The sequence below is a fragment of the Saimiri boliviensis genome, chromosome 2 (genome assembly GCF_048565385.1).
Source record: "Saimiri boliviensis isolate mSaiBol1 chromosome 2, mSaiBol1.pri, whole genome shotgun sequence".
NCBI lineage: Eukaryota > Metazoa > Chordata > Mammalia > Primates > Cebidae > Saimiri > Saimiri boliviensis.
Genome location: NC_133450.1, coordinates 155242386 through 156395818, shown reverse-complemented (window position 1 = coordinate 156395818; position 1153433 = coordinate 155242386). Strand labels below are relative to the sequence as shown.

Sequence of the window (1153433 nt, the reverse complement as noted above, 5' to 3'; positions counted from 1 at the left end):
TTGAAACAGTGTGAAATAAACATTTTCTCACTTTCAAAAAGCCACCTCTGTCCTCCAGACCTTGATCATGGTGGGGAGGAAGACAAGCAGCTTGGGGCTTGGTGCTTATTAAAGGCTTGATAGACAGGAGCTGAATCAAAATCTGAACAAGAAGACCAGATAATTTTAAGGGACTCCATTTACATCACAGTTCCTGCCCCATCACCACACTCTCCAAGTCTTCTGTCCTGTAATCCCACTATTAGGAAAGCATTCCTTTGATTTAACAAGCTTGTATTTAAAAAAATGAAAACAAGTCATTGGGAAGGTTAACATAATTGGCAGTAAGGAGACGTTCATCGTTCGTCGAGCGGTAAGACTTAGTTATCAGGTGTTTGTTTCTTGGTAACGTGGAGTGAAATTCTTGCCATGAGGAAGTAGGACTTCTACTAGCGTTAGACCTGGGGAGTTTTTAGGACTCAAGAGTAGAAGGAAAGGTTTGGGCATGGCACAGAGGTGGAGGCTCTGGACACCAGAGCACATAGAGTAACTGCGGGGAGGAAGGAGGGAGAGAATCTGCCTCAAAACATACTCTGGTTGGTTTTCATACAGGCAAGGTGATGCCCATCTGCCAATTTAGTCCCACCCCTAGCCGCTCAAGGCCCAATCAGGTGAGAGGAAGGTGGGGCTTAACTATCTGCCCGCCACCTCCCTTGACTGTTTCTTTGGCTGCCAGCCTGACTTACACACAACGTACCCGTTTCCATGTCTCATTTCAGAAGCCTGAACTTCCTATTTTCTTCCTGCATGTGTCACTTATCATGTACACTATGTTTTGTTTTGTTTTTGTACATTACACTTTTAAACCTCAATTACTGGTCCCATGCCAAAGTTAACTTTTCCAATCAACTATCATTAAACATTCTTTAGGACAGGTTCCTACAACCTCTTTTCTCCTCATTCTTGGCTCTAGCACTCGACTAACCATCAATGATCCTTCTTAATTGAATTTTCAACCTGGCCTTCCATGGATTTTTCTAACATCTGCTTTTCTTAGATGCTAAACTTTCCTGGATCTTTGGGGCCTTTCGTGTCTTTGAGGATACCAGTACTGTGGCTGACGTGAACCTGCCCCGAGAGTGATGAGCGGGTCACCAGGCCTCTTTGGCCTCACCCAGTGTCAGTGGCCTTGATGGCTCAGCAATGCTTGCCTTGTGTAGGCGCCTGGGGCAGGTGGGGAGGAAGTGGATGTCCACTGTCTACTGCCAAATTCTGCCTCCTTCTCTAAGTCTGCAAAAGAAGAGTGGGAAACTTAGAAGAGTGGCTAAAGCCCCAACTAGGGAGTCAGAGAGACCTGGATTTGAATTCTAACTCTGCCACTTGGTGGCTGTGTAACCTTGGACAAATTACTTAACATCTCTAAACTTCAATGGCATCATCTTTAAGAGAGGCAAAACAATCCTACTTCCTAGGATTATTTGATGAATCAAAGGAGATGACAACATATGTGCCAATCCTATATGCATAGACAATGTCGCATATATAGAGTGTTACTGCCTAATTATGTCATACCTTGCTAATTCCTCAAATGTGACAATGAGCTCTTGTGTACAGCTTTGCCCACGGTTTGCCCAAACATAAGGGAACCTTCCATGAGTATCCAAATCCAGCCCAAGTGGTTTATGCTGTTCCTTCCCTTTCTCATAAGCAGAGCTGCCCTGCAATGAGCAAGATGGATGCCCTTAAATCCAGCCTCTCAGGGCTTCTTTAAGTCTTCTCTTTTGGCTAGTGGTTAATAAAATAACTCTATCTTCCCACAATGCACACTTCCCCTTCAGCTGCCACTTTCTGAACTAATTGCTTATTCTAGTCACTAACAGCTCCTACCAACAGCCATGTAGCTGGCATCCCTTCCCATACACTCCTGTGGCATTCATATTTCATGAAGAACAATACGGTAGGACCATACAGCAGCTCTTGGAAAAAAAATGAAGTGTAGAAAAGAATGAAATAAAATGGCCGGCTTACTTGGAGGAAAATGTGATGAGCCCAGAGCCAGTTTCCTCAGGGGTGGTTTATAGAGAAGGATTTATTGCGTAACAACAAGCTTCTATTTATTATTTTTCTGGCAAGCATTTTTGTATTATTATTCATTTGGCAATTCAGCTGGGTACTTGGAGGTGACAGCTTGCCAATTCTTTTCACAAACATTTTGGACTTTAACATCTTAATCTGAAATTATGGCAGTAATTACAAGGGGGTAATGGGTAGGAGGATGTGGGGAAGGTAACACATGTTGAAGATGCTAATAGTAAGAGGAACTGTGCTAAATACGTAGTTCTGACAGTTGCAGATAGAACGTTTGCCTGCTGATGAATAGCAGGAACAAGGCATAAATGTACTGCCCAAGCTTGAGGTTTTGCCACCATTTAAAAAATGATCACACCTATGCAAGCCACAATGGCACTGTCCTCCTGTTACATTCGCTTTGAAGGCTGCAGAAAATCACTGAGGCAATTCAAAAGTCATACATAATCAATCAGTATTTATTAGGTATCTACTCTGTCCTTAGTGTGCTCTTTAATCCTTTATCCCACTTTATTTTCTTTATAGCACTTGCCACTATTATTTGTCATATTTCAGCTTGTTGGGTTTATTATCCGTTGACCCGATACAAATATAAGTTCCATGAGGATGGGAACCTTGTTGGGTGTGGTTCACTGCCGCATCCCTATCACCAAGAACATTGTCTGGCACATAGTTGTGGCATAATAAAGATTCACTGGATGAATGAGAGAATACTAAATACCAAGGCAAAGTAATGAATCATAAGACATTGTTCCTAATCTTAGTTTATAATCTAGCTGGAAAGCAAACTGTATAAATGCTAAGAAAGCCTGCAAAGGAAAGTAGTCAATTGGAAGATTTTGGGTTGTCTTTGAAGGGTATTCCCTACAGGTGCTTATTCTGTGATTGCTGTGAAGAAAGAAAAATAACCAGTCACTATCACCCTTAAAGATTTACTGGTAAGAATAAGCTCAGGCCATTCTTGGACCTGCTTTCCCAGCCCCTGCTTTGCACACCTGACTTTAGTCTATTTCACTGTGATCTCATGGTTGAGGTCCAGAAGCTTCCCCACCTGCCAATGTTGCTTATTGATTTACCTCCCCTTATCCCCACTCAATACATCCAGAGAGCGACTTAATACAAATGCACTTCTGAAAGAAATGTCTTCAGAAATATCAACACATATTTTCAAATTGTGTTGTAAAAAATAAATCCATGCAGCTGTTAATAGTAATTGAAAAGAAAAAGGTTTGCATTATCAAATAGGTTTGGGGAACACAGAATTAATTGAAACTACTCCCATAGTTTGTTTCCAAGTCTTTAGTGCACTGGTGTGCAGTTAAGTATCTGAGAAATGGCCATATTACATAGTGGGTACTTCCTCCAACTTTATTTCACCATGGACCCTTTCTCTTCTAAAATATACATAGTCTATTGCTATTACTGGAACTTAATCTTTAAAATACTAATCTACAAGGTTTACAGAAGAAGGGCATATAGAAGTTTTTAGCCTGAGCAAGCCCTTGGGGGGTTTGAAGATTGACTAGTTGATTGACCATTTAATCAAGAATTACCATGATGTTTTAAGTTCATAGGGCCAGGACCATAAGAACTCAGAAGAGAAAAAAATCAAGAAGGTTTTGTGGAAGAGACAGACAGCAGCTGGGATTCACATTATACACAAGATTTAGATAGAAGAGAAAAAAGGAAATTTCAATTGTGGGCAAAAGTTAAGGACAGGGAGGTCATGACAATGAGCATTTTGATTTTCAAATTTTAATTTACTAAGATCCCTGGAAATTCAGTGGGACTCGATTAATGCAGTCTAACATCAGTCCTATTTTTTCCTATTAACTCAGTGTGTTAGTTTGCATTTTCTAAAGCAGACACTAAGACAAGATTAAAAGAATTTTATTAAGGGAAATTCCTGTGTGACAGAAAATGGGGACAAAATAGGGAAAGCCATCAAACCATTATGCAAGTCTGATCCCAAGTGAAGGAGAAAGGGAAGGAAAATTAAGTAAAAGCACCTACTAAACTGCCGTGAAGTTTAAGGAGGTTTCAGCAATACTGTCAGGGAGTCTTTATGTCAAGTCAGCCATCAGAAGAGGCCTGTATCTTCCCCAGACTAACTCTGACTTAGTATTCCAGCTGGGTGAGCAGCCAGCTCCTGGGAAGCACTGCCTTGGTACAAAGGCAGCGATGGATTTTCAGAGCTCAGCTGCTGGCCCCTTGATCAATTAAACTCCTTGTAGTTTGGGTTCCGCAGGCACGTTTTTGTCACCATTGCTCTGAAGACAGATCTTTAGAAAAAGGCAACTGACCTACACATGAGAAACAAAATGCCCAGAAAGTGAAAGTTGTCCATCCAAAATCAGTGATAAAGGCAAAACAATATCTGATGCACATGACGAGAGACCTAGGCTGGAGAGTCTTGCTACTTCTCATTTTGCAATTCTCCAAATGAGAATATCTTTGTTTTCCCAGGGGTAGATTCAGTTACTGTGGGATCTCAAGCTTATAAAAGTGTGTAGGGGATGAAGGAAGAGTATCATTAAGAAAAAATATAAATTACAAATACAATATCACCAGAGATTCTCCTGGGGCCTTGAAAGGGGCCCCTGTAAGTAAGAAGCCAACTTAAACCTCATTTGCTTCATGATAAATCCACTCCTGTTCATCTGCAAAATATAGCTAAGAGACTTGGAGTATATTGCATGAGCACATTCAAAAATAATTCACTGCTGATTGATTCACGAAAATGTAAAATGCCCCGCAAGTGTTTAGTTATCTGAACTGTGTGTGCTTTTCACGGAAAAGAAATGGCTGATGAGAGATGGAGCGAGCAAGCCACTGAGGTTAATGCACAGAGAATGACCCCGGCGTGCTCTTCCCAGCAGAGCTGACTGAGCTGTTGACACAGACCCAGGAGGACATACTCTCAAAACTTGGCTGCAGTCAGTCCTTGGAGGGGATCGCGTTGCAGTGTGGCCTTGCTTATCAGACTTACTCTTTCTCTTTAGCGATACAGAACAAGGCAGCCAGGGGAAACCTGTACCCCAAAATTAGTTGTTCTTTTAACCACGCAACAAAATGGAGTGCGAAAGATAGTAAATCCCGAGGGCTGCAGCTAACGCCTGTGTCGTTTGAAAAGATCCAGGAGCCACAAGAAGGTTCCCAGAATACTTCTTCTTGGAGGTTTTCAGACTCCTCAAATGATGATGTGTCTAATGAAAGCAATAAAGCGACAAAAAAGAGAAAATACAAGAGGAATGAGGAAGAAAGAGGGAAGAAGGGAAGACAGAGAAAAGGGAAAGGAATAGGGGGTAGAGAGTGGAAGAGAAAGAGGAGCAAAGGACTAAGAAGGTCACAGTTTTTAGCTCTAGTGGGGCCAGAGGCCTAATTGCTTCTGGACCTTTTAACATCATTTTAAAATAGAGTAGGGCCCAAGGTATTCATACAAATCTAGGTAGGAGAAATGCTGATACAGGACCTGCCTTCGTTGTACCCTGATAGTCAGAGGGGCTTCACCCCTACAGTTCTCTAGATTGGTTCCCAGTCTATCCAAAAATTTTACATCAGGAATAGCCTTTCTTACAGACAACGATATTATGACACACTTCCCAACTCAACCCGAATGCCACTGTACTGCCTGCCTTACCAATCCAAGCTGTCCCCCAGGCATCACCTTCTATCATCTATTTCCTGCCACCACCCCACCTTATTTCGTACTATCTTGCTCTCACCGATACTTTATTCACCTTCTCATTTTATGTATTTTTCTCTACGTAGCCCCATTGCTTCAACCAAACAGATCCTTGTCTGACATACTTTATTACAACATATTGTCATTTCCTGATGACTTATGTATTCCCCCATGTCCTGCAAGCTCCAAACGGTTTACTGTGTATTAGCTAGCACCTATCACAGTGGATGACATACAGCAGGATAAATACTTCCTGGAAAAATGATTGGCAAGCATCTACCTGTGTACATGTAGGCTCCCCTTGACTGAAGACTCCCATGGCTTGTGCTTAGCAGGCTTCTTTTCTTTAAAATCCTGCTTAAAGTTTGTCTGTTCTAGAACATTTATAGAAATGCTTACTTCTCACAATCTCACACACACTCCTGATGCTTAATTTTGGAAGCTTCCGTGTGCTTTTTCGCTTTTCGTTTTCCTTCTATGAAGTAGCTTGCAGCAAAACCAAGGATCAAGTAAGGTTGTACTAAAAATATGTATCTGCTTGAAAACATCAGAGAACAACCAAAAAAATTAGGATGTAAGAAGCCAAGACCCCAGGAAGAAGGGGATTTTGCTGATATGACCCCCAACATTCACCTCAGAGCGTGTGTAGTTTTTTGGCATGTTTTGCTGTGGGTCAGAAACCAGGCAAAGGGTGGTATCTAAGAGATAGAGGAGCCAGCCGAACTTTCACCAACCTTCTGGAAATAAGAAGGAGAAAATGCAAGTTTGTGGCTGCCAGTGCATCCAGGACTTGTGTAGTCCAGGCTCTGAAAGAAAGGGCATGCAAAGAAGTGGAGGTGGTTTACCCTGCAAGGCATTTGATGACTGAATGAAAGGCTTAAAAAGCAGGTTAATACCATCTGAAAATCAAAGTGGAGTTTTTAGTAGTCTCTTAGCCCCAGAGAGACCAAAATCAGAGTCCATGATAGACCCTATTATACATCCCAAGATCTCATCTGAGAACACTGAAGGAACCCTCTAGGAGTAGGGCAAAATCATAAGGAATGTGAAGTTTGCTTAGTTCCTAATTGTACTGAGATGAAGTGTCCCTAATCTGACAGCCTGTCAGAAGATAGGGTAAACTCTCTCTAAAAGAAGATAACATTATTCAGATCCTCTCCAGTTTTCCACATACAATGTCTCTAGCAAGCAATAAAAAGGTACTAGGAATAAAAAAATTGAAGGACAAAGCAGAAAAACAGAAAAGAGAAACAGACCCACAGGTAAATTAGATACTGATACTCTCAAACATTGGTTTGACCATGTACAGGAAAACTAATAATAAGATGGAGAATTTTACTAAGCACTAGAATCTATTTTTTAAAATAATTAAATGAGAATTATATAAATGGTATTAAGATTGCAATAAGTGTATTTAACAGATTGTTGACATTGCTGAAGATTACTTCACAAAAAGTCGAGTCAGTCATAAATATACAAGCTAAGTCAGAGATGGATAAAGAATGTAGAATATAAAAAAAGCAGAAGACAAAACGCAAGAGAAAGGTCTAATATCTTTATAATTGGAATACTAGAAGGAGGTAAGAGAACGGAAAAGAAGCAATATCAGAAGAGAAAATGATAATTTTCTAAAACTTTTGAGAGATTCAAGAAATCCTATATTCTAATAAACTGGCCATATATATACATACACAGACACACCTAAACACATTATGATAAAACTACTGAACACTAAAGGAAATCTTAAAAGCTGCCTTATCAAAAGACTCGTTATATCACAGGATCAAAAATTGGGCAGAAGACTTCCCTAGAGAAACAGTGGAAGCTAAAAGACAAGAGAATGACACCTTTAAAGTGTAGAGAGAAACTACTTGACTTGGTGGAGTGGTTCACACCTGTAATCCAAGCACTCTGGGAGGCTGAGGCAGGTGGATCACAAGGTCAGGAGACTGAGACCATCCTGGCTAACATGTTGAAACCCCATCTCTACTAAAAGTACAAAAAAGACTAGCCAGGCATGGTGGCACATGCCTGTAGTCCCAGCTACTCGGGAGGCTGAAGCAGGAGAATCACTGGAACCCGGGAGTCAGAGTTTGCAGTGAGCTGAGATTATTCCACTGCACTCCAGCCTGGGTGACAGAGTGAGACTCCATCTAAAAAAAAAAAAAGAGAGAGAGATTAAACACTTGCCACTCTAGCATCGATCACCTGAGAAAATAGCCTTCCAAATTGAGAGTAAAATGAAGACCTTTCTAGTCAAATTAAAATGTAGAGAATTCTACCCTTTGGAGAACTGCACTTACAAAAGAGAGAAAAAGAAAGAGGAAGGGAGGTTTCTTTGGAAAGAGGAAAGTTGAACTCAAAAGGAATCACAGAAATGCAGGCCGCAATAAAGATCAATGAAAAAGAAGAAATTGTGGAAATTTTTAAATTACAATAAACTGTAGTAAAGAAGGATGATAGTGGGGTTTAAAACACATGCAGAATCAAACTGCATGACAATAACAAAACATGCAGAAATTAATTCACTAACAAACGCACCCATTTATTGTCCATTTTGTGTCATCAGTGTTTGGCACGGTGGCGGCCACACAGTTTCTTATAGTTGTTGGTTGAATGCTAGTTGAAAACCCTTCTTTCACAGATGAGAGAGAGAAAAGGGAGGACCAGAAAAATAAGTTTAATGGCAAAGTTGTGCTCAGCCCATGGATTGTTTCTGCAGACCAGAGCTCTTGGTGCTGGCTTAAGAGTCTAGATTTGCAATTAGACTACTTAGGGACTACTGACATTTTAAACTACTTTCCATTCTACAAGCATTCCTGAGATTAAATCTTACATCTCATTTCAAGAGTCAGCCCAGGGAAGTTCTCTGCATGCTAACCCACCTGCTGCCCAACTTTTATCCAAGTCCTGATATAATCACTTTCCACCTCTCTTCACTAAATAGTCTTCTCTAAGTGGCAAAGCATTGAGAAACCTAGAGTAACCTTCTAGGCCTGTATGGAGGTTGTGGTTATTTATATTGGCTCAAGCCCCTCTTTCTCCAACTGTTGAGGCTTTGTTCTGGAAGAAAGCAAGGCTGATGGAGGAGAACCGGGCAGCCTGTTGCAGGAATGTGCCTGCAGAGCTGTCAAAGTTCATTTTCCAAGCAATTCTTCCAACGGTCTTAAGATGACAAACTGCTTCTGCCTTGTGGATGATTTTGTTTTTCAAGGGAAAGCCCAGGAGGCTGCAGGCAGTTGCTAAAGGGGAGGGAATAAGATGATAACTTTAGCTTTTTCTCTACCACCCCTGACCTAACAAAACCTAACAAAAAGATCTGGCATGGAAGATGCAATATGGGATTGACAGACTGTACAGTGAATTGATGATATGGAATATTTTAGCAGCCCTTTTATAATTTCCCAGGCTCTCAACAATCAACTTTTAGTTCATGTGTGAACGATCAAGTAGGTCATGACACTCTCCCACAAGGTTAAGGAATAGACAAGATTGATAGAGGCAACCTCTGTCAGCCAAGAAGCGATTGCACAGAGAAGAGCCAGCCTCAGTTCTGCTATTAGATCACTTGATTCCAGTTCTTATTCTGCTTCTCGGAGGCAGGCTCTGAGGCCAATCATTTAACTTCTCTGAGCCTCACAGATAGTAATACCTATGCAACCTACTGAACATGAATTTTGGGGAAGAGCAAATGAAATAACATGTATAAATAAGCTTTTTAAATTGAAGAGTCCTGAGGACAATTTCAGTGATTATTATTTGCTTTAAGAATGCTGCAAATATTGTAGATTGTTACAACTGAGGAATAATGCTCAGAAGAAAAGGCTAAGATTGTTTAGAACTGGAAAGATACTTAGGGACTTTGTGGCCTAATCCATTCATTTTTCAGATGAGAAAACTGAGTGAAAGTCAAAGAAATAGTTGCTTTCCCAAAGTAATGAAATTAGAAAAGAGGGAGAACATTTCTCAAATCCATTACAAATTCTTCAAAGAGTCCTCCTGGTGCACAGGGGTCAGGATTACCAGATTCCAGTGTTTCCTATTTCTTGTTCTTTGATGTCCATAGACAGTCCTGAGCTGGGGGAGGAGATTAGCAAGTGATCAAAGAGGAATGCTAATAGATATAAGCATCTATCCGATGTTTTCCTCCTGGCATGATATCAAGAATTTAAAAAGCACTAGGAGTCTTCTCTAAAGAATGAAGGAAACTTATCTGAAGAATGTTATGTCAATAAAATTACCTTCCAGTGAAGGCCTGGACACACCTCCTCGGAATGAAAAGTTATCCTGGATGCCACTTCAGGACCATTTTCTGAGACCTCTGTGGTTCACTCGTAGCTGTTCAAGTCAGAAAGGAAAGCATGGATCTCCAAAGGATCTGACATCACCTCAAGGGCATGTGGAAGGAGGAAGAGTGGACATTTGATACGTGAGCTGTTGCAGAACTTAGAGCTTGCAGTCAACACCAAGAACGAAGTACTCAGACAGTTCCAGCTGAGCGGGTATTGGGGGGGAAGCTCTTCTGAGAGAGTCCACCCCAGCATCTGTCCACCAAGTATTTATTGAAAGGGCTTGTATTAACTACAAACATCCACCAGATGGTCATTTGAGGTGGGTTGCTGAAGCATCTGTGACCTTGTATACACTCAAACTGCATTCTCAGGAAGCTGTTTTCAGAGTTCCTTATCACACCACACACTCCACTCCCTGTCCTGTTTTCAGAGTCAAGGGGTTTCATTCCCATGCACAAATAACATACACAGTGCCTCTATATTTTTCCATGTCATGCCCTCAGATGCATTGTATATAAGCTTGAATAAGTTGCCATGCGCCCCTTATATCTCCCCCTTCTTTAATTCTCAGAGCATGCCGGTCATCCAATTCAAGGTAAGCTTCTATAGTTTTTCCTTGGTCATAGATGCATCTGGTGGCAAAACAGAGCCGTCTGCAGATGCCTAGCAAACAGATACAAAAAAGAGCAAGTCTAGCAGTTATTACCCAAATGTGTATGTTTAACCCAGACAAACAAGTGTTCAAGTTTAACCATTGAAAGCCTTCTTGTAATTGCTGCAGGGTACTTGTTTGTAATTGCCGTGACCATTCTTCAAGTTGTTTCTTTAATTCACAATCAAGAGTAGGAATTTGAGAAGACAAATGGTTGTCATAACCCCCTTGCAGATGCACTTTTCTAAATACCTGCAAGGTGGAATCTCCTTCCCAGTTTCAGGTTAAACTTACAGGCAGCCACAATTCTGCATGCCATTTTAAAATCATGACATAGGTTATATTTAACTGTGTAATGTTTTGATGAGACAAGCATGTAGCATATCCGTTACTGGAAGAGACTTTAAAATGATTGATTCTGCTCTATATTAGGAACACTTTGCCCAAACAGAAGTATATAAGGGTCCGTAGTACAAATCAGGACTGTATCAGTAACATTATAGTGCAAAGAAAAGGTATAGGTGCCACCACTAGTAATATACTCACCATGTGAAAGAACTCGTTCAAAAAAGGGAAGTCTTAATCTCCAAATTTGGGTATGATCAGGGCTTAACGCTTACTTTACTTTTAGTTGTAATATTGGTCCTGAAAGCCCATACTCTGACCAGGTGATAAAGCTATTGGAGAGACTCCCAAATCCAATAGCGTGATTTGCAGATAGAAAATAACCATGGAGACCCCAATCAGGTAAGGTGCCATTATTCATCGGAGGCCCTTGACGCAGCAAAGGTTATCTTCACAGAGACCGCTGGATGGCCTCAAACGTAAGTCACCTGTCCCTACTCGGACGGCATAGAGGAAGATCAGGGACTTGTGTAGCTTCATTAGTGACCTCAGTAAGATTAGCAGTAACAGCAGAAGTAAAGGTCAAATTTGCAAGCTAAGCATCCCTTTTGGGCTGATGGTACAGATACTCCTGAGAAATGGGAGTAACACACTTCTCGTGTGCCACTGTGGAAAACCAAAGAGGGACATTGCTAGACTATAAAGTCAAGGAGTCATTAAGTGTAATCCATCTCATATTTTCAATTAAGGGGTAAGACAGGGGCACCTATTGACCCCCTGTCCTAGAACTGTCCTTAAATGACAACGCAGGTCAGCATCCCACCACGTAATAACACTGAAAACAGGGAGATTTAGAACATGACTCCAGTAAACAGGTTTTTGAGTTGATGCTGCTTGGCAAAGGACAAGAATTACCAGCCACCGAACATCTATGTCTGTCTTACTTTCTCAGAAGTTTCCCCAGTTACCGCCAGATACGTAAGAAACAGGTTCTCTTGCAGGGGCTTCCACGGTGACAGGCCAGATAGTTGCTTGTTGATCCAATTCCTTTAGTTGTCCTCGGGTAATGTCAGGTGCCTGCCGACATCACCATCATTGCTGATCGATTCTCCAATGACAGGTCCTTCTTGATTGGGAGGGGGTTGTTTGGTGGTCTCCTGTTCTCAAGGAGAGAGCCCCATATTCTCGCTTTTTTGTTCATTAATATATACTTTAAGGGTTTGATGAGTTTATTTTATAATAGCCTAACCAGTTGAGTTCTAAGGAATGCCAGTTTTGTGTTGCATGTGTTAAAGTTGCAGTGCATATGCAAATTGAGCTCTAAGATAGTAAAGTTCATTATTAGTTTTTATACTTTGTAAAAGGCCTAATGTTATAATAGATTTAAACAAATGAACAATTGCATCTTTAGTTTTTTCTCTGGTCCGGGGGGTAGCATGTATAAGCCTGTATAAGTGTCATGTGGAGAAATATAAAACATCCAAAGGGTGGATACTGAGTAACGTCAGTTTGTCAGATAGCATTGGGGCACCAGACCTCATGGGTTGGCACCAAGTCCTAAGGAAAAGGGAGAGAGAGAATGTCATTGTCGTTTAGGACAAGTTTTAATAATGACGTGAGCTTGAGCAAGTCAAATGGAACTGCTGTTTAAGACTGTGGGCATTCTGATGAAAAAGGAAGCCTGATCAGCTTGCGCTCACAAAAAGCAGGAGAATCTGCACACCACATTTGGAGCCATATCAGAAGATCAGTTCGTGCATTCCCTTCTGATAAGAGACCGGGTATCCTAGAATGAGAGTGAATATGTGTGATGTAAAGATGGTGACGATGGGCAGAGAGGAGCTCTTGCACTGCAAGAAGCAAAGCTAGTGAAGGTTCATTGGTAATGCCCTTCACGTGTGCAAGGTTTGAATGAGTAATGCTAGACACCCCATAAGCAGAATCACTAACTATATTTATATTTTGATGAGGAAAGGTTTGTAAGGCCAATATCAGGGCACCCAACTCCACCTGTTAAAATGTTCCTGGGTTTTGTGCTGCCCGTTTTGCACGGCATCTTGCCACACTGTAGCTGGTTTTTCCGTTTTTCCTGAATCATCTGTAAAGACAGTAGTGGCGTGAAGCAAGGACCAGAGACAACAATAGATACAAATTTAACAGGCACAGTTTGTAAAAAGTTCAGGAACTTAGAGGCTGGTAAATGGAAGCTGATATTACCAATAAAGTCAGCCATTGCTACTTGCCAATCAAGATTACAAGCTAAAAGAGTATGAACTTGTTCCTTGCTTAACAACAGGAAAGGAGTAGCAGGGTCATATTCTGACAACTGGACACAACATCAGCGGCCCTTTATGAAAAGAGAAGCTATTAAATCTGTGGTCTTTCGTGTTTCGAGCGGTTATGAGAAGGTAAATAACACATAAAATACATAAATGGCCAAAGATAAAGCCTACCTGTTAAACTAAGATGGATATTTTAAGAGATTTTTTACCATATATTGGCCTTTGAAAGTCATTAGAATGTGACTGCAAGCTGCCAGGATAATAAACCTGCAATGAGTTAGCTTAAGTGTATAAAAAAAAAAAAAAAAAAAAACACACACTTTTAAAAATGTTTTTAGGTGCTGGCCATTTTCTTGCCTTAGCCTTCAGCTGGAATGTTTTAGAAGTGAGCTTGGGAAAGCAGGGCTGTGGCCAGTTTCTTTTCACCAGCTCCGGGCTCCTTAGGCAGCTTCTCTTTTTAATAGCCTACCACCTGTTGCTGCCCTTACCTTGAGAGGAAAGAAGGAAGACCACAAGTAGTAGCGAGAGGCCAGAAAACGACCAGGTGGTGAAGTGTAGGAATATAAGCATGGAGGCAGGACGGAGAGGGAAGCAGGTTGGGAGAAGACCTCTCCCCTCATCCTCCAGACCACCTACGCTTGGAGCCAACCCTGTTAGGTAAGGCGCTGAAAATACACTGGGCTTTTTCTTATTTTTACTACCCGCAAGCAGAGAGGCTCAGGGGAGGAGCAGACGTGCAGCACAGGCTCTGCTTCAAAATTTCCCAGCCACAGTGTTTTTAAAACATTTTCTTAAAAAGTGCAACAAACATTTCTTACTGCTGCATCTATCTACTGAAGATTTCAGCAGCTGGCATAGCTCATCCACCTCAGCCTAGCACAGGCGTCCCCAAACTTTTTACACAGGGGGCCAGTTCACTGTCCCTCAGACTGTTGGAGGGCCGCCACATACTGTGCTCCTCTCACTGACCACCAGTGAAGGAGGTGCCCCTTCCTGAAGTGTGGTGGGGGGCTGGATAAATGGCCTCAGGGGGCCGCAGTTTGTGGACGCCTGGCCTAGCATTTGACATGTGGCTATGGGAGAGCACCCCTTATAACCGGGCTCCTCCCCAGGGCTCTGTACTCTAGGCTGCTCCACACCCCTCTGCCCATCTTAGGTTAATAAGGTCGGGGCGCACATGGACTGTTTCTTAGCCCTTTCCATAGGGAAAACAAGGAATTGCTTGTTAGCTGAGGCATGCAAGGGCTGGCAGGGAAGGGCAGAAGTAGGAAAAGCAGCAGCACAGCAGCAGCAGGCCACTTTCTGGGCACAGTTACTAAGGCACGTGACTATGGTGAGGCGGATTCTTAGGACTAGGCTGGAGCTTCCTGCAGCCACCCGGGGACTCAATCTTCGCCTCTTGTCCTCCCCTCCATCACCGCAAACCCAGAAGTGGGCAACTTGCCTAGACTGCCTGTGACTAAATGGGCACTCTGTGGCATATTAGCAACTCTCTTGCCCCAAGCCTCTGTGGGCAGCAAGAAAGCCAGAGCTATTTGGGATAAAACCCAGGAGGCAGCACGCAACTTTCCATTTTACTCCAGGGAAACAGAAAAAAGACAAGGCCAGGAAGGCGGATGCTGGAAGTAGAGAGTAAGAACTTGTATATTGGGAAGACAATCAGCCATTTTCCCTCACTCCTGGAGGCACCCATCCAGCAGGGAAGTTTGTCAAGGAGATGCGGCCACCGGATCATATAGATGTTTGCTGACCAGGGGTCTTATGCAAGAACTGTCCTTTGGTGGCCTCCAGTCTCCTTAAGAGGCATGGGAGGCGCTGTTCCTTAATGGTACCAACAGATGCAGGTCTTTATAAGGGTGGAAGAAAAGAAGGCAAAAGCTTTTCTATTGGGGGAGAAAAAGGCTCTGGTCCATCCTTATCCTCACTAGAAAAAAATTTTTTCCTTATTCCCCACAGAACGGAATGAAGCAGGGAAAGAAATCTCTCCCTATCGTTCTGGTTCCTGTTTTTCCTTGTCTTTTAAATCTCCTAAATTCCCTTCACGTGGAGAAAATGGGTGGTCTGACTCACCACAATCTAGCAGATAAGAGGATACAAGGCAAAGCTTACCAGCGCCCAGGTGGTCAAAATAGTAACATTAGTAAAATGACCTTCCTCATAGCGTCTTTTCAGCCAGCAACTTACCTGCTCCCGTAACTAAATCTAAGGTTCCTTGATCAGGAAACCAAAGGCATTCCTGCCGAATTAAGAGCATACGCTTTGTAGAGCTCCAGGCGTTACGGTGCACTGAATAGCCTTAAGTAGCTGTTGGACTGTTTTAAAAAATGCTTTCTGCTCTTTGGTCATGTTATGACCCTTGATAACCTAGCGCCTGATATTTTGCACGTGCATCCCATCCTCCTGATGGGAGTCAGGACTGTCCGTTACCGGGATTTCCTGAAAACTGATGAGCTCTTCACCTTTACATGTAAATTCAAGGTGCTCATGTTGGGGTCAGCAGATGCAGAACTTATAGCTTGCAGTGAATGCCAAGAACAGAGTATACAGACAGTTCCAGCTGAGCGGGCTAGCAGGTAGCTCTTCTGAGAGAGTCTGTCCACCAAGTATTACTGAAAGGGCTTGTATTAACTACAAACATCCACTAGATGGTCATTTGAGGTGGGTTGCTGAGGCACCTGTGACCTTATACACACCCAAACTTTTCTCAGGAGGCTGTTTGCAGCATTCCTTATCACCCCACACACTCCACTCCCTGTCCTGTTTTCAGGGTCAAGAGGTTTCATTCCCATGCACAAATAACATGCACGCAGTGCCTCAGTATTTTTCCATGTCCTGACTTCAAATGCCACGTACATATGTTTGAATATGTTCCTATGTGCCCCCTACAGCTTAGTGTGCATGACAGATATTTGAAGACATGTTTGTTAGTTCCTTATAAGCATGGCCATATCCAATAGAGAAACTTCTTCATTGAGTCCTAGGATAATTCCTGATAAAGTGGGTTGGAATTTCTCTAGCTGGACAGTTCAGGGGATCTATGCAGAGAAGATAGGTCCACTATCCACTTGGCACAAGGCACTTAGAACAAGTTACTTGAGCCCTTGATCAAATCACTGTTAAAATAAAACTTCCTACCCTAGTCTCCTTCAGTGCTGTGTGGTCTCAGGAGTCTTTGAAGATGAAGTGGTCATTTGATCCTGAACTTACTACCACCACCATAGCATGAATCAAGGTTTTCCAGCAAGTCTTTTTTCCCCCACCCTTCAAAGGTTAGAAATCAAAGAGCCCCAGCTCCCAGTGGATCCCAGATGCTGCTGGGTAACCCAGCCACATGTTGGCACTGTGTCAATGCCATTGTTTAGACTTGGGTGTTACCCAGATCACATTAATCCTTAATCAGTGTTTTCCTCTGATGTGGCAAGCCCTAGAGCCTGCCCAAAATCTTGAGATTCATTGATTTCATGTCACCAGGGACTGAATAGAACACCTCTAGTTCAACAAAAATAACTGTCACTGATTCAGAAGCAAGACACAGCCTGTCCCCAAGGGGCCAAATCACTAGGCAAAAGAGACCTCCCTAAAGTATGGCATGGTCCCTTTGTTCTGTGCCAGTCAGCTCCGGCCTGAAACTGTGTTGTCATCTGTGATTCATCCCTTCTTTGATGCAGGGTGACTGGTGTGGGGGGAAGTGCTGTGTAAAGCCCTGCTACATTTAATTGATAAAATATGGCCAGTTCCTGCCAAACCAAAGTGGGCAAATGGAGAGCGCAAGGATGCACTGAAGTAGAACACTAAACCACATGACAAGTGGCTGTGGCTGCAGGCAGCTGAGGAGGGACAATGGTAGACTGGCTTAGCTGGCCATTGGCCATTTTGAGCAAAAGCACATCGTAAGATCTAGGGGACAAAGAGGCAGAGCCACAAGTACTGATATGGCCCATAATGACCCCTAGGGATACCACACAGAAGCAGGCCACACACATTGGCAGTGTGAGAAGAAGCATAGTGAGTTATTTTAGTCATCTCTTAAATATACACAATACAATGCTGTCTTATGAAGGAGTATCACTGGCGGGACAGTTATACAGAGAGGAGGAAGATCATTGCTGGCATGGCAACAAAAACACAGATGTATATACACATATCGGTGTACATACATGCACACATATATACGCAGAGACCTATTTTTTAAAAGCAATCTGTTTGTTGCCCTCTCCCTTCAGATACTGTCTGAAGCTACTCAAATGCAGACAAATGCTTACTTAATAGGCTAAAAACCAAAACTGTTATTTAAAAACACTTTTTAAAAAAAGTTTAAATACTTTTTGAAACAAGTGTAATACAAGTGTAAATAGTTTCCATGAGAAAAAATATTCATGTAAAGAAAGTTATTTTCTTAACTATTTAATTGAGTTACAATATGAGATTGTCTTGATTGACTTAATTAGAATTTGGACTCCTGATCTCCGAACTCGAGAAAGTTATTTGCAGTGGTCAAGGAAGTCACTTTAAAATCCAGAGAGTGGGACCACCAGCAGACACGCACAGAGACCATGGTGACACACGTGCTGAGAGACTGCCTCTCAGACTGCCACCTTGGGCTCCTCCAAGTGACTCTGTGTATCTAATGGATTTGTGTTTTACAATGATAATTCCAATAGCGGGATAAGGAATGACTTTAAGGGAAGATTGGAGGTAGGGGGAATAGTTTTAGGATGTTATTGTATGAGGTTCCTAACACATTGTGGCATGGCAATGGAGACTCTGGAAAGGTACAATTGGTGGCACTTGGGTACTGATGATACACTGAGGCAGGAATTATATTCCAAAGAGAAGAAGAGAGTCTTGCCTTTACAGGCCTGGCACTCAGCTGTAACAGTTTACTTTCTAGCATATGCTATAGTAACCCCTAAATTTCAATGGCTTAACACAAGAAAGGCTTATTTGGGGTACACATTAAGTCCCATGTGATTCAAGCAAAGCAGCCCTGTCCATCCACTGGCCCTTCATCTCCAGTGCCTGGTCTCTGTGATTTCCCACAGAAAGGGAAGATAGATGGAGGAAAGACACCAGCTCTTCACATTTGATCCGGAAATGGCATGTCTCACTTCTGCCTACAGCTGATTGGCTTGAACTAGTCCTGTGGTGCAAATTAACTAAAAAAACTGGGAAATGTAAGGGCATTCATGGAACATTTGGTAAGCACTAAGCAGCTTACCTGTATACATGAGATCACATTAGTTGCCAATTTTTATTAACTCTGAGCCTAGATCTATTTAATGGCAGCACCTCAGTCTTGCTGCAAAACCCGAACATTGGCTGTATCCCCATGGCCTCTGGGACCAATGTGCCCATGTTCTTCTCTGCTGGGCTCATAAGGTGCCTTATAGCTGCCTGTGTGCCTGGTGTTAATCAAGGCTGTCTTCTGTGACAGGCTGCTTGTACAGTCAGGGTGCCAAACAGGCAGAATCCTGTGAGGAGTGGGCAAGACATCCCTTTCCCCAGCCCCGCATCCTACTTGACTTCAAGCCTAGATATAGCAGTGCCGTGCCTAGAGCCTCCTGGAGTCTTAATAAGTCTCCTCAAATCCTTACTCTGCCCCACAGGAGTGAAGACAGGTGTGGGAAGGCTCAGAAAGACCTGTCCCATGTCATCTTCTTTGTTGCCTTCATCCTATCCCTCTTTCTTCCCCAGGCACCTCTACCTCAAAATGTCTGCTTTCTACTTCTGGTCTTTTAGTAACTCTGAGCCTAGATCTGTTTAATGGCAGCACCTCAGTCTTGCTGCAAAACCCGAACCTTGGCTATTCTGGTACAAAGACCAGAAGTCTCCATGGTTAGGAGTGGATACAAATAGTTATAGCGTGGGTGGTGGGGAGGCAGATACCCAGTTCTACTCACCAGAAGAAACTGAGGCCTGCCAAGATAGCAGATAGGGAAAAGTGGGTATTCCACAGAAAAGGCCAACCGATTTCAATTGCTACAAACTGCATGGTGAGCAAGACGATGCACAAGGCCAAGCAGCCCAAAATACAGCACTTGACATTGACTTTTTGCAGTGTGTGTTGTAGACCCTGTAGTCTACAGAGCCAAGGTTTTACTGTCTTTCTGCAGGTCATGGTTGGTTTACTTCTGTCATCTGATAGGCTCTGTTGCTGTCCAAGTCACTACTCCAGTGTGAAGATAGCCTTAAAGAATAACAAAAGTGACCAAACATATGTACGTAGTGTTTGGTTAAGAGGAACAGAAGGGCGGCAGAATAGCCAGAGTTTCCTTTATTCAAGTGGAAACTAGAGTCTAGCTGTTGTCCTCCTCCGGGTCATCAGTGTAACCTGTAGAAGAATCTGACTTACTGCTGCTATCCTCTTAAGAAAAAATAGAATATTATAATTTAGAAAGGGTTTTAACAAAATTCACCTAGTCCCATCTGTCCCATTTTATACATAGAGAAACTTAGACACAAATGGTTGAAATAAATTCTCAAAATTACAAAGCTGACAGGCTGGTATAATAAAATATTTAATTCACGACCTCTTTTCCTTTTCCGGATCCCCTATACAAATCCTGTATCCCTCTACCTCTCTTCCTATCCTCTCTTCTCATTAAAATCGCCTTAAGCAAAGAGTATGAACTAAATGAATGATACATAGCATACCTAGCCATGCTTTCTCGTAGCTAAAGTCAGATTAAGGCATTATCTGTGGATGTCGGCATCCATCAGCAGGCAGGTACTCCTGGGGTTTGTCAGCAGGTGCAGGAAAGAGGAAGCTTGCTGATGATTGAGCATTTTTTCAGCCCAATGCACTCTCAGAGGAAACAGCCAGGGCATCGCGTGTTTGTCATTGCTTACTGTTGAACCCTTAAAGCATTAAAGTAACACAATGTGTGGGGGCTACGAGCCCCTTTATTGGTAGACATACTGAAGAAACAAGATGTAAGAGAGTCAAAAAGAAATTAACATGGCCGGGATGTTGCTTTGGTACATCTTCCCGTTGTATGTAAGCCCTGAAAATCTTTCCCCAGAGTAATGTGTTATCCTTCTCACTGAATGATGAAACATCAGATGCACACCATTAGAGATGTGCTTTGCAATTTTTTTTCTCTGGAAGTGATGGGCTGCATGATGATCTAGGGTTAAAAGCAGTCTGCAGACATAATTATGACAAGGAGCTAGTCACTTAACCCCTCTGACTTTCATTTCTTTTTGTTATTTCCAATTTATAAAAATGAAGGAATTGAATTAGGTGACCTCCATGACCCCTTCCAGCTCAGACATTTCAAATCTATAAACGCAAAGCCATCTGCCTCACATTGGGATTAAACTCAAATTTTTCTTTCACTACTGGTCTGTCTTAATCAGCACAGAGAAAAGGAGAGGATAGAGTTTTTATCTGGTGGTTGGACACTAGGAACATCCAGGTTCTTAGTTGGAATCCTCTTCCTCAGAAAGATTATGTTTGCAATGTGGCCACAAATCTGTTTGCTCCTAATTTGCTAGTTTGCTGATATGTAATTTTAAATCAAGTGAAAAATAGCTTTGAACAGATACCTATGCTGGAGCTAAATCCACAGCTTTGTTGAAAAAAACATTTTTTTCTTTTTTTTTTTTTTTTTTTTTTTTTGAGACAGTCTTGGTCTGTCTCCCAGGCTGGAGTGCAGTGGTGTGATCTTGGCTCACTGCAATCTCTGCCTCCTGGGTTCAAGTGATTCTCCTGTCTTAGCCTCCTTAGTAACTGAAATTACAGGCGCTAGCTACCACACCTGGCTAATTTTAGTATTTTTAGGAGAGATGGGGTTCACCATGTTGACCAGGCTGGTCTTGAAGTTATGACCTCAGGCAATCCACTCGCCTTGTCCTCCCAAAGTGCTGGGATTACAAATGTGAGCCACCATACTCAGACTAAAACACTCTTGATTGCACATGAGAATCATATTAAACTCTACGTATCCCAGTTATCTAAGGCTTCTAGAAGAGAAGTGACATGAAATCTCCTCGTGAAACACTGATGTCTCCTTAGGAAGATGAGTATGAATTGGAGTTTCTATTGGAGGCTTTCTTCCATAAATATATTGGCTAGTTAGGGTGGATGAGTTTACACGGAAAAAAATTTAGTTGGGTGGTTCTTAAATTTTTTTTCAATTAAATACATACAAACCTGTATAAAGATGTGACACCCCTGTGTGAAAGAAGATGCCCTGTTCTCAGAGCTAATGGAAAGTGTTGCCATGTAGAACCAATTATTCTAAACGGCTCATTCGTTCACTCTTCAGCCACAATTTGAGTGCAAGAAATACTCTAGCATTATGTGCAGACATTGTGACTACAGATAGAGATGGTGTGTGTCCTCAAGGGACTCATCGTCTAATGGGAAGACGAACATAACCTGAGTGTACGCCGTCTATAATGCAGACCCAGGGGTGAGAAAGACTATGGGAGACCCGAGTAATCGTCTTAGCTAGGGAGAGCTGGAGGTAGCACTAGGAGGTAATGTGTGGGCTTTATCTTCCAGAGTGGATGGCAGAAGTGTGCAGTGGAAATGTCGGGAAACGGTATTTGTGCTAGGCATCCTGTTGGCCCCTCCAGATCCCACACTTCTGACCTGGATGAATCATATCGACGTGCTCTTGAACCCTTTGGCCTTAACTTATAACAGTTCAATGGGTAGCCTAAACAGGCAGTTGGTGGAAGAGGAGAGTGAGGTCAGGATATTTGATTCCCCTGGTTTCATTCCTAAGAAGTTGCTTCAGGCTGATTGTTTCTCAGTCTAAAGTTAAATCAGAGGTCATGACTCCCCTCAGAGTGACTTCAACAGGAACCTCTCCTTTTGAGTCCCAGTGAATACGCTCTCTTCTTTCCTAGCCCGTGGGTGGTAAGTCTCCACTGCGGCTGATCCTGTGTTACTGCGTCAGCCCTTGAGGTTATCCTCCCTGTGTTCCCCCTCCTGTGAAAGTTTCCCTTTATACAGAAATCCCTTGGGGCATCATTTTGGGTGTGCTGCCTTTTCTAGTTGGGACTCTGGCTGGAATAGCATTTGAGAATGAGTGGACAGACAGACAGGAGACAAAGGGTGAAAACCGTACTGTGTGTTTGGGAGTCATCGGAGAGTTCAGAGATGCTGCAGTGTAAGGCGCGCCCTGGTGGGGCAGAAGCGTCAGATGTGTGTACACTACAGCATCAGGACCGGACAATTAGGTCTGAGTCTACAAGGGCCAACTGGCAACAATGTGGAGGGTAAACTGGAAAGCAGGAGTTGAGAGACTCCCCTGTGGCTCCAGCTGCCTCCAGACTGTATTGCTGCCGTTCCAGGTCTAGTTGGATGATGTCAGCAGCTGGGCTCCTGCAACACGACCCTTTTCCTCTGACTGCAGCCTGCTGTCACTAGTTTTAGATTATTTTGCCATCCCGTATTTGGCTCTCAACTCCTCTATCACCCGGGTAACCAATGGCTTTGTAGTAAATTTCTTCTTTTATAAATACTTGAAGCGTTTTCTGTTTTACTGTTTAGACCAGATGAATACAAGGGCCTTAACAGCCAGGGTGATAAGGTGGCAAGGAGTGATTTATTCCAAGGGGAAAACTCATTGGCAAAGAGCTGCAATCCCCTCTCAACCCAGAAAGGGGTTATTCTCTTTAATGAGAGGCAATACAGTGGTTTTTGCCTGGATTCCAGGGCAGGCTGCCGGGCTTAGATAGCCTGCCTCATTGATCCCATGTCAGTGTTCTAATCTGGGTGCCTTGTTTTCTCACATGTAAAATGAGGATAATTGTACCTGTTTTATGAGGTTGTAAGCATTAAATGAGCTAATACAGCATGTATAAAATGCTTTAAAAAGTTCTTGCTGGATATTCAGTCCCATGTAAATACTAGCTATTATTACTTGCCTAGGGCCTCTGAGTTGGAACATGAAGAACTGGTGCCTCCCTAGGTCTCAAATACCAAGGGTCATCCACATTTTTGAATCACAGGTTTTAGCTGCAATATCCTTTTTAAGGATCACAGCTTTGAAGTTTGGAGGAAGGCTGCGCTGATTGACAGGGATGCTGTGAGGAGAAATAATTTTCCAGGGGCAAGTAGTGGTTACCATGGTTTCCAGCTGGCAGAAACTCCAAGGTCAATTCCTTAAAAATATTCCACTGCTGATATGAGCAGGGTGGTTCCTCTACATTCCTAATCACTTCCTCTGCACCAGGGCAGATTGCGCCCATGTTGAGCCTTGCTTTCAGGCAGCAGGAAAGAAAAATCTGAATAAGTAGACATCAGAAAGCATAGCCATCCAGCTGACCACTGACCATGAAGTCAGATAGAGTTGATTCCCCAGGGGAGCCAGAAAAGGGAAGTGTCATTTGGAGCAATGAAATTTTAATAACCACAGAGGGAATAAAGCATTTTGTTACAGGACTCAGGTCTGCATTGATAAAGATCACTGGTGACAGCTTATACTGTCTGAAATTTTAGTCCTGTTCTGAGTGACTAATTTTTACTTCTCCAGAAATGCCGGTCTCAAGGCACCGGGAGAAATCACAGTGCACAAAGCCTTGGTAAAATCCACAGCACAAGCCGGCACCTGACTTAACTCTGTGTTCTGCGTCTATTTCATCCTCAAGTCAATTCTCCATACTTGGGAATTAAACTCCTCTGACAGCCCAGCTGCAACATCTATTAAATATTTTTTCTCTATAGAGTGGTTCCAGTTGTTTCCAGGAAGCCTTTCCCACAGGGAAGGGGATTACTTTCAGAAACCTGCTCTCCAGGGAAGTGGCTTCCCCGCAGGTCTTCAGCAGCCCCATTTGCCAGCCTCTGAATGTGGGTGTGCTCATCGTGGACAGGCTGAGGAGTCCTTTTATAGAAGAGCTAGAAGATGCAAATTTGTCTACCATGGAAGGACTCTGAGTAAAATACCAAATTAATTAAAATAAGAAAAATAACCTTTTACCAATTAGTAGCAACTCAGAAAATGCCACTGCAAATTGAACAGTCATTCAAATGCTTTTTTGTTTTTGGGTTTGATTTTTTTTTTTTTTTTTTTTTTTTTTTTCTTGAGAGGAGGTTTCAGTCTTAGCGCTTATCCCTCCGGCTGGAGTTCAGTGGCGCGATCTCATCTCACCGACAACTCTGCCTCCAGGGTTCAAGTGATTCTTCTGCCTTAGCCTCCCAAGTAGCTGGGATTACAGACACCTACCACCATGCCCGGCTACTTTTTTGTATTTTTAGTAGAGACAGGGTTTCACCATGTCGGCCAGGCTGGTCTTGAACTCCTGACCTCAAGTGATCCACCTGCCTTGGCCTCCCAAAGTGCTAGGATTACAGGCATGAGCCACCTCCTATGGCCTCAAATACTTTTGAAAATATTTTTAAATGGCAGCTTAGGGAAGTCAAACCAATGTTGTCTTGTGCTTATGCAGAATAACACTCATCTTTTTATGGGGAAGTCAGGGCCTAGCCATCTACTTACAGACTTGTTATTAAAGACTGAAGAAAAAGACACTGTTTAGGATTTGTGACACTTTTTAATGGCTACATATTCTTGGTAGCTGCTCCTATCAAGAGGTGAAGTCCATTTCCCCTGCTCTTAAATCGAGGCTGGTCTTGAAGAATGCTTTGACTAATAGAAGGAGGTGGAAGTAAAGTTGTGAGACTTCTTTGTCTTGGCTTTAAGAGGCCTGTAGCTTCTCTAACCCTTTTGGATATTGCCCTGTGTGAACAAGTCTGAGCTGAGCTGGCATGCTGGGAAGGCCACGTGGAGGAGAACTGAGGCACCCTGATTAATGTCGCCAACCACCAGGAATGTGAGTGAGGCCTTCTCAGACCACCCAGCCCCTGTTAAGTCACAGATACCTGCTGCTGCATAAGTGACCCCAGGATAAAGCAGTAGAAGAACCATGTATTTGTTTTCATTCTGCTGAGGAAGACATAACAGAGGCTGGGCAATTTACAAAAGAAAGACGTTTAATGGACTTCCAGTTCCACACGGCTGGGGAGGCCTCACAATCATGGTGGAAGGCAAGGAGGAGCAAGTCGCATCTTAGAAGGATGGTGGCAGGCAAAGAGAGCTTGCGCAGGGGAACTTCTCTTTTTCAAACCATTAAATCTCACGAGACTTACTATTGTGAGAAAGGTACTACCTGGGGGAGGTAATCAACTTGCCCCCATGATTCAGTTACCTCCCCCAGTTCCCTCCCATGACACATGGGAATTCAAGATGAGATTTGGGTGGGGACACAGCCAAACCATATAAAACCATCTGCTTGAGCCTAGCCCAAAGCATTGACGCACAGAATCATAAGCAAATAAGATATTTGGTTGTTTTAAGCCATTAAATTTTGGAGTGGTTTGTTACATAGTAATAGATAACTACCATAGGATTCATAACTAGTTTACTGATTGATTCATCTGATAAATCAAGAAAATGATATTCAATTACAAAAAATATTCAATGAAGTATTCCCATTTACTAAATCTTTTAGACAACATTAGAGAATTGGAGACATTACTTAGAAAATGTAAATAATCTGTCAATTTGATTCCCTCACACGTGCTCATTCTGAATACTTCATTTCTCAAAAGCAGTTATCTTCATAAAAATTACCTGTAAAACTGACAAATTCTGACAGAATTATCCTGGAACAGTATAGTCACAGGCTTATTATCATTTATTATTGTGATTTACTACTATTCTGATTATAGGTTTTTCTAAACCTCTCCCTGTTTAGTAAAGAATTTAACGCTGCCCAAAGATAGATTGTGGGAGGTAATCTCTAAGTTGAAGTATAATGCTGGATAGGAGTCTCTTTGTTTGTCTGAGTGTCTTGGTTCAGTCATGTAGCAACAATGTGTTTTAAGGTTGGAGCCCATAGCCACAACGAGGTTGGGAGTCTTGGGTCATGTAGTATCAGCTTGACTTCCGGCAAGGGTAAAGGTTGAGAAAAACCATTTGGGCAGTTGACTGTGCCTACATGATGGAGCCCCAGTGAGTATTCTGGATATCAAGGCTTAGCAAGCTTCCCTTGTTGGCAATATTCCATGCATTTTGTCACATATCAATGCTGCCAAGTAGCACTTTCCTTCCGCCATGGGGAGAGGATAATTAGAAGCTACCTTTCCTTGACTCTGCCCTATGACTTGCTGCTTCTTTTGGCTGATTTTAATCTGCATCTTTTCCTTGTATTAAACCATAACCATGAGTATAAAATAGCTTTCAGTGACCTCTGTGAGTCTTTCTAATGAGTTGTCAAAACTGAGGTGGTTTCGGGAATACCTTGAACTCACAATTGGTTTCAGAAGAGTGTAGTGAGCTGTTCCCCTAACTTTGCAGTTAACTTTTGTACCTCCTTTCAAGATGCAGTTCAACCTGCCTCCAGGAAACCTTTTCTTACCACCCCAATTAAAAAAAAAAAAAACTTCCTCTAAATTCTTAAATTGTGTAGGGCTTGCCTTTAATTCTCTTACAGTATTTGGAAACTGGTTTCTGGCTTTGCTATTGATCATATTGATAGGCAGATCTATCATATGTCACGTATTAGATTTTAGGGCTGTGAGGACCCAACCTGTTTCTTGCACCCTTTCTGCTAGCCAGCACATTTTTTGCAGTTAAACATTGTGATGGTTAACATAGAAATGCTGTTTCTTGTATCAACTAGCAATTTCTGAAATGTAGGTTACTTTTGTATTATCAATAAGACCAAAATATTCATTTAATAAGTATTTATTGACTGGGCACGGTGGCCCCTCATGCCTGTAATCCCAGCGCTTTGGGTGGCTGGGGTGGTAAATCATTTGAAGTCAGGAGTTCGAGACCATCCTGGCCAACATGGTGAAACCCGTCTCTACTAACAATACAAAAATTAGCCGGGTGTGGTGGCACATCCCTGTAATCCCAGGACTCTCCTGAGGCAGGAGAATTGCTCGAACCCAAGAAGCAGAGGTTACAGTGAGCGGAAATTGTACCACTGTACTCCAGCCTGGGAGACAGAGTGAGACTATCTCAAAAAAAAAAAAAAAATCTTTATTGAACATCTATGTGCTAGGCTCCAGGGATTGGCAACAAGAAAAATAAATTACTATTTTTTGGAAGCTTCCATTCTGGCAGATAAAGATGACAAGTAAATTAACACATCTGCTTTTTTTTTTTTTTTTTTTTTTTTTTGAGGAGGGCCTCACTCTGTTGTACAGGCTGGAGTGCATGGTGTGATCTTGATTCACTACAGCCTTAACCTCCTGGGCTTGAGTGATCCTCCCACCTCAGCATCCCAAATATCTGAGACCCCAGGCATGCACCACCACATGCAGCTAGTTTTTATTTTATTTTATTTTATTTTTTGTGGAGATGGGATCTCGCTTTGTTGCTCAGGCTGCATATGTGCTATTGTATTAGATAGTGATAAGCACTAGAAGGAACAATCAAGTAGAATAAGAGAATAAAGCATGATGAGGTTTATTAGTTTGGAGAAGATGGTCAAGGGAGACTTCTCAAAGCAGGTGATACCTCAGCAGAGATCCGAATGAAGCTAGAGAGTAAGCCATGCAGATAGTGTCTGCAAACCTGAAGTCTGATGACTTCAGTTGCCAAATGCATTGGAGAATGTGGCTGATTTATTGAATGGTAGATTTTTTTTTAAAAAAGTTTTTTAATGATTAAGGAATTCTAATCCAGTCTTAACACATAGATACCTTCTCATAGTCCCTTTAAAAATAAAAATAAAAAAATTACTGACATGTAAACAGTTTGCATGTGGAAGAGGAACAAAGAAAGTTTATAACTGATTGAAGACAAAGTTCAGCCTTGTAATAGTCTTTATGTTTCAGTTTTCTTGAGGAGACACTCAGGGGTACAACTTCTGCCTAAATAATTATCCCACTAGGGGAGGAACCCTTAAAACAAATCATCCCCAATTATAGCCTTTCTTAGACTGAGGAAAGTGCAGTTGAAGTCTGACAAGATATCGCACAATTCTAAAGAGAAGTGAGAGATTCAAATAAAAGGATCTTTGCAAAGATAAATGTGAAGAATAAGTTTGTGAATGTAAATCACAAAATCCAGAGAAAAGTGTCTTATACTTTTTACTGTATTTTGTTTGAATAAACAAACCAAGTGTCACTGATTTATTTTATTTCATTTTTGGACAGAAAGAAATCTCATGGGGAGAACTGGGAACTGGAAACTCCGAGAGAAGAAAGGTATGACTTTTAAAGATGGTGATTGTGGGCCAGGTGCTGTGGCTCATGTTTGTAATCTCAGCACTTTGGGAGGCCGAGGTGGGTGGATCACCTGAGGTCAGGAGTTGGAGACCAGCCTGGCCAACATGGTGAAACCTCGTCTCTATTAAAAATACGAAATTAGCTGGGTGTGGTGCTGCATACCTGTGATCCCAGCTACTTGGGAGGCTGAAGCAGGAGAATCACTTGAACCTGAAAGGAGGAGGTTGCAGTGAGCTGAGATGGTGCCACTGCACTCCAGCCTAGAACAGAGTGAGACACTTTCTCAAAAAGCAAAAAAGACAGCGATTGTCAGAGCTGTCCCATTTCCACCTTCTGATTTGCTTGGTCCTTGTCATTGTTCTGTTCTTTATGATGAGCAAAGAACGTATAATGGCCATCCTGTTTGAATATGGGAATTATTCTGTGATCTGGAATCCCTTTCCTCACAAGCCTCTATTCTTTGGCACTCTTGCACATATGCACTAAAACAATTAAATGTCACAGAAATCCTAAAATACCTTGAATCTTCAAAAGAGGCTTAAAGTATGTCAGGACAGCTGTGGTGTTCTGTATATTGTGTATTCTGGTTCTTTAAAAAGGATGAGCTAGGTATTTTGTATGCGGTTAAGACTTGACTAATCTGAATAATCATTAACTAGGATATACCAGAACAAAGAATTTTTCAAGTAAGTTTTTTTTCTAGGTATCAAGACGTCTTGGTTTGAAATAGGTGGGAAAGGGGATATATGAGAGCCCATTGGTCATGGTAGTTTTAGAGCTGAAGTCCATGTTTTTAAGTCTCCAGAATACCACTTTTGTTTAATAGTTTCCCTCTTCTTTGTGTTAGTTCCCCAGCAAAAGGGTGAGAATTTTGCTGTGAAATGGTACCGCGAGAAAAAGTGGAGAAAAGAGGGGGCGGATCTGCCTCAGAAGTTGCTATGGAGCAGGAGAAAAGAGGGAAGGGCTTTGCCCATGTCACTCTCTTCTCCCCTCCAAACATACTAGAAGACTGGTATTTAATGTGTTGGCAGTGTCTTTGTAGAGAAATGAACATCTTTTCTGAGTACTGGGGGAGGGAACATGCTGGTTGCCATACCTATATTTGTCAAATGGGAGTCATGCTAAGAAACCCAGAAATAAAAATTTTTGGGTAGAGTCATACGAACTTAAAATCCATTTATTTAGCATTAAATAAACACCTTCTAGATGCCCAGCCCTCAGCTAAGTGCTATGAAGGACATTAAATAAGTGTAACAGATAGTCCCTACCTCGCATTCAGCATCTAGTTAACTCACATATTTGGCTATGGGTGGTGAAAGACATGAAAGACATATAATGCATGGACCCGGCTTTCCAAGACCTCATGGTTTTGTGGGAAATGAAAGACATGCACTTGAAATATTTGAAATGTTTAAATGTTCCTAGGCAGGAAATTTAAGTGCCTGGATGGTTTGCAGAGTCTAAGCAGTAATTTGTTAGAAGGGAAAACAAGGGTGGGCTGCGATGGGATTAATTGATGAGGAAGCATGGGCTAGTACCTGCGGGGTTTTTGTTCATAAAGGATTTTAATTCATGATGAAGTATACTTACTATAAATCCATGAAGAGAAATTTAGGCAAGACAGCAATGCTATATAAAATGTGCCAAGGCACCGCTAGAAAAAATAACATAGCTTAAATATATATTAAACCCTGGCAAGAATTTTAAAATATTGAACATAGTTACTATGTGACCCAGCAATTTGACTCATATGTGTATACCCAAAATAACTGAAAACATATGTCTTCCCAAGAACTTGCACATGAGTGCTCAGAGTGGCATTATTCACAATAGTCAAAAAGTGGAAACAATTTAAATGTCTATCACTTGATGAATGAATATATAAATTGTTATATCCATACAATGTCATATTACTGAACAAGGAAAAGGAATTAACTACTGACACGTACTCTAACACAGATGAAGCCTGAAAACGTTACACTAAGTGAAAGAAGTCATACTCAAAAGATGACGTACGTGATTCTAGTCATCTATTCAGAATGGACAAATCCATACAAACCAAAAGCAGATTAGTGATTCCCATGGGTTGAAGAAAGAAGAGAACAGGGAGTGGCTGCTTAACAGGTGCAGGTGAGGTTTTTTTTTGGGGGGTGGGGTGATAACGTTCCAGAATTAGACAGTGATGATGGCCACACAACTTGGTGAATATACGAAACAAATCAAATCACTGAATTGTACACGTTAAAAAGACACATTTTATGGTACCTTAATTGTATCATAATAAAGCTGTTAAAGAAAAGCCTAGAATGAGTAACTCTCTCAAAGTTGCTAAGAATGCTAGCTCCTCAGAGTACAGTTATAAAACAGACACCTGAGAGATGAAGAAAAAAAAATGGACAAGATATAGGAGATTCATAGAAACAAGATTCTGTCTGGAGCTTTGTTTCTTTTATGTTGTGTAAAGATTAGAAACAAATTGTGTAAGATACACCTCAAGTAAGGGTGAAAATGGGGTGTTACATGTCATTTTACATTGACAACTTAAAGGCATGGAATTATTATTTGTAAATGCTTGTTAAAGATATGGCAAAGTGATCTGATCCTGTTTTTTAAAAAAATCTTCCTTAGAAATAATTTCAAACATATGGAAAGGTGTAAGAATAGTACAGAGAACACTCATATATACACTGTCCATTCACAGCTTGCTGTATTTGCGTTATCATTTGTGCTTGTGCTCTCTTCCTCTTAGCCCTCCTCCCTTCTTCTTTCCATCCCCTTTCTCTCTTCTATGTATATATATGAATGTATTTATATTTACATATATCTCAAGTATCTAAATATATAACATTTGAGAAAATAATACATATTTGAAAGTTGTCAATATCATGTCCTTGTACCTAATTTATCAATATACAGTATATATTGCCAAAGAATAAGAATATTATCTTATAATGTTACATATCCAGAGCAACATTACCAATTATAAAGTAAGCATTTATAAAGTAAACATTTATCCAGCCTCCAGTTTTGTCAGTGAACACAGTGTGTTAGTTATCTATAGATGGATAACAAAGTACTCCAAAACACAGCAGTTGAAAATGGCAAACACTTATGATCTCAGTTTCTGTAGGTTAGGTGTCTGGGTGTGGCCTAGCTGGGTGCTATGACCAGGCTATAATTAATATGTAGGCTAGGGATGTGGTCTCATCTGAAGATTCGGTGTGGGGGGGATCCGCTTTCTGGCTCTCTCACGTGGTTGTTGGCAGGATTCAGTGCTTCACTGGCTGTTGACCAGGAGTTTCTCTCGGATCCTCGCCAAATAGTCTTCCCCATAGGGCTCTTCATAACATGGCAGCCTGCACCTTAGAATAAGGGAGGGAACAAGCTCCACAAATGGAAGCTTCCAGCATTTCTTTGTAGCCTTGCCTTTGAGGTGACATTCGGTTATTTCTGCCATCTTCTACTCATTAAAAGCAAGTAAGTCAGTCATTAGCAGCCTACATTCAAGGGAAATTATTATACAAAGGGGCAAATATCAGTAAGTAGGACCATTTTAGTGCCTGCCTACCAGCCCCAGTAATGTTTTTCAGTACAGGATTCATTCTAAAATCATACACCATAGTTAGTTGACATAACTCTCTAGATTTTTTTCTTCATGACACTGACATTTTAAAAACACAGTTCCTGTTTGTAAGATGGAATGTTCCTTGTTTAGGGTTTCAATAATGCTTCCTCATTATTAAATTCAGGATGTGCATTTCCAGCCAAATAGTACAACAGTAGCATTATCTCCTCTTTAGGGCATCATATCCAGAGGCACATATGTCTGTCTGTTCTTTATTGGTGATGTTCATTTGATCAATAGTCAAGGTGGTACTTGATTTCTCCACTGTGTAATTACCATTTTTCCCCTTCCAACTAAAAGGCAATCTATGGGGAGACACTTTAAGAACATGTAAATTGCTCATTCATCACCCAAAAATTTATCTAAATTTAACATCGGTGACCCTTGCCAGAAACAGTCTTAAGTACACAATGGTGGTTAAATAATAATTTTTCCCCCAGCTTCAGCTCTCTTGCCAAATCTACCAGTTGACACTAGGTATTTGTATTAGCCTGCTCAGGCTCCTACAACAAAATACCACATACTGGGTGGTTTCAGCATCAGACGTTTATTTCTCACAGTTCAGAGGCTGGACATCCAAGATCAAGGTGCCAGCAGGGTAGGTTGTTCTTAAACCTCTCTCTTCAGTTTTGTCGATGACAGCTTTTTTGCTCTGTCCTCACTGGTCTTTCTCTGACTATGCCCCAGGTGTGTCTTCTTCCTTCGAGGTTACTATTTTTATTGGGTTTGGGCCCTAACTTAATAACCCCATTTAACCCTACTTACCTCCTTAAAGGCTCTATCTCCAAATATAGTCACATTAGGGGTTACAGCTTTAACATAGGAATTTTAGGAGGACACGATTCTGTTTATAACAGTATTCTACTATAAAAAGAGTCATCCTTTTCATACATTTACTTATTTCTATGCTTGTTAGTACATAGAATGGATTCTACATACTTTTTTTCCCAACGGTTTATAATTTGTTACTACCAATAACTATTTTGATGTTCCAGCTGTACCAGACATGGGCGGGGAAAGCCTCTCCAATCTGGACCCTCTGTCCTCATGACATGCCCCGGTATGTTTTGTGCACTTCCTTACATCCTGGAATAACAAGACATTTCAGGCTCTCGCTAAATAGAAGAGGTGGTTACACAACCTTGGGAATGTACTAAATGCCACGGGATTATATACTTTAACATGACTGGTTTTGTTATGTGAATTTCACCTCCATTTAAAAAAGAAATTCCAGGCTTATCTTGCATATATTTCCTCTGCAAAACACTAAGGCCTCTGCCCTGGAAACATTCTAAGGATGCCTTGCTCTGCTTAGTTAGAATACTACATTCAAAAGCAAGGCGTGGCTGTTAGGTGTGGCCACTCCTACCAAGATTTCTTCACAGCATGGAGCCTGTACCTTAGAATAAGGAAGCGGGGGAGGGGAGAGGGAGAGAAAGAAAGAGATAGATCCTATTAATACACATTCATGCATACATACACATTTTAGAAGTTAGGAGTCCCCAGCAATACCTCCAATTGCAATCCATTCTTCTTACATCCATGTCTTCTCTCTTTCTATATTTACAACTTTTTTCTCCACAGTGAGAACCCTGGCTCACAACAACATCAATGTATTTACTGATTTGCTCAATACTATGAAATATCTAAAATCATTTCAGAATCCTCCCGTGTCGGTGCTGCTACAAAAACAAAGCCAGTAAAAAGGGTTTAGTATTTAAGTCGTCCCCGACTCGCACCCTACCTAAGTCTAATGGAATATGGTCTAATGCATGTGGATAAACTATTTGGATTTCTTTTCCCCCTTTTCAGTGTGATTATTCATTTGAAATACGATTGTGTTCTTTTTTTTTACGTTTGGTTTTTAGTATTTTTTTTCCCCTTCCCATACTTGTTGGTTTAATTTTTTAAATAAATAGAACATTAATAAGCTTTCAAAAATCAAAATCATACAAAGAGCAATACCATAGGAGTGTTTCTCCCTTTTACATTCCTTCCACCCTGTTTCCCACCTTCTTGTTGTTAGGTGTCCCACTTCATCTCACCTCATTCTTTACTGGTTTATTCCTCCTAAATTTCTCTGTTTTTGAAAGATATGCAGGTACATATATTTTTCCCATTTTTCTTTTTCATCACAAAGGGTAGCACAGTGTATCTACTCTTTTGCAGCTGGTCGGGAAGAAACACTTTCCATGAGTTTTGGAGACTAGCGGCCTTCTCTCCAGTATCTTGTGTTCATTCAGCAGTCTGAGTGTCCGCAGAGAGCCAAGGCTGATTAGTGAGTCCCAAGTCTACAGTCAGCTGGCTTCATAGTGTAGACCCTTCTCAGGAATGTTTCACGCCTAGCTCAGTCAAAGGGCGGCGCCCTGCATTGCATTCTTTTTTGTGCCTTGTTGACACCCTGTGGTTTCAGTGTGCAGACCGCTGTAGATGACCGTTGTAGACCCTCACTTCCACGGAGTACAGACATACTACCTAAATTCTCCCTTGTCTGCCCTGCCTCACAAGATCAATCCTCCAGGAACAAAGCTTCCTCCTCTACTATGTCATGATGCTCGGCTCCTTCCTCTCCCCTCCCTCTCTCCACTTACTTCAACAACTATCTCCTCCCCCTCCCCACCATCTCTCTCTCTGGAGCTTATGCGCCCGCAAACACACACATACATGTTTTCTTGAAAGGCTTTAATTTTCCATAGCAGTGCGGGGCTCTCAAGGAAAAGGAGTGAAAGTTTTAAAAGTAGGTGCTTGCTGGGTAATTTGCTATTAAACATCAGGGCATCGTTCTAGTAGGGGGACGGCTCTTAAACCCTTCACTTCTGCTCGCCGGCGTCCAGCCTTCAGCCCCTCAGGGAGGGCTGCCTCTCCAAGATCTGCAGCTGGGGGGGTGCAGGGCGTGGTCAGGGTGACAGCCGAGCTAAGCGGAGGGCCCAGGAGGCTGGGCCTAATAACCCCAGTGACGTGGTTGCCAGGCGCGGTGCCCAGGCGGCAGCCAGAGCTTTCCCCGGTTTTGCCTTCGCCCAGTCCCGGCACTTCAAAGGTTGGTAGGGTCCAGCCGTCCACCTGGGGCTGTTCTACAAAAAAAAAAAAAAACCACTTCCAGGAAATGTGACAGCCAGAAGCAGTCAGGCTGCAAACCAGATGACGACACTAAGGAAGAAAGAAAAAGAGCAAGCCGCGGGTCCTCATAGGGTTAACACAGCCTGGCGCTCACAAAGGAGGAGGACGAGGGCGAGGCAGCGTGAGAAATCGGGTGCAAGGAGTAGGGAGAAACCCCTTCCACCCTTTCTTTTTGCATTCGGAGGTACGTTTTCATTCAGAATAAACCCAACCACACATGCGAGTAGCTGGGAGCATGTCCCTACTCAGGCAGCTGAGAGGATGAAAGACCCTCCCACTGCCTTTGATGCAGGCCGCATATTCGAGCACGTTTTGAAACGTGCATCTGTGCAGCGTTGGGCCTGGGAACCCCGGCGGCCAGGGTCTGGCGGTGGGCGGGTGAGAAGGAAAACGTTGCCTGGCGTCACTTGCGTCTGGAATGGGTTCCCGGAGCAGCGCTAGGCAAAACCCGGAGTGGATCTCGGGAAGTAGAGCGGGCGCTGCTCCAGGGCTCAGCACGCGGCCTCCAAGGCGCGCCGAAAGGTCCAGCACCCCTGAGGGCTCGCTGGCGGTGGGAACCTGGAAGGGGCCGAACGTGCTGTTCAGAATAATTTAGGAGGCAGAATATTCTTCCTGCTTGGTAGTGTGAAATCACTTATTTATGGCTTCCATTCAGTCTCCGGTTTGCGGATAATCCCCCTTTCTAAGCGGTAAAACTCATGAATGTTGATCTTGCAAATCAGGCTGACACTAGCAGCTTTTGTCCACCGGGGCATACATCAAGGCCTGCCTTCTCCCCAGCACGTTTCCCCCCTCATCGCCATGCGCAGCTCAGCCTCCGGGATTCATGAAAGGCGTGCTCCGCCCCCAAAGCGACCTGGGGGTCTCCAGCAACAATCCAGGGGCTTGTCTGCCAAGCGCTAGGCCCCACTTGGAGCATCCTGTTCAGAGCCTCCAAGAGAGGCCCTCAAGACAAATGGCCCCGACAGGAGGAGGTCAGCCGATGAAGGGCTGCGGGAGCTGGAGCCCCTTGCCCAGAGGCCTAGGCATTGGTCCTTAAACACGCAAGACGAGCCAAGCCGGACAAAAACACAAAACCCGGGCTCCGAGAGAGGAAGCAACGAAACAATCGCATTTATGTAACGGGAGGATCGAGGAGAGAGAAAAGGCAAAGCCAGCCAGGATGCCAGGATCTGAAATAATGAGATCAGATGGGGGATGGCGGATGTCAGCTACACCCACAGAAGCCATCAATAAAAGGCTTTGCTAAAAGTCGAGTCGACTGTTGATTTTTAGAGTGGCTAGGTGGTAACTGTGGATCCTGCTTTAGTAAGATGCATTTTAATTAATGCTAACGAGTTTATTAACTGCTCAAAGTTCCAGAGGAATGGGTGTGAACTGCAGCCCAAATATGTCTCTGAGTATCGTGTGATGAATGTGACTGCTGCTCAAAATAAGAATACAGCCACAGGCGCTCTCATTCTTAGGGATCCAGACTCATGAATAAAGATATTCATGCTTGCTTTAAATTGTGTTATATCGCTGTGTCCAAATGGGTCTCTGTAGCAGAGGCGCCGCTCTTTGTGCTTCAGAAACAGGCTCTTTTTAATACCTGTGCATTTCCCGTCTTTCTGTTGAGAACCATTTCAAAGTTGAGGTTGAGCTGTGGGAAGGATATATTTCCACACGCAAGTCTATACTTTCAAAAATTACCTCGGTTGCTTGGTACAGGATGAGTAACCAAGAGGGTCAGGATTCCTGCTGGCCCAGCAATATTTCCTGCTTCCACCATCCCACCCACTTCCCCAGTTTGCAAGCCCTACCCCCTCCCCCAATGAAGCAGGAAGAAGTTGAAAAGACCTACAAATGACAGGCTAGTCCCCTGCCTCCCGGTTCCAGCCAACAGGAGTCCTGATTCTTGGCCTTTCTTAACTGACTTTCAGCTCTTTCCTGTGACTCTGACCACCATAGAGTTCACAAGAGAAGTCATCATTACAGGGTGGTTGAAGTCTAGTTTTCTGAAGAGGAGAGGTGATCAGAGTGACCATTTGTGGTTGGCACACATTTCTCAGACAGAGGGAATATGGTGAGTTAAGGCACCGTGGGAAGAATCTCATCCATATGTCATTGTTCACTCTTTTACCTTAGTTATGTACTCTATCCAGTCCTGGAATCCAGTGGTGAACAGAATGCAGTAAGTTAACTGCTGCCCTTTTGTGGGATGAATCTTTCAGGAACAATCTTGGCTTTGTGATTCTTACCTGCATACCTTCTTGGATCTTTGTGTTTTCTGTTTGTTGGTTTTGACAGTGTCCAGACTGTAGGTTATTTTCATCCATACAGTTTTTCTTCCCTCACCCTGGCCTTTGAAGAATGGCCCCTCTCTGGCTCCACGTGGCTCTGGTGAATGAGGACATGTGACCAACAGGGAATATGACCAGGCCAGTCCTATCCTCTCTTCCAGGAACTGGGATTTTCAATTGAGAGACCCAGATTATCAGAGGTTGAACAAATTATCCCAAAACCACACCCTAAGGACAGGGCACCTAAGGGGTCGTGAACCCTGGAGCTGCCCTGTTGGTGTTACCTTCCACAACCTATTCTTGAGCATTTCTCTCCATTTTACGAGCTTCAAAAAACATTTTTTGTTCTTGCTTAACTTCAATTAATAAATGAATACACAAGTCATGCAGAAAATTGCAAGTTTAGAAAGCAATTTATTTGGTTCAGAAAACTTCATCAAAGTGTATTACGAACAACTATTAACGTGAATCTTATGTATGTGTTTACTACCTGGGTTGGGAAATGAATATTATTGGTAGCCTGGGTGCCCTCTCTACCCCAATGTGTGCCTCTCCTTAATGATAGAACCACCTTGCTCTTCCCTAACAACTCCGCTGACTTTCTTGATCATCATTTCCTTGCTTTATGTTACTGTCTTATCACTGACGTACGTATCCCTGCACGTGTTGCTTAGTTTCATCTAACATTTGTGTGAAAGGAGGGTTTTGTGTCTTTACTCAACATTGCATTTGTGAGAGTTATCCATGTTGTTATGTGGAGAAGTAGGTTATCCACGTTTTGTTGCATGGTAGTCCATTTGTAAATATATCACACTTAATTATTCATTCCCTCCCTGACAAACATTTGCCTTGTTTCCACCAGGACTATTACAAATAGTGCCGCTCTGAGCCGCTTGGTTTATGTCTTCTGATACATGAAATCAAATTTCTCCAGGGGAAATCTCGAAGAGTACAATTGCTGGGGTGTAGGGTTATGTACATTTTCACCTTTGCTAGATAATGCCAAACTATTTTTCCAAAGTAGTTGATCCAGTTTACAAGCCCACCTGCCCTAACAGAGTGTGAGAGATTCTGTTACTCTGCACCCTCTCCAAACTTGGTATTTTCATCTTTTTAGCTTTTGCCCATCTGGTGACTTTGTTTTTATTATAAGTACCAGATAACAGATGAGTTATTCAGCTTTCCATATTTGTATTGGCCATTTTGTTTCCAAAAACTAATTACTATTTCTCTCTCTCTCTCTCTCTCTCTCTCTCTCTCTCTCTGTCTCTGTCTCTGTCTCTGTCTCTCTGTCTCTCTGTCTCTCTCATACACACACACACACAAAGATACACAAACACAGAAACATGTGTGTATATGAACAGTTCAACTTAAATGATCAAAATAAACAAATCAAATTTCATGTTTTATTCAACCACCAAATTCAAGGAAAATTGTGTTTAAATTTTCTTACAGAATACATTTGTTGTTTATATTTACCTCAGCAGGCATCATTTCTTATAACTTCAGGTGCTAATTAGGAACTCTTACCCTTGAAACTATTTCATTTGACTTTCCATTTGAAGATCTGCCTGATTTCACTAAAACTTGACGTGAATCCCTGCTCTTGGAAGAAACTATTTGCTTTATGCCTATTGAGTGATGTATAGCTTAACCATAGATGCTAGCATAAAGCTGAACAACTATCCTTCAAAAAAAGCCAGTCATGAAAACTTTTTATTTTTTCTCTCCTCTGGTGGGTTTGTCTGTTTATGTCTAATGAACATATAATGAACACAGAATATCAGCCAGCCCCCACGTATGACCAAACACACTTTTGTACCACTATGTTTAGGCATTCAGCAAACTTCCTCCTCTCTGCTCACTCGCCACCAGTTTTCGTTATGTGTTCTTCTCCTTGATCAATAAAACTATAATGAGGAAATATAAGGCATAATAAAACTTCTAGGTGCTAAATAAATAAATAAGAACTTCTAGGTGCTAAAACATTAGGATATGGGTTTGGATTCTGTTCCAGCCCAGGGGACTAGAACAGGAATGGCAAATTGGTTTCATTTCACATGTCAATTCTAATTTGCAATAATGTATGGAAAAAATTCTGAAGTCACACTTGGGTTTAGGAAAGACTGTCATGACAGTTTAGTCACATTTGCTATGGTGTGAGTGAATAGTTCTGTCATGTCATCTGTTATCTAGAGTGGTGGTTCTCAAATTTGGCTGCCCCCAAGGGGACTCATCTGGGGAGCTTTTACATATACGAAGTCAAGACTCCACCCAAGCCAACTACATCAGAAACTCTGGGGGTGGCCCAGGAATCAGTATTTTTCAAAACTCTCAAGGTGATTCCAATGAGTAGGCCCGATTTAAAATGCATAGGTGTAAGGCACTGTTATTTAAACCTGTTTTTATTATTGCCACACCCTCCATCACCACAGCCTTTCCGGGATCATTTTTTTGAGGGGGAAGGGAGGGATGGAGTCTCACCCAATCGCCCAGGCTGGAGTCCAGTGGCATGATCTCTGCTCACTGCAACCTCTGCCTCCCGGGTTCAAGCGATTCTCCTGCCTCAGCCTCCCAAATAGCCAGAACTACAGGCACACGCCACCATGCCCAGCTAACTTTTTTAATTTTTAGTAGAGACGGGGTTTCACTAGGTTGGCCAGTCTGGTCTTGAACTCCTGACCTCATGATCTGCCTGCCTCAGCCTCCCAAAGTGCTGGGATTACAGGTATGAGCTGCCACGCCGAGCCTTCCAGGATCCTTTTGAGATATATATTTTTTCAATTGCCACCTCATGAAATGTTAATACCACAGATACACTGTGTATGTGTTTATGTGTTGTAGTTGTATCTGTGCTTTACACATAAAAAGGGTAAGATTTTGTCAATGCCCTCCACCCCACAGCCCTTGACTAATTTTCACCCCCTTGAAAGCAATACTGGCCCTGTTGAGAATCCATGATCTGGAGAACGAGAAATAGCTTTTAGAGGATGAATGATAGTGTCAAAAATAAAACTTGGTACCATTTGAGACTCGGGTGTTAATAATTTACTCTTTGAAAGCAAAACTGCCACAGTAAGCATAGCAGTGGAGGTACAAAATTCAGCGCTGCAGCCACGGATTCCCTCGCTTATTTGTTAGTAGACGTTAGCGATAATGAAGGGATGCTGTTAATTGAAGCGGGTGCTGTCTGATGCGATGTCCCCTGCTGGTAGATAAGTACTAAGAAGTGGAGATGTTGACTTTCCTAGGAAAAGAAACTGCTGCTAGGGTAAATCATCCCCAATTACTGAATCATTATTTTTATTTTTTATTATTAACAACATTAATTTTTTTTTCTGATGGAGCTTTGTGCCTTATGGTGGTATCTGATGCTTCACTATGACTCAGTAGCTTAAAGAAAAAACTCTTAGCATGCATGTTAACCTAGAGGTAGACATGTATTCATCCATAAGCTACAGGGATCCTTGTCATTATGCATTTTATTTTTTGTATTTTATTTTTAATTTTTTTGAAATGGAACCTTGCCCTGTTGCCTGGGATGGAGTGCAGTGGCACGAACTTGACTCACTGAAACCTCAGCCTCCCAGGTTTAAGCGATTTTCATGCCTCAGCCTCCCAGGTAGCTGGTATTACAAGCGTATGTCACCATGCCCAGCTAATTTTTTCATTTTTAGTAGGGACGGGGTTTCACCATGTTGGACAGGTTGGTTTGCTCGAACTCCTGACCTCAAGTGATATGCCCTCTTTCGCCTCCCAAAGGGTGGGATTCCAGGCATGAGCCACCACACTCAGCCTTAATAGGTATTTTCACTTTTACTTTACAACTGAAAAAAGCTCAACATCTTATAAATTATGTCAGCTGAATACACATTTAAAGACTTGTAAATAAGGTGAGGATGCAGATGCAGCTAATTGTCTTCCATTTCTAAAAGCATCCCCTAGCCAGTCTGGATAGCTGGCTTTAGTGCCAATCCTGATGCACATTTGCCCTGTCAACCTGGGCAAGTGACAACCCAGCTGCGCCTTGAGGTCACATCTGGAGAACTGAAAAATATCTGTGTTACCACAAAGGCTTCCAGTGAGAATAAACATAAAGCTGCTTCTTTGGCTGGGCCTAGTGGCTCACGCCTATAATCCCACCCATTTGGGACACCAAGGTCGGAGAATCATTTGAGTCCAGGAGTTTGAGACTGAGATCAGCCTGGCCAACATAATGAGGCTCTCAGCTCTACAAAAAATTTTTTATAAATTAACCAGGCATGGTGGTGTGTGCCTGTAGTCTCAGCTACTCTGGAGGCTGAGGTGAGAAGATCACTTGAGCCCAGGAGTTGGAGGCTGTGGTGAGATGTGATCGTGCCACTGCACTCCAGTCTGGGGCAACAGAGCAAGACCCTATCTCTAACAACAGCAGCAGCAACAAAAAAAAGCTGACTTAAAAAAGTAGAAAGGTGCTACACAGATGAAAGATAACGGTGCTCTAATGCCACTTAACAAATACTTTTCAGTCCCCAGGTTCCAGTTGGTACCCTTACTATACAGAGCCCAAAGATGAGTCAGACACTCATTCTGGTCTCAGTGAGATCCCATGGACAGCCTTCCTGCCAATATGTCCTATTGGTGGTTTTAACTACATGTAGATTCTTGTCCCCTGAAAGAAGAGGTGGACAAGCTTACAGATAGGGACCAAGTAACAAATACTCAGACACAGTGAGTATTGTACAGAACAGGCAGTTGCAGTTCAGGACTGCCTTTTTGGTTCGGGAATCACCGAAGGATCCTCAGTGCCGTGGTATAAAACCACAGCGCTGTCTCAGTAGTTTAACATTGTCACAGTTGTGCTCTGTGTGTTTGTCCACTGACACCAATTGATCACTTCTCTTTGAGGGCAGGACCTGTGAGTTCCTCCGTGGGCCACCCAGCTCGCAGATTTCTGATTCCAATTACATGCTAACCACTGGAAATAGGAGCTGAACATGGGTATTGAACGGTGAGGGAGGCAGAGCACTTAGCAGACCCAGGGCCTTATTAATGCCAATGTCATTCTTAGCCAAGTCTCACCTTAAGCCCTCATCTGAAATGGGGAGTTCCCACCTATCCTCTGGTTTGTCTCTGGCAAATCCTGCTGCAATACAGAACAGGGCTGCCACTTTGCACCCCAACATCCCAGTATTTCTATGCTCTGCTGCCCTCACCACTTCTCTTATAAGCCCCATGGCAGCAGCTTTGAAGACTCTTATTTAGTGACACACAGAAATGAAATGAGAATGCACTGAGCTGAACCTGCTGTCAGCACACTGGATGCAGGAGAACTGAAGATTTCCCCAGCTGTGAGACAACCTGCCACACTGATCCCCTCACCAACAGCCCCTGCTGCAGAGGGGAGGGAAGTCAGTCAATGCCCAGCCTGAGTTTAGCATTGGAAGGCTTTCTAGTACATCTGGGAGCCTGAGAAAGGAAAGACAGACACGGAGAGAAAGGGGCAGCTGAAAGAATGACTTAATAAAGAGCCACATGAGTCGCCTCAGCCTTGGGGTAAATGAAGTTTGCTGTAGGAGGCTCCCTTGGCAGGAGCTCCCATGAGACATGCCAGCTGCCTTAAAAACCCTTTCCACTCCTTGCAATTAAAAGGCAGCACCCTCGTGTGTTACACTCTCAAAAATGTGCGTAACGCATTTCAGCAAATGTAAGTGACAGATCCCCCAATCTTGAGTCCATCTGTGATGGAGCTTTTCAAGCCATGAACTAATAGAGAGATGACACAGGCCAGCTGGTTTGAGTTGGAGCCTGAGAAGCAGGGAGAGATGGGGGAGTCACAGTCTTGCTGCTAGCGGGAAGACCAACGTGTTTATTTTTTAATGATGAGCACTTCAACACCAGCAGCCTGTTTTCTATACTCAAGGCCTCCTTAAAGTTCAGCTCCTCCTAATTATGTAAGACAGCCAGACCTATGAAGTATGGAACAAAAGGTGGTGGTGGTGGTTTTACAGTTGTTTTAATTTAATTTATTTTATGTTCCTGAGAGAGTACAGCAGATCACATATAATCTCAGGGAAGTGTGCTGACATAGCAGTTTCACTGAGCTCGGAGACTCTGCAAATTAGAATAATTGGCCCAAGCATCAGCTACATTTCATTTTTCAGAGATCCCAGTTGCATTAGGCACTATTCTAAAAAGGGCAGCTACTTTCTTTCCTGATTTAATCATCAGTATCACATTTTTATAACAGATAAATCTGGTATAATCTTTGCTACATTTAAGGTTGGCTCTTGATCTAGCATGTCCTCGAATTTTTTTAGGACATGAAAACCTCCTGGTAATGCTGCAACTACCTACAACAGGTGTCAGCAGTGAGAGCTGTTAACTGACCCCAAACCTGTCTGAAGCACTGTCTCCCTCCTCTTAGATAGGGTGTTACCTGCTCCCAGGAACACTCTTCCCCGCTCTCCTTCTGTTGAGAACAGGACATTCACACATTACTTCCCCAGCTCCAACCCCTCTCCTTGATTCACAACAGAGCAGAGACTGGAACAAGACCGCCTCAGTTTCAAAATTTTTATCTCTTCTAGTTGAAAATAATTTTCTAAATTATTGCCAAAATACAGCTTTTACCCTCCAGTCTTATCCATTAGAATATATGGCAACTACTACCCAGCTAAATGTGACATATTACTTACCCCCATATTCACAGTATTGATTCACAGGACTTGTGGGACATCTCTGAATATGCCTGTTCATAATCATGCTGGAGCCTTTTGGATAGAGTTTTGTTCCAGAGAGCAGAGTTTCCAAGGCTGCATTCTGCATGCAGAATGTTAAAAAATGTTAATACCTGTTAATAGGAATTCCTTACACAAAGGGTTCCATACCAAATATCTTTTGGAGATTTTTAATTTGAATTACCATAGTAAAGACTCTAAAAAGTCCTACAGTAAAGAAAACATTCTATTGCCCAGCATTTTACAAACACATCTGACCCCAGAATATATGCCAATACCTTGAGAAAACACAAGTGTCAGAGCAGAGGAACAGGACGTTCCTGAGAAGATGCCAGTAGTGATGGGTGGATGCTAGTACACCTTGTTAAATGTTCAGCTGTGGAGTGTGCAGGGATATCCTGGACCCAAATTTAGTGTTACATAGCATTTACTGAGTTCCTGTGCCAAGCCCCGTGCCAAATCCTTCACCTACGCCTAACCTCCCCTATTTTAATCCCTACAACTCTGTGAGGTACATTCTACATCTGCCCAATTTTGGAACTAAGGGACAGAGAGATTAAGTCATCTTCCAAGGTTACACAGTCTTGAGTGAGTGGACGAATGAACACTGGAGTCCCGGTCTACCTGTCACCAAAGTCTGTCACCTTAACCAAAAAGCGTTCTGTTTTCCTGTGGAATCTTCAGATTCTCAGAGCTGCCTCGACAGAAATTTGAACGAGGACAAGCGTGAATCAGGAAGACAGACATTGTCCCCAGGAGCTCTAGAATTGAGAAGGCAGAGGCCTTTCCTACTCCACCCTCACCCAGTCTAGCCATTGTGACTTACTTAAAATGAGTAACTACTAGAGTCATAGATCTGACTTAGTATCCCCAGTGATGGTGTCTGAGTTGAGAATTCAGAGCTGCGATTCTTGTGTTTCTGTTACGGGTGTATGTTGCTCTTCTTACAGTGGGGACAGAAGCAGAATCTCTAGCTTGAGCTCAGAATGAAGACTTTTAATTGCTCAAAGCATTATTGTGTGCCAGTAGCTGCTCAGTGTTAGGATATTCTAAGTATGGTCCCCGCGTCAGCACAGTAACATCGTCTGGATACTTGATAGAAAGCCAAGTCCTTGGGCCCCACTCCAGACCTACTGAATCAGAATCTCTGGGGGCGGGGTCTAAGAAACTGTTTTAGCAAGCCCTTCAGAGGGTTCTAAGACACTCTAAAATTTGAGAAGCCCTGATCTTATTAGCCCAAATCTCTCATCTTACAGATGACAAAACTACATCCCAAAAAGATTAATGGCTCACTCATGATCCTAGAGTGAGTAGTGATAGAGTCAGGTGGAGGAGATAGCTGTTAATTTTACCTGTCAGTGTCTACAGCCCTTTCTTTTGGTAATAGTACCCAGATGTTGCTCGGGGTATCCCGCCTCCTTCTCCTGTTTGTGTGGTTTGGATGGGGACTAACTGATGCTCCCAGATTCAAGGGTGGGGACATGACTGAATCTGGCCAAACTGAGTAATTTATCCAAACTCTGACTCCATCCTGGTCACAGACACATGGGTCACGGATGGACACATGATTAAGCCAGCCAGTGAAACTGGAATACGGGATTTTTACTGGAATCTTGCGAGAAGCACTTTCTTTTCACTAAGATTGATAGCTATATATAAGCATGACATTTAAATAGCTATATATACGCATGACATTTAAATGGCCTTTGTATCATGAAGCCCACCCAATGAGAAGTTTTATCTGAAAGGAGCTTCTGGCCTTGTTTTCCCTGCTCTGAGCTCCAAAACCTTGATTTGAAGTGTCAGCTCAGCCCTAGTCAGTCCGCTACCTACTTAACACCCAGGGAGAGATAGTGAAATATGACTCCCCACTCTGGGAGTTATAAGGAGTTTACTAAAAATAAAGATACTCATTGAGCACTAAAAGCTAAACTGTGGGCTCTGATGGAAATATTTCTATCCTTCTTCAACAGTAATCATTCCTAAGAAATGTGGCCAAGTGGATAGTTCTGGTCAGGACTCCCCAACTAAGCAAAAGTGTGGATACCCAGATATTATGGAATTCTCTTAAACACACTTTAGAAAGAAAGCAATCGTTGAAAGCTTTTCTACTAATCCTTCTATGTTCAATATTAACTAAATTACGAGTACTTCCAAATAGCAAAATTGTCCTCACTTTGAAATAAAAGCCTTCAGTACTATAGCCTCCCTAATCAATACATGACCTGAGCTCAAGAAAGCCATTTTCCACTTCTGCTGTAAAACTGTAAGAACCCATTCATTGAGCATGATATGCCGGGTACTTTGCTAAAACTCTGGTAGGTGTCATCTCATAATCCTAGAAGCAGTCCTTTGAGGGATCAATTAGCTAGTATCCTATGAGCATTCACTGTATAGCAGACACTTTAAGCACTCAACAGTGTGCTTAAATACATTAACTCATCTTATTCTTTCACTCTGTTACAGGGTTACATACTTAGCAGAAGGGAGGAGTTTCAAATCCTGGCAGTCTACCACAGACAGTGTTCACTTGAGACTACACAGTACTGCTTATGAAACGAAACTGGCAGAAGGTAAGACAAATGAGCAACTTCCTTTTGGTGCCCTCTCCAGGTTAGTGAACCAAATAGGTTCTGGGTTAGAATCGTCACCAGTAAAAGCAGGGGCTAACATCAGTGATCTCTTGAGTTTCTTTTGGATCTATTCTAAAACTATAGATTTTTTGACATGATTTTTTTACTACCTCCAAATAGTGAGACCTCTGGAATTTCTGTGTAAGAGAGTTTTAGAAGTGGCAACCTGTTAGATGAAATTAGAAAACGTGAAACCACAATTAATATGGCCAGTATGTTATATTTGGCTTACATGCTTATTCGGAGCAGATTTTAGAGGCTAGAGTTTAACAGATATTATAATAATGCCTCTCCCAGAAGCTACCCCTTGGTGTCTTCAGTTATTGTTTCATAGGTGTGGGAAAAGAAGAAATTCCTACTTTGGGGAAACATGCATTAGGTTGGGTCTGATATTGAAGAATTTTGCTTTTCTTAAATTGTGGAGGTCATCTCACCCTCCAGATCAGCCAAGCAGAGGGTGACAATGAATCCATACATGACAAAGAAAGTACTCATGCTTCAGCCCAGATGTAAGTCATTTACCTAAATGCTTTTCCACTGGAATAAGATTTTGGACTTTATTTTAATCGGAAGGTTTTTCCTTTGAGAGGAATTTCAAATCTCCCTCTTAGGAAGGCCATGTTTCCTTTGCCTTGGTAGGCCTCAGGAGAGAAAATAGGATTCTCTGGAAAAAGCTATCACTTAGGAAGTAATTGATTGGCTATTGCTCTGGATTTGATTCGCTAAGCTGAGAACGTCTACACCAGCTGTGGAGGGTATAAGAATGAATGCAAATTGTGTGAAGCTTTTAAAATTTGGTGGTGTAAGCAAGGTAGAGGTTGTCTAGCAGAGCAACAGTGTTCCTTAACGCTGTTTAATTTGGTTTAATGTTCACAAGCCATAGAGCCTAGAAACAGACCAGTCACTAAATGCTTTCCTCCTTTGAACAAACTGTTTCAGTACCTACAGATACCACCATTGTACTCTAGTGGCTTGAAATAGCCCTTTGGTCACAATGTCAGTCCCTCGTAGACCTTCCAATTTGTCTAGCTGGTATGTCCCTAATAACTGTGATAATGCCTCTCCCAGAAGCTAAAAAATTAGTTCAGGTGGGAGAATAGGGCAGGGAGAGAGCTGGCTTCATATGAAAAAGCAAATGCTTTCTAGGCCTATCCAGATGCAACAACATAGAGGAGATTACAAAGGGGTGTCTAGTTCCTGTGTGGGGTGGGAGGAACACAGGTAGAGAATGTGGCAACAGTCGAAACAAGAACTCTCTCTCGGTTGAGTGTGGTGGCTTATTGCCTATAATCCCCTCACTTTGGAAGGCCAAGGCAGGTGGACTGCTTAAGCCTAGGAGTTTGACACCAGCCTATGCAATGTGGCAAAACCCTGTCTCCACTAAAAATACAAAAATTAGCTGGGCATGGGGGCACACGGCTGTAGTCCAAGCTACTCAGGAGGCTGAGGCAAGAGGACCGCTTAGGCTTAGTAGGTCAAGGACGCAGTCAGCTGGGATCATGCCACTGTGCTTCCAGCCTGTTTGACAGAGAAAGACCCTGTCTCAAGAAAAAAGAAAGAAAAAAAACCCCACAAACCCTTCCTATCATCAGATATGTGTCAAGTGCTGGGAATGGAAAAATGGTAAGATTCAGTGCTGTTCTAATAGAGTAAATACTACTTCATAAGGTTAAAGAGGAAGTGGGTGGCACTGAGAACCTGGAGATGATGATTATAAACTACGCTTTTCCAAAAAGTCTGATGGCAAAGAGAATGGTAGCTCCAGGTGATTGCAATGTTAAGAATTGATTTACAGTGTGTGTCTGAGGGTAGGGGTGCCTGAGCATATTAGTGAATGGTAGAGCCATGTCGAGAGCAAGGAGAAACCGATGGTGTCTTTCAAGGCACTTCTCCCACGGTATCAGTACATCTGTTCGCACGTTCATCTATTGGTTTACTCCATTCTCTTTACTATGTAGTAGGCCAGTGCTAGACTCTGGAGCTAAATGATGTCCCCTGACACACACACACACAAAATTAACTCTCACTCTTTCTTCTTTCCTGAACTCCTTCCCCAGAAACCGCTTCCAGGTGTGCTTCTGCCTCCTGCCCACAGCCACTCAAAGCCAAGTCTTTCCAACTTTATCACTTTGTTTTGAAGAAGGGTCAGAGGAAGTGCTTTTACAAGTTGTTTTGTGCCTTGGGCAAAGCCCACAGGACCTGATGGTTTGGCACCCCCAAGGGATACCCAATGGACCTCATTCCTGCTCACTGACAGATAAGGGGAATTGAGGGGCCCACAAAGTCCAGCCTGAATGACAAACTTTACCATGTACCCTAAACTTTTATCATAATTAGGGGTCAGGGGAAGGGGAGACTGCAGTCCCTGGAAGGTTTCTTTAGTATAACTTGAAGCTAAGATTCCTAAGGTGTGAAATGAAACCCAATTCTGCTCTGCCCTAGTCCTGTGACATTGAACAATTGTTTTAAATTTCCTCATCTGTAAAATGGGGCCAATAATGTCTAATTTGAATGCTTTGGTTAGAATAAAATTAGATAGTGCTTTGGAGATGAACTTGAAAATGGTCCGGAGAACCTCATATGACCCATGTTCTCAGTCTCCAAAGTATGGAGGGTCCTTGCTATCTCAGGGAGTAAACAGAATTGAGACCAAGCCAGTCCCACTCCTAGAAAGTTATTCCTCATACCCAGAATTAGAGCAGCTCCAGACACACTGGAATGGATCAGAACAGGGGGCACTTGTGTGGTCAGGTGCCAGTTGGTCTTGGTACGAAATCGGGATCCCCATGGTCCGCTGATCCCATGTGCATGGGGATCGCCTGGCCTGTTCTCTAGACAGCAGTTCAGTTTCCATGGATCTCAACCCAGCATGGTGCAATCAGCAGGGATGTGAGGCCCTTGCTGTTTTGCTTCTCCCTTAGTCTTTAATCACTGAGTGGGAGTCAAAAACTCGCTGCCTTGGCAAGAAACCATAGTCTTTGTAATCAGTCCTTCCCTGAAAATCAGGTCATGGTGTTTCAAAAGACAATCTTCTAAAGAAAGATGTTTTTTTTTTTTTTTTAATTTTTTTTATTGCATTTTAGGTTTTGGGGTACATGTGATGAACATGCAAGATTGTTGCATAGGTACACACATGGCAGTGTGCTTTGCTGCCTTCTGTCCCCTCACCTGTATCTGTCATTTCTCCCCATGCTATCTCTTCCCACCTCCCCACCCCCCCGCCCCTCCCCCATTTCCCCCCAACGGACCCCAGTGTGTAGTGCTCCCCTCCCTGTGTCCATGTGTTCTCATTGCTCAACACCCGCCTATGAGTGAGAATATACGGTGTTTGATTTTCTGCTCTTGTTTTTTAAAGAAGTGTTCAAACTTGCTGGCATTTTCACAAGGATAGTATTGATCTTCCATGTCAACCTTCCTGAGGAAGTGTTGGTCTGCCTTCCACTATTGCCACTTGCAGTATGTCTTATCAAAGTAGAGGGCTGGGGTGAGAGAAACCTGTGTAATGAAGAAGCTAAACAGAGATTCAAAAGTGTTAAGCCTCCCCTAGGGGGAATAAATGATCACTGGGGCTTAGGCTCTCTGTAGAAAAATAAGCTGTCTACGCTTAAGCGTTGGTACATTTCATCATAAAAATCATAGAATATTAGAGCTAAAAGGAGCCCTAGAGCTTTTCAGTTCAGTCCCTTCATTTGACAGACATAAAAACTTACACCAGACAGGTGGAGTGATTTGCCTAGGGTCACCCAGAGAGTAAAAGCTTTAGGACTTGAACCTATGTCTTCTAACTCTCAAGCACAAAATCTTATTCACCACATGTGTCTTATTAGCTAGTTCTAGGAGACATGTTGAGCTTTGTAGAATGAAGTTAGAAGGACAGTACTTATACATAGAGGGGCTGAACTCAGTGAACGTGGGTGGGAAGCATGGGGAAATTGAGCAGGGGCCCTTTATTAGCCCAGCAAGGGAGTCAGCCAGCAAGGAAGAGCTTGCTCAGGTATGGGAAGTCTCTGAGAAGGACAAAGATTGTGGCTGTAGGACGTTACTTTAGGACATTCAGGAGAGGTTTTAGGACAAATTTCTGATCAGTCATAAACCAGAAGAGGGTGGGGGCAGTGACTGTGTTTGTGTTGTACACTTCTATACCCCCAGCACCTGGCATACTCATTCATTTATTTACCACATTTACGGAACAAGTAAGCTTCTGGGGAGAAAATGAGGTGCAGGTAATGCCATTGGCTTGCTCCTTGTGGCGATTATAGTCCAGCGGCAGAGGAAGAAACCACATTTTACACACATAAATGTAAAAATGACAATGTACTGAGAAAGCAAAACTATACATTTCCACAGATAGATCACTTATGTTGTATGTACATGTATTTAAAACATAGATAAGAAAAAACACACCAAAATCATTGTGGGAAGAGACTGGGGAATCATGCTTTAAGTGAACTGTAGGAGTTTTTAAAAATAAAAATGCACTTACGTGTTAGAAATCAAAATCGTGGCTATTTCCTTTGGGAGGTAGTATAGTCACTGGAAGGAGGTAAGGGAGTTTTGATCTGAGCATTGGGTGTGTTCGTTGGGCGAAAATTTATGGGGCTAAATTTTTAAGTAGGACTTTTCTGTATGTGTTAGATTTCCATAAAGTTTATCCAAAATGTATTCAGGTGGTATTTTTTTCTATTCATGTTTTTATTATAACTTTTATTACATTATTATTTAGTATAGTATACTCACTTCATGTATCCTACTCATGAACTGGTATAGTTTTGTTTCAGTATGAACTTGGATTAGTTATAAATATTTTCTAAAAATGTATAAAAAGTATAAAAATCACTAAAAAAGTGTAAGAAGCATAATTAAAATGTTTTTAAAAAGGAAAGAAAATTGAATTATGTAAAGTGCTCAATTAAAACCACAAAAGGCAGACAAAAAGTGTAAGACAAAAATAGGAGCAAAGAAGAAAGGCAATGAATAGGAAACATTAACAAACATGGTAGATAACAGTCCAACTATATTAAGCCTTTGAATGGCAATGAACCAAATATACCAATTAAAAGACAGACATTATTGGAATGGATCAAAATTAGGACGCAACTACATGTGGTCTACAAGAAACCCTCTTTATAATATGAAAACACATATATGTTAATGTAAATGCATGAAGAAAGATATGTCATGCCCACACTAATCACAAAAGCGGAAGCATCTATATTAATTTAATTAATTTCAGACAGAGCAGACTTCAGAGCAAGGAAAGTTATCAGAGGTAAAGGTGAGCATTATATCATCATAAAGGGGCTCATTTTCCAAGAAAACGTAATATTATAATCCTTAATGCATGTGCTCCTAACAACAGTGTCAAAAATATTAATACATGAGTCATAAACTGATAAAACTTCAGGGAGAAATAAATGAGTTCACTTTTATAGTTGGAGGCGTCAACACCCCTCTACCAGAAATGACCAGATGCTGTAGGCAGAAAATCAGTAAGGACATAGCTGAACTCAATAGCACCATCAATCAACTGGATATAAGTGACATTATTGACCATTTCCATTATTGAAAAGAATACACATTCTTTTCAAGCTCACATGAAACAGTCACCAAAATAGACCATATTCTGGACCATAAATTATACCTTAACAACTTGTAAATAATAGAAATGCAATGTCTCCTCTTGGACCCCAGTGAAAATAAACTAGCAATCAATTAGAGAAAAACAGCACACAAGTTTTGAAATATTTGGAGATTAGATAAAACATTTCTAAAAAACGTGGGTCAAAAAATCTCAAGAGATTTTAAAATATTTTTAATAAAGGGAAATTAAAATATAACATCAAAATTTGTGAGATGCAATAAAAGCAGTGTTTGGAGGAAAATGCGTAGCATTGAATGCACATATTAGAAAAGAAGAAAGGTCAAAAATCAGTAATCAGAGTTTCCACCTTAAGAACTAGAAAAAAGAAGAGCAAATTAAATTCAAATTTGTGGTGCCTTGTACCTGTAATCACTGCACTTTGGGAGATCAAGGTAGGAGGATAGCGCAAGCCCGGGAGTTCAAGACCAGCCTGGGCAACATGGTACAACCTCATGTGTACAAAAAACACAAAAATTAGCAGGGTGTGGTGGCATGTGCTTACACTCACTGTTACTCAGGAGGCAGGAGGATTGCTTGAGCATGGGAGGTTGAGGCTGCAGTGAGCTATGATCATGCCACTGCACTCTGGCCTGGGTTAGAGCCCGTCACAAAAAAAATTAAATTCAAAGTGAGCAGAAGAAAATAAAAATTAGAGTAAAAATAAAATTGAAAACAGGAAGTCAATTTAAAAAAATCAACAAAACAAAAAGCTGGCTGTTTGAATGAAAAGATCAGTGAAATCAATAAGCCTCTAGCCAAACTAACAAAAAAAAAGAAAATAAGGATTACTAATATCAGAAAGGAAAGAGGGGACATCACTACAGATTCAATAGCCATTACAAGGAAAATAAAGGGGTACTACAAATAACTGCATGTCGACAGATGTGATGAATTAGATAAAGTAAGCCAATTATTTAAAAGATACGATATGCCAAAACTCATACAGGAAGATACAGTCAACTTTAATAGTCCTATATCTGTTACATCAATTGAATCAATAATTAATAACCTTCCAAAACAGAAAGCAGCAGGCCCATCAGGGTTCACTGGTGAATTCCATTAAACATTTAAGGAAACTATGCCAACGTAATGCAATCTCTTTTAGAAGATAGAAGCAAAGGGAATATTTTCTAACTTACTCTGTAAGGCCATCATTACTCCAGTACCAAAACCAGACAATAATTTTACAAGAAAATAAAACTACAGACCGGTATCTCTCATAAATACAGGTGCAAAAGTCCTCAATAAAATATTAGGAAATTGAATCCAACAAGATACAAAGATTTATACATTATAACCAAGTGGGATTTGTTCTAGGTATCGAAGCCTGGCCCAACTTTTGAAAATCAATTAATGCAATCCGTCACATTACAGGCTAAATTTTTTAAATCTCACGAAAATACCAACAGACACAGAAAAAACACTCAACAAAATCCAACACTCACTCACGATTTAAAAAAAATAAAAACTTTCTGCCAACTAGTGATATAGTTTGGATGTGTGTCCCCACCCAAATAACATGTTAAAATGTAATTCCCAGTGTTGGATGTGGGGCCTGGTGGGAGGTGATTGGATCATGGGGATGGATTTCTCATGAATGGTTACTAGTACCATGCCTTAGCTACTGTCCTCACAATAGTGAGTTTTCACAAGATCTGGTTGTTTAAAAGTGTATGGCACCTCCCCCATCTCTCTTTCTCACTCCTGTTCTGGCCATGTGACATGTCTGCTCCCCTTTTGCCTTCCGCCTTGATTGTAAGGCCACCCCAGAAGCCAAACATGCCAGCATCATGCTTTCTGTACAGCCTGCAGAACCATGAACCAATTAAATCTCTCTTCTTAAATTACCTAGTCTCAGATATTTCTTTTTTTGTTATTATAGTTTAAGTTCTAGTGTACATGTGCAGAATGGGCAGGTTTGTTAAGTAGTTATACATGTGATATGGTGGTTTGCTACATCCATCACCCCATCATCTGCATTAGAAATTTCTCTTAATGCTAGCCCCCCACCCCTCAAAGGCCCTGATGTGTGATATTCCCCTTCTCTGGATCCATGTGTTCTCACTGTTCAGTACCCATTTATGAGTAAGAACATGCGGTGTTTGGTTTTCTGTTCTCGTGTCAATTTGCTGAGAATGATGGTTTCCAGCTTTATCCATGTCTCTGCAAAGGACATGAACTCATCTTTTTATGGCAGCATAGTATTCCATGCTGTATATGTGCCACATTTTCTTTATCCAGTCTATCATTGATGGGCATTTGGGTTGGTTCCAAGTCTTTACTATTGTGAACAGTGCCAAAATAAGCCTGAATGTGCATATGTCTTTGTTATAAATGATTTATAATCCTTTGGGTTATAGATCAGATGGTTGTAGATGTGTAGCATTATTTCTGGGGCCTCTGTTCTGTTCCATTGGTCTGTGTCTCTGTTTTGGTACCAGTACCATGCTGTTTTGATTATAGTAGCCTTGCAGTATAGATTGAAGTCAGGTAGCATGATGAGTCCAGCTTTGGTTTTTGTTTTTTTGTTGTTGTTGTTGTTTTTGGTTTTTTGTGTGGTTTTTTGCCTAGGATTGTCATGGCTAGGTGGGCTCTTTTTTGGTTCCATGTGAGGTTTAAGGTTTTTTTTTTTCCAATTCTGTGAAGAAAGTCAATGGTAGCTAGATGGGGATAGCATTGAATCTATTAACTACTTTGGGCAGTTTGGCCATTTTCATGATACTGATTGTTCCTAACCATGAGCATTGAATGTTTTTCCATCTGTTTGTGTCCTCTCTTATTTCCTTGAGCAATGGTTTGTAGTTCTCCTTAAAGAGGTCCTTCACATCTCTTGTTAGTTGTATTTCTAGGTATTTTATTCTCTTTGTAGCGATTGTGAATGGGAGTTCACTCATGATTTGGCTCTGTTTGTCTGTTGCTGGTGTAGAGGAATGCTTGTGATTTTTGCATATTGATTTTGTATCCTGAGACTTTGCTGAAGTTGCTTATCGGCTTATGGAAATTTTGGACTGAGAGGGGGTCTTCTAAATATACAATCATGTCATCTGCAAGTAGAGACAATTTGACTTCCTCTTTTCCTAATTGAATACCCTTTATTGCTTTTTCTTGCCCGATTGCCCTGGCCAGAAATTCCAACACTGTGTTGAATAGGAGTGGTGAGAGAGGGTATCCTTGTCTCGTGCCAGTTTTCACAGGGAATGCTTCCAGTTTTTGCCCATTCAGTATGATATTGGCTGTGGGTTTGCCATAAATAGCTCTTATTATTTGGAGATACATTCCATTGATACCTAGTTAATTGAGAGTTTTTACCATAAAGTGCTGTTGAAATTTTCAAACGCCTTCTCTGCATCTATTGAGAGAATCGTGTGGTTTTTGTCTTTGGTTCTGTTTATGTGATGGATTACATTGATAGATTTGTGTATGTTGAACCAGCCTTGCATCCCAGGGATGAAGCCCACTTGATCATGATGTATAAGCTTTTTGATGTGCTTATGGATTCGGCTTGCCAAAATTTTGTTGAGGATTTTCACATCAATGTTCATCAGGAATATCAACCTGAAACTTTCTTTTTTAGTTGTGTCTCTGCCAGGTGTTAGTATCAGGATGATGTTGGTCCCATAAAATGAGTTAGGGAGTATTCCCTCTTTTTTGTATTGTTTGGAATAGTTTCAGAAGCAATGGTACCAGCTCTTCTTCTTCCTTTGGTAGAATTTGGGTGTGAAATCCTCTGGTCCTGGAGTTTTTTTGGTTTGTAGGCTATTAATTGCTGCCTCAATTTCAGACCTTTTTATTAGTCTATTCAGGGATTCAACTTCTTCCTGGTTTAGTATTGGGAGTGTGTAAGTGTCCAGGAATTTATCCATTTCTTCTAGATTTACTGGTTTATTTGCATAGACGTGTCTGTAGTAATCTCTGATGGTGGTTTGTATTTCTGTGGGATTGGTGGTGATATCCCCTTTATCATTTTTTGTTGCATCTATTTGATTATTGTCTCTCTTTATTTTATTAGTCTGGCTAGTTGTCTATTTTGTTGCTCTTTCCAAAAAAAAAAAAAAATAGCTCCTGGAGTCAATGATTTTTCTGAAGGATTTTTTATGTGTCTCTGTCTCCTTCAGTTCTGCTGTGGTCTTAGTTATTTCTTGTCTTCTGCTAGGTTTTGAATTTGTTTCATCTTGTTCCTCTAATTCTTTTAATCATGACATTAGGGTGTTGATTGTAGATCTTTCCTTTTTTCTCTTGTGGGCATTTAGTGCTATAAATTTCCCTCTAGACACTGCTTTAAATGTGTCCCAGAGATTCTGGTATGTTGTGTCTTTGTTCTCGTTGGTTTCAAAGAACATCTTTATTTCTGCCTTCATTTCATTACTTACCCAGTAGTCATTCAGGAGCAGGTTCTTCAGTTTTTATGTAGTTTTGCAGTTTTGAGTGAATTTCTTAATCCTCAGTTCTAATTTGATTGCACTATGGTCTGAGAGACTGCTATGATTTCTGTTCTTTTGCATTTGCTGAGGAGTGATTTACTTCCAATTATGTGGTCAATTTCAGAGTAAGTTCAATGTGGTGATGAGAAGAATGTGGATTTGGGGTGGGGAGTTCTGTAGACGTCTATTAGGTCTGCTTGGTCCAGATCTGAGTTCAAGTCCTGGATATCTTTATTAATTTTCTGTCTCATTGATCTGTCTAATATTGATAGTGAAGTGTTAAAATCTCCCACTATTATTGTGTGGGAGACTAAGTCTCTTTAACAGTGATTAGGAACTTGCTTAAGTATCTGGGTGCTCCTGTATTGGGTGCATATATATTTAGGATAGTTAGCTCTTCTTGTTGCATTGATCCCTTTACCATTATTTAATGTCCTTCTTTGTCACTTTTGATCTTTTTTGGTTTAAAGTCTGTTTTACCAAAGACTAGGATTGCAACCCCTGCTTTTTTTTGTTCTCCATTTGCTTGGTAAATCTTCCTCCATCCCTTTATTTTGAGCCTATGTGTGTCTTTGCACATGATATGGGTTTCCTGAATATAGCACACCAATGTGTCTGGACTCTTTATCCAATTTTCCGGCCTGTGTCTTTTGATTGGCACATTTAGTCCATTTACATTTAAGGTTAATATTGTTATGTGTGAATTGATCCTGCCATTTTGATGCTAGCTGGCTGTTTTGCCCATTAGTTGATACAGTTTGTTCATAGTGTTGATGGTCTTTACAATTTGGTATGTTTTTGCAGTGGCTGGTACTGGTTGTTTCTTTCCACATTTAGTGCTTCCTTCAGGAGCTCTTGTAAGGCAGACCTGGTGGTAACAAAATCTCTCAGCAGTTTCTGGTCTGTAAAGGATTTTATTTCTCCTTCACTTATGAAGCTTAGTTTGTCTGGATATGAAATTCTGGGTTGAAAATTCTTTTCTTTAAGGATGTTGAATATTGGCCCCCACTCTCTTCTGGCTTGTAGGGTTTCTGCTGAGAGATCTGCTGTCTGATGGGCTTCCCTTTGTGGGTAACCCAAAGGGTTACCAAAATGCTGGCTTCCCTTAGTATTTTCCCTTCATTTCAACCCTGGTGAATCTGACAATGCTGTATCTTGGGGTTGCTCTTCTCGAGGAATATTTGTGGTGTTCTCTGTATTTCCTGAATTTGAATGTTGGCCTGACTCGCTAAGTTGGGGAAGTACTCCTGGATAATACCCTAAAGAGCGTTTTCCAACATGGTTTCATTCTCCTATCACTTTCAGGTACACTGATCAAATGTAGATTTGGTCTTTTCACATAATTGCATATTCTTGGAGGCTTTGTTCATTTATTTTCACTCTTTTTTCTCTAATTTTGCATTATCGCTTTATTTAATTAAGTTGATCTTCAGGCTCTGATATCCTTTCTTCCACTTGATGGATTTGGCTATTGAAACTTGTGTATGCTTCACGGAGTTCTCGTGCTGTGGTTTTCAGCTTCATCAAGTTGTTTAGGTTTTTCTCTATGCTGGTTATTCTAGTTAGAATTTCATGTAACCGGCCGGGCATGGTGGCTCAAGCCTGTAATTCCAGCACTTTGGGAGGCCGAGGTGGCCAGATCACCAGGTCTGGAGTTCAAGACCAGACTGGCCAACATGGTGAAACCCCGTTTCTACTAAAAAATACAAAAATTAGCTGGGCATGGTGGCTCGTGCCTGTAATTCCAGCTACTTGGGAGGCTGAGGTAGGAGAATTGCTTGAACTGGGACTGGGAGGTGGAGGTTGCAGGAAGCTGAGATGGCACCACTGCACTCCAGCCTGGGCTACAGAGCGAGACTCCATCTCAAAAAAAAAAAAAAGAAAAAGAATTTCCTGTAACATTTTTTTAAAGCTCGTAGCTTCCTTACATTGGGTTAGAACATGTTCCTTTGGTTTTGATAAGTTTGTTATTACCCACCTTCTGAAGCCTGCTTTTGTCAACTCGTCAAACGTATTCTCCATCCAGTTTTGTTCCCTTGCTGGCAAGGAGTTCTGATCCCTTGAAGGAGAAAAGGCATTTCGGTTTTTGGAGATTTCAGCCTTTTTGTGCTGGTATCTTTCCATTTTTGTGGACTTACCTACCTGTGGTATTTGAAGTTGGTAACCTTTGGATGGGATCTCTGAGTAGAAGTCCTTTCTGTCGATGTTGAAACTATTTATTTCTGATTGTTAGTTTTCCTTCTAGCAGACCCGTCTGCTGCAGGTCTGCTGGAGTTTGCTGGAGGTCCACTCTAGACCCTGGAAATCACCAACAGAGGCTGCAGAACAGCAAAGATTCCTGCCTGTTGCTTTCTCTAGTAGCTTCATCCCAGAAGGGTAGATGCCAGCCAGAGCTCTCCTGTATGAGGTGTCTGTTAGCCCCTGCTGGGAGGCGTCTCCCTGTCAGGATACACAGGGGTCAGGGAGCCACTTGAGGAGGCAGTCTGTCCTTTATCAGAGCTTGAGTGCTATGCTGGGAGATCTGTTGCGCCCTTCAGAGCTGCCAGGCTATGTATGTGTGCGGGGGTGGTAGGGAGTAGATGAAAATCTCTGTATCATCCTCTCAATTTTGTTGTGAGCCTAAAACTCCTTTAAAAGATAAAGTCTACTTAAAAACAAAGGAAGCATATTTCAGAGCTGCAGCTCTGCCCATAGATAAAATTTTCCACTATGGAACAGAAAACCGAATACCACATGTCCTCATCTATAAATGGGAGCTAAATTTTGAGCATATGTGGACACAAAGAAGGGACCAACAGACATTGGGGCCTACTTGAGGGAGGAGGGTAAGGATCAAAGAACTACTTATCAGGTACTATTCTTATTACCTGGGTGCCAAAATAATCTGTGCACCAAACCCCGACAAGATGCAATTTATTTACCTGGAAAACAAACATATATATATATACATATACTCCTGAACCTCGAATAAAAATGTTCCACTATGATACCTGGAGAACAGTTACCTTTTTTCATTCTCAAACCGTACCATCATAATGGTAAGACTGAAAGGCCCAAAACGGGATCTCCCCACTCCATCCATTCTCCCACCGAAGTCTCCACAGGCACACAAAGGTGAACCCAAAACTCGGCTACCAGGAAAAGGAGATAACCTGCTTAAAGTTTGAAAGTGGGTGTTTCTCACCACTTCTAGCTTTCAAGTTATTCAAAATATATTTTACTGATTTTGCTAGAGCATCCCTTTCCCCTATATGGGAACAGTGCTTAGAAGCCTTAAGGCTGAATGGAGCAAGGTAAGACCTAAGTCACCAGAAACCTCTCTCTTCAGTAATTCTCTTTAAAGGAAGACATAGCCACCACGATGATACTTCAGTCCCTATCTATCTTGGGAAGAACCAGAGGGAACCTCCTTTAGTTCAGCAGTCCAGTAGTCAGGAATAAACTTTTGAGCACTGGCTTTCCATACCTCACTTCATGATGCTTGACTCCTCTTTTTTTTTGGTTAGAGGTAGGGTTTTATCACGTTGGTCAGGCTGGTTTCAAACTCCTGACCTCGTGACCACCCGCCTCGGCCTCCCAAAGTGCTGGAATTATAGGCATGAGCCACCATGCCTGGCTGATGTTTAACTCTTCTTAACCTAGAATGGTGGGGAAGAATGGATAGGATGACACAGTTTGGCATAAATAAAACTGGAAGTTTCAATAGTTCTCAACCGGCACAATAGAGAGAGGAAGTGATGCATCTATGATTACCCACATAATTAGAGACAAAGTTTATTCTAGAACCCCAAGACCCTGAAATTCCACCTAGCATTTTACTCCCTGTTTTTCCTACCTACTGCACTCTGAGGTCCTTGTCAATCCTCAGATAATTGAGGATAATCGATAATTGAATTAATACCTTATAACATTATCAGTTTCCAAAAGATGTAATGGAAGCCTTTTTTTTTTTTTTTTTTAAGCATTGTGTATCTTTGCTACAACTAAAGTTCCCTTCAATTGGAAGGCTAACACTTTTCTTTCATTCATTCACTCAACAAATATAACCTTGTGCCCTTAGGCCATGCCCTAGGACAGAATGAGATGCACATAAACAGGGTCTACTACGCTTAGAACCTAGAGGCTGAAGCACTCTAAAATCTGATCTTGAAGGAGAGACCAGGTATTTCTTCCATGAAGAGACCCTTGAAGATAGAATGTGGAAGGTTTTCTTCCAGGTCACTTGGAAGTGCTTGGTTTAAACTCTGTTACTAATTGGTAGAGAGAGTAACCCAGGGTCAGAAGAAATGGACGGTCAACTCTTTCTCCTACTCAGTAATGAAAGCTAGCCTTCCGAATGCATATTCTTGAATGATATTATTATTCTATGACTTATAAAGTCTATCCCTTGATTTAATAGTAGGGTTAACATGTTTCTTTAATAGTACATAGCAGTGTTAAGTGACAGCTTGAATTCTCTGAGCAGGAGTAATGCTGAGGTAAGGCTATAAATTATCAGTCCTTAAGCCCTCGTCTTTTTAGTCACTTCGATTTTTCAGTAAAGGAAAATAAACTTCTTTCCACATTGACTTCTATCCCTCTTTTTTTTATAGTAAGCACTAAGAGATTTGCGTATCGGGTGTCTAGTCATCTCCGTCCGGTCTTGCTTTGTCATTCAGTGTTAGTTTAAGAGGTGGATTGTCTGTGAAGCTATTCTAATTCGTGATACAGTACTGTCACTAGCCTGTAAATAAATAATGAAAGGGGACTTTTCTAGTGAAGAAAACTGTCAGGTCCATTAGATTTAAGTCCAATTTCCTTTCCCTTCCCTTAACTTTTTATTGAAATTTTTACAACGTAGAATCAACTTTCAGTAATGCAATTAAATGACACTAATCCAGACTGTAGAGGTTCGAGTCGGGGGGAACCAGTTAAAATGCATGAAAAACATGTTTTTTGAAGTGAAAATGTATTAAGAAATTCCATGAATGAATTCTGCAGCCAATGGCTTTTCTAGTGGAACTGTTCTACTAAGAGATGGCTTTGTTGCCAAGAGAGACTCAAACTCGCTTAAGTAAAGGGGGACATGCATGAGGACAGCAAATGCTCTCAGTGTCCCATGCGTATTTCCTAAGCACTCCCTGATTCTTACATGCCGATGGCTTCTTAGTGAAAGTCCACCTAAGCACTGTCTCTGGCTGTAGGAGCATGCAAGGCCTGTGCTGGCTAGACTGGAAGTGTTGGGAAGTTATCTATTCCTGCAGAGGAGCTTCAAACAAGGGAAGGCAGAAGTTGGCGGATAAGTAACTGAGCTCCTCAGTGCTTTCATAGGAGAATGCTGAGGCATGTTAGAGAGGCCGCCAGTGGGACTGAACCCCAACGGCCCACAGCAGTAACCTTCTTCTCCACACACATTGCATTGGCTTTCCTTCCTTCCTGTTTCAATTCCTCACTCTTCCACCAGTGTTCCCTGGGACCACCTCTCAAACAAACTACTTGCTCGCAAAACCTTGTGTCAGGTCTACTTCTGGAAGAACCCAACTATAAGACTGTCCTGCATGTAATGAAAGGCTACAAGAGATGATCTTATCTCCTGTTTATTTTCTTTCCCTACACATTATTAAAAGAAAAAAATTAGATCCAACAATTCATGAATTGGGCACCACTCAGACAAAGTTGCTATGAAGTTAGTAAGTGTTACCCTCCTTTAATAAAAAGTAGGTGAAAAACCTAAAAAAGAATACAATGCCCTCTAGTAAACATAGATGGTCTTTTCCATATACTTGCATATGGTCAAGAAAGATCAGTGAAAATGGAGACCAGAAGAGGTTTAAGTCACTCCACTCAGCAGTATGAGCAGTGAAACTTTATAGGACAAACATGGAAGAAAAATAGTGAAATCACCTGATAGAGCTACAGTAAGCTTCTGCCTACTTTGTGCGTGGTGTGATGCGTTGGCTGCCTTTGACTGGGTGAAGATTGGATATTTGCGACTGGCTGAAACATGGCTATTTGTTACCAAAAAATGTATATACTCCTAGTTATGTTCTGGTTTATGTACTAAGTTCGGTTGCAGTTTGTTGAGTAGAAATTCAAAGTACAGAGATAGCCTTAGGCCAGTGGCCACCTGCTATTTAATTTAACAGTGTCTTAGCATGCCTTATACAATACTGTTGACCTTTGAACAGCAGGGTTTAAACTGCGTGAGTCTACTTGTGCATGGATTTTTTTTTAATAAACATGTTGGAAAATATTCTGGAGATTTGTGATAATTCAAAAATACCCACAGATGAACCACACAGCCTAGAAATATCAAAAAATTTAAGAAAAAGTTAGATATGTCATAAATGCATAATATATATGTAGATACTAGTTTATTTTATCATTTACTACCACAGCTATTATAAAAAGTTAAGATGTAACAAGACTAATACAAACACTGACCATACATGACACCATTCACAGCAGAAAAAAAATAGAAACAGAAATAAAGATGGATTATTAAATCATAACTGCATAAAATTAACTGCAGTACATACTGTACTACTGTAAAAATTTTGTAGCCGCCTCCCATTGCTATTGCAGTGAGCTCAAGTGTTGTGACTGCTTAAAATGCCCTGATGTTAATTATCTCTGCGTGAACATTCGTTTGCCCAGTAAATCGCATATTGCAGTAAAATGTGATCTCTTGAAGTTCTTGGGTATTTTCCATCAGGGTTTGTGCAATACTATAAACCTCAAATAACACTATGGAACCCATACAAAGTGCTGCTATTGATGCTGGGAGTGCTTCCAAGAAGCAGAGAAAAGTCATGACTTTACAAGAAAAAGTTGAACTGCTTGATACATACCATAGATTGGGATCCCCAGCTGCATTGCCCGCAGAGAAGTGATTTATCTTGTAAATAGGTAACATAAATTTACAGTATTGGTAAATACAGTACAGTACTGTAAATGTATTTTATCTTTCTCATTAAATTTTTTATGAGATGGAGTCTCACTCTGTCACCTAGGCCGGAGTGCAGTGGCTGGATCTCAGCTCACTGCCACTTCTGCCTCCCATGTTCAAGTGATTCTCTTGCTTCACCCTCCCAAGTAGCTGGAATTACAGGCACCTGCCACCACGTCTGGCTAATTTTTGCATTTTTAGTAGAGACGGGTTTTCACCTTGTTGGCCAGACTGGTCTCAAACTCCTGACCTCAGGTGATCCACCTGCCTCGTTCTCCCAAAGTGGTAGGATTACAGGCGTGAGTCACCATGCCTGGGCATAAGATTTTCTTAGTAACATTTTTTCCTCTGTCTTACTTCATTGTAAGACTAGAGTAATAACAAATGTAACATTAAAAATGTGTATTAATTGACCATTTTTGTTACTAGTAAAGCCTCAATCAACGGCAGGAGAAGTGTTTGGAGAGTTAAAAGCTGTATATGAACTTTCAACTGCTTGGGGGTTGGCATCCCTAACCCTTGCATTGTTAAAGGGTCAACTGTACTCTGTTGATATTAGAAGTTAAATAACTTTTGTGGGATGAATTAGTGATATTTTGTAGGATAAAGTGGTTTGCTAAATTCTGGCTTTCGTTGAGGCTCAATTGTGGACCCTTAGCAATATGCAGGAAGGAGGGAGATGCTGACAGCTATAGGACAGTTAATTTATTGTATTGTTAAAGATTTGCAATCACTCTGAAATCCTCTTTCCCAAGGATAAATTTTGTCACTAAGGTTGATAATGAATCAGCTTAGGCGTTTCATGTTTCTGTTGCTTCTAGTCTGATTGTCTCAGATCTAGATGCTATGTACTTAATGAAGAATGACGTGTGCACATTGGGAGGCAGCCTTAGAGAGGGATTAGAAACAATGAGGGGCTCTGGCACCATACTGTCTACTTGAATCCTGGCATTGCCACTTCCTGAGTGACCTTGGACAAGTTGTTTAACCCTCTGTGCCTGCTATCCTCATTTGTAAAATAGAAATCACAATACTCTCAGCCTTGTAGACTCATTATGAGGATTATTTCTAGAACAGCACCTAGACTCTGCTTAGCACATAGTAAGTCACAATAAAGTTAGCAAGTATTATTATCATTTAGTAAAAAGTAGGTGAAAAGCCTAAAAATAATACATCACTCTCTAGTAAACATCGACTGTCTTTTCCATGTGCTTGCATATTGTCGAGAAAGACAGTTCTTAAACCTTGTAGTGAAAATGGAAAATACTTATGAGTCAGGTTTGCCATTGCACAGATAGATGGGGGTGAGGGGTGAATGAGGAAAACCAGCAGTGTTGAGGGTCAGCCACATGCCAGGCACTTTATGGAAATTAGCTCATTAACCCACACAGTTCATGGCGTTCAATCCAGATCTGCACACCTCCAAATCTTGCTGTGCTACTCTCCCTCTCAAATAAAACCAAATTCTTGCCCAACTGTATCCAGTGAACTATGTAAGAAGGCATGACTGTGAATTTGAGTCTGCCCAGTCATTGTGACCTTGAGTGACCTCTCTGGTCCTCTATCTCCTCCTGTTTTCCACCTTAGCTCTCTTTCTTTTCCTGTGGGGGAGACTCTTCTAAGATTAGCTCCAGATACTCAAGCCCCTCAGTGTCCGATCCTGTTTCTCCCGATCTCTAGACCCTGTTGGCCATGGTGCTTCAACTGCCAAACCCGTTGTAAAGCAGCTAAGCTAGTGCCTGAGCTGGTGAGAACAGGGAGCCCAGGCCCCTGGGTGTGCCCTGAGCTGTATATACTTCCTCTCGCCCGTGACGTGTTTTCACTTTTTGGAGCAGAGCAAAGACTGAATCTTGACTGTGGCTCCAAAGGAAACATGGCGCATCAGTACCGCTTTGGGCATTGTTGGGGAATCTTTCCTGTGTTCCGAGATTTCAGTGGAGCAAGTGACTTTTCAAAATAGCAAATCAGTTTGAGGTTTCTTATGTCTGCAGGCTTGCTTCTTAGAGAGTTGTTTTGATGTTAAGTTTAGGAAGTGACTCCACCTTTGTCCTTAAGTGTCACTGATGTGACATGTAGTTAGGTAAGCAAACTATCACTGGTAAGTGAGGTTGCATAGAGACCTTCCACTATCCTGCTTAATAACTTGTATGCAAATATGCCCATTAGTAAAGAACAAGTGTTATATAAACAAGGAAGTATGCAAATTCTGGTCATGCTCACCAGCAAAGGCTTTTCATGCAGTAAACTGACTGCCATTTTGCAGGATTTAATAAATTGGACAAAATATATCAGCAAGTCCTTTCTGCCTTTGCTCCCCTTACCTAGTCAAGACTGATAAAATATCATTTATTTAATGACATATGCACTGCCTATTTCCATTGCATCTGGGAACGTACACATGCAATCTTTTTTCTTTAATTATCTGACTCCAAATATTCAATCTTTTTTCAAGATCTGAAGTATTATTTCACTTTTGAATAAGAATTGCTTTTCCCCAACAGACACATAATCTCTAATCATGTTCTTTAGAATAAAGTTGACAATTCATTTTTCTCCTAAGCAATAAGACATGACTGCCTCTGTGCATAATGAAGGATTCCAAAAACATGAATTTATTGTGAAGCACATAGCAAAACTAATTGCATTTAACCACAAAAGTCTAATCAGCATAAAAATTCGAATATAGACACTTATTGAATGACAGCACCAGAAAGGACTTTATAGATAATTTATTATCAGCTCAGCTTACAGATGAGAACACTCGGTCCCAGAAAGATCTGGGTCTAAAATCCTGCTTCCCAGGGACTTTGTACAGTGCTCTTTTTTCTTAAGCTAACCTACTTTCTCATATACTTTACATTTTGGGGGAAAAAAAATGGTTGAATGTGCTTGACAAGAAATTTAATTCCCTGAAGAAAATGTATATTTTAACTTTTATTGCAAGACCAGGTCAAATGTGACCTACACCAGGCAAAATTTCCACCTCTCTGCCCAGGCGGGAAGAGCTTTTTCTCTCTGAATTCCTATATGACATTCTTCACCTATCACAGGACACTTGCCTCTTTCCACCTTGCACTGCGTTTACTTGGGTCCATGTTTTACCCCTTCCAGGACACAGTGAGCTCCTTAAGAGGAGAATTTCTTTCATGTCTTTGCGATTCCCTAAGAGCTCAGTACACTGACGAGGTGAGTGTGGATATAGAATCTCACTCTCTTTCTCCTGTTTCTTCTCCTATGCCCCTCTAAACTTTTTCCAGGAGTCTCTAAAATAATATTGACTCTTGTATTCTGAGGAAGGAATTTTCTATTAACTTCAAACTGGCAAGATAATGGTGCAGTATAGATGGCATGCAGGAGGAGTTTGCAACTTGATAACGTGATAGTATTGTACTTCATTTCTTTATTTCTGGCTTTCAGTAAATGCAAGCATGGTGAAATAAAGCTCAAGTTCAAACTTGTAGAATATTTGAAATAATTAAGGAGTTTAAATTCATTTTTCTTCTTGAGCTTCAGTTTTAAGAGTAATTTAATTAAAATTTGCAGTTTGCTTTTTGTTATCGTTGCTTCTAGAATTAGGATTAAAACCGAGATTGCATAGCAGCCACCTAGGAGAAAGTCAAAGGTTGGGCAGGATTATTTAAAGGCCTCTTCTAGTGGTTTTAGATCTTCATTCATTTGGTCAGCAGGTATTTATTAAACACCGGCCACGTGCCATTCTGTTACTGGACTAGGTTCTGTGAATACACAGTGACGAATAAGGAAGAAGTGGTTCCCTTACTTCAGAAAACTCATAATGATGGGAAAAACTCAGAATGATGGGGAGGGCAGGTAAGCCAGTGGGACATCATAGTAAGGTGTGTTGGCTTTGGTGGGAGAAATATGGCTTCTGTGGAAATGCACAGAAGAAGCATTTACACTCAATCATGAAGACGGCAGAGAAGGCTTTCTGGAGATTGGTATCTCTGCTGAAGCCAGAGGGCTAAGTGAGAGTTAGCCAGGATAGAGAAACCACAAGTGCAAAGTCCAAAAGGCAAGAGAGCTTGAGAGCTTGATGTATTTAGGAAGTGAAGGGAGCCCAGAATGCCTGGAGTTTGGAATGGCAGCTCAATTACAACAGGGGCCTCAGTAATGTGAATAAGAAAAGTGGGCCTTCATGACCTTTCAAGAAAAGGCACTGCAGTGTGGCTCCGCTGCTTACTGCCAGGCAGAAGCCTATCCCTATATTATATTTACAAATTTTCCAACAGAAACTTGGAGTCCAGATTTTTATGAGAAATTGGCCAATTTTTAAATGTTAGTTATTAGAAAAATTTTTAAACACAGCGTGGTCCAATAACATGGTCTGCCAGCTGGATCCAACCTATGGCTATTAGTTTATAATCTCTGATCAAGAGCAATGATTCTCCAAGTGCGGGTCAGAGACCAGCATCAGTATCACCTGTGAGCTTCTCAGAGAAATGTCCACCTCACACCTCATGAATCAAAAACTCTGTTTTTGGGCCCAGTGATCTGTGATTTAATGGGCCCTCTCGGTGATTCTGATGCAGCTAAAGTGTGAGACTCGTAGGCTTAAAGCTGTGCTGTTCAATATGGTAGCCATACGGGCCATTAAACACCTGAAATGTTGCTTGTCCACACTGAGACATGTATTACCTGTGAAATACATACTAGTTTTTAGATTTTGTATGAGCAAAATGTAAACTATCTCAGTAATATTTTGTGCATTGATTACATGCTGAAATTATATATATATATATATATATATATATATATATATATATATATTTTTTTTTTTTTTTTTGAGACGGAGTTTCGCTCTTGTTACCCAGGCTGGAGTGCAATGGCGCGATCTCGGCTCACCACAACCTCCGCCTCCTGGGTTCAGGCAATTCTCCTGCCTCAGCCTCCTGAGTAGCTGGGATTACAGGCATGTGCCACCATGCCCAGCTAGTTTTTTGTATTTTTAGTAGAAACGGGGTTTCACCATGTTGACCAGGATGGTCTCGATCTCTCAACCTCGTGATCCACCCGCCTCGGCCTCCCAAAGTGCTGGGATTACAGGCTTGAGCCACCGTGCCCGGCCTGAAATTATATTTTTAATATATTGGGTTAAGTAAAATATACAATTGAATTTGATTTCATCTGTTTCTTTTGATTTTTTTAAATGTGAATACTAGAAAATTCAAAATTACACGTTTTATTTCCATTGCCCAGTGCTAGTCTACAGTATATTTTGTGAAGCAGAGAACAACACGCCTCATAAGACTTTGCAGGTCATGCCAAACACCTACTACTTTGAGGGCAGGAAGAAAAACCCTCAAAATGATCTAAGTAGGATGACAGTTCAGATCACATCGGTGTTTTAGACAAACGCTGACTGGAGTCTATTTCATACAATGAAGAGGTGCCAGGTTATAACACGCTGAAACCAGATGGAATAAGCCAGTGCGAAGATAATGCACTGGCATTGACAGCGCGTATTCAACGTACTACGTTTCTTCAGCGCATATTACTTAGCTAGGGGAAGGGGGAAGGTTCACCTAAAAATGAATAAGAGAATCTGTGTCCTCAAAGAAGCATACAGTCTAGTACAGAAAAGAAACCCTTGGAAGCAGCTTGTAGTTCTAACTGAAGTACTAGTTAGGAGCGCGGACTCTGGAGCTGGTCTGCCCGGAGTTTGTATCCCAACTCCATTCTTTCCTTGCTGGGGGACCCTGGGCAGGTGACTTAACTTCTCTAAGCCTCCATTTTCTTGTCTGTAAAAGAGAAATAATAATAGTGTCTACCTCACACAACTGTTGCAACGACTCAAGTGTGTGTGTGTGTGTGTGTGTGTGTGTGTGTGTGTGTGCGCGCGCACGCACGCGCACGCGCGCGTGCCTGTGTGTGTCTGTGTGTTGCCATTTTTATCACAATCTAATGGGAACTAGAGTGGGAAGGAGCTAAGTTAAGGAATTAGCCACCCTCCGCTCTGCCGGTGTTGTGGTCATGTTTTAAAATGCTGCTATTCCCAAATCTGAATGCAGAAGAACAGTATGTCTACAGTTTCTTCAGGCTGGGGTACTTTGATTTCACTTTTTTCATTTTGTCAATTTATTTTACCCCAACCTGCATTTTCCAGCACTCATGCTTTCACTTCTCTCCGAGAGTCCACTGCAAGTTTCTCAGTCTTGTTCAGATCATCATCGTCATCACCAAATAAAGTCCTTCATTATCTCCCCTTTGCCATCTAGTTCCACGTGTCCTTTGTCAGCTTGACGAAGGAAGTGAGTAATGACTATTTCTAATATCATCTGACCACCACAGTGAGGTAAGAATTAATCTCCCATGATTGCTGAATGGGCTTTGAGCAGATAAGAGAAGCTTCAGGCAGACCTATCTTGTGAATTGTTTGAAAGCTGCACATTCTAAGCTCACCTTTTCAAAGGCAGATGATGAGTGACTTTCTGATGGCCTACCAAGATCGAAATTTCCAGAACAGTTTGTCCTGTCTTATGTCTCACTCTCCCTCCAGTCTCAAACTTAATTTTACGTCTACAACAAAACCTCAGAGCCCTCACCCCTAGTCTCTGTGTCCCCACTGCCCTTGGCTCTCACTTCCTTATAGCATTCATCCTTTCCCACACAATAAATAAACACAAAATACAAATGACCCGAATATCCCATCAATATGGAATTGTCAGTAAAATGAAATACAGGCAGTGGTTAGGAAGAATGAGGCAGCTCTTTACACACTCATGTAAATGTTCAGTAAGGTAAATTAAGAAAGTAAGGTGCAGGAAAGTACACATATTATGCTACATAAAATGTGTGTTTAAAAAGGAAAAGAAAACCACAGTATTTTGTTGACTCTAAGGCACCATAAATAGTAAATGTGTTTTTATTTTATTTATTGCTAAGAAAGGAAAATTGCTGCCAATTAAAGTTATGACATCATAGATTGAAAAACACTGATGTCTTTCAAAGACCTAAAAATCTGTGGGTTTAGTATATTTATATTGGCTTATGTGGAATATCTCCAGTTCTCACATCCTGTGAGATCTTTTGGGGACTGAGCTGCTCTGACCCAATGGGCTTCTCATTCTGTGTGGGCTGTGCTGCCTATAAATATCCCTCTGTAAGCTGCCAAGGGGAAGCTGCAGAGTATTGTGTCACATACTGGTATCTTTGCCCGGGGTGCTGATGTACTAGTATCCTTATCTAATGTACATCCTTTATACTGCTTGCGTGCTTGGAAGTTAACAGAAGTGAAACAACTTTGAACTAAATCCAAGTTATGATTATCATACATTCTATATCCAAGGCCAGATGCTGTGATTTACACTTGTTCAGCTTTATAAAGCAGGTAAAAGAATTTGGTACGCATTGGGTGATGAGACAGCACTGCAGGAGTCTTAAGCTTAGGTAGTTACTGCATCAGATTTTCCTTTTAAATAAGAACATTGAGACCAGGTGTGGTGGCTCATGCCTGTAATCCTAGCACTTTGGGAGGTCAAGGTAGGGAGACTGCTTGAGCCTAGGAGTTCCAGACGAACCTGGACAATAATGGGACTGTTATTCTCTACAAAAATAAAAATAGCTAGGAGGGGTGATGTGTGCCTGTAGTCCCAACTACATGGGAGGCTGAGGTGGGAGGATCACCTTGGCCCAGGGAAGTCGAGATTGCAGTGAGCCGTGATTACACCACTGCACTCCACTCTGGGTGACAAAGTGAGACCTTGTCTCCAAAAAAAAAACAAAAAAAAACAAAAAAAAAAACAGTTGGCTTTGGCTTTAGAAAAGAGAGGAGTGTACTGAAATGGGCAAGGAGGGGTTCTTTGTGATTCTACACAAGAGATGTAGTTACTGAGTGGGCTAACTTGGTCTTTTCCCCAACTTTGGGCACAGGACATGGCATGGGGTACCCTCAATATGGTTTTAAAATGAAGATCATTAAAGGAGAGCACCAGGCTGAAAGTTGGGAATAGACTTTGAAAGCAATGGAAACTGATACTCAACCTTAGGGAAATTGTCTCTATTTTGGTGGTTTTTTTTTTTTTTTTTGAGACGGAGTTTCGCTCTTGTTACCCAGGCTGGAGTGCAATGGCGCGATCTCGGCTCACCGCAACCTCCGCCTCCTGGGTTCAGGCAATTCTCCTGCCTCAGCCTCCTAAGTAGCTGGGATTACAGGCATGCACCACCACGCCCAGCTAGTTTTTTTGTATTTTTAGTAGAGACGGGGTTTCACCATGTTGACCAGGATGGTCTCGATCTTTCGACCTCGTGATCCACCCGCCTCGGCCTCCCAAAGTGCTGGGATTACAGGCTTGAGCCACCGCGCCCGGCCTATTTTGGTGGTTTTTTAAGAACTTGGACTACCAGTAATGTTTCCAGTAAATCTGTAGAAAATCTGGTAGGCTGGCCGGGAGCAGTGGCTCATGCCTATAATCCCAGTAATTTGGGAGGCCGAGGTGTGTTAATCACCTGAGGTCAGGAGTTCAAGACCAGCCTGGGCAACAAAGTGAATCTCATCTCTACTAAAAATACAAAAATTAGCCCAGTGTGGTGGCACACACCTGTTATCCCAGCTACTTGGGAAGCCAAGGCATGAGAATCACTTGAACCTGGAAGGTGGAGGTTGCAGTGAGCCAAGATCAGACCACTGCATTCCAGTCTGGGCAACAGTGCAAAACTCTGTCTCAAAAAAAAAGAAAAAGAAATTCTGCTAGGTTGGCTGATTCAAATGCCCACTGATGAAAGTGTGTTCAGAATTTCAGAATTACACACCTGAAATACATCATGCCCTGCAAAACAGTGCAATCACTTTCTAATACTGTTACAGAACAAAGAAACTACGCTGTGTCCATTAGAGTGGTCCTTTCCTGGAAGTAGTCGTTATTTATATATGGGGCTTTTGCTTGAATCTGTGTCATATTGAATGCTCTTAAATAGAGCCTACATCTCTAAATCAACCAGCTTAAAAATGCTATAATGAGTATAAATTATCTGGACTTGTTTTAATGTACGTTATTACTATCAGGCTGTCCCTCTCCAGAGACACACTCATTTGCAGTCACATTTACTCCAAATATTCCACATGCCAAACCTACTAAAAATTAGTGAAATATTTCTAATAACATTAGTTCTTAGAAATGTTATTTCTAATAACATTAGTTCTTAGCAAACAACAAACTACTATCCTCACCACAGAGAGGTAATTGAAACTGGTATCACCTTTATGGATCAGTTTCACCAAGAGCTACCAGCCTGAAAAAATTTCTCCAGAAGCCTAGAGGTGAAGAAAAAGCTTGTACTTTTTCTTAAGATTCCTGCTGTCAGCTCAGGGAGCTGACAAATAACTAGGCTCAAGGCTCTGCTATTCGAAAACTCTGCTTGTCTGGGACACCCAGAAGCACACTGACCATTTTACAAAGTTCAGTGGTAGGAAAAACAGGGGTTCTTTGCTTTCTGGAAAAAAACCTTATTAGCAGCAGAAGTGGCTGAGAGAAAACATGACATCTCCTTTAACAAATAAGGGGCTTGGAAAAGAAGACAAGGTAAAGTAATTTTGCAGGTCCTCTTTAAAAGAAGAGGAAGATGGGCTTAAGAAAATAAATTTCAAAAAAAAATTAAGAAAAAAGAAAAAGAAAATACATGTCAGGAAGCTTTAACCAAGCATAAACATGATTGAGGAAAAAAAAAGCATCATTTTTAGTTGTTTTTTATATTAATTGACTATAATTGGAAATAAAGTGTTTCCAGCAATGATATAAAGGTAAATTGGGGCCAGACAGGATGGCTCACACCTATAATCCCAATACTTTAGGAAGCTGACGTGAGTAGATCACTTGAGGCCAGAAGTTTGTGACCAGCCTGGCCAACATGGTGAAACGGTGTCTTTACTGAAAACACAAAATTTAGCCAGGTGTGGTGGCACATGCCTGTAAACCCAGCTACTTGAGAGGCTGTAGCATGAGAGTTGCTTGAACCCAGGAGGCAGAGGTTGCAGTGAGCTGAGATCCTGACACCGTACTCCAGCCTGGGCAACACAGTGAGACTCTGCCTCAAAAAAATAAAATAAAAATAAAACGAAATTGCCTTATTGTTTAAAAAATAGAGACAAATTTTTTAGCAAGAATGGGTTTCAATTATTTGTGAGAATTAATCATAAAGGAGGGGAAGAATCCCAGCTGGTGTCAACCCAAATATCTGTTAGAAGAGCAAATGTTTTCTAAATTGTGACACACTTATACATTGGAATATCATACAGCTATTTTAAAAGTTTCAAAGTGATTATACCCTTTTGCACTGTATAAATGTAAAAATTCCAGCTATGTTTAAATTCCGGTTGCTCCATTCTTGTTAAGGTCCCTACTGTCAATCTGTTTAACTGTAGCCATTCTAGTAGGTATGCAGTGGTATTTCATTGTGGTTTTATTTGGCTTTTCTCTGATGAGAGATGTTGAACGTCTTTACATGTGCCAATTCACCATTCAGACATCATCCTTTGTGAAGCAATCTGTTCAACTCTTTTGCCCATATTTTTATCACATAGCTTGTTTGTTTGTTGAATCTTACGAGATCTTTACATGTAAAAATTCAAGGGACAAGCTCTTTTTCAGATACATGCCGCGAATATTGTTTCCTAGTCTGTGGCTTGCTTGTCATTTTCTTAACTGTCTCCTTCAAAGAGCAAAGGTTTTTAATTTTGAAGTACCTTTTATCTACATTTTCTTTAATCAGTCATGTTTTTGTGTCCTGTTTAAGAAATCTTTGCCTAATTCCATACCACAAAAATTTTATTGGATATTTTCTTCTAGAAATGTAATCTTTTATCTCTGGATTTTATGATCCATTTTTATTCATTTTGAGCTAGCTTTTGTGTATGTTATAAGGTCAAGGTTGAGGTTTATTTTATTACCGTACAGATACTCAGTTGCTATTTTCATATAAAGTTAAATCCTTACCTTATATAGTAATCTCATTTCTCAGTATTCATCTAAGAGGATTAAAAACATGTTCACTCAAAGATTTGTATGTCAGTGTTCACAGAAGCCTTATTTTTAATAGCCAAGAGCTGGAAACAACATTCAGAAAAAGCACAAAAATACCTGAACATAAATGAATTTCTAAAACTTTATGTTAATTGAAAGAAATGAGACACAAAAGACTACATGCTATGTGATTCCGTTTATATGAGATCCTAGAAAAAGCAAAACTGTAGTGGCAGAAAGCAGATCAGTGGTTGCCTGAGGTTGGGGGTGAAGTAGAGAGTCTGACTGCAAAGGGGTGTGAGAATACTTTTTGGGGTGTTGTAAATGCTCTATATCTTGATTATCGAGATGTTTAATTACTGTACACAAGTACCATAACTCTATTTTTAAGAAAGATAAATTTTATTGTTTGGCACTTGTATCTTAATAAACTTGGGGCAAAGGTACTTAACCAGGAAAAAATAGAAAGGAAGTAAATTAAAGAGTGATTCTTTTTGGAGAATTAACTCTTTTTGCATTATGTAATGTACCTCTTTATCCCTGATGATTTTCTTTGATCTGAAGTCTTGTTTGTCTGATGTTAATACAGCCTTTCCAGCTTTCTTTTGATTAATGTTAACATGGTAGATTATTCACCATCCTTTTCCTTTTAATCTGTATGTCTTTATATTTAAGGTGAGTTTCTTATAGTCAACACAGCACAGTCCTGTTCTTTTAGCATACTTTGACAGTTTCTGTCTTTTAATTTGGTATCTTTAAAGTAATGTTTTAGGTCGGTGTGGTGGCTCATGCCTGTAATCCCAGCACTTTGGGAGGCCGAGGTAGGTGAATTGCTTGAGCCCAGGAGTTCACCAGCCTAAGAAACAAAATGAGACTTTGTCTCCACAAAAGGTTTTAAAAATTAGCTCAGTGTGGTGGCACACGCCTGTAGTCCCAGCTACCCAGGAGGCTGAGGTGGGAGGATCACTTGAGCCCAGGAAGTCGAGGCTGCAGTGAGCCATGATCACACCACACTATACTCCAGCCTGGGGTGACAGAGTGAGACTTTGTCTCAAAAAAAAAATAAATAAAGTGATGCCTCAGTGATTATTGATATAGTTGGATTAATACCCACCATGTTTGTTACATTTTCTAGTTGTTGCCCTTGTTTTTTCTTTGTCTTCCACTTTTTCTGCATCATCTGGTTTTGAGTATGTTGTATGATTTTACTTTTTCTCCACTCTCAGCCTGTGAATTATGCATTTTTTTATTACTTTTTTTAGTGGTTTCTCTAGAGTTTTTAGTATACATTTACAACTATTCCAGTTCACTTTCAAATAATACTAGACAACTACATGGGTAGTTTAAATATCTTATAATAAAGTATTCCCCTCTGCCACTGTCCATCCCTTAGAACATTGTCATGACTGATTTCACTCATCCATGAGCTATAATCATGGAATACGTTATTGCTATTATTATTTTGAACAAACTGTTATCTGTTGATTATGGAATACGAGAAATAGGAGGTTTTATTTTACTTCTCTAATACTCCCTTTCTTTACCTAGATCCAAGTTTCTGACCTATACCATTTTCCTGCCTTTTTTTTTTTTTTTTTTTTTTAGACAAAGTCTTGCTCTATTCTGTCACCCAGGCTGGAGTGTAGTAGTGCAACCTCAACTCATTGCAACCGCTGCCTCCTGGGTTCAAGCAATTCTCCTGCCTCAGCCTCCTAGTAGTCAGGACTATAGGTGTGCACAACCATGCTTGGCTAATTTTCTATATTTTTAGTAGAGATTGATGTTCACCATGATGGCCAGGCTGGTCTTGAACTCCTGACCTAGTGATCCACCTGCCTTGGCCTCCCAAAGCGCTGGGATTACAGGCATGAGGGAAACTTCTAACATTTCTTATAAGGCAGGTTTGCGGGTGATAAATTCCCTCAATTTTTGTTTGAGAACGTTTTTATTTCTCCTTCACTTTTGAAGGCTAATTTCTCTGAGTACAGAATTCTTGGTTGGTGATTCTTTCAACACTAAGTATTTTATTCCACTCTCTTGTTGCCTGCGTGATTTCTGAAGAGAAGTCTAATGTAATTCTTAAACTTGCTCCTCTAACAGGCAAGACATTTGCCCCCCCACCTTGGCTTCTTTTGAGGTTTTTTCTTTTTCTTTGATTTTCTGCAGTTTGATTATGATATGCCTAGATATAATTTTTTTTTTTTTTGTATTTATCTTACTTGGTGTTCTCTGAGCTTTGTGGATCTGTAGTTTGGTATTTATCATTAGTCTGGGAAATTCTGTCATTGGTGCTTAAAATATTTATTGTTCCTTTTCCTCTTTCTCCTTCTGGTATTTCCGTTATGCATATGTTATCCCTTTTATAATGTGCTACTGTTCTTGGATATTATGTTGTGTTGTGGTTTTTTTTTTTTGGATTTCAGTTGTGGGAGTTCCTGTGGACATTTCTGTAAAGTCAATAATTCTTTACTTGGCTGTGTCCAGCCTACTAGTGAGCTCAGCAGAGACATCATTTTATTATTATTATTTTTAAAAATGGAGTCTTGCTCTGTCACCCAGGCTGGAGTGCAGTGGTGCAATCTCGGCTCACTGCAGTCGCTGCCTCCCAGGTTCAAGCAATTCTCCAGCCTCAGTCTCCTGAGTAGCTAGGATTGCAGGCACGTGCTGCCACGCCTGACTAATTTTTTTTGTGTGTGTGATTTTAGTAGAGACAGTGTTCCACCATGTTGGCCAGGATGGTCTTGATCTCCTGACCTCGTGATCTGCCTGCCTCGGCCTCCCAAGACAGTCTTTATTTTTATAGCGATTTTGATTTCTAGCATTTCCTTTTGATACTTAGAGTCTTCATTTATCTGTTTACATTACCCATCTGTTCTTTCATGTTGTCCACCTTTTCATCAGAACACTTAGCATATTGATTATAGTTGTTTTAAATTTATGGTGATAATTTAACATCTCTGCCATATCTGAGTCTGGTTTTGATGCTTGCTCTATCTCTTCAAAGTGTATTTTTAAAATTTTTTGTGCAATATTTTGTTTCAAGCACACAGGATGTACAGGGTAGAAAGAATTTAGATAAAAAGGTCTTAGAGTGAGGTTCTATGTTTATCTGGCTAGAGGTAAGGCTGTGTTTACTGTTTGCTGTCCCTTTAAGTACCTAAAGCTAAGCTTTCCTCTGGTCCTTATCTTTATCTTTCTTGTTGTTTCTGAGTTTCCTTAGAGACTTTAAAAATATCCCCTGAGATGTACAGTTATTTCCATTGTATTGCCCTGTAATTATACAGGAGCCCTGCTGATATAGTGGTAAGGTGTTAGGAGGAGAAAAAGCAATAGATCGATTTATAATTAGGTCTGAGTCTTTCAGTGAGCATATGCACCTGGGTTGTAACCTTCATGAGTGCTTCTTAGTTTTGTTTTTTGATTTTGCCCCATAAGAGAGACAGGAAGGCTAGAGAATATTCTAGTTGGGATTTCCCTTCCTCCACATGGCTTAGGCTCTGATACAGTAGTTACTCTTGAAGGCAGGCCTATTAAGAAGAACAGAATATTCTGGTGTCTGTTTAAATATTTGCTTTTCCCTTCCCACTGCTGGAAATACAAAGTGATACTGTTCTGATCTTCGGTGAGACTCCCATAAGGCTCCTGGAAGTAAAACTCCCAAAGCATGGGCCCCTTAAGACTGGATCCCTTGGATTTTTTACTCTTAAACTGTCCACACTGAACCTCCAGCAATTCATTAGTTACAGATTAAGTTTTCCTCCTCTGGTACTGGGAGTTTGCTACTCTTGGATTTCTGCTCCTGTAGTTCATGATTGTCTGTATCCTTTTGATATGGTTTGGATTTGTGTCCAAATTTCATGTCAAATTGTAATCCGATGTTGGAGGAAGGGCCTGGTGGAAGGTGCCTAGATCTTGCAGGTGTATTTCCCCCTGGCAGTTCTCATGATAGTGAGTTTCACAAGATTAGGATGTTTAAAAGTGTGTAACACCACTCCATTTGCTCTCTTTCTCTTGCTTCTGCTATGTAAGACATGCCTGCTTTCCCTTCACCATCCGCCATTATTGTAAGTTTCCTGAGGCTTCCTCGGCCATGCTTCGTGTACAGCCTGTGGAATCACGATCCAATTAAACCCCCTTTTTAAAAAATAACCCAGTCTTAGGTAGTTATTAATAGCAGTGTGTGAGAACAAACTAATACAGAAAATTGGTACAGAGAGTGGGGTATTGTTGTAAAGATACATGAAAATGTGGAAGCAACCTTGGAACTGGGTAATGGGCAGATGTTGGAACAGCTTGGAGGGCTCAGAAGAAGATAGGAAGATGAGGGAACGTTTGGAACTTCCTAGAGACTTGTTAAACTGTTGTTATAAAAATGTTAATAGTGAAATGGACAATAAAGTCCAGGTTGAGGTGGTTTCAAATGAAGATGAGGAACATATTGGGAACTGAAGTAAAGGTCACTCTTGCTATGCTGTAGCAAAAAGGCTAGTGGCACTGTACCCATGCTCTGGGGATCTGTGGAACTTTGAACTTGAGAGAGATGATTTAGGGTATCTGGCAGAAGACATTTCTAAGGAGCAAGGCATTTAAGAAGTGGCTTGGCTGCTTTTAATAGCATGTGCTCATCTGTGTTCACAAGAGATGATCTGAAACTGGAATTTATATTTAAAAGGGAAGCAGAGCATGAAAGTTTGGAAAAGTTGCAGCAGGACCATGTGGTAGAAAAGAAAAACCCATTTTTGAGGGGGAGGAATTCAAGTCAGCTGCAGAAATTTGCATAAGTAAAGGAGAGCTGAATGTTAATAGCCAAGACACTGGAGAAAATGCCTTGAAGGCATTTCAGAGACCTTTGTGACAGCCCCTGCCATCACAGGCCCAGAGGCCTAGAAGGGAAGAATGATTTCATGGGCCAGGCCCAGGGCCCTGCTACCCTGCCCCACCTCACAACACTGCTCCCTACATCCCAGCTTCTCCAGCTCCAACCATGGCTAAAAAGGCCTCAGATGTGTCTCTGGCTGCAGCTCCAGAGGTTGCAAGCCATAAGTCTTGGTGGCTTTCATGTGGTGTTAAGCTTGCAGATACATAGAGGGCAAGAGTTGAAGCTTGGGAGTCTCTGCCTAGATTTCCAAGGATATATGGAAAAGTCAGGATGTTCAGGCAGAAGTTTGCTGCAGGAGCAGAGCCCTTACGGACAATCTCTGCTAGTGCAGCAGGGAAATGTGGTATTGGAATCCCTACTCAGAGTCCCCACTGGGGCATTACTTAGTGGAGCTGTCAGAAGAGACAAATGTTCTCCAGTCCCCAGAATGCTAGATCTACTGACAGCTTGTACTTTGCACCTGGAAAAGCCACAGGTACTCAATGGCAGCACTTGAGAGTAGTCATGGGAGCTGAGCCCTGCAGAGCTACAGGGGTGGAGCTGCCCAAGTCCTTAAGAGCCCATGCCTTGCACTGATGTGGCCTGGATATAAGACATGAAGTCAAAGGAAATTATTTTGGGGCTTTAAGATTTAACAACTATGCTACTGGGTTTTGGACTTGCACGGGGCCTGTAATCCCTTTGTTTTGGCCAGTGTGTCCCTCTTGGAATGGGAGTATTGAGCCAATGCCTGTACCTCCACTGTATCTTGAAAGTAACTTTTTATTTTTGTCTTAGAGAGACTTTAGACTGTGGACTTTTAAGTTAATGCTGAAAAGAGTTAAGAGTTTGGAGGACTGTTAAGAAAGGAGGATTATATTTTGCAATGTGAGGAGGACATGAGATTTGGGAGGGCCTGAGGGTGAAATTACATGGTTTAGATTTGTTTCCCTGCCCAAATCTCATGTCAAATTATAATTCCCAATTTTGGAGAGGAGCCTGGTGGGAGGTGACTGAAACAGGAGGGTGGATTTCCCCCTCGCTGTTCTCATAGTGATTTTTCACAAGATCCACTCATTGCAAAGTGTGTAGCACCTTCCGCTTTGCTCTCTTCCTCCTGTTTCTGCCAAGTAAGATGTGCCTGCTTCCCCTTCGCTGTCCACCATGATTATACGTTTCCTGAGGCCTCCCCAGTCACGTTTCTGGTACAGCCTGTGAAACTGTGAGCCAATTTCAACCCCCTTTCTTTATAAATTACCCATTCTCAGGTAGTTCTTGATAGCACCACAGGAATAGACTAATATACTGCCTGGCTGTATCTTCTGTGTTGGGGGCAGTGTTTTCTCTATGAATTCAGTTCTTTGATAAATCTCCTAAGAGTTGTTCATTTTCAGGTTTGTTCAGCTTTTTCTTGTTGTGTGAATGTGAGAGATAACTTCCAAGTTCCACACCAGCTATCCCAAAACCTGGAAGTCCCCAGTGATTCTCTCTGAGTGGTAATATGATGAGTATTTTTTTTTCTTTGTACTTTTCTTACTTTCAGTCTTTTCTCTCTGATAATATGAGTGATTCAAAGTGGTAAAACTATTTTTTTCTACAATCCATTTTATAATTAAAAAGAAAAGTTTAAATGTTCTTTATAGTAGGGAAAAATGCAATGCCTTCAATCTCTGCTGACTTGAAGGAAAATATTCAAGGTACTGTTAAGTGAGAAAGGCAAGTTGCAGAGAATAATACAGCACTTAAAAACAAAAGAATAAAACCCTGAAACATTCTTAAAGTAGAGCTGAGAACCAAAGTCATCTACCCTCACAAAGCTTACTGGACATATGAAAATGATTTTCCTATTCCATTGTCTTATCACTTTACTATTCCAGGAGACTCTTACTCAGGCAAGTAGTTGTTCTCAAAATTCTCACCTTGCTATTTCCACAAAACCTGCCCTAGCCAAATCCCTATGTTGACACACTTTAAATTTCACTAAAATCTGATCTTGACCTCCTTCAAAGAAAACTACCAAACTCCATCAAGGTGGTGGCTTCCCTTACCACAGCAAAGAATAAATTCAACTTAATCTTATTATTAGGTTATATGTTACTGCTGTTGTTTTGTTGAGATGGAGTCTCGCTGTGTCGCCCAGGCTGCTGTGCAGTGGTGTGATCTCAGCTCACTGTAACCTCTGCATCCCGGGTATGAGCAACTCTCGTGCCTCAGCCTCTCAAGTAGCTGGGATTACAAACATGTACCATCATGCCTGGTTAATTTTTGTATTGTTAGTAGAGATGGGATTTTCACCATGTTGGCCCGACTGGCCTTGAACTCTTGCCCTTAAGTGATCCACCTGTCTCAGCCTCTCAAAGTGCTGAGATTATAGGCATGAGCTGCTGTACCCACTCTCAGGTTGTATTGAGGTAACTGGGGAAGTGGCATTTGATAGCCTCTATATATGTGTTAATGTGTGCAAGGGGAAAGGTGCAGAAGTAACCACATCAGACGATAAAGCTTATTGTCTGGTGGGGGTGGGTGGATGCTAAATTAATTTTCTTTGTATTATTTCACTGGTCGTGGTAGATACATGTCCATTTTATAATCCTAGAAGAGGAATTTAATTAAAATTTTTACAAGAGAATTAAGAAATACATGTATTTGCTTGAGGGACTATGAGTTGGCTCACTTTGAGGTTTATAATCCAACAGTGAGCCTTGCTTCATAACTGCGCTTGGGTTCACAGACAAGGTGGCCTCATTCTTACGTATAAAAAAATCAGTGTCTAGAAACAGAAAACTTGCTTCCCTGTAGTCTCTAGACTTAGTTGCCTGTATTATTCAACTTAGCCCTTATGGAAAGTAACACAGAACACAAATTCCTTTTTGCATAAAGGGGCTCAGGCATCTGGAACACTATGAAGCTCAATGTCCTAAACACCAGGGATGAATACAGTTCACCTGGACCAAGGTTTAGCAATTCTAGCCCTACCAGCCATTATTCCTCACCCTATGCTCTGTCTTTTTTTTAATTACTCCTCCCCAAGCAAAACAGATTCACACACTATATGACAGTATATATAAATAAGAATAGAAATTGTACTTTATCTAGTTTGATGCAGGTTCTTAGTAAATTCTAAGAAAAGGATTAGATTTGCCCATTTCTTCAAGATATCTGTGTAATAAGATTGATAATATAAAACTCTTGCGGGAAACTTTTATTCATAAAGGGGAGAGTATGGCTCTACCTTTCTGCTAAGTAAACCAAAGATATTTCCCCCCCACCCGTATTATACCACATCACTCTGAATGAAGGTTAAGTTAAGCACAAATGAAGACTGCTGCCTTGTAATGTACACAACAGAAACACTATTTCAGAGAGAGAAAAAAGTATTCAGCCTTTCCTGTTATTCCCATTGATGTTAACTTTCTTTTTACTAGGATGACACCTGTGTGTTGGGTATATATGCCTGTACCAGTAATCTAAATCAAGGCCAGCTTGGTCTCATGTTGTTCCTCAGGCATGAAATAATAGAGATTAGTAAAAGCCTGATAGACCAGTGTTCTCAAACTTGAGCATGTATCAGAAGTACCTGGAGGGCATGTTCTGTTAGGGAGCCCCTATCTCAGAGTTTCTGATTCGGTAGGTCTGGGATGAGGCGTGAGAATTTGCATTTGCAATGTTTTCAAGTCATGCTGATGCTGCTAGTTTGGTTACCACACTCTGATTTCAAAACTGAGTGCTTGAAGGGCCCTTAAAGGCCACCTCCAGTCTACTTCTTAATCTTGAGAATCTTTCTGGATGTTTCAATGACATTTAATTTATAAGTAATTTTTTCTAACATAATGCAAACCTTTGACAACACAACAGTATGTCTCAACTACCTAGCTTGCAGTTACAGGATGACTCACTAATTCTTCACATTATATAGAGGAAATCAAAACTCAAATAAGGCTGTGGCAAAACCCAGAATAACCCACACATTTGACTCCCAATTCAGGGCCATGATCCTAGTTTCTCATCTAAAAAATTACACTTAAAGATAAATAAGCAACCTTAGGAGGGAAAAAGGTCTTTTTAAACGTTTATATTCCTGTTACAGTAAATCTGGTTCCAGTATATTCTGGCTATAAAGTATCTCTCATGGGAAATTAAGAGGTTCATATTTAGAACAGGCCATTTTAAAGGTCTGACCTATGAAAATAGTCTCACTGAGAATTGTGTTGCTGGTGGCCTAACTCAGGCAGACCCAGCTGTTATGTGTGCCACCTCAGGTCCACAGAGCTAACACTAGAGCTAAGAGGCCAGGCTGGGATAGGGGACAGTCAGGAGACTGTTTTTCAGGTGGCACTGGTGGTGGCTGTAGACTCTCCACATGGGAAGAAATGCCAGTCTGGTTGGATATGGAACTGGAGAACGTGAAGATACAATCACACACCAAGCATACTCTGTCCTATACAGATGATGAGACCTAAACACTTCTTTCTCAGCAAACTCTTGGTTTTATCAATAGGTGGGGCAAACGTGACCTTGGTCACTAAGTATGCTTACAGCATTATATCTGATGGGTGGTTCATGGCGTAGTGATATCTAAGTCAGTAGCCTTTGGGAACCATTTGTAGCTGGGACCTAAGGGACCCCGTCCTGGCCCTTGCAGAGGACTGTGTGAAGGAAGAGCCAGAGTAGCAGGGCCCAGCCAAGAAAACTGGGTCTCAGTGGAAAGGCCCACCTTAGCCATGGGAACTAGAAGGCTGAGCCAGGACTTGTCTGTGAAGCCAATTTTGTCAGTAAGTGCCAGGCAAATGGGCGCCTGAAGCTTATCAACAAGATCAGTTTCAGGCCTCACTCAGTGGAGGGAGGTGGGGAAGCCGAAAGGAATATGGGTTCTGGAGTCAAACAAATCTAACTTCAGAATCCAGCTTTTAGTGCACAGCCCTTTGCTCTTCGATCTCTTCTTTGCATCATCTTTTATTTGTGAAACAGGAACAAGGATGATGCCTTCCTCACATTGGTTCTTGTAATTGATTAAAATAATGTAATCAAAGGAACCCCCAGTACATAGCCAGATACTCTTAGCTTTCTTGTTTTGTTTTGTTTTTTTTTGAAACGGAGTTTCGCTCTTATTACCCAGGCTCGAGTGCAATGGCGCGATCTCGGCTCACCGCAACCTCCGCCTCCTGGGTTCAGGCAATTCTCCTGCCTCAGCCTCCTGAGTAGCTGGGATTACAGGCACGCACCACCATGCCCAGCTAATTTTTGTATTTTTAGTGGAGACGGGGTTTCACCATGGTGACCAGGATGGTCTCGATCTCTTGACCTTGTGATCCACCCGCCTCGGCCTCCCAAAGTGCCGGAATTACACGTTGACCTTGGAAAGAACTAGGCTGATGGGCTCCGAGAGACTAGAGCCTAACAAGAGGGCTGCCACATGGTCCATAGATCTGCATATGTGCATAAAAAAGGAAGCTTTCACCAACCCAGTAGTTCTGAAGGAAAACGCTCCCATTTTGATCCTATCCATTCACCAGTTTCTTAAGGAAGACTGTGCCCACCTTTGTGCTATTTTTTTGAGACCTTTAAAAAAGATAATGAGACGAACATTACAATCAAAGTGTGAGCCTTGAAAAGATCCTATATCTTGAAAGATTGTATCTTTCAAGTTCTCCAGTTCCATATCCGTAAACAAATACAAGATAATGTTAGAACAATTGGGAAAATGTGACTATGGCTTGTCTATTAGATATCCTTTTGGTGTGATACAGGACTGTGGCTGGCTAGGAGATACCCTTATTCTTAGCTGCAGAGTATCATAATGACTGCAACTTACTTTCCAATGGTTTGGTAAAATAACAGGGTAGGGATAAATCATTGTTGAATTTCAGTTAGAGGGTATACAGGTGTTCACTGAACCAGTCTTTCGATGGAATATTTTTGAAACCTTTCAAAATCAAAAGACATAAATAGCAATAGAGATTTTCTGACTAAGAAACAGAATTGAAGGCTGAGCAGGGACTTCATAGGGCTTGATCCATGGCAGCATCTCTTCTGTTGTTGAATAGTTTAATGTCATGGGTGCAGCAGGCTCCCTGGTGACACACCTGGACCACTCCAAGGAGACTGGCTCTCTCAGCCTCTCTCTTTTTTTTTCCTCTCAAGTGTTCTGCAGCAAGAGCCTGCCCAGCCCTCTCCAGAAAACTGCCACTTCAGACACAAGGGTTTCAGTCCTCCAGAATTCAAAGAAAGAGGCTGCATTTGTTGAGCTAAATTATCTCTTTATTAGGAAAGTACCAACACCACACTCTTGGAAATTACTGGAATTTTATTTGCCTCAGGCTTATGACTTGCAACCAAAGACATTGTGCAAAGAAAGCAAAGATTAAGTACACTTTAGGGAGAAGGAGACGATACACATTGGTAACACAGGAGATCAGGGTGACAAAAGAAGCCATCCAATACACTATATAGATTGCAATATTCAATAGCGTTTTCAACAAAACTTTTTTTTTAAATCAAGAGCAAAAAAATTAAGCAATGTTTACAGTAGACATAAATCTTATACAATTCAAAAAGCTTTTGTTCAGATCATAGAGCATAAAATGGAAAAATGTATATGCAGGTGAAATCTAACTACTGTACATTTATCACCTATTAAAGTTGCTTATATGTACCACAGTGTAAAAAAACAATACCGAACAAATAAAAACCTCGAAAATTGCCTGATGAAAAATAAAATAACCAGTGGCTTTTAATGGCTTCTCCTGGTTATCGGTGCTACAAAAGACAAAAATCTTCTCTGAACAGGTGATAAAACCAGGCACAATCAAACCGTTACCAAATTAGACCCACCCATAGAAATATACTATCCACCCACATATTTTCCATCAAAAGCTTTTTTGTTTCAATCTTTGAGGCCCATTTGGTCACAATATGTTACAAATATTTGTGGATGTGTGTGTTTTTTACACCATGATATCATATGTTTGTCTGGCACTATCCTAAAGCTAGTTTATAGATGATGATGATATAGAAACAACCCAGTGCCTATATGACAAATGAACTCACTGGGTAGAAATGCGACAGGGGAGTAAGGAGTTCAGTTCTACCAAGGGAACAAGGTCCATATCGATCACTCATCATCAGTCCCACTGCCTTCTGACTGTTCCTAAAAGTAAAAATAAGATAAAATGAAGTAACATCACATGCAATAAAAAGAAGATAGAACAACAACAAACCATTAAAAGGCTAGTAAGAAAAAATGACATTTTGGCAACAACCCTCCAAATCTCTTTCCGTAGGAGCACAGAAACACATTAAAGAGGCGTCAACAGCCTCTAAGCTGGGAAGATGTGTCCACCCTCTGTGCTAGTATTTGTGCCCTTTCACTTTGGCTGGAAAGGTTTATAGTGAGTATTTTCTCATTTCCAGCCCTAGGTTTTAGAAAATTCATGGGAGAAAAAAAAAATACCCTGCATGTTAGGTCTTCTATAGAAAATGCAGTATTTTAAATGTATTTGAAAATGCTTGCATCACAGGTTAAGGCTGGAGTAAGAGAATAATTCTGAAAATGGTCATATGATGAAGGTAAATCAAAGTAGCACGTACGCTAAAAGGGAAATGTATCTTTCCAGAAAGAAAATAATGTGGGTGCCAGAAAACCATCCTCTGGAAAGTGAATGGATGAAATGAAGGGCACTTCAAAAGGCAAGGTGTCGGGAGTTTCTGCCCACTCTTCGACCTTGCTGACCAGTCAGGGACAGCACACTAGACTGAGTTATGTTACTTGGGTCCGAATTCTACCTCTGTATGTGACCTGTAGTGAAACAAACATAACCTAACCATTTCTAACATCTCACGATGCTGACATCAGTATTTAAGAGGCTACCGCACAGGAAGGTACCTATTTCAAGGTCTGGCTTAATAGATGCTCCTAGAATTTTTCAAATATTAAAAATAACACCCCTGGGTACTTACTTAAAAAGTCATGAGTTTTTACACAGTCCCTTAAGTAGCAACTTGAGCCAGTAACTCTGACGTCATAACACTTTTTCTCATTCTTCCATCTAATCTACTGCTATGTACCAGGCACCATGCTGGGTGTGATGGTTATAAAATATTAACTGGCTGTGGGGAAAACCATATTTATAAGAAAGCATTTGGGAAGATTAAAAAGGGGGAAAAAGGAACTTGATTTAGTAGTTTTTCATTTTTGAAGACTATTTAAAAAGCAATAAACAAAGCCCCAATTCTTTGTTTTAAATCATACAGCTCCGTTCACATCCCTCAATAATGAAATCTCACTAATCCTGACATTTCCACCCCTGGGTAATAAAGCAAAAAGGGTGAAGGGGCATGGAAATGGAAGAGACCAGTGAGCAGCGGAGAGGGCATCTCCGCCTTCCTCCCCATCGGCTATACTCACACGTTCATCCTGCTCCTCATCGCTGTCAAAATCGCTCACTACAGGTTTGGCTTTTCCTCGATTTGGCCTTTTCTTGCCTTTCCCTTTGTCCCGGCCTTTCTCATCTTTTTTATTGAGCTTGATTTTCACCTTGACTGATTTTGCTAAAACCAAAGCAAATAAAATAGACAGCAATAAGTAATCACAAGGAGATCTTTGGAGAGGTGGTAAGACTATCACCAACCTGCAGACAACACAAACATCCCAGAGTGCCCAGAACATTTGCAGTTCATGCCTGTTCTGCATGTTTTTTCTTTTCTTCTTCTTTTTTTTTTTAATAAGAAAAAGAATAAAGAAGAGAGAGAAAGAGGAAGAGGGAGAGAGGATGGGAGTATTGCTTTATTGCCCAGGCTAGAATGCAATCTAAATATGGGTATGCCTATAATAGTCTTAATAATGGAGAACTAAAAGAAAATGAGGGAAGAGAATAACAAACAAGGAGCCAAGCAACATTTCGTTTAAACTTCTAAGTTAATATGATGTGGTACTGATAAGAGTGCATATTTTGTATATTTCAAGTGGAGAGTTCTATAAATGTTAATTAAATTTATTTGTTCCAGATCTGAGTTCAAGTCCTGGATGTGGTTATTAATTTTCTGTCTCATTGATCTGTCTAATATTAATGTTGAAGTCTCCCACTATTATTATGTGGGAGTCTAAGTCTCTTTATAAGTCTTGTATGTTTGCGTATTCCTGTCTTTGGTGCGTATATATTTAGGATCTTTAGCCCTTCTTGTTGTTGCATTGATCCTTTTTTCATTATATAATGTCCTTCTTTGCTTCTTTTGATCTTTGTTGCTTAATTGTAACTTCTGCTTTTTATTTATTTATTTTAGCTCTCTGTTTGGTTGGTAAATCCTTCTGCATCCCTTGTTTTGAGTCTTTGTGTATCCTTGAATGTGAGATGGGTCTGGATGCAGCATACTGATGGGTTTTAGTTTTTTATTCAAATTGCCTGCCTGTCTTTGGATTGGGGGATTTAGTCAATTTAAATTTAGAATTAATAATAATATATGTGAGTTTAATACTGCCATTTAATATTAGCTGGCTATTTTGCCCATTAGTTGATGTAAATTCTTCATTATATTGATGCTCTTTTTGGTATTTTTTAGAAAGGCTGATACTGTTTGTTCCTTTCTATGTGCAGTAGTTCTTTCAGGAGCTCTTGTAAAGCAGGCCTGGTGGTGATGAAATCTCTGAGTGCTTGCTTGTTCACAAAAAACTTTAAGCTTCACAAGTGAAGGAAAAATAGTTTGGCTGGATGTGAAATTCTTGGTTGAAAGTTCTTTTCTTTAAGGATGTTGAATATTGGTCCCCACTCTCTCTGGCTTGTAGGGTTTCTGCTGAGAGATCTGCTCTAAGTCTGATAGGCTTCCCTTTGTGGGTAACCTGACCTTTCTCTCTGGCTGCCCTTAGTGTTTTCTCCTTCATTTCAACCCTGGTGAATCTGACGATTATGTGCCTTGGAGTTGCTCTTCTTGAGGAATATCTTTGTGGTGTTCTCTGTATTACCTGGAGTTGAATATTATCCTGCCTTACTAGGTTGGGAAAATTTTCCTGAATAATGTCCTGAAGCGTATTTTCCAGCTTGGACTCATTCTCTTCGTCACATTCAGGTACACCTATCAAGTGTAGATTAGGTCTTTTCACATAGTCCCATATTTCTTGGAGACTTTGCTCGTTCCTTTTTATCCTTTTTTCTCTAATCTTGTCTTCTTGTTTCATTTCATTGAGTTGGTCTTCGACCTCCGATATCCTTTCTTCTGCTTGATCAATTCGGCTGTTAAAACTTGTGCATACTTCACGAAGTTCTCCTATTGTGTTTTTCAGCTCCATCAATTCACTTATATTCCTCTCTAAATTGTGTATTCTTGTTGACATGTCGTCAAATCTTTTTTCAAAGTGCTTAGTTTCTTTGGATTGGGTTAATATTTTTAAAAAAGAAACACTCTGAATGCTTCCCTTCCCCCATTCCTAGTCTCTCTCCCTACAACTCTCTTGTAATTATTTCCAGGAAAAAAAAAAAAAAAACTATTTCCATACCTGCAAGCACATCCATTTCTCTGTGTATGTGCGAAATTCTACATATAGTCTATAAAAAGTCTTTCTGTGTAGAATATAAAGAATTCAAATATGTATATATACACACGTAAATATTTGAATTCTTTACATAGTTATCCCAAAGGGATCTTTATACATATCCATATTCTATAGTTGGCAGTTTAATCACATATGTGGGACATTTATAGGTATCAGCTCACACATACCTGCCGATTTCTTTTAAATATCTGAAAATTTTCCATCTCATGGTGTACTATAATTTACTTAACCAGCCTCGTACTGAGGAGGGGTGAAGTTTCCTGCTTTTTTTTGCTAGTATAAACAAAGCTGTTGTGAGCCTATTTCAATGCATCTTGGCAGAATTTGAGGGAGGTATGGTGGACATGTCCATATGGTAAATTTCTAACAGTTCTTTGCCAGATTAGCCTTAAGAAAGATTGCATCCATTTCCACCTTCACAGGACTATTCTGGGGATACAAATGAAAACACCTGGAAGAGTTAAGGGTACTCACAGATACAGGTACATATCCCAAGGAACAAACACAATCTGCTCCATGGTAGCTATTTGGGATAGGTATCCATCAAATACCATTTTTGGTATTTGATGATGAAGGCACTGAAAATGTGGGTCTCTCATTCAAGCCAGCTTCGCTAGACTACCATATTTGATGATTCTCAAGGCATCTAGAAATAGATGCTGTCATAGAAGGAATAATAGCTCCAGAAGCAATCTTAGAGATGATAACGTTCCAGACTTCTTTTGTGAAGCAGAGGGACCCACATCTCCCACAGAAACAGAAGCTAACAAAAGAGAAGACAGCTGTGCTGTTTTGAAGTGAAGTGTGGTGGTAGCATTTGCCTTTCCTCCGTCCCAAATGCGGCAAAGGTTGGCAAATGCTAGTACACAAGGTTCTGCTACACCCGATGTCTGCTGCTTAACGAGCTATGAGGTGGGGTCCTTGGTTTTGGGTGGAGTAGCTTACGACAGGAAGAGGAGACTGGAGATGAAAAGGCCTGCCTATTAATGAAAATGGAAAGATGTGGGACGTCTAAAGAAATAGATGCCAGGCTGGGCGCAGTGGCTCACAGCGGTAATTCCAGCACTTTGGGAGGCTGAGGTGGGCAGATCACCTGAGGTCGGGAGTTCAAAAACAGCCTGACCAAAATGGTGAAACCCTGTCTCTACTAAAAATACAAAAAATAAAAAAATAAAAAAAAATTGGTGGGTGTGGTGACACGTACTTGTAATTCCAGCTACTTGGGAGGCCGAGGATGCAGTGAGGCAAGATCACACCACTGCACCGAACCCTGGGGGACAGAGCTAGACTCCATCGTAAAAAAAAAAATAAAATAAAGTGATCCAACTGCCTTGGCCTCCCAAACTGCCAGGATTACAGGCATGAGCCACCATGCCCCGCTTAACCCCATTTTACTGTTTTACATAGCAGACCATAACTACTAGGATTTATTATTTTGGGAGGTATAGGGTGAATACACACATGTTTTAAAATATTTATTATGTTATTTTTACCCAGGCTGGAGGGCAGTGGTATGATCATAGCTAACTGCAGCCTTTAACTCCTAGACCAAGCAATCCTCCAGTCTCAGCTTTCTGAGTAGCTGGGACTATAGGCACGTGCCACCACATTTGGCTATTTCCTTTTTAAAAATTTTTTGTAGAGATAGGGTCTTGCTATGTTATCCAGGCTGGTCTTCAACTTCTAGCCTCAAGGTATCCTTCTGCCTCAGCTTCCCAAAGCGCTCTGATTATAGTTAGCAGTCAGTATGCCCGACTAGGAAGAAATTTTCAGCTTATGACAGCACCCTTAACGTCTGGAATACTTGGGTTATCAGTCAGAGCTGGAACTAGGGCAAAACAATCGAGGCACTCACCTTGAGTGTAAAATTTAAGGGGCACCAAAATCCAGGAATCAACTAATATCCTGAGAGGTCATAATATGAATGCCCCAAAGTCCATGATAAAATATCAAAATTTTAAAGACAGAAATCAGTACCCCCTCATCACCCCTCTCCCCCTGGCAAAAATATAAAAAATCTGTAAAATTCACAGTTCCAACTCAGTTTGACAATTACTTTCTAAAGCTGGGAATCTCAAAGTGTGGTCCTGGGCCCAGCAGCATCAGTTCCCCTGGAATTTGCCAGAAATATAAACTCTCAGGCCCTGCCACAGGCTACTGGATCCAACCCTGGCATACTCTTCAAGCCCTCCAAGTTTGAGAACCACTGTGCTCAAGAATAGAAGATAGCTGGCATTTACAGCAGTGTTGGTAGAAAACATGAGTGGGCTAATATTCAGAAAGTGTTTGCAGGTCAGGTGCGGTGGCTCATGACTGTAATCCCAGCACTTTGGGAGGCCAAGGCAGGTGGATAACTTGAGGTCAGGAGTTTGAGACCAGCCTTGCCAACATGGTGACACCCCGTGTCTACTAAAAATACAAAAATTAGGCGAGCATGGTGGCAGGCGCCTGAAGTCCCAGTTACTCGGAAGGCTGTAGTAGGACAATCACTTGAACCCGGGAGGTGGAGGCTGCAATGAGCCGAGATGGCGCCACTGCACTCCAGCCTGGGTGACAGAGTGAGATCCTGTCTCAAAAATAAGGAAATAAAAGAGTAAGTGTTTGCTATGAGCCCGGCCTGTGCTACACATTTTACATGCTTAGAGGTCATTTTTATGACTTCAGTTTTACAGATGAGAAAACTGAGCGTGAGCAGGATGAAGTATATGGCCTGTGGTTGCCCAGCAAGGACAAAGTGGACTCAGGGCTCCAATCCAGATCTCCCCCACTCTAAAGCCTCTTTTGTGAGCATCTGTGGAGACAGCTATGCAGGTAAGATGGGCAAAGACGTAGACGACCCAAATGTCCGGGCTTACCTTCAGACTCTGACTCCTCTTCATCTTCCTCTTCCTCCTCTTCATTGCTTTCATCCTCACTCTCTTCCTCTTTGGCAATTTTCTGCCGGGCACTCTTAAACACTGACTGTAAGACGATGGAGTCTTCATAGATCTGAACGGTCAAAGGGGCATCTGTTAAAACTACAAGCTGAGGGCCTAAGATGTACCATGACAGTGAACTCTTCCTTATGCAACACACCAGCTTACTCTACAGGAATTTTAGTAGAAATGTCACCATTCGCTTTTAGCCCCACATGAAAACCCAACAGCAAAAACACCAAGCCCAAACAGGCAAACACATTCATAGAGGAGAAAGTCTAAATGCAGTTGGAATTATTTCAAAGTATGGATGCTTGGAGGAGAACAGTAGATAAAATATCCTCAAAGCTGACATCAAAAATAGTATTTTTAAATACCACATTTCTTATTTGAATTGTTCTGCCCAATACTGCAATAAGTCTGTGGTAAAGCAATCTTCTTTAAAATGCAAAGCCCCTAACAAGTGGGGGCTATTCCTCGTTACTGAGTTTCTCAGTAGCAGACAATACTCATCCAATCAACCCTTTATTTTTAGTATATACACATATCTAAGCATGGCCCTGGGTAAGTGCTGAAAGATATAAGTTCAAAAATTGGCCTTTTCTTCAAAAAACTGAAAATAGAAGTACTCTATGATCTGGCAGCCCCACTTCTGGATAAAGAATCAAAAGGAGGGTCTTGAAAAGACATTGGGATACCTATGTTCCTAGCAGCATCATTCACTATAGCCAAGGGGTAGAAGCAACCCCAAGGGTCTATTGACAAATGAGTGGGTAAGCAAGTGTGGTCTATGCATGTTACAATATTATTCAGTCTTAAAAAGGAAAGAAATCCTGTCACACGCTATGACACGGATTAAACTGGAGGATATTATACTAGGTCCATAAGTGTATAAGCCAGTCACAAAAAGACAAATACTGTATCTAAAATAGGCAAATTCATAGAAACAAAGAGCCATGGTGGTTGCCAGGGGCTGAGTTTCAGTTTTGCAAGATAAAGTTCTAAAGATCTGTTGCCCCTCAACGTGAATATAGTTAACACTACTGAACTGTATACTTAGAAATGAGAACAATGATAAAGTCTGTTAGGTCTTTCATCACAATTTTAAAAAAATTTAAAGGAAAATAAAATAACCCCTGGTCTTTAGGAACATATCCTACACACTCAAAAAAGTGACTGAACAAATTGCGGTATGCACCAAGTGCACGATACAGGCAGCGAGTATGAGTATGACAGAATAAATGACCTGCAAGAGACACACAGGATGGGACCATCAGGACAGAATTTGTCAGAGGCATCAGAGTTGAGCTAGATCTTAAAGGTGAGAAGAATTCCTTCAGTGCTGAGAAAGAAAGGCAAACAAATGAGAAAGATGAGGAGGAAAGAATAAAAGAGATGCATCTGGGATTGTATTGATGTTAATTTCCTGGTTAACACTGTCCTGGGCTGGGCACAGTGGCTCACCTGTAATCCCAGCACTTTTGGAAGCTGAGGCGGGCAGATCATGAGGTCAGGAGTTCAAGACCAGCCTGGCCAACATGGGGAAACCCTATCTCTACTAAAAAAATGCAAAAATTAGCCGAGCGTAGTGGTGCGTGCCTTAATCCCAGCTACTCAGGAGACAGAGAGGAGAATTGCTTGAACCCGGGAGGTGGAGATTGCAATGAGCTGAGATCGCACCACTGCACTCCAGCCTGGGCAACAGCGCATGACTCCATCTCAAAAAAAAAAAAAAAAAAAAAAGATACTGTCCTATGTTTTGCAAGATGTTTCCATCTTGAGAAGCAAAGGGTATACAGAATGTCTCTCCGTATTATATCTTACAATACATGTGAGTCTAGAATGACCTTAAAGAGTAAAAGAAATGTAACTGGGGAAGCAGGCTGACTACGGTATCAGTCTGAATGGACTATGGACTGTTTAGATTGAGGAGTAGTAGATGAAGCTAAAGACTTAGGAGAGACTTCAGAAAGCAGTCTACAGGGAGGAAATTCATTCTAGACAGTGCAGGGGAAACTCAAAGCTTGGGAGGAGGGACAGTAAAGGAACAGGATAAGAAGAGGGCTAGAGAAAGACAAACTAGGGTCCAGATAGCCTGGGGGACAAACCAGTCAAGAGGCCACTTATCACCTCATTTCAGTTGTGAGACAGTCAGAGTGAAAATAGACAGGAAGCTTGCAGAAAAGAGGACTGGATGCCTATCATAATAATGCCACATTGACATAAAGAATCCAAAAATCCATCCAGAGACTAAAATAAACTGTCATTCACAAGACCTTCTTTGTTGATTCTTTTACTTTCTATGTCCTGGCTTCCAGCTTAACTTTCTTTGGAGAGTGTCTTGAGTAACAGAAGGCTTGCTTTCAAGACCTCCTGTTTTGGTCAAGATACTACTGCTATCAACTTGTAAACGTTTAAGTCTGTTCAAGGCCCATTCTGAGGATGTCTATGTTCTCCTGTTTGATAACTGAAATGGATGTGAAGGCACCTGGGTTTGAAGGCATCAGGCCAGAAATACAGATAGGAAAAAATTCCTACAAAAGGTGACAGTAATTGAGGTGGAATTAAAATGAAAGAGCCCCCCCTTTGGTTATTTTAATAAATTCAGTTCATTTATATACTCTTAGACTTGTTACTATGGAGAAGGGGAGTAAAGAGAATTGCAATTGGGCTGAAAAAAGGATTTTGAAAAAGCAATTAGAGACAGTGGTTTTTTTCCTATATTGTTTTGTCTTAAATTCTAGTAGTTTCATCTCCTGATGCAAGAGTACAATCAGAAAAATAATGGAAATAATATAATCAAATATATAATCTCAAAAAGCAAAAATGGTACTACCAGCCTTTCAATATTACCTTTGGTGATTTACTCGAATCCCTCCTCTAATTACTACATAAGCTTTGAGGCCAGGCATACACCTGTAATCCCAACACTTTGGGAGGCTGAGGTGGGTGGATCACCTGAGGTCAGGAGTTCAAGAGCAGCCTGGCCAACATGGTGAAAGCCGGTCTCTACTAAAAATACAAAAAATGAGCCAGGCATGATGGTGGGTGCCTGTAATCCCAGCTACTCGGGAGGCTGGGGCAGGAGAATCACTTGAACCTCGGAGGCAGAGGTTGCAGTGAGCCAAAATAGTGCAACTGCACTTCAGCCTGGGTGAAAGGGTGAAACTGCATCTCAAAAAAAAAAAAAAAATTATGTGTGTATATATATATATATATATATATATATATATATATATACACACACACACACACACACACACACACACACACACGATTTAAGGCTGGGCTTGATGGCTCATGCCTATAATTCCAGCACTTTGGGAGGGCAAATCGGGTGGATAACCTGAGGTCGGGAGTTCAAGACCAGCCTGGCCGACATGCTCAAACCCTATCTCTACTAAAAATACAAAAATTAGCCAGACATGGTGGTGGGTGCTATCCGGGACCTGGAGGTTGCAGTGAGCCAAGATTGCACCACTGCACTCCACTCCAGCCTGGACAACAGAGTGAAATTCTGTCTCGAAAAAGAAAAAAAAAGAAAAGAAATTAGGCTTTGAAGGGAAGTGTGAGTAGGTGTAAGCACAGGTGTGGTTCAAAGGTAATCTGAAAATGCCAAAGCCTCTATCACAGGTAGCATGGAACACAGGTGTTTAGTTATTTTTCTTCTGCTACTAGCAATGATTCAAAAGGTAGAAAATGAAATATTTTACTTAAAAAGAACATTTAGACAACGGAAGACCGACCTGGGATCCCTCCAGGTTGAATGTCTGAGCGTTGTGACAGAGAAGCATGACATCCTTCTCCAGGTCGCCCAGGCTCCGGTACTTGTGGTTACGAATCCTTTCCTAAAGGAAATTTGGAGAAAATGGAGAAAAAAAGGAGAGGAAAATACAGCAATCATTACTTAGTTAACAAAGCCTGACTTTCCCTTTGTCTTCACAGCATAAAGGCCTGCCAGGGACGTGGGACTGCGCAACCCCAGGGGGCGCCATTCACCAAATCCACCCTCCCACTATCATTCCTTTTTGCAAAGAGGAGCATAAATGGGAAATAAGAGCAACAGTGGGGGCGGGAGGAGCAGGGAGTCTGAAAGGTCTGCAGTAAAATGCGATATAACATGAGCTCTCAACGTGATAAAGTAATATATTCATGGAAAAGCACAAGGACATCCCAACTTTTCCTGTGGTGAGCCCCGGGCGGGCATCAGTGGCAGTCAGCTCCACCTATAACCATTTCATTGAATTTACACTGCTCCTTTATTTACCTGAAGAATAAAGAACAAAATATCTACCTTGATTTTTTTGAAATCCACTGGCTTCCTAATTAATTCATAGTATTCTGGCAATTCTTTCCTTGAAGGTAACTGAATGAAGACTTCACTGAGCTGTCGCCCTGAACTGTAGGATGGGTGAAACAAACAAAAACAAGCCACATCAAACACTACTGAGGAAAGGTTTTACTTTTCTTTCACAAAATGTCAGCAAAGCAAATAACATGCCATGCATACAGAAATGGAGCTCTTTAAGTCAGGGAAAATCCCACAAACTGTACTGGGGATGAATGTCCCTTGGGCTAACTTCAAAATCACAGTAAAATGCAATTTGGTCCCCACTTCTGTCACATACATGAGAAGTCCACTGTGGATTTCCCTTTCAGAGCAAATACATCTCTTTATTTTGATAGATTTAAAGTATCCTTGTTAGCGAAAAATTTCATTTTTAAATGTGTGTGTGTATGTATTATCATGTGTATATGTGTGTATATGTATATATACATAAATATATACACAATACACACATATACATATACATACACACATATATACACACATATATATACATACACACATATACATATACATATACATACATATACATAGACATACACACATACACGTATTTACTAATTATTTCTATACTTTATTTCAAACTTTATTTCCATACTCCTTTGTTCTCCAATTCACCTTGTATTAAGAACATAACTCAAAATAATATGTTAGAGTATACTCTGGAAACGCAAGTGAAAAGCTTTCATATATACCTGGTGACCGACCATCTTCTTGGTCTTAATCCTTTTAGGGTATTTTACATACTGTAAACCACACACACCTTTATTATTATTTGCTAGAGGAATCCCTTCCTCTTGCCTAACTGCCCTTCTGGGTGTATGGAGCAATTTAGGTGAAAAAAGAACATGTTTCACAAGTGTAGATGCTTCACACTTCTGAGAATAGTGCTGTGCCGTCCCCCAAATAAATGGCAGGTTTATTTGCAATCAGGTTTAATAGCAACAATTGCTTAACATTTCTGCAATTTTGAAACACCGGCTACAAAGCAGTGCAAGCTTTTGCCCTCACTGTTGGAAGCAGACCTGGTTAAAGGAACAAAGAAATTCATAATTTAGGTTCAAGATCTTAATATCTGATTTGGCCTACTCAGATCAATAACAGCTTGTGGTGTGTGATATAGTCATTTTTCACAAAAATCTCACTCCCCTTAGGATGCCATCTCTAATTCCTTTGTGAAGCCAGAAATATCAGAAAATAATCATAAACCACTGCCATGAAGATTTCAGAAGGTGATTCTAGGAGCTTGTGAGAATACTAGAAGGCAGTGGCAAAGCGTGAGTGACAATATGCTGTTTTAATCCACAGTCCCAGTTGTATAATTAAAAAGTAATCATAATGACAGTTATCATAAAAAAGGCATGCGCAGTAACTCAAACGGTTGCTTAGCAACCAGTGGGAAAAATGCTGAAGTGCAAAGGGGCCTGCATAAATTAGCCGAAAATCCTCTATCAAAGATGGGCTAGTTTTTCTGCTACACTGGGTCACTGTTTTTATTTTTTTAATGCACATATGGGCCTCATAAATATGAAAATCAGGGGCGAACACAAGGTTTAAGACGACTGCAGTTTACTCAGGAACTGGATTTTTGGATCTCTGTGGCAAGAACCAAGGTGTTCTCTCACCCTTTCAACCACCCCTACCCCGCACGCCCCTTCCAGGTTGAGAAATGCATTTGTACTTCTCTTACGTATACACAAAATATATGGCAAAAACCATTTTATTTACCATCACCTTCAACCCAGGCCACACCTTCTGGTCGGTTTTTTTCCTACCATTCTAAGATTTATACGCCCAAACATTTTACCTTTTAGGAAAGGAGCATATGAAATGTGGTGAGTGTAATTTGTAGATAGGAATTGTTCAGTTTCTATGGGCAACTTGTTTAAAATTAGCCTTCTTTATAACCTAGCAGCAACCCAAAAGTCAGACCTCTTTGTAATTGCAGATTTAACACCTGACCCTCCCTCAATGACATCTTCATGGTGTCATTTTTTACGTTGCCAACAGATGGTGTCATTTTTCTGTTGACGGATTACAAGCACATCTTTGCTTTGTACACCTGTGATGGACATACTCTTAATTTCAGCCGTGCTACTGGTGAAATAAGAAATAAGCAGTTTGGACCAATAATCAACAAAGCTCAAAGGGGTAAAATGGCTACAACAATCTTGGTATGACATCTCTGTCTTCACTAAGGCCCTAAAAACTCTAAACCCCGTAAGGAGACAAGTCCAGAGTTCTCTATGCTCCTAAAGAAGACAGCTGAATGCTCTGAGATTTGGAGCCAATACTGTAAAATGAGAAATAAACACATTTGTTCTGCTTAAAAAATAAAGGCTCGCTGGACTTAATACGCCGGTGCCATTTTCTTTTTTCCACTTCTAAGAATTAAGAACAAGGGCCAAAGAAGGAGACGGAAGTTCTCCACCGAAGACTTCCTGGACTATATTGTTTTCATCATCGAAATATCTCAGAATCTGGCTTCCAAAGCCCTCCAGGCTATGTCCTCCCTCTCTACAAACCCAACTGGTACCACCAACCTTCTCTTCTGGTCAGGCCAGAGTCTCTCCTGTGTACCCCTACTTTTCATGGCCAATCCCCACTTTATGACCCATTCCAGGTCTCTAGGCCTGACCTCTCTCTCACTTCATAGCTGGAAGGTTCTCCGTGTTTTTTTCTCCTCTCCAAATATTTCATTATCCGTCCAGGATCAAGAACCCATTGTCCATAAAAATGAAGGAAATTCTCCTAAATATCAGCTACACTTGCTCTCAGTCCTCTCCCTACTCAGAAATTAATTCTTCCAAGTCTGTTACTGTTTTTTCCCCACAGGGTGGGAATCTCTTACACACATCAACCCGTCCCTCTCCCTACCACAGCAAGGGCTTGGATGGCCAGCTTCAGCAGAGAAAGTCAGGAGGTCTTGGGCAGTACCTAGCTTCCACATCACCTACAGAACGCACTGGGGTAGCACAAACACTTGCTCAGTAATTTTTTTCCCCTAAATTACAGGTTTTAAAAAAAAGTGAACAAGGAAGTGAAAAAGTCTGACAGAGTTTTGAATTCTTGGCATTTCTTCCTCTCACTGGAGCTGAGGGAGGTCTTTTTAATACACCTTTTCAAATGTGGTGGATTCTTCCCCCTGCACCTACGGCCAGAAAGTTGCCTTTTTCCTTTCTAAGTACAGAACAATGGTCTAATTGTACCAAGGTGTTTACAGAAGGTGTTCTGTTTCTGTTAAAAAGCTTATCCTACCCCAAGGTGTTTTCCATTATGTCATTTTACATAATTTAAGGCCTAAACAGAAATTGCTACTTGGAAGGTGCACTACTTCCCAGACAAAAGTGAGGGAGGGGTCCCCAAGACCACTGATGGCCTGTGACATCAGATGGGTTTTACATAATGATATACCTCAGACTAGAAGGTACGGCTTTGATAACATATGGGGTAACTGGGGGAGGGGTACAACCTGAAATACAAGTTTAAAGGCACTCACTGGACTTACAGTTCACAGGTGCTGCTGGACAACTACCTCTCCTCTGCATGGAAGTGAACAGACACAGCAACGTGGCCATGATACCATAGAGCACGAGATGGAAAAGCCCCACCTGCCACTGTGCAAGTGGTCGTTTGAACTCCTGTGCGCACGGCTTAGACACACACATTACTGAGATTTAAGTTGTTGTGCTTCATCTGGGAATCTTTTTCTCATTACCTCCACAAACCAAAAGGCAACAGTAATTCCACATCGATGCTATGACACTAAACTGGTGACTCCATTCATTATAAACTTCACATAAATGTCAGCTTTAGCTTTGATTACATTTTCCTCTTAGAGGCATGCTGAAGGCTGATATGCTAGTTAGGAAACTACATTTAGGGCTGGGCGCGGTGGCTCAAGCCTGTAATCCCAGCACTTTGGGAGGCCGAGGCGGGTGGATCACGAAGTCAAGAGATCGAGACCATCCTGGTCAACATGGTGAAACCCCGTCTCTACTAAAATACAAAACATTAGCTGGGCATGGTGGGGCGCGTGCCTGTAATCCCAGGTACTCTGGAGGCTGAGGCAGGAGAATTGCCTGAACCCAGGAGGCGGAGGTTGTGGTGAGCCGAGATCGCGCCATTGCACTCCAGCCTGGGTAACAAGAGCGAAACTCCGTCTCAAAAAAAAAAAAAAAAAAAAAAAAAAAAAAAAAAAAAACTACATTTAGAAATCTAGTTATATCTTTTAATTTTTTTTTTTCCAGGACCAGACCAAAACTGATATTTAGTGAGGGTCTTTTGTTTGTTCTAGGATTTTTCTTTTTCACCTGCCCAAGCTGACCTGTTGACCGGAATTCCTAATAGATACGGCTGAGGAAGAAATCTTAACCACAGCCGAAATAAATTTTGTTGATATTAGTTAATAAAGGTAAAAATGTGACTGTCTTGCCTCAGTAAGAAAATGTCATGATTTAGAAGACTCACTTGAGGTTGGAAGGATTTTACAGAAAAGCTATCACAATCCTAAAGGAATCAAACGTAGCAAAATCATTTGGGAAGAAAACTTTAAAAATTGGGTCAACATTACAGGGCAGTAGGTGAAGTGTGCCGCTTTTCAGATTCAAGTTCCCATGAAGTTTAGTACATATCATTGAAGAATTTACAAAACCACAGTAGTGCCCCTACTTATCAAGAGAGCCTGAAGAAAACTGAGGCAGTCATGAAGCAGGTGTTAAAAGCATCTGCATTCCATTATTTGCTAGTGCGATCTCTCATCTCAGCCTTATTGAGTATTGATTGGTGATAATTCCTAACAAGCATGGAAATATAATGACCGAGACTCTTGAAGCAACAGCAAAACAGGGTAGGATGGGAGGAGACTTCTTTTTGGTCATGGAATTAGTAGCTGTTAAAATCACCCCAACGGTAAGGCACAGTATCTCATGCCTGTAATCCTGGCACTGTGGGAGGCTAAAGTAGGCTAATCACTTGAGCTCAGGAATTCACGACCAGCCTGGGCAACATGCAGAAACCCCGTGTCTTTTTTTTTTTGAGAGGGGCTTTCTGGCAAAAACTGGAAAGCCTGCTAGATAAATTCTAAAAGAGCTGCAACACTGAAACCCCGTCTCTATAAAAAACTGCAAAACTTAGGCATGGTGGTGTGTGCCTGTAGTCTCAAGATACTTGGGAGGCTGAGCGGGGAGGACCACTTGAGACCAGGAAGTGGAGGTCGCAGTGAGCTGACATCATGCCATTGTGGTCCAGCCTGGTCAACAGACCCAGACTTTGTCTCAACAACAACAACAACAACAACAACAAAAATCACCCTAACAGTTGTAAAGGACTATAGATAAATCATGTCCCTGAGTTACCAAGACAAAGTTCCATATTAGGAGACTGAAAAGGTTCACTCAAGCTCAATAAGGCACCAAGTCTTTGTCCAGAGTCTTAAAAACAATCACACTCTGATAAATGATTTTACTTTTGGTAATATACTCTGGGCTGAAACAGATAATCATGAAGACGTTTATTAGAGGATTCCTTAAAATAATTCGAAGCAGCCAAAACGTTTAACAGTTGTGGAAAGGACAAGTAATAGAATGCAAGAGAGTCTAAAATTACGTGTTTTAAAGAAATAAATGCTTGTTACATCATTAAAAAAACCACAGGATATCAAATTGTAAGTACAGCACAACTTCAGCAAGGTTTTAAAAAAGGCATTGAAAAAGGACCAGAAGGATATGTAGAAGCATAATGAAAAATAATCATGTATTCTCATTCAAGAAAACAAAGAGTTACGATTGAATGTAACTCAGAACCATTTTATCCATAAATAAAGTAGGTCCCAACAAACACTTTAATTGGGTTACCTTTATTGGAAAGTGCTGTAAGTCAACACTCTAATTCTATTTTTCTGAAGAAATGATGTTTACCAATCACATGCCCAACTTTTAGTTACATCACCATTAACAGCATATTTCAACAACTGGCACTTTTTAACTATCACATAAAGCCAAACAGAATTATCACATAAAAGTTTTAATATGTTATCTGTTGCGACCATCAGAATCTGCTGTTTTTGTGTATTTCTTTAGAATTCTCCCATTGCATTTGTTACTACAAAGCAAAGGTGCTTGAAACAGGACATGAGATCCAGAGAAGAGTTTTTTGTGTGTGAGGGAGGGACAAGCATTTTGGAGAAATATTTTTGAGTAGACTGGTCAGCTATCACTTGACTTTTGGAAATACTGGCTTAGGATGGCTACTTTCTGACCCTCTTTTTCTAACTTGACATTCCATAATAGCGAGTGCAGGTACAGGACTCCACTGCCCCACCTGACTAAATGTGATGACAGACAGACACTGGATGACCTGCAGCTTCCTTAGCCAGCCATTTCTCCAGTTTTTGCCAGCTTGCCTTGTAGACCTCAGACCTGTTCATGACTCCAAGTGTGCCTGTCTTTCAAAATGTAAGAATCCATATTCCCTTGCAATGACTATACTGTCCTTTGATCCTTTCCTGCCTCCCCATTTCTTTTCTGTTCGGGAGAGACAGTGTCTTATTCTGTTTCCCAGGCTGGACTTCAGTGGCACAATCAGGGCTCACTGTAGCTTCAACCTCCCAGGCTCAGGTGATCCTCCTATCTCAGCCCCCTAAGAAGCCAGGACTACTGGGGTATACCACCACACTCAGCTAATTTTTGTATTTTTGTAGAGACAGGGTTTTGCCATGTTGCCCAGGGTGGTCTTGAACTCCTGAGCTCAAGCTATCCGCTTGCCTCAGCATCCCATAGTGCTGGGAATTAGAGACGTTAGCCAGCGTGCCCAGCCTTTGCCTCCCCGTCTCTTAATGGTAAAATGCGTCAAAGCTTTTAGCTGAATTGTGACCAAATTAAAAAGCACAAAGCTTCTGCACACAAACAAAATCAAATGCCTCTCCATCTGTGCCCAAGTCCCACACGTTGCTTTGTTAAATGGGAGGGTCGTGGCAGGCACCGGAGTGCTGCTTTTCCCTACAATAGCCATTTTAGTAAATTCTCAAGGAAGACATATTACGTATGATTCTAAAGGAATGAGACAGATTTTTTTTCCCCATGAATATACAAGGACATATATATGTATCCAAATAACTGTGATCTCTCAGAGCAATCCATTTTTAATCAAAACGTTTACAGAGTGGTTTGGAAAACAGTGTGTCAGCCCTGTAAGAAAATCCATTTTGTTATTTCCAGCTGAGCCTCCTTCCCTTCCTTCAGAGAGGGGTCTTTTATGCTGGTGTTGGCCTGGAGCTTGAGAGGCAGAGACCCTGGAGAGAGGGGCTTCAGGGCCAGGCTAATGCTGGAAGATTAGGTGAGGCATTCTGTCTCTCAGAAAACAGACGGACTAAGTTTATTTGTGGGCTGCCCACCTGCTGTATGTGGGTATAACTGGCTGAGCACCATAAATAAGTATCGAGTCACCAGGAGTCAAAGCAGCCTGTTTCAGTAAACATGTAAAGTATCAATATTTGTAATGAGGGCAAAATAAAGCACTGGAGTCCACATCTCCCTGAGCAGATTCTCTTTGCACTAAATGTCATATTTGGGCTCTAACTGAGCATTTCCCAAAGTGTGCTCCACAGAACACCAGCTTAGTGGATTAGTAAGTGTCCTGTGAAAAGGGGGTTCTTTGGTCAAGTTAAGTTTGGGAAATGCTGGGTTAAGCAGTTAAACAGCTGGCTTTCCAGCAAGACTTCCCAGGGCCTCTAATTAGTACTGGGAATCTCCAAGAAGGAGTAGGAAGGCTAGAGTTGGAAGAGCTCAGTCTGGGAAGCATCACTAAACGCTCATGCACCAGACAACAAGGCTCTGACCTCAGGAGGCTGCTATTCTGCCAGATAAACTGTCAATCAACATATGCAAGTCTATAAACGTAATAAAAATAAAAATCACACTGTCAAGCTTGATGCTGGGTCCACACTATCAGAAACAGAATGAATGAAGAAAGGTGCTTCACCTACACCTAAAATGTCCTAAAAGTGCATCTACTTGGTCACACTATTATTTCATGGAAATTTCTCTGTAATGAAATTAAAGCCACTAAATGCAGAGGTGCTTGGGCTTGAGAGCTATCATTACAGCCTCTTGCCATCATTTAAAGAAACACAAGATGTCTGATGCTAAAAATAAATTTTGCCTAAAAGAGCCTGTTGGCTGGTCCTGAAGGAGCAGTCAATACTAACAACATAATGACAACTTCAAGGGCCACTAATGGCCAAGAAGAGAATTCAGCTGTCCTGTGATGGAGTGTGCAGAGCCGGGTGACTACTCACATGCACATGTGCACACAGACATACATACAAGTGCCTTCACACATACCAACTTTCCTGCCACCTGCCTTTCTGTAAATGGCACTGCCGTTAACTGATCACTCAGGGCAGAGATCCAAGAGCTATGTGAGTTCTCTTCCTCCTCCTCCTCCTCCTCCTCTCCTCACACATCCAGACTGCCCCTAAATCTTGTCAATCCTACTTCTGAGTATTTATTCCATGTCTTCCTACCTACTGCCACTTCCTTATTTTAAAGACTATCCTCCTCCACCTGACACATTCTCCTAACGTATGCCTCCTTCAACCCATCCTTCACACACTATCAATGACATTTCCGAACACAAATCTGACTGTGTCCCCATGATCCTCTCTTGGCTCTCTACTTTGCACTGCAGGGCTGATCTCGGCTGCCTGGTGTCGCCTCCCCTCTCCCACATGACAGACATCACACACTGGTCACTACTCGCTCATGTACAGAACGCAGATGTGTCCTCCGTTGGTCTCCTTGAAACAGTGCTCCTAACAGTCACTGCAATGACCACAGATTGAGCTCAGGACCCTGCTCCTAAAAGAGTAAACCAAAATTCCTCCGCTTGGTGTTCAAGGCCCTCCTGGATCTGCTCTGAGGCTTCTCCAGTCTCACCCAGGCTGTTCCCATCTTTCCTTGTCTCCAATGAGCTGATCACACTGAGACGATGTGGTCTCTAGAGGTGGGCCTGCCTTCCATGTCTCCGTGGCTATGCCCCGCATTCCCGCACACACCAACAAAAGCTCCGCCCCTCCCACCCATCCTCCCTTCACCAGTCTGAGAAATTCCCACTCTGCTCAAAGCCAGTAAGAAGCGCTCTCCACTCCTGCCCCATCCCTTCCCGCCACACCCTGTGCATATACATCATTCATACTAGTTACTTGTATTATTTGTTGACATGGCTCTTTCCAATTGTGCTTTTAAAAAAAAAAAAAATTTACTTATGATAGGGAGTCTTGATCTGTTGCCCAGGTTGGAGTGCAATAGCATGATCTCTGCTCACCACAACTTCCGCCTCCTGGGTTCAAGCGATTCTCCTGCCTCAGCCTCCAGAGAAGCTGAGATTACAGGCACGCACCACCACACCCAGCTAATTTTTTTTTATTTTTAGTAGACACAGGGTTTCACCATGTTGGCCAGGCTGGTCTCAAACTCCTGATCTAAGATGATCCATCCGCCTTGGCCTCCCAAAGTGCTGGTTTTACAGGTGTGAGCCACCGCATCCAGCCCCCAATTGCACTTTAAATAGCTCCATTTTATTCATTTTTTTTCTATTTATAATGCAAGGAGCCTCTTTTGACCACTGAAGAAAAGATTTTTTAAAAACTCTTCTGAAGAAAGGGTTAATGAATCATAATACAATCTCCAAACACCATGTTGTCAGCTCAGGCTTATGGGGAAAGGAAGTGTGTGACGGACAGCAAGGGACAAGACAAACTCCAGAGAGCCCTGAGGAAGCTAACGCCAAGCCCCTTGCTACGCCTCTGGAAACTGCAGTTTAAGTATGTCTTTAGTGAAAATGAATTTATCTAGGTCCTAATCATAAACCGTCATATCATCTCCCCTCAAAAAGCCCGGGCATGGCACTGGGGACTGGGAATAAATAGCCTTTAAAGTTATCAATCTACTTTTCATGGTCACATGACCGTCTTAATGGAAGAGGGGAAAGAGGGAACGTTCGTGCCTGTCCCTATTTCCTGGGCTGGGCATTTAGCTTACATCATGCCATTTAGCCATAAGGCCTTCTTTCTAGGTATTTAGGGCTGGAAGTATTTACCCAACTTGATACATTATTTAAACTGCTCAAACTTATAAAGTCAACTATCTGTTGTTTCAATCTCCAAGTCAGAATCTGGACTGAGTGCTTTCTTATAATGGCGAATACAGAACAAAACTCCTGATATTGCTTAGTAGACACTATCGTTTACGTGCCTGGTTTCCAGGTTTAGTCATTGTTTACTGAACTGCAATAAGAAATATCAAAAATTGACAATGTTGCCCAACAGTTTCATCGCCATACAGAAATGGGCAAGTACAAATCACCCCTAGTTTTTAATCTCCTTATGTAAAGAAGAACTGACACAACCAGTGATCTGTGTTCATTCTGAAATACAGGATACATCCTCAGTTCTCTCTCTCCAGTCCTGGATTGGATCCTATGCTGGAGGAAAAAACGTTGGATTGTTATTGGGTCAGCTGAAAGAACTGAAATATGGATGGTAAAGCACTGTATCAACATGTTTTTTAAGTACAGCTTGATTGAAAGGGAGAAAGAAATGTTATTTATCTTATATTAATAAGAGCTCCTAGCCCTGGCATATCATGCACATCCATCTCTCCAGCTCAACCAGCGTCATCTAACGTTCACGCTATCTCTAGAACAGCATTTCTGCTTTCTACACAACAGAAGCAAAGGCATACAGAGGTTAAAGGAGACTCGCTTCAGATGCTTGGGACTACACACAACAGGGAGGCCCACAAGTCACACCCTGAAACCCAACCCATCACACAAACAAGAGACAACTCGGCAACTGCCCTCTACACGCCGTGATCAACTCCGGAATGCAGACACAGCGTGAACATGCACGCTTCTTCATGTCTCGCAGGAGATCAAGTCACTACAGGTGCTTTCTGTTAAGCTTCTAAACCAAGACAGCACAGAGGTAAAGAGGTCCAAGGAGCATACAACAGAAGCTGCACTGGGAGGGAGGGGGAAGCAACAGAAACCCATCTCCAAGATGCTGCAGGTAGGGCGGGCTTTCCAGTAGCACCCAATACCCTTGTAAGAAGTGTACGTATAGAATGGACACAGCCAGATTAAAACAGCACAAACAACTTCAGAAGCCAAGACAGGTGTTTAAGAATATCTGTGCCTCTAACTCCCACTCCAAGTAGGGGTGATCAGGAGGTGACTGAAGAAATTTGCTTCCAAAGGTCGATTCTATGATTTGATCTGTTTCATGTACCGAGAGATACCTGTATTTACAGACAGGGGAATTTGAGACAGATCCTGACCTATTTCCTTCTATTTCCAACTGAGAATTACTGAGCACCTTCTCCACGTTACACCTGCGGTAGAGTAGAAAGAACACTAGAGTCAGAAGACCTGGGTTCTCATCCCCGCCCGGCTCGTTCTTCCTAGGCTGGGTGACCTGGCCTAAGTCATTTTATTTGCCAAGCATCCGTCTCCTCACCGACCTGCCTTGTTAGGAAGATTACATGTGGTTATGTTTGGAACCGCATTCCAAAAAAATTACACAAAATGGGAGGAAAATGAATTTCCTAACCCCTCAGGGATTTTCCTACTTCTGTCAAACACAGAAATGCCTGTGTTTGGAGGTGTGTGTGATCTTGGGAAGGCAGTGCTACTGTGAGTTTAGCCCCTCATTTGTAAAATGGGAAAAACACCTCAGGAAGTTATAAAACTTAAACAGGAAAAAGTGCTTTGTTACAGTAGCCTGCACATAGAGGGTGTTCCAAGCACCAGCCAATTTGGGTTCCGAACACCATCTACCTAGTCAGCTCCGCTTGCCAGAGCTCTATTCCTTTTCAATAGAACGCTGAATTCATGATCTTCCGTGGGAAATGAACATAAACCGCCCTCTGAGGTCTTGGGCACTTCTACAAGCATCTAGGGAAGCCTCTTCAGTTGAGGATTTTTGAAACTGCTATGTTGGTGTCCCTTTGTGTGGCAGCAGGGAAGCAGCTGCCAGGTTTCACAGATCCTGGGCAGACCATCTATCCCTCTAGATCTCCCTCCAGGTGTAGACAGCACCGTTCGGCATTCACAGCCTATGCCTGCCCATGTATAAATCCCTTCTCAGCGTCACTGCCCCATTCTGCTTTAGAGTCGGTGGGGGATCGGGGCGTTGCAGAGAAGGAAAAGCATAAACCCATCAACTGATGAACAGAGAGGTGGAAGTGCAGGTGTTGTCTTTGAAATACACAAAATTATCTGGAATGTCTGAAATATAAAGAGAGCTGGGATGGGTGCGTTGGAAAAAATGTTGGGAAGATCCGAAGGTTCACATTGTGGAAGATAGGATTCTCTTACAATCTTCTTAGAAGTCTGGTCCTCACCAGGTAGGCAACGGGCCACTGTGGAGAGTTGTAAAGTTACAATATGACATGACCAGTTAGGTGCCTCAGAGAGAAGGCAGGACAGAAAGAGACTGGAGGCAGGGCACACAGTCCACCCTGCAGCATGCCAGGCCAGGCCAGCAGCGCAAGGGCCTCAGGAAGACAGGGTGTGAGGAGGCAGATGAACAGCTGCCTTGCAGGGACACTCAGGAGTGTGCTGAGAAGACTCTGTATTTGACTGTGTGTCGGCAATAAGGCACAGGATTGGGAACGTGCGTATTATTTCACATTTAGGACCCTGGGCTAATGATGGTGCTCACCAAGGAGACACAGAAGCCTAAGTAGGCCACGTCATCTCAGAATGTGCAAAAGCGATGGAAGGAAAACCTGAAAACAACAAGTACTACCTGAGACACTTTACAGAATAGATTGTGCATAATTCAGAGAAGCGAGGCGTGCTCTGTCATCTAAGACTGACAGAGATTACAACTCAGTGGGTTCTGAACAACCAAAGATTCCAGCAGCATAATTTCAAATCATTCTGATACGGAGTCCATGCAGGTCAGCCATCTGATTGGCTTAGGGAAAAAATTACCCATTTTTAAAACCCTAAAACAAAGCAACAAAAAATAATACTACATAATGACATGGGTTTGGTTTAAAATATATGTTACTAAAACATATTTTAGAAAGACAGTATGAAAGCCAGTGTAAGGATCCATTGGTTTGATGAAGTCTTAAGATGATAATCAATATGGGAAAGCCTTCGACACAGTAAATACCTAATGCACTTCAAATAAAGAACTTTGTAGATAGATAAAGCCTCGGAAAAAGCCAATGTTTTAAAATAAGAGCCAAGCCCTTCTGGAGAATGGTTGATCACGACATTTTTAAATAAGAGCCCAGCCCTTCCAGAGAATGAGTAGATTCAACACAGTAGTTCAGCCGTACTCAAAATGAGAAAAATGCTACAAGTTACTTTCAGTGTGTATAGGAACTAAGTACAATTAGTCCACAGGTTTGTAGTTTACCAAATTCTTAGAAAGGTGCTATAATGTAGTAAAATATTGGCTCATTTTCCCAGGTAAATGTTATTATAATGTCCTAAATTGATTATAAGTACCAGGTAATGTCATTGTATCCTCAAATAATGGGGCTCATATGATCTCTACTTCCCTGAATTCCCCAGGCCAGCTCCCTCTTCAGTCATATCCCACAGAAAAGCTATCCCTTCCACTGCATGATGAGCTAGTGGGGTCAGTATCTGGAATTTTTACCCTATAATTATATTTAACAGTACCGTGATGGAAATAAGAAAACAACGAAGGAAATAATTTCTAGAAAGAATGAATGATTTTCTCCAATGTGATAACTAAAAATTCAGAACAAGCTGAGTCTTACCACAATTCCCAGAGATACCACCGAGGCTTCTTAAATTTAGGGGCAAGAAAAACACACTCCCATCTGGGGGAAGACAGCAGAGACTGAAGAGTGGCAGGGAGGCAGGAGCCAGGGCTGTGTTCACCAACTGGACGGACCAGGCACTGACCAGGCAGAGGCAGAGAGGGACCAGATACCTGCCTGGTCAGGAGGAGCTCTGCCTACTCCACCGCTTTGATGCTTCTGTCTTCAAAGCTAGACCTGATGTCCAAACCCTTTTACAGACAGCAGGGCTAGTCCTCCTGTGGACTGCTTCTGAAAGAACCATCTTCAAACAATTGATAAGAGAGGGAGGAGGTGATGACACCCTACTTTCTGTTTCCAGTTTCTTCAGGAATGAGAACAATGCTCAGATTTGAAAAGCAAGACGTAATAAATGGTGAACAAAAGCTCCTGATAGAAGAGTTGATAGAAAGAGCATATCAAGCCACTTCAAATAAGTTCAAGTGTCCAGTTGCAAACTAATTACATCCTGGAAAAGCATGTAGATTGCTTCTGCTAATAACATTTAGGAAATCACAGAGCATAGAAATGGCATCAGAAGACTAGAGATAAGCAAATGTCCCAATTTCAATATGAGAACCAAAACTTGAGACCGTTATGCTTGATACTGACCCTCCGTAAAAATTTAGAAGAAATTATTCAGATGCCACAGGGCTATTTAGAAAAGATAAATAACATCATTAAGTGCCAGCAGGAGGTCTTTTAGAGAAAGCCACGGCAAGCTAACCTCATTTCACTTTTTCGGCAGGGTTTCTAGGTTGATAGATTGGAAAGGCTATAGCCATGATATATCATGGTTTTAGCCCTTCTTGATAACGCTGAGAAAGGGTAAATATGGGTGACATGAGAACATGGCTATATGAGTTCGTTGATAGGTAAGCAACCTTAAGGATTACTGGTTAATATATTCCCGTCAACCTGAAGGGGTTTTCAGGGGTATGTCACAGAGACCAGTCCTTTGTCTTGTATAAGTTTCTAAGCAATAGCTTATATCAAATCTTTGGATGACAAAAACTTAGATATGAGAACATTATTTTTTAAAAAGATAAAAATTGAGAGATACAGCAACATGCAAGGATGATGAGACGAAATGTAATAAGGCTGGAACTGCACAGGGATACGAATACAATCAGTAGGTATAAGTTCAAAAAAATGAGGCTTAGTTGAAAGCTAACCTTAGCAGCATTCATGTGAGATCAGATGTGTATGTGTGTTTTGGGGTGGGGAGTGGGGTTTATTTCAACAAGACACATATTCGATGAGTTAACTCTGTGTCAGGGTTGCTGGAAAAAGTAAACACGCTCTTGAGTTCTGTTAAAAGAATTCTGGTGTCCAGAATAAGGAAGCTAACCATCCCACAATTAGCTATCGGAATACCCCACTGAAGTTCTGGGCACCACGTTTTAAATGGAACACTAGGAGAATGGAATGTGGCCAACGTCTAGGTATCAGTCAGAGAGCAAAGTGAAGTGTTCCAACCTGAAGAGGAATGTCCTGAGTAGATAGGCTTGTCGATACATTTTTAAAGTATATTTCTCAGAATGAGAGCACATTCATTCTCCGAGGTTCCAAGTAGAACAAAGAGCTGTCAGAGGGCTGCATCCCTTTTAGTGTAGAAATGGCTGTGTGTTTAGAACTGTCCTTCAGTGTCAAGAACTGCTCTGAAGCAGGCAGGTCACACTGGATGTCTACGTGGAGGTGAATGGCCACATGCCAGAGGTGGTCCAGGGGGACTTATGTGTGTTGTGGGAAGTTGGGCCAGGCAGAGCTAAACATCCCTTCCAACTTTAAGAACGTCTCTAGGAATCTCTCTCTCTTCTTTATTCAAGTAACTACACTCTGTCTCTAGAGTTGGAATAGCTCCATAGACTCTACTCTTCACCATCTTACTCTACATCTTATCCCAGGGGCAATTTTCAAGGGTACAAATGCAAATAGGATGAATCCCTTCTCAAAGAACAGTCTTAGGTTAAACATTACATAAATTGAGAATATGATTTTTTTAAAGCTTCCGAATAAGCAGAAAACAAAGCATGCCTCACAAGGCAAAACAAAGCCTTCTAATATTACTTGATACCAAGTTTTTTCTATTTGTGGAAATAAAATGATGGGGGCCAGTAGCAGCAGCCCAGTACTACCTCTGAATAGCAGTTACTGCAGAAGGATTTTACATTTATGGATCACACAGTATCTGGCTCTTCAGAGACAGATTTTTTAAAGTACCCTCCTTTTAAAAAAACAAGTCCTATCACTGACCAAAAAGCAATAAATACACACATAAATGATCTTAGTTCTTTATGAAAATATCAAGATACACATCTTCCCCAGCATCATGCTTGAACTTTTAAACAACTGTCTCATGAGAGCTGATTAATTCTTCTTATATATCAGTTAAATATGAATGGCGGTTCTTATTTAATATGCTGCTAATCTACATGACTGTCAAAGCCCTAACATTTGACCAAAGTGATGGGAGGGAGGTTAGCAGAGGTGGTATTTCTTACACAGGTAGGCTGAGTTACTATTTTGACTTTAGTGGTGCAAAAATCTCAACACAGTGAAATGTACATCTCCCAGCCGCATTTTCTAAAACCAACCAAAAATATGATACTGTATCTAATTAAGGCTCTCCTAATTTGAGTGCCTCCTACTTGAGTACCAAGTTAAAGAGAAATACAAAATATAAATAGTTAGTGCTTTTTCTAGAGGATTACCAACATGAAATGTATATGAAACATTCAGTGGTGGGAAATTTAGTACATACTCCCCAGAAAGCATCTAAATGTGGGAGCTAATAAAATGTGTCTTACCAGGACACTTTGTAAGGAAAATTAAGTAAAGTAAGTAAATAAAACACAGAAAAGTGAAAAAGAAGAAACGACTCACTATCCGCATGCTGAAATATTTAAATACCCTTTACCTACAGTACAACTAAAGACATACTCAATAACCAGTCACACTGAAACTGCGTTTTCTGTTTCTAGAAATAAAACCATGGAAACCAGCATCAGCAAGGACACTTTCTTTCTGGTACTCAGAGGTCCATTCACCTGCCTGATTAGCCTCAAAGTCTGAAAGACTAATTATTAATAATGAAACTGTTCAAAGAACCTGATTATATTAACCCCTTGATGACACATAAGGACTCTAGAAGCAGACACAGTAATGACTCCCATTTTTTTGGATGAGGAAACTGAGGCTCAGAAAGGTTAAGTAAATTACTCAACTGTCCCATACCCAGTGAATGCCAGAGTCAAAAGCAGGCGGTTAAATCAGGACAAGAGCCTGTACTCTAAACCACTGTGCAATGCTCAGCTGAGGTTTAAGGCATAAAACCTCCTACTACTCTGTATTTTTGGATGGTTTCTAGGAAAGTGGTCAGCCCATAGCCACGTACACCAGCAAGTCATAAACTCAAAGGCTATGGAGCTAGCAGGTAATACCAATGAACCAAGTGAGCCAGGCGTAAAAAGCATGATGGTAAATGGTGGCTCACTCCATGGTGAAGAGATGACAGGGAGTGATGGGGATTGTGGCAACCTAGATACAGCTTGATGCTGCCAATGAAAGGAGGCCACTTCCTCATGCCTACTGACTGCTACCTTAGGGAGAGCTGGGCAAAACGCTGCCAGAGTTTCAGGTTTTTCAAAAGGATGGGGGATGGGGGGGCCTGTTTGCAAAAAATCTCTCCCAGTTTATGTATTTGCTGCCCCCACCCCCACCCCTCAAAAAAACAACATAAAACCAAATAAATCTGTTGGCAATATGTAGTCCACCTGTTGACTTCTTTTATGTCCCTAAGGAAAGACACAGACATCGCCTTAGAATGAAAGGCCTAGCTTCCAAAACTCCAAGGGTTTTCCTGGCCTTTCTCAGTGTTACCACAGCCCTCGACACACTCAGCAAGTAATGAATAAAATGCCTGTCACGTGTCACAGCACATCTGGTCAGAGAAACACATGTTACACTCTCCTGAGACAAAGGCAAAAAAGTTTGATGTATATGCAGAGTGATGCTCTCTACTTAGTACTATTTTGCTTTAAACCAGGGACTGAGAAAATAAGGCATAATAATCCAAGCTGGCTTCTAGAATCCCATCCCTTTCCATGGCAAATATACAAGGGGAGCTGGGGGGTGAACAGAAACGTGAGAGTTACTGATTCATGGTTTACAAGGAATTTTTCATGTTCACTCTAGACAAAGAACGGACTTGCGGTCAAAATCTCCTTCCTGAATTGCTGTTGTTCCCCTTCATTAATGAACGGCTGGTCCAAACCCAAGAGAATGGGGCTGCCCTTTGTGGCCACTTCAGAAGCTATCAAGGGGATGCACTTACTTTTTTATTTATTCTGAAAAAAGGAAAATAGTAAGCACAAAATCTGAGAGACCTTGTGGGCAAAACGGAGCAAGAAATTCTGGCCTTTTCACAAACATCTCCACCTACTCCTCTTTCCCCCTTACAGATAAAAAAGGCTTAACAGCAAAACCCCACGATGGAAAGTTTCTTGCTTTTTATACTACGTAATCTTTATAATTATTTTTCCCTTCCTGCTATGATATATTCAGCAAGGCCATAATGAAAAACTAAAAACACAACTTTGTTATTCATGTTAAACACTCACAAGTGTACAGAGCAATACTAGTTCATGTCAAACATTTCTGGTAACTGACTGCTTCTCAGCCTTTTGGCTGAGATGAAGTGTAATACCTGTTGTTACAAGCTAATATCCGATTCCTCCTCTATCCAAGGACAGTATGCTACACACATTTTGGAAGCAGGGAGCTAAGACAGGAGCTCGCTCCATCCACTCCACACACCGACCTGGTACTGCAGTACCTCCAGGAATGACACACCCCCTTTAGAAAAAAAATTTTTAATTGGTAATTAAAAACGGATTAATACTACTATGCAACTGAGAGAGTGAACATGTCTGTTTCCTGTCCATTTTTCAACTAAAACGAGAGGCCAACTTCAAACGAAAACATCACCACATGATAATCAAGTGGAAACCAAATCAACCAGCCAAATGCAGCCTAACCAGTTCATCTACTGTATGGGTCTGACTGACACCGTAACCTGTCTTTGGTTTTCAAATAATTATTCATTGTTTAAAATGGCCTGGGAGGAGCATCTAGCGGCACCTTCTCAAAGTCCACATCCAAAAGTTGCATGAAAAAGGTAAATTTGCTGAAAGACCGTGCTGACTGTGTAGTATTAGGAAGAAAGAGATAACTCAAACAAGAGCTCAGAAATTCAGGTGTTAGAAGGAAAGAAGAAATTATTTCCTATGAAGCATCTGTTTGGCTTTAAACAATCTTAACACGAAATATTTACCTTAAATATATTAGAATTCATCTTTCGCTAACAATTCAATTCAGAAAAATAATTTCACTCCATCATCCCAATGCCTTTCATCTGAAATACCTTCATTTTCAGATGGTAGTTCAGAGGTCCTTCAGCCTCCTTCTTTAATTTAGATTTTTTTTTTTTTTACATTTTGTAATCCAAACTAAATTTTCAGTTATCTTTAATAATACATGGTGAAACATCATACAAAATACCAACAGTGGCCATTTTAAACGTGGTACAAAGAGAGAAAGCTACGAACCACAGACTAGAAAGAACCTCAGTAAAACGCCAAGCGTGTAACCTAACAACGCCTGCTCCGCAGGTAGTGGCACTCATCATCTCGGTGAGAAGTGATCAAGGTGAGGCGACCACACACTCACCTGTCTTTGTAGTTGATCACAGTATCGATGATAGCATTCATCTGCTTTGTCAGTTTGGGGGGATTGGGTGACAATTTCTCAGCAGGAGGGCGGCCTCTTCTCTTCTTAGCTTTTTCCACATCTTCTTTCGCGGGATCTTTATCCACATTTCTTCGTCTTTTTCGCTTCTTAAGCCGTACTTCCTCTTCCATTTCCTCCAAATTGCCGTCTTCAATGGCCTGTTCATTGGAAAGAAAGGAAGAAAATTCAAGACGAGAAAATGACCAAGACAAAAAAAAGTATGTGTATATTGGTATATAGCTTCGACAATTAGAATAAAATGAAAGAAATTAACAACAACAACAACAAAAGTTAAAGTTAACAGTGATCAGTGGAGGAAGAAGGAAAAAGGAATGCTACCATATTGGATAAATGCATCTTTAACTCGGGTCTGTTTCCAGAGCAAAACACACTGAAGGCCCAAAACACTCACAGTAAAGAAGAATATGACAAATATTAAAAGATCTATAAACTCAAGTGTTTGATGGTAACTGAATCCAGATGAAATTTTAGCTCAGTTTAAGAACAAGACCCTAATTTTCTCATTACTGTAAGGGAAGGAAAAGGTAAACAAAACGAGGGGTGGGTTATGAAAAAAAAAATTCCTAAGAATGCATCCACACGATCATATAAGCTTTGACCTTTTCTTGAGGTTTTGCATCAATTTATTCACGATTAACAACATAAATCAAAATTCCATCTAGATTTTTGTTCTAACGTAGCAATTAGTAAACAAGGAAACGGGAAAGTACAAAGCCACATTCTTTGGTAAACGTACTTAAATCATCCGATAAGGAACACACACACTCACAAACAATAAACACTTTTTTCCAATTACCTGCAAACGTTTGCTTTAAACCAGAGCCAGCAGCACTAATGCAGAGAGATAATAAAATAGCTATAAAAACAACCAGGTATAAAAGAAACCTGTTCATAAAGGGCTAGAAGATCCATGTGACAGACCCAGAAGTTTAAACTTTTTTTTTTTTTTTCCTGGTAAATCTCAAAACTCAAAAGAAGAAAAATAAAAGGGAAAAATACTGCAAAGGAAAAAAACAAAGAACAACATAAAATCCGAACATAGAAAAGAAATTTTCTAAAAAAAAATCTTTACATTTTGAGATTGCTCTCTCACACAAAATAACTAATGTTGTTATTTGTTCCTCCTGCCTCTCAATATTGCCTCCAGTATGCAAATGATAATCAATCCTTTCTCGTAGCTGAAAGAGCTCTAATCATAAGGCAATTACCTTCATTTCTCCACAGCACCAAACATGGCTAATATTTATGATCATGTGAGTATAACAATCAATATAAAGAGTGATTACAGCTCAGACATAATTTCTTTCACTTATGTACAATGCCTCCTGAAAAAGAAAGGTTTTGTGAAGAAAACCTGGTGCAGAACACAAAACAACCTGGCATCTTAAAAATGCCAGTGGGATTTAAAAAAAATATGTTTTCTATGCATCCTCCAATGTGCAAATCCATAGAAGCAACATGCACACAGACAGATTCCTAAGGGACAGTCTGAGCCTAGGCCTTAATAATCAAAAGACAATTTTCATCACGATCCTACAGTGTTCAGATAACCACTATGAAGGAGGCGAGATCTGATGAGTTATAAGGAAAAAGGAAAAGGAAAAAAAAAAAAAGCTCCACGTTATTGCATTAATATTCATTTGCCAAAAAGCAGGACACCCACTATACAGCTAAACACACTGCAGCTAAGCGAAGATTAAGAAAAGGAAATTGTCCCGCATATCTTGGAGGCTGAACATGCTAATAATAAATACAGCATGCAAGGCTGTCAACAGTTAATGGTACTGCTCTCCTCAAGCACCCAGTTGCACACAGAAATACGGAGAACACCGGCTTTTGATGTGTTACACACCTACACATGCCTGGGATGTAGTTCTACTGAATCTTCAAGACGGCAACGAAAAAGGATATTTACCTTACCACTATCAGCAGGCCGGCTATCGGAAATCACAGTTAGTGGGGATAAAATTAACAAGCCAGCAAAGCAGCGAGCTGCTAGTCTCTTCATCAGCTGATCAGGAAAAAAAAGAGAGCTGGGGAAAGGCTATGTTTTCATATACAAGTAATTTTATTTTACTGAAAATTTAATACTGAAAGGATTGTGGATACTCAAATCTGCTGTTTCATTCTACCTACTACAAGGCCCGAAGGCTTCCTCCTTCAGCCTGTTTTAATATTGACAACTACTTATCATATTTTTTCCCCTTATTATTCCAGGCAGCAGAATTAGAGATTTTAGCTCAGGTGGTTTCTGATTCTTGCTCGCATTTTAACAATTAAGCCAGTAAGAAAACAAATTAATATTCAAATTTATTTTTAAAAATTAAAACAAGGTCTGCTTTTTTGGTATTTTAAACCTTATTTTTAAAAAAAAATAGCTGCATGGTTTGGAGCAGTCTGATTTTTAAAATAGAAGACAATTTTTTAAAAAATCAAATGCATGTAAATAAAAGCAATGTACATGTTCTAAGCTGCAAATATTTTAATACAATATGTTATTCTTCTCTTTAAAGAAAATCCAGAACAACTGTGACACTTCACTTTCAGTTTCATGCTGTAAAATTTTTCATTGTTTTTCTTTCCAGTGGGATAAATGAAGTTGGGGGGAGTTGTGAAAAGGATACTTCTACTCTCACCCCCCTTAATTTTGCAAAGAAGGAAAAAGCATAAGCTTGTGATATTTGGACTTTTAAATCTCTAAATCTGTGAGCAGCTAAGAAGCGAAAACAAATTAAATTGCAAACAGAACTGAAACAATTTTTATTACAATTGCTAATACGTGCAGATTCTTATTAAATTTAGGTTCTGGAATTACAAGGAAACACACAAAGTACTGACCATTATTCCCCTTAAACTAAGGTTTTATGCAGGAATGCAGAGAGCTACAAAACATCTTCCCTCCTCCCCAAAGACCCCAAACACATCCATATGCAGTGCTTTATGTTCTGTGATTTCTAAGGGTCTTTTTCTAATGGAAATCAATTCACTAAATACTTCCCAATGCTTTTCGCACATAAAGAGTAGAGTAAGATTACTCCTGCATGTAAGTAAAATTATTCATGGAGATTTTAAACTGTTCTTTTATTTCTAAAAATTATTTATTAAACTGGCTCAACTGACTCAAACTCAGCGCTGGGGGTTGGGGGGGGCACACAAAAAAAACCCAAAAACTTGCTACACAATACTAAAGTACTACCCCCAGAAAGAATTCCCTTCCAAACCTTTTACCAGCACAATAATGAAATAAATCACAGAAGCAAACCCCCAGTTTCCGACTGGTGACGTGTTGCGCAAGAGTGCGAGCCCTAATTCAACATACAGACGGCTCCCATGCTGAACTGCCTCTAGATTTAATGAAGTGAATAGGAAGGAAGTCGGGGAAAAAAAGTGTACAAATAAGAAATTAACACTTTCCTTTCCTACCGAAACGGTGAAACACAACTACAGCGAAGTTTAGTGAGGCACCTCTTTTCTTAAAGGCACACTGCACCGATTTGGCTCCGGATGTCACGGGAAAAAAAAAAAAAAAAAAAACCAAAACCCATATGGTGGTAAAAATCCCCAGTCAAGTTAAAACAGTTAAGCATATTTCAGCCTGCGTTTTTCCTGAATGAAGCTGGGAATTACTCCTTCCTCCACTGGATGGCAACCTTTTTTTTTTTTTTTTTTTTTTTTTGGCCCTCTCTCTTTTCTTTCTTTCAATTTTGCTTAAAAGAAAAAGAAAACGTTTTTCATGACTCAGGGTGTGCAAGAACGAGATGCAAACTAGCTCCCTCTTCGATCAGTCCTTCTGAAAGCAGCGTGCAGGTTCTGACAACCAAAATGCAGGAGACAGTCATGCAGGATTAGCTGTTTTAGAGGAAACACTTTGCAGCCCGCAAAGCACATGGCAGACCCGGGAAGCGGCCACACGTGGGTCCAGTCGTGGCCCTCTCATCCTGACACACACCAACCACATCTTTTTCTGCCTGACGGAAGGTCCAGAAAGTCAGCCTCAGGCTCCTTCTTCTCAACGCAGTGGTGTAAAGAGGTGCTGCTATGCGTGGTTCACAGTATCACAAAGCAGAGGGGATCCATGATTATGAATAGGTAAACAGGGACACGCAAACAAAAAGCCCCAAGCCAACTCCGGCGCGTTGCTTCCTCCACCAAGCCATGTGGCACAGCCCTTACAGTGGAACAAACCATCTTAACACTGAAAGGAGCAATTCTGAAGATATCCAGACAATGCATGGAAATTTCTTGGATGTGAAATGGGAAAGTCAGTACTCAGACACTAACTCTGCTGTTTCAGTATCATATTTCTGTCCACTGACACTCTCTCTTTCTCCTTCGGGGGATCCTCTTCCCTTAGAAACTCTAGTTGGATTCCAGAAAAGGACCCTGGGATGCTGCTGGGGTTGCGGGTGGGGTTACGGAGCATTAAAGAATGCAGATTTAGCCCATTATATTATACTAGTGCTTTCTGAGGACAACTCATACATCACCAAACTTGATTCCAAAATTAAGACAGGCTAAACCTCCCTCACACCCTGCTGAGACCTCAGAAGCCAATAATACAGGTAATGATCCCCCAAACAAGAGCAGAAATGGCAACAAAAAGAGGAATTTTACATTTACAATTTCTTACAATTGTAAGAAAGAAAATGTATGAGACATTTTCTTAGAATATAAATATTAAACAACAACAAAGCTGAACATAGAGCTCGTCCTCAAAGATGCCACATTATTTTTATCAGTTTAACACAAATTGTAGTACTTTCGGATGCAGAATTTCAGACTCAGGCCTTTGGATGATAGGTTTTTTTTATTATTACTGTCTCCAAAAGCCACCTGTTTGAAAAACTGGCATAAATTCAAATTCCCTAAAGTGGAATAACCCTGACGCAAAGGGGCAAATACTGTATGATTTCAGACATGAGGAAGGAGAGCAGTGGTTACCCGGGGCTAAGGGAAGAAGGCTGGGGAGTTAGGGTTCAGTGAGTTGAGAATTTCAGTTTGAGATGATGGCAACGTTCAGGAGACGGATGTTTGTGATGGCTGCACAACGATGGAACCGTATGTAATGTTACTGAAATGTACGCTTAAAATGGCTAAAATGGTAAGTTTTATGTGTATTTTGCCACAAGAAAAAAAGTCCCTGAAAAGAAATCAAATTTTCTAAATTAAGGAACAACTTAACCCCAATTAAACCCCAACAACTTCAGGTTCCTAAGTGTTCTTCTTACCACTTCAACACACAGCACATAATACTCGTGAAATCTTGCCAGCTTTTTTTCAGAATTCAACCCTTTTAGCATCTCCACTGATGGCACATTCAGTCCTGACCTGACCAATGGCTAGAACTTTTCAAAGATCCCCATTTATTCCTTCAAAGGTTATAAAGGAAATATCCATGATGTAAGAAAATACCTGTATACAGGACATAACTATTCACAAACTTTATACTTTTGTTAACAAATGCTTCACATATTCAAGAGATGAGTTCATCGGAAGGGTAAGGGATTCCCACCCCCACCCCCAAGGTGGTGCAACAAACTGATGACATTAACCCAGAAGACCCTGTTTCTTATTTCATTCATTTGTCCGGCAACTTGGATGCCAACTGCCCTCCCAGCTCTCCCTCAGTTGGGACTGAAATGTACAAAGCTGACTACAAAGGAAAGAAAAGTAAGCCTCAGTTTAAGTGAATTTCTGGTACAGTGGATTTTCCAGTTTATTGATCAATAACCTCAGATCACTTTTGCACACCAAAAAACCAAAAAAACTTTTCTCTTTCCCCGTATGCCATAAGTGTGTGGAGGTGGGTGAGGAAGGGAAAAGAGGAGCTACAGCTTACACATCTGAGACAAGGTCAATTAGTACGCTGTTTTCGGTAAAAGCAGTTTGTGGTTGGGAAAAGGAAAATGGCGGGGCGCAGTGGCTCAGACCTGTAACCTTAGCACTTTGGGAGGCCAAGGCAGGCGGATCACAGAGTCAGGAGTTCAAGACTAGCCTGACCAATATGCTGAAACCTTGTCTCTATAAAAATACAAAAATTAGCTGGCCGTGGTGGCAGGCAACCATAGTCCCAGCTACCTGGGAGGCTGAGGCAGGAGAATAGCTTGAACCTGGGAGGCGGAGGTTGCAATGAGCCGAGATCACACCACTGTACTCCAGCCTAGACAATAGAGCAAGACTCTGTCTCAAAAAAAAAAAAAAAAAAAAAAGGAAAATGAGTTTAAAAATTATTTTAGCCATGAGATCAAATAAGGACCCATATGACTGATACCTTTTAAGCAGTATTAAAGACAAAATGCTCTATTTGGAGAATGACTTTTAGATTTAGAAGAGGTTAGTTCCCAAAACATCTGGCCCTGAAGACCCTACCAAATTATAAATGTGAAGCATTGACAACTTCTTACAAGTTAAGCACATGCTGTGCTCAGCTCGCCTGGGGAGAATCAAAAAACCTGAGAGAATTTGTGAGCCTGCAAGAGGCTTAGAGAAACAATGGAGAACGGCAAGGAATACAGTTCTGCTTTCCTATCTTGAGATTCTATCCAGTTACTATCTACTTTTTTTTTTTTTTTTTTTGGAGACAGTCTCGCTATGTTGCCAAGCAGTGGTGTGATCTTGGTTCACTGCAACCTCCTACTCCCTGGTTCAAGCGATTCTCCTGACAGCCTCCTGAGTAGCTGGGATTACAGGTGCGTGCCACCATGCCCAGCTAATTTTTGTATTTTCAGTAGAAAAGGGGGTTTCACTATGTTGGCCCGGATAGTCTCTATCTCCTGACATCATGATCTACCCACCTTGGCCTCTCAAAGTGCTGGGATTATAGGCGTGAGTCACCACTGCTGCCTGGCTTTTTTTTTTTTTTTCCTTTTTGAGACGGAGTTTCGCTCTGTTGCCAGCCTCAGGCTGGCATGCAGTGGCGCGATGTTGGCTCACTGCAACCTCCACCTCCTGGGTTCAAGCAGTTCTCTCCCTCAGCCTCCTGAGTAGCTGGGATTACAGGTGCCCGCCACCATCCCAGGCTACTTTTTGTATTTTTAGTAAAGACAGGGTTTCACCATTTTGGCCAGGTGGGTCTCGAATTCCTGTCCGTGTGATCCACCTGCCTCAGCCTCCCAAGGTACTGGGATTACAGGCATGAGCCACTGTGCCCAGCCACAACCTGCTCTTAACACAGCCAGAAACTCCACCCGCTTGTCTGTTGAATAGGGCTCCTCAAAAGGGCCTGGGCCACTTCTGTACTTCAAGGTTCTCAGTTTATTAAAAGTGAAATGTCAAAAGAGGGTAACAAACTAATATAGTTTTAATGCTTATAAAGAGTAACTTAATGCTTTTAAGACAGATAAAACACAATGATTAAGAGCATAACGTCATTCGAAGATAATGTCAAATGGCAACCTGGAGGCACCTTCATGAATGTGAGGCCTTAGCAAAATAAATGGTTCTTTTCTGGGCTTCCCTGAGATAAGCCGTCCACAAGAAACTGCGCCACGATCCAGGGCTCCATGCTACTGTGAGAAATAAAACTTTGTCATCAATATGCCCATCATGGTTAAGGGCATCAAATTAATAAGATACTGATGAGAATGACTTGTTCTGCTTGAGACTAATGCGAAAAACATCTATTAATAGCCTAGTAATAACAGAGGAAACATGTAAATGAAGCAACACAAGAAATCAAAAGCATAGTAGTTTAAGGTTAATATGGAAAAAAAAAAATAGCCCCATCTTTTTTTTTTCTTTTTTTGTGAGACAGAGTCTTGCTCTGTTGCCAAGCTGGAGTGCAGTGGCGTTATCTTGGCTCACTACAACCTCCGCCTGCTGGGTTCAAGTGATTCTCCTGCCTCAGCCTCCTGAGTAGCTGGGATTATAGGTGCACACCCCCATGCCTGGCTGATTTTTGTGTTTTTAGTAGAGACGGGGTTTCACCATGTTGGTCAGGCTGGTGTCGAACTCCCGACCTCGTGATCCGCCTGCCTTGGCCTCCCAAAGTACTGGGATTACAGGCATGAGCCATTGCGCCTGGCCAAGCCCCATCTTTTAATAAATCTTCAGGTACACAGCATCATTACGATTGATGCAGCCACAACTATTACCACCAATGGCAGTGGCTAACACACAGTGTTCATTATGTTGCCAGCCATTCAGTGCTTTGGGTACATTTAGTCATCTAAACCTTAAAACAACCCCAATGAGGAAGGCACTCTTACTCTCTGCATTTTGAAGATGAGGAAATTGAGGCAGAGAGAGATATAGCATCTTGTTCCAGATTATATAAAAGTAAGAAGCGGACTCAGTATTTGAACTTGAAGTCTGGCTGCATAAACCACATCCTTAACTACCAGACTATTCTACGTTATAGCAGAAAACAATAATGTATTATTAATGACAACTGCACCATCAGGAAAAGGCTAAGTTATATTTGCCAGGCTTAGGTGAATGATGAAAGTAAAAACGTAACATGATACATCTTAGGAAGACTTTCAGCAAAGATCACACACAGATATACACACTTGCAGCAAAGCTCTCTCTCTTCTCTCTCTCACACACACATACATACACACACACACACACACACACACACACACACACACACACACACACTGCTTTGAATAGAAGTATGGAACTATAAAAGTAACCATGCAAGTTCAAAGTGTACAAAGTCAGTTTTATTTTTTTGGAGATGGAGTTTCCCTCTTGTTGCCCAGGCTGGAGTGTAATGGCTCAATCTTGGCTCACTGCAACCCCCACCTCCCGGGTTCAAGCGATTCTCCTGCCTTAGCCTCACGAGTAGCTGGGATTAGGAGTGTGCACCACCATGCTTGGCTAATTTTTGTAGCTGGGACTACAGGGTGCACCACCACATGCAGCTAATTTTTGTATTTTTAGTAGAGATGGGGTTTCACCATGTTGGCTAGGCTGGCCTCAAACTCCTGACCTCAGGTGATCCACCCGCCTCGGCCTCCCAAAGTGCTGGGATTACAGGCATGAGCCACCATGCCCAGCTGTCATTTTAATAGTCAATGGGAAATGACTATTCCACAACTTTAAAAAATTTGTCAAAACATTAAAAGCTCTTATACGTGTACAGAGAAATGAAAAAAATAGTAAAATAAGCATTCGCTTAGCACACTAATTTAAACTATTAGAAACATTGAGCCTTAAAATGTTTCATTTCTAAGTGAAAAAAATCTATCCAGAGTATTTTGCTTTCGGAGCCTCACTCTGTCACCCAGGCTGGAGTGCAGTGGTGTAACCAATCACAGCTCACTACAGCCTCAACTTCCTGGGCTCAAGCAATCCTCCCACCTAACCCTCCTGAGAGCTGGGACTACAGATACACAACACCAGGCCTGGCTATTTTCTCTTTTTGTAGAGACAGAGTCATGCTATGTTGCTTACGCTGGTCTTGAGCTCCTGGCCTCAAGCGATCTTCCTGCTTTGGCGTCCCAGAATATTAGGATTACAGGTGTGAGCTACCACGTCAGGCCCAGTCGGGCATTTTGAACAGTGCTTGTCTTCTCTTTGCCAAATCACTTACAATATAGAATAAATGTCTTTCCTGTGCCTTTGAAAACTGCCACACTCCTCGATTTGGATTGGCTTCCAACATTTTATCCTTTGCCATTTCAGTGTGGTGAAATAGCTGAGTTCCTTTCCTGTGACTTTGTTTTTCTATTTTGTTTTGGCGAGTACCACTTCCTCCGGGACATTTTCATCCTTTTCTTCATAGCTGCATCCCACGTTTACATGGGTAAGTTCACCTTCACCAAGTTCCCTGGCTGAGTATCTAGAATCTCTCCTTTATGGCCACTTTGGCATCCTGTATCTTTCTTCACATAAGTTCTATTTATTTATTTATTTGAGATAAGAGTCTCACTCTGTCGCCAAGGCTGGAGTGCAATGGCGTGATCTCGACTCACTGCAATCTCTGTCTCCTGGGTTCCAAGTGATTCTCCTGCCTCAGCCTCCCAGGTAGCTGGGACTATAGATGTGCACCACTACACCTGGCTAATTTTTGTATTTTTAGTAGACATGGGGTTTCACTATGTTGGCGAAGCTGGTCTTGAACTCCTGACCTCAGGTGATCTGCCCACCTCGGCCTCCCAAAGTGCTGAGATTACAGGTGTGAGCTGTCACACCCGACCTTATTTTTTAAATTTATTTTTATTTTTTATTTTTGAGGTGAGTCTCGCTCTGTTACCCAGGCTGGAGTGCAGTGGTGCAATCTTGGCTCACTGCAACCCCACCTCCTGGGTTCAAGCTATTTGCCTGCCTCAGCCTCCCAAGTAGCTGGGATTACAGGCATGTGCCATCATGCCTGGCTAATTTTGTATTTTTAGTAAAGAGAGGGTTTCACCATATTTGCCAGGCTAGTCTTGAACTCTTGACCTCAGGTGATCCTCCTGCCTCGGCCTCCCAAATTTCTGGGATTATAGGCCTAAGCCAAGGTGCCCAGCCTTTCTTCATATAAGTTCTTGATAGGATTGTCTTCCAAAAGATCTGTCTCATCAGCATTAAATATCCCAGGATTATCATAAACCTGCCTTAATCTTGGGATTTGGGGTGAAATTTCACGGAGGCATCCTTATCTACACGAGTAGTGTCACCAGACCGTTTCATATTCATCAGTTCATGCTGACTTCTGAGATGATAAAACTAGCCTTTGCTGGCAGTCAAAAGTTCTCCTATAAGTCTCTATGTAATTACCATTTTCTTTTAATGCAGCAACTAACTTCAACACTTTGCCCTGAATCCTAGTCAAACTAAGTGGGATTTTAAAAATTATTATGGTCTTCCATCTAAGGAAGAATACTCAATTTCAATCAGAAGGGGTTTTCTGTTCCTAGTACAATTTAAATTAAAATATGTTGAAATGACATTACCTTGTTTTTTTCATATTCATTGGACATTTTCAATGTGGCTTTTTAAATTCATTTATTTTTTATTTTTGAGGAAGAGTCTTGCTCTGTCACCCAGGCTAGAGGGCAGTGGTGTGATCTTGGCTCACTACAATCTTCACCTCCCGGGTTCAAGAGATTCTCATGCGTCAACCCCCCAATAGCTTGGATTACAGGCATACACCACTATGCCCAGCCAATTTTTTGTATTTTTAGTAGAGACGGGGTTTCACTGTGTTGGCCAGGCTGTTCTCAAATTCACGGCCTCAGCCTCAGCCTCAGCCTCCCTAGTGTTGGGATTACAGGCATGAGCCACTGTGCCCAGCGGTTTGTACTGTAGCTTCATGCAGGCCTGGGTCTTGGGCTGTCTTCATTTTCCTGTTGCCATTTTCGCATCTAATCACAACAAATTTCACTTCCTTCATTACTACTTCTTGTTTCTCTGCAACACTTTCATCTCTGATGGCCAATTCCCTTTCCTGATGAACTACTTTTTTTAAAAAAAAAATCATGTTTTCACTGAGAAAGAAGGTGGCAACATAACTACATGCTTTGCTGTCTGTACATGGACTGATTAACAGACGCTCTCTGACAGATCACCACCAGACTTTGAGAGAAGTGATAGGATTAGTCATTGATCAAAATGTACATGTGTTACGTACACAGCGATTTATGAAGAGTTAAGCAACAAAGTCTGTGTTTCATGTGCAACGACTCATCATCACTATACTAAGGTGTCACGGGCTGAACTGCAGCCCTCCAAAATTCATACGTTGAGGTCGTAATCCCCAATACTTTAGATTGTCACTGTATTTTGAGGAAGGACCTTTAAAGAGTGAAAATGAGGTCCTAGGAGCGGGCCCTAAGCCTGTATGACTGCTAACTTTCTAAGAAAAGGCGATTAAGACAGAGTTGCACATAGAGGAACAACCCCATATACACACACCAAGGAGGTAGCCATTTACCAGCCAAGGGGAGAAGCCTCGGAAGAAACCAAACCTGCCGACACCTTGGTCTCAGACTTCCAGCCTCCAGACAGTGAGATAATACATCTCTGTTGTTTAAGCCACCAATCTGTGGTATTCTGTAACAGCAGTCTTAGCAAACTATTACATAGGGCTAAAATGTATCACTGAGGGATTGGTGTTTAACGATATCCAGTGATGGGAATGTGTACATATGGAATGGTGCAAAGCAAGGCTGCTTGTATGCACATGTAACACATCCCTTGGAGTCAATGATGGCAGCCTTTCTCTTTCCTGCCATCCTATAATCTGAGGGTAACTGTCCCACCCACAGCAACTGCTGCCTGCACTGCCATCTTCTGTGTCAGGCAGCTGCTACCTGTCCTGGTCTCACCTGATGGAGATGGGAATGGTTTCCCACTCTCAGGGTAGCCTGTTTCTAAGCTTGCGTGAGGCTTGGGATGAGAGTCTCTGCATAAGTACAGCCAGAGTGACCGGCAGAGCCAGTCAGTTCACCTCTATTAAGAATTTGAGGTTCGGCCGGGCGCGGTGGCTCACGCCTGTAGTCCCAGCACTTTGGAAGGCCGAGGCGGGTGGATCACGAGGTCAAGAGATTGAGACCATCCTGGTCAACATGGTGAAACCCTGTCTCTACTAAAAATACAAAAGATTAGCTGGGCATGGTGGTGCGTGCCTGTAATCCCAGGTACTCAGGAGGCTGAGGCAGGAGAATTGCCTGAACCCAGGAGGCGGAGGTTGCGGTGAGCCGGGATTGTGCCATTGCACTCCAGCCTGGGTAACAACAGCGAAACTCCATCTCAAAAAAAACAAAAAACAAAAACACAGAATTTGAGCTTCATGAGTGAAAGAACATGTCTAATTGGTATGGCAGCTGAAATTAAATAAAGGTCATGAGATAGCACTTAGGCCAGAGATGTTATGAATAGTAGCCATGAATAAGCAGAGGCCAACATGAGATATGCAAAAAGTATACTGTGTGAAAGAGAAAACTAGCTGGTCCCAGGGAAGTCCTAATTCCTTGCACTCCTACACAAGTATCTGGTTAGGCTATGGATACATACATATGTGCTCACATACATGTATGTACACATTAAATACATACAGATGCCCAACTTGGAAATGTACAATAATTTCAGATCTAGTCTATACGCTATTGCTAAGTATTATAAAAGGCTGGCTGTCGAGTATGCCTATTCCACTTTATTTAATAAAGTTAAAATGCAAAACAAAATTTTGAGTTTTGATTAGCTAAGAGCTACATACATGTTGGCAAACGCAATTTGCTATGCAATATAGTTTGAAATGAATCTCTTAACTTTAAAGCACAAAAAAATAAGAACAAAGGTGAACATGGCCAGTGATACGGTTTGGCTCTCTGTCCCCACCCAAATCTCCTCTTGAATTGTACTCCCATAATTCCCACGTGTTGTGGGAGGTACCCAGTAGGAAATAATTTGCATCAAGGGAGCGATTTCCCCCATACTGTTCTCGTGGTAGTGAATAAGTCTCATGAGATCTGACAGGGGTTTCCACTTTTGCATTTCTCTCATTTTCTCTTCTTGCCACCATGTAAGAAGTGCCTTTCACCTCCCGCCATGATTCTGAGGCCTCCCCAGCCAGGTGGATCTGTAAGTCCAATTAAACCTCTTTTTCTTCCTAGTCTCAAGCATGTCTTTATCAGCAGCATGAAAACGGACTAATACAGCCAGGTTTTACTAACAAACACACTTAGCTGTATTCTCGCCTTACATGGCTTTCAAAGCTTTTTGGTATTCCAAGCCAGAACCAGCTGTTTTGCTGGGAATTCATGACTGAAATCAACAGGAACAGAGTAAGTGGCAGAGAGGGAGACCCCAGGAGACCAGGGCAACTGAAGCACAGTCAAAGATTTACACAGAATAGACAAACACAGACTGCTCCAATGGGCTATGGCCAGATACACAGAAAACAAGCTGAGCGTGGTGGCTCACGCTTGTAATCTCAGTGCTTTGGGAGGCTGAGGTGGGAGGATCACTAGAGGCCATGAGTCAGAGTCCAGCCTGGGGAACGTGGCAAAACTCTGTTTCTACAAAAAAATAAAAAGATTAGTTGGGTGTGGTAGCATGTGACTATGTCTCAGAAAAAAAAAAAAAAAGAAAACGTCGTAAAATGCATTCCAGAAGTGAAGTATCTAGAGAAAATTTTAGACGGTACACAACAGACAGTCCCCAAATCTGAAGGAAATTAAGCTCAGTCAGTTGACATCTACTTATGACTCTGCCCACTGCACAGACCCTCCTTGTCTGAGCCATTCTGCTCTTACCACTTGGCTCAAATACCAATGATCAGCTGTGTATCCAAACATGTTGATGTTAGTTATACTTATTACTAGACCTATTTACATAAATGAATGTAATTGTGAAAAGAAACTGAGTTCTTAGTTGTACAAAGAGGAATAACAATAAAAGATTCCAAAAGCAAGTTTCTTTAAAAACAGCAACAGCAACAAAACTGCTGTTGAATTTGGTGAGGGCCTGACGGTTCTAACTTAGAGGCAAGTGTACACTCAGCATGCTTTATTAGTGTTAAGATTCTCATTCATGGCGGGGTGTTATGGCTCACGCCTGTAATCCCAGTACTTTGGGAAGCTGAGGTGCGAGATCACTTGAGACCAGGAGTTTGAGAGAGGCTACAGTGAGCTGTGATCATGCCACTGCACTACCGTCTGGGTGAGGCCCTGTTTCTTTTTTTTTTCTTAAGATGGAATCTGGTTCTGTCGCCTAGGCCGGAGTGCAATGGCGCAATCTTGGCTGACCACAACCTCCGCCTCCTGGGTTCAAGCAATTCTCCCTGCCTCAGCCTCCCAAGTAGCTGGCATTACAGGTGCCCACCACCATGGCCAGCTAACTTTTGCATTTTTAGTAGAGACAAGGTTTCACCATGTTGACCAGGCTGGTCTCAAACTCCCAACCTCAGGTGATAACCCTGCCGTGGTCTCCCAAAGTGCTGGGTTTGCAGGTATGAGCCACTGCGCCCAGCCAAGACCCTGCTTCTTAAAAAAAAGAAATAGAATTCTTACTCTAAGAACACAAAAACTGGAATTGCTAAGTGATACATTTCAGGTGTTATTCATGGGAGAAAGATTATGTGTCATCTATGTGTTCTAGCCAGTTTACTCAAAGAGGCAACCTCGGCCTTACAATGAAAGATGTGGCAAACAGATACATGCTTTTAATTAAAAATTACATCTATATATAAGTGACATACTATTTTCTCACCTTAATGAATGTTTTCACTGACCAATGCACCACGGTTCTGATTATTTAAGAAGGCATCTGTTCTTCCATCTTTCTGTTTGGAATGGGGGTAGTAAGTAAGGTCGTAACTTGCTTGCTCATCTTTTTTTTTTTTTTTTTTTAATCACCCAGTTCATTTTTTCCCAGTAATAATACTTAATAGCTTGATTCTGTACTTTTTCTAAATCGTTATGAGCTGTATCCTATTGCTCAGATCTTAAAACACTTCTGTCATCAGGCTACTGTCCTACTCAGGTTTCTAAATTATCGTCAGTGTATCAATTCCAAGCCTGCCTGGATGAACTGTTTGAACCAGAGCAACTCCATCTTGAATAGGGGCTGGGTAAAGTAAGACTAAAACCTACTGGGCTGCGTTCTCAGACAGTTAAGGCATTCTAAGTCACAGGATGAGACAGGAGGTCGGCACAAGATACAGGTCATAAACAGCTTGCTGATAAAACAGGTTGCAGTAAAGAAGCTGGATAAAACCCAGCAAAACCAAGATGGTGATGAGAGTGACCTCTGGTGGTCCTCACTGCTACACTTCCACCAGTGCCTAAAGCCATGTCAACATCAGGAAGTCACCCTATATGGTCTCAAATGGGGAGGCATGAATAATACACTCTTTATTGAGTCTATCATCAAAGAGTAACCATAAAAGTGGGCAAGCAGCAGCCCTTGAAGCTGCTCTATGGAGTAGCCATTCTTTTTTTTTTTGAGACAGAGTCTTGCTCTGTCGCCCAGGCTGGAGTGCAATGGCACGATCTCGGCTCACTGCAACTTCCGCCTCCCAGGTTCAAACAATTCTCTGCCTCAGCCTCCCGACAAGCTGGGATTACAGGCACCCGCCACCACACCTGGCTAATTTTTTTATTTTTAGTAGAAACGGGGTTTCAAGAAAATTTAAGTATGAACTATAGATTAAATTATATTATTGGCTTAGTATTACACTTCTTTGCTGTGGTAATATTAAGGTTGTATAGGAGAATACTCATGCCTTAGGAAATAAATACTGAAATATTTGTGAGGAAAAAAAGGGGGTTTCGCCATCTTGGCCAGGCTGGTCTTGAACTCCTGACCTTGTGATCTACCCACTTTGGCCTCCCAAAGTGCTGGGATTACAGGCGTGAGCCACAGTGCCTGGCCTAGAGTAGCCATTCTTTATTCCTTTACTTTCCTGATAAACTTGCTTTCACTTTACTGCCTCAAATTTTCTTGTGCGAGATCCAAGAGCCCTCTCTTGGAGTCTGGATCAGGACCCCTTTTCAGCAGCATCTTTCTGGCAATCACAAAGCCACAATAACAATAGGTTAACAATAGGTTAAGCCACAAGAGGTCTGAGGAAACCCCTGACCTAAAGGCTAACGTTGAGTAAGTGGTGGGGTCCCGTAACAGAACCTAGAGAACTCTATGCGGTGTGATCCTGCCCATGTGGATTTCCCATATTTCTTACTGCTATGGAGTAAATGATTGTATTTCCCCAGAATTCCTGTGTTGAAATCCTACCCCACAAGGTGATGGTATTAGGAAGTGGGGCCTTTGGGAGGTGACTGTGTTAGAAAGACCCCAGAGAGCTCCCATGCCCCTTTTACCATGTGAGGACACTGCAAGAAGGCACCGTCTATGAACCAGGAAGCAGAATCACCAGACATGGAATCTGCTGGTGCCTTAATCTTGGACTTCCCAGCCTCTGAATTGTGAGAAATAAGTTTCTGCTTACAAACCAGCCTATGGTATTTTGGTATAGCACCCCAGACTAAGACACCAGCTACGCCAACATTCTGCAAATAACAGGAACACAAATCACATGCCACACCGTAGCACGCCATATATATTCCCACCTTTGTGGTTACTCTTCTCGCCTGGGACGCCCTTCCCAACCGCTGCTCCTGTGCACACTGTATACATGTTCAGTGATCAACTCCCATCCCACCACGCCCCCAGACATGCCAGATCATTGTGACTTTTTCTTCTTACACAGACAATGCCTTAGTTTTTCTCCATTCCCCTAGAGTACTCAGCTCAGTAATGAGGGAGGGAAACTTAGAGACTGTAAAACATACAAACTATAAAAACGGTTGAGTACAAATTCAACTATTAGGGTTCCTTGGGAAAAATCACTGTTAGGTATATACCCATTTATGGAACACTAAGTCCAAAAGTATTTGTTCTAGGTATTTTCATGTTAATCTTCAAGTACTAATGGATAAACTCCAGCCTCAAACTTTTTTGCATCTTGCCTACGTCACCCATTCCCATTCCCCACCTCCCTTTTACTGTCAAGCTTCTAGGGCCATCCTTACTGACGACGATTCTACCGCCTGACCACACAGTAAAACTCCTCAGCACCCAGAAGGACATTAGTACTTTTAAAAAAAGTTGCCAGAAGCTTTCTAATTCCCAAGTCTTAGTCTTGTCTAAACTCTGTTTTATTTACTTTCTCCTTCACTGCTCCTTAAAGTTATGCCTCCTTCCTACAGTGCCACAGTCTTGGGTTTCCCTACCTTTTTTTTGTCACCCAGGGTGGAGTGCAGTGTCATAGTCTCGGCTCACTGCAACCACTGCCTCCGGAGTTCACACGATTCTCCTGCCTCAGTCTCCCAAGCAGCTAAGACTACAGACACGCACCACCATGCCCGGCCACTTTTTGTATTATTAGTGGAAATGAGTTTCACCATGTTGGCCAGGCTGATTTCAAACTCCTGACTTCAAGTGATTCACCCACCTCTGCCTCCCAAAATACTGGGATTACAGGCATGAGCCAGCAGGCCCGGCGGGTTTCCCTATCTTTACTAACCACATATTTCTTCCCTTAAATTCAGACACCCCAACTTTTATTTTGGCTCTTCTTTCATTCATAGATTGTGAATATGCAGTCAAATGTGGTCAATTACCCCTTCTGAGTACACAGCAGGCACCGGTAAGTTTGGAAGTCCTCAGCAGCAACAGGTGAGATGAGGTGTGATCAGCAACAGCTGAGTCTCTTAATGACACCTGGAGGCCTCGCTGCTAGAGAAATTCACTACTGCCCTTCCAGGGGGAACCTGAGGCATAATTCAGGAAGGCTGTTAATTTTGCTGTTCCTAGAGAAGGAGCTCCTTTGTGGACTCCTGCTGAGCAGCCCGGATCACAGACTCACAATCCTCAACAGGATGAGAGCTTTCTAAGCAGCCCCTTACTACGGATGGGAGGTACCTGAGAGGAATCTAAGCTCTCCTTCTGGGTGTAAAACCCGCCATGGGGATCCTACTTGCCTCTATGGCTTCAAATATGACCTTGTTGGGACTCAGAAAGTAATCCCCAAGGACTGGTGCCTTGATGTGCTTAGAGGCCTTAGAAGCTGCCTCAGAATCAAGGTCCTTCTAACCTGGTCTTGTCTCACCCCCACCCAGTGCAGGACACAAGGAGGGACTTGCTCTGGAATTTCCTCTTTCCTCATCTGGCCACAAAGTTTCTTTCCAACAGAAACACAGTTGCCTTCCCCTCCTCCCTGACATTTCATTATCTATCTCAGAAAAGAAGACTAAGGAATGCAACCACATCTGAGAAAGACTCCTTCACAAGATACTACCTGACTCTTGCGGGCATATTCGGATTTCAAGAAAATACTCATTTCCAAGTTGACTTCTCTCCATTCATTCCCCTCTAATGATTGGCTGCCCCCTCAAAAGAACTGCCTACATCCCCATCTCCCTGCTCCCCTATGAAAAGGTATTCTGTATTGCACTGGGTTATTGGGTACTCATCCTCCTGTGAGTTCCCTGTGCTATGCCCATTAACATCTTATATATCTTTTCTCCTATTAATCTCCTTTTATCAGTTGATTCTCAGTGAACCTTCAGAGAGGAAAGAGGGAAGTTCTCCCTTGGCCCCTACGACCTCAACGCACGTGACTTCAAAAATTCTCTCTCTAGCCTGTGCTTCTTTCTGGGGTCACCAACTGGGAATTCCACTGTCCTATCAAACGTCCCAAATGAAGTTTATCACTTTTCCTCCAACCAAGCAAATATTTCTCTTTGCGGATCCCATCCATCTAAAGGTAGTATCGTTTCCCCTCAATTATCTCTGCTAGAAATCCTTAAAATGATCAGTTTCCCTTACCACATCCCTGCAGTCCTATTTTGTCATCACATAGTTTCCCTCTGAAATAGGTCATAAGCAATCTTTTCCCCCTGGTCTCCCTGCTCTCAGACGGGTCTCCTCCCTCACAGGGTCACATTTAAATGGCCTCCCTTGTGGGTTTCCCCTGCCCTCTCTTTGGCCCTTTCAATTAATCTTTTTCTCTCTGCGTAAAGGGAGGGACACGTCATTCATTCTCTCATTTCAAATATGCTCAGGCTTTGAACTCTTTCTATGAAATAGAATAAAGCCCAGATTCTTTGGTCATGCATAGCCTCCAGGGTCTGGCCCTAGCATCATTTTTCCTCCCCACTTCTATTCCTGTAAAACCTCTGCTCCGAACACACAGTCACAGTACGCAGGGGGCACATATTTCCACACCTCCACATGCTTCCCTTGGCCTGGAACTTTCCTAATCCCTCTTTCCTACCCAAAGCATCCTCAAGTTTTAAGAAGAGGCTAAAATATCATTTCTCTTATAACATCCTACCCAATTCCCTCCCTTCCCTGACTAGCGCAATGTATTACAGGTGCTTTTACTCAGATTCATTCTGTTTGTGTAAGTTTGTTCGTTTTCAGATATGTCCAAATCTCCTATCAGCCTGAAATCTGTTTCAGAGTTTAAAAAAAAAACAAAGATTTTAATCAAAATTGCTTCGAAAGGCACTAAAATTGACGCCTTGCTCACCAATGGGACCCAAAAGTGTTGGTGAGACACAATTAAGTCTCTATTGTTTACCCCTCTTCGTTCTCAACATGATAGGGCTTGCTAGAGAACCATGTTCTAACACCTGGCTTGGATGATTACTGTTCAAGGGAGGGCCGCACATGGTGAATAAAAATAAACCAGAAAAATGGGGCAGAATGAAGATCTTTGTTCTCAGTTTGCCCTACTCTAGCCATCTCTTTAAACTGCCTTTAAGTAGGAACAATACAATCTTATTTTTGCTTTGAGAGTTAAATGGCTTGAAGACGTTTGACTCTGCAGGCTATTACATAAAATTTACAGGAGGCCATTGGTTTGGACTGAGCTCCTGCGTGAGACTCAACAGGCCAAACCAAAATGGAATCACGCTTGCTGAAGTTACATGCCACTGAAACCAAGCTGTTTATCTGACCTTCTGAGAAACCAGGAGAGAGAGAGAGAATACCAAATCCCCAAACAGGCCACTTTGAGCAAGCATAAGGAAGTCCCCTCTGCTTTAACCTTTAAAAGGAAAATTAACTTTGAAACAACCAATATGCCTTTTGTTCTGTTTCTGCTTTTCACAGATCTTTTCTGTCTATTAAGCCAACCTCCTCCGCTTGAGGTTGTCTGATTCTAGAATGGCAAGAGCCAATTAAAAACTTTAAACTAAATTTGTTGTCATTTTGTCTTTTATTTTTTTCACCCCAAGACGGAGTCTTGCTCTGTCACCCAGACTGGAGTGCAATGGCGCGTATCTCGGCTCACTGCAAACCCCGCCTCCCAGGTTCAAACAATTCTCCTGCCTCAGCCTCCTGAGTAGCTGGCATTACAGGCACCGGACCACCACATTCAGCAAATTTTTTGTATTTTTAGTAGACATGGGGTTTCACCATGTTGCTCAGGCTGGTCTTGAACTTCTGACCTCATGATCCACCCGCCTTGGCCTCCCAAAGTGCTGGGATTACTGGCGTGAGCCACCATGCTTGGCCATTTTGTCTTCTGACAAAGTAAAAAGGATCGTCCAATATCACCCCCGAGCCAAGGTGCAATGAAAACTCACACCCATTAGCTCAAAGGTGGAGCAGCGTCTGCAGCGACGGAGGTAAGGGTCCTAGTTTCCCGAGAACCAGAGGCAACCAGGGGAAGGAAAACTGACCTGTAGGTCCTAACTGCTCGGCAGAAGGAAGTCCACCGAGGAGCCCCTACTGTATGGGCAGCCAGGTTAACAGCCTCCACGGGCAGGTCTCATCACCTCTCCCCAGGAGGCTGTCTTCAATTCTCCTGCGTAAGTCCTCCCAGGGCCAGCTAAACCACCTGCTGCTGATCTGATGAGCTTCTGCACCTTTTAAAGAGGCCAGAATTCGCAAGCCAGGAGGTCAGCTCCGTGGGCTGTAAACCAAAATGTGATTTACTTTCACCAAATTCACCAAATAGTCTCACAGTTTGTTCATGTACTGAAGATGCAGATCTATGCAAGTCTAAACAAATATACCTGTCATGAACTAAATGCTAAATCCAAAAACCATACTCCCGACCTGTGAGGCTTAGTTCCTCACCTGTAGAATGAGAGGAATAATACCTATTCCAAGTCTTTAAAGGAATTAAGAGGTGCTGTCTATTTGCAGTTTCCCATCTAGCACTGCCCAATGCAGAGAAAGGAGGAAACAGTAGATGTACTGAGAGAAAGGGTCTAAGTTGGCTCATGAAAAGTCCTGAGAATCCTGTGGGAATGAATTTGGATTAAGAATTCTCTGCTGGGGAGGGGAATGGCATGACACTTGCCAACTTGGTGGTAGTGAAGAAGCGCTGACTACAGGAGAAGTGACAGGTCACTTTAAAAGAGAAGGGTTCAGCCTGCGAAATACTAAAGGCCTGTTGAGGGGAAGCAAAAATCACGGCTCCAGCGTGAGAAGGCAGGTCCCCATTTATTCCTTAATGGTCCTTAAAAAAAAGTCCTCTGGCACCAAGTGCCAGTAAAGCTGGGTGTCCTCAAGATTAAATGGAAAGACATGCACATCACCACTAACAGGCAGGGGCACCATGGGCATCATGGCTTAGGATTTACTGAAGCTACTACAAAAGAGCTGAGCCTCACAACAGTTTAAAAATAATTCTGAATGTAATGGCACCAAAATAACCTCTGTCCACGATTTTTCTTGGCTCCTTCCCCAACGCTGGATACATGAAGGTCAATGAGATTATAGGTGATTCTGGTTTCTTTCTTCACTCTTCTGTATTTTTCATTATGCTTTTATCACAGGGAAGTGCCTCCAAATAAATTCTACTTTAAATGTTACATAAAAACCCAAAGCTTCAGGCGTTTGGGGGATATGATTATAAAAATGAAGAAAGAACAGTCGATCATCAGATCAAATGGTGGCAAATAAAAACATGTACCAGTGAACCCCTATGCTGGGCTTATTAATTCTCTTTCAGAACAAATGTTCATTTGGGTGCTCTCTCTGGATTGTTGACATTGTAGTCTGCTGGACTTCATAATATCCTTCCCTGTGCCTTCAAATGATATACCATGACATCAGTGTATTGATTTTTTTTTTAATTAAATGCAAATGGATATGGTCCCGAAAATTTGGGGAAAACTTGATATATTTAAATGAACAAAATGGATCAATTTAGCATCTGTTATATATTCTGCTGGGTAATATGCAGGGGATTTAAAATGGGACCAGGGTAGGCAACTTCTTGATTGAGAGTACTAGAAAATTCTTGGCCTTGCTCTATGCAGACTGCTGAAGTCCCCAACTAACTTGTAAGGAAAGTAGCAAAGCCTCCTTTGCAAATTATGACAGTTAGAGAAATCTGACATAGTTGACTCCATCTTGCTTCTGACCGCCAAGCTGTTCTTGGTCATTCTGGACATAGGCCAAGCTAACTTTGGGAGAAATTTAGTTTATAGTTTAACCTTCATTGAGTTTATAGTTTAACCTTCTCAAAACTAAACCACCTCTGTAAAACTAATCAAAGCCCACAGGGTAGGATTATGAGAGGGGTCTGATTTCTGCTAAGATGTATGTAGGTGTAGTTAAACAATAACAGGGTATTTTCCCCGAGGTCACAAGATTTGTGACTTCGGCAGTTACTCCTGTAGATAATACACTGTTGTAGAAACTAAGATTGGTGTCTTCAGATGTCTTTTCAGACCTCTGCATTTCTAACGACCAGCTGACTCCACCAAAAGTAACGATTATGTTGGGGGTAGTGATCATAAAAATGCAGAAAAATAGAACAAAACAGTCAATTAGTATCAGATAAAATCGTAGCAAATAAAAATACATACCAGTAAGCACTATGCAGAAATTATTAATTTCTCCTGCAGAATAAATGCTCATTTCAGTGATCTTCCTGGAATGCTGACAGTCCAGTCTGCTGGACTTCATCATACCACACCAGTGTTGATGACTCAAACAGCCTTGTGGCTCTCCAACCCAGAGGCTAACTTAGCACATGAGGACCATTTTCCACACGTCTATGACTGCATTCCCAACCAATCAGCACCCCCCATTCCCTAGCCCTGCTGCCCACCAAACTATCCTTGAAAAACCCAAACCTACAAGTCTTTGAGGAGACTGATTTGAGTAATAACTCCATCTCCCCCATGGTGTGGCTGGCCTCACATCAACTAAATTCTTTCTTTACTGCAATGCCACAGTCTCAGTGGACTGGCTTTGTCTGTGCAGCTGGAAGGAGGAAGCTGTCGGGTGATTACAGTAGCCCCCTGTGGCGGGTAGGTGCTCCCTTTACTGACCCCACCACCTTGGTGTCCTGTCCATCACATCCTATCAGCACACAAGACTCATCTCAGCTCTTCAGATGCTACAGCCAGGTGAGTCCCCAGAAGTTCTACACATTTGACTACTGACTAAGCTACAGATATGCTAGGGAAGACTTTGTTGTCAAGCCTGCACTTGTTTGTTTTTGTTTTTTTCTGAGACTGAGTTTCGCTCTTGTTACCCAGGCTGGAGTGCAATGGCACAATCTCGGCTCACCGCAACCTCCGCCTCCTGGGTTCAGGCAATTCTCCTGCCTCAGCCTCCTGAGTAGCTGGGATTACAGGCACGCGCCACCACGCCCAGCTAGTTTTTTGTATTTTTAGCAGAGACGGGATTTCACCATGTTGACCAGGTGGTCTCGATCTCTCGACCTCGTGATCCACCCGCCTCGGCCTCCCAAAGTGCTGGGATTACAGGCTTGAGCCACCGCGCCCGGCCAAACCTGCATTTTTGAACAAAACTCTAGCTAAGAACAGGGAGAAAAATCTCTCACCCACACCCCTCTGAGTTTGTCGGAGCTGAAGCCAGGCCAGAGCAAACCCGTATTGTTCTTTCTAGGGTCACCAGAGGCAAAGCTGGAGAACGACAGGGCAGGAGAGACAGGCTGTGCTCTCTTCCCCACCCCCCTTCCCCATTTCACGACTCCAATGTAGAGACAGGGAAACTGAAGCTCTGGGAGGTAGAGTGATTTATCCAAGATGTCACATAGCAAATCAGTGACAGATCTGCAACCAGAGACCTGATAATCTGACACCTGAGCCCATCTTTCACTAAGTTATCAAAGGCAGCTGTGGAAGAGACCAACAGACCATAGGCAGTCTTGCTAAAGCTCAACTTTTGGAGGATATTTAAAATAATCTTTAGAAAAAGGTTCTACAAAGGTCCAAGAGAAAGATGTTCTTCACAACGGCATAATAGGAATATGCTTTCCTATGAGCATAGTGACCTTAAATATTCTATTTCAGTAGGAGTGGCAGAACCAGAATCAAGCTTTGCCTCAAGGAAGGGGTCATGGTCTCATCCACAATTTGCCATGACTCTGACAACTCATTCCTTAACAGAAAATAAGAAGGGAAGCCATCCATCTAAAAGGCATATGGCATCATATTTTAAATATGGAAAACACACAAAACTAAAAATCCACTTAATACTTTCTTTTTGTCTTAATTTTAAGATAATCTGGGTGAGGTGGCTCACGCCTCTAATCCCAGCACTTTGGGAAGCTGAGGTGGGCGGATCACGAGGTCAAGAGATCGAGACCATCCTGGCCAACATGATGAAACCCTGTCTCTACTAAAAATACAAAAATTAGCTGGGCATGGTGGTGTGCGCCTGTAGTCCCAGCTACTCGGGAGGCTGAGGCAGGAGAATTGCTTGAACCTGGGAGGCGGAGGTTGCAGTGAGCCCAGATTGCGCCACTGCACTCCAGCCTGACAACAGAGCAAGACTCTCTCAAAAGAAAAAAAAAAAAAAAAAAGATAATCTGTTTTTTGCTGAAGAAATTAGGAGGCTCAAGCTAGAAGACAGCTGTTATAAAATCAAGGAGAATTTCTCAGGAATAGCTGGGTTGGAGCAATGCTTGTACTTTTCACTGCATATTTAAATCTTCATTAATATGTTCTGAAATTAGAATGGAGGTATAAAATTCTTAAAGCTCAAAAGCACTGTTATATCAAAAATGTGTGCCTTTAGAATTCTTTTAAAAAATCTTTATGTGAAGATAAAGATCGCTGGAATCTAGCAGGAGAGAATGACAATATCTACCCTAACTCATCTTAGTTACAAAAACATGATTCTACTGACTTTGCCAAAAGGATATGGGGCTGCAACCAAATCTCTCCTAGCGCTCATTTCTACCTAGTATATTCACTTATTCACCCCAATTTAGGAGTGCTTACTATGAGTAAAGCCCTGCTGCAGGTGCTAGGACATAGCAGTGAAGAAGACAGGTAAAGGCCCTAGCTTTTTTGGAGCTTAATACTAGTGGAGAGGGACTGTGAGAGAACTTTTAGTGGCAAATGCCATGAAGAAAGTTAGCCTAGGTTATGTGACTTGTTGCCAGAGGCTAGCTATTTCAGTTAGCCTGGCCAGAATGGGCCTCTCTGGAAGGAGATCACTGGGACAAGGAGGGAGGAGACAGTCATATGAAGATCTGGGAGAGAGAATTCTAGAAGTGCCAGGGACTAGAAGGAGGGTTCAGTGGAGCAGCCACCCAGAGATGAAGGTGAGGAGGTAAGAATCCAGTGCCGGGCAGAGGCCTGGTGATGGTGGCCTTATAGGCCATGTTTCAGTGTTTGGATTTAATCACACTCACGATGGCAGGCCACTGGAGAACCTGGTGCATGAGTGGTCATCAGGGCTGATTTTTGCTAAGGTCCCGCTGATCTCTCTGGGTAGCCACCTGAGCTGCTGTGAAAGAGGAAAGCTATCCTCCAAAATGCCAAGAATCTGCAAATGTCACACACTGCAGATCCTTATTACTTTGGCACTTAAACCCCTGAATCTTTGTTTTCTCAAAGGTAAATGAATGGGCTGTGCCATGTACTTTTTTCATTTTGGGCCAAGCAGGGTCGTTATAAAGCACAGGAGCACTGGTGTGGTTGCTAAGACGGCTTAAGTCTCCTAGCAATAGCCAGGAAGATAAACTCAGTTGCCTGCTGTTTCTGGAGGCCAGACTATTTGGCCAAAGAGGCAGTGGCCCTTTCCTCTGGGCATTTGAGGATGATGGAGGGAAAATTGCAAATAACATCCAGAGGGATGACATTAAAACTCAAGCATTAAGTAAAATATGTGTTGTTTAAGTTCTGCTGATTTCCTGAACTGTTCAAAATCCTACAAGTCAGAGCATCTTAGTTTATTTTAACCTCTATTAATTTCCATCTGTGTCTACTTGGAGACCTGCTCTTGACAAGCTCTTCAAGGTGGTTAACTATGCAATATTACCTGCAATAATAGTCTCTCTCAAACCTGGCTCCTAATTGCATTAATAAGGTGGGCCTGCCATGACTGTAAGGAATCTAAACTACTCTGCTTTCCCCAGGCCAAGCACAGTGTGTGGCTCAACCTAATCAATGTTCCACAAATAGATGTAGAATTGAATTTGGTTTTAAACAGTCTCCATAGATGTCCTCACTGATAAGAAAGCAGGGAATAGACCAGACACAGTGGTTCATGCCCGTAATCCCAGCGCTTTGGGAGGCCAAGGTGGGCGGATCACTTGAGGTCAGGAGTTCAAGACCAGATTGGCCAACATGGCAAAACCCTGTCTCTACTAATAATACAAAAATTAGCTGAGAGTGGTGGCATGTGCCTGTAATCCCAGCTACTCAGGAAGCTGAGGCACAGTAACTGATTGAACCTGAGAAACAGAGGTTGCAGTGAGCCAAGACTGCACCACGGCACTCCAGCCTGGCTAACAGAGTGAAACTGTTATCTTTAAAAAAAAAAAAAAAAAGCAGGGGATAATTATTATTAAAAACCACAGTGAAAAGTAAAAGTTGCTGGGTGTGGTGGCTCATGCCTGTAATCCTAGCGCTCTAGGAGGCCGAGGCAGGCAGATCACCTGAGGTCAGGAGCTTGAGACCAGCCTGGCCAACACGGGAAAACCCCATCTCTACTAAAAATACAAAAAATTAGCCAGACATGGTGACACGCACCTGTAATCCCAGGTACTTGGGAGGGTGAAGTAGGATAAATGCTTGAACCCGGGAGGCAGAGGTTGCACTGAGCCAAGATTGTACCACTGTACTCCACAGTAGTTGCTTCAGGTGATTTTAGAGGATACTGTTATTGTTAGATAGGTGGAAGAAACCCTGCAAATTAAAGATAATGTAACTCAACCCATGTCTTAGTTCAGGCTGCCATAACAAAGTACCATTGACTGGGTGGTTGATGTGATGGCTAATTTTGTGTGTCAACTTGACTGGGCTAGGGGATGCCCAGATAGTTGGTAAAATGTTACTTGGGGATGTACCTGTGAGGTTGTTTCTGGAAGAGATTAGCATTTTAACCTACAAACTGAGTAAAGAAGATTCACCCTGACCCATGAAGGTAGGAATCATCCAATCCATTGAGGGCTGGACTTAAAAAGGCAAACGACAGGTGAATTCTTTCCTTTCTTGAGCTGTGACATCCATCCTCTCCTGCTCTCAGACACTGCAACTCCTAGTTCTCAGGCCTTTCTAATCCAGGATTTATACCAGTGGTGGTTCCTGCTCTGGTTCTCAGGCCTCTGACTTGGACTGAATTATACCATTGGCTTTCCTGGGTCTCCAGCTTGCAGGTGGCATCCAATGGGATTTCTGTCATGAGTCAATGCCCATAATATACTCCTCTTATACATGTCTCCACATATCCCATTGGTTTTGTTTCTGTGGATAACCCTCATATAGCTTATAAATAACAAACATTTATTTCTCAGTTTTGGAGACTGGAAGTCTGAGGGCAAGATACAGCATGATCGGGTTCCGTGAGAGCCCTCTTACAGCTTGCAGATTGCTGACTTCCTGTTGTAGAAAAAGCTAGAGGGCTCTCTAGGGTCCCCTTTATAAGAGTACTAATTCCATTCATGAGAGCTCTCATGATGTAATAAGCTTTCAAAGGGCCCACACTGGGGGTTAGGATTTCAACATATGCAGGGACATAAACATCAGTCCATAGCAACCCAGGAAGGTCAGGAGACCTGTCCAAGACCACATACTTATTTGGTAGCAGTGCCAGAACTCACATTCCAGGCTCCTGACTGCTAGCCCCAGTGTTCTTCCTGCAAACATGCAGGGTTACAGAGAAAACCAGTAAAGACAGTTAATAGCCACCTGAGTATAGGTTGGCAGACGGCTAGGTAGAAAGTCAGGGTCAAGAGTGTTAATAACTGAGTAAGTATAGGTTGGTGTACAGCTAAGTAGAAAACCAGGGTAAAGAGAGTTGACTGGGCATGGTGGCTCACGCCTGTAATCCCAACACTTTGGGAGGCGAGGTGGGTGGATCATGAGGTCAAGAGATGGAGATCATCCTGGCCAACATGGTGAAATCCCATCTCTGCTAAAAATACAAAAATTAGCCAGGCATGGTGGTAAGTGCCTGTAATCCCAGCTACTCGGGAGGCTGAGGCAGAAGAATCACTTGAACCCGGGAGGTGGAGTCTGCAGTGAGCCAAGATCGAGCCATTGCACTCCAGCCAGGCAAAAGAGTGAGACTCGGCCGGGCGCGGTGGCTCAAGCCTGTAATCTCAGCACTTCGGGAGGCCGAGGCGGGTGGATCACGAGGTCAAGAGATCGAGACCATCCTGGTCAACATGGTGAAACCCCGTCTCTACTAAAAATACAAAAAAGTTAGCTGGGCATGGTGGCGCGTGCCTGTAATCCCAGCTACTCAGGAGGCTGAGGCAGGAGAATTGCCTGAACCCAGGAGGCGGAGGATGCAGTGAGCCGAGATCGCGCCATTGCACTCCAGCCTGGGTAATAAGAGCGAAACTCCACCTCAAAAAAAAAAAAGAGACTCTGGAGACTCTGCAGAGAGAGAGAGAGAGAGTGAGTTAGTGGCTGAGTGATTTTGGGTTCGTGTATACCTACATAAAAACCAGGGTAAAGACAGTTAACGGCCCAGTAAGTGTAAGTTGGCGTGTTTGAAGTGAATAAACCTGTGGTCCTATAGCATATTCACAAAGTAAACATATTGTTCTCTTTTTAAATTTATTAATTTTTTTTTATTTGAGATGCAGTTTTGCTCTTGTTGCCCTGGCTGGAGTGCAACGGCACAATCTTGGCTCACCACAACCTCCACCTCCTGGGTTTAAGTGATTCTCCTGCCTCAGCTTCCCAAGTAGCTGGGATTACAGGAATGCACCACACACCCAGCTAATTTTGTATTTTTAATAGAGACAGGGTTTCTCCATGTTGGTCAGGCTGGTCTCAAACTCCCAACCTCAGGTAATCCACCTGCCTCGGCCTCCCAAAGTGCTGAGATTACAGGCATGAGCCACTGCGCCCAGCCACATTGTTCTCTTTTAATTCCAATACTAAGACAAAGGAGCCTCTTGATTCCCAGTTTTACCTTCCTCTTGTCACCCCAAGCCTTGTCTTCAAGACACAAAAGAGAACATATTTTCTTCTTTTTCTATTATCCATTAGGTCTTCTTTGAAATAATTTGAAACTTTTTCTTAATAGCTAATATGTATTTTTGAATCCTTCGTATATGCCAGATTCTATGTTACACACATTTAAACCTTAGAATACCCTATCAAGTAGGTTCAGTGATTTTCCCTAAGAAGAAAGTAGAGCTATGAGAGGTGACACAAGGTCCCGAAGGTCACAGAGCTAATTAGGTGGAGCTGGAATCTGAACCTCTTGGTTCATCAGATTGCAAGGCATGTATTCTTAATCATTATCCCAAATTCTGCATACAGAGAGCCTTCAGAAGTCACAGTTCTTTTTCTGATGCTTACCCAAACCCTGAGGCATAGTGATGATGAAGCCACCCTACCCTGTCTCTGCCTCCTAAACTCTACCCCTTAATGAAGAATTAAATTTCTTCATTAAGAAAATGAAGATTTTCTTCACATAGCTTTTTAAAAAAATTCTGATACCGACTGAAACACGTAGCTTTATTGATTAACAAAACAAAACAAAAACTCGTCAGGTGTGGTGACTCATTCCTGTAATCCCATAACTTTGCGGGGCTGGGGCAGGAGGATCACTTGAAGCCAGGAGTTCAAGACCAGCCTGGACAATAGAGTGATACACTGTCTGTACAAAAAAAATACAAGAAGTAGCTGGGTATGGCGGTACATACCTGTAGTCTCAGCTAATCAAAAGGCTGAGGGGGGAAGATCACTTGAGTCCAGGAGTTTGAGGCTGCAGTGAGCCTGGGTGACTGAGCGAGACCCTGTCTCTTAAAAAAAATAAAAGTAAAAACGCGAAAAAACACACAAAAAACAAAACAAAATAAAAAGGACAAAAACCAAATCTTGATTCAAAAAAACCCAGACATATTCCTAAAACCATTTATTTCTCTGATTTCTCTGTAATAGTTTGCGCTATTAAAAGATAATGTGAAGTTACTGGGGCTCCTTAGTATCTGTAGGCCAAATTCAATTTCCCATGGTTACTTTCTACGACTGAGTTTGATTTCAGAGTTGAATTCCGATTTCAAAGGACAAAACTCAAGACCAGAAAGTCCACGCATCAAAGTTTTCAAAATCAAAACAATTCCCTCTCACTCGTCAACCTTTAATATTTATTTTAGCGTATTTTAGTTGGACCTCTGAGGACTATGTTATTAAATTTATTCTCCCAGATTATATAAAATGGGAAATATTCAGTCCAATGGGCTGTTAAAGCATTCTAGTCACTGGATTTAAGAAAAAAATAAAAATTATACAAAGTTCTTAAAATTATTAGTATCAAGTATTTTTCCAAACAATTCACAACCGTTACCCGCCATTAATTAGTTCAGTACTTCCATCCTAAAGTATTGAAGCACCTGGAATTTGGCAAAACCCAAATCTATTTTCTAGGGCCTTAGCTCTCCCTTGTGTATAAAAACGGAAATGCAGCTTACTAGAAAATTTTGCCCCAGTAAATCTGATGACCCAGTTTTAAAAGCTAAAACATATTTGATAAAAGAAAAAATGGTTCATGTTTGCCAATCTCACATCTTACAGAAAAAGCAAGAAAAGATTTAAAATGACAAAAAAGCAGCCAAATATTACAAATATGATGCACATTATGCTTTAGAAAAAGGATCCCCCTGTGAAAAATATCTTGCCAGTATAAAATAAAGTATTTTAGGGGAAAAGTACATCTCCCAGAATCACGAATGCTCTCAGCTGAAACAGAGCCAAGAGGTTCCAGCTCCTGTCTATGATTTCAGGCTGGATCATACTTAATCCAGCCCAGAGGAGACATGAGCTTGTTTGAAAGATTTCTAGGGAGAGAAAAATCCACAGCCTGCCTCTTCACACATGTGAGGAAATACTTTCTCATCGTGTATTTCCATAGAATTTCAAATATTTTGTCCTTTAACCTTTCTTCATACTTTCTCCAGTTCTTTGTGACTAATTCTCCATGGATTTGTCTGCCTTTTCCTGTGTAGAGTTTAGCAGTTTGGCTTCCTGTGACGAGAGGCCAACTCAGAGAGCTTATCCTATATTTGCAGCTTGGTATTATACAGCGTTCTAAAGACAAGTAAATTCTCTTGAGATCTATCACATTTTACTTTACTCATTAGCCCCTACTATTACAAATGTTAAGAATCTCTCTTTTTTTCTTTCTTTTTTTTTTTTTTTTTGAGACAGAGTTTTGCTCTGTTGCACAGGCTGGAGTGCAGTTGTGTGATCTCAGCTCACTGCAACCTCCACCTTGGGGGCTCAAAGGATTCTCCTGCCTCAGCCTCATGAGTAGCTGGGATTACAGGCACCAGCCATCACATCCAGCTGATTTTTGCCTTTTTAGTAGAGAAGGTGTTTCGCCATGTTGGCCAGGCCGTTCTTGGGCTCTTGACCTCAGGTGATCTGCCTACCTCAGCCTCCTAAAGTGCTGGGATCACAGGGAGCCACTGCGCCCAGCCTCATTTTGTTTTTTCTACTTTCTTGAAGTTTGGGAAGAAGAAAACCCCAAAATAATTGTAGTGGTCAGCATACTATTATGATGGGGACCCCATTTAGGCACAAGAACCATGGGAAGCTCAGGCTCTCACCTGGTGACAGACTGGTCAAGGAAGAGGGCGGGTATTCTTTCTGCAAGGTTCCTCTTGAAATTCTATGGCTTCTAAAACTTGCTGTTCTCTACTGCTCAATTTAAAGATCTAAGGAAGTAAGTCTCATCACTATCATTTACATGCATTTATCGGTGCCCAAGTGCACACAGGACATTACAAAACAAAGCAGCGTCTTCTCTCGTCACCAGGAGCTTATTCAGTATACCAGAAGAAGTGTCTACACATTCAGACATAAGGACCCCATAGCGGATACACAATGCTGTAAGAAAGGTAACACAGCAAACAGAAGGGACTTTTTAAAATTACAGTCTCAAGACATTGTGAGACAAAGGCATAGTACTCTCCAGCTGGCTGGCAATTGCATATTATCCAGAGCACATAAGCTAGAATGCATTCCAATTATCTTCAAGTGCCGTGGGGCAAAAATCACTCACACAGCAATTAAATAAATTCAGGGATATCACTAAATGTTTTAAGAAGGGAAGGATTCTGAAGTTGGCAGAAGGAGCAAAAGAACAGGAAGAATAGTAAAACCAGGCATTCCAGAAACCACCCTCCAGCCCACTTTGTGGCTCTGCAATCACCCCAATTTTGCAGAGTCCTGGCTCCATAATGGCGACTGCCTTATGGTGTTAGAAACAGCACAGCCAGTGTACTCAGGGCTGACATGAAACCAGAAAACCCCGGCCCACTGGGCTTATCAGAAGTCTCTGCCAATTTAGGTAGATGGAATGCCTGCTTTCACATATAAAGAAGCAAATATATGCTTCCAAGAAATTATCAAGAGGGGCCATTTCTTGTGCATATGCAAATATACAAACACATATATGTAATCTGTAATACAGCACCGTTATCTCCTTGGGCAGGGCACAGCATGCGAAAGTTACAACATTGTAATGGATAGACTATTTATTAACCATGTTAAAATTCTCTTTCACACTTTCTCAAAGGGCCATCCCTTGTTCGGGAGAGTGACTCATTGCCTTGAGCAGAATTAGAATAAAGTTGGTATGCTAAGACAAAAATGACAATAACACCTCCGACTTCCAAAATAGGATAGTGAATTCCCTTCACCACCTTTACAATCAAGAGCCAAACCTGGTGGACTGGGATCCTCAGAATGGCACCAGAAGCCACAGCACGTGGTGCTGTCACTTGAGAACAGGAAGTTGCCACACAACAGGAAGGCCAGGGGACAGCCTTCTTCCATGGAGGAAACAGGAGTCAGGAGGAAGAGAAGTAAGGTCAGGATTGAAGATATCGCTACATGTTGTATAATAAAAAATTTGTCAGGCCAGGCGCAGTGGCTCATACCTGTAATCTCAACACTTTGGGAGGCTGAGGCAGGTGGATCACTTGAGCTGAGGAGTTCGAAACCAGCCTGGGAAACATGGCAAAACCTGCCTGGGAAACGTGGCAAAACCTCATCTCTACAAAAAATACAAAAATTAGCCGGGCACGGTGGTGGCATGCACCTACAGTCCCAGCTACTCAGGAGGCTGGGGTGGGAGGACTGCTTGAGCCTAGGAGGTCGAGGCTGCTGTACGCGAAGATTATACCACTACATTCCAGCCTAGGTAACAGAGTGAGATCCTGCCTCAAAAAAAAAAAGAAAGAATTTGTCTGGTCTTTGTCCTGGGTTCCTGGCATGGGATTTCTACAATGTTTGGCATTGCCAGAGTGATAGGAATAACTTTGTTCTGGTAACGAGGTGTCCTGTGTGATAGGTCCCTAAAGGGCTCTGGATGGGCACTGGTCACCAGAAAAACCAACCACGTGACTACAGGGTTGGGGTTTTGAGCCAGTCTGACCTCCAGGGAAGGCAGAGAGGCTGGGGAATGAGTTCAGTCATGTGACCAATTATCTAATCAATCATGCCTATACATCATGAAACCCCAATGAACACTCTGGACACCAAGGCCCAGTAGCACTCCCAGGCTGGTGAACACACTGATGAGCTGAAAGAGTGATGGATGCTGACTCCACAAGGAGCAGCCAGAGGAGTACAGGTTTCTTCCCAGACCACATTCTGTGCCTCTGTTCATTCGGCTAGTTCTCTTGATTAGTATACTTCACAGTAAATCTGAATATGTTGCAAATGGCACTTTCCTGAGTTCTGTGAGTTGTTCTAGCAAATTATCAAGCCCAAAGGATCCATGAGAGACCCCGCATTTATAGTTAGTCAAAAGCGTGGGGGCCTAGAGACCCCAAAGTTTGGCTGGTGTCTGAAGTCAGGGCCGTCTTATTGGGGACTATCCCCTTTTAGCTAATGGAGTCTGTGCTAAGTCTGGCTAGTTTGTGCCAGCGCTGAAGGGCAGCTGGGGTTGAAATGCAATACTCCCCTTCAGAATCCAAGCCTGTGGTGTTTAGAGGCAGAGGCTGAGTGAAGAGAAAGAGAATGAGGCATTCAAAATGCTAAAGGTGGATTTATTGGAAAGCTAATGAAGCTTGGGCTTTAGGCCTCTCACAAGCTCCTTCCAAAACTCTGGGATGATCCCTCACTATGTGATCCCAAATATGGTCACATACTTTTGTAAAATATGCAAACTTAAGATGTTTTTGAATTGCTTTCTTTAAAAAGCTCCAGGACCCACTCAACCATCAGATTCCAGAAGCTTCAGGATTGCTGAGGAAAGGGCCAGTTTCACAGCACCTCGCATGTTCTAGCGCAATGTGGAAAAACCAGTCAAAAGGGTTTGCAGACTTCCAAACAGCACACAAAAGAGCTAAGAGTACCATGAGGCCCAAGAGACGTGTACCAGGCGTTTTACGAGACGTGAGAATGCAGGAACGCTGCTAACTAGCGCCTGTAGTCAGGCTCCAGATTTCAAATCACATGTCATCAAGAGCTCTAAAAGACTGAGATGAAACTAGCTGCATGTAAAGACCTCCCACGACAGAACAGACCAGCCCCTGTATGCTGAGGTCAGTGGAGACACACGGGGAACAGGAGAACCAGGGTGGCTCGCCCCCAGTGCCATACTTAAACACTACATCCTTATCCAGATGCCATCTTGGAGAGGAGGATGGGATGGAAGCCCCCGGGGAAGAGAGAAAGAGCTCAGAGGATTAGTGAATGTTGAACTGACTACCACAAAAAGGCAAAGTTAACTCGAGACCAGCTAACATTTAAGTTTCTTCAGTGGAAACAGGAATTTCAGAACAACATAAAATATCTTAAAAAAAAAAACAAAAATTAACTGAGTTGTTTTTGAAATTGTGATCCTCCTGATTAAACATGGCATTATAAATGCAGAAAAAAAATTTAAATTTCATCACCTAAACAGATTCCCTAAAGGACACTGTGGGAATTTTTAGCATGCCATGATTACAAAATAAAACCTGTCTATAATGAAACCACATCACCATTTGCAAAGAAGGTGACCATGACACTTACATTTAACCTATGTGTCCTGAGGCAGGGATAGCTAAGTATTCACCAAAATCTTGTTTTCCTGGGCTCATATCCAGACCACGTTTCCGTCTCTTTTACAGCTGCAGTGGCCACATAACCAAGTTCTAACCAGTGAAATTATAACCACTTAGGCAGGGCCCACTAGACTGCTACACCCACTACTCCATGTTGTTTTCCCCGCTTCCAGCTCAGGTGGATGGAGATGACCCAGCTGGCAAAGCCTCTGTCAGCCCGGATCCCTAAATGACCCCATGGAGAACCCTGTCCTCACCAATCAGGAACACCTACCATGGACTTCCATGCAAGTGAGCAATCAACTTTTATTTATTTTCTGGAGAGGTCCATGGACAGGGCATGTTGAGGACCATCTGTTGCAGCAGTGACCATTACCCACATCTATCTATACCCTTATCTGTCAATCCAGTGCTATTTCAATTCAGCAATTGTTGAGCGCCCAGTATTTGCACACGAGTCCTAAATTCAAACAAGATACAGAGCCAGCTTATCAACTAGTCAGGAAAGCAGGCAGGTTGGCAACTACTGAGAATACTAGGAAACCCTGACTGAAGGACAAGCAAAGAAATGTTAAGAGCACAGTTAAAAGTTCAATTAATAGTTATCTGTGAAGGCGCCACTGGGGAAGTAGGAACTGAATTGGGCCTTGAAGGAGGAGGAAAGTTCAAGAGAAGGAGGAAGGTAGAAAAGTTCAATCCAGACTGGACATGAGTTTGCAAACATTTATCCTTGGTACTGTGATGCTAAAGACAGAAAAAAATAGTCTTCTGTTCACCCCAGGGAAAAGAACCAAGGCCAGCGAGGAGAAGCTACAAGGAAAGAAGATTCCATTCAAAGGGAGGAAGAACCATTAATCAGAGCTGACCATCAACCCGAGGGGCTACACAAAAAGGTACTTTTTCCTCTTAGGGATGGCCAGCCTCCTGGCACAGGAACTGCAGAGAATGTGACTTAAGCAAGGGATGGGAAGCTGTTCCATTCAGCTGCCTTGCAGCTTTGCGATGCTATGTATCTTCAATGTCTCTGCCAAGCAGGCTTTGTACAACATTGCCAGGAAAAAGAAGAATTATTTTCGCCCTGTTACAGCATTTCTTACACAGCAGTCCTTGCCAAACTCCCTTTCAAGGCCATGTTGGCCGGGTTCACGCAATGTGTTAAATCACAAGCCAGCAGAGAACATCTTTTTACATCCAGGCCCACGAGAATCCCTTCAATATCATTTTATCATCAAAAAAGCTTAACAGGCTGATACTAAATAGGACTGCTGCTGGTGAACACCAATGACGGGAAGCATCTAGTCTGAATGCTTCGGCCATGGGGCACGTTGTAGCCACTGCATGTCCTAGTTAACAGCAAGGCGGCCAGTTCATACCTAATATGGGCAAGCAGTTTCCAAAAGATTAGATTACAAAAAGATATGTTACAATAAAGCTGTTTGGAGAACAGTTTTGTCCTTCTTGGACGACTTAGTATGTTGCAAGGCATTTTAGAATGACAATTATAAAAACTAATTTTCACGGTGTAGTTTTGTAAAACAAACTAATTTTCCACTTTTAAATGTGCATGCTGTAGATAAAAGGAATTCTACTCGATGCATTAAAAAGGGAAATGCTCTCCTAACAGTACTGATAAGTTAGTCACTTTGCCTTTCCTTTTAAGGTTGTACTTCCATTTTCACAAACACTCATTGAGTCTCCAGTCTATGCTAGGCAGTGTGCTAATAATCAAGGTTATAAACTGAACGAAAATGAGACCAAAAAAAACCCAGATATCTTAAACTTGAAAACTTCCTGCGATTCATAATGTTGTTTTTCTTAAGGGCAATTTCCAGTGATTTAAAAAAAAAAAAGTTCAGCTACATTCTTGCCCAATAAACAAGGTTATTTTGCTTTTAATGTCTGAAGAGTAAACATATCAAAGCTTAGCTTTAAAAATTTGGCCCAGCTGGGCTCAGTGGCTCTTGCTTCTAATCCCAGCACTTTGGGAGGCTGAGGCGAGTGGATTACCTGAGGTCAGGAGTTGGAGACCAACCTGACCAACATGGTGAAACCCCCATCTCTACTAAAAATACAAAAAAAATTAGCCTGGCATAATCCCAGCTGCTGAAGAGGCTGAGGCATAAAAATCACCTGGACCTGGGAGGCAAAGGTTGCAGTGAGTTGACACCAAGCCATTACACTACAGTCTGGGTGACAGAGGGAGACTCCGTCTCACCCCAAAAAAAAAAAAAAAAAAGCAATTGGTCCAGATTATTATTGTCCCATCTGCTATAATAATACTCCAGGTACTCAACTTACAGCTTAAACAAAAGTTTTCCTGAGATCAGAAATTAATATTAACCAAAAAACTCTTCATATTATAGACTGAATCCTAATTCTATAAATACAATCTCAATAGTGAAACAAAGAAAATTCATAAAATCACATTATGAGGTCACTGGAATATTTGACTGGCTATGACAATAAACTAATCACACAAATGTTATATTTTATACACAACTGTTCAACCACAAATAACGAGCAGTGCTTTGTTAATATCTCTCTTTTCAGAATCACACAGGCTTGCATCTTTTCGAAATTCAGGTCACATCTCTCTCATCATACAACATCCTGAGTAAATCACATCTCAAGTGGTGACAAGACCTGTTCGCCTTTGATATCTAATCTCAAAATTCTGCCCACTGCCTTTCTACCCACCTACCTACTTATAACCTGGGTCCTAAAGTCCATTTTTCACAAAGCTTGGGAACTGTATTCCCTTTCGATAGAACAAACAACTCCGCAAAGCTTTTGTTTTGCTTGGTTTTCACCCAAATGCACTTACTATTTCCAGCATGCATTTAGAGGCTGTGTCTGGAATGCATGCCCCAGGTTGCTGTGCCTATCTAGGTACTAAGTCCACTCCCAAAAATGGGAAGTAGAGCTAACCCTTCAAATGAAAGAGTCACTGGAGCCTCAGTGTTCACACACGTGACTCCTAAGAGCATTTTGATATTTCTGTGCTCCCCAAGGAATATTCTGAGATTTCACTCCTCAATCAAAATCAGAAATCACCATTTTCCAAAGGGAAAACAACATAAACAAACTTCTGAATAACATTTCCAAGCATCAGTGACCCGATTTCCAGGCTCTAGTCCGTGTTTGTGATGGGCAAAGCAGATCAAGCTGAAATCCACCATTCAAATGCATAAGCACCCACTGATTCTGTGCTTTCTAACCAGCTGTGTGTCGTGCATACTCATGTCACCTCTCTGTGTCTCAATTTCTTCATCAAACCAAGCGAGTACAAAGGCACCTTCCAGCTGTAAAAGTACTATGGGTCTGCAAAATAACAACACAGTTAGAAAACTCTGCCATCCCTAAACTATCCGTGCAGACCTTGCAAAAGCAAAACCTCGATTAAAGACCATGAAATGAGGAGGAACAATTAAAAAGATCTCTAAGGTGCCCTTCCACATTTTGATTCTCAGTTGGAGAGAGTGAGGCATGACAAGGCAATTGGTCATAAAACATTAGTGGGTCTCACAGCTCTCATAATCCTGTGCTTCCAGTGGCCAATTCTGCTCTAGCAAAAAATTCCACGTATTTTCTCCAAGCACTGCCTTGAAATGCACAGCAACTTTATCTTTGAATGCAACAGCAGAATGACTTTATCATCTGTGTTCAAGAGCCCCTTCCTTTTGATTGTGAACTCAACCTTCTCAGAAAATTCCAGCTCTAGGCACCAAATTTCTCCAAGCCACCAAAAACACTCCACCTAGTGAGAGCAGGTTAGAAAAGCCACGCTTACCCTTAGCCACTGCTTCTCTGTGAGGGCGTCACTGTAGTCCACGTCACGGCGCTGGCGAGACCCCCTCCCAAATATTTTCTCCTCCTCTTCCTCACAGGTGAGTCTTTCTACTTCGGCGTCATCCTTAATGATCCAGGAGGGCAGCTCATCCTCCTCCATTAGACGGGGCTTGCGTTTCGGGTTCCGAGCATCTTCCCTCCGCCGGTCCATGTCCATCCGCTGGAGACATTAATAAAAGTGTCAGTGAGAGGAAGGGTTTCTGTATGGTATAGACTTTACAGTATGTACAACTTTCCCAAGTCACTTCCTATGGCTGCAGGGTCCCTTTCAACCCCTCTCATCCTGGTTGACTTGTTATAGCTCATCCCTAAATATCTAGGTAGAGATTGCACTAAGTAAAATCCCTTCCCTTCCTCTGTACCTATCTTTTGAAACTTGTTCATACATTTAAAAAGTACTCTTTAAGAATTTCCTTTTCTTTGTGTGTGTGTGTGTGTGTGTGTGTGTGTGTGTGTGTGTGTGTCTGTGCGCGTGCGTGCGCGCAAAGCTTCTTTGTAAGAGTGGAAAAATTCAAATTGGTAATGCATTTGAAAACTATGATCTCTTGGCTATACAATTCTTTGCTTCCCTGGAAGAAACTTATTCTTTGAGTAAACAAAAGAAAGATCTTTAAGATAGTTTGCTTTTATTCAGTAGGGCTTGTGCTTTGAATTGAACAATCAGGAATAATAAAAAGGTGACCCAAGGTGTCAGTACAGAATAGCCACCCACAGTTGGACATGTGGAAGGGACATAAATGGTTTCACTAGTCCACTGGCCATGAATATACTAAATTTTCAATACCTCATGGGCACTGTGCGAGGAAGCCTCTTGAATTCTTTACATTTTAAATGTTGTTCTCTGATGAAAATATTATACCACAGAGCTCAGAGGAAACTGCATCCCAACCAATCTAATTATAAGTGAAATGGCTTCCTTTCAGAGCCTTCAAAATGCCTACTTCCCCACCTTCTCCTTTTTTAATAATCCAATTCACTTGTAAATAAACTAAGGGCCACATACCTGGCTTTAATCTAAAATTAAACAATACGGATTTTTTTTTTAAAGTAAATAAGCTGCCACTGAATTTCCATAGACATTAGTTATGCAGAAATAGAAACACTAGCTAAATGTGTCACTTCCACAATGAAATAGACCATTAATCGTTAGGTTATTTACCTTTCCCCTCTTCCTTTGGTTCTACCGTAGTGAAATCGGGATTCAATATAATGTTTTCTTAAAAGCTAAGACTGATGAAATATCAATGAAATACCTACTTGAACCCAAACATGACCTCTAGAACCTGTTTTAAAATTAGCAGTCAAAGCCTTTTAAACTATGCTTCCTCCACGTTTTTGGAAGTCATTACATTTCCAGGATCTGGTATAGGCTTGGGAGACTAAGTCCCCTTGGTTGACAAACATGGCCACCGTGCTCCGTCATATGCTGTAACCAGCTCATGATGCTTCACCCTGTCTTCTAATGCTTTGGTATCAGAAATGGGATCCACCAAACCTTCATAATTAAAATAGAAAGGATGCCTTGTTTTGTTGTTGTTGTTGTTTTGAGATGAAATCTTGCTCTGTTGCCATGCTGGTAGCGTGATCTCAGCTCACTGCAATCTCTGCCTCCTGGGTTCAAGCAATTCTCCTGCCTCAGGCTCCCGAATAGCAGGAATTACAGGCACCCGCCACTGCACCCAGCTAATTTTTATATTTTTAGTAGAGACGGGGTTCCACCACGTTGACCAGGCTAGTCTTGAAGTCCTGACCTCGTGATCCACCCGCCTCAGCCTCCCAAAGTGCTAGGATTACAGGCGTGAGCCACCACGCCCAGCCATGAGGATGCCTTATTTACAGCAGGATCTAAAGAGGGGCTTCATGAGGCAACCTCCTAATAATTATTAGAAAGCTAATTAAGAAAAAAACATTTTTTGTTAATGTCCTATACAGAGATGACAAAAAAATTGTCATTTCAATCTTTGCTTTTACTGCTACTATTATCTATACCAAAAAATAGCCTTTGAGGTATGTTCAATCAATATATTTCTATAGGCATTATTATTGCTTATATATTTATCCACAATTAAGATAATAAATCTTTTCTGATATAAAAGTAAATTATGCACTTGTTTCTTTTTTCTTTTAGGAAAGGTAGATTCAATTAAATAAGATAAGCTTAAAGTCTTAATCACTGCATCTTTCCCTAGAGATTTCTACCCACAAAATACCAATATAAAATCTTAAAATTAAGGCAAAAGTAAAACATATTATTTAGTTACTAGGTGAATACATTTGTCTTGAGACCTGATTATGCAATTAGACCCGATGCTTACAAGTACAATTAGTTTTAAAAGTGCTTTTTGTCTTTGTAGAGAACACAACTTCTAAAAGCTTAATGTTTGTATGTTAGCAAAATATTTCAGATACATATCTTGAGCTGCCAAAGATCTTTTTAAGTAAAATTCCTATGCAATCAGTATAAAAGATAACTTTTTCTGAAGTTACATTTTTAGGAGACAGCAAGACATGCTTTTTGAAAAGGTGTTTATTTTAAAGAAACTATCTGCTTATCATGTGTAAACCAGTGTCTATGATATAAAATCAAGTAAGTTTGCATTAATTTCATAGAGAACTAATTCTTTTCTAATAACGGATAAAGAGTTTAAATATTTAAAATCCAAAGATTTATTCTAGCTCACATTCCATTTTTGTTTCTCACTAAACTTTTTAATCGGTAGCTGGTGGAGATTCAAATTTTATTTTCTGCCCCCAGGTGGAGGTGCTAATGAATAGTGAATTGGCCACAGGCAGCCAGCGGATTAGAAGAAGCCAAACCAAAATCTGTCTAATCCTTAAAACAGAAGCCAGCCTTCAAGAAACAAGCAGAAAATTCACAAAATCAAAGTGCCTATGAAAAGTGTTCCCTAACCAGCCTTACCTGTGTTACAAGCCCGTTCTATGAGTGGTAAATCGTCCCAAGTTAAAAGAAGGCTGTGCCTTGGGGAGCCATTCAGATTTTTTCTGAGGTTTTCCATTTCTACAAAGAGCCCAAAAGTAAAGCAGGAAAGTATACTTACCCGCTTACTTCAGGGCTGCTGATGGAATTCTCCATTTCTGGGCCTAAGCTAACGTGGCAAGCAGCTTGACCTCTCTCTCCAGCGTCTTGAGAGTATCTGAGGCTTTAGCACTGCTGAATTACTGCCTAAGAGTGATCAGCTGAGAGCCTCCTGCTTGGCTGTTTCCCAGTAATCTGCATTTTAATTAGCTCATACAGAGAGAGAGGATGTCTATTTCTGATATGTATCCTTAACCTCCCTAAATAGAAAATATTGTAATCTTTGATTATGGTGGCCAAAGAGTGTGAGTTAAGAAATTTAGATTTTATGAATGCCCTACACTGACCGTGCCATTAAGTCTTTCTGTCATTCCTCTCTGAAATAGCTTTACTTGAGAAGAGTAGTTCATTTCAGGCACAGAAGGAGAAAGGGAAGTGCACATTCCAGCTTAGGAGTCCCACAGCTACCTGAATTTTCCAGAGAAAGAATTACCTATCTTTCATTGTGGAACATTATATACAATCAATGTTCCCCAGAAAAAAAGTCACACACAAAAAAAATAAAATAAAAATAAAAAATAGCACAAGCCTCTCCAAACAGCTGGGGTTCTATTCTCAAAGACCGTCTAGGTTAAAAAGGTGGAGATTGCAAATGCTGTGGATCATATTCAGCCCACAGTTGCGTTTTGTTTGGCATGTAGTGTCATATAAGAATTTAAAAAGTTGAATTTAGTTGCAACATTTTAAAATCTAGAGATCACATATAAAAACCTAGACTTCCAGCTCCCCTTGAAAATTTGTCATTTCTGGCGACACAGGTCTCACGTTTCTACCTTGCAGCTCTGTCTCGCCATAGACAAAGCATCTCTAGTATACCTACTTCTGCCCACTTGCTTCACACATGCAGATTACTCCTGTAAGACCTGATGGCATTCAAATTCGGGACCTCTAACTTTAGGGCTCTGCAGCATTCAACCACCAAAGTTATGGTTTATATTTATTCCCTCTGTCATCAGTCTTTGATGAAGATGAAAATGATTGAAGGTACTGGAGGGAAATCCAACTGGTTTTGATCCTTAAATGAAGGTTAGACCTTCATGCACACCTTGAAGGTTCCCATTTGTTTAAGCAGGCTCTCTTCAACAATGAGAAGAGGCACACCTGTGTTGTTTTAGCTGCTGTTGTCCACCGTCTCCCTAAAGGAGCATGTTTTCGTTGATCCTGTAAGGACATAGCTAGGCACTGTTCCAATGCCAATAGGAGCCAGATAGGACTCCTGAATGACACCGGCCTTGGATTAGAAAGAAGCTGGGAGTAGGAGGGGGTCTGTGGTAAGTTGTAGACCACATGGCCTGTCCATAGAGTGCAGCTGCTACGCGGCCCTGGCCAACTGCTTCCGCACAAAGATGTGGGCCTGGTACTGCCCCATCTCATTTTTCAAGAGAAGCCAGAAATCGAGGTTCTTTTTATGTTGGCAATGAATGGGAAATTTTACAAAAACACTGCATGGGCCAAATAAAATAATGTCTGCGGGCTAACTCCAGCCAGTTTGCAGCCTCTGAACTGAAAGAAAGGCATAGGCTTCACGAATGAAGTCCTGCCAGGCACGAAGGCTCCAGACATTCTGCTTAACAGAGAAAGGCGCAGAGGAATAAGGCATTTGTTTTCACGATTTTCTGTAACATTACCATAAAAAGGTCAAATTCTTCTTCTCGTCGAGCGATCATTTGGTTCAGAGTCTCGTCGTCTGGCACTTCATCTTCTTCCTGGGGTTGAAAACAGAGTGATTTAACAGGTTTTAGGGGAGAGGCTGGACAGCTGGCGAAGATACAAACAAGTTAGTGATCCGTCCTCCAGACCAGAGGGGTCCCGGGTCTCAAGCCAGAAAGAAAAAGGAAGGGGTTGCTGGATTTAGTACTTGCCATTATTATTTTACAAGCTATTAAAACCATATTCCCAGAGCAAAATCTGTTCAGGCAGGAAACATGGTGTACTATGAAAAATACGAGTTCTCCTGGGCGTGTATCTTGATGCCGTTACTTTTAAAGCAAGTTACTTCATGACTCCCCACCTCAATGACCTCATCGGTCACATGGACATAACATCTACTTCACAGGGGGATGTAAGATTTTAATAAGGAAATCCATATGAAAAAGTACCTAACATTAATTCTTTTAATTCCATTTACCTTATGCCAAATATAAATGCTTAGTTTCAAATCCTTACAAAAAACGTAAGTATATGAAACATTATTACTAGGCACTAAGACAATAAACATCATATATATGTGCCAAATAGATAGCCTTTGAGGTATGCTTAATCAATATATTTCTGTGGGCATTATTACTGTTCATGGTTAGAGCTATGGATGGGACTACTGAAAAGGTATCAATAGCAAAAAAAAAAAAAACCCTCAAAATTATACTTACTGAAAATAATTTAAATGAAGCAGAGAAAGCATTACAGATGAGCTAAAATTTTCATTTTATATTGCATCAAACAAAAGTATATTATCTATCTGTTAATTCCTCAGAAACCAGCAGTTCTCTGGATTTTCAGCAATGTTAAGGATGATTTCCACACTTCTAAAAAATGATTCTAAAAGTTGGGCATAAACTACAGGGCTTATCTTCCCAAATTATTTTTATCATATGCTGAGTGGGCTTGTTAAAAATCAAACGGGGAATTTCAGTGTATCAGCTGAGGGAAGAAAGGGGAAAACACAGAACTTCAAACATACAGTTTCACAAACTGTATGTTCAAAATGAGGCAACTTGCTTTAGAGAAAGAATATGAATGCACCAGCGGCTCAAACGAGATGACCATCTTGGCTCCCAAGATGACGTCTTTCACACTGCAGGAACTTAATAAGTGTTAGCAATGAATGCAATCCAATAAAGTAAAAAATCTATAATTCAAGATGATAATTATTTCTGAAAAAACTTCTAGTTCACCTCCAGATTGATTAAAGTCAACTTGTCTAAATATTACATTTCATCTGACAAAGACACAGACTAGCTGGGAGTGGGTTTAGACTTCACAGTACGAAGTATCTGGTAATGCCTCCTCTGGTGAACAGATGTCCCGCTTTGCCTGCTTTCTTCCTAGAACCACACATTACCCTCTCATCACCCGTGCAATGAGGGGCTTAGACGACCACGTGCCCAAGATATAAAGATTCTCTTGTAAACTGGAAAGAAGCCTTCCCAGGGTGACCTGACCTTCATGGAAAACCAAATGGCTGGAAGTGCACAATGCACCTTCCTGGGTTCTTTGTGCCCCAGCACTTCATGGTTGTGTCAACCATGGTGATGACAGCCTGTGCTGTCCTGAGTTTTTTTCTGGACCAGAACCCTTGACTGCAGTCTCTCAGTGTTTTCAAACATCTTTACATCAGGACACAGGCCACCCTGAAAATGGTCACATTTGTCTGACACACTGGCAGCCAAGAAGGGCGAGGGAGCCTCAGCAAGGCTGCTCACAGCTAGCCTTGCTGGCAGGACCACTGGGAGGGGATTGCACGCCAGGCCTCACCTGGCAGCCCTTAGGTATGGGAGAGATCCACATCTCCCTGCTGCTTAGGAAGGCTGGAAAACTCCAGGCTTCCTTGATTCTGAACCAGATCAGGTACTAGTTTCACAGGGCCTCCACAAAATAAACAGGCACAAATGTAGCGCAGGTGACTGGCTGAGCGTCAGCTCTGCTCACATCTGCTTTGTCACAGTATACATCATTCGCCACATTGTTTTCTTGGAAATGTCGAAGTATACAAACAACAACAACACAACAACAGAAATCACTGGACAATCTCACTCTGTATCTGTATCAAATATTCAATTTCTTTTTTTTTTTTTTTTTTTTTTTTTTGAGACGGAGTTTCGCTCTTGTTACCCAGGCTGGAGTGCAATGGCGCGATCTCGGCTCACCACAACCTCCGCCTCCTGGGTTCAGGCGACTCTCCTGCCTCAGCCTCCTGAGTAGCTGGGATTACAGGCATGCGCCACCATGCTCAGCTAGTTTTCTGTATTTTTAGTAGAGACGGGGTTTCACCATGTTGACCAGGATAGTCTCAATCTCTTGACCTCGTGATCCACCCGCCTCGGCCTCCCAAAGTGCTGGGATTACAGGCTTGAGCCACCGCACCCGGCCCAAATATTCAATTTCAAGAATCAGAAATTATAGATTATTTGAGATAAAAATTTTTCAAATGTGTGAGGATAGTGAGTGCATGTGCATATGTATTTTTCATCATTTTCATGAAACCCAAGGGATAACTAATCAAAAACGCGAGACTGACAAATTAGGAGGCATAATACAAAAGTGCTCTTCAGTTCGCAAATGGGTTGATTTCAGGATTCCTTTAAATATCAAGTTCTACTTCACATTTAGATTTGTTTCAGAAAAAAATATATATATATATACAGACGGTCTCTGGCTTAAGAATGGTTGGACTTAAGATTTTTTGACTTTCTGACAGTGCAAAAGTAATACCAAAAGTAATACACATTCCATACTCTACTAGACTTAAGATGGGGCCACATCCTGGTATTTTCAACTTACGACGGGTTTGTTGAGATGTAACACCATTCTAAGTCGAGGAGCTGTAAGACTTTTTTTTTTCATCTGTTTATAAGTCTTTTTTTTTTTTTTTTTTTTTTTCTGAGATGGAGTTTTGCTCGTTGCCCAGGCTGAAGTGCAATGGCACGATCTCAAGTCACTGCAACCTCCACCTCCTGGGTTCAAGCGATTCTCCTTTCTCAGCCTCCTGAGTAGCTGGGATTATAGGCATGTGCCACCATGCTCAGCTAATTTTTTATTTTATTTTTTTAAGAGACTGGGTTTCTCCATGTTGGTCAGGCTGGTTTTGAACTCCCAACCTCAGGTGATCTGCCCACCACAGCCTCCCAAAGTGCTGGGATTACAGGTGTGAGCCACGGAGCCTGGCCCTGTTTATAAGACTTTTAAAAAGAATCAGGTTCAAAATTTATAGAAGACTGCAAAAAACACATATCCTATTTAAGGCAAAAATCAAATTATATCTAATATATGCAATGAAAACAGTATTCCACATGAATATGTAAAGTAAACTTACTCTTCGATTTTTAATTCATTCCCAGCCAGTTTTATGATAAGGACGGCTGCTGATATTCTGTAGTTTGCTAGACTATATACATATGTTTAAAAATCTATTTTGAATTCATTTTGGAAGGAATATTTATTATAAAATTACTAACACTGGCAATCTAAAAATAATACAAATGGCAACCCAACATGCCCCTAATAAAAACCTAACCAATGCATTCTTCATACAACCCTGACAAATAAAGACTATTTAAACAGTATTTTTCCCAGCCTTCAGACGGCTCTTAAAGAAAAATTTGAAATAAAGGTTAAGGTCATGCTTTCCAAGTGCAAGTATAGCTAACTGTGTGGAAGATGGCTGTGAAGGCTTGTCCTACAAACGTGTTGAAGCTCTGTGATCCCTGATCAAAAGGCAAAAGAGACAGAGGGCTCTGGAGGATGAGAAAAAGAGGGCCCCTTCCAGCTTGGTCTTGTCTCATCCAGCTGATTCTGTCCCTCAAGTATCCTCTCTGTAGTTCTGCATCTGCCCCACAGAAGACAGCCCTGATGGCACAATAAAGCAGCTGGTTTTACCACCCTGGGAAAAAGGAGGGAGTACCCACAGGCAAGCCTGGAGGTTCTTTCAGCAGCAGCTCTTAAGACATTCATTTCGGATAACTTTCAGAGGCTTTCTGTGGTTGGGATCTAAAACAGCAGTTAATTTATTCATTTTCATTAACACCAGCCCAAGAAGTTCTTTAAACAAAGGGGCTATTCTTAGTTCTTCAGAGAAAAAAGGCCACCGTTTGATTTCATAAACTTGGGGCTATCTGTAATACCTCATTTTCCTCTTCATGCTCCAAGATGGCCTGCAGGAATGCCCTCCGCTCGTGGCTTGAAGACTTTTGGTCAAACATGCCTGCCTGGATCACTTTCTGATCCACGTTCAGCTTGTACTTGGCGGCCGCCAGGATCTTTTCCTCCACGCTGTTCACGGTACAGAGCCTCAGCACCCGGACCTCATTCTGCTGCCCGATGCGGTGAGCTCGGTCTTGGGCCTGCAGATCCTGTTTGAGGGGGCAATATGCTGTAAGGACTGAGATGTCTGGCTTAGGCATCCCAAACCAGACCCCACCCCAGAGGGAAATATGGAAGGGTTATGTATTTCACCTTCACTAAGGTCAGATTTTGCTTACGTTTCATTTTTAATTTTTTTAATTTTTAAACTATTTATTTATTTATTATTTTTTGAGATGGAGTCTTGCTCTGTAGCCCAGGCTGGAGTGCAGTGGCACAACCTCGACTCACTGAAACCTCCGCCTCCCGGGTCCCGGTTCAAGCAGTTCTCCTACCTCAGCCTCCCACATAGCTGGGATTACAGGCACGTGCCACCATGCCCAGCTACGTTTGCATTTTTAGTAGAAACATGATTTCTCCATGTTGGTCACACTGGTCCGGAACTCCAGACCTCTTACTCTCGTTGCCCAGGCTGGAGTGCAATGGCGCAATCTCAGCTCACCAAACTCCGCCTCCTGGGTTCAAATGATTTCTCCTGCCTCAGCCTCTTGAGTAGCTGGGATTACAGGCAGGCACCACTACGTCCAGCTAATTTTGCATTTTTAGTAGAAACGGGATTTCTCCATGTTAGTCACACTGGTCTGGAACTCCCGACCTCAAGTAATCTGCCCACCTCGGCCTCTCAAAGAGCTGTGATTACAGGCTTGAGCCACTGTGCCTGGCCTTTTGCTTACATTTAAAAACACATAAGCTACCTTTGGAAAAATTAAAGGTCATTCTTAGTTGAAGAAACCTGGGTTTAAATTAACCCAGCCAACTGAAATACATCTCGGGTTCTGAAATCCACGTATCATATAGTTTTCATCTGTGTCTAGGTTCCTCATCAGGATTAGTCCCTATCTAAAACATAAAACAAGACACCAAAGTCCAATGTCAGAATTATGACTTCCATATTACACACAACTAACCTTAAGTTGCAAGAAATGTCTTTTTTTTGATGTGTTGAAGATTATTTTACAAACATCACTGAATGGTTGTACATTCAGGTATTATACATACATCCATCTTACTATACACACATACACACACACACACACACACACACACACACACACATGCAGAGTGATTCCTCAGGTAGTCAATTTCCGAGAACCGAACCCTATTGAAGACTCAGTCTTCAATCTGGGAAATGCAAAGGACTGCTAGTTGGTTAGTCAACTGGTGAACTTTTGGGGACAGAAATTTGTCACTACCTATCAGAAGTGTTAAAATTGTTTATGTCTCTGACTCAGAAATATCACTTCTGGAAATAGATCTTAAAGAAATAATCATAGCTATGCACAAATATTTAGAAAGAAGGATGTACCTTCTCAGAATAATTTAGTATCTATAATGGCTTAAAAAAAAAAAGAATTAAACCTTCAACAATGAATTGGTTAAATATAGCATTCTACTCTATGTATGTACCAACAAGTATCATAAAAAATATATTGAGGCCAGGCATGGTGGCTCACACCTATAATCACACCACTTTAGGAGGCCAAGGCAGGTGGATCACGAGGTCAGGAGTTCAAGACCAGCCTGGCCATGATGGTGAAACTCCGTCTCTACTGAAAATACAAAAATTAGCTGGGTTTGGTGGCAGGTGCCTATAATCCCAGCTGCTTGGGAGGCTGAAGCAGAGAACTGCTGGAACCCAGGAGGCGGAGGCTGCAGTGAGCCAAGATTGTGCCGCTGCACTCTAGCCTGGGAGACAGAGTGAGACTCCGAAAAAAAAAAAAAAATTTATATTGTAGGAGATTTAATGACACAAAGCTATAGTAAGTGAAAACAAGTCAAAGAGAAGCATGTGCATTCTGATCTTATAGGTGCAAATTTATCTATGTCAAGAAAAAGGTGGGAGGATAAACACCAACATGCCAACAACATAAATCTCCAAGTGATAAGATTATAGGTGTTGTTTCATTTTCTTCACTTTCCTTACATTTTGCTTTTTTCTGCTTTAAATGTTAGTCATATATTAATAAGAAAAAAAGCTTTAATGAAATCTTTAAATAAAAACCTTCATGAGCCCATGAAGCAAGAGTCACCTAATATTACAGCTACCTAATAAAAACTTTTTGGCATGTGGCTTTTATTCATTGTGGTCCAGGTGATGGTATCTGGGCCAATGTGAATTAGTTGTTTACACAGGTCCTCCAATAGACTGTATAGATTTTTAGGGCAAAGGTCTATTTCCTGTATCCCACATCCCTGGGACCGTATTTTGCACAGAGCTGATGTTCAACAGCTGTAAACACATCTTCTTGACCAGACAAGTTTCTTGGTCACCTGTTGTAGCACAAGAAGGCAGCAGACAAAAGGCTGCCCTGGAGATTTGTTTTGCTGCACAGACCTTTAAAATTAAGTAGTCAATTAGAGGCAAAAGCTTTTCCTTGGTAGACATTTGAATAAATTAGTATAAGTATCATAGTGCTGAGCCATGAAAACAGCTGGAATCCATCCATATTAGATTATTTTAGAATGTGAGGTGGATCATTCAACTCCAAAGGTGACAGAAAACTCTAAAACACCCTAAACTACTTCTTTAAGCTTTCGGTTCAACTGTCCCTCTCAACATATCTTCACCAGAACTGCTAACCGCAGTCAAGATGACAAGCTCTGTGTCATCAAGCTTTTCACTATCTCCTGAAACAGAGGCCAGCAAACAGTCTCTAAAAGGGTCTCAAGAGTATTAGTAAACATTCTAGGCTGTCTGGCCCAGAAGCAAAAATTGAGCAACTGTTCTCACCAAAAGGCTGATATTCTTTTTCTCACCATTTTCTAATGTATGCTTTCAAAAGCGAAAACCATTCTTCACCTGCAGGGGCTGCAAAAACAAGAGGCAGGTCAGAATGAGCCCGTGAGTAGATTGCTGACTCTTGTCCCAGACGATGCTGACAAAACCACAAAAATACTAATTGCAGGGGGCAGCAGAATATGAATAGAATAGACGAGGAAGCAGGACACATGGACAACATACAAGCAAGGTAAGACATTAGAGAATCTGTGGGAATTTGCTGCAATTAGTTTTGTTTGGTGGTGGTGGCAGTGATGTGTTTGTGGTTTCAGATCACCCATCTAATTGGAAGGTCACAAAAGTTCTAGGCTGGAGACGTTTAATGAAATGTGAGCTTGAGTCTCCAAGCCAAAATGTGGGGGGAAATACTGTGACAAAGAAGTAAGTGTTGTAATTATTGGATGGATTACTCAGTATTCCTGAAGTCTCAATTAGGTGGTCTGACTTACGTCTGATAATACTTGAAGCCACAGCCTGGTCTGAGAAGAGGACCTGCAAGCTAAATGTGGCTGACCCTTCCATAATAGCAACACAGCTGCAGCTCCATGGGTTTAAAAAAAGTAAGTACAAACCCATGTTTCTAATCAACAGTTTGGAAATGAGAGTCTTGGCAAGCCGGAGGGATTTTTTGTTAATTCCACAATCATGAGGTCTGTCTTTGCCTCTAGGTAGGGCCCCCATTTAGCAACATTAAGGCCTCTATTTGTCAACCTATGTCAAATAAATCCCGTTTTTACCAATGTGCCTTCATCTTGATTCAACATGATAATGCATGCTTACAGAAATTTTTCTTCAATGCATGCTGAAATCAACCTGGTAAAAGAGCCCCACAATGTTCATTTGGGGGTCATGCAATCTCTATGCAAGGTAGAAAGAGCTCGAACCCAGTATTCAAACTGAAACCTAGACAGTCGTGGTGTGAATGATCTGGTGGGGTGCTCATGAGCAAGCTAACACTGACTGCTTTCCTTATGTATAAGATATTTTGAGGATTACTTGAGGTGCGGTATGCAAAGTGCCTAACAATATAGTTCTGTACCTTTTAAATGAAAACTCAGATGCATTTTTATCACTCTAAAATCACTGATGTCTGAAAAAGAAAACTTTGACCAAACGAATGCTCATATTAAGCAAAAGATGAAAAATCTGATCAGCTCAGTTTATTCGTATCAGGTGGAAGCGAATCCATCTACGGCAGCTAGAGATACTTTCAGAGGCCCCGTGTGAGGAACCTGTGGTTAATTCAACCAGAGAAAATCTGGGATCCTGTGTCTTGCTGCCGAAGTTTTAGTTCATATGTAGTTAAGAGAGAACTATTTCATGTTATTGAAATTTACTTTGATTCCAGAGTTCAAAGTTTTTAACAGAGAGAGAAAGGAAAAAAGGGAGGTGGGGTGGGGTGGAACATCATACAGGTGTTCCAGGATTCTTTTCCATGTTAAATAGCATTTTCTGGAACAGTGGCTTTTAGAATTTACACTGTTCCAGTGAAGGTAAGTATCTGAGACTCAACTGAAATGCTTATCTCCAAAGAGAAAATACAGCAAACTCTCCACCTACAGACAGTCCTCAATACTTAGGTACCAGCAAGGATAATCTAAACATCCAACCACATTGAGCACACCAGGAGGAGAGGAGTCACATCATGTCTTCCTTTCTCCCCCTTACTCAGCCTAGCTCAGTGCCTGCTGCATAATAGACACTCAATAAATGTTTGTGAAACAAATACTGAATCCAAAATGGTACAAAGGCAAAGTGCAGATATCTCACATCAATATGAATTCTACCCTGAGCCTTGGAATGCAACACTTTTACATATTTATAAAAATAGGTAACCATATTTTCTGAAGACTTAGAACTAATATATTCTGTGCTGATGGCTCCCAATCCTTTTCAAGATCAGAAAATTTTAATAGTTGCTTTAATTAATTCACCTACGGGCTCAAGTGATCCTCCTGCCTCAACCTCCCAAAGTGCTGGGATTACAGGAATGAGCCACCACACCTGGTCTTCCTTTTCACTATTTTGAATTCATGATTTGTTCCAGCATGAATCAAATCTTGCCAAATATCATCCTATCCAATATCCTACAGACAGGTGCCTCATCTCCCAGAGTAATTTAGAAAACCAGTGCCATAAGGGACCCACTCCATTTTTTTTGCTTTTTTAAAAAAATCAAAGTAGTACTTTAAAAGGATAGCCCTAACTTACCTAGCTAAAAGAGCTTTACAACAATAAATGCTCATTAGAATATGTTTTGATGATGACTTTTTTTGATGATGAGTTTTAAAACACACAATAAAAGGTTAATTATGGTAATACTGTTTGGCCTTGGGGAAGTCACCAACCCTGCCTAGGACTCATGTTTCCTTGATAGCAAAGATGCAAATCATATTAGCTGTCTCACAGGTTTGTTGTGTAAACTGAAAGAAAAAATGCCCAACAGGCTGGCACAGATGAAGGTTCCCATAAATGATGGGTTGCTGCTGTTCTTACTGCTATCATTTTCCAACATTTTTTATTTATCCTCCGTTAAATATAGTTTGTTCAATGGCAACCCCAAGAGATGGGATTAAAACTAAACAGAAACTGAGTTTTTCTACCCCAAACTTCAGTTCATCAAAGGCATACGCGGGACATCATATCTATGCTCTAAGCTAAGGCATTTAAGAAAACAGCCATAAGAACTGGCTCCAAGAAAGCAACAGCCCACTCGTTTAGTTATCTGCTCTGTCCCATAAATGTGAATATTGAAACTGATCATCTTTTAGTTCCTCTCCAGAGGGAGGCCTGGGCACCTGAGTCAGACATGCAGACCTGATGAGGATTCCAGTCGCTGTCAAAGATGACCACCGTATCAGCTGCCTGAAGATTTAAGCCCAGGCCTCCAGCTCTTGTACTCAGCAAGAAAATGAAATACTGGGATCCAGGTTCATTGAATTTCTTCAGCAAAGCAGCACGATCTTCAGACTTGGTGGTGCCTGAGGGGATTAGAAAAATTAATTTGCCAGTTAACTCTTGTCTGAAAATGGCACAGAACTAGACAAAAAGGCTGGCTTCCTTCGAGAAATATACCCAGACTCCTCCTAACACTGGTGAGGTAATTTCCAGGCCTTTGTACTTTTGGAAAAAACTTTGAACATTTTGCAATTAAAAAGAGACAGAGATTGGGAGGCCGAGGCGGGTGGATCACGAGGTCAAGAGATTGAGACCGTCCTGGTCAACATGGTGGAACCCCGTCTCTACTAAAAATACAAAAAATTAGCTGGGCATGGTGGCGCACGCCTGTAATTCCAGCTACTCAGGAGGCTGAGGCAGGAGAATTGCCTGAACCCAGGAGGCAGAGGTTGCCATGAGCTGAGATCGCGCCATTGCACTCCAGCCTGGGTAACAAGAGCGAAACTCCGTTTCAAAAAAAAAAAAAGACAGAGAGAGAGAAGGAGCCCTACACATTTCTGACAAGGCATCTTTGCAACTTTATAAATTTTCCAAAATCCTTACTCTCACCTAAAACAATGAAAGCATTTTTTGGATTTCTGTCATTTATAACAACAAATAATTTCAAGAACACACGCACTTCCTTCCTCTCTCTCACACACACATACAAACACACACATGTGTGCTTATAACTGTAATAATGGCTTAAAGAAACTTTGCTGACAGGCATTAAAGCAAGGTCTTTTTTTATGCTAAGAAAATATAAACAAAAGGAAAGCTGTTTTCTAATACTTTACCATTTGGATTACTACTGAGTATAGTCCAGCTGGCAAAAACATAAAATGCGAATGAATTTTTTTTTTTTTTTGCAAATGGAATAATTTTATCCTTCTTAGCAAGACTTAAAGCCACAATAATTCCCCCACCCCCAAAATAAGGAATCTCTTAAGTCTGTTTGTCATGTTATCATCCTACTCTGCTGAGTTCAAAGCACGCTAATCCAAACCAACTAAACAGAGCAGTGGGTTATACACTTCGGGGTGGTTTGGCCCACAGAGTCTGAGGAGGCTCCAAAATAGTGAATAAGCAGACAGTACCAAACCCCAGAGTCTGGTGCTTACTTTTAGGACATACTTGCATTTTGGATGAGCCACTCAATCACACAGTATATATCTGTAATGTATCTACCTAGCCATTTCATGAAATGCACTATGGAAGGGGAAAGAAAAAAAACACCAGTATTCCATCTGATCATATTTCACCAGAAAAGCCTAGACGCTGAGTTCTGAAAAAAGGCTTTAGGTTGTTGGGAAATATGTACGCATGTTACATGATAGTCCCTGACTGGCTGCTATTCAAATATTATTTCTACATGTTGTTCTTTAAGGATGAAAACATACCAGCAATTTATTTCAGAGGATTAAAACATTTAAGTGATTATAGCTAATGAATCAAGTTGCTATGAAGGCCAAGTTCTCAAACATGGGGACAATCTGTTTTTCACATTTAATAAATATAAAAATAACAAATCCCCTCCTGAGGAGGGAGAAACAAATCACTTCCCTGCATACCGCAAACAGGGATTAGGAATGAGGGGTCTGGGAGCGCTCCTCACTTAATGGAGTAATGTTCTTTAGACCCAATTTACTTTCTACGTTAGGTTTCGAGTTCAGGGAACTGGTGAAGTCCTGACACAATCAACTGTCTGAGTTTAGATTCTGGAGGAGGAGCACTAAGCATGCTTTGTTGAGTGAGGTTTCAAATGTGGAGTCCTTGTTTCTTTTATTTTCAGAACTGGCTTTCTGAGATCATGGTGAACTATTTGTTCACGATTCTAACGGAAGATGTGTTCTGTTCCGTCGTGAAACCTCCTCTATCATCTTTCCAGCTGCAAGAATTAAAAAAAAAATTACATGGATTATTGGTTCACATATTTCCCCTCTGCCTTAAACTGAATGAAAAGCCACAGAAACCAAAAATTTCTTCTGAAACGGGGAAAGAACAGATAATGCTATCTGTGTTTCTGACAGCTGGGTACAGAAACTATTCATCTATGCTCTCAGGAGAGAAGTGCAACAGTTTCAATTAACTGAAATTAACCAGTTGATAATCACATGGATTAACGAAACAGAGCAGTTCATCTCATCAGGTCTGCCTGCCCCGCATCTGCATGCTTTTGGTTTCTTGCTTTTTGTTATTTTTGTTTTCTCTTTTTCCACGAAGCTGAAGGCTGCAGTAGCTAAAGGCCTTGCTGCTCAACACTCAAACTTAACCTTCACTGGCTACTTTATAGATAACATTCATAGGTCACCATGGTAATGGTTACTTCAGTTATTTTTCAGGAACTTGGGCCAGCTGTTTCCAGTTCGAACCGGTTGTCACCACTGACCCTTCCTCTAGGCCTGCGCCAAGTGCCCAAGAGATAGCTTTTGATGTCAGATGGCCAAAAACTGCATTGTCAGATCATGCTAACACTGCCATTTTCTGCATCTGTGTCCTAGGAAATGCCATGAATCCTGGCTATGCTTGCGTAGAATGAACTTGTTACTTCATTTTCCCCTACTGCCAATCACCCTTCCTTGTGCCTTAGATCACCTCACTTCCTTACCCCATAAATATCCCTAAGACTTATCTTCAGGGAGGTAGAGTTGAGGGCTGTTCTTCCATCTTTTTGCTTGGCACCCTTGTGAATAAATCTTTTCTCTTTTGCAAAAGCTGTATCACAGTGATTGATTTACCACACGTGGGCAGAACAGACGTGGATCCGGCCGGTAACATAAGATACAAATACAATTAATGCCTACTGGGATAAAATAACCTTACATGCAAAATAAAACACTGAAAAACCAAAGGAATATACAAGTAAAATTATTTGGTCAAAGGAGTTTTTAGACCCTATACCAGATACCTTAAGCAAATAGGCCAACCATATATCTGGTGTGTATGGCGCAGTGGCTCATCCCTGTAATCCAAGCACTTTGGGAGGCTGAGGCGGGTGGATCCCCTGAGGTCAGGAGTTTGAGACAAGCCTGGCCAACATAGTAAAACCCCAACTCTAATAAAAATATAAAAATTAGCTGGGCATGGTGGCACATGTCTGTAATCCCAGTTACTCGGGAAGCTGAGGCATGAGAATCACTTGAACCTGGGAGGCGGAGGTTGCCGTGAGCTGAGATTATGCACTGCACTCCAGCAGGGGCAACAGAGTGAGACTCAAGTTCAATTTAATAAAATAAAATATAAATAGCTGGGAACTTGACAAATTATTTAAAAAAACACAAAAGAATAAGTCAGTTTTTAAATGCAAAGCTATGGCATTTCTTATCACAAGCTTTGGAATTTGCTGGAAAACCATTTCTGTCAAAGATTTCCAAGTCAAGATCTTTGCTGATCATCAACAATCTTTTTAATATTGCTCAGGGAGATTACAACTACCAAGTAAGAGTCAGACACTCCTTGCAAGTGGTACAAGATTTAACATGCTCAATAGTAACATCAGTTTCATGGTCTTTCAGACTTTGATACATAACCAATTATAAGAATACAATTAATAGGGCAACTTTGTTAAAAATTACAGAATTTACCAGAAGGAACACACTGTCAGACTTCCATGATGACTAATTTTAATTTAGTTTCAGCTGCTTTTAGAAAGTGTTGTCTTCTGGGATAAAACCTCACCACTTGCTCTCACTCAAAAATCATTTCCAGTAAAAACAAAAACCATAACGGAGTATTAGCTAAATCTATTCATTCAACCAAAATCTTTGCAGAAAATTTGTGCTTAGCTTTCATCAAGTGATTCTTTTTCCCCCAAAGTCAAAATCTGAAACATCAAATTCAGCAATGAAAATCTAAAGTCATTTTAACAACTGGGTGGTGGGATGGGGGATAGAGGGGGTTTCAGTTGGAAGTGTGTATACTAACTCATCTGTGTGTATATTGATTTTCCATCAGTTCTGTCCACCCTTAAAAGGAATGTCTGCTGTTTCTTATGGAAAGAAGCCTTTTCAATTCCATCTGTAACATTCTATGCAATTTGCTTGTCTATCTCCTTCCACCTAATGGTAAGGGCTCTGAGAGGAGGAACAGTGAATAGTTCATCCATCCTGTATCTCCAGTGCATGGTGGTTGGCAATTAGTCAATTTAAAATTTTAAGTAAGTTCAAAATCATTCTTAAAATGCTGTAGCTAGAGAAGAAGCCTGTATTTTCAGAGATGGGTATACCTCTCCAGACCTGCTAAAACTGAGCTAATTTGGAATCTAAGAGGTCGAACTTAGAACCTGGTTTCACCATATACGTTTTTCTTCTCCTCTATTAAATGGGCATCATAATGGCATACATAAGGGGTAACAGTAGCTTATTTATGGAGAAAATAAAATTAATAATGCGCATGAGGTGCTCGGCCCAGAGTCCCACACAGAGTAGGTGTTCCATAACAGTGTTAGCTGTTATGACTATTATTATTATTAATAACAAAAGGACAGCAGCCAAAAAATTATTAACGAGAACCTCTCAGGCTGGCAAGAAAATATTAGAGCAATTTCTTTCAAGGAAGTCACTTCTTATAAGTTTAATGGATTCAAATGTTCCAAAGGAGCAGTCCTCAGAGACCTGAGATTTGGAATGAAATGCCACAAAGTAGTAAGTGATAGTTATACAGGACACCTGTGGGGGGCTGTCAGTCCAGAGCCCTACAGCCCCTCACCTGAGCAGTTGGTAAAGCAGTTTATCTTTTGAAGGCACAGTGCTGAATTTCCCCCTCTTTCCAGAGGCAGGGATCCAGTCAAAGAAGAGACAATAAAGGAAATTTACCAAAAGAGAAAAACTGTGCATACTAGGACTGTACTTGTGAATTCAAAATTCACATTTACTTACCCTTTCATTGGTTTTCAGTGTCTTTGGAGGGGAACGGTAAAAGGGGTTTTAAATAATTAAGTTTGGGACCAGGCGCGGTGGCTCATGCCTGCAATCCCAGCACTTGGGGAGGCCAAGGCAGGCAGATCACTTGAGGTCAGGAATTCGAGATCAGACTGGGCAATATGACAAAACCCTGTCTCTACTAAAAATACAAAACTTAGCTGGGCATAGTGGCACGTGCCTGTAATCCCAGCTACTCAGAAGGCTGAGTCAGGAGAATCACCTGAACCCAGGAGGCAGAGGTTATAGTGAGCTGAGATCACACCGCTGCACTCCAGCCTGGCCGACAGAGAGAGACTTGGTCTTAACAAATAAATAAATAAAATAAAATAAAATAATCAAGTCTGTCAAATGGTATAATTAACTTGAAAGTTAATTAATAATACCCTAAGAGACAGACTGTAAAGAGAATTCACCCAACAACTTACCTCAGAGAACATATAGCAAGTCTGAGTTTAGTATATATCCAATTACGTTCAATTAGGCACAAAAGGGAAACAAAACGTTGGACTGAAAATAAAGTCTTTTAATGAAACATAAACCTTAAATTTCCCATTTAATAATAGTAATATTGCATTAGGTAAATGCCAGTATTAGTAGCACCCTCTTTTCTTCCCAGGGATTAAACAGCATCCTGACTGTAAACTAACTTTTATTCCTACTTACCACTCTTTGAAGGCCATTATTTATGCCCTGCCATTGTGTATAAATGCTGACACTTTTAACCTCTAATATATTATTATGGCTGGCATCCAAATCGTAAAATATTTCAGGGAGCATCCCTAAAATCCTATTTTCTTCCATTAATATTTTTTCTTACTAATTTTTAGGACATAGTATTTCAATTTCACTCCTAAAACCAGGCAAATACTTTACATAGCTTGCAAAATCCAGAAAACGATGCAGTCATATCTGTTAACAATATAACATGTAGATATGTCTTATTTAAAGAGGGGCTTTAATGATAAATATATTCTAAAATGAATGATTATATTATTACAAAGAAAAGTGACATAGCCTTTATTCCCTTAACATATGTCTTAACTTAAGAAGTTAAAGGTTTGTCAACATATTCTATACGTTGGCACACAGGTAACCATCAATTTTAAGAGCAAGGAAGATTTCAGAATTTAAATTTAGTTAACTTTATCGTATTTAGGTACTCATAAGTGACTCTAAACTCATTTGTGTTGGTTTACATGTGGGCTATGCAGCTGTGCAAATGAGGTCAGCTTATTTAAAGCTTAAGGATGTAAAAAAATTGCTATCTAGAAATGCTGCACCCCACGCTGCTAGTCAATTCTTCAATTTTACCCCTTCTTTTTGGCTGAGATTGAACCTAAGTGCCCATTATCCCTTCATTTTCAGTAGCACGGCTTCTGAGCCTAATGCCTTACGCACTTACCATCAAGGCGTAGGTAAAGGAAGTTCCGAAAAGCAAAATAATCTTCCATGATGGTCATGAGGGATGTCATCTGGCAGAAAAGCAGCACTCGGTGATTAGTTGCTCTCAATTTTGGCAGAATACGATCAAGTAGCTCAAACTTTCCTGAGGCCCGATACAGCTCAGCCCTGAACCCAAAAAATGCAAAACAGGAAGACAGTATTACTTCTGTCTTCTTGAAAAATCCAGCATTGCTTTGCTTTTCATATAGTCCTTTGTACACAGTAAACATCCAATAAGTAACTGTGAAAGGAATGAATGAATGAATGTGAACTCCCAAGCAACAAGAATATTTAGCAACAAAAAAGAAAATGTATTCATATAACACCCATGAAAAGTGCATTGTATATACTAGCTATGATGATAGGTTCTAGAAAGAAAAGGAACCACTTTCATGTTCTTAATACTTTCCTATTAAGTATTACACATATTTACAATCTAGCTCTTTACAGAAAGAGTCTGCCAACCACTGGTTTAGTGTCAGAGATGACCTCCCAGAAGAGGTAACATTTTAGCTAAAACCTGAAATAATGAGTAAAAAAAAGGCATCCAGGTGTAGAACGGGGGCATTAAAGTGGAGAAGAGATTCCAGGGAGAGGAAAGAGCATGTGCAAAGGCCCTGAGGGGTAAAGGAGACAGAAGAATTTGAGAAATTGAAAAAAAAAAAAATTGGTGAACATGACTTAAACAGACAGGAGGAAAGAACACTAGGAGATGAAGACAGAGAGGTCAGGGATGGGACTAGGAACAGGTTCTGTAGGGCTCTATGAGCTACACCGCACATTTTCATTTACAGTGCAGTGAAAAGCCATCAACGGGTTTTAAGCAGGGGAGTGATGAGGTCTGGAGTACCTTTTTACAAGATCACCATGGACACTGTGTAAGAACAGACTCACGGAGGACAAGAGTCTTGGATTATTGTAGAAGTCCAAGTCAAAAATACAATGGGAGTATGAGATGGAGAAGACGCTGTGATAGGAAGAAAGGCTAACATATGGCCTTTTTCCTCTACAGTTCACCCATTTTTTTTCTTTTATTAACAGGGCTGTGTTATACAATTAAAACTGAATTTCAGGTGATACTGTTTGGAAAACTTGCCAGTGCACATGCAATCTCCAGTGCTGAAATGTATCCTCTGGTAGTTGATTTTATGACACATGATAAGTTATTTCTAACAGACACATTTTCAAACGTATGTCTTCCCTATGTCCATCCTCTACTCTGACAACTGTTCTCCAAATACCCCCTTTTCACCGTGCAGTCCTGGCCAAGCTGCTGGGAGTAGGGGTAACCACAGAACCAGAGAAGAGAGAGGCAAGGAGAAGTAGGGAAAGCTTAGCAGCACTGCTTCTGGCTAGGGCCCAGTTCCCGGTTCTTAGCCCAGTGAAACTGTCTTCCCTTGGGATCCAAGAATGATGACTATACCCGAATAATAAATTTTTCCAATTTGTAACACACACACACACACACACACACACACACAGACGTTCTGTTAATGCAATGTTCATTTTTGTTTTGCAAGTCAAGATTCTCTTTAATATCCTTTGCTAATAAAAAACATTTCTTACACAGACCATACTCTAACAAATGACTGTAAAACTACATTTACAGCAGATGAGAAATTTCTTCTCAAATACGTTAATGTCAAATGTCAATGTGAAATTTAATAAGATAAATTCTCTTCAGGCCCAAGCTATACTTTTGGTTGTAAGTAACAAACCTTTGAAGCTTCAACAACATTTTTAGAACACCAGGATACTATTAAGTCTATTAAATGAGATCTATGTCCTTTGAATAGCCACTTGCTTAAGGCAAGTAATAATTTATGCCAGCAAAGTAAAAGAGAATGCTGATATCGTTTTGGTTAACTTCTGTACCTCCACCGAAGAGCAGTTAGAGGGCTGGAGATATGCATTTGCACAAGAGGAAACACTGTCAAGAGGAAGAGTTTAGGTAAGGCCAACAACATTTGTTTGAAAGGAAAAAAAATTAAGATTTACCCATTGATGACACCATTTGAATAGCCTAGGTGTTCAGCAAAGGATTCCTTTAAAAGAGAGAGAAAAAAAGTACTTTTAAAAATGTAATTTTAACTTAATGATTACTCTTTCAGTGAGGTTATCCTACCTATTTCTATAGTTAAGACAAGCAAATTAATGAATAAGCAAACACTTATATATAATGAACCGGAAACTTAGCATATTGCATTCAGAGTTTTGTTCCACCAGAAATGTATCCTGTGAGTTTCTTCTCATCTCTAGACTCTCAGATAACAGGGTTAGTTTACTCATCACACAGTCACTGAGCAGCCGCTGGCCCGTAGCTGAGCCAATAGTTGTTTCTGGAGATCCACTCTCTAGGACTATCTACCCACAAGGAGTTCAGAGTCTAGAATAGCGCAATACAAGCAAATCACAATTAATATGTACATGTAAATATATGGGATATGGTTTGGCTGTGCCTCCACCCAAATTTCATCTTGAACTGTAGCTCCCATAATTCCCATGTTGTGGGAGGGACCTGGTGGGAGATAACTGAATCACGGGGGGGGGGGGGGGGGCGGTTTCCCCCGTTCTGTCCTTGTGGTTGTGAACAAGTCTCACAAGATCTGGTGGTTTTATAAGGGGTTTTCCTTTTCACTTGGCTCTCATTCTCTCTCGTTTGCCACCATGTAAGATGTTCCTTTCGCCTTCTGCCATGATTGTGAGGCCTCCCCAATCACGTGAAACTGTGAGTCCATTAAACCTCTTGTTCTTTTTGTTTATTATACTTTAAGTTCTGGGGTACAAGTGCAGAGTTGTTACATAGGTACCCACGTGCCATGGTGGTGGTTTGCTCCTAATGCTATCCCTCCCCAATCCCATGCTATTCCTCCCCTAGTCCCCCATCCCCAGGCCCCAGTATGTGATGGTTTCCAATTTCATCCATGTCCCTGCAAAGTACATGAATGAACTCATCTTTTTTTATGGCTGCATAGTATTCCACGGTGTATATATGTGCCACATTTCAACCTCTTTTTCTTTATAAATTGCCCAGTCTCAGACATGTCTGATAAAGACAAGTATGTTTTTATCAGCAACATGAAAAAGAACTAATGAAATATGATGAACTGTGGAAAATTTTAGTAATACAAATAATGGTGATTATCTATTATAATTCTTAGTTTGGTGAAATCTTTTATTTACTTATTTATTTTGAGACAGAGTCTCACTCTGTTGCCCAGGCTGGACTGCAGTGGCACAATCTCTGCTCATTGCAAACCTCCGCCCCCCAGGTTCAAGCAATTCTCCTGCCTCAGACTCCTGAGGAGCTGGGACTACAGCATGTCCCACTATGCCTGGCTAATTTTCTGTTTTAGCAGAGGGGGTTTCGCCACATTGGCAGGCTGGTATTGAACTCCTTACCTCAAGTGATCTGCCCACCTCGGCCTCCCAAAGTGCTAGGCTTACTGGCCAGTTTGGTAAAATCCTAACATCTCTTCCATACTGTGCTTTGCTCTATTACAAATAAGGTCCTAGATGTACAGCTCCCCTCAGGTGTCTGGCTTCTGTTTTCAGAATACAGAATGTAATCACGTAATTCCCTCCTTTCTGATTCACAGGAAGAAGTACATGACTGTTCTTCATGCATTTCTCCGTTCTGACTTTATGGGAATGGCGACCAACTGTGGGAATGGAGAGCAGGTTACACCTTCACATCGGCCACCAGCTGTCTCCCTTTCCTGCCTTCCCTCCTCTCTGGATCCCTTCAGTGTTTCCTCCAAGCGGACCACATCTTCTCCTCTGGGCTCAGCAGTACTCTCAAATATGCTCATCATCTATGGTAGGCTCCAGGCCTGTGACAAAATTAAGAGGATGGACTCTGGCCAGTATCTCAACTCCACCCCGTAGAACCAAGCCCATGGTCTCCATTAGGTTCCATCCCTGTCTCCAAGCAGGATGGTGAAAAACAAAGAGAGGGTGCCAATGGATGGTGCTGGAGATCAGGTAACAGCATCACGTTAAAAATACTGTTTTCATTTCTGGAGTTTGAAGGTCTCCCAGGAGGCAGTGAGACCCATTCTGAAGCTGAGCATCTGGCAGGATTTAATCTGAACAAAGAGTGTGTGGCTGACGAAACACAACAAAGGCAAATTCACACACTATCTCTGTTCCATAGTCGTCAATAGATTCACCAATAACTGTGGATCTCTTGTTTCTAGGAATAGACTCCTTAGAGTTTTTCTGTTAACAAAACATTGCAAATAAAAGTCTGCCTTTCTACCAGCTGCTACTTAAAACGTCAATATGTAGGTACTAAGGGGCACACACCTTAAACTTTGCTTCCCCTACAATCCCCCTCCTCCTCTATCCTCTCCCACCCTGCAGACTGAAGCTAGAGGACAGATGGCATTATCTGCCTTCCTTTCCTACTTAGCACTGCATGCCTCAAGGGGTCATTTCTTTTATGATAACCAAAACAAAGTAACATTGATACTTAATCTTCAAAATTTCTAAGTCCCCAAAGCCCTCCATAGATTACCATACATGTCTTAAAATTGTTTTCAGAAAAAATGGGACAGTGGGTAACAGGTTAGTCTAACAAAATCCCAGACATTTTTTTTTTTTTTTAAGGTGGGGTTTTACTGTGATGGCCAGGCTGGTCTTGAACTCCTAACCTCAGGTGATCCACCCACCTCGGCCTCCCAAAGTGCTAGGATTACAGGCGTGAGCCACAGCGCCCGGCCCCAGACATTTTTATCATTAGACTTTTTTTCCCAGCTCCTCTCAACCCAGCATACACCCATCACCAGTCACTGGTACCTGACATCTGATATAACACATAATCAGTTTGCAAGACGCTTCATATGTTATTGTTTAAAAGCTGGTCCTCCTGCCAGTCCTATAATTTATTATCGCCCTGTTTACAAATCAAGCACACTACAGTATGGAGAATCTGAGTGACTTACCCCAGTTCACAGTTACAAAGTGACCTGGTGGATATGAACTCATCACTGCCCATTACATTCTCCTTCAACAATACATGTAAATAACTATGACTTACTAAGAAGATTTTTTGCTTTTTTTTTTTTTGAGACCGAGTTTCACTCTTGTCACCCAGGCTGAAGTGCAACAGGGTGATCTCGGCTCACTATAACCTCCGCCTTCTGGGTTCAAGCAATTCTCTTTCCTCAGCCTCCTGAGTAGCTGGGATCATAGGCATGAGGCTAATTTTTATATTTTTAGTAGAGACAGGGTTTCATCATGTTGGCCAGGCTGGTCTCAAACTCCTGACCTCAGGTGATCCGCCCACCTTGGCCTCCCGAAGTGCTGGGATTACGGGTGTGAGCCACCGCACCCGGCCATGAGATTTTTAAAGCGTTGTTGCTGTTGTTGTTTTACTTCGATCTGTAGATAGTTTCCCCAGGTCTATGGATACTCTCCTCGGTGCCCGTATACTCTCTCCTACGTCTACGGGTACTCTCCCCAATGTCTATGGATACTTTCTCCTATGGACTTGAAGGCAATAGAAGTGTCAGAAATCTTTCCAATTTTCCAACACAGCTAGGAGAGAACTCTGGCATGGGGACGTGGTGTGCAATGAATCCTCTCATCTGACATGTACAACTGCCAAAAATAAGGGAGAAAAAAAGAATATTCGAAATAAAGAGTGCTCCAACTCAATTTTTATACTGTGATTAAGTTTTAACTCTCCAGAAGTTTTCATCTATTTTTTTTAAATAAATTGGTGCAGACACTGGAGCCCTGCAGTGATGTTCTCTATGTCTCCAGTCCATTTTGCAGTAGAAAGTAGGCACTACCCTGGCAAATAATTGCCACCAGGACCATTTGCCTCAGCAGCAGCAATGACAAACGGGGAATACAATTGTGGCCCCTTTTCATTCCTGCTCCAGTCAATTGCTCCGACTGGGGTGAAACACTGTCAATTTAGGAAACTTATTCACATGGAATGAACACGGCAGAAAACGTCCTCTCCCCGCAAAATAGCTTTCAAGAGACCTGAGCATCAGGATGAAAGCACGGATTTACATCATGATGACAGAAACAAGAAAGGAAAAATACAAATCAAAGTAACAGACTAAAGCCAGTGACTTTTACAAGGAAAATATTTCAAGAATATCTTTCTCTTTAACAGTTATAAATATGTTATTTTCATATTTCTCACAGTATACTTCTGAGGAAGCTGAATGCATGTATCATTATCTTCAATTTCAGAGCTGCTACTCTTAACAAGGTAATTCATGGTACTTACTCAAGCCCACACAAGTGAGCCACTGCTTACAACATTTTCTCTCCACTTTAAACTCTTGGTTATAAAATTCCACGTGCTCACATGCTTGGTGCCAAGGAGAACCCATAACCAGAGTACTCATCTTTGTTAATTCTGCTTGTCGAGCTATCAGATCATGTCATCTCAACTTCCACTAAACATATATATATTTTTTTGAGATGGAGTCTGGCTTTATCGCCCAAGCTGCAATGCAGTGGAGCAACCTTGGCTCACTGCAACCTCCGCCTCCCAGGTTCAAGTGATTCTCCTGCCTCAGCCTCCCGAGTAGCTGGGATTACAGGCACCCACAACCACTCCCAGCTAATTGTTGTATTTTCAGTAGAGACGGAGTTTCAACATGTCCGCCAGGATGGTTTTAATCTCTTAACCTTGTGATCTGCCCGCCTCGGCCTCCCAAAGAGTTGAGATTATAGGCGTGAGCCACTGCGCCCGGCCGCTACAAATGTTTTAAACCTATTTTAGTTTTTGTTTTCTGTTCGTTTGTTTTTTAACTAGCATGAGTATGATTAGCACAATCAGGCTCAAAACATATAATACAGACTTACCTCGATGTGCTGAAACATATATGGGTGGTTGCAGATTTTTCTCAACTGCATGATAGTGTTCATAAGTGTCTTAGCACCTCCTTTCCCCTAAAAAATCAGTAGAAAGACAAAAACAGAACTAATTATTGATAGGTCAGACATTTCAGATCTTTTAAACTGGGCTTCTTATACAAAGGACAAAGGGCCATAGGTTTGCTCAGTCACCTACACACCTTGTGGTTCAAAGCTCCTTTAATTATCTAGCAGTTCCTGAGTTAGAGATAATGTCTTTCTGGTGATTAACTTATCCTACAGAAAAAGTGAACCTCGAAGAATTTATGTCCAGTCCATGGCTATGCGACATGACTGTCTATTCCCTAGGACTCCAGAACACAGAAGCACGGAACAGATGCCCAGGGAGTGAAACTGGATTTTAAAACCTTCTAAAATGCCACCCCACACTTAGGCAGAATATATTTGCTGCAAAATTGACATAAGCAGAGCTATTTTGGTAATATGAACATATTCTTTCTTTCTTCCTGTCCCAGTGTAGTTCAGAGGTTAAGAGATTATCTTTGGCAGCTATAAGAGCTCAAAGGAGGTCCAGTGATTTGCTTTAACAAATCAGCATTAGCAGTGATGCTTCTCGTGAATATTCAATGTCACGGCCATGAGAAGACATATCACAGTACCATCTTCCACAACGTACCTTCTTATCTTTCTCAGAACCATCTGTCAGAAGGATCCCCTTAGCTTGCATATGGCGATAGAGAATCTTCTGCAGAGCTGACATGTCACACTTGATCACATATTCCACCTGCGGAAAAGAGAACAGTAAGCAGGCAAGAGCAGGAGGGAGAAGGCGCCCGTTCTAAGAAGACTGCTGAGTCAGTGTCACTCCTGGAAGCATAAAGGTGTCTCTTTCCCTTTCTTGGATTCATGGAGTGCGGGAGAGATGGGGGTGGTAGAGGAGACCAGAGTCATCACTGTTAAAGGTTCCATTATGATGGTGGGACCTTCCAAAGGTTATGTGTAATTGATGCTAGGGTTATGTTTCCTGAAATTTTTTGACTTGCTTCCAAATTTGAGAGAGAGAATGGCTTGCAAACTGTTCAAATTCAAAAATGTTCAATATAGGGTATTTTTAGTATTTCCTTCACTTCCCAATTATACTTCCTTTCCTATGAACAGAACAGTTTTAGGAAAACCAGTGACTGGCAAATATCCTGTCTTTGTGAAACATTTTTAAATGGTCACATGTGGTATCTCTAATACTAGTCTTAAAGAGAGATTTATAACAACCCTACGGTGACTAGCATTAACCTCTACTCTTGAGAAATGGCAGGATACAATCTAGTGAGAACGACAGGTGGAGGAGAGAAATTAATCCATAATTGGACACTACTTTATGGCCATCTAAGGGAGGACAAGGCCTCCTGTGCTTCCAGCTGAAATACTATAAAAATCCAATTTAAAACATTAAGGGGAATTCTCATGCTCATGGTTTATCACACACCTGCAATACTTTATCATACTCCTAATACATAAAATCTGCCTATTTCCTAGTATTGTTTTTCTCTATTTAAAAAAATCCCAAGGATACAAATGTATTATTTTCATAACAAACATCAGATTAATGCCTAGAAATATGCAGAATGTGATGAAAAGTACATCAGCAAGCTGACTAATGTTTAATAAACTGATATAAAATGATCACATTATTTGCAGCTCTGGAGGCCAGGGAGAAGAGGTCACAGAGAAGCTGAATATTCATTTAATTGTTGCTGTAGAAGGAACCTGTCAGGTCAAATGGAACCACAATTAATAGTTTTTGGCCACACATTTTGCATCAAATGAGATTAGAGAAAAGCTCGCTCTTTTACAGAGAAGTTGAGAAGTGTAAGTAAAACTCCAAAATGTCTTTAGTTTTTAATGACCTTGGCCAGGGTGGAAGAAAAATCTCCAAGATTAATAAATAAGTGTGTATTTAATACAGGCTTTGTGTTCTAGATAACTGATCATGTTATATGTTTAAAATACTTCTTTTTTCTTTATAAAAAATGTCTAATTTCTTCAGCTTTACTGAGGTACAATTGTATCAAAGTATAATATTTTTAAAAGGTATTCTATATACAAATACAAATTATATATATTTAAGGGATGTCTGTGATATTTTGATATACACATACATTGTGAAATGAATTACCCCATCTTTCTACTTTTTCGAGAACTGTTAACTCACAATGACATTTGAAAATGGTAAAAAAAAAAAAAAAAAAAAAAAAAATGTTGAACCACTTTAGACTTTAACAAGTATAATGGTAAAATGACATCAAGGACTAATATTACGGGGCTCTTTCCATAGAAAAGGGCCTGTGCAGAGCGCTTTCTGTGCCTTCTCTCATTTAACACATACAAGAGCTCTACTGATGCAGTCCCATTTAGTCTTCTCATTTTATAGATTTGGAATCTGAGCACCACAGAGGTTTAGCTACGGGCTCAAAGATATAGCTCTTTTAAGGCACAGTTAGGATTTAAGCTCCATGTTAGGATGACTAAGGATATTTTCAGGCTTCCTAGCTCTGCCTGAGGTTCACCTTCACCTACAACTCCTTGCTGGCTTGATCAAACCTTCCTGAATGTGGAAGGCATGGCTGATGCTTGTACATTTGGGGATGGCGGATTCAGAGTTCAGGAACGAACACTCAAGCCCCTTCCTATCAGTCAGCCACTGCTTAGGGCTGGAGGTGAAGGAGTTTGGAAAGCAGGAGGCATGCATGGTGACCATGGAGACAGGGAGACGAGCATCCTCAAAGCGGTCACGTCAGCAGAGAGGCAAGCTGCTCTCGAGCACCTGATGGCTGCTCTTGGAAGGCACAGTCTCTTTCCTCACACAATTACGGGATTTAATGCACATGATCAAAATTACATAAGCTGCACAACCGTATTTTATGTTTGCTCCCAGACCTACTCAAACAACCCCACGCCACTTGGTTCCTGTGCTTTTCTCCAGGCCTGGAATGTCTCCGTTCTAACTCTACTTCGAGGGCCCTTTTCAAGATCTTTCCCAATCACACTGTCTGCCAAAGCCAATTTTCCTTTCATTCCCATCAAAGTTTGTCAGTAAGCTTTTTTTTTACAATGGTAAGGAAAAACAAGAAGACATGCTGAAGCTCGGTTTCCCAATGTGTATCTACGTATTTGAATTATTATATGCATACACTAACATTAATACCTCAAGATAAAAGTTACTTTTAGGGTATGCATCAATGTTAAAGGAAGCTGATTTAGATACCTATTTAAAGGTGCTAATTTGATGATATCTCATATTTTAGGTCAATTCCAACCCAAGTACCATGATGTGGCTGATGAAAACCAACACTAGGAATGGGAGAAGAGACAGGATGGCATTTTTCCCGTTGTTTATCTATGCTACATGATTTCAACCTGTACCTCTTTACAGAATCCTTTCAATCCTTTCTGGGGACCAGGGGTGTTTGTTTAGTTAAAATCAGATCAGACTAAATTTTTTAATCTGGGTACAGGAAGATGCGTAATGCCTCGCCATTGGCAGAAAGTAAATGAACCAGGCAGCAAGGATGAATGGACTGTCAGGTGCTCCGGGTGGTGGAGGCTCACTCTCATGCTTCCCCTGGGATAACCTACACAGTGTATCCCCAGCACATGACTGGCTTTCAGACACACACACATACCTACCACACAGGTACCACTGTCAATCTGCATGTTAAATATCGGTAAAGATTTTTTTAAGAGAAGGCTCAATATATATGATTGTTCTAACATCTTTCTCCACCCAATGAATCCATTGAGTACTAGTAAGCACTCCCCAACATATACACTCACGTGTACATACGGGGTGCCCCTGTCCTAAACCACCTGAATGTCTGGATCATTCATTCTGCTTGGTGGGATGATGCTGCCTTGCATTGTCACACCATTGTTCAATGTGAATAGCCCTCATCTCGACAGTCAAGTCTGTTGACTTCTCACGTCATGCCTTCCATTTCCGGTGTACTGTGCCTCCCACGTGGCCTGAGTACAGCATAACACACAGAGCAGGCAATCAACAGGAATGTATTCAGAAAAGGGAAGTACTGAACAATTCTAAAGTCACCACAGTAAATAACAGTGATGAGAGAAGTTTTTATAATAATCGTGCCAACTTCGACTCGCTTGAGTCTGAGTTCACCCCCCCAAAAAATGTGATGGCATCTGTTTAGAGCATGCATGTGAAAGCTCCTCAAAATACACTGGTGCTATACCAAATGAAACTTGTGACTTCTTCATGAGGGTGATTCTCCCAGTAAGTTAGGCTCGTGAGAGACACTGGAGCTATTTTTGTTCAAATCATATGTGAAACTGAAGTGCTGACCTCATGTATCTGGTAATTATCTCCTAAGCAGTCTTATGTCAGTAAATGGCCTAACTGGTCCCTAAATGTAGGCAAATCAGGTCACTACACTGGCCCACCATCTCTTCTGATATACTCCTGTAGAAGTATCTGAACTTGTTCATAGCCTCTGCCTGAATACTATTCTTCATTTATAATTCCCCTTCCTAAAAGATGTATTATTGGAATAATAAACCTAAACTACATGTGATATATCACTGCTTTGTGAACTGAGATTTTTAAACAATATGATTGAATTTATGAAAGTCCCAGGTTCTCAACTCTATGGCATGAGGGAGGAACAAAGTAATGATTAATTATGCTAAGCATTCCAAAATTTGATATAATGAATATACAAATTGCCAATGTAAGCAAAGCTTTTTTGGTGTTTTACACAAACCATATCAGAATCGGGCTGATTTTAGGTAGGTCAACCTCTAGTTAATCTCCAACATTAGATACATATTTTAACACATTTAGACATCAAGATATACCCAGCCAATTGCAAGTATAGTTGGTTCTTGACGATACGAATTAACAAAGAGTCAGCACAGACAACCTTAAATGGGAGCTAAATAGAAAAATCAATTTTTATTTAGCTTAAGTTATTCTTATATAATCCCTTTTCTATTTGGCATTCTTTCCTGGACATAGGAAATAGATTTTATGCCAAGAGCTTGGCGGTGGTGGTGGTTTGGGAAGGAATGTTCCCCTGCTCATTGTTTCATTAGACTAATATTAAAGCTAATTCTCCTGTGCAATTGACCTGCATTTATGAAATTGTGACCTTTATATAACCTGCTTTAGTTTCACCTGAGAAAGCACACGAAAAGATGCTCAACAATATTAGACATTAGAGAAGGCAAACTGAAGTTACCAGATGCCACTATACACTTATTGAAATGGCTACGAATGTTGAAAAACTGACAATACCAATCACTAATGAGAACGTGGAGGAAGTGGAATGGTCATATATTTCTGGTAGTCTGGTGGGACTATCCAGTGGTTCAGACAGTCTAAGAAACAATGCAGAAGTTTCCTTTTCTTGGCGGCGGGAGGAGCGGGGGGACAGAGTCTTGCTCTGGTGCTCAGGCTGGAGTGCAGCGGTGCGATCTTAGCTCACTGCAACCTCTGCCTCCCAGGGTCAAGCAATTCTCCTGCCTCAGCCTCCTGAGTAGCTGCGATTACAGGTGCCTGTCACCATGCCTGGCTAATTTTTTGTATTTTTAGTAGAGACGGGGTTTCCCCATGTTGGCCAGGCTGGTCTCGAACTCCTGACCTTGTGATCCGCCCACCTCGGCCTCCCAAAGTGCTGGGATTACAGGCATGAGGCATCATGCCTGGCCACAGAAGTTTCTTATAAATCTATGTATACACTGACCTGATAATCAGGTAGTCATACACCTAAGGTGTTTACTAAAATGAAATGAAAACCTATATTCACACAAAAACCTCTACATGAAGGCTTAGAGCAGCTCAATTCATAATTGTCAAAAACTAGAAATGACCCAAATGTCAAACAAATCGCACTGCATCCACATGAGGAAATATTATTCAACAACAAAAATGAACCAACTATTGATACGTGTAACAACATGGATGAATCTGAAACATATTTTGGCAAACGAAAATAAAAAACAGATGCAAAACATTACATACTGTCTTATTTTGGAAAAGACACAGCTATAGACAGGGAAGGAGAACAGATTAGTGGCCGTGTGAGGCTAAGAGCCGAGGGAGAGTTTGATGGAAAAGAAATACCAGGGAATTTTTTTTTTTTTTTTTTGGAGGGGTGGATGATTAAATTGTTTTGCACTTTAGTTGTGGGCATCGTTAACATAACTCTTCATTTGTCCAAAAGAAGCGAATTTTACTACACATAAATTTTAAAAAATAAAAATAAAAGCCTCTTTCCTATATGGTTCTTTTTTCATAAAAACATTTGAGAATTACTGCTGTGAAAGTATTTAGCGTTTTCCTCCATCTGCCATAGTTTCTTTCTGGATTCTTTATTCAGGTTAGGTAAGATATAGATGTTGTTTGTGGCTGTAAGTAAGCAGTGGTGGCAGAGGAAACTTCTTTACCCCCTAAGATGACAATGAAATTCCCCAGGTTAAGAAAAATGCTAACAAGGCTGAAAAAGTAGAAAAGGAACATCAGCCCAGCTGCATCAACAACAACCACATACACACACAAACCCCTTGAAAAGTTTGTGGGGACAGAAATGTGGGAGGGCTACAGGAAGTACAGCAAAGACAAGAGAACAGTGAGAAAGCTTGAAGCATAGGAAAATGGAACTCCCATTAATAATGGAGACAGTAACCTGAGTAGGAGATAAGGAATATGGTAGAAGCAGCTGCCATTGGTTGGGTGCCTACTACATGCCTGGAATGGTATTAGGAGCTCTACATCCCTTTAATCCTCACAATATAAGGCAGATGTCACTTATCTTCCAGTTCACTGATGAGAACATAAGACCAATTTGGATTCGACGACTTGCCCGAGTTCTCATAGTCAGAGATGGAGAATGTGGTAGAACCCATGCCTAGTCTAACAGGCAGAGCCCATAATTTCCACTTTACCAAGTTCCTCCAGGAAAAGATAATATGGCTGCCTTTAAAGGTATAGATACTTCTAAAGGTATCCATAGATAATACCACACACTGAGTATTTTACGTACCTCGAATATAATGCTGTTGGTGTTAATGAGTACATGTGTATTTTATGCAGGAGACATACTCTTGACAATTTGAGGGTAAATATATTTTTTTAAGGTTATCATCCTTCAAGTATACTCAGGAACTTCTCTTGTAGAAAGAATCAAAAAATAAATATTTTTGCAAAGCAAAGAATTCCTTTGTGATATAATTAATCACCTCATAATCCTAACACTGCAAAAATTTCAATTTTTATCTAGTGGATTTTCTTAAAATATACTTTCAACTTGTAATATATTTTTTAAAATCTATATTAGCCAGTCTTAGAAATGAATGAACAAGATCAAGAAGTTTTATGGAATGAAAAAATAAAGGGCTTCATTTTTTATACCTCTTCTAAAGAAAAAAAAATTCTAATATTTAACATTTCATCTCTATCACTTGCAGAATCACTGTAACTGTATGCTAGGAAGTAATTCAAGGCAGCCACATGGCCACTACGCCCATTCACCAGTTGATCTACTCAGTAACTAAACTCCATCACGAACAGAAAAGGTGCTACCCAGAGGCCAAGACCATGGGAAATCAGAGGGAATATCAACAACATTCTACATCCAAGATGCATTCACCAGCAGAATGAAATACTTAAATACTTACACTTTCACTGAGATATGCATGGCATAAAAATCATTTTTATTTTTATTTTTTTCCCGACTGTCAATGCATAAAGGATTAGGATATAAAATTCTCTCTTAACAAAGTGATCAACTTTGTACACCATCTTGACAACTCCCACTTACAAATGAACAGGATGAACCAATCTGTCCAAAAATAGAGTCATTACCCAGAAAAACCACAATCATGCAAAAATAAGACATTTCAGAATTGGCTCTTCTAAAGAAAAAACTCAAAGCAAAATATCTCCTGCAACAAATAGTATACAGTGCTAAACTATCTTTAAGAGAATGGAACTTAGAATTTAAATATGCATGGTTCCAAAACATGATCAGAAACATATTAAACTAATACTCAAATCCAACCCCAAAATATGGAGCTAAGGGCTCAAAAGGGGTTCTAAAGTACTGCAAACTAAGTATCCAACAGTCAGTCTGAAAAACACTGGCTTAAAATGTTCACAGAAACTTAATTTTTATGGTGCAGAACAAATCAGATGATCCTGAATAATTAGATGATGTGTCTGTAATTTGCAGGAACTCTATGTGTTCACTTACTGTCAGAATAGTGATATCACAAATATCAAATGTTAAATAAATTTCTAGAAAACCTGCAAATGTTTACCACGCCCTCCAATGACGATACAAGTCCCAAAGTCAAATCTTCCTTTCAATTAGAAGCAGAACAATTCTACAGTGCCTGCAACAGTGAACTCAATGAGGTCAGTAACTTTAAAAAAAAAAAATCTAAAGTTAAAACGTAAATGATACTCAATGAATTCGATAATTTTATAAAATCGGCTCGAAAGTTTTTGTAAAACAGGCTGAAAATGCTAAAATTTCCCTTCTTTCTCTAGCCCTAACAAACAAAAAAGCACTTTAAGATATTTTCAAGACACTTATAACTACAATATGAGCCTGCTCTTTAAGAAACACAATTTCAGAGGCAGGTACTTCAAATACATTTGCTGAAGAAAAAAAAACCTCGCAACTTTTGATTGTGCCACGTACTTTTTCTGGAAGCTGGGATTCAACTTCTTTCTTCAGTCTCCTTAGTAAAAATGGTCTTAACACCTTATGCAGACGTCTGATGATCAATATAGTTTCTTCCTCATTTAAGTCCACCTATAAGAGAGGCTTATATAAATTTGATTTTTTTAAGAAAAGGATGGGAAAAAAAAGGGCATTTCATACCATAAAGCTTTATGTTACATTTATGTGTTTCAATACATGATTAAAATTTTACACGCATTAAATCCGGGTTTATGTCTGTCATACCCACCTCTGAATTACCCTTCCACCTGCCTACCAAGCAGTAATAAAATGACCTCTAAATAGGTGTCTTTGCCTTAATGCTGAGTTCTATGGAAAAGAGCCCAGAAGCTACCAGCTTTCTATCAGTAGTGTCAACAGCCCATTGTATGTGATATGACTGACAGTGAAGGCTGACTGAAGACTGTGACAGAATGAGAGAAGGCGGGTAATAAGTCAATATGTTTCCGATTTAAAGGGGCAGCCTTAAGTTAGGCCGTTCATCTTGGTTGTTTCAGACACAGAAAAATACTAAAGGAACAGAGCTTTGAACATATAAAGAAGAGGATCAAAAGTAGAGTGGATCCAGTTTATGCTGGTGGGCCTGTAAGTCCCTCTAACTTCACTCCTTTCCTTTGCTCAGCCCTACCTAGTTCAACTTTAGTCTTTCAGAGATTTCCCAGCTTTCTCCGTCACCTTCTACTACTAACCTCTAGGGGGCAGAGTTGATTGAGACTACTTTCTACAAATTGGCAAGCCAGTGAGTTAACTATTGACAGGGGGCCCATGTGCCTCAAAATTAAAGGGCCAAACAATTCAAACCAAAATTTTGCTAAAGCATTTTTAGTGCCTTTTCAATCCTATGAAAGAGAAACCTCTATGAAAATGCCATGTGCCGATTTCTTTTCTTGCAATGGCCCACGTCTTCCTTTCGTAAATGAGCTCTTAAGACAGTGGAAGGAACGGTAAGAAATCTGAAAACAAAGGGCTACTCCAGGAAGACTTTTTATTTACACACAAAACTGAAACTCACACTAAAACCTAAAAAAAAGAAATAGAAAAAAGGTCTGCAGAAAATTAGTGAAAACTAGTTCTGTTTTACACACAAACTCTTCATGTGGAAATATTTTAAAGGGAACGTCCAAGCTTATAACAAGGAAAGATTCGTTTTAAAGCTTATATTTAGTTGGTTAATTTGGTCTGCTTAAATTAATTCAGCAAAATATCTCAATGTTCGTCTCTCCCTGTGGCCCACTTCAGTTAAGCATTCCACTGGTCAGGACCCTTTTCTGGTAGCCTGGTAAACATGCTGGCAAAAGACAAAGGGGTTAGACGGCCCCGGTACCACTAGACCCATTTTCCCAGGAGGCGAAAATAACCCTGCCAGAAGACCATGTCCACCCATTGATGGGTTTCATCAACTATGCAACACTGTAAACCACCCTGCAGGTGTTCTGTGGCTGTAATGGTCTCAGCTTTAGGGCCTTTCATTTCATTTCATTGTCATGTAGTGGAAAATAGTAGAAAAAACAAAAGTCAGACCAGTACCCTTTCACCAGTCATGGCAAATGGAGCATTGAACCATTGTTCGAATGTGCTGCAGCTCTTAAAAATTGTGGGGAGGAGGAAGTTGAGGAGAGCCCAGAGTTCAGGGAGTTTATTCTGCAGCGGGGTCCCAGTCAAGAGGATCCTTCTGGGGGCCACGTAGTGAGTGTTCAAGACCTGAGTCAGCTTGCAGTGGTGATTCTTCATTCGGTGGCCTTCATCCACTATCATGTACTTCCACCGAATCTGTAACACACGAGAAAGGACAGACAGGTGATCAGCAAGGGAAAATACAACTATTCCCAACAGGCAAGTGGTGGTGTGGAAAACCAAAGAGCCCACCCTTGGTATATGATATGCTGTGATTATCTTTAAGACAAGAGAATCTCAACAACGTCCCATGCCTGATAGGCCACATGAGACATCCTGTAATAACAGAATGTTAAAGCAACAATGTTCCTTACAGACCATGAATTCCAAATCAACTTTTTACAAAGAAGGAAATTTGGGTCCAGGATGATATGGTTGTTCCTCCATGTGGATCCTGCATCTCCTCACTCAACGCCCTTTCTATTAATACTCTATCGTAACAGTTATCCCACGTTTCATGGTCATGCTACCTCTGCTCACCACAGGCAAGGAATACAGGTACCCACTTGAAGCAGAGGTTAATGACCAATTTTTCCAAGATGGCCCTAGCAGGTTCTATAACTGAGACATTCTTGGCTCCATGCCTTCTTTTCTAATAGCCTGGCTGGTTACTACCTTTAGGGCTTGGCTCAGAAGTGTGTTTTGTTTTGTTTGGACTGGTTGCTCACATTTAAAAGTTGGACTATTTCACGTAAAATCTGTATACACAGCTTTTCAAAAATTAGTTCTGACAACCAGACTCCCTCAATGCATGCACATTCCTTACCTGTCAGATCTAGGACCCCTGTTTTATCGAAAATAAAAGGATCTACTACTGGCAGAAAGGGCAACACAAAAATATAATTCCTCTATTTATGCCAAAGCTGCAGAATTAAATACAGCAAACTTCCCCAACGTGATTATCGCTTAAAACTAGAAATCTTACATGGCCCAGTCCTCCTTCCTGTCTACACAGTTCCCTTCCTCTCTCATAACTCACCCTTCAGTCCTCTTAAGAGTCAGTTTTTTAAGGTGAGAACAATGAGGAATGTTCCACTAAGCCTATCCATTCTCTACAAAACAGTGGCAATGGCCAAGAAAAACATCTGGTGCTAAGATGTCCCCAGATCCCGCTGCAAAGCTCCTAAAGAGAGAAGTGAGATGAGGAGAGTATTCTATACAGTCCTTGCCTTCCTCATTAGAAGCACCAGACACGGCAAGGGAAAAGGAATAAAATCATCAGTCAGGCTGGGATGTACAGGTTTAAAAAAAAAAAAAAAAACTACCCCAACTTTTTTTCCTTCCTCCACCACCTTTAAGAAAAGTGTTTAAGGATAATTAAAGCTGTACAATCAACTGCCTCAAACTTACCAATAGCATGCAAACAGGCAAGCAGACAAAAACATATTTAAATAAATATTCTCAATCTACTTTCCTGCCTAATTTAGCTTATGAAATAATAAGGAATCAGAGGCCTTTGATTTTGCTATTGGGTCTACTACTAATTAGGTCTTCCACTTGGAAAAAATTACTACCCCTTTCTATAGCTCCATTTCTCCAGTAACAAATAAAAGCAATGCATCTCGTTATCGGGCGTCTCCAAAGAATCTTGAAATACATATGCAGAAGACACGAAACGAATTTTTTTAAAAGGATCTCAAATGTACAAACACATTCCCATAGTCATATTGAAAACACATCATTTCTGACACTGCCAAATTCATCTCTGAGTGTGAGGAGGTGGAACACAGCATTGTCGCCAGTGCCATCTCAATTATTAAACCTCCCCTGGGAACACATTTCCTTTTTGTTATTTCCTGTGATGCCATGAAGGGAACTCTCAGTTCCCAGAGCAAGAGTTTAATGCAGAGAAAGAATAGACCCCAGAAATAGAGATTCCGTTCAATTTTGGACATCACTTAGTTTCAGATTAGAGTGCTTTCAAAACACCATGGGGTAAAAAAAAAATTTACTAGAGAAAAGAATTGAGTTTTCATTATTTGTTCCATGAAAGACGGTACTTTCCATCATTCTGCATGAACGTATTAGGAGACAAGATGATATAAATGAGGGGGGAAATTACTACTTTGTGGCTAAAGGACAACTGAGGACATTCAAATTAGGAGACATATTAGTCACAGAAACACCTCTTTCTCAGCTCCAAATAAATAAGTCACAGAAACAGCCTTGAGAAATTCCAACAATGATAGTCTATTATTTCACCAGGAAAAACCTGAAACAATGCTACCACAAAAGCCACGGCTTGGATAAATGTTCATATGGTAGAGACCATATGGAGAGGTGCCTGGCTCATCTTTGGAGAGACAAACGCACAAGAGGAATGGAGTTACTGACAATATCTCAGGGAAACAAAAACATTTCTTTCTTTCCCGAGCATGTTCAAAGCTGTTGGAGAGAAAACGAGTTGCAGAAGGAACCAGGTGAATTTTTTTAAGAGATGTAAACTCATTAACTAGGAGAGGATAGGTAAGAGCCACCCCAGGATCAATGATACACACACACACACACACACACACACACACACACACACACAGCAGGCATGAAATCAAATCCATGACCAAAATATATGAAATTCTGAAAAAATAAAAAATAAAGAAAGGGACAAGCCATCTAAGGATCTAATTATACTACTGATGTGGGCAATACTTCACATTTCAGTGTGATAGTCCATATTAGAGACAAAATAATTTTTTTAAAACATACCTTTGCAAGAATGTGCTTGTCTTTTATAATGTACTCATAAGTAGTCAAGAGGACATTGAATTTGCCACTCCGTAGCTGGGGGACAAGGGAGCGACGCATGGCAGGAGTACCCTAAAGGAAAGAAAAAAATATATGCATGATCCAATGGACGTGTATGTGCGTTTTTTCTCACTATTCATAACTTAATGATACCAGACTTGTGACTGAATAATGTACAGGCACACATTCTCATAGACTGATCTATTACACACGAGGAAGTCTTGGGTAAATTGCACACATCTTGACCCTTTTCAGATCTTTTTTAGAAAGGTTTTCCCACCAAAGACAGAGGGAGGTCAAAAAGAAATGGAAATGACAGTGACTTTGTGGTAGTAGAGAACCCGCTGCTCTGCGAAAAGGCTCCACTTCTACTGGGAAAGTGGAGCAGGCAGCCCGGGCACCCGGGTAACTGCCTGACGTCGCAGGAACAGTCGGCACAGTAGCAGCCCACAGCAAGCCAGTCAGCAGCACACAGAATGTGCGATATTTGTCATTTGTATTACTCTCATCAGAAACCTTGCAATATGATAATTAACAATTTTCTTCTGGATTTCACTATCTGAAAGTAATTATGGTTTATTACAGTAATCTTCTTGGGATGATTAACTCTCACGGTTTAGTACATGATGTACATGACAAAACTTTACAACCAAATACAGTTCACAGATGTGCATATGGAATGAAGAAAATAGGATCTATTTTTTGCTTTTCCACATTTATATATAAATACAGCATTCCAAACCTTGTAAGAAATTTTCACCACAGAAGGAGCCCATTTGTCAAATTCATATGTCCAGTTAGACAGAGTCCTATGGAACAACAACAAAAAAAAATACAGAAAAAAGACATTTGTATAAAAATCAATGGTTAAAAAGATGTTATTCATTTTCAGGCCTCACCTTGAAAGGGGCTACAGAATACAATGTATCTCAACAACATATTTATTTTAAAGTTGTGGAAATAAGAGATAAGTTCAAAATAAACTGTCACAAAACACGACAAGTTTGTTTTGGTTCATTAAAAAATCTTGTAAGAAAAAAACTAAAGAATACATAAATATAGAGAGCAAAAAACTAAATGTCAATATGATATTGAAAAAGAGCAATTGCCAGAATGATTTTGGGAATCTTTATAAACAGCTATACAAGTTCAGAAAAAAGTTGAGTCAGGAAAAAGAAATTACAAGATCACATGAAAATATTAAATAAATATGTCAAGAGGGAACAGGGGAGAAATACTGAACGACTTTTATTTAAAGCCCCCAAAGAGTCACTGCATATATGATTCAGAACATTCAAAACATAGATTAAATGCAAAAGATGCCTAAATATTATAGATACAGATAATTCATACAAAAGGGCTGCAAATAGTCTTCATTAGAAAAATATTCAAAGAAAACACAATAATATTAATAAAATCCTTTTTCTTACTGAAGGTCCGAGTTCTTATGAGCACTGAGATCTATAACAAGACCTGTGTAAACAAAGCTGCAACCTAACACACACAGGCAAACACACTAAACTCCCAGGGAGGGAGCTTGTGAATCATTATGCCCTCACTCGGTAGTGCCCACTTTAGACCTTCTGAGAACCACCCAGTGGGTGAGGTACTGGGAATGTAATAGGGAACAGCAAAGCCTCATCCTTACGAAGCAGCAAACTGATTGAAACATTACCTCAGTGCATATACTAAGGTTATTTTAATGCAAAATTTATAGTTATGATTTGGATTTATATTCTGCTTTAAAAGGATGATTTAAGAATATATAATCTTTTGGAAATGGAATAAGAAAAAAAAAATCAAAGAAACTTTACACACACACACACACACACACACACACACACACTTCACACACTTTCCCCTTTGTGAACCACTTAAGGAATGAGGATGAGCAACACTCACCATGCAGTATTCAAGCTGCGTAGACCTGTAATGCTAATGGCTGATAAAAAATCACTCAATCACATGCTTAAATAGTCAATCAAACAGGCTAGGGTGGGGAGGGGTGGGAAATTAAAACCTAAATCCAGATTACACGCTCTTGGTAGTCTGATTTAGATTACTACATGCTACAGTTCTGCCTTAAGTGAAAAACAACCACAAGCTACTAATAGGGCACTCTACAACATACATAATGGTGACTGTGGAACAAATGACTTTACTTACGAAAGGGGAACAATGATGAGATAGGGGCCATTGAGTCTTTTGTGCTCCATCAGATAAGTGATGAGTGCAATGGTCTGTATGGTCTTTCCTAGCCCCATTTCATCAGCTAAGATTCCATTCAAATTGTTATTATACAGGGAAACCATCCATTCCAGGCCCTGGAGCTGAAATGAAGAGTAATTGCTTCAATTATCCAAGATCTGCACAGGTAATTAATACTAATACAATCCAAGTGAGGCTGTGACTTCTTAACTCCTCAGTGCTATACGTTGGGTTTCCCACAGTAGGAAAATGGGGGAAGCACCAATGCAAAAAGAATTTAAAATAATCATTCCTGCTGCTTGGCAGGTGCTGAGCATTAATCAGATTTAGAAATGATGTGCTGTAGCATACCGGTAAGTTTTAAAGCAGCTTTGTCGCTCATCCACACTTAGTATTTCACAGTATATGACATTCTAGAATGAAAATAAATGAAAAAGCCCAAACCAAACTCTAATCCAACCACTCCAAGAAGAAAAAACCAGTGTGAAGGCAGATTTGGCACATAGATCACAGATTACCAGAAACAGCCTTTTGGGTAATAAAATGGATACCCCCAGCGTGAGATCCCCTCAGCAAGAAGGCAGAGTGACCAGGGCGCCAGGGATACTCTGCTGGGACCACAGGAGAACGTTTCTCTTCCTGGCAGAGAGAAAGTTCTCAGGCAGCACATGGAAACTTTGCAATGTGGGTACTCCCCAAAGGCTGCACACTGGAAGCTGATTGGCTGGAAGCATGCTCAACAGATCTCTGAAGTACATACACAAACCCTGCACCAGAGATTCCCCATGTTAAGTACAAAAGTAAGGTTGGGTGAAAATACAAAGCTGTTAAACCTCCATCATCCCCCACCCGACAATTCCCTTCCACCATTATACCACAGATGCTGGATTTAAATGATAAAATCAATTATATATATTTTTTCTAAAATCAATTTAGCTTGCTAATGATGTTATGCTTAGGGAAATGTTAATTTTTTTATGTAAGAACAAAGCAAGTAATTAGTTTATTTAAAATATTTATTAAATGACCATCCTGTGCAAGGGGCCATCCAAGGAGCTACAGCAGATGGAAACCAAGGTCTGTAAGAGGCATGGCTCCCTTCAGAAGCTTGAATCAAAGAGAAAACAATGAACAAGGGACATATACGCATGTACCAAGAAGTGGCTGACAGTACCAATGTGTATGTATACATATAAAACTGTATTGACAAGAATTTCTCTTAGGAAGACACTACATTGGTCTGAAGCAATACTCCCATAAGCCACTTGAGATACTTTGTACTGTGCAAGATTCCAAAGCCATCCTAAAGGTTTCTGCAGAGCTACAGCAACACCGAGAGATAAGAAGAGAAACAAGAAGAATCTCCAAAAGAATCGGCAAAAGATAGAGGGAAAGAGGGGAAATTACTGTACAACAAATAATAGACAAAAGAAGCTGTCAGCCTTTTTGACTGAAAGCTGTCAGCCTTTTGACTCTGAAACCACTAGACCTAATAAGACCCTCAACTCACACTCATGAGAAAAGTCATCTAAATACAAGAAACGTGTTGGATACTCCATAGGAGTGAATTTTTTTTTTTTTTTTTTTTTTTTTTTTTTTTTTTTTTTTTTTTTTTTAGTGAAAATTGGTAAAGCGGCTGAATTTTGCATTTGTATTGTTAATTCAATACAAAGCAAAAGCAGAAACCAGCAGCAGAGGAGACTAGATGTTCACAAAAATTGTGGGGCGTAATTTGTACTTTTTCAGGCTGGAAACTGGCAGAATCGGCCAGGGGGAAGACTGGATATTGAACCAAGCTTATGTGGCTCTTTAGGAGTAGCAGGAAGACCTCAGCTATGTCAAAGTTAAATAAATATTAATGACACAAGAACCTGTCAAGAAGCAAGAAGATAGAAAGCTTACTTATGGAGAGAATTAGCAGGGAAGGGTTTGGGCCATAACTTGAACTGGTTTGTGAGAAACAAAAAAGTTCTCATCAGGCAGATAGGGGTAGTCAAGATTCCAGGAAGAAGGACCTTCATGAGGTATAAACCCAGAAAGAGGCAGTGCAAGGCATGTTCAGGGAATCTACAGCAGCTCAGCAACACAGAGGCATAAAATTCACATATGGAAGTAGAAGGAGCTAGGTTTGAAAAGGGAGTGATAAAGAGTGCTTAGAAGGGTGTTGGATGACAGGAGAAAATCCATGTGGCATTAAAAGTTATGTACAAATAATTGAAAAGATGATCTCCCATACAGAGATATACAAAAGTTTATTAGAACATGCTATGAGCTAAGATCTATGTCAGGTAGGCCAAATAAGATGAAACTCCTATGACATGGTCTTTGGAGAAAACACGACCCTACTAAGGCCAGAGCAGTGGTCCTTAGAGTGTGCGCTGGGGCTCCCAGGGGGCCCCCAAGACCTTGGCAGGAGATCCACAAAGTCAAAATTGTTTGCATGACAATACTAAGGCATTACTTGTCATTTGTACTGTGTTGACATAGACACTAATGACGCGAAAGCAATGGTAGGTAAAAACTGCTGGCGCTTTAGCACACATAAAGCAGTACTGTACTGGCAGTCCTTGTATTCTGCACTCTGTGCAAGAGCAGCAGACACAATATCAAGTTAAGAGAGGAGAGGACCGGATGCCAACAAGTACACTTGCCGAAGTGTTTCCTAGAAGACGCTAGTCTTACAGGATGTTAATTGATGATATAAAAATAGGGCTTGGTAGTCAAAAAAGTTTGGGAAATACGAAGTTAAACAATGTCAAATAAGTGATTTTACTGCAGGATGCCGACGTGCATTATGGATTACATGTTGATTTCCACAGAGTCCTAAGTGTGCTGATGGGCATGTGAATTAACAAGAGGGGGCACTGCCAGGGTTACCTGTCTGGCTGTTGTTGAGGGGCAGTCCAGGGTTATGCCTATAATCAATAATGAGACTCTTAACTCACGCTCACGAGTATCCAAGTAAGGAACGGTAGTTTCTATGGTAATCTTAGTTACAGTATTGGCCACAAACCTCTTTTTTTAATTTTTAAGGAACAAGTCATAGAACAAATGTCTCATGGAACACACTTTGGAAAACATCACAAGGTGGTAGAAGGTGGAACACAGGAATTAGCCTCAGTCCAGACAGGTCAGGTCAAACATTGGCCTAATTTTTAATCAAAGCACAGATGCTCACAACTTTATCTTATTTTTTAGATGGAGTGTCGCTTTGTCACCCAGCCTGGAGTGCGTGGTGGTGTGATCTCGGCTCACTGCAACCTCCACCTCCCAGGCTCAAGCGATTCTCCTGCCTCAGCCTCCAGAATAGCCGGGATTACAGGCGCCTGCCACCACACCCAGCTAATTTTTGTATTTTTAGTAGAGAAAGGGTTTTACCGTGTTGGCCAAGCTGGTCTTGAACTCTTGACCTTGAGTGATCCACCCACCTTAGCCTCCCAAAGTGCTGAGCCACCGCGCCTGGCCTATTGTGTCTCAAGAAGAGGCATAAATGTAACAGCTTCTCCTAGGTAAGTTGAATCCATGGCAAATAAAACCATGGTCACACCTAAAAATTTTAAAGAAATACTTTATCTACTTCAAGATGAGGCATGGATGTTCTCCAGTTTAAAAGAATGTGGCTGGGTTTTCCATTCTGGAGAGATCAGTTAGAATTCATCCCAAAAGCATAAAAGAGAAAATGGGTATGGCATTCCCTAGTTAAGATGGTAACATGAAGTACTGTAAAAGAATTATAGGCACGATGAAAGGAATCTCAGCATTACAAATGATGTGGCCTAAAATGTCTCTTCGTCATCAAAACCTTTCAGTCAACATGTGCATGACATACTTCAACCAAAATTAGGTAAATGGTTACGACTTGCCAAGGAAACACAAACCACACTATTACCTGGTAATGCTTTAGGGTCCCGTTAATGAGGAGGGCAGACTGTTTCTCCACCCTCTCCGAGATGGCATGAGCCACAGTGTAATAGGACTGGGAGCCCCTGGCACTGTACTGCATGCTGTATTCATCATCCACATCTTGTTTAGCTGTCCTGGGAAGGGAAAAAGTAGAGAATCACACACAGACAAGTGTGAGCAAGTGTTGGTTTAGTTGATTCAAAAGATGAATTGAGAACCTAAAATAGCTGCGATAAGTGTATTTGATTTATCAACCACTACTTGCCATGCAGTTAATATACACTATCTGTAATCCTCACAAAAAGCAAGTACAAAAGGCATTAGGATGTTCATCCCTGTTTTATGCATGCGGAGAACCTGAGGCTTAAAGAGGTTACTTCATTTGTTTGGGTCACATAAAAGGTAGTGAAACCGGAATTCAAATGCAGATACCCTTGACCCACAAGACAGAAAGGAGCCTGAATCCTACACCTACAGATGAACACTTTGCCAACAAAGCTGTCCTAGACTATGAGATACAAAGATAGATCCTATTCACAGAACACTGGCTAAAGCCAGGAGGGCAGGGGGAGAGGGCGACCCAACATTAAAGGGGTAGGAAGGAGGAAAGGTAGGCTTCTGTCTTCTGTGCCTTGTTCATGAGGGAGTCTGTTATTCTGCAGGCAATGAGGAACCTTTGAAGGGGGTGGGTTCTTAATACCTTTAGTGAAGGATCAGGGCAGACTGGTAAAAGGAAGGTCCCTAAAGTGGGACACTCAGCCATGGAATAAAAGGGAGAAATATGAGGATGTCTATTTCTGGTTCTGAAAAGACCTCATCTTTTAAAATTTTCTCTTTTGCATACTGTTTCACAACAGTTTTCCTTTAATAGTAGAGCTATACGAGCAAAGAAATGTGCAAACCCTTGAGGAGGGGACCAAAGGAATAGATGAGACAAAGAGCCAGGGTACTCGGAGGGTTGGAGAGAGTACAGGGCTGGGCGGGAGTTGGTGGTCAACTTGTCTGTGGCAGCAGGAGTAAGACAGGATTGGCATCTCTCACTAGGGTTGCAGGGAGAGTGCTAATGTCATTAGGGGAGGCAGGAGAGGCAGCCAAGCAGCTAGCTAGGGAGGTAAGTTTCATTAGTTCAATCTGGCATTGAAGTGCAGACGACACGTGAGGCTCAGATGTGAGCCTGAGCTGCAGGAGGTGATTACGGAGAGAGAGAAGAGGAAGGAAGTAGGAAGGGAAGGAAGTGGGAAGGGAAGTGAAAAAAGTGGGAAGGGAAGGGGAAGAGAAAGCGGAAGGGAAGTGGGGAAGGGAAGGGACAGGAAGGAGGGGGAAGGAGAGGAGAGGGGAGGGGAGGGGAGGGGAGGGGAAGGGAGGGGAGGGGAGGGGAGGGGAGCAACATGAAACCCTGAAACCTGGGAACCCAGAGCTCAGTGGTGACCTCTAAAAACAGTTTCAAGCAGAATGTGGGCATGAAGTCAGCTGCCTTCCTTAAACAAAATTTCCTAAAAGAAAATTCATGAAGCCTTATCCTCATGCAATGCATTTCCTGGGGAAAAACTCAATACACACTCTATGATCTGCTTAGCATCCTTCTCAGAAACTTCTTCACTGTTTGGATCCAAAAGTATTTTCTCTTCAGTTTCCTGCCTACTGGACTCTTCTTCCTCATCCTGGAGAAGGAAAAAAGATAGAGAGGAAACTATACTTTAATAAGGAAATCTCTGTGACTGACATTTTCTGAAAAAAAGATGAACTAGTATTCAACTTCACAAATGAAGTAAGATCATACAATTCAGGGAGGAAGTACATTCACCATCTACTTAAGCGAGGCAATACCCCCATTCCATTCCTGTTGAAATCACCAATGAGAGAATGAAGGGAACCCTCTGAGGATCCGCTAGAACCCTTGCTCCCAAGAGGAAGTATGTAAACATCATGCCAGAAAGATAAATATTTATCATTATGTGGTTATCAGAGTCCTATAGACCACATCTGCTCTCACTCAGTAGCATTCTCTCCAAAGCCAGATTGTAAGAGATCTTAGGATCCTCCTTCTCATAAAAACACTCTCTCTGAAAATGCCCGTGGGATGTGGATGGCCCCATACACGTCCACTGAGGAGGACCAGGGCCTTAAGCACACTGCTTTCTGTGGCTGATTCCCATCAACGCTGCAGAGTACTGAGATTAAAAACTCTTAATAACTTGGCAAAGGATTTCAGTATCTCCCACTTCTCAACTGCGTACTGCATCCAGCTGACCCATTTGAAAGCACCACTAAGTGTTCATTCTGTCCACTACTAACCTGGTATAGAAGGCTAAATCTTTCCAGATCATATGGTAGAATTTCCTTGAAAAGCAGGTTTAAAGAGAACCATGCTCTTCCATAACTCTTAAATGACATAGTATGAACTGACATGCTATCAAGAAGAAAAATCAAACCTTATGACAGCAGATCATTTAGAAGCAGGGAGTCAGCTAAGGTCTTGGCACAACTCCTTCACTTTCCAGGCCAGGAAATAAAGTGCCGACAGGGGACATGACTCTCCATGTGTCACTAAGGCTCACTTGCAGCACACCCAAGCAATGGGCTCAGGGACAAGGGCTGTCTGTGCCTGTCATCCTCAGGCTGGCACCTGCTGACTAGGCAGCTTGCTTTATCTTATCTCTGCCCATTCTGGCTCTCTTACCCAAAGAGAAGATTCTTCCAATAGGTCATTTATAAGCCCATTCATCCAAGTAAACAAGATACCTTTAAATAAAATACCTTAGTGACAGAGTCACTGGAAGAAAAATAGCATGCCCCAAAAAGCGTTTGCTTTTTTTGTTTTTTAAAGACAGGATCTCGCTCTGTCGCACAGGCTGGAGTGCAGTGGCATAACCTCAGCTCACTGCAGCCTCTGCCCAGGACTCAAGCCGTCCTCCTACCTCAGCCTCCTGAGGAGCTGGAATCACAGGCATGCATCACAACGTCCACTGATTTTAGTATTTTTTGTAGAAACTGGTTTCACCATGTTGCCCAGGCTGTTCTCGAACTCCTGGACTCAAGCAATTCTCCCGCCTCAGCCTCCCAAAATGCTGGGATTACAGGCATGAGTCACCAAGCCCAACCACGCTTGCTTTTTAATGATTATGCTTTTTTGTAATGTAACTTTTATTATTCTTCCTCTTTAAAAAAGCATTAAGTACTCATGGAAGACTAATTTGGAAAACACAGGTCCACAACTAGAAGGAAAATAGCCATAGTCTTGAGATCCTGGTACGCTACTAGGGGTAAGGCTGCTTTACCTGGTCCTACGGCACTCTCAAAAACATCAGATCTAATGACTATATATTAACAATGCTCTCATAAAGGAGATCAAATCTTCTTTTAATCCTTCTATTTGGTATTATTAAACATTTTGTATGTAGTTGATTTAACAAATATTTTATTATTTCTCAATTTCTATTAAAAGTACCCAAGATCCCCGCCTTAGGTTCTAGTTATACTAAGTATTGCTTCCAGGAGACTGAGAAGTTCTCTTTGGGTTACGAGCATATCTAAGGAATTCAAACAAGAATCACAACTGAGGAGAAATCAAGAGGATCAATAAACTAATTACACCAATCCCATGTTGCCCTTTTTGTCCAAGTCTCCAGACTCAGAATTGCAAACAGACTCTAAGGTCTGAAGAGCTTCACAATTTTTTGGCAGCTAATTCTCAGTGTGAATCACTTAGAGGTATGGCATGGCCCTTCCCAAAGTAATTCTTCTCCAGTTCTCCCCAAAAGACCACTTCACCATCTCCAAGTTAATGCCGGCTTCTCTCTCCTTGGTTCTAAGTGAACTTAGAATGTGCCAAGTTTCCCCATTAGCCAGGACCTCCCGAGAGATCACTGTCCCACCAGGCATACACCATCAAAGCATTGGTAAATCCTTAGCCCCAGCTGTCACCCAAAGGCCAATCCTGGAGGAAGAAACGATAGAAGGACACAGGCCTAGGCTTCCATTCAGGAAGATGTTTCTTCCTCTGCCAACTTTCTAACCAATAAACCCCAAACAGAGATACATACATACCTCCTCCTCATAATCAGAATCACTCTCTTCACTGTCGGACCTAGGGGCAACTTCATAACTAAGAAAAAAGAGAAAGAGGAGGGGGCTTAGATTTTTAAATGATAAAACAATAAAGATGCACGTGACTTCATAGCACATTCTATGCGTAAAAGACAAATCCAAATAACAACTTCAACCATCTCAGCAAAGGCTGTGTAGTTTTACCTTCGAGATTATTCAAGATTACCAAAATCTACAAAGCAAAAAGAACACCATGAATGCTGCTTTCATGCCTTACCCAGGATTCATTTCCAGCCAGGCATCCAGCTGACTTGCTTTGGGCGCTTCCGGTCCGAACAGAACCTTGCCGGTTTCCGTGTGAGTCACTTTGACAGGGAGGTCGCTCATCTGGCTGCTCTCATCTATGGGCTAGAAAGGAGGAAATAAAATAATGTCACGGCTTGGTGTTAACACATTCTCCCAGTTCTGTTCTATGCTGGACGTTTCTCAGCATTTTTGCTGCCCGGCATCTAAAACCTTATTCTGTGTTTGGAAATTTCACTACCTAAGGAGTTTTGGTGGGAGGTGAGAGGCTACCTCCCACTAAAGAAACTGAAAGTGCTGCCTCCCTGGCAGCTAAGACACAGGCACAAACCTTAGCTCCGCCAACCAGATGCATCACCAAGGCTGTGAGTTAGGAGGCAGAAGTTCAAGGGTGTAGGAACCAACAGGTGTGCTGGCGCAGGGCAGACCACACTGGCAACAATGCCAGGAAAGCAGTAATGGCCTTGCCAAGCTTCTTCCTGCTCCCAACCACAGCCTGTCCTCACTGGACCAGTTGTAGAGCATAATACTGGGGATAGCCCTGAGTCAGGTTCCTCCGAAACCCTGGAGATCTGATGAGTTACCCACTATCTTATCAACACATTCCCATTTTATTTAAATCAGAGTTGATTTTGGTCATCTGTAACCAACAACCCCTAATTCCTCAACTAATGCTTCCCAGATAACAACTACTGCCCAGTCATGGTTTCAGAGAGAATGAAAAAGAGAAAAGGTATTATATAACCCATGTCATCTCATGAGTGGCTGGTTTGATTTCTGCAGAACCAGGGTTCTTCATCCAAAACTAACCCCATGGGTTTCTAAACCAACTCCTGGCATCTACGAGTGTGATACAGAAAAAAGCTCTGCTTCTCTGAAATCTGGCAAATTTACCAAGATTAAGCTAAAGTTCATTACTAGACTAGTATATCCAAGGAACACAAGAATCACACTTGAGTATAATCAGCAGCGAATGAATGTTCTTGATTACAAAGTGACCTGTACTTCTGGGAGCAGATCCCTAACTAAAATGTTTGTTTGGAAGTGCCTGATCGTGAGTGGTTCAAGTTATCTATCTCCTGAAAAGTAATAAAAATTGAATTTTTAGACAATTCGTGAATTCCAAAATTTTTCCTAAATTACTTGCAATTGGAATTAAGCAGAAACGATAGGATAAGCTACAGTACACTGTAGTTTATTTTCCATATCTTACAGGAAATGACCAAAAACAAAACAAAACAAAAAACATACACCCAATGGTTCTTTTCCCTTACACCCTCAACAAAGCACTCTCAGCATAAGAAACAACATATTCACAATTATCCACAAAAATAACCTTAAAACGATAAAGGCTTACTCCAGATTGTCGTTTTTTTCTTTTGTGTGTGCTAAAGCAATGGTTTTGAACATCATTACTTTGCATGCCAACATGACACTTCTTCCTCATTAATGTAAAAGGTCATCTATATACTCAAGAGATAAAGAAGGAAATCTACCATTTGCTATCATTTCCCTTGGAAAAATCATACTCTTATCGTGAACCATTACAATATATAGCTTGTTTTTGTGCTAATGTCATGCCTCTAAGAAAATTGGAAATCACTGTAGATGGAAATTAGAACTCTGGCAAAAGCACTGAATGAGAAGAGCAGAGCATCATAATAAGAACATTATTTCGAAACAGAGCAAGATGTCCACTTTGCAAGCCTTAGCAAACAGGACACACATGTTAAGATTAAAAGAAAAAAAGATGTATGTCACAAGCCCAAGATCAGTAGCTAATTTTCGCAACAAATAATAAGATATAAGAACACTATTCCGTTAACATGGTAAATCTCTCCCTGTGAGCTTGTTAATTATAGACCGATGGGAGGCATACTTAGGTAAGGCTAAGATTTTGCAAATTAGAGTTGTTTCGAAGTGCTCTAATATATAGTATTCTTTTCTCATAACAGCCCACGGAGTTTCTTACACATCAGACATTTATCCCGATCCTTTCTTTCCTTGCGATGGATTATAGTGGTTAAGTAACATTTATTGTTCAAGAGGTTTCTGCACAGAATAGTGGTTCAGTCTTTTTATTCTGCATCTCCGCTATTTGAGTTCACAATACAACTGTGTGCAGAGTGATACCAGAATGGGAAGTGGCAACCTCCCACCCACATCAATCCTCCAAGTAGGTTTATCAGAATTTGTGAGACGAAATGAAGATAATTTGAAACAAACCCCCTTCCCATCCTGTTCTGGGAGTGTGCCTCCTCGTTGTGAATCGCTGGCAGAGAAACTTAAATTCTTCAGAAAAAAAAATCCAATAAATAAATAATTGTATCCTCATGATTCAGGAGAATATTGAAACTACTAGGAAATGAATTTTAGAAATAGGCTGATGAATATACATATAGACACTATACTGCAAGCCTACTAAAAATGTCAAAATAAGTTAACCAAATATGTGACTTCTGCAGTTTATGTATTTTTATAATTTCAAATTAATAATAAACTAAAGAAACTAGGTCATATTTTATGTTTCTGTATCATTTACTGGGCCATATAATTATAGAATCATTTAAGATTCGTATGCACCTTATATATTTGTAAATATATGATTATATGTGCACAGAAAATTCTGAAATAGTATGCAAGACATTTAATATCAGTTGATTGATAGTCTGACATGCAAGTAGATTATTTTTCACTGTATCTCTTCTGTATTATTCTAATTTTCTACTATGCTAATGTATTACTATTTTTACTCACAATAAATAGCAGTGTAGGAATAACACAGTATGCACTCCGTTCAGCAGAACACAGTGGAAAGGATGAAAATCCCTTACCTCTCCATCTGGTCCCAGGGCGGACTCCCCACCCTCTGCATTCTCTTCAGCCTTCTGCAAAACAACAATGTCAAATGTTAAATGTAACCAAGATGATGGGGTAAAGGACTTCCTGGTAACTCTCTGGTATGTAACTTAATTTCATTGCTACCCATTATCTAACAGCTTAAGTGTTAATGCCTTTTATGTTCATTTCTCTTTGCTGAGACAAAGCATGTATTTTATTAGCAACTTGTAGAGAGTCACTTAAAGCCAGATGTGCTCTAAGGCCAGCACACTGGAGATTTGTAGATTGTGTCTTCAGGGACTCAAAGAGCTTAAGACACAGCAGACTCAAGACAGTGGTCAGAATCTGAAATGTTCTTGTGTTTGGGAGTAGGAAAGTAAATCCTGACATAATTAGCTAAGCTTTCCTATCTGCTAAGCAAGTTTCCTTCAGCAATGAAGAACAACATTTTTTAAATGCCCATCAAGAATAAGCTCTGATGGCAACAACAGACACTGGCAACTACCAGGGGTGGGAAGAAGGGGTGGGGCAAGACTTGAAAAACTAATTATTGGGTACGATGATCTCTACCTGGGTGACAGGATCAACTGTAACACAAGCCTCAGCATCACCCAATACACCCAGGTAATAAACTTGCACATGTATTCCCTGAGTCTAAAATAAAAGTCAAAATAATGAAAATAAAATAAAATTACATTCTCAAAAAAAAGAATAAGCTATGAATCACTCCATGGGCATAAAAACATAATATAAAACTCTCTGAGTTCCCTGGATGTTTCTAATTCCAACTAAATTTCTTTCATAATATATAGTATTTCTACCATGTGTATAAGGGAAAATTTGATATAGCTACTGTTGTCTCATGAAGAATTCTGTTATCTACCATTTCTTAAATATCCCAATATCTTAGTCCACTAGCTTCAACGTGCCCCAGAGACAAACTAAATGAAAACTTAAGATCATGTCATATCTTGTACATATCCAAGAGTCTCATCTGTAATATACACAAAATCATCTAAAATTTCTTCCACTTTTGATAACCTCTGTTAAGTGCAATCTTTAAAATCACCTTTATAGAATCCCTATTTTAAAGTGACTGCTGGAAAGCTATACTGTTTCTGCATAGTATAATGAGAAAAAAAACAGGTTAATCATTTCTTTTACCAAGATATTTGGGAAAATGAGCTTTCCTCCCTTGGGCTCTTTAGTTAATTAAAAATAAAAAATGTGATACGGAATCAATATGAACTGAACTTCGTTTACTTAGGATATAGATTCCATAATATGTTTTTGTCTTCTACAAAAATAACTCACTGTCTTTTGACAAAATAGCTTTTATGAAAACACTTAAGGTTTAAAATCCACCTTTTATTCATAGTGAGGAAAGGCAGCTCCATAAACATTTGAAATTTCTCAAGTTCTTTTACAATGCAATTTTCTTAACAAAAATACATCTATGTATGTATGTATGCCAAAGCATAAGGCATTAAAAAATGCAACTTATACCAAACAGTAGGAAATAAAATACCCCCTTCGGTTATGATTTTCCAAGAAATTAAAAGTTATATTTATGTCACCCCAAAGTGAAAATATTTATAAGCTCAAAAGAAATGATCAGCTTCAAAGAGCATCGGGATCTACATCGAAGCTAGTGACACAGAGAACAATGGCAGAACCCCTGAATTCAGAAAAGAAGCCATCCCTGCTACCAGTCACTGAAGGTTCCATTTTCGGAATTCTCAGGCTCTATACTCAGGGGACTGTTTTAATTAATGGGGGAAAGTCAATTAATCCCACCATTCTTTCCATACAAATCAGAAATAAGCTACAAGTTTGGCCAACAAAGAAAATCAAATGAGACAATGAATAAGCCAATTTCAATTATCTAGCAAGTGGAATTAGATCACCATTTCAATGAACAGTACATTAAAAAGCTTGAAGCATCATATATTAATATAATCAAAACTATTCTAAAGGATACTTTTCTATGAATATACCATGGACTAGCTAGATTGTTATCGAAAAACTGTCTCATAGTCAAGCCCTTCCATTACTTGAAGTCCCCCAAACTGTTTTTTAAAATTCTATTAGGTATCAAATTTTGAGAGGCAGAGTAATATTAGATTTAAGACACTTGGTTCTGGAATTAGACAAACTGTATTTGAATTCTGGCTCTCTGTAATTAAGTGCAAAAGATCTTAGCTGCATGGTCTTGAGCAAATCATTTTCTCTTTGCATCTTAGTCTCCTCTTATATAAAATAGAAATGGTAACAAACAGTGCCTACATCCTACAGCTTCTATAGGACTGGGTCACTATTTCAACATGTACAATCCAGTATCACAAGTATTATATATGCTGCCAGCCTCCACATTGTACAAGGGTCAATGATAGTCCAAGGACTATTATTTTATGTCTATATTTAAGACTTGCTATAGCATTTCCTGAAAAATGCTTCACAAGGCTATGAGGTCAGGGATTTCTGTCTGTTTCATTCACTGATGCATTCCCACACCTACAGGGGCATCAGGCACTTAAAAGGCACTAAACAAATATTTGGTAATTGAAGAAATGAATGGAAGCGCAAAGAACAGTACTTTCCACTTAGTATATCTCACTAAATTATTATCATAAATAGGTGCCAACACATCTGCAAGTCATAAAATAGTTCAGGGCATGCATACAATTAGCCATTGAATTGGTGCTCTGTGTGACTTCTCTCACAAGCATGCCCTGTCCTTAGACCCAATTCTGCCATGTTATTTCAAGAGACAGAGGCCAGGTGGCAGTCTACTCTATGGCAAGAGATGTCAACTTCTCCCATCATTCCTTCACTTTGGATTCCTTCACTTTGATGACAGTCCTGGTTGGTATGATTTCATAAGCCCATGTACTCACATCAAACTCATGCTATATCTCAAAACTTAAAAGAACAAAGCAAAACAAACACAACTGTCCCTTCTTTTGGTTCAAAATTTACACCCAAGAGCTTGTGACTGGTCTACTATTTGAGCTGACTTCGGACACTCTCTAAGCATCTGATGAAATGTACTGGTGTGAATGCAGCAGCTGCTACAGTGTCTCCTGCCACCTGAGAAATTTTTACATGTAGTTATCTACATCACGTAATTGCAAACACATGCTGTCAATATTAATGGCTGATGCCTGTACTTATTTCCACTGATTGAAAACAAACAAAACACTGAACAGGAAACATGGTACTGGCTTCTTCCTACATGCAAAAGAGTTTAGAACTAATTATGCTTATGTAGGAAGGAAGGAATATAATTAACCTAATCATGTAACGGGACATGATAGGAATAATTCATAACTAAAAATCACTCATAACTAAAACTTACTCAAACTAAGGACAATTTGGGTTCCCAATTTCCAAGACCAATGTCAATTCTTATCTTCCATTTAGCAATGCTCATAAACAAAGGTATGCGTGTGGCTACCCATCTTCCTTGCAGAAGCTATAAAAAGCAATCAACAACAGAGGTGAGGAAGGAAAGAAATCTCTAAATATGAAAATCCTGTGTAAGCTGAACTCAAGACTTCAGCAGGGCATTTTATTTACATTACTACAACATAGGCTATAAACAGCCTCATTACATAAATAGTTTTAAATCAAGTATTTTACAATCTATATTATAAAATGAATGTACTTTATCCCCCAATAGATGTTATGATAATATGCTGAAACACATTCAAATGCGTTGGTATCTGAAGGACCCATTCTGCTTCACTGGAAACCTTAGCTTTCAAAACTGCTTGAGATATTTTTACTGTCATTTAAGTGAACCTTTCAGCATTAAGATAGGTAATAGGGCAATAAACAAAATGCCCAGGAATATCAAATTAACAGGCATTTGCACATTACTTGGTTGTTTCTTACAGAGAAAATAAATTTGAACATTTTGATTTAAGTAACTGGTCGATCCAGTTAAACAGGGCTTTGCTCCAAACTTCTGGTCTCACCCATTTTGACACTGAACTAATCAAATAAATCTAATCACCGTGGCATTGTGTTCACCCACCCTCACAATAGTTCCTACACTTGAACGTCCAGAACTATTTTAGAACCTTTCTTTTATTCATGAAAATCTTGTAGAGGAAAGCTGTAATTAAGTATATAATCTTTGGAGAAAATATCAGAGATAAAAAACTAAGAAGAATCAAGAAGCAGCCTGAATTTAAAATAAATGTCTCAATAATATTACTGCTTTGTTTTTCATGTTCTTTTTACTGAAAACTGTGCCAATGGCAGGCTATTGTGATATTTTGGTATCTAAACAGGATAAAAACACATTTCCTACCACTATGTTGACCAACACATTATGCCCGGAAGTTTCCCCCTGCCAAGTATCAGTCCTGAGATTTACTTATAATAGAGGTTGGTAAGGAGAAAAAGAGAGAGACAGAGACAGGATAAAAGAGCATTTAGTAAGCAAATCAAACACTCCAGTGAAGAATATATCTGGCCTAGTGTTGCCTCAGAGTTTCCGAGTATGTGCCCATTAGTATCATGTGTTTCCAAAAAGTGTCATAAATAAACAAGAGGTCAGTCCTGCTGGTGTACATCCCATTGAAACCTGTGGAAGGGAGAATTAAATATTTATTTTTGACTGACGTCAACAGCTCTGGAAACGGAACCCTGGCAATTGCTAGACTTCTAAGCAGTAAGCAGGGGTGCTCCTGGCATGGCTCCTAGCCACAGCTTAAGGAAAAATGTACTCTAAAGTACTATGAGGGATGCCTCATTATTACCAGGAACCCTTGTAAATTAAAGGCCATGTAATTAGAAAATTCTCTTTGTAGGAGTTGGGGGAACACAGTGGTAGGCAGAGTGAATCACCTGTGATAAATTCTCATTGTTCTTCTGCATGCCTCTATATTTAAAGACTCTGCCATTGTCCTCAGAGATATCCTACACACTACTATTCAACTGATTTCCAACTAGAAAAAAAGTAGTGACCAATTATTATTGATTCAACATCACAAAGAATATGCAATAAAGGTTACAAAAAGATTTATTTTCAGAAAAACATAACCACATTATAATCATGATCCCACTTTTGTAAAATAGAATTGCTTGATGAAATAATGTTTACTGAGCACTTACTATGTGACAGGGTGTATTCTACATGCTTTAGGTACACTTTCCCATGTAATCCTCACTAGAAATCTATGGGGTACATAATATTCCTATAGCCTCCCTACAGATCACAAGACTGAAGCACTGTGGTAATAGATCTTTTAATGAAATAGCCTACAAGAGAATAATAGCAAATTAGTATATATATTTTCTTGTACAGTTTTTATTTTAAAAGATTACCTGCTAAGATGATTCAGACAGTGGTCCAATTTACTAACTTAGCCATGTTCGATCCTAGTTTTACACATACCCTTGTGGCTTTATCTAGCCCCATTCTCTTTTGTATCCTGTAGGAAACCTCAAGGTCACGCTAAATGCACATAACAGCACATTCATCTTGCAACACCAGAGAAATTAGCTTCATATAACTAGGATTTCAATACTTTAAAAATGATTCCTCCTCTGATACTTAAAAAGATTATTCATTTCTTTTTCTTCCATTTCAAGGGCTTTAATGGAAGACCAGGCTGAGAACGAGAAGTTGCAAAATGATTTATATATGTGTACTTCATAAAAATGTCTGTAATGAGAAAATTAAACAAAGTCACAACAGGTTCAAGGAAACCTACGCTATTATTCAACCAGTGACAAGTAAACACAATAAATTCCCAAAGAAAGACAGAGGACTCTGTTCTTCTAGGGAGTTTAAAAAAAAAAAAAATTGTACACTAGTTTCATGCTGAAAATAAAAGGTAATCATTTTCAGGTTACATTAACTGAAAAAGTCAACCATATTCATCTTTTTTTTTTTTTATTTTTTTTTATGAGATGGAGTTTTGCTCTTGTCACCCAGGCTGGAGTGCAGTGGCACGACCTCAGCTCACTGCAACCTCCGCCTCCTGGGTTCAAGCTATTCTCCTGCCTCAGCCTCCCAAGTAGCTGGGATTATAAGCACTTGCCACCAATCCCAGTTAATTTTTTGTATTTTTAGTGGAGATGGGGTTTCGCCATGTTGGTCGGGCTGGTCTTGAACTCCCGACCTCAGGTGATCCACCCACCTTGGCCTCCCAAAGTGCTGGGATTACAGGCTTGAGCCACTGCGCCCAGCCTCATATTCATCTTTAATAGCACATTGCTTAAGAGTTATCTGTAGTTTAGATGTCCTTTAAGTGTTGCTACCAGCTCAGTGCTATTATCTATTAGCTCACTGAGTAAACTACATTTTCTCAAAACAAGGGTTTACTGAAGTATTTGCTAATTTAATAAAATGTTGATAGGTATAGTATAATATTTAATACTACGGGAAAGTGCTCAAAAGGATACCATAGATTTTTATGCTCATAGACACAGAAGTTTTCCTCCACCACAGAGAAGCCAGAACAAGCAACTCCCAATTATTCACTCTAAAGGAGGGAAGAAGAACTACAGATAATCCAAAGTGTCATATCAGCTTTTCAAAGCATCCCCTTCCTTTGCACTTGAATAAAGGTGTATCTGGAACTGGGTAATTCACTCCAAGCTAAGCCTCAAAGCCCCAGAAAAGTGTCAGGTACCTGGAAAGGCTAAGGGCCTCAGTTTCTTTTCCTTCCCCCTCCCCTTCTTTGTCCCACTTCTCCCAGCAAGATACCATAGAAGGAAATAGAGCCCCTCCGCCTTAGTCCTGCTGAAGGCAGGGAGTACTCAAATGCTAGGCACCCAAGAGCATGCAAGGAAGCGTAGATGGCTGACAGCAAAGTAAAAATGCTGCACGTTGATCACGTGAGACAATAAGAGATACTCAGAGGTATCTGTAAGGTAGACAATAGTTGCTTTGACATCCATTACTCATTTGCCAAGCAATCAGGCCCCGCCTCCAATTGGAAAGTTTCCCTCCGTAACATTCAACCCAACTTGTAACTGTATTTGGGTGCAAGTTGGATGAATATCTGTCTAGCCTCTCTTTCTCTTTTTCTCTCTCTGCTTAAATTGTGAGAGAGGACAGGATGCTTTTCCTCACCATTCCACCCTCCTTCTCCCAGCGTTCTAGCAGCACATGACCTAGCTCATAGTAAGTGTTCAGTTAACATAGGTTGAGTGAAAGCATAAGACACAAAGAATAAGTGCTATCACCAAATCCAAGGCAAGGGTTTGAAGGGGCATGCCAACTTACAGCTCATGTGGAGTAAGCAGCACCATGAAAAATAATTATGAGAGGACCCTGTTCTGTACAGATTAACATAAAAATATAGGCATAATCATCAACACTCAACTGTGCATCAACTCTGCATCTTTCCTTGCCTATGATGATGCAGCTATCTAACACCGTGGCAGAAAGCTATTAATCATAAGCCAGAATCAAATCTGGGTCATTATCTTTTAATCACAAAGAAAAGCAAACTACAAACTTTAATACTAAAAACACTAACAGTGACTACCTCTGAAGAACACATGGCTGAATCAGGAAAAACTTAAACTGCCATTTAATGGGGTCCACTTACAGAATATTCTAGGATTCTCTCTTTCTCTGCTGTCAATATGTCAGTAGTTTCTTTTTAATTTTTTAAGATTTTTTTGTGGAAGTCAAATAGACATATAAAATTTACCATCTTTACCATTCTTAAGTGTACAGTTCAGTGGTGGTAAAACTACATTTACATGATTTTTCCCCATCATTCTTCCCTCCCCCTTACCTGTATGTTCCTCACTAATTCTGAAACATCTTTTTAAGGTAGGAATTGGAGCTGGAGTTTTGCACAGTCTATAATGCTACATTGACAAGAAAATGAGGTATTCCTCACCAACAAAATGTCTAAACACAAGCCCTGAGTCATCTCTCGTTCATCTTCACAATGAGGCAAGCTATCTTGTTCTAAAAAAAAAATCAGTGCAAGAATGCGCCTTCTTAATCATTTATTCCTCCTCCTTAATTATGAAACAGGTATGAAAATGCAGATGCCGTGAAATTAATTATTTTTTGAAAAACATTTTGTTCGATTATTCAGTGTAGAGAATGAATGATTAAATGCTACCAATCCTCAACCTTTACAATTCCGATTTCCTGTTGATGTTTGTACCTGGCCTAAACAGAATTTATCATGAAAACACAGTTATCAACCAAGAACTAGATTACTGGACTACTTAAGCTTCAAAGAGGATCCATATTCACAGGCCTATCCTCAGCAGGTTACTCGTGGAGATATAATATCTGCACAGATTCTAAATCTTACCCTTCGTTTCTCATGATTATGAAATATTTCACATAGGACTTTTTTTATGTAATTACCTAAAACTCCAATGTGCACACTTGCCTCACTGCGACACAGGGACAGCAGAACTGAATGAACAATTTTGGCACTGCCATCTGTCCAAGTAACTATCACCTATGTCTTCCTCTGGCTTCTTCCAACCTGTACACTGCATTTTCTTCTTAATTTTCATTCCAGTTTCTTAATTGAGTAATCCCCTGCCATACCAGCATTCAACTTAAGCGAACACTTATTTGTGTCTGATTTTCCTTTCCCAATTGATTGCATGCACTTAATTTAAAATCTTATATTAGACAATGATTTATGGACAACATTGTTTTTGCTTAGTACATCCTATGTTTACACTCTTATCTCCAATAGTTGTCTAAAATACCTAATCAACACTTTCCTGCTATACTTGTTCATGCAATTTTCACAATTCAATCATCAAAACCTTCAGCAGTGTAGGAAGGAGTACTTAAAGAGCAATGCTCGCCTTAAACTTATCCCTGCCCATACACCCTGGACTTAGCCACCACGGTGAGGATATGTACCTTCTTCCTCCTCCTCCTCTTCTTCTTCTCTTTGGCTGCTTGGGCTTGCTTGTGCTCCCAAACCAGGTTGGTCAGATTGGCTACATACTCGTCAGTCTGCTGCAAAAGGTAAGCTAAACGCCTGTCTTTCTTTTGATCAATCAGTTTTCTATAGCCCTCCTCATCTTCAGCCTATTAAGGAAAGAAGAACGTGATGAAGGCATAATATAAGCATGCAGACAACTCCACTCTCCACTCTGTCCTCTCCCCTTGACAGTCTGCACTTCGACTGGCAGGAGTGTAGCAAACTGGATGAGTCGGGCTATACAAGCCATCACACAGAGTCTGGGGCAGGACAAACACACAGAAGTGCAACACCTACATCCCAGAACACCGGAGTTTACAGCAAAGTTCAGGCACAAAGCCACAATGTACATGTGGTGTAATCAAGCACTCTAAGCCAGCTCTTTGTTTTCTGTGTTGCTTTAACTGTATAAAAAGATTTTAGAATTTGACAATTCGTGATCTAAAGTATATCTTTAACTTTGTATTTTGGAAATTTTCAAGTGTAATCAAAAGCGGAGAGAATAGTATAATTTATCCCATAACCAACTCCAAACAACAAAAGTTAACTTGTGGTGACTTCTGTTTCATTGCTACTCTTCCCCAAAAGCCCCTTTCCCCAAACCCAAACTGAATTGTCTTGAAGTAAATTCCAAACATAATATCCTTTCATTCATAAATATTTCAATAAGTACTACTAAAGGCAAGGAATCAAATGGGCTTTTAACAAATAATGTCTTATATTTTAAAAAGTCTTTCTTTTTGGAGTTCCAAACATTGTGGTTGATAAGATCCAACTTGGGGGATTTTTTTTTTTGCCACAGATCTGCACTGAGTAATGGGCCCAGTGACTGGAGACAAGTCACTTAGCACCTGAAGTCTGTACTGCTAAGCAATAAAACAGATGCAGTAATTCCCACCTCCACCTCCCATTAAGCAACATGATGAGGTTAAACAGAATAAAACTCTGATGTACTCTGAGCCATTTTGAGAGAAATCTTTTTGTATATTCCAATAAAGGACACTCCAAATTATTTTTATCATGTAATGCCACGATCAAAGAACAACCTGCAAAATCTTTAAGAGGCATCTCCATTGCAAAAACAAAAACAAAAACTTGAGATCTTCTGCCCAGGGGTGTCATTCTAGCATTTGCCTGAGTGACAGCAGCTTCGTCACTCTGTCTAGCTGCTGTCTGCCCTCTGGATGAGCAAGAGCCTCAAATGCTATTATAACTCTAATTGCTTTTGGTTATGGTTGAACTCACTTGAAGAAAGAGTGATAAAAAACTTCAGTTTCTCTATTATCTGTATATTCCATCATTTAATTGCAAAAATTAATGATTTGCAAATGCCTAATCATTAGTGTCAAACCAATCTGTTACTGAAGTTCTAATACAGTTTCACTTCAGTTGAGTCAGACAAATCTGACTGCTTAGTGATCAAATTACTAGAAAAAAGGTCTAGTCCGAAACCTCTTGGACAGTCCCCTCTCTCCCCAGTATGGAGCGGGAGGCAGAAGAGGGTAGTAAGATGAAGCAATGCCTGGACACAGAGGCTTTAAAAACATGGTGTTCGTTCTCTGGAATCCAAAAGATTCATGAAAAAAATGCAAACTGTAATACCAGCAAGGAAGACACTGTCATTATGACCTTATCTTCATCTATGCAGGCATTATGTCCTAGACAGAATCTGCAGGTCTCCTATAATTATAACATCACACATGCTTTTCTAAAATCCACAGTTTGCTCTGAGGTCCAATTCCAAAAATAAATGGTCAATAAAACCAAATACTCAGGCCAATGACATCGACCTATCTCTTCTGTGCTATACGCCCATTAAAAAATAACAATGCAAAACAAATGTAACGATCCATGTAACAGCCTTTGACAATAACATGTCTATCGCAAAAAAGCAACATTTCAAAATCAACTTAAAAATCATTTATTACACTGTTAGAGAATAATTTCTGCCATTAACAAAAAAAGATGAGCACCAGAGACTTCAAAATAGAGACCTTCTTAAATTTGAAGACACAATTTAATGTGTTATTTATCCCAAAAAATGTGGTCATTCATCTCAAAGAGGCCATATTTTTATAAGAACTGCATTTGCATCCTTCCAGATCTGGTTATCAAACTCATGCAAAATATAGTACCTGCCTTGATTCGAGAAGCTGTAATCTGTACTGCAATGCCACCCCAGGACACAGAAATACTACGCTCATCAGTCATCCCCCTAGCTTTCTGGCATCCGTCATCCAGGAAAGAGAAGTTTTTACTTCATCTCCCTAAGGTTCAAAGAAACTTATAAAAATTTTCGATAAGCAGCTTACACTTTTTCCTTCTACAACCACCATACTTAATGGTCTCATTGCAGACAGATGTGGGCTGAGTGGTTTCCTGGGCTCCTGCAGGGGACTCCTTACCATCAGTCTCCGCATTCTCTCCTTTTCAATCCGCTCTGTCTCCTTCTTCTGCTCTCTTTCAGTGTTGGCATGCCACGTTGCCACTGCTTTGGAGAGCTTCTGGATCTTTCCAGCCACAGACCGATGATATTCCTTAAAATCTTTTGCATGTTGCAAAATACTGTTCAGGTATTCCTAGAGGATCCAAAAAGAAAAGGATACTTAAAATCCATTGTCCAACATCCTCTATCAATGTAGTCCAAGAAAACTCTGTGTGTTTAACAGAATAGGAAGACTAGAATCTGTTTGGGGATAGGTGGCCTGGTATGTCTCTGCAGTTGAGGTGTGGGCCATGGAGCTGGTGGGAAAGATGGCCTCTCCAGGTTCCATTTGTTGCAAGCGTTTGCAAGAGAAGCCTCCTCAGCCTTGAGAGTGTGGCCACATAAGAATGGAAAGATCAAAGACTGAAAGAGACCTACAAAATGGCAATGATAAAATTTAAAGCAAACCACTCACTCACTCCAAAATAAACTTGAGGAACGTGGGTATTTCCAGCAAAAAGTATGTCATAAAAGTAATGTTTTTCTGCTCTAACTTAACTACCTTTGATTATGACCCAAAATAAGTTTATATGAAGCTAAAGTTGCCATGCAGAATTTCTATCCACTTTTTAAATATATACCCTATTTACACTAAAATCCAACATTCTTTTCAAAAGGAAACTAAACTAAGCGTTAAATTAAGCAAAAGAAAACAAATACAATTTATAGGATTATGACAGGAAATCAAATCCTACATCAAAATATTTCCAAACCTCCAGAAAGGAATGTTTTAACATATTTGCCTCTGTGACATGTTCAACTAGGCCCTTCAAGAGGCCAAGATACTATTATATTTGTTATGAAAATAATATTTTGCTGTCTACTTTCCTTTTCCAAGTAACTGCTTCCAGAATTTTGCTCTAGGAAACCCACTTATGCCCACCCATGCAAAAACTTTCCATGGGATTATGAGCACGACACCGGTTATGGACTGAATGTTTGCGTCCTCCCAAAATTTACGTGATGAAATGCTAACAACCAATGTATGATATTAGGAGGTGGGGACTTTGGGAAGTGATATGGTTATGAGAGTGGAGCCCTTATAAATGGGATTAGTGCCCTTATAAAGGAACCCCAGAGAGCTTTCTTGGTCTCCTTCTTCCACAACGTAAGAAAACAAGAAGTTAGCACTTTGCAACCGAGAAGTCCCTCACCAGAGCCCAGCCATACTAGTACCCTGATCTTGGGCTTCCAGCCTCCAGAACCACAAAATATAAATTCCTGTTCTCATCAACCACCCAGTTTATGCTAATTTTTTATAGCAGCCCAAACAGACTTAGACAGTACTAAACCTCATTCTGCTGCTGAGTAATTGTATGACTTTGGGCAGGTCATTTATACGTCCTGGCCTAAGGGTCTTTGTCTATGAAATGATGTGGTTGGATTATGTAAACGCCAAGGAACCTTTCTGTTCTGTGATGTCCCCACCGCCCACAAGGGTCCATTTTTCAGTCATTCTGACCCCATTCGATGACTTCATTGGACATCTCTGTCAAAGTGAGGGTGAGCAAAGCCCAGGGTCTAAGAACCTGGTGTTTCTGACGGCGTTTCCTCTCCTGCTCAATCTTCTGCTGCTTCTCCAGCTTCTCAGTCATGCGAGCTTCTCTCAGAGTCTGGCGCTTGCTCCGTTTGTATGCTTTGGAGTTGAGAGCCGTCTCCAGGGTCGTGTCCCTGCGCATGCAGGCCACCACCTCCTGTCTCAGCTGTCAGGAGGAGAGCAGTTAGAGAGCCTTCCCAAACAGAAGCTAGGTTTCCAAAGCCTGGCCTTCTCTCGGTTGCATTTAATGGAATAGAGTGGGGCGAGGACTCTCTACAGGTGCCTCAATCACCTTTGGTTTGTATTAAATAAAGGAGCTAAAATCATGCCAAATGTATGCAATATTTTCAAGCCTTGTACAAGATTTTTTTCCCCAAATAATTCAAATCAAAAGCAATTACAGTACTGTAACAATAAAAGAAAGAAAAGATGTTGTCTTGCTTTTTAAATAACTTCATTTTATCTAATTATTCTAATGATACTAATTAGCTAATAAGCTTTTTAAATTTTTCACTTTGTTTTAAATGTCATGCTAACACTCTCTTTGTATTTAAAGATTAATTTTAATGATGCTCCAAAAAAAGAATAGAAGAATTACTTTCACATATGGTAGTAGCAGGTACTCAAACAACGTTAATTCATAGTCTCATACAAAGGATGGGAAATATAGCTTTTGGCTTCTTCCCACTCCAATAATGATATTCTTTCCAAGAGATCTACATTTTATATTATATCATGAACTTACTTTAGATCATCACAAATATAATACTTTTATCACCTGTATTGCATGTTATGTGGTGGTAGGGGGTAGGTACTGGTGAATACATATTAAATAATCATTCCACTGAATCTGAACTCATCATTAGTTACAGTTAATTTTATTGGGAAGCTTCATAAATAACAGATTTTTAAAATAATATCAAACAAGGCCGGGCACAACGCCCGTAATCTCAGCACTTTGGGAGACTGAGGCGGACAAATCACGAGTTCAGGAGATGGAGACCATCCTGGCTGAATGGTGAAGCCCTGTCTCTACTAAAATACAAAAAAATTAGCTGGGCATGGTGGCGCACGCCTGTAGTCCCAGCTCCTCAGGAGGCTGAGGCAGGGGAATCACTTGTACTCAGTAGGTAGACATTGCACTGAGCCACGATCAGGCCACTGCACTCCAGCCTGGTGACAGAGCAAGACTCCGTCAAAATCAGAAACCAATAGGAGTCCAACATGGCAATGCTAATTTGAACATAAACTTATTCCTGAAAATATACTTGTTTAATATTCATTTAACAGCATTCTATCCAGCACTTCATTATGAGGTCACCAATAAAAAAGAAGTAAACACGGCCCGGCACGGTGGTTCACTCCTGTAATCCCAGCACTTTGGGAGGCCGAGGCGGGTGGATCATGATGTCAAGAGATCGAGACCATCCTGGCCAACATGGTAAAACGCCGTTGGCCGGGCGCGGTGGCTCAAGCCTGTAATCCCAGCACTTTGGGAGGCCGAGGTGGGTGGATCACGAGGTCAAGAGATCAAGACCATCCTGGTCAACATGGTGAAACCCCGTCTCTACCAAAAAATACAAAAAATTAGCTGGGCATGGTGGCGCATGCCTGTAATCCCAGCTACTCAGGAGGTTGAGGCAGGAGAATTGCCTCAACCCAGGAGGCGGAGGTTGCGGTGAGCCGAGATCGCGCCATTGCACTCCAGCCAGGGTAACAAGAGCGAAACTCCCTCTCATAAAAAAAAAAAAAAAAAAAAAAAAAAAAAAAAAAAAAACGCCGTCTCTACTAAAAATACAAAAAAATTAGTTGGGCGTGGTGGCGCGTGCCTGTAGTCCCAGCTACTTGGGAGGCTGAGGCAGGAGAATTGCTTGAACCTGGGAGGCGGAGGTTGCAGCGAGCTGAGGTCAGGCCACTGCACTCCAGCCTGGTGCCTGGTGACAGAGCGAGACTCTGTCTCAAAAAAAAAAAAAAAAAAAGAAGTAAACAGAACTCAGAAACTTTTCTTTTCTTTTTCAAATTTAAGCTGAACTCTGCTCTCACAAACCAAGAGCCAAGTAGCACCTAACCACCACTAATGTCCTTCTGTGATATTACATCCAGTAAGGCAAACACACACCCAAATTCCTATGACAATGACAAGTGGAGTGGCCTGTGATTTTACTCACATCCTCCAGACCAAGTCAATACTTCCAAACTGCTTTTACTCACTAATCATTCATTTTGCACGTTCCAGATTTTGACAAAACAAAACCATCTGACTAACAATGAAACGTTCCTTATCCCTTTTGGCTTAGTGAGGCAATCTGGGGACTAGCAAACTTGAATCTTTTGAGTCCACAAGGCAAAACTCACCAAAGTGAAAATTAGCTCTAACTCATTCCACTAGTCTCCTACTCATTTAGAAATCAGAAAATAGGTCACAATACTGGCTTTTAATAACTACTGTAAACTAAAACATGAACAGATGATTTCCTGATTAGTCAATATATGAGTCTGATGTGATCAAACACTCCAAACTTAGACATTGGTGAATAAATAAGCTATAAGACATTGTTCTGTGTATTTCTATAAATGATGAACTACTGATTCAGTAGAGTGGCTATCATATTTGTTAAAATTATTTTCATAGTCATGGCTAGCACTTTACATCTGTGCTTACAAAGAAGCTCCAATCTACTACCTTCTGGTTTTTCCTTGGAGTCATAAAAGCAAACATGAGCTACCCCATTTGTTCTCAAGTTTTTTCATCTATGGTAACAAAATGCCTAACTACGACTTTGCAAACCATAGTACAGGAGGAAAAACTCTTTCCCATATACAGAAGAGAAAACCAAAATAATAAGCAGTTCATCTTCATTATTTTTAGTTGCATGCTCTTGGTCTAAAAGATTCACTGTTTTACCATGTTTATATCTTTATATCTGTAACAACATTGAATAGACTAAAGGCAACACACAGATCACACTTTAGGAACAATTACATTTATTTCCTCCATCTCAGATTCACTGGGGAAAAGGTTATTACCTGACGCTGGAAATTGAGTAACCGAAGTGCTTTTAGTTCCACGGTTGCTTTGGTTCGTAAATCTGGTGGCAAAGAGCCAGGCAGATTTTCCAGTTCTTGTATTCTATGAGCTATGCGAGCCTGAAGTCTAAAGGAAATAATAAAATGGAGAAAGGGGAGCAGTGGAAATACACATTACAATTTAATCTTAAATAATAAACAATGACATTAGGTTTAACTTCAGTGCAAAACATAATCCAGATACTGATAGTTGATTTCTGACACCCAACTAGCATTTCTGATGTTAAGCAGAGGAAAACTACCTTTGCATTAATGCAGACAGGTATATGTTACTTAACAATCTGGCTTCTTGGGCCGGGCGCGGTGGCTCACATCTGTAATCCCAGCACTTTGGGAGGCCGAGATGGGCAGATCACGAGGTCAGGAGATTGAGACCATTCTGGCTAACATGGTGAAACCCCATTTCTACTAAAAATACAAAAAATTAGCTGGCGTGGTGACACACATCTGTAGTCCCAGCTACTCAGGAGTCTGAGGCAGGAGAATCACTTGAACCCGGGAGTCGGAGGTTGCCGTGAGCTGATATCGCACCACAGCACTCCAGCCTGGGCAACAGAGCAAGACTTTGTCTCGAAAAAAAAAAAAAACAACTGGCTTCCTCCATAACGCCTATCTAACACCTGGGAAAGAAGGTTCACCCTACATCTTGTGGGGAAGTCAAAGTTCTTGCTCACTCTTAGCAAAGAGAGAAAGTAAGAGACAGGAACAATTGACCCGCTTCCTAACTTCCAGCCAGCCAGAGTACAGACCTAAGACGACAGACTTTTTCCTAACTTCTAGTTCAGTCCTGAAGCAACCAGGCCATTTGTCTCCCTTGCCAAGATGCTGATGACGACAGCCATTAAAGCAGAGTGAGCAAGAACAGTTTTAGGTGCTGATGCCACAGGAATCAGCCAACCCTAAACATTCAGAAAGAGCTCTGCCAACCACAACCACTTCCTCTGTAAGCAGAGCTTGCTGGAGAAAAGAAAACACAAATGAGACTGTTTTTAAAAATCAGGGGCAGCAGTAAATAGTACTCAAAAACCAGGGGTTTCTAGAAAAGGATGTTGGGGATTCTTGCTTGCACACCACCAAAAATGTAACTGCAGGTATTTCTGCATAATAAAGGCAGAGGAGAAAATAAAAGACCTCTCACTTTAGCTATTCACTTGGGATACTGTAACTCTTAGATATATAAACTGCTGGTTTTAGAGTTCACCTGAATACTATTCTGACAAATAATTATATGCCATATAAGCCTATTTTTAGAGCTACATCCCCCTAAATTTGGGGCAAACTGTCTTGAAATAGATTTCGACAAAGAAAGAATAGTCATAAAATAAGTAATACATTAAACTAGGTTAATATTATAGCAGTAAGTGCCTTTAATGCACAATTTTGTTTAACTGTCTCTCTCTCTTACACACACAGACATGCCGCCTTTAAGGTAAATGTTATGAAAATGGTCCCATTTAACTGAGGTGGAAAACCGAAGACACCTGGAGATACCATAGAGCTGGTAAAGAAGGGGACCAAGACTGGAACGTCCATTGCCTGATACCAAAACCACCGCAATGAAACAGTAGATAAGTAAAATATACTTTCTGAGAACGTTCCTGGACCTCAACTATAGAAGTCAAAAATTAAGAATTCTGTTAAAAATTATGCACAGCCATAAAAAAAGAACCAAATCATGTCCTCTGCAGCAACACGGATGCAGCTGGAGGCCATTATCCTAAGCAAATTAATGCAGGAACAGAAAACCAAATACCGCATGTTCTCACTTTTAAGTGGCAGCTAAACATTGGGTATTCATGGACATAAAGATGGCAACAATAGACATTGGGGACTATTAAGCAGGGGAGAGGGGGAAGGGCAGCCAGGGGTGAAAAACTATTTGGTATTATGCTCATTAGCTGAGTGACGAGATCAATTGCACCCCAAACCTCAGCATCACACAACATACCCATGTTAAGAAACCTGTTCATGCATCCCCTGAATCTAAAATAAAAGTTGAAATTATCTTTAAAAATGAATTAGTTTTTTTCCAACCATTACAATGTTGCCAGAGTGCAGAGCTGAGAAGGTAGACTTTTTTTTCTAACTCCTAGTTCTGTCCTAAGGCAACCAGGCCATTTGTCTTCCTTGCCAAGCTACTGATGACGACAGCCATCATTTTCATTAACATGGAAAAGTAAAACCTTCTGGACCTAAATGCTGCAGAATATCTTAACACTCCCTATAACCCAAATATCAAAATGAGTGATTTTTTAAAAAACCTACAGTTGCTTAGTTTGGAAGGGAAATAAAATGTCATCACTTTAAAAAATTTTAAAACGGTAGTAAGGAAAATTATTTTTCAGGAACTTCACTAAAAATAATATCTATAACTGTTTCTTGTTCTATTTGCTGTATACATGTTATTGATTCTAATTTATTAAATAATTTGTCATAATGTGTTAGTATTATCATCGCTACCATGCTGTTATTTTTTTTTTTTCATTTATTTTATTTTTATTTTTATTTATTTATTTTTTTTTTTGAGACGGTATCCCGCTCTGTTGCCCAGGCTGGAGTGTGATGGCGTGATCTTGGCTCACTGCAACCTCCACCTCCTGGGTTCAAGCAATTCTTCTGCCTCAGCCTCCCATGTAGTTGGGACTATAGGCATGTGCTACCACGTCTGGCTAATTTTTGTATTTTTAGTAGAGACAGGATTTCACCATGTTGGCCAGGCTGGTCTCAAACTCCTGACCTCAGGGAGGCATAGGCCTCCCAAAGCGCTGGAATTACAGGTGTGAGCCACTGCCCCCAGCCCATGCTATTGTTTTGACTACTCATACCAACAAACCATAGCATTCTTAAATGGTTTAATCATTCAGCGGAAGTTTTTTTATCTCATACAACAATAAAAAACTCATCAGTTGACTCTTTTGGCAAAATTGTTCAAATCCTCCCAACTTTCTTTCACATTCCTTTTACTAGTGATACTCATGAGATTATTACTGTGGTTTTTAGTTTTCATTATATGAAACAAGACATCTACTTCATTTACTCAACTCATTTTCTAAAATAATCCATGTAGCCCGAAATCTCTGGATACAGCAACAGATGATGCAGCTTAATAATCAGGATATAAAGAAAAAAAAATCCACTATTGATTTTTTTTGAAATATATAATTTAAAGGGAAAAAAGTAAAACTGAGACAACTTTACTTTTCCAGGTTAAGGCCATACCAAAGGAAAATTAAATATTATAGTGGCATGAGATCATGGCCAATGATTTGGTTGTTCTACTCCCTTGTTCTAGATTCCTTACAGATCTTTCTTATTTGAATATCCTAGAACTCAAACTATCCCTTGGTATTCTGATGTACTCTCTTTCACAAAGTGGGTCAGATGCTAAATTAGAGGAATACCTGCTTAATCTTCCAAACAACCATGGAACTAGGACTCAATAAATAATCATAGGATAGCAAGGTTGATAGGGTAGAGATTGCATCACACTGAACTGGGAGGTGGGAAGGAGGGAAGTGGAGGGAAATGAGGATGTGGGGAGTGGGAACCCGGGGTGGATGGGGTACTTCGTGACTAAGGCACTGGAGAGGGTGGGAGCAAGGGGGTACACTTCTCCCTGAAATGACTACTTCTCCAAGGAGCCTGGTTATTTGTCAGTGAATCTGATTTCCCCCACACAAAAGAATTCATCCTTTATGTAAAGGAGGTAAGAAGTGCAAAGCACAAACTCTAGGAGAAGAGGAAATGTAGACTCCAGAGTAAAATTACATGCATTTGATTCAGCCATGGGGGGGCGAGTAGCCAAGGTGCATGAGGGGCTTCTTTAACACAGAAAATTATATCTTTGTTGTTGTTAATAGAAATCTTCATTTTAAATAAGGCTCCTCTCCAGACAATTTCATCTCCCCATCAATGAGATTCAGCAGGTAGTCCGATAAAGAGATTCAGGATTCTAAACTTCCCGAAACAACAACAAGATATAATACCGCATAACTGCAGGAGACTCATTTAGTGTCCTCACGAGTACAGAAAATTGATGCAGAATTAGGTCACTCAGGTTTTTCATACAGATTGAACAGTAAATCAAGAGGGGTTACTGTTCTGGCAAGAAAAAGAGTTCTATTAAAGGCATCAGATATTTGTTCAGGTCCAGAGGAGAAGTTTATGATTCCTGTAGGAGAGTTATTTGAACAGAAAATGACACTGGTACATTTTGTTCTTTCAAGGAGCTGAGTGACACTTTAAAAAGAGAGTGTATGTGACTTTTTGTAACTCTGCTGGTAAAGCAGCTATTGGCAATTTTTGAGAAGGAATTTTCAGGATTGCAGTGGCGACAAGGGCGGGACCCAAAAAAAAGAAAGAAAGAAAGAAAGAAAATCACAGGTCAGCAGCCTCTGCCTGCTCCCTGACACAAGGAGGATCTACTGCTCTTTGCATCCTAAATTCTGACTTGATTCCAAAGAGGGCTGAATTCGGAGACGTTCTTCCCAAATAAACCCCTTCGAGTGTGAAATACATCTTCCATGCAAACATTTGTGGAATTAGTTTACATGCCAACGTGACAATTCCTGACGTACTTTTGATCAGGCATGTAACTCGATAGAAGAAAGCAAAGTTAGGCACATTGAGAAGGCAACAGAAGTGTGCCAAAAAGAAAAACAAGAAAAGCAATACATGGAGATATCTGACACTTACTATGGAAGTAGTGAAGTTCCATTACCAGAGAAAGACGGCCAAAAAGAAAGGATGCAATTTAAGTGGGAAAATTGAACTAGAGAGCTTGTACAGAGCTGTCCCAAAGTGATCATAGGTAGATATTTATTTATGCTATGAATGAAAAGGAAGGTCAATTTGTCAAAGTTCTGATTTTATGATGAACAAGGAAAAGCAGCCAACTGACTTAAATGTTAAAAAAATTTAAGGTTCGGAAAATTTCCTGTCAAATTTCATAGACAAGGTAAATGATATTACAAGGCCCAGAGAAATTAACATCTGTTGAAGAATTTTTTCTGACAGATGATTTTTGCTCAAACTAAGTTTATCAAATGGTCAAAGAGGTTTTTTAGACCTTTCTGTAATCTTTGATGAGATGATGAAGATGCAGTGGACCCTAACAGTTATCAAGGCTACAGGCTGGTAAGCCATTCTATTACAAAGGGTCAAAAGAAGAAAAAAAAATAGCTCCTTTGTTGTCTTTTGCAAGTGCCTAAGAGAATTAATTCAACCCTTTTAGGGGATAAATTTAATCTCTGCAGTTGAACAACGTATCTTCATATAGGCAGAAGCCAGCTATCGCTCTGTAACCAAAGAAGACAAACATGCCCCGTAACGTTTTCACTACATAACTAAGCTTCTTCTCTAGGTGGCCATGAGAAAATTCAGGCCAAAGGACCCACGACCTTTCTGGATTCAGGGTTATCCAGATCAGTCATTTCAAAAGCCACATGGCTTTACAAAGTAGTAGGCATTTATCAAGCAATAATAATACTATGAAAAATAGCCATTCTCCACATTCTGTAATGCATATAATTTCAAAGATACTGACAGCATTTTTCATTGATATTGGAGTTCAGAACAAAAGCTTTTTACACATCGGAATAGGCTAAATAGTACTACTTAATACTGTGCACTTTGGAAGACCATCCATTATGGTCATCTCCCAAAAATTTCCTAAAATAAACTTATTACAAGAAAGTCCTGCAATGAAAATTCCTGAAAAAGTTTATCAGGAACATTTAGGAGTTAGCAAAACAAAAAGTTAAAACACACTGTGCACAAACACAAATCAGGCTGAAAAAATTTCTAGCTATAGAAAGTATCTCTCTTCTAAGGGTAGTTCACACAGTGTAACAAAGGTACTGGTAATTTAAATAGAAAAAAAGTGTTTTAACTAGGGAGCTTGTACAGAGCTCTTTCCTTTCCTAGGGTAGGAAAAAAATATTAGCTCTTAGGAAGTCAGAATTTTAAAGTATCTACATGATACGTCTTCATTCTATTACTGACTTTTCCCAATACTTTTAGCTTTTTAAAAATTCAATAGTAACAGAGGAAGGGGTGGAGAAAAAAAATTCAACAGTAGCATATAGAATGTACTGCACATTAGTATATTGCACATGAATAGAGGAATATGCTAGTATTTGACTTTATAACATATAGCAATTATTCACCCAGCAGAATCTGCCTATCAGCACTGAAATATCAATTGACGATGAGTATCTAGGTCTCTGGGACTACATGAAATGGTGGAAACGGCAATATAAAATCTCTTAACAGGTAATTATTAATAGTAATGAGAGTCGTTATACTCTTCATGTAATTAAAAAAACACATCTAATGGCAAGTTATTCTAATTTCTTTCAAAGTACCTTTCAAAGCTGGTAACTTAGTATTTCAGTCTAATAACAAATGAGTGATGTGCTTTTTCAACAAAGATTAAGGTAATGTTTTAAAAGGGAGCCCAGCCATTGTTTACCAGCATTCTCTTTAATTTTTAAAGTCTAATTTTCCTTAAATTAAGAGGTATGTGGGAAACAATAGCTATTATTTACTGAATGTTTCAGTATCATTTCATCTTCCCAACACTATCACAGGCACCTTCTTTTAACCTAGGAGGAAATTGAGTCAGCGAAAAGAGACATAACTTGACCATGGTAAGAAGTTAATAATGACACAGTATGCTCTCTGGCAGACTCGAGAATCCACAATCTTAGCTACATTTCATCTTGACTTAATACTTATAGGACTCCCTCTTGGGTAGAGATTAACCATTCACAGGAGTCTTCTAACTACTGCCTGCAGGCCAAATCCTGCCTCTAGCCTTTTTTTGTAAAGTTTACTGAGAGGCAGCCAGCCCATTACTGTCTACAGCTGTTTTCGCACTGCAGGGGTAGAGGTGAGTTGTGACAGAGACGGTATGGCCCCACAACGCATAAAATATTGATTATCTGGCCCTTTACAGAATGGGTCCGCCAACCCCTGATTCTGATAACTGGGCTGAGTCAGGTAAAAATTAAGTTTCTGGACCAATAATTAAAATGAGGACCTTGTATAAAGACACTTGCACGAGGTACACCCATAAAGCTGGATACACCATAGACACACATAATTAAAACAAAGATTTTACCAAGCTACGGAAGTATGCTTTAGTAGAAATGTACCATTAACATGACAATCAGGCCAGCACAACACACTCAACTTCCCACCACCTCAGCCATTATTCAAGGACACAAGCACAAACAACGACAGTGTATTCCATAATCGAAATGTGAGACCATCACTTGGGCCCACAGGATGTCCCCGTCGACTTTTGATCTTAAAAAACCCAAGTGCCTACCTCTGCACCTGGCAGGCCACAGGGGTGGATAAAAGTTTTCTGACTGAATGGGTGAAAATCATTGTTTGGCCAACCAAGGGGGAAGCTCACCACCCTAGGCTTGGTGGCACTTGCTAGAACACAGCAGGTGAGTCCCTTTCTGGTGGGGTGCATTACCTGTATTCCCGCTCCTGCAGAATCTCCACCGGGTCCAGGCCTTGCGGTTTCTGGATGGGGCTGATGCGGCTCTGCTTCTGCTGCAGCTGAAGGATGGGCGAGGGTTGCCCCGGGGCCGGCTGCGGCACCGAGGGCCCGGGCACAGTGGCCGCGGGCGGCTGCGCGGCTGCGGGGGGCGCGGGCGAGGGCCGGCCGCTGGGCGCGGGCACCGGCAGCTTCTGCGGGGTGCTCGGGCCGCTCAGCTCCGGCCCCGGGCCTGCGGGACAAGAGCGACATGGGCAGCTCGGGCGGGACGGCGCCCCGCGGGCCACACCCGGTCTGCCCGCCGCCCCCCGGGGCCCAGTGCTGGGGACCATTAAGTGTCTTAAACACCTAAGGGGAGAGAAGGAAAAAGAGGAGGGCAAGAAGGAAGAGGAAGAGGAGAAAGAGGGGGAGGGACGGAGAGGAGGGGAGGACTGGGAACGGCGTAAAAGGAAAAAGAAAACGGAGAGGGGAAAAGACACAGAAAGAAAAAAGAATCTGGCATCTATCCCCACAGGGAAATGGCATTGACTAACGAACACGGGTGCAAATGATCCCAAAATGACTGTGACTCAATAAAACTAATTGACGAAAGTACCGCCAGCTTTTAATGTGGCTCTACTGTGGGTGGATGGGTTTCTCTTTCTTTCTCTCTTTCTTTCTTTTTTCTTTTCTTTATTACAGGTGCATTCAGAGTTCAAAAAAAGAAAGGGGGTCATGCAGCAGTCAGATGCAATTTGGATATGGTCCTAAAATGAAATCTTGCAAATTGCACCTCGTGTCCTTTCAGGATAGACCTCTATCCCAGTCTGAACCAGCCCCGCTGTCAGAAGCCGGGCTTTACAAACAGAGCAATGAGTGTATCAGTCTTCTGATGTGAACTACAAGGAGCACACACTCTTTCTTTTGAGGCCTATATAGCATACATCAGGTTTAATCAGTGAATCTTGGGAACTTAAATTTTTTCTTACTATATATTAGAAAGTATTTCTAAAAACATTCATTGTTAGCCAAAAAAAATCTGCTCATTCCACCTAATAAAAACTAGCAAATATTAGGATTCAAGAGAGCATTATCCCATATTATCAGAATGAAACAACATGTAATCTTCAAGCTTATCAAAACGCATTGAATAAATTAATTGAAAATAATTTTTCCACATTGAACTTCAGGAGTTTAAGTTAATTACTAGGTACAGACTTAAATTTTTTAAGTGTTCCATTTCTCCTCCTAGATAAATTTTAAGTTGCCTTAAAATTATAATTTTAAGGATGCAGCCAGATGAGTTAGTAAATTTTTTAGGAATCTCAGCAAACAGATGTTAAAGCCCAGAGCATTCTTCCAAGTTTTTTCTATAATCTAAGAAAAAAATTGCTATTAAATGGTAACAAAAATAGTATATATACTTAAGAGCGATTTAATAATTAACCATACAACGACATACATTATGAAAAATTCAACACATTTATTCAATTTCCAACAATCACCAATTAGAAATGGGCTGAAATGACAATACAAAGAAAGCTAAAAGCAAACATTTTGACAGGGGGAGTGTGAAGAATTAGAACGAACTGCTTAGGAAACTACAGTGTGTGTGTCTGTGTTCGTGTGTCTGTGTGTGTGTGTGTGTGTCTGTGTGTGTGTGTGTGTCTGTGTGTGTCTGTGTGTCTGTGTGTGTGTGTGTGTGTGTGTGTGGTGTTATTGTTCTCCCCTCCTTCTAATATTAGGTAAAACATTTCTAAAAGATAGAGATAGGTAAGATTTCTTCTTGAGGTAATTTGCAGCACTGGTTCTACAAGCTGATGAAAAAAAATCCCAGGAGGAAAATGCACTTCGTTTTATTTTTAATTTTAGGTATTGTAGATGTACCTCCATAATTAAGAAGTTTTTTCAACTAAGTACCTTCTTTTCTTATAAAAAAGGTCTTTTATGTAATGCATACTTTTTATAATATTATACATTTAGAGTTCCTTTCATCCATCTATAAGAAACCAATTTCTAAATATTAAATCTCAGGGTTACTATGCATTGGAATAAGTTACGGGGGAAAGTTTCAGAATATTTTTCCCTGGAGATCTTTAAAACGGTACATTTTTCATTTGGGTTGCTGTAGGTGTGATCCAGTTAAATCAGAGGAGATACAGATTTCTAACATTTTCATTTAAATTCCCTATGATTCTATGACTTGCCTGAAGAACCTCAAGAAGCTGGTAGAATAAAACATATTTGAAGACTTGGTATAAGCATAAGCATACTAAATCAGGAATTTACTAATTTAGGTCCTCTAAAAGCCAGCACCTTTAGGTCTTACTGACAGTATCAGAAGAATTACTTTAAATTTAGCTCTCAAAGTGTTTTTCCTCAAAATCCAAAAATTCATCAAAAAAGCCATTAACTCTGCAATCGTCTTAGAATTTCACCTGTTCTGGCTCTCTCTTCTTTAACATTACTGCCTTTATAAATAAATACCCATACAGAAGACTATGAAGACTCCTTGAGGTATAGTCAAGTCACTATTTCTAAAACCACAGTTAATCAAAGAAAGGTACCAACCATATCTGTCATCTCTGGTCCAGAATCTAGTCTTTGACTCCAAACTAGATCTGACAGATGCATGGACAGCCTTTATCAGGCACTAAACAGAAAGTCATTCTAATTTTGTTGATTCACCTTTAACACTGAGAGACAGAGATTCAAACATCTATTTATATATTTCAGTCTCCAATTTAAAAGTACTCCAACTTGCTGTGCACTAAACAGGTACATTTAAACACCCTGTATCTTTCCAGAAAAAAAATGCTCTTTCACCTCAGCTGTATCACCTACTGGTTGTGTGAGCCTGAGCAAGTTACTCAACCAATCTGTGGCTCTGTGTCCTCATCTATAGAATGGGGACAGTAAAAACAGCTACCTCGCAGGGCGATGGTGAAGACTCAGTGAGATAACACTGTCTACGATCAGGCGTCCCCAAACTATGGCCGGCAGGCCGCATGCGGCCCCCTGAGGCCATTTATCCGGCCCCCCGCTGCACTTCAGGAAGGGGCACCTCTTTCCTTGGTGGTCAGTGAGAGGAGCACAGTATGTGGCGGCCCTCCAACGGTCTGAGGGACAGTGAACTGGCCCCCTGTGTAAAAAGCTTGGGGACGCCTGGTCTACATGCTCAACCCTCAGCTCTTGTCATTTTATTGTCACCAAGGACAGGGAGGTAAGGAAGCCTAACTGACTCAGCTTTATTTAAAAAAAAAAAAAAAAAATCACATGGCAAAAGAAGGCCTTTCAGGAAATTTGGTGCCCATAGCTGGCAACTTTGAGAGTACTCTTTTTCTATAGCAATTTCAAAGGGTTTCAACAGCTTAATACAACTCCTCAGCACAGATCCTCGGAGGAGTCCGCCTGCCATGTGCTCCCTGGAGTCGGCTACCAAGCCACTTAGAAGCAAACTCCACTCCTAACTCAACACCACAAGTCCATTGACTGTGTGAGTCTATTTTCTCCTTCCTCTGACAGACTGTATAAAAACGACTACTTACAAAGGCTAGGGAACTGAACACAGCTTGCTGTAATTAGCCGGGCCCAAAATCTAACTACCCATTCATTAGGTTTTATGCCTGTCTGTCCCTCAGGCGGCTTACGGGTTTGTTTGCCTGGCTGTCTTTGCTCTCTATGGACAGAAATCATCTCCTCTGCATCAGACACTGGTGGTCTGCTACTTGACAGGACTTTTCCCTGGTATCTTTAAATGGAAGACAAATCACATTCTTTAGCTTATCTCCTCCTCACTCCCCAACATAAACAATTTAGGCTTCATTGTCAGAGGCACAAAATGCCATCTGCTTTCCCTTCAGTCCTCACCTTAGGAGTCAAAGTAGAAACACACTCTGGCCCTCCAGAAGGGAGTCCCAGCGCAGCTAAGGGAGGAGGGAACAGTTTTTATTGAATGTATCCTTATGCCTGATTTGAAGCAATAGGGCAACAAATATATTAAAAGACGCAAGTCTCACATGCACAGAACTTCTAAGCATTCAGAGCTCCCACTTAGTCTTCCGGGATACAGGACGTTTATGCAAATAAAAGATCTGTGCATTCAATAGGAATTTAAGTGGTTTCCACAGGTTGGAAAAAAACAAAAGCAATAAATGTATTTAAACTGAGCATACAAAATTTCAGATATTTAAAAAAACACTTTTTTTCCTACCATAAGGTTTCTCCCTCACGCCTCAAAAACCCCAAATGTTTTCAGTTCCCATTTTTCTTTTTGCTTGAATCTCTGAAAGGAAAAGTGAATCAAAATGAAAAGAAAAATGATGGGTTAGTTAGAGTTGAGTGGTGCCCACAGCAGGCAAGGGCACATTCTATCATGAGAGTGGCTGACATTTTGTAGGGAGACCACTGCAGAGTTACGTGTTCCATGTGCCATGCCTCGACTCCAACCATAATTTTTTGGTGGTGGCTAGAGAATGATGTCACTTTTGGTGAATTACAACTTTGGAGTCGATTTGAGGCAGACCACCCCAGCCAAAAAGATTCTCTTCACACAGGAGTAACACTAGGAAATGGAACAGAAAAAAAATGGGAGCACAACTACCTCTACATAAGTAGTAATACCTGAAATATTAGCAGGGGTGTTTATAAGCAATTATATTTTATTTTATAAAAAGGAGATAAACAAGAAATAAAGACTGATATTAACTTTAAAAAGAAAATCATGTCTTGTTTGGACTTTTCTAAACGCCAATCTAAAAAAAAATTGACTTTGGCAAGTAAGGTTACCTGTTTCCCTAAGGACACCTGAGATGTGGGGACAAGTTCAGCAAAGCTGTCAAATGGAAGCGCCCTCTCAGTGACTGAAACGGGCTCATTCTATTTGAAGGAGATATCTTCTTTCCTTCTTCATTAATGTCTCCTTTGCACTCTTTCATAAAACCCTACCTGCCCAAATATTGTCATTTCTAATGAAGCCCCGACTGTTGAAAATTTAAAAAGACATGAGCGGTGAGTAATAAAGTGAATTCCCTTTATGACAGGCACCTGATGAGGGAAGATGTAGGTACTGGAGCCAGGGTAAAAAAAAAAAAAAACAGAGCCCTCTCTTCTGAAAATGATCCAGAAAATGCACTCAAGATTAGGTTTATTAGGACATGAGGCATTTATTATGTACAAGTGTCCAGATAAATGGAACGTCATCCTTTAAATTTTACTACTTTGTTCTTTCACATTATTTTAACCTCAGATTAAAAAGGTTCTCAAACAAATCATTCCACTTCCTACATTCTCAAATGGTATCTCGGAATCTTTTATTAGTGAGTCTAGATCATTTTTAAAAATACCAATGCTTGGTGAGATCTGCAATAAGGTGATATCCCAGGACCCACTGTGATGTATAACAGAGCATGCCCAGAGGACAAGATCCCAGACCACTACCTTCTGGGAGTTCAAGTTCTGCTCCCTCCTCTCCATCAGCCTTCCCCGTAGAAGGCAGTTACCAGCTGGCCTCTACTTGAAACTCTGCTAGTTAATACTCCTCACATACTGAGACATGGGATATAAAGAGTACCAATTTTGTTGACATCATGTCCCAGAGTAAGAGGGAAAAGTCTCTAAGTAAGGTGCGCAGACACTGTCTCTTCACACACAGAAGTAAAATGCTTGCATTTCAGTACACAGACTTTGTGATAGGATTTTTTTCCCCTTGTAAGGAGCCTTTTTCCCATGAAGGAGCTAGTAAGGGAAAGTGGTTAATAACATGAGTTTTCTAAGTCAGATTGCTGGGGTCGGAATCCGACTCTCCATCATTGTGTGACACCTGCAAAGGACTCATCACTGAGAATGGCACATGGGTAGGGCGGAGGTGCCCAGTGAGGATAAGACACACACACACATACACACGCACTTTTTTTCTACTATCTGCCTACACTCTCAAGAGCTGGAGCTCTGCAGTTTTAAAACCTCTGAATTCTTTTAGGGTTCTGCATTTTCTGCATAGTTTCTTGTATTACCTTTCCAATTCCCAAAGCTCAGTCCTCTCACCTACTAAATGCCTCCATGGTAGCCACACAGAAATCTGGAGACGAAATGATACTTTCTTGCCCTTTTAAAACCCACTGCTGGCTGGGCATGGTGGCTCAAGCCTGTAATCCCAGCACTTTGGGAGGCCGAGGTGGGTGGATCGCGAGGTCAAGAGATCGAGACCATCCTGGTCAACATGGTGAAACCCCGTCTCTACTAAAAAATACAAAAAATTGGCTGGGCATGGTGGCGTGTGCCTGTAATCCCAGCTACTCAGGAGGCTGAGGCAGGAGAATTGCCTGAACCCAGGAGGCAGAGGTTGCGGTGAGCCGAGATCGTGTCATTGCACTCCAGCCTGGGTAACAAGAGCGAAACTCCCTCTCAAAAAAAAAAAAAAAAAAAAAAAAACCCACTGCTGTGTTCTGAAAGTTTATGGTCCCCTCAAAATTCATACGTTAAAATCCTAATTCCCAGGGAGATGGTATTAGAAGGTGAGGAATTTGGGAGATGACTACTTCATGAGGGCAGAGTCCTCATAATTGGGATTAGTGCTCTTATAAAAGAGGCTCCAGAGAGCTGACTTGTCTCTTCTGCCATGTGGGGACACAGTGAGAAGGAAGCCATCTATGAATCAGGAAGCAGGCCCTCACAGACACTGAATATGCTGGTGTTTTGAAGTTGGAATTACCAGCACTCAAAACTGTAAGAAATAAATTCACTGTTCGTAAGCCACCCAGTCGATGACCTTTTTGTTACAGCAGCTTACTCAGACATGCATTCTTAAGGTTCTAACAATTAACAAGATGATACATCTCTTAGGTAGGCCTACTCTTGGAGCTGCCTCTACCAGAAAATAAACATATACAAACTCAGTAGGCAGAGTATCAATTAAAAAAAGACTAATCTGAACTCTCTCCCATTGTACAAGTCCCAAAGCCCAGGAAGACTACCAACATCCCAAACTCATTGTTTGCAACAACCAGCATGTCAGAACTTCCCCAAATGAGTGGAAACCACTCAAAGGAAATGTTATCAATGTCAAGGAAGTACCTCATTCCCTGGAATCCAAAGCTTTCATTACAGCAGACCCATAAACTCTCTGCTTTTCTAATTCTTTAACAAGACCCTTCCTAGGGAAAACAACCTTCATGGAAGATCACTCCACAGTCCCTTGCACCTCTGAAGTCTGTCAGTAAAATCAAAACAGAAGACCAGAAGGCCATGCAAAGGATTCTATCATTTCTATCCATTGTATAATGTCACATCTTCAGATTTCATCCCAGATGTATAAGAAATAGGCCATGTAGAATCTGTTAGTCTATTAGGAACAAATGCTATTGACATTTCTATCATGCAGTGCCTCTCATAATAATGATGATGAAAATAATAATTTAAAGAATAATCCCACCTGGGAAATCAACTCTATACTCTCATGCTAGAAATGGCTTTTTCTGAGAAATTGGTAAGGAACATCCTTCCAGAGACTGAGACTTAAGATACACGACTTTGTCTTCTTTGGGCTCTGATTATCAACGAACTCAAGTCATCTTTGAGGCAAATACAGCAACTATGACAGCTTTTGCAGCCCTACTTGCTTACCTCAATTTCTTACTTTTTTTCTATTTTCCCTTGTTTCTGATTTTCTACTCATAATTATTTTACAACAGGCATGCTTCTTGTAAGCCTCTCCAGATGTTCTTCATACCAAAAAGGGGTAGAAATAAACAAACCAACAAATATAAAATGACTCTAGTGGGGCTGATTTGAGAAGTGAGTTTTGGGGATGAAATGCACTAAGTCCAGAGGTTCTTAATCTTGGGTGTGTGGATGGGCTTCCAAGAAACCTTGAACCTCTTGAAAGAGAATGCAGTATCACAGGGGCTTTTCCCCTGGGTCTGCAGCTTGCACAAGCATCTCTTACGGTTAAGAAACACTACCCTAGGTCTCAACAGCAGGGGGAGACCAAGAATCTTGGCCATCTCAGGGGAGCAAGAATAGAGAGCCAGCGAGGTATGGCAAAAGGCTACGTCAGCCCTGGGCTTGTACCAACCCAGTGTTTTGGTGTGTGAGCAGTCTTTCTTATCCGAGTTGGATCATGGCATTATTCATTCGGTTACGTATTAACCTACCAGATGGCCTGTTGAAGCTAAGGGCCGGCTGCTGTTGCTGCGTCTGTGGTTGTGGTGGCTGCGGCTGCTGCGGCTGCTGCTGCTGCTGCTGCTGCTGCTGTTGCTGCTGCTGCTGCTGCTGCTGTTGTTGCTGCATGCCAGGCAACGTCCTTTTCCCCTGGACTGCAAGCTGCAGCGTTTCAGGGAGGGGCTGGCCCCGGGCCAGCATTTTGTAAGCTAAAATCTGAGCTCGAAGCTGATGTAGCTGGACGGGACTGAAAGGTGAGGGGCCTCTGTTGGGCTGGCTCATGGCCTGTGGATCACCCGGGATGAGGGGCCCTGGCTGGCTTGGTGGCATCTGAGGTGGAGTTGGGCCTCCTCCAGACATCGGGCTGGAGACGTGCTCTGGGGCTCCCAGCGGAGATGGGTGTGGTGACAGATAACCTAAAACAAAAAAACACAAAAGGAAATCACAGGCTGCCCCTGACAACCCCGAAAGAGAGATTCCCAGAATACGCTAATAATTGTCTACAACACTGATAGAAATTTAAATAATATATAATCATATATATAATTTATTAAGTATATGTAGCTTAAAATTTTAGTATATTAATATGCACTTTATATATATGTAAAATTTAAAATTTTCTAGTAGCTACTTTAAAAGGTTAAAAAAAAACAAGTGAAGTTAATTTAAATAATATATTTTATTTAAATCAACATATCCAAAACATCACTTTAAAATGCAAAAATTGGCTGGGTATGGTGGCTCACGCCTGTAATCCACGCACTTTGGAGGCCAGGGTGGGCGGATCACCTGAGGTCGGGAGTTCAAGACCAGCCTGACCAACATGGTGAAATCCCGTCTTAAAAAAAAAAAAAAAATTTTTTTTAAATGTAAAAATTGTTGGTAAGATATTCTACCAAAAAAAAAAAAGATATTCTTTTTTTTTAATACTAAGTCTTTGAAATCTACTAAATATTTTGCACTTAAAGCACAATTCAAACTAATCACACGTCAAGTGATCAACAGCCATATGTGTCCTAGAAGGGAAACTATTAGTGGTTGTTGTTCACCTAAAAGAGAGGCACCAGGGGACAGCACTGTATGGTAAAAGTAGCTCCAACTAGGAGAACAAAACCTGATGGCGCCTGGTATCTCTCAATGGGGAATAAAGAATGTCTTATGTGAAGAGCAAACACTTGGTTTATTATCATGCATGTTATGAATAACTTGCAATTATTGAATGCCTACATGTTGTAGGCACTATGCAAGGAGTTGACTTGCACTGAACTCTCACAGTTGGGTTCTCCCTAGAAGCAGGGCCTCATTTAAGGATTGATTACAGGTAATTGACTGGGAAGGTGCAGGGATACCAATAGGCATACGAAAAGGTAATATGTGGAAGGGAAGGCAGGCAATAAGGGGGATATTATCAAGCCAGCTGCTACAGTGGGTGCCTAAAGATTAATTCAGTGCAGAAGCTCTGGAATATATGGTAAATAACTTGCCTCCAAATTATTCCAGGAAAGGGGTAAAGAAGCTGGGGTATTTATCCTCCTACAATCAGCAGTCACTTAAGTCACTAGTTATGACTAATGCTTTAGAGGTTATTATCCTCCAGGGACTTTGCCATATGTGGGAAAGGTAGGTGTCAGTAGATAGAAGTAAACCAAGATGGTGGTTTTGGGCACAGGAAATCAGGCTGGTGGGGGTATAGAAATCGTAAGAGGAATCAAGAAGATATGGGTAGAATATACAGTATTTCTTTAATCCTTACAACAACCGTAGAAGATATATACTGTTACCACATTTTTTCAAATGAGAAAAATGAGGCTCAGAGAGTAAACCAGTTACCCAAAGTCACACAATAACTCTTGGCAGCTTCAAGATTTAAACCAAGGTCCGATCTCAATGCATATGCCCTTTCCATGATCTAATATGAATTTGGTTATATGAAAATAAGTTAGGAACTTGAAAGTTTCAAAAAACCTTCTAGGCCGGGCGCGGTGGCTCAAGCCTGTAATCCCAGCACTTTGGGAGGCCGAGGCGGGTGGATCACGAGCTCAAGAAATCGAGACCATCCTGGTCAACATGGTGAAACCCCGTCTCTACTAAAATACAAAAAATTAGCTGGGCATGGTGGTGCGTGCCTGTAATCCCAGCTACTCAGGAGGCTGAGGCAGGAGGATTGCCCGAACCCAGGAGGCGGAGGTTGCGGTGAGCCGAGATCGCGCCATTGCACTCCAGCCTGGGTAACAAGAGCAAAACTCCGTCTTGGAAAAAAAAAAAAAAAAAAGAAAGTGAGAGTAAACTGTTTGGTTTATAAGAAATCTAAATGGGAAATTTAAGAACACTTTTCTGGGGAAGAAAAAATCAAAATGCACAAAAAACTTCAAGGGACTTATTTCAGGAGATGACCGGCATAACTTGGCCATAGAATTCCTAGAAAAACATACAGCTGAGCATTGTTGGTGGGAGATCCAAGATGAAGGAGAGAAACAACTGGCCTACAGCAATCCAAAGGTGCCCTTGAGTTGAAACAAAGTGCCAATTAATCAAGTCAAAGGTACCCCAGGACACAGCATTACATACATAGATGAAAAGTCTCCGTCCTTTAATAAATGTAATCATGTCACAGTTCTCACAAAGGTCATCACGTAAGTGTTTACTAAATTCCTGCCGCGTGCTCGAACCTATGACAAGTTGAACTGAAAGAGCAGGCCTGAGAATATATAACCACCAACAACTGGGGATTCAGCATCATAATTCACGAGACCAAAGAAAATAAAAGATTCCGTTACTTTATCTTCAATTGTCATTTGAAGAGGGAGACAAATTTAGTGTGATCCCCTAAACCAAGAGTGGGTTTTGCTCCATTAACTGGTGAGAAGTAGAACTCTATTCAGGGAAATCCTGCCCTAAAGGGAAATAAAAGAATTGCTCAATTTCATTCCACAAATCCCTACTCCATGAGGAAGCACCAACACCATGCAGTGATTAGGGTTTGAGTTGGTTATATAAATTAGCCAGGAAAATTCCCTTGAAAGCCTGCAAGGCTAGCAGAAATTTAAATCCCAACATGTTGTTATTATAACAATGAACACGTAGAGAATTAACAGACACTTAACTTCAGCATTAACATTCTTCTTCTTTAATAAGGCTTATATTAACCCCTTAATTGTAATGCTAGTACCAAATGGTAGCCTGTTCATTGGGACTCCGTTCTGGCCAGCCCTGAGTCTACCACAGGGGGAAAATCTTTCTACAAAAGCTACTAACACTTTCACAGTAGTTGAGATACTACCAGAGGTTAAAATAAGTCATGTTTCCTGATTTTTGGTCTTTCCTATTTCCTAAGGTCGTCAATTACAAGCTCACTCATAGCAAATCATAAGACACCTAATACAATGAACCAACATATTAGGCAATCTAGTCTATATTCAACTGTATAACACTATTTATTAAATCACTCTTTTAAACTATGAACAAGGCAACATTATGAAGGTGAGACAGATTAAGCCTAAGAATTCAAACTCTGAAAAAAAAGAACCTGGTCTGCACGGCTTTCGTGTCCAAAAAACTGGTTTAAAAAAAAAAAAAAAAATGATTACTGGAAAATCAATACCAAAAAAATTCTTACCTCAAATTTGATCAGAAGAAATTGGAGTGAGAAGATTATTTCCCAGATTTTGCAGGAGATGTGAACAGAATCATTCTGCCACAGTATGGTATTAAAAATAGAGATTTTTATTTCTGCATGAATAGCATCTCATAAAACTTGAAGAAAAACAGAATCTAAGTGATACAACAAAATCACATATTTTGGTAATTATCTTTAGTTGAAAAAACAGAGTGAAGAAATTGCCTGAAAGTGAATCTACATTTGTCTGCAGGATGACAGTGTTGATGCAGATTCTGCTCTTTTGGAATCTTGTTTGATTTGCTCATTCGAAAGTAGTCAAGAAGTGGTACTTTTCTTTCCCTAGTCTTCAAGGACCATTATCTCCCCAGTTTCACCTTGCCTCAGAGAGATGCAACAACCTCTCTCCTATTAGTAATCTTGAATTTCTAAATGCCAATGTTTTATGAATTTTCTCTTCACACATACACACACACACACACACACACACACACACACACACACACACTACTTAAATATTATACACCTGCCTTTGAAGGGTTCCTAGCCAATGGACTAAAAATAAACAGTGTTATCATTGGGACCATAAGGTATACAATTCAGTATTTATTGAAGGAAATGGCTTTGCTTCTTGACCAATACCCTAAAATAACCTAAAAGGTTGCTAGGTAGTTAAAGCTAGCAGCCTTTCAATCAATACCACATCTCTCTGTTCCTGTGTGTTTAGATTAATAAATGGCTTTTTACAATGAGTTTTTTAAAGATATCTGCTATTACCAAGTCTAGATTCTTTTTAGATCATTATCTAAAATAGGACTGCATTATACTAACACTGCTTTATTCAAAAATATACCCTTAAATAACTCATTCCTCAGCCTACAATGCACTTTACTACTTTAGAGAATATTACATGTTAATTCTGATTCCCTTTAATGCAGACCTTTGCATTTAGAGTTATTATACCTCATTGAAATTATATAAAAGTTGAGATCTATTTTAAATTGTTGACTCTTTAATACACAAACTTCCACACCGAATTGAACAAAATTTACTAATATCTATCGAGACGTGCTAGATATCATGCCAAGTGTTGCAGACTCCAAGATAAATAAGACATCATGCCTAAGAGGAGGAGAGGAGCCATGCGATCACAGAAATAAAAGTGAAAATGCTCTCAATTACGATTTGTGCATTTAAAGTGTTTTCTGTTTTCAGGTTTTCCTAGGACTCCCCTATTAGAGTTACTGCAATGACAGTAACAGAAAAAGTAAGCGCATGGCTTCAAGAATCACTAAATATTACTCATGGATACTTCCCAGGTATTAAAAATAAAGGTATGAGGCCAGGGACGGTGGCTCACACCTGTAATCTCAACACTTTGGGAAGCCGAAGTTGGCGGATCACCTGAGGTCAGGAGTTCAAGACCAGCCTGGGAAACATAGTGAAATCCTGCCTCTATCAAAAATACAAAAATTAGCTGGGTGTGGTGGCACACACCTGTAGTCCCAGCTACTCGGGAGGCTGAGGAAGGAGAATCACTTGAACCCGGGAGGTGGAGGTTGCAGTGGGCGGAGATCATGCCACTGTACTCCAGCCTGACTGCTGGAGGGAGACTCTGCCTCAAAAAAAATACATAAACAAAGGTTTATATTAGCTCTACAAAAACACGTGGCCCCTTCAAATTTAAATGATAAGCCTAGAAATGTTGTCTTCATTTGTAACAGTGAATGAGTCAAATTTTTAATTCTTGTACTGCAAAAAGCCCCAGTGCTTTAGACTGCTTTTCTGACATGGTCAAAATTCTGTGAGTTATCTGCAATAATTATGCCTGCCTGCCACCAAAATTCAAATCAGAGTCTGGAATGTTCAAAAGCCTGTTCACATATTAGTGGAGAGGCACTCACTCCTATGCCTCCATGACTTGCCTATTTATATCTCAAAAAGAAAACAACTAAGCATAGATTTCTCTAAATCCTCACAGCCAAAAGTCTTCCCTTGAGTGGATGGACATCTGATCATGCATAGAAGAAACACACACACTAATGACATATGATTATATATAGCAACACAATAAACTTTGAATGAGAGTATCTCTACATATTAATGTTAATGAGTGCTAGATTAACTCATGCCCGACACATGTTGAAATGACCATACAATGATTCTGAAATCAGGCTACAGTGTATTAAAAGGCTCTGAACTACCTGAATATGTTTTCAACAGTGAGGAAAAGAAAGAGAACATGTTACATATGAAGAAGAAAAGAAATATGCCATATACTGATTTATCCATTGTTGTGAATTGAATTGTGTTCCTCTCCTCCAAATATGTGGAAGTCCTAACCCCTAGTACCTGAGAATGTGACCTCACTTTGAAAGAGTAATTTTGTAGATGTAATCACATTAAGATGAGGCCATACTGCATTAGGGAAGGCCCTAATCCAATGAATGGTCCCCGTAAAAAGAAGAAAATCTGGACACAGACAGACGACAGGAAAAATACCATGTGGACACTAAGGCAGAGATTGCAGCAATGCATCTGCAAGCCCAGGAATGCCAAAGATTGCTGGCAACCACCAGAAACTAGAAAAAGCAAGGAAAAATTCTTCTCTTAAAACCTTCAGAGAGAGCACGGCCCTGCTGATGCTTTGATTTCGGACTTTGCCTCCAGAATTATAAGAGAATACATTTCTGTTTGTGGTCATTTGCTACGGCAGGCCTAGCCACCCACCAGAAATAACACGTAATTCCACTGCCAGATAAAGCTGCCTTATAGACAAAGGATAAGCATGCAACTCAAGGGACACAGGTGGTTCACCTTACCTTCACATCTAGGCTGTTGCTGGGAAGCAGGCCTAGATTCTCTTCCTGGCCCTGTCACTGATTGGACATATAAACTTAGCAAAACAAAGTAAACTCTCCAGCTTTATCTTCTCCATCTATAAAACTGGGATAACATAATTTACCTTAGAAGACCACGACAAAGTTTCTGGATAAAGTACATAGAGCACTTTGCAGAGTGCTTGGACACATGGTGTCTAGAAAAATTACTAGCACTTTGGAAATAAAATTCCCCACATAAATCATCAGGTTGTATTGGTGAGGACGGAGGTAGATTTCTTTAAGGAAAAGAAACCTACTGGGTTCAATCTTCCTTAGACACAGTCTTTGAAAGTCACAATTAAAATATCCAACAGGAAAGACTGAAAGACTATGCTAGGGAACCAGTATCAGGTGTGCAGCTGGCACAAACCTTGACTGTGTGGATCCATTGGACTCTGGGGAGGGCCCATGCCCGGGTGAGGTGGTCGCATACTGGTGCCCTTCACGGATCCACAATGGATGTCTTCTACAATCCCTTTGTCATGCATACCATCGATGGGCTGAAACATTTAAAGGACATCAGTTAGACACCTCAGCAAACTATCTATAAGTCAAAAACAAAAGTCAAACGTTCAGTCTCTAAATGTTGGAGGGTTTTTGTTTGTTTTTGTGTGTGTGTGTGTGATATCAAAACAGGCAATGAAAATGAAATCCTGGTCACAAGGTAGACAAATACAGGCTATTTTTCCATACCCTTGTAAGTAATCTTGAAACCTGTTATATGTTGGAGTTAGTCTGAAGTCTGAAGGAAGGCTGTATGACACATCTGTGATGATCCAGTTTTTGGTAATTTTTCTTCACTGGAAGGGAAGAAACTATGGAAAGTTGAAAAGTTGAAACCGCAGGGTTCCATGGCAGTTGGGAAGAGAGAAACAGATGGGACAGAGCTGTAAACAGGAGGTGAATACTGAAAGGGAAAGAGTGTGCAATGGATAAAGTTATACTACAGAGGGAGGAGGAATGGAAAAGGTTAAAGGCAGTTTAGAAATAAATAATACAGGGGCCAGACCCAAAACTTGAGGCCTAATATGTGACAGACATGCAATAAATAGCTATTGAATCAACATTAATCCAATCCAGAATTGGGCAATGAAGTATGTGTTTGAAAAAGGAAAAGTCTATTCCTCCCCAAACTGTAATAGCAATTTTCAAAACAGCCTGAAAGAAATATTTCCAGGAGTTTATAGAAACCAAATGACTTCAAGCAAGAAAGTATGAGTGTTTGCAGTTTTGGAGAAAAGAAAGTTAATTTCTGCAGAGTCAAACGTATGCACTTGAAAAGAGGAAAAATGTGTCATAAAGAGGATGTTCGGTAGAAAAATGGGAAGAATCTGGTATAAAGAGTGTCACTGAGTCTGTTAAATAGTAATAATAGAGAGGAAATCAACGCAACGCAGCAGATGTATTTAGGCCACTTGTTTATTTATTTCCAGTAATGTTGAAAAGCAAAAAGCTGATGCCTCAGAGAAGGAAAAACAAGACAAGAAATAAAGCTGCCTATAAAAAGAGTGGAAAAAAGTGAAGGCATCTGGTCAGCAGGTGTGAGCTCTAAACCCTCACCATGTCCTCACGCAGGAAACTATCTGGGGGCTGGGGCTAAGGAGAAGCAGGATGGCAAAAAAAAAAAAAAAAAAATGCAAAACTCAAAGAACGCGAGCAAAGCAAAACAAAAAAAGGGGGTATTTAGAGGGTAGAGAATATGAAAAAGTGTGATAAAAATGCTAGGATATAAAAGGAAGGGATCAGAAGAGATAACAATTAATAAAAACAATCCCCAGGAGAAAAACATAACACGGACCCAACAGTCACACATGGAATTTTTAAGCGGTTAAACAATTAACTTTAGCTAAGTATTTCCTTCACAATTTATCTTTCATTTTGAAGGTGAAACATCTTCAAATTATTCTGAAAATTATGTAAGCCACTTAGATAAAGGTTTACAAGTCATTGATCAGATCTAGAATATAGGTCCCAAATTAAGGTAATCTAAGCACAAAACAATTTAAGGAATTGGTTATGTCAATATGTTCAATAAGTCCCCTGAAAAATATGACATGGAAAACAAGCAGCTTTGTTTCTCTACATCTCTGACAAGCTAACAAATTTATTCGTTTAAAAAGGAGAGAGAAAACTAGGGAATATTATACAGATATCCATAATACATTGTTAAATGAAAAAAGAAAGTTTTGGAGTAATTAACAGAGACACTATGATTCTATAATAGTAAAAGAAAACTAACAAAAAAAAAAATCACACCAGTATGTACATATATGTGCTTATACAGTGTTTTTAATGAACATAGAGAAAAGACACAAAAAACATGAACAACAAGCTGTTACTTGGGGTGAAGGTAGGATTACCTGTTCATCTTAGTATTGTTTCCCTTTTCAAAATAATCATATATTACTTTCTTGATTTGAAAATCATCAAAAACAATAAAAACATAAAAAGGAAAAAAATCATCAAATTACAAAATTTTTAACAAATTAAAAACTTCGCTTTTGGGCTCTGATGCCCTCCCCTAAAACTGACCTAAAGTTATAGGTAACTAGAGGAAAGACTTGCTCTTTTCTGTGGCAATCTTTTTGCTTTAAGCCAGGATCTTCCACGGCTTATCTACTACATGGTTCATTTTATATGTCAGCTTGACTGGGCCTTAAGTGCCCAGATAATTATTAAATATTATTTCTGGGTATGTCTGTCAGGGTATTCCTGGATGAGTTTATCATTTGAACTGTTAGACTGAACTAACCAGATTGCCTCCAGCAATGTCCAGCGGACCTCATACAAAATCCATGGAGATCCTGAATGGGAAAAAAACAAAAAACAAAAAAGCCAGAGGAAAGGAGAAGCTTTCTCTCTGCCTGACTGTTTGAGCTGGCTCTTCTCTTGCCCTCAGACTGGAACTTACTCCATTGACGCTTCTAGCTCTTTGGACTCACACTAGAACTCACATCGTCAGTTCTCCTGGTTCTTAGGCCTGTAGACTCAGACTGGAACTATACCACAGGCTCTGCTGGATCTCCAGCTTGGTGACTGCAGATAATGGAACTCTCAGCTTCCATAACTGTGTGAGCCAATTCCTCACGGTAAGTCTCTTTTTACATACATCTCTATCTCCTATTGGTTCTGTTTCTCTGGAGAATCCTAAGGAATACCTACTTAATATCAAGAAGCAGCCCTGCCACTTATCCACCTGTGATACCGTCCCAAGAAGTGTAAAACCTCTATGTGTCTCATTAGGCAAAACCTTCAGGTAGTACGTAATGTCCTCATAGATTTTTCTTGGCTATTGCTTACTTTCAAAGCAAACTGTCACACAAGATTCTGTTTACTTTCTCAAGAGGCTGTTCTCTCTTCTTTGCGTCTTCTGTGAAGGCATAATGCCAAATTGTACAGATATGATCATGCCCACAGCAACAATCCAAGCCTCATAAATAAAGGATAATTATAACCTTAGTCCAGAAACAAACAGCTGGACGTGAGCTCTGCAAATATCAGAACATTCTTCCAAAACCAGAATAAAACTGCTTCACAGAGAGACAGCAATGTGCGTTTTAAGGATTCCCTAGAAACTATTTAATTTCAATAATGCCCTTTTCAAAAAATCCTTTAGAGAAGGACATTTTCCTTTTACTCTTTGGGATCTAATTTTTGTTAATAAATGTCAACCTTTTTAGGAAAGAATAATTTTCAGTATATCCATTAGTAAGTTACTTAACACAGATAGGAAAAAATAAGACTTACAGACTCACATACTAATTCACCAAGATGAAAATACCTTCAACCCACAAATCACAGGATTTACTTGTCAGAACTGCATAGTGTATCTTAGTATTTTCAAAAGCTAACATCTGACCTTCAATGACTGGTGCAACATCCGTAGCAATAAAAGTACCCCACATATGCATTTTTAATAATATATGCGACAATACAAAGATCTTGCTTGATTTTTCTTAACAGTAGATAGGGGAATGGGGTTATCAGGAGTATCAGCCATCCACTTATCAGAAGACGAATTTGAATGGGAGAACAAACTCTTACCTTATGCATTTGATGCATGCCTTCCTGTGGGAAGTCTGTGGACCCCATCGTGGGCATAGGATGGGAGACACTTGGAGGTCCAGGACTTGGCCCCATCATGCTGTGGACGGAACCTGGGGATGGTCCCGGTCCTGGACTAGGTCCCAGAATTGGCCCAGGGGAAGGCCCGGGCCCCGGCGAAGGCCCTGGGTGGGGCATCGCACCAGGGTCTGTGGGCGTGGACATCTACTTCTCCTGTCTCTGCCAGTCAGTAGAGTAACACTAAGTTGAAAAGCAGAAAAAAAAAAAGGCATGTTTTAAACATGATGTTAAGATCAGAATAAAACAGTTGTTAGCATTTGATGGTGCCATTTCTGTAACAAACATCAAACAGAACTGCCCTGCCTGGTCCAGATGTTTGAGTGAGTGTGATATATATCCGTCTGCCCTAGTCTTTATGAAGACCACTTGTTTAAAAAAACACATACTCTAAATGATTCCCCAGAAAGATATAAATCATCTAAGATACAAAAAGACTCACTGGAGAAACTCAAATTTAACACATAAGCAGAATTCTAAACAAGTTTGAAATTTATTACTGCAGTCAACAGATGCTCTCCATTACTTACTGGTTTGGACACCTTACAAGTCATTACCCCCACCACCACCACCACCCCCGCCCCCCCGCCAAAGCCATTAAAATACAGAATCCTTTAAAAAGTATCCAACCAAAACTCATTTTCATAAGTGAGTGGGCATTCAGAACTTCAAGGTAGTTAAACAGGGAAAAACACAATCTTCTAATTTGGGAATGAAAGAGAAGCCCCAATCGTGAAAAAAGCAAAAGCTATAGGAATCAAACAAATATGGGTTCAAATACTCATCTATGTAGTTATTAGTTATGTTATTTAATGTTTCTTCTGAGATTTCGATGCAAAGACACGTGTGGAAAACAGCTGTATTCCCAGCACAACAAATGGCCACCCTTATTTAGCATTATTACCCCCACAAACTACACTATACCAGAAGTGATCAGGAGGGACAGTTTAAAATGTGATCCTCCTGCCAGCTAATTAATTGAAGCAGAGACCCCCTCAGACAGTTAAAACCAGGGATTTGTCTCAGACTTGACTCTAGTCAAGAATCCTTGAGAGAAGTCATCCATGAGTACTGGATCAGAGCTCACCACAGACGAGGTGTGGAAATTCTGGTTCTACAATTTCAACAGAACAATATTCCACCACCCACACTCTAAGGCTTCTTGGCATCCCCACTGGAACTGCCTCATAGAGTGGGTACAACCGCATCTTGGATATGAGCCAGAATGAGTAAATAAGCTGTTTTTCAGATTCTGATAGAGATCAATGATCCCAGCAAGATCGCTGAATACCACTAGCAACAGCAATTGTTCCATATTATGCTAACCTTGGAGGCACACACCTGTACATGCAGAAACTTTTCGCTGTCAACCTCACAAAATACAGAACGAGATACCCTAAGTGACTTGCTTACCCATTGTTTAGTGGCAGAGATGGAATGAGACTGTGGTAGCCTAATCGCCATCGCAAGGCTCTTTACCCACAGTGGAATGACGGGCTGGAGGGCCAGTACAAAAAACACATTCTTTCCATTCCTAGCGACCCGTCACTCTCCCTGAATCTCTAGAGTATGAGGGCCACGAAGGCAGGGCATGCTAAATTTCCCTTGCGCGCTCCCAGCACATCAGCTGGCATGTACTCATAGCTCAAAAACTATCTGATGAATCAACTGTAGAGGAAATTTCAAGGGCCAACTATTAATAAAATCAATTTTTTAAGTTTTAACCTTATTTTAATTGTGTATGTTTTTAGAGACAGAGTCTCTCTCTATTACCTAGGCTGGAAGACAGTAGAGAGATCATGGCTCACTGCAACCTCAAACTCCTTGCTCAAGTGATCTTCCCCCACTGGCCTCCCAAGTAGCTAGGACTACAGGCAGCGCTACCATGCCAAGCTAATTGTTTTATCTTTTGTAAAGACAGAGTCTCACTATACTGCCCAGGCTGGTCTTTAACTCCTAGACTCAGTGACCCTCCCACCTTTGCCTCCCAAACTGCTGGGATTAGAGGTGTGAGCCACTGTGGCTGGCTCCAGTTAATTTTATAAATAAAAACCACAGAGTGAGTGTTTAAAGTGTGTTTCCATAAAGAAATCTTTAAAGTGCAGGCAAGAATTTAGGCCATTTTGACAAATAAGTTAGAGCTAAAACAGGAAGCAGTCAAAGGCTACTTCAGAGTGATCATAAGCAGGGGAGCAAGACAGGACTCAGGGAACACAGTGCGAGTGGCTTTGAAACAACAGGGGAGCCCCAAGAGTGAATTACAGCCTTGAATTCACTGGAGAGCCCAATGTTATTATTTATTCTTTGTGATGAATAAAGCAGACGGAAGTAACTTTTTTTTTTTTTTTTTTTTTTTTTTGCTTTCCCCCACCTCACACAGGTTCAGTCAGCATTTTAAATTTAGGAACCTGACGTCAACTCAGGGGTACCACAAGTTATAATGCGCTTTCATGTATATCGGCACACTAACACACCCTTTTATTTTTTAGTGAATAAACGGAAATTGCTTACTTCCTGTTATGGTTTACATTGATATCAGCTTCAATAGGTATTAAATACCACAAGTTTGAACAATGAAGATACAAATACTGAAGTCAGTGAGGCTGACATTCCTACTTTTAATATAACCGACATGTATTAAATATGAAATTCTAATCTATATTAGCCTATAATGCTACTTTCCACATGTATTATCACCTCCACCTGGGAATGTCAGAGAATGTTGTAATTACTCATATATGGTCCCATAAAAATGCTCTTCATTATTTTGTTAAAGGAAACTATTAAAAACGTCTTAGAGGCAAAAACATGTTAGAAGGCAAGTGGAAAATTACGGGCATATAATTGGAATGTTAATATAGGAACATGTTATATAGGAAACTATTTAATAAGAAGAGAACCCTCAGATGCCTGGAACTCAATGAATGTGTGTGGCTCAGACTAACAGTACAGTTCAACAAATGAAGAAATGTGCCCTGTGCCATATAACTAATGAATGGCAGAGATCTGGACTCTCACGGAACTTGATGTGATATTCACTGATGTCCCACTGGGAGCTTAGAGAGCCAGGTTCTGGTCTCAGGGTCACCACCAACTCCGGGGTCCTGGGAAAAGTGCCTTTCCTCTGGGGTCTTGACTTCTCTAGGCTCAGAATAAGAATATCTCAAAGGTCCCTTTCGGCTGTCCATCCATGACTTGATGTCTGCTGCCTCCAGAGCATCTCGAACACTTCATCCAAACCTGTGTGTTGGAAAGTCCACTGATGGACTTCCAAGGCAAGGTCGGGGCTGCCCTCGGATCTGCTGTGGCTACCATCACCCAAGTTTACCCAAAGGGAGGACTCTCAAAGACGAGGCCTGCAATCCTGGCCTCTCGTTCTTCCTCTTCGTTTTGGGTGGCAACTTTATTTTACAGTTCAAGTATATAGTTAAACTTTCCCACAGTATGAAGAAACCTGGGGAAATAAATTACAAAAAGGTGCTAGTCTCAAGTAGCACATCATTATTAAGTTAGTACGGTTAAGGTTTGAAGTATAGTATTAGCCAAATCTGCTGCTCCCTCACCAGCCCTGCCGGTATCCCCTGTGCTCTCTGCCTCTTTCTTCTCCAAAGCCCTAATAAAACAACAGAGATAGGGTGGTGATGGTAGCAGTAAACATAGTACGGAGGGCTGGAGGAGAGGGCTCAGGTGGACTTCACAAGGCGGTGGTAGGTCTGCTCACATAGTAACACTCAAAATCTACTTTCATTTCGTGTTGGGGAAAGGAGGGAGTTTCACGTTGTCACAGAAAAGAACTACCTGCTCCACTATTACATGTATGTGTCTAACAACATAATGACAAACATGGATCTGGGGAGACGGGGACACAGCAACCTTCCCATACACATGCACTGCTGGTCCCCTATCCTCCCCCAGACCAGGACCCCCTGAGGGCCAAGCCACGAGGTTCTTAGGCAAGAATTTCTCATCGGTATACTCCGTCTTTATTTCATTCTTACTTCCCACATTCCTACCTTCACAACTAGAGAGTGTGTGTTTTTAAAAAGAAGAGGCCCCAGAAGAGCTTCCCAGAACTCCAAACACCGCGGCCTGAGTCTCCATTCTCTGCCTTAGCTGAAAGGCTCAGCCCAGCCATCTGCATATTAAAAGGAGTTCAACTTCCTGGAATTTTAAGGGTCACTTCTCCAACCATGACAAAACGTATGTTTTACAGTCTAATTGTAATCAACAGAAACACCAAAGACCACCCCCCACCCCGCATGTGGAGTAATATCTGAACACACTTACATGTGCTTCCTAATAATTCTAGTGACTTGAACTGAAGAGACATTCTGCCACACCCCCATTGAAAAGATAAGACAGAAAGGGAAAACATGGCTTACCCAAAGCAACATCCGCAACAGGAGAGAAACCTCAGGCAGAACCTTTTCTCCCTTGATTCCCAACCCAACACTGAGCTGTTACACGGATCAAGCAAGCCATCCACCAGGATAGAGTTTTCACCAATGTGCAGGGGTAGAAAGTAGAAGGCAAAGAAAAAAAATCAGAAACAATGGGAGGGATATATTGCAAGGACTAGGCTTGGCTGTGATAATATATTAACTTACAACAGGCTAGAGAAGTAAAGGGAAGCCCTGGAATACGAGATGAAGACAATGTCATAAACTTTGATGATATTTTACTGACTTATTCCCACCTAAACTGAGTACCTACCAGGTACAAGGCACGCAGGGAGTACAAAAACGAATAGAGGGCTTACCCTGGAACTCTGAACGTCTGATAGGGAAATAAGCAGCAACAAGTGTAAAATAATGAAATCCTGCAGGACATGGAGGGGTGCAGCTAAACTATCCAACACAGTCATAGAGAGGGAAACATTACTTTTAGCTGAGAGGATAAAGGAGAGAAAGGAATTAGGGAAAGTATAATGGAAAAGGTAGCATTTCAGCAAGGCCCTTAAGTTAAAAAAAAAAAAAAAGTTCCCTAGAAACTTTTGTTTTCTAGTCACAGAGGTTGGGGAAGCACACCGACCTTGACAATGTCTCTTAAATTGCTCTTCACCGAACTTCCTAAGAAAACACAAGGAAATCTTGGATCTCCAGCAAATCTTTTTGCACCACTCTCTTTACAGAAAAACTTTGAGGTCCAGGTTAAAGGTGGAATATCAGAAATAAAAGTTAGTTCCAGTCCACATCTCTAAGAATATCCCAGTCTTATTAAAGTATTCTGGCAGTTATGGGAGAACTGCAAAGCTCAGGAGACAGTTAAGGTAAGAGTTCTTTTTATGTCTGTTTGCTGACTCAGAACATCTCACCTGACCTGAAGGGCTGCCTCTTGTTTTCCATGTGGCTTTCTCTAAAAATGAATTGATAATTCACCCACAAGAAGTAGCAACATGTTTACAACTGGGCCTCAACTACTGTTATTCTTAATGGGGAAGCAGTGCGGGAGGGTAAGGAGAACAGCAATGCAGATAAAGGAAATAAATCTACCCCAAGCCTTTTTTTTAGAGGCCAAGGTTGTCGGGATAAGCAGTGAAACATTACCAAGGCCCGTGCTGCTTCTTGCTCTGAGCTGTGCAACTTTAAACAATGCACAATGTGATTTGTACCACTGATAAAAATCGCACTGGGTTTTAAAGTTAACATTTTAAGTTGCTCCATCAAGACCCTAGAAAAATCACTAAAAACATTTCTTCAGCATTCTTGTGATTATTCATTACACTTTGCCATTCGTTTCAAAGTCAAATATGTTTTTTAAAAGTTGTTGGATTAAAACTTTGCTCTGTTCCTTGGGCTTCTGTGAACTCTCCATCTTTCAATCAGGGAAACAAATTAGGATGTATGTGAGCTGCTGCCCTCACTCTAAATAAACTGCCTTGGGAACCGTCCTTGCCCAGAGTCAGACCTGGCAAGGGCTGTGAGGCAGCTCTGTGCACAAGAGAAGATAACAACAAACTCAGCAGCAGCTAATTAGTCCCCCATGAACCCCAGACACTTCCTTAATAGGATCCTGGCTCTTAACATTACCACCCTACAGATACCATGATTTGCCATCTCAAAAGAGTCTACCTGTGAGGCAATTTCATGGCTTCTTCCATGAGGACTGACAATGATCCCACAAAGGAAAAACTGTTTTAAAAGGGAATTCACGAGAAAACCCAAAGTGTAGGAACCCTTTAGCAAAGCATCCTGTACTCTAGGACTCCGGTCCATTGGTAGTTAGTTATAAAGGTAATCACAGATGACCATCACTTTTTAAATTCAATGGAACCCAAACTGCTGGGCAATTGGTCAAAACAAAAGCTAACAAACTAAACCAAAAAAAAGCCAGTTTCAAATCATGGCACCCTGAAAACTAGTATGTCATATATATTTACACATACACCTGTCTCTCCTAGGCTAGGCCCTTTTGCAAGGCAACCTCATTTTGGATGTTGATAAGAATCAGCAATAGCCACTTCCTTTTCTGTCTGCCAAGATAAGTTTATTTATACATTAAACATATAAAAAGAAGAGTCTGAAATACATATTTTAAAAGCCTGTGGTTGAAATGGCACCTTTTTACTGAGCAGTAAAACTCAACCATCATAGGCTGAATGAACTAAAGTGATATCATAGGCACTCATTAATGTCAACTGGCCCTGACTTTCATAGTAGAAACAAAAATTCAACAATGAACTCCAAGTTCATTGCAGTTAAAATGGATAATAGCCATTAATGATGTTTAATGACTTTTTAAAAAATCAACAAATGAGTTCACTTAACCTCTCCAAGTTTCAAGCTCCCTACCTATAAAACAAGCATAATAGTAGGGGCCTACAACTTCAATTTTGATACGAATCAAATAAGATATGAGATATGAAGACACCTGTGAGCTATCATATGCTCAAATTACTGCCAGGATCCTTCTAAAGCCTTCAGTCCCCACTCTGGACTTGAATCCACAATTTGCCAGATTAACCTAAAATACTGCTTTGTTCATGTATTCCCTTGCTCAAAACTTCTGAGACAAGCCTCCAATACAGATTGGATAAAATATTCATGCTGTAGCCTGCAAGTCAAGTCTTTCCACAATCTCTGACTTTATCTTCTGAAATTCTCCTCAGCTGGAACTTCTTGCTCCAGGCAATCAGGTCAAAACAGGTACATTGGTCTTTCCAGGTTCCTTCAGGCCGGGTCTCTGTGATCTGCCGGCTTTCTTCTGATCTGGGATGCTCACAGGCCACCACCCCCACCTCTGCCCTCTTCCTACAGCAACCTTACCCACCTCAAAGACCTTATCTATCCCATGTTCTCAAGAAAGCTCAGGCTGAGCTGATCTCTCTCTCCGTATCACATGACCCATGCAGTTTAACATTCATTATTTGTATTAAATATGCTATTATAAATATACTATTAAACATTCAGGTACATTCTTTAAAACACGTAAATTCTCAATTACAAATCATCTATTTTTTACAGAATTTTGGACTTTGCTTAATGACCTTTTAGTATAGCACAACAGCAAGCCACAAAATAACTGTGAATATGTGCAAAGCTATTTATTATATATGTCCAGTTCATCAAAGCACAGGGAGAGATGGGAGAGGGCTTTCCTTCTGGACATCCAATTTCTGTGTGTGATAACTCATCTCCCAGCAGAATGGTAAAAATTGAAATATATCACATCAAGTAGGTAAAGAAATATATAATCATCCTGAACCAGAAAAATACATTTTAAGTGCAAACTGATATAGAATTTTCCTTGGATAACCTGTAAGCCAACATGTGACATTCCTTTTTGGTTAGAGATTTTTACCATTTTTAAGTAATTTTGACTCCCAAATTCTGAATTTAGTTGTTTTTCATTTTTTAACGGAGGGAGTTTCAATTATATTTAATGGGTTCCAAACTTTAAATATTATGTCAACTTCAGTGGGTCCCACTCATCAACCTACAAAAGGGTCAGCCCATATTTAAATTAGGCCAGTTTCTAAAAAGTTTCTAAAACATTAGTGCTTGCATAGATGTAGATGACATATTGGCATAAGACTGATGCATAAATTGATACTAATTCACGTAAAAATACTGTAGAATATTGTGACTTTTTAAATGTTTTTAATCTTACAGGTATATAGCCAGACTATAATTGTTCAAATATTCTGGAAGTCCTACCTATCTAATAAAATATCCTAATTCATACTAGGCTTCAATTACATAATAATGTATTAAAAGTCCAGAAGGCCATTATGTCAGCATTTCAGGGCAAAGTCACGTATTCCATATCTAAAGCATCATTCCAAATGTATATATTAATGAGGTGTTAATATCAAACATTCAAAAGACTAGCTATTTTGTTCCCAAATTTCATTGGCTGTATTGTAAGTTTTACTGAGGTATAATTATTCAAGCATCTTTGACATCTTTACAAGTTTTATTACTCAAAGCCTCTCTCTAACAAACATATCCTAAATACTTTCAAGGAAAAGTGCTATATTAGCAAACAGTAAGAAAACTGCAGTTTTGCAAACCCAGGTTGCAAGATTCCATTTAACTTGATAATAAATATCTTAGGCAAATAAATACGCTCTCTTTTATAATGACTCTGGCAGAACATAGTTTTAGACTCCCATATTCCCTAGAAAGTATAAAGTCACAACTTTCTACATAGAAAAAATAATCACTCCAGGCCTTCCTAAATAAGCTAACAAATAAATTACCACCATGTGTATTTTCTGTTCACAACTACTTAGGGAATCGCCCATGAGTTTAACAACCGGCTAAAGATTAGAGTTACCTAATAAGAACTCTTCCAAAAATGACAGAAAATTCACATCCTCTATTGGCCAAAAACATCACCAAAACACAACATTTAAGGGAAAAAACAATTTAGAAGATAATTCTTTTACATTAAAAAGGAGAAATTAGAAATACCCCCCAAATGTGGCTTTCTTACTAGGGAAATATTCTCAACTGTTCACAAGAAATATAACAGAAGAGAAATGTAACTCACATATAGTTTTCTAAGGTAATTCATGCTAAGCAACTAATTTGTCCCTATAGTCCCTTAAAATCATCTTGACCAGCAAAAGTGAGGATCAAATCTTAAAGTGGTTAAATCAGGACCTATCAACACTCCCTCCACTTGCAAATGCTGGGAAATAGTCCTTAGTATTACATTTGTGATAATTCAATTCTCCTCATGGCAGCATGTCAAGATGTCATAAATAGTGATTTATTATTTCTCTAGAGTATCAAAAAGCTGCTGACCTAGGAGAATTTGACAAAGGCCTTGTTTACAAAGGAAGACTTCTAAAGGAGAAAAAAAAAAAAAAACCCACAGGAGAACAGCACCACTTTTGTAATTTATAAGTCTTTTTATCCTCTTGCTCCAATACATAATAAATGTCAAAATATTACAGTAATATAAAAAGTGTCACAATTACCTTTTAGAAAAGGATGGGATACGATTTTATACTGGCCTGTATAATGATTTATCTTAAACTTACTCAAAGAAAAAATTTTAAATACTTACCTGCAAAAGTGTTACTTTCTAGTCATACCATGGTCAGGAATACTTTAAACAGAATTCAAGCATTAACAGAGGCACTTTTTTTTTTTTTTTTTTTTTTTGTCAATTCTAAGCCTCAGGTGTTTGTCAAAGCACTTTTCAAGAAACTTGACGAGAAATGCTCAAAAACCACTTTACAAACGAACAAAAGAAAAGATCTAAGGCTGCTTTGAACATGCTCTTGTGGTGAATATTTTCTGTGAAACACCACAGTGCAGTTAGTTCTGATGCTGGGCTGTAACTGTTACAAGTCACAAGAGAAAGGCCGGATTGAAGGAAGCCCTCCCTCCCCCCACCCTCTTCAAGGTTTCTGACACCCGACATTCCTCATTCATTTTAAATATTCTTTACCAAAATGGCATCTCTCTGATGCCCCAAAGGTAGAAGGACCTCTGATCTACTGGGCTGTTTTTATTTTTTATTTTTCCCCTCCGTCTACCGAAATAAGTATCTTTTGGACCTAACAGGTGTCTCTAAAACCCCTCTTTACAACAGCGAACATTTGCATTGTAAGGAAGCACCTGAAGGAAAAAAAAGTAAGTCCAGGAGAAAAGAGCAATTAGATTCCTAAAAGAAAACGTGTGTCTCATTTTGCATAACAATGCAGCCTCTAGGATTCAAACCTGCCACGCCTCTTAACACTTCACCAGTGTGCTAGAGGTAGCCTGGAAGCATTAAAAGTCCAGTACTGGCCAACAAGCTTCCGGTAGTGGCCCCCCAGACAGCAGATGGAAAACATCACTGAAAATATCTGAATGCAAACATGTAAGTATACACATACATAGTATTGGGTATGGCTTTTTAAATTATATTAGCGTTCTCAGTGGTTTCAGAGTCTTTGGTGGTTGGATAGAAATTTTCTGCTACTAAACACCCAAGCAATAATCTCATTATTTATGCAAGCATTCTGTTCAGATAACCAAGGCACACAACCAGGTGTAAATTTTACGTCTTTAGAAATGGAAGTTTGAAATTTAGCTCTGCTATTATAAATTTAACATTTCTGCTATTCCGTAAGGCAGAAATGTTAAAACATACACACACAAACACACACACACTTTCAATGCAGCAAACAAACTGTATCCTTAATGTCTTCCTTGTGCTCAAACAGTACACATACAAAGTCATACATGCCTATATAATGACCAAAAAGGAAACAATGATGACATCTCTCCAAAAAATTACTAGCCCGGGTCGCTTTGCTTTTTCCAAAGCACCAACCTCCATCAGGTTAGGGAATAGGAAAAAAAGAGAGAGAGAGAGAGAGAGAGAGAGAGAGAGAACCTTGCAAAACTCACCCAAAAGTTATATAAACAAAGGAGGAGAGAAGCCCAGTCTAGGCTTTGCACCCATGTGCTACTAAAATTACATAACACCCGGTGCAGACATTGAATAAGGAACGGATTCTGCAAACACCCCCACTCCCTCGACTCCCAAGCCTTCCTTCTTCCCTTAAAAAATCCAAACGCCTGGGAAGAGCGAGTGGACGACTTCGAATATTTATTTTATTACTGGAGTAAATCCTGCGAGAGTTGGAGGTACGTTTAGGCCCGAAGTTTGAATGTGCAACAGCCCCAGGGTGCAGCGACTCACACTCTCCGGAGCCGGAGGAGAAAGAACTGACAAGCAACAGCAGCCAGCAAGGCCTTCTTCCCCCTCACGGTGCCTCCCGCTGGAAAGTTTTCCACGCAATCGATCGGAGGACAAGGAGCCCACTTCCCCCGCCTGCCTGACTTTGCAGGAAAGGCGAGCCGGGAGACCGGAGGGGGCTGGCAGGGAAAGAACTGGAAAGCTCCGCGCACAGCGGGCTGCAGGGCGGCGCAGGCTCCTTACCTGGAGGACGCGGAACAAAAAGGGGCGCGGGGTTCGCGGCGCTTGGGGTGGCGGCGCGGCCGGCGGCGGGGAGCCGGTCTCCGCGCCGCAGCCCTAGGCCCGCGCCACAGCCCGTGGCCCGGCCCCCGCCGCCGCCGCTTCCTCCCTCGCGCGCGTCATGTCACGGCGATCAAACATGTCTGTGTGCTGTGTGCGCTTCGCTGCTGTGACTTCCTGATTCTCCGCCGCTCGAGCGCGCACACACACACTCACAGCCACACGCACACGCCACCCCCACCAGCCCTCGCCACCAAACCTCGCCTTGTCCTCCCGGGGCTCCAGGGGAGGGTGCGGGCAGGAACGGCTACCCGAGCCGCCGCTCCCGACGCACTGGCCCTGGCGCGTACAACACACACTCACACTCACGCGCAGACACACTCGCGCGGGCCGGGAGGGCGCGGAGACTCGAGCCGCGGGAGCTCGCCGCCCCCTCCCACCCCTCCACCCTACTTAGCCGCCCTGCCAAACTTTTTTTTTTCCTGCCTGATCCACGTCCAACTTCCCTCCACCCCACCCCCCAAGCAGCCCAGCTAGCCCCGCGCTCACCACCATCCGCAGCAAACGGCAACCCAGATAAAAATAATAATGCAATCCAGGCGGCGGAGGCGGAGGCAGAGGCGAGCGATCAGACACTGGCAGGAGGCGATCTCCCCGCGTGTACCGGAAACCGGCCCAAGTGCCCCGGCCAAGGCGCGGGTGTCCCCTGGAGCCCGCATTGCCGCGCCCCGCCCAGCGCGCTGTAACTGCCCCCAGGCTGCAAGGCCTGGTGCGGTGCACCCGGGGCACTGTGCTCAGTGTGCGCCCTGTGGCCGAAGGGCGCCGAGGGGCTGGCGCGCCGGACCGGTTATTTAGGGAAGTGCATCGCGACACCTTTGCAGATGGCATGGCCCTGTTTTGCAACGCAAACGGGAGGAGGGAAGACGGCCGGGTGGAGGGGGAAAGCAAAGGAAGGGGTAAACCAGGTTGGGATGGGAATAAAGCAAACTCCTAAGCAGGGAGCGAGAAGGCAGGAGTGCGTGTCATCGCTGGGAGGAGGCTCCTACCAGGTCTCCCCGCCTCCCGCCCTCGCCACCCCCCTATTCCCTCCCCACCGCTGCCCTTCCCCTTCCCGGGCGAACGCCACCGCCGCTGCCCGGTGGTGCGCGGGTCCTGTTTGTGACAGTCAGGCAGAGAAGATTATCCGGATCATGGCCTCCCTTGGCCCGCAGCCGCCGTAGCTCTCCCGGGTCCCAGCGCGCCCCTAGCACCCGGACGCTCGCAGGGCGCCCCACGCCCGCAGCTCCCGCGCCCCTAGCCGGGGGAAGACGCGAAGCAAAAGAACACAGACCCGGGGAGAGGGAGGGCAGGGTCACGGAGCCCGGCAGGCATCTCCGACCTCCTTGGGGGCCTCCTCCTCCCCTCCAGCAGTGCGGCGCGAGCCGGACATCCCGAACTTCAGCACCCGAGCCGGCGCTGCCGCCAGTTACCAGGGGCAGGGACGTCCGCAGCGCCCAGGGCGCAGCCCCCCTAGCAGCCCCTTTGCCTAAAGGCCTGCCTACCAATCAGCGTCCCCATCCCCGCCGAAGGAAACGCGGAAAGTGGAGGTGACACCTCAGATCAGGCACGCACCGGCCCCGCGGCAGTGGCCGCCGCCTCCTCTGCGCGTCAGCTCAGGCTTCTCCCGCTGTGATCCGCTCACGTCTCCGCAGCCGGAGCCCTTTAAACAAGTCCCTGGGAAGCGGGTGGCAGCAGCGTTCGTTGGCGCCCTGCCGCCAGCCTGGGCTCCTCGCCCTCCTTTCCCGTTCCCCTTCCAACTCTTCCGGGGAGGGTCGCTCGGGATGAACAGTAGCGTTTCCATCCTCCTCCCCTGTCCCCCAGCCTTCCCCTCTCCTGCTTGCCACCCCCCACCCCGCCGCGCTTTTAAGGGGATTGGGCGGGGGGGGGGGGGGATTGCCACCTGGCCGAATGTGTGTGTTGCAACCTTGAGTTGGCAGCGCATCTCTGACTACCTACTCAGGATCAAGGCTGTGGTGTTCGGGGATTTTTTTCCTCCTCTGCCCCCTCGAAGTAGTAATTATTACTGTTATTATTAGAACGGCAAGGTTCGGTTGAAACTTTCTCGTTTCTTCCACCGCCGCCTGGGAGCTGTCGTTAGAGCATTCCACCTGAGGCCCGCGGGGAGGAGGCGGGCTTTTTTTGTTGTGGCGGTTGGCCCGCCTGTTTGTTTTGGTCTCCGTGCATGCACAATAAATAATAATTAGGATAATAATGAATAATCCCAGGCGAAGGCGGCGCGGAGCCGGAGGGGTTTGCGCGGCGGCTGCAGCGGGGCGGCCGGAGGGAGGGGAAAGAGGAGAAAAGAGTTGTAAGTTATATTTACCTTGCTCGCGAGGAGTGTGCTGGCTCAATCTCTTCCCTCTCTGAGTCACCCAGAGTACAGAAACGGAGGGAGAGAGGACTAGATTATGAATATGACTTCATTGATGACAGCCGTCCCCTCCTCTTCCTAAACCCGGGCTCCGCCCCGCGTCCCACCCTCGCCTCCTCCGCGGGCGCCGGAAGACGCGCCGCAGTTGGCCCCGCGCGCCGCTCCTCCCTGCCCGCCCGGGCGCGGGTTGGCGGGACGCGCCTGTCACTCGCCCAGCTCGGCGACTCCGGGAGCGCGGGGGGGAGAGGGGGCGGTGTGCAAGAATGTGGATCGAGACGGCTCTACTGTATGCGTGGATCCGTGTGTGTCTGCGAGGCGCCGGCTCTCGGGCCGTGTTTGTGCCTGGAGCAGGGAAACTGCGTAGGAGGCAGAAAGCCCCCAGCCGTGCTGGAGCTGGGCGCCCGCTGTCCCTTCCTGGCAGTCCTCGTCCTCGGGCGCTGCGGGGCTCCTCCGGGGAGGCTGGGGAAGGGGAGGAGGCGAAGCAAAAAGGGAGGGCAGCCGTAGTAATAGCGCGTAGTAGTTTGGGGTATGTGGAGAAGGTGCTGGAATTTAACTGTGCCTCCGCCTGCCAGTGCGAGCCTGCAGAGAGAAAGGGAGGGGACTGGGGGGAGGGCTCCGAGTGGCACCAAAGCTGTTTGTGGCACAGTGTTGACTGTGGAAAAAACGGGCATTGTCGTGCCGGCTGAAACTTTTTCTCCCCCTTCCCCAAGGCTGTCATGATAAATCTGCCCCCTATCCCCCGTAAAAAAGGGAGGCGGGCACAAAGAACATGCCTGCCAAATCTGTCTCTTCTCTGAAGGGACTGCAAGCTTCCCAATGCCAACGAGGGAGAAACGGCCGAGAGGCTGAACGCCTTGTAAATAAGTAAACCCGCCCTAACCTCTCTGTTTACTTCGTGGACTAGACACAGCACTGTAACCTTCGCTCACCTGCCATCTAAGCGAAAACGTACACAAAAATATGGGGAAACAATCCCGTGAGGGCGGGGCTGGCGGGTTGGGGGTGGCTGAAGCATGGAATCTGGTTTTGATTTAAGAAGGGGAATAAATCTCTTCTTCTCTACAGACCGTGGTCTCTTCCCTCTAACCCCGAGTTTAAGACCAATTAAGGCTACAAATTGTAATCTGCTGGCAGTCGCGGTTTTGAGACCTCTTTGCTCCAATTTTCCTTGAAATACAGTACTTTGGCCGGACCAATAGGTCAGTGTTTGGTGAGACAATTTTATTTTTAGTTTTATGAAGTGTGAAAGAATGTTAGGAGATTTTAAATCAGGGGCCTATTATTTTAGACTCAGATTAATGTAGGTGCTTGACTCTTAAAATTAAAACTGTTCCTATGCAGTAGTGTTATGAAAAGTATGATTTATCCCTTTTTTCGTAATGTAATGGCTAAAATTAGTCATTCAAAGTGCACTGTGACTATCTGGTTGAGGATTTTTCCCCCAGAGTAAAATCTTATTTTAAGACCATTTTACTGTTGCAAAATTGGCTCCATTTGAGCAACTGGGTCTGAAATGCAGTTCTAGGATGCTTAAAACTTCAGGCTGGATAAGTTGAAGACAGAAAGGAATGGAAAGAATACCAAATACTGCATGTAGTCATTAAGAAGCAAGAATTGTTTATACCACTGGTCCACTGCTGGCTGAAGCAGAGCCCACCAGGGCATCATTTTCTTGATGGCTAGGAGTGTTGGTGATCATCCACCCTATAGCTTTCTAACGTCATGTTACTTGCTTGTTAGATTTAGCGTCATCATTTTCTGTCTGTCTTGAAGTGAACCTCAAGACAACAAAAGATAACACAGCTAAGAGAAACAGAATATAGTATGCCCTGAAGGATCCATTGTGAGAACTTGCTTTTCTGCCTGAGGATATGCCAGTATAACTATTAACTGGGAAATATATAGTGAGAGATTTTAAAACAAGATTAGTAATGTAGTAAAAGTGTAACATAAATACTTTTAACTGCCTAAGAAGTTGCAACTAATAATATAGCCAGATAACCTCACTGTCTCTAATAAAGAGCTTTAACCTAATGGCAATGCTTATTACATTGAGAGTATTAGGTATCAATCTTTTAGGGTCTGATGTCTTTCCCTGGCATGCCAACCTCACATGCCAATTTTCAGAAATTGATTATTTCACATTTATTCCCTTGCAAATAAATGCCCTTTATCCCCTTAAGTTTCTACCTCCACTTACCAGGCAAATCCTAAAAAAAAAAAAAAAAAAAAAAAAAAAAAAAAAAAAAACCTATTGATTAGTAAGTCACTGAAGAAAGAAACTGCCCATTCCTTCTGGCATTTTGTCAGAGGGGAAGTAAAGAAACATTCCCTTTGTTATGTGTGTCTACTCTTCAGCTCATATAAAATTTTGATGTCATACTTGGAGGGGTTGGTATCCATGTATTATATACACACAGCTATGGGAACTGAAATAAAAGATACCATTGGCTACAGAGATTACAGATAGATATTGCATCTCCCTCTCCCATCACATTGGTCTAAGAAAGCCCCACCTTCCGCCGTCACCCTTCAGGTCTTTCTTCTAAAGATTCGTCTTGTTTGTAGTTTGTACCCCAGCAATTAGGAATTTTATAAAATAAGGCCTAAACTCAGGAGAAATGAAAAGGCAGCATCATTCACTTGGTACAAAAAAGAAGTTCGTAGAACATACAGCATGAGTTTCATGTCTAAGGTAAAACGAAATTTAACAATTGAAGTTAAGGAGGAAAATGATGGGGATTTTTTTTGTTGTTGTTTTGTTTTGCAGAAAAGCATACAAAAGCAAATGTGGTTGGAGGGTAAAAGGACTTCAGGAGGCTGCACAGGGTGCTACATTCACATGAAGCTCTTCTTTTTCAGACTTTGATGAGTCATAATGTGTTCTCTGAACTTGCTTTTCCCTTTCTAGTTTGGTATCAAAAGACAGAAATCACTTTTTCATGTCTGTATGGCCACATTCACTAGTTATGTAAGTCTGCTTTGGTTGGCATTCTGTATAGAGTAGATATTGGGTTTAAAGCTTAATATCTAGATATAGCACCCTCGTAAAGAAAAATTCCATGTACAAAGTTAGGAAGCTTCTAGTCCCAACAGAATACCACCATTCCTCTAAAATACCACCCAAATTCTCTTTATGGTGATATCACTCTTGAGCTTAAAATCCTTTGTCTATTCCCAATCCATTTTACAATCAATTTCAAATTCTTTGCCTATTATCTTAGGCTGGGCTGTGCATAGACAGGTCCCTACCAGCCTTCTTGACCTCCCCAACCCACCACCAGCCAAAATGACTAGGATCAGGGAAAACCCACCTACCGTTTGGTTCCTAAGTGACCACACTGGACATTCTTCCCTCTGACTGAAGTGCAGGTCTCAACCCACATCCTCAAGACTCCGCTATGACCCAGAATCCTTCCAGTGGTCTTCCCTTTTCTCCCCAGGCAGAGGAAGCTGCTTGTCCTCCTCTGCTCCCATAGCAACCAGTGTGTGCCTCCATTATAGAGCTTACCACTTTGATACAATTATTTGTTTGGTGTTGTCCTCTAGATGGTTACTGCCTGGAGGGTGTTTCATCTTTGAAACCTCAGCAATTAGCCTGATAACCTAGCACATTGTGTTGTAAAAAAAAAGAAGAAGAAGAAGAAAAACTATGTTGAAAGAAAGGATGAGAGATAGATAATAAATTTATCTGACATAGAAAATTTAGCAGGTCTTCACTATTAGTAATTATCATGTTAATGAACAACATCAATAAGTGTTCTGAATCTTTATCTGCCAAGTTGAAAAGCTTGGAAAATGTTTTTGGTTTTTGTTTTGTTTTGTTTTGGGGAGGGGGAGGTGGGAAGATAAGGAGAAGCTACAGCTCTTGTAGTCAAAGAAAGAGCACTGACAAGGGCCATGGCTGTGGTTCAGGCCTGTAATCCCAGCACTTTGAGAGGCTGAAGTGGGCAGATCATGAGGCCAGGAATTTGAGACCAGCCTGGCCAACATGGTAAAACTCAGTCTCTACTAAATATACAAAAATAAGCTGGGCGTGGTGGCGGGTGCCTGTAATCCCAGCTACTCTGGGAGGCTGAGGCAGGAGAATCATTTGAACCCAAAAGGTGGAGGTTGCAGCGGGTTGACAGCCCCATTGTACTCCAGCCCAGGCGACAGTGTGAGACAAAAAGAAAAAGAAAAAAGGAAAGAGCACTGACAAGAAGTTTTGTTTATTTTTAAATTAGTCTTGGAGTAACATGAATGCATACCTAGCAATTGTTTAATAGAGTAGTAATAATTATAATTGCAGCTCCCTTTTATTTCTCTTTTAAATTACATGCCTGAAGTTGTGCAGAGACTTGTACATATGTTGTTTAATCCATTTAACCCTATGAGATACATGACTTCATCTCCATTTTACAGATAAGGAAACCGGGAAGGAAGAAGTAATTTGCCTAAGGCAGGGGTCTCCAAAGTGGAATGACCAAGAAAATGTATTGTGATATAGGAAGAACAGAAGAAATTCTACTTCTGTTTTCTTTAATGATTAAAATAAATAATGATTCAAGGACAAAAAAATAGCTTTATGTATATTTATTATACTCATTGACACTTGATCCTAAAGTCTTTACATGGTCCCTAAGTAAACTGGTCATGCGTCATGTAGTGTAGCTAAAGAATACTGAAAAACAAAACGTTCCACAGGCAGAAGGGCGATACTGGCACCTTCTGGTTCTTTCATGGCCATTGACGTCTTTTTAGGCATTGATATTGCCTCAAGTTTGCAGGTTCCACATTAAATAAATTCATAAGATTATAGCATCTAGTTTTAACCAATCAAAAACAATTTCTGTGAAGAAATAGAAGATTGAGATAATACCAATAATATAAGCACAGGTGAAAAACAGGATCAAATTTGCCGGTTTAACCTCTAAGAACACTTTTCCAGCCAAATTGAGGAGTAAAACAATGATAGTCTAATTAGATCTAACAGGAAATAGGTCAAAAACATTCACAATTTTCCGGGACGATTTGAAATTTGGATTTATATTAACTGTCATGAGTGATTGAATTCGGATCTAAGCATGTATTTTTCCTTGAGATACTACTGATTTTATGATATGATTAGCAAGATAATCGAAAATGTTCTGTTATAGTCATCTAATTCTTTTACAATTTTTATTTTGTGTAGGTTTTATAATGCACATATGTTAATAGTGAATACATGTATTATGAATAAATATACATAAATCGTGCTCTGTCCTTTTTTTTTTTTTTTTTTTCTTTTTAACTGTAAGGAGAATGTGATCAAACAACTTGGAGATGACTAAATGATGAAGTCAGAATTTTTAACTAAGCTTGGTAGAACTCCAGACTCAGAGTGATCTGTGTTGCTCATGTGAAAACTGCCCCAAAATCTGTCATCAGTACGGGGTTCTTAATCCATGATGGAGGGTTGATGGGTGTGGAATACAAATGATCTTTGGAGCATTTAAGAATTCCCTGAAACTGTGTTCAAAATTCTAGGATCATGTTCATGTACACTTTTCTGCAGACTGTACATTTCATCAGATTCTCAAGGAGATCTTCCCCGAAAAGGGTGAGAATCACTCACCCAGAGATATCAGCAGTCTCAATAACCTAGGATAATTTTCTGATAAATTAATCCTCTCCATAACTTTTATAAAACTAAGTGTGCACATTTTATATATCCAAACATATCTACCCTTTAAAAATCCTAACTCAGTGTTTCTTTAGATACACCAAATGCATTCTAACTGCCCAATGAAGGATTCCATGTCTTCAGAGATGGGCTTTCTGAGGATAAGTTTATTCTAAAGAATTTCCTCAGTAATACTGCATTATATATTGTTGACTAGACTAGAAAGAATTTTTTGTGTTGTCATCAATATGTCTTTGAGGTTTTGACACATCTTTGGGCAGTTGTACATGAAGAATCAGAACATGCATTTGGGTTCTCAAATTTTCCATCATAAGTTGTTCAAATATTTTCACTTTTGTTCGGCCGGCCATTGTACCTGCTACCCTTTGATCTATGCTGTGCTTCTCCGATTGATCATGTGCTTCTGTACCACTGTGACACTGTAGCTTACCTCTGAGCCCCTCAGCTAAATCCAGATATTCATCTCCCATGCTGTTATATGAGATTTTATTGCAGCATTTTACTTTTTGACCACCTTCAGCTGTTATTGGGTTTATATTTTCAGTTACTAATCATTGCTTTTTGTTTGTGTGTGACCCTTTTCCGGCTTGGCTTATGCTATGTCACCCACCAGATTCTTACTTCAAGTTCAGTACACAAAAGCAGAATTCACGACTGTCTTTTTCCAATCCCATTTTCTACACTTGAAGTTCTATGTAAATTCAAGAGATGAGCAGAAAATAAGCCAAGAATATATCAAAGGGGAGGCAACTATTGAAATTACATTAGATGACTATTTAAAAACCAGAGATAAATATTCTGCTTTGGGGAAAAATAAAATTAGTTTTTCCACAGGTAGGGACAAAATACACTCCACAATGGTATGACTTTATTTTAGTTTTCAGTGGCACTACCAGCCAGAAGTGATGAATATATAAAACAAAAAGAAGTTTCAGGAAAGGGTTGCAAGCATCTGGATTCTGCATGGGGGCAAGGTTTAATGCTGGGCAGGAAGCTTTGCTCTCCCCTCCAGATAAACTCAACAATCATTGACTTCAGTGAGGGTTGGGCAGAAAGGAAAAGCTCTCACTTGGTCTGGAACTGTGCATGTGCAATTGCTTAGCGACATGGTGATATCTGTTGGAATTTTACTATTATGAAGACTATTTGGTACCTTTCAATAGTAGACTTTCCTTAAATATGGGAGAAGAACAAGGAATTCTCTGATCAGATTAAAAAAACATCACAATATACAACCGTTTTTGGTAGTTGCTTAATTCTTAGGACTTAGGGTTTGGGGGTATATTTAAATCTTAAAGAGGTTGACCTCACCCTTTACCTATATTTTATTAAAATACTTTTAAAATATATCCTCTTATCAGGGGTGGATTTTATGGTGTGATTTGTCAACTGACATTACCTGTAACCACAGTTACTAATATTCTGCAGTTCTCTTGGCCCATATCAATGTTAATTATTTTCCCAAGAACTTAAGACTAGAATGTTGAGCTCTTATTTCTAATGCTGACATAATAAATAACTGCTTACTAATTGAGGGAAATAATAGTGAAAGCATAATTTAATGATATAAATAAATGACTGTTCTTTTAAATAGACTTCTAATGCTATCACCACTGGTCTTTAAGCTATTACAGACTATTTATCAGTCTTACTTAAAGTGATACCATTGAAACTTCTTATAATAACCACTGGTTTAAAAAAATGCATATCAATCTCAGAACTTCTGGTTCCATGCACAAAGTAAGCATAATACAGTAGAACCCATGTTTGAATGGATTGCCCAAGATGACCCACTAAGATTAGAATCGTGGTGTCCACATTCCCAATCAGTATTACCAGCTACTATACAACAGTTTCTTCTTTCCCTTAAAAGAAGAAGAAAAATGTCTCCAGGATCATGTTCTGCAACTCAGTGATAGCCATCAGTGACCAACTAAAGAAATGGGCTCAGCACCATCCATTACATGCTAACATATTTATTTCCATAGACCATGGCTTGCAAACTTTTATTAACTGCTCAAAGTAAGAAATGTATTACGTATCATGACCTCTTTTATACATACTTACACAGTGAATTGGATCAGTCAGGGTCCAACCAGGAAAACAGAAGGAATTTAATTCAGGGAATTTGTTACATAGATGATGAAAGAGCTAAGAAGTTAAATAAAGTATTGAGTAGCAACAGTAAGAAGTCACTTATCCCCTCTAGGATTTGAGAAACCCAGAGATAATTAATGAACCCCAGAGACCCGGGTCTTCTAGTGAAACCTGAAACCATAATAATTCTCAGTTAGAGTAATGGAGATCACCTGCTGGTAGAGATGCAGCTACAGGCAGAAAGAGAAGAGAACACCCCACCTTCTCCCTTCCTCCTGTGTTCCAGCTGTCCTGTCTCTTGCTTGTAAGCATTTCTGAGAAGTCAGCCTCTCATGGGTTGACTGCAGCTGACACAGGAAGCTGGGAAGTACAGCCCACAAGAGTCCCCCTCCCCCTGCCTTATAGAGCTGAGCCAAAGGAAGAATGAGGTATGAATCTGACAGCCAACACACAGTAACGAAAATGAAGTTTTCTAAAACAATGCTTATCCTGACTAAATGCAATGCCCTCTGAGGTTAATATTTTCTGTTCTATTTCTTCTTCTTTAAAAAAAAAAAAATTGAACACAACTCATCATGGCTTATAACTCATAGTGAATTAAAAAATATTCTTTGGACCAATAGGGGATACACAAGTTAGAAACTTCTTGCCCTGGCCAGGCATGGTGGCTCACACCTGTAATCCCAGCACTTTGAGAGGCTGAGGTGGGTGGATCATGAGGTCAGGAGTTCAAGATCAGACTGGTCACCATGGTGAAACCCTGTCTCTACTAAAAACTACAAAAATTAGCTGGGCATGGTGGCTCGTGCCTGTAATCCCAGCTACTTGGGAGGCTGAGGTAGGAACATTGCTTGAACTGGGACCCGGCTGGCGGAGGTTGCAGTAAGCCAAGATCGCGCCACTGTACTCCAGCCTGGGCTACAGGCGAGACTCCACCTCAAAAAAAAAAAAAAAAAAAAAAGAAAGAAAGAAAAAAGAAACTTCTTGTTCTTATGTAAATATTCTGCTTTTAGGGCAGGTTATTAAAACATGGGTCTCATAATCAGGAATTTATGGGTTATATTCTATAATTATTAGTCAAATAAAAATTTCCAATAGGTTTCAATACTTAAAATATCTCTTTTGATAAATAATAGATATTTAAATTAAACTAAATTAAATATTAAATAAATTAAATAGAATAAATAAATATTAAATAAATTAATTAAATATAAATTAAAATTAAATAAAAGATAATGGTGGATGACAATAAAACATACAAATCAATCTCGGTTCTTCTTTTTCCACAATTGACAAATAGCCAGATGTTATGAATATCTATCAATTATTTCTACTTTGAATTCATGGACATCATAATAAATCAATATTAGTTACAACTTTCTAATATAATCATTCTTGGTAAGTCATTTTTACAAAGATACTGGTGGTGTACAAACCAGTTAGCACATGTGAACATGCCCCAATGACTATGCAAATATATTAAATGTAACAATTTAACAAAAATTGAAAGCCAGTGAATAATGAGTACCTAAAGTTGCATATGCAATAATTTCAGACTTTTGGAAATGTAGTAAAATGGACACATTTACCTGAATTCAAATTAATTACAATAAAAAATTTTTAATAATTACATTTTCGTATTTTATATCACCTATGCTAACAGCAAAATTTATAAAATTCCCTACCTTAGCTAGAGTTTAGACTGTGAAATTTGCTCTTAACACTTCTAAGGCCTAATGTTTCAGTAGAGTCATGATGGTTTCTGGTCATAGTCAAGGGTATAGTATATGGTCTTCGCTGATTTGCAATACAGTATTCAGGGCATTTTTGAAAACCAGTAAAAAATATCTAGAAACTGTCTTCACCTGAGACTTAAAGTATTGCATAAACATTGAAAAGGTAGACCACTTATCAGGCAGCTTAGAACCTAAACACCTTCTTTTGTAGGGTTGAATTGTCAATTCATAACATTAATTACACTCTTTTAAGACATAGTTTTTCAGAGCAGTTTTAGGTTTACAGTGGACTTGACATGAAAAGAAGGCAGTGATTTCCTGTATACCTTCTGTCTCTAACACATGCATAGCTTCCCCCATTATCAACATCGAACACCAAAGCAGTACATTTGTACAACTGATGAACCTACATTGACACATAATTATCATACAATGTTCATAGTTTAATTAACAGTCACAGTTAGTGCTGTGCATTCTATGGGTTTGGACAGTGTATAATTATATTTATCCACCAGTATAGTATCATACACAGTATTTTCACTGTCCTAAAAGTCCTCTGTGCTCTGTATATTCATCCCCTTTGCCTCAATCATTGATAACCAGTGATCTTTTATTTTCTTCATAGTTTTGCCTTTTCCAGAATGTCATATAGTTGGAATAATACAGTAGGTATTTCAGAAAAAATAAAGTAGCTTTTTTGAGATTGTCTTCTTTTACCAAGTAATATACATTTAAGTTCCCTCCATGTTTTTTCATGGCCTTCTAACTCATTTAGTTTTAGCACTGAGTAATATTCCTGTCTGGATATACCATAGCTTATGTATATCAAGGTAAAGGACATCTTGGATATACATTAAACTATTGTCTGGATATACCATAGTTTATGTATATCTTGGATATACATTACACAGTTACATTTAATGTAGCTCTTGGATATACATTAAACCATTGTCTGGATATACATAAAACTATGGTATATCCAGACAATGGTTTAATGTATATCCAAGATGTCCTTTACCTTCTGAAGTGAAGTTTGGTGGTTGCTTTCAAGTTTTGACCATTAGGAATAAGGTTCCAATAAACATCTGGCGTGCAGGTTTTTTGTGAACATTCGTTTTCAAGTCTTTTGAGTAAATACTAGGAAATGTGATTGCTGGATTGTATGGCAAGAATATATTTCATTTTGCCAGAAACCAGCAAACAATCTTTCAAAGTGGCTGTGACATGTTGCATTCGCACCAGCAGTGAATGGGTGTTTCTATTGCTCTGAATCCTCGCCACATTTGCCATGGTCAGTGTTCTGGATTCTGGTCATTCTAGTAGATATGAAGTAGTATCTCATTGTTGTTTTAATTAGCATTTCCCTGTGAAATATGATGTGGAATAATATGTTTTCATACGTTTATTTGCCATCTGCAGATCTTCTTTGGTGAAGTGCTGTTAAGTTATTTGGAGCATTTTAAATTAGGTTGTTTGTGCCCTTCTTGTTGAGTTTTAAGAGTTCTCTGTACATTTTGGATAACAGTCCTTAATCAGGACTTTTGCAAATGTTTTCTCCCAGTCTGTGGCTTGTCTTCTCATTGTCTTTTTGCAGACCAGAAGTTTTCAATTTTAATAAATTCAGATTATCAATTAATTCTTTCATGGATCGTACCTCTGTATCTAAAGAACTAAACTCAACATCGTCTAGATTTTCTCCTATGTTATCTTTTAAGAGTTTTATAGTTTTGTGTTTTACGTTTAGGTGTATGATACATTCTCAGTTAATATTTGTGACACTCTGTGCCTAGATTCTTTTTTTTTTCATGATTAGTTGTCTATATTTATTGGGTCAATTTCTGAGTTTTTTTTTTATTGTGTTCCTTTTATCTATTTGTTTATTCTTTCACTAATATCATACTGTCTTGATGACGACAGATTTGTGGTAAATCTTGAGTCACGTAGTGTCAGTCTTCTGTGTTCTTCTCCTTCAATATTGTGTTGGCTATTCCGAGTCTTTTGTTTCTTCACATCAACCTTAGAATCAGTTTGTTATTACCTACGAAATAACTTGCTAAGCTTTTTATTAGCATTGTATTAAATCTATATATCAAGCTGAGAAGAACTGACATCTTGATAATACTGAGTCATCCTATTTATGAACATAGAATATCTCTCCATTTATTTAATTCCTCTTTGATTTCTTTCATCAGAATTTGATAATTTTTCTCATATAGATTTTGCAAATATTTTGTTAGATTTATGCTTAAGTATTTCATTGTAGGGGGTGTTAGTATAAATGGTATTGTCTTTTCAATTTAAAATTTCACTTATTTATTGCTAGTATATAGGAAAGTGATTAACTTTCGTATATTAACCTGCGTCCTGGAAATTTGCTATATTTGCTTATTAGTTCCAGGAGTATTTTTGTGATTCTTTCAGATTGTCTATATAGATGATTATGTCCTCTGTGAACAAAGACTGTTTTATTACTTCCTTCTTAATCTGTATACCTCTTACTTCTTTTTCTTGTCTTACTGCATTAGCTAGGACTTAAATTTTTTCTTTTTTTCCTTTTCTTTTTTTTTTTTTTGAGACAGCGTCTCGCTCTGTTGCCAGGCTGGAGTGCAGTGGCATGATCTCAGCTCACTGCAACCTCTGCCTCCCAGGTTCAAGCAATTCTCCTGCCTCAGCCTCCCAAGTAGCTGGGACTATAGGCGCACACCATAATGCCCAGCTAATTTTTGTATTTTTAGTAGAGATGGGGTTTCACCATGTTGGCCAGGATGGGCTCGATATCTTGACCTCGTGATCCACCCGCCTCAGCCTCCCAAAGTGCTAGGATTGCAGGCGTGAGCCACCACGCCCAGCCGGACTTAAATTTTTAATCGGTGTTCTGAGTTGTCACAACTGTTCCTCTTTCCTGAATAACATCCACCATGCTCTTTCTCCAGGAAAAAAAAAAATTAGTGATGAATGCACTGCTAGGCTTAAAAACAATTGCCACATGTGACATCTGATATAATATTGCCAATAATGAAAAAGGAAAGCTACTTGGAAAAGACAAAGAACACTGAGTGATGTAAGCATCCACATTTGCACATTTAAGTCTGGTGCAGTGGCTCACACTTGTAATTCCATCACTTTGGGAGGTTGAGGCAAGAAGATTGCTCAAGTCCATGAGTTCTAGGCTTCAGCCTAGATCGTGATTGCACCACTGCACTCCAGCTTAGGCAACAGAGCAAGGCCCTGTCTCTTAAATAAATAAATATCCAGTTTTCAAAAAGCTCATTTAAAAAAAAAAAAAAGCCTTGCATCTTTAGACAATTTATATATTGAGGAAATGAGGAAAGTACCTATGAGGAAATACTGCTGACGTCCTTTCCATATCAATGTTGGAAATAATCCATAACAGGCTCATTGATAGCAGGGCTCATTAACACTAGGGGATGGGTTGACCATCAACAAGAGAGAATGTGTCTTCTAGTCTTCCTTCAATGTGAACTCCCTTTCTTCAAATGAAGTTCCATCTTGGGCAAGTCAAGTGACCTTGGACGTGTCAAATCACCTGTGAGCCCTCTTAACTTCATCTATAAAGTGAAAGAACATGCTCTAAAACATTTCTAAGGATCCTGCTGTCTTAAACTCTATCTCAGTTTCCTCATCTGAAGACTGGGGCTATTATAATGGCATGTAACACAATGCACTGTTGTGAGAATTATAAAAGACAATAAATGCACGTATTATGCTTCCAACACAGGGAAACATTCCATAAATGAAGCTACTATTATTTTTTTTAACTCCATCTGTCTAAGAAATTAGAGTGATTATTATCTGTTCTAACTTTTTTTACTCTTAGAAGTCAATTATTTTATAATCTACTAAGTTGCATTGTTCTTTTTGTCTTAACACTTCTCCTTTTTCTCAGGTAAATTATGATCAGTCCCTTCCATGGACTTCACTTCCACCTGACTTTCTGCATCTTCTTTGCCAAATCCCCACATTTTAGGTCTTCGTGCTCAGTCCACCCTCCTTTGAATGCCCTTTCAGAACCATTGGTCACTCCTATGCTCAGAAAACAAAGTGTCATGCCTGGTGTGATGGCTCATGCCTGTAATCCCAGCACTTTGGGAGGCCATGGTGGGTGGATCACTTGAGGTCGGGAGTTCGAGACCAGCCTGGCTAACATGGTGAAACCTCATCTTTAAAAAAAAAAAAAAGAAACAAAGAAACAAAGAAAGAAAACAAGCTGTCAAATCTTCACCGATCTTCAAAATTTTAGGTCCATATCTCCAATTGTCCCAAAGCCATGCATATTTGAAGAGTTTTCCTTCATTTTACCATGTCTAAAGCATAATTGCTCATTTTACCTAAAATTTGTATCTGCCTCAAGCATCACTTTTGTTGTCAGTAACACTTATTATTTGCATGTATTTTTGTACAGATAAATTATATTACCAAATATTCGATCAAAGAAAAAATCATCTTAAATTCCACTGGCTCAACCCAATCACTGTGCTAATTGAGTTGTAGTTCTTGCCAATCTTTTTCATCACATACTTTTTGTCCCATAATCACAGTTTACAATTCCCTTGCTTATAATTCTAAGTATTCCCTAAGGATTTTCAGTGTTAAATAAAGCCTTCATAATAGATTATTGTATAACTGTTCTCTGTTTCTAGTAATTCTGCCCCCATTTCAATCTAGTAATTCTGCCCCCAGTTTAATCTTATTCACAGCACTGTTTTATGCATCTTTCATGTACTCAAGAACCTTGGGTATTTTGTTTGGTTTTGTTTCGTTTTTTAAAAAGGCATCTCATTCTGTGGCCCAGGCTGGAGTGCAGTGCAGTGGCACAATCTTGCCTCCCAGGTTCAAGCAATCGTCCCCCCTCAGCCTTCCCAAGTAGCTAGGATTACAGGGGCGTCTCACCACACCCAGCTAATTTTTGCATTTTTAGTAGAGATGGGGTTTCACCATGTTGGCCAGGCTGATCTTAAACTTGTGACATCAAATGATCCACCCACCTTAGCCTCCCAAAGTGCTGGGATTATAGGCGTGAGCCACCACACCTAGCCAAGAACCTTGGGTGATTCTTTACTGTTCAGAAAATGAAGACGAGGCTCCTCAGTAAAGCACTGAAGGCCCTCCTCAAACCAGAATCCATCTTTTTAGCCTTTTCTCCTATGGAGGCCAAACTCCACTACTGATTTATTCCATACATCAAAATGGTGATTGCCTCAGTGCTTTCCTTCAAACCATTCCTCCTGCATAGAATGCCCACCTCCCCTTCTATGCTTCTTTCAGTACAGGTACTGTTCTACCCTCCCTGTCACGTGTCCTGAGGCTACCCCAGCTGACCCACCCATTGTGGTTACTCTCCTCTCTCTTTTGAACAATTTCCTCTCGTTGTAATACCTGAGCTACTCATTTGACATGCTCCAAGACCTTTTCTTCTACCTTAATATGTCCTCAGAGTTCAGTACAAAGAGCGTGCTCAATAAATATTTATTAATGATGATGATAGTGCCCACTGTCAGCACAGCGGTTCTGCTTTCTATGACAATGAGAAGGCAACAGGGAGAAAATTCACTCTAGTCCTCCTTAAATGCTGCCAAAAGTCCCGCAAGAGTCACATACGTCCTAATCAATAGCATAGACATAATCAGTGTGGAAGGAAGGAAGGGAGGAAGGAAGAAAGGAGAGAAAAGGAAAGAAAAGAGGAAGAGCAGAAGAGAGGGAAGGAGGGAGAGAAAGAGGAGAAGGGAAGGGAAGGAGAAAGAAGAAGGAAGGAAAGGGAAGGAAAAAGGAATGAAAAGAATCCAGGCTTATTTTGCATTTTCACATAATATATTTTATTTATGATGTAGCAGAGATAAATATGAAGCATTCTATTATGAAATGTCTTGAGACTCAGACAGCTTTAACAGTGAGTAGCAGACGAGTCCAAATTGGGACCCAGGCTTTGTAAACCCAGCCAATGCATTTCAGTCATATCATAAGCAGTATAACATGATGACTGAAAGCTTGGGCTCCCAGGTGGTGTTGCCTAGGATAAAATTTCAACTCCACCAACTACTAGTTGCATGATTACGGGCAAGTCATTCAATGTTCTGTGCCACAGTTTACCCATCTGTGAACGAAGGCAATAGCAGTCTTGTTCTGAAAAATGTTTAACAAACGGCTCTCACCCTAAAATCTCCGATTTTTAGCATATTTTAATTTTCTCCCAGAATGGCCGATTTCAAGCTACCAACAGGCTCACAAAATTCCTGAAAATGTAACAATCGGCTCTTAAGGGTACCGTCCTTCCAGGGTTGCTGTTAATATTCCCTGAGTTTGTACATACAAAGCACTTAGGACTAGCCTTGGCACGTCATACACTCAGTCTGATAAATATTCACTATTTTTGTTATACCATTTTAGCTTGCTTTCTTCTATGGAAATGGAGGATAGAAATAGTATTATTGAAAAAAGCAGTTGCCTTGCTTTTAGTTCATTTCAGCCTCTTCCTAATCACATGCTTTATGCTCACTACTGCCAAGCAGCCCCATTGACTTATTTGAATTTTCTTTCCTTTTCCTTAATTCACTTTTTTTTTTTTTTTTTTTTTTTTGGAGCATTCTAAGAATCAGAGGACTGGCTTAAAGCCACATACCAGGGCAAAAAAAAAAAAAAAAAAAAGTTATAGAAAGTAAGGATAATCCCAACTGAATAATTTCCCCTGAATAATCATTTTAAGAAAGGCTTAAATACTACCTCAAATAACTAGATATAAAAGTTTGTTTTGGATACAATTATTTTTGCCCATTTTGGGGGAGACTATGAATTGTCCTCCACCTACCCTCTTTTCAGAATAATTTTATTCCCTGGTGTTCTTCTGACCCAAAATAAATAAGAATTTTCATTAAAAAGAATCTCAAATTATATTAATCTGAACAGTGTGACTTTCTACTTTTTTATTTCTGTGGGCATATCCATGACTTCCACTTATAAAATATCTGCTTACGAATATTATAATTTGCTGGATGTTTCTTCAGAACTAATACTTAGGCAATAAACATTGGCTATCTATGGGAAACATGTTGTTTTTCAACCAAATGTTGGCTAGCCAATAGCTCTGTTCGTCAGCTAAAAACAATATCTTGCTCTTTCTTGCTGGGATGTTTTGTCACTCGGTTCTTTTAGGACTTTTGAATTCACCATTTTCTTCTCCCACTCGTAAAATTGCAACTTTGCTTTTGTGAACCTTCCCGTGTTCTCAGCCACTTCCGCCATTGTTCCTTTCCTCCTGTTGCTATTTGTTACCTCTCTTCAATAGCTAGAAAATCTTTAAATTACCAAGAGTGCCTCCTTTTATCACTGGAGGAATGGAAGAGGCATTGAAAAGTTGAGGCTACAATCCCTGCAAGCCACCTGCTTGAATTCTCCCTCTCTAGAGAAAACAGAAGTCTCTCCCGCTCTTCTGCCTCCCATGCCTCCCCCTCCCCCACAACAACCCTGGCACGTCCCATAAGTGGAATCATAGAGTATTTGTCTTTCTGTGAGCGGATTATTTCACTGAGCATAATGCCCATCAGTTTCTTGCATATTGTAGCATATGACAGTTTTTTCTTCCTTTTTAAGGCTGAATTACATTCCCTTTTATGTATATACAACCTTGTGCTTACCTCTTCATCTGTTAATAAATACTTGGGTTGCCTTCCCTTTCTGGCAATTGCACATAACGCTGCTGCTATGAACACAGGTATACAGATGCCCGTTCTGGTTCCTGCTATCAGTTCTTTTGGGTATAGATCTAGAAGTGAAATCTCTGGATCATATCATAATTCTATTTTTAATGTTTTGAGGAACTGGCATAATTTTTTCAAAATGGCTGTACCACTGTATATTCCTACCTCCCGCACACAAGGGTTTCTAATTTATCCACATCCTTTCCAGCACTTGTTATTTCTGGTTTCTGATTTTTATTTTTTTAAATCGATAGTAGCCATTCTAATGGGTATGAAATGATATCAACTAACATTTTTACATTACTGATCTTCATTGAAAACCAGTATTTTTTAAACAAAAAATGAAATGTTAAATTTCTGTCATTCACCATGTTGATCTTATGCTCATAATTTTCAGAATCCCTTGAATTCTGGTTGTTACTGCCATTTTCATCTTTGCGCTAAGGCACATGACTTGGTGTCCAAGACAAAATCAGAGACTGCAAACTCTATTTGAATTCTGTGATGTGCTTGCTAACAACATCTCTCTACTTTTTCCATGGTAAATGCCATCCTGCAAGACCCTCTAGGCTTGGTCATACCTCTCTCCAGCTGGGGAGCAATAGGCCACTTCTTGCACAAGGATCCTGCTTATGGTTGACTTATTTCCTTTTTGTCAGCGTTATTAAGGCATAATATATACTTAAGTGTAAAATTTGATGAGTTCTGACAAATCTGTGGAGTATTGAAACCACCACCGCGATCATAATATAGAATGTTTTAAGGGGTTATTATTTGATTTCTCTGCATTAATGAATTCAACAAAACACAAACCTGGTATATACACACTATTGTTAACAGTAGTATAAACTACTGTTCACAGGCAATAAACAATATCACTCCCATATCTGTATCCTTGTCCTGTTACTGCTAAAAGATTCTTCAGAATACAAATGGGAAATAGGAAAGCTGTAGAGAGGAGCCCATAAGAGAGGACAGGAGAGAAGGCAGAGAGGAGGAAATAGTATGTTTATTCTAACTTAACATATCTGCATAAGAATAACACTAGACTATTCCTACAATTTTTTTTTTTCCTCCATCTATAGTAAATGGCTATGTCCTTGTGGTCTGAGTAATTTATCTTTCACAAAACGGTTTTTTGTCTTTTTGGGTTTTTTTTGCCTAATATCGTACCTACGGACTCGTAAGTAGGTTAGCTTACTTTCTTGCTTTCTTCCTTGTTTTCTTTTCGTTTGTTTTCAGAGATGCTACTCTCTGAAATGTGGTTATTTACTTCTTCTTGATTAACAATTTACTTTGAGGCCGGGCACGGTGGCTCAAGCCTGTAATCCCAGCACTTTGGGAGGCCGAGGCAGGTGGATCCCGAGGGCAAGAGATCGAGACCATCCTGCTCAACATGGTGAAACCCCGTCTCTACTAAAAATACAAAAAAATTAGCTGGGCATGGCGGCGCATGCCTGTAATCCCAGCTACTCAGGAGGCTGAGGCAGGAGAATTGCTTGAACCCAGGAGGCAGAGGTTGCGGTGAGCCGAGATCGCGCAATTGCACTCCAGCCTGAGTAACAAGAGCGAAACTCCATCTCAAAAAAAAAAAAAAAAACAATTTACTTGGAAATGTCACTTCTCAATGGAGGAGCATTTATATTGGTCACATCAAATTCACTTATTTTCTATGAGTTTTATTTTTTATTCAACAAATACATTATTGAGCATTTACTCTGCATAAGGATATTCCATTATTCTTTCAGGAATTTTATTTTACATCCAATAAACTCTTTACTTAGCATTTACTATGTATCAGGCAAGTCTTTCTCTTATCTTGCTTAGAGCTAAATTAGAAACTAAGTTTTTTCCTTTTCCTACACTATCTGGGACGCCTTTGTATATATGCAGTCCATAACTGCATGTAGCATTTGTTAACATTTTCCCTCTACACAAATAGCATTGTGTTCTTTAGTTCAAGCAAGACTTGGAATTTGTCAGATTTTTTTTCCAGTTTTCTTCAGAGCTTATTATTTGCCTTTATGTATTTTGCAATTTTGCTTAAACTGTTTTAATTAGAGGTCTCAGGTCTGTTAAGTTACCTTGGTATCTATATTTAAAGACTTCTATCTCAAATCTTTTTGTCTACATACAAATCAATCACATTCCGGCACTTCTGAAGTCTCAATCTTGGGACCTAATTCTAACACTAAAATGATGCCTTGTCCATTCTGATGCTTGAGTCTCCAATATCCAGTTTCCTCTGAAATCCCAATAGTTCTTTGAGTGTAATAGGTGACCAATAATGACTTATCTTACAGAATTTTAAAAGTCAAAAGAACTTTGTGGGTCAAGAACATAGAGGTAAATTGTCATGATCTTGAATTTGGCAATGGTTTCTTAGATATGACACAAAAAGCATAAACAACAAACAATAAAGGAATAAACAGAACTTCATCAAAATTAAACATTTTTATACTTCAAAGGACACTATCAAGAAAGTGAAAAGACAGTCCACAGAATAGGAGACAATATTTGCAAATCATAGATCTGCTAAGAGTCTAGTATCCAGAATATAAAAGAACTCTTACTACTCAACAACAAAAAGATAAACAACCCACTTAAAAAATAGGCAAAGATACTGAACAGACATTTTTCCAAAGAGGTATATAAGATTATAGCAGTGATAATGGTGTCAAGGCTTTTCAAATGAAGCAACTGAGCAAGAGCCTTAGTGGACTGATGAATTGATCCATTGATTAAAATTTTTTTGAGTGCCTCTTTTGTGACTAGCACTGTGCTAGGCTAGGAATTCAGTAATGGACAGAAACAGATGCTGCCCATCTCTCATGACACATGCCTGTGAGAGGGAGGTAGACACTAACCAAGTCATCAGCCAACTGCAGACTGAGGTGAATCCTATGAAGTAAAGAAACACTTTTCTATGAATGTGCAGAATAAAGAAACTTAATCAAGACTAAGGGTCAAAGGAGGCTTCCTTCTCGGAGGAATTTTTGAACTGAGATCTGTGGAATGGGTAGGACAGGCGGGCAAGCAATCTAAGAAGAGAGGCCAGAATGTACAAAGCCTATGGCAGAGAAAACATGACATTTAAGGGCATTCAAGGACATGCAAGAAGAGATGCATAAAGAGGAGATGAGGCTGGAGAGACACGCAGGGCCTGGTAGGACCCCCTACATAGGCCCTGATAAGGATATTGTTCTTTTTCCTATGGGTGATAGGAGTAGGGGTGGATCATGGTTTTCTTTATCCTGGCAGTCAAGAATGGACTGGAAGGGGCAAGAGTAGATGTGGAGTGAAGTAGAAGTTAGGAAGCTTTTGCAGTCATCCGGGGAATAGATGATGGTGTTTGACGGCGATAGAGATGGGGAAAAATTGCGCTAGACCTCTAGAACAGGAGCAGAGTTAAAAAAGAGAAGAAGACTGGCCCGGCAGACCAACACCATGCACAGAGACAGGGAGGCATTAAAGCATGAAGCAGATGTTGAGTTTGGCGAACCCTTGGGTCACTATGGCAGGATCCATGGAAAGGCCACGGGAAGGTGTTGGAGAGGTCTACAGGACTCAGATCATCATGGAGCTCATTGGCAAGTTTGGGCCATATCTTGGTGGACGTGGGAAACTGTAAAGCCATTTAAGACGGGAAATGGGACTACCAGATTCACATTTTACAAAGATCATTCCAGGGGTGGCAGAGAATAGATTTACGAAGAGTAAAGAAAAGATCATCTTGAATATTAAACCAGGAAACTGGGTAGGGGTTGGTTGCAACTGCTCAACATGAGAACTAATGAGGATCTGGACCACACAGTGTCATTAGGATGGGAGAAAGGGATGCATGTAATACTACTTCTGAGACAGGACCAATTGGTCATCACGATAGGCGTGATTTACTAAGCCCATGGCACATGTCCAAACCCGTATCTTCTCACCTACTGTCTCATGGGTCCTTGACTACTTAGTGGCTATGGCACTAAACAAAGGAAAAGATGCCATTGAAACAGACAACATTCTGCTGACAGAAGTTCTCCTCATTTTGATGTGACACTGTCACCCATCTAAACTACCAGTTCTTTAAGGAGAAGGATGGTGTTTATTCCCTATTTCACGCCTCACCTCTGTTTCCATGTTTGCCTCAGAAGAAGAGAGAGGCTCAATAAACTCCTTGAACAAATAAGTATCTGACTTCAAAAGGCTTATTTCTCAGTCTACCTGCTGCACTACTAACATCAAGGGGTAAAAATAAACACATGTTAGAGAATTATGGAACTCTGAAGACCTTACTGCCTAACTTGCTGATGTCTTAGCTATCTTTTAAGACCAAACATTGCCCTCATTCTGCTCATGTGCATAAAAATCTGTCATTCTCATCACCAAGGTGTGTCAGTTTTGACTGATGTTCCACTGTCAGATCTATTGTCATGTGCACAGTGGGGAAAACCAATATGTGACTTAAACGAATTTTTAAAAATATCTCAAGCTCAAAACACCTATAAATAGACTGTCACATCAACATTCAAGAAAAATGGGTGCAAAAGTTTATTTGAACTTGTCTTTCAAGTTGTGTCAACTCCATCTCAAGGGTTCTACAACAAAATGAAGGATGTCCTTTTTTCTCACAATGTACCTGGCTTGTCTCATATAAATTCTATTTCTCAGACCTCCTATCTTCGATGACATAAGCAGATCCCATTGGAAAATCTGGTTCTGAGACTACTTGCTCAGAAAATTTTAGTCTCAGAAAATTTAGTTAAGACATAATTCCCAAAAGGCAAGGCTTTGAAGATATTGGGGATAGGGATAAAGCAATTAGATGTAATTATTACCAGTGTCTAAAGCTTACATTACCAGTGTTTAAAGCTTAATAAAGCCTTTAACAAAGAACAGTTAGATAAGTCTCAGAAAGGAATCAGAGCAAAAGAAAAAAAGTTTATTTGATGTGTGAACACTAAATAATCTCTACATATGCGTTGCTATGTGTATAAAATTAATACATGCCTATCAGCTAGTTTGGTCTGCTAATTATGATACAAAAATATGGAAGAAAGGTCATAAAATTTCTTTTAGAATTAATTTGTACAATCCAAGAGATACATGCTAACACTGTTGCATGGCAAAATCTTATAGAGCTATAGGATTATTATTTCCCTTCACGGTCTAATGCTACCTTGAAACTAGCTGGCCTTCCTATTGCTGATTTAGGAGGCAGAAATGGGAGAGTATGATAGTGATAAGTGTTCAGAGAGGAGTAGGAAGAAAAAAGACACGGGTAATGTATGGGGCGACATGGAATATCGTGTCCTGGGCTATGTTAGTAAGCAATCTTGTCCTCCGTCTTCCAATTAGTAGGAGCGAGAACTCAGCCACCGACAGGAGCTCTGAGGGCGGTGAAGACAGGGGGGTTAGGGTATCTGTTCTCCTGGTTGAGCTTCCAGGCAGCATGCCTCTACCCAAGGCCACAGTTTTTCTGGAGGCAGGGGAGGGGGTGTCATCTTCCTTTTTTTTTTAAATTGTACTTTAGGTTCTGGGGTACATGTGCAGATCATGCAGGATTGTTGCATAGGTACATACATGGCAAGGTGGTTTGCTGCCTTCATCCCCTCCGTCGCCTGTATCTGGTATTTCTCCCCTCATTATTCCTCCCCACCCTCCCCACTCCTGTTGTCCCTCCCCTAGCTTCCCGCTACTGACTGCAGTATGTGATGCTCCCCTCCCTGTGTCCACGTGTTCTGATTGTTCAACACCCGCCTAAGATTGATACCATATGGTGTTTGGTTTTCTGTTCCTGTGTCAGTTTGCTGAGAATGATGGTTTCCGGATTCATCCATGTCCCTATGAAGGACACGAACTCATTGTTTTTTATGGCTGTATAATATTCCATGGTGTATATGTGTCACATTTTCTTTATCCAGTCTATCGATGATGGACATTTGGGTTGGTTCCAGGTCTTTGCTGGGGTCTTGTATCGTCACTTGCCCTGGGTTCTGCTGAAACTTGCTCCTTCCTCACTCTCTCATGCCTGTAGCTGCCAATGGTTCTCCACAATTGCTATCCCTGAAATGCTTGCAGTGGTGAAGATCTACTTTGTTGATTTCCTTGAACTATGCCCATACCTTTGTAAAACGTCCCTTCATTAACATGCCTCAAAACCCTTTTGAAGGTACCGACTGCTTTTTGCTTGGAACTCTGACTGATGCAATTGTCTTCTAACATAAATGGAGCATTAAGCTCTAACAAGGTAATTTTGGTAAATTCCAAGGAGATAAGGCAACAGTTTTTACTGACCTCTTTCTCTGGCCTTAGTAATAATAATTTAAAAAAAAAATCTTAAAATATAATCTGTCATTAATTATTGATGGAATAATGTTATCCTCATTAGTGCCTGCTCTTCTCTGGTAAGCCCAGCTCCTCAATCAACTTTAAACAAAATTATGGAACAACCTTATGAATTAAGTTTTGAACACATTAAATTTGAGATGCCTGATGGATAGTCTAATGGTAATACTTTCTAAGTGTTAAAAATGAAACTGTTTGGACCCTGAGACAGTGAGTTCCTCATTGCAGGCAATGTCCAGGCAGCAGCTGGTAAAGCAATGAATCACTTGCTGAGCTTCCTGATTTTAAGGTCTTTTCCAATAGGTACTTTTACGATTTTAATCCATAATGTTCTATCACCATAATATTTATTACGAAAATGTTGGCTATTCAGTTGGATATTTTAATAAAATGGTACATGAACAGTATACATATGTCTGTATGTATATTTATGCACAAAAATCTTAAAGAATGTTTCTATCTTCAGTATGACATGGTGGAAGCTCTGGTCTCTAGAGAGAGCTAAACCTCTGTCTCCCTGCCAGCTCTCAACAGAAAGCTGTATGTCCTGTGGAAGTTACCTAACATCTCTGAGTCTCAGTTTTCTCACATTTTTCTCATAGAGCAATGGTGAGAATTCAATGAGCTAACATCTAGAACAAATTTAGGTACTCAATAAAAGTTTCGCATTCACCATTAAACTGTTCTTCCTGTTACATTAATTAATAGTGCAAAGATAAATAAGAATGTGTTTAAGAATTCTTTTCTAAATGGAAAAACCACAAAGTAATGATCAACACCTCTACTTTAGCATCTCACAACATGACACGACCCGGCAGATACATTGTTGAAGAAGGAGCCTTTCCCGAGAGAGCCAATATTTTTAAATACTATAAACAAATTCTCTTTTTATAGTGCCACTATCCATCTTATAGCCATTTTGTACTTAAAACATCAAAAAATTATAAGCCAGGCATTATTATCTCTATTTATAAAGGAAAGAATTTATAAAGGGCAGATAACTCATTCATTATCCTATAGGAAGTAGTCTTTCCACTAACTCATCAGGACATTTTACTCTGGTTGGGAAAAGAAGACAAAAAAATTTAAAAAATTTAAAAAATCAAATTACATATAGCAACATAGACATGTTACATGAGTTAGGCCAACTCATTTCCAAGTACATTTAAGAATTTGTGGAGTGGGAAAATCTCCCTGCTCCATAAATTCTTGGGTGGGGTAGTCTGGCAATAAGAGAAACACGTAGCCTGTAGGTTCAGCACACCAGCAGAAACAAAACCAGAGCCTGACTCCTTCACATCCAAGTTGTGTCACTTTGGACAAACTATTCCGCTTTCTATGCCTCAACTCCTTCGTCTGCAGAATGGAGGTTAAAATAGAACCTGCCCATTGGGTTAAGATGAGGTTTAAATGAAACAATTTCATTAAAGTGCTTATTAAAACCCCTACTGCAGAGAAAGTGTTTAATAAGTAGAGTTGCTAATATTACAAGACAAAGCAACAGCATCCTACCGGAGAGCTAATTTGCTGAGATCCACAGAACTGGTTAGTGACAAAGCAGAGACTGGAGCCTAGTTCCTGTCCAGTGTCCTTCTGCTATGAATGAACCATCACTTAATTAGGTTTTGAAACACAGGTGATAAGAACTTCAGCTAAAAGAAAGAATGAGGGCTAGGTAATGCGCTATCTATCTGAAATCTATGGACGCTGCTTTTCTCAGAAGCAGACACGTCACAAATACCTATGAGAAAACATAAACAAATCACATTCCTTCCAAATGTTCCTGTCTTCCTTTTATGTGGGAGACTGCCTCACAGTTAAACACCTTATAACATGGTTCACTTGTGATTTCAGTGACCAAATCCCCTTTGACAGGTATAAAAAGGCACAGGCTTACAACACGTTTGGCTCTTACCATGACTAATGCCACAGTGAGGCATCAGTGTAGACAGTTCTGGCAGGACAGAAATGGATGAGGAGTTTAAAGAACCAAAGTAAAGCCTGCCATCATCTTCGAGACTAGCCTGTGCTCAGTTTTATACACACTCCTTAACTACTTTGAGTCACCAGGGACTCATCACTCTCAGTCTTAATTAAGAAAGCATTTTTCTAGTCACGTGTTGTAACCAGGAGAGCAGTAGTCTTACAACTAGTTACCATAACATCCTTGGCTAATAGGACAGGCTCTTTAACAATGCATTAAGGCTGAATGAATTTGGGCAATCAAGAATAAAATGATAGTGAAACTTTAAACAAGAGTGTGCTTAAGATGATTCTTCAGGCTTTTCCCTGATTAGTTTTCTTCTGTTAGAAGTATTTGTTGTTCATTTCCTTTTAAAAATCATTTCACATGGATCCTAATCAATTGCAGTGAGCACAAGTTGACCCAAAATCTTTATTAGGCTCTTGTGGCACCATCTTCCTGACTTTTCTTGGAATACAAGTAGAGCCTCCTTGGGTTTAAAAACTGCTTTTCTGGTTAATGAGGACTGAACAGTTTCATTCCTAATTACGGTAGTCCCTTTTATAATGTCATGTTTCTAGGAGATTGGAACATTTGCATCTTTAAACGCCAAGCCAGCAAAAACAGTTGTAGCATATATTAAACTCTGAGTAATTATAATATTCTATTTAATTCCTTCAGACTAGGAGAGAGACTTCCACATGAACTGTCTGCAGATTCCCAGAGAGTAACAGAGGAGAACATTCCAGGATAATGCTCATAAGAAAGGACTGAGTTGAGAAAGCTGCAGTTCTGAGGACCTGCATATTAACACAAGTGATGCAAGAGCCTAGGAGATATCTTTCTCAGCTCTATCAGCCTGAGGAATCTATTCATTCCTCCTGTTTCTTAAAGAATAGGGCGGCCTCCAGCTGCTTCTCTGTTAAACGTAAGGAATTTAAAACTCACCAGTTTAGAGGGCCTTGCTTAGATTATATGTTTGGATTTTAGCCAAAGTATATGGTGTTGATATGGAATTTTCAAAGTATATTACCCAGCAACATTCCTCTGCTGATTACTCCTTTTTGGCTCTGCATACTCAGTTTGTATTCTTCTAGTTGGTTCCTCTCTGTTTTTATTTTATCCAGTTACTTAACTTCACCCTCAAAACCAGGAAGAGTTTGGTAGTCACTTTTCCCCTTTAGCAAATATGATGGGCAGTAGCTGCCATCTCAACAATGGTGACAAAAGACAGAAGGAAATGACATATCCTCCCTTCACCGTAAGTCACCTTCCATACTCAAAAGTGACCTTGAGTCACTTTTCATGCTAATTCAGGCAAGACTTACTTTTAGGAAGAGGCCAGCATGGTATGACGCTTTAGCTTGATGGCCAACATTGCCACCTGTGTCATCTTGGAATCCCGGCTTCCACATCTGTAAAATGGATAACTCTCTGTAAAGATCAAGAGATAACACATACAAAGCGCCAAACTTGGTACACAAGGAAATGTTTGCTACACATTCATTGCCTTTCCTTTTCTTCCCTTTCTTTTTTTTTTTTTTTTTTTTTTGAGACGGAGTTTCGCTCTTGTTACCCAGGCTGGAGTGCAATGGCGCGATCTCGGCTCACCGCAACCTCCGCCTCCTGGGTTCAAGCAATTCTCCTGCCTCAGCCTCCCGAGTAGCTGGGACTAAAGGCACACGCCACCATGCCCAGCTAATTTTTGCATTTTTAGTAGAGACGGGGTTTCACCATGTTGACCAGGATGGTCTCGATCTCTTGACCTCGTGATCCACCAGCTTCAGCCTCCCAAAGTGCTGGGATTACAGGCGTGAGCCATCGCACCCGGCCTTTCCCTTTCATTTTAAGGTGGTCAGATGTATCACTTAAATGTCTCCTAAGGAAAGAAAACCTGCAGTGGAAAGCTCAAAAATTGTTAACCAGTGAAAATGTTTTTCGGTAAGTAATTACATAAAATTGGAGAACATTCTAAATATATAACTTGTTTCATGTAATTCACCTGAGGCCTTTTAGGCAATGGGTGGCAAGAATAGCCTATATAAGAAATGCATGATCCAGCAAGAGATTAGCATTTGCCTGCTTACCACCAGAGGACAACATCAGGCTATAATCATTGCGTAAATACTCCTTATGAAATACTGGCCTCGGTGATGTCAGACCTCAAAAGAGGTATGTGGTACTTTTTTCCTAAGAGCATCCAAAGAGGGAGCACAGTGTATTGGAAAGAATATTGGTCTTTGACTCCAATTCCTGTTACCTATTTGCTAACTGAATGTCTCTGAAATTGAGATTTTGGGTGTGTGTTTAATCCGTAAAATGTGAAAGGGAATTTTTGATTGCCTCGCAGGATGATTTGAAGCAGATTCTCAAACTTCAGCGTGTGCACAAAGAACCCGAAGACCTCGTTACAATGCAGTCTGGTTCAGGAAGCTTGCGGTGGAGCCTGAGATTCTGCATTGCCAGTAACTCCCAGGAGATGCTAGTGCTGCTGGTTTGAGGACTACATTTGAGAAGCCAGGATTTAGAGGATTGTATGAGATACTATACATGGAAGAAGGACTTTTCGACTCTTGGGTACAACATGTAGAAGGGAATGCCACTAATAGCAGCAGTATTCACATACAGTATTCGATTTAGAATGAAAAGATGTGAAAGTCAGTAGTGTTACGTATTGTCTTTGATATGTATTTTCTCTAATATGTAACACTACTGACTTTCACATCCTTTCGTTCTTTTTTTCAGTGCTTCTAGCAGTACCTGTTCAATAATTAATTTATATTATTTTATTTCAGTTACTTAACTTTACCCTTAAAACCAGGAGGAGTTTGGTAATCACTTTTCCCTTTAGCAAGTATGATGGGTAGTAGCTGCCCTCTCAACAATGGTGACAAAAGACGGAAGGAAATAATACATCCTCCCGTCACCTTAAGTAACTTTCAACACTCTTCTTTCAGTGCTTCTAGCAGTACCTGTTCAATAATTAATTTTTTTAGTGTAGTTAAGATAGGGCCTATGGAATATACCATGCTTTGCACAGCACACATATATTGGAAAGAAGAAAAGGAGGGATAAAGGGAAGGAGGAAGGAAGGGTGAAAGGATAAAATACATTCTGTTTTATAGTACAGGTGGATGTCTCCTCTTAGAGAAAAGGGAATGTCAGAGAAAAAATGAAGGCAAACCATTGACATATTACATTGAATATATGAGGACAATCGTTAAGTAAAGACAGATTAGTTTAAGATATTTACGGTGATGATGGGGGAATTTAGGGATGGTATTATGAATAGATATGGCTTGATTAATTTCCAGAAACTCTCTGCAGATTCAACTATTTCAGGGGTCCCCAATGCCCAGGCCATGAACCGGTACTGGTTGGTGGCCTGTTAGGAACGAGGCCACAAAGCAGGAGGTGAGCTGTAGGTGAACGAGCATTATCACCTGAGTGCCACCTCCTGTAAGATCAGCAGCAGCATTAGATTCCTGTAGCAGTGCAAACCCTACTGTCAACTGCACATGTGAGGGATCTAGGCTGTGCATTCCTTATGAGAATCTAGCTACTGCTGGATGGTCTGAGGTAGAATAGTTTCATCCTGAAACCATCCCCACCCTGCCATCCTGGTCCATGGAAAAACTGTCTTCCACAAAACTGGTTGGTCCCTGGTGCCAAAAAGGTTAGGACTGCTGGAATACTCTATCTCCCTGAAAGAGATATAAAAACATAGAGAAATTATTTTTGTCAAGAACACTTTTTTTTTTTTGGTCTCACACTGTTGCCAAGCTGGAGTGCAGTGGTGCAATCTTGGCTCACTGCAACCTCCGCCTCCTGGGTTCAAGTGATTCTCCTGCCTCAGCCTCCTGAGTAGCTGGGACTACAGGCACGCACTATCACACCCAGCTAATTTTTTTGTATTTTTAATAGAGATGGGGTTTCACCACGTTGGCCAGGATGGTCTCGATCTCTTGAGTTCATGATCTACCTGCCTCAGCCTCCCAAAGTGCTGGGGTTACAGGTGTGAGCCACCACGCCCAGCAGGAAGAAACATTATTTTTAGATCTGCATCCAAGACCACAGACCTTATCTATAAGTAAACAGCATTTATTGAGCACTCACTGTGTGCACAGCACGATACCAAGTACACTTCCTTTTTCCATGGAACTCAACTTCATGACTGTGTCACTGCACAACCAAGTGGTACCAGGACCCAGGAGCAGGGCTGCATTGTCTTCTCATCATTTTTGGCAAGCTGACTTTACCTTCTAAGTTTTAAAAGGACTCCATAGGTAATCCTCAGTTACTGTCTACTAATATTTGGACTAACCGAAAAAAGACAAGCATTTAAAGGTGAATTCCCCTCAGGATCCTTTATTCAAATGATACCTCACCACACCACCCAGTCTCAAATTGCACCCTCTCTCACTCTGTCCTCACGTGAGCCCTCACTCCTGCTCATATTCTCCCTAGCACTTGTCACATACTCTGGAGTTTTCTTAATTGTTTTGTTATCATCTGTCTCCCTCAGTCAGACACAAACTCAGAGATCAGGGATGGTTTTTTTTTTTGGCTCTGTTCACTGCTGTATCCCAGCAACTGGACTTGCATCTACACATAGCAGGTGCTTAGTAAATACTGGTTAAAAGAATAAATAAATAGGATTTATAGTAGTTAAATGCTTTAACAACATTTTCTTAAAGCCCATTAGAGAAGGGACTGTGTGGTTTTATTTTTCCAGAGCACATCTGTGGAATTCTGGAAATCATTATTTAACTCATTTTCTCCCAAATAAATAACTTTCTTTTTTGAATAAAGATGGGAGCCAATATAACGTATTGTCCAAGACTTAATGTTTATTTGACAGTGAACATGAATAGGGCACATTTTTTTTTCTGTGCCCCTTCCAAAAGCAAGGTGCTCATGGAGCCATGCAGGGGGCTCCCTGGAGAATTACTTACGAGACAGCTTCCTGGAGTATACAGAGTGACTGCTGAGTATCTAAGGTATCTCTTTTTCCCTTGTCTTGGTGACCAGGAACCACAGGAACAAAATTGGGGAGGTTAGTTAATCTTTCTTCAGTTCAAGGAGAAAGAGCACCTCTGATGGGACCTTATCTCCCATAAACATCCTGGATCAAGGGGTAACCTTCAGCATCTCCTAAAGCAGAGAAGTGTGGTAAGAAATACCAATCCCAGCCAGGCGCTGTAGCTCATGCCTGTAATCTCAGCCCTTTGGCAGGCCGAGGCTGTCAGATTACGAGGTCAGGAGATCGAGACCATTCTGGCCAACATGATGAAACCCCATCTCTACTAAAAATACAAAAATTAGCTGGGTGTGGTGGTGTGTACCTGTAGTCCTAGCCACTCGGGAGGCTGAGGCAGAAGAATTGCTTCAACCCGGGAAGCGGAGGTTGCAGTGAGCTGAGATCACACCATTGCACTCCAGCCTGGTGATAGAGCAAGACTCTATCTCAAAAAATAATAATAATAAATTAAAAAAAAAAAAAAGAAATGCCAATCCCTAACTCACGGTTTCCCAGGGTTGTGCCAGGTGAATCCCAATCAGGCCTCAATTGAGATAGTGCTTCTCTCCTTTAGTAGACCACCTATTTTTTGATGCCTAGAGTTACGGGCCTTCAGTTTCACTCCCGGTTCATTTGAAAGCTACAGAGATGATCACGTTTCACTGTCTTAACCCTTCAAGGATAGCACTGATGGTACCTAACAGAGCAGAGTGTCACGGTGACCTGACCTTGGAAATGGTTTGGTGAGAGCCGAGCTTCAGCTTGTGAATCCTATTTTCAGTCTTCATGCAGTTTTAAGATTTAGCCCAATTTCCAGACCATCCCCGACCCAGGCTTGAAAATGGCTTTATTTCACACTTTGCGGCAGGAGGTAAGTGGGTTTCTATGTGAAAGTGATGGTGCCAAAGACATTTATGAACATTAAAAAATGTCTGAACATGGCTTAAAGCCACTCAGCCTATTTCTCATCCTGCGCCGTGCCTTGTGGAGCGTATGCAAGTTCAGAGCTCTCTTTGAAATCAGTGGCAGTTATGAGCTTGGAGCAACTCTGTGGGGCACTGAGCAATATAATAAATGAACCCCTTTGAAGACCAACCATTGTAGCTGGGCTCTTTTTGTGCTATCCAGCACAGATTTCTCTGGGTGTTCCGTGGGGGCGGCGGGAGTGGCCCACCAACACAACATTCTCTGGTTTTCAACTTTGGTCCTGACAGGTGGGAGGGGTTTAGTAAAGTAAGTGCTCCCATTTCCTTAAAGAATTGGCCTAAACCCTTTGCTATTAACACCTGGGATAAGACATCCGGTGCCCACATACCTTCAGTTAAAACAAAACAAAAGCTTCCTTTCATCTGCATGTGCTTACTGGTCTATGCAGCAACAAAACCAGCAACAATAACAATAAGCAAAACAAAATAAGTCTGCCAGGAAACAAAGCAGACTTATTTGTATTATCAGGGATTTTTCCAATTATTTATTTAGTTAAAAGCAGAGAATACAATCTGGGATATTTTTCATGTTTCCCCTGTGACATTGCAGGCCAAGTTGATAATCTGATACAAGGACAAAATTTGCTGAATATTCTTAAACGAGAATTAAAGCTTTTTTATTGACTTTTGACTAAATATTTTGAAATGGCTGGTATCCGTATTTCAAATAGTTCAATAAGGTAAGTATGTTCAAGTTGCCTTTAAATATAATTAAGAAGACTGAATTGGCCGGGTGCAGTGGCTCACACCTGTAATCCTAGCACTTTGGGAGGCTGAGGTGAGCGGATCACGAGGTCGAGAGATCAAGACCATCCTGGCCAACATGGTGAAACCCCGTCTCTACTAAAAATACAGAAATTAGCTGGGCGTGGTGGCGCGTGCCTGTAGTCCCAGCTACTCAGGAGGCTGAGGCAGGAGAATTGCTTGAACCCGGCAGGCGGAGGTTGCAGTGAGCTGAGATCCCGCCACTACACTCCAGTCTGGTACCTGGCGACAAAGCAAGACTGTGTCTCAAAGAAAAAAAAAAGAAGACCGAATCATTTGGTCCTATTTTTCAAGTACAAGTGTGAATGATTGCTTGAATGCTACCTCCTGCACTGGATGCAGATTCAACTAATTTTTGCTGAATCTCTTCTTTACTTCTCACAATCACACTATGAGATCAATATTGTTAACCCTACTCAGCAGATAAAAGAACTGAGGCAAGAGTTCCAATGGCAAAGAGCTGGTGTCAGAGTTGGTACCTACACCTAGATCCTTTGACCCTCAAATCCAGCCCTCATTCCACAGCAGAATTTAGCTACTTGTCAAGCTACAATAATCTGTCCCTCTCTGCAATTAAAGTAACATGTTATTTATTCACAGTGAGAAGTATTTGAGCCAATACTGAATCAGGGCCAAGTCCCTGTAGGGGACCTGATCAAGAGCGATTGTAAGAAAAGTCAATACCAAGTGAAATGGACTTCAAGGAAACATTCATTTCTATATACAAATGTGGCATAAGAAAGTTCATTTTACTATCTTTGAAACTATTTCTAAAATAAAGATAGAATAATCTTTATAGTTACTGACTGGCATAAGAACTTTTGTTTACTTTCTCATATTCAGCCTCATTCCCAAACAATGCTAGGTGAATATCAGATGAAAAATAAGTGAAGTGTAGGTAAAGAGAAATGGAAAATAATGCTAAGTGGAAACCAGAGATAAGTTATTCCAAAGGCACACCACACTGAAGATGAAGGCAAAACACAAAAATAAAACAAATATATCAGTTGTAAGATAATAATAATAAGTAATATGTATTAAGGACTTGTGGTTTGCCAGACATAATGCTAAACATTTTTACATTGATTGTTTCATTTGATTCTCACTGCATTCCTATGGAGCACGTACTGTTATTTTTGCTCATTTACAGATGAGTAAATCAAAGCATAGAGAAGTTAATAAGCTCAAGATCAACCAACTAATAGATGATGGATGCTGAATTTGAAACCATGCATTCCGGCTTCAAGACCATACAAACATGCAAACACAATGCCATTACTCGTGAAAACCCAATTGCTTCCTGGCATTTGGGTCTAAGAGAAATGGCTCACGAATGGAACATAAACGATACTGAGGATGGTGCCTTTCCTGTTCAACAGCCTCCATGATGCGAAAAAGGCTGAGAGGCCTATGGCTGTTTCTTGTTGGGCCCCTCAATGCCAGCCAAGGCCCATGCCAAAATGCAATTCAGTAAAAGTGAGTAATAGTAAAAGGGGCCAAAACAATATGGCTCAAGTATTTAGTTTGATGGTTTACCTTGATCTTGAGATATAGTCTAAACTAGCTGGAGAGATGGATGGAGTTCATGTCCTTCAGGCAATCCTCCGTGGAGCCTCCTTAGCTGTAAACATTCCTTGAGCACCGCTCTGCTGAAGGGAAAAGAAAAATCATAACCATATAGAATGGAGATCATAAATCTGGAGTGAAACTAATCTCAACTATGCCTTCAGTGTTACTTAGTAGTCCTATTACATGCGCTTCTCCCGTTTCCCTCAGCTGCTGTTCTAAACTTTCTCCACTCTTCAAAACTTTCAATCTTCTCTTGTTTGGGATAACCTTGCTTCTAATTTAGGGACTAGCAACTATCAGGAGTGGCTTCTTTCATTTTCCTGTCCATTCACTCATATAAGCCCACCTGCGCCTGCGTCAACTTTTTCTTTGTCCTTATTTCTAGCAAAACACAATTTTCCTATCAAAGGCAAGCCAATCCATTAGAGCTCTGAAAATTATTCTACCTTGGACATAGAAGGGGTTTTGTCCCATTAGACATAGAAGTTAAACAGACAAAACCCCTTTAGTGACCCATTTATTTAGCACCCTTATACCTCTTCCTCTGATGGCTATATTTTTAGAAAGTGAAAGTTAAATTTACTATCTATGATTTCACATCATCCACGCACTCTGATCCATTCGAACCCGTATCACTGCAGAGATAGTCTTGCTTCTCCCTCTAACCCAGTGGAATAAGCATTGTTAATAATCTGACTCTTCTTCCATTCTTGGAGCTCTGGCTTTGTCTATTTTCTCTCTCACCTGGCTTACCTCCTACTGCACTCACTACTCCTTATCCAGTGCCTTGGTTCGTTTCTGTTTCTTTGTCCTCTTTTTAAATGTCAGTATCTTTTTGTCCCTCTTTATTCACTTTTGGGGGGATCTTGTCCCTACCACTGTTTAACATCTAAAACTCTATCCTAAAGGAGAAGTCAAATTATCTTTGTTTGTAGATAATATGACCTTATATTTGCAAAAACATAAGCATTTCATTGAAAAAATATCAGAGCTGATAAATTCAGTAAACTTGCAGTATACAAAGTCAGAATACAAAAAGCAGTAACATTTCTATATACCAACAGCAAACAATCTGAAAAAGAAATCAAGAAAGTAATCCCATTTACAATAGCTACAAATAAAATTAAATTTCTAAGAATTAACTTCATCAAAGAAGTGAAAGATCTCTTCAATGAAAACTACAAAACACCTATGAAAGAATTGAAGAGGACATACAAGAAATCGAAAGATACTTCATACTCATGAATTAGAAGAATCAATATTGTCAAAATGTCCACATTGTTCAAATAATTTTTGATTCAATGCAATTCCTATCAAAATACCAATGACATTCTTCACGGTAATAGAAAAAACAATCTTAAAATTTATATGGAAGCACAAAAGACCCAGAATAGCCAAAGCTATCTTGAGCAAAAAGAACAAGATTGGAGGAATAACATTACCTGACTTCAAATTATACAGCAGAGCTATAGTAACCAAAACAACATGGTACTGGCATAAAAACAGTCACATAGATCAGTAGAACAGACTAGAGAACTCAGAAAGAAATGTATTATATCTATAGTAAACTTCTTTTTGACAAAGGTGCCAAGAACATACATTGGGGAAAGGACAGTCTCTTCAATAAGTGATGCTGGGAAAACTGGATATCCATATGCAGAAGAATAAAACTGGATCCTATGTCTCACCATATCAAAAAAAATCAAATCAAAGTCAATTAAAGACTTAAATCTAAGACCTCAAATTATGAATCTAATGAACGAAAACATTGGGGAAACTCTGCTGGACATTGGTCTATCTTGAGAAACACCTCACAGGCACAGGCAATCAAAGCAAAAATGGACAAACAGGATCACATAAAGTTAAAAAGCTTCTGCACAGCAAAGGATACAATCAACAAAGTAAAGAGACAACCCATAACAAATCAAAACTACAATGAGCTATCATCTCATTCCAGTTAAAATGGCTTTTATCCAAACATCAGACAATAACAAATGCCAGTGGGATATGGAGAAAGGGGAACCCTTATATACTGTTGATAAGAATGCAAATTAACACAACCATTACAGAGGACAGTTTGGAGGTTTTTCAAAAAAGTAAAAATAGAGCTATCATATGATGCAGCAATCCCATTGTTAGGCATATACCCCAAAAGAAAATAAATCAGTATATTGGAGAGAGATCTGCACTCTCACATTTATAGCAGCACTATTTACAATAGCCAAAATTCAGAAGCAACCTAAGTGTCCATCAACAGGCAAACAGATAAAGAAAATGTGGTTCATATACACAATAGAGCATATACACAGTATACACAACAGGCAAACAGATAAAGAAAATGTGGTTCATATACACAATAGAGCATATACACCGTATACACAACAGGCAAACAGACAAAGAAAATGTGGTTCATATACACAATAGAGCATATACACAGTATACACAACAGGCAAACAGATAAAGGAAATGTGGTTCATATACACAATCCATAAAAAAGAATGAAATCTCATTTACAACAGCATGGATGGAAGCAGAGATCGTTATGTTAAGTGAAATAAATCAGGCACAGAAAGAAAAACATCACATGTTCTCACTTATTTGTGGGAGCTAAAAATTAAAATAATGGAACTCGTAGAAACAGAGAGCGGAACGATGGTTCAACAGAGGCTGGGAAGGGTAGAGGGGGCTTGGGGCTAGGGAGTGGGATGGTTAAAGGGTACAAAAATAGAAGAATGAGTAAGATGTAGTACTTGATAGCACAGTAGGCTGACCATAGTCAATACTAACTTAATTGTACATTTAAAAATAACTAAAAGAGTATAATTTTAACACAAAGGATAAATGTTTGAGGTGATGGATACTCCATTTATCCTGATGTGATTATTATGCATCATATACCTATATCAAAATATTTCATTTTATGTACCCCATATATACACCTACTATGTACCCACAAAAATTAAAATTAAAAAGAAAAAATAGGAAGAGTAAACAGAGTATAGTAAAACAAAAATAAATCTCTTTCCTAAGCTCTAGTCCCTTCCATACCAACTGTCTTCTAAATAGTTTCATTTGGATATCCTACAGGCACTGCAAACTCACTATGTCCAGAATTGAACATGTTAATCTCTGCTTAGGTGTCTAGTCCCAGTTACTCTACAAAGCCTATTCTTCTTTCTATATTCTTTGCATTATATTTATTTATTTATTTATTTATTATTTATTTATTTTTAGACGGAGTCTTGCTCTGTTGCCCAGGTTGGGGTACAGTGGCGCGATCTCAGCTCACTGCAACCTCTGCCTCCCAGTTTCAAACAATTCTCCTGCCACAGCCTCTTGAGTAGCTAGGACTACAGGATATTTTACATTATATTTATACTCTTTATGCTAATGAAGGTTTACACCCTCTACCCAGTTTCCCAAGCCAAATGTTTGGGAACCTTTGATTCTTTTCCTACCTTTTAAACACCATATCCTATTTATTCTTCTTGCATCTCTCCCACATTTTATGGGCTATGAGGTTACTTGATTAAGTCCATGAACTTCCTTAACTACTGCAATACACTGCATGACATTTGCCTGACCTCCAAGAATTGCCTTCCCTAATTTTCCTTTCACTGTGGCCCTAGAACTCAAAGACAGATACTTGATGTTACTACCTTTCTTACAATTGATTTTTAGCATCTTGGAACTCACAGCACACAATTTAAAACCTTTTGTCTACCTGAAAAACACCTTTTCATGTTTCTTCTTTCTCTGGGACGTTTTCCAGAACAGATTTAGACATGTTATCCTAATCTGCCACTCAACTTTGTGGGTCATCCAATGCTCGTATTTTCATGTTTGCAAGTCTGATTCTCCAATTGTTTCAACGACTAGATAGCAAGTCCTTGCCTTCTTAACTTTGTATTTATGGCATGTAGTATACTTTTAGTGAATGAAGAAAGTGTGTGTGTGTGTGTGTGTGTGTGTGTGTGTGTGTGTGCGTATTTTTAAGTATATAATTGCAATGACTGGCAAAAAAAATCGCTTGGGAATCTCAAAGCATGCCCTGCCAAAATTAAAATCAGAATGCCTACTTGATTACATATATAACTTTTGAGACGCACTTAGGAATGTATCCTGACTATGATTTATGCTATAGTAAGAATGTGTTCCACCACTGGGACATGCACACACTTTTAAGAGCTCTGTATTATGGTGGTGACAGTGCTTAATGTTTTTGACCAATAGACACTCCAACGATCCCCATGAATTAGCTGCAGTATACGTTGGAAAAGAGATTAGGTGAGGTCTGTGTAATACTCTGCTGAGACACTCTTCCTTAAGGTGACCAGTTTCAGTATTTCTAACAATAGAACTTCAGCTCCCACAGATTTTTCAGACATTCATCTGAGTCCATCAAATGCTGAGGCTGAAGAGACACAAGCCCCTTTCCGCGATTATAGCCGTCACCACTGGCCTGTGTACAGGGTCAGGGAAGATGGGCGGCCTTTTCTTTTTTAGAGAGATGTTTTTTACCTTTGTTGTCGGAACTTTCTCTTTAATTTCTCTCACAACAAGAGACCAAAATTAATTATTTCCTCATAGTAACTTTCTCCCTCTCAAGGGAAATATTATATACAAACTGGAAGTATTATACTTTGAGTAATGAGAAAATGTTAGGATTTTCTAGAAAAGCTAAGAGAGCATTTGTATTCAACAGTTGTTGCTGTTTTCCAGCGCTATGGAGGGAGATGACTTGGCATGGACTCCTGTTTACAAGCTGGGTAACCTGAGGCAAATCTTACCCTCTGCCTCTCATCCTTTGTTTCCTGTTTAACACTGAAGTTTGTGTTTCGGGGGAAAAGAACGTCTAACTTAGTCTGCCTATTTAGGGTCTTTTATTCCAGTCTTTGTGACAATTCAACCCTCATCTAATCTGTTACTTCAGTCAATATACAATTAACATACTATTCAAGGTTTATTGGCTGATAACTTCATCATTGCCACATTTTTTTCAAATTGATTTAATAATGGATGAAGCTAGGCCTAGAACATGCTTTATGCATATGACTTCTGTCCTGGCTTAGGGCCTCATTAAAATTTGAATTTTTGATGGTTAGCTTGTATTTCAACCAATATACTAATTCTCCCTCTACTTTTTAATCCTTAAAAGAAAATCAAAATTTTGATTAAACAGAATCAGAAAAAAAATAAGTCACAGTTTAGAAGAATGCAAGTAACAGGAACAGAGGGGGGAAAAGCAGATTGTCAATGACTCTTAAAGAGAGAAATGTGTGCTATAGTAAATTCTATGTATTGGTCAAGACCAAAATAACTTACCGTTTTTTAAGAAAGATGCTAGCTGGGCGCAGTGGCTCAAGCCTGTAATCCCAGCACTTTGGGAGGCCGAGGCGGGTGGATCATGAGGTCAAGAGATCGAGACCATCCTGGTCAACATGGTGAAACCCCGTCTCTACTAAAAATACAAAAAATGAGCTGGGCATGGTGGCGCGTGCCTGTAATCCCAGCTACTCAGGAGGCTGAGGCAGGAGAATTGCCTGAACCCGGGAGGCGGAGGTTGCAGTGAGCCGAGATCGTGCCATTGCACTCCAGCCTGGGTAACGAGAGCGAAACTCCGTCTCAAAAAAAAAAAAAAAAAAAAAAAAAAGATGCTCATACTTTTGTTTATTAGTGATGTGAAGAATCAGTACTACAACTGGTACAACTAAACAAGGGATGCCTAAAAAAAGCCTGCTTCACAAAATTGTTATAAGAATTAAATGTGGTAACATATATGAAAGCAATTTACCGATTACAAAGTTCTCCATAAATGTCTAGTGCTGCCAGAGCAGCCATTTATTAGAGACTGCCAACTTTTGGGTCACTAATTTCTATGTGGCTTCATGGGCTTTAATTCAATGAGTTTCAGGAAACAATAGGCCTTGATCAGAGCTACAGAATTTGCTCACATAAGAATACCAAATATACCACCTGCAGAGTATTTTATTTGCTTTAAAGGCCAAAGATCTTTTTCTTATTTTAAAAAATGCATAAGACTTTCTGTTTTTGAAACCATAAGTAGCACTGACATCTCTCAAGACTGAAAGCGCTATTGTCTCGTTTTAAGTTGCCTCTCCTTCTTATTAGGAGAGGATGTTGTTGGCAGGAATGAATAATTAGGTAACTCTTTGTGGGCACATTTTCTTCAAGTCCCAAGGGGAATGTACAATTGTAACATCTCCTTGGATTATTTCACAAACATATGGCAAATGAAGCACCTGAGCCAGATGTACAAGCATATTATAGTATGTCTGTTTTAACTTAAAACTGTGAAATACATCAGATGGTGAAGTTATTTTGGTGGTGAACATCCATCATGGAAAGAGTACGGAAGCATCTTTTCTTTATTGTCCATTTTACTTGGACTGGAAATAATCAAGAACAAAACAGTTTGGAAATCATCATTTGCTGTATGATATTCCAGGTAAAGTTCAAGACCTAATGAAGTACATGGTCTGGATTTAGTTGGGCCTCAGACATCTCCACATGGTTTGTTCATGCCTATTGCCAATACTCACTGCTGGCAGGCCTGGAGTCTCAGATTACCCATGATTATTTTCAGTTCTTTTTTTCCCCCACCTCATCTCATGTTTTCACTCCTCTGGAGATGTATATGGGTTATTTAATAGATATTGTTTAAATAATGAGAATATATTTTCTACTGATTCAGTAGAGAGGTTTTGCTGTTTTTATTTTTAACCCTATTTTATTATATTTTATTTATTTATTTATTTTGAGATGGAGTCTTGCTCTGTCACCAGGCTAGAGTGTGGTGGCGCAATCTCAGCTCACTGCAACCTCTGCCTCCTGGGTTCAAGTGATTCTTTCACCTCACCCTCCGGAGTAGCTGGGACCACAGGCATGTGCCACCACACCTGGCTAATTTTTTGGTATTTCTAGTAGAGACGGGGTTTCACCATGTTGGCCAGGATGGTCTCGATCTCTTGACCTCGTGATCCGCCCACCTCAGCCTCCCAAAGTGCGGGGATTACAGGCGTGAGTCACTGTGCCCAGCCTTTTAACCCTATTTTATTGTTACAACATTGGTTGTTTATTTTACTAAAGAGTTATCATCTGGTATTGGCTTCTTGGAATCATAGTAATCTAAGCAGAAATACCCATCCCATTTGCTAGTGGGAACACTGTGTTTCAAAATGAATAGTATAATTTTTAATCTGAGTTACTCATATTTCAGAATTAGAAGCTGTAGATGCCACAGAACTCTCAAGTGTACAGTAAGAAAATAAAGAATACCCAGGCATGGGCCAAGTATATTTTCCCTTCAATGCGTATGTGCAAATTCCATTAGCATTAATGAGTGCTATGCACATGTACTTAAGAGAATGCGGACCAAGTCACAATGTAATCTATTTCTTTATCCCGGTGAAAAAGAAAAGTGATGGGGGTTGGGGTCTGGCGAGGAGAGCTAGCATTGTATTCCTGAGCTTTTCCTGAGAATTAGAGTTACACAGGGCTGAAAGCATGCAAACAGTATGGTGGCAGTGACACCAGGGAAAAGACACTTACTTTTTACAGCCAGTATGGCATACAGCAGAGATTTGGGGGTTGAATTACTATGGTTGGCAATGTTGAAGCTGACAATAGAGGTCTGCAGAGTCCTGGATATTCTGGCTTTGTGTTGCATCAAAATAAGGAAACAAAATATTTATGAACTTAATGCTGCCTCTCAACTTTTCCCCCTTTGCATGGCAATTCTCTGCATGATGATGTGTATAGCTGTGCAGTTCAGATGCGTTCCTAGCCAATATCGCATTTCATAATGTGGTGCACCTGTGTTTTCTTGGTCACCCTGTTGTCACCAGGGTGTGTTAAAGCCCTCTCTCCAAAATAATTGAGTAGGAGGCAGTGCAGGGAGTGTCAGGGAAGGGGACAGCCTCTCTCCTCCCCCTTTATTTCTAACGTCTTCTCATTCGAAAAGCCTTGGAATGTAGATTTAATTTCAGGTGACAATGTCAGGTCTATCCCAGTTCAGAGCTGTTGATAAATCCCGGTATGGGACTGTGGTGACCCTGTGTGCCCTCATACTCTACCTATCACACAGGGATAAAGCTATATTTATAAAACACGCATCTAATATTGTAGAACGGCTGAGGTCAGGGCATCTGAGCCACACAGTATCAGGCATACAACCACACAAAACTGCATCACGCAGAGGCCCCCTTTGCAAAGCTGCTAACCCAAGAACGTCTCTCCCAGATTAGTAGGGCCTCCCGTGTATTAATGACCCTCAACCTTAGCAAGCCCAGCACTCTGATGAGTCTGAGAAATGGACTTTACGCATTGGGAGAAGCCACAAACAGCAAAACATGAATGACTAGCAATGAAGGCAGACAACAAAACGAAAATACTGATTTTTGTGCCCTTACCTTCATTTCCCCCCTGAAGATTTAAACTTCTGATGGTAAAAGCAATCATATTCTGACCCTAAAGGGCTGAGGTTCCGTTGCCAGTGGTTGTTTAAAGGATCATTCCTCAGCGGCATTGTATCGCCAGCCCTAGCAGCGGCGGTGGCGACAACAACCACAGAAACTGGAGTTCAGTCATATTGGCATCGGATGCTGGAAAGGGGAGGGTAGGGAGAGAGGGAGTCTATTGGCCTAAAAAGCTGAAACATCTGCTGGAGTTATTAACAGCTTTTTGGCTGAGTTCAGCAGCAGGGCACCTTGTGGTTGATAGATTCTTCTCTCAGCAATTCAAAACAATGCAGTTAAAGCAAATTCCTCATTTTCAGAGCACAGCTTAATGAGGCATACAGTATTTTAAAAATAGTCACACTTAAAATGGTCAATAGCAGTGACTGCAATCAGTGGTTACCTTCAGTACTCTATTGCGTTGTTAACTTTGCCAGGGTGATTGCATAACGTGGATTTTTCAAAGGACCGTGTAGCTCACGGTTAAGCTCACTTTGCAGGAATTTATATTATTTATGAAGTTTATGCAGATCAACCTAGGGTGTAAATATTGGCAAACTTGATCAAAACCACTTAGAGGCCTCATGGCTATCCTTTCCCAAATCTGTGCATTAAGCCACTTTAGGCTCAGAAGTCCAATTCCAGGAAAGTTCCAAGGGGCCACATTTTGAAGATAAAAGGAAAGGAAACATGTGAACAGCCTGAGCTGGAGAAAGGACTGAGTTGAAAGTCAGGGTCGAAGGTTCTAGCTCTAGTCCTAATACTAACTGGCTGCGTGAGTCCTCGCGGGAGTCACTTAATCTTTCTGCTTCAATTTCTTTCTGGATAAAATTATGGGGCCAATTAAAGGGCATGTCTCCAAATGTTTCCATCCAGCTCTGCCATCTTGGGAACTATGGAGTTCAAAACCAATTTTAAAGTATTCCCCTTATGATAGCCGTGAATTGTAACCACACTGAAGATTGTTCACCAGTATGTGACAGTATGCATGGTATTTGGGTAGGGGCATCAGACAAACAAACTGCAAAGTTAAATAGCTCTGTCAGTCACTTCAAGTGAACACACCATATGCTGCAACAGACGTGGGCAAAGTACAACCAGCCCCAGCTGGATTTGCTAGCCTGTTAGTTTATCTGGCCAGATGACAGTGTCCAGCCCCAAAAAGGCTCATGCGCAGCTTTGCATCCTACTGATCCAGCATGCTAACTTTGGCAGAAGGAAGAGGGTGGCAAGGGAGAGAGAGGGCAGACCAGTGGTGGGTCAACATCTGTGACACAGCTGAAGTCAGCCCCACTCCTCTTTCATCGCTTGCCTAGCACATGGAAAGAGAGGAGAGAGAGTTTGCCAAGTTATTGTTTCCTCAGGCAGTTAAATAATCTGATCCCCCGTTGCAGAGAAAAATCACAGAATGGTGCCCTCCTTTCTGCATTCTGGTCCAAGGATCCCTAAGGACAAAGGAAGAATTGTTATCTATTAAACGTTTTTTCTTGTTGGTTCTAAGATATGGTTAAATCCTGATAGGGTCTTATGAAGTGAGAGTGTTTCTAGTCTCTAATCACCAATTTCCATCATTAAGGCTAAGGGTACATGGTCCAAGGTCAAATCGATTTGTCTGATCCTCTACCTCAGTAAGAGTCTCAGGTTTCACTCAAACCTGCTGGGAGCATTGTACAAGTTAAGTGAATAAAAACAAATCAAAGTCTTTCCACACTGCCTGAAGGGCTCATAAGGTGTGGTCCTTGATTCCTGAATGAACTTAAAGGGAAACCATCACAGGGGCCAGAGCCCTCATCCTGCAGATGAAGAAGGAGATTGTCCTCCAATTCCTTGCTGCAGAAGCCACTTGGTTGGTACCTGGCTTGACTTTTAGATGAAAGCATGTATCTATAGAAGAAAGCCTCAGACCACTCAAAGAAGCTGAGAGATGCTTCTTATGGCAGCTTGGACCTTTGTTGTCATTGAAAACAGAACTGATGGCATGCTTGTCCTCCATGAATGCCAGCCAAGGTGCTGTGCTGAGGTTGCTGTTGCCATCAGAGACTCAGCCATTGCCGAGTAATTAAATCCTGAACCCTGTTTAACCAGATCCAAATAGCTCTCAATAAGCCTCAGTTTTGGTGGCTATCAATCCCAGGATTGATCACTGGCCTCTCACAGGGGCATCTTCTGTAAACCTGTCGTTCTGTGGTACAGGTGGTCCTCTATGTGACTGTGGCATACGGACACTGAAATCTTGTGTAAAGGAGCCCCCAGTGTGTCTGCAATGGGAGGAATACCGACCCAGGAAGTTCTGCATGAGCAGAGTATATCTTCCACAAAGTCCCATGGAAAGCCATACCTAGACTCTCCTTCAACGCATATACAGATGAGATGGGAAAGCCCCAATCTCTGCTGAAAAGATAGTGACCTGGGTTTCAGAGGAAATTAACTGCCCAGCTCCCAAATCCACTGCTGCTGAACCTGGGGTTGCAGATTGGCCTTAAGGCCCACATATCTCATGCAACGTGTTCAGCAGTTTCTTCCTGAAGCCCGAGGACACAGGCTGCTGCTGAAGACTGTCGCAGCTCCCGCCCCATGGGACATTGAGTGAACAGACACAGCCACAGCCACAACCACACAATGACCTTAAACTGGCCTTTTGTCGGTTCTTAAAGAGAATACTGAAATAAAGTTGATGGGGAAAAAAATATCAATTTAGTGTTACACACTCACTCCAGCAGATCTGTGTCAAAAGGCAAGTACAGACATGCCCTCACATCTGTGTCACCTAGAGCATGGCTGCTGATTTTCTAGAAATATGTGCATTTTAAACACAATGTCACCTGTCAAGTCAGGGCATGCATGAGACCCAATAGCAAATCGTTTTTTTGCATGGTGAAAAAAAAGCAACAGTATCTTCTTTGAACTTTGCCATATTTGACAATTACCACATTAAAATATAATTCTAATTCTGATGCTTCAAAGACCTTTGTTGTGTTTAGTAAAATTAAGAAGTAGAAATTACAAAGCCCATGGCTATCTTTATTTTGGCCAATAGGCCAGTAGTTAATTTTGAGTGAGTTGCTCAACCTCTGTGTAATAATCTGCCTTTTTCCAAGTAAAGTAAAACTAAGTATTGTTATCACATACTGTTATAAGACTTCATACTTTTTTTCAAAGTTAATATGAAAATGCTGGGGCTTAATAATAATTGCATTACAGCCTAATATTTTATAATTGTTAGAATTATTACTCTATAATCTGAAATGAGTCTTATAATTATTCATTACTTAGAGAAAAAATATTTCTTAGGGCTGCTACATAGATGAAAGATAAAGGAGATAATGCAATCTTGGTATTGGCACAGCCAAGTAACAATATCCTTGTAGCATTCCAAGGGGACATTAGGGGCCACCTGCTCTAATCTCATTGTTTTAAATAGGGAAGATAGTCTTAGAGAGTCTAAGCCACTTGTCTAAGATTACACAGTGAAATTGCTCTGCAACATATTCTATTTCTCAATATAGTTTTAATAATAAAACTATACTCTCTTATAAGACATGTTATCAAAGAAATAGTAAGTAATTAAGATAGGACTCTAATATAGTATCTACCTTTTGTCTCTTTTTATATAATCCCCCTGATAGTACCTTCTTTTAGCAAAGAGAAGAATGTCTACTGCGGTCCAGAAAGAGTAGAAAATTTTGCTCTCAAAATCCTTCAGTCTATATTGATATTCAATATTAATCTTTATCAATTCACCAATAAATAAATAAATGTTTTGCTCTGCTGAAATATATAAGAATAAACAGTAGCTTCAACCACAAGAAGAGGCTCTGGGAAAAAGATGCCAATACTGTTAAGTATTCCTGACACTTTGCTAAGAGCTTTTTAAAATATGTAGTTGAGGCCAGATGCAGTGGCTTACACCTATAATCCCAGCACTTTGGAAAGCCAAAGCGGGGTGGATCACCTGATGTCAGGAGTTACAGATCAGCCTGGCCAACATGGTGAAACCCTGTCTCTATTAAAAATATGAAAATTAGCTCCTGTAATCTCAGCTACTTGGGAGGCTAAGGCAGGAGAATCTCTTGAAGCCAGAAGGCAAAGGTTGCAGTAAACAGAGATTGTGCCACTACACTCCAGCCTGGGCAACAGAGCTTGATTCCATCTCAAAAAAAAAAAAAAAAAAAAAAAAAGCAGTTGATTTTAATTATCTAAATCCCATAAGGTAGGTACTTTTTTTTTTTTAACATGTAAAGAAACAGAGACTCAGAGAGGGATAGTACACTGCCTAACATTGCATTATTACTACGTTGTAGAGAGAAACTTTAATTCCAGGTTTGCCTAACTTGACCTCTTCATTTACCCATATGTATAATACATTTGCAGAACAATATATATTCAAAGAAATACACATAGTAAGTGTTGGGCATTATAGATAATGCCTGTCATGAGAGCGCCAAGGAGATATCACTTGATATCCCTGGGAATGAGTCAATGATGACTCATGGCACATTAGAGTGGCCATGTATTATGTTCCACTGAAAATCTTACTTGAGCCAAGTCTTGAGGAATGGGTAGGATTTGATAGGAAAATACAATAAGGGGGAACATTTCACTATGAAGAAATAGATTCTATCCAGGAGTGCAAAGTAAAGAAGTATAAACATATCGTCTTAGTTAAAAAGAAAGGTTCCTTTTGAGAAGTCATAAAACGAGATCAGAGAGGAAGCTTGGATTTGGACTCTAAAGAATTAAATGCCGGGCCAGGCGCAGTGGCTCACGCCTGTAATCCCAGCACTTCGGAAGGCCGAGGCGGGTGGATCATGAGGTCAAGAGATTGAGACCATCCTGGTCAACATAGTGAAACCCCATCTCTACTAAAAATACAAAAATTAGCTGGGCATAGTGGTGCATGCCTGTAGTCCCAGCTACTCGGGAGGCTGAGGCAGGAGAATTGCCTGAACCCAGGAGGCGGAGGTTGTGGTGAGCCAAGATCGCGCCATTGCACTCCAGCCTGGGTAACAAGAGCGAAACTCCGTCTCAAAAAAAAAAAAAGAATTAAATGCCAGAGTAAAGAGTTTGGCCATACTGGACTGTGAAATGTTATTTGGATATAAATTAGAAGAGAACCAGAGAAAGGAGACAGAGAGAGTGTCTCAGGTTTTACTATGATAGTCCAGGCATGAAGTGGTTATGGTGATGGTGGTGATACAATAAAAATAGACTTAAAGAAACTTTCAGGGCAAAATAAGCACTGTTCCCAAGAGAAATGGGAATTGATGGTAAATTTATAGAAGGATCTGGGATAATAAAAGTTGTCCAAATTGTTATGCTTGGATTCATGTGTTGAACATTCTATTGTTTTAACACTTACTATATACCTCGTGCTATTCTGTTCTCCAGAGATAGAGCAAGTGAACCAGACAGCCACTCTGTGCTGTTAGGGAACTTACATTCTAGTGTAAGTTTTGGGGACTGAGATTTAGGATGATAAAAATGGGGACCTCATGAGGAATGACTGGTTTTGTCAAGAAGTTAATGAGTTGGAGGTGAGATCAGAGTAGCTCAGGTTAAAATGTAGATTAGGCGGGTGATGCAAAAGAAAGATATCTTAGTAGAAAGATCAGGGTTGGAAAAATAAATTAGAAAGAACTGTAGTGGGAGTAAACCAAGTATCAAGTCATTTCCAAGTTATAAACTGCTGCCTTCACAATCCCCTCTACATGCCCTCTTCATCTGCTTTTCTCATTAGACGTATCCCATCGCCTGAACTCACATTTCTTTAGTGCACTTTTTTTAGGGTCACTAAATTTTTGCCTCTCAAAGAAACATAAGATGTGAATAATTCTATTCGCTTATAACACAGGAAGATATCCAACTGTGTCAGATTGCTTTAGGAGAGTTATGAAATATTTTCATTCCATGTAATTCTTTAGGGCAGTGATTCTCAAACTTTAATGTGCATGCAAATCATCTGAAGATCATGTTAAAATGCACCTACTGATTCAGTATGTCTGAGATAGGGTTCTCAGTTCTGCATGTCTAAGCTTCCAGGTGCTGCTGCTGTTGGTGGTCCTCAGACCTAACTTTGATGCGTTGGCAACATTATGTTATTAAATCTCATCTTGTCCTCTGCCACTGATGATATTGAAAATAACTGTTGTTGTCTCATAGCTATAAACATTGAAGTAAAGATGACGAAACCAAAGGAGTTTAAACTCCGTGGAAGAAAAGGCATGCACGTTTTTTTTTTTATATAGCCAAGAGTATGAAATTAATGGCCAAAAAGAAGAGAAAACATATTATGGGAAATGACTTCCAGATTGGGGGTATGAGAAAGTCCTATGGAAAAGGATACTTTTCAGCAGGTCGGGATTATGGTAGGCAAAGAAGGAGAGAAAAGTAATTTACATTTAGAAAATGGCATCAGTGCCAAATGATTCTGATAACCATAGATTTATAGCACAGGTTGGTATCTTAGTGAAAAGGCCCTCTCATTACTCTGATCTCTCAAACTTTTCTGGTTTTTCTTTGTCGTTTTGTTTTGATTTCATGTGAACCCCAGGTCATCAACAAGTTTCAAAAAAAATATATTGAGGTTGGTTGGATTTAATTAAGTTTAAGGACAATTTGAAGACGTTTTGATGTTTCTCTAATTCTACATCTTCCTATTCCTATGTATATTAGTCTGTTCTCACTCTGCTGATAAAGACATACTTAAGACTGCATAATTTATAAAGAAAAGAGGTTTAATGGACTCACAGTTCTATATGGCTGGGGAGGTCTCACAATCATGGTGGAAGGAAAAGGAGAAGCAAAGAGATGCCTTACATGGCAGCAGGCAAGAGAGCGTGTGCAGGGGAACTCCCCTTTATAAAACCATCAGATCTCATGAGACTTATTCATTATTGTGAGAACAGCATAGGAAAGACCTGCCCCCATGATTCAATTACCTCCCACTGGGTCCCTTCCATGATGTGGGAATTATGGGAGCTACAATTCAAGATGAGATTTGGGTGGGGACAGAGCCAAACTATATTATTCCACCTCTGGCCCCTCCCAAATCTTATGTCCTCACATTTCAACATTTCAAAGCCAGTCATGCCTTCCCAAAAGTTCCCCAAAGTCTTAACTCATTTCAGCATTAACTTAAAAGTCCACAGGCCGAAGTCTCACCTGAGACAAGGCAAGCCACTTTTGTCTATGAGCCTGCAAAATAAAAATCAAGTTAGTACTTCCCAGATATAATGGGAGTACAGACATTGGGTAAATACACTCATTTCAAATAAGAGAAATAGCCAAAATGAAGGAGCTGCAGGTCCCATGCAAGTCCAAAATCCAACAAGACAGTAAATAAAGTTCTTAAATAATCTTGACTTCATGTCTCACATTCAGGTCACAGTGATGTAAGAGGTGGGCTCCCACAGCCTTGGGTAGCTCTTGCCCTGTAGCTTTGCAGGGTACAGCACCCCCTCCTGGCTGCTTTCATGGACTGGCATTGTCTGTGGCTTTTCCAGGAACATGGTGCAAGCTTTCAGTGGATCTACCATTCTAGGGTCTGAAGAACAGTGGCCCTCTTCTCATAGCTCCATTAGGCAGTGCCCCAGTGGGAACTCTGTGTGGGGACTCTGACCCCACATTTCCGTTCTGTACTGCCCTAACAGAGGTTCTCCATGAGGACCACATTCTTTTTTTTTTTTTTTTTTTTTTTGAGACGGAGTTTCGCTCTTGTTGCCCAGGCTGGAGTGCAATGGCGCGATCTCGGCTCACCGCAACCTCCGCCTCCTGGGTTCAGGCAATTCTCCTGCCTCAGCCTCCTGAGTAGCTGGGATTACAGGCACACGCCACCATGCCCAGCTAATTTTTAGTATTTTTAGTAGAGATGGGGTTTCACCATGTTGACCAGGATGGTCTCGATCTCTTGACCTCGTGATCCACCTGCCTCGGCCTCCCCAAGTGCTGGGATTACAGGCTTGAGCCACCGCGCCTGGCCAAGGACCACACTCTTGTAGCAAACTTCTGCCTGGACATCCAGGCATTTTCATGCATCCTCTGAAATCTAGGTAGAAGTTCCGAAACCTCAATTCTTGACTTCTGTGCACACGCAGACTCAAGACCATGTGGAAGCTGCCAAGGCTTGGGGCTTGCATGCTCTGAAGCCACAGCCTGAGCTGTACCTTAGCGCCTTTTAGCCATGGTTGGTGCAACTGGGAGCAGGGAACCAAGTCCCTAGGTTGCACACAGCAGGGGGGTCCTAGGCCCAGCCCATGAAACCATTTTTTTCCTCCTAGACCTGTGGGCCTGTGATGGGAGGGGCCGTCTATAAAGTTTCTGACATGTCCTGGAGGCATTTCCCCTGTTGTCTTGTTGATTAACATTGGGTTCTTTTTTACTTATATAAATTTTTGCAGCAGGCTTGAATTTCTCCCCAGAAAATGATTTTTTTCTTTTCTATTGCATTCCAAATTTTTATGCTCTGCTTCCTCCTGAATGCTTTGCTGCTTAGAAATTCATTCCACCAGATACCTTAAGGCAGGTGTCCCCAAACTTTTTACACAGGGGGCCAGTTCACTGTCCCTCAGACCGTTGGAGGGCCGCCACATACTGTGCTCCTCTCACTGACCACCAATGAAAGAGGTGCCCCTTCCTGAAGTGCGGCGGGGGGCCGGATAAATGGCCTCAGGGGGCTGCATGCGGCCCGCGGGCCGTAGTTTGGGGACGCCTGCCTTAAATCATCTCTCTCAAGTTCAAAGTTTCACAGATCTCTAGGGCAGGGGCAAAATGCTGCCAGTCTCTTTGAATTTCAAGAATGACCTTTATTCTAGTTCTCAACAAGTTCCTCATCTCCATCTGAGACTACCTCAGCCTGAACCTTGTCGTCCATATCACTATCAGCATTTTGGTCAAAGCCATTCAACAAGTCTCTAGGAAGTTCCAGACTTTCCTATATCTTCCTATCTTCTAAGTGCTCCAAGTCTCTAGAAGTTCCAAACTTTCCCACATTTTCCTGTCTTCTTCTGAGCCCTCCAAATGGTTCCAACCTCTGCCTCTTACTCAGTTCCAAAGTCACTTCTACCTTTTCCTATACCTTTACAGCAGCACCCCACTCTCTGTGGTACCAATTTACTGGGTTAGTCCATTCTCATGCTGCTATAAAGAACTACCCAAGACTTTGTAATTTATAAAGGAAAGAAGTTTAATGGACTCCCAGTTCCACGTGGCTGGGAGGCCTCCCAGTTATGGTGGAAGGCAAAGAAGAAGCAAAGGCACATCTCCCAGGGAAAAGTTAAAAGCTTTTTTTCCTAAGGAGATAAATGGAAAAAAGAACTATGTAGATAGTTGATATAGAGGCTAGGAATTTTGTTTGCTTGATCTTTGTAGATGGAACTGAGGAAGCAAATTCTCAAAGTAAGTTCACTTATTATTAATCTCCAATTTACTTGTAGTCTCTGTTCCTTGATTAAAACATAGGATTTGCCTAAAGTTCTGCGAATTTATCTTTTTCTTCATTTATCTTCTAAATATTTACATTTTCTTCCAAAAATTATTCAATTGTATTTTAACACCTTCCATCTTAATTATCCTACTCCACAGGGATAACCAGAACTGAAGTAGACAACCTAGAACTGGAAAGCACTTTGCATCATTTTGTCTAATCTACTCTCTCAAAGTTGGAATTCCCTTTCGGCATCTCTGACATATTTCGAGTGATGTCACATTGCTACTTCAGAAGGAAGGCAATCACTCTGTGGAATATATCATAACCATACCAATTTGCATGTCTGTATTAGGTCAGCTGGGATGGGATTCACTGCAAGTAATAAAAGCCTCCAAATTAAAATTGTTTAAATATGGATAAAAGTGTATTATTTCATCTAAGAAGAAGTACTGAAGTAGGCAAGCTACAGAGATCGCAAGGTCAGTGTTTCAACACAGTGTTTTTTATCTTTCTACTCAGTTATCCTCAGTGTATGAGCTAAGCTCCCCTTGTCACAAGATGGTTGCTATTATCCCAGGCATCACATGCAATCATCAGACATCCAGCAGAAGGAAACAGGCCATCACCTGTATAACTCTTTTTTTTTTTTTTTCTCAGCTGTATAATTAAATAGTCATAGAATCTACCTGAAAGGGTTATTGTTAAGATTAGCATTAATACCTGCAGAGCACGTGGGAAAGCGCCTGGCCTGTAAGTAAGTGCCTGGCCTAGAATAAGTGCTCAGTAAATGTTTGTCATCATTATGCATTTGATAGTTCTAACTGAGTTACATGTCCACCTCTTATTTGGTCACTGGCAAAGAGAATGAGGTTAAATGATTGGCTTTGATAAATCAAGAGTTATCCTTGAAATGGGGAATAAAGTTTGAGTCTAGATAAAGATACAGGAATAAAATCTGGGTGCGGTTAATAAGGGAGGTAGAAGGGGTGGATGGCCCTTGGGGAGGTGAGCAGCAATGTCCAACACACAATGCACAGCTTGCCTTTGCTTTCATTTGGTTCACTGTCAGTTTGCAGAGAGCAAGTAATGTTGGGAGAAGAAACTTGAGGCAAAGATTATGTTTAACGTACACTATTGATATATTGATAATACGTACTCAGAGGATTTACGCTTAAATTCTATTAAGTGAAATCTGAAAACATAATTAAAATACCTAACAAGGAATTACAAAATCATCTGAAATATGTTTAAAAGAACTTCTATATCAATTTGCAAAGCTTTTTCTGTCTCCCTTTCTCACTGACTTCTTATAACAAAGAGGTGATATATGAGGAATAGGCATTATGGCTATGTTGCAGATGATCAAATTCAGATAGAGTTAGAACCTTGAGTATAGAGTAAAAAGCAGCAGAATTCAAGCTCAAATTCAGGCTACCCATTTCCTAGTAAGCAGTCTTTTTTCTCTGTCACAATGCCTTTCCTATGAAATAAAGACATTCTGAAATGTTTTCTTCAGCCATCATTAGCCGTGGCCCAGTCCAATCCTGCAGCCAAGAATACGATGCGCCAAGTATGTGCCAGTATACATGAGCACACAGCCGACCACAGCACTCTCAGCAGCATTCATTCACAGAGATGTGAACACATGCATTTTCGTGTCAATATTCTGTGAAAGGGTTATCTGCTGGCTTTCATTCTTATCAACATTCTTTCTTCAAGCACTCAGTGTTAATTGTTAACTCACACATATATATATACATATATATATATATACATATATATATGTATATATATATATATATATATATACACATATATATATATATCTTTTTTTTTAACCAAAATTGGCAATGGGCTTTTGGGATACGTAATCACATAGAATATGATGTATGAAAAACCTTTTCACAAAAATAACTGACTGCTTAGGAAAATAGTTTCATCTTAAAAAGGTAAAACATTGTTGGATAAATTTCTATGAAACCTATGTAAGATTGCCAGTAACTTATATTTCTTATTTTAGGAAAATCTTAATAATCAATGGGGTAGTAAGTGACCCTTTAAAAACTTTAATAAACATTGTGATAGATAGTATTTGGCGTGCTTTATAAGACGGTTACAATCATTGCTATTTGCATCACGATATGCTCTATGTTTTTGCCAGAGGTTCCAGCTGGGGCCCCTGCCCTCTGGACATCTGGTTAAATGCTTCTGCACTCCATTTCCATGGCTTGTGACAGCCAGAGGCTTTCCTATAATTTCGAGGTGTTTCTAGGGCTTATGCTTTTATGATTCTCTTTGTCTCTATACTCCAAGATCCTGGCAAAATACTTAATGTCTGCTCCAAATGAGTCAACTATTAGGCTCCAGTCTCTTTGCTGGTTTCTTTTTTTTTTTTTTTTTTTTTTTTTTTTTTTGAGACAGAGTTTCGCTCTTGTTACCCAGGCTGGAGTGCAATGGCGCGATCTTGGCTCACCGCAACCTCCGCCTCCTGGGTTCAGGCAATTCTCCTGCCTCAGCCTCCTGAGTAGCTGGGATTACAGGCACGCGCCACCATGCCCAGCTAATTTTTTGTATTTTTAGTAGAGACGGGGTTTCACCAAGTTGACCAGGATGGTCTCGATCTCTCGACCTTGTGATCCACCCGCCTCGGCCTCCCAAAGTGCTGGGATTACAAGCTTGAGCCATCGCGCCTGGCCGCTGGTTTCTTAAAACACAAAAAATACGCTGAATTTAAACATTTTATGAGTTAAATAACTCTGTGGAAGATTCAGAGGTTCACTGTGTAGAGTCGCATTGACACTCATATAGACTTCCACTGTCTTTTCAAATTCCTATCTGGAATAAATGGAATATTACTCCTCCTTTCTCAAATACAACACATATTTCTTGTATTTGTTGTACAAGTAAGCTCCAGTTCTCACATCACTTTCTCTTCCTGAGTACTTGTCAGGGTATTTTCTCTTAACCAATATTCTCCTCCTAGAAGAAAGTCTGATGTCAACTGTTGGCATCAAACATCACTTTCTCATTTCTTTACATTTGTAACTTACCTCGTCCATGTCTGAACCATTGTCAAGTATAAATAAAATATATTATTAAGAGTTTACTTGTCCTGGCTTTTCTTCCATTTTTTCCCCAGTTGAAATCATAACGTAGACCAGGCGTCCCCAAACTACAGCCTGCGGGCCGCATGTGGCCCCCTGAGGCCATTTATCCAGCCATCCACCGCACTTTAGGAAGGGGCACCTCTTTCATTGGTGGTCAGTGAGAGGAGCACAGTATGTGGGGGCCCTCCAACGGTCTGAGGGACAGTGAACTGGCCCCCCTGTGTAAAAAGTCTGGGGACGCCTGACGTAGACCAAGGGTTGGCAAACAGCCTAGGGGCCAAAATCTGACCATGCCCAAATGATCACCATTGTCAAGGTCTGCTTTTGCCTTCACTACAATCATGGGGTTGAGTAGCTGTGGCAGAGACCATGTGGCTCAGAACACTATAAACACTTATTGTCTGTCCCTTTACAGAAAATGTTTGCTGACCCCTGATTTTGGCAATTATCTTGAAAGTAGTTTACCTGTACCTAGGGCTTTATTGATCACAACCTTTTCACACAAATCACACACCTTATTTATCTTCATCCCCTGACACCTCTGAAATACCTATTTTCCTCATTTTACACATGCAAACATTGAAAGGTTACTAGCCCAAAATCATAGGGGTCATGGGTGACAGAGTTGGCATTAGTAAAATGACCTGTGTGTACCCCCCCCAATGATGCCCTTGGAGAGGAGATGGGAACTCATCTTCAGTTGATGGAGGTGAGACCTACTTATGATTTAGCTCATTTACTTGAGGAGGGGTCATTTTTGTCTGGTCCTATTTCATTTGCTCCTGAGTTCTTGAGATAAATTTGCCAGCTCTGTTCCCTTCCTCTAATCTTTCAGGCAGTAGGAGATGTGAAGATGAAAATGAAATAACTGTTGATTAATCCTTCTTATTTTTCCACTCATCTGGAGTTGAATTAGAAGGCACAGAACTGCCTCAGAGTCAAAGAGCTAGGCACAGATGCACAGTCACCTCAGAGCCCAGCTGGGGCTTTGGCTTGGTTTTGCTTCTGGTTGAGATCTTCAGCTTGGCGTTCTCACTCAGAATTCAGTGTTCTTTCCAGTATATTAAGCAGCCCGTTGAATAATGATAGCACAAATGAATGATTATGATTCCAGGAGGAAAACACAAAGGTAGGAAAAGACAAAAGACAAGTGGGAAATTAGTGTTGGTTTCCGAATCATCAGTTCTTTCCCTCGTTGTAATGCCTGCTGCTCCTGACATCAAGTAGGTGGGAGAGTGTAATTCCTCGAATCCGGTGGATGTAGGGACAGGTTTGAGGTGAAAGTGCTATGCCAACATTTTTGAGACTAGGTTATAAGATGCTGGCATCTCCCATTTGAAGGCTCCCCCTGAGACACCCCTTCTCAGAACCTACCTGCCATACTGTGAGAAAAATAAAGCTGCAGAGACAGGAAACAGGCAGGTGCTTATCTCCCAGCTAACAGCTGGCGTCAACATCCAGCCATGTGAAAGCACCCTATTGGATGTGCAGTCTAACAGAAGCCTCTGATGACTGCGTGGGAAAGTGCAAGCAAGAAGCACCCAGACAGCCACCAAAACTTTGAAAGTTAATACATTGTTGTTCCAAGTCATCACATGTTGACACAGAGTTTTATGCATCTATTAATAACCAAATAAAAGTTTACGGATAAAAAGATGACTTCATTATGTATAAGCAAATGAAAATATTTTATGAAGTTAGTCCAATCCACTATGGAACTCATCGTCCGATTACATACAGAAAAGATAACTTCTCAAAGTTAATGTGACAAAACAAGCTTCCTTGTGCCTTCTTTGCTCTTTTTTTGGGAAGGGCTAACAGCTGGAGTAGAGGTGGAGGTGAATGTGGGCAAATGGAAGGGATTCTTTTAGTATAATAATGCCTAAACATTATACACATTGTTAGCAAGAGAGTTTCCTCATGCCGATGCTTCAGGCATAAGAATCTTATCTTACTCCTGGGAAAAACTGAAGATGAATAGAATGAAAATTTCAGAATACATTTCCAGGATAGAACCAGGAATGAGGAGAGCTCCAAAGCTTTGATCGAAAGATGTCCCTGTTTGGGGGAAGGGAAAAGGGATAGAAAAGAGAAAAAGAGCATTTTGAGGAGACTCCAGGAACTCATGGATTTCCATCTGAAACTGTGTATGGTCTGAAAGGCAGTCCTATGAGAAAAGGGAAAAACTGTTTTGCTCTACCTGCTGTTACTTAGGTGTACTTCCAAGTGGATAATAAAACAAGACTGTCCAGCATCTCACAGTGAGCTACGCCTGCACTTTAAGGTCATGTTAGTGTCTGGATTTCAATGAGCCAGTGTTCTCCACGGGAAGAAGGAGGAGACCATCTTACAGAATGAGGGGCGCCTAAACACACACATCTCCCCTCAACTTTAGAAGGAACAAAGATGTCCCAGCATTATGTTGCTTGAATTTTGAAAGGAGTGTATTTGTGTGCTTGTGTGTGTGTGTGTTCAAGAACAAGGTCAATTCTCTGGAACTCTGGTAGAATAGTAAGTTTCAGTCTCTCCAACATTTCCCATGCTCCCCCTGCATAAACTGGCTGCTTTTACTTTTTTTTCCTCTCTTTGTCTTGGTGCTGGGTATGCCTCTGACCCGTCTAGATCTATGCTGCACTCATTTCTACCTAGCTCTGCACAGGGGAAGCTTACTTACAAGAACTTCATCAATGAGTTCCTTTGCTCCCCATCTTTGGCTGAGTTCAGCCAGGCGGGAGCCCTGGAGAGAGACTAAAGAGAAGGTGGGTAACAGTGAGATCAAGGTATTCATTCCCTTGATAACTATCAAGGGGATAACCTTGGGCCAGTGGTGTCCCTTGTCTAAAGGTCTCAGATCCTCTATGGCAACTCTCTCTGAGTGACTATCATTTTAGGTTCCAGTAATGGCTTCTTCCCTTCCCCTCTTGGGCCTAAGATTGGTAACAGCTGTGCTTTTATTAGCTCAGGGTACTGCACGAACCCTATGGTTTCCCCACACCTCTGTAAATAGTCTCATTATGAAATTCTCCTGGAATGATCCTAATTGGAGCATGCCATTTCCTGCTGGGAACCGGACTGATACACTATTCTATACTATTGGTCCTTTACATCTTATTAATATAAATTTAGTTTAACATTTTTCTCTACCTGAAATATTTGTGATTTTAACTCCAATGATGGCATTAAAAGAACTTTTGTCCCCAGGAATTTTATGGATAAAGAATCAGATAGAGTTTGTGTTGGTGAGGGAGGAAAAAGCAAGGAAATTAGAAATGCTCCTCATGAGTCACATCTGAAGAGAGTGGGCCACTTCTTCTAACATTAATTTCATATAATACCCTGCAACTTACTTCCATTAAGGCAAGAGTTAAGCCAGTTGATGGCTAGGTGAGGGTGGAGGTCCAGCTGCCCTCCTCCTGAGGGCACAGGATGAATACATGGAGACATGATGGCGGGAGGCATCAGAGGTGGCAGAGGAGACACACCAGAGACAAGCCTTTCCTACTCCATGACTGGGTTAAGACTAACCACGACTATACACACAGCTTCTTGAAGTGGAAATACATATTTTCAACACTATTTCTGCCTTCTCTGTAGTGAATTTGCTAGCTTTGAAACCACTAGGTTCTCACAAAATTTGGGTAACGTTGGTGATGCCGTTAAAGATATTCTGAATAATTCCTGAGTTTTTTCTTAATTCAGATTCCGGAGTTTTTAATGGAAAACTTTGACCACAAATAGTCAATATGTTTGATATCCAACATATGTCTGATATGTTGGATGACTTTGTGTCACTCATTGTCCCTCCAAACTTCGAGAGGCCCTCTATTGCTTAGGAAGCAATGTCCAGAGCTTAGCCTGGCATCCAACATCTCATGGTCTGGATTAAGGTTTCCTTTTCAGCCTCACTTTGATAGCTAGCGCCTCTCTCCTCTCCTTTCTCCTTATTTCTCTATACAGCTTAATCTTTGGCCGAATCAATCAACCTCTTCATTGCCAAGCATTCTGTATGAGGTCCCACCCTGGGGCCTTTGCTCAGCTGTTCCAGCTGTTCTGCTAGCTGAAAGTCTCCTCCTTTACATACAAAGACCCACCCCCAACTGGATAACGAGCTCCTAGAAGAAAAAGTACTTGCTTTCTCCATTTTGTGTACCTCTCCAGCATAGCACAGTACCTTGTACATTCTAAGTGTCCCCAAAAGAGTTTGTGAAGTAAATTAAAGTAGCTGATCCAAATGGCAACTTTTCAGGAACTGTTTCTAATTTTCTTTGCTCGAGCAAAACAGGCCACGTTAAGGCTCAGAAGTAAGAGCGATAGTCTGTAAGGATTCCATATCATCCTAATCTTCAACTCTTCTTTTCAAAGCAACAATTATGTGTCTATCTATCTGCTAATCTATTCATCTCCATCTCTCTATGAGATCACAGTTATGCATGATAAGAACAGGGATTCATTCCAGATTAAAAAGCAATCTTTGGTATTGCCATTTGCTGGTGGTAAGTGCTCAATAAATACAGACACTGTTGAAGATGGATAATGAATAAGGTTTTTAGGGAGCTTTCCATGATTTCTCTGTACTTATCTGGGCAAAGAAGTAGGACAAATAGGTCCAGAAGAAAGCCAAGAATTGAAGAGGTACAGCTGAAGATTAAACATTTTTTGAGTTACAAAAATCTACTCTTCTGGTGTTACATGTTCCAGAGAGATTCCTTCAGCAAGCAGTTAAGGTTAGATGTGGGCCAATGGCTAGTGAAGTCCCATGGGAGGCCGCAGGAAGGCAATGGATAAGCAGCACAGAAAATGCTACTTCCAAATTTTACAGTTATCCCCCAAAGAAGGGCCCCAGCTCTAACATTTACCCTGTACCTTATAATAGTATTTGGGGACTCATTAAAAGCTTTTGGTGTCACTGTTTTAATTAAGAGTGAAAGTTCTACATGGGCCAGACCTGCTGAGGCTCTGTCAGTAGTAGTCACTGGGGAGAAATGGAATGTCAAATAAATGTGGGCTCTTGGCTACTTACCACGGGGTCCTAGAACCCCTTGTTTAAAGCATGTTTTGAAAGAATACCTTCTTTAGCAAGGAAGTTGGCACACTAAAATGGTGTTCTATCTGTATCTATATGTCTGTATCTATTACTTTTATGTTCGTTGCAATTCTAGGATACCTGAAACAATTAAGAGTATACATTTTTTGATAAACATTGTGATGAAATTGTATATATGATATGCTAGACTTAAATCTTAAAATATGACTTGTGATGGCACCGGCCACATTTGGATATTTAATTTCTAAACTTCATCCTTGACTACTTTGCTTATATGATATAAGCGATATTGCAATCCATGAGGTAATACAATGTACATATGATTATCCGTTCTTTCAAGACCGTACAACATAATGCTTTATTAACAGACTTTGAAAGTATACTTTTTGTCAGGTTACTCTTTACTTCTCTCCACCTTTTGTGATAAACAAAACAGGCCTTTTTTCAAAACCCTAATTTATTATAAAATTGCTGAGTGAGCAGACTCTGTAACCTAACTACATTCTTTCAGCTTTGGAGTGGATCCAGGGATATTTACTTTAGGTACAGTGCAATCTTACTATAATAAAACACTCTATGTGAAACATTTCCCAATAACTGCTTACATTAGGATGTTATGTAGTTAGCCATTACCGCCCTACCCAGGGTACACTGTATCAGGGAAAACACTAAACTTTATTTCCTCCTTTGGGAATCCAAGATCACTTTGCACAGATTAATGTGTGAAATATTCTATGCTCTGTAAAAATTGTATTTCAATGCAGATTTCTGTATGATGCTCTTTGCAGCTAGCTGTGTCCATGGAATCATGGATCCTCAAGCACAAGCATGTGATGAGTTCATGGATATTTAGAGGACACTTCAGCATGCTAAAAATAAAAGAAACCCCAAACCAAAAAAACAAAACAAAGTAATTTATATACAGCTTCACATGGCCTACCAGTACCACATGCAGGAAATACCTCCAGAGCTGCGGACACTAGTGTGTTAATGTCTTTGATTACTTTCATATGGTATACTTGGAATTGTTAAAACACAGCTGCCACACATCAGAAGGTACTAGAAACAATCTGTTGGACAATACAGAAAAATGGCAGTAAATGAACCTCAGAAATACCCCGTGCTGGTTACTAAGGGAAGATTTACGTAAAAAAGGAAAAACAGCAGAAATTCTAAAAGTGCCAAGCACATCAGGAAATATCCCCAAAAGTCACTGGTCTTTTGTGCTCTTAAATGTCCCTTCAAATTGGAATAGTCACTCTGCTGTATTCCTAATGGAAAAAATTAGAAACCTCCTATTATTGATTAATATAATTGTTTCCCTCCCTTGAGATAGTTTTGTTTGTTAAGAGCAAAATTTGACAGCTTAGAAGACTAATTATTATCTAAAGACAAAAAAAAAAAAATATTACCTAGCTAGAGCAAATCTCAAGGGGTGAGTTGGTTTATGTCCCAGCTTTTAAGCACAGTGACACTTCATCTAGCACAGGAAGTACCTGTGCTGTTCGTAAAGCTTTTCCATGAAGATGATTCAACAGTGTGTCTTAGAAGCAAATTTGGTGTCAAACTAGCCACCTAAAAGGATTTGGAAAACATTAGTCATAATCCCAGTGGGTGTGCATAGTTTCTAAAGCACTCAAGAGAGACTTGAATTCTGACTTGAAACAGTCTTTTCTTACAAACATTTTTTAGCAGGCACAATTCTGAGGATCAGAGTTTCCATAAAATATACAGTGGAATTTAGAGTTGCTAATGTAGTAAAAAAATTTCTGTCTATATTGCTGATAGGTCACAGGTTCTCATCAGTGGTGTTTTGATTTTTTTATTTTTGAGACGGAGTCTTGCTGTGTCACCAGGCTGGAGTGCAGTGGCACGATCTCAGCTCACTGCAACCTTCACTCCTAGGTTCAAGCAATTCTTCTGCCTCAGCCTCCTGAGTAGTTGGAATTACAGGAATGTGCCACCACACCCAGCTAATTTTTGTATTTTTAGTAGAGACAGGGTTTCACCACGTTGGCCAGGATGGTCTCGATCTCCTGACCTTGTGATCCACCCATCTCAGCCTCCCAAAGTGCTGGGAATACAGGTGTAAGCCACTGCGCCTGGCCAGTGCCATGTTGTTTTAACAGCACTAAGTCAGAAAAGGCAAATTCAGAATGATAGAGACATCTGATATTCTAGCAAAATGAATGTTAAAGTATTGATATGTGAAAAGCGATAAGTGTATAGAGATGTTAGAGACATGAATTTGAAAATGATCTCTCAACACAAATAAACAAATCAAGATTATGTACTAAATGTGAGGCAGAAGTTTTCCCGGTTCTCGTTTACCTGGGAAATGAAAAAGAGTGCAGAGACACCATTTTTTATGTTGACCTATAATGAATAATTCTTCCAATTGCAGAGAAATTGACAATGAATGCTTGAAATTAACCAATTCACTAAATTCTTAAGGAGTACTTATTATGTGCCAGGCATTGATATGCTAGAGAATACAGCTGAGAACAAGACAAACAAATGTCCTGGGTTTTCTGGTACTTAACATTTTGTCAGACATAGATAGGCAATAGATGAGTAAAAAAATCCCAAGTAATTTGAGCTAATGATAAGTGTCATTAAAAACATAAAACCATATAATGTGAGAGAGTGACTATAGTCAGAGAAAGCCTCTCTGAAAAAGAGGCATTGAAGCTGAGATCTCAGTGATACAGAGGAGCCAACCTTATAAAGCTTTGAGGGACACGATTCCAGAGAGGGACACATAAGTGCAAAGACCCCTAAGTAAGAGCACGCTTGGCATGTTCAGCGGACAGATAAGGCCAGTGAAGCTTGAGCAGATGGGCAAGGAATCATGTACTTTTATTTAAGCAGTCTGTATATTTTTAGATTTTAGAGTTTGAGCTAAAAAATTTGAGCACCTGTAGGATATTGCAAACCATACCTGATTATGATATAATTTTAGTTTTTACCTATTGTTCCAATTGTCAGAGAAAACATCTGTTTTACTCAGAAATAGGACTATGTAATCAATCACTCATGTTTTGCTGGCTGTTGTCATGGAGTGCAAATGCTGGATCCCAGTCCTGTACAAAATCATCACCTCTTCACCCCAGACATCTCTGGAGGTCCCAGGGGTAGCTCACATATGCTCACAGATAAATCCATGTCTCGTCATGTGGCTTTATGATTACCATTCTTATTCAGGCCAGGCTGTTTCTACATGTACTGTTCCATGTGCTGATTCCACCGAGTCCCCAGGCATGGGGTCACCTCTGCTGGGTGTGACTCAACTCACTGTCTCAGAAAAGTAGTAGCACCTTCAAAGGGCACCAAAGGCCTGCATCTCTACAAGTGCTTGAAGTGTCCAAATGGTAAGGCATTTCTGCACAGTGGGAAAGAATATCCCCTTTTGCGACAGTGTTCTGTAGATGGGCTCAGAAGCATGACTGCTCGTGAACACTGTTTCACAGTTTAGTGGGTCTTATGGTCAATGCCACCCTGAGCTCCTCTAGCCCTTAGGATGCACACATCGGTGTGTGGGGCTCTAGTCAGAAAACAGAATGCGATGGGGTTCACCATCCTGCTTTCAGACTCATTCCTCTCCTTTAACAAGTAGCGTGCTCGGTATTCAAGACTCTGATCTCCTAAATAGATCTCTGTTTTTGAAGTCAGGCAAATATAAATTTCACAAGCCCGTTCTTTCCCATTTCTTCATATGCTCAGCCATGGATGATCTTCAGTAGCAGACCATGCTTACTCTCAGTGAGCTACCCCATGTATCCGTGTCAGCTCTGCTGAAGTCTCCATCCCCTTCTGGGTTTATCTGCCAGGGTCACTGTTGTAGACATGTGGAGCCCAGCAATGCATGAGGATGCCCCTTGTTTATGTCTTTGGAGTAGCTTATGACAACTAAGACACCAGTGGGTTTCCTAGCGATGATGAGATGACCTCCGTTAATTCCAGGCCATCTTTCGGGACTGCAATGATTTTTTTTCCAGGTATGGCTATGACACTTTCTGGTTCTAAAATGTTCTTTTCCAGGCCTTTGGTGTCCTTTACAACCAGCAGCTGTTTGGGGCTGCAAAACAATGCTATGCTTATACTGCGGGCCAGATGGAAGGGCGAATTCCCCAGGCTACTGCTGCAGCCCCACATTCTTTATGTTGCAGTTCAAGCTCAACCTCTGGCTCATACCTCCAAGAACACATCCTTCCTTGTTTACCCCTATTTCTTAACATCAGAGTCATTCAATGAACTTTCACTTTTGTCACATGTTACATTGGACTGGACTACCCATGAAGTTGTGCATTTTGTGCAATGCACAAATGCACTGAGGAACTGAAGATCTGTTCCCTGCTTGCCAATCTGTACCCAGAGTAAGGGGCTGTCAGACCTGAGAAAGGTATGTTTCCCTGCAATTTGGTCATGTAGAGGGGATGGCTTTTTTTTTTTTTTTTTTTTAAATCATTTTCACAATGAGTATGCTGTCTTGACAGGTGCTGGCAGGAGTAGTTCATTTCTGCATTCTACTTATCCTTTGAGAGCTAGCCTAGGATTTCCATTGTCTCTGTCCTCCCAAAAACCTCATTAATTCACAGGGTAAAGACAGACCATCTCTCTATTTCTTTCCCACTTGTATCTCCTAATAGAGCTTATCATTCAAATTCTCGGGGTGCCTCATGCTTCTGGTACCCTATGTGTTACTCAAATTCTCCAATTAAAGAGATCTTCACAATGGCACCTCAACTCACTAGAAAGTGGGCATTCTCACATCATGACAACTAGTATGGTGAGCATTTTCACATGTCTCCAAGGACTCCACTGAAGTTGCACAATGGCTTTCCTCTTCTTCGGCGAAGTAACCCAATGACCAGCACAACTCATGAGCATCAGTCCGTGCTTCTATGGCATCAACTGACTAGCAGTTTGGGAACTGGGGTGCAAATGTGCTTTTGGCTTTAAGTATCCGCACCAGGGAGGATAGGCCCCTATCATGAACGACACAGTAACTATCCGCACTAGAAAGTTCATGACCAACCGACTGCTTCAGAGGAAACAAATGGTCATCGATGTCCTTCACCCCGGGAAGGCAACAGTGCCTAAGACAGAAATTCGGGAAAAACTAGCCAAAATGTACAAGATCACACTGGATGTCATCTTTGTATTTGGATTCAGAACTCATTTTGGTGGTGGCAAGACAACTGGCTTTGGCATGATTTATGATTCCCTGGATTATGCAAAGAAAAATGAACCCAAACATAGACTTGCAAGACATGGCCTGTGTGAGAAGAAAAAGACCTCAAGAAAGCAATGAAAGGAACGCAAGAACAGAATGAAGAAAGTCAGGGGGACGGCAAAGGCCAATGTTGGTGCTGGCAAAAAGCCAAAGGAGTAAAGATGCTGCAATGATGTTATCTATGGCCGTTGTGGATTTTTCACGAGAAGCTTAATAAACTAAAAACTTTTTGTGAAAAAAAAAAAAAAAAAAAAAAAAAAAAAAAAAAAAAAAAAAAAGTATCCGCACCAGGAATCTTCCAACAAGAGAGGAAAAGAATGCAACCCTTTTTTGTGAGCTCTTGTTACTACCTGCTAATGCTAAACTCTAGGCCTCTGCAAATTCTTCCCATTCCCTGAAATTTCTCAGAATCCTTAAGTAGTACATTCAATGAATTCAGAGACAAGTCAGGTTAGTTACTATGCATCATTTTTGATTTTGTTCTTTGGATACAGCTGCTTCTGCCCTGTGCTTGCTGTGTGGAACCACAGCTGATGTCTACTCCTACCTCTCCCATTAGATATGGATGCATCTGCCCAGCCATCTTTCCAGGAAGATTGCAGCCTCTGATGGGCCCAGCTGCTACTTTGGCGGGCTCCTGTCTCCCCAGCTCCTATGCCACCAATGCCCAGGCACCCATGAGATGCCACAGCTGTTCAGAGTCCCATTCAGGAACGGGGGCCATGCTTATCTTCTCCTTAGCCTTCTTTTACTCTGGAGCATTCTCAAAGCAATACTCCATGTGCTTTAAAATCATAGAATGCATCTCCTGAGCAGCTATATCTATTTTTACTTTTAGCACCCCACATCTACTCAGGACTCAGATGCAGGGTGGGGGACTATGCTAGGAGCTAATCCAAGTGACAGATGCTCTGATGTATTAATAATCACCCCTCCCTGGCTCTGTTTCTGACTGAGCTTGTGTTTGGTTCTCTTTTTCATTAGGATTATACCTGCTTGGGAAACTCCTTAGCTCATCATACACATCCACCTATGGCAGGCCTATCTTGACCGTTTATCAGATTCACAAAACTTCCTCCTTTCCCATCCTGTATGTAGACTTTCCAAGGATGATTAGGTCATAATTTATTTCTATTTGCTATTACTCTGTTCAGTTGTTTTATAAGATAATTTGAAACATTCAAGCACTTTGGTAATGTCTTGTGACAACATACACTCATGAGAGATTCAATCAGTAATTCTTTTCCACACCCTATTAATGTAGCAATGTTTAAAAGGTTCTAATTAGGATTAATTTGTTTGGCAGTTCATGAAGTCATCATGAATCAAATATGTGGAATAAAAGCATACTTCTTCATTTGTATTCAAGAATATATGTAGTGGTTGAAACAGTAAAACATCTGAATTTAAATGGAAGTCAAAATTGTTTCAAAAAAGCTTAACTTCCATCATTAGATGAACATATCGCTATTCTTGGTTGGGCATACTGTGCAGATGCGCACATGTGGATTTACATGTGCAAGCTTCAGAGGCCTCCTCGCTCCATCCTGAGAAATGCGAGATGAGATTTTCTCATAAGAAGGTTAGCAGTAAGACTGTTAAATGGACGAGGTGATACATAAAGGTTTCAATGCTTGTGCTACTGATGAACAAATTTTATGGATTGATAAGCAGGTAACTCAATATTAGTGCAATGGTTCCCACATATTTTTTTTAAAGTATCTTTTATCCAAACCTAACACTGTTGCAAATTTGAGCAAATTTTAAAATTTTACTTTCAATTTGTACAGCATATGCCCAAGTGGCATGTTAGTAAATATTTAACCACTGGCTCTCTGGGAAGGCAGGGAAGCGGGAGGGGGAAACACCTTGATTTGGAGTGTTTGCCTATTTCACTGGTGTAAATACACCTATTATCTGTCATTTCAGGCTGCCAATGTGATGCTACTGCACAGGATGCTGGGAAGAAATGCAGCAGCACACCCTTATATAGTATTTAAATTATACAGATACAGTAGATAAAGTAATTTCAGAAGCAGAGATAAAAGTAAAGTGCAGTAAACTACGAGGAAGTGATGAGTGTTGAGTATTTGTTACTTTTATTGCTAGTATAAGTTGTGAGCTGATATGATTTAAATTTTTAAATATTTAATTGACACGTAATAATTGTATTTCTGGGGTACGGTATAATGTTTTGATTCATGTATACAATGTGTAGTGATCAAATCAGGGTAATTAGCATATCCATTCTCAAACACTGATCATTTCCTTGTAGAAAAAGCATTCAAAATCTTCTCAAGAAGAGAATATAGTTAACAATATAGACTATAGTTAACAATAATTTATTATATATTTTCAAGTTGCTACTTGAAAGTAGCAACTTCTTTCAAATTAGCAACTTGAAAATATATAATAAATTATTGTTAACTATATTCACACTACAGTGCAATAGAATCCTAAAATTTATCCCCAGTCTAACCATAACCTAGTACCCATTGACCAACCTGTCTCCATCCCCTCTTGCCCCTACTCTCCCCAGCCTCTGCTAACCACGATTCTACTCTCTACTTCTTTTTCTTCTTCTTCTTTTTTTTTTTTTGTAGTTGGGGTTTCACCGTCTTGGCCAGGCTGGTTTTGAACTCTTGACCTAGTGATACACCCACCTCGGCCTCCCACAGTGTTGGGATTACAGTCATAAGCCACTGCACCTGGGTAATTTTTGTATTTTTAGTAGAGATGGGGTTTCCCCATGTTGGCCAGCCTGGTCTCAAACTCCTGATCTCGTGATCTGCCTGCCTCGGCCTCCTGAAGTGCTGGGATTACAGGCGTGAGCCACCGTGCCTGGTTCTACTCTCTACTTCTATAAGTTCAAATTTCTTATATTCCACATGAGTGAGATCTCGCAGTATTTGTCCTTCTGCATCTGGCTTATTTCACTTAATGTAGTGTCTTCCAGGTTCATTCATGTTGTTGCAACTGATGGGATTTTATTGATTTATTATGGCTGAATAGTATTGCATTGTGTGTACATATACCAGATTTTAAAATCCATTCATCAATTGATGGATACTTAGTTTGGTTCCATATATTTGCTATTGTGAATAGTGCTGCAATAAACATGGGAGTGCAGACATCTTTTTGATACACTGACTTCATTTTCTTTCAATATACACCCAGTAAGAGGTTTTGGTGGATCACATGGTAGTTCTATTTTTAATTTTTAAAAGAAAGTACATACTACTGATCATAATGGCTATACTAATTTACCTTCCCATCAATAGTGAATAAGAGTTCCCCTTTCTCCACATCCTTGCCAGCATTTGTTACATTTTGTCTTTTTCATAATAGCCATTATAACTGGAGTGGGTTGATAGCTCATTTTGGTTTTGATTTGTATTCCCTGATGGTTAGTGATACTGACCATTTTTTCATAAAACTGTTGGCATTTTTATGTCTTCTTTATAGAAGTGTCTATTCAAGTCTTTTGCTCATTTTTCAATCAATTAAAAAAATTTTTTTAAATTTTTTGCTATTGAGTTTTGAGTTCCTTATATATTCTGGAAGTTAACCCTTTGTCAGATCTGTAGTTTGAAAATATCTCCCACTCTATAGGTTGCTTTTTTGCTCTGCTGATTGTTTAATTCACTTTGCAGAAGATTTTTAATTTGATGTATTCTCATTTGTGTATTTTTGCTTCTCTTTGCAGAAACAAAAGCAAAATTTTGAGATTCTATCAAAAAAAAAAAAAAATCCTTGCCTAGACCAATGCCAAGCAGCATTTTGCCTATGTTTTTTTTTAATAGTTTCATAGTTTTGAGTCTCATATTTAAGTCTTTAATTCATTTTGAGTTGATTTTCTTAAGTGGTGAAAGATAAGCGTCTAGTTTCATTCTTCTGCATGTGGATATCCTGTTTTCCCAACATCATCTATTGAAAGATGGTGTCCTTTCCTCAATGTTTGTTCTTGGTGACTTTGTCAAAAATCAGTTGGCTATAAATGCATGGATTTATTTCTGGCTTATGTATTCTGTTCCATTGGTCTATTTGTCTGTTTTTATGCCAGTACCATGTTGTTTTCACTACTATAGCTTTGTGATATATTTTGAAGTCAGGCAGTACAATGCTTCCAGCTTTGTTATTTTTGCTAAAGATTGCTTTGGCTTTTGGGGGTCTTTTTGTGGTTCCATAAAAATTTGAGAAATTTTTCTATTTCTGTGAAGAATGCCATTGGTATTTCAAAAGGTGTTGCACTGAATCTATAGATTGCTTTGGGTAGCATAAACACTTTAACAATATTAATTATTTGGATCCATGAAATTTCTATCTTTCCATTTGTGTCTTTTTCAATTTATCAATGTTTTATAATTTTCATTGTAGAAATTTCTCACCTCCTTTGTTAAATTTATCCCTTAATCTTTTTTTAGCTATTGTAAATAGGATAGTTTTCTTGATTTTTTTTTTCAGATACTTCACTGTTAGTATATAGAAATGCCATTGATTTTCTGTATGTTGATTTTGTATCCTATAACTTTACTAAATTCATTTATTAGTTGTAACAGTTTTTTTTGGTGGAGTCTTCAGGGTTTTTCATGTATAAGATTATGTCATCTACAAAGAGAGACAGTTTGGCTTCCTTCTTTTCAATTTAAACATCGTTTATTACTATCTTTTGCTTAATTGTTTGGCTATAACTTCTAGTACTATGTCGAATAGAAGTGGTGAAAGTGGGCTTCTTTTTCTTGTTCCAGATTTTAGAAGAAAAGCTTTCTACTTTCACCTGTTCAATATAATGTTTGTTGTGGGTTTGTCATATATGGCCATTATTAGGTTGAGATACGTTCCTTCTATTTAATTTTAATAATGGCAGTGTTGCCAATCAGTTCACAAAGTTCCTGAGGTTTAATAATCAACTCTCATGAGCTTGCGTAAGCCGACTCCAGAACACCACGGCTCATGACCAATCTCAGGACAGGTAAGATACCACTTTGGAAACTAAGTTAGACATCAGATCCTAGAGGGCAACAATGTCTTGTATGTCTTTCTATTAACACTGGCAAATACAAGTACTCCACCATTTAAGGATTGTGTTGGAGGCACCTGCTGTTATAGAATCTTCATTAATTAGGATCCTTAAAAACCACCTCACTGTTAACTAGACTTTATTTTTGAGAAAAAATAACTTGTTTCAAAGGTTGATTTAGTGTTTACCCAAAAAAATTTCTAAGTCAATATGTTCCTTCATTAAAAGGAAATCTGTATTATAAAAAAAACCTCGGAGGTAAATATTATCCATTTCCTATGTACCACAAATAGAGAAACAAAAATACAAATGAAGGTAAAAGAGCAAGCCTCATTAAGGGAAAATGCCTGGACTGCATGTTCTATGGCAGCAACCCTGCCCTGTCCTCGCTGGGCTGGGAATGGTCCTGTTCTCCAGTGGCCCTTCTTGAGTTCGCCTGCAGACATGATGAGCCTGACACAAGGGGCTCTACACAAACTGATGTGTGAGTGCTCAGCCTTGGCGATCACATCTCTTCCCTCTGGAATTTGAAGTGTAGGAAAGAAAGAATCTTTCCAGTTAGTGATGGGAGTTGAAACTGAGACAAGGTCATGAGGCACCACCTGGGCCATGGAAGTTATAAGTAGAAAGTAGAAGCAAGAAGAAAACAAGAGGAATATGCAGAGTAAAGGAGCAGGTGCATCCTAAGAGGGGAAAATGAGCAGCTGCTCCCAGCCAGCTAAATCCTCATCGGCTGGCCAGGCCAGACCCCACATAATCCTTTTAATAAACCAAGGTGAAAATTAAGAACAGGTGAAAGAATATGTTACCTAGTGTGCATTGTATTATGAGTAGAAAAATAATTGTTTATGAAGAGGTACTGAATTTAGTCCTAACACTAAGTTTTTCGTGATGTTTATTATACAGATCCTATGAACACTGAACAGAGGAGTGGACACATGTTTTCAGTGAGAACTTTATAAATGAGGCAAAACAATGCTTTCTATAGCCATTTTTACATTAATCCTTAACTGTAATAGTTTCATATTATTAAATAAATCAGAGAAGACATTTTATTGGGATTTAAGTATTCACGGCTCAGTTATGTAGTTTTTTAAAAATCTGACCAAAATAAATCTTCAAGTATCCTTCAAACATCAGTTATCAAGGGCAGGTGTGTGACAAAATTATAATAAGTCAGATTTCTGATTTTTGACATCTTCTACAGGTCCAGCTAGCATTCTGTGCAGTACCTATTGATTTTCCTAGTGATAACCCAGGCAAGGTGCTACCTTCTAAGAAAACTGCAAAATAGCAACATTCCCATACATTTCTGTAATATGCAAGAAACTTTGTTTATTGTCTCATATGGAACCTCTTAACTCAGAGCTAGACAGGTGTTACAATCCCCCTTTTTCAAATGAGAAAACTGAGGGCTGTCTAAAGTAAGTGCCCAACCTTTTATTATACAGCCAGAGAATATGGGAAGCTGGGACTTAAATAGTAACAATAAAAATGTTGGTTAAGATTTAATGAGTTCTAAGCAAGTATCAGATACTGCAATAAACATGTATTATCCGCATTTGATATGTGAGAAAACTGAGAGCACTCCTAACCCAAGTTGCTATCAACAAAGAGGTCAGGTAAAAAACGCTGAATTTGAAATGTCTAGGTGGTTTGGGGAGCTTTGAGTGAGTTAGTAGCTGGCAGTGGAGGCAAGATTGAAGCGTAAGAGAAGCTATCTGCACAGTGCCCACGGGCAGAAGATCAAGGTAAGTCAGTTCAGGTGAGGACGGGAAGTCATAGGAATACATTATCAACCAGAGGCAGGGCAATTAGGAAAAGACTCGAGAATGGAAAACTACTATAAGAGGGAATTTCTCTGGACGGAAAAACTAATTCAGAAAAAGGAGAATTGCTAAAAAGATACTGGATGAAAGACAGGGAGGAAAAATTCAGCAAATCGGCTGTGAGCAGGCTAGACATGGATGATGCCTTTGTTAAAAAATGGAGATGTAACCCTGGTTTTCCCAAAAGGATAGACTCCCACCTTGGGGCTGTTGAGAAGTGAACCAGATTCCAGGCCAAGCAGAGGACAAGGAGGAAGAATCCATTAGGGAATTTAACAGGTATATTGAGGAACAATGATTATTCACCTTGGCTATCGAATTATTCATTTGTTTACAGCTTATACCCTCAAGACTTCCTTACACTACACTTGATCTTAGCCAAAAGGCCGAGAAGGGATAAGACTTCCTTACACTACAGAACTTTAGCCTCAGGCCCTAAATAATTGAATACTGTAGGCCAGACTTGGTGGCTCACATCTGTTATCTCAGCACTTTGGGAGGCTGAGGTGGGCAGATCACCTGAGGTCGAGAGTTCGAGATCAGCCTGGCCAACATGGAAAAACCCCATCCCTACTAAAAATACAAACTTAGCCAGGCCTGTGGCACGACTGTAGTCCCAGCTACTCAAGAGGCTGAGGCAGGAGAATGGCTTGACCCTGGGAGGCGGAGGTTGCGGTGAGCCAAGATCACGCCATTTCACTCCAGCCTGGGCAACAAGAGTGAAACGCCATCTCAAAAAAAAAAAAAAGTATATTGTGGAAAATTCCCTTGTATCATGGTAGTTAGAGTCACTAGCAGTGTCTTCTCTTTTGGGATACCTGAACTGGTTTCATCCTCCTTTAAATCGAAAACACAAAGTTAAGATTACTTTCTAAAGGCCTTGGTCAACAAAGCATTTATCGTCATTGAAGACATCCCGGGGCTTCACAAATGGAGAGTAGGGAATCACTCTGTAATGTCTCTGAAATCCACCCATATCCATTCACATCCCCCCCCCTCACCGCCCCACTGCTATGATCTTTAAGCCTATTAAGCCCACACATTCTTTGGTCTGAGTTACTGCAATGGTCATTGCACACTGAGTTCTGCAGGATTCCTGCCTCTACCCTCTTGTTGTTAGTTCTGATGTGCCTCCTTCTTCCTCAGGGCCTCAGTCACATGGAAGGATTCCTGCACCCATATTCTTAGCCCAGATCTCCTGTCTGACCTCCCAGCACATGTCACATTTGTCAACTGACCACATTTGCTTGCATAACCATTGGCACCTGAAACAGGATCAATATGCCTAAAAGAGGACTATCGTCTTCCTATTCTCCTCACCAAGCCAGCTACTCAAATGTCTGAGATCTGTGCCACTGCCTTTCCGTATGCATAAGCCAGAAGTCTTGAGTGTCTGCTTCCACTCTTTCCTCTCCCTCACTGGTACAACCACCTGGTATAACTGGAATTTATATCTCCAGGCCAGTCCTCTTCACACTAATGCACTCTAACGACAGTCAGAATGAGCTTTCTAAAATGCAGATCTGATCGCGCAGTTTCTCCAGCATAAATGTCTCTTAATGACTTCCTATGCTTTCAGGATAAAATGACAACTCCTTCAAGTGATACAAGAGGTCTTTGCCCATTCAGCTCCTACCACTCTCTCTCACAGTTTAACTTCCTTTCACAGCACCATACCCTCAGTTTCTTCTATGCGTGTTGCTGTTTTCTGCTCCTATTGTTCCTGTCATGTATCACCTTTGACTTATTTAACTCATTTTACCTTTCAAGTCCCAGCCTGGATGTTGCCTCTACCTGAAGCCTTCCTTGACTGTAGAGTCTCGGTTAGACATTCCTCCTATGATGACATTCCTGTGGAGACAGAATCTTTCTTCTCTTCCTACACTAGGCTATAAACTCCTTAAGGGCAGGTACCTGTTTATTCCCAATTGCATCATAGTGCTTAGTACAGTAACTGACACAGGGTTGATATTGGTAGTGTTTACACCATGCGCAGTATGTATCCAAAATACCAACCAATCGATTGAACCATAATGACATCTATATAAATCAATGAGTAAACGAAGACTTATTTTAGGTTTCCCAAATGCATTCTACTAATATGACGGCAGCTGAGAATTGTTGCATATCTTCCTGTAATCTTTTGTCCCAGAGGTATTTTAATGGAAATTTGAGTCATTCTTTTCAAATTCACTTCCATTTACTTTAAAAATTACTTCAACACCTGTCTCATTCTCTCTTTTCCTATCATTTTTAGGAGCTTTCACATTTATCTTAATAACTTCATTTTCACTCAGCCTCAACCACACCAGCTGGCCGTATCAGAGACAACATGGTTACACAAACCTTTATCTGTTCAAGATCTGAAACTCTGACCTTGCCCCTTGGAAGCTCCACTTCCCTTTCTTCCATTCTCTCATCACCAGACTTTGTATGTCAAGTGCCTCTGGCTCCCTGAAGGTGTCCGATTTGGGGTATCCAGATCACTTGTTGTGTCCTTCAAGCCCCTCTAGCGTACACCTAATGGCCAGCCATTTCAATGATGTGTTTGCTCTCATAGTGAAATCCCTCATTCTCTTTGCATTAAACCATTAGTAAGCTATGAATGACTTCCAAAAGGGCTTTCCCTTCTCACGTTCTTTGACTACTGAGAGCTGCTGAAGGAAATAAAAACGGGCTGATTAGGTCAGTTAAGGTTTTGCGTAAGCTTATCAGCTGAACCTGAGCAGAACCGAATACAATAAAAAAGACTTTCTTTGATTCTTCTTGTTGTTTACACCCTATCACCCCTCTACAGCTGTTCCACACCTCCCCTCCTTAAGTTCCCAGCAGAGGACTTCCCTTCCTTCATTAGAAAAATCTTTCTCACAGTACCACTGGAGTCGTTGGCTAGATTTTCACCTATTCACCTTCTATTCTAAAATCCTGCTATTAGAAGAAGCAAAGCCCTGGGAAGAGAGGCTCCAGGGAGCCAGTTTCCACCTGCTTTGTTTGCCGAAACCAACGAAGAGAACGAGCACTGATCTCCTGGAAATGAGAAAAGAAGGGCAGAGACAGAGAGGGAAGACGGGGAAATGGGAGACAATTCGAAGTGAAAAAATGCTGAGTTCAGAGAGTGGCCATCAAATGCCCTCACTTTCTCCAAAGAAATCTGTTTACTAGAAAGATCCAGTGGCATGGGCCATTTCATTTCTTTTGGCCTCCATTTCCCCCCTATCCAGATGAGAGCTGAAAATCATCGCCTCTAATATGTCCTCTAGCACGGATGTCTGAAGAGTCAACCGGCCTTTCTGAGTGCCACAAAGGCCCTCAACCATGCTGTGTGGGTAGTGACACAAAAAATTTTGGAAAATGTATAGGGGAATTTGTCTTGATACAATGACAGGGGAGCTCCCTTGGGATTCAGTGAATAAGAACCAACGTATGAAGCCGTTCTTGCATTGCTATAAAGAAATACTGGAGACTTGGTACTCTATAAAGAAAAGAGGTTTAATTGGCTCATGGTACTGCAGCCTGCACAAGCGTGGCACCAACATCTGCATCGCTTCTGGTGAGGGTCTCAGGAAGCTTGCAGTCATTGTGAAGGGGGAGCAGGGAGTCGCGTGGTGAAAGCATGAACAAGAGAGAGGGAGAGAGTAAATGTTAGAAGCAAAATTTCGATGCCGCAAACGCAAAAGAAATAGCACTCGAAGATATGTCCTCTCAGCAAGGCAGTTTACTTCTATAGAAGGGTGTGGGCTGCACGCTTGGACTAGGCGGGAAGGGGTACTTATGCCTGACGGGGGGTTGTCCCTGCTGCTGTGTTTTTCCCTATTGGCTAGGTTTGGACGGCACAAGCTAGACTAATCCCGACTGGCTACTTTAAAAGGAGCAGGGGTCCAAGCTGGAGTGGCAGGGTGGGTGTTTTGGGAGGAAGAATGGTTGCGGGCGTGTCGGAGTGGTCAGCTAGGGGTGATCAGGTGACGGGGATGAGTCAGGATGGAGGTGGCGGGAAGCAGATATGAACTACTGATTAGAACCGGTGGAGAAGGTGGTTTACTAGAATTACAAGGAAGCTCAATTTTAAAATAGAGAATTACAGAATAAGAAAGCGGAATATACTGACATACTGATTGTCTCAAGATAAACTTGGTGTTCGCTGTAACAGTAAATGACCAGATCTCAGGAGAACTCACTGTCACAAAGATAGCACCAACCTCAAGGGATCCACCCTTGTGATCCAAACACCTCCCACCAGGTCCAGCATTGGGGATTACAATTCAACATGAAATTTTGGTGGAAACAGACCTCTAAACTATATCAACTGACAATGTGCAGAATCCAATTCCACAGTAAAGCATTTGTCCCAACCAGAATGCTGATGGTACTTCCTCCAACCACACTGCAACTGTACTGTAGAAATTCCGAAAGCAGGAAGCATTTATTCTACTCTTTAAACCCCCAGGCAAGGACCCCCAGGACCAGCTGAGTTTATAGTAGGTGCTCAATACACTTGTGAAACAAATTCTATGTCCTCACAAAACTGTATGTAATGCAAATTTTTGTAACTCTATGATGATTTTCCATCGACATACATTTTAATTTCAGAGGCGCTTTATCTTCACTTCTGATTGACTTGTAATTGGCAGTGACTCCTAACACAGAGAGCTCAGTTATTAAAATGGAACCCTGCAGGGAATCCATTTGTAAAGCGATAAATCCTTTTACAGTGTGAATAATCACCCATTAATTGATCTGGTTTGTAAATTTGAATTTTCATATGCTGCAATTTTTTTTCCTAAAATGTGGGCACAGCCATGGTCTCCTCTTATAATCTTAGAGTTCAAGAAGGGTCTAACATATATGACAGTTTTGCTATTTTACAATTGAGTCCTTTTAGTAACTTCTAGGCTTTCTCTTCTACTAGTTTCTTTTATAGGACATTTTGAACAATTCTATTTAAATAATGACTTGTTGCTTGCAAAATTATTGGTCTCATCACTTAGTTTTAAAGCACAATAGAGAAACTATTTGTCTCTGGGATCTCTGGGCCACTTACAGATTTTAAAATTATATGCATTCCTAGATAGTTTTCTTCTCTTTTTTTTGTTTTTTGAGACAGTCTCACTGTGTTGCCCAGGCTGGAGTGCAGTGGTGCAATCTAGGCTTACTGCAACCTCTGCCTCCTGGGCTCAAGTGATCCTCCTGCCTCAGCCTCCCAAGTAGCTAGGATTACAGGCGCCACGACCACGGCTAATTTTTGTATTTTTTTTTTTTTTTTTTTTTTTTTTTTTTTTGGTAGAGATGAGGTTTCGCCATGTTGGGCAGACTGGTCTCGAACTCCTGACCTCAGGTGATCTGCCTGCCTCGGCCTCCCGAAGTGCTGGGATTACAGGCATGAGCCACCACGCCCGGAGGAGAGTTTTCTTTCTGTAGTCTACCTTTTACCATTCATGAAACTGAGCCACAGAGTGGTCAGTGGAACATTGCCAAGTGTCTGTGGCTGAGATGACAGCTGAGAATGCTGATCACCTCACCTCTCATTAAAGACCTGCCTCTTGACTAAAGAGTATTTTCTTCATTTTATAGAAATATATTTAGAAGGCTTCCTGTGACTGACATGAAACCATTATAAGAAATGGTCACTTGAGTGAGTCACCTGGGAGCGTGTTACAGGTGTCTGTCTGTATTGCTGATGCTGACAAGTTTCATCCCTAGCTTATTTTCTGGAAATGAACTCTGTTGCATTAGGTTTTCCATCGGTAAACCCATGCTTGATAATACTCCATCCTGCTGCTTTGGGTATTATAACAGTTCATGCAGAAAGTACTGGATTAGCCTCATCACAGATGATGATGGGGGATAGAAATGTGCATGGAATATTATTACCAATAATTATGGAGGAAACATTTAGCCTGTTGTTCAACTCACAATGCCCATATCGTAGGTTACAACAAAAAGAATCGCAAATGGTCTGAAGATACCTGTTTCTGAAGTAATAGTACCATAGGGGTCTTGAGTAATGTTAATCAATGTTTAGCATAACTACAGAAGGTTGTTTCTATTTAAGGTTGCTATGGTAGATTTTTTTCCCCACTTCCATTTCAGCTTTTTCCCCCCCCGCCCCTTTTGGACTGACAGGGGCATCATTCTCTATAATATATTTTCCTTCTATTATTCTGTCCTTGGACTTATTAATCCATCATTTTCTTTGGCCCTGCTTTTCAAATGTTAGATATGAGCTGTGATATTTGTCTTGGCTAGCAAAATAAACGGGATGTGAAGATTCACTCAGAATGCATCTTTCTTATGTTCTTTTATGTCTCCAAGAGAAACCTTGGAGACATGCTTCCTCCCGACTTCATTCCCTTCTGACTAACCCCCTCCCACCCCATGTTTCCCCTTTATCTGCAGATAACATAGCATGATCCTGAAAGCTGGTTAATTATTTCTCTGTCCAGATGGGTGGGGGAAGCCAGGAAGGAACATAGAGGTCTATCAGAAAAACATAAGTGATGCTGCATCAGCACAGAAGCCTCTCTACCCAAAGAGAGTGGGTTACAAGCTAGAAAGAGACAATAACATTAAAAGCAATATTTCTGTCATGAGGCCTTCTCAGAGCTGTGAAACTAACCTGCTTGTATTTTTTTCTGCAGCCCATAAAAGGGCTCACAGCCAGAAAATACAAATCCCATAGGCTGCTATTATGCTGATGACAGTGAAGAAAGGAGGAAAATTGTTTCATTGCTGAATTGCAGATATAATTATGACATTTTATATATTTTGCAGTCTGTAGCAAAGAGTTGTATTAATATCTACTATGCCCTATAGCAGAAGAGAAGTTAGCACCTTAATGCTGGGGATTCAGACTCTGATCTTGCTAAGATTGAATCCCCCTGGCTATTTACTAATATAAATTTTGTGGTTAAAGGCAAACTCAGAAGCAGGTGATAATGGCTGCATCTTTTGCAGGACCGGCTGCTTCATACAAATCATTTGTACCAGTGCAGGGAGTGAAGCTAATTGCACAATGTGTCTTTCATTGCCAAGATCTGCAGCGAAAGTCTAACTGCTTACTTCAGCCAAAGATGGATACAATGGGGCGTTGAGAAAAATTTAAATACGAAGCCATAGTTCACAGGAGAAATGTTTGGGAATTGATGTGCCGGGCTTGCAAATCAATGCAATTATGACGAAGAAGCTGAAACTCCTGTTGGTGAAGTAACCTGGCAGTCAGGTATCTGTGGGTTGAAGGAATGATTAAAAAGAGAGAAAAAAAATCCATCATTACTTGCAAATGTAGCTCAGGCCACAAGACCGGGGTTCGTGATCCAGTCCACACCTTATATGAAGTAAGTATTCCCGGTGAACAGTGAGCCAATAAGTAAACAAACAACATTTTGGGAGATGCAGAATAGACAGGGAAATAAAATGTATAGTAATGAAATATTCATAACCTTGCATTTTATGGACCTCAAACACTAGTTCCATGATTTACACTATTTCTGTGTGCAGTAGTATGGGATCTGCTGAACAATAATAAAGATGGCATTAGAATGCTACTGCCTCAGTGTTGTGGGGAAGAGAGGATTAATCAGCACTGTACGATAGCTGTAAACTTGAGTAAATAGAAGCACATATAGGTAGTTGCTTTCCTGCACACTTTATGTTTGGCCCACGGAAATGAGGGAGATGAGAAATACAGTGATTATGAAAATGATGAGGATCAGCACCCAGCTTCACATAAATAACACATCCTTCTCTGAGGTTCTGGTTGCTCACGGGTGCTGGTTCACACTAGCTGCTCCCAAGAGAATGGTAGTGGGTATTATTTCACATCAGGGGTCATCTTTGCAGAATTCTTAGCCTACTTTAACCCTAAATTTAAAATACAGTACTCTGTACCTCGTGGTCTCCTTACATAGGAAATAGTGGCCCAGGGTCTGTCTGGCTTTTGGCCTCACCCGCTGTCAAAGAGGTCTTGTCAGAGGGACATGGAGATGCTGATGAAAACCTGGGAGAAAGAGACCGTCATACCATCTTGCTTCAGAGACTATCTCACGCATTTCTCTTTCATACCTGTCTCTTCATTTTTGAGCCAACCTCAAATTGCTGGTATTTACTCTTTGTCCCAGATTTCACAGGCATGTCAGCCTTTAGCCTGACCAGCGCTTCTGCCGTGATGTCTTCCTCCTTAGCAGAGTCCAGTTTTGCTCCCATTTGGACTGAGGAGCTACACAACACACTTGCTTGGTGCTGGGAGTGCCCTTTGCTGAGATGAAACTATAGTAACAGGGCAATGCTCCATGCAAATACTGCGGTATCTTTGCAATTTTCCCATGTCTTGCAGACTTGTAAGAACCCCGCCAATCATTGGGTTCCTATTCTCCACAACCCCCCTCCTTTGACAAGTGAACAAAATTGCTTAACTATTAACATGCCTTTGAAGTGTAAGCCTAGTACTCAGAATTGATCTGCTAAACTTCCTATGGGGCAGGCTTAAATGAAAAATCGCTTGAACCCGGGAGGCAGAGGTTGCGGTGAGCTGAGATCGTGCCATTGCACTCCAGCCTGGGTAAGGAGAGCAAAACTCCGTCTCAAAAAAAAAAAAAAAAAGAGTGAGTTAGAAGAATACTTAATTAAAACAAAGTATTTCACTGGCTCTTCCATATACATACTTTTTCCCAGGATATATTTCCTTTTTCTATTTTTGTGTCTTCCACTTCTAAGTTCTGGCAAATATTTTTACTCGGAATCTTCAAGAATGCTCTTCTCTACCATCTACCATGGGAATTAATAGGGTTGCAGGCAGAACCAGGGCAGTCTTTGCTCAATTGTAATTTCTGAATTTTCCTGTGTCATATGTATATATATATATATATATATATATATATATATATATCATATTTTATATATATATGTATATATAACATATTTTATATATATATATGTATATATAACATATTTTTTATATATATATGTATATATAACATATTTTTTATATATACATGTCTATCTGATGTGATACAAAAGAATGAACAAGGCAATAAACTGAAGTTCTGTGAAGCAATTGCCTGATTTGGAAAAGTTTTAAAAGAAGAAAAGCTTAGTATATTTTGGTCCAGATGATTCCAATGTGTTTTATAAGTATTGATAGTGTTCAATGATTAAAAATGGGGAAGGATAAATAAATCATTAAAAGCAACGATAGGAAACATCGCCTACCTTGGGAAACAAATGATATGAGTCATCTCGTTACTTATGAAAAGCAACCCATTACTGAATCAGGAGTATCATCTGAGACATAGACTCTTCATTTGGGCTGCAGAATTGGTTCTAAACTCATCAAATTAGATGGATGCTCCCAGCCACACAATTCTGTCAACTTGTTCATTCAGGGCCTTTATGCTCTTTGTAAATATTCTCTAAAACAGTCTTTAAAAGGGACATACAGGTGCTTTTTTTTCCAGAAAGGTAATAATAGTAGGTCCCTAAATGAAGTTTTAGACATAATAAGTTGCAAACTCTACCATTTTCTTTCCTTTCACCTCCTGCTGCCAACCCAATAAATGTTTCACTCCATAACATTTTGGTCTAAGTTGGATAAAACATACCTTCCTAGGGTTCTCTATTTGCTAACAGAAAAGGAGCCGGGTATTGCCACTGAACTTGCTGGGAAGTGCTTTGAATTCAGGTGAGCTCACAATCAGCTTAGCACTGCAGTGCTGTGATTTGGGTCATAATTAAAAGATTTTACAATAGAAAATGACCGTGCTGTTTGCACATTCCTTTTGTGTCCTTTAGGAAGAATGACATCAAGCACTTATTTGCCTTTTATATGATTTTTTTTAAGGTAGCATGGTGAAATAGGAAAAGCCAAGGTTATAGAAAATAGACGTCGCTCCAAAGCCTGGCATTGGCAATTAGGAACTTTGTGAACTGGGCAAATTACTTAATATCATTGAGCTCTAGTTTCTTCAACTGTATAATGGGCCAATAATACTAGCCTTGCAAGATTCTTCTAAGGATTAAATTAAATAAAACGTGTAAATCATCTGGTATTTTGCAGGCATTTATTAAATATAGTACATTATCATTATAACTTATATTATCCCTTTTAAAATTTCTATTTACTCCAATAGTATGCTCCTCTGTGAAACTGTGTGATTCTGCCAGGTTCTAAACTATTTGATAAAAGCTTATGAGAGTTAATGAGATCAGTGAGCTCATTTTCTCTTTTCTTTCTCTTTTTTTTTTTTTTTTTTGAGACAGAGTGTCACTCTGTCACCCATGTTAGAGTGTAGTGGCACTACGTCTGTTCATTGAAACCTCCATCTCTAGGTTCAAGCAATCCTCCTGCCTCAGACTCCCAAGTAGCTGAGATTACAGGCACCCACCACCATGCGAGCTAATTTTTGTTTTTTTAGTAGAGATGGGATTTCACCATATCGATCAGGCTGATCTCGAATTCCTGACCTCAGGTGATCCACCCACCTCAGTTTCCCAAAGCGTTGGGATTACAGGCGTGAGCCACCGCACCCAGCCTCATTTTTCTTTCAGTCATGGAATGCTGAAAGGACTCCCCCTCCATGAAGTATTTTCTATTTTTTCTATGAGAAATTCTCCTCCCCATGAACTATTCTAGCACTTTGCTTTCATGTCTATTTTATTCTTGAGTATACATTGTGTTATCATCTGTGAATGACATGACTTTCTCTGATAGATCTCAAGTTTCTTGAGGAAAGCCCAAATTTGTTCTTGTCACAGACAGTAACACTATGTTTGTGGTCCCCAAAATACTTAATGACTTGGATAGAGAATGCAATAAGGTACTCTCACGGACTTGGAAGATGAAAGAAAATTCATCCTAACTCACACTCCAGTTTTGTTCTGTGATGGCACATAGTTCATTTGGAGAATCTACCCAAAGTTATATCCTTTATTGTGCATTCAAGAAAGAGAAAATAATTCCTATCCTTCTTTTCACATCAGGAGGCACTTAAAATAAATTACAGGTATTGATCGACTTACGACCTATGCCACTTACGACCATTCGACTTTACGACCACAGTCGCTAGCCACAACTGCTCTGCTCCTGGCAGCGCAAACTTTGCCCAGCTGGGCTTACGACAGTGCGGACCAGCTTCTGGCAGCACTACCATCTCCACGTGCACCATTTCAACTGTACATAGAGCCGACTCAACTTACGACCAAATCGTGTTACGAAGGTTCCGCGGTCCCGACCGTGGTCTTAAGTCGAGCACTCTCTGTATCTGAATTACGGGACTTGCCCACCTTCCTAATGATGCCAGAGGGAATGCGTTTTCCAATTCCTCCTTTTCCACCCTAAATGCTACCTTCAGTGTCACCAAGAAAAAGAAAAGCCAACCAGTGATTCTACATCTAATTATAATTTTTATTAGATTCATAAATGGTCTTTGAAGGGATGGCAAAGAAAAGCAATGGATGTCACAAACTATGATGAAGATATTGATGTGGTCAGAATTTATTATTCCTGAGACCTTTTAAAGGGACAATGTTACATTGTAGCAATACCCTTTGTAGAGGAAGAAAACGATTGCAGTTTTTGCGTCTGGCGAAACTGAGAATCCAGGCTCTCTTACAATTAATTTTTCCTTATCTCCCTCCCTATAGGTATAGGATCAAACTAGCAAGCTTCTAACATTGTGAGAGCTTTGGGCAATTTGTTCATTCATTTAACACACCTTTAACTAGCAAATAGGGTCCTCGTAGCAGAGTCCCTAAGAGCACCAGCTCTGGAGCCCTGGTCCCTGGTCTAAGTTTTGCCTCTGCCACTTACTAGCTGGATTACCTGGGGGAAAATTGTCTCACCTGTGCCTGGTTTTCTCATTTGTAGAGTGGGAAAGATGACAGAACCCACATCACAGGGTTATTGTGAGGACTCAGCGTGTTATGAGATGCAAAGGATAATGATAAATGTCCTGGCACACAGTAAACGCAACACATGTAGCTAAAAGGCAATATCAAAAACTCATTTGCAGGCACCTTCTGTGTACTAGATACATGTACATTACATGGCCATTACATGAATGGGATGGTTGCTGCTCTTGAAAAAGGCTTATTCTAGCAGTAAGAACAATATGTAGCAAACAATTACAGTATAGTAGGGCGTGTATCTATAGAGTGTAGAGCAATCATTTTTGGCAGGATAAAAGTTTGGGGCAGAGAGGGTAATAAATGTGCTGGGTGTTGAAAGGGTGCTCAGTGTTTTCTATGCACTGAATGGGGCAGAGGACAAGCCTGGATGAATGAAGGGACGAGGCGTATTCTGTAATTGTGTCAGAGCAGCTGCCCTTACATGGCTTGAGTGGAGAAGGTATGGCTAGGGTGGCAGTGAAAAATGTGGCTGGAAAGGTTGGGAGGGGGATAGACAGTAAAGCCCACATATGTCATGCCAGAGAGTTTATTTTTTATTCCAAAAGTGATGGACTTCCCCAAGAGGTTTCCAAGCTGGGGGGTGTTATGATCATATAATTGAGCATTGAGTTCTTACTGCATTCATGTTGCATTTAAGTACTCAGGGAGAAATCATAACTAAATGTTATAACTAACACAAACATGGTGAGTTTGCAATCAAATTTCCTTTGCACTAATGAGAACTACTCTGTTGCCTTGTGCCTGTCTCTTTAAGTCCCTGAATTTCATTTTCATCTAGATTGTTAGGAGGTTTGAACGAGATAATATATGTACAGCACTTTGAGAAAGGTAAAAGAACATGGAAACACGCTGTCCTAATTGATAAGTCCACTTTAAAGGCTGCAGAAACAAAGAAGGCATAAATTAGAATGTCATGGCCTCTCCTGTTGGCCTACCGACAGAGGGCAGCATCCTTCAAAGGACTGATGGGGTCAGGGCTGTACACCTGCCAGCAGAAAAGAAAATGAGGCCAGATAGGGAGGCAAGATTTTTCCTCATGGGTTTCTTCATCTTAATTTGGAGATGACACCTACCTTGAAGATGCTACTACGGGGATTGGAGGTGATCTATATGGGAGGAAGTATATGACAATAATGAAGGGAATCTTTAGAGTCAAACACACAGATTTGACCCCTAACTTATTCATCGAACATCCTCGAGCAGGTTCGCTCATTTAAGTCTCAATTTGCTTACCTATAAAATGAAGAAAATAGTAAGACTTATGTTATAGAACTGTTGTCAAGATTAAATGTGGCAACAAAGTGAAGTATTCAGCATAGTGCCCGGTTCACAATAACTACCCACTACATTTATTTGCCATCCCTATGTAGAAAATTTTAAAATCATGATTAGAATTGCTTTTTAATTATGTACTACCATCCTCAGCTAGTAAAAGACTTGGGTTTTAAACTAAAATATATGCAGCTTCAAAGCTTCAATTCTCGCCACCCCCCCCCCCCCCCCCATATCATGCTGCCGCTCCTGACACGTCATAGATCCCAACACAAAGCTCAGCTCTGGTATAAAAATGAGGAATTGAAAGTGAGTACAGATGATATTTCTAGATTGTCTGTCAAGTTTTGCAAAATGTGTAAAAGTAAACAAGCAGTATCAAGACCTGAAGGTGAGTTGCCTATTTAAGATTCTTCCTTTTTAATAATGTAAGCCGTTATTAGCAGTGAATGAGAAAACATTAATTTTAATAATCTGTATATATTTTTTCCTTGATGCATTTTTTACTTCTAATGCAATGTACATAGTATAAATAAGTAATGTAATCAAGTTTATCTTTGGAAGAAAAAGTTAATAATCCTACTGGAGAGTTGGAAATAAATGGTGCTCTTATTGCATTTATTACAAATCACACAAAGCAAATCATCCCAACCTGAAACTGTGTATTGCTGGAATATGTTGAATCCCTTTGTGACCCTCCTTCCCTTCCCAGTTGCTTCTGGATCCTCAGGCTATACCTGATGCAGAGAAACTGCATGGAACTGTTCAAGGGCCAAGAGGAACCCCTGTGTCTGCCTTGTGACTGCCGAAGACACCATACCCCAGGCATCCATGGACTTGCATTTGGGGAGCTGGAGATCTCAGGTGGCTGAGCTCAGCGTTCAGGGGCCAGAATGGACTGTACTACTTAAAATAGTGACAACAACTGCTTGACAAACAGATCTACACAAAGGGATGATAAAAGGAAGCCCATTGGGTTTGTGAGAGTTCAAAGTGAGTAAACTATATGAGAAAGGCGAGCAGAGACAGACACCAAGTAGATAGTGGACAGAAATATGTTACAGGAAAGAGCAGAGAGGAAAGGAAGCAGGGTAGATCTCTGGGGCAGGGGTGGGGAGGAGCCTCCGCTGGGTCGTGCCATTGGGACAGTTTCTGTAGGTCATTATCAGATCCCTGTGAAATGCAGCATAGGGATCTCTGATGACACATTCCCAGTCTTTATTCCCCAGACAGGTGATCACATTATGTGCCTCTTTTTTCCACATGATGGCGCTAAGATTGATCACTTAGGGAACTTGGAGGGCCCCTTTAGCTCTGAGGTCAGTGCCCTAGTGGCTTGAATTCTTATTCTGAATGAAGGCTAGGCTCTTCCCACGGTCTTCCCATGGGCTCTGAATTTCTTTTCCTCCTGTCTTCTCTTTTCACCTTATCTTCCCTCCCTCTGTTACATTCAATATCTGCTGCTCTACTGGTATTTTCTCTTTAGCCTTTAAGCACAAGCAAGTCTCTCCAACAAAAACAAGACAAACAAAACCAAAACACCTTCCTCGAAGTCTCCCCTACCCACTTCTACATGGTCACCACTCCCTTTTTGAGAAGTCTTCTGAGAAACACCCCTACTTGTCCCCTGGAGACCTCCCTCGCCTCCAGCGGAGTTAATGGCCTCTCTGTGTCCCTCAGCACTCTGTGCCTGTGTTCTACCACAGCACCTTCACATGCCATCATCATGGGTTGTCTTATTCCCTCTCCCTCAGTGGCCCAGTGTGTGACTTCAGGAATGGGGATATATCTTTCATCTCTATTCCTGTGTGTGTCACTGAAGTAGGAGCAAGCTTAATGTGCTAAAAGTTTTGTCGCACCCTGTAGTATTAGAGTTTTCAAGTGAAACAGAACAATGGAAGATAGACAGTTAATTGACAAGTGGGAGAAGAGAATTAGTATAAGAAATTGGATCACATGATTATGGAAGCTTATCAGTCCCAAGATCAGTTGGCAAGCTGGAGATTCAGGAGAAATGATATATAGTTCCGGGCCAAGTCCACTTTAAGAGGTAGAAGAAGACCAATGCCCTCAGCCCTAAGGCAGTCAAGCAGAGACAGAGTTCTTTTCTACTCAGCTTTTGTTCCATTCAGAGGATTGGATAAGAGCCATCCAAATTGGGGAGGTCAATCTGTTTTTTCAGCCTATTGGTTTAAATATTAATCTTGTGCAGAAATGGCATCATGGACACACTCAGAATAATGTGTAGCCAAATATCTGGGCACCCTATGGCCCAGTCAAGCGGACACATAAAATTAATCATCACACTTGTACTTTATGTTTTTTGATTTTCATTAGTTTCTATCTCTTTCAGCAACACGTTAGCACCTTAGCCCTCAGAGGTTCCTCCCTTTTCCAATTTCCTTCAATCCCTAATGCCTGCACTATACAATATATGAACCAATTATAGCTCTCTTTTATTGTTCTGTGTTACATGAGCAAGCATAGTACTTTTTAAAAATGATAAGTTCACTGAGCATAATTAATTACTGTGTGCCACGCTGTTACCATACCCTTCGTAGTTCTTGTTTTGGATCTGGAACACAGGAGGCACTCCAAAAATAGATATTCAATTGTATTAATTGATATATAATATATATGATGAGTTAGCCATCAAGCATTAATGCCATTTTGTCAGATTGCTAACTATCTATCCAATATCCATTCTCCTTCTTTTTATAAGAAATAGAACCTCCATAATTTGTTGGTATGACAATGTGTTCTAATGTCATATCAAGAACTATGAAAGATGCTGTAAAAGGGATGTGGTAATTAACTACGCAATGAGACTACATTTCTAGTGAAGGTTTCTTCTTGTTCATGGAGCACAGAACAATAGAAGAGAGGCCTAGGTGGGTCCTAGTCCTTGTCATGCAGACAATAAGCACTGAAGGAAGTTGGAGAATGATTAATGTATTTCTTGCTTTCTTTGCAGCTAGTGGTGATCACATGATACGGTTTTCCTGTGTCCCCACTCAAATCTCATCTTGAATTGCAGCTCCCGTAATCCCCACATGTAATTGGAGGGACCCACTGAGAGGTAATTGAATCGTGGGGGTGGGTTTTCCCATGCTGTTCTCATGATAATGAATAAGTCTCACAAGATCTGATGGTTTTATAAAGGGTCCCCTGCACATGCTCTCTTGCCTGCCACCATGTAAGACATGCTTTTGTACCTCTTTCACCTTCTGCCATGATTGTGTGGCCTCCCCCAGCCATGTAGAACTGTGACTCCATTAAACTTTCTTTATAAATTACCCAGTCTTGGGCATGTCTTTATAGCAGCATGAGAACAAACTAATACATCAGGTAACTAGATTCTGGCCACTGGAAGGTAAGCAGAACCGTTGTATGAAATTTCCAGGGAAGCCTTCTGAAGGGAGCTGACTTAGCTGAAGACTGTGTGGGTTCCTTTCCCTTTTCTTTTCTGGTTTCCAGGATCCCAGACAAGATGCTGAGCAGCAGCAGCCAATGTGAGGACAGAAGCTGTGTGCTAAGAGTGGTAAAGCAGGAAGATGGCAGATGTCTTGATTCTGGACCTCTTGCTAGTGCTGCTCTACCAGCCTTGGACTGCTCGGTTCCGGATTTCTACATGAGAAAATAGGACTTTGACTGGGGCTTGATGAAGGAGGGTGAAAAGTCGGGGAGAACATCAGGACAAACAGCTAATGCATTCTGGACCGGGCGTGGTAGCTCATGCCTGTAATCCCAGCACTTTGGGAGGCCGAGGTGGGCGGATCATGAGGTCAAGAGATCGAGACCATCCTGGCCAACGTGGTGAAACCCCGCCTGCCTCTACTAAAAATACAAAAATTAGCTGGTGTGGTGGTGCCCACCTGTAGTCCCAGCTACTTGGGAGCCTGAGGCAGGAGGATTGCTTGAACCCGGGAGGTAGAGGTTGCAGTGAGCCGAGATCAGCCATTGCACTCCAGCCTGGGCAACAAGAGCGAAACTCCGTCTCAAAAAAAAAAAAAGGAAAGAAAGAAAGCTAATACATTCTAGGCTTAATACCTAGGTTATGAGTTGGTAAGTGCAGCAAACCAGCAGAGAGCATGTTTACCTATGTAACAAGCCTGCACATCCGGCACATGTACTTCAGAACTTGAATAAAATAAAATAACTTGGTGTGTTTTCTTTCAGGTTTAAAAAAATTTATAGAGTAGAATATAAGCCCAGCTGAAACAGATACAAATTAACACTTGCAAAAGAATAGAAGAAAAGTACCATCTGAAATAAAGGCAAATATTCTTTTAGGTTTTTTTTTTTAAAGGCATTTTTACTGACATGCAAGGCATGTGTGTACTGCGATCATCAGATGTATGTGTATTACTAATATAAAAATATATTCTGTTTTTATTCATTTTCTTTCTCATCCTGACAAATCCTTCAGTAATGTGGGCTTTAGCTTGCCTTCCATGCAAGGACGATTTTCCTGTAAATTAGAGCAAAAAGAAAAAAGCCTTGTAAATCATCTCTCTCACTTAACTTGCCCATTGTCCTCCTCTGCAGGAAACCTACAGGTTGCAGAAGAAAATGGCTGGTGGAAATGCAGCGGGGAGAATATTGTGGTTCTGAAATGAGGTAAGAATCAGTGAAATTAGTGTAACAGCAGATCTTACCAGCTTTTTTTTTTTTCTACTTCACAAACTTAAAATTGGGAAAATTGTTGAGAGGAGTCTTTGTCTTAAATGAGTGCAAGACAAGGACATATCTTTCTAAGGATCACATTAAATGAGGTGGAAAGAGAAGGAGACTCGGATGATAAATCAAAAATCTCCCCCTTCTGTCTACCTTTCCCCCCGCCCTCCATTACAACACATCAGGCCAATGTAAGGGATTATTTTCCACTCCTAGGGTGTGGTACATTTGGAGAAAAGCCTGCTTTAGGGCTCTGATAATTTTAGAAAGATGTTCAGAATATGGACATCAGAGTAATGTCTTGTGTTTCTCAAGTTCTGCATTTTTCCCCTAAGAAGGGCCAGAATTAATTAACCAAATCAATTTTTTTTTTTTGTGATGACACAAATTCCGAAGTGTGAACCAGTAGAATTTAGACAGCAAAGAATCCTATTTTATAATGAAACAATGTGGTGCAGACCACAGGTGGACTGTATCACAAACAGCAAGGATGGAGAGGTAAGCCGTGTATTTGCAGGTAGAAGCAAGGATGACAGCAAACCCTGGGGGGTCCATTCCAGGATTCCTTACTCGTGAGGCTGGCAAGGAAGTGCTGGCCATTGTCTGGAAGCTTCTCTGGGCTGAGGGCTCGGCACCTTGGATTCTCTCTCTGCGGGCCTCACCATGGGCTGCCTGGGCTTCCTCTGAGCACCCAGATTGGGTCTAAGAGCCAGGGTCTTGAGAGAGCTGGCAGAAGTGCATGGCATTCTAATGCTCTAGCTTGAGAAGGCACATGGCCCATGGCACCCGGCTGTACAGGTCCCCTAGAGGCCTAGGGAGAGAGGCAGCAGGGCCAGCATTTCCAGAGATGTCTCTGGGAGTAGGGGTGGGGCTGGGATGGAAGGGTTGGAGAGGAGGAGAATCCTAGAGGCCAGGGAGATGAGACCACTTCTACTGCACTTTAAATTAATACTTAAAGCAGTCCTGAAGTTTGCCCTGACTCAGTGGGAGAGTGTATTGGTCCCATCACTCCATGGAAATAATACTAAGGTCACGCTGTAAGAAGAGCATGTGGGTTGGGACATGCTGTTGCTGCTATCTTGGGAAAATACAGACTGCCCCAGTGGGAAAAGCAAGTTTCTACCAGGGAAAGCGGTTTTTCAGTCACCTACTTAGCCTGAAAGCTTATTGACCACGTATTAGCTCATGTAACACCTGCGGAGGCCCCAGAGGGTGAGGTTTCACCCCCACCCCATATGAGCATCACGGGCTGTCCAGAAGTCACTGCATTCATCAAAGTTTCAGACATTGAGTCAAGCACTAATTTTCAGATACCCCCTCTTTCAATCAACACTCTGTAGTTAATTTTGCTTTTACTAAGAATTAGCTTGTCTGGGGGAGCCTGCTCTCTCCTGGACTCTGGCCACTGAGAGGCAGGCATCCCAAATCCAGGTTTCCATGGCATTGAGCATCCACGTCAGCGCCTCCCTGTCAGGGCTAATCTCTGGCCTGGAGGGGAGTAGGTGACGCGTTCTTAGGATCAGGCCCCCGGATAGCCATTGTCTCTCCTCCTGCCACGGTGACATATATTCTTACTGTAGTAAATAGCAGCAACCTACGTTTCTCTAGCTGGTGAGAAAAAATGAGGTCACATTAACAGCAATAAATCACATTTCAGTTGTTAATACCTTCACCCAGCATACAGATAACACAAAGGTTATCTCACCTATGTTTCACAATCAGCTGCCTTTCTATTTTTCGCTCCAGGCTGTCCTGGTTGATGTTTCCTGCCCACACAGTCATCCAAAGGTGGGCATCTCCTTATGTGTCTGCTGCTGGTGAGGGACCTAGCATCGGCCCTGGGAGCTAAAGCAGTGCTGTGGCCTCTGCAGCCCTCAGCGGTCCTTTCAGCTCTACAGGGGAGCTGTGTTTACAGCAGAGATGGAGAGAAGGTTTTCTGCTCCATCCCCACCCTGCCCAGCCCCCAGCTCTGGGCCTTACTTTGTTATCTGGGTACCAGAGAGCATAGCTTGAGCCCCTGTATCTCACAGAGCCCCTTATGACAACAGCCTCCTCTGCCTCTGCAAACAACCTCTCTCTCCACAGGGCTCAGATGAGAATCCAGGGAAACCAACTCCTTAAAAATAGATGCCAGTAGGCTGCCTACCCCGCCAAGCCATTGGACATTTCCAGACATGCCTGATTCCCAGCAGAGAACACAAATTAGGCTCTCGAATCCTTGCTACATTACTAAACGTGCATAGCACGCCACAATGCTTTCCCCTGAATCAACTCTGTTCAGTAGGTAAGACAGATAGTGTTACAGTTTCCATCTTTCATACAAAGAAATTAATTCTTAGTGAGAAAAAGCTAGAAGCCTGAAGTGAGATAATAATTAAGATTCTGATTGAGCACATGAATGGAGGTCTTTGAACAGCAAATCTGGCACCCTCCTGGAGTCACTTCCCGGTGACAGGTCACTAAGCGTGGCCTGGATGTCCTAGACAGAGGCATCTTCCTCTCTGTGCTCACAGCGTGTTGGCTTGTTGTAGAGTTTGCTGCATTTTATGACACCACTTTAAATGTCAGTCTTCCCCACTAAACATCTCTCATGCCAGCAAAGTGCCTGGCGTGGAGAAGGAATTTTATAAACATTTATCGGTGGAATGAATATGAATCTTTTTAGAAAGGAATCTCTTAACGTTTCTCTAATGAAGGTGGCATCCTCCCACCCCAGAGAACATCTGGAAGTGGAGGAGCACTTTTGGTTGTCACAATACTGAGGAGCGATGCTCCAAGCCTGTTATGACCGGGGCCAGGGATACGGGCTATCTTGCAATCTGTCAGACAGTCCTGCACAAAGAAGCGCTCTGCCCAAAATGCCGATCGCTCATCCTTTGAGAATAACTGCAAGGAAGTCCAAATGTCAGGAAGCCCCAAGCACTCCTAAGCCTTTGAGTTTAGCCTAGGAACATCTTAGCTATCTGTGACCTTGTTATTTGAGTTTTGGAGACAAAACCGGGGTTATGCTATATACCTACCTCATGCTAGGGCTTAAGGGGAACACATGTAAGATGCCTAATAGAGTGGTCGAATGTGGCAGGCAGACAAGTGATCTGAGCTCCTTTCCCCTTCACTTCAGTCATAGGAACATTCATTTGTCAATGTTTCAGTTTGGTATAACTCAACTGAAAGGTATTTTGAAAGCAGGTCTAGTGTTATAGGATCTGCCCTTGGAAATATAAAAAGTAGTATGGTAGGTATATTGCCCAATTGCTATGAGGATTCACGTTTCCAAAGATCAGTGCCTGGCATTTAGTAGTCTCCTAGTAAATAGTTGACTTAATGACTGGCAGCAGAAATCTAAGAAAAGCAATGTTCTTGCTTAGATATTACAGTAGCATAAATTAAATTCTATTCTCTCTCTTTAGCAAACTTGTATGAGATTTCTTTAGTAAGTTTTGCTTACTTACTAAAGCAGAACTATGGTATCCACTATTCCCTGCAAATTAAACAGACTTCCCACGGAGGGCAACAATTCTTGACTTCACTCTGTTCTCACCATTGCAGGGTAACTCATGTTTGGGGCAAAAACAGATATGACTCACCTGCTTACAGAGTCTCTTCACATCCTTTCAATTCCCACTGGTGAATGAACTTACTTTCTACTTCCTTCTTATCAGAGAAAATATGTCATAGCAACATTAAAACATGCTGATAAAAATAGAAAACCATAATCCTAACCCTACTACAACTGTTTAAAAAACTGCTTTCTGACCAGGTGCGGTAGCTCATGCCTGTAATTCCAGCACTTTGGGAGGCTGAGGCGAGTGGATCATGAGGTCAAGAGATTGAGATCATCCTGGTCAACATAGTGAAACCCCATCTCTACTAAAAATACAAAAATTAGCTGAGCATGGTGGTGCATGCCTGTAGTCCCAGCTACTCAGGAGGCTGAGGTAGGAGAATCGCTTGAACCCAGGAGGTGGAGGTTGCAGAGAGCTGAGATTGTACCATTGCACTCCAGCCTAGGTAATAGAGACTTTGACTCAAAAAAAAAAAAAAAAAATTGCCTTCCAATGCTTTTCTATAATAATATCTTTGTATAGAGTAGCTATCATAATGCACATACTATTTTGATTTCTACTACATCCAATTTGTATTATATATTTTCCATGTTTCCTGCATAATTGTAATGTTTAATGACTGTACAATATTCCATTGCTTTAATATGCCATCGCATCTTGTTGGATATTGAGATTGTTCTCAGTAGGTAGATCAGCAATAAATATTTTTTACAAACAATTTTTAGAACTGCTACAATATTTCATAGAATAAATCTCTAGTACTTTGGTTACAGAGACAAAGCAGAATGAATATTATGACTCTTGTTCTGTATTTCTTATACATTTCCAAAAGGGTGATACCAATTTCCACTACCATTAGAAGTATATAAGAATCCAATTTCAGCCAAAAGAGAGCCCGCATAGCCAAGTCAATTCTAAGCAAAAAGAACAAAGCAGGAGGCATCACACTACCGGACTTCAAACTATACTACAAGGCTACAGTAATCAAAACAGCATGGTACTGGTACCAAAACAGAGATATAGACCAATGGAACAGAACAGAGGCCTCAGAGGAAATACAACATACCCACAACCATCTGATCTTCGACAAACCTGACAAAAACAAGCAATGGGGAAAGGATTCCCTGTTTAATAAATGTTGTTGGGAAAACTGACTAGCCATGTGCAGAAAGCAGAAACAGGACCCCTTCCTGACACCTTACACTAAAATTAACTCCAGATGGATTAAAGACTTAAACCTCAGACCTAACACCATAAAAACCCTAGAAGAAAATCTAGGCAAAACCATTCAGGACATAGGTGTAGGCAAGGACTTCATGACCATAACGCCAAAAGCAATGGCAACAAAAGCCAAAATAGACAAATGGGACCTAATCAAACTCCACAGCTTCTGCACGGCAAAAGAAACAGTCAGTAGAGTGAATTGGCAACCAACAGAATGGGAAAAAATTTTTGCAGTCTACCCATCTGACAAGGGGCTGATATCCAGAATCTAAAAAGAACTAAAACAGATCTACAAGAAAAAAAAACAAAAAAGCCCATTCAAAAATGGGCAAAGGATATGAACAGATACTTTACAAAAGGAGACATACAGGAGGTCAACAAGCATATGAAAAAATGCTCATCATCACTGGTCATTAGAGAAATGCAAATCAAAACCACATTGAGATACCATCTCACACCAGTTAGAATGGAGATCATTAAAAAATCTGGAGACAACAGATGCTGGAGAGGATGTGGAGAAATAGGAACACTTTTACACTGTTGGTGGGAGTGTAAATTAGTTCAAACATTGTGGAAGACAGTGTGGCGATTCCTCAATGACCTAAAAATAGAAATCCCATTTGACCCAGCAATCCCATTACTGGGTATATATCCAAAGGATTATAAATCATTCTAGTATAAGGACACATGCACACGAATGTTCATAGCAGCACTGTTTACAACAGCAAAGATCTGGAACCAACCCAAATGCCCAACGATGATAGACTGGATAGGGAAAATGTGGTACATATACATCATGGAATATTACACAGCCATCAAAAATGATGAGTTCACGTCCTTTGTAGGGACATGGATGAACCTGGAAACCATCATTCTCAGCAAACTGACACAAGAGCAGAAAATCAAACACCGCATATTCTCACTCATAGGCGGGTGTTGAACAATGAGAACACATGGACACAGGGAGGGGAGCACTACACACTGGGGTCTGTTGGGGGGAAATGGGGGAGGGACGGGGGGTGGGGAGGTAGGAAGAGATAGCATGGGGAGAAATGACAGATACAGGCAAGGGGACAGAAGGCAGAAAACCATACTGCCATGTGTGTACCTATGCAACAATCTTGCATGTTCTTCACATGTACCCCAAAACCTAAAATGCAATTAAAAAAAAAAAAGAATCCAATTTCACTGTAGCCTTGAACCATATCATTAAAAAAAAATTAGCAGGTTTAAAAGAATACCAGTGTACCTTAATTTGTATTTATTTGATTATTGTCAAGCATAATTATTTTCCATATGCTTTATTTTCTCTTTATATTTCCTCTCATGAATGTTTACATAATCCAACTTCTCCCTAACCAGAGTCGAGTACAGTAGAACAAAAAGAATACTGGGTTAGCTTTGGGGTTTCTAGTAGCATGGTCTTCTAACTTAATATCTTTCTGCCCAGCACACCTCATCTGTATCTGAAGGAAGTTGGCTGATTGCTGATTCTTTCTAGCTCTAAACTTAAATCATACTAAATACCTTACATGAAACGTACAAACTTAACCATACACAGTCTTATAAAGTCTTATATCTGTTATTAGCATGGGTAAATACCTAGAATTTTAACACTGGGACAGGTGAAATTCTTAATAGAGTTCAGGGAATCTCATAATTTCTGAGCAGCATGTGAGGGTGTATAGAGAAATTCTTCATTTGTCTATTGAACAGATATTTAGAGAGGACCTATAATGTACTGGACTCCCTAACAGATGCTTGGCATGAGAAGATGAAGCAGATATAGTTGTAGGGGTGCTGTGGTCAAATGGAGGAGATGGATGAATGGAAGAATTACAATGAGGTGTGGTAGGGGCCACAGTCAGCAGTACGGGGAGCTGCCGCTTAAGAGGGCTTCACGGAAGAGGGGGCTTTGAGCCAGGACTTGAAGGATGAGTAGGATTTTGCCAGGAGGAGGCTAGAGGAGTGAGCAGAAGTAGAGAGGAAAGTCTTGGTCTGCAGGGAAGGGCATGTGAAAGGCATGAATCTATGCAAAAATAATAATAGTGAAAAATTACTTTTCTGGGATACATGGTGCATTTGCAGAAATAGAGCTGGACAGTAAATGGGGGTTAGATTTTATGTCAAGCAAAAAAGTCTGTTTTTTTTTTTTTATCTTCTGGGACACTTGGACGCTTGGATATAGCAAAGAGCCAGGGGAGATTTTTAAGCAATGGAGTGATATGGTCAGATTTTTTTTTTTTTAATATCACTTCTGGGAATCCACAAGTGCCATTAGAATTTACTCATCTCAAAGCTGGGATTAATTGTGTGAACTTGGGGGCTCTGTTTTGAGGCCTGCCTTAACCATTTTCTTTTCTTTTTTTTTTTTTTTGAGACAGAGTGTCACTCTGTCCCCAGGCGCCAAGCTGGAGTGCAGTGGCACAATCTCGGCTCACTGCAACCTCTGCCTCCCAGGTTCAAGCAATTCTCCTGCCTCAGCCTCCCGAGTAGCTGGGACTACAGGCACACGCCACCATGCCCAGCTAATTTTTATATTTTTTTAGAGACGGGGTTTCACCAAGTTGGCCAGGATGGTCTCGATTTTTTGACCTTGTGATCTGCCCACCTCGGGCTCCCAAAGTGCTGGGATTACAGGCTTGAGCCACTGCGCCCGGCCAACCATTTTCATTCAATACCTTGTTGAGTGCTCTTCTCCTATTTACCTATGACTATTAGGCATCTGAAAAGTTGGGAAACATATGTTGAATTTATTTTTAAACAGTATGTTAGCTACATTTTCAAATAATATGCACAATCATTTCCTTCAAACTCCAGACATCTATTCAGGTGAACCACCTCTATATATTAAAACAATGGGTTCAATTGTGAATTTGTCAAAAAAGTGATAATGAATGTGTGTCCCAGTTTGGATAATAAATTACATGGCCATGTTATCTAATCTGGAATACCATAGAACTTGCGGCAGAGGGAAAGAGACCATGGTAGAGCTATGTAAGGCTCACAGCTTCTCTCAGACAAAGTGTGCATCAATCCCAATCATTTTCATTGGGCAAAGCGAGTCACACACTTGAGATCAACATGCCCCCTCCTGAGGGGACAACAAAAGTCACATGGACAAGCAACCTATATATCGAGAGAGCCTATATGCTTATGCAATATATACAGTAGTTTCTACAGGTAGATCTATTTGAATTATTAAGAAAGTTGTTAACTAGTTTTTCAGCGATAAAATCAAGGCCAGTCATTTTCCATTTGTTCTGGCCACATCCCCTCAACTTGCCAGCCCCCCCCCACCGCCCCCTGTATTGCAGAGTGCAGACCGTTGCAAAATAGGTTTCCTGAGCATCCTTGATTTTGTTTAGGTTTCTTCAATGGTAGGATCTGGCAGGAGATTGAAGGATGCAAGGAAGGAGAAGCCAGCGTATTCCTCTTTTCTCTGTCTGCTTCTGGCAGCATGTCTGGCAGTGGCTGTCTCCCCTCCATTGCTCCAGCAGCCACCAGGCCATCCTCCTTGTTGATCTCCCTGCCTGTGAGTAGCCTCCTCTTGTGGGCCCCTCTGTTTGTCCACCCCGCCCTGAGGATGAGAGTGGATTCTTACAGTGTCTAATCTCCAGTTGCTGCACCGTTTGCTACCTTGGTTCTTTCTGTGTCTTTAATAGTTCATCGTATTAACTTCCCTCTGTTGAATGACCTGGTATGGGTTCTATTTGCCTGTCTGGGCTCTGCATAATACAGACTGTATTTTGTTCCTCAAATTAGTCATCTTTTTCAAATTTGTCCAGTACCTTAAGTAACTTTTACTCCAATTGTCCATTCACCAGGGTTGGCTGTGAATACTTTAGAAAGTGTAGTTAAGCTCCTACTGCTCAAGGAAATAAGAAAGGACACAAACAGATGGAAAAACAGTCCATGCTCATGGTTTGAAAGAATCAATATCATGAAAATGGCCATACTGCCCAATGTGATTTATAGATTCAATGCTACTCCCATCAAGCTGCCATTGACTTTCTTCACAGAACTGGAAAAAATCACCTTACATTTCAGGTGGAACCAGGAAAGAGTCTGCATAGCCAAGACAATCCTAAGAAACAAACAAACAAACAAACAAACAAACAAACACAAAAACAAAGCTGGAGGCATCATGCTACCTGACCTCAAACTATACTACAAGGCTACAGTAATCAAATCAGTATGGTACTGGTACTAAAATAGGTATACAGACCAATGTAACAGAACAGAGGCCTCAGAAATAACACCACACATCTACAACCATCTGATCTTTGACAAACTTGACAAAAACAAGCAATGGGGAAAGGATTCCTTATTTAACAAATGGTGTTGGGAAAACTGGCTAGCCATAACTGGATCCCTTCCTTACACCTTATATAAAAATTAACACCAGATGGATTAAAGATTTAAACATAAGACCTAACACCATTAAAACCCTAGTAGAAAACCTAGGCAATAGCATTCAGGACATAGGCATGGGCAAGGACTTCATGACTAAAACACCAAATGCAATGGCAACAAAAGCCAAAATTGACAAATGGGATCTAATTAAACTAAAGAGCTTCTGCACAGCCAAAGAAACTAGAGTAAATTGGCAACCAAAAGAATGGGAAAAAATGTTTGCGATCTACCCATTTGACAAAGGGCTAATATCCGGAATCTACAAAGAACTTAAACAAATTTACAAGAAAAAAAACAAACATCAAAAAGTAGGTGAGGGATATAAACAGATACTTCTCAAAAGAGGACATTTATATAGCCCACAAACATATGAAAAAAAGCTCATCATCACTGATCACTAGAGAAATGCAAATCAAAACCACGCTGAGATACCATCTCACACCAGTTAGAATAGTGATCATTAAAAAGTCCAGAAACAACAGATGCTGGAGAGGATGGGGAGAAAAAGAAACACTTTTACACTGCTGGTGGGAGTGTAAGTTAGTTCAACCACTGTGGAACACAGTGTGGCAATTCCTTAAGGATCTAGAAATAGAAATACCATTTGACTCACCAATCCCATTACTACTGGGTATATACCCAAAGGATTATAAATTCTGCTATTATAAAGACACATGCATACGTATGTTCATTGCGGCACTGTTCACAACAGCAAAGACTTGGAACTGACCCAAATGCCCATCAATGATAGACTGGATAAAGAAAATGTGGCACATATATGCCATGGAATACTATGCAGCCATAAAAAGGATGAGTTCATGTCCTTTGCTGGGACATGGATGAAGCTGGGAACCACCATTCTGAGCAAATGGACACGAGAACAGAAAACCAAACACTGCATGTTCTCACTCATAAGTGGGTGTTGAACAATGAGAACACATGGACACAGGGTGGGGCATATAATATACCAGGGCCTGTCGGGACGGTGAGGGGCTAGGAGAGGGATAGCAGCGGGGTGGGGGCTAGGGGAGGGATAACTTTAGGAGAAAAACCTAATGTAGATGATGGGCATGGATGCAGCAAACTACCATGGCATGTGTGTACCTAAGTAACAAACATGCACATTCTGCACATGTACCCCAGAACTTAAAATACGATAATAAAAAAAAGAAAGTGTGGTTAAGCTCCTTGAAACCTCGTATCTCAAGACCATGCCCCTAACCTTCGTTCTAGCCCCAACAAATACAGAGTGGCACAAATAAATATTTTAAAACATTTACAAATATTTACAAGTTCTTACCTTTAAAAACATGGCAGAGTAGGGCTAGGGTGGCAGTGGAATTGTCTGAGAACAAATGAGCGAGTGATAGGCCCAGGTTTCACTCCTCAAAAAAACAAGATATGCTGGCTCAGTGGCTCGTGCCTGCAATTCCAGCACTTTGGGAGGCTGTGGCTGGAGGAGTGCTTGAGCCCAGGAGTTCAAGACCAGCCTGAGCAACATCTATACAAATGATAATTACAAAATAGTGGGTGTGGTGGCATGTGCTTGTAGTCGCACCTACATGAGAGGTTGAAGTGGGAGAACCATCTGAGCCGAGGAGTTGGAGGCTGCAGGGAGCTATGATGTCACCCACTCCAACCTTGGTGACAGAGCGAGAGTCTGTCTCAAAACAACAACAACAATAGAGCAAAATATACCTTTCCTTTGTATGTAAGATACTGACCTATAAATAGATACTGCCATTTACCCTGCATACAGGTATATACATGCACACATATGACATTTATATATTCATGTATATAGGAGATTCAATTATATTTAAAACACTATGGATATATTAGTAGTCTTTAAAAAGATTAAAGATATTTAGAATATAATGATCACAGCCACAGGACGACTTACTTAAAAACTATGTTCTATACTGATTTTCTATTGATATCTTTGATACAATAATTGGAAGCAAATTTTAAATATAGAAGGGATTAGATGGAGACACTGCAGGAAAAAGACTTGATAGCATCCAGAAAGAGTTTATGCAAATAAATACTGAATGAATGGGCAAATGACATGTTAGAGGCAGTGAAGTCACATTTTGCTTCTTCTTGAATTAACAAGGGGATTTTGCTTCAATATGGTACAAGGGAGAGGAGCAGGACGATTTCTGGGGAACAGTTTGCCCATCCTTGGGCAGTCTGCTGCTGCTGTAATACCAGTAGGCATAGTGGCAGCTGTGGGAGCAGCACTATAGTAGTACTGCTAAGTGTTTTCTAATGGTCCGAAGGGATCTTTGAGGAGCTCATCTCCAGGGACTGTCACACTGGGCTGGCCAGGATTGATTGTGGGGGTTGGGCAGTCACCAGGGTTTTTTGAGTCAAAGTGACAGCAGGTTCCTCCGAGGGACATTTGCAAAGGAATGGAGTGGCACTGGGCTCTTTCTGTGCCTAAGTGTGGACTTTGGAGACAGGCTGGCCTGAATTAAAATCCCAGCTTGGCCACTTCCTAGCTACATGAGCTTGAGCATGTTCTGTAATTTCTTTGACCACAATCTCTGCTTTCATTAAAGTGAGGACTATAATATCTATTTGGGCAAGGATACACACACACACACACACACACACACACACACACACACACACACCATGGTTGGTTCATAAAAGGAACTCATTTGATGTCTATATTTTGTTATACAATAATAAGTTATTCATACGATATATTTGTTTATTTTTTTAAAATGGAGTCTTGCTCTATCATCAGGCTGGAGTGCAGTGGTGGGATCTCGGCTTGCTGCAACCTCCACTTCCCAGGTTCAAGTGATTCTCCTGCCTCAGCCTCCAGAGTGGCTGGGACTACAGATGCCAGCCACCACGCCCAGCTAATTTTTGTATTTTTAGTAGAGATGTGGTTTCACCACATTGACCAGAATGATCTCGATCTCTTGACCTCGTGATCTGCCCGCCTTGGCCTCCCAAAATGCTGGAATTACAGGTGTCAGCCACTGTGTCTGGCCTCATATGCTGTATTTCTAAGATGTGTGCAGCCAATGTGTAATATAATTGTATTTCTCTGCTTCTCTACACTGCTGCAAGGACCCTCTAATTCAATCCTGTCACCAGACTGACTTAAAATCCTGAAGCCCAAAGAGGGTCAAAAATTGCCCCAAATTAGATAGCTAGTGACTAGTAAACATGGAGCTATTACCCAGTTCTGGATTTCCAATCCGTGGCCTTTCTGACTTAACCAAGAATTGCAAGAACATCCCACCTTGGTGTGCACACTCTCCCTGCCCACCCCTTCTCAGAGACCTTCCCAACAATGGCGGCATAATGCGTCAAGGAGTCCCACTAACACCAAATGTCTTCCCTTTTCCTCATTGGAGTCTAACTCCTTGCCTCTTTTCATCTCTTCTTTTCAACCAGAGGCTTAATTTTTTCTCCTCTCAATCTTATCCTTCACTTGCCTTCCGTTAAATGTGCTGACATTCTTTGCCTCATTCATTAGTTTTAAAATTCATTCAACAAATATTTATCTAACATGTTTAAGGTGTCAGACACTGAAGAACTTAATGCTTAAAATTACTCTGGGGGCTCACAATCTAGGGAGGAAATGAGCTTGCAAGCAGAAATTGCAATACTTTGTGATTAGAAGGGGAACACAGGACCCCAGGACCCCCAGACCCTCCCAAGAGGTCTACCATAGTGGTTCAGAGCATGGGTTCTGAAGTGAAATCGTGGGGATTTGAATCAGCTCCTCCAACCATGTGTGCCCGCGGGGAAACTGTACAGACTCTAGGAGCTTTGGTTTCCTCTCCTATAAAGTAGGAATTGTAATAGTACCTGCCTCAGAGGGAATGTGAGGCTTAAATGAGAAAACCTTTAAACTTTAAGCATATTTACAAGTTGTCATCTCCCTTTAAATATAGAGCTGAGCAGGAGAAGGGCAGGAAATCTGAGAGCACATAGTAAGCATTCAATCAAAGCGATTTCTTTTTGCCTTAGGAGGGAGAGTAAACAGAGATTACTCATCATTGAATAGCTGGAGTTTAGGTTATTCATGAAAAAGGATCAGGATCTCTCCTCTTCCTGCAGCCAAGGCAGAAATTTCATAGTTCTACTCCAAACGTGAATGATCAGCGTGATCACAAGCAGCTGAGGAACTGACCCTGAGGGTGGTTGATGATTGACTTTCTATAGTGGATGGCCTGCCAGAGCTGACAAGCAAAGCTTGTGCAAATCCTGCATCTCACAACCTGTGTGGTCCAGCTGTGGGCTGAACAAAGAGTGGCATATGTGATGTGAGAGCTTTGAATAGAGCCTGAGATTGCATGTTTCTGTGTGCAGGAAAATGGTTTACTCAGTGAATACTCGATTTTTTTTCTAGCATCCTTTCCTACTTGGAGCATAGGGCTGAAACCGCGAGGCGATTTCTCTACTTTGCTGGCTGTGTTTCCTGAGCAAGGTGAGCTTATCATTTTCCATTCCGCTCCCAGCTAATAGAGAAGTTCCTCAGGCAAAAACAAAAATGCACGAACACAAAAAAATCACGATAGATGGAACAAAACACAAATGTCCTCTGCCTTGCTCTAGTGTTTGGAACAATAAACCTGCTGGACAGGGGACATTGAATTAATTCTTCCACGGGCAGGCACACCTGTGGGTTTCAGCTATGGGGACTCTGAAAGCGGTGTCAGTTGGCGTGAATTCCACGTTCCTTTGTGTGTATGTGTGTGTGTCTATGTGCATGAATGAGTGTGTGTGTGTGTGTGTGTGTGTGTGTGTTGGTGGGGGTGGGGGACTGGTTTAAAGGGGATTGCTGTAGCTCAGACAGGGTGGGAACTCATTTTCCTTTGGAATCAAATGCCTTCAGAGCCGGATAAAATGAAAAACTTTATTCAGCATTTTCTGAAAGAAGCCACCCAAGGTCTCCTTTCTCAGCATCTGGGACCACAAATGCCACTTAAGTCACACAGGCTATGTCTGTGCACACACGTATGTACTTTTTAATATCCTCACATGACCAAAATGGATTTGTCCCATTCATTGGAAAGCCACAACATTTATTACATCTCTTTCTCAAATAAACCTCAAAGCGAGCATTTCGTCTTTCCTCATGTAATCATCATAAGGTAGAAAATGAAATTTTCCAAACCTAAAAGCATGTTGCTAAGAGCTCCAGGGCACTGCATGTCACTTCTTACTTTGATGTGTTCATGGAAGGGGGTGGGGGATGACAAAAAATAAAAGGAGAAAGGAAAGAAAAGATGCGCCGCATCTTCCTTGAGATTTCAGAAAGCAATTTTTTTTTTTAACTCTTTATGTAGTGACAAGATGGAGCTGATTAAAAGAAGACAAGGAAAGTCTCGGTGCCAGACCACTTCAGAAATGAAGCATTCCAGAAAGGCATGTACGAACTCCTGTCAGAAACAGGAATGATTTCATGGCCCCTTTTGCATATTAATGAACTACAAGTAACCTCAGTTTAGCGGTGCAGATGCAACATTTCAGGAGCCGTGCCAGAATTCAGCGATAAATGCCAGCTCCAGGGGAAATACATTTCATGATAGAATTAGGAGAGCAGCCATCTGAGACGTCCACAGAAATCACCACCCCCCTTGAAATGGAAGCGGGTGTCTGGGGGAGCAGGGCATTGGTGGCAGTGAGTGTGGGTATCTGGGGTCATTTTTCTAAATCTGGTTCCCAGGCACGCTCTCAGTCTTCAACTCTTCTGACACTGCATATTTCCTCAAGCAACAAAATCATTTGCCAAAAGGTCAAGCTCAGGTGAATTGATTCATTTGGCTGCCTATTTTTCTGGTGTAATTTAAAAAAATGTTTAAACCCATAGTCCTCCTTGCTTGAGAAGCAAATACCTCTTTTTGCTTCTTCCCCACCCGGCTCCCCAAACTGCCTCGGATTCCTCTTTTTTTTTTTTTTTTTTTTTTTTTTTTTTTATCCTCAACTTCTTGCAACCTGTGGTTGTGTTTTCTGGCGGAAGGCAAGCTCTCGGCAGTCCTCTGTTCTTCCAGTGCTTCTCCAGAATTTGCTTGATTCTCGCCCCCTTGCTCGCTCGTTCCCCTTTGCCCCATATGCGTAGTACAACCGTCACTGTCGTCTGTGCTCACCATCTGTTTCTAAAATTCCTATGATACAGAAATCACATGACAGTTTGAGGTGCAGCCATTTCAATGTTGCAAGCTTTCGCTTGGCAGGGTTTGGAAACGATGGCTGTGTGGTTTTGCAGGATGGGGCTGACCGGCTCACACGGTGTGATCGCAAGCCCTGCTGAAGGACCTTCCAAAGCTGCTGCCGACAGGATCAGATGTTTCTGTAAGACTGAGAATGGAGAATAAAGCCATAGGCTTTATTTTCAGCTGAGACCCAGGCTAGATCGCAGCCAAGGAGAAGAGAAAACACGTACAGAGCAATCCTCAGCACTGCATTGTAAGAAAATAATACACACCTAGAACTGACTTAGTTGTTCTCTCAGTCAACTCTTGCCGGAAGAATGCTACATGGCAAAACACTCTGAGATTCGGCAGCTTCACACAATTGTTCAATCTCACCCATAAGGTGGGGGTTGGCTGACCCTGGCTTGGTCTACCTGGCTTGCCTCCAAGCTGCAGATTAGGTCCACGTCTGCTCCAGGTGTCTGTCACTCTCTTGGGCAAGTGGGCGGGCTACCTGGCTTGTGTTCTTACAGAGACGGCAGAAGTGCACGGGGTTAAAGCTAGCAGTGCTTGTGTTGTATCTGCTAACATTCCACTGGCCGAAGCAAGTCACATGAACAAGCTGGAAGCCAAGGGCAGGGAAGAGTAAGTCACATGCTTAAGCCCAGGTTCAACGGGGGTCAGGAAGTAAACCCCCTCTTAGAGGTAGGGAAGGAATGAAAAATAATTAAATGACAGCATAAAGTCTATCACACTTGCTGTGACGGATGGATGGGTCCTCACCCAAATATTCATTCCTTCTTTTGGTCATTACTTTGATTTTCATTTTGGTATCCACAATTCCTTAGCAATTATATCTTTTGGGAATACTAATGCACTACTCAGTTCTAGAGATTGGGAAGGTGATCAGGCTTATGTTACCAACATAATCCTATCCTCTGGGCACAATTACTAGTTTAAGGATAAACATACGATCCAGTTTGGGACAATGAGAGTAGAGGAGACATTTGCTAGGAACTCCTAAAAACAAGCTTTCTTCTTTACCCTGCGAGAACTGCTAGAAAAGATGCCTTGAACTGCTTAGCGTGTAGCTGTGCCTTTTGCAACTGCTGAGGTGTGAGGGTGTGAGGATGAAGGTGGCACACAGGGAGGACATATGCTTGACATTGTAGGAAAATCAGTTCATATCCTGATCATTCCTGACCTGAAGCTCACCCTATTTCTGGGATTTTTAGGTAAGTCCGCTAATAAATTACCTTTATTGTTTATTGGGTTTAAATTACTTGCAATTAATACTACTTTAGACTTTGAGATGTTGCCCTTTTATTGTTTATTGGGTTTAAATTACTTGCAATTAATACTATTTTAGACTTTGAGATGTTGGGGTGTGTGTGTGTGTGTGTGTGTGTGTGTGTGTGTGTGCATGTGTATGTGGTATGGTGTGAGATTGAATTCCTTTGTACCTCGTATTCCTAAGATTTCTTTTTTTTTCTTTTTGTTTTTTTGAGACAGAGTCTCACTCTATTGCCCAGGCTGGAGGGCAGCGGCTCCATCTTGGCTCACTGCAACCTCCGCCTCCTGTGTTCTAGCGATTCTCCTGCTTCAGCCTCCTCAGTATCTGGGGTTCCATGTGTGCACCGCCACGCCTGGCTAATTTTTGTATTTTTCATAGAGACGGGGTTTCACCATGTTGGTCAGGCTGGTCTCAAACTCCTGACCTTGTAATCCGCCCACCTCGGCCTCCCAAAGTGCTGGGATTACAGGCGTGAGCCACCGCGCCCAGCAGATTCCTCAGCTTTCTAATCTGCAATATGGGAATAACTGCTGTTGTGTTATAGTAATGTGTTAATACATCAAGGCCCTAGCACGCAGCAGACCAGCCATCTTGCACATTTCTTCAGGTTGTTCTCCAGGGTGGGAACAAGGGCAGCGCTTGTGGGGCTGCTCCAAACAAGAGAGGAGGTCTTTTTTCCAGTCTTCCCCGAACCTGTGGGCTAGCCAAAGCCCTCATAGAAGACACTTAACAAATAAGACACTTAACAAATAGTAGTTCTTTCCTATTCTCTTTTATAATCATTACTTATTTGGAGGGCTAAAAGATAAAAGCAAATGAATTTTCTGTTGTTCAGCAATAGAACTCTTAAGGAATACTGTTATTTCTGATTGTTTCTCTCGTAAGAAGCGGTTAATTTCTCCCTTACATTGTAGTCACTTCTTTTCCCTCTTCCTTTCCCGGAGCTCATTTTCTCTCTCTTTTTATTCTTCATTTTCTATCTTTTCGTCTTTGTCCGAGAGCCTGTTCTCTCGATCTTCTTTCCTTTCCTCTCCCAAGCCTCCGCCTACTTTTGCTTCCCTCTCACTTTTGGAAAGGGCTTCTGAGGACCTGGCCTGTTTGACCTCAGGGTCTCTTTGTGTAAAAGCTTCTATGTCTTCTCCAAAAGCATAGCCTCTGGTGTGAAACATATCTGAAGACACAGCCTGGCTCTGTGACTCTGGACTTAACGTTCTCTAGTCCTCGACTTTCCCCTCTGTAGAATTGGTCTAATTTATGTACTTTGGGGTTTTTGTGAAGAATTGAATGAAGTCATGTGTGTTAAGTATCTGAGGCTGCATAAATCAATCAGTAAACTGTAGCTGCTTCTCTTTTCAGCTTCTTTATATAAGGTCATAGCTGTAAAATGCTTGGCATAGAGTAGGACATTTAGCATACATCATTCACGTTTTATTTAAATAGAACAGCCGCTGACACCATCATTTTCCTGTCTTAGCCTTTTTTTCCCTGTAAACAAGTCTTTACCTAATTGTTTGAGTAGCTGAAACATCCCTTGTCCAAACATGGACAGAGAACATAAGGGTGAACTGTTTAGTTCATGGCTACTGAGAGTATTCTGGGAACGCTTCCTGCATGCCCTTAGGCAGATGGTCGGCCCACATATATTTCAACAACACAAATTAATGTAAAACATATTCATGTATGTATTAATTAATGCTAATGTATTCATAAGCAACTCAGATAATAGGCAGTCCATTCTGACACCTCCCTCCTAATTCATTCACCCTAAAAAGACCTACTCTTGCTTAATTTTTGGCTCAAACAAGTTGATCTGCTGTGATTTCAGGAGCTTCCTTTCTTCCACATTCCCTGTGACCACCTGCCACTGTCTAAGAATTCCTCTAGCTGGTGGAAAAAGCCTTCCAGACTGTAATTAGATGAAGGGAGAAATTGTGTCTGTGCAAATACTTAACTAAACTAGTATGAAGAGTATGAATGAATTTCTGTCTCAGGGAAATCAGATAAAAAATAGGTATAGGAGGAAAGTATTAGTACTTGAAGAGAAGGCTAGGGATTTGAAGGAGAAGCCACGTGGGGGTGAAAATGTCATGAAGATTCAGAGAATTGCCCAGAGTCAGATCTTTGTATCTTAAAGTGGAAGCTGCGTTCTGAGGAATTTTCTTTGTGGAGTGCCATGATACACTTTAAGCAAGTTTGAATTTAAGGTTGTTTTGTTGCTTCTGTTTTAAAAACGCAAGTCGCTTTCAAGAGGAAGATTTTTTTTTCCAGGGAATTATTTAATGGTGGAGCTTGAGGACAGAGTTTAGGGCCTAATGAGGTCGTCTCTGCCTTCAAGGGGTTTCTAATGAAATCTGGATAACTACGGAGTGAGATAAGACAACTGTCAAATGCAGACATATAGAATATTCTGCTCGTCATCGGCCCTCTCCTCACATACACATTCTGTTGGCTTCGCCTCTGCTGGATGTGTGGGTCTTTTGGGATCGGGCTGTCAGAACTGCTGTTACTAGGAGGTAAGCAGCTAGAAAGTTCTTCCTGAACCTGGAGGAGTTGGCTCTCTGTTTTCTTCCTCCCTGCTGTATATTTTTGTTCAAACTAGAAGGTTTTCATTCTAGTTAAAGAAGACAGTATAACCCATGTATGAAAAACAAGTCATTGATACACAGGATAAAAAAGAACATAGACCAGGTCTGGACTGGATATTAAGAGAATGGGCCAATGAGAAAAGCAAGACAAGCCTCTATCCTCCCCCGATCTGGACCATTTTCAAATCCCTTTCAGAGGCATCCTCATAAGCATCCTGTGAAGACCTGAGGCAAGTGGTAGAAACCAGGTTTATCCTTGTATTGTTTCTGCTTCTGTAAATGAGAGAGCTTGGAGGAAATGATTGTTGTGTTAGCATCCACCTTGGATTCATGTTTTTTGGTAATTTCTCCCCTTGAGTAAGTACTGGATCTAATGATTCCTAAGGAGTAGAATGTGATGCGATGTCACTTCTGAGATAAGGTTATAAAAAGACTGTGGCTTCTGTCTTAGGAATGCTCTCATTCCTTCTGTCTCTTGGATACTCTGAATCTAGGGAAAAGAAGCTACCCATTTGGTAAAGAACCAAAAGCCAGAGAAGATTTGAGGCTTTCCAAAAGGCACATGAGGGAGCCCAGAAGCAGATCTTCCCCTAGTGGGGCGCTGAGATACCTGCCATCTTGATTGCAGCCTTTTGTGAGACCCTGAGCTATGGCCTCTGAACTAAGTCACTTCAGGATTTCTGACCCACAGAAACCATGAGATAATAAATACTTAGGGATTTCAGCTGCCGAGCTTTGGGGTACTATGTTATGTGGTAACGAATAATTAATACAGTTGACCTTTGGTCTTTTGAAGTCATGTTTTATTTTTTGCACGCAAAACTAAAATATGCTTTTTGTTAAAACAAAAAATGAAAAACAAAACAAGAACACCCAAAGTTTAACCAAGAGTTTACCATTATTCTCTACAGGGTAGATGGAGTAGGTTATTTAAAACATGAATCACATCACATCATTCCCCTGTTCAAAAACATCCAGTGATATCTCATGTTTGGACTATAATCCAATGTTCCTCCTGTGGCCTCCAAGGCCCACATGACACCCCTGCTGTCCCTAAGACCCCAGAGAGTCTGCTCTTCCTCTCACTCACTGAGCCCCGGTAGGGGCAGCCTCTTGTGGTTATCAGGTCTGTGCCCCACATTCCCGCCTGAGTCCTGTACTTGCCTTTGGTTCCCCGCCCCCAACTGATCTTTCAGATGGTCTCATTGCTGGCTCCCTCACCATGTTCACTTCTTCGAGGTTGCCTCCTCAGGTTTCTATTCAAATGTCAATCCCTAGAGATGCTGCCGGGAATATCCCATCTAAAATAGCCCTCCTCACCTACTATCCTAATACTCCAAGTGTATCAAGTCATCACCTATTACTTTTTGTCCAGTTGTCTGTCTCTTTCCTAGAATGCTGCTTCTATAAACGCAGGGATTTTATTTGGTTCATTGCTACAGCCTGAGCTCAGTAAATATTTATTAAATAAATACTATATTTGCTTTCATTCCCTATTTTCTTTTTTCTTCCCTCCATGTAGTTTTTCAGATTTTTAGATATTTTAGTTTTACAAGCAGAAAATAAAACATAATTTAAAAAGACAACACTCCATCATATTCAGGTTTTTCAAATTTTCAAAGCATAATTTCTGTGTAATATACTTTCATATGACTATATCATCTGAGCAATGGGGCATGAAAACCCAGCTAAACTTTCTGTGTTTCAGTTTCCTCTTCTTTAAGATGGAGAGGCCTTAAAAAGCATTGACTAAAAGAATGCAGGTAACTTACTTTACACAGTAATACACAGTGAGGAATCAATAAATATCAGAGACACAGGGATCCCATCTCAGAGGCTTCAGTGAGTCTGTTGTAAGTTATGAAAGGCTTATTGTAAGTTTCCTTGGTTGGGTAAGTTTGCAAAAAGAAACACGTAGGGCCAAATCCTAGTTTACCCGTTCATCTCGCATCTTTTCCTCCCTTTTTGGTCCCCATAGTTCTCTCACTGAAGAACATTTTCTCTTTTTCCAGGCACACTTGCCTGTTTTCTATGCAAATCAACCTATTAATTTTACTTCTTTAGATACAAGCACCTTCCCCTCTCCACCTTTTTGAACTCAGGAATGCACCCTGAGGTGGCATATTCAAGGACAGGAAAGTCAAGGGAGAGACTTCATCAGGATTTTCCTGGGATAGAGGCAGGGTGATTGGTGGTAGGAGGCAGAAAAGGCAGTCAACGTTTACATATTTGTATGCTTTTTTTCTATCATGCACTCATTGTAATATGTTAGGCACTTAGTTTCAGATATTTTTCTATTCTAAATATTGCCATACTGAACATCTTTTTATGTTTTTCTAAATTCTGATTATTTCTTTAAGATGGTATATTAGGGTTCATAAAAGAAACTGGAAGCACACTTAAATGATGTAACTGAGGACTATTTAGGAAAGTGTGAGCATCATTAAAGTAGACCAGTGAGCCAGAGGGGCAAAATGAGGAAGCGGTGGCTGGAACTGAGAAAGATAGTGGAGCTGAAGCCATGGGAGTTGCTAGAGCTGCAGGAAGTTGCTTCTCAACAGGAATCATGGCTTGTGCTAAGGGAATTCAGCCATTTCTAGTACATGACCTCACTAAGGGGAGCCAGGGAGCTATACACACCCGCTTCTCTCTTTTCCAGACTACTGATTCTGCTGGTGCCTTCCATTGGCTCAATCCAACCAGAATTCAGAAGACTAGGGAGCCCTGATTCAGGAAGAAAGAAGGGTGGAGGATAGATCTGGAGGACCAAATGGAGAATATCCACCAGAGAAGGATTTCTACAAGTGTGATTTCTAGGACAAAGGGTGTGACTAGGTTTAACATGTTTAATATATATTGCCTTCAATCTCATTCTTTAAAAAAAGACAGTCTTATTTAGAAGAAACTAGCAGAAGTTTTTTACACCTATAGGTGTCAATAGAGCAATAAAGATATTCTGCCCTGAAAAGTAAAAACAAGCTTCTTTTCTGAAGAGTTCATCATGCACTGTTTTCTTTCGGCAAATGGAAGATGTTAACAGTAAGAGGAGTTTCTAGGCAGACATTCAAAAGAAGGTGGCAGAAGTTTCTTATATCAGTATGCAGCTGTAGGGCCATACAGACATCTAGCACTGAAAAGTGAAAAAAGACTTCTTTCCTGAACAGTTTTTCATGCATTTCTTTCAATGAATCGAAGATTTTAACACCAAGAGGTGTTTTTAGGTAAATAGAAGACTGCAGAAGTCTCCTTCCCCATGTGTGCATATAGGGCCAAACAGATATCCGGTTATGAGATGTTAAAACAAGCTTCCTTTCTAAACAGTTTATCATGTACTGTTTTCTTTCAGTGAAAAAAACACAACAAAAACAAAACCAACCAATCAACCAAATAAAAAAAACAGTCTTCACACCTAAGGTAGAAACTGCTTTGTGTTTACCAGAATCTATTTCTTCTACCCCCTGACAAACAGAATGGATTACATTTCCCAGCCTCTCTTGCAGTGATGTGTAGTCATGTGACTGAATTCTGGCCAGTGGGTTGTGTATAAAAATGATACAGGCCTGTTCTAGACCTAGACCATAAAAACTTCCCCTTGGCAATTCCCTATGTTCCCGTCCTGGTTGAATTAATACAATAATCACAGTGTTCTTGGCAATCCTATGTTGAATATGGCAGGGCACAGGATGACAGATACTTGGGTCCTGCTATTTAGAGGACAGCCACCAGGGACACATGCAATTGGCTGTGACATTAGTGAGCACTAAACTTGTATGTTGTTAAGCAATTGTGGCAGACACTTCTGGTACCATATGTCACATTCTTACATCCCCTCAGCTTGCTTCTGATTTTAGCTGCAGCTGAGGTGAAGAATTCTGTAATAACTTGGACAGATTTGGTGTTGACAGTATCCCGCTTCTAATATGCCATGTGTGTCCACTACTTTTTGCCTTGTGGTCTTGTCGACCTTGCAGAAATATGCTTGGCCTGCTCACAAGTAAATGCATCAGGGACAAGCAAGAAAATTATCATCTCCAGGGGCAGCCTTCAACCAGTGGATATAGGAGTGAACGCTCCAATATCTACCATTCAGATACAAAATTTTGGAAGGCATTCTATGTGCTCCTCATGAGTCTCTGCAGAGTTGAGCCCACAGCAGTGACCTCCATAGCACACTTTATCTCGCGTCTCCCTTCTTCCCTGTCTTTGTCTCCTTATTCCTTCATTTTTGCCTCTGAGCTCATCTCCCAAATGAATTACCAGCACTCAGGTCCTTAACAGCCTCTGTTTTTGGGGAAATTCAGTAAGACAACCATTGATATTTTATCTAGTACAACCTCTGGAGTTGTCTTTTTTCAAATTTGTATTTTAAGTTCAGGGGTACATGTGCAGGATGTGCAGGTTTGTTACACAGGAAATGTGTGGCACGGTGGTTTGCTGCACAGATCATTCCGTCACCTACGTATTAAGCCCAGCATCTATTAGCTATTTTACCTGATGTTCTCCCTCCTCCCACTCTCCACCCTCTGACATGCCAAGGAGTTTTCTTAAGAAGTAAAATAAATGGTATCAAATGGGATGCTGATACATAACAAAATTTTAAACATGGGGCATTGATGTTTTGATAGAAATCAGACAGTGGCAGTGAGAAAACCGATATCGGATGCTAAAAGAAAAACCCCACATATTACACAGTGAAAAACTGTTGTCCATGATGACCTGGAAGACAGACGATGTGTTACTGAGACAGCATCTCTAAGAAGACCCTGGGCAGAAATAAGTGTCAAGGAATACGTTGGCTTTTATTTTCTACTTTTAGCAAATTAAAAGGACATAAACATGGATAAATGAATTAAAAATATGATATATAAACACAATGAAATATTATTCAGCCTTTAAAAGGAAGGACATTCTGGCATATGCTACAACACAGATGAACCTTGAAGACATTATGTTAAGTGAAATAAGCCAGACACGACAGGCCAAATATTGTATGATTCCACTGATGTGAGCTATCCAAAGTCATCAAATTGATAGAGACAGAAAGTAGAATGATGGTGGTTTCCAGGGGACTGGAGGGAAGGGAAAATGGGGAGTTATTGTTTAATGGGTGCTGAACTTCATTTGGGTTGATACAGAGTTCTGTGAATAAATGAAGGGTGGTGGTTGTATAACAATATGAAGGTGCTTAAAAAAATAAGTTTTATGTTATGAATACTTCACTGCAATAATAATAAATAAAAAGAGATAACTTTAGGATGGAATTGACCAGTTTTCAAGGAGGATAAAAGGAATTAGAGACTCCAGAAATTTGGGGCACCAAAGGGTTGGAAAAGCTGTTTTCTTTAGACCCCAAATAGAAAGAGATAAGTGTGAAATAAATTTGTGCAACAAAAGCCCAGTAAGACTCAGTCTGTGGCAAACATGAGGAGGAAGGTGTGGCCTTCCCACCCCTACCATAATCGCAGATAGCACAAGAAAGTCACCATTGATGTAAGAGAAGCATAGTGGGGTTGGTAAAACACAGAAATAATTTAGTTGTGAAAATCACATTTAGGAAATAACTTTGGGTGTGGTTACTGGTACCTGAAACGGAATGGAAGCATATATACCAGAAGCTGTCTATGTTTTTTATGGCACAGTGATTGGCAACAAAACCGTAAGCTGCACAGAAAAGAAATCTCTAACTATTTGAGACTTAAAACAACGTTCAGGACCCTGAATTTATATCAGCTTGAAGTTTGCCATGAAAACTGTATATGTAGGGCCTCCAAGGAAGATTTTCTTCTCAATAGTGACTTTGAAAATGGTCTGGGAGAAGAATGAACATAAATAATGTCCTGGAAGGAAGAACCAGATTTTAGGAGCAATGGGTGAAACAGCTTTTTCCCAGAGAGCAGAACTAGGGTGACACCAAGAACAGAGCCTCCTGCCATGGAACCAGAACCTCACCATGACAGCCCAGCAGGAGAACATTATTGCCAGTTATCAGTCTGCAGTGCGTGTCTCTATTCATACACTGTCCATGTGGAATATTTATTGCTGTTACCCTCTCCCTGGCCCACTGAATGGATTTGTTGGGATGAGAAGCAGGGGAATAATTTGTCTTTCTAAATCAAAGGCTCCTGGACCATGAGGAGCCACATCTGGAAGGATGGCATGGGCTGTACATTTCATGGAGATGCAGGGCTTTGAAATGGATGCTATGGTTGGTTGAGAAGTTGAGTGGTCATCTCTGGGGAAGGGCAAGGGTGGTCTATGCATGGGAATGGGAGTAAATTGCTCCAAATGGAATAGAAGAGCAAATTAGGGCCAAGACCTTCCATGTGTTCACAAGCCCTGGCTTTTCTTCACACAGGTCACACAATAGTCTACATTTTCCAGTTCTCCTTACAGCTGAATAAACCCAAGTGACTGATATTTGCCCCATGGGGATGTGGGTAAAAGTGATACAGATGACTTCCACGCACTCCTCCCAGAGGAGCATCTTCTTTTCCTTCTGGAATGCGGGAATGAGCAAAACTCCCAGGGAAAACTTGGGAGTGACTTGTTGAAGACTGCAGAGCCAAAAATGGAGCAGCCCTGAGTGTCTGAATCACACTTAAAAAAAAAACATACAATCAGAAACACCTTCAGTGGACTGCGATATGAGCAATAAGCAACTTATGTTGTGACAAACTACTGACATTTTTCCTGTACCAGGAGCTAAAGTTACCTCCACTGATACACTATTATGAAAATTTGTGCCAATTATAGATCATTTGGTAAATTCAGAAAGTAAATGGAAAAAAAATCTGCTTTTTTACTTTCCTGAGGTAATCACTTTCAATATTTCAGTGTGTTTTTTCACTGCCATTTTCTCTGTGCATTTATTTTTGCATAAGAACATTAATAGGTCTTAGCTAGAAGATATTATGAAGAGAGTTTTGGTGACAGAAAATATATATCAATCAAAATCTCCAATTACTCATGTGTTTTAAAAATATAAACTCTGTAGTTGATTCAGATAATTAGCAATAAAAATGGACTTTACAGTATTTTTCTTATTTTATTTACATACAAATCTTATGAAAGAAGTAATTCTCTGTTATTTTTACAGTTTTACCTTCAATGTATAATATGGTGTGTGGCAAATAAAGGCACTTAATAACTATCTGTTGAATAAATCGATATATGAATGAAGGGATTAATTAATGAATGATTGAACGCAATTCTGCATTAGTTTAACAAGAAAAAAGTTGTCAATTAATCATCTCAGCAATGCATAAATCATGTAAATAGTTTAGCCATTTTGGATGGGCTGCACCAGTTGTTTTAAGCATATATGAAACATGCTAAGATATGTCTTCTGTAGGGTAAAGGGATGAATGTGGCTGTATTATCCATTTGTACACTGCTGATAAAGACACACCCAAGACTGGGAACACAAAGAAGTTTAAGGGACTGACAGTTCCACGTGGCTAGGGAGGCCTCACAATCATGGCAGAAGGCAAAAGTCACTTCTTACATGGCGGCAGCAAGAGAGGGAATGAGAGCCAAGTGAAACGGGTTTCCCTTTATTCAACCATCAGACCTCATGAGACTTATTCACTACCACAAAAACAGTATGGGGGAAACCACCCCCATGATTCAATTGTCTCTCACAGGGTTCCTCTCACAACACGTGGGAATTATGGGAGTACAGTTCCACATGAGATCTGGGTGGGGACACCGAGCCAAACCATATCAGTGCACCCCTGATCCCTCTCAAATTTCATGTCCTCACATTTAAAAACCAATCCTGGCTGGGCGTGGTGGCTCAAGCCTGTAATCCCAGCACTTTGGGAGGCTGAAGTGGGTGGATCATGAGGTCAAGAGATCGAGAACATCCTGGTCAACATGGTGAAACCCTGTCTCTACTAAAAACACAAAACATTAGCTGGGCATCATAGTGTGTGCCTGTAATCCTAGCTACTCAGAAGGTTGATCCAGGAGAATTGCCTGAACCCAGGAGGCGGAGGTTGCGGTGAGCCGAGATCGCATCATTGCACTCCAGCCTGGGTAACAAGAGCGAAACTCCGTCTCAAAAAAAAAAAAAAAGAAGAAGAAGAAAAACCAATCCTGCCTTCCCAATAGTCCCCCAAAGTCTTAACTCATTTCAGCATTAACCCAAAAGTCCACAGTCCAAAGTCTCATCTGAGACAAGGCAAGTCTGGTCCACTTATGAGCCTGTAAAATCAAAGGCAAGTTAGTTACTTCCTAGATACAACGCGGGTACAGGCATTGGGTAAATACAGTCATTGCAAATGGGAGAAACTGGCTGAAACAAAGGGCTACAGGTCCCATGTAATTCTGAAATCCAGCAGGGCAGTGAAATCTTAAAGCTCCAAAATGATCTTCTTTGACTCCATGTCTCACATCCAGGATGCACTGATGCAAAAGTGTCTGTGGCTTTTCCAGATGCATTGTGCAAGCTGTCAGTAGATCTACAATTCTGGAGTCTGAAAAACAGTGGCCCTCTTCTCACAGCTCCACTAGGCAATACCCCAGTAGGGACTCTGTGTGGGGGCCCTAACTCCACATTTCCTTTCCACACTGCCCTAGCAAAGGTTCTCCATGATGGCCCCACCCCTACAGCAAACTTCTGCCTGGGCATTCAGGTGTTTCCATACATCCTCTGAAATCTAGGCAGAGGTTCCCAAACCTTAGTTCTTGACTTCTGTGTACCCACAGGCTCAACACCACATGGAAGCTGCCAAGGCTTGGAGCTTCTACCCTCTGAAACAACAGCCCAAGTTGTACCTTGGCCCTTTTTAGTTGTGGCTGGAGCAGCTGGGATGCAGGGCACCAAATCCCTAAACTGCACACAGCAGAGGGACTCTGGGCCAGGCCCATGAAACAATTTTTTCCTCCTAGACCTCCAGGCCTATGATGGGAAGGGCTTCAGAAAAGGTCTCTGACATGCCCTGGAGACATTTTTTCCACTGTCTTGGTGACTAACATTCAGCTCCTCGTTATTTATGCACATTTCTGCAGCCAAAATGTTAATTTCTCCTCAGAAAATGGAATGTTCTATTTCACTTAGGCTGCAAATTTTCCAAACTTTTATATTCTTTTTCCCTTTTAAAACTAAATGCCTTTAACAGCACCCAAGTCACCTCTTCCATGCTTTGCTGCTTAGAAATTTCTTATGCCAGAAACCTTAAATCATCTCTCTCAAGTTCAAAGTTCCACAAATCTCCAGGGCAGAGGAAAAATGCCACCAGTCTTTTTGCTAAAACACAATAAGAGTCATGTTTGCTCCAGTTCCCAGTAAATTCCTGAATTCCATCTGAGACCACCTCAGCCTGGATTTCATTGTCCCTATCACTAACAGCATTTTTGGCAAAAAGCCATTCAACAAGTCTCCAGGAAGTTCCAAACTTTCCTACATTTTCCTTTCTTATTCTGAACTCCCAAATTGTTCCAACCTCTGTCTGTCACCCAGTTCCAAAGTCATTTTCACATTTTTGGGTATCTTTTCAGCAGCACCCAGCTCCTGGTGCTAATTTACTGTATTAGTCTGTTTTCATGCTGCACATAGACATACCCAGTACTGGAAAGAAAAAGAGGTTTAATGGACTTACAGTTCCACATGGGTGGGCGGCCTCACAATCATGGCAAAAGGTGAAAAGTACTTCTACATGGCAGTGGCAAGAGAAAGAATGAGAGCCAAGTGAAATGGTTTCCCCTTATCAAACCATTAGCTCTTATGAGACTTATTCACTACCATTAGAACAGTATGGGAGAAACGACCATGACTCAATTATCTCCCAAAGGGTCCCTACTATGGGAATTATGGGAGTACAATTCAAGATGAGATTTGGGTGGGGACACAGAGCCAAACCATATCAATGGCTTATGAAAATATTTCTTCTTGAGAAAAGAGAAGAAAAAGAAATAAAGACCAGCTGAACAAGGACAATAGCTAAATAAAGGGTCAAAACTTGCCCCAGGCTATGGCATCCACCTGACAATATACAAATATAATCCAACTGAATCTTTGAGTTAATTTAATTTTTAAAAAATAATTTCAACTTTTATTTTAGATTCAGGAGTACATGTGTAGCTTTATTACCCGATTACACTGTGTGATGCAGAGGTTTAGGGTATGATTGATCCTGTCACACAGATACTAAGCATAGTACCCAATAGCTAGTTTTTCAGCCCTTGCCCTATCCTTCACTCCCTCCTCTAGTAATTCCAAGTAGTCTATTGCTACCATCTTTATGTCCATGTGTATTCACTGTTTAGCTTTGGCTTACTGGTGAGAACATGCAGTACTTGGTTTTCAGTTCCTAAATTCGCTTTGGAAAGTAACCTCCACGGCATCTAGGTTGCTGCAAAGGGCACAATTTTATTCTTTTTCATGGCTGCATAATAGTCCACGTGTATATATACCACCATTGATGGACACCTAGATTGACTCCATGTCTTTGCTATTGTGAATAGTGCAGAGATAAATGTATGAGTGTGTGTGTCTTTTTGGTAGAATAATTCATTTTATTTTGGATATATATTTGGTAATGTGATTGCTGGGTGGAATGTCAGTTCTATTTTAAGTTCCTTGAGAAATTTTTAAACTGCTTTCCACAGTAGCTGAACTAATTTATATTTCCACCAACAGCGTATAAGCATTCCCTTTTCTCTGCAGCCTTGACAGCGTCTGTTGTATTTTAACTCTTTAATAATAGCCATTCTGACTGGTGTGAGATGGTATCTCATTGTGCTTTTAATTTGTATTTGTCCTGTGATTAGTGATGTTGAGCATTTTTTCATGTTTTCTGGTTGCTTATATGTCTTCTTTTTAGAAGCATCTGTTTGTGTCTTTTGCCTGTTTTTTAATGGGTTACTTGTTTTTTGCTTGCTCATTTGTGTGAGCTCCTTATAGATTCTGGATATTAGCTCTTTGTCAGATGCATACTTTCTGAATATTTCCTCCCATTCTGTAGGTTGTCTGTGTACACTGTTGGTAGTGTCTTTGGCTGTGTAGAAGCTCTGTAGTTTAATTAGGTCCCATTTACCAATTGTTCTTTTTGCTTAGGATTTGTTGGGCTATTTGGGCTCTATTTTGGATCCATGTGGATTTTAAAATAGTGTTTTCTAGTTTGGAGAAAAATGACATTGGTTATTTGCTCAATAGAAATAGTGTTAAATCTGTAGATTGCTTTGAGCAGTATGGCCATTCTAATGGTATCGATTCTTCCAATCCATGAGCATAGAATGTTTTTCCATTTGTTTGTATCATCTATGATTTCTTTCGGCAGTGTTTTGTAGTTCTTGTATAGACCTTTCACCTCCTTGGTTGGATGCAGTTGTAGGACTTTTTTTCTTTCAGCTATTGTAAATGGGATTGTGTTCTTGACTTGGCTCTCACCTTGAATGTAATTGGTATATAGAAATACTACCAATTTTTATACATAATTTTGTATCCTAAACTTTACTGAAGTTGTTGATCAGTTCCAGAAACCTTTTGGCAGTCTTTAGGGTTTTCTGATTATGGAATTATATCATCAGTGAAAAGAGAGAGTTTACCTTCTTCTTTTCCTATTTGGATGCCTTTTATTTCTTTCTCTTGCCTGATTGCTCTGGCTAGCACGTCCAGTACTCTGTTGAATAGGAGTGGTGAGAGCGAGCATCCTTGTCTTGTTCCTATTCTCAAGCAGAATGCTTCCAGCTTTTGCCTGTTCAATATAATGTTGGTTGTGGGTTTGTCATAGCTGGCTTTTATTATTTTGAGGTATGTTCCTTTGATGCCTAGTTTCTTGAGGGCTTTTATCATAAAGAGATATTGTCAGGCCTGTAATCCCAGCACTTTGGGAGGCTGAGGCAGGCAGATCATAAGGGCAGGAATTCCAGATCAGCCTGACCAACATGGTAAAACCCCGTCTCTGCTACAAATACAGAAATTAGCTGGGTGTGGTAGCATGCACCTGTCCCCAGTTATCAGGAGGCTGAGGCAGGAGAATTGCTTGAACCCAGGAGGCAGAGGTTGCAGTGAGCCAAGATCACACCACTGCACTCAAACCTGCGAGACAGAGCGAGATCCCATTTCAAAAAAAAAAAAAAAAAAAAAAAGAGATATTGGATTTTATTGAAAGCTTTTTCTGCATTATATAGTTCTTGTTTTTAATTCTGTTTATGCGGGAAATCATTATTGATTTGTGTATGCTGAACCAACCTTGACTCACAAGAGTGAATCTACTTGACTGTGATGAATTAACTTTTGATCTGCTGTTGGATTTGGTTTGCTAGTATTTGGTTAAAGATTTTTGCATCTGTGCTCATCAGGGATATTGGTCTGTGATTTTCCTTGTTCACTGAGTTAGTGGGGAGTTCCTCCTCCTTGATATTTTCCAATAGTTTCAGTAGAATTGGTACCAGGTCTTCTTTGTATCTGGTAGAATTCAGCTATAAATCCTTCTGGTCCATTGCTTTTTTTGGTTGGTAGTTTATTTATTTATTTATTTTAATTATTGATTCAATTTCAGAACTTGATATTGGTCTGTTCAGGGTTTCAAATTCTTCCTGATTCAATCTTGGGAAATTGAGTGTTTCTAGGAATTTATTCATCTCCTCTAGATTTTCTGGTTTGTGTGCATAGAGATATTATAATAGTCTCTGAGGTTCTTTTGTATTTCTGTGGGATTTCTATAATGTCACCTTTGTCATTTCTGATTGTGCTTACTTGGATCTTCGTTACTTTTTTCTTTGTTAATCTAGCTAGTCGTCTATAGATCTTGTTTATCCTTTCCAAAAAATCAACTTTTGGTTTCATTGATTCTTTGTATGGATTTTTCGGTCTCAATTTTGTTCAGTTCTGCTTTGATTTTAGTGATTTATTTTCTTTTGCTAGCTTTGGAGTTGGTTTGTTCTTGTTTTTCTAGTTTCTCTAGGTGTGATGTTAGATCATTAATTTGAGATCTTTCTAACTTTTTAAGATCTTTCTAACATTTTGAGAGAGGCGTTCAGTGTTATAAACTTTCCTCTTAACACTACTTTTGCTGTATTCTAGAGATTTTGGTATTTTGTGTCTCTTGTCATTTATTTCAAATATCTTTTGACTTCTGCCTTAATTTCATCATTTACTGAGAAGTCATCTAGGAGCAAGTTGTTTAATTTTTATTTAATTGTATGGTTTTGAGAGAATGTCTCAATTTTGATTTCTATTTTTATTTCTCTGTGGTCTGAGAGAAAGGTTAGTATGATTTCAATTTTTTTTTTTTTTTTTAATTTACTGAGGCTTGTTCAATGGCCAAGCATATGGTCATTCTTGGAGTATGTTTTCTATGCAAGGAAGAATGTACATTCTGTGGTTGATGAGTGGAGTATTCTGTAGATGTCTATTAAGTCCAACTGGTCAGATGTCAAATTAAAGTCCAGAAATTCTTGAATCTATAGGCTAAATAGGAAAGTATGGCCTTCAAGCCTTTTTATAACTTGAATGCTCTATTTTAGAATTCCTAATGTGAATTCATTTCTCTATTAACTAGATTTTTTACTCAAATAATTTTTCTTTTTAAAAGGAAGGCCCTTGTAAACAGGACATTTTATCTTTAAAGACAGAGACTGGGGAAAATTTATTAGGATATTATCCTTTCAAAACTATTGACATGATACTACTCATGAATTCTTGCATATAATGTTTCAGAGAAATGTGAGGTCGCTTGTAATCTTTCTCCCTTGATGATTACTGTCTTTAATTTTTCGTATGCTTAAAATGTTTTTGTTCCTTATATTTAACATTCAGAAATGTTGCCAGAGTTTGTCTAAGTACGGGTTTGTGGTTCTACTAAAATATGATGTGGTGAGCTCTTTCAATTTGCACATTTGTGTCTTTCTCAATTCAGGTAGATTTCTTCAATTATCTTAATCACTGATTACTTGTGTATGACTGCCTCTTTGCAGAGGCCTCCTAAATTCAGAAGTTATGCCTTAGTCATATTCATTTCTTTAGTGCTTAGCAAACAGTAGACATACAATGATGGGTTACTGAAGTAAATGAAGGCTACAGTTGTCTGGAAAAATATCTAGTAAAAGAGGTATTCATCCACTGAGAGAATAACATTTTATTGCACTTGACTTACACTTCATTTCTTAAATCTGCATGAACTACAGTTGTGTATTTCTTTAACTTTTCAAACTTTGTCCATGTGATTCGCATTACCAAGTGGGACATTAATAAGTATAATGCTAGCGAAAACTTGAAGAGTACTTGTACATTAAGCCTTTCTCTTTTTAGACGTCTTGGGAACCCTGACACTGCCATGTGAAGAAGGTAAGTTAGCCACGCAAAAAAATGATGAGCTACTCCAACTTAGACACCACCACCACAACCATCCTTTCAGATGAACTGGTCTACTAACTGCCAGACACATCGGTAACACTGTCTTAGACCATCCAGGTCCAATTACAACTCAACTAGCTAAGAACTATCTCCCATTGGTCCATAAAATTTTAAGAAATATTTGTTGTTTTAGGCCACCGAGTTTTGTAGTGATTTGTTGTACACCAAAAGTTCATTGATATAGGATGCCATTGAATCGTTCTAATTTATGAGGATGGCATTAGCTGATAAACATCTTAAAAAGATAACTTGGGCTGCTCTGTGGAAATGTATTCTTGAGAAGCCAAAGAGGGGAAACAGAAGGCAGTTAGGAAGCTATTGCAATAAACCAATTGAGAGATGAGTTGATCTGTTCCAGGGTGATGGTGGACGTCCCTAGGGTGAGACAACCAAGTACATTTAAGATTTGGTTTGAAGAAGAATTGGTCTTGAGGGATTTTTTGTTTGTTTCTCTGTTTGTTTGTTTCAAGAGAAAAACAGTTAACAACCCTGGAACGAGAACAAGACTGGTAACAGACTTGTAGAGAGGTATACAGGTTTATAGAAGACGGCAACCATTGTCTTCCAATTTTATGTGAAAATGATTTTGAACCTAGAATTCTATACCTGAATCTGTAATTCTGTATTTTCAACCAAATGTGAGGACAAAACACGAACAATTTTCAACATGCAAAGACAGGATGTTTACCTTCCAGGCATACTTTTCAAGGAATTGTTGAGGGATTAAAAGTTCTTAAAGTAAACAAACAAACAAAAAGAAGTTGTAAGCCATAAAAAAATGATGGAACTAATTAAAAAGTCCCTTCCAGACATTTTCTTTTGGTGCTCAGCCACACACACCAATCTTCTGTTGGGACCAGGAGCCTGAAAACTACCTTTCTGAGACTGCATTGCCAGCTGGATTCTGGTTTGTTTCATGCAGTGGGAGGATTCTGAATGAAATTAGAAGGTAGAGAGGAGGTAAAAGACCTTCTGATTTTGGCAGTGCCTTCAGAAGAATTAATGCAACTGTAGCAGCCACATTGGCAGGACTTACAACGGCATCCCTGGAAATACGTGTTCCCAAATCATCAAGGGGATTACAGGCTTACGAGCTTCTTGGTGGGAAAGGGAAGCATGGCCTCACAAGTTCCTATAAGAGTGGTGGTGGCTCATTGCAGTTATTGCCCCTGGGAAATACCACTGACCACTCTTTGCTCCTCATATCCTTCTAATACTTTGATGATAAATTACTTGGATGAAATCGCTACATGTTTCAATTATCTTGAGTGGTTTCTGTTTCTTGACTGGGTACTGAATGATATGGAGTCCAATGAAATAAAATCACAGGCTGACAGACATTTCAATAGTCCTTGAAAGCAACTCAACTGTAGGAAGTAAATGAACTCCAAGAATATCTTCAAGAAGAAACAGAAGGATTTCTTTCTTTCTTTCTTTCTTTCTTTCTTTCTTTCTTTCTTTTTCTTTCTTTCTCTTTTTTTTTGTGTGACAGAGTCTCGCTCTGTCACCAGGTGCCAGGCTGGAGTGCAGTGGAGCGATCTCGGCTCACTGCAACTTCCGCCTCCCGGGTTCAAGCAATTCTCCTGCCCTAGCCTCCCGAGTAGATGGGACTACAGGTGCGCACCTCCGTGCAGAGCTAATTTTTGTTATTTTTCGTAGCGACAGGGTTTCACCATGTTGGCCAGAATGGTCTCCACCTCTTGACCTCATGATCTGCCCACCTCGCCCTCCCAAAGTGCTGGGATTAGAGGTGTGAGCCACCGCGCCCGGCCACACAATGATTTCTAAGCATTAGAAAAGGAAGCCTATGAAATATAGTAAAGAAATCATGCAACTCTTTTCTGAAAAAGAAAATATTATTACTAACTCCAGGAAAAACAAAAATCTATATAGAATGGTAATTGGTCAAAGTATGAAGCAAAGTAAAATGTGGCATGATTTTGAGGTCCTGATACAGTATAAGAGATTCTGTTCATCCTGGATTCTAGGATCGTTCATCTTTGTACACTGCAGTAGTCATCTTTTTTTTTTTTTTTTTTTTTTTTTTGAGACGGAGTTTCGCTCTCGTTACCCAGGCTGGAGTGCAATGGCGCGATCTCGGCTCACCGCAACCTCCGCCTCCTGGGTTCAGGCAATTCTCCTGCCTCAGCCTCCTGAGTAGCTGGGATTACAGGCACGCGCCACCATGCCCAGCTGATTTGTTGTATTTTTAGTAGAGATGGGGTTTCACCATGTTGACCAGGATGGTCTCGATCTCTTGACCTCGTGATCCACCCGCCTCGGCCTCCCAAAGTGCTGGGATTACAGGCTTGAGCCACCGCCCCCGGCCAGTAGTCATCTTTTTAGATGTGCATGGAAAACAAATGTAATCCTAGAATAAAGTTGGTTTTATGTGAACAATACACACCAATGTTTGTTTATTTTCTCTCTAAAAATTAATACATTAAAAATGTAAAAGGCCATATATAATTATGGTTTTAGAACATAATGTACATGTGAAGATTCAGGGACAGGAAGTGGAGTTTGGAAGGACAGAGAAGAATTGGGCAGGAACAGTCTCATTCTGTTTGGAAAGTGGAAAGACAGAGAAGCAAGCAAAATTGTAGCATATTGATAAAATAAAATCTCACATGTTCTAGAAATATTATTTAATACTACAAAGCACGATGAAAAGTAATGAGTAAAATACATCAAATTCTGAAGTAGAAAGAGGGTAGTTGAAGTGAACTAAATCCTTGTCTCTCTTAGTGAGAAGTCAATGAATGATTCTGAAATCAAGAAATCAAGGCCTACGATTATCGGCATATTATTCTGAGTTAAGTATTTAAGAGGATGCTCTTCTAGATAGCAGAATTAGAGTTGCGAAGGGGTGAAATAGTAGAACCATTTTATACTATTTTAATGCTCTATACTATTTTAACGTTCAAGTATTACTTTGATAAAAGAACATTAAAAAAGAATACCCTGCATTAGAAAATAAGGGTGGCCTGATAATGTTCTTGTTTACAAATGTCATAACCTAGCTTCATTTTCATCTGTAGAAGGAAGAGGTTGGATTGGATAATTTGAGGTGCCTTCAGCTGTGAAACACTGAGTATCTTTGAAGAATAGAATAAATTCCTCTAGAAAGAGACTTTTGACAGTGCCTTTACGTTCCCACATTTTTTTTTTTCCTGATGACACCTAGAGACAGCCATTCAAAATACTATGTTTTAATCATAAGCAGGTAAGAAGATTATATGGTTAATGCCGCAGATATTTATGAAAGACTGCTGAGAGTACTAGGCTAGGCTCCATAGTTTTCAATTTGTTAAATTAAAAACAATTCAAGTAAGCATTATAATGATTCATACCATGTAATTGGAGATAGGCAGAGCCAAAACACATAATTTAAAACGTTCATATATTGACATGGCCATAGTAAAACAAAACAAAATATCTTGAGTTTCTTGAAGTTCAGGGTAACAGAGGGAAACATTTTTTCCTCCTAAAATGCCTGGATAGAAAGCACTAACGAGGTTTAATTGTGTGTTTTGTTAAAAAGTAATGCCCATATAAAATACTGAAAAGGGCTGATGTCCACAACCCAATCGCTTCTCATTTTTTCAGGTTCGTTAGACATAAAGTGTGTCCCAAAATTGAAATCCACACTCTATTTTTTTATGCCTTTTTATAGATTATGCTGGTAGAGGCTTGCCAAGCTATCTGGAGTCACACAGCTCATTGGCAGAGGAGCTTTGTCCATTCATTGAATCCTGCAGGCGAGGTACCTATTCCCTTTCTTCCATCTGTTACATTTACTTTTTATTAGTGAGTAATATCCATCGCTTCCAAAGTGAAAGCCACCCACCTTCAATCTGTAGGTTATCATTATGTCTCACTTTATAATATTAGACCTTTGCCATCACAGGTCCTTGTATGCTATGACATGGAGGAACAGCAAAATCTATAAAAGGATTTCCATCAACCTAGATTCAGTCAGCTTGGGCAAGAAGGCATCCACTAACCAGATGGTCCACTGAATGCTCGCTTGCATTATCCCAGAAAGCTCCAAAACTTCGAACACCTTAGTTATTTTTTAATTAAAATATGGTAGGTGGTTCTACCTATCTGATCCCTTTAAGAATAACAATTTTGTTTCTGCAGGGGACTCTTGCTATAGTCTTATTTGCTTTTCATGCTGAGAATTTATTTTTTTCCATACTGGGAAAATCACTTTTTCTTTTTCTTTTTTTTTTTTTCTTGAGAAGGAGTCTGGCTATGTCACCCAGGCTGCAGTGCAGTGGCACAATCTCAGCTCACTGCAACCTCTGCCTCCCAGGTTCAAGCAATTATCCTGCCTCAGCCTTCTGAGTAGCTGGGATTACAAGTACGCGCCACCACACCCGGCTAACTTTTGTATTTTTAGTAGAAATGAGGTTTTACCATGTTGGTCAGGCTGATCTCGAACTCTTGACCTTTTGATCCACCTGCCTTGGCCTCCCAAAGGGCTGGGATTGCAGGCATGAGCCACTACGCCCAGCCCACTTTTTTTAAAGCACATGTTATCCTCTTAATATACATGTGTAATGTAGATATGTTTGTGTATTTACATGTGATGTTGCTCTGCAAATTCAGGGCAGTGTTTGTCTGAGGTTTATTCTACTTCTGGGTCATGGGCGTCTCATGCAAGGTCTCCTTTTCAATATCTTCTTGTATTTTCTATATACTGGGAAGAAAATGAATTCCAATATATGTCTATGCTCAAAGATTAGCTGATTCCTAGACTTGGCTTAATTTTTTTATTTACTCATATACAAAAAGATAAGTTAGTAAATTGCAGGAATTTCTTTGCCAACAAAGCTTGCTTAAATGTCGTATCTACTGTTCAGGACTGGTGCTTTTCTTATAACAAGATTGCTATAGAAAATGTGAGCTTTGCAGGTGAACCCTGCAGGGGCAACTTAGGGAACAAGTACTTAACTCCACAGGTTCGCTCAGTGAAACTTCTCTGCTGTAGATCCCTCGTGAGGCCCCTTGGTCCACCCTTACCTCCTACGCTAACCATACATCTCAATTTTTTTTCCGTTTCACTGATCCTCTGCCACTGTTTCTTACCCAGCTGTCATCAGCACCAGTAGATTCTTGCTGTTTCATCATCATGCAGTCAGCTGCATCCTCAGTAGGTGACCAGCATAAATAACAATATTTGAGAATGACAACCCTGCAGACATCTTCAGCTAGAGATGGGGCTCCCTCAGCTTAAAGCAAGTATCACGTGTCAAGATTCGTAGTTCCCAAATGATACAAATTAGTCATCACCTTCCATATCCATACATTTTGCAATGGGAGTAAAAACATTACTTTGGCAGGAATGAATGGTTGAGGTTTTTATTAGGGAAGCCTGGTCCAATCAGATGTTCAGCCACCTCAGGACTCATCTGCAAACTTCTTGGGGGTTTAGGGAATTATGTTGCAGAAAGTGCCAAAGCCAAGTGCTCTTGCTAGGCAGCAGTTTCTTTCCTTTTCTCCTGGCATCATAAAATGCACTGGAAGTGGCTTTAGATCTCATAGAGTTGAGCACTCTCTTTTGGCAAAGGAGATGACTAAGGCATAGAGATGGCCAGAGGTTCTGTCTCACTGCAGTCACTGCGCTAGAACTCAGCTCAGCATTGTAAGTCCCGAACTGCAGCCCTGTCTATTAGCTGTCTCCCATCCCTCGGTGAACGGAGCAATGAATAACTCGTGCTCAAATGTTTACCCACCCTTCTCTATTTTTCACAATTTATGGTGGGATAGGTAGCTTCAGCAAAAGTCTTTTGTATGTTCACAGATGTCTTTTAATTTTGCCCCTGCAAATTGAAATTAAAAATATAGGCCGGTGCGGTGGCTCACGCCTGTAATCCAAGCACTTTGGAGGCCAAGGTGGGCAGATCACCTGAGGTCAGGAGTTCAAGACCAGCCTGACCAACATGGTGAAATCTTGTCTTTAAAAAAACAAACAACAACAACAACAACAAAACCCCAAAAACAACAACAACAACAAAAAGAAATTAAAAATGTCATCTGCCTTCAGGGTGTTCTTGGTGGACAAATTTCCTTTCTGTGGAGATTGGAAGAAAACAGCTTGATTATTTAATTGAAGGCAAGGGGACTGTGGGTCAAGATGGCCAGGGGGAGACCTATGGAATTTTAGCTAAATAATTATAAGCTTGCTTGGCTCAGAGTACAACAAAGTTTATACACTGAACTAAACTATATTAATGAGGCAGCTAATTAGAACTCAAACCGCAACAGGAGGCCTAAGGTAAAGAGCACAGTGACACCGGGGAACACCTCGGGGTGGTTGCAGAGCAGGGAATGCTGCTGTGGTCCCACGAATGCCTTCTCAACAGGAGACTGCACGAGGGCCTCCTCAAGCGGGCTTGTGCAAAGATCTCTGAGAAGGGAGGTGACCTCTGCTTACAAGATCTGGGAAGGTCTTGGAAGATGGGAGCTGGCAAGGAGGAGAAAAGCCTTTCTGGGCAGAGATCATGGACTGCCTCAGGGCAGAGATCATGGAATGCCTCAGGCTCTGCTAGGTTCTTGGAATATGGAGTGATTTTAATTGCTCTATGTCCTCAAGGCTCCGGAGATAAAAGCCCCTTGATGCACTGGGAGTGGTCAGACCGGGTGGCTCCTCATCCACTATACTTCTGATAACAATCGGAGATAAACTCAGACTACTAGATTAGCATGTCTTAGAAGGATCTCTCTTTTTTTTTTTTTTTTTTTTTTTTTTTGAGAAAGGAGTTTCGCTCTTGTTACCCAGGCTGGAGTGCAATGGCGCGATCTCGGCTCACCACAACCTCCGCCTCCTGGGTTCAAGCAATTCTCCAGCCTCAGCCTCCTGAGTAGCTTGGATTACAGGCATGTGCCACCATGCCCAGCTAATTTTTTTGTATTTTTAGTAGAGACGGGGTTTCACCATGTTGACCAGGATGGTCTCCGTCTCTCGACCTCGTGATCCACCCGCCTCAGCCTCCCAAAGTGCTGGGAGCTAGAAGGATCTTAAGTGCTGTTAAATGCTCAGAGTACTAGGTTAGCATGTCTTAGAAGGATCTCAATTGCTTTCCGCCCCTGCCTATCTTACCTACCTCTTCACCCTCCCTTTCCACGCCCATAAGATCAAGGAGATCATGCACATAACAAGTGTCTGGAGCCCAGAGCTCAGGGCCAATGCAATTCCCATGCTTGCACTGGTCCCCTGGACCCATGCTGTAAGTTCCACTCTTGTGGCTCCGTCTTTATTTCCTTTTCTCAATCCCTCATCACCGCCGGGACTAAGGGCCCTCATGTATGGGTTTTCATCCAGCAAGGATGAAATAGACACCCATTCAAGATCTAGCCTAATTGTACCATTTGCTAATGTATCCTTCTGACATGAGATCCTGCCTTTAGTGAAGGCAGAAATGACAGCGTCTTGAAAGACTTGAGCAGGAAATGTAAGAGCTCTAGGATCCAGCTCTATTAACTTGGTTCCCCATGTTCCATATTTACTAAAGATAGAACTGCATCAGGAAGACAACTGCTGAGGACTGGACATAGTCACATGAGGACGCTTCACACGGTGATGTAGCATGTTAAGTTTGCCACACTGAAGTCTCACAGGTCTATAAAACTGGGTTTTTAGCCACTGAAAGTAGGTACATTTTCAGAGGCAGATTCATCCTAACCAATCTAGCAGATACTGGTATATAAAACCAGAAAACTCAAATCCTGTTTAATTCACTTACATTTGGAGCTACACCTGTCCTGTGGACTGAAATATTCATGTTGGCCCATCTTCTCCCTATTTGAAGATTTCCATGGATAACCATATTATCAGTAATTTGGCTCTTGAGCATCAAATCAGCAAAAGGGATGGTAGATGACCATAACATTAAATGACATCACACTACATTAGTTTGATGTCTTCATCTCCATACAAGAATATGCCAGTAAAACAGTATGGAAGGTCCCCTAGACAAGACTTCTCTCTCCCGGTCAAATCTGCTTGTGCAATTCATAACTTGTTGTTGTAACTCTTTCTGTTTATGCCTCCATTCCAGATCATTTTTTCTCCTGATTGACACCATTTCTAAGGATTTGTTGTTATCCTTGTATCCTTTCTTCCTCCCACCGACAAAGCCAAGCACTCCGTATTTGTTCCTGCTGTGATTAGATCATTTCTTACCGAATGTCTTTTCTTGATCTTTTTCTTAGCTGCCTATCTTCCAAGAATGTACTCTTCAGAATAGTGTGAACTTGTTTGTGAGATGAAGGATGTTTGTAAAAGGAAAAAAAAGTAAAAAGAAAGCACAGCAAATCAGTCCTCACACACAATATCTAACCATCACCAACACTTAGAGTTTTCTCCAAATGTTTGTGATTTAACTTAATTGAAACAGCTGTTTCACAGGGTTCTGGTCTAGGTATGTCAGAGTTGCTTTGTGACAGGAAAGGATAATGAAAGTGAGACAGAACTTTTGGGTGTGGGAGATGATTTTGGTTAAGTGGGAGGCAAACTGAGATAAAACTAGGTCTAATGAATTGAAAGTTAAGTTAGGAATAAGACAACTGAAGTTACAGAGCTGGGAACTGGGAGATTTCAGTATTTGCCATCCTCGGCCTCAGTTGCCATTTTTAAAATATGCACACTTACTAGTCCTTTCCATGAGGCTTTTCCCTGCCATACTTAGGAAACCACAGGGCAAATTCCTTTTCTTCCTTGAGCCTCAGTTTACCCATCTATAAGTGCTTGAGATGTTTAACTTTATGTTTCGTGATTTGAATATTCAGATAGTTTCTCCTCCACAAGTAGAGTTCCAACACACAATTCGCAAACCCTTTTACACCCACTTCTGCAGAAATGTAGTCCATCTCTGTGTTACTCAGTAATGTTTTTGGCTGCAAGTAACAGAAACTCTGACTAACAGTGACTTAAATATATAAATGTTTATTTTTTTTGCATAATGTGAATTCTTGGGGTAGGCAGCTGTTGGCTTCAGTTCAGTGGCTCAATTATGTCAGGACTGCTGCTTCTGCAGTTTTCTTATCTGTTCGCCTTTGGTGGTGAGTTGGCCAGCATAGCTACCGGCAGCAAATCCTCTTTTAAGGCTGCTATAAAAGGGCTGAGGGAGGGAGGATGTGATAGCAGCTGTGAATGCTTTTTATTTTGTATTTTTTAGAAGAACAAAAACTTTCTTCCAACCTCCCTAGCAGACTCATGCTCAGGTCTGATTGATCAGAATTGTGTCACCTGGCCAGTCCTAGTTCATGGGAAGATAAGCACAGCAAAACTTTGACATAATATATTCAGCGAGGTCCAAAATGTTAACTGCACAGAATGTAGTGTTGCATTGCTTTGAGGTGAACAAAAATAATATTTTCAACTCCATATGTACTGTTATGTAACAATACTGAAACACTTATTCAGCTGGCTATCCACTAAACTGAGAAAGTCTCAAAGTCACTTTCTAGCCACACACCCTTCCTTCTGAAAAAGAAAAAAACTTCAACCCACAGATGGGAGCTGGGCAGAGCATGGGAGCTATCCCTTGATTGTGATTGTGTTATTATGGGGTGCATTGTGGAACCACAGGATTTTATTCCACAGAGTTTAGCTTCACCGTGGAGACAGTTACGGAGGAAAGGAAGGGATACTAGATGATCTTATTCACAGTGTCTGTTCCCTTAAGTCTTCCCCCTCCCTGGCCAATCCTGTTCCAGGAATTCCTGCTGCTTCTTTTGGCTTTTTGCATTTAAATAAGAAACTCAACTACAGAACCACAGACCTAACTTCCTAAGGATGAAGGTGCCACAGCTGACATCGGAAACAGATTGTTTTGGGATACAGCTACATGGTGTGAGGCCATGAGCCAGCTTTTCAGAGGTGACTTTGTGAGGGTTTTGCATTATTTGCTACTCTTTGAGTTCACTCAATTAAAAAAAAAAATTGTGTTATTATCACCCCATGGAGTATTAAAGTGAAAATGAATGAACTGTAGCCACACACAACACATGGATAATCTTTATAAATAATTCTTAATCATAAAAGCAAGTCCCAGAAGACAGAAGCATGTACAGTAAAGCCCTTTTGCCCATTTTATGGAATTCAGAAACCAAATACACTTAATTAACAAATTGTGTGTGCGTGTGTGTGTGTGTGTGTGTGTGTGTAATGAACAGTAATAAAGGAAGACAATAATAAATAATGATAAGTTCAAATTTTGGGACATGTCAATTATAAAAGAAAGGCAGGAGAATGGGATGGGAGGAAACTGTGGGGAAATATAAGTAACTAATTATGCTAGTTTACTAGGGCTGCCATTTAAAAAAATACCTCAAACAGAGTGTGGCTTAAACAGAAAAATGTATTGTCTCACAGCTCTGAAAGCTAGAAATCCAAAATCAAGGGTGGTTCCTATGAGGGCTGTGAGGGAAGGATTTGTTCCAGGCCTCTCTCCTTAGCTTATAGATGGATGGATATCTTGTCCCTGTGTCTCTTCACATCATTTTGTTTCTATGAAATTCTGTCCCTGTTGAAATTTCTCTTTTTTATAGAGAAACCCATCATAATGCATTACAGCCCACCCTAATAACCTCCTTTTAGCTAATTATATCTGTAATGCTTTTATTTCCAAATAAGGTCACTTTCTGAGGTACTAGGGGTTAGGACTTCAACATATGAATTTTAGGAGTACACAGTTCAACCCCTAACGTGGCTATTAGGTTATAATTTCTGCTCGGGATAAAGGATTATGGGTTTTCATTATATTGTTAAAATAATTAAAAGAGGATTATGCTTGGACTAACAGTTGTCATGAACCAAGAACTACAGTTAATCCAATTCCATGGACCTGAGTTCCATAAAGAGGAAAATAAGAAAACCAACTCAGATACTCATTCTTTTTTTTTTTTTGAGACAGAGTCTCACTTTATTGCCAGGTGCCAGGCTGGAGTGCAGTGGCGCGATCTGAGCTCACTGCAACCTATGCCTCCTGGGTTCAAGCAATTTTTCTGCCTCAGCCTCCTGAGTAGCTGGGACTACAGGTGTGTGCCACGATGATCAGCTAATTTTTGTATTTTTAGTAGAGACGGGGTTTCACCATGTTGGCCAGGATGGTCTTGATCTCTTGACCTTGTGATCCGCCCATCTCAGCCTCCCACAGTGCTGGTATTACAGGTGTGAGCCACCGCACCCGGCCTCAGATACTTATTCTTGATGTGAAGTCCTAGGCTTCAGTTGTGACTGGACAGAGAGCTTCAAACTCCGCTAAGAGTCAGTCTCTTGCCACCTCCTATCTCAGCTTTCTGCCTTAATTATCAGGCACCATGTGGTTGGCCTCTGGCGGTGCTTGTGTGGACAAATCTATGGATTGTCCCTCCAAGAGACCACTGTACTCCCTGGGGTTGTACTCCCTCAAATGACTGATCTGGGTGTTCAACACTCAGCTGCTTCGCTTCTCATTCATTTTCCCAAGGTAAGAGTCTTGCCCTTGGAGCACTGTGTATTCCCTGTCCATGACACTGTACAGGTAACATTTAGGGCTGCCACCTGGCAGACAGAGACTCAGGCCTCACACTGCTTCTTGCCAACCTGGTACTGGGGTATGCTCTCATGGTCATTGCATTTCTGGAATCCCAATGCCCTTGTTATTACTGGGTCTTTGTCAAAATCACTTAGTTTGTCTAGACAGGTTTCCATCTTTTTTGGGAAAGGGGTTAGGATTTTGATAGGTTTTTCTGAGAAGGCCCCAGAATCTCTAGGCAGTATGTCACCCTCCTTAGAGTTCTGCAGAGCAAGGGATATTGATTGGGACAGGAAGTCTTGGAAGGCACACAAGAAACAAGAGATCTGTCACACATCTTTTCCAGGACTCTGGGTACCTGCTTGCCTTATGTTTATGAACAAGCAACTGTAATAAAGAAAATAATTTTTAAAGTGATAGTCTGTGTCTAGTTCTATTTGGAGAAGTGGTTGGTATAATTTCTTTTTTAAAAAATTCTTCACTTTATCAAGTAAAAGACATATCAAATTAACAGACTAGGAAAATAATCTCAAAATTTCTCTTTCGCTTTATAGGGGTTTTTTTTGTTGTTGTTGTTTTGAGGTGGAGTCTTGCTTTGTTGCCCAGGCTGGAGTGCAGTGGCATGATCTCAGCTCACTGCAACCTCTGCCTCCTGCGTTCAAGCAATTCCTTGCCTCAGCCTCCCAAGTAGCTGAGGTTACAGGTGCCCACCACCACGTCCAGCTAATTTTTGTATTTTTAGTAGAGATGGGGTTTCACCATCTTGGCCAGCTGGTCTTGAACTCCTGACCTTGTGATCTACCTCCCTTGGGTGGATCTAGGGGAAGTTTTAGCTCTCATGGAGCTAGGGGAAGTTTTAAAACTATTTGGTTATCTTCATATGAAATATGCTACTAAAATAAATATAATATTCTTTAACATTTTTTCTCTGTGTTTTTAGGCTACCTGGGATTTAAAAATTACTGAAAACATAAACCAGCTTCCAAGATGGGTCCTAATGAGCCCTTCTTCCTAGTAGTCACACCCTCATATAGTCTCCTCCCATATTGTGCCAGAATTGGTCCGGGTGACCAATAATATAAAGGAGCAGTGACTGGACTAGGAAGGCCAGGTCATAAAGGGCTTTATGGATGCTATCTTTTTCTCTCTTGGATCACTCACTCAGGGGTAAGATATTGAAGCAGCCCTGTGGAGAAGTCCTCTTGGCAAGGAACAGAGGTCTCCTGCCACAATTAGAAAGTGAGACTGCCTGCAAACAGTCATATGAGGGAGCCTCTTGGAAGTTGGTTGTCCAGCCCCAGTCTATCCTTCAGATGATGCAGCTCCAGCTATGGAGACTCTGAATCTCAACTATCAGCTAAGCCACTCCAAGTGCCTGACCCACAGAAACCGTGAGATGATAAACGTCTGATATTTTAAGATGCTTAATTTTGGGGGTAATTTGTCGTATAGCAATGGATAACTAATACAAGTCCTAAAACCAAAAGAAAGAGCTATGCAGGAGTAAGATACACAACTTGAAGTTACATTCTGGACAAGGAATTGATAGGGCTGGCTTAGTCTCTGCTCTGGCTCAGCTGGAAGATAACTGTCTAACTTCAGGAAAAGTTTGCCCTCTGATTTTAACAGTCCCTAGCAAGGTGTTTGTGCTTCATTTATCCCTGTATTGCTAGCTCCATGACATCACTTGACCTGAAAGATGAATTCTGGTTGAATGACTGACTGAAGAAATAATGAACACTTCTGTTTCTTCACTTAGAAAAAGGGGAAGGCTTATTGTTGTTCCATATCCTTCTTCCATATTTGATCAAATTAAATTAGAGGATATATGATAAGAGGGGCTAGAGCATTTTGATCTAGCAGAAAAGAATACTTGGAGATGCCATCATCCTCATGGATGACTTACGGAATGGTAGACTACCAGGATCTCACTCCTCAATAACAGGGAACACATTGTATACACTTTGGAAAAGTTACCTAACGAAATATCATGTAGCCATTTGAAACAATAATGCAGAACTATATTTTGTGACTTCAGATGTTTATGATATTTTGATCAGAGTCTGCTACGTTAAGTAGGATCTTACTGAATATTTTGTTGAATATGTAGATGAATGGAGGTTTGGAAGAATATAAACTATTTTTCATATAAAAATATTAATATATTCAAAGAGAAAACCACATTTGGTATAATGTTTTTCATGTCAATACTCTGGTTGTGGAAGCTGTTGGGGTGGCAGTGACATAAGGAGCTGAAGCCTCGATTGGTACGTGTGGGTAAAAATTTATGACAAGTAGTTGTTTCTTAAAGAACCTAGTTAACTGGGTTATTTTTTGTTTGGCTGAGTAATGAAATAATGGGCATAAGCAAACTTGGGGCTGAGTTGAATTGCCGTCCATAATAGAGATGGCCTTGTACGGCAAAGTAGAAAATAGTTCAAATATATCTGAGCAAATATTTAATGTCCTCTTTATAAGGGATTATACACAGGAAAAAATCCCAGTCTGAGGAGTCAAATCTTTATATTACAGACTGTCTGCAGTCATTAATTAACAGAGTAATACTAGCTAAGATTCATCTCTCTGGGCCTCAGTTTCCTCATTTGTAGAATGGGAGCATGCAAGTTTGGAGATTCTCAGATATATTATTTGAAGTGAATCTTGATAATTGTGGGACATACCAATAGAATGAGTGATGAGCAAAAAATATATACTGGATACAATTTTAAAAGTTGGTATTATTTTCCATTTCAAATTTTAGAGTTATAGGGAGAGGATAGGGAAGATTATCTCTGCTAATTTGTATGTGTGTGTGCAAATATGATAAGCATTCACATGGTGTCTCCTATTCAAGCCATTCTCCATTTTAGAAGGAGACTATAGAGTTTCTTGTATACTTTCTGAGCAAGGAGAAGAAATCTTTTTTATTTCTATCATCATTCTTAAGTGAGAAAAATGTCAGCATTTTTAGGATTGTCATAGCTTCCTGATATGTCATAGAAAAAGAGGGAAGATTACAAAGAAGCAACTTAGCACTTATCTTGCTGTCTCTTCCAAAGTAATGCTTCTCACATTAAAAAAAGGTAGTCTCAGAAGATATAAAACCTACTTTTAAAAACGTACATACACCATCTAATAACACTTGCACTTTCTAGATACACCTACAAGAAATCTAGCCTCCTTTTTTATATTATCTTGACCAATGACTTTATACCCAAGTTGACCATTTCTTGATCTGAATGTTTTGGTTGCTGGTAATTCCCAAATCAAATGGCTCCATACAGAGAATGATTTGAAGTGATTAAAGACATTAAAAGAATTCAGCACTGACTTTTAAGATGATTTTACAAGTTTCACACATATTTTTTAAAATTTTATCATCCTCGAACAGGGATTTTACCTGTTTTGCTCACTGTTAACCTGAGAACCCAACAAATCTTATGAATGAGCAAATGAGTGAATGGCAACTTTGAAAAGGACAATGCTAATTCAGATTTAGAATGTTTTTTATATATATATTATATATGTAATGTTTGTAATTACATATTATTACATACTGTATTTTTACGTATATTATTTTATGTTTAGATATATAAATTATATATTGTATACATAATTTCACAGTGAGCAAAACAGGTATATAAATTGTATATTATGTATATATGTTGTATATATAATTTTATACCTGTTTTGCTCACTGTTAAATATGCAATATATTTTATATAAATTATATACTGTGTATGTAATTTATATAAAATAAAATAAAATATATTGCATATTTTACAGAGCTTTCCTAATAGGCTTGCTAAAAGCTCACATATTACACACATTATCACACATCCCTTCAGCAATCCTTCATATGCTCCTGGCCTCATCTGTTTCTGGTTCCAGATGTCTCTGAAATGACCAACTCTGTGGGTTCCAAGCAACTTCACACAGGCGCTACCTGGAAGCTTCTTGGTCCCAGCCGCAGTGCTTCTCAGTTGATGTTGAAATGTGGACCCCTGCAGTACTCTGCTTGGCACCTAGGCACATACAACTGGCATTGTGGAGGAGTTACATGCCTGTCTTAACTCACTCAAGCTGCTGCAACAAAATACCACAGACTGGGTGGCTTATAAACAACAGAAATTATTTTCTCACATTTCTGGAGGCTAGGAAGTCCAAGAACAAAAGTGCCGATAGGTCTGGTGTCTGGTAAGAACCTGCTTTCCGGTTCATAGACAGTGCCTTCCAGCTGTATCTTCACATGGTGGAAGGGGAAGGACAGGTCTCTGAGGCCTTTTTTATAAGACACAAATCCACTATGAGCCCTCATAACCTAACTGACTCCCAAAGACTCCACCACCTAAGAGCATTACATTAGGGAATAAGTTTTAACATACAAATTTTGGAGGAACACAAACATTCAGACCACAGCAACATTATAGGGTGAGTTTTGATCTGTGAGAGATGGAAAGTGGTGGATATTTCCCCTTCTCTCCCTCCAGTATGGTGGTTGCTGCTAAGATGGAGTTTATTCCACCTCCTAGAGGATGCTCCAGTGAGGTTGCGCCCTCAGTCACACTTAGCGGTGGCCAGTGCAGCTCAGTGCTGGCTCACAGTCGCTCTGCCTCCTTCCTTGCTCCTCTCCCCATGCCCGTCAGCCTGGCCCCTGGGCATGGATTGCCTAGTACATTACTGGCTCAAGCCTTTGCCTCAGGATCTACTTTCTGGAAAAGCCAGGCTGAGGCAACTCCTAAAGTCCGATTTTGGGTGCGAGTTCTAGATCCGGTTTCCCTTTTTCACTCCCATATATCCACAACTTCACCACCACTCTGTTCCTTCTTGAAAGGAAGCAACTGTTCTAGAAATAATGAAATAATCAACCTATGGCTGAATAATATTCTGGGATGTTAATTTTTTTTTTTTCTCACCATCAACTTGAACCTGCACACACGATTTTCTACCAAAAGCAGAAGGTACTTTCCTCTCATTTATTTTCAAAAGTCAGAATGTTTTGAAGAGTTTCTAAGCACTCTTAGGGCAGTCAGAAAAGACAGGAAGTCTTTGAGAACACTTGGCAGAGAAGAGGGCAAACTTTGCTGAGATGCTAAAGAGAGAGGGCAGAGGTCAGGCTAAGAAACAACTGTGGGAGTGACATGAGAGGAATGTGGGACTCATGCCCTTTTTGTGGCCAACCTCAGGGCAAACTATGATGTGCTTTAAAAGGCTGGTCCCCAGGCACTGGGGTGCCAGCCTCAGTGAAGGCTCTGAGACATCATGTACGTGTCACAACTGAGACCAAATGCTTCAAGGAAATAAACGCTGGTACAGTGGGCAGTCTGGTGGTACCTAGCATGGACCCACATCAGGAAGAAACTTCCTGATGTCTTGGCCTTAGGTAAGACCCCCAAGAACTCATCCCACTCCTGGGGTCAGTTCCAATATTGGCTGAACTCACTGCTTGCCGCACTGCGTGGATTCACAAAAACAAAGAAATGGACATTCATCACACATCCTGTTTTTGTGGACAGGGATTCACACCTGTAACAAGCCTTTTTTTTTTTTTTTTCCTGTAGTTGATTATATATTTTCTGTGGACTAACTGCCCCAGATCTATACAAAGGCACCCCTATGGCCTTGCTTAGACTTTTTCTTCTTGCTTTACCTAAGGAGGTGGGGGTATCTAGGGAGGTGTTATTCAGCTCATCACCACAGCCTCAAAGAATGCTACTTGAGCTGTTGAACTGTATGTATTCTGATTGTAAGGATTAAAGGTCAGTAAAGGTATGAAAAGAATTAGCCAAAGCTAGTGACAACCCGGTGAGGCAGTGGCATTGTTGAACTTAATGTTATATTACTGCCACCGACTGCTGCAGGTGAGTCCACAGAAGCTATCCTATTGAAGGTCATCCTGGGCAGAAGAACTGGCATTCAGATGATTTTGTTTATAATGAATTATTTCTCAGCAAATGGCTTTATGCCACTACTTGCTATTATTTTGATGAACAAAAGCCTGGAATGATGAAGGGCAGCATGTATGGTGTAGTGTGTGCACACGTGCATGCATTCTGGCTCGTCATAAACAAAAGCTAGTTATTTCTTAAGGGACACAGGGTATCCTAAGTGCACTGCTGAAAGAGGCTTATATTTCTAAAGATAGTGGGTCACATGATGAAATGATGAAACTGAATTTGCTGGCTTTTCAGGCTCTCGTTGTTTATCAGGAAACCTAAGAAAGTACATTGCTGTAGCTTGTGTTAAAATTCCAAATGACGAAGGCAATCGGCAAAGCAAACTGGACACCCACTCCTTCTGTTTGGCAGGGGCAACCCTTCTTTGACAAAAATATTATTGCTCTTGAAATCTATGCTAGTATGAGTGGAAAGTCATTGCTGGCCATTGACTGTGGAGGGGAGGAATCTGAAGATGCTGATTAACTTTTAACATTCATCTATATTGCGCCAGGCACTATGTCAGGAATTTTGCATATATTACATTCCTTCATCTTTATTATAACTCAGAGAGAGAGGCCACATTCATATCTCTTTGGGTAGATGAAGAAACGGCTACAGAGCTACCCGGCTGATCAGTCAGGACTGTCTCAGCCAGCTATGCAGCTACATAATCACCAGTGGCATAAACAGTAAACGTTTTATCTCTTAGCTCTCTGTGAGGGGTCTGGGGTGGCTTTGTTCCATGTAACTCATTCTGAATCCCAGACTGGAGCTGCCTGCTATCAAGACTATTTATTCTCATGGCAATGGCAGAAATGTAAGCAGGTAAACCCCATCACACAAGCACGATGCAAGCCTCTGCTTGCGTCATGGCCACTAAAATCTCACTGGACGAAGCGAGTCATGTGTTCAAGGCTGAGGGAGCAGGGAAGTACACACCTCCTATCCCTGGGCCATGAAAAAGGAACGGGTATGTGATACGCCTATGGGAAAGAGAAGACTTGGAACCAGCAATTCAATGACCATAGTGAATGCCAGAGATTGTATTTTAACATAGGTGTGTCTCAAAGTCTCGAGTCCGCGTTCTTTTGGCCATGCCAAGTATGGTGAGTAGGCATTTCAGTCCAATGCAGCTTCTCATGGTACAGCAGGAGAGTGACGTGTGAGGCTGTGAGAGGTACCGGAAGACTGTGTGTGCAGTGCCCCAGAACTCTTAAACACCTCCCTCCCTTCCCCTCCTCACCCCCACCTTCCCCTCCCCCCTTTCCCTCTTTCTTTCCTCTCTCCACTCCTCTCTTCACCTCTCCTCTCCTCTCCTCTCTCTTCCCCTCAGTTTCTTGGTGATTTCATCCAATCCCATGGCTGTAAAAGGCCATCTGTCTGTGGATGGCGCCCATTTCTATCTCTAGCCTGACTGCTTCCCTGCACTTCACAGATACTCAGCATCTCCTCTCAGATGTCCAGTAAGTGTCTCGAACTTAAGATGGCCAACACTGAACTCCTGATCATCTTCCTTGAAACCTGCTTCCCTCACCGAGATGCTTTTTCTCATCTCAGTAAATGACACCTGTGTCCTTTCATTTGTTCAGACTGAAATCCTTGACTCCAGTCTTCTTCTCATAACCTGTATCTGGCCCACAGCAAATGCTGTCAGCTCTATCTTAAAAATATTTCCAGATTCGAAACACTTCACAACATCTTCACCACTGTTACTTTGGCCCGGGTTCCCATCATTTGGTGTCTGGAATATATTAACAGCCTCTTAACTAGACTTCCTGCATCTGTTTTTCCTGTTTTCAATAGCAACAGCAAATACCTATTTGTGAGGGAGTGATGCTCACTCCACCAGCGGTTGAGCAAATACCTATTTTCAACAGCAATCAGAGTAGTCATTGAAAATGTAAGTTAGATCTTGTTATTCTTCTATTCAAGTTTTCCATGGCCTCGCAGCTCACTGACAGGATAGGATATTCAAGTTTTTATCATGGCCTAGAGGTTGCTACCCACTTCTCTCTGGCTTCATTTCCCACTGGGCCCTCCCTCCTTCTCTCCTTTCCAGGCCCATTGGTCTCCAGACTACCTACTAACATACACGTTTGCTTCCACTCGAGGCCTTGACAAATGTTCCTCTCAATGTCTAGAAAGCTCTTCCCTCAAATATCGAAGTGGCTTTGCTTAAATGTTCCTCCTTAGTGAGCCCTTTCCTATTTATTATCGCAACACCCATCCTGCCCGAAATCCTGGCACTCCTGATTTCCTGTCTCTTCTTTACTGTTTTCTTAGCACTTATTACCCTCATCGGCATATTGTGCTTTACTAATTGTCTCTCTTCTAGAATGAAAGCTCAATGAAGGCAGGACCTTTTGCCTGTTTTATGTACTGCTGAATCCCTCATACTGAGAATAACGACCAGCACATAATGGGTGCTCTGCAAATACTAAATGATCCTTAATTGTGATGGTGGCAGAATTGATGCTCACTCCACCCACAGTTGAGCACTGGGAGTTGTTATTAAATGGACTTCAAAGCATGGAGATACTTCTAGAGTTTAGCAAATTGAGGCATGCATGCTGTGTGCTGTTGGTTAAAGAGAAATGCCAGAGACACTGTAGTGCACTGTTCCAATCCCCTTCAAGATCAAGACATTCATTTCTCTAGCTGCCAGCAGGGTTGCATGCTAGGGCTGAGAGCTGAGTCCTTTTTAAGGAGTTTCCCTTTTTCAAAGGGAGCTAAATTACCCAAGTTGGCACCCACATTTGATAACTAGCTGATCATGGGTATAAAGGCCTGGTCTTTGTGGCACAATAGAGACAAGTCTGAAGGGTCACCTCAGCTTCAGAGCGCCTTATGGAGTCTGCATGGCAACTCCACTTCTCCCTTGCACTGTCCTACTTCAATCACTCCCCAGTAAACCTAACTCAAAACTCCATCGCAGAGTAGTGTTTCAGGGAACCCAACCCAAGACAGGCAGTAATTTCCTTATGTTTTTAGTCATTCAGGCAATGTTCATGAAATATTTGCTATTTGCCTGGCACTGAGAAAGGATCTAGGGATGCAATGGTGACTATGGTAGACCCTGGCCTCTGTCTGCTTACTGCCTGGTAGTTGAATAACTTGGGAAAATGCAATTATAGGGCTATATGATAGGGATATGAAGGAGGTAGTCTTCGGATGCAGATATTACCCATTACTGCAAGTGGTAAAGTCAGACTGAAGCAGGGAACGTACAGGCATGAGGAAGGGTATGATATGTGGCTAGAGACATAGATATGAGTCTACTCAAAAACGAACTTGTGAGTCATAATCAGAGGACAAGGGAAAATCTCAACAGTGATGAGACATTTCAAATAAGACATGATCAGAGTTTTTTAGAAATTATCTTGGTCATAGTGACTGTACAGCCTAGATCAGTAAGATATTGATAACAAAATTCTTAAGGGTTCTTGGTTACTCCCCACAAAGCCATCTGTCAGATTGCTCTTTCTACAAACACTCTATTTTCCCTTTTAGTGCATTCTTTTTCTGTCAGTCTGGACTTATGTTCCTGTTGATCTGATTGTATTGTCCTTTAAGCTAATATTATGGAGAAATACGTCTGGAGCATATGACTAGAGAAGGAGCTGGGGGTTGTGTTTTAGGGAGGGAGGTGGAAGTAAGCAGTAAGTATACTGTATGATTTGTGATCTCCCAGAATTTCTGGGCTCTAAATCCACATTTTATGGATCAGTCTTTTTTTTTTTTTTTTTTTTTTTTTTTGAGACAGAGACTCACTCTGTTGCCCAGGCTGGAGTCCGATGGCATGATCTCAGCTCAGTGCAACCTCTGCCTCCTGGGTTTAAGTGATTCTCCTGCCTCAGTCTCCTGAGTAGCTGGGATTACAGATGAGTGCCACTACACCTGGCAAATTTTTGTATTTTTAGTAGAGACATGGTTTCACCATGTTGGTCAGACTAGTCTCAAACTCTTGACCCCGTGATCTGCCTGCCTCATGATCTGCCTGCCTAGGCTTCCCAAAGTGCTGGGATTACAGGCATGAGCCACCACACCCTGTGGGATCAGTCACTTAATACTATTACTCTATTGTAGTAATTTGGGTATGTGCTCTGTTGTCCTTATTCAGTTCTAGGTTCTTTGAGGGCAAGATTTGTGTCCTATATGTCTCTTACTTCACTATGCACTGTGCGAAATCAAGTCTTTACTTGAATTTTGGTTGATAGAATGAATGGGTGTATCCCACTGGTGGTGATGGGAGGGAGACACTTTGAAAGTGCAAACAACAGCCAACAGCACTCCTAACACTGGTTTTCTGTTCAGAATTCATCCAGAAAGTCTGTGGTAGGGACACAACGTCGAATGGTGCATATTATTTATAGCTTTCTTCTGCTTTCTATCATGGGTGGGGACTTTTTAGATAGTTGGGGAGAAAGAGAGAAGCAATTTTTGGGAAAGGACAAGCAATAGCAGTAAAGAGGGGAACTGTGGGGAGAAAAATAGCTGAAGAGGATCATTAGGATTTTTTTTTGTATCACAGAATGTAATATGCTTCTTTGGTGCCTCAGAGGTTTTAGTAAATATTTAAATTGCTTGTCAATGCTTAGATGAATGCCAGTTTTTATTTTTTGTAAAATACTCATGCTGAAATGGCACTAAGAAGACTCAGTTTTAGTTACGTATAACACTAGGAAACTGAGATTTCTATGAGTCTGTTTAGAAAGTCCTCTTTAGTTGCAGTGAGGTGAGATTGCGCCATGTCACTGCAGCCTGGGTGACAAGAGCAAAACTCTGTTCTCAAAAAAAAAAAAAAAAAAAGAAAAGAAAAGAAAAAAGAGAAAAGAAAGTCCTCTTTAACAAAAAGAATGTCCATAGATTTGTCTTGAGGAATTGTCTGCCATGCACAAACTTCCTGAGTCTTGTAGATAACATCAGTGACAACAGAGGGCACAAGAACTGGTCATTTGAATCCTCTGGGAGACATGTCTGGTCTGGTCACCAAAATATCCAGTGAGCCAGAACAGTTCTCTCTCCTATAGGGACCCTCTGACCTCCTCCTTCTCCTATCCTTTTGTAGATTCAGCCCCGCTCCAGGTTCTAGGAGAAACTACAATCTTGGGCTGCCAGAATATGAGGAGCTTCTGCCCAATATGCTGGACCATTGAGTCATTTGGGCCACTTATTTCCCCAGACATTTCACCTTAACTTTTTTTTTTTTTTTTTTTTTTGAGGTAGAGTCTCACTCTGTAGCCTAGGCTGGAATGCAGTGGTGTGATCTCGGCTCACTGCAACCTCTACCTCCTAGATCCCGGTTCAAGCAATTTTCCTACCTCAGCCTCCCAACTAGCTGGGATTACAGGCACGAGCAATCACGCCCAGCTAATTTTTGTATTTTTTCTTAGTAGAGACGGGGTTTTATCATGTTGGCAAGTCTGGTCTTGAACTGACTTCATGATCCACCCATCTTGGCCTCCCAAAGTGCTGGGATTACAGGCGTGAGCCACTGTGCCCGGCCTCATCTTATTTCTTAAGATGAAATGTCTGCCTTGTCCCGAACTCTGCCTTGTTCTCTGTGCCTGAGATCCCACCTTGGCATTCTGTCAGGGCATTCTCCTTGGTTTTTTTGCCTGGATTTTATCCATCTCTGGAGTATCTTCTTGACCCCAGATAAATGCCCTGATGCCTCAGTTCCCATCTGGCCAGTATCCCCAATGCAGGTCTCTAATTCTGAAGACAGCCTGCACCAGGATTGTCCGCTACTCAAGTAAAATGTACAAGGGCTTTGGAGTAAAGCAGCCTTGAATTCAAATCCAGGAACGACCGTTCACTACCTGTGTGATCTTGGGCAAGATTCTTAGCCTTTTCTAACTACAGTTTCTTTATCAGAAAAAATGGGACTATCAATCTCACTTCTAAGAGTTGTGATGATAAAATGAAATATCTAGTAAATGATGTAAGGGCTCAATAATAATCCCGCTAGCATTGTCTCTGATCTCATTATCCTGCCCACCTCTGTGAGCACAGTTCTATTCCCAGTATCACTGATAATCACCTGGACCATCTGTTCTAGGCCTTGGCCCTTCCCACACCATCATGTCCCATTGTGGTTCTCTAGGTTATGCCCCAAATAGGTTAAAATACGACAAATTGAATGTAAGTTCATGGAAATCCCAAGTATGTGTGCTTAGGTACTGAGCATTGATCTACAGAGAGAAAAAGGATAGATAACCCCTTCCCTGCTATTTTCGATACTCGTTAGTCCCTTTGGTTTGTATTTATGTTAGGTTCTTACCCAAGCAGTGTCTCTAACTTAACTTTCACAAGTAGTCAAGTATGCAGTCAAATATTTACTGCCAATCAACCAGGCCAGGCACAAAGGGGGTTACCAGGGCTTATAAAATAAGTACTAACACTTCCTCAGCATCTATTATGCAGTGCCATTGTCTCCTTCACATCCTGTATAATCAAATTCTCACAAAGCCCAGTGAGACAGATACTATCCTGATTTTATTGATGAGTAATTACAAGTTTCATCAGAAACAGACTATGAGATTTTAGTGCATGTAAGTTAGCTGAGATGTCTAAACAAAGAAATACAACGGTAACTAAGTCTTGCCCTGCTAATTATTTGGATCAGTCTTGTTTTGTTAAAATATATTTGCAGAAGAAAATTTGTGAGCAGGATCAGAGACGGTGTTTCGTAAGTCCTTCAAGTTAAGGTTACAGAAACCATACCAAGGGTGGTTACATGACCAGTTGATTGACGTGGGAATAGTGTAGGAAGGTTGGAACTTGGGCTTCCTGTTCTTAGATGGAGATTTTAGAAAAAGAATAGAGAAGGCCTAGACTGTGAAAATACCAAATTAAAGTAAAATTCTTTTTCGGAATTATATATTCGTACTTTTTCCATTCTGTCCCTGGGTCCTGCTTTTCTTTGTGTCCATTTCTATTTTTATTCCCGACCAAGTGCTATTATGCCTCTTCTGCTGTGTGAGGGGCTGGGCAGAAGGACAGAAAGAACACGTGGTCTGTTAGGAGTCTACATTGCTGCTCTTTGCCCTCAGAAAACTATCTTAGGAGGTTTAGGGGCTTTTCCCCATTGTTGCTGTTATGACTAATGCTTTGCTGGCAAGTTTCTAATATTCTGTAGTTTCTGTTTTCAGGTGTTACAATTAGAATCATAGTTTGGCTCTCAGAAGGCAGGGAGGATGGGGGTGGAGGGCAAGTGCAGAGAGTGCAGTGGAAGCAAGAGTCTGCAAGCTCCCTGGGGCCCCTGCTCACTGACTCATGCAGCTGAGCACAATCCTATCCACCTAGCCACCAACTGGCCAGCACGAAAGACCAACGGGGACTGCCCAGCAACCATAAAGTTCCCAAAGTTCACCCTCAGCCTCCTGCCCTCCCCTGATCACAACAGGAAAGAGCCTAAGAGCCTTGACAATTGCCAGAAATTATTTCTTACCCAAAGGCTCACCTTCCCAGGTATTTACATTTTTAAAGACTTTTCATTCTTGCTTCTGGAAAGGGAGATTTTGTTCAAGGTGTGCTAGATATTAGTCATTAGCTGGGGGCATGGCTTTGGTATAAAGGAGTCTTGGAGAGTCTTCAGAGAGGAAGCTCTGGAAGTTGTTAGACCTGGAGAGAGACTGGATTTTGTCTATCTGGAGAGTTTGCTCTTCCTTGCAGTTTCCCTTCTATTAGGGGCTGCGTTACGTTCTTGTACCCATTCACATGTTGAAGTCCTAACCTCCAGTACCTTAGAAGGTAAGCATATTTGGAGATGAGGTCTTCAAAGAGATGATTAAGTTAAAATGAGGGCTCTGAGGTGGGCTTCATTCATATATGACTGGTATCTGTACAAGATGAAGAAATGTGGACTTAGAGAGAGACACACATGCCAGACGTGTGCGTGCATAGAGGAAGACCACGTGAGGACAGTGAGAAGGCAGCCCTCTGCAAGCCAAGGAGGGAAGCCTCCGAGAAAACCAAACTCGTTGACATCTTGATCTCAGATGTTTCACCCCCAGAATTGCGAGAAAATAAGTTTCTGTTGTTTAAGCTACCCTGTCTCTGGGATTTTGTTGTGGAAGCTCTGGAAACTAACATACCTTCCCTTCTGCTACCAGAGTCTCGGAAACCAAGATATCAGGTCCATCCTCACACATTGTCTCCTCTGTTGGACTTCCCATCCCTTCATGGCAAAATTCTGATTGTCTAAACTTTTTGCAGTTCCTTTAGGTCCCTGCTGCACCAGAGAAAGCAGAGGAAGAAGCTAAGAGGAGGCAGTATCTTTTTTTTTTTTTTTTTTTTTTTCAGACAGAGTCTCGCTCTGTTGCTCAGGCTGGAATGCAGAGGCACAATCTCTACTCACTGCAACCTGCACTTCCACGGTTCAAGCGATTCTCCTACCTTAGCCTTCCAAGTAGCTGGGACTATACTAGCACACACCACTGCACCTGGATCATTTCTGTATTTTTTGGTAGAGATAGGGTTTCACCATGTTGGCCAGGCTGGTCTTGAATTCCTGACCTCAAGTCATCCACCCCGCTCAGCCTCCAAAAGTGCTGGGATTACAGGCATGAGCCACTGCACCTGGCCAAGAAGGCGGTATCTGAAAGGCCTCCAGAAGGTAGCAGGGAATGCAGTAACACAGCATTCTCAGGTTTGGTTGGCTTCTAAAGAGACTATCCTGGGTCTTGATGTTTTCAAGTGTCAATATCCCTAAGTGGGTGTGTGTGAGAGAAGGAAACAGATTATCCCGGAATGATACATAGTGTAGAAGAACAGAGAACTCTGATGCTAATTACAGAATAAAAAATGGATGAGAGAAAAACCCAAAACTTGGGTTGACTGTGTATAAGAAATACTAATTACAGTCATTTCTGTGAACTGCTTACCATTGATAGCTAATTATCATGCAGCATAATAACAATTATGTATATTATTAAATATGTATCAGATTCATTTTATTTGATTACAATAATAAACTCCAGAAACGTACAATGTCAGGCCTCGAAGAAGACCTTGGGGATCAACGTCCAGGTCTTTCCCTTCCCGTTTGCAGACGCTGAGGCTAGTCTGTGGCAGATGTTTTTGGCAATGCTGGGATGGGAACATGTGTTTGTGGCTTTCCAACTACACTCCCCATGGGAAACCGGCATGAGGTTAGAGCCAAAAATCCATGGGAACTGCACCCTTCCTGACTGTTCTATTGAAGAGGTACCCAGCCCTGCGGCAGTTCCTTCACATCACCTAGAAGTGATTGAACTTATCCCGTTTATTTGTTTGTCCTGATTTCAGGCTGTAGTATTACAGCAGAGGAGATATTCCATAAATAGTTCTCAGATGGAATGAATGAATGAATGAATGAATGAATGAATGAATGATTCCTTAAGGGAAATACTGATAGAAGGATCACATTTTGGATGTGTTTACCAGCCCTAAAGGCTGGTGCTGAGGTCTCTCTGACATCATCATTTTCTTTTTTTCTGCTCTCCTTACTTGATCATAAGAATCATCTGAGACACTTTTAAAATATACAAATTCCCAGGACATTCCCCTGGAAGTTCAGCTTTGGGAGATCTGGCTAGTGTTCCAGGAATTTTTTTTTAAAGCACTCTAGGAATTTGTTATGTTCAGTATATTTAGAAAACACTGATGAATATAGTTGTGTCATATTGACAGCATGTCGATCAACTCACAAACTAAAAGAAACAGAAAAAAACCTTAATTCAAGCATTTCCAGGAAGAAAATGCCATGTTCAGCACCACCGGATCGTTTAAAGAAGCCACTGGTGTTGATACGATGGTTAGCATCTGAGGAAAATGAGCATGATGCATTCTTTTAGCAAATTTTGCTATTCCAGGCACAGCACTAGGTGCTGGCGAGCAGTGGCATGGGACACATGAAATCCCTGCATACAAGAAAGCCCACCACTCAGTGGAGAGACACAGGAGAGACAGGCAACTCTTCCCAGTCACTTATTAAGTTATACTTTACTTAGAGTAAAATCCACCCTTTTAAGTAAGCGCACAGTTCTGTGAGCTTTAAAAACACATTCTTGTCCCCTGTGTCCCTTTGTAGTCAAGTTCTAGAGTGACCAGCTGTCCCAGTTTGTCGAGGACTAAGGAGTTTTCAGAGATGGAGACATTCTGAGCTAAAATTGGGACAGTTCTAGGCAAATCAAGATGATTTGGTCATCCTAGTAAGTCAGCCTCTCCCTCTACTTCCAGCCCTCGAAACCCTTCATCTGTTTTTGGTCCCTAGAGTTTTAACTTTCTAGTATGGAATCATACAGTATACAGTCTTTCAAATCTGACTTCTTTCCCATAGAATAATGAATTAGATAGTTTTGGCATGGTGTTATATATGTAAGTAATTTATTCCTTCTTATTGTTGAGTAGTATTCTACGATATGGATGTATGACATTTGTTTATCCAATTCCCAAGCAATTTCAACTGAGTGTGAAAACTGCTTTAGGGTTTGAGTGACCCCTGCCATGGGAATAGGGGTGTTTTGCCCCTGATACCCACCTGTGTCATGCGGGACTACTCTTTGTGGTCCTGTGAAAATAACGAGCCCTGTCTGCATGAACTTCCACTACCATCTCTCCATCGGGCAACTTAACATGTGAGTGCAAATCAAAGGAGGAGGGTGGCGGGCAGAGATTGGAGGTGACACAGCTGTTGGCAGTGCTTACTCTAAGGATCCTGAAGTACTGCATACACCTATACAGTATTCATTTTAGCCTGGAAATACAGCCCTGAAATAGAGCGTGAGTAGCAGAGAGAGGAAGTCAGTTGCCACCTTGCAGAATCACCGCAAGCGAAAGAGGAGAAGAAAACTTACAACTGAGGCATTAGAAAAATGGCTCCTCTCTCCTCTCATTAAAATGTCCCTAGGTTAAGCAGATCAGATCCAGGTCTATACAACATCCTGGGAAAGGACTCCTCACCATCAACTAAATAAAACTCATTTCATCTCCTTGAAGATAGGAGCTGAACTCACTTCCAGTTAATGACAAACTTAAGGTGGGCAAAATAAAATAGTCTCACCTTGACTCCAGGGGATATCTTTAAACAGTGACAGCAAATCCAACTCTTTCCCCCTCTTTGCCTTTTCCAAGAATAGACTGCAAAACCCAGCCATGTTTGAAAAGAATACACATCTGCAGCTCTCACTGCAGTCTATAAAGCTCCTGACGTTTTCTCCAGGTCAGAGACACTGCATGCAAATACCTGTCTATCTATTCACATTCTGTCACTCAGGCAGTGAGGCAAAAAATCTGGACTCAATCCCTGCCCTGGGATAATTGCTTAGCAAACAGGATGCACATAATCCATTTTCATTATTAATACTCCAGTTAGGAGCCAGGCTCTATGTTTGGTTTCTCATAATGAGAGCTGCCTTACAATGGAGGTGATGCAATCCACCATTCAGCTCACAGCATCTCGAGGAGGCAAAGAAACCCCTCCTGTGGCAGATTTAGATTCCAGGCATTTCTGCTCCCTATAAAGCAGTAGGCTGGATGGGCCCAGTATTGAAGAGCAGGACGTGCTGATTTTCCTGCCTGGGTGATTTTGTAAAAATGTCTTGCCTTCTCATTTGCTTATTGTATATTATATGTTCTTAATCTGGGTCCGATAGCTCCTTGGAAGGCATCTGCCCCATACGACTGCACACCCAGGGAGTGAAACTGCTGGCATGAAGTAGAACAGAGTTTGATAGTGATTGTCAAGCAGGGCTAATTCAGATGTAACCAGCACAACCCTCGTGGCTGGCTCAACCACGCAGCAGAAACCTGGTTAGTTTTTAAAGGTTATTTTTTTAAATGCTTGAACTAGAGATGTTTCCTGAAGAGAGTTAAAGGACTTCTTGGTGAAATCTGTTCTCCTTCTCCTGCAACATTCATTCCATCTCAGTGGAAGGTGGTTTGCTATTAACAGAAAAGATAATCCATTATCACTATGAGTCTTGAACTGCCAGGGGGAAGCCTATAGCTGACTGGGAGGAAAGGCTGATAACTTGCATTTAAAGAAAAAAAATATATCAATTGCCGGTTGGTGTCTTGCCATCAGTCAGAAATGCAGCATAAATTTGTCCACAGGCAGAGGGACTGGGTCCCTTGGAGAATTTGCACTGGGATTTGAAGGCTTCCTATTTACCTCTAGGTGATTAGTTAGAGCCCAGTTTGGATCTGCAGTGACTGAGATGGTTATTTTCATCAAGCTCTTTGGTGACAGGTGTCCATATTACAAGAAACAAATTGGCACTAATTGGGCACTCCCGTTGGCATTTTGGCAGCAGAGAGCAGCCACGGCTTGATTTAGGGAAAGTGCACATTTACACGAAGGGGCCACCTGTGCTGGACATACCCGCTCTGTTTTGTTGCTGCTGTTATTTGTTTTTGTTTGTTTCAAGAATTTGAGATATGCTAATTTTAAGTGTGGCAGTTTTCACTAGCATTCTCTCCCACCCTATCACACAAACACATATCCATGAAATAATTCTTCAAAACAGCATGCTGAGCGAAGCCCTGTCAATCTGTTTATCTGGGATCATCAATGAGAGGCATTGGCCAGTGACTCCATGAGGATCAAGACATAGGTTCTCAGGGTCAAGGTCATCGTGTTTTTTGTTCACCAGTGTATCTGGAATCCACTTTGGCACATTGTAGATGGTGAATAAATAATTGTTAAGTTAATAAATATTCATTTAATTAATGGATGAATACTCCCTCTCTCTCTCTCTCTCTCTCTCTCTCTCTCTATCTTTCAATGTCTTACAACTACAGATGAATGGCAATTCTTTCCAATTGAATCCTAGACATTCGAAGTCGGACTGAAGCTTAGCAATGGTCTCAAGAAACTATCATCATTGTTTAGATGAAAAAGGTTAGGGGCTCGGTGAGTTAAGTGGCTGAGCGGAGAGCAGGATCTGTTTTCTGAGCCTTCAGTGTGTTGCTATCTCAATGCTTCTTCTGAGAAAGAGATTTCAAAACACAGAACATGGCTGTGAATGAGCAGCACAATGGGCCATGAATATAGAAACCTGATTTCTATATTGGATTTTCTCCTGATTATGTGGCCTCAAGAAAATCACTTAACATTATTGTGTTTCTGTGGTTTCCGGTCTATTTGGGGAGATAGACAAGTAACCAGGCAATTACAATAAAGAATGCTACATCTGAATAATAAGGGGACAACTTGGAAGCCACAAGGCAAAAATACTACCACAATATGGGGGCAAATTACTTTTCAGCCCTAAATAATTAGTACATTGGACTCGAACTTGGAAGGCTCACAAGAGGTGGCCCTGATTTATTAAGTCTTAAGGGCCCACGTGGCGATTTCAGAAGTGACTCGCCCAGCATACTGTAATAATCCACCAGGGGGGAGTAGAGGTCAATTTGTTCTGTACCAGAGGAGGTGAAGTGATTTGTGTTTTGTAATTAAGGGGAGGTAGGAGAGAGGAAGCAAGACTTAGGCCAATGCAAGTTTGAGGTGTCCTATGCTTACAGCATCTTCCATACCAGTGGCACCTACGTAGAATGACTCAAGCTTTGAGCTCTCACTGTGAACCTGAAGCAACCCCTTACAATTTCACACCATTGTGTAATTTTCCAGAAATAGATGCCTAGGAAGAAAGGATGATACAGGATGGCTTCTTGGCTATAGAAAAATTAAATATCCATTTATCCATAGCAAAGGACACATAGATGCTTTTCTTTAGCCATCCAGAAACTGTACCATTCAGACTTTGCTACAGCAAGTAGCCCAACTAATAAAGTTGGCTTCAATGATCTTTTTCTAATGCAGATGCTTATAAATGTTCAAAAAAAGGACAGAATGAAAAAAGATGTGGTCTAATCAGACAAATGTATAATAATTTATTTTTATTTTTTGAGACAGAGTCTCACACTGTTGCCCAGGCTGGACTGCAGTGGTGCAATCTCAGCTCACTACAACCTCTGCCCCGGCCTCCAGAGTGAGTTGCTGGGGTTACAGGCATGTGCCACCATGCCTGGCTACTTTTTTGTATTTTTAGTAGAGATGGGGTTTTACTGTGTTGGCCAGGCTGGTCTCCCTCCCAAAGTACTGGGATTACAGGTTGGAGCCACTGTGCCTGGCCTAGTAATTGCTTCATAGTTGCCTTTTTAAAAAGATAATTTGACATCATAATTATAAGTATTTATGGTGCACTGAGTGATATTTCAATACATATATGCAATGTGTAATGATCAAGTCAGAACAATTAGCATATGAATCACCTCAAACATTTATCATTTTTTTTGTGTTGGGAACATTCAAAATCCTCTATTCTAGCTATTTCAAAATACACAAAAAAATCACTGTTAACTATCGTCACCCTGCAGTACTACAGAGCACTAGAACTTATTCCTCCTATTTAGCGGCAATTTTGTATTCATCAACCAACCACTTCTTATCCTCTCTTCCTTTCTCCTCTTTCTAGCCCGTAATAGTCCCAGTTATACTCTCTACTTCTATGAGCTCAACTTTTCTAGCTTCAACATATGAGAAAATGTAGTATTTTTCTTTCTGTGCCTGATTTACCACACTTAGCATCATGCCCTCCAGACTCATTTATGTTGCCACAAATCACAGGATTTTATTCTTTTTTATGGCTGAATAGTATTCCATTTTGTGTATAGACCATGTTTTACTTAACTGTTCATCTGTTTTTGGGCACCCAGATTGTTGCTACTGTGAATAATGCTGCAATAAATATGCAGGGGGACAGACAGCTCTTCAATATGTTGATTTCATTTTCTTTGGATAAATACCTAGTGGTAGGATTGCTGGATCATATGGTAGTTCTTTAGTTTTTTTCAGAAAACTCCCTACTATTGACCATAATGGCTGTACTAATTTTGTTCTCACCAACAGTGTGTAAGAGTTCTCCTTTCTCTGCATCCTTGCCAGAGTTTTTTTTTTTTTTTTTGTCTTTTTAAATAAGAACTATTATAACTGGGTTGAGATGGTATCTCATTGTGGTTTTAATTCACATTTCCCTGATCAGTGATGTTGAGCATTTTTAATATACTTTTTGGCCATTTGAGAAATATCGCCATCTGAGAAATGTTTATACAGATTCTTTGCCGTCTTAAATCAGATTTTTTTCTTGCTGTTGAATTGTTTGAATTTCTTTAATATTCTGGATATTGACCCCCTCATCAGATTAATAGCTTGAAAATATTTTCTTTCATTCTACAGGTCGTCTCTGAGTCTGTTAATTGTTTCTTTGCTGTGCATAAGGTTTTTCATCTGATACAATCCCATTTGTCTATTTTTGCTATTTTTTTGCATGAATTTTTGAAGTCATAACTATAAAATCTTTGCCCAGACAATGTCATGAAGCATTTCTCCTATGTTTTCTTCTAGTAGTTTTATTGTTTTGGGACTTACATTTAAGTCTTTAATCCATTTTTAGTTAATTTATGTATATGGTGATAGATAAGGGTATAGTCTCATTCTTCTGAATGTGGATATCCAGTTTTCTTCGACCTTTGTTGAAAAGGCTGCCTTCCCCCAGTGTGTGTGTTCATGGTGCATTTATCAAAAATTAGTTGTCTGTAAATGTATACATTTCTCTCTAGCTTCTCTATTCTGTTCCATCAATCTATGTCTCTGTTTTCATGCCAGTACCATGTGTTTTGGTTACTTTAGCTTTGTAGAACATTTTGAAATCTAGTAGTATAATACTTCCAACTTCTTCTTTACGCTTAGGATTGCTTTGGCTATTTGGAGTCTTTTGTAGTTCCATATGAATTTCAGGATTTTTTTTTTCTATTTCTGTGAAGAATGTCATTGGTATTTTGAAAGAGGCTGCATTAAATCTGTAGATTACTTTGGGCAGTATAGTCATTTCATATCAATTCTTCCAATTAATGAACATGGGATTTTTTTTGCAGTTATTGCTTTGTTTCATTTCAGCTAGTTTGTTATTTGTGTATAAAAATGCTACTGATTTTTGTATTCTAAAACTTTACTGAATTCCTCTTTTAGTTCTAAGAGTGTTTTAGTGAGGTGTTCAGGTTTTTCTATATTTAAGAGTATGTTATCTGCAAAGAGGGACGGTTTGACCTCCTCTTTTTCGATGTGAATGACCTTTATTTCCTTCTCTTGCTTAATTTCTCTGGCTAGGACTTCCAGTACTATGTTGAATACAAGTGGTATAAGTGGACATTCTTGTCTTGTTCCAGTTTCTAGAGGAAAAGCTTTCTTTTCTTCATTTAGTATGATGTTAGCTGTTGCATATGGTCTTCATTTTGTTGAGGTGTGTTTCTTTTACCTAGGTTTTTGAGAGTTTTCATCATGAGGAAATGTCAGATTTCATCAAATGCCTTTTCTGCATCTATTGAGATGATCATACAGTTTTTGTTCTTCATTCTCGTGATGTGATGCATCACATTTATTGATTTGTGTATATTGAACCATCATTGTATCCCTGGGATAAATCCCACTTGATCATGTGTATCATCTTTTAAATGTCCTGTTGGATTTAGTTTGCTAATATTTTTGCTTTGAATTTTTTCATTAGAGTTTGTTGTTGTTGCTGTTGTGGCTGCTTTGTCCTTGTCTGGTTCTGGTATCAGGATTATGCTGATCTCATAGGATAAGTTAGGAAAAATTTCCCCACTCTCTTAACTTTACTGGAATAGTGTGAGAAGAAATGGTGTTAGTTTTTCTTTTTATCTTCCCATACTACATGGATGTAAATGTTAGTTTTTCTATTTGCCTATTGGATTTCTTATGCAGATCATGAATTGTTTTTCTCATTTTGTTGAATTGTCTATGTTCTTGCATATCTCAGTTTACTTATTATCTTGGATTCCTTTTTAGTCGTTTCCTACATTTCCTTGTTTGGAGGATCTGTCATTGGAGAATTATTGTGTTTTTGGAGTTGTCATACTTTCTTGCTTTTTCTTGTTTCTGCTGTTTCTATGTTAATATCTGTGCATCTGGAGAGGCAGTTGCTTCTTTCAGTTGTATGAAATAGTTCTATAGGGATACTTTTTCCTGTAGATGTGTCCTATAGTATTGGTTGGGTAGAGTGCTTTGGCTTCGGTTCTGAGTGGACATAGTAGTGTATTCTCTATTTTTTTTGGCTGTAATAAATGTCACTGGTATCTGTGAGTGCCTCAATGGCTTAGGCTGCAGTTGTTCTTGGAAGCTGTGGTGCAGCTTTGCTGGGGTGGAGAAACTGAGCAGCTAGTATTGGGATGGGGTGTATGTACATGCAGTGGCTCTGCCACTGGAGGAATGGGGTTGCCAGCAGCAGCAGTGGGCCCCAAGCAGGCCAGCCCTCAGGCCCTTGAGTGGCATGTGCAGCAGCTCTGCTGCTGGAGGGGGGCAAAGTTGCAGGTGGGCAGTTTTGAGGCTCTGGGGAGTGCATATGTTTGCTCCCTTTGCCCTAGGTGCAACCTCCTGCTGTGCTGGATTGTCTTGTGTCTGGTGTATAGGGCTCTGTGTGAGCTCAGATGCTGTGTCATGGCTGCACTAATGCGTTCAGCTGGTGTTACATTGCTGCAGCCTTCTGGGTGGGGTGTCAGTGACACCCTAGGGATGTAAAGATACCGGCGTTATTAAGCTCCAGGGAAAGACGTACTCTGCTAGTGACCTCTCTCTCAAAATTGAACTATGGTGCAGCAGCCTGGATCCCATGGAGTGGGAAGCGCATAGTGTAAATTTTTGGAAGAGCGCAGTCACATGGATTCCAGGTAATTCTACTGGGCTTAGAATCTGTAAGGGTTGTGGGGCTCTCTTGTAGCTAGTATTGTGGGCATCCATGGTGGGAATGCAGACTGTTGAGAATCTCTTGTTTACATTTTCCTAACAATGGTGAATCCTTCTTGGCTCTAAGTCAATCCCAGCTGGGTGCTTTGCTTTCCCCTCTATGCTGCCATCCCAAGTTTCTGTTTCTCAGAGGATCTTCATCATGATCTTGCTAAATTCCAGCAAGAATTCCTTAGACACTCTGTTCAACATATAGTTGTTGTCTATTTGCTGTTTTGTTCCTCTCTTGTGGAGGAGGAGAGTGCTGGGCTGGAAAGTCAGCCATCTTGATCATACTACTGTCTTTGGGAAGCATCAAGGAAAAGTTCTAGTTTGGCCTACCTGAAGCCAAAGAGGAGACAAACATGTTTAAAGATGGGAATTTCTGCCTGTGGCAAGCAGTTCCAGTCCAGGATTGGCAAATCTATCTTCCAATTTAAGAGTGTTAGGGAAGGCTAGAAAAGATTCTGCTAGACTTGGCTAAATTCATACACGTTAAAGAAAGAAATGAAACCCTAGCAACTCACTCCACCCTAGTAATGTTCTCACCATTAGAAAGACCTTCTTACTGTGTAAGCCCTGATTCGGAGTGCAGGTTGTGGCTACTGAGTAATTCTCGCATTACAGAGTGGCTCTGAAATGGAAGGCCACTTCATTATGTTAAGCTGAAAGGGGAGATATTACCTATGTATAAACTACAGTCTAATAATAATAAAAAGAAGAACATTCAATATTTATATGGTGTTTTTATATACCAGGCATGGTTTCTATATTAACTCATTAAACCCTTACAATTTTAATGATTAAAGTCTTTCATGATCTCTGTTTTACAAATGAAAAAAACGAGGCGTAAAGCAATTAAGTAACTTGCCTAAATTCGCACAACACGTAAAGAGCCAAAATTCCAACTGAGATATCTAGCTCTAGAGACCATGGTTTTGGCGACCAAATATTTTAAGCTGTTATAAGAAAAGTATGCACAAGCTATTCTCAGATGAGAAAACCAGCTAAGGAAGGAGGCGGAGTGGTCCGTTGGACCTTGACAATAAAAATGACAAGAATCTGTCATCCTGTGTGGCAAAAGGTAGAATGTGTTTACCATGGGGAGACAGGTGCTTAGAGGCAAGTAGGCAGTTTGGTACTCTCCTTGAAGAGAGTGTACAGTTACTGGGGATCAGCAACCTGTATTTCAGGACCTGGACTACTATGTTTCTGTGCATGTTTTTATTTCCTTTATATTTTTTTCCATCTTAATATCTTGGAGGAGTAGATTTTTAAATAGTAGCCTCTTTCATCTGAACTAATGGGGAGAAAGCAAGAAAAGCAGGATTTTTTTCACCTTCACGTAGGCTCCTGGAGTTTTACATCAGACACCATGGATGTTCCACCTCATCTGCTAGCCTTACCTGAGCATACCTGCTACCAGACAAGACGGTGTCTGCCACTCCATCACAGCTTCCCAGTCCAGATACCCACTGCTCCCTTCTTCTCTGATGGGGCCTTCTAGTTAAAGGAGCTTGCTCCACACAAAAAGATACAGTCTGGATGGCCAGGGAATTTAATTCCTCCAGGCTAGCCCTGGGCCCATGGGGATGGGAGTCACTGGGAAAATGCCCCAGCCTCTTTTGACTTGTGAGTGAATTTGGAGGTGTATTTCACAGTTTTCTAGAGGATATCCAGTAGGACGGAGACCAACGTAACTGCAGCAGTAACTTGCTCATTAACACATCGTTATTGGCTTTTCTCCCTTCTGTGTCTCACTTCCTAATCCCTCATGTATGTTTCCTGGGATTGCCTCCAAATAAACTAACTGCACTCAAGTTCTTGCCCTAGGCTCTGCTTTTGAGGGAAACTAAACTAGAACAACTCTGAAAATGGGGCACATGTACCCCTGGAGTTGAATGTGGTGGCAGCAGGAGGTTCAATATGGAAGGCTCTCAGGGGAAACAGAGGGATGAGACTCTAAATCAGATGAGAATCCCCTCTACACTGAGCAATCTCCATCTAGACCTCAGAGGTTTTAGAAATCACTGTGTTTGCCTTCACTAAAGAGAATAATTCCTTCCCCTCAACCCCCACATACTTTTTTTAAGTTTTATTAAAGGAATTTATTCCAAGATTGGGGGAATCCACAACTTGCTTGATATTTTAGTCAAACAAGTAGCAGAAAAGACCAGCTTCCTGAATATAGACAGCAGCTCTTGCATCATGGCATAGTGAGCCCAGAAAAGAGAACGATACGACTGACAAACCACAGGATCAAAAACTTCCCCAAAGTTCCAGTTCCCTGTGGTTTGGAAACTAAATGAAACACCTTCCTTCAATGCTGTGGAATCAGAAACAACTCTGGAGCCTGCTCCCAAGAAACGGAAGTGACAGAACTTTACGGTCTGCCCCTTTCCTTTGTACAGGTCTCCACTGTGGGGGACCAAAAGCCTTGTTAATGCCTGGCTTTCAGAAGTGAGAGGCCTGTTTGAAAGTGTCAGGGCAGGGAGGAAGCTAGTGTTAGCCCACTGGGCTTTCAGGGGAGCTGCTTTCCCTATTTTCTATGGGAGATCCTAGTCAAGTAAAATATAACATTGTTGTAAATTATCCAGGCTCTGTGTTTTTAAAGTATCTATGACTCAGGTATTTAGCTGAAAAGCTTTAGTGTCCAGAACACAGGGAATTATCTATATTGTCAATCCACACTTCATTGTTTTGTTCCGTTCTGGCAAACACACTGGGATGGGACTTGGACACACTGGAGGGTGTTCAAAAGACTAGAAGCCATGATGTGTGTGGTAGATTGCCATATGTTGGGTGCTTTCCTCAGCGAATAGTAATTGCATTCTTTCCTCATTCAAGTTTAGACACAATTGAGGAATGCAAACAGAGGAGTTAAAACTATTATTTTTATTGTTGGCAATACTAGATTTATGAAAATGGCTTGGATCTGCAGCATCTATATTTTGGCAGCTGTACTTGAAAGGATGAAACCTACAGGAGAGACAGCGACCTAGCCCCTCTGAAGGCCCATCTGTGGTCTGCCTTGTAGAAGGTCCATTAACTATGCTTCTGTTTAACATCAAGAGCAATGACAGAGAAGGTCCATTAACTATGCCTCTAGAAGGCAGCACCGGGCCCTGGCCAGGTATCACCATATGGAAGCAGGAATAGAAGTGAACACATTCATCCTTCTAGCAGGTTAGCCAAAAAGATGGCTGATCAAGGGCTCAGCCTCACATGTTCAGGACTTTATCAATCTCCCTAGTTAGATAAGGTGCTCCTCAGCCTTTGAGAAGAATAATGAAAGGGGACCAGGAACAAGGAAAACATTCCTTCTCAATATCTCTGGAAGGTGAAAATTCCTATTTTGGGCCAGGACAGAAACATGGCAGAGGAAGAAAATGATATTCCTTATAGAATGGGTTTATCTGGGGAAAGAGAAGACTTAGAAGAAGTCATGAGATTGACATTTAAGCATCTGAAGTCCTGTCATAGAAAAGAGGGCAATGTCTTGGGTGACGGGTATACCAAAATCTCACAGATCACCACTAGAGAACTTACTCATGTAACTAAATACCACCTATTCCCCAAAAATCTGTGGAACTAAAAAATTAAAATAAATAAATTTTTAAAAAGAGGGCAGAGTGGATCTGTGGTAGTCCACTTCACATTGATGTAAAGGAATCCTTGAAGCTGGTAATCTACACAGAATAGAGGTTTATTCAGCTCACAGTTCTACAGGCTGTAGAAGAAGCATAGTGCTGGCATCTGCTTCAGGTTGAAATCTCAGGAAGATTTTACTTATGGCTAGAGGTAAGGGGTACCTGGCATGCCAAATGGTAAGAGAGGAGTAATAGAGAGAGGAAGAAGATGTGGAGCTCTTCAACAACCCGATAGTGCATGACCTCACAGAGTAAGAACTCACTCATTGCCACAAGGACAGCACCAAGCCATTCATGGGGGATCTGTCCCAATAAGCCAAACACCTCTCACTAGGCCCATGTCTAACATTTCAACATGAGATTTGGAGAGGATAAAGTAACCAAACTGTATCATTTTTCCCTTGGACTCCTAAATCTCATGTCCTTCTCACAACACAAAATATAACCATCCCTTCCCAATCATCTCCGTAAGTCTTAACTTATTCCAGCATTACTCAAAAGTCCAAAGCCCAAGTTTCATCTAAGACTCAAGGGGACTTCCTTTCACTTACGAACTTGTAAGATCAAAAACAAGTTACTTAATTCTAAGACACAATGGTGGTACGGGCATTGGGTAAAGGGATAAAGTGCCGAAAGAAGGGGGCAACAGGCTCCACACAAGTGTAAAATCCAGCAGGACAGACATTAAGTCTTAAAGCTCCAACACAATCCTCGACTCCACGTCAAGGCAAACTGTTGTCCATCCTGGGCAAACTATTGTGATGGGTGGCCCCTCAAAACCCTGGGCAACTCCACCTCTGTGGCTTTGCAGGGTGCAGCCCTTGTGGCTACTCTCACAGTCTGAGTTGAGTGCCTGTGGCTTTTCCAAGCTCAGAGTGCAAGATGCCAGTGGAACCTACTATTCTTGGGTTTAGGGTATGGCAGCCCTTTTCCCACAGCTCCACTAGGCAGTGCCTTGGTGGGCTCTCTGTGTTGAAGCTCCAACCCCACATTTCTCCTTTGCACTCACTAGTACATTTTCTCTACAGGATCTTCACCTTTGCAGCAGGCTTCTGCTTGGGCACCCAGGCTTTCCCATAGATCCTCTGAAACCTGGGTGGAAACGACTAAGCTTCTGTCACTCTCGTGTTCTGTGAATTTGCAGACTTAACACCATGTGGAAGCTGTGAAGCCTTGTGGCTTGTACCCTCTGAAGAGGCAGGCTGAGCTGTATCTGGGGCCCTTTGAACTGACACTAAGGCTGGAGAAGGGGGATATGAGAAGCAGTATCCTGAGACTGAGCAGAGGGGTGGGGCTTTGACCCCGGCCCTCAAAATCATTCTTTCTTCCTAGGCCTCTGGGCCTGTGATGGGGCCATTCAGATCTTTCAAATGTCTTTGAGACCCTTTTTTCCTTGTTGTGATTATTAGCACTTGATTCTCTTTTTGTCTTGCAAATCTCTCTAGCAAGTGGTTGCTCCCTGGGCAACTTAAATTCTTCTCCTGAAAATTCTTTTTCCTTTTTACCACAATGCCAGGCTGCAAATTCTCATGCTCTGCTTCCCTTGTAATTATAAGTTGCCACTTTAAGTCAGTTTCTTTTTGCTCCTAATCTGATCATAGGCTGTTAGAAGTAGCTATGCCTGAACACTTTGCTGCTTGGAAATTTCCTCCAGATACCCCAAGTTACCCTAAGGTATTCCTCCAGATACCCTAAATTATCACTGTTAAGTTCAACCTTCCACAAAACTCCAAGACATGCCTACAATGCAGCCACATTCTTTGTTCAGTTGTAATAAGCATGACATTTACTCTTATTCCCAAAAACTTTCTCATCTCCACTGGAGACCACATCAGCCTGGTCTTTACTGTCCATATTTCTATCAGCACTTTGGTCACAACCACTTAACCAGTCTTTAGCAAGTTCCAAACTTTCCTTCTCCTTCCTGTCTTCTTCTAAGCCCTCTAAACTCTTCCAATATCTACCCATTTCCCGTTCCAAAGCCACTTGTACATTTTCAGGATGTCTTTATAGCAGTGGCCCACTCCTCAATACCAACTTTATGTGGTAGTCTGTTTTGCGTAGCCATAAAGGAATACCTGAGGCTGGGTGATTTATAAAGAGAAGAGGTTTATTTTGGATTATAGTTTTGCAGGTTGTTTAAGAAGCACGGTGTTGGAATCTGCTTCTGGTCAGAACATCAGGAAACTTTTATTCATGGCTGATGGCAGATGGGAAACAGGCATGTCACATGGCAAGAGAGAGAGAAGGGAGAGAGGGAAGTGGTTCCAGCTCTTTTAAACAATCAGATCTCATGTTGAACTCACAGAGTGAGAACTCTCATTACTGCAAGGACAGCATTAAGCCATTCCTGAGGAATCTGCCCCCATAACTCAAACACCAGGCACTAAGCCCTGCTGCCAACATTGGAGGTCACATTTCAACATGAGATTTGGAGGGGACAAAACATCCAAACCATAATTGCTGAAGTGCAAAAGCTAATTAAAAAGGAAACATTTTGTTACTTCTCATTATTAATTTTCCTTTCCCCCAACAAAAAAGGCAACCTTAGTAACTGAAACTTTGCAAGCAAAGATTGAAGATATTTGTAGAAGACATCTAAGTATTTGTTCGGAGCCTGGGACATTTTTCTATGATCTTTCTAAACTCTGAGATTCTTTGATTCTATGAAGAGTAACACAGGTTAATACGTATTTGTCTTTTCAGTAGAATAAAGATTGTTCTAAACACAGAAAATCCTTCAACTTCTATATGATGAAAACATGGGAAAAATAACTGCAAGGTAGCCTAGAAAATAGAAAATGGCTTCTCCTATCTTTCTACCAAATTTTTATTTGTATGGATAAGACTGTCAATGAAATAATAAGAAATTTACATCCCTGACATGTTTTTCTCTAGGTATATGCTCTGAGGCAAGAAAAGAAGACAGCTAAGAATTCTCACTGTTAAACGAGATGAATAAATCTGAGAGATCTACTACTATAGTTAACAATGCCGTATTGTATGCTTAAAAGTTGCTAAAAGGGTAGATATTAAGTATTCTTATCACACACACATATACACAAAAAGATCATTGATAGAACATATACTCAGAAACTAAAAAAAAAATTCTGGGCCAGGTATGGTGGCTTATACCTGTAATCCCAGTACTTTGGGAGGCCAAGGCAGGCAGATCATAAGGTCAAGAGATCGAGATCATCCTGGCCAACATGGTGAAACCCTGTCTCTACTAAAAATACAAAAAAAAAAAAAAAAAAAAAAATTAGCCAGGCGTAGTGGTGCATGCCTGTTGTCCCAGCTACTCAGGAGGCTAAGGCAGAAGAATTGCTTGAAACTGGAAAATGGAAGTTGCAGTGAGCAGGGATCACACGACTGCTCTCCAGACTGGTGATAGAGCAAGACTCCATCTCGAGAGACAAAAAAAAAAAAAAAAAAAAAAAAATTCTGGGGATCTGACAATCAATCAGCCTAAATATGAGTATAAAATATATGTGAATAGTGACATCATTTTCATTTCATTCATCCACTCTGTTCAGAAAAATACAAAATGGTTCATTGTATTCTTTAACACACCTGCTTTCTGTAATAAAGACACTTTGGAATAACTGATCCAAGCCCATATTAATATTGGGAGACACCAGGAAAAGGCCCTGCTTGAAAGTGCTCATCTTACCACTGCCAACAAATTCTTCCCTGAGGGCTTATTCCTATCAGAATGAAAATATCACTGGAAGGAAAAAAATGGGAAATTTAAGGGAGCTCTGTTTACAGGGCTTATTATACAACGTACCTTAAAGATAGCCCTATAAGGGGATCAAAGACATATATATTGCTCTTTTGCTAAAAGTAAGCTCTAGTAATGAATTAGGCTATAGAAGCTAAAATCCAGAAGTATTTGCTCAGGGACAAAACATCCGTTACTCTATTATCACCATGCTTCCTTTTCCATTGTGAATATTCAGTTTCTTTATCTTCTAGCATATCTAAGCAATACTTGTCACTTAGCAATTCCTCTTCCTTTTCTCTATTTTTGTCTCACATTATATGTTTTTGGCCATGAGCTCACTGAAGCAGAGACCAAGTCTTATGTTTCTATGCTTCTGAGAAGTTGAGTAGCCAGGTAGAAAAATCACCAACTTTCAAGTTGGACCGAACTTGTTTTGAATCCCACTTAGTCGTTTTGAAGCTCAATGTCCTCCTCTGCAAAAGATTCTGGCAAACCAGTGCATCTAGATCTGTGATCCAGTGGTTAACACAATGCCGGGAGTCCACTAGATTCTTCACGGGTGTTTGCTGAATGATTGGCAACTCACTTGGGAGTATCTGGGATTGGCCTGGGGTGTTGGGAGACAGAGGAGGAGAAGAGAGTGAAAAACAGTTATGTGGCAAAGGATATGATGACTCCTGCATTTGCTCTGATTGTTGACTTACTTCATGTGGTCCTGAAGTTCATACTGAGTTGGAAATTTTGATTCTTATTTCCTATCCTGAGACAGCCAAGTAAAACAGCTTTCCCGTCCTTCTCCAGTGAGCCACCTTTTGCTGCACAGGTTAACAGCTTCAAATGTTTTTTTCCTGTCTGTACAATAAATGGTTGGCTGGTATCCGAACTTGAATTAAGTATAAAATTCACCCCAGAAAAACTGCTGTCTGTCCAGACCTGACCTAAATCATAACATTCTTGATGGCAAACAACTTACTTTGCCCCATGTCTAGCTCAATGTATTTTACTTCAAGTAATAGAAAAAATCAACTGTGAATGGCTTAAACAATGGGGAAACTTTATTGTTACTTAAGAGTGAGAAGCTTTAGGACTGACACATTCAGTAGCTCAACAAACATTGTTAAAGACTCGAGTGCTTCATTCTTTCTCCTTGGCCATTGTCAGCAAGCTGGCTTATCCTTAGGCTGATTTTTCATTTTTTAGATGGAGTCTCACTCTGTTACCCAGGCTGGAAGGCAATGGTGTGATCTTGGCTCACTGCAACCTCCAACTCCTGGGTTCAAGAGATTCTTCTCCCTCAGTCTCCTGAGTAGCTGGGATTACAGGCATAAGCCACCACACCAGCTAATTTTTGTATTTTTAGGAGAGAAAGGGTTTCACCATGCTGGCCAGTCTGGTCTCAAACTCCTGAACATGGGTGATCCGGCCACCTCAGCCTCCCAAAGTGCTGGGATTACAGGTGTGAGGCACAACGCCCAGGCAGGCTGATTGTTCTTACAGTTGCAGTAAGGCTGTGTGTGCTTTTACCAGGTACCATGCTGACCAAACACAACTCATAAGCAATCAAAATGCAACTGCTTTGCCTTTCCAACTCCCTACCCCTTAGAACCTCATTCAATGCAGGTAATTTCTACCAGTCTCTAGATGAAGTCTTCAAAATGTTCATAAATTTCTACTCACTCTTAGTTAATAGATAAGCCTACAATCGCATTAAGCTGCAAACACAGTCTGATTCGATAATATGAAAGTTGAGTAGAGGATATTATCCAAAACTCTGAACTTGATTTAACATAAGATTTTCTCCTCCTGCTGTCCCCCACCTTATGTTAGCTTCAGGCTGGAAGCTCATAGTGAGAAAAGTCAAGAGAGGGTGGGATGTGGTGGCAGTGGTCCATGCTCGGCCCTGTGGGAAGGGTATTTTATCACTGGCATTGTTTAGAATTGTCAGTGCATAGTGATGATGAAAAACAGACTGAGACTGATTTTAGTTAGTGTTACTACCGTTCTAAAATTCTGCAAAGATGGTGCGGGCCTCATTTGCCTGCTTCCTTAGTGTGCCACTCTGCAGCCCCTCTTATGGTTCACTTCTGGGACAAGAGCGTGTTGACCACCATCCCTGCATGCTAGCCAGAGAGTGGCTCACAGAGGAGTGCTGAGGGATAGGAAAGGTCTGACATCTATTTATCTGTTTGCATATGTCTCTATTACTTGTGTTATTTTTTTAGTGTTGTTTAAAACTAACTAACCCAGGGCACTTCTGCGGGCTCAAGGACACTTCCATCCATGGGGCCACTCACCTACAGTTTTCTTAATGTGGGTGGATGCATCTCTTTTTTGGATAGTCAGTCCCAATTCCTTCCTTAGCCCCAGAAGTCTATGGTTCACTTTTAGGGTGTTTCTGTTGGAGTCCCTCTGCCCTTCAAGGTGCACTGTGATTACCCAATGCTGTCTCTCCTCTGCATGGTTCATGGCTAGTATTTGAGAATCATGTGTTGCTCACTCTGGCAAACTCTGGGAGAACTGGCTGTTCTCAAAGTATCATCTCTGTCCCAGCTCCACTGAACCTGTTAGCTCTTCTCAGATCTTCTAGAGTAGGGGTCCCAAACTCTGGACCACAGGCCATCCATGGCCTTTTGGGAACTGGGCTGCACAGCGGGAGGTGAGTGGAGGGCCAGTGAGCGTTACTGCCTGAGCTCCGCCTCCTGTCAGATCAGTGGCAGCACTGGATTCTCAAAGAGCATGACACTGCTGTGAACTGTGCATGCAAAGGATCTTGGTTGTGTGCTCCTTATGGGAATCTAATGCCTGATGATCTGACGTAGAACAGTTTCATCTTGAAACCAGGCCCTCAACTCATCCCGGTTCGTGGAACAATTGTCTTCCATGAAACAGTTCCCTGGTGCCAAAAAGGCTGGGGACGGCTGCTCTAGAGGCAAGAGGGAAACCTAACTCTACAGCTTCTTCCAAATCAGGGACAGTGCAGGAAGCCCAGCCTCTCCAGGCTTAAGATACAGCAGTCAATACTCCTCCCTGTTCTGTTTCCTCTGGAGGAAGGGGAGACCGCAGCAAGGTCACAATGCTCTCTAATGAAATACTGTCTCCAAAATATTCTTTTCCCTTAAATCTTACCCCTAAAGCTGTGGAGCTGCTTTTTTCTAGGTCCTTTGGAAGTGCCACATAAAGGATTTTCAGCTCACCTTTACTGCATATCTGCCCTGTATCCCCCTGATATCTCAGTCACAGATGAGGCAGTAGTCTTATTTTAACATCCAGTGACACGACAGAATCCAACAGAATATCCGACAGAAGAACAAGAGATAGTTTTCCTTTGTGTCTGGGAAACTCTTTCTAGTTACCCAAGAATGTTTTCTCTCATGAACTTTTGGTCAGGACTGGGTCCCAAAATAAATAGCTTGCCAAAAGAATGGGAGTAACAAGAGTGCCTTAGACCAGTCCATATCGATTCTTGAGCCAGAGATGAGGTTACCTTCTAGAGCACATGGTCATGGTGGAGAAATGTGACACATGACCAAATTTGGAGGACAGGTACCCAGTGACATCTTCTAATTGAACATGCAGTATCTGTCAAATGATAATGGCTTTGGAAAGCTCAGAGTCAAGGATGTCTGCCAATAAATTCAATCTACCCTAAAAATCATTAGGCTTTTGGAGGCAAATGACAGGGTTGGAGAAAGTATGGATGGGACTGCACAGATGGCTCCAAGCAGCATGAAGATGGGCTGCTGGTGAAAGGTGCTTGTGAAATAGGATCTTTGGGGCTGTCAGAATTCTCAGGGATTCCTTCCTGCCTGCAAACAGCCATCAGTGAAGGTCCATCTTACTGTGAGCTTTTCCTCCCTGGGGGATTTTTCCCTTGCTGGAGTTTGGTCAGGCATCACAGAACTCATTTTGACCAGCTGGAGTGTGCTTTTTTCTTGGTTGCTCTGTGGACAACCCAAGGCCTTTCAGATGAGCTTATTGGACTCTTGCTCCGTTTCATCTGTGGGGAGGGCTTGGTGGAGTACAGGCTGCTACCTGGCATGCCTTGGGCCCTTCTGCCAAGCCCCTTTTCTGTCCTGACCTGTGAGATCTTGCAGTCTGCTTCCCACTGTCAATCAGGCTGAATGGTGTCAAATTATGCAGTGCTACAGTCAGCCACAAGAGCCGGGTTGAGACCTACAAATTCATTTACACATGCAACTTAAGCCAAGATATTTTTCTCAGGTCTGCAGTGGTGTTGAAAAGAAATGGGGTGCCAAGGTCCAAACAAGTGGAACTGGAGGTTAAAACTATGCCCTTTTCTACAAACCTTGTAGTTCTAGGCCATTGTGCTGCCCTGTCTCACTCTGAATTCCTTTGTCCCCTACATAACAGTTTCTAAAGTACTCCCACCTCCCTTCCAGGAATGTGGAAAATAAAGTTTTACAGGTTGATTTCTATTTGGTTTATTTTGAACATGACATACATTATCTCAATATCTCCTTTCTATAGCTTTATTTAAGATCCAGTTTATCAGTAATTCTAGACTTTGTCAAGTTCTTTGCAGAATTAATTATAGTTTTATTTATTTTTTATTTATTATTATTATTATTATTATTTTTTGAGACAGAGTTTTTGCTCTTGTTACCTAGGCTGGAGTGCAATGGTGAGATCTCAGCTCACCGCAACCTCCCCCTCCTGGGTTCAGGCAATTCTCCTGCCTCAGCCTCCTGAGTAGCTGGGATTACAGGCACGCACCACCATGCCCAGCTAATTTTTTGTATTTTTAGTAGAGACGGGGTTTCACCATGTTGACCAGGATGGTCTCGATCTCTTGACCTCGTGATCCACCCACCTCGGCCTCCCAAAGTGCTGGGATTACAGGCTTGAGCCACCGCGCCCAGCCTTATAGTTTTATTTTTAAGGCTCCATTTAGAAGGGCAAGAGATACAATTTGGACAAATAAGAAAGACATTAAGAAACACTCAACATAGTATACATGTGTGTAGGTGTGCCAATATATGTTTATATGTATAAATAAAAGAAATGCAAAGATAGATAAATATTTTATAATTATAGATATATGCCATATTAAGGTTGAACAGTAATAATGAAAGATAATGCTTGATCAGGTGTTGAAAAAGTTTCATAATGCATTCCTTGAGCCTATTTGCTATGAGCCCGATGACATCACTTTCTTTTTGGAAAGGCATGGGAGGGCTCTGAGGTAGAAGGAGGTAAAAACGGGGTTTGATGACTACAAGAGCTTCCTGCCTACTGATTTACACCTATAACCTTAAAGTACTTAAAATTGGAGGTTCTTATCTTAGTTGTTCCCCTGCCAAACCCAACATTTTTTTTTCTTTCTTGGAGAGAAGGTCAGATATAATTTCACATTTGTAGCACCCCAAAGTGTATTCCTTTGAGAAAATTAATGATGGAGCTAATTATGGTGCATTCTTAGTTCTGGTTTTCTACATGGTTGAAGACTCCTCTCCATAAAGAGTTCTCAGAGTCTTGGAGTTTTTACAGTTGCTCTAAACACGACGTCATATACATGTTCCTGCAGCCAATATTAATGAGAGCTAATATTTACCTGGTGCTTATGTGCTTATCTACTGTTCTACGTGATTTTAATCTATTAACTCATAATGTACAAGTAATCATTGTCTCCACTTATAGCTGAGGGAACAGAGGCATAGAAGCTTCAGTGATTTTCTCAAGGTCCCACAGCTGGTAAGACATGGACCCAGAATTGGGGCTCAGGCTGTCTGGTTTGAGGTCTAAGGTCACAGCCACTCTGCCATTCTGTTTTATCTTTGCCTTCTAGGGAATACAGGCAAGGTGTTTCCTGGAGATGAAGACAGTCCTGATGCTTACTAAGAGGCTATGTGATTAGAGAAAAGACAGCATACAGCATTCAGCTCACGTTCACTATGTTCCTCCTCTGTACCAGTGGCTGAAGGGCAACTGAGGCAGGTGTAGTCTAATCTTAGCATTCTGTTACACAGACATAACCGAATCTAATAGAAGATCAGAAACACTCTTTTCCAAGATTCTGGAGACCCCTTCCCAGTCACCCAGAGGTAACTGGTGAGTCATTCACAGTTATTCTAAAATGATATCACTGGGTGTCTTAGTCTGTTCAGGCTTCTATCACAAACTGCTGTAGACTGGGTGTTTTAAACAACAGTTCTGGAGGCTGGGAAGCCTGAGATGAGCACACAGGTTCTGGTGAGGTTATACTTCCTGGTTTGCAGTTGGCTGTCACCTCGCTGTATCCTCCACATGGTGGAGAGCAGAGAGAGAGGAAGCAAGTCCCCACATGTCTGTTCATAAGGACCCTAATCCCATCATAAGGGCTCCATGCTCATGGTCTCAGCTAACCCAAATCACCTCCCTAACGCTCCACCTCCAAATATCATCACATTGAGGGGTAGAGTTTCAAACTATGGTTTTGGGGGGAATGTGGTCATTCAGACCGTGGCACTTGACTGGAGCTGATTAGCCACGCTATTGTTCTTGTTATTAAGGTCTGCTCATATGATAAGCATGTCTCTATAGTAGCCATTGTCTGGGTGTACATGGGGAGCAGGTGGTCGAGGAGGATAGTAAGGCAGAGGATTGGGTGTAAGAGACATTTTAAAAGAATACAATCAGGAATTAGGGGGACCTTTCTATTCTGACTCCTTCCTCTGCTCCCAAAGCTTTCCTGTCAGCCAAACATACTTCCCTGTGTCCTCTAAGCGTGCACTGCCCTGCTCCCGAGTTCTCATGTGCTCCCCCAACCGGGCATCTCTCTCCTGTCCTCTGCATCTGAGGGGATCATCCACAAGCTTTACGACCTACTTCGAATCTATCTCATCTGCATAGTCTTTCCTGAGCACTCCCTGTACTCAAACTGTTCACAAACGGAGGGGCTTCAGCAGAACAGGGTTGAGGTTCATATCTGGACACTGGTGATGAGGCATAAGGACTTATTGGCAATCCACAGGGCAGCGTCTGGGTCAGGCTACAGGCTACAGGAGTTGTCCTGGGGCTGAGCCTGAAATCTGGTGAAGTCAAGTGACACCCATGTGAGGGCCAGAGAGTCTAACAGGCAATGTGAGCAAGACAAGCAGGGCATCAGAAGCAGCCGCTCAAGTTGAGTTACGCCCACTTATAGGTCTTACCCTGGGGACATCAGATATGTAATCTCTCTTGTCCAAATTTCACTAGTAGACATGCTTACCATCATTATCATTCACAAGGTATTTTATTGTTTATACCCTAGTATTGCTGGCAAATGTTTTCTGTGTGCATTTTGAGACCATATGTGTGTGTGCGTGTGTGTGTGTGTGTGTATAACACACACATACATGAGCAATGTAGATATACATGTGGAAAACATATATATATATAACAATATATACATTTATATATATTGTCCTCAAAGAGAAATATGTATATATGGAAAATAGCTATATATGTACACACATCTTTCTAGTGCATGTGACTGTGCTATATACATCTGCTAGCCAGACTAGAAATATCTATTGGATGAATAAATCACAGCAGTCCTGTCTGTCATGGGTTGGATTGTGACCCTCACAAAAAGGTATATTGGAGCCCTAACTCCCCCAGTACCTCAGGATGTGATCTTATTTGTAGACAGACCCGTTAGAGAGAGAGGTAATCCAGTTAAAATGAGGTTCTTGTGGTGGGCTACAATCCAACATGACTGATGTCCTTTTACGAAAAAGAGAAATGTGGACACAGAGACAGACAGACCAAGAGGGAAGATGATGCGAAGAGACATAAGGAGAAAATGACCATCTACAGGCCAAGGAGAGAGGCCCGTCTGGGACAGATCTTCCCCTCGCAGTGCTCAGAAAGTACCAATCTTGCCAGGACCTTAATTTTGGGCTTCTAGCCTTCAAATTGTGAGACAATACATTTCTGTTGCTGAAGCCATCCAGTTTACGGTACTTTTTAAAACAGCAGCCTTTGCAAAGGAATACATGATCTGTTACACATGGAGCACCAATTCCTTGTGAGGCTCCACTCTAATCACTTTACAATATAAACTCCTCTAGGCTAATAAAATCTTCATGAGATAGGCACAATAACATTATTACGTTAGAAGAAGAAACGGGAGATGCAGAGAAGTTAAGTAAATTGCCTCTGATGCCGCAGATAGTCAGGGTTTGAAACTAGGCAGTCTGGCTTGAAATACATACTCTGAACTACCATACCACCCCAATAAGTGCTTTTTCATTTAAAGATGGCAAACTGGTGGGCTCAGGTCACATTCATTCCATTTGTGTTGCATTTGACCTTGAGGTAGAATGTATCTTCCAAAGATGCAGGCAACCACATCTCTCACACCACATGCTCTTGTGTGGGGTGAGCTTGCCACTCCCCTTCAAAAGATTGAATCAGTTTCTCTGACTCCATGAGACCAGGTGGGCACTGTGACTGCTGTGTCCAATAGAATAGGATGACGGTGATGCTGTGGCTGGTCCAAGCATGACCCTTAAGTGGCTTGGGAGCTTCTAATTCCTATCCCTTGGATGCCAATTGCCATATAAAATGTACCACTTCTTGAGAACGCCATACTGTGAGAAGGCCAAGAACGTGGGGAGACGCTGGAGGATGAGACACTATGCAGACAGAGAGATAAGGGGTTGGTGGGATAGGGGGATGCCAAGGAGCATAGATACAGAAGTGCTGGGTATGTGGGGAAGAATCCAGTTTGGAAGTGGATCCACCAGCCCCAGCTGCCCCAGGTGATGCCAGGTAGATCAGGAGTGAATCACTAGGCCAAACTCTTCTCTAATTCCTAAACCAAAAGTCATAAGCAGAATAAAATGTTTTTAAAGCCAGCAGTTTTGGGGGTGTTACTGCATAGATAACTAACATAACTTTTGACAATGTTTTAGAATAATTTAATCTGTTGCTAATAGTTATAAACTGGAAGAGGACACACACACACACACTCACACACACTCACACACACACACACACACTCCTCTCCATACAAGGATTTTCAGCTTTTCCTGAAGAATGAGAAGAGTTGGGTCTTCCTGCTTAGCCACAGTTGCCTGAGACGGAGTGAAGCCGCCCTTCACATGAATCAGTGGGGAACGTGCAGTCTCTAGAGTTCCAAGAGTCCCCACCGGACCCACTTTTCTTGTCTACGCTACCTCCTTGTCCCATCGAGGCATTTGGATTTGTGATGTAGCTTCAGCTGTTTCATTAAAGCCTTCACTCAGTTCACAATTAGTTAGCAGCGTTCCCCGGTTCATCCACATAGTCACAGCCGCACCAGGTGTGGAAGCGTAAGAGCCACTGCCCCGGCTTCCCTTCCTCCATCTCCTCCGCATGCCATGTCCACACTCTGGAGGGCTGGGGCAGGCAGCCAGGCCGTCACGCCTTCTGAAGCTTTTCTTGTTTGCTTGTTCGCGACCGCAGGAGGGGTGCTTCTCCAAAATTGAAACTTCATACTGTGCCATTCTTTCGTCTCATTTCCAGGCCCCCTGCTGCGTGACCGTGTGACACATAGTGGTTCTGTGAGAATTGAGAAGGATATTGGCAGTTTGGGAGCTGTTGTTCCTGCTTATGTATGCAAAGAACATAATTGCTAAGTGCATCATCTGCTGTAATTTACACATCCACATATAGCACTGAGCAGGCCATTCTCTTCTTCCACGGGCACCCAGGGTTGAAGTTGCAGACACATTCCAGCCTAGAGAGAAGCTGGCTGTTTTTCAAGGCTTGAGGCAGCCCAATGGAAGATTTGAATAGTGTGATTTCTAAGACCTCCAAAATGGGACTGGCAGAATTTCTTCTGACTTAGAATTTTCATAGGGAAGATGAAGGGGCCGTATCTGCAGCATCTCACTCCTTTAATCGCTCTTTTTAAATGAGTTTCAGGCCCCTTGTAGGAGTTAGTTGTAATACTAGATTTAGGATTTATAGCTTTGTTCGAGAGATGGTATTAAATAAGGGAATTGACCCTGCTCTCAAGACACAAACCTTGGAACAGAACAGCTAAATATCTCTTCAGAGGATTTCAGTGGGGAGAAAGGACTTCCCAGAGGCAGATTTGTTTAGATGTGTCAGGTGTAACGAAACCTTAAAGGGGCACTGCTGTGACTTTCTTCCACTCTCGGGTTTGCACTTGTTTCTGACGTGCATAGGAAGCTTCACTGGTGGGTTGTGAAGGGTGAAGGGCCTCCTAGCAGGACGCTCAACGGAGGCCTAGCATTCGCCTCATTCACTTTAACAGCACTGCCAAGGGGCCCTGGTTGTACCTCGGAGCTAAGTTTCTTTCCAAAGCTGCAGGTAGGGCCAGTACTGCACCCAAAGTTGTGAAGAGTACATAGTAATACAAGCTATCAGTTCTGCTCTCTACAAGATGACACTTTAAGCTTACATTTTAGAAAAGGAGACAACAGTAATACATACGAAACAATTATTTTAGAGGAGTGGGTAAGAGAATGTCAAGAAAATCCCGTTTAGGCCTTATGGTAGGCTGTGGTATCAGACTGCCTGGGTTTGAATCCAGCTCAGACACTGACAAGCAGCATGGTCTGCAGCACTTTATGTGACTCTTCTGCCTCAGCTTCCTTGTTTGTAAAATGAGTATAATAAGAGGATATCTGTGGCTTGCATGGTGGCTCACGCCTGTAATCTCAGCAGTTTGGGAGGCCGTGGCGGGAGGATCACCTGAGGTCAGGAGTTCGAGACCAGGCTGGCCAACATGGCGAAACCCCGTCTCTACTAAAAATTCAAAAATTAGGTAGGCATGGTGACACATGCCTGTAATTGGGAGGCTGACGGAAGAGCATCTCTTGAACTTGGGAGGCAGAGGCTGCAGTGAGCTTAGATTGCGCCACTGCACTCCAGCCTGGGCAACAGAGTGAGACACTGTCTTAAAAAAAAAAAAAAAGAAAAGAAAAAAGAAAAAAAAAAGTACATTTGTCAATGTCACTGTAAAAGTTAAAGGACTTAAATGGGAAGGGCTAAAACAGTGCCTGGCACTTGGTGAGAATGCATTGAAAGTTAGCAGCCACTGTTTGGTCTGTAATTCTGTACCACATGAATATTCTTTCTACTCCTTGTGATTTCTAGTCCTTGTGGGAACCCGTCATTACTAGGCCCCTGGCAGCTGTTAAGTTCTTTTCCTAGTTGTAAAGGGCAATAGAGTAGACTTGGCCTTTGAACTCAATGGCACTGTACTATCAGTTTCTGAGGCATAAGGTGAAACCTTTCCATGCCTCAGTTTCTTCATCTGGAATGAGGACAACGGTAGCTACCTCAAAGGATTTTTATGAAATTATTATGAATTAAATTATACCTCCCCCAAACATAAGTGCTAACCCCCAGTCATTGTGAAGATGACCTTACTTGGAAATAGCGTATTTTAGATGTAATTAACTTAAGATGAGGTCATTAGGGTGGGCCCTAATCCAGTATGACCAGTGTCCTTATAAGAAGAGGGAAATCTGGACACAGACATATACATAGAGGAGAATATCATGTGAAGACACAGACACAGAGGGAAGGCAACCATGTGGAGATGAAGGCAGAGACTGGAGTTCCGCGGACACAAGTCAAGTAATGGAACGCCTGCAGCTAGCAGATGCCGGAAGAGGCAATGAAGGGTCCCCTTCTAGGGCCAGCAGAGAGAGCATGGACCTGGCACCACCTTGATTTTGAACTTTTGGTCTCCAGAACTGTAAGAAACGAAGTTTCCATTGTTGCTGGGATACTTGGCTTGTAGTACTTTGTCACTACCACCTTAGCAAACGAATACAAAGATCATGTACACAGTGCACTCATAACCACGTGTGCCATAGAGTGAGTGTTCAAAAGCAGTTATTCTGAAGGCTACAGAGCAGTGACTACTATGCCCTGTATCTGCTATTGGGGAGGCAGCTTAATGGGTCAAGGGAGAGGAAGAAAGGACTGTCTTCTTCTTTAAGATACACATGGATCCTTTGATGCAAGTATTCAATGGACAGCTGTTCTATGTATTCAGAGCCTGTGGTGTCTCGCATGAGAGAGTGAAACCCATGTGAGCCTTCAACCACTAGAGGGCATTTGAAGGACATCAGATCAATAGGAACTGACCTCCAGTGGTCAACCAAAGGCCACACATTCTGTATGATTCACTCTGCAAATGTAGGAAATAAATGACTCAAGCAATGAATTTTTTTACTGGTTTCTTTTGTCCAGTAGCTAGTCAGGTGGGTGAATTAGGGATTCTGAGTAGGTAGAGTATAAACATCTCAGGGTATGTCTTGCCTTACTTGGCCATTATAATAGCTATTTCCTCATCTTTGTAGGTATAGGCAGGACAAAGAACTCTAGACATACAGAAATAATCTCAAAACAACCAACAAGAACAACAATCAAAAGATTTAAACCCCATTATATGCTCAGTTAATAAAACCAAAAAAGGTGATTAAAATAGGAAGCCTGAAGATTGGACACCCACGACAAATACTTTGGAAAGGTTCAAAGTGAAACTCTTAGACTAGAATTCCACTTAATGAAGATTCTTGTAATTTCACATCTGGTAAGGATTAGGAACTGAATGGGAAAAGTGAGATGGGTATTAGAGATTTCATTCTGTCTCTTTCTCAGTGATTGACATTCTGGCTGACCTTGGACAACTCACTTAACCTGTCTCTGTCATTGCTTCCCAGTGCATAAAATACGGATAATACCAGTCATCAGATCAATTTTTCAGAGTTCATTCAGGTCCCCTAATGAAAAGTGCATTATAAACATAGATTGTAATTATATCTAAGAGTGCTTTTAATTCTGAAAGAGCCAGAGGGCTTTTCTGTCTTTGAAACTTCAATTACAAAAGTTAGAATCTTACGCATTTGTCAGAGGTGTATAAAAATTTACTCACAATATGAATCATATAAGAGCAGGTTAATGTGCTCAAATTCTAAAAGTGGGGCATTACTGACATAAACAAATTACCTGGAACCTGGTGACTTAGAGTATAGTCCTCATTTTTTTTACTAATTAACCCTGGTACCTTGGGCAAGTGACTTCACCTCCCTGTGCCTTAGCCAAAAAATGATGTTTTCCAAACTTCAGTCATTCCCTTCCTGGTTTTTGCCATATCTAAAAACAACATGTATTATTTTTACTGTAACTTTTACCTTTAAATATTTATTTCTTTAAGTTATTAAATCAAATGGCAATGAGCATTTCCTACAATAGCCTGGTCCTAAACAACCTACACAATAATATTCACAACTTTGCAGGTTTTCATTAAAGGGAAATAAAAATGGAAGAGTATAATTATTAGGAAAAATATAATTATTGGAAAAAAATACTCATTACTTATACACCACCTAAAAGTCACCTCAAGTACCGTGATTAGTACATGTATCAATTTGGGGGAAAATGGCCTACATCATTGTGAAGAGTTATTCCAAAGCTATAATCCTACGAAAAAAATTCAAGTAGGTATGAAAGAAACAGAAGAGCAGCTGATGGTTCTGATAAAATTTGGATCTATGGCATAGCAGAGAAACTATCATTTTTTTTAGATTAATAGTGTTTTCCCTTGCAGATAGATGCATTAATGCCTGACACTGTTAAGCCAGAAAAAGACTGGCAAAAGCAGCATCAAATGGATATTGATGGCGGAATGTTGGGAGAAAATGTCCTTTAAAAAAATTAACTTAAAAGACAGATACTCAAGGCAAGAGAGGAACTCATTCCACAAAGCCAGGATTTGTGTTGATTGTCACCCAGAATGTTATAAAAAATAAGGATATATTTAGGAAGAAAGTGTCTAAGTTGAAATATTTCATTACTTCTCTTTATTAGTGGATGGACAGAGAGTAGTCCTCTATTTATTTGTTCATTTAACGAGTTGTGTTTTTGAACACTGGCAAAGTTCCAGGCCCTGCTCTAGGCACTGGCGATACATTTATGAACAAAATTCTCAATCTGAAAGAGATTACACTGTCCGTTTTAGGCTGTGGTATCAAGGAAGACCTTAGGAGACGATCATGCTGTAGTGGGAAGGCCTCTGGACTTGCAGATGAAAGATCTGTGTTCAGGAATCACCTGTGCATTCGCAGGCATGAGGTCTATACCAAGTTGTTTGACACATCGTCATTTTCTCACCTTAAAGTGGGGCTAACAGTATTTCACAGATATGATCACATCGACAAGACGTACATGAAATGGTCTGGCATGACACAAATAGCAAATGGTCCTCGACCGTTAAATTTAGATCTGAGAATCATAGCATTAGAAAAGAATTCACATTATCATCTTGCCTCTCCCTTGTCAGAAAGAGAGGAGCTGGAAGACCTAGGAGCCGCAAGAAATTTAGACGGAGGGACACACTGTGGAGATTTGGGATATTACCTTGTTGGCCAAGGGAGATTTTTTTTTTCTGTTTAGCCGTACAATTTAATTTCAAATAAGGTGCTTCTATACTCAGATGGAACCACAATCCAGTGTAACAATACAGAGCCATCTGAAGATATTCCAGAGCAAGTCTAGAAATGGTTTAGCGATAATTACGCATGTTGGCTAATTGTTCCCACTACTCTAGCCTGAGGGTAAGAAAAATTCCACATTATCTGTTATTAGCATTTTTCAGATCCCTGACATTTGTCACCTTTGTTAAATATTTGAATACACGGTATAAGCAGGATAACGTTTGGGTAATTACATTTCCACGATTCTATTGCCAGTATGAGTGTAGCTGAGACAACCTAAGGCCTGGGCAGAAAGGACCCCACCCTGGGTTTGTATTTTGGAGAGCACCTCTCTGACTTTTCTCTAGTCACATTCCTCACCTTGGGGCAAGGAGTCTAGGAGAAAAGAGCAAATGCCTACCAGAGTTCTAGTCCCTCCTTTTAGACTACAATCTAAGTACCTGAGACCTTGGAATTCCCTGTCCAGATGGCTGCAGCATTTGAGGTCCTCTTGCTAGAGGTGTGCCTTCTTAATAAGGTTTCTCTTCCTTAGGGTAGACAATGCTGCTGGCAGGCAAAAGCCTAGGCATGAGGGGTAACCAAGGAGAGGGGTGGGTGTGATGGCAGGCGGAGCTTGGAAGTTCAGGCTAGAGTGTCTATACATACATGTAAAAGGCCATTCACAGTGTAGGACAGAACAGGGTAGGGAGGGTGCACAGTGAAGGGTACAGCAGCGTGGAAGGCACAGAAGGAAAAGTGGGGTCAGGCTGTGTGGTTTTATTTTTATTCTTTCCCCAGGCCTTGAAAATATTACTGGTAGACCTGATTTTACTTTTTTTTTTTTTTTTTTTTTTTGAGACAGAATCTTGCTTTGTTGCCCAGGCTGGAGTGCAGTGGTGCCATCTCGGCTCACTGCAAACTCTGCCTCCTGGGTTCAAGCGATTCTCCTGCGTTAGCCTCCTGAGTAGCTGGGAGTATAGTTGTGCACCACGACACCAGACTAATTTTTGTATTTTTTAGTAGAGACGGGGTTTCACTATGTTAGCCAGGCTGGTCTCGAACTCCTGACCTCAGGTGATCCACCCGCCTTGGCCTCCCATAGTGCTGGGATTACAGGCGTCAGCCATGGCACCCAGCCCCGATTTTACTCTTGATGAATGTCTCGTTGCTTTTCCCTCTTAATTTCTGATGGTGTCCTTTTGGCCATTCACTACTTTCCAGCACACCTATTGAGGGCTGATCTGGGGCAGAGAGTAGAGGTTAAACTCAGATCAGATCATTCTTCTATTTGTTCAGTAACTGATGATTTTTGCAACTTGTGAGGCAGCCCTGATAAAAATGTTTCCTAGAATCACAACATCTTAAAATCTGAAGGGACCTCAGGGGTCGTTTCTCAAGTCCACGACAGTAAGAAAAATGAAGGCTGAAAGATACAAAGACAGATGGCTAAATAAACACATGATTTATCTAAAATTTTATCTTAGCCTGTTTTTACAATCTTGTTAGCCTTCAAGGTACATAATCATTAGCCAATGGTATGGAAACATGATTTGTTCTTAGACCAAGGGTACTTGTAGTTATATATCTTTAGAGTTGTGTTTGTAGTCACTATGTAACAAAGGAGCTTGTGACTATTTCATAGCTTGCAAACTATTCTGATAGAGACATTATAATTCTTAGTCAATTTCATACGACTGTAAAGCACTTCCCATAGCCTATTCGTTTATTCATTTAATTAACAATTTTTTGAGTACTGATAACAACCCCTCTCCCCCTAAAAATCCTTTTCTATGTCTGATTTCCTCTGTGCTCTGTTCTTTGTCCAGGCTAGTATGACATGCTCCTCAAGGATATAACTGCCAATGACCAATAAAGACGTAACAGCTCCTGTTTCAAGCGGCATTATCATACCTGACTTCAGTGTCTGAACTTTTGAGCATTTCTGAATTTTTAGATGGACAGGAAGATCTAGAAAGGGAGATTAAAAGTAACCCCAAAGCTTTTGGAATTGTTAACCAACACAGAAGCAGCTTGAAGGAAAATGCTGGGTGGCCAACAAAATCAATCCTTTCTCAGCACAAAACAAAGCCAGAAAACCCAGAGATCCAGTGGAACTGTTGTTGGGTTGGTCAGCCATGCAAAACAAAGGGGCACTCTGATTGGAGAGTGTAGGCTGCAGACAAAAAGGGGAACTCTTAGAGGATGGTGTCCGTGAAACCCAGGAGTTGTAGAAAATCAGATCAAGGCAAACAGAGAACTTCTGCAAGAGAAACCAATGCAACATTAGGGGCTACAGTCAGTGCAGGTGTCGCACAGAAATTATATTCAGCGACAAGGACATTGAGTAGTGCATGAGCTCTCTGTGGGCACAGAAGCGAAGAGTCAGGGATCAAGAGAAAATGAGAGTTCTGTGGTGCAGAGGAAGAATGAGGGGCCCCCATCTCAGTACTGGAGCCCTTTAAAGCATAGATCAGTTTCCCTCTGTGTATGAAAGAGGAGCGACAGCAAAGTGCATTGCATCTCAATATAGGGATCATTTGCATCTCAATACAGGGACCTAGAATATGTGTTCTTAAACTTCTCTCAGTGTTATACATGATAGTCAACCCTGGGGCCCTGCCACTTTCTTCTTGCCCTTTCAAACAGTATGTTAGAATGCACAGAATAGTAATGTGACTATTCATGTAGCAGAAAGAAGTCTCTCCTCTTATGGGGCAGCACTTACTACGAGTAGGAGGAACACAGGCGGCATTTGGTAAAGCAACTCAAGGCTGAGTAAGACTCAGAGACTCTCTAAGCTTAATACAGAGGAGGCCCGTGCTGGCAAGGTGAAATGTCTCCTCTGCGCAAAGATCCAATCTGCCACGAACCCAGCCTCTGTCACACACAGACATACACACACCTTCAGTGAAAGTGTGAGCAGGGACATGTCTTGATGATCCATGCTTGTTGCAGGGGAGAGTAGAGGAATAAAAAAATCGAGTGTTTGTGGGGATTTGGCAAGAAGAGAACAGAGAATTATGCAAAGTGAAGGGCTCTTTTCTATAGTGATTATGAGAGGGGCAGCCATGCGAATGAGGGGTGAGGGCCCACGAAATCCAGAGTGAAGCATCTATGCCTACTGAGTAGGTGAACAGGGACAAAATGCACTACACTGTGCATTTTGCACACACTCCATAAACTAGAAGCGAGACCCAAAGCAAGAGCTTTTATAACATTCCCCTGAATTATCAGGGTGTGCTTGATTTACTAATAGTAAGCTTCCTTGTCAATGCACTTTGCCGTCCCTCCTCTCGACTATGATGGCGTGATGGATTATATAAAGATGATCATGAATCTAAATTGCTTTTGTATTTGAAAAAGTAAATCATAACCTATACACTCTTTTTGTTGTTAATGCGTTATCTATGACCAACCTCATAACTTGTGAGGGCCCTTCTGTGTGTCACACTACTGAGTCTGGCAGAATCAAGATAGAGTAATTGGCTTTGAATGATATTAGGACTAAGAAACGATAATGATCAGAAGCTGTCAAACATTTTTGTGGATTTGGTGTCGTGGAAAACTGTGGGGCCACATCCTTAAGTAAATATGCCTAAATTAGAACCCTGTCCATTACCTGAGTAGTTATCAGGGAAAAAAAAAAAAAAAAAAAAAAAAGTCATGTGAACACTCCTTTTCATGATCCAGTGCTTTTCAAAAGGGCCAAATCTCTTTTCTGATTTTTGAAAGGTTAGTCCTGGCATTGAAATTTGAATCAGAGCAATAAAAAGTTATAACAACTCAAGGTCGAGTAAGACAAAAACTGAAAATATTTAAACCAATGACAAAGACTACAATTACATTTGCATCAACCTAATACAATTTTAGTAAACAGTTAATAATTTCTGGTTTATGAAATGCATTTCCGAGCATGAATGTGTTTCTGACCAGTTTTGCGCTGATTGATTGCGTTGGTGTAATTTAATGATGCTTGCTTGCTTTACTCCTAGTTAGGCGCTAACAAACAAAGTCACCCTTGTTTCAAGCAGAATAATGACATGCTGGCGATCCTTACATGTGCAAATATTATATTTTTAAAAATAAAGTCATTGGTGAGTGATATATGTCATCATTCTAAGTGGTTTTATTGATGCTGCACATAGATTTCAGGGTACAAGCTACAATCTACTGGACCATTTTGTAAAAACAGACTGGCTCCACAACATGTTTACACCTAAAAGTTACGAGCTTACTCAAGGATAACAAGGTTATTACTAACTTCATCCCACTGTTATTTTCTCATAGTACCTTCCCACTATTATTAACTCCTGGAATTTACGTATGGATCAAGGCATTAGTCATAATTTGAATGTTTTTGCTGAGAATGCAATTTGCAGATCCTTTAAATTTCACAATACAAAATATGCAGTATTTCATGCTGTTTGTGCCTCAAATGCTCTTCTGAGTCAAACATTGAGACAAACTGAGTAGAAACTAGATAATATCATGTTGCACAGCATCTCCTTTCCCTTTAAGTGGCAGCTATGAGAATGAGACTCCCCAAATTCCAACTACGGTAAGCGCAACTGACTTCTGGGACTCCAACTACTGAGGGCAGAGGTCATGCTTTCTACTGCTGCTCCCAGTTAAAGACTGAGCGGAGAAAGAATACTAAGGCAGGCCTGTTCTGAGAGACATGAGGCTCTTGATGGCCAGCATTGGTTTGAGGACTCTTTATTGACCTTGCCCAGCCATTCTTAGTCTGCACAGTGATGTAGGACACTTTTACCTAACGTTTCTTCTTTCTTTCCTTTGCTTGAGGTCAGACTTACGTCAAGATGTAATGGCTCTCAAACCCTTCTCTGACTTCTCCCCATTTACTTACTAATAAAATCTTTATACAGTTAACTGAATATTGGCATCTCTTTTGGAGGACTAGGAGTAACCCAAGTGAGGAAACCTATGTGTGCTTTGTAAAAAATAATCCTCAAGTTCAAATGCTTGGAAGTGATGTGGAATCCACATGCTCAATAGCCAGTGAAAGATGTGTTACGCATACTACTTATGAATTAAAAAAACTTTTACTTATCAAGTAAAAGTTCATAAGAATTTGCATGTGTGTTATCTTGCTTGAGCAGAAGTGAGGTGTTGTGGTATCAGAGCCCTCAATAAAGAATACGCATTGATACTTAAAGGAAATAAGAATTTTGTTGGATCTAAATAACTATTTGCATCATTCACATTGAGGACAAAATAGCTAGCAAAACATGAAGTATGAGTCAAGAGTCCCAGAGACTTTAAGGGCAAAGTATATCCAGGTCACAGCATGCCAAGAGGAGGGTAAATAAGAGGAGTGAGAAAAGGCTGGTACATCCAAATCCAAGGAGCTGCTAGCTGGAGCGTGGGTGATCATGCAGCTGCATCTCTATCCAGCATTGCCTGGGCAGTAGCTGTACTGCAGGAACTATTTTTTAAAATAAACTTTTTTATTTTAGAATAGATTTAGATTTATAGAACTATGACAAAGATAGTACTGAGGGTTCATTTATACCTCACATCCACTGTCCCCTATTATCTTACATTAACATGGTACATTTGTCATTGAACCAAAACTGATATACTATTATTACCTAAAGTCCATGCTTTATTCAGAATTTCTAAGTTTTTACATAATGCCAATATTCTGTTCCAAGATCTTATCCAGGATTAAATTTAGTCATCATGTTTCCTTAGGTTCTTGGCTGCGACAGTTTCTCAGACTTTTTTTTTTCTGAAGACCTTGACAGCTTTGAGGATTACTGGTTAGGTACTTTGCAGAATGTCCCTCAGTTGGGATCTGTTTGTTTTTGTCATGATTAGAATGGGGAAATAGGGTAACACGTTTTTGGAAAGAAGACCGCAGAAGCCAGTCTCATCACATTACATCCATGGGAGATGCTACTGATATGACTGATCACTGATGATGTTGACCTTGATCACCTGGCTGAGGTGCTGTTTTTCAACTTTCCCCACTGTAAACTTATTTTCTTTTAAAATTTTCTTTCTTTTATATTGTAGTGTTTGAAAGAAAGACAGTATTCACAATTCATAATTAAAGAGTGGAGAGTGAAATATTTCTGTAATTTATTTGAAATTTTTCTGCATAGCAAATGTCCCTACTCCACTATTTATTTATTTATTCATTCATTCAATTATTTATTTATATGTGTGGACTCATATTTATTTTATGCTTTGGACTGTAATTGAATATTACTTTATTTGTTTTGTTGCTCAAATTGTTGCAGCTTTGACCATTGGCAGCTCTTTTAATTGGCTCCTGTATCTCTCTGGCATATCCCACCATTGTGTGTGTGTGTGTGTGTGTGTGTGTGTGTGTGTGTGTGTGTGCATGCGCACACATGTGTGTTTCTTTTTAGCACATTCTTACTCTCTGACACTATAAGATGCTTCAGGCTTATCTATGTATGTCCTGCCCCAGTCCTAGACTCAACTATTTCTTCACAGAATCTCAGCTCCTTTTATCAGAGAAAGGTATTGGAAACCATGGTCTGGGTGCTAGGCAATATGACTTCACTAAAGTTCTGATAGCTCCACCCTAACATATCAATACCAATGTGAGCCAGCATATTAGGGATGCTGCATTAGACAATGAGTTATGTTGTTCTCACAGATCAGAGGATCCATATCAAAATTCAGAAGACAATGTTATTTCAGAGGCTGGGAACCCCACCTGGAAGAAAGGTACTCCAGCTTTTGAAACACTCACGTCTTTTGCAGAAACCATTACCTTGCACGTAAGCTGACGCTCCCACACAAGCACCGTGTGATATTTACAAAAAAGAGTCAACTGTATAAAGAGCTGACATCAAGAAACTAGACAATAGGGCGTGAGGTGTTTGGCCCCTTTAAGCTTCACGTCTCGGTCTTCAGCAGAGGAAAGAAATAGTAGTTGAGTCTGTAGGCTCTAGAGCCATCTCAGCCTCATTTTAAAGCCCAGTTTCTTTCTTTGTCAACTCTGAGGATCTCTCTGTGCTTCAGTCTCCTTGTTTGTATAATTAGGACGTTAATAGTACCTACTTTATATCTGTGGTTCTGAGGATTAAATGGCCTAATATATGTAAATGGATTAAAATACTGACAGCTAAGTACTGCATAAGGATTTATTATTAAAATTCTGACATCTGCCTCTTCACGTATCTAGAGCTTTATTTTCAGCACTTTACAATAACCCAGAATAAACAAGAGACAGAAATGAAAAGGTTCACTAATATTAAGATAGTATGAAAGTATTTATGTTTTTAGAAAGATTTTAAAACGTAAAAATTCCTCCAAAGATAAGGAGCCAATGCTTATAAGATTGACAGTGAATTGTTTAGAAAAATGCAGTGTTTCAGGAGAACTTTTCCCGTGGTTTGGATAGCCAAGTCTTCATTGTACTCTAGGTTTAACAGAAAAAACATTACATATGAAATTGTTAAAGTTTACTGTGGCCAGTGGCAAAATCTTAGAGCAACAGGGAGAGAGTCAAGGAGGCTAGGAGAGGACCAATGGTGATGACTGACTGGGAATGGAGAGGAAGAAAAAGAAAGCCAGGTATTTTCCTTCCAGAAAATAAGGTTTTAAAATGTTTGCATTTGTTATGTGTGTGGTGAGGGGGCTGGGGTGGTTGTGGGTGTGAGTGTATGTATCAGTCTGCTTGACATAACAAAATACTACAGACTGGATAGCCTAAACCACAGAAATTTGATTTTCTTACATTTCTGGAGCATGAAAGTTGAAAATCAAGGTGCTGTCAGGGTTGGTGCTCGTGAGGCCTCTCTTCTTGAGTCCCTACGGCCTTTACTTCCTTTCCTTATCCAAGTTAGAAAATACGGCCTAATACTTTCTGTCCCCTCTCATGGTCTTTACCCTGGCACGTGTGCAAAGTGAGATGTCTAGTGTCTCTTCCTCTTCCTATAAGGACACCAGACCCGTCAAATTCACAGAGAGTTCAATCTTTATGACCTCATTTAATCTTACTTTCTTAAAGACCCTACCTCCAAATATAGCCATATTGGGGGTTAAGGTCTCAACATATAAATTGAGGGGACACAGTTCAGTTCCAAACAATGTGTGTGTGTGTGTGTGTGTGTGTGTGTGTGTGTGTGTAATGTGTGTGTTGGGGGGTGTTTGATTGCTCTTGGCATTTGAGCAGAAACTTCCTGTCAATTGTTATAATGTTTATTTCCTTAAAAGGCAAATTGATTCTGGATTAACCTTTCGGAATTAGTTTTTTGAAATATGGATTAGAAGAAAATTGCATAAGAAGAGAAAATCCTAAAAGAATAAGCAGGAAAAGAGAAATACATTAAACTGAATGCTCTATGACTTAAAACCTCATAAAATATGAAGCTGGCACGCTGATCTCTGGAATGTCTGAAATCAAACCCTAAGTATTTTTCATATAATCTCATTGGAAATATGTTTGCACAAAGTTTAATCATAGATATATTCAAACAAGAAATGCACTACTTACCAATGCTGTCCTGACCAAGAAATAAAAATAAGAAAATTGGATTCAAAAGAATTAATTTCACCTTGTGTTGGTAGTCCATTTTTGTTAAGATTATATAAACATTCATTTTTGGAAGGATGGACCAAATACATTTATCAGAATCTCAGGAGATTTGGAGACACTTAAAGACTGACATTAGAAACACACCCAGGGAATCGTAAACATTTTAAAAGGCTTCAAGGTACATTTTCATCTCTTTCTAAGGCTATGCTAAAGAAAGACAAGCTTTTAATCAAAGTTTCTATTAAGTCCACTTACCACCAAAGGGCAATACAGGCAAGCTAGAGGTCACAGTCACTTGAATTACATTTGATATATTTGGATTTCATTATCAAGCTACTCGTTAAGCAAGTATGTTAAGCACTTACTATGTTCAAGCAATAGCACTAGACGCTCTGAAGATAAGAGGTTTTGTAAGACTCTGTCTAATACTTCAACATAGCGCAATCTATTTGGGGGTAGTGGTACATGTTTACAAAAAATAATAAATATGACAAAGTAGCTAACATTTATCTAGCCCCTCTTATGTGCTAGACATTTTCCATATATGATTTCACTTAATCTACTCCTTAGATAACTTTGAGGGGAGGGTACTATTATCACACTCATTTAACGGATGTAGAAACAAAGCTCAGAGTCCAGGATACTCCAAAGTCACACAGCAGGAATCAGAGAAGCTAGGATTTGAACCCATTCCTTCTAATGCAAAAGCCTGATCCTTCAACTAACACATTACGTGAAAAGTGCTCGGAGTCCCTGTAAATTGCAAAGGATTTGGGTCTTAGGGAAGGCTGGGGTCAGACTGCTGAATAGAGAAAGGTGTTGGGTTGGACACAGAAATGCTGAACATATTCTCAGTGGACAGAAATGGGTGTAGGGCAAGGGAGTCAACAATACACACAGGCTGGAAATTGCAAGGTAGATTCAGGAGATGAGGTACAGTGGCTCATCCACTCAAGCTAGTAGGGTGAATTCGGGTCAGTTACACAGAGTGGAGGAGGCTAAGCTAATGAGTTTGAAAAGTATCACAGAGGTCTTAATGAACTAAAGGTTTTAAATAGGTGAGTGTATGAAGAAGAAATCCTTTAGTCATAATCTAATAGGCAAAAGGGATTAAATATGAGGATAAATGGAAGGTTTGTTCAGTGGTTCTTAAGCCTAGCTGCATATTAGAATCACCTGGAGAGTTTTAAAAACTTCCAGTGTCAGGGCCCCATCCGTACCCAATTTAATCAGAATCTCTGAGGTGGGGACCAGATATAAGAATGTTTTTAAAGCTCCCCCAGGTGATTCTAATGTGCAACCAGGGTGGAGAATCACTGAGTTAGATTATTGCAATCATGCAGCATATAATAAGTTTTTGAGCTAGGATGATAGCAGGGGAAATGATCAAATGGAGCAGGCACTATGGCAGTAAAGGAGGAAGTAATCACTATAATATTTGGGGAGAAATTATTACAGGTAGAGAGGAAAAAGAAGAAACAAAGATGTTAAATGGATAGCTCTGATGGAATTTTCAAAGATTCAATTCAGGTGAAAGAATCCCAGGTTGGTAAAATTTTCCATCTTAGGCACATTAAGATCCAGTCAAGAGTGGAAAGTTTCAGAGAGTAAGATGTTCAGGACCAGCTCAAAGCAGAAAGGTTAGGCTGGAGATGTAGACTGTGAATTATCTGCACATGGGACATATTTGAAATCATGAGAAGAGACAAGATCTTGGAGAAGGATCACACAAAAAGAAGAGGGTCGGACCCTGGGAGATGCTCACATTTAGGGGTAGCAGGGGAGAGAGGGAAACTAAAAAGAGAGACAGAAAAGACAGATCCCTCCTCTGGAAGAGCTGAAGCAGATTACTGAGAAAAATGAAGGAGTTTGGAAAGGGGTGGTGGCCAAAAGTAGAAAACACTACAAAATTGGGACAATACAACTTACCTAGCCCAGTGTCCTCAATATGCAAAACAATATTGTTGCGGCGGCTGCAGCTGTTTGTGTCTTCCTACCTGGGGCTCTTGAGCACACAATTTTGCTTGCTGTGAATGCAATCTGGTCTCTTTGCTTGATGAGAAAAGAAAGCACTATAAGTACATGTCTCCATGGAGGAGCTTATTAAATAGGCTGAAGGTTTCCAGGATGGGTTGGAAGAAACAATACAGAAAGGAAGCCAAGAAGAGGGAGTTTTTCAAGAGGCAAAAGAGAATTAAAATTGGTACGAACGAGTTGGCAAGTGAAAAACGGTGACACAGAGAAGAAACTGAAGGAGAGGGGAGACGGCATTTTTAGAGATAGACAATAGATTTGAAGCTTGGTGATTTTAAGGCTCCCAAAACAGTTACATCTCACCTCCATCACACAATGGTGAGGACGATTCAGTTTCCAGGCGGGATGAAGAATTCTGAGGAGAGTATCATCTAAATGCATAAAAGGTGATTGCAGACTCGACAGCCAATAGGTTAGTTGTTAAGCTCTAAAAATACCCAAGACTGGCTTTTTAGTTGTTTTTAAATTCTTCAAAAAGAAAAAGAAAAAGAAAGCTGCTGTCACAAGGAGATAACATGAATTCCCTAAGGGCATGTTGAAAAATTAAAGTTTACTTCCTTTCTTGATAAGTTACTTGACCTGCAGACCAGAGGAGTGACAGAGAGAAAGTGTATCTGACAATGTCCTTCATGATATTCTCGTGACCAACATAGGAAATGTCAGATCATAAGATATTAGGTGCATTCACAGCTGCTTAAATGCCTATGAAATTCACTGGGACAGGAATAAAACACCTGGGTTCTTGTCCCAACTCCATCACTTAGTAACCTTTTACCCTAAGGGGGTTTACATGCCCTTTCTGAGCTTTAGATTCTAAAGTGGGTCTAATAACAGCTGTCTTTTTTTTTTAGCACATGGGGATGAATAAGCATCAGACAAGTCAATATATGGGAAAATCAGAAAAGTTTAAGGCCTTCAGGGAACTGTTATTATTGATGCCTGTGGTAGGCAGAATACCAAAGATTTTCTTATTCTAATTGCCAGAACTTAGGAATATGTTATGTTACACAGCAAGGGGAGAGTTAAGGCTACAGATGGGTTTTGAAGCAGGTCATTCTTGATCATCCAGGACCCAGTCTAATCACAAAGTTCTTTAAATAAGGAAGAACTAAGCAGAAGAATCAGAACCGCAGAGATAGTATAATGACTCAACCAACCATTGCTGGCCTTGAACATGGAAGGGGCCACAAACCAAGGAATGCAGGCAGCTGGAAAAGGCAAGAAAACTTGAATATCCTAACCATCCAGAAAGAATGTAGCCCTGCCAACACTTTTATTTTAGCCTTAGTGAGACCCATTTCTTTTCTTTCTTTCTTTTTTTTTTTAGATGGAATTTTGCTCTGTCACCCCAGTTGCAGTGCAGTGGCACAATCTTGGCCCACTGCAATCTTTGCCTCTGGGGTTTAAGCAGTTCTCCTGCCTCAGCCTCCTGAGTAGCTGGGACTACAGGAACCTGCCACTACCCCCAGCTAATTTTTGTATTTTTAGTAGAAATGTGGTTTCACCATGTTGGCCAGGCTGGTCTCTAATTCCTAACTTCAAATGATCTGCCTGCCTTGGCCTCCCAAAGTGCTGGGATTACAGGCGGGAACCATGGCACCTGGCCGAGACCCATTTTTACCTTCTGATCTTTAGAATAGTAAGATAAATTTGTGTTGTGTTAAGCCACCGGATTTATGGTACTTTGTTACAGCAGCAATAGGAAACTAACACAGTACACCTTCGGGCAAGCTTTTCTCTAATAAGTGTCAGAATTGTATGCTCTTGGTCTTAACCGATACAAACTCCTATTAATGACTGGCAATGAAGCCATAGAAAGCATTCTTCTATAATACAAAGCTGAAAAGAATGCATAAGTATTGCTTCAACTAATAATTCTAAAAGATATTTATGGATCAAATTAAGATACAATTTCAAAGGGAAATGTAAACTTTTAGGTTCCAGATACAAATTACATTAAGTACAGAATGAAGAAGCAAAAAAAATGTGCAAAGCAATATATGAATTCTAATTTATTATAAGGTTATAATGATTACAAAGTTATAATGATTCAATAGAGACTGATAAAAAACGAATGCAATTCAAAGCTGCATTGAGAGATTCTGGGTAAAGAAATTGTAAGTAGTTTTTACTTTTATTTTACTTTAATAAGTGATTCAAATATGGAGTACAGTTTTCTTTTTTGGATACCTCATAATTGATGGCTAATTGCCTACTTTTAAAGTAAGGGGATCAATAAGGTAAATCAGTCAATACCAATGCCAGGCCTTGATCAGTGACATAAAAATCACATATTTAAAACTGGAGATTTCTGATATAAGACCTAACACCATAAAAACCCTAGAAGAAAACCTAGGCAATTCCATTCAGGACACAGGCATACACAAGGACTTCATGACTAAAACACCAATAGCAATGGCAACAAAAGCCAAAATAGACAAATGGGATCTAATTAAACTTAAGAGCTTCTGCACAGCAAAAGAAACTATCATTAGAGTGAACTGGCAACCAACAGAATGGCAAAAAATTTCTGCAATCTACCCATCTGATAAAGGGCTAATATCCAGAGTCTACAAAGAATTTAAACAAATTTACAAGAAAAAAACCAAACAACCCCATCAAAAAGTGGGTGAAGGATATGAACAGATACTTTTCAATAAAAGACATTTATGGAGCCAACAAACATACGAAAAAATGCTCACCATCACCGGTCATTAGAGAAATGCAAATCAAATGATGGTCATTAAAAAATCTGGAGACAACATGCTGGAGAGGATGTGGAGAAATAGGAACACTTTTACACCGTTGGTGGGAGTGTAAATTAGTTCAACCATTGTGGAAGAGGGTGTAGCAATTCCTTAAGGTTCTAGAAATAGAAATTCCATTTGACCCAGCAATCCCATTACTGGGTATATATCCAAAGGATTATAAATTGTTCTATTATAAAGAAACATGTGCACGAATGTCCATTGCAGCACTGTTTACCATAGCAAGGACCTGGAACCAATCCAAAAGTCCATCAATGATAGACTGGGTAAAGATAATGTGGCACAAATACACCATGGAATACTATGCAGCCATAAAAAAGGATGAGTTTATGTCTTTTGCAGGGAGATGGGTGAATCTAGAAACCATCGTTCTCAGCAAACTGACACAAGAACCGAAAACCAAACACCGCATATTCTCACTCATAAGTGGGTGTTGAACAATGAGAACACATGGACATAGGGAGGGGAACATCACACACCGGGATCTGTTGGGGGTTGAAGGGGCTAGGGGAGGGACAGCAGGGGGTGGGAGGATTGGGGAGGGATAACATTAGGAGAAATACCTAATGTAGATGATGGGGGTGGTGGATACAGCAAACCACACATGATATGTGTATGCCAATGTAACAGTCCTGCATGATCTGCCCGTGTACCCCAGAACTTAAAGTATAATTAAAAAAAAAAGAGATTTCTGGTCTCCAACCCAGAACTACTAAATCAGAATCTCTGGAGATGGGACCAAGAGTATGTATTTTGTATTTTTAACAGGTGTTCCAGGTGATTCTAATGCACAGGACATGTCCAATATATGGCACCAAGGTAGGATAAGGAAATGGCGAAGTTTCCGAGATAAAAGGTTGGTATAGATTGTGGAATCACAGATTTAGAGAAAGCGTGATGGTTGTTTTCAAATATTTGAAGGGCTGTCATATGACTACCCTTTGGAGTTATACAGAATAAATAAAACGGCAGAAGTTAGAAGCCAACAGAAACTTCCCAGCAATAAATTTGCTATCTCTATCCATTGATCGTGTGATCAATCGATAGATAGTTATGATATACATACACACTGTCTTCCACTCAATATTCATGGGGGATTGGTTCCAGGACCCCCGCAGATACTAAAATCGGGGGATGCTCAAGTCCCTGATATAAAATGGTACTGTGTTTGTATCTAACCTACGCACATTCTCTGGTAGACTTGAAATCATCTATAGATTACTTATAATATCTGATACGTGGAAATGCTATGTAAACAGTTGTTATACTGAATTGATTAGGGAATAATGACAAGAAAAGTCAGTATATGTTTAGTACAGATGCAACCATCCATTTTATTTTCAAATCTTTTCAATTCGCGTTTGATTGAATCCCTGGATGCAGAATCCATAGATATAGAGGGCCCACTGTATATCACAAGTTACTCCAGCAACATGAGCCTGAGGGTTTAAAATGAGGTACACATAGCTGTAACAAAATAATATATCTATGGCTACATCCCACTCCAATATGTGGGGACACCAATCCTTCCTCCTCCAAATGCTCTGGAAGTCTTCAGTGAATATTTCATGTGTCCTTGAGAACAAGCTCCCATATCTTTCATTTTCTGTCTCTGGCTGACTATTGCTAATGTCACCAAAGATGCTACTGTACTCTCATGGTCCAAAGCACAGCCCACCATCAAGCTGCTGCCATGAAGACCCACCTCTTTAGCTTCTGAGCATGGATTTTCTTATTACTCAGTCTGCTGGGTCCACTTGGGGCTAAATGTGATTTAGCAATCACTCCAGTTAGGAAAAGTTTATGACACCCCGTGCCACTCTGTGTTACATAGGCTTTTACTCTCAATATTTCATCGATACTTGGGTGAAATGCCTCTTTTTTCCCTTCTCCATTCCCCTTCCCCTTTTCCTTCCCCCTTCTCCTTCCCCTTCCTCCCTTCCTCCCTTCCTTCCTCTTATACACGTCATTCATTTTCCTCAGGAATTAAACAAGTAACTAAAATGAACTCCAGTGAATATAAGGTGACAATGGGAAATTTATTTTACAGATGCAGGGGTATTTCAGTTCTTACAAAGGATTACAACCAGGAGTTGCAACAGCACCAGAAGCCAAGGCAGCAACTCTTTCTAGAGCCACAGATCTCCCTTGGAAGTTTGCTTCATGCTTCATTCTCTAAGACCGGATATCCTGACTGCTTTATGTGCACTTTAGAGAACGGCTGCCTCAGCTGACATTGACTTTCTGACTATTCAATGAACATTAACCAGAGTCTCTGAGTGCTACTTTAAATTTCCCAGGAGAGGGAAATGAACTGGCACATTTGGGGTTAGGTGTCTGTCCCTGGTCCCATCAGCTGTGGCTATAGATCATGTGGCCCATTGCCTTATTAGCAGGCATGGATGTGGAATTTCTAAGAAGTAGTGTGAGCAGTGTTTGGGTAAAGAATATTTCTAGGAGAAGGGGAAACAACACAATAGGTGTTTACTGCACTAACCTGGAACCAAATTTAGATAACTTTTACTTTCTTCCCTTCGGATGGGTTTCCCTTAGGAGGCTACTCAGACATTCAAGTGAGTAGTTTTCTATTGGGCCACCCAAGCAATCTCTCTGGACATGTTCAACCACGCCTGTATCCCAGCATAAACACACCTTTCATTCTCAATCTAAGATCTCTTTTAAAAATAATTTTAAGGAACTGAGCTTCCTATTCTAGGCAGTATTAAAAGTAAGCAGAATCACCTGCAAGAAAATGTAGAGAAGATGCATCCTTCGCCTGATAGGTTAGACAAGACTGTACATTTAAACTCATCAGTAACCTAAGTTTACAGGTAATGCAGGTTGATTTACCAGCTCACTGACAGTTGAATTTTCACAACTCTCAAGTTGTCTAAAAGCTTGAATACCTACAAAATAAACCTACTCTCAGAATTTAATAGTTTAAGAAAATACTCCCAACATAACTACAGATTAATTTACTTAGCTAAGAGAAGGAACACATAGGGTTAATAGTTGTAAATGAGGAATTTATCAGTTTGAAAGATTTTCAGGTGCTATTTTGTTTTACAAAATGTTGTGAGGATTTTAAGAGTGATTTTCCAGGTCATCAAACTAATTACTTTTAATAGTTCTTATAGAACAAATGTGGTAAGAAAAACTAGCTAGGATACTTTAGTCAAGGGACTGGCCACCTCAAATACAAATTGGACGCTCAGGAAAGTATTTGGGGCAGTTGATGCTGTGCTTGCCAAGAGGGCACCATTGAGATTTCAGACCCATTTGGCAACTTCATTCTTGTTTTTGGGAACTCCATTATAATTGTATTTTATGCTGAAGATAGAAGTCTTGAGTCCTGATTTTGATGTTTTTTAAAATAACAGAACTGTGTCTTCAAAGTGTCAAATTTCTTCCGTCTTTGTTTATTTTCCCCAGTTTTATGGAATCTGAGTCCCCACTGATCATAGACTCAAAGCAAGTAGTACCAGTAACTGATGAACTGTTGGGCAGGTCACTCAGCTGCTTGCTCTTGCTGGAGATTTCTGAGTTCTCACACCATTGCACTTTAATCCCATAGAGCACTCAGAATAATATATAGGTCGCCTTTCTTGCTATGAAAATCATTATAGCAAAACATATGACTTCCTCACAGAATTTACTCTCTTTTCTCCCCAAGTGGAAAAAAAAATAATTATCTAACAACTAAATGAATAAACAAAGAGGCGTCATCGGCCTTCAACTGACAGACATCAGTTTGAATACTAACTTGATTCCTTTTTCTTTTGGCCTTGTTAAAATGGGATTAACATTGACCTTGTGGGGGTGTTAGAAAATTAAATGGTAAATGTGTAAGCATCATGTACGCTTGATAAATGTTACTTCTCTTCCTCTTCCATTGCCTCAAAGGTAATAGAGAAGGTTAAATGAGTCTTGGTATCGGATGGGGGATGAGGAGACCCAGGGGACCTGAATGGTGAAGGTAGGAAAGAAACTGAGTGACCACAGGAGTGAGAAGAAGGAGCCAGGATTCTTCCCTTTCTCTTCACCCATCTTGCAATTTTAATCAGGTATCTGCCTTAGCAAGTGCATAGTCCATGATTCTTATTTCAATTTATATTGCTTGAAAAAAATCAAAGTAAACATATGCCTAATTTTTACACAGGAAATGGCATAGATAGCTTAAAACAGAAAACAAAACACAAAAGCAGAAAACACTTGTCCACCATCCCACCACTGCCCAGTCAAAATCTCTTTTCTAGAAAAAAAGCCTTATTGGCTTTAATTCTATTATTTTTTTCCACTTCAGACATTTTATGAATTTTCTATGACAAGTAAGGATTTCAGTTATATCACCTATTTAGTGGAAGAGGGGCGAGGGAGAGAGAGAGGGAGAATAAGAATATATAGAATCTGTATCTAGGGTAGCCATTTCAGTTAGAAGACACGTGTATCTGTCTTTAGGTCTGAAAATTTATATCTTACTATGTCTATGTAAGTGTCCTCCTCTTCATTTTCTTAGTTCTCTTTCTTTCTAGAAATGCATTTAATCTCCTCTTTTTCTTTCTCTTTTTACAATTTGTTCTAGGAGAGTATCTTGCCTTAATCTCCTATCTTTCTTTTGAATCTGTTTTTTTTTTTTTGGTAATTATATTTTTTAAATTTCTGAGAACTATTTTTTCTTCTCTGGCTGTTTCATATTTTCATAGCCTCCTGTTCTTGGTTTATGGATGCAATATTTTCTCAAATCTCTCAGAAAACAATAGAGGGATTTTTTTTTTTAAAGTTTCCTTTTGTTCCTATATTATCTGTTTCCTCTTAGTCAATTTTTACATTTGTTCAGTTTGGTCTTTTCATTCATGCTGAAAGTTTTGATGAAATATCTGGGAGTCCTTGGTTTTCAGCGTACATTGTGAATGAAGGAACAGTGACTGCAGGCCTGGTGGATGTGGTAGTGGGGTTGGGAGACTGAGAACATTTGCTCTGGTGTGACGAGCAGGGAGCCCGCCATTCATCTGGGCAGGGTTTGGTCCACAGAGGCCAAAATGAAGTGTTTATTTGGAATTCCAGCAACTATACTACCTTTCCTAATTCTTCACTAGATGATTTGTGGTCTGTTCCATTTCTTCAATGAGACAACTTCTCAGGGTTTGTTTTTGTTTACTGGTTAAAAACAAAACAAAACAAAACCATAGTTGGCTGCTGGCCCTGCCGATGGAGAAGAGGGTCTGTTTTGTGCCAAGGCCCATTGTTTTCAGCCTGCTTGCTCTTTCTCTCTCCCATTCCACATCTTCTACTGCCAGGTCTCCAGTCCCATGGAGAGTCTTCTGAGAAGTAACATGTCTTCCATGTTGGTCCCTTTGCAAAACTCTTAGACTGTGAAGCTTTCTCTACTTTCAGTCAGTCATTTTTTCATTTGCTTTTCATATCTGAGAAATTTGTTGAAATATGTTGTCTGATAATGGTCCCACACTTATTCTACTGTATGAGCTTATCTGAGGTAGGAACCTATCATTATAATTTACATGGGGTTCCAGGAAGGGGGACAAATGAGTTGATAGAGTGAGCCATTATGACATGGAAGTCACAGCAACCCCGCCCTCTCCTATTATCCAGAATGTTGGTATTTTTAGAATATCCTCAAGAAACGAATCCAAAAGAACTGTCTCTCTCTCATCCATGAGGCCCTGACCCAACATGTTAACCTTCTAGACCTTCTTTCTTCCACAAACCACTACACACATGCACCATGTGTATCCTCTGACCCCTGCCCTACATCCTGCTCCCCACCATGGACACCACTTAGGAAGCAGCAATTTTTGTCTGAGTTTATATTTCTCTAAAGAAATTTTTTTTTTCTTCTGAAAGCATGGGGAGGAGGGGAAGCATTTATTGTCCAATATTCTGTCCGAATCCTGTGTTTCAGGGGATGGGAAAGCATAAAGGCTGTTAATTACTACTTTAATAGCTATTAACCCATCAAAAATGAAATAATAAATTTTCCTGAAGAAGTTAAACAATAAGATCAAGGCTTTTTCTTTACAGAGAAATAAAGTCAGGTAGTCGGGCTATAAAAGACGAAGAGAAGAGATCCCCCTGCTTGAGGAATTGTTTATCATACAGGAATAAGTATTTTCTGTATCCATAAAATTAAGCCATAAACACAACTTTTAATAGAGAAAGGGACTAAATAAAGCCTTTGTTTACATTTTTTGAATAGCATTGTATTCTGTTAACTCAAACTGCTGAAATCACTTTTGAATTTTACTCAAAGTCATGGAGATATATATCCACTTTGGTTGTCTTCCCCATCACAGTCATAAATACAAACAGTGAAGCCTTGTAAATCTGCCATTCCACAGCAAAAACAACACCATGACAATTTAACTAATGATTTCCTCACACCACTTTTATTGTACAAAGAAAGGGTTTTCTTTCTGACAGAGAAAGACATCCTTTCATGGATTATTTTTCAGAAGAGTAAAATGTGTATCTTGACAATACAGAACATCAAACGAAAGTATAGAAATAAGACAAAGAAATAAGCCGAGTCCCTGTGAACGCTTTTTATGGTTACTTTCCTTCACCCACTCTCTTACTTTTTTATATTCTTTCTAAATATAGTTTATAAGTGAATGCTTTATGTGAGTTTTAGTTCCAAGTATTTGATGGACCTCACTGGATGGCTCTAATCAAGGTCCCTGTTCCTTCTCCCTTTGTTCTAGTCAAATGATTCTAGTCACCATCCCTGGGTCATTCCCTAAACCTTCCTACTCTATGGCTAGTGTGTGCATTGTTTGACTTGCTGAAAAGTTGTCCCTCCATTGATATGTCTAAAAATTCCACTTATCCTCCAATGATTCAGATTTCATCTCTTTTGCAGAGCCACTGGTGACCTCTTTCCCCAAAGCATTCTCTCCCTTCTCCAAATTTCTGTCACTTGCATCACCTGTTTTAGCTTATGGATCTTGCATGTACGTTACAGCTCTAGCATGTCTCCTATTAGGCGTTTCTCAAAATGAGCACCAATTTTAAAAGAATTAAAAATGTTTAAATTTAAAGCCCAACACTTTAAAATGTAAAAATAATTGTTATTTCATACCTAAGAGAGAGAAAATGTTAAAATACGCTCACGTCCAATTAAGTGACAAATAGCTCACTTCGTAGGTCAGTTTTATTCTCCAGTCACCTTTTTCCTTATTTTCTATTATTGCTTACAGTTGAAAACTCTAGATCATGATAGATGATTTTCATAGACAGTTATGGACATTAAACTTTAACACAGGCCAGAAATTAGGAATAGACTCCTCAGTAATGCATAATTGCAGCACTCCTGTATGCCTTAAGCGATGAGCACACCTACAGCAAAGCCGGAAAGTTGAGTGATTTATAGGGGGAGGCGTGCGAAGGATTCCTAATCCACTATTTGGTTTCACTTGGTTCAGCTAAGTTTTTCTTCATATCCATAGCAATTTGCAGACATATATTTAAAATATACTCAATAATAGCTTATCGATTATTTATCCTTAGACGATTAAAGGAAATAATTCAGTGTTGGGAAAGAGTCAAAATCATGGTGACTGAGCTCTCTTCATCACAATTATGACCTCCTCAGTAATCTAACATACTAAATTGAAATCCAAGTTCAGAACATGATAGTAATTGTTAAAATATCTAATATTTATTGCATAGAACTATTAGGCAGCATAAGAATTTTATATGAATTTTCCTATAGAATTTTAAGGGCAATTCTTTGAGGTAAGAGTTATTTATAATGCTTTTAACTGATAATGAAATTGAGTCCTAGAGAGATTAAGTGGCTTGTCTAAAGTCATATAGCTCGTGAATGGTTCAGCGAAGCTCTGAACCCAGGCAATCCGACTCCATCTCCTTAAGACTTAACTGCTATGCTTTCATTCTGGATTACACAATTTAAGCAAACCACTCATAGAGACAATTGTGGCCAGAAATACCAGCTCCTTGAAAATATTTTAATCTCATTCGTCATCTAATAAAAATTCATGCAAGCACTGCTTTTCTTGACAGAAAGTGTTCTAGTGTATGGAAAAGCAGCATTTTACACGGCTGCCATTTTCTTTGCCAAAAAAACAAAGCTGAAAAGACTGCAACTTGGTTGTATTTAAAATGTCACTATTTTCCTCAAAACCAAAAGAATATTACAAGGAATATAGGTGGTCACTACCCGCATTCTGTGATAAAGTACTCTGTGATTAGGCATTTAGGGGCAAACATTTTTCGCCTAGTGATGCCCTCCTTCTCTGCGTGCGTAACTTGTATAACATTCCGCATTTATTCCATGACAATCTACATTATGGTACATAAAATGGCCATTCACTAAACAAACAAACCAGAACTGTTTTGTGCCATAAATAGTCAGTTAATAAAAAAGCAGACTCATCCAACACATTTCTCTTTTTCTTTCAAAGTTTCTTGGATTTTAATTTTTATGATTTGTGTTCCAACTTCGAATCCAGGTTCAAGGGATATGCGTGTGGGTCCGTTGCACAGGTAAATTGCATGTTAGAGGGGTTTGGTGTACAGATAATTTTGTCAGCCAGGTAATCAGCATAATGCCCAATAGCTAGTTGTTCAATCCTCACCCTCCTTCCACTCTCCACCCTCAAGATGGCCCCAGTGTCTCCTGGTCCCTTCTTTGTGTCCATGTGGATTCAGTGTTTAGCTTCCACTTACACATGACAACGTTCGGTATTTGGTTTTCTGTTTCTGAATTAATTTGCATACCAGTCCTACTGAAATTATTCCAAAAAATTGAGGACAAGAAACTCCTCCCTAACTCATTCTGTGAGGCCACCATCAACCTCATACCAAAGACACAATGAAAAAAGAAAACTACAGGCCAATATTCCTGATGAACATAGATGTAAAAATCCTCAGTGAAATACTAGCAAACCAAATCCAGTGGCGTATCAAAAAGTTAATTCACCACAATCAAGTGGGCTTTATTCCTGAAATGCAAGATTGATTGCTTTTTAATATAGCATGACACCATAACATATTATCTAAATGTTATAGATAAATTTTACCAATAGCTTGCTGTGTATGGTGATTTTCAAAATATGTCCACAATTTTTTTGATACTCCTTTCTTCACAGGGTCAACCTTAATTCCTATTCTGGTGAATATAAACTCGATTTAGTAGTTCACTTGAAACAAATGGCTCGGGCAGAAATGGTGTGAAGATTCTGAAACTGGTCACAGAAGGCATTATGGCTTCTTCTTTCTCTCCATCTCTCTGTCCCTCCAATCATTCACTCTGGTCAAATTTATTTGCCATTGTTTTAGAACACTCAGGAAGTCCCATGGAAAGGTCTATGTGTCGAGGAACTGAGTTCTTCCAATAAGCATGAAGGAAGTGAGAGTTCCTGCAAACAACTCTGCAAGTCAGCCATCTTGGAAGCATATATTCTAGCTCCAGTCAAGCTTCAGGTGACTGCAGCCCTGGCAATGTATCCTGACTACAATTTCTTTAGAGACCCTGAGCTAGAACCACTCAGATAAGTTGCAAATAAATTCCTTGCCCATAGAAATTATGAGATAATAAATATAAATTTGTTTGAGATACTATGTTTTGTAGTAATTTATTACATTGCAATAGATAACTAATAAACTTCCTTTTTTCCTGCTATATACACTATTTGTCATTAACTTTGTGACTGGTTTTATATTTCCTCGGCAATAATTTGAATTATACCTATTTTTACTTGGTGCTACTTTGAATACATTTTATTTCACCTCTTCCTTTGGTAGCAAAATTCATCATGTCTAACTGGAAGGTATACATTTGCATTTGTACTAGAAAAACTCCATTGGTTTATTAGCATGGTCACTGTGCTCTGCTAAAAAAAAGTCAAGAAATTCTGATAATTTCTTGCCACTTTTAGAAAAAAACCACAATAATGAATTAAAGATTAAGAGAAAATGGATCTTCAGTTCATTAAAAATCACTGTTTAGATAAAATTCTTGTATTTACTATTTGTACTTTATTTTTAATATGTTTATACAATGATACTTGCAGATTCACTTATTCTTCATTCAGATTCACTCTCCGTATTTGCATAGACACTCTATTAACAACCTAACTTTATAATTTTTTTCTTGATGGCAAGATTTACATTAAAATTCATATATATATAAATATCTTGATGGCAATATTTACATTAAAATTCCTATATATAAATATATGTATGATATATAATATATATCATATATGATATATATATATCATACATATATATAATTTTTTTGAGACAGAATCTCACTCTGTCACCCAGGCTAGAATGCAATGTGGTCACCTTGGCTCACTGTAACCTCTACCTCCCTGGTTCAAGTGATACTCATGTCTCAGTCTCCTGAGTAGCTGGGATTACAGACATGTGCCACCACACCCAGCTAATTTTTGTATTTTTAGTAGAGATGGGGTTTCGCCATGTTGGCCAGGCTGGTCTTGAACTCCTGGCCTCAGGTGATTTGCCCACCTCGGCCTCCCAGAGTGCTGGGATTACAGGTGTGAGCCACAGCACCCGGCCCACAGCAATATTTTTAAGATTATACAAATCACTGATAAGCAATTTGGCCATTTTGTATAATGGAATGTAATACATCAAAGCAGTAATACAAACTTGCAACCTGGCATATATAAACAATAAGATGAATAATATATATCTTCATAACAATGATTCCTTGAAAATATCAATAAAATTAAAGATCTATAATCGCACTCACTTTTTAAAAAGGAGTTACAAATTACCTATATCACAAATGAAAGAAGAGACATCACTAGAAATCTCTTGATGTTAAAACGATAAAAAGGGAAAATTTCGAACAACTTTAGGCAAGAAGTTCAACAACATAGATAAGATAGAAAAAAAGTTTTTCAAAAGACTCAAACTACCAAAGTAAACTTAAGAAGACATATATAACATGATTAGCCCTTTACCTAGTAAAGAAATTGCATTTGTAGGTAAAAACCATCCCACAAAAACTCCAAGTGCAGATAATTTCAGTGGTGAATTATACCAAATATTTGATAAAGAAATAATAATAATTCTACACAAATTCTTCCAGAACTTAAAAGAAAAGTAAATACTTCCAAACTCATTTTAGGATGCCAGAATTATTTTGATTTAAAATTAGGAGACGAAATTGTAAGAAAAGACAAAGGGATATTTTATGAACATTGATGCAAAACCCTCAATAAAATTTTAGCAAATCAAATTGAGTGACATATAAAAATATAATTTCGAATTAACAGTCAAAAACCAGTCAATGCTATCCATCATATAAAAAAAAGAACACCTCCTACTAAATAGCAAGAAGAGGAACAATCAATTAATAAATGTGCAACATATTTGAACAGAAATGTCACTGAAGAAGATACTCAAATGTCAAATAAGCACATGATATAATTTCAACTTAACTAGTTATTAGGGAAGTACAAATAAAAACCAGTGATACAGCTCTACCTAACGGCTATTATGGCTAAAAATAAAAAACGCAGACAACATCACGTGTTGGCAAGTATTAGGAACAACTGAAACTTTCATTGCTGGTAGGAATACAAAATATTAGAGTCACTGTGGAAAACAGGCAGAAAATTTCTTACAAAGTAAGCATATATTCATATAGCTCAGCAATAACACTTCCAGATATTTACCAAAGAGAAATAAAAATGTATGTCCACACAGATTTGTACGTGACTATTCATTATAGCTTATTCACAGCAGCCCCAAACTTTGGTCAAGGTGAATACGCTTAACCTAAACAAATGCTTTAAGTGTGTTTGCCCTCTTATTCTTCTGTCATTGCCTTAGGAAGAGGTTCTCCTGGGTAACCTCCCTTCATCCTGGGCCCCTGAACAAAATGTACACATCAGCCCCAGTCAAGCTGAGCATGAGAATGACCCTTATGATTTTGACTTATGACTGAGTTTTGGGATAATTTGTTATGAAACATTATGGTGGCATTTTCCTATTCCTCTCATTTTTTAAGTTAATTATTTCCCTTGTCTTTTCTATGATCTTTATTATTATTATTATTATTATTTTAAAAGACAGAGTCTCACTATTTTCCAAGGTTGGCCTCAAAATCCTGGGCTCCTGAGAACCTCCCATCTCAGCTTCTTGAGTAGCTGGTGTTACAGGTGCACACCACAATGGCCAGCTTCTAGGAACTTTTAGTGGGAGCTATCTTCCACTCATGTTACTATAATTGTCACCTTTAGGGAGAAGCATATTAAATCTGCTTTCAGGTCTGGCCTCTCTTCTGAGCTTCTGACTCTCACATGGTCTTTATAGAATAAGCACCTACTTGATGTAAGAAGGAAGAGAGAAATGAAATCACATTAATTAGTTGCTACTAGAAATCTGTATCTCTTTTAAATAACATGTTCAGTAAATGTTTTTGATTAGTTAACGGAAACGACTACAACTTTAATTGTAGGGAACATTAATTGTAAAAACTTACCTCCAGCTAGAAACAATCTGGCCTTCTTTTTTTTATTACACTTTGTCACTTGAAAAGGATCACTTAAAAAAAAAGTACTAAGATTCTAATTAATATCTTCCTAAATATTTTTGCTCTAATTAAAATTTTTTTCAAGAATATAAGTGGTTATATTGCTGTAATCTGAAGCTGACACTTACATAAAATATTTAGTTTCTCCCTTCACTATAGTAGAAAGAAGCACAGATGCACTGGTGGCAGTTTATTGAAATAACTTTTTAAATACTTTTGTTGTTGGCTTTGAGGATGTATTAAGGTAATCTATCAATATAATCTGTTGTGACAATGGATTCAAATGAACAAAGGAGGGAATGACTGCTGAAATGTCAGGTGTTTGAAAAGTAAGGCATATAAACAAATTATTTTGTAGATGTAGAAGACAAACTACATTATGAAATACTTGGGAAGGTGAATGAGATGAGATACTTTTCTTCCCCGTTTAAATTTTGTTAAAATAGACTTTGGGTTTTAGAATAGTTACAGATTAACAGAATGTTTGAGAAGGCAGAACAGACAGTTCCCATAGAACCCTTCACTCAGTTTCTCCCATTATTATCATCTTGTATTAGTATGGTATATTTGTTACAATTAATTAACCAACACTGAAATATTATTGTTAACTAAAGTCTATAATTTATCAAGATTTTCCTATTTTTTACCTAATATCTTTTTCTTTTCCAGAATGAAAAGATAACACTTTTTCTTGTCATGCCTCCTTTTGGCTGTGATAGTTTCTCAGACCTTTCTTGTTTTGATAACCTTAATTGTTTTCAGGAATACCAGATAAGCATTTTGTAGGATGCCTCTCTACTGGAATTTTTGTGATGTTTTCTTCATACCTAGACTGAGGTTATAGGTTTGGAGGAGGAAGACCACAGAGGCAAAGTGACATTCTCATCCTATCATAACAAGGGTACATACTCTCAACATGACTTATCATTGTTGATATTGACCTTAACCACATGCTGAGGTAGTATATGTCACGTTTCTCTTCTGTAAAGTTAGTCTTTCTCTCCTTTCCATAGTGTACTCTTTGAAGGAAAGTCGCTATGCACAGCCCTCAGTCAAGCAGTGGGGATGAATCTACCCCCTTTTGGAGAAAAAATACCTATATAAGTTATTTTGGAATTTCGTATGAGACTTGTCTCTTCTCCCACCAATCTATTTAAGTATTCATTTATGTCAGTATGGACTGATGGATATTAATTTATACTTTGGGTAATAACATCACGTAATTTTGTTGCTCAAATTGTTCTAGCTTTGGTCATTAATAACACTTTCAATTGGACTAAATTGCCCTGTGTCCCTTTGACAAAAATTCATCGGTATTTGTTAACACTTTCTGACTTTTTGTCACTGTAAGATGTTCCAGATGCATGTTGTGTATGTTCCACCTCAATCCTAGAAACTTTTTCAAAGAGCCTTGGTTCCCTCTGTTGGAGAATGGTATTGGTATTAGAAACCAAGATCTGGGCCGGGCGCAGTGGCTCACACCTGTAATCCCAGCACTTTGGGAGGCCGAGGTGGGTGGATCATGAGGTCAAGAGATCGAGACCATCCTGGTCAACATGGTGAAACCCCATCTCTACTAAAAATACAAAAAATTAGCTGGGCATGGTGGTGCACGCCTGTAATCCCAGCTACTCAGGAGGCTGAGGCAGGAGAATCACTTGAATCCGGAAGGCGGAGGTTGCAGTGAGCCGAGATGGCGCCATTGCACTCCAGCCTGGGTAACAAGAGTGAAACTCTGTCTCAAAAAAAAAAAAAAAAAAAAAAAGAAACCAAGATCTGGGTGCTAAATGTGCTCATTGCTACTAGGATATCGTTGCTTCTAGGGTCTCTCAGTGGACAGAGCAAGGGAATATTTGTATATGCATACTAACCCATGTGTACATACGTATCTCAGTTATTTTATATGTAATCATCTTTATATTAAGTTAAACCGAAGTGCATAGTAATGCCAACTCCATCCACTACCACAGTGATCATTCATTCTACCCTCCTCACCTCACTGAACTGTAAATTCCCACTCTAACAGTGAGAAACCTGGCTTCTACCATTTGCCACACATTTAATTAATTTTTCAGTGTCACTATACACATACAGCAGTATCAGACTTGTTAAGCCACACCTTCACGGAAGTTTCATGGGAAATTCTATTAACTAGAGTACAGTGCTTGCATGCAGTTCCTTTTGTCCTTCATCTTAGACTCCATTCATTTCCCAAGTTGCTTAGGTCAGTGACTTCTCCCTCACTTACTTCAATGAGGTTGTTTCATGTATTTTTAATACAGTTCTTTTGTCACACAGTCTGCATTTCTTTCTGAAATATCCCGAAACCCTAAACGATTCTAAAAATTTTTTAAATTTAAAATTTAAAAAATTTGTTTATGTTGCAGTTTACTCTGTACTTAAAAGTTCTGTGGGTCTCGACAGATACATAATGTAAGGTATCCACTATTACAGCAGCACATAGAACAGGTTCACCACCCTGAAAAGTCTGCTGTGTATCACCTACTCAATTCCTCCACTCTTCTCCCCAGACTCCTGGAAACCACTGATCTTTTGGCTGTCTTTATAATTTTGCTATTTTCAGAAAGTCATGTAATCAGAATCATAAAACATATCACCTTTTTCAGCCTGGCTTCTTTCACTTAGCAATATGCAGTATGCAACAAACCAAGAAACACCAAGGGTTGCTGGAACCCACCAGAAGCTTTCAGAAGCTGGAAGAGGCAGCAAAGATTTTCCCCTGGGACCTTTAGAGAGAGCACGGCCCTGCCAACACCTGATTTCAAACCTCTAGCCTCAACAAGTCTGAGAATAAATTTGTTTTTTTAAGCCACCCAGTTTGTGGTACTTTCTTACAGCGGCTCCAGGAAACTAATACAAAAACTCATTAATACTCAATTATCTTGACCAGAAGTCTGACGGGGTAGAGATGGCAGGCTTTGCAAGAGAAGAGCATGAAGAAAGACACAGAGAGACCTGTGGATGCCAGCAGTAGAGAAGAGCTATGCCTTCAGATTGGTTAGGGTTCTCCAGGGAAACAGGAACCAATAGTATGGCTAGATGGATGGACGGATAGATGATAGATAGATTAGATTAATTGATTTACTGTAACGAATTGGCTTATGCAATTATGGTGATTGACAAGTCTCAAGATACATGGTTGGCAAGCTGCAGACCCAGGAAAGCCAATGGTGTGATGTAGTTCCAGTCTGTTGTGTTCAGGTGTTTTGGATGGTTGTGGGTAACTAGCTTCCCCAGGGCAACTCATCCTATTTGGTCCAACTCAGAAGAAAGGTAAGTCCTACACCCTGAAGCTCAAGCAGTTTGTTCTGGTAATGCTCTGACACAATGAATAGCTGGCATAGACGAGAGTTCTGGGCCAGAAGCAATCAGGAACTGACTGACCAAGAGGGTCTCTGTCTAGAGAGAATTCTCAGAGCTTGAGGGATCCTTCCCCCTTCCTTTACTTATATTCAGTCTGGGTCATTTACCAGGTGTTTGTTTCATGAAGGGAGTCTGAATTTATTCTTGTAAAGGTAAGCTTTGTTTTAAGGTTTATAAAAGTTGCTTCTGTGTCAAGGTAGCCTTGTCTTCTGGAAATCCCTTTAGCCTGCATTGCAAATCTCCAGGGCAGGCTGCATTATCTTGCTAAGTGATTGAGCGGGCTTCATAGCTACAATTACAGCCATGATTGGTTTCTTACAGTATATCACATGGGCTGACTCTCAAGGTGAGCCAGTAGTGGTAAAAAGACAACAGTCTTTAGGTCCAGGAAGAGCTGGTATTTCAGTTTGAGTATGAAAGCAGGAAAAAAAAATAATGTCCAGCTCACAGGGAGTCTGGCAGGAAAAGTTGTCCCTTACTTGCCAGAGGATCTACCTTTTTGCTCTATTCAGTTTTTCAATTTATTAGATAAAGCCTGCTCACATTAAGAAAGGCAACTGGCTTTACTCCATCTACCAGTTAAATGATAATTTCATCTAGAGACACCCATACAGACACACTCAGAATAGTATATGATCAAATGTCTGGGTAACCCCTGGCTTAGTGAGGTTAACACATAAAATTAACCATCTCAGCCCTATCTTCTGGCAAGACTAGGATGGAGACAGCAAGTCCCTGGGGAGCAAAGCCCAGTGGCAAATGAAGGTAGATGGAACACTTACCCAAGGGACCTGTATGCAAACATGGTCAGGAAGGCACAGCTCGCTGTCAGCCTGAAGGAGCCATGTGGATCTGCTTCATATGGTTTGACCACAACCAGAGAAAACTAAGGACATGGCAAAGGAGGACATCCTACTTCTATTCTGCAAAGTTTTGGCCATGCATGAACCCCTGAAATCTTGACATGACTCCAGATGAAGTTAAGTTTCTCAGAACAAGAAAACTCAAATAGTTTAGTTCAAAGAATATAAATGGATAAAATAGTTATCACATACTTATGTTAGTTACCTGGGATTTTTGCTGTCTATGTAAAGCAACCTCTGGCAAAATAAAATGGGACAGGACAACTAAAAATACACCTGAGATCAATTAAAATCTTGTCACATAGAACCTGCTTCAGTGAATGTTAGCTTATAACTGGAGAGCAAGCCACTTAATTCTTTTTTTTTTTTTAATTGTACTTTAGGTTCTGGGGTACATGTGCAGGACATGCAGGACTGTTGTGTAGGTAGACACATGGCAATGTGGTTTGCTGCCTCCATCCCCCCATCACCTACATCGGGCATTTCTCCCCATGTTATCCCTCCCGGACCTCCCCACCCCACTCCACTGTCCCTCCCTTGGCCCCCACCAGTAGACCCCAGTGTGTGATGCTCCCCTTCCTGTGTCCATGTGTTCTCTTTGTTCATCAATCGCCTATGAGTGAGAACATGCAGTGTTTGTTTTTCCATTCTTGTGTCAGTTTGCTGAGAATGGTTTCCAGATTCATCCATGTTCCTATAAGGGAAACAAACTCATCATTTTATATGACTGCATGGTATTCCATGGTGTATATGTGGCACATTTTCTTTGTCCAGCCTATCATTGATGAGCATCTGGGTTGGTTCCAGGTCTTTGCTATTGAACATATGTGTGCATGTGTCTTTATAATGGAATGATTTATAATCCTTTGGGTATATACCCAGTAATGGGATTGCTGGGTCAAATGGAATTTCTATTTCTAGATCCTTGAGGAATTGTCACACTGTCTTTGACAATGGTTGAACTAGTTTACACTCCCACCAACAGTGTAAAAGTGTTCCTATTTCTCCACATCCTCTCTGGCATCTGTTGTCTCCAGATTTTTTAATTGCCATTCTAACTGGCATGAGGTAGTATCTCAATGTGGTTTTGATTTGCATTTCTCTAATAATCAGTGATGATGAGCATTTTTAAATATGTTTGTTGGCATTATATATGTCTTCTTTTTAAAAGTGTCTGTTCATGTCCTTCATCCACTTTTGGATGGGTTTCTTTTTTTTTTTTTTCTTGTAAATCTGTTTTAGTTCTTTGTAGATTCTGGATATTAGCCCTTTGTCAGATGGGTAGATTGCAAAAATGTTTTCCCATTCTGTTGGTTGCCAGTTAACTCTAATGATTGTTTCTTTTGCTATACAGAAGCTCTGGAGTTTAATTAGGTCCCATTTGTCTATTTTGGCTTTTGTTGCCAATGCTTCTGGTGTTTTAGTCATGAAGTCCTTCCCTATGCCTATGTCCTGAATGGTTTTGCCTAGGTTTTTTTCTAGGGTTTTTATGGTGTTAGATCTTACGTTTAAGTCTTTAATCCATCTGGAGTTAATGTTAGTGTAAAGTGTCAGGAATGGGTCCAGTTTCTGCTTTCTGCACATGGCTAGCCAGTTTTCCCAACACCATTTATTAAACAGGGAATCCTTTTCCCAATGCTTGTTTTTTTCAGGTTTGTCAAAGATTAGATGGTTGTAGATGTATGGTGTTGCCTCCAGGGCCTCTGTTCTGTTCCGTTGGTCTATATCTCTGTTTTGGTACCAGTACCATGCTGTTTTCATTACTGTAGACTTGAAATATAGTTTGAAATCTGGTAGCGTAATGCTGCTGGCTTTGTTCTTTTTGCTTAGGATGTTCTTGGCTATGCGGGCTCTCTTTTGGTTCCATATGAAGTTTAAGGTGCTTTCTTCCAGTCCTGTGAAGAAGGTCATTAGTAGCTTATTGGGGATAGTGCTGAATCTATAAATTACTTTGGGCGGTATGGCCATTTTTATGACATTGATCCTTCCTAACCATGAGCATGGAATGTTTCTCCATCTGTTTGTATCCTTTCTTCTTTCCTTGAACAGTGGTTTGTAGTTCTCCTTGAAGAGGTCCTTTACATCCTTTGTTAGTTGTATTCCAAGGTATTTTATTCTATTTGTAGCAATTGTGAATGGGAGTTTGCTCATGATTTGGCTCTCTGTTAGTTTGTTATTGCTGTATAGGAATGCTTGTGATTTTTGCACATTGATTTTGTATCCTGCGACTTTGCTGAAGTTGCTTATCAGTTTAAGTACAATCATCTTATCAACAGATGACTGTATATTTAGAATACCCTATCATCTCAGGCCAAAAGATGAGATAGAGACAATTTGACTTCCCCTTTTCCTAATTGAATACGCTTTAATTTTTTTCTTGCCTAATTGCTCTGGCTAGAACTTCCAATACTATATTGAATAGGAGTGGTGAGAGAGGGCATCCTTGTCTAGTGCCGGATTTCAAAGGGAATGCTTCCAGTTTTTGCCCATTCAGTATGATACTGACTGTCGGTTGGTCATAAATAACTTTTATTGTTTTGAGATATGTTCCTTCGATACCTAGTTAATTGAGAGTTTTTAGCATAAAGTGATGTTGAATTTTGTCAAAGGCCTTCTCTGCATCTATTGAGATAAGCATGTGGTTTTTGTCTTTGGTTCTTTTTATGTGGTGGATTACATTTATAGACTTGTATATGTTGAACCAGCCTTGCATATGTTGAACCAGCCTTGCATCCCTGGAATGAAGCCTACTTGATCGTGTTGGATAAGCTTTTTGATGTGCTGTTGCCATCAGTTTGCCAGTATTTTATTGAAGATTTTTGCATGTATGTTCATCACGGATATTGGCCTGAAGTTTTCTTTTCTTTTTAAGTCTCTGCCGGGTTTTGGTATCAGGATGATGTTGGTCTCATAAAATGATTTGGGAAGGATTCCCTCTTTTTGGATTGTTTGGAATAGTTTCAGAAGGAATGGTACCAGCTCCCCTTTGTACGTCTGGTCGAATTCAGCTGAGAACCCATCTGGACCTGGGCCTTTTTTGTCAGTAGTTTATTAATTGCCACCTCAAGTCAGCCCTTGTTATCGGTCTATTCAGGGTTTCAACTTCTTCCTGGTTTAGGCTTGGGAGGGTGCAAGTGCCCAGGAATTTATCCATTTTTCCAGATTTACTGATTTATGTGTATAGAGTTGTTTGTAGTAATCTCAACTGATGCTGAGTAAATATGATGGTAACTAAATACAAACTGACAGTAGTTTGTATTTCTGTGGAATCAGTGGTGATATCCCCTTTATCGTTTTTTATTGCATCTATTTGATTCTTCTCCCTTTTCTTTTTTATCAATCTGCCTAGCAGTCAATTTTGTTGATCTTTTGAAAATACCAGCTCCTGGATTTATTGATTTTTTTGTGTCTCTATCTCCTTCAGTTCTGCTGTGATCTTAGTTATTTCTGGTCTTCTGCTAGCTTTTGAGTTTTTTTGATCTTGCTCTTCTAGCTCTTTCAATTTTGATTAAGGGTGTCAGTTTTAGATCTTTCCTTACTTCTCATGTGGGCACTTATTGCTATAAGTTTCCCTCTAGACACAGCTTTAAATGTGTCCCAGAGATTATGGTACGTTGTGTCTTTGTTCTCCTTGGTTTCAAAGAACATCTTTATTTCTGCCTTCATTTCGTTGTTTATGCAGTTGACATTCAGGAGCCAGTTGTTCAGTTTCCATGAAGCTGTGCAGTTCTGAGTTAGTTTCTGAATTCTGAATTCTCATTTGATTGCCCTATGGTCTGAGAGACTATTTGTTATGATTTCTGTTCTTCTGCATTTGCTGAGGAGTGATTTACTTCCAACTATGTGGTCAATTTTAGAGTAGGTGCCACACCATGCTAAGAAAAAAGTATATTCTGTGGATTTGGGGTGGAGATTTCTGTAGATGTCTATTAGGTCTGCTTGGTCCAGATCTGGGTTCAAGTCCTGGATATCCTTGTTAATTTTCTGTCTCGTCGATCTGTCTACTATTGACAGTGGAGTGTTAAAGTCTCCCATTATTATTGTGTGGGAATCTAAGTCTCTCTGTAGGTCATTAAGAACTTGCTTTATGTATCTGGGTGCTCCTGTATTGGGTGTGTATATATTTAGAATTGTTAGCTCTTCTTGAGGCATTGATCCTTTTACCATTATGTAATGCCCTTCTTTGTCTCTTTTGAACTTTGTTGGTTTAAAGGCCATTTTATCAGAGACTAGGACTGCAACTCCTGCTTTTTTTTTTTTTTTTTTTTTTTTTTTGCTCTCCATTTGCTTGGTAAATCTTCTTCCATCCCTTTATTTTGAGCCTATGTGTGTCCTTGCACATGAGATGGGTTTTCTGAATACAGCACAACAATGGCTCTTGATTTTTTATCCAATTTGCTAGTCTCTGTCTTTTGACTGGGGCATTTATCCCATTTACATTTAAGGTTAATATTGTTATGTGTGAATTTGATCCTGCCATTTTGATGCTAGCTGGATGTTTTGCCTGTTAGTTGATGTATTTTTTTCATTGTGTCGATGTTCTTTACCATTTGTTACATTTTTGGAGTGGCTGGTACTGATTGTTACTGTCTATGTTTAGTGCTTCTTTCAGGAGCTCTTGTAAAGTAGGACTGGTGATGATGAAATCTCTTAGCAATTGCTTGTCCATAAAGGATTTTCTTTCTCCTTTGCTTAAGCAGCTTAGTTTGGCTGGATATGAAACTCTAGATTGAAAGTTCTTTTCTTTAAGGATGTTGAGTCTGAGAGTCTGATGGGCTTCCCTTTGTGGGTAACCCAGCCTTTCTCTCTGGCTGCACTTAGCATTTTTTCCTTCATTTCAACCCTGGTGAATCTGATGATTATGGGCCTTGGGGTTGCTCTTCTTGAGGATTATCTTTGTGGTGTTCTATTTCCCGGACTTGAATGGTGGCCTGGCTTGCCAGGTTGGGGAAGTTCTCCTGGATAATATCCTGAAGAGTGTTTTCCAGCTTGGATTCATTCTCTCCATCACATTCAGGTAAACCTGTCAAACATAGATTAGGACTTTTCATATAATTCCATATTTCTTGGAGGCTTTGTTCGTTTCTTTTCACTCTATTTTCTCTAATCTTGTCTTCTTGTTTTATTTCATTGAGTTGATCTTCAATCTCTGATATCCCATTTTCTGCTTGGTCAATTAGGCTATTGAAACTTCTCTATGCTTCACGAAGTTCTCATGTTGCTTTTCAGCTCCATCAAGTTGTTTATATTCTTCTCTAAGCTGTTTTCCTAGTTAGCATCTCATCTAACCCTTTTTTTCTAGGTTCTTAGTTTCTTTGTATTGAGTTAGTCCATGTTCTTTTCGCTCTGAGAAGTTTGTTATTATCCACCTTCTGAAGCCTGTTTCTGTCAATTCATCAGATTCATTCTCCATCCATCCTTGATCTGTAGCTGGTGAGGAGTTGTGATCCCTTGGAGGAGGAGAGGTATTCTGGTTTTTGTTGTTTTCATCCTTTTTGCCCTGGTTTCTTCCCATCTTAGCGATTTTATCTACTTGTGGCCTTTGTAGCTGATGACTTTCAGATGGGGTCTCTGAGTGGATGTCCTTTTTGTTGATGATGATGTTATTTCTTTCTGTTTCTCAGTTTTCCTTCTAACAGTCAGGCCCCTCTGCTGTAGGGCTGCTGGAGGTCCACTCCAGATTCTGCTTGCCTGGGGATCACCTGTAGGGGCTGCAGAACAGTAAGGGTTGCTGCCAGTTTCTTCTTCTGTTATCTTCATCCCAGAAGGGTACCTGCCAGATGTTGGCCTCAGTTATCCTATATGAGGTATCTCTTTGGGTATATGGGGGTCAGGGAACTGCTTGAGGAGACAGACTGTCCCTCATAGGAGCTCAAGTGCTGTGCTGGGACCTCCATTGTTCCATGCAGAGCTGCTGGGCAGGTACCTTTAAGTCTGCTGCAGCTGAACTCATAACTGCCTCTTTTCCCTGGTGCTCTGTCCTAGGAAGGTTGGCTTTATTTATAAGTTCCTGCCATGCTGCTGCCTTTTTTCATAGATGCCCTACCCTGCATGGAGTAGTCTAGTCACAGTCTGCCAGCAGAGGCATTGCTGAGCTGCCACAGGCTCTGCCCAGCTGCTGTGTGAGCTGCCGCGGTAGTGGCAGACTGCCTCAGTAGGGTTGGTCACCCTTTCCCCCACTGAGCTGGACTGTCCTAGGTCCAGCTGCACTTGCAGCAAAACTCTCAATCCAGAGCGTTTCAGATTGCTTATTTTGTAAGGGTGGTACCCGCCGAGCCAGATTGCCTTGCTCCCTGTCTCTGCCCCTCCCTTTCAGTTGAATGGGTGGCTCTGTCTCCCAGGTATTCCAGGTACCAACTGACATGGCTGCCCAGATTTGTGTGAGTTTCTGTGTGCCAACCTGGCTCCAGCTGAAATCGCCATGCCGAAAACTTGTGGCACATTTCAGCCCAGGAATCTCCTGGTCTGTGGGCAATGAAAATTTGTTTGGAAATGCAGTGGGCACTCATACTCTGCATTGTTCTTGCTGGGAACTGCACTCCAGAGCTTGCCACTTAATTGTTAAAACATAGAAGTTTCTCTGCACAACCCACAGCTCTGACTGCACACAGGGATACTGGAAAGCTTCTTCAGCTCTGCTACCTGATGCTACAGAGCGATTTACTGTGCTCTGTGAAGCTTCTGCTGCCACTGGCAAAGCCACCCAAGAAGAAAGTCCCTTAACAACAGAGAGGGAAGCTTTCAGAACATGCACATCTGATGCCTCAGCTCCCAAGCACTAAATGCACCAAACTCACTATCATGATGAAGCCTCTTCATCAAGACTTCCCAGGAAACTAAGTTATCCTACATGCTAAATCAGGGCCACATAATGGAATTACTGTAGAGCTGAGGCATGTAAAGATGCTGAGTCCAGCAGGTTAGGGTAGATGACTCAGTTAGTGCTAGACTGACTGGGTCACAGAGAGCATCACCAGGGCTAAAAACTTGAGGACGTGGTGCCTTTTGGGAATTCTGCAGGCAGAAAGGAAGCTCTTAGTGAGTGGTTGCTCATCTTTGCTGGACAGTTTTCCTTCCAGTGGTGTGGGGGCCCTGGAAAACTACAGACTTTGGCCTCAGGAAGGTTGGGGTTTGAATTCCAGCCTTAACTCTTACAGAGACCTCAGGGACATCACTTAACATTTTGGTTCTTAAAAAGGAATGGTTTTCTTACCTATATTTTCCTCTTCAGCTTGGTTCAGGCCTTACATTTCTAAGTGTGACTTTATACTCTGGCAAGAGAAAGCCATTTTAGGGGGAAATTTTCTAAAACTGACACAGCTGTCCAGCCAATCAGCAATGACTAATCTGACCACAGTTTAAACAGCAAATGGCTCTTTAGGAAAAACATTACTGAAGTTGTTGCTTAATGAGCTAATAAATGGATGAATAAAGGAGAGGAGGAGAGGGATGTGCTAGAGCAAGCATAGGAGAAAGAAAGCATTAGAGGCACTTACTGCCTCTTCTCAAGTGAGATTCCTAAATGCAGAGTATCAATTGTCTGTGGCTTCTGAGGCCATAAATTGTGGTCACTTCTAATCTGAAACACTCTTGAAAGGCCTTTGCAATATTATCCTCTGTCACTGCAGTGGCTGAGGTTACCTGGGGAAATCACACCTTTGCAGTGCACGTGAGGGAAGCTAGTGAAACAGACACAATAAGCGGCAGTTCTTGGCCAATCAGCTAGGCTAGCAGAAAGTTCGTTTTTCAGAACAAGCCTCTGTGGGCTTTAGTGGCCACGTGATGAGGCCACCTCAGGCAATAAAACACATTTTCTCCTGTGTTAGGAGACTCTTCTGATGCTAGATCTTCACGACACTGAAGAGAAGGTCCCCATGATATCACCAAGGTCAGCTGACATACATATGAGCACTCCTGTGTTCTCTGTCTTAGGGATAAGTCAGAAGAGATCTCAGAGAGCATCTGACCTGGCCCTTTCACATTACAGATAAGGAACTGCAGGCTTGAGGGGAGAAGGTGATTTTTCTTAAGGAAACTCAGAAGATTTCCCCTGGCTTTCTTGCTTTCTCATTTTGTCTTTGACAGGCTGTATCTAGCTTCAATCTTGCCACTGTGCGTAACCCTCAGTACTCAGATGGCTTTAAGGAGACAAGGTGTATAATTTGGATGTAAATGTCAGAGTCAGGTGGAGTCCAAGGTGCCTCTTGACTTACTCATTTATTCCTATTCCTTTGAGGACACATGTCCTTTGGGGTTCTTCAACACCTTGTTTCTCATTCCCTAAATTCAGATGAAGAGGAAAAATTAAAGATCTGGCTGCTTGGTATTTATAAAGAGCTTTCACACACATTATGGGTTCAGATCTTCATAAGGACATGATGTGGCAAGCAGGACAAGTAGATTTCCATTTTACAGAGAATTACAGTTCTGGAGGGGTACAGTCAGACCTATCATTTTCAGTCCCAGATAAACCATTTGCTAGAATTCCTTCCTTTCTTATCTATTAGAGAAATCCATTGCATCACTTAGAAGCAATCCAAAAGCCTTTTTTGTTCATTCTCTTGAACTTACCTAGAGCTAACCAGCCCTTGTATTCTCTGTTATTACAGAGCAGAAAGTGAATTCCAAAAAAAGCCATGCCCCAAGTACACACGGCTTCTCCATCCTACATCACACAGAGTGTTGATTGGCATTGACTAGTGTAAATCCTTGCCTAAATATTTTTATATATTACTTTTGTCGATAGGATTGAAAAAAGTGAACAAAAAAAGGCAACTTGAATTTAAGAGCAATTGTCTTTTGTATTTGTTCCTGTCAAATTCAGAAAGCTTTTCATAGGAAAGTATCTGTAATTAAGCGGTGCTGGCAGGAAAAAAAATATATCAGATTGCAATTTACTACCACTGCTACTTACTGCTTGCTCCTATTTATATAGCACTTTAAATGAACACTTTCTTTTTTTCTATTACTCCCATTTTATAGATGAGGAAATTGAGCTTCAATGAGTTTAGGCGAAAATGCACTTCCTGTGTATCCCTGTGAGTGCCTTGCATAGGTTACTACCGAAGTATTTGCTGAATTGAATAGTATTCACTTCAATATCATTTTTCACTTAGTATTTGAATTAATGGCCGAACCAGTTTTTGTTTTTGTTTTTTCCTCAGAGAAGTGCACACCACGGAAAACGTGCCCCTGGGAATGCAAATAGCCCACTCGATGTATTAGGCAACCATAAACAAATGGAGATTTGCACAGATGTAATTAAGAATAGAAAATACAAACCTGTGTGCAGAACCATGATTTACAGTCAAATTCACCTGCCTTGAAAGCTCATATTAGATTGCTCCTCGTTTGATTACCAAGCTGGTGTTTCAATGCAAAGCATATGCTTGTGGATCTCCAGGTTTACCGGGCCTATGAATTAGCTAATAACTTTGAAATGAACCTTTTAAGGGAAGATTGGTTTATGCCTCCGCAATGCAAACATGTGCAAGTGAAAATATATGCATCTCAACTTGTTATTTTTGTAGGAAGGACAAATGTGTAAAAATGTGTTTACCAGGAAAAAAAATTTGGCTTTGACTGTTTGCCAAATGTTATACAAATAATTAGTGATGTTGTTAAGTGCTCAGCAGCTCTCCCAAGACTTCTCTTTCGGCATTAAATATGCTCATTCTCCAACGTATGGGCACCTATGGTATTTTAAAGTGTTCACAGAACACGGCTGCTGGCTTGACTTATAAAATGGGCTGCCGCTGTTTTTATCCCTTTCATCATATATCTGAGAACCTAAAAAGGGATGGATGAATCTTTTGTAAAAACATTCAACCTAACTTTCTAAAATCATAAGTTCAATATCCTAAAGCTTGTTCATTTTGTCCACATTCTCCAATTCACCTTTCATCCTTTTCTCTCTAGTCTTTTTATATTTGGAGGGTAAAATTTCTAACACCAAATCAGAAAGCAGGAGTTAAAGGGCTGGAAAACCAGAGCTTAGCTTTTCTCTTCCACCCATCCCCACCCTCCAACCTCTTGACAGCTGAAAATGTCTAAAAGAACGTTTCTTCAGCTCCACTTTCCAGACTCAGTCCAGGGATGCTACTGATACGTACGCACTGTAGCCCCAACAGTAAACCTTAGGCCTGACTGCTACATAAACTCATTTTGTCAATATTGTTGGCTGTCTTGACCAAAAGGTAGCAGCTGTAGGATGTCAATAATGTAGAATCTCCTCCTAAGTGCTGAACTGCTTGCCATGGTCAGTGGTATCACCAGGATGGAGCTCCATACCAAGATCATTCCACAGGACGGGGAGCCTGGCCACAAGGGGCCCTGAGAGGAGTAACCTGATGAGTGCCAGAAGAAATGTCTTGTGTTGGAGCCAGACAGCAGAATTGGGTCTGATAGTTCTTATAACCAGAAAAATAAGTTATGCTGGGGGAGAAAAACTGCTCAAGATGAAAAGTCTACATCGAGTCAGAGTAGCAAGCCAAAAATGGGCACAGTTGTGCTGGAAGTAAAAGTCCAAACTGAGTTGAAGAACACATCAGAGGAGCAGGAGGCAAGAATAAGGAGCCACAAAAATGAGAGGCAATCTGGAAACGTCCCAGAACAGGGCACTGTGGCAGAGCACGAATAAGTAGAGCACATCAGACACCTTCTGAAGATCCCCCCGTTTTACACATCTAGAATCTGACTTGGCACAAGAAGGTCAGCTCCCCGCAGGAAGTCCACACAATTGACCAACAGCCCCAGAAAGAGTGAGGTGGGTTTTATGTTCTCACTGTGAAGATTCTAGATGGACGAACATTTCACAGACTTCTCCAGCAATGCTCACTTCTAAAAAGCCTCGGAAAATAAAAAACAGAATCATCAGGGGAAAAAGCAAAAGAGAAGCGAAGAAGCCTGGATGACACACAAGATGAGACATGTACCCTTAGAAAGAAATATATTGATTGTATTGATAGAAATCAAGAAATGTGTGCGATCCAAGAGAAAATTCTTTGCAACAGAATCTTAAAAAATAGCCATGCAAATAAGGGCCCATTATTTCCCCCTCTGCATGGAATGACTGGCTTTGAGTTTTAACATGGGAGGAGAAGCCAGATGGCGGCAGACAGGCTTATTATAGAAAGTCCACTTGTACTGAAGTTTTCTCAGCATTCTCCATCGTGGTTGAATGAGGTTTTGTTTTGTTTCCTTCTTAAGTGTAGGGCAGGCAAGTACCAAAATTTGTATAAAGTCTGAAACCTTTTCATGAAAATGTTCTATTCAATACCTCCGATACATGATATATGATGCTACCACAGGAAAACTAGTGTTGCTACAGACGTTAATCATGATTATGAAAATTTTTAATTTAAATGTAGGTCTGAACACACAAAATACAGTGCATGGCCATCTGTTAGTTTTCCATCTGGGCTCATTTGCAAAATACATTCTGTTTCACTCCCCCCTCCCCCCTCTATTTATAATCTTCCCTGGAAAACAAATATGCCTAATCTGTGGCATGCCAGAGCTGAAGTTAGCTATTTACAAGTGGCTTTTAATAGACATGGTTACACAGTTGAAAGCAGCAACAGAAACTTCTTCAAGTTTTTCTTTTTTTAATTGCTGGTAGGATACTTCCTTAGACTTTTGTTAGTAGACTTGCTTTGAGACTCTTCATGTAAAGATGACTTTACAGCTTGTCTGTAAAGAATAAAGAAAATTGGAATATTGCTATGCTTCTCTCTCGGTATGATGGTAAGGATAATGTCTAAAACTCTAGAGCTGTCAAGACAGCATTATTTACAATAGCCAAAGGCTGGGCACAAGACAAATGTCAAGTAACTGAGGAATGGATTCAAAATGGATAGCCATGAATGGAATATCATTCAGTTATTAAAATGAAGTACTGATACATGATACGACATGGATAAACCTTGAAAACATTAACTAAGTGAAAGAAGCCAGACAGAAAAGGTTATCTATTGTATTATCCCATTTAAATGAAGCGTCAGAATGAGGCAAATCCGTAGAGACAGCAAGTAGATGAGTGGTTGCCGAGGGTTAGAGGGCGAGGCTGGGGGAAATGAAGAAGGACTGCTGTTAGGTCACACTTCAGGAAGACGAAAATGTTCTAAAATTCGATGATTATGATGGTTGTGCAATTCTGTATCTATAGTAAAAATACTGAATTGTATGCTTAAAAGGGATGAACTTTATGACGTATGTAAATTACATTCTAATAAAGGTGTTAAAAAAGCTGTAGAGCTAGGCCAGGCATGGTGGCTCACTCCTGTAATCCCAGCATTTTGGAAGGCTGGTCAGGAGTTTTGAGACCAGCCTGGCCAACATGGTGAAACCCCGCATCTACTGAAAACACAACAAATTAGCTGGACATGGTAGCAGGTGTCTGTCATACCAGCTTCTGGGGTGGCCGAAGCAGAAGAATCACTTGAGTCCGGGGAGGTGGAGGCTGCAGTGAGCTGAGATCATGAGGCAAGACTCAACCTCAAAATAAATAAATAAATAAATAAATAAACAAAAACAACAACAACAACAACAACAAAAAAAAAAACAAGAAAAACAAAAAAGTTGTAGAGGTAGAAGAAGATGTAGAAATCGCTTCATTTATTTTTATGCTTTAGAGATGATGCTGCGAGGTCCTGGTGGGGGTGAAAATGATTACTACCTAGTTGGTTAATGTTAAGGTTTCTGGCCTGGATTCAAGGGTACTTCCTGATACATAATGCTGAGTGGCATTAACTAATTCTCCTAGTGGTATGAACAGAGTGGACTGAAGAGGAGAGATCCAAACAGAAAGAGCAGGTAGGAAGCTCGTGCAATGGTACCAAGTAAGGCTAAGAAGGGCCATTAAAAATGGCAGTGACAGTGAGGATACAGCAGCTTCTAGAGTGCAGTAGATCTTTCAGGGGTGGAATATTTATGACTTCGTGTCTGAATGATTATGGGGGAAGCAGGCAGAGGTGGTCATAGATGGATAAGACAGTAGTGATCAGGAAGCCTAGAGTAAGGGGAAAATAGGAAAAAGAAAAGCAGATGAATCTAGACCTTAATATGAGTTCATGCCATCAATTGAACACAAAATGGAGACACTCAACAGGAAGCTGGCGCAACAGAACTGAAACTTTGTCAGAAAGCCTAGGGCCAAAGATAAAGAAGGGCTGATCCGTTGAGCATGGGCAGTGAGAGCACTGAATGGATGTGGCTGCTGCAGAGACAGTAGAGACAAGCAGAGGCCAAAAACAGAATGCTGGAACTCCTACATATAAGGGGAGGAAGAAAAGACAGAAAAGGCAGAGGGAAGGTAAAATTCCAAAATAAAGATGAGAAACCAGGACAAGTTAGCGAAAACAAGGAAGCAGATCTAACTTAAGCCAACCAAAGGCTATCAGGTGGATTTTGGAATCTATCAACCGAGGCCTCATCCTTTGTCGGAGTTTTCAGTTTACTTCGGCAGCAAGTAGAAACTTCAGGAACTGAAATCAAATAAAAGCTCTGACTCTGGAGATCAGGCAACATGAGGAACAAATCTGCAAGAATTAAACTGATGAGATGAGAAAAAATGAATGGCATTAAAATACGGACGAAAGCAGCTGGAAATTTTGAGAACGAGGCTATCACGACAAAATACGTTGTAAGAAGGAAAAGACAGTCTCCAGATGATCCGCTGTCACAAGGGGGGTGAAAATACACAAGGAGGCTTTTCTTGCATTTCTGCTATAGTGGAATGGCAGGGCCAAATATTAAGCTGAGTCTCAGAAGATTAATAGATTTTGCTTATTTTCAAAATGTTACCCAGATCCTGTACTTCCCAGTCTTGAAAAGTTTAGGCTGAAAATAAGGGCAAACAGAGGCCTCTGATAATAACATCTAGTTGCTTGAATTTCTACTAAGAAACTAAAAAACAAGGAGTCCACAAGGTGGGTACCTCCCCAGGACACTGTTATTCTAAAAAAGCAAATATGGCACATTTGTTTATTTGCCAGGTCCATGGCTCATTGCTGGGAATTTAGAGAAACGCAGAAAGTCGTCCCTGCTTGCCCTTAAGGAATTCACAGTTAAGTCACAGAGACAGACAGCTAGGCTAGCTGTTTCCAAATCACGTGATACATGCTATGACAGAGGCCTGGCACAAAGAGAAAGGCATATCCAACCCTGCAAGGGGCTGGCAAAGAAGGATGCAGGAGGACTTTTAGAGGAGGTCATGTCTCGACTGAATCTTGAGAGGTAATAGTACTTGTGTAGGAGACTACGGAGGGAGTAGGCACAGGTATTATTTTTCCCAGTGGGCAGAGCACAGCCAACACAAGACCCAGGGTGCAAACCAGCATGCACAATTGGGGAACTAATGTACAAGCAGTAGTTGGTTATGGCCATAGTACAACTTGGTTATGACTAAAGGCTGACCTGATACTGCAAAGAAGCAGGAGATTTTCCTGGAGGTGTCTGCAGGGACAGATCACGGAACACCATTCTTCATCCAACTTGACTTTGCTTCAGTATCCCTCAAAATAGACCCTGAGACAGGGACTTGGGTTAGGTAGTTTATGAATCACAAATCAGAAAAGGAAAGAAGGGAGAGAAGTCAATGAAGGCTGAGTGAACCAATGGTTTAATAATGTGAGCACCTGGGCTCCACCCATCCCACTGGAATTTCCTGGGACAGCGAGGAGCATGCTTCATGGCTGGGGCATTTTATGCACCAACTCCCATCTCCCATGGGTTGTGCGTCGAAGCTCCTTCTGGGGGTATAAATCCTTTCCCCTGGAAGCACACATTTTTACATTTTTATAAAGAATGTACCCCCTGCTGCTGCTGAGCACCCTCTTTTTGCTCAGGCAGAGAAACAGAGAGAAAAGGAGCTTGATGTGGGAAGCTGACTGTGTGCAAGAAATTGTCTCTCACCAGCGTGGGTGAACTCAGGTGGGAAGGGCACAGGAGGCGGAACTTCAGCGGTGTCTGCTAAACAACCTAAAGCAGGCTGTTTCCTCCTTTCCACCACGTGTAGTCATATCCATCTCCACAGCTTTGCTCAGGACATTCCCTTTTCCTCAACCCTAAACTGCGAACGCCCTTTAATCCTCCTTTAACTCTGAAGCTTGCCTCATCACCCAATCAGAGGACCTTCCTCTCCTGGGAACACAGAATGCGTGCTGATACAGCAGTATGTAATACCTACCATACAATGCCTTTTGGCTTTGTATTCCGTGAGCATCTATATTAGTCTGTTCTTGCATTGCTATAAAGAAATACCTGAGACTGGTAATTTATAAAGAAAAGAGGCCTAATTTTCTCAGAGTTCTACAGGCTTTGCAGAAAGCATGATGCTGGCATCTGCCCAGCTTCTGATGAAGCTTCAGGGAGCTTTCAACCATGGCAGGAGTCAAAGGGGGGACAGGCACATCACATGGTCAAAGCGGTGGCAAGAGAGAGAGACAGGAGGGGAGGTGCTGCACACTTTTAAACAACCGTATCTCAAGAGAACTCACTCACTCTCTTGAAGACAGCACCAAGCCATGAGGGATTCCCACCATGATCCCAACACCTTCCACTAGGCCCTAACTCCAGCACTGGGGATTACAGCACCATCCATTTATGTTGTTGGTTCTCCAAAGGGAATGGATCGGGTCTTATCATCTTTGCATTACCCGGGGAGCCCAGAACATATTATTACTTTTTTTTTTTTTTTTTTTTTTTGAGACAGAGTTTTGCTCCTGTTGCCCAGTCTGGAGTGCAATGGCATGATCTTGGCTCACCACAACCTCCACCTCCAGGGTTCAAGCAATTATCCTGCCTCAGCCTCCCGAGTAGCTGGGATTATAGGCATGTGCCACCATACCCAGCAAATTTCGTATTTTTAATAGAGACAGGGTTTCTCGATGTTGGTCAGGTTAGTCTTGAACTCCCCACCTCAGGTGATCTGCCCACCTCAGCCTCCCAAAGTGCTGGGATTACAGGCATGAGCCACTGTGCCCTCCTATGACCACTTTCAATGGCAAAAACGGCAATTACTTTTGCACCAACTTAATAGTATTGATTGATTGATTGCTCAGTCAAAAGGCAATTCCTACTTGATGAGCCTTTGGAACACAAAGCCCTTCCAATAATTCAGCTAATCCAATGCTACCTCAAAATGCATATTCCTAACACTGAGATGGTAATCCAACCCATTTTTCAAGGTAGAGAAATGTGTGTATTATAATGTAAACCAAATTAGCTCTCTAATGAGTTTTGACTTTCTGATAACCTTCTGTAGAAAATAAATGAGCTGGTAGGAGTCAGAGAGTACTTGTTACAATTGAAGCTAAACTAAAGAATCAGAACAGATGCAAGACATAAAAGAGAGACAGCATACTGGCTTTAAATGCATATAATGTAAAACTTTGATGCCTGCTTCCTAACAATTTATTAAAAATGTTGTAGGCTTTGTACCACTTTAAATTTGGGTAACTTCATTCCCTACGGATGTTGTGAAGTGTTGTATATATATTTTCTGAATCCAGATTTGCTTAGATATGTATTTTGGTATGTATTTTCTGATGGGTCAACTAGCATGGAAATCCTGGGCCTTGGGACGTCTGAGTCTCATTTTTATATTTACCCAGAGAACATGCTGTTTCTCACTAAAGTCAGTTGAACTATTTGGGCCAGTTCTCTTGTCAGCTTCTTGTAAGCTTTGAACTGGAAGAAGAAATACACAGCAGGGTAATCGAGCCCTTTGAAATTTGGGACAACTAGGAAAGATGCACTGTGGTATTGATTTGCAATAAGCTTTGTTCAAATGACATCCATCTATAACACGATAAGGATTCTTTTGGATTAAGATGCCCAGTGGTTATAAATGAAAAGCTGTTATCTTTTTTTGGAGGGCGGGGATGGTGATGATGGTGTGAGTATGTAATTTTCAGTGATTTCCTTTGTGGGATTTTTTTGGCATTTGAGAAAAAAAAGGCATGTCCTTTCATCAGTGACACAAAAGGTAGTGTAAAGGATGTGCCAATTTAGAAGTTAAAACATCATACAGTTTTCCTCGCATGGAGCCGAAGAAGCTGAAGGAGCTGCTCTCCTGGGCTCTTTCTACCAATGCTTATGGTTTATTGAGCCCTCACGATATCCTGGGCAAGGTCCCAGTACTTTACAGCTCGACGTTCATTTCATTTTATCCTCGTCAGGACTCTAGAAGCTGTGTATCCATCAGTCTCATTTTACAGATGTGGACACAGGATCAGGAAGGTGAAATAAACGGGCCAATGCTCAGTGCTAGTAAACCGTAGCACTCAGATGAGGATGAGATCTCTTTGTCTTCATAGGCCAAGTACTAGACACTAGACTACACTACCCACCTCCAGCTCAAAACCTCCCCAGGCCAGGCTGGGTGGCCAGCCTGCTGGGTGTTTACAAACTACACCTCCTCATTGGTGTACAAGAGGTGAGCCCCATCATTCCAGAAATAATTCTTTAAACAAGTTTGATTTTTAAACCTAATCTCTTTTCAAAGGGCTTAATTCTAAATATCCACTCATTCTGACTCCTCCCAAGATGCCCTGGAAATGGTTGGAATTAGGATTTTTGGGGGTTAGTCTCAATTAGGCATGCAATTCCAGTTAGGATCGTTGGGGTTTCAGTGTTCTAGAATTTGAAATATCTTAAATCTGAATTATTTAAATGCTGATACCTGCTTAAATTCAGAATTGAAATTTTGACATCCGGGTGCTTTTCTTTAGAAAGCAGTGAGGCCATTTCACTCTCCTTCTTAAAGTCCTTTTGTGTATCTTACCGTTTCAATTTGTTTCCCATTTTCCTGTGAGGCTGAGTGTCTTATGCGTATCAGTCACTTGCATTTCACTCAGAGTGCACTAGGACCTCAGTCTAATTGCAGAGCTCCCTAAAGAAGCCTTTAAATAACATGCACTTCCTGCCCCATTCCATCCCCCATAATTGTATAGACACCTGGATGAAAATGTGATCGGAGGACATGGGCACAGGGGAGCAGGGTGAGGGAGGCTCTCAGGTCAAATTTCCACTCCTTTCCAAGAAGTCTGGCGTCCTCCTTTGTTGAGGTGAATTGTGCCTCCCTAAAAGATACCGAAACTGTAACCCTCGGTACATGTGACTGTGACTTTATTTGCAAAGAGGGTCTTCATAGGTGATCAGTTGAGGTCATTAGATTGAGCCATGATCCAATATGATGGTTTCCTAGCAAAAAGGGAATTTTAGACAAGAGACAGAGACACAAAGAGTATGCCATGGGAAGAGTGGAGTTTTGCTGTCGCAAGCCCATAAACGCTAACGCTTTTCAGCAAACTACCAGAATCTAGGAGAGAGGCACGGAACGGATTCTCCCTTACGTTCTCATGAGGGACCAACCTTGCTAATACCTTGATCTTGGACATCTAGCCTCCAGAATGATCAGATAATACGTTTCTATTGTTCAAGCCACTCAGTTTCTGATACTTTATTATGCTGTGCTAGGAAACTAATACATTCTTTATCCCAGGAATAGGCTTGCTCCTCCACCCTCTCTTTTCCTCACAAGACATTCATTTTCTTAGTACCCCTTTCAGCTTGTAAAAGGATCAGGACTTTCTGCTATAGTTGCCCTACTGGAAGAGGCTCAAGCCCAAAGCATGGAGCTTCGCCAGATAAGTAAGGAGGTCTGTCTAGAGGGACATCATGTGCAGAGTGAAGACAGCTGCCCATCTCTCTCTTTTTAATGACATCAGAAAGCTATCAGAAGTATGACAGATATCAGAGGAATACCAATGTCATGCTTTAGCTCTGGGATGGTAATTAATCATCCCAATTTTCTCTATTATGCCACTTCTTTTATTTAAGCATGCAATTTCGGAGAATCTGAGACTTTTAGGAAGACAGGAGCTAATTTATAGAGGACACTGTAGGTGGGAATACTTATTTAATATTTAACTATGTGAACTATGAAAGCATAATGAAGATTACCCTCCCCCCAGGCTATGTGAATGCATTTCTTATCATCTCTGTTTGGATTTGGTGCACAGACAAGCCTGTAGCTGGAGGCCTCCATTTCCCCGAAGAAGGGCGAACCTTGCTTTGAGGACCTGTACTTTTCCTCACCTCCCTTTGACTGTCAAAGATAACTGAGTGATGTTAATTATTTTCTTAGTTGTTTGTAAAATAATAAAATTCTACTTTTTCTCTATTAGCTTTCTTCATGCGTTTGGAAATGTCTACGTGAAAAGACGCTGAGGAGAGTCAGAGCTAGCTGGAGTGGGAAGGAGTCTTTCATTTCCTGAGAAACCTCACTCTTGTTTCAGTCCCTAATAATTGGTTTCAGAATCTTGGGGTTTTCAAGAGAGAGAGAAAGAGAGGGATATGTCAGACCTGGAGCCAGCTCATTCTTGGTGTCCAGCACACTTTGTTCCTAGAAGTTTTGATTCTCCTTTTTCTGTTTCCTACGGTGGCGGGATCTCTAGTCACAAGAACTATTAATATTTGTACAATAGCTGAAAGAAGCTCTCACCCCAGCCACAAAGGGGTAAGGGTCAGTATCTACCAACCTGCAGAGCGAGCTAGAAATTCACAGCTGTGCGGGCACTGAGTGTTCCTTTTTAAAGACTTTGGTGGAAAGTTGCTTCCTATATTTTAGGCAGAGAATATGATAGAAACAAAGAAGTTAAATCTTCCTTTGCATCCTAAGGAAAAGAGTCTAAGTTTTCCAAAAGATTAATCTTCTCCTAATGCTGTATTGTTTTCATTTGTCTTTTCAACAAACATTTATGGAGGGCATGCTAGATATTAGGTTCTGCATATTATAGAGAGTGAAGCAGAGCTTCTGCCCTCACAGAGCTTACATTCTAGTGTGGGAGGTCAACTTGATATGTACTTATGTCATGAGTGATAACAAAAACATAAAATAAGTTAAAGGGCATATAGAGCCAGGGCTGGGGTTGCTCCTTTGAATACGGTGGCCAGGGGAAGCCTCTGATAGATTATGTTAGAACAGAGGCCAGAAAGAGTGAGCGAGAAGACCACAGTGACGGATGAATGAACGTTCAAGCAGAGGGAAGGTGAAATAGAGGAGCTGACTTGGCTTCTTTGAGGAATAGCAAACTAGGGGTCTCAAACAAATAACAAACTGGTGGGAGAGTATGAACATCTGGGTTGCATGCTTTGTAGGGAACAAACTCACAGGTGAATTTATACCCCAGGTCTCCTTTGAGGGATCAGACTGAGTGGGAAGCAGGAAGTACAGCACCTGAACCCAATCCTGCTTCTTGGCTTCTTGCACTTCCTGCCCTGCTCTCTCTGCTTCCTTGATGATCTCTCCTCCATCATTTGACCAAGAATCCCATCTCAGGCCTGCTTCTGAGACAGCAGCCACTGGAAAATTCCATACAAATGAGTTTATTATCTGACGTACGGTTTCTAAGGATTATACCGGAAGATAAAAGGATGGAAGCAGGGAGACCCACTGAGGCTTGGCAATAGCTCAGGATGGTAGTGATGAGTACATCAGACATGATTGGAGCCTGGGACTATTCTGAAGACACAGTTAACAGGGCTGGATGACGGAGATATGAGAGGAAGAATGAAATCAGGGGTGATTCCAAAGTTTTGGCCTAAGAAACTGGCAGGGTGGAGTTGCCACACACTGAGATGGGGGAAGACAGTGGGGAGGCAGGTTTGGGGAGAGACATCAGCAGTTCACTTTCGTTGCATTTGAGATACTGATTGGATATCCAAGTGGAGATGTCAAGCAGGCAGTACGTCTTTCAGTCTGGAACTCAGGGATGGGGCCTAGGGTAGAGCGTTACATGTGGGAGTATTCAGAAGTCATCACAGGGGAGTGATTCTAGACAGGGAAGAGGTCTCAGGAGTGAGTCCTAGGAAATTCCAAACTTATAGGCTGAGGAGGTGAGGAGAAACCAGCAAAGGAGCCTGAGGAGGAGGGGCTGGCCCCACAGAGGGGAACCTGTGAGAACAGGGCCTTAGAAATCAATGAAAAAGAGGGCACCTTGTAGGAGAGAGCAACTGGGTGTACTGGGCTCACTCAGGAGATTGATGCAAACAGGCCTAAGAACTTTCCTTTGGACTTGGCAGCAAAAAGGCCTTGAGTTGTCTTGACAAGAGCTATTTGGGAGAGATGGACGTGAAGTCCCGATGGGAGGGTCTCAAGAGACAATGGGAGATGAGTAAGTAAAGACACTGAACACAGATAACTCTTCTGAGAAGTTTCATCACATAGAAGAATAGAAATATAGGCAGAACCCTGGGAGGAATGTGGGGTCAAGAGGGGATTTTGAAAGATGTTTTGAATTGATGCAGATGATCTCACAGAAAGGATGGAATGAAGACAGATGCAAGAGAGAACGGGCAATTGCTGGAGTCATGTCTCTGAGCCAGTGAGAGGAAACGGGATGGGTTGACTTTAGTTAGGCATGTGTACAGTTTACCCTTACAGGATATTTACCCATAGATCACAGTTGAGGTAGTTAAATCTTTCCTGATTTCTTGTATTTTCTTTGATAGCTAGGAATCATGGTCATAAGTGGGGCTCCTGGTACCTGATGAGCCATTAGATGTGCATTTTTGTACTTCCGATGATTTGGGTGTTGATTCTTCAAGCCATTAAAACAAAACTGGTGTCTACAAAGAGCTAGACTTGTACACAAGCTAAAGCCCTTCCCCAGATTTCTGAATACCTGGCCAAAGTTTATCCATAGGGGTTATTAAAAAATCATGCATCTAATTCATCAATTCAATATAGAAGATTTTAACAAAGACTAATTTTGTTCTGAAGGGCTGATTATTATTATTATTAACAAGCAATGTTCACTAGAAGAATATAGTTTTCAGTTTTAAATTTCCTGCTTTCTGCCGGCACCAATTAAAGAAGACGGAACATCAACCTTCCCTTTCTAGTTTCCTGCTTTTTCACACTCTGACCAACCCTTAGTACTATTTAAACATTTTTCTCTTTTTATGATAAAAATGTCAGCCTGCAGATTAATGAAAACTTGGCCTTTTTGTGTAATTTATCCTTTGAAGCTGAAGGAAAACCTTCAGGGAGAGTATAAAAGCAATCAGGAATCCATTTAGAAAAAATGCTGTGATTATTATTTTTTTTTTTTGCAGTTTTATATCATTTCACTTTTTCAATATGTCTATTTCACATAATTTATTACTCGACACTTTTTATTTTCAATCATTTTTTGTTGCATATAAATAAACATGCATTAATGTCAAGAGAATTAGCATTCCATGATAAATTCTATACAAGCTGAAAAACTGGCTTCAGTCAAGTTGCCATCTTATTTGGGACATACATATACATTTGATGGTGCCTGTCTAGAGAATTAAACATTGGCACTTTTTAAAAGTCTTTGCTAAATAGAAGCAGTTCTTAAATGGAGACAGTGATTTCCAGAGCAACATTATGCAGGTGAGAATTATGCATTTTAATGTTCTGTTTGGAAGTTAATCTTACTTTAAATGGTGGCTTAAATGATGACAGTTTGTGCTTCCCCAGAAGAAATCCTGGTTGATAGTATGACCACAAGTGTTCACATACATTTAAATATGATTATATTATTTACTCTTTCTGAATATAATATTTAAAATATTTCACTAGAATATTAAAACATCAAATAAAGAATTTCTTCATTAGTCATTAAGGCATATCAAGTTTGAGTTATTCTACGTCAATCTATGAAAAACCATGTTTTTCCACTAGCTTTGAAATGAAGTCCATTGAATCAGGGCCTATCCTATTAGCGGAGAGAGAAAGAAGACAAGTAATTTTGGGGGAAATATATCGGAAAGCCTAATATATAATATTTAAATACAAATTAGAGAAATACTCAAAAGAAACTGAAAATGAAAACAATGTAAAAGCAAAACTGAGTTTATACAAGTCCGTACAAGTGATTAATACATTTTCCTCTCTTTGCCTTACCCTGCTTTAGGTTAATTATTACATAATTAAAATTTTAATAATGAACACAATGGCAAACATTATCAACACCTATGCTAAATGAATATACAGCTTTTAAATATTCAATTTTTTTCAAAGTATGCAAATTTTAGCTACACCACAAGGAAACTCTTAATGTCATTTTTGTAAGTAAGGCATGTCTGCCTGAGGCCCCAGGATAAATGGGGCTGATTGGGCTGACTCCCTGTTTCCATGAATGCATTTGTGGTCACTGGCCTTACCACCCACAGGTCACTAAGAATGTTAGCCTTCCCTTGCTGAAAGACATTTTAAAGACTTCATTTGAAACAGCTGCCTTGCAAGGGGATACCAATAATCCTTATGGTTCATGCCCATCACTTCTCTTTGCTTCCAGACTCATAACCTGAGACAAATCCTTACAGATTCTAGACAGATGGTGATAAAGCTTGACTCTGGAAGAGGTAGCACACCCACTGAAAGAAGAATGTTGCCTGCTTATATTGGCAGAACTTAGGGAATGTACAGGGAAATGGATTTTAAGAGCACAAGGCAAAGGACAAAGAAACACTGTATCAACAGGGGTGAACCTAGCAGAGATTTTATATTCCATGTGCTAGTAAGCTAGTATTCAATCCTTTGCTTAACTATTTAAGTGAAACAAGATTGAATATTAGCCTTCTTCCTGTGACGTTTGAATTGTCAGAACTACTTGCTAGGATGTAGACAAGAAGTCCAAAGGCTATGAAGATGAGAATGAGAAAGCTGATTTATCGTATCAGCTCTCACACACAGCCCACCACAACTATGCTCTCTGGAGAATTAGAGGATATACTTTTCTCTAAGGTATTAAGAAATGCAGTGAGAAGGGTAACACCAGAATCCCTGAAAGATTTGTATGGTTTTCCTCTCTAAACCAGGAATTGCGGCAAGGGATGCAGTCCCTGAAAAAGGCTCCTTGATTTCACTGGGGGATCATGGCAACCTGCAGTAGGACATGGCTATTTAGCAGGGCTTAAGTGCCTGTGATACGGTCAACATTTGTGCAACAGATATCAGGTCTACAACCAAATTCAGAATGGTCTCATGTAGCCTATAGAAATCTTTCGCAGTGGTAGGATGTCCTTAAGACTGAAGAAGACACCTTAGAAAGATACATATAATGTATGTAAGTAGCAGAAAAAAAATCTCCTCTAGTCCTAATAAATAAAGATTTAGACACCAAAGAAGAAAATCACAACTCCATTCACGTCCCAAACTCGAGGCGGTACAGACACAGAGCTTTCTGAATAAAGGTAAGCCTGATATCCTTGAAGAAAGACTGTACAAGACTGCCACAGGTATGACCTATGTATCTCCCTCCAAGCATTTCCCCAAAGTGGCTATTTATCAGGGTGGTGGCTCTGTACTGGATACATAGAAATACCTGGACTTTTCAGAGATTATAGTGTATTGCTTATAAACTAATGCAAACACTCATATTTGTGGATTTGATGTATCAGGGGTTTAGGAATGTCAATTGATAAATAAAGTTTAAGCCTGCGTCAATTTTGAGTAAGACCAGTGAACCTACAACCCCACTCTAGCTATTTTCCCAGTTACTAACTGCACAGAAGGAAAAAGCATGTATCCTCGGCAACCAGCACAATATACACATTGAATACTCTGGTCACCACCTCAGCCATGCAGTGAGGACTATTACGGTAAGAAAGGCCAAATGGAACCACCTGGAATGCATTTTTTTAAGCAAATTAATAAATGAAAAATGTTAATGATTTCTTGAAGGAGATGCAGAGATTAGCTCCACTTCCAAAGATTTGCAAGGTGATGATTTCTATTACATTCTCTTCTGTCTCCTTATTTAGCTCGTGCAAAAGATGGAAAGCTCTTGGAGAATAAAAGTATTTATCGCAAACTGAATCAGGCAGTGACTCCAATTGCATTTACAATTCCAACTGCGGCCTATTTACTGGGACACATCCAGTATAAACCTTGCAAACTGATATGCAGATATTGATCTAGCATCTACTTTCTTCTCTATACCAGTCCACAGAATCACCAGAAGCAGTTTGCTTTCACTTGGAAGAGACATCATTACACCATTATTGACTTTCCTCAGGGGTATGTCAACTTTCTGACCCTCCCACAGAAACCAGTCTCTTTCTACTCAAAGTGTGATCTGCAGATCAGCTGTGTTACCATCACCTGGCAGATTGTTAGAAATGCAGAAACTCAGTTCTTAGAGCAGACCTACTGAATTAAAATCTGCATTTAAAAAGATCCCCCAGTGATTTTTATGCACATTAAAGTTTGAGAAGGACTGATCTTGTCTAACTTGACTTTGATCCCATCACCGGCTCACGTAGAGTGTCACACTGGTCCACTAAATAGATAACAAAGCTGATTAGACCTGGTAGTAACAAATACTCAAAGTGAATTTGTGAAGTATTACATAAATATTAGAGGGTGGTTAAAAACAAAACAACAACAACAACAAAAAAAACCTATGAAATTTCAGGGCCTGTTACCTCAGCGAGGTTTCTAGAGTCCAGTAATTTGAGGAATCTTGAGAGATCCTGTTTAAAGAGAAAGACAAATCAATGTACCTTACTTATACCTCCTACTGCTAAGATAGAATTAGAATGATTGGTGAAGGTCTTCTGCTATTCTACTCATTTACTGAGTGTTTACCCAGTTGCCAGCTGCGACTAGAATCCAGAGCAAGAGGAGGTTTTGTGGCAGGCCCAGTGGAAGCTGATTTTCCATTTTCCCCATACGACCATCACATTCAATTGTAATATAATTTTCTATGATTCCTATGGTTTTGACAAAGTATCTTTGGCAATCCTAATAAGAACATTACAAAGTATAACTCTAGAATTTGGGAAGAAATCCATGTCCTGTTTTGCAAAGGAAGAGTCTCATTTTGAAAGCACAGTACCTGGCTTGCTGCTGGGCTCCAGTAAATACTGCACAACTGACCATACAACGCCAAGTGACTATGCCATCTGAGTTACATCTCGTGAACTTGGTGTGGTATGCGCCACCGAGACATAAATTGGGGCATGTGTAACAAACTTTTCTCATCAAACGGAAGTGCTATATATGAGACTGGATTTTAGCAGGTCCTGAAGGCACAAGTAAGTTCACGTGCAGATGGGTGACTCTATTGCATAGCCACTTCTTCCTGAATCCATATGTAGAATTTCACATTACCAGTTGTAAGAAAGAACAAACTTAGGACCGTTTTACACAGACAATTCCACATAAAATGCTGTTACAACTCCAAATTGAACCACTTCAGTTGAATGGGGACATTCTGAGATGACCCTGAAAGATAGCAATGGAAAAGAAACACTTTCAAGAGAACTTTTAGTGACGCATATACTTATTTTTATCTGGGTGGATAAATATACAGAAGTAAAAATTTATGTCAATTTATGGACAATGTCTAATGGTTTGGCCAGATGGTCAAAGGGAGTGCATTTGAGGAGTGCTGACATGGAAAACTAAGGAAGAAGTACATAGATGGAAAAATCTCAGAATCGACATAAGGCATGAAAACATTTGTACCCATGTGAAGGCTCACAAAAAGCTTTCCTTAAAAAGAGTCTCTTGTTAATCAAGTGGACACAATAAACTGTCCTGTGGGTCTCAGTAAAATCTCTTTCTCTAGCCATGGGTTTGTGAACAAAGTGGCCATGGGGAAGCATGGAAGTTAAAGTTAATGAATAGACTTAACAACATGGGTAACAGTCACTGTTGAGCGCTCAAAACATCAACAGCAGAGACAACATGAGTGCTCATTATAGTGTTATTCCCAGGGGAGACTAGCCAGTCTTTTGGTGGCAAGTGATTACATTAAAATGCACTATCATAAATAAATCTGGAATTTTTGTTTACTAGAATAAACACTTATTCTGTATGTTATTTGCTTATTCTCTATGCAATGATTCTACCAGAAACTTCATCTGTAGAACTACTGAATATCTTTTGCACCATTAATGCATTACATTCGACATTGCTTCTGACCAAGAAACTCAATTCACAGCAAAAGAACAGATACACGGGGAAGGAGCCAAGATGGCCAACAGGAACAGCTCTGGATTGCAGTTCCCAGTGAAAATGCAGAGGGTGAGTGATCACCGCATTTCCAAACAAATTTTTACTGACCACAGACCAGGAGATTCCTGGGAAGAAAAGTGCAACGAGTCTCCAGCGTGGCCATTTCAGCCAGTGCAGCAGGTCTCCGCACAGAAACTCACACAAATCTGGGCACTGTTTCAAGTGGCGACTGAAATGCCCAGGAGATAGAGTCGCCTGTTCAACTGAAAAAAGTGGACTGAAACTGGGAGTCAGGTAATCTGGCTTGGCTGGTCCCACCCCCACAAAGACCAGCAATCTGAAATGCTCTGGATTGACAGTTTCACAGCAAACACAGCTGGACCTGGGATGGTCCAGTTCTATGGGGGAAAGGGAGTCCACCACTACTGAGGCAGTCCACCATTACAGAGGCAGTCCGCCATTACTGAGGCAATCTGCTATTACTGAGGCAGTTCACTATTACCGAGGCAGTCCACCACTAGAGAGAGAGTTGGCCATTACTGAGGCAGACGGCCATTACTGAGGCAGTTCTAACTATACCCCTGTAAACAAAACTGCAAGGAAGTTCACAGAGCAGCGGGCAGAGCCCATGGCAGCTCAGTAACACCTCTGCTGGCAGACTGTGACTACACTACCTCCTGGCTGGGCTGGGCATCTCTGAAAAAAGGTAGAAGAATGACAGGAACTTATAAATAAAGCCCCACCTTCCGGGGACAGAACATCAGGGAAAAGAAGGCAGTTATAAGTTCCCCAGCAGCAGACTTAAACTTACCTGTTCTGCAGCTCTGAACAGAAAAATGGGGCTCACAGCTCAGCACTTGAGCTCCTATAAGAGACAGATGTCTCCTCAAGCAGCTCCCCAACACCCGTATAACCAAAGAGACATCTCACAAAGGAGAGCTCAGGCTGACATCTGGCGGGTATCCTTCTGGGACAAAGATAACGGAAGAAGAAACTGGCAGCAACCCTTACTGTTCTGCAGCCGTTGCAGGTGATCCCCATGCAAGCAGGGTCTGGAGTGGCCCTCTAGCAGTCCTAGAGCAGGGTGGCCTGTTAGAAGGAAAACCGAGAAACAGAAAGAAATAACTTCATCAGCAACAAAAAGGATGTCCACTCAGAGACCACATCTGAAAGTCACCAAACACAAAGACCACAGGTAGATAAATCCACAAAGATGGGAAGAATCCACTGCAAAAGGATGAAAATACCCAAAACCAGAACGCCTTTCCTCCTCTAAGGGATCAAAACTCCTCACCAGCAAGAGAATAAGGCTCGATGGAGAATGCGACTGATGAACTGACAGAAATAGCCTTCAGAAGGTGGATAATAACAAACTTCTCTGAGCTAAAAGATCACGTTCTAAGCCAATGCAAAGAAACTAAGAACATTGAAAAAAGGATTGACAAAATGCTAATAAGAAGAAACAACTTATACAGGAATATAAATGAATTGATGGAGCTGAAAAACACAACACAAGAACTTCGTGAAGCATACACAAGTTTCAGTAGCTGAATTGACCAAGCAGAAGAAAGGATATGAGAGATTGAAGATCAACTCAATGAAATAAAATGAGAAAACAAGATTAGAGAAAAAAAAGTAAAAAGAAATGAACAAAGCCTTCAAGAAGTATGGGATTATGTGAAAAGACTTAATCTGTGTTTGATAGGTGTACCTGAATGTGACAGAGAGAATGAATCCAAGCTGGAAAGCACTCTTCAGGATATTATGCAGGAGAATTTTCCCAATCTAGCAAGGCAGGCCAACATTCAAGTCTAGGAAATATAGAGAACACGACAGATAGATTCCTCAAGAAGAGCAACCCTAAGGCACATAATCACCAGATTCACCAGGGTTAAAGTGAAGGAAAAATTGCTAAGGTCAGCCAGAGAGAAAGGTCAGGTTACCCACAAACGGAAGCCCATCAAACTCACAGCAGGTCTGTTGGCAGAAAACCCAAAAGCCAGAAGAGAGTAGGGGCCAATATTTAACATCTTTAAGAAAAGAACTTTCAACCTAGAATTTCATATCCAGCCAAACTAAGCTTCTTAAGCGAAGGAGAAATAAAATCCTTTATGAACAACCACTTGCTGAGAGATTTCATCACCACCGGGCCCGCTTTACAAGAGCTCCTTAAAGAAGCACTAAACATAGAAAGGAATAACCAGAACCAGCCACTCCAAAAGCATACCAAATGGTAAAGAGCATTGACACAATGAAGAAACTACATCAACTAATGCACAAAACAGCCAGCTAGCATCAAAATGGCAGGATCAAATTCACAAATAGCAATATTAACCCTAAATGTAAATGGGCTAAACACAGACTGGCAAATTGTATCCAAAGTCAAAACCCATTTGTGTGCTTTATCCAGGAAATCCATCTCACATGCAAGGATACACATAGGCTCAAAATAAAGGGGAGGAGTAAGATCTACCAAACAAATGGAGAGCAAAAAAAAAAAAAAAAAAAAAAAAGCAGGAGTTGCAATCCTAGTCCCTGATAAAATAGACTATAAACCAACAAAGATCAAAAGAGACAAAGAAGGGCATTACATAATGGTAAAAGGATCAATGAAACAAGAAGAGCTAATGATCCTAAATATATATGGACCCAATACTGGAGCACCCAGATACATAAAGTGAGTTCTTAATGACCTACAAAGAGACTCAGACTCCCACACAATAATAGTGGGAGACTTTAACACTCCACTGTCAATATTAGACAGACTGACGAGACAGAAAATTAACAAGGATATCCAGGAGTTGAACTCAGACCTGGACCAAGCAAACCTAATAGACATTTACAGAACTCTCCACCCCAAATTCACAGAATATACATTCTTCTCAGCACCACATCACACCTACTCTAAAATTGACCACATAATTGGAAGTAAACCACTCCTCAGCAAATGCAAAAGAATGGAAATCATAACAAACTGTCTCTCAGACCACAGGGCAATCAAATAAGAACTCAGAATTCAGAAACTAACTCAGAACTGCACAGCTTAATGGAAACTGAACAACTGGCTCTTGAATGTTGACTGGATAAACAATGAAATGAAGGCAGAAATAAAGATGGTCTTCAAAACCAACAAGAATGAAGACACAATGTACCAGAATGTCTGGAACACATCTAAAGCAGTGTCTAGAGGAAAATTTATAGCAATAAATGCCCACATGAGAAGCAAGGGAAGATCTAAAATTGACACCCTTAATCAAAATGGAAAGAGCTAGAGGAGCACGATCAAAAAAACTCAAAAGCTAGCAGAACACAAGAAATAACTAAGATCAGAGCAGAAGGGAAAGAGATAGAGAAACAAAAAACCCTTCAAAAAATCAAAAAATCCAGGAGCTGGTTTTTTTCAAAAGATCAACAAAATAAACAGACCATTAGCCAGATTAACAAAAAAGAAAAGGGAGAACAATTAAATAGATGCAATAAAAAAAATAAAGGGGATATCACCACAGATTCCACAGAAATACAAACCACAACCAGATTACTACAAAGAACTCTATGCACAGAAACCAGTAAACCTAGAAGAAATAGATAAATTCCTTGACACTTACACCCTCCCAAGCCTAAACCAGGAAGAAGTCAAAACCCTGAATAGACCAATAACAAAATCTGCTGGAACCTTTATCTTGAACTTCCCAGGCTCCAGAACTGTGAGAAATACATTTCTTTTCTTTTTTTTTCAAGAGACAGTATCATTCTGTCACCGAGGTTGGAGTGCAATGGTGCAATCTCAGCTCATTCACTGCCTCCCAGGTTGAAGCGATTCTCCTGCCTCAGCCTCCCGAGTAGCTGGGATAACAGGCACCTACCACCTCGCCTGGCTACTTTTTATATTTTTGGTAGAGACAGGGTTTCACCATGTTGGCCAGGGTGGTCTGAAACTCCTGACCTCTTGATACACCCTCTTCAGCCTTCCAAAGTGCTAGGATTACAGGAGTGGGGCAGGGTCTTGCTCTGTCCCCTAGGCTGGAATGCAGTGGCATGATCATGGCTCATTGCAGCCTTAAACTCCCAGGCCCAAGTGATCCTCCAGTCACAGTCTCCTGAGTAGCTGGGACCATAGACACACACCACCACACCTGGCTAGTTTTTTGTTTTTGTTTTTGTTTTTTTTTTGGTAGAGATGAAGGCTTGTCATTTGGCCCAAGCTGGTCTCAAACTCCTGACCTCTTGATCCACCCACCGCAGCCTCCCAAAGTGCTGGGATTACAGGTGTTAGCACCACTTCCAGCCTGGAGTGGCATTTTTGAGCTTTCTAGTTGCAGCAGGCATTTCTTATGCACAGTATGTACATTTATGAGGCCAACAAACATATGAAAAAATGCTCATCAACACTGGTCATTAGAGAAATGCAAACAAAATCACATTGAGATGCCATCTCACACCAGTTAGAATGGCAATCATTAAAAGATCTGGAAATAACAGATGCTGGAGAGGATGTGTGGAAATAGGAATGCTTTTACACTGTTGGTGGGAGTGTAAATCAATTCAACTGCTGTGGAAGACAGTGTGGCAATTCCTCAAGGATCTAGAGATTCCATTTGACCCAGCAATTGCATTACTGAGTATATAACCAAAGGATTATAAATCATTCTATTATAAAGACACATGCACATTTATGTTCACTGTGGCACTGTTTATAATAGCAAAGACCTGGGACCAACCCAAATGCCCATTGACGATAGACTGGGCAAGGAATATATGTCACATATACACCATGGAATACTATGCAGCCATAAAAAATGAGTTTGTGTCCTTTGTAGGGACATGGATGAATCTGGAAACCATCATTCTCAGCAAACTGACACAAGAACAGAAAACCAAACCCTGCATGTTCTTACTCATAGGTGGGTGTTGAATGAGAACATATGGACACAGGGAGGGGAATGTCACACACTGGGGTCTGTCGGGGGCTGGGGGGTAGGGGAAGTATAGTGGGGGGTGGGGAGGTTGGGGGGAGATAACATTGGGAGAAATGCCTGATGTAGGTGATGGGGGTATGGACGCAGCAAACCACCATGACGTGCAGGTCCCTAACAGTCCTGCAAGATCTGCACATGTACCCCAGAACATAAAGTACGATAAAAATAAAAAACAAAAGAAAACATGACTATAGGCCAAACTCAGCCTGGCGGCCACCAGCTTTCAACCTCAGTAGTGAAGGTTAAGGTGGAATAAAAAGAACACCCAAGTTCTAGAGAAATAATAATGATTGGCAACATACTGAGCATTTGTGTGTTAGACTGGGTTAAGGATTATATCACTTTTTCTTTCTAGCCATCCTATGGAGAAATACATTTCTATCCTAAATTACCCACTCTAAGTTATTTCTTTATAGTACCCCAAATGCACTGAGATAGAAAACAGTACCAAGAAGTTGAGTGATGCTGTAATAAACACCTAAAAATGTGGAAGCTGCTTTAGAACTGGGTAACGGGCAGAAGCTGAATGCACTTGGAAGAGCAGGCTAGAAAAATCCCATATTGCCCTGAACAGATCATAAAAGGCCATTCTGATCGGGGCTCAGAAGAAGAAGAGAGCTGTAGACAGAGTGTCAATCTTCTTGGAGATTACTCAAGTGGTTATGATTAGAACATTAGTTGGAAATATGGACAATAAGGGCCATTCCAATGAGAGCTCAGATAATAATGAGGAACGTGCTATTACAAACTGGAAGAAAGGCTATCTTTGTTATGAAGAGGCAGAGAACTTGGCTGAAATATGTTTATGTTCTACATCTTTGTGGAAGCAAAACTTCAGAAAAATCTATGAGGTTGGTGCAAAAATAATTGTGGGTTTTGCCATTAAAACTAATGGCAACCTATAATTGGATATTTGGCAGAAGAAATCGCTAAGCAAAGTGTTAAAGGTGAAGCATAGCTTCTTGTGACTGCTTACAGTAAAATGAAAATAGAGAGAGAAACACAGATGAAATTTATAATTGAAGGGAAGCACAACTTAAAGATTTCAAAATTTTCATCCTGGCCATGTTAAGAATGAAAAAGCATGCTCAGGAGAGAACACCAAAGGTATGGCCAAGTGAAGACTAGTATGGGTAGACGGCCAGATACTATTCATCAAGACAATGGAAGAATAACCCCAAAGACATTTCTGGAGATCTTCAAGGCTTCCATTTTCATCATAAGCCCAGACTGTTAGGATCTTGAGGACAGAACATTTTCAAGGGAGGGGCCCAGCATGCACACAGGACCTCAGAGATTACTGCCCAGAGCCATCACAGGTTTCTGCTTCACACATTCTGGAGCCATGTGCCTTGGCTGCCCCAGGTATAACTCCAGTGGGGCCAGGTGCAGTGCATTCTGCCATTGCCCTCCCTCTAGAAAGTGGAAGCCGAAAGCTTTGGTGGCATGCATGTAGTGCTAACTCTGTAGGCGTGTGGAGTGCAGAAGTTGTGGGGCTGGGGCCACCACAGAGAACCTTTATGAGGGCAATCCCTACTGGAGTCTTGGGTGTGGGGTCACCACAGAGAGTACCCACCAGGGCAATGCCCAGGAATGCTGTGAGGTCAGGGCACTACAGAGACCCCTCATTAGGGCAACACCGAGTGCAGCCATGTGGACAGGGCTACCATGCAGACTTCACACTAGGGGAGCCACCAGCATCCTAACTCCAACCTGGGAGAGCTGCAGGCGTGGGACTACAACTCATGAGAGTTGGTGCATGGGCTGTATCCAGAAAAGCTATAGGGCAGGGCTGCTCAGAGCCTTCAGGGCCCAGCCTCTGCCTCAGTGTCTTCAGAAGGTGGAACATGGAATCAAAAAGATTATTCTCATGCCTCAAGATTTACTAGTTTTTACCTTGCTGGCTTTTGGACTTACCTGGGACTTGTTACCTCTTTCTTCTTGCCTATTTCACCCTTTTGCGATGAAAATATCTATCCTATGTTTGTCCCAGCAACTGGATTTTGGAATTTTGATTTCACAGGCTCACAGCTGGAGGGGGAATTTGCTCCAGGATGAATCATACCTTAAGTATCACGCATATCTGATTTAGATGTTATTTAGATGAGATTTTGGACTTTAATCTTAAAATTGATGCTGGAATGAGTTAAGGCCTTGGGGCTGTTGGGATGTAATGAATGTATTTTGTATGTGAGAAGGACAGACATGGCGGGTGGGGCAGGGACAAAATGCTATGATTTGAATGTTTGTGTCTTTTCAAAGTTCAAGTTAAAACTTAATCCCTAATGTAATACTATTAAAAAGTGGTGCCTCTAGGGGGTGACTCAGTCCTGAGCTCAGAGCCCTCGTGAGTGAGATTAGTACCCTTATAAAATGGCTTGAGGAAGCGTGTTTACCCCTTTCACTCCTCCGCTCTTCCACTATGTGAAGACATGGCAGCAAGGGACCATTTTGGAAGCAGAGGACAAGCCTTCACCAGACACTGAATTTGCTAGTGTCCTGATTTTGGACTTCCCAGCCTCCAGAACTATGAGAAAGAAATTTCTGTTCTCTATAAATTACTGAGTCTAAGATACTTTGTTATAGCAGTCCGAACAGACAGAGTCATCTTGGGACAGAATCAGTTATCCTAGCTGAGCTAAGTGGAGCATGACAAACCATGGAAGGAGAAGTATAACCAGGATGGTTTCATGACCAGTTCCAGACGTGAGGACTGTCCTAGCTATACATATTTTGTCCCTAGCTTTATCATATATATTTTATACATTAATAATTTATTCCTGCTTGCTCAAATTGCAGAATATTAAAAGAGGACTTATTGAGAAAAGAAATGAGAATTACTCAGAAAATATAGAATAACTTAGGAAGCTTTTGTTTTTCATTTTGGGAAACAGAGCGAGCACATCTTTGATTATACAATGTATAGTTGTATATATTATCCATAAGCATGATGTTATTGTTATTTGAAAATTTATATATGGGTAGAGAAGTGTGTATAATTCCTAAGTTGATAAAGGGGTACACACCATCAGACTATTTTCAACTAAACATCACCCTCGATACCTTTCATATTTTCTTTTGAATTTCAGAGAAGAAGTCTGGCTCTGCATTTCACAGAACTACTTTCATTACATGATTCTAGGATAGTGTCTGGGAGAGAAGCAACTGTGAAAATTTGAAAATGGAAGAGAACGGTAAGTCATTATTTCCACAACAGCAAAAGTTAGACAGCCAAGTTGATCTGCAACAGCTTCCCTTGACTTTGAGGAATTTTCCTAAAATCAGGCATTTACAGGGCTTTCCATGGATTCCAGTCAGACTTCTGAGAATCACCACTGAAGTACTGCAGATATCTGAAAACACCAGAAATGGCTTCAGTTGGACCCCTAAAGTCCTGAGAATCACATATCAGTGCTGCAGGCAGTTGAGATTTTGTTGGCAGCTTCTCTATGATTCTTTTACTTCCTGATTTCTCCCAAGGAGATCTTCCTGGCGTGTACTCCCTAGCTATTCCTATCCTGTGTAAGTCTGTAATTTCCTATAATAAATCACTTTCCATTCAAAATCCCCCGAGTGATGCAGTCAATTATCAAGATATATCAACTACTTAGAAGCAAGAAAAGACCTGTTAATTAACTTAAATAGATAAAATAAAAACCAAGCACATTTTATTTGTAGGAAGAATTATCAGGCTCTTACTTAGAATCTACCCATGTTTTTACAGATAATCCTAATAAGCTTGGTCATCTGCATTCCCAAGAGACAAACAGAAGCAGCAAATTGGAAAGAAGGAAGCCACTATCTAAAGCCGAGATTATGACAGCACCAGTGACAGGAAACCATTAGCAGGGCAGTTTTACCGACTCTTTTACATAATAGTGTATATAATAACTTAAAACATTTAGAAGTCTGGGGTCATTTAGTGGAGGAGCCAACATTTTATATAACCAAAGCCCCTAAAAGTATTATTGCCACATCAATCAACAATCATGATAACCTTTAAAATGAAGAAAAAATTATACTGTATTCAGAATAATTTATTCAAGAAACCAGGGAGATGTATGTAATCCAATTAGGAGAAAATCTTTTTCCATCAAAACTTCAAACATTCTCAATCAAAATCTTGAGGGTGGGGGTCCAGAAATGTGGATTTGCTGGTTCACCCCTTCTTCCCACCACTCTAATATATAACCACAGCCAGGGTTGAGAACTACTGATTAAGTCAACTCTCTCTCCAGACAATGATGCCTGGGAATAAAAATAAATCTCTAATTTCCATTCTCACCTCTCACCTTCAGTTATCAAACATCTCCTAAACTATTCCACTCTAGCCACGGTTGCTTTTCTTTTAGATCGCTGGTATCTTGTTGCCCCTCACATCTGGATCCAGTTTCTCCCACATCTTGACACCAACTCCTATAGAAAGCTTTTGACATTCAGATCATTTTCTTTAAGATAATTATGCTATGCCTCAACTCTCCAATTTATACATTCTTGTCTTTTTATCACTCTGTAAACATATTCACTGGAACTCTCTGAGATCTTTTTAGTGGTTTCTTATGCATCGTTATGCTTCCTATCTGATTCCCCATGCCTCTGTGTAACCAGCTGGGTTCCTGAGTCCTGATTTATCTGCTGTATTGAATTTATCTCTATATTACAAATACCAGCCCAGGGTTTGTCACCTACTCAGTTCTCTATAAACATTTGCTGAACAGAGTCTTGGCATCCGAGCCACAGTTACCTGCAGACTCCTAATTCTAATTTCAACTCTCTGCCTCCTAGACCTTTGACATATGGTACTAAAAATTACCAGCTGGAGCCCAAACTCAAACATATAGGCATTTTACTGCATCCGGATTGGAGGGCCAGAAGGGCAGGAACTAACTGGTGAATCACAGCCTGAAGAGAATATTGAAGAGGAAAGTATGTGTTTTCCTGTGAATCAAGTTGCTGATGAGGGAAGATAGAAAAGGGTGAAAATGGCAAAGGCAAGGAGCTTTAAAAAAAAAAAAGGCACCAAGACTATGCTATGTACTCCTGAGTCAAATTTGAATAGCTAAGATTAGGGCCATTTTGCTATTTGGAAAGCTGTAGCAGCCAGTGTTTAAGATGACCCCCAGTGATCCCTATCTCCTGGTATTCGCACCTCTGTACAATCCACTCCCACAGTGTACCAGGGCTGGTCTGTGCAGCCACTAGCATAAGGCAGAAGTGTAAAATGTGATCTGAGCCTATGTCTTAAAAGACAGTGTGGCTTCTGCCTTGTTCTCTTTTGTGGGTCACTTGCTCTGAGGGATGCCAACTGCCACGTTGTAAGCATACTCGGGTGGCCAATGGAGAGGCCCACAGGAAGAGAAATGGAGCTCTGCAGCCAACGGCCAGCAAGGAACAGAGGACCAATGACCACAGGATTGAACCTAGTGGAGCCTTGTGATGACTACAGCTCCAGCTGGCTGACCACTTCACTACAGCACGTGAGAGACGCTGATCCAGAATCACCCAGTCAAGCCATCTCTGGATTTCTGATCTTCAGAAACTGAGTGAGATACTTGTGTGTTGTATTAATTTGTTAAATTTTGCTAAGATTTGTTTCACAGCAATAGAGAACTAAAACAAAAGTCTGAACAGGAGGTTGCAAATTGAGGACCGGGGGAACTTCCGGTATGCTGACAAGGTTTTGTTTCACAGGGAAGAAACAGTGTTTTTAAAAATTCAACTAATTGTCAACAGTTACACTTGGAAGACTGCTGTAAACGGTCATTTCTCACTTTCTTTTAAAAAGAAAAAGATCTTATAACACAGCCCTATTCTTATGACTCTGTTGCCTTCGACTTGCTCCATTCCCTTTGTTTAAATATGACCAGGCATTCAATTGTGCTACCCTTGGTCCAGACTCATCTAACAAGAAAAACTTTTATTCATAATTTCTTTGTTATCAGGAAGTCTCTTTTTGTATATAGAAGATTTTATTTGGTTTTTTAAAAAAGATTTTATTAGATGAAACAGTTCTGTCATCAAACTGCCTGCTCATTAGAAACATCTGGGAAACCCTAAAATGTAAAGATTTCCAATCACGGATTATTGCAAATGTGGTTATTTTATGACTGTATTTTTTATTTCAAAAGAAAGGTCAAATTCTTTCTCCTGTCCTTCTGGAGATGGAGCAAGACTATAGGAATCATTGTGGAATGGGGGTTTGGTACAAGGAGCAGGATGGGTTGTACCTCCCTGCAGGTGATTCACAATGGCCGATCCCGCAGAGCGGATCTGAAACAGGTCCTTAGGAGGTCTAGGGGGAGTGGAGCACTAAAATGGGAAGACGAAATAGCAAGGCCAAGTCAAGGGGACAGGAATGGGATTAAGGATAAGAAATGATGCCAAGAGGACAAAGGACTGAGAGGCAGAGGCCAGCAGGAAGCAGGAGGAGTCTAGGATGATTGCTATGAAAAACTCTGGGATTTCTGCAGTTCTCTCTTCTTAATCCATGGATACTGAGACATGATAATGATGTGGCAATGGATCTTTAGGAACTCTGACGAATAAAGGACTGCTTTGAAAATTTATCATAAAGACTATCCACATGATATGACTGGTTTCTGGCAATCCAGCTCTTCTAGGTATAGAAAATCCCATGGATTACTTCCAATTATTTTGTTTCCTCCTTTGAAATGTCGTGATATTTCAATGCACTAGGGCAGTGGTGAGCAGGCTTCTTTAGGAGAAAGGGAAAAATATCAAGGCCAGGTGATACAATGATTTCTTGGGACAATGACCTGATAGATTTAAGTGAAAGGCAACACTTAAACATTTGCGCATATCTAGTTGAAAGGAATTATATTCACAGGAAGATCATATATTTGGCTTAGTTCATAAATACATGTTTTGTGCCATGCATTTGAGAAATGTGAAGGCAAGCCAAGTTTTGTACAGCCCACATCATTTTACACATTTGGGAAGGTTAATAGTAAAATTCTATGCAACTGATTTAGGTGCTTTTTAAAATTTCAAGATCTTACAGCTGATTATAGAATATGAGGACGTTGGACAACCTTGGCAAATTTCTTCCTTTCTTTAGTTACCAGAGAAGAGTAGAAGTAAGAATTTCTAGGCAGGAAAGAATGGTTTCGCTAGTCTCCACAGTTCCTTTTCCCCATCATGTTCCTTCAGGCAAAAGTTAGCCTGTATTTCTGAGTGTCTGGATATAAACATGCCTGTATTAAAACATTCTCCTTGTTTATAATTTTATGATTTATCTATATATCGTTATTTTTGGCTACTGTGGCTTTTTACAGCTTTCTAATTTATATAGCCATTTGTTTAGGCTGTCAAAACATTTTTAATTTTAATTACTGTGTATCATGCCTGAGGGTGTAAAACTGTCAGATAAATCTGAGACTCTGCATAAACATGTGGGAAACTGCATGTGTTACCGCTCAACAATTGCTAGTGGGCAGTTAGGAAATGCTTTTCCGGGGGGTTGCCTGGCTGGCTTCTTTTTCCCCTGCATGGAGGCACAGGATGATGTTGTCAGACTGGGTGCTGGACATCTCGTCACACATCGCGTGTCAGTGACCTCGGCACCCAAAGCCCGAGACTGTGATAGACCAATTGTGGGTTGGGCAGCCCTGCAGATGGCTGATTGGAGAGCACTTAACTGTTCAAGCTTATCAGACTGGGGAACTGGATAATCAACCTGGCACTTCATTTTTAAAAAGAAAAATAACTGGAGAAGAGGAGTCAAACTTAAAAAGACGGGATAGTATATTCGGTTGGTAAAATGTGCTCAGAGATCTTGTTTCTTTTTCATAACATCAAAGTAGTACTAGAGATATATACATCCATCAATTTATTATAAATCTAATAGTTTTGTATTTGGAATCAGAAGACTGAGCTTGAGCTCAAGACTTGCTGTTGTCATTTACTAGCTGTGGTAACCTTGGCCAAATTCTTTATTAAATGATTATTATACTTTAAGTTCTGGGATACATGTGCAGAATGTGCAGGTTTGTTACATAGGTATACATGTGCCGTGGTGGTCTGCTGCACCCATCAACCCGTCATCTACATTAGGTATTTCTCCTAATGCTAAGTCCTTCCCTTTCCCCCAATCCCCCACCAAGTCCCAGTGTGTAATGTTATCCTCCTTGTGCCTATATGTTCTCATTGTTCAACTCCCACTTATGAGTGAGAATATGCAACGTTGGATTGTCTGTTCCTGTGTTAGTTTGCTGAGAATGATGGTTTCCAGTTTCATCCATGTCCCTGCAAAGGACATTAACTCATTCTTTTTTATGGCTGCATAGTATTCCATGGTACATATGTACAACAATTCCTTTATTCAATCTATCGCTGATGGGCATTTGAGTTGGTTCTAAGTCTTTGCTATTGTGAACAGTGCTGCAATTAATATACATGTGCATGTGTCTTTCCAGTAAAATAATTTATAATCCTTTGGGTATATACCCAGTAATGGGATTGCTGGGTCAAATGGTATTTCTGGTTCTAGATCCTTGAGGAATTGCCACACTATCTTCCACAATGGTTGAATTAATTTACACTCCCACCAATAGGGTAAAAGTGTTTCTATTTCTCCCCATCCTCTCCAGCATCTGTTGTTTCTGGACTTTTTAAGGATTGCCATTCTAACTGGTGTGAGATGGTATCTCATTGTGGTTTTCATTTGTATTTCTCTAATGGCCAGTGATGATGAGCTTTTTTTTTTGTATGTTTGTTGACTGCATTAAAAAACTAGCATTGGGAAAACTGGCTAGCCATATGCAGAAAACTGACACTGGACCCCTTCCTTATACCTTATACAAAAATTAACTCAAGATGGATTAATGATTTAAACATAAGATCTAAAGCCATAAAAACCTTAGAAGAAAACCTAGGGAATATATTCAGAATACAGGCATGGGCAAAGGCTTCATGACTAAAATACCAAAAGCAATGTTAACAAAACCCAAAAATGACAAATAGGATCTAATTAAACTAAAGTGCTTCGACACAGCAGAAGAAACTATCATCAGAGCGAACAGGCAACCTACAGAATGGGAGAAAATTTTTACAATCTATCCATCAGACAAAGGGCTAATATCCAGACTCTTCAAGGAACTTAAACAAATGTACAAGAAAAAAAACAACCCATCAAAAAGTTGGCAAAGGATATAAACAGATACTTTTCAAAAGAAGGCCACATTCCTTAATTGTAGATTTATACTCTCGTCAGCTGAAAAACTTTTAGAAGTAATCTAGCACTTTATCCAAGGTGAGGTCTAGATTTACCATGAGATGTGGATCTGGACTACATCTACATTTATCTTACAGCAATGTAATATAATTTCTTTCTTTCTTTCTTTCTTTTTTGACAGGGTATTGCACTGTTGCCCAGGCTGGAGTGCAGTGGTGCAATCTCAGCTCACTGCAACTTCCACTTCCTGGGCTCAAACTATCCTCCAGCCTCAGCCTCCCAAGTGGCTGGGACCACAGGCATGTGACACCACTCCCAGTATTTTTCTTTCTTTCCTTTTTTTTGATTAGAGGTGGAGGTTCTGCATGTTGCTCAGCTGCTGTCAAACTTGTGAACTGAAAGCAATCTGCCCGCCTTGGCCTCCCAAAGTGCTAGGATTACAGGATTGAGCCACCATGCCCAGTTATAATTACATTTCTATTATGATTCTTTTGTTTTTTTTTTTGAGACGGAGTTTCCTCAGCCACTGAGTTCAAGAATCAAGAGCACATGGGGCAGTGAGACTGATGACAGGGATTCCCTTCTGCTATCTGCTTTTGCTGGTCTGTCTTTTACCCCTGTCATGCCTAAGGCACATTAGTAAGGCAATCTGCTTCAGCATGCATTTCAACTAATTGAACTGTTAGTTGTGGAATTGTGTTTTCCAAAGGAGTTATTGTTTCTAGTATATGATCTCAACTAGGTAGGAGGATTTGTAATATGGTGTTCAAATAATTATTGGTGTGGAATCTTTCAGACAAAAAGCCATAATAGAAAGATGAAGAGCCTTGTACTTTTGCTTGATAACTTACAGAAAATGTATGACTGCATAAGTCACATGCATCAAAAAAATAATAATAATAACCTTCTTCCATTTAGACTTTGATGGAAAAGAGCTTAGCTCAAGAAATCAAGAAATATTTTTTCTAAAAAAAAAAAAAAACCACCAGTTTATCATCTTTGATATAGGAAAACACTGCTGACCTAGCACATCAAGATTCTGCTATTTTTCCTTGGAAAAGTAATTCTTTTCCTCTCCTAATTTGCCAACATAAAATAACTCTCATTTCTACCCTGAGATTTGATATTTCCCTGTTACAGTGATTCACTTCTTTAGGAGAACTTCATTCACTTGGGGTTTATTAACAGTATTTGTTGAGTGTCTACTATGTACCAGACAAGGAGCAGGGGATTTAAGAGGGAGTAAAAATAGACAACGTCCCAGCTTTCAGGGAATGTATAATCTAATGCGGGAGACAAATATTCACCAAAAATTGTACTAATAAACTTACAAGTAAAACCGAGATGTGTCCCAAAGAAAAGAAACACAGTTCCACGAGGACATAATCCAAAGGGCTCTGACCTCAGCTGGAGTCTGAGGGCCCTTCCCAGAGGAAGTTACACTGAGCTAAAATCTGAAACAAGAAGTCAGAAGTGAGCTGTACTTTTGAAAGAATTTTTTTGTTTTGTTTTGTTTTTTTGAGACGGGGTCTTACTCTGTCGCCCAGGCTGGAGTGCAGTAGCACCATCTCGGCTCACTGCAACCTCTGACTCCCTGGTTGAAGTGATGAGAAAGGATGGCGTTGACAATTACTCATCTCTGTTAACAATATAGTTGAGCGCAGGCTATCTCATTTGAAGAAAGTCTGACTGTTTTCTTCTCTCTTAATACCAACCATATAGTGGCAGCTGACAGCCAATTATGCCTCTGGTAATAAATATATAAATGCAGAATGAATTTTTTCTTTCCTTTTTGCTTTCTTTCTTTTGCTTCTGTTAATTTCACCTTGAAATGTTAAGAATGTCAACATTCATACTGAAATATTAATTATGCTAATTAGTATTATTGTATTAATATAGAAAAATATTAATTTCCATATCAGGAAGTCAACTTAAGAGAAACATAACATCCATAATGCTAGTGATGTTCAAGATTAATTTGTCTTGACTATGAAGCGGTAAACATGAAAGGAAGGAAGTGTACCTGCCTGTTATTCAATTATTTGCATCAGCATAGGGGATAAAAGGAAGGTAACTACACACCCATGCTCATACAGCAGCACCATTCACAACGGCCAAGAAGTGGAAGCATCCCGAGTGTCTATCAGTGGGTGAATGTACAAACAAAATGTAGCATAAAGGTACAATGGAATCTTACCGGGTCTTAAAAGGGAAGGAAATCCTGTTACATATTATGACCTGGATGAACCCTGATGATATTAGGCTAAGTGAAATAGGCCAGTCACAAAAGGATAAACACTGTAAAACACCACTTAAGTGAATTATCAGAGCAGTCAGATTTATAGAAGCAAACAGGATGGTGGGTACCAAGGACTGCAGGGAGGAGGGAACAAAGAGTTCATGTTTCATGGGTTTGGAGTTTCAGTTCTCCTAGATGAAAAAGTGAAAATACTCTACTGCTACTGAATTACACACTTGGAAATGGTTATGATGGTAAACTTTGTTATGCTGTTGTTTTTAAAATCTCAATTAAAAGAAAAAAGGAAGGCAACTAATACTGAACTAGTGCTGTGTCCCAGGGACTTTACATGGGCTGTGTCACTTAATCCTCTCTTTGCCATCATTGGGCAGGTGAGAAAAAAACAGGTAAGTTGAATAGTTTCCCAGGTTATAGGCTTCAGAAGCTGAAGATCTGGACTATAAATCCAAACATGTACCTATTTGTAAAGAGAAATGCCATGGGTACAGAGTAGAGATTCATAATAATGAAAACAATAAAATTATAATAATGCATGATCATGTATTGTTTGCTGCACTGTTTTATCACTTTTCCGATGGCTTTACCCACAACCTATTTAATTCTCAAAATGTTTATGAGATAAGTTTTGTTCATAGCCTCATTTTGTAGGTGAGGAAAGTTGAACTAAGTAACCTGTTCAGGGTCACATAGTCAGTAAGACAGAGACTTAAATTCAGGTCACCTGGCCCTAGACATTATGCTTTTACATCACCTAACTTAAGAATGAGAATGTTAAATTTTGAGCGTTTCTTACCATTTCAAGCCCACTTTCCCATACGCTATCCAGTGTAAAAAAAAAAATTAAGTCTGATGTGCGAGGTTGGCAAACAGCTACCAGTGTCCCTACTTTACAGTAGGTAATAAAGGAGAGCCATCAGGGAAGTTGGGAATCTTGTCCAAGTTCACACATTGACTACATGACAAAAGGTTTGAACCCAGGTCTCCTGACTTCTGGTCCATTCTTCTCCACTACCTAGGTGAGATCTACCCCAGAAATTCCCCAGACCACCTCCGAGAAAGAGGAAACTTGAGTGTGTCACACACATCCCTTATTTTGCACTCATTTCTCTGTATGTGATTGCCAGCAGCCATAGATCAGGTGGGATTTGCGCATGAGGGCCTCTGCTGACTCAGCCTTGGGGCAGGCCACAGGGACTACTTTGCCTGGGGGCTCTCCTGGACTGGGAAGGAAGGCTTGGGCAAGTCTTCGCCCTGCTTTTTCCTGACATGCCCTCAGAGAACACGATTTTTATTGGACATTCGGTGACAGGTGCAGGATGTGAGCAGAAGGGACCTCGGTTTAATATCTCACGAGACAAGCGACACATAGTATACAGCTAGTGACTCACCACTGATTTACTGCCCTGTAAGACTGGTGTTTGCTGAAAGAACAGGAGGAGGTAGGAGCAGAAACTGCTTTTTGACCCAGACTTCTTTCACTGCAGATGTTTGCAGCTGGTATATTCTGCTTTTCTTCCTGTGGGTGCACAGGACTAACCCACATGATCATATTTCTATCTTAATTACCTTTCTATTACTTAATTAGATGACCTGATGCTGATGCCAGAGAAGGCTGGCAAGTTGGTAAAAATCTGAACAGAGGGAGAGCTAGATGGCACTTGAAGCAGTTGAGGCCCCTTTACGCTTGAATTCTCTCAAATGAATAAAGCCATACATCTCAGGCAACTTATTTTCCCTTCTCCCCAAACTGGAAAATAATCTGGCCTAATTAAAAAAAAAAATCTGGCCCATAGTTCTGAAGTTACTTTGGTTTTTCTGTATCACTTATCTATTGATGTGTAACATAACACCCCAAAACTTAGTGCCTGAAAACAGCAAACATCTATTATTTTTTGCAAATTTATGGATTGGGTGGGCAGTTCACTGCTCTGCATGGGGCTTGCTCGTGTGTCTGCATGCAGCTGTCAGGTTGGCTGGGGGCTGGTGGGTCCGTCCAGTGCTTAGCTCCACCTCATGCTGTCTCTCATCCTTCCCAGACTGCCTGGGCTTTTTCTCTTGCAGCTGCAGAGAAGCAAAAGATGTGCTGCTCCTTTCCCAGGCCTCTGCTTCATCAAGTTGGCTAGCAACCTATTGGTCCAGGCCAGTCATGTGGTTGAGCCAAATGTCACCGTAGGAACAGACACAGAAAGACACAGGAAGGACATTACCTGGCTATCATTTCAATCGGTCTTCTTCACTTTCCAAAACACAATGACTCCCTGCAACTTCAGGGTGATATCTTCCTTCAAGAAAGAAAGATACACTTTTCTTTTCTTTCCTAATGTTTACTTAGGATGATGCCTTGGACACAAAAGGTGCTAAAAGTTCTTGAAATAAATAAATGAATGAGTGGTTGGATCTGAGGTGTCACTAACAATGCTTTAGTCTCTCGCTCTCTCTCTTTTTTTTTTTTGACATGTTTTACTGAAAATTTACATTTAGATAATATAATTTGGCATACATGGATTCTAATTTCTTTATTCATCCTCAGGCCTTTCTGTTGGTCTCTAGTTGTTTATTAATCTGGCTGGATTATGGCAGTGAAGAATACATACCTTCCTGATTTCTCTTCTCAGAAAACACATCTTGGATAAATACAAAGTCACCCTGGCATGACAGGGGTTTTAATCAGGATCATCTTTGACTGTCCCTTTTCCTGATTCATCTGTTTAGCCCTGTAGCTCTGTTGGTATGTCACACAGATGATAGTCTCCAATAATGTGAATCCAGTAACAGTTTTCAGATCCATCAGCCCCTCTTTTTGTATTTAAGTTCTGGAATACATGGGCAGAATGTGCAGGTTTTTTTGGATGGGTATACATGCATCATGGTGGTTTTGCTGCACCCATCAACCCGTCATCTAGTTGTCCTTGGGTTGCAAGCAATGAACACCTGCCCAAACTGGCTTCCAAAAGAGGGCGAAACACTAACTTACTTTACCTAACTCATGGGCAGCATCTACAAATGGGTTTTTTGGAGGACTACGACTAAGAACTAAGACTTACAAGGGGTTGAGTATGCTCCATGGGTCACAGGCCCACACTTTGTCCAATAAGCTGTAGTAGGGGATGGCTCTGATGTCACATGGTAAAAACATGGCTGCTTGGGAGCTGTAGACTGAGCAGTGTCTATCCCAGGTGGCTGTAGGTATGGGGGAGAGACTCCCTGAAAAATTCAGGAGGTTCTTTAGTTCCAGGGTATAGCAAATGACTCCCCAGATTCCCATCCTCTGGTTGTTTAACCAGACACTAATCCAGGTATTTCTGAGAAGGGACTTAGGCCAATCATGTATCTCTCATAAGATATGGAAAGTACATGAGTAGGCTTGAGCTAATCAGGCGAGGCCTCTAAAAGATGCTTTTGCCCTCTTCGCAGAAAAGGAATTCAGAGATTTAAAGAGTGAGACAATGTGGCATGCTGCCCCTGTGTTTAGAGAGAGCAGAAACAATGTGCCCAGGAATGCTTGTGGCCTTCAGAAGCTGAGAATAGCCATTGGGTGACAGCCAGCAAGAAAATGAGGGCCTCATTTCTGCAACTGCAAGATCTGAATTCTGCCAATTACCTGAATGAGTTGGGAGCACTTTCCTTCCCGGAGCCTTCAGATGAGAACCTAGCCTTCGTTTTGGCCCTATGACACTCTAAGCAGAGAAACCAGCTGTGCCGTGCTAGACTGCTGACCTACGGAAACCGTGAGATGATAAACAGGTGTTGTTTTAAGCTGCTAAATTTGTGATAATTTGTTAAGAAGCAATAAAAATTATTATACAGAGTGATTAGTATTCCAATTTTAGCTCTTTAAAAATGTTAATATCCTTTGAAAAATGACATAAATTGAATTACCGCTCTCATTTTGCTGTAAATTTGTTGGACTGAAAGGCTCCCTTTGTGATTGGAAAGAGGAAAGGTAGTTTTTGGGGAAAAAGGATACTGTAATTGGGACCAAGGTGAGGTGTGAGAGAGGTTAAGGTTTGAACTGAGGGTAGGTAAGCTGGCTTTTATGGATTGCAGCTAGGCTTTCAAGGAGACAGCATAAAAGCAGTAAGACACTAGGAACCAAAAGACAGAGAGAGAGAAAGCGGGGAGAGGGATTAATAAAATGATACTGAAAATAAAGTTTAAAAGCCTTCAATCAATTCCTACAGCATATCCTATCTCCTCAATTGCACTCAAACTTGCTGTAGCAAATCTGATTTCACATTAAAAAATCCTCCCTGAAGCAGCATGTCCCTCCAGTTACCACCTTGTTTTCCTGTCATACTTCTCCCTATGGTGTCTACACATGATATTCTCAAGTCTTCATCTCCCATTCATTCTTCAACTCATCTTTAGATGGGTTCCTCCCCAAGTCCTCTGATGAAATTGTTCTTCCCAGACCATCAGTGATCTTCATGTTGCTGTATCCAGTAAATCTGCTATGGCTTCCTCCTAGGAAGTCTTTCTGAATGATGAAATCCAGTAGACCATTTTCGTTTTAAAGCATTCTCTTCTTTTGGTTCCTGTGATACCTCTCTTTTTTGGCTTTCCTCCTACTTTTCTGGCCACATTATCTCAGAACCCACTGTGGGTGTCTCTTCCTTACAGCTGATTTGTAAACACTGGCATTTCTTAGGGCCCCATTTTGGAATCCCTCATGTCCTCACACAGCTGAACTCTTTTCTTCGAGATCTCACTTGCTTCAGTGGCTGTACGTACTTCACAGAGGAGATGACTTGAGAACTTGTTGAAAAGAAGAGTGCACTGGGCTCAGAATAAGACTAAGGTTCTAATCGTAACTTCTTGTAAGGATATTATAACTGCTTTGGGGTGTCTAACAGGCTGTTTCCTTGCCTGTAAGATGGAGACAGTGGTCCTTGCATTGCCTGTCTTACAGGATTATCATAGAAATGAAAAATGTGGCAGGAGAGGGCTGCTATTACTGTTGTTGGTATAGTTGCAGTCAGAATATTGAAATAATAACGACTTAGGTTTTTCAAGGGTAAACATGGGTGAGAATACCAGGGCCAGAATAAAAGGATGGATGGATGAAGAGAGAGAAGGAGAAAGAGAGAGAAAGAGAAAGGGAGAGAAAGCATGAATGAATGAATGACATGAAGCTATACAGATTAGTATTTGATACCATTTTATAAATCTCTCAATTCTTTAATAAAGCTATCGATTCAATAAATGCTGAGGGTGATTGTATTTCTAAAGGGAGACAAAGTATAGGAGCTTTGATGAGAGCCAGAGTTAAGCTGTGATGCAGTAACTAGGGGAACACCTTCTAAAGGGCAGATGCAAGATAGCAAGTGAGATTTAACTCTCTTCTTACTCCTCTGAACTTCCAGTAGCTACTCAGATAACACAGATGTTGAAAACATTTCTATTCATCCCATAAGCACGCCTCAAGTGTCAGTTATCCACAAGGTGCTCAGACTGGTGCCATAGGGAATACAGAAGTGAATCATGGGATTATAATGAGGAGGAGGAGCAAAAGAGGATTGTGCTCTAGAGTTCATAAAGAACCATCTCCTTCTCAATCTATCCTCACAGCCAGCTATGAAGGTAAACAGGGCAGAGACTGTTTAACTCTTATCTGCAGAAGATCTCCAGAACAATGAACACAGCTCCAATGATCAGCCCAGAAGGTAGTTAAGTGACAGAGCTAGCATTTTACCCCTTCTCTAAATCTGTGTCTCTCTCTGTCAACTAAATCAGTGTTTCATCATTGTGGCATTATGTCTTCCGGTGGAAGGCCCCATACTTTAGGAAGCACAAAAGCAAACATAAAAAAAAAGTATTTATTTTAACATGTACTGGAAAAATAAATAAAGTCAGAATGGCAAAGCCATGGTTTCAATATTGTTTCATAGGATGAGATCAAGGCCAGTAAAAACTATATTTAATTAAATATTAAAATAATGATAGTACAGATAAATAAGGTGCAATATAAAAGATGAAGATTTATAAAACAATGCACTCTGCCATGCTGTGGATGTCTCCATCCGGTGACGTGATTAAGAGAAGCAGACAAATAACTATGATACCAGATGCACTCCTTGAGGAATGTAATGAACGGGGAGGCAGGACATCTGGTTTTAATTCCACTTCTGCCCCTCACTGACAGTGTGGCTTTAGGCAGATCACTCCGAGCTTGGTTTTCGTATCATGAAAAAAGGGGAACTGGAATTGTCTTTTCAGGGTAGAGTTTCTGTTTGTGCATATTTGCCAAAGTAGAGGTACAAATTATAGCACGGTGGAGTCTTGGGCCAGAATGCCTAGGCGGGAATTCTGGCTCTTCTACTTATCAACTGTGTAACTCTGGTCAAGGTACTTGTATCTTCTGCATTTTTTCATTTACACAACTGAGATAATACTCTTTTCATAGGATTGTTGTCAGGATTAAGTGAATTAATTAAAGAGAGTGTTTAGAAGAATGCCTAGCATAATTAACTCTATAGAAGCGTTTGCTATTATTAGTGCCTTTGGGCTTCAGAAGAGAGGTCCAGTATACACATTAGAAAGGACCAGAATCTTCCTGGAAAAGTGTCACTTAAGATGAACCACATGTATATTTAGTTTAACTGCATGGAGTTTCCCAAGTATCTCAAAGAAGAAGAGAGAGGTACGGCTAAAGGTGAGGGCAAGTGGGCTGGAGAATGGAGGAAGAAACCTCTAGCAAGTGAGTCTGTGTAGTTCCTTAGAGAATAAGCAGAACCCTTCTCCACAGTAGCATGCTGGGTCTTCTTTACTTTGGGTCCTGCCTCTAATTTAGGGCATCTATCATTGCCCATGGACCACCAGGCAAGCACAGGTGATCCGTGAGAGGGTCACAGACCTGTGGTGTAGTGCTCTGAAGCAGGATCTAGCCATTTCTCTGGAATGCCATTTCAGTAAGGGCTGCAGACCGGGGGAATGGCAACAGTGAAAACCCCAGAGGAAATCTGCCAGTATTACCAAGGCCTGGACTTGAATTTTAGATTCTCTGTTCTCATTCTCTGAGACCAACTTCTTTTCTGTTTCATGATGGTGGCTGTTGAACAGATCATGTGATACTCTGTTAAACAAAACTAAACAGTTACTTACTCTCTTCACATGCTATTAGACACAGCTATGTTAAATTAATGTGTAGGTTGAGACAAATACGTACTACCACAAGATAATTGGGAGTGAAGTCACTGTGACAGCTTGAACAACTAAATTAACCCTATTAAAACCTGTTTTCATGGAGTTGAAGGCTTTTCAGTGGAAGAAATCAGGTGTTTAAAAAAAAAAGCACTCAGCTTTTGAACACCTTGTAACACTTGCTAAAAAATAAACTAGTCACTTGAAGAAGCAGGCAAACAATTTGACTCAGTTCAAGTAAAAGATGAAATGAGGTCATAAGCATTTTCTATCTTCAATTAAAATTCTGTTAGCTTATAAAAGAGCATTTTTTTTAACTTAGAGTATTTTATGATGAATATTCTAGTGTGTTGAATGCAGTTTTTTTTAAACAACATCCCCAACAAAAAAAATAAGAGTAAATAATTAGAAGTTAAAGAAATTCCAGTTAAAATAACAATGTGATTTCTTCATAATCAACCTCAAATTTGGAAGGTTTAACAAAGTGATAAAAATTCAGAGCTGGGGACACTGGGAGGAAACAGGTTCTCTCAAACAAAAAAGGTGTACTCCTAGATGGCTACTTCTTAATACACAGCCAAAGATTTCTTCAAGGTACAATGTGTATTTTCTCTGTTCTATTCCACTTCCCTTATAGGGAAGTAAAATTACCTGTTACCTAAGGCAATCAAGTTACTATAAATTAAGCTACAAGGATATGAGCTCCTTAAGGATAGGGATCATTTTGAAATTTTTTTACCCTCTTTTTCCCAGTACCAAGTACAATTGTTAGCACAAAGTGACAACACACATTCATACACGAGTTAATAAATATGAATTGTAGTGATTTTATATTAGAAAATATCTAAACCCTAACAGCAGGGATAGAATAAATAAAATATGGTCCAATCATACAAAAGGAGACGATGCAGCTACGAAAAATGCTGCTTTGGAAGAACACTGCATATGCTATAACACACTAAAATTTTGTATTATTTAAATACATAGTGGGTTTTATACAATATGTACACTATAATCTTAACTTTTCTGTAAAGATATAAAAATTGGAAGATACATACTAAAATATTAACACAGTGCTCTACTTGGTTGCAGTTTTACTAGTATTGTTCTACTTTGTATTTTCCAAAACAACAAAAATTGTTACAATGAGAATAATGAGTAAAGAAACTGCTTATGAGTAGAAGAAACAGCTATGTTTCTGAAGATCCAAGACCAATGGCAGAATGGTTCTGAGAAACCAACTTTATTTAACATAAGCAATCAGAACTTTTCAACAATACAATGTGCCACACTTTGAAATAAAATTACTCATTTGTCCCTGTAGGTATTCAAGGAGAGACTAAAGGGCCATATTAGTCAGTTCTCACACTGCTGATAAAGACATATCCAAGAATGGGTAGTTTATAAAGAAAAAAAGGTTTCACTGATTCATAGTTCCACATGGCTGGCGAGACCTCACAATCAGGGCGGCAGGTAAAAGGCACAACTTACAAGGTGGTAGGCAAGAGAAAATGAGAGCCAAGCAAAAGGGGAAATGCCTTATAGTATAATCAGATCTCTTGAAACTTATTCATCACCATGAGAACAGTATGGGGGAACCACCCCCATGATTCAGTTATCTTCTACTGGGTCCTTCCAACAACATGCGGGAATTATGGGAGCTACAATTCAAGATGAGACGGGGGTGGGGACACAGCCAAACCATGTCAATCACCATTCAGGAAAGGCCAATATGTTAGAAAAAGTCTTTAACTACATGAACTCTATGTCCTATATAGACCCAAGGCTCAAAGATTTGTTGAGTTATTTGGCAGATAGCCCTCTATAAACTCCATTTGATAAAGTACAACAAAGGGTAGGTTCCTTTATCCCACTGTCTTCTGCTTTCTTCTTCTTACTACTTGGTTTGCTTTTAGGATCTCTGTAAGCTGTTCCTCTTAACTTGTTATACTATATACGTGATCAGAGTTTTATTCTTTTCTCTCTTGAGATTCCTGGGTCATCAAGAATACCCACAGAATACTAGGTAATGTTTATGGTTGTCATGGATATTCTTTTATATATATATGTATATATATACACACACTCACACACACACACATATATATTTTTAATTATACTTTAGGTTCTGGGGTACATGTGCAGATCATGCAGGATTGTTGCACAGGTACATACATGGCAATGTGGTTTGCTGCCTCCATCCCCCTGTCACCTATATCTGGCATTTCTCCCCATGTTATCCCTCTCCAACCTCCCTAACCCTAGCTGTCCCTCCCCTAGTGTCCCCCAACAGACCCCAGTGTGTGATGCTCCCCTCCCTATGTCCATGTGTTCTCATTGTTCAATTCCTGCCTATGAGTGAGAAGACGTGGTGTTTGATTTTCTGTTCTTGTGTCAGTTTGCTGAGAATGATGGTTTCCAGGTTCATCCCTGTCCCTATAAAGGATATGAACTCATCGTTTTTTATGGCTGCATAGTATTCCATGGTGTATAAGTGGCACATTTTTCATGTCCAGTCTATCATTGATGGGCATTTGGGTTGGTTCAATATGCTATTGTAAACAGTACTGCAATGAACATAGGTGTGCATGTGTCTTTATAATAGAACGATTTATAATCCTTTGGATATATACTCAATAATGGGATTGCTGGGTCAAATGGAATTTCTATTTCTAGGTCCTTGAGGAATTGCCACACTGTCTTCCGCAATGGTTGAACTAATTTACACTCCCACCAACAGTGTAAAAGTGTTCCTATTTCTCCACATCCTCCCCAGCATCTGTTGTCTCCAGATTTTTTAATTCTAACTGGCGTGAGATGGTATCTCAATGTGGTTTTGATTTGTATTTCTCTAATGACCAGTGATGATGAGCATATTTTCATATGTCTGCTGGCCTTATATATGTCTTCTTTTGAAAAGTGTCTGTTCATATCCTTCATGCACTTTTGAATGGGTTTGTTTTCTTCTTGTAAATCTGCTTTAGTTCTTTTAGTAGATTCTGGATATTAGCCCTTTGTCAGATGGGTAGAATGCAACATTTTTCCCCCATTCTCTTGGTTGCTGGTTCACTCTAATGATTGTTTCTTTTGCTGTGCAGACGCTCTGGAGTTTAATTAGATACCATTTGTCTATTTTGGCTTTTGTTGCCAATGCTTTTGGTGGTGTAATCACGAAGTGTTTGTCTATGCCTATGTCCTGAATGGTTTTGCCTAGGTTTTGTTCTAGTGTTTTTACGGTGTTAGGTCTTATGTTTAAGTTTTTAATCTATCTGGAGTTAATTTTAGTGTAAGGTTTCAGGAAGGGATCCAGTTTACGCTTTCTGCACATGGCTAGCCAGTTATCCCAACACCATTTATTAAAGAGGGAATCCTTTCCCCATTGCTTGTTTTTGTCAGGTTTGTCAAAGATCAGATGGTTGCAGATATGTGGTGTTGCCTCCAAGGCCTCTGTTCTGTTCCACTGGTCTAGATCTCTGTTTTGGTACCAGTACCATGCTGTTTTGATTACTGCAGCCTTGTAGTATAGTTTGAAGTCAGATAGCGTGACACCTCCACAGCTTTGATCTTTTTGTTTAGGATTGTCTTGACTATACAGGCTCTCTTTTGGTTCTATATGAAGTTTAAGGTAGTTTTTTTGAGTTCTGTGAAGAGGGTGATAGATAGCTTGATGGGGACAGTCTGAATCTTTAAATTACTTTGGCAGTATGGCCATTTCCACAATATTGATTCTTCCTAACCATGAGCATGGAATGTTTTTCCATCTGTTGGTATACTCTCTTATTTCCTTGAGCAGTGGTTCACAGTTCTCCTTGAAGAGTTCCTTTACATCCTTTGTTAGTTATATTCCCAGGTATTTTATTTTCTTTGTAGAAATTGTGAATGGGAGTTCGCTCTTGATTTGGTTCTCTCTTAGTCTGTTACTGGTGTATAAGAATGCTTGTGATTTCTGCACATCGAGTTTGTATTCTGAGGCTTTGCTGAAGTTGCTTATCAGTTTAAGGAGATTTGGGGCTGAGATGATGGGGTCTTCTAAATATACAATCACGTCTTCTGCAAATAGAGACAATTTGACTTCCTCCTTTCCTAATTGAATACCTTTTATTTCTTTTTCTTGCCTGATTGCTCTGGCTAGAACTTCCAGTACTATATTGAATAGGAGTGGTGAGAGAGGGCATCCTTGTCTAGTGCCAGATTTCAAAGGGAATGCTTCCAGTTTTTGCCCATTCAGTATGATATTGGCCATGGGTTTGCTGTAAATAGCTTTTATTATTTTGAGATACATTCTGTCGATACCTAGTTTATTGAGAGTTTTTAGCATAAAGGGCTGCTGAATTTTGTCAAAGGCCTTCTCTGCATCTATTGAGATGATCGTGTGTTTTTTGTCTTTTGTTCTATTTATGTGGTAGATTATATTTATAGACTTGCATATGTTGAACCAGCCTTGCATCCCCGGGATGAAGCCTACTTGATCGTGATAGGTAAGCTTTTTGTGATGTGCTGTTGCAATCGGTTTTCCAGTATTTTATTGAAGATTTTTGCACTATGTTCATCATGGATATTGGCCTGAAGTTTTCTTTTCTTGCTGAGTCTCGGCTGGGTTTTGGTATCAGGATGATGTTGGTCTCATAAAATGCTTTGGGAAGGATTCCTTCTTTTTGGATTGTTTGTAATAGTTTCAGGAGTGGTACGAGCTCCTCTTTGTATGGCTGGTAGAATTCGGCTGTGAATCCATCACAGGTAGAATGGGCTTTTTTTGATTGGTATGCTATTAATTGCTGTCTCAACTTCAGCCCTTGTTATTGGTCTATTCAGGGTTTCAGCTTCTTCCTGGTTTAGGCTTGGGAGAGTGAATGTGTGCAGGAATTTATCCACTTCTTCCAGGTTTACTGGCTTATATGCATAGAGTTGTCTGTAGTAGTCTCTGATAGTAGTTTGTATTTCTGTGAAATCAGTGGTGATAGCCCCTTAATCAATTTTTTATTGCATCTATTTGATTCTTCTCTCTTTTCTTTTTTATTAATTTATTAATCTGGTTAGTGGTCTATTTTGTTAATCTTTTCAAAAAAGAAGCTCCTGGATTTTTTGATTTTTTGATTTTTTGAAGGGTTTTTTTTTGTGTGTCTCTATCTCCTCCAGCTCTGCTCTGATCTTAGTTATTTCCAGTCTTCTGCTAGCTTTTGAGTTTTTCTCATCTTGCTCTTCTAGCTCTTTCAATTTTGATGATAGGGTGTCCAATTTTAGATCTTTCCTTGCTTCTCATGTGGGCATTTATTGTTATAAATTTCCCTCTAGACACTGCTTTAAATATGTTCCAGAGATTCTGGTATGTTGTGTCTTTATTCTCGTTGGTTTCGAAGAACATCTTTATTTCTGCCTTCATTTCATTGTTTATCCAGTCAACATTCAAGAGCCAGTTGTTCAGTTTCCATGAAGTTGTGCGGTTCTGAGTTAGTTTCTTAATCCTGAGTTCTAATTTGATTGTACTGTGATCTGAGAGACTATTTGTTATGATTTCTGTTCTTTCGCATTTGTTGAGGAGTGATTTACTTTCAATTACGTGGTCAATTTTAGAGTAGGTGTGATGTCATGCTGAGAAGAATGTATAGTCTCTGGATTTGGGGTGGAGAATTTTGTAGATGTCTATTAGCTTTGCTTGGTCCAGATCTGAGTTCAAGTCCTTGATATTAATTTTCTGTCTTCTGGACAGGTACGTTTAAGTCTGCTGCAGTGGAACTCGTAAATACCATTCTCCCCAGGCGCTCTGTTCCTCTGTGTTGTTGTCACTGGGAACTGCACTCCAGAGGTGTGGCCATCTTGGATCTCCTCCATCATGGATATTCTTAAAATGGACTGGTTTTCTACCAGCTAAGAGTCTGCCCTTTATTAATGGTTTTAGGATAGGCTCGGAGAAAGGGAGAAACTAGGAAGAGGATAAAGGGTTATAGAGTAGAGAAGAGACACTCATTAGCTGGTTTTGCTGACAGTTGTTCCTGGCTATGAGTGTCAATAGGTAAGTCACTGGCTTTCTTGAACTGCTGTACATTGGCCAATATCTATTCACCTTTAAACTTTTGGTTAACAGGAAATTACAGAATCTGAATTTAGATCTATTTTAGATAGTTTGAAAGAGCACTGATTAGATTTGCATTATGAATAAACTCTGCACAAAACCAATAATAAGTGTCCCATCTGTGTATACTCATCATTGCTTTAAAAATTATTCAATCTTGACAATAGTCCAGGGAATAAGGATCTATTTTGTACAAGGAGAACCTCTTATATCTGTTTGCAATAACTTGACATTGGATAATTTTGGCTTAACTTTCTTCTAGGTTTGATCTACCAAGGGAGGATAGAACAGAAAGTTTATTTTATATAGATCCAGGTGCTGTACAAGGACAGGCTTGAAGGAGATCCCAGAACCTGCCATGGAATGAATCACAACCCAATGCTGGTGTGAAAATCTTATTTAGTCAAGTTTGTAGATCAGATAAAGTGTTGAGAATATGTATTTATTTTGTGACAAAACTCCAAAACTACTTAAGACACACTTGTTCACTTTAAAAAGAAACACAAAATGCAAGGTTCCACCCACCTATCATTCATTTGTCTGATTAGTTTTTTGGATTACTTTGAAAAGACCATCTGGACTCTCTTGAGAAGGGTGAAAAAAGAGGAGGATTAAGATTACAAAACCATCCCAAATTGTGTTTGCCATGGTAACTGAAGCCATGTTTTCAGGGAAGACTGCTTAAACATCACACTTTTCCTATTGCCAAAAACTCCTGGAAAATCATGAGGTAAGTGGATTAGAGAGAAGGCATTTGGGATGCTTCATCAAGTCTGCCGAATCTCCTTCGAGTAATATCCCATTCCATTAGCTATTCAATGGAATGGGAATAAGAGAGTAGAGATGGGATGCTGACCAATGAAACAGAAGGTCATTCTGAGGAGATTTCCTCTCTTGTTGCCCATTGCAAAGTGCCACTGTTAACACATTTTCAGTTGCAAAAGGCCCATCAGCAAGTCTCTGGGATAGAGAAATAGGATCTCCTCTTTCCTGTTGCCTCCAAAGTGTGTGTTCCCAGAATAATATGGTAGCTAATTGGGAGACATGGCGCAGTGCCTATAGTCCTTCAAGCTTCTCATATACTCCCCAAATCAATCTGTGGGCTTCCTACTATGCCTTCAGCCTCAGACATTCTGAAGATGCAGACAACAAGGGGTGCAAAGAGGGAGGGTATATACAGAATACAGTAGGACGACGTGACCTGTGCTTTGTTAGGAAAGAAAGCAAACTGTAGGCTTTTGAGAGGAAAGGAAGCTCAAAGAGGTGGTCTTATAGCACCATCTCCACAGATAGCCAGAGACAGGATGATGAAAACAGTAATGAGGATGATAAAGGCTGAAAAGCCCCAGGAATATCAGACTGATCTATTCCATGGCACAGATGTCTATATAAAGACTTTTAGCTAATAATATTTTAATGCCAAGTTCTTTTCATTGCTTTGGCTGCAACCCAGGAATGGCTCAAACATATATTTGGCATCTGGGCCATCTCTGGTGTACTAATTTCCTTTTGCTTAGTCATGTAGCCAGCGGTAGAGCTGATCTCAACTAAGGTGGCTGGTACTAATTGTTAGTTTCCAATTACTAGTTGTTCAAGGTTTATCAAGTATTGTGACTTTAATTAGGGCCCTAAGATGTAAACTGCAATGTCTTTAACAGACACATTCCGATGGGGATAATTTGATGAGCCAGTTGCTCTTGTATAGTAATTGGGAACCAAAGAGAGATTCACATATGAATAGTAAATTAAGATGCACAGTAGTAGCTGGGATTTATACCTGGACTGTTAGAGGCCTTAATGACCCCATAAAAGGGAATAAGGTCATTTGTTATTTAAAGGATCATAAGATATTGCATTTCATAAGGATATTGAGCATGTACAAGGTTAAAGCGCTCATGGGTGAGCCAGATTCTCCCTTTATTCCATTTATAAGCAGAACCCGAAGAGTTAGCACTTCTTTGTAATAAAGCTCTAAATTCCAGAGTGACTTACTGCTCTACCTCCCAAATCCCAAAGGGCAGCTGCTGCTGGGCTGGGCTTTGTAAAATGTTAGTTTCATCCCCAAACTCAGCACAGGCACTGAATCCTCCATTTTGGAACCAATTAAAGTGAACGGTTTTCCAATTTTCTGGGACAGACTGTCACATGTGGCTGAATGGGGAGACTCAAAGGTCTGGAAAGGTAGCAGGGAAGGAGCCTAATTCTTGGTATTCCATGGGTACAGCAGGTCCCATTTTAGGTTGAATACAAATTAAAGGGCTTATCTATACATAGATGAGGAAGTTAACAGTGGAAATAGAAAAGTCTCAATTAACCGAAGAAATAAAAGATAATCCAAAATAGCAGATTATCCAACGTAGTATGTGCTACAATTTGAAATGTATGGCCTGCACTATATTTGTATCCTTAATTATGTTTTTCCTAGGCTGCTATTAGAATTAGCTTGTGTTCCCCTTATACACAATCAGCAGGAAGGGAAAACTCAGAAATACATTTGAGGATTCTACCCTGCTATTAAAATTTGGTTGGGGATAAATCCCTCCGTAGATAATGGAGAAGTTGTGGCAATATCTTTCATGCCTATTATATATTTTGTTTAATTCCTTGTGTGGCAATAAGCACATCTGCAGACACACACACACCTTCACAGAAATCCATGCAATCATATCTGCTTTTATTATCATGCAGCCTACAGATGTTTTCCTAAGCCAGGATCTAACCGGGCACAGCAGAGGCCTACGGTAGGACAGGTTAGAAAATGAGGAAACAATTTCTCCAGGTAGGCAATCAGAACAACAGGAGCAAATCAGAAGGCTGAATGTTGCTATTTAAATGGAAATTCAACCAGGTCCCCGATATGCGGCAAATTTTATCCATACAATGTTGAAGCATCCAGGTGGTGAAATTCTTAGGTATGTAACGAAGACTTATTGTGTTGGTTTGATGGGATGCAGGGAATAGTTCTGGCATGGCAAGATGACCACACAATTAAATTTTAAATATGATTAAAATGATCCATTATGAATTATTTCAAACATGCAGAAATGTATGGGAATAACAAATGCCCACGTATCTACTACTTAGAATTTTGAAATTTTAACCTTTTTTTTTTTCTGATTAAAGCTGAAGCTAGAGATGCAACTGTGGTGGATTACAGAAACACACAAAGCTACCGCCTCCACCTCTGTCTGTGGGCACACCTCTTGCACTATGATTTTGTATTTTCTCCTATCAAGGATGATGTTTGTTTTACCACTCTTTGGATCTAGGCTGGCCTTATGACTTGATCAAGATAATACAATGTGGCTCTGCGACTTAATTTGGCTAATGTGCGCCAGTTAGAGGAACCCTGTCAGCTACACGTGGTCAAGACCAGGGTAACCCACTGGCAGTGAGAGACACGAACCCAGTCACCTAGTCACTACAGCGCCAGTCAGGCCCCAGCTGACCTGGCAATAGAATGCACACACATGAGGTAGCCCAGATTAAACCACAAGTGCCCAGCTATTTCAACACAAATTATCAATTCACATAATCAAGAGCAAGAAATAGTGGTTGTTTTCAAGACTGTAAGTTTTGAGGCAGCTTGTTACACAACAATAACTTCCTGATACAATAGTTAAGACTAAATGCTCACCAAATTCTATTCTTTTTCTTCCTTTCTTACCTCCTTCCCTCTCCAGGAATTTCTACTATTCTAAAATTTGGGGTTGATTCTAGTACATTTAAGAATACCTTTGCTATATATGTGTGTATACAAAATCAGGAGTAGACATTGTTCATAATACGTTACATAAAGATGCTTAAGTAAAATATAAGTTGTACCATATATTACCTATCATCTTGTCTTTTTCACTCCAACTTATTCTGATAAACATCCATGTTGATACACACAGGCGTCATCGTTGTAACTGCTGTGTACTTTTTCGGTGTATAAATATACCACGGCTTATTCATTCCCTTACTGATAGACTGATGAGGAACTGAACTAAATGATCTCCCAAACTTATGATAATATAATTCAAATAAATTTGGGGATTTAGAAACATTTTTATAAAGGGTCAATTATAACCAGGGAGTAATATACAGAGGACATGTTCTATTTATAAAGCTATATTATTATATAGTATATACAGTTATTTCTATTCTATTTCTAAAGCTATATTACTCTTTATACCATATATATATATTTTTAACACTTCATAATTTTTATTTTGTCATAACTTTTATAAAATAAATTAGAAATAGAATAGAAATAACACAAACAAATCCACTTAAAAATGAACCTTTAATCAATGACATTAGTAGAAGTATCATTTGGCCAATGTGTGCCAGTTCTGTACCTACCCCTTCAGGGGAACCCTGTCAGCTACTATGTGGGCAAAACTAGGCTGGCCTGCTGGTGGACCCAGTCACCCTGTCACTTCAGTGCCAGGCAGGCCCCAGCTGATCTGCTGGTTGAATGCAGATACATGAGTGAGCTCCATTTCCCATTGAGACCAATGGTAAAATAATGTCCATTCAATAAATGGTACTAGGACAGCTAGCTATCTATATGAAAAAAATAAATTCTACGTCTTCCTTATCCCATACACAAAAATAAATGCTACATAAGCCAAAGTCCTCAGTATAAAAAGTGATCATTTAAAACATTTGGAAGTAAATATTTCTATTTCTCTTCACCTTACTCACAACTCACCTTCCTCTCCACCTACATCTTCTCACATTGACTCTAGGTCTTAACAACAGATTTTGTCACTTGACCTGAAGTCCAGCCGGGCCCTACATATGGCATGGAGAAGATGAAGCCTTTAGGCTACTTGCTGATAGGTTGTCTTGATTCCTCTTCCCTGTTCACCTAAGGTGATCAGCTACTTACCCTGAGTCCAGCAAAACCTAGATTTAAAAAATAACAGAACACACGCAAACACAGTCCAGCTGTGCTTTATAAATTATAGCTTTACCTGGAAATTCCTTGGTTCTGCATAGGTTTATCCACTGGATACCCGGCTCTTGTGAGGTTAGCTTCCTCTCTACTCATCCCCTAAGGATTCTGCCTACTCTTTCTTATCCAATATTACTTCTCACACCACTGCGAGGATGTGTGGTAGACTGCATTTGAACCCTCAACTCTCTTTTCTTTTCATTCAGTAAATATTTATTGACTATCTACTAAGTGCTAGTCACTCTCTCAGTGCTGAGATAAAGCACTGATGGAACAGAAACAATGGTCCCTTCCCCAAATCTAGACGGTTTCATTTTTTTTTCCTTATAATTCTCATTTCAGGGCAAGGTTAATTTCCAGAAGTCACAAAAGAAAATGTTTGTTCTAAAACTTTGCTACCTGTGGGCCAATTTAGAGCAAGTCATATATAATCATCCTAAACCTCACTTTATTTATCAAATGCTGATGTTAATATCTATTCTTGTCTATCTTAAGATCTTACTATAAAGAGCAAATGAATTCTTGCTTGTCAATGTCAAGGGATACAAAAGTGAAACCACTTCTATTCCTTATGATTTAGAGATTTTTTTTTTTTTTTTTGATGTGCTCGGGGGAAGACAGTTGCTAAAAACAAACAAAAAGTCCAAGCTATCAAATTTGTGACTTTAAACACTCAAATTGTGTGTTTTTTCTCCAGCTCACCTGCTAAGGTTGGCAGTCAGAGAAGCAGTAACTTTTCCCTGATATCTAACTTCTATTATCTCTCCTCTTGTGGAAGAAAATCAACCAGAATGCCATTAGTTTGAGGATTTTTCTTTTGTTTTTCTTCTTTGAGACAGGGTCTCACTCTGTTGTTCAGGCTAGAGTGCAGTAGCATGATCATGGCTCACTGCAGCCTCGACCTCCTAGGCTCAAGTGATCCTCCCTCTTCAGCATCCTAAGTAGTTGGGACTACAGGTATATGCCACCATGCCCAGAAAGCTTTTTATTTTGTAGAGACGGGGTTTTGCTACCTTGCCTAGGTTGGTCTAGAATGCCTGGGCTCCAGTGATCGTCCCAGCTTGGCCTCCCAAAGTGCTGGGATTACAGGCTCACGAGCCACCACATCCAGTCCGGAACACTATTGGTATAAGCCTTCATTCTTACATCTCAGGCAGGAGAGGCTCTGAAGAAGCCTTCTAATTTGGAGAAGGAGGAAGGATCTTCTATAGTGATTTAGCAGGAAGGGGTCATCAAGTTCAGCTAGTTTCCTAAGTTATTGAGTAAGAATAGTTCTCTCTTTCTTTTTTTTTTTTCTTTTTGAGATGGAGTTTCGCTCTCGTTACCCAGGCTGGAGTGCAATGGCGCAATCTCAGCTCACCGCAACCTCCGCCTCCTGGGTTCAGGCAATTCTCCTGCCTCAGCCTCCTGAGTAGCTGGGATTACAGGCACGCGCCACCATGCCCAGCTAATTTTTTTATTTTTAGTAGAGACGGGGTTTCACCATGTTGACCAGGATGGTCTCGATCTCTTGACCTCGTGATCTACCTGCCTCTGCCTCCCAAAGTGCTGGGATTACAGGCGTGAGCCACCATGCCCAGCTGTAAGAATGGTTCTCAAAAGGAGAGTTCTTGTGGATTAGCACCTATTGTTTGGTGAATTTTATCAGATGGAATGGGGAGGAATAGTTAGGGGTTAAGGTCTTGTGCCAGAAATGTGGAAAGGAAGGGACATGTAAAGGCCCCAGTGGGACATTCGTAGTACTTCAGTGCCTCTCACATTCTTTTTCTCTCATTGTTTCATCCTCCATTTATCTTCTCATCAAGATTCCTGAAGCTATCATGTACCAAACACCTCTTAATAATTGATGGTATAAAGTAAAAGACATCTATTTTGAGATACAATTTTCTACCTTGTTAGGTCAGGATTTAAAGAAATAAGCCTGGGAATATTTCATTTAATGTCAATTGCCTATTTTTAAGTACTCTACATGAAAAAGCGTAGTTTTACCTAGAGAAAAGTTGTATTAAAGTATTTCTCATAGTCAGAAAGCTCACAGAGGACAGCCTTCATATCATGACCTTGTTAATATCCTTTAAAGAACTGATCCCACCCTGTGGTTGATAAGTAGAAGTTGTAAGTGCAGGGGAGGCATGAGTGCTTTTCCACATTAGCACATCAGTATATGCTGTGACATCAAGGATTGTCACAGCAAAGGTGACCCTATGTCCCAGTTGGAGAGTTGTGGTTGTGCTTGTTGTCACAGCATCTTTATTAGCAGTGCCCTCATTCGTACACAAAAGGGTCCTGATTTGGATGCTTCCCAGATTCCTGTCCATGAGGGACTTGGGGCCCAGCTCCTGGGAATGTTGTAAGCAGATGGTCTTCAGCTGCCTGTCCCTTCAGGGACCGCCTCAGCTTCAGAGACCTGCCTCACCCAAAGCCACACCCCTTCTGAAGGCCAGCCCATATCCGATGACTTTCAGGGATCACAAAGGCCTGGTCAGCTCATGCTGCCTGAAGGGCCCTAGAGTTCTGGCTCTCAAGCGCCCAGGTGATGGGGTTGGGGTGGGGGGGTGCGGTCCCTGAGAACCTGCATTGCCACTTACTTTGTCTCTGCCCAGCCCTGCCTTCCTCCATTCCTTTTCACAGATATTAACCCCGGGGAATCTCTTTAAGAAACATTCTGCATATATTAAACTCTACTTTAGAATCTGCTTCCCAGGGAAACCAACCCACGACCATTGGTACTGGGAGGGGCTTCTGACTCTGGGCCAATTTGTAGCATCAAAAGAAATCAAGGGTAGATAATCAGGAAGCTGAGAATAATTGCTCCGATGAAAAGCCTGATCCACTGCCCAGTTTCCAAACCTTGAGACAGCTTTCTCACTGGAAACTTGATTTCAGAAGAGTCTGGGCTCCCTGGAAAAAGGACCCTGCAACAACAGGTAGGTGGGAATGCTGAAAGTTCTACCAGTCCTTCTCCAAAGGGGCTGTTGGCTATTTACTCGAGTAACAGTGAACTGGGAAATGAGACTGCATAAGTATCCTGAGGAGTGTTGGACCCAGAATCCAAATTGACAATGATATCGGAAATTCAAAACATCATCACGATACCCCTATTCACCGGGGGGAACATAGAAGCGAGGTTACACAGGCAGTCCTAGCCACGTTTCACCTCACAGTGGGCCCACTGAGTCAAGAAAACCATCCAATCTTTACTTCTTTGGCCTGTGCTTGTATGACCTAAGTAGAGATCAGTGGTAGTTGGCATGACCTTCATTCACATAGAGTCCTTGGCCTGTGGTATAAGAGTGATCACAGTGGGGAAGGGCCAGTCAGAGGCCCCTAAGACAGCAGGGAACACAGAAGGACCTGGACATTGAGGCCAAGAGGGCCAACACCCCAAATCTAGCACAATATTGCAATAAAAGGTAAAAACATTTCCTCTTCCATTCTGTCTTTTGGCACAAAAGCCTCTAAAATGGAATTGGAAGCACCATGCATGAGCTTGAGTGGGTCAACGGAGCTGAGGACTTCTGCTTGGGGAAATGACTGATGTGCTCTTCCAGACATTGATGTATTGCTTAGGAACAGTGGCTATTTACTTTAGCAAACCTACTTAATATTAGAGTAAAACATCCCAGCTTGCCTACTGGCCTCTTTCTTTTAATAGCTGTTCTCAAGGTAATCAATGACTTTTAATAGCTAGACTGAGTTATCAGCATAGAAAAGTAAGTTCATTGATTTGACATATACTTTTCCTCACTGGGCAACAATTATTGTAATCTGAATTGTGTCACATTAGGCTAGAAACACCATGTAATCTTGCTAGTTACTTAAGGCATTCTGGTGATTGGCTTCAAGAAGGTTTATAATCACACTGTTGACTTGTGAGTTAACAATTTTTTAGATTCCACTGAGAGCTATGAAGCAGTCTGCTTATAAAAGGTTAATAGAATAAGACATCCAATCTATCTCATTTTTCTAAGGGTAAATAAATGGAAATTCTACAAGGATATGTAAATCTTGCACATACTTGGTATTCTACTTGAAAACTAGTATATTTCTAAAATAGAAAAATCACCCAATTCTGATATCTGTAGCTCCATTTAAAATGCAGACTATTTGATTTCATAAATATCCCTAAAATTAGAAATCATTAAAACTATTAAAAAGATACGTCTCCATTTTTGATTAAAAATATGGAAAAATCAAGACTTGGAATGTCATTAATACTATTAACCTAGGAACTAAACTAGCTGCTTAATTTTAAAACAACAATATAAAAAAGTGCAATGATGACTCCAGACAGCCAGGGCAGCCTCCGGCTGGGCAGGGGTCCTTTGAGGTCCATGCAATGACAAGTTTTTATGTGCCAGAATTCAGCCGCAGGAGACATTTGACAGTCCCTTGTTCTGCTGTAAGTACTGTAGAATTTAATATGATTGTTACAATTAAGACCTGTATTCCTTTTCTGTCTGAACCTTTCTCCTTGTTCCACTCATTCTTTCTTTCAATCTCTTATTCAACAAATAACTACAGCACTCCTGCAATGTGCCAGACCACAAATCAGTCCTCAGTGATACCATGGTGAATAATATAATGATGGAAACAAAAGAATTTTCTCCTTACACCTAGTTCTATCATTCACAGTTCTTTTCAAATATAGAACTTGATTGCTGCCACAGGGAAATGATTATGAATTCCAAGTCTACCTTGATTATCAATAATAATGGATATTTGGGGCCAAATTCTCAGCTTGGCTTATATTAAAGAGTCTATTGGGCTTTTCTCAAAAAATCTTGTTTGTCCAGATTTTGAAATATTAAAATTTCATATTTTAATGTAGAGACTAACACTGCAAATTTCAGAATGCCAGATAGAAACAGATTTGGTTAATATAATATTTTATGAGGAGAAAAGTATGCTTAGTTTTGCCCTCTTGAGATGCTGAAGTCCTGACTAAAATGATCAAATGGCATTCTATTGGCGCAGAAATCCACATGCAGTAATACCTGGATAGGTTCATGAACTTGGGACTGTATGGAAATGTCAGAAGTACTTAAAACAATGGACTGACCCCAGACTCTGGAATAAAGTCTACATACATTTTACTATAATTTATTAAGGTACAAATCTATATAAAAACATAGTGAGGTTCTGATGTAAATTCCAGTTTCTTCTTACTAAGAAACCAGTGAAAGCATTTTGCTGATGTGTTTTCTGAAATAGTCTCTGTTCTAGTCCAGTCTGGATTCTATTATACTTCCATATAGTTCTACCTCTACATAACTTCCAGGTATTACTGATGAAATATAATTCACTTTTCATCACATAATATCTCTATTGGGATAGGTTACCACTTTATATCAGAGCCTTTATTTATTTCTATTTGCAGAAAGTTCTTGGTCTTTGCTTCTTCAGAGGTTCAAAGTACCCTGTAAATATCATCTTTGTCCACAGATTTCTATGGACAGGTGCAAAGCACTAGCTGTTCTATTAATCCAGAAAGACTGCTATGAATCTGTTGGCCTCTGAAGCTGTTTCTCTACTCTGAACACTTAATCTTAAATCCACATTCTCTATTAACAATCCCTCTTCTGTGTTTTATGGCTCTGGTAGTAGACATGGAGTTATTTTTACAACTATTTTCTAATGATTAGCTTTACAATACACACACACACACACACACACACACACACATATATATATATATATATATATGAATCTCCATGTCTCCACCTTTTCTCCTGAAAGTATTTATCATATAGGACAGAATTTGAACCATAGAGTAGCAGAAGAAACTTTACGCTAGTTAGGGTAGACTAAACTATATCAACAATGACAGCAAAACAATTTAAGATTATTTGATCACACAAACTCACTGGAAGTTTGTTCAAGCTAACTTAAAGGTCCAAAGCGGGCTGGGCGCTGTGGCTCATGCCTGTAATCCCAGAACTCTGGGAGACTGAGGCGGGTGGATCACAAGGTCAGGTGTTCAAGACCAGCCTAGCCAACATGGTAAAACCCCATCTCCACTAAAAATACAAAAATTAGCTGGGTGTGATGATGGGCGCCTGTAATCCCAGCCACTTGGGAGGCTGAGGCAGAAGAATGGTTTGAAACTGGAAAGCGGAGGTTGCAGTGAGCTGAGGTCACACCACTGCAATCCAGCCTGGGTGAAAGAGCGAAACTCCGTCTCAAAAAAAAAAAGAAGAACAAAAAAAAAAGTCCAAAGCAGGTGATCCCAGCTGGTGGTGGCTTTCCTCTCTTGGCTGTTCTGCATGACCCTGGGGGAAGGTAGAATCACATCTTTAAAAAAGGCTCATGCCTGAACAAGAAACACCAGAAGCAGCAGCCACAAGGACTAAGGACCTGTGACTTTTCCTAATTTTATGGGCAGTGTGGGCCTCAAGGCTCTAGTACGACTCCAAAAGAGTTGGGAAGGGTCTCTGAAAAGTGTCAGACACCGGAGTCTCCTCTACTGTTGATGAGTGAGGCCAGAGCCTGATTTTATTTGATTCAGAAAAACAAAGACAACTTGAGTTTTATAGAGCCATACCTGCTACATTTACCTAAAACACAATTTATTTCATTGTTATAATACAAAGCTACCAAATTCAGACTCTTTTAGCTTCTGCCAGCTACCTTTTTGTTTCCAATGATATGTAGGTCTTTTACAAGGATATTGGCGGTGCTTGCAACATACACATATTCTTAGAGATACTGTGTGGTCCTCTCTTTTGCCCCTACCCCATGACGGCTGGGATCACATCCCTCACCCTTCATCATTTCCACTATGGGTGGCCCTATGCCATTCTCTTCCTTCCCACTCACTGTTCTCCTTGGTTCTGTCAAAGGTCTTCTTTCTCCTTCTGCAGGTATCTAGCTCTTATCCCCTTCACTCCCCTTGCATCTTTCTATTCTCCTATCTAGGCTTGGTCTTCTTCAGGCAAGCTGCCCTTTGTCAAAAGCTGCAGTACCTCTCAGAGCCACCAAGCTACCCACGGACTGGGCCGTTCCATTTACAGTTCATGGAAAGTTACATTGCAATGCATGCTCCATTTCTGGTGGTGGAAAGAGACATTTTCTAATTCCATTCTCACTTGAGAAAGAATTATCTTATGATAAATAAAACGATTTCAAAAAATTAGTTACTATGTCATGACACATTGCCCCTTGCCTGTAGGTGGCACTCCTATGTAGCCACTCATGGGCAATAGTGTGCAGCTTTCCATGTAACTCAGTATCAGGAGCTTCATGGTAAAGACTCATGGTGGAGACCTCGGATCATAAAAACCAACAGCTCAATAATTTGTTTCCTGTATCTGTGGTATAGTAGGGAGATGAATACCGTTATCACTATAATGGTCATTTGGAAGACTCATTTATTGATTTTTCTTTGACCTAAATTCCAATCGGTTTTTGCTATAGTGTATTTTTCAGAGATAATTTAGTTCTACTATGTCTGGCTCACAAAATACATCACAGACAATAAGGCATATTTTCCTGACAAATGGTTTCGTTTTTTCTTTCAACTTTGCTGAAATTTCTGATTTTTCACTTATAGTCATTTGGTGTATCACGAACCACAGGAACAAACCTCAGTATTTTGGAGGTGGGGTGAGATATAAACGTTCAAAAATGTATCAAAACTATTACATAATAATATTCTTTTAAAATAAGCATAGTTTGGTTGGTAGTAAAATCAGTGTGTAATATAGCAACAGCAGCTACTATCAATTGAACATGTATGTGTCAAGTCCTGTGCTCAGCACTTTCTCTGCGTTATTTTATTCAATCCTCACAAAAATCTTGTATATATCAACCCCATTTCACAGTTGAGAAAATGTGCTTGAAAGACGTGAAATGACCTTGTCAGCATCACCCACCTAAGAAAAGCCACGTTGGGATTCAAACTCAAGCTGTTTTATTCCAAACATCACACCAATTGTTACCTCACTAATTCCAGGAACTTTTTGTGCTTCCCAACTACTCTACCCTTTGGAGTTGAATTTCGGATATCTATTAATGAGTGGGTAAGCTTATTTTCTTCTCTGCCTATTTGTTCAAAGTATCTGTGGTGTGTGTTGGTGGGAGGATGGTAGCATAGCTTTATAACTCAATCTTTTAAAATTCAAGGAAATTAAAAATAATTTTGAAAATTTGGGCCATGTCATGAAACAACATAGATCATAATGCTATGTTGGATTTTCACAGAGAAATGTACGTATGTATGAAGTTCTAGAAACACAAGAGCAGACCTTGGCAGAGATGGCTCTTCGTTAAGGCTGATGTAAACCACACGGAATGGGTGTTGGTCAAATTTTAATAGGACTTTGGGTGGTCCAACAGGAAGGTGATGAAATTTCTCCAGTATGCCTAAAAACAACACAGATTATACTGTTGTCCCTACTTAAGTATAAATAATGCCTCTTTCTCGAAAATGGTTTGGTCTGTGCTGGGATATGAATGTCTGGGTCCCCAAATTCCTATGTTGAAATTTTAACCCTGAAGTTAACAGTATCAGGACGTAGAGTCTTTGGGAGGTGACTAGGTCATGAAGGCAGAGACCTTGTGACTGGGAGTAGTGTCCTTATAAAAGAGATGGCGAAGAGTGAACTAGCCCTTCTACTGCGTAAGGTGACAGTGAGAAAATGGTCTTGTAAGAAAGTGAGCCCTCTGCAGACACTGAATCTGCCAGGGCCTTGATCTTGGACGTTCTAGCCTCCCGAACAGTGAGAAATAAATTTCTAAAGTGTATAAGCCACCCAGCATTTTGTGATAGTTCCTCAAAAAGACTAAGACAGTTTGGTAATTTTTATCGGCATCCTTTCCACAAGCAACTCCTTGCTGGATAAAGAAAGATCATCATTCTTCAGGATCTGGCCCCAAATGTGACACGTCAACTTTGCATTTCATTGGAAATCAAAGCCTTGGGCAGACAACAAGAGGAATCTGCAGGGTTGTCAGCTGCTCGCACCTCTGACTGAGTTTGGGAAAACAAAGCAGTTCAAAATCACTAGCCTCTCAGTGAAAACTGCAGGATGATCAATTCCAAATTCCACATATCTCGGTAAGCAGACGTTATCTACACATTTGTTTCTTCACATCCTCTTCTCCACATGTTCCTGTCTCCTCATTCAAATAGCTTTTAACAATAACTCCAAGAAGCAGTGGGAACTAATGACAAGTTTCATCCCCTCAGTTTAATAATGCAGTCCTAATTCTCATGTATTCATTACGCCCCGGCACCAAACCATTTCCATTTGCACACCAAAGCAATCCGCCATATCTTTAGTGTTAATGTCAGCTTGATCTGCACTGATCACTTTCATTAAAAATACACATTTACTGAGTAATGTGATCCAGAAACAGATGCTTCCTAAATAAACCACTCATTGTATTGACAAAAATACACCAGCACGGAGGTCAAAAGGCCTCGAGATTTTTGTTTATCTAAGGGAAAAAAATAAATAATGACTAGTTGATTAATTGTGTTATTCATTCAACATACCCACTGAATATGTGATGGACACTGTGATAACTGATGGGACCCAAAGATGAGTAATAAAATAGGACAGACTTCTAAGGAGGCAACGGTCCGATGAGAATGAGTGTCAGAACCCCGTATTTGGGAAGCTGTGGATCCAGGGCACTGAGCGCTGGTTGGGGTCCCAGAGGGCCTGGTCTGTACTATGGAAGGGTCCGCATTCACCCACTGAGCACAGGAGAAAAGCAGACTTGAGAGACAAAGAGGGCAGAGTTAAGAGATGAGTGGACAGTTCAACTGTAGCAATCAACACAAGGCACTTGATTACTTCGCGAGGGCTGAGGAACAAAGTACCACTCAGAAAGTCCTTATAAAAGAGATGCCGAAGAGTGAACTAGCCCTTCTACTGCGTAAGGTGACAGTGAGAAAATGGTCTTGTAAGAAAGTGAGCCCTCTGCAGACAATTAATCTGCCAGGGCTTTGATATTGGACGTTCTAGCCGCCAGAAAAGTGAGAAATAAATTTCTAAAGTGTATAAGCCACCCAACATTCTGTTGGGCTTAAACAACAGAAATATATCAACTCACAGTTCTGGAATCCTGCAGCTGGAATCAAGTGTTGGTGGGTTGTTTCCTTCTATGGGTGTCCAGGGAGAATCTGGCCCAGGGCTCTCCCTTGGCTTCTGGGAGTATGCTGGCAACCTCTGGGCCTCTTTGTCTTGTGGAATAATCATCCTGATCTCTGCCTTTGTCTTCACGTGATGATCTCACTATGTGTGTATCTTTGTGTCCAAATATCTCCTTTTCATGTGGACACCGGTCGTATGAGATTAGGATCCACCCTAATGACCTTATTTTAATTTAACTAGTTACATCTGCAATGATTCTATTTTCAAATAAAGTTACATTCTGAGGATTTCAAACTACAAATGTTTGAGGAACACAATTCATACCGGAGCTGGACAAAGAGGCAGAAATAAGGTAGCTAATAGGAGATACCCGCTAACTGGAGGTATCAAGGTAAATTGGGAGGCGGGGCTTGGGCAGAGTCCCCAAGGTACTGGCATGCAGAGTTCTTGTTTGTTGTTCAAATGGACTTGTAGAGTGCACGTGCAGAGAGAGGGCTGCTACGGTAAGGAGTCCACCCCAGCAGAGAGATGGACACAGTACTGGGTGTTAGAGCAAAGACCTAGTCTGGGCAGGTGAATGGCTGGCTTTACACTGGTTCATACCCAAGTCCACTTCATTTCTCCTTTTTCCTTTGATACCACAAAGCTCTGACAATGAAAAAGCATCGTTATCTTCTCTCACTTTTTTTTTGAGACTGAGTCTCGCTGTGTTGCCAGGCTGGAGGGCAGTGGTGCAGTTTCAGCTCACTGCAACTTCTGCCTTGTGGTTTCAAGTGAGTAGCTGGGAGTACAGGTGCCTGCCACCACGTCCAGCTAATTTTTGTATTTTTAGTAGGTAAGAGGTTTCACCATTTTGGTCAGGCTGGTCTTGAACTCCTGACCTCATGATCCACCTGCCTCGGTCTCCCAAAGTGCAGGGATTACAGGTGTGAGCCACCACAGCTGGCTCTATCTTCTCTTATTCAGCCACCCCCAAGATCCTACATTTTAGAAGCTTTTTTTGGTAATAGAGTCTACAATTATTTCAAACACTTTAGGAAACCACTTGTTTTTACTAGTCAGTGTGAACAGGAGAGTAAACGACGTTCAAACATTTATTGCCTATGATGTGAAGCTCATTTTTTTTTGTCTTTTTCTCTCTTATTTAATCTCATTCAAGTTTCATATGACAGATATCTCTTTTTCTAGAATTTCGTGTATTTCATCTTCGTGTTTTATAGGAATACTCTTTGTCCTAATATTCTCCAGTATTGTTAAGTCAGCATGCCCTTTTAATCTTATCTTCAGAGTTTTTCTCAAATCAGTCCACTTTGTCACAGCTTCACTGCATTCACCATAATAGAGGTCAGCGGTTCTCAGGGTGTGGTCTCCAGATCAGGGGCATCAGCACCACCTGGCAACTTGTTAGACTCAAAGATTCTCTGCCCCCCTCATCCACCCACCCACCTGCATATTCGGGAGACCTACAGAATCAAAAACTCTAGGGGTGGGGTCGAGAAATCTGTGTTTTAAGAGACCTCCGGGTGATTCTGATCAGTATTATTTGTCACCTAGCCTAATGTATTGGCCTCCTAACTGGCATCCACATTGAAACACTGGTCTGATCTCCATAGGTGAGGCAGAGTGACCCTCAAAATTTCAATAAAATCATCTCATCATTAAGACTTGTTTAACATTTTAAAGCAAAGGCTTTCTACTGCACTTAAAAAGAAATTCTCACCATGACTTACAAGCCCTCTTTCTATGCCATCTTGCCCTTGCTCACCACACTCCTGGGACACTGGTATTGAAGCTGATGGAACATGCTAAGTCAGCTTTGTTTGCTCCTGTACCTCGAGCACCTGGTGCATAAGAGACATTTACTGTTTACTGAATAAATCACCTAATTGGTAAAGATGTCCATACCTATCTTATCCACTGTTTATAATTTTAAGTTCAAATTTGTCCTTTCTTAGATTTTATCTTAGATGTGTGTTTATATTCTCACGCGTCCTGTTCTCTGTTCTTGTTGGATGCCCCTAATCTTTATCCTTTGGATTATTTTAATTAGCTGTTACTAAATGTTACAAAATATTAACAAAGTGCTTACTTGTCCTATAAAACATGGGCTCATTACCAGAAGCTCACATGCCAGAAGAAAAGCAGACATGCAAACACCTGTTTCAAAAAACTTATGGCAAGTGCATAATGCAGTTTTGAACCATAAAGTTAATATTTAAGCTGAGGCTGAAAGGAAAAGAAAAAATTCTCCAAGTAGAGAATTGCATGAGGATATTACTAGCAGAGGAACAGCATATGCAAAGACACTGAGCTATGAAGAAAACAAAGATGGTAAGTTCAGCATGGTTTGGTCTTAGGAAGAAGAAGCCACTCATGAGGCTGAGGAGTGAGAATGGGCCATATATATATATAATAACAACCCTATTTGGATTTTACTGTGCACATAAAAAAGAAGCAGAGCTTTTTAATCCTGCAACGGGGAGGGCCATATTTGAGTTTAGGGTCCCTCTGGTGGTAATAGGGGGGATGGACTAGAGGAAGGAGAGAGGCATGAAGCCCATTCGGGAGGCTGTGATTCCTAAACCTACTCTGTGTCTTTCCTTTTTCACTTACATGGAGGACACCCTGGGCCAGTCCTTTAGCACTTCATGCAAGGTGATGCACCGCAGTGGCTTCCTGTCTCCTCAAGGTGCTCTGCGTGTGCTTCAGTCTTACTCCTTCTGGAACCATGTGGGCTCTGTGTTAGCCAACATTTCCTTGAGCCCCTTGTGCAACCTGTTACCCAGTCAATCTCCTATGGAGTCCCTTTCTCCCTGTCATCTTTAGACTTCCACAGTTACAGTGGCCCCACTGACTACAGAATCACCTATTCACCACTGCTGCTTTTTAAGACTCTAGTCAGCCTGTTTCTCCACGCCTATTTCCTGGTACCAGTGAAAACCCAAACTTTTATACCGGGAAAGGACACTGAGCACTATCTAACTTATTTTGTAGATACGGAAATTAGTACTTAAGTAAATGAATGATTTATCCAAAGTTACATACCAGGCTAGTATCAGAGGCAGAACTAGACTCTTTCTACCACAAATTATTTGTTTCTTAAAGGATAACCTTGTAGAAATATGCACATGTCAGGTAAATAATGAAAATCATGATAGTCGTAACCATGCAGCAGTATGCATGATGACTTACAAGTGATTATTATACTCATTGTTAATTATATCAAACTACATAAATTAAGTATCATGATCATTCCCAATTTACTGACCAATACACTCAATTTAGAGAGATTGAATGACTTGCTGAGATTTCTACAGCATGCACTGGCTGAGAAAATCCCCAAATCCAAGTAAATTCTGATTCCTAATCCCATGCCTTTTTAATCACACTCTGCAGCCTTGAGTGCATCCCATGTTATAAATAAGCACTCATATCCTCCCTTGAGCTCATGACTTGTGGGTATCCTGAGTTTTTTATACCTAAACGCTAAGGGATAAGGATTTGTAAGCATCCATTCACTGGTTTACTCAGCACATTGACTTAAGTAGATGATCAACATCTTGATTAAAAAGAATTGGAAATCAGAGGCTTTTGAATAAGTAAGAGTTTGATAAATTATAATGAGCCCATAAAATAAGCAGAAGGGAATAAGAATGAGAAAAATAAAATTAAGATGGAATTCCAAAATACGAGGTAAAGGGAAGTTGCATAAATGCAGTGAAAATTACAGAGAACATCACCAGAGCCCACAATGCAACCGAAACACAGCCAACATGAAAACCAAGGCACAATAATGCCTGTGTTTAAGCAGATCCAACAAAAAGGCATGTTTACCCGTACCATCTACCAAACCCAGGCATGAAAAAGCACTCCTCAGAATTTCCACATTGCTTTATATTTGAAATTCATTCTACCATTGAAAAGTTTGTTATTTTGCTGCACCAAGGTCTCTATTTTTGCTAATGACAAATTTAGTAATAATAGCAACTGCTATTTGGTGAATGCTTACTGTAGATGAGCAGGAACTGTGTGGTGTACTTTAAGCACATAAACTCACTGATACCCACAGTCATTAGTAGTGTTCCCATTTCTTAGGTGAAGTTGAAGCTAGAGAGGGTAAGCAATTTCAGTTAATAGGTCTCACAGTTGATAGGTGATAAGGCCAGGATTTGAACTTGGGACTGTCTGAATCTATAGCCTACACTTTTAGTAACTAAAACCTTTTTTGGGAAATAGGTTTGCACAGGAATTGGTATGCATTTTACTTGCAAATCAACCCTCTTGCACAAGCATTCTATCCAAAATGACAGCAGGTAAAGAACATAGTCTGGTTCCCACCTGCATTCAACAAATATGTTTGTGTAAAACTAGGGGGAAAATTCCTTAAACGAAAGGTATTATGTTGTGATTTTCTTTCTTTTTCTTTTCTTTTCTTTTCTTTTCTTTTCTTTTCTTTTTTTTTTTTGAGGTGGGGTCTCACTTCTTCACCCAGGCTGGAATGCCATGTCTCAGCTCACTGCAACCTCTGTCTCTCGGGTTCAAGCAAGTCTCCTGCCTCAGCCTCCCGAGTAGCTGAGATTATAGGCATCCGCCACCATGCCCAACTAATTTTTGTATTTTTAATAGAGATGGGTTTTCCCCATGTTGGCCAGGCTGGTCTCAAACTCCTGACCTCAAGTGATCCACCTGCCTCAACCTCCAAAAGTGTTGGGATTACAGGCGTGAGCCACTGTGCCCAGCCGTGATTTTTTTGTATTGTTGTGTATGTTTGCATACATTAAATTACTGTTTTTGTGTGCATATTTTTTGTAGCAAAATTATCATCAGGGTGGTGTATTTTATAATAAACATCAATCATATATTAAAATATAAAACTGATTTTAAAAATAATACAAGTAGATGTATTTGTTTTCCATCATGTCTCACAATAGTGCCAGAATTTGGGGTACATATTTAGCTTGACCCATGCATGTGATCTGGCATCATTTCTTATTATCAAGGATGCTTGCTTTGTGAAATAAATGAATGTCACAGGGATAAATGAGAATGATGACATGGGTTATTGATTTCTGAAAGTATCTAAGATGATTTGCAATAAATCATGAATTATATTTTATTCTTCCATTTTAATATTTTAATCATAACTCTTTAGTCCTAAGGTGGTACATCTTACCCAACAATTCCATAACCTTAATTCATTAGCGTGCCCTTGAAGATAGTCATCAGATAAAACAGTAATTCCCCTCTTAGGAATTGGACTGACTGAAGCACTTATGAACTGGCTAAGAAAGTGGAGTAGAAGATTTCAGAAAGCAGCTTTCTATAATTAGTAAATCCCACCACTAAGACCAGTGCCAGCAACCCCATGATCTACTCAGAAGTCAGCAAACTGTGGACCCTGGGCCAAATGGCCCACCACCTGTTTTTGTATATCTCACAAGCCAATAATGGTATTTACATTTTTAAACGGTTTTTTAAAAATCCAAAGAAAAATAGTATTGTGTGATATGTGCAAATTGTATGAAATTCAAATTTCAGTGTTCATAAAGAAAGTTTTCTTGGAATGCAGCACACCCATTTGTTTCCATATTGTTGATGGCTGTTTTTGTGTTACAGTGGCATAGCTGAGCAGTTTCCACAGAGACTGTATGGCTCACAAACTCTAAAATATTCACTATGTGCTCCTTTATAGAAAAAGTTTGCTGGCCCCTGATCAGGAGCATTACCCTCACCTCTTCAAAGGGATGTTGGGCACAGAAAAATACATATCCATGCACAGACACTGGTCTCATTCTCGAACCTCAAAAACATCATTTATTCTCAAACATTTACTGAGCGTGTAGTATGAGCCAATCTTTGGGGAAGGCATGTGGGATACAGGGCTGAGTAACACATAGTTCCTTCCCATAAGGAGCTTGCTCTCTAGAAGATTAAAACATACACAGAGAACTCAAAGGCTGTAAGCTTAGGGCAAACAGAGGTATCGGGGCGATGTTGTGCTTATAACAGGATCTGGTTAAGAACCCTAGTGGCATAAAACTTTGACATAATGGTGCAAAAGGAATAATAGGTGTCTGGTTGATGATCACTTCTGTGTAGCCCAAGGGACAGTTATTGAGGAAGTACCCATTTGAGTATTCTTTGTTCTTTGAATGACAAAGCTGGAAGGATCTTGAGGCTTTCTGTACACAAATAAGAACCATTTCCTTTATATAGAAAAGGCAAGATCTAGTTGTGCCTGCAGGTGTGGACATTTGTCTAAGTTGAGGGGACTGTGAGAGATGATGTCATAACGTCCAGTTAACTGTGTATTTTAGATCCTTTATAATGATCTCATCATTATAAATTCCTTCAGTGGTTTGTTACAATAATGACATAAATCTCAATGAACTCATCTCATATGACTATAGCTGCCTTAAACTCTTTCTTTAATGCTGCCTTGCATTTTCTATCATTGTCACCCTATTTTCAGAAGCAGCAACCCAAAGACAAGCTCTTCTGAAGAAAGGACACATAATGACCTGTCAAAGCCAGGCAGGCTGCCCTCCACATATCTGCCCCATTAACCTGCCTCCCTTAAAAGTTTATCTCTGGGTGTTTTACTTCCTATCATTCTGTATTTCTACTCATTCTATGACCATTTGCCTAATGGCTCAGAGAGGTCTGAGATTACTGCTGCCATATCGTTTTTACAGACACAAAAAGGTAAGTAAACTGGGAGTAGTTAACCTGTCTGTGGATTGCACAGATTCAGGCTTTAGAAAACCTTCAAGTTTAGGCTACAGATAACAGCTGAGCTTCCGACAAACATTTTCTCTACCTCATCCTAAGAACCCTGAACTATGCCTAACATTGATGACTGTATGGAATCACTGCCTACCCTTTAATCAGAATGTTATTTGTTTTTCTTATCATTTTAAATAGATACCTTTTTAAGAACCAGTATTACCATGGCTGGCAACAGTATTTATCAGGCAGTGACCACATGCCTTGCACTATTAGATGTTATGAAAGATCAGAAGAAATTCCTTTCTTGATGAATGCATGACCTTTCCAGAAGTCAGAACAACTATCTGAGAAATCATTTAGAAAAAATCTTAATAAATTACATAAATCCATTAATTAGATTTGCAACTTTCTCTAGGCATTTCCTCTGATAAGTGGCGAAAAAGCTGACATTGAATTTAAGGAAGACGTTTCTTCCTTGTGGTTATGGATCTTTCTCAAGAAAACTGAAGCTTTGTTGCACCTCTCCAAAGATCCTAGAAAACAATGAGATGTAAAAGAAAAAAGAGAGTGAGGTGACATGACTTTTAGTCCTGTCTCTGCCACTGACTCATTCTGAACAAATCGGATTCACTTATTGAGCCTTACCTTCCTCATCTGGAAAATGCAAGTACAGCAGAGACAGTGCTCTGGGTTGCTCCTGTGCTCACACAGGAAGACTACGGCTCCCAGCAACCATTGCCTCTATATGACACCATATGACTAGGTCCTGGCCAATGGAATGTGGACCACTTCCAGGCTGGGCCATAAAATGCTCTATGTGATCTTGCAGCTCTGCAAAAGACTTTGAAGGTCTCTGAGTTGGTTAAGCCTTACACTGGCAGGAGCCTGGATCCCTCAGTTCACTGCCTGAAGAAGATTTGCGCAAATGGGAACATCCAAATTAGACTTTGTGTGAATGGTGATGAATCTTGATTCTATTAAGTCACTGAAATTTTGGATTGTTACAGTAGTTAGTCTCCTCTGATAAAAACGGGGATGTTTACACAGAGTTATTTTTAAGGAACTAATGAAAAAATTTATATTCTTTTGTAACTCTCTTTTTCTTTTGCAAATTATGAGTGGGCAATATAGTATTTGTATTATAATTTGCATTCTTTTCTTCACTGAAATATATGCAAAGCATTGCTCTTCCTATGAACTTTAGGCATCAAACTCACTTCTGTTTTGTGGAACTAACAATGTGTTCGGTATCTAACGCTAGAAATGATTCTTTTTCAATTACAGTCTTCTTATAAAACAACTGAAAAGAACTGTCAGGATGAGTATTTTTTTCTCATTTTTACAGAGAAATTTCAAAGAATATGAGGTTACGAAAATTCTCTGACCTACAAAATTTGCATTGTGACCAGTCTCAAATGCCAGTCCTCTCCCTTAAGTTCTTCCTTCTCTGCCTTTACCAGAAGAACTCTGTACACTCAAGATTGGAATAGGCTTATTTATAGGCTGAGAGAGTCTGAGAATCCTGAGACCCTGAGAGGTTAGACATCCTGAAGTAAACGCATTACAATTTTCTGGAGCTACAAAGGAGAGACCACATATTTGCAGTGCTTCAATCCCCTGCCTACTCTCTTCCTTCCCTCCCTCCATTTCTCTCCCCTTCTTCCCTTTCTTTTAGGTCTTGATCCTCCGGGGCAGTTCTTATGTATGTGCTTGTTTTTTCTATAACGAAATGAAAACCGTAATAAAGGAAAAAGGAAAGTGAGATATGATAAGAGGCAGCAATTGTCTGCCTTCCTGACAGATGATGTTTGTAGTCCAGGATCATTAACTGTACACAGAAATCGAGGTGTTTTTCTACATAAGCAATACTGGATGTGCGAGTCTGTGGCTGTTTAATTTATCATGATACGATATTGCAGGGCACACCTGTGTGAGTACACACTTCTGGATATTGCTGTGCATAAATACAGCTAGCTGGATCCTTGTCTGTGCAGACCTGGCAGTAGTTCAAAAAGGAAATTTTCATTGATCTTCCAGTTTAATTATATCTGTGGCGATATCTACTACCTTGTGAATCATCATGTGTGCTCGTTAGGCACCTGTTCTCTCTCCACTTGCAAGGAAAATGTTTCAATTAGAATAAAAAAATGATTAAAGATCTTTCTTCTTCATTTCTTGCCCTAGGTAACTGGGAGAAAATTGACATGAATATGCAGCTAGTCAGGCGGAGAGCAGGTCAAATCACAGATGGGAACTTATTAGTGCCATTTCCCCCAGTGCTCTCCACTTTTCTAACCCACACATGCAAATCCAAGATTCATTCTATGGGTGTTATATATATATATATATATATATATATATATATACTCAAATGAAGGCTCCATAAAACATCATGAGTCAAGTTGTTACATTATTTCTTTTGTTCTGAAAAGTCTGATTCAAGGATTTATGTGTGGCTGAGGATGCAGCTGCTGATGATCAAATTTCTTGGGAAAGCGAGAGAAGAACCTATAAATATTTAGCATGCCAGGCTCTGTATTAGGTACCTTTATGTAGTGTATCCCCAGGTAATCTCTATATTAACATGGCAGGGGAGGTGTTCATAGTTTTACTTTTGTGATGAGAAGACTGAGGCCAGCCACTATTCACACTTAGATTGGTCTGGCTCCAAAGTCTACCTCAGAAACGTAAGCTTAAATGCTGATTGTTGTGTGCCGCTGAGACGATGTGGTTGTTGTTAAGCAGTAAACAAAAACAGTGAGTAGATGTCATTTATCCCACTCACTAAGATTGGCTTTGAAGGTGACGAAAGCTAACAATGGCTAGGAAGCAGATTCTTCCAATGGCTTCTTAATGAGGCTAGAAGGTATAAGCATGCTTCAGCATGAAGCCTCTTAGTTAGTTCCTTCTAGTTTGGATAAGAAATAAATCCAATAACTATGTGAATATATTGAGCAGCCTGCTATATTTCAGCTGGTTACAGTCTTTTGAAGGATCATTTCAGGACTATAGTGGATGATGAATCAGAAACACAGTTCCAGCAGCCAAGGCTTGGACAGTTAAGGATACAGGAAATCAGGAATTTTATTTAAAGTGGTCAATCAGCCAGCAGTAGAGCAGTAAGCTCTGGGAGGGTGTGAGGCATGATCTGTTACTCAATTTTGTATACTCCCAAGACACCTGAAAGAGTGCCTAGAGGTACTGATCCACTTTAAGTATTATTTTCTTCACTAAAATTGAGGATGAGTACTTGACTTATCTGTAGGTATGGCTGGCTATAGGTGACTGAATGTAGTAGGAAATACGCAGTACATAACATAGGGTCTGACTGATAATAAGGGCTCAGAAAACGTGAATTCATCTTCTCTGCTCCTAGTGGATGCAAACATCTGTTTTAGCAACTGGAATTAAAACCAGAAACCAGAGTCAGAGCAGTCCAGTAAGTCAGAACCAGAGGTACTCAGAACCTGGCAACCCCCTGATGACACGCTCTGGGACCAGTCATCGCTTGAGAATGAGGCAAAGGTACCCTCCTCCACTCCCCACCTCCAAGGGTGGAGGGTTCTTGTCTGCACCTTGACTTTGTGGTTGACCATATGGCTTGCCTTGAGCAACAGAATATATGGAATGGGGTGTGACTGAGGGCTTGAAAAGCAGTTGCACAATTGACCTTGATCTCTGGCATTCTATCAGTGCCAGAAGAATGTGCCCAAGTGAGCCTTCTGGTCCAGGAGAAGGATGAGAGGCATGTGGGGCAGAGTCTCTTCAGCTGATCTGCCCCATTCACGTCCAAACAGGATCAGCCAATACTTACCAACCCCAGACATAAGCTGGGGTTGGTTAAGTATAAATGCTGATTGTTGCGTGCCTATGAGACATTGTGGAAGTTTCTTATACAGACAGAGAGTAGATGCCATTTATCCTACCCTCTTATATTGGTGGCTGAGATGGAGACCGTAGCCAGGAAACAACAGAAGGCACCAGCACACTTCAACCTCAGTAAGAAGCTGCTAAGTTCCTTTCAATTCAGATAAGTGTCCATCAATAACTATGGTAAAAAGAAGTATACTTGGGGTTTGGGAGAACAACTGGCAATTACTGCATCTCATAAGTGAGAAATCCAAAAGTGACATGGCTTGTCCAAACACACACAGGTAGTAGATTTGCAATTCTATTTGCAGTTTTTTTTAGAGGATGGCCCTTCTAAAGAGAGAGCACACAAGCCTGGCAGAAATGTGGGGTGTTGAATCAGAGAATATAAGATGAAGTTCATGTCTGTTGCTCAGGCTGAACCATTGACAGAAGTGAAGCTGCTGTGACTGATTCTAATTTGGTCTTGATGTGTCTCTCTTGACAGTGGCAACGTGCCATGATATCCACTCTCTAGGAGAGGCCTGATGGAGAGGAAGTCAGGTTCAGGTGTGTGTGTCAGGTGAGACACAAAGAGGAGGTGAACCCAAAATACATAAAACAAAAGAAATTTATTACTCACAGGTCCTGAAGAGGTTAGGGGTGCCGACTGGAAGCCAGCGGGAAGTCTGGAGGTAGAAAGGAGCTCAGTCAGCCAGCGGGGAGCAAGTGAGAGAGAGAGGACTATGCCTGTAGGAAGGTCTGTGGGTGTCATTCCTCAGGCTTCCTTCTGGGGTTATGGATGGGCTAGTTTAAACAAAACACTAATGAAAGGGGAAACCCATTTATATGCATATGGTACTGACCATTAGGTTTTATCGTGGTCAGTAGCTGTGCAATGTCCTGGGTTTGGGGTTGGTAACATAAGGAACAAGTGAGCTACATCCCCAACAATCATAACAGGAAGGGGAAGTGTTAACTAGGCCAAAGGAGATGGAGTATGACTGGGTTTCAGATAACTATGTCAGGCCTAGAAATGGGTATCAAAGCAGCAACTCTATTAAACTCATCTCTGTCAGAGTTCTATGTCTCTGATTCCTGGGATATGCTCTGTGGTCTTGTGAGCCCAGTGATTTACTGTGGCTGGATGTGATATGAAACATTTTACATTCTATGCTATCGCTGTCATTATTTCGCTTACCTGGAGCCCATCAGAGTATCAGATTTGCTCCTACTAAGGTCCATATCATGATTTTGCTTCCCCAGTGAGTTTCTCTTTATGCCTTTAGACTAGATGTCCTCTTCACCTCAGGAACAAGGAATTTTTAAGTTACTTTGTGTCTTTTTAGTAAGCAGCTGTTTCTGTGGTGTTGTCCCTACACTGTCTTGTAAGTGGCCTTATAACCAGCAGTGAGCCCCAGTATGAAAGTTATCCCTATGTACCTAGGAAGTCTAAGTGTTCAGAAGTGAGCTTGCCGCATATTCACCACTGGCACTTCCCATATTCCTACATCAAGTTCTGGAAGATAAGCTGTATGCGTGCTAACTAGGAAAGGAATATAAGCCACAGATGGTGTTGGAAACAGATGCTCAGTGCCACACAGAAAAATTAGCACTGAGACAAAGGATCTCTCAGCAAGCAATCTTTACTTCGTGGACTGCAGGAAGGGTACTCTCGCTAGCCATCTTGCCATGAGAGGACAATGAACAAAGGAAAAGCAGACATATTTAACCCTAACGCATTTGGGTTGTCCTTACTGCTGTGTCTGATCTCTGCTGGCTGGGGCCAGACCTCACAAACTAAACTAAAACTCAATTGGCTAATAACTTAAACCTTTTCTAAACAGGTCAAAGCAATGATGAGCTGGGACATACCTGTGAGCCTGTCCAGCACAGATACCTTGGTTAAAGCACAAGGATATAGAATATACTATGTACCTGTAAACATGGCATGTCTAACAGCTACATAGGATAGGGCTTAACAAAGAGATATTAGCACACTTACGGTATATTCTTTAAAAAGAAAGGAAACTTTGAGGAGGAACGTTTACCTCCCATAGACAGCCTCCCTGATCTAAGATGCTATCTATTCATATTTTGCCGATTTTCCAGTGCTGTCCATTGCTGGATGCACCATAGATTTCATAACAGATTTTTGAAAGTTTAGGGTAGACATTATATTATAAGTACAAATGGTGGTAAAATGCATACCAGTTTCAGTGCTATTAAAATATGAAAAAAACATGCCAGTTGCAGTAGCTCATACCTGTAATCCCAGCACTTTGGGATGCTGAGGCGAGTGGATCATTTGAGGTTAGGCGTTTGAGGCCAGCCTGACCAACATGGTAAAAATACAGAAATAAAAAAAAAAGTAGCCTGGTGGTAGGGACATGTGCTTTTAATCCTAGCTACTTGGGAGGCTGAGGCAGGAGAATCGCTTGAGCCTGGGAGGCAGAGGTTGTGGTAAGCCTAGATCACACCACTGCACTCCAGTCTGGTGACAGAGTAACACTCTGTCTCAAATAAAATAAAATATGAAAAAAACAATGCAATTCGAAATTGAGAAAACATGCATTCCCTCATGGAGGCAGATACCTCACTCCCAGCATTTTCTCCTTTCTTTGCATGGCCATGGTGCTTCTTAGATTCTTGTCCCATTATCTTAATTCAGGCGCGAAGACACTTTACCCATGTATCTTAACTGGGTCTCTTTTGTCATTCCTTTTTCTGACATGAAAGCATGGTTTTCAAAGGAAGCCCTTTGTACTCCCATTTTCCTCTCAAGTCTGTGATTCTACCTGCTCATTCTTAGAAATGTGTGTGTGATTCCATTTCTTCTGGGCAAGGCAGCTGGCAGCATGACATAGAAGCTGAAAATCTTTTATTATGCCACCATGAACTAGAGCTGTGGGTAAGGGAAGTGGGACAGAGGTGTCCTCTTAACTTCAGAGACCTCAGCTCCCTGAGGATTGGGAACTCACTGGAACCCATCGGGGTTCTTAGTTAACCACTCCTGGCTAACATAAGAATAAGAATTTAGTGAAAAGATTTTAGGGTTCTTAGAAAATCACTAAGAAAGCTGGAGAACCAAGTTCAAAAAACAAACAGAAAAAGAGAGGCCAGAAGGAACCGGAACTATAGCCAGCATTATATCACAGAACCATTTGATGAGGGCACCATGGATAAAGGGGCCCCATGCCACAGCTGTGACTTGCTGCCGCTGAGTAGAGACATGGCTGCTGCCACCAAAACTGCTGGTGACCTTGGAGAACTGGATCCTGGGTGATGCTGATATAACCACCATCTAAATATTTTCTCTTTTTGAAACATTCTTCCCCCAGAGAGCCGCGTGCCTTGTCTCCCAACATGCTTTAGGTCTTTGCTCAAATGTCATCTTTCAGCAAGGTCTTCTGTGATCACACTATTTAAAATTGTGTACCTTCAACCTCTGCCCCCTCCTCCAACATGTTCTAATCCTTGATGCTTGCTTTTTTTCCATATTAGTTAATAGCATCTGACATACTATATAGTTCACTGATTTGCTTGTTTATTTTCTGCCTACTATAGAATGTAAACTCCACAGGGCAGAGATTTTAGTCAGCTTTGTTCTCTGCTACAGATTCAGTAACTTGAAAAGTGTCTGGCATAGAGAAAGTATTCCACACAGATTTGTTGAACAAATGAGTTAATGAATGAACTGATTCCTAATTGCTCCTGTTTTTTCAGTCACTAGTCCTCAATTCAAACTCTGTGGTGGGTGACATTGATTGGTTGAGCCCAGGTCACACGTGTATCTCCCAGCTTCAAGGAAGGCTGGGAATATTTTCTATAACGACATTTGTTCTTGCTTCATATCTTACCTGGGCTAATACATTTCTTAACCATCCTCTGTCACAATTCTTTATCCTTCCCATTTTGTATTCTGCTTCCACAGAGATGTCTCTGAAGCACAAATGTAATAATAATAAAATTCCATCATCTCCAGATTTAAAATTTCTCTGCCCTCTGCCCCATCACTGATAAGCTAAAGGCCAAAGTATTTGCCATGACGCAAAAGACTGTCCACCTTGGGCACTGCCTGCCCCTTTTCCTGCTGTCTGGAACTCTCTCACATCTGCCTCACAAGCGCTATTCTTTCTAGAATCTTGCCCAAGCACTTCTTTTCCCTGAACCCCTGTCCAGTGTGAGTCACAATATCTGACTCCACCCTTGCCCTTCATTTGCACAGAAAAACTTTTACTCACTATGGGCTCTCACTGGTGTTTTTGTTTGTTTGTTTTTGCTTTTTTTTTTTTTTTTTTTTTTTTTTTTTTTTGAGTCAGAGTTTTACTCTTGTTGCTCAGGCTGGAGTGCAATGGCATAATCCCAGCTCACTGCAACCTCTGCCTTCTAGGTTCAAGTGATTCTTCTGCCTCAGATACCTTCATAGCTGGGATTACAGGCACCCACCAACATGCCTGGCTAAGAGATGGGGTTTCACCACATTGGTCAGGCTGGTCTCAAACTCCTAACCTCAGGTGATCCACCTGCCTCGGCTTCCCAAAGTGCTGGGATTACAGGTGTGAGACACTGGGCCTGGAGTTTTATACAACACTTGTGCATCTCTGGTCACGAGTTTAGTTTCTTTTCTTCATTCATTCATTCATTCACAACATTCACTAAGAGAGACTTCTGTATGCTACATACTGAGCCATGTGCTGGTGGTTCAAAGATGCTGAGGCAGACGTAGACCCTGTCTTAGGAAGCTTACAGTAAGCAAAGCAATTACGTAAACCAGGCGTCCCCAAACTTTTTACACAGGGGGCCAGTTCACTGTCCCTCAGACCGTTGGAGGGCCGCCACATACTGTGCTCCTCTCACTGACCACCAATGAAAGAGGTGCCCCTTCCTGAAGTGCGGTGGGGGCCGGATAAATGGCCTCAGGGGGCCGCATGCAGCCATAGTTTGGGGACACCTGATGTAAACAATGCCTTAACACATTCCATGAAAGCAAACTGCAGAGTCCTTTGATAGCATCAAACAGGGAACAGAAACCTAGTTGAACAGCTTAAGTTTCAGCAGAGACCTGAAGTGTAAATTGAAGCAGAGGGGTAGGAGTAGCTGGTAGGAGGGCAGTGAAGGAGGAGAAATCATGAGAAAAAAATTTCAGGCAGGGGATAGAATGCCAGGTTTGAAGTCCCTCAGTTAGGAAGAAGTTGTGCATACTCAGGAAGCCAAAAGAAGGCCAGAGTGGATGAAGTAAACGATAAAGAGGGAGCCTAGTAGGAGATGATGATACACAGATAGAAGAGAACTGATTACACTGGGCTTCATGGACCATATTAAGAATTTTGGATGTGATTCTAAGAACAACGGGAAGCTATCAAATAATTTTAAGCAAGAGAAGCTGAGGTTCTGATTTGCATGTTAAGAATATCACTCTGGCAACAGTGTTTGTTAAATATGGCTAAAGAAAGGCAGTAGCCTGGGGGACAAGTGACTGTGATGGAGATGGACCAGCCTAGTGACACTGAGGGTGGAAACAAAAGGTGCATTTGAGAGGATTTATAAAGTGATTGCTCCGGTTAATGACGGGTATGGAATGTGAGACTGAGGGGTATTTGCAGGAGGTCTCACAACTTTCTAGTTTAAAAACTATGTCTAGGCTGGGTGCAGTGGCTCACACCTGTAATCCAAGCACTTTGGGAGGCCGAGGTGGGAGAATCATCTGAGGTCAGGAGTTCAAGTCTAGCCTGGCTAATATGGTGACACCCAGTCTCTACTAAAAAAAAAAAAAAAAAAAAAAAAAAAAAAAATACAAAAATTAGCCAGGTGTGGTGGTGCATGCCTGTGATCCCAGCTACTTGGAAGGCTGAAGCAGGAGAATCACTTGAACCTGGAAGGCAGAGATTGCTGTGAGCCGAGATCGTACCACTGCATTCCAGCCTGGATGACACAGTAAGACTCCACCTTAAAAACAAAACAAAACAAAACTATGTCTATTTCCTGTGACACCTGGCTACTTATACTGTGGTCCACAGACTGGTGACATTGTATCTTTTGGTACTTAGCAGAAATACAGACTACTAAATGACAAGTTTCTAATGTGATTTGCAGGCAAATTCAAGTGTGAAAAGCACTGTCCTAGTAGACCCTGAGCTTGTAATTTTATCACAGTGATTACTTATACATAGAACACTGTAAAAATTGGGTAAACGAATATACATATTCATATATGTGTGTACGTATACGTTCATCTGTGTACATACACACATTAAGTTCTATGGAGATAAACTAAGCAATAGGCAAATATTCCTGAACACTGGAGCTTTGTAAATCGCCATAGAAGCCAATTTACCAAATGGTAAATTTTTCTGTTTTGAAAAAGTAGTCTGCACAAGATCTACAGGGGAGGCATTACACTTTCCAAACAATTGTAACTAAAATAGCACAGAAATAGCAAAAATAAAATATTAAACAATGTGATGTTGTGGGTGGGAATATTTATACGTGATTGCTGTGAATAAGCCTGTGGACCAGTGGCTGCATGGAGTTTCTCAGTTAACCAATATAGAAAAATGGATCCACTTTGCTGGTTCCCCTGGATTATGCTTGCCTTGCTTGATGAAGGACAGTTTGGGAGAAACCAAGACAGGCACAGACACAGGTGGCTACATGTAGTTTATTAATAGCAGCACAGTCTGCCGAGTGGCCTTTCCTGCCCTTTAGTTTTTTGCTGGAAAATGAGTTAACTAGTAGGTTAATTGAATGCTATCTGGGAAGTGCACACACGTCCTCAAATGCTCATGTACGTGTGTGTGTGTGTGTGTGTGTGTGTGTGTGTGTGTGTGGTGTATTTAAGTTGCTCACACTTCAGGAGCTTTTGTGTTCTGGGGAGGGGTGGCTGTTGGAACTACCCTCCCACTGGTTTCTGGGTCCTCACTGGCCACCCTGGAACTCTGCCCACCGTAACGCGCCGAGATGTGTCTGTCATTTTTGACTGGGTGTGATTATAGCAGCCCAGTGACTTGTCAGGTCCCAAAGAAATTAAAAAAGGAAAAGTCCAGATGGTGACATTTGTGGTGAAAAAGAAAAGTGTCTTTTTCAGTCAAGCTGCCTTCCAATTATTTAAATTTATACACATTTTATTTATTTATTTGCCATTTTCTCTTAGAGAAGGAGAAAGTTCTGGGCCTGGAAAGGAACTACTCTCACCCATGGCACGGCTGGCCCTCAGCTGCCTGGCTGGAGCGACTGCTTTACAGTGGAGTAAGAGAAGGGCAGGGACGTCTGCCAGGAAGCAGCCCCCCTGCTCCGTGGAATGCCTGCCTCCTATTGTTCTTTGATTTAGTAGCCCCTCCAAGCCCATCCTCCCAAAGGCTTAATTTTTAATAGAATGAAATTCAATGCTATTAATGCTTGGAGAATCTGAGGAGAAAATGTGTACCTCTTTGCTTTATTTCTTGAGTCTGATACTAGGTGAGACCTCATAAATGCTGTGATTAATATCAAGTAACATTTAATAGAAGCTTAAATGTTTTAAGCACTTTTTAAAATGCTTTACATGCATTATTTCACTTAAGCCTTATAATGACCAGATGAGATATATATGAATTATTATCCTCATTCTTCTTTCAGATGAGATATAATAAAATGAGAAAAAGGAAACTTCAGGAGGTTATGTAAATATCTCAAGGTCACACACTACTAATGGCAGAGCCACAGTAAGAATCAGGTTATCTGAGTCCACCATGACCACCAAGCTTTACATTCAGTATGGCGAGCTGCTCAGTATAACTCCACAGGAAAGAAACAATTAAGCCTGGGTCCTCTGGGGAAATCGAGGAAGGTTGGGAATATCAGAGGAGATGAGCTCAGAGGGATGCACAGACATGGACCAAACGCAGTGAAACTGTAAGAGCAGGAGGTACAGCATAAACAAGGCCATGGAGGCATGAATATGGTGAAATTTGGGCAGTACCTATGGTGAAAGCATACGGTATATGTGAAAGATGAGTTTAGGGAGGCAGGAAGGGCATTTGTTTACCACACTGAGTTTGTTCTTCTTTTAGACGGGTAAGATTTTAGATTATGCAACAGCCAAGTAGAGGATAATGTTTGTCTTATATATATGTGTGTATTATATATGTAATATATATGTGTAATCTATCTATCTGTCTGTCTATCTATCTATCCATCTATCTATCTTTTTAGTAGGATTCACTGCTCCTGGTGAAGACATTTTCAAGGCAGGGTTCTCTCCAACCAGCAAAACCACCAAGCATCAAGGTATGTCGGTCTGTAGTCAAGTACCTGCATCTCTGGAATTGTGCACATCTCTGGAAAGTACACTTTCACACATACACCATCTCTCTCCCTGCTTCTATCTACCTGGAACGCCTACATGGGAAGACCTCAGGGAATCGGGTACTTGGGTATGTCTTGTTCTCAGCCCTTGGCCAGTCAGTTTTGGCTGCTGGCCTTGGCCCCAGATCTATCCTGGCTCTGTTTGATCTTGCTCTGGAAAGAGCAAACAGCTTGGGTGATCCCTTGATTGTCTGGCCTTCCCAGTAGAAGTCTAGGTATACAGACAAATTATGAATATTCTGGGCAGCTGTGACCAAGAGAGATGTGGCTGAGAGAGGCCTTCTGTCTTCTGCAAGACAGCCTTGTCCCATCTCCATCCAGCTCAGCTCAATCCCTGTATTCATTCCATCTGCCTAGAGCCCTGCCCAGCACATTTCTATCCAAGACCAAACTCTGAGTTCAAATTTTGAAATTACATCCTTACCTCTCAATGCAATCACTTTTGAAAATTGTCTCTTAATTTATATTTTAATGCTCTTTCTCACATGTTTTATCATTCCTATGTATTGAGGATATAAAATAATTGTGTTTTAGAGAGACAATTTATGATAATGATTGGGAGAGGAGATGCTTCCCTTGTCACTTCAAGTCAACAAGATCATTCTGTTGGCTTGCTACATGTCCCAAGACACCTTGGCCTGTGCCTGCTAATGATTTGAGCAATATGGAGGGCAGGAGTGTGGGTCCTGCTTTGGTAATGGAGTAGAGAGTTGCTGCTGCATGGGACCTGGCCCACATTCCAGACACTGTGGACAAAGGATGAAGGATAATTTTTTCATAGAGCACATGGTAGCCATGTATCACCTGGAAAGTACAAATGATGTTCCCAGTAGGGCCTGTGAAGAAGCTCAAAAGTACCCAAAAAAGAAAGGGTTAGATTTAAACTTTCTCAGGGCAGAGAGCATAAAGCTGTCTTAGCTGATTAACCATTCAGCAGGAATATTCTTCCCTCACCGCCTTCATTCTCTTCCCCTGGTTTTAGCCTTGGTGGCATTAAAATCATCATACCAGTTAAGGGAGAAGAAGTGGAGTCATTAAGTGGAAAAGAAAGAGAAGAAGGAAGGACTCCCTGCCTTTTGGCTGATCAAAAACTCAACCCTGGGAAGAGAAAATTATTGTAATTTGAGTGAAATTCAGAGTTAAATATATGGAATTGGGCACTTCCCTGGGCTTGGTCCTGCAAGTCCTAATATGGATTGAGGGTATGAAAATGGAGTCAATGAATATGAACTATTGTATCTATACAAATGAAAGTTATAGCTGCAGTTAGAAAAACGTCTGTAGACTTAAGGAAGCTCTTTTATTTGTTTTAAAAGGTGTGAAACGCTTGCAATTTACTTAAGTGTGGAAAATAACCAGGGAGAGGGGGAGATTTCAGACATAAGTAAGAGTGCAGATAACTGATGGGGGCAAGTCCTTAAAGAAGCTGGAAGGGAAGAGATCTTTCGTTAAAGAAAGTAGTTTTAGAAATGAGTAGAGATATTGTCCTCTGAGACTGGAGATAAATAACTGAGGGTGGATGAGAAAATAATATAATTAAGTCTGGAGTTTGACTATAAAAATTGAGGGGTACCTTGGGTCTACCATATTTCTGCCCAGAAAACATTCTAACCTGGTTTTGTTATATAATTCTCAGTGCCTTTAATTAAAGAATGGATCTGACTCTGTGGTGTCTAAGAAAAAACTTTAGGACAGTTCTTGGAGGCATCTTGGGAGGTCTCCAAGGTGAGCATTCTTGACTCATCTTTCCAATCCCATGTGTCACAGGCCCCCTGGTGGCTTCTTTCTTCTGATCCTTGCTTTCATTATAGGTATTAGATAAAATACATTGAGATCTAAGACAGTGTTTTAAGCAGGTAGTGTACAGAGAAACACAACAGCAAGAAATACGTTCTGTAGTAGCTCGCTCCTGTATTGAATGGTTTGAGGTCATCCTGCCATAAGCAAGAAATAAGGGGTGCCACAGGGGAGAGTCAAGACTGTGAAAAACATAGAGAGCGGCCTAAATTATACTGAAGTCAAAAATTATCTTTATTAGCAGCAGGTTGATCTTTGCCTTTTTAAATGTTACCCCAAGTTCTCAAGAGGCTACCTATACAGGTTATGGCAGGAAAAAGGGGATCAGTTGACTGAATGGATCAAATCAATCATGTGTTTTACCATCATGTCTCCATGGTATTCATGGTCATCCATGTTACGTCGAGCATTCTTGCCGAGTAACATAGCTTCACAATACCAAATAACTTGCACACTTTAACCTGTTCCTTTATGATGACTGCAGTCATAGCTAATTGTTTCCACAGGAGCAAATGGCCAAATGTGTTGTTGGAAGGAAGCCAGTCATATTCATTGTATTATTAGTCCTTCATTCTGTGTTCCTTCCTCCATGTTTGATGTCTACTCTTTTCAGCTAAGTAGAGAGCTTATTCTGTAGGCACATGGGCTAGTGCATTTGTGCTGCTAAAAGAAAATATCTGAGTGGGTAAATCATAAAGATTAATTTTTTCCCCCTCTCACAGTTTTGGAGTCTGGAAAGCCTAAGATCAAGGTGCTGGCAGGTTTGATTGTCTGATGAGGTCTACTCTCTGCAACCAAGATGGTACCTTGATGCTGCGCCTTCCAGAGGGGAGAAGCACATGGTAGGAGGCAGAGGACAAGCAAGCTGAACCCTATGTAAAGCCTCCTTTATAAGGGCCTTAATCCTGTGCATGGGGGAGGAGACCTTATGATCTAATTCCCTCCTCAAGGTCTCACCTCTTAATGCCTCACACTGGCCATTACATTTCAACACCTGAATTTAGGAGGGGACATATTCAAACTAAAGCACATTCCTCAGCATAGTCATCAGGGCTGTCTATCCATAAATAGCTTGATAGAATTCCACATTGTACATTTTAAGTCTTCTGGAATTGATTTAAACTAATTCAAACTTTTTGGAGCTCTGTGTTGAAAACTGCCTGCTAGGTACTGGGAGGTAGAAAAAGATTGACAGGATGAGAGGTCCGCTCTCCAGGCACTCACAATGCCGCAATGAGAAGGCAACAGCAATACGGTAGACACAAGGCAGACAGTACGTGGTATATTAGAAGTAGAGTCCCTCCTCATAGATTCAAATACATTTTTAAACTAATGTTTTGAGATTTGTTTTCCTAAAGGCAGAGGATATGTTTGAAGTTCTTAGAATTACGTTTTTACAAACATACTCTTTGAGGATAAAATAACTTCTTACAATAATCTTACTATTTTGTGTCACCAATATTCTTTTTTTAAAAAATTTTTTAAAGACTGCTTTATATTTAGATTCAAGCAAAATTGAGAGGAAGGCTAAGAGAATGCCCATACATCCCCACACCATACACAGGCATAGCTTCCCCCATTATCATATTCCCCACGGGAATGTCATACTTGTTACAACTGATGAATCCAGTGATCCATCATAATCACCCCCAGTCCCAGTGTTTTTTTCAAATGGAAGAATCCTGTCTCTCATTACTTTTTATACCTTCTTAGAGATTAAATTGTGAATAAGGCAGGGGTTTATCAGATGTTCTTTTGGTAGATGAATGTGATCATTTAGTAGATTCCTGGACAGATGAATGACCCCCAGTCCCCATGATATCTTGCTTCGTGTCGGGTTAAAAATCTGATTTATGGTCACCAAAGCATCTCTTTGCAAGAAAAGTTGCTGATATGTAGATCCCTTGTGCAAATTGCTTTTTATTGAGCTCCCAGTACAATTTACTCTGTTTTATGATGGTGGTTCTGCTACATTCCAAGTTCAATGAACTATGGCAAGCCCAGGCATGTTTATTTAAATGGATTTCCTTGAAATGTAACACTAGCTTTCTAACACCTGTTTGCATTTCCATATACTCAACAGAAAGGAAGTAGTGTTCTCATGCTGAACATGTAGAATAATATCCCAATTTTTCTACTTCTGATTGAGACAGGAGAGACTTTATGGTTTCTCTCATGTTGACGAAGAGAGTCAAACTCTGTAAAATATTTGAAGAGATTTACTCTGAGCCAAAGATGAGTGACCACGGCCCATGACAGAGCCCTGAGGAGGTTCTGAGAACATGTGCCCAAGGTGGTTGGGGTACAGCTTGGTTTTACGTATTTTAGGAAGGCATGAGACATCAATCAAATACATTTAAGAAATACACTCTTCAGTTTAGAAAGGTGGGACACCTCAAAGTGGGGGCTTCCAGGCTATAGGTAAATTTAAACACTTTCATTGGTTGAGGTTGTCTGAAGACCTGGGATCAATAGAAAGGAATGTCCAGGATAAAGATAAAGAATTGTAGAGTCCAAGTTTTATTGTGCAGAGGAAGCTGTTAGGTAGCAGACGTTAGCAACAGCAAGTTGTAAACTGTTTTTTGTCAGACTGAAAAGGGTGCCTGACTCTTAGTTGATTATCTCCTAGATCTGGGAAGGAAGGAAGGAAAACAAAGCAGGAAAGGGATTCTCTATAGAACGTGAACTTTTCCATGCAAGAGACTTTGCAGGGCAATTTTAAGGTATGGCAAAGCAATATATTTTGGGGATACATTTTTTTTTCTCCTTATCTCATATGCCAGTGTCAGAATGAAAAGTAAGTCACGATACACAGGGTCAGATACAACCCAGAGACTTTATGGTTTATAGGGCATGACTCACTAGACCACTTAGATAGAAATTTGAGTAAGATAAAAAAAAATCAGGGCTTAGTCCTCATTTATTCATTCAGTTAATCTTTCATTTATCCATCATGTTTTGGCCACCCGCTCAGTACCAGACTCTGTAAGTGGTCACTTGTTATACAAAGATGACTAGCCATGCAGTAGAGGGCAAAAGTACACATTAATGAAAGACTTTATTTCTTTCAAATCTACCAGCCATCATGTGCATTGCAGGATTCCAGCTATTCTTTTTCTAAATAACTTACTTTGTATTGAACATTGACTGAGAATTTATTGTATTCGAATCATTAGAGTGTGGACTCTGTAGTCACACTGTCTATATTTGAATCAGATTTTTAACTGTGTTACCTTGATAAAGTGTCTATAAAACAGGGACATTTATACCTACATCAAAGGATTTTTTTGAGAAAACCAATACCTAGCAGATAGCAATCATCTAAGAAATTTGAACCAACTTTAAGTTTTTCTTGCAGAACATAGCATTTGTGTGTATTTGATATATCAAGGTGTGTGTTGCACTTTTCTGTATGGATGTTTTATGTATTCCTTGAAGATGGTCAAAATGAGGCAGTTAATCTGATCCACCTTCTTTGCCATCCGGTATCTCATTTCAAGTGTCTCTAGACAGATTCTAGGAAGACATCTTGAACTGAAGCTACGCAGGATAGTTGTAAGAAGTTCTAGAAGGGCTAGCAAGGCAACTAGATGTGAATCACAGGACATGAGGTACTAGCATTCAAAATATCCTGTGAAATCCTCTAGCACAAAACCTTTCCTTTTTAGATGACGAAACACAACTGGAGAGGTGGTCTCACAGACAATGAGTGACAGAGTGAAGACTCCTAGTTCTTTCCACAAACTGGAGATTCAGAGTTGCATAATGGTGTGCTAGAAGGGCGAGACTAGAGGAAAGGACTAAAAGCTGATTTCCATCCCTTTCTTTGTGTTGCTCCACTTGGCTCACCCCTTTCTACTCTCTACTCTTCCTTCATCTGTGGCTCATATAAACTCTCTAGGACCCCATATAGCTTCACATTTTGGAGTAGGTCAGTGTGAAATCACCCAGTTGCTGTGACTCCTGGTTTACCTTTCTGCAAAGACTAAATTTATACTAACCAAATCAGCTATTGAAATCAAAATTAATTAAAATTAAATATATTTTAAAACTCAGTTCCTTGGTCATATCAATTGCATTTGAAGTGCTCAATATCTACACATAGTTAGCGACTGATGGCCACAATATTGAATAGAGCTAGATATACAACATTTTCATCTTCACGGGATGTTCTATTAGACAGCGTTAACAACAACAAATGCTTAATTTATGGACCATTTTACAGTTGCATATGTAAATCTCATTTAGTACCCTTTAGAATAGAACCTTATATGAAACAACTGATAATACTATTTTACGGACAGGAACTGAAATCCAGCAAAGCAAGAGTGACACACAACTCAAACTAACATCTTTTTAATTCCAAATTCCCACTCCATCATCCTTCCTTCTAAAATAATCTCCCCAATCTGATGCTGCTTAAGGAGGCCACTGATGCTCACTGCCATCTGAGGATTTAGAGGAACCTCAGGAAATGTTAGCAAATTTGATCAGGCAACCAACAGTGACTATCTTCTGTCTGCCTAGCAGTGTCGTACAGGCACCGCAGGGGAGAGAGTACCACCCGAGGTCCTTGTACCCCAGGAGCTTGCCATTTCATTGACAGCACAAGTTTTGTGAATAAAAAATAGATAAGCAGAACAGTTTTAATCAGACTTAAACACGATATACTATTAAATATTTAGAAACAGATAAAATAAGCAAAAGTGCATGCTTTTGACAGGTGTCAAGACATGGGGAGATGGGCAGAGAATTACTGTTTTTCAGTAATTAATACTTGTCTTTTTAACTGCATTTCCAAATTTCAACATTTATTATGTGATCAGTCAAAATATTTACTTTCTTCACCTAAGAGTAAAGAAAGTCAAGATACAGTCAAATAGTCCTTTCCCACTAAAAGGAGAAGTGCAGTGGCCCTAGCCTTTGAATACACATGATGTAATCCTGTTCAAAGGTGAATATGCCCTTTCAACAGACTTGAGATACTTTTTTTCTCCAAGAACCTCTATCACAGATTTTCTCCATCTTCTCACAGGCCTATGTGGAATGTCAAACCGTGTTGGTCAAAATGCTTACTTCCAACAAAAAGGTACAGACAGCTTAAAATTATGAAATGCAAGAACTGGGATAACTACATTTGTAGAAGTTTCTTTGCTATGGTAATCCTAAGAAAAGAATTTTTCTTAATAATTGGCATTCTCAAATACCTTTGATTCCAAATTATTGTTCAGCCTCAGAAACTCCATTTGCCTGATGTCAAGTCTCTGTGATTTAAGCCTATAAACACCCTGGAATTCAGAGCTAAGGTGGTTGCTTTTCAATCTTTCTACCTGCCTGTATGTCCTGGCACGTATGTGTTAGTAATGATGAACCAATAGTGTTTCTGCGCATCTCTGTCATCCTTCAGTGTAATGGAAAAGCCAATCTGAGCTCTGTACTTTAAATCATATTCTGAATATTAACATTTGCTTGGCCAATATTATTTCTTCCACCTTTCCCGCATGGAGGAAAGTAAGCCACCCAAGAAAATTATAAATCCTTGTGTTGTGTAAATACTTTGGAAGTTCCATGAACCAGCTAAGATTGACTGAGACCGGCAGAAAGGCAAATAAGTGTTACAAAAACAATAATAACAATCAACATCAGAACCCATCAGAGACCAATTTTTAAAAATAAAATAAAATAAAATAAAATAAAAAAAAAGAAAAGAGATAAAAAAAAAAGACTTATAAGAAAAAAAAAAAAAAAAAAAAGATTATTCAAGACCAGATCAAACTTTTACTGATTTTACTAAGTGTAAGAAATCTCTTGATCTTACACTACTCTACCCATCAATTTTTTGCCATTTTTAGGGAGGGTGAGGCATCTGCACTGGAGAACTTGGTGAGAGCTGATGGGTAGACTCTTCGAGAATGGCTATATATCCTCATACCTAGAAATACAGCTGGTCCTGCTAAGAGCACACATCACTCAAACAAGAATGATTTTGTTTTTGTTTTATATGATTCTGAAACATGGGAGGACAACAAAAATCCAATCTTCAGAAGTTCAAGGCATTGATCTGGGTGAAGGTCTAAATTGCTTTACTGACTTGTTATGTGCTTAGGGATTTGCTCTAAAATATAAAACCAAACAACTAGTAGTGCTATAAAATCACAGAAGGCATCAAATCTTAGAGTGGCAGGGCCATTGAGAGATCAAGCTTATTCTTTTTCCAGACCCCCCCAAAAAAGAGCCTTTTTTATTTAGGAAGGTATGAAAAATAAAAAGGTACCTAATAAATGTTAGTTGATTTATGCCAATGAAAGGGATCATTTAATTTTGCAGCAGCAGAACATTCTGATAATTACCAAACCACATTGCCAAGAAATTCTTCCATTCATTCACTCACTCACTTAGGAAATATTTTAAACAAACTACTATATGCTTGATATTGACACAAGTTACTATTATTTGACCCTTATTCTACCCATAATAAAGAAGAAGAAAAGCTTTTCATTTTCTTTGAAAAAGTTCCTCTCAGTTTACTCTAAGTGTTTTAGCAAGAAGTGCTCAATTAATTATTATTAACTCTATTTGGCTTTTTCATGAATGCAAATAGAAATGCAAATGCCATCTCATTGAACAAAGAATATTATCTTCATTGTTTCATGGTGAGAAAACTTGAGAATGGGTAATCTATAAAGAAGAAAAACTTATTTTCTCACAGTTCTGGAGGCTGTGAAGTCCAAGATCAAGGCAATGGTAGGTTGGTTGTCTGGTGAGGGCTGCTCTCTAATTTCAGGATGGCACCTTCTTGCTGAATCCTGTAGAGGAGAGGAATGCAGTGTCCTCAAAAGGTGAAAGGTGGAAGAGCAAGCAAGTCAAATGCTGCATCGAGCCTCTGTTTTAAGGACCTGAATCCTGTTCATGAAGAAGGAGCCCTTATGATCTAATTATCTCTTAACTGCCCCATCTCTCTCTCTCTTTTTTTTTTTAATTATTTTTTTAATTGTATTTTAGGTTTTGGGGTACAGGTGAAGAACATGCAAGATTGTTGCATAGGTACACACATGGCAGTGTGGTTTGCTGCCTTCCTTCCCCTCACCTGTATCTGTCATTTCTCCCCATGCTATCTCTTCCCACCTCCCCATCCCCCTGTCCCTCCCCATTTCCCCCCAATGGACCCCAGTGTGTAGTGCTCCCCTCCCTGTGTCCATGTGTTCTCATTGTTCAATACCCGCCTATGAGTGAGAGCATGTGGTGTTTGACTTTCTGCTCTTGTGTCAGTTTGCTGAGAATGATTGTTTCCTGCCCCATCTCTTCATATCATTACATTGGCCATTATGTATCAACATCTGAATTTTGTAAGAGACACATTCAAACCATAGCATGAGGCATCTTGAAAGAAATTTATACAATATTTTGAACTGAAAATCAAGAAAGATAAAGATATGAGAACAGAAATTCAGGAATAAGAAGTGAAAAGAAAATCCTATAACTTACAAAGATATGGTTAAAATCTCACATTTAATCATAAGCTTTCTGGAAACCTAGGTGCAAAGTGAGGCATAGTAAATTGCATAGTTTATATGGGGTGGGGTTTTTACTCTTTAAGAGAAGCAAAGATTTTCTGAGCATTTGAAGGCAAAATAATTTATGTAGAGGCTTATGCTGTGAGTGTTTTCCTTAATAATCTTCTTACAGCAATGGCAGAAATAGGTTTCTCAAGAGGAGACTGTTCCTCGCAATGCACCTCATGTCTGATTCAGCTTGGTAGAATGTTTGTCATGTAGTAGATGTTGAAAATATGAGTTAGCAATAATAAAGAGAAAACAAAACACTCTTCAGCATAGACAATTCTATCCTTGAGCATGGGCCAAGATAAAGAGATTTAAGAATGAAAATGTTGAAATTACAGCAAATAAGTACATGCTTTTATCTTTATTATTTCTTAAAATACACCTAAACACAGAGTAATGATTAAAATGATTTCAAAGAAAAGATCATGAAGCTTGGGTTAAGAGACGTCAGCAGAAAATTCATGAAAGCCAAAAAGTAGACAGTCTAGAGAAGTTGAATTAGAGTACCAAAGACAGCTGAAAACCACTCCTGTAGTAATGGAGGCCCAGAAGCCAGTAATTCTCTTTACAGAATCTCAAAAACTCCAGAACTGGAAATACCAGGAAGCTATGAGGGTAGGAATGGGAGTGGGCTTGAAAACAGGATTAATTTAAAGTCTGCGTAAGAAGCAGTTCTATTTCCAGAGCCTCTCTCCAACCCACACAGCCAAGGAACTGCCCCTTTATTCCTTTTTCAGCCCTGGAAGAAAATTCCAGGATAAAGGTTTGGACAGGTTAGAAATAAAGGTGTTTATAAGTTACTAATGGCAGATACAGCAAAATGTAAGAGTAAGGCAAGAGTCTAAAAAAAGGGAGAAATAAGTATAACGTGATACCACTAAATCTCTTTTCCTTCTAGACTCCTCACTACCTGGCTCTTGAAGGCACTGGCAGCCAAGCAGGAGAATGGAAGATACACTTCTAGAGAAATGAACAGAATCAAGAGATTCTGGCCTTTGGTAGTAATTCAACAAAATGGCTAGGCTCCTACCTGATAATCAATCCATATGCCTTCATGTGGAGACAGGGATTCCAATTATGTATATAGTGACTCATTCTTAAAACAAATGACCAGACATGGATCAGACATTTGAGAAAAGTATCTAACTTAACAATACAGACAAACATGATGAAAGAAATTTGAAGGAAACAGAGACAGTGTAAAGAGCAGAAGTAAAAATACATATGGCTCTCAGATTGTTGAATGAAAATAGAAAAAAGAAAGCATAAAAATACAACAAAGATTCAAAAAAAATTAAAGTTTGGCAGTTGGAATTAAAATATGATAGCAGAAATGAAAAAAAATTCAATAAAATGTTTAAAATCTAAAATTGAAAAAAAATGCACTAGAAATGAGGGAGGAAAGTCAGAGACAGAAAACAGAAGAAAAAACATAAGAAAACAATAGAATTGGTACATGTGAAAATGATTTATAGAAAAAGAAAATATAGAAAATAAAGAAAAAAATTCATTAAAGAAACAATTCAAGACATTTTCCCAAGAATGGAAGAACATGAGATTTGAAATTAAAAGGGCCCAGTGAATCAGTACCATGGTAGATATATACCAAGGTAAATGACTGAAATTTCAAAAGCTGAGGCCAGCGTAACTGAGAACAAAGAGAGTTCTTCTAAGCTTCCAGAAAAAATAAAAAAGTAGATAGATTAGAGAGACAATTACATAGATAGATAGATAGATCATTTAACCTCAGAAAAGGTATGAAGAATCTAAATGGCCGTTGACTTTTCAACCACACCAGTCAAAAAAGAAAAAAATTAACATTTGCAAATTTCAGGTTTCCACAGCGAAATGGTTAATCAGGTATAAGAATGGAGAAAAACATTTTTCAGGCATGATAGTCCTTAAAAAAATACCTCTCATAAACTCCTTCTTAGGAAGCTACTGGAGAAGGTATTCTATAAAATAGTGCAGTACGCTAACAGAGAGAAGACATAGGATCCAAGAAACAGAGGATCTAACGGCAGATTTAAGTGAAAGGAATCCTTAGGCTAATGGCAAAAGAAGAGCTTGACAATAGCTGTAAAGAGAGACCAGTCTATACTAGAGCAGGAAGATAGTTATAGAAGGGATACCTAAAAGACAAACAAACAAAGTATGTGTTTGAAAATATTAATAGAAGATCGGTCTTTTTAAAAATTGTGGAAAAATAAATGTAAAACTTACCATAATTTTTTTAAACATACAATTCACTTTTTTGAGATAATTAATATTGATGGGCAACAATTATCCAGAATTTTTTTAATCTAATAAAACTAAAACCCTCTACCCATTGAACAACAATTTCCCATTTCCCCTCCCCTCAGACTTTGACACCACCGTTTCTATGAATCTGACTACTCAAGATATCTGATAAAAATGGAATCATAGTCTCTTGTCTTTTGGTGACTGGCTTATTTTGGGTTAGCATAATGTCACCAAGGTTTATTCATGTGAACCATGTGTCAGAATAGTCTTTCTTTTGATGGTTAAATATATTCCATTGTATACATAAGCCACATTTGTTTATCAGTTCATCCACTGATGGACCCTTAGTCGGTTTCACCTTTTGGCTATCGTGAATAATGCTGCTATGAATGTGGGTGTACAAATATCTCTTCAAGATGCTGCATTCATTTTCTTAGATATACACTCAGAGGTGGAATTAATGGTTCATGTGGTAATTCTATTTTTAAATTTTTGAGGCACCATCATACAATTTTCCATACACCATTCTACATTTCTACTAACAATGCACGAGAATTCCAATGTCTTCATTTTCTTGCCAACACTTACTTTCTGCTGCTTTATTTTATCATAGACATACTAATGGGTGTGAGGTGGTATCTCACTGTAGTTTTGATTTGCATTTCCCTAATATTCAGTGATACTGAGTATCTTTTCATGTGCTTCTTAGCTGTTTGGATAACTTCTTTAGAAAAAAATATCTATTCCAGTCCTTTGCCTATTTTTGAATTGGGCTATTTGTGTTTTGTCGTCATTGTTGTTGAGTTGTAGAAGTTCTTTTTATGCTCTGGATATTAACTCATTTTGAGATATGTGATTTGCAAGTATTGTCCTCTATTACATAGGTTGCCTTTTCATTCTGTTGATGTTGTCCTTTTATTCACAGAATTACTTATTTTAATAGACTCTAGTTTATCCAGTTTTTTCTCTTGCCTGTGCTTTTGGGGTCACCTCCAAGAAATTACTGCCAAATCCATTGTCCTAAAGCTTTATCCTTATGCCTTCTTCCAGGAGTTATATAGTGTTGGTGCTCCATTAGGTCTTTGATTAATTTTAATTTAGTTTTGATCTCTGATATAAGTTAAGGTTTATTATTTAGCATGTGGACATCAGTTTTCTCAACATCATTTGTTGAAAAGACTACCCTTTTTTCAGTCAATAGTCTTGGCACCTTTGTTGCAAATTAGTTAACCAAATATTTAGTTAACCAAATATTTGAGGGTTTCTGAGCTTCCTTTCTTATTTCATTGGTCTATATGTCTGCTTTTATTCCAGCACCATAGTGTTTTGATTTTTGTAGCTTTGTAATAAATTCTAAAAGCTGAAATTGTGAGACTTCTACTTTGTTCTTCTTTTTTAAGATTGTTTTGGCCATTCAGGGACCCCTGAAGTCCCACATGAATTTTAGCATGAATTTTTCTATTTATGCATTTACGTCACTGGATTTTGAAAGGGACTACATTAAATCTATAGATCACTTTGAGTAGTATTGACATCTTAAGAATACTAAGTCTTCCAATCCATGGTCTTTCCATTTATTTATATCTTTTAAAATTTCTTTCAGCAACGTTTTGTAATTTCCAGTGTACAACTCTTCTGCCTCCATGGATAAGTTTACTCCTATTATATTTTATTCTTTTTGATGGTATTATAAAAGGTTTCTTTAGTTTGGTTTCTTAATTTTCTTTTAGAGTTATTTATTGTTAGTGTATAGAAATTCAGTTGAATTTTGTGTATTTATTTTATATTTTGTAACTTTGCCAATTTACTTATTAGTTCTAATAGCTCTTTCTGCATGTGTAATCCTTAAGTTTTCTCACATATAAGATCGTGTTGTCAGTGATAATTTTACTTCTTCCAATTTGAAGGCCTTTTGTCTTTTCTCACCTAATTAATTTGACTAGATTTCTGGAACTATGTTAAACAGAAGGGGTGAAAGTAGGCATACTTGTCTTATTCCATATATTAGAAGAAAAGCTTTCAGTCATTTACCATTGTGTATGATGTTAGCTGCAGGTTTTAAAAAATATGGCCTTTGTTATGTTTAGGTAGTTTTCTTCTATCCCTAATTTGTTGGGTGTTTTTATAACACAAAGGTGTAGAATTATGTCAAGTGATTTTTCTGTATCAATTGAGATGATAATCTGTTTTTGAAAAACTTCTATTAATGTGAGGTGTTACATTGATTCATTTTTGTATGTTGAATCACTCTTGCATTCCAGAAAAAAATCCTAGTTGGTCATAGTTTATAATTAATATGCTATTAAATTTTGTTTGCTAGTATTTTTGTTGAGAATTGTTGCATCAATATTCATTGGGATTACTGGTCTCTAGTTTTCTTGCATAGTCTTGATCTGCCTTTGGTAACAGGTTAATGTTGGCCTCATGGAATGAGTTTGAAAATGTTACCTCTGCTTCAATGTTTTGGAAGATGAAGAGGATTGGTATTAATTCTTTTTTAAATATTTGGTAGAATTCACCAGCGAAGTCATCTGGTTCTGGGCTTTGTTGTTATTGCAATGGGAGGATTTTTAATTACTCATCCAATCTCCTTACTAGTTGTAGGTCTCTTCAGATTTTTCTGTTTCTCCATGATTCAGTCTTGGTAAGGTGTATGTTTTTAGGAATTTATTTATTTCATCTAGGTTATTCAATCTGTTGGGATACAATTGTTGAAATTTTTCTCTTATAATAATTTCCATTTCTGTGGCATCAGTTGTAATGTTGCTTCTTTTATTTCTGATTTTAGCTACATGAGTCTTCTGTGTTTTTGTTCTTCCTTAGTTAACCTAGCTAAAGGTTTGTCAATTTTGTTGATCTCTTCAAATAGACAACTCTTGGGTTGATTGATGTTCTCTATTTTTAGTCTCTATTTTAAAAATACCTGCTTCAATGTTTAATATTTTCTTCATTCTGCTAGCATTGGGTTTAGTTTATTTCTCTTTGTCTAGATCCTTGAGGTGTAAACTTAGGTTGTTGATTTGAGATCAGTAAATGTAAGTATTTACTGCTATTAATGTTCTAATTAGCACCACTTTCACTGCATCTCACAGGTTTTTGTATGTTGTGTTTTTACTTTCATTTGTGTGAAAATATTTTTTAATTTCTCTTGTGATTTTTTGATCTATTGTTTATTTAAAACTGTTATTTAATTTCCAGATACTTATGGTTTTTCCAATAATTTTTTCTGGCATTCTTTCTACTTTTATTCCATTGTAATCAGGAAAAAAATACTTTGTATGGTTTAGTCTTTTAATATGTATTAAGACTTGCTTTGTGGCTTAATATATGTTTTATCCTGGAGGATGTTCCATGTGTATACTTAAGAAAAATGTATACTGTGCTGTTGTTGGGTAGAATGTCCTTTATATATCTTCTACTTCCCTTTGAACTATAGCACTGATTAAGTCCTTATTTCTTTATTGATCTTCTCTATGGTTATTTTATTCCTTATTGAAATGGGGTCTTAAAGACTCTTACTATTATTGTTGACCTATCTCTTTAATTCTGTCAATGTTGCTTTATATATTTAAGAGTTCTGATGTTTGTTGCATATATAATTATTAAATATTTTTGGTAAACTGACCCTTGTGTAGTTATGTAATGCCCTTCTTTGTCTCTTGCATTAAGTTCTGATCTATCTCCTATTTTGTTTTATATTGATATAATCACTTCTGTTCTCCTGTGGTTACCATTTGCATGAAATATCCTTTTGCATTCTTTTATTTTCAACCTATGATGTGCTCACATTTAAAGTGAGTCTCTTAGTATAGACTCACTTAGCATATTGTTAAGTCCTGTTATTTTATCCATTTAGCCAATATATGTATTTCAAGTGTGAAGTTTAATCCACTCATATTTAAAGTAATTACTGATAGAGAAGGACTTAATACTACCATTTTGTTGTTTTCTATGTGTTTCATAGCTTTTCTGTCCTTCATTTTCTCCCTTTATTCCTTCAAGTTTAGTTGATTTTTTTTTTTTGTAGTGACATGCTTTGATTTGTGTATAATCTGTAGATACTCTCTGTGGTTACCATGGGGATTATATACACATCTTAAAGTTAAAGCAATTAATTTATACTGATAACAAAGCCAATTGCATACAAAAATGCTATTCCTTTACAGTTCCACCTCACACTTTGTAATAAATTACATATTTACATATGTGATATGTACCAACTCACAAAGATTTTTAAAAATGCTTTTGTCTTTTAAATTCTATTTTAAAAATTAAAGTTTAATGTGATAGAAGCATAACATTCAGTGATGTCAGCATGAAGAAGTTCACCTCCTATAGACAGTTACTTTAAAATGGTGAAAATATAAATAAAGCAATTACTTGAAGGCACTGGAAAATGACCAATGACAGGTAGAGAATGGAGAAGGCTACGGTCTTGACAGATTTTTAGTACTTTGGATGAGAACTATGATTTTGTGACCCTTGTTGCCTAAATCTCTTCAATTCCCATCCTAGCTCTGGTGACAGAAAATTGAAGTCTTGTCAGCTTCAGGTGGAAGACAAGAAAGTTCAGATAATCAAGTAGCAGGAAATTCAAGGGGAGCAATGTTTGGAAGCAAGAAGGGATCAGAAAGGCTGAGATCCAAAATATGAGTATTAACTCTGCTCAAATCAGTGGCTGACTGCTAAACTGTACATGGACACAGGAGACCTCAGGGAGCCTAACAAAAAAGGAGGCAGAAACTAAAGGATTGTTTACAATTGAAAAACAATACAGCCCAATGAGATCTGTAAATACATTATGCCTTTGAGTGCGTTCCTTATCTCCATACAGTTTGTGTGGCAAAAAGTAGAGGCTTTACTGGCATGAGTTATTAGTACAAAGAACTTCGGTAGGGGCTGAAGAAGCAACTGGAAATTTATGGGGAACTGCAAAAGCAAAGGAATCACAAAGAGGATAAGCCCCACAATCTTAATATAAATCTGCTCAAATTCTGGAGTGCTAAACTATGCAGGCACAGGAAAGGTTATTAGGGGGCCAAGTTGAAAATCACCAGCAGCTGGAAGCTGGGGCTGGGGGAAAAAAACTCTTTTCCATGAGAATTCACTATAGCTTGATTCCAGACAAGGTAGCTGTATATTAGAGCAGAAACCTCAGTCATCTTTAGAACAGTACAGAATCTAGAGTCACTATAGCATATTTTTTATGATGTTCAGTCTTCAAGCAAAAATCACCAGAGATGCAAATAAACAGAAAAGGCTGATCCACACCAAAGAAAAAAGGAGGCATCAGTACAAACAGGTATTAAGTGGGACCCAGATACTATTATATGTCTCAGAAAATTATTTAAATCAATAATAAATATGTTCAAGGATTTTTTTAAAAATTGCATTAATGAGTAAATCTCAACATAGACATTGAAGTATTAAAAAAACTGAAGAATCAAGTAGAAATTCTAGAGCTGAAGAGTACAACAACTAAACTTAAAAATTCACTAGATAGCCTCAACAGAAGATTTGTGATTACAGAAAGACTCGATAAACATGACGATCGATAAAATTATGCTATTTAAAGAACAGAGGGAATTTAACAATTGAAAAATGAACAAAGTATTAGAGACCTGTGCAGACGTAAAAGGCTGTCCAGTATGCATGTAACTAGAATCCTAAATGGAATGGAGAAACAGGCAGATGAAAATATTTGAAGAAATTTCTGAAAACACAAAACCCGTACACAGGTTTGTAGCAATTTTGTTCATAATCACCAAAAACTAGAAGTAAGCACGATGTTCTGTAATAGGCAAATGAATAAACAAATTATAGTGCATACATAGAATGAAATATTATTTAGTGATTTTTTACAAAAAGATATCGAGTCACAAAAAGACATGGAGAAACCTCAAATACACATTACTAAATGCAAGAGTCTAGTCTGGAAAGATTGTATGATTATAATATATGACATTCTGAAAAAAGCAAAACTATAAATATAGTAAAAAAGATCAGTGGTTTCAAGGAATTTGCAAGTAGGTAGAGAAATGAGCAGATGAAGCACAGGGGAATTTTAGTGCAGCCAAGCTATTTTGTATGATACTGTAATGGTAGATACATGGCATTATGCATTTGTCAAAACCCATAGAACTATGTCTCACTCTCTCTTGCACATACACACACACACACACACACACACACAACTGTATAACACAGTGAAACTTAATGTAAATTTTGGACTTTACTTGATAATAATTTATCAGTATTGGTTCATTAATTATAACAAATGTTATATACTAGTAACAGGAGAAATTGTGTCTGAAAAAGACAGAGAGGGTTATATGAAACATTCTGTATTATCTGCTCAATTTTCCTTTAGATCTGAAACTGTTTCAAAAAACAAAATTAAAAAATATGTTAAAGTCTATTAATTTTTAAAAGCTTCCGAAATTTGATGAAGAATAACATAAATTGTTTAATAATGCAAAATTCTTCCTCAGTCACCATGTGCAATTACTGTATATATTGTGCTGACTTGTGATTACCTATGGAAGTGTACATTGGGAACTAGACAATGGACACTAGGAGTTCCTGGGAAATGAGTCTTTATTCAAGAATCTGAGAGGGAGGACTTGACAAGTTAATTAATTTATCCTTTGTCTCTTCTAAAAGCTTCCGCCACTCAAATCATTGCCAGGCGGTGAAGTGATGTCTGTGCATCAGCAGTATCACAACTCACCAAATGGCAGGCCTTTTGATTTTAGAACACAAGAAAAGTGATTTCCCAGGGCTCCAGTAGTGTTGGTCATGGGTGCCAATGTTCAGTAAAATAGTTTGTTCTATGTGAGTTATGAGCAACAGATCCTGCATGGTAGAGGTGCTTGTATGTTTTCTAATAGGTTGCTTTTTGTCTTTGTGACACTTGGGGCCATCTAAAGCAGGAGGCTACCCCTGCTAGAAAAAACTAAGAAATAGTATTATCAGCATGTTATTTAGAAATATCATACTAAATGTCACAAGAAACAGGTAAAATAAGCAAAAGTGAACCTTTTTGGTGATCAGGTGTCAATTCATTCCTGCAACCTGATTCTTCCTGGATGCCGAACCAGAGGTCGAGATACAAAGGGCTGTCACACTGAGTCATTAAACACTTAAGCTATCCGTGGATGGCAAAGCTAAAAGAGCACACTGTAACACATGTCCTCTGGGGATCCAGGGGTCACAGCTATCCTCCCAGATGCTGCCGTGGGGTTGCATGGAGTTCTATTTTTGCCGGCACCGCAAAGCATTCTTCCCAGTCTCTTCATCCACTCACCTGCGTGCGCCCCCTCCCGTGAGGGGTTGAGAGTTGCAGGCTGAGTAAACTAGCCACCCTCTACGGGAGTCCCCTGAAGGAAACTATCCCGTTTCATTATCAGCCAGATATTTTTTGTTGTTGTCAGCTGGGAGCTTTCCTGTACACTGCTGGATGTTTAGCAGAATCCCTGGCCTCTATTCACTAAATGCCAATAATATTGCCTCTCTACTTGTGACAACTAAAATGTGTCCAGATATTGCCAAATATCCTTTAGCAAGAAAAATCTCCCTTGGTTGAAAACTATTTACTTTGAAATAAATGTGTTACGTCACTCCATTGGTTTTATCATTAAAATGTGAAAACTGACCACGGATAGCCTTTGTAGATTTTAGCATTGTTCAAAACAAAAATTATTTTTAGTATTGTTCAAAACAATTAAAAATTATACATAGGTGTATGTGTATGTGTGTGTGTGTGTGTGTGTGTGCGCGCGCGCATATATATATATATATATATAATATACACGCACGCACATACACTATGTATGTAAACAATCTGATCTATACAAATAAAACTTTCTTATTAATTCAGCTCCCTCATTTTACTGGAGTAGGGATATAAGGCCACAATTCTTCAACATTAGGAGGGTGTATGTGATGGTCCATTATTTACCATGTAGATATTGTTGTTCCCTTTCTCCCACTCTTGCTCTCACTCTTTTGCTCTCCCTCTCACACATTCTGTCTCTGAAAGGTGTCTACGTGGTCACTGTGGATTGGATGTGGTGTTAGTGGTCTCACTAGAGTGAAGTTCAGAGTTTCTGGCCACAGACTCAACTCTGCAGTATTAGAACAATGGTGGGACTGGTTGCATCCCTGTAGCAGGAGCATGTGTAATATAAAAGTAAAAACTCAGGGCAATTAAAGTTAGTAAAGCCATATAAGATGGTCCCAAATACCTTAGTGCATATACTGGTTCCATGATCTCCATCAGTCTAGTTACAGGTGTTATGAATGTGCAAATTAAGCAACCCTAATATGTTGATACTAATATAAGATGTGGTATTCTCCACTGGGTGAAGGCAGGTTTTATGATAACATTCTCTCGCCAGAACTTAGATTTAGGAGCATTAATCAAAATAAGCATTCTAAATAGAGAAATAGAATAAATTATTAAGAATTTTGAATCCTCTAAATTGGTAATTCATAAAGCTAAAGCTTTGGTGTGTTGGGGCAAAGTTGTGAAAGACAAGTTGATAACTCAAACTTTTAAAATTTATTGTGATCAGTGTGTGCTGTTGAGAAATGCATAATTTGGGGATTTAACACCTGATTAGCTATTAAATGGCTGTCAGGAGAAAATTTTGCAGTAATCGGTTTAGCTTCTAGCCCTTAATTATCACTTCACAGTGGATTTGGGGTGATATAATTGAGAACTGCAACACTTAAAGAACTCCAGTTGGGCATTTTTTTAAAAATACAATGAAGTGAATTATTTCTCTATGAGGACTGCATTTAACAGGTATTGGTAACAAGGAAGGAAATGTGATAGTGTATGGGATTTTGTAAAGTGATTTAAAAGAGTTGATTCATTCATTATGCAATTAAGTGGAGTCTAGCTGTGTATAACTTATCTGATGTCTAGGTCAAAGAATGTCTTTCAAAAATCTCTAAAATTCACTGGAAGGATTTCATTTTAATGGAGGGTTGGAGGGTTGGGGTGGCAATACGGACAATGTAATAAATTCTATCTTATATACTTTGACCTTGGGCTGGTTCATTTATTATTCTTTGATTTCCTTTTATGCACAGTGAAATACCTATCGTTCCATACCCTATTTGTATAAGAGCTCTTAAAAGCTCAGCCCTGGTAGATAGTGCCTCATTTATCACCAGCATGGACTTTCCAACAGAGCTAGGCTGTTGCACACTGTTTAGCCTTCACACATCTCACATTCGCACAGACCTCACAACTGTGCACACACACACACGTGTGTGCACCCATGCCATCACTGTAACTGTTTCCCTATCCTCTAGGACTATCCAAATTCTCTCCAATCTTTAAAGTTATCTTCAGATTAACAAATGACAATTGAATGCTTTCTGTCTGACAACATATTAAACTACAAAAATGATGTAACACAATCTCTGCCCTTACTGAATCTTGTAGGAAACACAAGTAGGTGTGTAAGTCAGTAAAGGAAATGGAAAGACCAACTAGGTATAGCTATCTTTTGCTCTCCAGTAACTGAATCCAAAATGAATATCTTGTCATTATTATACTCCTTTGTTTACATTCCCATCTCTTTTAATCACAAAGAAGTAGAATGTGATTGCTCGTCCAAAGGTCATTATATACCAGCTTTATTTCCTGATAATAGAACCTTGATTGGAATGGGGTGGCAAAATGCCCAGTTCTGGAAAATAAACTATGATTGACTTATTAATATTGCCAATAATGGCAATATTATTTCCCGTTGCAAGATAATCACTTTTGTAGGCTCCTTCATAATCAGAAGTGAGCATGTGACCTAGTTCTTTTATTTGAGCTAAAGAAAATCATGTTTGGTAGCATCTGAAAGTAAATGGAAGATTTTTTTCTATCCATCTCATTCTTTCATGCTGGGCTACTGATACAAGCAGTACCTCAGGTTACAACCAGGAGACAAAAAGCACAGGGTAGAAAGTTCTCGTCTTGAGATGACAAAGCAAAAGTATGTAAAAAGCTTGGAAGGCCTTTCACTTTTGATGGTTGGAATACCTTGCATCAGATCAGGCCCCTGCTGATGACAGCTAAAAAATGTGAGAGAAAATGAAGCAATCATTTGTTTAAAGGCATTGAATAGCTGCTGAGGCTATGAGAACTCCATATACTAAAACTCTGGAGAGGGAAAGATCTTAAAGAGGTGAGCTTAATTTTGCAACCATTTTTAATCTGGCGGCATTTAGTGATTCTGAGCTTGGGCAAGAGGTTTAGATTCTGGGATTTGTACCAATTGCTGCTAGGGAATAGAGAAACTGGCAGAGTTTTTGGCTGAGACCTAGGGTGAAGTAGTGGAGTGAAATTTAGCATGCAACTAGTTTTTCTTTAAGAACATTTGCTAAATTCTGGGGCTAGGCAGAAAAGAAGGCTAAAGACCTAAGCAGAAAACCTCTGAAAAGCAGAAGTAGAGTATGGAGAGTTTTATGAGACAAATATTGAAATACATTGTGCACTGAACAGAAGGATCTTAAAGAATACAGCAGGATTTTAGTTGAAAACCTTGGAGGCACAGCATGAACCAGAGATAGACTAGGGCAGGTGTCCCCAGACTTTTTACACAGGGCGCCAGTTCACTGTCCCTCAGACCGTTGGAGGGCCGCCACATACTGTGCTCCTCTCACTGACCACCAATGAAAGAGGTGCCCCTTCCTGAAGTGCGGCAGGGGGCCGGATAAATGGCCTCAGGGGGCCGCATGCGGCCCACGGGCCGTAGTTTGGGGGCGCCTGGACTAGGTACTAGAGACACTAAACTTGATTCAGCCCTGTCCCTAAATGGATTAAGGGTAATCAATTACTACTCTATTTACCTGACCAAAGAAAGATAAGACCAATAAAACCATATGACTAAAAGCCAAGAGGAAAACACATGCCTGTGCACGCATATGCAAGCGTGTGTGCCCACCCCACCTGCCATACACACAGAAGACCCACAGATAATTTAGACACTGTAGTTAGCTGAACTGAATTTAAACATCATCATGGTTAATATATTTAATGTAACAGGTGAAAAGATGCAGAAGGTAGATTTTCTTGTAATATCACCAGAGAATTAGGGTCTATAAAAAAGAAATGAATCAAAATTTCAGAACTACTACATAAAGAATGGGAAATTAACAATTCATTATATGGGTTAAACACCAGACTAGTAAACTGAAAGACAGATCAACATAAATAAAAACCTAAACCATATCTAGGCATATCATAGAAAGCACACCAAAAACCAAAGTAAAGAGAAATCTCACAAAAGAAGTCAGAAAAACAGAATCCAATTCAATAAAGCAACAATAAAACTGAAAAGTAATTTATCAATTAAAATAATGAAAATCAGGAAACAATGTAAAACATCTTTAGCACTGAATGAAAGTACTAACTTAGAACTCTGACTAAAAGGTAAACTAACATGAAGACAAACATAAACTAAGATAATTCACTGGCAAAGCTGCCCTAAAAAGCAATAGTAAAATGAGTTATGTAGCGAGAAGGAAAACGATCCCAGAAGGAAGCATAGGGTATAAAAAGGAGAGAAGAGCAACAGAAATGGTAAAACGTGGGTAAATGTAAATAAATCCTGACTGTACAGAACAATAAGATATTATCTTGTGAAATTTAAAATATATGTAGAATTTAAATACATGACAATAACACAAAAGGCAGAAGGCTATAAATAGTAAATGTTAAATAACAAAAAGACAGAAGTGGAAATAATTTGTTTTAGACTATAATCAGTCAGTGGTAAATGTTGTAATCTCTACTGTAAACTTCCCCCCAAATTGGAAAAGAATGTATAACTGCCTATCTTGAAAGGAGAAATTAAATACTTAAAATATTTAATGATTCTAAAAGAAATCTGTAAAAGACAATAACATAAAGCAGGTAGATAAAAATAGTAAGATGGTAAATAAAATCTTAAATATGTCTGAAATTATATTACCTTTACATTAGCTAAATATGTAAAAGATTAATGTTATCAGCTGGATAAAATAATAAAACCCAGTTATATGATGCTTACTAGAAATGTCTTAATTATAAATACATAGAAAAATTCAGAGTAAAAACATATATCATGCAAACTCTAGCAAAAGAAAAAGAAAGCAAATGTAACTGTACTAATATCTCACAATTATTCTCTAAGGCAAGAATAAACATAGAACTAAGGCAAGAATGACAATAGAGAGTAGCATGTCATAATAATATGGAAGTCAATCTACCAGGTAGATGTACAATTCTTAATTAGTGTGCACCCAAAACACAGCTTCAAACACGAATAAAGTATTCTGGATCATGAGGAAAACATTGAGTCCAAAAAGAAACTTTATCTTCCAAAACCATCTCATTCCATGTTTCCTATTAAGAAAATAACAAATTCTATTATGGATGAAATAACTGTTCATTGAATTTTTTGGCACCTGTTGCTGGAAGTATTCCTGCTACTCGTGTAGTCACCCAGCTTGAAACCAGGAATATTTATTATCTTTGTCAACTCAACCAGCACAGGAATAACTATTATTTCATCTTTTCCCTCAACCACATCTATTTCTTTTTCCAACAGTTTCTATAAATGCTCCCTACTCCAAATCTGTATTGTATGTACTACGCAGCAGTAACTACACTTATTTTCCTATCTGGTCAGGCATGAGGTAACTCCAGAGTATCTTTTGCCAGTATCATGGCCAACCACTCCTCCTTTAGTTTATTTGCTGACTTGTAAACATTCTATTCAATGTCTAGCTTATGTCCCTCTGTACCTGGGGTTTCTCTCATCTTGAGTGATCTTTTTACATCACACCCTTCTTAATTGGCAAACCTCCTGCCTATCACCCAGACAATATTATATTATCTTGCAAATCATGACATGATCCTCTCACTCCACCACCCAGAATTAACTACTCTGTCCTTAATGGTTCCATATTTCTGACAGCTATTGTGCTGTAGTCATTTTCATACATGTTGACATTCTTCACCCCACTGCTGACCCCCCGAATTAGGCCAAATTCTGTGGAAGCAGGACAATAGCTCATTTATTCCTGAAATCTCAAGCTCTAGAACAGTAAATGGCACATAATGGTAGGTGAATGTTTGCAGGTGAATAAAATAATTCTGCCAAGTGTTGCTGACCAAAATCTCCTAAAGTGGAAAAAGATCTTGCAATATCACCTACGATCTGTCCATTTTGCCAATAAAGAAACAGGAACTCAAGGAAGATAAATGATTTGGCTAAAGTCACACATTGGTATGGTGTTAGGATGAGGATGAGCGCTCAGGTTCTTGACTTCCAGTGCACATGGCCACCTGCTATGCCAGGTGCTACTAAGCCTCTTTCTGAGCTGCTTTAATAATATTACTACAACATAACTCAGCTTTATTTGCCACAATGCCGTTGATCTCTGCAGCATGCCAAAATGCTTTACCAGTGAAAGAATACAATTTCACAGTTAAATAAGATGAGAGAGAAATTAAATACTGTAGGTGCAGACAGAAAAACATTAAACCAAATTCAATTTCAAGGGAGGGTTTTAGATTTATTACCCACAGACACACACACACACCCCAAAGATCTGTTGACCATGGTCACATGTATTGTTCTCAGACAGGATCACGGTATCTCTATCTTAAGAGAGCCAAAAGAGTGAAGTCAAGTGCCAAGTCTGGGGCAGAGATGCCCCCTCTATCATACACCTTGGGGCCCATCGAAATCATGATCTCATTTCCACGTTGCTCCTTCTTGTTAATGGCTGAAAACTTATTTTGAAAATGGAATTTTCAGCTGCTTCCCATGCATATGCTCGTGAGTGGAATTCATGCTGCAGCCCAGCAGAGTACCCCAGGGCCCCCTGCTGTGGACATATGGGTATCTAGACACATTCAGTTTCAGGTTGTGTGATTGCAGGCAACCAAATCCCCAGATGAGGGATTTTTAAACAAGTTGGTGATTTTCAGATGAAGGATACTGGCCACAGAAGTTTAAAGTGTTCCTGTGCAACTTGGGCTGCCAGTGAAATACCAATTTCTCCTTTTTTTTTTAGAACAATTATTTCTTTTATTTTTCCCCAGACAAACCCTCAGACATTCTTTCCCTCCCTTCTGAGGCTTCTCTTTGAAAGAGCTAGTGCAGTAGATCATGCCGGGTTACTCCCCAGATAGAACTGTCAAACACAGGTGCATTCTGGGGCTTCAGCGTCTGGCTTAGTCTCTGATTTGTTGCAGAAAAAATACTCACTGTAGTTTCCCAATTCCCAAATGTGGATACTTTGAAGATGGATATGATGTATTAATTTTGTGCTTTCACAGATTTATGCTCTGCAGACGTAACTACATTTTTCCAAGAAATGAAGCAAGAACTGACTTCAGAGTCTGTATGTCAGGAATGGCATGCCAGGACTTACGGGTCTTCCTGCTTTTTTGTGCCTCAAATGAAAATAAAGAGCCTGTTGTTTAACCTGGGGTTTGGAAGTTCCCACCACCGAACTTCACATTGTTGATGTGAAAACTGAAAAAGGCGACATGTAAAGCACATCTCACAGTGTTTGGCAAATAGAAATAATTCACCTGGGGTGAACCGGGATGGTATACAGGTAAATGGGAATACAGTGACTGGTGCAAGGTACGATGCTTTTGAAAAATGTGAAGGGAAAGTAACTTTAGGGATAGCTTTCAATGATTAATACTTAGCTTGGATGGATGACATTCCAGAAAAAGATAATGAAAAGCTAAGAGCAATTAACAGGCAACTGAAAGCCAAATATGAAAACGAGAAGGCTACTTTGCTGACACATGCAGATACTCTCTTGTTCTGCAATGAAAGGGCAGAGAATGCTTGGGACCAGGGTTGGAACATTAATCATAAATGCAGCCAACCTCCTAACAAGGTTAAATTCTGAACCAAGCCTGGACTGCTATTTTGTGGTCCGGATGTTGGTTGGGAAAACCTGGGACCCTTACATAGGGGATGGAAGAGCTGGGTTGTTGGCTCTGATGATCTCACATACTTAGTTTCCACTAAACTCCCTAAGTCTGCAGAAGTGGCCTAGCACTCCCTATTACCATTATCTCCTTGCTTAAAGACTACAAAGAGGCCTCCTTCCTGCAGGATGACATGTCCCCCTCCCTGGAGCTGCCACCTCTCCAGGTCCCTGGGATTAAATCACAGGAAAACTGAGCTAGGGACATTCTAGACCTAAAAAGAAGAGAAAGGGAGCAGACCCCATAGGAACTGTAAAACCCAGCCGCCAAGTGTGACAGGAGCTAAAAAAAGAATGTTGAATTAGATTTGAAGTATTTGATCAAAAGAGTAAGAACATTAAATTGAGTAAGGGAGAGTTTTAAAATTTGGGAGTATTCTCTTGAGAAACAGGATTTAACACCCTGGCAAGGACCCCAGGAGAGTGTGTAAATTTGCTGTTAGGATGGCTCTAGAAACTTGGAAAAAGTGATGGCCCACACTGAGTGAGATTCAAATGTTGAATTCTCATGCAATTGGTGGAGACAAGGAACAAAGGCATAGGGAAGTGGATATACTATGCAAGGCCAGAAAACCCACCAGATGATTATGCTGCATGGGAAACCCAGAGGATACACTAAAATTGCTGAGGCCATAAAATTGCTCTTGTGAGAATGGCAACACTAAAATGCTCAGTGGTGTTCCAGTCTATAGAGCTGAGAGGCTTCAGGTGAAGCCATTATAGACTTAGGTTCACTGATAGCAGTGGAGATGATAGGACCCAAAACCATAGCAGCCAGAAGGCAGTGTTTGCAGTTAAAGACAAGTGGATGTGATTTTTTTTTTTTTTTTTTTTTTTTGAGGCGGCGTTTTGCTGTTGTTACCCAGACTGGAGTGCAATGGCACGATCTCGGCTCACCATAACCTCTGCCTCCTGGGTTAAAGCAATTCTCCTGCCTCAGCCTCCCAAGTAGCTGGCGCTACAGCCACACACCACCATGCCCAGCTAATTTTTGTATTTTTATTAGAGATGGGGTTTCGCCTTGTTGACCAGGATGGTCTTCGATCTCTTGACCTCGTGGTCCACCTGCCTCGGCCTCCCGAAGTGCTGGGATTATAGGCGTGAGCCACCGCACCTGGCCGTGATTCTTATAATGAACAGGAAGCTCAGAGTGATTACCAAGGGGGACTGACCTACAGAGAGTTGAATAAGAAGTGACTAGCACTTTGGAGACCTTAATAAGACATGTGCTCCAGCATTTAGATATATCCTACAAAGATCAAGAGGCCTGCAATATTAGTACAACTTTATGGGATCCAGTGGTTAGGGACATGCTGGGACATGCCATCTGAAGGAAATAGTCAAATTATTTCATTTTGCTTTTCCTGCCACAAAGAAGGAAGATCAGTGCATGTTAAACCTTTTCATGTTCTGAAGGCAACATATCCTGAAGGAATACTGCTTCAGTTTATCTAAAGAAGGATGCTAGTTTTTAGAGAGCCCAAAGTAGAAAACAGGACCTCAAGTAGCAGGTTTAGGATGCAACACAAACATGTCGAAGACCCTGTGGTATTAGAGGTGCCAGTGATGGGAAAAAGTACCTTATGGAGTTTATAGCAAGCCCAGCAGGGGACTAATTCAGATGTCCAGGCTTTCTGAGTAGGGCCATGCCATTTATACTGCAGAATTATTCACTTTTTGAAAAACAACTTCTGGCATACTACTAATCCTTGATAGATATAGGGCATCTGACCATGGGCCATCAAATGACTATGCATCCAGAATGGCCTATCATAAGCAGGCTTCTGTCAGATCCAGCAAGTCATAAAGTCAGGCAGGCCCAGAGCAACATATTATGAGATGCAAGTGGTACATCTGGAATCAAGCACAAGCAGGGCAAAGGGAAGATGCAAGTCAGCTGCATGGAGCCCGGACTCCCCTGTAATCCATCACTGCTGCACTGGCATTGCTCTGTCAGATCACAGTCCCAACTGTAAGGAGAAGGTAGGGGAGGTCCCTATGAACAGCTGACTGAGGAAAAAAGGACCCATGAAATACAGATGAATGGGTTGGTTCATTCTGTGTGTCCAAGCTGAAAGTGGATGACTGTAATGTATTTTCACCCAAGGTTACTCTTGAAAAAAGAGTTGTGAGAGAAAATCCTAAAGGCGGAGTGTTTGATCCAATATAGGGTCCTATGTATCTGAAAATCAGACCATGGGACCATACACAGCAGAGACAGTAAGAGATTATAGACCAGGTGTCCCCAAACTTTTTACACAGGGGGCCAGTTCACTGTCCCTCAGACCATTGGAGGGCCACCGCATACTGTGCTCCTCTCACTGACCACCGATGAAAGAGGTGCCCCTTCCTGAAGTGCGGTGGGGGCCGGATAAATGGCCTCAGGCGGCCGCATGCGGCCCGCAGGCCGTAGTTTAGGGACGCCTGCTGTAGACCATGAGATTCACTGGCCATATATCTCACCATTCAGACACTGCTGGCCTGATGGAGTAATGGAATACCTTGCAGAAAACAAAGCTGAAGCACCAGCTCAGAAGTTGGACCTTACAAGAACTCTGTGCCAGTCTTCAGGACGCAGCAGATAATTCAAACTAAAGGTGTATACAGGGGCTCTGTTTCAAATATTCATAATACATAAGCATGTGAATCAAGGGGTGGATGCAGTCCAGCTACCATCAACATTAAGGAACTACTTAGGAAACATGCTTTCATCTCACAATGTTGAACTGTGTGGATTTAGCCGTCCTGGTCACCCAAGGGGAAGCATTCCAGCCAGAAAACACAGCTAGAATACAGTGAATACACAGAGTAAGCTATAGCTTCCATCTGCTCATTTCAGGATTCTTGTGCATAGGGACCAACTCTTATTAGAGGGCTGATTTTATACAACGAGGGCAAGCAAGACTATGTTTGGCACCCAGGAGATCCATTTGCATGCTTCTTGGTACTCACTTGCCCAACGATGAAAGGAAATGGATAGGTAAAGCAAGCCTGGCCTGAGAAGGACCCTGGGACCAGGTGTTCAAACCCATCAAGCTTAAGGGTCTCGGTCACTATGCTAGGTCAGCAACGAAGATGAGCCAAGGTACCAGCAGAGGTAAGGAGAATCAACAGACAGTGGTGAAGGGTAAGCAAAAGTATCTCTTGTGGGCTTGAGATCAGCCGCAGCAGCACAGCAGGGATTATAGTTTGTCCTACTCACCTTCCCTTTTACATGTTTCTCCCAAGAAAAACAGGCTCCCTGGAATCCTGGAATAGCTGCTTCCTGGATGTAAATGAAGATGTGAATTTGGACAGCACAAGGGGTGAACTGTGGTGGACACTGTGATGCACCATCAAGTTCTCTCTTCAAGTAAAGAATTTTGCCCCAGCTACTAGGAGTCCTATCAGCAGACAGTTTTCATCTTTCATAACTAAGCTGCAGAGAGCCACTGGCCCTAACTCACACCCCTTCCTGTGGCAACTGACATTCAATGACTAATTGACGCCAGCTGTAAAGGATTGGCCATTTCAGCAAAAGTTGACACAACGCCGATGGTCCATGCTAGCTCTAAATTTTCTCGTGTGGGTGTCTGAGGCTGTCATCAGGCCTGCATAATTTCTGCATTTCTCCCTCTATCCAACTTTGCTTCCTTTTCTTTTCTTTCAGAGGTGTGATTCCCAAGGGCACTCTCCAATAAACAACCCGTGTACTAAAATCTGTCAGTTTTCTTTCTGAAGAGCCCAACTTGCTCTTCAAAATGCTTTCATATGCATTGTCTTATTTGTGCTTCACAGCAACCTTGTGAGCTAGACAAGGAAGATTTTATCTTATAGATAAAGAAGAGGCCCAGAGAAGTTAAGTGGGTTTCCAAAATCTAACAGCCAGCTCATCAGTGACAGACCCACCAATGACACCCTGGACAGTTGCCTGTCTCCTTTTCTTATACCACCATGTCTTTTTCTTGCCGAGGGGAAGGAGTCAGGGCAGCGCAATGTCACTCTTCTGCTATGACAATGATATGCCTGGATCTTAAGGCTCATTCTGTCAAAGGTGCTTTGGGAGACGTAGTCATAGCATCATCACAGCAATTTATAACCAGTAGAGAGGAATGTTTTAATGATGTTCTTATGATATATTAGTCCTGTAAAGGCTTATTAAAAAGTAGACCAGGCTAATAAAATGCAAAGTTGTCACTTACAATGAAGAACCTGGTGATTTAGAAGTAGCATCCAACTTCTAGATCATTTTTTAGACAAAGGATAAATCACAACAAGCAAGGTGCCATGTGCTAGGACTTGCATTGCTAACTCTGATCTTGGTAGTGGATATATCCAGTTATTGAGGTTGAATGTCCTGTGAATGTCTAGGATCCTTAACAGAATGAGGCGATATCCTGAAACAGTGCAGGGTATGGAATTGTTCTTCCTCAGCACACCCGTAACAGCTGCATTTATACCCTACTCTGAGGCTCAGAGCAGAAAACTGTGGGACTATGTGGAGGAAGAAACACTGCATGTGGTCATAGGAATGGTTCTAAGCTGAGCTGAATTACTTTTGTGACCCTGTACTCATCAGTCTCTCTGGAGCCTCAGGGCCCCTCATCTCCAAAGCCAGGAAAACAAAACAAGATAATTATCCAGTCTCTCTCAGCTCTGTGACCTTGTGTTGCTGATTTACAGCTTTTCTTGTGTTTTCCTCTGACCTGAACTGCTTTGCAGTTTGGGATTAGGATTAACAATAATTTCCAAAGACAGAAGCAAGAAATAAACAACCAGAGGTAACTCCCACAGAACGTAAGTTTCTCCCAGTTTCCTCACATTCCGGAGACAATGAGGAAAGTCCAGGATTAGGACTGAGAGTGTCAGGGGCAATGGAATGCAGAGGAAGATGGTATGAGAGAGTGGCTCGTTTCATGGCTCTCCCATTTACAGTGAATGATTTTGTAAATTCAGTAAAATGTATAGGATGTAGTACACCCAACTGTATATAAGGGCAATGAGATCTGCAACACTGTATCTTTAAGAATTCAGTCAAGTCATTTATACAAAGAGCCAAGTATATAACAGGTACTCAGTGAATATTACTTCTCTTCCTCTCTTCAGTTCTTTCAAAACTTTCAGGGCAGTGAAACAAAATGAAACCCTGTTTTGCTGAGCTCCTCAAAGAAGAATACAACAGATAAAATCTGAAGGCAGGCATGAATCATCTCTGTAGAAATAGTTTAAGTAAGTAACAATGGTGCCCACTGGTTAAGGGAGAAATTATTATTTAAGTCTAAGCAAGAATAGCCTCAAGTTACATGAAGTAGTTGACTATTTGCTAGCATGATTTTAGAGCATGAAGAAAACATGGGCCATCCAATGCCATGCCCCCTTTAACAGTACCCTGAAGCTTAAACCTCTGTCTTCTATATTTCTCTTATTTTTGATGAAAGCAAGAATGTCCAACATTCTTGTAAGAAAAACCACTTTATTCATTTATTTATTTTTATTTCTGCAATTGTATGATCAGTGGGCAGACAGTTGTGTGTAAGGGAAAATAACCAAGTGTTATTGTTAAAAAAATAACCAAGATTAGGAAAGGGCATCCAGGCCAATATGGTGCATTTCATTTCTGATGGGAATCCAACCATAGAGACAAAGCATGACAAGGGATGGGGAAGACGGTCTCATGGGCATGGAAGTACTTGCTTTTCCTTCTTTTAGCTTTTTTCTGTTGTGAGCAGTGCTTTTTAACCTTATGTTTGGGCCCAAAGACGCATCAAAATGTAAAGATACTGAAGAGGACAAAGTGATATTACAGCCAGAAACCTTCCTATGGGTGAAACTGACACTACAGTACCCTTCCTTTGGGAGAATATGAATCTGAGAGCCTCATTCTAGAAGCAGACACAAATGAAGATGCCATGTTAACAATGGGCTTTTTAAGAAACTTGGCAAGGGCCTGTCACAGTGGCTCACACCTGCAATCCCAGCACTTTGGGAGGTCAAGGCAGGCAGATCACCTGAGGTCAGGAGTTTGAGACCAATCTGGCCAACGTGGTGAAATCCTGTCTCTACTAAAAATGCAAAAATTAGCTGGGTGTGGTGGCAGGTGCTTGTAATTCAGCTACTTGGGAGGCTGAGGAAGGAGAATTGCTTGAACCCAGGAGATGGAGGCTGTGTTGAGCAGAGATTGTGCCACTGCACTGCACTTCAGCATGGTGACAGGGCAAGACTCGGTTCAAAAATAAAAGAAAAGAAAAGAAAAAAGAAAGAAAGAAAGGAAGAAAGAAAGAAAGTCGACAGTCAGGAAAACCTTTTCAGATAAGATTCCCAGGTTTCCAGACAGATGCCAATGGCTACTCAAGGAATCTAGTTCAACGCTTAGTCATCTGCTAAAATGCAGATGTTTTTGAAAGCGTTGACACCAAAAAAAGTTTCTTGGGAATTTTAGGCCCTGACATAAGGCAGAATTTGAGAGCAGGTTTCTGAAAAGAGCAAGGTCTTTAAAAAGCTCCTACCTTGAGGAGAAAAGTTTTGATGAGGGGAAAATAGAATGGCCGAGGCAAATTCTGTCCATGTCCTAAGCAATTTGCTTAGACCAGCAAAGTCTAAAGGCATTAGGACTATTTGTTCTCTGGCTTGAATGTGTGTTCCCAAATTCATGTGTTAAAAACTTAATCTCCTGTGCCACATTGTGGAGAAGTAGGACCTTTAAGAGGTGGTTTGGCCATGAGGGCTCCAGTCTTTATGAATTGGTTAATGCTGGGAGTAGGTTAGTTATCATGGTAGTCAGTCAGTGAATTCCTGATAAAAAGATAAGTTCAACCCCTTCTTTTCCTGCACTAAAGTGCTCTCTTGTTCTTCTGCCATGGGATGATGTGGCAAAAAGGCTCTCATCAAATTCAGACTTTTGACCTTGAACTTCACAGCCTCCGGAACTGTAGCCAATAAATCTGTTCCTTATAAATTACCCAGCCTTTAATATTCTGTTACAGCAACCCAAAATGACCTAAGACAAAAAACTGATACTGAAAAGTAGGGCTTCTGCTATAACAAATACCTGAAGTGACTTTGAAATTGGGTAACGGGTAGAAGCTGAAAGAATCTGGAGAAGCAGGCTAGAAAAAGCTTACATTGCCATGAGTGGAGCATTAAGGGCGATTCTGGTCATGGCTCAGGAGAAATGAAATGTAAGGAAAGTCTGAAACTTCTTAGTAATAACTTAAGTGGTCATAATCAAAATATTGGTAGAAATATAAACAGTAAAGTCTATTTTAATGAGGTCTTAGATGGAACTGAGGAATAAGGTACCAGAAATTAGAATAACAACTATCTCTGTTATAAAGTAGGAAATAATCTGGCTGAATTGTGGCCATGCCTGAGGGCTTTATGGAAGGCAAACTTTAGGAACTAGTATATATGACAGAAGACATTTTTAAGTCAGATACTGAAGGAGCTATGTGGATACTTTTAACTGCATACAATAAGATATTAGAAATAAGAAATGGCTTAAATATGGAATTCATAATTAAAAGAGAAACAAATGTAAAAATATGGAAAATTTGCAACCTGGCGTGTAAAGAGTGAGAAGGCATCTTTAGGAGAGTGAACCAAGTACATGGGTAAGTGACTGTTTGCTCAAGATATTAGCGTGACCAGAAGGGAGCCATGTGCCATCATCAAGACAGTGGGAGACAGACGCCCAAAGAGATTTCAAAGGTTTTTTTTTTTTTTTTGAAGCCATCTAGGATCTTGAAAGCAAGGTTTCCAGAGAGATGCCTAAAGTTCCTCTGCATTTGCTGCTTTTTGCTGCCTCAGAACTCTGCTCCCAAAATTCTGACACAGCACCACTCAAATGGCCCAGACATGATTCAAGCAGGCCAAAGTGCATCTCTGTTCACTGCTCTAGAAGGTACATGCCGTAAGTGTTGGTAGCATCCATGTGGTGCTAATACTACAGGCATGCAGAACACAAGCTATGGGATCATGGCTTCTTCCACCAGATTTCAAAGGATAACATGAACAGCCTATGGGCCCAGTAAGAGCCTTTACACAGAGCCCCCACTAGGGGAATGCCCCATGTAGTTGTAGGAGCAAAACCACTGATGGAATCCTCACTGGGACAATGTCTAGTGGAGCCATAGAACTGGGCAGTTCATGGGACCCCAAAACTATAGGGTCACCAGTGTATAATCCCAGCCTGAGAAAAGCTAGTAGCAGAAGACTCCAACCTGTTGGGTTGGATCTGCTGGGTGGATTAATCCCAGCACAGCTATAGGGGCAGGGCTGCCTGAGACCTTGAGGGCCCCCCTGTGCCCAGGATGCAGGACATGGAGTTGGAGGAAAATAATTCTCTAACTCTAAGAGTTAATGTTGTTTTCTCTGTTGGGTTTTGCTCTTACTTGGTACCAGTTACCCATTCATCTTGCCTATTTCTTCCTTTTGGAATGGAGCTGTCTATCCTATACCTCTTCCATTATTGTATTTTGGAAGTAGGCAACTTGTTTTGGTTTCACAGGCTTAAGGCTAAAAGAGAATTTGCCTCAGGATAAATCACGCCCTGAGTTTTACCCATATCTAATTTAGATGTGATTTCAGACTTTGGACCTTGAGTTGGTGCTGGAGTAAGACTTCAGGGTTACTGAGATGAAATTAACATAGTTTATATGTGAGAAGGATATGAATTTTGGGAAACAGGAGCACCATTTTATGATTGGAATGTGTCCCTCAATGTTTATGTGTTTGGAACATAATCCCCACTGCAAGTTTTGAGAGCTGGGAGCTTTAAGAGGTGACTAAGTCATAAGGGCTCTGCCGTCATACATGGATTAATTCCATTATTGTGAGAGTAGGTTACTTATCATGACAGTGGTTTCCTGATAAAAGCATAAGTTCATCTCCTTTCCTCTCATGCAAGTGTGTGCTCTCTTGCACTTCCTCTTTTTGCCATGGGATGACAGAGCAAGAAGTCCCTCACAAGATACTTGACCTTGTAAGAAGATTTACTTCTTACAGTTCTGGAGGCAGGGGAGTCCAAGGTCATGGCCTCATAGACTGCCTGACTTTGAACTTCCCTGCCTCCAGAATTTTAAGAGGTAAATCTTTGTTCTTTATATATTACCCAGTTTGTGGTATCTACTATAGCAACACAAAACAGACTTAAGACAATTTCCTTAGTTTTTGTTTCCATGGAAGCCATTTATACTGCAGTGGCTGCCATCTGACATCCATATGGGATAGTGAAATAAGAAGGGACTTCTAAGCTTAGCAAGGTTAAGTAACATTCAGAGATAGCATAGCTAATACATTGGGGAGCTGAAGTTAAGACCCGTTTGTTCCCTTATCTGTAAAAATAACATCTCCTTCACTGAGCTTTCGCAAGGTTTAAATGAAGTGACATGCACAAAATGGCAGCAGTGCTGAAACCCTGAACAGCTTCACATATACTACAATGTAAATGGTGCCCCTTGAAGTGTCAACTTATTTGTCCAGAAGGCTTCTCTCAATGTTTGGCACATAGTATGTGTTCAACAAATACTAGTTTTTCTTTCTCTCTTTTTACGAAGCCTCTATTTCAGCCAGAATTTGAAATAGCAATTTGTCTTCTAACCATGATAGAATTAAAATGTGCTGGAACTTATCTTTTTCAGAAAAAAAAAATTATGAGTTCAGTATGATCTTACTCTTGCCCTACTGGTCAAACCATGTGAAGTCCATTTTATTTTTTGCTGTCTGTACTCTGACAACGTGTTTGAAACCCTTTAATTAATTAGTTCCCTTCAAGTTTCTGCTTGCTGGGACCCACAGGCCAATGTTGGCACATTTCCCAAGCTGGTGCCCCTTGGGTGCTGCAAGTCTGTTTCATGACTGGTGTCACCTGTCAGCACCTCCCTTTCAGGAGCTTCTTCTTCACCTTTCATGTCTGTTTTCTTCTTCCATGACACAATCTGGCAGAACCTCATTCTTTTTCAATGGAATTCCAAAGAGCATACTAACTATCCAATTACTTTTCTGATTACTGCAAGAATAAAAGAGGTTTAATCCCAAATTGAAAGCCAAGCTATATAATGACTGTTGACATTGGAACGGCAAACATTGGCAAAGCTATTAAGAGAATAGCAGACTGTGGGTAATATTTTATCCCTGCCTAAGGGGGTCTTTAAAGGATATTAAGAGAGGGTATATTTTTGAGAATGTATCAGAAGAAATCAGATTTAAGGAAAAATGCTATTTATAGCCGTCATTCCACCATGGATATAGTAATCTTTCTGAATTCTTCTCATACCCCAGCTGCCATGGTGGGGCAACAAGAACACAGAGAGAAGATCAATAAAGAAGAAAATCAAGAATTCTACTACTCAGCTTCTGCTTCAAGAACTCCTCATCCCTCAAAACGAACTCAAAATTGACTTTCTCTGTGATGTTTTACTCCTCACAGGCAATAAGGGACCCTACAAATCCCTAGTTTTTTGTATCTGCCTCTATTTTGTTTTAAATGTTGAGTTACTTTATCTTAACTATTTGTTAATATACCAGTGTTTCCTACTTTACAATTATATAAATGTTCTGAACTATACATCTAACTGATAACTATACTCCTGGCACTTAGTAGAGTCCCTGACACATGGCAGGTACATAATAAATGCTGAATGAATGATTATTTGAATCCTGGAGACATATTCTATTCCATTTGTGATCTGCTATGAACAGAAAGGATGTATTGTACTCTGGTCAACCATTGCTAGGACCATTCTGCTGAAACTCAGCTGGCCTTCATGAACCTGCAGGAGAAAAGTTATAGTTTCTTTTAGGCTGTGATGCGATGGATCTTTTGTAGTATGTTTCCTGACATGGACCTTCAACCTAATCAAACTAGATCCTCCAGTGGGTGGAAAAACAATTTTATAGCTAGAAGGAAATGTCAAGCCTTTATTCCAGGCTTTTCACTACATAAAGAAACTGAGTCCTGGGAAAGGAGAATATCAGATAGTTCAATTACACATAGCTACATGATGGAAGATCTGAGATATCAGATAGTTCAATTATACATAGCTATTTGATAGAAGATCTGAGAACAGAGCTCATATATCCTGTTCAGAATAGCTCTTTTTAAATTGTTATCTTAGGATATTTAAGGTATTATAACAACGTATCATGGACTGGTAAGCTTTTAAACAACAGAAATTTATTTCTCACAGATCTGGAAGGTGAGAGGCACCAGATCAAGTCACTGGAAGATTGAGTGTCAGTTGAGGACTTACTTTCTGGTTCATAGACAGTGTTTTCTAGCTGCGTCCTCACATGCTGGAAGCAGGAAAGCCACTCTCTAGGGCCTTTTTCTCAAGAGCAGTAATCTCGTTCATGAGGGTTCTACTCTCATGACTTAATTACCTCCCAAACATCCCACCTCCAAATACCTCCATATTGGTGATTAGACTTCAACATATTAATTTGGGGGGGGGGATACAAAAATTCTCACTATAGCAATTATAGAAAAATAGACATAAGATCTATAATTTTGTCCATTTTAAATGAATTTTTTAGGGGGACACAAAAATTCAGACTACAGCAATTATGGTAAAGTAGACATAAGATCTGTAATTTTGTCCATTTTAAATGTACCCTGAAGTGGCATGAAGTATATTTACATTGTTGTGCAACCACCTCCACTAGCCTCCTCCAGAACATTCTGTCATCCTAAATTGAAGCCTTGTATTTATTCTCCTTTCCCCTAGGCCCTGATAAGCACTATTCTACTTTGTGCCTATATGAATTTTTACTATTATATGTTTCTAAGTAGAATAATCTTTAAGTCTTTAAGGTTTATCATGCATCAGAATTCACTCCCTTTTAAGAATGGACAATGTCCCATCATATGTATGTAGCACATTTTATTTATTCATTCATCTGTAGATGACCATTTATGTTATTCCCACATTTTGGCTATTGTGAATAATGGCTGTGAATATTAGTGCAAAATGTGTTTGGATCTCTGATTTTTTTTTTTTTGGACTCAGAAGTGAATGTACCCAAAAGTAGAACTGCTAAAGAAGGGTGCCTTGGCTTATCCACCTTATCCTAAACATTTAGTCAAAGATTTACTGGGTCTGGGACTGGGCTCCACTGTAGTTAAACCCTTCAAATATATTCTGAGTATACACTCTGTGTCCGGCTCTGTGCTAGGCACTTGGAGTACACAGTAGTGAGACACAGTACCAGACTGGTGGGAGAGAATTCAGGTAAACAAAATGACAAGTGAAATATAGGCAACAACAGAAAGCAGCAAACAGAAGAGAGGAGTGAATGACTGATTATACCGAATTGCGGTGGTGGCATTGAGGGAAGTTGATGAGTAAAGTCGCTTGAGTAGGATTTCTAAATAACAAATAAGAAATCATCAGTAAAACAGGTTGAGAAACTTCATACTCAAGAGAGCATGAAAAGCCATGGTGCATAGTTCAACATGGGTGAAGTACAGAATATGAAAAAAATGAGAAACAGCATAGAAAGGGTCTGCGGAGCTAAACAGAGGCCAAGCCATAAAGGGCCTTGAATGTTATGTTAAGGAAACTTAAGTTTTACACTTTACTTTCTAGGCAAGAGGAGCTACTGAAGGATTTTAAGAAAGAACATGACATCATGAGACTGGTGCTTTAGATGAGCGGTGCCCAACCATTTTGACACCAGTGACCAGTTTCATGGACGACAATTTTCCAGGGACTGGGATGGGAAAAGGGATGGTGATGGTTTCAGAATGATTCAAGTGCATTATATTTATTGTGCACTTTATTTCTATGATACATTGTCATATGTAAGGAGGTCATTATACAACTCACCATAATGTAAAATCAGCGGGAGCCCTGAGCTTGTTTTCCTGCAACTAGGCTGATGGTCCCATCTGGGAGTGATGGGAGACAGTGACACTCAAAGTGTGTTGCTTATGTCCAGTCTACTCCGTAATCTCAGTTTGGTTGCTGTCATTGAAGAAAACCCTGCTTCACAACGACAGGATGTTGGAAATGGAAGCAGGCTTTTTACTGCTTTTGTGGCAATCTCAGCATATTCTGTCTTAACGTTAACCCAGAACATACGGAGATTTGAAGTTATCTTAAACATACTTTTAAGGCCACCAGATGCAGCTGTACAACTGAAGTACATTAACTCAATTGCCACTATAAAACCTGCCACAAGATGTAGCTTAATTGTCACCTGCCACTCACTGATAGGGTTTTGATATGAGTCTGCAAGCAGGTGATTTATTATGGTCTCTGTGCAGTCAAACCTTTCTGCTAATGTTCATCTGTATTTGCAGCCACTCCCCAGAGCTAGCATCATCATCTCAGCTCCACCTCAGACCACCAGTCATTAGATTCTCATAAGGAGCACACAGTCTAGATACCTCACCTATGCAGTTTACAACAGTGTTCAGGCTCCTATGAGAACTAATGCCCCTGTTGATCTAACAGGAGGTGGAGTTCAGGTGGTAATTCAAGAATTAGAGCATGGCTGTAAATACAGATGAAACTTCACTCACTCATCTGCTGCTCACCTCCTGCTGTGCAGCTGTGTTCCTTACTGGACGCAGACCGGTACCAGTCCACAGCCTAGGAGTTGGGGACCCCGGCTTTAGATAGATCACTCTGGCCTCTGTGTGGGATAATCTGAGAGAGGGACAAGGGCTAATTAGCAATAAGTTAAGTTATAAATTCCTCTTCCTAACAATCTGAGCAACAGAGAATAAAGGTCCAAGAAGTTACAGAGATGACAGAGAAACTTGAGTGCTAGGATTTGGTAACTAATTAACTAATTGTAAAAAATGAAAGAGAAGATTTGAGGGAAAGTAGTTAAGGAAAACTCCAAGGTTACTGGCAGGCTAAATGGGCTACTGGGCAGATCTATTCATGGAGGTAAGAGAATCCGGAGGGGGTTAGGGTCTGTGACTGAGGATAATGAGTTCATTTGGGGACATATTGACTATGAACACCTTTCAAGATGGGAGAAGATTAGCAAAAAGTTAGAAGTTAAAGGAAAGAAAAACTGGGCTCAAATCAGTCATTTTGTAACAAATCACTCTAGCTACTTTACTCAGCAAGGAAATTAATATGGCAGTTAAGTGTTTTATGAAATCATTGGAAAGGCTGAAGGAACAGGATCTAAGTTGAATTTTCAGTAACAATGGCCAGAAAATGGCTGCAGAAGTAATATGCCAGGAAAGCTACAATTGCCATAAAAACTAGGAGGCTCAAGCAAGTTACCAGGAAGCCGCCACTGCTGCTGCAAATGCCTCTTGCCATATTAAGAAGCTGGTGACAGCTGGGTGCAGTGGCTCATGCTTGTAGTCCCAGCACTTTGGGAGGAAAAGGTGGGTGGATCACAAGGTCAGGAGTTCGAGACAAGTCTAGCCAACATGGCGAAACCCTGTTGCTACTAAAAATACAAAAATTAGCTGGACATAGAGACACATGTCTGTAATCTCAGCTACTTGGGAAGCTGAGGCAGGAGACCCACTTGAACCCTAGAAGCGGAGATAACAATGAGCTGAGATCATGACACTGCACTCCAGCCTGGGTGACAGGGTGAGACTCCATCTCAAGAAAAAAATAAAAGAAGCTGGTGACTGGATACTATGAGTGGTGTCAAGAAAATCCAGTGCTTGCCAGCAGTGACAATCAAAAGTGGCCAACAGAAGACCTTGGCCTTTGCCTTTCAAAATTTACATATTTTCTTGATTATGATAGTGGTTGCATAGTTCTATGAATGTGCCAAAAGCCATTGAATTATACACTTTAAGTGAGTGAATTGTATATTATACAAATTATATCTCAATAAAGATGTTAAAATCATACATATTTTCTAACTGGCGAGGCTTATTCTATACCCTGAAACTTAGCTGCAAGAGAGTCTGGGAAAGGTATTTTGTTTGTTTGTTTGTTTCCCAACTTCTGTAGTATGAGAAGTTGCAATAGGAAGAGGTTTGAATTAATGTTGAGCAAACCAATCTTTGGTTTATAAAGAGGATGAATGAGTTTTTGCAAGGGCAGTTTGTCAAAAAAGGGAGATAAGGGAAAAAGAAAATTAAAAACTTGAATGCCAATACTTCAGGGAAGATAGGAAAAAGAGTCCAAAAAAAATTACTGTGAGGAAGAATAATCAAATGGTAAATGAAGAACCAGGGACACATTCTCCTGTACCCCAAAAGCAGGGTGTCAAAAGGAAGAAGTGTGGAAAGTAATGAACATAACACCACTTCTTATGCAAATAAACTGGGCAAGTCACGTAACCTCTTTGAATCTCAGTTTTTTCATCTTTAAAATGAGGCCAATAACAGTAATACTTGTTCTACCCACTTAACTGTTTTCTGAAAGATCAACTGCACAATGCATATCAAATCAAATTATAATTATGTACCATTCTTTAATCGTAGTTGTGATTATTTTAGAAAGAGCTGATGCAGCATCTACTGCCAATATGTGCCTTAAGGTTAGGACATTTTCCTAACATCTAACTGAATGAAAAGTCCTTCCACACTAATTTGACCATTTTATCTCAGAAGAAATGAAGAAAGATTGCTCACAGCTATCCATATGCCATCCATGTTTGTCCTTGGACTGTCATAAAGCATTCTTCTCAGCCAGCATCTTACTGCAAAGATCTGAGAATTGATTGACAAATACAAACTAACTGCTTCCCACAGCAAGTCCTCCACTGTCCACATTGGGTGAAAGAAACAGGTTCATGAAGTCTGCAGAAAAGACATAGGTTCACAAAGTCTGCAGAGGCACGGAGCTTGCCTCCTACTCTTACACTCCACCCTGTCAGGTCCCATCATACCCCTTCCTGCTATCTCATTTACCAAATCTCAAACATCGACAGCCTGTGTGCTTAGGAGTGGGATTCCAATCATCCCACTTCTTAAGGCACTCAGTTGCATTTGTAACACACCAGCTGTTTCTGAGAACACATGCTTAATATAGGAATAGCAAGAAATTCTGCTGTAGCTGTCCCAAGCCATACCAGTGCTATCATGGCAGTAACATCTTGTTGAAGAATAAAAATGAAACCTGTATCTTTAGGGAAGTTACCCAGCATCTCTCTCTAAAGGTCCCTTTCTCCCTGGGTTTGCTGTTGTCATAGGATACAGACCCGTGTATGATTTGGAGAACAGGGTCAGCTAAGGTGAGTTCCAGCCACAGTAGAACATGTTAAAGAAAAAATCACATAAATCCCAAACCACACATCCATGGGGAAGGAAAATCAACACTGAGGACTCAGAACTAAAATAGTCTTTGTCAAAAGTCCTGTGTAGAATGGCCATAAGGCACCTGCATTTCAACAGCCCTTGTTATGAAAAGCAAATTAAAGTGGATATTTTTTGGTCTAGAAACTATGGACTTTTTCCAGTATACGTATTCAGAATACACCATTCATCAAAAGAATGACTTGACATTTGTTGATCTTTCATTATGGGAAATATGGTATTTAAGAGCATGGACTTTGGAGCCAGGCTGTCTTAGGTTATTGAATTCCTGGGTCTGCCACTTTCCAGCTATGTAAACTTAAGCAAGTTACATGACCTCTCAGGCCTCAATTTCTTTATCCTTAAAGAAAATAATTCATGTAAAGTGCTTAGCACAAAGTTTGGCCCACATAAACCCTACTATAAATGGAAGCTCTTATTAATCATCCCTGCAATTTTGCCTTAAGAATATTGTAATATCTTTAAACCATCTATTTATTTATAACATATAAGCAAATAGGAAATGCCCTTCTTAAGATTATTAATGTTCTAAACTGAACTGAATGGAAGCAAAACACATCTAATTTAATCTTACTTTCTTCTGCTGAACACTTACTTTATGTTAGTGGTTGCAAATTGGTGTATCCTTCTGGGAGTCTTAAAAACAAGCATTGGTGGGGAAAAGAAAGGGATCATTAGCAATAAAAGGGGGCAGGGTGGATGGGAAAGGTATATTGAAGCTTATCAAGATATAAAGTTCCAAAATTGTTTTTAATCAGAAGAAAAATTACTAATTTTATTATTTTTAAAATTTTTGACCTATATCATCCCTGCATGATGATCAGTACTAAATCAGTAAAGGTTTCCATTGAAGTTTCTTTTCTGAATTTGATTAGAGTAAAATATTAAGTAGATTACCCTAATAATGAGGTGTTCTGTTTAATTGTATATCAAGTTTAACTGGGTGTCATCTTTTGAAGATTGTTCTTTTGATTAAATACATTGAGAAATCAAAGACTTGAATAAACTTTATACATTGGTCCTTTACTCCATTCTCCTAAAATTTGAAAATTGAGAAAATTTAAGAATGTATATAATGGAATTCCCATCTATTGAAGTATTTGAAGTCTTTGGCCCAACATGAAATAGCTTTTTTTAAAAAAATTTTTTTATTTTTATTTTTTTTACTGGACCTTGACTCAGCCTAGCCTTATGCTTCCCAACCTCTCCAGAGCTTGATCTGAAAGTCTGTAAGAAGCTTTTGTGTTCTCCAGAAGCAAGTTTAGCTTCCTCAGGGTTGCCACGCCTAGTTAACTAGGTATAATCTGAGAATTGGCCTATCTCCTGGCCCACTCCAGAAGAAACAAATTTATTAGGCTCATGCCAGGAGAGAGGGTCTAGATGTTATGAGCATTTCATAGAAAGACAACCTTGAAATTACAATTCATATGGAAAAACCTACAGATCAATTACACTTTCAGCCTGTTAAAGAAGAGGTGACAGAATGCTGCTCTGCCCATCTTCCTTAACTCTTTATCTTATTGCTTCATTATTTATCAAGATGTTTTACTTTATTCACAACTCTTATCACTTTATAAATTATGTATTTACTTACCTTTCAAGTTACTGTCTTTCCCTATTAGAGTGCAAACACCATGAAGGTAGGGGCCTGCTTCATCATAGTCACCATCACCTCTATCCCCAGTATCTAGAACAGTGCTAGTCACATGTTAGGCAGGCAATACATATTTTTTTTATGTGAATATATACGTATGTATCCACTTATCTGAGTAAACTGGAGATATTTTGTTTTTATGAACTAATATAGCTTAAGAGTAGAGTTTTAAAATTTTATATTTAAAAAATAGTATTTTTTCTAATACTACATTAAAAACAATACCTTCAAAGGTCATGGTGTACAAATAACTTACTGAAACTAAGAATATTTTATATAATTTTCATGGTCCAGAATCTGGAGACCAAAAAGAGAGATGTATTCATTAGGGTAAGGAGCAGTCATTGCTAACACTTAGAAACTCAAACACCTCAGTGGTTTCACAGGATAAAAGTTTACTTTTCATCCACGTCAGAGTCCACCACCAGGTGGAGGTGAGTGTGTGTTAGGGGTAGGTGAGGAAAGAGGGGCACAGTGAGGTCTCTGCTCCATGCTGCTGTTCAGGAACCAGGCTCCTTATGTCCTGTGACTCTACGTCCTTTGGAGTCTGGTTCTCCTCTGTATCCATCCAGTAAAAGGAGAAAGCAAGCATGTGCAGGACCACAGGGGAACTCAGGATTTCCCAAATCTGGAAGCTGGCCAGATGCTGGGCTTTTTCTGTTGCTCATGTTGACATTAGTCTTTGGTCCTCCTTAAGATAAAATTTCATTTTAAGATCCCCAAGCACTTGGCAAGCCCTTCAAAGGGCTCCACCTTTTAAAAATTAATAACTACCCCTCACTGAAATGTTAAAATTTGAAGGGTCACTGCTATTTTTCCTTCAGTATCCCAGATCATGTCTAACAGAAAGTTTAGCCCCAATTAAAGAATTATTTACTGAAGTTATAACTATGGGTACCCCCTAAACATTGCATCAGGGGAAGGGGAAAGATAAATAGTAATGCTAGAACCTATCATGTCCTTTCAGAATGTGAGATTATCGTTGGGTTTTGGAGGACACAGTCTCCTGATGCTATAGAAATATTTATTATTAATAAGCCACATTTAACTCTGTAGGTAAACGTGGGTTTCTGTCCAGTTATTTCATCATACACCTGCTAACTGACCTGAGCACCCCACAGTGAGAGCCAACAGCCCCTCTGGCACTTGAGACAGCAGAGCAAAACAAGAAGTGGGGAGCGGGCAGTACAGAAGCAAATTAGTGTCTCAGGATGTTGTCTACCCTTAGGGAAGTGAGAGGAATACAGACATAGCTGGAATAGTGAATTGAACTGAGACTGGATCTTTGAGAACAAGGACAGGACACTGTGAGAAAGGACAACGAAGCCTTTGGATCTCCATGTTCAAGAGCCCGTGCTGGAGGCAAGCTGTAAAATAAACCTGGTTCAACTTCTCAGGTGTCCATCAGCTCCTTCTATTTCATAAAGTGGTTTTTTTGTGTGTGGTTTTGCTTCCTCAGTGGGTACTGAGCTCAGCGGTAGCAGCCAGACTCTCAAGGAAGCTGAATTTCTACTGGAGAATGACCAGAACTGGCACCTTGCAGGGCAGAGGCTCGTCACGTACCTCTCGCTTGGCTTGGGGCTCTGCAGGCACCCCTTTGACAATATCCCTTGTGGAGGACTCAGCTGAATGCTGATTTTACCTTGTCCTGGCAAAGATGCACCCAATTTTAAGTGAAACAGATCAACAAGAGAGGCAAGCATTCACATGGAGCCTCTGTGTTTGCTAACAGCAGCCCCTTTTCTCATCTCAGCCAGACTGCCTTGTGTTTCTACTCCCCCTGAAATCCTGTCTAGTTTTGGTGCCTTATATCTGAATTCTCTCTGTCATGTTCACTCTCTGGGACTCGGCTGCTGGACTTCTGTTACATGGAGCCTTGTATAGCTATACACTGAAATGACCATGTAGCTCTGACACTCAGACCCCAGATCTCTAAGAATGTGTATGTTGGGTATCGATGAACAGGTAGGCAGTGACAGAGGCTGAGGCTGGTCCAGCCAAGGCTGCAGTTTTTTGCAGTGCTGCAGTGCAGAGAGTCTGCAGTTACTGGGGTAGCCAACCTCCACAACCCCTGACATTCTTTGCTCCTCTAGGAGACAGTAGTACATTACAGGTGTTATAACTTTTCCTCAGAATCAGACTGCCTGGGGAACTGTAAATCTAAATCATGGCTGCCCTCAGGAAACCTGTGGGCCTGTAAACACAGTGAAATGAGTGAGATGAAAGCATCCAAGGGAGAAAATGAATTTCAGGCATCCCACTGAAGTCTATTTCATTTTTACAGTCTGGTCACCCCCCTGTGGTAGGGGCAGCGCCTGGGAGGAACGGGCTGCCTCCTGACTGACAGCTGACAAGTGAGGCTCCTCCTGGAAGCCTTGGCTCCGGGGCCTAATCAAGAAACAAGAGCTGAAGCAGATTCTAAGCTTCTCCAGCACTGCTCGAAGTACCACTGAAGACGCTGCCAAGGCCATGGCAGGTTTTCTGTCTGGGAGGCTGGGCCTGCCTGAGCAGGCATTTATAATCAAGGCCATTCTTAAAACCAAAGGCAGCACTGAGCATTTTATGGGGAGTGTGTGAAAGGGAGAGGAGGAAAGAAAGAAAGAAAGGTAGATAGGACAATGAGGAAAAAAGAAAGGAAGAAAAATGACCCCTAGAGAATTCCCGGATGCCGGTGTTTCAGGGTGGAGGAGCCCAGGCACCCACAAAGGGATGGCAGCCGGCCACAACGAGGCTGCTCAGAGCAGTGAGCTTATCACCCTGGGTTTAAGCAAGCATGAGGTGAGAGTTAGGAAGTCATTAAATAATAATCATCATCATCATATTTTTATGTGACAACCTGAATGTCACAACAACCAAACCAAATTCTTCAGCTATAAATGGGGGAAGAGAGTTTAAAAGCTATCACTGGGGAAAATGATGTCACTCTTAAAGGAGGAAAACATTTGGACCCAAATTCCCTTTGATTTTCATCACAGTAAATTTTTTTAACATAAATCCAACCATATTGCCTCTTGCAACAGGGAACTATTGATTAATTGACCAAATGGCTAACTTTAGTCAGAAAGAAAGAAATTAACTCAGTGTCCTTACTAAAGAAGGGTGAAATGCCAAATGCTTTTAATAATGAACCTGGAGTCTCTTCTCGCATTTCCATGGAATTCTACAAAGGAATCTCAAATTGATTTTCTAATTCTTGGTAAATCTCCCAAACTCACATTTTACATGCGTTGGCAAGGACTGCGAAACTGCAAAGGCCTGTTTTTAGAAAATCACCTAGAGTAGTTTGTAGTGTAAATAATATTTTAAAGCGTTGGAAATAACGCCTTGATATTTCAACCTCCAGATTGTTGCTGTAGAAGAAGTAGAGTGTAATGGATACGAGCCTAGATTCTGAAGCCAGACTGTCTTGGATCAAATCTTTGCTTTTCCACTTCCTAGATGTGTAATCTTTGGCAAGTATCTTAACATCTCTTTGCATCAGTTTTCTCCTCTGTCAAATGGGTATAACAGCATCCCCAGTGAGTTAAAACACACAAAGTATACAGGACAGAGTGTTTAGTTAACAATAAATATTATCATTCATACTGGAAGTAAAATTTCTAAACATTTAAATTTTGCTTCTGAATAATACTATTAATTATGATATATAGTCTTTTATCTAAGCAAATGTTTTTGTTTACCAGTCCTGGTAGTAAATAGGTACATACAGTCCTCAGCTTTACATGTGCTATTCATTATGCCTTGTTAGCCAAAAATGTTCTTCCCCTGAAGATCCCTTCATTCCTTAATGAAAGGAAGGTTTCTATGGAATCACCTCCCTGAAGCTTTCTCAGACTGTTGCAGGCAGCTTCAGTGGCTCCCTCCTTCATCTTCCAATGTCTCTTTGCACATGTCCTGAATAGAGTTCTTGTGTCAGGATGTGACCTGATTCCCTAGCATGCCCCAGGGCAGGAATCTTATGTGGTGTACCTTTAAATTCCTAAGGCCTTCCATGTAGGAAGAAAGGGAAGAAAGCACCTTATCTCATATGGAAAGATAAACCAACAGATCAATGTACTCAAGAATTCTAGAGAGAGCCAAGACTAGAAGTCAAGGCTGTAATAGATACATTTCTAAATGATTCAGAAATCTTTTTTTGTCCTTCAAAAGACAAACAACATGCTTATGTCATAACTGATTTAAATGAATCAATTTTAAATTGTAACTAGTTTTCATGTTATCTTTCCTCCAACTACAGGACAATTAGTCCCATTACACAGATGATGCTACTGAGGCTTATCCAGAAATACAAAAGATCTTCAAAGATGGTTATGAACACCTCTATGCACACACCAAGAAAATCTAAAGCAGGCATCCCCAGACTACGGCCCCCGGGCCGCATGCGGCCCCCTAAGGCCATTTATCTGGCCCCCGTGGCACTTCAGGAAGGGGCATCTCTTTCATTGATGGTCAGTGAGAGGAGCACAGTATATGGCGGCCCTCCAGTGGTCTGAGGGACAGTGAACTGGCCCCCTGTGTAAAAAGTCTGGGGACACCTGATCTAAAGGAAATGGATAAATTCCTGGAAACACACAACCTCCCAAGATTGAATCAGGAAGAAATTAAAACCTGCAACAGACCAATATCACATTTTGAAATTGAATCAGCGATAAAAACTTACCAACTAACAAAAGCCCCAGACCAGATGGACTCACAGCAAAATTCTACCAGACATACAAAAAAGAGCTGGTATCAATTATTCTGAAACTATTCCAAAAAGCAAGGAGGAAGGACTCTCTCTCTCTCACTCATTCTATGAAGCCAGCATCACCCTCGTACCAAAAGCTGGCAAAGACATAACATAGAAAGAAAACAGGCCAGTATCCCTGATGAACAAAGACACAGAATTCCTCAACAAAATACCAGCAAACTAGCAGGACATCGACAAGTTAATTCACCAGGATCAAGTAGGTTTAATTCCTGGGATGCAAGGTTGGTTCAACATACACAAATCAATAAATGTGATTCACCACATAAAATAAAAACCAAAAACAACATGATTATCTCAACAGATGCAGAAAAGGCTTTAAACAAAATCGAACACCCCTGAATGATAAAAACCTTCAAGAAACTGGGCATCAAAGAAACATACCTCAGAATAATAAGAACCACCTATGACAAACCCACAGCCAACACCATACTGAATGGGCAAAAGCTGGAAGAATTCCTCTTGAAAACAGGAACACAGGATGCCACTCTCATCACTCCTATTCAACATAGTAGTAGAAGTCCTAGCTAAAGCGATCAGTCAAGAGAAAGAAACAAAAGGCATCCAAATAAAATACAAAAAAAGGTAAGTCAATTACGTTTCTTCACTGACGATTTGATTCTGTACATAGAAAGTCATGAAGACTCTGCCTACCATAAGGTTTCTAGAACTGATAAATGACTTCAGTAAAGTTTCTGGATACAAACTTAATGCGCAAAAGTTAGTAGCATTTCTACACACCATTAAATTTCAAGCTGAGAGCCAAATGAAGAATGCAATCCCATTTGCAATAGCTATAAAAAAAGAATACATAGGAATACATCTAACCAAAGGTGCAAGAGCTCTATGAGAACTATAAAACACTGCCGAGAGAAATCATAGATGACACAAACACATGGAAAAACATTTCAGACTTACGGATTGGCCATACTGCCCAAAGCAATCTACAGATTCTCATCAATTTATGTTTTGTTGTAATCGCTTTTGAGGACCTAGTCATAAGGTTTTCCCAAGAATTCTGATGTCCAAAATGGTATTTCCTACATTTTTTTTCCTAGAATTCTTAAAGTTCAAGGTCTTACATTTAAATCTTCAATCCATCTTGAGTCAATTTTTCTAGATGATGACCAAGTCCTCAAAAGCAATTACAACAAAAACAAAAATTGATGAGTGAGATTAATTAATTAATTAATTAATTAAACTAAAGAGCTTCTGTTCAGCAAAAGAAGAAACCATTAAAGAACAAACAATCTTCAGAATATGAGAAAATATTTGCATACTAGGCATTCAACAAAGGCCTAACATCCAGAATCCATAAGGAACTTAAACAATTCATAACCAAAAAACAAATAACCTTATTAAAAAGTGGGCAAAAGAGATGAATAAACACTTCTCATAGGACAGACATACAAGCAGCCAATAAACATTTTAAAAGCTCAACATCACTAATCATCAGAGAAATGCAAATCAAAGCCAGTGACATACCATTTAATACCGGTTCCAATGGCTGTTATTAAAAAGTCAAAAACCAACCGATGCTAGTGAGGCTGTGGAGAAAAGGGGACAAACACATATACTGTTGGTAGGAATGTAAATTAGTTTAGCCACTGTGGAAAGCCGTTTGGAGATTTCTCAAAGCACTTAAAACAGAACTATCATTCTAGCCAGCAATCCCAATGCTGGGCAGGTACCCAGAGGAAAATAAATTGTTCTACCAAAAAAATCCACACGCAATAATATGTTCATTGCAGCACTATTTGCAATAGCAAATACGTGGAATCAACCTAAATGCCCATCAACAGTGAACTGAATAAAGAAAATGTGAAACATATACACCATGGACTACTACACAGCCACAAAAATGAACCAAATCATGTCCTTTGCAGCAACAGGGATTCAACTGGAGACCATTATCCTGAGTGAATTAAATGCAGAAATAGAAAACCAAATATCACATGTTCTCACTTATAAGTGGGAGCTAAGCATTGGGGATACATGAACATAAAGATGGAAACAATAGATACCAGGAACTACTAGAGCGGAGGGCAAGGGCTGAAACACCACCTATTGGGTATTATGCTCACTACCTATTCCCATGGGATTATTTGCACCTCAAACCTCAACATAACACAATATACCCAGGTCACACACCTGCACATGTACCCTCTGAATCTAAAATAGAAGTTGAAATTATATAAAACAAGAGGATGCTACTGAGGATTACACATAAAGAAACTGCCCGGATCACAAAGGATATGTCAGAATTTGAATGTGAGTCAGACACCAGTGCCTGTATCTTTTTCACCACATCTCTACGTTAATATCCATTTAACTGAATACAGATCAGAAATGACTTTAGAACACATGCAGACTTAGATTTCCAGTGTGTGGAAGACCAGGCTTACTTTTGTCTCCTGGGACAATTTGATCATTCAGATTCCTTTTAAAGTCAACTTGTTTTTCCAGTTTTTTCTGATACCATTAAACATGCAGTTTCAAAGCAAAACAGCTTTTCTGACAAGAGAAAGCCTAGATAATAATAATGATACCTAATACTATGGAACATTTACTCTGTGCCACATTTTGTTCTAGTATTTCCCACAGATTAATTCATTTAATCTTCAGATTTTTTTTTCAGATGGGTTTATCAAACTTGAAGTAACTGTAATTTGTCTCAATTTCAATGAACATATCACATGTCCATATTCTCAGATACTTCGATATACCAACAGAGAAATAGAGGGATTATTTAATTAGCATCTCACCTCACAAACTGGTCACTTGCTGATAAGAGCAGTGCTTCTCACAGAGTGGTGAAAAGGGTTCAGAGTTACAGGCATCACAAAATTGTCATTTCTGATCAAGTTGCCTGGTCTGAAAGTTATTTTCTACTCATCCAAACTATGGGCAAAGTGAAATAAATGCCTGAAATCATCGACGTATCATTCTTATTTGTCTGCTGGAACAAAATTAAATCCAGGTACATGTTCAAATGAATGAGTAAATATGTCATTGGGACAGAGGTTGGGACCAACACATCATGTTTGTATAGGGTTTTGATTTCTCTCCTTTTCTCTCTTATTTATTTTCTGTCTTCTCTCCGGCTTTCTCCTTCCCCATTCTTGGTGGCATGAAACAAAATCTCTCCTGTATTTCAAATGTAAAAATGTTAGGGAAGACTGTTCTGATAAAGTTATCTCTTCACATTGCTTTCACATTAGAGAACAGACAGAGAGAGAAAGGTGGCGGCGGGGGGTGGGGGGGGCAGGGACACTTACTTCATTTTAGGCAACTGTTTGCAATTTGAAATTAGACCAGTTCCCAGAATCAGCAAAAATGTAAACCCAGCAAAGGTTCTCCTCCTTTCAAACCCATTTTCCCCATCCACTACGAGAAGCAATTGACATTAGGCTGTAATTTTTCAGAGAGCATGCAAAGGGTGAAGAATGAACACTGTTGCCGTTAAGTTTTTGCAGGGTGAGGTGTTAGTTCAGAACAGATAGTGGCTTTCTCTGAAATATTTGGGAAAGGAAGCACCAAGAGATAAGGGAAGTTGGTGAAAGCTACCAGAATGAAATGCAACTGGGATGTACACCATTACCTTTCTTATTTTAGGTCATCCTTTGGTGAAGGAAAGTTTGCTCTTAAGGGCTAGCTGATTTTCATGATTCACTTAAAATCTTAATATTTATTCTTGTTTTGCATCATGCACAGAGCCATCTACAGAACACTGCAATGCAAAGGTGCCCAACACATGATTGAAGATGAGTGGAAAAAAGAAAGGAGTCATTCTTTGCCTCTGATTTTATAGATGGCAGAGAACACAAAAGAAACAGCCCAAAATCTGCAATAATAAAAATCCAAACAATACATGCTGTTCAAGGTTTGACTTATCCTCAAATATCAAACCTGCAATACTCAACTCAGCAATAATCTTTTGGCCTTTAAATTTCTAATCAGAATAACTCTTTACAGCCAACACCTCAAGACGTTGTGTTTGAGATCCTATTGAAAAGCTTACAGGCGAATGTTATGGTTTGTCAGGTCGAAAGCAATATTTTTTGTTTCTTTCTCATTGAAAAAAATATCTGCCTTTAATACTATTAAAGTCTGATTGGAAAAGTATGTTTTTAAAATGTGTCTCTACCTTTAGAGAATTCTAGACACTAATGGCTTTGAAGTAATTCTTAGACACTTTAGAATAAACGACATCCTTAAAAAATGTCTGACTTGTTATTTACACGTATTCATATTCCCCAAGCTTCCTGTCTAGTTTGTCAACGCTCACATAAGTCTTTAGGAAGAATGCTTTAAAAGGAGAAAAATCGCAGTGCCAGAAAATGTAAAAATGACATGAAGAGGCACCCATCTCGCCTTTACATATGCACACCCATTGGCGTTAATGGAATTTACCTTCATACAGGAGGCTTTTTCGTGGCTTGAGTTGACCCTTGAATTTAAGCTGAGACTAACTCTTAGCCTGTCAATTTCTAACTTGGTCTCGTGAATGCCAAGGGTTGTCTAATAAACAGTGTGTTGCAAAATCATCTTGTATTGGAACTGGTAAGATGTGGGTTTTCCCTTTCATAGGCAGTCCTGGTTGTTAGGACCCACAGGGGCTCTCTGGCACCTCTTTGGCAGGGTTTTCAGAGTTTATTATCCCTTGCCATGCTCTGGTTCACCTATCTTGATGGGCAGGTTCACATTCCAGTCAGTTCCAACCTCCACACCTTCCAGGATCTAGTACAAGCTAATATATCTTGAGTTCTCACTGTGTGCTGGTCTCAGCTCTAAATTATTTAGATGCAACATTTCCTTTAATTGTCCTAATAGTTTTATGAGGTATAAAGTATTACTATATCTATTTAGAGTTAAATAAATAGCAGCTTAGAGAGTGTAAATGTGATAAAACACTTAAGTGGCTAAGTTAATAATCCAAGTGTGTTGAAATCCAAAGCCCTTTGTTTTAACCACAATACTAACTAGTCCCTTTCTTTTCTGTCTCCTATAACTGTCTCTCTTCAGACTCTTCCCTCTTAGCACTATAACATATCCAAGCATTTTCCTTTGCCTTTACTGGTAGCACAAGACATTTTTCTACCATGGAATCCTACCTGCAGTGGCAATTTCAGGTCAGAGAAGATATTTTTGATGAATAGCTAGAAGTTGGAACGTCCATCTGCTGAAGCCTTAGAATAGGATAGCAGAAGGGATTCAACAGAAGCCTTCACGTCTCCTCCATGAAACCCAGAGTGGCCTCAAGTGCCTGATTGTATCCCAGGATGCAGTCTTTGGTCTTTTCTAAACTTCACCCACCTTAGCTCTTTTATTTCACTCTGTGCTATAAAGAATGAAATCCACAAGATGTGGTGCATATATTTACAGGCTGGTCTGTGTTATGTGATTTGATATACAGGTCTCATTTATCTTTACTATAGTCCTGCAAGATGGTTTTTAGTGACCACGTTTTATAGACATTAACTATAATAAGAACTACTTTTCACTGTGCACCATTATGAGCTAGAATCCAATAAGGGATTTTACTTGAGAGGCAATACAGCTCACTGTCTAAGGGTATGAGCACTGGAGCCACACTGCCTGGGTTTGAATCCTGGCTTTGTTATCAGCTGTATAACATAAGGCTGAGTAAATTATTATATATTCTCTGAGCCTTGGTTTCCTCATCGGTATGTTGGAGATAACGATGGAATTCATAGTATTCATTGAAAGGGTGATGCTGTGACAATTAAAATAAACAATTTACCTAAAAGACTTAAAAAGTAGTAGATGTAGTAAATTTTCAATAAATGTATGTTAACGTCATTATATGAATTATCCTGTTTGATCCTTACAGCAACTTAATAACCATTATTATGCATATTTGCTAAATGGGAAACAGATTCAGGGAGCCTAAGTGACTTATCCAAGCCACACAATTAGTAGGTTGGGAAACAAGGATTTTTGTTATTCCCACTAAATCACCTGAATCATATTTTGCTTCCATTCTCCCTACAGTACTATCGCCCTAACAATGGACTGATCCCTTTGGGTGGCAGTTAAAACAAACATAGGGCTATGAGTACATTTAGGGTTATTACTATTACCTCAAAATAGGGGTTAAGAATATAGGTGAAATGCGCTGAGGATAACTAATATAGTAGCTAAATTCATCACATAAAGTTAATATGATCACACTTCAAACAAAACTATTTAAAATGGGCTGTGTGATTCCATTCTGCCCAGAATTCTTCTTTTTCTCTTAGAATTGTGCTCTTTAATGACACATGGCACTTTCTTTTCTCAAGGCAGAACTAGGGTATTTTAAAAATATGAGTAGATAAGGAATGTTACACAACACAGCTAAGAAAATAGAACTTCATACTAATTCCCATAAAGTGGCAGAGATATTAAAAGTGGAAATCAAGTAGAAATTAAAGTAATAACTAAATTCAATAGTTCTGATTCAAATTTCTAAGATTGCTCTGCAGAGGGTTCCAACTACCATTTCCTGACTCCTTATTGCAGTCTAGGAGTAGTGCTGTGAGGGCACATTATATATTTTCCTATGAGGACCATTTTGCATTTTCCTCTATGATGCTACAGTAACCTGTTGGGCATCATAGATTCTCCACTCCAATTATTGGTGCAAAGGAAGAGTTTTAACTTTGCACAGTGTTCCAAATTAAAGCAAGCCCTTAACTTGGATAATCCAGCCACCTTAGACTGGCAAGATATAAAATGCAGCTATGGAAATCATTACATGAAAGGTACATAGGCTTGGCCAGCAAGGGATGGGTTCAAACACCCTGGGTGTGTATATTATAAAGAATGGCTTTTTTCCAGATGTCTTTTTGCAGAATGTTCTGTAGGTGAGAAGAGTACCTACAGGGCTTAATGTAAAACTCTCAAAGATAGAGTAATGTCCCTATTAATCCCTCTGTTTCCTGCACATAGCAGAGTGCCTCAGCATGAAGTAGGTGCACCGGAGTCTTGGAGGACGGAAGGGCATCCAGCACCTGGAGTCAGTGATGTGCAATTCTTAGATTGAGCTCTTCCATTCACTAACAATCATGTCTTTAACAAGTTACTTCATCTTTTTGAATCTTCGTTTCCTCATTTGTAAAATGGATAATGATTGTGATACCTATCTCAACAGCAGGATTTTGATGACTAAATAAATTAATGATGTGAATATTGCCATGTATGTTGCATACTATCTTATGATCAGTTTGATTATTTTTAGTATTAGTTTGATAATGAGGCAATAACATGAAAATTACATTAACTCCATAATTATCTGTTGGTCAGGAGTGAGTTTCTTAATGGCAGGACTCCCGGCTACAAAATAAATACTGGCATTACACATTGACCTTCAATGCAGTGACAAATGTGTATTTCCGATTCTAATGAAAATATCGGAAAGAAATTACTAGATAATTAGAAAGTTGTATCTTCTTACAGATTACTTGGATTATACTTTTTGATTTTATTTTCAAAATAAACATTTTTGTTTAAAATTATAAGGATTTATGATAGAGAATTTAGACTATACAGATAAGAAAAATGAAAATAAAAATCACTTGTAATTTCACTGTCCATAGATTACCTCATTAATTATAGTCGACTATAGCCTGCTATTTTTCTCTACATATACATGTATTTAAGCATTACATGTAATAAAAATGAACCATATACCTATTTTGCTTACAAAACAATATTTTAGGTATTTCTTTTCATGTTAATGTATGCAGATTTATAATATTATTTTTAACACAAGCATACTTTTATGAGTATGTGAGGCAATTTATTTACCAATGCCTTCTTTCTTTATTTTATTTTTTGAGACAAAGTCTCATTCTGCCACCCGGGCTGGAGTGCAGTGGCGTGATCTTGGCTCACTACAACCTCCATCTCCTGGGTTCAGGTGATTCTCCTGCCTCAGCCTCCCAAAGTGCTTGAATTACAGGTGTGAGCCACCCTGCCTGGCTACCAAGGCCTTCTTTTGGGATGGGCATTTATTTCCAAAGATTTTGTCATAAATATGGGCATAGTTTACACCATATTTTTATTATTTCATAATTTTCCTTAGGATAAGTGACTCAATGTGAAATTTGGCAACAATGAATTTTTAATATGGATTTAATACATAGATTCTTAAGGATATCTATAGACTTTTAAGGGTATTAAGACATATTGCCAAATTAAACTACAAAATAGATACTAATTTACACCCCTCCAACATTGTTCAAGTTTGCTAATTTCTACATATTCTCAACAATTGACATTAAAAATTTGTAAATTTAATACAGACTGTTACCTAATTACTACCTAATTACTATTTTAATAACATTTCTTTGATTACTAGAGTTGTACATTTTAAAATATATTTATCATTTAAATTTCTTATTTGAAAAAATGCTTATTTATTTTCCTAATATTTTTTCCACTTTGATGTTCGTTTAAAAAGACTGATTTATAGAAGTGAGGTAGGCAATCTTTAAAATGGTTACCCCAAGGTGTATTGGAAAAAGAAAATACGGCACACTTATACCATAGATTACTACATAGCCCCCAAACAAAACAAAATCATGTCTTTTGCAGCAACATGGATGCAGCTGGCGATCATTATCCTAAGCAAATTACACAGGAACAGAAAACCAAATACTGCATGTTTTCACTTATAGGTGAGAGCTAAACAATGGGTACTCAGGGACATAAAGATAGCAACAAAAGACAGTGGGGACTACTAGAGGTGGTAAGGAGAGAGGTGGCAAGGGCTAAAAAACTGTTGAGTATTATGCTCAGTACCTGAATAACAGGATGATTCATACCCCAAACCTCAGCATCATGCAATATACCCAGGTAACAAACCTACACATGTGTCTCCTGAATCTAAAAAAAGAAAAAAGTAGTGAAATAAAATAAAATAGTTCCCAATGGTTCTTTCCTCCTGGTATTCACATTATGTAAATACATTTCTCCCTCGCCCCCATTAAATATGGGCTAGAAATAGTGACTTGATTCTGGTGAACAGAAAATGGTAAATATCATGGGATTTCACTTCTGAAATTAGGTTACAAAAAATCCTGTGACTTCCATGTTGCTCACCTTTTCTTTTCTTACTTTCTCCCTCTTTCCCTCTCTGAGTCCTAACTCTAAGAGAACCAAGCTGCTGTTTTGTGAGCTGCCCTTTGGAAAGATCCACATGGCAAGGAACTAATGCTCCCAACCAACACCAGTGGCGACATGAACTTTGCCAACAGCCATGTGAGTGAGCCATGAATTGAGTATTTCATGAGCTTCCAAGAGTCATGTGAGTGAGCTTAGAAGCAGATCCATCCCCAGTAGAGCCTAGAGGTGACAAAAGCCCTGGCCAACATATTCTTGCAGATTTGCAGAGAGTTTAGCTGCACACAGATTACTGATCCACAGAACCTATAATAGTTGTCTTCTGTTTTAGTACACTAAGTATTGGGATAATTTGTTACATAGGAAAAAATAACTAATATAAGGAACTTTTCAACAATATGGCATATTAGATTTTTTAGAGAAGTCACATCTAAAGATGCTGCATAAAATACAGACAACATATTTCTTAATATATATATATGAACTGCAAGGAAAATAAAGGAATACTCAGAAACACAAGAAGTAAAATCTCAGTAGCTGATAAACAAACACTATAGTCTGTTTTGCCTTGGAGATATCTTCCAGTCCCTCATGACTCGGGTCCTGGCTTTTAGTGGACTCATGACAGAGCCAAAGCCTTGGGCCTATGCAGATTGGGAAGTGTAATTAGAAACCATCACCCCCATCCACATGTGACCAAACATGAGACATGCTCAGTGGGTGACCCTGATATGGTTTGGCTATGTCCCCATCCAAATCTCATCTTGAATTGTGTTCCCATAATTTCCACATGTCATAGGAGGGACCCAGTGGGAGGTAACTGAATCATGAAGGTGTTTCCCTCATGCTGCTATTCTCATGATAGTGAGTGAGTTCTCATCAGATCTGACGGTTTTATAAGGGGGTTTCACTTTTTGCTCTTATACTTCTCTTTCCTGCCACCATGTGAAGAGAGATGTGTTTGCTTCCCCTTCCACCAGGATTGTTAAGTTTCCTGAGGCCTCCCAAGCCCTGCTTAAGTCTCTTTTCTTTATAAATTACTCAGTCATGGGCAGTTCTTCATAGCAGCATGAGAATAAACTAATATAGACCTAGAAAAAAATCTACCATCAGAAAGAAGATAGCCTTTGATATGTCTTTGGCTTGACCCTAGAGAGAGAAGAGAGAAGTGTAAAAAGGATTAAAGTATCCCATATCCCACAAAATCCCTATGCAGAAGCTCATAAAACACCAAGGTATGGGGCTTAAACTAGTACTGATTGTGTGACATACAAAGTCCTAAACTAAAATTTAGTTTATAGTCTTTCCTGGTTGATAATTCTTCAAGGGCTTAGCAGAAGCAAAAGCAAATTATTTACCGAGGACCACAGTTTATACAAATACCTAAAAGAATTTCCATAAATCTGTAATAAAGTTTACAACACACAAGAGCTCAAAAACTCACTGAGCACAGGAGGGAACAAGCCACCATGAGCAAGTCAGAAGAAACAACAAGCAGATTATTTGATCTATAAAAACTGTCAATAATGGAATGGTTGAACACTAAATACAAAATCAGTATATTTTACATTTGTAGAAACAAAATACACCATGTTGAATGTGTGGTAAAAGAACATAAAGCTATCAAAACTGGCCAGATATATTTGAAAAAGGACCAAACAGAACATTTAGAAACGTAAAATATGACCACTTCCACTAAAAAGTCAATGGACAGAAGAAGACCAGTCACAGGTAAAGAAGGCATAAGAAAAAGAGATTTGAGAAATTACAGAGCATGCAGCCCATAGGAAAAAAGATACAAACTATGAAAGAGGAGCAAAAGGGCATGGAGGATAGGGGGAAAAGAACTGCAAACAGAATTGGGTTTCCAAGAAGAGAGAATAGAATGGAGGACAGACGATGTTAAAAGAGGCAATGGGTGAAATTTTCCTAGCAATGATCAAAAACACCAGTTAGAAAACCCAATGAATCTCAAGCACAATAAATAAAGAGATATCCAAACTTAGACCTCAAAATAAAATTACAGAATACTAAAGACAAAATCAAAAACTCTCGGAGTAGCCAGAGAGAAAAAAAAATGATTAAAGTACCATAATTAGACCAACAACAGACTGCCTTAGTTTCTTTATTGCTGCTGTGAAAAATTATCACAAATTTAGTGGCTTAAAAAACGTGCAGTTATTCTTACAGTCTTGGAGGTCAGGAGTTCAAAATGAATCTTACAGCACCAAAATCAAGGTGTCAGTAGAGCTGGCTCCTTCCACAGATTCCAAGGGGAAACCTGTTCCTTGCCCTTTCCACTTCTAAAGGCTGCCAGCACTCCACATCTCCATCATACCATCTCCATCACCACATTTACTACTACTGACTTTAATCCTATTACCTATCTCTTATCCTGACTCTTGTGTTTATTGGGTATATGAAAATAATCCAGGAAAATCTCCACATTTCAAGATCCTTAACTTAATCACATCTGTAAAGTCTCTTTTACCATGTAAGGTAACATATTCATAGTTTCCAGGGATTAGAATGAGAACATTTTGAGAAGATCATTATTTGACTTACCATAGTAACCTCAGAAAACCAAAAAACAGTGATTTGATATGTTAAAAATACTGATACCTGGATTTCTATATCTGGTGAAACCACTTTTTAAGAAATGAGATAAAATAAACATATTTCAGAGCAATTAAAATAGCACTAAGAAATTCAGTTGGTTCTATGATTCATCAAAGGAACTCTCAAAGGACAAACTTCAGAAGAAAAGAATTATCCCAGAAAAAGGGCATGAATACAGAAATAATGAAAAGCAAAGGAATCACTAAAGCAAGGGAAGATTTAAACAAACACTGGCTGAAAAAAACACAATAATAAATCATGAGGAAAATTAGAAAATATTCCCAAATAAAAATTTTTTTTTTCTTTTTTTTTTTTTATTGCATTTTAGGTTTTGGGGTACATGTGATGAACATGCAAGATTGTTGCATAGGTACACACATGGCAGTGTGCTTTGCTGCCTTCCGTCCCCTCACCTGTATCTGTCATTTCTCCCCATGCTATCTCTTCCCACCTCCCCACCCCCCGCCCCTCCCCCATTTCCCCCCAACAGACCCCAGTGTGTAGTGCTCCCCTCCCTGTGTCCATGTGTTCTCATTGTTCAACACCCGCCTATGAGCGAGAATATACGGTGTTTGATTTTCTGCTCTTGTGTCAGTTTGCTGAGAATGATGGTTTCCAGGTTCATCCATGTCCCTATAAAGGACGTGAACTCATCGTTTTTGATGGCTGCATAATATTCCATGGTGTATATGTACCACATTTTCCCTATCCAGTCTATCATCGTTGGGCATTTGGGTTGGTTCCAGGTCTTTGCTATTGTAAACAGTGCTGCAATGAACATTCGTGTGCACGTGTCCTTGTAGTAGAATGATTTATAATCCTTTGGATATATACCCAGTAATGGGATTGCTGGGTCAAATGGGATTTCTATTTTTAGGTCCTTGAGGAATCGCCACAAATTTTAAAAATATCAAAACTTACCAAATGCAGCAAAAGCAGTGCCAAGAGGAAAATTTACAGCTGCAAACCTTTGCATTAAAAAAGAAGATACCACATCAATAACCTAATCCTACACTTTAAAAAACTAGAAAAAGAAAACCTCTAAAACCAAAGTTAGCAGAGGAAATAAATAATAAATATTAGAGCAGAAATGAACAAAATAGAGAATACAAAAACAGTAGAGGAAATTTTAAAAACCAAGATTTGCTTCTTCGAAAAGATCAACAAAATCGGTAAGTCTTTAGCTAGATTGAGTAAGAAAAAAAGAGGAAAGGCTTAACTAAAATCACTAACAAAATGGGGCACATGACTGGGAATTTTATGAAAAATAAAATAATTATAAGAGAAAATTATGACCAATTGTACACCAACAAATTGAATAACCTAGATGAAATGGATAAATTCCTAGAAGCACACATCCTACCAAGACTGAATCATGAAGAAACGGAAAACTTGAATAACAAAAATAACAACAAAAAAAGAAAAGCCCAGGATTCATCGGCTTTACTGATGAATTTTACTAAATATTCAAAGAAGAATTGATGCCAGTCCTCCTCAAACTTTTCTAAAAAACTAAGGGGAGGGAACACTTCTAAGTGCCTTCTATGAGGCCAGCATTACACGGATAACCAAAGCCAGACAAAGACAATGCAAGAAAAGAAAACTTAGGACCAATGTCCCTGATGGGATACTGATGCAAAAATCCTCAACAATGTACCAGGAAACTGAATTCAGTAGTAGATTAAAAGCTTATACACCACGACAAAGTGAAAGTTCTTTCTGAATACAAGGATGTTGTTTTTAGCACTGTGGTCACTGGAGCACTGGAAGTCTTAGCTAGAACAATTAGACAAAAGAAAGAAATAAAAGGTATACAAAGTGGAAAGGAAAGAATGAAAGTATCTCCATTTGCAGATGGCATGATTTTATAGATAAAGAACCCTAAGATTACACACACCTATACACACCCTGTTAGAATTAACAATAAACTAAGCAAAGTTTCAAGAAAAAAATCAACACAAATAGTTCCATTTCTATATACTCACAATGAATCATCCAAAAAAAAAAATCAAGAAAACAAATCCATTTATAATAGCATCAAAAACAAATACTTGGAAATGAACTTTACCAAGGAGATGAAAAACCTGAACACTAAGAACTACAAAGTTTTGCTCAAATAAATGAAAGAAGGCACAAATAAATGGATAGACACTCCATGTACACAGATTGAAATAAGTAATATTGTTAAAAAGTCAACACCACCCCAAACAGCCTACTGGTTCAGTGGAATCTCTATCAAAATCCAAAGGATGTTTCTTCAGTAACAAAAAATACTGTTGGTGGGAGTGTAAATTAGTTCAACCATTGTGGAAAACAGTGTGGCGATTCCTCAACAACCTAGAAATAGAAATTCCATTTGATCCAGCAATCCCATTACTGGGTATATATCAAAAGGATTATAAATTGTTCTACTATAAGGACACGTGCACACGAATGTTCATTGCAGCACTGTTTACAATAGCGAAGACTTGGAACCAACCCAAATGCCCATCGATGATAGACTGGACAGGGAAAATGTGGCACATATACACCATGGAATACTATGCAGCCATAAAAAATGATGAGTTCGTGTCCTTTGTAGGGACATGGATGAACCTGGAAACCATCATTCTCAGCAAACTGACACAAGAACAGAAAATCAAATACCACATGTTCTCACTCATAGGCGGGTGCCGAACAATGAGAACACATGGACACAGGGTGGGGAGCATCACACACTGGGGTGTGTTGTGGGGAAACAGGGGAGGGACTGCGGGGGGTGGGGAGTTGGGGAGAGATAACATGGGGAGAAATGCCAGATATAGGTGATGGGGAGGAAGGCAGCAAATCACACTGCCATGTGTGTACCTATGCAACAATCTTGCATGTTCTACAAATGTACCCCAAAACCTAAAATGCAATAAAAAACGTCCATCTTAACATTCATGTGGAGAATCTTAAGTGACCTGAAATAGCCAAAACAATATTGAAAGAGAGCAAAGTCAGAGGTTTCCCACCTTCTGATTTCAAAACTACCAAGCTACAGCCATCAAAACAGCATAGTACTGAAATAAAGCCAGGCATATACACAAATGGAATAGAACACAGAGTCCAGAAATAAACCCTCACATATCTGGTCAAATAATCTTTGACAAGGCTGCCAAAACCATTCAATGGGAAAATAATTTATTTACCATTTGTTGAAATGAAGAAACGTTTCAACAAATGTTGCTGGGTAACAGAAACAAGTTGGACACATACTTTATACCATATACAAAAATTAACAAAAAGTCCCCAAAGACCCAGGTGTAAGATTTAAAACCGTAAAACCCTTAGAAGAATACATGGCATAGGCTGGGCATCATGGCTCGTGCCTGTAATCCCAGCATTTTGAGAGGCCAAGGCAAGCAGATCATTTGAGCTCAGGAATTCAAGACCACCCCGAGCAACATGGCAAAATCCAATCTACAAAAAAAAATTAGCCAGGTGTGGTGGCATCCACCTGTAGTTCCAGCTACTGAGGAGGCTGAGATGGGAGGATTTCTTGCACCCTAAGACAGAGGCTGCAGTGAGTCAAGATTACACCACTGCATTCCAGCCTGAGTCACAGAGTGAGAACCTGTCTCAAAACAAAAACAAAGAAGAAGAGGAAGAGGAAGAGGAAGAGGAAGTGGGAGGAGGAGGAGAAGGTGGAGGAGGAGGAGAAGGAGGAGGAGGAAAGTCTAAATGAAATTGGATTTAGCAACATTTTCTTGGACATGAAACCAAAGACATAGGTAACAACAACAAAATTGACAAACTGGACTTCACAAAAGTTTTTAAAATTTTGTATGTTAAAAGACAATTTCAATGGAGTAAAAAATACCATCCACATAATGGGAGAAAATATTTGCAAATTACATGTCTGAGGTCAATATCCAGACTACATAGAGAACTCCTATATTAAACAACTCAACAATAACAAGAAAACAACAACCCATATCAAAAATGGTCAAAATATTTGAGTAGACATTTCTCCGAAGGAGATGTATAAATGCCCAGTAAGCACATGAAAAGATGTTTGACATCACTAGTCATTAGGGAAATACACATGAAAATGAAAGAGATACCACCTCACATCCAGTGCTATGGTTCCTATTAAAAAAGAAACCAGAAAGTAACGGATGGTGACAAGAGTGTGGAGAAATTGGAACCCTCATTGGTGGGAATGTAAAATGGTATAGCCACTGTGGAAAAGAGTATGACAGTTCTCAATTAAAACTAGAATTACCATATGATCCAGCAGTTCCACTGCTGGGTAAGTACTTAAAAGAACTGAAGGCAGAATCTCAAAGATATCTGCACATCTCTGTTCATAGTAGCATTATTCACAATAGTGAAAACATGAAAGTAACTGAAGGGTACATCGTGGATTAATGGATAAGCCAAATATGATGTATACATACAATGGAACATTATTTACCTTTCAAAAGGAAGGAAAAGCTAACATATCCTAGAACTACAACATGGATGAACATTGAGAACACTATGCTAAGTGACATAAGCCAGTCACAAAAGACACATGCTGTGTAATTCCACTTACATGAGAACTTAGAGTAGTCAAAATCACAGAGACAGAAAGTAGAATGGTGGTTGCCTGATAGTGGGAGGAGATAATAGAGTTATAGTTTAATGTGTACAGACTTTCAGTTTTACAAGATGAAAAAAGTTACAGAGATAAATGGTGGTGATTATTGCACCTTAAGAATATATTTAATAATACTGAACTTACAATTATAAATTGTTAAGATGGTACATTGTATGTGGTACCTTTTACCACAGTAAAAAGACTGAAAGAATGAATGTCAACTTCTATCAACATAATTTTTCTATCTATGATCATATATTTTTCTATTCACCTTACTAATATAATGAGTTATTTATTTATATTGAACTATCTTTATGTTCTTCAATTAAAGTACTGTGTTATCATGTATTGTTCACTTAATATATTGATGGATTATTCTATTTGCTAATATTCAATTTTGAAGTTTTACACCTATAATAATTGGTATAGTTAATATGTTTTGCTGCCATTTCTTCGTCTAGTTTTGGCTTCTACAATATGTTAACTTTATAAAGTGAACTGCAAAGTTTTCTCCTATGTTTTGAAATAATTTATTTAGAGAAACATACCTATTTTTTCAATTTTTTTTTTTTGAGTCAGGGTCTTGCACTGTCATCCAAGTTGGAGTGCAGTGGCACAATCACAACTCACTGCAATCTTGACCTCTCTGGGTCAATTGATCCTTCCACCTCAGCCTTCCAAGTAGCTGGGACCACTGGTGTGCACCACCTCATCCAGCCAATTAAAAAAAATTTTTAATTGTATTTTAGGTTCTGGGGTACACGCGCAGATCTAAAAATTTTTTTTTGATAGAGATGAGGTCTCACTATATAGCCCTGGATGGTCTTGAACTCCAGAGCTCAAGTGATCCTCCCACCTTGGCCTCCCAAAATGATAAGATTACAGGTGTGAGCTACCACACCCGGCCAAGACATATCTATATTTTCCAGGCTTGAAATATCTCTTATAACACGATTTGGAGTTGAAGCCTTTTTAGAGTAGTTTTCTAACTACGTTTAATATTTTTCCATGATAAATTGGCTCTTTACATTTTTTATTTTATCTTTTTAAAATTTTATTGCATTTTAGGTTTTGGGATACATGTGAAGAACATGCAAGATTGTTGCATAGGTACACACATGGCAGTGTGATTTGCTGCCTTCCTCCCCATCACCTATATCTGGCATTTCTCCCATGCTATCTCTCCCCAACTTCCCACCCCCTGCAGTCCCTCCCCTATTTCCCCCCAACAGACCCCATTGTATAGTGCTCCCCTCCCTGTGTCCATGTGTTCTCATTGTTCAACACCCACCTATGAGTGAGAACATGCGGTGTTTGATTTTCTGCTGATATCCAGAATTTACAAAGAAATAAAACAGATTTACAAGAAAAAAAAAAACAAGCCTATTCAAAAGTGGGCAAAAGATATGAACAGATACTTTACAAAAGAAGACATACATGAGGCCAACAAACATATGAAAAAATGCTCATCATCACTGGTCATTAGAGAAATGCAAATCAAAACTACGTTGAGATACCATTTCACACCAGTTAGAATGGCAATCATTAAAAAATCTGGAGACAACAGATGCTGAAGAGGATGTGGAGAAATAGGAACACTTTTACACTGTTGGTGGGAGTGTAAACTAGTTCAACCATTGTGGAAGACAGTGTGGGGATTCCTCAAGGACCTAGAAATAGAAATTCCATTTGACCCAGCAATCCCATTAATGAGTATATAGCCAAAGGATTATAAATCATTCTACTATAAGGATACATGCACACGAGTGCTCACTGCAGCACTGTTTACAATAGCAAAGACCTGGAACCAACCCAAAGGCCCATTGATGACAGACTGGACAGGGAAAATGTGGCACATATACACCATGGAATACTATGCAGCCATCAAAAACGATGAGTTTGTGTCCTTTGTAGGGACATGGATGAACCTGGAAACCATCATTCTCGGCTTTTCACATATTTTAAAACTACACTTTACATTTTTCCCACCTACTCTCATGGACAGAGGGCAAGGGAAGAACATGGCTGCTTCATCTCCCAAATGATGGAGAGTAGAAGTAGGCTCAGGGGCAGGGCAAAGAGAATTCATAGCAGCAAGACATTCCTCCGTGTGTGTGTGTGTGTGTGTGTGTGTGTGTGTGTGTGTGTGTGTGATGTATATGTGTGAGTTTCTCCTTGATGTATTATACGGGGGAAAGTGTGGAACAGTATGTGGTATGGATACGGTTTTGTGTGGCATATGTTTGTAAGATGTTCATGTGTATGTGTGTACATGTGTGTATACAGTAGTATGTGGTGTAGGGGGTGGGGGTGTTTATAAGGTGTGTATGTGTATGCATGTTATGTGTGATAGCAGAATTTTTTAGCCTCAAGAGCCTATTATTCTCTGCCCTTTGAGTCCTCAGAAAATTCTATGCCACTTAAACACTGGGATTTCTGTTGGAATAACACTCCTTAGCCCCTCCAGATTGAAAATCTCATGTAAATGTATGTGTGTAGTCCCCCAAACACTAGGGCTCATATTGTGGAAACTAGAACACTCAAGTTTGAGAAAGGGTCTTATGCCTTGTTAAACTAATGGCCCAGGGTCTTCATCTTGCCAGAGAGAAATCTAATGCTTACGTTGTGCCATACACCTATAAAACATTTTATCTGAGATATCTCATTTAGTCCCCATAAGATTTAAATAAGCTATATCTGTTCAAGATCTAAAAAGTATATAAAATGAACATAAAATCACACAAGAATTACAGATATATCAAATTATATTAAAGATCCTTCAATGAATAGGATGGGTTGTGATATTTTCAAACAAAACCATTTAGTATGAGTTTATATCATTCTGCATAAAATAAGCCCCTGCCTCTAACTATGCGGTGTTCTTCCACTTTGTGGAGTAGCCATGTGTAGTATCAGCATTTACAGGCCTTCATGGTACCAATGGGAGACAGCAAGCACAAACAGAGGCTGTCTCAGTACCCAGAAGGCCTTAGCAGAACCAAGGGCAGAAGGCTGTGAGCAAGAGGAGAGGAAAACATTGTTAGAAGTCATCTGATAACTGAAAAGACCTAATCATCATATGGGAGGCATCTTCTGAGGCCTGTAGAAACACCTGGGATGGAATTTTCAGAGGATAATGTCATACATTAACAAGTAGAAGCAAAGTCCAGACTCAGATTTGGGTCGCACGTAGGATTAGACCAGTGGTTCTCAAATGTTAGCATGCATCAGAATCACCTAGAGGACTGATAAAGGACAGATCGCTGGCCCCTTCTCTAAAATTTTAATTCAGCAGGTCCAGGGTGGGACCTATGATGCTGCATTCCTACGAGTTTCCAGGTGATGCTGAGAGCTTATGCTGCTTGTTCTGGTTCCACACTTTGAGAACCTCCAATTTGTATAATTAGATAATTCTCAGTATTATTCATTAACTAGATGATCCAGAGCCAGTCCTTGGACATGGCAATAGCCATTAGCTTTGTAGCAATCTAAGGACTCTGGCTTCCTAAGAGAAAAAGATCCTTGATTTCCAACTCATGGGATCATTTCAAGAGGGAACAAATTAATTAGATTCATTTGTGTATTTCAAATTTTTTTTTCGTATTTCAAACTTTTTTTTAACTACAACCCATAATAAGCAGTATAATCTATATTACCATGTAATTTTACACATACATACACATCACTGAAATTTGCCGTGAGGCACTCTGATCTATTCTATTTTTTTAGATACTGTATGAAACTCACTAAATTGTTTTCATGGCTTACTAAAGGATTGTAACTGGCATTTTGAAAAATACTGTGTTAGGGACTGGATGATGAAGGATCTGCTGAACTGGTGATATGTGAGTGTTCCTGCAGTGGAGGCCGGTGTGATGACGATGGAAATATTTACCTCATCAAGTGGAATGGTCATACCAACCTACCGTATCAGCTGAACTTACAGGTGTAAGATGCCGCACACTGCCTTTTCCTGAATTTGCCAGTCGCATAAACAATTATTCGTTCTAGTCAAATACCTTTTTAAATGGGCTTTGTAAAATATAAAATATTATTTAAAACCTAAACTAATACCAATAACAGTATATTTTAATTCAGTGTAAAATCATGTATTACTAGAACATAGCCAATTACAAACTACATCGTTACATTCAGAGTTACTCAGATTAATTTAGTAGCCTTTAAAACAAATCCCAAATATTTGAGCTAACCTATATACATAAATAGCATGATATATGCCTCCAAATGTGAAACTGTGGAAACTACAAATCATCTGGGTGCACCTTAGAACTGTTAACATCATTTTCTGACTGCATTGAAGGTATGTGGGTGGGTGAGAGCTGACACCTGCTTAATAATCCACAGGCCGTTTCCTAATAAAATGAAAATACGTGGTGAAATTGCCATTGTGGGGGGAATTTAATTACCAGTGAAATCAGTTTTGCTTGTGAAATGACTGGAATAAAAATTTACAATTTAAGATGCCAAACAACATGCACTAAAATAAACAAAAGTACCGTACCTGCAGGAAAACAAGTTAAGGGCAGCTTGGTGGACTGTCTTTAGCAACTGCTGAATGAATTATCTGTTGATGTACACATCGGATGCAGCTTTTATTGAGTTTCATTCCCAACATAATTGTGGATTGCAAAGCAGAGAGTGTCTTTTATTTAACCAATTTGGTCGAGATAAATAGACAGGGAGAAAGTCCAGAACCTGAAAGGCCATTTCAAAATGGCAGTTTCTAAAGAGAAAATCATGAGTGCTCTCTTTACGAAACAAGGGATACTCTGGCAGTGTTCACAGACTCCCTCTCCCATCCTATACCTCCTCAAGAAACGTTGATCCAGAGAGCCGGCACCCTGGAAGAGCCAGCCTGAGGGTCAGATGACCTTTGAAAGGGTCAAAGCAGCCCTCAAAGGCCCACTTGACTCTGCCGCTTTTTCCCTTCTCAGTGGCCAGTCCAGTTCTGGAGTCCTTACCTCCCGGTAGAGCTGTTTTACAGAGTGGGAAGAAGAAGAGACCCTAAGAAGACCTAATTGTAGCCAAAAGGGGAACGTCGAGAATCAGGAGTGAAAGAGCATCATCATTTGTCAGATCCAGAGGGAAAGTATGAGACTTTTCACAGAGGCCAAGGCAACGAGTCACAGGTCCAGGAGGTGAGGATGAGATCTGGAGATCTGAGTACGGGAAAAACGTGTGGGGCGTAAGGCACAGCTTATGAATATGGCAAGGGCTCTGTATGTTCACACTAAAGGGATTTGCTTTAGAGCCACTTCAGACTCAGACGTTTTCCTTGTAATGTGACAATGTGGTCCTAGTAGCTGATTTAGCAGCCTAGGCTGCAGATGGCCCAGAGTAGCAGTGAGGAATTGATACCACAACCTCTGTAAACTAGGTCCATGGGTACTTTCAGTTGTCAGTCATCATTTCATCACCCCATGGGGGTCCTTCTCACACTTCTATGTGCATACAAATCACTTGGGCATCTTGCTTAAATGCAGATTTGGATTTGGCAATTCTGGGGTGGGGTCTGATATCATGCTTTCCTATCGAGCTCCCCGGAGATGCTGATGCTACTGGTCCAAGATCGCACTTTGAGTAATAAGGTCCTATGAATGTGTGTGAATTTCTATGAAGTGCCTGGCATTGCCCAATGTTTACATACTTTTCCTTTAAAAGCGAGAACCTGGCCGGGCGCGGTGGCTCAAGCCTGTAATCCCAGCACTTTGGGAGTCCGAGGCGGGTGGATCACGAGGTCGAGAGATCGAGACCAACCTGGTCAACATGGTGAAACCCCGTCTCTACTAAAAATATAAAAAATTAGCTAGGCATGGTGGTGCGTGCCTGTAATCCCAGCTACTCAGGAGGCTGAGGCAGGAGAATTGCCTGAGCCCAGGAGGCGGAGGTTGCGGTGAGCCGAGATTGCGCCATTGCACTCCAGCCTGGGTAACAAGAGCAAAACTCCATCTCAAAAAAAAAAAAAAAAAACAAACAAACAAACAAAACAAACAAACAAACAAACAAACAAACAAAAAAAAACTGAGAACCTGAGTAATATCTCAACTATATTTATAAATATATTTATTGTCCCACAAGTGCACACACCAAGTCCTCTTTAATTCACCATCATTTAAAAAGAGACAGAATTCAAAATTGTACTTAGACATCTTGATCTCCTGTAGAGGAATTTGGTTAGTAAATACCAAAGGCCCCAAGTTATAAGGGTAGAGATCAGGATAGGTGATAGTAATAGATGGAAGGAAAGGAGAGGAAATGAGTAAGATTTATATAGAATCTACCTTTGGCAAGATACTGTGTTAGAAAGTGAACAGAGTGGCTAAGGCTAGCTGAAATCCTCTACGTGCCAAGTACAAGACTAAGTACTTTTCACAGGTTATTTCATTTAATCCCCACACTAAACGTATATGTTTATACTTATAAAAATCCCCATTTTACAAAAGGAAATCTAAATCTTTGACTGACTAAACATAGCCTACAGAGTTTAAGCAGTGATATCAGTTCCAAATGGGGAAAATGTGATCCCATCCAGGGAATAACAACCTAGAGAAGTATTAATTGTTAGTCCTGTCTTTCCACATATGAGCAAACTTGATCAGGATAATACAATTAGTATATGATGAAACATCCTTTTCAAACCTCCCCTGATCAAGAAGTGTTATTCTTTGGTACATATAGGAAGTGCCTCAGGAGCTTTAAAAGTAATAAGCCCTCTACCTGGGCTCCCCGCTGGACCAATGAAGTCCCACTTCCTGCAGATAGAGTCTATGCATTCGCGTTTTCTAAAAGGTGCCATGTGATCTTAATGGGCAGCCATGGTCCAGAGCAACTGCTTCATTAACATGCCCCATATGAGGTCCTAGAGAACGCTAGATTACAGAACTTTAAAATTTTGATTTATTCTGAGCCTTACCACAGAGCATACTGTACAGTGGAAAGATAAGGCAGGTAAGCCCCTCCATCATTAAGAAATTGATGAGTGCACACCTGTATCATGTAGGACTATTACACTTCAATGACGTGGCTCAAGTGAACTGGCTATGTTTTTAAATGGATTTGCCAGAATGTGGAAAGACTGCTTACAGGAGATGGCCACTGAATTGAACCCAGAAAGAAAAAAGAATGCAATGTGAAACCAATGTCAAGGGAGAGAATTTGATGACCCCTGTTCCTTTATCCCTTTATACTGCTGTCTGCATTGCAGAAGAACCTAGTACACCCAGTTTTAAGAGTCAGGCCTTGTCAATTTCAATGGTACTATGTTTCTCAGCACATCTTTTCCAGGAGTGAGTAGACTTTGCCAATACCAAAATTATTCAAAGAAAATTGTTCTCTCTTCTAACAGCAGAATTAAGATATCAGGTTGGATACTACCCAAAATTCAGGATTGGCTTGTTTGGACTCTCACTATGATGGCACAGCATTTCCCAGGAAGACTTTGACTACTATTAACAGCAGATGTGAACAAGCGTGAAGGTCTGCACATGTGCACACATGCAGGTAGGAAGGGGTGGACTGTATAAAACAGCCTGTCAGCCACAGTGATGTTAAAGGCCAAAGAGGTTGATGCGCCCCAATTCGAGATTCACTGATAATTCCGCAGGGACAACCAGTGGACCTGCTCGTGGACATTCCTTCCATTTTCTCTATGGTGCAATGGCCACAGAATGAGTAGATCGGAAATAAATATTTTTTTAATTATCAAGAAATTAGTAAAGAGACCCTTTTTGCTTTGTAAAATAACTGTCCTATAAAGGAGACCAAAGTATATATCTGTAGGTATGCTTTTCATAAATGCTTATTAGGAAGTTAAGTGACCTACTGATATAATACTATAGATAGGGTGGGGTGTATATCAGACGTATCTATTCTTGAACCCTCAGCCATCTATTTTACCCCTGAAATAGCATGGCTGGCTACTTCTGTTTGGGCACCCACATGTTTTTTTTCTCCCAGAGCACTAATGGATGTGGCATCTATCCCCCTTTACTCTCAAGGGGGCTTCTCTCAGACCACAGAATCTCAAAGTAGAGATGCGTTCCTCTAGGAACGGGACTACCATTACTAAGGTATTACTGCACAATTTCTGCCTCACTTCATATTCCTAGTTTCCACACTATTTAATTTTGCTTTCATGTTATCTCAACTATCTAGTCATTGCTTGTGTCAGTGGAAAACTGAGAAAAAAGTCTCAAAAGTTAGGTATCTCTTGCCTTCGGAAATACTAGTTCTCTAATATAACCAGGGAAGAAGGGAAATGCTGATTTTTTGGGGGGCAGGTGGCCTCATACCTGAATGTGTCCATTTATTTTGGTCATCAAATTCTGTGCATTGAACATAATATTTGGATTTTCTTTTTCTTTTTCAACTTTTAGGTTCAGGGCTACCTGTGCAGGTTTGTTACATGGTAAACTGTATGTCACTGGGGTTTGTTGTACAAATGATTTTGTCACTAGGTAGTGGGCATAGTACCTTATAGGTAGTTTTTCAACCACCATTCTCCGCCCATTCTCCACCATCGAGTAGGCCCCAGTGTCTATTGTTACCCTGTTTGTGTCCATGTGTACTCAGTATTTAGTTCCCACTTATAAGTGAAAACATGTGGTATTTGGTTTTCTGTTCCTGCCTTAATTCACTTAGGGTAATAGCCTCCAGTTGAATCCATGTTGCTGCAAAGGGCATGATTTGTTTTTTGATGGCTGTGTAGTATTCCATGGTGTATATGTAACACATTTTTTAAATTCAGTCCACCGTTGATGGACTGAACAAAGAATTCCATATCTTTGCTATTTTGGTCATCAAATTCTGTGCAATGGTACTGTGACAAACATGTAAGTGAACATGTCTTTTTGGTAGAATGATTTATATCCTTGGGGTATATAACCAGTAATAGGATTGCTGGGTCAAATGGTAGTTCTGTTTTAAGTTCTGAATCAGCAAGTAATTTCAACAAATCAACAAGCAGAAAACAAACAACCCCATTTAAAAATGGGCAAATGGCATAAACACTTCTCAAAAGAAGACATACACGAGACCAACAAGCATATGAAAGAATGCTCTACATCACGAATCATTAAAAAATGCAATTCAAAACCACAATGAGGTACCATCTCACACCAGTCACAATGACTATTATTAAAAAGTAAAAAAAAAATTATGGATGTTGGCAAGGTTAGAGAAAAAGAAATGCTTATACACTGCTGGTGGGAATGTAAATTAGTTTGGCTTTTTTTTTTTTTTTTTTTTTTTTTTTAAACAAATGCTTCAGTTTCTTACTTGTTAGTGCTTACACCTTCTGGGCTTCAATATTCCTATCTGAAAAATTAAGTAATTTATTCAGCAATGATTTGTTAATCAATTGCCATATAACAGGTGCTATTCTGGAGGCTGGAGACAGAAGAGCAAATAAGAGAAATTCCTTGCCCTCATGAAGCTTACATTCTAGTGAGTCAACAAGACAATGAATAAACAGAGTATAATACGATATAATATAATGAATGTGATATAAATCAGACCGTGATAGTATTAATACAGATTCTCTTCCACTTACAATGGGGTTACATCTTGATAAACCCATTGTAAGTTGAAAATATAAGTTGAAAATGCTTTTATGACACCTAACCTACTGAACATCATAGCTTGGCTTAGCCTACCTTAAGTGTGCTCAGAACACTAATATCAGCCAACAGTTGGGCAAAATTATCCAACAATGCAGTACACTATTGGTTGTTTACCCTGGGATCATGATGGCAAGGCTAACTGGGAGCTGTGCCTCCCCTGCTACTGTCCAGCATCAAGAGAGAGTATCATACTTCATATCAGGGATCCAGGAAAAGATCAAAATTCCACAATTCCAAATTCAAAGTACGGTTTCTACTGAATGCTATAGCCTTTGCACCATCGTAAAGTTGAAAAATCCTGTCAAACCATCACAAGTTGGGAGCCATACATTTAAGAGCAACAGGGAATGATGGTGATGGGCTCCGCTATTTCAGGTGGAAACATCAGGAGAGGCCTGTCTGAGGAGAAGACTTGAGATGAGTGCTGAAGAAGTGAGGGAGTAAGGATGTGAATACCTGGGGGAAGCGTGGTCAAGGCATAAGCAAAGGCAGGTGCAGAGACCTTGAGGAGGAGTGCAAGGACAGCAGGGAGACCAGCGTGGCTGGAGCAGGCAGGCAGCTATGGAAGAGTGTAGCAAAGGAATCATTGGAGAAGGGGCAGGGGCCGGACTAGGTAGGGCCTCCTAAGCTACAGTAAAGAGCTTGGATTTTATTTCCTGGGTAATGAGAAGCTACTCAAGGATTTTGAGCAGGGGAATGCTATGGTCTGATTTATAGTTTGAAATGGTTTCTCTCACTGCTCTGTAGAGACTGTAGAGGGTCAGAGAGAAATGAAGGGAACAGTTAGGATGCACAGCAGGAAGTCACAGGAGACAAGGAGGAAGCTGCACAGGTGGTGAAAAGTGATGGGATGTATTTTGAAGACAGGGCAGATTCAGGACTTGCTGAGGGATAAAATATGGGGTGTGACTTGGAGAAAAGTCAAGAATACAATGAATGGCTCTATCCAAAGTTCATTTTTGGACAGGTTAGGCTTGAGCTCTCTAGTGCACATTCCCATGGAAAAGCTTCACGCGCTGCTGCAGAGAAGTTTGGAGTTCAGAGGCAATGTCAGGGCTGGTGTTGCATGTCTATGTGCCATCTGCATGTAGATAGTATTTAAAGTCAAGGAACTGGAAAGCACACTTCAGGAGTAAGGACAAAAAAGAGAGCTGAGGACTGAGCCTTAAATCACCCTGATGGTTAGAAGTTTGAATTATAAGGGGTGTCCCGCAAAGAAGACTGGATTCATTAGTTCATTGGCCATTAAACTAGAAGGAAATTCAGAAGTATGCTAGAATCATTTTCAGACTTTGTGGTACAGCAATATAAGCCTTTCAAAAATTATTTCTAAATCTAATTTTCCAAAAAAGGCAACAAAGAAAGCATGACAAGCTTGCTATTTTAGGAGTAGGAGTTGGGGGTATTGGAATTCTGTCCTTTGGTAGGGAACCCTGGATTTGTGAAGGTCAATTGTCACATCCACTGGGTGAGTTTGAGGTTCATGACTAAAGCTTCACTGTTTATACATTTCTCAATCTCCTGGATTAGAGATGGAAGCCGGGTATTGAGGAATTACACCTTGGTAAACCCCCCTTGGGGGCAGAAGAGGGAAGACGGGGTTGGCAATAGCTATGGATTGAATGTTGTTGTCTCCCCAAATTCATATGTTTAACCCCTAATCCCCAATGTGATGGCACTGGAGGTGGGACCTTGGGAGTTGATTAGGTCATTAGAGTAGAGCCCTCATAATGAGATTCGCGCCTTTATAGTAAGAGACAGGAGAGAGCCTGATTCTTCTCTCTCTTGGGCTGGCTCACCGACGCTCTCGGGCGCTCTCTCTCTCTTTCTCTCCCCCTCCCCCCTACTCCTCTCTTCTACCCTCCCTCCACCTCTGAGGACATAATCAGGAAGCAGACCCTCACCAGGAACAAATCATCTGGCACCTTGATCTTAGACTTCTAGCTGCCAGACCTATGAGAAATGCATTCCATTGTTTAAGCCACCCAGTCTGTGGTATCTTGTAATAATAGCTTGAATGAAGACAGCAGGAAATATAGAAATCATTCCTAGTCGAGCTAGAGGACTAGCAGCAACGCAGCAAACATCAGAAGAATGTGGCCTGTGAGGGAACAGGGTGGCAACACCTGCCGCCCTCTTCTGAGCTTTGCTTCTGAACAATTTTTACATGATGGAGTCAGGACAAAGTGCTGCTGTCGTGAGTAAACATAATTCCCCTCCCAAAAGTTGGATGTCTTTTCTCTCTTTCATGCTTCACCATTCTCTCATACATTCCAGGCACCAAACCTTGTGAAATGAGGGAGCTATCAGATGAGCAGCAGGCAAATAATAGATTTAACAATGAACTAGAATAAAACATCCTAGCATCCTGTACCAAAAACACATGCTTTGTAATTTTTTCATATCTTAGATCTTCATCTTATGAGGCACAGGGACTCTTCACCCTAAGGGCACATTAACCTTACTCTCAGACCCAGAGCACAGGGAGTGGGAACCTGTAGTTAATTACTTTTCAGACTCACCTCTACATATGTTCAGAAAAGCTGGGAAATTGATTTTGGTTCCCACCAAGCAATATGTCTTCCTTCCTTTAAAGCTATTATTTCTCAGTGAAAGTGCAATTTAAACAGCTGCATTTTGAAAGCCTTAAGCTATAGTTCTTTTTCTTTCTCTTAATTCTCTTCACATTTAAACGGGTATCTTCTTTGAGACATTCATGCATTTAAAAAACTTCATTCACTTAGCAGATATTCACTGAGCACTTACTGGGAATCAGGTACTGAGCTGGATACCAGGCACAGTAGGAAACAAAGCAAACATTCATTGAGTCACGGAACATGCATTCTGCAGAGGAGGATATGTAAGGGGGGAAAGGCAAATAAAAATGTATAGAGTTTCCAATTATGACTACAATACATAAAGTAATAGAGGTAGTGTGACAGAGTGTCTGGGAAAATCGTTTTAAATAGAACAATCAGGAACACACCCTCTGAAATAGTGACATTGGAACTAATGAGTAGAAGTGACCTGGAGAAGAGTCGAGACAGAAACAGTGTAAAGGCTCTGAGAGCGACGCAGTATGGAATGTCCAAGGCACAGAGAGAAAGCCCTTGCGGCTGAAGCCTATGCAAGCACACTCACATGCATGCACAGAGAGACAGGGAAAAGATGACAAACGGTAGATCGTGTAAGACCATAAACAATGCAGAAAGAAGCTCTGATCTTATTTTAAGGGATATGAAAAGTTGAATGCTTTTGAACCAAAGGGAGACTTGATCTAGTTTAGATTTTTTTCATTAAACTTTTAATTTTGAGATAGGTGTAGATACCCATGTAGTTGTAAGAAACCGAACAGACTCAATGAATGCTTTACCTAGTCTCCCCAATGGTAGTATCCCTCAAAACTATGATAGTACATTATCACCACAAGAATATTGACATCCATGCAACCAATCTTATTAGATGTCCTTGGTTTTATTTGTACTTGCGTGTGTGTTTAGTTCTACGTAATTTTTTTATAAACTTATTTTTAAGCAGTTTTTGATTCACAGAAACTTTGAGCAGAAAGTAAAGAGAGTTCCCAAATCCCCCCTTCTCCAAGGAGGCCCAGACACCCCCACTGTTAGCATCTGCAGCACATCGATACATTTGTTTCCAGTGATACATCTACATCGACATATCATTGTGGCCTGAAGTCCATAGTTTACATTTGCGTTCATTCTTGGGGATGTACATTCTATAGGCATGGAAAAATGCATAATTACATGTATCCATCATTATAGTATCACACAGAACAGTTTAACTGCCCTAAAAATCCTCTGTGCCCTGTTTATCCATCCCTCCCTTCCACCAACCTCTAGCAGCCATTGAATTTCTGAGTCTCCAGAGTTTTGCCTTTTCTAGAATGTCATACACTTAAGTAATGCCACATTTAACTTTTTCAGATTAGCTTCTTGTACTTAGTAATATACATTTAAGATTCCTCTGTGATTTGTCACTTGATAGATAGCTCATTTCCTTTAGTGCTGAATATGTTCCATTGTCTGTACCACAGTGTATTTATTCATTCACCTACTGAAGGACATCTTGGTTGCTTCTGGTTTTTGAGAGGTATAAATAAAGCTGCTATAAACATCCATGTGCAGTTTTTGTGTGGACATAAGTCTGTAACTTTTTTGGGTAAATATCAAAAAACAAGATTGCTGAATCTTATGGTAAGAGTCTGTCTAGTTTTTTAAGAAACTGCCAAACTGTCTTCCAATGAGGATGTACCATTTTACATTGCCACTAGCAATCAATGAAAGTTCCAGTTGCTCCACATGTTCATAAGCATTTAGTGTTGCCGTTGTTTTGGATATTGGGCCATTCCAATAGGTTTATGTAGTAGTATCTCATTATTGTTCTAATTTGCATTCCCTGATGACATACGACGTTGAGCATCTTTTCATGTATTTATTTGCCGTCTGTATATATTCCTAAATGAAGTGACCATTTGGGTCTCTGCCCGTTTTTCAATTGGGTAGCACATTTTCCTATTGGTTTCCATTTTGTTCATTGTTTCTCATTTGCTTCCTCTGACTTTTCTTGTTGGTAAGTTTTAAGAGCTCTTTGCATATTATGGGTAACTGTCCTTTATCATTATGTCCTTTTCAAATATTTTATCCTAGTCTGTGGTTTAAGTTTTATGTACTTTATCACATATACAAGTTTGCATATATACTAACACAGTCAAGACACAGAAAGTCCTATCACTGTTAATGATCTCTCATGGGTTGCCCTTGTAGAATCACACTTCCCTCCCCCAGCTGCCTTCCCCATTCCTTTCTCCTGAAAACCACTAATCTGTTCTCTATTTCTATAATTTTTTACTTCAGGAATGTTTTATAAGTGGTATCAATGCTATCTGGTTTTTGAGATTGGCTTACTTTACTCAGTATAATTCTCCATGGATTTATCCAGATTGTTCTGCAACTCAGTAATTCCTTTTTTATTGCTGCATAGTATGTTACAGTAAAGATATGCCAGTGTATGTTTAACCATTTTTTTTTTAATTGAAGGACATCTGAGTTGTTTCCAGTCTTTGGCTATTGCAAATAAAGTTACTGTGAATATTCATGTACAGTTTTTTTGTATGTGTAAACCTAAGCTTTCATTTCTCTGGGATAAATACCTGAGTGCAGTTGCTGGGTTGTATAGGAATTACATGTTTAGAGATTTGTAAGAAACTGCCAAACTGTTTTGTAGAGTGCCTGTACTATTTCACATTCCCACCCACAATGTATGAGTGATCCAGTTTCTCCAAATTCTTCCTTGAGTTTCGTGTTGCCACTATAAACAATTCATTGTGTTTATAGGTTGTAATGATATGTCATTGTAGTTTTGCCTTGCATTTCCCTAACCACTAACCATGTTAAACATGTTCTCGTGTGTACTGACCATCTGTATATCCTATTCAACTAAATGTTTGTTCAAGTATTTTACTCCATTACTACATTTTCTAACGTGATTGTATTTTTAATAATTTTTGAGTATCGACATTTCTTTACATGTTTCAGATACAAATTACTTGTCAGATGTGTAGTTTATAAATGTTTTCCCCCACTCTGGGTCTTTTGTAGAACAAGAGCTTTTCATTTTGATGAGGTCAAATTTTTTGATTTTTAAAAATGTATTGTTTTTAGTAGTAAATCTTTAAAAAACGTTATCTACTTTGTCAATCTCCACCTTACAATTAGTATATGTAGATCCTTTAAATTTAAGGTAATTATCCATATGGTAGAGCTTACATTTGCCATTTTGCTAGTTGGTTTTCTTTTGCCTCTGATTTTTCTTCTGATGCTTCTCTCTTATGCCTTCCTGTGTATTACTTGAACAATTTTGAGAGTCCCATCTTACCTTTTAATAGCATTTTTAATAGTATCTCTTTGTGTAGTTTTATTAGTGGTTATTCAATAGTTTACAGTCTTAAAGGGTCACAGGCTGCTGGTGTAAAAGAGGTTTGAAGGTGGAAATATTAGAGAAAGAGAGACCAGTTGAAAGGCTATTGAAGTTATTACACCAGTTTGAGATGATTACTGTAAGCGTTACCATTGGCACAAGTCTCCAGGGGAAGCACATCAGCCATTCTCAAACAGGGATATAGTAGTCTATGCTCAGGGGTACCTGAATTCTGGGGTCCAGTAGTCACAACACTGCTAGAATCACCTCAGGTACAGCAGGAAGACATGTGTCTTATTCAAAGGTTGAGTGCTTCCATCTTGAAAAAGATCTTCCCTGATCCCTGGTCATCTTTTAGCTATCATCATTCCTCAATCCTGTCTCAACCCAACTTTGCGAAAGATCCATCTACAATTTGTATCTCTACTTTTACCTTTTTATTTACAATATCTGTCACTAATTCACCATAAACTTGATTCTACCTTTGGGGCCCCTTGCAACTGCTCTCCCTGTGCTCATCAATAAGCTCTATGTTGCTGGTTCCACAAGACACTTTTTTTGGAGATGTGGTCACACTCTGTTGCCTAGGCTGGAGTGCAGTGGTGTGATCACCCAATGGGCATGTTTTATCCGCATCTTATTAAATGTTTCTACATCACTTAATAATGTTGGCCACTTCCCTTTTTCTCAGACCCCCATTTCCTTAGCTTTTATAACACTAGTCTCTTCTGGTTTTCCTTTCCCTGGAAATTGTCTTTGCTTTGACACTGTCAAAATCCTAATTACAGACTTCAGCTATCTGCCATTAATCTTTTCACATACTCCCTTGGTGATCTCACCTATTCCCAAGTTACCATCTATAAGACTCAAATCTATTCATTTACCCGAAATCTCTCACCTAAACTATCTATCTATAGGATCGGTCTACTTAGAAATTCACAGGCACCTCAAACTCATCGATATTTCCAAAACTCTTTCATCATTTTCTTCCCCAAACTCTTTCTCTTTGAGTTTTCTCTTTTGATGTTTGGAACTTCTATTTATACAGTTAACTAAGGCATAAATCTAAAATTTATCCTAAATACCTCATTCTCCCCCACCACTCTCTTCCTTCCCACAACATATGTATTTGTCAGGGTTCTCAAGAAGGACACAACTAATAGGATACATATATAGATGAAAGGGACTTTATTAAGGAGAATCAACTCAGATGACCACAAAGTGATGTCCCAAAATAGGCTGTCTGCAAGCTGAGAAACAAGAAAGCCAAGCTCGGTCTGAGTCCCAAGGCCTCAAAAGAAGGGAAGCCAAGAGTGCAGCCTTTAGTCTGTGACTCAAGGCCTCAGAGTCCCTGACAAACCTCTGGTCTAAGTCTGAGAGTCCAAAGGCAGAAGAACCTGGAGTCTGATGTTCAAGGGCAGGAAACATCCAGCACAGGAGAAAGATGAAAACTGGAAGACTCAGCAAGCCAGCTTATTTCACCTTCTGCCTGCTTTTCCTAGACGCACTGGCAGCCTTCTGGATGGTGCCCACCCACATTGAGGGTGGGTCTTTCTCTCCCAGTCCACTGACTCAGATACTAATCTCCTCTCAACACCCTTACAGACACAAACAGAAAGAATACTTTGCATCCTTCAATTCAATCAAGTTGACACTTAATATTAACCATCACAAGTCTGCCCTTTGTCAACTGGAACCCATACACATCTGAAATTATACTTAATCTCCAAATAAAGACAATAATAAGGTCATAATTACACCTATCACAATACAACTATCCTCTGTACAATTGGAAGGGAACTAATCCTTAACCTAAATGCTATTATTAACACAAAAAGTTAACAACATTTAAATGCCAATATGAAGTCAACAAATTTTATTTCAAATGATAAAGGAAAAAGAAACAAAATGCAAATATTTTCTTAGTACAAGTGTGTACATGCACAAACATATTCTTAACAAAATAAGGAAGAAGTACTCATGACAATCAGTGTCCTTGTTTCTGTGACTGGTCACATGGTTGTCACCGGTATTGACAATTTCCTTCTTCTACTACCCATTCTGTATTTCCTTTGCCTTCAGTGGGCACTTCAGCTGGTCATAGGTACCTTGTGCATTAATCAAAACTTTCATTCCTGAGGGATCTAGGCCATTTGTTGTCCTGCCTTGACTGTGTTGTCATAGTTTCCCATTGACCTTAATCACAGGGCATAGTAATACCAAGAGATACCTTAAGGAATCACCTGTCCACACATACTATTCCTTACCTCCACTGTGGAGCAGTAGACTGATTTCATCCCGATAGTCTGGGTCGATCACCCCAGCCAACACTGTTGGGTATACATATATAGATGTATACCCCTTCTTAGCCAGTTGACTTAGAGGTAGGAGAAACCAAAAGTGGCCAGGTGGCAATCTAAACTTCCAGTTTAATAGAATCATTATGTGTCTCCTGGTGGCAGCACTCCTCCCTCTGGAGCTAAGACCTCCAGGCCAGCAGAATATAATGTCAGGAGAACAGGAAGATGTGGCAAAATTTGGAACATTCTAGAAATTTGTTGAATAGTTTTGACCAAAACGATGATGGTGATATGGACAGTGAAGAGTAGGCTGAGGTAGTCTCAGATGGAGATGAGGAATTTATTAGGAACTAGAGCAAAGTCATTTTTGCTATGCTTTAACAAAGAGACCGGTGGGATTTTGCTCCTGTCCTAGAGATCTGTGAAACTTTGAACTCAAGAGAGATGATTTAGGGTATCTGGCAGACAAAACTTCTAAGTAGCAAAGCATTCAAGAGGGTGTGGCTAAATGGGGCCCAACAGGGCCAATGTACAGCTCAGGCTATTGCTTCAGAGTGTGCACACCCCAAGCCTTGGCAGCTTCCACATGGTGCTGGGCCTGTGGATATGCAGAAGATGAGAGTGAGAGTTGAGGTTTGGGAACCTCTGCCTAGATTTCAGAGAACGTATGGAAACTCCTGGATGTCCATGAAGAAGTCTCTTACAGGGGCAGAGCCCTCATGAAGGACCTGTACTAGGGCAATGAGGAGGGAAAATGTGGGGTTGGAGTCCCCAAGCAGAGTTCCCACTGGGGCACTACCTAACGGATCTGTGAGAAGAGGGCCATCATTCTTCAGACCTCAGAATGGTAGATCCACTAGCAGTGTGCACTCTGCATCTGGAAAAAACTTAGGTACTCAATGCCAGTCTGTGAAAAGAGCCACAGTGCTATACCCTGCAGAGCCACAGGCCCAGAGCTGTCCAAGGCCTTGGAGTCAACGGAAATTATTCTGGAGCTTTAAGATGTAATGACTGCCCCATTGGCTTTCAGACTTGCATGGGGCTTGTGACTCCTTTGTTTTGTCTAATTTCTTTCATTTTGAATGGGAACATTTACACAATGCTGTACCCCCACTGTATCTTGGAGCCAATTAATTCATTTTTTATTTTACAATCTCATATGAGACTTTGTACTTGAACCTTTGAGTTAATGTTGGAATGACTTAAGACTTTGGGGGACTATTGGGAAGGCATGATAGGTTTCAAAATGTTAAAAGAACATGAGGTTTGAGAGAGTGTAGGAAAGAATGATATGGTTTGGCTCTGTGTCTCACCCAAATCTCATCTCAAATTGTAACCCCCACATATCAATGGAGGGACCTGAGGGGAGGTGACTGGATCACCGGGCAGTTTCACTCATGCCATCTTGTGACAGTGAATGAATTCTCAAAAGATTTGGTAGTTTAAAAGTACAACTTCCTCCTTCACTCTCTCTCTCCTGCCACCATACACGAACTGTCTTGCTTCCTCTTTACCTTCCACCATGGTTGTAAGTTTTCTGAGGCCTCCCCAGTCATGCAGTACAGTGAGTCAATTAAATCTCTTTTGTTTACGAATTACCCAGTCTCAGGTAGTTTCTTTATAGCAGTGTGAAAACGGACTAATACACCATGTAAGTCTAGTTTGACCTTTGTCTAGTCTTTGTCTTAGCATCTCTTGCTGAATCAGTTCATTTCTATTCATCCCCATCACCATTATTTTAGTTCAGGCCACAGTTATCTCGTTCCCGTATCACTTCAACAGCCTCCTAACTGATTTCCTTTCCGTCACACTTCCTCTAATTGAGTCTTCATCTTGTAGCCATGATAATATTTCTAAAACCAAACTATATTGTGGCACATTTAAGGTGATCAACAATCCTGGTCTGTCTGGGACAGAGGGGTTTCCTGAAACACAAACCTTTCAGTGCTAGAACTGGGAAAATCCCACAAGAATGAGGACAGTTGTTCCCTCTAGCTTTGTTAACCCTTCCAGAACTTCCCTCTGTCCTCAGGATACTGGGAACGTATATTCATATGGATTTGAAGGCCCAGTTGCTCCTTTTGCTAATCAAGCCCATCCCCTATTCTTTGTCTCAACCTTAGTTACGTACTTTTTATTCTCTGAGTCAAACATCCTTTTCATATTAGATATTTGACCTGCTATTCTTTTTGGGCAAAATAGTATTTCTTATTCTTTTACGTGGTGAACTCTCTCTCTTTCATTTTGTCACTTTCATCTAGAAACCTCCTATAATTCCTAAGACTGGATGCTGTGTTGCTCCGATGTTTGCTCCTATGGCCCACAATTCCCCACATTACAGAACTAACCACATGCATTTGTAGCTGCTTGTTTACTTTTCTGTTCCTCCCATTGCACTGGAAACTCCTTGAAAGCAGGAACCATGTCTTACCATTTTCTGGTACCCAGCCCCTCATAGAATGTCTGGGCCTTAGTAGGCCCTCAAAAACTATCTATTGACTGAAAAAATAAGATAATTTTATTAGAATATTTGAGGTCTTAAATGCCTTCCAAAACATAGTCTATTTTTTCTCATCAATGCTACCAAAGTCTTTAATACTATCATATGACAAATTAAACTTTAATAATTTAAAACCACATTTTTATATACATTTGCTTTTAATAGATTCCACTGACATTGAGTTATTAAAAAAAAGAAACATTAATTCATATGCTTATTATATATAAGAATACTCTAGGTCCAACTGTGGGAATTTTTAAAAAGGTGTTTCTGATCACTTACAAACAGAAGAGAGACAGAATATTGCGGCAGCAACTATTCCAGTGCATCAAATCATTACTTCAACTCAGAGAGCACCATGAATTAATCGCTTCAGCATCCAAAATGAGCTCTGGTTTTGATTTCCCTGAGGTTTCAAAGGTAACAAACCAAAACCTCCTATTTTTATGTTCCAAGGAAATATAACGGAACCCACAGAACTCACATAACTCCAGAAAGTGGCCCAAACAGCTGCTGCTGCTGCTGCGGAAACCTTCATGTGCGGGTTTTAACCCAGAGGAAACATTTTTGGACAAGTGTGGATGAGGGCTTTCTGCACAGGATCGAATACTCAAAAGTGCTGACATGCAGGATGACAGTGTGGCATGGGAATTGGTATTCCAGGCTATGTTATTATTAAAAATTATGTGTGACTGCTTCCCAAGGAAAACAAACCACGAAGCCAGCCTGCCTCTGTCTTTCACTCAAAACCATAAACGTGCTAAGACTCTTTAAAGATAGAGTAAGTGGGATTTTTCCATTTTAAGGTGACCTTCTCATTTATCAATAATCTGGCTCCTGTTTTTGTTAGGTGAAGCCTCAGGGGACGATGATTTAATCTGTACAAATATGACAGGAAGGAACACTAGCGGTGAAATTTAAACAATGACCTTCTTGAATTTTCCAAGGAATGATTTTCACAAGAACCACAAGATGGCATTGTCTACTATGGGACTGTGTTCTGACACTCAGCAAGAATTGACAGCAGATAATGGAGACAAAGTTGTTTCCCATTCCTCATTTTATTTGGAAGATTTTGTACCTCCCTTTTACATCAGTTTTATTCACCATGTTGTGTGGTTGTGGTGACTGTTGGCTGTAAAAAAGGAGACCTGATTGGAAATAACTTTTGACAGCCCTGAGAACGGCACTGAATGGCTATAATGAAATGAAGAGCATAGGAAATTTGAGTGAGAATATAGGTACACCCACCTGCCACAGTCCCTGATTCAAAAACAGTTTGTGCCTGCACATTAGTGCAAAGGAGATTTAGACCTGATCCAGTTGTTGTGGTTCAAGCAATTCAGATACTTGTTTTATTAATCATATTTCAATGATTTTCTTATCTCCCTTTGGTATCCTATCAGATTATATCTACCTATACAGCTCCATAACTAAATTTCCACCATAGTATGTGTAGGTTGGAAGGCTGGTTCTCATTTCTCATCTTCAGTCCATAAGTATGGCACCATAATGTAAAGCAAAAGGAACAAATTCACAGCAAGTGCCTGCCCTGAGACTTGTACTTTACAAAAAGTTGCTCAATTAAGTCCTTACAACTCCATGTGGTAATGAGGCTCAGAAAGGATTAGAAACTAGTCCAAGCTCATCAAGTGACTCGCTACAATTTAACCTCAAATCAGTTTAATTGTAAGACTCAGGGGCTTTATACTATTCCTGCTCTGCCTACAAATAAAAAGACACTGTGTAACTAAGCAAATCTTAAACAAAACTCCAAGTTATCTCTTTATCCTCGGTATACCTGTCTGTACGAGGGGTTAGTCACAGACTACGAGTTCCCATAGGCATTGCAGGCAGGACTAAGTCTGCCACATGCTGCTGTTCTTCAATGTTCTGGCTGAGATGTCTGGTCAATATAATGCATGAAGCACTCGTATAATTTCATCTTTCCCCCAATGGACCAGAAATTCAGTTACATTCATCATGTTGATTTTGTATCCATGTGTTATGAACCACTGATTTTCATTTTTCACTTGGCCATGGGCATGCTTAGTGCCATGCAAGAGAGTTTGCAGTTTGAAGACTAAGAACTTGGTATAAAATGTACGCTGTTGAGTAGAAATGTTTGGTACAAAGTGGGCAATTTTAAATGCCTGACATGATGTTAGATGCAAAGACATATAATATACCATCCTGTTCCTCAAGGAGTTTTTAGTCCAGTGAGGGAGACAGGCATATAAAGAGATACAACTTCAGTGAAATGTGTTAAGTGTTGTGAAAAAGGATTGGAAGATAAGTGGACATAGAGAAGGATCAAGAGAAGGCTTCCTGCAGGATGTGATTTATCAGATTAGCCTTGAAGGATGAGTTAAAGGCCCGTGCTAAAAAGAACTGAGTTTTCACCTTATCTCCTACACTTAACTAGAAGCGTGCTTGGAAGGGAAATCTTCACCAAGTCTCAGGTGCTGATTTGTGGGTATATGCTGGTTATTCTTCATCCTCTCTTCCCTGAATGATTACCCTAACTTCTCTGAGAGGCTCACCTCTAGAGATGAATCACCTGGACTCCATTACTCTTGGGCTTCATTTGGGTTTGCCAACATGGCCAAACAACAGTGAGCAGAAGATCCCACTAGCAGAAGAAGGAGAGAGGCATTGATAACCTGCACTCCTTTCTGGATTTGTTGCAGTTATACTGGCCACCATATTCTTTTATGACTGTAGCATCTGCTACAGTCTTCCTTGGCTGCAGCTCTCAACTGGGCTCCAGGAACACCATTTCTACTCATTCATCATGCCAGTGCCTGGGTGCCTCAATATTTCTTTTTGGACTCTCTTATCTCTACCCACACCTCTCTAAATCTTTCTTTCATCTAAAAATTTCTTCACAATTCCCACACAAAGATGCTATCTGTTTTTTGTGGGACCCTGATGGATAAAGGTGAGAGAAAAGAAAAAGTTTTAACTGACCCAAGCTTCATCTTTGGTAGCCTCAACCACTACAAGAGCTGAGCATATGAGGAGCATATTTGACATCTGGTGGATTGAGTGACCTTAGGCAGAGTCATCTAGCACTTATGAGTCCCTCTGAAGATGCATTTCATAATGGCTTCCCTATCATGTGGTTAGGAAAGAATCAAAATGCAATTCAATCCATCAAGTATTTCTTGAGTTCCTAGTGTGCATTATCATTGCATTGTGTAGTGAGTCCACAGACATAAAAAGCAATCTTTTTCCTTAAGACACCCAGAGTCTAGCAGAGAAAATAGAGAAATAACTCAATAATTCCAGTGGAGACATGTGGAGGAGGCAAAAAGGAAAGGTCCTCTATTCAGTAGAGTGGGAGGTGATACTATTCAGCATGGCTTGGATTTGCTATGGTAACAAATCAACTCTGAAGCCTAAGGAGCTTAACACAGCAAAGGTTATTTCTCTCTCATTTGAAGCTGATGTACGTCGGGCAGCCTTCCTGTAGCTATACTATTTGTAATTGTGGGCTCCAAGGTTTCATGGCAGAGAAAGAGAGGAATAGAAGCATCACGTGGACTATTAACAGTGTTGGTCCATAAGTCACAATGTTACTTCTGCTCACAGTCCTAATATCTGCTTAACTAATTAACAGATGCCACAAGGGTTCACAGAGGGTTTTTTGGAGGCAGTAACACTTGAGCTTGGTCATAAAAATAAGATGGAATTAACCTAATGATAAAGAGAGGAGAGGGTATTCCAGCCAAAGAGAATGACATTTTTAAAGGTAAAGTAGCAAGAAAAAGTGTGGAGTCTCCAGGGAAGGGCATATATTTTGGCATGGGCAGAACCCAGAGAGGACACAAGAGGATGATGAGAGGTGAAGCAGGAGATGGTGGCAGTGGTCAGGTGACAGAAGGCTTTATTTGCTATGCTTTGGATCTGGGGATTTACCCTGAAGGTTAAAAGAAGACATTGTAGAATTTCAAAGGTAGAAATAACATAAGAAACCTGAAATTTTGAAATCATCCCTCTCCTAGAAGTTAAATAAAGCATATCAGAAGAGAGTGAACTAGAAAGCAAAGGGCCTGTGGCATTTATCCACAAATAGGAAGGGAGAAAAGAAAATCACCAGTGGTGGGGATCAAGAGAGTATGATGAACCTGTTGCTACTTCAAGTTGGATTTCAAAAGCCTCTACAAACTTGAGGGGAAGCAGGAACCTAGAATGAAACTCAGGGCTCCTGACTCGTTTTCCTGGCTAGAACATGGTATCATTCAGAATGATACCATGGTACCGTGAGTCTGGGTGCCTCAATATTCCTTGTTGTCTTCTCTTGTCCCTAACCACACCTCTGTAAATCATTCTTTCATCTAAAAATTTCTTTACAATTCCCACACAAATATGCCATCTGTTTTCTGTGGGACCCTGGCTGATAAAGTGAGAGAAGAGAAAAAGTTTTAACTGAACCCATCTTTATCTTTGGAAGCCTCACAAAACCATAAGAACTGAACATATGAGGAGCATATTTGACATCTAGTGGACTGAGTGACCTTAAGCAGAGTCACAGAATGAGGAGCACAGATTGAGGGGACAGATATACACTCATTTTGAGATGTGAGGAGTTGCAGGAGAGGTCTCTGGTGACCTTGAACTAACCTAGTTCCTCCTCATTTCCTCCCTTGTAGTTCTCAGAAAAGTGCGGAATATGCTGAGAATGCAATATCCTCAGATGAAGAGGAAGTGACCAGAACAGCCCGGGCTCTGTTCCAGTTCTCCTAGAACATGATGTCCTACAATGCTTTAGCTCAGTGCTTCATGTTGCCCCTGGGTATAAAACTCAGAATGGAGCATGCTTTCTAGGGTCCCTCAGCTGCGGTGCAAGTGGGGCACAGGCAGATAAGACTTCACTTACCCTGGGCAGCTTTCCTGATCCTTGAGCCTTGTGGCAGGGGGTTGGGGGGGATCAGCTTGCCACGCATCCTAGGTTTCTGGTGTCCCTTGATGCCTATCTTTAGGTAATAAACCTGCTTCAAGTAATTTGTTTTGTGTAGGTATTTTGTCTCATCAGCCTTATACAAGTGACAGAAATGGGCACAGCCCAAGTTGTTTAGAATCCTTCCTGGGATTGATACCAATGCACAGTGAACCTGCTTTGTAATGAGGTCAAGGTTTCTACAGGATCCATGGGTAGAAATATCCAATAAACAACTAGTATCTAGATTAGACCTTCACTAAAGATACAGAACTGGTAGCTGAGATAGGCTGCCATTGAAGCCATGAGAACAGACAAGAGTGCCAAGGAGGAATGAATAAGAAAGCTCAAGATGTACTCCTATGAGACAAGACAAAAAGGAAGAACTAACTAGTAAGCTACAGAGGAGGCCTTTGTAAAGGGTGATCCATGAGGGCAAAGGCAAAGCTCAGAAGTGAAATACAGGTCAGCATGAGGGTGAAAAAAAGGAAACACTGTCAGCGAGTCTGTGAGTGGCAGAGAGAGAACAAAATAATGGAAGAACTACATGACAAAAGAGGTCACCATAAGTCAGAAAGACAGGTAAATAAGAAGGCAGATCTGAGAATTCCTAAGTTATTGAACTAGGGAATGGCCAAGTGTGCGACTTTGAAACATCTTGTTAATACACCGAAAAGCATACCAGTTTATTAGTCTTCTCTCTTCTCTGTGCCAGCTATGTGGATTGGAATTCAGATATTTTTGTAACCTATGGTATATTATTTAGAGCAAGTCTGGAAACAGCAAATCTAAAAATCTCTAATATTTTAAAACTGAGGACTGAATATGTATCAGGCACAGCCCTAGTACTTTATTGCTTCATTTAACTCTGTGAAGGGAGTATAATTATTCCAGCTGTACGTATTAAGACTCAGTGGCTCAGACACATAGTAAGTCCCATTTAAAAGTGATTAGCTGGCAAAGGACAGAGTCAAAGTTCACAGCCAGGCCTCTGTAATACCACAGTATGACCCACCAGTCGTCCTGTCTCTTGTAAGTCATCAAATGAGAAATGTCCCAAGATGATAGATCTCTGAAAATTGACAGGTGAGCAAATGTGGAAATGGCTGATTCTTTAACCTTTAAAATTATTTTCTAAGATCTTCTCACAGGCTTTTCAACTAGCACTCATGTTTGGCAATACTTTCTCCTATTACGAATTCTTTAAAACAACATTAAGATTCATTATTAAGCAACAACTCATTCAATCCACCAATCCCCACTGAGCTTAAAGTTGAAAAGGGTATGAGACCAGAATACTGGGTACCCAACTAAGCATTGCACTGGAACAACCTTGCCAGCTATGCAAACTCCTCTTCCTCCTTTTGCTCTTCTTTTTACACAGAAGACTATAGTTAAAGGACTTCAAGTGTGCAAGAAAATCTATGAAATGTATAGAATCAAATGACATCCGACTTTCTTTAAAATGTGACTAGTATTGTAGTATTGTAAGAATATAATAATGATATGATAATCATAAGTGATGTCTTTAACCCTGATTAAATTGACAGAAAGGAGATTTGACGAGTAAGAACAGGGGCATAAAGACATGCTAAATTGCTCCTTAGGCATGGATAGACCAAATGAATTACTTTGTCTTTGGCTTTGGGAAGGAAATGCACAGTTAATTATGTATTTTATAAATCTGAAATCCACTTCTAACACATTGAGAATCAGGAATATTTTGTATCCTGACCACTACTTAAAAAAGTAAACTAACCATAAGATGTAATCACATAACACAAATAAATCAACTGAAAACACATGAGAAAATGAGCAAGCACCAAAATCAGAAAACATAAAACAAGACAAGATATGCAATATAAATTAAGTTAAATGCTATTTGCTTAAATTTTCCTCTTAAAACACAAAGATAATAAGAATAACATGGTTATGTTTCTCTATCAAAAGATAAGCATCTCCAAACCCAAACTGTGTCATATAAGAAAGACATATAAAACAAAATGACACAAAAAAGTTATGGGAAAAAAATAAGCAAAGATTCATCATGCAAATGCAATGAAAAAAGGAAGAAAAATGGATATTGTTGATATTTAAGAGGGTAGAATTGGAGGGGGAAGTATTGCATGAGATAAATGAGACCATTTAGAATTGTCAAAATATATAATGAAGTCATGGCAGACACTAACATTATATCATGAATCAAATACTTCACAAGATACAAAATGAGTAAAATACAAAGATAAACTGGCAAACACAACTATTAAGGGAAATTAAACAAAACACTTCTTGTGTGCTAAATAGAGACTGTCAGTACTCCAATGCTGCACATTACTGGGTAGACAGCTCCATTTCTTGACCTTCTGCTCTGCCCCAGTAGATATGATCTCAGCCCTGGCTCTCCCATCTTCGTTTATGTGAAGAATGATCAATTTGAAAGGCTATGAGGCCCAAACAGACACTATCAGCGAGGGAAGTATGCCAAGTAAGAATGCTTGCCCCACCTAAAGGGCACAGCCACTACATAGCTCCACTCAGTTTTCAACACAGAACAGTATAAGGCGGTGTTACAGTTCTTCAGTTTTTCAAGAGAAGCCAGAACCTCGCATTTTGTGTGGTTTTTCCATTTTTCAAGGGGTTAGCTTAGTTGTAAACCAAGTAAGACTCTTTGTGTGTTGAAACCAGCTTCTGCACCTTCAGTTCAAGACTTTTCACACCAGGCTCTCTCTCTTTATTCTGGAAGTTTCTAGTAAAATCCCTGAATATAACTCATTCAATGCTTCTTAAATGTATGCATGCATAAATGAGTTGAAACTGCCTTTTTTCACTTTTAGTCTACTCTGGAAAAAAGAGAATTAATGATGACAAAACAACAGGATAAATGTGACAAAAGGCCCATGTATAGCAGGATATAACAAAAGCACAAAGAGGGGGTCCTTAAACTTGGGTTCTTCTTCCCAGATTATTTTTTTTAAAGAAAAACAGCCCTCAGTATGAGAGGGAATAAATAAGAGAGGTTTATTTATACAGTGGAATGCTATATCAACGTGATGTTGAGTCAGTTACAAGTATCAACATGGGCAAATATTTTTAAAATAGTATCAGCTGAATAAAGGTCACACAAGGATTCGTAGAGAATACTATCCATTATGGTCGGGCATGGTGGCTCAGGCCTGTAACCCCAGCAGGGAAGGTGGATTGCTTGAGCCTAGCAGTTCGAGACAAACCTGGGCAGCATGGCAACACCCCATCTCTACAAAAAAAAGAGCAAAAGAAAATTTAGCCAGGTTTGGTGACACAATTGTATAGTTCCAGAAACTCAGGAGGCTGAGTTAGGAGGATCACCTAAGCCTTGAGAGGCTGAGGTTGCAGTGAGCTGTGATTGCACCACTGTACTCCAGCCTGAGTAATATAGTCAGACTCTGTCTTAAAAGAAAACAGAGAGAGAGAAAGAGAGTAATACCAGTCATGTGAAATTTTGAAATGTATAATATAGCACACTATACATATACATTTTAAGAATAAATGTGTGTAGAAGTGAAAAAAAATGTACTAGAATGACATATGTCAACTTCAGAACAGTATTTACCCCTTGGGAGGAGGGAATTTGGGGGAGTGCTCTAGGGCTTCAGTTATATTTGTAATGTAATATTTTAAGAAAAATTATTTGAAACTCATATGGAGATAGATACTGTTATCAAATTTGGGTGGCAGGTGCACTGGTGTCTGTATACTGTTTTCTACACTTCTCAGTATGTTTAAATTTTTCATAATTAAAAAAATAAATCTGATATCCTCTGAAATACTGGAAGAAAGAAGTTATGAGTTAATTCTGAGAATCTGGGAATTATTCTTCCAGAGTTGAGGATACTAAAAATGTGGCAAAATGCTGTTTCACCACATATGTCTTATAGGCTTGATACTTCCTATTCAGATTGTTGCACTGAGACATATGGCAGTCTCTATCTTCCCTAACCATTGTCTGTTTCCCTGCACCCTCAGCTCCCTCTAGTAAATGGAATTGGCCGCTGGTCACACTCAAGCTCAGGCAAAACCAGTTCCCAATTCTTAACATGGACATTAGACAATAAACAACGAAAGAAAGGAAGACAGTTTCCTTACAAAGGATGTAGAGCAAACTCAAGGAAAGGAAGGAGGTAATATCATAAAATACAAAGTCCGGGAAGAACTTCAACAGGTTTTTACAAAGTCCTAATTTTTCAAAGGAAGAACTCCTTAAAGAGAAGGACTTTTCTCAGTTGCAATAGCTAATTAATAGTGAAGTTTGGACACAGGAAAGTTTTCAGCCTCCCAATCTAGGATTCTTTTTACTGCTGTACCCATGTGACTAATAGAATTTTCTAGTTAGAACATAATCTTGAGATTACCTAGTCCATATCCCTTATACTACAAGTACAAGAACAAAAACTTCCAAGAATAATTCATGGCAGACATCAAGAATCTCCAAGTCAGCTTCATTCACTCTACAAGATACAATGTTAACAAATCTAAGAATATCTTGAATATAAAAACTGCAAAGTCACTTAATCTGAAAATTGGTGAGTGGAACGAATTCTGAAAACTGCTGAGTTACCTAATTTGAAACGTTTATATCACATCTGCACATCTTCCACATTCTGTTGGGTGGCTTTCTCCATCTTCTTTGTCTAGAGAAACACTGTTAAGTCATCTGCCACTTCCTTTGAAAAGTCTCTCCTGTCCTGCAAACACTGAATTGGTCTCCCCTTTTTTATGCCCATGTAAGTTTTATATGTGAATAAAAATAAAATGTTATGTGATAAGGGCTATCACACAATTTTATCCACTCTCCCTTGATGGCAATTTTCTTGGGACTCTGTACGATACTTGGCTAATCTCTGAAAAGCAATACATGGCCAACAAATATTTTGAATAAATTAACGCAATAATGATTCACTCTAAATGTACATATGTCTCCTAGACATACGTGGATTTTGTCTTATGACTGACTCCAAAATCCTAGGATCAAAATTCCTGTCACAAAATTTCCCATACAGTGTATCATGAAAGTTTGAAGTGCTTTGGCAGGACATTCTTCAGTCATGAGTTGGGCAAAAATGGAATAGTCTACCTCTGAAAGCAGTAAGTTTCCCATTAATTGGAAATGTTTAAAGACAGAATAGACAACAGCCTGGAAGGGGTGTCTTAGAGGAAATTCTGATTTCTTTTGGATGAGGAACACTGGATGAGGGGTTGGACTAGATGTCTTCCAACAGTCCTAATTAGGATATTTCCTAAGATTCAGATGTTCATAGAGGGAGTAGTCAATCAGTCAAGTCTAGTGGGAAGAGACATACAGTCGGAGAGACAGGAAAGCAGCTTTGAGGAATTCAGCCTAACAGAGAAAATCACTCAGTCCTTTGAGCAGTATCACAAAGAAGAGGGAGCCTACTTGTCCTGGGTTGCCCAAAGTGGCAGCATGAAGTTAAAGGAATGTTTTGCAAATACCATGCCAATGGTACAAACAACATTCTCATAACTAAAACAATCTAAATTTACCTAAGAGTGGAAATTTCACTACCAAAAATGTCCCATTTTGGAAGCTAAATCATAATCACCCTAGTTACATTAAATGACTTTAAAGGTCACACAATGATTTGTGACCTTTCAACTTTAATTTTCTTGCTCAATGTTTTGCTTAGGAGTGGGAGATTTATAAAAGAAAGAACATCTCAGCTGGACTAGAGGAGGAGATTTTATTTTTAATTTTAATTTTCATGGGTACCTAGTAGGTATATATATTTATGGGGGTACATAAGATATTTTGATATAGGCATGTAATGCTTAATAATCACATCATGTAAATGGGAAATTTGTTTCTAGCAGAGGAGATTTTAGACAGAAGAAGACATTCCCCAATACTCCACTGAATTATCTCTTCCATCCCACACCTCCAAATATCACTATAGTGGAAAGTGCTCAAACCTCTGCATCTAGTTCTAACCTCCCTACTAAGTCATGAATTTTCACCTGCTTTATGGTGAGCAGCTCTTTGACGTCCTATAGACATCTCTAGGTTGCATAGTTTTGAGGGAAAATATCGTAAGAATTCATTAAAGGTATATTTCTTAAAAATTCATGCTTTTCATAAGAAAAATTCATATATATATAATAAAATTAAAAATTAAATACACATGTTAACACTTTTATTGATTTATAACAAAATCCATACAAAGCTTCTTGATCTTATCAGAAAATCAAGGAGTTGTATAAAGTGAAAATATTCTGTGTTAAATCTCAGACTGTAATGAATTAGCGTGGTCCTATCTGCCAATACTGTTCACCTTCTCAATAAATATTTAAATGATAGAATCTTCAAAGGAGAAAGTGTGTAGGTGATTGAAGTTTATATTTTCGTGTCTCTTATAAATACCAGTGAATATCAGAGCTGAGGAAGGGTCACAGACTTTGACAGATATCCAAAGCCTTGTCAGAGCTGTCTCTAGTGTCCACAGGTAAACTAGGGAATGTCTATTGGGAAAAGTAAAAACAAAGCTAGTGGTCACAGCACAATAAATATTTTGGAGGAACCCTAACAAATTTTGAGGCAAAGGAATCGGAAACTGGTCCAACTTAACTTTGCACTGATGCACTCGGCGTTATGGGAGGCCATCTGGTGTAACAGCTCTTGTCCCAGAGAGTCTACAATGTTAATGGTGCTCAGAGTCAGAATTCCTCAGTTGAAATGCCTGAGTTTATAGCCCAGTTCTGGAAATGCGGTCCAAAAACTGACAGCATCCAGCATCGCCTGGGTTCTCCTTGAAAATGCAGAATCTTGGACCCCACAGACCTGCTGAACCAGCATCTGCATTCTGGCAACATCTTGGGTAAATCATAGCACTTTAAAGTATGAGAAACACTGGTTTAGCACACTCACCCAGCCAAAGCCTACAGGACTGGAATTTGATCCGGGCTGTTCCAGTCACTTTAATACTTAAGTTGCAGAATTAAACCAAACACATGCCCAATGCAGAGTGGGTGAACCATGTATGCTAATTTCCCTGCTCATCCTGTACAAAATCTCGTTCAGTCCTTGTCAGCCCCCAAGAATGGACTGGTCTATCATTGCCCCCAACTCCTTTTAGCTTAAATGGGTGCCCTTCATTCTTAGAAAACATCCACAAACTTTTGCCCAGAAAGACTTGCTTGGTCCATGACGCATGATCATCTTCTCACCCTCCCTCTTCCTTCTGAGGATTTGGAAAGGCTTTCTCCTAGGGAGAAAATGTAAGAAAAGAAGAACCTGGTTGTGTGTTTTTCACACTGCCTGTTTGAAGCTTTCAAAGAGCATGAAATGCAATTAACACCAATGTGAAATCTGAAGTAGTTCATTATGAGGTTATTCAGTGCTGTTGTTACCTGACCTATAAGCAGCTGTTGTCAAGTAATGTAAATTGTCACTGGGATCTAGAATTATTATTTACAAGTGAAATAAATCTGCCTTTTGGATTGGCATGGTAAAGAATGTTTCCCTCCCCTTTCTCAATCCTCAGCATAGCCCAGTCATGTATTGCCATGGTCACACATCTCGCTTTTCTTAATGCAATTCACTTCTTTTAATTTTTTCCCCAGGGTTGTGCTTTATTAGACATTTTTATTCCTGTGACCCAAGCTTTTTGGCCATTGAAGACATAGTAAAGAGGTTAATCTGAGCTGAAATAGATCAGATCTGTTACACTCATTCTGATTTATCTGACTCCTTTGCTAGTTCAACAGCTTGAAATCTTTGGCACTGGTTCAGGACATGCCTCTGGTAGAAAGGATTTTTTTTTTTTTTTTCAAATTTTAAAGGTTGCTCCGTTTTCATTTCAGATGATATGGCTGAATCGGAAAGTGTCACAAAGTAAAATGCATATATTAAATTTGATAGATATTTCTCCCCCCTGGAGCCATAAAAATGGAAACAAAAGCAATTTAAGGAGTTTTTTTCAAACTTCTGAGACACTCACTGGAAAATATATTAGGTTTGTTGGACTTAGTTTTGCTTTTGAGCGTTGGAGACCTGAAGGCAGCAGCTGTTTTTTTGCATATACTCATATTATTCCGACCATGATAAATACAGACATGTTGCCTCCTGGACACAGAGAGGCACTGGTATTCTGCACTGCAGGCCTGGACTCTCTGGGCTCTCCCCAACGTAAGGATGTTGAAGCTGCCTTGCAAAGGAAGGGCTCTGGAACCAAAAAATATCAAGAGATGATAGAAATCCTGCCTAGAAGGCAAAGGAAGAAGACAAAAGGGGACCCGACCTGAAAAATCCCTAGCTCCTGGTAGAAGACTTCATGCTTCTCAGGTTTTCATGCTTGTCCAGGATTTTGGAGGTCATTTTGGACTGCTTGATTATCATAAACAAGCTGATTTGAAGATAATTCCAGTGGGTCTTGGTGGGAATTAAGTACACAAGTACAATGAATCTAATAAATTCCAAGAGAGTTTTTCTGATAAGATGATGAAATCTTTGCCACTGATGAGTTTTGTTTTGAATTGCAAGCAGGCATAATGCTGGATAATTTAAATTTGGATTCTATTGATTACAATATGATTGACATCCTCTGCTATGCTCAACATAGCAGCTGCCCCTAGGAGATCAGGATTTAGTTACCTTACAGGAGCCTGTGAAGAGAACACTCTTGGCCAGAGCAACCTGGTACAGCTCAGCACCAGATTCTTGAGTCTCATTTAGTCACATAACCTTGTCACCAAAGAATTTCACTCCCAATAAGAGACAAACAACCCAACATTGTTGAAGCCAGAATCCCAAGACCCATGGAGAGGTAAACACAGTATTAACTCCCATGTTTCTTTCCGGTGCTTGTATCTTTGGGTAAATGGGTGTCAGCAATATCTTTATGATCTTAAATATCCATTACCCATTTTCCATTGTCTCTATGATCTTAAATATCCAGAAGCTGGATCTCAGGGTTGAAAGCAGAGGAAAATTATGGCTCCATCTCTCCTCACAGAAGAAACCTTGAAGCACATGTAGGAAGCATTAACACCTCAGTTTACCTTACAAGCTTTCCTCATTTTCCAGAGGTCAAGAGATCTAAGAGAGTGTCGGTCACAAATGTCCTACTAAATCAATACTCCACACTTGTGGCTCTGTTAAGTCCAAAGTCCTGGCTGTTTCCAGAAAGGAAAAAAAAAAAAAAAAAGCATGCCCAATGCTACTCTCACATACAATTGTTTTGAATCCACTTGTCTGCCTAACTTCAAAGAAAGTCTTTGTTGACAAATGAGTCCTCAGTATTTTTTCACTTGGCCTATAAAGTCACACTGGCTGTGGAGACATCGACAAAGGTGGCGTCAGGGCATCCTCCGCACGTCTTTCATCCCCATCGAGAGTAGATACTCAAGCTTCCTGTGTTAGAGTCTGAGACATAACTGCTGGGGGAAGTGACCGATGGATTGCACACTGGCTCTGAGAAAACTGCACCTGCATCAATGTCTCATGAAGTTTTTCGGTTTTTGTTTTTTCAGAGATGAAACTAACTAGGAGGAACAGTTGTGTGTGGAGTTTTATTTTCAAAATGCTCCCCAGGTTGAATAAAAAGAAAAGGACTTTCAAAATACCACCATGACACTTCCGAAAGTCACAGGGTAAGCCAAATTCTCCCAACTGGTCATGACTCAGGGTTATAAGCACCACAGACCTGCTTCTCTGCTGCTTGTGTTTTTTATTAAGTAAGTATCTTTTGTGATTTCTATAGGTGCACAAGGCAACTGAATTGCCGAAGCCTCGTGTGAGCATTTAGAAACATAAATGGGTAGCTTCCAAACGTTCCCTTAAAAGTTGATGTATTTTAGAAGTTAGAGACTGTTCCACAGAGAAATAAGAATATAAATTATGTTTATGGCTTCTCAAAATCTTCTTAACACATAATGTGTTTATGAGATTCTATGCTTGCTTTCAACAAAATATAGTTAATAACAACAAAAATAATACAGTAACATTTTCTACTCTGCATATTATTTCTTGATGAAAACATTTTAATGAGAGGAAGATATGGAAGCAAGTGGTAACTTTGGTGGAGAAAAGAATAATTGGATGCTTTTTAAGGCTTCAGGACATAATGGCAATTAGCAAATTTCGAAGCTTGTGGTGTTATTTATTTAATCAGATGCGTTAACCAGTCATGCTTATCAGACTATGTCAAGGCTCTTCTTTTTTCCTTTTAAAATCTTGTTTACAAAAAGAAGAAAGAAAGAAAATGAGAAGAAAAGAAAAACAGAAAAAGATCTTTTTCCTTGATATCTCAGGTAAATGCTGTACAAGACATGGTACAAATGTACAGTTACATAAGCTATGTGCTCACATGAAAAAAAAAAATTGCCAAAAGTGTGAAAATAGCTGACCTGTGGTCAGTGAAAGTGTTGAAAATCGTGGCATACAACCATTACATACGTTCCTTAGAAGTAAGACCACCATGGTAAAGCAGAGCCCTTATCGAAGTGTGGCTCCCAGACTAGCAGCACCGCCTTCCTAAATGTCCTGGGAATTCGTTAGAAATGCAAATTACTGAGCCCCATTCTAGATCTACTGAATCAGAAACTCTGGGAGTGGCATCCAGCAATCTGTGTTTTAAGTAGCTCACTGAGAAGCACTAAACAAACAGCATTAGAGAGTTTCCTATAATAACCACTAGGTGCCTCTGTTGCTCAGGACAGACTGGTTTAATGAGGGAAGTTAGGGGCTCAGAGCACAGAATTAATACTGACCACTCTTAAGCGGTTATGTGGATAAGGATAACTTCTTATCTGTTGCCTCAATTTTTTAAAGTAGTAAGAAACTAGAAATAAATACACAATCCTAACTGGCCAACTAAATTTACAGGACATTTCCAAGTTTGGTTTTTGTGACTAGAATTTGTTTGCAAAAATGGAAATTTTTATTAACACACAAAAAACATAAGATACGTCTTTTCTGTGCTATACTGCCGAATATTACTACTATTATCTTTAAAACTCTACTTAATTCTCCTTTGGTTTAGACACTTTAAATTGCATCAAAACGATGCTACGACATAGTTGGCAAAATTAGAAATGAACCCAGTCTGGGATTCCACTGCATTTTTCATCCACCTTTGCTGTAGATCCATACTTCACTTCTTGGGACTACTTTTGGCTTTGTCTGTCTGTTCCATCCTCTCCAAGCTTGCTAGGTTTGACCTAGTCTTACACAAAATCTCTGGCATTTCTCATTCTAAGCTCTTATATTAATAGTATTAATAGCAACTCCACTTTATGCCCCGGGACCCTCCCTAATGGTCAAGTACTTAAGAATTGGGATAGTCTTGGCCCCGCCCATTGGCAAGAGCCAAAGAGGGAAGCAAACTAGAGGTGAGGTCCTCCACTGTAGCAGCTTTTAAACTGGGTGGGGTTTTGTGTCTGTATTGAGGAGATATTATCACAGTTCAAATGTTTCTAATAAAACTCTCTAACCACTTCAAGGAAAAGTGTTGTAAAGATCCACATAAATATCTATCTATCTATCTATCTATCTATCTATCTATCTATCTATCTATCTGTCTATCTGTGTGTGTGTGTGTGTGTGTGTGTGTGTGTGTGTGTGTGTGTAATTTTTTTTTTTTTTTTCAGACAGAGTCTTGCTCTGTTGCCAGGCTGGAGTACAGTGGTGTGAGCTCAGCTCACTGCAACCTTCCCCTCCCAGTTCAAGTGATTTTCCTACCTGAGCCTCCCAAGTAGCTGGGATTACAGGCACGTGCCACCATACCCAGTTAATTTTTTTTTTTTTTTTTTTTTTTTTTTTTTTTGTATTTTAGTAGAGACACGGTTTCACCATGTTGGCCAGGATGGTCTTGATCACCTGACCTTATGATCTGCTCGTCTCGGCCTCCCAAAGTGCTGAGATGAGAGGTGTGAGCCACCGCACCAGGCCCCATAGAAATATTTTAAATCTCTTTCTGTGTAGCACCATTGTTTTTTTTTTTTTTTTAATCAAAAAGAAGGATTCTTCACCGCTAGGGATTTTTACCTTACAGTTTTCCATCATAAAAGTAAATTTTGATATAATTGTTTTCTGTCATAACTCTATGTATTTTCTTATGTATATAAAATATTACTCTGAGAAGAGTTACTTGTTTTCATCAGACCTCCAGAGGAGTCCACGGACAACAGAGATGAAGAAGCCCTCACTAGCACTAGCCTCTGTATCAGAGGAAGTGATGCTCATCTCTCCAGGCCTCACCAAGGGACCGAAGAAACAACAGCACAGTGGCAGAAAGGAAACTGAACCGGTGGCTAAGCTAAACAAGGATAGTCACGCTCCCAAAATCAGTAGATGTCTCAGGCTGCCAAGGGAGAATTATTCCTGCCTATTTATCAGGAACACATTTATAATAACCCATCTTGCCCTCCCCAGAGCCCTAAAGAGCATAAGGCACATGGTAGGCACTTAACACATTCATGCACGGTGTTCGAGTTCAGGAGAGTGGACTTAATTATGACAAAGGAAAAGCAGACGCCAGAGTATGTGTCTAGGATGTGAGTTCTTCTCATTATACTCTGCAAGTAAACCAAATGCACCTCCAGTTTCATAAGGGCCAAATAAGCACCTTACAGCAATGGTTAGGGGCAACAGAGGTACTGCCAATGTACAAAATAAATCTTTTAATAGGGAAAAAGCATTTTCCATTTCAGAATATGTTTCATAGCATGGAAGGTTTTATAGTTGTAAACCAATCTTAAGCATCTGGTCACTGAGGAGTAAAGTCTACATCTTATTCCTGCCAAAGCTGGGTCCTAACATTCTGCTAGTCTGGCTGAGAACAACAGGGCTGGGAATTCAGGGCAGGGCTAGCAGCTAAAAGGAATTGGATCTTCCATACCTTATAGAAAAAAATTTTAAATTCTGTACATTTGCAAGACTCAGGAAGAAATTAAATATTGCTATGGCTGAAATAATCAATGACCTTACAACCTACTTCCTTCCTTAAGAATCCATCTCAATAATTGTCACTTTTGTGATTACAAAATAGAGCTTTCCCTCTCTTGTATTATTTTATCCTCTCTAAGCTCTTGTTAGGTGAATAGGGCATATATGTCTCTATTGTACAGTTACAGGAACCAGGCAAACACACCACTTGTCTATATTTACATGACTAATTAGTCCTAGAATTAGACAGAATCTCTACACATATCCTCTGGTCTTTCAATAAGGATTGAGAATCTATAAGGACATTTCAAACTGTCTGACTTTTCAGGACTCCTTTTCCTATACCACTTACTGTTAATATAAGTATTATCATCTCTGGCTTAGCTTTTACCAGGAATGGCTGTGACAATATAAAAGACAGTCCCCATCCCTAAAGCAATAAGTCGTTTTAGGTGTTGCTGGTTTGCTATAATGTCACTGATTCAGCCTCCAGCCAACCAGCCAATGGGTTGGGGAAAATTTTAAATTGTGGATTTGGGATTGCAGCCTCCTATTTCAGTTTTTCACTCTTTTTGCCATAGACTGAAGGCTGACTATAAAGTATTTGCTATAGGAGAAAAAAGTCTTAGGATCTAAGTTTGAAATCAAAAAGGAATTTAGTGATATACAGAGGAATTACACATTACCTTTGTCTGGTTTTATAGATGATGTGACAATAAGATGATTTTTTTTCTCATAGAATGAGATACTGCTTCGTTTCTTAGAACTTGAGAAAACAAAAATCGTCTCCTTGGTAGTGAATAGACCCTTTACGTTTAAGCTGGTGTCTCTATTCAAGTTAGGAGGCTTGTCAGTGTTGAGGACAGAGGTGGCAATACTGGCCCGAAGCTGGTCCCCTGAGAAAGGAAAAAAAGTTCCAGGATTGGGGATGGAGTTGCATCCCAGTCCTCCTCAGAGTCAAGGTAGAACTGAATGCTTAGGACCAGAGAGGACTGATGTCACTTTATTAAAATTTAGAGGGTAGAAAACTTGCTGCAATTAAACAAATAAGAACCAGAAGTGACAAGCTGGAGTCAAAAGAGGGTTGGAAAATAGGACAATTGGTTACTCACACTGGCCAAGGCAGGCCACCTCTTGGAATCATTAAAGCCTAATTTATGAAATTAGAAGTTAGACCAGGTTCTGTAAATTACTAAGAGGCAAAGGAAGGCTGGAGCCTGAAAGTGCAGGCTGCGTTTGGAAGTTAGAAGGTTGGCATTAAGAAATAAGAGCTGTAGAAAAACATTACTGTGTACCTATTATGTACAGCACATGTTTCTAACAAGTAAGGGAAGGAAAAAGATAGGAAAGCTAGTAAAGAAAAAGAATAGCCACCAAAGAAAATGCTTCTCATTTTAGCTGAATTAAAGTGATTTTAACTCCTATAGCACTTTGTAAATGATTGTGCAACTAGAATTAAAAGAAGAGAGAAATCCTGTTCATCTTATTGGAGCATTTACCTGACTGCACAACTCCCAGCTACTCCTCATTCCCATTTCAACTTCCTTTTATGAAAGCACTAGATGGCATATGAAGCAGGTGTTAGTATCCAAGTAAGGCCACTTGGCACTCACCATTCCAGGGTAGTACTTTATTGCAGCACCTGCAACTCTCTGCTTAAAAGAACGTGCTAGGCAGACACAGGGCAAGCTGGAATTGCTAGGCATTTATACCCCCAGAGGACGGAGCTTCAATCACTGGCAGTTAAGAGTTGAAGGATCAATACCCTGCCTTCTCCACTCCTCTATTGGGACAATTCAAACTTACAATATCTACCCTAACAGTACTAAGCTCTAGTTGTTCCAACATTAGCCTGCTAATTAACATGCTGTGTACTAACTTTATACCAGTACTTTTGGGGATCACCAACTAAATGAAATATTCACCCTGAATCTATGTCTTAGGATATACTTCTGAGAAAACCTAAGACGCATGTTACATGCATGCATAGAGATGTATGTGCATGTATATCTGTTTGTGTATATATGTAAATGTATATATATTTATATAAAATATGTTGCATATTACATATACACATACAGATAATTATTATATATTTCATATTTTTATATATATTAGTTGTTTTGTTTTTGAGATGTAACCTCCCTCTGTTGCCCAGGATGGAGTGCAGTAGCATGATCTCGGCTCACTGCAACCTCTACTTCCCGGCTGAAGCCATTCTCCTACCTCAGCCTACCAAGTACCTGGGATATAGGTGCCCACCACCATGCCCGGCTAATTTTTGTATTTTTAGTAGAGAAGGGGTTTTATCTGTTGGCCATGCTGGTCTCAAACTCCTGGCCTCAAGTGATCTGCCTGCCTCAGCCTCCTAAAGAGTTGTGATTACAGGCGTGAGCCACTGTGCCCAGCCAGATATATGTATATATTTAAAACTAGAATTTTTTAATTGAAATTCAACATTTATTGATAAAAATTGACCAAATCTATGTAGTTGTTTTGCAGTTTTCCTATGTTGCCAAGCCATAGTGTTTTGGGAAGAGTGAGGTGGGCATGAGTTGTTGATTTAGAGCTAAAGGCAGCTGCCGAAGAAGGGCTTTCACGTGCCATTTTCCTGGTCACAGGCTCTGCCTGGGAAAGAGGAGGACTGTCCTTCCCTCATCAAAGAAAGTAACTGGATTTCTGTAGGGTCTCCTTAATAAATGTTTTCAGATCATCAGATGAGTCAAATGTAAATTTTCTCTTTAATAAGCATAAACAACAGGATATTTTAAATAAGTTTACCAAAAAAAATAAGAAATTCCTTGGTCATAATTTTAAAATAAACCAATAAGTTAACATTTGGAGGGACTGAAATCTGTTATTTATGTTCAAATATAACTAAACAAAGAGACAAATATATAGCATATTGTAAGTTTTCTTTCCCTCTTCCAAGAAATCTGTAGGAATGAGGAGATAGGGAGAGAGGGAGAAGAGAATAAATCTTGGTTTAAACATTTCTTCTGGAAAGCATTTTGGCAAGAAATGTACATTTCCCAACTATTTAACTGAGAGAAAGATATTATCAAATAGATTGGGGTAGGAAGTTCCAATCTATTTGATAATATCCTTCTCTTAGTTAAATATTGCCTTGGTAAACTGCCTGAGAGCTTGTAACAACCAAGGATAAAAATCACTTTTTGGTGAAATGGTCACATCCATAGGCTGAAGCAGGACCTTGCAAAGGCCATAATGAAGCTGCCAAGTACTGAGCTTGGTCCATGTGTTAGGCAGCTCCTTGAATTTACCAGGGAAATGAATAATTCATGGAAAAGATTATCAACTGCCAGAGAAGTGTTTGCATGAATTTGAGGATGGAGAATTTCCCATACACCACTTGTCTCCCCAGATTCTGTTAACAAGAATAGATTATTTAAAGAGCAAGATAGTTGAGGCATTTAGTGTTTGTGAGCCTGTTACTGAGCAAAGTATCTCCAAGCAGCACAGGAAGCTAATTCTGTCACCACTACACTAGGAAATCCCAGGGCTAAGCCACATTGTATTTGGTCAGTATACAAATTGCTTCAAAAAGTAGAAAAAGCTTCTTGGAAGCACAATTTCTGGTAAATATCACCTTTGAGGCAGGATAGAAAGTGCATCAAAAAACTGACAGACAGAGAGCAAAAGACTCAATTCTCAAAGCCTAATGACTGTTGCAGTTAGGAGGACCCACAGAAACATGTGCAAACAGTGAGTTTCTCTACATTACCCACTTTTGGGGGATTAAAAGCTCTGAAATGACCTGGCATTTCTAGTTAACCTCTTACCCTAGATATTTCCCATGTAAAGTATCATCCTTCTAGTTTACCTGTTTGTAACGTCCATTACTAAACAATGTCAAGAGTGAGGGTCCCTTGATTACAAAACATAGAATTTCCAAGGAAACTATCTGAGGTATAATTTCCAATTGGCTCTCTGCAAGCAAAAGGGGAATGACTCAATGAGATGAGTCCTCAGAAGAGCTCGGGACAAAATCACTAGAAGCTCCAGATCAACAGCTGCCACCCAACCACCAGGGATCCCTAGGTGGATGGGAACAGCAAGAGAAGTGAGATGTCAGTTAACACATAGAATGCATCTATTGTATGCCAGGCACTGTACTAGGTGCATTATACAGGTATCATAAACACTTACATTTAATCAATATCATTCACTTTGATAAGCTCATTATATAATTACTGTATAATGAAACTACAGCCTCACAGAATGTTACTGGCAATGAGAAGAGTTAAATATCCATCTGTTTCTTTCTTCTATGCCGTGAAATCTCCTGTTACAGAACAGATGCCAATCTTGTGTTTTTCTTCCTCCCACTTCTGTACCAAACAGAGGGAGATGGCACAACTGCCAGCCATAGGAATATGTGGTTATCAAAAAAGTCAGAGACACTCCCTGAAGAGTCATTTCAATACATAATAGGATAGATTTGGGTACAGAAAATGTTGACACTAGAAGAGATCTTAGAAACCATAGAGAAAACTGATGATTAGAAAGGTTAAACTACTTGCAAGATACCACATGTAACATGTTAGTTAGAAAGTGGGAACTTCATTAATAAATCAGAATTTCTTTTACTCTGTGAGCCTCCTCCTATTAAATGTGCCAGAAGTGTTCATTCAATATTAAACAAGAAAATCATAAAAATATGATTTTTTTAAAAAAGGAAGAGATAAAAATGTAGAGAGGACTAGGTATTCCAATGGCTCTCTATATTCTTATCTTTGGGTCACAAACTTTGTATCAGTCTCAGATTCTGATCAATTTGCACAAAACTCAGCAGTCTCAGAGCATGTGTGTGAAATGCATATGTTCACGTTCAATTGCTCATAACTCAGCTGAATGACTGTCAGAAACACAAAAAACCATGGAATGGTCCAGTCTGGTAAACCCCCTGCAGTGATTTATGGGGCCATAGAGGGAAGGTGTTCTGGAATGAAATTTGGAGCTGGCAGAGGCTTCCTGGTGGTTACATGCAGCCACAGCTGCCCAACAGCAGAGTCCTATAGAACCTTTGCCTCAGGCAGGTTCACATCATGCATATTAGCTTAGAAAATGAGCAACCCTTCCTTGCTTTCATTTAATCATTGTGACAGACTTAACAGAGTTTTGCCCAAGAAGAGAAAAACGAATCTCTGAATTTGTGAGCTCATAAGGCAGCATGAGAAAGAGTAGAGAACACTTTTCCGATATCAGAACCCTGACCCCATCATCAATTAACTGTGGGTCCCCAGGCAAGTTCCTTCTCTCTGGAACTCCATAAACTGATCTTTTAAATGTATAAGTTAGGGGATGATCTGGAAGTATCCTTTCAGGTCTGATGGGTTCATCACTGTTTGTCAAGTGCATAGCTGTGTGCTGTGTCATTGGCATGAGAAGACGAATATGTCTCCCTGAGATCCAGAATCAACAAGGAACTCAAACAAATCATCAAGAAAAAAGAGAAATAATCCCATTAAAAAGTGGGCAAACAACATGAACAGACATTTCACAATAGGAGATATACAAATGACCAACAAACATATGCAAGAATGCTCAACATCACTAATCATCAGGGAATTGCAAAGTAAAGCCACAACGAGATGATACCACATTACCCCAGGCAGAATGGCTATCACTAAAAAGTCAAAAAGCAACAGATGCTAAATGTGGTGCAAAGTAAATGTTTATATACCGCTGGTGGGAATATATTAGTACAACCTCTATGGAAATTTCTCAAAGAACTAAAAGTAGTCTACCACTCGATCCAGCAATCCCTCTACTGGGTGTCTACCCAAAGGAAAAGAAGTTATCATATAAAACAGACAACCGCACCCATACTACAGCACAATTCAACAATTTCAAAATGTGGAGTCAACCTAATTGTCCATCAGCCAACAGGTGGATAAACAAACTGTGATATATATACATCATGGGATACTACTCAGCCATAAAAAAGAATGATATAATGTCTTCTGTAGCAACTTAGATGGAACTGGAGGCCACTGTCCTAAGTGAAGTAACTCAGAAATGGAAAATCAAATACCATTGATTTTCCATTCCTGAAAATCAAAAATCAAAACCGCATGTTCTCACTTGAGCTAAGCTATGGGTACACAAAGGCATAGAGAGTGATATAATGGACACTGAAGATTCACAACAGGGGAAGGCACAGGGTTCTGAGGGATGAAAAACTACCTGCTGGGTATAATGCACACTAAACAGATGACAGTACTAAAAGCCCAGACTTCCACCATTATTCAATTCATCCAGGTGTTCAAAAATCGCTTGTACCCCTTAAAGCTATTGAAATAAAAAAATTTAAACCACCACCAAAAGGTGGTAAATTTATATAATAGAATATTGGAAATAAAAAGAAATAAAATGCTGAAAAAAAGAGATGACTATGCCCCTACATCAAGGAGCCCAGTGTCTCATAGGAGATATAACAAAGAATAATATTAATCACAGCACTCTCCCCGTGTGCTTTAAATACTTTCTGTGCTTTGACCTGCTTAATCCTGACAGCAACCTGATAAAATAGATCATATCATATTGTTATTTTTATCCCCTCTTTACAGAGAAGAAGCTGGGGTTTGTATAGAATAACAAACTTATTCAGGTCACATGTTTAATAAGGACATAAAGTGCATTGCAGACAGAGAAGACTCTAGAGGAGGTTACACAACGGATTGAATGTGTTACCCCAAAATATTAAAATCTGAATCCCTAATGTGATGGTATTAAAGGTAGGGCCTTTGGGAGATAATTATATCATGAGGGCAGAGCCCTTGTGAATGCGATTAGTGTACTTATGAAGGAGACCAGAGAAAATACTCCATCTCTCTCTCTCTTTTTCTGCCATATGAATATACAAAGAAAAGTCCAGTCTGCATCTCCGAAGAGGTCCCTCACCAGAACCGGACCATGGTAGGACCGTGATCTCAAATTTCCAGGTTCCAAAACTGACAGAAAATAAATTTCTGATATTGAAGTCATTTGGTCTGTGCCACCACCATTTTGTTATGGTAGCCCAATCAGACTAATACACGTGCTAAGGTTTTCTTCTGTTAGCCATTAAGGATATAGGATGCTTGTAAATCAAGGGAAGTGATGCTATTGCCTGGCAACTGTATGAAGGATTGCTAGGAAAAAAGACTACGGGGAAAAGAATGCATGAGGAAGCCTTCCCAGTGAAACAGCTAAGGGGCCATGAAAGCCTGACCCAGGCAAGCAGTCAACTCCTACTCAAAACACTGCTTACAAACCAGCTCCTCCAGAGTCATCTCCAACTCTCTTCAGTTGCTCCAAAGCCCTCTGTGCCATCCCTATTGGATATGTATGACCCTGGGCAAATTACCTGACATGCTATTAATTATAGAGAAAACATCTCTCTTCACTTCCCCACCAGATCATTATGTATTAACATCTATCAGCACACAGCATATTGCTTATCGCACAGCAGTAGCCCTTTAAACATGCCCAGTGATGAGAGGGGAGAAAGTAAGAGTGCCATGCTGTGTCAGTTCATCTCTCTGTAGCCCAAAGATGGCATAGCCAGGGCAGATAGAGAGAGGATCTGTTAGGTTAGTGTTTTACCCCACTCTTTTTCCCTGTGTTAGGGCTTTCCTCAGCATCCCCACAAAGGAAAACACACACACACACACACACACACACACACACACACACACGAGGGAAATCTATTATTTGGGAAACATTATAGATAGCTAAATTATTTTCCTGCCACCCGAGGAAAATTAAACTCCTTTAGAGAGAAATAGATTAATTTTATTAGTATATATTTTTATGTATTTCTTGAGCTACGATCAACATATAAAATATACCTACTAATATGTACAATTCAATAGCTTTTAGTATATTTATACAGCTGTGCGACCACCATGAAAATGTAAGTTTTGAACACTTTCAGTACTTTCAAAAGATATTCATTAGTGATTTCTACTCCTTAGCCATAGGCAATCACTAATCTAGTTTTTCTCTATAATTTTTCCTATTACAGATATTTCATAATGTAGTCTGTTGTGTAACTGACTTCTTTCACTTAGCATGGCGTTTCCAAGACTCATGAATTCTGTAACATGAATCAATACTTCATTCTTTTGTATATAACATTCAGATGTAGAAATATATTTAATTTATCCATTCATCAGTTGATAGACATTTGGGCTGTTTTTTTTTTCCACTCTTTGGCCATTATGAATATACTTCTATAAATGTTAGTGTACATTTTTCTTTGGACATGTGTTTTCGTTTCTCTTGGATGTACACTTAGGAGTGGAATACTCAGTCATACAATAATTCTATGTTTAATGATTTGAGGAACTGCCTATTTTCCAAAGTGGCTGATCCATTTTTATATTATCATCAAGAGTATATGAGAATTTCAATTCTTCCACTTCTTCATCAGCACTTGTTATTATATATCTTTTTAATTATTGCTGTTTGATTATAGTAATTGCATCCAAATCCTAGTGCATGTGAAGTACTATCACTGTCTTGCTGCATAATGGTGTTGAGAATCTTTTCATATGATATTTGTTAATGTTCTTTGGGGAAATATCTACTTAAATGCTCTTCCATTTAAAAATGCGATTATTTATCTTTGTTTTATTATATATTGAGTTAACTTTGTTGATATTTTACATTATATTAAAAATATACGTTGTTTGCTATTGTATATTATATTTATATTATTATATATTTATATAGTACATATCATATATGCTGTAATATAGCAGAGTTTTTATATATTCTAGATACAAATCTCCAATTAAATATACTATTTTGCAAGAACTGTCTCTTATCCTCTAGATTATTCACTTTCTTGGCATTGTTATTTGCAGCACAAAGTTTTAATTTTGACCAAGTCCAAAGTATTTTTTAAATTTTTGTTGTTTATGCTTTAGTGTCATAGCTAAGAAACCACTGCATAATATAAGCTCAGAAAGACATGCTTCTAAATATTCTTCTCCAGGTTTTATAGTTTGGGCTCTTACAATAGATCTTGATCCCTTTTGAGTTAATTTTTATGTACTGTATAAAGAGTCCAAATTCACTCCTTTGCCTATAACAATCCAGTGTGCCTGGATGGTTATTCTTTCCTTTATTGTATTATTTTGAAATTCCATCAAAAATCAATTGATCATAAATATGAGGGGCTTATTTCAAAATCTCACTTCTACTCCACAGATCCAACTACGTTTATAGATAACACTGTCTTGATTAAGGCAGATAAATCGTAAGTTTTCAAACTGAAAGTGTGAGTTACACCTTTGTTCTTTGTCAAGATTGGCTATTCTGGGTTCCTTAAATTTTCACATGAATTTTATATTAGCTTGTCATTTTCTGAATTAAAAAAAAACCTAGTTGGGATTTTCATGAGGATTGTGTTGAGTTTGTAGACCAATTTGAGGAGTATTGCCATATTAAGAATATTAAGTCTTCTGATCTATGAATATGGAATGTCTTTTCATTTATTTAGATTTTCACTGATTTCTTTTAACAATGCTTTTGTAGTGTACAGTATACCTTCTTGCACTCATTTTGTTAAACTTATCCTTATTTTTTGTTGATACTGTAAATGGAATTTTCTTATTTTCATTTTCAGATTGTTCACTAATATATAAGTACAATTTATGTTTGTATATTAATTTTATACATGCAAACTTGCTGAACTCATTTAATAGTTCTAATAGTTGTGGGGATTCTTTAGAATTTTCAATATACAAATCATATCATCTGCAAATAAAGATAGCTTTACTTTTTACTTTCCAATCAGAATGTCTTTCATTTTTCTTGCCTAATTGCCCTGGCTGGAACCTCTAATGCTGAATAGAAGTGGTGCAAGTACAAGTATGTTTATTGCAGCATATTTACAACAGCAAAGACTTGGAACCAACCCAAATGCTCATCAATGATAGGCTGGATAAAGACGATGTAGCACATATACACCATGGAATACTTTGCAACCATACAAAAGAACGAGTTCATGTCCTTTGCAGGGACATGGATGATGCTGGAAGCCATCATTCTCAGCAAACTAACACAGGAACAGAAAATAAAAATACCACATGTTCTCACTCATAAGTGGGAGGTGAACAATGAGAACACATGGACACCGGGAGTGCAACATTACACACCAGGGCCTGTCAGGAGGTTGGGGGAAAGGGGAGGGAGAGCATTAGGACAAATACCTAATGCATGCAGGGCTTAAAATCTAGATGACAAGCCTGTAATCCCAGCACTTTGGGAGGCCGAGGCGGGTGGATCACGAGGTCGAGAGATCGAGACCATCCTGGTCAACATGGTGAAACCCCGTCTCTACTAAAAATACAAAAAATTAGCTGGGCATGGTAGCTCGTGCCTGTAATCCCAGCTACTCAGGAGGCTGAGGCAGGAGAATTGCCTGAACCCAGGAGGCGGAGGTTGCGGTGAGCCGAGATCGCGCCATTGCACTCCAGCCTGGGTAACAAGAGCGAAACTCCGTCTCAAAAAAAAAAAAAAAAAAAAAAAAATCTAGATGACAAATACCTAATGCATGCAGGGCTTACAAGAAGAGGTGCAGCAAACTACCATGACACATGTATACCTATATAACAAACCTGCATGTTCTGCACACGTATCCCAGAACTTAAATAAGTGGTTCAATTGGATGTCTTTCTTTTATAATCTGATTTTTAGGAGGAAAGCATTTAGTCTTTCAATATTAAATATTAGGTATGATGTTAACTGTGAGTAGTTGATACAGCTTTTAAATCTTTTATTAAGTTTTGTGTGTATATGTCTGTCTGTCTCTTTCTCTCTCTCTTCTGCTCTCTGTCTGTCCACCTTCTGTCCCGTCCCCACATCTTCCTGGCTCCCTTATTTTCTCTGCATGTTTTTCACTCCCTGAGGGTAAGCTCTTGCTTGAAGTAGTAAGTGGAAACAGAATGGTAGCTGGAGAAAGCTACCTGGTGCAGTTCTTCTACACATTTGCAATTAATTAATCCTTTTCTTTTAGATTTTATCCCGACTCACATGTACCTCCCCCAGGAAGGTCAATTATAACATTTCTCACGTGGGTATTCTGGAACATATCTTTATAATTAGCTTATCAAATTTTTTGGCCATTTTGGGGTTTTGTTATTGTTCTTTCTAATTGTTAGTAGTGACCTAACTAGATCTCTGATTTAATGTAATATTATTATCATTTAATATTTAATGTAACATTATCATCTCCCATTTTGCACTGAGGAAAATCTGAGAGCAGACAGGAAGTATTGATTGGGTTATTAATTACAGCGGTCCCATGCAGAGACTGCTAGCTTCTTAGCAAAGTCTATCCATTTCCTCTTTTTCTTGGGCACACAACTAGACCAAACAACCCAGCCTGCCTTGTGGTGAGGCATAGCATGCAACTGCGTTCCAGCTAGTGGAGTTCTAACACTGTGCACCTGCTCCGGGATGGGCACCTCAATTTTTCCATGCATTTCTGCATGCTCTGTTCCTTTGCTGCTGCTTGGAATGGCAAACTGTAGAGCAACCTTTTTCTTTTTAATTAAGGCAATTTTAACCTAACATAAAATTCACCATTTTAACCATTTTAAAGTATACAATGCAGTAACCTTTTGTTCATTCACAATGTTGTACAATCATCACCACAATCTAATTCCAGAACATTTTCATCACCCCCAAAGAAATTCTATTCCCACTAAGCAATCACCTCTCTTCTCCCCAACCACCTCCTGTCAATTGTTCATCTGTTTTCTGTCTATGGATTTGCTTATGCTTGACCTTTCATAGAAGTGGAATCAAACAAATATGTGGTGTTTTGTGACTGGTTTATTTCACTTAGCATGATGTTTTCAAGGTTTATCTACATTGTGTTATGTATTAATATCAATAATTTATTGCCTGTATAGCTGAACAGTATTTCATTGCATAGATAAACCACTTTTTCTTTTTCCATTCATCAGTTGGTGAGTATTTGACTTGTTCCATTTTCTGGCTATTATAAATAATACTCACATGAACATGTATACAACAAGCTTTTGTTTGAACATGTATTTTCAATTCTCTTATACCTAGGAGTGAAATTGCTGGGTCATATGGTGATGTTATGTTTAACTTCTTGAGGAATTGTCAGTTACTTTCTCAAATAACTGTACCATTTTACATTCTCACTAGCAATGTCTGAAGGCTCCAATCTCTCCATGGCCTTGCCAACACTTGTTAATATCTATTACTTTATTATAGCCAGTCTAGGGGTGTGAAGTAGTACCTCATAGCAGTTTTAAGTGTTCAGTTCCCTGATGGCCAAGAATGTTGAGCATCTTTTCCTGCGTTTATTGGCCATTTGTTTATTTCCTTGGAGAAATGTCTATTCGAATGTTTTGCCTGTTTTTAATTGGATTATTTGTCTGCTTAACATTTAGTTTTGTGAGTTCTTTATATAATATGGATTCTACATCCTTGTAATACTTTGGACCTAGAATCTATAACAGTATTTAGTCTTCTAAACCATGAACACCAAAGTCTTTCATTCATTTAGGTCTTCTTTAATTTCTTTCAACATTGCTTTGTAGTTTTAAGTGTTCCTTGGCTAAATTTACTTCTAAGCATTTTATTTATTTTTATGATACCAAAAGTGAGAGTTTTCTTAATTTCCCCTTGGACTGTTCATTACTAGTATATAGAAATACAACAGATTTTTGTGTATTGATTTTGTTTAATACAATTCTACCTAACTTTTTAATTATTGCTAATAATATTTTATGAATCCTTTAGAGTGTTTTATATATAAGATTATGCCATCTATAAATGGAAATAGTTTTATTTCTTCATTTCCAGTCTGGATGCCTGTTTTTCTTTTACTTGCCTAATTGCCCTGATTAGGTCTTCTAGTATAATGTTTTTTTGTTATGGATATGTTACTAGATCTAAGGTTAACCAGATTATTCCAGGATGGACTCATTTTGAGATCTCTCACTTAATTAAATCTGCTCAGATTGTTTTTTTTTTAAAAAAAAAGACCACACACAGATTCCAGGTGACATACCTTTTAGGGACCACCATTCAACTCACTAAACCAATTAAATATCAAGGTTGTATAACTCCCTATAAATCAAAAAAGAAAGCCCAAACAACTCAGAAAATGTGCAAAAGACAGGAAGAGGCATGAACAAACATTTTAGAATAGGGGAAACTGATATGGCCAATACACATATAAAAACATGTGCAAACTCATGCAAATGAAGACTACAATAAAATAGCATTTATACCTATTTGATAGGCAAAGATTTAAAATGTTTTAAGTAGTATACAAGCATTTTATACCTATTTGATAGGCAAAGACTTAAGACATTTTAAGTAGCATAGAAGCAACATTTGCTATGATTGTCCTAGGTTATCTCTGGACAATGCTTGTAATAATGTCAGCCCTATGACAACTAACCAGCTCTCAAGAAACTATCACTCTGTTCCTCGCCCCTACATGGGCTGATACTGACCCTAAACAGTGTACATGTAGAATGTCTTTCTTCCAGATCTTCTCTTACGTGGTCCTGATAATCCTGTCTTCCTTCTACAGAAGAACTTCAAAATAAGAACTATTATCTTCATATATTGCTTGAGGAAGTTTAAATCATTCTCTCAATATAAACCATTTTATTCATTTGCTGGTGAACTGATTTTTTTTCTTTAGTCAAATTTTGCTATTAACAACTGTTGCAATTTTGGCACAAACTTCTAGGAGTAAACGTGGGCCCAAAGAAATTGCAGTGACAAAATAGAGCACTTTGTCAAATAGCCCACTAACATCATGATTTCCCAATTTTCTTTCTGACATTAATAAGTGACATTCTGCTGTCACTTTCTACCTAAGAATATAAAAGCCCAATAAACATTTATTATTTTCATTATAATGATCATATATTATTAATATTATGGCATAGACTACATGCACTTGAAGTAAATCAGAAGTTTATATTTTCAGCGCTCCATTTCCTTGTCACTGGCTGAAAACATTAAATCAATCTATTGTTTTTTAAAATAACTGCTGTTCAGGAGACACTAAGCTTAGTGAGGGAGAGGACTACGTTTTATTTGATGTTCTATTCCAAGTGCCTGATACAGCATCTGATACATAGTGAAACCCTTTGATAGATCAAATAAATTAATCTACTATGGCTATTCTATTTTAGTTTGCTAGAGTCCAGTAATATCAATTTATTTCCAGGGATAACGAAAATAGCTAGTTGTTAATTAATGCTATGCTGTGCACATAATTGTACTGAGGCTTCATATGTGTCTCATGACATTCTCTTATGCATGTTTGTTTGATATTGTCATTTGACAGGTGAGGAAACTGAGGCTTAGACTAGTTTTAGAGTTTTCTTAAATTCATAGAGCTAATACATAATTCTATCAGGATTGAGCCCAACTTTATTTATTTTACTTTAGGTTCTGGTGTACATGTGCTGGTCATGCAGGGTTGCTGCATAGGTGCATACTATATCCAGCATTTCTCCCTATGAACCCAACTTTCATTAAGTCCTAGGCTCTTGAAAATTGACCCTACTTCTATCCCTAAGCCTTTGCTTAATCAGGCCTTTCAGTCTCCAAAGTCCATATGGAAGTAGAGCTATTCCTTTACGGACCATTAGTTTGATCTTATCACTAGGACACTGACTTTGATTCTGATGCTGGTATATCTCAGGGTTTATTCTTCATATTTTAGGACACTAAGCCCCTTGCTGAATTTCTAAGAATTGGATAAAACATATTCTTGAGTATTTCCAGTCTCTTATACCTTGATTATTCTCTTTTTTCCTTACCTTAAATTAAGGACATTTTACAGAAATAGTGCATTATTTTTCTATTGTTGTCATGCCAAATAATTTTTCTGGCTTAAATCTACACAAATTTATTATTTTACAATTCTGTAGAAGTTCTACATTACCTAGGTAATTAGTTTTGGGCTACCAAAGTAATCAAAGATAATCTAACTTAATCATATCTCCAAAATCCCTTTTGAAATTTGAAGTAAATGTACTCACAGGTTCCAAGAATTAGGTTATGGCATCTTTGCCAGAAACATTATTTTGCTTACTACAGATAGTTAAACCTGGCCTCCAAATTCCATAGATCTCATAATTAAAAATTCTTTTTCTTCATTATAAGACTATTCCACCCAATTCAATTCAGCTTATTTCTTCATCTAATTAATCCTTCATTGTCCCAGGGGCACTACAATAGATGTAGGAAAAACCAAAACGTAATAAGTATATGTTGTGGCTCAGGACCTCAAGGTATTTACAATCTTCTGGGGTAGATGTGATGTAGAATTAACTAAATGAAAAAGAGTGCTGAGTTGTGTCTAGAATTAAATATGCAGTACAAGGTTTTTATCTATATGATAACTTCGAGAGATATGATTTTAAAATCACTCTAGCTTTTGGAGTACAGCAAAACTCTAAGAAGGTATAGAAAAATCAGTATTTTCATTTTCACTTTCAATTTGGTTATGAGAAGTGTTTTAGACAGAAGAACTGAATCTCCAAAAGTAATAACTTACCAAAGGCCATGCAGAACATGAATTGAAGAGCTTGTATTTAAAACCAGTTGTGTCTGACTCCAAAGTAAATGTTCTTTTCATATATACCTCTAGACATAAATAGTTCACTCAAAAATAGATTATTATTTCTTAAATTTCTAACTGGTCATTAGGCCATTGTTTTAATAAGTTGATCTATATATTCCAAGAAGATATAGTCTCATTTGTGTCTGTGTGGGGTGAGGCTAAGTGATGAATTTTAAAATACTGAGCTCTGTTCTCTTTGAAAGTAAAGCACTTTGTTTTATTTAGTGCATGTTGAACAATGACTTTCCAGACACTGACAAGTTTTGTTTCTGGCTATTCATTTGATACCTACCATTTTAAAACTGAAAAGTGATATGTTGACTTCAGCTCATTAACAACAGCATCTACAAGAAATATATGGTATGCCTGACAGATATCCTTTTTCGGTAACTACTATAAAAACAAGCCTAAAAGACTTAAAATTTTTATGAAAAAATTAATCATAGTGGATTAAGAGGAATCATTTTATGATTTCCACAGGCACTTCTTCTGAAGTACCTGGCCACAGTTCAGTTTTCTTAGCTATGTAAGGAAATATAAACTAAAATTTAACACAAGTAAAGCAAAACCTGAGAAGAAAGAAAGAACTTAGAAAAGAAGAAAAAGAAAGCTTAACCAACCCCAAATGAAGTGAGATATGAAGTAGTTATTGAGACATTCCAAAGAGTTGAGAAGTCCAACTTATTTGAAAGAAAGTTGTAGAATAGGTAATTATCCAGAAAAAAAAGACACGTACCCCCAAAGGCCACACATGCAGAGATGGTAAAGGTTCTTAACAATGGAGAGTATGTTTTATAAAAACAGTATTAAGCTGTAAACGGGGAAAAAGAGGATACGTTAAATAAATGCTTTCACTCTCTCCAAAAGTATTCACACCATTGTTCTGTTGTGCCAAAATACATATACATACATATATATACACACATATATATGTATATAATTTTTGTAGGATTTGTGGAACAATTTGTGTGCCCCTCCAAAGGGAGAAAAAGAGCCAAAGATAAATGTCAAATTTGCCACTGACTCACTGAGGGACCCTGGGCAAATCATGTAAGTTTCTTGAAGTCTCGATTTTCTGAGCTGTAAATAAGTGGGTTGAACTAGATTAGCTGTCAGGCCCATTTTAATTATATATATATGCAAGTTTTAGTAAGTTTCTGTAAATAATTGTGGAAAAGTGAAAAACACTTATCTACTGAGCTGAAGGTAAAAAGTGAAGGCTGTCATCATCCAGGTTGAAAATCAGCTTCTTTAGCCAATTGGTAGAATAACACATGAGTTACACCACGATCAAGATTTCTGTGACCCGGGCCAGGTGCGGTGGCTCAAGCCTGTAATCCCAGCACTTTGGGAGGCCGAGGCGGGTGGATCACGAGGTCGAGAGATCGAGACCATCCTGGTCAACATGGTGAAACCCCGTCTCTACTAAAAATACAAAAAACTAGCTGGGCGTGGTGGCGCGTGCCTGTAATCCCAGGTACTTAGGAGGCTGAGGCAGGAGAATTGCCTGAACCCAGGAGGCGGAGGTTGCGGTGAGCCGAGACCGCGCCATTGCACTCCAGCCTGGGTAATAAGAGTGAAACTCCGTCTAAAAAAAAAAAAAAAAAAAAAAAAATTTCTGTGACCCAGCAAAATGCCCTAGTTGGTGGCAGCAGTTATATTATTCACTCTGCCCACTACGAAAGACTCAACCATGATACGGTAATCACATGGTTAGAAACAATATTAAAATCAAGCACCTCCTAAATGTAACGTAGTAACCTACATCAGGTCTCAAACAGAATGAGGGAAATAGTGGAAAAACTGGTGAAACTCAAATACTTAACAGAACTCTACCAATGCCAACTTCTTAGTTTTTGTTTGTTTTGTGTTGTTGTGAGATGGAGTCTCACTTTATCACCCAGGATGGAGTGCAGTGGCTTGAACTCGGCTCATTGCAACCTTTGCCTAACAGGTTCAAGCAATTCTCCTATCTCATTCTCCCAAGTAACTGGGATTACAGGCACCCACCACTATGCCTGACTAATTTTTGTATTTATAATAGAGACAGGGTTTTGTCATGTTGGCCAGGCTGGTCTCCTGACCTCAGGAGATCAACTCTCTTCGGCCTCCCAAATTGCTTGGATTACAGGCATGAGCCATCGCACCCAGCCAACTTCTTAGTTTTGACAAATACATGATAATAACATAGACGATACTGGGAAAAAGGTACATGGGAACACCCTGTACTACTTTGCAATGTTTTTGTAATTCTAAAATTATTTCAAAATAAGAATGTTATGTAAACAAGTTAAATAAACCATTGGAAATTATTTTAGGTGGTTCTTTTTTAATCACTCTTTTCCAGCACCTAGGCTTCCTTGATGGCCACTGGATGGTTTCACTGATTAGCTTCCACTTTATTCTGCGATGTCTTATCTAACTGTTTACCTCACAACCTCTAGGATGGCACCATGCATAGAATAGTAGCGATCAATGATGTTTCTTAATTAAATGAAGAAAGGAAGTGACGCATCTTTCTCAACAGTACATACATACATGGTGTTACATACATGTTAGTGCTCAGTTTGCATCTGGTGTGTGAGTAAATAAAGTTACTATTTATAAGAGGTTGTTGCCCAGTTGTTTCGATTTCTCTGGAGTTTTGGTATTCTAAATGCTCACTGATCTGCTTTATAATGAAAAAAATCGCAGGGAATTTGATTATCAATTGGAAGGAGAAAGTCCTAGAACCATTTAATTGTATCTGTTGTGCTCATCCTCAAATCATTTCTCTTCTCTATTCATCTTCCCTAAAGGTAAATATAATTACATCTTGCAAATAATTTTCAAAACCTCTAAATTTCATATGGATTGCAAATGAGCAATAGCCCCAGTAGCCTTTTCCAGGCTGTTCATTTCCCTGTACTTATTCCCTTTTCTTTCTCTATGCATCATTAATAATGCCAAAAATGTCAGAGAACTAATAGTTACTGGGCAAGGTTGTGGCTAACAGGGCAGGTAGAAACAGGCACACACATGCTGGGTATGGAGTCAAGCTACATTTCTAAAACTGGCAACCAAGAAATGTAGAAGTGGTTTCTCTCCCCTTTCTGGCCTCCCTGTCTGCACCACCTTTATTTGTCATCCCCAGACTTCCTGGACGACGTGAAGAGGATCTGATAGAAGGTGTTAGCTGCATTCAGCTGCACCTGTGCAAAAGCATTAGTTAATGTCTCATTGAAGTGTTCCACATGTTTCTTTTACCTCAAGCCAGATTAGTGACGGCATTCTCACACACTCCCTTAATCCTGGCCCCCATAAATCCTTTATGAGTCCCTCCCTCCATTGTCCTTACCATCCATCAAGAACTTAGTGAAATCCTTTGGCATGTACAGTACATCTTTTCCCTGAGCCCATTCACAAAAAAGCCCTGTCAGTGCTATATTTTCAGCCTCCATTCTTTCCCCCTCCCTCTCTATTTGTGTATGTGAATGTGTGTGTGTGTGTGTGTGTGTGTGTGTGTATGTGTGTGCATGCACACAGGCACATGAATGTGTGTGTGTGTGTGTGTGTGTGTGTATGTGTGTGCATGCACACAGGCACATGCAGAAGATGGCTAGTGAGAGGGAATAGACAGTTTTACAAATGGTGAGGATTTCATAACGATATGGGAAAAAATAGGCGACCGTAAGGGTGAAAGGGAGAGGTTATGCAGTGTAGAAAACCTAGATCCTAATAGCTTTTATGCAATCTCATTATGTGTCTACAGACATAAACTACGCTGAATTTTATCAGTAATAGTGACTAAGATCAATGTCTCCAAATAATATTGTAACCTTTAAAACCTGTCCCTTTTCTTATATCCACAACTACCATAATTTAAAAAAAAAACTGAATCACTATCTGGAGAGAGAAACTAGTCAAAAATTCTCTACCACCTCCTTGAAGGGGATTAAGCACCCCTGAATTAGTTCATATAGTCTGGTATTTTTCAACTTCTTTATCATCGTGCCCTAAGGAAATAATTTAAATGTTATCACTATAAATAATTTACTGTAACTAATTAACTAAAATAATTTACATTTGGAGAGTGATGTCAGCAAATGATAGCACAGGAATATCCAGGGTTTATCCCCTCGCAGAAATGGTAATTCGAACAAACATCCATGCACAAAAATACCTTCACAAGAGTTAAGGAATCCAGGTGAGAAACTACAGCACCTGGCTGACGCACAGAAATAATAAAATATGCATTAAAAGAGAGTAAAAAGGACAGTTTTACATTACCTCAGCCACTTCTCCCCCAAGCCCACACAGCAAAGTACAAAGACAGATAACCTTTATGTAGGGAATGGAGACTGAAGTGAGAATCCAACTTCACTATGGACCCCAGCATCCGGCCCACCTCAGTGAACCCTGCTATCAGACCTGCTCCCACGGCCTTGGGATCCAAGATAGCCCCCACAGCCCCAGTGTTCAGGTCAGCACCCGCAGAGCAAGACTCCAAGGCCACACCAGTACCAGGCCATTCCCTGTAAACCCAGGTTTCAGACCTGCGAAACACCAGGCTGGCCCCCGTGGACCCAGAATCCAAGCTTATCTTTGATGACTCAGCTCCACACTCACCTCTATGGTTCCAGGCACCAGCCTTGCCCCTGTGGACCCAGCTGCCAGGCCCATCTGAGTTGACCACATTACTAAGACAGACACCACAAACTCAGGATCAGGCCTATCCCCATGGACCTAGGTGCCAGACCCACCATAGCATCAAGCTGGCCCCTGCAGACTCAGGCTCAAGGCCCGTGGCAGCACCATGACAGTGTATCAGTCCCTGTAGACTTAGACTTCCAGAAGGCCCCCACAAATCCAGGCTCTGGGCTCACCTCAGTGGACCCATACTGCAGATCTGCCTCGCAGACCTAGCTAACAGGCCTACTTCAGTGAACTTAGGCTCCAGGCTTTGCTCGTGGAACCAAAATCCAGGCCCGTACCCATGTAACAAGGCTCCATGCTTGCTCACACAGAGAGAGGCACCAGGTGTTCCCATGTGGACCCAGACACTAGGCCAGCCTCTGTGGACACAGGAGCCAGGCCTACTCACCGACAGAAGCAACAGACCAACCCACCCAAGGGCTATAGTACCAGACCTACCCATGGATCCTACCAGCTGGCCTGCTCAGAACTTCTGGATGGGTTGACTGATGAAGGGCTTTTTCTGCCAATATCAGTCTTCAAAGATTGCAAGAAGTTCCTCCTTCTTCAAATGTGCAGACATGAATGCAAAGCCACAAGGATCATGAATAATCAGGGAAACACGTCATCACTAGTGGGAAAAAAAGAAAGTACTAGTAGCTGACCCTAAAGATAAATGAAGAAAAAGAAATTCCAAATAATTTCTGAAAAAGAATTCCAAATAATATTCTTAGTAAATTCAGCAAACTATAAAAGAATACAGAAGGACAGCTTAAAAAACAAGAAAACAGGCTGGGTGCAGTGGCTCATGCCTGTAATCCCAGCACTTTGAGAGGCCAAGGTGGATGGATCACGAGGTCAGGAGTTCAAGACCAACCTAGCCAAGATTGTGAAACTCCGTCTCTACTGAAAATACAAAAAAATTAGGGGAGTGTGGTGTCGGGTGCCTGTAATCTCAGCTACTCGGGAGGCCGAAGCAGAGAATTGCTTCAACCCAGGAGCCAGAGGTCACAGTGAGCCAAGATTGAGCCACTGCATTCCAGGTTGGGTGACAGAGCGGGACTCCATCTCAAAAAGAAAAAACAACAACAACAACAAAAATAAACAGGAAAACAATACATGAACAAAATTAGAAATTCAGCAAAGCTGTAAAAACCATAAAAAGAGCCACACTTTGGAGCTGAAGAACAAAAGGACAAAGCTGAGAAATTTCACTGACAGATTCAACACAGCAGAGTCAATCAAGTAGAAGAAAAAAATATAGTGAGCTCAAAGACAGGCCATTTGAAATTATCCAGTGAGAAGAATGAAAAGAAAAGAACTTTAAAAAGTGAAGAAAGCCTACAGGGCTTATTGGACATCATAAGGTGGACTAATTTATGCCTTATGGGAGTCCTATAAGGAGCAGAGAAAAAGAAAGGGCAATATTGAATTAAGGTCCCTACCTACTCCAGTATAAGCTCATCTTAACTAATCATTTCTTTAACAATCCTATTTCTAAACAAAGCCATAGTCTGTGTACCAAGGATTAGGATCTCAACATTTTTTTTGAGGGAATATTCTTTAACTCATAATATTTCACTTTAACAATCTCAGTCTAAGCCACGATTATCTCTCATATGGGTACTGAAATAGTCTCCAAACTCTTCTTTCTGACTCGACACTTACCTCATGCCTCAAAACTAACTCTCTCTCTCTCTCCCTCTCTCTCTCTCTGTCTCTCTCTCTCTCTCTCTCTCTCTCTCTCTCTCTCACACACACACACACACACACACACACACACACACACAAGTCTGTTCTACATAGCATGCTGGACCATTTTGAAGTTTAACTCTTTTTTTGTTTGTTTGTTTTGCATTAACCACATCTTTATTAGCAGGAAAATCAAGAGGAATGCAGCTCTGAAGAAATTTCTTAAGTTTTATAACTCTTTATTTAAATTCATCCAGTGGCTTTCCATTACCAGTAAACTAATACCCAAACTTCTTACAATGGTCTTGGAGGCCCTGCAGGAACTGGCCCCGATGCCCAGCCTCCTCTGAGTCACCTCACTACCTCTAGCCTTCTGCTTGCTCTTAGAATATTCCAAGCTCATTACTGTCCTAAAATCTTTGCCCATGTAGTTCTTTCTTTTGGAGCATTCTTCCTATTTTTGCTGCCACAGAGAGATTACGTATTTTTCTTTTTTCCCTCTAGCTTATCAAATTTACTCTCTCTACTGGAGTATTCCCAAATACCTTACAAACATGGTTTAGCATAGGAGGTAACATGTTCAAAACAAGATACAACAATTTTTTTTGATCCTATGGTTCTCTCCAGATATCTTACATTCCTCTTCCCTTCATAGAAAAATTCCTTGAAAGAGGTATCTAGACCAAATACCTGCAATTCCTCTCTTTCTACTCTTTTTTCTTTTTCTTGTCTTTTCATCCAGAAAAGTAAAGAGAATAGCATAAAAAAAACTCTGTACCTATCACCAATGTCAACAATTACCTACTGTGTCCAATACTATTGTACTCTGGATTATTTTGAAGCATCCTCAATATCATACAATTTTACCTATATACATTTCAGCATGTATTTCTAAAGTCAGGGGCTTGACTCTAAAAAGAAAACTCAATTGCATTACTATGATCTAATTTGATTCTCAATACCACTTCGGACACCAAACGTGTGAGGTATTTCTTTTTTCCACCCCAGTCAATTTGTCAGCTTAGTGCTCTACAATTCAATTCAATTCTGATCTACCTGGAATTAGTGCAGGCCCCAGGTTAAGAATTCAGTCCCACAAGACTGCTCCCACTTCAGACACCAATCGCAAGTCTGGGCCACCTATACTTCTGACTCATAGGCTATAAATCAGGAGTTCCCATGACTTTCTCCTAAGTTCAATAGTTTGCTAGAATGACTCATGGAACTCAGGAAAGCTCTCGATCATTATGGGTTTATTATAAAAATAAAAACAAAAACCACACAGATCTGGAATAGCAAAATAGAAGAGATACATAGGGCAAGGTAGAAAGGGATGGACAGAGAGCTTCCACCAACATATTAATGCAGCCAACAAACATATGAAAAACAGCTCATTATCACTGGTGATTAGTGAAATGCAAATATGAGATACCATCTCATGCCAGTTAGATTGGTGATCATTAAAAAATCAGGAAACAACAGATGCTGGAGAGGATGTGGAGAAATAGGATGCTTTTACACTATTGGTGGGAGTGCAAATTAATTCAACCATTGTGGAAGACAGTGTGGCAACTTCTCAAGGATCTAGAACTAGAAATACCATTTGACCCAGCAATCCCATTACTGGGTATATGCCGAAGGAATTAGAAAACATTCTATTATAAAGACACATACATGCACACGTATGTTTATTGTGACACTGTTCACAATAGCAAAGACTTGGAACCAACCCAAATGCCTATCAATAATAGATTGAAAATGTGGCACATATACACCATGGAATACCATGCAGCCATAAAAAGGATGAGTTCATGTCTTTTGCAGGGATATGGATAAAGCTGGAAGCCATCATTCTCATCAAACTGACATAATAACAGAAAACCAAATACCACATGTTCTCACTCATAAGTGGGAGTTGAACAATGAGAACACATTGACATAAGGAGGGGAACATCATACACCAGGGGCTGTTGGGGGTTGGGGTCTAGGGGAGGGATAGCATTAGTATAAATACCTAATGTGAATGATGGGTTGGATGCAGCAAACCACCACAGCAAGTGTATACCTATGTAACAAACCTGCATGTTCTGCACATGTACCGCAGAACTTAAAGTATAATAAAAAATCCCCACAAATCTAGAACAGCAAAATGGAAGAGAAGCATATGGCAAGGCAGAAAGGGATGGACAGAGGGAGTCCATGCCCTCTTCAGGATTGCAACCCTCCCAGCACTTCAACGTGTTCATCAACCTGGAACTCCACTGGTTAGGATTCATACAGAAGCTTAATTATGAAGGTTGACTAATTCACTGACCATTATTAACTGATACAATCTCCATCTTCTCTGTGTTCCCAGGAGGTCCATGGGTGGAGTAGGAAGTCCCAACCCTCTAATCACATAGTTGGTTCCTCTAGCAATCAGTCCCCATCTTGAAGCTATTAAAAGTTTCTTCAAAAGTCATTGCATTAGCACAAACTCAGGTGTTGTTAAAGGGGTTTATTATGAATAGCAACAGATGTTCCACATATTCCTATCACTCAGAAGATTCCAAGAGTTTTAGGAATTCCGTACCAGGATGAAAACAAAATATAGTTTCCTTATTAAACCACCACCAACAAAAATCTAAACAATAATAGCAAAAGTCTGTTAATATCACCAAATATTCAGTATGTATTAACATTTCCCAAATAGTGTTGAAACAGAAGTCCCTCAGCTCTGTGTTTACTAATGGCTGGTATTAACAGTGTTGAAGATCTTTTTAGTCCTGACCATAACCTTTTATTGTTTTTAGGTCTCCCATGAAATGACTTGGCTTATTTGTGCTTAACTTTGAGGAGTTTTAGAAATATAATTAGCCCCATTGTGTCTTATATGTGCGAAAAATTGAAAATGTAATGTCTAAATGGATGAAAATGCATACAAAAATAGAGCTAATTAAAATAATTGAAAGTATCCATAAAACAAATCACTGAGAGAGTAAAAGGCAAGCCCCCATAGTGGAGAGACGTGCTTTATCTGTAACTAATAAAACATTCATTCAGAAGAAAGAATTTTTACAAATCAGCAAGAAAAATATAGCCAACACAACAGAAAAACATAAGAAAAGAATTGAACAGGCTGTTTGCCAAAGAAGTTACCAAATGGCCAATAAACATAGGGCAACATGTTGAGCTTCATTAGTCATCAGGGAAATAGAAATTACAAGTTCATCTGAATAGTTAAACCTAAAAAGACTAACAAAACCAAGTGTTGGCAAAGGTTTTGAGAAATTATAACTATCATATGCATGGATGAACCTGGAAACCATCATTCTCAGCAAACTGATGCAAGAGTAGAAAATCAAACACCGCATGTTCTCACTCATAGGTGGGTGTTGAACAATGAGAACACATGGACACAGGGAGGGGAGCACTACACGCTGGGGTCCGTTGGGGGGAAATGGGGGAGGGACGGGGAGGTGGGGAGGTGGGAAGAGGCAGCATGGGGAGAAATGACAGATACAGGTAAGGGGAAGGAAGGCAGCAAACCACATTGCCATGTGTGTACCTATGCAACAATCTTGCATGTTCTTCACATGTACCCCCAAACCTAAAATGCAATAAAAAAAAATAAAAAATAACTATCATATGCCATTTAAGGATATTTAAATACATTATTTGCCAACAGTTTTATCTACTGAAGTTGAACATATGCATACCATTTAGCCTATCCACTCCAGTCCAGGGTAAATATACAAAAATAGGTGTGTATGTGCACCAAAATTTGTCAGAATCTTCCTTGAAGCATTATTTTTAATAGCAGGAAAACAAACAACACAAATGTTCATCAATACTTTGACAAAATCTTTTTATCCTTTGATAAAACCATGCAACTAATACTATATAGTAGTGAGAATGGATTTGCTACACTAAAAAGATGAATAAAACTGACAAACATAATACTAGGCAAAAGAAACCAGACACAAAAGTCATAGTACGTGATTCCATTTATATAATGTCCCCAAACAGGCAAAATCCATCAATAGTCATAGAGAGCAGGAGTGTGGTTACTTTTGTGGAAGAATGGAATGACTGGGAGGGGTTACAAAAGAGACTTCTAGGGTGCAAATAGGTCCAACTTCTTGATGTGGTAGTGTTCAAATGGATGTGTTCACTTGGTGAAACTCTGGCTGCACTCAGCATTTTTGCTTTTCTGCCTATAAATTATACTTATTAAATGTTAATGAAAAGGCCTATTCTAGGCCTTTTGCAGACAAGCTCCAAGAATAGCAGGAAAAAACAAAATCTAATGACTCTCAGCATAATGATGACCATTTCCTAATGGAGAAAATATTCTCTCTCTCCGGTGTGGGTTTAGATCAAGGCCCCCAAATTGAAATGACTGCAAAGAGCATGGCCTTCAAATACAGGAGCGACAGCCCCAGATGTGAGGCAGTAGGGATTAAATGGGTGGCACTATTTCCAAACTAAATGCAAAACCCAGTAAATTCACCTTTAAAAACACTGTGCACATAACTAGAAGACCTGTGGGTATACAGTTTAGGATCACTGGGGCTGTTCTGTCTACAAGGAAAAACAAAATAAAAAATGCTTGTCTTTGCACATTTCTTTAATAGTTCAAGTAGTAAAGGAAACAGCAGGCTTACCAGCAACACTTAACTGGTGGCTACAGAAACCTGAACTAGAGAAGCCACATTTGAGGGCTAGATCCCATTTCTCCTGCTCCTGCCTGTAAGCCAGGGTGGCAATGACCATCAATGTCCACTCTGCTGACAATCAGGGAGGTACCTGACATTGCAGGATTTGGAAAGCCCCTAGCAGTAGAAACTCTTCCTGTGTGAACAAACGTGTTTTCTCCTTGCATGTCAATCTTGCTTCTTCTTTCCAAACTTATGGGTCTGTACCTTGATGATTAGCAAGTAATTCCCTATCCTAACTTGTATGCGGCGAGGAACATTATACTTTTCTTGGTTCTGATATGTTTGCTATATAGAAAAAAGCACCAAGTCAGAATTACTGAGTGAAAGTCCTGGCTGTGCCACTTACCAGCTGTGTGTCTTCAACAATTCACTAAACCTTTCTCTGTCTATAAAATAGGGAAGAATAATTCCCATCCTAACATGTAAGGCATAGATTTCTGTCTACAGGCTTGAGTTTGTAAGAGCTATCACTTAATTTTCTTTGAGTTCATGAATGTCCCAGCAAGAATAAGATGGCCCACTCTAATGTATTTATCTATTTGAAGAGATTTGATGAAAGGGCGACTTACAGATGTGGGCAGAGTTAAGGAAACAAATAATGGAGAGCTACACAGGGTTTAGCAAGAGCAATAGTCTATGACCTCCCCTAATCCTCACTGGGCAGAGAGCAGAGGAAATGTTACCAGGGTCAATCAGAGAGCTGAAGCCCCCAAAGAGGGACTGATAACCAGGAGCTGTGACCCCAGCAACACAGTCACCACCAGCAAAATGGCCAAGACAAAGGGAACTGGGACAGTAAATATCTGAAGTCCGGCTCTTCTCACCCTCCTGTATTTACCTACCAGTGTCTCTCATTAGCTGAATCCATTCCTCTTACAGTCCTGCATCTGCCAGTGTCTTCTATTGGCTAAATTCAAGAATAAGTCAGAGGTCAAGAGAAAATCGGTCAGAGGTCAAGAGAAAACCATAGGGGTTGGCCTTCCAGGCATAGAGCAGAAAAGATAATTACGTAGAGGATCTAGAGGTAGGACACACAGAAAATAACCAGAAACTAACTTATTTCTGCCCCCACAGCCTGTTTAACCACATTGTCAGTTTTTTATCATTATTTCCTACCTTTCCTTGCTTAACCCTCAGGAACTGGGCCAAGTTCTTGGCATCTTCCTCCATGCCAAAAGATGGAGGAACTGGGGAGGCTCACTGGTCACTGGTTTACCTGAGTAGCTTCTGAGTACCTCTTAACTCACCTTGAATGGTCCCTTTGGGTCTGGTGGTCCAGGTGATTTTTCTATAGCATGACTCAGAACCTTTGAGGGGACTGCAATTCCCTGTGGCCTGCCTTTAGCCTCCACAAGGGGTCCTATAACTATTCCCACTGGAAGTCATCTCAGCTCCCCAGGGTGCATCCAAAAAGCAGGTGTCCTGCCAACCTCTGGAACCGTTAATCTTTATCTACTTCCCAGTCTCTGGAAACTCAATCTATCAATCAGTCAATCAACAACCAAGGAGAGGCACTTTTCCCTCTCTCTTACCGGCCAGCCTTCCAGCTTTATCATTTTCTACAGTAAGCTAAAGCTTTTCTAAAAGACCTTGAGAGTCTTACTTTTCCATCAGTTTTTATAAGGTTTCCCCAGGCAAGGAGGTACCAAGGACCTCAATGTTTGTTTGGTAAAGCCTAAGGGAGAAGCATTTTCTGTTTCTCCTGCCCCTACCTCACATTTCTCAAGCCACAGTATCATCTTTCCTGCTTTGGATGCAGCTCCAGCTCCTTCCTGCCTCAGAGACTTTATGCTTGTGGTGGTTTTTTCTCAAACATTCCTTCTCCAACTCCATAAACATCTTGTTCTTTTTGATACTTTGAGTCCCAGCTCAAACAGCTCTGCCTCAGAAAGGTCTATTCAGGCAATCCTATTTTTAAAGGTCTTTCTAGATCCTGCGTATTTCCTCCAGCATCTGCAACTATCTCATGTACCTGTTTATTGGTTTGCTGTTTATCTCCCCCAACTACAATGCTGCCCTGTTTATCCTATTATTATCCATAGTGCTAATCAAAATTCTAAGCACATAGTCAGACTTCATAAATATTAATTCACTGAATAAATAAGTAAAGGGACCAATAAACTCATTCATTGAAATGAATGTCAGTAAATTATCTTGCCATATTAACTACCTCAGAGGGTTATTTCCAGGATCAAATGAGATAAATTACAGGAAAGGGTCCAAAGTGTTAGACAAATGTTTGTGTAATTATTTTATATCTTTTGTTTTGTTTTGTTTTGTTTGGCCATCTGCTTCTATAATATCAAGATTTCTGGAGCCCCAAAGCACTCATTTTTTTTCCCCTCAAAGAAATGTGGCATCTCCTGGAGATGGAGTCAGCTCTTAGAGAAAGCGTGAGGAAAGTCAGAGTGTCATGAAAACATTATACATTCTAGTTCCTTTTAAAACCAAAGTTTTCAAAGTATTGCTTTTTTTCTTGCCCCGCCCCAGTTTTACTGAGATATAATTAGTATAGACAAACTGCACATTATTAATGTATACAATTGGGTAAGCTTGGACACATGTATATACTTGTGTTGCTACTACCACAATCCAAGTAATAAACATATCTATCACCTCCAAAACTTACCTTGTATCCCTCTGTTCTGCTGTGTGTGTGCCTGTGTGTGCCTGTGTGTGTGTGATAAGAACACAATATGAGATCTACCTTCTTAACAAAATGTTGAACATATAACACCTTATTGTTAACTTCAGTCACCATATTGCATGGCTGATCTCTGGAACTTACTCCTGCTGCACAATCATAACTTCATACGATTGGAGCTACAACTCCCCATATTCCCCTCCCCCACGCTCTGGTAACCACCCTCCTGCTGTCTCCTTCTAAACCTTTGAACATTTTAGATGCCTCATATAAGAGGCATCATGCAATATTTATCCTTCTATGACAGACTTACTTCACTTAATTAGTCATCCAGATCCATCCATGTTGAAGGGTACAAAAGACAGGATTTTCTCCCTTTGTAAGGGTGAATATTTTTACTGTGTATGTATATACAACATTTTTTAAAATCCATTTGCACATCAAAACCAAACTCAGATATCACCTCACACCTGGCTATCATCAAAAAATAAAAATAAAAAAGATAAGCAGTGTTGGTGAGGTTCCTTAAAAAATTAAAAATTAAACTACCATATGATCCAGCAATCTCACCTCCGGGTATATTGTCAAAAGAAATGAGATCAGAATATTGAAGAGACAGCTATACTTCCATGTGTATTGCAGCATTATTTGCAATAGGCAAGATACAGAAACAACCCAAATGTCCTCCACAGATGAATAGTCAGTGTCACTTGCTAAGAGGCCTCTTATGGCCTTAAACCACCGTGATGCAGAGAGTCAGAGAAAAATAGATATATCACCAACTATTTACCTAAAGATAACAGCTGTTGATGTTTTATTTTCCTTCTCCATTTTAATTTTCCCTTTCTCATAGCTTATGTTTGCGTACTCATTTTTATGTTCTTGCGTTCATACTTATGTTGTTTATAATACCAATATCTGTAATTCGCAGAGACTCTACTCTGGCTTCTCACTTAATAATTTCTGAATGCTTTCATTTATCGCAGCCTCAAAATACAATATGACGTTTCTGCCTCTTCCTATTCCTTTTCTTCCTCCTCATTTTCTGCCCCCAGGGCTATGGCATAAACTTGAACGAACAGGTGGTCTGGAAATGTTTGTTCTTACCAGACTGCTATGTTGAGAATCTGCATTTGAGTAACCAGACCCAAGACAATTAGTAGGACCCAGCTTTCCCTGAGTCCTTACTTAACCAAGCTGTGGGTTCGTGAATACTATTCTGAGGATGTCCATCTGCTGCAGGAAGCAGAGAAAAAGGCAGGCAGCTGAGGCTGAGAAATAAAAACCATAAAAGGCTAACAGTTATCAAGCATTCAAGCATTTCCATTTCATAGGTACTCTCATGACAAATTCTTTCCAAATTCCTATGGAATGATTATTATTCCTTTTCTCACTTTTATGAATGAGAAAACTGGGATGCAGAGAAGTTAAAGAACTTGTTCATGCTCCCACATGTAGTAAGTGGTGAACCTAGAACTGAGCCCTCAGGTCCATGCTACCCAAGAGATAAAGAAACCCGGGGAGATGAAAACACCAAGTTACATAAGAAAAAACACATACAGAGCTGATTCTGAACAAAGAAAAGCCACAGAAAAGAAAAACGCCTGGTTGTCTATTTGTACCCATTCCTAAGGGCACAAATCTTAATATTTTTGTCTCCAGCATGGACATACCTGGTCGTTCAGGACTGGCTAGGGGTCCCAAGACAAGACATTTTATGAAATCCATTTCTATCCTCTGTCGCTAAGAGCTCATCCCCCTTCTTCCCATTTCCTTAACCAGTTATGTTCAAACAAATCCCACATTAGTAGCCACAAAGAGCTCTCTAAACATAAGAAAAGGACAAGGATTTCATTGTCTTTTTTTTTTCTCTCATTTTCCTTTCTTACTTTCACAGATTCAGTTAAACTACACCATTCCCAAGTTGATTAAAGTTTAAAAAAAAATTAAACCTGTCAGAATTTTGCTTCTTATGGCACTTAAGGAATCTGGGTGGTATGGCAATATGAACAGGCTTTTAAAATTCTTTCATTATTGACTTCTACCTGATGACTGACACTACTGTTAGGGCTCCAGCTGCAAGTTAAGACTAACAGATCTCTTCCACAGGTGTTGCAGAAATACAGCAGGAAAGTCAACTCTTCTTGTCGTTTAATGCATGGCTTTTCCATGTCATCTTAGATGACTAAGATGACAAATTTAGGAAAAATTCTAGGTAAAAATAGAATACACAACAAGGTAGAGGAAGAAAACTCGCCATTGTTCCAAAGACACACATGGAAGTTTTCTAAATACATGCAAACACGTGCTCTCGCTAGCTCAATCTATGTCGGGCTTTGTGTCTCTATCCTTCTCTGTCTCTGCGTTTATCTCCCTTTCCTCCTTCCCACTCTCTCTGTCTCTTTCACACACACACACACACACACACACACACACACACACACACACTCACACAGCATCTTAAAATCATCTACTTTGGTAAAAATTTTCCAAAATGTGCTTTATAAACACTGTTTATTCAACACACCCACAATCCCACCTTCAATCTTTTTCTTTCTTTAAAATGTCTTTAAGCCAAATGTTTCTTCACTATAGAGTGTGAATTTCATACCATGGACAGCCTCAGAGAAGAACTGAGTGTATCTGTATCCATAATCAAAGCCATACTTGATTTTTATTTATATAAATCTGATTTATATAAATGAAATTTTAAAAATATAAATTTCTATAAAACTTTATTGCCATCTCAAGTCCAAATGCCAAATTCTAAGCTCTGAAGCTTTTGTCCAGCCTGCTCACAAAGGCAAAATACTGTTCAGTCATCTGTCTGTGAATCTTTTCTTGATTCTTGTACATAATTTATCATCCACATCTTTCTTGGTGGTATTTATGTCACGTTTTCTTGTTAGACCTAGAATCCCAGTGTATCACTCCTAACCCTCACATAGCTTCACAATCAAAACATGATTCCTATATGTAAAAGCCTATTGTAATATTGCTGGCCAACAAGGATGATACTAGTATTTGTCTTGTCCTCTAACAGCAACATTATTAAGGAATTTCAGGCTAGGAAAAAATGTGCTGTACAGATTTCTCATATGAGTTTTATCTCAACCTAACACCTGAATTGAACATAAAAGTCCCCTAAATATTCCCCAGTGTTTCCTGTGCTAGTCCCATAGTCTGGACTTTGCAGCCAATCTCAATGAGTTTCAAGGGTATTTGTGGAGGCAGGCATCCTTCAGTTGTGCTTGGATTGTGCTCAGTGTGACAGCACTGTGACAACTATCTGGGGCAGTTTCAAATGATGCTTTTCAGGTTGTGTTTTATCACTTCGTTCTTCATTGTTTTATGAGACGTGGTGGCATTTATTTTTAAAATTAATACTACTTTGAAGACAGTGTGGCGATTCCTCAAGGATGCAGAACTAGAAACACCATTTGAAACAGCAATCTCATTACTGGGTATATACCCAAAGGAGTATAAATCATTCTATTATGAAGGCACATGCACATGTATGTTTATTAAGGAGCACAAATCATTCTATTATAAAGACACATGCACAGGTATGTTTATTGTGGCACTGTTCACAATAGCAAAGACTTGGAACCAACCCAAATCAATGCCCATCAATGACAGACTGGATGAAGAAAGTGTGGCACATATCTGCCATGGAATATTATGCAGCCATAAAAAAGGATGAGTTTATGTCCTTTTCAGGGACATGGATGAAGCTGGAAACCAACATTCTCAGCAAACTAACACAAGAACAGAAAACCATATACCACATGTTCTCATTCATAAATGGGAGTTGAACAACGAGAACACGTGGACACAGGGAGGGGAACATCACACACCAGGCCCTGTCAGGGGTTAGGGGGCTAGGAGAGGTACAGCATTAGGAGAAATATCTACTATAGATGATGGGGTGATGGATGCAGCAAACCACCATGGCACACGTATACCAGGGTAACAAACTGGCATGTTCTGCACTTGTACCCCAGAACTTAAAGTATAATTAAAAAAGAAAGATTAGCTATAAATAAAAAATAAAAACGCTACCACTAACAGCAGAAACAACAACCGAGTTAATCTGTGCAAATCTAATGTAAATAAAAATACACTGTATTTGTTTGTGGCATTACCTCAATTCCTATTTGGAGTTTCTACATATTGGACAGAATTCTTCATTGTTTTAAGGCCAATAAATATAAAATATAAAATAAATAAAATATAAATATATAATACTAACAAAAATACTACTTTTAAATTAATACTACTTTTCTTGCTTTCTGGAGATAAAACTCATTACCATATAATTTATAGATAACAAGCTATAGATATTTAAAATGTACACTTTGGTTTGACATACACACACACACACACACACACACACACACACACTCACACCAACAAAACCATCACCATAATCAAGATAGCAAACATTTGATCTCCCCTGAAAGTTCCTTGGGCCTTTTTTCTATACATCTGTACCTCCATCTTATCCCAGACAACCATTTATTTGTTTGTGTCAATATAGATGAGTTTGCATTTTCTAGGATTTTTACATAAATACAATCATACATGGGTGTCATATTTTTAGTCTGACTTCTTTTATTCAGCAAAATAATCTTGAGTTTTATCTACATTATTGCTTGTTATCTGTATCCTTTTCTTTTAAATGTTGAGTAGAATTGTATTGCATGGATATACCCTATTTTGTTTATTCGATTACCTGTTGATAGGCTCTTAGATTGTTTCAAGATTAAAGCCACTATGAACATTTATGAAGTCTTTGTGTGGACGTAGAGTTTCATTTCCCATGGGTAAATACCTACGAGTGGAATTGCTGGGCCATATTGTAAGTGAGGTATACATTTGGCTTTAGAAAGTAACAAACTGGTTTTAAAAGTAGCTGTAATATTTTATACTTCCACCAATGCTTTCACATTCCAGTTGCTCCACATCTGACCAGCGCTGGGTTTTGTCTGTCATTTTTCCTTTCAGGAAAATGACCCTTCTCAAGGTCGTGAAATGGTATCTTATGGTTTTATTTGCATTTTCTTGCTGATTAGTGACATTGACCACCTTTTTCATGACTTACTGATCACTTGTAAATCTTCTATTGTAAAGTGTCTAATTAAACCTTTGCCTATTTTTTATTGGGCTGTGTTCTTATTGTTAACTTGTGAGAGGGCTTGATACATCCTAAATGCAGATCCTTAGTCATAATAACATTTAAAGTTGACTTCTAAATTATGTTTGACTATAGTTGCTTGATCAAGCTGTCAAAAGTTTAGATGAGGAACAGGCTTTAGATTAATTCATTGAATATTTATTGAGTACTTTCTAAGTGCCAGTCACTTTAAGAGGACCTAGTAAAATGGAGAACACTTCCCTTCAAGGAGCTCATGTTAAAGAGGAAATTGAAGAATTAAACACACACAGACACAATAAATACCCAAACAAATGATATAAGAGCAGAGAGCAGGGAACAGTTAAGTTGTTCTAAGTGTGGAGATCAATAAAGACTTTGAGAAGAGATAACATTTGAGCTGAGCCTTTAAAAATGAATAGAAGTATGCCACATACAAAAACTGTACAAAAAAGGTGACAATCCTATTGAAATAAATTATATTAGGGCAATGGTTTATTTTGAAGTTAAATCTGAACATCTTAAATAAACATGGCACACATCACCGTAAGAGGTTGAGCTCCTCTCTGTATAGCCCTGCAGACATCAGTTGCTAAGACGCTGCATGTCCCTAAAGCAAGAGTACCTTTATAAAAAGATATATGCTACCCAGTTCTTAGTTTACTGCCTTATAACTAGTAGTGTTCAATAAATGTATCTAAATTTAGTATTAAATGACTATTAGCTAAATTAACTAAAATAAATGAATACTTTGGTTTATTGTGAGGGATTCAAAGATGACACAATATAGACTTTTTAGAACTAAACTAGTCAGGAAGGTAGATAAGCCCCATGTCCATGGGCATAAGCCACAAACACAAGAAAAAAAAATGTAGCCTTTTCCTTAAAGACCTTCCATTCATGGAGAATTAATGGTAGTCACTGTCGTACTATCATTAGAATTTAATAAAACACCCTTGTAATAGAACTTATACCTTTATTCACTTAATTCAAGATTATTTTGTTACAGAATGAGAGTTCATGTGGGTAGAGTTATTCATTTTGCATTTCCAACGTTTTCTACAAATAGATAGTTCCCTTTCTGACATATGTCAAGTATCTAACAAATCCCTATTGTTTTTGAAGAAAATTGAAAATGCCTAAATGTAAAAGTACGAATACTTAAAGTAATCAGTGTTGTATTCAAGGTGCATTTAATGTACTCTGGGAGGTCAAAGGAAGAGGAGATTGATTACCTCCAACTTGGATGGTCAGTAGCAGTAGAGATGGCTGTTAGTGAAAGAGAAGAATTTAGACAATGTGTGATGTGAGAAATGAGAACTCCAGGCAAAGGAAGAGGCATAAGCATACGTGAGTACATACTGAGCTTCTACATCAAAAGAGTTCAGCTTAATTTGGCTGGTGCTGAGGATTCATTAAACAAATTGGTTTAACGAGTTTGGTTGACTGATTGATTGATTAAACAAATGTCCAGCACTAAAAAGAATTGTGGAAGATAGATTACAAAAAAAAAAACACCTGCTCAGAAAGAACCCACACCCTTAGACTAAGCAAGTAAGCAAGTCAGTGTGCCGAAGTCCACAGTTGGCAGAAGTAGACAAGACTCAACAGATCCGTGCAACATGGTTCATTCCTGACAGCACAGTGAACAGCAGGAGTATCAGCACAGTCCCAGTGCCTCCCTGTGATGGTTACTATTAAGTATCAACTTGATCTGATTAAAGGATATAAAGTACTGTTTCTGGGTGTATCTGAGTGTTGCCAGAGAGATGAACATTTCAGTCAGTGGACTGAGAGAGGAAGATCCACACTCAGGAAGATCCACTCACAATGTGGGTGGACACCAAATAGCTGGCTGCCAGCATGGCTAGGAAAAGCAGGCAGAAGAAGATGGAAGAAACAGACTTGCTGAGTCTTCCAGCCTTCATCTTTCTCCAGTGCTGGATGCTTCCTGCTCTCGAACATCAGACTCCAAGTTCTTCAGCTTTTGGACTCTTGGGCTTACACCAGTGGTTTGCCAGGGATCCTCAGGCCTTTGGTCACAGACCGAAAGCTGCTCTATTGGCTTCTCCTGAGCGAAGTGGCTGATGGCCTGAGAGCCCCTGGCAAAGCACTTGAACAGGCTTCCTCAATCCTCAACCTGTAGACAGTCTATCATGGGACTTTACCTTGTGATCGTGTGACTTAATCCTCCTTAATAAACTCCCCTTCATATATACACCTATCCTAGTAATTGTGTCCCTCTAGAGAACCCTGACTAATACACTCCCCCACCCGATGTCCTGTCGTCCCAAAGGGGTGATGCAATGGACACAAATACAGCTACGCATGCAGGGGGTTGTGGTGCCACTGAGGAATCCACAGCCAAAGGCTCAGCACTCTTTGTAGCCGGCAATAAGCAAGCCAATCCCCTTCCCCTCATGGAGCAAGCAGTCTTGGTAGTCACATTGCTGTTGCTATGACAAGTGACTAGCTGCAAAGAAAGCCCAGGGCCAGAGGACAGTTAGGACTTTCATTTGGTGTCCTCAGAGAGGACATGAAGATAGAGAGTCTCCTGACCCAAGGCAGCAGAGTATCTCCCTTAACAAAGCTGAAAAACAAACTAGGTTTTCTCATATATACAGTAGTTGCTGAGAAATTTTGAGTGAAAGAGTGATCTGAGTGAAGGGGCATCTTCACTCTTAGGGAAAGACTAATGTGATGGGAATATTTAGGAAAGAATGGAGCAGAAAAAATGAAAGGCAGAGCCATTAGAAGAACATTAGGGAGAGGCTGGCATCAGAAGGAGAGAGAAGAGGAGACTCATGTGAGAACCCACTGGAATGAAACGGGGCTGGTCATAGAAGGCAAGATGACTGACAGGTCCCAGCTTAGCGTAAGCACAGGTGAGGAAGAGAAAGCAGAGATTTCCTAGCAGTTCCAGATTTTCTGCAGGCATTTGGCTGATTTTGGAAAACTGATGGACCTAAATGAGGACACACTGGTGAAACTGCAGCTATGGAAAAATGTGTGAAGACTGGAAGAGAAACTGCAAGCTGGAATTTTTTGAAAAAAGCATTTGGTAAGATCCAGCATCCCTTTATGATAAAAACCCTCAACAAACGAGACACAGAAGGAACACACCTCAAAATGCGGAAAAGTCATATATTACAAACCCACAATCAACATCATACTAAATGGAGAAAAGGTGAAAGCATTTCACCCAAGAACTGAAACAAGACAAGGATGCCCACTTTCACCACTTCTATTCAACATAGTATTGGAAGTCCAATCCAGAGCAATCAGGCAAGAGAAAGAAAGAAAGGGAATCCAAATTGGAAAAGAGGAAGCCAAACCATCTCTTTGCCAATGATAATCACCTTTTATATCTACTAGGGAGCCCTAAATACTCCTCCTAAAGACTCCTAAATTTGATAAATAAATTTAGTAAAGTCTCAAGTTATAAAATCAATGACCATAAGTCAGTAGTACTGCTGTACACCAAGAACAACCGAGAATCAAATCAAGAACTCAATCCATTTTATCATAGCTACAAAAAAAAAATACCTAGGAATAAACTTAACCAAGGTGAAAGATCTCTTCAAGAAGAATTTAAAAACACTGCTGAAAGAAATAATAGATGACACAAATAGAAATACATCCCATGCTCATACATTGGCAGAATCAATATCATGAAAATCACCCAAATACTCCCCAAAGCAATATACAAAATTTACTGCAATTTCTATCAAAATACCAACATCATTTTTCACAGAATTAGAAAAAAATTCTAAAATTCATATGGAACCAAAAGAATCCTGAATAGCTAAAGCAATCCTAAGCAAAAGGAATAAATCTGCTGGCATCACATTACCTGACTTTCAATGATACTCTAAGACTATAGTAACCAAAACAGAATGCTACTGGTATAAAAATGGACACATAAACAAATGGAACAGAATAGAGAACACAGAAATAATGCCAAATACTTATAACCAACTGATCTTTGACAAGGTATGCAAAAACATAAACTGGAAAAGGTATACTCTATTCAATAAATGGTGCTGGGAAAATTGGATAGCCACAGGTAGAAGAAGGAAACCAGATCCAAATGTCTCATCATATACAAAAATCAACTCAAGATGGACTGAAGACTTAAATCTAAGAACTGATGTCATTAAAATTCTAGAGGGAAACCTTTTCTGAACATTGGCCTATGCAAAGAATATATGGCTAAGACCTCAAAAGCAAATGTAACACAAAATAAATAAATGGGATCTAATTAACCTAAAAAACTTTTGTGCAACAAAAGAAATAACTGTCAGAGTAAACAGACAACGTACAGAATGCAATAAAATGTTTCCAAATTATGCATCCAACAAAGGACTAATATCCAGAGCCTACAAGGAAGGAACTCAAACGAATCATAAAGAAAAAGAAATAATCCCATTAAAAAGTAGGCAAATAACATGAACAGACATTTCTCAAAAGAATATATTAAAATGGCCAGGAAACATGAAAAAAGATGCTCAGCCTCACTAATTATGAGGAAAATGCAAAGTAAAACCACTTACACCACCTTATCCCAGCCAGAATGATCATGATTAAAAAGTTCAAAAAATAATAGTTGTTGGCAAGGATTTGGTTAAAGAGGAACACTTAAACACTGCTGGTGGGAATGTTAGTACCACCCCTAAGGAAAACAGCATGGATAGTTCTCAAAGAACTAAAAGTAGACATATCACTTGATTGAGAAATCCCACTACTGTACTAGGTATCTACCCAAAGGAAAAGAAGTTGCTCTATCCAAAGACACCTACATGTGTATGTTTATCACAGCAGAATTTGCAATTGTGAAGATACAGAATCAAACTAAGTGCCCATCCACAATGAGTACATAAAGAAAATGTGGTACATATAGGTCATGGAATACTACACAGCCATGAAAAATAAAATAATGTCTCTTATTGTAAGTTGGATGAAACTGGAGGCTACTATCCAAAGTGAAATAACTCAGAAATGGAAAACCCAATACTACATGTTCTCACTTGTAAGTGGGAGCTAAGCTATGGGTACACAAAGGCACACAGCACGATAACAGACAATAGAGACTCAGAAGCAGGGAAAGTAGGAGGAGGGGAGAGATGAGCAGTTACCCACTGAGTATAACGTAAACTACTCAGGTGACAGGGGCACTAAAATCGTAGACTTCACCACTATAAGATTCATCCAGGTACCCAAAAACCACTTGTACCCTTACAGCTATTGAAATAAAAAAATAATAATAAAAGGTGTATCTGTATGTTAATAACAGAAAAGGCATGAGTTACTCAAAATAAACCATTCCATCCCCTTACAGTTTCGAGGCCCAATAGCCCAGTAGGTTCAACTGAGAGCTCGAATGAGTTTAGCTTTCGTCTTCCCCACATACCCACTGGTATGTGACTTCTTTTTTTCTACCTTTCTCCATCTGTCCTGCTCATACTTCCAACTGATGGGGTGCCCAGAGCCATGAGAGCCTGTGACATCGGCAAGAGGCTGCCTTAGGGTCATATCACCCACTTCGGTATGGTAGTATTTTTTTTCTTGACCTTAAAAAAATCTCAATTTTCTATTCTTGGCTCTGTCTCACCAAGGAAACAAACGTTTTTGTTTTTCTTTTGTTTGGCTGGTTTTCTCCACCTCTGGTGAAGGTGAATGTCTTTTAACAGTTCATTTATGTTACTCTAAGCTGCGAACCTGGGAAATCGTTTTCTCTATTCACACGGAGAGTTCAGGGCCTTCTTCTGTCTTTCTCCTTCACTAAGGAACTGACAGAACAGGTGGAGCCCAGAGCAGAGATTTTGTTCAGAGTTATTTGGTAGATAATGAGAACTCTTAAGTGGGCCTTGGCTTCTATTTTTATGTTGTCATCATATTTTTTTCTTATTTTTAACAAAAAAAAAATCCAGCAATTAAAAGTTAAGGTGGAAGATTAAACAGTATTTGTCATAATAAACACAGATGGGGAAGAGTACTTTCATTTGCCTGTAGGAACTTGTACAACTGTCATTCTTTCGTCTTTTTCTACACAAGAGAGAACTACACACAGGGTATGTGATTTTGTCTCTTAACTGTTTCTGGACCGTCCTTGAACAGTGTTTTAGCAAAAATTCTTACTGTCATATAACTCTGCTAGTTTCATTTGTCTGAGATGGAGAAATAGCTTATGAAGAATTCCTTAATTTAGAATATAAGATAATAAAATACATATATTCTCCTACCTACTATTTGGTGCACTTTACAGAAATTATGCTTATCAAGAAAATGAACACAAATAGTCCTGGTTGGGGCAAAAGCCTAGAAAATGTGAGTTTTAATCTCCGCAACACTATCAACCAGCTCTAAGTCAAATCAGTTCATCCATCAGACCTCAGTTTTCCTCCATCATCTTTGTCTGCTTCGTAGCAAAACAGAAAGTATCAGAAAAATCAGTATAAGTCAAGTGCTTTGAAGAATTGTAAAATGCTATAAAGCAGGACACCTCAGTAGCACTGTTTCTGAAATATTGTCTTATCTAGGGTGAGAAAGAACTTACATAACAATGAGTGGAGTTCTTAAAGGTTTGTCTCATACTCAATCATAAAATTTCATACTGTATATTGAGGAACAAACTTTGAGACTCACAAACTAAAATCATTTGAAGGTATTTTTAAAGACCCCAACCTTCACACAGGTGAAATATGAACCATCAAAGATAATTATTCTTAATTTTTTCACTCGTCTCTCTTTGAACTCTAGATTTCCAGGAACTCTAAAAAATTAAGATGATAATCCTTGTTATATACATTACTGGAAAAAAAAAAGCTTATTTTAAGCATCTTTTCCATTTTTGAAGTAAAAATATGTTCAACTAAATCGTGAAAAGTCATTATTTCCTAACTGAAATGATCTAACAGATAACCAAGGAAAAAAGGGTTGTTGTTGTCATTCTTCACTGCTAATTTTCTATCCAGCAGGTAGATCCAAAAATAACCTGGAGGAAAACTAGAGGAAGAAAGGCTAATGGATGTATGTAAACCATGCTAGAAGGTAAGAGACCTGAGCCGGGTGTACAGAGGACTGAACTTGGACAAAGTGAAAAGAATACCTTGTTTTCCTAATTAATGCATTGTAAAAGTAGCATTACTGTCTGAACACGACTGGGAAACTCTGTCATATCCAGATATTGAAACTCATAACTAAGTTGTTATTACAGTAACAATCTTTTGTTTAAAAATATGGGTGTCGGGGTCTTTTTGTGCCCCTTCCTATTACCCCCATGGGTTCTACATTGGGTCAGACATGAGATTGCCAACTATAAGGAACATTGGCTTTAACATGTGAGCTGTGTAGAGGAAAAAAATAGAGAGCTGAACATTGTTCAGAGTTTTGATTTAAGTGGACATTTTGGCATGTTCCCTGTGTGGACAGCAAGATTACAAAGGAATTACAAAGGAGCTGGACTTGACTTTTGGGGGTGATGGATAGGACCACAATCTTGAACAATATGGAATAATGGTACTTTGCCCAGCTGAATCCCTTCCATGATTCATCTATACAAGACCCTTTAGAAGGCTTCATACTGAAGAGGATTAGTGAAGAATCATGAAGATGAAAAAGCAGACTTTATACAGGATGAGCCAAACATAATTTTCTCCTGCTGCACCTAAAGAGCTCTTCAGTTCCCTAGTAAGGGGAGGCTAGGTATCAATTCCAGAACTAAGAGTAGACTTACATGATGTGTCATTTTTAGACTTCCTGTCTATCTGTGAGGACTAAACTCTGATTTTTTTCTTATCTTGCCCCAATTCCTATCTAAGGGGTCTGGAGAGCCATGCCCTACAAACCATAAATTCTCACCAGAGAAATTCTTATCACAGAAATTCTCATTAGAGAATTTGAAATATTTAAAAGAAAAACAAGCATCCCATTTAAAAGCTCAGCTCGCTTATCTTTCAATCTTCTTCACTCTCAAAAGCAGAGTTAATGGCACTCAGGCCTCTGCCTCTATCAGGCCCATGTGTGACCAGCATGGGGAAAGACAGACTTTCCTAACTACACACAACCTAATAGACCCTAGAGCTGCCATTGATCTCCTTGACTCCAGAGCCAGATGCTTTTATGACTTTCTTTAAATAAAAGACATTTTATATATAGGTTTTATTTAACCCTATATATTATGACTGACTTTCCAATCTGACTCTGGTATAAGATGTGACAAAGAAGAAAATCAAAGTACTTTACCCCCAAAACATGTTTCTTTGCCATATTTTGTTCTCAGAACTTCCGGGGGGCTGTGTCACAGACCATGGTTGCTCATATTTAGCTCAGAATAAATCTCTTTAAATATTTTAGAGTTTGATTCTCTTCATCAATAACTGTATGTATCTACCCAGTGGCTATACTCTGAGTGCATCTATCCAGCAGTGTGCAGAAGCCAGCTCATACTGGTTGGTGGGAACTAATTGTGCACATGTCCTCCAATTCCATATTCGGCGACATCATCATGGTAGCTTAAAATCATCCACAATGGGAACTGATAAAATCTACAAGACAGGGGGTTTTATAGAATCGTTTCATTTGAAGAGTCAGTTGTTAAACACTATCAGCATATCATTATATATCTGTGTATATATATTTATATAGGTATAAATATTTTCCAAACATAAATATGTGTGTGCATATATATGTGCACACGTGTGTAGGTGTTGTGCACATCTGTATATGTGTTAGCAGTATATATATTCTGCCTTAAGTGAATGGTCTTCCAACTTAATTTTTTGGTGTGAGTTTCTGAATTAACTATTTTGTGTTGCTATTCAAATGTTTTCACTTAAAAGGACCTCTTGGCCTAATGTAAAAACATAAACACATCGATTTTCCTAAATTTTTGTATAATTATTATGTAGTGAACAAAATACAATCATGGCTTTAAATACATATTTGGATTAAGTAGATCTCAGATGACCATTATAAATAACTCATGTGCTCTGAGTGAGTATGTATTGTAAGGAAATCCACGCTTCTGTAAATAGTAATAATTACAATGAAATATTTAAAAAAACAAAACAAAACAAAACAAGAATCCCACTTAAAAGCTCAGCTCACTAATCTTTCCATCTTCACTCTTAAAAGCAGAGTTAATAGTGCCCAGGCCTTTACCTCTATCAGGCCCTTGTATGACCAGTATGGGGAAAGACAGATTTTCCCAACTACACACAACCTGGTAGGACCTGGAGCTGCCGCTGATCTCCCAGACTGCAGGGCCAGATGCTTGGATGACTTTCTTTAATAAATTGTCAACACAAGTAATTGGCCCAAGCTCCAGTGACTCTCAACAAAGGAAGAAAACTCTGCAAATAGGAGAGTGGGAGGACAGAAACTTAAATCAAACTTGAAGCTTAGTACCTGCCAGATTTAATCCGTTCTTCTTCTCTCCACTGACAGAGCTAATGAGTGGATTGCAAGATTTTATATCTCACCTCTGGTGTTTTAAATACCTCAGATAATAATAGATATACACGTATATAGTCCTTTATATGTACTGGCTCATCTAATCCTCACATCAACGAGAGAGAATTGTTAGCCACACTTTACAGCTGTGGAAACAGATGCTTGGAGAGATCAAATGGCTTGTCTAAAATCACATAGCTGGTAACTGAGAGGTCTTCCAGCTCAAACTCAGCACTTTTTTCCTCCACACTTTCCCAACAGTTGATGAGCTGAAATGAAATCCTGCCTTTGGTAACAAGTGCAAGTCAGTCATCAATCCAGGTAAATTGAGGAAAATGTGGAGAGAAGTTACTCCCATGACACAGGCTTCACTAGACTGAGCCACTGCCCCCTTTCCAATCTGTGCACAGTATTCCCCAAATCAGACCCCATTATCAAAATGTCAGGACCCTGAAGCTCAAACTCTTATTTACACTAATGCATAAATTTGCCTTAATAACTTCAGTATTAGGCTCCTGTTCATTTTATAGGTAATGAGAGCTTTAAAAAGGAGGAAGAAAACTCAAGGGATGGAATCTCATGCATTGAGTAGCTGATAGAAGAGCATGTGAGCAAGCAGCAGCCATTAAGTATACGGCTGTAAAGCTACAATCGCCACAGAGCTAGCCAGCTCCATTTCTACGAATGGATTAATTTCTAAAATCGTAACTCAGCCATGTTGGAAAAGGAGATTTTTTTCCCAATGGTTTGTCTAGATCTACCTGAACCTGCCTATCCCCTTCTAATATGCTTACATTAGGAGTCAAATGAATAGTCATGATACAGAGAAGAATTAATATTTAGGCACTTATTTGGCTCAATAATGTCATAAAAGTCTTAACAGCTACATTTCAGACTCAGATATTTGGAATTTTTCTGTAACTTCCTTCTTCCAACCCACAGTATTAGGAGTTGGATGTGAGATGGTGATACTTCACTCTATTGCCAACCACTCTGTCCGTTCAAAAGGAAACACAATTGCTCCCATTAGCAATAAAATGGATTGTGGTTGTCAAGTAGACAAATGCAATATGGTTTCACACACTGTCCATTTTGAGTGGCTAAGTAGGAACTCCCAAGAAGCAGCTCCATTTAATGAGAAGGCAGGTGCTTTGATGCCATGCCAAGGACGGCATGTTTTTAAAAATAGGGTTTTCATGGCAAATCCAGGAAGCTAAATCTCTAGCCATTACAAAAAAAATCTCTAGCATGTAGCATAACAAAAGCAGTGCACACTTGACATCAAATGGAGACCTTGTTCTCTAGTGTCATCCTCTATCTCAAACCTAATCTGGCATATGACCTATTCTGAAAGGATCTGAAGAGTTTGCTAACCACTGTTTGATTGACTTTCCAATTTTTTGCTTCAGTTGCCTTTTTTCTAAAGTGCGAAGTACAGTTACTTCATAAGTTTCTTCCCTTCTACAACTCCCCTAAAAACTTACTGAAGCATGCTAACGTACACCTAAATGAGATCTCCTTAAAGATAAGGTAAGAATCATAAAGTTCATTCTAAGCACTTAGTTACCATTGAGAAGTAAAGAAACTATTTACAAACATGGAAGGTCGGGGTAGGAAAGTTGGTAGCAGAAAAGCCAAGTAGGAAGAGGTGATTCATATTGAGACTACCTATGTCAGGGAATCTAAAATGAGTCATTCAGACTTGACATATGTGGACTTAGACAGAAAATGTGCACCGTAATTTTGTTTGAAGGTATAATATTGAAGGAAAGCAGATCCTGCTACAGAACAATCTAACCCTGAAAGAATCTCCATGTTGAGCATCCACTGATGGCTGATGCAAAGTGCTCTTACACTTTGACTGAAAAAAACTTCCAAAAAACTTTAGCCTGATTAATTCAGAATTATCTTGGTTGCATGATGAATAAAATTTTATTATGTTCAAGGTCAATTTTCAAAAATCTATTAACATCTGAAATAGAATTGAGAGTTGAACGATAAACCTATACGTCTATGGTCAATTGATTTTCAACATGGGGGCCAAGACTATTTAGTGTAGAAAAAACAGTCTCTTCAATAAAGGGGCTAGGAAAACTGGATATCCACACAAAACAATAAAATTGGAATCCTACCTCACACAATATACAAAAATTAACTCAAAATGGATCAACCACCTACATATAAAAGCTAAAGCTATAAAACTCTTGGAACAAAAAGAAGAGGGGTAAAACTTCATGACCTTGGATTTGGTAATGGCCTCCTAGATACAACACTCAAAACATAAACAACAAGGAAAAACATATAAATTGGATGTTATCAAATTATTTGTTTTGTGCATAAAAGAACAACTATCAAGAAAGTTAAAAGGAAACCTACAGAAGGGGAGAATATATTCACAAATCACATGTCTGGTAAGGGCCCAGTATCCAGAATACATAAATAACTCTTACAACTTAATAATAAAAAGACAACTCAATCAAAAATTGAGCCAAGAATTTAAACAGACATTTCTCCAAAGATATACAAATGGCCAAGAAGCATTTAAAACGATGCTCAGCATCATTTGTTAGTCAGGAAATGCAAATAAAAACCACAATGAGATAACAGTTCACACTCACTAGGATGATTAGCATTAAAAAACTGGAAAATAACAAGTATGGGTTAGAATATGGAGAAATTGGAACCCTTGTACATTGCTGGTGGGAATGTAAAATGGTGCAGCCACTGTGAAAAATAGTTTTCTCAATTGCTTAAAAAGTTCAACATGGAATTATTCCATGACATTATAATTTCATTCCTAGGTATATACTTAAAAGGACTGAAAATAGGTTCTCAAGTATTTGTACACAATTGTTCATAGAAACACTGTTTGCAATAGTCTAAACCCAAATCTCCAACAACAGATGAATAGATTTTTAACATGTGGTTCATCTATGTATTGGAATATTATTTAGCAATAAAAAGGAATGAGGACTGATATATGCTACAACATGATTGAAGCATGAAAATATTATGCTACAGACGGGCACGGTAGCTCAAGCCTGTAATCCCAGCACTTTGGGAGGCCGAGGTGGGTGGATCACGAGGTTGAGAGATCGAGACCATCCTGGTCAACATGGTTAAACCCCGTCTCTACTAAAAATACAAAAATTAGCTGGGCATAGTGGCACGTGCCTGTAATCCCAGCTACTCAGGAGGCTGAGGCAGGAGAATTGCCTGAACCCAGGAGGCGGAAGTTGCGGTGAGCCGAGATCGTGCCATTGCATTCCAGCCTGGGTAACAAGAGCGAAACTCTGCCTCAAAAAAAAAAAGAAAAGAAAAGAAAAAAGAAAATATTATGCTAAGTGAAAGAAGTCAAAACACAAAAAAAGTCACATTTTGTTACGATTTATATAAAAGTTTCAGAACAGGTAACAGAACAGCAACAGAATACACAGCAACAGAAAGTTAGACTGGTGGTTGCCAGAGGCTAAAGAGAGACAGGAATAGAAAGTAACTACTTAACAAGTATGGAACTTTACTTTGGGATGACAAAAATATTTTCCAGACTAGATATAGATAGGCAATGGTTGCACAACATTGGAAATGTACTAAATGCCACTGAATTGTTCACTTTAAAATGGTTAATAATTTTATGTTTGTAAATTTAACCACAATAAAAGACATATGTGGACATCAGTCAGAAAGTCTTTGGACCTTAAGAGTCAAGGATCTATTATGAATTTTAACTTCAAATTAAATGAATATTTTTTACTTTCTCCTTTCATTTGTCTATTGATTTTGGGGTATAGTTTTTTGTTTTGTTTTGTTTTGCTCTCCTGAGATATTGATATAAGAGTACCAAAATAACACAGAAGATACAATCAGTGAAGAACTATACCCTGGATAGAATTTTTCCTCTTGCAAACAATTTGGATATCCTCACTGAAGTAGATTGACTATTGTTTTATTTGTTCAGATAAACTGTCCATCCCCTACGTGTTAGCCAGGGTTCTGCAGAGAAAAAGAACTAATAGTAAGCCAATAGATAGTAGATAGATAATAGTAAGTAGGTAGGGAGGCAGATAGATGATAGATAGATAGATGAGATGAGATGAGGTTTATTATTAAGAATTAGCTCCTATGATTATGGAGACTAAGAAGTCCCGTGATATGCCATGTATAAGCTGAAGAACCAGGAAAGCCAGTGGTTCAATTCAATCCAAGTTCAAAAGCCTGAGAACACAGTGAGCAAATGATATAACTCGCAGCCCAAAGTCAAAGGTCGGAGAATTAGGAGCTCCGAAGTCTGAGGGCAGGAGAAGACAGGTGTCCCAGCTCAAGGAGAGAAATACAGGACTTGCTCTTCCTTCCCTCTTTATCAGGGTCCTCAAAAGGATAGGAAGATGCCCTAAGTTTTCTTTACTCAGAGAAAACCTTCCTTGCTCAGTCTACTGATTCAAATGCTCATGTCTTCTGGAAACACCTTCACAGACCCAACCAGAAATGTTTTACTAGCTACCTCCACATCTTTTAACCAGTCAGGTTGACATAAAATTAAGTCCACCCCTTGTCAACTTGGCACCCAAACACATCTCCCTATACCATACTCAATCTCCTGCCACCAAGTAGCTAACTGATCACTCCAGGAAATGGTACCACATTGGGGCTCAGCGTTGGCCTCTATTGCTAAAAGTTTGGGTATTCAGTGGTGGCTGTAACCAGGTCCATCTTGGTAAGGAGAAGTACATTTGGCTGAGCCTATGCATGACCTCCATCCTTACCACCCATGGCCAGTTTTTTCATGACACCATTTGGCCTTTTAAGATCTGACGAGGTAAGTTAAAGCCCCACATAAGGACGTCCAACAGGAGTTTGAAAGTTTGGCAATTTGGAAAACTGGGAAATGGAAGCTGGCAAGACCTGAGACCCAATGAAGGGGCCCAACATTTCAGCGTGTTCAAGTCTCACTTTGTCATTCTTCACCTCTGGCCTAAAGAATATGCCAAGGTGATTTCAAGCAAAGCCCCCAATTCCAGTCTTGATGACAGAGGCAATATTCATTTTGAATTATGTTTGCAAAAGGCAGGGAGTGGAATATAAGAGGGCAGGAAAGGTAAAGCAAATTGGTGATGTCATCTGGAGTGAGGTTTTCTGCATAATTGGATTTTCTCTTTTGTAGGGCACTGCGGAGAGTGACATTTCAAAAGAGCACAGCTAAAACAGAAGTCTATCAAATGAAATGGAGTTATCAGAATTGAGAATGCTTAGGACAAAACCTAATAACCGGAGACAATCCAGGCTATCCTTTCAGCAACATCTCCATGCTACACACCCCTTCTTTAGAATCCTCCACACATGGACCTGGAAGTCCAATTTCCAATTTTCAAAATTGAATTAGCAGTTAAATATTGATAAAATGAAACTTTATCTATATAAACCTGTATCTAAAAGGCATGCTTGTATACACAAAAAGGTCATGCAGAGCTGTCCCGGTTGAAATGGATGTGTGGGCTACAGTCCTGGACACTTGTCCCTCCCTTACCATTCCTGTCCAGGAAATCTTTGAAATCCTGGAGGTTTGTGGTATATATTTTGCAAATTGTTCCAGGGCCAACATGTAAATTTTTCCAGATAAGAAAATAAGGCACAGAAGGGTTAAACGATTTGTCTAAGTTTACAGAGCTACTGTGTGCTGGAATGAGGGGCCTAGCTCTCTGTCTTGATCACCACCTCCCTAACCACTCACTACATTCAAAGCTCTTGGTAAAATGAAATAGATAAAATATATACTGACCCACAGCATAGCATAAATAGATCTGAGTTCAAATCCCAGCTCCACCGTTCTCTAATGTGACACTGAAAATCAGTGCCCTTCTCTGAGCCCCAGTGCTGCCGTTCGTAAAAATTAGGGATTGATGTGACATTATGGTGGGGAAATGAATGTGTAAATAAAGCTCTGAGATCCTTCTTTCTATTTAAAGAGGAGGAAGAAGAAAATAATGTAATTTTATGTATTTTTTTTTTAACTCTGTCTCTGCTTTTCCCCTCCCTTTTTGTGATACTGTCTCTTTAATGTCAATCAACACAACAATAACCAACTTGTTATGTTATTTAACATGAGAAATGCTGGGTGCTATACCAAACAAACTCTGAAACTTCAGAAGCTTAACCAAATATAAGTTCACTTCTTACCCGTGCAAAATGCAACGTGCATGCTCCTGGTCCATCCCTGTTGGATGGCCTTCCGTGTAGCATCACCCTGCCCCACAGCCTCAGAACCTTCTGCCAGGTCCTTTGCATCTTGCCAGTGGACAGCAGAAGACAAGATGAAGGATTGTGGGGGAAGTCTTTACGCATTAAGTTTGGAGGTCAACAGGAGGACACATGGCTTTTGACCATGATCTGTTGCCAAAACTCAGCTGCATGGTTCTAGAGAGATGCAAATCCCAGAGGAACCGGGAAATACAGAACCTACAGAAGTCACAGGACAAAAGGAGAGATATGGATGTGTCAGTCCTCAGTGGCAGACTACTTGTCTGCCATGGAGAGTTACCAAATAAAGACATCTTCCTAGAGAAGAAGCTATTCTTTATAAATGTAACTATAGCGGTAAGAGGAAGAAACAAGGAGAATTCATGTGTTTCCACTTATGTAATTTTATATAATAAAAATTCCTATCTATTCAGAAGATCAAGTAAATGCATTTTTTATAAAGCCTTTACAGTCACGTGCATGAATCCTGTTGGGGGGAAAATGTTGTTACAGAAAGGAGAAAAAAATTGATGAGTTTTGCTTTCCCCAGTTTGGGGATGCCACTGATTTTTCTCTATGACCTTTTGACCATTCACTCTCCCCAAATATTCTGTATTGTTTTCTTTCCTGGTGCTTTTGAAAGGCACCTAACTGTACTTAGATATTTATAATCTAATGTTTATGGACTCCAAGTTCCAGGGGGATAAAAGAGACCATTTATGGGGAAAATAACACAATCTTAAGTTGTTCCTTGAATTGATTCTCTACACATGATTTGTTTAAATTGGTTAATCAGTAAATACTGTGCAAACAGGTGTCACGATTCTTCCAAAGTGATGTAATATGCAAACAATTCCAAGTACACGTTTTATTCATGGTGCTTACTGGTATAAATATTTCTCTAAACTGATATTGAATTTGTTTATATGAAAAGACCAAAAGTAACAGCTGGAACAGCCAGAGTCCAAGGCATCCATTTGGCCTGGAAGTCTGCCCACGTGTCCTGCTGTTGACTATGGAACCCTCCTGCCATCTGCCTCTTGTTGGGCATCTCCCATCTCCTCTCTGCAGAATGGATCCTAGCCTCTGCAGCCACTTCCTGGAAGCATCACTCATTCCACGGGCTCTGACTGCAATCACTCGCCACCTTCCTCCCGCACTTGGGGACTGTCCAGTCTACATAAGCACTTCATTCCTTCCCTTAAAGGGGCAATGCCAGTTCCTCAGTAAGCTCTTTTTCCCGTTTCAAACCTCTTGCATTTCTAGGGAACTTCCATGAGTTCCAGAGTTAGTACTAGCACACTGTAACACAGGGGTGATTTTTAAAGTTTTTATTGAAGTACAATAGATACATAATAAACTGCACAAATGTAATCTATATAATTTGACAAGTTGGGATATAAGCATACTCCTGTGAAACTATTAACACAAGATTAAGAAAATAGACATATCTATCACCTTCAACATTTCTCATATCTCTGTGTGTGTGTGTGTGTGTGTGTGTGTGTGTGTTTATATGTGTGTTAAGAACACAATGTGTGAGATCTACCCTCCCAAAAAATTTTTGAATGCATAATACAGTATTGTGGACTACAGGCACCATGCTGTATGTCAGATCTCTGGAACTAATTCATCTTGCATAACTGAAACTTTATACTGACTGAACAACAACTCCCCAGACCCTGGTAACCACTGTTCTATTCTCTGCTTCTATGAATTTGACTATTTTAGATTCACCATATGACTCACATAGCATTTTTTCTTCTGTGACTGGATTATTAGCATAATATCCTCTGGTTTCAGCCATGTTGTCCCAAATGGCAGGATTTTCTTCTTTTTTAAGGCTAAATAATACTCCATTGTATGTATGTATCACATTTTTTTTTCTTTATTTTTTGAGATGGAGTCTCGTTCTATCACCAGGCTGGGGTGCAGTGGTGCGATCTTGGCTCACTGCCACCTCCGACTCCCTGGTTCAAGTGATACTCCTGCCTCAGCCTCCTGAGTAGCTGGAACTACAGGTGCATGCCACCACATCCAACTAATTTTTGTTGTTGTTGTTCTTTTTGAGACAGTCTCTCTCTGTCAGCAGGCACCAGGCTGGAGTGCAGTGGCATGATCTCAGCTCACTACAAGCTCCGTGTCCTGGGTTCAAGCAATTCTCCTGCCTTAGCCTCCCAAGTAGCTGGGACTACAGGTGCACGCCACCACACCCAACTAATTTTCCTATTTTTAGTAGAGACAGAGTTTCACCATGTTGACCAGGATGGTCTCGATCTCCTGACCTTGTGATCCTCCTGCCTCGGCCTCCCAAAGTGCTGAGATTATAGACGTGAACCACCGCACCTGTCCCTGTACCATGCTTTCTTTATCCATTTATCCATCAATAGATATGTGGGTTGTGTAACACAGGGGTGGTTTGATTCCTTGGGGCCCACCACTGAAAGTACTCTTGCCCAGCATTACCCTAAGTATGTTTCTATGAAACCTATTTCCACAAGTTGTTGACAGACGTTACCTACAAAGAAGTGGGGGTGGTTCCCATAATCAAATAAATGCTAGAAACATTGGATTAAACTAATTTAACATTTATTTTTCATACAGGACTTCTCAAAGCTTGAAATATGTCATTGTTATGATGAATCGCCAAGAGAGGATGTAATGCATCAAGCTTTTCAAATGGATTTGACTCGAGCTTTTTTCCCCTTCTCAGCGTTTCTCATGGAACTAATAATGGGGAGACACTTCTGAAGAAATGGTGATCCAAGCCATTCTGTATCAAGCTGTAAATTTTCCCCATCAAGAGAGAATTTTACAATGACATCCTACTTATGAGGAAGTGGCCTTGCAATTATGATTGATAGCATTTCATCTGATGGCAACTGCTGAACAACAGCACATGGGATAGACAGAGATGCACTGCCCAGATCTCTCTTCAAGGACGGGCTCTCTACTCAGCTACAGTGACCAAACAGCTTCCAGTCATCAGCCTCTTCAGGGTTTGCCTCAGCTGCTGAGAACCACTGCCCAAGCCCACTTACTTCCTGCAGCAGGCTCTACCAGGTGGCTGAGAAAGGCAAGGTCTAAAGGCTCAGCCACTTAGGCGTAGTGTGAGATACTCAGATGCTCAGTTTTCACTTCCTACCAGGCTCACTGAGGCTTCATCAGACTTGCATTGGCAGTGCAACTTCTTCCCTTTCCAATCCTGCTTCCCTGCCTGCCTTTCCTATCGCAGGTGTTGAATCAGAAACATCATATGCCCTAAACTCCAAAGAATCCAACATGTGAAAGGTGTTCTAGAAGTGGGCTGAGGAAACAATGACAAGGTGGGGTTTTGACAGTTCAACTGTTAAACTTTCATTGGAAGGAATTGGGATGGAGAACTAGTAGAAGGGAGGCTACTGGCTGCAATGTGTCAGGCATTTGCTACATGTGAACGAAATCGGAGCTATTAAGCTAACGGTATTAGTGACTTTTGCAAAGCACCACTGGTGGGCTACAGAAAGAAAAACATTTAAGAGTGAGTACCAAATTGAGTGAGAAATTTTAAAATTTCAATGAACTGAAAGGCAGATATGAAAGACAATGGGCCACTTTGGATACAGAGGAATGACCAAGAAAGTCAAGGACCAAATCCAATCAAGTAAGCTGAATTTAAATGTGGTTAAATGCTCAGCCAAGGGACATAGGTTAAACCAGTGTCAAGGCCTTCTTTGGAAAGAAAACAAAACTAGAATCCTGACACACGGAATAGATCATATGTATCAGTGGAGACTATGTATTGCAGATTTTAGTTGTGGGAAGAGATGTCACGTGCATTTTGCAACAAGCCCCATCTCAACACAGGCACCTGGAATTCTGGAGCAAGGTTATGTCATTTACAACAAAGGAACTTAAGTCTTTTGAAAATAACCCCTGACATGTTACTAGGCTATGGGAGGGACAGAATACATGAGCATGGACCACGAAATGACCACACCAGAACTGCCCGTCATTAGTTAAGTCTACCAGATACGCAAAATCATAAAGTCAAATGGGCTCAGCAACAAATGACCTTAAGATGGAAGCATTATATTTTGCATCAATATGAACATGGAGGTAGCTCAGCCTCTCATGTTGCCCAACACTGTTACATAAGCATGCCTCTCTTAGCTCATGTCTATCTGTGTGAGAGATCCCTTACGATCAGCTAAAAGAGGAGGAAAAAAGTTGTTTGGTTTACAGACGAATTGGCTCTGTATGTGGAAGCAGCTGTACTACCTTCAGAGATAGCCTTAAATGACAGTAGAGACAAAAAATTCTTCCAATGGAAAGAGCTTTGGGCAGTGCATGAGTCATTCACTTTCTCAGTTGGAAAGAGAAGAGACCCAAATCTAGAATATATATGGACTGCTGTGCAGCACTGAATAGCCTGGACAGCTGGCTGGGGGTCTGGAAGGGAAAAAATTAGAAGACCAAAAGCAAGGAATTTGGGATTCAGTCATGTGGATGAACATATGGGAGTGAACATGAAACCGGAAATTTTTTAAATATGTTTGTTAACACCCACCAGACACAATTATTTATCCAGTTAATACCAGCTAGTTTCTGTCACTGGCCACCTCAGTGCTGGCACAATGGGACTTGAACTAAGTGACCACAATGGCAGAAATGGGGGCCCAATAGCATACACTCCACTTATCAAGTTTGATTTAGCAATTGTGGCAACCAAATATTCAACGCACCAGCGAGAGAGACCATCGCTGAGCTCCCAATATGATGCCATTCCTAAGGACACAAACTGGCCACTTGGTGGCAAGCTACATACATCGGATTCTTTCATCCTGAAAGGGCCAATGGTTCTTTCTCATTGGAACAGACAATTTACTCATATGTGGGTTTTACTTTCTTGCCCATAAGGCCTAATCCACATGACTATCTGAGTAAGGCGTGCTTTTTCCTATGGCATGGGATTCCACAACCATCAAACCAGACCAATAGATTCATATTACAGCAATAGAGGTATAGGAGTGGGCCCAGGACCCAATGCTGGGATCCACCTGGCCTCACCATATACCACAGTACCCAGGAACTGCCAGCCTGATAGAGTGCTAAAATGGGCTGCCAAAGGCATCAGTGCCAGCCCCATAGATAATAATTTATAATGATGGGGTATCATCCTTCAGGGTGTAGCATATGAATTGAATCAAATGCTACATGGCATTATGTCTCCAATAGGAACAACATGTGTGTGGAAACAAAGGGAAGAGGCAGTAGTAACCCCACCTATTATCATTCTCTGTCACCCACAGAAGGACTTTGTGTTTCCATTCCCGTAACTCTAGGCTCTGGACAGTAAGAGGTTCTGGTTCCCAAATGAGATGCACTTTCACTGCTAGGAGACAAAGCAAGAGTCCCATTAAACTGTCAGCTACAGTTGCCATCTGGGCACTCTGAATTTGTGACTTGTGCACAGAGACCAATAGGCAAGAAGAGGAGTCGCAACATTGGCAGGGGCAATTGACCCTGATCCTCGGGAGAAGGTGGGGCTGGTATGCACAGAGGCAGGGAATACACGTGGAACCCGGGTGATTCACTTGGTACTCCCTTGCCAAACTTGATGGGTGTAAATAGACAAGTACAGTAACCCTAGTCTGTGAAGAGCATAATGACCAGGTGCTTAGGTGCTCCCCTTCAGCATGATGGTTGGGTTTCATTCGGTAACAGGTAAGCCATCGGGGCAGAAGCGAGGGTAACCGAGGCCGAGTAGTGAAGGAGGAAGATGAGCACCAACTAGTAGTTCTGAAACCAACTACAACAGCATGGACTATAGTTTATCCCTCTAACCTTCCTCTTCTTATTTTCCCTCAGGAAGTAAGGTCCATCAGATCCTGGACAAGTTGCTCCCTGAATGTATATGGAAGAATGAATATGAAAGGCATTATAGTTGACAGAGTTGTACAGCCTAGATTCCCTTTCAAGGATGAACTTGCTGCCTGTCTGGGGACCATAAGCAGACAGCTTCCAATTGTCAGCTCCTTCAGAATTGGCTTCAGCTATACAGAGATAGCTAAGGTCATGCCCTTCTCTGTACAGCCAACTCCTGGTAACTGAAGGAGACAGGGATACAAAGGCTGGTCCATTTCCGTTCAGTATGGAACACTGATGGGCAATATTCACTCCAGAGTTCACTGCTGGGTTGGCTGAAGCTTCATCAGGACTGCCTCAGAGGTCAGTTTCTTCCTCTGTTCAGTCCTATTTTCTCCTCATTGCCTTTCACAGGTGTTGATCAGTAATAAACCTTTGCACCCCAAACTCCATCTCAGTGTCTGTTTTTGGAGAATCCGGTCTGAAGCAGCAGACAAGCAAGCAGTAAGAATAATCAAATATTCCTACCAGCAATGGGTAAGATTCATGGAGCACTAATAGGACCCAGGGATTTTTGCTGAGTGCTTTATATTCAGTACATGGCTTATTTTAGCCTAAGGAAAATAATAAACTCACGGGATAGATACTATTATCATCATCACCATTTTACACATAAAGGAACTTAAGGCACAGAGAACTTATACAATTTGCCTAAGGCCATATTTCTAGGAACTCCAGAACCCATGCACTTAATCACTACACACATTAAAACATAAAATAACTTGAGGTAAGATGATCTTGAAGAGCTTTGTAAGCTGTGACACATTAGTTGAATTGTAGTCCATGAACATGAGTAAATGTCAGGATCCTTGCAGTTAGGTGATGATAACCACACTGAGTAATTTAAGAACAGATTAGTAAATGATGTGCAAGGCTGCGGGCTGAGTATAGGGAAACAGAGACAATGCAGTGCCCAGGCAGAGCCAGAGATACTGGGGTGTTGTTTCTACCACCGGGGTTGAAGGAAGGAGGGGAGTAAATGGTCGCAGGAACCCAGAGTCAGAGAGAGTTCTGTAGGATCTGACAGGGTTTGTGACCTTAGACTGATGATGAATAGAAGAGGCAGGAATTCAAGAGCTGACCTTCCCCTCCTCCCTTCCTTGGCTCTTCTGCTAATGCTCCTCATTGGCAGAGACGGACAGAAGCCAGACGTCCACACGGGACTTCAGAGTGCAGAGAGCGAAGTGAGGATTAGAGGAGCAAACATGCAACCGTTTAGATTACACAGTGAAGTCGGTACCAGGTGAAGAAACCAAGGACCAAAGCGGATCTGCAGGCAAGACCTCTCAGATTCAGAGGCAGAATCTGGACTTGAATCTTCCAACCTGTCCATGACAAGAGTCCAACTCTGTAAAACATTTGAAGAGATTTATTCTGAGCCAAATATGAGTAACCACATGGCCCATGGCACAGCCCTCAGGAGTCCCCGAGAACATGTGGGCAAGGTGGTCAGAGCACAGCTTGGCTTTATACATTTTAGGGAGACATAAGACATCAATCAAATATATTTGAAATACACATTGGTTTGGTCCATCAAAGTGGGGAATGCAGGGGACTTCCAGGTTATAGGTATGATTTTTTAATGTTCTTATTGACAATTGGTTGAAAAAGTCATTATCAATAGAAACGAAAGTCTGGGTTAGGATAAGAGGTTACATAGACCAAAGTTTTAACACGCAGATGAAGCCTTCAGGTAGCAGGCTTCAGAGAGGAGAGACTGTAAATGAAGCTGGTCCAGCCCACAGGCCACATGCGGCCCAGGATGGCTTTGAATGCGGCCCAACACAAATTCAAAAACTTTTAGGATTTTCTTGGTTACTTTTTTAAAGCTCATCAGCTATCATTAATGTTAGTGTATTTTATGTGTGGCTCAAGACAACTCTTCTGATGTGACCCAGGGAAGTCAAAAGATTGGACCACCTTGTTGTAAATGTTTCTTACCAGACAAAGTCTGGGTTAATGTAGCATGCTGGTTGGCTTTCCCTGAATTCCAAAAGGAAAGAAGGCATGAGACATGTTCAAACACCAGTCCATTCCTGTCATGGCCTGAACCAGTCTTTCAGCTTAAACTTAGAGGCTTCTGGCCTAAAGGAGGAAGTCCACTCACATGGTTAAGGTGGGGGGACTTCAAATTTTATTTTTAGTTTATAGACCACATCCCTGCATGTTTTTCAACACCATTGCTTCATGGACTAATAGAAGGGTAATTTTCTCACCATACTGACACTCAGTTAATGACAGAACATCATGTCACATGGAATCCTAATAAACTGACTCACGTGTCTTATTTCACTTGCCTCCAGTTGACAGCCATCCCTGTGGGTTCCTGCTGACCTGACTCCCAATAAGATGATAGTCCACCCCTACAATGGAAAGAGATTCCATGTCCTTCCTTAACTAATGCATCTTCATTTTCTAGAAATTTCTAACACATCAAGAAAATATGAAGCAAAACCTGCCAAAATTTAGGAAGACTTCTTTGAAGGGCCAAAAGAATATTTAGAAATAAAGAAAAATCATGGGCCTTGTGCTGGGAAATTGGGTAGTTCCGCTCTCTTAGGAAACCAATCTGGCACAATCATAGAGAAAATAGAATTTGTCTTAACAGAAGACCAATAAAGCAGGAAAGGGTGACATGGATGTTTACTGAGTATCTGCAATCAGCCAGGCCTTGTACTACGTCTATTATCTCACTTAATTCTCAGGAAACCATAGAGTAAGTGTACATAATGGGCATGTCGATTTGGCTACTCAGGATTTATTCCTCCTCCATCTAATAACAGAAACAAGAATATCCTTTGGGAAATGTGTCTTTCTTCATTCTTAACTACGAAGTTGAAAGAAGCATTGTAATGTTCACACTCCCATTACTAGAATTAGAACCTGATTGGTACATACTAATCAACGTGTCCTGTCTCCCTGTATCACTTTGCTATGGCTGCCACAATAAATACCAAAGACTGGATATTTCAAACAAGAGAAATTTATTTCCGGAGGCTGCAAACCCAAGATGAAGGCATTGGCCAGCCTGGTGTCTGGCGAGACCCCTCTTCTTGGCTTGCAGATGACCATCTTCTCTTCTTTGTCTCCAGTCTTCCCTCTGTGCTTGTCCTAATCACCCCTTCTTATAAGGATATGTCCTTCGTATAAGGACACCAGTCATATTGAATTAGGGCCCACCTATATGACCTCATTTTACTTAATTACATACTCAAAAGCCTTCAAATACAGTCACTGGGGGTTAGTACTTGAACACGTGAGCTCAGGAGGGGACAGAATCTGGTCCACAACACTCCCTTTGGGCACAGTGACTGGTTCCAGGAAAGTAATTATTCTAGTCAGAATCCATGAGACTCAAGGAAATGTATTTTCAGACTTCTGGGGAAGAGGAGTTTCCTCTCTTCCACTGGACTTGGTAGTATTAAGACATGAAGCCTGCAGTTCCTGTAGCCATTTCTGTGCCATGAGGAAAGCCAACTAGAGATGAAGCCTGACACAGAGGAAGGCAGAATAAAAGATTCAAGGAAACTATACCTGAGTACAAGGTTTGAACCTCTGGACTACCCCTGGACTTATGAGATACTTGAGCCAATAAAATGCCTCTGGCTTTACATCAGTCTAAGGTGGACTTCTGCTATGCCAACATCACAACTCCTAGCTGATATAATATTGTATCTTTATTTTTCAGACACACGGCTAAGTGCTAACATTTGCGTCTACTTCTGGCAGATGCCAAAGTTCTGGTATTTGCTACTATACCAAGCTTATTGTTTCTTCCAGAGATCTACAAGCTGCAAGCTGAGCACAATTTTGGCCTAAACACTACTGTGGCCCTAATAGCAGAACATATTAAGTTACCTATCTTTCCAGAATGTAGTAAGTTACCTATACCTTTCCCACATCATCCTCCAAATCCGCTGTGCGAAAAGTTGCTCTAACATTAAGTACAGCCAGTGACTCTCTGTTCCAAACTCCAAAGGAAAGACTGGGTTCCAGAAATATCACCCATTCTGGCTAACCTTCCTGAAGACACTGAAGACTGGACATTTCCCCGAGTCAGTTATTTTAAAAGGGCAAGGACTTTGCTGTCCTCCTTCAATTCCAGGGAATTCAACATATTTTACTGTGCCAGGCACTCTGTGATGTGCCATAGGGGACCTAAAGCTAAATGACTAGGACATAGTCCCTTCCCTGGGGACACTCACATTGATCACAGTAAGGGAGATCTGCAAACAGCTAACAAAACACAAGAAGAAATCACCAGGTATGGGATCTTTTATAGCTTGTGAATAAATATCTTTGCCCAGAGAAGCTAAAAGGAGCATGCTGCCTCAGATTTGTGGTTGCTACCATTTCTGGAAAGGGAGACTGGATCATTAGGCACGTACCTAATGAACTCTGAAATAGTACAGGTACACAGTATTTGGCATTTGACCACTACTGACTTAAAAAAAACTTTTTAACCACACTTTACAATGAAAAAGTTATGGAAAAATATAGAACCATGTGAGAATCTAATATCACGCTCTGCCCCCTTTACCAAAGGAAAAGAATGAAGCTATAACCATAAGAACCATACAGTATAATTCAAACAATTCAGAAAATTATGGAAATTAAGAGCATCTAAAAATATTTTTTAGGAATTTCCTTTCTTCAATAAGAACACGTTTTTCCTCTTGAGTTAATATGATTATGTGGTTTATAAAATGAAGAGATGCTTTGGCTTCCATCCTTTCAGTTTTGAAATGCTGTTCTTATTATGTAAGCTGAAGACTGAAAACTCACAGCCAAAAACGTGCTTAAGAGGACCCCAGAGTCAAACAATTTGAAATCTAGAGTGCCTGAAAATTTTACAACGATGGTGTCCAAAAGCATAATTCATTTATTTTTCTCTCATTTCTTAATATCTAATAATCAAATATTTAATTGGCGTATTGGATAGATTATTAAGTACTGTGAGAATTATAAAATTTATTTAAAAAGCCCCTTTTATTGCAAATATTACCGTTCAGAGAAAACCTTACTACTTAGCACTGACCTACTGAATTATTTTGGAAAAATAATTTTTCTGCTTCCTCTGAAATTGGTGTAACAAATAGTCCACCCAGAAAGAAATGAAATTCATTAAAGTTTTAAATTTTTAGCATTAGCTAAAGGGACCCAGTTGCTTGGATCAGCCGAATCTGAGCAGCCACATCTTGGCCACAGTAGTCAGATGGGGTACCAGGTTTGCTTCTTTCTACAGCAGTAACTGGAGGGATGCTTTAACTAAGGAATTATTCAACTTCCTATATGAGATGAAAACAGCATACACTGACCTCAACATAACTGTGCCCTACAACCTGTACCGCACAATGGAATTCTGATTGTGTATTTCCAGTTTTTCATCCCAATAACTCCAGGCAAACTCCCCAAGGAGTGCAGCTCAGAGAATGGCCCTATTGAATTTCTCTTGTATACTGATCCTGTTCCTCCATTTTTGTGTCTTCTGTGTGCTGTTGTGCCCCACGGTAGCCTGCATGGTGATGGTCACTTTCGCATATCAAGGTGCCAGATTACCAATCTGCATTTTCAGAAATTTCAAGTTCTCTTTAGAAAGGAACGTCAAGCTGAAACAGAACAGGTTCCCTTATCCCTCTGGCAGGACGGGTGGTTGGGGTGTGGCTCATTTCTTCAGTGGCCCACTGCTCAAACCTCTAAGGGGGAGCATGCAGATGGGCAGGCTGTGCGGCTCTGACCCCACTGCAGTGTCCAGGCATGAATGTTCATAGCTCCCGAGGCCCCAGTGGGTGTGTGGTACAGGGTGCTCTTTTACGTTAGTCTTCCGTAGGTGGCTTACGTTTGCCAGCTCAATTGGACCCCTGCCAGGACAGAGGGCTTTCTGTACGCCTTGGGGTACCTGAAGACGGGGATCACACGTGGCCTTGGAGAATGAGTGCAAGGTTTTATTGGGTGGAAATAGCTCTCAGCAGACGGGGGAGCCAGAAGGGAGTGGTGTTCCCTGGAGTCGGGCCTCTTGGTGGCCCGGGCTTTTCTCCGACAGCCCCAGCCAAACTCCGCATCATTCCACCAGTCGATGGCCTGCCAGTCTGCCGATGCCCGTCAGCGTGCTCCAGCCAAATGCTCCTCTCTGTGTCCAGCCACTTGTCCGTTCTTCTGCTGATGTGCTCCTCTCGACATCCAGCTGCTTGTTGTCTCTGCCCGCTAGGATCTCTGGGTCTTTTATAGGCACAGGATGGGACATGGCGGGCCAGGTGGTCTTTGAAAACGCAACATTTGGATGCAAAGGCAGGAGTGCTTGTTCTCACCTAGGTCTGTGGGTACAGGCCCCAGAGTGGAGCCCTAGCCAGGGACCTGCATTTCTCTACCCAGCACTTCCCTGCCCTACTCCCATATCATAGCGACTCTATTCAAAAATAATCACTTTCCTCCAACACTATCTACCAAATGCCTCCTGGCAACTCATTTGTATCCAGGAAGTGGCTTCTCATTCCAACCACGTAGCTGAAAACTTTCTTTCCATGTAGCTGAAAACTTTCTTTTCCTCTTTGAGTACTCTCTTGTCAGTCACCTCTGAGTGTGGCTATAGTGATGTAAATAGATTACTATGGTGATGAGGAAAGGATTGTAATCTACTTCCTTTTGGTGGAATGAGTGACTTCTGTATGGCCATTTGGGTTGAAATTGGAGCAGAAATCACAATCAACCCTGGCTGCTGCAGTTCATTCTGCCATTTTCCCATTTATTTTCCATTAATTGTGTGGGCTACATTTCCATCTGAAACTTCTGGGTGTTACTGAGTAATGTCTATCTGGAAAAGGATCCATGCTAGGAGCTATGAATAATAAAATAGTTCCTACTCCTGAGAAGTCACACTCTAGAGAGCAAAGACAAGATGCATACAATATAGCTTGAGCAGTATAAAAGCCTCTTCGTATCCTAAGAATTACATCCCAAGACTTTCTTGAATTCCCAGATAAATGTATCACATAAAACGGTCATAAAATATCATCAAAAAAATTTAAATGGCACTGCCAGTGTCCAATGATTATCTCTATATAGGATGAAAATCATATGTAATATGCCCTATTTCTGGCTAGGAACAATCACCACTTCATAACTCTTCAGTTGCATTTTACTTCCATTACCAGCACCAATAATGTTTCTTTGTGGGAAAAATTACGCTCAAAAGAAAGTTTTATACTATAGTTGCTATGTCCACAAAGAAACATGAGATACAGAGGATGAGCAGTTAACTAAAGTCAGTCACTAGCCATATGCCTCACTTATGTAAGCCAGCCTCACAGTTCTTGGAGTTCAAAACAAAATCTTGATCAAATTTCCAATTACTTACCATATACCTCTTAGGTTTTCAAAATTGGTTGAAACTGTGTGTTAAACCTATGAATGTGAAGTGTTTAGGGATATTTCAGATGAGACCTGGAATTTGAGCTGATATTCAGGTCAAGTTATGTAGGTAGAAAAGAGGAACACTGGTGGTGGCCATGAAAATGCACCCCTCAGATCTCCTGCCAGAGGGGTCCGTCCTCTAAAACCCACCATCGTATTTGTGCCAAGATCATGCTCTCTATGGGCTGTTTCCAGCCAGTGACTGAGTTTGCAGGAAAACTAAGGCAGGCACACTCTTAAAAGAAGAGGGATTCAGACTCTTTTTGATAGGCAACTTTGTTTCTTGTTGAGCCTGTGAAAACTTTTATAGACCTTCGCTATGGTCTAAGAGCTTCTTTCCTTCCTTCCTTCCCTTTGCTCTTAGGAGGCAGACCTAAATCAAGGTCAGACAGTATTCCCAGCATCCTCCTCCTCCCTCTAAATTTTCCCTCATGATTTAAATCTCTTATGTGACTAATCCTATAGTAGCATTTGCTTTCTGAGCACTTGGACTAATGCGACTACATTCTAGGTTTTGGAAATTTGGGACAGAATTTTTTGGTTGTCACAATGATTGTGGAATTGTAGGGTGGAAACTGCTGCTGGTATTTAGTGGATGTGGTCAAAGATGCAAATTCTTGTATAATATACAGAATAATCCCTCTCAGTGAGGAATTTTTTCACATCTTCCATAATTTCTGAATGTCTTGCCAGGCATCCATATAGATGAAACATCTGCTTAAGATTAAACAAGCCTAGAACCTAACTCCATTTAAAATATAAACATCGTGCATTTTTTCTTAGTTTTAATATGTGCTAAATTTTCTAGGAATACAGCCACCTTCAAATCAAAAGAAGATTATGTTGTTGAGTATTTACCAAGAATGGGGGCTCACCATTTCAGAAAAGTTGCATCACCAACAGCATTTTCACTTGCAATATTTGAGGATATCAATCTGCACTCGTAGACCGGTGTTCTTTGTATAGTTACGATTATGTCATAGGGTTGACTTGCACACAAAAATTTTTTATGTTCAAACACATAATATTTTATTAGTTACTTTCCTTATATTTTTCTCTTACATTTAGGGTATTGCACTGATTTCTATGAATGTAGGTACACTTAAATTACCTAACATACTTCCATTTCAGATGAGAACAGTGGGAAGTATAAATATCCATTATGAACAAAAAAGGAGAGGTATTTAGTCTGATGGAGTGTAAAACTTTTCCGAGTAAAAGAACAAAGTGGTTTTTAGAAAGAGGATCATAAAGATATCTGGCAGGGGTAGATATGGGTTTTTCATGACCACAAAATTTTCAACCAACCTCCTCTCATAGCCTTACCTTGATGAATCGATCTTTGTCTGCAGGATCACTGATGAACTTCCCTGTTCTTCCATTATAGATCTTGAGATTTAGAAACCAATGCGCCATGAGATGCCTGGGACATTGGGTTACATACACTGCTCTTGGCTTAATGGTCAAATGCTGTCAAGCATCTTAAGGACTCCATGCAGCTGTGTGCATGCTTGCTTTGTGGAAGCTGCCTTAGGATTCCAATAGCTCAGAGATGCACAGTAAGAACAGAGAGTCTGGAACCAATCAACTTTCCACAGCCCAGTAACTGGTCTCACTTTCTTTCAACCAGATGGCCGCCATTCCCAGATGTTACGATGGTCTCATTTACACCTAATCCTTTGGGTTGCCACTTTCTGGAGTCCACCCCATGCTAGAAAAGTTAAGTTACACCTTGGGCTAAGAGCTGTTATGAGATCAGTATAATTTCCTATAAGATAAGCAGAATGCTTATGTGTAATTTAATCCCTCTGGCTCCAATAAGCATTTACAAAGTGCCCAAAGGGGGCTATGCAGTTTTAGGCATTTTATAATAATGGAATAGAATTTAGGACAGATTTTGTTTCTGCATTTTTGGCATGCAGCTTAGTAAAGCCAAACCAAATGGATATAAAGAACAACAAACATTTACCTTGAGAAGTCTTACATTGTTAGGAGCAAAATTAATATCTCCCTGTTTTCCTAGAAGTTGTTATTGTGTTATTTATTAATAGATACACCCTCTGGTACAGATACATCATAGTGACATTCAGAGGAGCAAGCTCTCAACTTAATGAGGAAGGAAGGAGCTTAAGGCTACAGGTCTACCCTAAGCATCCTTTATCAATGTCCCAGAACTTTGCTTATGTCTCTATTGCAACGTTTGCTATCAAGAAATAGGTTTCTAGATTTTGAGTCATCCTCCCACAAGAAAAAGACCCTATACATAAATTGGTCATTTATACTTGTGGTTATTCGTCTTTTAAATTAGCAATACAGTTTGAATTTTATGAAATTATACTGAGTGCTATGGTATTTGGCTTCATGTCTAACTGTCATCACACGAATAAACAAGTACTGTAATTGTCTAACTGTTCCTTGCTTTGGGGAATAATATGTCTTTTAATTAAGTCTCTGTTGATCCTTTCCCTAGAGTTAAATATGCACATCCTTTTTATACATTTTATACTCTGATCAAATGAATAGGCTCATGTGGTCCCTGACTAGACGTCACGAATTCTCTGTCCATGGTCATGTATTTCCCTCTTTTCCTTCTTATCTTGGTGTGTTAGTCTGTTCTCACACTGCTAATAAAGACATTCCTGAGAGTAGGTAATTTATAAAGTAAAGAGGTTTAATTGACTCACCATTCAGCATGGCTGGAGAGCCCTCAGGAAACTTACCATCATGGCAGAAGGTAACTACTCCCATGATTCAATTACTTTCCTCCAGGTCCCTCCCATGATACATGGGGATTATGGGAGCTACAGTTTAAGATGAGATTTCGGTGGGGATACAGCCAAACCATATCACTTGGCCACTATACATCTTCATCTTATTGGGAGTTTATGTGTCTGTATACTACACTAGCTGTTTGTTGTCTCTATTAAAAGAGACTATGTCTCTGATCTCTTGTTTATTCACATCTCCTCCTGGTACCTTACAGTGTTTTACAAAGAAGAAAACCAAATAAAGTGGCATACTTCTAAATTCTAGGCTCAAAAGTAAAAACCTCAGAGCTCACTATGTTGCCCTTAGTTAACTGCTCATCAACCCTCCCCAGTATCTCTCTTGCTATCAGGAGCAAAGTATAACTTTGGGGCCTTTATCCTCATTCAATACTTTTTCTTAGCTGAAAGCTTTCACTATTATCCATTTATTCTTTAAAAACATGGAAAAGAGGTGTCCTTTTTAATAAGAAGTTCACATGGATTATCTCTCTGTCTTAAGAGGTCTGTGAATCAAACAGGAAGAAAAACAAAGAAATATGTATTGAATTTACTGTGTGGCATGTAGTGTTGTTAAGTGAACATCTTATGGAAAGGAAACGAATCCACTGGTGGCAGTAACTTAACCAAGGTCATGATTTAGCAAGTGGCAAAATAAATCTGTGACTCCATTGCCCCCACTCCCTCCACAACTGCCTCCAAAGAAATGGGAAGGTAAATTCAGATTTTGAAAAAGCCAATGGATATGTTAGAGTAAGCAGAAAGCCAGATATGAGAAGGAGGGAAAAGTCTGGGAAGTCTCAAGCCTGTGGGACCACCAAAAATTTGCATATCAATAGTATCACTAATGCTGGCGTGGGCGAGCAGTTAGTCAACTGTGAGTAGGAAGGAGAAGAGATGCTTAGACAAAAAGGCCCTAGAATGCCACTTAAGTCCCCCAGTACTCTGCAGTTAAAATGTCAGGATGTTGCAAGGTACATGCTGATAAGAAAGGAAAGAGAGTAAAAAGGGAAATTCCTAAGAGATACACCAGCACCGTAAGTATACATCAGTGCAAAGGGTGAAATTCCTAAGAGATACACAGTTGCAATCAATATAGATTTGACTGCTATACAGCCTTCCTGGAGTGCAGTAATGAGCAGTGTCACCATTAGGCAAGATTTGTATTGATTCCTGGCCCACACATACACATTCCTCAACAGTAAGGAAGGGTCCCACATGCCTAAAAGGGAACTAGGTAGAGACAAAAGTGGTGATCTAAGGCAGAAACAGGAAAACTAGATGAAGAAAAAAGGCAGACTTAAGACACAAATGGGAACCTGAAGAAGGAGCCTTACTTGATAAAACTCGCAGTATCAGACCCTCAAAGCTGGTTTTCCCACAGGACCAGCCCACTCCTCCCTTGAAGTGTACTTAGGCTTCTTTCCCCTACAATAAGCTCTTTGCTCTCTATTTCCCATTATAAAGGTCTCTGCTGTTTTTGAACCATCTGTCTTTGGCTGAAATTTTTCTCCCAAGTTAGATACTGGGGACTTCATTTCCTGCTAAAAGTTTCAGTAACAATAACATTTTGAGTACCTATTACGTGCCAGGTACAGAGTGGTTTCTTTATATAAATTAACTCAATTTTAAAAACAATTCTCCCTAACCTGTTTTTCATTTGTATGATGGGAATGAGAAAGTGAACAGGCTATAGTATTCTCTGCTATTCGCCATACTCCCTTTACAGGTGAAGGAACAAAGAGGTCAGGTAATTCACCTGCATAGGGTCACACAGGAAATAACTAGAGGAGTCAGAATTAGGATGCAGCTAGTGTGGTTCCAGGATCCATACGCTCAACATCAGGCTCTACTTAACATTGGGGTGATGGGAAAAGTGATGGCTAAAATGATAATGATCTACCAAAAAGGGAATAATTTAAAGACGCACACACAGTGAGATTTAACTTGTTGCCTTTAAAGTTGTCATAATTGGTATTGGCTGTGTATATCATACTGGTACATTGGAGTCCTGTCATAATGTCAGTGTTCAAGTAGGTAGACATGAGCAGGCCAGAAAAGGTCCCCCCTGCCACCCTTCACCACCCTGTTCACTGCCAGCCACAACCCTTCTTTCTACACCCCATACCCTGCCCAGGTATGTCAGGTGACCATCAGGTGATGGTCAGGCAGTTGTCAAACTGTCTCTCTAAAATAGTAAATTCTCACAGCAAGCACCAGGGAAAAGCATTTTCTAGTATACAGAAAACACCTGAAACTGGTCATCATCAGCTTCCCCATAAGATCTCAAGAGCTGAGGGAGCAGGCTCAAGCATGCACACTAAGAGGCAAAATGGTGGTGTTTAACTGGTATATAACCTTCCTCTGGGAACATCTAATTGGTAAAAGAAAAACACCTCAAATGAGCATGTGCACAACTTCAGTAAACACACTGCATATGTGCCCCCCCGAAGTGCTGGCAGGCCACTGCACATGCGGACAGCCCAGACCAAGGAAAAATTAAGGAGAAGAGACACAAACCTTAGAACCATTGCAATGTATAAAACTCTAAGTCAAGGGTCAGATAGAACCTTGAACCTCTCAAGTCTCCTGCTTGGCTCTCTTCCCAGTGTACTTTACTTCCTCTTGCTTCTGCTCTAAAACTTTTTAATAAACTTTCACTCTTGCTCTAAAACTTGCCTCAGTCTAAAACTTGTCTCAGTTTCTCAATTTGCCTTATGTCCGTGGGCCAAAGTCTTTCTTCTGAGGAGGCAAAAATCAAGTTTGCTGCAGACCTGTACAGATTTGCCACTGCTAACATATTTTGGTGCTGTGACTCGGATACATCCCCTAATGGTAAGACATCTCTATGCCTCACTTTCTTCAGATGGAGGTGTTAAAATGCTCTACATCATTTTCTTCTCCCCTTTTGCTCTCCTGCTTGCTAACCAACCACCAGGACAATTCCTTTTGACCACTGTCTCCTTCCCACCACACCATCCACTGATCTCTTGGCTGACCCTGAGGGGTGGCTTGTAGGGGTGGGAAGGACTTCAGAGTTCACACCAACTAGACCTGAGACACTAAAGGCCCTCCTAGACAGGAGGCTCGTCAGAGGGGTAGGGCATCCATGCAGAAAAATCTTAATCACACCCACTTAGGCCTAATGTTCCATTATTAGAATGCTAGTATGTGGGAGTTATTGATATTTTACTGCTCCAGGCCAAGATCTGATTTTTCACATGTCCACAATTCAAAAAAAAAAATTGCAAACTCTGGCATAAATGGGATAAATATCTTGGTTTCGTCCCTGGTTTTCAGGTCCTGGTGGAAGTTTTTCTGGACATGGGCCTGAAGAGCCATTACTGACACTCCACTGAAGGACCAAAGATGTAGAAAAGTTGTAGTCTGTGTTCTCTGGCTCACAAAGAGTTGACCTCTTCGCTCTGAAAAGTGTGACAGAAAATTTGGGGTTTAACTAATGGCATAATTGCCTTATAAAAGCCCAAGAAATGTTAGATTCATTAAGCTAACACAAATGTCAGTTAAATCACACCTTATTCCTGACTCATTGTCTTTTATTGTTGCTAAAATACATGGCGTTGATACTGTGAGACTATGGAGGTGGAGGTGGAGGCAAAGACAGTATGAACTAATTCTTATCTATTTGGTGGGTACCCTCTGCCCAGACTTGCTGCTTTCAGATGATATCAGATATAGGAAGCAGAAAGTAATGCCCATTTGGAAGGCTCTTCGTTAACAATGAAGTTGAATGCATGCTTCTGCATGCAGACAACAGAGTACCCATAGTGAAAACTCTTCTTGATGTAGTGGTTTTAAGTCATAGCCTCTGTCACGGCTCCATATCTGTCTCACCAGGGCCATGGATTTGGCAAACATAGGTAAAAGCAGCTCCTTAATGTGTGAGATCTACCAGTGGCCACATCTGGGCTCACCACCTAATGGATGTCTGACACAGCAGCTTTATAGAAACACACGTACAATGTTGCATGCTTATTTCTTGGATTTAACTTAGTGCTGATGAAGTCTTAGCCCCAAATGCAACTGAAAAACTTCTCATACCCAGTCAAGAATTACGGAGCAGGAGTGATAGGGCAACTGTCATCAAGATACTGGGGTTATGGGCATGCAAAGCTACACGCTGAAATCCCAGAGCTGGCTGGCTATGAGTTATGTCGCATTTCTTGAAAAAGTATGGAATTAGTGGCTGGGGAGTCATAGCTCATGAGGTGGTAGGCATTTAGAAAGGGCCCCTCCCTGCCATTTTGGACCTCATGCCCCTGACTTACACGAAGCAGCACTTAAGGCATGCACTTTTACACAAGCAGGTGTGGAGAGTGCTGGGAAAATTCCAACCAACTGCTATTTCTTCTGGACTGTGTCTCATTTTTTTTCTCAGTGGAGACACTATAGGAATAGATGCTTTAAGGAGCAGCTGATGAAAATATTTTTCTCATTCTCAACTTCCCTTCTAGTCTTCCTCCCTGACATTTTGGAAATGGCTTTCAACCATTTCAACTGTGCATTTTTACAATAATACAATTTACTTTTTATTCTCACCCATTGTGCTACCTTTTTCTCTACATGTATGTTACTGCTCCCTTCTCTCTCTGTTACCATGTTCTCACCTTCTCAACGTTACCACATCTGTAAAAGGTTGCAAGCTTCCTGATCTTGAACATTTCTAGAACTAGAAACATTTGGGATGTGTAGGGAGGTTCCATCTATGAAAGCCACCTAGGATTCCTTCATGCCATCCCTTTCTCCTATCTCCCATCACCCACATGATAAATCCAAGATCTTAAGCATGACATCCATGTCTTAACTGGCCTCTGCCCCCTTCCCCAGATTTCTTCTTCATCAATGCCAGTGCTACCCACTGCCTGCCACCCCCCGCTCAGCTCTAGCTTCAAACCATTCTGTTCCTCAAACAATCAAGATTGATTCACATGACCATGCCTTGACACATACAGTTCTCGCTGCCTAGCCTAGTTCATCTGTCCTTTTCCACCTGAGAAAAATCTCCATCCTTCAAGACTTGGCTCAAAGTCACCTGGTCTCTGAAGTCATTACTAAACTCCCCAGAAGAGGCAGATTCTGATTTTGCAGAACCCAATAGATAAATGATTACACAGAGAAAACCTCCTTAAAAATAAAAGACTCTAAGTAAATATTCATTAACTGCAGTAAAAATCCCATTACTTATGCAGAATTTATATAAACATAACCACCAGGTTCCCTGCACAGCTTAGGAAGGATTCTGAGCAAGTTAGGGACCCTGAAACTTAAGCATCATTAACTTCACAGTAAACCCACCACTGCTGATTGACTTGGCCATTTCCTTGTTTTGCCTTTATTCTTCTTTTAAAAATTCATTTCAATGATAGCATTTATCAAATTAAATAGCATAAATTACTTTTAAATTTTTCAGGGCTAAAATGTGAGCAGGAACCATATGTTATCAATCTCTAGAAGCCTAAGACCCAATATTTGGTTTTAATTGTTTTAATATCAAGGATTTCTAAGTTGAAAGCATAAAACTGCCATCAAGCCTGTTAAAGCAAACTTCCAGGGACAATAAGGATATAGACTTCCTGGATGCCACGATGAGAAATGAGGCATCACTAGAGCTGTTGGGAAAGGGAACTGGAAGCTGGAGGGATGTTCTAAAGTATGGACAACCTAGCATCTAGAGTTTGGAAGGTGATGTTCTACCAGTAACCTGACCTGTTGTCTCCCTGTGTCTGCTTCTAGAATCTCTGAAACCAACCTGTGACTTCCCATACTGTCCAAGTTCCAATTCTCCAAGAGAATGTAATTGCTTTAGCCCAGACAACTGTCATTTTTCCCTCTACCCCCAAAACATATGCCAATCCTATCTGCTGGGCTAGGTGAGTCACTAGATCTCAGAATGCCCAGTTAAACATGCCCTCCCAGAAAGGGCTGTGAACATGGGCATTTGTTCACAGTGGGCAGAAAGGTACCACAGAATAATCTGTGATGGTTGCTTTGGGCCACACACATTCTGTTTCCCATAAATCAAGTGTTTCTCTACCTGGCATGACACAGATACCATCAATTCCCCAATTTTGCTCATAGCAGATCCTGACTATCGGGCCAGACCATTACCTGCTGTTCAGAAATCACAGTAAATCTTGACCTTGACCATGTCTTCATCCAACAAGATATACTGCCTCAATTCTGCCTACTGGGAGTGTTTACTTGCCTAGCATCCTGGGAGTATAAACCTGTTTGGAAAAATTTTGTGTAATAGTAAATCTAAACACTTCATAAGCTAGGACCCAGCAGTCCAACTCCTAGATACATACCCCACAGGAATATGTACATGTGTTCACTAAAAGACCTGGACTAGAATGACAGCAGTATTCTGATTTTCATAATTCCAAACCAAAAACCTAACCTAATGTCCATCAATAGTTGACAGAAAAACTGTGATATAGTCATACAATAAAATAGTATACAGTAAAGGGAATCAATATTCTCTAAATTCAGTTAATAATGTGGCTAAATATCACAAATATAACACGGAGCCAAGGGAGCCAGACGTAAAAGAATACATCTTGTATGATTCAATTTACAGAAGGCATAAAAACAGGGAAAACTGATCTATGGTGCCAAAGTTATGATAGTACCTGGCCTTGGATGTGTATACTTATTGAACATTAATATGAGGGAAACATCTGAGATGTTAAAAGATTGTCTTTCTTGATGTGGGTGCTGGTTGCAAGGTTATATTTGCTTGTGAATATTCATCTTAGCTACACACACTGATGTACACTTTTCGGTATATTTCATTGAATGTAAAATGTAAAGTTTTCCATTTAAGCAACTCCTCATTTCTCTGAAAGGTACAAGGATGACAATTGGGCCCTGTAGTCTACAGCTGTGAAAATTTTCTTTCCAACCAAGGCCCAGTAATCTAAAAAGTAAAATCATTCACGAGCCTGATAAGTAGAAGGTAAATTAATTTGGACGCCAATGTTACTTACATTTTAAAAACAAACATGCATGTCATGGATAGAGCACTGCACTTACGCTCACAGGATCTGAGTGTAATTCCCAATTCTATCCATCACTTGTTGCATGACAAGAGCTAAAGTTAATTTTACTCATTTCACATGTGAGGAGCCTAGGATAGACTGTGGTTAGTAGGAACCTCTCTAATGCCTTTGAGAATTATTCCGAATCAAATCAAATCAAACAGTTCAGGCAAAGCTGTTTGTCAACCACACAGTGGACCTGTGAAGTATCAGCTTTTTAGAATTAAGAAAAAAAAACATTATAAAGGGAAACAATTTTTAATGAGAAAAAAAAGATAAAGACCAAAGACTCAATAACTAGTTTTAAGCTGAGAAATCCTGATTCAGTTCTAGAGTATAGCATCTTTTATTAAACCAGCAAATTATTTTCTAGAGTTTTAATGCCACCTATTTAAAATAAAATCATATGAATCATAAATGTAAACATTAAAAATTTCCATTTCAGGTATTAGAAGCTAGGTTGGGGCATTTTTCCTAAATGAATTTGAGACAACTGAAATAGTAATGTGGTGTTAAAACTTCAACATTTAGCTATTTTTCTGAGAAGAGTAACATGCAAGTCAGGAAAGTGCACACATTTTACTGACATACATCTTGATGGCTTATCATAACACAAATGTCTCTATATCCAGCACAGGGGCTAAGAAATGACATAGCACCAATACCCCAGAAACTCATTCCTGCTACCTTCAAAATCCTGCGCCCCTTTCTCTTCCCAAAACAGGTAGCCACTAAGAAAACTGCCATAGTAACCACTTCTGCCCTTCTCTTTATACTTTCACAATCTAAGGAGACCTTTCCTATTTAATGTGTTGTGGACATTTTTCCATGCTAATAAATACACCACTTGTTTTAATGATTCTATTTTTAAAATAAAGGTACCTAAATATATGTTTGTAACTAGTCAGATGTTAAATGTCTACTCATCCATATTCATGTGAATCATTTTACTGTGCAAGTCCCTGTGAAGCCAGTTATTTAGATAAGCATAGCCATTTGCCCCCAGTTAGATGGCCTTAGACCTCTGAATTACTCTTGATTTGTTCCTTTGTTCTTTTTGTTTGTAGAAATCCTGCCACCTGATATTTTGCAAACCTAATGCTCATTTCCAGCACCTCTTCCTACATCAAAAACCTTTTATCTAGGACTTACTTTCCCTCATTAATACCCCAGACAAAATAACCATCACACAAAAACCATGTCCTCTTTCTAGTCTATAGAGAAGAATTAATTGAGTTTATAGTTAAACATGCAAATTTCTAAACCCCATAAAGTTTTGGATTCTGGATGCATTAAATAGACTCCCAGGATCTGCAAATGTATCAGGTTGCTACAAATTAAGCACCTGTTCATAGCTCTAAGTCAGGCGTCCCCAAACTTTTTACACAGGGGGTCAGTTCACTGTCCCTCAGACCGTTGGAGGGCCGCCACATACTGTGCTCCTCTCACTGACCACCAATGAAAGAGGTGCCCCTTCCTGAAGTGCGGTGGAGGGCCGGATAAATGGCCTCAAGGGGCCGCATGCGGCCGGCCCGCTGGTTGGGGACGCCTGCTCTAAGTAGAAATGAAGGATGAAAATTGGGCCCTGTAGTCCAGAGCTGGTGAAATTCTCATTCCACCAAGGGCCATTGGTCCAAAAAATAAAATCATTCATGAAAGTGGAAGGCAAATTAATTTGAAGTATATTTGTCTTTACATTTTAAAAAGAAAACCCATGTAATGGATAGAGCATTACATTTTTAAAAGAAACACCCATGTAATCACAAGATCTGAGTTTGATTCCCAGTTCCACCCATCACTCGCTGTATGGCAACAGCTAAGTTATTCCAGTCATTTTTTTTTTTTTTTTTTTTTTTTTGAGACGGAGTTTTGCTCTTGTTACCCAGGCTGGAGTGCAATGGCGCGATCTCGGCTCACCGCAACCTCCGCCTCCTGGGTTCAGGCAATTCTCCTGCCTCAGCCTCCTGAGTAGCTGGGATTACAGGCACACGCCACCATGCCCAGCTAATTTTTTTTGTATTTTTAGTAGAGACGGGGTTTCACCATGTTGACCAGGATGGTCTCGATCTCTTGACCTTGTGATCCACCCGCCTCGGCCTCCCAAAGTGCTGGGATTACAGGCTTGAGCCACCGTGCCCGGCTATTCCAGTCATTTTATACTTGAGCAGGCTGGTAACCACTGCTCTACAGAGTTGAGCAGCTCTGCTCCCAGGCCACGAGGCTTACTCTCTATCCCATAAACTCATACATGCAATACGTAAACCACACACACACTCTCTCTCTCTCTCTCTCTCTCTCTCACTCTCTCTCTCCACCCATCCACTCACCCACCAAGGTAAAGAGCTCTGCAGCAATCTAGGCATTAGGGGATAAAGTATCTCTGTTCTAGTTTCAGTTTTTGCACATGTTGGAATTCTCTTTAGGTGAAAAACACTGATGGCCACAGGACAGTATTTCCCTGAAACTGACAGATGGCATTTAACTTACACATTCTTATGAGTTCACTAGTTTATAATATTTAAATCTCTCAAGATTTATGAAGATTAGGAGAAATTTTTTACAAGGGGAGGGATGGAGGGAAAAGAAAACTGGATATCCCAACAGGACGAGGCATTACAAAATTTCATTTCCAGTCTCTGTATCTAGCCAATGAAGAGATAGTGACATGAGTAAGTTAACTGTTTAATGATTGAGCAATTAGGTATTGGGAATTTATGTATTACAGGTATAAGGTGCTAGGGACAATATGATCAATCAGAAGAAACAGCCTTGCCTTCATGCAGCATATAGTCTAAAGGAAGTGAGGAACATAGAATAAGAGCTGAAGTTCAGAACACTAGACGTACTAGCCTTACCATGCTGTGTTCTCATATTTTCTTTAGACTGCACGTCTGTTTCTAAAACTACCAAACATCAAAAGGTGAATGATGAAGGAGAGGGCCATTGCAGGATTGCGTTCTGTAAGATAAGGAACTGCAAATCATGTCAAAATGAGGTATGACTGAATGCTCGAACAGTTTAGCCTGGAAAAGATAAAAGCAAAGAGAGGTTTGAGAGAAATCTTCAAATATTTGAAGGAAAAAACCTATGGAAGCAGGAATGGATTCATTTTGTTTCAGACAACAGGGAGAATCAAGATGGATAGGAGAAACAGACAAGGAAATAGAACACAGCTCAACCCAAAAATCCCCTTCTAACAACTTCAGCAGGCCAGTAATGAAATGACTGCCTTTAGGTATTGTGAAGTCCTCATTCAGGAAGTGTTAAGTGACACCTGGGGTCCTGTGTCAGAGGTATCCAAAGAAGAGACCTGCATGTAAGTGGAAAATGAGACTCAAAGTTTCCATCCAGATCTAAGGTTCTATGATTCCACAAAATAAAGGGAAGAAATGAATTTAAACTATTTTTACTTACAAAAAAAGTTTTGTTTCATTTTTTTGCTTTTAACTATCTTTCTACTCTGTATTATCTCCATCAAACCTTTTTGAATAAGAGCACAGAAAACAGTTTCCTATGACAGTGCATTTACTTAAGGAAGGTGTAAACTCAGACAATGGGTTGAATTTTGGCTTGCAGATAAGTTTTGTTTAGTTGGTACAGTGTCTTAACGGTTGAATTTCCTTAGGTAGAAGATCTTGTTTTGCTAGAAACACCAACCTTCCTATCATACTATATCTGTACACTCTCTGCTTTAATTTCCCTTCCTCATCGGTGACAGCATTTGAGTCTGTAATCCTGATTTTGAGTGGGATGTTGGGAAAAGAAAGATGAAGAACGTAAGTGTGAAACATATTAACTTTGGTAAAAGAGGCAGTGTCTCAGAAATCTCAATGTGACAGTTGGCTTCTCAATTGACTAAAAGACTGGTATATTCGGATTTGTTCTTGGGAATCCTATAAAAAGAAATCACTGGTAATCCATAGCAAATTCCTGAGTGGAAGAAAGACCAGGAGAAGAACATTGCCAATGTAGGCTGGATTTAGACTGGAACTGAGAGGGTAATGGGAAATTAAAAGAATATACAGCAAATACATCTTTAAACATTTTTTTAAACTTCACTAGTCTCAAGCACTAACATGTAGAAGTGAGGATTACCCTCTGAACTGGGGTACTTGGTTTATGCCTATTGTCTCAGTGTCCCATTTGACATAATTTGTTCAGGATCTTTTTCTTTTTCCACAGGCAGAATTCATATAACATAACATTAACTGTTAACAAATACCGTTTAATACATTCACAGTGTTGTACAAATGTTACTCCATTTGGTTCCAACACATTTTTATATTTCTCTACAGTTTCCCTCCATCAGGTACTGGCAACCACTAAACTGCTTTCCATCTCTATGGATTTACCTAATCTGAGTATTTCACATAAATGGAAATGAAACAGGAGAGTTCCCTGACCCAGCTTGCAGGATGTGTAACAGTGATATGGCTTGTCTTATTTCCTCAAACCCCTTAAGGGAAGGGGAGCACACAGAGAGGCAGGTACACGACCCTAGGCAAGTACATCTGGCCTCTGGCCCCATGGCAGTGTCCAGGGGTGGGTGTCTATGACTCCCAAAGCCCAAGAGGTACCTGTCACAGTGTGCTCTTTTATCCTTGCTGTCTGCACATGGTTTAAGTGTTAGACAGCTCAGAGGACCCTTTGCCTCTTTGCAAGGGCAGAGGGCCAGTGTGACAGCTTTCTGTATCCCAAACTCTTGTCCAGCATCCAGGAAAAATCTGGCCACACATGGACTTGCAGGATGAATATGGAGTTTTTACTGAGTGGTGGAGGTGGCTCTCAGTGGGTTAGATGGGGAACTAGAAAGGGGATTGAGTGGGAAGATGATCTTTCCCTGGAGTTTGGCCATCCAGCAGCCAATCTCTTCTCCAGCCAAATTCCTCTCAGTGTTCAGACGTTCCTTTTCTTTCCTCTGCCAAGCCATTCTACTATTCTTCTGCTCTTCTAGTCATCTCTTGCTCATCTGCTTCTGGAGCCTGAGGTCTGTGGTTTATATGGGTACAGGATAGGGGGATGTGGTGGCCAGACGGCAACTTTTGGGCATGAAAACAGGAATACTTGTTCCCATTTAGGACCATGAATTTCCAGGCTTGAGGGTGGAGCCTTTGTTGGGGAACCACCCTCTTCTACCCAGTGTTTCCCTGTCTACTATCTATCAGAATCACACAAAATTAGACCTTTCGTGTCCGGCTTCTTTGCCTAGCATAATGCTTTTCATGTTCATTCAAGTTGTAGCATGTATCAAAACAGAATTATTTTTTAGGGCTGAATAGTATTTCATTGTGTGAATACAACACCATTTACTTTTCTACTCTTCAGTTAATCAACATTCGAGTTATTTCTAAATTTTAGCTATTATTGATAGTGTTGGCATGAACATTTGCATACTGGTTATTGTTTGAACACTTGTGCTAAGTTTTGGTAATATTTATTTAGCAGAGAAATTGGCAGCCCTTGGGTTAATTCTGTTTAACTTTTGGAGAAACAAACTGTTTTCAATAGTAACTTAACCATTTTACATCAGTACCAATGATACATGAGAGTTGAAAATTTCTCCATATCCTAACACTCATTTTCCTCTTTTAAAATTTCTAGACCTCCTAGTGTATGCCAAGTAATATCTCCTCATGCTTTTGATTTGCATCTCCTAATGACTAATGATGTTGAGCATCTTTTCATGTGTTCACTAGCCATTTGTATACCTTCTTTGGAGAAGTATTTATTCAAGTCCTTCGTCTATATTTTAATTGGCTTGTCTTTTCATTGTTGAACTGTGAGATTCCTTTACATAGTTTGAATAGTAGTTCCTTATCAAGTATGTAATTTGCAAATACTTTCTCCAATCTTGTAACTTATTTCACTTTCTTGGTAGTGTCCTTTAAGAACAACAGTTTTTAATTTTTATGAGGTCCAACTTACTTACTTTTTCTTTATGCTTTTGGTATATGTAAGAATCTATTGCCAAATCCAATGTCAAAATGATTTGCTCTTATTTTTCTTTTAAGTTTTAGAGTTTTAGTTCTTACATTCAGGCTTTTTGGTCTATTCTCAGTTAATTTTGTATATAGTGTTAGGTAAGGGTCCAACTTCTTTGAGGGTAGATATCCAGTTTTCCCAGAACAATTTGTTGAAAGACCATTTTTTACCCCAATGAGTGTTCTTGACATCCTTCTCAAAACTCAATTGATTTTTGCTGTATGGATTTATTTCTGGACTGTCAATTCTATTCCATTGATCCATAGATCTTTATTCTAGTACTACAAAGTTGTGATTAGGGATGCTTTATAGTAAGTTTTGAAAACAGCAAATGTATGTCCTTCAACTTTGTTCTTAATTATGATGAATTTAAAAATATTTTCTTAGATATGACACCAAAAGCAAATGCAACAACAACAACAACAACAACATAGATAAACTGAACATCAAACTAAAATCTTTTGGGCTTCCAGGGACACTATCAAGAAAGTGAAAATACAGTGAACAGAATGGGAGAAAAGTTTCATAAATCATGTATCTCATTGTGTACAGTGTATATAAAGAAATATTACAACTCAGTAATTAAAAAGACACACAATCCAATTTTGAAAAAGGGAAGAAGATCCAAAGGATCTAAATGGATATTTTTCCAAGCAAGATACACAAATGGCCAGTAAGCACCAGATAAAGATGCTCAACATCATTAGACTTCAAGAAAATACGTATCAAAACCACACGGATTTATGGCTTCAAACTCACTAAGATGGCTATACTGAAAAGGAGAGATAATAAGTTTTAGCAAGGATGAGGAGAGATTGAATCATTTATATACTTCCAGTAGGAATGTAAAATCGTACAGCTGTTGTGGGAAATAGGCTGACAATTCCTCAAATAAGATTGAGTTATATAATTCAGCAATTTTATTCCTAGCAATCTACCCAAGACAAATAAAAATGTATGTCCACACAACTCACAACTCATCATGAATGTTCATAGCAGCAGTTTTCATAAAAGCCAAAAGAAGGAGACAACATAAATGTCCACCAACTGATAAATAAAAAACAGAGAGCATTTTCACACAATAAAATATTTGACGACAAAAAGAAATGAAGCATTAATACATGCTATAACATGTATGAACTTTGATAGCATATGCTAAATGAAAAAGTCACAAAGGACCAAATATTATATGATTTCTTTTATGCGAAATTTCCAGAACAGGCAAATCTATAAAGACAGTAAACAGAAAATTGGTTGCCTAAGGCCAGGGGATGAGGAGATTGGAGGGTGATGATTAACAGGAACAGAGTTCCTTTACAGGTGAGTAAAAATGTTCTAAAATTGCTTATGGTGATAAATGTATGATTCAGTGAAAATAGTAAAAGCCAGTGAATTGCACACTTTTAATGAGTGAACTGTATGCTATGTGCATTATATCTCAATAAAGTTTTTTAAAAATAGAAGTTGTGTTCCCAGGAAATATTTTTATAAACACAGATAGACTTAGCCTAATATTTACATGTAAAATATTACATGTAAAGGTAAAGGGGCTATAATAGCTAGAACAATTCTGAAAAAGAAGTTTAAGGTGGTAAGAACCACTCCACCTGGTGTTAAGACTGACTTTATAACCATAATAAAAAATATAGTAAGGTACTGGCAGAGGAATAGACATGTAGATCAATGGAATGCAATAAAGAACCCACGAATAGACCAACACATATATTCCCAATAGATATCTGACAAAGGTGCAAAAGCAATGGAGAAAGGATACTGTTTTCAACAAATGATTCTGGAACAACTAGACACACGGGGTGGGGGGGAAAGACACCAGCCTTCCTACTGCATCCACAAATTAATTCAAAATAATTTTTAAATTTATGGAACTTTCAGAAGATACATAGGCAAACATCCAGGACCTGGGGTTAGGTGAAAAGTTCTTACATATGACACCAAAAAGACAATCCATAAAAGAAAAAGATGTTAATGGGACTTCAAACTAAAGTCTTTTGCACTATGAAAAGCAAGTCAGGAAACAACAGATGCTGGAGAGGATGTGGAGAAATAGGAATGCTTTTACACTGTTGGTAGGAGTGTAAATTAGTGCAAGCATTATGGAAGACACTATTGTGATTCCTCAAGGATCTAGAACCAGAAACATCATTTGACCCAGCAATCCCATTACTGGGTATATACCCAAAATATTATAAATCATTCTATTATAAAGACACATGCACATGTATGTTTAATGAAGTACTGTTCACAATAGCAAAGACTTAGAACCAACCCAAATGCCCATCAATGATAGGCTGGATAAAGAAAATGCGGCACATATACCCCATGGACTACTATGCAGCCATAAAAATGGATGAGTTCATGTCCTTTGCACAGACATGGATGAAGCTGGAAACCATCATCTCAGCAAACTAACACAAGAACAGAAAGCCAAACACTGCATATTCTTACTCATAAGTGGGAATTGAACAATGAAAACACAGAGACACAGGGAGAGGAACATCACACACTGGAGCCTGTTGGGGGGTAAGGAATTAAAGGAGGAATAGTATTAGGAGAAATACCTAATGCAGATGACAGGTTGATGGGTGCAGCAAACCTCCATGGCACGTGTACACCTACGTAACAAACCTGCATGTTCTGCACATGTATCCCAGAACTTAAAGTATATATTTTAAAAAAAATCATCTATAGTTCTTTTAATTTGGATATACATAATTTTTATTTATTTTTACTAAAAATAAAGCCATGTTAAGAGAATGAAACTGCAAGTTATATACAGATACAAAATATTTTCAGATCCCATTTCCAATAAAAGCCATATACCTTGGATAGAGAACTCTCTAAACTCAAGAACTTTTAAAAAAATACAGAAAATTTTATTAAAAATTTGCAAAATATATGAACAGATACTTCATCAAAGGGAAGATTTAGATGGTAAATGATCATATGAAAAGATGTTCAATGTCAGGCATTGAGGAAATGCAAATTGAAACCATAATGAGATACCACTATATATCCATTCAAAGTTTTAAAATATTTCTTAAGTGGTAATATCAAAGGTAAGGATGTAGAGAAACTGAGTGTCTCTTACACCATTGATGGGAATCTAAAAAAGGAACAGCTGCTCTTAGAAATAGTTTGCTGGGAGCCGCAGCTCACGCCTGTAATCCTAGAACTTTGGGAGGTCCAGGTGGCTGGATCACCTGAGGTTAGGAATTGAAGACCAGCCCGATGAACATGGATAAGCCCCATCCCTACTAAAAACACAAAATTAGCTGTGCATGGTGGTACAGGCCTGTAATCCCAGCTACACAGAAAGCTGAGGCAGTAGAATAACTTGAACCCAGGAGGCAGAGGTTGCAGTGAGCCAAGATTGTCCCAGTGCACTCCAGCCTGGGCAACAAGAGTGAAACTCCATCTCAAAAAAAAAAAAAAAAAAAAAAGAAAAAAGAAATAGTCTGATAGTTTTTTACAGAGGTAAACATGTACATACCCTATGACCCAGCCATCAACAAAAACCTCAACACAAATGTTTTTATAAACGGTGTTTATCATAGCAACATACTGGAACAACTCACATAGAACTTAATGGGCAAATGACAGTACAAACTCTGGCATATCCACGCAGTGTAACAGTACTCAGCAATAAAAAGCGATGAGCTACTGATGCGTACAACAACCTAGATGCACCTCAAGGGCACTGTGCTTGGTGGGAAAAAAAAAAAGTTAATCTCTAAAGGATACAGGCTGATTTTGTATACATAACATTCTTGAAATTATGAAACTATAGAGATGAACAGATTAATGGATGCCAGGGGACAGTGGTAGTCATAGTAGTCCCCTCATACTTGTGGTTTCACTTTCTGTGATTTCAGTTACCTGTGGTCAACTGTTGTCTGAAAATATTAAGTGAAAAATTACAGAAATAATTCATAAGGTTTATACTGCATGCTGTTCTGAGTAATATGATGAAATCTTACATTGGCATGCTTCACATGGGATGTGAATCATCTTTTTGTCTAGTATATCCATGCTGTAAATACTACCCACCCATTATGTTATAGGATAAAATATTGCATACATTAGATTCCATACTATCCACAGTTTTAGCAACCTGGGGTTCTTGGAACATATACCTGATGGGTAAGGGGGGACTATTGCACATGCACCTAAACATGGGATAAAAGTTTATATAACTGCACTCACATATATTTATGAACATTTTTAATTGGGAAAAACTCAGTAAGGTCTGTAGTCAGTTAATAGTAGTATATCAATGTCAATTTCCTAATACTGACATTACAGGACAGCTGTCTAAGATGTTGCCATTTGGGGAAGTTGGATGAATGGTATACATGACTATTTTGCAACTTCCTGCAAGTCCATAAATTAAAAGTTTAAAATATAAAAGTCATAATAGCAAAATCTACAACTATTTATGTGCAGAGTAAAAGAAGAAAAATTTTGCAAAGAAGCTGATGTTGAATAAAATGTTATAGCATGAAGATTTTTATTTTTGCTGCTTACTTTTCTATACCAATCTGCCATCTCACTAAATTTCTTTTTCCTTCAAAAACAAAAATCTTGGAAGAGTTTGAGATTTTCAAAAACTACCATAAAACTCAAGCTAAGTGTCCTACAATGATAAACTTTTTAAATGCAATTCGTCTGCCTTTTGTTCAAAATCATTAGGAAAGCTTTACTCAAAGAATTCAATGACTAGAGCACAAAAACTTATTTTTGCTCTGTATTTTTGCTTTTATTAAAATGCATTTATTAAAAACAAAGCTAAAAAAGTGGAAGATATATAAATTTATCTCTGTGTAATCTAGAGGTGAATGAACAAATTAAACAATCAGAATGCTAGTGATATATGAGATTTAATTTTGAAATCTTATAATTGAATTTTAAGGTATTTTGACTTGTGGCAAATCTTTGATGGAGCCCTCATTTTAATTGCCTAAGTTGTATTCTACATCAGAATAGAATGAAATTAAGAAAGCTTGAATTCTGCAACATGTATTTATGGTAAAATTAAAAGAACTATAGTTAATTTATTTGATTTTCAATAAAAATATTAAGGAAAAATACACTAAATGAAAGCAATATGACAGTATTTGTGAAAATATTTGGACTTAAATATATACGCATTTCAGTATAAAAAAATTAAAACTGAAAATATTTTTATTTAGCAAAATTGCTCTGAGCTTTCCTGTAGGAAAAAATATTTTCTTTTTTTTTCTCTTTTTTAACTTTGCTCTGGGTGATCTAGGAACCTGTAAAGATGGGGTTTCACCATGTTGGTCAGGCTGGTCTTGAACTCCTGACCTCAGGTGATCCACCCACCTTGGCCTCCAAAGTGCTTGGATTACAGGCGTGAGCCACCACACCTGGCCCTAAACTAACTGGGAATATTCTAGTTAGTTCAGTTTATCTCTTTTTTCTTTGAGAGGAGTTTCACTCGTTACCTAGGCTGGAGTGCAAAGGCGTAATCTCGGCTCACCGCAACCTCCGCCTCCTGGGTTCAGGCAATTCTCCTGCCTCAGCCTCCTGAGTAGCTGGGATTACAGGCACGTGCCACCAGGCCCAGCTAATTTTTTGCATTTTTACTAGATACAGGGTTTCACCATGTTGACCAGGATTGTCTCGATCACTTGACCTCATGATCCACCCAACTCGGCCTCCCCAAGTGCTGGGATTACAGACGTGAGCCACCGCCTGTATTTTCTATTAAAAATATTATGGTCTACAAAAAAGAATCAATGAAAGTACCAAAAATTTCAGTTGGCTATAAAATGTTATTTTGAAGACAACTAAGTTTTTAAATAATAATCTGTTCTTACATATAAGTGGGAGCTTAATGATGAGAACACAAAGATAGACAGGAACAATAGACATTGGGGCCTACTTGAGGGAGGCTGAGGAGGAGGCAAAGGATCCGAAAAAAAGAACTACCGGGTACCGACTTAATATCTGAGTGGCAAAATAATCTGTACAATAAACCCCTGTGACATGAGGTTACAATTTTTTAAAAAAAATGTTTATTTTAGGTTCAGGGGTATATGTGCATTATAGGAACCTAAAAGTTTTTTAAAAAAGAAAATATGGTGATATTAAAACACGCATTCTTTAGGGAAAATATCAGTGACTTGATGTAAGGAACACACGTGGCCTTAAGTACCTGAATAATAATTACTTAGTGTATGTTACTGTTAGTGTTTCTATAATCCGTATTTTAAAATTTTTCATTCATATGTTATTTTTAGAAGGAATTTTATATATTAAAATTGTTTTAATATAACTATACCTACTTAATAAGTAAATATTTCAAAATGATATATTTATTATTTTTCTTGTTCATTTTAATCTTGAGTATATTCCAATTTGGACAATAAATTTCACGGTCACCCTAACAAAAAACGTTCTCTTAGAATAAACTGACAACAGTTACAAACTTGGAGCTCCCACATGTCACATTTCATGCAAAATGTGTTGAAACTCAGATATATAGCTAATATTCTGAGAGAGTGGACCTGGCTCAATTCATAGGAGTATGACATAGACTTCTTGGGTAATTACTAACATCAACATTGGCAAAGAAATAAAGACGGGGAAGGAATGAGAGCGAGGGAAAGGAGAGAGACAGAAAGAGGCAGAGCATCTGAGAGAGAATGAGTACAAGAGAGACACAGCAAGAGAAAGACACGCAGAGAGGGAGGGGAAGGCAGGAGGGGAGGTAAGGAGGTGGAGGAGAAGCGCCAAGAGACAGAGCTGAAGCAAAGGAAGAAAGGAGGGAGGGACTGGCTCCAAATTCCAGGGTGTAGGGGAGGCTCAGCTCCCCTGAGAGGATGTTCTTCCAAGCTCTCGGTTTCTCACTCACCCGGTAAGCAATTAAATAAATATCGGACCCCAAAGAGTTTTGCAGAAAGTGATTTATTTAGGCAAAGGGAAAGAAAAAGGTGAAAGAAATAGAAAACAGAAAGAGTAGCTTCCACAGTATTGTGGAATGGGATCCAGACATGGCGTCTGGATGTTGGGGACAGGGACTTTTAACCCGGGAGGAATTCGCGCCCCCTTCAGGTTTTCTGGTCCTATGAGAGGAGTTCCTTCAAACTTCCGCTGGAGTGATTCATCATGCCTGCCGAAGTCTTTTGTGGGTGTTTTTTTTTTTTTTTTTTTTGGTATAAAAATAAATTTCTTTTTTAAAATATATATTTTATTGTGTTTTAGCTTTTGGGGTACATGTGAAGAACATGCAAGACTGTTGCTTAGGTACATACATGTCAATATGGTTTGCTGCCTTCCTCCCCATCACCCATATCTGGCATTTCTCCCCATATTATCCCTCCCCAACTCCCCACCCCCTGCTGTCCCTCCCCTACTTCCTCCCCCACCCCCACCCCAGTGTGTGATGCCAACGTTTAAACAAAGACCTCTAGTAGCTGGACTGAAAGGTGGGGGGTCGGTGGGGGGTCGGGAGAGGGGGTGGGGGAATGGCACTGGGAAGTTCCTGCCTTTGAAACTACGCCCCCTTGTGGACCAAGGAAGAACACACATTCCCTCTGTAGGACAGCAAAGACAAATACTGCACTTAAATGATTTGATTCTTTCCTAACAATGATGGTTTTATGACAATTCTTAGCCTGAGGCTTTTGGCAAATCATTTCGTTTTCCTGAGCTTCCATTTCTTAAGCTATAAAGTGGGGATAGTAACAATACTTATTCCTCAGGATTTCGAGGATAGGGCGTGTGTGAGAGTGTCTTAGCCCATTTGTATTGCTATAAAGGGAAACTTGAGGCTGGGCCATTTATAAGGTTTATTTTGTTCACAGTTCTGTGGGCCTTATAAGAAGCATGGGACCAGCATCTGCCTCTGGTGAGGGCCTCAGACCATGTCCACTCATGGTGGAAGGTTGAAATGGAGCCGACATGTAGAGATCACATGGTGAGAGAGGAAAGTGCCAGGCTCTCTTTAACAACCAGCTTTCTTGGGAATAAGAGTGAGAAAATACTCATTACCATAGGATAATGAGTATTTACCATAGGATGACACCAAGCCATTTATGAGCACTTCACCCCCATGATCCAAACACCTCCCATTAGAAACCTGCCTCAAACATTGAGGATCAAATTTCAACATGAGGTTTAGGGGACAAATATCCAAACTGTAGCAATAAGAATATTTGATAAATGGAACTGATGGCTCTTCTGATGATCAGCAGCAGCATCCCTTCAAGAATCAAATAGGGAAAAGCACTCGGGATGGCCCTGGGGTGCCTGGGAAGGAAAATGGAGAGTGTAAACAGGAAGATGGTCCAAGATTCAGACAACCTTCCTAACGAGGCCTCTGGTTTGGGGTCTGACCTTTAGGGCAGTGCTGGTCATTTTGTGGTAAGCCAGGAGTTAGGAGACACTAATGTGTACATTTGTTCACAGACGTTTTTTCAGATCTCCATCGTCTGCCTCTCCACAGTATAAAGTTCAGCTGCCCTTCAGCCCTAGTCTGAACGATGGAACTCAATGCCACCTTTGTGTTACTGAAATGCATCTGTGCGACACCTGATTTTCTCCTCTCTACTCCACAATGTCTATCCTCCCTAAGGTAGCTGATGCAGGCAGAGACCAAGACAGACACACAGCTATAATGCAGGCCAGGTGCTTGGCAGTATTCTGGTTGTAAGATCCTACTTACCTGGGTGACTTGTCTTTTAGGCTGCCATAGTCATTTCTGTGAGATTTGTAATCTGAGCTTTGTTTGTTCCCCAGGGTTAAGTTGCAGAGTCATGTTAAACCTCTGCTAATTAAATAGTCATGTTACAATGTTGAATTATTTTTGTTTCAGAGACTTTGCATTTAAAATTGGTTACATTTTACTATGAGGTCACTACCCCTTCTTTTCAATCCAGCTACCTCCTACACTGGATCCCCACTGTTCTTCCACAACCAGTGTTCATTTTCTGTGCTGTGCCAGTCTTTCCTGATTATCTTAGCAGATGGAGAACTCCTGGTAATGGAATATACCCTTAAAGATTCATAACGTTGAGTCTCACCTCAGCCTGGGAGAGACCCCACTTTCCCAACCATCACATTTAGCAAACAGACACAAACAAACAAAATACCATATTGTAACATGCAAAAGGAATGAAATTAAATTCTTTGGCCCTACACAAAAATCAACTCAGAATGGATTAAAATCTAAAATGTAACACCAAATTACGAATCTACTGGATGAAAACATGGGGCAAAAGCTTCTTCGTGACATTGGTCTGGGCAATGATTTTCTGGATATGTCCCTAAAAGCATAGTCAACAAAAGCAAAAACAGACAAATGGGATTGCATCAAATTAAAACACTTCGGTGCAACACAGGAAACAATCAACAGAGTGAAAATATTTGTACACCATATATCTGACTAGGGGTTAATATAAAAATACATAATGAATCCAACTCAATAGCAAGAAAACAAATAACCCAACTAAAAATAGCCAAAGGACCTGAATAGACAGTTCTTAAAAGAAGATATACAAATGGCTAACAGGTATAATTTTTTAAATGTTCATCATGAATCAGAAGAATGCAAATCAAAACCACATGATTTCACCTCATAGAATGGCAATTAATAAGAAGACAAATAAATCTTGGTGTGAATGTGAAGGAAAGGGAACCCTTGTACACTTGACAGGAATGTAAATGATAACATAGAGCTACTATGGAAAACAGCATGGAGGCTTCTCGAAAATTAAAATTGTAACTAAAATAGGACTCACCAAACCCACTACCAGATACATATCCAAAGGAAATGAAGTCAATTTGTGGAAGAGACCTGCAATCCTATGGTGATCGCAGTACTATTCACAACAGCCAAGATACAGAAGTAACTTAAGTGTCTATCAATAGATTAATATAAAAAATATGGTATATATACATGATAGAATATTGATCCATAAAAAGAATAAACTCCTGCCACTTGTGACAACATGGATGAATCTGGAGAACATTATGGTAAGTGAAATAAGCCAGTTATACAAAGACAAACACTGCATGATGTCACCCATATGTGGAATCTTAAGAAAGTTGATTACATAGAAATAGAGAGTCAAATGGTAGTTATCAGAGGCTGAGGTGGTTAGGGGATACAGAGGCTTGGGGCATTGTTGGTTCAAAGATACATGTCTACCGTTAAGAGGGATTATGTCCAAATGATCTCTTGTACAGCATGATGACTATAGCTAATGATGATGTATTCTTGAAAAATGTCTAAGTATTGTTACCACAAAATACACTATGTAACATCATGATTAACTGTATTTAACCATTTCACAACGTATACATCCTTCGAAGCATCCTGTTGTACAAACTAAATACATACAATTTTATGTGTCAATTTTAAAATAGATTAATCTTTTAAAAATCACCATCGATATTGACTTGAGAATTGCCCAAATCAGAAAGAAAAGGGGCAAAGGCAACTTCATTAAGATCAACTTTATTCACTAATTTAGAGAGTTGAAAACAAGTAGGCAGAACAACACTTGACAGCATAGGCCTTGGAGTGAACAGTTAGTTTGAATCTGTTATATTCTAGCAGCTTGTGTGACTTTGCACAACTCATTTTTCATCCTGGGTCTCAGTTTTCTTGCCTGTCAACTGAAGGTAACATCTAAAGCTACTTCATGGGGTTAGCATGAGGGTAAACTGAGAAAATCCAGCTAAAAGCCCCTAGCACAGAACCTGTACAGAGTAAGTAATCAATCAAGTTAAGTATTCAATAACTGTTAGTATTATAAAGTAAGTCATGAAAACATAGTAGTAAAAATTATATAATTTACTAAGGTTTCTGAGAGGGCAAATGACTTCCCTAAGACCACGCATGTCAATTCTGAGTTAATTACAGAGCATGAACTTCTACTAGGCATTCATTTCACTTGGCATTTCCTGAAAATCTACTTTGAGCTAGGCACTAAGCTAAGTGCCAGGGATGCAGAGACAAATGAACACAGTCAATAGCCCCACTGAGCTCATACATTAATAAAGGATGTGAACCATGTGTGTAAACAATTAAAATCTGTTAAGGGAACTAATAGAAGTACATAAAAGGCACATAATTAGCTAGAGTAATTCTCAGATAGAGCGAGCCTTCACTGAAAAGTTGGTTTAAAGGATGCCAAACAGGCAAGGAGTAGAAAATGGTACCCTAGGAAGAACCAAGAACACATACAAAGGATTTGCAAAAGATGTGCAAAATGCATCGAGGTCTGAAACTGCATGATCCTTAGAAAAAACTTTAACTTAATTAATAGATTAGATTTGCTGAAGCACAAAGAAAAGGGTGGGAATGGAGGCAGAAACCTGCTGAAATGCTCCCTACCTCATCCTCTCTCTCTTGTGTCACCATGACAGACTCTATGACAACTAAAACCAAATCAAAAGTTCCTGGCGAAGTTGGAGGAGACAACTGTTAATGGTAAAAGATATTGTTTCTGAAGTAGCAGTGATAGTTATCTAGGATCTCCCTGCTTAACTGACAGTACTGTCATTTATCCTAAAATCAGCAAGAGGACCCGTAATGAGAAGTCAAAAACCAACTCAAGGCAACATAGAAGGTACACAAGCAACAAAGAGTTGAAGCTTGGAACCCACTGCAGCTTTTTAAGCAGGAGAGTGACATGATCACTGGCACCTGTTTCATGCACTTAGCATGCTATCCAATCCTGTGAGACCTACATGATCTAATGACCTTGCTCTCCAGCTTCAAACTCCAATTGCATCTCATTCCTTGCCCTCCACGCTTTCCCAATGTCCTCTCCTTACAGCTTCATGAACAGACCATTTATTCCTTGCTTCAGTGTTTTTACCTTTGCTGATCCTTTTTCCCAGAAGGCAAAGTGCTTTGCATGGCTTTCTGCTTCTCATCCTTAGGGTCTCAGGCCTGAATGTGACTAAGTCAGAAAGCCTGTCCCCAACCAAATAAAGATCACCTCCATACACGTGTCTCCCATCACATTTTTTTTTCTTTTATAAAACTTACTAACTCTGTAATTATAGTTTTGTGCTTATATATTTTCATGTCTCCCACTGCCTAGTGAGTTTCATGAAAGCAGCAATCATATTAGTCTCACTGGTACTGTATTCCCGGCACCTGGACCGGTGCCTAGCATATTAAGTATTCAAGATATACATTTTGCGAGGAGAGGTAGGATTTAGGTGGCAGGTTTTTTTTTTTGAGAAGAAAAGAGTTGGAATGAGAGATTTGTATCTCCACAGCCTGGTGCTGAAGGCAACTTTTGAGCCTTGCAGAATTGGCCTTGAACCCTACTTCTCCCATATATTATCTGTTGGGAAATATAGCTTTTGGGAAAATTGTTCATCTTTTCGGAACCTTCCTCAGACTCTCTAAAATAGAAGTAATAACACATATCAAAGGTTTGTATATTGACAAGCGACTATTTAAGTCATCTAGGTACTTCCCTTTAAACTCTCGCCCTTCAAGAGTGCAGTCCTAAATCTCAAGGCTCATACAAGATTGACTTTAGTGGGAAGAAAAGAGAGAAAGGAGTCCCCAAAAAGAAAACTGGAGCATGAGGGCAGAACATGAAATAGTCATTTCATTTGGGCCAAACCTGTGAATATTTACTCTATCCTTCAATTTATCTGGAACTGTTAAGTATATCCCTGGGATAAAAGTTGATATGTCAGGGAGAATAATGGAACAATCTCTGCAAAGTAACAGTGCATGATTCTGACCCAGGCCATACTTAAACTGATTGAAGAATCCAAACGTATGACCCTCCAGTGTCACTCTTATAGCTCAGCTTCCTACCCTGTTAAGCATTACCATTAGCCCAGGATACTCACTTGGGTTCTCCCCAATTTCATTTACTGATTGTAAGATAATGCACCCTGGTAACTGAGCTGGTGCTACTTGATACCAAGGCTACACGGCAGGAAGCAGCATGCATCCCTGCAGCAGCATCCCATTAATCACCTGGACAAGACACTGAGATCAGATGCATTCTCCCTGTTAACAAGCAAATACAAAAGGGGTTATGGGGACATCCACAATCTGACTAGGTGAGTTAAACTGAAGGCAGCTCTGGGTGGGTTGCGACACATTTCACCCGCTTCCATTCTTGCTTAAAAGTCTTTATTCACTTGTAATGTTGCCCATGTTGTTCCTGCTTGACCAAATTTGACAACTCTCATCACTTTCTGAGAGATTTTCTGCCCCTCGAGTGCTGTCTGTAATCACCTGGGATGGAGATAATAGACAATTGCTTCCCTCTTCTCCCCTGGCCCCAAGCTTTACTGCCTCCACCCACAGTAAGTTGTTTCAGTCATGAGAAATATCTTATTAAACAAAAACAAACAGAAAAATAAACCAAGAAGCATTGTGACCACAGAACTGTGACTAATAATGGAATTTAGCAAGAAGTCAGCTCTAGTTTCATGAGGCTGCACTAAGAGTTTGGGAACATTTTGCTACTAAAGCTTATGATGAATGACTCTAGGAAGAAAGGGTTGCTATTTCTTATGCTTCTTCTCTTTCAGTGTCAGTTCCATTCCCTAGATAATGGGAGTGGCATGAAGGCATGTAGCAAACTTTCTTTTCACTGACTAAGATAAGCTATCATCATGTCAGTTCTGGCAACAGAGGGCTGCTGAACTGTGGGTCAATTTGATTTAGAAAGAAAGAGGTATCAGGAGATAATTTTAAATCATTCTACTTTCTCTGTTTAGACTGAAACGATTAACTCTTCCAGGAAGCTGAGCAAGGTATACTTGGCAATACAAAAAACTCAATCTTGTGTATTTGAGCCAGCTCCTTTTTGGTAATATTTTCTACATATAATTTTAAACCTTTCAGAAAAATCACAAGAATGATTTTTAAAATTCTATATGTCCTTTTCCCAAGTTCAACACTTACTTACATTTTGCTCGGTTTGCTTTATTGTTTGTGTGTGTGATTTACCAAACCCTTTGGAGTAAGTTTCATACATCATGCCCCTTTACCTAAATACTCCAGCATGTATTTTCTAAGGACAATAACAACCACAGTTCAATCATCAAAATCAGGAAATTTATCATTGTTACATTACTATTGCCTAATCCACAATTTTTGTAGAATATTCAAAATTCTACAATTGTTCCAATAATGTCCTTTAAATGCTTTTTTTATACCCCAGTTCAAAATCCAATTCAGGATTATCCATTGCATTTAGTTGTCCTGAATCTTCAGTTTTTTTTTAATCTGAAAAATTTCTCAGTTTTTTGCTGGATTTCATAACCTTGACATTTTAAAGAATACAGTCCAATTGTTTTTATAAAGTCCTCCTCGATTTCAGTTTGTCTGCTGTTTATCCAAGATTACATGATGCCTTTTTCCCAGCCAGCATACCACAGAAATTCCACTGGAAAAGATGAGGCAGACATGGCACTCGTAAAGAACCAGTAAGCTAGTTATGATTCCTGTCACTCTGAGTGGAAACATCTTCTAACACACAGCAGCTAAGGAAGAGAGGAGCGAGCCCTGGGTGGTAAAAATGTATCAGGTGAATCCTTGATAGTGGAGCCAAATACACACGAGCCTATTTCCTGGACCTGCTTTGATAAAACTAAAACCAAGTTTCAAAAATATCAAACTCATTACATTTTAAGTGAATTCTAAAACAAATCACAGTAATATTTAAAGAAATTAAAAAAACCTCAGCATCCAACAATGTGAAATTCAGATTTTTTCATCCAATCAAAAGTTACTGGCTAGGCACAGTAGCTCAAGCCTGTAATCTCAGCACTTTGGGAAGCCAAGGCAGGTGGATCACCTGAGGTCAGAAATTCAAGACCAGCCTGGCAAACATGTGAAACACCGTCTCTACTAAAAATACAAAAAAATAGCTGGGCATGGTGGTGCACACCTGTCATCTCAGGAACTTGGGAGGCTGAAGCAGGAGAATTACTTGAATGCAGGAGGTGGAGGTTGCAGTGATCACAGATCACACCACTGCACTTCAGTCTGGGTGATAGAGACTGTCACACACTCATACAAATACTAACTATGCAAAGAAGTGGAATAATGTGACCTCCAACCAGAAAAAAATAAATAAATAAATAGACTTAGAAATGACATGACAGAATGTAACAGAGAAACGTGTTAAACAGAAATGAAACATATTGAAGCCATCAAACTAATTTTTATAGATAATGCAATGTATGAAATGAAAAATTAAAATCATAAAAAGAAGATATTGTAGAAGAAAAGATTGGCAAACCAGAAGATATAGCAATAGAAACTATCCACAGTGAAATAAAGACTAGACGGATTGAGTTAGAGCCCTACAGACAATATCACACATTCTAACATATGTGCGATTAGAGCCCCTGAAGGAAGTTGAGATGGGAAAGCAAAACTACTTGAAAAAAATGACAATTTTTCCCAAACTTGAAATCCATAAACATACAGATCCAAAACAGTCAATAAACCCCAAGCAGAAGTAAACAAAACCTCAGCAATTCGTATCATAACCAATTTTTTAGAAAACCAATGATAAAGAGATGCAGCCAGAGAAACAAAGACAAGACTGAAAGGAGATTTCACATTAAAAGCAACTCAAATCATAAGAGAATACAATTACTTCCTGTAAAATAACTGTTAACCTAAAATTCCATGATATGGTTTTGCTGTGTCCCCACCCAAATCTCATCTTGAATTCCCATTAGTTGTGGGAGGAACTCGGTGGGAGGTAATTGAATTATGGGGGCTGTCTTTCCCATGCTGTTCTCATGATACTGAGTAAGTCTCATGAGATTTGATGGTTTTTAAAAGGGCAGTTTCCTTGCACAAGCTCTCTTCTCTTGTCTGCCACCATGTAAGGCATGCCTTTCACCTTCTGCCATGATTGTCCATGATTGTAAGCCCTCCCCAGCCATGTAGAGCTGTATCAAACCTTTCTCTTTTGTAAATTGCCCAGTCTCAGGTATGTCTTCATCAACAGCATTAAAACTGATGAATACAGTAAACTGGTACCAGTAGAGTGGGGCAGTTCTGAAGAGATACCCAAAAACGCCGAAGCAACTTTGAAACTGGGTAACAGGCAGGGGCTGGAACAGTTTGGAGGGCTGAGAAGAAGATAGGAATATGTGGGAATGTTTGGAACTTCCTAGACACTTGTTGAATGGCTTTGCCTAAAATGCTGACAGTGACATGAACAATAAAGTTCAGGCTGAGGAGGTCTCAGATGGAAATGATGAACTTGCTGGGAACTGGAGCAAAGGTGACTTTTGTTATGTTTTACCAAAGAGACTGGCAGCATTTTGCCCCTGCCTAGAGATCTGTGGAACTTTGAAGTTCAGAGAGATGATTTCATGTATGTGGCACAAAAAGTTTATAAGCAGCAAAACATTCAAGAGGTGACTTGGGTGCTGTTAAAAGCGTTCAGTTTTAAAAGGGAAACGGGACCAAGTTTGGAAAATTTGCAGCTTGATGATGCAACAGAAAAACATCCCATTGTTTGAGGAGAAATTCAAGCCGGCTGCAGAAATTTGCATAGGTAACAGGAAGCTGAATGTAAATCCCCAAGACAATGGGGAAAATGTCTCCAGGGCATGTCAGAGGTCTTCACAGCAGCCCCTCCCATCACAGGCCCAGAGGTTTAGGAGGAAAAAATAGTTTTGTGGGTCAAGCCCAGGGTCCCCCTGCTGTGCATAGCCTAGGAACTTGGTGTCCTGTGTCCCAGCCATACTAGCCATGACTATAAGGTACCAAAGTACAGCTTATGCTTTTGCTTTAAAGGGGTGGCAGCTTCTACAAGGTGTTGAACCTGCGGGTGCACAGAAGTCAAGAATTAAGGTTTGAGGACCTCCATCTAGATTTCAGAAGATGTATGAAAACTCCTGGATGCCCAGGCTGAAGTTTGCTGCATGGGTGGGATCCTCATGAAGAACCTCTGCTCCATCACCTAGTGGAGCTATGAGAAGATGGCCACCATCCTCCAAACCTCAGAATGGTAGATCCACTGACAGCTTGCACTGTGCACCTGGAAAAGCCACAGATACTCAGCACAAGCCTGTGAAAGCAGCCAGGAGGGGAGCTATACCCTGCAAAGCCACAGGGGCAGAACTGCCCAAGGTCATGGGAGCCCACCTCTTACATCGGCATGATCTGGATGTGAGACCTGGAGTCAAAGGAGATCATTTTGGAGCTTTATGATTTGACTGCCCTGCTAAATTTTGGACTTGCATGAGGCTTGTAGCCTTTTTGTTTTCATCAATTTCTTCATTTGGAACAGTTTTATTTACCCAATGCCTGTACCCCCGTTGTATCCAGGAAGTAACTAACTTACATATTTTATAAGCTCATAGGCCAAAGGGACTTGCCTTGTCTTGGATGAGACTTTGGACTGTGGACTTTTTAGTTAATGCTGAAATGGGTAAAGACTTTGGTCTACTGTTAGGAAGGCATGATTGGTGTTGAAATTGAAGACATGAGACTCGGGAGGGATCAGGGTTGGAATAATATGGTTTGGCTGTGTCCTCACCCAAATCTCATCTTGAATTCCCATATGTTGCAGGGGGGACCTGGTGGGAGGTAGCTGAATCATGGGGATGGGTCTTTCCCATGCTGTTCTTGTGATAAGTCTCATGAGATCTGATGCTTCTAAAAGGGGAGTTCCCCTGCACAAGCTCTCTTCTCTTGTCTGCCACCATATGGGATGTGCCTTTCACCTTCCCCCATGACTGTGAGGCCCCCCCAGCCATGTGGATCTGTAAGGCCATTAAACCTCTTTCTTCTGTAAATTGCCCAATCTTGGGTATCTCTTTAGCATCAGCATGAAAAACAGACTAATACATTCTGTAACCAGTGGAAATCTTCCAAATCAAAGATAAATTTTTTTCTGATATAAACAAGCTGAGACAAACCACCACTGAAAGACCAACACTATTAAAAACACTAAAGGAAGATCTTTAGGCATAAGTAAATGACAGAGGATGCAAATTTGGATCTACACAAAGGAAAGAAGGATTCAGGAAATGGTAAATTCATAGGTAAGTTTAAAGCACATTTTTTTCATTGTTTTAATTCCCTGAGAATATAAATAACTATTCAATGTAATAATAAAATAAACATTGTGGGATTTTATAAATATATATGTGTATATATCTATCTATCTATATATATATGTATACAGATATGATAAAAATAGTATATGTATAGATATTGCCAAGAAGAGTTTAAGTAGAAAGGTACTTTGTAATGTTCTTACACTGTGTGTGAAGTACACACATTGTGCTGTAATATGTTAAGTACAAGATCAATACTGTAAAGCCTACAACAACTACTTTAAAAATACCAAAATATATAAATAATCCCCAATAGGAGATAAACTTATAAAAATATTCAGTTTATCTAAAAGAACAGATGAAACAAATAGGAAGTATATGGCAATATGGTAGATTTAAAAGCAATCATATTGATCATGACAAATTTATGGGTTCTAAATATTTTAACAAAAAATAAAGATTTCCAGTGTTTATCGTCTTACTATGTTTCTCAGGCTAGCCTCAAACTCACAGCCTCAAGTAATCCTTCTCAGACTCCTAAAGTGCTGGGATTATAGGCACGAGCCATTGGTCCAGAACCCAGATTTTTTTTAAAGAAGACCTCATTGTGTTCTATCTACAGTAGGCCCATTTAAATATAAAGAGAGGCAAATGTAAACAGTACAAGAATGGGAAGAAAAGTATATAAACACAAAGGAAAGATGGAGTGGCTCTGTTATCAGATAAACTGAATTTTAAATAAAATAGAATTACCAGTGTTAGAGATCATTTTATGATAATGAAGATGTCATGTATCAAGAGGACATAACAATCTAAAAAGTATATTAACTTAAAACCAGAATTTTATAGTAAGGCACAACTGATAAAACTGAAAAAAGAAAGATAAAACTAAAAGTGTATAGGTGGAGAATTAAACAGTTTGACTCAATAATTGATAGAAAAAGTAGGCATAAAATCACTATAAATATAGCAGAATTGAACAACACAATCAGCATTTATTGAACACTGTTTGCAATAGACATAATTGTCAAGACCTTATTTCAAGAACACACAGAACATTTGCAAAAAAATCACCACATTCTGGGCCATAACACAATTATCAGTAAACTAAAAGAACTTAAAACAAGTAAATTATCTGATCAAAACATCATTAAATATGAAATCATTAATAGAAAAGAACACAAAAAATTCTAATATATTTAAAATTAAATGACATGTATCTAAATAACCCTTGCTCAAAGAAGAAATAAAGGGGAATAAGAGATGAACTGCATGAAAAGGCACACACAGCATATTAAAATTTGTCAGATGCAGCTGAAACATTACTTGTAAGAAATTTTATAGCATCAAGTCCTTGTGAAAAGAAGAAACATCTCAAATAAATTATTTAAGATTCAGCATTAAGAAACTATATAAAGCGGATAAATTAAACCCAAAGTAAGGTGAAAGAAAATAAAGAGCAGAAATTAATGAAACAAAACAGACAACACAAAATCAATCAAAAAGCTGTTCTAAAAAAAAAATCAATAAACTAGATAAACCTCTAGCAAGACTAATTAAGAGATAAATGTATACTTATCTTCAAATCCAAAACATTACTGTATACAGTATGTAAAGCTTTTTCATGTCAATTATACCTCAATAAAGTAGTTTTAAAAAATACAACTTGAGACTTAAATTTAAAGAGGGGCTGTCACATTAAATATGATGCCAATCATTTGAACTGTAAATATTTTAAGACAAAACTAGTATGCTAACACTAAAAAGAAAAATTAGCCGTGCAGACATTTTTAATGCTTAGGGATTCTTTTGTTGTCTTAAAAAATGAAAAATAAATATGGTCATAAAGCATAGGCTCTATTTCTGACCCAGTCATTGATTTCTTTTATGTTCCAGGACACATCTATGTTCTTTTATCTAAAATGAACGTAATCAAAGTTATGTTTATGTATTCTGCAAGTATCAAAAAGTGCTGCTTCTTTATTGGAGAAACCATGAACTTTGGAGAAAACAGCTCAAGGCTCATATCCTGATCACCAATTCTTCATTTGTAAAATGTAAATAACAATTAAATAGAGATTGGAAATCAATTAGTGTTAATCAGAAGCTTACATATATAGTACGTAAAACCTCTTCTTTCAAAAGGTACATTTAAAACATTTTTATGGTTACAAAAATAATTATATTCTATTCGTTAGGACTATATAATAAAGTAAAAATAAAAATCTTTAACTCTTACATATTATTTTGTGAAGAAAATGAGTAAACATTAAAAAACACCTCACCCTAAAATGAAGATACAAATTACCAATATCAGTAGGAGGAACAAGGACATCACTACAAATCCTACATACATTATAAAGGGAATCTGTGAACAATTTTATGAAAATAAGTCCAATAACTTGATGAAACTGACAAATTCTTTGAAAGACACAAAACTACCAAAGTTCAACACAAAATAAATAGGTAACCTGAAAAGCCTTGAATCTATTAAAAAACTGAATGTATAATTTTTAAGTTTCCCATAAAAAAAAAACTCCAAGCACAGATGGCTTCACTGGAAAAATTTTTAAGACATATAAAAATAAATAATGACATTCTTCCTACCATCTTGGCTCCTGTGGAGGCCTGCTGGGAAGAGGGCTTCTGAAAGGAACTATTGTCTGGAAGGTTGTGTGGTCCAAGACCATTTTTGCTGGCTATAAGTGGGGTCTGCAGAACCCAAGACAGCACACAGGTATTCTTAAAATTGGAGGCATATATGCTGGAGATGAAACAGACTTCTATCTGGGCAAAAGATGCGCGCATATATACAAAGCAAAGAACAACATAGTGACTCCTAGTGGCAAACAAAACAAAACAGAGTAATCTGGTGAAAGGTAACTCAGCCCACAGAACACAGTGGCATGGTTCATGCCAAATTCTGAAGCAATCTTCCTGCTAAGGCTATTAGACACAGAATCTGAGTGATGCTGTACCCCTCAAGGATTTAAACTAATGCAAAGTCCATAAATAAAATGTGGATTTGTGCTCTTGTAAAATAAATAAATAAAATAATGACAATTTTATATAAATTATTCCAGAAAGTACAATAGTGGGGAACCCTTCCCATCTCATTGATGAGACCAGCATCATCTTGACACTAAAACCAAAAAAAAATAAATTACAAGTTAAGGAAAATACCAAACAGTATCTATTATGGACATAGACACAAAAATCTTTAACAAAAATTTAGCAAACAAAACCTAGTAATATACAAAATGGATACTACATTATTAAGATTAATTCCAGTAATTCAAGGCGAGTTTAACATTTGCAAATCTATAAACATAATTCTTCATTTTAAGAGTTTTTAAAGGAAAACACATATGAAAACCCCAATAGCCATAAAATGGATTTAACAAAATTCAATGTTTATTCCTGATTTTTTATATTTATCAAATTGGGAACAAAAGGGAACTTTGTCAATATGAAAAAAGACATCTAAAAATAACATGCAGGTAACATTACGCTTAATGGAAGAGACTGAATGCTATCCCTCTTAGATAAAGAACAATTCAAGAATGCCCGCTCCAATGATTTTCATTCAACATTATACTGTATATCATGGCCAGCGCAATAAAAGAATAAGCAGACACAGACACAGAATCACAACTATCTTTATTTACAGAGGACATCAACATCTATGTAGAAAATCTTAAGGAGTGTACAATAGGATCCTAGAAATGATATGTGAGGTTAAGATTGTGATATACTGGGTCAATTTGTAAAACTCAATTATATTTCCATAGATTAGCCTCAAATATCTAATACAGTAATATCAGTATGCAAATCAACTTTATCTTTAGTATATAGGTTACAAGATAAAACTATTAAAAAAGAACTATAGCTACAATAATTTTTTCACAGATAGAAATAAGATGTAAATTGTGACATAAAAACATGAAATATGGTGGAAGAGGAAGTAAAACTGTAGAAATTGTCTATGTGATCAAAATTAAGTTGCTATCAGCTGAAAACAGTCTAAGATGTTTTATGTAAGCCTCAGGATAACCACAAAGCAAAAACGCAGAGTAGATTCACAAACGATTTTTTAAGGAATCAAAGCATACCACTATAAAAAACATAAAACCATCAAGGAAAAAAAAATAGAGAAGGAAGGATCAAAGGATTTATAGCAGAATGAGAAAAAAAAAATTTCATTGGTGAGTTCTTACTGATCAATAATCGAATGTAAATGGATTAAATTATTCAAAAAGAAGGTATATATTGGCTGAGTAAATAAGAAAAATATGACTCAACAACTATATGTTGCCTGCAAAGACTCACGTCACTTTAAAGGATACCTATACACTGAAAAGTGTGCCACAGAAGTTATTTCATGGGAAAGGAAACAAAAGAAAACAGGGATGACTCTACTTTTATCAGACAAAATAGATTTTAAGTCAAAACAATGGGAAGAGACAAAGAAGATCATTATCCAGTGATAAAGGTGTCAGTTCATAATGTAGAACAATTGTAAATACATATAATTTTTTTCATTAAGTTATAACAATTATAAATATATATTATACCTAATGTCAGAGCACCTAAACGTATAAAGCCAGAACTAAGAGATCTGAAAGGAGACGTGGATTGCAACACAATAATAGTAGGGGATTTCAATACTCTACTTTCAACAATAGATCAGAGAGAAGATCAGTAAAGAAACCTAAGACTTAAACTATACTTTAGACCAAATGAATCTAATCGTTACCTACAGAATATTCCATGCAACAGCAACAACACATTCTTCTCAAGCACACATGGAACATTCTCCAGGATAGATCGTGTGTTAGGCCACAAAACCAGCCTGAACAAATTTAGGATTGGAATTTGACCAGAATTATATGAAACTAGAAATCAATAATAGGAAGAAACATGGCAGATTCACAAATACATAAAAATTAAACAATATGCTTGTGAACATCTATTAGGTCAAAGAAATTAAAAATAAAATTAAAAAATGCCTTCAGACAGATGAAAATTGAAACATTACATAAAACTTATGAGATACAGCAAAAAGGAAAGTTTATAGCATTACATGCACATATATACACAATATTTAAAAATCTGCCTAGTGTTACCCCTCAAGGAACTAAAAAAAGAATAAGCTAAGCTTAAAATTAACAGAAGGAAAACAATAAAGATTAGAGCAGATATCAATAAAATAGAGACTAAAAATCATTTTTAAAAAATATCAGCAAGACTAACAGTTGGTTTTTTGAAAAGCTAAGTAAAATTGACAAATGCTTAGGCTAGACTATAAAAAAAGATAGAAACACAAAGATATAAAATCAGAAATGTAAGGATATATTACAGCTCATACCACAGAAGTACAAAGGATTATAAAAGACTGTTATGAACAATTATATATCAACAAATTGGATAACCTAGAAAAAAATGCATAAATTCCTAGAAACATATAACCTACTGTGACTAAATCATGAAATTAAAAAATCTAAACAGGCCAATAATTAGTAAGGATAGAATGTTGAATTTTTAAAATACCATTTACCCTGGCATCAAACACAAAATATAGGAATACATTTAACAAAATATGTGCAAGTCCTATTTACCGAAAACTGTCAAAGACTGTAAGACAAATTAAGGCCTAAAAATGGAGACATATCATTCACCTAATCATAAGTTTTGATATTGTTAAATGTTTATTTTCTCCAAACTGACCTATAAAGTCAGTTCATTCCTAAGCAAAATCCCAACAGATTTATTTGTAAAAGCTGAAAGATTGGTATGATCTTTAGAGAAACCAGTGTCCAACTGATTTATTTGTAAAACAAATGGCAGCTGATTCCACAATCCATTGGAAACCCAAGGGATCCAGAATATACAAACTATGAAAACGAAGCACAAAGTTGGAAGACTCACATTATCTGATTTCGATGTCTACTCTAAAGCTACAGTAAACAAGACAGGTTGGTATTGAAATGATGCACACCTCAATGAAACAAAGTCCAAAAACAGAGCTACCCATATACTGGCTATTGATGTTTGACAAATGTGCCTAAGTAGTGCTATTGCAAAGGGAATTCGTTTCAACAAATTGTATTAGAAGGATGGTACCTCTGTATTTTAAAAACTAGTAACATGACTTTTACCTCATACAATATGTCAAAATGCATCAGAGACCTAAATAAAAAAGCTAAAACAATAAAACTTCTGGAAGAAGAAACAGGCAGGAAATAAACAGTAAAATTTAGGATTAGGCAAAGATTTCTTAAAATAGGACATAAAAAGCATGAAATATAAAAGAAAAAGAAATTATATTTTGCCAAAATTAACACATTTTTCTCTTTAATAGGTAGTATCAATAAAATTGCAAACCATATATGTATATACACATGGATATATGTTTGGAAAATATAAATCCTACAAAAATACTTGTATTTATAATCTATAAACATCTTCAAACTCAATAATAAAATGGACAACTAAGAAAAATATGCGAAAGAACAGTTGCTCTACTAAAGAATATATGTGAATGTTAAATAAGCACATAAAAATATGCCCAACATAATTGGCCACTAGGGAAATACGAGTGAAAGCCACACTGAGTTATAATACAAATCTATTAGAAAAACTAACATTTACAAAATCGACAATAGCAAGTATTGTGAGATGGAGAAATTAAAATTATTCTATGCTGTTGATGAGAAAGCATAATGCTACAACCATTTTTGAAGGCAGTTTAAGAGTTTCTTATAAATTTTAGCAACTTTTATCATAAGACCTAATAATTCCACATCTAAATATTTAATCAAGAGAAATGTAAAGATATGTTTGCATAATGACTTGTTTGTGTGCATGCCAGTTTTATTCCCACGATCAAAATAAAATAAATGCAAATTCCTATCAATGTGTTAATGTCTAAACAAATTGTGAGATGACAATACAATGAAATTATCTAATTATCAATTTTAAAACGGCTGTACTAATACATAGAAATTAAACAGCATGCTCCTGAATGGCCACTGGGTGAATTATGAAAATTTTTTTTTAAAAACTTCTTAAAACAAATGAAAATGGAAACAACACCTGTGGGATTCAGCAAATCAGTGCTAAGTGGAAAGCTTGTAACAACAAACGCCTACGTTACAAAAGTAGAAAGATTACAATTTAACAACCTAACAATGCATTTCAAGAAACTAAAAAAACCAAGAATAAAGCAAATCCAAAATTAACAAAAGAAAATAAATAACAAAGACCAGAGCAAAACTAAGCAAAATTGAGACTAAAAATTACAAAGGAACAATGAAACAAAAAGTTGTTTTTTAGAAAAGATAGACAAAATTGAAAAACTTCTAGCAAGGATAACCAAGAAGAGAGAAGAACCAAATAAACAGAGGATTTTAGTGGCAGGAAATAACTGAGGGAGAGAGATTATACAGCAGATGAGGACAAATGGAGGCTGAAAACAAGAGTTAAATGCACTTGCCAAAGAAATAGGCTCCATATGAAAGAATTGTTAGGGCGTGTGTTTATGACTTTTAAGCATTTGACTTGGAATCAGAGTATGGTTACTGTTTCTAATGAAAAATGGCAGACACTAAAAATGCTGAAGATCAGTTATAAAGGTTAGCAGTGATTAATATTAAAACAACACAGCCTTTGATGTCAAATAAAGAAGGTGAGGTTTATAATGATTTTTATCCGCAAGACAGCTACAATAATAATGCCCAGCTCACTGGATTGTTAAAAGGCTTAAAAGAGATACGACAAGGTCCCCAGCATAATGCTTGGCAAATAGGATGCAGAAAACCCTAATCTTTACTTGGGGGTATTCAGAAATGCTCTACATTTAGATATCTTCCCAGATCCCATATGACCTTGAAATAAAACTCCATCTTCCTGGATATAGAAAGTAAGTCTGGATGTAAGGCTTTGGGGTTAAAATAGGTTTGAACTTGAATCACTTTTACATCCCTAGCTGCTTGATCCCCCTTAGGTAATACCTCGATCTAACTTTCACAGTTCTTGTGAGGATCAAATGAGGTAATACATAAATTAAAAGACTTAACACATGATTTTTCACTTAAGAGAATTTTTGTTCCTTTCTCCCTCACTCTTGATTTTTGAAGTATCTTCAATAGCTTTAATAGGATTTTTTTTAAAGTTAGAATTACTTTTGCTTACAATAAAGATCTGACATATTTTTAAATGAATGACGACTTCAAATATTTTTAATTAGCATATTTTAAAACTACAGATTTTGAATTTATAACAACCTTTGTCACTACGTTTTCATAGTCTTTTGTTCAGATATAGAAAATAGGGCTGTCATTGTGAAAGACAGTCTGGGGAATCCCTCAAAGACCTAAAAACAGAAATATCATTCAACCCAGCAATCCCATTACTAAGTATATGCCTAAAAGAATATAAATCATTCTATCATAAAGACGCACGCATGTGTACATTCATTGCAGCACTATTCACAGTGGCAAAAGACATGGAATCAACCTAAATGCCCAACAATGATAATAGACTGGATAAAGATAATACATACACCAGGGAATACTACATAGTCATAAAAAACAATGAGATCTTGTCCTTTGCAGGGACATAGATGGAGCAGGAGGTGATTATCCTCAGCAAACTAACACATGAACAGAAAACCAAATACTGAATGTTCTTACTCGTAAGTAGGAGCTAAACGATTAGAACACATGAACACAGAGAGAGCAACACCACATACTGGGGCCTATTGGAGGGTAGATAAAAGGAGGAGAGAGAGAATCAGGAAAAACAACTAAAGGGTACTAGGCTTAATACCTGGGAGACAAAATAATCTGTACCAGAAACCTCTACGACCCAATTTACCTGTATAACAAACCTGCACATACACAGTTTACTTGTCTAACAAACCAGTACCCCTAAACTTAAAAGTAAAAAAAGAAAAATAAAATCAGGGTTCTGCAAAGCATGCCTCTTGCCCGTGTTTTGATTGTAACCAGCTCTTCTTTCCTTTAACGTTTTTTATGGTGATGCTATGCCTTGGGTATAGTTTTCCATCTCTCTGAATTTCCTTTGTCTTCATCCAGTTACTGGCTTTCTGCAGGTGGCTAACAATGGAATTTCTTCTGTTGTGATTTTTATTATTACGGTTTATTTTTAGTTTGTTTTATCAGTCTTTCCTAGACCTCAATGGGCCAAAAGCCAAGATAACCACTTTCTAGGACAGGCGTCCCCAAACTTTTTACACAGGGGGCCAGTTCACTGTCCCTCAGACCGTTGCAGGGCCGCCACATACTGTGCTCCTCTCACTGACCACCAATGAAAGAGGTGCTGCTTCCTGAAGTGCGTTGGGGGGCCGGATAAATGGCCTCAGGGGGCCGCATGCGGCCCGCGGGCCGTAGTTTGGGGATGCCTGTTCTAGGAGAACCCTGATGGGGAAAAGTTGGTTTGGGATGTATCAGTCAGGTGAGACACAAAGAGGTAAGACAAAAATGCATGAAACAGAATAAATGTACTTACAGATCTGAGAGAGGTCAGGGGTACCGACAGGAGGCCAGTGAGAAGCCGTGGAAGACAGCCTGCAGGTAAGTACGGAGAGAGAAAAAGAGGACCCGAGAACCTCTTAACAAAGGCATTTGGACCTACGCCCTTATTAAGGTCCAGGGGCAATATCCCTTAGGCTTTCCCTCAAGGGTTGTGTATTAGCTAGTTTACAGAAACACGTGGTAGGGGTGAATTTATTTACACGACTCTGGTGTTGATCATTAGGGATTTTTGTGGTCAGCAGCTGTGAGGTATGTTAGGCGTTTTAGTCAGTGGGATGAGGAAAATGTGGGGTATATCACAAACAAATGCAGAGAGGGGAAATTTTCACTAGTCCAAAGGTACTACTGGGTTTCAAAAACTCATGTTAGGCCTAGAAGTGAATGCTGATGCAGTAGCTATAGTAAAAAAAAAAAAAAAAAAAAAAAAAAAAAAAAAAAAATGTGACACCATCTTACGTAGGTACTAAATTTTGAAGTCAAGGCAAAAGAAAAGTAACAAGCAGGATATCCAATTGTTATTGAAAAAGTTTTTAGAAAGGGGTCACATGGCAAGTCAATGCATAGTTTCTCAGTAAATCCATCACAGTTATCTTTGGAAAATAAATTACCATTTATTTAGTTGAGCTGCAGTCATAGCATGCGGCTTGCACTCTGGGGTCATTTTATTTAAACACATATGTCTGTTTATTTCATCACTAGAATTACTTTGAGTGAAGCAAGATGATCTCACTAAGAAAGTTACATAGGAATGGAGATCACCTGAGGTTGAAGAGATTGGCCTCCCATCTCAAGTTAATTGAGTAGAATGGCATTGGAATTACCTGTGTTTTCTTGTTCTTTTGCTTCTTCTCTGTCTTTTCACATTTTGGACAGCATTCAGAGTTGAGTTTACATACATTAAATGTATTGGTGATGCAGGGCTACTACATCAAGATATAAAGAGTATACTCTATAGTCCCTTAAGTGTGGCCCCAAATCTAGACTTCATGGATAACCAGTGTTTCCTTTGCCCTTTTCTGTGGGACAATTGACCAGAGGATGGGAGAATTTCAGCAGAATGCCAGGACACTATGTCTAGGACTTCCAGGCAGACCACTGTACCAGTTTCCTTTTCTCATACTTAGGAACAAGGGCAAACGACATCATCATCTGATGTCTAAATCCTGTATCTCAATGTGGCATGATTTAGAAACCCACTCTCTCCATTTCATCATCCATGAAGCAGAGATAGCGGGAGACAAATTGGTAATGATTCATTTTGGTTAGAAATAAAGACATTCATTTTATGGGCATGTGTTGGGCTTATTTCTTTTTCTTCCAAACTTTGGGGTCTTTAAAACATTAGCAGGTTTTTGGAAAGTCCTATTCCCTTCTAATTTGTAAAGCTTTCTGTCCTTTGAGGGCAATTTAATCCATGTGTTTCCTATTGGCTTTCTCTTAAAACATGGGTGGTTTTTTTTTTCCCCTCAGAAGTATACAGTATCCACGAGTCCTTAAAATAGGCTTCCAAGAAAAATTTCTCGTTTTGTTTTTCCTTTTTGAGACCTGAAATTATTGTTTGCCAAATATAAATTAACTCAAACACCAAAAGGTTTGGGTTTAGGTTGAAACTTCGCCTCCATGAATTGTGAATAAGTTTTAGACTTGGCACAACCTAGCCTACAGTTTGTCCCTGTGGCCATTGGCTAAAGAAGATAATCTCTTGTGTTTTAAATACAATGAAAAAGTTAAACAAATGCAGCTAATAATAAAACATTGGATGTTATCATATGGCAAAGGGAAAAATCCAAACTCTTTCTCATAAGTTTTAGATCAACCATGCATATTATTTAAGAAGCTCACAGCCTACTTGCTTTATTCCCAGAAACAAAATACTAGAATTTCAGAGGGTTTGGTTAAGTCCTTTGTCAAATGTTCATGATCATAAAACTCCAGAAAATGGAAGTGGAAGAGGTACAAGTTCATCAGACCCAATGCCATTCTGTGAGATAGTATTATGATTCTTACATTGACTCTATCACCCTGCTTGATTTTCTGGGAATTCAGCAATACAATTATGCAGAGGGGCAATTTTTTCAGTATTTTTTCTGCAGTCTCAGGCAAAATATACAGTTTTATGGTTGTACCTTAAGAATTATTTGGTTGTGACCACGATCATCATCCATTCTTCCCACCAAACAAGACTTGCTGTCCCCAAAGCAACATTGAAAGTGAAACTAAGTCAAGCTAAGTCATTAGAGGTGACTGTGCCAATTTCCCATCGTTACAATGCCCCTGAATCTACCATTCCTGCCACTTCAAAGCCCTTAATCACATCTGGTAAATACAGATGCCAACCCTAGAGGGATGAAAAATGGGCATATCATTTTCTTTGATACTTCAGGTACCCAGCAGATGAGGGCCTTCTTCTGAGGACCCTATGAGTCAGCCCGCTCACTGCCTAGTAATAGAAAACCAGCATCTCTCCTCAAATAGCAACTCTCACTCCTCTTTGTTTCCCTTCACTTACTCTTCATCCTGTGATTAATCACATTCAGCTATCTGACATTTCTTCAAATGCCCCGTGTGTTTTTAACACTTCACACATTTGCTTCTGCCACTTCCGTAGCCTGGAACACCTTTCTCCCTGCCTCTCTATTTAATTCCTACTCATCCTCAAGTCCCACTTAGATGCTGCTTTCTTTACAATCAAGCAACACAGCCCTAGTCAGAATTCTTCACTCCCTGCTCTTCTCTTGAATACCATTGTGTCTAATATCATTATTAGTAGTACTTGTAGTCTAATTAGTGCCATACTTGGAACTTTGTACATCTACCTCCTCCAATAAAATGTTAATTCCTCAAATGTATTATTCATCTAAGCATGTCTAGCAACTGATATTTAAAATGTTTTCAGTATTTAGTTGAATTAATGCTCAATAGCATAAACCATGTATTATACTAAATCGCATACCATAACATAGTAACAAATATAATTCTTGACCATGAGCAGCAACATTCCAAACTGCATTATACAAACATCCACATTTAAGTGCTTTGTTATCTTAGACAAGGTTGACAATCTTTCTTCTGTAAAAAGCCAGAGTGTAAATATTTCAGGCCTTTTGCAGGCCACATATAGTCTCTGTCACATATTTTTCTTTAAAATCTTTTTAAAATGTGCAAACTATTTCTAGCTTGCAGATTATGCAAAAATAAGCCAGGAGCCAGATTTGGCCTGGGGCCATAGTCTCTGCCCCTGTTCAATAAACTTTCTGTGATGATGGAAAGTTTCTCCACACTATCCAATATGGTAGCCACTAGCCATATATTGCTACTGAGCACATAAAATATGGCTTGTATAATCAAGATATTAAATTCATAATTTTCTTTCATTTTAATTAATTTTAATTTAAATAGTTTTACGTGGCTATTAGCTCACCTACATGAGCAGATCATTTAGACATTATTTGAACTACCAATCCCCCTGGAATAAATATGATTTTGGAAGTCAGCAGTCATCTACTAGCAAATGTAACTGTGATGATGTGTTTCTATACTCAACATGACAGGAAAAAAAACTCCCCAAAAATGTCTAGATGTTATTTTTTAAAAAAGTCTTTCTAGTTGTGTGCATTTAGAACAAGGGAAAGATTTTCAGATCTGGTGGCTGCATGAAGTTACTTCAGTTGAGGGGATTCAGAAAGTCAAGGTTATTTCTTGCCATCTACAAGGAGCCCCCAACCTGATAAACTTAAACAAACAAAGAAAAATCCTTTTAATTTTTAATTTACATGCTGAGAAATCTGCTTCCAATTCCCTAAAGGCCTTTAAGTACCCCTGCTACCTCACCACCTTTCCTAAGAATATACTACCCTTCAAAATTATGAGGGCCTAGTCTTTTAGGAATCCCTAGGTTCAGGTGCTCAGTGAGATGCATGCATTTTCCTTCCACTTAGTTAAAGGTATTGGCCATGGTGTTAGCATAATGGGGAACCAGACAATGATAAATTGCACAAGAATGGGGGCAGGCAAAACAAGAAGACATGGACAGAAAGTGAGAAAGCAACAGATCAAGGGAGTTGAGGGTCTTCTTGGTCAAAGAACCATGGAAGAGGGATATCAGAGCAAGTCAGCTGAAAGCAATGTATGGACTGAATGAAATTTGAAATTGAGATGTTAGAATTGGAGCAGTCACCAGTGTTGATAAGGTCCAAGATGAAACTTGACTGGGGTGGGATATAAAATAAACAGTATGTTGTTGGTTATAAGGAAGTAAGGGAATGAGAAGCCAAGTGTTAGATAGGTCATCAGCTGGAGATGCTGAAGTCACAAAAAATGGCAATAGATCTAGGGTCAGGATCCAAAGTTGTCAGGGAGCTGAGAGTGAGCTGGGGTGGCATAACCCACTGGTAAATAGATAATAGTAATAATAAGAGATAGGAGGTGGCATAGAGAGTTGGCATCACGCTACCTGCTCCCAGCTCCATTTATATTTACAGCTATTTTCTGGGTGAAAGCTGATGTCAGAAAATAGGCTTGATTTGTGCTGAGACCTCTGTCAGTGAATAGACCCTGCCTTAACCTGCCTGTCCTGTATTAGGGCCACTTCCCATTTCAGGCCTCAAATACAAAAGGGCTCGTTAGCACATCCAATTTTTGCCCAGTCCACCAAACATATCATGAGGGTATTCCAGAGTTGTAGACTCCAATCCTTTTGAAAGAGACACCAGTAAGGACCTGTCGTAGTGACAGTTCACTAAAGATATACAACTAATTGTGTGTGTGTGTGTGTGTGTGTGTGTGTGTGTGTGTAGAGAGAGAGAGAGGGAGAGAAAGAGACAGAGACAAAAAAGAGAATGACAGAGAGAGAACAATTTATTTCAAGGAATTGGGTCACATGATTGCGGAGGCTGGCAAGTTCGAAATCTGCAGAGTAGTTAGGTAGGCTAGAAACCTAAGGAAGAGTTGATGTTGCAGCTGGAGTCTGAAGCCAGACTGGAATTTCTTCTTTCTCAGGGGAGGTCAATTAGTTTTTTTTCTTAAGACCTTCAACTGATTGGAGGGTAATCTGCTTTATTCAAAGTCTACTGATTTAAATGTTAATCTCATCTAAAAATACATCTTCCCGACAACTTGGAAGGCTGGGAGTAGGAAACTGATGTAAGTTATGCAAGATTTTAATTAAAATATAAATGCTTCCAACAAACTATGTTTGCTAACTCAGAAGATACCATCTCTTGCAACACTGGCCTAACTCTTGCATGTGGATATAAAGGGACATTCTGTAGGGCTTGCTAGCCTCATCTTCTTATGAAGTCACCATTTCTACACTTTCCCCGCTTTTATTCTCAAGGGAATTCTATTTTCTCATTACTTGGGTTCCTTTATGGATTTATCTCATGAAAAATTAGTTTATTTTTGCCTTCTTAGAATATGCTTACTCAAGAGACACAGGCAGGTAATTTACATATTGCTATAGAAGAGTCTTAATGCAATACTTGTGAATTCAAAGTCTCTCACACCTGTCTTTGTTTTCAGAAAGTCTCTCTGTTAATCTCTCGGTGCAGAGATACCAGCCAGTCGTAGAGTTGAGCACTACTTTATTCATTGATAACTAACTTTGTTACACTACACAGACTTCTGCACCATAGACATAGATAATGCCAATTATATATATTCACTGCACATCAAGCTACCTAGAAATCTATTATATATTTTGGAACTTTATTGGCCATAGGTTATGACTATTGCTTTGGCAGAAACCTACTACAATACAGAGTGCCTGGCATCTAGTAGCATATTTTATTCTTGCTGTTGGAATGAATACTTGACAACAAATTCCTGGACAGTGATACTTTGGTCTAAGAACTGTGAGATGTCTGCTGTCTAAATCACAATGGAGTTATTTAAAAATGAGAAATATATTGTCTGACTCCTATATTTATTAAAGTGTTTTCAGTGGAACCTTTAAAGAACTCCAAGGGGAAAAAGGGGCCATCCTTTTCTGTCCCAGGAAGCGTTCCATTAATGTTCCTCATCTAACTCAACATGTGTTGAGGAATTTCTCATCTTACATGATTACACAGAAATTTGGAGCCAATTGACCGCCAGAGCAGAATGCTTTAGGAAGAAATAGTCTATCTTTGATTGACAGAGCAAGCCCAACAGGGACCATAAGAGTGAACAGCATATACACACCGTGTGGAAAAAGGAAGAAAATGATACATTTGGGACTCATTGTCTGATAATAACAGGAAGCCAGAGTGGCCATGGGAGTGTGAGGACAAAGTCAAGTTCAAGCGAACTTCAAAAATATAAGGATAAAAAACTGGTTCGATGCATTGGACAGGCAGTAAAATTCTTTTTATCCCACATCCTGCAGAGCATCCTAGTTAAAAAACAATCTAAATGTCTACCAGGCTCTCGTCCTAGAAAAAGTCACTTTGCCAAGGTTTACCTTATTCCCCCAGGCTTGCGTTTCTTTCTGTTTGTCTCTAAAAGTTGCAGCTTCAGTTAGAGCCATGCTTTTGTTTGAACAAATTATAATTGATGTGTATTTTCAGATTTTCTTGTGTTGAAATGTTTAATGCCACTAGGAACTATAGAGGTCATAACTTTGGGCAATTCTCATTCACCCAATATAGTGCTCGTGAGCACCAAGAAATCAGAAAGAAGGCATTGTGTCCAAGCCAATGGCACACCTCTGATCTCCTATATTCATACCTACCTAAGGCAATTCAGACCAAAATCGAAATTTTCTCCTAGCCTTTCCTTCTTCTTTTTGTAATCTAAATGTATCAAGATAAGTACATTTAAAACCGATACTGTCATCTACAAATCGTCATTGGAAGTTGAATATAATGAGAGGAAAAGTAATTCATTTCATCACCGTTTAAGGACAAAAGAAAAAATAACTTCATCTATTTGTATATTTAACTCTTTTTCGAGTATGAAAAAATTATGAGATTTTAAAATTATATTAGCATTAGGAAAAAAATTCTTAGTATGGAAGTCTAAGGACGCGTGGAAACCCGTGGAAAGAAAGAATTTAGATGGTCTGTGAACTTGAATGAGAAAAAAAACCACATCTTAATTTTTGCTAACCTCTAGCTGAAATTCAGCATTTCATTCAACTATAAAGGGAGACTGCACATCGTAGGAGCATTGACAGTACCTGTGACAGACATCTTCATTTCATGTTACATGTGCTTCAGATATTTCAAAATACCGTTAACATTTGTCATTACTTTAAAATTATAATATTTATTAAACCCACTATCGCATTTGGTTATTTAATGCATTAATAAAGAAGCACATTTATTTCAATATCAAACAATTCTTTTTAATAACTTGATAAACATGTTTCAATATAATTAATAAGTTTTTTTTGTAAGTACGTTTTATGCATTTAGAGGCATTATGAGAAAGTAGCCATCTACACTGTCTGAAATGGAGACTTAAGGAAGTTTAAAAACAAAATTTCCAGTCTCTCAATTGTTTCATAATTTCTGTTTGAACTTTAGAGAAATATTTTCGGAAGTACTTTCTCTCCCACTAACACCAGATTAAAATATTTCCATTTCCTGTCACCATCTCTTCTCTTTCCATATCGGACAATATAGCACACTTACTTTGCCATGGTTTAACTGTTTTTCATTTTGTTCTCTAGCTATCTTTGTTCAATTTACTAAATTTATACTATATTCAAATTTAAAATAATTTTATATTTAGATTTACCAAGTATTTTCTGTTTCTGGGCTCTTTCTTTTGGTTCATCTTTTTTTGGGGCAAGATGTTATTGCAGAGTTGATTTTTAAGAAGTGCTAACGAGTGCTATATTCTTTGATTTCATGTATACTTGAGATTGACAGTTCTGTTTATATTTGAACAAGTAGATGGATGCAAGATTCCTGGTCTGCTTTTCTTTCCCTCAGAACTTTGTAGACATTTCTCCTTTGTGTTCTGCCATTGAAGATTGCTGCAGAGAAGACTAAAGCCTGATTTTTGTTCTCATTGTAGATGACCTGTTTTTCCTATTTTCTTTAAAAAAAAATTGTTACTGTTTACGTTAATTCTTTTAGCCAGAATATGTCTAGATATTTATTGTTCTGAATCAAATGTTCCTGGCACTCAATTTTTTGCTTTGCCTATGAAATGCTTCTTTCACATCAGACGATTTCTCCAGCATTATGTCTTTGAATGGTTCCGTTTTTAAAATTCTATTATTTAGGAATGTCAGTTTATACTGACTGGACTGTACTTGGCTTCTCCATATCCACTTCCCTCTAATGTTTTTCTCTCTTTACTTTTATGCTGCTTTCACTATAATTACTGCAGGTTATTCCTTTACATCATGATTTAATTATTATTCTGTGAATATTCTATTCATTAAATTTCTACATAGACTTATTATATCAAATATGGTATAGATTTTGGTTCTCAATTTGTTGTTACCTGTTCCATCACATCCAGCCATTTCTTTTCAGACATTTCAACATTTGCAAGTTTTTTCTTTTAATAGCAGGAAGCATTCTTCAATAATGTTTCCATCTAGACTGGGTTTCAGGTTCTTCACCAGTCTTAAATTTGTTATATCCTGTTTCATTAAAATTGACTCCCAGATATTAAAAAGTGAACTTCTGATTTCACGTAAATTTACCCTCCCTCCTTCCTCCAGCTCAGGCTTGACCTATGCTCAGGTGCCTATACTGAAAGGAGATGAGGGGCATTCCTTCCTTCTTTCCTTGATTCTTTCCATTCTGTCATGGGTTCCTCAGAGGAAGCAGAAAACGGCAAATGTGTAGTGCATGTTCAAACATTGGCCCTGTCATGAGACAAAGCTCTAGGTGCTTCAGAGACCCATTAGGTACCTGCACTACTGTTCCCTGACATAGATGAGGTGCTCTCAAGATACCCTCACCCCCCAGCTCCTGACCCAGATGGTCACTCTACAGTCTCTTTTTCTGAAGTCCTATTGCTCTAGAAGTTGTGCTCTTGGTTTAGTTTTCAACAAGAAAGCTAGAGCTGGTCACCTTCTGCAGCACCCACTTGGTCCCTAGGAAGCTCCACATCCTGACCACATCAAACAATAAAAGGATGCAATGCTCTGCTTTGACTTTCCCTTGCCCTCCCATCCCTGGCTGTTCTAGCCAAATTGCTGCCTTTACAATCTCACGGAAAGAGACGTGTTTTGTGTATATACAGGCAACACTAGAAATCATGCTAAGTTCTCCTAATATCTCTCTCACCATGCTTTGCTCTGGTGCCATGAGTGGGCCTACAACCTTTGCCTCCTCAGCAAACAGCCTGAAATTGAGATGCTCTCTCCCGTTCCTGCAGGCTTTTTACACTGTCATCTAAAATGTTGTCAATGATGAGTGATTGTCTTCAACCACCCACACTTGGACCTGGTTTGGGACCAGGACAGAGCATTCCTTTATCGTCTCCAACAAGAAAAAAAGAAATTAGTTCTTTCTACTAAACAAGTTGAAGCTCTCTACCTCCATGATCCCACTTCCTATTTTATTCCTCAATTAAAATAGTCTGAGAGGTGGGGCACTGGGTGGGAAGGGAGCCTTGAGCAACTGTGTAGATCTTGGCATTCTCTTTAAGAATGAAGGTACTTAGCACATACTTCCCTCTGCTGTGAGATTTAGCCTATTTTCTCAAAGTATCAGGAAAAGGCTCAGTTCAACACTTAGGACAGAAGTGGTGAAAAACTTTCTCCCCTAATATTTCTAATTGTTTAAGTAATAATGCTTAGGTTATTGGTTATGACATGGTTAATTTGTGGCACTCCACCAAGTCATGCTGTTTCAGGAGTACTTAATGGTGTTATAGAGGAAACTTCATGGCTTACATATGTCTTTCCAGCAGTAAAACCCAGTTTTACTGCACAGTCCATTGGAGAATTGCTCCTTATTAAATAACAGTGCCCCCTCCCTTTAGAGCACGTAGAGCAAAATGCAGAGGAGAAAGCAGCCTAACAAAGGCTGCTGCAGGTAACGTTGTTAGGATCAGAGAGTTTGCAGTCCCACTGGAAGAAAGCAAAACCGAAATTTGCAGAGACAATTTTTCACGAGATCTTATTAAATAATTCACTGAAGATGAACTTTGGGACATCAAAAGGAGAGACTGAAAATAAGATGCCTCATTCAAGAAGCTGCCATCCCTGGCATAGACCAATTTAACTTGTGTCTTAGCATGTTCAAGCCACTGCAACAAAATACCATAGCCTGGGTGGCTTAAACAACAGTCACTTATTTCTCACAGTTCTGGAGGCCAGGAAGTTCAAGATCAAGGTACTAGCAAGTTTGGTTTCTGGTGAAGGCCTCTTCCTGGATTGAAGATGGCTGCTTTCCCACTGTATTCTCACATAGGGGAGAGAGAAAGATCTCTGTTCTTTTCCTCTTCTCATGAGGACACTAATCCCAACACAGGGCACCTATCCTCATGACCTCATGTCAACCTAGTTACTTCCGGAAGACAGTACCTCCAAGTACCATGACATTGATCCTTAGAACTTCAACATACGTATTGTAGGAGACACACAATTCAGCCACAGCAAGCAGGGACAAGATAGAACATAAGACTACAAGTCATGAGAACTAACATGAACCCAGCAGAAGATTTTGGACTAAAACAGAGTACAACAGCTTCTCTCATCTATCACTGCGTGAGAAGAATCTGGAAATCAATAGCAGGACCACCCTGCATGTTCTTCAAGAAAGGATTATATACTCATACTAAATCAATTCTAAAGTATATGAAGTTTTTTTTTGCAGAGTGAGTTCAGTTTTTCTCTACACATTTTTTTGTTGCTATTCCGAAGTCCCAGTTAAACAATCTTTCCAGTTACTATAATAAAACTGTGTAGGATGTGTCTACTTAATCTGACCATTGCAATAAAAGTTCTGTATAATGGAAATGTAAGGATATCCCACACATTGTGTTTCTGAGTAGCAGGCTGTTCAAAAAACACAGTTCAAAAGACAACAGTCATTTGAAAATAGTTCTGCTTTCCTCTTTGAATTTCTCATATCGGTTAAAAAAGATAGACATCAAAATATTCCCCCCAAAATCAAAAAATGTTTCTTTCCCTTTTCCTGAAATAGCATAGCCACTACCTCATTTCTCAAATCTGAAAGACCCTCTTGAAAATACGTTTGTGCTGTCAGGAATAACTATCACTCACTACAAGCGTAAAGGGCATTTTAGGAACGCTAGGGGTTTATATGGCTTTTCTCCCACCTTTTACAATCCATGGGGAAATGAAGTTCCACTCCTGTTACTTTCTTCCTAAGAGTCTGCTGGTGGCTTCTGTGCCCTCTGCCACCCTTTACTGGAAGAGAGAAGGTACATATATGTGAGCACATGTCTCAATAGCAGTGACTTCACTACATTCTAAAAAGACTCCCTTTCAGCATGCTGCACTCTGGGTTCAACGTACATTACAGATTCTTAAGGAAAACTAGAAAACTGGGTGATTTATGGGTTACATGTCCCTGGGGAGATGCCAACATAATCTATGATGAGTTCTTCTGTTTGTCAAATTTTTACTTGGGAAGAGTCTGTTTTCAATAAATGCAAAGGCAACTTTAAATGCTGAAAACCAAATGGTAAGGAGGATGGACAAAACGTAATTGTATTAGTTTTGTCAACAACGCCATGGGCATGATAGGATGAGATTAGACTCTATTAGTCTAACGACACACCTACCACGACTTGGCCTATGCTCTTACCTCCCCTGGAACAGGAAAGCACAGTAGTTAAGAGCATGGACCTGGAGTCAGATACTTCACAGGGTTATTATGAGCTTTAAGTAAATAAAATATATGTGAAAGACTTAAAAATACTGCCAGAAGGGCGTGGGGTATATGAGAATTCCCTGCACTATCTTCACAGTTTTTATTGTGTATCTAAAACTGTTCTGAAAGTTAAAAAAGAAAAAGACTGCAAAGCAAATGGTAACCATACATGTTACTTACTATCTATTATAATTACATTGTCTCCAATAAAAGGTTTCTTATAGGTATCCTCACCTCACTGATAAGGAAAGTGAGGTCAGAGAGGAAAAGATTACTCTCAGTTATATGCAGATAGAAAACATTGGGCCAAGATTCAATTATACAATTGATCAAAGGAAGGAAAGAACAGAGAGAGGGAGAGAAGAAGGAAAGGAGAAAGGAAGGAGGGGGAAAGGGAGGGAGATAGAGGGAAGGAGAAGAGGCATGAAGGGAAGAAGGGTGTAGGGAGGGAATAAATCACTGTTTCTCATATTACACCCCTCTGTCTCCTTTTCCCTGTATAATTTGCTAGCTGTGTGGCCTTGGATGAACTGTGTGAACTCTCTGAGCTTCAGTTCTATGATCAATATAATAAGGAAAGTGTTGTCCCTCCCGACCACACAAGATTTATGGGAGGCTTAAATGAGCTAATGTAGGTAAACATGCTTTGTGAGCAATGCTGAGTTGGATAAATAAAGGGAAGCTTAGTATCACAAATGTTTCCCATTTTTTACAGCTTATAAAAATACGTGCCACAGTTCACTCAAACGTCAGCTCTCAGCGCCTCAAGATTTGTCATTCATTTATTTGACACAGTTGCTGAACTCCTCTGGGGTTCCAAAGGCTGTAGCTGGCATTGAGTAGGCACAGATAAGAAAGTCAGCCCCACCTTGGAAACTTCATGGTCCTATGGAGACGAGATGATTGATCATGGATAAATACAACATGGTGCAAGGCATAACACAGTGGAAAGCCACCTGTGCTCTTCAGGGTAATTCACTCTAGCCCTGGGGGTATCAGGAAGGCTTCATGAAGGAAAAAATGTCTTACCCAGGGTCCTGAGGGATGAGTAGGAGTTTGTACCTTCTTCTCCCCTGTCAGTTGACCTGAGTTACTGCCCAGCGGTCAGCTGTTAGGCGCTGCTGAGCAACAGCTCCAGGGTTTCCCATGATTTAGGTGGGTCATATGAGGACAACATGATTCTAGATAGTGTCCAAATACCTCATTTCTTAACATTTACATTGTCCAGAAATTATTTTCCATCCACTCCCACTCCAATCCGAGAAGACCGTCTCTTCACACCAAAGTGCCTGCTAATTAAAGACAGGAGATTTTTCCCCTGCTGATTCTGGGAAGCCCGATTTTATTTCCTGTTCTGACAAATTTCAGGGTAAAAATCTACTCCCCCTTTAGAGACATCTTGCAAACACACAGTGTTCTTGTAAAGAGGAGGCTGCTTGTGCTCCCACTCAGTATAATAATTGTTAGACAAACATTTGCGTTTTGCATTCCCATTGTTGTGGTTTGTGTGAATTGCAGACAGACACCAGGTTGCTGACCTCCCAGCCTGCCACAGAAGCCTGCCATTTATTTCCCTGGTGCTGCTCTAATTTGCAAAGGAAATGGCAGAAATGCAACCAAGAGGAAGAATGCATGAGGGTGCATGACATGACCTGGCTAGAAAGACGTGCACCCCACCAAATTGAACTTTGAGCTTCATTAAATGCATGTTTCATTTTAATTGGTAAATGCGCAAATAACCGGCTGCTGGTGAGACAACAGCATTGAGTAGCAGCAAGAACATGAGCTCTGAAATTAAACAGGGCTGGATTCAAATTCGCACTACTTCACTTTCAAGCTGTGAAGTCTTGTTACTAAACTCAGAGTTTCTGTTTTCCTCTTGGAAACTGAAATAAAATGAACAGTGTTGTCTCTTATGATTGCCAAGGGCCCCTCAAATTCTAATAATCCAAGATTATATTAATGGTGCTAATTTAAGGAGCAAATATTTAACAATTCTTCAAATAATTTGTGAGCCTTCCCTGTATTTCAGGCCCCATGCTGAAAGCTGGGGCAAACAGAGTAAGAAAGAAAACCTTACTCCTGTCCTCAAATAGATGATGCTCAGCATGGCCTTTAATGGAAGTAATGAGCACTCAAAGGCTAAGAGACAACAAGAGTGTTAGTAGCAAGTACCAGGAGGCTGGTCCGAGAAGGAGGAAGGAGGGAGTCACACCTTGAGAAAGGAGTTGAAATAAAATGGTCAGAGAGAAGAGAGAAAGAGCATCTCAGGCATGGGGGCAGGGGGCACGGAGGAACAATTCTATCTCCAACGTGTGTACTAGGAGGCTTCGGGCTAGAAAACTGAGACACACGATCTGATATATTTTTGTGCCATTTCTGGACACAAGAAGACGGTAAGGTATCAGCTGATTTCCTATAACTTCCTGATTGACAAATCCAATAGCTACAACTTAAATCCCTTTGGCCTTTGACTTCCATGAAGCACTTTAACGTTCCTAAGTAGCCTACTCTGTGGAATTCTGATTTCTTGGTCTATGCAGGGTCAGGGGCCTCCTGAGTCACTAGCTTCTTCCTCTCAGTCTTTTCTGCTTCCTCCCCTTCCTCTGCCTAGCCTGGACTGTGCAAGGTTCCTGTGAAGTCTGTTCTAGTTCTGTTATCTTTCTCCTTCTACTCACCTTTCCCTGGAAAGTTCTTCCACTCACAACTTCAATTTCTGCCCCAAGGCCAATGACCCCTGAATGAATACATCTACTCAGGCCAGCTACCTTGAGCCTCAAAGCCTATGGATGGGACATCTCTACCCGGTGTTCCAGATGCTCCTCAGGCCTAGAGTGCCCAAAGCTAAACTATGACCCCCTCCTCCCTAGCCTGCTTTTCTTCCAGTGTTCCTTCCAGTGTTTCCCCCATGTTGTGTCTACACCAAGCTGAAGCACAAAGCACAGGCTTCTTCTGCTGCCTTCAAGGCGTGTTATCCAAGAGCATGTCCTGATAAGGAAAATACCCTAAACAGCTTTATCCTCTTATTAGGTTTTTTGTTTTCTGTTTTTTGTTGTTGCTGTTTTGCTTTTTTTTTTTTTTTTTTTTTTTTTTTTTTGAGATAGAGGCTCACTCTGTCACCCAGGCTGGAGTGCAGCGGCATGATCTCAGCTCCCTGCAACCTCCGACTACCAGGTTCAAAGGATTCTCCTGCCTCAGCCTTCCTAGTAGCTGGGACTACAGGCACCTGTCACCACGCCCAGCTAGTTTTGTTTGTTTGTTTGTTTTGTTTGTATTTTTAGTAGAGACAGGGTTTCACCATATTGGCTAGGCTGGTCTCGAAATCCTGACCTTTTGATCCACCCACCACGGCTTCCCAAAGTGCTGTGATTACATGCGTGAGCCACTGCGCCCAGCCTGGGTTTTTCTGTTTGTTTCTGCTGTTTGCAGCACTCAAGAGACCCCAAAATACATACACACCTCAATCTTTTCTGCATTTCTACTGGTCTCTGAACCAGTAGAATGTTTGCAAATTAACCAAAGCATTTCACCGGATATGCAAGAGGACCCCCTAGTGGTTAAGAGGATCACAGACTTTCCACTTCTCTTCCCATCATACCTGTGAGTCTCCAACTCTCAACCTCATTCTCTGCACGTGTAAATTACAGACAATCCCGAAATATCTGTGGAATAAATAAGAAAGTGTAAAGTGAATTTGAAAACTGCAGTTTTTAAAGTATGCATATAAGAGAACTTGTAGAAAAAGCACTTTTAAGAAGCAGGTCAGCTGGGAAATTGCCCTGTTTCTATAGGGGGAACTAAATCATCACTAGATAAATAATGCACTAGAGAGAAAAATGTAGATTTATCAGAGCCCCTCTCAGGAAAAGTACTATATGTGGTTAGGAGCTTTTATAACCTCTTTGAAGAGAAAAGGTAAGACCCTTCAAGGGACGTGTGTCAGGTGACCACAAATGGTTGCTATTACCACCTACTTTATATTAGGAGTGAACAGTAACACTAGCATGTTATGTTTTCTGGGTTCAAGTAAGGTGCTGTGGCAGGATATTATTATTTAATAAAATCAAATGTATTATAAATTAAAATACATTATCTTATTGAATGCATGTGCTTGTGTTATGCTGTTTTAAAGGCCTGGATGAGAGGGGTTGGGCTAGCATATGATATACTGTTTAGAGTTGATTATTGTGCAGAGCGTGGTCAACAATGATATTGTATAAAATTTCTTTCTGTTGTGCTAATTTCAGGCCTCCCAGAAGTTTGCTGTTTCTTAACCAGGCTCTCTAAGAGGGAAGTTTATAGATGATTTGATGGGATTGAAGGTATTCTCCCTCCCCCATCACCCATAGTTTCAACCCATTTCTTCTACAGCACGTCACAATACCTACATATGCTTGGATAACTGTTTGTTTGAATTCAATAAATACTTCACACATGTTAATGGGATTTTTCCAACAGTCTGAGCCCCATGACACAATTTGATTTCTTCTCCCCACCCTACCCCAACCCCATTTTAAGCAACCCATGAAACGCTTGCCACTTCCCTATATTTGCATGGACCTTCGATTATAGCTTGAGCACATTCATGCTTCTAGGCCCTCCAATAGGTATATAATTGTGTTATGCTGTACAATGTCATCCAAGGAATTTCTCAACTTATTTATGCAAACTCTGTATGCACAATACTGTTTTTGACAAAATTTATTCCCCAAAATGGTCTAACAAATTATGTAGGCTCCATCTCTAAAAGCAATAATATTAAATATGTTACAACGGATTTTTTTTTCATTCTAAATTTAAAAAGTAATAATATTAAGTATGTTACAGCTGATTTTTTTTTTCATTCTAAATCACATTAAAATGCCAAGGACTGACTCTCTCTGTGTGTGTGTGTGTGTGTGTGTGTGTGTGTGTATGTGTGTATATATATATATATATGTGTGTGTGTGTGTGTATATATATATGGATACACACACACACACACACACACACATATATATATATACACACACATATATATAACATATATAACTCTTTTCTCTTTCTATCTCAAAAACCAAGTAAAAACCTACATAGTTTTAAGGAAGAGGATTGGAAGGTCATTGCTTATGCTATATGTGTTGAACCCCCTAAGTTCAAGTATATAACAGGTTCATTAAGTATTCTCTTTAGCATACTTTTGCCTCTGTGGACACTGAATTTATGAGCTGTATGAGGTCTCACCCAAATGCTCTCCCTTAATCTTAAATTCCAACCCAATTTATGACTCATCACCTCAAGTGGGAAAATGAACAATGACATGTACTGCAACACTGGGTAATTTTTCCTCATGACTCAGCCACCAAGTGGTCATAAATGTGTCATTAAGACCTACTCATATATGGTTGCACTAAGTTGTCTTGTGTAAATACCATACATTTTAATATGAAGCTAACAGCAATCATAATTTAAGATGTGGAGCAATTTCCCATGTTATCAAAGAGTTGATCTACCCCAGTTTCTAAAAGCAGTTACCACATAGGATCATGATATTACAAAATCAGCTAAAATAATTCCATTGAGCCCAATCCCTAAGCTTCCAACTGAAAAGTAACATTTGTTGGAATTTGCTCCTATTGCATTCTTTCACTGTACATTTAACAAGTATTTATTGAATTTATATAATTTATGGGGAAAAATCAAAATGCTCATCTGGAGATCTGTGTTCTGGTCCTAATTGCTAATAACAAGTTATAAGAGCTTGGTCAATCACTTAATTTATTTGGACCCATTTTTCTCCTTTATCAAATGGCTGGTTGTACCTCACAGGGTTGTTGTAAATTTCAATTAAGACAGGTGTATTTTAAACTATCATTAGTATATGATTTAAATAATTGTTATTTCCATATTGCTATCTTGAAAGTCCCAAGTTATTGGCAGCTTAATCATTACCAATAACACAGGTAGAGATTACATCTTTTATTTCTGTGAGTTATCCCATCTGTCATAACAATCTTTATAATAACCTTGCTCAAATGAGTCATTTGAGTTGAACTACTGCTCTAGAATTTTATATTAAATCTGATTGTACTTATTATAGTGAATTACATCAAATGTGCTATTTCTTATCATTTTGACTAATATTCATCAGTATAAACATCTTAAATTGATTGATTGATGGTTTTGTTCTGATGTACACTCTTCAGTTCCTGAGAATAAGCAATTGATCTGATACATGAAGGTTAACATCATATAAAGATACATGGATAAAATGATACCAGATATAATGCTTCCAGGTTTCTTTTAGTGTGTTCATAGTTATCACTGTGCCCTGTGTCAGTGCCTCAATTAGTCTGGTTTTTATGCTCATACTATAGTTTCACTTCCCTATAAACCAGAGAATGTTAGCACAAATAGAACGAAGTGCAGAAGTAGCTGTTGGAATAGACAAGTTGTTAGCTACAGAAGGGCCACTCTGATGAACTCAGATTGATGCCTGGTATTTACAGAAACTGAGAAAAGAATATCATGAGATGCAACATAGGAACATAATACAGAGAAAAGTTATTAGAGGGTCAGCCTTTCAGAATAGCCCAATGAAGACCTAAAACAATTCCTCAAGGAGCTGTGGAGAGGACAGAAACAAAGGTCCCCTCTCCCATAAAAAAAGTTAAATTCTCCATTTCACTCACTCCATAATGTTGACAAAGGTTCTGTAATGTGCAGGTTGTACACAGAATCAGGAGCTCCTGGATTCCCGTCAAAAAGAAGAAAATTCAGTTTAAATAAAGCACAGTTTTCTATTCACGTTTAATTTGGGGTGTGTTTTTTGGAAGCAAGGCACATTCAGTACAGGAATGCACTGAAGAGCTCAGTGAGAACCATGTAGTCTTGAAATGGGAAGGTTTCAGAGGGCAAAGGTTGCAAAGAAGACCTGGGAAGGTGGAAGGCTCAACATCAAAGCCAACACAGCCCATTGTCTTGCCCATCAGTTCAGGAGCAGAACCAGGAGTTGGTGTTGGGCTGATGGGTTTTGCAGCCTGAGATGGTCCACAAATCTCTAATACCTGTAAGATAGCTCCTTGTTTATTGTTGGATGTGTACATTATGTACCAATTTCTGTGAATTACAAGTCTTATAACAAGTTTTTGGAAGGAACGCTGATCTCTTCTCTCAGATATTCCCAGGAGACACATGAAAGAAGGCTCTGCTAACTGGCACAAAACTAATTCCCTGGAGTAAGTTACTTAAACAAATGCACTGACTCGAGTGTTACATAAACCCAAATGCAAGACAGTGTCACAGTCCCACTGCAAGGATAGCATGAGTTTTTAAATTCCCAAAAGAGACAGGAAAATGGGCTCTTTATTGTCTACTGTATCTCCAGAAAAGGCACTATTACTACAAGAGGCCACCTACAGACTTCCTTAGTTATGGGTCAGCACAGAAAGTGAGAAAGTGCAGAACTGGCGAATTGCTTCTACTTGAGACAAGGGATGTCATGCTCTATGGCCAAGAGGTAAAGGAGCTCTTCAATCCTATTTTCTTTGTATCATTTCTGTCATGAAAAGCAATTTTCAACCTGTAAAGATTAATATTGACAATATATTTTCAGTGACAAAAAGCATATTACAATGCAGATTGTGCATTACTATCCCAATTTTTTAAATACACACACTTGAACATATATGTGCGTGTATGTGTATATGTGTATGTGAGCACATATGTATGTGCATGTGGACAGTGACGGAAGGAAAGTTACAGAGACATATCCCCAAATGCTAAAAGTCATCATCACTAAGTATTGGAAACATGAGTGATTTTTTTCCTGTTTTTGTCTTTCATAATGTTCTATAATATGCATTAGTTTCTTAATCAGAAAACCACATATAACAGGCATATTCATAGGAAAGGGTTGTTGCCAAAGAAAGATGAGGATAGACAGAGGAAACGGCTGCAGTGAATGAGTTGAGGTTTCCTGTGCCGCACATCAGGATCCCAGGGTATTAAAAGAACTTGCAGATGTGGTCACAAGAACCAGCGTCGGTGATCCTGGAGGAGTCATAGAAAGCAGGCATGGTTCCAGAAGATTGCAAACTTAGAAATGTTGTCCAGATCTTCAAAAGAAGGGGACTGGCAAATTTCAAAGATTCAATCCCAAGGCGCATAACATCAATCCCTGTGTGATTTCAAAAATAGATTATTAAACAGATGGCTCTGAGCTCTTAGCAAAGGAAATCATGGGCTCACTAAAAACACATAATGCCAAACTAACCTCATTTCTCTTTTGATTGGACTAAGAAATTCACAGGAGAGAGGGGCTGTTGCTTCATCTAGGTACCTGATAGTCTTTATTGACATCTGCTAATGCCAGAGCTTTCTTCACTGGTGGCATCAGGCCAACTAGGAGAGAAAAGAGCAGACACACCCTCCAAGATGGAAGAGGCACTTGGGAAATTGTTCACATGGCTAAAGAGGGAGGGGAAGGGAGAAGCAGGTGATGGTGCAATGTTCTCTGCAAGAATACTCTTTCCTAGCAGCTCACGAGGCTGACTCCTCATCACTCAAATGTCACCTCTTTAGAAAGGGCTCCACTGGCCACCTATGTGGAAGTCACCCCTCTCCTACCCCTCACTAATCACTGCAGCAATTTGTTTTTCCTTCAGAGCACTTCTCCCTCTCTGAAATTATCCTATTCATCTATTCACTTGTTTGTTGTCTCTTTTCACTAGAAAGTGAGCCCTGCACAAGCAGGGACAATGTCTGTTTTGTTTAATGCTGAATGTTCAAGACTTGGGCACATAATAAGATTCAACAAACATTTGCTTAGTGAATGAAATCTGCTCTCACTCTGCATTCCATTCCCTGGTAACAGTCACAAAACTGCCTATGTCAAGGACTTGCCCTTGCTCTTCCCTCCTGGCACCCTGTGATTGCCAAAGCCTCCAAGTGAGCTCCCCTTCCTCAGCATCACTACATTGGATCCCCTTTCCTTACTGCCCTTGCCCTTCTGTCTGATGCAAAGGAAAGATATTTGGTCAAATTCCCAAACACCTGAGCTCCCTTCCAACATTAAAGACAACCACTAGAGGCAGGTACAATAGCAAATGACAGGCTGATTATTATTGTCAAGGTCTCTCTGTCCTCAGTATGAGGACAGAATAAGGACAGAGACCTTGCCAGTAATGACAGGAGGGGGTGCCTCACCCTGGTCAGCCAGGCTGGTTATGATCAGCATGGCCCAATGCTAGGGAGGTTTTGAATACCTCAGCAGCCAAACACATCCCTCCCACTCCACAGAGAGGAGCCAATTCCCAGGTTATGTGAAGAGGAAAACACCTTCTTCTTTAAGGTGCAAATTAGTTATGCTCCCTTCAGCTTTTCCCCTATAAGGGAGCAGAGGTCCCCTCTCCATGGGCCAGGACAACATTGTAGGAGAGGAGATGGATAGCCCCAGCAGCCTAGAATTCTGCTGTGCCCTATTGATCCAAGCTCTCCAGGGATTAAGATCAGCCTTCAACGCATGCCCATTACTTCAGCTTCATACATTTTGAGGCCAGAAAGTAAGCCTCCTGGCATAGTTGTTAAGGGAGTATCTGAAGCCAGGCTGACTGGCTTCAAATCACAGCTTTACTACTCACTATCTGTGCTACTTTAGGCAGGGTTGTTGATCACTCTATGCCTCCCCTACCTTAAAATGGGTACAGGCCTAGCGTCTACTGCATATGGTTTTTGCAAAGATTATGTGAGTTAATAAGTCTAAATTACTTAAAATCATGACTATATATATTAAGCACTATACAAAGTTTTTGCCATCATTATGAACCTGCAAATACCTAATATTTTAGTAAATACTGAGCTTACATGAAAAAAAATTCCAGACCCCACATTAAAAGAAAAACAAGGATAGGCAAGTACCATATCAAAGGATAATAAAAAAGAACATCTAATAAAAGAACTAGATTCAAATTCCATTTCTGCCACATTCCACCTGTGAGACTGCAGTCGTATCATTACTGCTATCCAAAATTATACTTAGCCATTTAATTTAAAGAAATAGAATAGAGGTTGTCTGAATTTTCTCATAGGATTATTGTGGATCTAGTAGGACTGTGCATGCAATCTAGCAGGACATGTATACTTCTACAGAAAAAAGTACTATTGTTTTTACAATAAAACTTATTTATTTATTTTAGTTATACAGTTCTACAAGCTTGACAAATGCAGAGTCATGTAATCACCATCATAATTAGGACACAGAATAGTTCCATCACCTCAAAACCTTCCGTCCTGATGACTCTTCAGAGTCAGCCCTTCTTTTACCCTGAACCCCTGGCAATCAGTGACTTTTGTCAATCCCTACAGTTTTGTCTTTTCCAGAATATGATACAAATGGGATCACACTGTACATAGCCTTTTAAACACTTTTTAAATTTTTATTTGGAGATACAGTCTTGCTCTGTCACCAAGGCTGGAGTGAAGTGGCATGATTTCAGCTTACTGCAACCTCTGCCTCCTGAGTTCAAACAATTCTCCTGCCTCAGCCTCCAGAATAGCTGGGATTACAGGCACACGCCATGCTCAGCTATTTTTTTTTTCACCAAACTCTTGAGATACAAAATCAATATACAAAAGTCACAAGAATTCCTATGCACCAACAACAGGCAAGCAAAGAGCCAAATCATGAATGAACTCCCATCAGAGTTGCTACAAAGAGAATAAAATACCTAGGAATATTGTTAACAAGGGAAGTGAACGACCACTTCAAGGAGAACTACAAACCTCTGCTCAAGGAAACCAGAGAAGACACTAACAAATGGAAAAATATTTCATGCTCATGGATAGGAAGACTCAATATCGTGAAAATGGCCATATTGCCCAAAGTAATTTATAGATTCAATGTTATTCCCATTAAACTACTATTGACATTCTTCAAAGAATTTTAAAAAATAACTATTTTAAAATTCATATGGAACCAAAAAAGAGCCCATAGAGCCAAGAGAATCATAAGCAAAAAGAACAAAAGTAGAGGCATCACCCTGCCAGACTTCAAACTGTATGATAAGGCTATAATAACCAGTACTAAAACAGACACTCATACTAACACAAAAAAAGTCACATAGACCAATGGAACAGAAAAGAAAACTCAGAAATGAGCTCTCACATCCACAGCCATCTGATCTTCAATAAACCTGAAAAAATGAAGCAATGGGGGAAGGATTCCCTATTCAACAAATGATGCTGAGATAACTGGCTATCCATTTGCAGAAAATTGAAACTGGACCCTTTCCTCACACCTTATACAAAAATTAACACAAGATGGATTAAAGACTGAAATGTAAAACCCAAAACTATATAAACCCTAGAAGAAAATCTAGGCAATATCATTCAAAACTTCAACATGGGCAAAGATTTCATTATGAAATCACCAAAAGCAATTGCAACAAAAGCAAAAATTGACAAATGGGATCTAAGTAAACTAAATAGCTTCTGCACAGCAAAAGAAACTATCATCAGAGTTAACAGGTAACCTACACAGTGGGAGAAATTCTTGCAAACTATCAATCCAGCAAGGTCTAATATCCACAGTCTACAAGGAACCGAAACAAATTTACAAGAAAAAAACAACCCCATTCAAAAGTGGGCAAAGGACATGAAAGACACTTCTCAAAAGAAGACATTCATGTAGTGTACAAACATATGAGAAAAAGCTCAACATCACTGATTGTAAGAGAAATGCCACAATTAGATACCATCTCACACCAGTCAGAATGGCCATTATTAAAAAGTCAAGAAACAACAGATGCTGGTGAGGTTGCAGAGACATAGAAACACTTTTACACTGTTGGTGGGAATGCAAATTAGTTCAACCATTGTGAAAGATAGTGTGGCAATTCTTCAAAGAACTAGAACCAGAAATAACCATTTGACCCAGCAATCCCATTACACAGTATATACCCAAAGGAATATAAATCATTCTGTTACAAAGATACAGACACACACACACACACACACACACACACACACACACACGTTCATTGCAGCACTATTCACAATAGCAAAGACATGGAATCAATCCAAACGCCCATCAATGATAGACTAAATAAAGAAAATGTGGTACACATACACCATGGAATATTATGTAGCCATAAAAAGAATGAGATCATGTCCTTTGCAGTGACATGGATGAAGCTGGAAGCCATTATCCCAGCAAACTAACACAGGAACAGAAAACCAAACACTGCATGTTCTCAGTTATAAGTGGGAGCTGAACAATGAGATCACATGGACATGGGGAGGAGAACAGCACACACTGGGGCCTGTTAGGGGGTGGGGTGGGGGGAGGGAGAGTATTAGAAAGGATGGCCAATGCATTCTGGGCTTCATACCAAAGAGAAAAGTACTATTATTAAGACATAGGATGTTTTCACTGCCACCAGCACTTACAAAATAAACTAATAACCATCAAAGGGAAAAGAAATACAGTATATTAAATGTACAGAAGGTGAAAATGAACAATTTCACTTGTCCTCCTGGCTCTGCAGCTAACTGGCTGTGTAACCTTGAGAAATCTGCTTCAGTTTCTCATCTGTAAAATAAAGTGAAAAACTACCAAGTCCTTCTGATTTTCATTTTCTGGGATAAGCACAAAGCAGGAGCCTTTGGCAATATGTTTTTCTGTATGATAAAGCATCACATAGAAATATGTATATTTTAATATATATGTATATTATTAATATACTATACATTATATTAATATAAATGTACATTATAATTAATATATATATACATCTTAATAATGTATAATCAACATGTTAGTGCATGCTTACTGGTTTCCACTTATAGGTACATCTAAAAAATTCCCACCCAAAATAGAAATGTTGAGTTATCACGAAGCAGACATAATTTAATTCAAAGCATTCTTTAAAAGTTTAAGAAGGTTATTTTTTAAGATGCTGTAGATGAGCTTTGCAAATTCATTTGTCCAACAAAATAATTGAAAGTATAATTTATATAATGCCAAACTATTGCTGATGTATGATTTATTTATTCCTAAAATATTTTGGGGTACCTACAATTTGCTAGATCCTAAGAAAAAACATGAATAAGACTAGAAGAGTCCCGGCTTAAGATACTTAAAATTCCAACAGAGGAGATTGTCAGTAAGTTAGAGTACAGATGAATCAGATTATTACAAGTAAGTTTTAGGAATTTGATTAATGAATAAGTATGCTAAAAGGTAATTTATAGAAGTAGACATGTCATCATAGAGACAGTGGTCAGGGAATGTGTCTTTAAGGGGATGACATTAAACTAAACTTCAAAAGAAAGGAATTTCCACCTTGTGAAGAGATTGTGGAAAATGTATCAGGCAGGAAAAAGGCAGATGCTAAGAGCCTAAGAAAGGAAAGAGCTAGAAAGTCTGAACAATTAAGCCAGGCACAGTGGCTCATGCCTGTAATCCCAGCACTTTGGAAGGCCGAGGCAGGCAGATCACCTGAGGTCAGGAGTTTGAGACCAGCCTCACCAACATGGAGAAACCCCATCTCTACTAAAAATACAAAATTGGCCGGGCATGGTGTCACATTCTTGTAATCCCAGCTACTCGGGGGGCTGAGGCAAGAGAATCACTTGAACCTGGGAGATGGAGGTTCCGGTGAGCCAAGATGGTGCCATTGCACTCCAGCCTGGGCAACAAGAGCAAAACACCACCTCAAAAAAAAAAAAAAAAAGTCTGAACAATTAGAAAAGAGGCCGTGCGACTAAAGCAGTATGAGTGTGGGAGAGAGAATGGAGAGTTCGGATGGAACAGTGCAGAACATTGTGGCCATACAACAAAATGCAGAAATTATTCTAGGAGCAATGAGGAATTTAGACCTCACAGGGGACATGCCATCAGTCAGCTTTTCATAGGTTGAATTCACACAGTATGTGGTGACTGACCCAGTCTTCCTATTAACCACCTCTTGAACTCTTTTTATTTCTGCAATTTTCCAACAAGCTTCACCCACCTTTTGCATGAATGTGTCATGTCTTGAATTATTCCAAAATACATCACTTGTCCAAGAAGTCAGGTCTAATTTGGCTAAGAGCTTTTGGACCAGAAAGATGTTCAATGCATCCTGGATGATCTTATGACTAAATTAACCTCAGTAGGATTCAAGTATCTTCTACAAATGTCCAAAGGTGATCAGGAAGAAACACAGGACCAGTGAAGTTACAGAAAGGCAGATTTTAATTCAAAAACAAGAAAAGGATTTGTAACAGGGTTTTTTTTTTAACCAATATAGACAAGGGGTCAACAAACTTTTTTTTGTAAAGTTCCAGATAGTAGGTATCTTAGTCTTTGCAGTCAATATGATCTCTGTGGCAACTAACGAACTCTGCCACTGCAGTGCACAAGCAGCCGTCGACAATACACGAGCAAATGAGGATGGCTGCATTCCAACAGAACTTTATTTACAATAATAGGCATGCTGTGAGCTGGATTTGACCTGCAGGCCGTAATTTTCCACTCCCTAGAATAAGCTAGAAGAGGCAAAATGGCAGCTCGCTACTGTCACATAGTCCCCAGGTGTGTTTTATTTGGCCACCTATTTTAAATTAGAGTTTTAAAATAGAAAACATTTACAAGTTAGAGGATTCTACTAAAAATCCAGATTCCTGGCTTTTCTTGAGAAGAGGGAAGATTGGTAACTGCAGCCCATATACATGCATGTCAGCACATGTCAACAGTTATCTGGAGCTCCATAGCAGCTGCCCATTTTGGAGGGAGCATGAGCTCTTCAGGTCACCACAGACCCCACCACAGGCCTGTTGCCTTCCTGACTTTGGGGTTTAATATTGGTTGCCACTTAGCATCATTCTCACTCATTTTTTTCCCCCTGACAGTAGAGAATTACTTCTCTGAATCTGCATCTGTATCAAGCATAGGAAAATAAAAGGCAGATAGAAAAAGCCACATTTCAAGAAAAAGGAGGGAAGGCATATGGGTTTAATATGCATACAAAGGATGCTGTGTTGAAAGAATCAATGTTTCTATTTTCAATTTGTATTTTTTTCTACCTTGGATTTAAAATACTTACACATTTATGTATTTATATCATGTTACATCCTTATGTCATAGTTCAGTAATAATAAAAACAGTTTGAACACATTTCTGCATTTGATTTTCTTATTCCAAGACTATTTTATTCATCTCTGTTACCTGATCAACTCCCATAGGTATTTGAATTTGTGTCTCTAAAAGAATAGACCAGTATATACGTAGTGAGGCCCCTACTCCTAGAAGACTGAAAGTTGATAAATGACTCAATTGGAAGAAAATTTTGTGTTGTGGATACTACTTCAGGCTCAAGGCTGTGTTTGATGATCTCTAACACCTGTGATTCCATAACCTTGGAAGTCCCTGGATTCCAACCATAGCAGGGCAGCCCAATAAGTAATGAAGTCATTCTCAGCATTTGACAAAATGATCAACCCACCGAACAGAAGGCCATCCATTCCATAAATGTAGACACAGATACCATCTTCATGAACAGAACTCAAAGTGAAAGAGATTTGTTAATCTTTATTTAATGGAAGAAAGCTAAAAGCAACAATTTAGACACAGGGCAGATGATGGCTACAGAGCAAGCTGAGAACATTCCTTGTTTCCACTTGCAACAAGTCCTCTCTTTCCTTCCTCTTTTAAGAATGATCAGACAACAAACATGAAAAAAAGCTCATCATCACTGGTTGTAGAGAAATGCAAATCAAAACCATCTTGAGATACCATCTCATGCCAGTTAGAATGGTGATTGTTAAAAAAAATCAGGAGACAACAGATGCTGGAGAGAATGTGGAGAAATAGGAACACTTTTACACTGTTGGTGGGAGTTTAAATTAGTTTAACCACTGTGGAAGACAGTGTGGCTATTCCTCAAGGATCTAGAACTAGAAATACCATTTGACCCACCAGTCTTATTACTGGGTATATACACAAAAGATTAGAAATCATTCTATTGTAACAACACATGCACACATATGTTTATCACGGCACTTCACAATAGCAAAGACTTGGAACCAACCCATATGTCCATCAATGATAGACTGGATAATGAAAATGTGGCACATATACACCATGGAATACTATGCAGCCATAAAAATGGATGTCTGTATCCAGGTACTTTGCAGGGACATGGATAAAGCTGGAAACTATCATTCTCAGCAAACTGATGCAAGAACAGAAACCTAAACATCGCATGTTCTCACTCATAAGTGGGTGTTGAACAAGGGGAACACATGGACACAGGGAGGGAACATCACATAGCAGGGCCCGTAGGGGCAGGTGGGCTAGGGGAGGGACAGCATTAGGAGAAATACCTAATGTAGATGACTGGGTGATGGATGCAGCAAACCAACATAGCACGTGTATGTAACAAACCTGCATGTTCTGCACATGTACAAAAGTATAATAAGAAAAAATGATCACACAATACATGCCTCCTTCCCCATTTGACTTCCAGCTCTGGAGAGATGCTGTATCCCAATCTCTTCACTTGACTACAGAGTTATTCCATTTGACTCATTACTCTTTCTTTTTATTTTGTGCTGAATTTACCCCTTCAAAAGGGAAATACCAAAAAATGAAGAGGAAGAAGAAAGTTCCAGCACCCATGTTAAACTGTATAAATACCCTTCAGCCCAGTAAGTGTCAAAATTACTGACAATGACAGTGATAAACAGAGACTTACACCATTCAAAAACAGAATGATGTCAACCATGTAAACACACATTTTCCACTGAGATGATGAAATAAATACACAACACGAAAGTTGTCTAAGATTAAAATATTATTGGAGTTTGATACTGCTTTTAAATTCCCTATAATGTTACACTATTTTTATAAGAAGAAACAAATAAAAATATAAGATGGCACAAAAACACATAAGGAAAAGTCATTTGTAAACAAATAACAGGTGAACTGTATTGTGAATCTTGAATAAATGTGATGCCTTCTGATAATTTTTAAAAGACAGACGGAATAAGCCTTTTTTGGTAGTTAGAAAATATGAAGGCAATGAATGACCTGCTTGAGCAGTTAAGAACACCTGATAAGGGAGCTTTGGAAGAGGCCTGTCCTACAGTTGAGCAAGATTGCATGCACTGGTATGGGCTAGCACATGCCGAAGGAATTTCTGTTCCCCTTTTCCTTGTCTAAGGATGCCACTTAAAATAACTAAGTTGCATGTAATTAAAGTGAACATTCTCCAGATGACCTTTATAGGACTAGGAAAGTCTAATACTTCCTTTAGTAAGAAAAGGCGAAAGAGGCAGCAATTGAATTTTGTCTTCCCTATCACAGCTTAAATTATAAGGTTTCTCCCTTGCCACTCATAAAAGCCACAGATGGCCCAGTCAGACAAAATGTAAATAATTTACTCTGCAGCGTTGCTTCCGATCAGTGCTTATTAAATCTTTGTGACTTAAAATCACAGAATTTTTACAAATAAAAAGGAAATAAAAATTATCTAGGCCAGGCATGGTAGCTTACACCTGTAATCCCAGCATTTTGGGAGGCTGAGACAGGCTGATCACAAAAACAAGAGATCGAGACCATCCTGTATAACATGGTGAAACCCCATCTCTATTAAAAATACAAAAATTAGCTGGGCATCGTGGCGCACGCCTGTAGTCCCAGCTACTCAGGAGGCTGAGGCAGGAGAATCACTTGTACTCGGGAGGCGGAGGTTGCAATGAGTAGAGATTGCACCACTGCACTCCAGCCTGGTGACAGAGTGAGACTCCATCTCAAAACAACAACAAAAAAAATATCTAGACCAATTTACTCTTTTCACAGATAGGAGGCCTCGACTGATAGATTTGTAAAAGGTTATGTGTCTATTTAGCATCAAAGTCAGGAATTTGGTCTTGTGTCTCTTTACACAATTTCTGATGGAGCTCAGATACGTCATAACTGCTTTATAATGACGGCAATCATTAAAACCACAGCAACTAGAATACAGCATCTGTTTTCATCAAACACGAAAGTGCCTTTTTCTTATAAACCTTGATAAAATAATAAGAACTATATAGATATTTTAGTGAATCATTATTTTTTATATAACGCATTACTTCCATGTACCGTTATCAAGTTCTTTGGTATTTTCCAAACAGTTTAGGCATGTCTTGCCGTAAAGAAAAATAATCCTGGAAGAAGGCCTTTGCCTGCACTGAGTATTTTTCTTCACACCACACTGAGTGCAGAGTACCTAACATGAGTGACACAAACGATACATTCATTATGTTATAACAGTTGTACCTGTGGCAACATTAACCAGGGGAAAAAAAATCTAAATAAAGTGGCTATGCACACCTGGAGGTTAATTTATCATGCATGATTTTCATTTGAAAATCCATCAATCAACTGTCCTCAGTGAATTTCTTGAGGTGCTCATGCCCTGATTTCCCAAATAAACCACAGGATCAACCACAGAAACCTCGATTTTTACACAACGAGCTTCTTCAGCCCTCTGTTGCTCACCCCCACCCTTCCTTGTTATTTACCGCATTTTACATATGTATTTTATTTCATGCTTTTATTAATCCACATCGTCCCCACCCCCATTTCAGCAGTAACAAAAGAAGCTGTGTCAAATCAATGAACTCAGAGCTGAGAAACAGGGACCAGCCCTGCGTACCCTTTCGACCCACTGGGCACAGGCTTGCTGTGTGTAACCTGAAGTCTTATAACATTTTCTAGATCAGCCTGGAAGTACAGCTGAGAACTGGTCTGTCTCCCAAGTTAACATTTAAAATAAAAAGGCTGGTGCTGTTGACACCGGGGAAGAAAGAGTGACAGACAGTAATCCTTGAGAAAAGATTACTGGGAAGAAAAAAGCAGAGTAGAAGTTCTGTTTTCACTTTAGAATTACAGAATGAAGACAGAAAAGAAAGGAAAGTGAGAGGGTGGTTGCTGGGTGTGGAGGAGGAAGATAGATTCATGTGTTTGTCCTCTGGGCTCAGTTACACACACCTCACCATGGCTAAACTAAAAGGCCTGTGTTCAGCTGACAGATTGGCAGCACCAATCTTTGTGGAACAGCAGCAACTTGGGGACCATGAGGGCCAACCCTGCTCGGAAAGGTGGCTGTCAACACACATGGCCCATGTGACTCTTCTTCCAACAACAGAGCAGACTGAGGTAACCTGGGACAACAGGATGTTCTGTGTCTCACAGTGGATGGAGGCTGAAATATCAAACCAAGTAACCAAGAAGGAGAAACGGAAAGAAACACCTGGGAATCCCCAAGTCCGTTTCAGTTTGGTGTCTCGGATTTCTCTCATGGGACATGCATGTGCTAGACTTGTGCTCTGGTGCCTTCAACTTTCTGTTCCATTGAAACTGCAATGGTGACAGGTCAGGCCATGAGACCCTGAGCCACCAGTTCCCACACATCCCTCCCAGAGCTGAGTTTTCCATTTCTGTAGAACAATATTTTTAGGGTTTTCTAACCCTTATGGTTGGACACCCCTGGTCATTTGAATTGAAAACAGTTGGGCTTGTTATGGTATCTTTATTCCACACAGAGTACGGAAGATATGTCCTAATCCAAAGGACACTATGGCCAGATGTTGGATATTTGCATGGGGTCCTGAGTGGCGAGGTCAGTATCAAGATCTCTAGGCATTTCAACATGAAGCGATGTGGGGAAAATGTCAAATAATAAGTAAAGTGAAGTATCCCACAGGATAGCAGTGAAGGGACACTAAATAAAAATTAAACTTATTTCCAGAAATAGAGAGATGAAATATTGCTTGTGCTAAAGTTTTGGGAAATTTGAATTCATATATTCTCATTCTCTTTCTCTCTCTCTCTCTCTCTCTCTCTCTCTCTCTCTCTCTCTGTGTGTGTGTGTGTGTGTGTGTGTGTGTGTGTGTATGTGTATCTCTGTCTCTTTTACACACAAATACACACACACACACACGCACACAGAGAGAGAGAGAGAGAGACACAAAGAGAGAGAGAGAGATTGGTTTTACCTATTTCCATTCTATCTCCTCTAGTATTATTCTTTTATTATTTTGTGAAAGCTTCAATCCTACCACAACTTTTTGCTTTTTTCATTCTATGATCTCTGAAGATATTTTAAGAAAGCTATCTTTCTTCCTGCTTCTACATGAGATAGAGGAATCCCTTTTTATGGGGCATGTAAAAGATAAGAAATTAAATAATATAACCCATCTGATACGGTTTGGCTGTGTCCCCACCAAAATCTCATTTTCAACTGTAGTTTCCATTATCCCCACGTGTCATAGGAGGGACCTGGTGGGAGGTAACTGAATCATGGGGGTGGTTACCCTCATGCTGTTCTCATGATAGTGAGTACTCATGAGATCTGATGGTTTTATAAGAGGCTTTTCCCCACCTTTGCTAGGCACTTCTCCTTCCTTCTGACATGTGAAGAAGAACGTGCTTGCTTCCCCTTCTGCCACGATTGTAAGTTTCCTGAGGCCTCTGCAGCCATGCTGAACTGTGAGTCAATTAAACCTCTTTCCTTTATAAATTATCTAGTCTCATTATGTCTTTATTAGCAGCATGAGAACAGACTAATACACTATACATAATTGCAGGAAAGAGTGGAAGCTGGGATTCTGGCCTCACGGAAGTCAGAATGTTACTGCTGTTTTCACACATCCACCTGGGTGTCATCATGATTCTTTTGACTGACTTGAACCAGCGCTTCCTCTTTATGCAAGCACAGCCTAACATCTGTCTTCTTCAGTCATGTGTGATTGTAATTTCTGAAATACTTATTGCTAGCCCAATCTTCAAATATTGTTTTTCTTCTAACCGGTATTAATTGGTCAATCTGCAAACATTTATTGGGTTCACATTCCATGATAAAAGAGCCCTAAATTCAAATCCCAGCCCTGCTGCTTACTGTCACCTTGCAAATGATCATTTCTCCGCCTGAATATCAGCTTTTTTAAATTGTAAAATAAGAATTATAATATTTCCTTCATAGATGTTTTTGCAAGGACTAAAACTAAAGATTGTATGACATCAACCATAATGCTAAACATACAGGAGGTACTTAATGGGAATTATTGTTATTATCTAATATTTGTAATTTTTACAACTTTATATTAATAAATTTGTATGTATTTATAAAATAATAAAGTAATATAGAACATACCCATATGTGTATGCATATGTTTATATATTTATAAATTTTATGATTTATAATTATTATTATTATTTTCTAGGTGTCAGGGAAATTTTTTAGAGAAAAAAGACATATTTGGCCAGGCACAGTGGCTCACATCTGTAATCCCAGCTCTTTGTGAGGCTGAGGCAGGTGGATCACTTAAGCCCAGGAGTTCAAGATCAGCCTGGACGACTTTGTGAAACTCCATCTCAAAAAAAATTCAAAAATTAGCTGGGTGTGGTAGCATGTGCCTGTGTTCCAGCCACGCAGGCGGCTGAGACAGAAGGATTACCTGAGTCCAGGGAGGTCGAGGCTGCAGTGAGCAGTGATTGTGCCACTGCACTTATGCTGGGGCAACAGAGTGAAACCCTATCTCAAAAAAAGTAAAAAAACATGTTCTCTTGCTTTTGGGGAAAAGAAGTCCTATACGCATAAAAAATGTTCTATATGCTTTACATCAAACATTACAGATTTCAAGATTTAAGAGGCAAACATGAGTATGAGTCCTTTCTTTCAGGGGCGAAAAGGAAATGTTTAGAACACTTACAACTTAGTTCTCAATCATGCAGCAAGTAAGAACAGGCATTCCTCTATCAGGTATGTTTCCCATGATGAAGAAATCACAGACGTGGATGACTCAAGGCAAGGTTTTAAGTTCCCAGAAGTGTTTCTATAACCAGAGGTCCACTAATATTGTGGATCCACAGACCACTCCCAGAGTGAAAACACTATTTCCCACTGCCACATGAAAAAAAAAACAATCAATCTGACTTCTCCTCTATGAGGTGGAGCTTAATTTCCTTCCCTTCGACTGTGGACTAGGCTTAGTGACTCACTTCTAGAACGTGGAAAGGGAAAAATTATAACTCTAGAGTGAAGAAAACTGGTAGACACCACCTGAACCCAGTGACCAAGGTTGGCATCATCAGAGGTAAGTCATATTGATGCCAGGTGCCCAGGCTGTGACGCAATGAGAAGGGCAGTGCAGCACCCACCTCTGTGGCATTCTTCCAGAAAACCCATGACCTCAGTCTGTTCATGAGAATGTAATACACAAACCCAATTGAAACACATTCTACAAAGTACCTGGCAAGCACCCTTCAGAAGTATCAAGGTTATGGAAAACAAAGAAAGGCTGAGAAATGGGCATTCGAAGGAGAAGAGGACTGAGTATAATGTGGTAACCTTGATCAGTTCCTAAAGCAGAAAAAAAATTAATGGAGAAATTGGTGAAAGTTTAACACAATGTATAGTTTAAATAGTGGTATTATACCAATGTTAATTTCATGTATAAGATGTTAAATTTAGGGAGGCTGAGTAAAGGGATATTGTAAACTCTGTACTGTCTTTATAACTCATCTGTAAATCTAAATATTATTTCAAAATAAAAAAATTTTAAAATCAAGCAATACACCTTGAATAAATTAGAATAATGACAGTAATTTATAAGCCATACATAAAGCAGTGCCTCATTTTTCATAAATAGCACAAATAAATTATTAATTTTTACCAGAAACATTGATTATATATGATATATAAAGACATATCATATCTAGTGATATATAAAACTGTATAAGTAACAGGTAATATATATTATATATGTAATTACACAGTGTATTATATATACATTATAACATGTATGTATATGTACACACACATATATAAGCAAAGCACCTCTATTTATGATGTGATAAACTTTTTGACATCAGAAAGTAATTTCTAATAAACCAAAGGTGTAACTATTGGTTATGTTACCATGCTAACTCTAAAGGTCTGTATAGTGCATACCATAGCTAATCTGGCTGTGAATCCCAAGTCCTTTGAAGCCTCAAGACTAAGGCAGAACAGCACAGAGAGAAGAACACAGGCTTTGAGATCAGCCAGACCTGTGTCCAAATCCCAATTCTGACATTTATTAGGTGGTCTTGAGCAAGTCATTTAATCTTCTTGAATCTCTGACTCTTCAACTGTAAATGACAGGTGATTCATATATCTCAGAATGTTAATAAAAATTAAATGAGACAATGAATGGAAAGCATAGTTGCTGACAAAATATCAGCACAAAATCTGACATGTACAAAAAAACTCCAAGTCTTCTTGAGCTTCAGGGTCCACATCTTCCTTCAAGGTCCAGAGTTTGAGTGTAATGGAGTAATAAGACATACTAGGTTGGGTAAGAGCTTGCTGATCTAGGTGTGGTACTATGAACCACTGAAAGTTATGACAAATCCCCCATATAAGACTCCAGTAGTGTTGATAGGCTGGGAGGAGAAAAGGAGACTTAACTGTGAACAAATGTGTAACTACCTAAGTATGGATTCATACTATCCTGAACCACTTGAAAGAGCTTATATGAATCCACAGAGGTCATTTTATTTTATATTCCAGTTATCCTTAGTGACTTTTTAAAAAATTTATCTTGCTTTCAGTTCTGCAGTTAGTGTGAAGTTCAATGAGGACTGCTCATCTCTGCTTCACACAGCTTCAACAAGAGCAGATCAAAGTCTGGGCACCGGAATTATCTCCAGGCTCAGTCATCCACATATCTAGGGACTGATGTGGGCTGCTGGATGAGACCTCAGGGACACTCAGCTGGAATTCTTACAAGTGGCACCCCCATATGTCCAGGGCTCCCTCACAACATGCGGACTGGAGCCTGAGGGTGAGCATGCAGGAAAAAGAGCCCAGTGGAAGATTCACCTTTTATGACTGAGCATCAGAACTCATGCAGCATCTCTTCACCAGATGCTATGTACCAAGGCAGCCTTAAAGGCCCACATAATCTCAAGGTGGGGTGGGGCAGGAAAACAGACTCTGTCTTTGCTGGGGAGTGTTACAGTTCTGAAAATACTGCTGTAGCCACTTCTGGAAAGTACATTCTGCCATACCTTATGAATGATTAACACTTGGGTTAGCAAAATTAAGAGAGGCTGGGTCCAGGTATTTTTATAGGAACAGAAAAATCAAACACAGCTAAACCTTTTGTGAACTGGAGCATCTTCACTGGCAGAATTTACGTTTGCCACGTTTCAGAGACCAAATGCCCCCTCTTCCTTACTTGTCTGTGTGCCTATTACATGCTTCTGTTTGAAGACCAGTTCTCTCTTGTTCATTAGCCTACGTATGCCTACAACTTTGACTTCAGACACTCTGTTTAAATGGCTCATCTCCTGGCAACAAACTGACTCTCTATCATGCTCTGTCATGACCCTCCTCATAACCCCTTGGCCCTGAAGACTTCCATACTGCTGGCTCAGTTTGCCACGCCAGCACCTGCAACTCCTAACCCCAGTGTTATCTCTGGGCTTGGGTCTCCTCTGCCCACAGGAAATGCAAGTGAATTAACACCTCCTGGGGGCAGCCTTTAACGAATAACTCATACAAATAATGGATAAATTCCTTAGCGCCTTTGTCCCTAGGATGGAATAATCGAGACACATATGCCACATGGGCTACCAGGGTCTTCTAACTGGATTAAGCTCTAGTTCCAAACTTGTCGCTTGTTTGATGAGTCATCTTTCCTTTCCCATATCACCTCTCCACTTGTCTACAGATGTTTCTTGAGATCCTCTATCAAACTGTTCCACTTAAAGCCTTGCCTTGGAGTTTTGGAGAAAACCAAACTAAGACACTCCATCTCCCTCAGTGGCCCAAATTAAACCTCTAGCAGAGGCAGTATGATTGTCCTGATCTGGTTTATGTGCCCATTCATCATTCCATCTTCTGGAATTAGGGGACTGGGCGATAGAATTGCATGGTTTCTCAGGCCTCTCTGCATTCAGGGCTTATAGGGAAGCACTTCCCAGAGAAAGATTTATGGGCAGAAAGGCACCCCAAAATATGGCCTCCTAATTCACCATGGTGCATTTCTAACACGCATTCAGAGTCCCCTTTACACCTATACACTGTTACCAAAATCCTATTCTTATTAAATTGTCTCTATATTCAGAACAGAATGCCTGCACCCCAAATCCTGCCTTGACAGAATGTCTGAAGTAAGGCCCTTTACAATGTATAGAAATAATAGACTACAAATTATTTAGGACCGATCGTGCTGGACACTTTATGATAATTTTTCCTTTTATCCTCACAAATGTGTATTTTTAGAAGTGAAAACAGATCCAAAAAGGCCTTTAAATTGGACAGCTCTTTTAATAGCCAACACATTTCAGCTTGGGGTGATATTACTTCAGATCACTAACCACCTCATTACAGATTATTGTAAAGATTGACCATTATTTGAAATGTTTTTTTTAATGAAATCAAACACGTAAATAACTTTATAAGGAAAGCTGTACATGTCAGACTTCAACTACTTGGATGTAAAACTTGGATGACATAGTAAAGAAATCCTTTGTGGGCTACTAACTCTACAAGCTTCCCCTAGAATCCTTTTCTGTTCCAGTCTAAGTGGGGAGCTACTCCAAAAGTGGTTATACCTATACATTCCTTCACAAAAAATGTTTTGTTATAAAAATTAAGGTCACAAAATTGAATTTAAACACCCAAATTAAAATCCTTTTAGCAGTTCGTATTTACCACCTATTACATCTACCATGTAGAAACTGAGAAACTTCCTTGCACTTTCTCCCAGAATTTTCTGGGGTCCCCAAAGTAAACCAGTTTCTTAGCCACAGTTGCTTCTGGTCTCCAATTTTTCCTCTCCTGTTCCAACTGAACTGGTCAATGTCAGCTGAAGCTGCTTGCGGGAGCTTCCCCTAGATCATGCTGATAGTGCCATGTTAAGCAATGATTCTTGAAGCAGACGAGGAACAGCCCACTCCTCACAAGCCAGAACAGTGTTCAATTCTGAGCAGAGTTGGCAAGACTGTGCTCACCTGTGGTGCTTCACCTGCTGACCTGAGGATAAAAAAGTACAACTTGGACCCAGAGTTTTCCATGAACTCAGCCAATTTCTCCCTCTCTTACTCTATCAAAAGAGGCTCAACCCTAATCCAAGGGCTCAGATGTCAGATGGGTAACAGATACTGTATGAGGCTCTTCACCCAACACTTCCCCTTCTTGTTCAAATGATGTTTTTTGTTGGTTGATTTGTTTGTTTTTGTTTTGAGATGGAGCCTCACTCTGTTGCCAGGCTGGCGTGCAGTGGCACAATTTCGACTCACTGCAATCTCCGCCTCCCGGGTTCAAGTGATTCTCCTGCCTCAGCCTCCCAAGTAGCTGAGATTACAGGCACCCACCACCACACCCGGCTAATTTTTGTATTTTTAGTAGAAACGGGGTTTCACTACGTTGGCCAGGATGGTCTCGATCTCTTGACCTCGTGATCTACCCGCCTCAGCCTCCCAAGTGCTGGGATTACAGGTGTGAGCCACTGCACCCAGCCAAATAATGTTTTTTTAGTGTATATCTTTTAAGGAAACAGATACGGGTGAGTGAGTGGACAAGGGTCGTGATGTTTCTCCCTGTCAGTTTCTCACCCAACTGTGCCACACTTGTCACATCAGAAGCACTATGATGTTGGCCGGGAGCAGTAGCTCATGCCTGTAATCCTAGCACTTTGGGAGGTTGAGGCAGGTGGATCACTTGAGATGAGGAATTCAAGACCAACCTGAGCAATACAGTGAAACCCCATCTCTATAAAAAATACAAAAAAATAGCCAGGCTTGATGGCTCATGCCTATAATCCCAGTTATTTGGGGGGTCTGAGGCAGGAGAATCGCTTCAGCCCAGAAGGTGGAGGTTGCAGTAAGCTGAGATTGCGCCACTGCACTCCAGTCAGGGCAGTCAGCAGAGCGAGACTCTGTCTCAAAAACAAAGAGAAAAAAAAAGAAGCACTATGTTGTTATGCACAGTATTTTGAACGATGTTATCACTGGTACTAATCAGCTAAGGGAATTTTAATTGATGTGAAATGACCAACAGTAGTATGGTACCGGAATGCATCTAAACCATACTCACTACCCCACAGGGCTGGACTCCTCAGTGGTATAGCAGAGCACGAGACAGCCTAAGAGGGACACCAGGATGTAACTGGAAGCAAGGAAAGCTGAAGAAATACATGCTGAAAGCTGCAAATCCATGCTGAGGCACAGCTGAAATTAATAGGGCAAGCCTGAAGCTGCCCGAGATTGAAATAGCCAACAGCTCTGCCTGGTGAGTGACAGCCATACTTAAGAAATGCAATCACAGGTGACACCAGGCTCTGCATACAGTAACTGCCATTTCACATCAAAAAAATGACTATTCCATGCACACACACCTTGGAAAGCATGCTTGCTCCTTCAAAATGCACACAGAGTCACCTAGCAACACAGCAGAGCAATCCACTAAGTTTCACTCTTCGCAATATAGGCACTAGTACCTATTTTTTAAAACCTTCAGTGTTGTCAAAGACATTTTCTATATTCAATGGACATTCAATACTTTCATTGCATTTCCACCTAAGTCTCTGCCAGCACAGTCAATTAAGTGTCCATGGTTAGCTTCTTTGCCCAATGAAGGGAATACAGGATGGGAATCTAATGTTTGCTCTCAGCCACGTGTTTCAAAAACAATTTTAAGCTAATATAAATTGAGTATTGTGCCAACACTGTGTTGAGTGTGCTAAATATTTTGCTTGTACTATCTCATTTAATACCTGTCACAACCATATGAGGCAGTTCGTACCACTATTAGAAAAGTTAAGTGATTTGCCTAATGTCACGGTGTTGGTACAGTAAGGTAGGAGTCAAACCCCAGCAATATGACTACAAATCCATAGTATCGTTTAAATACTCCAATATACTGCTTTCAGTTTTTTGGATCACTGACTCTGTTGTAGCCCGTTCTTCTGACTGGAACAGTATCTGTATCAATAGGTGTTTTTTGTTTTTTATGAGGTCCATGTCAAAGTAGGCAATAATCCACCCTTGTCAATGAGTAATAGTTCTTTCATTATCTCCTCCTTGAAGTAGTCTTGCAGGTTGAAAAGAGTAGTCGGTGATAAGAAGTTGGCTCCAGTGGGTTTTCAAGTGAGTAGAATACCCTTTGCAGAAAGACCAGTTGAAAATACTGCCCAGTCTGCTATGTCATCAACCCTGGAAGCGCAGTCCATTCAGTCTGCCCATCCTCACCACTCACTCATATTATGGCAGAAACATCTGCAGAACTGGATGGTATTTCTAAGATGTTCAGAAGCCAACCTCTTGCCATTTTGCAATGCAGCCAGCCATGAAAAAGCAGACCGTGACTACTGTTCCCCAGTATGGTAAGACCCAACTATTCATCTTTCACTATTCACTTATTCCTCCAACATCAGAGTAGCTGCTGTCTATTAAAGGAAGAGGGGAAGGAATCCATGTTTCTTATTTAGGCCTGTGCTGAATATTCTATCTACATACTTTACTTTTGCTTCATAAGAAGCCTTTGTGATTGATATTCTCCCCTATTTACAAATGGAAAAGTAGAGATTTCAAGGAGTTAAATATTGTGTCCAAGTTTATCTGACTGATGAGTGCCAAGCAGGAATAAGAACTCAAGTCTAACATCAAAGATCAATTGTTCATTCCCTGACAAAGTAAGTTGTCAGTTTCAGGATTTTGGTTTGGATGAGGTCAAGAACACTTCTGGGTTGCATAAGAATATATTATAAACATGGCATATGTGAACAGTAGGTCTGATTTACAAAGCATACTAAGATGAGACGGAGAGAGAAAGAACTGCATAGATGGGAAAATTCACACTTCTCCTGTCACCTCGCAATCCCAAAGGTTGTTTTCTTAGCTGAGAGAGAGAAGAAAATGTATTCCTGGTATTTTCTGAGGTCTAAAAACATTCGAATGTGAATTATATGGAAAAGAATCTATCATTTTTGTAACCCAAGCATGTGTTGTCTGTGAATAGAGCATCCCCTCCATTCCACTTCTCCATCCTCCCCATCCCAGCCCCCAAATTAAGTTTACAAACCTCTTACTGAGGCAGTGCTGTTGCCTAGGAAATCTGGCAAAGTAAGGAAACAGTGGTTTCACACTGGTCTGGGTGTCCAGTTTGAATGAGATATTGAATTTTAAAAATTGATTTTGTATACTCCTTAGGCCAGCTTCCTGGGATTAGAAGTTTCTTTAACACTTCATATTCTCTTCAGGCTTCTCAGATATCAGTAAAAATAAAGAAAACGGAGACCATGGCAGAATGAAACCATAACTCAGGAGTTGGTAATAGGTGAAAGATGCTAATCCCAGTTGAGAGGAGTTCATAAAAATGAATCCTGGCCCCCCTTTGGGTGGCAGGAGTACTGCATCATGAATATTTATGGTGGAATATGGGAAGTGTGGGGAAACAGACCCAGCAGGGGCCAATCTACCCAAACAGCTGGGGATCGTTTGAGTGTTAAAATGAAGTTTTAAGGGACACCATTTAGATAAAAATCATATTTGAAAAGAATTATGTCTGTGTTCCAAATAACATCAAGTATAGAGCAATTTTGAGTTTTATATGCTTTGCAAACATCTGCTTGCTTTTAAACTCTACTCATCTTATACCATAAAGTTGGATTAGGTTTCAAAAATCTGCCATATTTTTTATGTTGGGGTGACCCAGTTAAAGGCATTTGTGAAAGTGTTCAAAAGAAAAATACTGTGTATATACATATGTATATATCATGAACTGACTTTTCAAAAAGCATTAATTTTAAAGAGTTGATGTGTATAGTGGCAAAGTGCACAGACTCTGGAACCAGACACCCTGAGCCCAAATTCCAGATCCTTCATTCCCTACAGGCTATATAGCCTTGGACAAGTTACTTAACTTCTCTGTGATTTTATTTCCCCATCTCTAAAAATGAGGTCATAATAGTGCCTGCTCTGGTGGCTGTTATGAAGACTAAATGAGTTCCTAGCCCATAATAAGTACTGTGTTAATGTTAATTTTCATCATTACTATGAAAATTATTCTCATTTAAATGCAATGCTCAGGTAAAGAGTATAAAACGAGAATCATATGCTTGCCTCAAGATGTTTTTAAAGAATTAAAAGAGATAATGAGGCTGGATGCAGTGGCTCGCACCTGTAATCCCAGCAGTTTGGGAGGCCAAGGTGGGTGGATCACGAGGTCAAGAGATCTAGACCATCCTGGCCAACGTGGTGAAACCCTATCTCTACTAAAAATACAAAAATTAGCTAGGCATGGTGGCGCATGCCTGTAATATCAGCTACTTGGGAGGCTGAGGCAGGAGAATTGCTTGAACCTGGGAGGCAGAGATTGCAGTGAGCCAAGATCTCACCACTGTACTCCAGCCTGGCGACAGAGCAAGACACTGTCTCCAAATAATAATAATAATAATAACAATAATAAACTTATTACCTAGCTCAAATGCTATGTGCAGAGGTATTTAAGAGGAATTACCAATAGCCAAAACTCACCTTTGTCGTAAGTTCTTGTAATTAAGTGTTCTTGAAATGAATTTGACTATGCTCTAACAAAAAAGTAGTTACTACCAAATAAATCAAAACTGTCCTTAACAGTTTAATGCCTGGTTGTCTTTTTTTTTTTTTTTTTGACAGAGTCTTGCTCTGTCACCCAGGTGGGAAAGTAGTTGCCTGATTGCAGCTCAGTGCAGCCTCTGCCTCCCGAGATCAAGTGATTCTCCTACCTCAGCCTCCCAAGTAGCTGGAATTACAGGCACAAGCCACCAGGCCCAGCTAATTTTTTTTTTTTTTTTATTTTTAGTAGAGACGGGGTTTTACCGTGTTGGCCAGGCTAGTCTCAAACTCCAGACGTGAGGTGATCCATCCACCTCAGCCTCCCAAAGTGCTCAGATTACAGGCATTAGCTACCACACCTGGCCACTTTTTAAATATATATCGAGATTCAACTTACTGTGTGTTACAAGGTTCATTCATATAGTATAGACTGGGTTGAATCTCTTCTCACCCTAGGAAGCACATAGGAAATTTTATTTTGGTCCCCAATACTGATTTTGTTCATGCATTATTTCATTCATTTATCCAAAATGAAAATAAGAAATAAGAAATAAAACTATTGAAGGCTCTACTTAACTGAGATCTGATTACTTGTAGATTTATCATTGTTGGTGTGGTTTAATTGTTCATTTCAGCTCTGCAAAATTTCCAAATGTCTCCTGTGAATGGTTAATAATCTTTACACACCCCTTTTAGACAACATCTGAAAGAAGGTTCACCCATGTTTGAAATCCAGATGGCTGCATGAAAGAACTCTGCCTTGCCCAGAGAGAAAATAACTTGCTCCCAACAGACCATGTGCTTTACAGGAGCCAGAGTCAACCTACAAATATGATCATGTTATTTCACTGCTTAAAACCCTTTGACAACTCCCAAATTCCCATGGGATGAAGACTGAAATCTTTAAAAGAGAGTTTCTGTGGCATGACGCTGAACGAGCTTCTGCCTTCCTCCCCTTCACTCTCCTCATTATCTACTCCATCTCCCAGCTGCCCTGCTCCTCCTTTGTTTTCTTGAACTTGCCAACCTCCTTGCAGGCCAGCACCAGCTAGACACGTGGCCATGCCCTGGAAGACTGAGCATCTGGAGCTCCTTCAAACTGATAGTCTTTAACTATTTGTTCAATATGTATCTCAGGAGAGTGGGGCGAACCTAGTTTTCTATTAATAAAAACTGTTTACAGAAACAGATGTATATATACTTCAATTCACTTGGTTAAAGCAAAACCAATATTCTGAAAAATGTTCACTACCTTCAGTTGTTTCTTTTACTGATTATTAAACAAGACAGCTTCTTAGGCGGTAGAAAGATGTACTGAAGGTCTTTGCATTGAAATCACAAAACCTATCACTTGTCATACAGTATGCACAACACTATACTAGTCCACTATCACAACCCTTGCATGATGTGGTTTTGGAATTTCAGATGATCGTGACTGCCAGTTTCAGATATTAGCTGTGCCAAGCAACTTGTGTAACTACACATTAAAAGCACTCAAGAAACAGACCGGTGAGAGTTTTATTTTATTTTGCACTCCCAAATTCTCTCAGCCTCAGTGAGGGTGAGACCCCACTTTCATTTCTTCAGGAAGGTGAGCCTTCATGTACAAAACCCTGAGATGGCAGGTACCGCATTTCACATTTACTCTGGAAATATTGTAGCATCCCTGCAGTTTGGTGCCAAGGTGAGCTGTCCAGCAGCTCATCTGCCCTGTAATCCAGCCCTGTCTCTACCAGAATCACACTCTCCCACTTCATCTTTTGAATAACTTCTTAGTTTTCGAATCTAAGCCTGTATGTCACCTCCTCCAAGAGAAAACCACTGATCCTGAAGACCAAGTCAGATCATAGAGTGATTCTATTTCATTGATCATTATTTTCATATTTTTACATCTCTGAAATCAAGATGTGACTTTCTAACAATGGGGTCTTCCAATTTCCTCAACTCAACATCAGTGGCCATCCTGACATGACCATCATTGCTGACATGTGTGTGAATGTGAGTGTTAGCTCTGGCAACATGATTCCACAAATACTGTCCCTTCCTTCTTTAATCAATAAACTATGAAAGGAATGTTCCAGGAAAGTATAGACGTCCTAGTTAATGTCTGAAAAGCTTCTGTTGGTACTTGTTGGTAAGATCAAGAAAGCACCAGTGGCTGGGCATGATGATGCAGGCCTGTAATCCCAGCATTTTGGTGTGAGGATGGCTTGAAGCCAGGAGTTCAAGACCAGCCTGGGCAACATAGTGAGACCCTATCTCTACACAAAATTTTAAAAATTAGCTGGGCATGTTGGCAGACGCCTGTAGTTTCAGCTATCGGGGGGGCTGAGGTCGGGGGATCTCTGGAGCCCAGGAGGGTGAAACTGCAGTGAGCCATGACTGCATCACTGTACTCCAGTACTCCAGTCTGGGCATCAGAGAGAAACCTTATCTCTAAAAATAACAAAGCAACAGCATCTAAACTTCGAGAATTAGTGTCAGCTGCTGGGAAGACAACCTCACGGACAACAGCAGAGCACTCTCAAAAAATGCTGATGTCCATCTCTCTTGCCTACCAGAAAATGACGGTGTACAGAAAAGCATGGACTTGATGACTCTGTGTCAAAAAGTGCTTCAAATGAGTTCAACTCTCAATGTGAAAAGGTTTTAGAGGGCCAGATGTGGTGGCTCATACCTGTAATCTCAGCACTTTGGGAGGCTGAGGCGTGTGGATTATGAGGTCAAGTGGTTCAAGATCAGCCTGACCAACATGGTGAAACGCCGTCTCTACTAAAAATACAGAAATTAGCCGAGTGTGGTGGTGCCTGCCTGTAATCCTAGCTACTTGGGAGGCTGAGCCAGGAGAATCACTTGATCTCGGGAGGCAGAGGTTGTAGTGAGCCAAGATCACGCCACTGCACTCCAGTCTGGGTGACACAGTGAGACTCCATTTCAAACGAAAAACTTTTAGAAATGCCTTACTCAATTTACATTTTCCTTCTCATGTACGTGCAAGAATGATGTATGATAAAAATTCTATGTTGCACTAAGTATAAAATGAATTCTTTTCATAAGTATGAAACAAAATATAATGCAGAGCTATAACTTAATTGTCAGGGTTTTCTTTTCTTTTTTAGAGGTATATATACAATGCAGTGATGTGATTTATAAGCAAGCATATATTATGAAATATGATATGCATTTTAGAATTGCCTGGGATTTTCATTCATTTCACTTATTACAAATGTAATTCTATTTGTGTAATTATTTGTTTAATATCTATGTTCCCAACTTGTCTGTCAAGATAGAGTGATGGAGGAGATCCGACTTCCAAGATGGCCGCCTAAGAACAGCTCAGGACTTCAGCTCCCAGTGAAAGTGCAGAGGGTGAGTGGACGCCGCATTTCCAGACGAACTCTTATTGCCCACAGAGCAGGAGATACCCAGGCAGAGGGGTCGCCAGCGTCGCAGTCCCAGCCGGTGCGGCTGTTTTGGCCCCCGCGGGGCTGATTCCGCCCGCGCGGCTGCTGTGACCACTCCCTGTTGCTGCGGTTCTCCGTACAAAAGCCACTGGTCTGGGAGCCCTCTTAGCTGGCGAGCAGAGCCTTGAGACGGCAGAATAGCCCATTCATCTGAAATAGCGAGCCAGGCCAGGAGATTCCTAGGCAAAAAATCCGCCAGGAGCCGGCGCCGCGGTCCGAGCCGACTCCGTGAGTCGCAGCACGGGAGATCCCGGCGCCTTTTCAACAAGCGACCGGAACGCGGGGTCGTTCAACTTAAAAGAAAAGACTCTGAGTCAGGGAGCCAGGTGATCAGGCTCGGTTGGTCCCACCCCTCCACCCCCAACAACAACGAAAACAAAAACAGTAATTGGAAACCCTCTGGGTTGAGCCCTTCAAACCAAGCACAGCTGAACCGGGACGGTCTGGCTCCGTGGGGGAGGGGCTTCCGCCATTACTGATACTCTCCACCGCTACGGAGGCAGGCTGCCGTTGCCGAGGCAACCCGCCGTTGCCGAGGCAACCTGCCACAACAGAGAGAGTCCGCCATAACAGAGGCGGGGCCACCATTGCCCAGACAGTTCTAACTACGCCCATATAAAAAGGACTACAGGGAAGAGCTCAGGGCAGCTGGGCGGAGCCCACAGCAGCTCAGCAAAGCCCCTGCGGGCAGGCAGAGGCTAGGCGTGCTGCTAGCTGGGCGGGTCCGACCTGAAAAAAAAAAAATCAAAAAAGGCAGTAGTGCAACGGAAACTCATAAAGCTCCAACTCCCTGGGACAGAGACAGACAACAGGTGGATAAACCCACAAAAATGGGTAGAAACCAGCGTAAAAAGGATGAAAACTCCCGAAACCAGAACACCTCTCCTCCTAAAAGTGATCACAACTCCTCACCAGCAAGGGAACCAGACCGGATGGAGAAGGAGGGTGATGAAATGACAGAATCAGACTTCAGAAGATGGGTAGTAAGAAACTACAATGAGCTAAAAGAACATGTTCTAACCCATCGCAAAGAAAATAGGAACCTTGAAAAAAGATTGGACGAACTGCTGACGAGAATGGACAGCACAGAGAGGAGAATAAGTGAATTGATGGAGCTGAAAAACGCAACACGAGAACTTCGTGAAGCATGCACAAGCTTCAACAGCCGAATTGACCAAGCAGAAGAAAGGATATCAGAGGTCGAAGACCAACTCAATGAAATAAAAAGAGAAGGCAAGAACAGAGAAAAAAGCGCAAAAAGGAATGAACAAAATCTTCAAGAAATGTGGGACTATGTGAAAAGACCTAATCTACGTCTGATAGGTGTACCTGAATGTGATGAAGAGAATGAATCCAAGCTGGAAAATACTCTTCAGGATATTATCCAGGAAAACTTCCCCAACCTAGCAAGGCAGACCAATATTCAAATCCAGGAAATACAGAGAACACCACAGAGATATTCCTCAAGAAGAGCAACTCCAAGGCACATAATCGTCAGATTCACCAGGGTTGAAATGAAAGAGAAAATGCTAAGGGCAGCCAGAGAGAAAGGTCAGGTTACCCACAAAGGGAAGCCCATTAGACTCACAGCAGATCTCTCAGCAGAAACCCTACAAGCCAGAAGAGACTGGGGGCCAATATTCAACATCCTTAAAGAAAAGAACTTTCAACCCAGAATCTCCTATCCAGCCAAACTCAGCTTCATAAGTGAAGGAAAAATAAAATCCTTTGTGAACAAGCAAGCACTCAGAGATTTCATCACCACCAAACCTGCTCTACAAGAACTCCTGAAAGAGGCTCTACACATATAAAGGAACAACCAGTACCAGCCACTCCAAAAACACACCAAATGGTAAAAGAGCATCAACACAATCAAGAATCTGCATCAACTAACCAACAAAACAGCCAGGTAGCATCAAAATGACAGCATCAAATTCACACATAACAATACTATCCCTAAATGTCAATGGACTAAATGCCCCAATCAAAAGACACAGACTGGCAAATTGGATAAAAAGCCAAAACCCATCAGTGTGCTGTATCCAGGAAACCCATCTTACATGCAAGGATACACAAAGGCTCAAAATAAAGGGATGGAGGAAGATCTACCAAGCAAATGGAGAGCAAAAAAAGGCAGGAGTTGCAATTCTCATCTCTGATAAAATAGACTTTAAAGCAACAAAGATCAAAAGAGACAAAGAAGGACATTACATAATGGTAAAAGGATCACTGCAACAAGAAGAGCTAACAATCCTAAATATATATGCACCCAATACAGGAGCACCCAGATACATAAGGCAAGTTCTTAATGACTTACAAAGAGACTTAGACTCCCACACAATAATAGTGGGAGACTTTAACACCCCATTGTCAATATTAGACAGATCAACCAGACAGAAAATCAACAAGGATATCCAGGACCTGAACACAGACCTGGAACGAGCAAACCTAATAGACATTTACAGAACTCTCCACCCCAAATCCACAGAATATACATTCTTCTCAGCACCACATCACACCTACTCTAAAATTGACCACATAATTGGCAATAAATCACTCCTCAGCAAATGCAAAAGAACAGAAATCATAACAAACAGTCTCTCAGACCACAGTGCAATCGAGTTAGAACTCAGAATGCAGAAACTAACTCAGAACTGCACAGCTTCATGGAAACTGAACAACTTGCTCTTGAATGTTGACTGGATAAACAATGAAATGAAGGCAGAAATAAAGATGTTCTTCGAAACCAATGAGAACGAAGACACAACATACCAGAATCTCTGGGACACATTTAAAGCAGTCTCTAGAGGAAAATATATAGCAATGAGTGCCCACATGAGAAGAAAGGAGAGATCTAAAATTGACACCCTATCATCAAAATTGAAAGAGCTAGAGGAGCAAGATCAAAAAAACTCAAAACCTAGCAGAAGACAGGAAATAACTAAGATCAGAGCAGAACTGAAGGAAATAGAGACACAAAAAACTCTTCAAAAAATCAATAAATCCAGGAGCTGGTTTTTTGAAAAGATCAACAAAATAGACAGACCACTAGCCAGATTAATAAAAAAGAAAAGAGAGAATAACCAAATTGATGCAATAAAAAACGATAAAGGGGATATCACCACAGATTCCACAGAAATCCAAACCATCATCAGAGATTATTACAAACAACTCTATGCACATAAACTAGTAAACCTGGAAGAAATGGATAAATTCCTGGACACCTGCAACCTCCCAAGCCTAAACCTGGAAGAAGCCGAAACCCTGAATAGACCAATAACATGGTCTGAAGTCGAGGCAGCAATAAAGAGCCTACCACCCAAAAAAAGCCCAGGTCCAGATGGGTTCACAGCTGAATTCTACCAGACATACAAGGAGGAGCTGATACCATTCCTTCTGAAACTATTCCAGACAATCCAAAAAGAGGGAATCCTTCCCAAATCATTTTACGAGACAAACATCATCCTGATACCAAAACCCGGCAGAGACTCAACAAGAAAAGAAAATTTCAGGCCAATATCCATGATGAACATAGATGCAAAAATCTTCAATAAAATACTGGCAAACCGATTGCAACAGCATATCAAAAAGCTCATCCACCATGATCAAGTAGGATTCATCCCGGGGATGCAAGGCTGGTTCAACATACGCAAGTCCATAAACGTAATTCACCACATAAACAGAACCAAAGACAAAAACCACATGATTATCTCGATTGACGCAGAGAAGGCTTTTGACAAAATTCAACAACCCTTTATGCTAAAAACCCTCAATAAACTAGGTATTGACGGAACGTATCTCAAAACAATAAAAGCTATTTACGACAAACCAACAGCCAATATCATACTGAATGGGCAAAAACTGGAAGCATTCCCTTTGAATTCTGGCACTAGACAAGGATGCCCTCTCTCACCACTCCTATTCAATATAGTACTGGAAGTTCTAGCCAGAGCAATCAGGCAAGAAAAAGAAATAAAGGGTATCCAAATTGGAAAGGAGGAAATCAAATTGTCTCTATTTGCAGATGACATGATTGTATATCTGGAAGACCCCATCATCTCAGCCCAAAATCTCCTGAAACTGATAAACAACTTCAGCAAAGTCTCAGGATATAAAATCAACGTGCAAAAATCACAAGCATTCCTATACACCAGTAATAGACTTCAAGAGAGCCAAATCAAGAACGAACTGCCATTCACAATTGCTACAAAGAGAATAAAGTACCTAGGAATACAACTAACAAGGAACGTAAAGGACCTCTTCAAGGAGAACTACAAGCCATTGCTCAACGAAATAAGAGAGGATACAAACAGATGGAGAAACATTCCATGTTCATGGTTAGGAAGAATCAACATCGTGAAAATGGCCATACTGCCCAAAGTAATTTACAGATTCAACGCTATTCCCATCAAGCTACCAATGACCTTCTTCACAGAACTGGAAAAAAACACCTTAAACTTCATATGGAACCAAAAGAGAGCCCGCATAGCCAAGTCAATTCTAAGCAAAAAGAACAAAGCGGGAGGCATCACACTACCGGACTTCAAACTATACTACAAGGCTACAGTAATCAAAACAGCATGGTACTGGTACCAAAACAGAGATATAGACCAATGGAACAGAACAGAGGCCTCACAGGAAATACAACATACCCACAACCATCTGATCTTCGACAAACCTGACAAAAACAAGCAATGGGGAAAGGACTCCCTGTTTAATAAATGGTGTTGGGAAAACTGGCTAGCCATGTGCAGAAAGCAGAAACAGGACCCCTTCCTGACACCTTACACCAAAATTAACTCCAGATGGATTAAAGACTTAAACATCAGACCTAATACCATAAAAACCTTAGAAGAAAATCTAGGCAAAACCATTCAGGACATAGGTGTAGGCAAGGACTTCATGACCAAAACGCCAAAAGCAATGGCAACAAAAGCCAAAATAGACAAATGGGACCTAATCAAACTCCACAGCTTCTGCACGGCAAAAGAAACAGTCAGTAGAGTGAATCGGCAACCAACAGAATGGGAAAAAATTTTTGCAGTCTACCCATCTGACAAGGGGCTGATATCCAGAATTTACAAAGAACTAAAGCAGATCTACAAGAAAAAAACAAACAAGCCCATTCAAAAATGGGCAAAGGATATGAACAGATACTTTACAAAAGAAGACATACAGGAGGCCAACAAACATATGAAAAAATGCTCATCATCACTGGTCATCAGAGAAATGCAAATTAAAACCACACTGAGATACCATCTCACACCAGTTAGAATGGCGATCATTAAAAAATCTGGAAACAACAGATGCTGGAGAGGATGTGGAGAAATAGGAACACTTTTACACTGTTGGTGGGAATGTAAATTAATTCAACCATTGTGGAAGACAGTGTGGCGATTCCTCAAGGACCTAAAAATAGAAATCCCATTTGACCCAGCAATCCCATTACTGGGTATATATCCAAAGGATTATAAATCATTCTACTACAAGGACACGTGCACACGAATGTTCATTGCAGCACTGTTTACAATAGCAAAGACCTGGAACCAACCCAAATGCCCAACGATGATAGACTGGATAGGGAAAATGTGGTACATATACACCATGGAATATTATGCAGCCATCAAAAACGATGAGTTCACGTCCTTTATAGGGACATGGATGAACCTGGAAACCATCATTCTCAGCAAACTGACACAAGAGCAGAAAATCAAACACCGTATATTCTCGCTCATAGGCGGGTGTTGAACAATGAGAACACATGGACACAGGGAGGGGAGCACTACACACTGGGGTCTGTTGGGGGGAAATGGGGGAGGGGTGGGGGGTGGGGAGGTGGGAAGAGATAGCATGGGGAGAAATGACAGATACAGGTGAGGGGACGGAAGGCAGCAAAGCACACTGCCATGTGTGTACCTATGCAACAATCTTGCATGTTCATCACATGTACCCCAAAACCTAAAATGCAATAAAAAAAAAAAAAAAAAAAAAAAAAAAAAAAAAAAGATAGAGTGATGCCTAGAATAAGATGAAGATGAAATAAATATTTTGGCATCTTTGCAAAATTAATGAATCAGTCAAAGAAGTGTGCTTACAACATTAATGAATGAGTTAATGAAGTGTGCTTAGACTTTAGCTCCTGGGTCCTCAAATGTTACCTGGGATCTCACACATCCACTTGCTGACCTCTGGTGCTAGATGGTTGCAGGCTGAATCTGAGCTGCAGATGTGTGTTGCTTGATGGAGTACATTCTTTAAAAAGTAAATAAATAAACAAAACTGAATGCCTCTAGGTACAGCCTGCAGTCTCCAATTCGCTGTCCCGATCACCCTTATTCTTTTACATCTACATGATGTAACCACCTCTCATAGGCATTAGAATTTTAGATGCCTTCAGTGGTTTCATATTAACACATGATGACCATGTCCTACATACATACGGTCTGACGGATGCTTATTTGATTTGTAAGGAAAAGGCCACCCCAGGCCATGGAGATACCCATAAAACGCCTGTTGGGAAAATTTTGGAATATCTGATTCACCAGGTTGCCTTGTCGTCACCATAATAATCCAACACTGATACTTCACTGAGCCTGCAGCATGTCACTAATGCTTGCTGCTCTCCACAGGTGGCAGTGGTCCTTCACAGTTGGAAAAGCCTAGAAGCACCAGTGTTGCCTCTAGGCCTCCAAATCCCGGGTCCTGGGAGATGGTATCTGTGTTTCGGGCAGTCTGTCCATGATATCACTCCACCTCTTATTCGGTGTTGCCTGCATGCAGTTTGGACAGGGAGGCAACACAGCTCCTTGTATTGTCATACGATGTGTTTACATTGCTAAAATATAAAAGGCAGTTTGTAGCTGAAAAGATACTTTTCCCATTTGGTTTAAACCAAGCATCTTTTCCGGTCTTTTCCTTCAAATAACTGCATAGGAAGGGAAAGGAGATTTTGCTGTGCATTTTATTCCCTTGCTAGTCTTTCTTTTCTAAATCTTTCTTTTAGTGTTATCCTAATACATTAGTATATCTGAAACATGACAATTTTCAGATATACTAATATTTTAGGATAACAAATAATGAATATCAAAAGTTAAGACTTTTTTTTTTTTTTTTTTTTTTTTTTGAGACAGTGTTTTGCTCTTGCTGCCCAGGCTACAGTGCAGTGGCACAACCTCAGCCCACTGCAACCTCCACCTCCCAGGTTCATGCAATTCTCCTGCCTTAGCCTCTGGAATAGCTAGGATTACAGGCGTGCACCACCACACCTAGCTAATTTTTGTATTATTAGTACAGACAGGGTTTTACCATGTTGGCCAGGTTGGTCTCGTACTCCTGACCTCAGGTGACCCACCTGCCTTGGCCTCCCAAAGTGCTGGGATTACAGGCATGAGCCACCGCACCTGGCTTACCTAATACATTTTTAAGAAAGCATTATGTGTTTTTCTTCTTTACAGGCTTCAATATATGTACAAACACAATGGGAAGCTCAGTTTTAAAGGGGTTGTAATTGAGCATATTCTAGCTCTAGTCAATTTCACAGGTAAGTTAGCATTATAGACATAAACTCTGAAGACTAGGATTCTGGGCTTTATCTTTTCTGTATTTAAGCCTAGACTAGGCTGGGGACACTGCTTAGGAGTTATAGCCTTCCTCTGCAAGGAGCAGCTTAAATAAATAAATAAACAAACAAACAAACCTAGACTGGATGTGTTCCATTTGTAGCTCAGCTACAAAATTGCTCTGAGTATCTTAAGAATAGCCCCACAAGTATAAATATTCTTTAATAATACATGACAAAGTTTTAAATGCTTCCCTGTTAGACCATGATATTGTCTGCAGCAAGGAATAAGTTACAGCAAATAATTTTCAATGAGCTAACTACCCCAGAGAAAAGTTAGTCCCAATGTATATATGGCCATTAGCAAAGATATTTGTTGATAATGGTTTAAATGAAATCTTTACTCAAAGAGGAAAAAAGCTACAGTTATAAAAGCAGTACTTGTGGATATAGGATCAGCAACTCATCCCTCTTCATTCTATGAACTTAAGGGACTCTCAAGGAAAGCATGGCCTTTTAAAAAGTATATATTGTTGAATAAACGGAACCTGTCTTAAGCCACTTGAACTGAACATTGTTCTGCAGAACTGTTCACATTTTTTTTATTGGTATAGAATTGCTCACGTATTTCTTGATCAGGTAAAGCACAACTGACCCCATTTAGATTTCTAAATAAAGGAAAAGAATAAGGTGATAAAAAATAAACATAACTATCTTCTTTTTCTCTGTTGTGAGAGATTTATTTCCCCTTCCTTCTCACTCAAAAGTACAACAACTGGCGTGGGGCTTTGCTCGCTTTGGTTGGGTCGGCTCTCTGCTGCAGCTGTACACATCTGGTGCCTGAGTCTCCACTTAAAGATGACTTCACAATATGACTGCATAAGCCATGAGCTCTATGTGTATGAGCCCCCATCTCTAGTGTCCTCCTTGGTGGTGGTGTTTCTTCATTTGACTCTCACACTTAACCATCTCTACCCAAGGCAATAGAGTTATCAGTCTGTCAAACTTCCATACACTTAAAAAAATCAGTTTGCCCACAGCTGTTTTAAGAAGCCAATATTGTGTTACTCCTTGGACACAAGGAGTAACACAATATTGGCTTCTTAAAACAGCTGTGGTTTTCTAACACTGGAGTGTTAGAAAGGAGTAACACAATATTGGCTAGGTTTTCTAACACTGGAAGCCACCACACTGTTATTAGACTTGAGTATCAGAATTTAGGGTAATACCTATAACTCTCTCTACACTGAGTGAAGAAATTGGGAAGGTGTTGATTTCCTCAAACTTCTTGGGAATGGATCTTTCACCCAGCCCAATGTCAGAGTTGCCTGGGATTTTCATTCACTCAGAGCTCCCAACTGAGCCAACAAAAACTACCAGACCTAAAGAACAAAACCAGAACATAATTCCAAAGCAGTATTAAAGTCTTCAACAGAGAGAAACATCAGTATTTATTAAGTTCCTGATAAGCTAGGCTCTTTACATGCACTGTCTCAATGAATTCTTAGAACAACACTGTGATTGTTTCATTAGTCCCACTTCACAGATAAGACAACTGAGATCAGAAAGGTTAGCCAACTCACTTGACAAGTCAACCACCTTACTACCTGTAGTGTATTAACACATCTATCTACTTGTGAGTTCGCTACCCCGTTTCCAATGCCCCCTTTGACTGCTTGACTATTTCAAGACAATTCTTAATAACACGTATATTGGAAATGGCAGTTCCAGTGCCTACGAAAGAATAAAACTATGAAATTTCTTCCCTCCATTCTTATTTATTTATTTATTTATTTGCCATTAATTCACTTATTTGTTTATTAGTGTCCAAGTCGGAAGGATATAGATATGGAGGCTGAGAAGGGAAAGGTTTGGGCTGGAATGGTTCCTGAGTCCTGGACTAGAGGGAGATAGTATTACTAATATGCAAGAAAGGAGTCACAGATGAGAGTAAATTTCAGGGGTTAAGAAAAGGCAGCAGTAATAAATTTGGAATACCGTAAGTCTGAGGTTATCTTCTGCCTCTATCTGGTGATTGATAACAATGATGATAAAAATTATAACAGAGGCTCATATATTATTGAGCAGCTAGCTACAATGTCCCAGGCACTTGCAGAGTTCTTGGCATTTGTAATGTCAAACTGAATCTACAATTCCATGAAGTGGCTCTGTACTCTCATAAACTCCCATTTATAGGTGAGGAAATGGACGTGTAAACCACAGCAGAGCCGGGGTTTAGATTCACTTTGATGGCACAGCCCATGTGTTTACCCACTGTTATTTATGCTGCTTCCAAGTCCTACTGATCTGCTGATTCTACCTCTTTTGCTCATCTCTATTTCTTTTCTTTTCTTTTTTTTTTTCCCCCCTTTTCTTTTTTTTTTTTTTTTTTTTTTTTTTTTTTTTGAGACAGAGTTTCGCTCTTGTTACCCAGGCTCGAGTGCAATGGCACTATCTCGGCTCACCGCAACCTCCGCCTCCCGGGTTCAGGCAATTCTCCTGCCTCAGCCTCCTGAGTAGCTGGGATTACAGGCACGCACCACCATGCCCAGCTAGTTTTTTGTATTTTTAGTAGAGACGGGGTTTCACCTTGTTGACCAAGATGGTCTCGATCTCTTGACCTTGTGATCCACCCACCTCGGCCTCCCAAAGTGCTAGGATTACAGGCTTGAGCCACCGCGCCCGGCTTCTTTTTTTTTTTTTTTTTTTTTAAGACAGAGTCTCACTCTGCCATTGGAGTGCAGTGGCACGATCTTGGCTCACTGCAACCTCTGCCTCCCGGGCTCAAGCGATTCTTGTGCCTCAGCCTCCTGAGTAGCTGGGATGACAGGCATGTGCCACCATGCCCAGTTAATTTTTGTATTTTTAGTAGAAGTGGGATTTTACCATGTTGGCCAGGCTGGTCTCGAACTCCTGACCTCCAGTGATCCACCTGCCTTGGCCTTGTCTACTTATTTTCATCACCACTGCTGTGGTTTAAATGTTGGTCCCCTTCAAAATTCATGTTGAAACTTCATCCTCAATGTGATGTTTTTTTTTTGTTTTTTTTTTTTGAGACAGGGTCTCACTCTGTCGCCCATGCTGGAGTGCAATGGTACAATCATGGCTCACTGCAGCCTCAACCTCCCCAAGCTTAGGTGATCCTTTTTTTTTTTTTTTTTTTTTTTTTTTTTTTTTTTTTTTTTTATAAAGGCCCCATCTTAAAGGCCCCACTTTCTTTTTTTTTTTTTTTTTTTTGAAAAAAAGAATAATAAGAAAAAGAACAAAGAAGAGGAAGAAAGAGAAAGAGGAAGAGGGAGAGAAAATGGGGATATTGCTTTGCTGCCCGGGCTAGAATGCAGTCCAAATATGGGTATGCCTACAATTGTCCCCAGTAATGGAGACATGAAAGAAAATGAGGGAAGAGAGCAACAAACAAGGAGCCAACCAACATTTCGTTTAAACTTTCAAGTTGATATGATGTGGTACTGATGAGTGTATATTCTGTGTAAAGTGGAGAGTTCTATAAATATTAATTACGTTTACTTGTTCCAGATCTGAGTTCAAGCCCTGGATATCGTTATTAATTTTCTGTCTCATTGATCTGTCTAATATTAAAGTCTAATATTGAAGTCTCCCACTATTATTGTGTGGGAGTCTAAGTCTCTTTATAAGTCTTGTATGTCTGGGTATTCCTGTATTGGGTGCGTGTATATTTAGGACCTTTAACTCTTCTTGTTGCATTGATTCTTTTATCATTATATAATGTCCTTCTTTGCTTCTTTTGATCTTTGTTGCTTTAAATACTATTTTATCAGAGGCAAAAATTGTAACTTCTGCTTTTTATTTATTTATTTTTGCTCTCTAGTTGGTTGGTAAGTCTCTCTCCATCCTTTGTTTTGAGTCTTTGTGTATCCTTGAATGTGAGATGGGTCTGGATGCAGCATACAGGTTTAGTTTTTTGTCCAAATTGCCTGTCTTTGAATTGAGGAATTTAGTCAATTTAAATTTAGAATTAATAATGATATGTGTGAGTTTAATACTGTCATTTAATATTAGCTGGCTATTTTGCCCATTAGTTGATGTAAATTCTTCATTATATTGATGCTTTTTACTTTTTGGTATTTTTTAGAAAGGCTGATACTGTTTGTTCCTTTCTATGTGTAGTGGTTCTTTCAGAAGCTCTTGTAAAGCAGGCCTGGTGGTGATGAATTCTCTGAGTGCTTGCTTGTTCACAAAAAACTTTATTTTTCCTTCACTTATGAAGCTTAGTTTGGCTGGATGTGAAATTCTTGGTTGAAAGTTCTTTTCTTTAAGGATGTTGAATATTGGTCCCCACTCTCTTCTGGCTTGTAGGGTTTCTGCTGAGAGATCTGCTGCAAGTCTGATAGGCTTCCCTTTATGGGTAACCTGACCTTTCTCTCTGGCTGCCCTTAGTATTTTCTCCTTCATTTCAACCCTGGTGAATCTGACGATTATGTGCCTTGGAGTTGCTCTTCTTGAGGAATATCTTTGTGGTGTTCTCTGTATTACCTGGAGCTGAATATTATCCTGCCTTACTAAGTTGGGAAAATTTTCCTGAATAATATCCTGAAGCATATTTTCCAGCTTGGATTCATTCTCTTCGTCACATTCAGGTACACCTATCAAGCGTAGATTAGGTCTTTTCACATAGTCCCATATTTCTTGGAGACTTTGCTCATTCCTTTTTATCCTTTTTTTCTCTAATCTTGTCTTCTTGTTTTATTTCATTGAGTTGGTCTTCGACCTCTGATATCCTTTCTTCTGCTTGATCAATTCGGCTGTTAAAACTTGTGCATACTTCACGTAGTTCTCGTATTGTGTTTTTCAGTTCCATCAATTCACTTATTTTCCTCTCTAAATTTTGTATTCTTGTTGACATTTCGTCAAACCTTTTTTCAAAGTTCTTAGTTTCTTTAGATTGTGTTAGCACAAGTTCTTTTAATTCACAGAAGTTTCTTATTATCCACGTTTTGAAGCCTGCTTCTGTAATTGGAACCCACTCGTTCTCCATCAAGCCTTGTTTCGTTGCTGGTGAGGAGCTGGGATCCCCTGCTGAGGGAGAGGCGTTCTGATCTTGGGTATTCTCAGCCTTTTTTGGCTGTTTTCTTCCCTTCGTTGTAAATTTATCCATCTGTGGTCTTTATAATTACCGTCTTTGTAATTGGGTTTCTGAGTGGACGTCCAACTTATTGATTCTCAGCGCCGAAATCTGAGCAACCCACTGCGCCGACCAAATCAGCGGCGTTAAGATTGATGGTGCCTTTCTGACTCTGCACCAAGAACCGACGCTCCGAGGCGCCGGCAAAACCGCCTCGCCGGTCACAAGAGTCGCGCTGGCGACCCGTGGGGCTCCTCCGCTGGGAATCTCCTGGTGCGTGAGCAACAAGAATTCATGTGAAGGTGTGGTGTCCTCTCGTTCTTTGCGTTTTCAGTAGGAGCTACAATCCCGAGCTGCTAGTGATCAGCCATCTTGGATCTCTCTCCCCCCTCCATTCTTATTTAAAGGATCTTGGAGTAGGAGGAACTTGATACCAACTGTGGCTTTGGATGTCAAAATATTAAATATTTTGACATTTATAATAAATATTATTTATTTATATTATTTATTATAATAAATATTATTTATTTATATTATTTATTATAATAAATATTATTTATTTATATTATTTATTATAATAAATATTATTTATTTATATTATTTATTATAATAAATATTATTTATTTATATTATTTATTATAATAAATATTATTTATTTATATTATTTATTATAATAAATATTATTTATTTATATTATTTATTATAATAAATATTATTTATTTATATTATTTATTATAATAAATATTATTTATTTATATTATTTATTATAATAAATACTATTTATTTATATTATTTATTATAATAAATATTATTTATTATAATAAGTATTATATTTTAAATATATTTATAATATATTAAAATAAATATTTAATAATAAATATTGTTTATAATAAATATTATTTTATAATAAATATTATTTTCCTTTATAATAAATTTATAAAATATATTTCCTTTATAATAAATATTATTTTCCCAGAGTGCAAGCATAGGCATCCTTGACTTTGATGGAAATAGGAGTTCTTTCCACATTATACTGATTGATTTCGGCACCAATGATGCAAGTTACATAGATTCAGTCCCTAGTTGCTCAGATAACTGCAGATATTTAAAAGCCAGTCTACATTTGGTACCAAAGTAGCTCTGAGATTATTTTATCTTGGATTATTTATTATATAATAAATATTTATATCCATAATAATATGTTATAATCTGTATATTTTATCTACAGTAAACAAATAGTATAAGAGTAAGAATTTCCTCCAGAGAATTTTCAGAATGTACAGCATTGCAGCATGGCCTGAAATGCTTTCAGCTTCCATGTCCCAACTGATCAGTGTAGAATTACAAAGAGATTTGAAGAAGAGATGTAGAATTACAAAGAGCATAAACTTTTCTGCTGAGAGCTCTGGACAACAGGGCTACCATGGAACATGCCTGCTGAGTATAAAGCAAGCCACCTGACTTTCAAAGAGAATTTCAGATTGACAGCTTTCAAGAGGATGGGCATGTAAGTTAGTCTCTTAGTTGTAGCAATTAAACCAGAAATCTTAAGGTTTCTAGGACATTCTGTGTTTGGCTTGGGGTTAGGTATCAAAAGTGATATATTCCTTATTCTGTTTGAAAAGGGTTTCCCACTGCTAAAAACCTCCCCAGTCCTCCCCTTCCTCCCTTTACCCAAGTAAGAATGAAGCTTGGGAAACATCAAAATATTAATTGAACCACTCATGTACAGCCCTGTGCCTACTACAGAGGAAGGTAACCCCAGGGATGTCTGCTTTCTGGGCCTTGAGATTTCTATCCATCAAAAATGGATTTTTCTGGATTTAAAAAAAGAAGTGAATTTGACAAATGCTGTAAAAAGCTTTCAGATTGGTGATTATAGTACATTTTTAGGACCTGAAACTCAGTCTGTCAGAAAATAAGGCAGCAAAATTCTCAACCACAAAATTGCTCTCCATATTCCTATATGGAATATTCACAGGTTTGCAGACATTCTCTCTATTTTCCTCATTCTCAATTCAGTCTGACCTAGGGAAATTGGCGGAAGAAAAATAATTTATTTCCACTAAAATATTTTCTTTGAAGCTGCCTAGCTATTGTACAGATATATTTATTGCTGCAAAGACCATAAACAAAAACTAAAGGTAAGTTACACTCTGAGAGACCACTCATTTGTTTATAGTACAAACTGATTTAATTAAATATTTTTGAGGAGTTCTGTTTCACAGAGATTGAGACCTAAGACTTTCTATGACCACAAACATATCAGGTGACCTGGTACATTATAAAGAGTTCTGGAGTCTGACAACAGATTCCAACATGATTGCACTTTTAGAATCACATTGCTATTGAAGGATATCCCAGAAGCCGCAGTACCTCCAGCCCCAAGGTTCCCTAGCTATAAGGACGCTGAAAAACTGGATGATCTCAGGGGGTCTTCAAGCTTTAACATTTTTGTTCCAATATGCTATGCACATCTCAAAAACATGTATAACATGCGGGGCAAATTCTAACACATTTTTTAAAACTAGAACTACTGTTTTTTTGGTTAAATATCATATCTAAATTACAAGTAAAGCAAAGTGAAGACACAAGTGAGATAAAATGAAGGCAGAACTATTTTCCACATTCTAAGAGCTTTCCTAAAAATCCACAGCAACTGGGAAAGCAAGCCAACATCCCCTTATTTCTGCCAGCATATATCACAAGTGAACTGCAGGTTCGATCACCTTGACCCTCTATCCCCAGCAATACCAAAATGAGAAAGTGTCTGTGCAGAGGGCCACTTGGATTCTAACAGTACATCATGCTCTGAAGTCCTTTTTCCAAAGCAGGGGATGGGACACCCACCCAGCACAGAGGCTGGACAGCACAGCCGTGGCTCCCATCCCAGGAGGATTACTATGAAAATGGAGATTTTACGGACACATAATTCCTCTTCCAACTCATCGAGTTTGGTTATCCATCATCTTTTTGGATGTAGACCAGTGGAAACTCTGTGCTAAAGAGTACCCACCTGTCACAGTGTTTTCGAATGTGACTCAACCAAATTAACTGTCAATACTGGGAGGCAAAAGAAAGAAACAGGAGCTAGAAATAACTGAGGGAGGGAACTTTTATCACAAATGTTTCAACAACTTAAGGAAAAAAGCTTTTTTGTTAATTATTAGATTAGATGTTACCTGGCTGCTAAGGAGCGTTAATGTCTCAGTATTTGGTGAGCATTTAGTCTTAGTATCCGGTAAACTGAGACTATTGGATCAAAATCGAACCCAATTTCAGCTGCTGCTTTACCAATAACCTTGATCTGTCTCTCTCTGGTGCTCATTGTACTATGCTAAGCTATGCCTGAGATGCTGAGATGCCTGTGGAAAAGTAAACAGTTGAGCTGGGGATTTGGTTTGCTTCTCACCTCTTCTCTGAAACAGTCTCTGGATCTGATACGGCACACTGGCAGTTCCTCTGGATGTTGTGGCTCACAGTCACTCATTCAACAAGCACTGTAATGCCTACCAGGGACAGGCCTTGTGTTATCTCCTGGGGAAAGAAAGGTGAGGCCACATAGTCCTGTCCTTACTGAGTGCCCAGACCCACAGGCAAAAGTCATACTAGAAGTGGCAATTGCCATGACAGAGGAGTGTCCCAGGCACACACAAGGGAAAGCGCCTCTAAATCCATGCAGGGGAATTAGGGGAACTTCACGGAAAAAGTAGTGCTTGAGACACACTTGAAGGACAAGTACACATGTGTGTGCCAGACTGGTGTGGGGGTGTGGAGGGTGGGAGTGAAGTCTTCAGAATGTGAACAAAGCCTATGAACAGGGACGTGGGATTAGGAGAAAGTTTAGTTCTTACAGCAGGAAGTTCAGTTCAGGATGATAAACAGGTATTCAGGAGCCAGATTATGCTCCAGAATCCAGACCTTTGCTGGTGGAGGGCTCCATGTGTGCCTAGCATTTGTTTTCAATAACTCTACCAGCCCCACCTTATAAGTAGGTAGAATGCAAGGTGAAAGTCAGATGCTATGGCTCAGGGGTGTGTACTGGGGGGAGAAAAAGGTGCCCTTCTCACTAGGGGCTGGGGGTGGGAAAGAGCCTGGAGGTTCCAACAACAAAGTGTGCCTGTCACAATTTAATGTGTTATGCAACAATACATGAAATACACGTGCCTACTTTCCCACTCCAAATTTAATGTATTCAACACAAGATCTAATCTAATATTAACAAAAGAGTTTAAGACTCCCTTATCTCCCCCAAAAGGATGAAGGATTTCACACTCCCTCATGCACGTCGCATATTTGACTGTCTGCTCTTTCAGGGCTTTGGGCTGGATGGATAGAGTCAATTTCTTTGACCTAATTGAAGTTTTGGATGGAGTCAAGCTGCTACTGATGATTTACAGAACAAGCAAGGGAGTATGATATACAACAAAGGGCCACACGTGGCTTCACACTCCCATTTGGCCATAATCCTTTAACACACTCTTACTGTTACATACGTCAGCATGTAGTGGAAATTATAGGGAGAATCCCCACAATCTCACAAAGTAGGAATCCAACCCAAGAAATAATGGAACCAGAGGCTACTCATTTGAATATTTGTTATATGAGATAGGAAAACTTATAATCAACTTTGCAGGATTATGAATGACTATATTCAAAGAAGCCAGAAGACCTAGTGTATATAAAATTATTACCTTTACACCTACTCAATATAAGTTTTAAGGAAGTCATATGCTCTGTCATAAGTTTCTTATCCTATCCTTAAATTGAAGTTCAGATTTCTGGCCAAGCAACCAGAACACTATTACCTTATTACCTTTAATGGATAAAAATTTCAGAAAGGAAGAAAAAGTCACTATAGGCATGGATGAATTAGGTCTTTTCTTATTCATTTCTACATACACACACACACACACACACACACACACACACACACATACACACACACACACACACACACCCCAGAACAAATTAGAAGACAGAACTAAAATTCCGTTTATGAAACAAATAAATTGCCACAAGTTCAAGGTACAAAACAGAAAATTCCATCCATGGAGAACAACAGAGGTCAAATCTGTCCCAAATGTGGTAAATCTGAGATTGCTTTCCCTCCCCTGTTTTACCAGAGAGGGGTTCTGATCTGATATAGGGGCTAGAAAGAAATTACTTAGGCAGGTAGTGAGGATAAGAGAGTCTTCACTAAAGTTTCCTTTTAATAAAAGACAGCACCTAAATCATTTCTTTTCTAACAAAAAGCACCCTGAAAAATCAAGCCGTAAGCATAAATAAGCAAGGTGAAAGCTTGCATAGGTAAATGCCGGCATATGTGCCACCTGGGAGCCAGGTATATTCAAAAGGGAGGTTCCCTCTTCCCTTTTCTTTGTTGCCACATGTGCAGTAAAAAAAAAGCAGGCAACATGGCGCCAGCCAGAAAGAGACCTCTTCTGCATATTAAAAGATTAGCATGGGGCGGCCAGCTTCCTCATGCACTGTATAAATAACACATCTGGTCTAACCAATCTTTGGGCCCTATGTAAATCAGACACTGCCTCCTCAAGCTCATCTATTAAAACCCCATGCATTTCACCGTGAAACTCCAAGACACACTTGGTAGCTCCTCTCTCTGCAGGAGAGAGAGCTTTTCTCTCTTCTCTTTCTTTTGCCTATTAAACCTCTGCTCTTAAATTCACTGTGTGTGTGTGTCCGCATCCTCAATCTCTTTGGCATGAGGCAACGAACCTTGGGTATTTACTACAGACAATTACACCACTTCAGATCCAGACCCCAAGAAAGGATTCTTGTATCTCACACAAGAAAGAATTCAGATTGAGTTCACAGTGCAAAGGTAATGCAAGTTTATGAGGAAAGTAAAGGAATACAGGAATGGCTACTCCATAGGGACAGCATCCCTAAGGGTTGCTGGTTGCCCACTTTTGTTATTTCTTGATTATACACTAAACTTGCAGTTATTCATGACTCCCCTTTTTTAACCATACAGGGTAACTTCCTGATGTTGCCATGTCATTTGCAAACTGTCATGGCACTGGCAGGAGTGTAGTAGTGAGGATGACCAGAGGTCACTCTCACCACTATCTTGGTTTGGGTCTTTATGACCTGTTTCTTGTGCCAACCTCCTATTTCATCAGGTGACTTCAAATGCCTTACTGGCTAGGAATGCAGCCCAACAGGTCTCAGCCTCATTTTACCCAGCCCATATTTAAGATGGAGTTGCTCTGGTTCAAATGCCTCTGGCACGACGAGGTCCAATTTCCCTCATGGAAGGAAGATTGCAGCCCATGGAGAAGGGAGGAAGTAGATACACCCTCAATACCAGGAAGTGGGCAATGGCCTGCTCAGGCTAAGAGAAATGAAATTATGATATTCCTGCAGGGTAAAAGCTCTAATCTGGTATGATCTGCTTCCAAGCTGTATCACCAAAGGCAGGACTGAGACAACATCAAAATCTTCTGACAGGAGAGGTGAGCATAGGGGTAACTAAAAGAAAATGTGCGCTTAACTGTCAACCCAAAATTACAAAGTACACTGAAACATCTAGTACTGGGAAAGGCAGTTAACAAGTAACTGTCTTTGTAAATATATATTTTAAAACCTTTAAGAAGAAAACTGTATCTGTGAAGCAAAAACAGAAAGTTATAAAATAAAGGCATGCTGTAATAAATTTATGAGGAGAATTCCAGAAATTATTTTTTAAACCTCAATACATAGAATGTACCAGCTGTGGCTCATACCCATAATCTCAACACTCTGGGAGGCCAAAGTAGGGGGATCGCTTGAGCCCAGGAGTTTGAGGCTGCAATGATCTATGCTAGCACCACTGCACTCTAGCCTGGGTGACAGTGAGACCCTAACTGAAAAAAAAAAGTAAGCAAAGAAAAATGTAGTAAGTTGGAAGATACAATTGATTCAGTCACACAGAACACAACACAGAAAGACAAATCAATGAGAATTACGGAAGGGAAGCTAATGCATAAAATATACATCAAGAAGCTCAAACATAACTCTAAGAGGGCTTCAGACAAAAATATAGAAAAAGCATATCTGAATGTATAATTGCTGGAATTTTTCTAGATTTGTAACCTAACCCAGACTAACCAAGAAAGACTTGCTCTTGTGATTAAAATGAACTAAGCACAAATGGTAACAGAGCAGTATCTCTAATCTATTCTTGTTTGATTTAAAAATCATAAAGCCACAATGAAGTCTTGGTAAGGGTAGAGATTTTATGTCATTTGTGATTTACATAAACCAGAGAAGACTGGTGTTGCAAATTGAATGACGTGTTGACAAATAACAAACCTGTAAAGTCTTACTGATAAATCCCTTCTATTCATCCACTTCTCTAGGCATGCTCAGTAGATTGTATCATTCTTTAAACGTAGTTCCTTTGCTGACAGTGGTAAGACACAGTGGATCTTAATTTAGGTTCCTAAACACAAATGCCTTAGGTTTTATTCAGCTGAATGAGGAACGTTTATGAGGAAACAGTGCCTGGAAAACCAAGGTTTTATAAATAATTGATACATAAAGCAGTGACCAACAAAGCGGAGATTTGAGATATAAGTGGGAGTACAGTACTTGGAATCATTCTGAGATGTCTTCCCTTTTACTGGTCTTGGAAATTTGCCATGCATTTTACCCCAGTGCTTTTTCAATGCTAAATGTACAGTAAAGATGACAAATACATTATAGGATCTGGTATACTGAGGCTAGGCACAGACCCTACATGCTAAATCAGAAAGTGATGCTCATTTTTTTGATGGATGGTAGACATTAAATAATTCATCAGTGATGGAAGTGAATGGAAAGAATATAGAATGGATATTGAGAAGCCATGGAAGGCCAGAAGGGCTTGTACTGATTTTGGAATACATCCCAAGAGGTTGAATCTACCTCACATTGGCGGGGGTCGGAGTGGGTGAAGAGGTCAATTAATTCCAAAGCATTTTAGAAGTAGGCCAAGAACTTGGCACTAGAAGTTCTAGATTTATGGGGATTTTTTAACCCCAACTAAAATATCTTGAGGTGAGATTTACTGGTCTTTTGAGAATTGTATCCTCTCCTAATGTCATGTCAGTAAAGCATTAAAACATGGTACTACTCTCTGAAATTCTAGAAAATGGAACTTCCATAAAGGTTTTTAAAATGTCATAAGCAAAAGAAATTTTAATAGCATAAACAACAAAAAAACTTCCCAAAAGGTCTTCACCAAAACTTGCCCCTGCTTGCTGCAAGAAACCCGTACGGAATTGATAGATTGCTAAGACCCAGCTGTTAATATTGTGGCTAATTTGACTTCTTTACCATCCACTATTAATGTCCTCTTACTAGCAGAATTTGTTTAGCCCACCAATTAAAGGATGATTACTTTAAAGCCATTTGATTTAATTAGATAATCGAGTCTCCTTTAAAAATATTTTTCCCTTTACAGCATAAGTGTATTTCCAACTTTCAAAACAACTGGGATCATACCAAAAACCAAACAGAATAGCACTGACTGCCTCACTGAGAGTTTGGGTCCCTCACTGACTCTGAGAAAATGAAAACATCAAATTAGGCTGCCGTGATGACAGCGATGTCCTGAATCCTGATTTAACATCTATTTCCTAATTAAGAGGATGTTTGTACCTCCTCCCTGCAGTGATGCATGAGATCTTGTCCAGAATAGAATGACTGTGTGCATTCACATGCATGTTTATAACTATGCAACCCTTAAAAAGCCTAGCTACCATGTGACCCAGTTTGGATACCGATTTGCATTCAAATATCAATCAGCTTGGGATCCAAAAGTCACTGTGAAGCTATGTGGTACTGCAGCGCAATACCTTGAAAAAATGTCAAAGAAAGATTCATTCATAAGGTATGACCAAATTCTTAAAACCCTCTTTCCATGCCTCTTTACTTCTCACAGTTAACAGAAATTGTTCCCCAAAACTCATTGTTTCTTCAATCTATCTCTTGCCCAATTCTGGTCACATTGACTTCAAAGATTCTTCACTTTTTCACCCTTTTTGTATCTTTCTCTGGTGCTTTCTCATGACAATCAAATCAAGCCTGTCTTGCTTCTCCTGTGTTCCTCCCTTCATCCATTATCCAGCATCTGCCCGATGAAGAAGGCCTGAGGGACCCAGCAGACAATACCAAATTCCCTTTAGTGGACAGGGAAGAGGAGAGAGAGCTGCCATTTTCCTGTAACAGGAGGATGGTATTGTTCTTGAATATGGACCAAACACTTCAGAGCATGACTCCCATTGGGCCTCTTAGGAAGAACTGTCAATCTGAACTATTCTAGGCATGTTGTCTTGGATTCAAAATGTGGCCAAACTCCTGGAATCCATAGCCAGGAAAAGAATGAGAGTCCTTTATACCAGTGGTGAAAACTCTTGCCACAGACCCTGGACTTTATTCCACTGACTGTTCAATGGCTTTATCTTTTGCAGAATGTACATGCTGTTTTCTTGCGTTTTCAGGAAGAAAAATGACATAATTTCTGCATCCAGAATAAACACTGATGGGTTTAGTCAGATCTTCAAGTGCTACACAACTTCTGTTTCCTGTGTTTTACTCACTGTTGATAATCTCCCTTAGCATACATATTAGAAGCTGCCCTTTAATTCTGTGCTATGTGATGAAGCAGAGCCATGTCTTGGATTACTGAAAATGCATCTGTCAAAGGCAGGGTTGGGGACCTGAGTTTTGAACCCATACAGAGAATGCTTCTACGATATACCATTCAATTTAAGAAATCTCACAAAATTGCTACTTTGAGATAGATGACACAATCCTGGCTCAACAAAGCCTCTATTTCTTCAAACATCTGGTTTGGAAGAGATCATTTCGTGTCATATATTTGAAATTAACAAACAGCTGGAAGCAGAGAATTGTTTGACTCAAGACTACCTTTGTTTTTTGGTGGCGGCGGAGGGGAATACGGATGCCGTTTTCATTGTTTTGTTTCAAAACATAGTGGAAGTCCCTTGTCATATTAATCCAAGGAAGCTAGCTGACAGATAACCAACTCTTTAGCATCTTGACAAGTAGCTCGCCGTTTTCAGGTGCAAAGTCTGCTTGATTACAGGCTGGAGTTACAATCTGAGGCTGTCTACCAGTAATACCTGAAAGTGAAGAGGAACTGCCCACTGTCTTTGTGTGTATTTAGAGAGGAGCAGGAGCAGGCGAAGGAGAGACTTTTTTACATTCTTGATTCTATTTTTTTTTTTTTTTAAAGAAACCTATTCTTAAGATACACTTTTAAGTTTGTGTGACCTTTTAGGTACATATACATAATGAAAATTTGTATGAACTCAGTGATGTTTTCTTATGTGATTCCCTGGTGACCCACAGTGGGAATGTATACTTCAACTGGCAGGATTGGTAGTGGAATTAGGAACAGCTTGTAACTCTGGGACAGAAAGCAGCCACCCTCGGATCAGTCCATCGCTTCAAGAACAACAGCATCTCTATGGGTCTCCTGAGCTCTCTTTTTTACCCAACCTTTGCTCGAATATTTACTGAATGTTAACTGTGTGCAGTACCACACCCAGGGCTAAAGAGAAGGAAGTGAATTACGACATAATAAAACATAATTTATATAAATTGTATAAGTATGATCCCTGCTCTCCTGAAAGGGAAACAAATGTAAAAGTAAACAAACTAAGAAATAACATAATTGCAAGTCCTAAGAAGTGCTATGAAGAAAACTAACCAAAGGCAGATAGACAGGAAAGGCCTATCATAAGAAAGTCAGGAGAGGCCTTTCTGAGAGAGCTTTCTCTGCCCTGTAATATTTCTTCAAACATTTGAAGGCAACTACGGCCTAGCTAGGAACAACATTTTCTTCTCTGGGTGAAACAGTCATGGTTTCTTTGGTCAGTCCTCCTATACAGAGTGATTAGAGAGGGTCCCTTCCACATCTCCTTAGTTCACTTACAGGCATGAATCTTCCAGGATAAGAAAAGGGTCCCACAATCTCTGCTTAAGAGTCTTTCTTTAAGGAGAGCAGACTAGTTGAAAAACAAGTCAGAAAAGTTTGTTAGAAAAAAGCTGGAATTCTAATATCTGGTCTCCAAGTCTGGCTGCAAACAGTCTGAGTCTCTGGAAAAAGTCTCCCGCTTTGTACAGCTGTGCTGCCAGCCACTACCAGCTACCACTGGGAAGCCAAGCCCATGCTGAAGTTTCCAAAGCCCTGACATCTTCAGATGACCATCATCAAGCTGCTGTTTTTAAAACTGTAATTTCTACCCAACTTTATTCCCTGCTTTTGACTTCTGTCCAGCTCACCTGCCACCTCCTCCTGCCCCCACTAGGCTTTACCCGCTAGGTGGGTGATCGCAAGGACGCGTTGACATATAATGCTAAGGAACACATGACTAAGGAACACATGAGCAAGGCAAGTACTAGTTCTTGTTGATTCCAGATGTTGGGGAAACTTTACTCCCATCACAAGAAGAACACAATAGGATATTCTGAGTGAATGAAACCAATCTGTTCAATGGAAATGTTTTCAGTACAACATGCAGATATTGATCATGCTATAAAGGAGGTGTTAGTTTTGTTTACTAAACACCCCCGTGGCTGGGCTGGGCTGCAGCCAGTCAGGACTACAAAGGATGTGAGCCCAACTGGTTTGCATACTGCCCTTCTTTATTACAGTTTTTCCAGTCTCCCAGCTCTATAAATATTTACTCAATATTTTACCATACCTCAAATTTAAGAATTCAGCTGTCTGTCTTAACTCATTCATAAACATCAAATTAAAAAAAAAATGTCCTTGAGATGGAGGAGATAGCATCTGATTGACATATTGAACCTGGATTACGTATTAAACAAGAAATGTCCTCCTTGAGCCAAGATCATTGTGAGTGAAAAGCAAGTGATCTTCTCAGCCAACGATGCATCCATAAAATGGTTGGAAAGTTGCCCTGTTTGCACATGGAATCAGAAAATAAAATGAAGTTAAAGGAACCTAACCCATTCCTCTAATTTCATCATCTTGCTACAGCCATTGTCCCCAGGGCTTTCCACTAACCCAGTTGCCAAGGAGGCGTGAGGGGTTATCCTCTCTGAAACACCATTAAGGATTCTGCAGGCCCTCCTGGGGATACTCTGAAGCATTCTGTAGGGAAACTGGCTGCTTCTCTGAGCTCATCATATGGAAAGTATATTTCTCAACACAGCTGGCAAACAAATCTCTTTGAAGGAGATAGCCAAGAGGCCTGAGATTGGCCCTCAAATAATGAATTCAGCATCTTTTACTCTCCCCAGTCTATAATATTCTTCCTCCCTTGTAGTTATTTATTATTATTCAATATTTATGCAAGCTATAAATGTGCAGAGTACTGCACAATCTCACAGAGAGGGCCAATGCAATAACAGCATCTTCTCCTAAGGAATGAATAGGAACTCACTAGTCAAGTCCATGGGCAAGGGCTTCCAAGGAGAGAGGAGTGCAGGGAGACAGGTAGACAGCTGAAGTTATCCAGTGTCAGAGACCCATTCTAGATGTGGGTACCTTCTGCTGGATCAGAGCCCCTGTATTCTGCAGTGAATTAAAGGAGGAAATTGCTTGACCTCTCCCTGCCTTTGGCTATTTCACAATTGTTTTGTAAATAGAGGTAGAAACGGTGATCTGGAATTACGACATGCACCATAAACTGCAACTCCTATTCCCAGGCCACATCCAAGGCAGTGGAAACTATTAAAAGAGCAAGACTTTATCAAGTAGTGTTTCTAAACTTAGGGTGCATAGCCTGCGGAACACCTGCCTCAATATGACCTGTATCCGTATTTGAAAATAAATGGCTCTGATGTTCTCCACCAATCACCTGGGCATGTTTTCTGTTTACCAGGAAATGAGTGTAACCAGGTTCAAACTGTGGAAGAAATATCCAAGGTCATGTCAAAGAATGACAGAGCTCAGATCCGAACCCAAATTTCCTGACTCCAGGGCCAATGTTCCTCCATTGTGGAACTGCTGCCCCGGCTTGCTGCTTCCTTGGTTGCTCAGGGCCTTGGTTCTCCGGCTTTCTTCCTTCCTCTTCAACCTTCCTCTTCTTTCCCCAAATGGCTATTCATCTTCCACTTTTAACTCTAGGCCCTCCCCAGCTCCTTTGGTTCTTTATTTCTCTCCTGAGACCCTCTGTTTTATTTCCATATTCTTCCTGGGAATTTGCATCCATCCTCTCTCATGTTTCAGCCATCAGCTCTGTGTGGTAGACGCTACATTTCCTCTCCAGCCCTACACTTATAAAAAAAAAATTCATGAACTTTGGAGTCAGAGAGGCTTGAGGTGAAATATCAGCACTGCCACGTACCATGTGTGAGACTTCATTAGGGTCTCTAGAACCTCTTCTCATTTTTAAAGAGGATAATATTGACCTCATAGCTGAAACAGAGACTTCTATATGGTGTGTACTGTTCATTATCACCCTCTTTCTTAGTAAGAGAGCCTGGATTTATAGCTAAGTAGTTATGGCCAATCTAAAACACCATTACCCAGCCTCCTTTTCAGCTTCCTGTGGCCATGTGATTATGTTTCGGTCAATGAGATATAAGAGGAGGCATTAGAGGGATAATCCTTTCCTCCACCTTTTCTTTTTCCTATGGCCTAGAGCACAAATATCATGGCTGAGCTTCAGCAGCTATTTTGGGCCATAAGGAGACCCTGGGAATAGAAACCATGTGTAAGAGATGGCTGAGCAGAGATACACGGCTAGGTTCCTAAAGAAACTGCAAAGCTGCCATAATAGATCTGAACTGCCTATCTTTTATATAACAGAAAAAAATATGTGTGTGTGTGTGTGTGTGTGTGTGTGTGTGTGTGTATTTAGTTTAAGCCACTTTTTGACAAGTTTTTTTCTCTTACACGCAGACGCAGCCAAATATAGCATATACACTGTGGGTTTTTTTCCCCTTTTCTTTTTCTGTCCAGTTAGACAGGGTACCAAAGAAGAGATAAAGCAGCTACTACTACTGGTGATGCAACTGGAAGCAGAGAGGAGAAAAATACCTTTCTCCAGCCCTCCAGTCTTCCAACAGCTCTCCTAGTGGTCAAATCAAGCCAGAAGCCATTTTTAAGGACAGGCTTTCTCAGTGCAACACAGAGCAAACAAAGAGGGGGTGGATCTAAGAACAAACAGGAAAATGACATGGCCTGCCCAGAGAATGTTAACTAAATGAAGATCCATTTGCCAAGCACTTAGCACTGTACCTGCTGCATAGTAAGGTACCCTAAATGCTGCCTCACTTCTTCACCAATTTCTCTTCCAAGTTACAAATTCACAGGACCATTCATCTGTGTATCCCTGCATAGATATTCCACAAGTATCCACCCAATTTGCCCAAGGAAGAAGTCGGCACCTTCTGCCTCTACAAAATTCCCTTACACCTGCTAGTCTAGCATAGGCAAGAGAATCACTACCAATCTAGTCACTCAACGTTGAAAACTTAGAGCTCTCTCTCTCTCTGTCTTTTTGTGTGTGTGGCGGGGGGAGGGGGTCGGGTAGGGAAGGAGTCTCACTCTGTTGCCCAGGCTGGAGTTCAGTGGTGCAATCTTAGCTCACTGCAACCTCTGCCTCCCGAGTTCAAGTCATTCTCCTGCCTAAGCCTCCTAAGTAGCTGGGATTACAGGTGCCTGCCACCACACCTGACTAATGAGTTCTCCTAAACTTTTTCTCTCATCACAAACTTCCCCTCTCTACATCCCTCGAGTTACCAAAACACAGATATTCTTCCTCGATGGATTTCCTAGCTACCCCTCTAATTCTCATGGCCATGAATCAAAATCCCTCTTGGTGTCACTGTATCTTCCTTCACGTTCTCTGCTCTTCTCTGTTTAACTGCACTATTCAAATCTCTCTTTTGGCTTTTTCACCATCAGCTACTCATTTTTTTTGGCTCACACAAAGCTTCAGATTGCAGTGGCTCACACTCAACTTCTCTGCATCCTTTCACCTTCAGATAGTACTTGGCTAACTAGCAAGTTTCTTATAGATCAGGTTGACAAAAGCAAGACTTTGGCCCTATTCATATTTTCTTGCTGCGCCACAGGTAAGCCGATGTTTTAGAGATGATCTGCCCATGGAAGATACATCTACCATGGCCTGTCCATTGGGGGTCAGGAGGGGAGTGTAGTCATCGTAGAGATCTGTGAAATAGCCCCCTTGCCCCTGCCATTCTCATGTCATCACAGCATCTTCCTAATCAAAATTCTCCAAGGGTTGTTTTTTTTAAACTACCCACAAGAAGGAAAAAAATGCTTTCTCCATGGTTTTGTTGTTGTTGTTGTTGTTGTTTGTTTGTTTTGACTACTCACAATGAGAAGGGAAAAAATGCTTAACTTACAAAATATAATGGGAAATATTTCCACCATTAAGAGAGGTATTTGTCACTTCATGATTCATGAAATAGTAAGTAAAGAGTGCTCACTGAGAATCTTTCACGGCAGGGAATTAATCTCCAAATCTTTCTAGATTCATCCTGTGCTCCAGTAGATGGGATCCAGCATCTGAGACTTACTTTGCACTTCCAAATGCACTCTCCAAAATCTCTGCCTTGAGCATCTGTTCTGTTTTAGGGATGCTTTTCCCCTTGATATTTCTATGTTGAGATACTACCTTCCTTCTCACAAAAATCCCAGTATGGTCTTTGCAGTGAAATTACCCCTTGTTACTCCAGTCAGAATTCATCCCTTATGGACACATATGCTTTCTCTATCCTTTACACTTTAAAAGGGCAGAGACAGTACATATACACATATATACATGGCCACTGTATTCCCAGTACATAGGTGAGACCTTGGTTTGGCAAGTGTTAAATACATATTGGTTGAATAACTGTACACTCCATAGCACATAATTCTTCCTCCTAGATTTACTGCAGTACTGTAGCAATCTGCCTTAGTTAGAGTCCAGCTGTGTCAATTCTCATCTCTATTTCCTAATAGATAGGAAATAAGAATACACCTTATTAATTTTGGCTTCTCCAATCCATGCACCTATAAGATTACTTTAAACATGCTAGGTTCATGATACAAGTTTGTAAAGTTGAACAGTTGAATTTATTTACCCCATTGGAGGTCAAAAGAAAGTTTTGAATTTAATAAGATCTAGTCTATTCTTCACACACATAAAAATGCATTTGGAGAGACTCAGTGACACGCACAGAATGAAATCTCTGAAAAATCATGAAATCAAATTTAGATTTTTCACATATCTTGATTATAACACTTTTAATAGTAATAACTATATCCATAGTAAGTGATGCATGTTGTTCTCACACTGCCAACCATTACTATAAAAATAAGATATTCTTCAACCTCAAGATGTAGAAATAATATATGCTTTCTATTACTTGAGAAGTAATCTGATTTTCAACTTTAAGTCACTTTTGGAAGGGATTATTTTCAAAATTATCCCCAAATTTATTTTAGGGGTCTTATTACAACCTACAAACAGAGAGGATAATTGGGAAAGAAATTGTGGCTTTTTGAAATAATCACTTTTGAAAACTTTAATAAAAACGAAATGAATTTTTAAAAATATTTTTTACTTATTAACCCTTTGGTGAAATTAACCAGTATGTGGAATTTAACTAAAAGTTTGTAGTGTTTATTTTAAGGGTAAAAATGTACCCACTCTAGTAGAAACAAGTTGAAAAATAAAATGAGATCAAAAAGGAAGACCTATCCCTTGAGGATGATGCCAAGGAATTGAAGAAGTCATGAGGAAAATAAATATATTAATTTATACAGAGGAAGTGCAAAAAATAAGGAAGAAGAGTTCTCCCATATCCTATTCATGCTCCTTAGTAAACAGAACCACGTAAACTCTTCTGTCCTTTCTGAGTTCTGGACTTCAGTTTTTCACTCTATCCAACACTCTCCTCCCTGCCCAGCTGATTGCCTTCATGGGACTACATTTCTCTTTGGGTGGCCTCGCCTCTCTTCTAAGGCAACAGCATTAAGGCTAGGGGCACTGTCTCAAGCATGCAGGTTCTGTGCAAAGGCAAACTAGGCAAGGCCTGGAGATCAAGGCACAGCCAAGATCGGCTGGCTGCTTCTGCTCTCACTTTCCTCTTGAACCAGTTAGGCAGGACAAGCCAGGCCAGTCTCTCCACTCAGCCTGTCTTCAGTGCTTGAGGGTTTGAAGGGAAGCATCACATCAATTTTCATTCCATCTTTGCTGTGACTAAAACTCACACTTTGATATCCATCATGAGGTTCTCAGGAGGTCTGTTAAAAGCATTTCAGGAACATCAGTCTTTATTGTGCCAAACTGTTCTGAACAGAATGAGATGTCTCATTTCTCTGCCTCCCTCCACTGTATTTCAGGAATGCCCCCAGACATGTGACCCCTAAAACACATTTCCACATATTTTCCAACCCTCTAGAAGAATGGTAGACCCCTGTATCTCGGCTTCCTTTTGGTCCAAAATCAAAGCTGAGGACAGCTGAACCTTGACATTCCACACCAATGGTGAATTCTATATTTAAGTTGTGATGTTGATGCCACTGCTGTTAATATAGCAGGATTGATCAAGAAAAGGTATCACTTTACCATGAGACATGCAAGGCACAATTCAAAAACTGCCCTTGCCCCACAAAATTCAAAGGAAAATATTGTCTCCACCTAGGAGCAGATTTACCACTTCATAAACTCAAAAAAATGGCAAGTAGAGTGTGCTCTTAAAGTTAAACTCTTTCACACAGATGATGGGAGGTTAATCCCAACCTACCTTACTCCCATACTCGCTGCCTCCAAAACACACATGCAGAGAGAGTGGCTCCCGTTATCGATGAGTTATTTGCATTCATAAGGACAGTTTTGACAGTGGAAGAAAGAAAGGATTTATATGAGGGAAATATAAATTGAAGATTGACTTTTCAGGCAAATGCTTGTTAGTGTTGCACTGCACCTTGGGGTATCCTGAGGTTGAAGATTTAATGAGGATTCTTGGAAAGCAGACTAAATTGTGACCACAGAAGATAAATTATAGGCAATTAGGTCTACATCTGATCCATTTTCCAGCACACTAAGCTTCACTTACAACCTGTCTTCAGATTCAGGGTTTTCTGCAAAGAGCAAACCTACTTTGCTTTTGAGAACATTGTTCACTGGAAATGAAATGTCTCTAGGTTGATACCCAGAAGCCCCGCCACAAACAAACCCAGATTATGTTTGCAGGCAGCAAGGTATTGGGTTACTGATTCCTTCCGGAGCATATCTGTTACAATCTAGTTGAAAGTCAGCTGGCCTGGCAGAGAAGCTCTCATTTGCAAAGGAGAAAAATGAGGGTCACGCCAGTGGAGGAAGCTGCAGAACTAGCAGGTGTTTGCAGTAGGTACCAAACATGGGCTCTAGGCCTGGCTGCATCAAAATTACCTGGAAACACTGCTGGGGAAATACAGCTTCCCTGGGTCCCATCTGTTAAGACTGAATTGCATCCCTTCAAAATTCATATGTTGAAGACCCAACACCCAGAATCCCAGAATATGACACTCTATGGAGACAAGGTCTTTAGCAAGGTACTTAAGGTTAAGTTCTTTGGGTGGGCTCTAATCTGACCGGTGTCTTTATAATGAAAGATTAGGACATAGACAAGCACAGAGAGAAGACCATGTGGGGACAAAGAGGAGAAAATGCCCAGCAACAAGCCAAGAAGAAAGGCCTTTCAAGAAATCAACGCTGCTGAATTTTTGATCTCTGACTTCTAGCCTCCAGATGTGCAAAGGAATAAATATCTGCTTTCTAAGCCACCCCCAAAAAAGTCTGTGGTACTTTTTGATGCAGACCAAACTGACTAATACACTCCCCGAGACACTGCAAGTCAGATTCTCTAGAGGTTGGAGGCAGGAGTGAGTTTGATACACCAGGGGTTAAAAACCAACTACAAGGACTACTTCCCAAGAGGCTACAGGGCTTCACCAGGTTGCGCATCACCCTGACCAACTCTGAGTGCAGCCAAGTGTTAGGCACATGCTTGCAACAGAAGCATTTTTAGTTGCCCACTGTGAAGTCTTGGTTCTCTCTCCTCCTTTTTAACTTGACTCCTCATAAAATAATTGTCACTTTTTGGTTCTAGGAGTTTCAAAGAAACTCCTCTCCTCAGAACTGTTTCTGCTAAAGCCGTTTAAAATGAAGCTCACAGGGTTATTTTCTGATGACGTGAAAATGTTTATCATAAAGAAAAATGTAGAGAGAGAAGTGGATCAAATCAGGCTGACCAAAATGCTGAATAATTTCTAAGCAATAGAGAGCAAAAGCTGCTCAGTGGTTCAGAAGTGTATGTTTAGGCAAAAGAGCAGTTCACGAGGCGGCCCAAGTTTGATTAGCTCTTAAAGTCTGCACCTGCTGGGTGCTGCAGAGTTGGAGTGTGTCGGCCCCCAGAACGGACAACTGAAAAAGCCATGGTCATTTCCCAAGTTTTCATAATGGAGGATAAACTGCCATTCTTATCCCTACAGTTTCCAATTCATAAACACACAGGCAGCAGGGCTTGCAGCCTGCAATTCACAATCTAGCTTAAGTAGTTACTTTTGGTCAGCCAGAAGCTGGGCAGGGGTCCCTCACATGCAGAGCTGTTGAGGCTATAGAATCCACCTAGGCACAGGAGGGAGCTTTGCATGTCATTCTGTTCTAGCAACGGCCAAATACTCGACAGAGCCCGCCTATCCCTCCTATTTAAATTATCCTGTTGGTTCACTAACATTATGTTTCATGATTACTGCTCCCTGCCCCTGGATTTGCAACTTTGTATTTTATTTGCCTAGAAGCAAATTCGATGAGCCTTGCCTCCTATCTGGGTGTAGATACACGTGTTTTTGTGGCCGAAATCCACTTTGATCACCACCATCTAAAAAGTTTTTTACCCATTGAACTTCATGGCCATGTATTCATTTGTTAATTCAATAAATATTTATTGAGTACCTATAACAAGTTTGGCATATTCCAAATCCTAGAGACACATTGAGCTTAACTTCTTGTAGTGGAAACAGACAATAGGCAAATTTTAAAATACAAACATAATTTCAGGAAGAGTTTGTATAAAAGAAAAGTGGAGTGATGAAATAGAGTGGTGGTTCTCAGAGTTTGTCCCTAAGTGAGCAGTATCAGCATCATCAGGGAATATGTTAGGAAAGCAGATTCTCAGCCTTCACTGAAGACTTTCTGAATCAGATGCTCTGTAGATGGGACCCTCCATCATATACACTGAAGTTTGGGACCCATTGCTGTAATAGAGAATGATGAAGGGAGAGTTACTTTGGAATGGATGATTAGGAGTAGCCTCTAAGAAGATGACATCTGAGCCATGACTCAAATGGTTACTTGAGCTAGAACATCCCCTGGTCTCAATGCCCCATAACAATCAGTTAAGATCTCCCAAAGTCCTTGATATTTATTTCATGCTTACCAAATACTCTCTGATTATAACTTCCCATCAGGGATGGCTTCCTGGCTGTGAGACCTGGGCACGTCTCTGTGCTCAGAAGGGTCCCACATGTGGTTTAAGGCTCTGCTGTTGCCATCTTGAAATTCTTAGTAACTTTATCTCTGAACCTGTGTTTTGTAACTGAATTCCAATAGGACAATGGAGCGTGCACATGAACAAAGGAGATACAGGCAATGTGCATGCTCTTCTATTCACAAAACAGCGTTTGCAATGCCCTGTGAGTACAGAAGTCTGGTGGACTCGTAATTCATGGGCATTCAGCACAAGCCAAAGTGAGTTTAATGTAAGCATGTTATGTCTACAACTGAATAAGCAGGGACACTTATAGCCCAGAGAGGTCATGCTCTCCATTCTAATCAGAAATTGCTTCAGAGGCAGAAAGAAAGCAATGATGTTCTAAGTAACAGGAACTACCAAGGCACTCCATTGTATATATTCTTATCCATGCTGTTACTCTGTATTGGCCAGCTACTTATGCTGAAAAATATGGCATAGACAGGAAAATATAGGAAAACCCATCATTCCTTTTTCCTTTCAGTTCTTCCTTATTCCTCAGTAAGCCCAAAGTAAGGAGTATTAGTACAAACTGGTAAATCGAGAAGTGAAAGAAAAACAATTGGACTAGTTTTGTGCAGCCATTCCACTGTTCTGAGAAAAAAATACATATGCATGCATCAGCTATGGAATATCCATTGTGTAATTTTCATGATTCCTATATGACTTAAATGATCTTAAATTTGTATATAAAACTAGCATTGAACAATATAAACAGGAAAATTTGTGTTAATAATTTTTCATTGTTCTTTACTTACAATGACATTAAATTATAAATTTTAAATACCAAGTTGAGAGAAAGACCAAGGAAGAAAGGGAGAGTCCTTATAGTTTAGTTCCTCTGATGAAATTTTTTCCTGCTTTGTGAACAAGGGGACTCACATTTTCATTTTGTACTGGGCCTCATCAATTATGTAGCTGGCACTGCTTGCAATTAGAAAGCTGCCCACAGAGAGGGAAGACACATTCACCATACTGGAAAGAGCATCCAAGACATGCAGCTGCTATATTTCTTTTTGTCACAAATGGGTCATCAAGCAGAGCATCCATCTTTAGGAAGGTGCCATGTGGCACCGTTATCAGAAAGGTGCAGCTAGATTCATGTCAGTGAGAAAGCCGAGAGCCTTCACAAACTAAAAGGAAACTTCTCTCTTCAGCTCATACCCACATGCCGTGATGGAAGCAGCTTTTTTAGGAACAGTTATGAGTGTAATTTTCAAGACTGGGGACAATGTTGAGTCTTGAAACACGTGGTCCATCTTTTGTGAGACCAGTGGGCCACTTCCCAACAAGCAAAGGATAGAAATGGGACTAGCAGCTCAGACAGTTCCCTAAAGAGCAAACACAGCACAAAAACATTAGTTTATTGACTTGTACTAAAGCATGGTACACACAGCCTAGTGAGACTTGAGTGGGGATTCAAATTGTTTAAAATTAAGAGGTTTCAGACCCCTGTCTTACTTTTACATTCTACTACAAACTCAAGTTACACTTGCATTTAATGGACGTGGTTCCCCTTTCTCTAATTTACTTCCAAGTTACACTGGGTACCTTTAACAGCCAGCCAATATGAAAAAAATAATCAAGGGAAAGTACCCTTGACTTCACCTACCCAGAGTTCAATACCAAACACTAAGAGGGACCTTTATTTACAGGCAGTTCCAAGCCCTGGTGTGTGTCACCTCACACGGTCAGATACATTGCTCCAGCCACTTCAGCTCATGAGAAATCTGGGATCTCTCTCACACGTGGTGCCAGAGGAGGCACAAAGGCTGTTTTCATGGACTTCGGCAGGTTTATGAGGCTAAAAGCGCCAAGATTTCGCAGTTACAGCACTATTCCACTCATTTCTTATTAGGATGTTCCTTCATCATTGGGAATTCCTTTCAGTCCCAAATGATTTCAGTTCTGTTACTGAGCCATTAGTTAACAGAAAGGGCTTAGAACCAAAATCCTTACCACCCTATCGAAGCCATTAGCTCTTGGAGATCGATTTTTACAAGTTTTTAAAATGCTGACCCTGGGGAATATGGTGTTCTATTAGGTGAAAACACGAGTAACAGATTTATTTTTCACCCTCAAAATAAAGAAATAAATACCTTTCAGTGCTAATTAATGTGTGGGAAACACTGTGAAAGAGTTCAAAGGTGGACTTTCTCCCCTGCTCTACTAGAAAATAAAGAGCTGCCTCTCATAATGACATTGCAGAGAAGCTGGAGGCCAGCCAAATGGGGGAGACTTGGCTCTGTCACTAACTGTCCTCATCTGCCTGACAGCTTCCTCTGCGGCTGTTTCTTCATCTTCAAGGTTGGACTAGATCAGAGGTTTTCTGACTTTGTCCCATGAAGTTCTTAAGAAAGAGGTTATTAAACCTTCGTGAGCATAAAGGATCACTTGGGAAGTATGTTCACAATCCAAATTCTTACCTCTGAGCTTCACATTCCATAGGTCAGGGAGGAAGGAGGACCCAGCATCTAAATTATTAATAAGTTCTTTGGCTAATTCTGACTCTGATATTGTTGAGGTGCCTCAGAAGTTTTGGGAGGAAGAGGGTGGATGTGAAAAGGGCCGCCTCCACCACTGCATTGAGGAAAGCTGCTCAGTCTTCCTCTGTTGAAAGATTAAGCTCCCCACAAGATCAAGCTTGATTTTTAAAAACCTTCAAAACCCAGCAATAAGGGTTGTCAAGCCCTAGACTAAATTTCCTCTATGCTGTTTGCAGCACCGATGTCTAGGATTCCAGGAAGCCCACAGTGAAATGGGTTTAACTTGGGGTAGATACATGAAATACATTAATAGCTTCCACTCTGAACTGGAAACCTTCAAGTGTGTCAGAGAAGAGATACTTCTCCTTAGACTCCAGGGAATTCATCAAACACGTCTTCTCCCATAATTATGAAAATACAACAGAGGCACTTCACTTATTTAAAAAAATTCAATAATGGCTTATGAATGAGTTGTGTCCCTCAAAAAGACCCATTGAAGTACTAACCCCGAGTACCTCGAAATGAGACTTCATTTAGAAACAGGGTTTGTGCCGATGAGTTAAGATAAGGTCATTCTGCAGTAAACCCTTAATCTAATAGGACTTGTTTTCTTGTACCAAGACAATGTGAAGACACAGGGTGGTGGTGGAGGGCGGGGGATGCCCTGTGACAAGGGAGGCAGAGATTGCAGTTATATAGCTGCAAGCCAAGGACTGATAGCGACACCGCAAACAAACAGAAGTGCAAGAAACATTATCCTGCTGACATCTTGATTTCAACTTCTAGCCTCCAGAAGTGTGAGAGAATTTATTGCTCTTATTTAAGCCATCCAGTTTACAGCACTTTGTTATGGCATCACTAGGAAACTACAACAATTACTGAATTTGCAAATGATAAAAATTATTCTTGCAAAGGTTGCTCTTTTATCTTATTTAATTTTTAGTGCAGGAGTGTGAAAGATTATCCCAGCTCTGCCCAGGCAGTTGTGAACCCTCTATCCACCATCTTTCAAAAGCAATAAGGTCCATCTCTGCACTGAGGCTCAACATGACATTAAAACTACCTCCAGATCACAGCAGGCCCTGTGGCCCCACCACTCAGCGTGTATCATCCTTTCACAAACAGAGGTCATTAACTGGTATCGGCCATGAAGTCAAAGCTTTTAAAAAAATGTTTAAGCAGAATACGTGATCTCTGTGTAAAAAGATTCCAAAAGCTTGTGTTGCTACAGAGAGTAGGAAAACATTGTACATTCTAAAGGTTCTGTGGGAATAGGTCATATTTCCATCTAGAGAATAAAAAATAACTTGCCATTTTTAATCTTATTTGATACTACAGTAATTACAAGGCACTTAAAAGCCATTGAGTTAAATCAGCCTCCTACTATTTCTTTTTTATTATACTTTCAGTTCTGTGATACATGGGCAGAATGTGCAGGTTTGTTACAAATGTACACATATGCCATGGTGGTTTGCTGCACCCATCAACCCATCATCTAGGTTTTAAGCTCCACATGTATTAGGTATTTGTCCTAATGCTATCCACCCCTTCCCCCCAACCCCCCGACAGACACACACACCCCGGTGTGTGATGTTCCCCTCCCTGTGTCCATGTGCTCACATTGTTCAACTTCCACATATGAGTGAGAACATGTGGTGTTGGTTCTGTTCCTGTGTTACTTTGCTGAGAATGATGGTTTCCAGCTTCATCTATGTCCCTCCAAAGGACATGAACTCATTCTTTATTAAGGCCGAATAGTATTCCATGGTGTACATGTACCATATTTTCTTTATCCAATCTATCGTTGATGGGTATTTGGGCTGGTTTCAAGTCCTTGCTATTGTAAATGATGCTGCAATAAACATACATGTGCATGTGTCCTTACAGTAGAATGATTTATAATCCTTTAGGTATATATCCAGTAATGGGATGGCTGGGTCAAATGGTATTTCTGGTTCTAGATCCTTGAGGAATCACCACACTGTCTTCTACTATTAGTAATGGTTCTACTCTTAGTAATGGTTGCACTAATTTACTCTCCCACCAACAGCATAAAAGTGTTCCTATTTCTCCACATCCTCTCCAGCATCTGTTGTTTCCTGATTTTTAAATGATCACCATTCTAGCTGGTGTAAGATGGCATTCCATTGTGATTTTAATTTTCATTTCTCTAACGACCAGTGATGATGAGCTCTTTTTCATATGTTTGCTAGACACATAAATGTCTTCTTTTGATAAGTATCAGTGCATATCCTTTGTCCACTTTTTGATAGGGTTGTTTGTTTTCTTCTTGCAAATTTGTTTAAGTTCCTTGTAGATTCTGGATTATTAAACCTTTGTCTGATGGATAAATCGCAAAAACTTTCTCCCATTCTATAGATTGCCTGTTCACTCTGATAATACTTTGTTTTGCTGTGCAGAAGCTCGTTAGTTTAAGTGGATCCCATTTGTCAATTTTGACTTTGTTGCCATTGCTTTTGGTATTTTAGTCATGAAGTCTTTGTCTATGCCTATGTCCTGAATGATATTGCCTAGATTTTTATCTAAGGATTTTGTGGTTTTAGGTCTTACATTTAAGTCTTTAATCTATATTGAGTTAATTTTTGTATATGGTGTAAGAAAGGGGTCCAAGTTTCTGTTTTCTGCATATGGCCATCCAGTTTTCCCAGCACTATTTAATAGGAAATTCTTTCCCAATTGTTTGTTTTTATCAGATTTGTCAAAGATCAGATGGTTGTAGTTGTATGGTGTTATTTCTGAGGTCCCTGTCATGTTCCATTGGTCTATACATCTGCTTTGGTACCAGTACCATGCTGTTTTGTTTACTGCAGCCTTGTATAGTTTGAAGTTAGGTAGTGTGATGCCTCTACCTTTGTCCTTTTGCTTAGGATTGTCTTGGCCATACAGGTTCTTTTTTGGTTTCATATGAAATTTAAAGTAGTTTTTTCTAATTCTGTGAAGAAAGTCAATGGTAGCTTGATGGGAATACCATTGAATCTATAAATTACTTTGGGCAGTATGGCCATTTTCATGATATTGATTCTTCCTATCCATGAGCATGGATTTTTTTTTCATTTGTTTGTGTCCTCTCTTATTTCTTAATTCATTCCACATAGTCTCATATTTCTTAGAGGCTTTGTTTGTTCCTTTTCATTCTTTTTTTCTCTAATCTTGTCTTCACACTTTATTTCATTAAGTTGATCTTCAATCTCTGATATTCTTTCTTCCACTTTATTGATTTGGCTACTGATATTTGTATATGCTTCACAAAATTCTCATGCAGTGTTTTTCAGCTCCATCAGGCCATTTATGTAGTTCTCCAAACTGGTTATTCTAGTTAGCAGGTTCCTGTAACTTTTTATCAAAATTCGTGTCTTCCTTGCATTGGCTTAGCTCAGAGGAGTTTGCTACTACCCACCTTCTGAAGTCTACTTCTGCCAATTCATCAAACTCATTCTCCACCCAGTTTTGTGCCCTCGCTGGTGAGAAGTTGCAATCATTTGGAGGAGAAGAGTCATTCTTGTTTTTGGAATTTTCAGCATTTTTGTAGTGGTTTTTCCTCATTTTCATGAATTTATCTACCTTTATCTTTGATGCGGATGATCTCTTGAATGGGTTTTTTGTGTGGGTATCCTTTCTGTTAACGTTGATGTTATTGCTTTCTGTTTGTTAGTTTTCCTTCTAATAGTCAGGTCCCTCTGCTGCAAGTCTGCTGGAGTTTTCTGGAGGTTCACTCCAGAACCTGTTTGCCTGGGTATCACCAGTGGAGGCTGCAGAACAGCAAAAATTGCTGCTTGCTCCTTACTCTAGAAGCTTTGTCCCAGAGGCACACCTGTCAGATGCCAGCCAGATTTCTCCTGTATGAGGTGTCTGTCAACCCCTGCTGGGAGGTGTATCCTAGTCAGGAGGCACTATGGTCAGAGACCCACTTGAGGAGGTAGTCTGTCCCTCAGCAGAGCTTGAGCACTGTGCTCAGAGATCTGCTGCTCTCTTCAGCCCTGGCAGGCAGGAAGATTTAAGTCTGCTGAAGGTGTACCCATAGCTGCCCCTTCCCCCAGGTGCTCTGTCTCAGGGAGATGGGAGATTTATCTATAAACCCGTGACTAGGGCTACTGCCTTTCTTTCAGAGATTCCCTGACAGTCAGGAAGAATCTAGAGAGGCATCTGGTCACAGCCACTTTGCCCCACTATAGTGGTTTCCACACAGTCCAAACTTCTCAGTGGCCTCCTTTACACTGTGAGGGGAAAACTGCCTACTCAAGCCTCAGTAAGGGCAGATGCCCGTCTCCTCAACAAGCTCCAGCAACCCAGGTGGACTTCAGACTGCTGTGCTGGCAGTGGGAGTTTCAAGCCAGTGGATCTTAGCTTGCTGGACTACATGGGGGTGGGACCCACTGAGCGAGACCACTTGGCTCTCTGGCTTCAACCGCCTTTCCAAGGGAGCAAATGGTTCTGTCTTCCTGGGGTTCCAGGTGCTACTGGGGCATGAAAAAAAACTTCTGCAGCTAGCTTGGTGTCTGTCCAAACAGCCACCCAGGTTTGTGCTTGAAACCCAGGGCCCTGGTGCTATAGGCACACAAGGGAATCTCCTGGTCTGCAGGTTGCAAAAACCATGGGAAAAGCATAGTATCTGGGCCAGATAGCACAGTCCCTCATGGCTTTCCTTGATTAAGGAAGGGAGGTCCACATCCCCTTGCATTTCCCGGGTGAGGTGACACCCCACCCTGCTTCTGCTAGCCCTCCGTGGGCTGCACCCACTGTCTAACAAGTCCCAGTGAGATAAACTGGGTACCTCAGTTCGAAATGCAGAAATCACTCATCTTCTGTATTGGTCTCCCTGGGAGCTGCAGACCAGAGCTGTTTCTATTTGGCCATCTTGCCAGATTCTCTGCAGAGTACATTCTCCTCCTACTATTATTAAGGAGCCTGAAATCACATTTTAAACTATTTTTAAAGTATAGTACATTAAATGATACCCTAATTTTTATGAGGGATTCAAAGGTGAATCCAAATTTTACAACTAGAACATTTATTTTTATTCTGAAAGAAAAGCAAATAAATAGGAATTCAATCTTAGAAAAAGGTGTAGTCAGATCTCATAAATATAACTAAATGTAGCAGTTAGATGTTGCATGCCAACAATACTGAAGATCATTTGAAAAGGGGAAAATTTCTCATTTTGCTTTAAGTTTTTCAACTTTTTATGAATCATGTCATGCCTATTTACAAATCTATAAGAAGAAAAGAAAAGGAACTGGCATTCCTCCGATCTGGCTTGTGATTGTTAACTGATCAATAAATCTATGAGACAGTCCCCTGCCAGATGGGTCTTTCCTCTCTTCCACCAAGCCCTTGCTATTCTGAATTTTCTACTTCAATTTTTGACAGATGCAAACCTGAAGTCCAGGGAGCTAGTATCATATTCCATTGTTTCAAGTGATAAGTTCAACTGTTTCAAGTAAGAAGTGTTTACCCTTGCTTGTGACATAAGCAAATCTGTGAAATGGCAACCCAAACTATTAGCAGTAAAAATTGGAAATGATGATTTTCATCCCAAAATAACTCATAATAAAACTCTCTTAAATAACACCTGACATTAATATATGTAAAATTTAATTCAATCAATAAGAATTCCATTTTCATAAAACTTTTAGGACCTCAAGTACTGTATCAAGCAAAGTGACATGGTTTGTAATATCATATATACTCATTTGTTCAATGAACACTCAGTGAAAGCCCATAGTGTGCCAAGAACTGCTTGGCATGAGGGACACAGGTGAATAAGACGCAGACCTTATCATAAGAATACTCAGACAATCACATCGCATAAATAAGTACAACGGAAGTGAGAGAACTGAACAATTGTTTGTGAAAAGAAAAGACCTTGACAGAAATCCTTAGGTTTTGCTGATGGCTGCATGAGAGTTAGCCTAGTTTTTATCTTTCGCTCCCACTTTCCTGCTTTACTGCACAAAAAGATTCTGAGTCACCGTCCAACTGCATACAGAACAGAGAGCCATCTCAGTAGCAGGATTTGGGACTATTGATTCCAAATGATCCAGGAATGTCAACAAGCTACAAAGCTGAAGTCTCTCCAGCTTATGTGAAGGTCATTATAAATCAGCATATTGTACAGTTCTATAGCTGGACTAGATCCACTTCTATGTGTTACTTTACCCACACAAAACATTTTCAGTTCATCAATATTTCCCATCCAGTTATTCGATCCTTCCCATTCCCAATGTATCCACATTAAAATTAATCTTAAATGGATTGTCGCTCATCCACCATGATCAAGTAGGATTCATCCCGGGGATGCAAGGCTGGTTCAACATACGCAAGTCCATAAATGTAATTCACCACATAAACAGAACCAAAGACAAAAACCACATGATTATCTCAACTGATGCAGAGAAGGCTTTTGACAAAATTCAACAGCCCTTTATGCTAAAAACCCTCAATAAACTAGGTATTGACGGAATGTATCTCAAAACAATAAAAGCTATTTACGACAAACCAACAGCCAATATCATACTGAATAGGCAAAAACTGGAAGCATTCCCTTTGAAATCTGGCACTAGACAAGGATGCCCTCTCTCACCACTCCTATTCAATATAGTACTGGAAGTTCTAGCCAGAGCAATCAGGCAAGAAAAAGAAATAAAGGGTATCCAAATTGGAAAGGAGGAAATCAAATTGTCTCTATTTGCAGATGACATGGTTGTATATCTAGAAGACCCTATCATCTCAGCCCAAAATCTCCTGAAACTGATAAACAACTTCAGCAAAGTCTCAGGATACAAAATCAATGTGCAAAAATCACAAGCATTCCTATACACCAGTAACAGACTTAAAGAGAGCCAAATCAAGAACGAACTGCCATTCACAATTGCTACAAAGAGAATAAAATACCCAGGAATACAACTAACAAGGAACATAAAGGACCTCTTCAAGGAGAACTACAAGCCATTGCTCAACAAAATAAGAGAGGACACAAACAGATGGAGAAACATTCCATGTTCATGGTTAGGAAGAATCAACATTGTGAAAATAGCCATACTGCCCAAAGTAATTTACAGATTCAACACTATTCCCGTCAAGCTACCAATGACCTTCTTCACAGAACTGGAAAAAAACACCTTAAACTTCATATGGAACCAAAAGAGAGCCCGCATAGCCAGGTCAATTCTAAGCAAAAAGAACAAAGCAGGAGGCATCACACTACCGGACTTCAAACTATACTACAAGGCTACAGTAATCAAAACAGCATGGTACTGGTACCAAAACAGAGATATAGACCAATGGAACAGAACAGAGGCCTCACAGGAAATACAACATACCCACAACCATCTGATCTTCGACAAACCTGACAAAAACAAGTAATGGGGAAAGGATTCCCTGTTTAATAAATGGTGTTGGGAAAACTGGCTAGCCATGTGCAGAAAGCAGAAACAGGACCCCTTCCTGACATCTTACACCAAAATTAACTCCAGATGGATTAAAGACTTAAAAATCAGACCTAACACCATAAAAACCCTAGAAGAAAATCTAGGCAAAACCATACAGGACATAGGCGTAGGCAAGGACTTCAAGACCAAAACACCAAAAGCAATGGCAACAAAAGCCAAAATAGACAAATGGGACCTAATCAAACTCCACAGCTTCTGCACGGCAAAAGAAACAGTCAGTAGAGTGAATCGGCAACCAACAGAATGGGAAAAAATTTTTGCAGTCTACCCATCTGACAAGGGGCTGATATCCAGAATTTACAAAGAACTAAAGCAGATCTACAAGAAAAAAACAAAAAAGCCCATTCAAAAATGGGCAAAGGATATGAACAGATACTTTACAAAAGAAGACATACAGGAGGCCAACAAACATATGAAAAAATGCTCATCATCACTGGTCATTAGAGAAATGCAAATCAAAACCACATTGAGATACCATCTCACACCAGTTAGAATGGAGATCATTAAAAAATCTGGAGACAACAGATGCTGGAGAGGATGTGGAAAAATAGGAACACTTTTACACTGTTGGTGGGAATGTAAATTAATTCAACCATTGTGGAAGACAGTGTGGCGATTCCTCAAGGACCTAAAAATAGAAATCCCATTTGACCCAGCAATCCCATTACTGGGTATATATCCAAAGGATTATAAATCATTCTACTATAAGGACACGTGCACACGAATGTTCATTGCAGCACTGTTTACAATAGCAAAGACCTGGAACCAACCCAAATGCCCAACGATGATAGACTGGATAGGGAAAATGTGGTACATATACACCATGGAATATTACGCAGCCATCAAAAACGATGAGTTCACGTCCTTTGTAGGGACATGGATGAACCTGGAAACCATCATTCTCAGCAAACTGACACAGGAGCAGAAAATCAAACACCGCATATTCTCATTCATAGGCGGGTGTTGAACAATGAAAACACATGGACACAAGGAGGGGAGCACTACACACTGGGGTCTGTTGGAGGGAAATGGGGGAGGGACGGGGGGTGGGGAGGTGGGAAGAGATAGCATGGGGAGAAATGACAGATACAGGTGAGGGGACGGAAGACAGCAAACCACACTGCCATGTGTGTACCTATGCAACAATCTTGCATGTTCTTCACATGTACCCCAAAACCTAAAATGCAATAAAAAAATACATAAATAAATTGATTGTCAATTAATCCATTATCAATTGATATCAATCTTAAATTGATTACCAATTAAATGCATTACCAATTAATAAAAGATATGTATGTTGTTCAGGTATCAGAAATTAATTCTGATTAATTTAAGTAACAGAGCAGTAATTTGTTGGAACTAAAGGAATTGTTGAACAAGGAAGTCTTGAGAAAATAGACATCAAGATATCCTTAAAGTCTCCATGACTGTGCTCTCTCTAAAAAGCTAATTTACTCTTAAGTTGGCTTCAAGGAGCCCTGGATACCTGAATATTTCAGTCCCTGTCTCAGATTTCCAAGAGCAAGAACCCAGTTGGCCCAATTTGGATCAAGGGCCTACCCTAGAACAAGAGCAGAATCATGCCTATTCACAGAGAGGAGTGAATCCTTGTGAACCTAGAAGTTGTCTTTTGCATTAAAGTAAGTTTATAAAATATTAAATACCTTTTTTTTCTTTGAGACAGGGTCTTGCAGTATCACCCAGGCTAGACTGACACAATCACAGCTCACTGCAGCCTTGATCTCCCAGGCACAAGCAATCCTCCCACTTCAGCCTCCCAAGTAGCTGGGACTACAGGTGCACATCACCATGCCTGGCTATTTTTTAAAATATTTTTGTAGAGACTGGGTTTCACTATGTTGCCTAAGCTGTTTAACTCTCTTTAAGGAGTTAAGTTTCTTAGTTTACTACATTGATTCTTTGCTGAGACTTATTCTGGATATAAAAACCACAACTTACAACCACAATAAGATTTCATCTCACCGACATCAGAATGGCTATGTCAAAAAGACAAATAGGCCAGCCATAGTGGTTCACACCTGTAATCCCAGCACTTTGAGAGGCCGAGGTGGGTGGATCACCTAAGGTCAGGAGTTCGAGACCAGCCTGGTCAACATGGTAAAATCCCAACTCTACTAAAAAACCCAAAAATTAGCCAGGGGCAGTGGCTCATACCTGTAATCTCAGCACTTTGGGAAGCCAAGGTGAGTGGATCACCCGCGGTCAGGGGTTGGTGACCAGCCTAACCAACATGGTAAAACCCCGTCTCTACTAAAAGTACAAAATTAGCCAGGCATGGTGGCACATGCCTGTAATCCCAGCTACCTGGGAGGTTGAGGCAAGAGAATCACTTGAACCCAGGAGGCAGTGGTTGCAGTGAGCTGAGATGGTGTCATTGCACTCCAGCCTGGGGATCAAGAGCCAAACTCCGTCAAAAACAAACAAACAAATAAACAAACAAAAAACCTACAACTATGGAGATTGCTTGGGAGGAAGGTGAGAGGTGCAAAGGTGTGAAAGAAGATGAGCAGAGCCAAAAATGTGACAGTCTACAGCAGGCGTCCCCAAACTACGGCCCACGGGCCGCATGCGGCCCCCTGAGGCCATTTATCCGGCCCCCGCCGCACTTCAGGAAGGGGCACCTCTTTCATTGGTGGTCAATGAGAGGAGCACAGTATGTGGCGGCTCTCCAACGGTTTGAGGGACAGTGAACTGGCCCCCTGTGTAAAAAGTTTGGGGACGCCTGGTCTACAGAGTTTTCTACAGAAACTACAGAGTCTTTTACAAAGACTACAGTCTTTTCTACAGTCAACAGAGAATGAAAAGTAAAAGTCACTTAGAGTGATAAACAGATCGGAATTCCAGAGTCAACAGTTTACTCCAGAATGAGTTTACTCCAAAAGCCCTAACTAGAGCATTCTGTTCCATTAAATTCCCAGCAGGGTGATCCCTTGGAATTCATGCCTCATGCTATTTCCAGTATTGTCTGACAAGGAGATGGTACTTTTCTTTGTGATTAAAAACAAAAACAAAGAAATAAAATCTTTATTTCAAAAAACAGGGTAAGGAGGAAGCAGGGACTCTGGATTGACATATGAAGACTGTCTAAATATAGAAATTTGCTCCTTCAAGCAGCAAACGAGTCTCCTGTTTCTTTCTGTTGGAAAGGTTGCTTGATGAGCTAGGTTTTGAATTACATAAAAAGACTTACACACAGAGAAAGCTTTGAGTCTAATGAGAAATGTCAATGGAAAATGTAACTAAAAGAGTCTTACTCAAAAAAATCCCTGCTGATGAAACCTGAAATCAATATTGATGAATTTGGCTTCCCCAATTTTTGCTGAGTGGAATGAACTGGGTTGGTAGGAGAGGTTATTTTAGCTGCATTTTCTCGGCATGCCAGTAGAGTTTTTTCCAGCATTTTTGCAGCCACACATGTGGCATACATTTATTATTTACAATACATACACAGGAAGCGCTTGATTGATGAGATAACTTCTTTTTCAGAAAGATCTTTTCCAAATGGGCCTTTATGCTATATGTGTTAAATGAAGTACCATAAAGTTAGTAAGATACACTTTTTTACCCCTAGGTTTTATTTCTGATAAAAATATTATGAGGGTGATTTTTTTGCAGACACTATATGACGTAAAATACAGTCACAGATAAATATACATTGTGCCTCTATATTTTTCACTTGCATGCTCCCTAACATGCTATATATAGTGTGTGTATCCAGACTTATGTAAATATAGTTGGGGGGGGAGACAGAGAGAGAATGAGAGGGGGAGAGATTGAGATTGGGATTGTTTCTGGATAAAATGCGCTCACACAGAGTAGATAATTATATTCATGGAGATTTTAATCCATACTTATTTATATTGCACTATTATATTGAATGAGAACTATGAAAAAAATTTGAAGTGGCATCTGTGGAGTTTTGTAAATGTTTTAAATTTAATTTTGAAACACTGGTATTGCCATAATAGGAATGTTCTTATTTAGTGTCAGACAATAAATTTTGCCTTTAAAGGAGGGAATAACATTTAGGACAACGTCACATTTACATCATTTGGTTAGATATGCTTTTAAATCTGACCATGTCCAAATATACTTCTGTTTTGCTTTAAGGTTTTTTAAGAGTCATATATACATGTACATATATATATATGGAGAGAGAGAGAGAGAGAGAGATGGTGAGAGAGAGAGACACACACACATACACAAAGAGCTGGGAGTTTTCTTTAAAAAAAAATTTTTTTAACTCTGTTTCCTTCTCAAATCATTACATTAGTCTTCCTTCTAATGGTATTCTCCAGGAGTACATTTCATGGGCAATTATATTCACAAAAATATAATATCCATATACTTGTATATATGTGTGTATATGAATATGCATTTATTCATTTGTAACATTCATTTATACATAAACATGTATGGGATGTTATATATATGAACATGTTCTTTATATATAAACATCAGGAATTATATGTGATTGGACATAACAGGTAACATTCCTAACTACTATGAGGCATTATTCTAGATGACTTACATGTATTTACTTATGCTGCATGATTGTCACAAAATAGGCATATTTTATTATTCTTATTTTACAAATGATAAAATGGAGGCACCGATAGGTGTTACAGCTTGCCTTAGTTCTCCCTCTAGATGGCTAAGCCAGGATTCACCCCCAGGGGACCACACTCTGAGCCTGCATGCTCATTCACCTGCTGCAGAGCAAGGGTCAGCAAAGCTGTTCTGTGAAGGCACAGATAATACACACTCTAGGCTTTATGGGTAACAAATAATTTCTGTTGTATAATTGTCATTTTTTTTGACATTTTAAAACGTCATTCATGGACTATTACAAAAACAGGCCATGGGACAGATTTGGCCCATAGATGATTGTTTGCCAATCTCAGTTTATTGCCAAAATACCTCACACAATGATTTTTAAAATGTATATGTAATACATGCAGACAAAGTGGCATTATGTAGTTGACAGCAGTTTCTTCCAAAGACCCTCCAGCCACCTTTTCTTGGGATTAGTTAAACGCTGGGGAACTGACTTCCCCATCCTTTAACTACCCACATGGTTGGGCTCCTGACAGTCCACTTCTTCTAATGGGATCCTGCCCATCCAGCTTCAGCTGATTGGTCCAGGGTGATCATGTGGCCCAATATGGGTCAGGGAATTGGGAATTCTTATGTTGAGGGATATTTTCCATCCATGCTTTTGGAGGTTCTTGTGCTAAACGAAACCAGAGGCTTCTCCATGGCCAGGATTTCCACCACAGGAACTGGAGAAACAAGGAAAGTCAGTCTGCAAAGAGATCATTGCGGAAGGGAAGAGCAGAGATGATAGATGGAGAAAGAAGCCTGACAGTGAGTCCTTCCTTCAGTTTATTCCTGACACCCAGCTGCATGCTAATTTTTGAATTTCCTAAGAAAACTCATATTTCCTGGTAATAAATTTCCCTTTTCTCCCCAGCTATCTGGCATTAATCTGTTGATTACAACTAAAACTAATGCTTTTTACCCATTCTTATCATATTTAATTAGCTAACATATTTTAGACAGGGAAATTTGTTCTAAGGGAATTGGCTGAGTAAGAGTTTAAGGAGGTGCATGCTTTCAGATTACTCAAGATGTTTTTAGTTCAGGCCTCTCCATTTAAACATGTAAAATACCTCTTTAAAGTAAGGCATCAATGAAACTAAACAGTTTAACAAAATGTTGTAGTTCACCAACAGCCCTCTTCTTTCCCATCACTGCGCACAGCGCAGCAGTCACTCAAAGACCAGAACTTGATGTACAGGGAAGTTCAACAAATTTTAAAATTCCTACCATGTTTCCAACACTTTTCTTATCTTAGGCTGTCACCCATTACCTGGAGCAGTGCCTGGGCCACAGTAGTAACTCAACACATATTCAGTTTTTTAAAAAGGTAAACTGAGGAACAATAAATATTTTTTAAAAAGACTTGTTTATTTGAGCAAATGACTATTCATGAATCAGGCAGCTTCAAACCAGAAGTGATTTGGGAGATCCACCAAGAGAACACAGTGGGAAGCTTTCACAAGGCGAACACAAGTAAAGCAAAGAAAGTATTTAATTGATTGTAATTATATAGTTGCTTTGTTTGGTCTCTCCCACTAGAAAGGTCCTAGTGATGTAATTATGAGTTAGTTGGCAGCTTCTGATTGGTTGAACTTATGTTTTGTTTTTCTTTAGTATAGACACTTATGAGAAATAACTCATTTTGTTTCTGTTTGCAAATCAAGCAAGGTTAAGCTTACTCTGGGATTCTTCATGTCTGGTCTCCGATTTAACAAGTTGAAAGAATCAATATATGTATATTTTCATAATTTTTAAATGTTTAACCACACTCAAAAGATGCCCCTTTGAGAGGGATTTTTAGTTTAGGCAACTAGTCATTACTTAAACTTAAAACTTTTCAAAAAGAAAATAAAATCCTAGGTAGAAATAAGGAAAAGGCAGAAATCAGAATGAGGCAAATCTTTTTAAGATGTTAGGTTATGCTTAAGTGAAAGTGTAATGAAGGAGGCAACCAATGAAAATGGCCTTGGTTTTTATGTTTTTGATGTTATTTAAAGTAAATTCAGTTGCAACAATGCATATAGAATTTTCAAATGCTTTGGAAACATTCATGTGTGGAATTAATGGGAGCTATTTCTTCATTCTCTCTTCTCCTGGAAGCCATATAAAACCGTCACAGTTTCAGGGCAAATGGCAAAAATGTCTCCTTTTTCATATGTGTTTTGAAGAAAAGCCAAGGAATTGGCCATCCTGTTGAGATCAGCCTCACCAGCTGCTTTCGTGAGTTTAGCTTCACCAGCCAAACGAATTGACTTATATAAATGAGATGTTGTATGGCAAAGTGATTTCTTTCTTTAAACAGTACATAGGTGTGGAGATTTTCTAAGTGAATAATCACATGGACTTTTAGGAGTTTTGCCACGTATCACCTTCCAAAGAGGCCAGCTTCATTATGAGTCCTGTCGAGTCCTCTATGCTGAACCAGTGAAATTGATGATAATTCGCCATCAAACATTAGTTGGATATAGCACATTTATTATACATATTCTTACATGTATGCTTGCAGATTCCTTGTTTCAAGTACAAAACACCAGAAGATGTATTCTGCCATTTCCACAGCTAGTCTGCTTTCATTTCCTCCCACCACACAAGTGCCTTCAATTGCTCTTTAACTCTACCCCCTTCAAGTCAGGAGGTCATTTGGAAGCAGTCCCATTTGAAAAGTAAGAATCTATATTTAAAACACAGAAATCCACTCTTCGGGGTTTGAAGGTATTTTTATTTGAGCACTCAGTCTGTAATGATCATTGAACATCAGTTGCCAAACTACCTCTCTTGGGATCCTTTTTGTTTCTTTCTTATTACGCAGAATAACAGCTCTTTGGTACTCATTTCCTGAAGAAGATTACTTTTCAGTATCAGACTTTGCCAACAAGTCTTTTTCCAGCCAAGGACTTCAAATTTACATTGTAGCTAAACCGGGTGACTTTCCAGGTAATACTGACCATAGAAGAAAACAAACAAACAAACCAAGTCTTTGGTGAGCTTTCCCACTGCATATTTATTGCTCCTCATAAATAAGTATTTCACTGGATGTTCTCATCTCAGAGAGAGAAGTTTAGCCAAGAGCAGTGATGCAACTCCCAACCAGAACATAGGAGCTTGCCAAAAAGTGGGTGAAACATCGATGACTTAGAGTGAATTCATGCCAATTAGAAAGGGACATGGAGTGTTCCAAAGGCTTTCAAGATATCCCACTCATTGTAGGTGATTGCTTAATTAAGAGTCACTCAGCCATGGTCCATAACCAGATATAAATCCACACACCTGGGAAGACTATGTTATTAAGGTGAGAAAGGAGAAGGCAAGACTAGACTTGGAGTTAGCATCTGACTTTGAACCTGAACTATTAAGACTTGCTAGCTAGTTGTATTGAGTGAGGGTCAGTTTTCCTTATCTGTTAATTGAGCATCATAGCTAGTTCACAATCTTACTCTAAGAGCTGAATAAAACAGTCTGTGGTGAAATGTCTAGCCAGTACAATGGGCACAAAATACTGAATCAAATTTTTCTCCAACAGCATCTAGAGGGCAAAATAACAGCTGGCATCACCAAGAAACTCAGCTCATAGAAAAATGCAAATCCTTATGAAGATGTTTTCCAGAGTGGAAACTTCTCCTGTAGTTGGGAATTTATAGAATTTCTGTGTCTCTAATTAATGCAATAAGGGGATAAAGGACTCCTAGAATGCACATAGGGTACACTTAAAAGCCAACAACTTTAGGAAAAGACCCCACTATAAAAACATTGAAATTAATTAAACTCAGTGCAAGACTTGAAGTGTAGGCATCTCTTGTAGTTTGTAGTTTAAAGATTGCTTACCTGGTGTAGTTTGGATTCCTCAGAAAACAGACTTAGGGATGAAGATCTGCATGAAGGGAATTAATTGGGGAATAACTTCACCGAGGAAGCAGGGAAATCAGGATTGGATAAAGGAAGAGTTAAACTGTAGAGTGGTTGTAACAACCTCAGCCAATACCACAGAGGACTCTAAAGCTGAAACCCATCAGTGGTGTTCCAAACTGAAGCAAAGGAGGCCAGACATTTTTTCCCATCCCTTGGCCAGTCATTGAATGCAAGCTGCAACCAGAGAGAGCTGTGAACCTGGAAGAGGCAGCTTTGTTCAGTTTAGGGCATTTCACCAAAAGGAGCTCAGCCACAAATGGTCAGCAGCCATCACTTGTAGCAGCTGGGGAAATAAGTACTCATTCCTAAAGTCAAAACCTGGGTACATCACTGATTTCCTAGAGACCACTCCTTGCCACTCAAAACCAATAGCTTCCTATAGTGAGTCTACTCCATCAGAAAACAACTCCCATGGCATCTTTCTGGTGTGTGTTTTTTCCTGTGGACACTTTCAGTTGGGCAGTTATTGAGACAAATGAGAACTTTTGCCATTGCAGACGGTCATGGGGTGTACACCTGGTACTATGCTTTCTGCACCATCCATTCTAGATTCCCCTTACCCTCTGCAACCACCTCTCCAGGATTAGATGGTTTACCAGTCAGAGACACAGGCCCTCATCCTTAAGGCGTCTGCATGTCCTTTTCAGGTTGTAGCTGCTGCACTTGTCCATTTACTATTAAAATTGTGTAGGGGAGAACTGAGAAACATCCCATTAGAGCACTGGATGCCAAAAGCACCGTTACTTGCCTCCACTGTATAAGAGCAGCCCTATCTTCTCCTAATGATCAGGATCAATAACCCTTCCTGGAACGATGACTCATTTTCTCACCTGCTGATCTCTTAGTACAAGGAGCCCAAAGTGACTGGGCAGCAGCCTAGTTTATAATGTAACAGAATCCTTGTCATGTCCTCAGTGCAAATATTCTGCCTTTGAGAGCCTCTAAGACCAAACTGAAGAGATTAGAGTTGCAAAAACATGAAGCATAAATTCCTCCAGGTAAATCACAAATAAGATGGTCTACCTTTAACGTCCAATTCTTGCTTAGTTCATAAACCCTAGAGCCTTTGCAAATTAATTTGGGGTGTACTGCAACTTGCAGTCTGGTACTCCTTCCCTGAAGGGTACCACCTCCAAACTGGTACCTCAGCTATACCATCAAAAGGGTGATTCTACTTTCCTAGCAGGCTGATGGCTTCTGATTGGTGTCGTATATGATAGGACCAGTGGACCCTACGGTCATGTGCCACTGCCTCTTTTAATATGAGTGACCCTTGTGTTCGAGGCAATATTATGTGGTATCTTGTTTCAGTGAATAAAACACTATATAAGTCATCAGATAGTGATGGTGTTCATGGTCCTTCCATTAAGACAGGCAGTCCCCAAGCCTAAAATTATGTCAATTCCTTCCCCCTGTGTGTGAAAGAGGTCCACAGTGGTGGCTGCTTGATTCTGAAGAGTAGTGCTGTATCACAAGCTCAGTTTGGACAGGTTGGTAGTTTGGACATTCAGCAGCAGTAATACCTAGAACCACAGTGGTGAGTGGGAGCCAATGCTGTTAGATCCTGCAGGGTTTCCCATCCCTGTCATCATAGATACTCTATTTGAGTCCATTGTGCCAGGGATGGAGTGCCCAGTGACAGTCTGGCTGACATCAGCTTTTTGACTCATTCTGTGTAGTGCCTCTCCCTCAAAGGATATACTTGGTGGTAAATAACAAGTGATACAAAGATCTTCAAACTTCATGCCCACTCTCATAGGTCCATTCATATGTCTGTTACTTCCGAAATCTCCTTGACTCTAATATTCTTCCAAGCTCTTTGGAAACCACCAACCATCTGCCACTACTCTTAAATCTATATATATTCTTACATCAGGTCACATCTTTTTACATACTATGTGGATGACAGATGCACCTGCCAATCCTCTGCCCACTGGGAGGATTTATCTAACTGCTCTCTCTCAAGGACACAGATAAATAGGTCTGAAGTCCAGCTACAAACCATTTTCAGCTCCTATACACTGAGCCACCCCATGCATGAAACAAACTCAGGCTCTTCTCTCGCCTGTCGGCTAGACATTGGGACCCTCCCCCACACAGATAGGAGACTCTGAGATAGAGAAGCTGGCACAGTGGTGGATGACATGGCATTCTGGGTATGTGATTCAGCAACTTCACTCTCAATCATGTTCATAATCAATCTTGGATGTACAACTTCTATCTTATAATAGATTACTGTTGGGCCTGCTGACTCTAAGACATAGTAGGTCTGAGAACCAAGCTCATGGTGGCTACATGACAACTCATGTTCAGGTGGTCCATCTCCACGGATCCCAATGGAGTGTCTAGTAGTACACAGGAGCTGTTTTTCAGAAGCACATCAGATTCTGCCACAGATAGAATGGAATGAGCTCCTGCGGCTTTCTACAAACTCCACATGGCCTCTTTTTTCCTACACAATTACCTTTAATACCACAGGATATAGTAGACTGTATGATCTAAAGGCACTCTCAGCTTACTGCGTAACTCTTTCTGGTCTTGGCCCCACTGAAAGCTGGCAGTCTCCTTTGTCAGTCGGTGAACTGCTCCGAGTAGTATTCCCAAATGTGACATACACTACTCCCAAACCCAACCAGACGTACCAGACCTTATGCTTCCTTCTTTGTGATGCAGGAAGAAAGATGCAATATTTTTTTCCTTTTATTAAAGTCAATGCCCTGGCACGTACCCAATCATGAGACCCCTGAAATTTCACTGACATTGTAGGACCTTGAATCGTTTCTCCTACTCTTTCGCCTCCTATTTTCCACATGTTTCTCATCTGGTCCAAATAACAGGATGTCATTGATACCATGGACCAATGTGAGGTTCTATAGAATAAGCAAATGGTCTAGTTCCTTTAGACCGTATTATGACAGAGGGTTGGAGAGTGAAAATAGCCTTGAGACAAAATGATAGATGAATATTGTTGACTATTCCATGTGAATGCAAACTGCATCTGGCCGTCCTTCTTCACAGGGATATAAAAGGAACTATTGGCCAAATCAATGGGCATATACCACGTACTTGAGGATGTAGTAATTGTAAAGATTACCATATTTGACACAACATATGCAATCAGGCCTGTTACTTGGTTGAGTTTGTGGAAACCCACCATCATTCTCGAGGGTCATTTGTTTTTGTTTTTTTAAGTGCCGGAGTAGTTAATTAATTGGGAATATTCTGAAGACCACCAGTCCTACATTAGTTAGGTCTTGAAGGGTGGCTCTAACCTCTGTAATTCTGCTGCAAGGTACTATTATTTTTATTTTCTATCCTAGACAGCAGGTCTAGGGCAGATTTAGAGGCCTCCAGTTAGTCTTCCTTATTATGAAATCTCTTACTGGGTAGCCCATGGAACTAATGTGGGAGTTCTTTCAATTACCAAAGGTATCCATTCCAATTATACAATCAGGGATGAAGAAAATGATCAACGGGTGGGTCCCTGGGCCCACTGGACCCAACATGGGCAAAAGCTGGCCAGTATCTCATTTATAACCTGGCCCCCACATATACTACCTTAATAGCAGAACAGTGATCATGCTTTGGGGCCCTGGAACTCAATGTCAAGTTGGAATGTGTGTCTAACAGTCCTCAAAGTATTTGATTCATGCCCTGTTCCCAGTGCATGGATTCCCAAGTAAATGACCATAGGTCCCTTTGCTGAATGTGTGGGAGCATAATTAATGTATATACTTGTTTTCATAAGTCTTTCTTCCTGAATACTTTGTCTCACCTTGGATCTTTGGATGTCAGGTGTGAAGAGTAGCTCAGGTTTTTGTTTTTGGATTTTCAGTTTTTTTAGAGATGAGGTCTCACTGTATTTTCCAGGCTGGTCCCAAACTCCTAGGCTTTCAAGCAATCCTCCTACCTCAGCCTCCAAAGTAACTAGAAATAGCGGTGTAAGCTACTGAGATGGGCTAGCTCAGGTCTTGAAGCAGGGCTAAGATCTGCAACTTTCTATTGAGGCAGCTGCCCTCAAATTTCTAATCATCTATTCTTGATTTCTTTATGTAAACTATCCTTGGCTTCCCATCTGTCTTACCTTAGGGATTCTGTATTCTATTAACTATCTCCCTAGTTTTCTGTGAGTCAGGCACATCTGCTGCCATTCCAATCTTGCTGTAAATTATAAGAAGTGCTCTTACCTTGCTCTGATGGGCAAATGCCACCACTTGGCCTATATGTCAGGCTCTTGTCAACCCTATTTCTTACAGCCCCCTTCTATAACAGCATTGCTTCTATCATCCCTGGCCCCAGAGGACAGCCACCATTAACCTCTCAACAATGCTAGCGCTCCTCTCACCAGTGCATTATCACTGTGGTAAGTGGAGTGTCCTTTAAACCTTCACACAGAATATAACTGGCTGATGGGTTCTTCAGACTTACATAGTATTTCCACTTTAGCATGGTTACTTCTCTGAGCATTTTAATTTCTCTGTCCACCATCTATCATGGCAGTTCTGGCATCTCTGGTTTACTTAGTGTAGACCATCACATCTCCCAGTCTTTAAGAGCAATCCTCGCTGCATGTTAGCATCATATTCTTATGTCCTTCCCAGGTGTTAAATACTACGTTACAGGAGAATGCTCCCATGTTAACACACTTCTTTATATTCTCCTATATTCCTCCCACCCTGCCAAGACATACACACTTGATTCAGGACCCACAGGAGCCATATTTTCCCAGTTCCTGCTGGTATAAGTTAGGTTAGTCCTGCAGCTTCTTAGAGGTATAATGCCTTTCCTCTCTTAGCACAGAAGCACTTCCCCTGCTGGGCTATGTTGTAATATGACCCTAATCATTGGTCTGATGGCCAGGAAGGTGGTGAGGGTAGATCCTAAAAGGGCTACAAGTTGTCATCCAAGAGAAATACTTCTGCAAAAAGGAGGGAGTGCTACCCTATAACAGAAAGGAGCAGGCCCTCTGCGGGCCCAGAGGGCTCAGGGAGGAGGCAAAGCATACAAATTTTGTAGTGTATGGTCCCCATGCTGAATCTCAATGTCTTTTTCCAGTAAGGGTCCTAACCTTGGCAGTGCTTACTTGCTGGTGTGGTGGTAATCTGCTACCCTTACAATCTAGAACAAAGCCCCGGGTCATCTGCTCCTTTTGTTCTCTAACTGCAAGAGATGAGTCTCTTTATAAGCTGCCATGGGCTCTCTGGCTTTTACACTTAGGCCTAAATTTGTAATTAATCACCCTCAGCCTATTGTTGTCTTTTTCCAGTATCTCCATAGGCCCTAGCAAGAACTATCCAATTTTATAGTTCTTATAAATATTACATGACCCTCTCAAAAGCCTGAAATACTGCAATCAGCAGGGTAGTCCCTTCCACCTGTGTCTCATCCAAGTTCAACACCAGTGAAAGTTTTCACAATTGCTCTAAAACCACATGCCAGGAGTTGGCAATGCTCCATCTACCACCACTAAATGGAGATTCATTCACAGCCAGCTGACAGAATCCAGCTCTAAAATTCCATTTTGAAATCTGTTTCCTAGGATGGTTCCTGGTACAAACTGTCACCAGTCAGAAACACACTCTAATATGAAGATTTGCATGCAGTAAGTTTACTGGGGAGTTGTTTTGGGCAGGACACCTGTGTGGGAACAAGGACAATAGGATTGAGCACAGAAAGAAGTTGAACTGTAACATGTTTGCAGCTGCTGCCTCAGCTGGTCTTATGGGAAGATCTAAAGCTGAAGTGGTTCTTCAAATATGTCCCTAATTGAAGCGTGGGGCTATGCTCTCCTAAACCCATTTGGACAAGCCATTAGATGTGGGCTTCCCTCAGGAAAGGATGTAACCTTGTGTGAGACAGCTCCGTTTGGCCAAGGCTAATTCCCAAAGAGGAAGTTGGACAGGAGTCTTTGGCAGCCTAAATTCCTGGGAGCTGGAAGGAGTGTCTCTGTTTTGAAAAGGAATCTGGGTTGATACCACAGTGTACACTACATTATCCGAGAAATTAAAGTACCTAGAATTTAACACAAACTGTAATCTGAGGAATTATAAAACGTCATTCAGGAGGTAAAGGACTTGCAGAAGATTTTTGACATGATAAATAATGAAAGGAAAAAGGAGGAAGGAGTATGAATTTTTCAATGTGCTTCAAGCACTGTAGCAGTAAATGAGTGCCTTGAACCATATGACAATAAAAGCAAACTTTTATTCAACAAGCACTCTTCTAGAGCTTTACAAATACTAACTCATTTAATTTATATATAACCTTATGAGTTCTTACTATTGTCATTATTTTTAGGTGATAAAACCAAGACCCAGAGAGATTAAATTATTTGCCAAACTATACTACCCAGTAAGCAGCAGAGTTGGCATCTGAATCCCAGTAATTTGTATTCTTCACCACTACACGAAGCTGCTTCTCTTGATGTATCAGGTCTTGTTTTAAGTACTTTTCCTACATGAATCATTTATCTACTATGCAACTGGTTCTATATATTAACCCAACTTTAGAGAGAAAGAAACTAAGGCCAAACATTTATTATTCATCACTTAATTTACAAAATAATCACATTTAGAACTAAGAATTCTGCCTCTCTCACTTACTAGCTGTGTGACCTTAGAAAACTTACTTAACCTCTCTATGCCTGTTTCCTCATATGTAAAATACAGATTTATCCATAGGTCGTTGATATGTAAAACTCTCCTATACCCATAGTAAGGACTCCAGAACTGTTGACCATCATCAGCATCAACATCATTATCTTATCATCATCGCTTCTTTACTGTGATGATGTCAGAGACATTCAAATCAGAGCAACTCCATCTTGAATAGGGGCTTGGTAAATAAATATGAGACCTACTGGGCTGCATTCCCAGAAGGTTAAGCCATTCTTAGTCACAGGATGAGATAGGATGTCAGCACAAGATACAGGTCACAAAGACCTTGCTGATAAAACCGCAGTAAAGAAGCTGGCCAAATCCTACCAAAACCAAGATAATGCTGAAAGTGACCTCTGGTCATCCTCACTGCTCATTACACACTAATTATAATGTATTAGCATGCTAAAGGACACTCTCACCAATGCCATGACAGTTAACAAATGCCAAGGCAACATCAGGAAGTTACCATATATGGTCTAAAAAGGGGAAGAACCCTCAGCTCCGGGAACTGCTCACCTGTTTCCTGGGAAACTCATGAATAATCTACCCTTTGTTTAGCATATAATCAAGAAGTAACAATAATTATAAGCAGCTGAGCAGTCCATGCCACTAATCTGCCTATAGAATAGTCATTCTCTATTCCTTTACTTTCTTAGTAAACTTCTTTTCACCTTATTCTTTGGATTTGCCCTGAATTCTTTCTTGTGTGAACTCCAAGAATCCTTTCTTGGGGTCTGGATAGGGACCTCTTTCCGGTAACAATGAGAATCCATCAAATGTTCAACTAAGCATTCCTGTTCATTTGACAGTTGTATTTCTTAGTGTATATGAGTTAGTTGTTATTCATTAGGGTTTTATAAAGCCAATTACTTGTTAATAGGTCTCAATACCCCCACGGTAAGATCATAAAATGTTTTACTAAACTCATAAACAGTGAGGGAAGATTTAGCCTTATATTGCAGAAAATGACTCTAGGGGAACAAGTGTTCCTGCTTCCACTAAAATCCATGCACTTTCAAAACTAAATAGTCTCATATTCCTCTCCACCAGGAAAGCATAGTGGTATTCATGAGTCAGGACTAAAGGTAAGGAGACTGGGTCATCACAGTAGACTTTATCATGTGACTAATATATTCCATTTTTTAAAAGAATGTAAGGTCAAGTGAGGCTTTTCTGTTTATCAACCCATCCAAGAAAGTCATCTTACCATGTTAAGTTAAAGGACAGTGGCACACAGTAAAAATGATCATGGAAGCATGAGAATTGACTTTTTTGCTATAATTTCCAAAGCCTGGTAATTTTGTATAATGTTAGCATAATTTATCCTCTTTAAAAAACTGTTTTTCAATATATTACTTCTTTTGGGCTGCTATTGCAAATTGCCATAGACTGGGTAGCTTGTAAATGACAGAAATGTGTTTCTCACAATTCTGGAGGCTGGGAAGTCCAAGATCAAGATAGATTTGGTGCCTGGTGAGGACCTGTTGCTTGCTTCACAGATGGTGCCTGCTTGCTGCATTTTCACCTGGTGGAAGAGGCAAATAAGCCCTCAGGGCCTCTTTTAAAGGACACTGGTCCCATTCATCAGGGCTCTGGCCTCATGACTTAGTCACCTCTGAAAGCCTCACCTTTTAAGACTATCAACTTGGAAGGTAGATTTTAGTTTATGAATTTTGGGCAGATGTAAACATCCAGATCATAGCACTCAAGAAAAAGGTCTATCCAGAATCAATATCCAGTTTATGGGAAATGTGTCATAATCATTCAAGCCCCCTGTGTTGGATATTCTGCACTTGCTATTTCAGATTCACTTTCTTTCCTGCTCTTCCCTAGGAGGCTGACTCATGGAGACTGTATCAATGAACCCTAATACCTTCCAGTTTCTTGGAGGGTTTGATAAACAGAGATACTCGTATGAGATCAGAGCACCGGAGAAAAGTGAAATGGGAGTGGTGTGGTGATTTCTCTCTGACTTCTTTCCCACAGAACATCATAATTTGGCTACATCTTTATACCAAAATCTGCCAGGAACTTTCCTAGAGCTGAAGCTGCTGTATTCAGGTTCCAGAGTCTGTTTGACCCACTTGCTCCTTCTGGCCTTGAGTATTAAGGGCTCCACTGCTGCCAGCCCTAAAGAGTGGCAGTATCAGTGTTGCTTTCCGTAAATCTTGGCCATACCTTTGAAAATCATTCCTTTATTAAATTCTCTATTACCCAGTTTGAGTGTGCCATCTGGTTCTAGCTGGAACTCTGATACAACAACTAAACAAATACTGGTTCTTTTTATTCAAAGACTGCCTGACTCCTCTCCATGACTGGACCCTGACACTGTGCCCTAAGCCTCATGCCCTCTCCCAGTCCCTCTCTACATGCTTTACCACCAGCCAATCTTAACACTCTCAGTCAACTTGAAAGCCATCTCTTATTTACTATTCTGTGATTATTTCTGAGATATAAAAAGCAATTAGAAAATTTTCTATTAATCCATTTTGCCTCAAGACCCCACTTGGCATGGATTCATGCATAGACATGCATCCAAGAAGAACCTCTTTTCATCTTCGGTCACCTCTAACCTGTTTAGCCTCCTATCCTGAATTCTGGCAGATGACAGGTCATTTCTGCTGCCATCAATGCTTAACCCTCTTACCCATTTCCCATGTGAACTCTGACCATTCTATGGTCACAAGAAAGCCTGACCATGGCCATGACCTCTGACTCTTCTCACTACTTGACCACTCAAGGAACAGAATAAATTGCAAAGCACAGTGGGCCAACTGTCATGGTCTAGTTTTAACTCTGCCACTGGCTATACCGTGTGACCTGAATATGTCAGTTTTTTTCTCCCAGGACAACAATTTCCTTGTTTATAAGCAGAAGACTGATTTAAAAAAAACCTCTTCCAGGTCCACAAAATGGCTTCACTTTCACCTTTTAGCATGAATCCTCTAACTTCTAATCTCCTTCCCTTGCCACAACCCTAAAGTTTCCATCCTTGGTTCACTCCAGTGATCCTATGCCCTTTTCTTCTTAACTATGGCTTTATCTTTGCCAAAAATGTGTACATATTTACTCTAAACCCATGTGTGTATGAGTATGCACACATTTTTACATACTCACACATGGAGATCACCATGTTGCTCCTTTACCACACCTTTGAACTACAATTTATGGTGACATAGGGGTCATCAGTATATATGGTATATCTAGTCATACTTCCCACTGTTCTATTGATTATATCCACACTCAGCATCACAGTTCAGGTCCTCAGTCTACAAATGATGTTAGCTTTTCACTCTTTATCAGACATATACAAGGTGTCCAGAAACATACTGTGGAGCCCCTTGTAAAAACCAAGTATAACACCTAGCTAAGAACAGACCTGTTAAAAGAATCAAGTTTCTTCTCCTCAAATGATATCACATGTAATATACATTTTTTAATGGGCATGTTGATTTAAAAAGAACATGAGATAAGAATGCTCACTCAGGTTATGAGTTTAACAGGGCTCTGCTTTCCATTTATATCCTATATAATCATAGCAGTTGTCTTCTATCCTAGTTGAGAGATGAATCACTATTCCAAAAAGCCAATCATCTGGTTACCTTACAGACCCCTGAAGATGAAGGTACACCTTTTTTGTTTGAAGTCAATAAGAATGTACAGGGGATTGTATGTGGGTCAAGTCAGAGTAGAACAAGACTGTAAATAACTTCCCCTTGACCTCCCTGCCAACAGTTACTTCTGGTTTTCCCATCCAGATTATAACATTTTTAAATGCTAAGGGCATAGTTCAAGAGGGACTTTTATATGTGTATAAATTCAGCCCAAAAGTTTGAACTACAAAGAATAAAAAATCATATTTGGTATCCCTGAAGACTTTCTGGTGAGTGTGGGGATGTACATTGCTCTGAAGAGAGGAAGACACACATCGTTCTTTAACCTGGGGGACTCAGTCGGGAGTCAACTACTAATCAGATGCACTGACCCAGGGGAAACTAGCTGCCGATTCCCTTTCTTTCTCTCCACTCACATCCCAAGGTAGAAACACCATGAGCCTCTGCTCTGTATCTCACTCACTCACTCATTTTTAATTTTCCAAAGTCGATGCTTACTTATTAGTCATAAATACACACAGTTTTAAAAAGTAATCATGCTACAAGGTATATAACAAAAAACAACAGCTCCTTGACTCACCCCTCCATTCCTTACCACCATCCTCTTTCCCAGAAACACCCACTTTCAACATTATTAGCAGTTTTTAGTTTTACTAAATATTTTTAAATATTGTGCTCATGTTACTCTTTCCTGATTTCAGTTTTAACCACTATATGTTGACGTCTCATTGTGGTAGAGGAGACTTTAGCTCTTTTACACCTTTCTTTCTCATACCTTCACTAACCCTTTCCACGCCTTCCTGATATAATGCACTGTTCAGACTCACATCATCATTTTACATATACATCATTTTACATATACATTATTGTTGCATTTTGCTCACTTGTGTGACAGGTATTAAACATGATTGCCTTGAGCATATAAACTTTTGCTTTTCAAGGGATTTGTTTAGATGTCTAGGCACTTATGACCAGATATTCCTACCTTCTCTTAGAGGTCCACAGTATAATTTTTCATATCTTCAAATATTTAGGTGAATCTGTTAATCACATTTTTTTCTTGTCTTCTCTTGCTCCAGACTGGACTGTTGTTTTCCAGCCCTGCCACAGAGCGGATGTCCTGAGATTTTCCTTCCTGCCATCCTGGAAGTTCTCCTAACCACTTTACTGTATTGCAATTTCTATTCCCCAGATCCCACAACTTCCTCCAGTAGCTTTTAAGAAGCGTGGAAAGAAGATTCCTTGAAAACTTGCATATCCAAAATTTTCTGTCTTTATTGTATTTTCATACTTATGAGTCTCCCCAGGTACATAATTCTATGTTGAAAATCACTTCCTCTCCAAATTTAGAAGGCTTTGCTCTATTATGGTCTGTATATATTCCATCATTGCTATTGAACAATGCTATTTTAGTTTCTCATCTTTGTAAGGGAGCTGTGTTTTGCTCTCTGCAAGGTTTTAGGATTTCTTCTTCTATCTTGTCATGAGTATTTAACCTGTTTTGGTCATGATTTTAGGAACTAAGTGGGTTTTTACAGTATGGAGAGTCTTGTTTTTTTCATTACAAAAATTTTTTTTCTTGTATTATTTCTTTGAAAGAAAAATCTCTTCCATTTCTCTTTCTGGAAATCCTTTTATCTTAGGTCATTCTGATTTCTGTACCAATTCTTCAATTTGCTTAAGTATTGTCTTCTATGAGTATCTTTTAATCTTTCTCTCTACTTTCTAGGAGAAATTTAACTTCATCTTCCATGCCTATCCCTTCTATTAGTTTTAATGTTGCCTGTCACGGGATTACTTTCTAATCTTTTTTTCTGGTTCTTTTTTGGAGTACCATTTTCTCATTTCACAAATGCAGTACTTTCCCTTCCCTCTTCTGGTCTCTGAATCATCTTTTCCTTCCACATTGTTTCTTTTTGTGTTTCAATATACAGTATATCTTCACAGTCTCAGCATTTCATATTATCCTGTGCTTTTTGACCAACCACTTACAATGAAAAGTAAATAAAGCTCTGTTTGAGAAAATCAAATACCCTCATGTTCCACTTATAAGTGAGAGCTAAACAATACGTACACATACACATAAAGATGGACATAATAGACCCCAGGAACTCCAAAAGAAGGGAGAACAGGAATGGAGTGAGGATTGAAAAATAACCTATTGGGTTCAATGTTCATTATCCGGGTGACAAGTTCACTAGAAGCCCAAACCTCACCATTATGTAATATATCCATGAAACAAATCTGCACATGTACTCCCTGAATCTAAAATAAAATAAATAACAAAAACTAAATAGCCATTTAAAATGCCTTTAAAAAAAATTAAAGCTCTGTTTGCTTGAGCTAGGCTTGTAAGCTGTTGGGGTTTATCTTAGGATGATGGGGCTTTTGTTTTGGACCTCCTCCCCTAGGAAAATATCTGTATATATTTTTCTTCTAGATCTGTTTCTCCAGTTAAGAATCTTCTAACCCCTTACCCAGAAGGGCACAAGTCTGGCATTTAACATTCTAGAAACTTTTTATAATTCCTTAGGGAGGAATGGCCCACTTATTGTCAATATTCTCCTCTATAAGGAGGTATTTTCAACTTCCTCTCTTCCACTAAATCAGTTACCTATCCTCCATCTGTTTCTCATCTTCCAAAAATTTATCTGTCCTCGACTATTGTCACTTCCCCTGCTCTTTGTTCTTACACTTTCATATCTTTATTCCTTTATTTTCATATTAGTGCTGTCTTAGAAAACAGTGGGAAAATATGTGTTTAATCTGCACTCTTGATATGGAAGTCCCCATGTTTTATTACGTAGATATTTTTGAGTGCCTGTGATGACCCTGGTTCTGTGCTAGGTTGAGCTATATAACAGTGAACAGGACAAAACTTAAAGTCATGCAAAAGATACAGATAATACACATATACATTATAAAAGAAAAAGAAGAAGGTAGATGAGAGAGAGTCACAGGAGAAACCACTGGGCAGGCAGGGAGAGCCTTCTTGCAAAAGTGAAATTTAAGGTGAAAGCTGAAGGATAAGTAAATGTTGGTCATTTTTTAAAAATTGTACTTCAGGTTCTGGGGTACATGTGCAGACCATGCAGGACTGTTGCATACGTACATACACGGCAAGGTGGTTTGCTGCCTCCATTCCCCCATCACCTATATCTGGCATTTCTCCCCATGTTATCCCTCCCCAACCTCCCCACCCCCTACTGACCCTCCCTTAGCCATCCCCCCAACAGACTCCAGTGTGTGATGCTCCCCTCCCTGTGTCCATGTGTTCTCATTGTACAACACCCGCCTATGAGCAAGAACATGCAGTGTTTGATTTTCTGTTCTTGTATCATTTTGCTGAGAACGATGGTTTCCAGATTCATCCATATCACAAAGGACACAAACTCATTGCTTTTTATGGCTGCATAGTATTCCATGGTGTATATGATGTTGGCCATGTTTTAAGGGGTGGGAGTGGGGAATGAAAAAGTAGAGCATTTTAGGACAGGAACTTGAGATAAGGAAGATAATTAAGAGTTCATGGAAAAGGAAGAAGGCAGTTGTCAGTGAACTGCAGTTAGTAAGTGAGCGGGAGAATACAGCAATTAGTGAGTAAGGTTGGAGACGGATCACAAGTGAAATTTTATGTGGAGTTAAGATATTTGTATATTATTCTCGGTGCAAGGAGAAACATGGAAGGATATTAAGCCAAATCCTGCATCTGTTCTATTCATTCAGTCAACAACTGATTACTTTCCATGTGCTGAGAGAGAGCAGTTAAAAAAAACCACACAACTGTGAAAAAATGAATATGTAGAAGGGCTTTACCAAAGTCCACTAAATAAACAGTACTCAAGTACAGACTGCAAACCAAAATATATCTGTATTATGACATTAAGTGCAAATAGCAAGTATGGTGTGAAAGTCTACACCAATAGAATGAGATGAGTGCTATGCACTTAGTTTTAAAATAAAACTAGTTTTTAGTAACACACACACACACACACACACACACACACACTCACACACACACACACAAACCTCTGCCCTCACAGTGGTTACTTTCTACTCCTTTCTTGTCTTCCTCTCCATGTGCATATCAAAGGCAAACCCCTCCAATTGTTCAGCAAGTCTCAGTCCCTCTCGCCTACTCAAAGATGTCACTCCAACAATTTTCCCCTTCAGTCCCCCCGGACTCTACTTCATCATTATCATTGTCATTAAATATGATGTAATATCTTCCATCTTAACAGATAAATGCAAAAAGAAATAAATAAACAACAAAATCTCCCTTGATCCCAAAATCTCTCTCCAATTAAGGTCTAAATTGTTGGCTTCTGTTTTGATCAAGATCCTGCAAAGAATTTTCCAACACCAATATGTCTCCTTCCATTTTCTCCAGTCAGGATTTTGCACAGTCATGGTCACCAAAAACCACTACATTAATAAACGCAGTGGCCAGTTTCTTAGTCTCCATCTTGGTTCATCAGCAACATCTGAAACAGCTGATCATACCCTTTCACTTGGCTTTGGGCACCTTTCTCCCTGGGCTATTACACTACATCACTGGCTACTACTTCTCATCTCCCTTTGTTGGTTCCTTCTTCTCTCACATACTCTAAATGTTGAGAAACCCCATGACTTGGTCCTCAGACTTCTCTCCTCTCTCTGCACATACTTCTTTGGTGACTTTAGCCAGTCTCATGGCTTTAAATAGCATATATGAAATGATATACTCCGAAATTATATTCTCATTTTGATTTCTTCCATAAACTTCATGTTTTTATATCAAATTCCTAGTTGGTATCTTGGATGTCTAATAGGCATCTCCAACAACATGCTCAAAACCAATTTCTGATAGCTCCCCACATTCTGAAGCCTATTCCTTCTGTGATGCCTCAGCAAACAGTACATTTACTCCTCTAGCTGTTTAGGATAAAAACCTTGGTATTGTCCTTGACATCTTTCTTCCTCTCCCATCCAAACTATCAGTAATTACTATTGTCTCAACCTTCAAAGTATATCCAGAATCCAACCCCCATTTCTTCCTACCTCTGCCACTGCCACCCTTGTCTAACACACCATCAACTGCTCCTGGAAAAGGCATACAATCTGCTTGCTTTCTTGCTTTCCAACCATTTTTTTTGCAACACAATAGCCAAAGTAATAACCCAAAAATATAAATTGTATCATTTCTTATCACTGAACCAACCCCTCCAGTACCTTCCCATCTTACGCAGAGCAAAAACTGAAACATCTTCCACTTGCCTGCCAAGGTCTGACAGCCTCCACTCCCCATGCTGCCATCATCTCCAACTATTCACTTCCTTTTGCTTAACCCACTCCAGCCATGTGGACCTTCTTGCTAAACCTCAAACAGTCTGAATAGACTCTCTACTCAGACAACTTGTCCTTGCTGTTCCTTCTGCCTGGAATGTTCTTCTCCAAGGTCTGTATGTGGCAACTGATCAAATCTTACCTTATCAGTGAATTCCCTGACTACTCTTTACAAACTGTAGTGTTCTCCCCTACTGCCATGTCTTATCCATTTACACTTTCATTTTTCTCTGTAAAACTTATTATCACGTGATATAGTTTGGATATTTGTCCCTGCCCAAATCTCACGTTGAATTGTAATCCCCAGTGCTGGAGGTGGGGCCTGGTGGAAAGGGTTTGGATGATGGGGATGGATCCCTCATGGCTGGGTGCTGTCTTTGTGATGGTGAATTCTCATGAGATCTGGTCATTTAAGTGTGTGTCACCATCCCCACTCCCCCATCCCCACTCCCAGCACCCCTCTTGCTCCTGCTTTCTCCCTGTGATGTCCCTCCTCCCACTTCAACTTGTCATAATCGAAAGCTCCCTGAGTCTTCACCAGAACCCAGCCAGATGCCAGGACCGTTTCCTATAAAGCCTGCAGAATCATAAACCAATTAAACCTCTTTATTTTGTAAGTTACCCAGTCCCAGGTGTTTCTTTATAGCAAGGAAAGGATGGCCTAATACACCATCTAATACACTCTATCCATCAACCACTTGCTTATTGAGTTGCCATATGGCTTCGCTTGAAGATATGCATTTTGTCTGCTTTTTTTCCTACCATATTCCCAGACACTAGGACAATGTCTGAGACTAGTAGGTAGTCCATATGTATTTGTTAAATTAACAAACTAATGAACAAAACTAAGTCACAGAGTCAGATCTCAAGTGGCCTTATTTTGAGAAACTTAAGCTAAACCAGTCAAAGACTGGATTGGCTTTAGAGCATAGAAAAAGACTAAGACTTCAGGTATGGACCAAGTAATTAGATGGGTAAAATTTGTTTAGAATAAGCATCAAAAAGAGGCCTTAATGCCATACAGTCCAAAGAAGTACTGTTAGCTATATAAAACAAAAAGCAAACAGCTTCAAGAAGTTCTAAGAGGTGGGTAAGGGGCTTGCACAAAGATTGAAATAACACTTAAATCATCGTCTCTTCTTCTTCTTCTTGCATTTTCCAGAAAGGATTCCAAAAACACAGGGCTAAGGAGATTGCTGCCATTTGCAACACCAAAAAAGGTGGTTCACAGACTGACTCCAGGTCCTCAAAATCAAAGAGTGCAAGGCAAGAAGTTTTTAAGATATTTCACAAAGAAGTCCAGAGAAAGAGAGAGAATATAAACCATACACCTTACTTAGCTATCAAAAACAACCATGCATTCTGAGAAATCAGAAGGGAACCTCAGATCTGCAAGGAGCCCCACCCTCCTTATGCTCTTTCCTGACCACTTTCTTCCTCAGATCCAATAAATCTTTTCATCTGTTTTCAAGCTGTCTAGTGGGAGTCATAAAAAAGCAGCCCTGACAGATGCTCACGTCAGCTCAACACTGCCAAGAGAATAAGCACACCTCAGGGCCTGCTGCTCCCTGGCATACCACTTGAAGGTTTCACTGGGGTGTCCCTCCAGGAAAAGTAAAATGGGCTCTTTTGAACTGACTGGGACCACATAAAGGAGTTCTGTGGAGTTTCCCCACTTAGAGAACCAGTCCTATGTTTTCGAGTTTGCTAGATGTTCAGAAGCATATCATGGAAGTTTCAAGATAAATGAAACAAAGCAGAACATGGGAAAAGCCTCAGAGACTACCAGAATAGATGCTTTCAAGGGAAAGAGTCTATTTTGACATCTATAAAGCATGTGTGGTCCCTTTTCTTTTTTTATGGGACCCTTAGAGATTCTGATGATAATATGATGGTAAGTGTTAAGAAACAGTTAATTTGTTTCCTAGTTTCTTCTTATACCCAATCAAAATGTCAGAGATAGGAAGAAAGGAGAGAAAAGAGAAATTTGAAAAATTATCATCTTCTTAGTAAAAGAGTTGGGAGAGCTGTTGACAGAGGTAGCAATAGCAACAGAACGCTCCAGTCAATCTCTTCTTCCAGATCCCAGTTTCTAAAGATGAGAATAAAATAGAGACAAAAGAAGTGCCCTTACTCACATAGCCTCCACCATCTAGATGCCTCTCCTTCCTCCTCTGCAACCAAATCTGACCCAAGGCTCAGATCAAAAACTTCAGCTGTAAAACCAAACTCCTATCATTATTTTTGACTAAACACTTTTTCTAAAAAAGACAGTATTACATTTTCCACCCTGCTAAGCAGTCTGTTTCCGGAGTTTGGGGTTTATATCCATTTTATATGTTGCCCCTATAGGATCCATTATGGTGCCTTGTCTACAATAAGTTCTCAATAAAGCTTTCTCCAATAAACAAATTGACGAATAAATGAGAACAAATGAAGAGTTCATAAGTAACTCTATGGGTGTGCTGGTATATTGACAGTAGTAGTGGGGACCCAGACACCACTTCATAAAAGTGGAGACAATAGCTTTCCAGAGGAAAATTAATAAATTCCTTCATGGCCAAACCATTGAGAAGGACTTACAGCAACAGTATAATTATGGCATCTCTTTACCTAACAATAAGAAAAGTGTTCTAACTGTGATCTTCAGTGAAGGCCACTGGACAAAGGCAAGGTAGCTGATCATCAGAGGGAGAGCAGTGGCCTAGGAACCTGGGGCTTGAGGTGTCTTAACACATTCATGAGGCTAGTGCTCCACAGGAACAGAATATATTTAAGAAAAGGCCCCTGGATTGACTCATGAATATGGGTCTCTGGGATGCCTCTAACACAAACCCTGTAACCTTGGGCAGGCCCAATATCCCATTTGTCACACAAGGCCTTCAGGGACTCACCTGCCAATGAAGATTGGGACTGGAATGACTCTAAAGTCCCTTCTAGCTCTAGAATTCAATGATTTTTCCATCCGTTCCACATCGGGAAAGGATTTTCACTATGTCCAAAAAGCAATAAGCCTCAAAACAATTTTTAATTTGTGTCTTGAAAATTATGTGGACTCTGAAGATTTAGCGTTGCCAGGTAACATATTACCATTTAGATGGCCCAACTTCAAGACTGGGTACCCCCTCCTAGGTCCCTTGGGTTCTTCCTCTTGGTCCCCAGCAGCCCTGTTAGATCCCTCAGCAACACTGCCACATCCGTCCTAACCTCTCGTTAACATATGGTCTCCTTAACTCACAGAACTGTCTGCCCCAGTTTTTGTAAAGCTACTAGTAAAAAGTTCTGAAATAGAAACCAGATGCACACATGCACCTTGGGATGTATGTATTATGAAGATGAAACTGACACATCTCTTCCCAGTTGGCTTTGCCTCTTTTTTCCCCACCTGGTCATGTGGTGTGCACCTGCAGTACGTTGACAAGGCTTTAGATTACAACAGGAATGGTTATATCAGGTTCCTGGATGGCCTTGGGTTTTAATCCCACGTGAGTTGTGCATGCATCAGGGGTTTTTATTCCCATCTCATCTTTATGGTTCTCGTGGTTTCCTCTTGTGCTCAAGCTAATATATCATGTGGATGAGCAAGCCCCTTATTTCCCTCTTCCACTGTCCAAGCATTTTTGTTTTTGAAAATTGGCTGTCTATCCTCTTAATTGTCAGAATCTGTGGAGTGAGGCAAATACGTACTATGGTTGGGGATAGCACTCTCATGGTGATGTTGTTCACCAATCGTGAGAGATGGTTTCACAATGGAAAACTGTCTTTGAGCCTACCGGCTAGAGGAGACCTCGCCATAGAGTCCATCTCTCCTGCCACCATCTGCAGAAGCGAATGGATCAAAGAAAAGTAAAAAAGAAAGGAAAGGGGCTCTAAATTATCCCACAAAACCCAAATCCCATAGATCTATGGGATCAATGGCACAGAAAAATGATCTTTAAGTACAGGGACCAGATAATCTGAGCAAAATAGAGGATTTTATTTGATTAATACTGTGAGACTAGAACAGAATATTTGTTCTTTTTTTGGTTTTTGCTTTTGTTTTTGTAGAGGTAAGGTCTCTATCACCCAGGCTGGAGTGCACTGGCACAATCATAGCTCACTGCAACCTTGAACTTCTGGGTTTGATCCAAACTCAAGCGATCCTACCATCTCAGCCTCCTGAGTAGCTGGGACTACAGGCATATGCCACCACACTTAACTAATTTTCTTTTCTTTTCTTTTTCTTTTTCTTTTTTTTTTTTAGAAATGGGGTCTACCTATGTTGTAAGGCTGGTCCTGAACTCCTGGACTCAAGTGATCCTTCCACCTCAGTCTCCCAAAAGTGCTGGGATTATAGGCCTGAGCTACTTTACTCAGCCTGTAACAGAATATTTGAAGATATAAACATTTTCAAGAAACCAAAATGTAAGATCATGTACATTAAAAGTCATAGGCCCATAAATTCTCAATCAATGAACAATTTTAAAGCATTTACTATGTATTAGGCATTGTCTTCTTGTCTTTCTTTATTTCTAGTTTTATAATCCAGTTGTAAGTGATGACCCTATATGAATGCAAACCTTTGGATCCCCTTATCTCCTCCAGTGGCCACAAATTTGTCTCCTCTCATCCCACCAAGAGGAGGAGTCTGTTTCTCTCCTCCTTGAATGTAGGTTGGACTACGACTCCTTTGATCCATATGATGTTTTGGAAATATGCTGTATAACTTTCTAGAACTGGGCCCTAAAAGAACTCCACTTTTCAATTTTTTTTCCAGCACTCTCTTAGAAACTCTGAAAACCACGGTGTAAGAAGCTTATCCAATGCGGGCAAGCTACATGGAAGAAGGCCAAGGCACTATGGCCGACAGCCCCAGCTGAGTTCCCAGCTGGAAGCATCAACTGGCCACCGTTTGAGTGAACCAAGCTGGATGTGCTGGCACCATCACACCTCCAGATGACACAGCCTCTGCTGACCTCACACAGAACAGAACTTCCGAGATGAGCTTAATCAACCTACAGAATCACGGAAAAGAATACATGACTTTGTATTCTAAGCCACCATGTCTGGGATGGTTTGTTCCACAGTGATAATGTACATACTTCCCTCTTTATTATGCAGGGTAGCTTGTTTCTTTGCTTCTATACTCAGTCCCTTCTGCTTATTATCTAAATATACATATGTAATCTTAGCTAAAACATAGTTCCTTACCTCCAAACCTACCTTTTAGTGGCACAGAACTAAAAAAGCTTTAAAATTTATAATTTGTTCTGGCTGTCTACCCACAGGTGTATCTGCAAGAAGATAGCAGGACAGAAATTTATTTTCCCACTGATATTAATTAGGGCACTACTCCTAAAAGCAGACACATCTAAAGTCAGTGCAAGTTTTTAGCAAAGGCAAATTTATCTGGAAGATAACAAAGCTTACATTCAATTGCACAGGTGCCTTCCAAGGCCCCAGGAGGGGTCCTGCCTTTGTGTCTACATGTCATTAAGTCACAGTAAAATTTGCCTGCTATGTTCACTGTAGTAGGGTAAGAGTGCCATCTGCTTCCTCTCTAGCTATGCTGCTATCACACGTCCCCTCTTGTCAGGTGAGTCTGTATGGCCACCTACATTTTGGGGATCTGATGAAAGGGAAGTTAACATAGGCATGGATATTCTTTGGGTCAGACAGACATATTTATGTGGTTTACAGTCGCTTTTGTGTCTAGTTATTTTAGCCATCCTGGTATAGAATCAACTGTCAGGAATTCTCCCACAGCCCACAATACCACCTGACCCAACAAAGGAACACAGAGATGCAGAGCTCAAGGCTGTGTCACAATACAAACATGCCCCATGGTGTCCAGAACAAGAGGAAGAGGAAAGTGAAGGAGAGATGCTGTTTGAAATGTCAATTGCCAGAAGTTGGTTTACGCAATATTCTACGAGGTCATGAAATGTGTAAAATTATAAGCAGAGGTTTAGAGGAATAGGTACTTATTGGCACAGTCAAAATTGAACTTTTGAGAAATGAGCTTTCAGGAATGAACTTCATAATATATTGATGCTTTCATAAACACAACATGAATTTTTGGATTTTCTTTAATAGTGGTCACATGAAGTTGAATCCAACAGAATTCCTGGGTTTGTAGGACACAATCTTGATCAGTACTTAAAAGAAAGAGCCTATCTCTATATGCAGTCACAGAAGTCTGTGTTTATAGTTATGATTCACCGATAATAATCAATTTGTGATCAACCATTCTATAAGTAAGACAGAAAAATGTTCCCTTTCCCTATGAAAAGTAATATTACAAAACCAGGGCCATGGGAATGGAAAACCAAAAGATGCAGACAACCAATGTAGGAGGAAAAAAGATCAGAGAGGTGTACCAGGAAATAAATTGACACAAATATTATATCACTATCATGTCCAGGTTCCAGAGAGAAAGCAGAAGGAAGATGAGAGACAAAGGGTGTATGTCAGGTCAATTTGTCTTTTAAAAACCTTTGCTAGAAGCCTCATTCAGCAATTTCTCCCGACTTCCTGTTGGCGAGAGCAAGTCACATGACCACTCGAGAGGCAAGAAGTAGTACAGTGTTTCTTTTGTTTGGTTTTTGTTCATTTCCTGGACATTACTATCCTCCTACCCAAGATCCCCATTCTGGTACTAATGAAGAATGGAAAAATGCACACTGGGTAGGCAACTAGCAGGGTCTATGTTAGAATAAATCTCCAATCCAGCCTCAGGCAACAGAGGTACCTCTGTTTACTAATGGTTAGTGGCTTGAGAAAAACAGCCCTCTGCCTCCACTAGTAACCTTAACATAAATGATCACAAGCAAATGTTTTACTGTATTTTTAGTTCACTAGGTGGATCCACCATCTATTTACCTGATAAAGTGTTGAACTATTTAGAGAAGACAGCTCATAAGCTATATGGATCAAAATAGAGCTTTTAAAGAAAATGCCATGATCAGGGCTATTACTTTGCTCATTCCCTCTCTCCCCCTTCCCAATCATACTTACACATATTATGGTAGTTGAGAAATTAACAGAGACAGCCCTGATAATACAGTAATCACCTTTCCTAGGTGTTTACTTAGTTCCTATGGTTCATGAATTCATTTAGATACTCTTTAGTTTGCTTTTCATTAGGAAAGGGTCACTCCCTTGCTCTGCCCCAAATTTTTAATTAGCCTACTGTATTAGTCTGTTTTCATGCTGTTGATAAAGACATACCCAAGACCGGGTAATTATAAAGAGGTTTAATAGATTCACAGTTCCACATGGCCTGGGAGACCTCCCAATCATGGCAGAAAGCAAGGAGGAGCAAGTCACATCTTACGTGGTGGCAGGGAAGAGAGAAAATGAGAACCAAGCAAAGGGGGTTTCCCCTTATAAATCCATCAGATCTCGTGAGACTTATTCACTACCACGAGAACAGTATGGGAGAAACCGCCCACATGATCCAATTATCTTCCACCGGATCTCTCCCACAGCAAATGGGAATTATGGGAGCTACAATTCAAGATGATATTTGGGTAGGGACACAGCCAAACCATGTCACCTACTAAAATGAAAAGTAAGATGATGTAAAACCACACTCACCAAAGGTCACAATATAGAGGCCCACAGTAGTCCAGACATATCCTGTTTGGTCCACACAGTGTTTTAAAAAATAATTGAAGTAGATATCAAATTTAAATTCCAGGTACTGTGAGTCAAAATTCTTGATTTCTACCTTTTATTAAATAATCAGAATGTCCAGCAACCCTGGATTTCATCTGCACATAACAACTATCTGTGGCTGGTAGTGGCTCACCAGTTGGGCAGAGTTAAGAATTCCATACAAGCTGGGCGCGGTGGCTCAAGCCTGTAATCCCAGCACTTTGGGAGGCTGAGGCGGGTGGATCACGAGGTCGAGAGATCGAGACCATCCTGGTCAACATGGTGAAACCCCGTCTCTACTAAAGATACAAAAAATTAGCTGGGCATGGTGGCACGTGCCTGTAATCCCAGCTACTCAGGAGGCTGAGGCAGGAGAATTGCCTGAGCCCAGGAGGCGGAGGTTGCGGTGAGCCGAGATCGCGCCATTGCACTCCAGCCTGGGTAACAAGAGCGAAACTCCGTCTCAAAAAAAAAAAAAAAAAAAGAATTCCATACAGTTAAAAAATATCAGAATAGGTAGATATTAAGGTTTATAATTGAGGCCAGGGTTGCCTGGATTTAGGAACTCTAAGCTCTATCTATTCACGTATTTTAAACTATAATAGAAAAGGATTTTTTTTGTTATAATTATTTTAGGAATTCATGTGAATCAATTAATCAATGGCTTATTTATAAAAGAAAAAATAGCATAAGACATAGTTAATGCTTTGAAAAATCTATAAAATCTATTAATATTGGCAATATAAAATAAAACTGCAAAGAAATAGTTATAGTGAGTATAAAGGCACACATATTTAGTGGGACGGATGGTAAGTGGCATGTGATAGTTTCATGCTAGCTAAAGATGAACACATTTTCTTTTGTAATAAAGAAAAATATGTAACAAAAAGTATACCTAAAGATGGATCCTGTTTTTTCACTCAGTCTTACACAGAATCTGTCTTTACTGTTGGCCAAATTCTAAAGAGTTCAATTATCTTAGGTTGGAACCTCCTCATCCTGCCAACAGGGCAGGCTTTCCAATGCTAAGCTAGGGAAGGGGCCCTGGGCAAATAGGGCCACAGTGTGTGTCAAAAGAAAATTGTCCAATTCTATATGGGAAACTCTTCTAGGTCAATAGCTCATTTGCGGCCAAAACATTACCCTTTCTTTAGAGAAATGCATGCAAAAGAGAGCTAACACATTTCTCTTTTTGCCCTTATTTACCAAGCGGAACAATGACTCACATATTGTATTGTCATAACGACACCTAATGATGTTTTAGTACTATAAATGTGCCAGGTACTAGGCTAAGAAAATAACAGACACCATCTCATTTTAATTTATTATTCATAAAGACCCTATCGTAGAATTTTTTTTAATGGAGTCAAAGAGGGTGAAGTAGCTTGCTCCCAAAGCTTTTAATGCCTGCAATATGACACCTAGGAAATGGTAATCAGATTTAACTTGAATCTGTCTAACACGCGTATCCATGATTTACCATTATGCAATAATTAAAGCAACAAATACTATTTGAAATACACTGCGAAGGTTATAAAATGTCTTAATACACATCAAGTCACTTGATCCCAACCGTCTTGAGAATCATATAACGTATTAATATGTGATTTTTTTCCTGTTTTCTGTAGGAAAAAGGATTAATGAGCAATGGTTGCTTTGCAACCATTTGCACAGCATTATGACATGAAGGTAGAAGATAGAAGAGAAGAATAAAGCATTCCTGATTCAATATAGATCATCAATAATGTGAAAATGAAGAGCTCTTTATAATTCCTGGGGAAATTAAATCAATCCTTTAACCAAAACACACAAGTAAAATCCAATGAGAGCACAGAGAACTGAGTGATCTCATTTTACTGGAAGAAGTCAAAGAACCATCTGACAAGTGAAGGGCAGGATTTCTACAGGCAGATATGGGAGTGCAGCAAATTTCTAGGCTGAGAGAATAGCATCAGTTAGCAATGATACATAAATGTGTGAAAAAAGCAGGGCATGTTTGTAGAATCACTCGGTGTAGCTGGAGCAGGTCAGTAAAGGAGGAAAGTGGGAGAAAACTGGACAAGCAGGACAAACCTGCATAATGGAGACACTGAACACAACAATGAGAAGCTGAAGCACTATTAATGGTTTTTGCAGTGGGCATTAGCACATTCCAACTTGCGTTTAAGGGTGATATCCAAGTCAGCAGTATGATGAATGGACCAGATCAGTAGTGAGTAACCTAGACCCTGGGGCTACACTGAGCTGCCCTAGCTTGGTGATAAAACCTGTGATCTCATTTGAGGATCAAAGAATAGTAAGTCACTTTCATGTCACTATTCTTGTTTAAACAATAATCAGCTGTTACCTGGAAGCTAAATAACAGTTTTTGCATTGATGTTCTTCAATTTCATAAAGCAATTAATCTAAACTGGAAGAACCCAGATATTACCCCCCATGAAACCCCAAAAAGCTATTTATTTTTTTTTTTTTAGTAAGAAAACCAGAGAAGTATGCATACCTTCTCTAGATTATCCTCCGGAAAGAGGCAGAGAGGCCAGTCAAGAAATATTTGCAATAGTCTTGTTTTGAAAATGACTAACATCTGAGCTAATAAAATGGTGCTCAGTATTCACATGTCACGCATGAGGTGTTACCCCATCCCTGTGGGGTTCTATAACTATCTTGATTTTAGAAACGGGAAATAGAGAGGTTACAGAACTTGTCCAAAGTCATAGATCTAGTCAACAGAGGAGCCAGGACTTGATCCCAGATGGATTGCAAAGCTGTGGTTCTTCATCATGATGGGGAAGCACTGCCTAGCTAGGATGCTGGCCAGGGGATGGAGACACATGACAAAGACAGGATCCACTCATCCAGAGGCTAAATTCAGTCTGGGGGAGTGAGTGGAGATCATCGTGGCATGCTAAGGAATCTGGACGGTACACAGTAAGGGACATAAAGCCATTAAAAGATTTTAAGCAGAAGTATGATATAATCAGATTATTAAAAATAGAAAGTTACTGATAATGTCTATTTAAGACAGGTAGATCTGGCCTAAGTCAATTGCTATCTGGAGCTTGCTTTTTTTTTTTTTTAAACAGAGATTGCCAGATTGTCAACATCCTCACTCTAAATCAAGGTGTTGCATTTTTTTCTGATTTGGTCTTAAGGTCTCTCTCAGGCCTGTGAACTCTAGTCCTGCCCTGGCAGGGCTCCAGGAAAGGTGCTTGTGGATGTTTCCAGTGTGCCATTCAGGGGATGCTTCTTTATCCTGGTAGATGGCCTCATGCCTCAAGTCTGACCTGTGCCAAGGTGTCCCTCTCAGCGGAAACTTGTTTACACTGCCAGATGCCCTTCTGGTGCTTGTCTGACCTGTGTCCAGTTTATTTCTACCAACACAGCCACTCTCTCAGAAATCCCAGACTGAGAAAGAAGTTAGATTTAGGTGTGTCGCTCAAGTGAGACACAGAGGAGGCAAATCAACAAAACATAAAATAAGAGAAGCTGTGTGTTACTCACAAATCCCGAGAGGAGCAGGCAGCATGGTTTACAGGGCCAACTATTATGAAAGGGGGCAGCAGGGAGGGGTCCATAGGAACACGCAGCCTCAACCAGCAGGTGGGGAGCAACACAGATGGGGGTGAAAGCCATTGTTAGAGTCCATGGCATTCCCTGAGCAGGTTTCTCTCAGGAGATTTGACTGGTAGGTTCATGGCAAGCAGGCATGAGTTCTGTGGAGTCACACTGTGAATGGAGGTTTGGGGGTATGTTGCTGCTGCATATCTGCTGATGCTGGGTGGAAGATCGGTGGATAGAGTCAAGTAGGCTGTATCTAAGCTGTCCCATAAGGAGGTGGTCACCAGAAGGCAGTGGTATAAGGCAAATATCTGGATTAACCTTATTGAGGAACTGGGAAGAGACAGAGAACTGGAAACTGTGCTGGGGTGACTGAGCCCCGCTTCTGATATCAGACAGCCCAGCTTAATTCCAAATAGATGTCGAGGCAACATAAAATTATAGAAATTTGCTACCCAGGGTTTCTCGACCTTGGCACTATTAATATTTGGGTCTGAATAATTCTTCACTGTGGGGGTCTGTGCTATGCACTGTAGCTTCCCAGGCCTCTACCCACCAGATGCCAGTAGTACCCCTGCCCCTGTGGTTGTGACAACCAGAAATATCTCCAATCTCCCCAGTTTGAGAGCTACTGTATAGAAAATCCTTATGATAAAAATTGCTAAATTTTTGGAATAAAATTTCATGAAAGCATTTTGAAAAATTCTACAGAGGCATTTTGTAAAATGTTTGTCAAAACCTAAACACAGAAATACTTTTAAATGAAAAACAGTAAGTAAAAGACATGGAAAATGATCCTAATAATAATTGCAAACTGCTTAATCCAAACCTAAACCTAGAAATACTTTTAAATGAGAAACAGTAGGAGACAAATTGCAGCAACACTAAAAGTCAGGATCCCATTCCATGGAGACGATTTGACTGATGCCTGTGAAAATGGAGCTGAAGTCAGCCTTGAGAGCAGCTTTTGAGAGTCAGGGCAACATGAGCATCTCAGATTAGTGACTTTGATATGTCACAGAACACTCTATCTATTTCTGTCTGAGGCTGCATGAAGTTCTAATCTGCTTAGATCTGATTGGATGGCCCTTTGATTGCTCTATTCATCTGTTCATTTAAAATCTCTTTCATGCCAGGGTTTTCTGACTACATTCATAACCCCGCAATCATCCCAGCTATATCAAGAAGGATAATGTGGCTTTGCTTTAAGCTGAGATACTCCACAAAGCATAAGCAGGAGATTTAGATTCAGCTGAGGTTTCCTGAAAGTTAAGAACGCAGCAGGAGTTACCATTTAGGCAACAAACACCACAAGGCCCTAGTTTAGCGTTTTTCTCTAGTTGCAAACATAATACTTTCATGTTTTCTTAGATCTTTTCATTAAGTTAGATGTTTCATGCCAAGCTTCCCTCAGATTCACCCCTGGCTTCTGTACAGAGTAGCATTTGGTGGCTGACAGATGAAATACTTTAATGCACGTCATCTGTGTTCACAGCATCCCAGTAATTAACCCCCCATTAGGTCTCCCAGTAGCACTATCCTATATGCCTCTAAGAATCAGCTTGTTTCCATAAGGAGGGCATATCCTCACATTATAAACAATGGAGGAGAGATTATATCACTCAGTTTCGCTTCTGCCAGACAAAAGCCACTAGTAGAATGTGCCATTTAATCCATGACCAGTGAAGAATTCTAACTGATATCAGTATCTGCGTCACTCTCACACCCTTACAGAAGCCCAAGACACCTCAGCTGGCTCCCACCCCCACCCAGGCATGGAGTGATGGCAGAAGCATATGAGGAAGTCAGTTGACTTCTTGACCCTACCCAATCATTTGGTGGCTGTCACAAGGATACCAAATGTGAAGCAGAAGGTTTTCAGAGATGAGCCGAGCTCCGAGAGAAGTTCTGAGGGCAACGAAAAGCCTAAAGAGCCTCCAGGGATCCATCCATCTTCCCAAAGAGCCTTGTGAACTGCGATTTAGAATCAGGTGCGCCATCTTGAGAAACCATCCCACATTCCGAGCAAAATTAGTTTAATGTTCCCACATAAAAAGGTCCCGAGCCAGGTGGAGGATTATTATATGAGCATACACCGTGGAACTAAAAAGGTTTGCATGCTGCTGGAAGGAATTTATGGGGAAATTTATTGCAGATCCATTTCTTATGTAAATTGTGTCCTCCTATGATGAGCTCAGTGGAAGTAGCAAGGCCAAGAAAGGTTATTTGGGCCAAATATCATTACCATTTCCCCTTTGAGAAATAAGATATTCTTCATCTAGATATTATTCTAGTCCCAAGCAAAGGAAGGAGAGCAGAGGAAGAAAACCCTCAAACTTTCTTCAAGGACAATACTTTGCCTTTGGGAGAATTCTATATCTATTTCTCAATTCTTTCTGCAAGCTGGGCAAAACTGAAGAAACAGAGGGATAAATAGAGACTTTAAAAAGTCACAGGTTGGCAAACACTGCAGTCCTAAAGGGTAAGAGGGTTTTTACAATCTCAGGTTCTTTATTTATCTTCCATGGTAAACTCTTGTAGATTGGGAGTCCTTTTATACCACAAAGATCCTAAGACCATGGACATCACAAGTAACAAGACAGCACTGTGGAATGTCAAAGCATGGACTGGACAGCTAAATGGATTCATAGCCTAACTCTAGTCCTATTATCCGCTAACAGGTAATCCTTATAATGAAAAATAACAACTACCACATATAAAACACATGTACTCCATGCCTCGATCGGTACCCATTTCATCCAGAGTGAGAGCCACCGCAGTGACCACAAGACCCTGGCTGGCTTAGTCCCTGCTCTCTCTCCAAACAAACTTCTGTGGTTCTCCTGTTTCCACTCCACTCCAATCACTGTGGTCTCCATATTGTCCTGGCACATGCAAAGCCCACTCCTGCCCCAGGGCCTTTGCACTAGCTATTCCCTCAGTTGGTAATGTATTTCTCCAGACCGTCATAATTTCTTCAGATTCTTGTTCACGTGTCATTTTATTGGAAAAAAATTTCCTTGTTTTAAAATGACAAGGGCCCTCCACCTGCCCCTCTCAAACCTTCCCCAAGACTCTAGTCCCCTTGCCCAGCTTCCTTATTCTCCACAACACTTATTACCAACTGAAATAACATATAGTCCTTTGTTCCTATCTTGTCTGCATCCCACACAAAGATGTATGGTACTAGGTACTAGGGATAAGGTAGTGAACCACATGGCAGGTACCACAATATCTGGCATGAGACAATGCCTATGTGGATGGACACAACTGACCACCTATGTGGCAGGCACTCTACAGAGACAAAATGTCTCTGAGTCTCCCAATAATCTTGCCAGTAGATAGGAACAATGAACCAATGACATCTAGGTCTTGACTGAGGGATAAATCAACTTTAACGCCCTTAAATTTATTTAACAGTTCATTGCACTCTTCTAATGGTAAAACATTAAACATACAGTTTTTAAGTCAGATAACATAGAAAATGAATTTCTAGCAACTGTTTGGTTTCAGGAGTTCTTTTCTAGTTATTTATTCCTGCTTAATAAATTTCACTAAAGCTGGCTGACTTATACCAACAACAATTTTATTGTAATTCTCACTTTTGTGGGTCAAGAATTCTGGCAGGTTTCTGCTGGGTGATTCTTGTGTTCCACATTGTGTCAATGGAAGTTGCTTAGTCATGTTCACAGTAAAAATGGGCTGGTCTGGAAGCCAATCCGCTTCACTCACACATGTGACACTCTAACAGGGAAAGCTACAAGGGGCTATCAAGCAAGTGTCTACAAAAATTGATCCCTTGTTTTTAAGGTGGGTAAGTTAGACCAGAAATCCATATAAAAAAGGAATCTGAAAGTCTTTTGAACAATGTTAGTATTACTGAAATGGCACCTGACTTACAGAGAATATGACATTTTCATGTTCAAATTCAGTTTACCTCTTGAAACAGTAATCTCATAATTTGATGTCACACTTCACATACTTCCTATTCAGCCCTTAAAAATAACTGACAGATTGAGAAGAAAAACAATAGCTAGGCATAAATATAATGAAAACTTAATTTTTTGAACTTGGAATCAAACCCAGCAAAAGTTACTTTTCAATTTAGCCACCATTTAAACCAAAGCATCAAGGCTTTATGACCCCAAAACAACAAGATAATGAAAGATAAAAGGGGAAAACAGTAAATGCACTTCTGGGCCATTTTGCACATTTTAAAGATGGGAATACTTTTTGTATAATCTCAGATCGAAGTGAAAAAGGAATGGGATGGTTTCTTAAGAAACAGAAAGGTATATTTTTCAAGAGAACATCTCCCACCTCATTTCTCACATCTTATTTTGCAACAGTGGTGGTGGGGAGGAGACATAATTCAAGAAAGGATGGAGAAGTAGAACTCCTGCACTCAGTTTATTTGAAAAACAAGATCCTGACCCATGATTTCACTTAAAAGTGTCCTCAAAAATGCATGTTAGAACCTTCCCCCAGTAAAAACTCTTTTGTCTTTCAGGGAACATACAGACATGCTCTTTCCCTATCAGACGAAATAAGGCAAGATAATTCCATGGATGACAATATAATATATTGAATCCAACGTCGTGTCTTTGGTTACCATTGGTTCAGGTTGACAGGTTCACATGAGCCTTGGGGGAGCCTGTGGTCTACCCGCCTGATCTACTCCCCTTTCCATTGTCTTGATGAGCAGTACTTTTCAACTTTATTTTCTTCTTCCCTTTCGTCTTACATGGGCTTAGATTTTTGCTAGAATGTGCATCCTCTTTAAAAGTTTATATACTCTCAAAAGTTAGAATAGGAATTCTTCCCTTCCCATTTGATTTAAAAGCACATTATTTAGGGATTTTTCTTATCTATTGATTCCGAATATTAGGAACAACATTTTTAACAACGGAAACTACAGAGCTGGTGCGCCACTGGCCCACAGCAAACCACACGGCTGAGTTCAGAGTGAAGGAAGAATCAAGAACAATACACCAAGGGGAAGAGCTCTATAAAGGGAGTAGATTTGGGGAGTGGTGAAGAATTGGAGCCCATTTTTGAAATTTATCACAGGTACTCAACAATGCCAGAAGAACTGACTTTTCTGCCAGGTTCTGTTAAGTGTGGGACCAGTCAAGTCCCTTTTTATTTTTACTTATTTATTTTTTTATTAGTCAGGTCACTTGAACTTTTACACTAATTCTTCATTTTGGCAAACATTTTTCTCATAAAGATTCATGTGGCCTTGAATGTTAAAAGAGCACTTTAAGTCTTTCCAAGGACTATGGGTAATAAAAAGCAGGGACCTGTTTCTTAGTGCCTGTGAGCTCCAAGAACTTTAGGGTTGGGATCTCAACCATTGCAGAGATGGAAAAATATGAGAAAATTGAAAGGTGGAATCCACCCAAAAATCAAAATAATGGCTGAAAGAGGCCTTGCAAGTTCAAGCCCTTGGATCCATCCTTCAAACAACCAGGCTTTGGGGCAGGCACAAAGGGACAAATGCAGAGAATAAGAAAAACTCAGGCAAATCACTCCACCATTGCACGTAAAGCCTGCCCTCATCATCTGTCAGGTAAAAGTCTACAAGTTATGTATTAATCTGCCATCCTGACAATCTAATACAGTCCATTTCATACTGAACAGGTAGACATGTTAAAGCTATCCTACACCTATGCTGCCCCTGGGTCAGCTGGGTGAGAGAATGTGGTGTGTTAATGATACACATGGGAAGTGTCATGGCCCAATGCAATAAAGAGCTAGTTTCACCTGAGATCTGCCTCTGACAAAAAGAGATTTAAAACATTGTATACTACATCCTCAGCCTACAGAGTTGCACTGTATGCAGAAGCCCCTGAGAAATCTTATAGGAAGACTAAACCATTTCACCTTGAATAGCCCAGCATTTCTCCACTTATTTTGACTACAGAACCTTGAATTATGCATTATCATCACATGAGGTGCTAAATATGGAGGTCATGGCTTGTGACTGTCCTGGCTTCCCTGGGATTCCAGAGGAGAGATTCCAGGGACCACAGGACCACTGAAGAACAAAAGGTACAACAAAGGGTTACTGGGAATGTTTCAACAGCAGCCAATTAGCCTCCTTTCCTCCAGCTAGGAAAGGCTTGCAAAACAATCCCTAAGTCTCAAGAGCTTGAAACCACAAAGATTAATTTTGCAATCACACTTATGTTCTTTATAAGTCAACAAAGGAATTCTTTTCAACATGGTCACTCAGAGACCCAAGCATGATGGTTAATTTTGTATGTCAACTTGGCAGGACTAAGGGATGCCCAGATAGCTGGTAAAAAGCATTATTTCTGATGTGTACAGGTGTTTCAAGAAGACATTTGCATTTGAATTGGTAGAGTGAGTAAAGAAGATCACCCTCACTAATGTGGGCAACCGTCATCCAATTTGTTGAGAGCATAAATAAAAGGAAAATGTAGAGAAAGGATGAATTCATCCTCCTTTCTTTGAACTGGGACATCCTTCTTCTCCTGACCTGAGAATTCATACTCCTCATCCTCAAGTCTTCTGATTTGGGCCAAGAAATTAAACCATCAGCTTGTCCCCACTGAACCCAACAGTTCTCAGGCCTCAGATTCAGACTGAATGCCTCTATCAGGTTCCTGGTTCTCCAGCTTGAAGATGGCAGACCACAGGACTTCTGAGCCTCTGTAATCATTTAGGCCAATTCCTATAATAAATTAATATATGCGACATGTAAAATATGTATCTTTATATATAGAATAATTTTCAATAAAAGACCTTTTTCATATATATATCTCCTACTGATTTTCTCTGGAGAACTCTAACCTACCAGGACAACAAGACAGCTACCATCTCCAAACTTTCCATCACCAAATGGAAAAGAGAACACGGAAAAGCAGGCACTTGCCCTAAAGACGCACATCACTTCCACTCACATGGCATCAGCCAAAGCAAATACATGGCTACATCTAACTTGCACAGGGAAGTGCCAGTCCTACTGTGCTAGTTTCCTGAACATGCTATAACAAATTACCACAAATCTGATGGCTTGAAACAACACAGATCTATTTACTTACTGTTCTGGAGGCCAAAAACCCAAAATCAGCATCACTAGGCTGAAACCAAGATGTCAGCAGAGCCATGCTTTCTTTGGAGGCTTTAGGAGAGAATTCATCCTTTGCCTCTTCCAGCTCCTGGTCCTTGTGGGAGTTCCTTGGATTCTTCCTTCTTCACTCTAATCAAGACCAGCATCTTCAGACCTTTCTTCATGTGGTCTTCTCCTCTGTGTGTGTCCAGTCTCTCTCTTCCTGTTATATAAGCATACATGTGATTGCATTAAGTGTCCTTATGGATAATCCAAGATAATCCCCCTAACTCAATATCCTTAATGTAATTACATCTCCAAAGATCCCTTTTTTCCAAATAAAGCATCATTTGCAGGTTCTAGGGATTAGGACTTGGTAACATTGCATGGCACTATTCAGCCTAAGAACGGAGAACTGGGATCCTATATTTAACAACAAGGATAACAACTACCATATTCTATTTTAAGTCTCCCCTCTCAACTGATTTCTCAACCAAGTGCACAGGGTCCTGAGCACTTTGTCTGTCTATAGCTAAGCATTCATTCAATTTCAGAAAGAGCTGAAAATGCACAGCCAGAGAAGGCCTCAAGGACCCACTTATACAACCTTCTCCTTGACAAATGAATAATTTGGGGCTGAGAAAATACTGTGTACCTAGGGTCAGACGTTGAGTATTAGATGAAAACAGAACAGAGGTCACCAGACTTGTAATGGAGCCACAAATACTACATTACATACTTTGTTAGCTGCCTGATTAGCCATTTGGTTGATAATTTGATTTTTGCTCTCTGATATATAACGTCTTCAGCAACATCTTCAACCCATATATTATGTCCCCTAATCTTTAGAAATTATCATCTGATACTTACTGATATATACTTATTGGTTTGTTTACTGTCTGTTTTTCTCTACCAGAACATAGAGTCAATGACCACGAAATTTTGCTTTACTCACTGTAATGATTATACTAGTGCCTGGCACATAACGGGCATTCAATACTTGTTAAATAATGAATAAATAATCTTGAGAACTGACTCTGTTCTCTGAATCCTTACCAACACTTGCTATCTTTCATCTTTTTCAAAATAGTCATTCTAACAGATGTGAGGTGATATCTCATCAGTTTTTTATTTGTATAAAGTTAAAAGGTACAAGCCTAGTTTTGCTTTGTGCTTTTTTTTTTTTTAACATGGATATATTGTGTAGTGGTGAAGTCTGGGCTTTCAGTGTAACTGTCACCCAGATAATGTATGTTGCACCCATTAAGTATTTCTCTTGCCTCATTCACCTCCCAACATCCCACCCTCTCAGCTTCTGTGTCCCCAGTGTCTATTATTCCACACTCTATATATATTCATTACTTGGCTTCCACTTATAAGTGAGAACATGTGGTGTTTGACCTTCTGTTTCTGAGTTATTTCACTCAGGGCAATGGCCTCCAGTTTCATCCATGTAGCTACAAAGACATGATTTCATTCTTTTTAAGATATCTCATTGTTTTAACTTGCATTGTCTTGTTTGTTTGTTTTTGAGATGGGGCCTTGCTCTATCACCCAGGCTGGAGTGCACGAGTACAATCTCGGTTCACTGTAACCTTCACCTCCCAGGTTGAAGCGATTCTCCTGCCTCAGTCCTCCGAGTAGCTGGGATTATACAGGCGTGTGCCACCATGCCTGGCTAATTTTTGTATTTTTAGTAGAGACACGGTTTCACCATGTTGGCCAAGCTGGTCCCGAATTCCTGACCTCAAGTAATCTGCCCACCTCAGCCTCACAAAGTGCTGGAATTACAGTCATGAACTACTGCACCCAGACTTGCATATTCTTGATGATATCATTTATCATCAGAGAAAGTACATATACCTACCTGTTGGCCATTTTTAAATAGTTTACATAAAAACTTTGCTATCACATTAATATGGTAAATGTCTGATAATGTCTTCTGGAGTATTACAAAGAATTACGTTTTCAGCTTATAATAAACATGGTTGCAATTTTGTAGACCTTTCGCATTAATTTTGTAATGCTTTCTATTTTGTCATATTTTTCTAAAGAAATAGTCAATTTATTAAAAAATACAGATTATCAATTCATCTCATATAGCAAAAAAAACTTTGCTATAAATAGGCAATACTCTAGAATGATTTTATTTATATAAATAGTATAATTTTTATGACATTGTGGTTTTTCTTTTTGTCAATTCTTCCCTGAACCACTGCTTCAGATATTTGCAATCTGATAAAAATTATTGCCTTTAGTTCTCTTGTTTGATCTTAGAGTGAAGGAATAATCCTAGTAAATATATTGTCATGTAAACTTTTCTGACACCAGGTTCCATTTTATTACTTTGCAGCAGAATCAAACAGAATAGTAACTATGAATTAAGTACCTTTTGTTTACAAAGCAAAAGTGTCTGACAATCAATGAAAACAAAAATATGAGCATATTGGATGGGAAAACACATTGTTTTTTTTAAAAGAGAACCTGCTTTTCCTTAGATTTAGAGATGCCTAGAAAAAAAAAAAAGAGTTCTTTACGTGAAAACAACTGACAAACTCCCAGTAAAGTGGAGAAAGGACTAAAATGAAAGATCAGAATTTCATGGGCTTAAGAGTCTAAAGATTGGTGAAATATAACCAAGATATTTATTTGGGGACTTCTAAGGTGATGAACCTCAAGCCTTTATAACTATGATTCTTCCATCCTAAACTTGACTCATTTCTCATGCACTCTCCACTTCCACCTTTCTGGATCTCTTCTGGTACTCTCACTTTCCTCTCAACTTTCAAATTTGGGGTACCTTTCCCTGAGACATTCTTCTCCCAAGCAAACCCCCTTCTCCTCCAACTCTAACTCTCAGTCTCCCAACTGTAAAATGAGTATTATTGGAAATGAGCTAATAATGCATATTAGTGCTTACTCCAGTGTTTGGCACATGGTGAACACCAAACAAATGTTCCTCGGTATTTTTATCACTGGTATTCTCAACAAGGCAGTTTCAGTTGAATAAATATGCTGGAATGACTATTTGGGGCATTTGGTAGGCCCACAGGGAGATGTTTGGGAGTATGTAACTCATTTGGGGCATAGGAATTTCCAAAACGAACACTATGTGTAAGGTTGGTCTTCTACCTAATGGTTATTTAGTTGAATTATTCCAAAGTGGAGCAAAACACAGAACAGAAAAGCACGAAATAAAAAGGATTTACCTGGAAATTCCAGTTCTACCATAATCCCAGGGGCCCCCTACTTTGCCCCAGAAAGAAAAGTCATTTATTCGACAGATGTTTATTGAATACCTATATTGTTCCGGGCCCTAGCTAGAATCTAGACATGGAAACCACACTGAGCCAGACTAAAATTTCTATCCTGATAGAGCTTTTTGGTCTATAGGGGGTAGGCAGACAATAAAGAAAATAAAGATTTGTTTGTAAGACTCTGGTAAGTGCTATGAAGAAAAATAAAGCAGGGTGACTGGTTCGAGCAGACCAGTAAGATGATGGGCAACAATTTTATTTTAAGTTGGATATTTCACACCTAGCCTAGTAAAGTGGTATTTGATCAAAGACTTGAAGGAGAAAGAGAGCAAAACTTGTATACATCTGAGTGTTCCAGCCAGAACAAGCAACAAGTGCAAAGGCCCTGAGGTGCTAGGGAGGTGCCTGATTGTTCAAAGGACAGGAGGGAGGATAGGATGGCTGCAGAAAAATGAACCACTGGAAGCATTTCAGGAGCCAGATCGCCAAGGGCCTTGCAGGCTATGTGAGAACATTGGCTTTTCTCTTCGGCAAGATGGAAAGACACTTCAGGGGTCTGAGCAGAGATTAAAGGCTGACTTAGGTTTTTACAAAACAAGAGGATGGTGTTATGATGATATGATCTTATATTTGGAAAACTCTAAGGAATCCACCAAAAAACTACCAGAACTGAAAAATTTAGTAAAGTTGCAGGATACAAAATTGTCATATAAAAATTAATAGTGTTTCTATGTACTAACAACTATGCAAAAAAGAAATCAATAAAATAATTCCATTTATGATAGCTACCAGAACAAACAAAATACCAGAACAAACAAAATATATTTAAGCAAGGAGGTGAATGACCTGTACATTGAAAACTATAAAACATTGATTAAAAAAAAATTGAAGAAGACACAAATAAATGGAGATATCCCATGTTCATGGATTAATAGAATAAATATTGTTAAAATGTTTATACTACCTAAAGTGATCTACAGATTCAATGCAACCCTATCAAAATTCCAATGACATTTTTAACAGAAGTAGAAAAAAAATCCTAAAATTTGTATGGAACCACAAAAGACCCTAGACAGCCAAACAATCTTGAGAAAAAAACAAAACTAAACAAGAAAACAGGAAGCATCACACTATCTGACTTCAAAATATACTACAAAGATATAGTAAATCAAAACAGCAAGGCAATGGCATAAAATCAGACACACAGACCAGTGGAACAAGATAGAGAGCCCAGAAATAAACATTTACAGTCAACTGATTTTTGACAAAGGTGTCAAGAACACACAATAGGAAAATGACAGTCTTTTCAATAAATGGTGATGAGGAAACTGAATATCCACATGCAGAAGAATACAGTTATACCCTTAACTAATACCAAATACAAAAATCAACTCAAAATGAACTAAAGACTTAAAGCCTGAATGGCAAAGCAACTAGAGGAAAACACAGGAAAGCTCCATGATGTTGGTCCAGGCAATGATTATTTGTACATGATTCCAAAAGCACATGCAGTAAAAGCAAGAATAAACAAAAGGGATTACATCAAACTAAAAAGCCTCAGCACAGCAAAGGAAACAATCAAACAACGGAGAAAGAGATAAACTATGAATTGGGCGAACACATTTGCAAACTACATATCTGATAAAGGGTTAATATCCAAAATATATAACAAACTCAAACATCTGAATAGCAAAAGACTTCACAAATAAAATAGTTTTTCATTTCTTAAAACCCAATTCAAAATGCCCCTCCCACAAAATGTCCTTTGTGCCCTGACCCTTACAGTGCTCCTTACGTGCATCCTTGAAAGTGCTCGCCCCATTTTGCTCCGAAATGTATTTGCTTATCTCTCCATCACTATACTGTGAATCTCTCAGCAGCAGTGATCAGGTCTTATTCATCTTTATGTCCCAGGTGTCTGGCACAAAATCTGGTACCTAATAGGTACTCGGTAAATGTTTGTTAGATAAACGAACTCTAAGGAAAGCTCTCTAATTGTTCCATTGAAACACTGTAACATCTACCACCAAAGAGATATTTTTGGTTGGAGAGGCTATTATCAGTTTTTCAACTGACATCATCATATAGTGTGGCCTAAGATGTAGCTCTTCTAGCAACAAACATAGCCCTAAATATTGCACCCACCAATTGCTATAACATGAACATTGTTTTCTGATACAGTTAGGCCAATGAGATTGTTTTCCTGGAAGCTTGTAGCTCTGCCTAACAAGAAAGACTGGCTGGAAGTGCACATGCAGGCCCCTGTGGACTCTTGGCTATGCCAAAACACAAGCAGTAGTATGAACTTCAGGTTGTCCGAATTCTACTTTTCCCTCATGAGTTTCTGATCACTCAACATCTCATCACAGGCAACAAAGGCCTCTCTTCTCAAAAGAATTAAATTAAAAGTACACGTGAACTTTAACTGCCTCATTCCCCAGTTTCTTCCTCCCCCGACTCCCTAAAACTGAATGTAACAAAAGGAACATAAAGCAAACTACAGAATAATGTAAATAATTTGAGCTTCAGTGATTCAGATATTTGAACTCAGAATACTCACTGAAGTGCCTGACAAGTCCTTGCAGGCTTGGGACTGCGTTTCTGGAACACGGGAATTGTTCCAAGAAACAACAACAACGAAAACTGTTTCCAAAAAATCAGCAATTCAGAAAGCATGAAAATCTGTGAAAAGCAACCGGAGGTAAAATAAGCCATAAGATGTTTATAGCAAGTGGCCTTATCTTGAGTTCCTGACTGAGCAACCACCATATCTCTTATGCACCGAGTCTCAAAATGTGTCATATGAACAACATATTTGCCATACTTTCAAATTACGACAGGGAGATACCTCAAAATTGGACTGGGGTCACTGTTAGAAAGGAGTTAGAAAGAAGGGCTGCAGAGGCCCAGTAATGGGTTGTGAGGACCCAAACGTGTCCACCTGCATGTAGTGTTTATTCTAGGCAATTCCTCAGTTAGGAAGAGTGTCATTTTTTTTTTTCCATTTTAAAATAGAGTAGACCCTAACGAGTGAAATAGAGAAGCAGTTCTCAACTATGATGTTTACCAGAATCACCTGGAAAGTTAATAAAGCTCCTAGAGGCCCCCACATATTGAAAAAGGGCCAGGCCTGAGCCCCTGCATTTTTACCAAGTTCTCCAGGTCGTTTTGATATACGCAGATGTCTAAGGACTGCTGATAGAGTGCTCTGGTTCTCAAACTTGTCTGCCCATCCAAATCATCTGGGGAGCTTTGAGAATTACTGATGCCAGGATCCCACCCAGAGCTTCTGATTTAATTGGCCTAGATGTAGGTTCGGCATTAGAATTTTTTAAAGATCCCAAAGGAAGTCAACATTGAAACCACAGATTGGGAATAATGGTTGCCCTCATCAAAGGAGAACAACTCTGCCCTATATATTCAAAACCCCATTCAGTTATAATGTGAAATCGTTATTCAGATGATAAGTTATTCTCTATTGGCACTTGACATTACCATCGTTTTCCTGATTATCATCAGCAATATTATCACTAGACCTGGAGCTCTGCCCTGACCCTATCCACACTAGCTATTTTATGAAGTACTTGAAAAAGGATAGAAAAGGACCACTTATCTCAACTGTCCTTCACTGCTCTCTGACAGCTCAGGCTGATGGCAAGATTTACTGCCAGTCTTTTCTCCAATTTCCAGATGCCAAACACCTACCCACAGAGCACAAAGCTTTACAAATAGCAGGGCTGTCTCCCGACTTCTTGGCATTCATTTTACTCATGCTTAACTCTCCATTGCAAATTTCTAACAATGACCATATTGAGTAAGAATCTAGAGAAGTAGAAAATGCTCACGGTTTATACTTTAAAGCAAATGGATGCCCCAACAACTGTGCAACTTCAGGCAAGGTCTCTGACCTCTCTGAACTTCATTTTCCTCACTTTTGTAAAATTGAAGCAATCATACTAACCAGCCATGATATGATGATAAAATGAGATCTTGCAATTATAGCACTATGGCAGGGGCTGGCACACAGTAGGTGTTCAAGTGTCTGGCACCCAGTAGGCACTCTCCACTATTTACTTATTGCTGTTAACACTGCTATTATTCTACGTGGTACAAAAGAAAAACACTGCCACAGACTAATCTTAACTGCTCATTAAGAAACAAGGGTAAAAATTCTTTGCCTCCTCCATTTTAAGAAATCTCAGATTATCTGGAGAGCAAAGATTCAGATCAGTGATCTACATGATGCCCCCCCCCCCAAAAAAAAAACAGATGCTGAAATTAGCAACTGTTGATTTTGTCAACTTTGGGTCAAACTACCGTATAATGCTTTTTCCATGTATATTACCAGAGCCAGAAAGGTTGTTGGAGATCGTTGAAGCCTAATAACTTTTCACAATAAAGCAATGGAGTCCCAGAGTTTAAACAGCACTTTGGGCAGTTGGGTACTAAGTAGTTATAGTCATAATTGGCACCCATGCCTGGGAGATGCTATAGTGGCCCTTGCTATATCATCTCTGAACAATTCACAAAGCACTTGATGCTAACATTTCTCCGTAACCACAGCCTCCAAAGCAGGATTTGTCAACCTTGGCACTATTGACTTGTGCTAGGTATTCCTTTGTTGTGGGAGAGTCCTTGTCCATTTGTAGGGTGTGTAGCAGCCTCTGGGGCCTCTACCCACTAGATACCAGCAGCATACCTCTCCGAAGTTGTAATAGCCAAAAATATCTCCAGACAATGTCAAACATCCCCTGGGGGGCGCAAAACTGATCCCTACTTAAGAGCCACTGCTCTCAACTCTCAGTGTTAGCACGACTGGCACAAAACCAAGTTCAAAGAGGTAAACTTGCCCAAGGACACGCAAGCTAGTGACTGGCACAGCTGGGGAGGGAACAGGTAGGACAAAAACAAACGAGCAACTGCAAACATATACGAGGCCTAACCATTAGTCGTGATTTTTCCATATTCCCATCTGCTGACTGCTGTCTCATGTCATTCTTATCCCTCACTTGTAAGAAAAAAAATAAATGTAAACAGTAACCTGAAAACCTGTTGAGGCCAACTGTTTCAAACCCGCTGTATGTGAAATATCAGTATTTTTCATCACAAGATACAGAAAAGGTGAGTTTACTGTAATTATTTTTAGATGAGGCTATTTGAAGGCAAATAACCCACAAGATATTTTGTACACATACTTGAGTTATTTCTGCCACAATGTCAGCGAGAAACAATTCAATTTTAGCACTGGAGCTATAAAAGTTCTTTCTAATATAAATGGCCCATAAGTTCCCTGAGAAGTGATTACAAATATGTAGCTCAACTATTCAAATTAAAGTAGTTGGAAACTAACATCCAGTAGATTAAGGGACTAGTAATAATGTGGATAAGAATGTTAAGGCTGAGAGAAAGTAGAAATAAGAGACCTGACTTTGTCAAGGTGAATGATGTTATCTTAAGTAAAAGCTAATACAGTCTGTCCAGTAGAGATGGAAGAGGGTTTGGGTCACCTGCAGACTGGCTTCGGATGTGACCCTTGGAATAGGGAGATATTTTTCCTCTGGGTTCCCTCCAGAAGGAGACGTTTCCATACGGGTCACAGCCTTGTATTTTTAAGAAACCTTTCCTATCTTGTTTCTCAGATTTCTCATCTATGCCTTATTACAGCAATTTCTGAAAAAGCACAAAAAGACACCTAATAAGCAAGGCAGTAGCTCTGCAGGCTTCTGAGTGTTCTTCCAGCTGGCAAAAGACGAAAAAAAATTGAAAATAGAAAAGAGTAAGCAACCTTTGACATAAGCAGGCCCAAAGAGAAGGGCAAATGAAATATCTCACCTCTCAAGCTTTGTGAGACACTAACGACAAATTTGCAGGCAAAGCCTGGGAAGGTTAGAAATGACTTTTGTAATTCAAACCGAAAAACTTACATCTAATCCCTTGGTACAGCCATGACTCAGGTATTTATCAGCCACTTGTCTCCTGCCACATTGTCTCCTGCTGCATTTCTCTGAGAGTCAGTTTTTCCATCTGTACATTGGGGATAATAGCGCTCCTTGAAAAGACAAAATAAGACCATGGGGGTACATTGCCTAGCACACTGCCTCACAGATAGAAATCATTCGGTTATCATTCTTCCTTCCTTCCTTCCTTCCTTCTCCAGATCCATACTGGAAAAAAATGAAAACCAAGAGAGAGGTCGATGTTGGTTTGGTTTGGTTTAAGTCTATAAACTTTTTCTTCATTCTATTCTAAGGACACAATAAATGTAAGCCTGAAATTAGACCCCAGTGAGGTCAGTGGAAGCCTTCAACTGCTGCTACATTTGTGTCTCCTTAAAGGGTGTGTGGGCCCTTCCTGTTCCAGTACAGGCAGCCAGCACACAGCCCAGTGTCAAAATGGGGCTCACCAGCTGGGGAGAAACAGGTTCAGCAATGAAATCACGTCGGTAGAGGGGTGGTCAGGGTGTACCAGAAACCTCAGAGTTGGGTCCAAATCAGGGGGCAAGTGAGGAAAGCTTGGGGCCGCCTTAACCTTTGACCCAAACAATATCCTCTGCCAATTCTAAATGTTCCAGGTAGTGGCCCCTTTGCTGATATTTACCTTTTTGGATCAAGGTTAGACTTCATAACCTCAGTGGCTTCATCATTTTCAACAAGAAAATTGACACCCAGAAATTTATGATTTGCCCAAAGTCACACAGTTAGAAACCTATCCAAAAAGCTTAGATTCCAAAACAGAGCTCTTTTACTAAACCACAACTGTCTCTACTAAGCTGTGCTCTTCATAGGGTCCCGATAAAATAGCAATCACCCCCACCCCCACCCCACATTGAAGAGTAAGGAGACAGCCAAGTACTTGGAGACTGTGTTTTTCTTTTGAATTTCATGATTTCATTTGGTATAAAAAGAATTATACTTATAAAGGTGATAATTATGAAAGAGATCCCCAGTTACCTTTTGGTTCTAGAAAAGAACCCAAAATCTTTAAGGATCTAAAAGGGCACAGAATTCATCCCATGTCAAATCTGTAGGGACCCAAAAGGGACAGAATTCATCCCATGTTATTCAAATGAAGAGGCATTAATAAAGGGACTACATATAAAGGTGTGGGCAGGGTTACTGGAATATATAAGGGATGGGAAAATGCCTAGAGCCTAGCAGCCATGTGCACCCCCAGGGACTAAAGGGGCCAGGAAGGAGGCAGTATGACTGGGGCTCCTTGAGAGGTGGGTGCTGTCATGGAGAGGACATAACTACTGCTTCCTCTCTATCTGCTGCTGGTGCCTCCCACTGGCCAAACCCACTCGGAATCCAAAAGGCACAAGATCCAGGTAATGAAGTCCACAAGGGGTCAGCCTACAAAGACACATAGCCTGGCAGAGAACAGAGGAGAGAGGATCATGGAGGGTGCAGGCTCAATTGTCAGTGAAAATTAACCAGGACAGACCCTCCCCAAGGCGGTCAAACCCAGAGAGATCCTCGGTATGGAACTTGAGAGGGACCCTTCTCTACTGGGTTCTCAGAATCTGCAGGGGCTGCTGGGGGCAGAGCTACAGCAGTGTTTTTGCTCTAGTTAGGCAGACCTCAGATTGAACATTAGAAGTGAAAAATAGTCAAGACAGAAAGATCAGGAAAGAGAGTTTCACTGAAAGAGAAACGAGCAGGAAGCCACACAAAGAGAGATGGCCCTTCCCAGAAGTAATCTACCCCCAGTGTGATGCAGACAGTAACTGAAGAGATTAAGGTGCCTTTTAGATACGACCAGGAAGCAGCTTGCCAGAAACGAATTTGTGTAAAATAAGCCTCCCCCTCAGAAATTATAATGAGTTATGAACAAGTAGAGAAACGAGGAAGGTGGAGTTGTAGGTACAAGTACAAACAAAAGGGTGGCTGTCATCAGAGACAAAGAAAACGAAAGCTGGACATACAAGAGGCACCAAGCCCCAGTTTCGTTCCAAAAAGGAGGTGTTCCTGTATATCATGAGGAAGGCAGGCAGGAGTGCAGCTGCTAGTAGTCGGGCACCCAGCGTGTCCCAAAGACAGCTGTTTCATATATTAACGTCCTATATAGTTTCATCTTTAAGACATTGAGGTAACTACTTTTATCCTTGTTTTCCAGATAAAGACACAGAAATGGGAGAGAGTGGTTAAGAGCATGGGCACTGAAGGCATGTTTCCTGGGTTCTAATCTTAGCTGTCTGACCTCAGGCAAGTTACTTAACCCTCTATGCCTAAGTTACCTCTGTGAAATGAAGCGAATAACAGCATGTATCACACAGCCTACTTGTGAAATATACATGTAAGTATATTTCAGTATATTTCAGTATACATAAATATACTGAAAAATACATGTAAGTTAACACTTTGCAAGGTGTCTAAACCTGATCAGTGTCTGGTATATGGTAAAAATTCAATAAATTCTAGTTGTGGGTATTGTCTGCTGCCTAAATGTATGCTGCTAATAAATGGAGGAGCTGCGATTTGATTCAGGATTGTTCTAACATCAAAACTCACGTGCGTTCTTACCACTCTGCCATGCTGGCACCCTGTTCCAAGTGGCACAGACATCCCAAGGAAGAGGGGACTCTAGGAACTACACCTCATGGAATAAACCTCAGATCTTCCAGCTCTCCCAGCTCTAATTTTATATTCCCCAAAGGAACCTGGTATGTTTTCTGGTTCCTAGGACCCTCATTTATGGATAAGAGGCAGTTGACTGACTAGTACCACCCAGGAAAGCCTAAGGTCATAGAAAAAAAAGTGCCAGGTTTAATACCTGGCTTGGAGTTGGTGCTCCCCCAGTTTCTCCCATCCAAGTACTAACCAGGTAAACCCTGCTCAGCTTCCCAGATCAGTTAAGATTGGGCACATTCAGGGTGGTAAAGCCATAGACTCAACCAGTTTCTAATAGGTCAGAATCTGCCCAGTCTGCCCACATACACACTCTCACCCTCTGCACATAGCTGCCCATGTGAGATGGAGTTGCAGCAAGAATGATAAAATTCAGGCATTATCCCCTGCCCTTTCATCTCCTGGCCTCTCTGCCCAGGGACATGTGTGTTCTTCATGCTGCCCTCTGTGGCATCATAAGGACTTGCATCCTTCAGCCCAGTGAGATCCCAGGCTCCAGGAGGGCTCTAGCCTTTATCTTCATCTGGACCAGAAGTCTCAAGTCTGCCTTTTTATCATAAACCAAACTACAAGACTTGAAGTGCCCTGGATTTGCAAGTTGTACAGTGAGAGTCTCATAAACTCTCATCGTAGTTATAGCATGTCCTCTGGACTGAAGATCTGTATCTCCCCAAAACTCAGGTGTTGAAGCCCAAATCTCCAGCATGATAGTATTTGGAGGCAGAGCTATTTGGAGGTAACTAGGTTATGAGGTTGGAGGCCTCATGAATGGAATTGGTGCCCTTTGACAAAACGAGACAAAAAAGGATGATCTATTTCTCTGTTGACCACATGAGGATACAATGAGAAAACAGTGATCTGAAAACCAGGAAGAGAGCACTAACCGGTTACTGATCTGCTAGCACTTTCATCTCGGACTTCCCAGCCTCCAGAACTGTGATTTAAAAAAATAAAATTTGTGTCATTTAAGCCACCCATGGTATTCTGTTATAACAGCTAGAATGATTAAAACAGCATTCAACTTCAGAAAGAAGGAAAGGAAGAAGGTAGAAAAAGACAGAAACCATTAGTCCTAACAGGTCCATAATGCATGGTGGTTTAGTCTATAGCTGATTTTTCTGGACCTTCTCACAGCTCACCACCCCCTAGGTAGCTCCCTGGCATATAAGGCTACTGCTAAACTTGAGCCAATTTTCCTAGAGAATAATTCATGACCATTAAAATTCTGGGCTTTCAGTATTAATAGTCCAGGGGATGGGTTGTCATGGCATCAGAAAGACATGAATTTTAATCCACTTACTAATTGCAGGATAACCTGGGGAAGTTTCTAACACTCCCAACCATCATTCTATTGCACAATAAATAAAACTCTTTTCCTCCAAGGTTGCTGGAGGTTTGGATAAGATATTGCAGGGAAAGCACCTGCACACAGAGTCAGCTGATGGTCGCTCTGTGCCAACCCCTTCCCCCTTTCCTCTGCCAACAAGATGCAGCAGCCAATGAGACCCAACTTTCTGAGACTGCCAGCCTCCTACCTGTGGGTATGTTACCCACAGATACCTTAAACCAGGTTAGTGCAATGTCAGTGATGGATCACCTGGAGCAGGTAAATGCAAGTAGGAAATGACCAAGCAAGAAATCATTTTGTCCCACACATGCCTCTTTCTTCTCCAAGTCCTCTATTCTTCAGCGCTTATTCACATCCTTATCCAGCCTTGGCATAAAGCTATTTCCACCCACGAGTCTTATCTCCCCAGCTAGGATGCACTCTCGTAGAAGGCAGGGTTTTTCTGTGTCTTTCTTAATGCCTGGCTTAGTGTTATGAAAAGGAATGTTGAATGTAGGACATTCCAAATAACCTTGACAGTTTCAAGCTTACAGCACATGTATAGTGTTGGCCAATGCTACTTAAAAGAAAAAGATTATCATTTCTTATGCTTCTCATACTTAGAAGAGTTGGATTTGTCCTAGAATATTTTCTGAGAGTCAAATAAATTATAGCTCAAGAGCTTTTCCAGCCCTCAGAATTAATGATAATTGATTCTTTGTCATTAATATGGCCCCTAAGCTGCAACAAATTTAAAGTGATTTAAAGTCACAAAAATAATTCACAAAAATAATTAAGCATATTTAATATTTAGTAGTGTTATCCAGGAAATGTTATCCTATTTGCAGTGAGGAATCTCTCTGTGCTGCTCCGATGGCCACAAGGAAGCAATTTGTTCTGCCAAGTCTCAGAAAATGGGATTCTACAATCATAGAGGAGAGGCTGCGGTCAACAGAAAAGACAGCCCAGCAGAAAAAGGATGCAGCCTGGGACAGGAGAGTGGCTGGAGAGAGACAGCTGCAGGCCCTTGTTCTCAAAGGCCACCAAGGTTAACAAGTAAGGCAAACTGACAGCATTTTGCAGGACACACTGGAGAACATCAAAGACTGCTTTGTAAATCATCTGCTAAAGACTCCCCTTGGAGCTGCTTCAAAAGCCGAAACTCAGGAATAATGGCCTTAAAACCAATAACAGAGGGCTAGATCCTTCATTCTTCAGGACAAGAACTACACAGAGCGTCTAAAAGAGCATCAGCAGAATCTGGGACAAGAAAAACGCCAGCAAGCCTAGGCGTATTAGTCTATCTTGTGCTGCTATAACCAAATACCTGAGACTGGGTAATTTATAAAGAACAGAAGTTTATTTTCTCACAGTTCTGGAGGCTGGGAAGTCCGAGATTAAGGTGCCAACAGGCTTGGTGTCTTCTGAAGGCTGCTCTCTGCTTTCATAATGGTAGCTCACTGCTGAATCCTATAGAGGGGAGGAATGCCGTATCCTCTCAGGGCGGAAGACGGAAACGCAAGCTGACCAAACTTCCCCCTTTTAAGAGGGCACCTAATCCCATTCATGAGGGAGGAGCCCTCCTGGGCTAACGACCTCTTAAAGCCTCACCTCTTAATGTTATCACATTGGCAACACCTGAATTTGGGAGGGAACCCACTCAAGCCACAGCAGCAGGGAAGTAACCATGGCTTTAACCACCTTACCGCTCCCCTTAGTGAAGAGGTATATAGTTTGTGCTCATTCCTTTAACTGTACATTATTTATTGCTCACAAAGCAGAGTAGAGGTTTGGACATCCTTCATAAAACTTTTTATAACAATGGCAATAATTGTGGCCTCTCCAATTTATAAGTGTTTCATATGAACCAGCTACAGCAGTAAGTGCATAGCATTATCTCATTTAATTCTCAGCATGACCCTAGGAGGTAGGCACTATCATGATTCCTATTTTTATGGATAAAGAAAGTGGAACCCAGAGAGCTTAAAGAGCTTTTCTAGATCTCACAGTTAAAAGGGTGCAGAGCAAGGATTTGAATCCACATGTATTCAATCTAGAGGCAGTGAAACCGACTACAAGAGCAGAGGCTTTGGACTTCAGTGAGGGTTGTCTGAGGATCTTGTTCAAACTGTGGGCTCTCGGACCACACACACAGAGTTATAGTTTGAATGGAACTGTGGTAAAGTCCTGGACATCTGGATGACTCTAAGATGTGTGATCTTTCTTTCTTTTTTTTTTTTTTTTTTTTTTTTTGAGGCAAGGTCTCACTCTGTCACCCTGGCTGGAGTGCAGTGGCATGCTCATAGGTCACTGCAGGCTCTGACCTCCTGAGCTCAAGTGATCTTCCCACCTCTGCCTCTCGAGTAGCTGGGACTACAACAAGCGCAACCATGCCGGGCTACTTTTTGCATGTTTTGCAGAGACAGGATTTCACCCGGTTGCTCAGGCTGGTCTTGAACTCCTGGGCTCAAGAGACCGGCCGGCCTCAGACACCCAAAGTGCTGGGATTACGGGCATGAGCCACCTTTCCCGACCTTGCGTGATTTTCCTAATGCACATGGTCTGGAAGCACACTTTGCTTGTTGCTTCATGTCATAATGCTTCCTTTTAAAATGTTCAGAGACCCACATTAAATATATCACTCCAAGTGTTATATATGGACATCTGGAGCAGCCGACTCAACCTATTACGGTGAAGGTCCAGAAGCCGGAATGGGCGGGTCAGCAACTGCTACTTTTAGGAGAATTTTCTTTGCTTGTTACTTGTTTCTGCCTGGGGTTGCACCATACAATAGTAGCATTTTCCCCTTTATTTCAAAAGAGGAGGCGGCTGAAGAGAATCACAGAAAAGGCAGCTACTAAAACCACAAGAAGAATCCAGAAAACACAGTGTTCTACTCTAAATTACTCTGTTCCTGTTCACCAAATGTGTTAATTGAAAATCTAATCACTGGTAGAATTTAAGATAATTTAAAAATGTATAAGGCTTGACAAATATAGCCAGTTCAAGAAATAATTTACATTTCACATAGGGACGATTTACTATTGTTGGGAACAGGTTTTTTGGTTTGGTTTGCTTGTTTTGTTTTAGGTAGGGAGGCTCACAAAAGAGTACCTACTGTCCTAATAGAGTTGTATTTCTTAGGAGACTCATGATACCAATGTTACTCCTGGTTTTGAACTTTAAAAAAATTGATTCTCTAAGTAAAAGTCCATCTGGGATTTGCTATTGTCCCTGCTGATGCTTTTTATCAATGGCAAAAAATACAATTGATAAAACTAACGTGACTTTACTGAAATAACACATTTCTCTGACTTCCCTTGCAAAGAACATGGTAGGTTTTCACAATGTTTATCTGCTATCTTCCCATTGCTAGCTTAATAGCTCCTCCAATTACTATTCATATTAAGTTAAAAATGGGTTTATTATGTTTTTAGAAAGGTGATAACTTTTAATTTGTCATTTTAAAAAATGATGTTCATGTTACATAATAAAGATAAAATAAATGGCCATAGTTGTAAGCTTTCCTCACCTCACATTTTCTGATTAGTGTAGCACAGTGTAGTCATTTCTGCATTACTAGAATAAATTTTTTTTTTAAATCTTGTCTGTGCTGCTCTTCAAAAAGTGATACCAAATGACAGATGATAGCATTTTAAAAAGCCTTTTTTCTCCTATTCATTCTGTAGTATTGGAGCCTGTATTTTTACCATCACAGGCTACAATTTAGCCTTTATTCACTTTGATAACTTCTGTCACCTTTCCGAGTTCAACATCATTCAATACAAAAGTCCAGACGTGATCACAGAATCTGTATGTATTTAGAAAGCCTCTGAAACTGATTCTGTTCCTGTTCTTATCAGTGTAGATGCTGAATTTACAGCCTTCTCTAACTGAAGCAGACCTTGGGAGTAGTCTGTGAAGACAGTATGAACTCATCCGGGTCCTCCTGAAGATTGTTTCCTAAGGCGTATTTCTCTACAGCTTACAATGCCATAGCTAAAGAGGAAGATGTTACTGATATCCTGTGGAGAAGGCCTGTGCAACAGCAAGGACTCAACAGGGGTACCTACTTTCCCCAGCAGCTTCTTCCACAGCCCCAGAGGCTAGAGGAGAACCGGGTTGATAACCTGGAAGTGCTCAAGGAAACTGGAAATAACACCACACTCGGAGGCAAGGAGGCCCCCATCAATCCTCTTTAGCATAAGGATCTGGAGTCCATGTCTCACAATTCCCAAGCATCAGAATGTACAAGCCTGCACAGTCCTTTTGGCAAACAAAGCAGAGAACACTTTATACCTTTAAAACAAACACACACATACACTTCTTCAGGTTTTTCAATATGTTTAAAATAACATGGATTAGAGAAATGCTCCCACCTCTTTATAAAACAGTAGTGTGTCAAACACCAAATTACAAAACTCAGATGGCCCAAGCAACAGATTGGAAGCCCAACATTTCTATATAAATTTCTAAGTAACTGAGGGTGGAAAAATCTTGGATCACTTTAAAAGCCAATGCTTGCGGTAAAAAAATAAAATAAAAAATTAAAAAAAATCATAAACTTATTTAAATTCTAAGAACATCATCATGCTACTTGAAGTGACTCAAAATTTTAATGCCAAAAAAGGCCTAGAAGAGCATCTAATAAAATCTCTTTATTTCACAGATAAAGAAACTAGTTTATGATTAGCCCCAAGTCTTATTGTTTCTTTTTCTGCTTTAACCTCAAGCAAGGTTTAAATCAAAGAAGAGCAAAGAACTTGTCAGGGCTTTTCCTCTGAGAAGTTAGGGCCTTGAGAACAAGAATCAAGAATCTGCTTTCAACACAGAACACAATTGGAGGCCAGCAGATTTTGAAAACAAACCCTACAATGTTGAAGTGCAGGGTGAAAACTGGGATTGTTGCTGGGTTGTTTTAGAGTGATGGTAAATGGATCCACTGGAAATTGGCGGTTTGGTGAGAAACAAAATCACCCTTAGAACTCATGGAATGCTGAGTCAAAGTGACACCATGGAGCTCACCCAGCGTAATGCCCTCTTGGCACAAATGAGGAAGCTGAGGCTCCGGGAGTGAAAGACACATTCACACAGCCGGCTAGGAGCAGAGTCAGGCCGGGCATCCACGTCTCCTAATAATTAGGCCAACGATATTTATGTCAAGTCAGGTCACCTTGTAGAGCCCACATTAAAGTGCTGATTCTAATGCTGGAGAAAAGAAGTCAGATCTTAAGGATGCAAATAAAGCAAGGAGAGGAAGCCTTTAATTGCATATATATATGTATATTTCCAGATTTTTCAATCAATGAAAGCTGAGTCAGTGAGTCACTGGTTAATAATAGGAGTGGACTTTTTTGATAGGGAAGGGAAGGCAATACAGAGCTGGGGAAAACAAGCAAAGCATCTCAGCTTCTTACCCTTCTCCTGAAATAATAAGCAAGTTTCAGATGGAGGCACTGTGTTCGATATGAATATGTAACAGTAAAAACTATGAGTGCAAGAATTACCTTATTTTACTTATTTGAGGTCAAAATCAATCCAAATATAAGCCCCCCGTTTCTACCATTATCAGGGCTTCTACCCATCGCTGGACAAAAGTCTCTAGGATTTTCTACACTAAAAAATTTCAGAGGAGACCCTCTATCCATTTGTCCATACTGGCTTCATTTGTGATGGCTGTTCAAATCTACAGAATCTTTAGAAATGAAGAGACTGTTAAAGGTTCATCCCTTGGAGCCCAGGAATCATTGCTGAGATGCCTGAGGTCAACACTCTGGGCGCACCATCCATCATCCTCTGGAGGGACAGCCCTCTCTGAATCTCTTCTTTATTTAAAGTATTGATATGTTGTTCATTATGGATTTTTGCATTAATCTTGATTTTTTTTAAAGAATGCATTTAAAATTTTACTTGTCTTAATTACTCAGGGTTTTGGAGTCCCCTCAAATTTTGTGCTTGAGCGAGTGCCACGCTTGGCTCACCCGAGCTCAGGCCCTGCCCCTGCTTTAGGCTATATCAGGAAGGCCTCATGGAAGCCATAGACCACGAAATTCTGTCTCCTTCCTGGACTAGGGAGATCTTTTTCCCCGTTACTGCTTTCCATTTCCTCAACTTCCTTTACTTGTCTTTCCTCCTCTCCCTGCAGCAAAATTATCTGCAGTAGTTTAAGCTCTCTGAGAGCAGGAGCCAGGAAGCATAGGAGAGTCAGAGAGCCGCTTCTAATATTGCATCTTCTGGTCCATCCACAACCTTCCCCAAGGGAAGGAAGTCAGTCGGGCTTAGAATGGATTTGGAGAACAGACTAGAAGCAAATTGAGAGAGAAAGATAAACACTAAATAAATATGATGAATGGCTACCAAAAATCATAAGGCAGGAAAAGTGCAAAACTGAATGTCAAAAGAAAAATGTCATTGCTAGAGAAAACCGACTTGGGGTAAATGATCTCTCTTAGTGGTGAGGACATTGTTTTTAATAAGGGAAACCCCAAGAACGAAGGGGAAGGAAGATGAATGGTATAAGAAAGGCAGCCAATTAAAATCTTATCAGCATATTGCCAAACATTGGGGCCACCATGAAAATAAAAATTACAGACTGCGAAGATGTAGGAAATGCAATAAGAGAAGATATCATCTGGGAAGAAAGTGATGTTGAGTGAGTAGCCAAAAAACGTCAGCGATCAGGTTAACGAAGAGACATGAGGGAAAGGTGAGAACATGTAAGAAAATAAAGTGAGAAAAAAATATAATGAAAACAATGTTTCAAATATTCAAACTAGAGAGGCTCAGTGGACAAAGAAAGTAACTGTACCCAAAGAGGCATGACATTGCCATAAAATTCAGAACCTGACGGATTTTTGTCTCAGTGAAAGCAGACCACAAGAGACATTAGGCCTGGATGGAAGCTTTCAAGGTGAGCTGGGGCTAGGAACTGGCTCCAAATGTCAGAGGTGAAGAGACACAATAGGTGTGACTCTCCTGTTCAAGCAGTTTAAAACGACATGCCAAGGAAAAGTATTGGAGAGAGATCCACATAGTTAAGGGAGGGTTCTCAGGGAGACAAAAAATATGCATATGCCTGCATTCATAATTAAACAAATTCTAACAAGATGCAGAGAAAGGAAGGAAAAGATAGAATATGGGAGGGAAAATGAAGGTGAAGAGAGAGAAGTTACAGAAAGAAATAGAAAAACCAGCTTGGTGGTTTTCTTTGACAACTTGGTAGAAGAGCAGAATTTAGTTGCTGGGAACTTATGTTAACTAACCTACACCCAAATATTATCAGCTCCAGAAAGCAGAAACCCACACCCTGGGCATTTCTCTTCTGTTGCACCAATCAATGTCACCATCCAGGAACTGGATGATAATGAGCATATTCCCCAGCTGCCCAAGCCTGCTGTTAGCTGGCCCTCTTTGCCAGTAAAAGTACAGTCTCACTTTTCTTTTAGAGTAGACTGTAGCATTCTTTGTCACACAGGCAATGTTAATAGCTCTTGCAAGCAAAGTAAAACAGTTTCTGTTAGATGTAATGTGATCCTAAACATGAAAATCTCAAGATAGTTCAACAGTTCCTTTTCACTTTTCAATCAGTAATAGTCATCTGTGGCACTGCAGTAAAATAATATCAAAGTCATTTCCTATTTTATTTTCAGTTCTACTTCTTGTATAGGATCTAGATTAAAGAAAAAACTCAAAATATGAAAACAAAAGTTATAGATCGTTCTTCATTGTCTACATTTTCATCATATCTAACAATTGCGAGTAAAGATATCAATTTTTATTAAATATTGGGTTTAGTTCCAGAAATGCATCTGTCTACTAAATCTATAAAATATTACTTCACATAATTCTTGCTGGTTTTGTGGTTTATTTTTTGGCTCATATTTCTATATACTGCACAAGAGTTTGGTAACATTTTGGCTAATCAGACAGGAAAGGAAAATGGTAGATATATTTTTTTTCACACAATTTCTCAGGCTAACAAATTGAATTTCTCAATTTATTCTGACATGAACATTTTCAATAATGTACGTCAGAAAGTTATGCCTAGATGCGGAATACTGCAAACATATTCTCTACATTGTAGTCATGTCAGTATTCTTTTATGGTGGGAACTCATTAAAGATTGAAACACTCAATATAGATGCTTCAGGCACTTTTTTAAATGAGGAAAAATAAACATAATCCTCAAATGGTAATTTTGCTGGATGAACAATTCCTTTAAGAGAATTAAGTAACAGTTAAATCCTGCCACAAGGCTTGCTTTCCAAATTTAACAACAGATAAATTATAATAAACTTCACAGGTTATTATCAGGAGATGAAAAAAGAGTGTGCATTAGAGGCACTGAGCATCTAAATCTGTCAGCAAGTATTCAGACCTTCAGTTTGCTCAGCTCCATACTAATAATACAACGTACTTGCTCAATCTCAGTGGAAACACTATGGGATTTGAAGTCGGAAGTCTCCGATTCGAATTCCAAACCATTTTGCCTGTCTGCTGCTGTTTCCTCCTGAATAAAATGAGAGGTTTGGACTAATCAAGCCCAAGGGGATGAAGGAAGGAGAGGACCATGGGAAATCACTGCTTCTCTGGAATCCAACGATGCTGGGTGGAGTGTGCATCCAGGTCTGCAGATTTTTCAAGAGATGCCAGAAATCTAGATTTTAATATGATATCACCTCATTTTTATCCATTGGCAACGAATTGTTTCGGAAACAAGAAAAGTAAACACTGAGTAGGGGACCTCCATTTCTGACCTAAATGAAGTAACAAGGATCAGGCTTACCTTCCCATCTGAAATTCATGAAGGAAAAAAAAAAAAAAAAAAACCCATGAACTGTATGAAACCATGGCTTTCTAGCATCAGACATCAATCAATGATGGGCAGGCCTCTGAAACATGGAAAATGAGGTGAGCCCTACAACAGCCCCAGCTTGAAAGAATGCCAGGCAATTCAATGGTGAAAGGATAAGCTTTCTGGCAGGGCACAATGGCTAACACCTGCAATCGCAGCACTTTGGGAGGCTGAGGCAGGAGAATCACTTGAATCTGGGAGGCAGAGGTTGCAGTGAGCTGTGATCACACAACTGCACTCCAGCCTGGGTGGCACATCAAGATTCCGTCTCAAAAAAAAAAAGAAAAGAAAAGAAAAGAAATTGATATTCACATGAAAAAACTGAACTTCTGTCTATACCTCAGACAACTGTTCAAAATTAAAATGGATAGAGACAACTGTTCAAAATTAACTTAAAATGGATAATCATTTATTATAAAATCTAAATTATAAAACTTCTGGAAGTAAACAGGAAAAACCCTTTTTAATTACTATGACTTTGGAGTGAATCTCAAAATAATTATGCTGAATGAAAGAAGACAGAAAGAAAAAAACACACATTTTATGATTCCATTCACAGAAAAGTACAGAAAATGCAAATGAATTTTTCATGACAGAAATCAAATGAGCAGTTGCCTGGAGGAGCAGGAATAGGACAGGAGATAGATTGCAAAGTGGCATGAGGAAACTTTGGTGGTGCTGAACACGTGAATTATCTTGATTGTGGTGATGTTTTACCCACTGTCAAAAGAAAAGCTTCAGACAATTTAACAGAGTTTAATTGAGCAAAGAATTGAGTAGCACCTTTAACAAGAATAGGTACAGATTAACTCTGGCACTGCCAATGTGGTCAGAGAGGATTTATGGACAGAAAGTAAAAGTGAGGCATAACAGCCAGACTGGTTACAGCTCAGCATTTGTCTTATTTAACATGGTTTGAACAGTTGGCCACCTTTGGCTGAAACTCTGTGACTGGTACAAGAGTAGGTTATAATCTGTTTCCGTATGTAGATAGGTTGCAGTTCACTATGTACAGAGAAACCTCTAAGCCAAACTTAAAATACATAAAGAAGCAACTTTACAATAAACAATTTAACATTGTGTATACCTTTATCCAAATGATGGATGTCACAGATATGTACCATCATTTGATATATTGAAATATCAAACTGTATGGTTTGTGTGCAGTTTATTGTGTGTCAATTACACCTCGATAAAGCTGTTCAGCACACACACATGCGTGCACGTGCACACATACACACACACACACACACACTGACTGGCCAAAAAAAAAAAAAATATATATATATATATATATATATATATATATATATATTGCAGGCAAAATCTAGCATGCTGGCTGCCAGTTTTCATCTCTGTATTCAGTGGCATCTGGAGCCATTTGCAGTGATCTGTGATTCTTTGAAATGTATCCAAGGCTAAAGCTAAGATACAATTTCCCTACAGAGTAAATGTAACTATAGAAATGCATGCTAGAAAATAATTGCAGTTGAAAACTTAGATATGTTGAATGTATGTATTAGCATATACAATTACTGCATATTTATATAATGCTTCTGTCATCATTCATAAAATATGTAAAATAGATTGTTCATTTTCAACAGATCCTTATTTTCTTGCCATTTGGTAGAGCCTAGAATTTTCTCAGTGCTAAAGGGGGAAAAAGGTACAAATCTATTTCACGCTATATCCTAGACAATGAAATCATGATGTCACTAGGAGTATTACAGAAGATATTCTAAGAACTCCTTCCTTTTTCAGCAATTCCGATACCCAGAAGCACTATAGAACTTACAGATTATATGAGCAGCATTCACACAATCAATGTTTTAGGGGCTTTGCTCACTCTATAGCCACATATGCATTATTTCCAGAGTGTCTTAAAAAATGCTTTGACTATACACATACCTATATCCACACAAACATACACAGATAAACTCACATTATAAAAAAATAAACAGATGTACACAGAAACATGTATGCACACATAATCATAATATAATGTCTAATCTCTGCATGAGTATATAATATATATTACATAAAGAACACGTATGTACACAGTTTCCCGTTTTTCTTGTAAAAATATATCCATGGAAATATATTGTTGCTCGTAAACATTTTTCCAGTTTTAAACTGAAACAGCTCAAATAACTTTGTAGCAGAGGTGAATGGTTGTCTGGTAACCAAGTTGTCATTAGCCTCCCCACCAGTATCAATTTTCTTTTGTCATCAGATAAGCCTAAAAGTGATGGAGTCGATATAACCCAGTTCTGCAGGTAAAAAAGAGTACAGACGTATTTTGTGGCAGACTGAAACATGAAAAGGGGCCTGAGGAATGTCACTTGTTCTGTGTCAAAACAATACAATAAAGAGATCTATTGTCTATGGGTCACCCCCATTTTGGTCAGCTTAATACAGGTGGAGTCCCATAAAACTCATTCTGGAATGTGGTCCTTTCGTTCAAAGAGGCACCATTTGCAAGCTGCTAGCTTTATTTTTCTTCTCTAAATTGTGGTTTTAAAAAATGCTGGTGGTATTAGACATAGGACAATTTTCATAGTTCAAATTACAAGTAGAATAAGTGTCTTCTGTACCTTGTTTATGGAATTCCAGACAAGTTCTCAATGGGAAAGGTACATAACACTGTTCCACATTCTCCTCTGTTTCCATTAATTAACACTGATTAACAAGGGCTCTAATTTTGTTTCGGAACAACACATTTGATATCTGACCACTGAAAAATCCGATCACCATCTTTAGAACAGATCATTAAGGAAAAGGCCATTTTCTTGGTTAAGGCACATTGAAGAAAACTGATCTAAGGATACCTGTGCTGCTAGGGCAAGTTTGAAGATCTTTCTAATTGAGCATTCTTCTGCAAATGCATTGCAGGTGGATTTCCCTCCCTCAGTTCTTAAGGAGGAAAATTCATAGTTAAAATATAAGTATGATTAAAAATACACATAGCATTGGATTAAAATTCATCAGAAATAACTAAAATATTTATATAGCAATAATCTCTGAGCACTAAATGTAAATTAATAGGATTGTTAATCCAGGAAAGGCCCTAAAGTAGAGGAGCTCTTTAACAAAGTGAAGAATTTGACTTCAATAAACATTTCTGCGGCTAAGATGGCAGTAGAAGTTTAAGGAATGCTTTGGTAAGGAAAATACCTCCTGCCTCCTGAAACAATAAAAACAGCTAATATCAAAGTACCATTTATTATGTACTAGGTGCCGTTCAAAATATTCTTTGTCTATTAACTCATTCACTTCTCAAAACAATGCTATGAGGTAGGCATTTTATTAGCCCAGCTTTATAGATGAGAAATCCAAGGCAGACTGCAGTTGGGAAACTTACCCATCATCACACAGGTAAGAAATAACAAAGACAGGAGTTGAACTGGTTGTCTGATTTCAAAATCGAAGTAGTTAAGCATCACCCCCTTCTGCCCCTTGAATCTACAGAGCACTTCCTTACTCACAAGACCCCCATCCCCCACTAAGTGACCACCTGTGGGACACACTGCTTGCACATGGTCAGTCAGGTCTCTTCTAAACTGCCCCTAATCTGTGGCACTATCCCACCACTCCGTCTCAGTCCATTTTCCCTACTGGCACACCTTCTTTCAAAATGAAAAGTTTGTTATTCTTATCCAGTTACATTTACTGGTAAACAGGGCTCTAAGAGGATGTTTTGATGGGAAGAGGGTATCTGAGAAAAATAGGACTCCTGGGGACTAGAGCTGGCAGCCCCAGTGGTGAGAGAAGAGAATTGGAAGGAGTGTGAAATAGACGTCACTCAGGGCCAATCTAGCCGGATTTGGGATCTTCAGGGACTGATTTCTAGATGTTTAGCACAACTCCTGTTACTGATCTATTGATGGCCATTTAGTCTTGCTCAACACTAATCTATCAAAGACCACAGTAAAACCAGGGTCTCCTCTATCCAGCCTGGAAGAAGCTTAACATGATGCCATGGCCTCCTAAAATCTTGAGAGAGAAAGCAGGGTATTCAAGAGGACAGCCTAAAATTTCCACAGCAGAGAGCCTGGGATGGAGAGAATAATGCTCCTCAGAAAATGCTGTTGGCTGGGAAGTGACAATCGACATTGTCTATATAGAGTGCTGTTCTCTGACAGTGTCAGAGAAAGATTCTCCTCACAGAAAATGTCTAGAAAAGTCGGGTTAATTTCTTTCTGTGCCAGATCTTTTTCCTTCCCTTCCCTGGATGTAGAAGTCTGGATCTATGGCAGGAAAGACCACAGGAATGAATAAATAAAATCTTGAATTTGCCATTTTATCCTGACACCCATCTTTGGAAAAAAGTCAACCTCAATGGTTTGATATGCTGACAAAAGCATCTTAATGTCCACATATATCACACATTATAGCTTATGAAATAACAAAGGAAGTTTTGTAAACAGGTCTTTGAGTAGACTGTATATGACCAGACATTTCTTTAAAAAAAAAAATCAAAACTGTGAAAGTCCATTCATATAAAACTAGGCAATTTAGGACATTCTTAATATTGAATGCATATGTTGTGCTTACTTAAATGTCAGCCATATTTTCAATGCATCATAGTTATACATACACATTAAACATTTGACATATTTTATTATGATGTTGTGTTTATATAAATAGCTTTATAATTTGGGGGCGCATATCTGACTCATAATTATGTTAGGAAATGTCAGCAGTTGAATTCTGAAACAAAAATATTTCAGTTTAGTTAAAAAGAATTAAAACCACAAAGTGAAATGTTAAAATCTTTCATTTTTGAAGCTACTGATACTTATGAATAAGGATTTTCTCAATGCCGTGAAACCAAAACACACAAAAAGCTTTGATTTTAAAAGCCAGTAACCTTGATTTCATATTTTTATGCTCACAGAAAAGTCTTTATTGATGTCAGTGAAACCAATGACTCCTCAAAAAGTAAAAGTTAAAATTTGATTTTATAAAGAAACTTGTACCAATAAAACACTCCAGACCTTCCTTTGGGACGTCATGCCCGTTTTGCATCAGCTTTGGCATTGACTACCTTCTCCAAAGTCCCATCCTCTGTTCAGCGGCCACTCTCTGATCCTCAGGCACTTCCAACTGCCCTCCTTCACATGGGCCTGTATCATCAGACATTTGGGGTTGTTTGGGGTCACTCAACCTCTAGTTTGTGTGATCCTTGAATCTTGCCTTTCATATCTGAGTGGAAAGATGGAGAATGGCAGGTTAAGCCAGCCTCCATAGATAACAGAATCTAGCCTGACTTTTATGACTCCTGGAGTGGAACAGCCCCACGGTACAGCAGACACAGATGTGAAATGTTCCTCATCAAAAGAGCAGTTGTTAGAGCATTTATTACGACAACGTTGGCAGACCCCAGACACACTTGCCATCCAAGAAGGTGATAGCAAAAGGACTCTCTGGACAGAGGTCACCTCCTTTCCTCCCTTCAGCATCTGGCCCATCATCTGTCCAAGCTGCCCGGGAAGTACAGGCAGCTCATGACAGCAGTGGGAAGAAGGTAGTGTCTGATGGGGCTTCCAGCATATGCCACAAGGCAGGGGAGCTGGAGGGAGTCAGTTGACCCTTTCCCAGCCTTTGAGCAGCTCCTCTCCAAAACCTCCAGGGAGAAGCCATGAAGGTAGTTTGCTTACTGCATAAACAGAAATTCTTTTTGAAAAGTGTGCTTAGGAAAGGAAAGGCCTACGTTTAAAATCTTCCGACAGGGTTATACATGTTTCTTTATAACCAGGCAAGTCCTGATTAATTGCATAATATTCAGCTCTTATTTGGTGCTGCCTCTCAGGCTTTCGCCTGCCTGACCCAACAGCTGTTTAACTTGGCTCCAGGCATTTATGACTTTATTTTGAACGAATCTTTAACATTTTCATTTGATTTTTCCCAACTCGACTATGCAACTCAAAATTTGTTTTAAATTTTCCGGTCTCTTTTTTAACACCTCCTCCCCACCCTCTTTCTCCTTCTCCTTCTTACAGCTGTAGCTTTGGAATTTGAGTTGGTTTTCTTTAGGCAGCAACAGATTTTGTGATGCGAAAGAAAGGAAGTTTGCAGGAGGGAAGCGGGTAAAGCAGAGAAGGGGAAGGTCATTTTACTAATTCTCTGGATCCCCTTGGAACAAGCTAGAACCTAATACTATATAAATATTGAAGTGCACAGTAGAGTCAAAGTATTCAATAAACATTTACTGTGAATGGAGGCATTAGGAAAGGCTTAGACCCCGCCTGAATTCCCATGAAATTTGTAAATATTTCTTTCATTTGTTCTCCACTTACAATTAGTTGCGGTCAAGCTGATCAAAGCCAGAAGAGGCCTGTTGCATGTGAACCCGCATCCCTCACAATGACATCCACAAAGCAGAATGAAATATGGAATATCGGGTTTCCAAGGATGTATGAACTTGTAAAAAATCTGAAAGAATAGGAGGTTTTTCACACTGAGTAATGTGAAACATTTGGTGCGGATTGTAGGCCTCTGAAGAGGAAAAAAGAGAGCCAAAATTCATCAGGCTGTAAAACAGAAGCAGGCCTAGCAAAAGCCAGCATCTTCCCTGGGCATCCAGTGATTTAGCTGTCACAGGCTCTCTGCCCTCCAGAAGTCCCAGCAAAGAAGCCCCTTCGGCAGGGGAGGCAGGAGGTGCCAGGGCCCCCTCTGGGATGATGGTTTTCCAGTGGTCCCTGCTCAGCTCCACTCCTCCTTCCTCTCCTTCTCTGGGTTTCTGGATTGTTGAATTACTGCCCCCCTGTCCTGAACAAGCACATACACATACCCTTTTCAATTAATTCATTTATAAACCATTTTCAACCAGACAGGTGCTAAAGTTAATTGGACAAGTACTTGGGCAGAAGCTCTCCATTTTTAACTGTTCTGGCCCAGTCTCCTTTGTCTCTATGTCTTTCTCTCTTTCTCTCTCTCTCTCTCTCTCTCTCTCTCTCTCTCTCTCTCTCACACACACACACACACACACACACACACACACACACACTCACTCCCTCTCTCTCTCTCGGTCTCCTCTGCAGATCTGCTCCTTTCACTGTTGGCTAAGGCTGGGCTCTCCTTTTGTGACTGATAAAATACTGGGTGTTTTAATTGCTTCCTATGCTTTTCCCAGCTGTCAGGCCATAATAAGGTCTGAGGCGAGGACATGGGGACTTAAGTTTACATTCTTTTACCTCCAGAAATTCATAAGGCCATGAGGCAACGTCTCCTCCTTATTAGAAACCTGAGCGGCCACTACTGCTGCTAGCGTCATAAAGGACAACACAGTAATTCACAAAATGTTCCGAAGGAAATAAGCAAGGGTACTCCACCAAGGATTTCAGAAGCAGCACTTGCAGCTCTCTTTAGAAAACACAAACAATACTTGTCTCCTCCCACGACTCACCCCTCCCCTCTCCCAAGGGAGCTGCCAGGCAACCTCCTCTCCTCCCCTGATTTTTGAGGTGGATATACTTTGTTCCAAGTATATACTGGCACCAAAACACTAGGAAGGAGAGAAATGCTAAAATCCACTATATTTTACCAAGATGGGGAAAGGGTCCCTGGGAGGATTACAAATCATAGGGGATTAGGCAAGAGAAAACAAACAATAAATAAAACCGAGTCTTCATGAAAACTCAGCCTCCCCCACCCCATCACAAACACACCCTCCAGGTCTTTACCCTCATTTACTCCAAATGATTAGAGGAAGAACCAGTAGCCTGTACAAACAGCAGATGATCTTAGGAGGGTAGGCAAGGGTCACCTTTGAACTGAAAGCCACTGTGGTTTCACAGACCCTGTGTGACACCAAGCTCTTCTTTCAGAGAGTTTTCCAAACCTCTGGATATGGCAGCTTCCCTGGGCTCCTGCAGCTGAACTGAAGGGTGTTCCCTTGAGCTCAGGAGAATTCATATAAAACAGGATGCAGTGCAGAAGGGTGAAACCACGACACTCACGGAATCCAAATGGAGCGAAACTCATAACTTGACCTTGGATGGGGGCCTTCAGCTTAGAAAAACTGAATCATCCCAAATCTTTCAGAATTTATTGGGCAGGACAAAAGAACAACTTTAAATAGTGGTCTAAGTAGTCTCCAAAGATTTCATGGAACAAGTAGCTGTACCCAAGTCATATTTCAGCAATTTGGTCACAAATAACTTGAATGTCATACGTGAGGTGTGTTTGCAAATGAATGTGAGTTGATCATGTTGAAGAGAAGTGCCACTAAAGGAAAATCGCAATTGGAGACTTGGCTAAAACCAAACTTGGCTCAACTAATTTAGCTTGCTCAGATGCACACCCTTTGCCAGGATACGGGTGACTACAGGTTCACTAGGCAATACCATCCAGCCTCATACAGAGGAGAAAAGTTACTATAGTACTTTTTTAAATGGACACCCATCATCCATTCCAAGAAACCACACATTACCATGATGTATAAGAAGCTGTTTATACATCACTGACTGCAACCCATTCCTCTTCTTTAGAGGTAACCACTATATTGAATTCTGATCATTTATAGTGTTCACCATCTGCGCAGTTATCCCTAAACAATATGTCATTTAATTGTCTAAATTAGAACTTTACAGTTATGGAATCATAGCAATATGTTCTTCTTTAGTAACCTGCTTGTAGTATTCAATATCATGTTTGTGAACTGGTCCCTGTTGATATACATTAAGGGTGTTTCATATTTATGGCTGTATAGCATTCCAGTATATGATTATAATCTTTCTATTGATGAACAAGTATATAAATATATATATGCTATATATTTTGTTCATAATTTTAAAACATCATTATGAATATTGGTGTCTCACATGCAAGATCTCTTCTATAGTAGATATCTGGTCATGGAATTGGTAGCTCATTGGGTATGCTCATAGTTCAATGTCGCTAAAGTCATTTCCAAAATGGTATACCAGATTCTATACCTGATAGCAGTGGCTGAGAATTTCTGTATCTTCAGGTCCTGGTTATAACTTGGTATTGTCAAAGAGTTGAGTATAAAGTAATGGGTTTTAATTTGCGTTTCCCTGACTAGTAATGAAATGGACCACTGACTCATTTTTCATGAGAAATTGATCCTTTAAAATTGCTATTTATTTCATTTGCCCATTTTTCTATAATGTTGTTTTTCTTTCTTATTGATTAGTAGGAATTTGTATCTTCTGGATTATATATTCACTCAATTTATGGTGTCTTCTAATGAACATAAATTCTTAATTTGATGTCCTTCAAGAAATAGAAATTCAAGTTGTAAAATAATTTCATCAATATGTCCCTTCATGGGTTATGATTTTGTGTCGTGTGTCTTTCTCTACCATAGTATCACAATGATTATCTTATATCAATTTTTAAATATGTTATAGTCTTGCTTTTTTCACATTAGGGTCTTTGATGTACCTGAAATTAATTGTTAAATATTACATGAAGTAGGAGCCAAATTTCATTTATTTTCCAAATGGATAACCAATTGTCTCCATATCATTTATTGAAAACATATACTTTTGCTTTCATTTGGCCAAATAATCATAAAAAAATTTCCATGTATTCATGGGTCCATTTATGACTCTCTGTTCTATTCACATAGTCTATTTTCTCCTCCTATGCCAATATACCTATTGGGTAGGGCAAGTCATAGGTTAAAAAAAAAAATGTAGTCCTCCTTCATAGGAGGTCTGTAGTACCTTCATAGCAAGACTGACAGCTAAGATTAAAGAAATACTGGAATCAAATAAAAAAGAAAACAATGTGCCTAGATATATTTTTTTCTTATTTTTCCTCTTTGGGGATTGTGGCACTTCTTGAACCTGTGGCTTGAGGTCTTTCATGTGTTTTAGAAAATTCTCAGCTGTTACTTCTCCAAATACAGCTTCTGCCACATTTCCTCCCACCAACTTTTGTTAGTCATTTTCACCACGTCTCATATGTCTCTTACACTCTTTCTATAGCTGCCCATGTCCATCCTTTATCATTTCATGCTTCAGTAGAGATATTGTATTCTGATATATCTTCCAGTTTACTCATTCTCTCATCTGCTATGTATACTCATTAAATCCATCCATTGAGTTGTTAAATTTAGTATTGCATTTGTCCATTTTAGAATTTCCATTCAGCTTTTAATTTGTTTCCCATTCCTTGCCAATGTTTTTCATATTTTAGCCCTTTTATTATACTGATCTCAGTTATTTTAAACTCTATATCTGATAATTCTAATAACTGAATCTCCCTGTTCAATGTGCTTTTATTGTGTCTTTTTTCGCTTATTTTTTTAAATTAGGTCTTATTGATATGGTTCAGCTGCAACCCCCTCCAAATCTCATTTTGAATTGTAGTTCCCATAATCCCCGTGCCTTGTGAAGGGACCAGGTGGGAGGTAATTAAATCATGGGAGTGGTTTTCCCCATGCTATTCTCATGATACTATATTCTCATGAGATCTGATGGCTTCATAAGGGGCTTTCCGTTTCACTCAGTTCTCATTCTTTCTCTTCCTGTCACCATGTGAAGAAGGATGTGTTTGCATCCCCTTCTGCCATGATTGTAAGTTTCCTGAGGCCTTTCCAGCCATGCTGAACTGTGAGTAAATTAAATCACTTTCCTTTATAAATTACCCAGTCTCAGGTATGTCTATTTTAGTAGTGTGAGAACAGACTAATACACTTATATTTTTGAATACCCAATTATTTTTGATAGTGTACCAAACGTTTTGTAGGACAAATTATAGAAGCAATATGGTACTCTGAATGATGTTATTATTCTCCAGAATAACTACAAAATTATTTAATTTTGTAGTTAATTTTGCAGACAGTTAGGGTGGGAGCAAATCCCTTAATCTAATAAAAATTAAGCTGTTTTGAACTCTAGTCCTGTGAAACTTGACTTGTTCAGGTTCACTCTTACTCCTAGCATATAGTCCTGTAGGGTCCCAGCTGGAAGCCCAGGGTGTTTATCAGAGCACTTCCTTCTCAATGGGCCTTGACCTCTTCCTTTTGTCACTCCAGCTCTGTAGGAGTGCTGAAAGTTCTCGCCAGCCTCTGGATCTCTCACCCATTGCTTTTGATTACAGAATCTGCAATTTCCTCAAGATGAAAAGCAACCTCCAAATGCTAAACTCACTTCTCTTGTGGCTTCTCTCTTATTTCAGGTCTTGATCCTGAAAATTCTCTCTGCACTTTCCGACAACCTTGTGTATGTTATCCAGCTTTTCTATAAAGATTGGTCTGGGATATTCTAGTCAGCCATTACTGAAAGCAAATCTCTAGTTCTTTATTTGTTTTTATTCTGTGGTAAATGTTCTCTTTCTAAAACTAGTTTTCAATTGTAGTTGGTATGTAGAAAAGTGATTGATTTTATTAAATTGATTTTTATATCCAACAGTATAGTCAAACTCTGCTAGTAATTCCAGTCATTTACTTAAGATTTATTATGGTTTTCTAATAAACCCTAGTTGTTCATATCATCTGTGAATTATAGTCTTGTTTCTTCCTTTCTAAGGCTTACATATGTATAATTTCTTTTTCTTATCTTACATATTGTTTGAGAACACAAGTACAATTGAACAGAAGTAGTGACAGAGGCAACCTTGTCTCATTCACAACCTTCAAGATAATGTTTGCAGGTGAAAGCATCACATTCCTGGATTTCAAAAGATATTATAGAGCTATTGTTATCAATACAGAACACTATAGGCATAAAAACAGATACATAGACCAATGTAACAGGATAGAGATCTCAGAAATAAATCCATGTATTTATTGTCCACTGAATTTCAACAAAGGTGCCAAGAGCAAACAATGAGAGAGAGAGACAGTCTCTTCAATACATGGTGCTGGGAAACCAGCTCATCACATGCAGAAGCATGAAATTGGATCCTTATCTCACACCATATACAAAAATCAGTGCAAATGGATTAAAGACTTAAATATAAGACCTGAAACTATAAAACTACTGGAAGAAAGCATAGGTTAAAGAGCTCTATAACACTGGCCCAAGCACTGATTTTTTTGTTCCTGAAAGCACAGGTAACAAAAGCAAAAATAGGCAAAACAGAAATAGCAAACTAAAAAGTTTCTGTACAGCAAGAGACACAATTAACCAAGTTATCCACAGAGTAGGAAAAAATATTTGCAAACTATACATCGATAAGGAAGTAATATCCAAAATATATAAGGAACTCAAACTACTCATAGCAAGAAAACAAATAACCCAATTATAAAATGTGCAAAATAACTAAATGACATTTCTCAAAAGAAGACATATAAATGGAAAACAAGTTCATGAAAAAATACTCAACATCACTAATCATTAGGCAAAAGTAAATTAAAACGACAATAAGATATTACCTCACACCTATTAGAATGGCTACCATAAGAAAGACCAAGGTGTTGGCAAGGATATGGAGAAAAGAGAAGAGAACGCTTGTACAATATTGATGGGAATGCAAATCAGTACCGCCATTTTGGAAAATGGTAAGGAGGTTCCTCAAAAAAACTAAAAATAGAACTACCATATACTCCAGCAGTCCTCTCACTGGATACATATCCAAAGGAGTTGAAACAGCATGTTGAGGGGACATCTCTACTCTCATGTTCACTGCAGCATTATTCACAATAGTCATGATATGGAATCAACCTAAGTGCCCAACAATAGGTAAGTGGATAAAGAAATCAACCTAAGTGGATAAAGAAAGTATAACATATATACACAATAAAATACCATTCAGCCACAAAAAGAAGGAAATCCTTCTTTTTGTCATTTGCAACAACATGAATTAATCTAAAGGACATTATGTTAAGTGAAATAAGCCAGGCACAGAAAAGACAAAGACTATGCAATCTTATTTATTTGCAGAATCGAAAAACTTTGAACTCATAGTAGAGAGTAGAATGGTGGTTACCAGAGGTGGCAGGAAGAGGGGGAAAGTATAGTAAAAAGATGCAAAGTTTTAGTTAGGCAGTAGAAATATATTTTTGAGGTTTGTTACAAAGCAGGATGACTATAATCAATAATAATGTAGTATAGATTTCACAATAGCTAAGTGTGTAAACTTTAAAGGTCTCACCACACACACACAAAAATGATGTTAGAGAAGTGATGGATATGTTAATTAGCTTGGTTCAATCATTCCATATTTTAAACAAATATCAAAATATCACATTGTACCCCATAAATATACACGAGTATGATTTGTCCATTTAAAATAATACATTAATATTTTAAAATCCTTTTGAATGTTTTCCATCAAGTCTGATTAGGCATAAAGAAGTATTCTTATAGTCCTACTTGGCTAAGACTGGATAAGCAGAAATCAAAGATGTCTCAGGTGTTTAGTGGATTCGAGGTGCTCGAAGTTCATCAATGTTTTCAGGATTCCAGAGCAATGTCTCATTTCTTCTATTTAGAGAGAAAGTTACCAGAGGTTCTTATTACCCTTTGCTAGAAAGCCTTACTTTCCAGATATCTCATGAAGACTACTTTTTGCCTCTTGGGCCCCAAAGTAACATTGGCAGATATAGGTTTCTTTACCCCAAACTTTTTCAGAGTCTGCCCTTTCTCTATTCTATTCTTCTTGTGGTAAAAGAGATCAACTAATCATAATCTTTCATGTAAAAGCACTTCTTCCTATATTTGAAAAATGTTAAGTTTTCCCCTTAGTCTTGTTTTCAGCATACTAAATAAAAGCAGCCTCTTTTGCTTTTTTATGCCTGATAGGTATTAGTCTTCCCTGAAAATATCCGAAGTTCATAATAATTTCACTTCAATTCCAGCATCCTAACTTGGGGTGATGCCATAGAAAGTCCTAACCAATATCAAGTACCAGGGGAAGGTTATGTAATGATTTCCTTCTCCTTTACATTTCTCATGCTCTGATTTTTCTCCGTCTTTTTAATCGCAGCCCTCCATTGCTGAACCATTCTTCACTTGCAGTTCACTTTGAACTCTGGACAATTTATTGTTATGACTGAATGAATGTCCTCTGAGAACCAGTAGGACCTTCACACTTGTCCACACTTTTTCCACTCTTGTCACAATCACTTAGTATTTCAGTCCTGCTGAATTTCAGAATGTTAGCTAGCAATATTGTGCAATCCCCTATCATTGGCAGATGGAATCAGTATGTCTTACGTGTACTCTCCTAAATCACTAACAGACATGTTAAGTAGTATATCATGTCACAGGGCCAACTCTTTCAGAACTCCAGTAAATAAAGAACATTTCCCCACTCTTGTAGGGCAAAATCTAAATCAGGGCATTCTCAACCATAGCTGCACTTTATGAGGTTTTTTTAAGTGCTAGTGCCTGGTCCCTACTTTTTAAAAAATCTGATATAACTCATCTGGGGTGGACCCACCCAAAGATTAGAATAAGCAGCCAGGGTTGAGACCGCTAATCAATGCCTTTGGTGTACTGTGCTGTTGTTTAGTATGTCTTAGCGGAGTTGTTTGCAAACATCACTGTGCATCCAGACTGCCTGGGGATCTTTCTTAAATGCAGACTCTGATTCAGTGGGCCTTGGGTGGGACCTGAGATTCTGCATTTCTAACAAGCTTCCAGTTAATGCTGATGCCACAAACCACATTCTCGTCTCCTTCATAAAGCAATAGAACAGAAATCCTCACTCAAATTAAGCATGCAGTTTACTGTTGAACACCTTATTCTAAACTACATGAAGTATGAACCTACCAGATCAAGTATCTTTTAAGCCTAACTTTCACTACTGTTTCTCCCTTGTGCCCTAACTTAACATCACTATACCACCCTGACCAAAAAAAAAGTAGAAAAGATACATTTTCATCAGAAAAAAAAAAATGCTTATTGATCTTTGAATTCATGGTAACCCAAGTCAGTCCTTAATTGTAGGCATAAACATACTGGCATATGTCACTTTCTCCTTAGGGTTTTCTTTTTCTTTCTAAGCCTGAAGAGTTGGCTGCTGCAGGAAGCTGAGGAGAGACTAAGAGGTAGGCTTTTCCTGAATGGCAGAAAGAGAGACTGGACCTTCCTTCTTTCCCAGGGATCATGAGGAGAGAAACCAGACAGTGTGCAGTAGAAAGGCAGATTAGACACATGAAAGACAGGAGCCTGTGCTTCCACCCAGTGTGGAAGGAATCTAGATGAGTCTGCAGAGGCTAGTGAAATTCACAGCCAAGCCCTGGCCTGCTTTTGTTTGATGCTGTTAGTTAATGAAGCACATCAGTTATCAGGCCAAAAAACTCCAAGCCCCTCCATCCCAACCCCTGAAGAAGATCCAGGTGCACCTGACCTGAACTGGGCAGTATCAAGTGCCTCCAGGTCATCTGCAGCCCCATTTCTCTTACCTAGCACAGCATCACATTTTTTTTTCCCCCTCAGGTTCATACACAGTGGGAGAGGCAAGAGGAAAAACTATTTTTCAAGTTATTTTATGGCAAAATAATGCACCCAATTCTTTTTACAAGCATGATCTTTAATAAGATCCATAAAAACACTCCCTTTAACAGAATGGTTAAGACTTTCCTGGCTTCCTCTTGGTGTATTTGGCCATGCAAAATTTTAGTGTTGGAAACTGTTGTCAGAATTTAATTGAAAGTCAAGCTAAATGTCGATTGTGCTGAAATAGTACCGAAAATATCAATGTACATTTATATTATGTCCCTGCATATATTTCTAAACCAGAAGTTAGGATTCCTAGTTTGATAGAAATATATTTTTATTTGTGAGAAGATTTAAAAGATTTAAAATGAAATCATATTCAGTTACCTACTTGATAGACTAATCCTTTCCCTCCCTGCAAAATAATTACGTGAAATTGTCATTTGGCCCCTATTAGAAAATGGGTGATGCTCTAAATAAACTACCTCAGGATACCAATCCTCTCCTGTGGCTTTAGATAGCAGGTACTCTTGGAGTAGGCAAGGATCCCAAATTTTTCTGGCCCCTCAAAATTACCATCAGCCTGGGCAACTCTAGAGGAGATGGGGAGAATCCCATAGCCTGTGTCAATTCCACCTCCTGTGTGGCTGACAGAAGGCAATCTCTCCTCTCAAGTCACCTTCATTGAGACATAAGACACACCCATACCTGAAGAACAAGGAGAAAATAGTATCGATTTCTATTTGGTCTAGCAGAGATTTTAACCCTCTATTCCCAATTTCTAGAGTGTTCTCTGGCACATAAAAGGTACTTAATAATTACAGCATCATCAAATGAATGAATGAATGACACACACATTACTGATTTCCAACAAATAAAAATTGAAATGCTTTTATCCCAAGTACAGTAACATTTTTTCCAGAATTATGGGAGATTTACAGCTTATTGCACCTGAAGAAGGGGAATCTGAGTATTCAAGCCTACAGGGCAAGGAGGAATAGGAGAAAGAATAGAGACACTAGGGAAAACAACAGATCATCACACAGGAAGCCAAAGAACTGGAGGCCTCACAGAAGAGGTAAAGGTCAGAGCTCCTGAGCTTCGTGATGTTAAGTTAGGGCACAAGGGAGAAACAGTAGTGGTATTACATGAGATCCTATACAAAGAGCAAAAAAATATATACACCCTAAGGCAGTTGAATCCATGACTTACTAGAGGGCCCAACCGTGATCTCACCACATATCTCTGAGCACTCTGGCCCTATTTCATTGAGGAAGTCAAAGACTCACAGTGGGGAGAAGGGAGTACCAAAGCTATCTCACAAATTCAACTATGTTTTATATCTTTTCTATATTTACAAAAAGCACAGAAAGGGGCCGGGCACAGTGGCTCAAGCCTGTAATCCCAGCACTTTGGGAGGCCGAGGTGGGTGGATCACGAGGTCAAGAGATCGAGACCATCCTGGTCAACATGGTGAAACCCCGTCTCTACTAAAAATACAAAAAATTAGCTGGGCATGGTGGTGCGTGCCTGTAATCCCAGCTACTCAGGAGGCTGAGGCAGGAGAATTGCCTGAACCCAGGAGGCGGAGGTTGCGGTGAGCCGAGATCGTGTCATTGCACTCCAGCCTGGGTAACAAGAGCGAAACTCCGTCTCGAAAAAAAAAAAAGTGCAGAAAAAATCCAATTAATAAAAATCGGAATTTCAGATTATGAAGATTTCAGATCAGTTGGGTCTACAGTTCATATATTAGGTTCATGTTAGTTTTTATTCCTTGAACACACCTCAGCTGTCTAGAGGGAGGTGGTTAATGGCATCCTTAGTGAGAAACAGTAGCCAGCAGAGCTTTGAAATGTGCTATTGATGTTTGCCAAAGACAACAATCCACATCCAGATACTCAAATGCTGACAGGGTTGCCATGCGTGCCAGGTCCACACTGTCTGCCATGACCACCCCTGCACATCCCTCTCCTGGTTGCACATGCAGCGCTTCCATTGGAATAACAAACCTAAGGGGAGAAGCAATTCGCAGGCTCTGCCTCAGCTTGTTCAGAGAATTTTGCAAGAGGCTAACAGGTGCAGACCCAGACCCACTCACTACTGAGAGATTGACAGGTTAAGAGGTGAAGTTCATACAGTTCTTGGGGTAGATGAAAGATATGGTTAGGACTGGTAACAGGGGAAGGGAAAGACCCAAAGTCCTAGAGTCAGAAGAGGAGGAGGAACATAGGGAGTCCCCAGCAAGAGACACAGGGAAGAAGAAAAGCACAGCCAGATCAAGGGGGCTTCAAATGAAAATACATCCTATCGGTTTTGGAAATTTTGAAATATTCACAACTTAGAATTTTCACTTTTAAGAAGGCATTTAGTTATACTGTCCTATTGGCTATCCTTATAGTTCCACTAAAGTTTTAAGCAGCATATATAGAATCAGTGTCAATACACAAAATTTCAGCAAATCAGCCCTCAGGAGAAAAATGTCATTCATTGATAGAGGAGTGAATCTTAAATTTCTAGAGAGCAGGAACCTGAGCACCTATTTTTCACACAGTAAGTAATGCAAAAATGACTAAGTGAAGTAAGTGGAGTAAGTGAAGTAGAAAATAATTGCCAAGAGTATATGAAATTCTGTTTATTGTACTAGGACTACAAAGCAAAACATTCCCTGAAAAAATTGCTGTCCCTGACCCTGGTCTCCACAAATACCAATCGAGGAAGCATCTGATGATATATTAACGCATCACAACCCCCTCTTGAAAGTCTGCATTTTTGAGACTATGGAAAGAAATGTTCATGAAACCATGCCTATGTTCCAAACAGCGGTTGTTTCTGGGGAATTAGTAGGAAGAGCACAATGTATCTGTGACTCTGATGCAGACCAAACCTTTGGATGGCCCCTGAGTTTTCCAACTTAAATTCCAGAGGGCTCTGCACTCCATGCCTCAGGAACCACATAGTATCAGGTCCATACACATCTGGAGCTCATCCCTGAATAGCCAATCTGTGCTTACCAAGAGAGGGTGCCATGTATGGCACCTTTGACATCAGAAAGGTACTTGAACAGAATGGGGACCAGGGCCTGACATCACACAACTCTGTGTACCATCTGCACAGAGGGTGTTCACACAGGCATATGCCACATGACCCTACCTGGGATCATAACCTGACACTGGATCCACTGGGCTGGATGTCAGGTACTGGAGATGCCAAAATTAAAATGTCTAAGTCTTCTGAGCTTCAAACCTTCCAATCATATTTTTTTAAGTTAAAAAATTTAGTGCATGACTTCAGAGTGGTGTTCAGGACAATGAAGGAACTAAGCCCTGCAGATCCTCATTCTTCATTGCCGTGAATGACCACACAAGAGATATTAGGAATAGCTAAGAATGGATTCCTGTCTTAGGAAACTAACCAGTTGACTATTTTTAAAAAAGAGTAAGTTCTAATATGTTTTTTCTATACACATCAAATCTGAAATAAAAACTCCTGGCTCCATCACTTTCTAGCTATATGATCGATTCATGCTCTATCTTCTCATCTGAAAAATGAGAATAAAAATAGTACCTCTAACACAGGCTTTTAACAAAATGTAAAGTGCTTACTCAATAAATGGCAAATAGTAAACCTTTAATAGATGCTATATGCTACAGTAGATAAATTCTAAGAATACATTTTAAAATGAAACAAAAAACCTGGATCAGATATATTGAAGTGAATTCCTGCACAAGTTTTAGCCTCTTTTCTGGAATTATTTAAATAAAAGATTAGATATTCTATATGATCCATTCATCTAGTAATTTTTTAAGACCATCAACCAGAAACTAGAAACTCTTAGGGGTTCAAAGATAAAAGAAATATGCTCACTGCCTTAAGAACTTCACAACTGCCTGGACCATTGAGCATGAGGGCAGAAAAGTGTGCAAATATTGGTTAAGGTCTCATTCAGATTCCCATATTTATTCTGACTATAATCCATATTTATTCTAGATACTTCTTTCTTCCTTCTATCTCAGCCTCCCACAGATAGTGATTCACAAAATGGTTGGAAGACAGGAATAAAGCCAGTGGCATGAGGTATACTTTGTCCTAGGGATTCTCCAGGTATTTTGACCCTCATTGGTATTTATTAGCTCATAGAGTTGTCCTCATACTCCCCAAACAGGACTGCTTTTACTTTCGAGGACCCTCTGGTTCCCCATCTTAAGTCAACCTAGACTACGGATCTAGTTCTGACCTTCCAGACCCCAAAAGCATCACACAGGATAACTTATCCCCATAAATTCTACAGGTTCCTGGATATTAAATTCCTGGGGCCATGAGGGTCTTTTGACAGCAGGCAAAACTAACTCTAGGAATGCCTTAACCATCGTAAGATAGTCAAACAACACATTGATCTTATATGCCTTAGCTCACAATTGATGCTTAATTAATGTATTTTTAAAATTTCTAGATGCATAAATAATAAATAAATAATTGGTTACAGAATATTCGAAGAGATAACCCATATGGTTCAGGATTTTTCTCTTTTCATGGAAGCGGCATCCCTTACTTTCATGACATTATCGTCCAGCTAATAAGATGAGGTTTAATGGTATAATAATTAGCTCGTCAGTTATGGGAAAATAGATTTACCCAAGGGCTCTCCTAGGGAATGCACTGACTGGCAGAGAGGCCTGCCATGGTTTTGCTTTCAGCTTCTTGGTTATTGGGCATTTGTTATTGTAAGGTCTGCAGACTAGGAGACCAGGGTAGACATGATGGAGGAAGTCACTTACTCTGTTAAAAGTTCACAAATCACCAAACTCTGTTTCTGCAGGGACTTTTAGAGCAAGTCATCTTGCATGTCACTACTGTAGCTTAGAGACCTGGGTCCACCTCTAGGGCCTGGTTCCTGTCATTGACATGCTGCTGATCAAAGAATAAAAACCACATCTCAGGATCCGAAGCTCTAAAATTCATCCATTCAGGTGCATGACGTGGAGACCAGTCAGTAGTTTGGTGGAAAACAGCCCAATCTCTAACTGAAGAACTACCATCAGCACCAGAGTCCATTCTTGGAGAAAAAGTGAATATTGCTAGGAAATCTGATCCAGAAAAGCGAAAGCAAGGACAAATTCAGGAAAGTAAATGTGTTTTCATTGCATGTGGTTTCATGCTTGTAAATGAGGCCACAAAGTTAAACTTCACTTAGGAGTTGTTCTATCACACACACAAAAAGTATCCAAATAGAACATGTGTTATTTGCAGACCTAATCCTATCACAGGGTACCAATTATGTTTCTACTCTTGGGATGACCTCCATGGAGGACCCCAGGGAAATTTCCTTTGTGCCCAACTGTTAGGCAGCTTTCAGTGTTAGTAGACTATTGCCTCTCCCTTCTCCTGACAAGGACAACAATCAGGAGGATCCCAAGGATGTTAGACTGAGGTTGATAAGGATGCTAAGATCCTTAGCTAAGGATGCTAAGACCTTTAAGCATACCAAGGATGCTAAAACCAAAGATCCCAAGGATGCTAATTTCAAGTATGCTAAGATCATCAGTCATTTCATTGGAAAAGACTTTGCTCTAAACCAAAACAGATATTTGACAAACATAACCATGCTTAAAATACTAATAATCATTCCATCAAAACCAATTCTTCTGTATCAATGCAGTCTTAAAATACCAAAGTCTGGAACATTCCACAGGCCAGTGGACAAATGTCTCATTGCTCTTTCAATATTAATGGAGGGAATATCAGGATGAAAAACACATATACCCCGCCACTATCACCAAGCATTCAGTCAGCACCCATCTGGAGAATGCTACATTGCTGCCTAGTTCGACTATGCGTTAGCCCTTTTACTCAACTGCATTGTGCCAAGCTTCACATTTCCATGGCTCCCCACTTTGTAGTCACCCACTTTAGATGTCCCTCTTGCAGATCAACTGGGCATGTGCCAAACTGAATTCATCATCTTACCCTCAAGGCCTGCTTCTTTGCCCTGTTTCTATGTTAGTCAAAGGCTCTGCCTATCTCCCAGTCATTTGCCTCTACTTCCATATTCATGTTTACCCTATCTCCCACCTCTTTTTTCCCACTCCCCTCTCCGCATTCAAGTCAGTCAATGTCCCTGACCTGGATTATTTCAAAAGCCTCCTAAATGGTACACCTTGCTCCAGTCTCTGTGCCTCCCATTCATCATTCATACAGCGGCCTGATTAATCCATCTAAGGCACTGTTTTGTCATGTCACATTCCCATCCAAATTTATGTGATGGCTTTCCATCCACTCCCAGAGAATCAAGCCCACCTTCCTTAGCATAAGAGTCAAGATCCCTCTGTTCCAATCTTGATCAAATATATCCTCCCAACCTTACAGGCAATGATTTCTTGCTACTGGGGTCTCCTTGCTCTTCCTTTTGACTTACTCCTTGCTCCTCCCTAGCTTGACCCCCATAAATACCCCAAACTCTTCTTTCCTCCTTATACAACATAAGTCTTACAACCTGCTTGCCCCATCTATATTCTAAGGCAGTGGTTTTCAAATTTTTTGACTGAAATTCACAGTAAAAAAAAAAAAATTACATCATTAGTACACACATGCACACACACATAAACATTATAAATAATATATGCCAACAATGATATGATACATAATACATATAATTATATGTTTTTATTTAATATATATGCCAAAAGTTTCATGAAACAATAGTTAGCCTCAGTTCTATGTATTCTGATGTTTTCTACTCTATGCTCCATTTACTTTTTGAAAAATCACTGGTTACAACCCACTAATAATTGATTTTGTGACCTGTTAACTGGCTAAAATCCACAGTTTGAAAAACACTGGCTCACTGTCTATGTTTCCAGGGTTCAAATGATCCATCAAGGGATTTCCCAGAGAGGTTCACTCCCAGTCTCATAAAAACATGAAAAGCATCTCAGAAAACCTTGACATATTATCCTAAAGTAAGCATTATAGGGTAAAAATAAAAATGGGTGGGCTAGGGAAGAAAAATGGCTAGATTTAGATCCTGGGTTCCAGCTGGTTAGCAATCTTCTCTAAGCTTTAAATTTTTTATCTTTCAAGTATACTGATGCAATGATAGCTAATTCATAGAAATATTGTGGGGTTCAAATTAAATAAAATGAGGATGTTATATAAAATACGTAGCACAATTATTTTCCTACAAAGTAAGTACTTAAATGGTAGCCATTATTATCAGTCTTAGTATTGGTATGATCACACATGAATGCAAGTGATATTCAGATCAATCTAGACTTTGCAATTGAGATGTGGTCCCTGTCTGCAGTCTGCGTTTCTCTGGCAAGATAGTTAATCTATCATGTTACTCTATGCATGTTACCAAGGAAGAATGGAATAGTAAAATGTGAGAAGACAGACATCCAATTTTATATTTATTTCCAAAACTATCACAACATTCCATTGTTTAGTAAGAACTAGAATTTGGTATCCAAGCAAATTTGGAGCTGAAAACATGCAACTCACTGGAATGTAAATAGAAAGCATTTTAAATAACCCCCATATCCTTTCACTTGGTTTCCTTTGCTCCTCATCACCTCTCAGAATTTTTAACACTGTAAAGAGACAATAGAATGAGATAAGTGATGTCAGTCTAGCTTACAGAAGCTGTGGGTCAGCTATTTTGTAGGCAAGAACCCAAGGGTTCACAGGCAGAGACTGAGTCTCCAGCATGGGTGATACGAGCCAGGGCAGGGCTGGTGAGCAGACCACCAATTCAAGACATGCCATCCTGATATAATTCTTTATAGTTCTTTCATGTCTATCATTTCCTTTGAGAAACCTGGAGGGAGGCTTATATCCTGCCATGCATGTAACCCTGAAGCAAAAGTGGTTTGTTTTGCTTTCAGCTATAGAACCTATGATCTAATAACCCTGTAAAAAAAGGAGTGTCAATAAAATATTGGGATTTTTAAAAATCTTGTTTATTTGTCCTGATCTTAAAGCTTCTTAGAGATGCCCCTGTTATCAATCTTCTCCTCATTAGGTAGGCTCTCATTAGGTGAACCATCCATCTGAGATTACTTTTGCCAGACACTCCACCTTAACCCAACTGCTACTTGGGCCTTAACCTAAGGTCACACTAAAACGACTCATTGGGGATACTGATCTCTGCAGATCAGGCCAAGCTATACATCCCTGTTCCATTGGAATCCATGATCATTGATCTAAATTGAGAACACTATCCAAATCTGGAAAAACTATGCTCTGGGGTTAACCTGGAACTTCAGTTCTGTCATACTGATCCATACGCCAGCAAGAGCTCCCCCAAACTGCTATCTCTTGATTCCGTTGCCCCCACACATATCACAGTTCCTGACACATTGTATATTATCGACAAATACTTGTTGGATTGAATTGACTTGACTTGTGGAAGCCAATATAATGCAAACAGAGCAAGTTGGGACATTTCAATTCAATGCCTTCCATCCTGAATATTTTTATTAAATTTTTAAATCAAAAGCAGGCATGCACATCACCCTAAATTCTCTGATAACATTGCATCCTCCAAACCACCTAGTTCTCCCTGAATCTTATAAGCATAAATCAGAATCCGTGGTATCTGAATAGGATTTTGGAATGGTCTAATCTTATCTCTTGACCATATTAAGACTGCATTTATTAAAAGGGCTTCACTTTAAGGGCCATTCCAACCTTAGTCCAGCTTGTAGGAGGACGTAAGAATGAGCTTATGATTAAACCCTTTTGGAAAGCATGAACAAATGATAACCAGTTGTGATAGTTTTCCACATTTTTACAATATTTAAAAATATGTTCAGATATCCAAAACTGATCCCACAATTTGATTTATTCACAAGTCCCCTGAAGTGCTTAATAAGTACAATATGGTACAATGAAAATTATGCTTATTACTGCTATTGGGTTGGTAATTTTCCAAGATGAAATCATACTTTTCAGGTTATAAATATACATTTTATTGTTGATTTTATGCTGCATTTTGAAATACTGCTTCTCTGCTTTCATATTTTCAGGGCCTTACAAGGGCATCATAAATCAGCCCTAAACTGGAAGAATGCTAATTGATATCAGGTGATTTCAAAAATGAAGGCTAGGTTAAACTGGCTGTGTGTTTCATTAATTCTAATTCTTATGGAACTCTTTCAAAACCAAGCTGTGTAAGAAATTATTCATCTTCCAAGATTAATTAAATAAATGAAGATTAATTAAATAAATGTGTGCACATTTGATACTTTAAATATCTAAAAGAGGACCTAAAGAAGGTGCGTGTAGAACCCAGCTCAAATGTCAAAAGATGTATAAGAGAGAGGACAGACACAATGCATTGTCAGATGATTCAATGTTTTCTCAGTGAAACAAGGAACGTTCTATTTATTATCCATAATTTGATCTAAATAATGTTCTAACCCCCACTTCTGCATCTTTCTCTGATTTTTCTGGTCTTAAAATCTATGTTGCATCTGTGTTGCAGAGAATTCTAGGTGTAAACCAACAGGTGTTACCGAGAAGAGTGAGTACCATTCCTCAAAGCTTGTTAGAACAATAAAAATGTTGTACTTCAGATTTTTCCTGGCAAGTGAGAAATGGCCTATAGGCCAGCATAAACATTGGCACATCTCTTATGATCTTCACCAGATAAGCCACTCAAGATAAAGATAAATGTCTGAATATTGTATATTAATCTCTTTCAAAAAATTCTATGGTAGCATTTCCCAATATATGTTATTACATGTAAGAACACAAAAAAGTTCTAATAGCTGGGGATTTGTGTGTGTGTGTGTGTGTGTGTGTGTGTATGTGTGTTTGCATGTGTGTGCCATCAAGCTTTAAGCTCACGAATGTTACAGCTTAGGAAGAGGATAAAGTTCAAAAGTGATTGAAATAAAAATATTTCACAATGACCATCTAGCCTATATAATACATAGACAAAGGGAAAAACTGTAAAGTGAGGTGACATGTAAATTAGGAAATTTTGAGACACATGTATTAGAACATACTTGAGAAAAATTCTATGCCGAAATTATGTAACACTAGTACTAAATATCTTAAAGATCAATCATTTTCAACTCTCTTACTTTAAAAACGTAGAAACCAAGGCCCAGAAAATTTAAAGGTTACTTAAAGGTTACAAGCAAGTTAGTAGCAATGCCAGATAAGAAATTAGTTTTTCTGGCCGGGCACAGTGGCTCACTTCTGTAATCCCAGCACTTTGGGAGGCCAATGCCGGAAGATTGTTTGAAGTCAGGAGTTGGAGACAACTCTGGCCAACATGGAAAAATCTCATGTCTACTAAAAATATAAAAATTAGCCTGGTGTAGTGGTGGGCACCTGTAGTCCCAGCTACTCGGGAGGCTGAGACAGGAGAATTGCTAGAACCCAGGAGGCAGAGGTTGCAGTGAGCTGAGATCATGCCATTGCACTCCAGCCTGGGCGACAGAGCGAGACTCCGTCTCAAAACAAAACAAAAAAAAAATGCATAGCATGGCTGACTCAATCTCGCATACACTGAGTCTAAATTGTCATGAGTGTGCATGCATTCCTGCTGTTGCACAGGGCTAGGTGCTCATCTGGTATGGTGCTCACAGTGACTATGATGTGTAGTGGATGATGTCGCCAACACACTCCTTTTCTCAGCATATTTACTTTGATCACTAAGAGAATAGAATAGAAGTCCAGTTCTGCCCTGTAAAAGCTACAACAGTCTGACCTCCAACAAGGTAAAGAGTGGATTCCCACATTTTGTGCTCCTTTGGGAAGAAGAGGTCAGCTCTCAATATCCAGAGGACAGGATAAGGGAAGGAAATAATTACCCACTGTGAACCAGGCCTTGAGATGTTTCTTGCTAATGCTTGCCTCGACCTTGACAGGAGGAAGGTATTGTCCCTATGTTATAAATTAGAGAAATGAGGGTTTGACAAGCTAAAGCACTTGCCCAGTCACCCAGATCCATCAGACTCTGAAGCCCATTCTCTTAGTGCAATTTTATCTTATACTTAAGGAAATTAAGATCCAAAGAGATGAGGTAATGTCTAGGGTCACAGAACAAGTAGTGGCAGAGATGAGACTAAAATCATTGACTCCAGCTCACTGCTTTTCCCACAGCTTTTAGAGAATTCTACAACTTGCAAATTTAGAATTAATGATAAAACAAAACAAATTAGTACAGGACTGTTAGAAACTTCAAAGCAGCAAGATTAAAAAAACTATAAAGGGCCAGGCATGGTGACTAATACTTGTAATCCCAGCACTTTGCGAGACCCAGAAGGGCAGATCACAATGTCAGGAGTTCAAGATCAGCCTGGTCAACATGGTGAAACACCATCTCTACTAAAGATACAAAAAATTAACTGGGCATGGTGGTGTGCGCCTGTAATCCCAGCTACTGGGGAGGTTGAGGCAGAAGAATCGCTTGAATCCAGGAGGTGGAGGTTGCAGTGAGCCAAGATCACACCACTGCACTGCAACCTGGGCAACAGGGTAAGACTCCATCTCAATAAATAAATAATTTTTTAAAAAGATACATCTTTACCTACATGTGAGATAAGCCAGGATAGGGGTGTGTGTGTGTCTGTGTGTGTGTGTGTGTGTGTGTGTGCATGCATGCACACATTTTTATTTATTTGAATATACCATCTACATTACATGTCTATGTCAGCTATATGTGTGGCTGGGGAAAAATTTAAACATTAATAAATTGTGCTTCTATTTACATTTTCTTAAGATGTATACATCCCCTTTGCAATTATTTTTTACTCCATTCTATCTTACACATTTTTTAGTTTTACTGTGAAATATGCCACCATCTTCAACATACATTAAGTGAGAAGGCAGAAATCCCAGAAAAGAATCTACATTCTCAGTGGATTGGTCAGTATAGAACAGCTTGATGTCTTTACCCATTTCTTACTCATACAGTCTCTGCTCCATCGAGTCATTCAGGAATTTAAGATTTTTCCACCCAGTAGCTAAACCAGCTTCTATGGATTTGGAATTCTCACTGGATATTTAGGAATGAGACTGCAGACAATGGAAGAGTCTTAAAGCAGGCGTTCCCAAACTACGGCCCGCGGGCCACATGCGGTCCCCTGAGGCCATTTATCCGGCCCCTGCCGCACTTCAGGAAGGGGCACCTCTTTCATTGGTGGTCAGTGAGAGGAGCACAGTATGTGGCAGCCCTCCAATGGTCTGAGGGACAGTGAACTGGCCCCCTGTGTAAAAAGTTTGGGGACGCCTGGTCTTAAAGCATGGAGATTCACTGGGAACGTTTCAGAGGCCAGGGAGGGGAAGGATGCTCATATACCATTGGCCACCACCTAGTTACATGGACCTCCCTCACCTAGTCTCTTGCTCCAGAGAAACTGGGAAATTTTGTTTCTTATGTGCTGAAGAAGTAAGAAAACAAGGACTTTGGTATGCACATAGCAGCCTTAAATAATTAAATCTTAACTATGGAAGACTTACATATAAAAATAAAGTCATAGTCTATTTAGGAAAGGTAGACAATAAAGCAGAATGAAGTAGCTTAAGCTCAATATTATTTCTTCCAGTTCTGAATTTTAATTTACGTGTTTTTCTGTAGGCTGCATCACATCATTTGTTGGAAGAGATGGTATGTATGTGCGTGCATATATACAAAAGCCAGTTATTTAAAAAATCAGACAAAATCTTAACCTGTATCTTCATGGTCACCATACTTCTTAAAATATCTAATCTTTTCCTTCTCTCCCTTGGTTTTCTGTCTAGACCACATTTTCTCTCTTGGTGTAAATCCTCCTATTACAAGCACATTCTTCCTATAACCTTTTTGCAAAAGATAGCATTAACTTTATTCCCACCTATTCCATTTTGTTAGAGAAGTTGCCCCACCCATAGGCCCTAGAGACACTCTTATGAACAAACAAAACACTCCCCATATTGGATATATCTATATCTATACGCAAAGATGGATGCCCAATCCCTACTGGGCCAGCCAGAGTCATTGTTCTAGAATTTGTAGTTGAGAATGAAGTCTATTGTTACTGGGCTACAGTCACTAGAGGGCTTAGGGTTGGCCACGAACAGTCAAACTACGTACCTGCTGCTTAGTTCAAGTATAATCCAAAGTTACGGGCAAGAGTTAACTAAAACCCTTGCTGAGCAAGCTGCTGCAAAGAAGAAAATAAACCAGACATGAAGATAAGCAGATATAAGAGGACAAGCATCCCGGAAAGAGGACAACAGAGAGACGGTCTGCCTGAGACAATGACGCCTAGCTGGACCCCCTGCCACTGGCTTCCAAGATCATCCATTTCATCCTTACAATCAATTCACTTTTCTCATGCTAATTCAATGAGTTCATCCTTTATGATTAAACTACTCCTGTCTGATATATTTAAGTTCACTTCTTCAACTCTGTGCTGCCTTCTCCCATTTACCTAACTAAAGCAAACTATCCTAAGAAACAGCTTCTCACAGCTTCAGGTTTAATAAACGCAGTTCTCAGGGAACCAGGCAGACAAGGTAGCATGTGGATGAAATGGAGATAGAGGGAGGATGAGGAATTGGTCCAAAGAACTCATTCAAAAGGGAAGTGAGAAATGAGGAGTGGGAAAGCACTGGAATAGTGTCAGTATCCCAGCCGCTTCTATAATCTATTCATGCCTTCTTCTTATTTCTTCAACATGCTAAATTCTTCCTGTCCTTGAGGTCTTTAGATTTTCTGCTTCCTCTGTATGCAACACACTTCCCCACAAATCTATGTCTCAGTTTTCTTCATTGAAGTGTCTGCTCAAAAATTATTGTTCACCCCATCTGATGTTGTTGGAGCCCATCTTTCTCTCTGTTTATCACATTGTCCTGGCATTTACTGTCTGAACTTACTTTGTTCCTTCATATTTTTCTTATATTCTCAGCAGCAGGGAACCTCCAATGGACATAATAAGCATACCTGGCTCATCACTACTGTGTTCCCAGCTACTATCAGAGAACCAGGTGTGGATACCCTAAAAAGCATTTTTGCTGCATGAATCAATGATATCCTTCAAGTCCAGACTCAGTCCAGTGTCCAGCCACTATGATTCAGATACAGGGACAAACATACACAGAGTTTTGCCTGGGTGACATAAGGATAGACGGCTTACATTTCTTGTAAACAGAATGTCCATAATGCAAAATACAACAAGATTAATTGAAAACCAAAGAGAAGATGGTGACACAACTTAGAGTGCAAATACTGGCTGTCAGAAGTAATTCAAGGAAAAGACATGTTCTCCCCACACCTTACACAGCTGCATGTTGTTAGTAAACCCAGAGGTACGCCAACAAAATGCAGCCAGACTGAGCTAGGACATTTGGGAAGATGAAACTTTAATAAAATGTCACTCTTGGCCTATATAAGGGGAATCCAGAGCCAACAGCTTCCTTAACTGCTGACAAAACAACATGGCTTTGGAAATAGTCTCTCTCCAAAACCATCCCTTCCTACTCCCATCTTTACATTTCTCCAAACTTTTGTTCCTCCAAGGATAAAAAAAAATGTCATCAAAGGGTGGAGATGGCCATTATGGGATTTACTGAGAAAGAAAATTTTGGAGGAAAAAAAGGAAGACCAGAACTGAAGTTACTCATGCTCCTGTCCCTTGTGCCTCGTGCAAAGCCTGGCACAGAGCAGACAATCCATGTTTATTGAATCAATAAATGACTAATAAGAAGCATGTAATCCTAGAGCTTGAGAGCTGGGAGGGACCTTCCAAATAATCTCAGTTTACAGAAGATGGGACTGAGGCTCAAATGAAATAACTGTTCCAAGGTTGCACTGACTCCCAGTGCAAGATTCAACATTGTCCTCTTTTTTTACACCCACTCCTTACATTTGTGTTCTGCTTTCTAGTTTACAAACACTTTCTCACATGTGTATGCCTTGGATTCCCACAGCCTGCTCTGAGGCAACAGGGTCAGGGTGGTCATTATCCTTATTTTGCCCTGTGAAGAAAGAGACCCAAAGAGGTCAAGCCATGTGCCCAAATTTAAACAATGTATTGTTTCATGTGGTGATAGGTACCAGGCCTAGGCCCAGAGTTTCTAACTTTTGGACCAAGGCTCTTTACAATCCACTGAAATCCATGGAAGAGGAAAGCCTTGAGCCAAGCATGGAGGGTGGCTAGTCTTATTCGTTTGCTAGGGTTCCCATAACAAAGTGACACGAACCATGGTAACCAAGTACCGCAAATGCAGTGACAAAGCACCACAACTATTTTGTTGGCCTGAAAAATAGAAACTTGTTGCCTCACAGTTCTGGAGGCTGGAATTAAAAACTCAAGGTGTTGGCTAGATTGTTTTCTTCTGAGGGCTGTGAAGGAAGGATTCAGTCCCTCTCTCTCTCCTTGGTTTGTTGACGGCCAATTTCTCCCTGTGTCTTTTCATTTTGTCTTCTGTCTATAGTTGCCTGACTCTGGATCCAAGTTTCCCCTTCTTATTAGGACATCAGTCATATTTGATTAGGAGCCCTCCCTACTCCTACTGGCCATCAACAAAGGAGACTGTGCTATGCATAGAGAAGTACTGACAATCATAACAAATTGTATCTGCAATGACCCTATTTATAAGTAGGTAATATTCTAAAGTACTGGGGGTTAGGACTTCGGCATGTGAAGGGTGGGAGTTGAGGGCAGGAGGAACATAATTCAACCCATGTCAGCAATGTGGTATAGCAGCAGAGAGACAGTTTTTAGGTGAATTGACTGATGATTAACTTGAAACAGCAAAGATACCGGCAGAAGTGAAATTAACATGGCAGGGTGGAGACTCACTGTAGGAAGCAGAGAGAAAGGAAGACTAAGGAGGGTGAGTGGACCAGGCATGGGATGAATGACCCACCAGGAATCTTTCCCTGGGAAAGGTGTGGTAGGCACCTAAGGAGACAGAATGTGCTCACAGGCTTTCTGATACTGATTTGGTCCCCCCACCCTGTTACTCCAAATGGCAAAACTAATCACTTGAAATCATGAGTAAGTCTTTTTCTGTTTAAAAAATACTCAGAGATAACCAAAAACACCACCCAGAACAGATCAAATAGGTGCATCTTATCAAAGAAAGAGGAGAGAAGAGAAGCTATGACAGTAAGTGGAGGAAACACGCCTGTGTGCCATATCACATCCTCCTGGGCCACTTCTGACTTCAGATCCCACAGAGCTAAACCCGTGATAAGTGTCCCACGCAAGTGCATACAGATCCATTTCTGTCTTTCTGCCTCAAAGCCTTCTCTCAGCATGGGCCACTAGAGCCAGTGGATAAATGCCCCAGCCTCTGTCCTTGGGATGGACCATTCTGGGAGGCATTCTGTACATTTCAAAGGGGTTCCAGCAAAATCTACCCCAGCCATTGCCTACAGAAGAGACCCTGATAGCCACCCTAAGGTTGTGTCTTCCACCTTTCCTCTTGTTGTCATGTCTCCCTCACTCTTGCTTCTCAAGGTTACCTCTAAAATATACTTTCTATACCCAAGTCTTTGCCTCAGGCTCTCCTTCTGAGAAAAACCAAACTAAAACAGTAAAGAATGAAACTGAGGTCAGCTACGGGAATCCCAGCACTTAAAGGTTATCTATGACACAAATGTGAACCAACCCAAATGCCCATCGATTATTGACTGGACAGGGAAAATGTGGCACACATACACCATGGAATATTATGCAGCCATCAAAAACGATGAGTTAGTGTCCTTTGTAGGGAGATGGATGAACCTGGAAACCATCATTCTCAGCAAACTGACTCAAGAACAGAAAATCAAACACCACATGTTCTCACTCATAGGCTGGTGTTGAACAATGAGAACACATGGACACAGGGAGGGGAGCACTACACACGGGGGTTGGTTGGGGGGGAAATAGGGGAGGGACAGCGGGGGGTGGGGAGTTGGGGAGAGATAGCATGGGGAGAAATGCCAGATACAGGTGATGGGGAGGAAGGCAGCAAATCACACTGCCATGTGTTATCTATGCAACAATCTTGCATGTTCTTCACATGTACCCCAAAACCTAAAATGCAATAAAAAAAAGGTACCTATGGCAATGATGTGCTTGCTCCCAAAGGGTTGAATTCAGCAAATGGTTCAGGCAAATGTTCTGCGCCGCAAGGCACTTGTAGGTGCTGGGAATAGAAGGTGGAGAAGGATGTAGCCTCTGCCCTCAGGAAGTTTAAAATCTGCTGGAAAGGATTTATGCTTTGGAATATTCTCTGCCTCTTACTAAAACACAAAGATCTGTCTTCATTTAATATTTTTGATCCACGAGACCTTTAGTAATTGCCAGAAACTCCACCACTTCTCTCGCTTCAGAACATCCCATTCAGTTTATGACCCCAGGTTCCCATGGCTCCGACTGACGTGTGATTCACATAACATCTGTTTAATTTTAAAGTTTATATGGCAGCTTTTTGAAATCCCAGGGACTTGTTCAACTTTCTTTCCCTTCACTCAAACACCAAGAGGATGGAGAAAATTAATTTCCCGTATAAAACTGTGAGATGACAGAAGGTCTAAGGTTAAACCTATTTACAAAGAAAATCATTGCCAATGTTTAGAAAAGTCTATTTTTCTTTGAAAAATTCACTCACCTACCTGGCTTCTAGTGTCTCACGGCATTTTATTATGAGAGAGTTTCGACCTATAATCAGCAATGAGGAGGAAAAGAGTTCATACTTGTTTCCCCAATGTGCAGTGAAATGTTGGGTAACAGGGCGGTCAATTTGTTTCACTAAATGGCCACCCTGGGAAAGAAGTTTCTCCTTCTCCTTTCCTCTGGGGCTATCTGCGAATAGCATACCCCAGAGTCCCAGGTTGGCCCCAGCAGCTGCTGCCCTCCTGAGTTTTTTCTCTTTTAGTGCTAATGGCATGAACAGGTTTGGGGCATCACTCTGGTCTTGCCTGGCACAAGCTAAGCTTGGCTCTCCGGAGTGCACACATCCAGACAAAATGCCTCCTGTGGAGGGAGGAGAGAAGGAGTGAGTCCTCTCCATAGTCAGATAGCTAATGAAATAACTTTTCTTTCTCCAAGTTTCCATGTTGATGGCAGCTCTGTTCTTTCTCGTTCCCGTCCAAGCAGACCCTTCCCATTTGGATCTTGCTCTGAGTTTAGTGGGACCCTCTCAATGCATGCAAACATTCTCCTGCTCCAGCACTGTCATGGGTTTCAGGAAACATCAGTTATCCATGGCTCCAATTCACACGTCTGCCTGCTCAACCACACAGGACGATTCTGCCGCTCTCCTTCCCGTAGGGTTAAGGCCTCTCCGTATGCACCTACCACCTGGTCATTTCAACTGTGGGGTCTAGTCATCTGCTGGAGAAGTGAGGCACCGGTCTTCTTGTCTCTCAGTTCTCCAGACCTGTCGTGGACTGTGCTATGTGTTGACTTGTGTCCCCCAAATATCCATATATTGAAGTCCTAACTCACAGTGCCTCAGAATGTTACCTTATTTGGAAATAGGGTTGCTGCTGATGTAAGTAGTAAAGATAGGTCATTAGGGTGGGCTCTAATTCAACATGACTGATGTCCTTATAAAAGGGGTGGGGATTTGGACACTGAGAAACATACACATGGAGAATGTTCTGTGAAGATGATATCTACAAGCCAAGGAAGACCAAAGATTGCCAACAAGCCACCATGAGTCAGGAATGAGGCATGGAACAGATTTTCTCACAGGCCTCAGAAAAACCCAACTCACCAACACTTTGATCGTGGACTTATAGACTCCAGAACTGTGAGATAATACATCGACGTCATTTAAGCCACCCTTAAATGACAAAGTTTGTGGAACTTTGTTACTGCCACCCTATCAAATACTAGAATCTATCAAAAATAGATTCTAGTATTGATATCATAATATTCCTTCCCTAAGACAAGCAATACCTCCAGTCTACCTGGATGAATTAGATAGTGGTCAAAGAGACAAAATGAATTGAAGAAAATATTTTAAAAATATTAACCTGCTACCATTTCATAGAATGTAAGGAAGATCTGCACACACAAAAAAATTATTTTGGAATTCAGTCAGGAAAGCTTAGCGCTTAAAATTGCTATCAGCATTCTCCAATAGACAAAATGACTCTTGCGTTGTTTTCATACCCAAGATAATATTATTATTAAAAATTACTAACTTGGGGCTTGCCTGGTGGAGACAGTGGAAAAGACATGGGCTTATGGAGTCCCAACATTAGTTCCAACATTTGCTAATTGGATGAGACCTTGGGAAACCCACAAAAACCCTGTCAATTTTGTTCCTCATTTGTAAAACAAGAATAGTAATCGCTTCTTGCAGAGTTATCCAGAGAAACTATGAAACAGTTTATATAAATGGTTTTTTTCTCAGAACAAATTTGCTCTCTTTATTTTTTCATCCCCCTTACATTGGTGTGCAATCACTTTGTAATGGAGAAGGAGAGGAAAAGGGGGTAGCAGGGTCAAGAAAATGGTAGCCCTTTAATGAATTTATTTTTATCCTACATTAAAGTTTTATTCTTTAGTAAGAATTTAAAAATCACAAAATAGTGTGGCAATACTTGGGTAATGGAATTTACGGGATACTGAAAATACTAGAATATAAAGATAACTTCCAATTTATCTTCACTTTTCTAAACCAGCTTATTTCTTGCAGGAAGTTTCTTGGGTTTTGTTTTTGTTTTTGTTTTTACGTAATTTAAGACAGCCAATTTGGGAGGCCAAGGTGAGCAGATCACTTGAGGTCAAGAGCAGCCTGCCCAACATGGCAAAAACCCATCTTTATTGAAAATACAAAAATTAGCCTGGCGTGGTGGCGCACACTTGTAGTCACAGCTACTCAGGAGGCTGAGGCAGGAGAATCACCTGAACCCAGGAGAAAGAGGTTGCAGTGAGTCGAGATTGTGCCACTGCACTACAGCCTGGGCAAGAGAGAGAGGCTTTGTCATAAGTTAATTAATTAATTAATTAATTTGCAAAAGACAGCACAACCTTGTACCAAGCATAAGCATTGTTAACAAAAGTGCAACGTTTCAGCAAATTTTCCTCAAAAGGTATTTTAACTAAAATTATTATTAACACATATTTTCTCTCCACAGAAACAGCATGTCAGACATCATTAATTGGAGGTATTAACAACTTTGTACATAAGGGCCACCTGGCAGGCTGACAGTTTAAACAGTATTTGCTGCTGCAACGCCAGCAGCAAATGCACAAAACTGACAAAAGGACCCAGGTATTTTCCTCACTCATATTCAGACTGTTGTGTTTCACCACTTACATAGCATTCAAGTAAGATTTCTCACAGTGTTACCTTGGTAGGCCTTTAATCTAAAAGAGAAACTGGTTGTGCCTCCATCGTCTGATGTCCTATGTACCATTTACAAGAATAGGAACTTTCTCAAACTCTCTTGCTTTATTGAAACTGAACAACTGATTCAAATCAATTATCATCATCATAAAGTTCCTCCTCACACTGTTAAAATGGAAAAGGCAGTTTATTTAATAAAATAAAAAAACTATGAAACAAAATGCATATGGTCAAAGTCATTGAAATATTATTTGCACTAGAAAAGCAAGGTTACCTCTTTCATTCTTAAGGCTGCACTTAAAGCTATACTATGAAGCAACAGTAATCAAAACAGCATGGTACTGGGACCAAAACAGACACATAGACCAATGGAACAGAACAGAGGCCTGTGGAGCAACATCACACACCTACAACCATCTGACCTTTGACAAACCTGACAAAAACAAGCAATGGGGAAAGGATCCCCTGTTTAATAAACAGTGTTGGAAAAACTGGCTAGCAATGTGCAGAAAGCAGAAACTGAACCCCTTCCTTACACTAAAATTAACTCCAGATGGATTAAAGACTTAAACATATGATCTAACACCATAAAAACCCTAGAAGAAAGCCTAGGCAAAACCATTAAGGACATAGGCATAGGCAAGGATTTCATAACTAAAACACCAAACGCAATGGCAACAAAAGCCAAAATAGACAAATGGGATCTAATTAAACTTCAGAGCTTCTGTGCAAAAAGAAACAATCATTAAAGTGAACCAGCAACCAACAGAATGGGGAAAAAAAATTTGCAATCCACCCATCTGACAAAGGGCTAATTTCCAGAATCTACAAAGAACTGAAGCAGATTTACAAGAAAAAAACAAACTCAGCCAAAAGTGGGCAAAGAATATGAACAGACACTTTTCAAAAGAAGACATATAGGAAACAAACATATGAAAAAATGCTCATCATCACTGGTCATTAGAGAAATGCAAATCAAAACCACATTGAGATACCATCTCATGCCAGTTAGAATGGTGATCATTAAAAAATCTGGAGACAACAGATGCTGGAGAGGATATGGAGAAAAAGGATCACTTTTACACTGTTGGTGGGAGTGTAAATTAGTTCAACTATTGTGGAAGACAGTGTGGCAATTCCTCAAGGATCTAGAAATAGAAATTTCATTTGACCCAGCAACCTCATTACTAGGTATATACCCAAAGGACTATAGATCATTCTATTATAAAGACACATGCACACACATGTTCATCATGGCACTATTTACAATAGCAAAGACCTGGAACCAACCCAAATGTCCATGAATGATAGACTGGACAAAGAAATTGTGGCACATATACACTATAGAATACTATGCAGCCATAAAAAACGGTGAGTTTGTGTCCTTTGTAGGGACATGGATGAACCTGGAAACCATCATTCTCAGCAAACTAACACAAGAACAGAAAATCAAACACCGCATGTTCTCATTCATAGACAGGTGTTGAACAATGAGAACACATGGACACAAAGAGGGGAGCATCACACACTGGGGTCCATTGATGGGGAGGCTATGGGAGGGATAGTTGGAGGGAGGATGGGGGAGGGAAACGTGGGGAGATATGTCAGGTATAGGTGACAGGGTGATGGTGACAAAAAAAACCACCTTGCCATGAATGTACCTATGCAACAATCTTGCATGATCTGCACATGTACCCCAGAATCTAAAATACAATTTAAAAAAAAAGAGAGAGATTAAAAAATATGATATATTATATATATCATTTATTAATTTTATTTATCCATGAAAGCAAAGAGTAAAAAATCCTTGGCAAAATAAATATAGTGCTACTTTCAAAACTATAGCAAGGAATTCCTGACATTCAAAGTCATCTCAAAACCAATTTAGTTGCTACCTTAACATGATCAAAGCAGTGGTTCTCTCTTCACTTAAAAGGGACATTCACATAATGTCTCCTGGGAGGCTCCTAGGATTATTAGCTTGGCCCAGGAATCCAACTTCGGCAGTTCAACTAGTGTATACACATGTGTACATGCATACAAATGTGAATGTGTAGCTGCATGTGTACTTCTAGGCTGGAATATGTATATGTGTGCATGTGTGTATATACACATACATGTGCAGGATCAAAATAAATCATTTTGCAACTTATTTGTTCATTTAAAATATGCATGCATGCCTTTCCATATCACCATACATAAATCATTCTGAAATTATCTAACTTATTATTTGTAACAACTGTATAGTATTCCATTGTGGAGATGTATTTTAATTTATTCAACCAATACCATAAAACAAATGTTTAGTTTGTTGTTGTTGTTGTTGTTGTTGCTATTACAAAGTTGCATATATATTTGAAACTTGTGCAAATTTATCCAACAGATGCAGTAGAATTGCTGGTTCAAAGGGAAGTACATTTTACCTTTTGAATAGATATGATCAAACTGCCCCGCTTCAAAGATTCTATCAATTTATAACCCACCAGCAGTACATAAGAAGTCTTACTGGAGAGGGATGGGGGTAATTTTTTCTTAATAAGATGCCCAAGGCCCCATGCCCTTAGAAAGTCTGATGCAGTATATCTGCAAGTGGGATTTCCAGGTATCTGTATTTTTCTTAAGTGCTCAAGACAGTGTGGTGATTCCTCAAGGACCTAGAAATAGAAATACCATTTGACCCAGTAATCCCATTACTGGGTGTATATATATACGTATGTATATACATATATATAGACACATATACATACATATATATACATATGTACATATGTGTGTATATATATATATATATATATATATATATATATATATATACCCAAAGGATTATAAATCATTCTATTATAAAGACACATGCACACATATGTTCACAGCGGCACTGTTTACAATAGCAAAGACCTGGAACCAACCCAAATGCCCATCAACGATAGACTGGACAAGGAAAATGTGGCACATATACATTATGGAATACTATGCAGCCATAAAAAATGATGAGTTCATGTCCTCTGTTAGGAACATTGATGAATCTGGAAACCGTAATTCTCAGCAAATTGACACAAGAACAGAAAATCAAACACCACATGTTCTCATTCATAGGCGGGGGTTGAACAATGAGAACACATGGACACAGGGAGGGGAGCATCACACACGGGAGTCTGTTGGGGGTGCCAAGGAAGAGACAGCCTGGGGGGTGTGGGGAGGTCAGGGAGGGATAACATGGGGAGAAATGCCAGATGTAGGTGATGGGGGGATGAAATCAACAAACCACATTGCCATGTATGTACCTATGCAACAATCCTGCATGATCTGCACAAGTACCCCAAAACCTAAAGCACAATTTAAAAAAAAATGTTTTGGTTTGTTCTAACATTTTATTTAGGAATAGGGTAGGAGATAACTTATTTTTGCTGCCCTACTGGAAGTTCAGAGTGTGAGCTGAAGATCCTTAGTTCTTTGAAAAATTTTCATGAACTCAGATTTCATGAACTCAGAGGCATTTGGCCAATGTACCAGTCCCACTGTGGTAGGAAATTAAATGTTGGACTGGACCCCTTAACTTGATGGAGAAGACATCTGCCCTCAAGTCTTCTCAGCTATCCCTGGAAAGATGCATCTAAGATGATGCCTCTCTGAGTCCACCTAGCAAGACGGTAAAGAACATCCTTCAGCTCAAATGCCTGAAAGATCCTTCACAAACCTTGTCAAAAGTCTAACCCAGCATTTCTCAACCTGGATGCACATTAGAACCACCTAGGGAACTTTAAAAATTACTGATGCTCAGGTTCCACCCTCAAAAACTCTGACTGAATTGATCTGGGGTGGAGCCCAGGCATCGGAATGTTCTCATTTAAATGGCTGTAGAGGAGTTGGTGTGCACCAAGATCAAGAACCACTGTTGTAACCTATCGTTCATGGAACAAACCTGGCATGCCTCCAGTCTCTTCTTTGTAATACACTGGTCTTAATTAAGTTACCCATGAGAGAAGAGACTGGGAATAGAAAAGAAAAGAAAAAGTTCAATGAAACCTAAAAAGATTTCCTGGTCAACCATTTCTCTTTTCTCCCTTCAGTCCCTAGCTTCAAATTCTCTTTGTGTTTCCCAATGTCATGCTCAAAAACAGAGTTTTGGGGCAACATGGCATTTAGGTAGAAGAGGTGGGAAACTCAAAGTGCCCCCAGGGGCTAGGAAAGCAATGCAGATGAGGGAGGCAGCTGTGTAGGGCTGCGGCACACCATAGCCCACAGGCCACCATGTGGTCCTGACCAAACACTAACATGCAGTTGTTCAACCCCACAGACGCCAGACAAGTTAGTTTTTCTAAAGATGCCAGAAATACAATTTTACTTGAAACCTCACATTTGTAAAGGTTGAAACTAACTTAAAAAAAAAGAAAGAAATAAATAAAGAAAGAAAGAGGGTGAAACAAAACACATCTGTGGGGTCAAATGAGGCCCAAACTCTACCAGGTTATGACTTGCAACTTCAAGGAACCATCCACTTTTCATGGTTTGAATCTGGGAACATTGATCTTAAAAGCAAAAACAGTAAAATACAGCTGGACCCCAAACAGTGACAGGTTTGGTGAGCTTATTAAAGCACAGACCTGAGTATCTTAACCAGATGATGTTTGCAAAACCAGGGATGAATGGTGCAGGGTTCGTTTTTAAGAGTTAGCCCAGATGGACTGGGCGGAGCTGGTTAAAGACCCATCTTTCCTGGAAATCATTTCCCTTTCATTTCCCCCCATAAAAGTCCAGGTGTGCCTTCTACTCTGTTACATGTCAAAGAGGAGACTCTTCCCAAATGATTTTCATTCCTTTGGTCACCATCTGTGCCCCCAAACCCTGCTTCCAACAGGCATGCTCTTGTCAACACCATCAAAACAGAAGCATTTCTCATAATAAATGCAGAATGCTGTGCTGATCTCCCTCCCATGAGTTTAGACTGATGAGATTTTGTTCCTCAGAAAGTACACAGTGAAGGTAGACCAGGGCTGACAAACCTAAAGTGTACAGGACAAATGGATCACAGCATCAATTAAATTGATAAAGAAAAGGAAAAGTAAATAAATACAACTTAATAAATCCCTCTATCAGGTATATAGTTTGCAAATATTCTCTCCCATTCTGTAGATTGTCTCTTGTCAATTATGAAAATGAATTAAATAAATAACTCATGGGTCAAATAAATAAAAATTTGAAAAACTTAAAGGGCAGGGATAGGTATATACTAGAGAGGGTTCCCGAAAGATATTGTATGGCCAGAAAGGGACAAAAGAAACCTCTATTTTCCTTCCTTCATCTGTGAACAGTAGATAATGTCCCATTTCAGAGCCCTGTATTACCTGTTTTACATGGTTATTTTGAATATTGTATCATAAAAAAATGTACACAAAATTGGCTTGAAAACTGGGAATTACTACAAATGTAAGGAATGAAAAGGGCCTATCCAGGTAATAAGATGAGATTGTGGGAGATGTGCTCAAGAGGCTCCTTTTCCCAGAAAAAGTAACCGTGTAAGCCCTGGTCACAAGACCAACTGGAGAGAGTGTGCAATGGAGAAGGGCCAAGGAGGAGAGGGCTGGGCAGGGTGGCTGAGCCAGAGTCCTACACCCCGACCTGCCACTGGCCCCAGAGTTGGCAGCAAACCTTGACCAGCTGTCACACTGGAAACACAAAATAGTCATGGAAGGCTCTTGTTTCTTACATTTCTCCAGCCCCAAGAACACAGCCATCTCATCTCCTGCAGCCACCCCAAGACCCAGGAACTGTGGCCCTGTCAATCTGATTTTCTTCATTGCATTCTCTGCATGGTTATTATGGGATGGATTAATACAATTATTGAGTGTGCACCTACACCATGCCTATTACAGCCTTATACTAGGCACTGTGAAGGGTTCAAAATTATTCTTTTCCAGAAAGAAGAATCAAATAGATACAATAAAAAAAGGATAAAGGGGATATCACGACCAATTCCACAGAAATACAAACTACCATCAGAGATTACTACAAACAACTCTATGCACATAAACCAGTACACTTGGAAGAAATTTATAAATTCCTGGACACTTGAACCCTTGCAAGCCTAAACCAGGAAGAAATTTAAACCCTGAATAGACCAGTAACAAGGGCTGAAGTTGAGGCAGCAATTAATAGCCTACCAACGAAAAAAAGCTCATTCTACCTGTGATGGGTTCATAGCCAAATTCAACCAGACATATAAAGAGGAGCTGAAACCACTCCTTCTGAAACTATTCCAAACAATACAAAAAGAGGGAATCCTTCCCAAATCATCTTATGAAACCAACATCACCCTGATACCAAAACCCAGCAGAGACTCAACACAAAAAGAAAACCTCAGGCCAATATCTGTGATGAACATAGATGCAAAAATCTTCAATAAAATACTGGCAAACTGATTGCAACAGCATATCGAAAAGCTTATCCATCATGATCAAGTAGGTTTCATCCTGGGGATGCAAGACTGGTTCAACATACACAAGTCTATAAATGTAATCCACCACATAAATAGAACCAAAGGCAAAAGCCACATGATTATCTCAATAGCTGCAGAGAAGGCCTTGGACAAAATTTAACAGCCTTTATGTTAAAACTCTCAATGCACTAGGTATCAATGGAACCTATCTCAAAATAATAAAAGCTATTTATGACAAACCCCCAGCCAATATCATACGGAATGGGCAAAAACTGGAAGCATTCCCTTTGAAATCTGGCACTAGACAACGATGCCCTCTCTCACCACTCCTATTCCACATAGTATTGGAAGTTCCAGCCAGAGCAATCAGGCAAGAAAAAAAAATAAAGGGTATTCAATTAGGAAAGGAGGAAGTCAAATTGTCTATTTGCAGATGACATGAATGTATATTTAGAAGACCCCATCGTCTCAGCCCAAAATCTCCTTAAACTGATAAGCAAGTTCAGCAAAGTCTTAGGATACAAAAATCAATGTGAAGAAATCACAAGCATTCCTATACATCAATAACAGACTAAAAGAGAGCCAAATCAAGAGTGAACTCCCATTCACAACGAGAATAAAATACCTAGGAATACAACTAATAAAGGAGGTAAAGGATCTCTTCAAGAGGAACTACAAACCACTGCTCAAGGAAATAAGAAAGGACACAAACAGATGGAAAAATATTCCATGCTCATGGTTAGGAAGAATCAATATTGTGAAAATGGCCATACTGCCCAAAGTAATTTACAGATTCAACACTATCCCCATCAAGCTACCTATGACCCTCTTCACAGAACTGGAAAAAAACATCTTAAACTTTGTATGGAATTTAAAGAGAGCCCACATAGCCAAGACAACCCTAAGCAAAAAGAACAGAGCTGTAGGCATCATGCTACCTGACTTCAAACTATACTACAAGGCTACAGTAATCAAAAGAGCATGGCACTGGTACCAAAACAGAGATATAGACCAATGGAACAGAACAGAGGCCTCAGAGACAACGCCACACCTCTACAACCATCTGATCTTTAACAAACCGACAAAAATAAGCAATTCCCTGTTTAATAAATGGTGTTGGGAAAACTGGCTAGCCAAGTGCAGAAAACAGAAACTGGATTCCCTTCCTTACACCTTACACTAAAATTAACCTCAGATGGATTAAAGACTTAAACATAAGACCTAACACCATAAAAACCCTAGAAGAAAACCTAGGCAAAATCATTCAGGTCACAGGCATCAGCAAGGACTTCATGACTAAAACACCAAAAGCATTGGCAACAAAAGCCAAAATTGACTAATGGGATCTAATTAAACTCCAGAGCTTCTGTGTAGCAAAAGAAACAATCATTGGAGTGAATCAGCAACCAACAGAATGGGAAAAAATTTTTGCACTCTATCCATCTGACAAAGGGCTAATATCCAGAATCTACAAAGAACTAAAACAGATATACAAGAAAAAAACAAACAAATCCATTCAGAAGTAGGTGAAGGACATTAACAGTCACTTTACAAAGGAAGATATACATGAGGCCAACAAACATATGAAAAAATGCTCATCATCACTGGTCATTAGAGAAATGCAAATCAAAACCACATTGAGATACCACATTGAGATATCATCTCATGCCAGTTAGAATGGCGATCATTAAAAAATCTGAAGACAACAGATGCTGGAGAGGATGTGGAGAAATAGGAACACTTTTACACTGTTGGTGGGAGTGTAAATTAGTTCAACCATTGTGGAAGACAGTGTGGCGATTCATTAAGGACCTAGAAATAGAAATTTCATTTGACTCAGCAATCTCCATCCTTTGGGTATTACTGGGTATATACCCAAAGGATTATAAATCATTCTACTATAAAGACACATGCACACATATGTTCATTGTGGCACTGTCTACAATAACAAAGACCTGGAACCAACCCAAATGCCCATCAACGATAGACTGGACAAGGAAAATGTGGCACATGTACACCATGGAATACTATGCAGCCATAAAAAAGATGAGTTCATGTCCTTTGTAGGGACATGGATGAATCTGGACACCATCATTCTCAGCAAACTGACACAAGAACAGAAAATCAAATACGGCATGTTCTCATTCATAGGTAGATGTTTAACAATGAAAACACATGGACACAGGGAGGGGAGCATCAAACACTGGGGTCTGTTGTGGGGTGCTAGAGGAAGGACAGCAGGACAGCCAGGGATAGGGAGGTTGGGGAGGGATAACATGGGGAGAAATGCCAGTTGTAGGTGATGGGGGGATGGAGGCAGCAAACCACATTGCCATGTATGTACCTGTGCAACAATCCTGCATGATCTGTATCTGTACCCCAGAACCTAAAGTACAATAAAAAATATATATTAAAAAATTTAAAAATTTAAAAAATGAAAACAAGATGAGGGCTGAGGGTGGGAGAAAATGAATTGCTTTATCCTCAAAGAGGCAGGTTCAGGAATGCTGAGGGGTGGAGAATAGAGACATGTAGATATATATTAATAAGATCTGCTTTGCTCTTCGTGTTTTTAATTTGTAAGCTTTCTTTTTTGGCAAAGATTTAGAACTAGCTATCTTCTCTGGCTGGCTCAACATAAAGGATCCCAATTTTGATTAAAAAAAAAAAAAAAAGCATATGAGACACAAAAGTGGTGAGAGATTGAGGGCCCGGCACATCCCCCAAACCCCCACGCCCCCCTCCCCACTTGCCACGAAGGCTCACCCATACTCCCCACAACAGCCATCACTCTCTCACCAAACAAAACAAAAGCCCCAAAACAGAACAAAACGGGAAAAAAAATGAAGATTTTTCACAAATGAAGTTAAAAAAAATTATTCTTTTCCCTCAAAGGGTCAGAAAGGCTAACTTTATCTTTGTTAGAGTAGAGATCTCACAGAGAAAAGAAAACAGACCCAGGAGGACAGAAAAAGGGGGTCCGGGTCTAAGAGGACACCCCCTCTTTAAGCCATAATGGCAATTAAAGGAGTTTTGAGGTGGGAGCAGAGTTGCTCTAATGCTGTGATGAGGAGGAGGCATTTTTGGGTCCTGCAATGTCAGCCCCCTTTCCTATTTGTAGAAAGATTATAGTAATATCTTAATAGACCTTCGATTAATTTCAGAGTTTGACCCTAGGTATTTTCTGAATGTGACAGTGCTGAGACTAGTCAGGAGAATCAACTTGCTGTGTGATGCAAGAAGAGGAGTTAAATCCAAACACAGAACCGTACTAATTTGCTAAAGTGACAAAACGTATTCTGCCAGTAACGAGAGACCAGCGTGGTCAGAGCAGCAGGGTAAAGCATCAGAAAGAGAACCAAGAAGGACTGAGACAGTGGAAAGGATTTCATTAAGCTGGTGAAAGTGCAGGTGGGGTTTGCTGAGACGTGGAAAAAGAACATAAACAGGAATATTTCCCTTCTAAGCCACAAGGGCTATGAAAGCCCAGGGCTTTTCAAAATGCAAAGTGCTTTTGTAGTGATTATTATTTTGAGCCTCACAAAACCACATATCCATATGCCATTCCACCACTTTATAGTTTTGAAAATTGAGTGTTACTACCAAGGCTTGCTCAGTGGTCAGAGCCAGTAAGAGGGAGAATCGGGTCTATCTCATAGCCAGGGGTCTTTCCACCACACTTAGTCCTAAAGGAGGAACTGGGATCAGCTGAGCCCCTCATGTGCTTTCAAGTTGAGCTTGTGACTTCCAAAGCTTGTCCCCGAGGGTGGTGAGTTAGCAAGCTGAGTTAGAGGGAAGGAAGGACTCAGAACAGGAACAAGAGGTCTGGGTGAAACGGAGGTAAGGCCAGCCAATGGGAGGCCTCAAGAACAGAAAGAGGAGAACTTCGCCAACATCCTGCAGCGACAGGCTGAGTGTGAACTATGATCCCAAACATACTAAACCTACGTGCTCTGTAGTTCATTGGGTCTTAAGGAAGACATGCTCTCAGACAAGGGCTCACCCCTCCCCCTGCTTTTCTGAGAAAAATAATGAAAACACTCACTCAAGAGAATACCAACCTGTGTGGTAACTAAACCCTTTTGGAAGAAAGCAATCCATCCATGCAGAGGGAATTAGAAAGAAACATACGCAGAGATGGTTTTGCTATTGCTGGGGAGAGAGATGTCAACATACCATCAGCGTAAACACCAAGCTGAGTAGTCTAAGGAAATTTGAGGAGTCAATTTGTGCACCATCTCAGAATACAAGGTCCCAGGGGAAACAAAAGTATTCACATTCGGCACCTAAAATTAACTCTTTCTCCTCCTTCCATTCATAGGCCTTATCATGTGTGAAATCAGACACTGTCTCTGGCCTATTCTGAAAGACTGTGCGTATGTGCATGTGCATGTGTGTGTGCGTGTGTGTGTGTGTGTGTGTGTGTGTGTGTACTTCACTGAAGGATTCCTAGGTGTTCATTTGCCCACTCCTCTCTCTCTTTTCTTTGAGGATTCTAAACAAACAGAAAAAGGTAAAGCAAGCTAAGCTTCAATCCCTGGTAATATGACCTGAATAGGAGTAGAGGTGTTTAGAAAGAAAGGAAACCTTGTGGAATAAAAATGTTAAATTCACAGAATCTGTATAGATTCTGTGAGTTTTCAGAAAGCAGTGGTGATAATTACACAATAGCCAATGAACTTTGCCCCACCCCCTACTGTTTCCTGCCTGTCTCTTCCCTAGGAGTGCCTTTGGTGCCGTGTAATAACAAGCCTGTTATTTTTTATACATTAACTTTCCTAGCTAAGCATCATGTAGTGCTTTCTTGCTGACTAGCAGATGGGTGATGGTTATAAAATCAATCCCCATACTTATGGTGAGGAGGAGTTTGTATGTTTTGGAGTCTTCATCAATACTCAGTATATGAGTCTTGTGCAGAAAAGGGTAACAAGATGGGTGGGAGACTGCTTATTTGAAAGGAAAATCCTCCAGATAAAAGAAAGACTATTGAATACTAAGAAATTAATTTATAGACATCTGTTCATTTCTAATGTCCCCACGGAACAGGGATTCCTAAAATAATCTTCCAGTGTCAAGCAGGAAGTCTTCTCCTGGAAGAGAAAAGGAAGTAACTGAGATGAGGTCAGTTTCTACCCTTCCTGGACACTGTGGTAGGGATGTTACCATCTGTATAGACCTCACAACACCCTGCAACAGAAGATGTAGTGTCACTTTTAACCACGAGGACCAGAGAGGCCAAATGAGGTGCCGAAAGTCACCCAAGGACTCCACACCTCAGACTTGCTATTCTATTCACTCATTCACTTGTTCATTAATTTTATTGAGCATTGACTCTGTGGTAGGCTCTGCGTTAAGGACTATAGATACAAAGCTGAATGATGCACACTCTCCCATTCATGAAGAGCTTGTATCATTTGTCAATTGTGATTTCCAAAACCACAGAAAATCTCTTTTTTTTTTTTTTTTTTTTATTGCATTTTAGGTTTTGGGGTACATGTGATGAACATGCAAGATTGTTGCATAGGTACACACATGGCAGTGTGCTTTGCTGCCTTCCGTCCCCTCACCTGTATCTGTCATTTCTCCCCATGCTATCTCTTCCCACCTCCCCACCCCCCGCCCCTCCCCCATTTCCCCCCAACAGACCCCAGTGTGTAGTGCTCCCCTCCCTGTGTCCATGTGTTCTCATTGTTCAACACCCGCCTATGAGCGAGAATATACGGTGTTTGATTTTCTGCTCTTGTGTCAGTTTGCTGAGAATGATGGTTTCCAGGTTCATCCATGTCCCTATAAAGGACGTGAACTCATCGTTTTTGATGGCTGCATAATATTCCATGGTGTATATGTACCACATTTTCCCTATCCAGTCTATCATCGTTGGGCATTTGGGTTGGTTCCAGGTCTTTGCTATTGTAAACAGTGCTGCAATGAACATTCGTGTGCACGTGTCCTTGTAGTAGAATGATTTATAATCCTTTGGATATATACCCAGTAATGGGATTGCTGGGTCAAATGGGATTTCTATTTTTAGGTCCTTGAGGAATCGCCACACTGTCTTCCACAATGGTTGAATTAATTTACATTCCCACCAACAGTGTAAAAGTGTTCCTATTTCTCCACATCCTCTCCAGCATCTGTTGTTTCCCGATTTTTTAATGATCGCCATTCTAACTGGTGTGAGATGGTATCTCAATGTGGTTTTGATTTGCATTTCTCTGATGACCAGTGATGATGAGCATTTTTTCATATGTTTGTTGGCCTCCTGTATGTCTTCTTTTGTAAAGTATCTGTTCATATCCTTTGCCCATTTTTGAATGGGCTTGTTTGTTTTTTTCTTGTAGATCTGCTTTAGTTCTTTGTAAATTCTGGATATCAGCCCCTTGTCAGATGGGTAGACTGCAAAAATTTTTTCCCATTCTGTTGGTTGCCGATTCACTCTACTGACTGTTTCTTTTGCCGTGCAGAAGCTGTGGAGTTTGATTAGGTCCCATTTGTCTATTTTGGCTTTTATTGCCATTGCTTTTGGCGTTTTGGTCATGAAGTCCTTGCCTACACCTATGTCCTGAATGGTTTTGCCTAGATTTTCTTCTAAGGTTTTTATGGTATTAGGTCTGATGTTTAAGTCTTTAATCCATCTGGAGTTAATTTTGGTGTAAGGTGTCAGGAAGGGGTCCTGTTTCTGCTTTCTGCTCATGGCTAGCCAGTTTTCAAAACACCATTTATTAAACAGGGAGTCCTTTCCCCATTGCTTGTTTTTGTCAGGTTTGTCGAAGATCAGATGGTTGTGGGTATGTTGTATTTCCTGTGAGGCCTCTGTTCTGTTCCATTGGTCTATATCTCTGTTTTGGTACCAGTACCATGCTGTTTTGATTACTGTAGCCTTGTAGTATAGTTTGAAGTCCGGTAGTGTGATGCCTCCCGCTTTGTTCTTTTTGCTTAGAATTGACTTGGCTATGCGGGCTCTCTTTTGGTTCCATATGAAGTTTAAGGTGTTTTTTTCCAGTTCTGTGAAGAAGGTCATTGGTAGCTTGATGGGAATAGCGTTGAATCTGTAAATTACTTTGGGCAGTATGGCCATTTTCATGATGTTGATTCTTCCTAACCATGAACATGGAATGTTTCTCCATCTGTTTGTATCCTCTCTTATTTCGTTGAGCAATGGCTTGTAGTTCTCCTTGAAGAGGTCCTTTACGTTCCTTGTTAGTTGTATTCCTAGGTACTTTATTCTCTTTGTAGCAATTGTGAATGGCAGTTCGTTCTTGATTTGGCTCTCTTGAAGTCTTACTGGTGTATAGGAATGCTTGTGATTTTTGCACGTTGATTTTGTATCCTGAGACTTTGCTGAAGTTGTTTATCAGTTTCAGGAGATTTTGGGCTGAGATGATGGGGTCTTCCAGATATACAATCATGTCATCTGCAAATAGAGACAATTTGATTTCCTCCTTTCCAATTTGGATACCCTTTATTTCTTTTTCTTGCCTGATTGCTCTGGCTAGAACTTCCAGTACTATATTGAATAGGAGTGGTGAGAGAGGGCATCCTTGTCTAGTGCCAGATTTCAAAGGGAATGCTTCCAGTTTTTGCCCATTCAGTATGATATTGGCTGTTGGTTTGTCGTAAATAGCTTTTATTGTTTTGAGATACGTTCCGTCAATACCTAGTTTATTGAGGGTTTTTAGCATAAAGGGTTGTTGAATTTTGTCAAAAGCCTTCTCTGCATCAATCGAGATAATCATGTGGTTTTTGTCTTTGGTTCTGTTTATGTGGTGAATTACGTTTATGGACTTGCGTATGTTGAACCAGCCTTGCATCCCCGGGATGAATCCTACTTGATCATGGTGGATGAGCTTTTTGATATGCTGTTGCAATCGGTTTGCCAGTATTTTATTGAAGATTTTTGCATCTATGTTCATCATGGATATTGGCCTGAAATTTTCTTTTCTTGTTGAGTCTCTGCCGGGTTTTGGTATCAGGATGATGTTGGTCTCGTAAAATGATTTGGGAAGAATTCCCTCTTTTTGGATTGTCTGGAATAGTTTCAGAAGGAATGGTATCGGCTCCTCCTTGTATGTCTGGTAGAATTCAGCTGTGAACCCATCTGGACCTGGGCTTTTTTTGGGTGGTAGGCTCTTTATTGCTGCCTCGACTTCAGACCATGTTATTGGTCTATTCAGGGTTTCGGCTTCTTCCGGGTTTAGGCTTGGGAGGTTGCAGGTGTCCAGGAATTTATCCATTTCTTCCAGGTTTACTAGTTTATGTGCATAGAGTTGTTTGTAATAATCTCTGATGATGGTTTGGATTTCTGTGGAATCTGTGGTGATATCCCCTTTATCGTTTTTTATTGCATCAATTTGGTTATTCTCTCTTTTCTTTTTTATTAATCTGGCTAGTGGTCTGTCTATTTTGTTGATCTTTTCAAAAAACCAGCTCCTGGATTTATTGATTTTTTGAAGAGTTTTTTGTGTCTCTATTTCCTTCAGTTCTGCTCTGATCTTAGTTATTTCCTGTCTTCTGCTAGGTTTTGAGTTTTTTTGATCTTGCTCCTCTAGCTCTTTCAATTTTGATGATAGGGTGTCAATTTTCGATCTCTCCTTTCTTCTCATGTGGGCACTCATTGCTATATATTTTCCTCTAGAGACTGCTTTAAATGTGTCCCAGAGATTCTGGTATGTTGTGTCTTCGTTCTCATTGGTTTCGAAGAACATCTTTATTTCTGCCTTCATTTCATTGTTTATCCAGTCAACATTCAAGAGCAAGTTGTTCAGTTTCCATGAAGCTGTGCGGTTCTGAGTTAGTTTCTGCATTCTGAGTTCTAACTCGATTGCACTGTGGTCTGAGAGACTGTTTGTTATGATTTCTGTTCTTTTGCATTTGCTGAGGAGTGATTTATTGCCAATTATGTGGTCAATTTTAGAGTAGGTGTGATGTGGTGCTGAGAAGAATGTATATTCTGTGGATTTGGGGTGGAGAGTTCTGTACATGTCTATTAGGTTTGCTCGTTCCAGGTCTGTGTTCAGGTCCTGGATATCCTTGTTGATTTTCTGTCTGGTTGATCTGTCTAATATTGACAATGGGGTGTTAAAGTCTCCCACTATTATTGTGTGGGAGTCTAAGTCTCTTTGTAAGTCATTAAGAACTTGCCTTATGTATCTGGGTGCTCCTGTATTGGGTGCATATATATTTAGGATCGTTAGCTCTTCTTGTTGCAGTGATCCTTTTACCATTATGTAATGTCCTTCTTTGTCTCTTTTGATCTTTGTTGCTTTAAAGTCTATTTTATCAGAGATGAGAATTGCAACTCCTGCCTTTTTTTGCTCTCCATTTGCTTGGTAGATCTTCCTCCATCCCTTTATTTTGAGCCTTTGTGTATCCTTGCATGTAAGATGGGTTTCCTGGATACAGCACACTGATGGGTTTTGGCTTTTTATCCAATTTTCCAGTCTGTGTCTTTTGATTGGGGCATTTAGTCCATTGACATTTAGGGATAGTATTGTTATGTGTGAATTTGATGCTGTCATTTTGATGCTACCTGGCTGTTTTGTTGGTTAGTTGATGCAGATTCTTGATTGTGTTGCTGCTTTTTTACCATTTGGTGTGTTTTTGGAGTGGCTGGTACTGGTTGTTCCTTTATATGTGTAGAGCCTCTTTCAGGAGTTCTTGTAGAGCAGGTTTGGTGGTGATGAAATCTCTGAGTGCTTGCTTGTTCACAAATGATTTTATTTTTCCTTCACTTATGAAGCTGAGTTTGGCTGGATAGGAGATTCTGGGTTGAAAGTTCTTTTCTTTAAGGATGTTGAATATTGGCCCCCAGTCTCTTCTGGCTTGTAGGGTTTCTGCTGAGAGATCTGCTGTGAGTCTAATGGGTTTCCCTTTGTGGGTAACCCGACCTTTCTCTCTGGCTGCCCTTAGAATTTTCTCTTTCATTTCAACCCTGGTGAATCTGACGATTATGTGCCTTGGGGTTGCTCTTCTTGAGGAATATCTCTGTGGTGTTCTCTGTATTTCCTGGATTTGAATATTGGTCTGCCTTGCTAGGTTGGGGAAGTTTTCCTGGATAATATCCTGAAGAGTATTTTCCAGCTTGGATTCATTCTCTTCATCACATTCAGGTACACCTATCAGACGTAGATTAGGTCTTTTCACATAGTCCCACATTTCTTGAAGATTTTGTTCATTCCTTTTTGCGCTTTTTTCTCTGTTCTTGCCTTCTCTTTTTATTTCATTGAGTTGGTCTTCGACCTCTGATATCCTTTCTTCTGCTTGGTCAATTCGGCTGTTGAAGCTTGTGCATGCTTCACGAAGTTCTCGTGTTGCGTTTTTCAGCTCCATCAATTCACTTATTCTCCTCTCTATGCTGTCCATTCTCGTCAGCAGTTCGTCCAATCTTTTTTCAAGGTTCCTATTTTCTTTGCGATGGGTTAGAACATGTTCTTTTAGCTCATTGTAGTTTCTTACTACCCATCTTCTGAAGTCTGATTCTGTCATTTCATCACCCTCCTTCTCCATCCGGTCTGGTTCCCTTGCTGGTGAGGAGTTGTGATCACTTTTAGGAGGAGAGGTGTTCTGGTTTCGGGAGTTTTCATCCTTTTTACGCTGGTTTCTACCCATTTTTGTGGGTTTATCCACCTGTTGTCTGTCTCTGTCCCAGGGAGTTGGAGCTTTATGAGTTTCCGTTGCACTACTGCCTTTTTTGATTTTTTTTTTTTTTTCAGGTCGGACCCGCCCAGCTAGCAGCACGGCCTAGCCTCTGCCTGCCCGCAGGGGCTTTGCTGAGCTGCTGTGGGCTCCGCCCAGCTGCCCTGAGCTCTTCCCTGTAGTCCTTTTTATATGGGCGTAGTTAGAACTGTCTGGGCAATGGTGGCCCCGCCTCTGTTATGGCGGACTCTCTCTGTTGTGGCAGGTTGCCTCGGCAACGGCGGGTTGCCTCGGCAACGGCAGCCTGCCTCCGTAGCGGTGGAGAGTCTCAGTAATGGCGGAAGCCCCTCCCCCACGGAGCCAGACCGTCCCGGTTCAGCTGTGCTTGGTTTGAAGGGCTCAACCCAGAGGGTTTCCAATTACTGTTTTTGTTTTCGTTGTTGTTGGGGGTGGAGGGGTGGGACCAACCGAGCCTGATCACCTGGCTCCCTGACTCAGAGTCTTTTCTTTTAAGTTGAACAACCCCGCGTTCCGGTCGCTTGTTGAAAAGGCGCCGGGATCTCCCGTGCTGCGACTCACAGAGTCGGCTCGAACCGCGGCGCCGGCTCCTGGCGGATTTTTTGCCTAGGAATCTCCTGGCCTGACTCGCTATTTCAGATGAATGGGCTATTCTGCCGTCTCAAGGCTCTGCTCGCCAGCTAAGAGGGCTCCCAGACCAGTTGCTTTTGTACGGAGAACCGCAGCAACAGGGAGTGGTCACAGCAGCCGCGCGGGCGGAATCAGCCCCGCGGGGGCCAAAACAGCCGCACCGGCTGGGACTGCGACGCTGGCGACCCCTCTGCCTGGGTATCTCCTGGTCTGTGGGCAATAAGAGTTCGTCTGGAAATGCGGCATCCACTCACCCTCTGCACTTTCACTGGGAGCTGAAGTCCTGAGCTGTTCTTAGGCGGCCATCTTGAAAGTCCGATAGAAAATCTCTTCTAATGACGTAACCTAGTGACTGCTTTCCCCAAGGAGAGACCATTGCCTGTAATTGGCCCTCCTTCTTTTCCCTCTTTTTTTCCTTGTTTTTTTTTTTCTTTTCTTCCTTTCTACCCTCCTTATTTCCATTTCTTTCTTTCTTTTTTTTTTTTTTAAGGAGGAAAGAAGTTACAAGACTTAGTATCGATCCTACTTAGTATTGATCAATGTATTATGATCACTGGAAACATAGTGTCCCAAACCAGTTACCCATAGAACTCTCTGAGGTGAATCAATTCCGGAAAATCAGAAACAAAAGGGTTTTATAGTCAAGGAAGCTGGTAAACTGGGTGTACAGCACTGCCTCCAATCATTCACAACACACACCAGCATTTGCAAGACTCCCAGAAGTGCTTATTTATCATTGCAGCATCCCTCTAAGCTTTTCCAAGCATTGGAATACATAATTACAACTTGAAAAACAGGTTCCAACATTGGCATTTGGAGGAAGAATTGCACTGGGCCTTTGTTTAATAATTTGACTGGGGCAAAGTAAATGAAACTTTGTTTCAGTTGGAGGTAGCCCCTTGCAGAAGAGTACAGAATTTGCTAACAGAAGACCTTAGTTCAAGTCCACAATTTGCTACATACCAACTAAGAAAACTTGAACAAGCTACTTAAACTTTTTGAGCCTTTGCTTCCTTATATAGTAAGTGCACTGGATGACACATACCTTGACCTTATTTTTAGGATTAAAGATTATGTAAATACCTTTTAAATACCTAACAATGCCCAGCAAACTAGTGCACAATGTGACAGTTATTTTAAGACATAGACCATAATACAGTTGACTCACAATAAAAAAGATGTGTATTCTAATCTATTGTTCCATGATTTAAACATGTCTATCAGCTACCAGTCATCTACATTTTGCTAGACTCTTGGAAAAATTGCGTATATATTTATAAATGACTGACTGGAGTCACTACTACAAGAAATACTTTTAAAACAAGAAAATTGGCTTTTGTCATTGTTGGCATCATAGTCCAATCAACTTAACTAACTTGCAAGAGACTGATAAGAAATTATACAAAGGAAAAAGAAAATGTTACATGAGAAATTGTTATTTTTATCTTTCACTTTCTGCTTTTATTTTTCTTTGTATTGTGTTCATTTCATTGCAATTTCTCTTTTCTTTCTACATTGTGTTTACTTGTATCTTCACCATGTAAGTTTAACAAAACATTTTTAAGCTCTATTTTTTTCTAATAATCAAAATTGAAAATAAAATCAAATTTCTTAACAGCCCATTATCTAAAACAAGAAATTTACCCCACCTCCTTTCCATTCCCATTTCCTAAGTCTTTGTTTAATATTATTTGGTAGCTAAATGCAATAATATAGTTCAAATTTTTTTTTTTTTTTTTTTTTTTTTTTGAGACGGAGTTTTGCTCTTGTTACCCAGGCTGGAATGCAATGGCGCAATCTCGGCTCACCACAACCTCTCCCTCCTGGGTTCAGGCAATTCTCCTGCCTCAGCCTCCTGAGTAGCTGGGATTACAGGCATGCGCCACCATGCCCAGCTAATATTTTTGTATTTTTAGTAGAGGCGGGGTTTCACCATGTTGACCAGGATGGTCTCTATCTCTTGACCTTGTGATCCACCCACCTCGACCTCCCAAAGTGCTGGGATTACAGGCTTCAGCCACCGCACCCAGCCCCAAATTATTTTTAACTAATTTATCTTTCCTTTCAGCAATTATCTTTGACATTTTTGTTCAGCATTGAAACTGTATTTATAAAAGTATCTAGACAATCTTTTTTACCTGTTCCAATTAAGTATATTATGAAGAATAAAGTAAATTTATATTTATGACCTGATTAAGATGCTCTTGAATGAAGTTACCAAAGCCTGTATATCATATTTCCATTTCTTTAAAAATATATTCAATAAATAAAAAATATTTGTATATTGAAAGCGGTACACCAAAATTATATTACTGATGGGTATGTGTGGAAAGTAAAATTATGGATTATTTTTAAATATTTTTCCTACATTGTATGTCCCAGCTTTTCTAAAGTGAGCACATGGTATTCGTTTAATAAAGAAAAAAAAATGGGCTACTAGGTAGAGAAACAGTGAGTTGCTTGCATTTGCATAAACTGCTCTTAACAATCTTCATTTACTAAGGTGATAGTAACGGTATATTTATAAAGACATAAACTCATAAGAACAAACAGAACAGGAGAAAGGAAAACAGCAACACAATTTTGGAAGCTGGAAAGCAGATGGCCCATGGTAATTGACTTAGCAGACGCAAGAAAGCGGAATTCTAAGCTGACAGCGGGAAAAGCCATGAACAACCCAATTTACCCTGAAGAACACCCAAAAGACTCAGAAACTGGCAGCACCAGGTACCTCTGTAAGGGGGAGGTGAAGGTCAGACTAAAGAAGGATTTGTGCCAATCTGTTTAAGAAGTAATTAAATCCCCAAGTGCCCTCCTCTTCCTTAGGTGGCCAGCCAACAGCCCATCCCTTCCCCAGCCTTCCTCTAATTTCTACACAAAACTGGAAGTTTATTCTCCGGAGACTGTACAGCAGAAGGCTCTGGGCAAGGTGATATCAGATACAGGTGAGGGCAAGAGTGCTGGACCATACCAGAATAAAGGGATTAAGCACACACTCTGACCACCACTACCCCTCCTTGCCAGCCTCCGCCCTGCACAGCTTCCAACGCTGACACCCAGGTCTTACACCTCCAAGGGTTGGTTTCCCAGTGAAACAGCAAAGTCAATTCGAAATGCAAGGACACCAACAATCAATAAGCCCCATCCGAGTGTTCCCCAGCTGTGAACTGTATTGATGTAGTAAATGAGAACATAAACACTGAATAGAAAGCAAACTAACATTACCAGTAAATATATAAATATATCAGGGGAAAATGAAAAGATCGGGGGTTGTGAGAACTGAGTACGTCTGTGTGTCTGTATGTGTCTGGGGAAATCAGAAGAATAAGTCTTCGTACTTCCAGTGTGGGAAGTAGCAGTATAAATATGTTATAAAGAGAGACATGGAGGGAAATGTTAAAACAATCTATAGACAGATTGGTGGCCTCTGAGAAGGTTAAGACGATGGAAAGCTGGGGATAGGGAGATGACTGCTGCTCTTCGTAACAAGCTCTACAAACGTGTTGAATTCTTTAAATAATGATAAAAATAAAAATAAATCAATGAGAACGTGATTTTGTTACATGATGAGACAACAGAAATCTCAATGAATTAGAAAAAGACGCCACATTCTTTAGACATAATATAGAAAATTAGGTATGAATAAATCAGTGGTAAAAACTTAACTACCTTTCCTGATACAAACTCTTGGCAAACAAGATAGGAGCAAGAAGACTAAGTCATGAATAATCTTATATCATGAGTTAAATCCTATGTCATGGGTTAAAACAAAATCAACCCCATCTCAAGTAGCTCCATGTAGACTAACTCAATAATGACGGAGAACAGAGAAAGCTTTGGGGAGCCCAGTCTATAAGACCTACCCAAGCTTTCAGAGCTCCAGAGCTTTTCTCCCTGTCAGGTAACTCAAAGCCAGAGTCTTGTCTTACAGCATATGCCAAAACAACTTCCATAAAAGTTAAGGAGTCAGACTTCTTTTTTGATATGGCACAAAAATATACAGAAAGCTCTTTAACTGATCAGAGCCTGAAGAAGGCTATTCAAAGTATAAAACAGTGAGTCAAATCATAAAGTTAATACAGGTTGAGTATCCCGTAAATGAAATACTTGGAACCAGAAGTGTTTTGGATTTCAGATTTTTTCAGACTTTGAAATATCTGTATCATACATACTGGTTCAGCATCCCTGATCCAAAAATCCAAAATCTAAAATGTTCCAATGATCAATTATTTCCTTTGAGCATAAACTTTGAGTGTCATATCAGTACTCCAAAAGTGTTAGATTTTGGAGCATTTTGGATTTCAGATTTTTGGATTGGGAAGGCTCAACCTGTACTCACATATTTAATATATTAACTTTTGTAAACTTTTGTATGTTAAAAAAAAGAATCTAAATAACAGTAAATGGTAAATAACTAGGAAAAATTATTAGCTAATTTGTAAATATGATAAAGGGTTAATATCTATATCAGATTTTTAAATTCCTTTTTTTATGCTCTTTTTTAAATTGCATTTTAGGTTTGGGGGTACATGTGAAGAACTTAAATTCTTATAAAAATCAATAGGAGAACTACTAATATATCAATAAAAAGGAGAGAAAGAACATGACCAAAAAAACTCATGGGAGAAAAAAATAAGGTGAACCCAAAACATGTGGAAAATGGAAACGTACAACTTCTAATTTTTTTAACTACAAATTAAAATTCCTATTAAATTAAAATGTATTTTAAAGGTAATAATGCTAGCAGAGGTTAAAAAAAAAGCACGTATTCTTATATATTGCCATTGGAAATTTGACTTGGAAAGCTATTTGGCAATATGTATTATGAGTCATAAAATTGCTCATACTTTTGAATCAATAATACCACTTCTAGAAATCTATCCTAAGTAATGAGAGACATAGTAAAAGATTTATGTACAAAAATATTTATCACCCAGTTATGAACCGACAATAGGGAAAAGATTCAGTAAATTATAGTATGGTCCTGTAATAGAATATTAGTTAGGAATTAAAAGTCATATTTTTGAAGAATATTTAATAACATATGTAAACATTTATGATAAAATACTAATATTAAAAACATATGGTACAAATTATATATAGTAATTCTAATTTTATAATATGTGCATATATCAAATTTTGTTATATGTACATATACAGTCTATATGCGTATTCAAAAATACTGGAAGGAAATATATGAAAATTAAGAGTAGTTAACCCCAAGTAAAAAGATCATGAGTAAGTTGTTTTCTGTAACTTTTTTAAGTTTTCCAAACATTTCTATAGTGAGTATAAATTACTTTCAAGTGACAAATGTAATAGAAATAAAGTAGTAATTATCTTTACTATAAAAAATGGAAACATTAACCACATATATAATCCATATTGAAATCTCCATAATTCTGAATTTGTGAAAATTTGGGCACAGGCCAGATTGAAGTTTGCCTTTGGTTGGTAAACCCTTCATAAAAACCCTTCAGAATACATAAATTTGACAAATAAGAGTATAAATGGAAACAAAGTAATAAAACGGCTAATAGTTTCTGTTTAGCACATACAAAACACTTTAACTACATATTTTAGTATGACTTCTACCATTTATGAGGTCCTTATGATAGTTTTCCCCTTTATGGGTGAAGGACCATTTGAAGGCAGCAGCTGCTCTGCTCACAGACCTCCCCTCTCTTTCTGGCTCTGCCCCAGGTCATATGCCTACCTTGCAAGGCAACATCACTTAGCATCCCATCGCCAACAGTCACACTGCCATCACCCTCAGTGGGCCTGCTGTTTCTGTGACATGGCACAGGAAGAGGCCAAGGTCAGCTCCTGAGTTGACCACCCTTCTTGTTCACCAGACAGAGGAAATTCCAATGACTTCCCTTAGAAACCCCAGGGCTTCCAAAGACTTGCTGGAGGCTTTATCTAGAGAATCACAAAAAAATCCAAAGAAGCTATTAATTCTCCTGAGATAATGGAGGCCAGAATATAGACATTGCCTATGGTTGCTAGAGGGTGGAATCATTGCTGCTTGTTTTATCATACTTTTTTTTTTTTTTTGCATTTTAGGTTTTGGGGTACATGTGAAGAACATGCAAGATTGTTGCATAGGTTCACACATGGCAGTGTGGTTTGCTGCCTTCCGTCCCCTCGCCTGTATCTGTCATTTCTCCCCATGCTATCTCTTCCCACCTCCCCACCCCCCATCCCTCCCCCATTTCCCCCCAACGGACCCCAGTGTGTACTGCTCCCCTCCCTGTGTCCATGTATCACACTTTTATTTATCAGAGTAAAATACACATAACATAAAATTTACCATCTTAGCTATTTTTAAATTTTTTTTATTTTTTACAGATGGGGTCTTGCTCTGTAGCCCAAGCCGGAACACAGCGGTACAATCACAGCTTACTGCAGTCTCAAACTCCTAGGCTCAAACAATCCTCCTGCTTCAGCCTCCTAAGTAGCTGGGACTACAGATGTGTGCCACCATGTCTAACTAATTATTTTATTTTATTTTTTGTAAACACAGGGTCTCCTTATGCTTCCCAGGCTGTTTTCAACTAGCGTCAAGCCATCCTCTTGCCTTGGCCTTTAACCGTTTTTAAGTGTACAATTCAGTGTTATTAAATATAGTCATATTGTTGTGATAAAACAAGAAGCACCACCATCCATCTCCAGAACTCTTTTCATTACTATAAACTGAGACTCTATACCCATCATACAATAGTTCCCCTTTCTTCTCTCCTTCAGCTCTTGGCAATCGCCATTTTATTTGTTTCTATGCTCTTGATTATTCTAAGTATCTTATATAAGTGGAATCATATAGCATTTGTCTTTTTGTGACTGGCTTATTTCACTTAGCATAATGTTCCCAAGATCCATCCATATTGTAGCCTGTGTCATGACTTCCTTCCTTTTTGAGGCTGAATACTATTTCACGGTATTCTGTATACCACGTGTTTATCCATTCATCCATCGGCAGCTACTTAGGTTGTTCCCACATTTTATCTCTTGTGAAGCAATGTTGCTATAAATTTAAGTATAGAAGTATCTTTTGAGATCCTGCTTTCAATTCTTTGGGGTATATATCATTTTACATTCACATCGAAATCACACAAGGACTTTATTTTCTCCACATCCTCAACAACACAGGTTATTTTCAGTTTTTTTCTATTTTTTAATAGTACCCATAGTAGTTACTCTCAATGGGTGTAAGGTAGCATCTCACTGTAGATTTGATTTGCATTTTCCTAATGGTAGTGATGTTGAACATCTTTTTAACATGCCATTATTGGCCATTTGTATATCTTCTTTGGAGAAGTATCTATTCAAGTCCTTTTCCTATATTTGAATCCAATTGTTTGTTAATGTTGTTGTTGAGTTTTAGAGTTCTCTATATATTCTGGATATTAATCCTTTTATTCCATATATGATTTGCAAATATTTTCTTCCATTCTGTGGATTGCCTTTTTACTCTGTTGATACTGTCTTTTGATGCACAAAATTTTTCAGTTTCCATGAAGTCCTATTTGTCTATTTTTTCTTTTCTTGCCTGGGTCTTTGGTGTTATATCCAAGAAACCGCTGCCAAATTCAACATCATGAAGATTTTGTCCTCTGTTTTCTTCTAAGAATTATATAATTTTATATATTTATATAATTATATAGTAAATTTCTTATAGAAAGACCCATATCTTTCATTTAGGTCTTTGATCTATTTTGAGTTAACATTTGTATATGATGTTAGATAACAGTCAACCCCATTTTTCGCTTGTTGGTACTCAGTTTTCCCAACACCATATGTTGAATGTAATCACTGCTTTTCAACTTTTTTTCAAGATCCTAACCAGAAAAAGAGGGGGAAAATGGCATTTCAAGAAATTATCCTGCATTATATTTTTGTATATCATATGTCTTCAGGAATTTTGGTAGCATCTGCACATATAAAATCAATTAATATGCCACTTGCAAATTACTATCATAACTTATCATGATAAGCCTCCTCATTGCCAGTAATCAGGATGTACTGCATGAATGAGTGAACAAGGGAATGAATGAATGATATTTTTCAGCCACGGTATATCACTTTTCATGTATTTGTGCCACTTTCTTTTAAATAATAATAAATAATAATAATATTGTACTAGAGTCTTTGTTTCATGTATTCATGCTACTGTCTTTTAATAATAATATTGTCCCCACTTACTCTCAGCCTGACAATTATTTAATATCAAAATTCAACCAAATTGAATGTGGGATCTAGGTGGGAACAGCACTGGCCTCTCCAACCATTGTCCATGCCTGGATCTCCATAAAACAGACCTTGACAGGTTTATAGTCATGTGAAATCACTTGGCGGTTTTGTGATTCAGATAAAATGTCCAACTCTGAGAAACTAGACTCCATCAACAGTTACTTCCATAGGAAATACTACAGAAAGACCCTAAAACTCAGGTCTGCAGAAAGAAAAGCAAACTGTCTCCTCCAGGATGACACCACCTCAAATGAGCTTTCATCTAATGAAAGTGCACTAACTGTAGTAGCTTAGGGACATACATGGCTAACTGTCCTTTCTACAAACCATAGTAAAGATCCAAAGAGCTTTGACCCCAACACCTGCCACAGAAAAGAACAGATGACTCACAACCCAGAGGTCTTGGCTTTCAACAGGATGCTAGTGGCTCGAATTATTCATGAAGTGACTCTGCACTCGAATGATTCATGGAGTGATTCTGCTCTGGTGATTAAAGCAAAGTGGTAATACTTTGCATATGTCTGTGCTACAAGCATTTTTCATGGCACGACAGTAAATTTCTTATAGGAAGACCCAGACCAGGTTATGTGAAAGGGACAAATCTTTCAACTCAACAAAACAGGGCACATTTGGAAGGAAAATCTTGTTGGCTGGAAGTCAGAAGCTAAAAAGAGTAAACAGACTCACAACATAAAATTTTGTGTGTGATGATATGCAAATGATAGAAAATAAAAGATTTCTACTACTGTGTCTCTCAATTTAAGCCACAGTTTGTATGTTTTCTATATATCTACATAACAGGAAGAGCTAACAGGGGTACTATGCTATACTCAAAATATTATCTATATTATATCTATATCTATATTATCTATATCCTAAATTACAATTTATTTCATTTTTTAATTAAGTGATGATTTAAATGTTTAAAGGAAAGTTAATCATTTCATAGTAATTTTCTCATTAATTATGTATCTATTAATTGGTATGGCTTAGAGTTTGGGACATTCCTTGAAAGACTGCCCATCTACACTGAGAATATTACATGGAAAATCCATTTCATACACTATAAACTTTCCAGCATTTTGTGGTGGAGTATAACTTTCCACTTCTCCAGTTAGATGTGACAAAATTTCAACTACATAGACTATATCTAAAAACATACCTAGAAATTTTAAAGGCCTTGAGTTTTAAAAATATATATATATATGTGTTACAAATCTTCAGCAGTTTATTCTTAGGAGAGGCATAGCAACAAAAACTTTGTAAACATCATTTAAAGTTTTTCTGAGTTTAAAAAGTTACGGAATTTAGAAACATCAATATAAGAGTTCATTGAACCAAGAATTTCTTAAAATACTAGCTTGCAAAACAGTTAGCGATTCCATGTCCAGACATTGCATTTTGTTTAAAGATAATTAGAATTGACTCCCTGGACAACTTAAACTCATATCATATATACCATTACAGAGAAATATTCCAAAAATGTAAAAGATCAATTACGTATGACTGCTTAGTTGGTTAAAGTTATGGATTCTTCCAACTATGTGGATTTTCTAATTCTTGTATATTTGTTACAGGTTGAATCTAGCAAAGCATCACATAAATTCACATTTGTCATGAAGTTGGAAGAAAATGACTACATTTGCACAAATCCAATACCAGTGTTCAAAATAAGACCCAAGGGCAATCCTTCCAGATAATGGACCAGTTACATTAGATTTTTTGATTGGTGTGTAAGCACCCCACTTTACTCATGTCTGTGTCCACAGCACCAGGTGCAGGGTTTGGCATAGAGATTACACTCAATAAATGTTAAACCGAAGATGAGTTTTTAAACAGCTGTGTTGAAACATTATGAGAAAACACAAAATGCTATATAATGCTCTATAGAGCCTTTCAGGAATTTATATGTCACCTCTTCTGTGTCCAACTGTATGCTAAATAATGTAAAACTAAAAGAAAAATAGGCTGGGCACAGTGGCTATGCCTGCAATCCCAGTACTTTGGGAGGCCAAGGCAGGCGGATCACTTGAGGTCAGGAGTTCAAGACCAGCCTGGCCAACATGGTGAAATCCCATCTCTACTAAAAATACAATAATTATCCTTATGTGGTGGTGCATGCCTATAATCCCAGCTACTCTGGAGGCTGAGGCACGAGAACTGCTTGAATCAAGAAGGAAGAATTTGCAGTGAACCAAGATCACACCACTGCACTTCAGCCTGGGTGACAGAGCGAGACCCTGTCTCAAAAAAAATGTATATATATACAAAATATATATAATATAGTGTTGGCCACTGAGAGGCAGGGCTGAGACAAACGTTAAGAGCAGGAAGATTAAAATAATCGGAGAGTTCTGGGTTTCAGTTCAAGCTGTACCACCTGGGCAAGCTGTTAACCACTTTGCACTTCCACCTTCTCAGCTTTAAAATGGGACAATAATACTTGGCAGGGTTCTTGTGACACTTAGAGGTCATGCACATAATTAATGAGCTTAACATATAATAAGTAGCTAATAAATAATAACTACTACTACTGGATACAAAGGTTTAAAAAAATAAAATTGACATAAAATTATTAGCGAACACACAAGCAAATACTAATCTACGTGAGCAGACACGAGGGCAACAGGAGGTCCAGAGAAAGAAGAAAGTCAGTGAGCTGGAGCGGTCAGCGGAGTCCTTGTGAGAAAGGTGAGGAAGGGAGCTGGATCGGGAAGAATCGACAAGTCAAGCAGGGCGAATGCTGAGAACAGAGGGCGGTGGTGTGAGAGGGTGGGCACAACACAGCAGAGTGTGTGTATGAGGGGAGGGCGCAGGGAAAGGCTGTGGAGGTGGGGCCATGTTGGAAGCAATTTATCTGGTTTCTCAATGACATGCTTGAGAAGGGTCTTCTGTTCGGTCTTTGCTAAATAATGATTTTCCCAAATCTATCAAGATTGGAGAGTGAGTTTTAGAATTTCTCTAATAAAAGTATTTGTTTAAAATAAAGTTACAGGGAAGAGAGTAAAGAGATTCCACTGTCCTACAATTCTCAAGCACTGAAAGCTGCATTATTCTGGGGAACTTGGATTGCTAAAACAATATGTTAATTATTATGAATAATGCTGTTTAATCAGTAAGTAGTACTTCTAAAAATAAGTAGATACCAAGTAATGTACAGAGCATCTCAATATACCAGTGTTTGATGGGAACTGTGGGGAACTTCAGACAACCAAGCGCCCCAAACATGTCCGTGGTCTACCCCAAACCAAGTACAGCCTGCGGGAGAAATCCACAGTGTGTCTTTAGTCCCAAAGAAAAACCTCCAAATAGACCTCCCAGGTCATAGTAAATGTGTCTGAAACATGAGCAAAGGTTACAGACCCACATTATATTATTACCCACAAATGCCCACTCTGAGGAAAAAAAAAAAAAAAAAAAAAGCAGCAAGCATGAGAATATATGCAATTAGAAGGTTCCTACTTCCCTCAGATAAAGAGGCCCAGTTCCTGAAAGACCTTAGCGGAGAACTGAGGTTCTCCAAGGATTCACTGCCATCTGCAATGGTGCTTCTTGCTTTTTTAAAGCTTCTGGTGTTGAGTGAATGGCTGAGTAAGAAACTACAACCAATTGTTCTCAGTGGAAAAAAAAAACCAAAAGCACCTTAATTCTCATTGTACTTTTGGCTAACCAAGAATAGAATGAAAAAGGCAGAATCTCCTAAGGGCAGAAGTTAGCCATGCTACCTGAAAGTTTTATTGGGCCATCATTTCATACAAATCGCATAAAAGAGCAGCATGCTCTCAGTCAGCAACATGAGTTGTGAAGTCTCCAAATACCTAAGTCTGATCCAAGCACTGGAATAAAGCCCTTTGTTCTCTCAGCAAATAGGGCAGGCTCTTAAAGAACCAGTAAGTTCAAGGTCCATTTTCACAAAAAAGGAATGGTTTTATAGCAATGTCCCCTCCCACCCTAGACAAGGTGCAGAGATTTAGTAAGAAGGCAGAGTGCTCCCTCCCCAGGCAATGATGTGGCATCCTCCATTCTCTGTGCTTTCAAATCTCAGCTGCAACCGCTTGCTGCCCCATTTGTTTTCCATATCTCTTTTGCTGGAGACATAGCAACAACTTTATTTTTTTATTTTTTTTTTTCCTTCAAGATCAGAGACACATCTGCAGATGGCATTTTCAAATTACAGAAGCACTAATACAATCTGTTGATGTGACTATTTTTCTTTTCACACACATGCTGGGAAGTGAAAGTTTGTATGAATACATGAAAACCCAAACAGGACCAAGGAGGGTTTTATAATGAAAAAGAGGAAGAGGGAGAAGGAAGCAGACGAGGCAGAGAGGGAGAGACAGAGTGGAGGGAGAAAAACCGAGGGAAGAAGAGACAGAAGGAGAGAGGGAGGGAGACAGAGAGAAGAAATGGAGGGAGGGAGGAAGACAGAGAGAAAGCGACCAAAATCCAAGGAAGATAAAAGTTTTTAAAAACTCCTCTCACCAACCTTCATCTCTTGTCAAGAGTTCCTCACAAGTTTTTTACGCATGAAACTTAACTCCAGTCTGTTTAGTTAATTATGAAAAACCAACATGGAAACCATTATTTCTGTGTGTAAATTTATTCACCAGGTGTTGTCCACCCACTGCCCTCCTGTTCTCGAGCTGACACAAGCAGCCCCAGGCGCCTGAAGAGCAGGGGATCCACAGGGAGCCGGAAGATGCCAGGCGGGAGAAGTGAGGCCCTGTTTCCCCACCCTAATGGACTTGAATTTTAAAAAGGCAACAACTTGGTGAGGCCAGGACTGTATCCCAGAGTCAATGTTAAGAGGGAGCTGCCTGACCTGAAGTCTGACTGTGCATTTGCAAGCAGACCCACTTTCCAGGGCCAGGGCATCTTCCTCCAGATGTTCTCTGTGTTGGATGCTAAGGGCTCACCACTCCATTCATCTATGAAGAAACTCCTCTTCAGATGGGAGGTTATACATGCCTCCGCTCGCCCCCTTTTTTTGCAGGGGGTATCTTGGGAGCCTGCACAGTGTGGTCTGAGCTCCCAGAAAAGGACTGCCTGCCAAGCAAAAATCTCTCCTATTAGCCATTGTGTTAGCTTGAGTTCCATAGAAGGAGAACTAAAAGAGGGATTTTTGTGGAAGTTCCGGAGAAACCTGTAAGAGAGAAAGAGGCACAGGACACAAAGAGGAAAACGCTGAGCTAGGATGTGTTTTCAGCTGAACTCAAATTCAGCTTTATCCTATGGGCAGCTCTGGAGCATGAATTACAACTCAGAATTACAGTCTCAGAGTAAATGACCACCACTACTCCCATATCATACAGTCACCGGGTGCAGGTTGTCCCTACAAAAGAGGGTAGATAAATAACCTCCCATCCGAAGATGGGTTTCCCCAGATAGGAGTGAAGCCATGAGCCCTTAGCATCTGACACTTAGAGCGGCAGGACGGAGGAGCCCTGGCTCCATAAAGTGAGCCTAGGAAGGGCACCAAACCACTGCCCAGAGCCCTGTGTTTCTCACATTAAGTTCAGTCCTTTCAGGAAGAGCTTCTCTGGGATTGGGACCTGTCAGCATGTCTAGGGAAACATATAAAAGGAAGACTTATTTGAGAGAGCGCAATTTCAGCTGCTCAGTTGGTCCTGAGCTGGCACTGATGGCTTCAACTTATCACCCTTATCTCACCCTAAACTATTCTAGATCCCTTCACCCTTAGCTGGCTTTTCTGCTGGTCAGAATAACATTGCATAGGCCACTGGCAGACGGTTCCAATCTCATCCCTGAAGAATCTGAGCTCATGGTTATCATGCCTTTAACAGATGAGCACTTCTATAATTGCCCGTTGACTGTTAGAATTGACAGGGAAGGGATGCCCCGATGGATCACTGGACTACAAAACGTTTTCCTCTCTGCCCCCACGACCTGGCATCTACTTCCTCATGATGATGGGGGTCAATCACCTCTGCCAATAGACCAAGTCTCGTTTTTGCCTGCTCTCCTGGCATGTTGAGTCCAAAGTGACCAGTCACAGCCATAGCTTTAAGTTTAGTATGATTCCTACTCTCAACTTCTGTGGAAGTATCCCCATCTGAGAATCAGAATGTATAAATCCACAGAACCTAAAACTGAAGTTAGGAAGCATACATTCCCCAAGTGGGTCCCTGGGACTGATTGAGGAACAGACCCCTTCCCATTTCCATCCCCTGGTTTTAAGACCCATGCATATACCCAGTGTCCACAGGTCAAGATGAATATGGCATCCGGAAGTGCACTACTCCAGTCCCACAGGGTATGACCTACAAGCCAGAGCCTCAGCTGTCACCTTGAAGGGGTCATGCCATCATCACACCAGGCTGCACGGCCTGGAGCAGGACCAATGGATCCTGTGGTTCTGCACTCACCGTCATCATCACACCAGGCTGCAGGACCTGGAGCAGGACCATGGAGCCTGTGGTTCTGCGCTCACCGTCATGGCTCCTTTGCCATAGAGTGGGTCTCCTTGCCTCACAGTGATATTTTGCAGGATCCTGTGTCCAATTTTCAGACACTCTGTGAGCCCTCAAATAGCCAGGCTGACAGAAGCAGGAAAGAAAAACCCATGCCCAAGAGATGTTTTCATGCTGTGCAGGATGAAGTCTTGATTTTCCCAGGTGGAAAGCTTTCAGTGTAATCAACTTGCTAGTGAGTTGACCAAGGGCAGAGCTGGCTGACATCCTATGTCATGTGGTTACTTAAGGACACTTCCACAGTGGATGTTCTTTGGTGAGCATCACTATGCAACACAAAGTTCCTCACACTTTATTCCCACTCCCACGTCATCAGCCGCATGCTTCTTCCCAAGACCACTTTGTCCTCTATCTTCTGACCATGTTCTCTCCAGGCCCCAACTACCAGCAAAGCAATCCCTCATGCCCACACGCCTGTGTAAATGTTTACCTTGAATCACTTCTCCTTTCACACAAAATGAGTGGCCAAGTTCTCTGCCTAAAGCTCCCCCTCACTGAGGATTTCTCCTCAGTCCTGATCTTTCGATCCACTCCTAAGTGGAGTTGTAGCCTAACAGCTGTCTATTTTTGGCTTGCACCAATATACTGTGCCCATCAAGCCCAGGCTTTTTTCTTTTCTATCAGCTGTTCATGGGAAAACTCCCATGAAACCATAGGTGAGAACTGAGGGAGGGCCATCAGTACAACAGTGGTAGATGGCATCGGATGCCCATCATCTGTTCATTCAGCTACTGTGCCCTCTGAGGTTTCTGAGGCCAACCCTGGATGTGACACTTCCTTCCTGCAATGTCATTGTCTTAGGGGACCTGACATCCCAAGCTCGTAATGCATACTTCTGACCACCTGGCCACTTGCTGTCCCTTGATTAGACTCTCAGTCTCTGCTGCAGCCCAAAAGCTTGCCAACAATTACTTTTCAAATAGTGAATTGTTGTCTGCTATGGATGATATGACCTTGCTCAAGAACCCCAGGGATCCCTCTGCTGTGACTCTCTGGTATGTATGTATATATGTATGTATGTATGTATGTATGTATGTATGTAAGTAAAACAAAAACCCTTTCCTTATCCTTCACCACTGAATCCTTCCATCTGAAAATCTGAGAATCTGAGATGTTTGCCACAACAGAGGGTTGTTAAGTATTTCTGATACTAAGTTGTAGGAGTCACACTGTCAAACCCTGAGATTTCATAGTTGCAGTAATTTTTACCTCATCCCTACTCTATTTTCAATGATGACTACTACCTGTTTCACCCCACCAGCACAATAAAACCACCAAAACAGTCACCCTTCTTTGCTCTCGCAATAATGCCCCAGCTGGAATGGAGGAACAGGCTGGCATTGTGGTGGGGAGGGGGGGCTCCTACCTTTTTTTCTGTTCCCAATAGCCATTCCTGCTGCCTCCGTGGCTATGCTTGCCACTGTCCTCTCTAATGACTGCCAGCCATGGAGTATAGCATAAACCGTTCTGGTAGACAGGAAATTTGACAGCTGTGGTTATTCCACAGCCCTTTCTCTAGACGGCCAGTGGCCTTGCCAAGTCACTGGAGGTAGCTAAAGGGTTACATAGTTCTTTCAAGGAACGGCTCTCTTGAAGAATTTGTGAACTCCATAAAATCATATTCTTAACTAGCCATTCAAGCAAGGTGTAGGCTCTCTGCCTCTCCCCTGACCACAAAAGTGAATTTGCCTATTCTCAAATAAGGTTGTTGTACAATGGAGAACACAGCAGCATTGTCCAGACACAAGACGCAGCCACAAACCCAGAACCTTTACGTATATTTCCACAGAGAACAGAAAAGCATAAATACAAACTGAAACAGAAACAGCCTCTTGTCTTCCCCAAGGTAGCTGGGACTACAGATATCAAGGTGGACCAAATTTACAGGTGACCAAAACCGGCCTGTGGTAATCATCTCAGCAAATACCTGTGATGTCTCAGTCCTGGTTTTGAGAAACTCACTGTCTCTACCTCTTACAATGGGCATTTTAGATTAAAGTATTTCTGACTGCATTTTAGGGGGTATGATCCACATTTTTTAAATTTAAATTTAAATTTTTTATTTTATTTTAGGTGCATACTATATCTGGCATTTCTCCCCGTGTTATCCCTCCCCCTCCTCTTAAACCTTTCCTCTTAATATCTGGATTCAAATCCAGTCACCATGCTGATCAGTTGCAGCTGGACTCACCTGGTACGTCCTCTATGTGGTGATCCAGACTGATCAAAATTGATGTTAGTTTTGGTCTAAAAAGACCTCAGCTCCGGGCCACTTTGATGAGGTTCCTTCTCTCCTGAGAGCCAGCCCATTGTCATTCAGACCAATAAGCATTCATTCTACTCCACTCTGGCCAGACCACTATACAGGGGCCTGGTTGTAGTCTGGATCGCCACACAGAGGACATAGCAGGTAAGTCCAGCAGCAATTGAACAGCATGGTGACTGGATTTGAATCCAGATGTTAAGAGGAAAGGTTTAGGAGAAGGAATATATCATGAAATTGAATGAAAATGTGGGTCATACCCCCTGACAGGCAATAAATCATTAGTCTAAAATTACATTTTCAGTTTCTGCTTTAATTTCTTTTTGAGCTCTAGGTTTGCTGAAAAAATTTGGAAATCTCAATAGGGGACCAAGTAACTGATTTATTTGTTTTTCAGAGGTTTCAAGGGCTTGCAAAAGAAATGTGATTTTAATTTACAGCTTTTAAAATTCGCTCTGCTTGAAGTGGTTTGCACATTAAGGCTGTCGCTATATGTCAGTCCAGCTTGTTGAAAAGTTTAAAATTCAGTCTTTAAACTGTTGGTGGTAGTTGTTATTTCTTTGGTTGGTTATACCTAAGTAGTCAAATAACCCATCTGACCAGTGCCCATCCCCCTCGCCTGCAACCCAACTGACCTGACAGCTGACTTTAGTGTTGTTGTTGAAACGACGGGAGAGCCAGTTCCAGTTCTGGCTCCCAACTCCCTAAAAATGAAACATTGAGGGCAAAATTTATAACTGTATAAACTAACTTCAGGCTTGTACCCTAGACTTACCATCAAGTGCTTATCAGCTCTCAAGATAGGCTTATTAGAGTAGAAATACAGAGTAAAATTTCCATTCCTTGGTTAACACTACTACGTGGTGGATATATCCCTGACTATCTCCTCCCTTATCTGTGAAAGGAATTCATGAAATGGGAAATGGAAGGTTTAAACCAGGGTCAAATGTTAGCTAAGTGTCAGATGTAATTTGTCTGCTTGTAGGAGAACCATATGTAGATCTTACCCCAAAGGTCTCCTCTGCTCTAACTCATCATAGACACCACAGCCTGGGAGCAGCCAATGCTCGTACCTTCTCCACTTCCCCGATTTTATTCCCTATTAACCATGATAATTAATTTTTAAATCTGCAAAGAACATGAATGCAAAGGGAACAAAACACTTCCCATTCTTTCTGTCTTCAATTGGCCTCTCCGTCCCTTGTTCTTCTCCCTCTGATAACAAGGAAAATCACCTTTTCTCTAAATCAGCCATTCTTCAAAAACCTCTTCTCATTCTAGGCTTTTGCATCTCCTATCTGTTTCATGCTCTAGTCCTGCATGTGGCAAACTCAGAAAGTCATTGTCAATGTTGGTATCTAAAGCTGGATAAGTAAGCTGCCTTCTGGGTGTGAGTTATCTGTCACTAACGGAGTTTGAACAGGTGTCAAATGACATATCTGTGATATTATGGAAAGAAGCCTGAGTTAGATGGATCTAAGGTCATTTTTCAGCTCTCAGAGTCTATGTCTGATGGTTGAAAACCAGTTTCTCCAGCCACTTTAAACTACTGAAATATATGGTGTTGCATTAGCAGCAATAAACCACCTCCAACTGCTAGTATAGACAGCCAAAGTCGCTCCTAGTTGTTTCTAGGGGTCTCTAGGGATGTTTCACGTGTCCTTGCAAGTCCTGCTAACCACTATAAAGTCTGGCCCTTTCTTTCTCTCCTGCTCCACCTTCTGCTACCATTGCCTTCTGGTGAAATCTCTGATATACTAAAACTGCTCACAGACACTTGCCACGGTTTCCAGAACACACTGTCAGTTGCCCTTACCAAGCACCACCAACCCTGCTGGGCACTGCCACCACCCCCACCAGGTGCTGCCTCTGATGCCTGGAAGCCTCCACATGCCAAAGCAGGTCTGGATTCTCTGGAGTCCTCAGTGTGTAGAAGTTGGGCTGCAGTCCATGCAGAGGGGAAGCGAATGTCACTCTCTCCATTGGTGATTACCCTCTGCTCCACGTGTATTGTGGTGGATTGAATTACTGGTGTCACTTCTGCACTGCTGTGTAGTAGTAACACACACCCACGCCCTTACTATAACCTCCTCATGGGCAGAATGTACTTTCCTGCCCTTTGACTTTTGCCTTGACCACGTGACTTTCTTTAACCAATGAGCTTTTAGTAAATAAGACCTGAGCAGATGCTTCAAGCATTCTCCTGCTATCATTGTGCAAATCTACCTTGGGTAGCCTAGGCCCCAGGATGAGACATAGAAGAAAAAGCCACCTGCAGACCTACAGCCTGCATCAGAGCTACCCCCACCAACCTACAGAACTAGGGGCAGGACAGTAAATTATCACCAAATTAAGCCACTGAGTTTGGAGGTGGTTTGTGATGCAGAATTATTGGGGCAAGAAATATCTGATAAAGGGATGAAAGTAATGCTGTTCATAAAATTGCAGTATCATAAAACCTTTGATATCAAAATGAGTCTTATATTTTCTTTGTCTTTTGCAACTTACATAAAACTCAGAGACCGTAAATGGAAGACTGGGCCGTTCACAAATCTGAATGTCAAATATGATGATTGATCTAGAGTTCCCTTTCTGCTTTGATGACTGAGGCCTTGTTACTGAGCTGAACTAAACAGTGGTTTTTAACTGGGTTCCCCAGTAGCATCTAGAGATGCTACTGAAGAACCAGAAAGACATTTACAGAGCACAGGGGTCCATGTGTGGAGGAGGCTACCACTCCCCCAGCCACCTCAACCAGAACAGCTCCCCTTTAGCCTTCAATATGCCAACGGCCTCCATAAGACTTCTTTGAAGAAGTGGTTCCTCTGTTTTAAAATAAAATACAATAAAAGCTTAAAACCACAGCAAGAAGAAAAATGCACATTTTTCAAAACTTTTTTTTTTTTTTTTTTTTTTTGAGACGGAGTTTCGCTCTTGTTACCCAGGCTGGAGTGCAATGGCGCGATCTCGGCTCACCGCAACCTCCGCCTCCCGGGTTCAGGCAATTCTCCTGCCTCAGCCTCCTGAGTAGCTGGGATTACAGGCACGTGCCACCATGCCCAGCTAATTTTTTTTTATTTTTAGTAGAGACGGGGTTTCACCATGTTGACCAGGATGGTCTCGATCTCTCGACCTCGTGATCCACCCGCCTCGGCCTCCCAAAGTGCTGGGATTACAGGCTTGAGCCACCACGCCCGGCCTCATTTTTTAAAACTTTTAAGGAGGGATGCTCAAGTCCCTCAGAGTTATCCAGGAATCCTGTTATGTTTTTCTGATCAATACACCCTCCCTCTCTTTGGAGTGACTATTTCATACTTTCCCTCCTCAAACCTCTAATACCCCCAGCCCCTCCTCACTCTCTAATGAAGACTTTGCTTATTTTACTAAGATCTGGCATACAATGGGTGCTCAATAAGTATTTGCTGAATGAATTTAAAAGCTGTTATATGAATGATGCAGCTACTGGGTGCAGCACTAAGGGACTGTTCTAAGTGCTCTGTGTACTTTTTCACAAAATGCACACATACACACTCACACACACACACACACAAATGGACCCTCAGAGTGGTACTACTACTATTGTACCACAGTTGAAATTCTGAGACATTATAGAGCTTGCCCAGGGTCACATAACTACTCAGTGGGGAGAGCTGGAAGTGGCTTCCAGGGGTTAGACACCAGACTCCACACTTCTAACCTCTACTCTCTATGATCAAATCAGTGGTCTCTCCTACCAGAAACGGACTCTAGACTCCAAGGCCTGCTTGGCATTCAGAGAAAATAAATTTAGAAAAGAAGTTTTTAGGTCCAGAGGCCAAACTGGCCAAGTGTTTGTAGGAAATGTGAAGGGGCAAGGCAAGAAGCCAGTAAGAAAGTTACTGCAAACTAGATGTTCCAGGCCGCACCAAACCAGCATTTCAATGGGAAACAAATTTCCACGGATAGTCATGACTTCACTGGCTGGCTTTCCTCCTGCAAGTGGAATAACTTAATTCACCACAGATAACCCTGCCCACCGCTGGTAATTTCTGGGAGTCCTCAGAGAACAACATAAATTTGTTTCCAAATAAGCCTTGTCAACTACCACATGGCATCTGCCAGCTTCTTATCTCTTCCTCAGTGCTATCTACCACTAAAGCCAGGACTGCCCGCAAAGACCCACAGAGACGCTTCCTGGGGAGCCCCAGTTGTGGCGCAGGGCCCCACCATCAACTCCACATCATTGCCGCCTCCCAGATACTCTGGCTTCTGCTAGCCAACCCAGTTTCCGCCACATTTCAGCCAACTCTGCCTGCTACCACTGCCTTTTTCCCCAGGATCCACCAGTGTCTGCAACGCACCTCGCCTGAGCCAGACACTGCTGGTACCTTCACGCTCAAGTCGGCAGGGTAACTAAAGCCTCCTGGTGTCCTGGGAAGAAATGGGAAGAATGTTTCTGACTTTTCCTTTAAGGACACATTTTCAATGTAAATCCCAAGGCAGAAAGACTTGTGGCCCCAATAAATTATAAAGTGTTAAGTGATGTTTCCTATTTAGGACTCAGAGATGAATTTGGTTGGAGCTGACTAAGCCAGAGGTGGGGGCGGGTGGTATAGAAACTCGGGGCTAGATACTGCCTCATTGGACATAAATATCTCCTTCCTTCTTGTATGCCTAAGGCTTTGGTACTGAACAACTTGTCTGTCTGCCCCCCTCTTTTCCAGGAGGACCCACCAGACCTCTCTCTATAGATCTATGTAAACTTGTCATTCAAGGGCATCTCCTAACCATACCCTTGCTTCTGAACCACTAGAGGTGGCATCCCTTTGGGATTTTATGCCACCAAAAAGCTGCTATCATCAGTGAAGTTGTAATAAAATGATTTCTGATTTCCAGAGTCTCAGGACTTTGCCCAAAAAGCATTCCTTTCATAATGTCCTCTGAATCGCTGACAATGCATTGCCTGAGCAGTGCTTTAAAGAGAGTTAGAGGTCCATCACTGCCACTGCCCTGTGTCACTTTCCCAGAGTCAGCCCATTGGAAACTTGGGTTTCCTCAGCACTAGAAGGCAGTTTCCTTGCCAAACACAGCTGATCTACTATGCCCACCCATCTTCCTTGCACCAGATGCTTGCATGTGAGAACCATAAGGACACTAGGCCTGTGGCCAGGACCTCTCTGAGTTTGGTGCCACCTGATGCCATTCCCAAAAATGTAATGCCATTGATGTGTCACACTGTCATACCTAAGCCATCCACCTATATTGAAGTTCTTGGGTCAGGGATGGCACCAAGAGACCATCTCGCCATCCAACTTATTAGCAGTGGTGCTTCATGCTGCCTTGAAATTTTATTTGCTACCATCCTCTGTCAGCAGGAAAGAAATTGACAATTAGCCGTGTCTGCTGGGGAGCCCAGATAGGCAATGATACCATGTGGTATTGATCCATCTTCTCATCAACCTCAAACATAAAAGCCTGAGTTGGGGCTTTGGTTAATACTTCTCTCAGAACTACAGTTTCAGGTACAAGCCTCTAATTTTACTAATGGTGAAATTCAGAGGATACTACAGTCTCTCCTGCAACATTTATTTTATGTCTATTTCTGGCAGGCCCAATCCACAATACCACAGATATGGAGACAAAGCTAAATCCTAGCAGTGGATTCTCCTGCTGGAAACACCCTGCAGATACATTCAGAATCCCCAGAGGGGTCAGCGCCAGGATCTGGGCTCTGTTAAGGAAGAGACTGAAGAGGAATACCAGGTGTGATAGGTTAGATGATTACCTAGCAAACAGTATTCCTAGCCATGATGTATTTCCATAACTCCTGTTGGTGGCTACCCGTTCATCTGGAGCCCCTGAAGGAACCCAGGGAGCATGGCCAGCCTAGTCACCACAGACCTGTGATGGAAACAAATGTTTATCACTGCATGCTGCTACCTTTTGGGGTGGTTTATTCAGTAAGCAGATAATGCTGACTGATTTGTTACAAGTCAAAGGTGGGTGCAGCTTGGGGAGCAGGTTCACAGAGGGTAGGTTGGTCTAGGCAGGGGTGTCAGCTCTAGAGAGAGATGCATAGACAGTAAGGCAGGGCTGGGCCTGCTCAGCAGGCTGAATGGAACCCTCTCAGGAAAGGAGAAATGGTGGCCCTGCCTGTGTCCACAGCCACCCCACTGCAGCAGTAGGGTGTTCTCTCTTTTTAGGTGGGGAGGGAACTCTGTCTTCAGCATAACCTCTGGCCACCATGTCCTGACAAGGTACTTGCATGGCCAAAATTTTTACTGAGTACTCCTAAAGACCTTGTCAGCAGGAAACTCATTCCCTCCTTTCCCTCTCTTCCCCCTCCCCACCACCATAGGAATCCCACCTGCTGCAGCCATAATGACAAGCAGCTGTGCCACATGGATCTCTGAACCATACCTGGGACTGCACATTCCTAACCAAGGTAGAGATACCAAGACGTTTTCCTCCATTCTACTAAAGCTAAAGAATTTAGAAACATGGGGTTTCAGAAGTCTGTAGTTAGATGGCATGTGGACACATTCAGTTGAGTGGGATGTGGCTAAACATTCTTAGAAACCTATTCTGATACCACCAATGTCTTCAAGAACATTCAAGAAGGGCTGGTCCCACCCTTGGTGAGCCACCCAAAACCATGTCAGATCCAACTGACTGCTTCAGGCTGAGTCTGAGCAGTAAGCCAGGATAGTGCTTAGAGAGTAGGAGACTACAGTGGGGAGCTGCTCCGCTTAGAAACGATAGCATAGAGATCCACCAGCCTCAAAGAAGGTAGACAAACATATTCCTCCTAAGACATGTGATTAGCAGCCAGCTTCTGATGCTCTGGAAGTCTACAGTCTCTTTGTTTTGGTTTTATTTGGTAGCGGATAAGGGAGGGTTCAGAGGTGAGGGCAGAAGAACATATTATTCAGGTTTCCAAGGAAGAAACTGAAGCAAACCCAATATATAGAATAAAGCTGTAGCATTTTTAATTGTTAAAAAAAAGAAGTTAAGAATTTTAAACTTAAAAGAATATAATGTAGAAGAATTCAGCACAAGGGTGTGATTTATTATTTATGTTAGCCACCCCCAGAATCATAACAGTAGGATATTTTCATAGGAAAATATGAAGAACTGGCATTATAAGATGAGGCATCCTCCTTTGGATCTCCTGTCCCTATCCGTTTTCTCAAAGCCAAAGCCAACCATACGACACAGAAGAAGAAGATGCTTCTGAAAAAGGGTGGAAGAAAAAAAAATAGGAAAGCCATAGAAGCCACACCTTACTGGGCCATGCCCTTAACATCATCATGGGACACAATGGGGACAACAGGAGAGGAATTAAAGCCCCCCAGGGTAACAGGGCAGAGCTTCTCAGAAAAACTCACCTGTCTCTGTCCAAGGAAAAGAATATTTCTACCACAGTGACAAAAAACTCGCGATGATGCAAGAGGCTGAATCCTGAAGCTGGCCAGGCCAGCATTCCAGCCCCGCTGTGAGGGGCAGAAGCATGGGCATAAGGGGCTGGTTTATATAGTCTGCCTGTTCCCCAAGATTTGAGGCTCCTTTCATTATCCTGTTCAATAACCTGCAGGTAACTCCACTGCCCAAATTACAAAAGATAATCTTGAGAGATTATGGGAGTCAATGGTCTTCAATACCTCTCAGGTAAGGATCCTGGAGTAGGGGGTGGGAGTGGGAAGACTTAAGCAGCCACGTGTTCATAAGAATTACCTGGGAACTTGTTATAATGCATAGTCCTAGGCCCTCTCTGAGATAGTCTAAAACAGAGTCCTGTGATGAGTTTTTTTTTTTTTTTCATTTTTTCAATAATGCATAATAGATGTACACAGTTTGGGGGTACATGTGATAATTTAATGTATTTATATAATTTGTAAAGATCAAATCAGTGTATTTGATCTTTACCCATCTCCTTAAATATTTGTCTTTTCTTTATGCTAGAACCCTTCAAATTCTTCTCTCTAGCTCTTTTGAAATACACAACAGATTATGGTAAACTACAGTCACCCTATTGATCTACCTGACACAGGGTCTTATTTCTTTTATCAAGCCATATATTTGTACCCATTAATTAACTTTTCTTTATCCCTGCCTCCCACTATTCTTCCCGGCTTCTGGTTATCACAATCTATACTCTCTCTTCATGAGATCCACTTTTTTAGCTCCCACATATGAGAACATGCAATACTTGTCTTTCTGTGCTTGACTTATTTTGCTTAACATAATGACCTCCAGTTCCATTCTTGTTGCTGCAAATGACAGGATTTCATTCTTATTGTTGAATAACATTCCATCGTGTGTGTATGCCAGATTTTTAAATCCATTCATCCATCTATATTTTGGTTATTGTAAATAGTGCTACAATAAACATGAGAATGCAGGTATCTTTCTGATATATTGATTTTCTTTCTTTTGGATATATACCAAGTAGTGGAACTGCTGGATTGTATGGTAGTTCTATTTTTAGTGTTTTGAGGAACCTCTGTACTGTTTTCCATAATGGCTGTACTAATTTACATTCCCACCAACAGTGTGTGAATTGTTCTCTTTTCTACACATCCTTAGCAGCATCTGTTATTGCCTGTCTTTTTTCTAAAAGTCATTCTAACTGGGACAAGATGATAGCTCATTGTGGTTTTGATTCGCATTTCTCTGATGATAAGTGATATTGAGCATTTTTTCATATACCTGTTGGCCACTGTATGTCTTCTTTTGAGAATCTTTTGACTATTTTTAATCAGATTATTTGTTTTTTTGGTTTTTTGTTTTGTTTCCTATTGAGTTGTTTGAGCTCCCTACATATTCTGGTTATTTATTCCTTGTCCAATGGGTAGTTTACAAATATTTTTTTCCCATTCTGTGGGTTGTCTCTGCCCTTTGTTGATTGTTTCCTTTGTTGTGCAGAAGCTTTTTAACTTGATGTGATCCCATTTTTCTATTTTTGTTTTGGTTGCTTGTGCTTTTGAGGTCTTAAACAAAAAATCTTTGTCCAGAGTAATGTCTTGGAGCATTTCTCCAATGTTTTCTTCTAGTAACTTCATAGTTTCAGGTTTTAGATAAAAGTCTTTAATCCATCTTGATTTGATTTTTGTATGTGGTGAGCGATAAGGATCTAGTTTCATTCTTCTGCATATGGGTATCCAGTTTCCCCAGCACCATTTATTGAAGAGACTGTCCTTTCCCATTTTTGCTCTTGGCACCTTTGTTGAAATGAGTTTGTGGTAAATACACGAATTCATATCTGGGTTCTCCAGTCTGTTAAATTGGTCTTTGTGTCTGTTTTTATGCCAGTACCACATGATCTGGTTATTATAGGTATGCAGTAAATTCTGAAGTCAGGTAGTGTGATTCCTCAAGCTTTATTCTTTTTGCTCAAGATGGCAGATCTTTTGTGATTCCATGAAAATTTTAAGATTTTTTTTCTATTTCCGAAAAGAACATCATTGGAATTTAGATGCAGATTACACTGCATCTGTAAATTGCTTTAGGTGACGCTGACTGGGGGTGGGGAGGAATACCCTGCCCATACTTTGAAGAACAGTGGTAGTGGGCCAAGAACAACTCTGAAGACAAGATGAGATTCAGTCCTGGGCCTGTTGTAAACCAGATGTGGTGCCTCAAGCCTCTTGGTCTCAGTTTCTCTATCTATAAATGGGAGAAGTTAGGTTAAATGGAGAATTTTCTGCTTTGAACAGGACAGCTCCACTTCATCAGGCTGAGTTTCTAAGCTAATGCCTAAGATCCTGCATTCAAAAAAGGGAGACCAGTCTCCTACGAAACAAACTTCACAACTCCTGGATTGGATAATCCATTGCTGCCCTAGCAATCTAGAACTCCGAGGGATCTGCTAAATCTGCTTTGTTCTCTAAATTGCCTGTTTTGCTTAGAACTTTCTTACTTTTAATGCTGCCAGTCTCATGCCTATGGAAAACCCTCAGTCCTCAGCTAAACAAGGCTGGTCATCCTAATTTAATGCACTCTTAGGAGGTAAGTTTCTCTTTAAAAAGAGGGAGAATTTCTGGCAGTCTCCTCCGCCTTCCCTTCCTCTCCTTGGAATATATCCAAGTACTACAAAGTCTGGTAAGACTGCTTCTCCATTTCTGCACATCCTGAAATGGGAAATGGGACTAAACCTTTAGTCCCGCAACCATTCCACTGTGTTGCCCACTTGTGTCTCTAGCACTGGCCATTGCTGAGGAAAGCAGAACAGGCTCAGCCTGTTTGAGAGTTAGACATCCCCTCTCTCTTATATGTCTTGAATAAATCACCTCTTAACTTCTGCCTCCCATCATATGAGCAAGAAATGGAGTCCTGGAACACCCGTGTCTAGCAATGGCACTGGCTTCAAAGCATCCCACACTCATCTTCTCAAAATGAATGTGGATGTAGAAGCTTTCCTTAGAAAAACCTTTTGTGTCCTACATACACTAGTTTAGGAACATGAATTTTTCATCATCTTGGCATGTCTCAGATCTTCCTTTTAAACTAGAACAAATGAGTCCTGGAATCCCACAATAGTTTTACAAAATAACATCATGAGTCTCGCCTGATCATCATTTGTTGATCCATTATCATTATTAATAAAGATGGTTGGTATCACTTCAAGTAATAAAAATTAAGCCCTTCTTGAAGAGACAATCTGATTTAGGCAGTAAAGAACCCCCGCCAAAATACTTAGAGAACATCAAATTTCCTGAATTCAACTCGCATGTGAGCAAAAAGAAAAATTAGTGCATACATTTCTACAAAACTGTTGATGAAGGAAACTATTAAAATGTATTTTTAAAATTAATGTTTAAATATTATTTATAGCATCCAAAGTTGCAAACAACTTAGGAATGGAATTAGTAAATAAACTGTGACATATTCATACAATGAAATTCTACATAGCAATGAAAGAGAATGAACGAACTACTGATACATGCAAAAACATGCATGAATCTTTGTTTTGTTACTGGGTGAAAAGGCCACACACTGAAGGTTCAGTTTTAGCACAGGATTCCATTTATATGAAGTTTCAGAAGAAGCAAAATGAATCTATGGTGATAGAGGCAAGAACACTTTTGTATTCTCTGCAGATGCAGAGGTATGAAGAAGAGGGTATCCCTTTGTCCGACAAGGGAGAAGACAGGGAGGGCCTTCCAGAGCCATCTGGATTCCAGGACCCCAGAACATCACTGTTCCTCTTCCTTAATTTCTTTCTCTAGTTTCAGTGTTCTTGAACAAATCTATGTAGTTGGAACATATTCTCTTCCCCAGTTAAGGAGCTGCTGTTTACATACCTCATAGGAATCCAGCCTTGATCTCTGCTAGCCCAGAAAGTTCAAAGGCATCATACTAGTTAATACTAGAGGTGAAAATAAAAAGTAACTGGTGTTACAAATTACAGGTATTGTAGGCAGAGGAATTGGGTAAGGTGTTAGCAAACACATAGTACTGAAGATCCTGCATTCAAAAAGGAAGACTGGTCTCCTGCTAAACAAACTTTACAACTCCTGGATTAGGTAATCCCTTGCTGCCCTAGCAGTCTAGAACTCTCAGGGTTTTGCTGTCCCTGTTCTAAGTGCTCACCTAATATTCCCAGTAATCTGGGAGGTAGATATTATGATTATCCCCATTTTACAGATGGGGAACTTGACACTAGTTAAATAGCAGAAATGGGGTTTGGACCAGACAATCAGACACGAGGGTCTGTGTCCTTAACCAGTATATACTATATTGCCTTCAACCTGCTTGATATTTCTTTACATTTTCCTCCAAGGTAATACTGTCTTTCCTCAAATACGACAAATCAGGGCTTATTATGCTTTTGTATTAGAAAATTTTATCACTTTGTTCTTGTTGCTATTAGGTTCACAACAGACTTGGATTTCTGAAGGTCTGTATCTCTTTGTATGCTTCCCACCTCCCTTTCCCTTTTGCTCGTAGCAGTGAGAAGTGGAAAATCGTCTTTTACTTTCCATCTTCACATTCTACTTTGACAAAGGCCAAGCATCCCCAGTCAGCCAAGTCTGGCGTTTTCAGCAGTAATCTAATGTGCCATAAAATGTTTCAGAAAGATATTCTTTTACTCCTTGGAGTGCCTATCAAATTCTCCTAAACAGAGTAAGAGTGGATTTTATACCAAACTGAAACCAAACAAGAAAAATTGAGGGTCTCTGGTTCAAGATACAGTTATCTGAGCCTTTTTTTGGTTTGTTTCCCCCTCTGTAGCCAGAAAAGGGCGTGCTTTAAATCACAAATATCATTGTCAATGAATACTAGAAAACTTAATGCACCAGGGGGCAGGAAGATCAAAGCTTAGCACCTGGAGAGTTCCACATGGTATAGATTAATATAACAATGCCCTCCATTACATAAATCTTGAGCAAGGTTGCACAGACACACACACACCCCAAACAATTATTGTAGGGGTCAGATAACTGATATACAATACATGCAGCCTTGCTATCGGAGAGCATTCCCTTGTCCCTGCTCAGTTGCTGACACAAGGCAGGGAGGCAATCTTGTCTTAAGCTTCTTTTATCTAAAATTGACATTACAGATTTTGGATGCGGACACAGCACATCTGCAAGCCACCGGAAATACCAAGATCCAGCGTGCTCCTTTGATTGTTACATTTAAGATATCATGTGTGCTACCAGCTCAGCTGCTGCAAGGCATTAGAGGCCTTACTCGGGCTTGTAAAGTACTTTGGAAATACTATAGACCAGGATTAGAGAAGATGAGTATTCCACATGGTTTCAGGATAGATAACCCAGGGCAGTGCTGTATAGTTAAATTGATCTATGAGCTACATGTGGGAAGCAATATCTTAAGAATCCTGCTGAAGGTATGTATGTGAATGTGTGTGATCGTGGTTTTGAAACCAATGTGTTAGTCGCACTCTGGAGAAAGAAAAAGAAAGTGAGCAAAGTGGAGAGAGGTACATGTGTCCAGCGGTTCTGTAGTTTGTGTGTGTGTGTGTGTGTGTGTGTGTGTGACAGTCTGAAAGCAAAACCAAATCTGATTCCAAATATGCACTGCTGAATGCCACTCTGGAATTTGGCTGACAAGTTCTGTGGCTTTTTTATAAGTAAGAGGCAAATCATATGTAGGCTGTGAGCCTGAGCATAAGGTAGCAGAGGTTTCAGTATTACATTCTACGTAGGAAACTTTAGCATGTGTTGATAATATCCTGGAAACTTTCCCAGTGATAAAAATAAGATAACTTTTATTTGTGTAGGCCATTTAATGCTCCTAGATCCCAAAAGTGCATTAAAGTCTATGCAAGTATACCTAAGAATTACATATCATTCATTCATTATGCTCATATGCTTTATAGATACATGGGTTACCTGTAGATGCTACATAATTACAATAAACAGGCACAGGTATTGGGTATACAGACTATACATGTGATCAAATCATGTTCTGCCATTGTATAGCATGGACCCCAAATGCTTTTGTCATTTGAATCTCACAACTTCTCTGTATGTTAGGAAAGATAGACACTGTTATAACTAATTTACAGATGAGTAAACTGCATCATAAAGAAAGTCAGTGATTTATCCAAGCTTTCAGAGCTAATAAGTAACAGAACTTAATTCTTTCAACAAGCCTGGTGTAAATTCCACAATACCACATAGGGGCACAAGCAGTTGGCTTCATCTGCTCTGCCCCAAACCTTTGCCACGAACCTTTGGGACTTAGTGATACCATGAGACAAGGTACAATGAAAAACTCCTAAGGTCATTTTGCCATCATGGCCTCTCTACACTCCATCGTTTCCTGAGAGGAGTCCTGTCAGACGTGGGGGCTTGGTGCAGGGACTACAGTGTAGGTATTTACCTCCATTCTAAGCAAAGGATCTTTATTCTCTGTGTAATATCTGTATGCACCTGTTTGTTAATGAGTGTATACCACAAATCCATTAGCTTATCTAATGCATTAATTTGGAGGTTTTTGGTGGGAAGGAAGCAGAGAATAAGGAAAGGCCTGTTCTGACTGGGTTTATGTTCACATTTGTATTGTTCCTTATGAGTAAAGAAGCAATATATGCTCACTCTGGAAAATACAAAATATATAATCAATCTGTATATAGTTTTTCATATAAGCACATCACAATTACAAAATATTATCCAGTCAATTTAATCTCAAGACTGTCCCTTCTATTGTCCCGTGTGATATGAAACCAAAATGGCCCAGGGGGAAGGGGCTGGGTACAGGAGTGAGGACCATGGTGATTTGTACTCAATTTCTCTTTTTCTTCTTTTCTTTTTTATTCTTTCTTTTATTTTAAGAGATCTTCACCCTGATGCTCCCAAAAAACTTTCACTAGCTTGAAGGTTATTTCATACAACAGTGAGCCTTGCTGAGGAGACAAGAGAATTTTCTTAGATAACTAGAGGTCAATCCGTTTTTATGCAACATTTAGGGAGTGGGGCAACCTGAAGGTGAAGAAAAAATTAATTGGTCATTGAGCTCTTAATTGGTCAGTTGAATCAATAGTTTCATGACCCAACTATAACAGTAAGATATACAACTTAGAACCTTTTGCCTATTAGTTTGATTTGGAGTTGCTGATTATACCATCATTAAGGTGTATCATGCATTCGTTGAAATGCGCTTAGAATTAAGGAATCTAAAAAATATTTTAAAACATTATATTGACATGAATCTACCCAGTTTCATAGTACATTCTCAAATTGTTTTCAAATGCTCAAAGTGGACATAGGGGTTGCTCTCCAGTGCATATCCCAGCTGACAGCCTCTCTATATATCAAGGCTGGAAAAAGAGGATGCATGGAAAAAGAAAGAAGATTCATGTTCTTGTGGAACTGGGAGTTTGGGAACCAGTTAAGAAAAATAGCAAAGCAAACTCATGGAAAACTTGGGCATGATATGTAAGAACCCTTTTTTGAGAGCTTACTGCATGACAGAAGCTGTATTAAATGCTTTTTTTAAAAAAAGCCATTTAATTGTTTTCAACAAACCTTTGAGGTAGGACCTATTAGCATTTTACCAATGAGCCATATAATAGAAAGATAAAAGAGCCTTACCAATGTCACACAGCCAAGAGAAAGTGGTAGAAGGAGAAAGTGAATCTAGTTCAGAAGCTCTTAAGGAAGACTGACATAGATTTAATTTAATAACTATTAAGGACCAGACACTCTGCTTTTCCCTCACATATGCTTTCTGTCATTAATCCTTGCCCAAACTTCCTGGAGTAGGTGTTATTAGCCCCACTTTATGAGACTCAGAGAGAGTAGGAGGCTTGTCACAGATCATCCTGCGGTGAACTGGCAAGGCTGGATTTGAACCCAGAACTGATGAAAGCTTATGTTCTTCCTTCAACATCACATCCATTCTGTGGCTCACGTTGTTAAGTACAGAGAGGCCAAGACAACAAGCTTTTTCCAAAGTAAGAAATGCCTTCATTATGCTGTTCACACCAAGAAACAGTCATTTTTATGTGGCTCCCCTCTTTTTCATCAACCAAAAGCTCATTGTCACTACTCAACCCATTGATCCCCCATTGAACCATGGTGTAAATATAGGAGAAAAAAAAATGGACAAAATATTTTAAGGCAAGCCCAGTGATTCAGGTGAGGATTTTAACTGTCTTGCAACTGCCATTTTGGAAAAGGCAGGCATGACTGTGGAAGGCCATAGAACTTTCATAACAGCTGGCCTATGGAAGGCAGAATGAGATGCTTTGAGCTGATTGCTTTGATCCACATTTCTTCAGCTCCAGGCCTTCCCACTGTGAGTAGCCCTCCCATCGAAGTCTATGAGAGTCTGGAACCCCTGGAAAATAAGTAATACAGAATACAGCTCTTTGTTCTTTCGCTGGCCTGTCAAAATTCTTTAATTTAAAATATATCCCTATTCTCACTTGCATTCAATTATTCCTTTTTGGTTAAAATGTCTCCATGAGTGTGTGTTATTTCCTGCTTAGTCTTTTAAGGTTTTTGTTTAAAATAAAAGTTGGGGGGGTCCTTCTCTCTTGGAGAATAAGCGTATCTTGCACAGTTTGAAGCAGAAACCATACTGACAAAAAGCTTTTTATTTTTTCAAATACATTAGCTGCGGTTATAACTTCAAACCCTGGTAGGGTTTCAATCACATTGGGATACACGCAATTTATGACAAAATAAAGTAATACCAGGTCATTTGGAATATAAGCATATTCCTAATTTACCTTTTTTGCTATACCGTAAAAATATACCTTTGTGCATAAGTGAACATATCAGGTTTTAAAAGTTATTTTCCCCACAATCATAATAAGGGTCCAGAATTTAGGACTTTGAATGGTTTTTCCATAAGTTTTCAAGAAACTTAAGTTTCTGTCCAACAGTCAGCTGTAGAGAGGTTTTGCTGAGCACACTATATTTTCATCTGCCTCCTGCCTTAAAATTTTGAGGGACACAAATTACTAACCATAAATCTGCCTTCTCTACTGAGACCAAATCCAGCAGCAAGTGAAGCCGTATCATTCGGGTGATTTTGTGTTGTGGTTGGGTACGCTGCAGGCATTATGTTCGCTTATCTCTTTGATCAACTCTTTCCTAGTCCTCTAACGATATCTATGATATATGCATTGTTTTCCAGTGTAATCTAATCTTTCCATGCTGATCCCATTTTATTTAATTAATCTTCTTGAAAAGAATGTTGACAACCGAGAGGACCTGTATTGATCACACAGTGGACATCCAGCATTCATTGCTTTCAGATGCTTAAATTCACGGTGTGAAGCAGTCAGGCTTGTAATCTTTGGTAGCTTCAGATTCAGAGCTCACTATTTAGCAATAAATACTACAAAGTACTTTTTAAATCTAAACTCAATATATTTTTTTCATTTTTTTTTTTAAATGACCAAAAACGGAGAGGGAGAAAATAAATGTGAGTGAATGTGTGTCTGTGTTTGTGGGTATATGTATACGTGTATTCCGAGAATAGAGATATATATAATATATACACATATAATTATATACCATAATTATATAACATGTAATTATACATAATAATTACATATTACATTTATAATTACACACCCACATAAAGACTTTTTCTAAATCCTCAGCCAAAACTGACCATATTTTTTACTCTTTTTAGGGCAGAGACAGAGTTATTTCTAATCTCCATAAGGGAAATCAAAGTCATTTCTAAGTGCCTCTTCACAGGACTATGTCTCTCTTTCCCTTGTCAGCTGAGCTCAGCCTCTGTTAATCTCTGGACACACCAAGCTGTCAGATCCAGCCCCTTCTGCGGCTTGTGCAGCACATCAAGCCATGAGCTTTAGTACTTAACAGAGATGTAGTGAAAAGGCAAGTGTCTTGGCAGCCATTGAAAATGTGTGTAAAAAAGCCCTGAATAGAACCTCATCGGATATCAACTTTGGCATCTGAACAGGCTTGAAACCTGCCCAGCACCATAATTTATTTTGCCAGCAGGTAAGAAATGGAGCGGGGTTCAGAATGTAATCCTTCTTCAAATATTGTTTCTGGGAACACTTTTCTCACCAAGCATGACCCCACAAATCGAATCTTGCCTTGCCATCCCAGGTATACATTTCATAAGTTCTGCTCTAAAAGTAAATTGTTTATACAGGCAAAAAGAAAGTTGGTGTTCTTATGCAGCAGAGAAAGATTTAGAATTGTATTACTAAGGCTTTTCACTCCTTTCCTTTTGCCCCTTCCAGATTACCAAAACAACATTTATAGCTCTTAGTAGATCTTGTGAAAAGCTGCCACCGTATAAAGTCAGCTATCTTTTAATTAATCATGGATATGGATGGTCAGAAAAGCAGACAACATGATAAAACTCAGGTAATACAAAAGCCTCAGTTAAGGGAATAATCTGATTTATTTTCCTCTGTCAAACATTCTTCTGATCCTGTGATCGGCAAAGCCTAAAGAAATGTTAGCGCAAGAATCTCAATCAATCAAACAATAATAATAGTTAGCATGAACACACTGCTTACTATTTGCCAGAAACTATGTGTATTATCTGCTAATCATCAAAGTCACACTATGAGAAAGTCTATAATCTTCATTTTACATACAAGAAAACTAAGACATGAGATGTATGTAACTGCCTAAGTCACACAGCTATAAGCAATATCTTTTGACACAGTAATCTCATTGCTGGGAAGAAAACAACCCAAAATAAAACAAAAGCTATGTGCACAAACATATTAATGGCCTTGAGATGTCAAATAACTTGCACTAGATCATACAGCTAGCTAGTAGAAGAACAGGGTTTTGCAATCCAGCAATCTCCACCAGCACCATGCATTGATGGCAGTGCCATACTACTTGGCACTGTCCCTTCAGGCACTTGGAGTAGAGGATGAGGGATATTATGAACACCAGAAAACAACTTGAAGACAAATAAATGATTAAATGTGTGGTAGATGCCATAGCGTGACTAAGCTGGAGTATCCAGAGCAGTGTCATGGAGGATGAGACTTGAGCCAGATTCTAAGGATGAAAAGCACTTGAGCAACAGAGGAAGGTACAGCACTGATGAATAGTTACTGCTGCTCTTTAGCAGGCAGTTCTTACAGGCCAGGCACATTTCTAATTGCTTCCTGTTTGACAACTAATGTAACCAAACAAAATGTCAACCTTCGGCTCACAAATATATCACATCTGGTTGTTTAATGTCACCTGTTCAAGGAACCAGCTTGAAACTTGAAAAGACTGTACAGAAGCTTCACTACATCTTCCAACATCCCCACTGCCTCTTAGCCTCTTGCTTTGGAACTCCAGCCTTACCTAGGTCCCAAATGAACTGCAACTGTTCCTGGCTACTGGTGGCTCCTGCACCTGTGCTGGGTCCTGAAAATGCAAAAAAAATGCAAATGCACCTTCTTCAAGAAGAGCTGCTGCTCCTGCTGCTCTGTGGGCTATGCCAAGTGTGCCCAGGACCTCATCTGCAAAGGGGCATCAGACAGTGCAGCTGTGCTGGATGTCAGGACCATCCTGCTCCCAGATGTCTTTTTATACAAGTCTGACCCATTTGCTACATTTCTTTTTCTGCAAAGTATGTGAATGATAACAAAAGTCCATGACTTTCTTAATTCAAAAAAAGACTATACCTATAAATACCTATAGCTGGTAAGAGATTTTCAGTGAAAAGTATTTTTATTAATCCCCCTACTCATGAGATAGCATTTGGGAAATGGCTTGGGAGGACTAAAGAGAGAGAAGAGAAACAAAACATACTCCCATTTTCCAGCCTCAACTCAATCAGCCTTCCAAAAACCCATCTACCATTTTCCTTACCCACTATATCTCTACACTGACTTTGTAATTTTACAACCACATCCACCCGTACACTCGAGTTCATAAGATTATTGATATGAATTTTATGATCAAGGGATATACAAATATTTTTGACATTAAGTAAGATCCTCACTGGTCTAGCAGGATCAATAGCTGCCTAAAAAGTAAATGCATTTTCTCCTTGTAGGGTTTGATATTTAATATAGTCCTATTAATTATTTCTTTTTACTATTAAAATCTTTCCTAAACTTATTTGTTGCTATTTGATCTGCAGACAAAGATGTGTTTAAGAACCTACTATGATCCTACCAGTTTCTTCTTGTGTTTCCAGCTCTCTTTCTTCACTGGTTTTAGCCACTGTCTTAGGCTATTAAAGCTGTAATAACAGAATGCTATAGATTGGGTAGCAAGGATAACAACAGAAATTTGTTTCTCAAAGTTCTGGAGGCTGAGAAGTCTAAGAATAAGGTGCTGGCAGATTCAGTGTCTAGTAAGGGCCCACTGCCTAGTTCACAGACAGCAGTCTTTTTCCTATAACGTCACATGGCAGAACGGGCAAGAGCGCTCTCTCAGACCTTTGTCTTAGGGCACTAATCCCATTTATGAGGGCAGAGTCCTTGAAAAGGACTGATCACCTTCCAAAAGCCCCACCTCCTAATACTATAAACTCAGTAATTAGGATTTCAACATACGAATTTTGGGGAGACACAAACATTCAGACCATAGCACCCACATGATTACATACATGAAGATTCACAACTGTTAAATCTACATTGTGGATTATATGTTTATAGATATAAATTAGCCTTTGTACTGTTTGCATATTACTCTGATGTTTAAAATTTGCGTTTGACTGCAAACCCAAGTAAGAGTGACTTAACCAAGTGGATGCTTACTTCTCCCATATAAGAAGTCAAGAAATAAGTCATGGTTTCCTTCAATTCAGTGGCTTAAGAATGTCGGTGTCAGCTGGGCAGTGGCTCATATCTGTAATCCATGCACTTTGGGAGGCTGAGGCGGGTGGATCACTAGGTCAGAAGATGGAGACCATCCTGGCCAACATGGTGAAACCCTGCCTCTACTACAATATAAAAAATTAGCGGGGTGTAGTGGCGTGCGCCTGTTGTCCCAGCTACTCGGGAGGCTGAGGCAGAGTACTGCTTGAACCCGGGAGGCTGAGGTTGCAGTGAGCCAAGATCACGCCACTGCACTCCAGCCTCATGCACAAAAAAGGAGAATGTCAGTGTCTCAGTCTCTGTAACTTTTTTATCTTTCCCTATGGCCACAGAATGGCAACTACGGCATTAGCCATCGTGTTCGCAATCCAGGATGGAAGCTCAAAGGGCAAAGGGTAAACAGAGCTGAGTGCACCCCCCTTTCAAGCAGCTTTTAGGAAGCCTCTCCCAACAACTTCTGTTCTTTCTCCTTGTTGAGAACTTTATCCCATGGTCACCCCATCTGCAAGGGAGGGTGAGAAATGGGCTTTTAATCTGGACACCTTGCCACTCTATTCCCAAGGAAATCAGAATTCACTGACTACAGATGAAAGGGAGATTGGACAGTAGGTAGCAAACTGCAGTCTGCCACATTGCTACTGCTGCATTCTTCTATTATTTGACTACACTTTTTGGCTTTGTTCTTAATTCTGGGTCACTTATAGATAGCATGTATGTCTTAGTGCATTTTCTGTTGCTTCCAACAGAATACCTAAAACTGGGTAATTTATTTGTAAGAAAATAATAATAATTTATTTCTTATACTTACAGAGGCTGGTAAGTCCAAGGTCAAGGGGTCATATCTGATAAGGGCCTTCTTACTGGTCACATGGCCAGGGGGCTGAGTGTGCTCACATGCTAGCTCAGGTCTCTCTTCCTCTTCTTATAAAGCCAACAGTTCCACTTCCAAAATAACCCATGAGTGCATTAATCTATGACTGGATTAATCCACTCATAAGGGCAGAGCCTTCATGATCCGATAACCTCTTAAAGAACCCACCTCTCAATACTGCCACACTGGGGATTAACTTTAACATGAGTTTTGGAGGACACAGATATTCAAATCATAGCATAACAGTGGATTTTGTTTTGACTTAAATTTGTATCACATTGCTCAGTTTTGTTTTGGTTTTGAGGGGTTTTGTGTTTTTTAAATTGATATACACAGTACTTGTACTAATGTTTTATTTTTATGCTTCCTTGCTATCGCCTTATCTTTCTTTTGCTATACAGACTGTTTACCTAAGTCTTTCTTTTTCTACAGAAGTACTTAAGATATAAACATGCTTTGTTTTTCTATTGTTCACAGTCTGTTAACTATTCAAGGAAAAAGAAAACTACCATTTCCCTGTAGGGAAAATGAAGAAATTAGCTGGCTTTTACTTTTTCTCATCCTTTTGACTTATGTCCTGGCTATTATTGATGTACCATGGGAATTCCAACCTACTATATATTTTTGTCAGAATTATTGTTTATATCCTGTTCTTCGTTTTCAATCATTCTTTTAAATTTGTATATTATTTTACATATTTTCAGTGATTCATATATAGTCTATTTTTTAATTGGTTTCAGTCCTGAATTTCTGTTGTTTTTTTTGGTTTGTTTTTTGCTTTTGAGACAGAGTTTTACTCTTGTTGCCCAGGCTGGAGTGCAATGGCATGATCTCGGCTCACTCCAACCTCCGCCTCCCAAGTTCAAGTGATTCTCATGCCTCAGCCTCCCAAGTAGCTGGGACTACAAGTGTGCACCACTACACCCAGCTAATTTTGTATTTTTAGTTCACCATGTTGGCTAGTCTAGTCTCGAATTTCTGACATCAGGTGATCCACCCACCTCGGCCTTTCAAAGTGCTGGGATTAAAGGCATGAGCCACTGCTCCCAGCCTGTTGCTTTGTACTGCGATATCATTCTTGAAACATTATGATAGCTCAGGTGGATGGAGTCTCTGTCTACGAGAATGATATCTGCACAGTACCTGGAGATGTCTTTTAATATAGAGAAAACATTTTTTTTGCCTTTGCATGTGGCCGTATTTTGTTTGAATTTAAATGTTTCTTCATTTTAGGAGAGGTTCTGGTTTTCTATTATATCTTTGTTGCTTCTACATTTATTCTGTTCTCTTATTCAAGAATGCATATTAATCTCTGGACCATGCATCTTGGTATGTGTTAAAACATATTTCATATTTTTCTGGCTGCCCTGCAGATCCAAGCCATGGCTGAACTCAGTGTCCTTAGTTCTATTGCCCCCATATCAGGGCCAACTCATTCATACTGCCCACTGTCTGCTGGGTTTGGTTCACACATTCTGGGACCTGCCGGTGCTGCTGCTTTTAAGGACTGCTTTTTTCCGCCAAGGAAAGAGATTTCAAGTTGAGTCTTTGCCATTTGCTGAATGATCTGCCCTCAGCTCTCCAAATTAGGAAATGTTAGAATTCTGCCAGAATTCTTTTGCTTACTTCCCAAGAAGACTTCTGTTTCTGAGCAACAGAAATGTCACATCTACTGTATCAGCAAAAATTCTTCCACATTTTAGTAATGTCAAAATCATCTTTAATTTTCAATCCCCAAGTAAATGATCCTAATTTATATAGTCCCTTTGTGACTTCCATGAGTGACCCGAAGTCGAAGGTGTCTGTTAAAAGGCTGGCCTCTTAATTCCCAAATTCCCAAAGTCAGTAATAATAATGATAAATACAATAATGGCTACTATTTATCATTCTGTGTGCCAGAACTGTGGTAGGTATTTCACAGATATTAGTTCATGTAATTTTTACATCAAAGTTATAAAGGAAATACTGATCTCCTTTCCCCTTTAATAGATGAGGAAAGCAAGAGATTAATGTGTCCACATTTAGACAACTAGCAAATGAAGAAGCCAGTAATGGAATCCCATTCTGTTTGACTACAAAACTTCTATCCTTAAACCATGTATTATTTTGTCTCTCCTAAGCGGGAAAAAAAGAGATTTAGAATCCACTGTGATGAAGCTCCAACTGGGCAAATTCAAAACAAAACTTAAGGATTGAAGCCAAGATCCCAAACATTAAAAGTATGGCCTTCATCGTTGCACAACCATGCTCCAGCCTCCCATCTGTGCTTGCTGCTCACCATGACTGCTTCCCTTAGGAAGCTATAGAGTCCCGCATTATAACTCAAGATCAGAGGGAATGTTACCGAGCCTAAGAACCCACCCTTTCTAGTTTTGTTTGTTTGTTTTGCTTTGCTTTCCTTAGATAAGGTAGCTGAGGTATTCAGAAGCTCACATAGCTAAATAAGAGTAGACCTGGAAAAGGACTTTCAGTGTAGTGACACATATGCTTACTTGCATGAGAACAGCTATTATTTTTATGTTTTAAGCCTTGAGATAGTGGAAGAAATGTATAAAGCTGAAGAGATCAAATCCTGGCGCTTCATGACTAGCTGCGTGACTTTGGGCAAAAATTAAATCTCTGTGAGTTTTCCTGTCCTCATCTATAAAATAAGAACAAAAATAATTATCCAAGAAGATTTTTGGAAGGAGCAAATATAATAACATAGGTAAAATCGGGGCATGGTACCTGGCATATTGAAGACCCTATCTTAGGGAGCAAGAGAAAGAGAGGAGGGAGGTACCAGGCTCTTTTTAACAATCAGTTGTCACAGGAACTTATAGAGTGAGAACTCACTTATTACCTTGAGGATCACACCAAGCCATTCATAAGGGATCCATTCCTATAACCCAAATACCTCCCATCAGGCCCTACCCCCAACATCAGGAATCAAATTCCAACATGAGATTTGGAGGAGACAAATAACCAAACTATACTGTCCTCTAAAAATCTGATTTCCTTTAGGAAAACTATACATCTATCTTATTGAACCACAGGGAAGAGATTTGTCCATGTTTAGTCATATCCTCACATCTAAGGACATCATGGCATAGTGGTGATGGGGGCCACAGACAGCTATAAGTATTTAAAGGGAGGATGAGCCCACATAACAAGGATGGAGACAGAGGTTAAATCTCAGAAAAATGAGAAGGTAAAAACATCTCCCTCCAATTTTCATTTGAGGCACTTACAGCACTTCAAACAACTGGATCCATGACTTCAAAACACTCCTAATAGCCTCATATGTCTAGCCTATGGGACCCAAGTAGTGCAATTATTTATGATGATTATTGTATGCTTTGGTTAAGACATAATTGGCCCATCATTTAAATGGAAAACCCTGGAATCCTGACTTCTCAGAGTACCCTTAACACTCTGGGATGGCAGAAGCAGCCCTCTCTCTCTTGCCAGAAGAGAGAAGTCCTTCTTTCCATGAACTCATATGGTAACATTTGTTCTCCTCAAGAACTTCTGCATGGCACTTCATTACCTTCAAACGAATGACAGAAGTCAGGTCTTAGCTGAGCTCAAGCAGGAAAAGTACAAACCTGCAGCAAGAGGACATAGCTTGACACATAGGGAATTACAGGATCTGGCTAATAATACTGACACAAAGAGGGAGATATGTGTAGAATTGGGTATTCAGAACATAGACCAAAAGTTGGGGAGTGGAAGGATAGATCAAGGAGGACTTGTTGAGGAGGTCAATAATCTTATTGAGAAGGTCACTGATCTGTGACTCAGGATACCTTGGAACTTTTCATAACAACCTGCCAGGATGGCTTCTTAAACCCTGGACACAGTGACGGGCTCCAGTAAAAGAGGTAGAAGTGCCAAAACTTCCTTGGAATAGTATTGAGACAGAGGTCAGAAAGCTCAGAAGATAGAAATGGCAAAATGGATTTACTACCTAGGAACTGAGAATTCATCATCTGGGGGAGGGCCCAAAGGACCCTGCTGATAAGGAAGGCAATAAGTAACTTACCAGTAAAGCAAGTGCAGATATATTTGAGAAGCTTAACAGTGGATATCTTGAATAGGTTGAAGTGGACAGTGAGAGATGCCACCATGGAACTGATCTCCCACGTGCCAATGGGGATGGTGGGACTCTGGGGTGCCAGGGACCAGGTAGCCCTTGGGAGCTGTTACCCAATGGCTACTAGATTATGGTATGCTTAAGACTGAGGTGGCTGAGTACAGTGCTGCTCAGCTTGTATGATTAAAGACAGAGAGAAGCTGGGCACGGTGGCTCATGCTTGTAATCCCAGCACTTTGAGAAGCCAAGGTGGGTGGATCATGAGGTCAGGAGTTTGAGACCAGCCTAGCCAGCATAGTGAAACGCTGTCTCTACTAAAAATACAAAAATTAGCCAGGCATGGTGGCGCATGCCTGTAGTCCCCGCTATTCGGGAGGCTGTGGCAGGAGAATCGCCTGAACCCAGGAGGTGGAGGTTGCAGTGAGCTGACCCGACACTGCACTCCAGCTTGGGCAACAGAGTGAGACTTGGTCTCCAAAAAAAAAAAAAAAAAGAAAGAAAGAAAGAAAGAGAGGAGATTACAGAGCAGAAGACCAACATCAGCCATGACAGTGGAAAAAATGAGTCCCTCACCCAGACCTAATCCAATTTACAGATTCAGAACCCACTGACTGTAGGAGAGACCAGGTCCTCTTAAGGAAGGATATTTCAGTACAGCTACAAATATAATGGTCAATACTCCTCTAATATTTTCTTCAAGGATTTGCAGTCATTTGCCGTAACTGTATACTGAGGAAAGGGAGCACCCAGACTTTAAAGACAGAGTCTTTAAATGCAGAGATTTTAAATACAGAGTCTGAGCTAATACTCATAATGGAAAACTAAAATGCTATTGTGCTCTGCTCAAAGTAGGAGGAGGTTTTGGAGGTCCAGTGTTAAATGACTATGTATCCTACTTTCATCTCACATTTAGTACAAATGGGATATTTTCCCAAGCCATGAGTGTATAATTGGAATAGGATTATTTAGCAGCTCACATTGGTTTGGTGATTTGTGGAGTAGGAGCCATGATGGTAGGAAAGGCCAGTTAGAAGTACCTGAAACTACTTGCCCTGACCCACCAAGATAATAAAATGAGTAATATCTCACCACCATACCCTCATCATATCCCTGTTCAACTCAACTGTCCGAGCTCTCTACAAATGAGATGAATTGTGGCAGATCATGGGGAATTACTACAAATGAACCCAGGTAGGTGTCACAATCGCAGCTGCTCCTGGTAAATGTGGTATTTCCTCTAGAGAGTGCAACACAGCTTCTGGCACTTGGTATGTGATTTCCAACATGGGGAGATTTTTCTTTCTTTCTTTCTTTTTTTTTTTTTTTTTGAGACAGAATCTTACTCCGTAACCCAGGCTGGATTGCAATGGCATGATCTCGGCTTACTACAATCTCCACCTCCCGGGTTCAAGCCATTCTTCTGCCTTCCAGGTAGCTGGGACTACAGGCATGCTCCACCACACCTGGCTACTTTTTTTTTGTATTTTTAGTAGAGATGGGGTTTCACCATGCTGGCCAGGCTGGTCTTGAACTCCTGACCTCTAGTGATCCACCCACCTCAGCCTCCGAAAGTGCTGTGAGATTACAGACATGAGCCACTGCACCTGGCTATTTTCAATTCACATCAATGGGCAGAATCAAAGGCTGCTGAGCTGCCTTTGCCTCACATGGCAGAAGAGTACACATTTACTATCTTGCCACGGGGCTATGTGAACTTATGCTCTCCATCGTAATCCAGTCTGTAGGGACCTTGATCTTCTTGACATTCCACCAAACCTTATGCTGGTCCACTATATTAATGACAATGTGTTCACTGGAGCAATGGAGCAAGATGCCCTAGAAATCACCTATGTGCTAGAGTAGGGTAGTCTTTTTTTTTTTTTTTTTTTTGAGACGGAGTTTTCGCTCTTGTTACCCAGGCTAGAGTGCAATGGAGCGATCTCAGCTTAACGCAACCTCCGCCTCCTGGGTTCAGGCAATTCTCCAGCCTCAGCCTCCCGAGTAGCTGGGATTACAGGCACGCGCCACCATGCCCAGCTAATTTTTTGTATTTTTAGTAGAGACAGGGTTTCACCATGTTGACCAGGATGGTCTCGATCTCTTGACCTCGTGATCCTCCCGCCTCAGCCTCCCAAAGTGCTGGGATTACAGGCTTGAGCCACCGCGCCCAGCCCTGAGTAGGGTAGTCTTGGAGACATGCTACATCAACGAATTTTTTAAGAGATACAGTAGACTGAGTTATGCTGGGATAGCTCTTCTAAGGTAACGAGTTAGTGGTTATAGCTTGCACATTCTACCAGTAAGAAAGAGGCATCATGTTATCTGGGCCCCTGTGGATTGTGAAAACAGCATTTACTGCACAAGGGAATACTACTTTTATCCATTTATTGGATGTCTTAGGTTGGGTTCCCCAGCTGCAGAGTCTGAGAGAAGAATGTGAGCACAAGCAGTGTATACTCAGGAACCGAAAACCAGACACCGCATGTTCTCAACTTATATGTGGGAGCTTAACATTGAATACACGTGGACACAAAGATGGGACCAATAGACACCAGGAACTGCTTGAGGCGGGAGATTGGGAGGGGGCTGGGTTGAAAGGCTACCTATCGGGAGCTGTGCTTATTACCTTGGTGATAGCGTCCTAGCTGGGGGAGCATTCGTAGCCAGCATTAATGTCAGCATTAATTTGTATGCCAAACCACAGCAACACACAATTCAACTACGTAACAAACCTGTACATGTACCCCCTGAACCTAAAATAAAACTAGAAAAAGGGGGGGAAATGCGGCAGTTTCTTAAGAATGATTTTGAAAGTTAGCCAAGAAATACTGATAAGTGAAATTGTCAATATGCAGAGTAGTTTGTCTGGCATGGTCTCATTTGCTTAAAAAAAAAAAATCAGAATCAACTAAAAAAGAAAACAAAAGAGGATCCAGGATGTGAGATAGGAAATGGAACAAAGCCAATAAGGGGTGTGTTATGAAGCAGATTACCACTGTGGACAGTTGAGGCTTACTCCTACTGGAGAATTCTGGAAGACACTGTAGAACACACCTCAGAATTATCCTGAAGAAGGAAAGAATCCATCTGCCATTGCTTGTGGGCTGCTCTAGGGACATTAATGCTGGTTTTCATGGTGCAGAGGCTACAAATGCTCCCCTAGCCAGTAAAAAGCCCTCCCGCAGAGAGACACAGGTACTCACAAGAAGCAGTAATTTGTGTGGTGGGGTAGTCACATCAAGTCTGTATGGGACAGGCACTCAAGAGTGTTGGTTACATTTGGTGACTTATAAACCTGGCAATTTCAAATATGGCCAGAACCAGGGAAGAATCTACAGCAAATCCAGACTGGTACAAACTGCCCCACACACAGGCCATGTGCACTGTTGATGCAATGTTGATGGAGGCATCCCTAGTGGATAGAGATGTGCCAGGGAGTCTCTGACAAGCCTCAGCAGGAACGTCCAGCATGTGCCCCAAGGGCTCCATAGCAAAGCCTTTAGCAAAGAACTCCTCATTCAAAAAACAGCCATTGTTTTGGAAAAACAGCCTCAAATGACTCTGTGCTTAGAGCTCCCATCATGAGCTGGGTATTGTCATATCCACCAAATCATACGATTCAACAGGCACAGCTTCATGTAAAATGAAAATGTTATATTCAGGACGGGACTCCAGCAAGTCCAGAGCAAATGTCATGGAGAGGGGACTCAGACCTCCATGCCACCTACCTCTATTGCGCTAATGCCTGATCTTCCATTGCACTATCCGCCCTTCCTGTGGCCTCATTCATTTGCACCTTCTTGTCCTAAGCACTAGTCACTCTTCTTTGGAATTCAATCTGTCCAGCCAAGCTTGGGAATTTCAGCAGCTCTTGCTTTTGGTGTAGATTTTCATTCTGACTGAGAGTGGTAGCTTCATATGGAGGCCATGAAGCTATTCAGAGGGCAACAGAAATGCTTGGTAACTTCAGATGCTCTTTAAGTAGCTCATCAGGGTTCAGCAAACCATGAAGATAATAGATTTAACTTTCAGTTTCCTTTCTTCCATGAAAAAGCCTCCATGAGAAAAGCTGTCAGAAAATCTAATGGATCTCTTGATCTAAAAGAACTAGTTTAGAATGGGTTTTCTGAAAAGTTTTCAAATATCTCATTATCTTCCTTTCTTAAAGCTGAGAAAGAATGTATTCTTATGGAAAATGGCTTTACTTATACTACTCATATCCACCTATAGCTACTGAGCATTATATGTTTTACATATTGAATCCTTTAATAACAACACTATGTTGGCAGGTAATATTCAGCCTATTTTACAAGTGAAAAATGTCAAAGTCCCCAGGAGAGTAAGTAATACAGCAGTGATGGCAGCAGGAGGCAGACAAATGCCTAAACACTTATGGGCAGGTCCCCAGTGAAACCCCGACCTTCAAGCCAAAGACAGTTAAAAGCCTAGCTTCAAGTCCCAGGTATATCCATGGACCAGATTGAGAACCTGTCTTCCCGTTTGCTGCATTTTCCTCTGATTAAACCCCACCCTTCACCTATTTTACATATATATTACCCTTTCCTAATTGGCTTTCTACATTGTCATGCCCACCTTTGAGTGGTGTCTCTGCTTTACCCTTTTTGGCATACTCACAAACCAATCAATACACACTCCCTGTTCTGAGTCCATAAAAAGCCCTGGACCCAGCCACACTGGAAGAGAGAAACCAACCAACATGGGGGTAAGGGACCATCCTCTTCCAGGATCCCTCTCCACTGAGAGCTGTTTCGTTATTCAATAAAATTATTCTTCAATATTCAAATTATCAGTGTATCCTCATTCTTCTTGGATGGAGGACAATAACTCACTGATAGAGGTTTGGCTGTGTCCCTACCCAAATCTCGTCTTGAATTGTAGCTCCCATAATTCCCACATGTTTTGGGAGAGACCCAGTGGGAGATAATGGAATCATGGGGGCAGTTTCCCCCATATTGGTCTCATGGTAGTGAATAAGATTCGATTGTTTTATAAGGGGTTTCCCCTTTCACTTGGTTCTCATTCTCTCTTGCCTGCTGCTATGTAAGACATGCCTTTCGCCTTCCACCATGTGAGGCCTCCCCAGCCACATGGAACTGTGAGTCCATTAAACCTCCTTTCTTTATAAATTACCCAGTCTCAGGTATGTCTTTATCAGCAGCAAGAAAATGAACAGATACATTTGGGAACTCCCCAATGGGGGTACAAGCTACAGCACTGATGGGCCAAGTAGGGGGTGCCTAAAAGGCTTGGGTCAGGGGAGTAGCCAGGTGTGGAGACCCCCAGTTGGCAAAGTGGCCAAGAAAAATCCTGTGTCACCAGGATTCTAATTATGTGCATGGAAGCCCTTGCTTCATATATACCGAATGCCTGGTCAGGTGGTCAAATTTCTACCTGCTGAAATCATCTATTCGGTGATACCCTCAGGACAATCCGCTGCTAAATATAGCCTACAATTCCTGGCAAGAACATGAAATAATTTTTTTCCCTTCTCAAGAAACAAGTGAAACCAATCGGTTGTGATCATTATTCCTGCATTTTCAAGTACTTCCAAGGCACTTTATACATAAAAATTCCAGAGGCACACAGTCCACAATCAGCGGAGAAAGAGCTTCCTTCTACTTTACTGTGTACTATTCTTAATACGTGGTTTCCACCTCACAGTCCAAGAAAGAGACCTTAAAATTGCTGTTCTCCTTCCAAAAAAAATAGAGATTCCCTAATAAAGGGACATCTGTGAGCCATTAGCAGTCAACACTTTCAACAGCTGGAGGATGGTTGTTCTGGCCCAATAAAGAGAAACTGGGTGGGACTTTCACAGTGGTCACTATCTGGTCCAACCACCAAATCCACATTTTGGGCAGCAAAAAAAGGAGAAAGGGCATGCTTGTTCTTCTCTCATTCTGATTCTCATTCTCTCATTCTGGCCATCTCTCATTCTGGGCATTCTCATTCTCCCATTCTGGGCATTTCCCAGAAGGGATACATATCCCATCTGCATTACATCCTTTTTATCAGATGTTAGTCACATGACCATAAACAGCAGCAAAGGAACTTAGGGAATACAGTCTTTATTATGGATGGCTAACTGCTCAGTCATAAATTGGTAGTTCAATTATTTAACATATTAGAAGGCAATTAGCAGTCTATAGTCCATGCTTCCAATTTGATCCTCAATGTTCCTCCCAAGGCAGAGTATTTGCACTTGCCTGAGGGCTTCAGGCATTCTAGGCGTCCTTCCCACTGACCTAACACCAGCCCTAGGAACTTCCATGTTCAAGTATAATCAATGTCTTCTCTCCACCTATCAGGGGCCCTCTTACACCTGCAACTTATAGTCTTGACATCTTAGTGTCCAAGGGCCATCAACCACCTCTGCTTCCAACTTTGATCCCATCTCTCAATTCTGGTTTCTGGGACTCTGAGCTATCTCTCCTCCTCATGTGATTAAAATAAGAATATAATATCACTTTTAGGGGAAAGCCACTCCCTACACTGTAATGTAGCTTTATCTTTATTTGATAACAATTACCACAATCTCATGTAATTCAATAGAAAGGTAAAATCCAGTACTCAGAATAAAAGGGGAGTGGTTTCCTCATATATGCAGATTGCAGGAATTGTGGACTTCAAGTTCTGTGCTTCAAGAATACTTTTTTTTCCCACTTAATCCTAAGGTTAAAGAACTGATTACAAGGCAGTATACTCTGCTAGAAAGGGGTGGGGGTAGGGGATGCATTCTGCATCAGATTTTAAATTATAAGCCAAATCATACAAAGATGTAAAACTTAATGGGAAAACTTAATGGGCTAAGGACATGAACTAAAGTAGAAATACAAATGGGTAATAAATCTAAAAATATTCAACTAAGAATAAAAATTTAAGTAATGAGACATCATTGTCTTTTCTCTATCTGACTGGTAAAAATTAATGAGAATTATATAAATACAGAAGAAGGGCCTAGGGGCAGTGGCTCATGCCTGTAAACCCAGCACTTTGGGAGGCCAAGGCAGGGGTCAGATCACTTGAGCCCAGGAGTTCAAGACCAGCATGAGCAATATAATGAAATCCCATCTTACACCAAAAATAAATTTTAAAATTAGCTGGGCATGGCAGTGCATGCCTGTAGTGCCAGCTGCTTGAGGGGCACTGAGGCAGAAGGATTGCTTAAGCCCAGGAAGGAGAGTTTGCAGTGAGCCAAGATCACACCACTACACTCCAGCCTGGGCAACAGAGCCAGATCCTGTCTCAAAAAAAAAAAAAAAAAAAACATAAAACATAAAAGAAAACAAAAAGAAAAAGGGCACTGTCAAACTTAACTGGCTCAAGTTGAAACTAGTACAATTATGGGGGGAAGCCAATTTGATAAGAAAATCAAAAATCTTCAAAAAATGTTTTGATCCCCAGGTGTCATCCTGCTAGGAATTGGACAAGAGTGAAAAATCTTTGTACACAACTATTCAGTTCAAATTTGTTTGTAATAGAAGAAAACCTAAATTTTCGATGCTGAAGGAATGGTTAAAGACGTTATCAGACTTCCATGTAATGGACTGCCATGTAGCCACTTGAAATTCTGAGAGACATCTATTGTCACTGATACAGAATTATATTTAAGTTACATTTGATTTAATTTGGGAGAGAATGTAGTTTATAAAATAGTGCATACTGTGTATATAGTACCATTTTTATAAAATGTGTTTTATTATATATTGACCTTTATATATTTACAGTGTAAATAATCTGAGAGGATATATACCAAAATGTTACCTATTTTTTTTCACTGGAAAGCAGCATTACCGATTATTTTGCTATTTTTATTTTCTTTTTGCATATCTGTTTATTGTAAGCATTCCACAGTTTTCACTTTGAAAAAGTTGCTTTTATTTAAGTCATAAAAAATCTAGAAGACTACAGCATTGAATATTTACCAATTCTTTAGAAAGAAAATGACTTACTAAGTAACAGAAATCACAAAGGAAAACTGATTGTTGGCCAAAAATAACAATTCTGGTATGTCGAAAAAAATAAAATGCAAGAAATCTGACGAAAAGTAATACCTATGGCAAACCTTATGCCAAAATCTAATGTAACATAATCAGATAAACACCACTCTAAAAGTGAAATAGGAAAATATAAACTATATATACTGGTAATTCTCAAAATGGGCAAAGCAGAAACATATTAGGAAATTAATTTCATTATTAATTTAATAAAATTAGAACAGGGCTATTCAATTCGTAATTATTATATTGAGAATTATGTGAAGCTAACTCTAGTGTGCAGTGTTTGTAGCTGTGTACATTGGTGCAGTGTTTTTGGAAAGCCATGTGGCAATACTCATCTGCAGCCAGAACACTGATTAGCCTTTGACCCAGTAATATCGTTGAGAAGAAATCCAATTTAAGAAGAAGCTACATGCAGGAAGACGTTTATGATCGCTTTTTTATAGCAGCAATTTAGAGGAAATATTCTAAAAGTCAACAATAGAAGAATGTTTAAATATATTGTTGGTAAATCTACTAAAGGGAATATAATACAACCATTAAAATTAGGGGTATGACAATAGGATGACAGAAAATTTCTCAGGTTAAGTATCAAAAACAGGATACTAAATTGCATGGTGTTTTAAGAGTATGGATAAACAACAGACTCATGCAAAATGTACAGATATGTTCAGATAACTAACAATTCTTAAAAATTACCAGTAGTGCTGGCTACTCAAATGGCTAAGGAGGGAAGATCACCTGAGGCCAGGAGTTTCAGACCAGCCTGGGCAACAGAGTGAGACCCGACCCCATTTCCTTAAAAAAAAAAAGAAAAAATTACTGGGCGCAGTGGCTCAAGCCTGTAATCCCAGCACTTTGGGAGGCTGAGGCGGGTGGATCACGAGGTCAAGAGATCAAGACCATCCTGGTCAACATGGTGAAACCCCGTCTCTACTAAAAAAACACAAAAAATTAGCTGGGCATGGTGGCACATGCCTGTAATCCCAGCTACTCAGGAGGCTGAGGCAGGAGAATTGCCTGAACCCAGGAGGCGGAGGTTGCGGTGAGCCGAGATCGTGCCATTGCACTCCAGCCTGGGTAACAAGAGCGAAACTCTGTCTTAAAAAAAAAAAAAAAAAAAAAAATTGCCAATTGTCTTTGTTGCCAATATTTTCTTTAAAGAACTTGTATTTTTATTCATCTATTTTTTTCTTTCTTTTTTATTTAATTTTTTTTTATTATACTTTAAGTTCTGGGATACACGTGCAGAACACACAGGTTTGTTACCTAGGTATCTATGTGCCATGGTGGTTTGCTGCATCCATCAACCCATCACCTACATTAGGTATTTCTCCTAATGATATCCCTTCCCTAGCCCCCCACCCCCTGACAGGCCCTGTTGTGTGATGTTCCCCTGCCTGTGTCCATGTGTTCTCATCCTTTATAAATCATTCTACCATAAAGATATATACACACATATGTTTACTGCAGCACTATTCACAACAGCAAAGACTTGGAACCAACCCAAACGCCTATCAATGATAGACTGGATAAAGAAAATGTGGCACATATACACCATGGAATACTATGCAACCATAAAAAAGGATGAGTTCGTGCCCTTTGCAGGGACATGGATGAAGCTGGAAACCATCATTCTCAACAAAATTAATAATCTATTTTAAGTGATAGCTATAAAAACTATGCAGCAACATAGAAAATTATAATAGTATTATTTGAAAAATATAAATCCAGTTGCATGAATATATGGATAACAATCCATAGGATATTATCTGCTATGATAATAAATGTATAGGTAAATTTTTATCTCCCTAGCATCAAAATTGGATAATTTTGTAAAAATAACTATTTATAAATAAAAAGTAGATATAGAACAGCATGATACTATATCAATAAATATACTCTTTGAGCAAAAACATGGTCTGTGGAATATAAAGGGTAAGAAGCTTATAGATAGATTTGCCAACTTTCTTTCTGTATTCAAAACTACAAATCGTTAACCAGCTTTTGCTTTTCTTAACAAATAGAAAATAGTTTTGCAATGACTTTGACAAGAGCATAGGAAAGAGAGACAAACAGACATGGATTCATGTTTTGCAAACTAATTTCTGAGAGGCAGTGAGTAGCCTGAACTCCTGGCCTCAGAAAATGAAAACAGACATGATGCCGCTTCCTAGTTCCTTAGTATTTCATAATCCTTTTTCTATGATCAGTCTTCCACAGGACTGGCCTAGCCTGGAAAATGAAGTACACAACGTTTTTATTTCTTCAGAATGCCTCGGGTCTGCTCTTTCCTTAGCAAATATTTCCAACGTGCCAACTGTTTACACATGGCTTCTGAACTTTCCCATCCATACTCAGAGTCCAGCAGGATTTGTCAGTTACTAGTAATTCTCAGGAAACGGAACTCTCGCCATCCTTCGAGGTGAGCAAGGAAGGATTTGCCATGACAGCCTCGCCTCCAGGCACACAGCTGGTATCCATTCCTCTCATGCAACACAGAATGGAAGGCTTCAGAAACACTGACTTCAAGCAACTGTTGTACTGTTCTCAGTTTAGTACTACAGTTTTCAAGGTGCATTTGAGAGAAATTGGAAAACAAGCAGACAAGGAAAAGGCTTGCTGCCTGACAGTTTGTCCTTTCGTGTTCAGTTAATAGCCGTGACTTACACAAGGGCGCTGTGCAATAGCTATAATCCTTTCCAGAATGCCTTTCAGCTGCTTAGTAAGATTTAGTCTCACTTGCTGACATCACCTCTTGGGGGTTATTTAAGTGCTCAGGTATTTTTCCAAAAAGCCTGGTGGTGTTCTTCTATCCTCTGTAGTATTCCAACCCAGCAGTTCTCAACACTCTCTTAACAATGACAAAGAAGACCAGTGACATTTTGCCCATGGGCAAAGTCAGATCTAATGAAACCCACCCCTTCACAAGAATATTTGGCAGAGAAGTTGAATACTAAGCTGATTCCTAATAACTATTCATAATACCTCTAATTGAAACACTACCCTTTCCTCTTCCACGCAAGAAAGCACTTCAGAATATCAGTGCACAGGGACATATCACTGGAGAAACTTTTAAGCCACTAAAATTTATTCAAAATTAAAATGATTAGAAAATGAGCATTGCAGTTATTAGTAATGAAAATGACTCATGACACAATTCAGAGCTACACTTTAGGTATGACTTACTGCCAGCAACCCAGGATGTATTTTAACTTCTAAAGATGTCAGAACATACATTGGCTCCATTCTTGCTAGACCACTGCAGGTGGGTTTGACCCTTTATGGCTTCATCTTGAGTTTTTTGCAAAGCCCACATGGTGTTCCTATTGCTCTTTCCATGGTTTATATTCTTGTTTAATCAAACCCATGGTTTCTCCACTCTTGTCAAGAGATATATCCATCATCCATTACAAAAGGGAAAGATCCTGCAAGGTACAGTTCACAATCCCAGCAGCAAAAGCGTGCTATGCTTACCTCCTTTACATTCCCAAATGTCATCTGTTGCCTGTTATATCTTTTCTCACATTTCAAATCCTGCTATGATCCATAATAATGCTTATGTTGAAATAGATTATACATAGAATATGTACTATGAATATGTACAGTGTGAAAAATAAAAAAAATGAATACCCATGTACCCAACACCTGGCTTAAGAAATGGAACATTCCCCATAACTCAGAAGCTTCCTCCTTTCACCCCACTACCACCCTCACCCCACACAGAGGGAACCACTATTCTGAATTTTGTGACAATCATTCTTTAGTTTTTCTTTAAGAATTTATTACTGATAATATAAGCCTAAACAATATATTGTTTCATTCTGCCTGCTTTTGAATTTTAATATAAATGAAATCATACAAAATATATTTCTTATTATTTCCAAAGCAGTAGCATTATGTTTTTAAGATTCATCTGTCTTAATATCTATTTCTATAGTTAATTTATTTTTACTGCTATATAGTATTCCATTATATGAATATAGACTACTTTATCTGTCTTACTGTAATGTTCCCAGCTTCTGTTTGCCTGCTTGCTTTTTGAAAATTGTTTCATAAGCATTCTTCAACCTGTCTCCTGGTGTGCAGGAGTGTTTTCTGAAGGTTCTCCTTAGGAGTGTTCACATTTTAAACTTCATTAGAAAGTTGAATTTCTACATATCCTGGCTTTGTCTTTCAGCTGCCTATTCAGTTCAACTGGTCTTTTTATCTATTGCTGCATGAACATTAAACTATCTGTATTAAAAGCCAACAAGACAAGTCTTGATCTTCTTCTACAGTGGTTTTATTCTTCAGGATTCTTTGCTTATCCAAATAAATTGTAGAATCTGTTGACCAGTTACTAAAAAAAAATTAGATGTTAATTGTAATTACTATAAATCTATGAATCAATTTGAAGGGGATCAATATCTTTCTAACTACATGAAACATTCTCCTTTTAGTTACAATCCCTTTAGTATCATCATCGTTTTCTTGATGAATTACTTATACTTCATTTTTGTTGATTCCTGTGTACTTGATAATTTTGCATTTATTGTAAAGTATAAAATTCTTTGAAATTACATTGTCTAACTGATTCTTCATGGTATATAAAATGCTATTAACTTTATTATACTGAGTTAATGTGAATTACTTTGCTAAATATATCTTCTAATTCTAATAACTTACTCAAAAACCCTTGCAATTTTACACAATTATTTCATCTTGAATGAGTTTTAATTCTGCCTCAACGATAACTAATCTTTGACTTTTTGTTTTATTTTGTTTTGTTGCCTGACTCACAGCACTATCTTGATTCTCCAGTAACATGCTGAACAGAAGTAGTTATGGTAGTCATCCTTGTCCTTCTCCTGATCTCAAAAGGAAAGCTTTCAACATTCTACCATTCATTATGACTTTTGATCTAAGCTTTCATAGTGGCCCTTGATTGGGTTAAGAAAGCTTTCTCAGGCCGGGTGCAGTGGCTCACACCTGTAATCCTAGCACTTTGGGAGACCAAGGCAGGCGGATCTCCTGAGGTCAGGAGTTCAAGACCAGCCTGGCCAAAATGTGAAAATCAGTCTTCATTAAAAATACAAAAATTAGCCAGGTGTGGTGGCTTGTGCCTATAATCCCAGCTACTCTGGAGGTTGAGGTAGGAGAATTGCTTGAACCTGGGAAGCAGAGGTTGCAGTGAGCCAATATCGTGCCACTGCACTCCAACCTGGGTGACACAACGAGACTCCATCTCAAAAAAGAAAAAAAAACAAAGAAGAAGAAGACTTCCTCTATTCCAAATTTGGTTAGAGTTTTTATCATAAAAGCCATGTTACCTGTTAGCCAAGTGAGATTGCTAATACTGAATGTTAGAATTAAAATGACATAAACAAACTCACCCAGTCATGGCAAAGCTGATCTGAGTAGCAGGCCCTCCCTCTAGGGAAGGCCCCTCCACAGTATTTGGCATGGGACAGAGAAATAATGTCCTCTGCAGAAAGGCACATTTCTAAGTGAAAGGAGAATTGATAAAGCTGAAATTACTCTTTCAATATTTATCAATCAGGTGTCATTCTTGTCACCTAGCATAGAGTGAGTAAAAGGAGTTTAACGTTCTTCTCCACCAGAGTTTTTAAAAAGAGAGAGAGAAATGTAGAGAAGCTCTGTCCCTAAGTCATACCATATTAAGGATGAAGCTTTTACATGCAGAAAAACCCATCTTGTAGAAAGTTCACAGGGCATAGACAGGGAATGAGAAGACTAGGGAAGGAATCCATTGTGTCCTACTTAATTTCTCAGCAAATGTGCACAAAATGAAGAATTGCAGTTATTTGCATTTCCAGCTATCTGCTTAGACACAGGAGCAATCAGCATAGATTCTCCCCTAAATAAAGTTTGAATCAATCTGCATTCCCTCTATATATACAATCAAAAGGAGAGAAAAAAATCTGTCTTTCTAATTGATCTTCCACGGAGGGATTAACTTTCTTGACTATGGTCCACAATAAGAAATACATTTTACAAGGTTGCTTTGCATGTACACACAACACATGCTGCAAAATGTTTTCCAAATAATTCTTACTCTTACTTCATGTAAAGGGCTAAAAGCACTTCAGGGCTTTACTCTGGCCATCTTGATCTGCAAATATATGAGTCAGGAAGGAAGCCGTGACTGTCAGCTCATGCTACTACAGCAAAATATCTTTGACTGGGTAATTTATAAACAATAGAACTTTATTCTCCAGAGTTCTGGAGGCTTGGCAGTCCGAGATCAAGTCTCAGATAGATTTGGCGTCTCGTGTAGGCTCACTCTACTTCCAAATGGCACCTTCTTATAGCATCCTTACTTAGTGAAATTGGAAGGGGGTAACAGGACTAGGACATTCCCTTCATCCTCTTTTATAAGATGACAAATCCCATTTATGAAAGTGGAGTGCTCGTTGTGTAATCACTTCCCAAAAGGCTCCACTTAATACCATCACATTGGGTGGTAGGTTCCAACATACGAATTTTGGATGGACACATATATTCAAACCACAGCAGAAGCAATGAGGAAGCTTGAAAGTACAGTAGATGTTGTTGGTGCCTGACCTGAATGGTCCCCTTTACCAGGCCTGTCACCCATCCACTTGCACCATCACCTGTGAGTGTTGGCTGCTAATGGCTCACAGCCATACCCCTCTCTGGCTAATTGCCCTTGACCTACAAAAGCCATCTTGCCAGGAAATGCCCAAGAGGTTAAACCCCGCTATCCCAATTCAAGTGCAGCCCACAGCCAATGACTAATCAATATGGGATCAAAAGCCCAGCCCCATTGCCTCCGGTTGGGTTAACTGTGATACAGGTCTCCTCCAGAGCCCCTGGGGATTGAGCTGAAGCTAGACTCCAGCTGAAGGCAGTCTGTGCTTAGCTTCTCCCCTGCCCTAGCCTGCTTTCCTCACTTGCTTACTGATTTTTCCTGAAACCCTCAATAAATCACTTGCACAAGATTACTCAACTCAGGCTGTGCTTCCAGGGAATTAACCTAAGACAAAGAGCCAGGAGGGAAAAAGAACTATGTCTGGGATATTTCTATATCTCTTAGCAGCTCTGTTGAATTATTTTTCTTATATTTAGGTAACTATCTCTGTAGAAAACTTTGACCATATTAAAAATACTTCAGCTATCCACTATCATCAATGTTGGAAAAGCGATGATTACAATGGATGTACTTCTCTTGGTTAATTAAATCCCTTCCTCGTTGAAGGATCCATTGTTCAACTATTCCCATATTCTGCAAGTTAAAGAGATGTGCTACTACATAGTAACCTTTACATTATGCTCTCACTTGATTAGCTGGCCGCTTAATTTATCCCTTGTTAGTGGCCTCCCTGCCTTGTGTAGAAAAGACAAATGGCCAACCAAAACAAACTACAGAAAAGGTCAGGAAAGTAGAAAGCATGACCATATTTCAGGGAAAAACCTATGAATTACAATTTACATACATCATTCCCTCAGTGAAAATAGGCAAGTAGCAGAAAACGCATTCCTTCACATTTCAGTAACACCCCATTCATTTACAGACTAACCAAAAGGAAACTCAGAACACCCGACCAGCCTGGACAAATGCTGCCCCAGCCTCCCTCTTGCAACTGAAATCCTGGGTCTTGACAGTGATAAAGTGCTAATAGGCATCACTGGTCCCATGTGTATGGTATCTTATATTTTTAAAGTATTTTATTACAAGGAATTCACACTGTCAATAGGTATAAAAAAGTATGGGTTCACTCTTTTAAAATTCAGCTGAATGCATAAAGGTGAAAGTTGCTTTTTCCTTCATATAAACAGTGGGAAGTTAGCAGTTAAGATTGTGGGCTCTGGAGAGAAGGACTCCCGGGTTCAACTTCCACGTTTGCCACTTATGGGTTGAGAAAACAGAGGCAAATTATTTAACCTCTCTGATTATTGCTTTCCTTATCCATTAAAGTAAAAATAATAATTAGAACAAGCATTTTGATTCTAGAAGGTTGATTCACTTAGTATAATATCTAGCACACAGTGAACATTAAACAAATTTACGTTGTTATGGTTACTTTTCAAGGCAATGAAATTACTAAATTGTAGAGTTACTAAATTTTAGAGTTAAATTTAATAATACAGAATCTCACTTTCTAAATATAAGAAGTGGAACGTCAGAGGGGTGAATACAGCCTCTCAAAAAGCTCCCAGGGGCCAGGAGCAGTGGCTTATACCGATAATCTTGATGCTTTGGGAGGCCAAGTGGGGAGGATCGCTTGAGGCCAGGAGTTTGAGAGCAACCTAGGCAACATAGCAGGACCCCATTTTTATTAAAAAAAAAATAAAAAAATAGCCAGGCAGAGTGGCACAGTCTGTACCCTAGCTTCTCAGGAGTTCAAGGCTGCAGTGAACTATGATTGTGCCACTAAACTCCAGCCTGGGCAACAGAGCGAGACTCCAACTCCAAAAACAACAGTACCCAGGGCCAGCATATTGCACACTTCAGGCTCCAGGGCTCTCCATTCACATGGGTTGCCACTTACCACTGGATTGCCACCCTCTCTGAACTGTGGAGCACAGAAAGCCTTACAAGTGTCAGTCCTTTTCCCTGCTGTGCTACTAGGTTTCCTTTGAAGAGACTGACCGTACAGTCACTCCATGTCTGAACCTGTCTATAAGATGAATATGACAAATGGCTCCTGACAACTTTGCCAAAAAAAAAAAGCAAAGGGTCACCTAAAAAGATAATTAAATCAAGGACTTGGTAGAAAGTGAATATCTGAAGTCACTGGTTTTGCAGAATTGAAGATGTCTTCCCTACTCTTCCTTTTTCTTAGTTCTAATTCATTGTAAGCTAATTACTCCTGCTTTCTGTTGCTGGCAGTAGCAAAAACAAATCAAAAAAACAAAAAAAGGTTCCAATCTAATCATGCCACAGTGAGAGATGACTGTCTCCCAACACGGTCATGTGGTGGTTATTCTCAGTGCCACTTAATTTATTGTGTTCCTCTTCTCTGTTCGGTGCCTGGGAGGCTGACCCATATTGGACTGTATCATTTGGCTCCCTGCCCTGTAGCTTTCTGTTCGGCTTGGCCAAAGAAAGGCACGAGTAGAAATTGCAAATGGAAGGGCACAGTGAGGTTGAGATGGAATTTTTATTTCTCCAGCTTCCTCCCTGCCAATCATAACAGGTTGATTACCTCTCTCTACTGAAGGCCACAACTCCTGAAAGGTGACCCTCATCATAAAGCTTGCTCTCCTCTCCCTCCCACTCCCCGTGGGTTCCAATAACCAACATCTCCCCTCTCCTCGTAAGCCCAAGGATGGGAATGACCTCCCATTCCGACTAGCCTCAAAGTTATGGCACCATCATTTCCTGCTTTCCCTAACTGCCATTTTGTAAATAGGCCCTTCTCATTAGTCTCTCCTCAAGTTCTTCAATTGGAACATTTCACTTGTTCCTTTCTGGGACTCTCATAGATACATTTAATGAAAGCCAATGGTAAGTATAACTTAATTTGCATATAGGAAATTAATTTTAATTGTATTTCTAAATGTTCCAGGCCACTGTTCACCTCCTACAATGTGTGAATATTTTTCTCACCATTGCTTCCTTCAGTGACTCAAACTTTGACTCAGGGACTGAATCATATAGAGAATCATTCTTAAACTTTGCCTATACCCAAAATAGTTCTAAAGTTTTCACTGTAGAAAACGACAAAAACTGATAACAGATCCTTATAAGCAACTTTAGAGAAGCTTGATCTCAGTCCACAAAATAAAACCTAAAATAAAGGAAACAAGTATCTTTCTATCCTGGAAGTTAATTTCAAATTAAGCCCCCATCAAAGTGGCAGGAAACAATCCCAGAGATTCAGTGGTCACCCCTCTTTCCTCAGCTTGTATCTAAGTTCCGAGGGCAGAAGGGAGGCGAGTTTGTGGGGATCAGTCATTTGACAACAGTTTCCCAAAGAGATGCTCACTGTCTTGTCCCAGTGGATCCTTGAGGCCCAGTTTCTCACTGCTGCCTCTCATGGTCCCAGGACACTAGATTCGGTGAGAATGTCTTGGGCCTTAACTGCCTAGATGCACATTCTGAGGCCTTGCTGCCTCCACAGGATGCTGTCAGGATCCCCACTTCTCTAGGGCCCACAATCTTTCTCTTTTCCTCCAACCAGTCCAAGAAAATACTCTCGTCTGCGGCGGGCACTTCTGTGAATCCCCGCTTTTGCCAAGCCACTCTGCTGCTTTCTGCAAAGGACTTTCCACGTGCCTCATCCTTGCTGGATACTTTAAGCACTCTGTTTTCAAAAAACAGAAGCTAGAAGAAATTGAGGGCTTCCTCTTAGACTTTCAACCCTGCCATTGACTTTGCTGAGGGGAGAGAAATGGGAAACAAATTAACACAAATTAATCTCTCAAATCTATCTAGCTTCATAGTCAAAAGCAGTTAATTTGAGGAAGGAAAAAAAGCTATCACATGGTCCATGACTTTGCCCTCAGTATCTGCATTTGAGTTTCAGGAGACTGCGTAGTTTTTACTCAGCCACACTTGACTGCCTCAGCTCATGGTGGTATCTGAATCTTATAATCCAAACGTAACTGCTTATCAAGATACACAAGCCCAAATTAAACAATACTGTTCCACTCAATCATATTTTCTATTAAAAATATAATTTTCTATTGCATTAATTTAAAATAATCTCCTGTTACTTATATTTTTAATGTCATTTAAGAAAATATTTTAAAAGCAGGAAACCTTAGCCTAACAACTTTTATAAAATCTTGATCCACTTATTAATGTCAAAACTCCTACAGCCCTATCAACCAGAAAGAAGTTGTTTTTCCTTCTCTAAAAACTGGGATTTCCTCATGAAATTGATTACCAGAATTGACTGATTACTGAATCATTAACCTTTTAATCCTTGCTCTAGCAGATTTCTAGTTAACCTCCAAAACAATCTTTAAGTTTTAAGAGGATTGTGTGCTTTCTTCAGATCAATTTGCAACATTTTTAAAACGCAAAAATGGTTAATTATACAGATTTTCTAAGGAGGCTTCATCTATGAGATTACCCACACACATTAAATTGGGGTTTTTTTGTTTTATTTTTTCAACTTTTCAGCAATTGTGAACTCTAGGTCTCTTCCAGGCCAGCAAGAAATGTGAGGAGCTGTGTTCTGTGGCTCCACACTCAAGTCAGACCCAGCAGGCTTTGAAGGTGAGCATGAAAGGACTGCATAAGAATTCTAATATTTAAGCCCAGCTGGAGAATGTTACAGACCCTTAGAGCTCCTTCAAGACGTGACAGGATTCCTCACATTTCCGGCTATAAATGCAACCTTTTCAACCTCAAATATCCTGCAATCCTTCAAGTATTAAGAAAGTTCCAACCTTGGTCTTTTAGTATATTTTACTTAACACACCTCCTCATGTCATCAGCAGACCTTCCACACGCCCCCCCCCTCCCCCCCGCTGCAAATCCCATCACACTGTTCACTTCTGACTGGAAAGAGCAGAATCTGAGCTGTGCCTGGGTTAGGCTCAGACCCAAATTCCTAAGTCCATTGAGAACCAATCTAAAATGACCAATCACAAGAAAGTCCCAGAAGTCAAAACCTCAAGAAATAGAATGGACCTTCAGCTGTCTAACAGCAAAAGCATCCTCAAACCCCATCTTCTTCTGTGGATCTTGGAACTGCCCAAGCAAGGTAAGTGAATTCCGTATGTGCTCTAAACAACTAGCACAGGTACAGTAGTATTTAGTATGGCCAGATGGCCAATGAGCTACCAAGGAATGGGGCTGTCTATGAAGTGCCTTTAAGGTGACACGAAGAAATGAATACTCATTAAAATTTTTTAAGTCCCAAGGAAAATTTGTCAAACAAGATCCTGTCCTATTCAGGACATATATATCTTTCTCTGTATTTTCTGCCCTACTCAATTAGAGATTATTATCCAATGATGACTATTATAAACCCAAGGCATTAATTATCCCATGGTTTTTTAGTGAAACTCTATGTCACTAATACCGCTTTCTTTAGTCATTAGCTGGCCTGGGAGGGACAAGATCATTTTGAGTCTCTGAAGTCTTAAAAGCAAACATTCACCAAATTCTTTCCACTTGTTTTGGGTCTTATTTACTGACTTATTTTTTAATCTTCTAAGTGTAACATTCCACAAACCCCACTGACACTGTTCTCCAAACACCTGGCTTAGTTGTTGAAAGGAAGAGAGTGGCGTGGGCAGGAAGATTGAACTGAGTAAGCCCTGGCCTGTTTTCATTTATGAAATCCCTTTCACTACCGAGCGGATGGAAAGGCAAGGCCACGGAGACTCCTTGAGGCATCAATCTGCTTGAATTAACGTGTTGCTACTCAGAATCTGATTGTGAAGCTTAAGAACTTGCATTTAGGGAGAAAACACCATGTGTGTCTGGGTATGTGGTGCAGATTGACAGAGAAACCAAGGCATGTGGTAGACTTTGTGGGCATATCTGGATGCTATAAATCACCAGCTTTACACGTGTTACTTAGAATATCCATACAGAGGGAATGCAAGCATTGTTTCAATATTAGAACCATCTCCTCTTCCAGGGTATTTTTACATCTAACTTACTGAATTAATTATATATAAATTGATTTTTCATATATCTGTCATGTCATGTTCCAAAATGACTGTTATTTGCATATATCCATGTACTTATAAAACCCAAAATTAACTAAAATTCTCTTAAAGAGAATTAAACAGATTTTTAAGTGTTTAATACAAAATACATATGCAAAATGTAATAGCTTTCCTGCCCAGCAGGAAAAATAAAAGAAAAACTGGGTCTCTTTAGATTAGCAATAATATATAATGCTTTGGAATAATTTTAATGGGAAATGTAAATACTCTTTTGAAGAAAACTACAAAACTTTACTGACGAACAGAAAAATTTCTTTGACTAAATGAAAATATATATTACATACTTGGATGGAAAGAGTGGTTATTTAATCAGGTCAATACTTGCCAAATTAACATGAAGGCTTAACGCAATTCTAATCAATATACCATTTTAACTTTTTCGGTAAATTGATAAAGTGATCTTGAAATCCAGCCAGAAGAATACATAGGCAAGAATAAAAACTGAAAAATAAGTGCATTGCACATCAGCAGTAGGTAAAACATAACACAACAAAAAATAATTATAGCATTAGCACAAGAGTATGAAAATAAAGTTGACCCCTGAACAACATGGCTTTGAACAGCACAGATCCACTCAGAGATGGATTTTCTTCTGCTTCTGCCATTCCCGAGATAGCAAGACCAACTCTTCTTTTTTCTTCTCCTCCTGCTCAGTCTACTCAATGTGAAGACAGCAAGGATGAAGGCCTTTATGATGACCCACTTCTACTTAGGGCATAGTAAATATATTTTCTTTTCCTTATGATTTTCTTAGTAACATCTCTTCCCTAGCTTACTTTGTTGTAAAACAAAACAAAACAAAACAAAAAAAACACTACACAATACATACAACATACAAAATGTGTGTTAATTGACTGTTTATGTTATGCATAAGATTTCCAGTCAACAGCGAGCAGTTAAGTTTTGGGGAAATCAAATGTTATACATGAATTTTGACTGGGCAGGGGATCGTCATCCCTAACCTCTGTGTTGTTCAAGCTTCAACTGTAATCAGATAGAACTGACTACATAAACCAGAGACTGATCCTACTAATCTACACTTTTTTAATACAAATTTAATATATGAGGAAGGCGGCTTCACAAATCAGTGTTGAATGTGCCTGGGTAGTTGGTTTACTCACTCACCTATCACTTGTAGTCACCCAATCTCATGCACATTTTCCCTATATTTCGATAATTTCCCACATTGTGAGGACTGCCTTGCAAAAATAATTTCTAGAAAAATTTCTTCCCCAGTCAGAAGCAGCTGCATGAGACCTTTCCTCAAAGGCTCTAAACGTTTTACAGGTAAACACAGCAGTGGAGACAGCTGGCAGCTCACTCACTCTGATGCAGCTCTGGACATCATTGCTGGAAGGTCACCCCTTGCTCAGTGATTTTGTGGCCACACGAGATCCTCAGTATGTGCCATGTCTGCTTAAACTAGCCATAGTGGATTCTCTTCTTTACAACTAAAATGCTAACTAATAAAAACTGGTTACAGATTTTTTATGAAAAAGATATTTAAATCCACACCTCCCACTACACTCATTAAAGTGAATGTCTGTAGATCAAGAAATAAATGTTTTTGCATCAAATCATTAAAAAACTAAAGAAAAATATAAATGACCTCTGAATAGAAAAAGATTCTCTAAAGGGGGTGGGGAGAAAACAAGAAAAAGGTAAATACACTTTGGCACTTAAAAATATGATGCTTCTTTGTTAAAAGGGTACAAACATACAATAAGATAGAAGGGATAAATTCAGTGTTTGATAGAGCAGGGTGATCATACTTAACAAAAATGGATTGTACTCGGGTGATGGACACCCTAAATACCTGACTTGATCACTTCACATTATATAGCTATAACAAAATTTCACATGCACCCTATAAATTTGTACAGGTTTTAAAAAATAAAAATGCATTGACAACGACTGTTTTAAAAAGTTAGCATGCAGAATCTGTAAAAAAGTAAAATGTTACTCATTGTCTTTCTATCTTTATGAGCTCTTTGGTTTCTAAATAAAGAAGGGTTTACTCAATTTTTTTTTTTTTTAAAGGTCACACTTCTATCCCTCCAACGGGGGCAGTATACAAAAGCTAATAAATATGTATTTGTTGGCTTATTTAAATATTTTTATAAAGATCACTAGGAAGTATATGAATACAATAAAAATAAGATAGTTTAACCTATCAAGTTATCAAAGGTTTGTTAATAATAATAAAAATGTTTGATTCTAATAAAAACATTCATTTAGTCCATTTGCAGGAATGTGGACTGGTACAAACTTTCTGGGACACAGTCTCACAATATGTATATTAAGAGTCTTTAACATATGTAGGCTGTACATGAAACAAGTAGTTCTAGAAATCTGTGTAAGGGAATAAATTATTCATACTTTTCTATATTACTTTCACAAGCAAAAAATCAAAGGTATTACAGAGGTACTAAATACAAGTTTAATGGAAAAGGAGGCTACAAGGAAACCTTCCAGCAAGACTACGACTTCTCACCCCATACATTTAAAATTGTATGTGAACAAATGAAAGTAAAGACGGATGCATTTAGTCTACAAGTCTGAAACCAAAGTGATTCTGTCCTCAGGCACATCATTCACATTCTCTCTCAGAAGTAACAGAATAGGAAGGTACAGCTCACATGCCTTTGTGACCCAGGAGTGGTACAGGAAAAGGAGGGAAGGTTGTAAATGACTCTGAAGATTTCCTCCCCTCATTGGCTAAGATCGTTACTTAACCCACACTGCCCAGCATTTAACACTGGGACTATTCCAGAACACCCAGTCATGTAGTCGCTGTGTGATCCTGACATCCCCTCAATGTTTATAAATGCCATTCCAATAGGGCCTCTCCTCCTGTGGTAATCTGGGATATTTCACACTGCTCAGATGTTTGTGCAGTGCAGCCTCTGGCTTAGTTTAGTCTCAAACACAAATATAATTAGCTAGAGAGTAAGATCCCAAATTTAGTATAAACTAAACAAATTTTAGATGCAAAAATAAGACATAATTCTGGTTATAATGAATTCAAAAACTATAGTAAAATATAGAATAATTTCCTCACATCTGAATTAATAGTGTTGACATAATCACTTAAATCTGGAATTTACTTATTTCAGGAACTAGACACCTGAATTTCAGGTAATCCTCCAACGACTATTAGCAAATTATCAATTCTATTCCCCATTTAGAACTGTCTTGTATTTTTTTCATCTTTTTATTTTATTTTTTGTAGAGACACGGTTCTCAATATGTTGCCCAGGCTTGTCTCCAACCTCTGGCCTTGAGAGATTCTCCCACCTCAGCCTCCCAAAGGGCTGGGATTACAGGCATGAGCCACCAAGCCCGGTCACTCATAATTATTACTAAGTTATTTCCTCGGTTATGAGACATCTGAGACATCTGGGTCAATCATTTTCAAGATGCCATAAAATATCAACATGAGGCAGAAAACACAAGGAGGAAATGGTTCAAAAATGCAAATCTGAGAGGCGGGGTGTGGGTGAGTCTGGGAGGTGGGCACTCACCAAGAGGCAGGTCCTGGGGTCAGAAACCACTCTCTGCAAAGAAGGGATGCCCACTGATCTTTCTAGCCACACCCGCATGAGGGGAAACAACATCATTAACATCCTCCAAGCACATAAAGGACAGATGCAAGATTGTTTTACTCATTTTGGCAATTCTAAGTTTTCTAACTTTGAATCCATGTAAAGCTAGAAGTGTAACTGTTGTGTATCTGTTAGCTTTCAGTGGTAGTCACCATGCCTATAAAGGTGACCCAAGGTGATAACATATCCGGGTTCAATTCCAGAGAGGGCAACTGAGGTATGGTTGCCACTTTCAAGAAGGCAGCAGCACATGGATGACCCACTCCTGACCCGGGATACAACAAAGAATAACAACACAGAGACAACCACGATTCAAAATGCCAAAATGTGCCTCACGGTCTGACTAGAAAATAATTGATCATGTTCTTTGTATCTACGCAAGGAAAAGACCATAGAGTTTTAAGGTATATTCCACATATCTTTAAAAGTTCATTTTAGTATTATTAATGAACATATGCAAAAATCTATCCTGAGTACACATAATAGGGTCCGTTAATTATTTTATTAGTTAATGGAGAAATCAGCTCAGGTTAGGCCTTTCAATCTAAGTCGAAAGAGAGAGACTCCCTCTCTCAGGTGTAATCCTCATTAAAGGACAATACATTTAAGGGATATATTCTAAGGAAATCTGAGAAAATGCTGAGGTGCAAAGCAAAGAATGTCAAGATCTTTCTCCCCAAAACCACTGCTTCTCCTCCTAACTCTACCATACTCCTCAGCAAGATTTTACCAGTTCCTGCTCCCCTCCACAGGGCCAGGTTAAGGACATGGAGCCTGGCTCTTATCACAAAATAAAAGCCCCATTGTGAGGGAGGCTCACCGAGTTTTTCAGCCCCTTTTAGGTATGGATGCCACACTGGCCTGTTTCCTCCCCAAAACGGCCCTCTCAGCTTCTGGAAACTAATTATCCAGGCTCCTAGTCAGTCTCAGCCTTTCTTCCAAAGCTTCTGTACTCTGTTAAGTCCACCACCACTCACACCATGCACCTGCACCAACCACAGCTTTCTCTCCCACCTGTGACAACTCCAACAACCAAAACTCAGGGAGGTCCCAGACCCTGCCCAATTCCTGAGCCCATGAGACTAAAGATTACAAAGACATCAGCATCCTTGCCTCCACCCGCATCTAATGGAATCACAAACTAAGTCAACTGAACACAGCCAAGAACCCTAGTAAGTCTCTTTCTGAACCACAAGATTCCTCCTAGTTCCTCCCCCATTTCCCGTCGTCTTGGAGCTCTCCAAAGAGTAAGGTTTGTGCCTGGGTTTCCCCATTGAGCACTCACGTTATTCTTAAGCACTAAAGCCACGCGCATCCTAGCCTGAGGCCTGAGAGCCCGCCTAGTTGTGAGTAGCCTTCTCCTCTGACTCATTCTAGCCACAGACAAATTGCCAGGCCCTAAGCAACTGCTATCTGGCTGGGTTTGATCTATGCTGATCAATCTCTGTGTGTTCCCTCACTCCCAACCACCCTCCGCCCTTGTATGCCTTGCTCTGAGCCCCAGGAGGCTGATCTCATGGATTCTCTCGTTGCCGTCTTCAGATTGGGTCTGACCAACGGGAGGCACCGGGAGGAGATGGGACACAAGGAGAGCGAGAGGTTAGGCTGTTTCTACTCCACTCCCTCCCTGGTCCGGACTTCTGTCTAGCAGTGACTCTGCCCCCTTGTGATCTCAACATTGGCCAGGGGCAGCTCCTCCCTAACAGCTGCTGCTCTCAAGGGGCCGCAGAGACATCATTCTCCCTTGCTCCTTCAGACCTAGGGTGGTAACAACTCCCAACTGTTGCTAGTCCCTGAGTACTTCATCTTTCCCGGCTGGCTCCCTTAACTCTGTCCACACCACTCTCAGCTTTCCCTTCATCACTGTCTTGTGACCCATCTGAACTGGATTCTGTTTCTTGCAAGTTTCTCCCTCATTCACATCTATCACCATGTCCACCTCCCCGTTCCACGTGCCTGATTCTTCATCACCTACCTGAGCCTACTCTGCCCCATGGACAGAATATTTCAGGCCTCTCTGCATCCCACCGTATGCCAGCCATGCTATACTCCCTAAACATTGGACTCTACTCTGCCCCGGATGCTGCACTGAGATCTCTGCACACCTCAACTGCACTAGCAAGACACTCAACTATGGCCATGACTTCACTGTTTACTGGACCATTTCTGGTCTCCAAATATCCCAATGCACACTACTCATGCACACCCTGGTTGTAAACCACCTTGCACTAACCATCAGTACAGCAGATGTACCCCGTTCTGGCTCTTTCTCACATACTGAAGAGCAGCTATACCCTGACTACCAGTTTCCAAGTGCTGTTCAGGGGCTGCGGTGCTGCTGTATCCTCCCCTCCGTCCTGTACTCTGTACCAGCCAGCACCTGGAGCAGTCCCAGCACTGTCAGAGGGGATAAGGAGATGGGAACCATAAGACTTTTTATTGGTTTATATCCTCAAATTCCAGCAGATTCTGTATCCATAAAATTCCACTATATTTAGCATCATATGTAGAGGTGTCACAGTCTTGGGTGACTTTGAAAGAGCTGATAATCGTTACTTTTAGAATTCTAAGCTCTTTGGACTTAAAAGCTACCTCATCTTGCTACAGAGGTCTGCATGACTCATGCTGCTATATGTCTCTCTCGTCCAGGGTCTGACCTCACTCTCCAGGAGGCCCCCTCCCCTCTGGCAACATCCTACCCCAGACACCAAGCAAAACACAACTTCTCCCACTCCCTGAGAGCCTGCCTCCTGTCTCTCCAGGATACCACTCCCTTTCTTCCAAAAGAGCCTTCCAGCCCTCCCTCTCCAAAACATCAGCCCTCGTGCTTCATAAATAATTCGTGCATCTTCCTCCAATACCTGTCCTCTTTTTCCCTTGCCACTTTCACTCACTTGCTGATGTCCAAAAAGAGATGGGGATGGGGGAGGGCTCTAGCCAGGAGGGGAGAAGATACATTATCTTCCTGGCACTTTCTAATAGGGTCTTTTTCAAATTTGAAGGGAGATACACAAGCTGGAACAAATATCTTTCAAGCCTATTTAGGCTTTCTTGTGCTTTTTCCATTATCATTTTTATAGCGGAGATTTCAGTGAGGATTCACAGTGAGTCATTTTATGAGGTAGCTCCATCTGTACCATCTGCAGGCATGACTTTCCCATCACTCCAGACATTACGTATCTCCTTATGGCAGCCCGGACAGGGGGTGGAGATTGCCAAGCCAGGTCACATGCCAGGAGTTCATCACTCATCCGAAGGGGGTGGGCAGGGTCTGCTTACAATTAGGTTCAACACCTGGTTCTCGATAATATGTCCCTCTGGCTTCAAATGCTTTCTTGCCAGCTCCCTGCTGGGCCCAAAAGGAGTTGGGACTCTGTCTTCTTGGTTTCCTTCCTTCTCTACCTCTGATCCCCATCTCTCTCTCCCACTGTCTTGCTCTCATTATCCCTATGTGTCTATATCTCTTTCCATCATCCCATCTCTCTCATTAAACACCTCTCTCCATCACTTTCTCCTTCCCCATCTTTCTCTCGCTCCACCTCTCCTCTGTCTCTCTATCACTGGGCCTCATTCTTCATCTCCATCCTCTTGTCCTTCCATCTTTTCTGTCCTTTTCTCTGTGACTGGTCCTTTGCAAAGAAAATTTTCAAATCACGCTAACATAGAATGCAGCTGCCTCTCACAATGTAACCAGAATGCCAGGACGCAGAGCAAATGAATTTTTAAAATCCACCTCCCAAAAGAGAGAATCTCATGTTCAAAATGTTTTTAAGACCAATCAGGGTTTGAATATAGTGCTATTGCTGGAGAAAACATAGGTAAGACTTTAGGGATGGGAGTGAGTATTAGGGAGAGGGCACCACTGAATCAGGAAGTAGGGCTTCTCGGAACAGTCTATTCAATGCTATTGTGGCCCGAATCTTAATTTAGAATAAATTTCCTGAGTGTCAGTCATTTCTCCCACATCCTGTTCCATTCACATCAGAACCAAAAATGAGTTTGTGAATTTTTTCTGTAACGCAATCACCTGCATTTAATTTGCATCTTACTTGGGAAAGCTATCTAAGTAAATAAAAAAGACTTTCAAATCTTCAACACTGTCAATTCAATTTAAAGAATTCCAATTTTAAAAAAAAAGTCTGTCTTTACATAACTCAGTGGCACAATTACTCTATTAAACAGATGAATCCACTCATGATTGTCTGACACTCACATGGTAAATAATCTAAACATCAAGGAAGGTTATTGGGGCTTTTCTTTTTTGCATTACAAAGATACTCATACAGATGGCATGACAGGTACTTGACATATTGTCAAATTCAAACCAATATGTGTTCAAATCCTCACTTTGCTAGCTTACACGTTATATGGCAGTCAACGTTTAAAAGTGTAATAGTGTCCTCCTCTAAAATGTGCACCACAGCACCCACCCCATAGGATCCCTAGGGAAATCTAATGAAGTGCTGTCTCTACTCCAGCTAGAAGTTAGATCATGCCTAGTGCCTTCTGTCTTTCTTAATAAGCTGCTCTATTAGGCACTATGAATTAGCCCTCAAATTAACAAAATCACCCAGTGATATAGATGGTTGAAAAACTGATGATCCCACTGTTTTTAAATTACCTGACAGCCTTTCACACAATGTATTTATTTGTCTCACCCTTACAATTGTCAATAACACTAACAGCAGGAGCTAATACTTATTTAGCTAAGTTCTATGCTGAGTGTTTTATATGTATTGTCTCATTTTGTCTCACAATAACTTTTTATTATTATACTTTAAATTCTGAGATACATGTGCAGAACATGCAGGTTTGTTACATAAGTATACACGTGCCATGGTGGTTTTGCTGCACCCATCAACCCATCACCTGTATTAGATATTTCTCCTAATGATATCCCTTCCCTAGCCCCCCACCCCCTGACAGGCCCCAGTTTGTGGTGTTTCCCTCCATGTGTCCATGTGCTATCATTGTTCAACTCCCACTTACGAGTGAGAACATGTGGTGTTTGGTTTTCTGTTCTTGGGTTGGTTTGCTGAGAATGATGATTTCCAGCTTCATCCATGTCCCTGTAAAGGACACGAACTCATCCTTTTTTATGGCTGCATAGTATTCCATGGTGTATATGTGCCACATTTTCTTTATCCAGTCTATCATCAATAGACATTTGGGTTGGTTCCAAGTCTTTGCTACTGTGAACAGTGCTGCAAAAAACATACATGTGCATGTGTCTTTATAGCAGAATGATTTATAATCTTTTGGGTATATACCCAGTAATGACATTGCTGAGTTAAATGGTATTTCTATTTCTAGGTCCTTGAAAGTGCCATACTGTCTTCCACATGGTTGAACCCTAATTTATACTCCCACCAACAGTGTCAAAGTGTTCCTACTTCTCCAAGTCCTCTCCAGCATTTGTTGTTTCCTGACTTTTTAACGATCACCATTCTAAATGGCATGAGATAGTATCTCATTGTGGTTTTGATTTGAATTTCTCTAATGACCAATGATGATGAGTTTTGATTCATGGTTTTTGGCCCCATAAATGTCTTCTTTTGAGAAGTGTCCATTCATATCCTTTGCCCACTTTTTGATAGGTTTTCTTTTTCTTGTAAATTTGTTTCAGTCCTTTGTAGATTCTGGATATTAGACCTTTGTCAGATGGAGAGATTGCAAAAATTTTCTCCCATTCTGTAGGTTGCCTGTTCACTCTGATGATAGGCTTTGGCTGTGCAGAAGCTCTTTAGTTTAATTAGGACCCATTTGTTAATTTTGGCTTTTGTTGCCATTGCTTTGGTGTTTTAGTCATGAAGTCTTTGCCCATGCCTATGTCCTGAATGGCATTGCCTAGATTTTCTTCCAAGTTTTTTATGGCTTTAGGTCTTACATTTAAGTCTTCAATTCATCTTGAGTTAATTTTTGTAAAAGGTGTAAAGAATGGGTCCAGTTTCCGTTTTCTGCATATGGCTAGCCAGGTTTCCCAACAGCATTTATTAAATAGGAAATCCTTTCCCCATTGCTTGTTTTTGTCAAGTCTGTTGAAGATCAGATGGTTGTGGATGTGTGGTGTTATTTCTGAAGCCTCTGTTATGTTCCATTGGTCTACATATCTGTTTGAGTACCAGTACCATGCTGTTTTGGTTACTGTAGCCTTGTAGTATAGTTTGAAGTAACGTGGCATGATGCCTCCAGCTTCGTCCTTTTTGCTTGGGATTGTCTTGGCTATTCGAGCTCTTTTTTGGCTCCATATGAAATTTCAAGTAGTTTTTTATAATTCTGTGAAGAAAGTCAATGCTGGCTTGACAGGGATAGCACTGAATCTATAAATTACTTTGGGCAGCATGGCCATTTTCATGACATTGATTATTCCTATACATGAGCATGGAATGTTTTTCCATTTGTGTCCTCTCTTATTTCTTTAAGCAGTGGTTTGTAGTTCTTCTTAAAGAGGTCCTTCACATCCCTTGTAAGTTGTATTCCTAGGTATTTTATTCTCATTGTAGCAATTGTGAATGGGAGTTATTCATGATCTGGCTCTCTGTTTGTCTATTATTGGTGTATAGAAATACACCAATAATATTCTTCTGATTTTTGCACATTGATTTTATATCCTGAGACTTTGCTGAAGTTGCTTATCAGCTTAAGGTGATTTTGGGCTGAGACGATGGGGTTTTCTAAATATATGATCATGTCATCTGCACACAGAGACAATTTGACCTCCTCTCTTCCTATTTGAATACCCTTTATTTCTTTTTCTTGCCTTATTGCCCTGGTCAAAACTTCCAATACCATGTTAAATAGGAATGGTATGAAAGTGTATCCTTGTCGTGTGCCAGTTTTCAAAGGGAATGCTTCCAGCTTTTGCCCATTCAGTATGATATTGGTTATGGGTTTGTCATAAATAGCTTTTATTATTTTGAGATATATCCATCAATACCTAGTTTATTGAGAGTTTTAGCATAATGGGGTGTTGAATATTATCAAAGGCCTTTTCTGCATCGAATAAGGTAATCATGTGGTTTTTGTCATTTGTTCTGTTTATGTGATGGATTATGCTTATTGATTTGATTATGCTTGTTTGTATGTTGAACCAGCCATGCATCCCAGGGATGAAGCCAACTTGATTGTGGTGGCTAAGTTTTTTGATGTGCTGCTGGATTCAGTTTGCCAGTATTTTACTGAGGATTTTTGCATCAATGTTCATCAAAGATATTGGTCTGATATGTTCTTTATTTGTTGCATCTGTGCAAGGTTTTGGTATCAGGATAATGCTGGCCTCATAAAATGAGTTAGGGAGGAGTCCCTCTTTTTCTATTGTTTGGAACAGTTTCAGAAGGAAAGGTACCAGATCTTCTTTGTACCTCTGGTAGAATTCAGCTGTGAATCCATTTGGTTTGAGCTTTTTTTGGTCGGTAGGCTATTAATTACTGCCTCAATTTCAGAACTTGTTATTGGTCTATTCAGGGATTCGACTTTTTCCTGATTTACTCTTGGGAGGTGTATGAGTTCAGGAATTTATCCATTTCTTCTGGATTTTCTAGTTTATTTGTGTACAGGTGTTTATAGTCTTCTCTGATGGTAGTTTGTATTTCTATGGTATCAGTTATGATACCCCTTTTTCATTTTTTATTGTGTCTACTTGATTGATTCTTCTCTCTTTTCTTCTTCATTAGTTTGGCTAATGGTCTATCTACTTTGCTAATCTTTTCAAAAACACAGCTCCTGGATTCATTTATTTTTTGAGGGGCCTTTCATGTCTCTATATCCCTCAGTTCTGCTCTGATCTTAGTTACTTCTTGTCTTCTGTTAGCTTTTGTATTTGTTTGCTATTGCTTCTGTAAATCTTTCCGTTGTGTTGTTAAGGTGTCAATTTTAGATCTTTCCTGCATCTCCTGTGGGCGTTCAGTGCTATAAATTTCCCTCTAAACACTGTGTTGGCTGTGTCCCAGAGATTCTGGTACATTGTTCCTTTCTTCTCATTGGTTTCAGAGAACTTCATTTTTTCTGCCTTAATTTCATTATATACCCAGTAGTCATTCAGGAGCAGGTTGTTCAGTTTCCATGTAGTTGTGCAGTTTTGAGTGAGTTTCTTAATCCTGAGTTCTAATGCGATTGCATTGTGGTCTCAGAAACTGTTTCTTATGGTTTTCATCCTTTTGTATTTGCTGAGGAGAGCTTTACTTCCAATTAATCTGGTCAGTTTTAGAATAAGTGTGATGTGGTGCTGAGAACAACATATATCCTGGCAATTTGGGGTGGAGAGTTCTGTAGATGTCTATTAGGTCTTCATGGTTCAGAGCTGAGTTCAAGTCCTGAATATGCTTGTTAATTTTCCATCGCGTTGATCTGTCTGATATTGACAGTGGGGTGTTAAAGTCTCCCACTACTATTGTGTGGGAGTCTAAGTCTCTTTGTATATCTCTAAGAACTTGCTTTATTAATCTGCATGCTCCTGTATTAGGTGCATATATATTTAGGATAGTTAGCTGTTCTTTTGCATTGATCCCTTTACCATTATGTAATGCCCTACTTTGTCTTTTTTTTAATCACAGACTAGGATTGCAACCACTGCTTAGTTTTGCTTTTCATTTGTTTAGTAAATATTCCTTCACCCCTTTATTTTGAGTCTGTGTATGTCTTTGCACATGAGATGGGTCTCCTGAATACAGAACAACAATGGGTCTTGACTCTTTATCCAATTTTCCAATCTGTGTCTTATAATTGGAGTATTTAGCCCATTTACATTTAAGGTTAATATTGTTATATGTGAATTTAATCCTGTCATTATGATGACAGCTGGTTATTTTGCCCATTAGTTGATGCAGTCTCTTCCAAGTGTCAACGGTCTTTACAACTGAGTATGTTTTTGCAGTGGCTGGTACCAGTTGTTCCTTTCCATGTGTAGTGCTTTCTTCAGCAGCTCTTGTAAGGCAGGCCTAGTGGTGACAAAATCTCTCAGCATTTGCTTGTCTGTAAAGGATTTTATTTCTCCTTCACTTATGAAACAGTGTGGCTAGATATGAAATTCTGGGTTGAAAATCCTTTTCTTTAACAATGTTGAATATTGGACCCACTCTCTTGTGGCTTGTAGGGTTTCTGCAGAGAGATCTGCTGTTAGTCTGATGGGCTTCTCTTTCTGGGTAACCTGATCTTTCTCTCTGGCTGCACTTAACATTTTTTCCTTCATTTCCAACTTGGTGAATCTGACAATTATGAGTCTTATGGTTGCTCTTCTCAAGGAGGTATCTTTGTGGTGTTCTCCGTATTTCCTGAATTTGAATATTGGCCTGTCTTGCTAGACTAGAAGTTCTCCTGGATAATATCCTGAAGTGTTTTTTCCAACTTGGTTGCATTCTCCCCATCACTTTCAGGTATAGCAATCAAATATAGGTTTGGTCTTTTCACCCAGTCCCATATTTCTTGAAGCCTTTGTTCATTTCTTTTCATTCTTCTTTCTCTCATCTTGTCTTCACACTTTATTTCATTAAATTGATCTTCAATCTCTGATATCCTTTCTTTGGTTTGATCACTTTGGCTATTGATACTTGTGTATGCTTCATGAAGTTCTTGTTCTGTATTTTTCAACTCCATCAGGTCAGTTATGTTCTTCTCTAAACTGGTTATTCTAGTTAGCAATTTCTCTAACCTTTTTTCAAGGTTCTTAGCTTCCTTGCATTGGGTTAGAACACGCTCCTTTAGCTCAGAGGAGTTTGTTATAACCCATCCTCTGAAGCCCACTTCTGTCAATTTGTAGAACTCATTCTCCATTCAGTTTTGTTCCCTTGCTGGCTAGGGATTGTGTTCCTTTGGAGGAGAAGAGGCATTCTGGTTTTTTGAATTTTCAGCCTTTTTGCACTGATTTTTCCTCATTTTTGTGGATTTATCTACCTTTGGTCTTTGATGTAGGTGAGCTTCAGATGGAGTATCTGTGTTGATGTCCCTTTGGTTAATGTTGATCCTGTTCCTTTCTGTTTGTTAGTTTTCCTCCTGTCAGGCCCCTCTGCTGCAGGTCTGCTGGAGTTTGCTCCAGACCCTGTTTGCCTGTATCACCACTGGAGACTGCAGAACAGCAAAAGTTGCTGCCTGTTCCTTCCGGAAGATTTATCCCAGAGGGGCACCCACCAGATGTCAGCCAGAGCTCTCCTGCATGAGATGTCTGTCAACCCCAGCTGGGAGGTATCTGCCAGTCAGGAGGCACAGGGGTCAGGGACCTGCTTGAGGAGGCAGTCTGTCCCTTAGCAGAACTCAAGCACTGTGCTGGGAAATCTACTACTCTCTTCAGATCTTGCAGGCAGGAACATTTAAGTCTGCTGAAGCTGTGCCCACAGCCACCTCTTCTCCCAGGTGCTCTGTCCCAGGGAGATGGGAGTTTGATCTATAAGCCCCTGAATGAGACTACTGCCTTTCTTTCAGAGACGCCCTGCCCAGAGAGGAGGAGTCTAGAAAGGCAGTCTGGCTACAGTGGCTTTGCCAAGCTGTGGTGGGCTCCACCCAGTTTGAACTTCCAGGCAGCTCTGTTTACACTGTGAGGGGAAAACCACCTATCCAAGCCTCAGCAATGGCAGACATGCCTTGCCCACCAAGCTCGAGCATCCCAGGTCTACTTCAGACTGCTGTGCTGGCAGCAAGAATTTCAAGCCAGTGGATTTAGCTTGCTGGGCTCCATGGGGGTGGGATCCACTGAGCTAGACCACTTGGCTTCTTGGCTTCAGCCCCTTTTTAAGGAAAGTGAACAGTTTTGTCTCACTGGCATTCCAGATGCCACTGGGATATTAAACAAACAAACAAAGAAACTCCTGCAGCTAACTCAGTGTCTACCCAAACAGCTGTCCAGTTTTGTGCAGGGAACCCAGGACTCTGGTGGCATAGGCACCAGAGGAAATCTCCTGGTCTGCAGGTTGTGAAGACCATGGGAAAAGCATAGTATCTGGACCAGAGCACACAGTTCCTCACAGCACAGTCCTTCACGACTTCCCTTGGCTAGAGGAGGAAATTCCCCAACTCCTTGCACTTCCCAGGTGAGGTAAACCCTACCCTGCTTCAGCTTGCCCTCCGTGGGCTGCGCCCACTGTCTAACCAGTCCCAGTGAGATGAGCCAGGTACCTCAGTCTGAAATACAGAAATCACCTGTCTTCTGCATTGATCCTGCTGAGAGCTGCAGACTGGAGCTGTTGCTATTTAGCCATCTTGCCTGCTGTCCCAACAATTCTTAAAGTAGATGTTTTCCTTTTTCATGAAACTGAGGCTCACAGATCTTAAGAAATTTTCCCAATGATATATGCACAGCTGGAAATTATTTGTTGTTGTTGTTGTTATAATCTCACCTTTTATTTTAGATTTAGGGGGTACGTGTGCAGGTTTACTACTTGGGTATATTGTATGACACTGAGGTTTGGATTACAAATGATCCCACAGCCCAGGAAATGAGCACAGTACCCAACAGTTAGTTTTTCAACCCCTGCCCTCCTCCTTTTCTACCACCTCTAGTAGTTCCCATAGCTGGGAATTTAAACCAAGTCTTTCAGACTCAAAGCCCATGCTCTGTTCCCAAGACAATGTGGTACGAGGGGGTAAGGTGACTACTGAATTCTATCATGACAGCTAATTTATCTAATAAATGGCTGAGGTTTTTTTTCATTTTCAATCTATGGCCAATCTAGAAACTTAACAGCAATATCTAATCTAAACTTTTGTAAAACAGTGCCTTTCTCCATCACAAGGACCGAACATCAACTCCAGCAAGGTTATACAACTGTGCAATACGGAGCCCAAGTCCTGACATTAAGTCCCAGCTCCAACTGCAAGCTGTGTGCCCTGGGTAAAGTCATATTATCTCTCTGATTCTCAGCTTTCAAATGTTGAAATGTAACTAGAATAAAAGTTGAAAATTAAACCAAATGGTATATTAAGTGTACCTTTTACATAATGTAAAGTATTTTCGTATTCCTACATAGCTTTTCCAAACAATAGAATGTGGAAAAGCTGAGTGGCCCTGAGATAAGTGTTAGGTTGAGAAATATTTGGTCTATGGGCCACTTGACCAAGGCAAGGGCATGATATCTGCTATTATTACCATTCAAAAACTCTACCCCAGAAAGAATGAGGGTGGGGAGGAACAGGAGAACTACTGACAACAGACCAGTAACAAATAGAATGTAAATGTTAATTCATGATAGAAAAAGAAGTATAAATTGTGGCAGGAAAAAATAAAAAGAAATCTATATTTTTTTCTATATATTATCATTTTTTGCCTGGGCATGGTGGCACATGCCCATAATCTCAGCTTTTGAGGAAGCAGAGAAGGGAGGATTGCTTAAGCCCAGGAATTCAAGAGCAGCCCGGGCAACATAGCAATATCCCGTCTCTACAGAAAATTTAAAAATCAGGGGGGCATGGTTGTGCACACCTGTAATCTTAGCTACTCAAGAGACTGAGGTGAGATTACTTGAGCCCAGGAGGTTGAGGCTACAGTGAGAAGTGACTGCACCACTGTACTCCAGCCTGTGCAACAGAGCAAGACCCTGTCTCAAAAAAAAAAAAAAAAGGAAAAGAAAATAGAATGTAGACATTAATTCATGGTAGAAAAAGAAGCATAATTTATGGCAGGGAAATTTTAAAGTTTCTATTTTTTGTATACATTAACCACTTCTATGCATTTTTATCTATTCAGTAATGTCACATGATCATGTATGGAGTTTAATTTGAAATCTACTCCAAGATGTAGAAAAAGACATGGAATCTATGAGTCTGCTGAAGTTTACTTCTCTTTGCCCAAAGATGGTCTATATCAATTAACAACTTTTGGTGTCACTGATTGACCTGCTAACTCTTCAGGGATAGATAACTCCCTTTTCTGTAACCCTTGTCTCTTTTCAGTTGGGAATTTCCAAAAGATCTGGAGTGTAACAAATGCTTTTCTGGACCCTGCACAGTGAGTTACCATTCTGTCATCATTCAGGATTCAACATGGACGAGGCTAATGCAGGAAATGGGCCTGCAGGTTCATGGTTGTAGAGCCATCTCGAAACAGATAGCAAGGCTCATCCTGTCATTTCTGTTGGTTTCAGATGGGAACATTCACATCCTAAACCATTTCTCACCAGGAAACAGCTGAACTTGGGTGTGGATGAGGAAAAAAGGTGAGCTGATAACCAGTTGAGTGGAAAGCTCTTCTCAGATGGCACCATCTGGCAGTGAAGGAGCAGGAGGTTAGCGCTCCGGGGCCTGACCTGCCACTCTCTGTGGGACTAGTCACTTAATTCTTCTGATCTCTGTTTTCTCATCCATAGAATTACAGGACTCACCTTAATGGCCTCTTTCTAAGTCCAAGACTCTATCCAGAAATTTTCATTATTCTCTAGATTAAGTAAAGCCAAAATACTTTGATTTCTGATTAAGCTCTTTTTTACTGTTTACTCCAAGAGGCAAAGATTCACCCTTTAAAAAATAGACTAAGAAAAATTAACTATTAGCTCTGGGAAAAGTATAAAAATATCACTTTGCTCTAGTGATGATGTCAGTCCATGGTGGACGTTAGCATCAGAATGCCGAGAGCAAATTTAACTCTGCAATGAAACATGGATTCAAACACATAGCCCTTTATCGGTCCCCAGCAAATGTTACTCCCCTTATACAACCTTTCCTGGAATCTTCAGTATATTCCTTAAACTGCAAAAAATTAAAGACTGCCCAAATATCTGCTTCTAGAAACATATTTCACCCACGCAATGCCAGGAATACCAAAAGAACCCCCCATTTTAATTCTAATGTAAATGTTGTAGACACTTATCACTTCATTGCCTAGTGGCACAGAAAGAGATCTGGTACTTGAGATACCATTTTTCCTTCGTACAAGATGAACATTGGGTTCTTTGCTTAGAAATATCTAAATTGATTTGACCCCAGGATAGCATATGATGAGAAAAAAAAAGAGACAATTTAACTGAAGGAGTTTCTTTTCGTTTTGGGAATGATTTTAGAGCATTTCCTTCTGCTCCAGCTTCATTTCCCTAGTAGTAAGAGTAGTCTAGAATGTGAAAATATCACTCAAAATTAAGGCCACTTTGAAGCCCAGGTATATCAAAAACCAAACCTTTCCCACTTCACCTTAAGAGAGAACACTGGAAGAAAAAATCAGGATAGGGTTTTCTGACAGCTACCATATTATAATTATGAGATAGTTCAATATCTGAATCTTTACACCAAAAATTTCAAGCTAATCTGTTGAGTAGGATAACAAATTACAAAGCACAAATGCCAGATTCCAACAGGCTTCTCTTTCGTTGACTCAGATTTAGAGGCAAAGACTCATGATGATAGTTTCATGTATTATTCAATGAGTAATACAATTTTAATGAGAAAAGCAAGAGAACAACAGAAAAGAAAGCAGCCTCCCAGTACCCAGACAGGTGACTGCAGGCCAGACATACAGTCATTTGCAGCAGTGGAGAAGTGGTCCATGTTCTCCCCACAAGTCTTGTATGGTGGTCCAAGCTCAAATGAAAAAAGACATCAATTAAGCAAAGGCTCCTTTTCTTGCCATCAACCACAGTTTCAGAAGAGCTGCCTGTCATCTTCTTTGCAGCCTAAGTCTATATTCAGCAGCTCCATTCAATGCAAGAGGCTGTGTGCTGGACACCAAGGGATGACAACAGAACTGCTGCTTGACTCTCCATGACGGTTGTATGAGCAAAGCTTGGAGATCAGGACAGAAGCCCAGATGGGCAAAGGACCAAAGAAGACAAAGGCAGCACCCCGCCCCTTTGCAACACAAGTCATCTCTGTTTATAACAGTAAATCCAGGCAGGCTCATGTTTTAAAAAGGAAAGTCAACAAATTTTCACTACCCAGAGATGACCATCTTCGCATGTTTTTATATGTCCTTCAAGAATTTATTTCCATACAAATGAGTATATACATGTATTTAATGAAAATAGAATCATAGCATATTATAAATGTGTGTGTGTGTATATATATATATATATATATATATATATATATATAACATTCTACAACCTTTTTTCTGACTTAGTAATATGTAATATTCTATATATTTTTTAAAAACATCAAATCTCCTATTTTGGCACATTTAAGTTGTTTCCAACTTTTCTTTGTTCAAATGTATATATGCTCACATTTATATGGCATTACATTCTGGAAAGACACATACAAAAATATCACACTATGATAAACATCTTTGAACATGCATCTTTTCACGGAACATGCTTTTTCTGATTTTTTTCCTTTGAAATATTACAAGAAGTGAAATTATAGCTTCTAAGTCTCTGCACGTTTTTAAAGCTACTGAGACTTATCCCCCGACTGTCGAGCATTTTTCTTCAAGGGGAACCCCATGCTCAGCATGGTGGCATGCAAGATGCCCAGGAGTCGATGCTAAACGGCATGCAAATCCCTACTGCCAAGAGGCCGATGGGAAGCAAATTGAAACACTTTCTAAAGCATTGAGGTGATTATTGCTTAGTGCCCAGAGATCTTTCAGCAATTTCATATAAAATATTCCTTCATGTCAGACCCATAATCACCTTTTCAAAATTGTGCCGTGGAGAGTCATGGAGATGTATTCGGTGTGCAGGGCATAAATCTCTCCGATCCGCACTGCAACCTGCAGAGCTTTCCCTCCCACAGGAGCAGGGCTGCTCCAGGGCTGGCCAGGGCAGCTGAAAAGCACATGTTCTGGTCCCAGGTTCTTGCCTCTTCTCCCCAGCTCTCTCAAGCCCTCCCCCACCTTCCTTCCACATTTGGACCTGCACATTCCCCTTTGATAAATGCATTCGGAAAAATATTTTATAAAATGCTTAACTATGCAAACCTGTCTTTAAAAACAGTACCCACAATCAATCCTAAATACTTAAAGGAACTACTGCACCTATTGAGTGCTGAAGGGAAAGGCTAGGGGGTGTCATAGCCATGGGGATTTAGTGAGTGCCAACACAGAACCCAGTCCTTTTCTGGACTGGATCATTTGTCCAGAGAGCAGAAAGCAGTGGCTCTGCCCTTCAGGTGAAGAGGATCTCACATAGACTGAGGCTGGGTAGGACATGGACCAAGCAATGTCATTCCGCAAAAAGCTGGCATGAAAATTGACCTATGAGGGGAGCCTTTCTCATAATCCTGGGGTGTTCTGCTATCAGGCTTGACACTTCTTACTTCACCATGAAAAAAATAATCCCTCTAAGTGCAAACAGCTTCCCAAGCCCTGGGCTAAGTATTAATAGTCTGGCTCCTCCAAAAGCTGCCAAGAGTCCCCATTCAAGTTTCCCAGAGTCCACTGCCTTGGGACAGGCTTGGCTGCCCTCACTTATGTTACCACACACAGGCTTCTCCAACCCTGGCTTAATTCACATGCAGCATTTGCTGACATAGCAGCACATGAAATTGCTGGGCTGTTATTTCCATTGTGGTCTTGCAATCAGTGCCAAGTGACCTATAAGCTCCTGAAATGTATCCTGAGCCCTTGGCACAGGGGGGGCTATTTAAAATTCATGTCTGCACAGGACCTGGAGTGTTTGGAGAATGTCCTAGTGCTGTGCACTTTGGTACTGCCCATGGTCATTCTGAACACAACCTTGCTGTCAGAGCTCAGAAGCAACCTCGTCAGAGCTCAGTTGCTGGGGGAGGGGACAGCTGATAAGGACTTGGAAGGGACTATACCTGTGTAGATGCAGCTGTACAAAGCTAGATCTTTCATGGTAGTCGGGGAGGTAGGCAGGGTCTGGGGACTCTCGAAGCTGCTTAAGAAAACACTCTGTGTCCCAGGTGAAATGATATCTTTCTCTTATCAGGCTCTCAAGAAGGGGTGAATGCTTTTATCTGTGCTCAGCAGCTTCAGAGTGATGAAAAGTTGATCAGCAAGACCCTCACACTCAGCATAACCTCAGTTCCCAAGATGGTCTCCTAAGAGTCCCAAACCCACTAATCGGTTTGTAGACTGCAGTCCCTATAGGCAGCCAGGCATCAATGATAACAACAAAATTACTGCATCTGTGATGTGTGGAATGCTACGTACTATTGTACACTTCTTTGTAAATGAAATTATATGTGATTTTATTTAATCCCCCTAATATCTTTGTGAAACTAGTATATTATTCCTCATATTACAGGTTACTTCCCGAGCTCAGAGAGATTACAGTCATGCTCTAGGTCACACAGCTAGTAAGCAATGGAGCTGGAATTCAAACCCAGATCTGGCTGACTCAGAAGCACCTACTCTTAAACTCTGTACCAGGCCTACTCCTGCCTGCTCACTCACAGCCAGAACAGAAGATAAGCACATTCACAAGTTATTCTCATGATAACACTCTTCTTTCTCATGGGCAGTTGACTCAGGTCCTGTCTTCACAGGGTTTACTGGACCATGTCATTTGAATGCTACCCCCATACCCACACCATCACCTGATATGGCCCAAAGCAAAATCAGCCTCTTTCATCCAAACCATTTCCTTCATCATCTCTGACATGAAACCATTACCCACATCAATCAGGTGTGAAACTACAAAACCATATTTATCTAACCCCTCTTCCTCACTTCCATGTAGTCAAATAAATCCTTTCTCCTACAAAATGGTTCCTCAAAGCTAGCAATCATGATTTCCTTATTCTGGCTGCCTTGGAGCTGGGGTCCCTGCATCCAGCCCCCAGCCCCTCTGCTCTCTCCTGAATATCACTTCCAGACCAGACTTCTTTAACAGTGCTTCTGTCATTTCATATCTTGCTCTAAGTCTACAATCTCCTGACTAAATTCCTTGGTGTGAATATCAGGGCGCCCTATAACTGGCCTCACCCTACCCTTCACTATTCCTCAAAGATACCCTCCGCCCTACCAGACGAGACCATTTGCTCTACCATGCTCAGGGCAGAGGGCATTCTCTCCCCAGTGCTTTACTCACACCAATCTTCTCACCAACAAAACCCACCCCAACAACCTACAGCAGTCCGATCCAAACCACTGTTCAACCGTGAGGTTGATTTCACTGCCTCCACGAAACCTTCTTTTATTTCTCCCAACCAAACTGTCCTAACTTTTCTCTGATCAGCACTTTTGGTCTGCTCAACACAAGTTACCAGTTCCTCATAGTCTTCACTAACTGCTTCCTAAATCTTGGTCTTTGTCTCTCAACTGGATGTTACCGTTCTTAAAAACCACAACTATGTGTTTTTTTAAAATTTCTTAATACATACTAACAAAATAACCAATAACACCATTGTCACTTGATCATACAAAGTATATATTGTTGCATTTCACAGAAAACTCAGTGTATAGAATTCAGTCAACGCACCCATTCTAAATTAACTATGATAAGGTTAAAACAACTTTCCTGAATCAAGCGATCTGGCGTGGCATGACCTTGTGTGAAACAGATCTTAGCCACAGGTTGGCCATAAACTTAAGTGAACCAGTTGAGGGAAAAGGTCAAGCCAAGGCAATCTGGTCCTGTATCATGAGAAACACAGTGACCAGGTGATGGATGTAGGTCCCAAGGCAACCTGCGCTAACCTCGACACATGTTGAGTGCCCTATTCAATGTCTGTGTACCACATGGTGACATTACTGATTACCCGTGGGAGTGGGACAAAACCAGGGAGGGGATATAGAAATGATACTAAATGGAAAAACCTTTGATAAAGTTAATATGTTCAGAGGCCTTTCCAATAAAAAGGACATTCTAACAAAAAATACGTTCTATGTTCCTCTGTGGGGAAGAAGCATTAGATGAAAGTTTTAGGTTAGGGGTGCAGGTTACCCTAGTTTAACATGTATCTTAAGTATATATAAGTAGTAATTTCTCTGTCATTGAAAGAATTGGAGCAGACATTAAGTGCCTACGTCACGGGTGCTTTAGAAAGAATTCCTCCATTGAGTAGAAGCTACAGTGAGATGGTCCACTAGAGGCTCTATGACTTCTTTGCTGCGTCACCTGGTTATATTGAGGAGATCCTGGACTTTTCTTGCCTCCTAAGAATGTGATCATCATGATGTTCTAGCAGTCAGAGACCATAAGCCCTTCTTTTCTGAACCAGTCACAGAAAGCTGGAGAGAACAGAAAACTCAGATGCCGACAGGGGATAAACGGGTAACTAATTGTCTGTATCACATTGCAAATAAAACAATAGAGTAGAAAGTCCAGTGTAGACCTAGTACACCCAGGTATTGCTCAAAGTCATTCAAACTCCATTTACTTCAAAACATTATGCCAGGAAAACTGGAATAACTAGTTTGTAACTTTAAAACATAGTACGGAATAAAGGATTAAAGGATTTGGCTTTATTTTGTTCTGTTTTGTTTTTGCTATGACTGCAGATCACTGTGATTAACAGCATCAGCTGAGTCAGAATGACTGGGTTTAAGTACTGGTTCAGTCATTTCTAGTTATTTCATTTCTATGGACCTTAATTTCCTCATCTTTGAAATAGGAATAAGAATTCTAATCACCTGATTGGGTTGTTTTGAGGAAAAAAATGAAATACTGTGTATCATATGCTTAGAACACAGCTTAGTGCTTGCTAAGCACTCAAAAATGAAGCTGTAATTGGAAGGCTATTCTAAATTGTATATTTATTAGGAATTCCTAAGGTATTTTTATCAACTATGCTTGAAGTTTAAGTAAAACACAATCATTAGATTTTCAAAAAAAAAAAAAAAAAAAAAAAGACTATTTTCTCTTGTAAGATATGTTGTACTTCATTCCAAGAATGGATAGGCTTCATGAAGTGTGGGAAGTACAGATTACATAACTCCAAAAGAGGTCACAGAGCATGAGGGGCCCTTCCCCACACATAGGCTGGGCTGGGGGCCACACATTACCCCTACAACTCTGTCTCAGGGACAGTCTCTGGATACAGCAACTTTACACTAAAACCCCATTATTCAAATCTTGAGAGGTATTTCTAGTGTGTCCCTGACAAAACAGCGAGTCCTAACAGTTCAGTGTAAACGTGGGTATTCAAGCGCTTTCTTACGATCTGGTCTATTGCAAATGCCATTTATGTGCAAAGAAAACCGAAACCTTCAAAAATACTTTAATTTAACTAAGATAATACGGCTTTTTTTTTTTTTTTTTTTTTTATCAGTCTCTCTCTGTCGCCTGTGCTGGAGTGCGGTGGTGTGATCTCAGCTCACTGCAACCACCCTGACCCAGGTTCAAGAAATTGTTCTGCCTCAACCTCTCAGCCCAGGTTCAAGAGATTGTTCTGCCTCATCCTCCCTGGGATTACAGGCACCCACCATCGTACCTGGCTAATGTTTGTATTTTTGGTAGAGACAGGGTTTCACCATGTTGGGCAGGCTGGTCTCAAACTCCTGACCTCAAGGGATCTGCCTGCCTCAGCCTCCCAAAGTGCTAGGATTACAGACATGAGCTGCCACACCCAACCAAGATAATATGGGTTCTCCTGCAATTAGTTCTTAGTGTATCATTTCCTTCTTAGATTGTGGGAATCTTGAAGTTTTTAGAAAAAAGAAAACAGCAATATAAAAAGATTATTTATGTTAATTGAGCTTACCCAAAACAGAGCAGCATGCCCTAAACCATAGTCCTCAGAAGAGTTGATAACAAATGTTCTGCACAAAGAGGGGTCTGTGATTAAATAGTTTTGAGAAATGATACATACTACAGAAATCCTCTTGAAAACATACAATATACATTAACATATCATGGCACCAACAATGAATTAACTTGGCTTGATCTGGTATATTGACCACAAAACTCAATTCCTTGAAACATGTATATAACTCAAAGATTCAGTTTTTCATAATCACATTTTAGACATGCCTTTTTGTGAGAGTCTCTTCATTTTCTTTCTCAAAATATTTGCTCTTTTACCACATCTACTTCCAAAAAAGGATTTGAAGCAAATGCTAATGGGGTCAAAGAAACTGACTTCTCTAGAGACTTGGAATTGTAAAACTTCAACCTTCTGTCTTTGCTGGTCTTATTCCTGTCCCAAAGCCACAGCAAAACATCAAAGCCAGCATTAGCATACCTTTCTTGATCTCGGCTCAATGATATTGAGTCTACCCATGATCTGCCTAAATGATCACCTCTTCACCACCTCTGATTATCTAGGGAACAGTCCTCCCCATTTTCCTGAAGCCCCAGGACCACTTTCATACTTCTCCAGGGCAAATTATTCTAACCACTACTCTATAATAAGTTGTAAGGAATACAAAGGTAGTAAAAGACATGCAGACCCTGACCTCATAGAGCTTACTTTGTATAGGAGGATCCAGGTCCACACTTACCTGAGAGTCAGAGAGGCTAAGGCTTAACAAGCAAACTCTATGAGAAGATCTGAGAGGTCTCCCTTCATCTTTTGATTGACTTTCTGCATCGCATTTTCAGAGAAACAGCTTAAAGGAAAGATAAGTATGTTTCCCAGGCAACAATGACATTGTCAGGGATGAGTAATGGGCACAACAGCTCTCCAAGTATCAGTGACATGGTTAAACCTCCACTGTCCACAGCCTAAGGAGAGAAAAGTGAAAGGTTTGCATTCCTGAGAAACTCTATAAGCAAGACCTTTCTCAAATTAACCCAAAACTGGCTTTGCTTCCAGAAGGACTCAGGGGAACAGCTTAACTGGTAGCATGGTCTAGAAATCAACTGTAAGCTAATTAACTGGAAATTTTGTGTTCAGGCAGTTTGAATTGAGTTTGGGGTGGTTCAGGTTGAGTTTGGGGCAGTCCCTATGTAAGTCAGCCTAGGAGACCTCCAGTGTTTGGTGTGTGACTTTGAGGGTTGGTGGGGGTTTATGATGGTGAGGGAATATTCATTCACAAATTTAAAATGTAGAATAAACACAGCCCTGAAATTGACCATGCTCAACAAAAACTGCCCTCAGTGTTTAAAGGTACACTAAGTGGCCCTATAGTTCCACATCCCTGGAATAGCTAGGGAACAGCCTGGGAGGAAACCAAGGACAAGAATACCAGGGACTCTGTCACTTCATTTGAAGCAATTATTAAAAGAACATTGAAAAGGTTCTAGCAGGGAGCAGTGCCTCAAGCCTGTAATCCCAGCACTTAGGGAGGTTGAGGCTGGCAGATCACCTGATGTTAGGAGTTCAAAACCAGACTGGCCAACATGGTGAAACCCCATCTCTACTAAAAATACAACAATTAGCTGGACATGGTAGCATGCGCCTATAATCCCAGCTATTTGGAAGGCTGAGGCACAGTTGCTTGAACCCAGAAGGCGGAGGTTGCAGTGAGCTGAGATCATGCCACTGCACTCCAGCCTGGGCAACAGAGTGAGATTCTGTCTCAAAAAAATAAAGGAAGGAAGGGAGGGAGGGAGGGAAGGAGGGAGGGAGGGGAGGGGAGGGGAGGGGAGGGAAGGGAAAGGGGAGGGGAGGGGAGGGGAGGGGAAAGGAGGGGAGGGAAGGGAGAGGGGAGGGGAGGGGAGGGAAGGGGAGGGGAGGGGAGGGAAAGGAAAGGAAAGGAAAGGGAGGGAAGGGAAGGGATATTGCTGTGGTGGATACATGTCATTATACATCTTTCAAAACCCAGAGAAGGTACAACAACAAGAGTGAACCCTATGTAAAGCATGGACTTTGGATGATAATGACATGTCAATGTAGGTGCATCGATTGTAACAAATGACCCATTCTGGTAGGGATGTTGATAATGGGGGAAATCTCCCTACCTTCCTTTCAGTTTTGCTGTGAACCTAAAACTGCTCTAAAATATAAAGTACATTTTTAAAAAGGAGTAGGTTTGCATACCCAATTTGTCCCCAAAATACTTAAAAATTATCCAATGACTTGTGTCCATTTTTTAATTTAAATTGATGAATAAGTAAAATTTCAAATTCAAAATGAAAATTGTACAAGCATCATCATAGGACCTCATTCTCATTTTTCTCTAATTAGAAATCTCTTAGAGTCCCATCTTCCCAGGAGCACTAGACCCTTCTGAGGATCCGCCCCCAAAATTTGGAAAGTCTTTCTCCAGTCTGGGGCATGGAGGTGAATGTTCTAGTGGAAGTGAGTTGTTGCAGTTGGAACATTACCCAAATGTGGAGCCATTCAGAGAGCTGTACTCCCCTTTGTGGTATCACCCTGAGCCCCAAGATTAGCAGGAGGGTCTGTGGACTTGTCTTGTGGAATTGGAAGCACATTTCCAGTTGTATGAGTCATCCTGGTCCAGCCAGCATCTGCTGCTCCCACCAGAACACGGATTCCTCTTCCCTCCCTCCACACTCACTCCTGGAAAACACCTCCTGATTGTGGATGGTGCCCATGAAAGGAGGAGGAGGAGAAAGAAAAGTCACCTTCCTGACCCTACAAGCAATCTGTTCACACCTGGCACTGTGAGCTTTGATTGTCCTCAACTCAGGTTGTATAACTACAGATGTCTCTAATTTTCACAAAGCAAAAGAGCCCTTGTCTGGAATAAATGAGATAGATAAATTAGACCAGGGAAGGGAAAAAGTCAAAGGTGTCTCCCCTACTTTTCATCTGAGGCAATCTGGGTGCTGTAATCTATTGTACAAATGTCTGCACACAGCATGCCAACACTTGCTTGTAAACTCACAAGAGAAATCTCACCTGGAGACAATGAATAATGTCTGTTCCATGCCTTTCACCCCTAATATACTTTTTGTTTTGAAGGCATCATATGGATTAAGTTAGTAACACCCATCCTCACGTTTTCAAGCCTCTATCTCCTCTTAAATCATCTCTCTCTGGAACTTGACAGGTTATCACACCTTGTCTCATTTCATGCTGCAGCTTCCCACAAGCAGATTAGTCTTGCTTCACAAATCACAGGCTCCTTTCCTGAGTGAAACACCTTCAAAATCACAGTGACTTCCCCCCAGGGATCTCAAAAGTTCTCTTTTCCCGAGGTCTATGGTGTTCTACCAAGGGGCTTCATTGTTCTGAAGTGCCACACCTTGCTTCATCCCTTTGGCTGATGGTATTATCATAAAACAGCCAGAGAAGAATTTGCCAAGCCAGTGATAACTTCATCTCTATGTTTAACAGGGTGTCTTCTGGGCAGGGCTCCAGGATGCCTCAGGCTTGTGAGCCTTCGGAGGGGCAAAGCAATGCCTGGAGCTGCTCTCCCAGCCCTGAGGTGCAGAGAGAGAAGGGAAACAGATTTTCAGCAGTATCCTAGTGGTTCTGTAGTTTACAAAGTTCAAGCACAACTGCTTGTGATTTCCTAACTCATTCCAAACCATGGATAAACCAAACACAACCAGATGTGGTAATTTCTATGTAAGAAGACACCACGAAGGGTCAGAGAATTTGACCACTTCTCCCATGTGCTCCTATGATATACTTCATAACTGTAGTGGCCATCTGTTGTTTCTGCCTGCTGAGTATCCATTCCTTTGTCTTACACCATTATCACCTTTATTTTTCCTGGAGGATCACATCTTAGTTGATGCAATTTAGGTAGAGCCTACTTCATGGTCCTAGCACTCAAGGTGAACATTTGACCAGGACTCAACAAAGAGAAAACTCCATCATCCTGGCCACAGTGATTGATTCAGGGCTAGACACGTGGCCCGTGTCTGAGAACGTCTTCAAAACTATTGGGAAAAAGATGTTTCCTTTCCACTAAGTTTGCGAAGCTAGTAAAATGTAGCAGCTGGTGATCTGCTGGTGGACATCTTGCAGGGGGAAAGATCCTATGTGAGAATGGTGCCCTTAATGAATGAAGCACTGTCAAAAGTGAGAGACAGATATGAATATATTGCTTGACACCTGAATACAAACATGCCGGAAGTCATTTCCACATTTTAATCATGAGGCCCAATACATTTCATTTCTTGCTTACCATGGTTTTATCTAGGTTTCTACTTTGAGAATAAAAGTTCTGATAAATATGCTACCCAATAACAGAAAGGAAATAAGAGGTGTCAGGTGTCTCAAATGATTCATGCAATAATTTATTTTAAAAGCCTATACTGGCCAGGTGTGGTGACAATGCACCTTAGTCACAGCTGTTCAGGAGTCTGAGGCAGGAGAATGACTTGAGCCCAGGAGTTCAAGTCCAGCCTAGGCAACATAGGAAGACCGTCTTTTTTTTTTTTTTTTTTTTTTTTTTTTTTTTTAAGAAAAGCATCTATTAAATACCTAACCTATACCATGCTCTATGTTCGGTAAGGGACATGGAGACAAATAAGGCACAATCTTTGCCTTAAAGGTTTACAGTCTAATTTCCAGTTTGTCAATCAAATTACTAGCATTCAAGAGTTTCAAGAATTCAAAGGACAGTGGGAATTCTTTTTTTTTTATTTTTTTAATTGCATTTTAGGTTTTGGGGTACATGTGAAGAACATGCAAGATTGTTGCATAGGTACACACATGGCAGTGTGGTTTGCTGCCTTCCGTCCCCTCACCTGTATCTGTCATTTCTCCCCATGCTATCTCTTCCCACCTCCCCACCCCCCCGCCCCTCCCCCACTTCCCCCCAACGGACCCCAGTGTGTAGTGCTCCCCTCCCTGTGTCCATGTGTTCTCATTGAATTCTTGAGTTTATTTTTATTAAGAAATTAAACAGCATGAATTTGCACAAGGACCCAGTAACTTTATATAATCCAGATTATGTCCCTTAGTACCTTATATACAACTTACTTCTATGACATGCTTTTGTGAAAGGAGCTAAATACACAGCTAATAACTTTGAGAAAGAGGAATATGGTAGCCACATGTTTATGGCTGCACAAGGCCATTCCTTCTGATAATGACTGAAGTACCAAAGCCACCACTGCCTTCAGTCTTGGTGAGACTATCAAGCATGGTGCTCCCACTCCCAGACAAAGGATGGCCATAAGATACGAGATGATCTAATCAGTTAGGTCGCCTTTTCTGAGTCTTCTTTTCTAGTTCCTCCTGCTGTGTCCCTGCCTCAGGCCTTTTCTCCTTTTCATCTACACTCACTTTCAACTTGAACTCAACCAGCCTCATGGTTTTAATACCAATCATTTACTGAGGTCTCCCAAATTAGTATCTCTAGCACAGACCTCACCCTTGAACCCTGATTGCCTACTTGCAATTTAACACATTGAAACCAAGCATAAAATTGCTCTTTCCTGCAGCCTTTTCCATCTTTTTTTTTTTTTTTTTTTTTGAGATGGAGTTTCGCTCTTGTTACCCAGGCTGGAGTGCAATGGCGCAATCTCGGCTCACCGCAACCTCCGCCTCCTGGGTGTCAGGAACGGGTCAGGACGGCAGGTCTGCCGGGGATCTCTGGACCTGCAAGAGGGTCCCAAAACCTGGAAGAGAGAGTGCACTTAAAGAAATGAAGAAAGACAGAGAGAGTGGGGGTCTGGAGGGCTGAGTAGGCAGTGCCCAAAACAGCAAATTTATTTTTCAAAGGCCTGAAATAAATACATTTTCTCTGCTCTGGTTTATGTCATTGCAAGAGGAAATGCAAATCTATACCTTACATGGCCTATACAATAGAGAAGTCAGATACACAATCAGTGGTTGTAAAAAGTAATAGAATTTCCTGTGATCACAAAGCTTATTTACATCCAGACATTATTCCTCATGGCTGCAGGTATTTTTGGTTTGATCCTGTTTTAGGACTCACATGTGAAAAGGTTTTCTAGTTTTGCTCATCAGAATATCTTTTAATCAGATTCTCCTTTGTCTGCTCCTGACTCAACTTATCTCAACTCCCCCTATTCAGGAGTCTCTGAGTCTGGGATCAAAGCCATCTGTATAGTGGCATTTGCTTTGCAAATATCTCCACAGTTAAACGATTATCTAGGGTACAAGGCAGTCATGCAAGTAAAGAAAAGGTTAAAGCTATTCTTAAAGAAAGAGTCATAAAAGTTAACAGCAGAAACTGGTTGCTGGTATGGAGTCACTTAGCCTAACAACACTGCATAGTTTAGGCCCAAACGATATCATGGTTGATATTAGAAACTGACCAGTCATCTTTCAGTTCCTTCTTTCCAATAGATCGACTGCCTCCAGCAGGAAACTGTGTTTGGGATCAAGCTCACCGTATAGTGAGACCCACGCCTTTTGGGGGTCTCACACGGGAACATTCCCCACACCTGGGTTCAGGCAATTCTCCTGCCTCAGCCTCCTGAGTAGCTGGGATTATAGGCACACGCCACCATGCCCAGCTAATTTTTTGTATTTTTAGTAGAGATGGGATTTCACCATGTTGACCAGGATGGTCTCGATCTCTTGACCTTGTGATCCACCCGCCTTGGCCTCCCAAAGTGCTGGGATTACAGGTGTGAGCCACTGCGCCCGGCTAGCCTTTTCCATCTTAAAACATCTTTTTCCCAATCATTCCTGAAGAAGTTATCAGACCTGAGCCATATGTCTAGCCCTGATTCAATCACTGTGGCCAGGATCTTCTTTTCATTGAGTCCTGGTCAAATGTTCACATTGAATATTAGGACCATGATATAGGCTCTACCCAAATTGCATCAACTAAGATGTAATCTTCCAGGAAAAATTAAGATGGAAAAGGCTGCAGGAAAGTTGCTCAGGTGAAGAAACCTAGGAGTCATCATTGATTTATCTCTTTCTGTCATGCCCCATATCCTAGTAGCTGCCATTAAATCCTGATGACTATTTCTTCAAAAAAGACCCAGAGCCAATTCCTCTCAACACCTCCACCGAGATCACTCTTGCCCAAGCCCAGATCATCTACTACCTGGGGGATTACAGCAGCTTTCTCAATGGTGATCTTTATCTGGCTTCAGGTTCCCTTCAGTGTATTCTCAGCAGAGCAGCCAGAGTGAGCCCTTTAAAAAGCAAGTCAACACTGTCTCCTCTGTCAGAAAGCTCATCCCTAACATCTACACAGATCTCTTCTAGGTCTGGACTCAAATATCACTTTCTAAGTCAGGCCTTTACTGGTCACTCAATTTAAAATTGCATCACCCATAGAAAAAGCAAAACAAACAAACAAAATTGCATCACCCTCTCCATTTAGCCTCCATAACATGTATTGCCAAGTAACATACTATGTATTTTATTCATTTTATTTGTTAATGTATTGCCAGTCTCTGCTAACTAGAATGTAAGCTTCTTCATGGCAATACTTTTCATCTATTTTGTTCACTCTTTTAAACCTAGAACCTAAAAGGGTGCTTTGTACTCAGATATGTGATTCAATAGTAAAGCCATGGAATCAACCTAGGTGCCCATCAACAGCAGACCGGATAAAGAAAATGTAGTACATATACACTATGGAATACTATGCAGCCATACAAAAGAATGCAATCATATTCTTTATAACAACATGGATGCAGCTGGAGGCCGTTATCCCAAGCAAACAGCGCAGGAACAGAAAACCAAATACCACTTGTTCTCACATGCAAATGGGAGCTAAATACTGGGTACACATGGACATAAAGACAGAAACAATGAACACTAGGGACTACGAGAGTGGGGAGAAAGGAGACAGGAATAAGGGCTGGAAAAGTACCTGTTGGGTATTATGCTCACAATCTGAGTAATGGGATCATTCATACCCCTAACCTCGGCATCATAGTATATATCCATGTAACAAACTTGCACAGGTACCCCCTGAATTTTAAATAAAAGCTGACATCATTAAAAATAAATAAATGTATGATGAGTGAATGAATGAACTGGTATTCTCTTAGAGAAGGAGCCAGTAATAGAAAACAGTCAGTGCAGATTCATTCTGGGACCAATGCCCAAAAGAGAACACCCTTTAGCACCTGCCACCTAGATCTTCTGAGCTGTTCTATCTTCTCTAAGGTCAAATTCTTCTTCCTTTCTTTCCATTCTTTGAGCTACCCATATCTGGCCTGTAAATTTACCATATTATGTTAGCCAAAGTCAGTTTCTGTTGCTTGCAACCAAAGATTCCTGGCTGATTCAAGGAGCTGAATGAACATCTAAGCCCTGACTACACCATGACCACTGTAACAATGCACAGAGAAGTAGCAGTCTGGGACCTTGGGTGTACTCCTATTCCACAACAAGGCTTCACCTGCTAATGACATAGGGAAAGTTGTTTATAACTTAAATTCACCAAAAGTAATAAAAATAAATGTCTTTACTCTGAGTCTTTCCTAAAATGAACATTATGCTGCTCATTTTAAACCAACAAGACCTTGTCCATTTGCTAAACATATCTTTTCTTTATAAAACAACACACTTGCATAAATATTCTAAAGAAGTTCATGAGGTGCTACTAAACAGGAGATTTGTGAAAAGAGCAGAATACCTTCGCCTCAGTGTTAGAACTGAGGACTCTAACACCAATAAGTCTGAGAAGATGAGGGATATGAAAAACAGCATATCCTTTAAATGTATTTTGTTCCAAATTTTATGTAAAGAGGGAGAAGAAGAAAAAAAGATATACCAGAACATTAACAGTGGTTCTGTCCAGATAGCGGAATAATGATTATTTATATTTATTATTTATCTCTTACTCAGTTTTTACAAGTTTTCTAGTGGGTGAAGAAGTATTCCTTTGGAATTCAAAAGACAAACTTTTTTAAAAATTTTTTATTGCATTTTAGGTTTGGGGGTACAAGTGAAGAACATGCAAGATTGTTGCGTAGGTACACATGTGGCAGTGTGATTTACTGCCTTCCTCCCCATCACCTATATCTGGCATTTCTCCCCATGCTTTCTCTCCCCAACTCCCCACCCCCTGCTGTCCCTCCCCATTTCCCCCCAACAGACCCCAGTGTGTAGTGCTCCCCTCCCTGTGTCCATGTGTTCTCATTGTTCAACACCCACCTATGAATGAGAACATGCGGTGTTTGATTTTCTGCTCTTGTGTCAGTTTGCTGAGAATGATGGTTTCCAGGTTCATCCAAGTCCCTACAAAGGACACAAACTCATCGTTTTTGATGGCTGCATAATATTCCATGGTGTATATGTGCCAACAAATATATGAAAAAATGCTCATCATCACTGGTCATCAGAGAAATGCAAATCAAAACTACATTGAGATACCATCTCATGCGAGTTAGAATGGCGATCATTAAAAAATCTGGAGACAACAGATGCTGGAGAGGATGTGGAGAAAAGGAACACTTTTACACTGTTGGTGGGAGTGTAAATTAGTTCAACCATTGTGGAAGACAGTGTGGTGATTCCTCAAGGACCTAGAAATAGAAATTCCATTTGACCCAGCCATCCCATTACTGGGTATATATCCAAAGGATTATAAATCGTTCTACTATAAGGACACATGCACACGAATGTTCATTGCAGCACTGTTTCCAAATAGCAAAGACCTGGAACCAACCCAAATGCCCATCGATAATAGACTGGACAGGGAAAATGTTGCACATAAGACAAACATTTTTAAGAGGTATGAGAAGAGTCTGAAAAACAGCATGTCCTTTAGTAAAACCCCCAGCTACTAGCAAAAACTCACAGGAGACAAAATGAGAGCCTCCCCTTCAGAAAGTGTTTTCCTTCTGGATAGCACCAGAACATGGGCACAGAGGAGAAGAGGAAGGAGGAAGGGGAACAGATCAATGCTTCTCACATGACACTCGGAAAACCACTTGCAACAGAATCACCAAGGGGTACTTGTTACAAACGAAGATTCCTGACAACCAGCCCATACCTGCTGTACCTGAACCTCTGAATGTCTTGAACAAGTTTCCCCAGTGAATTTCATGCCTGTTAAAGTCTAAGAACCCCTGGAAAGATGAAGGACACTACTTAAAGTTCCTTGGAGAATGTAACGAACCTCTGCTTGAATGACTGTAACTGAATGATAAAGCTTAGCTCCACAGAAAGAAGTTCAATCAATCAGAACCATCACCAGTAGACAGCAAAGTTTCCACTTTGCCTTCTATTGTGTAGACACAGTGTATATCATATGCTGATGACACAACATCTGCTGTCTCAGCCCCCTAAATCCATCAGCCAGTTACTGAATAAGACAGTGGAATCTTCATTATGAAAGCTTATTTGACAAGTTCTAATAAGTGATCACTAAATCATTATTCCATGATAAACCTATCGTCAGTGAAAACCTGATCAACCCAATTAGCACTAAACACATTTGTTTGGTTTTCCCAGAATGTTCGTTCGTTTGTTTCTTTTTTGAGACAGAGTTTCACTCTTTCACCCAGGCTGGAGTTGTAACACAATCTTGGTTCACTGCAACATCTGCCTTCTGGTTTCAAATTATTCTCCCGGTTCAGTCTCCCAAGTAGCTGCGATTACATGCACCCACAATCACGCCTGGCTAATTTTTGTATTTTTAGCAGAGACACGGTTTCACCATGTTGACCAGGCTGGTCTCGAGCTCCTGACATCATGATCCACCCACCTTGGCCTCCTAAACTGCTGGGATTACAGGCATGAGCCACCACACCCAGCCTAATATTCCCAGAATTTTTAAAGAACAGCCTTTTAATAGTAAATCAGTTTGATGCCTGCCTGATCCTTCCTGCTTTTCACCAGACACTTTCAGCCAGAATAAATGACTCCTGAGGCTCTTCTACTCCTTATTCCCTGGGTATGACAGATGCATTCTACTTCTGTGCCTGAGTCTCCCTGTGCCTCCTATGAATGGCCCTCCCCTCTCCTTTCTGCTTTTCTGGATCCTCTCCTTAAGGCCCTGTCAATTAGGACTTAGCCACTTGGAGCAGAAACCCAATGACCCATGGCTTAACCCCAGAGGGGTTGGTTTGCTGGCCCAACAGGAACTCCAGGGCTGGTGCAGGTACTTGAGGACATTACACAGGGTCCAGGCTCCTTCCTTCCTCCTGTTCCACCCCATATGGCTTTTGTCCTCTTGATGGTAAGATGTCTAACCCCACTGCTGGGCATCACATCTGCCTTCCAGACAAAAAAAACAGAAGCAGGCGAAGGGTAAAGGCAACTCTCCGATCACTCCTGCTCACTCTAGCTGAAAACACACGGTCACCTGGATTTTCTTCCAGACCCAAAACCAGTCCTACCAACTTTTCATTCCCAAAACCTCATACCCATTGCATTCATTTTCCTCTGCCACCATCTGTGTGTTCTCCTCCCCTCACAACTAGGATGGTGCAAAGGCTTTCTGCTATACTCATGATGATGCCTGCATTAGACAGCTATGTTTTCACCTTATTCATGCCTTTGTACCTCAACAGACAGAAGGAATCTTATACCTCTCATGTGTATCCAGCAGAGTGCAAACATATATGGGACTTCATTAAATACCTGATCAATCGGCATCATTATGTACACTGTGTGAGGTCAGCAAGCATTGCACCTGGGGAGCCGCATTTACGTGAACAGAGCAATGTTATTTGTACAGTTTCTTCCAGAAATTTCTTCATTAGGTCACAATCACACCTTCCAAAATGTATTCTTTTAAAAATAAGTGTAATTTTTCTTTTATTTTACAAATAATATATAAACATTTTTTAAATCTCTTGGCAAAAATCTATCTTTAGTTTTATGTTTTCATCAACTTCCATTTTAAATCCCAGGGTACATGTGCAGGACGTGCAGGTTAGTTACATATGGTGATTTGCTGCACACATCAACCCATGACCTAGGTATTAAGCCCAGTGTCCATTAGCTAGTCTTCCTGATGCTCTCCCTTCCCCTGCCCGCCAACAGGCCCCAGTGTGTGCTGTTCCCCTCCCCCATGTGCCCATGTGTTCTCATTGTTCAGCTCCCACTTATAAGTAAAAACATGCAGTGTTTGGTTTTCTGTTCCTGCATTACTTTAATTAGTAGGATATTGCTGAGGATAATGGCTTCCAGCTCCATCCATGTCCCTGCAAAGAACATGATCTCATTCCTTTTTATGGCTGCATAGTATTCCATTGTGTGTATGTACCACATTTTCCTTATCCAGTCTATCACTGAGGGGCATTTGGGTTGATTTCATGTCTTTGCTATTGTGAACAGTGCTGCAGTGGACACACGTGTGCAAGTATCTTTACAATAAAATTATTTCTATTCCTTTGGGTATATGCGCAGTAATGGAATTGTTGGTTCAAATGGTATTTCTGCTTCTAGATCTTTGAGGAATCACCATACTGTCTTCCACAATGGTTGGACTGATGTACATTCCCACCAACAGTGCAAATCTAACTGAAAGTGGTGGTGTCACATCTTAATCCCTGGAAATGTAGTTTCAAATACATTTTCTCTCACACAATGCTAGTATTGTATTTGTCTTCACTGATAAGTTTACTCAATCCTGCATAAAAATCAATGTGGTCAACATCACTTTTCTGTTTAAGCAATTTAACAAGTTGATACAATAGCCTCTTCCTAAAATGCTGGGTTTATCCTTGATTTTTTAAAATGCCTCTGATGGATTCTACTTGGAGGTTTCCTTTTTCCATGATCTGAAATGTGAAAATGGAATTATTGTTGAAAAAGTCAGGCTCTCCCAAAAACATAAAAACATAATCAAAGTGTCATTTGTTCACCTCCATTCCCATTATCTACTTTCTGTAACGTTTCCGAGAAAAATAAGATGTTTGGGGAAGTTTGCTCTGTAAACAGCACACTTTGTAAGCAACTTAAGAAAGAGCTTAATATCTACCCATAAACACCTCTTCCATGGTTGCAACAAGGGTCACGTTGTAAACAGTTTACGGTCAATTACTTGATCAAACTGTCATTGAAATAAAAGGTATATGAGTTCTCCTTTGTGCCTCTGCACTCCACACCCTCCTCCCTTCCCCAGCAGAAATATGCCTTTTAACTGGCTGCAGAAGGGCCTGTTCACAAATGTTTCTAATTCAGCTAAACATCTTGATAGGAAATATCATAAATTATATGTATAGGCCTGTCAGTACAATTTTCAACAGGAGTAACATGAGTTCAGTTTGAAATAAAATGAAAAACTTCAGACCAATTTCTGAACTTGCTACCTTGAGTTTTAATCCAAAGCCCACTTGTGTAAAGAGAGACAGCAAAATTTTAGCGTTCCTGGACTGAAACCTACAACTAACAAAGATCCTTAAGACACATTGATTCTATTCTTCACACTCTTCTGGGAGCTGGGAAAAAATACGCAAAAGCTTAAAAATGTTGGAGAAAACTTAACAAGAACTAGCAAGACCTTTGGTGTACTTAAATATCCACTGTGTTACTTAAGCTCATGCCTGACTTCCACTGAAGGGGTCCATTGGAATTTCCCTATTCTAGACTCTAAGAAAAGGGTCACCAAGGGGAAACAGTGTGATACCCATAGTAGACACTAAATATGCAAGGAGATGGGGAGAAGAGGCTAAAGGAGGAACTAGATTAGGGCTAATGATCTTGAGCATAAATTACTTTTTTTTTTTTTTTCTGGGTAATGGAACATTTATTGCTATCATACAATTTCCCTTTTGATTTCTTCTTAGACCCAAGAGTTGAGAGAGTTCTTACACAAGTAATTTATACTTTGCCTTTTTGTCTTAAATTTGTAGTTTCACTGAATTCAATGTCATCCGTACTGCCTCCTTTCAAGATTTATTGAGGCCTATCTGTGGTTATTTTTGTCAATGTCCCATGGTTTCTTGAAAGAAGATGTTTCTGTCTTCCCAATGTGAAGACAGAATACTGTATCGATTTGATCTTCTTTATATTCATTATTTTTTCAGGGCTTCTGACATAAATTACTTTTTAAATTTCATTTGTACTCACTAACATAGCACTGCCAACATGTAAGAACAGGTCTGGTGTAGGATTGTCTAGAAAGAAAACCGACATATTAACAACTACTTCTAATGAACAAATTCAGTGTTCTAGAAAATCACTGCAATATAGGTGCACGGGAAATACACATTTTAGGTTTTCTTGTTTTACTAAAAGCACATGTATATTCTGTCAACTTTTCATAAACCTTTTGTTTATTCACATATGGAACAAGACTTTTCCAATCCCCATTCTGAGACAATACTCCTATATTTGATGAAACAAGTAATAACACAGTGAATATTTTATGCTTTTGCATATTATTCACCTTTTAAGATATAATATATAAAATTTAAGGAGAGAAAAGTTTAGATTGACAGATTGTGACTATATAAACAAAATTTATTCTCTCTTTTTACTCATCGAGAAACCCATTTTAGAAATTATTTGGAGGCTATTAAATCAAAAGCCTAAGATTATATAATCAAAAAAATTCATCCAGAAAGAATGAGTATAATTGATAATATTTTCTTTCCTTTTTTTCTCTTTTTTTAGTAAAAGCATTTCAGATTAACTTCAAAATCTGGTCCCACAAATTTAGCATCTGTACAACAAACTTTTAATTCCTCTTCCAGATAATCAAGGAAAATAGACTTAATCTTAATTATATAATATTTATTGCAAATATAGTTGAAACTCATCAATTAAGAGTTCATTGGTATCTAAACTGAGGTTGAGGGAACTGAAACAAACCTTTAAAATATCCATTACATTCCATATGATCCCATGTATGTGACGTTCTGGAAAATGTAAAACTCTGGGAACAGAAAACTTATCCATCATAGTCAGGGGCTATGGAAAGTAGAAAGATGACTGACTCCAAAGAGATATAAGGGAATGTGGGGAGGTGATAAAGCTATTTTAGATCTTGATGGTGTAGTGGTTACATGACTAGACACTTGTCAAAACTCTTCTATAATCCCATATAATATATCAAAATTATACCTCAATCAATCTGACATTTAAGACTATCTATTGAGAAAACAATTTGTTGAACAGTTTGAGTACAAAAATAAAATTATAAAATAGATTACGCAGTTAGGAAGGCAAACCTTTCAAATAGATTAGAAACAGTGTTTGAACATAAACAGTGCTACCATATGTCAACATAAGAAGAAAAGGTGAGGCCGTTACTGACTCATGATATGCTAATGTTAAATGTGCCCTATCCAGTCCTTTAACAAGGGCCTCTGCAGACAAGGGTGGTTAGCCTACTCTCTTTATCTACTTAATTGAAGTAAGAAAATTTCATTTTAAAATACACTGCAATGAAACCTAGCTTTTCTTCACTTGCAGAAATCAGTAGTATTTTAGTCTAAGCCAGAGGTTGGCAAACTTCTTTGTAAAGGGCTAGATGGTAAATGTTGGAACTACCCACCAAAGCAGTCATAGAAAATAGTAAACCAATAAGTGTGGCTGTGTTTTTTTCTTTTTTCTTTTTTCTATTTTTTTTTTTTTTTTCAGACAGGGTCTCACTCTGTCACCCAGGCTGGAGTGCAGTGGTATGATCATGGCTCACGGCAGCCTCAACCTCCTGGCTCAAGCAATCCTCTTCCACCCTCAACTTCACAAGAGCTGAGACTACAGGTGCACACCACGATGCCCAGCTAACTCTTCTAGTTTTGTAAGAGACAGGGTTTCACCACGTTGCCCAGGCTGGTCTCAAACTCCTGAACTCAAGCAATCTGCCTGTCTCAGCCTCCCAAAGTGCTGGGATTATAGACATGAGCCACCATGGTTGGCTGTGGCTATATTATGATAAAACTTTATAAACACTGAAATTTGAATTTCACATAATTTTTCTATATCCCAAAACATTATTCTTCTTTTGATTTTTTGCAGCCATTTATAAATATAAAAACTATTTTTAGTTCAAGGACTGTACAATAACAGCCAGGGGTGCTAGATGTGGTCTGTGGGCCATAATTTGTTAACTCTAACCTGGGTTATTAATAGACATTTATAAGAGCTTCTTCAAAGTGTGGGTCTGTCATGTATTACATACTCTTTTCTATTAAGGCTGTCCATTCCAAGAGCCCTTGCTTTAAAATCACAGGACTTTGTCTCCCGCATACAATTATTCAGATTGCTTTAGCTAAAATACTAGGTTGCAGGAAAAGTAATTGTGGTTTTTGAAAATCATGGTTACTTTTGCACCAATCTAATATCAGAGAAGATAAAAGATGAGGAGCCTCTGGAAATATATGGGCCATGGAAAGAAATTGTGACTGCACTAAGAAAAAAGAAAAGGCAGAAGAAAAACAATGGATCCACACCCTTCCAACTCAGGTTCCTCGGCTTTCTGGAACAAAAGTTCTTAAGGAAACCAGGCTGAACGCCTGTAATGGGCACCACCAGTGTGTCAGGGGTTAATGTCACCTGTCTGCATAGTAAATTGCTTATACTGGTATTCTTTTAAGCTGTGCTTAGACTGACTATGACTTATGAACATGTACTTTTAGAGATACCGGATGATTTTTTTTTTTTTTTGTCTTAGGACAGGAACGAAGAACATTGATCTGAAACATATTGTGTGATGGAAACATTTCCAGCTGCACAAGTGCTGTAACATCTACACCCAAATTAGCTCATGAGTCAACGTATCTCGTTTGGTTATTACATTTATTGCATCAATTATCTACAAATGAAATACAGCTGTGTTGTTAGTATCCCCACGTTCAAGCATATACTTAATGAACTTGCAAGGTAGGAAAGATCAGGAGCACTTGCTGACAACAAATAAAGAGGAAACCCAATCCTTGCACCCCTGCTGGACGTTGCCAAGCTGAAATTCCTTTCCTTTATGGGCCATAGTCATCATATTTTAAGAGCATCTAATCAGGTATTTATCCCAAACATGAGCAGCAGTACATTCGATTTGTTTACTAAACAGAAATTGGATAAATCTGGCATCCAAGTCACAGTCACCACTTGGCTCATACAGCCCAAGGTCACTTGGGTCGCTCAGGTGAGGAGGAAGGGGCAAGACAAGAGACAAGAGCCACTTTTCCAGCCGCGCAAGGCCTAGTCTGATGTTTTGACAGTCTCCGTAATCTTTTTCACATTTCTTTCTTCACAGTGGTAGAACCATATGCTCCCAGTTTCCCTGCAAGGTTTTTTTTTTTTTTTTTTTTTTTTTTTTTAATTTTTTCTTTTGTCTAAAAAGAGATGGGGCTGGAGGTCTGGAAGGATCTAGGCAGAGTCAGATTTGGGAATTGCCTCCATATTTCTACTGGTTGAAAGAATCTCCAAGGATCTCCCCCATTGCCAGTATATATTTTATAGGCACTGGGTGGACACCTGTTTTCAATTGCATGCTCAGATCAGACGAGCCCTCTAGGAGTGGCCTGGGAGTGCAGGCCTGGCCCGGAGCAAAAGGAAAAGTCTCCTGCCCAGAGCTGTCTTTTCTGTTTGCTTTGTAAATGATTTCTGAGCCACGTGTGGGAGAAAGGCCTGCCCTGCTCTCACTTACATCATGCGTGTGGAACTTGAGTCTCGCCATAGGAACGCCACAGAAGGGGACATTTGTTTAAGCTGCTGGTCTGCCAGGGTCTTCCTCACTGCAAATGGTTTTGGGATCATAAACTATGGGAGATTAGTTTTAAGCCCTCATAGTAGACCTCACTGAGCAGACTCCAGGTGATATGAAAGGCAGATGAGGGGCAACAAGGGCCTGGCCCTGAATCCCCTTCCAGGTGGCTGCACTCAGAAACCAGGGTTTGGGGACAGATATCCAAGGCAGCTGGATCACAAAGAGGTAGGCTAGGCAGGTTCCATCTACAGCAGCTACGAGTGACAACATCTCCCAAAAAATTATTCACTGGGAAACAAAATATTTCATCGCTAAGTATAGATGGGAGTGTCATTAATGAGCCAGGCCATCTTCTCTGCTGGCACCTAAACTCTTAAGCATACATTGAGAAAGTGCTTAGACACCAACTCCCTTCAGACAGGGACTAGGATTTAGGATACTTATTCCCAGGTTTACAGAAATCTTACCTTGACCACTTGTTAGATCTGCGCCCAAAGACAACTTCATTTCACAATCTCTAAACCAGGACACAAATGTCATCACTTACTCCAGACATTCCGTAAGTATGGAGTCTTAGGGTGCAGCTGGAGTTATCAGACTCCCTCACATCAACCAGAGCCTAGCAAAATATGGTCTTGCATGTCTTCACTGGGCACACCCCCTTGCGGGGTCACCCTGTCCTTCCCACCTCCAAGCTTTCCTGCTGCCAAACCAGGGACTTCACTATCCCTGTTCCCCATGGCCACACTTGGCTCCCACACTTGGTGAGGTGCTATCTTAGAAAGACTCAGTAAACCAATTCTGTACATGTATTAGAACAGCTGAATATGACGTGTGTAGTAGACCAAGAAAATGCCTGACATCCAAAAATGAAGCCCAATGATAGATTCGGTCTTCAACCAAAGGTAGAAGGGACATTGTGAGGGACACCATGGCCTTCCAGATAGCTTTCTGTAGGTCCTGCTATGTCAAGTTTTAAAGATTTATCAAGGACAAGATATCATCAGGGACAAAACCCCAGAGTCAAGACAGGTGGCACATTAATACTAAAAACTCCTGAGCCAGGCCATGTTCACCACTCCCAGGCCTTTCTCTCCTCATCCACCCAGAACCAAGAAGAGGGTGAATAACAGACCAGTGGCAGAATCAGGGAGGCAAAGGTTGAGATGGCTGCTGCACTGACCGCATCTAATGATGCTCCATCACCCTCTCTACTACTCGCCTACTCAAGGTTCTTCAGAACCTTTCAGACTTTTGGATGCCTTAAGCTATTTCTCCTCCCCTGTCCCCACTCCTTGTCCCTACCCCTCGTTTTTCCTTCCCACACCCCCTCAAGGATGGTGAGGGCCAGAGTTGGGACAGAAATGGCAAACCTGATGGTTACTGGGCCAGTAGCGTTAGTATCTGCCACCTCCCCCGAGTGTCCCCCATCTTCTTCTTGGCAAGATTTCATTTGTTTTGTTTTCACAAAAGAAATTTCGAGAACGCTCCATGCCAGCAGTGTCAGTCAGCTCCAGGGAACGTGGCTCAGAGTAAAGTACAAACTGTGGCTTTCACTGACACCCATGTTCAAGTGTTAGTTAATGATAGCAAAACAGCCACATGGTTTACATTCCTTTCACAAAGGGTTTCACACATGAGACCCTAGTGTTCTCCCTCCTGTTCCTGTTACTGTAATTTCATAGCACATAATCCCGCTGAACTTAAAAATTTTATGTTGCCTTCATATGATCTGTCATTGTGCGGTTGTTTTCCCTCCCTCTGCCATGCCAAAGCCACCCATCTCTCTCTCTCTCTCTCTCTCTCTCTCTCTCTCTCTCTCTCTCTGTCTCATACACACAGACACACACTCTCTCTCTCTCTCTCTCTCTCTCTCTCTCTCTCATACACACAGACACACACACACACTCACTCTCTCTCTCTCTCTCTCTCTCTCTCTCTCTCTCTCTCTCTCTCTTCAAGGTGGGCTTGCCCTTCAAAAGCCAAAAACAACAAGATCAAAAAGTCATAAGTGGAGCAGATGTCAAGTGGTCCCCCTGGACTCTCACTTAAGTCTCCAGAGGTCTGGTTGGACCCTGACAAGGAATTGATTTGGTGAGGAAAGCAGCAAGCTTGATAAACATGGTCCCACCCCTCCTTATAAATCTCCAAAACTAAGGACAGTGCAGTGATTCCACGAAATTGCCACCTGCTCCTAGGGAAATGTACACACAACTGCCTTTCAAAAGGCAACTTTGACTGTGAACATGCTTTACTAATTGGGGTTGTTTATGACCTAATGTAATAAAATTTGATGTTGCAAACTGGAAGCATTTTCCTTGTTTTTTTTCCTTAGACCCTCCTCTCTTCCTACTCTAGAACCCTTATCTGAAACGAGGTGTATGAAATGTCTCAGCAGGGGTTAGGTAATTGGGGTCTTTTATCTACCTGACAGAGATATATAGGGAATTTTAAGACTTAATGGTTACAAACAGGCAGGAAATTAGCAGGAAGGAATATTTCCATATCTTAAACACAGTATGCATTACTTATTTATTATATTAGACTGGGATCATCTTGGAATAGTCTACAACTCTTTAATAGAGGAGGGGGAAAATTGCAGGTAATTTTGAAGGGCCCAAAGCCATCTTCTCAAATTGCGATCCTTTTTAAAACTGGGGGAATAAAACCCAAGTTGTATATACACAATAAGACAAAAACATGGAAATTTTCTGAGGGTGCTTAGTTGGAACAAGCTTACAAAATATTTACAGTAATCAGAATGATCAAGTTATTTTCCTGTAATCAGATAACTTTTGATTTTAGTTGAGTGGTCACTTGCTGAAGGAGAAACTATGTTTGCAAATCAAATACAGAATGTGACATAGCATTGGACAAATTTCCAACTCCTTGAACCAAAGTTCTATGATCACTAAACAGCCCTCAAAGATGCAAGCCACTTCTTTGCCTTGAGGGAGAAAAAAACACTTTTTATGGCTTTAGATTCATGCTCTTTTTAATCAAAAGCATTTGATGGTCATTAGTTATATGTTTGTCAGAAACTCTAGTCTGTTTAAAACGCTGTTCTTTGAACTGGAGTATCACGTTCAAGCGCACTGCAAGTCTATAGTGGGTTTTATTGCACCTCTTCCCCAGTGGCAGGCGATTCAGGTTGCATATGAGCTGACAAGCATCAGCAACGTAGAGTCAATGGGGAGATGATAGACAGTGGGGTTTGTAACTTTCAAAGATGTGGGCAGCCATATTTCAGGGGGCAGACCTCAGTGACAGGTCTGCTTTCATTTACTTGCGCATGAATATTTTAATCCCGGGACTCAGTTATGGAGTTTGACATCTCCTAAGGTGCCCCAGAAAACCATATCCAAGCAAAAATGTACCAAAAGACAACTTAATTACAACCAGGAGACGCACCATTGTGCCATTGACCACTGTGGGCACCTCATTCCCCAAACTCAGTCTGCCCCCACATTGTATGCAGGAGGCAGAAAGCCACCCAGTGGGGCAGCCTAACAGAAAGGGGTGGTCATACCGACCCAGCTTCCAAATGCAGTGGAAAGATGAGAACCAGCCACACATTCGGCTGGCTGCCTCGGACCTAGGACCCTAGGTTCTGTCGTGACTGACCCATTTCAAGTTGGGACTCAGCCTGTGCTTTTCCCCTAGCCTGACGCGTGGGACACAGTAGGCGTGCCCCATGACTGGTGCCTGGTAAGGGCGCGCAGTAGCCTCCTCTCTCCGTGCCTGTGGTGCCTGGTAACGGCGCGCAGCAGCCTCCTCTCTCCGTGCCTGTGCTCATGCTCATTCCTCTGCCTGGAATATCCTCTTCTCCAGCACCTAAAGTGCAACCCATATTTCAAGGTCCCAGCTCAAATTCTGTCTCTCCCAAAAGCTTTCTTATCAGCATCTAGATGTCACCTGGGGTCTCTTTCTCCTCTGAAATGCAGTTAAACTTGGCAAGTTTCCAGTTCCTTAACCCAATCTAGCGTGAAGCTCCCCCCTTCATATCAAGTTCCTGAGATACAACCTCCTGTTTCATTCTGTCGCCAGTACCCTGCATCAAACTATCTTCCTTCTGCCTTGCTAGGGCCAGAATACACAACTTAGTGTTGGAAAAAGGATTTACATTAAGTGTTTCACAATCTTTGTAGACATGGTTGAAGATTTAGCACTTCAAAGGAAGGAATTACACTGAAAAGGATGCAACCTTGCATCCTCCTCTGGCTCCCTGTCAAGCTCCCCCTTCTTTTCTCTCTCTCCCCTATTCTTTCTCACTCTTCCCCACTCTCTCCCTGCCTCTCCTTCTCTCTACCTCTCCCCCACCACCACCAATGACAAATTTCTTCCTTTGTCCTAAGTAGGGCAATTCATTCAGGAGACCTGAGATTTCCATTTCCATCCAAATTGATGTTTCAGAAAATTTCTTGTGAAAAATGTTGCAGCACTTATCCTTAATAAAATTATTCTGACAACAATTTTCATTAATTATGCTGCCTTCAGAATTTACATCTCTCTCAAACTCCCATGTTGTATACCTGCATGCTATTGATTCTTATATAATAATGTATAGTCTATTTTGTATATGAGCTTTTTGTGTGTTTTTCTTACTCCTCCATCATTTGGAGAGCTATGGAAAGCATAAACCATGTATATTCATTTTGCATATCCTTAAAGAGCATAGCACAGTGCTGTGCCAATATAGAACTCTTTAACTTTTCTGGAATCATATCAGAAAGAAGGTAAAATGATGATGCATTACTCCACCAAGTCATATCCAGCTAGTTGAGTTTTATGAGGTGACAATAACAGAAGTAAGCTCAAACATTACTACCACCACCACCCCCATGCAGTAAGAATCTGAGTAGATATACTGGACACAGCTGTGCTTTGAAGAAAGTAGTCAAATCTGCTGTTAAACACATTAGTAGAGTTTTTGTCAAATAATTCATTTTTCAGATTAAATCCAACCTGATTAACTGTTCTTTTTTGTTTACTATCCTTTACAAATTGTTTAAATTTTATTTATTTAAATATTATAAACACTCTTATACTTTATGCCTAAAAATGTCAGTGTCTGGAGTCTTTGTGGATCCATTTCTATTATATGTTGTTTCTGTTGATGCTCATTCATAACATCTTTTTTTTCTAAATGTTTAATGAATCATGGCAGTAAATTTCTTATTTTCCTGAATGGGGTGAAAGTAGTTTCCTCCAGTAGGGGTTTGCATTTGCAGAGCTGGGGATGGGAGAGAGGAATCTATTAGTCTGGGACCACTTTAAGCTACATTCTTAAGTTTTTTTGTTTTTGTTTTTGTGTTTTTGTTTTTGTTTTTGTTTTTTTGTTTTTGTTTTTGTTTTTGTTTTTGTTTTTGTTTGAGACGGAGTTTCGCTCTTGTTACCCAGGCTGGAGTGCAATGGCGCGATCTCGGCTCACCGCAACCTCCGCCTCCTGGGTTCAGGCAATTCTCCTGCCTCAGCCTCCTGAGTAGCTGGGATTACAGGCAGTGCCACCATGCCCAGCTAATTTTTTGTATTTTTAGCAGAGACGGGGTTTCACCATGTTGACCAGGATGGTCTCGATCTCTCGACCTCGTGATCCACCCGCCTCGGCCTCCCAAAGTGCTGGGATTACAGGCTTGAGCCACCGCGCCCGGCCACCATTCTTAAGTTTTTATCAGACCATTCAAGTAGTTTGTCTTCAAGCTAAATATCTGAAAGGAGTTCGTGGTTATGTCTTCCTCATATTTTTCATATCTCAAAAACTACTATTTGTCTTACTCCTCTCAACAGCTGAGCATTTTCCTTCCAGTCCTGATTATGAGAATGGGAGTGGGCTTGGAGAAAGGTTTATTTTTAGTTCATCCTTCAAGGCCAATAAATTCCAACCAAGAAAGCTAAAAAGGAAACCATAATTACATACTGAGGAACACCCACATCTAAGAGGAAAAGTAATCAAGAGAAAAGAAACATTATATTAAAGGGAGTAGTTGTTAGACCAAAAGCTACAATGGAAGCCAGGAAAAAAACAGTATATCTTCAATGCACTGAAAGAAAACAATTTCTAGCCTCAAATTCCATACCAAGCAAAATATCCTTCAAGAATAAAGGTGAAATAAAGACATTTTCAGACAAACAAACTACTAAGAGAGCTTGACACCAGAAGAAAGAAATTCTAAAGGATTTCAAGCAGAAGGAAAATGATTCCAGATGGCAAGTTAGAGATACAGGAAGAATAAAGAACTAAAAAAAATTATGAATATATGGGTAAAATTAAACAGACATAAACCACATTAAATAAAAATGATAAAAATCATTGTGAGGTTAAGAATAAACAAAAATAAGATACAGAACAACAATAGTATATAATGCCAGAGTAGAGAAAATGGAGTTAATATTTTGTTCAAAAAGAAGATACTGATTGATTGCAGACTTTGATAAATTATGTGTTTGTACTAATTACAGAAGTAATCACTAAGATTAGAAATAGAGTATAGCAAAGAAAAAGATAAAATGAAAAATCAACTCAAAAAATAAGAAAATAAACAGATAAAGCTCAGATTAATAGCAAAAAATAAAATGCTAGATATAAATTCAAATGTATCAGTAGTTACAAAAAATGTAAAAAGACTACTTGTTTCAATTAAAACACAAAAATTTGTTTTCAAGACCAGATTTTCAAGAAAAAGGTACAACAAGAATATTTATTTCTTAGCTATTATATTAGCAAAAGAAAGAACTAAAATTCATCTATATTCATACTCTTCAGAGAAAACTGCCTTCTAAATATTTTACTGCTTATCCTTTTAGTGTTTTCTAAAGATATTCATTTTATATTAAAATAGTAGTTTATATATTTGTTTTACAATTAATTTCTCTTAAAAAATCATGAATTTATTTTCATATTATTAAAACTTTCTCAAAGATTGCTGTAAGGATTAAATAAGATAATATATGTTCAGCAAATTCAGAAAGACTTTACATTTGTTATTATACCATGTGCATAGCATTTTATTATACAGTGAGAACACATTTAAACAGTCTTCTATTGTTAGGCCTTGTGGTTGTTTTTAACATTTTAATATTTTAACATTTATACTGAGCTTCAAGAAAACATCTGAGAACCAAGTACTAGCACACAACCTTGATGATCCTTGGACTATATATATTTCTTAGTATGTACATTTGATGTCTAGTGCAAAACCATTCTCCAAAATGTTTGCAAAATTTAATCTCCCACGAGAAATGAGTGTATTTCCCCTAGTCCAACAAGAGAGGTTATTATTTCCCTTACATTTTTCACAAGTTAAAAAGCAAATCCAGAGAATTTTCTATCATCCGATTCATTTAATCTTTCTAGGGTCTCTGATCTTTTGTTTTAGAGTCAAAAACGAGAGACACATAGAATCTCTTTCTCCTTCAAGAAAATTTTTCAAAGATGATCCTTAATTGTACTTTACTATTTCTTCTGACATCATCTCCAATTATATGTATTTTGAATCTAAAAAACACAAGACGGATTTTTTTATCTTTATTGGTATATTAGAGTCTTGCCAAAGCAAAGCTCAGAAGAACTGCAAAACCATTACATTACATCTCATAGTTCTATGGCCAAAACACTAACCTAAGCCCTTTGATCTGATATTCACAATCCGTCTTTTCTTTCCATTCACCCCACTCCATCCTGTGAGATGGTCTGTCTGGGATATGAATTTGAGTGAGAGGAAGAATTCAAGTCTGTGATCTGCCATTTTCTGGTTGAGAAAGCTTGAATAACTTCACCTCCTAGTCTCCATTTCTTCCATACAACATGATGCTTACAAGCACATTCTAGAACCACAGATGTGCGTACAGAATCACATATCTGGCACTTACCAGCAATGTACCACTGGACGAGTCCAATTATTCCACAGCCTATCTGTAAAATGAGCTTCCTAAGAGGTTTATCTGAGATCAGTTTCTTAACCCAGTACCTGGCTCATAGTAAGTGCCTAATAAATGTTACACAGTTGATCTTCATCATTAGTAGATTCTGTATTTGCTAATTCATGTACTTGATACAATTAATTTGTAACCTCAAAATTAATATTCATGGTGATTTCTTAGTCATTGAAGAGCAAAAAATTTCAGTGATCCAATGTGCACATTCTCACTGAAGGTCAAATAAGAAGACATAGTCTTCTTATTCAGCTCTCACAGGCACTAAAGTGCTATTTAGTGTTCCTAAGCACAAAAGGGCTCTGATGTCCATTACAAAGAAAATTCAGGTATTACATATACTTCATTTAGACCTGGGACATAGTGCTGATGGCTATGAGTTCAATGTTAATGAATCAATAATATATAAACAATAAATATATATCTCTAAATGAAATTTTAATACACATAAAGCCAAGATTATGTATCAATCAGTTGATGTCCTGAGACTCACATATTTCCCATTAATTCAGTATTCACTATTTTAGTTCTTGTGGTAACTTTATAGAACATAACTACCAAGAATAATGAGAATCAACTATATATTCTTCTTCAACTCTAAAATGAAGATTAATAACTCTTGTTCACACAGCTGTCATGGTGATATGTATTTGTCAGGAAGTTTAATAAATGTGACATTTCCTCTCTGGCTTATCACACTGGTTTCCTAACAGATCTTTCCTGACTCTTTCTCCTCCAGAGTAATGGAGCTCATGTATAACTTATATCAACCCAAAAGATTCCCAATGGCAGCACAGGTGGTGGGGAAAAGCACAGGCTTTAGAGGCACATTCATCTCGGATCCAATCCCTTTCTACTTAGCAACGATAATGACTTGGGACAAGTTATTCCTGAAACTTCAATCTTCAATTTTCCTAGCCATCTACTGTAATGGAACTGACACCAAAAATGCAGATTTTATTCAAACCCTCACAGAGAAGACCATCACTTTGGAGGTTGAACTCATGGATACAGTAGGTCAAGATTCAGGATAAGGAAGAAATGCCGCCTGACTAGCAAAAAATGATTTTCACTGGCGAACAACTACAAGATGGACATCTTCCATCTGATCACAAAATTCAAAAGGGGTTCACTCTCTACCTTATGTTGCAGTTTTGTGGTGGTGCTAAGGAAGTTTTATACCAGTCTCAAGAAGAAGAAGCATAAGAGAAAGAGAGTGACACTGGCTATCTTGAAATACTGTACGGTGAGTGAGAATGACAAAAATTAGTCACCTTCATTGGAAGTGCCCTTCAGATGTATGTGGTGCTAGGGTTTTTAATGACCAGCCACTTTGACTGATATTATTGTGGCAAATGTTTTCTGACCTACTATTTCGACAAACCAGAATGCAAGTAATTGTACACAGCAGTAAAAGGCATGAACTAAAAGAGAAAAGAGAGAGACCAGAAGACAGGAAGGAAAAAAGGGAGGAAGGGAGGCAGAGAGAAAGAAGGTCGAGAAGGAAGGAAGGAAGGGAGGGAGGGAATTCCATTTTTACACGTAATATTTTCTTCCGCCTAAATGATAAAATACAAACTTAATTGTTTAAATTGACCATAATATGGCTCCAGCTCACCTATCACACTACTTTCTTACATAAATCCCTGACACCCTTATATAATCTTCTTATTGGGCCCCAGGCACATGTTCCTCCCTCCTGCATTTAGTATTCACTTCCTACTATCTGAGATGCAATTCTGTTTCCTCTTTATATTGTCTAAATTCTTCCCATCTTTCAAGGTCCAGTTAGAGTCCCATTCCTCCATGAAGCCTCTTCAATTACATCAGTATGCTATTGTCGGTAGACACAGAAAGACTGAGCCAAAGACCAAGAAGGGAATCTCTAGATCTATGAAAAGAACAAGACAGCATAAAAAAGAAAAACCTACCTCAGTTAAATTTTTCAGTAAACCTATGTCTTACACCTCAACTTGGCTGTTCATTTTTTATTAGTGTCAGCCATGGACTGCTTCCCAAATTTTATATGTTGTATTTATTGATTCTGATTATAAAATACTCTGAATGCTTTCTGCGTACTCAATCTCTGCCCCTATTCTCCAAGTCTCCATTCTCTGAACTACCAACTAGGCTAAAATCTGACTTTCCCAGCCCAATATTAGCAGTATACATAGAACTAGAAATGTAGCCCACATATGTGGCTCATAGGGTAGGAAACATCATAAGCATAAGCCCCACCTTACCAACTAGGTACAAATTATTTGTTGGCAATTCTTTATGTCCCCCACAGTTTTTAGACAGTACAATGATAATAATGATATTAATAATAGAATAGAAAGCATTTATCAAGTGCTTGCTATGTCTCAGACACCATGCCAAGAACTTTACAAACATTACATATTTAATTCCCACAAAAAAAAACCTTTGCAATATTATATCTCTGTTTTATACATGAGATAAGAAAACAAAAGCCCAAGAGAAAATAATGCTGGTAAGCTATCTAGTTAATAAACGTTTGCAAAGAATTTAAAAAGAAACAATTATATTTTTTCTTTTAAATTCTCAAAGACAATCTACACAACTCTGTAACTTGTTAGCTCCTTTTTTCGATAAGTTTATAAAATTATCAGACTTCAAAAACTAAGGCTATTAATTTCAACTAGAAACTTCAAATATTCGGAGAGAGATCCAAGATGGCTGATCACTAGCAGCTCGGGATTGTAGCTCCCAGTGAAAACGCAAAGAACGAGAGGACGCCACATCTTCACATGAATTCTTGTTGCTCACGCACCAGGAGATTCCCAGCGGAGGAGCCCCACGGGTCGCCAGCGCGACTCTTGTGACCGGCGAGGCGGTTTTGCCGGCGCCTCAGAGCGTCGGTTCTCAGTGCAGAGACAGAAAAGCACCACCAATCTTAACGCCGCTGATTTAGTCGGTGCAGTGGGTTGCTCAGATTTCGGCGCTGAGAATCAATAAGTTGGACGTCCACTCAGAAACCCAATTACAAAGACGGCAATTATAAAGACCACAGATGGATAAATCTACAACGAAGGGAAGAAAACAGTCAAAAAAGGCTGAGAATACCCAAGATCAGAACGCCTCTCCCTCAGCAGGGGATCCCAGTTCCTCATCAGCAACGAAACAAGGCTTGATGGAGAACGAGTGTGTTTCAATTACAGAAGCAGGCTTCAAAACATGGATAATAAGAAACTTCTGTGAATTAAAAGAACTTGTGCTAACACAATCTAAAGAAACTAAGAACTTTGAAAAAAGGTTTGACGAAATGTCAACAAGAATACAAAATTTAGAGAGGAAAATAAGTGAATTGATGGAGCTGAAAAACACAATACGAGAACTACGTGAAGTATGCACAAGTTTTAACAGCCGAATTGATCAAGCAGAAGAAAGGATATCAGAGGTCAAAGACCAACTTAATGAAATAAAACTAGAAGACAAGATTAGAGAAAAAAGGATAAAAAGGAATGAGCAAAGTCTCCAAGAAATATGGGACTATGTGAAAAGACCTAATCTACGCTTGATAGGTGTACCTGAATGTGACGAAGAGAATGAATCCAAGCTGGAAAATATGCTTCAGGATATTATTCAGGAAAATTTTCCCAACTTAGTAAGGCAGGATAATATTCAACTCCAGGTAATACAGAGAACACCACAAAGATATTCCTCAAGAAGAGCAACTCCAGGCACATAATCGTCAGATTCACCAGGGTTGAAATGAAGGAGAAAATACTAAGGGCAGCCAGAGAGAAAGGTCAGGTTACCCACAAAGGGAAGCCTATCAGACTTACAGCAGATCTCTCAGCAGAAATCCTACAAGCCAGAAGAGAGTGGGGACCAATATTCAACATCCTTAAAGAAAAGAATTTTCAACCAAGAATTTCACATCCAGCCAAACTAAGCTTCATAAGTGAAGGAAAAATAAAGTTTTTTGCGAACAAGCAAGCACTCAGAGAATTCATCACCACCAGGCCTGCTTTACAAGAGCTTCTGAAAGAACCACTACACATAGAAAGGAACAAACAGTATCAGTCTTTCTAAAAAATACCAAAAAGTAAAGAACATTAATATAATGAAGAATTTATATCAACTAATGGGCAAATGGCAGTATTAAACTCACATATATCATTATTAATTCTAAATTTAAATTGACTAAATTCCCCAATTCAAAGATAGACAGCCAATTTGGACAAAAAACTAAAACTGTATGCTGCATCTAGACCCATCTCACATTCAAGGATACACAAAGACTCAAAACAAAGGATGGAGAGAGGCTTACCAACTAACCAGAGAGCAAAAATAAATAAACAAAAAGCAGAAGTTACAATTTTTGCCTCTGATAAAATAGTATTTAAAGCAACAAAGATCAAAAGAAGCAAAGAAGGACATTATATAACGATAAAAGAATCAATGCAACAACAAGAAGAGTTAAAGGTCCTAAATATATACGCACCCAATACAGGAATACCCAGACATACAAGATGTATAAAGAGACTTAGACTCCCACATAATAATAGTGGGAGACTTCAACATTAATATTAGACAGATCAATGAGACAGAAAATCAACAACGATATCCAGGACTTGAACTCAGATCTGGAACAAGTAAACGTAATTAACATTTGTAGAACTCTCCACTTTACACAAAATATACATTCTTGTCAGTACCACATCATATCAACTTAGAAGTTTAAATGAAATGTTGCTTGGCTCCTTGTTTGTTACTCTCTTCCCTCATTTTCTTTCATGTCTCCATTATTAAGGATAATTATAGGCATACCCATATTTAGACTGCATTCTAGCCCGGGCAACAAAGCAATACCCCTATTCTCTCTCCCTCTTCCTCTTTCTCTTTCTTCCTCTTCTTTATTCTTTTTCTTATTATTCTTTTTCTCTTTCTAAAAAAAAAAAAGAAACTTCAAATATTCTGAAACAAGAAAATTTACAGAAATGTCCTAAGCCACAAAATATAAGAGAAAAATAAGTCTCTAGCCATATAGGTATCTTTATAAATCTTGTATGTGTTGTTTAAGGCTCCATTACTATCGTAAGAGCTTTTTTTGATATTGAATAGGAAGAAAGCAAGTTTTTAAGAACATATGTTCTGTTTTTCCAGCTAATAATAGTCTTCTTACTGTTGATGAAAAAAGTTAGCTTATAGACCTGTACTTTACCTCACATAAATATTATACAAACTAAAGCCATAACAATATGACACTAGAGAAAAACACTGAAAAAATATGTGACACTTCATCAGGTTGATTTTTTGGCAAAGATAGCCAAGATATCTGTTTGATAAGAAAGAGATACCTTTTAGCCATGAAAATGCAATCTTGTCTGTGAAGCTAGATTACTCCTTTTCCCGACCAAATTGGACTGCCTGCCTACCTACAAGACATACATCCTTGGCAAAGCATGGCTTTCTTATGTTTGAGAAATACCACTCTTTTTGGCCCATCATAAAGTTTGGGGAAATTGAGAGGTGGAGGATACCCTGATAGCTAATCAGTTCAATGATATCAACATAGTGCCCATCACTGGCCTACAGTGACACTGGCTTTGCAACTGGTGTTTATTTTATAGTGTTCTTTGTTACCAAGACCCAGAGAGTTATTGTTAACATATGACTTCACTTACAATGAAGATTTCTTCCAGGTACTTCTAGAGATCATGCCAGGAAATCCTGTAAAATCTCACTATCAAATTATTATGAAAGTTAGAAAGACTAACAAAAAAAGTTCCAAAATAAAAGATGAATAGCAATTTCAGAGGATGTATGGTCCTGGCCTACCTCACTGTACCAGTGCACTCTCCTTCCAGAATGTAAGATGCACATGCTTAATATTCAGGTCGTTGCTGGAAACATTGAGTCATATTTGGAGGCATGAGCTCAGACCTGACCTAGACTATAATTGTAATTCCCCTTATCAGAGAAGAGAATATGGGCAAAATATGAAGAAAGTCATATCAAGAAAAACTCATCCAAATTTTATCCTCTAAGTCCTCACCAAGTCAAAACCCATCATGTCAGTTTACTAGATACATTCAAAATCCAATTTCAGATGTAGCATCAGCAATGCACAGTGGCAGCTCAGTAATCTTAGTACTCAAGGATAAGTAAGCTATAGTTTGGCTTCTCCTCTTTGAACAAATCTATGTTTATAATAAGCGAACCAAATCTGCTCCAGCAAAGCAATTCAGTATTTCAATCATCTTCCCAATGTGTGAAACGGCAATGAGATCAACCAGTAGTCAACTAGATTTTTGTCCTAAAGAGACAAAGAGATCCAATGACTATGCCATCATTTGCTTATGTCGATAGCCTACATTTCCTGACTGCAAAAGAACAGCACCTACTTCTTCACAGGGGCAATGAGCTAGTTAGTGACGGCAGAGGTATGTAACAAGCATTTCTTACAACAATAATAATAAATGTTTCAAAGAGAAAGAAATTATAGAGATTGTAGGGTTGGCATCAGTGAATTAAATTTTTACTAGATTTAGAGAGTTTTAATGCATGTTACTTCAAATTCAGAATTATCATTTATTTCAAAGAACTTCTCCAGTTGCTGTGTTATGACTAGAATGACCCACTCTTTACAGTTTTCCTGGGACAGTCCTGATTTTAACACTAAAAGTCTTACAACCTGGGCCGCCGATTAGGGTGAGAAACTTAACCAAATTTTTCTGGAATTGTGTTCATTTTAAAATGGAAAGTTCCCACCTCCCAGAAACTTCTTCAGTCCATGGAAAACCAGGATGGTTGGTCACCTTAGCCGTCACACAGAGAATTAAAAATATGTTATAGGCCTTCATTTTGTCTATCTTGACAATCTAAACTTCACTGGTAGACTTATATATGCACAAAAATGATAATAGTACTAGGCAGACATAGAATACTTAATAAATACACTAATATTCATTTCTTGGTGTAACCCTCACAGTAAGTTTACCAAGAAGATGAACAATATATTTTCTTCATTTTGAGAAAACTTAGGGACAAAAGGTTAAGTAACTTTCTAAAAGTCAACTTTTTAATTAGAACACAAACTACACTTCTATAACAAAGTGACCAAACAATACTGTGACTTAAAAATAACATAATTCTATTGTCTCTTAATAGTATAGAGACAGGCAGGTGGGCTAGAACAGTGAATAGCTCGGTTTCATGTGATCATTCAGGGACCCAGGTTCCTTCCATGTGGCTCCATCATCCTGTACATTTCAGTCCTTATCCACTTGGTGGAAGCTAGCTCCCCAGTGTCACATCAGGGTTCCCACCCATAAGACCAAGTAAAGATCAGTGGGGAAAGGTTAGCAATTTTCTTTAAGGAGGTGATACTGATATTTCACATATTGCATCCCTCATATTTCATTTCAGAGAACTCAGCGACTTGTCAACATTAGATTCAAGGGGTGGAAAACATGGTCTCAATATGAATAGTCAAGTGTCCCACTCCTCTATTTTCAAAAGAGGGAAGGGGAAATGATTACTTAGGGAAAATTAGTTGTCTCCCATGATTAAACAGCTGGGGTTTGGCATTGCTGAGATTAGAACCCAAGTTTGTCTGATTCTAAAGACCACATTTCTTCCCTCATGCCTTGCTACCTCTAGACCTAATTTAGTTGGGGGGAGGGCCAGGAAATATGTCAACCAATGAAAGTGCTTCTCAGAGCTTATCAAAAGAAAAATAAGCCATTCTGAGCACCTAGAGACCATCTCTCCTTCCAACTTATCCTGAAAAAAGGCTTAAACAAACTATACCCTTTCACTTAAAATCTGACAGAGCTGTACCTCCTGACTGGGAAGTGAAACCCAAGGGCTGTCAACTTTAAAGTGTGATGTTTACACAAAGATGTGAGAAGCAGAGAGCCCTTAGGGTCTGCCACAGAAATAGCAAAATACTATGGGTCGTTTCTCTAGCCAAGTCACCTAAGAACAAGGGGCATCTGGTGGGCAAACCTACCCATGAAACAAAGCCTACCAATACCATCAAAAATACTGCACCCCATAAGTATTCACAATTATCATTTGATAATAAAAATATACAAATAAATAAAAAGAGACCCACTTAGGATTTTGCTTTTGCTGGTGACATTAACTGGAAAGAACACTCCTGATTTTAAAGTGGTTTAGGTGACTTCTTAGTTTTTTCAATTGCTTTTGAAGGTAACCTGAGTCTGAAGATGGTATTTCACTTTGAGTTTATTCAAGCTTCTGTTGATTTTGGACAAACCTAATTTACACAAGACAACGCTATCTGTTGTCACTGTTCCTTCTTCCCGTTTGGTTTTCTCATTATGTACAGTGGCTTCCAGCTCCTTCCCCTTACTTTGGGCTTATTACTGAGCCGCTTAGAACTCCAGCTTCCCTAACACCAGCTTTGTAGCTCACTGTGAAGCAATGAGGACTTGGTAAGAATGGGCCTGCAAAAGATTCACTCCTTGAAAAAGGACAGTGAAAATCAGAGGTGAACAACTTTGCCGCTAGAAAAAAATATATCAGGAAAGAATGTTTGTTGACTGTACATTTTTTCATTTAAAATTAACATGGGGCTGGGCACGACAGTGCTTGCCTGTAGTCTCAGCTCCTTGGGAGGCCAAGGCAGAAGGATTACTTGAGACCAGGAGGTCAAGGCTGCAGTGAGCTGTGATTGCACCACTGCACTCCAGCCTGGGCAACAGAGTAAAACTGCATCTCTAAAAATAAATAAATAAATAAATAAATAAATAAATAAATAAATAAATAAATGAGTAAATGATAAAATTAACACGGATTTATAGAGTCCCATGGGATAAATGCATATTCCACAGTGTTGTATACATGCACATACACACAGAAGAACACTCACCAAGCAGATGAGGAAAACAGCAACAGAATGGTGAAGATGGAAAACAGCACAGAGGAAACCTGAATGATCACATGGAGTAGAACTGCCCACCCATCCTTGCCCACTCATCTAACTCTGGGCTGTTATTTGAGAAGTACTACTTTTTTGTTTGGTTGGTTAATTGTTTATTTTTGATAACAAGAGAAAATTAGAACTCTCTGAACCATGCTAAGAGTGGAGAATATTTCCAAGTGGCATACAGTCAAATTAAAAATGTAATTTTCTTCAGCAGTGCTCATGCCTGTCTGGATGAACCTGTGAGTTCTATAGACGTCACACACATGCCAGTCATGTCCTCCTTATTCAGAGCCACACAGATTTTTCACACTCTCTCTCAGGACCAATGAGATGTATCTTTTAACTGGTCTATAAATGAAATAAAGTTCTCTGCCCCATCATACATTAAGTTGTGGGCTTTTGAAGTCATGGAAAAAGAGAAAGAAATGGCCTCACATCCCCTAAACAAATCTCAAAAGTCCCTGTTCCTGCATTTTGAGGTTGGAGCAATTTGCTCTGCTCTGAGTAAGGCATTTAAGGATATAAAAGTGCCAGCCACGGCTAGTGTCTGGGCCTATGTGAAGCACAGGGATGCAAAGGCAGCTTTCTGATCTCTCTTGCTAAAACTAGATTGTGGGTTGTATAAAAAGACTGGGCACACTGCTTGTGGCCCTCTGTCCATGCACTGTTATTGACTACTACTTCCAAAGAAGAAAGCTGACCGGCCATCCAAGAAAAAAAAAAGGTTGTCTAATTTACGTTAGATAAATCAACAAAAGACCGGCCAAGCAGACAATAAAGGCTGATAGTTCCTTTACTTTGGATAGGAGCTAATGTGAGTGCATAGTCACATGCACCCCGAACACCCTAACTCAACAGTGTCTTTGCATCCCAAGCATCCCTTCCTGGAAGTTCCATCACCTACCAGATAAGGCCTCCTGGGAGTTTACCCTTCTCTCTGCCTTCCTGAGTGACTAATTCTTAGCTAAGCTTTCCTCCCTAGGAGCTAACCAAAGGCAACCATATACATCTTAGATCAGAGTAACTCAAGGAGATTTCCCAAGCCAAGTACAAAATCATTCTTTATTCCAGAAGAGGCAGGTTAGCACAGTCCAAGTATCTATGGCCAAACAGCTCTCCTCCCTCCTCCTTCCCAGTTCTCACCACTCCTATTTCTCATGTGTTCCTGGGGAAGTTTAACCTGAAACTTTCATACTCTATGACAGCTCACTCACACAAATCCCTTCCCACTGCAACTTGGATAGCCAGAAAATCCACGTGAAGATTTTTACTTTCGACCAGAAAACTGGATTTAAATTGGATGCCTAAGGTTTTGAAGGCCACATGATCTCCCAAGACACTGGAGTTCCATCTGAAGATTAACTCCCACATAGAATCACTTCCGCATATCATTTGTTTTAAAATAAAATGTTCATCTTCATTTTCTAAATAGATTCTAACACATTAGGCAGACACATTATCCACCTCCCCGTTTTACCCATAAGGTCTCCAAGGTTCTAAGAGGAAAGTAGGCAAACTATGGTCCATGGCCAAATTCGGCCTCACACCTGTTTTGTAAATAAAGTTTTACTGGAACACAGCTGCATCCATTTATTTACATTTTGTCTATGCCTGCTTTTGCTATGGTGCCAGACTTGAGTAGTTGTGCAGAGATCACATAGCCCAAAAAGCTGCATGTGTTTACGATCTGGCTGTTTACAGAGAAAGCTTGCCAATTCCTGCTCAGAGCGATTATCCAACTTTCACAAAGTCAGATTTTAGTAATTTACCTGAAAGCAATGACACTTAAAAATTTCTGAGAGGCAGTCAAATAATGACTCTATCCACTCTGCCATGCTGCCTCCCCACGTGCCAGGCAGTCTACCCTCCAGGGATCCCTGGCTGGGCCAGTAGGAGGACAGGTCAAATCATAGTTCTAGAGCATCACGCAGAGGAATCACTCAGGTCTGCGTAGGACAGAGTATACAATGAAGAGCAAGTGTCTTCCCCACTCGATGGCAAATCTCTTCCTTACAAGGAGTAGAAATCATGCACACTCCAACACTCCAAATTGTTACCCACGACCTTGGGCCACAGGCTTCAGGGACTTTGCTTGTTGTCCAGCCCTTGAAGAAGAGATCTCTCCAGGTGTTCTCAGACATCCATTACATATTCCGTTCTTAGAAGTTTAAGCATTGGTGTTTGGTGTTTTTACTGTTGTTGCCACTATTGTGGTTTGATTTGGTTGGCTTTTGTGGCTTTTAAGCCTATTTAGTAAGTATCATGCTATTATCATAGAAAGCTAGTGGCTGCTTATTTAATATCTGGATGATCTTCAAAAGCAGATAAAGCCAAGTGAAATTGAAAACTACTTTTGTAAAAGTCCTAAATGCCTATTATGCACATAGTAGTCCTAAGTTTGGAGACTGTATGTTTGAGTGGCTGTGTGTGTGTGTGTGTGTGTGAGGTTTGGGAGTTTTGTTCTGTTTTTATTTCATGGGGAAGCAAAAAGTGGGGATAGAAAGTACTAGACTAACCAGTTTCAGGATATAACTGCATTCTACTAAATAGCAAAACTTGCCCATTTGATCAAGCCCAGTCACTTAAAGACATACCCAGTGCTGCAAATCATTCTGCTATAAACCTTGGAAACATGACTAGAAAAATATATACTGAAGGACATACTGATCTTGAATAATTTCTTTTCCGCTTCAGGCACAAACCTATGCTCATTCAACCTACAGTAAAAGATTTATCACATTACAACTGGTTTGAAAAACTCCAGGGTATGTGTGTGTGTGTATGTGTGTGTGCTGAAATTTTTATTTTATCTTGAAGGTTTTAAGTGGTATGGTACCTTTTCATTTGTTCTGTTTCATTTGATGTAGTTATTTAATTTTTTTTAATTGGAGTATATTTACAGGAATGCTCTTTGGGAAGTATGGTGACCTGGGAGAGGGAAGAAAATCACAGCCTTTCCAATCACCCAAGGTTATGAAATACCACTAAGAGAAGCTGCTTCCTCCAAGACTTGTGTCCCCGACAAGGGTTTAAAAGTGAAACTTTTGTAAAAACAGGTACCAGAAAAAAGAAGAGCAATCAGGAGTGTAAAGTAGTGGTTCTATTGTGCCCAGGCTCTCCGCCCTGTACTTCACCCTCCTCCTTTGCCTTCACTCTTTCCCAATAGACATTCTCAAACACACTATCAGACAGAGCATCTTGTGCCTCCAGGGATGCTGGAGCACAGAGGCACAACTGCTGAATGAGTTTGTAACTTATAAATTGAGCAACTCTCCCAGGAGGCAGGAGGAAAGAATATAGAGACATAACATAAAAGAGCATTTTAGAGATGTGGGAGGAAAAATAACTGCCTACATTGAATAACTGGATTACCAGGGGGAAAAAAAAGACAACATAAAACAAAGACAAGAAAATATTTGAATAAATAATGGAGATAAGTTTCCTGGAAATAAATCCCTGAAAATTAAGAAAGCTCTAAAATGCTAAACAGGAGATATGAAGAAAAGCACACCTCTGTCTAGAGGTGAAAACTATCAAAGACAAAGCAAAATCCTAAAAGCTTCTAGAAAAACAGAACAGATTACTGATAGAAAACAAGAATCAAATTGTAATTACACATCTCAGCTCTAATTCTGTGTCTAATAAATCAGTAGGGAAAGATTTTGAAAGTATTGAAAAAAGACGTATTCAAAACTAGATTTTCCTAAGCAGTGAAACTGTCATTCAAATCTGAGAACATAATAAAATATTTTGGGCACACAAGCTTCAAAAGTTTTCCTACCAAAATTCCATATAAGGATAAGGGAAAACAATGAATTACCAAATTTCTTGCTAAGATGTATCATTGTCGAAAGAATTTTCAAGGACTAAAGAAAAGAAATAGTACATCTGTAGCAAACTAGAAACAAAATTCTAGACTGTATCAGTATGATAGAACAGGAAAGCCAAAAAGTGCAGGAGCACATGTGAATGTGCTTCTCTTGTTAAGTATATAAATATATATACATATAAATTTTAAGTAGTATATAAATATTGATAAGTTTAAGGAGCCAGAGAAAAACAAACATGAGTCTGAAGAAGGCAACAAGGAAAAGTACAAACAGAAGATACTGCTTAACCTTGAATGACACAGGTTTAAACTGTGCAGGTCCAATTATACAAGGATTTTTTTCAACCATAGATCAGAAATACAGTATTCATGGGATGTGAAACCCGTGTATATAGAAGGTTGACTTTTCAAATACATAGGTTCTACAGGGATGACTTGTGGGATTTGAGAATGCTCAGATTTCGGTGTACATAGAGGGTCCTAGAACCAATCATCTATGTAATACAAAGGACGACTGTATACAACTTTCCGACAGACAAAAAAAAAATCCTCCTATCTAATGGAAAATAAGAAAGAATAAAAAAATAAAGAAGATAGAGAATCTGAACCATTTATTCTTTTCAATTTACCTTTAAGGTAAGTCAGGTGATACTTACTCAAAGATCATGAATACATTCTCCTAAGATTGACTTCTAGTAGTTATCTTTCCTATTTGGGACTTTTAATCCACCTATCCTTCTTACATATGGGGTGAAGCAAGCATCAGCATTTTATTCCTATGAAAAACACCACCAGTTATTGAAAAGATCATCTTTTTTTTAGTGCTCTATAGTACCACCTTTATTGTAAAATCAAATAACCACCTTTATGTATTTTCTGGATGTTCTATTCTGTTTTAGTGATGTATATGTATCATTATACCCATATCACACTTCATTAGTATTACAGCTATATAATAAGCCTTGATATCTGATAGAATTGATTCTCCTGCCTTGTTCTTGTTGAAGATTGTCTTGCCTATTCTTAGACCTTTGATTTCCATATACTTCTAAAAATCAGTTTCTACACATACACAAACACAACACAAACCTGGCATATCACTAGGGATTGCATCTATACAATGTTGAGTCTTTCAGTCCAGGAATATAATATATCCTCTGACAAAGGAGAAAAGGCATAAGATTATCTCTATAGATGCAGGAAACACATTTAATAAAAACTAACATCCATTTACAATTTAAAAATGTTAGCAAACAGAAAATAGAAAGAAACTATTTAATCTGGTAGAGTGCCCACAAATAACTCCAACAAACATTTATTTAGACCTTCTTTAATTTCTTTTAACAATTTTACTTAACTGAAAAGAGAGATCACAAATTTTTCTTAGCTATATTCCCAGATAGCTGGTGATTTTGAAAACTGAATATTTTTATTTTCTAATTAGTTATTACTGGTATGTACAATATATAATTAATTTTGTGCATTGATCTTGTACTTGACAATCTCAGTGTATTCAATTGCCCACTTTAATAATTTATCTATAGTTATTTTGGACTTTGAATAATAAGAGTTATATTTTTATTTCTCCTTTTTTAAGCAATTTGTTTTTGTTTTAATTGCAATGGCTAGCCAGGCTCTTCAGTAAAAATGTCCAATAGAAAATGGTGATGGTAGATACACTCATCTTGTATTTCACCATGGACTATAACAATTATTTGTGAGTACTCTAGCAGATTAAGGAGTTTCCTTCTATTTCCAACTTGCTAAGACTTTATTATTACAAACAGATGTTGAGTTTTATTACATGCATTTCCTGCATCTATGGAGATTATCTAATGACTTTTCTCCTTTATTCTTTCTTTCTTTTTTTTTTTTTTTTTTTTTTTTTTTTGAGATGGAGTTTCTCTCTTGTTGCCCAGGCTGGAGTGCAACGGTACAATCTCAGCTTACTGCAACCTGCACCTCCTGGGTTCAGGCGATTCTCCTGCCTCAGCCCCCCTGACTAGCTGGGATTACAGGCGCCCTCTGTAATTAGCCACGTCCAGCTAATTCTTTTTGTATTTTTAGTAGAGACAGGGTTTCACCATGTTGGCCAGGATGGTCTTAAACTCCTGACCTCATGTGATCCACCTGCCTTGGCCTCCCAAAGTGATGGGATTACAAGTGTGAGCCACCCCACCTGGCCTCTTTTATTCTTTCATACAATGAATTGCATTAGTTGATTGTGAATGTTGAACCAACCTTACGTTTCTGTCAAAAAAATAATTGTTCTTGATGTAGTATTCTTTTTATGTGTTGCTGGATTAGGCTTTCTAATACTTATTTTAGATTTTTGAATTTGTATTCATGAATTCGATTAGTCTGAAATTTTACTTTCCTATAATGCCTGTATTAGGACACTGTTAACAAGATTATGAAGGCCTTATAAAATGAGTTAGGCTGGCAGCAAGGAGAATGCTTTATACTTTAGGCAGGAGCCAACAGTCACCAAGCAAGGAGAGCCGGACAACCTGGGTCTGAGCGAGCAACACCTCAGCCCTCTGGCAAACTGACTGTCAACCCAACTGTCAGCAGTGAGCACCTGGCCAGATAGGTGCTGTGGGCTAGGAATGCGGGCAAGGGAGCCAGCTGATACATAGACTGCTGAGTATGCACGGATTTTCTTTCTCCCCATCTGAATGGAACATGCCTCACAAAACCTTCAGAATCACAGTTTTGACCCTCGTATCCCAGGGTTTATTTTGTCACAGAATCCAGCAAAGTTGCAATCCTTCACGTTCCAGCCCTGAGCAGAGTAAGAAACTTCCAGCAGAGATGATAAAAATGACAAACTCAGTAACTTTCCCAGGTTATCTGCCAAATTGTCACTGAATTTACTGCTGTCTCCACTGCAAACCTCATTTAGCAAATCATGCTCTGTTGATCTCCAAGTTATTTTGTGTTAGTCAAAACAAAGATTGCCTCTTTAATTCTGGGAGAATGTAGGCTGTGGCTCAGCAGAGGGGAGCCCATCTCTGTAGTTAGCATGCTGTAGCAAAGATCTGCTGTGAAAACTGTAAACTCACTCTTGATAGGAAATAGAAACCTGCCTTTGAGAGCAGTCAACAATGTTAAGAGATGAAAGTTTATTACTGAAAGGGCTTACATTTTCAAAGACAATGGTTGGCATAAAAACTTTCCAATCTGTTTTGAATACCATTTTGTGAAAGGATGAAAACAAAGGGGTGTCCCTGTTGATAATATTTCTTTAATTTTAACCTCATTGACTCACAGCAACATTCATGACACTCTTTATGGTTTCTTTAGCCTATTCTTCTTGAATAAGGTGTTCCCTCTTTCACATAACCTCTTATTTGCGCAGTTACTTCTGAAGTTCCTGGTGACCTTTTTCTAAACTTTTACATTTGAGAACAATAATGAATCAACTACTACTGAACTCACGTTCAGTAGATACCCAAAATGAGAATTTCTGGAGAATACAGGAATAGAGTTTCTCTTTGATAAAAATGTCTCACCACTACCCTTTATTAGAGTGAAGACAATAGAATGTTATAGTTTATCATTTAAAAATTGGAAACAGTGTAATTTAAGTGGGTGTTCGTGCAAATGAATTGCTAGTCATAATGCTCCTTTAGGTATCTTCTAGAAGCAGCACTAAATTTATACATCAAGGGTGTTTTTAACTTTGTTCAAAATAGAAGACTTCAGAATTTTATATAACTACTGAGAAAGTATGTCTGGTGTTAACATCTTGTGTATTTAAGCATTGGAGTGTCTTCTCTCAAAATCAAGTTAATTAGTTGTTATAAATGTCTGCCTAGCTAAAAGCAGAAAGAGACATTTATTATCAAAGAAACATTTGTCTCTTGTTCAGTAAATGGAATTGGAAATTACACCTCAAATGGTTACAGTAATTCACACATCAGTAAATTGTTTTATGGCTTTCAATGAAAATAACTTAATGCTGGACAGAGTAAAATCTCAAGTTCTTAGTCTACTATTAATTGACTTCAAGAAAAATAATTCTTTTTGGAAATCAAAGAAGCCAGAACCAAAAGGAAATTAGATACTTTAAATAAACCAGACTACATTTTAAAATTTTTCAGAAAAGGTTAAAATTATAAGATATGATTAAAATGTTTAAGTATACTGATATTTGATTTGCTGGATTTAAAAAAAAAAAAAAAAACAGTTTTTTGTTTTTTTTTTTTTCCTACTATCCATTACAAGAAATTGTGTAAAAGTGGTGTCGTTTCTTTCTAAGGTAATAATTGGTAAATCTCATTAAAGATGTCACTTAAGCCAGGGATTTTCATTGACTGAGAGTTTGAAATGACTAATATTTGATTTCTGTAGAAGTCTTCACACTTTCCAGTTATTTTGATGTGTTGCATTTCTCTAACAGTTTTTTTATTTCATCTAAATGTAGTTACTTGTGTTTTCCTAGCAATTTGTCCATTTCATCTAAATTTTTAAATGTTTTGCCATAAATTGGTCATATTTTATAATGTTAATGTTTCTAGGCTACATAGTGAAGTCTCATTTTTATTCCTAATATCTCTCCTGTTTCGTTGCTCAGTACTGTCCCATGGGTTTATTTGTTATCAACTATTCTTTTCAAAGAAACCATGTTGGCCTTGAATAACCTCTATTGTACATTAGAAAAAATTCATTGTTTCTGCTATAATATTATTTTTTCTTTCTACTTGTTTTTAATTTGTTGTTCTTGTTTCCTAACTTCTTTAGATAGATTCTGAGGTAATTTACTCTTACCTTTTACTTCTGTAATATATGCATTTAAGGCAATAAATTTCCCCATGCATATATTTAGCAATAAATCACTAGTTATGATATGCTATATTTTTATTTTATTCAGTCAAAAATATTTTTAACTTACATTGTGATTTCTTCTTTAACTCATAAATTATTTACAAGTGTACTGCTTAACTTTTATCCATTTGTGGATTTTCTATATATCTTTTGTTAACTAGTTTTTACTGGGTTAAATAACATAGTTCATATAATGTTAATCCTTTGGATTTGTTGAGAGTCACTTATTTTACAGCGTAGCCTATTTCAATTTTGGTAAGTTTTTCATGGGCATTGAGAAAAAAATGTACATCTTGCAACTCTTGGGTACAATATAGTATATATGCCTATTAGGTTAAGTTTTTTACTGTTTTGCTCAAATCTTCTACAGCTGTACTGAATTTCTCTCTATCAGTTACTAAGAAAAAATATATTAAAAACATCCTGCTATAATGTGGATTGGGCTACTTCTTTTTTAAATTATATTTTTGCTTTATATATTATCAATCTAGTTATTAGATGCATATAAGTTTAAGATTTTTGTATTTTCCTGATGAATAAATGTTTTATCATTATTAATATTCCTCTGTATCTGTAGTAATGCTTTTAGCTTCAAAATAAATTTGTTACATTTGTATTTTGTTAATCCCTCTGTTTAATGTTCTAGTCTCTATCCTTGCTTGCCTTCTTTTAGATTAAGTAATTTTATTATTCCACTTTTTCTTCTCATTTTCTTGTTATACATAATATTGCTATTGTTTTCATGATTAAGCTAGAGATGGCAATGTATATTTTACTTCTAAAAATATTTTACCACTTTCCCAAATGCAAGTACTTTAAAACATTTTAACTCTACTTACTAACCACGTTACATGTATTTTTATTGCATATATGTATTCCCAGATTCTTCAACAAAATATTAGCAAGCTACAACTAGTGATATAACAATGCATTGAAAAGATTATACATCATAACCAAGAAGGGTTTATCCCTGAAATGCAAGGATGATGGTTCACACTACCAAAACAATCAAGAGTAAATGCAATCCCTATCAAAATCTCACTAGCATTTTTTATAAAAATAGAAAAAAAAATCCTAAAATTTATAAGGAACCATAAAGAAATCCTGAATAGCAAAAGAAATCTTGAGAAAAAAGAATAAAACTGGAGGCTTTACACTTCATGACTTCAAAACACACTACAAAGCTATAGTAATCAAAACAGTATGATACTGGCATAAAAGCAGATGTATTGACCAATGGAACAGAATAGAGAGTCCCCCAAAAATTCATTTATATGTAGCCAACTGATATTTCATAAGGATGCTAAGACTACACAATGGAGAAAGGATATTCTCTTCAAGAACTGGTATAAACCATGCAAAAGAATAAAACTGGACACTTATCTTGTACCATACATATAAGGAACTAACAATGGGTTGCATATTTAAGACCTAAAACTCTAAAACTCCTAGAATAAAACAAGAGATGCTTCATGGCATTGGCATTGGCAATGATTTCTTGGATGTGACATCAAAAGTACACGCAACAAAATCAAAAATAGATTAGCAGGATTATCAAACTAAAAATCTTTTGCACAGCAACAAAAGCAATCAAAAAAACTAAAAGGCAATTTATAGAATGAGAGCAAATATTTGTAAATCATATATCAAATACGAGGTTAATAGCCAAAATACATAGGGAACTCCTACAACTAAACAGAATAAAACATGATAAGATTTAAATGGGCAAATAAGGCCAGGCACGGTGGCTCACACCTCTAATCTCAGCACTTTAAAAGGCCAAGGCAGGCAGATCACAAGGTCAGGAGTCCCAGACCAGCCTGACCAATATGATAAAACCTCGTCTCTACCAAAAATACAAAAATTAGCCAGACATGGTGGTAAGTACCTGTAGTTCCAGCTATTCGGGAAGCTGAGACAAGAGAATCGCTCGAACTCAGGAGGCAGAGGTTGTAGTGAGCTGAGATCATGTCACTGCACTCTGCTGGACAACAGAGTGAGACTCCATCTAAAAAAAAAAAAAAAAGAGCAAATAACTTGAATAGATATTTCTACCAAAAAAAAAGACATATAAGTAGACAACAGGTATATATAAGTTGCTCAACATCACTAATTGCCACAGAAATTCAAATCAAAAGTACAATGAGATATCACCTCACATCAGTTAGGATGTGATAAAACAATAGATAAAACAAAAGTTAACTGCTGGCAATAATACAGAGAAATTGGAACCCTTGAACACTGTCGTTGAGGATGTAAAATGTTGCATCCATTACAGAAAACAGCTTCCTCAAAAAAAAAGTAGAACTACCACATGATCCAGCAATCCTACTTCTGGGTATGTACTCAAAGGAATTGAAATCAGAATCTGGAAGAGATATGTACACTTCCATGTTTACAGCAACATAGTTCAAAATAACCAAGATATAAAAACAACCTAAATATTCATCAATTGATGAATGTATAAAGAAAATGTGGTATATACATAACAATGGAATATTAGTCCGCTTTAAAAAGAAAGAAAGAAAGAAAGAAAGAAAGAAAATCCTGCCATATACAACAACATGGACATTATGCTAAGTGAAATAAGCCAGTCACAAAAGGAAAAATGCTACATAATTTCACTTATATGAGGCATCTAAAATAGTCCAATTAAGTGTATTCACATATTTTGTCTTTATTTTTCCTTCAATTTTGAGAGTCATTTTCAACGAATATAAAATTCTAAGTTGGCAATTATTTTCCTTTAGCACTTTGAATATACGATTCTATTATCCTCTGATTTTCATCATTCTTGTTGAGAAAAAAATGTCAGGTCATTGTTGCTCCTTTGATGATAGCAGAGCTTTTTTCCTTTGCCTGCCTTTAGGATTTTTTCTCTGTCTTTGGTTTTCAGCAGTTTTCTCTAATGTGCAAGACATGGTTTTCTTTTTATTAATTCTGTTAGTGTTCATAGTATTTCTTGAATCTATTGTTTCCTATCTTCTGTCAGATTTGGAAAGTTTACAGCCTCTGTCTCTTCAAATGTTGCTACTATTGCATGTGTTTTCCACTGCTAGAATTCTAATTTTAGGTATACTGTGTCTTTTCATGATGTTTCATGTGATTCTTAATTTCTTTTATCTATTTTCTATCTTTTTATCTCTCCAGATGTTTCATCTGGGTTGACCTTTCTAATCTATCCTCCAGTTCACTGAAGTTTTTCTTCAGTTTAAGTTGCTGTTAAATTCATCTATTGCATTCTTAATTTTAATTATTATATTTTTATCCCTAGAATTTCCATTTGGTTCTTCATCATAGTTTCCAATTTTTGATGAAATTTTAAATCCCATAAATTCCTTAAAATAATGGTTACTTAGAAGAAAATCTAAGCAAAACCATTCAGGACATAGGCGTAGGCAAGGACTTCATGACCAAAACACCAAAAGCAATGGCAACAAAAGCCAAAATAGACAAATGGGACCTAATCAAACTCCACAGCTTCTGCACAGCAAAAGAAACAGTCAGTAGAGTGAATCGGCAACCAACAGAATGGGAAAACATTTTTGCAGTCTACCCATCTGACAAGGGGCTGATATCCAGAATTTACAAAGAACTAAAACAGATCTACAAGAAAAAAAACAAACAAGCCCATTCAAAAATGGGTGAAGGATATGAACAGACACTTTACAAAAGAAGACATACAGGAGGCCAGCAAACATATGAAAAAATGCTCATCATCACTGGTCATTACAGAAATGCAAATCAAAACCACATTGAGATACCATCTCACACCAGTTATAATGGCGATCATTAAAAAATCTAGAGACAACAGATGCTGGAGAGGATGTGGAGAAATAGGAACACTTTTACACTGTTGGTGGGAGTGTAAATTAATTCAACCATTGTGGAAGACAGTGTGGCGATTCCTCAATGACCTAAAAATAGAAATCCCATTTGACCCAGCAATTCCATTACTGGGTATATATCCAAAGGATTATAAATCATTCTACTATAAGGACACATGCACACGAATGTTCATTGCAGCACTGTTTACAATAGCAAAGACCTGGAACCAACCCAAATACCCATCAATGATAGACTGAATAGGGAAAATGTGGTACATATACACCATGGAATATTACACAGCCATCAAAAACGATGAGTTCGTGTCCTTTGTAGGGACATGGATGAACCTGGAAACCATCATTCTCAGCAAACTGACACAAGAGCAGAAAATCAAACACCGCATATTCTCACTCATAGGCGGGTGTTGAACAATGAGAACACATGGACACAGGGAGGGGAGCACTACACACTGGGGTCCGTTGGCGGGAAATGGGGGAAGGGCGAGGAGGTGGGGAGGTGGGAAGAGATAGCATGGGGAGAAATGACAGATACAGGTGAGGGGAAGGAAGGCAGCAAACCACGCTGCCATGTGTGTACCTATGAAACAATCTTGCATGTTCTCCACATGTACCCCAAAACCTAAAATGCAATAAAAAAAATTTCTTTTATTGAGAATATTAAAAAAACAACAACATGGAAAAACTACAATTTTCCCCAAATAAACTATTACTTAATTTAACTTAAAAAAATAATAATAACAATGGTTACTTGCAGGCCAGGCTTGGTGGCTCATGCCACTAACCACTTTGGGAAGCCAAAATGGGTGGATCACCTGAAGTCGGGAGTTCGAGACCAGCCAACCAGCATGGTGAAAACCCGTCTCTAAAAAAAAAAAAAAAAAAAAAAAAAAAAAGTTACTTGCAAGTCTGTGTCTGATAATGGCATCATCTGGATGCCTTAGGACTCTTTTCTATTGTATATTGTCTCATTGATTTATAGACAAGTATTTTCTACTTTTATGCTTGAATTTCTCTTGCTTGAAATTTGAATATTATTTTAAAAATCAAGAGATTGTTTGAAACATTGGATATGCTGGCTTCCTAGAGAGGACTTATCTTTTTTCTGGCAGGCAACCTGGCTGAAACACAAACAATTCCAGATTATCATAGTCCAATTAGAGATTCTATTTATTTAAAGCTAAGCTTCAGTATCTGTAAGAATGGCTGTATTTTGATTCACCCTTATTCATATAGTGACTCTATCCCAAACATCTGTGTTTTGACCCGAAAATTGTAATTTATTTGGGCCACTACATTTTGAAGGGCTCTGAAATCCAATTTTTGGCCTGACAGACTCATGAGTTTGTTAAAGTCTCTGTTCAGCTTATTAGCAGCAAATGAAATGAGCAAATGCCTCTAGGGGAAAATCAGTCCCAAATGCTGGACTCCTTGCTCTGAGCTTCTTTCCCAGATGCTGGCTCGCAGTATCTTAGTGACTTTCTTACAGATTTACAATGCCTTTAAACAGGTGTTTTAAAATATTTCTTCAGCTTTTCTAGTTGCCTTAAGTGGAAAATTAGTCTAAAATAGCTTATATGTCACTACTAGAAGTAGAAGTCTCCTTGGTGAATTTTTTAAGCTTCAATCTCTCGGTCACATCTTTTTAGATACCACCAATCTTTTGAAAGATTTTATATTTATGATCTCCATTTCTTCTCTACTTACTCACAACTTAATTCACTCTAATCTGACTTTTGCCTCAAGTATCCACCAAAAAAGATAAAGCTGAAGTCATCAATGACCTCTGTTTTGCTAAGTGAATACCCTTAACAGTCCTCTTATCCTTTGACTCCTCAGCAACATTTGTCACTGCTGGTATCTCCTTCCTTTCACTTCCTGAAAAATTCTCTTTCCCTTTGTTTCCATATTATAATTTTCTCCTTTTGCTAGCTCATTCTTCTCCAAGAAGATAAATGTTGAAATACAGACCTTCTTTTTTAATACTCTCCACCCTTTTAGATGATCCCATTTATCCAGGCAAATCACTTATATCTATTTGCAAATAATTTATATGTTTTTGTGTCCAACTCAGACCTCTCCTCTGTGCTCCAATTCATAAATCCAAGGAGCTATCTGAAGAAACGTTCTTTTAAATATCATAGCGGCACTTCAAAATCAAAAGGTCCAAAATCAATACCCACAATTTAAAATTATAAGTACCCACAATTTAAAATAGAGGAGAGAAGGTAATGTCAGTAAGATGGCAGAGGAGATCCCATTTTTTATTACAGACACACACACACACACACACACACACACACACACACACACCATGCACAATTAGACAGCTGTCCACGAATAGAAACAGCCCTGAAAGAGCCCAGGAGTCAAGTAAAGAAGCTGCAACAGAGTGACATCAGCAAGATGGCAGAATAGAAGGTTCCAGGCTTCACTACCCTCCTCCACAGAAAGTACAACTTAGCAACTATTGACAGATAAGAACACTTTCGTGAAAACTGCAATATTTGGGAATGAGACTAAGACCCCAAGGACCACAAAATTGAATAAAAACATTAGAAAAGGAGGAGAAACGGTGTTAGACTGCATTACCCCTTCTCCTCCCCAAAGTTGGCACAGCACTACACAGAGAGAATTCCCCTGGGTTCATGGTTTCCATAGTAGAAAAAGAGAACCAGAGGTGGACATCCAGCTTCCCTAGCATACCAAGATGCTTCCTGGGAAGTTTATTCCAGTCTCACCTCTCCAGAAACACTTGGGATAATGGCAGGGCTAGACCACTTGAGCTCAGGTAGAAACAAAGAAAGGAGGCAGAGCTCATAGTGATCAGCACTCAGATTTTGGTGGTAACTGTGTTTCTGCTGATTGTAGTTCCCACTCAGAGATACCAGCCAACAGCATAGCCCACTCACAATGCTAAGCCTATGACTCTCAGAAGCATAGAGGAAAGTTCAACCTGGCTTGATTCCCTAAATAGCCATCTTCCGTGCTCAGTCTCAGAGCCCATCCCACAGCCCTACCCAGGCAGAGAGTTACCTGCTTCCACACATTTCACCAGAGTTTAGGGGCTGACTTGCTCAGCCCAGGAGTTTAAACAGTGACTCTACCAAACCACAGAGCCCAGCGCAAGCAGGGATTTATTTGTCTACCACTACACATTACAGCAGAGAGCAGGGGTTAGAACTGCCAATGCAAGAGTTCAAACAGCAGCTCTGCCCAGCCTTAGAACCTACTGTAAGGCCCCATCCAGTCAGGGGGGTGCCTACCTTTGTGCATTTTGACAGAGCATAAGGTGTGTACTTGCCTGACTCAAGAGTCCAAGCAGTGGATTTCACTGGACTCAGAGACTATTTCAATCCCCAGCACAGAGACAAGCCTCAGCTGTGCATTTCTGTGTATCCTGCTAGGTCTCATCTGTCCCAAGCAGTGACTTGCCTAACATCAAAGCTCAGTCTACAGTCCTGCCCAACTGCAGGACTCAAAGAGTAATACCATCGAGCCAGAGAATATACCTGCAACCCAGACAGATCAGAGGCAATCACAGTGGCCAGCCATCAGTGCTACCTGACTGCAGAGCCTCCCCAGTGATCTTGCCAGACAATGGAGCCCAGTCAGTTGCCCTACCTGAACTCAGAGTGAAAGTGGCAGCCCAGTCAGCTAGAGAACCCAACAGTAAGTTCTGTCTGACAGGTCATTCCCAGTTGGCCCATCTAGAATCCCAAGTTGGACTAAATAGTGAAGGCCTATCCTTGCCAAGGAACACTGACAAAGGCCAGAAGAAATAGCTATTTCCTCAAAAGTGTGGATACCAACACAAGGAAAGAAGCATTATAAAGAATCAGGGAATTTACCGGACACAGTGGCTCATGTCTGTAATCCCAGCACTTTGGGAGGCCGAGGTGGGTGGATGACTTGAGGTCAGGAGTTCAAAACCAGCCTGGCCAACATGGTGAAACTTCATCTCTACTAAAAGTACAAAAAATTAGCCAGGCATGGTGGTGGAGGCCTGTAATCCCAGCCGCTTGGAAGACTGAGACAGGAAAATTGCTTGAACCCAGGAGGTGGAGGTTGCAGTGAGTGAGATTATGCCACTGCACTCCAGCCTTGGTGACAGAGTGAGACACCATCTCAAAAAAAAAAAAAAAAAAAAAAAAAAAAGAGCCAGGGAATCATGACATCACCAAAAGAAACTTTGACAACTCCAATAATAGAACCTAAAGAAATGAAAGTCTATGAAATTACTGTCAAAGAATTCAGAATAATCCTCTTAAAGAAATTCAGTGAACTATGAGAAAATATGGATAGAAAATTACATGAAATTTTAAAACAATATACTAAAAAAATGAGAACTATTATAGAGAAATAGAAACAGTTTTAGAAAATAGAAATCCTAAAGATGAAGAATACAATGACTAACTGAAAATTTTAATAAAAGGCTTCAATCACAGACATAATCAGAAGAAAGAATCAAAAAAGAGCATCTAAAATTGTCCAGTCAGAGGAGCAAAAAGAAAAAAGAATTTAAAAGAATGAAGAAAGCCTATGGGAATTATGAGACACCATCAGGAAAAATAATAAAAGTTAAGGAAGGAGAAGAGAGAGGAAAGGGGGAAGAAATCAAATTTAATAAAATGATGGCTGAAAGCATCTCATATTTGGGAATAGATACCCACATTCAGGTACAGGAAATTCAGAGCTCTCCAATCAAATTCAACCCAAAGAAGGCTGGGCACAGTGGCTCATACCTGTAATCCCAAGTCTTTGGGAGGCCGAGGTGGGTGGCTCTCTTGAAGCTAGGAGTTTTAGACCAGCCTGGCTAAAATGAGGAAACCCCATCTCTACTAAAAATATAAAAATAGATGTGATGGCGTGTGCCTGTGATCCCAGCTACTTGAGTGACTGAGGCATGGGAATCACTTAAACTCAGGAGGTGGAGGTTGCAGTGAGCCAGGATCATGCCAACAGAGCAAAAAAAAAAAAAAAAAAAAAAAAGAAGAGTTCACAAAGACACATAATAATCAGAATAACCAAACTATCAAAATTGAATGACAAAGAAAAATCCTGACAACAAGAAAAAATAAGCACATTTATATATAAGGGAATTCTAAAACAACTATCAGCGGACTTCTCAGGAGACATTCTGCAGGCCAGGAGAAAGTAAAATGATATATTCAAAGTATTATATATTCCTTTATTTTTTTCAAAGGAAAAAATAACGCTGCCAACCAAGAACTTTTTTTTTTTTTTTGAGACGGAGTCTCGCTCTGTCACCCAGGCTGGAGTGCAGTGGCGTGATCTCAGCTCACTGCAACCTTTGCCTCCTGGGTTCAAGCAATTCTCCTGCCTCAGCCTCCTGAGTAGATGGAATTACAGGTGCCTGCCATGATGCCCAGCTAATTTTTGTATTTTTAGTAGAGACCCTTTATCCCACACCATATACAAAAATCAACTCAAAATGAACTAAAGACTCAACAAGAATGGAAACTACAGAAGTATGGGGAAACTATACAACACAGCTCTGGGCAATGATTTTTGGGGTTTGACCTCAAAAGCACAGGTAACAAAAACAAAAATAGGCAAATAGGTTTGCATCCAGCTAAAAAGCATCTGCATAGCATGGAAACAATTAACAATGTGCAGAGGCAACTAAGGATTGGGAGAAAATATTTGCAAACCATATATCCAAACTCTTTTTACCAACTCTTTTTATAAGGGGTTACTATCCAAAATATATAAGGAACTCAAACAACTCAATAGCAAGAAAACAAAAAATGCAATTTAAAAATGGGCAAGAGAATTGAATAGACATTTTTCAAAATAAGACATACAAATGGTCAACAGCCATATATTTTTTAAGACTTAACATCATCATTCATTAGAGAAATGCAAATTAAACTATAATGAAATATCTCTCACATCTGTTAGAGTGGCTATTATCAAAGAAAGACAAACGAGAACAAGTGTTAGCAAAGATGTGGACCATTAAAGGGAATGGTCCCCCACTGCACACCATTAAAGGGAATGTAAATTAGTACAGGGATCCTCCCTTACCTACAATTTCACTCTCCATAGTTTCACTTATCTGCCGTACAGTACAGTAAGATATTTTGAGAAAAACTGCACTCATATAACTTTTATTATAGTACATTGTTGTAATTGTTATATTTCATTAGTTATTAATTTCTTACTTTGCCTAACTTGTAAATTAAACTTTATCATAGGTATGTATGTATAGGAAAAAACATAGTATTTTTAGGGAGGGAAAAATACTAGGGAATCCATATAGGGTTCAGTACTATCTGTGATTTGAGGCATCTATTGAGTGTCTTATATCTCCCTCAGACAAGGCAGGAACTACTGTATAACCATTATGGAAAACTGTATGGAGTTTCCTCAAAAAACTGAAAGTAGGATTACCACATGATCTGGCAATCCCACTTCTGGGTATTTACCCAAAAGATCTGAAATTGGTTTGTAAAGGAGATGTCTACACTCAGGTCTTCATTGCAGCACTATTCACAACAGATAAGTTATGGAATCATAACTTAAGTGTCCATCAACAGATGAATTGATAAAATGTGGTACATTTACACAATAGAATAGTATTCAATCTCAAAAAGGAAATGTTGTCATTTGCAACAACATGGATTGAAATGGACAGCAGTGTGCTAAGTGAAATTAGTGGGTAGAGAAAGACAAACACTGCATGTTCTCACTTATGGAATCTAAAACAATTGAACTCATAGAAGAGAGTAGAATGTGGTTACAAATGGTAGGGCATGGGGGGTAGATGATGGTAGATGACGGCCAAAGAGCACAAAATCTCAGACATGAGGAGGAATTTTTTTTTTTACTTCTACTGTGCAGTATGGTTAATATAGTTAATACTAGAGTATCGTACATTTTTAAATTACCAAGAGAGTAAATTTCAGATGTTCTCACCTCAAAAAATTGTTAAGTATTTGAGGTGATGGATATATTAACTAGCTTGATTTAATTAGTTCACTCTGTGTGTGTGTGTGTGTGTGTGTGTGTATCACTTTGTATCTCATAAATGTATACAATTATAAATTGTCAATTTATAATTTAAAGTCTTAAGAGAAATACAGTTAAGCGTCCCCAAAATTAGGAACTTTAGGTTCTACTCTATCACGATCAGTTGCTCAGCTAGAAAACAAGGATGATAATTACCTACAACCATGGCTATTTGAAGATGAATTTCAAATGCGTCAGGAAAATAAAGGAATTATATGTTAGTTCCTATGACTTAGTTAGGCATGAGGAGATTATGCATCCCAGGACAAAAATATATGACAGCATCCCAGGACATAAGAAAAAAAAGTTTACAGCACAAACATCCATGTAGTGGGAGGAGACCTAGTCCAGAAAGTTAGCACAGTAAGTGGAGAATAGTAAAGACACGTGAGTGGGTTAAACACAGAGAAGGAACCACTGTCCTCGCTCTGCAAAGATCTATGTAAATAGGCAAGAAAGCAAGTAGGTTCTGGCAGTAGGTCTGAGATATCTGTAAGATGGTCAAGTAGAGATACCAAGTAAACACATCTGTGGATCTGGACCTCAGAGGTCTGGGCTATGGGTAGGGCTTTTAAAATATACTTGGTGATTCTGATATGCAGTCAACATATAGGTTTAGTAAATGAGGAGACTCCAGCACAGGAGAACTAGAAAGAACAACCTCCTAAGGGGAATAATGAGCATGCATTGAGGAGGTCACAGAAACAAGAGAGTGTGTCAAGAAGGAGAAGGCCCCACTATGTCAAATCCTCCTCAGAAGTTAAATAAGAGGCCAGGTGTGATGGCTCACACCTATAATCCTAATACCTTGGGAGGCCAAGGCAGGAAGGTTGCTTGAGGCCAGGAATTCCAGACTAGCCTGAGGAACATAGGAAGACCCTGTGTCTCTAGAAAGAAGAAAAAACAACTGAGACAGGGTCTCATTCTGCCTCCCAGGCTGGAGTGTAGTGACATGGCCATGGCTGACTGCAGTGTCGACCTCCCCAGGTTCAAGCCACCCTGATGCCTCAGCCTCCCAAGTAGCTGGGACTACGGGCATGCACCACCATGCCCCGCTAATTTTTGTATTTTTTGTACAGACAGGGATTTCCTCATGTTGTCCAGACTCACATTTTTTTTTAATTAACTGGGAATGGTGCATGCCGATAGTCCCAGCTACTTGGAAGGCTGAAGTATGAGGATCGCTTGAATCTGAGTGGTCAAGGCTGCAGTGAGCTATGATCACACCACCGCACTTCAATCTGAGGGACAGGGTGAGACCTTGTCTCTAAAAAGCAAAAATAAAATACGACAAGTTAAATAAGATGAAAATGGAGAAACGGTCACTGGATTTGGAAATATGACAGTTGCTGGTAACTCAGGCAGAGTTTCAGTCCTGGCTTTAAAGGATCTGGAGTGCTAGGAAGGTTATCCAGAGATTTTCTTAATGACCAAACCTGAGTTGCAAGTTTGACTTGGTACCAAGACCTCTGTGTAGCCCTGGCAGCTCTGTAAACCCTCCAGCCCAACTAAGCTCAGAATTGGTGCTAGATCTGGGGGGTAGGGCACAAGGTGTCTCCCCAACCATGAGAGAAGACTGAAAAAACAAGGAACTTTGCAAGTGAACAGGCCTAGAAGAGCACACATACAAATTGGCATCACTACTGATCAATTTTCCAATGAGAATAGAATTAAAACAAAATCGTTCAATCCAAAATGGCATTTATGGACTCGTTTACTAATTTAACAAATATTTCAAGCTCTGAGTAAATGGCAGGATAGAGTCAAGTTGCCAGATATAGCAAGTAAATATACAAGATGCCTAATTAAACGAATTTCTGATAAAGAAGGAATTTGTTTTAGTATTTGGAACAAACTTACGCTAAAATCTTTTGTTGTGCATCTGAATTCGAAGTTAATTGAGTGTCCTGTATTTTATTGGGTAATTCTAGACTAGAGGGTGCTGTATTTTACTGGGCAATCCTAGACTAGAAGGATGGAAAGACAAACACACTCTCCATTTCGTCGTGGACTTTAGTAAATTAACATAATCAATTTCTGGTGAATTTGAATTTTCCCAGTGCTCCAGGGCATATAGGACTCTGTAACAATGGAAAACAAAATAATCGGATCCTGAGGCATTAGTGAACAGGTATGAGTCACCCAGCCAGTGAGGGACACTAACAACCAGCCTGATCTCAAGGAGCATTTGACATTTATTCTTTGTATTAATTTTATTTTCTGTATTCTTGACATTCTGGCATCTGGTGTCTGGCTGCCTGGGCAGGGACTGCCCTCTGAGGGGTAGCTAATTCCTAGAGATAACAAGCAACTTGCCTTCCAGTGTGCCTTTCATCTGCAAATTCACCAGACACACAACACATAATCTAAAACTGATTGATTAGCATCAGGCTATCAGCTTCTCTCTGACTAATCAGCTTTCTCTTTGAGACCATTTGTGTTAAGGCTGTGGTTCTTAATGTGCTATCCCCAGATTGGCAACATCAGTATGCCCCCAAAGAATTTGTTAGAAATGCACACTCGCCTATGAGTGAGAACATGCAGTGTTTGATTTTCTGTTCTTGTGTCAGTTTGCTGAGAATGATGGTTTCCAGATTCATCCAAGTCCCTACAAAGGACATTAACTCATCATTTTTTATGGCTGTGTAGTATTCCATGGTGTAAATGTGCCACATTTTCTTTGTCCAGTCTATCATTGATGGGCATTTGGGTTGGTTTCAGGTCTTTGCTATTGTACACAGGGCTGCAAGGAACATACATACGCATATGTCTTTATAATAGAACGATTTATAGTCCTTTGAGTACATACCCAGTAATGGGATTGCTGGGTCAAATGGAATTTCTATTTCTAGATCCTTGAGAAATTGCCACAATGTCTTCCATAATGGTTGAACTAATTTACACTCCCACCAACAGTGTAAAAGTGTTCCTATTTCTCCACATCCTCTCCAGCTTCTGTTGATTTTTTAATGATCACCGTTCTACACCATTTCTCCACATCCTCTCCAACATCTCCAGATTTTTTAATGATCACCATTCTAACTGGCATGAGATGATGACTCATAGGTGGGTACTGAACAATGAGAACACATGGACTTAGAGAAAGGAGCATCACATACAGGGGGCAGTGGGGGGGCTAGGGGAGGGACAGTGGGGAGAGGAGGGTGGGGAGGGATAACATGGGGACAAATGCCAGATATAGATTAAGGGGGAATTGAGGCAGCAAACCACCTGGTTATGTATGCACCTATGCAAAAACCCTGCATGACCTGCACATGTACCCCAGAATCTAAAGTAAAATTAAAAAAAAAGAAAAAGAAAGAAATGCACACTCTTCACCCAACCCTAGACCTACCGAATTAGAAACTCTGATGGGGCCCAGCAAACTGTGCTTTAGCAAAGTCTTCAGGTGATTCTGATGCATGCTAAAGTTTGAGAACAGTTGCCTAAAGTGTGCTTAGGTCATATACTAATAGTATGTAGACTTGTACTCTTAATCCCACAATGCCTGGGAACTTTGTCTTTTAACTGACTTCTTGTATTCACCCTAAGAGGAAAGTCTTAGACTATTCAGCTGCTATAACAAAATATCAAAAACTGGATGGCTTATAAACAACAGAAATTTATTTCTTACAGTTCTGGAGGCTGGGAAGTCCAAAATCAAGGCTCCGGCATATTCAATGTCTGGTCCAGCATATTCAATGTCTGGTAAGGGCCAGCTTCCTGGCTCATAGACAACTGTCTTTTTGCTTTCTCCTCACATGGAGGAAGAAGTGATAAACAAGCTCTCGGGGGGTCTCTTTTATAAGGGCACTAATCCCATTTGTGAGGGTTCTACGACCTTGGAGGTTAGGATTTCAACACATGAATTTGAGGGGGACACAAACATTCAGTCCATGGCAAGGGATTGTCTAGGGAAATCCTATGGATGGTGATAGAGAGAGAGTTACTATGCGCTGTGTTCTAGAATGTCTATAACAAACTCATTACTCTGTCAGTATTCAGAGACTTCCTATGGTGCCGAGAGCACAAATCAATAAAATCCTCAAAATAATCAAAACACCAACAGTGAAAATGCCATTCTTTCATCTTAATTGGAGAAAGCCATGAAATACACAAAAATTTAAAATCAGATTCCTGTATTCTTCATTGGGTGCTGGGGGGAGGTTCTCCTTTTAAGCCTATTCATTGCCATGCTTATAACTTTAACCCAAACATGGCTACTTTCTCTCAAGACTTTGAGCTCCTGAGAACAGCAACCAGGACTTGTTTTTCTTTGAACCTTTGCACCAAAAACAGTGCCTGGCTCATAACTGCTGCTCAGTAAGTGACTCTCAAACCTAATTGCACCCGCCAGTCACCAGTTCACACAGATGTTCCAAAGCCTGTTGTAAATCAAACCATGAAATTAGCATTATTTAAACCCACATTTACCTTTGGTTATTTGCTATCCCTGGGGAAGGAAGTTACTGTAGAATTCACAATATAAGTTGGGGAGAAGACTATTTCTTCATAGGACACAAGTGAAGTTCTGGCCAACAGTCTTGATTTATTGGACACTGCTAAAATCTGATCACTACATATTTATAGCAGCAGCTAGAGATAAGTGCATTCAGGAAAGTGCTACTGAAATGTGTTTCCTTCATTTCCTTGACAGCAAAAGGAAGCAATGGATGCTTTAAATCACAGAAAATATTTAGAATATGAAAGACAAATGGAAGTCACATCTTCCTCAACCTACAGAACAGCCAGTATTTTACAAGGTTCACCAAAAGTTTGTGGGAAACTTTCTCTGCTTCTAGAAGAATCCATGAAGCCCCTGTTTACCAGGCTCTGACAAGGGATCATCACGAAAGAGGAAAATTTGGTATCAAATTGCTAGCCATTGCTTAAAAATAGGTTCATTCTTCATACTTCCCTCATTGTTCAAAGACCTAAAAGGTATTTTGAAAGAAACCAGACCCATGTCAACTCTGTTCCCCTACTTTACCCTCACTCCAACACTTGAAACCATGAGTGTTAAAAGAAAACACAATTTCATTCTGAGTTCTACTCTTTTTAATATTTTTATGACAAAAAAATCAAACAGTATAGAATTATATAAGAAAAACCCAGGACCCATCACCCTCAGTTCCTACACTCTATGAATAATCATCATTAGCAGTTAGAACGTATTCCTCCAAATTTTTTCTACATATTTACTTGCATTTATATTACATTTTCACACACTGTACACTTATATGCACATTTTTCAAATGCTATCATATATACAACTGTATCATTCTTTTCCTCTCCCACATCAACTACTCCATAATTCAGACTTTAGACCACCTAGGCTTTTTTTTTTCAAAATTCTTGTAAATTATTGTTTTGAAGCTCTAAAACAAAAGATAAAACATATAATTGCTCATAAAAATGTCTAATGAAGTATATAAAATAAAAAGAAAATATTTTCCTCCAACCCTCTTTCCCATGCTCCTCAGAAGTAACTACTGTTAATAGTTTGAGGCATATCCTTCAGTCCTTTTTACGTATTCCCAGGCATTTTCAACATAAATTGGATCATACTGCAATGTGCCTTCTCCATTTAATAGTATGTCTTACAGATTCTTCTACTTTAAAACATACAGAACCACTTTCTTTTCATCTCTACATTGTAATCCAAAGGACATACATACTATAGTTTAACCATTTTTGGCTGTTTCTAATATTTTACTCATACAAATAGTCTTCTACAAGCTATTTAAAATGAACGCTGTTCTTTTATTTTTGTCCACATATGTGAGTGTCAGTGTATGAGTTGTTATGTAGGATAAGTTTGTTACATGGATTTTAAATCTTAATGGGCCTGGTCAAGTTGAACTCCAAAAAGAATATGTACCAGTTTACAGTTCTATAAACTATATATGAGATTCCTATTTCCCCCAAACTGTCAACATCTGATAGATATTTGATAGGCACTCCATTGCTGCTTCTAATTTATATCTCTCCTGAGTTGTCGGTTTGTAAGAGTTCTTTATTATGTTAGTTCATTGTATCATGTAAAGAATATTCTGGAGATTTTTGTTGAGATTTTAAAGGTTACTTTGCACAGAAAAAAATCTATGCGGTGTTCTCATCTAAAAATGTATGTCTCTTCTTTTATTTGTGTCTGGTTTTTTGTTTTGATTTGTTTTGTTTTTGTCCTATAGAAAGTTTTGTCATTTTCTTCATTTAAGCCTTACACATTCCTTCTCCAGTTAGATTTTAATATTATTTTTAGATATTTTTGAGGAGGTTTTTGCCATTCTGAGTGGGTTTTTTACTGTTAAACTATAAGAATATCATCAGTTTATTCATTAAAAAATCGGGAAACAACAGATGCTGGAGAGGATGTGGAGAAATAGGAACACTTTTACACTGTTGGTGGGAATGTAAATTAATTCAACCATTGTGGAAGACAGTGTGGCGATTCCTCAAGGACCTAAAAATAGAAATCCCATTTGACCCAGCAATCCCATTACTGGGTATATATCCAAAGGATTATAAATCATTCTACTACAAGGACACGTGCACACGAATGTTCATTGCAGCACTGTTTACAATAGCAAAGACCTGGAACCAACCCAAATGCCCAACGATGATAGACTGGATAGGGAAAATGTGGTACATATACACCATGGAATATTACGCAGCCATCAAAAACGATGAGTTCACGTCCTTTGTAGGGACATGGATGAACCTGGAAACCATCATTCTCAGCAAACTGACACAAGAGCAGAAAATCAAACACCGTATATTCTCATTCATAGGTGGGTGTTGAACAATGAGAACACATGGACACAGGGAGGGGAGCACTACACACTGGGGTCCGTTGGGGGGAAATGGGGGAGTGGTGGTGGGGTGGGGAGGTGGGAAGAGATAGCATGGGGAGAAATGACAGATACAGGTGAGGGGATGGAAGGCAGCAAACCACACTGCCAAGTGTGTACCTATGCAACAATCTTGCATGTTCATCACATGTACCCCAAAACCTAAAATGCAATAAAAAAAAAGAATATCATCAGTTTATATGTATTATTCTCATATCTGGACACATCCTTGAACTCCCCTATTAATCCTAATAATGTCCAGTTGATAGTCTGGGGGTTTTTTTAGCTACACATTTAGCTCACATATAAGTAATTATAGTTTTCTCTCTTTCTTATTACTTTATTTTTCTGCTCATCACATTAGTTAGAAAAATGTTGAATCCTTGCCTTATTCTTGACTTTAATAGAATGCTTCTAATATTTCATTATTAAGTACCTAACTGATTATAGTTTTTTATATAGTCCTTTTTCCAAGATAAGAAACCTGCCTTCTACTCTTAGATTACTGAGCGTTTAATGGGAATGGGAGTTAGATTTTATCAAATGCTTATTTTATGTCCATAGGGATGATCTCATGGGAGAAAACACAGTGAATAACATCAAGAGGTTTCCTAATAGTGAAACCTCCTTACATTCCTGGGATATGTTTGCACTGGCTTCTGACTCAATGCAGATGTCAATGCAGAGTGAACTTGAAACGAAAAGAAACCTAGGGAAAATTCTTCTCCTCCAGCTTAGGAAAATGCATTCCTCAGGACATGATATAGGAACAGTCTTCAATTAGCTTGACTAAACTACAGTGATTCTCCCAGCTCCATGTCCCCCAATAACACTGAATAACATAATTCATGGGCCTCATTTACCATTAGTGTTATCTAGAGGAACATGGGAAATGGTAAAGCCAGTGGAAAACTTACATCGACAGAAATTACATCCAAGGAAAGAAACCACCCAATTAGAACACTGCTTCCACAGTTGTCTTCAGTACTGTGAAATCCTACACCCAGAAACATTCTACCCCATTTTACTCCCAATCAGATATCTTCTCAGCGCCAAGTTCCCAGGGGACTTAGATCAAATTTGAACTGTAAGAAATCAAAATCTAAACTAGTAATAAGGGATGCTTTTTCTTTTTCTTTTTTTGTATAAATTCCAAGGGTACAAATACAGTTGTTACATAGATATTATGTAGTGGTGAAGTCTAGTTTTTAGTGTAACCATCACCCCAAATAATACACATTATACCCATTATGCAAATTCTCATTAAAGGGTCCTTTTAATTTTAAGATGTGATGGAGTCAGAAAAATGTCAGCAGAAAAATAATCCTAGCATATTTTTTTAAGACAGGGTGTCACTCTGTTGCCCAGGCCAAAGTGCAATGGTGTGATCACAACTCACTGCAGCCTTGACCTCCCAGGCCCAAGAGATCCTCCCACCTCAGCCTTCCAAGTAGCTGGAACTACAAGCATGCACCACCACACTCAGCTAATACTTTTTTTTATTTTTTATTTTATTTTATTTTATTTTTTTGTAGAGACAAGGTGTTACTCTGTTGCCCAGGCTGGTCTCCAACCCCTGGCCTCAAGCAATCCTCCTGTCTCAACCCCCCAAATTTCCCTATAGGATTATAGGCATGAGCCACCATGCCTGGCCACATACTTCTTCTTAAAGCCAAGGAGATGAGACACCGTGGAATAGACAAGCCTGGGATACCTTGGGCTAAAGTTGCCATCTTCAGCAAATAAGAATACAGGATGCTCATTTAAATTTGAATTGTCCCACGCCAAATTTGAGACATACTTGTACTTTAGAAAACAATTGTATGTTCCTCGTCTGAAATTCAAATTTAGCTAAGTGCTCTATATACCTTAGCTTGGGCTCCAAGTTAACTTGCCTTTATTTCTGGCCTGTCCCTACCTCTTAGTAGGTATGTGATCCTAACATGTTACGAATTATTCTAAGTTCAGATTCCTCAGTGGTAAAATGAGTTATTTTGAGGATTAAATGACTTGAAGCATGTAAAATGTTCATTACATAGAAAACAATAAACGATAGGCAAACCTTAGCATTTCAGTAATTGTTACACTAGGGATTTCAGAGAAGTACAGAAAAGAGTAGTAGAGTGGGAATTAAGGAGATATAGGCTTTACGCCTGAATGTTTTGAACTAGCTGTGTGCCCATAAGTGAGTCCCTTACCCCACCCCCCGTGTCTCAATTTTCTCATCTTTAAAATAAGGAGGTTGAATTAGATGGTCTCCTTCCACTCTCAAGAGTCTCTGATTCCAAGCCTCCCTATTACTTGAACTTTGGAGAAATATATAAAAGTATTGGAAATTCCCCTTAAGTAAATTATTTCTATGGAGCAGTGTATGATTAATATCTTTTCAATACTATTGAGAGTAAAAGTATGCTGAGTTGAGATTTTAGTAGCATTTGCTTTGAGGAATACAGGTGCAATTGGTCATACTTATTCTCAGGCAGCAGTCCATGTGGTTTCATGGTTTCACCTCAAGTTATAAATCAGTTCCTGGAGCCAGAGCCCAATTCCTGAGCCAGCCTTGAATGTGAGTTACGGTATCTTCAGCTTTAACAAAATAAGTAATATGGTGTCTTTGTTGTCACGGTATAGTGGTTTATGACAGACAGAGGAATAAGTTGTGGAGTCTCCAAATAAATATGTGCAACATGCCTTTCAAACTAAACAAATAATATATATAAATTTCATTTTAATTTCACTGGATGTTAGTTTTATTGTCTTTTTCTCTATAAACCACTAAGAAAACTTTTTTATTTTTATGGGGGTTGTGGAAACTGTTATCTAATTGGCCAAGAAGAAATATCAGCCCATATACAATTAGAGTCATTTAAACCATATTCATCTGATTTCCAGAACTATAAAACCACCTTTCCATATATTATGCTTATAGAGCAAGCCAAACGCAAACACACAATGTCTCAATCGAAATTTTTATTGTTGAAAACTCCACTCTTTTTTGGACCATGTAATATTAGCACATAAAGGAAACAATGATCTAGTTTGACTTCCTTGTTCTACAAATGAGTAAACTCGAGCTCAAAATGGATGAATGAAGAGTAAGATGCTTCTTTAGATAACAAAGCAGCAAGGCTATCTTTTCTCTGACGTTCCCTTTATTCTGATGTCCTCTGATCAACAAGTAAAGTGAAAATATAATGGATAAAATAGTTTGGAACCCCTTTGGAGGGCACCAGCAAAAGTTTCTGCTGACAGACCCCAGGAATCCATGAAACCTGAGTAACCACTTAATACAGGGCACTATATTAAGCTCTGGGATACTAATAATGAATAAGGTAAGGCCCTGCCCTTGAGAAGCTATTTCTGCTTCCTGTTAACTGAAAACTTGAAAAACCAAGCCACCTGTCCATTTCACATCCACAGCAATCATGACATGGATCCAAAGGGTATTATATCAGGTACCAGAGTTCATGTGAAGTGATTGGAAACAGCTTTCCAAAGACATTATTTGAAATCCTACTCCTGAAAGCCCAGTTCACTATTTCAAGAGTTTCTCCTGACATTTTTATAATTTATGTTACAGGCATGTCTCCAGGTAGCATGGCATAGTGGAAAGAAACATGGGTTCTATTCCCAGACCTGCTGCTAACAAGCTGGGTTGCCTAAAATAAGTGACTAAACTTCTCTGGTTCCCAATTTTCCCATGGTGTAACAACGCAGAGCTTGATCAACAGAAGCCAAAGTTTCCTCTGAGAAAGAACATTCTAAGATGCTGCTTAGGGTGCAGTACATACAATCAGCACAAGGCACCAGATGAGGGGGTGAGATAAGGGGAGTGTGGAGTAGCGCTGAGAATAGAACTAACCAACTCTGATGCTCCAAGCTTGGGCACTCAGAGGATGACACATAATTCCGTCCAAGTCTCATCCTAGAAGTGAGTCCAATGATGGAAGAATGTTTTTAAGACCAACCAAGTATCTCCACCACCAGGCAAGATCACAGAAGTAACTAGGGCCTTATTAACTGACACAGTTTTGTAGGAAAATCACTCTTTTGGAAGAAACCCACTCTACTTCTCATTTCGGCACCTAGCCAAGTATGCTGAGCTCCTACATCCCATCTACTTCTTTCAGTTGGATTTCTGAGGCTGTTCTCACAGCTTCAAAGATTTACTTTGACCTAATCAGGGGAAACACTGTTCCTAAGCATCAGGCAAAACTACCCTGAATTATAATAAATATACCATTTTGGAAGGGGGCCTTTGCCAGAACATTGTCTTCTTTGCATTATTATTCCAGGAAGTCATGTGATTTTGTCAGCTTTCACATTGCCCATACCAGCAAGTCCTTTGCATCCAACTTCAAGCAACCAAACAGCAAAGCTCATTGTGTCAATGTACTGCTGACCCTGCAAGAGTGAGACAGCCGTACCTCAAAATGAGGAGGCTGGACTATTCACAATAGCCAAGATATGGAATCAACCTAAGTTCCGTCAATGGATGAATGGATAAAGAAAACATGGTATTTACACATGATAGAATATTACTCAACCACAGAAAAGAATGAAATCCTGTCATATGTGGCAACATGGGTGAATCTGGAGTACATTATGTTAAGTGAAATGCCAAGCACAGAAAGACAAACACTGCATGATCTCATTCAGATGTGGAATCTAAAAAGGTTGATCTCATAGAAGTAGAGAGCAGAATGGTGGTCACCAGAGCTAGGAGCAAAAGGGTATGGAAAGAGACTGGTCAACGGTACAAAATTATAATTAGGTAGGAGGAATAAGTCTGGTGTTCTCCCAGACAGTATAGTGACTATAACTAACAATGTCATATTGTATATTTCAAAATTAGCTAGAAGAGAGAATTTTGAATGTTCCCACTACAAAGAAATGATAAATGTATGAGGTAATGAATACGCTAAATACTCTGATTTGGCCATCATACAATGTGTCTATGTACCAAAACATCATACTGTACCCTCATAAACATGCACGTTATTAGGCATCAATTAAATACAAAATTTGACATGCCATGGTGGCTCACACCTACAACCCAGCACTTTGAGAGGCCAAGGCTAAAGGATTGCTGAGGCTGGGAGTTCAAGACCAGCCTGCAGAACATAGCAAGATCCTGTCTCTTCTGAAAACTTAAGAATTAGCCAGCCACGGTGAAGATGCCTACGGTTCTGGCTACTTGGGAGGCTGGGGCAGGAGATTGCTTGAGCCCAGGAGTTTGAGGTTACAGTGATCTAGACTGCACCACTGCACTCCAACTTAGGTAAACAGAGAGACCCTACCTCTAAAAATAAATAGATAAATAAATCTTTTTTAAAGATAAGGAGGCTGGATTTTCCTATCGGTTATTTTCAGACCCAGGTAAGGAAACCCTGCTAATGAGGACTAGTTTTCTGTGCTTCATACTAAATTTCATTCTCAAAAAACATTGCTCAGCATCAACATTAGGCCGTTGACATTTCACGTCAAAAAGAGAAAAAAACATCAAACATCACTGTGACGTTACATGCACAAAGTGCTATGCAAATGTCAAGTGAATTCTTTGTCACAAGATTTATGGTCACTTTTCTTAGCTATTGGACTCAAAGTCAGGAGAGCTAGACAAGCATTAGCCTTGAGGTCAAAGAACTGGGTCAAGCCCAGCTCTGAAAGCAAGTAGCTGCATGTCTTTGGGTGAGTCACTTCACCTCCTGAGCCTCAGTTAACAGCTGGGCTACACAATCATTAAGGACACCCTCTCCCTCCCCTGCCTTGTTGCCTTAAGATCCCATATTCTTTCCTCTCTGGCCAGTAAATTACCTACTTTGGAAGATGCATTAGCTCTCTTAGGCCACTGGGGTACAATTTAACACATTCCTGATGCAATAAATCAGCAGTCCTCCTTTCCCTTTGCATTAGCCTTGCGTTTTTCACATCACTCTGGCCATGGAGGATTACAAAAGAACAGGTGCCTCCAGGATTAACAGCAGGGTGAAACCTACAGCTGGGACCTCTCACCAGTTCCAGGTGAACTGGAATCCTAATTCCAAGCCTTATTCATTTGTAAAGCAGGAAGTGACTCGGGACCCCTGTGAAGTAATGAAAAACTACTTGACACCCAGACAGGAACCTGAATATGTGGTGACTTGGATCTATACTCAGAGTTATCCCACCCCACTCATCCACTCATTCATTTATTCATTGTTTCCCCCATGCTCAGGACTGGCTACATAATTTTTGGAACCCAGAGCAAAATGAAAATGCCAGATTTCTTATTCAAAAAAGAAGAGAGAGAGAAAGTGCCATTAAAATTTCTGAAAGAAAAAGTTTTCCTGGTTTTTTGTTTTTGTTTTTGTTTTTGTTTTTGAGACGAAGTTTCACTCTTGTTACCCAGGCTGGAGTGCAATGGCGCGATCTCGACTCACCGCAACCTCCGCCTCCTGGGTTCAAGCAATTCTCCTGCCTCAGCCTCCCGAGTAGCTGGGATTACAGGCACGCGCCACCATGCCCAGCTAATTTTTAGTATTTTTTTTAGTAGAGATGGGGTTTCACCATGTTGACCGGGATGATCTCGATCTCTTGACCTCGTGATCCACCCACCTCGGCCTCCCAAAGTGCTGGGATTACAGGCTTGAGCCACCACGCCCGGCCAAGTTTTCCTGTTTTACACAGTCTTTTTCTTGACCCGTCCTAGTGTTTCTTTACATGCTATTTAAAGTCATGCACCCTCAGGCACTGGGACACACGCAGGGAGAGTTCAAACCCTCACAGGCTCGAGGGCAACTTGGCACATGGATGGCCCCCTGGCTGCCAGTTCCTCCTTCCTCCAGCCCAAGTCAGGAAAATCAAGCCAGGACCTGCAACCCCAATACATGATATCTGAGCAACCCTCAAGGATATTGCAACCGCTGCACCAGGACACAATAGGCTAGGCCCCACCAAGTCACAGTACCTGTGAATGTGGTGCTGCCAGCCCCAAGCAGGAATGGCCACTGCCATGCCTGGCTCCAAGATGCTATATGGCCCATGCACCTTACCCCAACCTTCCCAGCATTCACTCATACCTAGACTCCCACTAGGGTGGAAGGCAGCAGCAGTTAGCAGCTAGAGAGAGGAAGAGGGAAAGACAGGTAGGGACTGAGTAGTACCTGGGCCTCCAAGAGGCAGGGAGCAGGCAGCCAAGATTCCTTGTGAGGGAGGCAGGACCACAGGTGAGTCAAGCACTCAACACCTCAGCACAGGCTCCATTGTCACATCAGCTGTATTTACACACATAAATTCAAAGGTAAAATTAAGAATTTCCAGACTAAGACAACAGAGAATCAAACCCCAAGCACAGGGTCCTTCATTTGCTGTAAGCCCCAGAGGCTGATCCTGCTGCTGAATGTAGAGCCTGAAGCCCAGATTCTCCCACATGCCCATGCACATGGTCCCTCTGCCTTTCACAGTGTCACTTCCCACCTCATCAGCCTGACAAACTCCTAATCAACCTTCAAAACCCAGTAGGGCATTACCTCTCCTGTGAAGTCTTTCCTGCCTGCTCTTCCCTGGGCTCTGATTCCACTCTCACTTGTATCCTACACATTATCTTGGCAAACTTCTAAATATCTTATTATCAAACTTCATTTGCATTTATTTATTTCAGTCTTTCTCATAGCCTATAAGATACTCAGTTTTATATCCCCGAAGCATCAAATGTATTCAGGTTTTAGTACTTTCTAGCCTTTGCAACGAAAAGGTCCTGGATTGACTTGGTCACTGCTTAGCAAGTAGGCATCTGCTGATGAAGTCTGTGGCCAATGAGCTTGTGATCCCCTCTCTCAGGTCCATCAGGCCTGGCCAGTCCTTTTGGCTGAACTGGCCCTCCTTCAGCATCCCTGGTACAGCACATCATATATCTTCAAAAGCACGGGGCACTTTCTGAATACTCCCATATGACACGGGAGCCAAAATAGACTCCAAAAAGCCAATTCAAGCCAAGGCCACCACAAAGCACAATGCAAGGGGACAGAGCACTCCCAGCAATATCTATGTGAGTGATGACCTGTGGAGCTGTGCAGTGTACAACCTGCATATCTATATGCAACCCCTTACTCAGGTCTTCTGCCTAATGTCACCACAGTGACAAATTTCTCTGATAGAGAGAGCATCCTTCAAGTCTGTCTTCTACAAAACATCTGCCTTCCACTTTCCTCTCTGTATATCTAATATTTATCTTCTTCAGGATTTTGACCTTGATTGGCAACAGGAGAGTTAGTGTAGCACCATTATCCAAGTGACCAAATACTTTTCTTTTTTCACCTCCCTCTGTCTCCCTCCTCCCTCCCACAGGCCACCATGGAGAAAATGACAAGCTTTTCATTTCTTCCAGTCTGACTGGATTCCCCCTACATCCCTCCTATTTCTTCATGGAGATACTAAGCCTTAAGGGTGAAGGGGCAGCCATGAAAAGGAAATCTCCAGTCTCCAAACTTAGATCTTGATATGTGAGCAAGGAAATTGGAAATTCCTTCTCTAACAATGCCTATTTAAGGACATTGTTTGCTCTAGGCATAAAATCTTACTTTGTGTGTGAAAAGCTGTCGCTGAAAGATTCCCTAATGAGTAAGGGTAAACAGCAGATGCCCTGCCCACATTGCCCGGGCTTATGGTGTACTGTAAGGTAGGACCTTGTGGGGCTCTTTTGAGGATTGAATCAACATATACAAAGAACAGAGACCAGGATCTGGCCACTAGCACGAACTAAAAAAGGACTGGCTATGATTACCACTGTCAAAGCAATCCTGCTGTAACTTCTCAGTCTTCCCTGAAGCAAATAGCTATCTCTGGCAGAATAGATGAAGACACACCCAAAGACGTGCAACAGAGAAAATGGGATTTTCAAATAGTATTCTGTTACCCATATTATCTAATTTAATATTCAAAATGTTAAAAGGCAGTGGTAGGATGGCATAATGGAATGATCAAGAACATAGACATCTAATCTCACATAACGGAGCTATTATAAGAACCAAATGATATTGTATACGCATAATCGCTACCCATTTGCAGATTCCATACCTGCAAGCTCACTTACTCACTTAAATTCTTTTCATAACCCTGAAATCAGTACTTTGGCACATCCATAGCCATTCATGGGCATGTCAAAGCGGTAAAAACGTAAGTCACCCAAAGTGCACATCCCTAGCTCAGGTTAAACAAAGCCGCTCTCTGGCTTCTTGTTTCAGCTCTCATATTAAAAATAAGTGTCTTTTTCATGGGACAGTTAGCACGATTCTTTTCTCATTTTTGGTGCCTTTTGTTGGTGGTTTTGCTATTTCAAATGTCCCCAAGCATTGTGCTAATGTGCTGCTTAGTATTCCCACCTCATCAGCCTGACAAACTCCTAATCATCCTTCAAAACCCATTAGGGCATTACCTCTCCTGTGAAGTCTTTCCTGCCTGCAGAGCTGTATGCAGCAACCCTTACTTTAGGCTTGCAATAAGGCTGTGATGTGCCATCCAGAGAAAATAAGTTATGGTACTGTTGACTGCAAGTTCAATGTTAATGAATAAACAATATATATTAAATAAGGTGTCTTCAAACAGAAATACACAAAGCAAGGCTACATATTGATTGGCTGATGAAAATATTGTGACCAAAGACTCACAGGATCCTAACCCTGGTATTTTCCCTAGGAACAATGCTTCAACATTTGCTAATTCATTGTTCCTAGCAACTTTTCAGAACACAACCACTGTGAATAACAACAAACAGTCATACATACATTTATATGTATGTATATATAATACATAGCTAAGTAAGTTATAACACATATACGTATATATGTATAACATATATCTAAGTGTATGGGTGTGTACATGTATGTATATATGTGTATGTGAGAGTATATATACTTAATAGTCAACAGATGATCAACATTACTGTCATTAATACCATTTAAAGACAAAGAGGCTGGGCACAGTGGCTCATGCCTGTAACCCCAGCACTTTGGGAGGCTGAGGCAGGAGGATCACCTGAGTTCAGGAGTTTGAGATCGGCCTGACCAACATGGTGAAATCCCATCTCTACTAAAAAATAATAATAATAATAATACAAAATTAGCCAGCTGTGGTGGCGGGCTCCTGTAATCCCAGCTACTTGGGAGGCAGAGGCAGGAGAACTGCTTGAACCTGGGAGGTGGAGGCTGCAGTGAGCCAAGATTGCACCATTGCATTCCAGCCTGGGCAACAAGAGTGAAACTCCATTAAAAAAAAAAAAAAAAAGAAAGAAAGAAACTGAGCACAATAGTGTTAAAACTTCATTCAAGATTGCCCAGGTAGTGATCATAATACCTATCCTAGTTATCATTTGCTGCATAACAAACCTCCCCCCACACTTAGGGAAATAAAACCACCACCATTTATTATGCTCATGAATTGGATTCTGTGGGTCAGGAGCTCTGATGGAGCACAGGGGAAATGATTTATTGTCTGCTCCATGATGTCTGGTTGCTTCCCTTTCCACCAAGAAACAAATGATTATTAAGGAGAAAAACTCTATTATTCCGGTGAGGGCCATTTTACGAAGATCTTTATCAAGTCCCAGATTTTTTCACATGATGGAGATCACATAATTCCAAAGAAAGATTTGAAAGACAATAAGGGTAAATGCTCTGAATGAAAGTACAGACACCTCGATAGAAACCCGTTGCTGTCTCTTTCATTTTGAGATTGCCTGTTGTGATCCCTCCTTATAAAGAGATGGCTGGCAGGTTGGGACAGTCACACTCCTGGAAAATCTCACTTTGAAACACAGATGTAAATGAATTCTCTTCTCATGAAGCTCAAGTTAAAACGCCTCTTATGCCAGATGACGGATTAGAATATTCCAACATGGATTTATGTTGTCAGCCGATATCAACACAGCACCAATCAGAAAAGACTAGTCAGCATTGTCAAGATTCTTACCCAACAATTGTAGTTTAGAGCTTAAAAGTGTGCTGTCTCGTTCTATATCAACATCACTGTCCAGGAACATTGAATAAATAGAGAAGAAATTGTATGCAGAGAATAAGTTTTTGACATGCAAGTTTAAATACAACAAAAGAAGCCTTTTAAGATGTCATTGCACTCCGGTAAAAAAACATATCTTTTATCACTTTGACCATATGTATGTGGATGCTTTTTAAGTACTCAAAAACCTCCAAGTAAAGTTTCTAATTTTTAAACAGAAGATATTATTAACTCATGAAGGAAAGAAATTTCACCTTTCACCAACTTAATCCACATGTGCTTTAGAATATTTGATACTTTCATTCATGTTCTTCATTGTCTCACTTTCACAAAGAGCCTGTAAAATATGTACCTGTACCAACAGAAATTGGTTATATTGTTCCATGAAGCTCCTTAATCACTCAGAGCTTCAGAGGTTGAACTCTGGCTCCTGAAGGGGCAGATGTGGGTCATTTTACAAACTTATGACTGCAAAATTCAAAAAAAGTATCTCCTTGTTTTGGCTAGAGGAGAGAAGAGACTTACCTTGGCTATAAACATCTTGACCAAAAAATAATCTCTGAGGTTTTGATTTAATTGAATAATACCCAGCTTTAAATTTTTCTTAGCTCAAATTTGCCCACAAGGGAATCACAAGACCACCCCAGATTCAAAGAGAGAGAACCACACAAAGGTGATGTATTAGTCAGGATTCTCCAGAGAAACAGAACAAATAGAACATACAGATACAGATATGTAAGAGAAGATTCATTATGGAGAGTGGCTGTCATGATTACGGAAGCCAAGAAGTCCAATTATATGCCATTTAGGAGCTGAAGACCCAGCTTGTTCTTAACCACCCAGTTTGTGATACTTTGTTATGGCAGCCCTAGATAACTGTTCTAACTTTCATGATTACATTTTTTAAATCTTTGTAAACATGAGTTTGGCACTGTTTTCAATAAATAGCTATTAAGAAAGCAATTTGAGAAAACCAAATATTTTTTATGGCTGAATATGAGAACAAGAAAGAGAGAATAGGCAGAGAAAGATGAAGAGTGGAAGTCAATGTAGTATCTATTATGTGTTCTGGGCCAGGCACAGTGGCTCACACCTGTAATTCCAATATTTGGGAGGCCAGTGTAGGATTGCTTGAGCCCAGGAATTCAAGACCAGCCTGGGGCAACATAGTAAGACCCTGTTTCTAAAGAAAGAACTTAAAAATCAGCCAAGATTGGTGGTGTATGCCTGTTGTCTCAGCTACTTGGGAGTTACTGACATGTGAGGATCACTCGAACCCAAGAGTTTGAGGCTACAGTGAGCCATGATCACATCATTGTAATTTAGCCTGGAAAACACAGTGAGACCAGTTTTTTTTTTTTTTTAAGTGTTTTGAGGGCAGAAGAAAACCATTTAAAGTGTGTAAGAAGGAGTATGGCAGGCAGGGCATGGTGGCTCACGCCTATAATCCCAGCACTTTGGGAGCAGAAGGTGGGTGAGTTACTTGAGGTCAGGAGTTTGAGACCAGCCTGACCAACATGGTAAATCTCTGTCTCTACTTTAAAAAATACAAAATTACCCAGGCGTGGTGGCGCACACCTGTAATCCTAGCTACTTGGGAGGCTGAGGCAGGAGAATCATTTGAACCCAGAAGGCGGAGGTTGCAGTGACCGGAGATCACACCATTGCACTCCAGCCTAGGCAAAAACAATGAAACTCCATTTCAAAAACAAAAAAAAAAAAAGAAAGGGTGTGGCATCATTATATCCATATTTCAGAAAATTCACTCAGTCCATGTGCAGAATGAATGGATTAGAGAAAAACAAGAGCACAGACATGGACACCAGTTAGAAGACTGCTAAAATGATCTAGGCAAGCCATATTAGTGCATAGCATAGAGGATGGAACCAAAGAAAATGAGGACAAGGGGATGAATATGAAAAATATTTAGGAAGTTGAGTTAATAAGACTCAGCAATTGAGAGGACATGAGAGTAAAAGACAGTGAAAAACTATTCTCAAACTTTTGTCTTTAGCAGCTGGTTTTGTCTGTAGCAAACTGGCCTTGTTCTATTAATATTTCTATACAATCAGTATGCTCTCTGGTTCAACAAACATAAGGAGACCATCACTATCATCTGATTCAACCTATTGCTCACATAGTCAAGGTCCAAGTATCCCTCTCTGGGACACTCCGGTGAACTTCATTTTCTACTGTCCCTAACAAAACCAATGTCTGAGAATAACTTACATTAACCAATCACAATCTAAGACCACATTTAGCCAATCTGCCATAGAACATTGCAGCAGTTGACGGTGCAGATACTAGAGCTAGAACTCCGAGGTCTGAATCCTGGCTCTGCACCTTGAGACCTTTGGAAAGGCAATATCTTTTTGCTTCAGTTTCCTTGCCAATAAAGTGATGATGATAAATGTATCCACCTCATAGACCATCCTCACAGTAACTGAGTTAATATAGAGTGCTTAACACAATGCCTGACTCACACATAGTATGCACTAAATAAAATTTGGTATTGTTGCTAAAGAAGATGAAGATATTATTTCCATAAACCCAAAGTTCCCAAATGTGAATTGGTAATGAAATTTTCATCAGTCTACTGCAAAATTGTTAGTGTAACAATTACAACTGTCTTTTACTAGGAATTATTGTTCTTTCTCTGGGACGATAGCCTTTCTATTTAGTCAGGGAAATGCTGGTAAAAATATCCATTCCTTTATAAAATGATGATGATAGTAAATGATAGTTGGTTGGATATCCTTTTGATGTTCATAATTACAAAGTAAAAGTTGACAATCCTTGACCAACCGCCAAAATAAATTTGAAATCTTATCATTGCTTGAAATCTGAAAGTCTGAAAATTCCCAGTGAATATAATAACAGCATGAAGGAGGTGAGTGTCACCAAAGTTCTACTGTAGCAAGGAAATGACACCAGATGATAATCTGAATTCAGATAAAGAGATGAAGTCAAGGGAATCAGAACAAGAGAAGAAGAAAAAAGAAGGAGGAGGAGGAGGAAGAAAAGAATATGACAAACTCAATAAGTAAACATTTGTTCTCCTTTATTCTCTCAGATTTTTTAAAAGACAAAATACTGTAAGAATGATTTTAACAACGTGTTGTTGGATTTGTCACATATATAGATACATATAACAATAGTATAAAAAGGAGAAGGAGGAATGAAGCTATATAGAAATAAAGTTTCTATATTTCACTGGAATTTAGTATAAAGTAGACTTAGGTAATTTAATATTGCAAACCATAGAACGATAAATACAAAAACAATTTTTAAAAGTATAATTTAAACAGTATTAAAGGAATTCAAATGTTACACTAGGAAAAAATCCTACTTAGTATATAAGAAAGAAGTAAATGAGGAATAGAGGAACAAAGAAGACACGAAGCACGTAAAAAGCAAAAGGAAAATATCAGGCATAAATGTAACCATATTAATAATATTAAATGAAGTTACATTACAAAATGCAATCAAAAGGCAGAAATTACCAGATTGAATTTTTTTAAATCAAGATCCAACTATGTGATGTCTACAGGAGACAAATTCTGTATTTAAAGATAAAAATAGGATGAAAGAAAAATGATGAAAAAAGATACACCATGCAAACAGAAACCATGAGAGACTTGGAGTAGATGTACTAATCATACAAAGTAGAGTTTATTATAAAATTTAACTAGAGATGAAGATGAACACTTCATAACGATAAAAGGGTTCATCAGGAAGACATAATAATCATAAACATATGGACACACAACAAAGACCCAAAAATTGACACAAATGAAGAAACCGACAGTTAAACAAAAATAGTTGGAGACTTCAATACCTCATTTTCAATAATGGACACAACAAGCAATCCGAATATCAATGTAGAAATAAAGATGAAAATCGTCTAAAGCAACTACACCAACAGACATCTATAGATATCTATAGCATTATACCCAACAATAGCAGAATATACATAATTCTCAAGTGCATCTGGAACATGTGCTAGGCCATAAGACAAGTCTCAATAAATTTAAAAGGATTAAAATCATCAAAGTATCCTCCCCAACCACAATAAAATTAAATTTGAAACCAACAACAGAAATAAATGTGAGAAATTCACAAATATGTAGAAATCATGTAACACACTGCTAAATAACCAAACAAAGAAGAATCACAAGGAAGTAGTAGTACATTTTAAAATGTAGTCAACTACATTTTAAAAGAAAACTATCTCAATCAACAACCTTCCACCTTAAGAAATTGGAAGTAGAACAAACTAAACCCAAATCAAGCAGAATGAATGTAAAAACAAAGATCTGAATAGAAATTAATAGACAATAAGAAATAATAGAGAAAATCAATGATTTTCAGAAGTTGGTTCTGGAAAGATCAACAAAATTGACAAACCTTGAGCTAAACTGATCATGAACAAAAGACTGAAGATTTCAAGTATGAAAATTAGACATGAAAGAGACTAAATCATTACTAAGAGACATAAAAATAAATAATAATAGCATACTATGAACAACTATATGCTACAAATTGGACAATTTAGATGAAGTGGACCAATTCCTAGGAAGATACAATTTTCCAACACTTTCTCAAGAAAATCTGAATGAACCTGTAACAAGTAAGAAGAGTGAATTATTAATTTTAAAGTCAAGAGAGAAAAGCCCAAGATTAGATGGCTTCACTGGTGAGTTCTATCAAACATTTAAAGACCTATTTCATAAACCCTTTTTAAAAATTGACTAGAAGGTAACATTTTTCAATTCATTCTATGAAACCAACATTACCCAGATAACAAAATCAAAACCAGATAAGGCAATCACAAAACAGAAAACTTCAGACCAATATCTCATATGAATACAGATGTAAAAATCCTCAACAAAATACTAGCAAAATGAATACAGCAACATATCAAAAGGATTGTACAGAATGATCAAGTGGGATTCACCCCATGAATGCAAAGTGGTTTAACATTCAAAAATCAATTAATATAACACACCACATTGATAAAATAAAAGACAAAACTCATATGATTATCTCAATAAGTGCAGAAAAAGCAGTGATAAAAACTAGCTTGCCTTCATGATATAAAAAAAACTCAACAAACTAGAAATAGAAATAAATTTCCTCAACTTATAAAAGGCATCTACAAAATCTCTACAGCTAAAATCATACTATATGGTAAAAGATTGAATGTTTTTCCACTAAGATCAGAAAAGCAACACAAGGGCTGGGCATGGTAGCTCATGCCTGTAATCTCAGCACTTTTGGAGGCTGAGGCAAGCAGATCATGAAGTCAAGAGATCAAGACCATCCTGGTCAACATGGTGAAACACCATCTCTACTAAAAATACAAAAATTAGCTGGGCGTGTTGGTGGCTGCCCGTAGTCCCAGCTACTTGGGAGGCTGAGGCAGGATAATTGCTTGAACACAGGAGGCAGAATTTGCAGTGAGCCAAGATCATGCCACTACACTGTAGCCTGGCAACAAAGCAAGACTCCATCTCAAAAAAAAAAAAAAGAAGAAAAAGAAAAGCAAGACAAGAATGTCAACATTCATCACTTCTAGGAAACATTGTACTGGAGATTCTAACCAGTGCAACTAGACAACAAAACAAAAAGGCATCCATAACAGAAAGAAGTAAAACTATGTCAATTCATAAAGAACGTGATCATGTATACAGAAAATCATACACAATTCACCAAAAAAATTGTTCAAATTAATAAGTGAGTTCAGCAAGATTACACAATACAAGATCAATATATGGAAATACAGCCTGTACCCCATCTCTCCACTGACCACCATTGCAGATGAACCCTTGGTGGACACAGTCAGCCAGCCCCACCCATGCCAGGCCCCACCCTTGCACTAACACTGCCACAAGAGTGAAACTAGGCACAGAGAACAGCAGATCCTTCTGCACCCTGAGCATCACTCCTGCTTGCCAGACACAGAGATGGCACCCAGACCTGCACCCACCAGCACCCTGCCCCAAAGCCAATACCACCACCAGTGCAATTGCACACACAGTCTTCCACAGGGCCTACTGCCCCCTCCCCAGCTGCACTGCCTCTGCCACTGTGGTGAATGTCCTCAGGGAGGCAGGCACCTCAGGACCTGCTAGCACCCTGCCACAGTTGCTGCTACCACTGCTGCTGGCATGTGCAAACAAGATGAATCCTACTGTCACCACAATATGAAATGCTTTGGCTGATACCGCCCATTGGAATGTAGTGACTAGCAGTCTGAAACCCCTTCAACACTCCCAGAACAGGAGATTCCTAACCTCAAGGAACAAGAGAACAAAGTTGGGGCCCAATACAAGTGCCCCAGAATTAAAGCATGCAGTCCAGGAGTTGGGAGCTGAGCATCAGCCCCCTAAAATCTTACAGAAATGAAAACATATGGCTGAATCTGCCTTTTACCACAATCAAACCCTCAAGGTCATCAAATAGCATAAAAGAAAAAAAAATCCAAAGTCAGCAACTTCAAAGATAAAAGGAAGAAAAGCCCACGAAGATGAGAGTAAACCAGCTCAAAAAGCCAGAGTGCCTTCTTTCCTCCAAACAGCTGCATCACCTCCCCAGCAAGTGTTCTGAAACAGTCTGAGATGGCTGAATGACAGAAGTAGAATTCAGAATATGTGTAGGAAGGAAGATCACTGAGCTACAGAAGTACCTTGAATCCCAATTTAAGGAACTTAAAAATCATAATAAAACAATGCAGAAGCTGACAGACAAAACAGTCAGTATAGAAAAAAAAAAAATAACTGACTTGATAGGCACTACAAGAATTCCATAATGCAATCACAAGTATTAATAGCAGAATAGACCGAGTGGAGGAAAGAATCTCAGAGCTTGAAGACTGGACATCTGAAATAAGGCAATCAGAGAATAATACAGAAAAAAAAGAATGAAAATGAACAAAACCTCTGAGAAATATGGAATTATGTAAAGAGACCAAGTCTCTGACTCACTGATGTCTCTGAAAGAGATGGGGAGAATAGGACCAACTTTGAAAACATATTTCAGGATATCATCCTTGAGAACTTCCCAACACAGATAAAGAGGCAAACATTCAAATTCAGGAAATGCAGAGAACACCAATAAGATACTTCTCAAAAAGTTCATCCCCAAGGCACACAATCATCAGATTCCCCAAAGTCAAAATGAAAGAAAAAATGTTAAAGTCAGTTAGAGAGAAAGGTCAGATCACCTACAAAGGGAAGCCGATCCAACTAACAGTCAACCTCTCAGCAGTAACCCTACAAGCCAGAAGAGATTGAGGGCCAATATTCAACATTTTTAAAGAAAAGAAATTTCAACCTAGAACTTCATATCTGGCTAAACTAAGCTTCATATGCAAAAGAGAAATACAATCCTTTTCCGACAAGCAATTGCTAAGGGTATTGCTACCACCAGACCTGCTTTATAAGAGCTCCTGAAGAAAACACTAAATATGGAAAGGAAAGACCATTATCAGCAGTGACAAAAAGACACTGAAGTACACAGACCACTGACACTATAAAGCAACCACATAAACAAGTCTGCATAATAACCATTTAACAATATGATGACAGGATCAAATACACACATATAAACACTAACCTTGAACATAAATGGGCTAAATGCCCAGATTAAAAGGCACAGACTGGCAAGCTGGATAAAGAACCAAGACCCATTGGTATACTGCTTTAAAGAGACCCATTTCATATGCAATACCACACATATGCTCTAAATAAAGGGATGGAGAGAAATCTACCAAGCAAATGGGAAACAAAAAAGCAGGGTTTGCAATCCTAGTTTCAGACGAAACAGACTTTAAACCAACAAAGATCAAAAAGAATATTACATAACTGTAAAGGATTCAATTCAACAAGAAGATTTAATTATTCTAAATATATATGAATCCAACACAAGAGCACCCAAATTCATAAAACAAGTTCTTAGAGACTTTCAAAAACACTTAGACTCTCGCACAATATTAGTGGGAGACTTTAACATCCCACT

The 1153433-nt window shown here is 40.0% G+C and overlaps 1 protein-coding gene, 1 long non-coding RNA gene, 2 other non-coding genes and 2 pseudogenes across 15 annotated transcripts; 3 read left to right on the top strand and 3 right to left on the bottom strand.

Annotated features, from left to right (window-relative positions):
- Window positions 1-86002: 86002 nt before the first annotated feature.
- Window positions 86003-310098, bottom strand: SMARCA2 (SWI/SNF related BAF chromatin remodeling complex subunit ATPase 2). Of its 10 annotated transcripts, XM_074394738.1 has the most exons (35): window positions 309946-310098; window positions 301481-301593; window positions 294502-294588; window positions 253753-254013; window positions 250079-250208; window positions 243204-243626; window positions 235048-235303; window positions 227499-227625; window positions 224464-224637; window positions 222855-223028; window positions 220386-220556; window positions 211504-211557; window positions 208644-208774; window positions 208367-208424; window positions 205880-205980; window positions 204306-204453; window positions 200375-200538; window positions 198951-199017; window positions 198170-198280; window positions 195320-195562; window positions 193751-193864; window positions 185707-185814; window positions 185019-185105; window positions 180183-180229; window positions 178144-178310; window positions 171700-171863; window positions 165866-166093; window positions 161654-161731; window positions 156870-157088; window positions 117097-117314; window positions 97469-97574; window positions 96921-97022; window positions 93115-93247; window positions 88121-88263; window positions 86003-86863 (listed from the first exon to the last, which is right to left on the bottom strand). In XM_074394738.1, exons 4-35 carry the CDS (start codon window positions 253975-253977, stop codon window positions 86828-86830), a joined length of 4707 nt encoding a protein of 1568 aa, XP_074250839.1. In that variant the 5' UTR covers window positions 253978-254013; window positions 294502-294588; window positions 301481-301593; window positions 309946-310098; the 3' UTR covers window positions 86003-86827. The 10 variants fall into 10 exon arrangements, with proteins under 10 accessions (XP_074250839.1, XP_039317205.2, XP_039317209.2 ...); XM_039461271.2 differs by lacking the exons at window positions 294502-294588; window positions 301481-301593; window positions 309946-310098 and adding an exon at window positions 267614-267739; XM_039461275.2 differs by lacking the exons at window positions 294502-294588; window positions 301481-301593; window positions 309946-310098 and adding an exon at window positions 266863-267044.
- Window positions 102563-102624, bottom strand: LOC120360741 (U7 small nuclear RNA). Its single transcript, XR_005577167.2, has one exon. It is a non-coding gene; the product is annotated as a U7 small nuclear RNA (small nuclear RNA).
- LOC120360754 (U2 spliceosomal RNA) lies at window positions 116036-116225 on the top strand. Its single transcript, XR_005577179.1, has one exon. It is a non-coding gene; the product is annotated as a U2 spliceosomal RNA (small nuclear RNA).
- A 22454-nt stretch (window positions 310099-332552) lies between the features above and the next one.
- Window positions 332553-332894, top strand: LOC101049315 (small ribosomal subunit protein eS24 pseudogene; annotated as a pseudogene).
- Window positions 332895-577343: 244449 nt separating this feature from the next.
- On the bottom strand, window positions 577344-1118690 carry LOC141582831 (uncharacterized). 3 transcript variants are annotated; one of them, XR_012515748.1, is made up of 6 exons: window positions 992258-992456; window positions 911099-911329; window positions 795111-795174; window positions 790956-791046; window positions 779698-779756; window positions 577344-577522 (listed from the first exon to the last, which is right to left on the bottom strand). It is a non-coding gene; the product is annotated as an uncharacterized LOC141582831 (long non-coding RNA). The 3 variants fall into 3 exon arrangements; XR_012515747.1 differs by lacking the exons at window positions 577344-577522; window positions 992258-992456 and adding an exon at window positions 1118580-1118690 and having other exon boundaries at window positions 779518-779756; XR_012515744.1 differs by lacking the exon at window positions 577344-577522 and having other exon boundaries at window positions 779518-779756.
- LOC120360679 (large ribosomal subunit protein eL33 pseudogene) lies at window positions 770085-773159 on the top strand (annotated as a pseudogene).
- Window positions 1118691-1153433: the final 34743 nt, after the last annotated feature.

Bases quoted from the DNA above. Each gene is read 5' to 3' on its own strand.
- SMARCA2 (XM_074394738.1), bottom strand. From the start codon at position 253,977: ATGTCCACGCCCACAGACCCTGGTGCGATGCCCCACCCAGGGCCTTCG. The intron at 243,627-250,078 runs GTTTGTGCCAGC...TTTTTGTTTTAG, and splicing joins AATGGATCCACACAGTCAAG to GTTATCTGTCACCACACCCA. The intron at 224,638-227,498 runs GTAATAACCTTT...TCCTCCTGACAG, and splicing joins TACTCAATTTCCAGCGTCAG to CTGAGACAGGAGGTGGTGGC.